The sequence below is a fragment of the Anthonomus grandis genome, chromosome 18 (genome assembly GCF_022605725.1).
Source record: "Anthonomus grandis grandis chromosome 18, icAntGran1.3, whole genome shotgun sequence".
Lineage (NCBI taxonomy): Eukaryota > Metazoa > Arthropoda > Insecta > Coleoptera > Curculionidae > Anthonomus > Anthonomus grandis.
In genome coordinates this window covers 11,040,094-11,860,964 of record NC_065563.1, presented here as the reverse complement: position 1 = coordinate 11,860,964, position 820,871 = coordinate 11,040,094, and the positions used below count along the sequence as shown (strand labels likewise).

At 34.8% G+C, this 820,871-nt stretch overlaps 30 protein-coding genes, 4 long non-coding RNA genes and 5 other non-coding genes across 107 annotated transcripts; 19 read left to right on the top strand and 20 right to left on the bottom strand.

Annotated features, from left to right (window-relative positions):
* Nucleotides 1-16,851: 16,851 nt before the first annotated feature.
* LOC126746742 (DNA-directed RNA polymerase II subunit RPB1-like) lies at nt 16,852-22,945 on the top strand. 5 transcript variants are annotated; one of them, XM_050455074.1, is made up of 4 exons: nt 16,852-17,019; nt 21,444-21,608; nt 21,702-21,879; nt 22,531-22,945. In XM_050455074.1, exons 1-4 carry the CDS (start codon nt 16,971-16,973, stop codon nt 22,907-22,909), a joined length of 771 nt encoding a protein of 256 aa, XP_050311031.1. In that variant the 5' UTR covers nt 16,852-16,970; the 3' UTR covers nt 22,910-22,945. The 5 variants fall into 5 exon arrangements, with proteins under 5 accessions (XP_050311031.1, XP_050311035.1, XP_050311034.1 ...); XM_050455078.1 differs by having other exon boundaries at nt 21,702-21,915; nt 22,630-22,945; XM_050455077.1 differs by having other exon boundaries at nt 21,702-21,915; nt 22,609-22,945.
* A 2,984-nt stretch (nt 22,946-25,929) lies between these two features.
* Nucleotides 25,930-41,801, top strand: LOC126747081 (mucin-2-like). The gene is made up of 4 exons (XM_050455575.1): nt 25,930-26,095; nt 30,978-31,142; nt 31,228-32,428; nt 41,660-41,801. Exons 1-4 carry the CDS (start codon nt 26,047-26,049, stop codon nt 41,799-41,801), a joined length of 1,557 nt encoding a protein of 518 aa, XP_050311532.1. The 5' UTR covers nt 25,930-26,046.
* Nucleotides 41,802-42,681: 880 nt separating this feature from the next.
* On the bottom strand, nt 42,682-46,367 carry LOC126747079 (papilin-like). Its single transcript, XM_050455574.1, has 5 exons — nt 46,069-46,367; nt 45,794-45,961; nt 43,716-44,828; nt 42,776-43,011; nt 42,682-42,711 (listed from the first exon to the last, which is right to left on the bottom strand). The coding sequence occupies exons 1-5, from the start codon at nt 46,121-46,123 to the stop codon at nt 42,682-42,684; spliced, it is 1,602 nt and encodes a 533-aa protein (XP_050311531.1). The 5' UTR covers nt 46,124-46,367.
* Nucleotides 46,368-46,460: 93 nt separating this feature from the next.
* On the top strand, nt 46,461-48,281 carry LOC126746746 (uncharacterized). Its single transcript, XM_050455082.1, has 2 exons — nt 46,461-46,657; nt 47,957-48,281. Exons 1-2 carry the CDS (start codon nt 46,504-46,506, stop codon nt 48,262-48,264), a joined length of 462 nt encoding a protein of 153 aa, XP_050311039.1. The 5' UTR covers nt 46,461-46,503; the 3' UTR covers nt 48,265-48,281.
* A 133-nt stretch (nt 48,282-48,414) lies between these two features.
* On the top strand, nt 48,415-51,179 carry LOC126746745 (nucleolar complex protein 2 homolog). The gene is made up of 4 exons (XM_050455080.1): nt 48,415-48,953; nt 49,009-49,143; nt 49,204-50,223; nt 50,435-51,179. Exons 1-4 carry the CDS (start codon nt 48,660-48,662, stop codon nt 51,149-51,151), a joined length of 2,166 nt encoding a protein of 721 aa, XP_050311037.1. The 5' UTR covers nt 48,415-48,659; the 3' UTR covers nt 51,152-51,179.
* Nucleotides 51,180-52,044, bottom strand: LOC126746747 (60S ribosomal protein L37a). Its single transcript, XM_050455083.1, has 3 exons — nt 51,904-52,044; nt 51,573-51,701; nt 51,180-51,370 (listed from the first exon to the last, which is right to left on the bottom strand). The coding sequence occupies exons 1-3, from the start codon at nt 51,904-51,906 to the stop codon at nt 51,224-51,226; spliced, it is 279 nt and encodes a 92-aa protein (XP_050311040.1). The 5' UTR covers nt 51,907-52,044; the 3' UTR covers nt 51,180-51,223.
* A 1,665-nt stretch (nt 52,045-53,709) lies between these two features.
* Nucleotides 53,710-74,114, top strand: LOC126746744 (nucleolar MIF4G domain-containing protein 1). The gene is made up of 11 exons (XM_050455079.1): nt 53,710-54,178; nt 54,239-54,443; nt 54,495-54,674; nt 54,838-55,094; nt 55,305-55,416; nt 55,472-55,684; nt 61,187-61,508; nt 61,972-62,147; nt 62,210-62,565; nt 73,526-73,657; nt 73,718-74,114. Exons 1-11 carry the CDS (start codon nt 53,930-53,932, stop codon nt 74,006-74,008), a joined length of 2,493 nt encoding a protein of 830 aa, XP_050311036.1. The 5' UTR covers nt 53,710-53,929; the 3' UTR covers nt 74,009-74,114.
* LOC126746748 (uncharacterized) lies at nt 66,592-73,372 on the bottom strand. The gene is made up of 5 exons (XR_007663972.1): nt 72,307-73,372; nt 70,062-72,104; nt 68,179-70,007; nt 67,855-68,072; nt 66,592-67,774 (listed from the first exon to the last, which is right to left on the bottom strand). It is a non-coding gene; the product is annotated as an uncharacterized LOC126746748 (long non-coding RNA).
* Nucleotides 74,115-82,458: 8,344 nt separating the features above from the next.
* LOC126747095 (death-associated protein kinase 1-like) lies at nt 82,459-113,050 on the top strand. Of its 3 annotated transcripts, XR_007664080.1 has the most exons (17): nt 82,459-82,676; nt 83,980-84,112; nt 84,175-84,329; nt 89,529-89,653; nt 89,704-89,877; nt 89,932-90,053; nt 90,109-90,319; nt 90,374-90,615; nt 96,168-96,359; nt 96,418-96,618; nt 105,627-105,809; nt 106,064-106,291; nt 106,348-106,552; nt 109,846-110,079; nt 110,142-110,299; nt 111,811-111,932; nt 111,988-113,050. XR_007664080.1 is itself a non-coding variant. In XM_050455591.1 (15 exons), the coding sequence occupies exons 1-15, from the start codon at nt 82,567-82,569 to the stop codon at nt 110,246-110,248; spliced, it is 2,622 nt and encodes an 873-aa protein (XP_050311548.1). In that variant the 5' UTR covers nt 82,460-82,566; the 3' UTR covers nt 110,249-111,338. The 3 variants fall into 3 exon arrangements, 1 of the variants encoding a protein (XP_050311548.1); XR_007664079.1 differs by having other exon boundaries at nt 111,811-113,050; XM_050455591.1 differs by lacking the exons at nt 111,811-111,932; nt 111,988-113,050 and having other exon boundaries at nt 82,460-82,676; nt 110,142-111,338.
* LOC126747096 (uncharacterized) lies at nt 111,395-113,964 on the bottom strand. The gene is made up of 3 exons (XM_050455592.1): nt 113,816-113,964; nt 113,514-113,763; nt 111,395-111,531 (listed from the first exon to the last, which is right to left on the bottom strand). The coding sequence occupies exons 1-3, from the start codon at nt 113,898-113,900 to the stop codon at nt 111,444-111,446; spliced, it is 423 nt and encodes a 140-aa protein (XP_050311549.1). The 5' UTR covers nt 113,901-113,964; the 3' UTR covers nt 111,395-111,443.
* Nucleotides 113,882-163,579, bottom strand: LOC126747093 (uncharacterized). Of its 5 annotated transcripts, XM_050455587.1 has the most exons (11): nt 163,419-163,579; nt 144,706-144,848; nt 142,107-142,248; nt 141,811-142,042; nt 139,403-139,569; nt 139,153-139,321; nt 136,648-138,921; nt 130,224-131,094; nt 121,821-122,086; nt 120,833-121,112; nt 113,882-114,022 (listed from the first exon to the last, which is right to left on the bottom strand). In XM_050455587.1, exons 1-10 carry the CDS (start codon nt 163,495-163,497, stop codon nt 120,860-120,862), a joined length of 4,596 nt encoding a protein of 1,531 aa, XP_050311544.1. In that variant the 5' UTR covers nt 163,498-163,579; the 3' UTR covers nt 113,882-114,022; nt 120,833-120,859. The 5 variants fall into 5 exon arrangements, with proteins under 5 accessions (XP_050311544.1, XP_050311543.1, XP_050311545.1 ...); XM_050455586.1 differs by lacking the exon at nt 113,882-114,022 and having other exon boundaries at nt 114,326-121,112; XM_050455588.1 differs by lacking the exon at nt 113,882-114,022 and having other exon boundaries at nt 114,326-121,112; nt 130,224-131,091.
* Nucleotides 141,624-141,705, bottom strand: Trnas-aga (transfer RNA serine (anticodon AGA)). Its single transcript has one exon. It is a non-coding gene; the product is annotated as a tRNA-Ser (tRNA).
* Nucleotides 163,580-164,839: 1,260 nt separating the features above from the next.
* Nucleotides 164,840-176,971, top strand: LOC126746811 (succinate dehydrogenase [ubiquinone] flavoprotein subunit, mitochondrial). The gene is made up of 11 exons (XM_050455210.1): nt 164,840-165,019; nt 165,168-165,432; nt 165,485-165,713; nt 165,769-165,961; nt 166,018-166,198; nt 166,261-166,383; nt 167,162-167,361; nt 167,749-167,946; nt 168,030-168,235; nt 168,888-169,057; nt 176,407-176,971. Exons 1-11 carry the CDS (start codon nt 164,954-164,956, stop codon nt 176,565-176,567), a joined length of 1,992 nt encoding a protein of 663 aa, XP_050311167.1. The 5' UTR covers nt 164,840-164,953; the 3' UTR covers nt 176,568-176,971.
* A 5,883-nt stretch (nt 176,972-182,854) lies between these two features.
* Nucleotides 182,855-193,077, top strand: LOC126746933 (translocation protein SEC62). The gene is made up of 6 exons (XM_050455358.1): nt 182,855-183,003; nt 183,489-183,621; nt 183,671-183,823; nt 183,876-184,003; nt 184,057-184,244; nt 192,083-193,077. Exons 1-6 carry the CDS (start codon nt 182,968-182,970, stop codon nt 192,570-192,572), a joined length of 1,128 nt encoding a protein of 375 aa, XP_050311315.1. The 5' UTR covers nt 182,855-182,967; the 3' UTR covers nt 192,573-193,077.
* On the bottom strand, nt 192,969-206,815 carry LOC126746934 (tetratricopeptide repeat protein 36 homolog). Its single transcript, XM_050455359.1, has 4 exons — nt 206,653-206,815; nt 206,410-206,598; nt 206,178-206,353; nt 192,969-193,172 (listed from the first exon to the last, which is right to left on the bottom strand). The coding sequence occupies exons 1-4, from the start codon at nt 206,750-206,752 to the stop codon at nt 193,101-193,103; spliced, it is 537 nt and encodes a 178-aa protein (XP_050311316.1). The 5' UTR covers nt 206,753-206,815; the 3' UTR covers nt 192,969-193,100.
* Nucleotides 198,405-198,545, bottom strand: LOC126747101 (U4 spliceosomal RNA). The gene has a single exon (XR_007664082.1). It is a non-coding gene; the product is annotated as a U4 spliceosomal RNA (small nuclear RNA).
* Nucleotides 206,781-254,178, bottom strand: LOC126746928 (trifunctional purine biosynthetic protein adenosine-3). Of its 2 annotated transcripts, XM_050455352.1 has the most exons (12): nt 253,837-254,171; nt 246,555-246,802; nt 246,317-246,497; nt 235,400-235,868; nt 235,123-235,342; nt 226,574-226,796; nt 226,263-226,518; nt 219,260-219,686; nt 218,822-218,943; nt 218,503-218,762; nt 212,585-212,842; nt 206,781-207,097 (listed from the first exon to the last, which is right to left on the bottom strand). In XM_050455352.1, the coding sequence occupies exons 1-12, from the start codon at nt 254,005-254,007 to the stop codon at nt 206,915-206,917; spliced, it is 3,018 nt and encodes a 1,005-aa protein (XP_050311309.1). In that variant the 5' UTR covers nt 254,008-254,171; the 3' UTR covers nt 206,781-206,914. The 2 variants fall into 2 exon arrangements, with proteins under 2 accessions (XP_050311309.1, XP_050311308.1); XM_050455351.1 differs by having other exon boundaries at nt 235,123-235,868; nt 253,837-254,178.
* Nucleotides 254,179-255,255: 1,077 nt separating this feature from the next.
* LOC126746931 (ovarian-specific serine/threonine-protein kinase Lok-like) lies at nt 255,256-268,549 on the top strand. Its single transcript, XM_050455357.1, has 9 exons — nt 255,256-255,468; nt 255,530-255,687; nt 255,735-255,945; nt 255,998-256,187; nt 256,241-256,366; nt 256,425-256,631; nt 256,685-256,941; nt 257,226-257,406; nt 267,402-268,549. Exons 2-9 carry the CDS (start codon nt 255,540-255,542, stop codon nt 267,636-267,638), a joined length of 1,557 nt encoding a protein of 518 aa, XP_050311314.1. The 5' UTR covers nt 255,256-255,468; nt 255,530-255,539; the 3' UTR covers nt 267,639-268,549.
* LOC126746930 (protein spinster) lies at nt 268,546-320,271 on the bottom strand. Of its 4 annotated transcripts, none has more exons than XM_050455355.1 (10): nt 319,626-320,271; nt 291,662-291,876; nt 291,456-291,607; nt 284,689-284,892; nt 283,738-283,866; nt 283,414-283,675; nt 283,258-283,356; nt 282,550-282,799; nt 274,717-274,790; nt 268,546-269,174 (listed from the first exon to the last, which is right to left on the bottom strand). In XM_050455355.1, the coding sequence occupies exons 1-9, from the start codon at nt 319,843-319,845 to the stop codon at nt 274,720-274,722; spliced, it is 1,602 nt and encodes a 533-aa protein (XP_050311312.1). In that variant the 5' UTR covers nt 319,846-320,271; the 3' UTR covers nt 268,546-269,174; nt 274,717-274,719. The 4 variants fall into 4 exon arrangements, with proteins under 4 accessions (XP_050311312.1, XP_050311311.1, XP_050311313.1 ...); XM_050455354.1 differs by having other exon boundaries at nt 274,721-274,790; XM_050455356.1 differs by lacking the exon at nt 274,717-274,790 and having other exon boundaries at nt 319,626-320,270.
* Nucleotides 320,272-321,220: 949 nt separating this feature from the next.
* Nucleotides 321,221-322,634, top strand: LOC126746807 (derlin-2). The gene is made up of 5 exons (XM_050455201.1): nt 321,221-321,646; nt 321,711-321,941; nt 322,016-322,138; nt 322,192-322,355; nt 322,412-322,634. The coding sequence occupies exons 1-5, from the start codon at nt 321,554-321,556 to the stop codon at nt 322,548-322,550; spliced, it is 750 nt and encodes a 249-aa protein (XP_050311158.1). The 5' UTR covers nt 321,221-321,553; the 3' UTR covers nt 322,551-322,634.
* Nucleotides 322,635-322,843: 209 nt separating this feature from the next.
* On the top strand, nt 322,844-357,193 carry LOC126746755 (DNA-directed RNA polymerase I subunit RPA2). Its single transcript, XM_050455088.1, has 16 exons — nt 322,844-322,999; nt 323,055-323,384; nt 323,438-323,677; nt 323,736-323,908; nt 323,964-324,256; nt 324,312-324,603; nt 331,696-331,970; nt 332,033-332,299; nt 348,887-349,064; nt 349,123-349,231; nt 349,287-349,443; nt 349,562-349,758; nt 349,820-350,102; nt 355,250-355,377; nt 356,678-356,842; nt 356,908-357,193. Exons 1-16 carry the CDS (start codon nt 322,931-322,933, stop codon nt 357,124-357,126), a joined length of 3,375 nt encoding a protein of 1,124 aa, XP_050311045.1. The 5' UTR covers nt 322,844-322,930; the 3' UTR covers nt 357,127-357,193.
* Nucleotides 345,204-346,440, bottom strand: LOC126746756 (UMP-CMP kinase). The gene has a single exon (XM_050455090.1). It carries the CDS (start codon nt 346,098-346,100, stop codon nt 345,414-345,416), a length of 687 nt encoding a protein of 228 aa, XP_050311047.1. The 5' UTR covers nt 346,101-346,440; the 3' UTR covers nt 345,204-345,413.
* Nucleotides 357,194-357,280: 87 nt separating the features above from the next.
* On the bottom strand, nt 357,281-357,387 carry LOC126747103 (U6 spliceosomal RNA). Its single transcript, XR_007664084.1, has one exon. It is a non-coding gene; the product is annotated as a U6 spliceosomal RNA (small nuclear RNA).
* Nucleotides 357,388-358,078: 691 nt separating this feature from the next.
* On the top strand, nt 358,079-400,367 carry LOC126746750 (transcription elongation factor SPT6). Of its 2 annotated transcripts, XR_007663973.1 has the most exons (22): nt 358,079-358,297; nt 358,567-358,648; nt 358,710-358,903; nt 362,555-362,662; nt 362,823-363,102; nt 369,937-370,036; nt 370,096-370,282; nt 370,351-370,643; nt 371,571-371,714; nt 371,769-371,962; nt 372,022-372,161; nt 374,859-375,123; nt 375,352-375,639; nt 380,070-380,845; nt 381,127-381,355; nt 386,157-386,751; nt 388,653-389,009; nt 389,068-389,396; nt 393,226-393,460; nt 393,553-393,716; nt 398,357-398,724; nt 400,311-400,367. XR_007663973.1 is itself a non-coding variant. In XM_050455085.1 (21 exons), the coding sequence occupies exons 1-21, from the start codon at nt 358,256-358,258 to the stop codon at nt 398,581-398,583; spliced, it is 5,229 nt and encodes a 1,742-aa protein (XP_050311042.1). In that variant the 5' UTR covers nt 358,079-358,255; the 3' UTR covers nt 398,584-398,781. The 2 variants fall into 2 exon arrangements, 1 of the variants encoding a protein (XP_050311042.1); XM_050455085.1 differs by lacking the exon at nt 400,311-400,367 and having other exon boundaries at nt 398,357-398,781.
* A 10,356-nt stretch (nt 400,368-410,723) lies between these two features.
* On the bottom strand, nt 410,724-418,392 carry LOC126746920 (cytochrome c-2). The gene is made up of 3 exons (XM_050455344.1): nt 418,237-418,392; nt 417,308-417,522; nt 410,724-411,206 (listed from the first exon to the last, which is right to left on the bottom strand). The coding sequence occupies exons 2-3, from the start codon at nt 417,486-417,488 to the stop codon at nt 411,061-411,063; spliced, it is 327 nt and encodes a 108-aa protein (XP_050311301.1). The 5' UTR covers nt 417,489-417,522; nt 418,237-418,392; the 3' UTR covers nt 410,724-411,060.
* Nucleotides 418,393-418,501: 109 nt separating this feature from the next.
* Nucleotides 418,502-638,156, bottom strand: LOC126746918 (intraflagellar transport protein 56). 6 transcript variants are annotated; one of them, XR_007664026.1, is made up of 18 exons: nt 637,727-638,149; nt 637,529-637,672; nt 637,303-637,471; nt 637,012-637,243; nt 636,832-636,961; nt 636,630-636,776; nt 623,564-623,743; nt 623,336-623,504; nt 623,089-623,272; nt 622,869-623,037; nt 617,167-617,349; nt 520,561-520,744; nt 469,385-469,776; nt 467,007-467,294; nt 466,817-466,951; nt 450,201-450,337; nt 419,871-420,030; nt 418,502-418,635 (listed from the first exon to the last, which is right to left on the bottom strand). XR_007664026.1 is itself a non-coding variant. In XM_050455338.1 (12 exons), the coding sequence occupies exons 1-11, from the start codon at nt 637,727-637,729 to the stop codon at nt 617,209-617,211; spliced, it is 1,668 nt and encodes a 555-aa protein (XP_050311295.1). In that variant the 5' UTR covers nt 637,730-638,149; the 3' UTR covers nt 556,422-556,659; nt 617,167-617,208. The 6 variants fall into 6 exon arrangements, 3 of the variants coding, with proteins under 3 accessions (XP_050311295.1, XP_050311296.1, XP_050311297.1); XR_007664028.1 differs by lacking the exons at nt 418,502-418,635; nt 419,871-420,030; nt 450,201-450,337; ... (2 more) ...; nt 469,385-469,776; nt 520,561-520,744 and adding exons at nt 556,422-556,659; nt 575,851-575,912; XR_007664027.1 differs by lacking the exons at nt 418,502-418,635; nt 419,871-420,030; nt 450,201-450,337; ... (2 more) ...; nt 469,385-469,776; nt 520,561-520,744 and adding exons at nt 556,422-556,659; nt 566,860-567,133.
* Nucleotides 418,892-418,998, top strand: LOC126747102 (U6 spliceosomal RNA). The gene has a single exon (XR_007664083.1). It is a non-coding gene; the product is annotated as a U6 spliceosomal RNA (small nuclear RNA).
* On the top strand, nt 420,289-420,395 carry LOC126747100 (U6 spliceosomal RNA). The gene has a single exon (XR_007664081.1). It is a non-coding gene; the product is annotated as a U6 spliceosomal RNA (small nuclear RNA).
* On the top strand, nt 589,637-616,912 carry LOC126746919 (suppressor of cytokine signaling 2-like). 7 transcript variants are annotated; one of them, XR_007664032.1, is made up of 6 exons: nt 589,637-590,228; nt 609,559-609,825; nt 609,894-610,088; nt 610,428-610,647; nt 610,915-611,986; nt 612,787-616,912. XR_007664032.1 is itself a non-coding variant. In XM_050455342.1 (5 exons), the coding sequence occupies exons 2-5, from the start codon at nt 609,595-609,597 to the stop codon at nt 611,139-611,141; spliced, it is 873 nt and encodes a 290-aa protein (XP_050311299.1). In that variant the 5' UTR covers nt 589,637-590,228; nt 609,559-609,594; the 3' UTR covers nt 611,142-616,912. The 7 variants fall into 7 exon arrangements, 2 of the variants coding, with proteins under 2 accessions (XP_050311299.1, XP_050311300.1); XR_007664029.1 differs by having other exon boundaries at nt 612,387-616,912; XR_007664033.1 differs by having other exon boundaries at nt 610,915-612,386; nt 613,188-616,912.
* Nucleotides 638,157-638,468: 312 nt separating the features above from the next.
* Nucleotides 638,469-655,665, top strand: LOC126746916 (exocyst complex component 7). The gene is made up of 12 exons (XM_050455337.1): nt 638,469-638,644; nt 638,733-638,898; nt 638,966-639,165; nt 639,223-639,337; nt 639,388-639,611; nt 649,939-650,098; nt 650,151-650,344; nt 650,400-650,579; nt 650,632-650,866; nt 654,956-655,172; nt 655,224-655,457; nt 655,516-655,665. The coding sequence occupies exons 1-12, from the start codon at nt 638,600-638,602 to the stop codon at nt 655,616-655,618; spliced, it is 2,073 nt and encodes a 690-aa protein (XP_050311294.1). The 5' UTR covers nt 638,469-638,599; the 3' UTR covers nt 655,619-655,665.
* An 8,729-nt stretch (nt 655,666-664,394) lies between these two features.
* On the bottom strand, nt 664,395-691,477 carry LOC126746981 (rab GTPase-binding effector protein 1). The gene is made up of 13 exons (XM_050455404.1): nt 691,264-691,477; nt 691,085-691,189; nt 690,156-690,335; nt 689,965-690,101; nt 689,641-689,742; nt 689,455-689,589; nt 682,207-682,448; nt 681,952-682,149; nt 681,802-681,895; nt 681,556-681,743; nt 681,399-681,501; nt 681,227-681,343; nt 664,395-665,219 (listed from the first exon to the last, which is right to left on the bottom strand). The coding sequence occupies exons 1-13, from the start codon at nt 691,298-691,300 to the stop codon at nt 664,947-664,949; spliced, it is 1,911 nt and encodes a 636-aa protein (XP_050311361.1). The 5' UTR covers nt 691,301-691,477; the 3' UTR covers nt 664,395-664,946.
* Nucleotides 691,478-691,737: 260 nt separating this feature from the next.
* On the bottom strand, nt 691,738-692,394 carry LOC126746988 (uncharacterized). The gene is made up of 2 exons (XR_007664057.1): nt 692,247-692,394; nt 691,738-692,170 (listed from the first exon to the last, which is right to left on the bottom strand). It is a non-coding gene; the product is annotated as an uncharacterized LOC126746988 (long non-coding RNA).
* LOC126746983 (serine/threonine-protein kinase S6KL) lies at nt 692,177-710,933 on the top strand. The gene is made up of 6 exons (XM_050455407.1): nt 692,177-692,399; nt 692,480-692,586; nt 702,074-702,302; nt 702,364-702,487; nt 702,567-702,674; nt 710,713-710,933. The coding sequence occupies exons 1-6, from the start codon at nt 692,331-692,333 to the stop codon at nt 710,886-710,888; spliced, it is 813 nt and encodes a 270-aa protein (XP_050311364.1). The 5' UTR covers nt 692,177-692,330; the 3' UTR covers nt 710,889-710,933.
* Nucleotides 700,060-701,814, bottom strand: LOC126746989 (uncharacterized). The gene is made up of 2 exons (XR_007664058.1): nt 701,171-701,814; nt 700,060-700,384 (listed from the first exon to the last, which is right to left on the bottom strand). It is a non-coding gene; the product is annotated as an uncharacterized LOC126746989 (long non-coding RNA).
* Nucleotides 710,731-733,423, top strand: LOC126746985 (autophagy-related protein 101). Of its 41 annotated transcripts, none has more exons than XM_050455433.1 (8): nt 710,731-710,871; nt 710,940-712,717; nt 713,907-714,303; nt 714,701-714,807; nt 715,962-716,167; nt 717,358-717,442; nt 717,841-718,551; nt 719,344-733,423. In XM_050455433.1, exon 2 carries the CDS (start codon nt 711,001-711,003, stop codon nt 711,658-711,660), a length of 660 nt encoding a protein of 219 aa, XP_050311390.1. In that variant the 5' UTR covers nt 710,731-710,871; nt 710,940-711,000; the 3' UTR covers nt 711,661-712,717; nt 713,907-714,303; nt 714,701-714,807; nt 715,962-716,167; nt 717,358-717,442; nt 717,841-718,551; nt 719,344-733,423. The 41 variants fall into 41 exon arrangements, with proteins under 41 accessions (XP_050311390.1, XP_050311374.1, XP_050311391.1 ...); XM_050455417.1 differs by lacking the exon at nt 714,701-714,807 and adding an exon at nt 715,409-715,493 and having other exon boundaries at nt 713,907-714,615; nt 715,854-716,167; XM_050455434.1 differs by lacking the exon at nt 714,701-714,807 and adding an exon at nt 715,409-715,726 and having other exon boundaries at nt 713,907-714,615; nt 716,088-716,167.
* Nucleotides 712,526-716,938, bottom strand: LOC126746987 (uncharacterized). 3 transcript variants are annotated; one of them, XR_007664054.1, is made up of 3 exons: nt 716,793-716,938; nt 714,628-714,843; nt 712,526-712,644 (listed from the first exon to the last, which is right to left on the bottom strand). It is a non-coding gene; the product is annotated as an uncharacterized LOC126746987 (long non-coding RNA). The 3 variants fall into 3 exon arrangements; XR_007664056.1 differs by lacking the exon at nt 712,526-712,644 and adding an exon at nt 712,909-713,041; XR_007664055.1 differs by lacking the exons at nt 712,526-712,644; nt 714,628-714,843 and adding exons at nt 712,944-713,041; nt 714,231-714,446 and having other exon boundaries at nt 716,793-716,930.
* LOC126747078 (serine/threonine-protein kinase S6KL-like) lies at nt 721,461-811,202 on the top strand. Its single transcript, XM_050455573.1, has 4 exons — nt 721,461-721,478; nt 733,449-733,580; nt 810,729-810,938; nt 810,993-811,202. Exons 1-4 carry the CDS (start codon nt 721,461-721,463, stop codon nt 811,116-811,118), a joined length of 486 nt encoding a protein of 161 aa, XP_050311530.1. The 3' UTR covers nt 811,119-811,202.
* Nucleotides 740,269-766,705, bottom strand: LOC126746982 (neurofilament heavy polypeptide). Its single transcript, XM_050455405.1, has 2 exons — nt 766,535-766,705; nt 740,269-741,553 (listed from the first exon to the last, which is right to left on the bottom strand). The coding sequence occupies exon 2, from the start codon at nt 741,551-741,553 to the stop codon at nt 740,654-740,656; it is 900 nt and encodes a 299-aa protein (XP_050311362.1). The 5' UTR covers nt 766,535-766,705; the 3' UTR covers nt 740,269-740,653.
* On the bottom strand, nt 793,266-795,302 carry LOC126746984 (uncharacterized). The gene is made up of 2 exons (XM_050455408.1): nt 794,799-795,302; nt 793,266-793,985 (listed from the first exon to the last, which is right to left on the bottom strand). The coding sequence occupies exons 1-2, from the start codon at nt 794,949-794,951 to the stop codon at nt 793,455-793,457; spliced, it is 684 nt and encodes a 227-aa protein (XP_050311365.1). The 5' UTR covers nt 794,952-795,302; the 3' UTR covers nt 793,266-793,454.
* Nucleotides 811,203-820,871: the final 9,669 nt, after the last annotated feature.

The window sequence follows — 820,871 nt, the reverse complement described above, 5'->3', positions numbered from 1 at the left end:
TTTTTTATACATTTTTTTATTCAACTTCCAAGACTAATATCTCTATTTTTAAGAGTTCTTGGGGAAAACCCTGAAATAGGTGTCCAATGAATTTCTTTCGAGAAGCTATGTTCCAAATTTCACATCTCTAACTCTCTTGGTTTCAGAGATATAAGCACTTTGTCCTTAGGAATCCCAATTTTTTTATAGATTTTTTTGTTCAACTTCCAAGACTAATATCTCTATTTTTAAGAGTTCTTGGGGAAAATCCTGAAATAGATGTCCAATGAACTTCTTTAAAGAAGCTATGTTCCAAATTTCACGTCTCTAACTCTCTTGGTTTCAGAGATATGAGCATTTTGTCCTTAGAAATCCCAATTTTTTTATACATTTTTTTATTCAACTTCCAAGACTAATATCTCTATTTTTAAGAGTTCTTGGGGAAAATCCTGAAATAGGTGTCCAATGAATTTCTTTCGAGAAGCTATGTTCCAAATTTCACATCTCTAACTCTCTTGGTTTCAGAGATATAAGCACTTTGTCCTTAGGAATCCCAATTTTTTTATAGATTTTTTTTTCAACTTCCAAAATTAATATCTCTATTTTTAAGAGTTCTTGGGGAAAATCCTGAAATAGGTGTCCAATCAATTTTTTAGAAGAAGCTATGTTCCAAATTTCACATCTCTAACTCTCTTGGTTTCAGAGATATAAGCACTTTGCCCTTAAAAATCCCAATTTTTTTATACATTTTTTTGTTCAACTTCCAAGACTAATATCTCTATTTTTAAGAGTTCTTGGGGAAAATCCTGAAATAAGTGTCCAATGAATTTCTTTCGAGAAGCTATGTTCCAAATTTCACGTCTCTAAGTCTCTTGGTTTCAGAGATATGAGCACTTTGTCCTTAGGAATCCCAATTTTTTTATAATTTTTTTTTCAACTTCCAAGACTAATATCTCTATTTGTAAAAGTTTTGGGGAAAAATCCTGAAATAGGTGTCCAATAAATTTCTTTAAAGAAGCTACATTCCAAATTTCATGTCTCTAACTCTCTTGGTTTCAGAGATATGAGCATTTTGTCCTTAGAAATCCCAATTTTTTTATACATTTTTTTATTCAACTTCCAAGACTAATATCTCTATTTTTAAGAGTTCTTGGGGAAAACCCTGAAATAGGTGTCCAATGAATTTTTTCAAAGAAGGTATGTTCCAAATTTCACATCTCTAACTTTTTTGGTTTCAGAGATATGAGCACTTTGTCCTTAGGAATCCCAATTTTTTTATAGATTTTTTTGTTCAACTTCCAAGACTAATATCTCTATTTTTAAGAGTTCTTGGGGAAAATCCTGAAATAGATGTCCAATGAACTTCTTTAAAGAAGCTATGTTCCAAATTTCACGTCTCTAACTCTCTTGGTTTCAGAGATATGAGCATTTTGTCCTTAGAAATCCCAATTTTTTTATACATTTTTTTATTCAACTTCCAAGACTAATATCTCTATTTTTAAGAGTTCTTGGGAAAAATCCTGAAATAGGTGTCCAATGAATTTTTTCAGAGAAGCTATGTTCCAAATTTCACATCTCTAACTCTCTTGGTTTCAGAGATATGAGCACGTTGTTCTTAGGAATCCCAATTTTTTGATACAATTTTTTGTCAACTTCCAAGACTAATACCTCTATTTTTAAGAGTTCTTGGAGAAAATCCTAAAATAGGTGTCCAATGAATTTCTTTCGAGAAGCTATGTTCCAAATTTCACGTCTCTAACTCTCTTGGTTTCAGAGATATGAGCATTTTGCCCTTAGGAATCCCAATTTTTTTATAAATTTTTTTTCCAACTTCCAAGACTAATATCTCTGTTTTTAAAAGTTCTTGGGGAAAATTCTGAAATAGATGTCCAATGAATTTTTTCGAAGAAGTTACGTTCCAAATTTCACATCTCTAACTCTCTTGGTTTCAGAGATATGAGCACTTTGTCCTTAGGAATCCCAATTTTTTTATACATTTTTTTGTTCAACTTCCAAGACTAATATCTCTATTTTTAAGAGTTCTTGGGGAAAATCCTGAAATAGATGTCCAATGAACTTCTTTAAAGAAGCTATGTTCCAAATTTCACGACTCTAACTCTCTTGGTTTCAGAGATATGAGCATTTTGTCCTTAGAAATCCCAATTTTTTTATACATTTTTTTATTAAACTTCCAAGACTAATATCTCTATTTTTAAGAATTCTTGGGAAAAATCCTGAAATAGGTGTCCAATGAATTTTTTCAGAGAAGCTATGTTCCAAATTTCACATCTCTAACTCTCTTGGTTTCAGAGATATGAGCACGTTGTTCTTAGGAATCCCAATTTTTTGATACAATTTTTTGTCAACTTCCAAGACTAATACCTCTATTTTTAAGAGTTCTTGGAGAAAATCCTAAAATAGGTGTCCAATGAATTTCTTTCGAGAAGCTATGTTCCAAATTTCACGTCTCTAACTCTCTTGGTTTCAGAGATATGAGCATTTTGCCCTTAGGAATCCCAATTTTTTTATAAATTTTTTTTCCAACTTCCAAGACTAATATCTCTGTTTTTAAAAGTTCTTGGGGAAAATTCTGAAATAGATGTCCAATGAATTTTTTCGAAGAAGTTACGTTCCAAATTTCACATCTCTAACTCTCTTGGTTTCAGAGATATGAGCACTTTGTCCTTAGGAATCCCAATTTTTTTATACATTTTTTTGTTCAACTTCCAAGACTAATATCTCTATTTTTAAGAGTTCTTGGGGAAAATCCTGAAATAGATGTCCAATGAACTTCTTTAAAGAAGCTATGTTCCAAATTTCACGTCTCTAACTCTCTTGGTTTCAGAGATATGAGCATTTTGTCCTTAGAAATCCCAATTTTTTTATACATTTTTTTATTCAACTTCCAAGACTAATATCTCTATTTTTAAGAGTTCTTGGGAAAAATCCTGAAATAGGTGTCCAATGAATTTTTTCAGAGAAGCTATGTTCCAAATTTCACATCTCTAACTCTCTTGGTTTCAGAGATATGAGCATTTTGTCCTTAGAAATCCCAATTTTTTTATACATTTTTTTATTCAACTTCCAAGACTAATATCTCTATTTTTAAGAGTTCTTGGAGAAAATCCTGAAATAGGTGTCCAATGAATTTTTTCAGAGAAGCTATGTTCCAAATTTCACATCTCTAACTCTCTTGGTTTCAGAGATATGAGCACGTTGTTCTTAGGAATCCCAATTTTTTGATACAATTTTTTGTCAACTTCCAAGACTAATACCTCTATTTTTAAGAGTTCTTGGAGAAAATCCTAAAATAGGTGTCCAATGAATTTCTTTCGAGAAGCTATGTTCCAAATTTCACGTCTCTAACTCTCTTGGTTTCAGAGATATGAGCATTTTGCCCTTAGGAATCCCAATTTTTTTATAAATTTTTTTTCCAACTTCCAAGACTAATATCTCTGTTTTTAAAAGTTCTTGGGGAAAATTCTGAAATAGATGTCCAATGAATTTTTTCGAAGAAGTTACGTTCCAAATTTCACATCTCTAACTCTCTTGGTTTCAGAGATATGAGCACTTTGTCCTTAGGAATCCCAATTTTTTTATACATTTTTTTGTTCAACTTCCAAGACTAATATCTCTATTTTTAAGAGTTCTTGGGGAAAATCCTGAAATAGATGTCCAATGAACTTCTTTAAAGAAGCTATGTTCCAAATTTCACGACTCTAACTCTCTTGGTTTCAGAGATATGAGCATTTTGTCCTTAGAAATCCCAATTTTTTTATACATTTTTTTATTAAACTTCCAAGACTAATATCTCTATTTTTAAGAATTCTTGGGAAAAATCCTGAAATAGGTGTCCAATGAATTTTTTCAGAGAAGCTATGTTCCAAATTTCACATCTCTAACTCTCTTGGTTTCAGAGATATGAGCACGTTGTTCTTAGGAATCCCAATTTTTTGATACAATTTTTTGTCAACTTCCAAGACTAATACCTCTATTTTTAAGAGTTCTTGGAGAAAATCCTAAAATAGGTGTCCAATGAATTTCTTTCGAGAAGCTATGTTCCAAATTTCACGTCTCTAACTCTCTTGGTTTCAGAGATATGAGCATTTTGCCCTTAGGAATCCCAATTTTTTTATAAATTTTTTTTCCAACTTCCAAGACTAATATCTCTGTTTTTAAAAGTTCTTGGGGAAAATTCTGAAATAGATGTCCAATGAATTTTTTCGAAGAAGTTACGTTCCAAATTTCACATCTCTAACTCTCTTGGTTTCAGAGATATGAGCACTTTGTCCTTAGGAATCCCAATTTTTTTATACATTTTTTTGTTCAACTTCCAAGACTAATATCTCTATTTTTAAGAGTTCTTGGGGAAAATCCTGAAATAGATGTCCAATGAACTTCTTTAAAGAAGCTATGTTCCAAATTTCACGTCTCTAACTCTCTTGGTTTCAGAGATATGAGCATTTTGTCCTTAGAAATCCCAATTTTTTTATACATTTTTTTATTCAACTTCCAAGACTAATATCTCTATTTTTAAGAGTTCTTGGGAAAAATCCTGAAATAGGTGTCCAATGAATTTTTTCAGAGAAGCTATGTTCCAAATTTCACATCTCTAACTCTCTTGGTTTCAGAGATATGAGCATTTTGTCCTTAGAAATCCCAATTTTTTTATACATTTTTTTATTCAACTTCCAAGACTAATATCTCTATTTTTAAGAGTTCTTGGAGAAAATCCTAAAATAGGTGTCCAATGAATTTCTTTAAAGAAGCTATGTTCCAAATTTCACGTCTCTAACTCTCTTGGTTTCAGAGATATGAGCACTTTGTCCTTGGGAATCTCAATTTTTTTATACATTTTTTTTTTCAACTTCCAAGACTAATATCTCTATTTTTAAGAGTTCTTGGGGAAAACCCTGAAATAGGTGTCCAATGAATTTCTTCAAAGAAGCTATGTTCCAAATTCACGTCTCTAACTCTCTTGGTTTCAGAGATATGAGCACTTTGCCCTTAGGAATCCCAATTTTTTGATAAATTTTTTTGTTCAACTTCCAAGACTAATATCTCTATTTTTAACAAATTTTAAGAAAAACCCTGAAATAGGTGTCCAATGAACTTCTTCAGAGAAGCTACGTTCCAAATTTCACATCTCTAACTCTCTTGGTTTCAGAGATATAAGCACTTTGCCCTTAGGAATCCCAATTTCTAATTAAATTTATACAATTTTATTACATATTACATACTTTTATTTTAGACAATTGAGTTAGAGCTCTTTCATGAAATTAATTAAAATTGTGCCTTGACTGCCTGGAATAATTAATTAATGACTTTTAAATGACAATTTCAGGCAATTGAGTCGTAAAAAGTGACCCCTATAAAATTTAAAGCGTTTTAATTACAATTAACTGCCTGGAATAAATAATTACTGTCATTTAAATGAGTAGTTGACTCAAAATCACCTAGACTACTTAATTAATTAATTAACTGATTATCCAGAAGTTATTTTACAATGCCAGGCAGTTTAATTAAAATTGTCTTTTAACTGTGTAAAATAATTAATTAAGTGATTGAGCAGTAGAGCCTGAGCATTGCAATAACTAATAATTATTGGCTCCTAATTCTGAACTAATTAATTAATTTGTAGATTTTTTTTGGAAATGTCTTTAATTAAAATCGTGTTTTAACTGGAACTTGGAATAGTTAATTAACTTTTTAATGGCGCGAAAATTCAAAGTAATTAATCTAGTGTCTGAAATAGTAAGACTGCCTGGAATAGGCAAATTAGTTTTAACTTCAATGTTAACTATAAGTTAATTAATTAAATATTCCAGTCATCATCTTAATTAAAAGTGTCTAAAATTTACAAAGTAACTGCCTGGCACTGCAAAATAATGTTAACTTAATAAACGTTAATTATAAATTATTAATTTAATTAGGTCCAATATTAATTTTTCTAGTCAGTTGAAATAAGTTAAAAAAATGCAAAAATGCCTAAAAAAGTTGAATCTTAGGTCCTCCTCTTTGCCTGGAAATTCATACACAAGGTGTCCCAAAAGTATGGACACACACCCAAAATCTTGGGAAATATGGGCGCTAGAAAAAATCTTTAAATACAAAAGTTTTGGGGAATCAATCGGTGCCTTAAATGTGACCTTAAACTTGACCTTGAGCTTGACCTTCAAGGTTATTTGAAGGTCAAAGCGATTTTTTTAAACGGGAACCCCTATTTTTGACACCGGATTCTGAAAGAGCGGAAATTTTAAGTCCGGGTATGTATTGAGGTATGCGGTTAAAGTAATCCCGAGAGGTCAAATAATGACTTCCTAAAAATCTCGCGAGTTCAGTGGTAAAAGGAAACAAATAAAGGTCATACTCTAGGTAAGTCTTAACGAGGAACCCAACCTTGGTGACCTTGGATTTGACGTTGAACCTCATTTTCAAGGTCATTTGAAGGTCGACCTCATTTTTTCAAATGGAAATTCATATTATTTGACCTCTATTTGAACATTTTCAATTAATAAATAATTGAATACATTCAGATTTTTGCCATAACAGCCTGGACTAAAATGCCTTTATTATATGCCCTCTCACTCTAAAACACATGCAGAGAGTGAGAAACCTGGCACAGGTTTTAGTCCAAGAGCATTAATAAATTTGCGGTAAATTAATGAACATTTTTAATTAATAAACATATGCTTTTAAATTAATTCTTCTTCCAGAAAGTTGCATGTTGATTCTGGAACGATCCAGGTGAATCCAATGAAAGTAAAAAGAGCTTTAGATCCTTCAACATTGTTCAGAAAATACTGCAAAACGTAAATTCATTATTTCTTCCAGGCAGTTGAAGACTGTTTGTAAAAGAGTCCAACTGCCTGGAATAATTCTTCTTTTAATTGAATTCTTCTTCCAGAAAGGTGCAGTTGATTCTGGAACGATCCAGGAAAATCCAATGAAAGTCAAAAGAGCTTTAGATCCTTCAACATTATTCAGAAAATACTGCAAAACGTAAATTCATTATTTATTCCAGGCAGTTGAAGACTGTTTGTAGAAGAGTTCAACTGCCTGGAATAATTCTTCTTTTAATTGAATCCTTCTTCCAGAAAGGTGCAGTTGATTCTGGAACGATCCAGGTGAATCCAATGAAAGTCAAAAGAGCTTTAGATCCTTCAACATTATTCAGAAAATACTGCAAAACGTAAATTCATTATTTATTCCAGGCAGTTGAAGACTGTTTGTAAAAGAGTCCAACTGCCTGGAATAATTCTTCTTTTAATTGAATCCTTCTTCCAGAAAGGTGCAGTTGATTCTGGAACGATCCAGGTGAATCCAATGAAAGTCAAAAGAGCTTTAGATCCTTCAACATTGTTCAGAAAATACTGCAAAACGTAAATTTATTATTTATTCCAGGCAGTTGAAGACTGTTTGTAGAAGAGTTCAACTGCCTGGAATAATTCTTCTTTTAATTGAATCCTTCTTCCAGAAAGGTGCAGTTGATTCTGGAACGATCCAGGTGAATCCAATGAAAGTCAAAAGAGCTTTAGATCCTTCAACATTATTCAGAAAATACTGCAAAACGTAAATTCATTATTTATTCCAGGCAGTTGAAGACTGTTTGTAAAAGAGTCCAACTGCCTGGAATAATTCTTCTTTTAATTGAATCCTTCTTCCAGAAAGGTGCAGTTGATTCTGGAACGATCCAGGTGAATCCAATGAAAGTCAAAAGAGCTTTAGATCCTTCAACATTGTTCAGAAAATACTGCAAAACGTAAATTTATTATTTATTCCAGGCAGTTGAAGACTGTTTGTAGAAGAGTTCAACTGCCTGGAATAATTCTTCTTTTAATTGAATCCTTCTTCCAGAAAGGTGCAGTTGATTCTGGAACGATCCAGGTGAATCCAATGAAAGTCAAAAGAGCTTTAGATCCTTCAACATTGTTCAGAAAATACTGCAAAACGTAAATTTATTATTTATTCCAGGCAGTTGAAGACTGTTTGTAGAAGAGTTCAACTGCCTGGAATAATTCTTCTTTTAATTGAATCCTTCTTCCAGAAAGGTGCAGTTGATTCTGGAACGATCCAGGTGAATCCAATGAAAGTCAAAAGAGCTTTAGATACTTCAACATTGTTCAGAAAACATTGCAAAACGTAAATTTATTATTTATTCCAGCAGTTGAAGACTGTTTGTAAAAGAGTCCAACTGCCTGGAATAATTCTTCTTTTAATTGAATCCTTCTTCCAGAAAGGTGCAGTTGATTCTGGAACGATCCAGGTGAATCCAATGAAAGTCAAAAGAGCTTTAGATCCTTCAACATTGTTCAGAAAATACTGCAAAACGTAAATTCATTATTTATTCCAGCAGTTGAAGACTGTTTGTAAAAGAGTTCAACTGCCTGGAATAATTCTTCTTTTAATTGAATTCTTCTTCCAGAAAGGTGCAGTTGATTCTGGAACGATCCAGGTGAATCCAATGAAAGTCAAAAGAGCTTTAGATCCTTCAACATTGTTCAGAAAATACTGCAAAACGTAAATTTATTATTTATTCCAGGCAGTTGAAGACTGTTTGTAGAAGAGTTCAACTGCCTGGAATAATTCTTCTTTTAATTGAATCCTTCTTCCAGAAAGGTGCAGTTGATTCTGGAACGATCCAGGTGAATCCAATGAAAGTCAAAAGAGCTTTAGATACTTCAACATTGTTCAGAAAACATTGCAAAACGTAAATTTATTATTTATTCCAGCAGTTGAAGACTGTTTGTAAAAGAGTCCAACTGCCTGGAATAATTCTTCTTTTAATTGAATCCTTCTTCCAGAAAGGTGCAGTTGATTCTGGAACGATCCAGGTGAATCCAATGAAAGTCAAAAGAGCTTTAGATCCTTCAACATTGTTCAGAAAATACTGCAAAACGTAAATTCATTATTTATTCCAGCAGTTGAAGACTGTTTGTAAAAGAGTTCAACTGCCTGGAATAATTCTTCTTTTAATTGAATTCTTCTTCCAGAAAGGTGCAGTTGATTCTGGAACGATCCAGGTGAATCCAATGAAAGTCAAAAGAGCTTTAGATACTTCAACATTGTTCAGAAAATACTGCAAAACGTAAATTCATTATTTATTCCAGGCAGTTGAAGACTGTTTGTAAAAGAGTCCAACTGCCTGGAATAATTCTTCTTTTAATTGAATCCTTCTTCCAGAAAGGTGCAGTTGATTCTGGAACGATCCAGGTGAATCCAATGAAAGTCAAAAGAGCTTTAGATCCTTCAACATTGTTCAGAAAATACTGCAAAACGTAAATTTATTATTTATTCCAGGCAGTTGAAGACTGTTTGTAGAAGAGTCCAACTGCCTGGAATAATTCTTCTTTTAATTGAATCCTTCTTCCAGAAAGGTGCAGTTGATTCTGGAACGATCCAGGTGAATCCAATGAAAGTCAAAAGAGTTTTTAATACCTTGACATTGTTCAGAATAATTCTTGGGTGTACAACTGTTAATTTTTATTGTACAACTTGTGAATTTTTTGCTTTAATATCTTCTCATAATATAGTATAGTACATTTTGTAAATATTTCTTGTTTAATTTCTAAAACACAGACCATATGTCTATATATTCACAAATCTTAGTCTTCTTCTTCTTCTCTAGCTTGTATCTATCCACTCCTGAATGTAGGCCTCTTCCAGTGCTTATATGGTATTACTCGACGTTTTCGAGAGCGTGACAACAAATTCTAATATAATATAACAAATTATAGTACGTCTATATTATTGTATACTTTTATATTTATATAATTCGTTGACTTAATAAATATATTTTTATGAGGTTCTCTACTTCCGGACCGGACTGTATGTATCCCTGAAACGGGAACATACCGGAGGAAGGGGGACATCGTCAAGACTTCTGGCGCCTCTTCGTCCCCATTTTCATTTTCTACATGACATTTAATATACATGGCGATTTCTAAACGATTTATTTAATATGCTGATATATTAAAATGCACATAGAAGTGTGTTATTGCAGATATTCGCAATCTAATCTAAATTGCTATCTAATGCATACAACTGAAATTTACGATTTATCTATTTCTAGCCGTGAATCCCCTCTGAACAAACAACAACGCTATCGTCGAAAATTTCCCTACGGTTTTACGAGATTTTTAAGAAGTCATTATTTGACCTCTACTTGACCTCTCAACAATGAACGATGAACAATGAACAACTTCTGAACAATGTTAAAGTATCAAAAACTCTTTTGACATTCACTGGAATTCCCTGGATCGTTCCAGAATCAACATGCAACTTTTTGGAAGAAGAATTCAATTAAAAGAAGAATTATTATTATTTATTAATTGAAAATGTTCATTAATTTACTGCAAATTTATTAGTGCGCTTGGACTAAAACCTGCGCTAGGTTTTTCACTCTCTGCACGTGGTTTAGAGTGAGAAGGCATACAATAAAGGCATTTTAGTCCAGGCTGTTATGGCAAAAATCTGAATGTATTCAACAGCCTGAGAGTTAAAATTTATTAATTGAAAACGTTCATTAATGAAACCGCAAATTTATTAGTGCGCTTGGACTAAAACCTGTGCTAGGTTTCTCACTCTCTGCACGTGGTTTAGAGTGAGAGGGCATATAATAAAGACATTTTAGTCCAGGCTGTTATGGCAAAAATCTGAATGTATTCAACAGCCTGAGAGTTACAACTTATTAATTGAAAACGTTCATTAATAAAACCGCAAATTTATTAGTGCGCTTGGACTAAAACCTGTGCTAGCTTTCTCACTCTCTTCATGTGTTTTAGAGTGAGAGGGCATATAATAAAGACATTTTAGTCCAGGCTGTTATGGCAAAAATCTGAATGTATTCAACAGCCTGAGAGTTACAAATTATTAATTGAAACCGTTCATTAATGAAACCGCAAATTTATTAGTGCACTTGGACTAAAACCTGTGCTAGCTTTCTCACTCTCTTCATGTGTTTTAGAGTGAGAGGGCATATAATAAAGACATTTTAGTCCAGGCTGTTATGGCAAAAATCTGAATGTATTCAACAGCCTGAGAGTTACAATTTATTAATTGAAAACGTTCATTAATAAAACCGCAAATTTATTAGTGCGCTTGGACTAAAACCTGTGCTAGCTTTCTCACTCTCTTCATGTGTTTTAGAGTGAGAGGGCATATAATAAAGACATTTTAGTCCAGGCTGTTATGGCAAAAATCTGAATGTATTCAACAGCCTGAGAGTTACAATTTATTAATTGAAAACGTTCATTAATAAAACCGCAAATTTATTAGTGCGCTTGGACTAAAACCTGTGCTAGCTTTCTCACTCTCTTCATGTGTTTTAGAGTGAGAGGGCATATAATAAAGACATTTTAGTCCAGGCTGTTATGGCAAAAATCTGAATGTATTCAACAGCCTGAGAGTTACAATTTATTAATTGAAAACGTTCATTAATAAAACCGCAAATTTATTAGTGCGCTTGGACTAAAACCTGTGCTAGCTTTCTCACTCTCTTCATGTGTTTTAGAGTGAGAGGGCATATAATAAAGACATTTTAGTCCAGGCTGTTATGGCATAAATCTGAATATATTCAACAGCCTGAGAGTTACAATTTATTAATTGAAAACGTTCATTAATGAAACCGCAAATTTGTTAGTGCACTTGGACTAAAACCTGTGCAAGGTTTCTCACTCTCTGCACGTGGTTTAGAGTGAGAGGGCATATAATAAAGGTATTTTAGTCCAGGCTGTTATGGCATAAATCTGAATATATTCAACAGCCTGAGAGTTACAATTTATTAATTGAAAACGTTCATTAATGAAACCGCAAATTTGTTAGTGCACTTGGACTAAAACCTGTGCAAGGTTTCTCACTCTCTGCACGTGGTTTAGAGTGAGAGGGCATATAATAAAGGTATTTTAGTCCAGGCTGTTATGGCATAAATCTGAATGTATTCAACAGCCTGAGAGTTACAATTTATTAATTGAAAACGCTCATTAATAAAACCGTAAATTTATTAGTGCGCTTGGACTAAAACCTGCGCTAGGTTTTTCACTCTCTGCACGTGTTTTAGAGTGAGAGGGCATATAATAAAGGCATTTTAGTCCAGGCTGTTATGGCATAAATCTGAATGTATTCAACAGCCTGAGAGTTACAATTTATTAATTGAAAACGTTCATTAATGAAACCGCAAATTTATTAGTGCGCTTGGACTAAAACCTGTGCTAGCTTTCTCACTCTCTTCATGTGTTTTAGAGTGAGAGGGCATATAATAAAGACATTTTAGTCCAGGCTGTTATGGCAAAAATCTGAATGTATTCAACAGCCTGAGAGTTACAAATTATTAATTGAAAACGTTCATTAATGAAACCGCAAATTTATTAGTGCACTTGGACTAAAACCTGTGCTAGGTTTCTCACTCTCTGCACGTGGTTTAGAGTGAGAGGGCATATAATAAAGGCATTTTAGTCCAGGCTGTTATGGCAAAAATCTGAATGTATTCAACAGCCTGAGAGTTACAAATTATTAATTGAAAACGTTCATTAATGAAACCGCAAATTTATTAGTGCACTTGGACTAAAACCTGTGCTAGGTTTCTCACTCTCTGCACGTGGTTTAGAGTGAGAGGGCATATAATAAAGACATTTTAGTCCAGGCTGTTATGGCAAAAATCTGAATGTATTCAACAGCCTGAGAGTTACAATTTATTAATTGAAAACGTTCATTAATAAAACCGCAAATTTATTAGTGCGCTTGGACTAAAACCTGTGCTAGCTTTCTCACTCTCTTCATGTGTTTTAGAGTGGGAGGGCATATAATAAAGACATTTTAGTCCAGGCTGTTATGGCAAAAATCTGAATGTATTCAACAGCCTGAGAGTTACAATTTATTAATTGAAAACGTTCATTAATAAAACCGCAAATTTATTAGTGCGCTTGGACTAAAACCTGTGCTAGCTTTCTCACTCTCTTCATGTGTTTTAGAGTGGGAGGGCATATAATAAAGACATTTTAGTCCAGGCTGTTATGGCAAAAATCTGAATGTATTCAACAGCCTGAGAGTTACAATTTATTAATTGAAAACGCTCATTAATAAAACCGTAAATTTATTAGTGCGCTTGGACTAAAACCTGTGCTAGCTTTCTCACTCTCTTCATGTGTTTTAGAGTGAGAGGGCATACAATAAAGGCATTTTAGTCCAGGCTGTTATGGCATAAATCTGAATATATTCAACAGCCTGAGAGTTACAATTTATTAATTGAAAACGTTCATTAATGAAACCGCAAATTTGTTAGTGCACTTGGACTAAAACCTGTGCAAGGTTTCTCACTCTCTGCACGTGGTTTAGAGTGAGAGGGCATATAATAAAGGTATTTTAGTCCAGGCTGTTATGGCATAAATCTGAATGTATTCAACAGCCTGAGAGTTACAATTTATTAATTGAAAACGCTCATTAATAAAACCGTAAATTTATTAGTGCGCTTGGACTAAAACCTGCGCTAGGTTTTTCACTCTCTGCACGTGTTTTAGAGTGAGAGGGCATATAATAAAGGCATCTTAGTCCAGGCTGTTATGGCAAAAATCTGAATGTATTCAACAGCCTGAGAGTTACAATTTATTAATTGAAAAAGTTCATTAATAAAACCGCAAATTTATTAGTGCGCTTGGACTAAAACCTGTGCTAGCTTTCTCACTCTCTTCATGTGTTTTAGAGTGAGAGGGCATATAATAAAGACATTTTAGTCCAGGCTGTTATGGCAAAAATCTGAATGTATTCAACAGCCTGAGAGTTACAATTTATTAATTGAAAACGTTCATTAATAAAACCGCAAATTTATTAGTGCGCTTGGACTAAAACCTGTGCTAGCTTTCTCACTCTCTTCATGTGTTTTAGAGTGAGAGGGCATATAATAAAGACATTTTAGTCCAGGCTGTTATGGCAAAAATCTGAATGTATTCAACAGCCTGAGAGTTACAATTTATTAATTGAAAACGTTCATTAATGAAACCGCAAATTTGTTAGTGCACTTGGACTAAAACCTGTGCAAGGTTTCTCACTCTCTGCACGTGGTTTAGAGTGAGAGGGCATATAATAAAGGTATTTTAGTCCAGGCTGTTATGGCATAAATCTGAATGTATTCAACAGCCTGAGAGTTACAATTTATTAATTGAAAACGCTCATTAATAAAACCGTAAATTTATTAGTGCGCTTGGACTAAAACCTGCGCTAGGTTTTTCACTCTCTGCACGTGTTTTAGAGTGAGAGGGCATATAATAAAGGCATCTTAGTCCAGGCTGTTATGGCAAAAATCTGAATGTATTCAACAGCCTGAGAGTTACAATTTATTAATTGAAAACGTTCATTAATAAAACCGCAAATTTATTAGTGCGCTTGGACTAAAACCTGTGCTAGCTTTCTCACTCTCTTCATGTGTTTTAGAGTGAGAGGGCATATAATAAAGACATTTTAGTCCAGGCTGTTATGGCAAAAATCTGAATGTATTCAACAGCCTGAGAGTTACAATTTATTAATTGAAAACGTTCATTAATAAAACCGCAAATTTATTAGTGCGCTTGGACTAAAACCTGTGCTAGCTTTCTCACTCTCTTCATGTGTTTTAGAGTGAGAGGGCATATAATAAAGACATTTTAGTCCAGGCTGTTATGGCAAAAATCTGAATGTATTCAACAGCCTGAGAGTTACAATTTATTAATTGAAAACGTTCATTAATAAAACCGCAAATTTATTAGTGCGCTTGGACTAAAACCTGTGCTAGCTTTCTCACTCTCTTCATGTGTTTTAGAGTGAGAGGGCATATAATAAAGACATTTTAGTCCAGGCTGTTATGGCAAAAATCTGAATGTATTCAACAGCCTGAGAGTTACAATTTATTAATTGAAAACGTTCATTAATAAAACCGCAAATTTATTAGTGCGCTTGGACTAAAACCTGTGCTAGCTTTCTCACTCTCTTCATGTGTTTTAGAGTGGGAGGGCATATAATAAAGGCATCTTAGTCCAGGCTGTTATGGCATAAATCTGAATATATTCAACAGCCTGAGAGTTACAATTTATTAATTGAAAACGTTCATTAATGAAACCGCAAATTTATTAGTGCACTTGGACTAAAACCTGTGCTAGGTTTCTCACTCTGTGCACGTGTTTTAGAGTGAGAGGGCATATAATAAAGGCATTTTAGTCCAGGCTGTTATGGCAAAAATCTGAATGTATTCAACAGCCTGAGAGTTACAATTTATTAATTGAAAACGTTTATTAATGAAACCGCAAATTTATTAGTGCGCTTGGACTAAAACCTGTGCTAGGTTTCTCACTCTTTGCATGTGTTTTAGAGTGAGAGGGCATATAATAAAGACATCTTAGTCCAGGCTGTTATGGCAAAAATCTGAATGTATTCAACAGCCTGAAAGTTACAATTTCATTAAAAGACCTCCAAAATTTGGGCTTTTTCATTTTTTGGATATACCCCCCCTGTATCGAATTTTTTCACCAAAAACTGATTTTTTTCGAAATTGAACTAACTATACCGACGGATTCCTTGTATCACCTACATCACGAAAACACCGGGTATAAGGGGATTCGAGCAGAACTAAGGGAATGAGAGCACTTTGAATATTCGGAAAAACTCATTTTTCGACCTCCTTCAAAAATGCGATATCTCAGCTAATATTAGAGCTACGACCTTGCGGATGGTCTCGTTGGATTCAGAATAAAAAAACTAAGACAGAACCGTTGAAATTTTTTAGATAGTCCCAACAGAAGCCGAGATATCGACCTCCAAAGATTAAGACTTTTCATCGAAGTTAACCGAAAGTTCCACCAATTTTACACAATCTTTCACCAATTAAATTAAAAAAAAAAAAACTCTATACATACCCAATGATTGCTTTTCAAATATTACGTCAGATTGCACTTAAAACCCTCGTACAAAAAATAAACCGTGTCGCCATCTATGGACGCTAAAGTAACACGAAAATAAACGACGTCCAAGGGTGTCATCCTACCGACTGCGCCTTTTGCGATTTTTCCGTACGCTGAATGCCAAATGGCCAAAAAAGGATCGGATATCACCACTTTACTATTACCCCCTTCCCCCCCGCAATTTCGCTTATCGGCTTAAAATGGCACTTATGCTATGATGATTTATTGCAAGTTTTCTTAAAACTTACCTTATCTAACTGTGTTTTTTTTTTGTTTTGTTTATTTAATGCTATTGGGTAAACATTCGTAGTTTTCTAGTAATTAATTACGAGTAGTAGAAAGGCATTAAACAATATTATCGGCCCACTTGAACCAACGTTGACAAGTTGCGATTTTTTTTTTCTTGTTAACTTGTTGCGCAACTTATCGGTTTGGCAGACGTGACGCGTTAAAGCGCAATTAAGATAAGGCTCCTATAATTAAGACTTAAGTTGCCTTAAGTCATCTCAGATTCCTGGTATCTTGTTTTTTCTTAAGGCAACTTATTAGAAATTACGTCACATGTGCCCCATTTATTACTATATGCTTTGCATGCCATACTGTTGAGGTATATGGGTTTGATAATAATTGGACTTTCAGAGGGTCTGGAAGGCCATTTTGGATAGGCCATTTTGGCAGTCATGTAAATAGTCATATGTGAAAACTGTCTTTCACTGGGTTAAGTGGTTTTTGCTCTACGTCCTTGAAAGGTCCCAAAAGAGGCAAAGTAAGTGATTTCTTAGAACTGTTAAATCCGTACGATTAATTAAAGAATTCTTTATACACGGATTTGTTACTAGGCGTCAAAAAAAACAGTTTTGGCATAACGTTGGTAGTGAGTCAGGAAAACTTATAAATAATAGAGATAATATATCATAAAAGGGTTCGTATGTCTTTTATCTCGCAGATAATAAGTACCTTGTGCAATAAATAAATATAAGCAAGAGATTGGAGGGAGTACAGTCAGTAGTTTCCACCTATTGTAGTGTTAATTGAGCATCACTAATAAGTACCCGTGGTGGTGGCAAAATGTTACTGATCGGGTGTGTCTTGGCCGTATTGGCCCTAGTAGCAGAAAGTAAGCCACCATTTTGTTTTTTTTACTGATTTTTTTTAAAGAAATATTAGAAGTGAAATTCTAAGATATTTGATGGGTCATATGACGTATTTTGGACCACCAGTCTTTGAGATATGAGCAATCAAAGATGGCTCCATTCGAGGTCGTAGGGCCAAAACTAATTCACCTAGCAAAGCACCGTTTTCACTTTTCTGTATTAACTTTGTCAAATCTACTTATTCACGTCAGTTTGGAGGCCCTCAAGCAGGGTGCCAAAGTTACCCTTCCTGTCAAATATGTCAAAAAAAAATTTTTTTTATGTCATTTTATTGGTTTTAAAAAGTTAAATTTGAAAGTGAAAGCCGTTTCTCTCTGTCTTCAGTAGTTTTTGCCCTAGAGCCTCTGAAAATCAAAAAAAAATAATTTTTCAAATCCTTATATCTGGAAAACCCTTTGATCGAAATTAATATTTTCTTATTAGATCCACTGGTCTCTTATAATGCGAATTCGTTGGATTAGAACTATAAGTATCTCGTAGCTCGTTTCTTGTGGATTTATTTTGTAGAGAGAGAGAGAGAAACTTAAAAAGAAGAAGAAAAAAAAATGGCCGTTCCCTTAAAAACGTGTTTGTACGATTAATTACCGATTTTAATTGTCACGTGACACAATATTTCAAAAATTAGTTAAAAATCAATAATTATTTCCTAAGTAAACCCCAGATATCAAATTTCATTCAAATCGGGCGAGTAACAAAAAAGTTTAAAAATTCCACATATAATAATAATTCATATTAAGTCCCGATTAGATTTTTTTTTCTTCATTAGGACCCACTGTGTTGTAATTTTTGTCTAGCAAAATTCCTTGTATAGACCACTGTGTCGCCTGAATATTATAATAATACACGATAAGTTTGTCGAATTATCACGGCTTAAAGAAGACGATCTGGTAAAAGATATGCATATATTCGGATTCTTCAGAGTCTCTTGAATAAGTCCATATCAATTTCAGGAAGTTCTGAGCTATTTCAAGCATTTTATCAATGAAATTAGGCGGCAAGTCCGAGCCGATTCGTCCACTGTGACGCCATGTTGTCAAGACCGCCGCCATTAAAATCGTGCATAAACGTCAAAATCGACCATTTTCAAACAATGTTTTAGGGTATAAAAAAAGGTTTTTGCCTTATGATTTGTACATGGAAAAATAGTACAAAGCCTTAGGAACAGATTAACATCAATTCTGGACCGATTCCAATTAGTTTTAGTAGTTTAATTTCGATTATAAAAAGGGTCTTTTTTCGCCGTTTTCGTTGCCATGGCGACGCGACCATAGGCTTGTTGACACAGACCTTGTCCCTATACTTTTACATTGGGTGCTGGACCGCTTAGTTATTGCACCATGAGGGCTCCTACCGGTGCGTGTTGACGGTAAGACTGCCTCGTTGTAGCGGCTTATTTTTTGGGGTAAATAACAGCGTTTTGCGAAAAAACGGTTGCATTTAAAGAAAAACGGTTTTCAATGAATTACAGCCAAATAGTTTCCGGTTGTCTCAGGAAAAAAATGGTTTTCATAGGTGTTATAGGTATGCCGGTATTAAGGGTCAAAGCCAAAAAAAGGTGTAGAGCAAAAACTACTCTACCTAAACGGTTGCAAATTATGTCAAAAATTAAGATTTAAAAAACTATTAAAATGCTGAAAGTTTGAATCCTTTAGGTGCCGCCAATCAAAAGTTATTAAGAAAAGTAGGAAAAATCGGTCAAAAAAAGGCTCAAAAAGGGGTTCACATTTGTCAACACAGCTCACCCCGTATAATACTTAGCGACATGACTAATACCTCTAATTAATCCTAAAGAGTTAGGCTTTCCAATGATATAAACAAAAACATTTTGAAAACATTTTCTCAAGTACAAAAAAAATCATTTCTCTAAAAATTCGAAGAAAAAAATTTTTTTTACGTTTAACCTCGTTTATCTCGGAAGGAATTTTTTTTTGCAAAAAAATAGTCTTAACAAAAAAGATAGCTACGTTTACGTAGAAGAGCGCCGTTTTGACCGCATCATCGGAAACGTTGCCGTTTAGGCCCCATAACCGGTTAAGTCCGCGAGGTACCGCGCAAAAAGTTCAAATTTCATTCACAGAAAAATCCCACTTCTAGAGGGTTTATCTTGGGGAGCAACCCTTTCATAGAGGCCTTTGACGTCATTGAGTTTCAGAAAATTCGGCCTAGTCAGTTTTTCATAAAACACTTTAGATTCTACGTGAAATTCTAAAAAATTTGATGGGTCACATGACGTAATTTAAACGAACAGTTTTCGAGATATGAGCAATCGTCCGCTCGTTTCTTGTAGATTTATTTTGTAGAGAGAGAGAAAGAGAGAGAGAGAAACTTAAAAAGAAGAAGAAGAAGAAAAAATGGCCGTTCCCTTAAAAACGTGTTTCTGCGATTAATTACTGATTTTTCTGTCTCGGTTAATAAATGTTAATTAAGGTTCTGGTGTGTTACTAATTGTGACCGCCAAATACCAAATCGGACTAATAGGAAATTTTTTTTGATAGTCACGTGCCCTTAAGACTTAATATTTCAAAAATTTGTTAAGAATCAGTAATTATTTCCTAAATAAACCCCAGATGTCAAATTTCATTCAAATCGGGCAAGTAACAAAAAAGTTAAAAAATTCCACATATAATAATAATTCATATTAAATCCCGATTTGATTTTTTTTTTATCATTAGGACCCACTGTGTTGTAATTTTTGTCTAGCGAAATGCCTTGTATAGACCACTGTGTCGTCTGAATATTATAATAATACACGGTAAGTTTGTCGAATTATCACGGCTTAAAGAAGACGATTTGGTAAAAGATAGGCATATATTCGGATTCTCCAGAGTCTCTTGAATAATTCCATACCAATTTCAGAAAGTTTTGAGCTATTTTAAGCATTTTATCAATGAAATTAGGAAGCAAGTCCGAGCCGATTCATCCACTGTGACGCCATGTTGTCAAGACCGCCGCCATTAAAATCGTGCATAGACGTCAAAATCGACCATTTTCAAACAATGTTTTAGGGTATAAAAAAAGGTTTTTACCTTATGATTTGTACATGGAAAAATAGTAGAAAGCCTTAGGAACAGAATAACATCAATTCTGGACCGATTCCAATTGGTTTTAGTAGTTAAATTTCGATTATAAAAAGGGTCTTTTTTCGCCGTTTTCGTTGCCATGGCGACGCGACCATAGGCTTGTTGACACAGACCTTGTCCCTATACTTTTACATTGGGTGCTGGACCGCTTAGTTATTGCACCATGAGGGCTCCTACCGGGGGTTGACGGTAAGACTGCCTCGTTGTAGCGGCTTATTTTTTGGGGTAAATAACAGCGTTTTGCGAAAAAACGGTAGTATTTAAAGCAAAACGGTTTTCAATTAATTACAGCCAGATAGTTTCCGGTTGTCTCAGGAAAAAAATGGTTTTCATAGGTGTCATAGGTATGCCAGTATTAAGGATCAAAGACAAAAAAAGGTGTAGAGCAAAAATTACTCTACCTAGACAATTGCAAATTATGTCAAAAATTAAGAATTAAAATACTATTAAAATGCTGAAAGTTTGAATCCTCTAGGTGCCGCCAATAAAAAGTTATTAAGAAAAGTAGAAAAAATCGGTCACAAAAAGGCTAAAAAAGGGGTTCACATTTGTTAACACAGCTCACCCTGTATAATACTTAGCGACATGAGTAATACCTCTAATTAATCCTAAAGAGTTAGGCTTTCCAATGATATAAACAAAAATATTTAAAAACATTTTTTCAAGTACAAAAAAAATCATTTCTCTAAAAATTCGAAAAAAAAAATTTTTTTTACGTTTAACCTCGTTTATCTTGGGAGGAGCTTTTTTTGCAAAAAAATAGTTTTAACAAAAAAGATAGCTACGTTTACGTAGAAGAGCGCCGTTTTGACCGCATCATCGGAAACGTTGCCGTTTAGGCCCCATAACCGGTTAAGTCCGCGAGGTACCGCGCAAAAAATTCAAACAGAACCAGGGAGTCCTCATTTGCAAAAGATTCCTGAAAATCTGATTAAAAGGCCGTATTTATTTACTTTGATATGTACGTAACCAATACATGTCTTATCATTATTACTTATGTAAATAGAGTTTGAAGGCCTTCCGGGAAAGTTATATAATTTTAATATGTCAAATATGTCCAAAAAAATTAATGTCATTTGATTGATATTAAATAGTTAAAATTGAGGGTGCAAACCGTTTCTCTGTGTCTTCAGCAGTTACGGCTCCAGAACCTTTGAAAGCCAAAAAACTCATTTTTTTTAAAACTCTTATATCTCGAAAACCGCTTGATCAAAGTATGGCATGTGACACATCAAACTTTATAGAATTCTACGTAGATTTCAAAAATGTATATATATATATGATGGTCAAAAATATTTTTTTTTTAGGTGAAGCATACAGTTGTCCGACATGCTACAAATCCGCTTGCTTAGCCGACAACGTCCCCACGTTAAAATGCACAAGAACCGCCACCGTACTACCCCTGGGTGAAATTACAATTAATTTAAGCGGGAATACTGAATACGGCTGCTTGGAACTCGAGTATATTGAAGGTCAGTAATATTTTCTAATTCTTTTCACGTTATTTGGCAACCATGCACGTACTCGTGTGACGTGGATAACATACGGATTTTTTTCAATTTCAGATGGCGAGCAGCAATGGCTTAAACAGTGTGTAACGAGTAATGAGGAAGGCGATCTTTGTGAAACCCTTAAAAAGGAATTAGATGTTACATTCTGTAATGTGGTTAAGCAATCTGACAACACTGGAAAGCTGAGAAAAGCTCTTTCTTCTGGAAATAACAATTCCCCTTCCGACAATAGCTCTTTCCATTCCGACAAAAGCACTTCCCCTTCCGAAAAAAGCACTTCCCCTTCTGATGTTAGCACTTCCCCTTCCGAAAAAAGCACTTCCCCTTCCGACACAAGCACTTCCCCTTCCGACAAAAGCACTTCCCCTTCCGAAAAAAGCACTTCTCCTTCTGATGTTAGCACTTCCCCTTCCGAAAAAAGCACTTCCCCTTCCGACACAAGCACTTCCCCTTCCGACAAAAGCACTTCCCCTTCCGAAAAAAGCACTTCCCCTTCTGATGTTAGCACTTCCCCTTCCGACAAAAGCACTTCCCCTTCCGACAAAAGCACTTCCCCTTCCGAAAAAAGCACTTCCCCTTCTGATGTTAGCACTTCCCCTTCCGAAAAAAGCACTTCCCCTTCCGACACAAGCACTTCCCCTTCCGACAAAAGCACTTCCCCTTCCGAAAAAAGCACTTCCCCTTCTGATGTTAGCACTTCCCCTTCCGACAAAAGCACTTCCCCTTCCGACAAAAGCACTTCCCCTTCCGACACAAGCACTTCCCCTTCTGATAACAGCACTTCCCCTTCCGACAAAAGCACTTCCCCTTCCGACAAAAGCACTTCCCCTTCCGACACAAGCACTTCCCCTTCTGATAACAGCACTTCCCCTTCTGATGTTACCACTTCCCCTTCCGAAAAAAGCACTTCCCCTTCCGACAAAAGCACTTCCCCTTCCGACAAAAGCACTTCCCCTTCCGACAAAAGCACTTCCCCTTCCGACAAAAGCACTTCCCCTTCCGACAAAAGCACTTCCCCTTCCGACAAAAGCACTTCCCCTTCCGACAAAAGCACTTCCCCTTCCGACACAAGCACTTCCCCTTCTGATAACAGCACTCCCTCTTCTAATCCTTCCAGTGAACCTACGAACCCCACAAACCCAACCAAGTCTCCAACCTCAGAACAGCCGGAAACAACCACGGCCGCATCCAATAAATTACCAATTCAATCCTTCGTTACTGTGGTAGCCTTCGTGACTGCCTTAACAGTTATTTTATATTAGTAATTACTACCAATAAAATCGTTATTTAACATTAAAGTCTCTTTTCATTCTCCCTCTGTGACGTCATACGACAAGTTGAACGCCTCGTTACACGCTCCGCGTATCGCACGAACGCGTCGTGAAAAAAACGCTGAAGGTTCCGGTTCTTGCGACACTTAAACGCTAATAACTTTTGTTCTATGGCGAATTTCGTTTTCCGGTTTTCGCTGTTTTATTTGAGAAGGTTGAGGCTACGTTAGGGTGAATTTTTTTGGCCACGCCCTCCCTCGAAAGGGTGGGCGTGGCAAGAAACCGTTTTTGTCGCGGAAACAGTCGGTGCAGCCGTTTGTGGAAAACTGACCGGGCCGAATTTTCTGAAACTCAATGACGTCAGAGGCCTCTATGAAAGGCTGCTCCTAAAGCGAGCTTTTTAAGATAGAGCCTCTAGAAGTGGGATTTTTTGGTGAATGAAATTTGAAGTTGTTGCGCGGTACCTTGCGGACTTGACCGGTTATGGGGCCTGAACGGCAAGGTTTCCGATGATGCGGTTAAAACAGCGCTTTTCTACGTAAATGTAGCTAACTTTTTTGTTAAGACTATTTTTTACAAAAACAAACTCCTTCTGAGATAAACGAGGATAAAAGTAATTTTTTTTTTTGAAAAAAAAATAAAGTGAATTTTTAGAGAAATGATTTTTTTTGTACTTGAGAAAATTTTTTAAAATTTTTTTGTTTATATCATTTGAAAGCCTAACTCTTTAGGCTCAAATAGAGGTATTACTCATGGCGCTAGGTATTATACAGTGCGAGCTGTGTTAACAAATATAAACCCCTTTTTTGAGCCGATTTTTTCAATTTTTCTTAATAACTTTTTATTGGCGGCACCTAAGAGATTCAAACTTTCAGCATTTTAATAGTTTTCTAAAACATAATTTTTGGCATAATTTGCAACCGTCTATGTAAAGTAGTTTTTGCTCTACACCTTTTTTTGTCTTTGACCCTTAATACCGGCATACCTATAACACCTATGAAAACCATTTTTTTCCTGAGACAACCGGAAACTATCTGGCTGTAATTCATTGAAAACCGTTTTCATTTAAATGCAACCGTTTTTTCGCAAAACGCTGTTATTTACCCCAAAAAAATAAGCCGCTACAACGAGGCAGTCTTACCGTCAACACGCACCGGTAGGAGCCCTCATGGTGCAATAACTAAGTGGTCCAGCATCCAATGTAAAAGTATAGGGACAAGGTCCGTGTCAACAAACCTATGGTCGCGTCGCCATGGCAACGAAAACGGCGAAAAAAGGCCCTTTTTATAATTGGAATTTAACTACTGAAACCAATTGGAATCGGTCCAGAATTGATGTTAATCTGTTCCTAAGGCTTTATACTAATTTTCCATGTACAAATCATAAGGTAAAAACCTCTTTTTATACCCTAAAACATCGTCTGAAAATGGTCGATTTTGACGTCTACGCCCAATTTTAATGGCGGCGGTTTTGACAACATGGCGTCTAAATAGATGAATCGGCTCGGACTTGCTTCCTAATTTCGTTGATAAAATGCTTAAAATAGCTCGGAACTTCCTGAAATTGGTATGGAATTATTCAAAAGACTCTGCAGAATCCGAATATGTGCGTATCTTTTACCAAATCGTGTCCTTTTAGCCATGATAATTCGGACAGTTTTGACGTTTTAGAATTTACCGTGTATTATTATTATTATAATATTCATGCGGCACAGTGGTCTATACAAGGCATTTTGCTGGACAAAAATTACAACACAGTGGGTCCTAATGATAAAAAAAAAATCTAATCGGGATTTAATATGAATTATTATTTTATGTGAAATTTGATATCTGGGGTTTATTTAGGAAATAATTATTGATTTTAAACAATTTTTTGCCATTTGCGTATTATAATAAAATAGGAAGGTATCATTGAATATTGGTTATATTTATGCGCGTTACTTGAGAGCGGAGCGTATTATAACACCCAGAAATAAGTAAGTAATATTTAAATGAAATTTACGGACTAAAGTAGACTTGTTGCAGGTGGCGCCACCAGTAGTCTAACGATTCCTCTCCCGGTTGTATTTAAGTACCTATCTCCGGGAACCGGATCCATTGTTGCCAGGTGTGGCTTGATAAGAAATTGGCGGGAAATTTGAATTTATTTATTTTTTGTCAAGCTGGTTTTGGTAGTTTGGAGGGATTTTACTGTATGACTGCGACATATGTATTCAATTAAAACAAATATATAAAAACGATCTACTACGTCACATTGTTGTATACGTTAAACGCATTATACACTTCAAAATGTTTGCGACTTCAACGTATAAAATACAGGTTTCCATGTCCTTTTTATAAACGTCTTTAGATGGAAAAATAAAAAACTTATTGCATGGTAAACGTATATACGCCGAATATGATATACTAGAGGTCTACTAGACACTAGAGGTCAATAGACGAGAAGACGTCCAGAGCAGCTAGTTTAGATAAAACAGTGACGTGATTGGTTGAAATGTATACGAAGAAGAATAGACTTTATACGTATACTGTATACCATTTGGATACCACCTATTGCAGAAAAGTGTGTGTGTGTGCATGATATGATTGGTATAATAATCCGATCAGATTCGGTAGGGTCATGGTATGGTATACTGTATACCATTTATATACTAAATTTTCATTAACCTTTTGACTATTTATCTGAAAATCACGATAATCAGTTTAGTAAGGGACCCACAATGCAGCGCTTTTTAAGTCAAATCATTTATTAAAGATTAAGCTATTTATTGACCGTATGCCAAAAGCGGGTTATTATAAACATATAATATACGTGTAGTATAAAATACTGATATGATATATTATTTATACGCTAGAAATTCTATACTATGTAACGGTGCTGCTTGGCTAATTGAATCGTTTGACTACGATATAGTTTTGGCATAACGTTAATAGTGACTCAGGAAAACTTATAAATAATAGAGATAATAAATATATCGTAAAAGGGTTTGTATGTCTTTTATCTCGCATTTAACGAGTACCTTGTTCAATAATTAAATATAAAAAAGAAATAAGAGGGAATACAATCAGTTTTCCACTTATTGTTGCGCGTTAGTTGAGCAACACTTAAGTGCATTTGATGGTGGCAAAATGATACTGATTGGGTGTGTCTTGGCCATATTGGCCCTAGCTGAACAAAGTAAGCAACAATCTTTTTTCCTGCTTGTTTACTGATTTTTTTTAAGCAAATATAAGCAGAAAAATTCTTGTTTTGATATAAGGAACTAGGATATTTTGATGTTCGAGGTCGTAGAGTCAAAGGTGAATTAGTACCGAGCGAAATTCGGTTTTTAACTTTTCTAAATAAACTCTTTAAAATTCACATAATTATAGGAGTTTGATGTCAAGAATAGTGCCAAAAGTGTCAATTCCATAGATTTTACGAGCCTTAACAACTTTTGCTTGGAATTTAACTCTCTATTAATTAGGTTTTTTTCTATAACACATTTCTTGATTTTTCACTTTTTTCTTATCGTTCATTTTATGGTGTAAGTCGATAGGCATTTAAATTCCAAACAAAAAGTATTAAATATTGTATGCCTCTAAAGTCAAAAATAAGCGAGTTATTCAGGTTTAAAGCAAAGGGCGGCTAAGCGACTATAGTCTATTTTAAAAAGGTAGAGAGTAATTATTAGGTATGTAAAAGTGGTACAGGGTGACTGTCCAATAATGTATGCCACTTCCATGACACATTCACATAATAATAAAATTTATACTAAATATTACGAAAAAATCTAATCTTCAATGGGAAAATGTTCATAATTTCAGTTTTAATTCTTTTTTTCTGGAAAACTATTGGTTGGAGAAAAAAGTTTTTATCACAAAAGTTGTTTAGAATTTTAATGCGAATTAGATGCAGTAGAAAAATAATTTTAAGGTTCAAGAGTTTTCCGGAAAATTAGGAAAAACTTCCTAAAAGTTTTTCCTCTTTTTTTCGAAAACTATTGGGAATATGGAAAATATTTTTTTACCATTGTATTCGAAATCAAAAATGGAATAAATCGTAAAGAATGACTTTTTATGGTAAATCGAAAAATAAGGAAGTTATGGAAGATTTTTGAAAAATTGAAAAAATTTTTGGATGAAAAATTGGAAAAAAAAATATTTTGAGAAAATTGAAATTTTTTTTTGGAAATCGATAAATCACTTACAAAGTTTCAAAAAAGTCTTATAAATCTTTTTTGAAAAATATATCCAAAAAAAGTTATACTCAAATAAACCTTCCTGAAAAAATCCAAAGGGGTGCCCCTGGCAAAATGTTCATAATTTCGGTTTTTATTTTTTTTCTGGAAAACTATTGGTTGGAGAAAAAAATTGTTATAACAATACTTGTTTAGAATTTCAATGCGCATTAGATGCAGTTGAAAAATAATTTTTAGGTTCAAGAGTTTTCTGGAAAATTGGGAAAAACCTTTTAATAGTTTTTCCTCTTTTTTTCAAAAACTATTGGGAATATGGAAAATATTTTTTTACCATTGTATTCCAAATTACCAATAGAATAAATCGTAAAGAATGACTTTTTATCGTAAATCGAAAAATAAAGAAGATATGGAAGATTTTTGAAAAATTGAAAAAATTTTTGGATGAAAAATTGGAAAAAAAATTATTTTGAGAAAATTGAAATTTTTTTTTTGGAAATCGATAAATCACTTAAAAAGTTTCAAAAAAGTCTTATAAATCTTTTTTGAAAAATGTACCCGAAAAAAGTTATACTTATAAAAACCTTCCTGAAAAAATCCAAAGGGGTACCCCTGGAAAAATGTTCATAATTTCGGTTTTTATTTTTTCTCTGGAAAACAATTGGTTGGAGAAAAAAATTGTTATAACAATACTTGTTTAGAATTTCAATGCGCATTAGATGCAGTAGAAAAATAATTTTTAGGTTCAAGAGTTTTCTGGAAAATTGGGAAAAACCTTTTAATAGTTTTTCCTCTTTTTTTCAAAAACTATTGGGAATATGGAAAATATTTTTTTACCATTGTATTCCAAATTACCAATAGAATAAATCGTAAAGAATTACTTTTTGTCGTAAATCAAAAAATAAAGAAGTTATGGAAGATTTTTGAAAAATTGAAAAAATTTTTGGATGAAAAATTGGAAAAAAAATTATTTTGAGAAAATTGAAATTTTTTTTCCGGAAATCGATGAATTACTTTTAAAGTTTCAAAAAAGTCTTATAAATCTTTTTTGAAAAATATATCCAAAAGAAGTTATACTCAAATAAACCTTCCTGAAAAAATCCAAAGGGGTGCCCCTGGAAAAATGCTCATATTTTCGGTTTTTATTTTTTTTCTGGAAAACAATTGGTTGGAGAAAAAAATTGTTATAACAATACTTGTTTAGAATTTCAATGCGCATTAGATGCAGTAGAAAAATATTTTTAAAGTTCCAGAGTTTTCTGGAAAATTAGGAAAAACCTTCTAAAAGTTTTTCCTCTTTTTTTCGAAAACTATTGGGAATATGGAAAATATTTTTTTACCATTGTATTCCAAATTACCAATAGAATAAATCGTAAAGAATTACTTTTTGTCGTAAATCAAAAAATAAGGAAGTTATAGAAGATTTTTGAAAAATTGTAAAATTTTTAGATGAAAAATTAAAAAAAAAAATTTTTTGAGAAAATTGAATTTTTTTTTTGGAAATCGATAAATCACTTAAAAAGTTTTAAAAAAGTCTTATAAAGTTTTTTTGAAAAATATACCCAAAAAAAGTTATACTCATTAAAACCTTCCTGAAAAAATCCAAAGGGGTACCCCTGGAAAAATGTTCATATTTTCGGTTTTTATTTTTTTTTCTGGAAAACTATTGGTTGGAGAAAAAAATTGTTATAACAATACTTGTTTAGAATTTCAATGCGCATTAGATGCAGTAGAAAAATAATTTTAAGGTTCAAGAGTTTTCCGGAAAATTAGGAAAAACCTCCTAAAAGTTTTTCCTCTTTTTTTCGAAAACTATTGGGAATATGGAAAATATTTTTTTACCATTGTATTCCAAATTACCAATAGAATAAATCGTAAAGAATTACTTTTTGTCGTAAATCAAAAAATAAGGAAGTTATAGAAGATTTTTGAAAAATTGAAAAAATTTTTGGATGAAAAATTGGAAAAAAAATTATTTTGAGAAAATTGAAATTTTTTTTTGGAAATCGATAAATCACTTTAAAAGTTTCAAAAAAGTCTTATAAAGTTTTTTTGAAAAATGTACCCAAAAAAAGTTATACTCATAAAAACCTTCCTGAAAAAATCCAAAGGGGTACCCCTGGAAAAATGTTCATATTTTCGGTTTTTATTTTTTTTCTGGAAAACTATTGGTTGGAGAAAAAAATTGTTATAACAAGACTTGTTTAGAATTTCAATGCGCATTAGATGCAGTAGAAAAATATTTTTAAAGTTCAAGAGTTTTCCGGAAAATTAGGAAAAACCTCCTAAAAGTTTTTCCTCTTTTTTTCAAAAACTATTGGGAATATGGAAAATATTTTTTTACCATTGTATTCCAAATTACAAATAGAATAAATCGTAAAGAATTACTTTTTGTCGTAAATCAAAAAATAAAGAAGTTATGGAAGATTTTTGAAAAATTGAAAAAATGTTTGGATGAAAAATTGGAAAAAAAATTATTTTGAGAAAATTGAAATTTTTTTTTTAGAAATCGATAAATCACTTAAAAAGTTTCAAAAAAGTTTCATAAATCTTTTTTGAAAAATGTACCCGAAAAAAGTTATACTCAAATAAACCTTCCTGAAAAAATCCAAAGGGGTACCCCTGGAAAAATGTTCATATTTTCGGTTTTTATTTTTTTTCTGGAAAACTATTGGTTGGAGAAAAAAATTGTTATAACAATACTTGTTTAGAATTTCAATGCGCATTAGATGCAGTAGAAAAATATTTTTAAGGTTGAAAAGTTTTCCGGAAAATTAGGAAAAACCTCCTAAAAGTTTTTCCTCTTTTTTTCGAAAACTATTGGGAATATGGAAAATATTTTATTACCATTGTATTCCAAATTACTAATAGAATAAATCGTAAAGAATTACTTTTTGTTGTAAATCAAAAAATAAGGAAGTTATGGAAGATTCTTGAAAAATTGAAAAAATTTTTGAATGAAAAATTGGAAAAAAAAATTATTTTGAGAAAATTGAAATTTTTTTTTTGGAAATCGATAAATCAATTAAAAAGTTTCAAAAAAGTCTTATAAAGTTTTTTTCAAAAATGTACCCGAAAAAAGTTATACTCATTAAAACCTTCCTGAAAAAATCCAAAGGGGTACCCCTGGAAAAATGCTCATAATTTCGGTTTTTATTTTTTTTCTGGAAAACTATTGATTGGAGAAAAAAAATGTTATAACAACACTTGTTTAGAATTTCAATGCGCATTAGATGCAGTAGAAAAATAATTTTAAGGTTCAAGAGTTTTCTGGAAAATTGGGAAAAACCTCCTAAAAGTTTTTCCTCTTTTTTTCGAAAACTATTGGAAATATGGAAAATATTTTTTTACCATTGTATTCGAAATCAAAAATGGAATAAATCGTAAAGAATGACTTTTTATCGTAAATCGAAAAATAAGGAAGTTATGGAAGATTTTTGAAAAATTGTAAAAAAAAAAAAATTTTGAGAGAGTTCAAATTTTTTTTTGAAATCGATAAATCACTTACAATGCTTCAAAAAATTTAAAATTAATAGTGAAAACCGAATTCACATCCTTGTAGTACATAATGTATTCCTCCTGTAGCCCTTAACTTACTAACAATTGATGATTAATAATAACAAAATTTGTATTCAGTGATCGTTGAGATAGTTTTACATTTAACAATGCCCAATACAGAAATACCCATTTGATCTTAAACAAAGTAGTTTTGCGTCTAGAGCCTCTGAAAGTCAAAAATTCCCACTTTTTCAGATCGTTATGTCCCGAAAACCGTTTGATCAAAGTACGCATGCATGCATACATGTTACATTGCATATATATGAGGCATTATAATGAAAATAGGTGAAATTCTCTTAAAAGCTCAAAAATATTTTTTTTAAGGTGCAGCATACAGCTGTCCGACTTGCTACAAGTCCGCCTGTTTAACCGACAACGTCCCCCGGTTAAAATGCACAAGAACCGCCACCGTACTACCCCTGAGTGAAATTACAATTAATTTAACCGAGAATACGGAATACGGTTGCTTGGAACTCGAGTATATTGAAGGTCAGTAAGCTTTTCTAATACATTTAACGTTACCTGGCAACCATGCACCTTATCATGCTACAACATACGGATTTTTCAATTTTAGATGGCAAGCAACAACACCTTAAGCAGTGCGTAACGAGCAATGAGGAAGACGATCTTTGTGAGATTTTTAAAAAGAATTTAAATGTTACATTCTGTAATCTGGTTAAGCAATCTGGCAACCTTGTCATCAAAGATTATAATATTGCTACGGACGCTCCAAGTACAACCACAAGTCCTACGGACACTCCGAGTAAAACCACAAGTCCTACGGACACTCCGAGTAAAACCACAAGTCCTACGGACACTCCAACGACAACCACAAGTCCTACGGACACTCCGAGTAAAACCACAAGTCCTACGGACACTCCGAGTAAAACCACAAGTCCTACGGACACTCCGAGTAAAACCACAAGTCCTACGGACACTCCGAGTAAAACCACAAGTCCTACGGACACTCCAACGACAACCACAAGTCCTACGGACACTCCGAGTAAAACCACAAGTCCTACGGACACTCCGAGTAAAACCACAAGTCCTACGGACACTCCAACGACAACCACAAGTCCTACGGACACTCCGAGTAAAACCACAAGTACTACGGACACTCCGAGTAAAACCACAAGTCCTACGGACACTCCGAGTAAAACCACAAGTCCTACGGACACTCCGAGTAAAACCACAAGTTCTACGGACACTCCGAGTAAAACCACAAGTCCTACGGACACTCCAACGACAACCACAAGTCCTACGGACACTCCGAGTAAAACCACAAGTCCTACGGACACTCCAACGACAACCACAAGTCCTACGGACACTCCGAGTAAAACCACAAGTACTACGGACACTCCGAGTAAAACCACAAGTCCTACGGACACTCCGAGTAAAACCACAAGTCCTACGGACACTCCAACGACAACCACAAGTCCTACGGACACTCCAACGACAACCACAAGTCCTACGGACACTCCGAGTAAAACCACAAGTACTACGGACACTCCGAGTAAAACCACAAGTCCTACGGACACTCCGAGTAAAACCACAAGTCCTACGGACACTCCAACGACAACCACAAGTCCTACGGACACTCCAACGACAACCACAAGTCCTACGGACACTCCGAGTAAAACCACAAGTTCTACGGACACTCCGAGTAAAACCACAAGTCCTACGGACACTCCGAGTAAAACCACAAGTCCTACGGACACTCCAACGACAACCACAAGTCCTACGGACACTCCGAGTAAAACCACAAGTCCTACGGACACTCCGAGTAAAACCACAAGTCCTACGGACACTCCGAGTAAAACCACAAGTCCTACGGACACTCCAACGACAACCACAAGTCCTACGGACACTCCAACGACAACCACAAGTCCTACGGACACTCCGAGTAAAACCACAAGTCCTACGGACACTCCGAGTAAAACCACAAGTCCTACGGACACTCCGAGTAAAACCACAAGTCCTACGGACACTCCAACGACAACCACAAGTCCTACGGACACTCCAACGACAACCACAAGTCCTACGGACACTCCGAGTAAAACCACAAGTCCTACGGACACTCCGAGTAAAACCACAAGTTCTACGGACACTCCGAGTAAAACCACAAGTCCTACGGACACTCCGAGTAAAACCACAAGTCCTACGGACACTCCAACGACAACCACAAGTCCTACGGACACTCCGAGTAAAACCACAAGTTCTACGGACACTCCGAGTAAAACCACAAGTCCTACGGACACTCCGAGTAAAACCACAAGTCCTACGGACACTCCAACGACAACCACAAGTCCTACGGACACTCCGAGTAAAACCACAAGTCCTACGGACACTCCAACGACAACCACAAGTCCTACGGACACTCCGAGTAAAACCACAAGTCCTACGGACACTCCGAGTAAAACCACAAGTCCTACGGACACTCCAACGACAACCACAAGTCCTACGGACACTCCAACGACAACCACAAGTCCTACGGACACTCCAACGACAACCACAAGTCCTACGGACACTCCGAGTAAAACCACAAGTACTACGGACACTCCGAGTAAAACCACAAGTACTACGGACACTCCAACGACAACCACAAGTCCTACGGACACTCCAACGACAACCACAAGTCCTACGGACACTCCGAGTAAAACCACAAGTCCTACGGACACTCCGAGTAAAACCACAAGTCCTACGGACACTCCGAGTAAAACCACAAGTCCTACGGACACTCCGAGTAAAACCACAAGTACTACGGACACTCCGAGTAAAACCACAAGTCCTACGGACACTCCGAGTAAAACCACAAGTCCTACGGACACTCCGAGTAAAACCACAAGTCCTACGGACACTCCAACGACAACCACAAGTCCTACGGACACTCCGAGTACAACCACGAGTCCTACGGACACTCCGAGTACAACCACAAGTCCTACGAAGACATCAAGTACAACCACAAGTCCTACGAAGACATCAAGTACAACCACAATTCCTACGAAGACATCAAGTACAACCACAAGTCCTACGGACACTCCGAGTATAACCACAAGTCCTACGGACACTCCAACGACAGCCACAAGTCCTACGGACACTCCGAGTAAAACCACAAGTACTACGGACACTCCGAGTAAAACCACAAGTACTACGGACACTCCAACGACAACCACAAGTCCTACGGACACTCCGAGTAAAACCACAAGTACTACGGACACTCCGAGTAAAACCACAAGTACTACGGACACTCCAACGACAACCACAAGTCCTACGGACACTCCAACGACAACCACAAGTCCTACGGACACTCCGAGTTAAACCACAAGTCCTACGGACACTCCGAGTACAACCACGAGTCCTACGGACACTCCGAGTACAACCACAAGTCCTACGAAGACATCAAGTACAACCACAAGTCCTACGAAGACATCAAGTACAACCACAATTCCTACGAAGACATCAAGTACAACCACAAGTCCTACGGACACTCCGAGTATAACCACAAGTCCTACGGACACTCCAACGACAACCACAAGTCCTACGGACACTCCGAGTTAAACCACAAGTCCTACGGACACTCCAACGACAACCACAAGTCCTACGGACACTCCAACGACAACCACAAGTCCTACGGACACTCCGAGTTAAACCACAAGTCCTACGGACACTCCGAGTACAACCACGAGTCCTACGGACACTCCGAGTACAACCACAAGTCCTACGAAGACATCAAGTACAACCACAAGTCCTACGAAGACACCAAGTACAACCACAAGTCCTACGGACACTCCGAGTACAACCACGAGTCCTACGGACACTCCGAGAACAACCACAAGTCCTACGGACACTCCAACGACAACCACAAGTCCTACGGACACTCCAACGACAACCACAAGTTCTACGGACACTCCGAGTTAAACCACAAGTCCTACGGACACTCCGAGTACAACCACGAGTCCTACGGACACTCCGAGTACAACCACAAGTCCTACGAAGACATCAAGTACAACCACAAGTCCTACGAAGACACCAAGTACAACCACAAGTCCTACGGACACTCCGAGTACAACCACGAGTCCTACGGACACTCCGAGAACAACCACAAGTCCTACGGACACTCCGAGTACAACCACGAGTCCTACGGACACTCCGAGAACAACCACAAGTCCTACGGACACTCCAACGACAACCACAAGTCCTACGGACACTCCGAGTTAAACCACAAGTCCTACGGACACTCCGAGTACAACCACGAGTCCTACGGACACTCCGAGAACAACCACAAGTCCTACGGACACTCCAACGACAACCACAAGTCCTACGGACACTCCGAGTTAAACCACAAGTCCTACGGACACTCCGAGTACAACCACGAGTCCTACGGACACTCCGAGAACAACCACAAGTCCTACGGACACTCCGAGTACAACCACGAGTCCTACGGACACTCCGAGAACAACCACAAGTCCTACGGACACTCCAACGACAACCACAAGTCCTACGGACACTCCGAGTTAAACCACAAGTCCTACGGACACTCCGAGTACAACCACGAGTCCTACGGACACTCCGAGAACAACCACAAGTCCTACGGACACTCCAACGACAACCACAAGTCCTACGGACACTCCGAGTTAAACCACAAGTCCTACGGACACTCCGAGTACAACCACGAGTCCTACGGACACTCCGAGAACAACCACAAGTCCTACGGACACTCCAACGACAACCACAAGTCCTACGGACACTCCAACGACAACCACAAGTCCTACGGACACTCCGAGTAAAACCACAAGTACTACGGACACTCCGAGTAAAACCACAAGTCCTACGGACACTCCAACGACAACCACAAGTCCTACGGACACTCCGAGTAAAACCACAAGTCCTACGGACACTCCGAGTAAAACCACAAGTCCTACGGACACTCCAACGACAACCACAAGTCCTACGGACACTCCAACGACAACCACAAGTCCTACGGACACTCCGAGTAAAACCACAAGTACTACGGACACTCCAACGACAACCACAAGTCCTACGGACACTCCAACGACAACCACAAGTCCTACGGACACTCCAACGACAACCACAAGTCCTACGGACACTCCAACGACAACCACAAGTCCTACGGACACTCCAACGACAACCACAAGTCCTACGGACACTCCGAGTAAAACCACAAGTACTACGGACACTCCGAGTAAAACCACAAGTCCTACGGACACTCCGAGTAAAACCACAAGTCCTACGGACACTCCAACGACAACCACAAGTCCTACGGACACTCCGAGTAAAACCACAAGTACTACGGACACTCCAACGACAACCACAAGTCCTACGGACACTCCGAGTAAAACCACAAGTCCTACGGACACTCCGAGTAATACCACAAGTCCTACGGACACTCCGAGTAAAACCACAAGTCCTACGGACACTCCGAGTAAAACCACAAGTCCTACGGACACTCCAACGACAACCACAAGTCCTACGGACACTCCAACGACAACCACAAGTCCTACGGACACTCCGAGTAAAACCACAAGTACTACGGACACTCCGAGTAAAACCACAAGTCCTACGGACACTCCGAGTAAAACCACAAGTCCTACGGACACTCCAACGACAACCACAAGTCCTACGGACACTCCAACGACAACCACAAGTCCTACGGACACTCCGAGTAAAACCACAAGTCCTACGGACACTCCGAGTAAAACCACAAGTCCTACGGACACTCCAACGACAACCACAAGTCCTACGGACACTCCAACGACAACCACAAGTCCTACGGACACTCCGAGTAAAACCACAAGTACTACGGACACTCCGAGTAAAACCACAAGTACTACGGACACTCCAACGACAACCACAAGTCCTACGGACACTCCAACGACAACCACAAGTCCTACGGACACTCCGAGTAAAACCACAAGTCCTACGGACACTCCGAGTAAAACCACAAGTCCTACGGACACTCCGAGTGAAACCACAAGTACTACGGACACTCCGAGTAAAACCACAAGTCCTACGGACACTCCGAGTAAAACCACAAGTCCTACGGACACTCCGAGTAAAACCACAAGTCCTACGGACACTCCAACGACAGCCACAAGTCCTACGGACACTCCGAGTAAAACCACAAGTACTACGGACACTCCGAGTAAAACCACAAGTACTACGGACACTCCAACGACAACCACAAGTCCTACGGACACTCCGAGTAAAACCACAAGTACTACGGACACTCCGAGTAAAACCACAAGTACTACGGACACTCCAACGACAACCACAAGTCCTACGGACACTCCAACGACAACCACAAGTCCTACGGACACTCCGAGTAAAACCACAAGTCCTACGGACACTCCGAGTAAAACCACAAGTCCTACGGACACTCCAACGACAACCACAAGTCCTACGGACACTCCAACGACAACCACAAGTCCTACGGACACTCCGAGTAAAACCACAAGTACTACGGACACTCCAACGACAACCACAAGTCCTACGGACACTCCAACGACAACCACAAGTCCTACGGACACTCCAACGACAACCACAAGTCCTACGGACACTCCGAGTAAAACCACAAGTACTACGGACACTCCAACGACAACCACAAGTCCTACGGACACTCCGAGTAAAACCACAAGTCCTACGGACACTCCGAGTAAAACCACAAGTCCTACGGACACTCCAACGACAACCACAAGTCCTACGGACACTCCAACGACAACCACAAGTCCTACGGACACTCCGAGTAAAACCACAAGTACTACGGACACTCCAACGACAACCACAAGTCCTACGGACACTCCAACGACAACCACAAGTCCTACGGACACTCCAACGACAACCACAAGTCCTACGGACACTCCGAGTAAAACCACAAGTACTACGGACACTCCGAGTAAAACCACAAGTCCTACGGACACTCCAACGACAACCACAAGTCCTACGGACACTCCGAGTAAAACCACAAGTCCTACGGACACTCCGAGTAAAACCACAAGTCCTACGGACACTCCAACGACAACCACAAGTCCTACGGACACTCCAACGACAACCACAAGTCCTACGGACACTCCGAGTAAAACCACAAGTACTACGGACACTCCAACGACAACCACAAGTCCTACGGACACTCCAACGACAACCACAAGTCCTACGGACACTCCAACGACAACCACAAGTCCTACGGACACTCCGAGTAAAACCACAAGTACTACGGACACTCCAACGACAACCACAAGTCCTACGGACACTCCAACGACAACCACAAGTCCTACGGACACTCCAACGACAACCACAAGTCCTACGGACACTCCGAGTAAAACCACAAGTACTACGGACACTCCGAGTAAAACCACAAGTCCTACGGACACTCCGAGTAAAACCACAAGTCCTACGGACACTCCAACGACAACCACAAGTCCTACGGACACTCCGAGTAAAACCACAAGTACTACGGACACTCCAACGACAACCACAAGTCCTACGGACACTCCGAGTAAAACCACAAGTCCTACGGACACTCCGAGTAATACCACAAGTCCTACGGACACTCCGAGTAAAACCACAAGTCCTACGGACACTCCGAGTAAAACCACAAGTCCTACGGACACTCCAACGACAACCACAAGTCCTACGGACACTCCAACGACAACCACAAGTCCTACGGACACTCCGAGTAAAACCACAAGTACTACGGACACTCCGAGTAAAACCACAAGTCCTACGGACACTCCAACGACAACCACAAGTCCTACGGACACTCCAACGACAACCACAAGTCCTACGGACACTCCGAGTAAAACCACAAGTCCTACGGACACTCCAACGACAACCACAAGTCCTACGGACACTCCAACGACAACCACAAGTCCTACGGACACTCCGAGTAAAACCACAAGTCCTACGGACACTCCGAGTAAAACCACAAGTCCTACGGACACTCCAACGACAACCACAAGTCCTACGGACACTCCAACGACAACCACAAGTCCTACGGACACTCCGAGTAAAACCACAAGTACTACGGACACTCCGAGTAAAACCACAAGTACTACGGACACTCCAACGACAACCACAAGTCCTACGGACACTCCAACGACAACCACAAGTCCTACGGACACTCCGAGTAAAACCACAAGTCCTACGGACACTCCGAGTAAAACCACAAGTCCTACGGACACTCCGAGTGAAACCACAAGTACTACGGACACTCCGAGTAAAACCACAAGTCCTACGGACACTCCGAGTAAAACCACAAGTCCTACGGACACTCCGAGTAAAACCACAAGTCCTACGGACACTCCAACGACAGCCACAAGTCCTACGGACACTCCGAGTAAAACCACAAGTACTACGGACACTCCGAGTAAAACCACAAGTACTACGGACACTCCAACGACAACCACAAGTCCTACGGACACTCCGAGTAAAACCACAAGTACTACGGACACTCCGAGTAAAACCACAAGTACTACGGACACTCCAACGACAACCACAAGTCCTACGGACACTCCAACGACAACCACAAGTCCCACAACCACGAGTCCTACGGACACTCCGAGTACAACCACAAGTCCTACGAAGACATCAAGTACAACCACAAGTCCTACGAAGACACCAAGTACAACCACAAGTCCTACGGACACTCCAACGACAACCACAAGTCCTACGGACACTCCAACGACAACCACAAGTCCTACGGACACTCCGAGTAAAACCACAAGTACTACGGACACTCCAACGACAACCACAAGTCCTACGGACACTCCAACGACAACCACAAGTCCTACGGACACTCCAACGACAACCACAAGTCCTACGGACACTCCGAGTAAAACCACAAGTACTACGGACACTCCGAGTAAAACCACAAGTCCTACGGACACTCCAACGACAACCACAAGTCCTACGGACACTCCGAGTAAAACCACAAGTCCTACGGACACTCCGAGTAAAACCACAAGTCCTACGGACACTCCAACGACAACCACAAGTCCTACGGACACTCCAACGACAACCACAAGTCCTACGGACACTCCGAGTAAAACCACAAGTACTACGGACACTCCAACGACAACCACAAGTCCTACGGACACTCCAACGACAACCACAAGTCCTACGGACACTCCAACGACAACCACAAGTCCTACGGACACTCCGAGTAAAACCACAAGTACTACGGACACTCCAACGACAACCACAAGTCCTACGGACACTCCAACGACAACCACAAGTCCTACGGACACTCCAACGACAACCACAAGTCCTACGGACACTCCGAGTAAAACCACAAGTACTACGGACACTCCGAGTAAAACCACAAGTCCTACGGACACTCCGAGTAAAACCACAAGTCCTACGGACACTCCGAGTAATACCACAAGTCCTACGGACACTCCGAGTAAAACCACAAGTCCTACGGACACTCCGAGTAAAACCACAAGTCCTACGGACACTCCAACGACAACCACAAGTCCTACGGACACTCCAACGACAACCACAAGTCCTACGGACACTCCGAGTAAAACCACAAGTACTACGGACACTCCGAGTAAAACCACAAGTCCTACGGACACTCCAACGACAACCACAAGTCCTACGGACACTCCAACGACAACCACAAGTCCTACGGACACTCCGAGTAAAACCACAAGTCCTACGGACACTCCAACGACAACCACAAGTCCTACGGACACTCCAACGACAACCACAAGTCCTACGGACACTCCGAGTAAAACCACAAGTCCTACGGACACTCCGAGTAAAACCACAAGTCCTACGGACACTCCAACGACAACCACAAGTCCTACGGACACTCCAACGACAACCACAAGTCCTACGGACACTCCGAGTAAAACCACAAGTACTACGGACACTCCGAGTAAAACCACAAGTACTACGGACACTCCAACGACAACCACAAGTCCTACGGACACTCCAACGACAACCACAAGTCCTACGGACACTCCGAGTAAAACCACAAGTCCTACGGACACTCCGAGTAAAACCACAAGTCCTACGGACACTCCGAGTGAAACCACAAGTACTACGGACACTCCGAGTAAAACCACAAGTCCTACGGACACTCCGAGTAAAACCACAAGTCCTACGGACACTCCGAGTAAAACCACAAGTCCTACGGACACTCCAACGACAGCCACAAGTCCTACGGACACTCCGAGTAAAACCACAAGTACTACGGACACTCCGAGTAAAACCACAAGTACTACGGACACTCCAACGACAACCACAAGTCCTACGGACACTCCGAGTAAAACCACAAGTACTACGGACACTCCGAGTAAAACCACAAGTACTACGGACACTCCAACGACAACCACAAGTCCTACGGACACTCCAACGACAACCACAAGTCCCACAACCACGAGTCCTACGGACACTCCGAGTACAACCACAAGTCCTACGAAGACATCAAGTACAACCACAAGTCCTACGAAGACACCAAGTACAACCACAAGTCCTACGGACACTCCGAGTACAACCACGAGTCCTACGGACACTCCGAGAACAACCACAAGTCCTACGGACACTCCGAGTTAAACCACAAGTCCTACGGACACTCCGAGAACAACCACAAGTCCTACGGACACTCCGAGTACAACCACGAGTCCTACGGACACTCCGAGTACAACCACGAGTCCTACGGACACTCCGAGAACAACCACGAGTCCTACGGACACTCCGAGAACAACCACAAGTCCTACGGACACTCCGAGTTAAACCACAAGTCCTACGGACACTCCGAGAACAACCACAAGTCCTACGGACACTCCGAGTACAACCACGAGTCCTACGGACACTCCGAGTACAACCACGAGTCCTACGGACACTCCGAGAACAACCACGAGTCCTACGGACACTCCGAGAACAACCACAAGTCCTACGGACACTCCGAGTACAACCACGAGTCCTACGGACACTCCGAGTACAACCACGAGTCCTACGGACACTCCGAGAACAACCACAAGTCCTACGGACACTCCGAGAACAACCACGAGTCCTACGGACACTCCGAGTACAACCACGAGTCCTACGGACACTCCGAGTACAACCACGAGTCCTACGGACACTCCGAGTACAACCACGAGTCCTACGGACACTCCGAGTTAAACCACAAGTCCTACGGACACTCCGAGAACAACCACGAGTCCTACGGACACTCCGAGTACAACCACGAGTCCTACGGACACTCCGAGTACAACCACGAGTCCTACGGACACTCCGAGAACAACCACAAGTCCTACGGACACTCCGAGTTAAACCACGAGTCCTACGGACACTCCGAGTACAACCACGAGTCCTACGGACACTCCGAGAACAACCACGAGTCCTACGGACACTCCGAGAACAACCACAAGTCCTACGGACACTCCGAGTACAACCACAAGTCCTACGGACACTCCGAGTTAAACCACGAGTCCTACGGACACTCCGAGTACAACCACGAGTCCTACGGACACTCCGAGTACAACCACGAGTCCTACGGACACTCCGAGTACAACCACGAGTCCTACGGACACTCCGAGAACAACCACAAGTCCTACGGACACTCCGAGTACAACCACGAGTCCTACGGACACTCCGAGTACAACCACGAGTCCTACGGACACTCCGAGAACAACCACAAGTCCTACGGACACTCCGAGTACAACCACGAGTCCTACGGACACTCCGAGAACAACCACGAGTCCTACGGACACTCCGAGAACAACCACAAGTCCTACGGACACTCCGAGTTAAACCACGAGTCCTACGGACACTCCGAGTACAACCACGAGTCCTACGGACACTCCGAGAACAACCACGAGTCCTACGGACACTCCGAGAACAACCACAAGTCCTACGGACACTCCGAGTTAAACCACAAGTCCTACGGACACTCCGAGAACAACCACGAGTCCTACGGACACTCCGAGTACAACCACGAGTCCTACGGACACTCCGAGTACAACCACGAGTTCTACGGACACTCCGAGAACAACCACAAGTCCTACGGACACTCCGAGTACAACCACGAGTCCTACGGACACTCCGAGTACAACCACGAGTCCTACGGACACTCCGAGAACAACCACAAGTCCTACGGACACTCCGAGTACAACCACGAGTCCTACGGACACTCCGAGTACAACCACGAGTCCTACGGACACTCCGAGAACAACCACAAGTTCTACGGACACTCCAACGACAACCACAAGTCTTACGGACACTCCAACGACAACCACAAGTCTTACGGACACTCCAACGACAACCACAAGTTCTACGAAGACGCCAAGTACAACCACAAGTCCTACGGACACTCCGAGTACAACCACGAGTCCTACGGACACTCCAACGACAACCACAAGTCCTACGGACACTCCGAGTACAACCACAAGTCCTACGAAGACACCAAGTACAACCACAAGTCCTACGGACACTCCGAGTACAACCACAACTTCTACGAATACTTCGAGTACAACCACAACTTCTACCAAGGCAATAAATACAACCACAAGTCTTACGGACATTCCAACGACAACCACAAGTTCTACGAAGATGCCAAGTACAACCACGAGTCCTACGGACGCAACAAGTACTACCACTAATTCTACGAATCCCTCAAATCCAACCTCGGAAAAGCCGGAAACAACCACGGCCGCATCCAATAAAATACCAATTCAATCCTTCGTTACTGTAACAGCCTTCGTGACTGCCTTAACAGTTATTTTATCTTAGTAACTATTTCCAATAAAATTGTTTTTTTTACACACTCTTTTTTTTTCTTAATTGAATGTAACGGATCCCATACGCGACGTCATACTCTAGCAGGTGGCGCCACCATAACGCACGCAGCCTAACGTTTCCTCTCCCAGTTGTACCCGTGGCTACTCGGGTGACATATTTGACAGGTAACGTGTACGTCATTTAGATTATTAAGGTGCGTTTACATAATGAAAATCTTTCTTTAATAGAATAAATATATTTGACCATAAACGAGATAAATAAACAAAGAAACATTGCCGATGATTATTGCGGACCCACCATTCGTATCACCCGAATTAAAATTAGAAGGACGTTCATCTTCGTCAGAGGGAGTATCCGAATGGAGCTCGTCACTAGGAACATTAGTCGAGATTAGAGTCACATCTCCATCAAAGAAGTTTTGAGGGATTTCGGTTGTTTCAAGGTGGGTCACGTTAGCCAATAGGGGGCCACCTGAAGCAGTGTCGTTTGATGACCCCCAAGTGGTTTCTTCGTCTATAGTTGACGTAGTCACGTCTGACTTCGATTCGTCACTAGATGACGTTGATTCAGTTCGCATAGTTGAGGTTATATGATACAGCTCCCAAGCTTTCGCACTTTCAGTAAAACTGGTTTCTTCTTCACCAGTTGTGACCTTAGAACTCAGTTCGTTATTACTCGAATCTGGTTCATTTGAGGTTATGTGTTCTCCGGTTGAATCAATGTCATTTGATGGCTTCCAAGTGGTCAGACCTTCAGTGACTTCCTCAGCTTCAGTTGGGATAGTGGTCACCTCTGACCTCGGTTCGTCACTAGATGACCTTGATTCAGTTCGCATAGTTGAGGTTATGTGGTCCTCACTAGCATCAGTTCCCTTTGGTGGTTCCCAAGTGCTCACACCGTCAGTAAAACTGGTTCCTTCTTCACCAGTTGTGACCTCAGAACTCAGTTCATTATTACTCAAATCTGGTTCAGTTGAGGTTATGTGTTCTTCGGTTGAATCAATGTCATTCGATAGCCCCCAATTGGTCAGACCTTCAGTAAAACCGACTTCTACGGGTTCACTTGAACTGAATGCCACTGATTCACTTGCTGAAGCGTCACTTTCACTTGATACCTCCACCGTTTCGATTGTTTGAACATAATTTGATTGAACAATTGAAGTTTCTGTACTCTCCTCGTCACTGGAAGGTCTGAGTCCTCTGTCTCCTAAGGGTGAAGTTGCTGATTCAACTGCTTCATCTGTAGCACTTTCCAAAGTGCCAACAGCGTGTTCGAGTAACTCATCGTCCTGTTCCTGCTGAGGTCTCTCCACGTCACAGTAAGTATAACTCACCTCCTTGGCGAGGCTCTCGCATGCTGTATAAATGTTCTGGGCGATGAAGCATTGCTGAAGAAGCTCAGTGGTGCCACCTAAAAAACAATTATTTATTTATTTATTTAACAGGATCAATCCTATTTTTTAAGTGAGAAAAATATCAATATCTTGATTTTTAGTGCATGGATTTCAATGATTTTTTAGTAGTTGCTTAAAAAGCCTCTGGAGTATGATAAAAATCAATAATCATGACATTTGATCTACTGGAAATCAAGATACTCAATTGCCATTAAGAGTCAAATTATTTAATTCCTTCCAGGCACTCCAGTGAGAAAAATATCAATATCTTGATTTTTAGTGCATGGATTTCAATCATTTTTTAGTAGTTGCTTAAAAAGCCTCCCAAATTATCAGATTTATAGAAACGACCGTCCAGAAAGAATTGGAGGAGGAACAGCCATTTTAATAAAAAATAACATATCACACTTCCCCTGCTTAAATCCTCTAAACACCTACCCAATAATTGAATCCATAGGCATTAAAATAAAATTCGAAAACATGCAACTAGTTATCACATCCGTCTACAAACCACCAGACTAAAAACTAAACGAAAATATTCTAAATGAACTCTTTAAATCAAATTCCCCAACTATAGTTGCAGGAGATTTAAACTGTAAAAATAATTGAGGCTGCAAAGTCAATAATATAGAAGGTGGAAAACCCTACAGATTCGCCACAAGAAACCTAGACCTAGACCTAAGCTCCGTTTATTTTTAACTCCAAAATGGCATTTCTGAGGGCTGTCAAATATTAGGCAAAGAGGTCCAGCTACACCCATGATATGTGTTGATTCATCCTGAACTTCCCTCAGAATTACTTTGTAGTCTTGTAAGTGCAGGTGAATTTTGTTGCTTCATCTTTCAAAGCAAAAATCCAATTTTTAAGCAATGTTATTTTATTTAAAGGTAATGTATACTCCTTATAATTTTTGGGTAAGTTAGAACAACAGTTTATGCAGACGCACACTTATAAAAGCCCTAAAGCTAATGACTCACTTTACCATTGAAATACTCGATTTTTAGACAAACGTATTCCTGATTGGGGTCGTCCTTGATAAGCCCGGACGTCTGGAAGGGTGTGACGGCCGAAAATGGGGTGCAGGTGGTGAGCTCGATGGAGTCCTGGTGGCACTGGTCGTTCGAGCAGGTCCTGCATTGAGCGGTGAAAGCTGGAAGAATTGCTTGTGAACTGCTTGATGAAATAAAAAGCACGCGATAACGGGAATAATTGTGATACATAAAATGAAGAAACTTAATTTAAAACAGTCCCACTTACTTGTCGGTATTAGAAGCAACAAAACCGAAAATTCAAACTCCAATTTCGCTCTCATTCTAATTGTAATCGCCTATTGTTATTCGCCCCGATACTGTTTCAACTACCGATTACCCCCATAAAGGCAAACAATTTATAATGGTTTTTATAACAATATGAAGGTTTGGCCATAAAACCATAAAATCTCACGTAAATCTTATATGGATTTGATATCAATATTTGCTCAAACATTAGGCCGGGCCCCTACATTTTTTAGATTTACTGTATTAATCATTAAGGGCGTAACTAGGCTTGTTACCACCCAAAAATGGATGAACTGATAATGTGCATTTGGTTTCTTAAAATGACCCTCGCTATTAAACATTCAAGGCCCGTGCGATAATGGAAATTAATTATTTTTTTTATCATTAATACTAATTGCGCTTACGTAAACCTTCTATGACTAACATCAAAATGATACGACGGTTTCACTTAAAGCGGAAAATGCTTGGGAAACTTGTGGTCCTGGCCCTTATTTGCCATTATACCGAGTGTAGGCCCTTAGTCAAAGGGGCAAATGTAAAAAACAAACAGGATAAACATATTAAAACGAGTAAGTTATTTTTTTTAATACGCACCCTTAAGATGTTTATTTATTTAACAACAATTGAATTATAAAATTCTTATTAGTGGTTATTCCTGGGTTAATTGTCATCTGTCATTACTGTCAAATGAAGGCACAAGTTGAATATTATCAGTGGCCAACCCTGATTTTCTATCACTTGTCACAACGCTGTAAGTCAAATGCTAATCGAATTCAATATGGCGGCCAATCTGTCATTTTTCAAATTTTAAAGTACACAAAGAGTTTTAATATTTGTTTTTTAAATGAAAAACTCAAAGAGTTCCTTGGCTAACTGTCATTTGTCATTATTGTCCGATGAAGGTATATTTTTAATTTTATCCTTGGCCAAAAAATCTTGAAAAGAATTCCTGTGTTAATTGTCACCTGTCATTACTGTCAAATGAAGGTACAAGTTGATTATTATCAGTGGCCAACCCTGATTTGCTATCACTTGTCACAACGCTGTAAGTCAAATGCTAATCGAATTCAATATGGCGGCCAATCTGTCATCTTTCAAATTTTAAAGTACACAAAGAGTTTTAATATTTGTTTTTTAAATGTAAAACTCAAAGAGTTCCTTGGCTAACTGTCATTTGTCATTATTGTCCGATGAAGGTATATTTTTAATTTTATCCTTGGTCAAAAAATCTTGAAAAGAATTCCTGTGTTAATTGTCACCTGTCATTACTGTCAAATGAAGGTACAAGTTGATTATTATCAGAGGCCAACCCTGATTTGCTATCACTTGTCACAACGCTGTATGTCAAATGCTAATCGAATTCAATATGGCGGCCAATCTGTCATCTTTCAAATTTTAAAGTACACAAAGAGTTTTAATATTTGTTTTTTAAATGTAAAACTCAAAGAGTTCCTTGGTTAACTGTCATTTGTCATTATTGTCCGATGAAGGTATTTTTTTAATTTTATCCTTGGCCAAAAAATCTTGAAAAGAATTCCTGTGTTAATTGTCACCTGTCATTACTGTCAAATGAAGGCACAAGTTGATTATTATCAGAGGCCAACCCTGATTTGCTATCACTTGTCACAACGCTGTAAGTTAAATGCTAATCGAATTCAATATGGCGGCCAATCTGTCATCTTTCAAATTTTAAAGTACACAAAGAATTTTAATATTTGTTTTTTAAATATAAAACTAAAAGAGTTCCTGGGTTAACTGTCACTACTGTCCGAAGAAGTTAAATTTTTAATTTTATCCTTGGCCAACCCTGATTTGCTGTAGATTCATCAATTAATGGAATGGTTTTATTATATATTCTCTTTTTTTAGCGCCCATCCCGTTCCTGACAAAACTGAAAGACATAAACCGGTTCTCGGCGGATATGATGCACGGGGACTACGTGGGCGCGGGCCTGGACGGCATCGACTTCCTGGAAACCTTCCAGAACCTCAAATGGCCCGTCAGGTTCGTCCTGAAACTCGTCGATCGTCTCCTCAAACTGATCCACCCTGTATACTTGGTGATTTTCCCGCGCGCGAGGAATAACGGCACCTTCGTCGACAATCTGATGTTTTCGGTGCAGCACGGCGGCGGCATGATCAAAGGCGTCATGCGGATGGTCTCTATGTTTCAATAAAACCGCGTGAAAGAGTTTTTTTGGGTTTTAATGAGGCGATGTAAACGTACTCAAATGTGTTTTTATGAGTCGTTCAGAGTGGTGTGATGTAAACCTACTCAATTGATAGTTGTCATTGGGCGAGTGACAGCTGTCGTTTTTAGGGCCATACAGTTAGAGGAGATGATTTTGTAATTTTAAGTGCTAAATAGGCTCTTTTTCCTTTTTTTAATCAAATATTTGTTCCTTTCAGTGATATTTAATTAAATTGATTGTAAATTTACTCAGCTCACGTGACCTGAGCCTGTCAAACAAAAAAAAGAAGAAGAGCGGCACGCCTAACCTCAAAATTCTCGCATGGTCATTTTGTAAACAAACATTTGGGGTTGCTGCTTGGCACCTCTTAAAGAGACAGTATGGTTAAAGTCAAAAGCGCCCTCCTAGCTAAGAAGAAGCCAAAAACCCTAAAAAAAGGCTCCAAAAAGCTAAAAAACAAAAAGTCATCGAAAATCGAAGAGCAAAACAGTGACAGTGAAATCGAGGAGTTCTTCGATAAAACCAAAGATTCCGATGAGGAGGACGCTACTAATAATGATGCCGAGGATTTAAGCTCTGAAGAGGAACTAGACGAGGAAGCCCTAGAGGAAAAACATAAACAAGACCTTGAAAAGTTAAAACAAACTGACCCCGAGTTCTACAAGTTCTTACAAGTATCCCGCAGCCAATGATCCCTTAAAACCTCCATACTAATGCAACGTCTTTTAGGAAAACGATAAAAAACTATTGCACTTCTCTGTGTCTGATGATGAAGGGGCCGAAGAATCAGACACTCCAGAAGAGGAGACAGTGCACAAACCAACCGAAGACTTGGAAGTGGCCAGCGATGAAAGTGATTATGAGGTACTGAACACTGTAAAATTACAATTGCAGCAAATAAAAGTCTTTTTTTCCACATTTTAGGCGGAAGAAGGCAAACAAGATGACAAAGTGATTACACTAAAGCTTATAAAAAAATGGCAAACAGACATCCAAACCGAGAAGAGCAATAAAACCATTATCGAAGTTACACAAGCCTTCCATGCGGCCCTAAAAAGAATATCCAGTGACGAAGAACAAGATGACGAACCAGTAAGATTTAAAGTGGACGGTTCGGCAGTGTTTAATGGGGTAGTTCAGCTGTGCGTGATGCATTTGGGGCCCGCGATCAGACGCTTTTTAGGCATTAAACCTGGATCGAAACAGCCCCCACATAAATGCAAGAAATTCAACAAGATCAAGAGACCTTTAAAGGGCTACTTCATGGACTTATTAAAGCTCTTAGTCGGCGTGACTTCTACGAACATTCAAGCGGTTTTACTGAAACACCTCCACTATATGGCCCCCATGCTTAACTCATATACAAACATAACAAAATCAATCCTAACGAAACTCATCAGGATTTGGGGCACCTCTGACGATTCGGCGAGAGTCTTGGCTTTCTTCTGCATACTGAGGATCGTGAACAACCAAATGGCCGGCACCTTGGACACGTGCCTCAAATCCATGTACATGACTTATGTGAAAAACTCAAAGTTCGTCAGCACCAGTTCGCTGGCCTCGATCAACTTCATGAAGCGATCTTTGGTGGAAATGTTCGCTTTGGACCTAAACGTGGCTTACTCGCACGTGTTTTTATATATAAGGCAACTGGCCATACACCTCAGGAATGCCATAACAGTTAATAAAAAGGAGAATGTACAGGCCGTCTATAATTGGCAGTTTGTGAACTCGTTGAGGCTCTGGGGTGCCCTGCTCGGCATGACTTATTCCAGGGGGCAAATGCAACAGTTGGTGTATCCGTTCGTGCAAGTTTGTTTGGGCACTATTAAGTTGGTACCTACCGCCCAGTATTATCCGTTGAGGTTTCATATTGTGCAGGTTTTGATTGATTTTACTAAGGAGTCTGACGTTTTTATACCGGTGTTGCCGTTTTTACTTGAGGTAAGTTTATATCTATATAATTACTGTTCTAATGTCAAGAGTTTACTCTCCTGAAAGAGTAGGTTCGTGGAAAATCTTTTATTCTTAAACATCATGATGTAGTTTTGTGCTATAAAGAGGTTAGAATTTCATTTTAAGTGTCAAAACATTCCTAACCTCATAAATGACTTTTCCAGTCTTTTTTGTCGACAAGTGTTCACTTCTTTTCTAGGTTTTGACCTCATTCGACTTTAACAAAAAGCACCAAAAAGTCTCGATGAAGCCTCTTCGGTTCACTTGCCTACTAAGACTGTCGAAGTCACAGCTGCAAGAGAACGGCTTCAAAGACACCCTGATCGACACCATTTACTCCCAACTGCTCGAGTACCTGGCGCACATGTCGCACACGATAAGTTTCCCCGATCTGAGCCTGGTGTGCATCATACAAATCAAGCGGTTCCTGAAAAAGTGCAAACTGTCCAACCACACGAGGAAACTGAAACAGGCTTTAGAAAAAATCGAACAGAACGCCCTCTACATCGAAACGGAACGTTCAAAGCTCACCCTTAACCTGACCGATTTCAAACAGATCGAAGGGTGGGAATCCCAGGTGAAGGTCAAGGGGACACCGCTGATGACCTTCTACGAAACCTGGAGCAAAGTGAGGAACATGAAGAAGAACAAGGAGGCGACCAATAATGATCTGCTCGGGGACTACAAGTTGCCCTCGTTGAAAAAACTGGATAAGAAGCAGAAACAGCAGGAGGGACCCGTGGAACTGTTTCCGAGTGACTCAGAGGACGAGGAGATTGAAGGACTGAAGAAGAGAAGGGGCAAAAGAGGAGGGAAGAACGCAAGAAAACTCCAGAATTCTACAGAAGAAAGTGAGCAAATGGACGTGGACGGTGAGGAGGATATCGTCCAAGACATTTCAGCAGACGATTGGTGATTTTATAATAATAAAAACAAAAAAAAGCTTTTGGCAATTTTTTTTATTAACTTACAAACAATTTCCTACACTCTACTGTTCTTTGACTTCCCTGAGACGCCTTACAGCCGACCTGACAGATGAGGCTGCTGTGGTCGCATATACCCAAGCGCCTCCCGCTACCACTCGCTTACACCTTTTGCATGACCAGATGCCTACAACCGATCTCTTCATGGCATCCTAAAATAAGAGAAACATTTTAATTATTAACAATATTTAGTGTATAGTTTGGTTATGGCACAGATATCTGTTGTACTACGTCCTGACAAGATGATGTACATTTAATAAAATTAAATAGAAATAACTGGAAGTACTATAATAGCCCCTGACAGATTTATTGATTTTACTTGTTAAGTGATGACTTAAATGCTTAAAAACTCACTTTTCCACAGAAACTGCAAGAGTATTTACTGTGCTGGGTAATTTCCATCTTCTTGACCATCTTACGGAGGGAAGCACCGTAACGGGTACCATATTTACCGGTAATTCCGACCTTCTTGGTACGCTTGGCCTAAAAGAAAATCGGGAAAAATTGTAAACACTGACACATAACCTCAAACAACTTTGAGCCTCTATTTTTCGATAGTTCCTAAGACTTTTCGAAAAATAGTTATAGGATTATATAACGTGAGGCTTTTAGTTTCGTTTTAACACAATTCACATTAATTTACGCTACGGATTGTTTAAATAATTAAAGATTTTCGGTTCCCTACCATTTTGTCAGTCTTGTTTTGGCAAACTTGACAGATTAAAAGAATCTGTCAAAGTCAAACCCCCCTCGAAACGTCATCGGAACGTCAACGTCAACAGTGTCAATGGCAACGACGTGAAGTTAGTCGCTTGAAATGGTATTTGATAACATACAAAATACTGCTTTTCGCATATAATACATTGAGAGAAGAGTCTTTTGGCAATTTGTTAATTAGTTTTTAGGGTTTCCAGGCTCTTGGAGCCAGAAAATTGTGGCTATTCCAGACCTTACCGGGCTCTTTAAAGTTGACATAACCAACAAAAAAAAACACTGTTTCTAAGGTTATGTTTCCATGTTTCCAATTCTTGGTTGACATTTAATAAACTTTTTTGAGGTCTTCCGGGTTCTTGGGGCTATTTTCTCTATGTTTCTTCATTTTTCTTAAGTAATTGAACCCAGTAGAGACGTGAAGCACCATTTCATAGTGATCGTCCCGGATTCATGGTCCTCACACGGGTTTAAAGGTCAGAAAGTGGGTAAAAAGTGCATTTTTTGGTTTCTACCGCATTTCATGGTCCAGGCACGCCTTGAATCGTCTTGAAATTTCACTTTTCTTAAGTAGTTGAACCCACTAGAGACGTGAAGCACCATTTCATAATGATCGTCCCGGATTCATGGTCCTCAGACGGGTTCAAAGGTAACAAAGTGGGTAAAAAATGCATTTTTTGAGTCTCTACCGCATTTCATGGTCCAGGCACGCCTTGAATCGTCTTGCAATTTTGCTTCTCTTAAGTAGTTGAACCCACTAGAGACGTGAAGCACCATTTCATAATGATCGTCACATATTCATGGTCCTCAGACGGGTTTAAAGGTCAGAAAGTGGGTAAAAAGTGCATTTTTCGAGTTTCTACCGCATTTCATGGTCCAGGCACGCCTTGAATCGTCTTGAAATTTCACTTTTCTTAAGTAGTTGAACCCACTAGAGACGTGAAGCACCATTTCATAATGATCGTCACAGATTCATGGTCCTCAGACGGGTTCAAAGGTCAGAAAATGGGTAAAAAGTGCATTTTTCGAGTTTCTACCGCATTTCATGGTCCAGGCACGCCTTGAATCGTCTTGAAATTTCACTTTTCTTAAGTAGTTGAACCCACTAGAGACGTGAAGTACCATTTCATAGCGATCGTCACAGGTTGATGGTTCTCAGACGGGTTTAAAGGTCAGAAAATGGGTAAAAAGTGCATTTTTCGAGTTTCTACCGCATTCCATGGTCCAGGCACGCCTTGAATCATCTTGAAATTTCACTTTTCTTTAGTAGTTGAACCCACTAGAGACGTGAAGTACCATTTCATAGCGATCGTCACAGATTCATGGTCCTCAGATAGGTTTAAAAGTCAGAAAGTGGGTAAAAAAGTGCATTCTGGAGTCTTTAGGTTTGACATAACCTCCAAATGTCACTCGGTTTTAAGGTTATGTTTTCAATGTTTTGTCGCTTGCCATTTAATAACATGTTTTTGGCTCTTCCAGGCTCTTGAAGACATTTTCTTCGCTATTGCAGACTTTTACTTCCACTTTCTCCCTTTACCGAGTGACAAGCCTCCAAATATCACTCGTTTTTGAGGTTATGTTTTTAAGAGCTTATTTTTGAGGTTATGCTTCCAGGTTCTTAATCTCTATTCCAGACTTTTTTGTCTACTTACTCTGCTTACTGGACTCTTTAGCCTAGGCATAATCTCTCAATACATTTTCCAGGCTTTTGGCGCCATTTTCCTGGCTACTCCAGACCTGTTTTCTTCTACTCCTTCTCCATACGACATAACCGCCAAATGTCATTGGTTTTTAAGGTTATGTGTCGATCATTTTACCTATTGTCTTTTATTAACAATTTGTAGCTCTTCCAGGCTCTCGAGACCATTTTCCTTGCTATTCCAGACTTTTTTTCATCAACTCCTTCTCCCAACGAAAGTTTAACACATAACCTTCAAATTCCACTCGTTTTTTGAGGTTAGGTCTGCAATGTTTTGTTTGTTGCCATTAATTTCGATATAATGTATCAGAAACTAAAGAAAACCCCCCAAAAAGGCCATTCCAAGCGTGGAAAACCCACCAGGAAGCAGCTAAGAAAAGAAAAACGACTAGAAAAGAAGCACAAACGCGTTGAATACCACAATAAAAAAAGGGGTCACATTTCTGTGAAGGAAATCGAAACGGTTGCCGAAGAGGTCTCTAGGAAGCATGAAAAGAGCCCTAAAGTTAAAGAAAAGACTGTTAAAAATGAACCTTTTAGTGGGAATAAAGTGTGTTGGCACGATATGTCATGTTTAGCACCCCCCATTAAGTTGAGTTTTCTTTCTTAGGTACTTACCATAGAGGAATTGCATAAGAAAGAAAAGAGGGAACAAAAAAAAGTGCAAAAAGGCATGTCGAAGCATAGAAAAGAGCAGCTACTGAAAGAGAACGAAAAAGAGGACCGACTAATAAAGAAACTTGAGAAACAACTTAAATTGCACAAAAGAAAATCGAAAACCATTCCGAAGTCGTTTTGTGATGACGGGCTGGACTGTAAGTAAGTTCCTTGCCATTCCTATCTAATTTCTCTAAAAATTCTCGTAGATTTATTAGAAGTGTGCGATCCTGAGTACATGAAAAACGCCGCTTTGGCCGAGCAGGACCTTAACGAGGGAAATGACAATTTCGATGAGGATTTGGCTCTAATGTCTGGCCAGAAAGTGTCGGAAGCTCCATCAAACGGGGAGGATTCGGATAACTTTGATGATGACGAGAGTGAAGAAGGTAAGAAGGGAGAAGAATTTTTCACTTTATTCTGGGGAAAATGAATTACTTTTATCCTTGGCTTGTTAATGTGCGACCCAAGAGTGTAAAATTAGTTCAGATCACTGCAATAGAGTAAAAAATGACCCTGGAGAGCAGAAAGTTTAATTATTTGGCCTTTTAGAGGAGGATTTAGTTGATAGTGATGCTTACGATGAGGAATCAGAGGAGCAGGAACCAGTTGATTCCGAAGAAAATGAGTCTGAGGTGGATGTATCGGATGAAGAACTGAGGCCAAATAAGAGAAAACAACATCCGAGCGAAGACGATGACAATGTTAAAAAGAGAAAGACCTTGTTAGAAAGTGAGCCTGAAAAGGACAATAATTTATGGGAGGATATATATGGAAGGTTACGCACCCAGGACGGGGAAGTTGTCAATGTAAGTTGCTTCTTATTTATTTGCTTATTTAACATATTACAGTACAATTCTAAATTAATAAACAACAGTGACTCACCTAGTTGACCTGTATGTGTACTACTGCTATTTAATAAATAAATAAATAGGTGTAGCCTATTTTTTCTATAAATAACTTTAAGTAAATAATTTTGTACAACATTTAATAGACTACTAATAATATAAAATTTAAAGACTAATGCCGGAAAGTATGTACCTCCGGCCATAAGGGCCCAGATGGAGGGACAAGGGTCAGAAGATAAGAAGCGAAAAGAGAAACTGGAGCGCCTAAGGAAGCAACTGAAAGGTGACCCTATTATAGAGTCTCAAGCACTTTTGTGACCTAAAATTCCATTTTCAAGGTCTCCTAAACAGACTGGCCGAGAGCAATTTGCACGGAATCTCTTCGCAGATCGAACAGTTGTACATGAACAACAGCAGAAACGACATGAATGACACTTTGACCACCCTCGTGCTTGACTCGTTGGTTACTAACGTTTTGAGCCCCGAAAGGCTGCTCATGGAGCACATATTGCTTGTCGCCGTTTTACATGCCAACGTGGGAACCGAAATTGGTAAGTAGAATTTATAACCAATGACAAGACTCAAGATTTATTTGTTTATTTATTTATTGGCGATGACAAATGGTATCGACAATATAAATTAACACTAATCTAAATTCAAAATAAACCTGTCCAATTGTTTCGCTTTAAGTAACTCAAGTAAGCCAACTTGGATCTACTGAGGAACCGAAAGCGCTCCTACACAAGCTGAATGTTCAAAACAACATCAACAACAGCTTGTGGAAAGTGCTCGACATGAGGAAGGACCAGGACGACAAGGGTTGCCTGGTAACGCTCCTCATGGACGAGAAATCCTGGGCCAAAGTAAGGGAAGCGAATCAATCGCTATACCTCAACTTTGGCAGCATAAAAATCAGACTCTTGGCCAGCAGCCAAGAGAAAGAGAAGAGGGACCAGGCAACCCCTATGGAAACAGAGGGATTGCCGGGAACCTCGTCTTCCTAAAATCGCTCTCCGCAATGGGTGCGAGGCTGATACAAATAAACCTCCACCACTGCAAAGCAGCCACTGCGGCCTTACAAAAATGCATAGCTGACAACAATATTCAGATAGCCCTGATTCAGGAACCTTATACTTATAGGGGCCAGATAAGGGGACTAGGAAACCTCAACGGGAGACTAGTGTCAGACCCAAAAGAGGGACCTAACCTAAGAAGCTGTATCTTTATAAGAAAAGATATAGAGGCCACACCGCTGTGGGAGTTTTGTGACAGGGACACAGCGGCGGTCAAAGTACAAATCAAAACAGCGGAGAGGAGCTACGATACAATAATAGTATGAGCATACTTTCCACACGATCAACAAGGGGAACCACCTCCGACAACAGTTCGGAGGTTGATAGACCATCAAAGATTGGAAAACCTTATAATAGGCTGTGACGCCAATGCTTACCACACTATCTGGGGAAGCACTGGAACAAACAAACGAGGCGAATCATTATTAAATTACTGTGCTGCCTCCGGTCTAAATATACTTAATGTGGGGGAGGAACCGACCTTCGTCAACATACTCCGCAGAGAAGTAATTGATCTAACCATTGGCAAGGGACGCATCTGCGACCTCGTTAAAAAATGGCATGTATCTGACGAACCAAGTTTGTCGGATCACAAGTACATAAGATTCGATCTAGAATCTATGGATACAAATCCGGAGACCTACAGGAACGCCAGGAAAACGGACTGGGACCTCTTCAATGAGATACTAGGACGCGAACTGGAGAACTGTCCAACGGAGGCAAAAGACAATGTAGAGCTCAAAGTGCTGACAGAGTCAGTCACTGAGGCTATTAAAGTTGCTTTTGAAAATTCATGTCCACTAAGCAAACCATGTCAAGCAGGGAACACCTCATGGTGAAACCAAGAATTGGGCAAGCTAAGGAAGACAGTAAGAAAGCTTTTTAACAGAGCCAAAAGAACTGGCGAGTGGAATCTATACAGACAACACTTAACCAGGTACAATGATGCTATAAAAAGAGCAAAGAAAGAAGGGTGGAGGAAGCTATGCCGGGACCTAACAGAGACACCAGCATATGCTAGACTCCACAAGGCAATATCCAAAGGGCCACGACAAACCCTAGGCTCTTGTCTAAAACCCGATGGAGAATATACGACAACCGAGGAAGAAACGCTTGGCTTAATGCTGAACACGCACTTTCCGGGATCGAAAATTCTCCATCAACCAGAACATACCCAGGACCCAACTCCTATCATTCCGAACAGGGGCAAAAGGGAACACTGGGAACTAGCAAAAAAGGTAGTAACCTACGAGAAGGTTAAATGGGTGATAAATTCCTTCAAACCATTTAAATCTCCCGGAATGGATGGCATAATGCCAGTCATGCTACAGCGGGGTAGCGAACTGCTGCTGCCTGCACTATGTAAAATAATGCGGGCAAGTCTAGCCACGGCGCATATACCAGAGAGTTGGAGGGAAGCAAATATAGTATTTCTACCAAAGACGGGACGCGACTCCTATGCGAAACCTAAATCCTTCCGACCAATCTGCCTTACATCATTCCTCCTAAAAACAGAGGAAAAGCTCATAGAAAGGCATATCAGGGACAATGTATTACGGGTCAACCCTCTACATCGACACCAGTATGCCTACCAAACAGGTAAATCTTGCGAATCAGCGATTCACGAGATAACCCAGAGGGTCGAACAATCTCTGAACAACAAAGAGATCGCCCTAGGAGCTTTCTTAGACATTGAGGGAGCATTCGACAATACATCATATGACTCAATCAACCGTGCGATAGCAGCACGAGGAATACATCCCATGATTGGCGGCTGGATAACCCAAATGCTAAATCATAGGAAAGTAGCAGCAAATCTCAACAGCACAACGGTTAAGGCCAGAGTGTGCAAGGGGGCGTACTGTCACCGCTGCTGTGGAACCTTGTATCGGACAGCTTGCTGACACGACTGGAGAGGCAGCTTATCCTCGCTATAGGATATGCTGACGATATAGTCATCCTTACACGAGGGGGTAGTCAGGCTCATGTATTCGAAAAAATGCAAAGAGCCCTGACTACTGTCGAGCACTGGTGTGAGGAAGAACAACTAAGGATAAATCCCACAAAAACTACTCTGGTTTCCTTTACCAAAAGAAGGAAACTAGAGCCCATTAGAGAAAATCTGCGACTTGACGACGAGGTCAAATATCTAGGTATAACCCTGGATAAAAAACTCAGCTTCAAGAAGCATGTAATCCAGGCTACAAATAAAGCCACGAAAACTCTTATGTACTGTAAGAGAATGTTCGGTAGATCATGGGGACTGTCACCAAAAATGGTACATTGGATGTACACGACAATGGTTAGACCCATCATTACATACGCAGCACCCATATGGTGGCATGCGGCAGAAAAGAGGACTGTAATACAGATACTCAACAAAACACAACCAATAGAATGTCTGGGCATAACAGGAGTGATGTCAACAACGCCGACTGCTGCCCTAGAGAACCTGATAGGACTAAGCCCGCTACACTTAGTGGTACGGGCTAAAGCTATATCGGGGGCGAAAAGACTGCTGTCAAATGGCGCAACAATCCTATCGAAAGATGGGCACAATGCTTTATTTGACAAGATACAGGACCTTGGGCGCCTGACCCTAAGAACAGACAGAACCAAGGTCACATACCTAGACAAACCTTTTGTCATCAAAGAGAAAAGGGGACCACTGGACGCAGAAGCGGACAGGCTCAGGCAAAGAGGTTACTCAGTATGGCACACCGCAACCAAACGATCCAAGATCGGGGTAGCTGTGGGCATGGTGGAGGACGAACAAAAGGGCAGACAACTTATGCTAAACCTGGGCCTGGAAACAACAAATTTACAGGCAAGCATAATAGGAATACAAACCTGTGTCCAACTGATGAGAGAAGGGCTGCCAAGAGGCAAAACCTTCGCAATTTTCACAGGAGACCAGGCTGCAACACTTGCACTACAACAGTTCGAGACTAAGTCAAGGACAGTGCAAAGCTGCTGGGAGGATCTCAGGAACCTCGCCGAAGCGCAAAATAGGCCAGAGATAATCCTAGCAGAGAATATGGGCTGCAAGAAGGGCTATCCAACTTGCAACCCAGGGAGCCAGCAACAGCCTGGTAGGCCCTGAACCAACATGTTGTGTCAACGATAAGACCTGGAAGAGGGAAATCGGCAACTAGCTAACAAACCAGAACAAATTCTACTGGGAACAGCTGCCAAAGATGGAACAATCCAAACAACTTATAGACAGCCCACCCTTCAAGAAGGGTGAGAATATACTGGGCCTCTCCAGACAACAACTGCGAAGGGTCGCGGGGCTATTTACAGGCCATGCGCCCAGCGGGAAACACCTGCATACGCTAGGGAAATCAGTTACCTCGCTATGTAGGGGATGCAATGAGGAGGACGAAACAACTCTTCACATACTGTGCTTCTGTGAAGCATTTAATCAAACCAGGGCAACATTCCTGGGGGAAGAGAAACCCTCACCAGGGGGTATAAGAAATCTACCACTGGGCACAATCCTGGACTTCCTTGAAGCTACAGAATTGAACCTGTGGGACTAAACATATGGGACACAATAGGACTGCTTCTTAGCAGACCGCAGTGTAGGGAGCCACAAGGCACCACCCAGCGGTGAAGTTTTAGTGGGTACAGGACGAAACAGACTCGACACTGAGTCCCACACTGCTGGGGGCGGCGCCGCGTAACCGAATTTCTCCACCGACCCCAAAAAAAAAAAAAGAAAAAGGGTTTTCCTTCACTCCTTTTTTAAAATCAAGCATCAGGAGCTCTCTTCTTGACCTAGACTGAACCCCCAAAAAGTGAATTAAAAGTCTAGATGCATCACTTATGCATTGGATCTTGGAGTTATTTTCAGCATTGTTTTCCATAATCAAGCCGCTAAGAACCTGGCCTAAAGCAGACAAAACTTAGCCAATTTGGTTCTGAAAACCCTGGATCTTCTTATTCCGCTTCTTAAAAGAATCTCTACTGGCCGCTTCTACCTCTGGATTAAGTTTCGGGCCCTGTAGTAAGAGGCAATTTTCTGGCGGAGGATATTTAGTTATAAGGCTGGAACAGTCCTCTTCTGACAATCCCTTTTGGAGAGTTTTGTTCCAGCAAATAGCCACTTCCTTAACAAAAGGTGGAGAAGTGTAATTTGACGGAGTCAAATCATATCCCAGCAAGGAAAGCACCGCCTGATTCAAATCAGTATTTTGTTTAATTTGGTCCACATCCTAGTTTTCTTTATCCTGCTCTGCAAGCAAAAAATTTAATGTAATGACGTCAAGTCAAAAAACTCAAATCACTGTTATCAAAACAGTGAACCTTACTGGCCCCAGTAAGGATATTTTGTTTTCAAAACAAAATGTATGTCCTTTATTTCAAAATAACTGTTGCAAACAGTAGAGAACCTGCAACCTCTGATTGCTCAACCCCCATAAAACTCGAAAACCCGGAGGGTGTCGTTGCCCCTGTAACCAAACAAACATCTGGTTCTAGGTCGGCGTTTTCTGTAGGTTGTGACGATGCTCTTCTATTCAATTTCTCCCAAGGACGTGTAGTAGTCGGCGAATAACGATCACCCTGATCGCCATTTTTATTGTCTAAACTCGACAATTTATTTTTAATTATCTTCATGGCCTAAGGTGATATTCCTAAGATGACTGCTGCTGGTGCAGTAGGGACGGGCTTTTTTTTTCTTTTTGCTATAAACTCGTGGCGGTTAATGTAGGAATGGGGAAACTACAATGGTATCCTTATTTACGAGACGAGGACCAATATAATTGAACCATGTGTACAATAATTCTATTTATAAATTAGTAGTTTGGTCAATACTTCATATAATTCCAGCTTGTCACAAAAACATCTGTAATTCCCCAGTCACAACAATTACTACAATTGGGTTCTATTTTCATTAGGAAACTTTCTAGTTTAACTATTGCATACCAACTAAATATACATACATACAGTGTCTTCTAATTGATCCTCGCATTTCAGGCGCCCATTTCCTCCAAACGGTCGTCAAAAAATTCGACCTGTTACGGCAAAACAAGCAGCCGGTAGAAGACAAATCCCTGGACAATGTCGTGAATATCTTGGCCCAGTTGTACAACTTTAAGGTGTTCGACGCGAAATTGTTGTACGAGATCTTGGGACGGTTAACGGGCACTTTCGACGAGAAGAACGTGGACTGCGTGCTGCACGTGCTGAGGAGCGTCGGCTTCGGCTTGAGGAAGGACGACCCGTTGGCGTTGAAAAGTTTAATTTTGGATTTGCAGAAGAGGGCCGCGGCCCTCGCTGAGGGAAAAGTCAGCAGCGAGTGAGTTAAAGGGGGGGGGGGGACAAGAGGGAAGGGTGGTTTGAATTTTAGTGTAAAATGCTAACATCATGAGTATATAAGTCCATTTGTAAGGAGTTTTAGTTTAGCTTTAATCTTTTCGCGAAGATTCTAATAATAATAACGTTTATTAATTCCCAATACAATAAACAATTCAATATTTACATTGCTGTAAAAGAAATAATAATAATATAATTGTGCGGGATTGAATGACCTAATTTTCAGCATCCTAACAATTACGTAGGGGCTGTTGAAGCCACGAAGTAAACCGTTTATTTATTTATTTTTTTTTATAATTATATACAGGGTTTAAATAAATTGATGCAAAAAAATTCAGGGACTTTTTCTTAGTAAATATGAACGTATGTCGTAAAAGTCTTAACTTTTGAGATAGCGGGTGGTAAAGATTGAAAAAATTCAAAATTCACAAACCTCATTTTTCCAGTTCGAGAGTGAAGTTCTTGCTGGACGTACTTTTGGCCATAAAAAACAATAACGTGACGAAAATCCCCAACTACGACACCAGCTACAGCGAACACCTAAAAAAGATCATGAAGGGGTTCATCAGGAAGGGAAACTACGTTACCACCCTGAATATCTGTTTAGAAGATCTGCTTAAGGGTATATATAACGATCCCCGGAGGGTATAAATCACAAGAGTTATTATAAGAAAACTGTTTTAGCCGACGAAAGAGGAAAATGGTGGGTGGTAGGGTCAGCATGGACCGGAACGAATGACAGTAAAACACCCACCGATGTCTTAAAATCTCCCTCCGCCGATAATTACTCGCGAAAACTCCTCGATTTGGCGAAGAAACAGCGCATGAACACCGACACGAGACGGGACGTTTTCTGCGTCATCATGTCCGCCGAGGACTACATGGACGCCTTCGAGAAACTGCTCAAGTTGGGCCTGAAGAATCAGCAGGAGCGCGAGATCATCCACGTGATCTTGCACTGTTGCCTACAAGAGAAAGTCTACAATCCGTACTACGCGGTGCTGGCGCAGAAGTTTTGCGAATACGACCGTAAATTTCAGGTAAATTGGACCCAAGGAGTTCAACAGAATTTCGCCACGAATTAACTAGATAAGCTTTGAAATATTTTTGAAAAACTATTAGTACCTATTTGCTAAAAGGTTGCACATAACTAGCTTTGGCAATGGCTTAAGGTTACATTTAATATTAATCGAAAGTCGCGTCCTGAGTAAGTAGCGTAGGTGGAGTGAGTTCACAGGTTTATATTTATTTATTTATTTAAGTACAAGGCTCTCCTACAGATAGACTAAGCAATCCAATAACAGGAAAGCACAGAATATCTTATGAATTTAGATACAATAAGTGCTTTGCCAAACCTAACAAATACACCAAGTAATGTAAACCTAACTAACTTATTTAATAGTATCTATTATAAATAATGAAGAAGTATATATACATATGAATAATGACGATTGGAAAAATAGGACAATATTTATTATTCCTTGCGAAGTTAGGTAGAATTTCTTCAGTATCGCTTAAATAAAGCCATACTGGAGAAAAATATATCAATATTCAAATTAGTTTCTTGAAAATTATTAAAACTACGGGCGCATCTGAACAATGGAGAGTTAGACAAATAGTGAGATGCTAAAGGTCGATCTATTACGCAAAATATAAGGATTAACGTTGATATGTAAAATTTCCATTCACAGAAAGGGCAGTCTATTAAATTATTAATAATTTTATAAATCAAAATTGTTTCTACGACTCTCTAAGGGATTCATACCATAAAACTTTAAGTTATCATAGTAAGTAAAAAAATGTCTTTGTCTATTAAACCGGAAATTTACTATATTCACAAACTTGCGTTGTACCCTTTCAATTTGTGATACATCGGATTCCAAGCTACTATCGCATATTCTATAATAGGTTTAACGAATGCATTATATAATAATATTAATGATGTTTGATTATTTGTAATTCGAGATATAAAACCGAGGGTTTTTAGAGCTTTCTGAACAATGTTTTCTATATGAACATCGAAGAGCAGCCTGGAATCCAACGTTACACCTAAATCCTTAATAAACCCTACATACTTCAAGATAGACGTCACGTTTGTTTTGGGTTTGAGATGGTTTTCTGCTAAAAAGTATGGAATGGATTATTATATAATTTATTTAAGGTACAGTACCTTTCAAAATTTGCAAGAGCCGATTGCAGGGCATGAAAATCTGATACCTTGTTGTAACCTCCTAGGTACCCTCCAGGGTAATCTCCTGACTAATTTGGCGATTCGATAATTTTTTTTAATTAGGAACGCAGACTGCACTGGAATTACACTTATATTTTTAATATCAAGGTAAAACAGGAATTGCAAAAACAAAAAAAGAACATAAATTGAAAAGATTTAGATTTCTTCAGACTCTGAATCTGACGAGCTTAGTTCTTCATCTTGTGGTCTCTTACTACATATTGCATATTTACATTCGTCACAACATTTTAATCCTTGAGCTAAACACGTGCACCTATTATTGTTGCAATTTTTGTCGGAACACCGAATTGACAATGCTTTTCGTACTTCATTGGGGATCGGATCTTGTATTGCTGATATTGGTCTCCAGTAAGTTTCATCATTTTTCCAACTATATTCACGAGGATCTTCCAAAATTATTTCTTTGACGTGAGAATTATACCATATTTCTAATTGGTATATACATCTAAAAAAATGGATCATTAATATCTAACATATGTAATAAATTCATTCTATCGTTTAGTAAACTTGCTTAAACGCATCATTTGTAGGAGGCAATTCTGAGGCTGATCGATTTGACTCTTTTGTTAAATGCACCCTTAGTTCATTAAGAGTTTTAATAGATGCGTTTTTATTTTTATGTAGATACAATAACTTAAACTAAATTAACAAGAACCCCTTTAAATTATCGATGTTTTTGTATAAAATGTCGAATGCAAATTTTTTACCTATTTTAAATAGTGCACAAGTAGTATCACATCCAGTTAAAAAATGAATACTTAATAATTTTTTACAAACTTCCCTCAAATTAGTAACAATATTGTTGATAGATAAAAAATGTTTGTTCTTACTTTGACCAAATTCAAGAAAAACATTACTTTTGGCCATTTCTGGTGTTACAGAATAATAATAAATTAACAGAAGCAAAACATCTGTGTTAAGGCTCCGCATCACGGCCATGCGAAAATATCATTTTAAGGGTTTAGAAATCCGGGTATAATTTGAAAACCGTTAGACTTTTTGACTCAATTTTTTTTTTATTTTATGGATAAAGGATCAACACATGTCTGTAATTATATGAAAATCTGAGGATATGCCTAGAAATATATAATTTTGTTAATCAAACATTGTTGATATTCAAACGCCATTTAAGAGTAATTATAAATTTTAAATTAAGTTTAAACATAATTATAGACATCGACCAAACCTTTGTCTAAAGGCTAGTCAAATTTAAGAAAAAAAAGTTAAGCCATTGTTGAAATATTCGCGGATTTCGAGAGCCTTACAAGTGCATTTTTACTAGCAGCGACGTGGCGGCCTCTGCTGATTATACGAGTACTTGATACTTGATGAGATGGGTGGTTTTCAGGTTCGTATTCTAAATATTTTATTTAAATTTAAATATAAGAGTCATATTGGAATCAGATCTATATGTTAGTAAAGGCATATTTGAATCAACTAGGTACCCACTATTTTTTAAGGAAAAAGTTGTGCTCGTGTTTTGATTAATCATTATGACTTTATGAAAATGGCAGTAAATTAATTTAATAAATGTATTAAATTAATTAATTACGCTGAGAATAAAAATTCAGAATACTAAAGCCTATTAAATTAAATCAACACTATTATTAAAATAGCCTAAAAAATACAGGATTGTTATTATTCCAATTTTCTATCAATCTCTCTTAAATTCCAAATTTCTTGGATGGTAAAAATTATACGAATTTAAGGGTTTTATTCTCTATTTGGCAATTCTTAAAAAGGAAGTGATTTGAAAAAAAGGAACTTATTGTAGTGATTAGGAATATTTAGGAATGGAATAATATACGGGGTGACAATTTAGAAACTTGAAATGACAATTTATATTAGGAACGAAAAACTGGAATAAAAAAACGCTCAAAACGGTTTCTATAACACGAAGGGGGAACAAAAAGAAGCATATTATCCCACCCTTATCTGCACTCCTTGGACAGGGTGAGATACACCCCTAAAATCTTAAACAGAAAGGGGAGTCGAGTAATAGATCATCTTGAAGCTTTTGAAAAATGCTTTCCAATGATACCATAGAAAGCCACATTTCAGGAAATTGATGTCACTCGACTCCCCTTTCTATTTAAGATTTTAGGGGTGTATGTCACCCTGTCCAAGGGGTTGCAGATAAGGGTGGGATAATATGCTTGTTTTGTTCCTCTTTCGTTTTATAGAAACTCTTTTGGGCGTTTTGGCGTTTTTTTATTCCAGTTTTTCGTTCCTAATATATAGCCATTTCAAGTTTTTAAATTGTCACCCTGTATGTGATACTTTATTATATTTTATTGAGAAAAGGAACTTGCTTTTTAGTTAAAATCACTATTTAATAGTTTGTGTCGATCTACTGTGTATCGCAATTAGGTGGTTCGCCCTTGTATATTTTTTATTTTTTTGTTTCCTTTTTTGTGACAATGGTTCGAAAATTGCTTTAAATGATACCACTAACAATACTTTTCTGTTTATTTTGGTAGAAAATAACATTTGAAGAACAACATTCTTGCGTGTTCTTGATATCTATATTCTTACAAAATTAATACCCACATCGTGCTTTTTTTAAATATTTGACTTTTAATCTAGGTAAAAAAATAAAAACTATAAGTTGGTATACAATGTTATCTTTGACTGTTCACAATTTTTTTTTCATACCTACCTACCTACTTGCTTGACTCCATTGCTATACCTTCTTCTTATTTTAATATCCAATTCAAATAGATACTTTGAATAAGAGTTTTTATGGTAAATTTTTTCGATTTGGTATAATTATAAAATGTGATGATAATAAAAATAAAGACCAATAACACATAAATCAAACAAAACAAGACATTTATTACAAAATATACAAAGTTGGCTACATATAAAAAAAAACTTATGCGATCGTATATTCTTTTAGGGAAATATTTCTAACATGCATATTTCTATTTTTGCGAGGATCTACAAGCTCAGGTAAATAACATATCGAATAGAATATAGTTAATTTCTTTTTCATGTTTTCGCAGAATACATCGTTTTTTAAAATAATTTCCTTCTTAATGCCCAAAGGTGTCCAAACTGCAAAGCAGCAGTAGGATCTCCCAGTTACCAACAATTGGCCTTGTATTTGGTAAAACCATTTGTGGTTTTTATTAATTTCTCCGTTTTTCTTCCAAAATGATATTTTTCTTTGCATTATCGCATCTTCAGGAGTGAGATTTTTAGCACTAAAGGGGCATTTGATTTCAACAATCCCCTTCTTCCCAATAAGGCCATCGGGAGTCGCTGCCAAGAATGAAATATTTTCGCTTACAAATAAGCCACATGGTAATATCTTCTCATCAATTAATGTTTCTAAAACATTGATTGCCCGTTTTTCATTTTGTTTGCCCCACTCAATGCTAGCAGAATGAATTGTTTTTGGGTACAAAGTTGTTCCACGAGCTTTTTTGTATCACCGTTGCTTCTGGCACTAGATTTAGAGCAAATTGCATAGTAATTTGATGCCGTAAGACGCTTTCTTCGCTCTAAGTGCCACAAATCAGATTGGTCCTGTTTCTTTGTGAGCTCTTCAATTAATTTGATTTCTTCTGCATTTTTTTTAATACTAGCTAGAAAATCTTCTTTTTCTTTTTGCAACTCCTCAGGTGTTAGATCAGGCTTTTGACATTGATCACCGTAACTGCTATCAAGTCCAGAATTCTCTTTGGTCTGGAATAATCTTTTCCGTTTAATATATTTTTTCTTTAATTCCCTGTTTTTAACTAAGCCAATCGGGCTTTTATGATTAAGGAATTTTTTAATCGTGTATATAGGCTTTTTAGTATTATGAGAAATTACAGAAGCTAAACAGCGAGCCTGATATGATCCTCGTTGGCAATAATTAATGCGTTTTCCGCCAATAAATTTTGCAATGATTGAGTTAAATTGCTCCGATACATTATTGTCAACATCTTGTATTAAACTCACGCTATTTCTTGAAAGATAGCTGACAAAGCTATATAATTTGTCATATAGGTCTGAAACAACAAAAAATTATAAATATTTATAAGGCAGTCATAAACCGTAATTCTTTACACTTTGGGCTTTTAGAACCTACCTGTCATTTTTAAGTCTGATAATATGCTACCACTGGGTTTATATTGCTCATGACAGAAATATCCCAATTCTGCACAAAGTTTGTGTTCTCCAAAAACGTGGCTAATAGAATTGTCTATGTCTTGTTTTAACAACTTTATTTTTTCTCATCGGAACACCCTCATTTTTTCTATGTTCGATAGTTTTTGTAACTGCATATCGTAATCTTAGCTGTTCTTTCTATAAAAAAAAAAACAACGTTTATAAATCTACAAATATGTTTTTCTTTACCAGAAACATAAGTATTTTTCCTAAAATAATTTTTCTACGAATAGTAAGTACTTACACTTATTTGCTTCCGAAGAACTAATGGCCCAGCATTGACGTCTTTACCTAAATCCCGAATTTTCCGGGAGTAATTTCGTAGAAGGTGATTTCTGCACTCAATTTTTTTCACAATGACATTTTTATATGGATGAGCATCTAACATTTTTTTCAGAGAATTGCAGTCTCCGTCAGCTATTAATTTATGGTAGATTAATCCATGTTGCTCTAAACTATGGAGAAATCCTTCTTTTAAAATATCGCCTTCCATGCTCGTTGAAGAACCTTCAAAGTTTTTAAAGCATTTATGCCTTTTAGGCATCTGATTGTGTCCTTGATTTTTTGAGAGTTGGCAAATTGTACAATATTTGTTTTTTATGCCAATAAAAAGGACCTGAAAATTACATTTTTGATTTCGTGAAAAACTATAAACCGCTAATTCAATTTTAAAAAAATACTAGTGCAAACACAGGAACACTTCAGTTTTTCAGTATGTAATCACCAAAATAAAATGCAAAAAATGATCGCAACGAAACCACACAGCTACATCCCGGAACTACCACGCACTAAACAAAAAAAAACCCAAAATGCATATATAATAGCAATATTAGGTAGTAATGCAGGTATATAATTATACTTCCATAACCTGCACCAAATTTATGTAGGCCAACCCTGAAATTACATCGGATCCCGGCGTAAGAGGATGACTGAAATTTTATCAACCGTTCTAAAATAAACATTTATTACTACCGCGTCTCTCACCGCTGCCCCTCAGCTGTGTGGCTAGAAGATAGGTAGCGGAGCCTTAACGGATTTTACAAGAATAATATTGCCAATATTTTTTTCTGCCAAAACATGAAGAATTATTCTTGTGTCAGCTTCCTCTTGATTGCTAGTTAAATAATCAAATTTTCTTGGTATTTCACTTTTATTAAGCTGATAACAAAGTTCAAACACTCCTGCTATGATTACAGTTTCGTCTTCGCTAAGTAAATTTCCTACTTCGTTTATAAAGTAGTTGGTAAGAAATAGTAACAATGATTTTTTGTTTGACGAGGATCGAATAAATTCCCTGAATTGGGGCACTTTTCTAGTACCAGCAACTTTAAAGTCTGCACTGAAATTTCCACGTTTAAGTCTTTCAGCATTTTTCAGAGAATTACTTTTATACGTATCAAAAACAACAGTAATTCGTTTTGAGTTATATTTTCTTCCATCCCTTAAAATTTTGTTTATAAAAACATTTCCTAGTTCATTAAATGTAACAATTAATGTTGTGGCTTGTATTTTTTGAATTGCAACCATACCGTTAATAATATAGCCAATCTACATTGGGACGTGCATCCATAGGAGTGGTAAAGGATTCAATTTTTTTGGCTAAATCAGATTTTGTTGATTTCCGCATTGATTCGTCTTCATGAAATAAGGATAATGGAACCGATGTTAGTTCATAAGATAAAATATTTTCAAGATCCATATCAAATTTAGCGGCACAATTAATTCTGCGAACCATACATTCTGAACCAATGATTTTTTTATTTGAGTTAGTTTTTGTTTTTCAGAAGTAAATTTAAAATTTTGTACTTTTTCTCTCTTAAGGGGATTCCAAAAGCTTTTCTGGTCAAAATAAATTTGTGACATTTTCATTGGCTTTTTCGTAAAAATTTTCAAGGCTCCTTGCGATTTTTCCAGTGCAAATGTTTATTAATTGAGAGGGCACATTATCCAAATCAAAAGGATTACACCAATCGTTTTCTAAACTTGTAACAATTTTTAAAACCGCTTCTTCGTTTTTTAATGCCGTTCTTTCCCCTTCATTATACAATTTGCTATTTTCACCGAAAGTGATATCTAAAATGAAAAATAAGAATGAAATTTGTATTCCAACAAAAATGACATACTTACCTAAAAATGCTTTTGAGTATGCTTCTAAAGTATGTCTGGTCGTAATCCAACGTAAAAGGGCAGCAGACTTCTGTGAAAATCCAATTATTCCAATTCTAAAGCCATATCTGACGCCACACAATTAAAAATGTTGTCATCAACGAAATTACCTTTATTCAAATACTCATACATATAAGGCACATCAGTTTTTAGGTTCTCCATATCTGCTAAATATACAGAAACCCATTTCAAATACAAGTTTCTACCAGCAGCTGATAAGTAAGGTAATGTATCTTGTACTGCACATTAATGTGATTGAAAATCGCCATTTCTTTCAGATCTTAACAGACGCCAAAGAAGATCAACTGATTTTTGAAATTCTTTCCAATATTTGAAAGTGCTTGAATTTAGTGAGCCAGTAGTTATAAAATCTGAAATAATTGGTTCCAGAGTTTTAATTTCTTCTAAAAAATTTTCAAAATGCCGTCTGCTTAATTTATTGGTTTGACATTTTTTTATCAAATTCTGAACGTCTTCTTTCAATAAAGATGATAATACTTGGGCTCCCGGATTTTCCTCTTTACATAAAGATTTAAACATCAGCCGAAAAAGAGCATCAACAACTAAAGTTAGGCCTCGAATAGCCCTGGAGTCCTGCCTTCCGTCTAACATAATTTTACATGTATTTTGGGCGTTAATGTCCGTTTCTGTTAAAATGGTAATAAGACCTCCATCTTCAAAAATATATCCAATGCTAGCAATAAACGCCATATTGAGATGCATACCTCTCAGCATTAACGTTACTTTGCCTTTGATTATTCCATAATATCTCTCGAGCTTTTGAATAAATGGCCAAATCTGCTGGTATACAAATGTGATTTTGCTTTAAACTGTCAGCTATTTCTGCTAATCGTACCATCGATGTATATATCGTGTCATATTCGGTAGGAGGGTTATTAATAAATGGCAAGTAAAATATAGTGGAAACAGAAATTTGGTTATCAGCCAACATGTTATTAAAGTCGGTCCAATTTAAAAATATTTTGTCGCACTTAATGCTATGAATAAGTTGCCATGCAATATTTTTTTTTGTCGAGCAGATTCTGGACGCTTTACAGGTTTTACGTATTTTACATATTTTGAAAATTGAAACCATGTTCTTCGGGTGTTTCTAGTGAATAAGCCCCTCCTCTAAAAATATTTTTTCTACAAAGGTGGTGACGCTGGATTTTTTTTGAAACAAAACCATTACCATGCTGTGGATGGTGTTTTTTCCACTTATAATTTCTTCATTCAAATCGAAGTTATCGATACTGGCATGTATATAATTACCCTTAACGTCATCTACAACTTCAACTCCAGGTGGAACGTGGAAAGTTGGGTTATTATTTATTTTTTGATTCGCCAAAGCAGTTGTTAATTGCCTTATGTCATTATAGGAACAGCTGAGTCCAATTTCAGATAGAGAGTCTAAGATTTTTTGTTTACTTCTTACTACGTGGTGAATGCAAAGTCCTAACCCAATTTGAAAATAATTTCTTTTATATTTTTTGTTATAAAGCCCCATAACGATGTTACACGGTACTACTGCTTTGGTGTCCATTTCGACATCATCTGGAGTATTGTAAAAATCATCGTTTATCAACCGTAATACACATTTTAGAAGCATATTGGGAATTTGTTTCTGAAATTCGGCTTGATTTATATCATCTGGACTGGGAAAATAGTTGTGTGAAAATTTTAAGTCATGCATGTATTTTTTTTAAATACCGGCTGCTTTATGAATAATTAATATTTCGTTTTCTATATTACCGGTATCAGTTTCTATTGGCCTCGCAGAATAATTTTCTTCAGGACAATCCACCAGAGATCTGGTCTTTATTTTGAGAAGCCCTAATATTTCTATCTGCAATATAGCCACAATAACAGACTTTGTGGTATTTTGCATCGTATGCAAATAGATCATCATAACCAGAAAGCTTAGAAATCATGTTGATATCATTCCTTTTTTTTTGTAGCAGCAGCTAATATTTTTGTGTAGGTGTCAGGTGGACTTTCCTGTACCTGTAAGAAAAGTTAACCAAAATAAATACCCCCGCATATAATAATAAGCAGTCTTGTTGCAGTAGCATAATAATTCGTGACTAAAAAAATGTGAGGAGCTCAACCATTAATATTTCAAGCATACACCCGTCTCGCGCAGAATTTTCAATACAATAATAGATTTATATTAAGGAAAAGAATAAGTTAAAGTGCAAAAAAATACCTGTCTGTATAGCTGATTTTTGCCCTTTTTGCCGGTTTTATTACATAGCAGACACATTTTTCGAATATCGAAGCCTCTGTTGTGGATTCTGCTTTGAGATGAACAAGCTTCGTTGCCTTCATTTTCGACAATTTGCATGCTCAAGATTTTGTAGCCTAGTGTAAGATTTTCTACAATGTAAATGATATTTAACAAGTTTTTTCTTTGTTAAAATATCATCCTTTTGGTCCAATATATTCTTTGCGCAATTGTCTTGTCTTTTTTCTGCAGCACTTATTAATGTTTTTAAGCCCTGGATTGTAGGATTTTGAACTACCAGTTTGTCACTGTCGCTTACAGTTTCTTCACAAATTAAACACTCCATAATCAAACAATGTACAATTATTTAAATGTTAAATAAATTAAACACAATTTAAAGAACTTAAGGCGCGTAATGAACTGAACGCATGAACCAACAGAAAAATCATATTACACGCAAAACAACAGTATTCCACGTAACCGACTTATATTAGCAGCGCATACGTAACGTCCAAAAATACGCTAATCAGGGGACTTGAATTAGCACTATTATGACCGCCTATATATCTTCAATTGATTAAAAAAAAACTCAGGTGTATATGTTTATTAGTTTCGAAGTTATCGCGTGGTATGTGTAAAAAAACATAAATATAACATTTTGACAATTTATTGACATTTTTCGGACTAAAATGTCTGACTCCTCAAAAGATGTCGTAACTAGTTATTTTACATGCACAGGGACCTAACTAATAATCCTGTAAAGGTTTCATGTGGTTATACCTTAAAAAAATTTTTTCGAGAAGGAAGCGACTTCTTTTCTTGTTTTTACTCCACTATCAGGGATGTATTATACTGCTGCTCCATTGCCTTCTTCACTCTTTGATGCATCTGTATACTCTTATCATGCTTTGAAAATTCTAATTTAAGTATGTTTTTATTTAATATGCAACTATCTGTAAACGAAGGATATTTAACCACACATGTTTCAGCAGCAATTCAAAGCAATTTCCGAAAAACGGGAGATACAGAGAAGGGGAGTTTTTATGTAGCCAATACCTATTTATTAAATCTTGAATCTTTAATTTGTTTACTTCATATGAGGAAAATTTAATCCCCGTTCACATTTAGAAATGAATTAAAGATAATCATTTGGTTCTCTAGGTGGCATCCAAAAATGCCTCAAAAACATCCTTTTTTCCAGATGACGATAAAGTGCTCGGTGTGGGACAAACTGAAGGCCCTGAACAGCCACTCGGGTCATCAATTGGCCAACTTGGCCAAACTTTTAACCCATTTGTTCATCGAACAAGGCTTACCCATATCGACCCTCAAGGTACCACAGATCCATTGACTTTTTCTCACTCAATTTTCTTCCTATTTCATTTTTTTTTAGATCGTGGAATTTAGCGAGCTGGATAAAATGACGTTGCGACTCATGCGTCAGATTTTACTGGGGATTTTGCTGCACGACAACTCTGAGGCCGTACACGGCGTCTTCGAAAAGGTGGCCCACTCCGATAAACTGAAAATGTTCAGGGAGAGTTTACGGTTGTTCATTCATCATTTTCTGTTGAGGAATCTGAAGGGCGATGCCGTAGAGACCGAGAAGAAGCGACTGTTGGAGGAGCGAGTGAGGTGCGTCGAGAAGATTTTAACCGTCAAAGAGAACAGGATGAAATTTTAAGGTGCGGTGTAAAGTTGGTTAGGTTATAGTGGTTTTTAGTACATAGAAACCGGAAATAATTTAATTTAGTATGTTTTATTGTGTATATAAAGTACTGTAAAATAAATGGTTTAGTGTTTTATTGCTAGTGTGTAAAAGTACAATTTTTTTTTACATTTGGTCGCTACATAGGAACAGTATGTACACTTTGAGTAAGTTTACTCTAGAAAAGAATAGGATGAGATTCAAAGGTGCGGTTTAAACTAAGATATTTGTACAGGAAAGTGCTATTTCAGGTTTCAGTAGGTTGCGGTCTAAGGCCTTACATATCCAGGGTCGTTTCAAGAATCTATTAGAATTTCACCCTGATTTTTCTGAAGAAGTAATGAGTTTGTCTACTCGGTTAAATTCTATTATTGATAGGTTAGAAATGGCTAAGCGAACCTTGACAATGAGTGTAGAGGAAATTTTCCAGGTATCGGTTATTATTGAGGCTTCCCCTGGAGAGGACTCCCTTCTGGATCATCCCCTTCCTGTTTCTCAAGCTCAGACAGAAGTCTCACAGCATCTTTCATCCAATGTGATTCCTTCGACGGTCCCTCTTGTTCGTTTCGGCCTGCTTCAATTCTATTCACTCGAACATTTAATTCGGTCACTTCACACCATTCCTTCTACGAACGTTATTTCACGGGATCCAGTTAACCCAATAAAGTGTTCTTATTATTCCCTAATCTAATTCCACCTTGAACTGGAATGTACCCGTGTTTACTTCTGCTAATGCTAATGATGTCACGAATCCGTTAGGTTCCGATGAGCTGGTGAAGAGTTTTTCAACAATCTCAAAATGGCAGTTACATTTTGATGGTTCTGGTAGTGTTACCGATTTTATTGAGCGTGTAGAGGAGGAATATCTTGGATGTGCAGTAATTTTATTTTCGGACACAGCCTTGTCTTGGTATAGATCTACACGCAGTGATATCAGGTCATGGGAACAATTGAAATGTAAACTTAGGTCTGCCTATTTATCGTCATAATCTGAGGAGGATATTTGGTGTGATATAAGGAATAGGACACAAGGTCCAGTGGAGAAGTCGGTAATCTTTATTGCACAAATGCGAAACTTGTTTCGAAAGTTACGTGAACCTCGAAAACATCTTGTCGAACTTGCATTGTCTTATTTATTTAATGTAACACGACGTTTCGGTTGGTAAGTATCTCCAAGCGATGTGGAAAGGAAAGTCATCCCTGAAAAGAGTTGGAGGGAGGACACGCCTCTCTCTAGATCCTACACTGTCCTGAGAGTAGAGCCTTCCAGATGTTGGGTACATCGACGCTTGGCTGGCTGAAGATCCCCTGATTCTGTGAAATGAAAGCTGCCTCTACGAACTTCCTCTTCCGCCAGTGCTGTTCCTTGTGCAGAATCTTGGCTTCTGACCTGAAACCTCTCCTCTTTGGGTATGTATGAGTGCGGTGGCTCATACATAGGTGAAACGAAGCGCCCCCTAGAAGTCAGAGCGAAGGAATATCGCAGCTGGACCCAAAGAGGAGAGGTTTCCAAATCCGGAATAGCAGAGCACGCGTGGCATAATGGACACAATATCCATTGGTCAGAAGCCAAGATTCTGCACAAGGAACAGCACTGGCGGAAGAGGAAGTTCGTAGAGGCAGTTTTCATTTCACAGAATCAGGGGATCTTCAGCCAGCCAAGCGTCGATGTACTCAACATCTGGAAGCCTCTACTCTTAGGACAGTGTAGGATCTAGAGAGAGGCGTGTCCTCTCCCCCAACTCTTTTCATGGATGACTTTCCTTTCCACATCGCTGCACACATCTAGAATATAAGCCTATAGAATAGTAGTTTGCTGTCAATTTACACTTGATAACGGTTGGAGATACTTACCAAACGAAACGTCGTGTTACATTAAATAAATAAGACAATGCAAGTTCGACAAGATGTTTTCACTGTACCATTGTCTACCACCTTCAAAAACTTACGTGAACCTCCATCTGAGGAAATGCAACTTCGCATTATACGCCGAAATTTGCTCCCCTCATTGCAAAATCAACACTTCACAATTTCACCAACATCACAGAGCTGGAACTTGCAGCACTGGAGATTGAGAACATCCAATTGCGAACTCAACGCATGCAACCTCCTCCAGTAAACCCTAATAATGTCGCCGGGCCTGAGTTGATGTATCAGTGACCAAGAAACCCTCAAGCACCCTCAGAATTCTGGTGGTCAGTTGGAATTGTCGTAGTAACCCCATTTGAGTAGTACTTGTCCACAACCCTTTCGTCGACACTGTTTCCGTTGCGGTCGGGAAAATGTGACTACCCGTTCGTGTCCAAATTCGCGTCCAATGGCGAACTGTTAGTTAGTCAAGAGATCAGTTCGATTCCTAAGGTCTCCATTAGTAACCCCAGCTCCTCTATTCTAGATTATTACGCCTTCGCACAGTGCAATGGCGATGATCGTCCTCATCTCGAAGTCTCGATATTTGGTATGAAATTTATTGGCTTATTGGATTCTGGAGCAAATGTTACTGCTATTGGTTTAAGCATATGGAATATATTAGAACGTTCAGACATACAATTGTTATCATCACCATTTTCTCAGTGCAATTTTGGAAATCATAGTTCTAGTATGATAAGGTAGCGGTTTGCAATGTTTTTGGTGGTGGAGAAATTGATTGTTGTCCTTTGATATTGAGTAGCGATTTTTGGCAAACTATTGGTGTCGTTCCTGATTTGCAAAATGGTTGCCGTCTCAGGAAATCTGTATCACTGAAGCCGTTATTCCTCAGGAAACTTTAACCCCAGAACAGCGATCCGCCTTGGATAAATTGACTTCAAAATAACCGTTTCTTTAATGGGTGGTCAAGACAGATTAAGTGAAGCATCAGATTAATATGGTAATGCCCAACCCATTCGTTTGCGCCCTTATAGATACTCACCCGCCACTCTAAAGATTCGATCTAAGAACTCGACATGATCGAACCATCACAATCTGCCTGGTCTTTCCCTGCCTTAGTAGTACCAAAAGGTAAATGGTAAATGGAGATTTTGCGTGGACTATCGAAAACTAATTATCCGATCCCTTTTATTGATAGTATTTTGGACAAATTAAGCAATGCAAAGCATCTTACTTCGTTAGATGTTAACTCTGCATATTGGCAAATCGAGGTTGATGTGATAAAACTAGTTTTTCTGCCCCCTGGTCGGGGACTTTATCGATTTAAGAGAATGCCATTTGGGTTGACGAATGCCCCTGCAACATGGCAGCGATTGGTAGATACCTTATTGGGAGCTGATTTGGAGCCACATGCCTTTGTTTGTTTAGATGACGTAACTTGTATTTCTGATACTTTTCAGCAACATTTAGAGGTTTTGGAAGAGATTTTCCAGAGATTTCATAGAGCCTCTCTCAGGATAAGTGTAAATTTTGTCGATCCGAACTTAAGTATTTAGGATATGTTGTCGATAAAGATGGACTTCATGTCGACCCGGATAAGGTGACTGCCGTATTAAACATTCCGACTCCAAAGAACACCACCGAAGTCCGACGTGTCATCGGTATGACGTCCTGGTACAGGCGTTTAATTCCCCAGTTCTCAACCGTTATTTCTCTCCTTACTGCTCTTCTTTGTAAACACAAAAAGTGGAACTGGACCCCAGACAATGTCAAAATTCGTTAGTTTCCGCTCCTGTACTGACTTGTCCCGATTTCTCGAAACCCTTTTTGGTTCAGACTGATGCCTCAGCGTATGGGATCGGTGCTGTATTATCTCGAGAGTTTGATGATGGTGAACATGTTATCTGTCACATATCTCGATCTCTGTCTAAAGCAGAGAGGAATTTTTCCACCACAGAGAGAGAGAGAACTGTTGGCCATTATTTATGCTTGCGAGAAATTACGACCCTACTTAGAGGGATACTCCTTTAAAGTGAGAACAGATCATCATAGTCTGAAATGGATTCACAGTCTAAAGGAACCAACAGGACGAAATAGAAAGGGCCAAGATCATGTTGTGCCGGATGTTCTCTCAGTAGAGCTATGCCAGAGATTGCTAAATTGAGTGTAAACCAGGAACCAGAAGTTGCAGATAAGTGGTATCGAAGAGTTTTCAATCAGGTCGTAGAGAATCCTATTAATTATCCCCAATGGCGAATTGAAGGAAATTTACTTTACAAGTATGCGAAGTGTTCTTACCCGTCTCTTCGAGATGATGAAGATTTCTGGAAGGAAGTAGTGTCCAAGGATCGAAGACGTATGATTTTGGAAGAAAATCATGATCATCCTTCGGCTGGTCATGGTGGTGTCATGAAGACATACGAACGATTGAAGCGTCGTTATTATTGGCCAAAAATGAGAGCTGATGTCGCATTGCGCCAAAATATGTATTTCGCAAAAGCCCCTCTGGGAGCGACACGGATTAATGGGACAACAAACTCAAGTTTTGAAGCCATTAGCGTCGATCTTTTTGGGCCCTTGTCTCGTCCTACTCAGGGATACAAATACGTATTGGTCGTCTTATATACCTTCACCAAATTTCCTTTGTTCTTCCCTCTTTGCTCAGCTAAGGCCCCTGTGATTTGTCGTCTTATAGAGGAACAAGTTTTTCTTATTTTCGGTGTTGCCCAATTTCTTATTTGCACAATTTCGAGGTGAACTTTTTTCCAAACTGTGTCAATATCCGATATACTCCGGCTTATCATCCCCATCAGGCCAACCCCGTGGAGCGTGTGAATCAAGTCCTTAAAACCATGTTAAGTGGTTATATTGAGGATAATCATAAGAATTGGGATCGACTTCTACCTAAGGTTGCTTCTGAGATAAGATCTTCGGTGCATGAAGCCACCGGGCTCACGCCCTATTTTATGAATTTCTCCAGGGAATATATGCCCTCGGGCGACCAACACAATAATAAGGATGTTTTTTGAGGCGACTTTATGGCACGTTCGCGTGAATTAAGTAAAGTATATAGGGATGTTGAGGAAAGACTCAAAGAATCGTTATAATCTCCGACGAAGACCAATAATTATTAGTTTTGAGGTCGGTGAACGAGTTTATCGCAAAAATTACGTAGTAAAAACTTCACTGCCAAAATGTTTGGGTCCCTTTACAATAAAGAAGAAGTTATCTCCGGTAGTCTATGAACTGATTGACGAAAAGCGCAAGTTTAAGGGTGCTTGGCATGTTAAAGATTTGAAAAAGATCCCAGAAGAAGAGCTACTCGTTGACTCCGATTCCGATTAGACTTTTTTTTGTGTTTTACTTATTAGTTCTTTTGCTTTTTCAATTCTAATATAATTTCTTTTTCTCCAGTTTCTTTCCGCAAAGGTGCGCGGACTGGGTATGTTGATGTTTTTGCGGTTATTGGATAGTAGCTACCTTGTTTGTTTTTCTCTTTCTAGTGAAGTTTCTTGTGGTGAAGGCCCTAATTGAACTGCAAAGCTCTGGTAACACTACAGGCGTGAAGAAAAAACTGTGGAAATTCTCATTTGCAATGGGAAGATATGAAAGTGGATCATGGGAAGGAGTTATGGTACTCATTAAATTATTTGCCACATTTACAAAATAATCATTAAGGTTCTCAGATGAAGTGGAGATAGTATTCGACAAAGGAGGCTTATTTTTTAAAGCATTAACAATCGATAATGTTTCCTTAGCCACATTTTTAGATTTAGCCAGTCTCCTATTATAGTAAATATCCTTGGCGGCTTTTAAACTTCTCTGATAAAACATTTTTGTAAAGTCAAGAAAATTTCTTAAGATGAGATAATAAGCGCATGTTCTTAGCAGATGTACGCAAGCCTTGGGTAGACCAAGGGTTATGTTGCTTCTTTTTAAGAGGTCTCAAAGGAGAAAGACTAGATAGCGTTTTTACAAATCTAGAGAATTCTAAATCAACGTCGTCAGAGAGAATATTCCAGTCAGTTGATTGACAAAGGTGCCTAAAATGTAAAAAAAATTTATGCGAGAAAATACGGCCTAATTTGCGTGGAACATTTTTACTTTTAGATTTAGTTATGGCAAACTTTGTTAACACTGCTTCATGGTCTGAGAAACCTGAGCTTAAGACAGTACAATCTGGCTCAAAGGAAGATACGACATAATCTATTGTACTAGAGCTGGTTTTAGTTATTCTTAGTTAGATTTAATGTGCATGATTAAGCCAAAAGAGTCGAAAATGGACTGGAGAGATTCTTGAGCAGCACACACACTGAAAAAATCAATCATTAGGTCACCACATAAAATGAGTTTGCTTTTTAACGGCAGAGACTCAAGCAAGCTTAGTAATTTTTGGAAAAAACATTTACGTCAGCATAAGGTGTTCTGTAAATGCAAACAACGTAAAGATCAAAATTATTATTGTAGACAATGGAAAATTCGTCGTTGCTAGTAGATAATATCACAGTACCTCAATGAGTTAGATTTGTTCTATCAAATCTGGCAACTGTAGTGTAATTATCCACCATCACAGGCTCACCAACATGTTCAGTTATGGCAACGATTTCTGGAAAATGAAGCTCTTCTAGTAAAAGAAATAATATATGTCTTAAGGACTGAATATTTAGAGAGAAAATACTAAGCTTGTCATTGTCCAGTATTTCAGAGGGTGCTTGATCCTCTGTTCGCGTCGTGGGAGATCCATCACCAGAATAATAAATGCTTTGACTCTCTCCGATTTTTTGCAGCTTTTCTGATGAGAAGAAGGACCTGAAGGCTGACAGATCTGCTTCAACTTCAGTTGGCCCAATACCATAGGCATCATGGTACCGAAAGTAGAGCCTCCGCAAAGAGTCCACGTCACCAGGAAGTCCTCTGATGCAGGTGTTGGTATGTCCTTCAGAACACACACTGAAGGGTTGATCATGCAGATAGGCTAAGAGGTTTTAAGATGGAAGGGTCTCTCAGTCTGGCCAATAAATAGCGACCATCAGTCGCATCTGTGTCTCTTGATAGTCAGCGGGTCCATATTTGTTGCTTCATTCGCCACTGAATTATTATCGATGACAAAATTAACCTCTAATAATTCTGTTGCAAGGGATGCCTCTAAAGCAATGGCCTCCTTATCAGAACTAATTTATAAAGATTGAACCTCTCTGGCTATAGTAGCAGATGTTGATGGAGGGTTATGGTTGTCTGGAAAGTGAGGCTTAGACTTAGACTGGGAAGGTTTGGATTTGGGCGAGTTGGTACTATTTATTTGGACTGGCGATTTAGAGGTTTCCAAACATGAATTTATGAGAGTGCCCGGTGGCCACATAAAATATATATATCTAGTGTTTAAACTCGATTACTACCACTTCAAATATTTGATGAAATTATTCTGAAAAAAACACTGTTTTTCGTCCATATTATCCAATCCAATAAGGCTGTTTTTATACTATATATTTACATATAAAATTATATCAAATTTAAATAAAAAATGTTATATTAAATATTGCATATATATTTCTTGCAAAAACATTGTTTTCCATCAAAACAACCCTTCACCCCCCACCCACCCCAAACTTTTGCCCAGTAAAAAATTCTTTTGAAAAATCACTGTTTTTCGTCCATAATATCTAATCTAATAACGCTGTTTTTGTATTAAATATTTATATCTACAGGCACATTCTTTTATGAATTAAAGAAGCAGGCTCGGTGCGATATCCCAGTCTACAGAAATCCAAGGTGCACTGACTGGGACCACTTTCGAGAGGTGGTCGTTGCCGGTAATCAAGACATTCTCCCCCTTCAAATCTCCGGGCATGGATGGATTATATCCGTGCCTTTTGCAAAACGGGTTAGAAGTACTAACCCCACACATAGTCAGACTATTCAGGTCGTCCCTTGCTCAAGGCTACGTCCCAAAGTTATGGCGTCAAGTGAAAGTCGTCTTCATTCCGAAACCCGGAAAAGGCGATTTTACAGATCCCAAATCGTACCGACATATCAGCCTTACCAGCTTTATGCTGAAGGCTGATTGATCGGTACCTTAATGAAAGCATCCTGGTCAAAAAATCAATCCACGGACCTGGCACTACACCACCTTGTGAGGAAGGTGGAGGGTGCCCTGGGTAGTGGCAAGGCCTGTCTGGGTGCGTTTCTAGACATTGAAGGGGCGTCCTCTCCTCCTGATGGGCAGTGACTGCATGGCTCCAGTGACTGTGGACTGCGAGGGATTCGTGACGCACATTGCAGGTAGAGAGGAGTAGCAGCATTCCAACTGACCACAAAACATAACCTTCAGAACCTGAATTTGACGAGCTATCTTTGATTTATATGATACAGGTAAGTAATGAGGGTAATTTCAGCGGAATTAGCAGTATCTCATATCCTATTTTTGTACCATATTATGTACTATTATTTTGGGGGAACTTGTACTATTACGCCTAACATATAAGTTGGCCAGACTGCGCCCTATATACCACTACGCATTTGTTGCAGTTGCGCATTACCCCCGCGCGCACACTCAGCGCGCCAAAATCGATAGCAGCTCAACAGCTGATGAAACTGTAGTATTAGTAGTGTTTTCATTAGAATTTCAATTGGTTTTAAGTAAACAATAATTTCAAAAACAAAAAAGAATGTCTTCTGCCCGCAAATTGTCTCGAGAACTCTCCTATAGCCCCGAGGGCTCCTTTGAGTACACCGCCCTACAGTTCGCCGTGAGGAGGAACTCGCTGGAACAAGTGAAGTGAGTAATAATTGTTTATGATTTTTTAATGACGTTAGGGGCCTTAAAACCGTGCTCTAGTTAATTTAATTATCGAACCTCCCCGGTAAAATACGGGGCGCTAAATGACGTCACTAACGCAGTGTTGCCACTTGGCAATTCAGGAGAGTCTATGAAATTGACAGCCCTGGGGGTACAATGCTATCTCTAGCGCTATCTGGTAGAATGTCAACTAATGATTATAAGCGCTGTTGCCAAACTAGGCAGGCTTCATATTCATTTATTGGAGCATGATTTTCCTATGCTTCTATTTACTTATGGACACAAATATTAAAAGTTTATATATTTTTTCTTTATTCCTATAGTAAATAAAAAAATATAACAATTCAAAACACATAACACTTTCTTAAAGTTGTTTACCAAATAGTGGCCTCCTTTAATTTAGGAACGTTGACGTTTATAAATAACTGTCAAATTATTTGACATTTGACACATAACCTATTCAGGGGAATCAAACTAATGACTACAGCGTTGCCGGATTGTGAAGCTATTTTCTTAGTATTCATTGTTTATATATTATTTTATTACATAAAGTCGTTAGACCAGTTGGTTTACTTTAATATATACTAATTAATTAAAAAAACAAATTAATATAAATAGATGTTGCTTGTTGAAATACAAACATTGAACAATAAGAGATTTACTTACAACTTATAAGTTCCAGGAAATTCCAAGTGAAAATCTAAATTAACTCCTTGCTTTGTGAATAACTGCCGACTTGTCCCTAAACTTTATGGACTTTTGTCCGGTATTGCAACACTGCCGCATGTCCTCGTGCAAAATTGACATATGTGGAGAGTTTTCGCATACCAATGTTTTAAAAATGACGTCATTTAGTAAGAAGTTTTTTAACAGCATGTCCAAATATTTATTTTTCTCTAAATGGGCATATAGACAGTATCCATTCTACTAAGCAAAATGTCATCAAACAACGCCTTAAATATGGCAGCCTCGCACCATCTTATTAACACCTGTCATTTATTTAGTTAGGTTATGTTATTGTTGACATTGTTGTGACATGTAGGTTATGTTATGTTATTATTAAATATATTATAAATAATTTAACTACCCAATTAATTACCCCAAAAATATGACAGAAACTCTATGAAGATCCTCCATAAGTTCGGTAAAATATATTTTAATTATTTACATTGAAAGAACTCTTTGTTTTTAGACTCTTAACATGTTGTACTTCAGTATACACAAATTTTCGTTTTTTATAATATTACGTTCATTACAAACATTACTCGGAGCTAACTTTCAGATATCTAATCGAGAGTGGGACAGAATTAGACACGGGACCGGACCCGGCCCTACATTTGGCCCTCCGAAACAAACAAGTGGACATTGCCATTCTCTTATTAGAAGCGGGAGCGAATTTCGAATTAAGGGACTCCGTAAGGGATATCATATACATATATTCCACTTCACCGTTCACTAATAAGGTTTTTTATTTTAGAATGGGGACCAACCGATACACATCTCTTGCGCCCTGGGCCTCTTGGAGGCGGTTAAAGTGCTTTGCGCCCTCGGGTGCAACCTGGAAACACCCACCCAACAGGGACTCTACCCTTTACACTTGGCGGCCAAATATGGACATATTGCTGTCGTAAGGTAATCAAATAATAATTTTTTTTTAAGGCGTCGTAATCCTGCTGATTTGCCGCTTTTCCCACGTCTAATCCGCTCTCGTGATTGCTCACTTTTAGCATCTTAGAAAAGTACTTAAAAAAAAACCTCACTTTTTAGTGTACCTCACTTTTTAAGTACTTTTCTAAGATGCTAAAAGTGACCAATCACGAGAGCGGATTAGACGTCGGAAAAGCGGCAAATGAGCAGGACTACGACGTAGTGATGTAACCAAAAAAAAACAGAACGGCTTTTTTTTTAAAAAACCGTTTTTTATTGTAAAAAAAACGAAGCCTTCGGTTTTTTTTGTTTTAATTGTTTTTTTTTTAAATCTGGGTTTTCATGTCGGAACTGTTTACTTATTGCCAAAAATATTATAAAAGGTAGGTATAATATCAAATATTTATATATCAAAGTTAGTCTTATTTAGTTTCTTTGTTTCTTAAATAATTTATTTAAAAAAACAACCTATTATTAATTAAAATCATTTATTTTTATTCAAAGCCTTTAAATGAATCATCACTGGATTCGCTATCCATATCTTCAAGCTCTGAAGGTTCACCCTCTTCATTATTTATTTCTGAATCCGACTCTGCCTCAGAACTGGATATGATCATTGCTTCTGGTTCAGAAACTACTGCAGGATTGATTGTTAAGCTAGAGCCAGCAGTAGGCTCTGAACTGGATGATTCCTCAAGTTGACTCATTAATTTTAGGTTATGCGCTACATATACGATTTTTGAGGCTCTGTTGTTGGTGAGCCTATTTCTCTTATTTGTGTGTATTCCTGAGTAGGAAGAGAATGACCTTTCACACGCTGCCGAGGTTGCTGGCAATTCTAAGAATCGTATGGCCAATCTGGAAAGCGTGGTGTTCGAGCATAGACCAGTCCACCAGGCCGTGGGGCTAATAGCTTCTATCGTATCATTGTTCCAGAGAAAGGCCTTTTTAAAAGGCCCTTCTCTCGAAACATAATTGGCAACGTCGGCTAGGATTGCTGCTTCGTCAATGTCCAGCATGCTTTGTGCCACTTTATAAATACCTTGTGTTGCATCAGTCTACAGTAAAAAAAATATATATATATAAGTCTAAAATAACTATAACCTAAAATAAATACCTTCTCATCCGAGGTAAGTTCGCTGCCACAATATTTAGGATCTAAAAGATTAGCTACATAGTGAATACTATAAAGAGCAAACTTCTCTCTATTTTTAAAAATTGCTCTTACATCTGCTTCCTCTTTGGTTAATAATGGACTTTTGGACAGAGATTCCAATGAGGTGCTAACCATTTTTTTAAATAGATACAGACATTTTGAAATGGTTGGTTTGTCACCTTCTATAGAGGTAATTGTGTCAGCAATTGGTTCCAGTAACATAATATATCCCTGAACCCGGTCCCAAAATATATCGCTTAAAGCACTTTTTTTTAGGAATGAGTGTTTGCTTACAGCCTTTTCAATTGTTTCATCAATAGCCAACATTTTTATTATTTGTTTGTTGGCAAGCAAGGATTTAAAACAATGAACTAATGATCCCCATCTGGTAGGCACTGGGAGTTTAAGACTGCAACTTATTTTTAATTCCTGTTGTTTTTCCTTGACCCAGGCTGATAAAATATGGCTTTGTCGGATGGCCTTTGTGAGGGCAACACTCTCTGCAGTAAACGATTTTAGACTTGTTAAATTTTTTAAATCGGTAAATATTAAATTAAGGGAATGAGCAAAGCATCCATATGTAAAAATTTTATTATCAAACTCGTTTTCTATCAAATCCCAAGCAGCCTTCATATTTGCTGCATTGTCTGTTACTATGCCAAACACCTTTTGAGGACCAATTTCTCGTATTACTGTGCCAAGAGTTTTTGCCATATATTCTGCGGTGTGAGGTGCAGTTCCCGTTGGCATAATTTTAAAAAGAAATGGCTTTGGAGTTGTGACGACAAAGTTTAGGATAGATTCGTTCCTGATATTGGACCATCCATCCACCATAAGTCCAACAGAATGTGCTCCAGCTTAAAATAATGAAATAATAATTGTCATTTTTACCTAATTACCATACTGTAGGGTAATTTGTTACTTATTTTGTGTGTATTTTAATAATGGTGAAATCACACATTACTTTCATGTTATTATAATAGACAGGTCATCTTACTTGACCCGTCATTTGACAGGATTCTCGATTCAGACAGTTTTGTTTTTGTATACAATGTATACATTGTGGAGACAAGCGCTTTTTTTAGGTATTTTTTATTTTTGAGTCTATAGTTTAAAAAGGATGTACTGATTTGTTAGAAAGTTACTAGGTAACCTGTCTATTGTAATAACCTTAAGATTACTTCTTAGAAACAATAGGTTAGGTTTGTTCTTTAAGGCTAAAAACTTAGCACCCCGCCGCCCCTAAAATCTGGCTATCACTATGCCAATTGCCACTACGAGGGTAGAAAAATTCCTTTAAGAAAGTTTTGATAAAATTTAGAACGTAAAAAAACATGAAATTTCATTATTTTATTTAACTGAATTTTTTTTTATGTTATGTTATGTTTTTTGGTGCATGGTAAAAAGTAAAATAAATACTAAATCTTACCAATGTTTTCAGAAATCATAGCCTTAACACGTAGGTATTCACTATCTAAGAGTGGACCTGATACAAGGTGGCGGGAAGGTATTTGATAAGCTGGTCTGAGGAAATTAAAAAACTTCTGCCACTGTGCATTCTCTACTAAAGCCAGTGGCGCTTGGCTTGAATAGATTGCTCGACTAAGCAGCTCATCGGCTTTTTCTTTTTGTTGAGGCGTCATTTTATCCAGGAATGTGGATACATCTTTGGATAGTGTTTTCAGTTTGCCTACAGATAAAATTTAAATTTATTTAAAATAAAAAATAACGTGTAAAATATAGATATGTTTAGGAATGTGTGTCCAATAAAGAAAAGGGAAATTTGGAAATATACAGGGTGTCCCGAATTGCATGGACCAAACTTCACCAGCGTATTCCTGTGATTAAAACAACCCTAGTTTGCTATATAAACATATATCGGGAAATGCTTAGTTTTCGAAATACAGGGTGTTCAAGTTTTAAGGAAAAAAAAATAAGTGTATAATAAGGAGTAATTTTAAAAACTTTTACTAATAAAGCGTAGTTTTGTAAAATACTTTAAATTTAATTAACTATTAATTACCCTCTTTTAGGTTTTGCTACACAAATTAACAATGGAAAATTAAACTATGCATTACAAAAAATATTGTTAAAATAGTTTTTATTTTTTTACTGGAAAACCGTGCATCGTACGAAAAGAAGATATGGGTGAAAATTGCTTCAAATTAAGTAAGGAATTTAATAATAATTTTTGTGTTAAAAATAAAACCAGTGGCGAACAATTTTTTTAAGGTCAATCTATAAAAATCCCATACGGACGCCACTGATAAAAAAGTAAAAAATCTTTTATATTGGAAAATGGAAAAGTCATTTTATTTTTTTAGATCTGTACACAAAATTTCAGATAAATATCTTGTGTAATAAAAAACTTATGACCAAAAAACATTTTTTTTCTTAAAAGTTTAACACCCTGTATTTGGAAAACTAAGCATGTCCCAGTATATGTTTATATAGCAAACTAGGGTTGTTTTAATCACAGGAATACGCTGGTGAAGTTTGGTCCATGCAATTCGGGACACCCTGTATATTTTCTTTATTATAATTTATATTCTTTCTTGAGTTTTCAGAGTTTTAATACTAACTAAGTAACTAATACATACCTTTTGCCTCGATTTTTTCTTGTATTGTTTGTAATGGTCCAATTTTTTGCTGCTTTCCGTCAGTCAGTCCATATTTTAATTTAATTTCTTCTGGGCATTTTTGGCACTTTTTAATGTGCCCTACCATACGTGTCCCATTTTTAGACAATTGAAGAGCACAAAACATGCACTCTACTTGAGGAGTTTTGCTCTGAGTTTTTATCATTTTAAAGAGGGAATACACTTTACAATTTTTCCTTCCCCGGGAATCACGCGAAGAACTCGAAGACATTGTAAATATTTAATGTTTGTCAATATACAGCAGGTATCAAATAATTAAATAACATAAGACGCAGGAAAAATGCTTTTGATTGTAAACCTATTTACTAAATCAGACTTACTTAAATAAGCACGAAACGCAAACAATTTTGCAGTAAGACTGGTAAATCACAAAATAAAAACAGAACACCTGCAAAAGCAGATCGGTAATTCCCCCGGTTTTTAATTTTTCAACGAAGACGAACGACGAATGACGAGCGAAATTTCGGTGATTTCCCGAAGGCAAGGCAATGATGCTAACGTTAAAGAAATAATTGGTAAGTAGGGATGTCATTTTTTGGTGAAACACCGGTTTTTTAGTAACCGGTTATTTTATTATGAAATAAAACTATCCGGTTATAACTGACATATAACACCGGTTATTGCAAATATCCGGTTCTTAAAAAAAATATTATTTTCTCTATGGTTTACTTGGTAATATATATGGTGATTTTTCTTTTTTTTTCTCTTCTGCTCTTTTTTGTTGTGGATTAATGGCCATTTCCATCAGGCACATTGTATACTTAAGTTAAGTGTGACTTAAGCTAAGCCGAGCTTAAAGATAGAAAATTTACATTGCATTCGATACTTAACTTTTAAGTAAACTTAAAATCTGTTTGGTGGAAATGGCCAAAGGTTACGTTCAGACAGAGGCGAATGCGATTTTTTTTAGCAATTTTTTTTTAATTGGTCGGATTTGAATGGATTATAATGGAAATAGTGATATCTCTGTTCTATAACCGTATACCCGGTTATAAACAAAGTGAAAAAATAACCGGTTATAATCGGAGTTAAAAAATAATCGGTTTTAACCTTTATTATTTATTTTCTTGACATCCCTTTTGGTAAGGCAGTAAAAGTTTTATTTTTAAATTTTTGCTAAAAACTACGTAAAACTGCTAGTTTTTTAATATTTTGTCAAAATAATATTGGAATGGGCGTTTTTAACCATAAACAATTTCAAAATATTAATCCTCTGCAAACATAAAAAATAATAAAAAACAATAAAAAACAAAAAAAACGCGTTTTTAATTGGTTTTTTTTAACGGTTTTTTTTAATTTAAAAAAAACGTGTTTTTTTACATCACTACTACGACGCCTTAATTATGTTATAAACAAAGGGAGTTTCAGGTGTTTGTGTGCGGCCGGTTGCAATATAGAAGTGAGAAACTTTGATAATATTAGGGCCGACATAACGGCCCTTAAGTATGGTTTTAATGATATTGCCGAACTGTTGGACAAGTTAAGGGTCTCAGGTAATATAATTCTTTATGAGCGATAGTGATAATATAGGCAGGGAATTTAGGGCATCGGGACCATTATGCCAGACAGTTGGTCCCTACGTCCAGGCCAGCCCTAAAGCTCTCCCTGAGGCTCCTGGGGCACTGCGGGGTGGGCAAGACGGCTTTTGTTAAAAGTCTGAATGCTGGCCTGTTCGGATCTTTGTTTCGGAGGTCCAGTTCGGCCCACAGTAATAAATGTATAAAGAATTACATTTAACGGAGCTTAATTTGCTAATATAAGTTTGTTGCAGCCAGGCCATGTTCTCCTATCAGCTGCACGCATATAGAAATGGATGTCACTTCTAGGCAGAACAGTATTAATTTTGAACCGGGGGTTAATTATCATTCGACTAGTGGGATACATGTGCAAAATGTGTGTTTTTTTTTTTAATGTTTTATGGGGGGGTATTTTAATCATTTTTTTGTAGGTGGATGTGTCTTCCGTGGGGGACGTTACGGTATGGGACTTCTCGGGGCAAGAAACCTACTTTCCGGTGTACCACCATTTTCTGTGGCCCACCCCTTATGCCGTGACGGCCGTTTTGTTCAGGGCGGACGACTCACCCGCGGTACAAATCCGGCAGGTTTGTTTCTGGTTGAATTTCTTGCTGGCAAGACAAAAAGCCGACCTGCCGACATGTAAGTACTGACTTTGACTGATGTTGTACCAGTAAAAAGGGGGGCTGTTTCAAGGCGAATACGGACCTGTGATCTTGGTGGCGACCCACGCGGACCAAACGCGAGCCACCAAGAACCACCACGGCGAGTGGACGTGTCCCGACGCCCAAAACACCCTGAAAACCGTCCGGAAACTGATGCCCCACGTGCCGAACCTTATGGACAATGTGGTCGTTATGGACGCCAACATTCCCGCCTCGCACGCTTTCAAACTGTTTAAATCGACGTTGGCGGGCGTTAAGCAGAATTGTTTGCAGGTTTGTTCAAGTAAATATGGCGTGGTAATTTATGCGTGGGATTCCTGAACGTGGATTCGAGGGTGAACATGTTGTTCTGGGTTAAAAGTTGAGGTAGTTAGGGCTTGTTTTGGTTGAGGTAGTTTTTTTAACTTTTCTTAAGAATATCTTGGGAAATAGTGGGGTTTAACACGATTTTAGTCCAAGAAAGTGGATTTCTTACACAATAATTTTATATGAGAACGATTCCTGTACCTCAAATACTTTTTGAGTTAGAGACACTTTTGTGAAGCACCAAATTTGAGCTTTTTAGAAGCATATTGCAATTACAAGATTTTTGTTTATTAGCCGACATTTTTGGTCATAATTTGGGAACTACTTAAGGTATTCTTAAAATTTTTTTACCTCTTTGTAGTGGAGTTCTTGATGATCAATTTGAGGGTAAAAAAGTCATTCTGGGACAAAAATTGAGGTAATAAAGGCTGTTTTGGTTGAGGAAGTTTTTTTAGCTACTTTTTTTAACAAATTCCAACTTTCCCTAAGAATATCTTAGGAAATAGCAACGATATTTTTAAAAGGGTTATAGTACAAGAAAGGGCACTTCTTACACAACAATTTCATATGAGAACGATTGTTGTACCTCAAATACTTTTTGAGTTAGAGTCAATTTTGTCTATCAAGGTCCTAAAGCCACTAAGTTTCAGGTTTTTAGAATCATATTGCTATTACAAGATTTTTATTCATTAGCCGACATTTTTGATCATAATTTGGGAACTACTTAAGATATTCTTCTAATTTTGTCATCTCTTTATAGTGGAATACTTGATGATCAGATTAAGGGTAAAAAGGTCTTTTTGGGATAAAAATTGAGGTAATAAGGGCTGTTTTGGTTGGGTTAGTTTTTTCAGCTATTTTTCTTAACAAATTCTAACTTTCCCTAAAAATATCTTAGGAAATAGCAAGTATATTTTCAAAAGAGTTATAGTACAGGAAAGGGCACTTCTTACCAAACAATTTCATATGACAACGATTGTTGTACCTCAAATACTTTTTGAGTTAGAGTCAATTTTGTCGACCAAGGTCCTAGAGGCACTAAATTTGATTTTTTTTACTCATGTTGCAATTACAACATTTTTGTTTATTGGCCGACATTTTTGGTCATAATTTGGGAACTACTTGAGATATTTTCAAAATTTTTTGCACCTTTATAGCCGGATTCTTGATAATGAATTTGAGGGTAAAAACATCATTCTGGGGTAAAATTTGTGGAAGTTAGGGCGGTTTCTTTAACAAATTCTAACTTTCTCTAATAATTTGAAAAATACTTAAGATATTCTCATATTCTTTTTATATAATTAAATAAATCTGGCCTTTATTCAGTAACATTAAATAAAATATCAATATGGCGAAGTCTAGCAAATATTGTTATTTTACTTAACCGTCATAACATTACATGAGAAAATTGGTTTTCTTTAGCAAAACATAATTATAGTAACATAGGTCCATGAGACCCCTAACTACTTTGTACTGTACAAATATTCATGCTTGGAATTAACACTGTGAGGTGTGCAATCTTTGTAGTGGGATTCCTGAGAATCATTTTGAGGGCGAAACCGTCTTTCTGGATTAGAAATTGAGGTAGTTGAAGCAGTTTTGGTTAGGGTGTCTTTTTTTTTTGCTATTTTTTTTGAACAAATCCTAACTTTGCTTGAGAATATTTTAAGAAATAGTGGAGATATTCGTAACAGAGTTTTAGCGCAAGAGAGGAAATTTCTTTCCAAACAATTTCATATGATAACGATTCCTGTATCTCAAATACTTTTTGAGTTAGAGACAATTGTGTGTAGCAAAGTTTCGAAGCCAGTAAATTTGAACTTTTTAGAACCATATTGCAATTACAAGATTTTTGTTTTTAAGCCGACATTTTTGGTCATAATGTGGGAACTACTTAAGATATTCTTCTAATTTTTTCACCTCTTTATAGTGGGATTCTTGATGATTAATCTGAGGGTAAAAAAGTAATTCTGGGACAAAAATTAAGGTAATTAGGGCTGTTTTGGTTGATGTAGTTTTTTTAGCTATTTTTCTCAACAAATTCTAACCTTCCCTAAGAATATCTTAGGAAATAGCAAGGATATTTTTAAAAGAGTTATAGTACAGGAAAGGGCACTTCTTACCAAATAATTTCATATGAGAACGATTGTTGTACCTCAAATACTTTTTGAGTTAGAGTCAATTTTGTCTACCAAGGTCCTAAAGCCACTAAGTTTGAGGTTTTTAAAATCATATTGCAATTACAAGATTTTTATTCATTAGCCGACATTTTTGGTCATAATTTGGAAAATATGGAAGATACTGTCATGATTTTTTTACATCTTTATAGTGGGATTCCTGAGGATGAATTTGAGGGTAAACATACTATTCTGGAATAAAAGGTGTCGTAGTTAGGGCTGTTTTGGTTAGGGTAGTTTTTTTTGCTACTTTTCTTTAATAAATTCTAACTTTTCTTTATGATATCTTAAGAAATAGTTGTGGTATTTTTAAAAAGGTTTTAGTGAACAAAAGGGCATTTCTTACCCAACAATTTCATATGAGAACGATTGTTGTGCCTCAAATACTTTTTGAGTTAGAGTCAATTTTGTCTACTAAGGTCCTAAAGCCACTAAGTTTGAGGTTTTTAGAATCATATTGCAATTACAAGATTTTTATTCATTAGCCGACATTTTTGGTCATAATTTGGAAACTACTTAAGATATTCTTCTAATTTTTTCATCTCTTTATAGTGGAATACTTGACGATCAGGTTAAGGGTAAAAAAGTCATTCTGGGACAAAAATTGAGGTAATTAGGGCTGTTTTGGTTGGGGTAGTTTTTTCAGCTATTTTTCTCAACAAATTCTAACTTTCCCTAAGAATATCTTAGGAAATAGTAAGGATATTTTTAAAAGAGTTGTAGTACAGGAAAGGGAATTTCTTACCAAATAATTTCATATGAGAACGATTGTTGTACCTCAAATACTTTTTAATTTAGGGGCAATGTTGTCGACCAAGGTCTTAGAGGCACTAAATTTGATTTTTTTTACCTATGGTGCAATTACAAGATTTTTGTTTTTAAGCCGACATTTTTGGTCATAATGTGGGAACTACTTAAGATATTCTTCTAATTTTTTTACCTCTTTGTAGTGGGATTCTTGATGATCAATTCGAAGGTAAAAAAGTCATTCTGGGACAAAAATTGAGGTACTTAGGCCTGTTTTGGTTGAGGAAGTTTTTTTAGCTATTTTTCTCAACAAATTCTAACTTTCCCTAAGAATATCTTAGGAAATAGCAACGATATTTTTAAAAGGGTTATAGTACAAAAAAGGGCACTTCTTACACAACAATTTCATATGAGAACGATTGTTGTACCTCAAAAACTTTTTGAGTTAGAGTCAATTTTGTCTACCAAGGTCCTAAAGCCACGAAGTTTGAGGTTTTTAGAATCATATTGCTATTACAAGATTTTTATTCATTAGCTGACATTTTTGGTCATAACTTGGAAAATATGGAAGATATTGTCATGATTTTTTTACATTTTTATAGTGGGATTCCTAAGGATGAATTTAAGGTTAAACATACCATTCTGGGATAAAAGGTGTCATTGTTAGGGCTGTTTTGGTTAGGGTAGTTTTTTTTTACTACTTTTCTTTAACAAATTCTAGTTTTCTTTATGATATCTTAAGAAATAATTGTGGTATTTTTAAAAGGGTTTTAGGGAACAAAAGGGCATTTCTTATCGAACATTTTCATATGAGAATGATTGTTGTACCTCAAATACTTTTTAATTTAAGGGCAATTTTGTCGACCAAGGTCTTAGAGGCACTAAATTTGATTTTTTTTTACCTATGTTGCAATTACAAGATGTTTGTTTATTAGCCGACATTTTTGGTCATAATTTGGAAACTACTTAAGATATGCTGCTAATTTTTTTACCTCTTTGTAGTGGGATTCTTGATGATCAATTTGAGGGTAAAAAAGTCATTCTGGGACAAAAATTGAGGTAATTAGGGCTGTTTTGGTTGGGGTAGTTTTTTTAGCTACTTTTTTTAACAAATTCCAACTTTCCCTAAGAATATCTTAGGAAATAGCAAGGATATTTTTAAAAGAGTTATAGTACAGGAAAGGGAATTTCTTACCCAACAATTTCGTATGAGAACGATTGTTGTACCTCAAAAACTTTTTGAGTTAGAGGCAATTTTGTTTACCAAGGTCCTAAAGCCACTAAGTTTGAGGTTTTTAGAATCATATTGCTATTACAAGATTTTTATTCATTAGCTGACATTTTTGGTAATAACTTGGAAAATATGGAAGATATTGTCATGATTTTTTTACATTTTTATAGTGGGATTCCTAAGGATGAATTCGAGGTTAAACATACCATTCTGGGATAAAAGGTGTCATAGTTAGGGCTGTTTTGGTTAGGGTAGTTTTTTTTGCTACTTTTCTTTAATAAATTCTAACTTTTCTTTATGATATCTTAAGAAATAGTTGTGGTATTTTTAAAAGGGTTTTAGTGAACAAAAGGGCACTTCTTATCCAACAATTTCATATGAGAACGATTGTTGTACCTCAAATACTTTTTAATTTAGGGGCAATGTTGTCGACCAAGGTCTTAGAGGCACTAAATTTGATTTTTTTTACCTATGGTGCAATTACAAGATTTTTGTTTTTAAGCCGACATTTTTGGTCATAATTTGGAAACTACTTAAGGTATTCTTAAAATTTTTTTACCTCTTTGTAGTGGAATTCTTGATGATCAATTTGAGGGTAAAAAAGTCATTCTGGGACAAAAATTGAGGTAATTAGGCCTGTTTTGGTTGGGGTAGTTTTTTTAGCTACTTTTTTTAACAAATTCCAACTTTCCCTAAGAATATCTTAGGAAATAGCAACGATATTTTTAAAAGGGTTATAGTACAAGAAAGGGCACTTCTTACACAACAATTTCATATGAAAACGATTGTTGTACCTCAAAAACTTTTTGAGTTAGAGTCAATTTTGTCTACCAAGGTCCCAGAGCCATTAAATTTGAGGTTTTTAGAATCATATTGCAATTACAAGATTTTTATTCATTAGCTGACATTTTTGGTCGTAACTTGGAAACTATGAAAGATATTGTCATCATTTTTTACATTTCTATAGTGGGATTCTTGAAGATGTATTCGAGGGTAAAAACGTCATTCTGGCTTAAAAATTAAAGTAGCTAGGGTTATTTTGATTAGCGTATTTTTTTTGCTACTTTTACCAACATATTCTTGGTAATACCTTAAGAAATAATGCGAATATTAATAAATAAGACTTTTACTACAAAAAAGCGAACTTCTTACCTAACAATTTCACAATATGAGAACGGTGTTTGTTTCGGTATATTCGTTTGTTTATTCCAGACACATTGGCTAAACTATCGTTGTCAACTTGACATTTTCGTATTACAATTTGCACTGGGACGTGTCTGGTCTAACAAATATCCTTTCACAGAAATGTCTCGTTTATAGCAAAAAAATCCCCCCTAATTTCAACCTTTAATACTTCCCTTTAGAAAACCGTGGGAACCTGGACGGGACTTCTAGAAAACGCCCTATCGTGGCTCGTAGGGCTGCGCCACGACTACGACCAGTTTCCGGTCCTGAACAAGTCGAACTTTTCCGATCTGCTCAGGACCAACGTCAACTTGTTGGCCTCGGACGAGCACATAGACGAACTCTTGGACCAACTTCACGTTATGGGCGAGGTACATCAGCCCATTTCCACCCTTTAAAGCCTACAAAATAACCCTTAATTTCCTCAAGGTTTATTGCGTTCAACACCTGGTGGTTCTCTCTATACCATGGCTAGGACATAAGCTGCTGGGGGAGCTCCTCTCCACTCACTTTAGAGCGCAAGCGCGAGAAATCGGGGTCTACACCGCGGAAGATTTTCAGAGTTCGTACACCCAGTGCGACGCCAGTGGGGTCCTGGAGTTGCTGGAGTGTCTGGACTTGTGCGTCCCGGTAAGACACCTCAAGGAGGATTTTGTTATAAATTTCACTCTATACAGGGTGTCTCGAAATTACATCGTAATATTTCACCAGCCGCATTTTTGTCTAAAAATAAGGCCAAAACTTCATATACAGGAATCTTGAAAAGTGAATCGTTTCCATGCTGCAGGGTGTTTTTTATAATTCCTATTGAAGATGGTTTTTTTGTATTTTTATCGTATACACTACTGTTATTGGTACTAACTAATTTTATAATATTTTGTTACTATATACTATTAAAATCCATACACTAAAAATCAAGATATTGATATTTTTCTCACTGGAGTGCCTGGAAGGAATTAAATAATTTGACTCTTAATGGCAATTGAGTATCTTGATTTCCAGTAGATCAAATGTCATAATTATTGATTTTTATGTTACTTCAGAGGCTTTTTAAGCAACTACTAAAAAATTATTGAAATCCGTGCACTAAAAATCAAGATATTGATATTTTTCCCACTGGAGTGCCTGGAAGGAATTAAATAATTTGACTCTTAATGGCAATTGAGTATCTTGATTTTCAGTAGATCAAATGTCATAATTATTGATTTCTATGATACTCCAGAGGCTTTTTAAGCAACTACTAAAAAATCATTAAAATCCATCCACTAAAAATCAAGATATTGATATTTTTCTCACTGGAGTGCCTGGAAGAAATTAAATAATTTGACTCTTAATTGCCATTGAGTATCTTGATTTCCAGTAGTTCAAATGTCATAATTATTGATTTTTATGATACTCCAGAGGCTTTTTAAGCAACTACTAAAAAAATCATTGAAATCCATAGACTAAAAATCAAGATATTGATATTTTTCTCACTGGAGTGCCTGGAAGGAATTAAATAATTTGACTCTTAATGGCAATTGAGTATCTTGATTTTCAGTAGATCAAATGTCATAATTATTGATTTCTATGATACTCCAGAGGCTTTTTAAGCAACTACTAAAAAATCATTAAAATCCATCCACTAAAAATCAAGATATTGATATTTTTCTCACTGGAGTGCCTGGAAGAAATTAAATAATTTGACTCTTAATTGCCATTGAGTATCTTGATTTCCAGTAGTTCAAATGTCATAATTATTGATTTTTATGATACTCCAGAGGCTTTTTAAGCAACTACTAAAAAAATTATTGAAATCCATCCACTAAAAATCAAGATATTGATATTTTTCTCACTGGAGTGCCTGGAAGGAATTAAATAATTTGACTCTTAATGGCAATTGAGTATCTTGATTTCTAGTAGATCAAATGTTATGATTATTGATTTCTATGATACTCCAGAGGCTTTTTAAGCAACTACTAAAAAATTATTGAAATCCATGCACTAAAAATCAAGATATTGATATTTTTCTCACTGGAGTGCCTGGAAGGAATTAAATAATTTGATTCTTAATGGCAATTGAGTATCTTGATTTCCAGTAGATCAAATGTCATAATTATTGATTTTCATGATACTCCAGAGGCTTTTTAAGCAACTACTAAAAAATTATTGAAATCCATCCACTAAAAATCAAGATATTGATATTTTTCTCACTGGAGTGCCTGGAAGGAATTAAATAATTTGACTCTTAATGGCAATTGAGTATCTTGATTTCCAGTAGATCAAATGTCATAATTATTGATTTTCATGATACTCCAGAGGCTTTTTAAGCAACTACTAAAAAATTATTGAAATCCATCCACTAAAAATCAAGATATTGATATTTTTCTCACTGGAGTGCCTGGAAGGAATTAAATAATTTGATTCTTAATGGCAATTGAGTATCTTGATTTCCAGTAGATCAAATGTCATGATTATTGATTTTTATGATACTCCAGAGGCTTTTTAAGCAACTACTAAAAAATCATTAAAATCCATCCACTAAAAATCAAGATATTGATATTTTTCTCACTGGAGTGCCTGGAAGGAATTAAATAATTTGACTCTTAATGGCAATTGAGTATCTTGATTTCCAGTAGATCAAATGTCATAATTATTGATTTTCATGATACTCCAGAGGCTTTTTAAGCAACTACTAAAAAATCATTAAAATCCATCCACTAAAAATCAAGATATTGATATTTTTCTCACTGGAGTGCCTGGAAGGAATTAAATAATTTGACTCTTAATGGCAATTGAGTATCTTGATTTCCAGTAGATCAAATGTCATAATTATTGATTTTCATGATATTCAAGAGGCTTTTTAAGCAACTACTAAAAAATTATTGAAATCCATGCACTAAAAATCAAGATATTGATATTTTTCTCACTGGAGTGCCTGGAAGGAATTAAATAATTTGATTCTTAATGGCAATTGAGTATCTTGATTTCCAGTAGATCAAATGTCATAATTATTGATTTTCATGATATTCAAGAGGCTTTTTAAGCAACTACTAAAAAATTATTGAAATCCATGCACTAAAAATCAAGATATTGATATTTTTCTCACTGGAGTGCCTGGAAGGAATTAAATAATTTGATTCTTAATGGCAATTGAGTATCTTGATTTCTAGTAGATCAAATGTCATAATTATTGATTTTTATGATACTCCAGAGGCTTTTTAAGCAACTACTAAAAAATTATTGAAATCCATATACTAAAAATCAAGATATTGATATTTTTCTCATTGGAGTGCCTGGAAGAAATTAAATAATTTGACTCTTAATGGCCATTGAGTATCTTGATTTCCAGTAGATCAAATGTCATAATTATTGATTTTCATGATACTCCAGGGGTTTTTAAGCAACTACTAAAAAATTATTGAAATCCATACACTAAAAATCAAGATATTGATATTTTTCTCACTGGAGTGCCTGGAAGGAATTAAATAATTTGACTCTTAATGGCAATTGAGTATCTTGATTTCCAGTAGATCAAATGTCATAATTATTGATTTTCATGATATTCAAGAGGCTTTTTAAGCAACTACTAAAAAATTATTGAAATCCATGCACTAAAAATCAAGATATTGATATTTTTCTCACTGGAGTGCCTGGAAGGAATTAAATAATTTGACTCTTAATGGCCATTGAGTATCTTGATTTCCAGTAGATCAAATGTCATAATTATTGATTTTCATGATACTCCAGGGGTTTTTAAGCAACTACTAAAAAATTATTGAAATCCATGCACTAAAAATCAAGATATTGATATTTTTCTCACTGGAGTGCCTGGAAGGAATTAAATAATTTGATTCTTAATGGCAATTGAGTATCTTGATTTCTAGTAGATCAAATGTCATAATTATTGATTTTTATGATACTCCAGAGGCTTTTTAAGCAACTACTAAAAAATTATTGAAATCCATATACTAAAAATCAAGATATTGATATTTTTCTCATTGGAGTGCCTGGAAGAAATTAAATAATTTGACTCTTAATGGCCATTGAGTATCTTGATTTCCAGTAGATCAAATGTCATAATTATTGATTTTCATGATACTCCAGGGGTTTTTAAGCAACTACTAAAAAATTATTGAAATCCATGCACTAAAAATCAAGATATTGATATTTTTCTCACTGGAGTGCCTGGAAGAAATTAAATAATTTGACTCTTAATTGCCATTGAGTATCTTGATTTCCAGTAGATCAAATGTCATAATTATTGATTTTTATGATACTCCAGAGGCTTTTTAAGCAACTACTAAAAAATTATTGAAATCCATGCACTAAAAATCAAGATATTGATATTTTTCTCACTGGAGTGCCTGGAAGAAATTAAATAATTTGATTCTTAATGGCAATTGAGTATCTTGATTTCCAGTAGATCAAATGTCATAATTATTGATTTTTATGATACTCCAGAGGCTTTTTAAGCAACTACTAAAAAATTATTGAAATCCATGCACTAAAAATCAAGATATTGATATTTTTCTCACTGGAGTGCCTGGAAGGAATTAAATAATTTGATTCTTAATGGCAATTGAGTATCTTGATTTCCAGTAGATCAAATGTCATAATTATTGATTTTCATGATACTCCAGGGCTTTTTAAGCAACTACTAAAAAATCATTAAAATCCATCCACTAAAAATCAAGATATTGATATTTTTCTCACTGGAGTGCCTGGAAGAAATTAAATAATTTGACTCTTAATTGCCATTGAGTATCTTGATTTCCAGTAGATCAAATGTCATAATTATTGATTTTCATGATACTCCAGAGGCTTTTTAAGCAACTACTAAAAAATTATTGAAATCCATGCACTAAAAATCAAGATATTGATATTTTTCTCATTGGAGTGCCTGGAAGAAATTAAATAATTTGACTCTTAATGGCCATTGAGTATCTTGATTTCCAGTAGATCAAATGTCATAATTATTGATTTTCATGATATTCAAGAGGCTTTTTAAGCAACTACTAAAAAATTATTGAAATCCATGCACTAAAAATCAAGATATTGATATTTTTCTCATTGGAGTGCCTGGAAGAAATTAAATAATTTGACTCTTAATGGCCATTGAGTATCTTGATTTCCAGTAGATCAAATGTCATAATTATTGATTTTCATGATACTCCAGGGCTTTTTAAGCAACTACTAAAAAATCATTAAAATCCATCCACTAAAAATCAAGATATTGATATTTTTCTCACTGGAGTGCCTGGAAGGAATTAAATAATTTGACTCTTAATGGCAATTGAGTATCTTGATTTCCAGTAGATCAAATGTCATAATTATTGATTTTTATGATACTCCAGAGGCTTCTTAAGCAACTACTAAAAAATGATTGAAATCCATGCACTAAAAATCAAGATATTGATATTTTTCTCACTGGAGTGCCTGGAAGGAATTAAATAATTTGATTCTTAATGGCAATTGAGTATCTTGATTTCCAGTAGATCAAATGTCATAATTATTGATTTTCATGATATTCAAGAGGCTTTTTAAGCAACTACTAAAAAATTATTGAAATCCATGCACTAAAAATCAAGATATTGATATTTTTCTCATTGGAGTGCCTGGAAGAAATTAAATAATTTGACTCTTAATGGCCATTGAGTATCTTGATTTCCAGTAGATCAAATGTCATAATTATTGATTTTCATGATACTCCAGGGCTTTTTAAGCAACTACTAAAAAATCATTAAAATCCATCCACTAAAAATCAAGATATTGATATTTTTCTCACTGGAGTGCCTGGAAGAAATTAAATAATTTGACTCTTAATTGCCATTGAGTATCTTGATTTCCAGTAGATCAAATGTCATAATTATTGATTTTCATGATACTCCAGGGCTTTTTAAGCAACTACTAAAAAATCATTAAAATCCATCCACTAAAAATCAAGATATTGATATTTTTCTCACTGGAGTGCCTGGAAGGAATTAAATAATTTGATTCTTAATGGCAATTGAGTATCTTGATTTCCAGTAGATCAAATGTCATAATTATTGATTTTCATGATATTCAAGAGGCTTTTTAAGCAACTACTAAAAAATTATTGAAATCCATGCACTAAAAATCAAGATATTGATATTTTTGTCACTGGAGTGCCTGGAAGGAATTAAATAATTTGATTCTTAATGGCAATTGAGTATCTTGATTTCCAGTAGATCAAATGTCATAATTATTGATTTTCATGATATTCAAGAGGCTTTTTAAGCAACTACTAAAAAATTATTGAAATCCATGCACTAAAAATCAAGATATTGATATTTTTCTCATTGGAGTGCCTGGAAGAAATTAAATAATTTGACTCTTAATGGCCATTGAGTATCTTGATTTCCAGTAGATCAAATGTCATAATTATTGATTTTCATGATACTCCAGGGCTTTTTAAGCAACTACTAAAAAATCATTAAAATCCATCCACTAAAAATCAAGATATTGATATTTTTCTCACTGGAGTGCCTGGAAGGAATTAAATAATTTGACTCTTAATGGCAATTGAGTATCTTGATTTCCAGTAGATCAAATGTCATAATTATTGATTTTCATGATATTCAAGAGGCTTTTTAAGCAACTACTAAAAAATTATTGAAATCCATGCACTAAAAATCAAGATATTGATATTTTTCTCACTGGAGTGCCTGGAAGGAATTAAATAATTTGATTCTTAATGGCAATTGAGTATCTTGATTTCCAGTAGATCAAATGTCATAATTATTGATTTTCATGATATTCAAGAGGCTTTTTAAGCAACTACTAAAAAATTATTGAAATCCATGCACTAAAAATCAAGATATTGATATTTTTGTCACTGGAGTGCCTGGAAGGAATTAAATAATTTGATTCTTAATGGCAATTGAGTATCTTGATTTCCAGTAGATCAAATGTCATAATTATTGATTTTCATGATATTCAAGAGGCTTTTTAAGCAACTACTAAAAAATTATTGAAATCCATGCACTAAAAATCAAGATATTGATATTTTTCTCATTGGAGTGCCTGGAAGAAATTAAATAATTTGACTCTTAATGGCCATTGAGTATCTTGATTTCCAGTAGATCAAATGTCATAATTATTGATTTTCATGATACTCCAGGGCTTTTTAAGCAACTACTAAAAAATCATTAAAATCCATCCACTAAAAATCAAGATATTGATATTTTTCTCACTGGAGTGCCTGGAAGGAATTAAATAATTTGACTCTTAATGGCAATTGAGTATCTTGATTTCCAGTAGATCAAATGTCATAATTATTGATTTTCATGATATTCAAGAGGCTTTTTAAGCAACTACTAAAAAATTATTGAAATCCATGCACTAAAAATCAAGATATTGATATTTTTCTCACTGGAGTGCCTGGAAGGAATTAAATAATTTGATTCTTAATGGCAATTGAGTATCTTGATTTCCAGTAGATCAAATGTCATAATTATTGATTTTCATGATATTCAAGAGGCTTTTTAAGCAACTACTAAAAAATTATTGAAATCCATGCACTAAAAATCAAGATATTGATATTTTTCTCACTGGAGTGCCTGGAAGGAATTAAATAATTTGATTCTTAATGGCAATTGAGTATCTTGATTTCCAGTAGATCAAATGTCATAATTATTGATTTTCATGATATTCAAGAGGCTTTTTAAGCAACTACTAAAAAATGATTGAAATCCATGCACTAAAAATCAAGATATTGATATTTTTCTCACTGGAGTGCCTGGAAGGAATTAAATAATTTGATTCTTAATGGCAATTGAGTATCTTGATTTCTAGTAGATCAAATGTCATAATTATTGATTTTTATGATACTCCAGAGGCTTTTTAAGCAACTACTAAAAAATTATTGAAATCCATATACTAAAAATCAAGATATTGATATTTTTCTCATTGGAGTGCCTGGAAGAAATTAAATAATTTGACTCTTAATGGCCATTGAGTATCTTGATTTCCAGTAGATCAAATGTCATAATTATTGATTTTCATGATACTCCAGGGGTTTTTAAGCAACTACTAAAAAATTATTGAAATCCATACACTAAAAATCAAGATATTGATATTTTTCTCACTGGAGTGCCTGGAAGGAATTAAATAATTTGATTCTTAATGGCAATTGAGTATCTTGATTTCCAGTAGATCAAATGTCATAATTATTGATTTTTATGATACTCCAGAGGCTTTTTAAGCAACTACTAAAAAATTATTGAAATCCATGCACTAAAAATCAAGATATTGATATTTTACTCACTGCAGTGCCTGGAAGAAATTAAATAATTTGACTCTTAATGGCAATTGAGTATCTTGATTTCTAGTAGATTAAATGTCATAATTATTGATTTTTATGATACTCCAGAGGCTTTTTAAGCAACTACTAAAAAATTATTGAAATCCATGCACTAAAAATCAAGATATTGATATTTTACTCACTGCAGTGCCTGGAAGAAATTAAATAATTTGACTCTTAATGGCAATTGAGTATCTTGATTTCCAGTAGATCAAATGTCATAATTATTGATTTTCATGATACTCCAGGGGTTTTTAAGCAACTACTAAAAAATTATTGAAATCCATGCACTAAAAATCAAGATATTGATATTTTACTCACTGCAGTGCCTGGAAGAAATTAAATAATTTGACTCTTAATGGCAATTGAGTATCTTGATTTCTAGTAGATTAAATGTCATAATTATTGATTTTTATGATACTCCAGAGGCTTTTTAAGCAACTACTAAAAAATTATTGAAATCCATGCACTAAAAATCAAGATATTGATATTTTTCTCACTGGAGTGCCTGGAAGGAATTAAATAATTTGATTCTTAATGGCAATTGAGTATCTTGATTTCCAGTAGATCAAATGTCATAATTATTGATTTTTATGATACTCCAGAGGCTTTTTAAGCAACTACTAAAAAATTATTGAAATCCATGCACTAAAAATCAAGATATTGATATTTTACTCACTGCAGTGCCTGGAAGAAATTAAATAATTTGACTCTTAATGGCAATTGAGTATCTTGATTTCTAGTAGATCAAATGTCATGATTATTGATTTTTATGATACTCCAGAGGCTTTTTAAGCAACTACTAAAAAATTATTGAAATCCATACACTAAAAATCAAGATATTGATATTTTACTCACTGGAGTGCCTGGAAGAAATTAAATAATTTGACTCTTAATGGCAATTGAGTATCTTGATTTCTAGTAGATCAAATGTCATGATTATTGATTTTTATGATACTCCAGAGGCTTTTTAAGCAACTACTAAAAAATGATTGAAATCCATCCACTAAAAATCAAGATATTGATATTTTGCTCACTGGAGTCCCTGGAAGAAATAAAATTATTCGAATCTTATTTTTATTGACCCTGTATACATTTTAGCATAAAATTCTATAAAATCAGTAGTATATGATAACAATTTCGAAAACTAACCACCAGGCGTTCCGAAAATATGATTAAAAACCCCATTTTCAGTAGGAATTATATATAAACACCCTGTAACATGAAAACGATTCACTTTTCAACATACCTGTATATGAAGAAGTTTTTGCCTTATCTTTAAGGCAACAACTTCTTCGACAGACAAAGATATCTGTATTGGGAGTGTTTCTAGTGTGACGTAGACGGTGAAACTGAGTACGAGTTTCCCGTTTATATACAAACGGAAACTCTTGCGGGTCTCTGGGACGCCACCGATAAAAGATACTCCACTGTGGACGCCATGTACGGAGGCCTACGACTCTACACTTCCTCGGGGATGGTTCATTTGTTCAAGGCGATATTTCCCCATATACAAGTGAGTTTACCTCCCTCACCTATTTTCAAAGTTAAATAAGTTTCCAACACGAGGGTGTTTTAAAAAACTTTTATTATGACAGGGTGTGACCGACTTACAAGACGTACGAGCAAAGAGTTACTAAACAATAGGTTACGTGAGAATTACATTAGCATAAGATAAATAATTAATTAATTAATAAGCATATTTAAATATACAGGTCGTCAAAATTATACATATAACTTGAACCACTTTCCTCTTTTTTCCATTTTTAGGTGAACTTACGCCGTAACTTGGTGACTACTGGTGTTTATATGGAAAACGACAGCGATTTGTTCCAGTGGAGTTCCGGATCCAAGTTTTGCAACATGGACATGGAGGGCCTGATCACTATCGAGGAGGAGGAGCAGGAGGAATATGTGGAGGTGAAAGTGCGGGGCCCCCCGATGTCCTCGCAGTGCTGTTTCCATTTCCTGGATAATATTATGCAAACCGTTTGGCAGGTAAGGGACAACAACAAACAGTTTAAGCAGAAATTTTCTTCATTCAATCGTTTTAGGCCGTTAATAAAGTTTGTCCGGGACTGTTGGTGGAAACTCACCTGTTGAGTCCGGAAGAGCTCAGGCTGTACTCCGAGGATCCTTACTGCTACAGCTCCCACCTGGTTACCGCGGCCATCATGGAATCCGAGTCTGTACCAGACGTGATCCTGTTTAATCCGAACTTGAACTGTCACGAGACTATTAGCCAGATAATCATGTTTGGTATGAATATAGTATTTTAATCATTTTTTCAAACTAATCCAAAGGGATTTTCGAGGATGAACTTGAGAGTGAAAACATCTCAATCTGGATTTTAATTTGAGTTAGAGCTAGGGCTGTTTTGGTTAGTGTAGTAACTTTCCTTGAGCATATCATTGAAAATAATGGGAATATTTTTTAAAGGGTTTTAGTCCAATAAAGGAAGTTCCTTGTCGAACAATTTCATAGGAGAACGATTCTTGTACCTCAAATACCTTTTGAGTTAGAGGCAATTTTCTCTATCAAGGTCCAAGACTTACCAAATTTCAACTTTTTATAACCATATTAGAAATAGGAGGTTTTTATTTATTAGCCAACATTTTTGGGCATAACTTGGACGCTACTGAAGACATTCTATTAATTTTTTTACATCCTTATAGTGAGATTCCTGAGGATGGATTTGAGGGTCAAAACGTTATTCTGGGTTAAAAATTGAGATATTTAGGACTGTTTTAGTTGGGGTCGTTGTTTTTTTGTATATTTTTTCTTAAATCTAACTTTCCTTTACTATATCTTGAGAAATAATTTGAATATTGTTAAAAGGGTTTTAGTCCAAGAAAGGGAATTCCTTGCCGAACAATTTCATATGAGAACGATTTTTGTACCTCAAATACCTTTTGAGTTAGAGGCAATTTTCTCTACCAAGGTCCAAGACTTATCAAATTTCAAGTTTTTATAACCATATTAGAAATACGAGGTTTTTAATTATTAGCCGTCATTTTTGGTGATAACTTGGAAACTACTGAAGATATTCTTATAATTTTTGTACATCCTTATAGTGAGATTCCCGATGATGGATTTGAGGGTCAAAACGTCATTCTGGGTTAAAAATTGAGATATTTAGGACTGTTTTAGTTGGGGTGGTTTTTTTTGCTATAAATTTTTTTTTAATCTAACTTTCTTTCACTATATCTTGAGAAATAATTTGAATATCGTTAAAAGGGTTTTAGTCCAAGAAAGGAAATTCCTTGCCGAACAATTTCATATGAGAACGACTCTTGTACCTCAAATACCTTTTGAGTTAGAGGCAATTTTCTCTATCAAGGTCCAAGACTTACCAAATTTCAAGTTTTTATAACCATATGAGAAATATAAGGTTTTTATTTATTAGCCGTCATTTTTGGGCATAACTTAGAAACTACTGAAGACATTCTTATAATTTTTGTACATCCTTATAGTGAGATTCCTGAGGATGAATTTGAGGGTCAAAACGTTATTCTGGGTTAAAAATTGAGATATTTAGGACTGTTTTAGTTAGGGTCGTTGTTTTTTTGTATATTTTTTCTTAAATCTAACTTTCCTTCACTATATCTTGAGAAATAATTTGAATATTGTTAAAAGCGTTTTAGTCCAAGAAAGGGAATTCCTTGCCGAACAATTTCATATGAGAACGACTCTTGTGCCTCAAATACCTTTTGAGTTAGAGGCAATTTTCTCTACCAAGGTTCAAGACTCATCAAGTTTCAACTTTTTATAATCACATTAGAAAAACGAGGTTTTTATTTATTAGCCGATATTTATAGGCATAACGTGGAAACTACTGAAGACATTTTAATAATTTTTGTACATCCTTATAGCGAGACTCCTGAGGATGGATTTGAGGGTCAAAACGTTATTCTGGGTTAAAAATTGAGATATTTAGGACTGTTTTAGTTGGGGTCGTTGTTTTTTTGTATATTTTTTCTTAAATCTAACTTTCCTTTACTATATCTTGAGAAATAATTTGAATATTGTTAAAAGGTTTTTAGTCCAAGAAAGGGAATTCCTTGCCGAACAATTTCATATGAGAGCGACTCTTGTACCTCAAATACCTTTTGAGTTAGAGGCAATTTTCTCTATCAAGGTCCAAGGCTCACCAAATTTCAAGTTTTTATAACCATATTAGACATAGGAGGTTTTTATTTATTAGCCAACATTTTTGGGCATAACTTAGAAACTACTGAAGACATTTTAATAATTTTTGTACATCCTTATAGTGAGATTCCTGAGGATGGATGTGGGGGTCAAAACGTCATTCTGGGTAAAAAATTGAAATATTTAGGACTGTTTTAGTTGGGGTGCTTTTTTTTGTTATATATTTTTTTAAATCTAACTTTCCTTCACTATATCTTGAGAAATAATTTGAATATCATTAAAAGGGTTTTATTGCATGAAAGGGAATTCCTTGCCGAACAATTTCATATGAGAACGACTCTTGTACCTCAAATACTTTTTGAGTTAGAGGCAATTGTTTCCACCAAGGTCCAAGACGCACCAAATTTCAACTTTTTAGAACTATATTGCAAGTAGGAGATTTTTATTTATTAGCCGGCGTTTTTGGTCATAACTTGGAAACTACTTAAGACATTTTGATAATTTTTGTACATCCTTATAGCGAGACTCCTGAGGATGGATTTGAGGGTCAAAACGTTATTCTGGGTTAAAAATTGAGATATTTAAGACTGTTTTAGTTTAGGGCGTTTTTTTTAATATATTTTTTCTTAAATCTAACTTTCCTTCACTATATCTTGAGAAATAATTTGAATATCGTTAAAAGGGTTTTAGTCCAAGAAAGGGAATTCCTTACAGAACAATTTCATATGAGAACGATTTTTGTACCTCAAATACCTTTTGAGTTAGAGGCAATTTTCTCTATCAAGGTCCAAGAGTCACCAAATTTCAACTTTTTAGAACTATATTGCAAGTAGGAGATTTTTATTTATTTGCCGACGTTTTTGGTCATAACTTGGAAACTACTAAAGATATTTTTATGATTTTTTGAAATCCTTATAGTGTGATTCCTGAGCATGGATTTGAGTGTAAAAGCCTCATTCTGGGTCAAAAATTGAGATATTTAGGACTGTTTTGGTTGAGGTCATTTTTTTTTTGATACTTTTCTTAACAAATTCTAAATTTCCTTGAGCATATCTTCAGAAAAAATACGCATATTCTTAAAAGGATTTTATCCAAAAAAAGGGGGTATTTCTTAGCCAAGAAGTTCATATGAGAAAGATTCTTGTACCTCAACAACTCTCTAAATTAGAGGCAATTTTCGCCTTCAAGGTCCAAGACCCACCAAATGCGTAGCTTTTAAAACCACGTTGCAACCATAAGGTTTTCATCCAGTAACAGACTATTTTAGTCATAAATCAAGAACCACTTAATTTTTTTTACAACAAAACAGCTCGACTCCCGAGGATCAATTTAAGGGTAAAAACCTGGTTAAAAATATCCATTTCTTACGCCTGTCGAAGTTGATAACACCGAAATTCCCCTAGACGACATCGACTTGTCGAGACACATCCAGTGGGGCTGCGTGCTCGGCGTCCAAGAACTCCCGGGCCCGGTGAAACTGAGACTGTGTGGCCACCTGGACCCGCCGGAGCCCCACGGGAGGGACTGGTGCCTCCTGGCCCTGAGACTGGGACTGTGCCAAAAGAAAATCGCCGCCCTAGCCTCCCAGCACACTAGCCACTGCATGAGGCTCCTCACCACCGCTCACTGCACCATCGGTAAGTTTGGCAACACTCGAAGTAAGTAAGTTTTATTGTTTTTCCTTTTTTTTTTTTCTTAGGGGCCCTAATAACGAGTTTGCATGAACTAGATAGAGACGACGCCGCCGAATTGGTGCTGAAATGCGCGCCGATATTCAAAGTGATTTTGGAGCATGCGTCCGTTTAAGAGGGTCGGTAAAGTAGGACGGAGGTTTTATTGATTGTAATCTTAATATAGGTTAGTTTTTATAGCGACAGTAATTTGTTATTGAGTTATATTACAGTATTACAGGTACAAAATCAAAAGTTAGTATTCTGGGTTAAAAATTGAGAGTTGTTTTTGCTATATTTTTTTTAAATCTAACTTTCCTTCAATATATCTTGAGAAATAATTTAAATATCGTTAAAAGGGTTCTAGTGCAAGAAAGGAAATTCTTTACCCAACAATTTCATATGAGAACGATTCTTGTACGTCAAATACCTTTTGAGTTAGAGGCAATTTTCTCTATCAAGGTCCAAGACTTACCAAAATTGAACTTTTTATAACCTTATTAGAAATAGGAAGTTTTTATTTATCACCCAACAGTTTTGGGCATAACTTGGAAACTACTGAAGATATTGTTATAATTTTTGTACATCCTTATAGTGAGATTCCTGAGGATGGATTTGTGGGTCAAAACGTCATTCTGGGTTAAAAATTGAGATATTTAGGACAGTTTTAGTTGGGGTGGTTTTTTTGCTATATATTTTTTTAAATCTAACTTTCCTTTACTATATCTTGACAAATAATTTGAATATCGTTAAAAGGGTTTTCCTACAAGAAAGGAAATTCCTTACCAAACCATTTCATATGAGAACGATTCTTGTACCTCAAATACCTTTTGAGTTAGAGGCAATTTTCTCTATCAAGGTCCAAAACTTACCACATTTTAACTTTTTATAACCATATTAGATATATGAGGTTTATTAGCCGTCATTTTTGGGCATAACTTGGAAACTACTAAAGATATTCTGATAATTTTTGTACATCTTTATAGTGAGATTCCTAAGGATGGATTTGTGGGTCAAAACGTCATTCTGGGTTAAAAATTGAGAGCAACAGTCATTTGGTCCCGGTTAACGAAAAATACATAAACGCACAAAATCGATGTTATCTTTACCTGAATTTGCAGTATTACAGCTACAGAATCAAAATTGTACAACGATTAACACTTTTTTGGAAAAAATGTATAACAATGCACGTTAATTTACTCATTAAAGAGGTTTTTTAAGCTTTTTATGGTTTTTTTTTTTAATATAACCCATAAAAGGTAAAAAAAAACAAACACAAAGGTACTGGGAAATCAGTCAATTTATATCACTATAATTGCATGTAAAACATCTTACAGGGGCAAATACGAAAGTCTCTCCACAGACACGGACAAACTGGATGTGTTGGCCAACCCTTTGAGGGTTGGGCCAACATTTGCCCTGAAAAAAAAAACACATTTTTAAAATCTAAGTGAAATTTCGTGAAATTTGATGGGTCACATGTCGTACTTCGGACCAACAGTTTGAGATATAGGCAATTGAAAATTGCAGGTTTAGGTTGTCTGTAGGGGATGTTAATTTACATAAAGTGTACTTGTTTTTGCGAAATTCGGGTTTTAAGACAATTAATGGAGCAATCACTTGATGGTTAATGTAGCGATAGTCATATGTAAAGGATGTTAATGTGTATAAAAAAATATTAATTTCTGTAAATTTCAGATTCTACATAAACTTCCTTAAAGAAATCTGAAGGGGCACATAAATACACACGTGAATACATCGACGGGAAAATTAGCTGCGAAGTGTTTATAACATTATTCTTCCTCCCAGGAAAAATCTGGGTATGATTAACTTAGATTACCTTTCCGGACTTTGTGGCTCATTGTTATTTTCCAGGATAAAATCGCTTACCAAGCAGTCATTTGTCTTGTAAAAAATGTCCTATTTGACCCCATATTGCACTCCTAAGAAAATGGGTGGAGGGATTGAACTACGTATGAGCATTAAAGAAACATTGAGCTACGCTTCTGAGAAATTTGAACATAATAGTTTAATTAATAGAATTTTTCCAGGGCCGTAAAGTAAAGCAAACCTTTAAGTCAACAGGGTTTTTGGAAAAACATTAATATTTGGCCACTCACTAAATATATTTTAGGTCTGTTGAGTTTAAAATACTAAGAAAACATTGGGCTGCTCTACTGCAAAATTTGAACACTGTAGCTTAGTTAATAGAACTTTTTTAAGGTTTTGAAGAGGCTTTGGAAAAACATGAATGTTTAGCCACCGACTAAAGATATTTTGGTTCTATTTGTTTTATAATATTAAGAGAATATTGAACTACTAAACAGTAAAATTTGAACATTGTAGTTTAATTAATAAAAATTTCCAAGGCCCTAAAGTGAACCTAATTCGGACACTTTCCTGTCAAAAGTAGCTTTAGAAAAAAATTAATATTTAGCCGCTGACTAAAGATATTTCAGATCAGTTTGCTTTATTGTATTAAGAGAACATTGAGCTACTTTATTGTGAAATTTAAACATTGTAGTTCAAGTAACAGGGCCCTAAAGTGAACCAAATTTGAAGACTTTCCTTTTAAAAGTCTCTTTGCAAAAACATTAATATTTAGCCACTGAATAAGGATATTTTAGGAATGTTTGCTTTATATTATTAAAAGAACATTAAGCTACTTTGCAGTAAAATTTGACGGCAAAACCCTTAAACTGATTGCACGATACTGGCACAGGCTTACCATATTAACAAAGTCTACATATTATTTTAATTGAAAATCTATATCCCTAGCAACACACACGATAGTTAAATAAACGTTTATTTTTGGTTTACATCAGGTGTACATTTTTAGTTGAATTTCAACTATAAATATCGAATAAAATGTCTGCGTGATATACGTTAAGGAATTTAATAATATTATGTCTAATCTAATTCGCGTGCAACAACAAAAAGGTTTATTATATGTTAATGATATACAAGTATTATTTCATAAAAAGTTAAACGTTTAAGTATGGTATATTGCTTATTATGTAAAAATGTTTAATAAACAAATACATATACTCACCATCAACAAAACGTTGAATATTTAGTTATAGAAAACCAGTATAAAACCTTTAACCTAAACCTTATAAACGAAAAACAGGGTCGTTCGCATTTTACTCGAAAACTTTGAGGTTACGTGAGAAAAGTGTAGATTCAAAAGTTACCAATTTTTTTATTGCCAATAAGCAAAAAAAACGGTTTTTCATTAAATCTACCCTTAACCCCCCACCCATCCTACACAGCTAAGAAATTATCTTTTGCCAAATATCAAGAAAACGGGTTTTCAAGCTCAATAAGCCATTAAAGCTTCATGATTCTTCAAAGCTCTAAAGTCGCCTCCTAAGAAATAAAAACTGACTTTTAAGACTTACTGTGCCTGTGGCTGATGGTCTCCGATAACCTTCTTCAAATTATGACACGAGAACCGGTTGTACATGCCCCAGATGCTGTTCATGTACTTGCTGTTATAGCGGGAAGTTTCCTCTTTAATGTGAGAACCGTGGAAAAATTGTTCCTCGCGCTTTTCTGTGTTTTTCCGCAGCTTTTTGACCGCGAACGCAGCCTGGGGCACTGACATATCGACGGCGATTCGGTTTTTTTGACAAACCGCACATAAAACACCTTGAAATTGATTAGATTTATATAATTGATAGAATTATTTAACTAGGTTTACCTCCAGGAGAGTTTATTAAGACGCTCAGAGGTGTCGAAGCGGAGTTTTTCAACTTTCTCGGTCTCGCTGCCGCTGATGCTCTCATCTAAGTTCCAAAAAAGGGCCTCGCGGTATCCTTAAAATGTCCTCGGTTTCGTCGATATTTTATCTAGCACTGGATCGTAATGAAACGCACTAATCTGCAGGGAGTCTCGTCACAGACAAAGCCTTATCCATTAAAAACACAATAAAAGTTTATAAAAGGGGGTCGAGGTCTGAGGGTTATCGCGATTAATGTAAATTATGTTAAGATTTAGACACCTTATCGCTTAGACAATTATACTGTGCTTAACAAAGAGATTCGAATGTTTGAACTTATTGGGTATTTTTTTTATAAGAAATTATGTTGGTACTAATGTAAAGTGTAAATCACAGTTCCCTTCACTCGTTTATTGTACCTATATAACTTGGTCTAAATTAATTCCAAAATACAGTGAAGAGTCACAGTGTTCACGCTATAATAAAAAGACCTTTGGAAAATTAATCGTTGCTGATTTATTAATGGTTTTTAAACGTAAAAGTTAATAACTAAACAGTCTTTGTTAATAATAATAAAAATTCTGGAATGGTTACACAACACAAACAAAAAATAAAAACATTACTTTAACCTTATATGGCAAAAAACGTGCGTTACCGGTATATAAGAATTGCACGTAAAAATTGCGTTTGATATAGAGGGTGTTCGTATGGCAAAAGCGTAACCTTAACTAATGAACACCCTGTATACGATTTTCATAGTACATAAAAATAAGTAACTTTGGCATTAACAAAAAATACTTGGCGCTCACTAATTAATAACAGTTTAAGCGAGTGACAATTTTAGACGTAATTCAGAAACTTTTGTACTAAAATGGTCGTTTATTCGCAATTTTGATTGTATTAAAAATATAATATTATAGTATTTAATAGGTTTAGAAATAATAGTAAAACTTAATGTAAACACTACTACTATATCGAAATAGTTAAAAAAAAATACATGAAATGCCTCATTTTTTTTTTGAGAGGTATTATACAGGGCGTCAACGAGAATCCCCAGTTGCATGCATGTATTAGATAAAACTGAATAAAAGAGGGTGTACACTACTTTCAATAGGGTGGTAAGGTGATTATTTTGTTATTTTATACAGGGTGTTCGAACAATAGACGGAGATATTTCAATGGGTAAAAAAATATGAGAAAAAGTTTCTATAAACGTGGGTCCGGAAAGGCACAGTTTACAAGATACAGGGTGATATAATATTTTTTTATTAATATTAAAAAAAATATTTACTCGATTCTTTTGAAATTTGGCAGTTTTACTTGATGTATTAGGAGGCTAATTTAGCCCTAATTAGATTGAAATTATAAGGTCCAGTGGCGTCCCGGGGCGCATATCTGTCAACACGAGACGCGTTATTCCTTCGGAAACCTTCGGCATTGCCCGAAAATCATTTTTAAATAAGGAGACGTGTCCGCCTAATACGTCTGCTATTTACAATCAGGCCTATAGAAGAAGTATTGCAAGTAGTATTTTTTATTTTATATTCACATGCGACGATTGATTGTTGGTACATCGCACATACGGGTATTTGCGAGATCTGCGCGGCCAAAAGTTAGTTTTTCAAACTATCAAACTAGGTAAAAAAAACGACGGCATAGGATAAGCAACTAATCCAAGAATAATATCCCACCTTTCACGCCTTTCTCCCGTGCGCACCATTCGTCCAGCGTAGTGTTGGGACAAACCTGCTATTTTCGTAAGGTACTGTTGGGTAATAAGGCCGGGCAGGTAATAAAGCCAAAGTTATCCCAACGGATACCTTAATATTCTGTGGTCCTAGTGGCACCATCTAGGTGTAGACAGATCTAACACAAAACAGTTGGCGCTTTGCGAGCTAGTATACATTCCTCCATTTACCTACATGCACGTGTTTAAAAATTTGGAAGTGTTTTCGTGCCCGTGTTGTAAAAAATACCTGCAAAAGGTGAGTAACATTTTTTGGTAGTTTGATTAGAGTATTGTTTGCATTATATTTTCCAAATTGTGTTGGTATATAGATTAACTTAACATAGTTGTTTCGTTTTATTTACTCTTTTTTTTGTTACATCTAACCTCAAAAAGAAAATGGATGCCAGACTTGTAACAAGGCCGCGGCCTTATTACCTGCCTTACCATTAAATTTGTTTGCAGATAATAAAGCCGGCTACAAAATAATGCGTAATTTTTTGTAAATTTATCTTAATTGTTTACGCTGGCAAAAGTCTTAAAAAAATAATCCCATTACTTATATATTTTTTTAAAGAAATTTCCCACCTTATCTCAATGCAATGAGCTCCCGGTCTTATTGCCTGCCGAAATGGTTATCTTTAAGTTTCTAGCCAGGTAATAAGGTCTATTACAAGATGGTCTAAAAGTTGTTTTTCCATGTAGGATTCCTGCGGAAGTCTTAGAAAATAGTTTTTTATACCAACGTGTCAGCAACAGTTACAGCGCGGAGCAGTTTTCTAGCTTAGGTAAGTATTATAGCTGTAGCTATAATGTTCCGGCCATATTATCTGTCTCCTACATACGCAGTAGAAAATACTTTTTTATTTTTCAGTTATGGGGAAAAAAAATCGAGGAATACGAGCAAATTGGACCGAAGAAATGATGGAAGAGGCCCTTCAGCTATTAAGGAGTGGTCGGTCTCAAGAATGGGTGGAACAGCAATCTGGGATTCCGCGTCGTACCTTAAGGAATCACCTTAAATCCGGTTCCTCAAACAGGTCATTGGGAGCAAAACCAGTATTAAATATGGAACAGGAAACGGACTTAGAAAGGAAAATATTGAGATTTTCTAGCAGAGGCTTTCCGTTAACTTCGAAAGTTTTACGCCGAAGTGTTTTCAATTATTGTGAGAAAATGAGCGTTAAACATAAATTTAACCGGGAAAAAAAATTGGCGGGTAAAGAATGGTACCGTGCCTTTCTAAGACGTCATCCACAAATAGCTCAACGCAAAGCACAGCAATTAAATCCTGCCCGAGCTCAGAAATTGAATCATTTCATTGTAAATGATTATTTTGATAAATTGGATGCTCTGCTGTGTAGAACCGGATTAAAACATAGCCCCGAAAAAATTTACAACAATGATGAGAAGGGTTGCAGATTAACCCTTAATCACCAGCAGCTAGTACTAGCCCAAAAAGGTGCCAAAAGAGTGCACTTGGTGGCGCCTGAACATGCGGAAAACGTCACAGTAGTCGCTTGTGCAAATACCCTATGATTTTATTCAAAGGGCAACGTGGAAAACCTTGCTATTCTGATGGTTTACCAGCAGGCTCAGCTGTACACATGACCGCAAAGGGCAGCATGACGACTGAGATATTTATCAAATGGCTGGAGCACTTCTCACAATTTATGTCTTCCCCTCCAACAATTTTAATTTTTGATGGAGCGTCAAGTCACCTAGATGAGTCCATTGCTGAAAAGGCAGAAACTTTAGGAATTGAGCTTTTATGCCTACCCAGTAATACGACTCACGAGCTCCAGCCAATGGACAAATCCGTTTTCCGGTCTTTTGAATCCCACTGGGATCAACAGCTTCTTGAATATTGGAGTCAACATCCTGATAGAAGGTTGAGTAAAGAGAGATTTTCTGATGTATTCACGCCAGTCTGGGGAAAGTGCATGACTATTAATAACATCTGCAATGGTTTTAGATCAACTGGTATCTACCCGTTCAGTAGAAACGCCATTCCTGAACATGCATTCGCCCCAAGTCTTCCAACTCATCGTGGTCAAAATATTGCAGCTGAAAATAGTGAGGACAGTGCCATAGTAAGGGAAGAACTTTGGGATTCGGAAGATGATATTCCATTAGCAACATTATTTAAGACAACTAAGGATAATTCAACAGTACATTCCAGTACCAGCCCTGCAGATCAGTCTCGGTCTCAATCAACTCAGTCAGAAGATTTAGCTGAAAAAGGAGAAACTTCACATCAAAACTCTTTCTCTGAAGTTTTAGTTACACCTGATATGGCACCAATAAAAACCTCCAATCGAAGAAAGGCTGTGAATTATCGTGCTCAAGAGGTCAAAAGCAGTGGCGGCTCATGGGTCAATCTTCAGGGGGGTCATTTTGGTTTGAAAACTTATAGTTTACTCTAATAGAAAAAAAACAAATCAAACTATTGATTTTTTAAAGTATTTGAAAGATCTTTTAGCATTTATATTTTAGATGAAAAATACAGATTTAGATAAAACTCAATAATATTTACCGAGATATTTACCCTATTAAGCGGGTAAAAATAACTTTAAATGCTTAAATCGTTTTCCGAAAATTAACTTTGCCTTTTTATTAGAGTAAATATTTTAAATAAAAATATAAGAAAAAGGGTATAAACAGGTTATCGAAACCACTCTACCCAGAACCACCGTACGTTTTGGAGATCGGCCGAAAAAGGACGAAAATGCGTATAAATTTACAAAAAATATTTTTATCGGTTTATGTTGACTCGCCGCTTTTTGCAGGATAAGATTAAGTTGATGGGCATAGCAGTGAATAAAGTGTGCATTTGGGTATATTTCTTTAATTTTTGTTTGTACTCCTCCCAGTTTACCGCTCATGACTGATGCACCATCGTAACTTTGGGCAATTAATTTTTCAGGTGCTTGATTAATTTTTGATAATTGAAGTTCTTCCAATATTACATTAGTTAAATGTTGTGCTATGGCACCTGGAGGGTTAACAAATTTCCAAAATCCTTCATGTACAATATCAGTTAATACATATCACAATATGAGAATCATCTGCGTTTTATTGAAGCTGTCTGTGGTCTCATCTTCTTGAATTGCCACAAAATTTGTCTGGCCAATCTCCTTAATTATATGAGTATGTACAATGGCTAACATTGATTATAAAATATCGTTCTGAACTGTTTTTGATGTGCCTTTAAATACTGTACTTTTTTCAATATGTTCTTTAAACATTAAATCCAGTTCAGAAACAAAATCGATAAGGCCCAGAAAAATTCCAGGATTATTGGAGCTGATACTTTCGTCATGACCGCGCAATGCAATTTCGAAAACTCCGCAAAATTTTACACAGCCGATTAGTTTGTTTAAAATATACCTATTTTTAGAAACCGATTCATTAAAGTCATGCACAGATTTACGATATACATTATCAAGTTGCTGTCTTATGTTAACACCAAAGTATATAGTTTTCAACTGTTAGACTGTGTTAACACGTCCTAAACTTGCGTAACTCATTGATGAATTTATATGAGTAGTGGAAGAAGCAAGCTTTGTAATTTTCACTTTTAAATGCTTAATGTCAATTACTCCATTTTTCGCCCATACAGCGTCATTCGAAAACAGTAAACACGGGTAGCAAAAAAATGCATTTCTCACACTGCAGCCACAAATCCAATCACACAAATTGTACATTGATTCTTTAAAATATTTTTGAATATCTTTACCCCTATCCTTTGTTGTTTGTTTTAAATTCATATTTGGTTTTGGTCGACCACTTTCCTTTTTCTCAAGCCGTCATAATTATTTATATATTTAAGCGATTATTTAAGGATCGTAGTTCTGGTAAAAAGGTTACCAATATCTCAAAAAAGGGTTCTGTTGTGAAGAGGAAGTCCGCCAATACGCCAACTACGAGCCTTTCAGCTGTATGGATGTGTTCTGTTTGCCTGCTTGACTTTGTAGCCGATATGAGAGCATGTTCATCTTGTGGTACTTGGGTTCACGAAGAATGTGTTGGACTAACAGTTGAAGATAAAGAAGCATTATTTGCCCTGAATGCATGCCCTGAGGAAATTTTAAAAATCGGCCTTATTACCTGCTACAAATTTTACTCCGTGGCCATATTACCTGCCTATGCTGGTAATAAGGCCAAAAGAGTTGTTTTTATTTTTTTGCATTATGAATGTTTAAAAATTCTTGTTTTCATTTTTTAGTTATGTTTTTTAAAAGAATACATGTTGATTTATCTTTTGTATCTTACTTTGTAATAAAAATATTTTTTATTTGGTTATAACAAAAATATTTTTCTTAACCCGGCCTTATTACCCAACAGTACCTTACCAGTTTTTTTTCTAATCTACCACATCATACAATTTGAAGGAAAAATGTACTTGTTGCTATAATTATGGCCACTACTGTACATATGTTATAATTCGTGTGTTTAATATATTTTATTATTTTTTATAATGTTTGTGCTTTTATAATAATTAATATCAAAATCTAACAAACTTTAGTATTTGTTGTTTGATTAAACATTTAAAAATACAACTTTTTCGCCTCTTTATATTTTGTTCGTATCTCACTTCGTTTTCGAGAATAAAAAAACCGTTTTATTGCATGCCACTGGACAAAATCGGTTTATTAATTTTTGGTAAAAAAATCAGCGGTGCCTTGGAAGACAAAAAAAATTATTTCTGCATGGAGGTTTGACATTGACAAGTGTCAGTTCTCCTAGAAAAATAATTGATATTAATAAAAAATTAATATTTAAAAAAAAAGTTATCACCTTGTATCTTGAAAACTGTGCATTTCCGGACCCATATGTTTATAGAAACTTTTTCTCATATTTTTTTACACCCATTGAAATATATCCGTCTTTTTTTCGAACACCCTGTATAGTACGGCCTGTATGTTTTAACGTTTTTGAATTCTACGTGAAATTTAAGGAGACAAAAAGTTTTTGAGATATGAGCATTTAAAGAAAGCCCATAACACACTCAAATAAACTTTTTCCCAAGGATAGCATGTGACCCCTTAAATTTCTTAGAATTTCACCTAGAACCTAAAAACGCGATAAAATAAAGCGTCTACCCTAAAAATAACAAAATAAGCACCGACTTCCGGCACAACCGGAAGCATCACCACCTTAAAAAACTTTTGTCAGACGCATACAAAAATCCTTTGCTCGCCCTGTATAGAATATCTTATTTCTCACGCCATAAACTCGTAAAAACCCACACACGTACACACTTACTACACCTTTTAAAAGTTTAAAATAATAATTTATCACAAGACCAGTCGCTTCGCGCCGCACTCCACGCAAAACTTGGCGCCGGTTACGGGAAACTTCGTGCCGCACTCGTGGCAAAACTTCGACAGTTTCGTGGAGGCGGCGACGACGCAGGGGGCGGGCGAGTGCCGCCCGTGCTCCGATCCGCTCGAACTGCTGCTGCTCGCGCTGCTACTACTCGCGCCGCCCCTCGGCTCCAAGGGCGTCAGTTTCGGCCCGCGGATTCGGTGTTTCGACGTTTTTCTTAGGCTAAAATTTTCAACGTATATTTGTATATAAATTGTGTGTTCCAATACAGGGTGTCCCATTTTGGATGAGATTGCATCTCTGTCATTTTTTAAGATATGCGGTTTTCGCGACCCTGTATCACTTTTTTCTAAAACTTTTAAAGCCACAAACAGAGATATTCCGACTACTTTTGTTCCTGAAATACGGGGGCGAAAACGAAAATGTTCACTTTTCGAGATGTTATTATTTCTCAGGCCCTGTATAAGATAGAAAAAAAATTAAAATCGCTTATAATAGATATTTTTACTTTTATACAAGTCAGTGGCGTGTTTTAAAAAAATTTTTAGAGCACCGTTTTTAAGATTGATGTGCTCAAACTTGGTATTTTTTAAATGGAACACCCTGTTTATTATTATTATTATTATTAAGTATTTTTCTTTAACGCCCTGTATCTTAAAAACAAACGAATAAAGGTATGGCATGTCAGACATCAAAATGTTTGGAATTTTGTGGAGAATCCAAAAATCTAATAACATATAGGGTGTCCCATTTGTAGCCCCGCCTACATGGCACACCCTGTATAAAAAAAATTAATTGTAAAAACTGCGCAACTTACAATCTCAATTGACGTGTCCGAGCGTTTTTCGAACACGCCCCCATTTATTTATTATCGAATTTATTCCAAGTTACAGACTTGCACTGTATAATATGTATTTGAGGATTACTCACCTTCCATAAGCCGAATCGTTCGACAACTTGTTGTTGTTATTGTTGTTGTTGTTGTTCGGAAGTTCCTCCTCCTCACTATTGGTCAACAGTCCATAGTTCATTTCCGTCGGTTTAGTTTTAGACTTTCTGTGTACACTAGTGGCGCTGTGCTGTCGCTTTTCCATCAAGTACATCTCCTCGTACTTTTTGTATTCTTCGTACATCTCGTCGTCGACGGAGAATAGATCTTCCGCTTTTAGGATATCGTCTAGGGGCGTGGTCACTTCCTGACAGAAAAATAGCAAGAAATTTTTCGTCAATGGTAAATTACGTTGCTTTTTTTGCTTTATGCCGTGTGACCCCTCAGAATTCCGACGAAAATGTGATATCTCTGCTAATATGAGAGGTACGACCTCACGGATGGTCTCGTTGGATTCAGAATGATGAAATTAAGACAAAACCATCGGAATTTTCCAGATAGTGCCAATAGAAGCTGAGATATCGACCTCCAAAGTTGGGGATTTTTAATTTTTCGGGTATCGAATTTTTTCACAAAAAATTTTTTTTATGAAATCGAACTAAATAAACCAGCGTCTTATTTAAGTCACCTAGATTACGAAAATACCGGGTTATAATGAGATTCAAGCAGAACTAACCGAATGAGAGCACTTTGAAAATTGGGAAAAAGTCATTTTTGGACCTCGTTTTTGAGGCCAAAAATGGGCTCTAAAAATGCGATATCTCAGCTAATGTAAGAGCTACGACCTCACGGAAGGTCTCATTGGATTCAGAATGACAAAACTAAGACAGAACCGTTAGAATTTTCCAGATAGAGGCCATAGAAGCCGAGATATCGACCTCCAAAGTTTAAGATTTTTCATTTTTCGGGTATACCCCCCCGTATCGAATTTTTTCACTAAAAATTGTTTTTTTTCGAAATCGAACTAACTATACCAGCGTCTTATTTAGGTCACCTAGATTACGAAAACACCGGGTTATAAGGGGATTCGAGCAAAACTAACTGAATGAGAGCACTTTGAAAATTGGGAAAAAGTCATTTTTTGACCTCGTTTTTGAGGCCAAAAATGGGCTCTAAAAATGCCATATCTCAGCTATTATGAGAGCTACAACCTTGCGGGAGGTCTCGTTGGATTCAGAATGACAAAACTAAGACAGAACCGTTGGAATATTCGAGATAGTCCCAATAGAAGCGGAGATATCGACCTCCAAAGTTTGGGTTTTTTCATTTTTCGGGTATACCCCCCCGTATCGAATTTTTTCACCAAAATTTTTTTTTTATGAAATTGAACTAACTATACCAGCACCTTCTTTAGACCAGCTACATTAAGAAAACACCGGGTTATACCGAGATTCGAGCAAAACTAACTGAATGAGAGCACTTTGAAAATTCGGAAAAGTCATTTTTCGACCTCGTTTTTGAGGCCAAAAATGGGCTCTAAAAATGTGATATCTCAGCTAATATAAGAGGTACGACCTCGCAGAAGATCTCGTTGGATTCAGAATGACGAAACTAAGACAGAACCGTTGGAATTTTCGAGATAGTCCCAATAGAAGCGGAGATATCGACCTCCAGTTTGGGATTTTTCATTTTTCGGGTATACCCCCCCGTATCGAATTTTTCAGGAATTTTTTTTTTTTATGAAATTGAACTAACTATACCAGCGTCTTCTTTAGAACACCTACATTAAGAAAACACCGGGTTAAACTGAGATTCGAGCAGAACTAACTGAATGAGAGCACTTTGAAAATTCGGAAAAAGTCATTTTTCGACCTCGTTTTTGAGGCCAAAAATGGGCTCCAAAAATGCGAGATCTCAGCTATTATGAGAGCTACAACCTCGCGAAAGGTCTCGTTGGATTCAGAATGACAAAACTAAGACAGAACCGTTAGAATTTTCCCGATAGTCCCAATAGAAGCTGAGATATTGACCTTCAAAGTTTGGGTTTTTTCATTTTTCGGGTATACCCCCCCGTATCGAATTTTTTCACAAAAAATTTATTTTTTTCGAAATTGAACTAACTATACCAGAGGCTTCCTCTCATCACCCACATCACGAAAACACCGGGTTATAATAGGATTCGAGCAGAACTAACCGAATGAGAGCACTTTGAAAATTTGGAAAAAGTCATTTTTCGACCTCGTTTTTGAGGCCAAAAATGGGCTCTAAAAATGTGATATCTCAGCTAATATAAGAGCTACGACCTTGCGGAAGGTCTCGTTGGATTCAGAATGACGAAAATAAAACAAAACCGTTGGAAATTTCCCGATAGTGCCCATAGAAGCCGAGATATCGGCCTTCAAAGTTTGGGTTTTTTCATCTTTCGGGTATACCCCCCCGTATCGATTTTTTTCACCAAAAATTGATTTTTTTCAAAATCGAACTAACTATACCAGTGGCTTCCTCCCATCACCCACATCACGAAAACACCGGGTTATAACAGGATTCGAGCAGAACTAACTGAATGGCAGCACTTTGAAAATTCAGAAAAGATCGTTTTTTGACCTCGTTTTTGAGGCCAAAAATGGGCTCTAAAAATGCAAGATCTCAGCTATTATGTGAGCTACGACCTCACGGAAGGTCTCATTGGATTCAGAAGGACGAAACTAAAACAGAACCGTTGGAATTTTCCCGATAGTGCCCATAGAAGCTGAGATATCGGCCTTCAAAGTTTGGGTTTTTGCGTTTTTCGGGTATACCCCCCCGTATCGAATTTTTTCACAAAAAAAATTTTTTTTTATGAAATCGAACTGACTATACCAGCGTCTTCTTTGGACCACCTACATCATGAAAACACCGGGTTATAACGAGATTCGAGCAGAACTAAGGGAATGAGAGCACTTTGAAAATTGGGAAAAAATCATTTTTCGACCTCGTTTTTGAGGCCAAAAATGGGCTCCAAAAATGCCATATCTCAGCTATTATGAGAGCTACAACCTTGCGGGAGGTCTCGTTGGATTCAGAATGACAAAACTAAGACAAAGCCGTTGGAATTTTCACGATAGCTCCCATAGAAGCCGAGATATCGACCTCCAAAGTTTGGGTTTTTTCATTTTTCGGGTATACCCCCCCGTATCGATTTTTTCACATAAAATTGATTTTTTTCGAAATTGAACTAACTATACCAGCGTCTTCTTTAGAACACCTACATTACGAAAATACCGGGTTATAACGAGATTCGAGCAAAACTAACTAAATGAGAGCACTTTGAAAATTCGGAAAAAGTCACTTTTCGACCTCGTTTTTGAGGCCAAAAATGGGCTCCAAAGATGCGATATCTCAGCTAATACAAGAGCTACAGTCTCATGGAGGGTCTCGTTGGATTCAGAATGACGAAACTAAGACAGAACCGTTGGAATTTTCCAGACAGTCCCAATAGAAGCCGAGATATCGACCTCCAAAGTTTGGGTTTTTTCATTTTTCGGGTACACCCCCCCGTATCGAATTTTTTCATCAAAAATTGATTTTTTTCAAAATCGAACTAACTATACCAGTGGCTTCCTCTCATCACCGACATCACGAAAACACCGGGTTATAACAGGATTCGAGCAGAACTAACCGAATGAGAGCACTTTGAAATTTCAGAAAAAGTCATTTTTTGACCTCGTTTTTGAGGCCAAAAATGGACACTAAAAATGCGAGATCTCAGCTATTATGACGTCGCTAATGTTACCAAGGGGCGAAAGCGATATTTTTGTTCGTTTTGGAGTTAGGTCCATCAAGTGATCAGATTTAAAGGTATCTATGATCTAGCAAACTGGCGAACGTCCATCTATAGCAGTTCCCGTAAACATCAAAATTGTCTTATAGGCGTAAGCGACACTAAATACATTATAGGATCAGACTAAGAGGCGAACATGCACAAAATGGAGTTTCTCCTAATTGTCAGATCTCACAATAGTAATATTGGCTGTTATGCCTACATCTTTCTGTAGCGCAGCCCATTTTTACTGTAGTTAATAGTAGTGTTTTGAAAAAAACGGTTGGGTTAAGTTATTATCGTGAATTAGATGATCGTGAAGTATACCTTTTTTCAGATGGTTGCGGCGGTCAGAACCGCCTCACGATTGTTTTTACTATGCTGCTGCATACAATAGCAAATTCGAAAAACCGTTTACATTTTTTTTAAACGAACCACGGTCAAAGCGAGGGCGTATCAACAGCTATGTCTTTGGCCGGCGACATCTTTATACCTGCTCAGCTTCCACCTATTCTAAAACTGGCTAGACGAAATCTACCATACACTGTTATTAGCATGAATGTAAATGATTTTTATAATTTCAAATCCCTTTCTGAAAAAATTCGTATATAAAGTCGGTTAGAAAATTCGAAACAGGCGAGGATGTCGATTGGACGAAAGTAAAAGAGGTTATGGTAGACGAAGACAATATTTCACAACTTTTAGTAAAGAACAGTCACCTTGCTGAAAACTACTTTGTATTGCCCCTTAAAAGAAATACGCTTGAAATCATGACTCAGCCTATACCTCTTTCAAACAAAGACTTGATAAAACTCTCTCGAGATAAGTACAATGATCTTATTAGTTTATGCACGCCGGTTGTAAAACATCCAATATTTCAAAAATATTTTAAAGATCTTCCGCATGAATAAACAGCCAAATATTTTTAATTTTAGTATGTTTCGATAATCTTTATTTATAAATTAATTAAAGAAATTATCATTTATTTTTTTGTGGTTATCCTCTAGTATCTACTTTTAAAATATTATTAAATTTTTGATGTATAGGAGTTGCTATTCTTTAGTTCGTTAGCTTTACTGAAACTAGTTGTTACTGTTAAGTTGTATTAACAATATTTTTCATAAATCTACCTTTCATAACGAATAAACAAATACCTGAAAGAGCGGTTACATGTTTTATTTAATTTGAATATTAGTATAATAGAACAGGCGAACATCCAATATAACATTAAAAAAAATCAACTAATGGGCGAACGTCCATTTGGGTCAATTTTAGCTGTAAATAACTTATAGGTATTCAAATTTTACACATATATTTAGTAAGCATGTATATTGACCTACGTAACACCATAGACAGTAAAATAATTAATAAACTATTTAAAAAGTAATCGTGTTCCAAGTAGGACCTATTTTCTTTAAAACGCTTTCCTGTAAAATTAACGAATTGGCGCTTTCGCCTCTTGGTAAGATCAGCGACGATGAGAGACGACATACGACCTTGCGGAAGGTCTCGTTGGATTCAGAATGACGAAACTAAGACAAAACCGTTGGAATTTTCCCGATAGAGGCCATCGAAGCTGAGATATCGACCTTCAAAGTTTGGAATTTTTCATTTTTCGGGTATACCCCCCCGTATTGAATTTTTTCATTAAAAATTGATTTTTTTCGAAATCAAACTAAGTATACCAGCGTTTTCTTTAGAACACCTACATTACGAAAACACCGGGTTATAACGAGATTCGAGCAGAACTAACCGAATGAGAGCACTTTGAAAATTTGGAAAAAGTCATTTTTTGACCTCGTTTTTGAGGCCAAAAATGGGCACTAAAAATGCGAGATCTCAGCTATTATGCGAGGTACAACCTCACGGAACGTCTCATTGGATTCAGAATGACGAAACTAAGACAGAACCGTTGGAATTTTCCAGGTAGTCCCAATAGAAGCTGAGATATCGGCCTTCAAAGTTTGGGATTTTTCATTTTTCGGGTATACCCCCCCGTATCGAATTTTTTACCCAAAAATTGATTTTTTATGAAATCGAACTAACTATACCAGTGTCTTATTTGGGTCACCTACATTACGAAAACACCGGGTTATGACGAGATTCGAGCAGAACTAACCGAATGAGAGCACTTTGAAAATTGGGAAAAAGTCATTTTTCGACCTCGTTTTTGAGGCTAAAAATGGGCTCTAAAAATGTGATATCTCAGCTAATATAAGAGGTACGACCTCGTGGATGGTCTCATTGGATTCAGAATGACGAAACTAAGACAAAATCGTTGGAATTTTCCCAATAGAGGCCATAGAAGCCGAGATATCGACCTCCCAAGTTTAGGATTTTTCATTTTTCGGGTATACCCCCCCGTATCGAATTTTTCAGGAAATTTTTTTTTTTATGAAATTGAACTAACTATACCATCGTCTTTTTTAGAACACCTACATTAAGAAAACACCGGGTTAAACTGAGATTCGAGCAGAACTAACTGAATGAGAGCACTTTGAAAATTCGGAAAAAGTCATTTTTCGACCTCGTTTTTGAGGCCAAAAATGGGCTCCAAAAATGCGATATCTCAGCTATTATGAGAGCTACAACCTCGTGGAAGGTCTCGTTGGATTCAGAATGACGAAACTAAGACAGGACCGTTGGAATTTTCCCAATAGAGGCCATAGAAGCCGAGATATCGACCTCCAAAGTTTGGAATTTTTCATTTTTCGGGTATACCCCCCCGTATCGAATTTTTTCACTAAAAATTGATTTTTTTCGAAATCGAACTAACTATACCAGCATCTTCTTCAGACCAACTACATTAAGAAAACACCGGGTTATAACGAGATTCGAGCAGAACTAAGGGAATGAGAGCTTTTTGAAAATTCGGAAAAAGTCGTTTTTCGACCTCGTTTTTGAGGCCAAAAATGGGCTCTAAAAATGCGAGATCTCAGCTATTATGAGAGCTACGACCTCACGGAAGGTCTCATTGGATTCAGAATGACGAAACTAAGACAGGACCGTTGGAATTTTCCAGATAGTCCCAATAGAAGCCGAGATATCGACCTCCAAAGGTTGATATTTTTCATTTTTTGGGTATACCCCCCCGTATCGAATTTTTTCATTAAAAATTGATTTTTTTCGAAATCGAACTAACTATACCAGCGTCTTATTTAGGTCACCTAGATTACGAAAACACCAAGTTATAACAGGATTCGAGCAGAACTAACCGAATGAGAACACTGAAATTTCGGAAAAAGTCGTTTTTCGACCTCGTTTTTGAGGCCAAAAATGGGCTTCAAAAATGCAAGATCTCAGCTAATATAAGAGGTACGACCTCGTGGATGGTCTCATTGGATTCAGAATGACGAAACTAAGACAGAACCGTTCGAATTTTCCAGATAGTCCCAATAGAAGCCGAGATATCGACCTCCCAAGTTTGGGATTTTTCATTTTTCGGGTATACCCCCCCGTATCGATTTTTTTTCACCAAAAATTGATTTTTTTCAAAATCGAACTAACTATACCAGAGGCTTCCTCTCATCACTCACATCACGAAAACACCGGGTTATAATAGGATTCGAGCAAAACTAACTGAATGAGAGCACTTTGAAAATTGGGAAAAAGTCATTTTTCGACCTCGTTTTTGAGGCCAAAAATGGGCTCCAAAAATGCCATATCTCAGCTATTATGAGAGCTACAACCTTGTGGGAGGTCTCGTTGGATTCAGAATGACAAAACTAAGACAGAACCGTTGGAATTTTCTCGATAGAGGCCATAGAAGCCGAGATATCGACCTTCAAAGTTTGGGTTTTTTCATTTTTTGGGTATACCCCCCCGTATCGAATTTTTTTACAAAAGTTTTTTTATGAAATCCAACTAACTATACCAGCGGATTGTTTAGAACACCTACATTAAGAAAATACCGGGTTATACCGAGATTCGAGCAGAACTAACCGAATGAGAGCACTTTGAAAATTCGGAAAAAGTCACTTTTCGACCTCGTTTTTGAGGCCAAAAATGGGCTCTAAAAATGCGAGATCTCAGCTATTAGAAGAGCTACAACCTTGCGGATGATCTCGTTGGATTCAGAATGACAAAACTAAGACAAAGCCGTTGGAATTTTCACGATAGCTCCCATAGAAGCCGAGATATCGACCTCCAAAGTTTGGGATTTTTGATTTTTCTGGTGGTATCGAATTTTTTCACCTAAAATTGATTTTATATTATTATCACCCTTATCACAAAAACAAAGGGTTATAAGGGATTCAAAACCAATGAGAGTAGCAGTTCTATCACTTATACACGTTGGGGAATCAATAATTTCAGTAAACCCCTTTGTGTATTGAATAGCTAGGATCTTATCTCCATAAAATGATCTTTTTAGCAAATCATATTTAAAAGAGCTCTTTCCGTCTCTTTAAAAAATTATTGTTTTTGCATATTTTCCACCCGTTTAATAAACGTTTCATACCTATTTATATCCCGGACAACATGCTCACTATTTAAAGACATGGTACCGTATTTTTTAATGCAAAATTTAACAATATTAATGGTGACACAGACCGGTTATACCGGAAGTAGGTGCAAATATCATTAATTTGAAATTTGAGGGGTCACTTGGCATACCTTAAAAACAGAATTTTTGACCTCAGAGAGTCATTGTATGACAGTTGATAGGCAACCAGCTTGACAATAATTAAGGAGGATTGCCTCTTACCTGTGAAGACTGCACATACGTTTTTTCCACACTGGTGCTCTCGTTGAGGAAATCGTTGACCTCTTTCTTGTTCTTAAACGAGGGCTTTGGAGAGGGATCGAGGAGGGTCATCGAACGTTTGAGGAGCGGCAAACTCTTCTTCTTCTCCTCTTTGGTTTGCAGCTTCGAGTCCGAGCTCGAGACCGACTTGTCGCTGGAATTAGCGGTTTTAGACCCTTTAGCGTTTACATTTTTGTTATTAAAAGACCCTTTTTTCACGTTATTGTTATTATTAAAACTAGCGTCCTTTTTGCTACGGTTTACTAAAGAGAGAGAGCGCTCGACCAAGGGTTTCTTGGTGGCCTTTGGCTCGATTTTCGTATCGAACTCCGCGCTATAACGATCACCGGTGGGCGAATAATCGTCGATACGAAAACCGTCCGGTAACGATAAATTATCGTTTTCGTTAATCAAACGGGGATCGATCGAGGCGCCCGGGTCGTCACCGTACTTACGACAATCCCCCGAAAAACTATCGAGCACCACCGAGTTTTTATTATTTATTAAATTGTGCAAATAAACCCTCTCCCTTCCCGCCACTCCCTCCTCCTCCTCCTCCTCAATCATACTCTCGACCAATTCGAAGTCGTCGCAGTCTAAATCTTGAAAATTCACCGGAGGGTCGATGACCGATTGACGTTTACTCGGTTTGACACTTTCGGCGGATCTGACGGTTTTTTTCGCGGGCAAAGGAGTGGTGGGGGTGGGGGTGGGCAGGGCGGTGCGGGCGCGCGGAGTCGCGGGGGTGTCGCACCCTTTGAAGTCGTCGCATTCTAGAAGCTCCAGGAATTGACGTTGCGCCACCTCGAACGGGTCGTAAGTTGAGCTACTGCTGGAAGAAAAAAGACACGAAAATAATTAATCGCGGATCTCTCTCGCTCACTCCTGAATGAATATACGGGGGGGGTGCCGTAAATTGTGGTAAATAATTTAAAAAAAAAGGTTAAGTTGAGTTTTTCTAGTACGAAAGTCGAAGGCGACCAAGGTACAGGGTCATAAAAAGTTAAGGTAATAAGTGTTTTTTGGTTGGACAGGACAGACACTGACACACTTAAAATTTGAGTATAGGAACCCATGTCCGGAATGGGTCACTACGCCACTACGGCCCTAAGACGCGTTAAAATTTATAAAAAACATTAATTACCTAAATAGGATGTGCTGCATTTATTTTTACCTTTTGTACATGATACCATAACAACAATTGTTTAAAATCAACGCTTATCAATGTCAATTCTCAATGTCATGTTTAAAAATTTTAGGGCTTACAATTTTTAAACATTTATTGCTAATAAACTGCAATGCACGAGCAGCATCGCGGTTGTATCATGAACGTTATCCCGAACGACAGCATCCTAGATACAAAATGTTTATAGCGGTTCATCGGCGGCTCGCTGAGACAGGCATGTTTAAGACCGCAAGATGCATGATACTGGTGTTGCTCGAACCGTAAGAACGGTCGAATTTGAAGAAGAGGCACATACAGAGTTCGTCCTCCGTTAGCCCATAGCCCAAAGGTCACGGTTTGGGCTGCAATGTCGGGATCAGGAATAATCGGTCCCTATTTTTTCGAAGACGCTCGAGGCAACGCAATTACCGTAAATTCGCAGCGTTACATAGACATGCTTCAAACATTTTTCGCTCCCGCCCTTCAGGAGTTTAAGGGATACAATCGAAACACTTGGTTTTAGCAGGACGGTGCCACCTGCCATGGAGGTGTGATACCTGTTTTTGCCTGTCATTCAGGCGCTTTTTCCCAATGAATTAATCTCCCGAAGAGGGGACATTCAGTGGCCCGCCCGAGGCCCGGACCAGACTCCCTGCGATTTTTTTGTGGGGATACCTTAAGAGTAAGGTGTACAGCAACCGACCCGCCACCCTGAATGATCTGAAGGCCAATATCCAGCAAAAAATTGAAGCGATAACTCTAGAAACTTGCCAACGCGTTATTAAAAATTTTAGGGCTCGGCTTGAGGAGTGCCAGGAAAGAAATGGGGCACATTTGGACAATGTAATTTTTAAGACATAAATTTCTCAAGTTTTCTGTAAATTTTAAGAATAAATTTGTTACAATTGATCAACGGGTTTTTTTTATTTAATTTTATAAAATTAACAACTTTCTGGAGCACCCAGTACTACACAATTGATACACTTAATGCTACTTACATTACATTCTTTAACATCATGGGGTCCACTACACTTTGCACACACTTTATTTTCTTTACACTCTTTCAGTAAATGACCATACCGACAGCACTTGAAACACCTTCGGATACCATATTCGTTGAAGACAGGACAACGGTTCCAACCAATGTTCATCTTCTCTTTTTCAATACGTGGTGGCATTAACTTCCAAGATCATATTGAACTTTTTGCTTACGATTTTAGTTTTTCTCACAATTTGAACGTTTCGGTTTGGAGATTCTGGAACATTATTTTCACACAACAAAATTCCATTATCTGATAGGTTGTACTCGGACTCGTTAATGCCTACCGCACCTTAATCCTGTGCTCTAAAAGTTTTGGTACCTCAACACTGTAGTTGTCACCCATGTTGTTCTGGATCTGCGACTGAATCGAAGTTAGCTCCTTCTCATTAACGCCGCCACTATTAGTTTCTTTACCTAGCGATAAAGCGGCTCCAATAACAGTAGGATTGACTTTCTTACTCGAATCCTCATTCACTTGCTTTACGTCTTTCTCCGGACACTTTTGCTTTACAATCAAAACTTTGCTGTAATTTTTAGTGCCTATTGCTGCAGCATAATTATGACAACTTGGAGTTCACACTTGATGGGACTGTTGACGGCTTATGTTAGGAATTCCCGTAATTATGTATGTATTATTGCTTAAAATATGGGACAACGCATTTATATATCAACTATTAAGTTTATCAATCAGTAATACAATCGTCGCCCTGTTATACCGGCGTTTATGTTTATATTTTTTGTTTAGCTTTGGGCACAGATGTAAATAGCTCCGCACTTAGTGCGTAAATTTATCCTGTTAAAAATACAAAAAAGCGCTATGTTTTAGACTCTTTAATAGATATGATAAAAGTTTTTGGAGTGCCCAGGCGAATTATAAGCGATAGGGGTACTGCGTTTACATCCAATAAATTTAAATCGTTTTGTAATTATCGGGGAATAACTCACTACCTGAATGCTGTGGGGTTGCCACGGGGAAATGGACAGGTTGAAAGGTACAATCGGACTATCTTGGATTCCTTGTCACCCATGGGAGCTGACTCAGAAGACGACGACTCGGACAAAAATGTCCTTAATATTCAATTGGGGCTTAACGGGACAGTGAATAAGGCACTAGGGGCGGCTCCGCGTGAAGTTCTGATGGGCCATCGCTTAACGGGACAACTTGCATTTGTACCCGAGGAAGTTGCGAAGGACATTGACGTTACCGCGTTACGGCAAAGGGTGTGTGATTATTATCCGGTTTATCAGGCACGCCAAAAAGAACATTTTGATGCGCGGCGTCGGGCTCCTGATAAATATCAAGTGGGAGAGTTGGTGTTGATACGGATAGCATCCTCACAGGCTATAGGGTCCAGTAGGAAATTATTGCCGAAATGGCGGGGACCTTTTAGGATCTGCAAGGTGCTGGGAAATGACCGGTATGAGGTCAGAGACATCCCGGGAATGACCAGATCACAGACTCCGTATGTAGGAGTAGCTGGTATCGACAATATTAAGCCTTGGATCCGGTTGTAAGGGTAGCAAAAGGTGAGAGGTATCTGAAAAAGGTCCAAGAACTTATGTTAAGCATATTTCATCTTGGGAGCCGAGTATATTTGGTACCTTGGTATACTTGTGTACATTTTCAGAGATAAGATAGGTAAAGGTATGCTGGAAATGGCCCGGTGAATTAGTACAAGGTATGGTATGATGTTCTGTAGCGGTCGAGTTGAGGTTGAGCCCGGAATAGGGACCTTGGTATAGTCCCGGTATTCCGGATTGGTTCTGGAGCCTCTGGTATAGCTCGTACATTTCCAAGGGCTAGATTATTAGTCTAGCGCGGGCCCAAATAGCTATAGCGTGTTATTTGTGTACGTACATTTTACCCATTTTTATGTTACTCTTGTTGTTATTTTTCCTTGATTATAGTATTATTTATCCCCGAATATTTATTTTATTTGCCTGGTTATTTTCGAGGTTATTTTATTCTTTTTATTACCCTTACATAAAGAAAATTAACCTTGAATAACCGTGAATATTTACCCCTTAATATTTATTTTAATATAGCACATTTTTCTACGGTTACAGATTGAATACAACAACATATTATTTAGATATTTACAGATATATATAAGCTTATAAAGTCCTTTTCAGGAAATTATAAAGACAAGTACAGGACGAAAGCTGCTTCCCGTAACATAATAAAAATTATTTAGATTATTTGATCTACATATTTTTTTTCAACATTTTATTACTGCCCCCGAATCTATAATTTTCTTATATCCCGTTTTTCTGTTATACTCAGGTCAAGCTATGGTACTGTAGAGTGAGGTCACTCTAAAGTCAGGATGGCCGAATGTTATCACCACTTGACGACAAGAACCAGGCAAAATCTTTAAAACCATTAGGAACTAGGGCAACTTGAACCCAAATGAGGGACACTTGGGTTTTGGCCTGAAAAGGGTGCACTTGTCGGATACAGAACCCTATTTTAAAAATTTAAATCAATAACAATATCTGCTCTGTCTTGTATGCACCATCACTAAATGCAGAGGGATCCATGTCGATTTTCTCAAATGAAAACCGCGCGTATCGTCAACATTAACACACTTTCCACGATAATACTTAGCACACCTGGAACATTGTATTATCGACTTAATGTCATCAAATACTAAATTACATTTAGCCCAATTACTTCCTGGATCACCGTCATCTGTATAGTACGTCCTCCAGCCATTATTATATTAGTTAATCACAATTTCAAAATCACCCCGTATATGAAATAAATATAAGTTACTTCAGACAAATACTGCTTACAATAGAAAACCCGTTAATGTAAACATTGTAATAATCACGTACGTGCACTATATTTTATGTTATACTTATTACACAAATTAGAGAAATAAAAATTGAATTTTACTGATTTATGGCAACCGTGATAAGTCAATACTTAGCTTGAAAGATGCAAAATGTTAAAAGACTTCTTTTGATATAAATTATTAATCAAAAACTGTACTTTAACCCTCTGAACACGCGAAAAACTATGGATCACCTATCATACGTGTTTACTGCTTACGAACTAATACACTTTTGACATTTGAAATTTGACACCTCTAGACTTTTTTTTTTACTGGGCTAATTGAAGCAAAAAGTGTACGAAACTGAATCTGCATTGTATTGGATTTGAATTTATGAAAGTTGTTAGGGACTGAAAACGTCGATAAAGACTGAAACGAGGAGGAAAATAAAATAAGGAAATGTGTGATTGTCATTAAAACCGGTCGGGAAATAGGCCCGGAAAATGAGCTGTTTTCGCACATTTACAAAAAAAATTTGAAAGCTCTTACCGGTCGATTTTCGTGTTTTCTCCGGACATGATCGACTAAACAATGAATTTTCGAAAATTCTTGCATCAAGCCCACTACTAGTAGATTATATTACCCACTGAACCACATAAGTAAAATTACGTGAATTTTTACCTTGCGCAGCCTACGCCCGTGACCAAATCGAGAATCTCGATTCTTATTCACGCCCAAGATAGAATATATAGTTACGGGGCGGCCAAGGAAAACTTTTTCACTTTTTTTTGACCATATACAGGGCGTCCCATTCAAAAGACATGCATACTCGTCAAAAGCACATACGTGAAAGTACCGTTAAAATGCCTAATGTTCAGTTTTGATGTTCGGTTTAAGATGGCGCACGTTTGTCATTTTTGCAACTGTCATTTGTTAAATCGGCAAAATTGTCGGTACTGATGATCAGTGTCAAATCCACATTGGGCAACCGAGGCTCACACACCGTAAATCTATTAATGTTCGGGCTGATATCGTGGAAAATAAAGTAATAGGTCCATACTTTTTCGAAGAAAACTTAACAGGACAACGCTATTTGAATTTTTTCTTCAAGAAGATCTTATCCCTGCTTTGGCCCAGACGAACAAGACCAGACAGTGTTCCCAGGAAGATGGATAGGACGAAGAGGGCCAATAGAGCGGCCGGCCAGGTCACCAGACCTAAATCCCTGCGATTAACGATAATCAAAGACATCTATTTTTATAGAGCTTAGAGCTGAGCTATTATAGTCGTCCTAGCGAGCAGATAAAATATATACCTCAAAATTTGGGCGTGGCATCTTAGAATAACAACCTTGCAACATCTCCTCCTCCGCTTTATTAAAAATCAACAAAGTCAAATTACCTTCGGAAAACATCACTCTTGAAACCCTCACGTTCCCTCCTCAATCCGTCGCAGCAAATATCCGGTAAAGTCACCTCACCATCAACCTCTCTAACCCTCCTCTCGGCAACCACGGTCGCTCGGTTTCCCACTATCAAGGGCAACTTGATCCGCCCCTCTCCTTGCCGCCCCTCCAGCCTCCTCACCACTTTACTCACCACCGTCTCGTCCAACTGCAACAGTCTGTCGCACTCCCACACCGAAATGGCGAGCATCACGTTGCTGTGGTCCGTTTTCAACTTACGGCCCTGCGCTATCTTGTCTATTAGCTGAACGGTCCTCGGGGTCACGCTAGCTGAGAGAGCTGAGCTCGTAGCTGACGTAGCTGACGCGTTCTTACTTGACACTGCAGTTTTTGTAGCTGAGTCGTCGCAGTTCTCTTCTGAGTAAGAAACTTGTGATTGAAAGTTAGCTGTGTTGTCGCTGTCGCTGCACCAAACTCTTCTCTTCTTCTTCGGCACCGAGTACTCTTCTTCTTCTTCCTGCAGGAGAAAGTGTCCTTCTTTGTGGCCGAAACGCGGTAACTTCTTCTTGGTGCTTTCTATAAACTTCTGCGCCGCTATTTTCAGGATTTCTTGGCGCTCCTTGCTGCTCAAACGTCCGCTTGTTTTCTTACGAGTGAACTTGGCGAAGTGTCTGGACGGGCAGGAGGATATGCTCCGGATGTCCTGGCAGGTTTTCCGGAAGTCCGCGCTCTCCGACTCGAACACGAACTTTCTCTGGAAGAAGAGCGGTTCCAGGTCCAAGGAGAAACTTTTGGCGGGGTGGTTCAAGGGCAGTTTGAGGTCGGAGAGGCTCTTTTTTAACTGGGGGGTTTTATTGGACAGTTTTTCAGTGTCCCTGGTTACTTTTACGGTGGTGTCAGATTGATAGAGGGACAGCAGGTTCTTGGTGGAACCGCTGAGGCCTAAAGTCTCCCTTTCCTGAGGCTCCAACGGGGCCTCCAGAGCTCCCTCAGGCAATTCTCCCAAGGCATCAGGAAGAGATTCACCTTTGACCCTCTTTGACTTTTTCTCGAAAACAAGCGGTTCTAGGCACGGAGCCTCCAGGTTCAAAGGCACTTTGAGGTCAGAGAAATTTTTTTTTAACTGAGTGGTTTCATTGGACAGTTCTTCAGTGTCCTTGGTTACTTTTACGGTGGTGCCAGATTGATAGAGGGACACCAGGTTCTTGGTGCAACCACTGAGGCTTAAAGTCTCCCTTTCCGGTGAATTTTTCTGACTTAAAAGTTCTTCGTGGGCCTCCAGAGCTCCCTCAGGCAATTCTCCCAAGGCATCAGGAAGAGATTCATCTTTGACCCTCGACTTTCTCTGGAAAACGAGCGGTTCTAGGCCCAGGGCCTCGTGGTTCAGGTCAGAGAAGCTCTTTTTTAACTGGGTGGTTCCTTTGGACAGTTTTTCTGTGTTCCTGGTTACTTCTAAGGTGTTGCCAGATTGATAAATATACACCAAGTTCTTGGTGGCGCCACCGAGGCCTAAAGTCTCCATTTCCTGTGAATTTTTCTGGCTTAAAAGTTCTTCGTGGGCCTCCAGAGCTCCCTCAGAAAGAGATTCACCTTTGCCCTCACAGTAGTAAAAACTGGGATCCTCCAAGGAGTCTTTTTCCGCCGCAACATCCTCCTTATCCTCCCCCATATCTTCTTTTTGTGCAAAATTAGTCTCAAACCACTCGGCGATATTGGCCCCGCCCTCCACAACGATCTCTTTAGTCACAGAATCGTCGTAGTCGAGCTCGGCCACGCCCTTGAGGCGTGCGTTCAAGTAGGACCCGCCCCCCTCGAACTCCTCAGCGAATTCTTCCGGGGGACTGAGTATTATCAAGTCATCGGGCGGTCTGGTGTATTTTTTTAAAATGTTCCCGACACTTTTGAACTTCCTCGTAGGGATTTTCGTGGTCGTACGTTTGCCAACGTTGTCCAAGACGTCAACGTCTGTGGAGAGCACCTTGAACACGTCACTTTTCGACTCGACAATGACGTCCAAATCCGCTAGGGTTTTTTGTTTGGCAACCCTGTTGAGTTCTTTACGCACTAGCACGGGTTTCTTTTTTTTATTATTATTATTATTATTAAGGGTTAAAGTGGGGGGATCCCCCGTGCTCACGACCGTATCTTTCCACGTCACCATGCGTTTGTCAGTGTTGCCAATAGAGGACACTGTCAGTTCCTCGATTGCGGCGTTAATGTCGATCGAGTTTAGTTTGTTTTGGGGTAGTGGGGCGCGTTTGGTTTGGAAACTGTCGGGGGATAAAGGAAAAGGGGTTTTAGGGGCGCGGTTCAAAGCAAAGGGCCGAAACTGGTAAGGAGAAGGGAGAGGAGGAAAAATCGAGAAAGTAGTATTTCGTCATTTATTCCAGGCAGTTGAATCGAGTTTCCGAGGAAAAATAAGGGAAGACCCAAAAAAGCCCTTTTCCGTTCTCCCTACAGTTTACAACCAATTTCCAAATAAAATTTGTAAAACACAATACCTTCTGACCGACTCCGCCTTAGGGGAGGGACTCCCGATGACAGGTGACGCGTCAAAGTTCAACGTCATACTCGCCCTCTCGTACTCCGGAGCGCAACGTTTCCTATCTCCGTCGCACTTCTCCCCCGCTCCTCTTTGGGGTTTCTTCGCTTTGGTTTCCGGGGTTTTTTCTGGAAGAAAACAAAACAAAACAAACTACAAATCCAGAGGCACATCGTATAGAGCTCCGATCGGGGGAGGGGGGCTCTTACCGACGTTGACGAGACTCTTGGGTTTCCGGATACTGGGACCTCTGGATAGTGACGAGGTCAAATTGACGGTGGACGAGGCGTTTCGCGCCACGGGTTCGGGACTCTGGGGGCCGCTCGACGAGTATTTTTCCCTCACCAAGGTCCGTTTGGTTTTGTTTAGGGGGGCCCTAAGTTGGGGTAAGAAACCAGTTCATATGCCGAAAAACGTTATATTATTTATTTTGTAATTAGTCGATTGTTTACGTGGGAAAAAAAAAAAAGTTCATTGGTGCGGGTGGGGTTTGAACCCACGCCCTTAGAGTTCATGGGCTTTCACAAGCAGGAATAGGGGGAAACGCAGGTTCGAATCCTACTGGGGGCAAATCACTTTTTTATTTTTTTTCTGTTAAATAATTAAAGATTCGCATGGAAATTAATTAATTTACTGAAATAATTAATTTTTAATTTGCACGAATTGTTTAAAATCGGCCAGGAACTATGGAGATGTGGGCTCAAAGGCTGACGACTGCAAAATACTTTTTTATTAATTTATATTAAATGTATTTATTTTTTATATGTAAATTGTTCTGAATTTTTTATTATTTATCGAAATTAATTAATTTCATAAGAATTAAACATATTTTTCTAAGAATTCATTAATTTTATTAACTATTTGAGCAAAAAAAAAATAAAAAAAGTTAAATGGAGTCGGTAGGATTCGAACCTACGCTCCTAGAGTTCAGACATTCACAAGCAGGTCCGGGAATACCAGAGGGCGCGAGTTCGAACCCTACTGAGGGCAAATAACTTTTTTTATTTTATTTTTTACCTAAATAATTAGGATTCTCATGAAAATTAATTAATTTACTAAAATCATTAATTTTTAGACGAATATTTTCACTTTGTGCGAATTAAATTAAAATTATTACAAAAAGGTCAAGAGGTGTGAGGGTGTTGGTTCAGAACCTAACGAGTATGTAATTGTTTTTTAATAAAATATTTAATTTTTATATGTAATTTAGTTTTGAGAAAAAAAAAACCTTAATTTTGGAAAATTTATTAATTTTTTTTTTTGGTAATTTTTTATTGAAAATTATTTTTTTTTGTGAACAATTCATTATTTAATTGAAAAAAAATAAAAAAAGTTAATTGGTGCGGGTGGGGTTTGAACCCACGCCCTAGAGTTCATAGGCTTTCACAAGCAGGAATAGGGGGAAACGCAGGTTCGAATCCTACGGGGGGCAAATGACTTTTTTATTTTTTTTTCGGTTTAATAATTAAAGATTCATTCATTTAAGATAAAAAAATAATTAATTTTTAATTTGCACGAATTATTAAAATTGTTTAAAATCGGCCAGGAACTCTGGAGGTGTAGCTAGGCTTAAAGGCTGACGACTGCAAAATACTTTTTTATTGATTTTTTAAATTTATTTATTTTTTATATGTCAATTATTCTGAATTTTTTATTATTTATTCAAATTAATTAAATATTTCATAACATATTTTTTCTAAAAATTCATTAATTTTAGTAACGTTCGTTTTATGTATTATATTTCAGCAAAAAAAAAATTAAAAAAGTTTAATGGAGTCGGTAGGATTCGAACCTACGCTCCTAGAGTTCAGCCTTTTACAAGCAGGTCCGAGAATACTGGAGGGCGCAGGTTCAAATCCTACTGAGGGCAACTGAATTTTTTATTTTTTTTTTTCGGTTAAATAATTAAATATTCATTGCATGTAAATTAAGAAATTTAATAAAATAATTAATATTTGGATAAATATTTTTAATTTTTGTGTAAAGTATATAACAATAATTATGTAATTTAATTTTGAAAAAAAAATCTTAATTTTTGAAATATTTATTTATTGAAAATTATTATTTTTTAAAGTGTGGAATCGAAAAAAAAAATAAAAAAGTTAAACGCAGTCAGTAGGATTCGAACCTACGCTCCTAGAGTACAGACATCAGTCACAAGCGGGTCCAAGAATACTGGAGGGCGCCGGTTCAAATCCTAGTGGGTGCACAACTTTTTTAATTTTTTTCTTTGCTAAATAGTTAAATATTTCCATGGAAAATCTTTAGTATGTGAAAAATTTACAAAAAAAATTCGCGGTCAATAAGATTTAAACCTACACCATTGGTGTAGCAATTTCAATTGACCCATAAATATTGATCATATTTTTTTTATTAAAAATTAACTAATTATAGTAACATTAATTAATATATAAATAAAAAAAAATTAACCGCAGTCGGTAGGATTCGAACCTACGCTCCCAGAGGGAATCTGATTTCTAGTCAGACGCCTTAACCGCTCGGCCACGACTGCTCACACTGAATTAACTCTTATGCTCCAATACGCGTCCCACGGTAATCAATATACAGGGGGTTCCAAAAAAGTGTTTTCTATTTTTTTTTTAATTTAAATCCTTACCTATACTTAGTCCTAGCCTCCAAGCGCTCCTTGGCCTGCTGTACGCTAGCGGGCGACCGATGGATCCTGGACTTCCTCTCCTTACACCACTCCACGTGCCTATCGAAGGCTTTAGGGCCGAAATGTCTTTCGCACGACGGACACCGTTCGTTCTGGCTACTAGAGACGGTCAACGATGTGGTGCTTCTCGGTTTCGGGGTGGGCGAAGTGGGCATTTTACACGGCGGGACCCCTAAGAAACACACCCACCCAACAAAATAAGACGCACATAAATCAATTTTAGGAGAGAAAATAACCTTTTGCTGCCCGGATGGCCGTCACCAGTTCCAGGTGTTTTTCCTTCCACTTGCTCTGGCGCGGTTTCACTTCCGGCACCGGTTCCTCTTTTTTCTTTAGGTACGTCGGCTGATGGAAGTCCGCCAAGTCTGTGCCTGCCACCTAAAAATAACCTCAAACCTCAAAAGTGTCTAAAATAATTGGGAGCCAATTATTAATTATTGCAATGCTCAGGCTCTTTTGCTCATATCTCCGAAACCAAGAGAGTTAGAGATGTGAAATTTGGAACATAGCTTCTTTAAAGAAATTCATTGGACACCTATTTCAGGATTTTCCCCAAGAACTCTTAAAAATAGAGATATTAGTCTCGGAAGTTGAACAAAAAAATGTATAAAAAAATTGGGATTCCTAAGGACAAAGTGCTCATATCTCTGAAACCAAGAGAGTTAGAGACGTAAAATTTGGAACATAGCTTCTTTAAAGAAATTCATTGGACACCTATTTCAGGATTTTCCCCGAGAACTCTTAAAAATAGAGATATTAGTCTTGGAAGTTGAACAAAAAAATGTATAAAAAAATTGGGATTCCTAAGGACAAAGTGCTCATATCTCTGAAACCAAGAGAGTTAGAGACGTGAAATTTGCCACATAGCTTCTTTAAAGAAATTTATTGGACACCTATTTCAGGATTTTCCCCAAGAACTCTTAAAAATAGAGATATTAGTCTTGGAAGTTGAACAAAAAAATGTATAAAAAAATTGGGATTCCTAAGGACAAAGTGCTCATATCTCTGAAACCAAGAGAGTTAGAGATGTGAAATTTGCAACATAGCTTCTTTAAAGAAATTCATTGGACACCTATTTCAGGATTTTCCCCAAGAACTCTTAAAAATAGAGATATTAGTCTTGGAAGTTGAACAAAAAAATGTATAAAAAAATTGGGATTCCTAAGGACAAAGTGCTCATATCTCTGAAACCAAGAGAGTTAGAGATGTGAAATTTGCAACATAGCTTCTTTAAAGAAATTCATTGGACACCTATTTCAGGATTTTCCCCAAGAACTCTTAAAAATAGAGATATTAGTCTTGGAAGTTGAACAAAAAAATGTATAAAAGAATTGGGATTCCTAAGGGCAAAGTGCTCATATCTCCGAAACCAAGAGAGTTAGAGATGTGAAATTTGGAACATAGCTTCTTTAAAGAAATTCATTAAACACCTATTTCAGGATTTTCCCCAAGAACTCTTAAAAATAGAGATATTAGTCTTGGAAGTTGAACAAAAAAATGTATAAAAAAATTGGGATTCCTAAGGGCAAAGTGCTCATATCTCTGAAACCAAGAGTGTTAGAGACGTGAAATTTGGAACATAGCTTCTTTAAAGAAATTCATTGGACACCTATTTCAGGATTTTCCCCGAGAACTCTTAAAAATAGAGATATTAGTCTTGGAAGTTGAACAAAAAAATGTATAAAAAAATTGGGATTCCTAAGGACAAAGTGCTCATATCTCTGAAACCAAGAGAGTTAGAGACGTGAAATTTGCCACATAGCTTCTTTAAAGAAATTTATTGGACACCTATTTCAGGATTTTCCCCAAGAACTCTTAAAAATAGAGATATTAGTCTTGGAAGTTGAACAAAAAAATGTATAAAAGAATTGGGATTCCTAAGGGCAAAGTGCTCATATCTCCGAAACCAAGAGAGTTAGAGATGTGAAATTTGGAACATAGCTTCTTTAAAGAAATTCATTAAACACCTATTTCAGGATTTTCCCCAAGAACTCTTAAAAATAGAGATATTAGTCTTGGAAGTTGAACAAAAAAATGTATCAAAAAATTGAGATTCCCAAGGACAAAGTGCTCATATCTCTGAAACCAAGAGAGTTAGAGATGTGAAATTTGGAACATAGCTTCTTTAAAGAAATTCATTGGACACCTATTTCAGGATTTTCCCCAAGAACTCTTAATAATAGAGATATTAGTCTTGGAAGTTGAACAAAAAAATGTATAAAAAAATTGGGATTCCTAAGAGCAAAATGCTCATATCTCTGAAACCAAGAGAGTTAGAGACGTGAAATTTGGAACATAGCTTCTTTAAAGACCTGCGGTGTCCTGGAAGCAACCATTCCTGCTTCCTTTGCCTCAGGTCGCTTATCCGGAAAACTTGTGAGAGTGATTGATTGACTTGACTAAAGTGATTTAGGCCTGTCAGCATCCTGCTGACCCTGTCGAAGGTTTTTGAGAGGATTTTGGAGGGACAAATAAATCTGCATGTAGGTACAGAAAAACAGTCTACTCCCTGCTTATCAATCTGGGTTTAGAAAGGATCACAGTTGCGAGAGACTGCCCTGTTGAAGGTCCTCCTGGATTATTCAACGACAGGGTAAACCACTGCTGGTTATCTTGTGATATCTTGGTTTCAGTAGCAGTGCCTGTAGATGGCAAATAATAAAAACAGTTTATTTAAATTTGTCTTATAGAATCCTGAGGATGATCTTATAGAGATTGAAACGTCAACCAAATATAATATAAATCGATCAAACAATCGAGCAAGCTTAAAAACTGAGGTCAAGAGAAATGACTCTAATTATTATTATTATTATTATATAAAGTGCTGTCACTCACCCGTTGCTTTAGTGAATCGAAAGGTTTACGTTTCTTGGTGGCGTTTTTCTCGCAGACTTTTTCATGCTTCTTAAGCGGATTCGGTAGAAACGTCCTGCCGCACACATGGCAGGGAAGTAGGCTGTGCTCTTGGATTATCAGTTCTGAAACAATCGTCGATTGTCAGTTTGTCATCTGTCAAAGGTGTCAAGTGTCAACATTTGACAGATGTTATCTGTACTCTGTAGTGTCTGAATTATGTCTTGAGAGTGCTTATAGAAGTCCAAGGACTTTCGGGTCAAATCCTAACCATTGCAAATTACCTTTATATATTATGTAAATTTATTTATCTGGTATTTAGTTAAATTTTTTTTATTTAGTGGTTTTTATGTAATTAATTAATAAAAAAATTATTTCTATCTACGCCTACGCACAGACTTCGATTTCAACTATTTCTTACATAATTTTTCCGAACAAATAAATAACAGCTGTCATATGTCACCGTGAAAAAATTAAATTTTTACTAAAAAAAAATCTAAGTACGCCCCTGGCGTCAGACAGAGGACAACTGACAGATGAATTGTCCGTCACTCATCAAGTTGCCTTGACGCAATTGACGTTTTTAAACAGGGGCGCACTAAGTTTTTGTCTTATTAAATAAGAGATTGCTTAATTATTTCCTTATCACTTGTGCTTCTAATGATTTTTTGCTCGGACCCATAGGAAAAAAGTTTTAGTTGTCACGTATCCCAAAAATTCAATATTTTAAAAAAATTTCAAAAAATTATTAATTATACCCTAAGCCAAACCCAAATACCAAATTTCATTCAAATCGGGCAAATACCAAAATTACCACATAAAATAATAATACCCATTAAATCCCGATTAGATTTTTTTTTTATCATTAGGACCCACTGTGTTGTAATTTTTGTCTAGCAAAATGCCTTGTATAGACCACTGTGTCGTATGAATATTATAATAATAATACACGGAAAATGCTAAAACGTCAAAACGTTGCGAATTATCAGGGCTAAAAGAACCCGATTTGGTAAAAGATATGCACATATTCGGATTCTCCTGAGTCTCTTGAATAATTCCGTATCAATTCCAGGAAGTTCTGAGCTATTTTAAGCATTTTATCAATGAAATTCGGGAGCAGGTCCGAGCCGATTCATCCACGTTGACGCCATGTTGTAAAATCGCGCGTAGACGTCAAAATCGACCATTTTCAGACAATGATTTCGGGTATAAAAAAAGGTTTTTACCTTATGATTTGTACATGAAAAAATAGTATAAAGCCTTCGGAACAGTTTAACGTCAATTCTGGATCGATTCAAATCGGTTTTAGTCGTTAAATTTCGATTATAAAAAGGGTCTTATTTTAGGTGGAAACGGGCGAAAATCGCCGGTTTCGTTGCCATGGAGACGCGCACTTGTTGGGTGCTAGACCACATTAGTTTTTATACCATGATCGTCCGGCCCGGGGGGGGGGGTACCAATATTCAGCTGACCGATTTTTTGAGAGACCTTTCATGGAAAATTGCATTTTCTTGGAAAATGGTGATATTTGAAACAAAACGGTATTTAGTGGATTATAGCCAGATAAATTCCGCGTGTTTGAGGGCAAAAATGGTCTTCGTATGCGGTATTAGGCGTCAAAGTCAAAAAAATAGTGTAGAGCAAAAACTGCTCTACGTAGATGATTGTAGAGTGTGTCGAAAAATCGGTTTTAAAAGGTTCTTTAAATGCTCCAATTGAATGAATTCTCTAAGTGCCGCCACTAAAAAGTTATTAATATTTGAAAAAAAAAAGCGTAAAAAAGGGTATTTTCAAATTAACACTGCTCACCCTGTATAAACGATAGCGTTAAACTTAATACACCGTTTTATTCGAAAAGGATGCAGGTTTAATTAATCCAAATGATTTTTTTTTAAATTTTGCACCATAAAAATTTCACAGAGAAAAAACCAAAAAAAGTTAATTTTTTCAGGTTTTTTTGATTTTTCTCCTAAAAAAAACATTTTTTCAAAAAAAGTCCTTAATAAAAATTATAGTTCTCGATGAGGCGCACATATCTTTTCTGAGTCACTATTTCCGGGAAGATATCGTTAAACCGTCAGAAGGGCTAAAATATCACACATATCTGAAACTTTGAGCGTTAAAAAAAATACTTCCCGTACGCTGAGAATAACCAAAAAGTATACAGTCCATCTAGAGATGGGGTCTAATCGACCGACGACGATTTGAGTTCTAAAGCTTCCCCCTCCTAAATAAAAAAAACAAATGAAAAATTGTAGTCGATAGAGTTGTAGCCTCATATATCTAGATTATGAAAAGGTAAAAATCACTTCTCTATCCTAAATAGAAAAAAAGTTATAGGCACTTTTATCCGACGAGTCCCGAGGTCGTGCGAAAACTCCCAAAAAGAAGCGGCTCTCTATAAGAACAACGAGGGGAAATTAGAGTAAAATCGGACCACCAGACATAGACTAGTGATTTATGGAGTAAATTAATTCTATTAAATCATGTTATTCCTGTCTACTAAAAATCGAAAGCAGAATTGCTTATTTGTTTTACATCCATTTGAATTTCATAGCTTCTTTCTATTTAAAGGACAGTAGCGGATCAATTTGTTGACAATTTTGAATCAATAGTTTAGAACTTAATAAAAACTATACTTTATGACCCAACTGCCTGGAATCGTAAGATCAAAATTCAATTAAAGGAAAATCTCCAAAAAAAGATGGATGGTTTCATTATATCCTTACGCTTTTGATATTTTTTTCTCGCAAAGAGATTTGACATTAAAGTGAATAATTTTTTTTTCTTAAATTTCTTTTTCTGTATAAAATAAATTAATAAATAAAAAAAAAACAATTTTTCGACACAGTCTACAATCATCTACGTAGCGCAGTTTTAGCTCTACACTATTTTTTGACTTTGACGCTTAATACGATACGGGGTATGTACCGTTATCAACTGTCAGTACTGGACGTCGTTCCGATATTTGTTTCAGTTTACTGATTCAGTACTGAATGACGTCATAAATGCGTCAGTGACGTCATTAATCTTTACTGGATTGACTGGGGATAAAAGCTACTACTGTAGGTACAGTAAAATAGTGGGGGAATGTCAAAACTGTCAGAAGTGTTGTCTAACTTAACTTAAAAAGCTCTCATACAACGCACTAGCCTGTTTGGGCTCTTTCGTATTCTTCCGGTGTAAATTCAATGTGGTATTCAAAATTATTTTCTGCGTCTATTATTCTTACCATCCTGCTTTTTTCAGTCATATTTATTTTATTAACAAATGTGGTCTGGTTTTAATAAAGCAAAACACCGTACCGGAAAACAAAACAGAAACAGGTAATTTGGTTTTATAGGTTATGTTGTAGTTGTGAAAACAGTGCTGAAAACTGTTCCTTTTTTGGAGCAAAACAGCACGCTGTATAAAATCGGAACGACAAATTACAGTAAAATCAGCACAGTAGAATCCTGTACTGACAGTTGAAAACGGTACATACCCACGATAATTAAAAGCTTTATTTTATTCACACTAAAAGCCTTTTTTTATTCAAATATTACCGCCATTTTCTATGAAAAACCCCCCTACAATCATCCAGTACAAACCCTCGACACCACGGGTTGAGCTGTTTATTACAATAAATTAGTGGTCCAGCATCCAATGTACAGGTATATATAGGAGGAAAAGATCTGTGTCAACAAGCCTATGACCGCGTCTCCATGGCAACGAAAACAGCGATTTTTGCCGAGAAAAGACCATTTTTATAATCGAAATTTAACGACTAAAACCGATTGGAATCGGTCCAGAATTAATGTTAATCTGTTCCTAAGGCTTTATACTGTTTTTCCATGTACAAATCATAAGGTAAAAACCTTTTTTTATACCCTAAAACATCGTCTGAAAATGGTCGATTTTGACGTCTACGCGCGACTTTTACGGCGGTTTTGACAACATGGCGTCACAGTGGATGAATCTGCTCGGACTTGCTTCTTAATTTCATTGATAAAATGCTTAAAATAGCTCAGAACTTCCTGAAATTGGTATGGAATTATTCAAGAGACTCTGGAGAATCCGAATATGTGCATATCTTTTACCGAATCGCGTTCTTTTAGCCGTGATAATTCGGTAAACGTTTTGACGTTTTACAGTTTACCGTATTTTATATTATATTCATGCGACACAGTGGTCTATACAAGGCATTTTGCTAGACAAAAATTACAACACAGTGGGCCCTAATGATAAAAAAAAATCTAATTGGGATTTAATGCGTATTATTATTTTATGTAGGAACTTTTTTGGTATTTGCCCGATTTGATTGAAATTTGGTATTTGGGTTTGGTTTAGGGTATAATTATTAATTTTTTGAAAATTTTTGAAATATTGAGTTTTCAGGCCACGTGACAATCAAAATTTTTTTCCTATTTGTCCGCTTTGGTTGAAATTTGGTATTTGGGGCTTATTTAGGAAATAATTATCGATTTTTAAAGACCAACTCAACCCCTATTTAACACGTTCACTGCCAAGCAAAATTTGCAATTATTTCACTAGCGCCACAGAGGTAGGGACCAAGAAAAAAAAAGTTCTCCTGAAGCCACTTTATCTATAGTCAAAGGCTTTTAGTTATTATCACGTCACCTGCAGTTAGTTTTTTTCGTAGATGTCATTTTTATGTCAAAAATGACAGAAAATGTCACGCGGTCTGCGTGGAAGTAACTTTTTTAATCATATGCGCCAACGGTCTGCTGTCTTTCTAATTACATTTCAATTAAGTAAACGTTTCAGACGGTCGATAGGTGGTTTTTGTTGATATTTTTGTTTGTACTTTGCGTTTCCATAATGTCCAAGAAACGTGCTTGGACGCAAAAAGAGTTACAAGACGAAATGGATCAAATTATGGGAAACATAGCAGATGGATGGGGATCAGAGGATAATGGTGAGAGAAACTTATCTTTATTCCGTAAATCGTGGATAGTCGTGCTGCTTTTTTTGTAGTGGGTAGATTAAGTTATTATGATATAGGTATAGAAGATAGAACAATTAAAGCCGTTTAACGAATTATTATTTTTTAGGCATAAGAATAATGAAAAGATCGATCAGTGTACTGGAAGGCGGTCCAGGAGCGCCTGTAAACCTGAGTAGACCGTGACCGAATTTCTTGTCAAGAAAAACATTCCAGTGGTGCCGCACCCTTCGTATAGCCCTGATTTAGCACCGAACGACTTTTTTCTTTATCCCACTGTAAAAAAGGACCTGAAAGGAAGGCGTTTTCCCTCCGGAGATGCTGCTTTAGAGGCGATTTTTAAGCACACGACTAAGAAGACCTTCGAGGACGCGTTTTTGGAGTGGCAGCGGCGCTGAAATAAATGTAATACGTGACGAGAAGCGTTTGAGTCTTTATTGAACAGCCCTCGTATAATTGCCATTTTACGATAAAAATTAAAAAAAAAATCGATATAAAATCCTTTTTGTCCTATACGAATGCATACTGTTATGGGACATACATTTTCTCCGATTCCGTGATGGCTAGAATCAATTCGTTTTAACATGCAGACACCTGGTAATATTCCCGAGAACTTTTATTTGAAACAAAAAGTGGTCAGGGTTATAGTTTATTTAGAAAAAAAGAAAAACCATTCGGACATAGAATAAGAGAAGATAAATATGAAATACATCGGTTTGTTATCAAAGAAAAAATTCAAAAAGAGAACAAAAAAAAAAGTCGTTTTTGGGTATCGTGGCCATATCCAGGTATATTTATTAAATTCGTGGTTTGACCCGAATCAGTGGCCAATTTCCCTGAAAATTTATTCTTCAAATCTTTTCATCAAGGCCAACTCGATTATTTATTTTTTTTTTATATTTCCATAGAAACTTATTGCACAATGTTTGAATACATTTCAATTGTACTATTATTGACCATAATTATTATTCCGTGAAGTATGCGAAGGTGCGGTTACATGTAGTAATAATAGGTTATAAAAATCCAATTTAAACGTAAGTGGCTATTTTTAGATTTTTTAATGCGCTCCTTAAGGGACTAAGAACAATTTTTTTTTTTTAAAGGGGGATCAGCCGCTTCCGCATTTAGACTTCCTTTGAAGATTAACACGCGTGTTTACGTTCCCTCGGCAGGTACTTTCTTATTGTACTTTTGAATATTAATAGATTGTCGGTGGGACGGGATAAGGATCTCCCTAAGACACGACAGACATAGTAAAGAGGTTTATAAATAAATATCATCCCGGGCATAAAAATTACAAGAAAAAAAAATGTATTCGCTTTAATAACAAAATATCAACAATTACAAGTTTTGTTGTCACATAAAACCTGTCCACTCTATAGTTTCCATGAGAGTTTTTGATTTATGTAAGTGCAAAAATATTAATTAGTTTGTTTTTGGAGGTTTTCCTTTAATTGAATTTAATCTTACAGGCAGTTGAGTCATAAAGTATAGTTTTTATTAAATTGTAAACGGTTGATTGAAAATTGTCAACAAATTGATCCGCTAGTGTCCTCTAAATAAAAAGAAGCTATGAAATTCAAATGGATGTAAAACAAATAAGCAATTCTGCTTTCGATTTTTAGTAGACAGTAATAACATGATTTAATAGAATTAATTTACTCCATAAATCACTAGTCTATGTCTGGTGGTCCGATTTTACTCTAATTTCCCCTCGTTGTTCTTATAGAGGGCCGCTTCTTTTTGGGAGTTTTCGCACGACCTCGGGACCCGTCGGATAAAAGTGCCTATAACTTTTTTTCTATTTAGAATAGAGAAATGATTTTTTACCTTTTCATAATCTAGATATACGAGGCTACAACTCTATCAACTACAATTTTTCATTTGTTTTTTTAGTTGGGAGGGGGAAGCCTTAGAACTCAAAAAAAATTTTTTGCTCGATTTTTTCCGCGAGCTTCGCAACGGTTCTTTGGATTTTATGAAATTTAACGGGTCGAATAGACCTCATCTCTAGATGGACTGTATACTTTTTGGTTATTCTCAGCGTACGGGAAGTATTTTTTTTTAACGCTCAAAGTTTCAGATATGTGTGATATTCTAGCCCTTCTGACGGTTTAACGGTATCTTTCCGGAAATAGTGACTCACAAAAGATATGTGCGCCTCATCGAGAACTATAATTTTTATTAAGGACTTTTTTTGAAAAAATGTTTTTTTTAGGAGAAAAATCAAAAAAACCTTAAAAAATTGACTTTTTTTGTTTTTTTCTCTATGAAATTTTTATGGTGCAAGATTAAAAAAAAAATCATTTGGATTAATTAAACCTGCATCCTTTCCGAATAAAACGGTGTATTAAGTTGAACCCTATCGTTTATACAGGGTGAGCAGTGTTCATTTGAAAATACCCTTTTTTACGCTTTTTTTTTCAAATATTAATAACTTTTTAGTGGCGGCACTTAGAGGTTTCATTCAATTGGAGCATTTAAAGAACCTTTTAAAACCGATTTTTCGATACACTCTACAATCATCTACGCAGAGCAGTTTTTGCTCTAGACTATTTTTTGACTTTGACGCCTAATACCGCAATGGCTATGCCACATACGAAGACCATTTTTGCCCTCAAACACGAGGAATTTATCTGGCTATAATCCACTAAATACCGTTTTGTTTCAAATATCACCATTTTCCAAGAAAATGCAATTTTCCATGAAAAGTCTCTGAAAAAATCGGTCAGCTGAATATTGGTACACCCCCCGGGCCGGACGAACAAGGTATAAAAACTAATGTGGTCTAGCACCCAACAAGTGCGTGTCTCCATGGCAACGAAACCGGCGATTTTCGCCCGTTTCCACCTAAAATAAGACCCTTTTTATAATCGAAATTTAACGACTAAAACCGATTGGAATCGGTCCAGGATTGACGTTAAACTGTTCCTAAGGCTTTATACTGTTTTTCCATGTACAAATCATAAGGTAAAAACCTTTTTTCATACCCGAAATCATTGTCTGAAAATGGCCAATTTTGACGTCTACGCGCGATTTTAATTACAACATGGCGTCAACGTGGATGAATCGGCTCGGACCTGCTCCCGAATTTCATTGATAAAATGCTTAAAATAGCTCAGAACTTCCTGGAATTGATACGGAATTATTCAAGAGACTCTGGAGAATCCGAATATGTGCATATCTTTTACCAAATCGGGTTCTTTTAGCCCTGATAATTCGCAACGTTTTGACGTTTTAGCATTTTCCGTGTATTATTATAATATTCATACGACACTGGTCTATACAAGGCATTTTGCTAGACAAAAATTACAACACAGTGGGTCCTAATGATAAAAAAAAAATCTAATCGGGATTTAATGGGTATTATTATTTTATGTGGTAATTTTGGTATTTGCCCGATTTGAATGAAATTTGGTATTTCGGTTTGGTTTAGGGTATAATTATTAATTTTTTGAAAATATTTGAAATATTGTGCATATGTATATAATTTAACAAATATTAAAACATACTCAAATTCGTAAGCGGAGCTCTTATCACGTCATGGTTCTGTGAAGCATGATGCCCCAAAAACCGTAGACTCAAAGCTTGTCAGAAATATAACGCGGTGGGTAGCGTTGTCGCTCAACAATCTTCAATGGTTATTTCGACTTGAATTGTATTTAAAAAAACTTTCTACTGATCAAAATTAAGGAAAATTTCTACTGGTCCCAACTGATGAAGCCTACTCTATATTGAAAAAAATCGCAATAGTTCAAGGCCGTTAAAGTTAAAGCGAACAATATTCCTTGAAAAATGTATTACTTTATACCTAGTTGTCCGATTTTGCTAAAATTTCCCCTATACCTTAAAAAAATAATATTATCCCAAATATTCATGATTTTTACCGAATAAATCTTCCAGGAGCGCCTATACTAACAAAAATAATTTTTCTTTTGTGAAAAATCGAAAAAATCATTAAAGTTCACACAGTAAAAGACGGCATATAACAGGAGCGCTCGGACTAAACAAATTAACTTATATTTGTATATTACCACCTTATATATTTTAAATATTCAATTATTCCATAAATAAAAAAAAATGTTTGACGTGCACTGGTTTGCATCGTGACAACTAACGAGACTTCAGTTTAATACAAGCTAAAGGGAGACGGACCATAGCGGATTCCTGTGACCGTCAAAAGTTCGATCGAACTTTAAAGAAAATATAAGTTAATAATAATTTTGAGATTTTCTGTAATATCCCGTTTTTTCTACTGTCTGGACTAAAGAATATCCAGGAAAATTGTTTAAAGAAAGTAATTTTATTCAAGGGTTTGAGCCTAGTGGAGTCGAAAGTTATTCTGCCTATGTAACATATTTTCTGCTTGAGTTATTTGGACAGAATAGGGGTTTTTGAACGTCTAGGGGAAATTGGAGCAAAATCGAACAACTAGGTACAAGCTAATAAACTTTTCAGTAGAATAATTTTTTTTCGTGTTAGTGGAAATTTGATTAAAAGCGGACAGCCGGGAATAAAGTTGTAATTTTTTTAGTAAATTTACGAATAAAATACCTTTTGCTAACTTTGACGACCTGTAAAGGTTTCTCTATTAAACCTATTGGGATAAAATATTTTTTCCCAATATAGAATAGAGTTTCTTTAACGTTTAGGGGAAATTTGAGCAAAATCGGACAACTAGGTATGCAGTAATACATTTTTCAAGGGATATTGTTCGTTTCAACTTTAACGGACTATAACAAGTTTTCTGCTTGAACTGTTGTGACAGAATACTTTTGCCAGTATAAAATAGGGTTCTATTAACATCGAGGGGAAATTAGAGTGAAATCGGACTAGCAGAAATAGAGTAGTATTTTATTTAGTAAATTTACGAACAAAATTCCATTGTCAACTTTGACGGCCTGTAACAAGTTTTGTTAAGGTACTTCTATTAAATGGAATAAAATATATTTTTTCCAGTCTAGAGTTTCTTTAACTGGTAGTACTCAATTCCTGGCTGTCCGATTTTACTCCAATTTCCACTAAGCAATAATAAACTCACATTCTACACGAAAAAAAATATTTTGTACCAATAGTTCAAACAGAAATGTTTTTACAGGCCATCAAAGTTAATAGGCACATTTTTTTTTTGAATATTTATTACTCGATACCTAGTGGTCGGATTTTGCTCTAATTTCCCCTAGGCATTAAAAAAGCCTAACTGTACACGGAAAAAAATATTTTATCCCAATACGTTTAATAGAAAAGGCTTTACAGATCGTCAAAGTTCACAAACGCATTTTTTTTGTAAATTTACTAAAAAATTTAGTACTCTATTCCTGGCTGTCCGATTTTGCTCCAATTTCCACTAGGCATTAAAAAAGCCTAACTGTACACTGAAAAAAATATTTTGTCCCAATACTTTTAATAGAAAAGGCTTTACAGATCGTCAAAGTTCACAAAGGCTTTTTTTTTTGTAAATTTACTAAAAAATTTAGCACTCAATTCCTGGCGGTCCGATTTTACTCCAATTTCCACTAAGCAATGACAAACTCACATTCTACACGAAAAAAAATATTTTGTACCAATAGTTCAAACAGAAATGTTTTTACAGGCCATCAAAGTTAATAGGCAAATTTTTTTAAAATATTTATTACTCGATACCTAGTGGTCAGATTTTGCTCTAATTTCCCCTAGGCATTAAAAAAGCCTAACTGTACACTGAAAAAAATATTTTGTCCCATACTTTTAATAGAAAAGGCTTTACAGATCGTCAAAGTTCACAAAGGCTTTTTTTTTTGTAAATTTACTAAAAAATTTAGCACTCAATTCCTGGCGGTCCGATTTTACTCCAATTTCCACTAAGCAATAACAAACTTACATTCTACACGAAAAAAAATTATTTGTACCAATAGTTCAAACAGAAATGTTTTTAGAGGCCATCAAAGTTAATAGGCACATTTTTTTTTAAATAATTAGTACTCGATACCTAGTGGTCCGATTTTGCTATAATTTCCCCTAGACATTAAAAAAGCCTAACTGTACGCTGAAAAAAATATTTTGTCCCAATACTTTTAATAGAAAAGGCTTTACAGATCGTCAAAGTTCACAAAGGCTTTTTTTTTTGTAAATTTACTAAAAAATTTAGTACTCAATTCCTGGCTGTCCGATTTTACTCCAATTTTCACTAAGCAATAACAAACTCACATTCTACACGAAAAAAAATATTTCGTACCAATAGTTCAAACAGAAATGTTTTTACAGGCCATCAAAGTTCACAGGCACTTTTTTTTTGAATATTTATTACTCGATACCTAGTGGTCAGATTTTGCTCTAATTTCCCCTAGACATTAAAAAAGCCTAACTGTACACTGAAAAAAATATTTTCTCCTAATACTTTTAATAGAAAAGGCTTTACAGATCGTCAAAGTTCACAAAGGCATTTTTTTTTGTAAATTTCCCAAAAATTTAGTACTCAATTCCTGGCTGTCCGATTTTACTCCACTTTTCACTAAGCAATAACAAACTCACATTATACACGAAAAAAAATATTTTGTACCAATAGTCCAAACAGAAATGTTTTTACAGGCCATCAAAGTTAATAGGCACATTTTTTTTTTGAATATTTATTACTCGATACCTAGTGGTCGGATTTTGCTCTAATTTCCCCTAGGCATTAAAAAAGCCTAACTGTACACGGAAAAAAATATTTTGTCCTAATACTTTTAATAGAAAAGGCTTTACAGATCGTCAAAGTTCACAAACGCATTTTTTTTTGTAAATTTACCAAAAAATTTAGTACTCAATTCCTGGCTGTCCGATTTTACTCCAATTTCCACTAAGCAATAACAAACTCACATTCTACACGAAAAAAAATTATTTGCACCAATAGTTCAAACAGAAATGTTTTTACAGGCCATCAAAGTTAATAGGCACATTTTTTTTTAAATATTTATTACTCGATACCTAGTGGTCCGATTTTGCTCTAATTTCCCCTAGACATTAAAAAAGCCTAACTGTACACTGAAAAAAATATTTTGTCCCAATACTTTTAATAGAAAAGCCTTTACAGATCATCAAAGTTCACAGAGGCATTTTTTTTTGTAAATTTACTAAAAAATTGAGTACTCCATTCCTGGCTGTCCGATTTTACTCCAATTTTCACTAAGCAATAACAAACTCACATTCTACACGAAAAAAAATATTTCGTACCAATAGTCCAAACAGAAATGTTTTTACAGGCCATCAAAGTTAATAGGCACATTTTTTTTTTTTATATTTATTACTCGATACCTAGTGGTCCGATTTTGCTCTAATTTCCCCTAGACATTAAAAAAGCCTAACCGTACACTGAAAAAAATATTTTGTCCCAATACTTTTAATAGAAAAGGCTTTACAGATCGTCAAAGTTCACAAAGGCATTTTTTTTTGTAAATTTCCCAGTAATTTAGTACTCAATTCCTGGCTGTCCGATTTTACTCCAATTTCCACTAAGCAATAACAAACTCACATTCTACACGAAAAAAAATTATTTGTACCAATAGTTCAAACAGAAATGTTTTTAGAGGCCATCAAAGTTAATAGGCACATTTTTTTTTAAATAATTAGTACTCGATACCTAGTGGTCCGATTTTGCTCTAATTTCCCCTAGGCATTAAAAAAGCCTAACCGTACACTGAAAAAAATATTTTGTCCCAATACTTTTAATAGAAAAGGCTTTACAGATCGTCAAAGTTCACAAACGCATTTTTTTTTGTAAATTTACCAAAAAATTTAGTACTCAATTCCTGGCTGTCCGATTTTACTCCAATTTCCACTAAGTAATAACAAACTCACATTCTACACGAAAAAAAATTATTTGCACCAATAGTTCAAACAGAAATGTTTTTACAGGCCATCAAAGTTCACAGGCACTTTTTTTTTGAATATTTATTACTCGATACCTAGTGGTCAGATTTTGCTTTAATTTCCCCTAGACATTAAAAAAGCCTAACTGTACACTGAAAAAAATATTTTCTCCTAATACTTTTAATAGAAAAGGCTTTACAGATCGTCAAAGTTCACAAAGGCATTTTTTTTTGTAAATTTCCCAAAAATTTAGTACTCAATTCCTGGCTGTCCGATTTTACTCCACTTTTCACTAAGCAATAACAAACTCACATTATACACGAAAAAAAATATTTTGTACCAATAGTCCAAACAGAAATGTTTTTACAGGCCATCAAAGTTAATAGGCACATTTTTTTTTTGAATATTTATTACTCGATACCTAGTGGTCGGATTTTGCTCTAATTTCCCCTAGGCATTAAAAAAGCCTAACTGTACACGGAAAAAAATATTTTGTCCTAATACTTTTAATAGAAAAGGCTTTACAGATCGTCAAAGTTCACAAACGCATTTTTTTTTGTAAATTTACCAAAAAATTTAGTACTCAATTCCTGGCTGTCCGATTTTACTCCAATTTCCACTAAGCAATAACAAACTCACATTCTACACGAAAAAAAATTATTTGCACCAATAGTTCAAACAGAAATGTTTTTACAGGCCATCAAAGTTAATAGGCACATTTTTTTTTTTTATATTTATTACTCGATACCTAGTGGTCCGATTTTGCTCTAATTTCCCCTAGGCATTAAAAAAGCCTAACTATACACTGAAAAAAATATTTTGTCCCAATACTTTTAATAGAAAAGCCTTTACAGATCATCAAAGTTCACAGAGGCATTTTTTTTTGTAAATTTACTAAAAAATTGAGTACTCCATTCCTGGTTGTCCGATTTTACTCCAATTTTCACTAAGCAATAACAAACTCACATTCTACACGAAAAAAAATATTTTGTACTAATAGTCCAAACAGAAATGTTTTTACAGGCCATCAAAGTTAATAGGCAAATTTTTTTTAAATATTTATTACTCGATACCTAGTGGTCAGATTTTGCTCTAATTTCCCCTAGACATTAAAAGAGCCTAACTGTACACTGAAAAAAATATTTTGTCCCAATACTTTTAATAGAAAAGCCTTTACAGATCATCAAAGTTCACAAAGGCATTTTTTTTTGTAAATTTACTAAAAAATTTAGTACTCTATTCCTGGCTGTCCGATTTTACTCCAATTTTCACTAAGCAATAACAAACTCACATTCTACACGAAAAAAAATATTTTGTACCAATAGTTCAAACAGAAATGTTTTTACAGGCCATCAAAGTTAATAGGCACATTTTTTTTTTTGAATATTTATTACTCGATACCTAGTGGTTCGATTTTGCTCTAATTTCCCCTAGACATTAAAAAAGCCTCACTGTACACTGAAAAAAATATTGTGTCCCAATACTTTTAATAGAAAAGGCTTTACAGATCGTCAAAGTTCACAGGGGCATTTTTTTTTTCTAAATTTACTAAAAAATTTAGTACTCTATTCCTGGCTGTCCGGTTTTACTCCAATTTTCACTGAGCATTAACAAACTCACATTCTACACGAAAAAAAATATTTTGTACCAATAGTTCAAACAGAAATGTTTTTACAGGCCATCAAAGTTAATAGGCACATTTTTTTTTTTGAATATTTATTACTCGATACCTAGTGGTTCGATTTTGCTCTAATTTCCCCTAGACATTAAAAAAGCCTCACTGTACACTGAAAAAAATATTGTGTCCCAATACTTTTAATAGAAAAGGCTTTACAGATCGTCAAAGTTCACAGGGGCATTTTTTTTTTCTAAATTTACTAAAAAATTTAGTACTCTATTCCTGGCTGTCCGGTTTTACTCCAATTTTCACTGAGCATTAACAAACTCACATTCTACACGAAAAAAAATATTTTGTACTAATAGTCCAAACAGAAATGTTTTTACAGGCCATCAAAATTAATAGGCACATTTTTTCTTAATATTTATTACTCGATACCTAGTGGTCAGATTTTGCTCTAATTTCCCCTAGGCATTAAACAAGCCTAACTGTACACTAAAAAAAATATTTTGTCCCATTACTTTTAATAGAAAAGCCTTTACAGATCATCAAAGTTCACAAAGACATTTTTTTTTGTAAATTTACTAAAAAATTGAGTACTCTATTCCTGGCGGTCCGATTTTACTCCAATTTCCACTAAGCAATAATAAACTCACATTCTACACGAAAAAAAATATTTTGTACCAATAGTTCAAACAGAAATGTTTTTACAGGCCATCAAAGTTAATAGGCACATTTTTTTTTGAATATTTATTACTCGATACCTAGTGGTCGGATTTTGCTCTAATTTCCCCTAGACATTAAAAAAGCCTAACCGTACACTGAAAAAAATATTTTGTCCCAATACTTTTAATAGAAAAGGCTTTATAGATCGTCAAAGTTCACAAAGGCATTTTTTTTTGTAAATTTACTAAAAAATTGAGTACTCTATTCCTGGCTGTCCGATTTTACTCCAATTTTCACTAAGCAATAACAAACTCACATTCTACACGAAAAAAAATTATTTGCACCAATAGTTCAAACAGAAATGTTTTTACAGGCCATCAAAGTTAATAGGCACATTTTTTTTTTGAATATTTATTTCTCGATACCTAGTGGTCCGATTTTGCTCTAATTTCCCCTAGACATTTAGAAAGCCCAACTGTACACTGAAAAAAATTTTTGTCCCCATACTTGTAATAGAAAAGGCTTTACAGATCGTCAAAGTTCACAAGGGCATTTTTTTTGTAATTTTACTAAAAAATTGAGTACTCTATTCCTGGCTGTCCGATTTTGCTCCAATTTCCACTAGGCATTAAAAAAGCCTAACTGTACACTGAAAAAAATATTTTGTCGCAATACTTTTAATAGAAAAGGCTTTACAGATCGTCAAAGTTCACATACGGAATTTCCGGATGTCGTAGATTAAAAAATAGAAACACTTGAAATGAGATTGTCAATTTCAATGACAAGCGACAGCTGTCATAAGACACACACATATATGTAAATTATTTCATTTTTATGTTCCTAATTAATTGTCAAAAAAAAAATCCTTTGTCCAATTAAAGCACAATGTAATGCTGTGCTATTTATGGCACGTACTCGTAATAAGTGAAGTAATTAAATAAACAACACGCTTAAAACGTCTTATAAACGTATTAGCGGGCAATTAAGGAGCGTGTAAACACACCAACAAACAAGAGGTTTGTTTGTAGGAGCAGAGAGGATTATGTAAATGTTTTTTTTCTTTTGTTTTTTTATTTTTAGAAAGAGAAGGGTGAGGGGTGTGTGTTCTACTTCAAACAGTCCCTACTCTAGAATAACATAAATTACCGTATTATACCCACTTCTACACCTACAGAACGCCATTTTTATTTATTTTTTGCCATAAACATAAATATTTATTATCTCGGTATATAAACGACGTACCCACTTCCCCGTAAAAGTAAAACATCCTTTTCTGCATGCCCGCACTAAACAACGCCGCGAAACATCTTCGAACCGTCACTTATTTTCTATTAAAGTAACATAATTACGTACACACACACACATTTTGTGTATATAACAAAAATAGGAAAATAATGTATGCATCGGCGTGTCTGAGATGAATGGATAATTACTACCTCTTGGTCTTAGACGAGCGCGAGTGACACCTTCAAAATATTAAATTATATGCTGCAAGAATAAAAACAAGACGCGGCAACAGCGCCTGAACCGTTGGGCCGCTGTCAAATGCAAGGGCGAAGCAATCCAAGACATGACTTGCCATAGTCAAGACAAAGATAAAGCGATAATTTGGACAGTTAAAATTAACGAGGCGACGTTGCCGATGCAAAAGAGATTTTTATTATTGTTAGGTGGAAAGTGTAAAACCCGCTAGTCTAAGAAATACCTGCGCCGTCTTCACAAGCACTGTCCAAGGCCAGGAGTCGATCTTATGTAATTATTTCGTTAAATATTTGAACGGTCGACCCATTATTATCGCAGGGAAACTGCGTTAGCATAATGGAAATTCAATCTGATATATTCGTTGTATAGGTACTGTATAAACAACAATTAATCCTAAAGAGTGCGGCAGATGTGGCAACGCGGGGCCTAGGGACGGACCCAGGGGGGAAAATGCAACCAAAATAAAGAAAAAAAATAGTCAGGTGCACGACAATGTCGCACGTTTATGGTAAATCAAGGTGAACAAGCGCCATTGACGAGGAAAATATTTAAATTATTATTTCCAGGTGCTCGGCCTGGGAATTGATGAATAAAAACCGAGTTGGTAGATGATAAACTGTTAAAGTATTAGGGAAATTTTGAATTAGATATAACCTAACTATTCCCAACTTAACCTCACTAAAGACAAACCAACTAAACGAACCCAAAAAATAGGGTTATGGACAAAAAACTTGCATACAGAGAGGGCATGGAAATCGTTGAATGAAAACCGAGTTGCTAGGTGACAAACTGTTAAAATATTGGGTGAATTTTGAAACCTAACCCAACCGAACCTAACCTAACTAAACACCAACCAAGTAAACGAACCCAAAAAATAGGGTTATGGACAAAAAACTTGCATACAGAGAGGGCATGGGAATTGTTGAATGAAAACCGAGTTGGTAGGTGACAAACCGTTAAAATATTGGGTGAATTTTGAAACCTAACCCAACCGAACCTAACCTAACTAAACACCAACCAACTAAACGAGCCCAAAAAATAGGGTTATGGACAAAAAACTTGCATACAGAGAGGGCATGGAAATCGTTGAATGAAAACTGAGTTGGTAGGTGACAAACTGTTAAAATATTGGGTGAATTTTGAAACCTAACCCAACCGAACCTAACCTAACTAAACACCAACCAAGTAAACGAACCCAAAAAATAGGGTTATGGATAAAAAACCAAGTTGGTAGATGATAAACCGTTAAAATATTGGGGAAATTTTGAAACTTAACCCAACCCAACCTAACCTAACTAAACACCAACCAAATAAACGAACCCAAAAAATAGGTTTACGGACAAAAAACTTGCATACAGAGAGGGCATGGGAATCGTTGAATAAAACCGAGTTGCTAGGTGACAAACCGTTGAAATATTGGGTGAATTTTGAAACCTAACCCAACCCAACCTAACCTAACTATTCCCAACTTAACCTCACTAAACACCAACCAACTTAAGGAACCCAAAAAGTAGGGTTATGAACAAAAAACTTGCATACCTCTTAAATAATGTAAGGGCTCAATATCCTTGACTTAGAAAGCCTTTAATAAACACCCGGCTTAAAAATAATTTATGATTAAGTAACAGACAGACCCTTGGACTATTAATCGAAGGGGATTTCTCTTAATCAAATGTGCCCATATTCCTCTTCATCCCCTAATCAGCTGATTAGTGCTGAACCTTTTAAAAACCCCATTTGGATGCAGGAAACTATACTAAGGCCCCATAATAGACCGAAAAGTTCGATTAAACAACTACCTACTATTATAAGCAAGGTGGATTTCCCACACAACCAGCTCCTTAAAATAGCTTGATAAACTAAAATTGTGTTACCGATAAGTGTCCCATATTAAAGTCTTCAGAGCGTTTCCGTGGTGTCGTAAGGATTTCGTTTCCATTTTATAAATAGTCTCCTGCTGGTCGGTTTTCTATTATACTTCCTGATGCCACTGTTTGTAGGCGGGACCACCATATGACACTATTTTTAACGTTTTCCGTGGCGCAATTATAATTCACCCGATGCTTTATCGCTTCGATATATCCGCGACACTCGGACTGACGATTAATTTCGACCGAAACATAAATAAATAAATAATTTTTTGACATTTAGACTTACCGTGGTCGTCCATCGGAGAATGTGCCGCCATCGCTTGTTTTGTTTTGTTGTGTTTCCAAGGAAACAGCGATTTCAACATTTTCGAACACGTGTTTGACCGGTTACGCACGAACGGACCCGAATGACGTCGCGCCGTTACGAGGGGCCTTCGACAAGTTCACTTCTTAAGCGGGCGAGGTCTTACAGACCACTGAAGAATATCTCGATTCTCGTCTGTTATTTTGTCATGTCGTACTCCCCACCACGCCCCTTTGGGCCGTTCTATTTTTTTCGAAAAATATGGAAATTTATTTTTAGGATGCAGGATGGGAGCTGATGATGTTAGTGGCGGAAGTTTCTTTTTTTCTCTTGTTGTTGGCAGTTAACGTGGGCATATTTCAAAAATAGGCTCACTAATAGCAATTTATTTTTCCAGGATTTTTTTAATTTTTGAATTTGTTTAGGCCAAGAAGACAAATAAAAAAGTTCGTCAAAGACAGTGCTGTCAAAATATTGTCAATTTTTGACAGGTCTGTTAATGGTGTCAAAAGTCTCAAAGTGTCAAACTATGAGGTCACGTGATCAAGTGATTCTTGAGGGAATATCCAGTATACACTGTCTAAATTATGAAGTGGATTTGAATAATTATCCTTTTTAAGTGGATCTTAATATTTTTCAGAAAACTACCCTATTAAGTACACGACCCAAACAACCTTATACTAATAAATCACTAATGTTACTAATGTTCAAATATTCCTCAATACTATAAGGCTCAAAATAAGTTAATAAATAAATAAATTTATGTATATATTGTTTTTTTTCACCCTTGTAAATGCTATTAAGCATTTTTTGATTGAAACTTAAAAATTAAATAATTGCGTTATTTATTAAGAAAATATCCGCACTTCAACGTGTCAGCAGTGTATATTAATATGGTTGCACGCTCGGGTTTGTTTGGGCACACTCGAACCCGGGATGACGTCAGTTGCTTGGAATAAAACTTTTCCTGAGGAGGAGTCTAGTTATAACTTGATTGTGTATCGTTTTGAATTTTAAATCAAAAGGTATTAATTTAAGGGTTAACTTTTGAACTGACCCTCGTATTCTTACTGTATTCTCACCTGTATAGGTAGGCAACCAAGCGGACTATAACCTAACCTCCCAGTACTTTTTTTAAATAATCAAATTTCATAATAACCAGTGGATAGAACCATCTAATAACTAAAATAGCGTAATAATTTCCTAATATTCCTCTAGTTATTCACATATTATTGCCTATTTCTCGGGAATAATTTGTAATTTTTTCTGTCACTGTCACGTTTGACATATGCCATCTCGAGGAACCCGATCGAACGATATCGCCATCCTTGTTTCACACCATAAGTTAGAAAGAGAGCGCACGAACACTCTTTTACGGTCTGTCTAAAAAGATTGACTCAGATTCTTCAAAAAAAAAATCATCTAGAGGAGGAAACCTCTCGTGTCTCCTTGGGCATTTCCTGCGTTATTTTTGCCAATTAAAAGTTAAACAAAATTGCTACTTCACCCGGCCAAAGATGAGCGGCATATTAAAACTGCAACCGAACATTTTAAAAGGTTGCCTCAATCATTTCGTCAACAAGGTAAGCCAACGCTTGGACCGCAAACCTTCCACCCGAGATGAATTTTCGTTACATAACTTCCCATTATTCTTATTTATCCCTTTAATATTTAATTTATGCGGCCCCCTGTCATCCTATTGTCATAAATGACCTTCAAAAATCTCCCCAGGCAAACCTAGCAGCCACATCAAGCCGCTCTCTCCATATTAATGTAGACAGACAAAACGCTTCGAGATGCAGCTCGGGAGCTGGCTCAGCTTCTTACCCCGTGGTCGATCACACTTACGATGCCGTAGTTGTCGGGGCAGGAGGAGCTGGACTCCGTGCCGCCTTCGGTTTAGTAGCCGAAGGCTTCAAGACCGCTGTGATCACTAAATTATTTCCTACTAGATCTCATACTGTTGCCGCTCAGGGGGGCATTAATGCTGCTTTAGGTGAGCCATATAACTATGCCTTGACGTTGTGGGTATATATTTCGTGCCTTAGGTAACATGGAGGAGGACAATTGGCAATGGCATATGTATGATACAGTGAAAGGCTCTGATTGGCTGGGAGACCAGGACGCTATCCATTATATGACCAGGGAGGCCCCGCAGGCTGTTGTCGAGTTGGAAAACACCGGGATGCCCTTTTCCAGGACCCCCGACGGGAAGATTTACCAGAGGGCTTTTGGGGGGCAGGCTTTGAAGTTTGGTAAGGGAGGACAGGCACATAGGTAAGGGGGGCATTTAGGCCGTAAAAGTTGTCTTCTTAATAAAAAGGTTTTTTAGGTGCTGTTGTGTCGCAGACAGGACCGGGCACAGTTTACTTCACACCCTTTACGGACAAAGTTTAAGGTACGATTGCAACTATTTCGTCGAGTATTTCGCCCTGGATTTGATTATGGAAAAAGGAGAGTGCCGGGGGGTTATAGCTCTTTGTCTGGAGGACGGTACCATTCATAGATTCATAGCCAAGAGTACTGTAAGTATATTTTAAGTGTGTCCCTTAAAGGTTCTACAATTTAAGCATTTTTGTAGGTGTTGGCCACCGGAGGTTATGGCAGGGCCTTTTTCTCTTGCACCTCGGCGCACACTTGCACCGGAGACGGTACCGCCATGGTGGCCAGGGCCGGACTGCCCAATCAGGATTTGGAGTTTGTCCAGTTTCACCCTACGGGGATTTATGGGGCCGGTTGTTTGATTACCGAAGGCTGTCGAGGTCGGTTATTATTGAAGGAATACAGTCAGAGGTCTTTACGTGAGGAATTTTTCTTGTTTTAGGCGAGGGTGGTTATTTAATTAATTCGGAAGGCGAGAGGTTTATGGAGAGGTATGCTCCGGTGGCCAAGGATTTGGCCTCAAGAGATGTGGTGTCCCGGAGTATGACTATCGAGATCAGAGAAGGTGAGATGGATGTTTTGTGATAACTTTTTGGGATAAAGGGAGCTGTAGAGGGACTTGTTGGTTTATTTTAGGTGAGAGTAGCATTTTTTTGAAAAATTATTAGTTTTTGAGAGAATTTGGGGTTTTATAAATTGTATGATTTTTTTTAATAATTCCTTTGCTATAAGAGATAGGGGCATAAATCAAAAAGTGGCGTGTAAAGTAAGTTATTTACTTCATTTCATGTAAGAACAAAATTTTTTGAAAAATTGTTAGTTTTTGAGAAAAAGGGCATTTTTGGTTTTTTTATCATAATCAAGATCCTCGATAACTTTCCTGCTATTGAAGTTAGATATTAATCAAAAACCAAAGGAAGAGCAAGTACAGTCAAAGTCTGACAAATCAAGAGCCTATTTAAAGAATTACGCGTTTCGTCGCATTAGGGCATCTGATCTGATGATGCTTTAAAACGACGAAACATGCAATTGAGAAAAGAAAAACATAATTTTTAATTTTAATAAGAATTAACAGCTATAAGTCAGAACGTCGATGGTCGGTAACTAAGGCGCATGGCCCGTTGCTAAGGTAACTTTATTCTTATCTTCCATCAACATACTAACTTTGAGACTTTCATTTTTTGAAAAATTCTTAGTAGATCGGAAAATTGCTCCATATTATATAAACTTGCCTCGTCGCTTATAATGGTAAGCAGCCTATCAAAAGCAACAATTTTTTGAATGTTAGTAGATAAATCAATAGTGAATAATTGTTTCCACTTTCCATAAAATGCACTTTTCAGGTCGCGGATGTGGCCCGGAAAAAGACCACGTGTTTTTGCAACTTCACCATTTACCCGCCGAGCAACTGCACCAGCGGCTGCCCGGCATTTCGGAGACGGCGATGATCTTCGCGGGGGTCGACGTCACTAGAGAACCGATCCCCGTTTTACCGACCGTGCACTACAATATGGGCGGGGTACCCACCAATTATAAGGGACAGGTAAGCCTTGAAGACGTTAATAATAAGATTATATATCGTTTGGGGTTAGAATTGTTGGGTTTTGGGATTAATAAATTAAAGAGTCCAAGTTCGCAAAATTTATTTGCTTCTTCAGGGCGAATTCAATATGTTTGACTTAAGTGAAAAAACATGTTTGCTTTTTATGTTACTTTTTGGAGTCCCGAGGATGATCTCATAGAGATCGAAACGTCGACAAAATATACAATTGACCGTCCGAAGTAGTTTTTTTGCCCTATATCCAACAAAAATAAACATTAAGCAAACTTATTCACTGAGGTCACGATAAACAACAAATATTATTATTATTATTATATATGAAAAAAAAGAAGAAGAAGAATGAACGAATAATTAATGAAACGTTCGTAGGTCTTAACAACGTGTGACGGTCAAGATACCATTGTGCCCGGTCTGTACGCTTGCGGCGAAGCGGCCTCGTCCTCTGTGCACGGCGCCAACCGTTTGGGCGCAAACTCCCTGCTGGACCTGGTGGTGTTTGGGCGCGCCTGCGCCCACACCATCGCCGCCGAACACAAACCGGGAGAGAAAGTTGCCAAAATTAAGGACGTAAGTGGTTCCTACAAAAAAAAAAACTACATAAGAAATTGGGCTTTAGAATGAGTTAGTTGTGAGGTTTAAATTGATTGTAGAACGCCGGCGAGGAGAGCGTGAGTAACCTGGACTGGTGTAGACACGCCAACGGGAAAACGAGCACGGCCGATTTGAGGTTGCAGATGCAGAAGACGATGCAGACGCACGCGGCCGTTTTTAGGACCGAGGAGACGCTCTGCGAGGGAATCGCGAAGATGCAGCAGTTGTACAAGCAGATGGGGGATCTGAAGGTTTCTGATCACAGGTGAGGGTCCGTTGATAACTTTTTTGCTGTTAAAGATAGAGACTTGAATCAAAAAGTGTCACGTAAAGTGGATCAATAAGTTCATTTCATGTGAGTATGAAATTTTCTGAAAAACGATTATTTTTTGGAAAAATTTAATTTTTTATATTTCCGTGCATTTTTTTCAAAATCATTGATAACTTTTTTGCTGTTGAAGATAGGGACTTGAATCAAAAACTGTCACGTAAAGTGAAACAATGAGCTCATTTCACGTGAGTATGAAATTTTCTGAAAAACGATTATTTTTTGAAAAAATTTAATTTTTTATATTTCCGTGCATTTTTTTCAAAATCATTGATAACTTTTTTGCTGTTGAAGATAGGGACTTGAATCAAAAACTGTCACGTAAAGTGAAACAATGAGCTCATTTCACGTGAGTATGAAATTTTTTGAAAAACGATTATTTAGCGAGAAAATTAATTTTTTTTGTAAATTGCATGCATGCCTTGTTGCCAAACATACTACAAAATATACGACAAGATACAGTCGTGCATCAAAAAATTCATATAAATTAACAACTCCCACTATTTCCAAATACTAGTATGTTTATTATGTTTTTTTAATGCGCTGTTGCCAATACATCGAACAAAAAAAAAATGTGTGACCTTTCCAGCCTCATCTGGAACTCCGACCTGGTAGAAACGTTGGAACTGCAAAATCTGATGTTGAACGCGATGATGACGATCGTGGCCGCCGAAAACCGTAAGGAATCGCGGGGGGCGCACGCCCGTGAGGACTACAAGGCCCGATGCGACGAGTACGACTACACCAAACCGCTTGAAGGTAATAATAATACGTTTATTTCCAAAATGACAAAATCTACTTTACGTACAGGTACAAGGAAGAAATATAAACGATTAGTATAGAAGCAGCTCTATTTAGAAGCTTCTTGGTACTTTTTCTTTAGGGATATATATAGTCCAATTCGGGTTTTTCTTGTCAAGTCCGAGAAAATATTCCATCAATGGTATTTCAATACATCACTCATAATTTATTTGTATCTGTCCATATTCAATTATTCTTATTGCCGGCTTTAAAACAACATTAAAAATAAGGGCATTCACATCTTGCACAACACATACAATAAGAAAAGACAAAATTGTTTAAATTCAAATATTCACAGTAGCACATAGGAATCAACAAAAGCACATGGGAATTATCAAACGTTTAATAAAAGTTATCGCTCTGTTATTACAAAAAAATAATAAGAACAAGCTGCATGTTATTCACCGAACGATGAAATATAGCCGCATCTGTCAGTTTAATCCATTGCCCTACATAAACTTTTATAATGGTATAATATCATAAACTTTCGGTGCTAAATATTTGAAATGGCGCTGACCAATACTTATTTTGTTCCTACCAACACGCGCATTTTGATTAAGCCTATTTCTTGTGGGGTATGTGTTCGATAAAGTTTCAAGAATAATTTTTTTTCCTATATATGTTCATACTTAAATTGAAACAGTAAAGTTCATGTCCATTACTTTTGTTTCCTTATTAAGTAAATTGGTTGGAAATAGTCAATTTTTTCGAAATATAATTTTTAGTATCCATTTTTGAATGATGGTTATTAATTGCTGTAAGTGGCAATACCGGACACCACTTCACCCGATCAATCCATAAGTCAAATGAGATTGAACAAACGAATAGTATATTATGCTAAGGTTCTTGATACTGAAGGTATTGTTTTAAATATTTAAAAGTTGAAACTAAACCTCTAATTTTATTGGTCAACTGCTTTAAATTGTAAATCCCATTTAAGATGTTGGTCTACAATAATACCCAAATATTTTATGGACAATTGTGACTTACTAACTTTTAAAGCCTCTATTTGGGGAATATTTTTGGTGTAAGAAGTAAAACTAATATATTTTGTTTTTTGTCCATTTAATGTTAGTTTGCTGTTCTTAAACCAATCTGCAATTAATTGATAATCATTTTCGGCTGTTTGTTTTAGGGCTTGCCAGGTCTCTCCTGTGTAGACAACAATTTGTGTCGTATAATTCCTCCCACAGTTCTTATAGAAAAAAGACTATTTATGTATATAATAAATAAAAGTGGTCCCATAACAGTGCCTTGGGGTACTCCACATTTGATATCTCTCATTTTACTATAACTTTTACCACTTGTTTCCTACTTGTCAAATAACTTCGATAATTTTATTGGTTATGCCCCGAATTTCGCAACTTCTTAATTTTTTTTTAAACGTATTAAATGGTTATCCGTGTCAAATGCTTTTGTTAGGACTACAATTAATATACCTCAGATTGGCTTATTTGCATCCAATGCGTCATACAGCTGTTCCGTTAATTTAATAATGGCATCCTCGGTTGACGTCTTCTCCCGATAAAATCCTATTATTTAAAAAAAAAAGTTATTTACTCTTTGTTTTAAAATCATTTCAATTATCTCGGATACATTCGAAATAAGGAAAACTGGTCTAAAATTATTTACGTCATCCAAAGACCCCGATTTATGAAGTGGTGGTGTGGTGTAACAGTGCCCATTGTTAGAACATCCGGAAAAACACCTGTACTAAAGCTTAAATTTGTTATTAGACATATAATGTGTGAAATATTGTCAGGGTGTCCGGAAGCTAGATGCGATCCTTTAAGGGGGCGATAGCTGACTTAATTTCAAACATTTTAAGCTAAATATGTGTAGGTCGAAATTTGTTTATAAATTTTTTATGGCAATTTTTGCATTTTTCTTAAGAAATACCAAAATTTCACACTTACACGGTAATAAAGCGCAAGTTACAATTAGTATCGGAGTTTTAAAGTTTATTTTGTTTTGTCCAATGTGTATTAATAAAAATACGATCAATTTCAAGCTTCTGTGTAAACTTATTAGAAGAAATAGAGACATTGAAACGCCCTTGATTTTTAGATATCCTGGCCAATTCTCAGAATTATGGCCTCTTTTGTGCGGCAGGTCATGTAAACAAAAATTATTAGACTGAGACCTCTCATAAGCCTACTAAGCATTAGAGCCCCGATTGAGGGGTTATTTTAGGTTGTAATGTTAAATAAAACACAATTTTGTTTAAACTATTTATTGTTCATGTTCAAAATGCAATCCATTATTTCTAATACAGGTGTCGCGCCAACGGAAAGCTACCCGCTTTAGGTGATTACTTAATGACTCCGAATTGCTTCTTTATATTGACTTTTCAGAAAACTATTCATGCAAATATTCCTCCGAGGCACAGTCAGTTCATTTTGGCGCATCAAGGCAGCAAATATCATTACATACAGGTGTTGCTTACAGCAAGGATCGGGTAAGCTCATTTTGCACTATATCTCCGAGTCTTAGACATGATGCCAAAGCAATTGCAGCTCAGTTGATTCCAATTTTAGAACGTTTTTTCCACGCCATTGATAAATACCATCTATTTTCTTTCGGATAGCCCTAGTACACAATACCGCAACAAGACGATGTTTAATATCATTGGGTATTATTTGCCAACTAAATTTACAAATATTAACAAGATTTCTTGGTCATACAGTGAGGCTGGACATGGCAAAGGTGCCCCGGACGGAGTTGGGGCAACCTTAAAACGTACAGCGGACCGATTGGTAGCGGAAAATACAGACATACCCTGTTACGAAAAATTTGTGGATGTAGTTAATAAAAATGTATCTAACATACATATTAATACAGTGAGCGATTTGGATATACAAACCGTAGATAACGAAATTACCGAAAGTATTGGTACCTTTAAAGGTACAATGCTAGTGCATAATGTAACATGGTGCAGAGAAAAGGAAGAAATACACTTTAACACATTGACTTGTTTATCTTGCGATATTGGCAAATCTTGCACCCATTACAACCTTGGACACATAAAATTACACATTGATCCATTGGAGCATCAAGATAATAATATTAAAGAAATCAATGAAGCAATCATTAATACTGAAACTACCGAGAGTCCCATACCCGACGATAAACTTTTAAGCGTCACTCATAAACCTGAATTTGATATTCCTGAAGAGGACAAAGATAATCAATCACACATTAAACCTAATGAGTGGGTGGCTGTTCTATTTAATGATTTCTGGTATCCGGGAGTAGTTTTATCTCTTAATCGTAGGTGTTTGGAAATTCAATTTATGGACAGAAAAGGTGGGCAATTCTTTTGGCCAAAAAAGCGTGACATCCAATTTATTCTATGTAGTGAAATTTTGCATAAACTGTCCGCGACACCTGTGCCAAGCTCTGCCCGAGTCTAAAGTTATAGACGAATTGGTTTAATTTTCTTCTACATATTTAGTGTCGTTTATATGTGCAATTTTTATTTTTAAGTATTTAAATGAATTATAATTTTTAGTTGTATGTATATAAATAAACAGCACACTTGTTTTGATATCGTCGGTCCCAAGGCAAAACCATGAATGTGCAAAATTGGCAATTTTTACCTATCTACATTTTCAAGCACCTCTAAACCAAGTTCTTGACAATGCCAAACCAACGAATCTGCAAGCATCATGGTTTTGCTGGAGGTAGCTGTACTGCCTTTGACGTATCTTAGTTTGTATTCGACTGTCGCAACGCGCGTATCGTGAATGTGACACTTTCGTGGTACATTCGTTGTTTTGACATTGTAAGTGTATAGTATACTTTGTAACATTCATGTATAGATTTTGAGTAGTAAAAAATCAATTATAAAATGATAAACGTGACATCTAGAACACAAAAAATAATGGATAGCGCTAAGTCTAAACAGATAAGCAATGTATGGACTAAAAGGGAACTAAGGTATAACGTGGGTTTTTTCAAGCCAAAGAAGGACCAGTGCAAGATATGTTTGGCACAGAAAAATATTACCGGAGAAGAAAAAGAAGCGCAAGAAGAAAGTTCCAGCAACACTTGAGAAGAAAGGAATTGGCACGCAAGGCTCGCAGTGCTGATAAACTGGAAGCAATAAACAATTCTACTATATTAGCATTCAATTTTGACCTTGAAGCTGTACTCACAACTCCAAATGGATCTGCAGGACAGATATTTTACTTGCGCAAGTTAGCTGTTTATAACTTGACAGTTTATAATATTGGAAATCAAGATGGCATTTGCTATCTATGGGATGAAACCCAGGGTAAAAGGGGTTCAAATGAAATCGCTTCTTGTATCTATGAATACGTATTATCTAATCCAGAAGTAACAGAAGTTAGAATGATGTGAGATGGCCAGCAAAAGAATTCAAATTTTGCTGTTATGTGTATGCAGCTCATTTCTGTTCATCCTAGCTTGAAAATCATAGATCATAAATTTTTCGAAAGCGGACACACTGAAATGGAAAGCGATTCCATACATTCCAAAATTGAGCAGAAAGCTAAGCATGTTCCTGTATACATTCCTGAAGGTTGGGCGCAAGTAATACAAGATGTTCGTATGAAACCACGCCCATTTGAAGTGAGAAGCAGAAGCTTTGATGATGTTTATGATTTTAAAGAATTTGCAGCGCAAAAATTTGATGAAGAAAATATACCGTGGCGTAAGGTTTGCTGGATTCGTGGATTCTTAAATCGGACATGACGAAGGTGTTTTACAAAATGGATTTTGAACAAGAATTTCATGACATAAACTGCATGAAAAAATTTGAGGTCGACCAAAAACAGCGGAGTTAAAAAAATCATATGAATGTGAGTCACCCATTGCGAAGCCAAAATATCAGAATTTACAAAAAATGTGTAGTTTTTACAAGTCGCTAAAAATTAATAATAATATTAGGGATAGATTACCAGAACCAGATGACAGTAAAAATACTAACTCAGATGAAAATTAAACCATTTCACTTTATACTCAAGCTCGTTTAAGCATATAAATTTAGTTCCTTTTGTATTTTCAGTATTTTTTGAGAAAACCTTTTTCGTTTTAATAGTTTATTTTGCCAATGATTTAGAAGTTTAAGTGGTTTTGTTTCCTTAGATTTATAGTTCCTGAGTTTATCCTAGTTTCCCAATGAAAATACACATGTTTATTGATATTTCAAATCAATAAAAATATTGAAAATCATTGTGTCTTTAGGTTTTCTTATTGTACTATAAGTGATTTGAAAAAAAATTTTGCAATGCCAAATCCACGAATGTGACGTTTTGGAAGGTGGGGGCTAATAAACAGAAAAAATAATGAGCAAGTCATAAACTGTCAAAGTAGACCCTATGTCTCCCAAGAAATGAAATTATTCCGACAAAAATCTGAATTTTCACAGAGTATCAAAACCTTCAAACCCAAATATCTCCAAATCACGATTTTTCACATTCATGGTTTTGGCATTGGGCTGACGATATGTTGATATTTTGTATGTTTGTAGTTTTTGTTACTTAGTGGAAAAAATACTTACTGCTAATAATTAAATCTAAAAAAATCAGTTTTTAAACAGACAAAACGGCACATTTCCAAATTTTATTATCTTTGGACATTACCATGACACCAATTTTACATTACCATGTCATCTGTACATTACCGTGTTTGACAAATCTCATTACCATGTCATTTTCTAATTTTTTTTTGGAAAATATGAGGGGTACATAATTTTTATAAAATAATTTGAAGATAATTTGTATATTTGCACCAAAATAAATGATAAAAGTAATTTATTTGTCAACTTCCCAATGTAATATTCAGTTTTCGTTATTTTTTGAAAATGATCCATATAGGTCTTGTAATTTCATTAATGCAAGATAGGAATCCAAAAAAAGAGAGAATGTTCTTTTATTCTTCCATTAGATATTCATTGAGAAAAAGGTTTATATTTAAATCTCCTGTTAAAACGTGTATTTCATAGTATTTCTTACTCTGAAGATACTGATCCAGATTGAAAAATTGCTTATCTGTGCTTGGTAGTCAGCTTATTAAAATTTTTTCATGGGCATAACCCTCCAATTCAATTTCAATTATTAAATTAAATCAAATAAATTCCTTTATTACTACATCAGATTATATATGAGGACTTTGTGGTCGCTAATTACTTAAACATGAATAGACTAAAATCAATAACTACTAATATTACAGTAAAGGTGTCTCAAATTCGAGCCTCACCATTGGGTTAAATTGAGGCAAATTTGCGCAATTTGGTGCTCGTTAAAACGCCCTTTTGAAATTTCAAATTTTTTATTTTTATTACGACTCTATTTGAATAAAAAATAACAACATGCAATAATAAATTACTCATTTTCATTGCTACTTTCTCTCATTTTACAAAATGGTGTTGTCAGATTTAAGAGCCCCTTATCTTATGTTCCTAAACCAATGATGTATCGGACATATTCAAAAATGTTATATTAATGGATATTTCCGTAAGGACTCATGTGTAAAGAGAAAGGCAAAAAATATGTGCTTTTTCTTTAAGAAGATAGATATCAAAAAACCCGAATGAATCAAAAAACAAGTTATTAACCAACGATGGGGCTTAAAAATGCAGCAAAAAGAATCATTATTCGGCTGTGAATTTTTTCCACAGGGTGCTTAAAAGTTTAGAGTAAAAATCGACTTTTCATTAACCCCTGTATAACACCAAATCGGTTGGACATGTTTGTAGCGTCGATATGAAAAAATTGTGACAATAAAACTGAGCAAAAAATTATCAAAATCGATGCAATACCGAATAGAACTGAAATAAGAATTGAAATTTTGCGGGCCATTGTAGTTACTGAATGGGTTTTATTTTATTATTGTAATACTTATCTTTGTCTGTTGTGTTTTGACTTGTTTGAAGAGTTTGTTTTAAATTTTAACGAAAATTTAATGGTGTATGGTAATTTAAATTAAACGAAAGTATATTTTAATACATCTGTATTCAACACGTTTCTGCTTAAGACTAAAATTACAAACTCACATCAAAAGCCTTTTTGCTTCATTTCAAATTGTCAAATAAATCAAATATGTTTGTTTGTATAACTGAACCATTTTCTTAACAACCTAAAAAAAAAGTCTTTTAGAGTACTTAAGTTTATTGCCACTTTTGCCTTTCTAGTACTTTCTATGAGCCCTATGTCTAATTTATGTTTGTGGGTTTTATTTTCTTTTCGGAACCTGTTTTATTGGTTTTTGTATTAATATAAAAGAATATTAATTCCAACAGTTTGTACTTCTCGACATCGTTAAATATTTAATTTGATTTGAAGGGCAAGTGAAGAGGTGCATGGACGACCACTGGAGGAAACACACCCTGACCGACATCGATACGCAAACCGGAACGGTGAACATCCGGTACCGGGCCGTCATCGACGACACCCTGGATCAGTGCGAGTGCAAAACGGTGCCGCCCGCGATCCGATCTTATTAAGAAAGTTTGTTTTCACTTTTTTTTCATTAAATTTTTAGTTTATACGAAACACGTACTTCTCTTTAGTAAACAAACGGATCAGATCAACCTTTGCTGGATTTATTTTTTTTATATGTGTTTGTATTAACAGTGTTGTCAAATTGACTTTTGCTCGGAGGTAAGTAGGGTGGGTTGTAAATAAATAAACACGATTTGGAAATTGTTCATGTTGTTGTCATAGGAAACGAAGGTATTATGTGTCGTGAAAGTATTTTTTTTCTTGTTGTTGTTGTTTGATAGTTGTATAGTAATTTATTGTTTTATGGCGAAGGAGCTGCGCAAGGCGGCGGCACCACTGTTGTGAATAGTCATGTAAGTTTATGTAAAAAAATCCTTATTGAAATATACACCCTTGTCACACGCTTCTTTTTTGTTTTTTTTTACAGTGTAAGTCCAGCCTGAAGAGATTTTTGGTTTTTAGTATTGTGGTTTTTAAAAGCACTGTTGTCGAATCATAAAGTGCACCCTTAGCATAGGATTTTTTATTTACATGAATATCTAGCCTCGATTTTTCAATCATATGCGGAAGATATTAAAAAGATTTTTATACGCTTCAAAAATTTTCGCACGCGTTAAAACGCATCTTAAAAGATTTTTGGTTTTTAGTATTTTTGCTCCAAGAAGCACATTTATTAAAAACATTGTTCAACTACATACTACGTAGAATAGGCTTTTTCATTTACAAGATGATTGTATCAAAAAAAAGCAAATTTGTCCCCCTGGGTTTTTCATTCATAGACTGCGGATATTAAAAAGCGTCTAAGTTCATTTATTCATAGAAATGTAGAAACCGCATCATTTATTATAAGTAACGTTGTCTAATTATGAAGCAATTCCTTATCTTTTAGGGTTATTGAGTTGATACTCGTTTATAAAAATGTTAAATTAAGAGCGGCGAGTTCAAAAAACCGCACGCTCTACATACATTTCATTCTTAGTATTTTACTGTTTAAAAGCGCACCATTTCAAGGAAATGGTGCTTTTTGGTATTTTGGTCTTTTGGCTTCTAAAAGCACATTTGTAGCAAGCAATGATGTCAAATTATAAAATGGGATTTTTAATTTATTGGTTTTTCTTTTATTTCAAAAAATTCATTTATTCGAGGAGATTTTTGATTTTTAATATTTTTGATCCTAGAAGCAGATTTATTTAAAAAATTATTAAACCACAACTACATACTACGTAGAATGGGCTTTTTCATTTACAAGATGACTGTATCAAAAAAAAAGCAAATTTATCCCCCTGGATTTTTCATTCACAGACTGTGGATATTAAAAAGCGCCTAAGATCATTTAATCAAAGAGTTTGTTGATATTAGTATTTTAGTAGCGCATGATTATAAGCAACGTTGTCTAATTATGACGTAATTTCTTGTTTCATTTTAAAGGATTTTTAATATACAGTTCGTGGGTTATTGAGTTGATACTCGTTGGTACCTACATTTAATTCTTAGTATTTTGCTTTTTAAAAGCGCACCATTTCAAAGAAATGCGCTTAACGTAATTTTTGTTTTTTAGTATTTGGGCTTCTAAAAGCACATTTGTAGCAAGCAATGATGTCAAATTATAGAATGGGATTTTTAATTTATAGGATTTTCTTTTCTTTGAAAAAATTCATTTATTCGAGGAGATTTTTGATTTTTAATATTTTTGATCCTAGAAGCACATTTATTAAAAACATTGTTCAACCACAACTACATACTACATAGAATGGGCTTTTTCATTTACAAGATGACTGTATCAAAAAAAAAGCAAATTTATCCCCCTGGATTTTTCATTCATAGACTGTGGATATTAAAAAGCGCCTAAGATCATTTAATCATAGAATTTGTCGATATTAGTATTTTAGTAGCGCATGATTATAAGCAACGTTGTCTAATTGTGACGTAATTTCTTGTTTCATTTTAAAGGATTTTTAATATACAGTTCGTGGGTTATTGAGTTGATACTCGTTGGTACCTACATTTCATTCTTAGTATTTTATTGTTTAAAAGCGCACTATTTCAATGAAATACGTTTAACGTAATTTTTGTTTTTTAGTATTTTGGCTTCTAAAAGCACATTTGTAGCAAGCAATGATGTCAAATTATAGAATGGGATTTTTAATTTATAGGATTTTCTTTTCTTTGAAAAAATTCATTTATTCAAGGAGATTTTTGATTTTTAATATTTTTAATCCTAGAAGCAGATTTATTTAAAAAAATTGTTAAACCACAACTACATACTACGTAGAATGGGCTTTTTCATTTACAAGATGACTGTATCAAAAAAAAAGCAAATTTATCCCCCTGGATTTTTCATTCATAGACTGTGGATATTAAAAAGCGCCTAAGATCATTTAATCTTAGAATTTGTCGATATTAGTATTTTAGTAGCGCATGATTATAAGCGACGTTGTCTAATTGTGATGTAATTTCTTGTTCCATTTTAGAGGATTTTTAATATAAAGTTCGTGGGTTATTGAGTTGATACTCGTTGGTACCTACATTTCATTCTTAGTATTTTACTGTTTAAAAGCGCACCATTTCAAGGAAATGCGCTTAACGAATTTTTGTTTTTTAGTATTCTGGCTTCTAAAAGCGAATTTGTAGCAAGCAATGATGTCAAATTATAGAATGGGATTTTTAATTTATTGGTTTTTCTTTTATTTCAAAAAATTCATTTATTCGAGGAGATTTTTGATTTTTAATATTTTTGATCCTAGAAACAGATTTATTAAAAAAATTGTTCAACCACAACTACATACGTAGTACATTTCCTTCTTAGTATTTTACTGCTTAAAAGCGCACCATTTCGAAGAAATGCGCTTAACGTGGTTTTTATTTTTTAGTATTTTGGTCCCCAAAAACATCCATTTGTATCAAGCAACGTCAAGTTATAAAATACTCCCGTAGAATAGTACTTTTAATTTATAAGTTTTCCAGAAAAGATTTTTCATTTTTAGTATTTTGGATCCAAAAAGCGCATTATAATAATCAACTTTGTCGAATTATCAAGTAATTTCTTATAATTATAAAATCTTTTTTTTTTTAAATTTTGTAAAATTCATGAATTCAAAAGCAACAGTCTTTGAATTCTTAGTATTTTACTTTTTAAAAGCGCACCATTTCAAAGAAATGCGCTTACCGTGGTTTTTGTTTTTTAGTATTTTGGTCCCCAAAAACATCCATTTGTATCGAGCTATTTCAAAATTGCGCTTAACGTGGTCTTTGTTTTTTAGTATTTTGGATTCAAAAAGCGCACTATAACAAGCAACGTTGTTGAATTTTGAAGTAATTTCTTATAATTATAAAATCTTTTTTTTTTTTAAATTTTGTGAAATTCATGAATTCAAAAGCAACAGTCTTTGAATTCTTAGTATTTTACTTTTTTTAACAAATTTATTTATAATTAGCAAATTTATCCCCCTGGATTTTTCATTCATAGACTGTGGATATTAAAAAGCGCCTAAGATCATTTAATCAAAGAGTTTGTTGATATTAGTATTTTAGTAGCGCATGATTATAAGCAACGTTGTCTAATTATGACGTAATTTCTTGTTTCATTTTAAAGGATTTTTAATATACAGTTCGTGGGTTATTGAGTTGATACTCGTTGGTACCTACATTTAATTCTTAGTATTTTGCTTTTTAAAAGCGCACCATTTCAAAGAAATGCGCTTAACGTAATTTTTGTTTTTTAGTATTTGGGCTTCTAAAAGCACATTTGTAGCAAGCAATGATGTCAAATTATAGAATGGGATTTTTAATTTATAGGATTTTCTTTTATTTGAAAAAATTAATTTATTCGAGGAGATTTTTGATTTTTAATATTTTTGATCCTAGAAACAGATTTATTAAAAAAAATATTAAACCACAACTACATACTACGTAGAATGGGCTTTTTCATTTACAAGATGACTGTATCAAAAAAAGCAAATTTGTCCCCCTGGGTTTTTCATTCATAGACTGTGGTTATTAAAAAGCGCCTCAGTTCATTTAATCATAGAATTTGTTGATATTAGTATTTTAGTAGCGCATGATTATAAGCAACGTTGTCTGATTGTGACGTAATTTCTTGTTTCATTTTAAAGGATTTTTAATATACAGTTCGCGGGTTATTGAGTCGATGCTCGTTTGTACCTATATTTCATTTTTAGTATTTTACTCCCTAAAAGCGCATCATTTCAAACAAATGCGCTTAACGTGGCTTTTGTTTTTTAGTACTTTGGTCCCCAAAAACATCCATTTGTATCAAGCAAAGTCAAGTTATAAAATACTCCCGTAGAATAGTACTTTTCATTTATAAGTTTTCTAGAAGAGGTTTTTCATTTTTAGTATTTTGGATCCAAAAAGCGTATTATAATTAGCAACGTTGTCGAATTTTGAAGTAATTTCTTATAATTATTATAAAATCTTTTCTTTTGAATTTTGTAAAATTCATGAATTCAAAAGCGACAGTCTTTCAATTCTTAGTATTTTACTTTTTAAAAGCGCACCATTTCAAGGAAATGCGCTTAACGTAAATTTTGTTTTTTAGTATTTGGGCTTCTAAAAGCACATTTGTATCAAGCAATGATGTCAAATTACAGAATGCTTCCGTAGAATGGGATTTTTAATTTATAGGTTTTTCTTTTATTTGAAAAAATTCATTTATTCGAGGAGATTTTTGATTTTTAATATTTTTAATCCTAGAAGCACATTTATTAAAAAAAATTGTTAAACCACAACTACATACTATGTAGAATGGGCTTTTTCATTTACAAGATGACTGTATCAAAAAAAAGCAAAGTTATCCCCTTGGATTTTTCATTCATAGACTGCGGATATTAAAAAGCGCCTAAGTTCATTTAATCATAGAATTTGTTGATATTAGTATTTTAGTAGCGCATTATTATAAGCAACGTTGTCTAATTTTGACGTAATTTCTTGTTTCATTTTAAAGGATTTTTAATATACAGTTCGTGGGTTATTGAGTTGATACATTTCATTCTTAGTATTTTACTGTTTAAAAGCGCACCATTTCAAAGAAATGCGCTTAACGTGGTTTTTGTTTTTTAGTATTTTGGTCCCCAAAAACATCCATTTGTATCAAGCAACGTCAAGTTATAAAATACTCCCGTAGTACTTTTAATTTATACGTTTTCCAGAAAAGATTTTTAATTTTTAGTATTTTGGATCTAAAAAGCGCATTATAATAGGCAACGTTGTCGAATTTTGAAGTAATTTCTTATAATTGTTGTAAAATCTTTTCCTTTAAATTTTGTAAAATTCATGAATTCAAAAGCGACAGTCTTTCAATTCTTAGTATTTTACTTTTTAAAAGCGCACCATTTCAAAGAAATGCGCTTCACGTGGTTTTTGTTTTTTAGTATTTTGGTCCCCAATAACATCCATTTGTATCAAGCAACGTCAAGTTATAAAATACTCTCGTAGAATAGTACTTTTAATTTATAAGTTTTCCAGAAGAGATTTTTACATTTTTAGTATTTTGGATCCAAAAAGCGCATTATAATAAGCAACGTTGTCGAATTTTGAAGTAATTTCTTATAATTATAAAATCTTTTCTTTTAAATTTTGTAAAACTCATAAATTCAAAAAAGCGGCGTTTTTACAATTTTTAGTATTTTACTTTTTGAAAGCGCACCATTTCAAAGAAATGCGCTTAACGTGATTTTTGGATTTTAGTAATTTGTTCCTTAAAACCGCATTTGACGGATTGTTTCGAAATTTACCAATAATTTCGTTTCTATTTCACTCAGAAGTGAAAGGTACTGCATCGATTTTTTACTTATAGACTGTGGATATTAAAAACCGTGAATAGGTATTTGTTCCAAGGGATTTTTGACCTTCAGTTGACCATATAAAAGAAACAAATTTATTCCGACAACCAACATTTCATGTATCCAGAAAGATTTTTCAGTTTTAGTATTTCGGATCTTGAAAGCAGCCATATTATTAGCAACCTGTCAATTTTGTTCCTCAAATTGTTTCTCCTTTATAATTTTTAAAAGATTTTTAATTCTTAGTATTTTGCTTTTTAAAACCGCACCCGTTTCGAACAAATGCCTCTTATCGTGATTTTCGGTTTTTAGTATTTTGGTACTTGCAACGTTGTCGAATCATTAAGTACTCTTGTAGCATAGGATTTTTAATGTATAGAATAAAAAAACGCACAAATTTACACCCACGAGGGTTTTTGGTTTTTACTATTTATGTATAAATTTAAAGATCGGTTGTCAAATCATAAAGTACTCAGTCAGATTTTTCATTTATAGGATGACCATGTTGAAAAGCGTAAACCGTGACAAGTGACATTTCGTCTAGTTGACAGCCGAGTGACAGAACAGAGTGATCCTGTCAAAATTTTTGCGTGTTGTCGAAATGGCTGACAAGAAGCGAAGCAGGAAGCGAAAAGATGTAAGTTTTTTTAATATTTTCGCTTTAAAAAGTGATTTTTAGCATTTTTTATGATTAATTTCGTATACAGCACGTCATATTTTCATAAAAACATCTCTCAACTGCCCTACAACTGCCTCGTGATCCAAAATCTGGCAAGGAAAAACCAGTGACGTTGTAAACTTTCGATTTCAGTTCGAAATATTTTTGAATTTTTTAAAGAAAATTGACGATTTGGCTCGTTTTATCGCCGACTTAATTATCCGAAAATCCATGTACGTCACGCTGGCACGTTGAACAATAACGGTAAACTCGTTTCGGTTCACCAGCGTCGAATAATGAAACATTCATTGCTTTTATTGTTATTACCAAAGAAAGACTCCTTTCTACAATAAAACCGCTCGTTAAAATCTAATGAATTTGATCGTAGCTGCACAAGTACACAAAACATCAGTAACATTCGACTTGTCCAAAATTAGAAATGATAATTATAGACTCTTTGTTAGGATTACATTCCTCCCGGAGAGGAAGTTCCAGACAAGCCAAGCAAAGACGAATATACTGTGGCCAAGTGGATGAGGAAGAATGTGCCCATTAAACGGACCAAGTTTTTAAACCATAATGTCGAATACTTTACAGGTACATCTTAAATTCCGCTTCAACATAAATTAACTCATAAAACTTGTAGCCAAGCGTGCTGTAGATGCCCTGTTAGAATCGAAATTCTGCAAAGACGAGAATGCCCTCTTTAAATCACGGAATGACATCATCCAGTATCTGCATCTTATGCTCGAGCATAAGTTTTACCATAGGGCCAGAAAAGTGCCCATATCTGAACAAGGTGGGTTACCACTTTACGGCACCTTAAAAATCACTTAATTGGGGTATTTTAGAATTAAAAGCGAGAAAAAAGGACAAGAAGAAAGAACTTGCCGAGTCAGCCGACGAAGACAAAAAAGACAAGGACAAGGTGACTGATGCGGAAAGCAGTGTGGTCGAAGGGAAAGATCACGCCGATAAGGTAAATTGCATTTAATCTATTAATATTGAATCATTTTTTAATCTTTTTTGAAGCCACAAAAAGAGAAACGCAAAATGAAAGTACGCCTGGAAATGCACAACGACCAAAGGTTTGTGGACACTTTGGACGCCTACGTGTGGATCTACGATCCGATTCCTTTTCATTATTGGATATTCGGGACCCTCCTAGTGTTTGGTGCTATCGGTATTTGCATGTTTCCACTGTGGCCGCCAGTTGTCAGGTAAATTAAAATACTTTCATAAATATGTATATATTTTGAGAAATCTTGTATGGATTTTATTAGTTTTAGTTTTATATGAAAGCCAGTGAGTTTTTTTATAGAAAAGGAATTTATGAGTTTTCTTGTAAATATGACTGGTTTGGAGTTATTGAGGAGTTTTTCAAGGGATTCAAAAAAACCTTGATACTATCAAAGGCTTCACAAAAATCTAAATATTTTGGAAACTCTTGCACCGATTTAATTGATTTTAGTGTCATATGGAAGCTGATGAGTTTCTTCACCAATAAGTTTCCTACAAGTTTCCTTGTAATTACAACCATTTTGGAGTTATTGAGGAGTTTTCCAAGGGATTCAAAAAAACCCTTGATACCATCAAAGGTTTTACAAAAATCCAAATATTTTGAAAACTCTTGCACCGATTTAATTGGTTTTAGTGTCATATGAAAGTCAATGAGTTTCTTTACCAATAAGTTCCCTACAAGTTTCCTTGTAATTGCAACCACTTTGGAGTTATTGAGGAGTTTTTCAAAGGATTCAAGAAAACCTTGATACCATCAAAGGCTTTACAAAAATCCAAATATTTTGAAAACTCTTGCACCGATTTAATTGATTTTAGTGTCATATGAAAGCCAATGAGTTTCTTTACCAATAAGTTTCCTACAAGTTTCCTTGTAAATACAACCACTTTGGAGTTATTGAGAAGTTTTTCAAGGGATTCAAAAAAACCCTTGATACTATCAAAGGCTTTACAAAAATCCAAATATTTTGAAAACTCCTGCACCGATTTAATTGAATTTAGTGTCATATGAAAGCCAATGAGTTTCTTTATCAATAAGTTTCCTACAAGTTTCCTTGTAATTGCAACCACTTTGGAGTTATTGAGGAGTTTTTCAAAGGATTCAAAAAATCTCGATACCATCAAAGGCTTCACAAAAATCTAAATATTTTGAAAACTCCTGTACCGATTTAATTGATTTTAGTGTCATATGAAAGCTGATGAGTTTCTTTACCAATAAGTCTCCTACAAGTTTCCTTGTAATTGCAACCACTTTGGAGTTATTGAGGAGTTTTTCAAGGGATTCAAGAAATCTCGATACCATCAAAGGCTTTACAAAAATCCAAATATTTTGAAAACTTCTGCACCGATTTAATTGATTTTAGTGTCATATGAAAGCCAATGAGTTTCTTTACCAATAAGTTTCCTACAAGTTTCCTTGTAATTACAACCATTTTGGAGTTATTGAGGAGTTTTTCAAAGCATTCAAGAAATCTCGATACCATCAAAGGCTTTACAAAAATCCAAATATTTTAAAACCTCCTGCACCGATTTAATTAACATATCAAACGAACTTACCTGTAAGTGAAGTTCGATATTAATTATATTCCCGCCTTTTTCCTCAGATCATAAACAAACGTAGTTGTTCAAAGACTCTATTAGTTGCAGGCAACAACATGTGGTTAAGTTTTTTTATAATTAAAATTCCTATATTTTAATATGCATAATACTATATTATTTTAATCAAAATAACAAAACATAACTTCTTACAACCTAGTTTTACATTATTCAATGACATAATTTTATTAACGTATATTTATATACTTAAATCACACATCAAGAATTATTTGTAACTGCGTTCGCAAATGTTGTCCTATCGTCTAAGAGAGGCTTATTATAGAAAAGAGAAAATACTTTGGACTCTAGTCCAACCCGCTGACTGTTTAACAATATTAATGTCAACCCCTTTAGGATATGCAGCTGAGGTTGAGGCATGTCTCGTACAATGTGCGGTGAATTTTTTAGTATCAATCCCACTATTGTTCATTATGACTGTTTTAATCCAACGGCTCAAGGTTTGAGGCGAAGCTCGTTTATAGGGTTTTTTAAAAGTTAAAAAGAGTGTTGAATTATTCCCCCGATGTGATTGGGTTACTTCTAAATAATGTTTTAACAGAATACTAATGCATCTTTTGGGGGAAGTGTGTTTTTCTATATAAAAGATTGGTTGATATTCATTTCTATTGGTTGTTTTTATCCTATCCGGTACCTTTATTTCATATTTACCTTGAGTCATTTTTATATTATGGATATGAATAAGAGAAGGAGTTTGCACTCTATGACCTGTACTTAAAGCCAATAGTGTTACTAATTAGAAGGGAATGTCTTTAAGAGACAATTTTTTTTTTGTAAGGGATAAAATGACTCAAGATAAGAGATTACAATTTCAGGATCCCAAGTGTAAGAGTATTTGGGCTTCAACGGTTGTGAATTCAAATTCAAATTCAAATTTATTAATCATTTTGGTTATATTATAACAATTTTTAACTTAATTATATTCAATAATAATAGTTAACAGTCATTGTTTTTAACATACACCTAGATGTTGTAACATCTGTTTGTGTATGCTGAGAAATCACAAAATTTTAGTAATAATATAAAATATAACTAACCATAATCTACAACTAAACAAAAATTCTCCAATAAAATTTCCCTTCCCAAAACTATTTAAAAAAATTAAATTTATCTATATTTGAATAAATAAATTTTCTACAGACCTTACTAAAGTTTTTAATATTATTTATATTTTTTAAGCTGTTTGGTAAGATGTTATAAAATTTCGGGGACAAGTATCCTAAAAATCGTTGCCCTATAGATTTTTTTATGTTTGGTATTTTTAGGTGTCTGTTTATATTATTTCGGGTTGTGTAGGAATGACTAACATAATTCTTGATTTTTTCTGATTTATGTGTATAAATGCATGTTGACAATATGTAAATTGAGCGTATATTAAAAATTTCTTCAGAATATAATTGTTGTGTAGGAAATCTTTTTTGTTTTTTGTATATAACTTTTAAAATAAAGTTTTGTACTACATTAAGTTGTTTTAAACAATTCTTGTATAGACCTCCCCAGACAATCACCCCATACCTTAACAAGGACTCAACCAAGGATTTATAAATTAAAATTAGTAGTTTTTCATTTAAGATATTTCTCAAAATATGAAATCGATAAATAAGTTTACGGATGTTTTGTGTTAATTTTAGAATGTGTTGGTCCCATTTTAAATGTTTATCCACAATGATACCCAGATATTTAGTAAATGAAACTTCCTTGATATCAATTGATTCAAGTTTAATTTGTTGAAAGCTGGGGCGATTAGCAGCTGTTATAGAAAATGCAATATAGTTTGTTTTTTGACAATTGAGACTTAATTTAAAAGAATCCAGCCAGTTCTTGACTGTTGCTAGACCAAGTTCTGCAGTTTTTTTTGTGTCTCCCCAAGAAATTCCGTGAAACACCGCAACCGTGTCATCTGCATATGATATCAGTGACCCGTCATGAATTTTAAGATTGGTAAGAGCGTTAATATAAGTTATAAAGAGTATAGGTCCAATAACTGTTCCTTGTGGAATTCCAATTTTTATATAAGATGGTTCACTAATCTCATTATTTATTTTTAAAGACTGTTTTCTGTCCCCCAAGTAACTTTCAAAGACCCTTGACACTGGACCTCTAATACCATAAGATCTTAAAGTATTGACTTGGTCACAAAAGCATTTTTTTTTAATTTTATAAGAAATATAAAAATAGTGGACTGTATCTTTAATTAATTAATGCATAAAAATTTAAGACGGTGGCCAAGACAACCCCAGTACTGGACTAGAGGTGCGTGCGACTCTTCTCGGTCAAAATTAAGGTTGTCTTACATATGACGCGATAAAAAGCCGCGAATAATGATTTAGCAAAAAAAAAACTAAAGAAATTGTAGAATACAACTTAAGATATTAACAACGATCAGTACCACGACGAAGCAAAGCTCATGTTAAATATAATTATATGAATATTGATAATAAAAAAAAAGAATAAAAATAAATAAAGAAATAAGTCTTCCGATTTGACGGAACAAAAACCGAGTTCTGTAAGTAAATCACGTGTAGTTTTTATATTTCTAATTCACTTTTCTATTTAGTCTGCTCAAGAAAAAAAAAATTATCAAGATAATTTACTGACAAAAACCCTCGCCTTTTAAAATGAGTTACTAGTCACTACTGGTTTAAGCAGTTTTGTAAATACCCAGGGGGCTGAACGCAAACCGAAGGGCATGCAGGTAAACTCGTAAAACTGATTCAAAATAAAATCCTAAAATTTCTGATGACTCTTACTAATAGGTCAGGAAAAGTCTCTTTTAGGTCAATAGTGGACATATAACAATTTTTTGATATTAAATTTATTGCTAGCTATCTATCCTCTACCTTAAAATGTTCAGTTTTTACAAGTGTATTTGAGTTTTTTAATTTTAGAATAAATCTATTTGAACCGTTTGGTTTCGGGCGTAGAAAAATATTTGAAATTTGAAAATGATTTGATAAGAGCACTGTATATTTAATAGGTGATCTATGGCCCACTTCAGAGCAGTTTTCTCTTTAAGAGACCAAATCCTCTCTTTTTGGAGGATATTTTTGGACCACTTTGGATAAAAGGGGATCTTATACCCCTCCAACCAGGATAAAATATGTTTATCATTACAGTAAAGTGTCCATTTATTTTTAAACATGGTAAGTCGGCTAGCAAATTTACTTACCATTGTTTTTTCCAGTTCTCCTTCTGGCTCTGCTTTTTCTTTGGATCTGACCAGCTCTTGCTCCTCTGCTGTCTGTCTTTTGGTTGAGCATTTGAGTGCCCACCCCGCTGAGGCTGGACCCTCTGGCCGGAGGTGATCTGTTTGGAAACCATCTTCCGAGGAGGTGGGCTCTTGAAGTTTAAATTCTTCTTTTCGACAAGAACAGAGCTATTTTTCTCCAGGGTCTTTGCTTGCTCCAGACATTTGGAGAGGTTAGCACCAAAGAGCAACTTGCTAATTTTGGGGGCTCTTGTAAAATCTATTTAAAATTTTCTTTTAATTTTTGCTCATACCCTCATTGCAATTGCAAAATGGAAATTTTCCTATGGACAGATTGGCCATGGAAAAGATTGCGCAAAATTCTACCTGAGTTACTTAACCACTGAAGCAGTTGCAGATTTTTTTCCCTGAGAGCAAGGGGATCCATTTAATAGCCTTGACAGAGCCTTACCAATTCTCACAATAGCTGCGCTTAGTTGCAACTGGTTTTTCAAAATGTTGTGGTCCCTCTGCATGGCAGAATCATTAATATTTAACTTTAGTTCTGGTGTCTTAAATGGACAGTTAGCAGGCACTGGATATTTTTTGGCCAATGTTGTTACTTGCCCGTCAGGTAGTCCCTCACAAAGAATATTTCCCCATTGGTGTCCAACTATGGGCAAAAAAATTCGTCAGTTTTTGCAGGAGAGTCGCAATCCTGTCCCAAAATTTTGAAATCAACGGATCCAAGTAAATTTTGCGAATTGGTTCAGTTTGACCTAGAAAAAGGAATGATGACAGATGACCCTATATCTGCTTTACACAATAGGATTGTTGACTTGTTTAATGCAGCTTTTCCTATCAAAAAGATAAAACGCAAAAAACTGTCTAAAAAAGACTGGTTTACTAAGGGTCTAACTATTTCTTCAAAAAATCTCCGTTCGCTCCATACCATCAGGAAATATACGTCATCTCTTTATTTCAATGAGTATTTTGCTAAATATCGCTCCATATTTCGTCGCTTAATAAGACTCCAAGGAACAATATTATTCCAACAGGCTGATCAAGTCCCAAAATTCGCAGAGGGAATGTTGGAATATTATAAACGACATACGCAATAAAAACTCTCATTGCCCTGCTTTCATTCCCAATGTTTCCCCAAACGCGCTTAAAAACTTTTATTGCAGTATGGCAGATAATCTCCAACAACGTTTGACTCCATCAGTAGATCCAATGACCTTTCTGTTTTTTTCCAACTGATCTGACAAAATTAAAAGGCGTCTTAAAATCGATAAAAAACAAAAACAGTTCAGGTGAGGATGGCATATCTGCAAACACTCTTCTCAATATTCCTGATTCAGCCTTAACGGTCCTGGTAAAAGCAATTAACCAGTCATGGGAAACAGGAACATTTCCCTCTTGTCTAAAAACAGCCAAAGTCATTCCAGTCCACAAAAAAGGAGACATGGAGAATCCTTCTAATTTCCGGCCAATATCACTTCTATCCACCATGTCAAAAATCATAGAAAAACTGGTGAAAACTCGTATGCTGTCTTTTATTAATGCAAATAACATCCTTAGTAAGTGTCAGTTCGGTGTTCGCGAGAATACCAATACAAATGATGCTGTATACCATTTTCTTCAGGACTTGTACTCTCATATCAATGGCTGTTTTTTTTGGGACCTGCCTAAAGCTTTTGACTGTGTTAGTCATAACATTCTGCTGCTGACGCTCCACCGCTATGGTTTTAGAGGCCTTCCTCTATCATGGTTTTCTTCATTCCTGCGAGGCAACGGGTTTTGGTTGGGTCAAAATACTTAGAATATAGCTTTATTAGATGGGGAGTACCTCAGGGCTCAGTCTTAGGCCCAGTTCTATTTTTGCTTTACATGAATGACATGAATGACTTCACAATATTGTGGCAGGCTCTGGACTCAGATTCTCTCCATAAAATCATCCTGGAGGATCTTAAGCTGGTAAAAAGGTGGTGTGACTCTAATTTACTTACAATAAATCCAACAAAAACTAATAAAATTAAAGATGTTTCGATAGATGATGATCCAATTCAGATTAACCCTGACAGCAAATTTCTTGTAATTTTCATAGACAAAGATCTCAAATTTGACACACATATAAATCTTCTGGCCAAAAAGCTAACATCTGGTTGTTATGCTGTCAGGATCAGTGTACAGGAACTTGGTCCAAAAATTGGCAAGTCCGTTTATTGTTCCCTCTTTGAATCCCACCTTCGCTACGGTATCGCTTTCTGGGGCAGTGCAAGCAGTTACATTATTCAAATGTTTGTTATTCAAAAACGGGCCATTCGATATATATGTGGGGCTAACCCCCGGGATTCATGTCGTCCTCTATTTCATCAAAATAAAATACTAACTCTCCCATGTCTGTATATTCTTGAGACTGCTTGCATAATCTATAAGTACAGAGAAAGGTTCATGGTCAGGAGTGCTCGGTACCCAAATCAGATGATTTTGCAACTTCCTCGACCTACTTCAGCTTTAACAAAAAAATCAATTTTTTACGACAGTCTTTCTATCTTTAATCATCTGCCTATCATTATTAAAAACTGAACTTCGCCTAGGATTTTTAAAAAACAATTTAAAAGAGAAGTTTTAATTTTTCTAGCTTTGTTAAAAACATTTTAATGTTATAACAATAAAGCAATATTTGACTTTGATTCAAGAAATCTCGATACCATCAAAGGCTTTACAAAAATCCAAATATTTTGAAAACTCCTTAACCGATTTAATTGTTTTTAGTGTCATATGAAAGCTGATGAGTTTCTTTATCAATAAGTTTCCTACAAGTTTCCTTGTAATTACGACCATTTTGGAGTAATTTAACACGTTAACTGCCATATGACGCACGGATGGTCATAGAGATTGTTCCTTACCAGGCCGCGTGATCATACCTCGAAATTCGATTTTAAGTCTGTGTAGCGTCCGTGCGTCACGATTACTATATAATTTTTACGGGAGAGTAGATTTCATGCCTTAACATCTTCATTATATTTTATTTTAGTTATCACTGTATTTCTCAAGCTTTGTTAACAACAATGCACATTTTTATTTGAGATCAATGCATATTTTGAAATTTTTTAGCAATATTAGAATTCCCTTTTAGCCGGAGCTTTCGTTAAATCTAAAACAAAAAAATAACGGTTGACCTACAAAAAAACATTTTTATGATGGCAATTAAACGGATTTTAACTTTTTTCCCAGGTTGGGCGTGTACTACCTGAGCGTGGCCGCCGCCTGTTTCCTAGTGTCCATAATCGTGTTGGCCGTAATCCGGATAATTCTCTTCTGCCTAATTTGGCTGTTGACGTGCGGCAAACACCACCTGTGGATATTCCCGAACCTGACGGAGGACGTGGGCTTTTTCGCCTCCTTTTGGCCCCTCTATCAGTACGAGTACAAGGGCGGCGCGTGCGGCGATAAAAAGAAGAAAAAGAAGAAGAAGGACAAGGACAGCGACGCCGAGGAAGACGAAGAGGAGGAAAACGTGGAGAATATCGAGGACAAGGACGGCAAATTGGAACGGGGCAGCTCCGACGAGGACAAGAGACAACCCGATGGGGCAGAAGAGAAAAAACCGGTCGAGGAACAGGAGGGAGTCGGTTCGGAGAGCGAGAGCGAATCGAAATCGTCGAGTACGGGGCGGGATTTTGAAATCGTCGATCATAAGGAGCTGGAGGAGGCCGAGAAATAACTTTTGGTTACGTTTTATAGGTTATGATGGTGGGACAGTCGGTCAAAATTCAGTATTTATTATTATTATTATGGTGTGAATGAATCACCATTGAATGTATTTTTTTTTGGTAATATGTTTGTCTCACCAGATTTTACGTTAATCCCGTTAGGAAATAAAGAATATTTATGGCTATTGGCACACATTCAATAAATAACGTTCGTAGTAGTGTATTTAAATCGATTATTCAAAGAGTTTACGGTGGATGTTAATTAACGGTTTTCCAATGGAATATTTATCGGTATGTTGACGGTTTTTTTTTAGGTTATGTCCATTTATTACAGTGATATTTATACACAGAGTTTTGGGTTTGTATATAATCATGTAACGCAGGATCTGAGGAAACGGCGCTTCAAAGAGTGTTTATGCATTTATTTTTTCTTTTATTCAGAATTAGTATTTTTTTTTCTTTTAGGGTTATGCTAGTAATAAAGTATTTAAATGGAATATAATGTAAATATTTGAAGGGTCGCTTTATTTGCGGGGGGTTTATCCCAGTTTTTCCATCACCTGAAGGAGCATTTGGTTGCACAGGGCCGCGTAGGGGTTCAGCTCCACCAACTAAAAAGAAAATTATTTCTTAGTAAACCATCGTTTAACAATTTGTTAGTAAGAAATATTCATATTGGCACATTCGCTATCGGAACTCCACATTGAGTTAACTTCCGTAAATGTCGGTATTTTCGTCGCATTTCAAATTATTTGTCACAATGGACAAAAACACTTGTATATAACACAATTATTTTACCATACTTTAATTATTGTTGTTCGTTATTCATATCTTGTACTCAGGAAAATATAAATACTACTGCAAATGCAGCAAAATAAGGTAATCCTTAATTGTAATAAATATAGCCCAATAGTAAGTATGTTACAGGCATTAAATTGGTTGTCTATCGGGCAGGTCATTAAAAAGTCGAACTTGGTTTTAATATACAGGGTGTTCCGTTAATCATGTTACAAACTTCTAGGGCAGATAGAAAACATCAAAAGAAAAACAAAAGTTCATATAAACATGGGTCCGAAAAAGCTTCCTCAGGGAGCTAGAGCTCTTTGAAAATAACTTTTAAAAACTAGTTTTTTTTTAATAGCTCCGGAACTACTTTAGCTACCGCAACCAATTTTGGGAGGTAAATTATTGTTAGTACGTTTGTTCTTTTGAACCTACTAAATAAAAAAAATATTTACCAGGGGCTTCAGAATCAGGGGGGTATTTGGTAAATTTAGGCCCATTTCTTTAAGACTTTATAATCTGCCCGTTTGGGCATTAGATTATGATGTTCCTATGCTTTTTACATAAAAAAGGTGCTCTTAGTAAAAGTCGGTAAATGGTAAATATCACAGTTTTTGTGAAAATTGACGAATAGCAAGTTATGAGATAGAAAAATGAATTATCTATTTTTATTAATAAACAATTTAAAAAAAAATCTGGCGTAAATAAAAAATAAATGTTTAAAAAAAGTTAAGGTAGCCACTTTATTAAATTGGTACTCAAATTAATTAACTGTCACTTTAATTACCTTGAGGCATAAAATGTTTAAATGATTTTAAGTGTAATAAAAAACCAACAAATTAACAATTTTAGAAACGTAAACAAATTTTATTAAAGATTGGTATTACAAAAATATACTTAAAATATTAATTGCTCAAAATGCCGCCACGATCAATACATTTATTGTATCTACACACCATATTAAGGTTGACGTGGTTAAAAATATCAGGCGTGGTTTGGATTACTTCAGCAGCTGCGAACATTCTGGCCACCAGGTCTTCTTCTGACTCGACTGGAGTTTCATATACGAGACTTTTTATATGCCCCCAAAGAAAAAAAATCTAAGGGTGTCAAATCTGGTGAGCGCGCTGGCCAGGTGACAGGACTTCCGCGGCCAATCCAGCGCCTTCCGAAATTTTCATTTATAAACTCGCGGACAATAAGTGAAAAATGAGCTGGCGCTCCATCGTGTTGTAGCCATAAGTTCTGTCGTATATTTAGGGGCAGATCATCTAATAGTTCTGGCAGTACATTTCTTAAAAAATTTAAATAAATATTTCCCGTTAAACGAGGAGGCAACATAATTTGGACCAATTAAGCGTTCTCCAACAATGCCGGCCCACATATTGACCGAAAACTTATGTTGATAGCTCCTAAAATTAATACCATAAGGGTTTTCCTCTCTCCACACATGATTATTCTTAGAATTAAAAATGCCTTCTTTTGTAAATAAAGCCTCGTCAGTAAAAATGACATATTTTGGAACTTGAGGTTCTTCTGTACACCGGTCAAGAAACCACTGGCAAAAATTCACGCGGGGCATAAAATCATTGGGTCCTAATGATTGCACCTTTTGCAGGTGGTAGAGCCGAAGAAGCTGTTCATTAACAACGTTCCATACCCTAACATGATTTACATGCATCGCATCAGCTACTGCTCGAGTACTTACTGATGGTTTACCTTCAAATCGCTGAAGCACTTCTTCCTCAAAATCCGGGATTCGGATGTTCCTTTGCGCGCCATTATCTTGGCGTTTTATTTTAACAGAGCCAGTTTCCAGGAGCCGTTGATTGACCCTTTCAAAAAGTGTGTGAGCTGGGATTCGCCTTTCGGGAAACCGCTCTTCATATAGTCGAGAAGCAGCTCTACCATTACATCGAACTTCCCCATAAATTACAAGCATATCGGCCTATTCAGCGAAAGTGTAATCTTCCATTACTTAACCGTAATAAAAAGGGAATTAATATCATGTAAAAAATACTGACAGTGGCAATGAATTAGCATTATTATTATTATTAAAATAATTAATTCAGGTGCTGTATCTTAGTTTGGTTTTAGTTAATTTCCACAAAAACGGTGATATTTACCGACTTTTACTAAGAGCACCTTTTTTATGTAAAAAGCATAGGAACATCATAATCTAATGCCCAAACGGGCAGAAATTAAAGTCTTAAAGAAATAGGCCTAAATTTACCAAATACCCCCCTGATTCTGAAGCCCCTGGTATATATTTTTTTTATTTAGTAGGTTCAAAAGAACAAACGTACTAAAAATAATTTACCTCCCAAAATTGGTTGCGGTAGCTAAAGTAGTTCCGGAGCTATTAAAAAAAAACTAGTTTTTAAAAGTTATTTTCAAAGAGCTCTAGCTCCCTGAGGAAGCTTTTCCGGACACATGTTTATATGAACTTTTGTTTTTCTTTTGACGTTTTCTATCTACCCTAGAAGGTAACATGATCAACGGAACACCCTGTATAAAATAGAACATGAACAATCATCAAGATATTTTAACGATTTTCTAAAACAAAATATCAGATTTTCATGACTAAATTCGTTCGAGGCAAAATTATAACATACAGTCGGTTAAAACGACATCCTTACAAAAATTTTAATGTTTCATCTTTCAAATTTCTGGAAAAATACTTAATTTTTTTCTAGGTAGTTAAGAAATTTTTTAAAATCCTTTCACGCACTAGGGGTCATATTACAAAGGTTTCAGGCAGTAGAAGTGGTTTTTTACATGATCCAGGTTCCTGAAAGAATGCTTCATTTCTTCCAGGTGATTTCAGCTCCTGGAATAAGGACAATTTTTTAACACTTACTTTTTAGACAGTTCGTTAGAAGTTATTTTTCTTTTGCTACTGTGAAGTGCCTGGAAAAATTGTTTTATTTCTTCCAGGCAGTTGGAATCAATTTTACAAGCAGTTAAAGTAGTGTTCGAATCTCCTGGAATAATTGCTCTTGCAGTTGGGGTGATTTTTCAAAATTGCCATTTAATTGAAGTAGGTTAATTCACACTAAAAATTGCAATTCCGGAGCATATTTTCAGGATTTATCTCGAAAATTCGCTAAGTATTGTAATTTCTTTATGTCGTTACTTAACGTAATTATTAAGATAAGCTGTTTGTTATGAAATAAAACCTATTAAACATGGTTATATTTAGTAAAAAATAATTCATAATTGATTATGAAAATAAAAAACTAATTTATACTAGGATCAATTAATATTCTGATTTTTCTGTTTCGAAACATGTTGTATTTCAATTGATTTTAAAAAATATATCGAACTGTCAGATCGATAATGCTTGTATCGATGTCACGCTTTTGACTTATCAAAATATTTTGTCATTACTAGTTTTGTGCGATGTTCATTGATGTTTTTGAAACACCGACGGTCGATATTTTGATATTTATTATTTCCAAACAAAAATGACCAATTAAAATTATTAGAAATGTTTTGGTTTGAAACAGCGACCGATATCGATGTTTTCATTTAAAGCCGGCGCCACACGATGTGTCGAATACCTTCCAACGTTGGTCACACGCAAGCAACGTTCGGGCCGAAGTCGGTAAATTTGTCCCGTTTTAAACGCTGCTTCCAACGTTCGGCACACGACTTGCCATACGGCCACACGAGATGTTTAGTTATCTACTGATATTCGCACCATGTCATTGTGCAGTTTTCAAGAAGTATTATTATTTGTTTGATTGTTTTATTTGAGCGAAAAAAATAAAAAGGTAGTGTAAAGTAGTGTAGGTTTATAATTATTGCAGTAAACTAGTATTTATTTAAATTTTCCTTTTAAAATGAACAATTAGAGTTTATATACATAATACATATAGATTTTTGTATGTATAAGTATATTTATTTAAATAATATGAAAAATAAAAAAGGAGGTAAGAAAAACAAATTTTGAGTACTTAGTATGTTATACAGTGCATTCCAAAAGTAGTGTCTAAATTCTTTTAAAATTCGGGAGTGTGTTCGAAAAAAAACGCTCGGACACGTCGATTGAGATTGTAAGTTGCGCATTTTAAACAGGACACCCTATATATTTTTTACGATTTATAATCCCTATTAAATTCTGAGAAATTTGATATATTACCCCATTTTTTTTCTTTGATACTTTTGGAGATATTGACAAGTTAAAACTTGCCATTTCGGCACTTTGGCTGTAAAATCCAAACGGTTTAAGTTAGAACCAAATGGTTTTGACAGGGTTTAAAAGTTACATCCTCGGACTAAATATTTGGTAATTAGGCCAGGTGAAGTAATTTAAAAAAGGAAAAGGTTTAATGTGTATATTCTGCAAAATTGTAGCCAGGGAGACACCTGTTTTAATTTTTATAGTATTAATTAATAATAAATTTAATAATATAAAAGTTATATCCTGTTAATTCCATTCCTTTTAATTTAAAGAGTAATCAATTTAAATAAAAAACCTTACAGGGCAAACATCCACCACCTTTTTGTTTTTGTACGCCTTTTTTGTTTTTTCTGTTGCAATAATTTTGCACAACATTAAACTACCGTGGAAGCAGCAACGACTGCAATTGTTACGTCTTCGTTATCCATTTTAAAAACTTTAATGTAAAGAAGTGAAATGAAACAGCACTGCACTGACGCAATAACACCTCTACAAAGTGTCTCTCTCTGTACATAGTACTGTTTGAGTGGGTATTAACTGACGGCGATACACCAACCTTTGATACAATGTTGGTTTCACATTTTGGACACATTTGCCAAATGCTTAAAGTGCAAAAAATTGGATCGAACGTTGTGTCCAATGGTTGGACGCATCGTGTGGCGCCGGCTTTATACACATAGTTATCAAATAGTAGTGATGGTCAAAATTAAATATTCTGCTATTCGTAAGTTACGTCAAAATGTTTGCCTAGATTTTTTTATCTATTAATAAAATCTAAATCAAGATTGATCTATTATCTAGATTTCAATGACACCGATATCGCATCACTAGAATGATTAGTTTAAGAGATTCTATATTTCTTTTAATAGAATGGCCTCCTCGGAGGCCTCCAAAAATTGCCGTCGTGCACGGTATTTCACGTGCACTTGGCGGGGTATTGGTTATAGTTTTCAACTAGCAATAATCGCACCTCGGATAAACCTCATTGGTTACGATAATGCCACTGCGCAAAGCTGACGCATTACGGCAAACGTACAACAGTTAAGCCGCACAGACAGAGATTTAACGGCGAGCATCCGACCTCGACGCCACCTATCAACGACTCTCGCTAACAAAGTGAATCGTTATTGGGGAATTTTCCATGTAATTGTTTATAAGTAGTTTTTATCACAGATGTAAATAGCTTCGTACGTGCGGAGCTATTTACATCTGTGGTTTTTATGATATAAATAGGAATTAGACCTATCGAGTCCACTTTTGGGGCTTTTGACCGCATAGTTCTAAAACTCCTTTAAAAAAGGCTCTTTTTTTTTTAATTTTCTCGCAAGATGGACCTATCTGTCATAAGATTTATATCTATCAAATTACCCTGTCGGCATGTTATATTGCAGCAACGTTCGTTATAGAACGTTCTACCACAGATCTAAATAGCTACGCAATTGGGTAGCTATTTAGATCTGTGGCATTATTTAGCGGAATTCTGTATATTATATGGTAGAACGACTAGTTGAGCAACGACAAGCAGTCATTAACGTCCTCCAAAATCGCGTTTTTACCTCCATGTCTCAAGCCACCAGTTTTGAATTAAAAGAATCGGATTGGGATATATTAGAGGCACTCGTAGTTACTTTAAAGCCGTTTACCTTAACTACAGCAATTATGAGCTCAGAAAACTCTCCAACCATATCAATCGTTTTGCCAATTGTTCAATCCCTTTTAGACAATTTTTTAACTTTCGATGATAAATTTGCCTTGCCTTAAATAAAAAAGTTTAAAGAGATTTTGTATCTAAGCAGATAAGGTCAAGATTTGATGTTAATGACACTGAAGGCGTTTGTTAAACCAAAGCAATATAACCCCACGATATACCAATTTTTTTAGACCTGCGGTACAAAATGCACGAAAGTAGTTTTGGAACCATTGTAAAAACTAAGATCAACCAGCTTTTGTCACAAATACGATAGCTACTAATGCTGGTCCCCCACAAGATGAGCCTTCTGTATCACTTTAAAAAACGGCCTTAGATTTTCTCTTTCCGACAAAGTTGCAAGACGAATTAAACACGTCGCAAGATCCTGTTAAAAGGGAAATTTAAATATATGCCAAAGAAAATCAAATAGATAAAAACTCATCCCCATTAGGTTGGTGGAAAGTAAACGAGCCAAGATTTCCTTTTATGAGTCAATTAGTTATGTTTTGCCATACCAGCAACTTCTACACCTTCAGAGCGAGTCTTTTCTGATGCAGGGAATATAGTTTCAGCTAAAAGAAACTGTTTGAAAGCAAACACAGTAAATATGTTGGTTTTCCTTAACAATAATCTAAAATTCTTAAAACTATTAGGTTTCCTTAACTTGGATTTTTTAGGGCTGAAAAATGCATATTATTATTAAGAATATTATATGTCTTTATTTTGAAATAAAAATATGTATTAATTTAATCAATTTATGGAGTTTTATTTAAGTTGTCCAAAGTCAATATCCAATAATTAATATTCTAGAATCCTGCAACCCAAACTGCTCACTGCTAACCAAAATTCGACTTAACAAAGCCGTTTTTTCATTTTGATTTTGTTGGTTTACCTTTAAAGTCACGGTCATAGTCAACCAACAATCCATTAACCACTTAATAGGTTTTTGATTTTGGTCAAAAGTTCATCGATTTCGGTTGCCAGTACTAGTTTTAATATATCAGAAGTGGGATTCTTACCAAAAAGAAAAACACTGTGTGCGTGTAATTACTAGTTGAGTGCCCTTGTATAAAATACTTGTTTGTGATTTGTGCTGCGCTTGTGATGTCCGGCTTTGGGTAATATCGTTAAAAGCGCGAGTGCTATGAAGAAACGCTATGACAAGAATCGATTGGGTGCACGCAAGCACGGGGCAGCAGCCCCCCCTGTAGCTAACGCTAGAGGTCTAGCGTTAACCTCTAGGCCTCTAGACCAGTCCGGCTAATTGAAACTTTACTTTTGAAAACGTATATTTCGTAACTTATCACTTATTAATTTCTAATTTCACTTAATAATTAGGCTATTAGGTAATTTCAATCTAAGATAAGGCTTTACTATACCTATACATATTTACATTTCGGGGGCTCGAAGCGCTCGCAAGTGAAAAGCGAATTGAAACGATTTGGCTCACTTTGAGCCAACCTACGGAAAACGTACGACTTTGCCAAAGACGCCCAGTATCTGAAAAGAAAATTCAATCATTCCTGGTTGGAAATGTACTCACCATGGTTAGCATACTCCCGCCAACAAAAAGGAGCCTTCTGTACACTATTTCCACCCAATCTGAGCTCCGTTAGAGGTGTTTTAGGTTCGTTCATTATAAGGCCGTTTTGTAAGTTCAAAGATGTTCATGAATACTGCGGAAAACACGCAGATACTCACTTTCATAAGACGGCATTGGAAGCAGCTAAATCTTTTCTTGATAATGTGCCAGTAGATGTGCAAATTAACAAATACTCTCAGGAAAGTCTTGATGATAAGATCGATTATTTCCTGCATTGCGTTTTGCGGATCCCACGACCTAGCATTAAGGGGGGCAAGCTATGGTGATGGAATTCTGGAAGGGCTGTATAAGATGCGAATTGACGCAGGAGACACTATTTTAAAAAACCATCTTGAGCATGGAAAGAAAAATGCAAGTTATCGGTCGGTTGACATCCAGAATGAGATTATCAGTATTTGTGGCGAGGTTATTAAGGCCGATTGCATCAAAAATGTGAAGATATCGCAAGCACACTGAAAAAATAGATACTTTATTTGAATTGAATATGAACTTCTATTAAGAACTTCGCGGCTTTGGATAGGTCCAAGTGAATATTCTCTTAAAAGAATGTCGGTATTTTCTTCACAAACGAACTCAAGATTACCTTAGATGAAAGAAATAATACCTTTATATAAAAATATTCTCTTAAAAAATTGACTGGCAAATTCTTAAATTAAGACCAACGTACTAGTAGCAAGGCCTAAATTCCTGTTCTTCATTTATCTAAAGAACCGATACTTTTACGTCAAGATAAAAGATTCTTAAACTGATTTATATTGTCTCTTCATTCAAGAACTTTTTTTCTTGGGGTAAGAATAGTGCTTTTGGCCTAAAGCCAGGAGGTTCTTAAGCAGTCTGGTTAATGTTTTTGTATCAAGTTCATGTGGAATTGGGCGACGCACTTGTGATCTTACTTGAGTTAAATAAGGTTTTTGGTTAAAGAGCGTAATTATTTTAGGTCATGAGTATATTCCATTGAAAAAAGCTTATTTTTTAAATTCTTACACCCATCGATTTTGTGTTAATTTAAAGTTCTCACATAAAATTTTGTATACAAGGTGCTCCGAAGATAGCTATATCAGAATTAAATTATTTTTTGTTAATAAAGCACCATGTATGTGTTACATTTTTGGATTGCAAATTCCTAAAGATAATTTTGTGTAAAATTCAAAAAGATAGCAACATACAGAATGTTGAAAAAAATAAGGTGGTTCTGAAATACCTCTTCTTTGACCTCTCTGTATGAAAATGTCAATAGAAAAACCTTCAACAAAAAAACAAAATGAGCAAGACTTTCATTTAATTAATATTAAATTTATCCATTACCTCTAGAGAGCATAGCATATTAGATATTATATGTTAAATAAATTCATAAATAAAATAGGTAATTTGTTTTATCGTACACGTAATTTATTTAATGATATTTCAAACAAAACAAAAACTTAATAAACAACTTAATAATTTTACTTTGCTTCTCATGTCCACAGCCTCAATAAAAAGTAAATAATGTTGCACTTATTATTACACAAATGACATATAACATAAAACAACATTAAGTATTAATATTATACAGGGTTACAACATAATATTATTATGTTAATAAATATTATTTTGTATTCTAAGGGAGATCAGTCATAATTTTAAGTACATCATATTTTTAAGCAAACATATTCAGGTACATTAATTTTTATTATAATTTTTTGTTCTTTTCTGAAAATTATAGAGTTCTTAATTAATAGAGGATTTATTTTAATATACCCATTAAATATACATTTTAGGACGTTGTACCTACTTAAAAAAAACATATTTTCTGTGTAATAAAAAAAAAAGCCAACCATACCTTTTACTTAATCGTGGAAATGAAAATGCCACCGTTCCCAAAACTATGAGTATTATAAATATTTTTATCTTGACAGGAGTGAGTGTTTGATAAAAAGGTGGTTCCCTATAATTTTACTAACCTCCCAAGCTTGTACATGATGAGAAAACCCCACAGTATTTAGTTTTTCTAGCATAAAAAATATTTGCTTATTTTCAGTTAATATTATATTTTTAATTTGAGCAAATTCACATTCAGCACACATTATTCAATTTCAAATTCACAATATTCACATACTACCCACTAATACTAAACTAAACTAATGGCTGATGGCGACACCGGCCGGCGGAGGATCAGGTGGATGCACCCCACGCGCTAATGATGGATCTCATTGGTCCGCTGAGAATTAAGTTTGTTGAGAAACAAAGGTCTTACTTCAAGACCCGAGGACTTCAAAATTTTCGGCTGATTTTTTATGCAAGAACGCAGATCTTGTATTTAGTTTTAATGCTCTTCTCTTATATTTGGAGGCTATTCTTAAGAAACTCGATCTTTCACCAAAGTTTAAATAGATGAAGAGAATGGTCGACTAATGACAAGATCAACGATTTTCTTTTTGCAAGCTCAATGATTCTAGTTCAAGTAAATTACACTGGTTAGAAAAGAATATCTATCAAGTTCAACAAAGTTCTTGGCTGAAGGGGCCCACTTTTTTCTGTGCATATAGCATTTTAGCAGACGAAACAGCGGATATCTCTGGAAAGGAACAGCTCTCAGTTGGCATAAGATATTTTGATGAGGAAACCAGCAGCATTGAAGAAGTATTCCTCGGATTTGCTGAGCTTAGAGCCTTGGACGCTAAATCGATTGCCACGACAATAAACGAATTCCTGACGAAAGAGGATCTCGATCCAGATAAATGCGCTGGTTTGGGATTCGATGGTTGTTCCACGATGTCTGGAAAAGAAGGTGGCGTTCAGGCTATTTTGCGTAAAAAATACAAGAAAGCACTCTTTTTTCATTGCTCGTCACATAAACTCAACCTGGTAATCAATGATCTGAATGCTCTGCCGGAGATCCGAAATACAGTTGGGGCCATCAAAGATATCATTACATTTTTTCGAGAATCGGTTCTAAGAAGGAAATTTATACCCAATATTCCCAAGCTGTGCGAAACAAGGTGGAGCGAGAAATACAAGAGCATCAGAGTTTTTAAAGAGAACTTTTGTGATATAATGGAGGCACTAGAAACCCTGTCTCGAGATGGCAATATTGCGACAAGGAAACATGCATATCAGCTCCATGCTGCAGCTTCCAAAGTTTCGTTTATTTTTAGCCTTGGATTGATAGCCAAATATTCCGCTCTTTTAGAACCAACAGTAAACGTGCTCCGCATATTGGTCGTATTTTAAACCTGATCAAAAACCACCGTGAGAATCCCGAAAAAATAACAGAAGAAATTTTCAAAGATGCTTTTGTTATTGCGGAAAAAATTGGATTGGATATGAAATCAATACCGCGTACTGCTAAAAGACAACAACACCGTAGCAACCACCCATCAAAAAGCCCCTCAGAATTTTGGCGCAGGTCCTTATTTGAACTCAATTATAAATTCCCTAGAAATAAGGTTTTCTGAAGAAAATAGACCATCATTTACTTTGTCAAAACTACATCCTGCGCAAATGAAAAACATTTCTTTGGAAGAACTTGAAGAGGCTTGCGAGGAATTTAAAAATTTTTACGGTCTTACAAATATCCAAAATGAGATAGAGCTTTGGAAAAAAATATGGGAGGAAAAACCAGAATGGGTCAAAATGAGTGTTGTGGACATCCTCAAGGAAACTGACGATTTCTTTCCTGAAATTAAGAAGGCTTTACAGATCCTTGTTGCATTACCTTGTACGACTTGTACAATTGAAAGGTCAATTAGTAGTCTTAGGAGAATCAAAACCTGGTTGAGGAGCACTATGTCTGAAACTCGACTCAATAGCCTCGCTATCATGAGTGTACACAGGCAACACATTTTTAAAAACTCGGACGATTTTGTTAACAAAGTGACTAACGAATTCGCAAAGAACCCTAGAAGATTATGTTTCAATTGATTTTCATGTAAACATTTTGTTCGGTTTTTATTTTTTTTTTAATTAAAATTTTTGTTTTTTGTCTTTAGTTCTTTCATGCTGCCCCTCCCTAGCTTACCGACATAGTTCTAATAAGAAGAACACCGATAATCAAGGGACTGAGCAGCGGCAAATTGGTTCAACGATACATTGGTCCTGTACAAGTGACAGCAGTCCTGCCCAATGATCGCCATCACGTGCTATCAACGTCCAAGGATCGTAGGCGATTCCGAGGTGTGGTAGCGAGCGACAGAATGAAACTTTACAAAGTTTAAAGATGATAAATCGTGAGTTAAACAATTTGACTTCTTATTATAATGTTTTAATTGAGGAATTATATTAATCTGTTATTGAAATATTTTCTCAATTTTATTGAGCTCATGCTTTTTGTTGTCCTCTGGGTTATTTCCGGGACTATTGCAAATCTCCCATGCTGTCTCTGAATAGCTCAGTATAACAATATGACATTAAGGAGGTGAGAATTAAGACTGTGTTTCACCACTCCTGGCTGGCACCTGTCGAGCCCGAGACACTGATATTGATATCAGGACTTGTGACTCCTGGTTGACCGCAGAGACCCGTTTTCATATGTGACGTACATCAAATAAAATTAAATCATATTAAAATTTCTGGTGTACCGTTTTTATAGGTGTCTCTGCAAGCGGTCCTGAGGCAAGCCCGTGTCAAGACGGCCAAATTATTAGGAATTTCGTGCCACCCGGCGAAATCCAAGTTATTTACGGCGCTGGCAATAAAGCGGACCTTTGTAGGAACCCAAATAAACAAACCGAAGTCAGTGAAATTCTAGATGTGTTCGAATAAAGGAGCGAGCGTTCGTGTTGTGTCGCAGACTATTTCTATACGTTTTGTAATTTATGCAGTTTAATATTGATAAAAGTAGTTTTAATAATAGGTGAAGTATAGGAGTTTAATGCTAGAGATATTCTCAAAGAATGGAGAGTTCCTGATAACAAAACCCAGCATTTTATAATATCATCGATAAGAAAACTAAATGAAAGTGAGCTATCAAAAATGACTCCCAAGTCTTCGCAGTGGGTTGATATATAAGTTGTTATATCCTTTACACCTTTTAGGGTGGCTATTAGTTGATGAAAAATATATACATACAAAATCTCTTCTCGCATTTTATTGTTTTCATGAAAACCCAGAAGAGACAATATTAGTTTTCATCGTACTAATTACTAGATTTTGAATACATTTATCCAGACTGGGTAATCAACCTTCTAAAATTGACTTCTTTAAGTTGTTACTTACTTCCTGAGGCAGGCACATGACAACTTCCATTGATATTGTCATTGTTTTGTTAAGTTTGGTTTATTTTGCTAATAATTTAGTAATTAGTATTGCACTGTTACATTAACAAAATAATTAAATACAATTATACCGTAAATAAAATATTAGGTATTTATACGTACTTGTGCCTTGGCAAATTTACTACCCAACCGTGCGGCCCTTTCAAAGTCCTCCCGGGCCATTTCCGTCCTTTTGGCCCTCTTATGCAGCACTCCCCTTTGACAGTAAGCGTGACAAAGGGTTTTTCGATGTTTCTCCGTGCATAAGTTGATCGACTCGGTTAGGTCGTCGAGGGCCGCTAAAATGTCAATTTGAAGCAGTCCTTATTATAAACCCTTGTCCGGTTGTTGTTACCTTCAAATTGCCTTAAATATTGATAAACGTGAGCCCTATTGTTGTACAACGAGGGTCTTCGAGGGGCAATCTCTAATGCTCGATTTAGCATGCTTAAGGCTTCTCGTAAACGCCCTTTTTCTGCCAGTTTAATGGCTTCTAGTTCCATTTTTTTGGTCGTAAGGGTTTCTGGGGTAAGATCTTCGTTGTCTGCGGTATAAAATACTAACTGCATATTTGTTGCTTTCTTAAATAATTATTTACCCGTTGGTTCTGCCTGCTCACTTTCCTCCACCGGTAAATTGGGGTTAAAGACACAGTTCAAAACGGCCCTATCGTGGGCACTCAACTCACTTGAAGCCATATCAGGTTAATAAATGAAACACTTTACGTTTTTAAAAAATTAACTATTATTCATATAAACGCTATAAATATGTAAATAATCGAAACGTGTTTTATAAAAGAATTTCAATAACAAACCAGTATATTATTTATGCACAGAAACGTTTTAATGCTTACTAATTAATTAACACCAAAATATTTTCTTATCGCTACCTAACCTCACTTTCCCGGTGGCCAAAAGTTTTAGGGCTTTAGGGTAAGCTTTATGTTCAGCCAGTTTGATTCGTTCTGTCAAAGTCTCCTCCGTGTCGTAAACTTCGATTGGGACGGTTTCTTGCACTATAATGGCCCCCGCATCTACGTCAGGCTAAAAAAAAAAACATTTTTGAAGATAATTCAGAAGGATTTTAATGATTCTTTTAAGGGAGTATATAGGAGCTTTCAAGGATCGATTTGAGGTAATTTAGCAAAAAAATTGGAGGAGTTTAAGGTTCATTCTGAGTAGGGCGAATATTTGACAGGCAATTTTCATAAAGGCATAAAAGCGAAATTCGTCTACGCGAAAAAGCAAAAAAGTTAAAACGATTTCGACTATTTTGAGAATTTCTTAAATAGAATACAATAAACGGTTGTTTTTTTTTTCAAAGATTTTTAACTATTTGTTTTGTGGTGTGTGAGCTCTGTGCAAAAACTAACGTAAATAATAAAGTACAGGAACAATAATCAATCGCGATAGAGGGTGATACCCTCTAAAGTGTAACATAAAGGACATTATGTAAGGCCATAAATATTAATTTCTAATTTTTTGTAGATTTATTGTGATATTTGTTGACAAGAAAATGGTCAAAATTAGCTACCTGTGCCAACATTTTCAGGTACAGCAGACTGAGGATGAGACTTCAGGAGGTGGCAGGTCTACGGTTTTTATAAAACATATAAACGCAAAATGTTTCTTTACTTTTTATTGTCAACGTCCTAGAACTAATATGCATGTAAGAAGTACCAACGTGACGACGACGCGACGCTAGGTCGTCATTATAGATCGTCGCCCCAATATTTATGTTTTGGGATACTTATTACTTAGAATTTAAGTTATGGTTACGTTAGTATTTTTACATTTTTTAGTATGATCATGATGTTTACTTTTTGGGACTGAACCGATTTAGAAGGGACTCGCTCTTTGCCTTTCTTTAGGAAAGCATGTATTTTTGTTGTTCGTCACGTCGCAGTTTTATTATTTTTAATATAATTTTTAATTTAATTATCGAGTTTTCTTACATGCACATTACTGCGGGAAAAGCATTGCACGAGCTAAATAACTGGTTTGCTCTAAATGAACTTGCAACGTCAACAAACAATACAGTTTCTTGGCTCGATACTAGATGGCACATTGGAATGATTTGGCATTAAAATTAGGTAGCCTTTGTTATGCCATAAGAAATATTGGGTCCTTAATGGATAAAAACCAGTTATTCTGTATATACTATGCCATAATCCACTCTAGGATTCTGTATGGGATCCAGTTCTGTCATATATTTATTGGTCAAAAACAAGTTATTAGATGTATGGCGGGAGTACCCCCTAAAACTTCCTGTAGATCCCTTTTTAATCACGTGTGTTTATTTGTTTTTAAGAAACTTAATTTATTTGTGACAAATGGTTTTTTTTCATAATTATCCAACTAGACTAAGAAATGATTTATCTTTGTTGCGTATGTGTAGATGATTTCAATTCGAACACCTTACAAATTGGGGTACGGTCAATATACTAAATTCACTCATTGAAACAAATAGCAAAATATATAATGAGCGGTTCTCGTATATTTAAAGACATCTGAGCGCTGGAAATTCCTAAACCCCTGCCCGTTCAACGAGAAATTTTGTCAGAGAGAGGTAGGCTAAGTCCCTAGCAATGACGTGTAAAAGACGAAGACAAAAGATTACTACCGGCGCTTGGGGTTTGAATTGTAGACAGGCCGGGCCTATACGATAAATTTTACATGGGCCTGGTGCCAGTGGCGTTTTATGTTTTATTTCTGGTTTAGAATCAGGTGTCTTAAGAGTGTGTTGGTCGCGTGTAGTAATTTTATAAATTAATTTGTTGTTACCGTTGTGGTCATTGTTTTTGTTGTTGCTTTTGTCGTTGTTGTTATCACTGTTTTTAAATACTTTTTATCTAACAATTTAAAATGCCATTGTGGAGACCTTTTGATATTTCTGATAATGAAATGGACATTTTGGAAGTTAATTCCGACTTGGCGCAATCGGAATTTTTAAATAAAGCCTTACATGTTCAAACCCAGAGAGTTGATTTAAATATTTTCAATTGCCTAAAAAACGAAATGCGCGGGGCCTCACAAAACGACATTTTAAAAAGAGTTTGTGAGCTGACTAAACTTGTCCGTACCACCATCTACACAGTGATAAAAGCCGGAGACGTCATCGATCATTCTGTGAAAAGAAAAATATTTTTTACAATCCTTCTGTGGCACGCCTATGCTTTACAAAGAAGATACCGCTAATGACCCAAGTTTTAGTTTTTCTGCTGTTCGGATTGAGTTCATATAGACTATACTAGATTAACTCTTTCAAAAAATTTTATTCTAATAATAATATGTCTTTATTAAAAAAACAAGCAATATTAATCTTACAATATTACTTAATACTACATTGCCAAAGAAGGCGAAGATCAGCTTAAAGCTACTCTTTAACTCTTCAACCTTATAGCGGAACGACCTCTACCTTTGCTATAGTTTGTTCTATTAGAATATCGAGCGTCTTAAATATTTTCTTTATTTGTGGAAATGTATGACATTCTTTAAACCCTACATTTCTGCTTGGAGTATTCTTATGATTATTACTTCGTTTATCACCATTTAATAAAGAAGTGTGGCGCTTTTGACTCCGTAATTCCGTTAAAAGGTTTTAATCCGGGTCAGTCCTGTTTCTTGGCCAGCAATTTATATTATCTATTTTATTATTGAAAGGTGTTAAACCTAAGCCCGTAACTGAGGTGAATAAACTGAGATTTTCCGGCATTAGTGGTTTCTTTGACCTACGAACCCCTGGGGACTAAAAATCCCATTACAACCTTCCTAACAATCACAGTTTAAATGGAGAAAACAAGAAAAAAAAACAAGTATATATAAAGCATTTATCTTCTAGAAAACTGGACTATATTTTGGATTGATTTAAAAACAAAAGTCTATGATATTTCCTATACACATTTAATGGATTATTAAATATTGGTTTATAAGTATTAAAGAACTTAACGGCATTATAAGTAAAAAATCGCTCAAACAGAGCTGTGGATTCTTGGAATTAACTTTTCAAAAAGATATTCAGGACTTTGGCTAACATATAATCGATAAAGAAAAGTAGAAGTGAAAAATTTAAATAGGTAAGGTAGCGTTAACCACCTCAACTGAAATATAGAGTCTGATACATGATCAAACTTTCCGAGGTTAAAAATAAATCTACAGTAAGTATTCTGCACACGTTGCAAGGATAATAAATTATAAGGCAGTAATTAAAAATAGATAATTAAGAAAGAATAGAAATATAAAATTTTTTCTTAGTTTTAAAATGTGTTTATTAGCATACACATGCGTAAATAACATCTCTGCAGAAGAGTACTATAACATGTTCATTAAACCTTAAAGAATTATTTATTTTAAGTCCCAGAACCTTCACAGTATCAGAGAACAAAATAGTTTCGTTATCCAATTGAATGTGAACAGTTTCCATTATATTTTTATGTGATCCTCGGTTTGAAAACAAAACCATTTTTAAACCAAAATTGATTTATTACGTTCAGATCAGCGTTATGTATTGAGTGTCATCAGCATACTGATGTATTGCAGAATCTTCAACAAGACCGGGTAAATCTGAAGTATATATAAGAAATAATACGAAGCAGAATATTCATTATTCACCCTCACTTTCTGGGTTCTACGCCACAAGTAAGTTTTAAAAAAGGACAAAACAACCTCACTACAGCCATAATATTTCAGTTTCGCTACAAGTAAATCATGATCGATGACATTAAATGCTTTCGAGAAATCAAGAGCTATCATAATGGCTGAAATGTTTTTGTCAAGAGCTCGCTTGATGATATTATCGGTGACGTTTAGAAGTGAACTAGCTGTACTATGATGTTCCCTAAAACCAGACTGATGGGAAGGGAGGATATTATTCGATATTAAAAATGATGACAGCTGCATATAGACTATTCTTTCGAGAACTTTGGAGATTACGGGAAGCAAATCTTGAGTGACATGATCCAGAGTATCAAGGAAACATAAGTGTAACATACGTCGGGTTATGTTATCCACACCAGAGGCATTGGACCTAATATTTTTTATAGTTTTTTTCGGCAGCATTTTGGTCTACTAAAGAAAAATTAAAATTATCTTTGGTAAATTTATTACTGGAGTAGAAGTTAATTTTTTTTACACATTTATCAGATATATTAAACGGCAGCTCGTTATTATTATTGGTTGTTTTATTATTTAAAGTTTCTAGACCTTTCCAAAGTTTTTTACCAGTTTTGCAACTCTCCAAGCTTGCAAGGTGTGCAGCTTTTTCTCGTCTTATTGATGCCAACGCAAACCAATTACGACACTCCGTGTAATATCTCCACTTATGATTTTTGTATTTAGTCAAAGCCGGATCGCGTTCCTTTAAAATAATATAAATCTGTCAACCAGGGAGCTGGCTTTTTACTGACTCTTATAGTCCTGTGTAGGGTGCATGAATATAAAATAAACAATTAATATTTTGTTCTAAATATTGAACTTTTTTATTTTTATGTCACGCCAGATTATAAATATTATCCCAGTAAATATGTGATAAATCCATCCTAAAGTATAACTCATTGAAATATTTAAAATTCCGAATGGTTGTAAATTTATGTCTTTTAACGACCAATTTTAAAGTGCAGAAAGGCATTTGGTTATGATCAGTTAAACCCGAAACAACGGTGCCACTTTTATGACAAATACCTTTAGTATTAATAAAAATGGGATCTAAGCACGTTGCAGTAGTATTTGTTATACGAGTTGGTTCATTTATTATTTGTACGTACCCAAAAGAGTTCACCATAGAATATAATGAATTAGGATTTAACATATCAATATTCAGATCTCCGAGAATTACTGAATAATCATAGGTAGCTAAAAGATGTGGAACAACTTCTTCTAGGAAATTCATAATATGTCCAAAAGTATTTAATAAATTGCCAAACGACATAAAAAATTGCAATAGTTTGTCAAGATTTAAAGAGAAATTAAAAGCTTTTTTAGTTTTGAAGTGTTACTATGATATTGAGACCTATCTTTCGGAGTAATGACTAGCTGTAACGTATATATTTCTTTCTGTTACTGTTTTATATGATTAATAATTTTTTGAGTATGTAAACTAGGTTTAGTGATAGTGTAGATTTAAGTATATAATGTTTGAAATTTAAGCTTCTTTGCACATAGACGAATTCCATACACTGTATTGTGTCAATTTTGGATGATAAAGATTTGAATTTCGAATGTTTTTTTTTAATTTTATGCTAACTAGAGCGCCAATAAATGATATCTGTTATTTATTTAATACTTATTGTACAAAATGTGATATTTTCTATGATTCTTTAAAAGCTATAATTAGCGAGGCTACTGTCTTCTATTGTTTACTTATTTTATAGTTTACGTTAGGGTTATGGTTTATTAAGTAATTTTGTAAAAATATTTTATGTTTCTTATTCCTCTTTGGTTTACTTTATCAAGACTTATTTATTTTTGTATTTTCGGTAATTGGGTGACTTACTTGTTGAAAATATAGGACTATTTATTTATTTATTTATTTACCTCAACGAAGTGCACCGTGCACCCGCTCACCCTCACGCCCGCCTCCAAGGCCTGCCTCTGCGCGTGCGTCCCTTTGAAAAGCGGCAACAGCGCCGGATGCACGTTGACCAGTCTCCCGCGCCACTTTTCGCAAAACTCGACGGTCAGTATGCGCATAAATCCGGCCAAACAGACGATGTCCACCGCAGCGTCGGTCAGCGCCTTGTCCATCACCATCTCGAAGTCGAATCGCGTCTCGTAGTCTTTGTGTCTCACCACCTGGTGTCATAAAAGAAATTCGTTGTTATGTTAAGAGCATTGAATGCACTAGAATGAACGTTTTACTGTTTTGGATTGAGCGTACCATCTACCCAGAGGATAGAGTATATATTTTGTAGTGCTTATAGTATTCCACGTTTCCAGTGATTACTGAATTTTAACAGAAGAAAATAATGTGATATAATAAATTATTGTAATAAGCAGGAACTGAATTGCATTCTTTTTTGTAAAGCAAAAGAAAGAGTAAACTTAATTTAATAATCAAAACTATATTTATATTGATAACACTAATAACAATTAATATTTACAATTTGCCGTCTTTAAATGGCAACTCTCTAAATTTCACTCGGAGACAGTCTTTCGTTAAAGGTATTTGGCAACTGCGTTCGTTATTTAAGTTTAGATGGTGTACATTTCTTATATAGTAAAGTTTCATAAAAGAATATTCTAAGTCTATTTTTTTATGAATAATAAAAGGAAAAACTTCTTTTTTTGCTAAAAAATTATAAAGAAGTGTGTCACATATAGTGGGAAAAGGAAATACGGATTATTTCTATCACAAGGGACTCAGCTGTCACCTTTATATCAATCAATCAATCAATTTATTAATGCCAATATACAAAATAGTATTCATACAAGTCAAGAATTACAAAAATAAAGTTAAAAGTGAAAAAACAGGGTGACTGTTTATAAAAATTGACAATAAAATTTTTCCTGAAACACTACATAAAACTAATTAAAACCAAAACACAGTGATTGATGTACATACTATGAACAATACAAAATCACGATATGTCCTAAATAAAATGCAATATATAGGTAGGTAGTCAATATCACAGATGATAGAATGTGAAGTTTAAAAACTCTTCAGCTGAATAGAAGGCATTAGAGACTAGAATTTGTTTTATTTTATTTTTAAAACGTCCCAAATCTAAATCCACATAGTCGGTAGGAAGTTTATTATATAACTTAACAGCTAGAAATCCGGGACCACTCTGACACCTCGTTAAGTGTTGGTAAATTGGAACTGGCCTGGGAATGTACTTTATACCGATCCCTATCCCGGTGTACCCATCAAAGATTTTCCAATATATTGCAAGAAATATGCCGAATAAGGATCACGTCTCGGATCACGTGCATATAGCCTGGCTTGGTACCGTCGTCATCGTGGTCCAGGTCAACGGTATATTATGAAAGGGAATATCGATCTCAGCATAATTTGGGAAAAGGAAATACACGCGGGCATTGAAGGGAAAGACAGACTGGCTTTGACTATTGAAAGTTTAAGTCGATCCCGGTGACTTTTATATTTTGTTTGCTTTTGTTCATTTTATTTTTAAATCTTAAATTGTAATTAAAATAGTTATTTTTTTTTTTAAAGTTGGGTTTTATTTTTCTATATTTCTGACAAAATATACGGAAGGTAGGGTAAATATTCCCTTCATAGAGAAAACAGATCTATAATCCTCCCTGCAACCCAGCCTACCCAAAATTTTGATTGCCCTTCTCTGTAGTGAAAACAACCTTTTTGTTTGTGGGGCATGACCCCATGCTAGAATAGCATATGTAGCTATGGGATGGAAGGTGCCAAAATAGACTGTTCTTAAGCCAGTTTCAGATAAACATCCAGCTAAGCGACGAAGGGCATATATAGATGTTTGTAGCCTTCCGACAACAATATTAATGAGGGAATGCCAGTGAAGTAGAGGATCCAATAAAACTCCCAGAAACTTAACAGAAGAATCCTTTGATATGTCAGCTGGTCACAGAGTAAAAATAACTTTGTTGGTCTTGTCTGCGTTGAGATGCAATCGTTCATGTTAAACCATTCCTGAATTCCCCCCTGCAATATACTCTCAATTTCCTCTCTACGGTCTCAAGAGTATCTCCGGCCTGTCATCAGCAAAAATGGTGAATTTACCAGATGGTTCAGTTAATGCAAGGTCTTTTATATAGATCAAAAAGAGGATAGGCCCCAAAACAGATCCTTGGGGAACACCTATGGTTATCCCACTTTTTGCTGATGACACCCCACCAACACTTACCATCTGATCTCTATTGGCCAGATAGGAAGCGAGAAGTTTAACACCGTTGGGACCGAGTCCATATTTAGAAAGTTTTTGCAGCGATATGTTATGGGGAACACAGTCGAATGCCTTGCTCAGATCGCAGAACAAGACACTGCCATATTGCAAGCTATCAAAAGCATTTAACAAGTAACCATCAACTAAGTCTAAAATGGCCATAGTGGTACTTTTACCCTTCCTGAAACCAAACTGGCTGGATGTAAAAAGATTGTTACCCTCAAAAAATTTCACAAGTTGAGCAGCAATACGTTTTTCAAAGGTTTTTGAGATTATGGGCAGCAAGGAGATAGGACGGTAGTTCTCGGGCCTATCAGGATCACCCTTTTTAAAAATAGGTATTACCCTGGCTGATCCGAGCACACCTGGAAAAGTGTTCTCCCTGAAGCATCTGTTTATTAGTTTTGTTACTGTAGCTATGATAACGTTCTTAACAGACTTAATTAATTTGACATTTAGCCCATAGATGTCTTGACTAGTCTTATTTTTTAAGCCATCAATAATCTCTCTTACTTCTATGAATGATACAGGAAAGAAAGAGAACACATTCTCCGGCATACCCAGAACAGAGAGACTTTGGATTGGGTCACCCTGCGACAGTGGAATGTCTCTAACAGTATCATGCGCAATACGTGAAAAGAAATTATTGACATCGTCAGCCGTTAAAGTACTTTCATGAGATTTTTTTCGTTTTTGACGTACCTACACTATCACTGACGACTTGCCATACGGCCTTAGTTGGATTAGAAGCTGATGAGATGAATTTATTATTGGCTCTTATTTTTGCCTCCTGTATAGCAGCTCTATAAGCTTTTTGAAAGTCCTTAAATTCCCTCTCATAATTTCTGTTCTTGTACTGTCGAGCCACTCCACTCAGCAACTGTGGACGATCCCGCATGGGCCTTAGGTTATTGTCAAACCGAGTTATTGTATCTCTCTGATCGGTCCTCACCCTATATGTTTTCAGGGGAAAAGATTGAGTATATGCTTAGACATATTTTGGAACAGTCATTGACAGCCACACTGTCCTCTGTCACAAAATTCCAGTTATATGAGGAAACCAGTTCAAAGAAAGACAGCATACCTCCTTGGGTCACAGGCCCACATACTCTCAATGTTCACTTCGAGCTCCTGTCCAAGATGATCTGACACTGACGCCCCAATATCGAACACACTGGATTTAAAGGAATCGGTACTGAAATTTATAAAAATGTTGTCCAGACAAGCTCCAGTCCTTGTATGGTCTGTTATAGTTTGTTTAAAACTATAGCAGCTCCCCATGATGTCAGAAAGGTCAAGGAAATTCTGCTGATCAGTAATGAAGTATACCAATTTTATTTATAATTGTTATAGATGGAGACCTATATATTGCAGTCAAGTCATTTAACAAATTATCAGTCATTTATCAAATTGGTTAGGTATAGGTTATAAGATTATAAAAGAGAAACAAAATGTTTGTGAAATATCTATTGCGTACTGGATACCAAAATTAATCAATGTTTTAGGAAAATATAAATAAAGAGAAGTGTATTTAGGTAAATTGTTATAATCTGGCAAAAGTGTCGCTTATTCGCACCAATAACAGTGGCAACAATGGATACTTGCATTAAAAACGTCTCGGGTATTCTACGTTGCCAAGTTGCTTTTTTTTCATTACAAACTGTGACATTAAAAACATGTCCAGTATATTAAGAAAAATATCTATTCTATGAAAAATTGGAAAATCGAGTTGGCATCATTGCCTAAGAAATGGTGAACTCAAACACCTGTCTTTGGTTTGCAGCTAGACATTCATTGTTCTAAATCTGTTACTCAACAATATTTTGAGGTTTTACGGTGGTTTTTGAGGATTAATTTAAGGTATAAAACGCGGTTTTAGGTGAAGAATTGAGGGAGTTATAGCGGTTTTGGCGTGAGAGTAATTTTTCTACACTACTTTTTTATATTAATTTTAATTTCATTTTCTATACTAAAACTCGGATAAATTGATGCTTATACCAGGATTTTTTAACTATTTCCACACGAATTCAAGATTCAATTTTCATAAAAATCTGTGGCAAATTGTGGAAATTACCGTACATTTTCATTTTTCACTGAAATTTTTCAAAATTTCTATTTACTTCAAAACAACATTTTTAATTGGAATTCAAAATACTTTCATATGAGTCAATTTTCATCAAAATCCGTAGGAAATTGAAGCAGTTATCGCAGATTTTCGTTTTTCACCAGAATTTTCCAAAATTTCCTTTTACTGCGACATTCTCTGGTTTTTGGAAAATTTTCATAAATACATTTTTTGTTTGGATTTCAAAATCCTTTTTTATATACCAATTTTCATGAAAATCCATGGAAAATCGAGAAAGTTATCCCAGATTTTCGTTTTTCACCAAAATTTTCCAAAGTTTCCTTTTACTCCTAAATTCTCTGGTTTTTGAAAAATCACAATCAACAATCTCAGGCATTTTTCGAGGTTTTTATTAAAAGCTTACGCAATTCCTAGTGATTAATTGCATATAAGAACATATTTTGTTCCTCAAGGTTTTGACCCTGCCAAAGTTTCAGTTGTCAACAGATTTCAAATAAATTTTGATTATATGGAGACACACTTTTAAGTATAACTCAAAAACTTTTTGAATAATCTCTATGGTTTTTTAGGGGAATGTAGGTAAACGTGTGAGGATGAATTTCATATATCATTCACCCTTTTAAGTGAAAAATTAAAAGAGTTATAGCAATTTTGGGACAAAGCATTTTTTCTACAAAGATTTAACTTCTCTTCAAGATAACTCAAAATCTATTCTACACATTTTTTTGAGGTTTTCATCTAAATTTTAAGTAATTGCTACTGAGTAATTTCATACATGAATAACTTTTGTATCTAAAATATCTTGAGATCTAAAATACTCCATACAAACACAGTTTTGAGGGTAACTCAAAAACCTTTCAAGGGATTTTCATAATTCTTTTAGAGGAGTTTAGGAAACCCTTTGACAATAAATTTCATATATCAAACATCCTTCTAAGTGCAATATTGAATCAGCTACAGCAGTTTTGGCTCAAACCACTTTTTCTACAGACACTGAACTTCTCTGCAAGATTACTCAAAAACTATTTCACGCATCTTAATGGGGTTTTCACCTAAAGTTTAAGCAATTTCTACTGAGTAATTTAGTATATGAATAACTTTTGTAGCTCAAGAACTTTCCGAGATAGACTCAGATTTACCTGCCAAGTGTGACCGAGATCTAAAATACTCCATATAAACACAATTTTGAGGGTAACTCAAAAACCTTTAAAGGAATTTTCATATTTCTTTTAAGGGAGTATAGGAAACCCTTTGACAATGAATTTCATACATCAAGCATCCTTCTAAGTGAAATATTGAATCAGCTACAGCAGTTTTGGCTCAAACCACTTTTTCTACAGAGACTGAACTTCTCCGCAAAATTACTCAAAAACTATTTCACGCATCTTAAAGGGGTTTTCACTCAAACCTCACGCAATTCTTACCGAAAAACTTCATACATAAAAACTCTTCTCACTAAAAAACTGTCCGAGTTATACTCAAAAAACTACCTTGGTGGCAATCCCAGCCCTCTCGGCCCTCCTCAAACCCTCCACGTCCGGTACATTCGATACGACCAAAACGATTTCCGCCCCGATATGCCGCGTGGGATCCTGGGTAGCATCTATGAGTGCTTGCAAGTTGGTACCGCCGCCCGATATCAGTACCCCGACTTTTTTCTTCGGTTGGCTCAACTGGGACACCAGGGCTGGCACGTAGGGACGCATCGATCGTTCTAGAACTTTCGTGAAGTTCTTTACGATCACTTGATCTGGAAACATGATGTTGTTTTTTAGGTTAAAGGTCTTTTTTTTTGGAGGTTATGTTTACCTTGAGTTTTTTTAGTAACTTTCCCAATAATCGTGGCCTTTTCTGACGAGACTAGCTCTAAGACTTCTTGGGTGTGCTCTGGTTTGGTGATTAAAATGCCGCCCACTCCGCAGTTGAACGTCCTGAAAGATTCAGTCATTTACATTCTAAATTGTATTATTAGGAGAGCTTCTGAATTTAAACAAAAAAAATGTATGTATGAAATTTTGGAAAATTCTAGAGAAAAAGGAGATCTGCGATAACTTCCTCGATTTCCCACGGATTTTCCTGAAAATTGGCTTATTAGAATGTGTCTTGAATTCCAAACAAAAAATGTTTAAAAACCAAACAGTTTAGGATTAAAGGGATGTTTTGTAAAAAAGCGAAAATCCACGATACCTTACTCAATTTCCCCCGGATTTTCAGTATTTAGAAAGGATTTTTCATTAAAAATCTCACCTAAGCATTTCCGGTTCGTTAATCCCGCCGGCGGTGGCCAACCAAGCAAACACCGGCGGCACACTCCAACTGGCCGCATCGATTTCCACCGCCAACTGATCGGGCAACACCCTGGGAACGTTCTCGAGTAAACCGCCCCCGGTAATGTGGGCGAAAGCCTTCACTTTGCCGGACTTGACCGCTTCGATCACCGATCTCACGTAGATCCTCGTGGGCGCGAGCAATTCCTCCCCGAAACTCTTTTTCGCCTCACTGAATGGCGCCTTATCTTTGTAACTCACTCCCGCTAGTCGCATCACTTTCCTCACCAAACTGAAGCCGTTACTGTGCACCCCGGAAGACGGCAGCGCGATCACCGCGTCTCCCTCTCGGATTTCGTTTATATGCGGCATCAGTTGGGTACGTTCCACGGCACCCACTGCGAAACCTTTAAAATTCAAAAATGCGAAAAAACGTTTTATTTGCCCAATATGTGTAATAAAAATGCCTAAATTATGAGCTCTAATGAGGAGAGCACCTTGAAACTTATGGGATTGCACTGAAAGTCCCTTGTCTTACTTAGAAAGTTAGGCAAATAGACAATAGAGTTTTATTGCTTCTAAAGTAATACAATCTACCTATACTTATAGCAATAGAGTATGTACAGGTATCACAAGGAAAAATATCTTTAAGCAAAAACAAAATAAAGAAATCTGCTGAATCATAAAAAATTACAGTTAAAAAATAGGTAGCGAGGCAGAATTATTTAATATAAGAAACTAAAAACAAACGTAAAAAATTGGCTATAGTTATAACCTATATTACTAACCTAATTATACAACAATAAATAATTACATAAACCAAAACCATAAGAAAAATAAAATACTAATTATTGATTATAGAACCTTTAGTTAGGAGAAAAATAACTACAACTTACGCTTAACTAGCCCCAGTAGTCAGTCCCTAATACATAAAGAAAGAACAAAATTGCTCATTAATTATGAAGTCGGAGAATATTTTAAGAGTAATGAACAACACAGGTTTAACTTTTCGAGGTATTATGTTGTTTAACTGGGTATGCTCGCTTTTTTGGCACAGGTGATAATCTGGGGGACGAAGAGGATGGTCGACCAACGCTTCTTTTACGTCCGATTTGTCCATAATTGCAAATCGATTCAGCCACAATCGACCTAAAAGCTGGTAACTCGATTTTTTCTTTTTCAGAGTGAATGCGGTGGTACAATATGTACGAATTTACGATCGCGACGTCTATAAGATGATACAAGATGCGGTTGGACCATTTGCGAGTTTTCATCCGAATGTGATATCTCCCTATTAGTCCATCCATTAAATCCACACCTCCCATGTGTCAATTGTATTCTTTGATAATTTTTGGACAATCAATTTCGTAGTATCTTTTCTCTTTTCTATCCCAGCGAGCTGACTTTAGAACTTCGTTTACGTACGTAGAGGCAAAATTTTTCGTCCCAGCTTAAGAAGATATCAGTCTTGGTGTCATGCCACAAAACAGAGATTAGAGTATTTCCTACATATTCTTCCGAAGAACTTCTTTCCACTTTTTTTTTGCTATTTCAGCATCACTTGATAACTTACAATTGGGTCCACGATTTGGGCGCACAGTGCCTAATGAGTAAATACCTCTACGGAGATAAACAACTAGGCCCAGAGACGTGTAAAAATTATCAAAATAAACGATGTGGTTTACAAAATTTGGAATATGCTGTGATAAACGGACCACCACATTAGAGGATGCCCCCAGATATGGAGAGTTTGGAGGAATTATATTATCTCCTGCACCAGTATATATTTCAAAAGCATACGAAAAGCCTGAAGAATCACAAAGGGGAAAAATTTAGAACCCCACTTATGCGGTTTATTTGGTAGATATTGCCTAAGAGGGCTTCCAGTCATTTTTGTTGCGCACCACGCAAAGTCTTGGAAGCATTGGTACGGATAAAAATACATTGTTAAGATGTGGTATGAGGGGCCGAACCTTATAGAAACTGTCATATTCTGGTCTACCTTTGCCAGGCATCGTTGAAATGAAGATACCGTCGAATCTACTCAAATCGCAACACCGGCATCGTCTGACGAATCCCTTCAAAAGAATGTCTTTCCCAATATGATCTTACATTTGGATAACAATATTCCAATATATTGTCGTAGTTCAGTTTTTTTTTTATGGTAAACACAAGCACAAGAGGAAAGTCCTATGTCACTCTTGGAGTGGTGCTTGCGCGAAGATATTTGTAGGCGTTTATCTTGAATCGCTGTAGGTTGTATAAGTCGGAAAATATGTGAGGTGGAAGCCCGTTCCACAAAGAAGATGTTCTCCAGATGAATGAGTCCCGATACAGCGACGTCCTTGGGGTAGGCAGGTGGACTCGATGTTGATGAGCCGCAACTGCTAGACGCGTCCTTCTTGCCGGAACAGCCCTGGGTGGAATCATGCCTGCCAGCTCAGAGGAGCACTTACCGTGATAATAACAGTAGAACAAACAGAGATCAGCCACCTTTCTCCTGTGCTCCAGACTATCTAGACTCTTTGTCAGTTCTGGTTTGTCGATAAGACGAATAGCTCACTTCTGTATAGAATCCAGCAGGTTTAAATCTATGCTTGGGTGCAGAGCTCCAGACATGCGAGCAATACTCGAGGGAAGGGCGTATTTGAGCCTTATAAGAGTCAGCAGCTGTTCTGGTCTATACAGTTTTTTCGTTTTGAAAAGCACTCCGAGTTTTTTGGAAGCCGCCCTGGCGACCTCGGCAACGTGGTCATGCCAGGACACACTGTTGGTGACCTCGACTCCTAGAAGATGTAAAGATGATTTCATTGGCAATGTTTTCCCAGCTTCGGGCCACCAAGGTTAGTCTTCATCGTAAATACTGCAGCCTGCGATTTTTTAGCGTTAAAATTGACCAAATTGTTATCGCCCCACTCCAAGATTGCTCTAATATCGTTGTTGGTTGAAGCTACTTGTTACTGCCTAAGATTGTGAGAACTTGCGGCTGTCGTTCGTTTGGCGGACTTAAATGTGGAAATAAGTGTGCTATCGTCCGCAAAGCTGTAGATTGGATTGACAGTGGTTCCTAGCAAATCGTTGATATATATCAAGAAAAGGGTGGGGGATAGAATGCATCCTTGAGGGACTCCAGCGTTAATATTAAATTTGTCGGAGAGGTATCCATCGACGGCTACTTGGATTGTTCGTTGTTGAAGAAAACTTTTGATCCAATTCAATAACGAGTTTCGTATGCCGATTGAGGAGAGCTTGGTTAGTAGTCCCTTATGCCACACTCTGTCAAATGCCTTGGAAATGTCAAGAGCGACTGAGCGGGACTCGCCGTGCTTCTCCATGGCCTCCGTCCACAAGTGTGTGACGTAGGCCAGAAGATCGCCGGTGGATCTAAGCTTTCAGAAGCCGTATTGATGATCGCTGATTAGTCCAGATGATTCCAGATATCTTAACAGTTGTTGGTTGACTGCCTTCTCCATAATCTTCGATATTACTGGAACTAGTGCAATCGGGCGATAATTGGAGGGCATCGTCTTCTTACCCTTTTTGGGTACAGCTTGCACTCGAGCAGTTTTCCAGCTTGTTGGAAATTGGCCCTGCTTATACGATGCCGTGAACAGTCTACATAAGGGAGGAGTCAATTCGTCTGCACAACGTTTTAGTATTAGGGCTAGAATTCCATCGGGTCCAGAAGCTTTGTTGGTGTCTACGCTTTTAGGAATTTTATTTATAATTCGTTGGGGAAACGAAATTTCTCCCATCGATGAATTCACCCTTGGCAAATATGGCGGTGTTTTGCCTTGCCAGTACAGAGTAGAATTGGACGCGAAGAGTTTACCCAGTAAGTTGGCTTTTTCCCTTGCTGTTACCGCGATAGAACCATCATCTGCTGTTAGGGGTGGCAAGGCCGACTTAGCAAATCCTTGACTAACGGCTTTCGATACCGACCAGAAAGATCTTGTTCCATTTGGGCAGTTTAGCAGTTTGTTTTTGATCCTGTTATTGTGACTCTCTTTGCATTCATCAATAATTCGCTTGCAGCTATTTCTGGAGGCTAAAAAGTTCCTCCGATTTTCGATGGAAGGATGTTGACGCCATTTGCGATATGCTGCGTTTTTAGTGTTTACTGCCTTTTTGCAATTCAGGTTGAACCATTGCTTGTTGTTTGATCCGCATTTAGTAGAAAAAGGGAAGCTTCCATTCCTGCCAAGATCGTCTCTGAAATTTGGTTTGCACATTCTGAGATGTTATTGGTTCTAAAGCAGACTTCTTTCCAAGGGAATGAGCGATAAAATTCCCGAAGATGGTTCCACTCTGCTGATTTATAGTGCCATACCTTCCGCGGCATCGGAGGATCCTGCGTTTTAACCTCCAACTGGCAAGAGACTGTTATCAATTTGTGGTCCGATGTTCCTATTTATAATATTTTTTCCTGTTTACAATAATATTTACCACCAACTTCAAAATCATATCCGTTATTTCGGAAAAGGGTACATTCCTTGGTGTATGAGCCGTTATGGTTTTACAAGTTGTAAGAAAACACACCAAATATAAATATGTATTTAAAAAATTTTTAAATTGCTCCCCCTGCAAGGTATAGCGAATCCGTGAACGGATTTCTATTTCTCGTTCCAAAAAACCCCCTTACACCAAATTTTAATTTAATACCTCATGAAACACTCGACTTACATAAAAAAACGATTTTATATTTCTCATTTTGTCGTCCTGTATATTGAATACCGAGCGCCCAATTAAAAAATGGCATAACGAAAGTCGCATTATTTCGGTCTACCCTATAGGTGGCCGGCGGATTGGGCTCCTTTTTCTGGACGCCCTGTATAAACAAAAAATATGATATTATACAGGGCGATTCATTAAGAATGGGCAATCTCTTAACTGGAGATACTACACGCCAAAAGGATACAGGGTATTATATAAAGTTGGAATTTTAATTTGAAATTACTTAATAATTTTGTGATTTTAAGCAGTATTGTCTTGAAAATTGGCGACTTTATGCGTTTTGACATGAAACTTACGAATTTTGTGGTGAATTTAGCATTATTTATACGGGGCGTTAGTTACACCCTGTTACTTAGGTAAATTACGACATATCTTTTTTGCCTAATCTGTTATGGCTAAAATGACTAGAAAATCTAAAAGGCAGTTCAATTTTGAATAAAAAAAGGTACTCTTGTTTTATTTCATGTAACTCTATCAGTTTTAAAATTGCTAAAAGTCAAAAGCATGAAAAATCAACAAACATAAGTCTTCTGGTGAAACATGAACATGATGTAGTCAGGCTTGTGCAACAGGTTTGCCGAGTAATGAGGCAGATTAAGTGATACTATTATTACCAATATACACAATAGTCCATCCACTGAAGACCTTACGGAAAAAGTAACCACATTTTAGTATAAATTTAATGAATGTTGGAGCTTTTCTAACTAAATCCACATATCATAAAGATTTATCAACGATAATCGAAAAACTTTAGAAATTTTAAAAAATCATCAAAATAACTGGAAGTATAGTGATGAAACACCTCACAGTTTTAGGCATTTGTGGTTCTTTACTATCCTAAGAAGAACCAGGACTGAAAACAATGAAGGCCAGGGACTACAAATTAGTCAATGGAGAATTAGGTATAACCTAGAAGAAATCGAACCTTTCCATGGTACTATGCACCTTTTTGTTATGTGAATTATAAATTTAGAGGTTACACGTTTCAATGCAATTCAGTATACTACTAAATTGCATTCTTTATACTTTGCATGTGTCAATCTTTTTTGCAAGACATTTGATTTCATTTCTGCGCTAAACCATATTGGTAACTTGCATTTATTGTTAATATTATATAAACAAATGTAATGAGTGAATAAATAATTAAGGTTTTTTGTTTTTGAAGGCTTCAAAGGATGTGCGTCCCGATAGGTAAACTTTGCTGTTCTCCGCGACATTTAAGAAAAGAATCGCAAAGTAAGTTATATGCCAAGAAAATATATATCAAGCTCATCCAAAACTGCTGTAGCTCAGGTAATTTTGCACCTAAAAGGATAGTTTATACAATAAATTTATCCCCGGAGATCCTCCTACAGTTTTCTATAAAAAATATAAAAATCCTCCGACAACTTTTTAAGTTATGCTCAAAAATGTCTCTATATACAGCATGCTAAATCTTATTCTGAAAATTCCACTTTTAGCCTACTAGGTCCACCTCATGTAAAAAACTGTAAAACTCAGAAAGTATTTGTGCTGCAAAAATTGTTCATATATGAAAATGTTCTTCGAAAATTGCCTCAACTTTGAGTAAAAACCTCATTGAAATACCTGTAATAGTTTTTGAGTTATCACAGATAGAAGTGAGATTTTTATGGTAAAAATTGCTATAAACCAAAACTGCTGTAGCTCAGTTAATTTTGCACCTATAAAGTTATTTTATACAACAAATTCATCCTTAGAGACCCTCCTACAGTTTTCTGTAAAAAATATAAAAATTCCTCAACAACTTCTACGAGTTATACGCTAATATGTCTCTATATGCACAATGATCCGAAAATTCTGCTGTTAGCCTTCTAGGTCTACTAAACTGAATCTAACTAAGAAAGTATTTGAGCTACAAAAATCGTTCATATATAAAAATGTTTTTCAGAAATGGCCTCAACTTTGAGTGAACACCTAACTGAAATGCCTGGAACAGTTTTTTGAGTTATCACAGATAGAAGTGAGATTTTTCTGGTAAAAAGTGCTATAAACGAAAACTACTGTAGCTCAATTAATTTTGCACCTAACCGTTATTCCTACAAAATAAAGACAAAATCTTGTAACTTCGTTACAGTAGTGACTGCTAAGTGAAGATACTAATATAGTTAGCGAAACACGCGTCGAATATTAAGTACAGAGTTTTGGTTAGTGGTAAAACTGTTTTGTGATTAGGAGTGTCACACCAAAAGTTCCAACCATATATGATTCTTAAATAAAGGAATAGTTACCGGCCAAATCGTATTCCCCATCGGGATACATGTCGGGCATTTCGGCGGTTTCTCCGCCAATTAGGGCACATCCCGCTCGTCTACAGCCCTCGGCGACACCACTGACCACCTGCTTGGCAACGTCCACATCCAAACGGCCACAAGCGAAATAATCGAGGAAGAACAAGGGTTCGGCCCCGTGCGCTAGCACGTCGTTCACGCACATCGCCACCAGATCGATTCCTATGGTGCCGTGAAGGTTCATTTCCTGGGCGATCTTTTTTGGGAGAAAAAAAGTGAAAAAAGGGTTAAAAAATATGAAGTTTACTCACTTTTAACTTTGTTCCGACGCCATCGGTGCCGGAAACGAGTAAAGGATCCTTATAACCGGCGGCCGTGGTGTCGAAGAGGCCGCCGAAGCCCCCCAGGGCCCCCATAACCCCCGGTCTGACGGTCGATTTGGCCGCCGGTTTGATGTGGTCCACCAGGTCGTTGCCGGCGGTTATGTCCACCCCGCTTTGTTTGTAAGTTAAGGTGCCGGATTTCAGGATAGAGCTGCGAATAAAAAACAACGATCTTTATGCAGTACATACTTATCTTGGATACCCTGTGTTTCGTCATCACATGCTTGTAGTAATTATAATTATTAAATTTAATTTTCTCTTAATCAATACTTAGTGATACTTTAACTTTAATTTAATTCTTTATTTGTATTTAATATTTATGTATTCAAAAATATTTGCCTTACATCTTTTCCTTTTTCCACCTTTTGTATATTCCTGAACTATACATATATTTCCTTATATTAAATACGAATGCGAAAAGAGTGGGAGAAGAGGAGAAGGTCGTGCTAAGCTGTGAATTAAGTAGCAGCAATTCTGGCATTGACCGAAAGCCGGATCGATCGATAAGTGTCGACACTAGTGATGTTAACTTTCGTTACTTTTAGGTACTTGTAACGATTCGTTACTTTCGATACAAATATTCGTTACTTTGTATTAGTGATTTTTGATATTATGAGTATATTGATTAAAATTCGTTTAAATTTATTGCTGTTTTAGATACAAACTTATGTACGACGTATGTTCATGATAGTGGACAATCAATCAGTTATAGACATTTTTTTTGCACTTTTAAATCTCCTAATTTTTCCGAATATGCAGTGTTATCTTATGGTTGTTTAGGTATATTTTCTTTATAGTATAACGATTACGATTAAGCTGTTTTATAATCGCAAAATTATGTATTCAGACCGTACAAAAAATGATAAATATTTATTTTATATTTTTTCCTAAGTAGGTATTTTTAAAAAAATAAATAATTGAACGCATACATAAGACAAACTTATATTAATTTAGGCAAATTACTACAAATCTAAACAAAAAACAAAACAAAATGAATGTGTTGGTAAACTCACTTAAAATTAAAAATAAATTTAATACCATACATTAAATATATGTATAACAAATTGAAACTTAGGGTGCTACTTTTTCCAAACAACATTTTTTTTAAAACAAAATTTAACCTAATAATTTAATATTATAACAAATACGATTCATTATCATTATAATATGTCATTATTACAGTGCAAAAATATAAGTTTCTCTACTAATCGGTTGCGCCGTTCAGAAAGAATTTGTCCTGCTTTTGAGAAGAGTCTTTCACAGGGAACTGAAGTTCCAACAACAGAAAGATGTTTTTAAGCGAAAACTGATAACTGGGGATATGTTGAATGACGAGTTCGCCACCGATGTAAGGGATTTTCTTTTCTACCGATATTCGGTTCTGATAAAAAAAGTTCTAATTTCTGTGATAGCTGCAGCTGTAGGACTTATACTACTTTCAGTAGACCTGATAGTTTCATCAAAGTCTTCCCAAATTAAATCTGCACTTAGAGTGTTTGTTTGAGTTTCTATTGCGGTTTCTTCAGATTCATTAATTACAGTAGGAACAGTTTCAGCCTGTATTTTATTAATTTGTCTTACAACATCTTCTTGAATATTTTCTTTTACTTTTTGTAGAGCTATATCAAAATTAAAAGCTTTTGCTTTAAATCTAGGATCAAGAAATGTAGATTTCGCCAAAGTAATATTAGTTTCTATATTTCTAAATCTAAATTCAATGGAAGTTGATAACTGATTGATTAATTGTTTTCCTGTATCTGTAATAATTGTGTTAGAATTTAATTTATGCAATGCTTTTTTTAAACCTCCTACAATTAAAATGACCTTTGACAGTGTAACTGATTTATCCGCACACATTTCAACACTAACTTGCTCAAACGCTTTTAAAATCTTACATACTTCATCTAAAAATGTCCATTCTTCCGCATTTGGTAATTCTATCGGATTCTGTAACACTCCGACAGTCGCTCTTAAGGGTTCACTTAATTGTAGGAAACGTTTAAACATGTAGTATGTAGAATTCCATCTGGTTACAACATCGTTTATTAATTTTAAAGGGATAAATTTTGGATTATTGTTCATTTGCTTTTGTGTAGATAATAGTTTTTGGTTTGCCTGAGAACTTCTATGAAAATATTGAACCGCTGTTTTGATTTTTTTTTGGATATTTTGAAGGCAACTATTTATACCTTCTTTTACTATTAAATTTATTGTGTGTGCAAAACAGGGAATATGAGCCCAGCCACCTAGTTTAACAGCACCAACCACATTAGCTGCATTATCAGTGGTGACTGCATATACCTTATCTAATATTCCCCATTCAGCTGCTACACGTTTTAATTCAATGCACACATTTTCAGAAGTGTGCCTTTCATTATAGCTAAAACATGTTAAAATGCAAGAATGTAATTCCCAGTTATCAGTTATAAAATGCTCTGTTACTCCTAAAAAACCCTCTACATTAAGTGATGTCCACCCATCTGTAGTAAGGGTAACAAAATCTGTCCTTTTCAAAAGATTTTTTAAAATGATAACTTTTTCATCATACTTTGCAACCAAAAGAGATTTTGTAAATGTTGCCCTACTTGGTAAATTATACGATGGCTCTATTGCTTTTAGTAATTTTCTAAAACCCTTATCCTGAACTATAGAGAAAGGTTGCAAATCCTCAGTTGATTAATTTTGTACGCGGTAGTGAAACAAATTTTGTTAATTTTGCCTGTTGAGGTGTTTTTTTCTTATCATTTGGTTTTTTAATTGACGATGATGACTCTTGGTTGATTGCATTAAATGTGGACGGGATTTCTGGGTCAGGTTGAGTATGGCCTTTAGTTGAATTAGAGGATTCAATATTTGATAGCGTCAGCGGCTGAACCGATAATTTTTAAAAACAATAAATTATAATTTATGCGAACTACAAATTAAAATGTTCAACACTTCACGACTTTAGAAAAGTATAAAAATGGCCGACTGTTTCTTAAAATATACAAAAGAACAAAAAAAAAATCAGAAGCTTTGGGTTAAAAACTATGTTTTTTAAATGAAACACCCAGTTTTTATAAGTGTTTTTAACCTATAAACTTTGTAATATCTTACTAAAAAGCCTAAATATTTGTGTGTATTAAACTGTTCCAGCCACCCTGCCCTGCATATTTAAATATTTTTTTCCAAAAAATCAACAATCAACTGTTTTCAAAATTATGTAGATTGTGTCATATACTAAAAATTACAAAATACCATTTTCAAACTCTAACTTACTTGTTTTTTTTTGCTGGCGGCTCATCAGTGTCATCATTCTCGTCACTCCTCTCATTTAACACTGTAAAGTGTTTTGTCTGCAAGTGTTTTTTTAGATTGGACGTGTTGCCTCCTTTAAAAGAATATACTGTCTTGCACAAATGGCATTTAGCTTTTCCTTCGGAAATGACTGTGTAATGCAACCAAATAGCACTACGTTTTTGTATTTTCCCTTTTTTTTCCATTTCAAAAAATACGCTATTACGTTTCACAGCAAAATAAACAACATGATATTCTTTCTCTTTAGAACGGGGAACGGGGAATCCCAGATACTATAGCCTCCGGCTAATCATAGCCCATAATATATGAAGTAGGTGAATCCCAGCCAACAGCAAAAAAAGAACCTTAGACATCACCGGCACCGGCAATCTGCATGGCATTATAATTATATTCTCTTTGGACTGGACCCCGCGTGGCAACCCGCAACGCGCAACGCAACCCGTTACCGTTGATTGAATATTTGGGAAGATACGCAACCTTATGGGCTAAAGCGTGACCGCAAATATGCGTGAAAAATAGATGGCGATTCTCTCCAGTATGCGCGAAAATAATTTCGTCCGTCGCTTCTCATTAGTAATCGGCCGACCATCCGAGTCGTGTGGGAGAGTTTTTGCACAGGTTCGTGTTTGCCGTATTGCAATTTGGTAGTTGTTAAAAATTTTTCTTGGATATCATAATCACAAATAGATAGATATATGTAAATGTGTTTAGTTTGTGAGACGATGGCTCCTTTAAGCAAAATTAATCAGTGTGCGTATATTAATTAAGACTTTGATTTATAACAACCTAATATGGGAATCTCAAAATCTTATTAGAAAATCTTTAAAAAAATCTAATTATAAACCTCACAGAAAATTATCTATTTTATCTACAAAAATCAATCCAAACTCTTAAAAATACTGTCTCTTCATGTCTATGAGAGCCATTTTCTCTTTTTCTTTTTTTTACTTTAAGAAAATTTTAAATCAATATATTATGTTTATGGTCTTTAGTGTTTTAAGTATTTTCAATAATTGTTTTCATGATGAAATTCATTCATGAAAAAGATAAAAATAAAGCCTAAAAAGCCTTTAAAGTTATTGAGAAACTGGTTATAGTACGAATGGTAGCTTTCCTAATAAAAAAAATAACATATTAAATGAATGTCGAGTAATGTTTTCATTCCTGGAGAGATTATATTTGAGCTTGAAGAAGGTCACTTTGCTGCAGCGGTATTCTGCGACTTCTCTAAAGACTTTGACTGTGTCAACCATGGAAATTGCTCGATAAGCTTTCTAGATATGGGTTTAGGGGAGTTGCTCTAGAATGGTTAACATTTTGTTTTGTTAGACAGAAAAAAGTTTGTTTGGCCAAATGGCAGTTTGTCTGAACTTTGTGTAGTAAGCAGGGTTCGTTTCTCGGTCCTATTTTATTTCTATTGTATATAAATGACCTGGCGTTTCTCCAGATAAGAGGATTCTTCACTATTTTTGCAGATGACACCACTATCTTATGGGCAGACAATAATAAAAGCACATTAACAAAAACAATTTCTACAGATTTATTAATGATTAAACAGTGATTTGATGCTAATTTGTTGTCTTTAAACATAGATAAGCCTAAATTGTTAAGTTTTTATGTTCAGAGCAGTTCATGATTCACAAGAAAGAATTGGAAGTGAATAATTTTAACAGATTTCTTCGAATTGTTATCGATCATAAACGTAAGTTTTATGGAGATATGTCAGGAGGCAAAAACTGGCTAGACGATGTTATGCTGTTAGAGTGGTTTTAAATGAACTGAGATTGATATCTGCAAAAACGGTCTATTTTTTTTTGTCGAAAGTTGGAACTTACTTTCATACAAAAATACCTACAGTATAGAATAACATTTTGGAGTTGCATTAGTAAACGGCTTTTTGACTCGATGTTTGTTTTTAAAAAACGAGCCATTAAATATATGTGTCATAAATCTCCACAGGACATGCAGACCCCTATTTAAAGATACTTTCCTTGTGTTGCTTGTTTATTGTTGAGTCTGCTTGCCTAATATATAAAAAATATAAATTGTATCTTCAAAATAATGGCTCCTTAAAACGTTATAATATCAGAAAAGAATACAATATTCCAATGCCCATCCCGAAAAGTGAACTAAAAATTCTCTTATTTACTTGAGCATAAAAATTTTTAATCATTTTCCAAATGTCATAAAAGTCTCTAGAAGTTCTCCTCGCTTTAAAAAGTTCTTAACGAAACTTCTTAAAAGCAAGTATTTTTATAGCATTAGAATTTTTTGAAGATAGTTAGGAACAGGCCAATCGTATATAATTAGTTTTTAGTAAAGATGTAAAGGTTAGAATTTGTGATGTTACTCTAAAAAATTTTTAAGTCGTCTTGCTTTGAAATTGAAAATACATTTTGTGTTTATACTAGTATGTTGAACCCACTATTGTGTATTGTTTTTAAATTATGTGTTAGTAATATGTCGATTAATGTGCCTATTTTATATCATAGAAGTACCATGTCAACAAGTAGGTACCATGTATTTATGAATAAAGTATGTTTTGAATTTTTTGAAATTCGAAATTGTATTTAAAAGAGAGAGAGGTATATAATATTTCATAGGGATGATTCCAACTACTCACTAGAAATTACCTCGTTGAAAAAGTAATTCTTGTTGTAAAAGGGTTATTCAAAACTGCAAGTGGCCAACATGGAGTCGACAAGAAGAAAAAAAGTTGATTATGACTCTCTAAAGAAGGATTTAAGAGTTATTAAACGTCGTATTTAAAAGCTAAATATGTTAACTTGTAAATGAGAGAAAGCGTTTACAATAATGTATAAATGATTTTATTTTATATTTTCAAATAACGCCAGAAAAAAATTAAAAAACCATTTTGCCAAATTTCACCTTTTTCCTGAATATTAGGAAGTATTTGGCATTTTTCCAATTTTTAGATTGCATTTGTTCAATCATTGCATTTATATTGCGCAACTTTCGCCTAATTAAACCATTTATTGCTCATCCTTATTTTGGACATCCTGTATAACCGCGATGAGACCCTTCATACTGTTAAACAAAATATTTGTTTTTTTTTCTTATTAACTTTTTCTAGTTTTAAGAATTAGTAATTAAGTGTTTCCCTGTATTGCAAATTAAAGTGTGGCCTATTTTCGATATTTTATAGTGTTGTTACACCCTTATTCAAAACATTTCAACCCTTATTCAAACATTCATACATTACTTAACCACCACATTTATCTATAACTATCTTTATAGTTATTTATGCGAGATCACAGCGCATTTAAATATCGGCAATAACAAAATAAATAAAAGCGCTGTTATCATCATCGCCCTTGTCTTAAAAAAATAACAAAACGGCCGGGCGGCCAAAGATTCCCGCGTCGTTAAACTGCAAATGGTCAATATAGCGCCGACAAAGAAAAACAAAGTTGATGATGGCTCTTTAAAGACAGAACGTCGTATTTTAAATTTTAAAGGTGTCATCGTATAGGCGAGAAAAAGTGGTCACAATAATTTATTCATTTAATAAATACTTTTGTCATATATTTTGAAATAACGCCAGAAAAAAATAAAATGATTTTGCCAAATTTCAGTTTTTTGCAAAATTTAGGAAGTATTTAGATTTTATTATAAAAGGACACTATATTGCTCAACTTTCCTCTAATTATTCCACCTCTATTGACGTCCTGTATAACCGTGATGCGGGGTCTTTAAACAAAATGTTTTTTTTTGTTACTAGGTATCTTTTTATAGTTTTAAGTATAGTTGTAACAACTGGTAATTGAGAATTTTCCTGTGTCGCTTAAAACTTAAAATGTGGCCTATTTTCAATTTCTATTAACATCCTCACTCACAACCCCTTACTTTACAGATGTCACTACGCTGCACATTTTTCAGATATGGAATCACATGACAAAATGGGTTACTTTTTACAAAAAATTATTGATCAAGAAGTTATATTATGATCGGTATTAAGTCTTATGAATTATTTCAATTATTCTTTATAATATTTACGTGAAACCTACTTATATCCTAAAATTTGTTCCACATATTTTTTGTATATTAGTTTTTAGTTAATTAAGTGCAACGGGCTTTTTATTTAAAAACTTGACCCTCTTGAACACAAAATGAAGGAAACAATGTTTGTTGGAATTATAACTTGTATTAAACTTTGTTGGTAATTTTGTAAAAATAGCTTTTTATATATATTTTTGTATTAATTTTTGTCTCAAAAACATATTTTGGTAAGTAATTATTTGTTTATAAAATTTAACTTTTAAAAAATTTCAATATGCCTCCACCCTTAAGTATATCACTTATCACTTGACCACCACATAAATGACACCGTGTTGTATGTTCAAAAAAAATAATAAAAACATAATTGGCAGCATCATCCCATATCTTAAAAAAATATCCAACACGGCCGCGTAACCGGAGATTCCAGCGTCGTTGAAAACCTGACTCAAAGAAGCCAAAAGCCAAGTCCACACAGCTAAAATAAATCGTTCCTAGATATGACGCTTCGCGGCAGCACCACACGGTGCACGAAACTGAACGGCAATCCGATAGTCGACCGGGTACACTTTTTAACACAGGATTGCGTATCTTCCCAAATATTCAATCAACGCCGTTACATAGACCCTCCGTTATCCCGTCGTAGTCGGTCGTAGTTCATAAAATTTTTTAGATTCTCTCGCATCTCGCTGTTTGGTTCGTATAAATTTGGCTTTTCGTGATTCGTTGTTTGTGGTTAAAGTAGAAAAAATCAGTCAGAAACGAAAGTAACGAAATAACGAATAAAAATTAGCTTTTGTATTCGTTACTATAAGTACATCTTAAGTAACGAATACTTTGTAACGAATACTTACATTTTTGACATCACTAGTCGACACTGTTTTACGCGCGTATTTTTCGGTACATGTCCTACTGCACCCATCCCCAAAACATCCAGGATAAGTTACTTTATTTACTAAGTTACTCTCTCTTTACGTTTACGAATCAGCAGGTGAGAGGTTTAGATTACCGGTTAAATTCGAATATTGAGTCAGTGAAACCTATGACTTAAGGGTTTTACTTAATTCCCTCGGGATATACATATTTCGAAGGAGTTAGCCCATTTTACCCTGTATATGTAAAAAAACTATAAAAAGGAAAATTTTGGAAAAGTTATTACTCACCTCGCCACCCCCTTGTGGGCGATATCCTTTCTGAACTGGGCCCCGTCGAACTTGATAATTTCGCAGGCCTTCGTGGCCTTAGCGGCGGCCAAAACCAATTGGGGCGCCAACGCCACCGCCACCAGCACCCTGCCGCCATTCGTCACCAGACTACCGTCCTTTTCCGCCACCCCACAATGGAATACCACATGGTTGGGTTTACCATTTACTGCGTCTAAACCTGTTACATAAAAATCATAATATCCCCCCCTTCTTAAAAAGCAAATTAAATATTCACCTTTAATGACTTGTCCTTTACTGGAACTTTCCGGGTAGCCCCTGGAGGCCATCACCACGCCCACGGCACTGATCCCTTCCCGCCATTTTAACTGTTGCGAGTCCAACGTGCCGTCGCAACAAGACAACATGATCTCGTACAAGTCCGACTCTAATAAAGGGAGGATGACCTCGGTTTCCGGGTCACCGAACCTGCAATTGAACTCTAAGACTTTGGGGCCCTGCGGGGTGAGCATCAGCCCCGCGTAAAGCACCCCACTGTAACTGATGCCATCCTTTTGGAATCCCCGCACGCTTTTTTCCAGGACTTCTTTTAGGACGAAGTTGTACTGGTCTTTGGTTAGAAGGGGGCAAGGGCAGTAGGCCCCCATGCCCCCCGTATTGGGGCCCTCGTCGTTCTCGAAGATGCGCTTATGGTCTTGGGCCGGTAACATCGGTTTGATCGTGCGACCATCGCAGAAGGCCAATACCTATAGGTAAGGTTGGATAGGGTTGTGTTGGTTGTAGGGTAATGTTAACTGTATGTAACAGTATTTCAACCTCCCCAAAACCATAATATGACAACTTGGCACATATCAACTCATGATCAATAACATCAAAGGCTTTAGAGTAGTCTATCAAAATCAATATAGCAGCCATTTGCTTATTTTGAATTTTTACAGTGTCGTCAGTAATATTTAGCAGTGCAGCTGTTGTACTATGACTAGGTCTAAAGCCCGATTGATGCACAGGAAAAAGGCCATTTGTATTAAAGTAATCGGTGATCTGAACATAAATCACTCTTTCTAGAACCTTTGATATGACAGGAAGCAGACTAACAGGCTTCAAATTTGTAAAATTGACAGGATCACGTTTTTTAGGCAGTGAACAAGAGATTCTTTCCAGCAATTTGGGAAATGACCATGTTCGAGACAACTATTGACAATATGAGTTATATGTAAAAAAATATATTAACCTTCCAGGTTTCCTCGTTGGTTTTTCCCAGAATTAAGAAATCTTATTTTATCAAAAAAGACTGCTCATGCTAAATTCAAAAGTACTAACTTAGCTAAAGATTATATCCTGTTTGCTAACCTACGTACTCAATGTACAGTTCATACTGAGCAATGCTATAGATCTTACATTGCTACCTTAAATGAGTCAATTCAATCTGACACCACACAATTTTGGAATCATATTAACTCCCTTAATAAAAGTCATGGTATCCCAAATGCTATGCATTTAAATGATATTTCAGCAGATTCGGGGGAGGATATTGCAAACTTATTTTCTACCTATTTTCTAGTGTTTATCACTATGATGAGGTTGACCTAACTAACTTTAATTTTCCAGTAGCAAATTCTGTCGACATGCCTTTTATCCAGTTCACCCTGCCTGAGGTTTTTGAATCTATATTAGGTCTTAAGGACAAACTGACTTGTGGTCCTGATAATGTTCCTACCTACTTTCTAAAAAGATGTGTTTATAGTTTGCCTAGATCTTTGTGTACATTATATAATTTGTCTTTAAAATTACAAACTTTCCCTGAAAAATGGCGTGACAGCTTTATAACTCCTGTATTCAAAAATGGTGACTTTTTGAGCTTATCCTGAACAAATATCTTACTTGGCATTGTAGAGGTCTCTTGAGCAACGAGCAACAGGGTAAATCTACTTCTACAAACCTTGTATTATATCATGACTTCATTGTCAGGGCTTTCGAGGAGGGTCATCAGGTCGACTCCATCTATACTGACTTCTCAAAGGCCTTTGACACAGTCGTCCACTCATTGCTCATTTTTAAATTAAGATGCTATGGTTTCCCTAAGTGGTTTCTTTCTTGGCTAAATAATTACCTACATAAAAGGATACAATTCGTTAATGTAAGGGGTTCACTTTCAGTTCCTATTTTGGTCACCTCAGGGGTGCCCCGGGGGTCACATTTGGAGCCTCTACTCTTTAATTTATTTATTAACGATATTTTTAGTATTATCAAATTTTGCCTATTATTTGCAGACGATCTGAAGCTATTTTACATATTTTAAAATTGTCTGATTGCCTGATGATACAATCAGACATAGATTCTCTATATAATTGGTCTGTCTCTAATGGCTAATATCATTTCTTTTACTTAATCTAGAAAAGTTGTCCCATTTGACTACCACATAAATGATAATATACTTTCAAGGGTATCGCTAATTAAAGATTTGGGGGGTGTTGTTTAACAGTTCCCTGACTTTCATACCCCATATAGATAGTTTGTCTAGTAGAGTCCTTCGTATTCTTGGTTTTATAACTAGAAATACTCAAGACTTTTCAGTAGCGACCTTCAGTCTGATTCTTCCATAGTCTGGTCCCCTTATTTACAGTCTTGATAAGGTCCAAAATAAATTTCTCAGGACTTGTGCCTAGCGATTAAATGTACGAGATGAGTCTTTATTGGAACTTAAGTCACCGCTAAATATGACTTCTCTTGAGGACTATCGAACTAGGTGTGATATGATATTTCTTCACAAGTTGATTAACAATGCTATTGATTGCCCTGAATTGTTATCGCGGGTAATAGGTCTCACTCCTGTACCCCTCTTTCCAACACGAAAAACTTTACTAATTTGATCCTCTGGTCTGTCCTCCACCACGTTCTGAAGCAAGCTTCTAACTTTGTTCGTATCAAACGCGACTCCGTCTCTCTCTGGCATCCTCAGATGTCGACTCAGTCACACTGTACAGCATGATGTTCTTAGATCGCCTCTTTCGCTCTTCAATTTCCTCAAAAAAATCGCCACCTGTCTCTGAGGCAATGAGTGCTCTGTTTTCACCTTCACTCTGAGAATTAGATCTAGAAAAGGCTACTTGAAGATCACTTACCGCCTGTTTCAAGGTAGATACTTCCTGTTTCCAGACTTTCAATACGCTCTGATTTTTCTTTAGTCAGGTTGCGTATTTCCTGCAAAGTCTCATGCAATTCAGTTCTCTGATCAAGCATAATATTGAGCATATTTGAAAATAATGCGATAACATCTTTGGTGTTCACTTTTTGTTTGTTCAGAAGAGATGACATTAACTCCATCAAAGGGAGAGGTCAGGGAGCCGCCGACCGGGGCTTTGAGGGAATTGTTATTGTTGCGTCTTGTCCCAGTCATGTTGCCGCTGTTTGAATTAGATTTCAATGGTTTAGTTGGGTTTAACACCCTGCGATCCACTTTTACTAGGTCCGCAAGCACCCATGGAGACTCTCCTGACTTCAGTTCTGGTACATACTTTACATTCCCAATCATGTGCACCCGTTTTTTTTAAATTTCGAAAATATCAAGTCAAATTGCGCATATATATTGTTGTATTCATTTTTTTTTTGGCCAAGGTTAGTTTGTGCTTAAATTTTTCTGGAAGTTTTATCTTATTTGTATATCTTGGGCTGCTACATATTAATATACATTTAGATAGATATATTGTTGATTTATAGAAAATTTGGATATTTAATAGATTAAGTTCGTTAATATATTTGTTGATGGCAAAATAATTATATACATTTAGGGTTAGGATATATTTTGTAATTTTGTTATAATGGGGACATCCCGTAAATAAATAAATATTATTACAGGCAAACAAAGTTTCACCATCTGAACTGTTATCGCATCAATACCTGTAGCATTTGACTCAATACTCACTGCACATACTTAAACACATCAGAGGGATCGACCAATTTGAAAGTAAATTGTATGCCTCCCTTATTTTATTATAATTATAATATGCCACTTTATTATGACAGTTGTTTGATTTTTTAAAAACGCTGCAGAAACCACATTTAACAATTCAGGAGGAATCTGAATAACTGTATTTGTAGGAACATAAACATTGAGGTCTATAACTAAACTTTTCGTTTATCCTTTTGGGTCTCCAAATATTGCAAATAAGCCAACGTTTCCTTACGTATAGAAGTTTTAGTAAGATTTCGAAGCATTCTATAATGTTCAAAATTTTTCGTAGAGTTGTTTAATTTACATTTGAGCCTTGCCTTGTCTCTTTCCCTCATTAAACCTCTTATTGCATAAGTCAACCATGGTGCATAAGGCTTAGTCACTCTAATGGACCTTACAGGAGGCATTTTTACGTTTCCATTTAACGCAACTGGTTGCGCTAACCGTCTAGGAAATGTAATGCGCATCCATGAACTCCGTTCCCTACACAGCGTGTGCAACAAAGTGATGCTTACATTGATTGGTATTATATAATTTAATGTAGATCACAAAGGTGATAAAAATATAGATTATTCGTACTGTTTTATTGTTATTTATTTACTTATTGTAGAATATTAGCAAAACAGCATAGTAACACAAGAAGAAATAATATTATTTTAAGGTAACGTTCGTTATTAAGCTAATTTTAATTTATTATTTAACAAAAGAATAATAATTGTAAAAATATGTATACAGTGGTGGCTACAAAATTAAAAACACCCCAATGTTTTAAAAATTATAATAGACCTGTGTAAAACACGTCAACTGAGAATTATTGGATTGAATTTTCCAAATTCGCTATTAGTTCTTTAATAATTGCTATAGAGTAATATATTTTTTATAATTTCAGGGTGTTTCTAATTTTATGACCACGACTTGTACATGATGAGGTACAGGCAGTAAAAAATATTAATGACTACTTCCATGCCCAATGGCATAGGACAAGTTTAGAAATGTGTTCTAGCATAAATCTTGATTGATTCCCTTCAGCAAAATTGTTTAGATTTAATTTACGTTTTGATAGCTGCATCTGGTATTCAGCAGAGAATTTATTATCATCTGAGGTAGGTTCTATCATTTCATCTGATATAGGTTCAGCTATATCATTTGCTTCCATTGGCTTGTTGAACTCATTGTTGCTTTTTTTGTTATCATCATTATCCATTCCCATGAAAAAAGAATTGTCTACTCCACTACCTAAAGCTAATGTCGCTAACTCGACGCGGTCTTGATAAATCAAATCAGGAGCATGCGATAGATTTGCACCACGAATGTTTACAAAATTTCCCCCCTGCTCCATCTGGACAATTACATTGCTCTGTTTGAATGTTAACAGTGTATAACATTTGTTCGTCGAACTCTGAATTAACAGTATATTTAAAGTCGCTTACTTTAGTAGCATTTAGTGTGGTACATTTATTGGCAAATTTCTTGAAATAAATTTGAAGTGACATTTTTCTAGAATTCGCAGAAGAAATCAATTTTCGTTGGTAAAATTGTTCCATAGAATAAATAATAAAATCTACCAAAGACACAAAATTAAAAGCTTTACATCTCTTCAGGATTAGGTCTTTAAAAATACGTATGAAGACTTCTACTATATTATTCGTATTGTGGCCCCTAGTTGTCAGGTCAGTCCAAAAGCAATGGAACCATTCTGAATTTCTTTTCCACATTTCTTTGGAATAGTTTAAAAATAATGGATATTGCTGCATAATTCATCTTTGAATAGATTACAGTCAATAGAACATCACGAAATTTTTGCATAAGAGGACGTCGATCTGTTTTTTCAATTCCATGTGACTAGTCCCACAGCCAGCGCCATACAGCTTGCATAACATGAAAAGTGCAGAGTAATGTAGTTGATATAGGAAATATAGCGTGGAGCGCATTTATTTCTGCAATTGAATCATTCGTCATAAATCCAGCAGGTGCCCCTTTACCAGAAAACCCATCACATCCCAGGTTTTCTCTAAGTTTTTGAAAACAAAATTCATATACTTGTTGTGGATCACACAGCCGAGAGGTACACCGCCAACTTTAGTAGCACAAAAAAGGAATGTTATAGAATTACCTATTTGATCGCATGATCCACTGCTGTCAACAATTTTACCAGAAAAATGCATACTGTGAGCTCTAAACATTAAGGGCGTTATTATAACACAGCAAAATGGCTCTTCGCTCACAAACGTCTTGGTTCCGTGACCTTCAAAGTGAGTTTTTTTCTCAATCAGCTTTTCAAATAGACTTTTGTTTTGTTCTTTCTCCATAATTTTCTTTCCTACACATTCTTAAAAATTAAAACTGGAAGCAACATATTATTACTTAAGCAAAAATACGTATTACCTCCATTGGTCATATAAATGATAAATTGAGCTTTCCATAGGATTTACTTGGGCATTGGCAAGAGTTTCACATATTTTATTACTTGGCGTTGTAGCCATGAGTTTAGATTTATGGAAATCATTAAAATCATTAAAATACTTGACGAAGCAATCTTTTGTAGCTGAGGTTACTCTTAAATAACTATAGGATTCTGCCACCGAAACCCTGTGGCTATGCTTAAAATATACCTAAAATTGATAAAATATTTTAAGTAAGTATAATTAGTTTATAATATTTAAAAAACGTGTTCATTTCTCAAAGAGACCAGATAACTACACTGCCCAGCAAAATGAACGCATAATCTTGATTTTGTCCATAAGATTCAATGCAAAAATGCTTTTTTTTTAAATAGCTATAACTTTCTTAATTACTAAGGTATTAAGACAATTAAAAAAGGAAAATGTTAAGCGATCTATAGGCTCTAGATCCAGTAAAACGCGACTACGATCCAAGGAATAATATCATGATATAATAACTAAAAGATGTTAATAATACTTGAAAGTTTGGCAAATTTGTGCGTAATGTAATTCTTATGGGAAAATTAAAAACAAAGGTGCTTAAAAACGTTTATCACCCTGCAGGATATACTCTCAACAGCACTGTCTTACTTTCATGGTGAGCTTAAAATTTGATTTATTCCAAACAATTTCCTTTTTTAATTGTTTTAATACCTCATTAATTATAAAAGATATAGCTGTTTAAAAAAAAGCATTTTTGCATTGAATCTTATGGAAAAAGTAAATTTTATTGATGAGACCGAGTCGTTTTTATACGCCATAATTTTATCATATATTGAATTGTCGAACGGTGGGCTGCCAAGGCAGTTGTGCATATATAGTTGGATCAATGGATCTTTGCGTTTACGTCATCACGTGTTCAAGGTTGATCTTTATATGAATCAATCAGTTGTCAAACCAGCATCAGTGGCGGAGGCATTTTTAAACTTAAAAAAAATAATAGGTTTTCATGCCCAATTTCCGTGGGTGGCGATTTTCGCCAGAGATGAAATCTGCGATTATTTGAAATTTGTTTTTAGTATATTGTCACTTTTAGGGCAGCTAATTTATTTATAGCTATTTGCTATCTATTTCAACCTGCTGTTCTTTATTACTGGTAGAATATTTTTTTAAATTACTCACGTCTTTTCTACTTATAAATGCAATAGATACTTCATACACAGTGTCTTTTAGGACCTCATAAAAGTTATCATAATATTTGTTTTTACTTCACAATAAAATATTTATAATAATTTTTAATAAAGAAAGATTTTCATCGAAAATAGACAGTATTCATATTATATAACAATAAATTTCCATGAACTTTATTCCTTTAAAGCTTATGAAAAGCTTTGTATAAAGGTTTGAGACATAATTTTAATGTTTTCATGAGCGTTTTAAACAAAATCATTATTATTTACTTTATTGCAGTCCTATTTCTAAAAACAAGTTATTAACAAAAAAAAAACAAAAAATGAATCATTTGTACCTCCATTTAAATTTTTTTTTTTTACAAACAAGAGATTTAGTTAATAAGAGATACTTATTATGATAATATGCTAAAAGAAATGGAGCAACCCGTATTTTATACCGTTACCCAAATATTCTTACACCAAAACATTTTTTTCAAAACAAGTTTTTTCTCATTGAACAAAAAAATATCAATAAGTTTAAGGTAGAAAATTGAATTATGAATAATCACTGTCACTATCTTCCGAGCTAGTTTTACTGTTTAAACTAATCAGAATTTGGGGTATCTCTTCAATAATGACTTCCCTATTATACCAGTCCTTGATTATTTTTTCAGTGTGGCAAACCTTAGCGTTCCATACTTCTGGTGTACATTTCTCTAATGATTTTTTCCACATATCCAGTACATTTTCGTCTTTATGAAAATGTAAAGAACTTGTGTCTTTATGAAAAAACTGTTTGTAAAACAGAAAAAGGTTTGGCAAAAAACTATTTCAATAGAGCTTCAACCAAACACAAAACATAACAATGAACAGTAAATAAAAAAAAAAGAAATCAAATTTCTCTAAAACTCTTTGGCAAGGCAAAGCAAAGTCGAGAACATAAACAAACATGGTTGCTTGTGGTTGTAGACGAAGATCTAAGATGTACAAAGAACTTTCCACAAAATGTACTTAACATGAGGTGTTATTACAGAAAATTCTAAATTAAAACTTGTTTTATTTACAAGCCGTGGTTTCCTTTGTTCATTAGAAGAAAGTTATTTTTTTAATATACATACAAACATAAAACATATATTATACCAGTATACTTCTATATAAAAAATGTATTATATTTAGTACATTTTTGCGAAAACACCCTCGCGGAAGGAAATAATCGATTTTAAAACCCGACGGGGAGCCAATGATGTTGAAAGTTTATCATAGACATACGATCGAATGTTTGTCCTTGTCTAACTCATAACTGTCGCTCCGACCGTAGGTCGAGTATTTTGAAGACTTACGTTCTGTGCTCCTTCTCATTTGATTTGTCTAAATTAGAAAGAGAGCGGATGAGAAACAATTGTGTTGAGTTGAATGATAGTTTAGTGACGTGAACGCAAAGATCCATTGCTCCAACTATAGGTCTCCTGATGGACCCGTCATGCCCCACCGGGGGTTACCAGAGCCCAACGGCCTTAGAGAAACCTATAAGGCTCTCTGGTCTGAAGGACTTAAAGTCACTTGGTACACTGAAAGTGTTACCCAAGTAATTGAACCTGGCGCGCGTGAATGCCGGGCACTCCCCGACTACATGGTCAACGATTTCATCCTCCTCACAGCACCATCGGCATTCCGGGTTGTCCGCAATACCGATAGTATGGACATGGCTTCTTAAGTGCCAGTGACCGGTTAAAAGACCTGTCACTAGCCGAATTTTTAGGCGTAGTAGATTTTTGGTGAGACAGGCAGAGGGCCCACCTATGTGCGCTTTGGCCTGTCTCATACCATGGGACTCAGTCCATCTTCGGTGGATCCACTTGTCCAGCAGACCCTTCATTGACGCGACCGCAACGCATTTGGCGATACCAACTATGGGTTCAGGCCTCATCGGCACATTCGCTTCAGTCAGTCCGCTTCCTCATTACCTGCATGGCCTGCGTGGCCAGGTATCCAGACGAGCTGGACCCTGCAGTCAACCTGTACCAGTTTTTTCAGGACTTTTATGCACTCTAGTACAAGCTTGGAGCTTACCTTTGCGGCCGTGATAGCCTTAATGGCAGCTCTGCTGTCCTAGCATATTGATACGACTGTATTGCGGTGTCCGCAGCTTAGGATTTTCTGTCCGCATTTTAATACAGCGAATACTTCGGCCTGGAAGATAGTGGCGTGCTCCCCCAGCGAGTATGCCCTACTGCTATCATATATTTAATTATCTGTACTACAAAAATCTGTTACATTTTTGTTCTGCTTGAAAATTAAATTTTACATATTTATAAATTAAAAGTCCGGACCTGTCGTTAGCATTTATCGCGAATGGCCGCCTGTCGCCAACATAACAAAATTAAACCCTAGAAATACGCGGGACAAAACAGCTATCAATATAAAAATCTTCAAGATTTGAAGTGTTATTTTAGCTTACTATTTATTAACAGTCATAACTGAGCACTTATAACTTACCTCGATAATGGCGTTTAGACCCTCCTTAAGCAAATGGTCCCTGCACCTTGAAAATTTGTTTTCTTTTTTAACCTTAATGAATATTTTCGCGCCGCAGCACCTATTCCTATTTCTTACGCTGCTTGTTTCTCTTTCTTTATTTTTAGCATTATGTTAACAAACCCAATGTTTTCGATATTGCAGTTTTTTTATTTTAGGATATGTTCTGTTTACAATCCATTCTGTGCAAGTAGTTAGAAATAGAAAAGTTGTTGATCCATTTTTTCGCAATAATATTGAGATCTTGTTCGATGGTGGTTCGTAAGATAAGTATGGATTCGTCGGATTTAATTACTCTAATATTCGAATCAAACGTATTTATAAATTCAGCATATTTTCTGTCGTGTCTTGATTCATATATCTATCACAATCACAAAACACAACTAATAAATACACGAAAAAACCCTTCTGGCTTGAACGTGGGCGACTCAAAACGCTTTTACTTAGTTACGGAAACGCACTGAAACGGGCCAGAATAAGAAATTCGCCACGTTGCACACGCTGTGTAGGGAACCGAGTTCATCGATGCACATTACATTTCCTAGACTGTTAGGGCAAAGTTTACTGAATAAAATATTTAAATATTTAAATATTTAAATAAGTATTTTATTCAGTAAACTTTGGTTAGGGCAACCAGTAGCGTCACGGTCTAGGAAACGTAAAATAGCTTATGGGAGCATGCTTATCAAATTAATACTTTATATTATGAGTCAGATACTCAACTTTACTATCTATATCATGAAGGTAGAACAATTCATCCCACCATACATCAGACTGAAGGTCAAACAGGTAAAAATACAGGTTCATCGAAATGCTTAAAATCCTTTATATAGTCAAATTACACGTTTGACAATAATCATAGAATAAACTGGGCTGCTTCCTCAATTTTAGCAAAGGAACAAATTTCAAAATTCTTAAATGACGATAAATGCATAGCTACTTTTAGGTTGATTTCAATTATACATGGATTCCTTTGCTAAAGAGAAAGGTAGAACAGGGCATTCTTAAAATTAAATCCTCAGAGGGGAAACATTTCTTGACGTATGTTTATAGGATTATTTTTGATGTAGAATACGTGGTTAAAATTTCTCGACTATAGGATCTGGGTAAAATACTAAACCTCTTAAGAGTACCATTTGAGAGGTTATACTTACAGAAACTTCTTCCCCACTAAGCAATTCTTCGACGACAACAGTTTCACCCGCTAAGCCGAACTTTTTATCTGTTAAAATTTCATCTACTGCCCGACAAGCCTCCTCTTTGGTGGCAGCTACTACTACCCCCTTCCCTGCCGCTAAACCGCTCGCTTTAACTACTAGGGCCGGAAATGGAGCACTAAAAATTCCCTATTTAATAAAATATAATTTTTACAATCAGTCATAGAGGGATTACCTATTAATGAACTTCTTGGCTTGCTCAGCACTATTAAAAGACTTCCATCTGGCCGTAGGGATGCCGTGTCTGTCCATAAAAGCCTTGGCCCAGTCTTTGTCGGATTCGATTTGGGCCCCGTTTTTCTTGGGGCCAAACACCTGAACTCCTTCGGAAACCAGGACATCAGCTATGCCGTTGGCTAAAGGGTCTTCGGGTCCTATGGCCACCAGAGAGACACCGTGGGAGCGACAAAATGCCACTACGCTCTGTATTAAACGGAAATATTCAACAGTTATATGGCACATAAGAAATTATTTGAACTTTGGTAGTACTACTATATGATAATACTACCATGTTTAAAACATAACATATATTTCGCAGAAAAACATGCTAAGATCGACCGTACCTGTCCAAAATAAAATAGGCGAAGAGATACCTCAGACACTACATCACTTAACCTTCTTCTAATCGATCCGCACAAGCTAGCTAATCTGGAATAAAGGTTTATAATATGTTTCTCCCAATTTAAATTGGGGTCAATGTGTATTCCTAAGAATTTCATACTATTGGCTACACAAGTAGAGATTCTGAGACAACAGAGGCCTTCGAAAAATTAATCAACCCCGTTTTACTAGAGTTCAAAGACAACTTACTGTCCAGACACCAGGTCCTCATGCGCTCCACTGCGGTTGAGCAGCCCCGTGACAGATCTGCCACTGTCCTCCTGGCAACTATAACTGATGTGTCGTCGGCGAATTGACAAATCATATCAGAAGGGAACAGCTCAGGCAAGCCATTGACATATAATAGGAAGAGCACAGGTCCCAAGATTGAGCCCTGAGGCACACCTCTTCCTATAATTTGGGGGCGGGAAAACGTTGGTGAGCCGGAATGTGTCACACAAACTATTTGTTCTCTTTGCTCTAGATATGAACTGAGTAATTTAGATGCTGCACCCCTGATGCCATACCATTCCAGGATGTCCAGCAGTAAAGAATGGTCAACCGTGTGTACACCTTAGACAAATCAGTAAATACAGTCCGGCCACAGTGGCCTTTCTCTCAAGATTCTCCATGATATATTGTATTGCACTATAAATGGCCATTTCCGTCGATCTTTTGGGAACGAATCCGTAGTGGTGTTTATTTATTATTTGATGTTAAGTTAAATAATTCATAACTATAGTAAGAGTAAATGTAATAGAGTACTTTGATAATGAACTCCAATTATACTGTATACCGAAAGGAGAGATCGGCTTTTACTAGTGAATGTTCTCGTGGCGAGGGAGTGCTGATTGCAGTGCATAAGAGGGTTTTATCATCAAGTAAGGAAATTGAGGGACTGTTTGTTTCTGTAGGTACTCTCCACCTAACAACTATGCCACTCTACAAGTATGCTGTTTTTGTGGACGATTTGGAGGGACTGGTGGACGGACTCCCTCATTGTCAATTGTGGGCGATTTTAATCTGCCTCACTGCCTTTGGTTGGATGAGGTGCTCGGATCAACTGCTGTTCCTCTGGCCTCAGCATCACCTGGTGAAGTCAAGACTGTCCAGACAGTGTCCGGCCTTTGTGCCCTATATAATTTATTTCAGGTCAACTATATTGGCTCAATTCTCGACTTGGTATTGGTACCTTCTTCAGATGTAGTTGTTTCCATGGCAGATTTTGCATTGCTTCCAACAGACAATCATCACCCTCCAATGTACTGTTGTGTGGAGTGTGGTCTTAACAGAAATTCAAGTGAACTGACTGGCTGTGGTTCCTATAGGGACTTTCGGATGCCATTTTGGATTTCCTATCGCAGTTTGACTGGGATACACTGTTAACGAATTTAGCTTTGAACGATATGTTAAATGTATTCTATGAATTCTGGTTTTCATCAGAGTTAATATTTGCAAAGAAGAGGGCACACAAGAGATTTTTGAACTCTGCTATGATGAATACATGTTTTTTACAGAGCAATCTCTTAAGAATAATCTGCAAAATGTTTGGAAATTTGTAAACAATAAAAAAGGCAACAGTGCAGTCCCTCTAGAGATATTTTACGAAAACATTAAATGCTCTTCTGGCATTGATATAGTCAATCTGTTTTTTTAAAAAAGTATTTTTCGGAAATGTATAGCAATGAACCACCACAATTTGAATATTTCTAAGTTAAGCATAACAATCTCTGAAATTTATTCTGAGCTGAGTACATTGGATGCTTGCAAGGGTCCTGGCACCGCTAGGTTGCCTCCTATCTTCTTAAAGCATTGCAGCATTATTATCTCAAGACCTTTGTTTATATTATTTAATTTATCCCTAAAGACAGCACAGAAGTTTTGTGACGCCCATCTTAACGTCTGACGACAGCACTCAGGTCAAGAATTATAGACCAATCCCTAGTTCTGTCCCAAAGCTTTTTGAGAGGATTGTTTATGGTTTTTTGGTGCGTCATCTTGGTGTTGTAATTAATAACAGACAATTTGGTTTTATGTCAGGGCGGTCTACTGAGCTAAATGTTTTCACTTTTACTGAGTTTGTTATCCAGTCTTTTGAGGAGGCTTGTCATGTACATGCAGTGTATACGGACTTCAGTAAAGCTTTTGACCGCGTCAATCATGCAATTTTTTTAAGCAAACTAAGCAAGTACAGCCTTAGCAGTCCCCTATATATGTGGCTGAAAAGCTACTTATCTAACCATAGGCAAATTGTTAAACTGTGCAAGTCCACCAGAAGACTCCATCTGGTGTTCCCCAAGGAGCCCACCTGGGGCCTGTGTTTTTGAACATCTTCATCAATGATATTGAAAGTTGTTTCATGAATAGTTACTATCTGAAATTTGCGGATGACCTTAAGGTTTACCGTAGAGTCTCAAATTTGGATGATTGCCTCAAACTTCAGCGTGACTTAGATGGGCTTGGTGGTTGGTGCACCACTGTTGAATACCAGTAAATGTCTTTTCATACTTTTCTCTTGAGGTACAGGCCAGCTTAATCATATTTATACTATTAATGGCACTCCTTTAGGAGTGTTATCTAGTGAAAAAGACCTTGGTATAAATTTGGACCAGTTAAATTTTTCTCTTCATGTCACAACAACTGTATTAAATGCTATGCAAATGCTGGGTTTTATTAAGAAGTGCACCAGAGATTTCCAGGACACTATTTCTATTAAGCTTCTTTACTATGCACTAGTTCGTCCTCGCCTAGAGTATTGTTCATGTATTTGGTCACCTCCTTATAACAATCACATTCAGATGATTGAACAGGTTCAGCACCAATTTTTAAGATACATTGCGTTCAAAAGGAATATTCCACTTCCTATTATCTACCACGAGTTTGAGTCTTAATAGAGCTGAGAACTTAATATCCATACTCGTTGTGACCTGTCAGTCTTCTATGACACTCTCAATTCTGGATCTTGCTGCCCAAATATACTTGCTAAAATTGGCCTACATGTTCCCTATAGGCAGGCCCGTCAGACACCCTCATTCTATATTCCATCCCACCGAAACCATTATAGAAACAATTCCTTTGGTACTAGGGCAAGCAAACTTGCTAACTGGTACTCGGATCAGTTGGATTGTTTTACTAATAGAATTTTTAAGACTGTTGGAAGGCAATGTTCTGTGAATTTATTCTGTGATGTGAAAAAATTTGAGTCAAATTGTACCCTATCTATTTTTAAGCTTTTTATCAGGTAGGATTATTATGATTTAAAATGTTTTATATTGCAGTAAATTGGACAATTGCTCGTCGGAAGAGAAAATAAATAAATAAACTATTTGATAGATAAGCCTTTCAAATACCTTCGATATGGATGGCAATACGGATACTGGCCGCTAGTTGGCAATATTCATTTCTACTTTTGCCTGCTTAATTTATTTATTTATTTACGGGCATTACCCATTTTTACAGAAATAGCATAATTTACAATAACAATAATTTATAACCTCAAACAATTTATACTTAGTATTATTTTATATAATTATCATTTGATATTCACAACCCATCACTATCACAGTCATAGAATAAAACAGGATTAATAAATAATGGCAACAGGAGAACTTAAAAAATATACAACAAAAGAACACAATAAAATTAATTAAATTCAGTTTTCACTCCCTTGAACCCAATTATCACCTCCAAAATTGGCTTAAACCAGCACACAATAGTATGAAGTATGAATAGTATGTACACACAATTAAACAGAATAGCAAAAACCCCACAACAATATACAAAGTCACACATGAAAATCCTCAACAAACTTAGCAAAGCGCCTTGGACTTATATTGAAATCTATGTTCAGAGATGTACTATTATTTGCAAGCCTGGCTGATCTAGCAATAAAGCTATTGTACTTGATGTTTGTTCTACAGAAAGGTTGGTAGAAAAGGCTGTTTGACCTTGTATTTCTCGTAGGTATTGCTAGACCTATTGAATATAGCAGGTCTGGTGAATCTACAGAAGCAGTCAGAAGGTTATACAAATTTTTTAAATCCCGTTGTTCCCGACGAACAACAAGAGGAGGAAGACAAAACAGCTCATACAGAACCCTGTAATCATAATGGTGGTTGTCAACAGGATCAATTTTGGATTTAAATGCCAGGTATTTCAGCATTCTCCGTTGCACCTGTTCCAACCTGTGAATATAGCAGGCATAATGAGGACTCCAGACTGAGGAGGCATACTCCAACAAAGGTCTGATCAATGTACAATAGAGCATGCGGATAGCAGGGGTATTTGTAAAATCTCTTGTGCATCTCTTGACAAAACCTATTATTTTAAGGGCTTTTGTTACTATCTCAGATATATGAAAGCTAAATGTAAGAGATGAGTCGAATATGACTCCAAGGTCCCTAATTGTTGTCACATTCGACAAGGGTCTATTGCACAAGGAATATGCGAATGTTGTGGTATTTCTACGCTTGGAGAAGCAAATACTATAGCACTTGGCTGGATTCAAATCCATGCAGTTCTGAACACACCACTCTTCCAGTCTGGAAAGATCTGACTGTAGATTGACACAGTCATTAAGAGAGGAGATAGCTAGAAAACATTTCAGGTCGTCTGCAAAACATAAGAATCTGGAATATTTAAAACATGAGTGGATGTCGTTCATAAAAACATTAAAAAGAAGCGGCCCCAAATGTGATCCTTGAGGAACACCTGAGGGAACGCTTAGCTCATAGGACATGAAGCCATTGACCCTTACAATTTGGGACCTATCTGATAGGTAGCTGCGAAACCGTCTCAAGAAATTTCCCCCTACACCCGCGGCTCCAAGCTTACTCAAAAGTATCTCATGATTGACCCTGTCGAACGCCTTCGAAAAGTCGGTATAGATAGTGTGAACCTCGCCACCCCTATCCAAGACGCTCGCCAGATAGTCTGCATAAGTCAATAGATTAAGCTCTGTTGATCTCCTGGTCTTAAAGCCAAACTGCTCTGATATAATGGTAGGACCCAAAAATGATGTAAGATGTTGTGTTACAATTTTCTCGAATAGTTTTGGAATAGCGTTTAAGTTGCACACTGGTCTATAGTTGCTTATGTCGCCCTTGTTTCCTGCTTTATGTATAGGGGTCAAGTAGCTTGTCTTCCAAAATTCAGGGAAGACTCCCAATTCTAATGATTTATTGAATAAAATAAAAAGTGGATGAGACAGAACAAAACTGCATGATTTAAGGATGGAGGGTGGTATGCCATCTGGCCCTGGACCCTTATTGGTGTTCAAGCTGCAAATTTCATTGTATATTGTAGAAATATTTATGTGAAAATTGCTTATGTTGATATTATTGAAGGATAAAGATTCAGGTACAGGGTAGTTTTTGGTTGAATAAACTGTTTTGAAGTAATCAGCAAAGAGATCAGGTAGGGCAGGACCAAGAAGGCAATGCTTATCATTATAGAACATTTCTGAAGGTAGATCATTTCCTAGTCTTCTAGAGTTTACATAAGACCAGAACTTCTTTATGTTACTGTGATCAACTAAATTTCTTTCTGATTCGGAGACATATTGTTCAAAACAGACTTTTGCAAGTAATTTACACTCTGATCTTAAGCTTGAGAAGGTAATATAATCATCTCTGGAACCCGAATCTTTGAAAACTTTATGTGCCTGTTTCTTTGAAATTACCAAATTTTTAAGAGCTGGAGAAAACCACTTTGGAAAGTGCCCGCGAGACACCCGTTTTAAAGGTACAGCAATATGTATAACTGAATAAAGTATATCATAAAAAATATTTAACATAATATCTAGGGAATCCTGTTGAAGTACATAATTCCAATTAACCTGTCCAAGAAGTTCATTAATTAAATAAAAATTTGCTGAATTATAATCATAATAATATTGATTGTTAAATCTACCTGGATGATTAGTATGTCCTCTCGAAACAGTAATGGATGTAAGGAGGGGTGGATGGTAATTGTCCTGTGGAACCAGAGCATCATCAGCTGCCGTGACCTCTGCAGACAAGGTACTCTCACAAAAAATCAGATCCAGTGTATTCCCCAGGTGGTTTGGAATATTATTCAATTGGTATAGATTGTGGAAACTACATAAGTCTGATATCACTTCTATGGACTCGACTTCCAGAGGGCAAGCACCCAGTGCACTGGTCGCTTGAGAACAAAAGTTGTCTGATGACCAAATTGCTTTTGGCAGATTGAAGTCCCCGAACAGTAGTAATGGGCACTCCTGATTCCCAGAGAAAGAATCGATCTCTTGGCTGAGTATGTTGTACTTTTCTGAAGGTGATTTTGGAGGGAAATAAATACAGCCCACTATGAACTTTCCTAGCCCAGAGCCTACACTAACAAATAGCTTAAGAGCAGAAGGAAAAATTTGGGTAGCAAGACTCTCATTGATCACAGTGGAAATGGGTCCCGCTAAGTGAATCCCAACAAACTTTAAAATGAATACCGGAATTTCATTCAGGCCAAAGGAAAAATTTATCCGGAAGGTTCAGCAATATCCTGAGAATTAACAGGATTGAGAAATATGGTTGGATAATCATTATGCAAGTCATGTGTGTAGGAGTTACAGCTTTGTTGATCGTCAAGAGTAAAATGTTGAGCAAATAATTTGGTGATTAAAGGTGGGTTTTCAATGGACTGACCATCTTCCTTTAAAACAATATTGTTGTTAGTTTTATTTTTACAATTATACCTTGACAGTTTTAAGGCAATTAGGAAAAACTCCTGTTAAAATTGCCTTATCGATTAGTGGTACTATAATGAAGTATGGCCCACCAAAAGTCACATATACTAAATTGGTTTTAACCTAAGTTTTTTTTTTTTAAAAGTGCTTTTACCTGAAAATCCTTAACATCCACAGAAGGCACATTGGTGGCTTTCGGTACTGTCCCGATGCCCACACTACCGGGGGCAGCATAAATCCTTCCAATTTGGGGGCTCTGGGACAGTTTCCATACCATAGCGTGCTCCCGGCCTCCGCTGCCCACCACCAGTACGTTTTTGGCCATTTTATTCTTGATATACTCGTACAGAAAGAATATGGTTACTATTAGGCCTGAAATGGTGTTACTACGCCAACAACTAAAAGATAATTAACGAAAAAAATTTTAAACAGTTTTGCAGGAGAACACTTGTTGTTGTTCCACGTGAGATCGACCAATGGGAAGGCCGGATTCGCGGTAATCAGCTGACGTTTTTAACCCGATAACCTCCCGCGAAGAATTTGTTGCGTTAATTTCGATAAGAGTGTGGTAATGTCACGGGTCAGGACTTTTGTGCGATAAAAGATCGTAAATAACGGTTCAGTTTAGCATAAATAACTTGGAAGGTTTCTTGTTTTGAAGCAGAAAATTCCAATAAAGAAATATGGAGTGTTAAGCAACGTTGCCAAGTGTTTAAAAGTGCATTATTAAACATATTTATATTGCAACTTTATTTTTGCTACTTACCTACCATAATTTTTAATTTGTCTTGGGTGTATTAGCAAGCTACTACTCATATGCTAAAAGGGTTTCAAATTATGTTAAAAATATACTATTTTAATATGGTTTAGCTGAGTTGGCAACAGTGCCCAATATTAGTATACACTGCCGGCACGTTGAAGTAAAGATATTTTTACATTAAATATTGAGAGACTAGAATTAGTAGTAGAATAGAATACAACAACTTTCTTGCAGTTCAACATATACTCAAGGCAAGGGTTGTTTTGTTTACTACTATACTAACAAACCGTAATAACTGTTAACACATATGACGTTATATCTGAAGGCGCGAAATTCAAATTTTAAAATTAAATACTACATATTAACATAATATAATAATGCTAATCAAAGTTATTTGTGTGGGACTTTGCATTAAAAATGTGTTTTTTCGACCTACTTCTTTAGAGTAACGGTACTTATCTAATAAAAGGCATTATGAGCTTTAAATTCGGTTTTAAAAAACGGGGGCGCTTTTTGAAAAATGATAAAGAAAATTGCATGATTTCGTTTGTCATAATGACAGTAGAGATTCATGTTGTCATTGCAACAACTAAAGATAAGGAATTCGCGATCCGACTGATCACAACGATGTCTAGAACGATATTTAACAATATTTTGTCAATTACATTAAATTAAAAATAAATTTAACAAATCCGCTTCATAGTGTGAACAGTGTAGATTACAAATGTCAAAAATCAGCTGATCACGTGACACTGGTATCCAATTGGAGGTAAGGTAACGGTTTCCCGCCAAAACATTTGACAAAGATGACAGTTGAACCCGTCAAATTTTCTTAGGATTTCTAAGTAAAACGGCGTTCTGTTAGTTCATAAATTTAAGGTGTTTTTTTGTTTGGGGGCCTTTTTCGATGCCAATTGCCGCGGCGAGTCCTTTAATAACCATTTTTGCGCTCTTCGTGTTACTATTTGACAATTTTAAGGTCCGTTCTAGACCGTAGTGAAGCCTCGTACATCTTCCATCTGACTGGTCTGTTATAGAACCTTTGCTAAGCAATAATTACAATTTAAATAAAAAATTTATTTGTCAGGTGGTAATCAATGATCCTGGACGAAATGTCTGACGATTTGCCCAATACCCTAACACCAAGGGAGGAGGAGAGCGCCGGGGAGTTTATAACTCCTACTACACCGGTTCAATTGCCATGGGCTCGTCTAATTTCTTATAAACCTTACTTGAGGAGCATAGGTAAGACAATTATGTTCTCTAAACACAATAAAAACACCTGGGCTTAGATGTAATTGGTGAATGCTTCACATTTGGAAGATCCAAGGACTGTACGGTGATGGTATGCTCGAGGAACAACTTCCCCAGAGAATTTCTAGTGAGCATCTCAAAAGTCCACTTTAAAATGGAGAAATCGCCTGAGGACGGTCTAGTATACATAATAGACTTGAGCAAGAACGGTACATACATAAACAAGGAATTAATTGGCATTAGGCATAAGTAAGTTAACTGAAATCATCGAGAAAGCATGCCTGAGTTTGTGTTTTTTAAGGCGTATTTTAAAAAATATGGACGAAATATCCCTAGGGGGTACAGCATCCAGGCATGTCTTTTATAAGTTCCTTACCCAAGGAGATGAAACGAAAGATGATTTTTTACCTGCTGAACTGGCCGGTAAGTTTGCCAAAGTAAGACAGCTTGGGAAAGGGGCTTGCGGGGAAGTATGCTTGGTAAAAGACAGGGTAAGAGCAATCATTTCCCAAGAAGCTTAACCCCAATAAGGTGTTTGTTTTAGAATACATTCCAGGAATATGCCATTAAGAAGATCCACTTGGCAGAGAGTCATACATCTTTGTTATATAAAATAAATCATCCGAACAAGGTTAGGAATGAAATTGAAATATTAAAGTCCATATCTCATGTAAGTATTGGGAGACGTTAAGGCTTTTTTGGTTGCTAATGGTTCTATTGCCTTTTAGCCATTTATCATTAAAATGTTCAATAGGCTGCAGTCAGAGAGAGTTGAATATATGGTGCTTGAATACATGAGAGGGGGAGAGCTAACTGCTCGAATTCTTAAAAACAATGGTCCGATGTCTGAGAGTTTAGCGAAATTTTATTTTCTTCAAATGACCCGGGCCATTTCCTATTTGCATTCCCACCGGATCATTCATAGGGACCTTAAGGTTGCATTAAACATGTCGGCTTAAGAGAACATGCCTAAATGATGTCTTTTCAGCCGGAAAACATTCTCCTTTTGGACGAAAGGGACAAAACCATCTTAAAAATTGCAGATTTCGGTCTAAGCAAGAACACTATAGACGATATGGCCATCACTATGTGCGGTACTTTGAAGTATGTGGCCCCCGAGGTGATTTGTCCACAGTTCCGTGAATATGATTGCATTGAAGAGACAAATATTTACGGGCCAAAGGTGGATGTGTGGAGTTTGGGGGTTATCTTGTATTATATGATCACCCAAGAGCTGCCGTTCAAGTAAGTTTTCAGGGTACTGTTTGTATTTAAAACTATAAAAATCAAAGAATAATTCACTGCCCCTTAGTCTTGTTCTACTCGCCAGGTATCTCCTAAAAAATTCAAAGTACTCTTTAACCATTAAAAACAGTAGTTTAATAAATGGTATACACTTTTAGGAAATGTGTGTTATGTTTTTTGTATTCTATTTGTTAGTGTTTTGTCTCTGATCTTTTTAAATGTATATTAATTAATTAGTTTAAGTACTCTAGCTTTGTTTATGATAAGATTTGATTTGATTGTAGCGGCCGTCAAGAGAAAGAACTGGCAACGAAAATACTGCACTGCAAGTATGATTTATCAAAGGGAGTGTGGAAGGACGGTCAGAAAAACACTTTAAAGCACCTGATAGGCAAAATGCTCGTTTTACGACCGCAACATCGGTACCATTTGGAGGATGTCGTGAGGCACCCCTGGATTCATTTGGTGAGTTTCAATTAGAAGTTGTTGCTGTTTTTACTTCATCATGACAGAAATAATGGAAAAAAAAGAGCAATCAAACCTTTGATTACTGGTACAGATCAGTTGGGTTATTCACTATCTCCACAGCAAAAACCTATTATATATTGATACTTTACAAACATCATATGACAGTAATCTAAATTAAATGTTTGAATTGAGCACTGTTGACACACCTGACAATTAAAAATTCTTTTTTACCGTTGTCAATGACATCTGGAGTAATATCTCTAATTTCCTGACGTATTTGTTCTTTTAAATCTTCCAAACTCGCTGGTTCAGTGACATACACTCTACTTTTTAAGTATCCTCTTAAAAAGTAATCGAGAGGCGTTAAATCTGGCGATCTGGGTGGCCATTCAATGAACCTTCACCGAAACTTTGCATCAGCTCTACTTACCATGCTTTGGCTAATAGGCGACCGATCAGGATGATCGTATTTTTTTAAAAATTATTATCTTCCTACAAATTGTTCACATTTCAATTGTTGTTCTCAGTTAAATTTATTTAGTATTTATCGTTGAATAACCAGGATCATAATTATGGGAAAATACATGTTATATTTAATCGGTATTTAAAACTAACAGTTAATATTAAACATGAAATAAACTACGTAGACTAGATCTGATATATAATAAATAATTTTCCCAATTTACTTACAAAAGCAATGTCCTCTAAACAGGAAAGTGAGTAGGATTACAGTAATATTTAAATCTATTTTCCAAGAAGTTGAGATGCAATGAACATTTAAAGATATTTTGTTTTGTATGTTATATGACGTTTATACATAATCAATAAAACATTTTTTTCAAACAAAGTCAAAACATTACTAAAAATTAATAAACAATACATTTTACACAAGTTGGGTTTGTTCATCCAAAGTTCAAGTTTCTTCATCTCCTCAATTGCTGTCATCATATTGCAGCCGATTTCCAGTACTTAATACCACCGAAATTTGGGCTGTTATCGTTTTGATGAGAGCCTTTATTGCTTGCCACTAGTTGTAATGCATTCAATTTAAGCAGAAATCAGTGACTATACTCGTTAACTGGCTTGAATATGTTCACTTGATTCCGATACAATTTTTTTTTTCGCCAGCGTTAACTAGGCTGCATAATCTCTCAGTCGACGAATTCAAGTAATAAGCATGGTCGCTCAATGCGAAGAAGAAAAGCAATTGACAAGATTTTGGGAAATTGAAGAAGTGCCATCAAGAAATCAGATGACAGATGATGACCAAGTTTGTGAAGAATTCTATGACAAGACGACTACTCGAGATAAAAATGGAAGTTATATAGTAAGAATTCCGTTCAAAAAGAATACGGAATGCTTACGACAAAATTAAGAGTGGTATTCGACGCATCAAGCAAGACATCCACCGGTATCAGCTTAAATGATACAATGCATACTGGTCCAAGGATACAGCAAAGCTTAGCGGATATTCTGTTACGATGGAGAAAACATCGAATAGCATTCACAGCTGACATTGAGAAAATGTACAGACAAATTCAAGTGCATCCTGAAGATCGGCTCTTTCAACCAATTCTGTGGAGAACAAGAAGTTCCCAGATAATGAGCGAATATGAGTTGTCAACAATAACTTATGGGACTGCTGCGGCACCATACCTTGCAATAAAAACATTACAAAGATTAGCACAAGACGAAATGAGAACATACCCGATAGCGAGCCAACATACCCTCAGAGACTTCTATGTCGACGACATACTCTCTGGTACAGAAAGTATAGAATCTGCAATTTACCTACAAAAAGAACTCCTGCAATTAATGAGTTCGGCAGGATTACATCTTCGGAAATGGTCCAGCAATCATCCTTTATTGATGAACACAGTATCCGGAATGTCCTGTGAGCAAACAATACAAGAACTCACAGAAGATGGCATTTAAAAATCATTAGGAATACTATGGTCACCTTTAGATTTAAGGTACAATTATCATCAGACAATACGGCCACCAAAAGAAACATACTGTCGGATATAACAAAACTGTTCGACCCGCTTGGATGAAACAATAAAAGCAAAATTGATAGTCCAAGACTTATGGAAACAACAGTTAAGTTGGGACTCCGATATTAAAGGAGATTTAGCTCAACGTTGGAACGAATTCAAGGAAAAGTTAAAACAAGTTGAGGATATCCGAATACCTCGATGGATAAATTATACAAAGTCGATGGAACAAACCGAGCTACATGGGTTCTGTGACGCATCAGAGAAAGCATATAGAGCAGTGATCTCCAGTCGTATTATATCAGATGGAAAAATCAAAGTTACACTGGTGTGGGGAGGATTTTTACTGCCCCAATCACTTGTAGCGCTCTCCTATGTAAGGAGAGACCTTACTTACAAATTTAAGGATTTAAGAAGAACTGCTCCACCATGGGGGCCGATTACTGCTTCACTCAACCGCCTTCAATTTCTGCAGCGGTTTTTTGTTGTAAAGTTAAATTAGTTCAAGAGAAAACAACAAAGTTCAATTTTGATTTGCTACGAGCGTGTCTTATATTTTACAACTGAACGAGGGTATACCGCGAGACGGCTTAAAGGCGACTCGCTGAGAGGTGACGAGCGACTGGCACAAAGACGCCGCGCTGGTGGCGGTTATTTATAGAACATCAAAAGGCTGGTAGCGGCATGGTAGAAAAGCGACGTTGCCGCGGATTAACTTATTTTAAATTGTGTTCAATTTTAGATTTTACAGTTTTTATCCGTTGTAGAATTACAACAACTGGTGTGTGCCAAGTCCAAAGTGGCCCCAGTTAAGATAAAAACCACCTTGCCAAGGCTAGAATTATGCGCTGCTGTACCATTAGCCAAGCTCATAACAGAAACAGTTTATACAATGGAAATTGAGAATATGCCCATTTTTGCGTGGTCAGATTCTATGATCACACTGGGTTGGATCAAAGGTGACATATCGCGATGGAAGACATTCGTAGCAAACAGAGTATCCGAAGGGACAGATCCGGGAAAGTTAATAAACAGCAATCTTTGGTGGAATGGTCCGACATGGCTGAATTGAACTGAAACGTTGCCCATTCAGACCAAAACTTACGAAACAGATTTAAAAGCAAATCAACGAGTTCAATGCTTTTACAGCCAACCAAAAGATGACATCGACATAATCATTAAGTTCTCCAGTCTGAGGAGACTTATACGAGTACTGTCATTCTGCCGACGCCTTATGCATAAAAAACACACTGTGACGTTAAGTGCCATTGAACTTAACAACACTTTAATTCAAGTAATAAAAATAGTTCAAAAACAAGAATTCAGCACAGAGTATGAGGATCTCCTCAAGAAAACGCCGATTCCAAAGACAAGCAAACTGCATAACTTTTATCCCTTTTTAGACGACAATAAGCTTGTTCGAGTGGGTGGAAGGCTGCAGAATTCACTATTATCATTTGGGCAAAAGCATCCGATAATAATGCCATATGACTCTCACATAACTAAACTACTAATTTTGGATGCTCACGAGAAAATACTGCATGGAGGAAATCAAGCAACATTATCATATTTGAGGAAGAAATACTGGATTATAAATGGTAAAAGGGCAGTAAAAACCATCCTAAATAAATGCGTCAAATGCTTAATATACAAAGCAAAAACAGCAGGCATCATCAAATTATCAGACGATTGCATGATAAAACAAAGCAGGTCACTTTAACTCAAACAAGACGATCTAGCATCTCGGTGCTAGCCAGCTACTCCAAGGCAGTATCAATACCCATTAACCACACTATTGGTAGCGATAATGGCGTTTCTGACCTATCTTTAGAACCAGTCATAGGTTTATCACCCGGACTAGAAAAGATGGCGACAGATGAGTCTAACATTCAACGGGAACTACAAGAGACAACATGGCTAGTATATTATTAATCCTAGTTTTAATACATTTTATTTATAATCTTTTAATGTATATTATTAATCCTTACCCCTATGGATTTTTCAGTCTGGGGATGTATGAAAGACTTTGTGTATATGGTTCCAATTTTAAACGGGGATCATTTAAGAGAGAGAATCATTGCAGCTGGAGAGCATTTCAGGTTGAAACCAAATGTTTTTCAAAGCATTAGATTTTCTTTAATAAAGAGAGCTCGTATGTGTATACAAATGAATGGAGATCACGTAGAACAAATAATTTAGAGTCATTATTCTATGTTTTATTATAATAAGTAATTTAGAAAAAATAATTTACGTTTATTTTGTTAACTTGTTAAAATGTATCTAGATTTTAAAAATAAGATATCTAATAAACGGATTCTCAGGCCAACATTTACTAAGAATACTTTTTTTACAAGAAAAGATTGGATAATTAGAATTTTTTACTAGAACTTTATTATACAGGGATACAAAAAAGATTTAATATTTTTAACACATGGAATATACCGCAGGTGGCGCCCACTGCAAGGTAAAGCGAATCCGTGAACGGATTTCAATTTATCATTCCAAAAAACCCCCTCACACCAAATTTTAATTTAATATTTTATGAAACACTCGACTTACTTAAAAAAGACGATTTTATATTTCTCATTTTGACACCCTGTATATTGAATATCGAGCGCCCAATTAAAAAATTGCATAACGAAAGTCGCATTATTTTGGTCCACCCTATATGTGGCCGGCGGATTGGCCTTCTTTTTCCGGACACCCTGTATATTATACACAATGGAGCATAGCTCTGTGTGTGTATAAGGATATCTAATTACTTTAATATATATATATATATCTATTTTTATATAACAAATTTTAATAACCTTTATACTTTTTATAATTTTTTCACAAAATGTATCACTTTGATTAATATAATACAATAGAACTATCAATAAATATGTTTACATATTAAAGATAACATTATTAACAATCAACCAATTGTTTAATTTATGTTTTTAAAAGGAGCAATTTTTAGTTCATTTGGTAACATATTAAAAATCTTTGGCACTGTATATAAAAGGCTTCTTTGACATTTTGTAAGTCTGTTACAGTTTATTTTCTTCAGATACATAAAGAATAAGAAAATAAAATGAATCCAAAATGTGCTTGAGGTGCATCACCCCAAGCCAAGAGACCATAATTGCAGGTGGACTGTATTAGCGCATGGTAAACCATTAACAAAACATCCTTATTTACTGTGCCTTTTAAGTGTTTTAAAAGAAATATTTGTTTTGCCTATTTATTTGCAATGAACTCCACATGCTTATCAAATACCATAGTAGGATCTAAGTGAACACCCAAGAATCTCACCCCATCCGAACTCTCAACATTGGTACCCTCTGTATTTCTCAAAGAGAATAGGATTTCCTCCGTTTTGTTGACATTTAGGCTAAGTCTATTTGCACCGAACCACTTGCCCAAATCTAACTTCACCTCCACCAGCAACAGCTGCAGTTCTTGCAAACTAGTACTCCTGCAAAGAGCAGTAGTGTCTTCAGCAAAGAGGAGTGGCCCCAAAATAGAACCCTGTGGCACACCATGAGTTATCTTGCATTCTTCTGATAAAGCTCCACCCAAACAGGTTTTCTGTACACGTCCAACAAGATAAGTTTCAAGAAGTGATAAACTGGGCGGGATCAGACCATAAAGTTTAAGCTTGCTCAGAAGGATCCTATGGGATATGCAGTCGAAGGCCTTTGAAAGGTCACAGAAAATTGTCCCAACATGGGACCCCATTTCAAAGCCCTCAACCACATACTCCAGAAGATCCAGTATAGCCTTAACAGTCGATTGTTTTTTCCTAATACTGAAAGTTTTTGAGGAATTCATTTTGTTTAAAATAGATATAAAGTTGATTTTTGAAAAGTAGCTCAAAAACCTTCGATATTATTGGAATCAAAGATACTGGACGGTAATTATTTAAATCATCTCTACTCCCTTTTTTAAAAATTGGTATGATCTTTTGAATTTTAAAGCCACTTGGGTAGATGTCTCTAGAATGTTTATTTTTTAAATTACTTATAGCATCTCTAACTTGTATATACGTCACTTCACTAAAAGAAAAACCCCCCACAGGGACACCCGACAGGCAGGCCTGATCCATAAATGATTCAGCAGTGGCCGTGGCCAGTGGAATCTTCTTGAGAGTTTTCTCAGCTATACCTGAAAAAAATATATTGAACTCGGATGCAGTAAGACCCACGGGCTCACTATTCACCTTCTTTCTTTGGCCATTTACAATCTGCCAAGCAGCTTTCGTTCTATCATCAGCCTGTTGTATATATTGAAAGTGTGCCACCCTTTTTGCAGATATAATTTCTTCCCTATACCTTTTTCTAAAGATTTTGACCTGTTCTGCAAGTTCTGGACATTTATTATTGCTATACTAGGAGTTTAAGAAATGCAAGGTTTCGCGCATTTGCTTTAAATGATCATTAAACCAAGAGACCTGACAATTTCCCACCACACTCTTCTTTTTTACTCAGAATGATGATGCATCCATTGCATTCACTAACAAACCAATAAAAAATGATGCTACTTCATTTACAGTATCAGGGGAGCATAGAAAACCCCAGTCAACGCTTTCCAAAATTTTGAACATCTTTTGAATAATAAAAATTTGCTTTGTGTGAGTTGTACTTTGCATGTTTAGAAAATGAACTTTAATTTGAACGGCTTTATGATCTGATAGAACAGCCGCGAGAACATTTGCTGAAAACGTAAGAGTATCTCTAAGCAGATTATAAGTGGTGTAGTTAAATCCCAACTTTTACAAGGTTCTTTGTTTAAGTGTCCAGTTTTGTGATCCCGAGAAAAGGCCAATTCCTTTGGTAAGTCCTAATATTTTTATTTGGCATCTTGGTTTATGATACTCTACATATTACACATGTAATTTTATATAAGTAGACTCAAGCATACCGTTAAATTTAACCATCAATGCTTATATCTACTTACTCTATTGGCGATTCCTCAATCTGGGTATTCTTCCACTTTCGGGCTTTTATGTATGGTTTTCATCCACTATTATAAGAGGTAGAAATCCCCACTCATCTACTCCAATAACGTCCACAATATCTACATTGACATTCACTGTTAAACCGATCCACCCAGGTCCTCCGTCTAAACCATGCAGCCCTTTTGGAGCCAGGTTTGATCAATGTTTGTGATGTATAGTGAACCATGCAGTCAGTAAACCACCTAACCAGTAAACCAAAGTCATATCAACATTTATTAGCTTTACTGTAGTATATTATACTAAATACTAACCTCAAAATTACATTGTTATCACTCTCATTATTAGATTTTACTACCACACCGTTGTTTTGAATAGTTTCATAATAACTAGGTGCATATTAGTTATTTTATTGAAATAGACCGTATAGATCTCCTTGTAAACTGGATAAATGGGCCTATTTCGAAAGTACTCACGCGAACTTTTAACCCCAAACAACATAATGTGAGATTTTACCCTTGATATAGACACTATATTCAGGAAGGACAACATAACTTGTTTTTAAAATAATACGTTTGATTATTAACTTTTCTTTTAATATAGATTCACTTGAATGTATCTCAGAACTAAAGCTTTTCTTTTATGTTTATTTTGATTTTTGAAAGATAACCTAACTTTCTAAGTTAGACAAGCGACTTTTGGTGTGAGCCCATGAGTTTTAGGGTGCTCTGACACTAAAGCTGTAATTTAATAGCCAAAGTAAAGGGTTAATATTTATTTTATTGTTAATTTATTAATTACACCATAACACTTGTATTTATAAATCTCCCTGTCTGTTCTTCCTTGTGAGATTTTCTTTCAGGTTTATAGGTATAGTGCTTTTAGTAATTTCCTGTTTTCTTGATCATCGGGATAAAACAGGTGGCGCCTATGTTTTATTGAACCCTTGTAGAATCCACGCCACTCTACCAAAGTGGTTAGTGCTAGTCGGCTCCGCTTTGAGAAGATCCCCTGAGCCGTCACCTCTATAGCCTATAGTAAGTCTCCCTCCTTCCATTGGTTCCCTTGTACCCATTTTCTAACCCTCACTTCCCATACCTTTACTCTCCCTCTTTCCTTCCTGTTATTACCCATCCGTCCATTCAAATTTCATTTAATCCAGGTAAATAAGATAAAGTATTAAAGCATAATTAAATTATAAATTAAAGTATTGAATTGTTATTGAAGCAAAGTATTATTGAATTATGAAGTACTAAAGTATAAATAAATTAAAGTATTATAAATTAAGTATAATTAACTCTTATTATTGCATTTGGGACTATTGCCGTGTTGAGAGTCCATGATTAATAAAGTTTAAATTTATTTTTGTTTTTGAGATAACACTTTTGCATCTTTAAATAATTGGATTGAAGAGTACATCTTATTTTTATTATAAATGATCTTTAGTAAGTATTTTTGAGTAATAATCAATGGCTCTAATACATATTGACAAGAAGCTCCCCGTGCCAAGATGCAATAGTTAAGTATAGGCTCAACAGTAGCAGAATACACCATTTTTGGAGTTTTTAACTTCATAAACTTGCGCAACTGACAGAACTTGTAAATTTATTTCCTGAACATCCAATCACTCCAAGGTACTTGTATTCATCAACAGAAATAATTTCAAGTTGGCATTGGCACTGAGCAATATCTTGGCATTCATACTGATGAACTTTTAACTTTGTGATGAATTAGTCTTGCCAACTGAAAAATTCAGGAAAACTGACTTTCTGGCATTCAGTGTTAAACAATGCTGATCAAACCAGGCTTTTATATGTTTAAGTGCAGTTTCAGCTTTAATTTTTGCTTTAAGCCAAGTCTTGCCTGTTACAATCAGTGCTGTGTCATCAGAAAAACACACTAACTGTCCCTGCTCCTCTTTTATTATCCCAAATAACCCATTTACATAAATTGTACAGGGCCAAGCACCATAGTCATCTGTAGCACACCATATTCGACCGACTTATATGTGCTCGTTGAATTGTTGAGTTTCACGCTTTTAGTTCTATTTCCTAGGTAAGACTGACAAAGTTTCAGTACACCAATTTTCTCTAATTTGTCAAGAAGAATATGATGTGCGACAGTGTCAAACGCTTTCCCTATATCAAGAAAAGCTCCAATACATTTACTCCCCTGAACAAAATATAATTTGTTAAACAGACAACCGCATCCTCAGTGGTAAAGTTCTGTTTAAATCCAAATTGTTGCTCATTTACATTTAGATGTTCATTCAGCCTAAGTTTAATGCACTTGTCTATTACTTTTGAGAGGTTGCTAGTTAGTACTGTAGTAAGTCGATAGTTATTTAAGGCCTCTTTGGTTCCTGACTTGTGTATAGGAGTAATAATGCCATGTTTAAAAATGTATGGAAAATAACCACTTTTAAATATTCAATTTATTAAATGTAAAAGTGGCATGATTTCAACAGATATACCATCATTACCCGAAGCTGCCCTATTTTTTAGCGATTTTATCTGAAGCATAAGTTCTACTAAGTCTTTAAAGAATGATTGTTGATTGTTTATTCTAGTTCTGATTTAAGCATTTGATTTTCATCTTGTAGAGTTTTAATATCCATCTCCATTTTACAATTCCTTTCTCGCTCCTCCTCGAGCAAACTATTCAGAAATGTCAGAGAATTTTGGAACATTCCCTGAACTCCCTACGCGTGTCCTGAATTTCAGTAAGGATTTGACGGTCCTCAGCCAGGGTGGAAACACCACATGATAAACGGAATAAACGCATATCAGTCATGGGCTGATGAGGGAGACTGTCTAGATCGAAAGATCTAGAATATATAGAAGAGTTCAAATATTGGCTGGCTTATTCACGAACCAACCCCTATGAAAGTTCACCCATTTATAAAGGTTGTGAATGATTCTGATAGTCTGAATCATTTTAAAACAATAATACTACAAGTAATATTTTAGGCATTTATTTTCTTTTGCATTTTTTTTATGGTATCTTAGAGTTAGTATGCTATAACTGACTGAAGTAACAAATGATTGATATTTTTGAAGGACAAAGAGGTTCAAGCTGACTTAGAACTGCTACTAGACGAAGAGGGACTGGAGGATCCCATGCAGGAGCTCACCTTGGGGCCTCCCACCAAAAAACTGCGCTTAGACGACGGGTCGTCGTCCTCCTCCTCCTCCTGTTTATCCCTGGGAAGTTCCTCGGAAGATTTATGTCGTATTTCGACGGCTAACCGGAACGCCAACAGTTGTCCCACCTTGTGTTATCGAGAGGAGACGTAAGCAGTTGTTGTTTTTTTATTTTTTTTAATGCTGTATCTAAGTGTTGAGTTTGTTGCGCTATTGTTTATTTAGTTCTTCTTACAGACATAAAGAGGGTGGGTTAGAATTGCAAAGTGTCGCTAAGTATTTATTAAATTTAAATAGGAAAGTTGAGGCGACAGGAAGAATTTCTTGGATAAAAACAATTTACACATTTATAAATAGTCTAGAATTCTATCGAGCACTGAAAACGTCCTCTGCATATTATTAAATCAACTAAATTTACAGTAAAAAATATTCATAAAGTAGTGCACAACAAACTTAATTCTAGCCACCCTGTATATTTGTAAATAATCATTAAAGACCATTCTCTCTTAACTAAGAGGGAGAGTTCACGATCCTACTATTAAGATAGTAAAAGTATTTGGAACATTATATCCTGTTATTATATATACATCCGAGTTACCAAAACAGTTATGACTCAATTTGCTTGTTTAGTCATGAAATGTTTTTTTTGTTGTTTATGCGTTGGCACCAAACGTTTCCTGTACAGGGTGTCCCATATGGAAGACACGGATCATTTTGAGCCTCTAACGACGTGTTTCTTCATGATCTTGATATTTTGGCTTTAAAAGGCATCGTGTACAGAAAACGGTGCTTTATTTTTGTTCGTGCTCGTTAAGTATATATTAAGTAGTACTTTTGTTGTTAGTTTGTACGTTTAAACATTATTTGGCCAATTTTTTTTGGCGAAAAGGCTGTTTTATTTTTTATGTGATAATTTATTGCCAACGTTTGGCAATTTACACGTTTAAGGATGACGTTTGTCGCATATGTTTAATTAATGTTCCTGTTACATACGATTATAAAGTTTTTTTACTTTTATATTATATTTACAGTTTTTTCACAAATAAATAAAACTATGAGACACCTGTGACGAAACATTTCATTTATTTCATACAAATAAGGCGGTTTTCAAACGAAAATCCATAATAATGTGGATTATCCTTAATTATTAGGTGGTAAGATCAGTCTTTAGCGTGTTATTAGTGGTGCCGCCACACGGAGACGTTCAGATCAACTCTGACGCACCAGTGGCAGTCAAATAGTAAGATGCTCATTAGCTGTTTAAGAAATACTGATAAGTACAACTGGTTTATTGGAAGGAAACTGTCTTATGACCCCCATGCAAGTATCGCCGCGAACAACGTTCATAAAATGGATATTTACAAATGAGTTGTTTAGCATCTACCGTTCAGTCTATTTGTGGAACACAAACCGGATAAATGAATTTAATTCTATGCAAACCGAAATATAAATATTAATCACTTTACTTATATATACACTAGTACAGAGAGTATTTACACGTTTCTCTGTACCTACTCATTCCTACACACAATATGCTTCAAAAGCACTGTATAAAAGTACCTCACGTAAACAAGCAAATAAATAATAAAACGCACACACATTCCCTCTCTTTTGCGCTTAAAGGGCTAAAAAGTGAAACCGACTACGATGGTTGTTGATCCTCGTTGATCAAAAGCGACTCGGAGTTGCCTGGAAAAATAAGAAGAAATTGATTTAATTAAAAAAAAAGTGGTCAAAGTTAGTACAGGACAGGAAATAGACACTGGACTATATGGAGTAGTAAAGAAATAGTTTAAGTGTAACTTGGCAACAAAAATTCAATCAATCAATGCTTTATTATCCTAAAATTTAAAATTTTGTCGACAAAGCTATTATTTAAATAAATCATACAAACAAAATATACACAAAGACAAAACAAAAAATACAACAAAACATACAAAAAACTTAACAATTTTATAAGTTGTTTAGGTCACATTTCCATAAAATATATATACATTCACTTGTATACAAAGTCGGCAAAAGGCAGTTGTTTACAAAAACATTATTAGCAAACTACTAATTTGTTTACATAATATACGAATATTATTTATGTACATTATCATAACAACATAAACAGATTTACCAGCGTTTAGGAAGCGCGTGCTTAAAATTACATAACATTAATTATTAAAAAAAGTCGTTTACTGTGTATAAGGCTCTCTCCAGCAAGTATGATTTCAGAGCTTTCTGAAATTTGGAAAAAGTTGTTATTGATTTGATTTCAAATGGGAGATGATTGTGCATTTTTTTGCATTGTAAAGAATGGATCGTTTAACTAGTTCTGATCATAGGGTTGGTAGATAAAGATCATACTCTGCGTTTCTAAGAGGATAATTGTGAGATGGCCTTTCTGACATATCTGTTAAGTGCTTGCGAATTAGGCAGACGGATTCAAATATAAATAAGGAAGGAAGAGTTAGTCTTTAATTTAGTCTTAATGAATAACGTATAGCTCTCTTTTGTAGCTTAAATATGCGCTCAAATTGAGTCGCACCACACGTACCCCAAAACGGAAGGTCATATCGGAGGTGCGACTCAAACAGGGCATAATAAACTGTTATAGCCATTGTCAAACTTAGCTCTCTGGATACTGATCTCAGTGCAAAACATGCAGAACTTAATTTTTTAAATAAGGAATCGATGTGGATATCCCATTTTAAAGAGTTGTCTACCATCAGTCCCAAGAACTTTACGCAATCAACGACCTCCATTCTGTTGTTATTAATTACAAAAGGTTGCAACGCACCGCTAAATGATAATACTTTAGTTTTTGAGACGTTAAGGCACAAGAGATTTGAATCGCACCACGATTTAATGGTGACTAGGTCACGAGATATGGTTCTACGAAGAGCCACCATATTTCGGATAACTAATGGGTAACGGAAATGTAAGCAATGAGCAAATCTATGCTTTGCTACAACGTACTAGCCAAGATGTACAGAACATTAAGGAAGAGTTTGCTGATAGACCACCTGGAAAACGTCGCGCAACAGCTTCAAACGGAAAACAGTAACTTGAAGAAAAAAATCACATTTCAAGAGGAGCAACTAAAGCGAAGAAATATTTTAATATTTGGTCTGGCAGAGGCAGAGGAAAAGTCGTTGGAAGATATTTTGTTAGATTTTTAAAATAAAAAGTTAGATATTAAAATATTACCTGGCGACAATTTCTATAGGATTGGCGGGCAAAACAGGACTAAACCCGTTTTAGTCAAATTTGTTAAAGAAATCTCTGCGCAACAGGTGCTTTGAAACGTCAGGAAATTAAGGGGCAGTGGAATCAGTGTCACTCAAGAAAAACGACAAGAAAAGAAGGTTCTGTATGATTTTTTGAAAGTGGCCAGAGAGAAAAAATTTACTGCCAAAATACAAAGGAATAGACTGTTTGTAAACAACGAAGAATATACGGCAGAAAAGCCTAAAACAATAGGTCAAAATAAATTGTTGGAGCCAATCGTAAATAAATCAACTCTATTTCTGAACGACAGCGCACCTCCAACGCCCACGATTGAAACTACAGAACAAGAAAGCTCAGATGACGAAGACAGCATCAGGGTCTTTAGGGACATACAGACTGGAAAGGAAGAGGCTTCCGAGGCCCAAGAGCAACAGGAGACATCCAAGGCGACGAAGAATAAGGGAAGAAAGAGAATATCGACCATACTCCAATGGCATCTGGACGAACTAGAGCAGCACTGGCAGGCTACAATCAACAAATACTAAGAAGAGCAACACAGAAAAAGTAAAAGAGAGAATAGGTATCTTTCCATTATAAAATCCCCGTATATTTTGCCTGCTTTGATTTTTTGTTCTTTAAATTTTTGTCCAAATTTTAGTTATAGGTAGTGATACTATAACTGGTTATAGATGGTTCCCGTGCAAGGAACTTACTCGCAACGATTGCTTCCTTGTCTGAAGCAATTCTTAAAGATCTCTCTGGCGTAACAGTGGCTTCTGGTGGTGGCTGAATCTTGGATGTTGGTGAATCTGGATGGGTTGAAGCATTCAATTTGTAGCCATCTACAATTGTACCTGCTGGCCACCTAGTTGGGTCTTTTAAAGTTTTTAGGTGCTCCTTTTTTTGCACGCCAACTTTGAAGTCCTTGTTCTTCAGTATAGGAAAGCATCTAACAAAGTCCGTGGTTTTAAGTTTCTCCTTGACGTAGTGTGCAAGTTGATTTGCTGTATAGGATGAGGGGATCCTAGACACAACCACGTATACCCATTCTTTTTTTACAAAAGATTTAGAAGGAGGAGGAGTGGTTTTGTTTATGGGAGTCTTCACATCTGTAGGGTTTTCCAAATGCTCGGTCTGCGTTGAACTGGATTTTTTTGGTTTCAGGAGGCTACTTCCACTATTCGTGTTTCCCCTCAGAAGTTAAATTGTCGATGGAAAGTGCCATTTGGTTAACACTTTTTCGGAGATCACCCATTTCCTTTGCGAGCTCTTCCCTTGATGAGTCGTGTATCTGGACCTTAACAGAATCTCCATGATTATCCAGGAGAATAGACGAGAGATTAAAAATGCCTTGCTTCATTTCCCTGATGAAATGGAATAAGGTTTCTTTTCCGTTTTCAGGAGTTCTCGTATGGAGGCTATGAATTTCATCTATTTTATCGTATAAGGTCTTCCATTTCGAGTCATGGCAGCTCAGAACGTCGTAGATCTCAGATAATACAGGGAACAGTTCGTTGTTCTTTTTTAGGCATGTTCCCAATGCTTCAACAATTTCAAGGGGGATCTGACTTTTTTGTAGATGAGAGACTTTGTCGTGCAAGTATTTGAGTGTCGGAGAGTCACAGACATTGCAAAAATATCTTACATTGTGGCACTTCTCCTGATAAAGCGCTTTTGTCGTTGTCTTGTCCAGTTGTCTGGAAGGCGTGCAAACAGCACGTGGACCGCGTTGTTGTCAAATGACGAACGTCTGAACATTTTTAATTTAATTGGGCTATGTGCACCCAACCAAAAAATATACACAACCGCGGTACGGTATGCTCTCTGCACCGCGGTACTGACACATGTCGAAGGTCTGTAAACGAGGCAATATCAAAAGAAAAATTATTTTTAACACTTAACCTAAACCAGAATTGAACTGTCTGGACGAATTCAATGAATGAAGCATTAACTTTTTAAATGTGCGGACAGCATACAGCACCGCCACGTTGTCAAATGTTGATTACGTTGATAAAAATGATTCTTACGTTAGGTGAGTTTCAAATGCCCATAACCAACCTGTCAATATTGTCAATTGGAAACACCGCGGTACAGAATGCTACGTGCACCGCGACATTGTCCAGTGGTAAATTGCTATTGGTTATTGGGAATCTGTAGAGGAAATTGCTTGCTAATATGTTGAATTTACCTATTTTATCTACTTTCGCAGTAAACCTTTATTTTTTAAATATAGGAAAATTATACTTTTGATGCAGGTTGATTAGAATATTATGGTAAGTTTGAAATTTGTTTATTTACTATTAAAAACGTCTGGCAACGCCGTGCCGTGGTGCTCTGTGCTGTCTGCACGCCTTTCCCAATATATATATATATATATATATTTATATATATAGTAATCTTTATGAAGTACCGACAGCAAACTGAACCAAAGTAATGCCAAACGCTTCATGCAGCAAATTAGACATTTAAACAAATTCTAATATTTCCGAAGAAAATTGCTTAATTTACAACCTGACAACGTCGTAGTTTACTATGTTATCTATATACCATTATTAAAGTGCAATTATATATAATCATTTTAAGAAGTATAGACCGCGGTATTCCCAAATGATCAATTGGCAAATTTCCGAAATATTCTTGGATTTAACTATTTTTAATGGACCATATGGCAACGTGGCGGTACAATATGCTCCCATTGTCAAAAGTCCATAAATGGATTACAGGGCAGTTCCCGGTAACTATACCTAACCTAATTCAGAATTCGAGTTAAAACGTCTGGAAGGTGCGATTTGCTGTTTGCCCGCATTCCTTGATATGGGCAAACTTCTCCCCCCTGAAGACTTGGAAACAGCAAATTGAGCCGGAATGACATTCTTAATTACAAAACTGTTTATATTGCGTTTTATATGAACACTATTTATTTTTTTAACTTTTCTATATACGACCACGTTGCGGTTCAGTCAGCTGTCTCCATGCCTCTCTTAATACAATTTACCCTATTAAATCAATCATTTTTGCAGGCAGCATATCGAACCGTCATGAATACGTTTTTCTCTAAATGGTGCTAATGAAGCGATGACTTGCAGACAGCATACTGTTGCCAAATGTTTTCAGTTTATATGAATTTTTGGAGACACTTGAGTTGAGACGTTTATTTTGAAGAACGTGACAGCGTCGCGATTCTGTATGTGTCTACAGTCTACATGCCTTTCTTAACATAGTTCTTCAAGACTTACAGACAGCACCTTAAACCGAGGCGTTGCCAACATTTAGCAACTCCGCGTTACAAAATGCTGCCTACACTTAGAACTTGAGTCCAAGGGGAGTGTTTTGTTTACAAACATATTCATCGATTCTCTGTTGTCCAGTTTACACCCTTAAAAGAGGAAATTTTCAGCTATATTATGTCTACACATAACAATAATGATAATTTAACTTATTGACGTTAGATTTTACATATACTTTACTCCAAGTGCAAAAATTACATAGTAATTTTCTGATATTATAAAGTGTGTTTTTTTGTCATTTCTACATAAGAATTTGGCATTACTGCATCAGCGATGTTGCAGGCAAATAAAGTTTCCACGGCAATGCTAATTTTAGCTTGTGCTCTAATTGACATCTTTTTTCTCGTACCTCTACAATAGTGACGACTCCCCTTTACAGTGGAATAACAATATAATATTCATGACTAAAGCATAAACACCTTAAACTATTTCTTCATTATTAGAGGGACAAAACAGACGAAAAAACAATTAAACCTTCACCAAAACATTAAAAAAAAAGTGTGTTCTGTACCACCACCACCACACTTTATACCGCCAAGACGCCCAGTTAAAAGAGTAGTATTTCTAAAGAAATGTGTTAAAATCCATAAGAAAGTGCTAGAGTGAGGCTATAGGAGTTGTTATTCGAAAATTATTAAATAAAAAAACACTTTGTTATGGATTTTAAGGAGTTATTTGAAGAGAAGAGGGTCCATAGTGTTTTGATTGTGTGTAAGAAGAGAACGTACGTACTACAAATTTTGAGTTTGGGTCGGCGCCAGCGGATCAGATTGTTCCGTACCAAGCGGTGGATTATTTTCGGCTACGGCATATAAAAGAAAAACCAAAATTATACCAAAAAGTTTGCGACGTTCGAGACGTTCAGCAACATTCACTCGTAAAAGAAAACTTACTATAAATTAATTATAATTTATAAATCTTTAATTTCTCCAAGTAGGTCATTGTAAATACAGGCAGAAGTATATATGAAAGAACTTTTCAGAAATTGCCAGTGTGCATTTATAGCGAATATTTGCATTATGTGTATCGCCCCTTTAAATAAGGAATTCTGGTTCATGAAAAATCAGTAATTTATGTACAGTGCGGCTTATAGCCAAAAATCTTAAAACATGACAATCCTCTAGTGTACTAATTTCCATATACATTTTTAAGTCATCAGCAAAACATATGGCATTTATAGCAATTAAAAACAAAAGGGGTCCCAAATTGGAGCCTTGGGGAACCCCAGAGGTACTAGTGTAAATATTAGACTTTGCACCCCTGACTTCAACGTATTGCTGCCTATCGGTTAAATAAGAAATGATTAATTTTATTATAATATTTGTAACTTTTATAGAGAAATTTTACTATGTCACTATGTTTCACTCTGTCAAAAGCCTTTTCCATATCAGTATAAATTACATACTGACAAAATATTATTAGGTTAGTCAATGTCGACTTTTTTGGTAAAAAACAATACAATTACAAACACTTTAGATACAGAGTTTAGTATAGTAACTGGTCGATAATTTATTACTTCATTCCTGGCATCTTTTTTTTTAATATTGGAATGACTTTACTTATACGCCAGGCTTTAGGATAGGTTGAAGTTTCTAAACGAAGGTTAAAAATATGCAAAAAGGCCTTTACTACTAAGAAATCAACACAACCCTTAATAATATATCCAGGAACACCATTAGATCCAACAGATCTGTTTCCTTTCACGTTCTTAATGGCATCCTGGCAGAGAGAACAAGTTTGCAATGTTCTTAGCGTCGTTTACACAGAGGTTGTAATAAGTCATTTGAGCAGGTATATCGGCTTCATTTTTTAAAGTACGAATAAAAGACCAGAAAAATTTGGGATTGTGGGATTTTCTCAATTAGTTTAGATAAAGTTGGCAAAATACTAATTGGTCTTAGTTCATTAATATTGGTTTACTCGTGAACAGCATTGCATTTTTTTTTTGACATTATAAAAGTGGCCAAGAGAAATTACTGGAAATTATTTTTGGGTTCGAAATTTGGCTTTTAGAGGGCGTAATTAAAAGGTCAGTAATTCAATTCTAATTTTTTCCAGAAATTAGAATTCCAACCTTTCTTTTAACATAATTATATACCTCTTTTCCATCATTTTGGTCAAAGACCCATTGACAAATCAATCAATGTTTGGATATGCACTTGCACTTATGTAAAATTCGAAATAAAGGAGTTATGAATGATTTTTTAAAAATTGGCACATTTTTTCCACAGAAGCAAAAATATTTAATAAAAATTATTATAATTTTGTACTATGAAAAACTAAAACACCTAGTCACTAAAACGGAGGCTTCTTCAAACAGAGTAATATACATTATATTAAAGATCAATAAAAGATTCTCCATGCAAGTGATCCAAGTATACGCCCCTACAAGCTCCTCTCCAGACCAAGAAGTCAAACAATTTTATGAAGACATGGAGACAGCTCAAAGGTCGGAAAACGCCAACTTTCAAATCATTATGGGAGATTTTAACGCGAAAATCGGCCGGAAAAAACGAAGACGATCCACCAAATATATAGGATCATATAGTATAGGAAACCGAAACGACAGAGGAGAAATGCTACTAGAATACCTCCAACATCAAAATCTATACTGTTTGAACGCCTTTTACAAAAAACCCCGCCAGAGAAAGTGGACTTTGGACAAATAAAAAACGAAATATAATTTCCAACAGACGAGACATATGCCAAGATGTATCTGTCTTAAACTCTTTCGATACAGGCAGCGACCACCGATTGGTCCGAACAGGATTGCTAATCAACACTAAAGCTGAAAGGAAAAAGATGGTTCAAAAAGGAAACTATCCAACCACTGAAACATTGATGTCAAAGGTAGACGAAAACCAAACTATTCTAGAAGCCAAACTGCACAACTTAAATTACCTGATGAAAATGGAACTGGACGAGCTATCAACAACAAAGAAAATTTGCTGTAAATACAAAGTAAAAAAACCATCCAAACTAAGCCCAAACACACTGAAGCTAATAGACCAAAGGAAAAGAACTGCCAGAGACTCAAAAAAATACAGGGAGATATGTAAAACAATAAACAAAGAATGTCGAAAAGACCTAAGATCTCATAATAATCAGCGAATAGAAAGAGCTATTGAAAAAAACTCAAACATGAAAGTACTCAGGTCAAACATGTCTGGAGGAAGGAAAACAATTTTTAAAATAAAAATGGGGAAACGGTTACAGATAGACAAGGTGTAATAAATGTCATTCAAGACTTCTACAAGGACTTGTATACATCAACCCTGCCCAAAACCAAACATCGCCTGGCAAGAAATTCGGAACGTTGGATCCGAAGATATACTAGAAGTAAACAGAAGCGAACTAAGAAAGGCCCTGAAACAAATGAAAAATAGGAAAGCACCTGGAGAAGACCGCGTTACCGCTGAGATGCTAAAAATGGGAGGAGCAGCGCTTGAGCATGCCCTTTGTCTCCTTTTAAACAAATGTATTAGCGAAGAGAAAATACCGGAATCTTGGCAAAATGCCGAGGTTGTTTTAATCTTCAAAAAAAGGGGACAACACCAATATTGCAAACTATCGACCGATCACATTCTTTTACACTTGTACAAGCTTCTCACAAAAGTTTTAACCAACTGGCTGACAAATAAACTTGACTTCTATCAACCAGTCGAGCAAGCAGGATTCTATCAATAGATCTACAAACCGTCCGTACTCTAATAGAGAAATGCTCCGAGTATAACATAACTCTGCACATGGCGTTCGTCGATTACGAGACGGCGTTCGATTCTGTCGAGACCTGGCGGTCCTGAACGCAATGGACGAGGCAAAAATTGACACAAGATACTTCAAACTTATAAAACACATCTACGACAACGCAACACTACAAGTGACCATCAACGAAGAAGCATCAACAAATAAGATCAAGATAAAAAAGGGGGTCCGCCAAGGAGATACCATATCCACTAAGCTCTTTACGATGGCACTGGACAAAACGTTTGTGCATATATTTATTTTATATATATTTCACATATATATTCTTAAAGTACCACCTGTCCCCTTCAATGTCATGTACCGTCAAACGGGGTTAAGTGAATCATAGTGGGTAAAATGAATTAATCGGGTATTTCCGCAAAAAAGTCGATCCCGTCGCAGACCTGCCCCATATAGTGACATTATTGCATCGAGATGACCTCGTTAGTATGTCTTTGTATGTGGTAGGGTGTGTTTCGCTGCTCAAAAAAATACACTTGAGTACCATAACGACATGTTCCGGTTAAACGATTTTTTTGTATTTTACAAAACTTTGAAAACGATTGGTTGCGGAAGTGATCAATATTAATATTTATTTACTTGAATGTAATTAATGTGTTTATTAGACATTAATAAACAAATTTGTGCTTAATTTTTGGTAAATTTTTTTTTGTTGAATTTTAGCATTTTTTTTTCTAATATGGTAACTTTAATGGGTAAAATGAATCATTTAAGTGTCGCTGTAAATTTATGATTAAATTTTTTAGAACTTTTTTTTAAAATAATTTTTTATATAAGAAATATTTTTTTATTAGTTTTGGTCTTTTTAGCATGCCGAGAATTTACAAAAAAAAATTGGGGCCGCAGGGAAAATGTAACTACGATCAAGAATATGTTCGTCGAGCAGTGGCAGCGAATAGACGAGGTGATATGTCCATGAGACAAGCATCTGAAAGATTTGGTGTACCTTTCAGTACCATTCAAAGAAGATATCATGGCAAACATTCTTTAAAATATGGTCGACAGCCTGTACTAAGTGGTGAGCAAGAGCTAAGACTAAAGGAGACAATCAAAATTTGCGCCGACTGGGGATTCCCATTAAAAAGTACAGATGTTAGAGCAATTGTGCAACAATATCTAAATAGACTAGGAGTAAGGGATTCCAGATTTAAAGAAAATATGCCAGGGATGGACTGGTTCAAAAGTTTTATAAGCAGAAATAAAGACCTTACCGTTAAGTTGGCTGAAAATACAAAACGCGTTAGAGGTGCATTAACCCGCGAGGTTATTCTTGCAGGTCACGTTGAAAGACGTCCCTGCTCAAAATATTATCAATTACGACGAGACCAATTTTGTGGATGATTTCGGGTCGGCTAAAGTAATTACAAAAAGAGGTGCAAGGCATGCCCATAGGTTAATAGACTCCTCAAAGACCAGCACAACTGTGATGTTTGCAATAGCCGCTGATGGAACATTACTGCCTCCATATACGGTATACAAGGCAAAACATTCCTATGATGGTTGGACAGAGGGAGGAATTGAAGGAGCAAGATATAACAGAAGCATGAGTGGATGGTTTGACTTTGATATATTTGAGGACTGGTTTAAGACAATTGTCATGCCTTATTTTCGAAAGCTTGCTGAGCGTAAAGTTTTAATAGGCGATAACTTAAATTGCCACATTACCACTAATGTCGTACAGCAATGTGAGAATAATGAAATTGATTTTGTCTTACTCCCTCCCAATTCAACTCATTTGCTTCAACCGCTCGATGTCGCGTATTTTAGGCCTTTAAAAGCTGCATGGAGATCCACCTTGGAACAATGGAAACTAAAACACCGTGGAGTCATTCCTAAAACGGAGTTTCCAAGGCTGCTGAGACAGAGTGTGGAAAAGGTTGGCATAAAGTCGAAAGAAAATTCCATTGCTGGTTTTAAGGCATGTGGAATTTTTCCGCTCGATCCCAACAAAGTTTTAAATAAAATTCGACGAAATTTACACATCGATGAAAATGGTGAGAATAATGATCAGGCCTGGAATAACACAATAATCAGTCACCTAAAAAATTTAAAAACTACCCCGAATCAATCAACAAAGAGAGGAAAAAAAATTATTATCGAGGCTGGCAAAAGTGTGTCAAGTCAAAGTTTATTATCAACGATAATAGATAAAACACCCACAAAAAAATCATCTAAAAAAACATGAAAAAAAACGAAAGAAGAGCCCTGGAAATATCGGATGATGAGTTAGATCGAGAGTTAGATAAAGAATTTTCCCTAAGTGATTTCGAAAATATTGTTGAAAACTTTGACGAGTTTGATCCAAATCCGTCGACATCGAATGATGATACTTACATGATCGACACAGACTTATCCATGGAGCCAAGGATTGGGGAGTTTATTATTGCAAAGTTTTCAACCGAGAAACGAGATCGATTGTTTGTTGGCAAAATCGAGAATTGTTCAAAGAAAAAAGAATTTACTATAAATGCCATGAGAAAAAAGGGAAACTCGGAAAAGGGGTATTTTGTTTATCCAGAAATACAGGACCTTTGCCTAATAAGCCAAGACCAAATTATTAGAAAACTGCGTCAAAAGAATGTCTTTCAAGAGGGGTAAATTTGTTTTTAACTTAGACAACGACGAATTTAAAAAGTTGGAGTAATTTCTTTTTTGTTAATTTTCCTATGTTTTGTATGTAGACTTAAGTTTTTTTACCAAGAGTGCCATTTTTGTTTAAAGAAAAGTTCCTAAGTTTGTTGTTTTTATAAAGCCTTAATATTCTGTGATAGAATGTGTTATAGAATAAGACTTTGTTACTTAATCTTACTTTTGTTACCTTTAGAATAAAGAATTTGTTTTTTTTTAAGTGTTTTTTTCCGTTTAAATCTTCTTTTTTTATTTTTTGTTGATTCATTTTACCCATATTATGTTTAAAGTGAATTTTACAGCACTTCTAATACATGATTCACTTTACCCCAAACCGGAGGGTAAAGTGAATCAGACTTTATCAAAAAAAATGGAGGACTTCCCATGCTTAAATGCTTACAAGTTTTAACAAAATCTTTTAAGACGTTTACCAGAATCTACAATATTTTTTACATATTTTTTAATTTAATACTTTGGCAGAAAAACGAAAAAAACCACTTATTTTGATTCACTTAACCCCATTTGACGGTACTTATTTATTTCACTCCTAAATACGTTACGAATAAAGATTTTCGTATTTTTCATTAATTAATTACACTAATTGGTACAGGATTTGCCCGGTCGACAAGGGTGTTCCATACTCGCCCGTGTCCAATCTATGCACTGTTATTATTCATAACACAATTCCCGATGACGTAGTGTCGAGTGTCGCTGGCTTTTAGACTATAAGTTTAATCATTTTAAGTAATGCCTAGGCATAATTTGTTTACCAATTTGGAGATGGAAATAATTCCACATAGACAACAACCAAACCATAAATTATTCCAAAGAAATTATAGCGGACTAGGAGAAACTGGATCATTTCGGCCATAAAGGCCTGTTTTATTCTGCCTTTTTTTTCTTGTTAGGAAGAACATGTATAGTAGTAGTTCAAACTTAAACCCCATGGACTTCTGTATTTGGGGATATTTGAAATGAATTGCTTATGATAGTCCTATAAATAATCTAAACGTAAAAATTGTAAATATGTTAAAAAATAATGATTATCTTCTTTTTAAAACACGGCAGTCAACGTATTTCAAAATGCATTGAAGCTAATGAAGGGTGTTTTGAATAGTTATTATGATAGCGTTATTTGTATGTTCCTTTGTTTATTATTGTTTTTGGTATACATATTTGTTTAAAATATAAAAAAAATAAATAAATATGATATAATAATCAACAAAAAAGTCTCTTAGGTATTAATTTTATTTTATTTAGGATTGCATTGCTAAAAATTAGTTAAATTTAAGTCATTCACATATTATGAAAACCTAAAAGTGCGATTATTTCGAAAACGGTTTCTCCTAGCGACTTTAATAAGGTATACATTTTTTAGGTAATATTAACAAAAGGAAATTTTTTTGTTACTTTTCAAAGCAACATACGAAGCTGCAAAAAAGTGAGGGGATTTAATGCAACGAGCGCCCTCTACCGAAAACTGTATACGAAATTTTGTTTTTCTTTTTAAAAGACTCATATGTTCCAAATTTCATGTCAGTATGTCATTTGGTTCAGGACTTATGAGAGAAAAAAAAACGATAAATCGAATAATACTTTGACAACCTTGTATTCCAGTTACTATTAATAGAATAAGGCGAGTTGACCTCAATCACATTATTTTGACGTAAGGAATCTACTGTTGTTCTATGTCCCATTACTTTCGGGACGTTAATTTTTATCCAAATTCATTGTAAAACCAAAATTGCCCATTAAATACTGACAAACACAATAATTAAAATTCAAAAGAAGGCGCCAAATAGGTAAAAATCAATCAATCGGTTGGTATTCATTTTCAGCTAATTTTTTGGCAAACTGGCTTTTTAGTACCATCAAGGGCTTCCCCAAAAAACTAAACCTGTAATTTAAAACCACCGATATCTTAAAACGCTCTTCCCAATACATTCAACATTCATTCACAAAAGAAAACTTAACGAACAAGAAAACGTTTTTATATTTCCCTTTACACTTTACACAGAAGAGTACGTAGTAGCCCTTAAAAAATGCCGCGAACTTAACAGGCACGAATCCTCTTTCGAACGTCCTGAAATCCAATCCGATTCACTCCTAACCACAATTTTATCACAGAAAATTCTGCTTAAAAAAAAAACTAATTTACTGCTTCTTACCGTGTATCGCCCGGTCCACCTTCTCCTTATCCTCGACGATGTACAACGCGTTCAATAAGAAGAACAACGCCCCGATCACCTCGATGAAGCAGGTGGTGAAGAGGGCGTACTGGAGCGCCTTGAACTCGTTGTAGTCCGCCTGCGTGGGTGTCGCCAATGTCGTACTCGTAACTGTCAAATTTGACAGCGGCGTGGTGGTGGTGGTGGTGGAAGTTTTTCCTTCCAGCATTATGCGAAAAGCTTCGGAGAGCTGTCATAAAATATATAATTGTTAGTAGGGTGTAAGGGTAGGAGCGAGTAACGGGGTGCGTATTTCCAAAACCTAATATTGTACGCAAGTTTTCCTCGATTGTTACTGGTCAATTCGAAATCTAGTTGGTTACAACGCTGTACTCTAGTTGGATACAACGTCGCCACAATATTAAATAGCATTTTACCATTCGACTCCTAAATAGAGGGTGTGCCATATAGGCTAAGATAGCGCCTTAACTATACGAGGTAGAGCAAAAAGTTCCTACTCATACATATTAACTAATATTCAAATTATTTTTTTTCACCATAAACCCATCATTTTCAGGTACTTTCTCCTCAAAAGTTCAATAGTCAATTCAAATTTTCAGTACCACCAACCGTTTTCCCAAAATTCACACAATTAGTAATATTATTCTGCTCACGGATTACAACCTCCCTCATAAAAAAAAAACTTACCACTCCAATAAGGTAAGGGCTGCCGGCATCCCCCAGGGCGTGCGATATAAGCAACTGGAAACCTTCAGCTGTGGATCTCCTTAGCGGCATAATAACGTACTAAAAACCACTTTTGATTTACACAAAACCTTTCCTTACTGAACCATCCACACTCACCAGTAAAATATCCGCTACAATCGACCAAGTCAAGTTGAAGAAAAGCTCGCCGAAGAAACACATCGTAAAGCACAAAGTGGTCGAGTAATTGGCCACCAGAATGGCCACGAAGATAAAAGGACAAGAGATCAGCAAACCGATGCCGCATATGTAGGCGTCGATTCTTCTGAAACGATGTCGCAGCCTTTGGGCCACCATGGAGCCCAGCGGCACCCCGATGAGCCCCGAGAGCATCCCCACTATACCAAAACGGAAGGACACCCTGGAAATTAGTCAGTTAGAACATTCCTTGGAGATTTTCCTCTCTCTCTCTCTCTTTCTTACCCATCCACTTGATCGGCACGTCCTTGGATGATCGCCCCTTTTTCTATGTACTTGGGGCCCCACCAGGCCAACGCACCCGCTACGAAGGCCACGCAAGTGAATCCCGCGGTGGATAAAACGAAACTTTTACTAAAAAAATTACGAAAGAAATATATGAGAAATTTCGCTAACGATGTTAAAACTCTTTTACAAGAGTATCTAAGAATGGAAGTTGGTTATTTGTTTCTTGTTCGAAGGTTAATTTAATAGATGGAAAACAGTTTTATGAGTTGTTCTACAAAATTATCAATATTGCATTTGCTTTTGTCGAACACAGCGAACACATCATCAACATATCTTAACCAAACTCGTGGGAAGTAATGGAATGTATTTTTTGCATTTAACGCAAAACGGTTCATAAAGAGCTCTGCTAGGAGGGGAGAGAGGCAATTACCCATGGCTGTACCTTCCAGTTGTTAAGTATGAGTTGTTATATTGAAAAATTTTTGTGACATACAAAGTTTTGTTAATTTAATTATTTCTTGGATATTATCGAAACCATTACTTTCCAGGAGTTCAATCGGATATTCCAAAGTTTCTGGTATGGGAATGCTTGGGAACAATGAAGATACATCGAAAGAAACACGAAATTTCGTTTTCACTTAGAATTAAATTATTGACTTTTGAAACAAACTGTTGGCTGTTTTTGACTGAAAAACATCCATAAGGTAATTTTAATGTCTCAAACTGCTCTACTAAAAACTTTGAAATGTTGTAAGTTGGAGATCCTATAGTGGAGACAATTATTGGTCTCATTTTATTGCCAAGATATGGATTTCATAATTTTTAAATTGTTGTTTGAAAGTTGTTGAAACTTGAATTTTTCTGAAGAGGAAGGTTTGAATTACACAACAAAAATATCGATTTAATAATAAACACTTAACAAGTGTTTATAGAGAGAAGGTTACTGACCATTTGACGATTTCTTTGACGTCCTCCATCCAGGAGGTGGCCTCCATGTGTCCGCCGCCCTCGCTGGCGCCCCTCTCGGGCTCCCTGAGGAAGAGCACGATGACCAGCACGGCCCCCACGCCCAGAACGGGGGTTACCCGAAGGGCCCACTGCCAGTTGCCCAATAGTTTGGCGGTTTCCGCTCCCACTATGTACCCCAAGCCGCTGAAAAAGTCGAAAAGTTTAGTGGTTTTGTCGTGGCGAAATTTACGGTGATTTGAAGGTTTTTTTCTGGGTGGTTTTGGACGAGTAGCGTGATAAATATGGGATTAAAGAAAATGGCTAAATACTTTAATGACTTAAATGGTGATATAAAAAACAAGGGAATGAATTAACAATTAAGTTGTAATAAAACAGTTGTAACAGTTTAAAGTTAAATGTATTTTTCTTCGAAAATCTTTACACTTCTTCATACTATTAATAATCAAAGGATTTAAAGCCTTAAAAGTTTTATATTACAATTACATATCTGAGAAATCATCATCAGTAAATTTATATTGCTTGGTAGGCAGCAGGGAGAACATTATAGAGTTTGTTCTCCCTGTATGTGCCCTCTATTATCCCCTCTTTATTTTATTCAGTAGGTCATTATATTGTAGGCCTATATTTAAATGTGGTGCTGCTAATGAAATGATCAATTACAGAAGTGTGTGCTTACAGTCTGCCATTCCAAAGCTTCTGGACAGTCTTATTTATGACCAAATTAATTTTTATTGCAAAGACCTTCGGTTAAGTGAACAGCATGGCTTCATTCGTGGCAAACAAACTTGTTGTTGTTGTTGTATCAAGGTGCTCTGTTGAATGCTTTGGAGAGGGGCGAACAAGTGGAGACTTTTCCAAGGCATTTGACAGTGTCAACCATAGCTTATTACTAGAAAAATTGAGACTTTTTGGCTTTTCAGATTGTTTGCTGGCCTGATTTACGAGTTTTCTTTCTGACAGATTTCAGTAGGTAAAAATTGGTGATGCTCTGAGGTTCATTGTTCTCCCCTGTTGTTCAATATTTTCATTAATGATATTTTGGTTTGCCTTGAAAATAGCAATTTTTTGTTGTTTGCCGAAGATTTAACCCCTTCCGCTCTAGGCCATTTTTCAAAGTAGGTAGTTATTAAACACCAGGAAAAAAATTATTAAAAAATAAATTTTATTAAAGTTTCGATGTAGAATAGAAGAGTAATTTATCTAAGAATGCCAGAAAATTTGTTTAAAACAATTTAAATTTCTATAACAATTTGTGGCGTCTACCAGAATATCCACATAAGGATATATGGATGTACCAGTATATCCACACTTGGATCTCGTTTCTATACCAAAATATCCACATTGGGATACTAATAAAATTTGACGATATCTTTTGTTTTATTTATAAAGTCATGGCAAATGTTGAAAGTACAAAATTTATTTAATATTACATTTAGTACAAAGCAAAAAAAGAACGTTATTTTTTTATTTATGAAAACTTTCAAAATGTTCTGATGAGCAAAGTCCAGGTTTGTCCGGGCAAGCAATGCAACATTTTCTCGTTAGTTTCCGCACTCCACGTCTTTTACAAATTACGCAAACTTTTCGTAGAGCTCTCTTCTACCCAACTTCTCTTGGAAAATCAGCCATGGCATGCAACGGTTTCTTAGATGAAGTGGTAGGTTGATTTTTTTTTATTATCCATTTCTTTATAACCTTTGCTATATTTCAAAAGTATAACCCGGCAGCAAAGTTTTGTATATTTATACATTGAAACTTTGTTTTGATGTGCTTGGCTGTAAAATACTCTAGAGTTCAATAACATTAGATGTAGAAGGTGCAAACCTATTTTGGTAAACCATGTGTAGGATTTCCGCAAAGGACTGTATGGTTCAATATCTTGGTCTACCGCGTCAACTGATCCCATATTCTGATTATAAAATTCAATATGTTTCGGTTTGTTGTAATAGATAACATTTCCTCCCACAACATATCGTTCTTTTTCACAAAATCCTGCAGTAAGTAGATAAACGTCTTCCTTGTCCTTGTAGCGAACTAGAAGAAGCATATCCTTGCGAACAAAACATGATTGTTGCCTCTCTAAAGGAACCAATGTCAATTCTTTTGGAACACCCCTATTCGATCGAATTGTGCCGGTAAGAAAAGTGTTTTTTGTCAATATAACTCACAAAGGCGAACTGATGTGTACCAATTATTGACAATCACTTCACGATTACTGTTCAAGAGGTTTTGACAAAGGTAAACCACTATTTCTTCGGAAAATGAAAGGTTCTCTGTTTCTGGAATGTGCTATATGTCATATATATCTTTACCAATATATATACAAAAAATTCCATGTATATCCTCGAAGTTCAGGTTTACTGGGACATAACGAAAATATTTTGATTCCAAATCGACTTCTTTTGGATTTTATATATTGGCGAAAATGGAGTCGGCCCTTATATAACATAAGTTGCTCATCTATTGCGAAAACCGGACCTGGGTCTACTAAGTTTTCACAGTTTTCAGTTAGCCTAATCTGCTAAGCGGTGCATTAGCTTTGGCAAGTTCTGGGGGTGAAAATCTAAGGAATTTAAGAATTGTTAAAAAGCTATTTCGGCTCATAACAGATTTATGAAACACTGAAGGACCAGTGCATATATCATCTTTACTCCAATAATCTGAAATTTGCACACACTTGGTCAATCCAGTAAGAAAATACAGCGCTATAAATACATACATTTCTTCTGTTTCGACTGTTTTATAATTTAAACCAAAAACTTTCATATATGTGGATTATTATTAAAATATATATTGGCTCTTTGATCGGTCCACTCGCATAGCTTCTTTACAATACTTCTACTTACAAACGATTCAAAACAATTTGGAAGCTGTCCATGCACTCTTGAAAGTCAATTGCTGGGTGAAAGTCATAGTCAAAGCGAAATTCGGGTATATTACTTGGCAGCTTATCCTCAAATGGATCCGTTACAGTCGTCCAGCCGCTCATCTGAACACCGTCAATAATTTCTTCTTCATCCTCTGATGAGTAGTCGGTTTCCGAGTAGCTCTTGAAGTCAGTAGACAGTTCATAGCTCTCATCACTTTCATTCTCGTAGTCTGAATCCATTTTGACTAATAACGAGTATAAAACGAAAATTATGCGTACGTAATAGCATGAAAAATACGTGATGCGCTCTTTGCGAACCCCAAAAGTACTCTTGCCTGTGCGGTAGATTCCCACCAGAGTGAAAGTTGACCTTGAAACATTTACATTATTCTAGGAATTGCAAGAAAAAAGACTAAACATATCCCCATATGGATATACATGTCCTACCGCGATGAAAAATAAACTACAGGGGCCTACACCACTTTTACACAGTGCGTTAATGTCCCCTATATGAATATCCATATTATGTGGATATCGTGGTAAATTTTGCCACATCTAAAAATATCCATACGTGGATACGATGGAGTGGAAGAGGTTAACGTTTTATAGGGTGATCAGTTCAGAACAAGACATGGTTCTCTTACAAGATGACCTGAATAGATTGTCTGAATGGTTTGTTGGTAATAGTTTGGCTTTGAATGTGGGGAAATGCAGTTACATTAGCTTCTACAAAAGAAACTAGATTTTTTCAATTTTGACTTAAAAATCGTCAAATTTTTCAAAAATCATCTCTCATAACTTCTTTATTTTTTATATGTTGACTAAGTGTTATTCTTTAAGATTTGTTCTATTTTCGACTAGGAATCCAATGCTAAAAGAAAAGTTTTCGTATTCCCACTGGTTTTCGAGAAAATGAGGAAAAACTGTTTAGAGGTTTTTTAACAGGTAATTTCCTTGGATACTATTGATAATGTTAATCTTAGGTACACTGTATCTTTTTTGATGAACAATTGAATTTTAACCCATTAACGCCTAGTAAATTTGTTGCGAGCGTGTCATATCACCAATCACAGTGTGCAAAAACCACGCGTTCGCTTAGTTTCCGTAAAAACGCCGAACTGTGTGTGTTTAGTGCGGTTAAATTTGATAGTTATTGAAACATCGTAAAAATATGGATATACAACTCGAGTGAGTATAATTTATTTTTTTTGTGTAATAGTGGGGGATATTTTGTTACACTGTGATGCTCAGAATGGCTTATCGTTGGCCAAATTTGGAATAAAATCTATTGATAAGTTAGTGAGTTACAAGGGCGTAAACTTGTATGTTACCATATGGCAACATAAGGCGTTTGCACTAAGTGATTTCAAATAATTACAGATATGGCTTTTCACTTGCGGAAGCGCTTGATATGGTGTATAACGATGATTTTGACGGCGATATTTACATTGAGCCACCAGAACCCAATGTAGACACAGATGAGGACTCAGCAGACGAGGCCGATGGCGGGCAATAAGCCAACTTTATATCGTAATTTGTTATTTTTTGATCATTTTTTTTCGTAGGCTAGTTGACAATTATTTGACAGCTCGACAGTTGCGAGCCCCGGCCGAAATAAGATTATACAATAACGAGACATTGGGTACCCAATATGAGGTTGAATGTAATGCAAATATAGCAGATCAGGAAACAAATACTGTGCCTACTCTGGTTCTTGTGCAGGAATACACAACTTGGCTAAAAGATAGGCGAAACCAGTCTAAATCATTTATATCTCAGTGGGAAAAAGGAGCAAACTATGCAGTTGTACCGCCAAAATATTTTCCGCCACCAGATTATTCCAGATTTGAGCAAATGTCCGTAATTCAAATTTTCGAAGAGTTTATAGATGATGAATTTATAAAACATTTGGTGGCGGAAACTCGCAGGTATGCATTATTTTTAAACTGTCCATACCCTAATATTACACCAGATGAAATTCGTTGCTTCATAGCAATATTATTTGTGAGCGGCTAAAATAATTTGCCATCTAAAAGGCAATAAATAGCTGTATCTCAAGCAATGCGCCGTGATCGATTTTTACAGATCACTCGGTTTCTTCATTGCTCTGATAATACAAAACTAGACAAAAATTATAAGTTTTACAAGATTCGGCCTGTCATAGAAATGTTAAAAAAAAACTGTTTGAAAAATTTCGTTCCGGAACAAAATTTGGCTTATGATGAGAGTATGGTTCGATATTTCGGGCGACATAGCTGCAAGCAATTTATTCGTGGAAAACCCATTAGATTTCGGTATAAAATTTGGAGCCTAAATACTACAGATGGCTATTTGGTGAATTTTGATGTTTATCAAGGTAAAAGTCCCAAATCTAATGCGGACAACGCTGCAAGCCCTTTGGTAGTAATGTTAGATGAATTGCCGCCAGAAAAAAAGGATTTGCGATATGAACTTTATATGGATAATTTGTTTTCAAACCCAGCGCTTTACTCATATTTGCAATTTCGTGGTTATTCTGCAACTGGAACAATTCGTGAAAACCGAATGCCAAGCACTCTTTACAGTAGAAGGGCATAGATCTCTTACTTAACACCACTGCCCTGTTTTCAGTAGCACTTAAATCACTTCAGCTTTGACAGACCATGCTTCTACAATGGTCGCAAGGGTAACCAAAAACCTCCCCATTTCTTTTAGGTTCTCTGCAAGTAACTGCAGCCTTACACTTAGTGCAAGAGCCAGACATTGCGATATCACCACTAAGGCAAGTGGAAAACGCCACTTGATCATGGGAGGAAAAACTGCGTCGATATTGCAGTCCAACACTCCTTAAGGTTTAATGCACAGAGAAAAATAAAAATTAAAAATTATGTGGTTAGATGCACTCTTGATGAATGACACTGGTTTGTTTTATGTTATTGTTGTAGGTTATGAAAAACCGGCAAGCCGTTCGCTAATAAAAATCGGCATATATTATCAGTTGTTACTTGTTCTGCATTACCAGAGCCACAAACACTTCCAGGGCTTCACCAAAATATTCTCGATTCTATCACCAACTTTTCCGTTTTTTTTTTAATAGCAAGACGTATAAGAAACTGGACTCGCGCGAGCATTTGACGTGACGCACACTCTTTTAGATATACCAATTGTCCCATTTAAATTAAAAAACTTAGTGTCACTTTCTGTTAAACCGGATCATTGTCAATGACAGGAGGATTATTATCAATAACATTTGATCATTGTCATTGAAAATAAAATGTTTTGTTTCTTCTTAGGTAATTTTGCATCGTTAGTTGTTCAGATTTTGAGAGTATATTATTACTACTAGTAAAACGGTTTAATTATAAGATTAAGTCTGATAATTATTGTTAATTAGTAATTTGTGGTTAGGCAGTCTAGCTTTTACTTGTTTTTCAGAAATCATTTTTTGTAATGAGGTTAATCCCGGGTATTGATTAAATAAATGTTTGATACCACTAGCCGTTTTATTAAAATTCAATGGTACAATCAGTTAACAGTACCGTCAACGGTTCTCTCAAAACAACAACTTTCATACCAAATAAATTTGAAAAAATCCTCCGCCCACAAGCATCTCCTCGACCTTTTAGCACTAAATCAATGAAAACATCGCTTCCTCCTTCCTTTCATTTCCAACTTGCCGAACTTGGGGCTTTGGGTCTTAAATCACTTAAACTCTTTTTAGTTACGCGGGCGTTTTAACAGATTTCCTGTTTTTCTAGCGTAAACACTCTTGTTTGCCTTAAGCATTTGATCCTTCGGGGATTTACATGTCACCGTTTGAAGTGTAACTATTTCGGATATTTATCTATATAATGGGCCGTTTAAGTATAGCGGATTTAACTTTAAGCCAACTACATACCTGCCAACTGGAATGGCAAAATAGAACAAGGCCAACATCTTGGACCGAATATCCCCCACAAAGAAATCACTTAAGATAGTCGGAGCTATGGTTGAATAGGAGGCCTCCCCGATCCCCACCATCGCTCTAAATAGCAAGAAAAACCAATAGTTCTAAAAAAAAACATAAATTAATTTGATTATGGGTAACATATTATAAGGGTTTACGGTCATAAAAGATCCACATAAGGTGGTGAGACTCCAGAGGGTGACCCCGAATGCCATAAGCCACTTTCGGCTGTACCGGTCCCCCAAGTAGCCGAAGATGGGGCCGAATATCATGTAGAAGACGATGAAGGCGGTCTGGAGGAGCCCCGCCAGGTCGTTGTTTACCCCCTTTTTGCCGTTTATTGTTAGATCCGCTTGGATGTCTTCCAAGACACCTGAAAATAAAAAAACAATTATCATTGCATTATGGTATTAAATGCATAATTATATAAAAATTAATTTGTCCGCAATGGGATCTGAACCAGGGATGCCCGTGTTAGATACCACTAAGTCATGAGATTCGTTTACTAAATACTATCCAAATTAAGAGTGGATGAGGAAAATATGGATGAGTGTCTTGCACCCAAGGGTTTGTTCTTCAAAAATTAAATATTAGATATACGTCTAAGGCACCTCCTTGCAAGCATTCAATAAATTTCTGATAAAAACGGCAGTGTTTCTTATCCTCTTCCTTGGATACTGGAGTATTTCCATTATTGTGGAAACATAGTTATAAGTCTGGAGACCGTGATAATATTGAGAGTTACAGAAATGTTTGCCTGCAGTCTATCATTCCGATCCGATAGTCTTATTTATAACCAATTGTATTTTTATCGTAAGGAGCAATTGATCAGTATGAATTGACCAGTATGTCTACTCTGACAAATTTGTTGGTTTTGCAGCGGAACTTGTCAAGTGTCTCCAGATCAAGTGGTGTGAGTGTAACCTCTGGAGTTCCCCAAGGGGGGCATTGTTCTCCTTTACTATCTACCATTTTCATAAAGTGCTTTAGGAACCGTTTCTTTTTGGTTTTTGCCGACGATGTCAAGTGTTATAGGGAAGTAGTTTCTTTTTCTGATCAAGTTTTATTACAGAGTGACCTAGATATGCTCAATCAATGGCGTATTGGCAATGAACTGTTTCTGAATGTGATTGTGAGTAAATGTAAGTTTATTAGTGTGACTCATTTTACTCATGTTTCTCTTCAGTCATGTAATATTATTAAGGTTCTGGGTGTATGGTTTGATGAGCACCTAAACTTTAACACACATATAACTAATCCGGTTCTTAACCACTCAAAAGTTTTAGGCTTTGTTTTGCGTCATTGCAGGGAATTTTCTGTTGGTACCTGTAAAAGGATATACATGTCTCATGTTGTGTCACAGTTGAATGCAGCAATGATACAGTCCCCTTTTTACAGAAATTGTTGTATTGACCTAGAAAGGGTCCAAAATAAATTAATTTGAGTTTGTTTCATCCAGAGATATATCAAATTTCGTCCCAGAATAAAACCCTGATTTAGGAATGATCAAATTTGCTTACTAATTTTTAGGACAAGACAGAAGTACGTAGGAAGTGAAGGTATTGATTGATATAATAATAATAATAATAATAATAGATATTGATATATAATAATAACTGTTTTTTTTTTATTCGGTCCTAACCTAAATGACTTATGAAATAAAATACGTAATAATGTCCACTTCAGCTAATTAAGTGTTCCTTTCTCAATGTTATTCAATTTAATAAATTGTCTTCACACTCCCCGGTGTGATAAAAAAAATTGGCTCTTTGTTAGGCGGTTTCTAGGTTTAAATGGGTCGTGGATTTAATTGAGCAATTGACGAAATTGACAACAATTTTCGGTTGGGGCCAACAGTAAGAGAGAAAAACAGGTTAAGATTTATATTTTTTCTTCTGGGAAGCCCAGTAGGAAACAATACATGGTTGGTACGTACCTAAGTAAGAGTACGAGTCCCGTAAAGTTAAAGGGACGATAAAATAAAACAACAACCTTATTGACAAAAATGGGAGTAGCTTCAGTATGACCCCAGTAGTATTTTTTGGTTTTGTCTAGAACACTTTTTAGTTGGATGGGTCTTTGTGCCTATAATTCCCCCCCATTATCCCATTCCCTAAATAGGGCTCAAACAACTACCTAATCACTATTAAGCGCCAACCCAAGGTTCCAATCCCTTTTTCCAATCCCACGTGATTATATAAAATTTATAAATAGACAAATACTTACCTATAGTAAGACACGACAGAAAATTACGATAATCGTACTAGTACAGTGGTCACTGCCGATAAGTTAACGTAAGTGACATTTGACAGTCTTTTTTATTTATGAATTAATGATTGGTATTTAGATATTTGATATTTCTGATTTGCGTGTGGAAATTTGTGTTTATGACCTAAAGAAGTGATGCAAATCCTACAGAATTTGGTTACTTAAGGCTTTAAATTTAAATTAATATCATATTTAATGGTCAACGGGATGGCTAGTCGCAAATAGAGTGTAGTTAGTGGTGTAATTGTGAATTATACGAAGGTAAGTAGCAAATCCTTTATAATTTTTAACATTTTGCCTTTTTTTACTTCATCCTCACTTTTTTATCAATAAAATGTTCAAACTCAACATTCTATGTAAAAATTAAAAAAAAAATCGGTTTTTAGGCGTCCCTTTAACTTTACCGGACCCGTAGCCTTTTTTGATCTCCTTTGGCTTAATAATTTAATGATACAATCAGATTTTTAGTATCATTCTGGTAGTTTTTCATAAGCTCAATTTTTTGTTAAAAATCATAATGCGCCCATCAACCTGGTATTAATTTTTAGCTACTTTTTGCTAATAGAAGAAAATTAATTTTTAAGGCCTCCCTGATTGATATCACCTGTCAATTGCTTTGACATATGTCACCGGTAACACTTGACAACTATAACAGTGTTGCCAGGGATCAGACTCCAAACAATTATCAAAAACAGCTGTCCTGATAAAAACATCCAATTAATTCCCCAATAAGGGGTAGATAGAATCTCTTTGGATTTATTTAGAGACGCTCCCCATCCAACTTGCAACCCCTTGATAAAAGACTCTGGATGAGATTGAGTTTCGGCGCCAGTGATGGGCATATTTTAAGATTGATGGCCATCCACCCCGTCTATGAGAGCTTTTAGGGCAGAAGATACAATTTTAGCCTTCTATGAATAACAATAGAATATATAGTTAGGAATGTCCATGTGGCAACTGACATTTCTAGATTTATATAATTTGCAGGCGACTAGCACGGACCTAACGTATCTCCGTCAAGATCAAAGTTATACGACTCGGAAATTGAAGAAACGCGGTGTTTTATGGCGCCCGTAAAACTCGACTCTTAATGCCTTTTTTAAGGGTTAAAAAACGCATAAACGCTCCTCATCGTCAAGTAGTTAATTGGATTTCTCTGTTTATAAATTCTTTCGCATGTGACATGCCAGATTGACAGCACAATAATTAACCATCATCCAATTTTACACCGAAATGAATGAATGAAGTGGCTCTTGTGCCGAGGTGACCGTTACAACTCTCTGACGTCACCCGAACGCGGGAATTTAATTAAAAACTTTTATATTATTAAAATCCCGAGTGAGGGAGAGTTTTAATGAAAACGTCAGAAACATGAACGTTTTAAATGGAGCCACCTACGGCACTAACTTGACAGCTGTCAGTTTATGAAACAGCCGACGTTGCCACACTTATCAGTACACGAAATCGTATGAAAATTTAATGGTGTTATAATAAAGCGAACTCGCCCCGGTGCGGTGGCCATAAACATCACCAAGCGACGCGTAATAAATCAATTGGCACGCGAAATGCGGTCGTAATCAATTTACAGTTAACAATTCATCATCATTGTTTTGAGTGTTCACCCCATTTGGCACCAATCAAAAGTGATTTGATTGATCTTAGTTTTATATGCAAGTTGATGAGTTTTTTACCAAACGGGTCAAACCATTTTGAAGTTATTGAGGAGTTTTTCAAGGTATTCAAAACATTTCGATTCTATCAAAATCCAGCTGAGAATTTTCAACAAAAAAAAAAAACCGAGTTTTGAGAAAGCTACCAGTGGTATCCTAATATGACGGCAACATTGCAATTAAATGTCAAGGCGGCTGGCGTGACAAGTGACATGTGTCAACGCACTTCAGAGGCGACACGACAACAGACGTATTGAACTGTCAAAATTTGTAAAGTAAAACACAAAAACACTATAAAGGATCTTATATGGTAATAATTTGTAAAATAAAACAGTTATTTCCTTTACTAATACGCACGTACTTAGAATTCTTACTTTCGTTATAAATTACGAAACGGTCACGACGTATCGCAACAATGGCTTATGTAAAAAAAGACGTCATGCGTGTAATAAATACCATTTTTTTTAAGTACGTTGCTGCAAGACATCAAAAGAATTTCCTGGTATTTATACATAATTTTTGACCTAATGACCTTCAAGACTTCACTACCTGGCCATAATACCTTTCACGGATATTGATAATCATTAATGCATTTCCGATGTCGCTTGGGACTGGTAGTAGGCGAGTTAATTCCCCCCCACCACAGCTGGATTGTTCATTATTTGTTTCTTTACTGGGACGTGGCCATCTTGGCAACAAACTCGTAAACAAGATGGCGTCCCACGCACGTACTGCCAACCCAAAATGCAACAAGAGTGCTTTGAACCCATAATAAGGAATTTTACGGCGCCCATACGCACACCGTGACGCTATCAAAAGCCTCATTAAAGGCTTGTAACATTCCTGTTAGGCCTTAATGTCTTGTAAAACTGTTGAGGTAGATATTCTATAACAGTTTTATAAATCATAAGATTAAGAAGAAAACATGCGGCAACGTTGTGACGCAAGCGCACATTAGCAGGAAGGCTGTCACAAATGACAGTTGTGAAGAGTGCCCCTATTGCAATAATAGAATTTAAACTGGAAAAAACCGGTTTGGCATTCGGTTTACACTCCCCCGCAGAACCTTTTAAAACATCCGTCGTCGTCGACCGCAAGTCGGCGAAAATAAAAAATTGAAAAAAAAATCAAAATTTTGAAAAATTAATTATTTTTGTTCAGGATGATTTTATTTAATGAAAATTCCAAAAACTGTCTATAACTCATCAACTACTTGACTTAGACTTTTGAAAATTCGTATGCAGATTCTCCATTTAAATTGATCAGACACGTGTTCGAGCGTTTTTTGAAAAAAAATCAAAATTTTGAAAAATTAATTATCTTTGTTCAGGATGATTTTATTTAATGAAAATTCCAAAAACTGTCCATAACTCATAAACTACTTGACTTACACTTTTGAAAATTGGTATGCAGATTCTCCATTTAAATTGATTAGACACGTGTTCGAGCGTTTTTTGAAAAAAAATCAAAATTTTGAAAAATTAATTATTTTTGTTCAGGATGATTTTATTTAATGAAAATTCCAAAAACTGTCTATAACTCGTAAACTACTTGACTTACACTTTTGAAAATTCGTATGCAGATTCTCCATTTAAATTAATCAGACACGTGTTCGAGCGTTTTTTGAAAAAAAATCAAAATTTTGAAAAATTAATTATTTTTGTTCAGGATGATTTTATTTAATGAAAATTCCAAAAACTGTCTATAACTCGTAAACTACTTGACTTACACTTTTGAAAATTCGTATGCAGATTCTCCATTTAAATTGATCAGACACGTGTTCGAGCGTTTTTTGAAAAAAAATCAAAATTTTGAAAAATTAATTATTTTTGTTCAGGATGATTTTATTTAATGAAAATTCCAAAAACTGTCTATAACTCGTAAACTACTTGACTTACACTTTTGAAAATTCGTATGCAGATTCTCCATTTAAATTGATCAGACACGTGTTCGAGCGTTTTTTGAAAAAAAATCAAAATTTTGAAAAATTAATTATTTTTGTTCAGGATGGTTTTATTTAATGAAAATTCCAAAAACTGTCCATAACTCATAAGCTACTTGACTTACACTTTTGAAAATTCGTATGCAGATTCTCCATTTAAATTGATCAGACACGTGTTCGAGCGTTTTTTGAAAAAAAATCAAAATTTTGAAAAATTTATTATTTTTGTTCAGTATGATTTTATTTAATGAAAATTCCAAAAACTGTCCATAACTCATAAACTACTTGACTTACACTTTTGAAAATTCGTATGCAGATTCTCCATTTAAATTGATCAGACACGTGTTCGAGCGTTTTTTGAAAAAAAATCAAAATTTTGAAAAATTAATTATTTTTGTTCAAGATGATTTTATTTAATGAAAATTCCAAAAACTGTCCATAACTCATAAGCTACTTGACTTACACTTTTGAAAATTCGTATGCAGATTCTCCATTTAAATTGATCAGACACGTGTTCGAGCGTTTTTTGAAAAAAAATCAAAATTTTGAAAAATTAATTATTTTTGTTCAGAATGATTTTATTTAATGAAAATTCCAAAAACTGTCCATAACTCATAAGCTACTTGACTTACACTTTTGAAAATTCGTATGCAGATTCTCCATTTAAATTGATCGGACACGTGTTCGAGCGTTTTTTGAAAAAAAATCAAAATTTTGAAAAATTAATTATTTTTGTTCAGGATGATTTTATTTAATGAAAATTCCAAAAACCGTCTATAATTCATAAACTACTTGAAGGCGTGAAGAAAGAAAAAAAATAAAAGACCGAAAAAAAAACAACCGTTTACGTGTGGATGCTTTTACGCGAATAGACTCTCCGAAAGAGAGGGAAAGCAGATGTTTGTTTTAAGAGAGGCACCACTGGGGAGCCCTTCCGATTGCTTTCTTTCAGAAGCAAAATAAAACCCTCTCTGGCGTATATAAAACGTGAAGGACGTTCTGTTGATTGCACAACCATTATAGGAAAACCGTTTTACTGTCGCGAGACAAATACGTCATCACAGGCAACGGCCGTCACTTGCCAATGTTGCCGTCACTTTGCACACGTGATAATACAATACGTAACTTTTTTACGGGGTCATATATAAGGGATACGGTGCCATAAGAAAAAAGTGACCATCTGTCAAAATTTGACATTTCTCAAAAATTTTTTGACATCAAATTTTAAGAAAAACACAAAAGTTTTTTTGGCTACTTTTCACCTGACCCCTGTAGAGAAGGAGTCAATATATAGGGAAAGACCCCCTGTACATACGTAACAAAACCCTTTTTTTAACCTAACCTAAAATAGTCTAACTGGCTCTATCCTTCGTGTCAATAGTGTAAACTGCTTACATTCTCTAGATAAAGATGTTTATTTAAAACGCGATTTCGGAAAGCAAAATATTTTTAAAAAAATCCCAATGCCCGTTGTGGCCAAATTAGAGATACCCTCAAGCAGTTCCCAAGACGCACTTGAAATGCATTTATTCAAACGGGTGTAAATGGCGCGAACCGATTTGAATGTTAAAAAAAAAAAAACAGGAACCTGTAAACGGTGTTTATCGCTTCGCCAGATGTTGTCTCGCATCATTCCATTTGAGGAATCTCACGTTTTCTAGATGGAAAGTTATTTCCCCACGGAAATCGCTTCGCGAATAAAATTTGCCGAATGGAGGTTGTTCTCGGCCCTATTTGCCGCTTTTTTATCGCCGCCTTGGGTAAATAAGCCGCCCGAGCTTTTAGGCAAAACTGATCAAATATTTATGGAGTTATTCGGTCGAATGTTGCCACATAACCAAAGAAAAAAATCCTCACTGTTTCTTTTGAGGTTATGTATGCCACAGTTTGACATAGCTTAGCCGCTGTCACTCGTTGACCATAGTTCATATACTTATTACCCAACAGATGGCATCAGGAGTAAATTGCATTATTATTAAATTATTTAAAAGATTAAATCTGTATGAGTTGGCGCGAGGGTGCACATTAATAGCGCGATCGCGAATGTTCAGTTGGCTTCTCGCCATTGGTTCGGATACCTCAGGTGATTATTCCGATAACCGTATCCGGTTAAATGTTATTTTTTCGCTACATTTGGCGATAATATGCACTCGAGATTAAATTATGGATTACAATCTCGGAAGCTTTTTGCTTTGATAACAAAAGAGAGTTTAACGATTCGCTATGGCACCCTAAAGGATACACCCATAAGAGATATGCTGCATTGTCAAATTGACCCTTTAAAGTAATTTTTCTGCACGTTAAAAGGAACAAAAAAAATACTCCACGGCTCCCCATGTTATTCCGTCCGCATCAATCTTCCAATATAAATATTTAGATTAGAGGCATCGGGCATATATAAAAATGGCAAAACGGCGAACCCACTTTTGCGGCCCATTTACATTTTCCATTTGCATATTTTATTCGGTCCACTCGATTCTCGATGATACGATTGACGTACCCACCCATCTCCCTCTCCTGGCTCTCCCCGGATGCGTTAAATATTCATTAATGTGAATCAACCTTAATGTCTTAGTTGCGTTAACTGTCAGCTGTCAGTTTCATATGACGTATGCCATTTTAAACAATCATTCCCATGTGCACGCAGAAAACAAACAGTCAAGATAATTGACTCTTAACTGTAAGTAAACATCCTCATTTAGTATTATATACAAAAGTCTTAAGAACACCAAACAGGTTTTGACATTTAATGGCGTTTTATTCACAAGTTTTGACGTTTAATGGTGCTTAAAACGTGATAATTAATTTCTATTTAGTTGCGCCCAATGTTGCCATTACTTTCTATTCCCTCACGATTGACATGACATAATAATACATGAAAACAACATACATAATGATAAAACACTTCTTGCCGCAATAATATTAAGCGAGTTCTTATGCTAATGGGGCGACTAATTGCACGTATTTCGTTGACGTGCCGCATTTATCGACCTAAGCACGGTAAATTGCCGGTAATAATTAGCGTGCAAATAACCATAATAACGTCACGAGAAGAAGCCGAGTGCGGCCCAATTAAGTCGTCAAGGTGGACAGCGGGAGGTGTCGCGTGCGATTGCGCCTTAAAAGGTTTTGACAGGTGTCAATCAGGTTCGCAAACGTCTATTCTAGCCACTAAGAATGAAAAGTAAATGACCACTAGTAGGGGGCCGCCATTATATTAAGTGATTGTGTCTTTTTGATGTTGGTCACTCTGACGAATTTCAGTTGTGCCAGTTGTATGGTGATATTCACGTATTAAATGAGGTTGCAGACGATGTACCTACAAATCGCCAAAAACTAGGCAATCCGCTATACACACACGTCAAACGTCAACGTCATTACCGTTATTCAATATATTTTTATGTTGGCAACACCGAAAATGTTCAGAGTGACCAACATCAAAAGGACACAACCACTATTAAAATGGCGGCCGCTAGGGTATATTTATTAAGTTCGTGATTCTAGCCAAATTCGCTTCCGGTTAAAAGAGCAGCGGAACTACTATTACTACGTATGTGGGTATGTACGTCTATAATCCGACGATATTAAGATTATCCCCGGGACTTAATGTAACGCATCCCTCTCATTGTTAAATTTCAACCGTATGGCCCCGCGAGGCATTAAAATCCCGACGTAATAAACGACGGGGGGCTCTCATAATGGGGCCCCCTCGACATAATCTCCTTTACACACATGAACACACTTATTAAATTCGTGGTGGGGCGCCTCCGTGCATATATTAACCCTTTTTTAAATTATTAGTAGAGGGGGGGGGCCAAAAGACTTCAGTAGCGCAGAACCCAGGAGAAGAAAGTGATAAAAACATGCGTAGTTCCTGACCAGGATCTTCACACAGAGTGAGAATTCTGTTGGATAGTAAATATAAGGTAAACAGTAAGATCAATATTAAAGCCGCTAAAGGGATCTTTATCAATTTTACTATTACTAATGTTCAATGTATTAGGTAGGAACAAAACTGCTGAGTTTGAAATAGTGCTTAAAGATAATTTAATTTATATCTTTTGCATGAATGATCGATCAGTGGCTCACATCTGATGAACTTAACATTGGGGATTATCGGTTAGCTTGGGTAGGTCTCAAAAGTCTAATGAGGGTGGCCATAGTTGTATTCTCCTAGAGGACTTGCATATTCAGATTTTATTACATCCAAAGGTCCTTTAACCTCATTTATTGACACTGATGTATATCCCAGAGAGCTTTAATATACCATTTCATATTGTTAACAGTAAAAGACCCCTGGATGGAATAAATTTCTTCTACACTCTAACCTACTATACCTGACAGTAAATTTCAGTAAACTTCACTTAAAGCAAAAATTAATAATATTTTTAGAAACTTGTTTGATGGATTGGAGTATCCAACTCGGCTTGATCACTTCCATCTTTAAGAGTGCTCAGTAGTATCTCAATAGATCACTCGGAATTACAGAACAGGGTTTGTTTGTCTGGTAGTTTAACCTCAAACTTGAGGAGTGGAATTTTTATTTATGATTGATATTGATGGAAAGTTTGAAGTCCGTTCTGAAAACCTGAACCAGAGAAAGGGCCAAAGTTAACCACGAAAGAAAGATGCACTTGTGCTCTCTCAATATTATTGCATCATTGCAAAGGAAGTTGCTTGAATGATCAGTTTATTGAGAAATCAATCAGCCATGTGGAAGATCATAAGGAGTACCTTGCCTAAATCTACCTAGTCACTTCTCTTTAAAATTAAATGTAAAAATGACTTCGACAACTAGTTTGCCACTGTACCTAAATACACTGTAAATGTACAACCTCGACACACTTTAGTGAATACCCAAATCGAGCAAATCATTTCCCTAAACAAACTTGCAAATATCTTCAAAAAACCAGGGTCACCAGATCAAATCAATCAATCACCACAACAAGACAACACCCCTTTTGCATTAATCTGCCAAGCATTCGAGAGCCGCGGTTCAGAACCCTGTTTGGTTAGTTGGATAGAGGCCATGCTCTCGAAACGTCCTGATAAATCTTTTAAACAATGCTGGCCTATACACACAGGCCTACGCTGATGATCTGATAATCCTTTGCCCAGGGAAAGACGCCGTCTCAATGCGGGGCCCTATGATGAGAGCCCTGCCTATGGTGGACATATGGTGCCTCTCGGGGGGTCTCAGGATTAACCCCAAAAAAGCAGAGCTCCTACTATTCACGAGGAGACGTAACTTTGGCACGCCCCCTGTTATATCTCTAGGTGGCGTGCAGCTGCATTACTCCAAGACAGTTCGATTTATGGGAATCAAGGCACGATCATGCAGACACCAGAATAAAGAAGGCCATCTGCGCGCTATGGGCCTGCAGGCCGGCTTTCGGCAATACGGAGCTATCGTTTGAGTATCAACTAGAGTGCTTGAGACTCTGCTGAGCCTTCCGCCTCTGGACCTCGTTGTGCAATTCGAGGCAATGAGGACTGCGTACAGGCTATACGTCCTCGACGAACTAATACGTGCTGACGAGACCGGTCACGCAAAAATTTGGCAACGGGCCATACAGGAATGTCCTCTCCTTCTGATGGACAGTGACTGTGGACTGCGAGGGATTCGTGACGCACATTGCAGGCAGAGAGGAGTGGCAGCATTCCAACAGACCTGCATTGCTAAATAGGGGGACCGTCTGGTACACAGATGGCTCCAGAATGAATAACAGAGCTGGATCAGGGCTTATTGGTGGGATCCCACATACCAGTAGGGCATAGTCGCTGGGGGAGCACGCCATTATCTTCCAGGCCGAAGTTATTCGCTGTATTAAGATGCGGACAGAAAATCCTAAGCTGCAGGCAGCAGACTCAGACAGCAGAGCTGCCATTAAGGCTATCACGGCCGCAAAGGTAAGCTCCAAGCTTGTACTAGAGTGCATAAAAGTCCTGAAAAAACTGGTACAGGTTGGATGCAGGTAATGAGGAAGCGGACTCTCTTGCCAGACAGGGATCCGCGAATGTGCCGATGGGGCCGGAACCCATAGTTGGTATCACCAAATGCGTTGCGGTCGCGTCAATGAAGGGTCTGCTGGACAAGTGGATCCACCGAAGATGGACCGAGTCCCCTGGTATGAGACAGGCTAAAACGCACATAGGTGGGCCCTCTGCCTGTCCCACCAAAAACCTACTACGCCTAAAAAGACGCGAAATTCGGCTAGTGACAGGTCTTTTAACCGGTCACTGGCACTTGAGAAGCCATCTCCATACTATCGGTATTGCGGACAACCCGGAATGCCGATGGTGCAGTGAGGAGGATGAAACCGTTGTCCATGTAGTCGGGGAGTGCCCAGGTTCAAATACTTGGGTAACACTTTTAGTGTACCGAGCGACTTAAGTCCTTCAGACCAGAGAGCCTTATCGGTTTTTTTAAGGCCGTTGGGCTCTGGTAACCCCCGGTGGGGCATGACGGGTCCATCAGGGGACCTAAATGCACAACTGCCTTGGCAGCCCACTGTTTCATCAATTCAATCACCACAAAAATTTAAGGTTTTGGACATGCATCACATTTGGACCTGACCGAAGCCTTTGACTGTGTCTCATAGAATTTTGATCAGAAAACTTATTTCTTAATGTTTCCACTCAGATTGAAAGCCTTTTATTGCAAAGTTTTAAATCCTAGTAATAGACTTAAGGTGCAGCTTGACCTTGACTGGCTTATTGCATGTCATAACATTAACTGTATAGACCAAAATATTGGGAAATGTCATTCTATGGTATCTCCCTGGGTTATATTTATTCTATTAAAGGTACTCCTTTGGAAGTTTTCACTAGTGTGAAGGATTAGACTCACAGATCAATTTTTCTTCTCATGTTATGCCTGCTGTGTCCAAGTCTTTACAAATGTTCTTCATCATGAGATGCACCAGATATTTTCAAGATATAAATTCCACAAAACTTCGTTAATGTAGTTATAGGTTCGTCCTCACCTTGTATAGTTGTGTATGGTTAATACATTAAAACAACGTTAAGAGCAACGTTCCTTTACCTATACTTTATGAAGAATTTGAAAGTGAATTACATCTTCTTAGTCTTTAAAGACACACCATGATTTAACCGTCTTCTACTATGACGTTCTCAACTCCAAAGATTCATCTTCTTATCTACTCGACCAAATTGGACTTCATGTTCCTGGTAATAAATTGACCAGACAAACAGCTTCTTTTTACGTAACCTCTCACAAAACAAATTATGGATGAGGTTCTTTTATCATTAGGGTCACCAAACTAGCTAACCACAAAATCAGTTTTTGATGCAATTTAATATGAGGAGTCTTGTGAGGGTCTTGAATGTGAATTATAATGTAACTTTTACTTAATATTGCTTGTGTTACTATTGTTCTAAAATGTTAGATTAATTTACTTTTATTTTATTATGTATTGGGCTTACTGTCCGTTAATAAATAGATAGTGTTCTGATGACTGTTCAGATTCTTACCTCTCTGCAAGGGGGCCAATATGTATCCCGCAAACAACAAAACTTTTAGGAGGCATTGATTGGTACGCCTGGGTGTAGCTGAAGGATCTGACGTAGGTCCAATTTCTTTCTTCATCACACTCAGAAGTGAAGAGATGCTTTTTGGCAAATAAACTTTGTCTTAATAAAACGAAAACTCAATCTCTCTATCAATTTCAGCCTTATAATATCCCAAATATTGCCAATAGTTTCTCTTTCCTTGATGGAGACCAACATGTCCGAGAGCTGAGTAAAAAGTTGTCAAAATCAATTTTTCTTATTCAGAGTTGTGTCTCTGTAAAGTCCTTACTTACAGCCCATCATCATCTTTGGCTTACAGAGGAAATGTGTCCAAATTCTGAAATACAGGGATGAATGCTGTCGGATTGTTGCCCTATTTTTTCATACTAGGGTATCTTACACTATGTAAGGATAGACCCTAATCATTTTTCTATCCAGTCTAACCCCACCCATAGCCATGTGAGAGAACTGACGTAGCAACATTTTTTTAGGTTAGGATATTTCTTTGACGTACATGTCATTTCAAAGTTAACTTGTCAAAGTGAAATGGTTTTGCCCTTGTCATTACTGTCACTTGTCATTTATAAATCACGTGACTACTTTGAGGTTATTTTTCTGCCTTAATTTAAATTTCTTACATTCGTTACGCCCCTGACGTAACTAAAAGGCTCACGTATAATGAGATAAGGCATAATATACGCCCACCTTAAGGGGTATTAACAACCTAAAAGAAGCAGAAGAACGAGCCGGTGAGCTAAAAGCCAATAAATCTCCAGCGAGAAGATCTAAAGTTTAGGCACGTATATAGAGAAACCGGAATAAGGAACGTTTTTATTGCCTTCGAAAATCCGACTTTGTTGCGCGCCGATTTAAAAATTTAATTCAAACCTACAACGTCATTTCTCAAGCGCTTGTTTACATCCCATATTTATCGCGTGATAGACAAGGATGCTGCTTTTAATTCGTTATTTTTTGCTAATTGTTTGCGCAACAACAACAACAGCACCGAAAGAAAGCGTGTTTATTTAAAATGTACCAAGTAATATAAACCAATAAATTATCGTTCGGCGCAGGTCAAAAGGTCAAGTTCAAGGCTACTCAGTGCGCAAGACGACCCCTCGTGGAGTTTTCCTTCAACCATATGGCATAAATATAATGAATTCATTGATAATACCGTAGATGCCGCTGAATCTGATAACTTGTCATTTCTGTCACGTGACCTGTTTAGGAAGTTTCTTTGACGTTTGACACTGTAAACGTCTAAAAACGGTCAAATATTCACATAAGGTCCATCGCGTTATCTCTCTCAAGAGAGATAGAAGGCCGCATGTGTCAAAGGGCACCGTAAATTACGAAAGGGATGACACCCCCTCCCTCCGTGATTGTGCTTGCAAAATATATGACGACCCCAAAGGAAAACAAACAAAACGCTAAAACGGATAGTCATCGTCGGGTGGGGGCAAAATTGCCTTTTTTCCTTTGAATAAATAAGAGGGAATTTAAAACCGAGAGAGCAGTTTTTAATGCGGCCTACGATGGCACCCCTATGACGTCATAGCGGCCAAATTTTAATAGTGGCGCCCTCTCGAGAAATAATCGAGTTTGATTACAATGGTGATCAATTCGTTTAACAACAGACTAATCAATTATGAGGCACGCGCGTGACGCAGGTCGACGCCTTTTACTGCCTCAGTCAACAAAATAGAGATAAAAAATTAGTTGATGATGTGTAAGATAAGGACAGACGGAGTATCGAGGAGTGAATATATATCGGTGTACCTATTGACAGACACAAACACCCTCTGGGACCCTAAAAATGAGGGTAGCTTGATAGAAATAAACTACATCATAGAAAAAAACCGAGCGACTTCACCTTCTTTTTTTTTTTTAATTTTAAAATGGCATTGGATGATAAACTAGGCCAAGTTCAACTTATATAATACTAAATCATTAGTTGGAACCGGTCCACCTACATAATTTGCTCGCTCCCGTTGTTATTATATGGAACTTCGATTTTTGTTTCTTTTTATTGGCAACTCTGGGCAATACGGCGACAACATGGCGCATCAGATTTTTTTAGGTTAGTTGACAGACAAATGGTCGCCGTATTACCTAATTTTGATCAAACGTCATTTGTCATTGCAAATTTTGACATTTAATCGACCGGAGTCTCACAGGCATCTTGATTTTTAATTTAACGGCACTCGAGAGAGTAACACTGACAGATAACCGATACACTAAACTTCATTTGTCATCGAGACAGTTTTGACAAATGACCAATGCATTAAACGTCATATGTCACGAGAGAGTAACATGGACGGATAGCCAATGTGTGATGCATCAATCAATAGCGTAGCACTAGTAGTTAGTATATAGCCCATCACTACTCGGAATGACAGCATTGACGTTTACTATTACACTATTGTTAGCCATTTTATTATTTAAATTCTGACATAAAGTCGAAGATTCAGTGGAAATTTAATTTTTAAATTAAGGGCACTCGAGAGAGTAACATGGACAGAGAGCCAATGTGTAGTGTATCAATCAATAACCCAGTACTAGTAGTTAGTATATAGCCCATCACTACTCGGAATGACAGCATTGACTTGGACGTTTCCTATGACACTATTGTTAGCACGTCGTTTGTCACTGCCAACTTTGACATTATTGAAACAATTTTGACAGATGGCCAATAATTTAAACGTCATTTATCATTGTCGTAATATAATTATAACGTCATTAATTTTTTAATTTAAATTCTGACATAGAGTTTCAGTGACAACTTAATTTTTAAATTAACGGCACTCGAGAGAGTAACATGGACAGACAGCCGATGCAGTAAACGTCATTTGTCATTAAGATTATTTTGACAGATGACCAATGCATTAAACGTCGTATGTCATTGCCAATTTTGACATTTAAAAGCGTTTATATTTTTAAAATAATTTCATACTTTTAATTGTGACATTTAATGGAATCGAGTTTCAATGGCAACTTGATTTTAAATTAAAGGCACTCGAGAGAGCGACATTGACAGATACCCGATGCATTAAACGTCACTCATTATTGAAATAATTTTGACAGGCGACCAATGCATCAAACGTCATTTGTCATTGCCGACTTTGACATTTAAATGACGTTTATTAATTTCAAATTTTAAATTGTGACGTATATCGGAGTTTGAATGGCAACTTGATTTTTAAATTAACGGCACTCGAGAGAGTAACATGGACAGATAGCCGATGCAGTAAACGTCATTTGTCATTAAGATTATTTTGACAGATGACCAATGCATTAAACGTCGTATGTCATTGCCAATTTTGACATTTAAAAGCGTTTATATTTTTAAAATAATTTTATACTTTTAATTGTGACATTTAATGGAATCGAGTTTCAATGGGAACTTGATTTAAAATTAAAAGCACTCCGGAGAGCGACATTGACAGATACCCGATGCATTAAACGTCACTCATTATTGAAATAATTTTGACAGATGACCAATGCATCAAACCTCATTTGTCATTGCCAACTTTGACATTTAAGTGACGTTTATTAATTTCAAATTTTAAATTGTGACATATATCGGATTTCATCACTCGAGAGAGCGACATTAAGCGTCCGTCAGTCATTATCGAAACAATTTTGACAGATGGCCAATAATCTAAACGTCATAAAATAATTATAACGTCACTAATTTTTTAATTTAAATTCTGACATAGAGTTTCAGTGACAACTTAATTTTTAAATTAACGGCACTCGAGAGAGTAACATGGACAGACAGCCGATGCAATAAACGTCATTTGTCATTAAGATTATTTTGACAGATGACCAATGCATTAAACGTCGTATGTCATTGTCAATTTTGACATTTAAAAGCGTTAATTTTTTTAAAATAATTTCATACTTTTATTTGTGACATTTAATGGAATCGAGTTTCAATAGGAACTTGATTTAAAATTCAAAGCACTCCGGAGAGCGACATTGACAGATACCCGATGCATTAAACGTCACTCATTATTGAAATAATTTTGACAGATGACCAATGCATCAAACCTCATTTGTCATTGCCAACTTTGACATTTAAGTGACGTTTATTAATTTCAAATTTTAAATTGTGACATATATCGGATTTCATCACTCGAGAGAGCGACATTAAGCGTCCGTCAGTCATTATCGAAACAATTTTGACAGATGGCCAATAATCTAAACGTCATAAAATAATTATAACGTCACTAATTTTTTAATTTAAATTCTGACATAGAGTTTCAGTGACAACTTAATTTTTAAATTAACGGCACTCGAGAGAGTAACATGGACAGATAGCCGATGCAGTAAACGTCATTTGTCATTAAGATTATTTTGACAGATGACCAATGCATTAAACGTCGTATGTCATTGTCAATTTTGACATTTAAAAGCGTTTATTTTTTTTAAATAATTTCATACTTTTAATTGTGACATTTAATGGAATCGAGTTTCAATGGCAACTTGATTTTAAATTAAAGGCACTCGAGAGAGCGACATTGACAGATACCCGATGCATTAAACGTCACTCATTATTGAAATAATTTTTGACAGATGACCAATGCATCAAACGTCATTTGTCATTGCCGACTTTGACATTTAAATGACGTTTATTAATTTCAAATTTTAAATTGTGACGTATATCGGAGTTTGGATGGCAACTTGATTTTTAAATTAAAGGCACTCGAGAGAGCGACATTAAGCGTCAGTCATTATCGAAACAATTTTGACAGATGGCCAATAATCTAAGCGTCATAAAATAATTATAACGTCATTAATTTTTTAATTTAAATTCTGACATAGTCACAGTTTCAGTGACAACTTAATTTTTAAATTAACGGCACTCGAGAGAGTAACATGGACAGACAGCCGATGCAATAAACGTCATTTGTCATTAAGATTATTTTGACAGATGACCAATGCATTAAACGTCGTATGTCATTGTCAATTTTGACATTTAAAAGCGTTAATTTTTTTAAAATAATTTCATACTTTTATTTGTGACATTTAATGGAATCGAGTTTCAATAGGAACTTGATTTAAAATTCAAAGCACTCCGGAGAGCGACATTGACAGATACCCGATGCATTAAACGTCACTCATTATTGAAATAATTTTGACAGATGACCAATGCATCAAACCTCATTTGTCATTGCCAACTTTGACATTTAAGTGACGTTTATTAATTTCAAATTTTAAATTGTGACATATATCGGATTTCATCACTCGAGAGAGCGACATTAAGCGTCCGTCAGTCATTATCGAAACAATTTTGACAGATGGCCAATAATCTAAACGTCATAAAATAATTATAACGTCACTAATTTTTTAATTTAAATTCTGACATAGAGTTTCAGTGACAACTTAATTTTTAAATTAACGGCACTCGAGAGAGTAACATGGACAGATAGCCGATGCAGTAAACGTCATTTGTCATTAAGATTATTTTGACAGATGACCAATGCATTAAACGTCGTATGTCATTGTCAATTTTGACATTTAAAAGCGTTTATTTTTTTTAAATAATTTCATACTTTTAATTGTGACATTTAATGGAATCGAGTTTCAATGGCAACTTGATTTTAAATTAAAGGCACTCGAGAGAGCGACATTGACAGATACCCGATGCATTAAACGTCACTCATTATTGAAATAATTTTGACAGATGACCAATGCATCAAACGTCATTTGTCATTGCCGACTTTGACATTTAAATGACGTTTATTAACTTCAAATTTTAAATTGTGACGTATATCGGAGTTTCAATGGCAACTTGATTTTTAAATTAACGGCACTCGAGAAAGCGACATTATGCGTCAGTCATTATCGAAACAATTTTGACAGATGGCCAATAATCTAAACGTCATAAAATAATTATAACGTCATTAATTTTTTAATTTAAATTCTGACTTGAGAGTTTCAATGGCAACTTGATTTTAAATTAACGGCACTCAAGAGAGTAACATGGACAGATAGCCAATGCAGTAAACGTCATTTGTCATTAAGATTATTTTGACAGATGACCAATGCATTAAACGTCGCATGTCATTGTCAATTTTGACATTTAAAAGCGTTTATTTTTTTAAAATGATTTCATACTTTTAATTGTGACATTTAATGGAATCGAGTTTCAATGGGAACTTGATTTAAAATTCAAAGCACTCCAGAGAGCGACATTGACAGATACCCGATGCATTAAACGTCACTCATTATTGAAATAATTTTTGACAGATGACCAATGCATCAAACGTCATTTGTCATTGCCAACTTTGACATTTAAATGACGTTTATTTTTTTTAATTTTAAATTGTGACGTATATCGGAGTTTCAATGGCAACTTGATTTTTAAATTAAAGGCACTCGAGAGAGCGACATTATGCGTCAGTCATTATCGAAACGGTTTTGACAGATGGCCAATAATCTAAACGTCATAAAATAATTATAACGTCATTAATTTTTTAATTTAAATTCTGACATAGTCACAGTTTCAGTGACAACTTAATTTTTAAATTAACGGCACTCGAGAGAGTAACATGGACAGACAGCCAATGCAATAAACGTCATTTGTCATTAAGATTATTTTGACAGATGGCCAATGCATCAAACGTCATTCGTCATTGAGACAGTTGATACTGCCAGATGGCATTGAGGATAGTGAGCCGTTGTCGGGGAAAAACCAAAAAAAAAAACCCAATTTATTTCCGAAATCCGGTTAAAAATAAACTAATGGGAACTTAACGAGATATCGTTGGTACGGCGAGTATATTGTTAAAAATATAAAAAAAGGCGAAGAATGTGCTGCACGCGTTTCGAATATTTCGGGTAAAAGCGGTTTATCGAGAAGAGAATTGGTTGGAGAACAAGACATAAGTTACGATAAATACCGGGGATTTTTACGGGTTATTTTTTTGTTGTTTAGTTGGCAATGGCCGGTGCAATATGCTGCCTGTAAGAAAGATATTATCCCGGTAACTATGCCAGACAAGATGGCCGCCACAGGCTATTGCCACCTCTCTTGTAATAATGATTTTTTCTTATTAAACATCTTTCTAGGTCAGAGTCTCCTTACAGGTAATTATTATAATTGCATCAATTAATTATATTGGGAATACATAAAATCAAGGTTATTAATATTTATTTAATTTGTTTTTATAAAAATTAAGTACTGTAAGTACTATACATGCAGTTTCTCCTATAGGCCGAATAGTACTTCTAAATACATGTTCCCTCATGTAAATAATTATGGTAATGCACATGACAGGATGACTATGAGATTCCTTCTTAGATAACGATACACCATAGGCGCAAGAATGTGAGCGAGCGAGACAGAGAGAGAGTTCCTAAGGTCAATGTTCCAATAATAATAATTCTCATTATTTTACCTGGTTCTGGTAAATTTTCCCGAAATAAATATGTGCGGTTATGTCACCGCACATGTCCGCAAATAAACCCCTCGGCACAGTCGGAACGTCTGAGAAGCAAAAAATAATGGGCACTACACGTAAACCGAGAATAATGGCGTGTAGTCATGCTGTTGTTCAATTCTCGCGTCGGTTTATGGTTTTTGCAACAATAAATTAATATACTTTAGGATAACCATATTGTTTTATCTTTTCAAGGTTCTTTTTTAAGTTGGCAACCCAATGGTGACATTTGACAGACGGGTCAATGTAATAAATGTCATTTGTCATGTGAGGAAACTCGTTTGATATGACAAGTAGGTCATTTCGAGTTTTGGTGAGAAACATTGGCAATGAACTGTAATAATTTATCCTCAAATAAAATAAATCAACTATTTATTAAGTTCGTGGAAGACCATACTGTTTATCTTTCCAAGGTTTTTTTTTAAGTTGGCAACCCAATGTTGACATTTGACAGACGGGTCAATGTAATAACTGTCATTTGTCATGTGAGGCGTGGCCGTTGCGGAGAGCAAGTAAGGCACACTCACAGTTTACTTTAATTGTTTAATCAAAAAAACTAAACTACAAATAAACACGTTTTTGAACTTAAATCTGGGGCGCATGTTTACTGTATCCTGAAACCCTTTGATATGACGAGCATGACAGTTAGGAAGCCGTCATTTCGATACTTCTCCTCAAAACATATAGAAAAAATAAAATGAACCAACATAAGATTGGTTCTTGGAGGCGGATCACTCGATGCATGTTAACATAACAATTATGACCGTATCTCTCGTTCGCATCTGCAATAACATGCTTGAGGGCCCCCTCGACCAACAAGAAAAAGAATTCGAAAGCCTACTCGGCGGGGCCGCTCTAATCGACCAATCTAAATGGCTTCATGACTCGAAGAATAAATCGACGACAACGGGGACTCTCCTGAAAAATGTGGGAACAAGAAAAAATGCACTTAACACGCGTTATTATAAATTAAATTATTGTCGGAAGTGTCATTCATCGATCGATTAATGGCAGCACTTCCTATACGCGAGACATAACGGTTTCATTGTCTACAAAAGAAGTTAATTATGCTCATATAAGTATAATATTTCAACACAGTCAAACCTCAACATCAGAGATCCCCCCATAAACTTGGAGCAATAAATAAATCCCAATTGGAATTACTCTGAATTTATAAGGCAACTGGAGCAAAAAGGAAATTAGCCGGTAAATCACTCGTTTCCATGGTTTAACACCCAATTACCAACCCTCGCCGGTAAAAAGGGCGCGTTCGCCTGGAAACCCTCCTGTTGCTCCCCTGCAATTACCTCGGGAGTAGCTGAGAGAGGAGTGTGGCAATATATCATTTTTCTTATAACAAGTTGTAATTTAAATTTATTTAAGTGGCTTAAGTGGATTATCGAGAATCCAGAGTGTCTGATAAGGAATGAATAAACAGTCAATATTTTCAATTAAGCATAATAAAACATCATTTTTCTTGTCATTTCAATAAATGATTGTCTTCGATATTTATTGAGCAAATAGGTATGGAGGAGTCTAATTATATAACTTTAACTAGCATCAATTGGTTCATCATGATTTTATATAGGTCCGTGTGTGACTAAACGAGGAACTGCTCGGGCAAATTAAATGGAGAAATTTCACAGTTTGTACTATATTTACTCATATAGTAAAATTTACTGACAGGGAGTCTATATTTGCTTGCAGAGATAAGAAAATAGGTAAAGTTGACTTTAGCATTAAATTAAGTTTTATATATTATGTAATTACAAATCTATGTGATGCGTTATGTGTCAACACAAGGAAATATTAAAAATATCAATACAATAGTATGGGTAAATACATATGTATGTTCTTTTCAAGTGAAACAATGTTCGAGTTTCCGAGAACTGCATCACCAATTGCAGTCAATATCCTGTCTATAATGGTAATTACAGGGCCAAGTCCATATTTCACAACCTTTCACCGAAGCATTTGAAAGAATAATTTTATTTTTAATGCATCTAAATTGGCACATCTAATTATACTGTATTAAAATCTGTAATAAATGCTTTAAGTAATAATCGTCGAAAAAGTCGTTTTCGACGTCCGTTTTTGAGGCCAAAAATGAGCATCAAAAATGCCATATCTCGGCTATCGTAAGAGCTACCACCTTGCGGATGGTCTCGTTGGATTCAGAACGACGCAACTAAGACAAAACCGTTGGAATTTTCCCGATAGCTCCAATAGAAGCCGAGATATCGACCTTCAAAGTTTGGAATTTTTCATTTTTCGGGTATACCCCCCCGTATCGAATTTTTTCAGCAAAAATTGATTTTTTTCGAAATCAAACTAAGTATACCAGCGTCTTATTTGGGTCACCTAGATTACGAAAACACCGGGTTATGACAGGATCCGAGCAGAACTAAGAGAATGAGAGCACTTTGAAAATCGTGAAAAAGTCGTTTTCGACGTCCGTTTTTGAGGCCAAAAATGGGCATCAAAAATGCCATATCTCAGCTATTAGAAAAGCTACGACCTTGCGGATGGTCTCGTTGGATTCAGAACGACGCAACTAAGACAAAACCGTTGGAATTTTCCCGATAGCTCCCATAGAAGCCGAGATATCGACCTTCAAAGTTTGGAATTTTTCATTTTTCGGGTATACCCCCCCGTATGGAATTTTTTCACCAAAAATTGATTTTTTTCGAAATCAAACTAAGTATACCAGCGTCTTATTTGGGTCACCTAGATTACGAAAACACCGGGTTATAACAGGATCCGAGCAAAACTAAGGGAATGAGAGCACTTTGAAAATCCCGAAAAAGTCGTTTTCGACGTCCGTTTTTGAGGCCAAAAATGGGCATCAAAAATGCCATATCTCAGCTATCGTAAGAGCTACGACCTTGCGGATGGTCTCGTTGGATTTAGAATGACGAAACTAAGAAAAAACTGTTGGAATTTTCCCGATAGCTCCAATAGAGGCCGAGATATCGACCTTCAAAGTTTGGAATTTTTCATTTTTCGGGTATACCCCCCCGTATCGAATTTTTTCACCAAAAATTGATTTTTTTCGAAATCAAACTAAGTATACCAGCGTCTTATTTGAGTCATCTAGATTACGAAAACACCGGGTTATGACAGGATCCGAGCAGAACTAAGGGAATGAGAGCACTTTGAAAATCGTGAAAAAGTCGTTTTCGACGTCCGTTTTTGAGGCCAAAAATGGGCATCAAAAATGCCATATCTCAGCTATCGTAAGAGCTACGACCTTGCGGATGGTCTCGTTGGATTTAGAATGACGAAACTAAGAAAAAACTGTTGGAATTTTCCCGATAGCTCCAATAGAGGCCGAGATATCGACCTTCAAAGTTTGGAATTTTTCATTTTTCGGGTATACCCCCCCGTATCGAATTTTTTCACCAAAAATTGATCATTTTCGAAATCAAACTAAGTATACCAGCGTCTTATTTGAGTCATCTAGATTACGAAAACACCGGGTTATGACAGGATCCGAGCAGAACTAAGGGAATGAGAGCACTTTGAAAATCGTGAAAAAGTCGTTTTCGACGTCCGTTTTTGAGGCCAAAAATGGGCATCAAAAATGCCATATCTCAGCTATCGTAAGAGCTACGACCTTGCGGATGGTCTCGTTGGATTTAGAATGACGAAACTAAGAAAAAACTGTTGGAATTTTCCCGATAGCTCCAATAGAGGCCGAGATATCGACCTTCAAAGTTTGGAATTTTTCATTTTTCGGGTATACCCCCCCGTATCGAATTTTTTCACCAAAAATTGATTTTTTTCGAAATCAAACTAAGTATACCAGCGTCTTATTTGAGTCATCTAGATTACGAAAACACCGGGTTATGACAGGATCCGAGCAGAACTAAGGGAATGAGAGCACTTTGAAAATCCCGAAAAAGTCGTTTTCGACGTCCGTTTTTGAGGCCAAAAATGGGCATCAAAAATGCCATATCTCAGCTATCGTAAGAGCTACGACCTTGCGGATGGTCTCGTTGGATTTAGAATGACGAAACTAAGAAAAAACTGTTGGAATTTTCCCGATAGCTCCAATAGAGGCCGAGATATCGACCTTCAAAGTTTGGAATTTTTCATTTTTCGGGTATACCCCCCCGTATGGAATTTTTTCACCAAAAATTGATTTTTTTCGAAATCAAACTAAGTATACCAGCGTCTTATTTGGGTCACCTAGATTACGAAAACACCGGGTTATGACAGGATCCGAGCAGAACTAAGGGAATGAGAGCACTTTGAAAATCCTGAAAAAGTCGTTTTCGACGTCCGTTTTTGAGGCCAAAAATGGGCATCAAAAATGCCATATCTCGGCTATCGTAAGAGCTACGACCTTGCGGATGGTCTCGTTGGATTCAGAACGACGAAACTAAGACAAAACCGTTGGAATTTTCCCGATAGCTCTAATAGAAGCCGAGATATCGACCTTTAAAGTTTGGAATTTTTCATTTTTCGGGTATACCCCCCCGTATCGATTTTTTTCACTAAAAATTGATTTTTTTCGAAATCAAACTAAGTATACCAGCGTCTTATTTGGGTCACCTAGATTACGAAAACACCGGGTTATAACAAGATCCGAGCAGAACTAAGGGAATGAGAGCACTTTGAAAATCCTGAAAAAGTCGTTTCCGACGTCCGTTTTTGAGGCCAAAAATGGGCATGAAAAATGCCATATCTCAGCTATTAGAAAAGCTACGACCTTGCGGATGATCTCGTTGGATTCAGAACGACGAAACTAAGACAAAACCGTTGGATTTTCCCGATAGCTCCAATAGAAGCCGAGATATCGACCTTCAAAATTTGGAATTTCTCATTTAAAAAATTGATTTTTTTTTAAATCAAACTAAGTATACCTGAATCGACTATCGACTCTGAATTGTGTCCAAAAACATTCAGAGTGCTCAGATCTGACAGACAGCTGGATAGAGTGGCCGCTACTCGTGGTGGTGGCTGCTTGGTCGCAGCTTCTCACAACATCTACCTAGAGAGGGTTAACTTGGAAGACATCTTTAACTCCACACCACTTATAGATATTTCAGGTTGTAAACTCACTAATGGTTATTTTGTATTTTATTTATTTGTAATCTATGTCCCTCCTTGCACAACCGAGAGAGACTTTGAGACCTTGTGTGAAACAATTATGTCACTGGATCTGGTCCACACAAAACGGCGTTATGATTGTTGGAGATTTTAATGTTCCGTCTTATCAGACAACCGAAGCTAGCAGTGTCAAGTGCAAGCTTTTGAATAACCTATGCGAAATCCTTGGTCTTAAGCAGTTTAACAATATTCCAAATGTTAATAATAAATAGGCTTCTTCACTTGGTTTTTTTCAAATTTCGACGTCATCAGTGTCATCAAAAGTATATCACCGCTTATTTCATCATCCTGCTTTGACAATTTCTTTTAAATCGGCTTCCCCTCATAAATATATTCCTTCTATATAAGTTCAAATAATTTACAGCAGTATAACTTCAGAAAAGCAGACTTTCCACTCATGTATATAATTTGTTGCTTGATGCAGACTGGTTGTCTGTCTTGCAGTCTTCTGACAAGTTGACAGCGCTTGCAAGGAACTTTACAAAAAGACTTGATTCAGCTTTTGCTGCTTCAGCACCTTTAAAACAACGAAGACGACGGCGATTTCCAGTATGGTTTTCAAAACAAGAAGGAAAAAGCATATCCTGATTATAGATCCTCTTCAACTGCATTTAATCTTTCCGCAGATACAACAGGCTTTGTCAGACCGTTAAATCTCAAGCCTGTGAGGCCTATAACTCATTTGTGACCCAAGCCGAGGAGAACATTGTCACTGATCCCTCATCGTTTTGGTCTTTTGTTAGCGCTAAGAAAGGTCACTCTTCACTTCCGTCTATCATGTGCGATGCCAATGGTAATTCTTTTTAAGGAACAGAAAATATTGTGGCAGCTTTTGCCAAACTTTTTCAGAATGCCTATATAAAGATCCAATCAACCTCGCAGAAACATATCCTCCTTCTAATTCCTCAGACCTCATTGACATTCTTCCATCAATTACCACTGAGGAAATTATTGCTGCTATAGTCGGAGGATAAAAAACAAGTTGACAGTGTCCAGATGGTGTTCCCTGAGCTGCACATATTCTAGTCTGTCTATATTTAGGGAACCAAACCATTGCTGCATAAAGTAATTTAGACCTAACTAGGCCTATTATACAAATTAACGAGACTGTGCAATCTTTCAAATTCTCTCTTGTTGATCCGATTATGAAACCAAGGGTTTTCTAGGAAGATTTAACAACTTCATTGATGTGTTTGTTGAATGTCACTTTGTTATCAACTATGACCCTAAGATCCCTCATAGAGTCTAGGGTGGTAGTATTACTTAACCTATAAGTGTGCTTAATTTCATTGTGAATATTTGAGACTGACATACACTTGCACTTTTCAATATTCAGAGGTAGTTTATTGTACACCAGTGTGCTAAAATGTGCATCTACGGTACTAGTGATATCATTGACAAATATAGAAACAATTAATGGGGCTTCCTTGGGGGGCACTACTTACTGTGGGATAACAATATATTTGTTCATAGGAATAGAATCTGAAAATATGGAGGCTACGAACCTCTGCATAAGGGTATGAATTTGTCAGTGCTGGGTATTAGAATAAATGTACAAATAGTGGAACCTGTTATAATGTGAAAAGACTGCTACATCATTTTGGCAGATAGATTTAGTTAGATGTTTTCTATTCTTATATTATAGGATACATATACACAATTTGGTAACTGAGAGTTCATAATTATGTCAATGTAGTTATCAATAGTAAGGAGTTTCGATCAACAAATAGACTAGAGTAGACCCCTATTATAGCCGTCTTATTAATTTTAAATTATTGCAAAGTCAGAGATACTTAAAGTCGACAAGACCCATAGTATCAAAATTCTTGAGAACTGCACCAATTTCAAGTCAATATCCTGTCTATAATGGTAATTAGGGGGTCAAGTCCATATTTTACAACCTTTCATCAAAGTATTCGAAAGCATAATTTGTATTTTTATTGCTGAGACGATCTAAATTGGCACATCTAATTACTGTATTTACATTTTTACTATTAAAGTCTGTGATAAACATGTTGACTAATAAATTACTGGAGTTCTCATGGACAATATGAGTAGGTACCTACTTGAAACTAAAAATAACTTTTAGATGCACCAATTCCCAAGCATGACTTAACAACTAATTAAGTGCCCAAAAAAGACTTACCAGCAACGGTGTATCTATCCATATAATTAATTAAATTTACGTAACATAGTACCATGACGGAGACCCATTCGGTCCATTTGACGTCGGCCCAGGACCTCTCGTGTTCGCCCCCCGTCTCCTCCGCACTTTCCCGCACCAGTTCCGCCTGCGAATTGTTCTGTTCCATGATGTTATTGAAACTTTTCAACACGAAGCTTTTCTCGATTTTCTCTGAAGGCATCGTGTCGGTCGCGGGGTCCCTTCGCACGCGCGACTAAAACCACAGCCGGCCGAATGACGGGATTTTGAAATTCTTTCCATGTTGGCGCTATTTCGAGTGCGCGTGTGCCGTATTATCACCTGATGAATGACCGGCGAGCGAGCGACTTTTCTGCCGGTTGGTGGGGCCCCCGCTCCTCCGCTCTCCACTCCTCGTTTGTTGTGACGTTTACGCGACGACGATGGTGCAATACGGTTTATTTTTAGCGATTGCACGTACGGCAAAATCGATTTAATTTTACCTGATTAATTCGGTGGTTGGTTTTCAGAAGGATTTTGGGATAAATAAAGTTTGTGGGCTGCGGTTTTCCACGAAAAAGATGTTGATAACTCGATAAAAATTGCGAATCACTCCCCTTGTTTATGTGTCACATTAACTGACAAATGTCACTGTCATCTGTGACTGACGTTACTTTCTGTCAGTGCTGCCAGATTGGGTGTTTTACCACTAAATCTAGGGAGTTTTCAATACGTCAGTGGGATTTTTAGGGTGATAAAATATTTAATTGAAATTTTGGAGGGATAAATATAGTTATTTAAAAAAAAAATAAATATAATAAGTTTTGTGATACTTTTTGAAAATTTTATAGGTAATAATCTAGCGATAAAAATTAACCGGATCTCTCTTTTCATCGCGTTGTTACTATATCTTTTGTCCTTGTCTTGGTTCATAAATTTCCTTCGAGCCAAAAAGACTGATGTACTCAGGTCATAGGTATATTAGTAGTTTATTATCTATGACTCAGATGCACATATGCAAGCAAAAAGTCTTGCTCTTAAAGTCTTGTTCATATTCAACCGTATGACCTATAAACCTCAAAATTTCATACTATAATAATTTAATGGAATTTTTCTTTAAAGTCCCTTTTAGTGGGAAGCTGAAGACCATCCAGTGGGAAAGAGATATGGCAACACTGCTGTGACTAATATTTGCCAAGCTTGCCAATAATAAAAGCAAAAAAAAACTGAAATCTTAATTCTAGTTTTCATTTTTATAAACACTAGATTCGTGGAATTTTCAATTTATTTTCCACACTAGACTGGCAACATTGTTTTCTTATGTTGCTACATACCGTACTTTGACATTGATTGACAGCTGTCGCCAATATTTTTGTGCACTAATTCAAATTTTCGTATTCCAATTGATTGCACCATTTAAATGTTTACATTCCGTTTGAAAACTAGTGCACTTTCATTATAGAAAATGCTATTAGTTAGAAAAAAATGTAGTTTACCCCGTAGAAATTACAAATCACTTCCCTTGTTTATGTGTCACGTTGATAACTGTCATAAGTCATCTGTCAGTGTCACTAGCATTCGCCAATAACAAACGCAAAGAAATCAAAATACTAACTCTAGAGTCTAATTTGCCTTTCACAAACAACTAGCTCCACATTTCTAGTATCTTTAGCTACTTTTTCTCCATAAACTACTATTCCAATATATTCTGGCTCTGTTGCTACGTACTGTACTTTGACAGGTGTCACTGTCACAGATGTTTACGTTTGCTCCATGTTTTTTTTCTCCATGTATTTTCCAAAAATTCCCTAATAGACTGATGTGGCCTAAACTCAAAGAAAAACCGATAGTAGTTCTTCAATAAACTTAGCTGAATTAAGTGCGTTATGTCTTGATTGTAATTTGAAACCATTCCGGGCAATAGTGAAATAATGGCTTATCAGACTTTGAGAAATGAATATCTTAATACACCGCCTATCACTAGGGCTTATACTACCGCTTGTGTGTTAACTACTTTGGCCGTGGTAAGTACGTGCAGATATAACAGGCTTTAGAATAAATAGTAACGTTTGATTTCGTTGTTTTTAGCAATTGGAGTTAGCATCACCATTTCAGTTATATTTTAACCCAATACTAATATGCAAAGGCCAAGTATGGAGGCTAGTGACCACATTCCTTTTTTTCGGATCGTTTGGGTTCAATTTCCTTTTTACAATGATATTTACATACAGGTATTGTAGGATGCTCGAGGAGGGCTCCTTCCGGAACAGATCATCGGAGTTTTTAATGATGTTCTTGTTCGGAGCTTTATCCATGATTGTATCCTTTGCAATATGAAATATTGATATTTTTAAAGACTTAATAATAGTGTTTTCCTTATATGGTTTTAATAGCTAATTGCCTTCTTTGTAAATTTACTTTTCTTAGGACAAGCCTTTACAATAATGTTGGTTTATGTGTGGTCCAGGAGGAATTTATTTGTTAGGATGAACTTTTTCGGATTACTAAACTTCCAGGTAGGAACTCAATCTAGGATCCAAAAAAATGAATTTAATATTAATTCCCTTAGGCCCCATATTTGCCATGGGTCCTAGTGGCATTTTCTGTATTACTGGGAAATGCCGTTTATGTAGACTTAATGGGAATCGCTGTGGGTCACATTTATTACTTCTTGGAGGATGTATTTCCGAACCAAAGGGGCGGATTTAAAATCATCAAAACTCCTGCCTTTCTGTAAGACAGTTTTTTTATTTTATAGCGAATATATTTTCAATATAAATCGTTTTTAGGAAAAGATTGTTCGATGAAATACCTGATGACCCAAACTATGAAAGATTACCCGAGGATAACCCGGGCGGCTTCGACTGGGGGGCCAGAAACGGGGACAATTTACCAAACGAGCCCCAAAACCCAGAAAACAATCAGTGATAGATAGTGTTTTTAATATATTTTATTATTTCCTAAATATGTTTGTTTATATAATTATTAATAAATTGTTTTAAAAGCCTATAAGTTCATGTTAGTGAGAAATTTCCCTAGGCACCAAGCGAGAGTGAGAGAGAGAGAACACGTAACGAAAAAATTATATGCACTAGCCTCTTGTTTCACGTAAGCCTCTTGGTTCATCTCACTCACTTTTAATAGGATAGAAAAGGAAACCAACCCCTACTATTTGCCTTAAAACAAAAAGAGACCCATGTGAGGAAAAAGGATAGATGCGTTTTGACAACACGTGTTATAATCCTAACCTCACTATTGCTTGCAAGTTCTATTTGTATTTATTTTAATTAAATTGTTTTAGGGGCCCAATGGAGCACCCCACTTTAAAAAACATCACGAATCCAAATTTCGGAAAACCCCCGGAGAGTCAGAACGAGGTATATTCAAATGAGACACCCGTTTGTTGTTTTTAAAATTGTTGTTTTCTTGTAGTTTCTAAAGAGAAATGGGGCCCCCCACGTAACCAGTTTCAACTACATGGTGGACCAGGGCCTAAATAAGGCAATCGAAAACCTCACCCCCGTAGAATTCGAGGTGAACGAGCGTAGAATCAAGTTGGAAATAATAGGGTTTGAGTTGGGCCAGCCGCAGGTGCCTTTTGGCACTGTTGGCGTAAGGAATAACTTAATTTTCCCCACGGAGTGTAGGCAAAGAAATGCTACTTATGGCGGGAAATTTCTTGTGGAGGTCAATTGGTACATTGACGGACAGATTCAGCAACCTTTTGCCAAAGATTTGGGAAATATACCCATTATGGTGAAGGTAAGCTAAGAAGAAGTTTTAGGTTAAACTGCTGCTGTTAATGGTGTTTTTAGTCAAACAGATGTAATTTAGCTAACCTGAGCCCTGCAAATTTAGTGAAATGTGGCGAACATGAGCAAGAATGGGGCGGGTATTTCGTGGTGAGTGGCCTAGAGAAATTGGTTCGTATGCTTTTAATGACCAGAAGAAATTACCCCATAGCGATTAAAAGGTCAGGATGGAAGATGAGAGGGTCATTGTTTTCCGATGTCGGGGTTTCTATAAGGTGTGTCATGGAGGATCAAACTGCAACCGTGAGTAAAACCTTGAAATTAAAATTGCTTTTAAACTGGATTTATTTATTGCTTTTAGACAAACGTTTTGCACTTTGTGACCGATGGGAGTGCAAAGTTTATGTTCAGCTATCAAAAAATGTTGTACTATGTTCCCTTATGTTTATTGTTGAAGTGTTTATGCGACTATACTGATCAGTATATTTATCAGAAACTGATTGAGGGATGCGAGGAGGACTTGTACTATGTAGAGTAAGTTAGATATTTCTGTTATTATTAATAGTTAATGGTTAATATGGGGTTTTAGCTGCTGCCAAAACATGCTTAGGGCCATTCATTTGGAAAACCTGCACACACATGAGGAGTGTAAGTCTTATTTGGGGCAAATGTTTAGGGTGAAATTCTACGAGTGCCCCGAGTGGTTTACGGACCTCGAAGTGGCCGATTTTATGCTTAAGAAGTGTATTCTGTTCCATTTAAGTTCAAACGAAGACAAATTCAATTTGCTAGTGTTTATGGCTAAAAAGCTGTTTAATTTTGCCCAAGACAAGTGCAAAGTCGAGGGGGCGGACGCGGTAATGATGCAAGAAGTACTACAAGGTACCAACGAATACACAATCCAAAAAATGTGTGTTGCATAATACATTTTTTCCAGGGGGGCACTTGTACTTGCAAATAATCAAAGAAAAAATGCAAAGTTGGCTGACCAACTTGAGGTTAAGCGTCCAGCAACTAGCAAGAGGGAACAAATTCAGTTTTTCCCAAGCGGACATTCTGAGGGCGGCCAAAATGTCCGGGGGCATCGAGACCAGCCTGAGACTGTTCCTCGCTACCGGGAATATCAGGAGCATTAGCGGACTGGGCCTCATGCAGGACAAGGGATTGTGCATTATCGCCGAAAATATCAATCGGATGCGGTACATGTCGCATTTTAGGGCTGTACACAGGCAAGAACAACATTTTATATTGCTTTATATTTTATAGATATTTGTTTCTTGCCCTCTAAGTTTATGAAGTCGTTTTTCATTCTTTCCTAGGGGTTTGAGGTTAATGAGGTTATGGTTTCTGTTTTTTAGGCCTTACCAGGTATCTTGACTATACTGTGTTGATTGATTTAATATTTAAAACGTTTATGTGGGTCAAAAATTGACTGAGGTGGGTTCGATTTTACACCCATTTTCGCCAAAACAATATTTACCTTGTAAGGGATAATTTGGAAACACTTACCGGCATTTTAATAGGATTTTCACGCAAAGTAGGGGCATTTCTTGCCGATCATTTTGATATATGAACGCCCCTTTTAGCTCCAAGGGTTCTTGAGTTATAGGCGATTGTGTGACTCAAGGTCCTTGACCCAGAACAATTTAGGGAACCAGATGTTTTTTAAATATAAATTTTTTCAGTAGTTGTTGACATTTTGGGGTATAATTCAAAAACTTCTCACAATAAATCTATTATTCTTTTACACCAGTATAAAGGAGTCTTTGAGGATTGTTTTAATGTAAAAATGGTTTATCTGTCTCAAAAAATGGCTCAGATATAAGCGTTTCGGTTGGGTTTGATTTTACACCCATTTTCGCCAAATAAATAATTATGTCTTAAAGGATAATTTGGAAATTCTTACAGGCATTTAAATAAGGGTTTCACACAAAGTTGAGCCATTTTTTGACGATCATTTCCATATACAAACGCCCCTTGTAGCTGCAACGGTTCTTCAATTAAAGTCGACTTTGTGAGCCAAGGGTGATTTGTGAAATGAAGAACTCTTTTTTGATTATTCCCTGACATTTTGGGGTATAACTCAAAAACTGCTTGAGATAAATTAACGATTCTTTTAAGCCGATGTAGTGGACACTTCAAGGATTGAGTCGAGGTATAAAAGGCCTTTGTGAGTCAAAAATTTGCTGAGATAGGGAAGTTTTAGTTGGGTTAGGTTTTACACCCATTTTCAGCAAATAAATATCTATGTCTTAAAGGATAATTTGGAAATTCTTACAGGCATTTCAATGGGAGTTTCACACCACGTTGAGGCATTTCTTGCCGATCATTTTCATATATAAACGTCCCTTGTACCTCCAAGGGCTCTTGAGTTATAGGCGATTGAACAATTTAGGGAACCACATTTTTTTTTAAATATATATTTTTCGGTTTTTATTGACATTTTGGGGTATAATTCAAAAACTTCTTATGATAAATCTATGATTCTTTTACACCAGTATAGAGAAGTCTTTGAGGATTGTTTTAATATAAAAATGGTTTATCTGTCTCAAAAAATGGCTCAGATATAAGCGTTTCGGTTGGGTTTGATTTTACACCCATTTTCACCAAATAAATAATTATATCTTAAAGGGTAATTTGGAAATTCTTACAGGCATTTAAATAAGGGTTTCGCACAAAGTTGAGCCATTTTTTGACGATCATTTTCATATATAAACGCCCCTTGTAGCTCCAACGGTTCTTCAGTTAAAGTCGATTTTGTGAGCCAAGGGTGATTTGCGAAATGATTATTCCCTGAGATTTTGGGGTATAACTCAAAAACTGCTTCAGACAAATTAATTATTACTTTATGCCAATGTTGTGGACACCTCAAGGATTGAGTCGAGGTATAAAAAGCCTTTGTGAGTCAAAAATTGGCTGAGATAGAGAAGTTTTAGTTGGGTTAGGTTTTACACCCATTTTCACCAAATAAATAATTATGTCTGAAAGGGTAATTTGGAAATTCTTACAGGCATTTTAATGGGAGTTTCACACAACGTTGAGGCATTTCTTGCCGATCATTTTCATATATAAACGCCCCTTGTAGCTCCAACGGTTCTTCAGTTAGAGTCGATTTTCATGACTGAGATCAATTTTTGAAATTATGAATAATTTTTGGCATTTTGAAGTATAACTCAAAAACTGCTTAAGATAAGTAAATTATTCTTTAATGCTAACATAATGGATACTTTAAGAATTCTTTTGAGGTATGAAAGCTGTTTGTGAGTAAAAAGTTGGCTGAGATAGAGAAGTTTTGGTTGACTTCGGTTTTGACAACCATTTTCTCTAAAAAAAAAATTTTGTTTTTTTTACGATAATTTAAAGATTCTTCAAGGGATTTAAATGAGGGTTTCGCACAAAGTTGAGCCATTTTTTGACGATCATTTTCATATATAAACGCCCCTTGTAGCTCCAACGGTTCTTAAGTTAAAGTCGATTTTGTGAGCCAAGACTGATTTGCGAAATGAAGAACTCTTTTTTGATTACTCCCTGACATTTTGGGGTATAACTCAAAAACTGCTTGAGATAAATTAACTATTCTTTTAAGCCGATGTAGTGGACACTTCAAGGATTGAGTCGAGGTATAAAAGGCCTTTGTGAGTCAAAAATTGGCTGAGATAGAGAAGTTTTAGTTGGGTTAGGTTTTACACCCATTTTCAGCAAATAAATATCTATGTCTTAAAGGATAATTTGGAAATTCTTACAGGCATTTCAATGGGAGTTTCACACCACGTTGAGGCATTTCTTGCCGATCATTTTCATATATAAACGTCCCTTGTACCTCCAAGGGCTCTTGAGTTATAGGCGATTGAACAATTTAGGGAACCACATTTTTTTTTAAATATATATTTTTCGGTTTTTATTGACATTTTGGGGTATAATTCAAAAACTTCTTATGATAAATCTATGATTCTTTTACACCAGTATAGAGAAGTCTTTGAGGATTGTTTTAATATAAAAATGGTTTATCTGTCTCAAAAAATGGCTCAGATATAAGCGTTTCGGTTGGGTTTGATTTTACACCCATTTTCACCAAATAAATAATTATGTCTTAAAGGGTAATTTGGAAATTCTTACAGGCATTTAAATAAGGGTTTCGCACAAAGTTGAGCCATTTTTTGACGATCATTTTCATATATAAACGCCCCTTGTAGCTCCAACGGTTCTTAAGTTAAAGTCGATTTTGTGAGCCAAGACTGACTTGCGAAATGAAGAACTCTTTTTTGATTACTCCCTGACATTTTGGGGTATAACTCAAAAACTGCTTGAGATAAATTAACGATTCTTTTAAGCCGATGTAGTGGACACTTCAAGGATTGAGTCGAGGTATAAAAGGCCTTTGTGAGTCAAAAATTTGCTGAGATAGAGAAGTTTTACGTGGGTTAGGTTTTACACCCATTTTCACCAAATAAATAATTATGTCTTAAAGGGATAATTTGGAAATTCTTACAGGCATTGCAATAGGAGTTTCACACAACGTTGAGGCATTTCTTGCCTATCATTTTCATATATAAACGCCCGTTGTAGCTCCAACGGTTCTTCAGTTAGAGTCGATTTTCATGACTGAGATCAATTTTTGAAATTATGAATAATTTTTGGCATTTTGGGGTATAACTCAAAAACTGCTTGAGATAAATTAACGATTCTTTTAAGCCGATGTAGTGGACACTTCAAGGATTGAGTCGAGGTATAAAAGGCCTTTGTGAGTCAAAAATTGGCTGAGATAGAGAAGTTTTAGTTGGGTTAGGTTTTACACCCATTTTCAGCAAATAAATATCTATGTCTTAAAGGATAATTTGGAAATTCTTACAGGCATTTCAATGGGAGTTTCACACCACGTTGAGGCATTTCTTGCCGATCATTTTCATATATAAACGTCCCTTGTACCTCCAAGGGCTCTTGAGTTATAGGCGATTGAACAATTTAGGGAACCACATTTTTTTTTAAATATATATTTTTCGGTTTTTATTGACATTTTGGGGTATAATTCAAAAACTTCTTATGATAAATCTATGATTCTTTTACACCAGTATAGAGGAGTCTTTGAGGATTGTTTTAATGTAAAAATGGTTTATCTGTCTCAAAAATAGGCTCAGATATAAGCGTTTCGGTTGGGTTTGATTTTACACCCATTTTCGCCAAATAAATAATTATGTCTTAAAGGATAATTTGGAAATTCTTACAGGCATTTAAATAAGGGCTTCGCACAAAGTTGAGCCATTTTTTGACGATCATTTTCATATATAAACGCCCCTTGTAGCTGCAACGGTTCTTCAGTTAAAGTCGATTTTGTGAGCCAAGGGTGATTTGCGAAATGATTATTCCCTGAGATTTTGGGGTATAACTCAAAAACTGCTTCAGACAAATTAATTATTACTTTATGCCAATGTTGTGGACACCTCAAGGATTGAGTCGAGGTATAAAAAGCCTTTGTGAGTCAAAAATTGGCTGAGATAGAGAAGTTTTAGTTGGGTTAGGTTTTACACCCATTTTCACCAAATAAATAATTATGTCTTAAAGGGATAATTTGGAAATTCTTACAGGGATTTCAATGGGAGTTTCACACAACGTTGAGGCATTTCTTGCCGATCATTTTCATATATAAACGCCCGTTGTAGCTCCAAGGGTTCTTCAGTTAGAGTCGATTTTCATGACTGAGATCAATTTTTGAAATTATGAATAATTTTTGGCATTTTGAAGTATAACTCAAAAACTGCTTAAGATAAGTAAATTATTCTTTAATGCTAACATAATGGATACTTTAAGAATTCTTTTAAGGTATGAAAGCTGTTCGTGAGTAAAAAATTGGCTGAGATAGAGAAGTTTTGGTCGAAGTCGGTTTTGACAACCATTTTCTCTAAAAATAAAATTTTGTTTTTTTTACGATAATTTAAAGATTCTTCAAGGGATTTAAATGAGGGTTTCGCACAAAGTTGAGCCATTTTTTGACGATCATTTTCATATATAAACGCCCCTTGTAGCTGCAAAGTCGATTTTGTGAGCCAAAGGTGATTTGCGAAATGAAGAACTCTTTTTTGACTATTCCCTGACATTTTGGGGTATAACTCAAAAACTGCTTGAAATAAATTAACGATTCTTTAATGCCGATGTTGTGGACACTTCAAGGATTGAGTCGAGGTATAAAAGGCCTTTGTGAGTCAAAAATTGGCTGAGATAGAGAAGTTTTAGTTGGGTTAGGTTTTACACCCATTTTCAGCAAATAAATATCTATGTCTTAAAGGATAATTTGGAAATTCTTACAGGCATTTAAATAAGGGTTTCGCCCAAAGTTGAGCCGTTTTTTGACGATCATTTTCATATACAAACGCCCCTTGTAGCTGCAACGGTTCTTCAATTAAAGTCGACTTTGTGAGCCAAGGGTGATTTGTGAAATGAAGAACTCTTTTTTGATTATTCCCTGACATTTTGGGGTATAACTCAAAAACTGCTTGAGATAAATTAACGATTCTTTTAAGCCGATGTAGTGGACACTTCAAGGATTGAGTCGAGGTATAAAAGGCCTTTGTGAGTCAAAAATTGGCTGAGGTAGAGAAGTTTTAGGTGGGTTAGGTTTTACACCCATTTTCAGCAAATAAATATCTATGTCTTAAAGGATAATTTGGAAATTCTTACAGGCATTTCAATGGGAGTTTCACACCACGTTGAGGCATTTCTTGCCGATCATTTTCATATATAAACGTCCCTTGTACCTCCAAGGGCTCTTGAGTTATAGGCGATTGAACAATTTAGGGAACCACATTTTTTTTTAAATATAAATTTTTCGGTTTTTATTGACATTTTGGGGTATAATTTAAAAACTTCTTATGATAAATCTATGATTCTTTTACACCAGTATAGAGGAGTCTTTGAGGATTGTTTTGATATAAAAATGGTTTATATGTCTCAAAAAATGGCTCAGATATAAGCGTTTCGGTTGGGTTTGATTTTACACCCATTTTCCCCAAATAAATAATTATGTCTGAAAGGGTAATTTGGAAATTCTTACAGGCATTTTAATGGGAGTTTCACACAACGTTGAGGCATTTCTTGCCGATCATTTTCATATATAAACGCCCCTTGTAGCTCCAACGGTTCTTCAGTTAGAGTCGATTTTCATGACTGAGATCAATTTTTGAAATTATGAATAATTTTTGGCATTTTGAAGTATAACTCAAAAACTGCTTAAGATAAGTAAATTATTCTTTAATGCTAACATAATGGATACTTTAAGAATTCTTTTAAGGTATGAAAGCTGTTCGTGAGTAAAAAATTGGCTGAGATAGAGAAGTTTTGGTCGAAGTCGGTTTTGACAACCATTTTCTCTAAAAATAAAATTTTGTTTTTTTTACGATAATTTAAAGATTCTTCAAGGGATTTAAATGAGGGTTTCGCACAAAGTTGAGCCATTTTTTGACGATCATTTTCATATATAAACGCCCCTTGTAGCTGCAAAGTCGATTTTGTGAGCCAAAGGTGATTTGCGAAATGAAGAACTCTTTTTTGACTATTCCCTGACATTTTGGGGTATAACTCAAAAACTGCTTGAGATAAATTAACGATTCTTTAATGCCGATGTTGTGGACACTTCAAGGATTGAGTCGAGGTATAAAAGGCCTTTGTGAGTCAAAAATTGGCTGAGATAGAGAAGTTTTAGTTGGGTTAGGTTTTACACCCATTTTCAGCAAATAAATATCTATGTCTTAAAGGATAATTTGGAAATTCTTACAGGCATTTAAATAAGGGTTTCGCCCAAAGTTGAGCCGTTTTTTGACGATCATTTTCATATACAAACGCCCCTTGTAGCTGCAACGGTTCTTCAATTAAAGTCGACTTTGTGAGCCAAGGGTGATTTGTGAAATGAAGAACTCTTTTTTGATTATTCCCTGACATTTTGGGGTATAACTCAAAAACTGCTTGAGATAAATTAACGATTCTTTTAAGCCGATATAGTGGACACTTCAAGGATTGAGTCGAGGTATAAAAGGCCTTTGTGAGTCAAAAATTGGCTGAGGTAGAGAAGTTTTAGGTGGGTTGGGTTTTACACCCATTTTCCCTAAAAAAAAAGGATAATTTTATGCAGTCTTACAGGCATTTCTTGCTGTTCATTTGTCTATATAAACATTGATGTCAACAAGAGACACATACAAGGTATCCTTTTTACAGGTCTCAACAGAAAATTCCTTGCAATTACGCAAAACTTGCATTAGGGACAGTTTCAAATAACGTTTTACACCTTCCAACTGTTTGCAATTAAATCGACAATATTTTCAACTATATTTTAGGGGGGCATTCTTTCAAGAAATGCGTACAACCGAAGCCAGACAACTGCTGCCGGACGCTTGGGGGTTCATTTGCCCCGTACACACCCCCGACGGTTCCCCCTGCGGACTCTTGAACCATCTGACTATGGATTGCGTCATTACCGACGTACCGGATAAAAATAAAGTGGAAAATATCGGTTCGTTGCTAGTCGAAATGGGGATGTACTCGCTGAATCACGCGGGGAAAATGGACTTAAAAAATTGCTACGTTGTACAGCTAGACGGCCGGATTATCGGTAAACTTTTTAAGAGGGAGTTTGTATCTATTTTAATTGGGTAAAATGCCCTTTTTTTTCAGGTTATATTTTACAAAGTCAGGCCTCGAGGATAGTGGACAAGTTACGGATATTAAAGATAAAGGGTAAAGAGGTGCCCGAGACGTTGGAGATCGCCCTGGTGCCTTTTAAGAAGTCCAAGGGGCAGTACCCGGGGATTTTTATGTTCTCGGGACCGGCCCGGATGATGCGACCGTTGATGAATTTGTATTTGAATAAGATCGAACTGGTGGGCACTTTTGAGCAGGTTTACTTGGACATTTGCGTTTGTCCCGAGGAGGCTTACAAAGGTAAGTCGATATTGACATGTTTACCTAAATAATTAGTAAATACTGAATGTTTAATTGCCTAAAGTTTGTTTAGTGTGCCTCCAGCATTCATAAAAATGAATGAATGAATCATCGCTTTATTGTCAAAAAATTTTACAATTTGTAGACGAAGCTGATAACTAAAGTAAAACACAAAAATAAAATAAAACTAATAAAACAAATATACAAATCAATAATTGTATGTGGTCAAAAGTATGAATAAATAAACAAATAAACAAAACACTACATAGCTACTAGCTACATAAAACAGTACATATAAAAATAATAAATCAGTTTGTGTGTGTGAAGCTAAAATTAAGTAATAAAAAAATCGTTTACCGAGTAAAAGGCTCTCTCCAGTAGGAATGATTTTAATGCCTTACGGAAAGTAGGAAAAGATGTGATGGACTTGATGTTCAATGGCAAATTATTGTGCATTTTTTTTGCTTTGTACAATATAGACCTTTTTACCAATTCTGAATGTGGTGTAGGCAGATATAAATCATACTCCGCGTTTTTGAGATGATAATTATGGGATGGCCTATCTGAATTTGATGAAACGTGCTTGCGAATTAGACATAGTCATTTCCAAGTATAAAGGTTTTCGGATTAAATCGCCCGTAAAAGGGGTTTTGAGTGTTTTGTTTCTGACGGTCGTCCGCAGACTTTAAGGGAATTAAATAAATAAATAAATAAAATAAATAAGGTCTTTAATAAGTCAAACAAAGTTACAATTTTTTTTTTTTTTTTAACAAATAATAATATACAAAATAATGTAATTTAAATAGTACAGGAATGGCGAAGTCTAGCAAATAAATGCTATTCTACTTAACCATGTGCATGTACCTATGCTTACTAAAAGTAAGAGAAGAAAAAAAAGAGAATCAATCCCTAAACTGTTAGCCATATTACAAACAAAAACATAACAGAGCCATTCAATACACCACTTCCAGTATCAATGTGAGGGGAGACCCATATACAGTTCTGAACAATCTATGAAGCAGCAGCGAGAAGCGTCTTAAAGATACAAAAAAAAAGAACAAAAATAAATCAGATCATAAATTCACTGGACGATTTTGTGTATCTAAAAGATAATTTTTTACTTTAAATTTAAATTTATTAAAATTGAAAAGTCAAAATTCGTCAGGAAGTGAGTTAATCAAGCTAATTGCATTATAAGAAAAAGATCTAGTATAGAGAGCAGTTCGAAATTGGGGCATTGAAAACTTTAACTTATATCTTATATTGACAGAGTGAGCAGAACATCTTGTTTTAAAAATGGTACGCAAGATATTAAAATTTCGATCTTGATTAGATAAAAGTTTATATGTAAAATTACTTAAGTGATGTTTCCAAATATTATCCATTCTTAACCATTTTAAATCGATTATTTTTTGAGAGATGTGATCGCGTTTTTTAAGATCAAAAATTAGACGAGCGCAAGCATTTTGCATTACTTGAAGCATATTTTTGTGAAGCGAGTCAAGGCATGGAAAATAGATAAGATCACAATAATTAAAATTTGAAAGAACAAGAGATTCGGTTAACATTTTTCTAAGTTTAAAATTTAAAAAGTGTCTATTTGTAAACAGAATCTTTAGCCTCGAGAAAGCCTTACGTCTTAACATCTCTACATGAGAACTAAAACGTAATTGGGAATCAATAATAATACCAAGATTACGGGCTATCTCTACAAAGGGCAGTTTGTTGTTATTTACGCAAATATTCATATTTAATTTGACTATTTCTACCGCGTTCTTGTTACCAAAGACCATAAGGTTTGATTTTTTTTGAATTTAAGTTAAGGTTATGTTCAAACGAGATCTTACTTAGCAATTCTAAGTCTTCATTTAAGTGAGCAGATGCAGCGTTAAGCTCATTGGGATGAAAAGAAATGTAAAGCTGCGTGTCATCAGCATAAGCCATTACATGACAGTTTTTTAAGGACAATAAAATATCAGCAGTGTAAATTATGAAAAGCAAGGGTCATAAAATAGACCCTTGTGGAACACCAGATAAAATATCCAGCTTGCTAGAAGACTCATTATGGTACCGAACTTTTTGATATCTATTGGATAAATATGATTTTATTAAGAATACTGAGTCGGCAGAAAACCCAAAGTATTTTAGCTTAGATATTAAAAGTTTATGGTTAATTGTATCAAATGCTTTGGAATAATCAAGCAGGGCTAGCACTGTGACATTGCTGCGATCCGAATTTCAAAAATGTCATTTGTTACTTTAGTAAGCGCTGTAGATGCACTTAATCCTGCCCTAAATCCACATTGATTATTTGGCAATAAATGTTTAGATAGGAAATAGTCATAAATTTGTTTATACATAATTTTTTCAAAAATTTTAGACGCTGTAGGTAAAATACTTATGATAATTAAAAGCGTAATTATGTAAGTACTTTCAACGAGGAATTTTTGCATGATAGCAAAAATGGGGAAAAAAGTAAAGGTTCATAATTCAGTACGAAGTGAAGTGGCAGTGTTGTGTCTTGAAAATATATGAAACTAAAACAAATCGCTCATTGGCAACTATAGTGGCACAACTCAAAAAGTGAAATATTTGAGTAAAATTGCTTTTTAAATTTCATTGATTTTAATTAGGTATTTATTTGTGTGATACCCAAAGGAATTTGAAGTATAACAGTAATTTCTTGTTAAGTTTTTCAATCATAAATTGAAAGAAAATAATGGTATTTGTTGTTATTATTTTTAAAGGCGACCTTTGTAAGATGTGCCACTGTTTTTGCATACAAATTTTCAACTGAAACAATAATATTGCGGCATATACATGTATGAAGAATAAGCTATTTGGATAAAATAAATAAAACAGCACGATAAGCAAAGCATACCTAGGCTTTATTTATAAAAATATACAAAATAAACTTTTTATTCTCTCCCTATTATAACTAGGCATTTTTATTCGAATGTTAACCCCTCATAGAAGTGACTATGATTCTTATTTATTGCATTTGATCATCGTATTTTTTTTTGGCGATTGGAATAGCTAAAGTGTAAGCTTGTTTGAATTCAAAGTTTGTCAAACCTACTGAACTGGCCGATTTTCTTGTTCGTTTTTCATTAGTAATTTTGACAACTTTGAATTCATCATCCTTAAAAGAGGTTTTATAATAAAAGCAGTTAAATTTTCTTTCTCTACCCTAAGTATTGAAAAATCAGAAATTTTAAAGTTCTCTCCCAAAGTGTTTTTATTAAAAGTAGAACAGGTTTGCTCTGTCTGATTTTTTAAATCCAAAAAGTCTGAATGTGCTAACTCAAACACTTTAAATGGGGTTCCTGTCTTTTTAGCTGTTTGTACTAAGCCTACATACTGTGATGCCGTACAAATGGGGCCAGATTTTAGTGCACGTTTTATATGTTTTTCTATTACCGAGTGAACGTTATCTCCTTTATTTTGGGTGCGTCCAGTTTTTAGATATTTTTGAGTAATGGATTTTATGTTGCATAAAGAAAAGCAGCAATAATAAATTTATTTTTTTGTTGCCCTGCACAGTTATCGGAGTACAAGGTAATTTCCAGTTGATTGCTTTTAGCCATCTCAGCTTTTTCTTTGAGGTACTGTAGTAAACATGTGCCTATCTCAACTGCCCCTCTTTTTCCCTCGGCCTCATGCCACATATAACAATTAACGGATCCTTGTCCTTTTTTTGTTATATCACATACCGTAAAATTATACGTAGATAGTTTCGATCTATAATAAAACGATGATACTTGTCCGTTTGGTGTAAGATTAGCAAAGGGTTTTCCCTTGCCTTCACAATCCAATTTGTAATCCCGATAAAGTTGAGCTACGGTTTTAAACCTTTTCAGAACGGGCTCGGGTATAGTGGCTCTCTATAGTGGGTATAGTAGAAATATTGGAGCGCACACTATTTTTAATCTCTGCAGAAACCCCTTTATGATTAGCATGTTTCCCTCTATTATCGTCTCCTAAAGTACTTAGTAATGCCCAGATTAGCTATAAAAAACTGCTTGCATACTCTTATTTTAGTATCGTCTTTAAGAAAATAAAATGCGTGATGGTCGGTCGTTGTGCCATTACCATCATGGGTATACCTATATTTAGGATTAATCTCTTGTATAAGGGTTGATATATACAGGATGTTTCCTAACTATGGTACGAAACTATACAGGGTGAATCGTTAGGTCGTTTTATGAAAAAAAGGTTCCTATGAACGTATGTCGGGAGTTGTTTTGTATCTGAGATACAGGGCGATGAAGGTTCAAAAAAATAACGGTATTTTAAAAATACTATAACTATATATCCTTAAACCGATTTGGTTGAAATTTGGTGCAGTTATTTGAAGTTATAAGACGCTTATTTAGCTGTAACTAGATTGAAATTATTAGGTCCAGTGGCGTGTCAGTGGGCACCACATGCTTATTGTTGAGAAAAAAACAAGGCCAATAATTGTTTTGTAGCTTTTTATTTATTTTTGTATTTAAGCAACTAAAAATACAACTTTTTCGTATCTTATCTTATTATCTTCATATCTGGCCTTGTTTTCGAGAAAAAAAAATTAAAGTATCTTTAACTCATTCTAAAAATTATCCATGGACGACAACATGAAATAAAAACCAATTAATTCGATAAACAATTTCGACCTTAAAGTACATGAGCAAAATGTCCACCCTCCAATGCACGACTTTTTGGTATCTTGTGTCTCGTTTACTATGATAATAAACATTCAACTTCTACGATTTTTATTATCAGATTTTTGAAATACAACAAAATAACAAATACATTGCTTCTTATGACAAATAATTGGCATAAAGTCCATTCAAGTACCTCCTTTGTACCTACCTGCTTTAGAGATCAGCTGACAGTGATAGAATTGCTATAAGTAAAATTCAGCTGTCAATTAGCAGTGATTCATTACTCCATCATGAATAATTTTACTAACCATGAAATGATAGACATGCACTTTATTTATGGATTAGCAAATGGAAATTACATTTACAACACAATTATTAGCACGACAAATTAGCATCTGCATTAAATGTCCCACAAGTTCCCAACTTAAACTGAGTGCAATCTATAGACCTCCATGGTATTCACCAAATGAGTTCCTAGATAAGCTGGAATCTGTGATAAGTAAATATAGGTCTAATCATATTATTTTAGGTGACTTTAATATTAATCTTTTAGATCAAGACTCTATAATTACTAAAGACTATAAAAATATGGTTGCATTAAATAATTTTTGTTTTGTCAATGAGATTAGTCCTGCCAGCGCCACTCGAGTCTCACAAAGTAGAACAATAATAGATCATCTGATTTGTACTACTAACAAAAAAAATGAATGTGATATTAGTGTAGAAGATACTTCTTTATCTGATCATAGAAAAATTTGTTGAGAAATAAGCGCAAATATAAGGAAATTCAAGCCTGGAATATTTGTTCAACGTCCCGTACTAAATATACAAAAATTTAAACAAAAACTCCAAGATAAGCTAATAGAAGAAAATATAGATTCATTTCAAAATTTAATTAACGTAATTAGCAATTGTAAAATAAAATCAACAATTAATAAAAAAATTAAATGTCGACAAAACAATGATTGGATAACACCAGACTTATTAATTTTAATTAAAGAAAAAGAATTGGCGTATAAGAAATATAAAAAAGCTCCAGAAAATAATAACTTCAAATTAAATTTCACAAGGTTAAAAAATTCACTAAATAATAAAATAAAAGCATTAAAAAATGCGTACTTTAAAAACAAATGGGCCCAAGCAGCACAAAATACAAGAAAACAGTGGGATACAATAAATCTGTTTTTAAATAATAATTCTACTAAAAGCAATATAAACCAAATCGAAATTAATGGTCTATTAGAAAATGATGATAAAAAAATTGCAGACAGTTTGAACAAATATTTTACGGAGGTAGGTGCGACCATAATCGAGGACATGCGGACTGATACAAAAAATATATTAAAACAAGATTTTAAGGAGATTAAATGTGATAATAACATATTTTTTGAGCCGCCAGACAGTAATGAAATAAGCAACATAATATTAAGCCTAAAACGAAATGCGGCTCCGGGCCATGATAAAATTACAATACTTGATCTAACTAATATAAAAGAGTACATATTAAATATACTAGTCATACTTATAAATAATGCATTCAGCATAGGCGAATTTCCTCCTGACCTCAAAATATCTAAAGTATGTCCAATTCATAAATCTGGTCCTAAAACCCAATTAAATAACTACAGGCCTATATCTATAACAAGTGTCTTTTCAAAAATTATCGAAACAGTGATTAAGAGGCGGATGATGTCATTTATAGAAAAATATATCTCATACGATTTATACCAATATGGGTTTCTTAAAAACAGCAGCACTTTAAGTGCTACTATAGATCTCCTTAACTATGTGTCAGCTAATTTAGATCAAGGCAAAATTGTCATAGCAGTTTTTGTCGATTTAAGAAAGGCATTTGACGTAGTTAATCATGACATATTATTAAACAAGCTGGAAGAAATGGGTTTTCGGGGATCTGCACTGTCCTTGATTGGGTCATACTTACTTAATAGAAGACAATATGTACATGTAAATAATAAAGAAAGTAATATCTTAACATTTAACTGTGGTGTCCCTCAGGGGTCAGTGTTGGGACCATTACTGTACTCACTGTATGTTCTGAGTTTTCGGATAGCAGGGTTAGACGCCCAATATTATACATTTGCTGACGATACTGTATTATTGTATTCGGATAATGATTGTGATAGATTGGTTAATAGGGTAAATGATGATCTAACTAAATATAGGCAATGGTTACTACAAAATAATCTTAAAATAAATTTGGACAAAACCAAATATATCCTATTTAAACAGAAAAATAAGACAATAAATCAAGTTAGAATATGTCTAAATGGTGCGACTTTAGAAAATGTAAATAATATAAAATATTTGGGACTTACACTGGATGAGAATCTTAATTGGAACGCTCATATTGACTACTTAAAAAGTAAGATAATTCCCTTTACAGGAGCATTTTATAAATGTAAGCACTTCTTAAGTAACGCAGCTAAATATAAAATATATAATGCTTACTTTCTTTCAAACTTGCGGTACCTAATTCCAGTGTGGGGCACCTGTGTAAGTACAATTTTCAAAGAGTTGAAATTTTGCAGAGTAAAGTACTCAAGATTTTATTTAATCTTGATTATTTTATGCATGCGGGGGACATATTTGAAATATTGAAAATCCACTCAATTAGTCACATACTTAAAATAGAACAAGCAAAATTAATATTTAAAATAATTAATAAGCTACAAAAATCAAATTACACTATTGTTTATTCTAGTGAAATACATGCACATAATCTAAGAAACAACAATATTCGACTAAGTAGTGCTAGAACAAACATTGCCCTTAGAAACCCAATCAACGCAGCGACACAAACCTATAATGATCTGTCTTATGAAATAAAACAAGAAGTTTCTTATTATAAATTTATTAGAATGGTTAAGCAATCCTTACACTATTAACAAAGTTACTAATATGTAATTCTATGGCCACATTGTTACAATAACATATTTCTTTTAAATGTAACTTCGGTACCAATGCTAATATAAGCATTGCTTAGAAGTTTATTCATATATTGGACTTGTGTGTTTATTAAGTTTATGAAATAGGCAATATTATAAATATGTATTAAGAAAAAAAAATGTAAAAAAAATCAATTTTGTAACCAGATAATTGCTTTAATATATGAAGTGTTTTCAAAAAAAAAAAAAAATGCGGAAGAAGCACGAAGAATTTACCAGGACAGATATCCTAACAGAGTAATTCCATGTGCAAAAACATTTAGAAAACTACATGCAAGATTATGTGAAATTGAGAGTTTTAATAAAAATATGGGTGGTGGAAGACCAGAAATTATAACAACGCCTGAACTGGAAGAAGCTATACTTGAGGCGATAGAAGAAGATCCTTCCAATAGTATCAGGAAGATTGCACTGCAGCTTGAAGTCATCCATATCACATACAGCGTGTACAAGCTCTACTGCCTCGTGATTTTCATCCAAGATTAATGTTTTGCAGGTGGTTGATTCATACGATGGCACACAATAATAATTTCCTACCAAATATTTTATTTACGGACGAGGCAAATTTTTCAATATAGAGATGCTATTATGAACTTCCTCAATGATCATTTTTAGGCCGACGAAAATCCCCACGTTATTAGGGAAACTGATTTTCAGCAACAATTTTTGCTGAACGTTTGGATAGGAATTATTGGTGACTACGTAATTGGCCCATTTTTTTTACCGGCAAGATTAACAGGTGAATCCTACACGGATTTCTTGCAACACCATTTACCCACTTTATTAGAGTCAACATGTGGTTTATGCACGACGGGGCTCCAGCTCATTTCAGTGTTCTTGCTCGTCAGCATCTCGACGTCATCTACCCTAATTGCTGGATTGGACGTGCAGGACCTCAAAATTGGCCGGCTCGCAGTCCTGATATGAATCCCCTGGATTACTATTTATGGGGCCATCTGAAGGCTCTTGTTTATAAAACTCCTGTTCTAGATGTGAATGACTTGAGGAATCGGATAATTGTCAATGGCAATATCATAAGGGATACTCCAGGTATTTTTGAGCGTGTCAGACACTCGATGACAAATCGTTTGCAGTCGGGTATTTTATCAGAAGGTGGGCATTTTGCTCATTTACTTTAAGGTCGAAATTGTTTATCGGATTAATTGGTTTTTATTTCATGTTTTCGTCCATGGATAATTTTTAGAATGAGTTAAAGATACTTAATAAATAAAAAGCTGCAAAACAATTAATTATTGGCCTTGTTTTTTTCTCAACAATAAGCATGTGGTGCCCACTGACACGCCACTGGACCTAATAATTTCAATCTAGTTACAGCTAAATAAGCGTCTTATAACTTCAAATAACTACACCAAATTTCAACGAAATCGGTTTAAGAATACTTATAGTATTTTTAAAATACCGTTATTTTTTTGAACCTTCATCGCCCTGTATCTCAGAAACAAAGCAACTCCCGACATACGTTCATAGGAACTTTTTTTCACAAAACGACCTTCAATTCACCCTGTATAGTTTCGTACCGTAGTTAGGAAACACCCTGTATATATTATTATAATATTGACTTTTTGTTTCAAATATTGGCAATGCGGCTCTAGAAGCTATTTTGGACCTTATATAACCATCACGTGCATCAAAGCCACAGACTGCAGTTGATGCTTCAGTTACCAATTTGACGCAACGTTCCACTACTTGTGAATGGCATGGACACATTAAAATGTCAATTTCACTTGGAGATCATTTCCATAAGGCTGCTATTGGAAATCGACGGCTCGGTAATTGTTATCGACTGCCAATCAATTAGGTCAATGTAATCTGTGGCCTTGAAATTTAATAAGGGTACCTTAAACTCACGTACTTTTAGTCCTAATGGCTTGTGTTGTCTACATTTTAGCAGTCTTCTTAAACCTAATTCTCTTACTGCTTTTCTACTATCAGAGAGCATAGCTAAAAACATGTTTTCTGGGTGAGCGAAGTACCCGTTTATTTGAATGACAGGATCAATAATATTTCTAATTTCTTCTGGTAAGAATCTGGATTTTTGAATAATTTCAAAAACATGTTTGCTGCCATGCCTACAGGAAGGTTTAGATTTTATTTCAAACCATGAAACAGCATACACTTTCATAATATATTGCGTTAAAATTTTAAGATTTGTTGATGGATTTTCGGTACCAACATATAATCTCAAAATTCGATTGGCTGTAGTTAACCACCTGAAATGATTCAATTTTCCTGGTCCTCTCTGCGACAAACTCAAAGAAATGTTTCCTCTTGAAATTGCAGTACAGATTTCATAAAGGTATTGCTGGTCGGTACTAAGTTCACTTGGAGTAATTGCAGGCAAAGTAGTTTCGATTTTTTCGAACGGCGCGTATGAAACCACAGCATCAACTAAAAAGAATTACACATTAAATCGCCCTGGTCCCATTGTCTCGAAGCGTAATACGATTAAAAATGAACACTTACGAAGTCGGACAGCGAATTTTATATAGAGACTGTTACGTACCCGCGTAATATAAAAAAGCCAATTTTCAAGGTCATTTGGGCAGCCAAAGGTGACGTCGTAGATGTCTGAAATTTTGCACACCAATTTGTAATAACAAAACGCAACTTTTCCGCATATAGGCATTTATAATAATTTATTATAAATATTAGCATAATATTTCATTGCATTTCAGGCACTTGAGTCACTTTTAGGTCGTCCAGGATTTTCTACCAATTTTCATGCTAATCCAGGCGTTTGAGTTCATTTCTTAGACACTCCAGTATTTTTAGTAATGCTCCTTGTGTCACAGACTTCCAGATTAATTTTGTATCTTATTCCAGGCATTTGTTTCGTATTCCGGACGCTTTCAAGTTTTACAGAATGTATTGCATGTATTTTATATGTGCCAAGCATTTTCAATTAACATGTCTTGACTGTAATGTCACTTTACAGTCTATTCCAGGCATTTAACGATTCTTTCACATATCTTCCAGTGATTTAAAGTAATTTGCCTGTCTTCAAAGCCTCTGGAATAATTTTTCATCTATTCCAGGCATTTAAAGGGATTTTCTATATCCTCCATGTATCTGGATTTGACTTTTTGCATTCGTAGTCTTTGAAGTTAAATTTTATTTAATTCCATACAATTTTTCTCATGTTCCATGCCATTAGAGTCACTTCATTCTAGTCCAGACTCTCTCAGCGTCAGTTTTACATGCCTTCAAGGGATTGAAATAAATTTGATTGTCTTCTGAGCATTTAGGATTCACTTTTCTCATGTTCTGAGGCTTCATAGTAATTTTTCATTCTTTTACACAATGTCTTAAGTATTCCAGGCATTCAGAAATAAGTTTCCTTGCTCTTCCAGTTTTACAGAAGTATTCATAATAATAATAAAGTCATTTTTTATGCAAGGATATGAAAAAGTACAAACCATTACATAAAAAGATAAACATTCACAAGTTGTTCTTCCATGTCACCTGACCATCATCTAAACAAACAAACAAAAATAATAAAACTATAGTGAGAACAGCATCATTTGTTGTAGAAATGTATTTAAACTGATTATGTTTAATAATCAATGAATAATTGGTATTTAGAGAAACGACTGCTCGCATATAGCGCAGTCTTCGAATTTAACGGTCTGGTGGGAAGGAATGCGAAATCTGATTATCTGTCTAAGGTTAAGATTATGTAGGGTACTTGTTGGTACCAGACACTCTATCAAACAGGGTGCAGAGCCATTTCTAAGAATGCAAAGCAAAAACAAGCCAAAATGAGGGCATTTGAACGATTTTATGTGTTGCACAAGCAGGAGTGATGTGGTCAAACTTTTCTCCTCCTTCAAACTCAACTCAGAAGGTAATACTTAAGATTTAAGTAGTAATTATTATCTACCTGAATAAGTGTGCACTTGCATCAAAAGCTTTGTTTTTTAATATCTTTTATAGTATCTAGTTATAAAGGGTTTGCACAATCTACAAGATCTAATTGTTTTTAAAAGAGTAAATTGGTCATAAGTCAATATGGCAATTAATACATAATGGGCATCTGAACGTTCGATTTGTGTAAAAATAATATCGTTTAAATTGCAACAGACAATATGAAAATTAATGGTTTTATCCCCTAGTAAGGTCAACATTTACAATTTCAAAGGTCAGGCCTCGGATTATTCATTATTAATTTAAGTGACATTCGACAATTAGCAAAAAAAAATTGATATTTTATCAGTAATCATTTATTACAGATGTCGTGATAAAAAGATCTGATTGACTCACTATGATGATATTTAGCATCTAAAAATTAGTAAAATTTGTATTTATAGTGGTAAAACAATATTTTCTAATCTTTTAATCAATAGGACTTTAGGATGCGTCAGGATTACTTGCCAAGGCCAAGCCATATCTATGTGAAACCTTCACAAGTCGTAATTAATGCTTTTGTACCTGTATTAAATATTTAATCTACTGTGCCCCAAGCAAATAATACTTATTCTTTATATGAGTGAATGAAGTCAATTTTTTATTCAATTCCAGGCATTTGAAGCCATATTTTACGTCATACAGGCATTGGGAACTAATTTCTCTCATGTTTCAGGCCTTTAGAGTCACTTTTTATTCTAGTCCAATTACTTGAAGTTAATTTCACTTGCCTTCCAGGGATTTAAATTAATTTTATTGTTTTCCAAGCGTTTGGGGTTATTTTCATTCCATTACAGATTTTTAAAGTCACCTCTAAGCCTTTCCAGGGATTTCAACTAATATTTTCATGACTATTCCCAGTAAGACAATTAATACCTACATAATGTGCATCTGAACGTTCCAATTCAATCCAAAACAGACAATATGAAAACTAATGGTTTTATCCATCAGTAAGGTCAACATTTACAATTTCAAAGGTCAGGCCTCGGATTATTTATTATTAGTTCAAGTGACATTCAATAATTAGCAAAAAAAAAAAATAGATATTTTATCATTAATCTTTTATGAAAGATGTCATGATAAAATCATCCGATTGGCTGATTATATTGAACAAACATAAAGATTTAAAAGTGGGTAAAATGTGTATATATAACAGTAAAACAGTTTTTTTTAATCTATTAATCAATAGCACTTTAGAATGCTTTACAATTACTTGCCAAGGCCAAGCCATATCTATGTGAAACCTTGAAAAATTGTAATTAATGCTTTTGTACCTGTATTACATATTATTTAATCCTCTGTGTCCCTTGCATATAATACTTACACACATTTATTTAATATTGGTACCACCACTTTAAAAAAAAGTCATTGTTATAATGGCTTGACACTGTTCACATTTATTTCAAATAGTACAAAGATATACATACATATTACTTGCGGAGGGTAACCTTAAAATTAAAATCACAATAGTAAGCATAATTTAAATTAAAAAAGAAAAGAAAGGACTATGGTACTACAGACATCAAAATTGTACCAGACAGGAATGACATTGCCTAAAGTTTACACTGACACTTTTGTCTACTTGTCTCCCTCGCCCTTACGAAATAACTGCTGCACATCCTTGTACACCTCCTCGGGGTCCCTGGTGGCATCTATCTTCCTCACCAAAGCCATCGCATTATAATGCTCTATAATCGGCTTGGTCTCCATCAAGTAAGTATTAAACCGCTTCTTTAAACTCTCCATATTGTCATCGGTCCGGCCACTGGTGGCCCCCCTCTTCAATATCCTCTCGGTACAAACCTCCAGGGGGCAATCGAAGAACAACACAAACAACAAATTCACTTTATCCGACATAACCTTATTCCAACCGTCCAAGTTGTTCTGGTTCCGAGGGAACCCATCTACTAAGAAGTTTTCCTTGCCCGACTCAGCCATGGCCCTCTCGATCAGGCTACAAGTTATTTCCACCGGAACGATTTTACCTTCTTTTATGTAAGTTTCGATGAGTTCGCCGTATTGGGATCCGGGTTTGTTACGTTCCTCGCGTAAAAGATCCCCGGCGGAGAGATGCACGTAACCGAAATTCTCGACGATTTTTTGGCACTGGGTGCCTTTGCCCGCTCCGGGGCCCCCCAACACGAACACCACGTTCGGGGTCATTTTGAACGCGCGCTTTAGCGCCGAGGTGAGAACCGAAATGCCAGTGAACATCGAGTCGCTGTGTTCGGGTCGATTTTTATCATAACACACACACGCAAGCATAACGTGACATAACCTTACATTTTTATTGGATTTTGTTTGGTCGGTTGGGTTGGGGCGTTTGAGGGCGGCGGCGGCGGCTTGTGGGGTTAGTTTTTCATGTTTTCGGGACTTATACGGGAAATTTGTATTTTTTTTTTTTTTTGAGCTAATTATTGTTAGCGAATTATAAGGAATTTGGACTGTAAACAAATAGGTTAATTTGACGTTTGGGTAAATGGGAATTGAGTAGGGGTTTTGATAAATTTAGAGTAATTTTTTTGAGTTTTTGATGCTTACACCGTGTTTTATTACTTTTGAATACATAAAAACTTTTTTATCGCATATTTTTAATGCACTTTTGAATCGCCCTCGCCTAAAATTTAGAGCAAATGGGAAAATTACTAGGAGACGCTTATTGCAAGAGTGAACACAGTGTTGCCGTCCTCACCGTTTCGTCTGACAAGCTAATGATTATTTTAGTTATCTATTTATTTTATTTTTTTTTAAATAAATACAAGCTGACGTAAAAGTCCATAAATTACTTCCTGAGTGAAATTTTTTCTTAAAGGACTCTAAAGGAATTTTTTCTACTTCTACTTGAATTCCGGTACGAACGGCAACACTGTGTTAGTTTAGCGCTTTCCGTGCTGGGAAAGTGACAGCACTGTCTTGGAATGACAAACCTGACGTTTAGTGAACAGGACCGTGCTTAAAATTATTAAATAAACAGGAGCGTATTAAAAAAAAATATTTTGCAGATATATTTATTTAAAAAAAAAAAAACAAGATTTATTATTTATTTACAAAGGCTCATAGAGAACTTATTGAGCTAGATTTTTACATAAAAATTGCACAAAACACTTGTATTCACATAGCGCCATATTGCCAAAAGATGACAAATGACAGATCAAATTTGACGTTGACGTTTCTTCACCTAGTTAAAAATCATCAATTAGTCCGAGTTATACTGAAAATAGGTCCTTCAAACGCCTGGAATTGAAAAATCCTTTTTTTTATATTTTTGCTTAAATCACAATATAAGCGACAACGCTGTATTCATAAACGACTTTCGTGCGGGATATATGACACATGTCAAGTGACAATTGATGTTAATGTCAAACTTGGCATTGACGTTTCGTTGACAGGACCGTGCTTAAAATGATTAAATAAACAGGAGCGTATTAAAAAAAAATTATTTTATAAATATATTTATTTAAAAAAAAACAAGATTTATTATTTATTTACAAAAGGTCATAGAGAACCTATTGAGCTACATTTTTACATAAATATTCATAAAAATTGCACAAAACACTCGTATTCACATAGCGCCATATTGCCAAAAGATGACAAATGACAGATCAAATTTTGACGTTGACGTTTCTTCACCTAGTTAAAAATCATCAATTAGTCCGAGTTATACTGAAAATAGATCCTTCAAACGCTTGGAATTGAAAAATTCTTTTTTTAATATTTTTGCTTAAATCACAATATAAGCGACAACGCTGTATTCATAAACGACTTTCGTGCCAGAAATATGACACATGACAAGTGATAACTGAGGTTAATGTCAAACTTGGCATTGACGTTTCGTGGACAGGACCGTGCTTTAAAAATCCTCAATTAGACCGAGTTGTACTGGAAATATTGTAAATATCTTTATTGTTATCTTAAAATCTATATTTTGTCCTCCAAATGCCTGGAATTGAAAAATCATTAATTAAACCACAATAAATACAACAACTGTGCATTCATAAACACCATCCGTGCCGGAAATATGACACATGACAAGTGACAACTGATGTCAAACTTGGCATTGACGTTTCGTGGACAGGACCGTCCTCTAAAAATCCTCAATTAGACCGAGTTGTACTGGAAATATTGTAAATATCTTTATTATTATCTTAAAATCTATATTTTGTCCTCCAAATGCCTGGAATTGAAAAATCATTAATTAAACCACAACAACTGCGTATTCATAAACACCATCCGTGCCGAAATTGTGACACATGACAAGTGACAACTGATGTCAAACTTGGCATTGACGTTTCGTGGACAGGACCGTGCTTTAAAAATCCTCAATTAGTCCGAGTTGTACTGGAAATATTGTAAATATCTTTATTATTATCTTAAAATCTATATTTTGCCCTCCAAATGCCTGGAATTGAAAAATCATTAATTAAACCACAATAAATACAACAATTGCGTATTCATAAACACCATCCGTGCCGGAAATATGACACATGACAACTGATGCTAATGTCAAACTTGGCATTGACGTTTCGTGGACAGGACCGTGCTTTAAAAATCCTCAATTAGACCGAGTTGTACTGAAAATATTGCACATATCTTTATTGTTATCTTAAAATCTATATTTTGTCCTCCAAATGCCTGGAATTGAAAAATCATTAATTAAACCACAATAAATACAACAACTGCGCATTCATAAACACCATCCGTGCCGGAATTGTGACACATGACAAGTGACAACTGATGTCAAACTTGGCATTGACATTTCGTGGACAGGACCGTGCTCAAAATGATTAAATGGACAGAATTTTTATTTTGCCCATGGAGAATCTATCGACTCACATTTTTCCACTTAAGCGTTTGAAAAAAACTTTCTTTTTTAATTGTTACTTACATTTTTGTAAAAATTGCAACATTGCGTTCATTTAACGCTATTGTGCCAGGAATGTGACAAATGACAGCTGACATTAGCAAATTTGACGTTCAGCATTGGACAGACGTCACAGGACAGGGCCGTAAACTGCATTTTTCTAAACATGTTTTTTTTTAAATAAATCCAGGGGTGACGACTCACATGGAACTATCGAAAACCTCCTTTTTATCCAACTTGGCGCAGCTCATTCCCATGCCCGACTGTAACCAATCCCCTAGGAACATGTATCAGTGCCAAATGGGTAAACAAACTATGGGCACCCCATGCCATAATTGGGACTTACAGTCGGAAACGAAACTTTACAGGTAAAACAAACTAAAATAATTATTAATAATGTCAATAATATTTGATGGGGTTTTAAAGGTTACAAACCCCCAGTACCCCTCTGTTCAGACCGGTGCATCACGACGAAATCGACTTGGACGATTTCGCTATGGGTACCAATGCTATCGTCGCAGTTATCAGCTATACGGTAAGCAAGATGTTATATACGTGCTATTTTATTTAGAAAGAAAAACGTATTTTAGGGTTATGACATGGAAGATGCCATGATAATCAATAAAGCGTCCGAGGAAAGAGGTTTGGCCCACGGTTCGATATACAAATCGGAGTTTATAGAGCTGGAGCATGAGGAGAGTTATTTTGCAAGAAACCCTGATAAACCCGAGCTGGCCTCAAGCCTTGGTAAGCCATTTCAATACAATACATCTATTTTTTTGCTAATACAGCTTGTAGGCCGACACATGGTGGCAAATAAACTATTTTCATATTGCTGTTATACTAATTACACATTTTATCATAGACGCCGACGGTTTGCCTTTTATTGGCCGAAGAATGGAGGAAGGGAAGCCGCTCTATTGCTACTTTGACGGCGACAAATCGACATATCAAGTGCGCACTTTTAAAGGAAAAGAAGACTGTTACCTGCACAGCGTGAAGATGTGCGGCGATTTTAACGCGAAGGCCAAAAAGACCGTTTGTTTCACTTATAGGGTGCCCGTAAGTCGCGTTTATTTATTTTTTTTAACCTCGACATTCCTCTCTACCTCAATTGCCGTAGAGAAACCCCAGTGTAGGCGACAAGTTCGCCAGTAGGGCGGGCCAGAAGGGCATTTGCTCCCAAAAGTGGCCCTGCGAGGATTTGCCCTTCACGGAAACCGGTTTGGTGCCCGATATTGTGTTTAACCCCCACGGATTTCCTTCGCGTATGACGATCGCGATGATGATCGAACTAATGGCCGGGAAATCGGCCGCTTTACACGGTTTAGTGCACGACGCCACTCCTTTTAAGTTTACGGAGGACGATACGGCGATTGATTACTTTGGAAGACTTTTGGAGTCCGGTAAGAAGCTAAAAAAACTCTAGAGTTAATTGCGATAAGAAACTTATTAAAATATTACTTATAAATACAGGATGGTTCAGTTTAAACGTCATTAATTTTGATACGTGGTAGGCAATTTAAAAAGAAATAGACTTTCATTATAAAATTTTTCTCAGAAATGTTTAATAACATAGATACAGGGTGTTAAAGTTAGGAATAATTGTTTGTTTATTTATCATAACTTTTAAACTACTAGCTCAATTTTAATTAAATTTCTCATGCAGGTTATTGTAATGAATTGTCAATTACTGATGAAGCCAATTTTTAAAAAAAATTGCCAGTATATATGTATATTGCCATACGGAGGGACTTGATCCTTTGTTGCCTCAAATCTGTGAGATGATAAAATATTTTTTTATAAAAAGCCAACTGTTAGATTCTCCATTTAATTTGGAAAAAAAAAGTTACTCTTGCTAAATTATGATTTAAGGCACCGTTTTTAAAATATCTTAATTTAATTGTTCGGAAATACCTGCTTAAATGTTGCAAAAATTTATAAAAAAAAAGGAAATTGGGCTTAAATTTGTAAAAAAGTTGAATGTAAAAGATGATCAAAAGTTACCTTAAGTCATTATTTCATTTGACAGGTTTAATTTAATATTTAAGCTTAATTTTCTTTTTTTTCAATAGTCCTACACTTGTGTGTCTAGGCTTGTGAGCGGGACATCCGTCTTGTTAAAACCAAATTTCCTCAAAATTAACATCCAAGTTTCATACAGCGGGTATAATATTTTGTTGCAATAAAAGTAAATATCTCTCAGAGTTTAAGGTACCATCCATAACAAAATGCCTACAATGTGATTGGCTAAAATACCAGCCCACACATTTAACTTTTGCGGGTATTGAGTTCGGAATGGTACATTCAAATGTAGATTTTTCCGAGACCAATATCTCACGACTGAAGAATTATGTCGATCTAGAAGAGAAAAAGATGACTCGTCTGTAAATAAAATATTACTTATGAAGTCGTCATTTTGATCAATTTTTTCTCTTAAGGTTTCACAAAACTCCAAGCGTTTTATTTGATCTTCTGGAAAAATTTGAGTGTTTTTAATTTTATAGGCTTTGTACTTATTTCTTTTCAAAATATCACGCAATGTACGACTTGGAATATCAAGTTCTTTAGAAATTTGGGAGCCAGAACAAGGTTCACTTACTTCCACAAAAGCACACACCTTGACCTCCTTTTCAATCCTAGCGTCAGGTGTTCGACGAGGTTCCTGATCGCCACTAGAACATTTTGCACATCGATTTACAAATCCCGAATGCTCAAACTGCCGACTAAAACGGCCGACAACTTCTTCTGCACTATCCGCATGACAATACCATTTAATGATATTAATATTTTGATAAACAGTGGAAGCCATTTTTATTTTATTACTGTATCCGTCTTCGTACCAAAGGTTAAAAAATTGTAAACATGATCGGCTAACATACATAGGTATTGACGAAAAACAAATAAAAACACAAAGTCACGGTCTCACAACATGTAATCAAACGGGCTACACGTGTTTCGCTCTAGTTAGAGCATCATCAGGCCTTTAGAAAGACCCTGGTACGTGCTGAAAGGAGTATTCAAGTGGGAAGTGTGTGGATGGCTTCTAAAGGCCTGATGATGCTCTAACTAGAGCGAAACACGTGTAGCCCGTTTGATTACATGTTGTGAGACCGTGACTTTGTGTTTTTATTTGTTTTTCGTCAATTTTGTATGTTGGTCTCTTAGAGAAGAATGGATGAGATTTTTGGATACATTACCGGATTGATAAGCGCAACGACGACGCGATAGCCGCCCAGGGTGGAGCCAAGTTTGTTCTCGCTCTACTCCGTCTCCTTCTTACACATTACGCAAAAATCATATTCGAAATTTTTCAACCGCCGAACGTGTATGTTACGGTTAAAACCCGAAATTGTATAAAACTAGTTTTACCCGGGTAGCTTGCGTTTTATCCAATTTAGCTGGAGAAATCAGTGCAATGACTTCTTACTTTATCGAGGCAGTTCTAAATTTATCCAAGGGAAGATGGATAAAACGTTTAAATTCAGATGGGGATAAAAAATACTACATTTTGAATTATATTTGCTTTATTTGCCACATTAAAAATCAAAGAAATTATTGATGAAAAACATGTATCTTAAACTAACTAGGTAACTTAAACTTGAACGTAAAGTTGAAAATATTTAGTTTTACTTGGATTTACTCTTACTTATTTGAGCAGGATAAGCTCGAGTGACATTTAGAGTTACATAGTACTCCTGAAGACTTACAACGACATTTTAGTGTAATACATTATGTTTTACAATGACATCTTTTGTATCCTTGACCACCAGACATAGACTCGCTAGTAGCAATTTGTCGGAATGATTTTGTTTCGGATGACACTTTGTCAATATCAAGGAGTTGATTGTCACATACTGTAAACTGGTTTCTTGAGAACATTTCTTCAATTGTTCCACTTTCATTTCCTGCGAACATGATCATTCGATAAATAAGAATATGAGTTTAACAGCTTACCCAAACGATACATGCCTTCTCCATTTGTTTCTACTGCTACCATTAAAACCCCCATATTACATGGAGGAAATTTAATTGCCGATATTCTTTTCATGTTCTCAGCTTGGATTTCCAAGTTTCTTTTAGCTACCTTTCGGATCGAAAGAATTTGGTTATTTCTGTCACAAAATGTACGGATTCCATCGACTAATGTTGACTTTGTTCACTGAGCAAGCATTAAATACATTGTCCTGACTTGTACTTGAAGCATTTTCATTTTCTCCGATGGTCTCCTCTGGCGAAATTCATTAATGATTTTTTCCAAGTCCTCTTCGGTTTCAAGATCTTTTATAACCGGTTAAAATAAAACATTTTTATGGAACATATCCCCATAATAACTAAACCCTCTCACAAAAAACTGGTTTACCTTTTTTATATTAGTGTAATTTAATTTAAAATTAATAAGAAATAAATATAAAGTACGTTTTACCTCTTGCGGTAGCGAGGAAGATTTAAGTCCAACTTTGATTTCAGATCCAAACATTGCCTTATATGGTGACAGTTTAATTTCGTCATGATATGCCCGATTCTTCATGAGTTGGACGAATTCTAATCCTTCTGACCAATTAGTAGTATTTTGGTCACTCATCTAGGTCATAAGCATATTTTGGATGTCTTGATTCGCTCGCTCAACACTTTTTTGGGATTGGCTATGCCTAGGCTTTCCATGTACTATTTTAAGTCCATCCCACATCAAACATTTTTTATAGTGTCTATAAGGTGTCTAATAGTGTTTTATAAGGAATTTTTTTATAGCGTCTACTCACCGTTATCTGATTGTAAAATCGACGGTGCCCCAAATATACAAAATATCTCCAATAAATTTTTGGCAACTTCCCCGGCTGTTTTTGATTGTAAGGGCCTAATTTGTGCGAATTTTGTTAGGTGGTCTTGGTAGACCATTATAACCTCGATCTGGATTCGACTGCATGTCTATTAAATCCACTTGGCATCGACTATTTATTTCCGAAAACACCATGGGTTTGACGACAATACCTTCTGTTTCTTTTCACATGCCATACAAAGTTTTAGGTATGTCCTGATGATTTCCTGTGTTACGTTTTTATACTTTTTATTTATCTCATTCAACATGCGATGCTTTCCGCCATGACCGATAGCCAAGTGAGTCTCATGTAGAATATCAAAAATTTCATCAATTTTGATGAAATACCTTATATTTGTTTCACCACACAGACATCAAATCTTTATAAGCATATATTGTAATGTCGTTTTAGATTTAGCATTTTTTGCCACTTTTACCGATTCCAAAATATCACTATATTGTGTAGCATTCATACAAGACGTATTCAAGTCTTTACGTGACACCAAGCATTTCATTAAATCGCGCCATAAATCGTGAAAATGACTCTAAATCACTCATTTTTTTTTGCGCTGTCGGAAACGTAACTAAATAATACTTATTGCATCATTTACGTGCAGCATTATCCAAGAGAAGTTCAAGAAAACGAGTATTAACTGGATAAAACTAAAATTCAACGAAATTTCGGATTTTCGAAATTTATTTTAACATATATATAAAAAATCAAAAAGTATGTGGGTATTGACCAAATAGGTTATGATCTTCTTTTCAGCATGGAGCTTATTGCTCCATTTCTGACAAGGGTGTTTAATTTATCTCAACACAAAGGGGAATTTCCACAAATATGGAAAACTTCTATTATTAAGCCCCTATACCAAAGCAAAATAGAATTGAACAACTTTCAGAGCTAAGACTTAAACTCAATATTTAAATGTATAATAAATAAACACATACTTACTCATAGGTTCTAATACATTCAAAAAAAACAATTTCTTCAATCTAATTTCACTACTTTGCATATAAATAACAGTGTCCTTTCTTGTTCAGCATCAGCAAAAAATCTTGGTGTCATTTTTGATAAGGTACGTGTTAATAAAACATTATCGTGCATGTACGCTTTACTTAAAAGTTTGTATCAATTTTATTTGCCCAAAAATATCAAATTAATGTTTGTTTGGTCACATCTAGATTATTGCCATGTTGTTTTTTACAATTACCTCACTCAATGTAGAATAAAATTCAGTTGGCTCAAAACGCCTCTATGAGATTCGTTTTCAACATACAAAAATTTGATCATATAACACCCACATATGTTGAGAGTAAAATACTAAAATATGAACAGAGAGCAGCTTTACATTTTGGTCAGTTTGTTTATAGAATGTACAAGTCGAAGTACCCTAAATATCTTTCAGATTATTTCACAGCAAGACAAGATTTACATAGTCACCGCCTAAGAAACATTATAAGATTGCCTATCAGGGTGTATTTTTGTTAAACTCTGACGTATACAAATTAATTAATAAGATCATGCTCACTTTTCACTTTCAAGAAGAAATACAAGGCTTTTCTATTAGATTCACGTAATGATAACTAATTTTAAGAAACGAGTTTAGCATAAAGTCGTATTGTATTGAAACTGCCCACTAGTACTGTGTTTTTCAGGTAGCATGGAAGTAAATTAATAATATAATATTTTGTTGTTGCGTAATAAAGGTTTATTTATTTATCCATTTTAAGGTGGTTACAACTATTATGGTACTGAGACGCTTTATTCCGGAATAGACGGTAGGGAGATGACCGCTCGGATATTCTTTGGGGTGGTACACTACCAGAGGTTACGTCATATGGTGTCAGATAAATGGCAGGTATGTCGCGTGCATAATCTATGGTAACTATCAGAATTATTAATCAAGCAAGATGTTTAAGTCCATCCTGAGGTAAGCCTCTTTACTTACGTGAAAGAATTATAAAAGAATCTTAAGTGGTTATAAATGTAAGTTTAGAAGTCCCATGTTCGGTGTGTGGTGGACAAAATTGCCTCTAACTCAAGGAGTTTATAATAAACTTGAGAAATTGATTTAATAATATACTTGAACAAAAGTATATTATCACGAGAGATCACATTGAGAAAAGTGTATTTTTAAGAAAATTAGAGAAAAAATACGCCTCAGCTAAAACTGCCCTAACTACCAAAGTTCTTAACTCAGAATGACGTTTTTGCCCTCAAATCCATCTTCAAGAATCCCAGTATATTAGTGTACAAAAATTATAAAAATATCTTAAGTCGTTCTAAAGTTAGGCGCAAAAATGTCTAATAATTAATAAAAATCTTGAGGTTGCAACATACTCCAAGTTTGGTGGGTCTTGGAGCTTGTTGGACATAATTGTCCCTAACTCAGTGAGTTTTTGAGGTACAAAAATCGTTTTGGTATGAAATTATTGGGAAATAAATTCCCCTTCTTTGCTCGCAAGTCTTTTAAGAATATTTCAATTATTCATGGTACTATAGTCGAGAAAAGTAAAAATTTTCTAAGAAAATTATAGAAAAAAATGCCTCAACAGGAACTGTCCTACCTATCAAAGTTCTTCATCCAAAATGACGTTTTAGCCCTCAAATCCATCTTCAAGGATCCCACTATGTTAGTGTACAAAAATTATAAAAATATCTTAAGTCGTTCTAAAGTTAGGCGCAAAAATGTCTAGTAATTAATAAAAATCTTGAGGTTGCAACATACATTGAAAGCTCCAAGTTTGGTGGGTCTTGGAGCTTGTTGGACATAATTGTCCCTAACTCCGTGAGTTTTTGAGGTACAAAAATCGTTTTGGTATTAAATTATTGGGAAATAAATTCTCTCTCTTTGCACACAAGCCTTTTAAGAATATTTCAATTATTCATGGTACTATAGTCGAGAAAAGTAAATTTTTTTTAAGAAAATTATAGAAAAAAATGCCTCAACCAAAACTGTCCTAACTACCAAAGTTCTTAACTCAGAATGACGTTTTTGCCCTCAAATCCATCTTCAAGGATCCCACTATATTGTTGTACAAACATTATGAACATATCTTCAGTTATTCCAAAGTTCTGCCCAAAAATGTCCAGTAATGCATAAAATTCTTTAAATCTTTTAATCTGCTTTTGTCCTAAAGTTCTAAACTTATATTCAGGTAAGATCAACGGGTCCTATGGACGTAGTAACCAGGCAACCGATAAAAGGAAGAAAAAAAGGGGGCGGGGTCCGTTTCGGTGAGATGGAGCGAGACGCCCTGATTAGTCACGGAACTTCCTTTTTGCTGCAAGACCGTTTACTGAACTGCTCAGATAAAACCAACGTAATTAATTAATTAATTAAAAGCACCTTTTTGGGTTAAAAATGGTTAATTTATTGGACTTTTAGGTTCATATATGCACGAAATGTGGCTCGCTTTTAGGCCCCATCACGTTGGTGACAAGGAAGCACGATAAACCCCACTTGAACGATACGAGGGACACGTGTAAACTGTGCGGCAGAAGTCAGGGCATAGCCGAGATTCAGATTCCGTATATTTTTAAGTTTTTCGTCACCCAGTTGGCGTCTTGTAATATAAACGTTAAAATAGGCTGTGAAAATGTGTGATGAGACCTTTTTACACCACAATGATGTGAACTTTATATACGAAATAAACGAGGCATGGCGAACGTTTCTTCTGAATGTTTTTTTTTTAACCTTAAAATCAAAAAAGAAAAGATGCAAGTTAAAAAAAATAATGTCACAACGACTAGTAGATCCAAAAAATGTGGAACGCTTCACGATTTTGCGTGTCATCCTTGCGCAGGGGCCATGCTAATCTTCTCTGTATCGTTCCAATTTTAGTATATGTACCGCCGAAGCGAGTACAACGACTGGTTTGAAGCCCTGATATTTTACGTACTAACTGGTCGGAGACTAACAGTGAAATATTAGCCTGCTGCCCTCTATTATTAATTTATGTAACTAAACAAGTAGCGCCATCTATAGCAATTTCTCAAAACTAACGCTCCAACACGAAAAAATATTACAGAAATCTTTTTTTGTGTTGTTTCTGGGGCGCCATCTATAAGTCATGCATGGAACTAACGCGCTGCCGCTCAATATATATTACAGAAAACTTTATTTAGGACAAATGGGATTTTTTGGGCGCCACCTATAAGATGTAATCAGAACTAACTCGACTATACTTCGGAATATTACAGAAAACTTTTTTATGATTGTTTTGTGGCACCATCTATAAGTCATGCTTGAAACTAACACCCCATTAACTCTTTGGGAATTTACCGGTGAGATGTAAGTGGCTTAGTATTAATGGCGCCCTCTAGGAGAATAGAAACATATCAAAATACAGTAAGCTAACATCTGATTTGTTTTAAAAATGTGTGATTAACTAACTTATGGTAACGTTTTCATTATAAAATAAACAGAAACTTTTACCTAAAAAATAAGTGAATCAATAAGGATCTTTTTTATTCTTCAACTTATTAGGGAAATTGGGAAACATTGCAACACCCACTCCTAGATAACGTCACTTGTCAAATTTGACGTTTCATCCCAGCCAACTTCACGTCACTTCGGTCTCTTGTTGCCATCCCGAGAAAAATAACTACTCTATTTTAAATATTGGCAAAAAATCCTAACTGAAAGTGAAAAACGTTAAAGTGCCTCGAAACACCATTTTCTTCACGTTCTTGGTCAACAGTTTCACCCAAAAAAAATTTAAGAAACCGCCAGGATGGCCGATTTTATCGAATCAGAAGCGGAGGAGAGTAGTGAGGTAAGAATGCCCCAGTGCATTTTTATTAAAACACTTTATTGCATGCGAAAAACACTTTAAATTTCACAGTACTTACAATCAACATACATTTTAGTGTTCTTAATGACCAACCATTTAATTAACTAAATCTGGTGTTTTTATAAAACACACATGTTATTGCTCCTCTGAAATCCACTTTTTGATTATTATTAAAGTGATTTAGGATAAAATCCTCCTATATAAAGAATTATTGGCCCTACACTAAGCCACAATAACTTCCACTTTTTTAGGAGGAAGAGTTGGAGCCCCATGAACGGAAAAAGCTAAAAAAAGTCAAAGCCATGGACGACAGTTCAGAGGAGGAGGAAGATGGTAAAAAAAATAATTGATTAGCAAAAACCTCAAATAAATAAGTGACATTTTTACAATTTAGACGAAGACAGACTGAGGGAAGAACTTAAGGACTTGATAGATGACAATCCAATAGAAGACGAAAGTGACGGTGACTCAGATGCATCGGGCAGAGAAAAAAGAAAAAAATCTGACGATGAAGATCTCGATGACCGGCTCGAGGATGAAGACTATGATTTGCTCGAAGAGAATTTGGGCGTTAAAGTGGAAAGAAGGGTAAGATTGAAACATTTTCTATGGCTCTAGAATTACTCTACAGTGCAAAGGCATATTAGTTATATGGGTTCTACTGATTATTATTACTGGAAAATGACTTTTCCTTGTTGGTATGAATAAATTATTTTGAAACCATAAAATAGTAAGAATACAATAAACTAGATTTAACATATAATATAAATAAACAAATTACAATATTAAAATTCAAACTTAAATTTACATATACATTGATAAAGCATTAAAACATATTAACAAAGGACATAGTACATTTAAAATCTCTCTGCTAAAAAGTCTCCTATTTCATAATAGTCTTTTGCAACAAGGTACACTCTTTCAAAGGAGCTTTCTATTATGAATCTCTTTGATATCTGCAGGAAGGCGATTATAAAGAAAAAAAACTCAAATTTAAAGAAAAGTCTGAAATTCAAAGAAAAAAATTTTTTTAATTTCTTGAATATGAATTAATTTTTTTCCACCCATTCCTATATCATCATTTAATTTTTTTAATAGTTTGGATCATCTGCAAACAGTGTTTTTCTCCTTTAATTGGTCAAATTATACCTAAAAAACATCACTTTATTCCCATACGAATTTCCCATTGAATTATATCAAGTAGTTCCAGTCCAGGCAGTAATTCTTAAAGTAATGACCAAAAGTGCTTCAATTTTATATGCCTCCAACCAGTTTGCCAGGTATCGGTTTTTTTAAGCTTCATTATCCTCTTATAATGTAGATTCTTCTATGTCTGGGATTGCCTAAAACATACTTACCGTCGTTTTTTTTTTTTTTTTTTTTTTAGATAGGTTAAAAAAATCTGCAAACAGACACCCCGGGCCGGCCCGGGATAGTGTGGGGTTAAGGCCTTTTCCAGCCCTGACCCACTAAAAACCATTCCTTTAAGTCAAAAATTCAGGGTAAAAGCACACTGATACATGCTTTGTCAATTTTTCAAGGGAATAGCACACTGGTTACATGCTTTGTCAATTTTATTCAAGGAAGCACACTGATACATGCTTTGTCAATTTTTTAAGGGAAAAATAGCACACTGGTTACATGCTTTGTCAATTTTATTCAAGGAAGCACACTGATACATGCTTTGTCAATTTTTTAAGGGAAAAATAGCACACTGGTTACATGCTTTGTCAATTTTATTCAAGGAAGCACACTGATATATGCTTTGTCAATTTTTCAAGGGAAAAATAGCACACTGGTTACATGTTTTGTCAATACTATTAGTTAAGTCGAGTCAAGTGACGTCAAGCTATAATTATTTTCAATAAGATAAATAAACTGGAAAATTACTTCTTAAAATCTAAAAAGAACGCTTTAAAGTTACACAAATTAATACTTGATACTCATTATAAATGTCTTTGCTGCTTACCTACGATTGGATATTAATTTATTTAGATCCCATTTAGTTGTAGTTATATAAACCTTTACTTTAATTATTATCTTATGAAGACAAAGGCAATTTTAATAAAGTGGAAATTTAACGAATAAATTTCCTACAGAAAATTCTTATTCCCTTTTTTATAAAATTAGTTTGAAGTGCAAATTTAGCGAATAAATTTTTCAATAAATATTTTGGTTGTTGTTTTTAAAACCCTGTATAAATTAATAAATTCACAAGACACTTTTGAGCAAAAATATTAAAATGTTTTAAAGGAAATGTTTCACTGTTGTAAAAGGTGGAAATTTAACGAATAAATTTCCCTGAGTTTTTGGAAATTTTTGAAAAAATATTAAAATTCGTATTTGTATTATAACCCCTTAGTGATTTCATGTAAATGTGAATTTAGCAATTAAATTCTTTTAATTTATTCTAGTTTTTAATGCAACCTATGGCAAATCCAATATCCAATCGTAAATAAAGATGAATTTGAAATGCATTAATATAAATAAAATAGTAATTCAAATTTAAAATTATTATAAAAATGTCATTGTTACTAGAATTGTTTTGTTCTTTAAATGTGAATTTAGCGAAAAAATCCACGATAAATTTGAAATTACAATATTAGTTAATCAGATTTGACAAATTGCCTCAAGAATTGCTACTACTAAAATATGAATTTCTATAAATCAAAATAAATTGCATGCAATTGTAAAAAAAAATTAGTACTACTTACCTTTCACTCCAACTTCACAGGAACCACACACACGAAATAAAACAATGACACTGTACCACCGTAAAGCCAAACATTTTCTTCCAACCTACTTCTACCGATGCCGGGACAAGACTGACTGAAGTACCTTCGAAAGTTCAGCGAATCCCTTCCCCCACCCCCGAAACACCCCACGCTGTCAGTAGACAGTGGGATGCGCGCGTTTTTACTTTCACTTTTAATAATAAAACAGCATTTAATTCTAGTCAAAAAAGGTATACTTCTTTGATCTCCAAAAAGTAGACCGTTTTCGAAATAAATGCATTTTTTTATTAGGTTGTATATGAACACTTAATCTAAAATTTAATTAACAACGATAAAATTAAAAAAGGCTGTTGATTATAATAATTGTTCAAAATGTTCACCATCCACTAGGACACATTGTCTAATTCTTTTATTTAAATTTTGCCTGACTCCAAACAATGATTCTTCTTGGGCCCTGATGGTATTGACTCCTTCCACAATCTTTTGTCACAATTCCTGACGGTTATTTAATTTATGTTTATACACAAGTGATTTCAAGTAGCCCCAGAAATACAAATCTAAGGGATTAAGATCGGGACTACGCGCAGGCCACGGATATTCACTACCTCTACCAATCCATTTATGAGGATAAATTTCGTCCAAGTAATTTCTGACTTGCAGTGAATAATGTGCCGGTGCACCATCATCGTGCATATACCAACTGTCACGTCTTAAATTTAGGGGCACATCTTCTAGAAGAATGGATAGATCATTCCTCAAGAAATTTAGATAACGTTCTCCATTAAGCTTAGCTGGCAATTCAAACGGTCCCACAATACAATCCTCAAAGATAGCACACCAAATATTTATTATTATTTATATATATTAAAAATATCTCTCCTTGTGAACGTGGCTTCATCCGTAAATAAAATTTTATTATAAAAAAATGGATCATTCAATTGGCGTTCTCTTAAAAATTGACTGAGTTGGAGTCTTGCAGGAAAGTCCTTAAATGGGATTTACAATTTAAAGCAGTTGACCAATAAAATTAGAGGTTTAGGTTCAACTTTTGAATATTTAAAACAATACCTAAGTGTCAAGAACCTTACCATAATATACTTACTATTCGTTGGTTCAATCTCATTTGACTTAAGGATTGATCGGGTGGGGTGGTGTCCGGTATTGCCACTTACAGCAATTAATAACCATCCTTCAAAAATGTATACTAAAAATTATATTTGGAAAAAATCGACTATTTCCAACCAATTTACTTTATAAGGAAACAAAAATAATGGACATGAGGAGACTTTACTACCCCACAACAAATAGGCTTAATCAAAATGGACAGCGTCATTTCAAATATTTAGCACCGAAATTAAATGTCTACAGCAACGTTTATGTTCATATGCGGCTATTTTTCATCGTTTAGTGAATACCTTGTAGCTTGTTCTTATTTATTTTTTGTAATAACAGAGCGATAACTTTACTAATAGTATATACTAATAAATTGAATTGTCTTTCACAGAAATTCAAGCGATTGAAAAGGATCCAAGAGGAAGAGAGCGAGGGAGAAGACGAACACGATGCCGAGCAAGAGAGGGAACAGATCGCCAATGATCTTTTTTCAGAAGACGTAAGTACCTCTTTTTTTTGTTTTACCTTTCAAAAAACCCTTTTTTCTTTCTCTTCGCGCTAATCAGGAAAGAGACACCGCTAGTAGAAAGGTAATCTCAATCAGTTGCTTTCAGTGACAGTGTGTGATTTTTTTTTTAACTGATACGAAACTTATATAGGACGACGAACGTCACTCGGAGAGGTCCCATAGGCCGGCCCCGGAACCCGAACATTTTGGCGAGGAGGAAGAGGAGGGCGATTATTCCGATGCGGACGACTTTATCGTGGACGATGACGGGAAACCGATCGCCAAAAAGAAGAAGAGGCCGATATTCACGGATGCGGCCCTGCAGGAGGCTCAGGAGACTTTTGGGGTCGATTTTGACTATGACGAGTTCTCCAAATATGACGATGAATATGATGAGGACGAGGAGGATGAAGAAGATGAATATGAGGAGGGTAAGGGTCGTCACTTTAAAAAGCAAATTGTTTAAGTCGCAATTTTACAGGAGAGACAAAAAACTGTGAGAATTGAAAAAAAAACGAAAATTATTTACTTTCTTTTAGTTTATTTAATTTTTCAATATCCACTAGATGTTTCTGTCAATGATGCTGTAACAAAAAATGGTCAGTATTTTTATTTGGAAGGGACATAGGCAATTTGACAGTTAGGGAAATCAAACACTATTTTAATAAATTAAACAAAAAGTTTGCAGTATACTGTTAATATAATCACATAGGAAAAGAATAACTATTAGTAATAAATATACAGGGTGTCCATTTAATATCGCGGTGCTCGATTGCGGCTAAATCTTGAAAAAACATTTAATAGGGGGAATGTTAATTGAGTTAGAAAGGCTACTTTTCAAAACTAGTTTGGTTGATACAGGGTGTCCCAAAAAAGTGTGATATATAATTTGAACTTTTTCTTAAATGGAACCACCTATATTTTTTTTCCGAAATGGGAGTCTTATTTGACGCTCTCTTTAACCCTAAAATACGACGTTGCTTACTTATTTATTTATTTATTAATATTTTATTTATTATTTATTACAAGTTCAGGTTGCGAACAGTACACAAGTACCAAAAAAGCATCCACTGTGTATATATAACAAACTTATGATAGGTTTACCAAACATTGTCTTAAATTTACATGTTACGTGTGTAGATACAATCAAAAAGAAAAGGGAAATTTAGATGAGTACACTATTGAGATTAAATAGAGCGTAAACTGTTACAAGTTCTGAATTAAATAAACAAAAATAAAATTATTCTATCTTTTTTAAAAAATAGGTTTTTAATTGGCGTTTGTAGGATCCTATCGGCGTTCCAAAAATATCCGAATTCAGAAAATTGTTGTAAAAATTAAAAACAGTTTGAATTCTAGAAAGTGGAGAGTTCTGTCCTACGTTGGTTCGATAAAAATCGGCTGCAAACAAGTCTCGGTTTCTTGCATTTTGCCTTGGTATCCGTATATTAATGTGAGATAGAAGATAATGTAAATCGACGTGACAATTTACTATTTTATAAAGCGTAAAAAGATCTGTGATATTTCTTCTGTATTCAAGAGTTAAAAATTTAAATTTGGCTCGTATAATGGTATAATTATGGTTGTATATTGGCATATTGGTCTTAAATCCTAGATATTTTAGAAACCTATTTTGTACCCGCTCTAGGCGCGTCATGTCTACATTGTACTTCGGATTCCATATTACTGAGGCAAAAGAAAGTTTACTGAGGACAAAAGCATTATATAAGGAGATAATTGAATTTGGGTTTTTAAAATCCGTTGAATTTATTTTTATGAAACCAGCCATCTTATTGGACTCGCATATCACTCGCTCAATGTGAGATTTAAAAGTCCATTTTTCATCCAGGATTACTCCCAGATCTCTAATCTGTACAACTCGTTTCAGATTACTGCTATTTATAGAGTAAGGCGATATTATTTTGGTAGTATTTTTTGTAAAAGAAATACAAAAGCACTTTGCAGAATTTAGAAAGAGACGATTTTTCTGACAGTATTGTTCAAGGCGCAAAAGGTCTTGTTGGATTTTGAGGCAGTCATCCATGGTCTCGATTTTTAAGTAGATTTTCAAATCATCTGCAAAAAGTAATATTTTACAGTGTTTAAAACATTTTTTTATTGAATTTATATATATTATAAAAAACAACGGACCCAGGTGACTGCCTTGCGGTACACCTGATGTTATGTCAAACCACTCGGATTTATGGCCATCAATAGTTACTCTACTTTTTCTACCTGTATTGTAGGAACAGGATAATCTAATTATTGCAGGATCAACATCGACTTCTTCAAGCCTTTGTATTAATATTTCAGGATCAATTTTGTCGAATGCTTTACTGAAGTCGGTATATATCACATCCACTTGACCTTTGTTATCTATTGTTTTAGTGACAAATTCTGAAAAGCATAGTAGATTTGTTTCAAGAGATCTTTTAGGGTAAAAACCATGCTGTTCTTGAATAATTCTATGTTTTACTCTCGGAAAAATTGTGTCGTACATAATTTTTTCCAGGATTTTGCCAAAAATGCATAACTTGCTAATGGGCCGATAGTTTGTCACGTCTTCCCTATCACCATTTTTAAAAATTGGTGAAATTTCGCTTAATTTCCATTTTTGAGGAAAAATTCCTGATCTTAACGACTTATTGAATATAATGATTGAAAATTTCCTTACATTGTTAATAAATAAATTTATTAACAATGTAAGGAAATTTTGACGAAAATCGATGTATCATTTATATCTTAATATTTACCAACGACGTTTTCTATCTTTTTGAAAAATATATGTAGAGTCCTTGGCTCAGTTCATTTTATCTTTAGAAATTCCAAAATTCAGTAACACGATTTGATAGAGCATTTTGTTATCTTCAATTTGATACCAACAAGTTTGCCTTTATCTCTAACCGTTTTCTTAAAATTTGTTCTTAACTTATTGAGCTCCGCGTGGGTATTTCGAGTTTGCTTTCTGGGACCACATGCCCACCGGTGGGCACATCGCATCGCTTATTCAGGGACCGCGTGCTCACCCGTGAGCATGGATTACATTGATTCTGCTTAAACCAAACGACAGTCTGGTCCCAGGATAAGCCGAAAAATATATTGGGTTGGGCAGTTTGGATAGTTTAGGTATTTAGTTTATAAGAGTAGAAAAAAACAACATTTGAGTTAATATACCATGGTATATTACCTTAAAACAGAAAAAATACTCTTAAAACTTAAAAATAAATTGTCATAAAAAAACGGTCGTTTTCATATGTAACCAAAACTTAAAATACCATAAAAATGACTAATCTAAATATAATAAAACTTATTAAAACGACCTAACGTTTGACGAAATACACACTGCCACAAAGAAACTGCTGACACTAAAGTTTGAAGCCAAATGTTTTTGGAAGCAAGTAATGCAAAGGGGAATATTACACGGTACACAAATTGTATTGACCTTTTTCGCATTTTTTTGGGCGTACGCAGCATTGTGAGCCATTGACATGGTGCTGTAGCGTTTAGTGCATCTCTTTCGAGTAACTCGTTTTTGGCCTTCCACTTCCTTTAACGTGCAGCGTTGCGTTCTTGGACGAGAAACCTTATTAAGTTTTTCGTCATTTTTAATGAGACATGAAACTACTACCTCTTTTTTGAAAGTGGTGATGCTGATTTTTTTCTTGTTTATTTTATTGTAAAGATGTAACGCGTTTACTATTGTTGTAGCAGTAATGAGATGAAACACTAGGCGTTTTTACCATTTTGAAGTTTGCCTTAGAAAAGGCGCGTATGCTGACATTTGATCCGACAAGTCGATAAAGGTCTTGCCCTGATTATAGTCAACAATTACCTTCGGTTTAATAACTTCCTTTCCTTTCTTTGCTAAAGTAACGGTAGAATCATCAGATGACGTCTCTCTCATCCTTCCACTTCAGGACTACAGTTTTGTCATTATCTTGACGAGCTACAATTCCACCTCGATTCAACTTTTCCTTAATTACTTTCTGAGGATTACCTTTGCGGTTTGCTCTAATTGTACCAACTAAATGCGTTTTTCGGTCAATCAGTCTTGGATAATGATACGCTCGTGTACCAGTTGTCAGTGTAAAGTGTGCGGCCACTGTCCAAAAGACCTTCCATCAATTCCATGACTATCTTTTCACAAACTGCAAATTCACTTGATTTTTCTTTGCCGGTATATACTTTGAAATCCCAGGTGTATCCTCTAGATACACACAACTTGAAAAGTTTTATACCGTAGCGGTGTCGCTTATTGGGTTATATATTGTCTGAAATAAATGCGTCCTCGAAATGGGGCGTTACTTTCGTCGATACAACTGTCTTTTTCGGGCATGTAGGAGGACTTAAATTTCTTTTGCAGCATGTCAAGAAATTCGGATATTTTGTAAAGTCGGTCATCAGAGGGTCTGTCCTTCTCATTGTCACTTACATGGAACATGCCCAAAATACCTTTAAATCTGTTTCTACTTATAATTGTGGGTATGCGATTTTGGTACAACGATTTGGTTGACCAATAATCCCGTAACTGAGGCATTGGAAGAAGGCCCATCCATAATATAATGCCAAAAAATTTTCGCATTTCCACGGGATTGGTATCGACCCATTTCGGCACCTTGGCCTTCCGGTTTGGATTTGCTATTGCCGCAGCAATTCGCTGTGAAGCAAACCTATTGGTTTCAGTCACAAATAGAATAATCATCTCATCGTCGATAAAATAGTTAAAGAATTCAGTGGGTTCTTTCCCTGCAACTAACAGCTAGAACAACACCAACATTCTGAGGGCTTTCACTGAAAGACAGTCGGTCTCCTTGAACGTGACCCCATTTTTGCTTAGTAGTTAAAGTCGCTAGAGGTACGTTATCGTCTAGATCTTCGTCTTCGGATAATAATATGGCAGAATTATCTGAATTATTACCGGATAAATCGTTATCGGATGATAGATCACTTTCAACAGGAATAAAATCTTTATCTACGAGCGAATCATCTGAAAATCCGATAATTTCGTCTTCTATTATATCTCTTGACTCGTCGTCGGACAGATTCTCCAGCTCCTTTGCCAACTCCTGATCCGATAGATATTTCTTAGCCATATTTGCTTAACTCTGAAACAAAAAAACACATTAAAGCTAGTGTCCACGGGTGGGCATTCGGTCCCAAAATGTAAAATAGCACTCTGGGACCACGTGCCCACCCGTGGGTCACCGCAAAAAAAATTACAAAAACAGCCAAAAGTCGACAGAGTATTGATCCACAAACAACATAAACTGTAAAAAAATAACTATTAACTGAAAATTTGGTCCCTGGAAGTAAAATCCAAATGCCCACCGGTGGGCACGCGGGGCTCAACGTGTTAAAGGAAGAATGCCATTTTTTCATAGGCATTACAAACTTTATTTTTACTTAAAAATGATTAGAGCATACTGAAAGCGTAGAGTACAAAAAACGAAACTAGAACAAAAACAGTTTCTAAATAAAGAAATCAAATTGACAGTCGGTTGTAGAAAATCCGGAAATTAGAGTAAGGGAAATAAGTAAGGACTTACAAATCCAGAAATCGTCCGTAGGAAAAAATAAATAATAATAAAATATACTGTAATCTACAACTAAATAAATTAAATAACGAAAACAATAAGTTTTCTTACAGACCTTTAACACGAATTAATGTATATATTGCTAGAAACAGTTTAATTTTTTTTTTAATAATAAGCCACTTATGCCACTTGTTTTATAAATGTTCGTCAGAGCCAATAAATCAAACACCGGACTATTACGTCAACACGTATAATGCTTAAAGTGTTACAAAAGACACCGGATTATAATAAGTTGCAAACAATACTTATTTTAATTTAATTTTAATTAATTAATACTACGTCTAAAGTCTTTACGAAAACCAAACCGAACCGCCCCCCGGGTCGATACGTGATCTCCCAAAACATCCGTCGTTCAAGTGTGTCCGGTCCCCCTCTCTTGCCCTGCATTTCTTCTCGCCGAATCCAAAAATGCCGATGGGGTACTTTTGAGAAAACCCAGCGGCGGCGATTGATTTTATGTGTTTTTTTTTTTTAGATGTACTCTAACAATATGATAATTTTCAGATTGATCTAGAAAGTGCACCCTGGCATCATATTTATGATACTGAAGATATTGATAAAAAGTTTCTGTCCTTGGATTACTGATAATATAAAAATAATGAAGCAACACAAAAATCGGGCTTTAATGCGCTTTCGAAAAACAAGAAATTTGGCACATTCGAGTAAGCAGATAAGAAATTTTACCAGCACTGCCATAAGTAATGAAAAAAAAAGGATTATTTAAATTATTAAATTGCACTACTCGAGTCAAATGCAAGGAGCTTTATAAGTTGAATATAATAAATTACAAATCTAAACAAATTCCCAAACATCTAAAAAAAGTCGATGAACTACTAATGACTGGTTCAGTCGTTTAACTTCTAATATTACTCCTCTAATCAGAAGTTTCCCCCATTATTTTCTTTTACACCAGTCGATGAAAATTTAGTATAAAATTTAATTATTAAACTTAAATCTAAGGCGTTTAGGCCTGATAATTTAAACACAACATTAGTAATTCTTTTTTGTCCATTTATAATACCATTTATCACCCATATTATAAATACCTGTTTGTTAAAATCCTACTTTCCAAAATCTTGGAAGTCTGCTTTTATTTTGCCATTAATGTTAAAATGAATTAATAATTAATATTAATATATAATATTATTAATTTTTTTTAAATTTATTTACGTGTTCACCGTTTTTCCCTTATTATAACACCAAATATGCATTCATAACCTCTACAAATAAATCGAGATCGGCAAAATTTGTATTGATTTTAACGAAGTACGGCGAAATTCGTTTTATAAAAATTTAGCGAGAAAAATAAATCAATGTTTGTAGGAATCTGCCACGTTGTAGGCAACGATATCTGTTGCCTGCCACTAGAGGGTACCAAAAACCCAATTTTGAAAAAAAAAATGAACTTAGGCAATTTGCTTATTAGTGTGACGACATGCTTAGACGGAAAAAATTAAATGCCACCAATTGCTAAACGATTTAGTTATTGTATTTTCTTAACCCTGATTATGTCCAAATCGTAAAAAGAATTATATGGGGCATCATATATAAGCTCCTAATAGTAAATTCAAATTAAATTCGAATACGTTGATTTATGTTTTTGATCATTTTACTGAACAATGCTTAACTTATAAAACTTAAATTTTTATAAAAATATTTGTTTGTTGTTAGATGAAGAGGGTGAGAGGAGACGTCGTCAAAAGAAGGCCGCAAAGAAGAGGCCCACCAAAAAATCCATTTTTGAAATTTACGAACCTTCCGAGCTTAAAAGGTTAAAAAAAAACCTCCCTTTCCCTCACACACTTCTTATACTAAATAGTCTTTTTTTAGGGGCTTTTTTACTGACTTGGACAACGAAATTCGAAGTACAGACGTGCCGGAGAGGATGCAATTACGCGACGTACCGTTAACTTCGGTACCGGACGATTCCACCGAGTTGGACGACGAAGCGGAGTGGATCTATAAACAGGCGTTTTGCAAAAACACCGTGTCAAACATGGATGCCAATCTTACACAGGTTAGAAAGAAGCATAATTTCCCGTTAAATACCTTTCAAAAAATGTGTGATTTTTTTTGTTTGCTTAGGAAGCCCGAGAAAAGCAGCGTAAAGGCCCACAAACGATCGGCAAAATCCGTAAAGCGTTGGACTTTATGCGCAATCAACAGTTGGAGGTTCCTTTCATAGCGTTTTATAGGAAAGAATATGTACAGCCCGAACTGAACATCAACGATCTTTGGAAGGTTTATAAGTACGACGCCAAATGGTGCCAATTGAAGTCGAGAAAGGAGAATTTACTGAACTTATTCGAGAAAATGAGATCTTATCAGATGGATCAGGTTATGAAGGATCCCGATGCTCCTCTGCCTGATAATGTTAGGTAAGTCATTGTTTTACAAATTTGGGTCTAACTCACACAACTGTTGAGTTACAAGTATTGTTCGGTAGGAATAGCTTCGACTTTAAGTGAAAACCGCTTTAGAACGCCTCGAAGAATTTTCAAGTAAATTATGGATAAAAATAATTTTAGGCATAGCTCAACTAAAACAGCTGTAGCTCAGTGAATTTTGCACCTAAAAATGATTTTTTGGCGTCCTCAGGGAACCCCTTATAATTCCCTAAAAAAAATCTGTCAATAACTTTTTGAGTAATCCTCAAAAGTGCCTTTAAGAACTGTTAAGATCTTAAGCTTAAAATTCCATCTTTAGCCTGGCCAAGGTCCAGTTCTCGTAAATCTGAGTTTAACTTAGAAAGTTCGTGAGAAACCAGAATTCTTCTTGTTTCTTAGGAATTGCCTCAATTTTAAGTGAAAACTGCTTTAAAATGCCTGGAATATTTTCCAATTTATCATGAAGTAAAATGTATATGTATAGAAATAATACCAGGCAAAGCCCAACTAAAACAGCTGTAGCACAGCTAATTTTGCACCTAAAAGAGAATTTTGGCAAGAAGTGCATCTTCAGAGAACCCCTGATAATTCCCTAAAAGAAATATGAAAATCCCTCAATACATTTTTGACTTATCCTCAAAAGTGTATGCATTAGTTAAATCTTGGAATTTAATTTTCTATTTTAGGTTTGCCTAGGTCTAACTCTAAAATTCCTTTAACTTTGAGCGAAAAGTCGAAAACCTTATTAAATTGCCTGGAATAGTTTTATAGTTAATCGATAAAAATACAATTTGTATAAATAGAAATAATATACCAGGCACATCTCAACTAAATTAATACGATATACCAAATCAATCCTTAAGTATCCCTTTATACTCTCCTAAAAGAACTTTTGAGTGCCACCCAATAATATTCCAGGATAATGAAGGACAGTGACATAGACCGACTGAAAAACGTCCAAACCGCCGAGGAACTGAACGACGTGCATAACCATTTTATTCTATACTACGCGCACGATTTACCCGCGATGCACGCGGCCTGGAGAATCAAGGAGAAAGAAAGGTGAAGTGATTCAAGTTTCAATTAAAACAACTTTAAGAAATTAATTTATTAAAGGAAAAAGCAACTGAAACGCGAGGCCCGCTTAAAAGCGTTAGCAGAAGCCGAAGAGGGGGCCGAAGTACCCGAAGAAACCCCCGAGGACGAGGAGGAAGACGACATGGAGCCCGATACGATCAAATACGCCAACAGGTCGGGGTCGTACTCGCTGTGCAGCAGGGCGGGACTTGATTCCCTAGCCAAGCGTTTCGGTACGATTTTTTTCGCAATCGTTCGAAACCGACGTAATCTGTGGTTTGTTTGATATTAGGTTTAACTCCGGAACGTTTCGCGGAAAACTTACGGGACAACTATCAGAAACACGAAGTGGACCAGGAACTGACCGAACCGGTTGAGGTGGCCAAACAATACGTTTGCCCCAAGTTTTCTACTGCGGATGAAGTTTTACAGGTGAGAAACCTTCTTTTAAAAAAATTCAAGCACACCTTCCATACTATAGGCTAAATGATTTTAACTCTTTAAGGCACAAGATTTTTCCCCGTTTCTAGTCCCATGTTGCACAGATACTAAAAGTTCTGATTTTTTAAATTTTCTCAATCATAATTGAACTAATTCATAAAAATTTAAAGATTCTTATAAATTTTTTTTTAAATGAAATGTCAGTTTGACAGATATTTGGTGGTACGAAATGTGTACCACCGTGCAACTTGAACTAAGGCTAGGAGACAATTATGAAAAATAAAAAATCGATTATTTTACAGAAAACCAGAAGTATTTTACTAATTGATAATCAAAATTAACAATATCTACTTTGTTTTGTGATATTCTTGAAAACAGTCTTTAGATTTGCCTAAGCATAACGGAACTTTACACACTACAAGACCATTCAGTACGAACCTGGTGGATTCTGGTACTACATCTGGCACATCTTCGTCTTGTAGTCCTTACCGGCTGATGATCTGATGACGTGAAACGCACTTCGTCTGGTACTACTCTTTTTATTTTCTTGAAAGCTTCCGATTGCGTTTCATGATCCGCACTAATTTGGACGTATCGTTTTGCCAATAATCCATCAACAACTCTTTGACGAAAATCTTTTAGGGGTAACCTTTTTAGACCTCTTAGTCGATAGTGAACGAATTGACGACGCAACAATCAATGAAATGGAAAAAAATTCTCATCCACCATTTTTTACTTTTACGATCTAGCTCATAAGATGATTTCATTTGGTCGAAACGGTCCACAAAGTTCATGTTACTATTGTAGTCCACCAGCGCTATAGGACAAGGAACAGGGATTTTACTACCATCCTTTTGTTTTCGTTGCACGGAGCTTTTTACCGTTGGATCATGATAATTGGTCAAAATATTTTTTTTTGCGTCTTTGTCTTTCCATTTAATCAAACTGATCCCATCAGAACTTATTGAATAATCATATTCACCTTGCTTCAAAAGTTTATCTTCAGTAATTTTTGGAAGATGTTTTCTGTTCGACTGAACTGTACCACATGCATGAATGCCCCGTTCTTTGAGAATTTTCAATAACATATACGAGCTGAACAAGTTATCGAAGAAAAGCAGGTGATTTTTTTGTTGGAGATCCTCGGTAAGTCTAAGTATTACCTTTTCTCCTAACGAATGTTCCACGTAGTCATCGATTTTACCGGTATAAATATCAAAGTCATATAAATATGCATTTGAGTCTATTTCTTGGAATATAGAGGAGGTGCTCTCATTTTATAGGTTTTTTCGGCATATATTGTACTATATATTGTACTTCAACGTACTTCGCCGCTTAAATTTTACCATTGATTCATCGATTGCGATGTTTTTTGTACAATCATAATATTTTTTAAAATTCTCCTTAATTTTATCTATAAAGGGCCTAACTTTACACAGTTTATCGAATTCTATATCCCCTTTTTTGGCATTACGCTATTGGCATTGAGGTGAACGTGGCTAAGCAACCAACCGAATCTATTTACAGCCATAAACTGGGAAATGTAATTATTGTGCATGTCTTCGTCCACACTCCAATAGTCTCTATAACTAGGTAGTGGTTTGATTCCCATGAGAATATTAAGACCAAGGCAAACCTTCATTTCTTTTGTATTTGTAGGATTATATTTTTTGTTATTTTTTTGAAACTCTTGTTCAGCATAGAGTTTTGTTTGAAAAACAATGTCTTCTATAAGCTCCTGCTAAACTTATAAACAGATTAAAAAAAAAGTAAGGTGACAACAGGTGATTGATATTCGGACTCTTCTGAAATAATTGATTCCTGATCACTTGGAACTTTATCTATCATTTCTAATTCGTCGTAGAACTCTTTTTCAGTCATATCGACCAATTTTAAGTCCATAGGATATTTACTGCTGCCAGCGAAAGCCATAGCCTGAAAAAAGAAAATACCCTTATTGCATAGTGGTACAAATTAGGAACTCATTAAAATTATGTTTTTTTCAAACCATAATTCTTCATATTTATTACATTTATGTTTTTTACATAAATATATACATCATAAAACGCAAATAAAATACAGAATAATCCGAAATGTTTACCTTATCAAAATAAAAACAACACTAAATATTTATAAACAAAAACACGTGCTTCTTGCAACATCTAATGCGTTTGACCAGTCAAGACAGGAAATATTTATGGAGTATAGTAAAAATCCGTATCCATGTTCATTAAATATGTGGTAGGAATATGTAGTACAGAATACATGTCGTTGTGCCGAACAGGAAAATGAAGTTGAAAGGTGTTTTTTTTTTTTGTACCACCATGCATCTTTTAGCTATTTATTTGTGGTACGATTTATGTACCACGCTGCCGAAAAGAGTTAAACATAACGTATATAAAATAAAATACAGTTGGTATTTTTAGTACGCAACATCGGGTTTTACTTGTTAAATATTTTTATCAAATCAACACATATGTGTGTGCCTGTTAGAAATGTAGAAAAGGAAATATCAATAAAAAAGCAATTGGATTTTAAAACCTCTAATACATAACAACATTAAATGGGAAAAATATATTAAAACATAAAATAAACAAATATTTATAACTAAATGTGTTAAGAATAAATGTATTTTTAATTTTTAATTTTAAGGGTCTGTATAGCTCGAGAGGTTGTTTTAATTTTTAGGCAGCCAAGTACATGGTGGCCCTCCAAATAGCCCGAGAACCGTTAATCCGTAAGTGCGTGAGGGAAGTGTACTACGAACGCGCCCGCCTCAGTGTAACCCCGACGAAAAAGGGCCAAAAGGTGATCGACGAGGCGCACAACTGTTACTCGATGAAATATTTGAAAAACAAACCGGTCAGGGACCTCACTGGGGATCAATTCTTGAAGTTGACCTTAGCCGAGGAGGAGCAGCTGATTAAACTGAAATTCAGCGACAATATCGACGGTAAGTGTGTATGTGATTATATCAACTTATTAAAATATAATAGGAGGGGTACGAAATAAAACGACGCAGATTGTTTTATCTTCTATTAAGGAACTAACGTTTATATTAATACCATTCAAATTTAAGAGAGGCCGATGGTAATAAATTACGGTGTCGAATTACAATTTTCGCTTCGATTTATTTGATATATTTAACGCAACTAAAAATGAATCTCTCTTCTCTATTTAGGGCACACCTCGAACTCGTACATAGACGAGGTGAAACAACTTTACATCCGGGACGAGTTCAGTAAAAACGTGCAAGAATGGAACAAATTGAGGGCGGAATGCGTCGAGAGGGCGTTAACCCGTTGCGTTATCCCCGATTTACAGGCGGAAATCAAGAGGGTTTTACTGGCCGAGGCCAAGGAGTTCGTTTTGCGGGCCTGCTGCCGGAAATTGTATAATTGGATCAAGATCGCGCCCTATCAGGTGGAGATCGCCGAGGAGGACGAGGAGGAGTGGGACGCCAGCAAGGGTCAGTGAACAGTTTCTCGAATTAATCTCTCTGAAGGACGATTATGAGCACCATAAAACTCACGTAATGCCCAATGTGTTTCTCGTATAGAACCATGTCTTTCAAAATAAATTTGAACAATTTGAAAACGTTGCTCCGGCGTGAGTCTGTTCATGATGAATTGCCAAACCAAACTAATCTAAAAATAACCCAGAACTGTCAGGTCGGCTGTCATAAAAAACAGTGTTGCCAAATAAAAGTTCTCCGCCTCTCAAACACCCTTTTGATATTTTGGGTAAAGGTTTAATAATAGCTTTTTTCCAAATTTCAGGATAGTTGTTATTCTGAAGCATACAGGAATTATACTCTATTTCAGAAGTGTGTAGAGCAATAAAACCTCATTAGGTATGCAAAAGTGGTACCTGGTGATCCACCAATATTTTATGCCACTACCTTAGTTGGGTATTAGTTTCAATGTAAAATTCTTTCTTTTCGTTGATTGCAGGTAGTGCCACCCGGTTTTGGGTCAATTTATGAGTTTTGCCCATTGTTACCCACTGATAAACATTGAAAACGGTTCGCCAAAGGCGTGCAACTGGGACTTGTTTTTTACCTTATAATTAATGTACTTAAATGCTATTTTATTTTAGAAAGTTACTTTTGTTTAAATGGAATAATAGGAAGAGTAAAACAGTTGAAAATGTCACTTTTGGATCTGGCACTTTTTGAACAGTGTATAACAATTTTAAATTATAATAGATCGTAGTCTTCTTCGTCATCTGACGAACTGTCATCACCTCTTGACATTATAATTAAAGGATCGACTGTCTGATCGATGAGGTTGTCAAGATCCCACATTTTGTCCTCTTGCTTAATTACATGCTGGACTGCTTTTCGCCAATTCTCTGGTGTCGCTTCCGTAATGGCTTGATCAAACAGTAGCTTAACATCTTTCATTTTAAAAGTCGTGTCTTGTCTTGCTACAAATCCTTTTACCTGCGCCCATATCAGTTCTATAGGATTTAGTTCGCAATGATATGGCGGTAAGCGCAGTACAGTTATATTATATGTTTCGGCTATATCTTCCACGGCATATTTCATGAAACGAGTTTTGTGTAAGTTTGCTATTGCCAGCAGTTCTTTTTTTATCAAATTTGCTTCAAACGCAATACCTTTTGCAGTCAGCCAATCGATAATTTCTTGCTTTCTCCAACTTGAAGTTGGCGTCTTCTCTATTCGCCGTGAATGATAGCTTGCGTTATCCATAACCACCACCGAATTAGCCGGAAGAAATTTTATCATTTCACCAAAATAGTCCTCGAAAACGTCTGAGTTCATGTCTTTATGGTAATCTCCTGTGCGAGTCGACTCAAAGGTTAGCAGACCTTCTTTTAAAAATCCCTCTTCGCTTCCAATATGTGTGATTATAAGTCTTTTTCCTTTTCCCTAAGGTACTTTAATACCCGTAGACAGGCCTTCTATGAAAGCTTGGCGAGCACTGGTTATATTTTTGTCTTGCCACATTTTTTGGACTATATAACCTTCGTTAATCCACGTCTCATTAAGATAAAAAACTTTCTTTTGCTCCCTGCGGTACTGCTTGATACTTCTCAAGTATTGTCGTCTCCAACAAACAATTTCGTCGCTCTCCAGTAAAAGTGCTTTGCGGTTATGCTTTTCCCAGGCAAAATCCATATTTTTTAAAGTTTTCCATAAAAGTTTTCTACTTATCAACGGAATACTGTCATCTCGGCCAAGCTCCATTAAAATTTTGTCTAGGGTGGGTATTTCCTTTTTAAAATAAAAAGAGTGAACTTTTCTGCGAATTATACATTTAGCATTTTCATCAAGGACTTTTGTAGGTCGTCCTGGCTTTTGCTTGGGAGATTCCACTTGACCTGCTACTTTTCTTTCCCGCAACAATTTGAAAATGGTGGACTTTCCAATTCCACTCATTCGAGAACATTTTTCAACAATTTCTTGCACAGTAAATCTAGGGTAATCGTGTTTTATGCAATCATGTACATTTAAAATAATAACTTTTTCACTCAGCGATAGTGGAGAATTTTTAGTACATCTTTTCGTTGGACTGAATACCTCCATTTTTTAAATATTGGGATAATAATATTGTGATTACACTACAGCGTAGCAGTGACTACTAACGTTTAAAATATGATTTAAAAGTATTTATAGTCTGTATACAGTGCGAACGTAAAGGTTGGAATAAATTCATTTAAAATTCAGGGGTATGTTCAAAAAAAAAACGCTCGGACATGTCGATTTTTATTTTTAACTGCGGGTTTTCTTACTATAATTTTATGTATACAGGGTGGCCCAAAAATAAGTTACGGTCATCAACGTAATTTTTTTAAATGTAAACACCTATTTTTTATTTTAGATTTAGGTTCTACATCAAATTCTAAGTTAATTTCATGTACCATGTCCTATACCTAAACTCGACCGTTGACGATTGAACACAATAAAAGGCTATTTTTGGAAGAGTTATTTATATCAAGCAACCTATCAGTTATTGTTTGGTTATTTACATTTGTGGTTGGTGTTTTTGATTGTTAACTTGTCACAATTTGTTGACATCAAATAATTTTGAGTGAATTTAGTTTGATTTAGATGCCTAAGCAAAGTTTTGCTTGTGTTAAGTTTATCAAAAGATAAAATTAAAATTTCAAAAAATGGTACGTCTTAGTGAGCGAGAGCGAATAGAGATTTTGATGATGATTGGTTATGGAAACAGGATGCGCACTCAGATGGAAGTCTGTGAAATTGATCATGCCAAGTATCCTGATAGGCCACGTATATCTCAAAGTACTGTCAGTAAAATAGAACAGAAATATCGGGATTTGGGTCATGTCAGGGATAATTATACGAAAGGTCGGTCAAGTATATCAGAAGAGAAGCAACTAAATGTTTTGCTGGCAGTTGAAGAAGATTGCCATAAAACGACTCGCAATATTGCGTTAGAAAATCAGATATCCCAGACATCCGTCGTTAAGGATTTAGGTATAAATAAATGGCACCCTTACAAATTTCAATTGGTTCATAAACTAAATGAAGATGACCCAGATAGGCGTTTAGAATTTTGTGAGAGACTTATGGACTTGTGCCATGCTAATCCACAATTTTCAAAAAAAATTGTATTTTCTGATGAGGCAACGTTTTGTCTTTATGGTAGTGTAAACCGGCAAAAGTGCCGATATTGGGCTACTGAAAATCCGCACTGGATGATGGAGTGCCACAGCCAAGTCCCTCAAAAAGTAAATGTTTGGGCGGGGGTGATTGAAAACAGGGTTATAGGGCCCTTTTTCTTTGCAGGATACTTGAATGGTGAGAGGTATTTAGAGTTTTTAGAAAATGACTTGGTTCCATGCCTTGCCCCTTTATACCCCGATCCAGAAGACCCGGATATATTAGATAATTCCTTATGGTATCAGCAAGATGGAGCTCCAGCCCATTACACTCGTCCCGTGCGCCAGTACCTGGATACCGTTTTCGCTGGACGTTGGATTAGTCGGAGGGGTGCAATTGAATGGCCGGCCAGATCGCCGGATCTGACTCCTTTAGATTTTTTTTTGTGGGGGTATCTTAAGTCCAAAGTTTATATTAATCGGTCAAACAACATTGAAGACTTAAAAATTAGAATAACGGAAGAAATAAGATTGATAGAACCTTCTGTTATCGATAACGTTTTACAAGAATTTCAGCATCGACTGGGATATTGCCAAGAGGTTCGTGGCAGCCAATTTCAACACTTGATAAATTAATTAACATATTTTTATGTATTCTTGCTTGATATAAATAACTCTTCCAAAAATAGCCTTTTATTGTGTTCAATCGTCAACGGTCGAGTTTAGGTATAGGACATGGTACATGAAATGTACTTAGAATTTGATGTAGAACCTAAATAAAAAATAGGTGTTTACATTTAAAAAAATTACCTTGATGACCGTAACTTATTTTTGGGCCACCCTGTATACATAAAATTATAGTAAGAAAACCTGCAGTTAAAAATAAAAATCGACCTGTCCGAGCGTTTTTTTTTTTAACATACCCCTGAATTTTAAATGAATTTATTCCAACCTTTACGTTCGCACTGTATATTACCTGACCCCATTTTTGCATGTTACAAAGCGTTAAAAGATAGGTACCTATACAAAAGGATTAAAAGTATTTATTTAGTATTTAATCTCTTTCAAAATAAAGGCATTTAATCCGTGAAAATTAAATTCATAAATATTATAAGTACCTGCGCCTATGAACTTACCACGAAATGTAGCCAAACAGAACGGAATTCCCCAGTTTATTGCTCTATACACTTCTGAAATAGAGTATAATTATATTTAAGAGAGGTTTTAGACAAAACGGCGAACATAAAATTAAATATTTTATTTGAAATACCTCATAATTTCTTAGTATTTTACATATTATAATTTTAGGTATCAGAGTCATGGGTCTGGCCTACGTCCCCGACTATTCCCAGTCCGCCTTTTGCTGTATAGCGGCCGCAGACGGCGACGTGACCGACTATCTCCGTCTCCCTCACATCTTAAAACGGAAAAACAGCTGGCGCCAAGAAGAGAAAATGCTAAAAGAGGCGGACCTGACCGCCCTGAGGAACTTCATTTACACGAAACGGCCGCACGTGATCGCCATCGGGGGCGAATCCCGGGAGGCCCTGATGATCGCCGACGACCTGCGCGGCATCGTCAACGAACTGGTCGAGTCCGAACAGTTTCCCGCCATAAAAGTCGAAATTATCGATAATCAACTGGCGAAGATTTACGCGAACTCGAATAAAGGCGTGGCGGATTTCCGGGATTATCCGGAACTTTTAAGGCAGGCCATTTCATTGGCGAGAAAGATGCAAGATCCCCTAATCGAGTACTCGCAGTTGTGCAACGGAGACGAGGAGATATTGAGTCTGCGATACCATCCGTTGCAAGAGCAGATAAGCAAGGAGGAACTGCTGGAAGCCCTTTGTTTGGAGTTCGTGAATCGAACCAACGAGGTGGGCGTCGACGTCAATTTGGCGGTACAACAGGCGCACAAAAGTCACTTGATTCAATTCATATGCGGCCTGGGGCCCCGGAAGGGACAGGCGCTCCTCAAGGTACTCAAGCAGACCAATCAGCGTTTGGAAAATCGGACGCAATTGGTCACGTCGTGCCATATGGGCCCCAAAGTATTTATCAACTGTTCCGGGTTTATTAAGGTAAGGATTCATGTAAAGTTGTTTCGGAGAAAACTATTGATTTTTCGGATATTGATACTTAAATTCATTGAAGGGAGGTTATGACACTTTTTGTATCACATCTCTATCTCTTACAGCAAAGACATTTTGATTTTTCTCAAAAACTATTGATTTCGCAAATATTTTTATTGATTGGACCACATGCCACTTTTAGAATCACATCTCCAATAGCAAAGAAATTATGATGATTTTTGAAAATCACCCAATAAGCAACCAAGTGAAATTATGATGTTATATTTAAGATCGACACGAACAGTTTGGGCGACAGCACGGAGGCTTATGTGGAAATCTTGGACGGGTCCAGGGTGCATCCGGAAACGTACGAGTGGGCGCGGAAAATGGCGGTGGACGCCCTGGAGTACGAGGACGAGGGCGCGAATCCCGCGGGTGCCCTCGAGGAAATCCTGGACGCCCCCGAGAGGCTGAAAGATCTTGATTTGGACGCTTTTGCCGTCGAATTAGAGAGGCAACGTACGTATTTATGAAAATGTTCAAAAAATTGTCAGTGATTTATTTATAAATTCAATGAAAACAGGCACAAATGACATCGAAGTACAATAGTCTTTAAAAAAAAAACGAAAAATGTATAGAAACTCCCTTATTGTGATTCGCGAACATTTTTCTGGAAAATAGTAATGTTTACATAAACTGTGGAGTGTGGTGCAACGTATTGACAATGAAATAGATATAGATGCATTAAAATAGAACAAGATAAACTAAGTACGTACACTCATAATTTACAAAAAAAAGATCATAACAATGATTTATATGACATTTCCACAACATTATTTTTCTCTTGATTTCGTTTTTGTATTTTTTTAATTCATTGTTTTACAAAAGATTCAAATATATTGCGTTTTAATTTGAAGAATTTAAATTAATAATTATTATAATAAGAAATGAATGAAATAACTACCGTTGTGCATAATCTGTTGTTTGAACAAAATAATTTCTTTGCATGAATGATGTAAAAAAAAACAAATTCTGCCAAACTCATTTATGAAAAATAACTAAAGTTGCCTAAAGAGTTCCTGCCTAAACCTACTTTTAAAACTCCCAACTAATAAATTAAATTCATTAATTTCAAATATATGCTATATAAAAATCCTTTTTTAAAAGACACTTTATTATCCCAGGGAATTGTACAAATAAGCTTCGTTTTCGTTAAGCTCATAAATATCACTACGGACGGCTACATTTATATTTAATACTGTTATTTAAAAAAAACTGAGTGCAATATTGTACCTAGAAAGTCAATTAAGTGAAACACAAGAATACTACCTTGTGCAGTTTTTAGCCTCAATTGTCTCTAAATATGTCCCATAAACGCTATCAGCTAAGTTGAAATGTGATAACGCTAGTGCATCACACAGTTCAACTTTTGTTTTCCTTTCTAAAGAATATCTGTGGGGAATATCTTTTGCCTCTTTTTGATTGATTTAGTTTGGAAACTTAAATATTGTCGTGTGCTAATGTTTGCTGATGATGTGAAGCTATTTAGGCTTATCACATCACTTTTTGATGCTGTGCTCCTGCAAAAAGACCTTAATTTGTTCTTTGATTGGTGTCACTTGAATAGAATCTCCCTTAATATCAATAAGTGCCATAAGATTACTTTTTCTAAGCAAAGAAACCCTATTGTTTTCTTTATAAAATAAATAATGTAGCAATTGGGGTCAAAACAGAGGTTTCTGCCTTAGGAATATTTATTGACTCCAGGTTGTCTTTTAAAAGTCACATCAATCAGGTGATTGGCAGGGCAGTGAAAATGCTGGGTTTTATTTAACGGTCTACAACTGATTTGTCTTTGTTTACTTTTAAATTACTTTATTGCTGTCTTGTTAGGCCCATCTTGGAGTATGGCTCAATTGTGTGGTCCCCGTCATATAACTGGTACATTGAGCAGATTGAAAAAACTCAAAATAAATTTTAGAGGGTGGCTGCTTTTAGATGTGGTTACAGGAGTATTACTATCAGTGGGTCAGGGATAACCTGAACTTACCCACATTAGAGTCACGAAGAACATTACTCACAAAGGTTTTAAATGCTACTATAGATTGTCCCGAGTTATTGTCTCTTTTTAAACTTCTGGGTGCCTTCCAGATTGAATAGACAATCAGAAATATTTTCAGTCCCATTCCACCATACCAATTATGGTATTAATGAGCCAATTACACGAATGGCTCGAAGTGCTAATGGTCTGTCAGGACAGATAAACTTTTTTGACTCTAGGATTACATCTTTTAAGGGGCAGTTAAAGAATATTATTTCATAGGGGCTTTAATTAATTAACTCATCTACACCTTTCATTGATTTATAGATAGTTTTGTATCTGAATATATATGTTTGTATGGGTATGCTATGTAACACTTTTGTAAATGGATTCCGTAAATAAATAAATAAATAAAAAGGGATTTTAAGGCTGAGTAAGACTTTTTAATAGAGGATGTATCACCAAATTTAAGTTTATTATCAATCATTGACGTTAAGTTCTTTGAAGAGTCTTTGAAAGAGATATTACACTGCCCAATGGTAAGACTTAATTCATTATAGAAATGATTTCTTGAATTTTTTCCCTCCAGAAAAGACCACCGACTTTAAGGGATTTAATTTTAGTAAATGATCCTTAGATACTGCGTACGCGAGTTTGAAGATCTAAATTACGTCTAAAATTTGCCTCGGCAACATCCTCCGCCTAAATAAGTATGTCTACAGATGTACAGATGTCTATAATGTAATGACGATAAGGCCATGCAATGGTCTTCCCTCATACCCAACGGAAATGTTTAAAAACAGATGTTCCTACTTTAATCTGCATCAAGGTGTAAAATGTTTTACCTGATTAAAAATTTGTCAAGTGATAAAGTATCTAAACAATTATTGTGTGAAAATCTTTTTTATTCACTTGATGTATTTTAGAACCACATATCGAGGAGATTCTTAACTTACGCCTGTTTTAAATTAGTTGTGTGGAGTCAATTTTTATGGTGATTATGTAGGTGGGTACTCACAAATATAAATTGTTTGACTTCTACATACACGACATCTTCTTCGGGAGTCAGTCTTACTGATTACATGTCCAGACTGATCAACCCTCACTTCACTGGGTGGTTCTAATGGAAGGGGTCTAGCGACAAAGTTCCTAATAAGGTATTAAAATTCAGTTGTGACATTTTATTGTGATTCACCGTGTTGTAGAGTTTCCAGGAATTGACAAGAGTACTGTCTATTTTATTTTTAAATAGTGGCCCCCACCATTGCTTACCCATCACACCAATTCTATAATTTGCCACGCCATTATCATGCAAATCTACTCCTCCCATGTATTTATTATATCTTGAAATTACAGCTGGTTGTGGGATTGACACTTCTTTTTTCGATTTTCTATTATATCTTTTAGCAGAAGTAAGAGGTACTTATTGCCGTGACAATAGAATTATCGTTCCATTTTACCAATGAAATTTGTGTGGATTCATCAAATTGGGAATCATAGGTGCCTCCTTCTTTTTTTGAAATGACTTTATTATCAACCAAAGGACAATGACTGGTTCTGTTTTCGCGAATCGTTCCTGTGGACAAATAGCCTTTGGTTTTCAAAAGAGATAAGAGCTCGTAGGATGAAAAAAAATTATCAAAAAAGACGTTATGAGTTTGCGGATTTTTCACAATTAACAAAAGTTCAACAACTACAGTCGCACCAAGTCCAATAGCACAGTTCTTCTCTGCTGCTCCCGCATACGGAGTAAACTTGTAGAGTATCCACTCGAAGAACAAATGCATTAAAGTTTGAAACCAAAACGCACAGGCTTGCCTTTTATAAACATCATCTTACAAGAATGGCGTCCAAAATAAGGAACCATTTGCTCATCAATAGATAAGTTGAATGAAAAAATGCCAAACTGTAAGAATTTTTCATTCGTTGTATCAAAAAAAGGGCGGAGTTTTGTGTACTTGTCTCCTTTATCCACTCAAGTCTAGATTTCGCTTAATCGATCTGAACTTATTCCTATTTATGCAGTCTCTGACAATATGCATAGTTTTGTCCTCATCTAAAGACCAATACATATCTGTCTGGGGTAAGCTGTGATATCCAGACAAAATTAGGATCCCAAGAAAATTCAACAGTTCTTCTCGTGATAGATGAAACTCGTGTCTGTTATTGTCCTGTGCGTATTTTTCTGAAAACTGGATAATCAAACCCATAAGATACTCATCGACAAATTTGAAAAAAATGTCCAACGGTGACAAACCCTCCAATTCGCCTCTAAGTTCTTGAATGCGTTCCTCTTCTTTGAATAAAGGTAAATTCTTGTGTATGAATAATCCAGATCTTCAAGTCGGGTTGTAACTTACCGCTTTTTTTTCTAGGATTTTTCGGCGTTTTGTTGCCAAATCTTCTTCGTCAGATTCATCGTAAATCTCGTCTCGAACGGTGTGAATCTCGAAAGTTCCCGCTATATCTCCATTCTGGCTATTTTTGATATTTTCCGGGTCCTCTGAAAATTCTTCCTCGTCTGTGAGTTGATCTATCTCGGGTGGAATGTAGACGGCGTCGACTTAATCTAAAAATTACAAATTACTGTTGTGTGTATAATATTGTATGTATAATTAAAAAAAAGCGAAGAAAAAGTACAAGAAATACTTACCAACTTCATTTTCAAGCTCATTTACAACCTCCTCTAACTCTAACTCCTTTTGTGTAAGAAATTTTCTAATTTTTTTCAACAAACAACTCTTCTTACAAATATCACGCACTCGATTAGATGCAGACTCAGACTAAATATTGCATAAATAAAACATATAATAATATTATAGTAGTCTACTGCCCTAAAAAACTTGTCTAGACACACGTAGGAGTGTTAGGAGTGTAAGTAGTGTTAAAAAAATACAAAACTTTGAAAATTAAAACATTAAATACGAGTATACAATTTTTAAAAATGTGCGGCCATTATAAGAAAAAATCCGGCTTTTTAAAAAAATCGTACAAGAAAGCAAATGAAAAAAATGGTTCAAATTTAATTCTGTCCCTTTTGTCAATGGTACCAGCCCATATTTCAGGCGAAAAAAGCACTATTTTTTTGTAAATAAATTGTGTTTTACGTAAGTCCATTTTCTTCTTCTTTTCAATTTTTTGAGCGTGTGAAATAGTAATTTCTAAATTGATTTTTGCTATAAGTGACGTAACACCCAATAAAATAAGTAACTCATTATGAATTCGTCACAATAATACAGATTTTAATTATTATTAATAATAATTACATGCATCTTACAGATTTCGGTAACAAAAGTATAACCCTATACGACATCCGTGCGGAACTAAACTGCCGCTACAAAGACTTAAGGGTACCGTACAAATCGGCTAATCCGGAGGAACTGTTCGATATGCTCACGAAAGAATCCCCGGAAACGTTTTACATCGGGAAACTGGTGCAGGCGACGGTGATCGGTATCGCCCGAAGGAAACCGCAGGGGGAACAACTGGACTCGGCCAATCCGGTGCGTAACGACGAAACCGGCCTGTGGCAGTGTCCGTTCTGTCTGAAAAACGATTTTCCCGAATTGTCCGACGTGTGGAACCACTTTGACGCGGGCGCGTGTCCCGGACAAGCGACCGGGGTCAAACTGCGACTGGACAACGGAATTTCCGGGTACATTTACATTAAGAATTTGAGCGATAAACCGGTGTCCAATCCCGAGGAAAGAGTGGGTATCGGACAGCTGATACATTGTCGGATAATGAAGATCGACGTCGAGAGGTTTTCGGTCGATTGTACGTCAAAGTCGAGCGATTTGGTTGATAAGAAGGGCGAGTGGAGGCCACCGAGGGATCCGTATTACGATCGGGAGCAAGAGGATAAGGATACAAGGTATAATATTTTGTTTTTTTTTTTCGTTTTATGTTATTATAGGTTATATTGTTACGTTTTAAAACTGACGGTTATACAGGGTGTCTCACGACGAATAGACGCGATCGATATCTCGGAAACTAATTTTTTTCAAAAATTTGGCGACATGGCACAGTCGATGGAGGCCACACAACTAAAATATTTTGACGGTTCTGACTTTTCCGGTTATACCGGGAGTAGCTGAAATTAAAGCAATGGTGTGATTCCAATCAACTTTGCTTAAATATGTCAAAGTCCCACATTATTGGTTTCAATTTTCAAGCTGAGAGTCTTGATTTTGGTGAGAACGCATTGGACATGGTAGACAATTCTGCATTTCTTGGTTTAGTAATTGATAAAGATTTAAAGTTTTCTGACCATATAACAAAGTTAAATAAAAAACTTGCTTCTGGCTGCTTCTCTGTTAGGGCAACTGTTCATGAACTAGGGAGAGATGTTGCTCGTGATGTGTACTTTGCTTTGTTCGAGTCGCATTTAAGGTATGCTCTTCCATTTTGGGGTGCATGTTCAAATTATCTGTTTCAGTCTGTTTTTGTGCTGCAAAAGAGGGCTGTCAGAAGTTTATTTAGGACCCATTCTAGAATGCATTGTGGTAATCTTTTCAAAGAGAGCCGTATTTTGACCCTACCATCATTATTTATTTTGGAAACTGCATGTTTAATATTCAAAAATAAGAACAGTTTTCCAATCCGACATCACAGTTATCCTACCAGACAGATTAATAATATTCCCCTTCCTATTCCTCATTTTACATCTATCAAAGATTCATTTATATATCGCGGTTTAATGATTTATAATCACATTAGCGTGGAATTAAGAAGTGTTCAGTCTTTGCGCCAGTTTCGTTGTAAACTGAAGTCATATTTGCTTCTAAAAGCCTTTTATTCGATTGAAGACTTTTTTAAGGCTGAGGATGTTGTGTAGTAGATGCTAAGCTTTTAATCTGTTAATTTTAATTTTGAACATACCTTTATATGTCCCTTTATCTCTGCTACCTTTGTCTACATGCATGTATTTTATTTTATAAAGATTTTGTTTGTAACATTTTCTCTTGCATTTTTTTTTTTTTAGGCATTTTATATGTTGTATAAATTTTTTATATTTGTTTTGTAAAATCTGATTTGATTGTATTTATTTTCTGAAGCTTTGTCAATAAAATTCGTGTACATGTACCAAATTTTCGACAATAAAGTACTTGAAAAAAAAAAAGTGTAATTTAATGATTCGATCATTTTTGATAGCACAAAAAACATTAAACTGTCAGACTTCTTGATAATTTCGTGATCTCACAGTAAATGTGAATGGGGTTCACAAGTAAATGGGGATCAGTTTGAACACTTGATACATTAATAAGAGTTTTCACATTTTATAACATTTTATCCTCCATTTTAATTTAATTTGTAAATAGACGTAATTACTTGCTTTCTTGTTGGTTAAATGTAAATATTTCTGAAACAGTTGAGTTTTGAGATAAGGTATGTTATACGAAACTTGCTTGGAATTTCGCCTTTATCCATTTAAAAAAATGACTGATGACGTCATATCTTTTTTTTTGTTCCACCCTGTATACAAAAATTTATGTGAAATAATGCGCAACTTAAAATAAAAATCGACGGGTCCGAGCGTTTTCTCAAAAAAATCATGTCTCTGATTTTTATCGAATTTATGAGGAACTTTAGGTGGTCACTGTACATATATTATACGTTAAGGAAAGGCTTAATTACTTGCCAATACACTTATTATTTCAACGATTTCTTACTTTTCTTGTAGGTTTGGTTGAATTTCCCCTTTTTCCTTGTATCTTCTTTATGCACCAATATCCAATAAGTGGGAGACACTAAATAAACATTTCCTTATTCCAGAGCCGAAGCGGAAAAAAAGAAAGACAAACAGCGACAAACGTACATAAAACGCGTCATCGTTCATCCGGCCTTCCATAATATTTCTTATGCGGAAGCGGAGAAACTGATGGCCAACATGGACCAAGGAGAAGTAATAATAAGACCCTCCAGTAAAGGGGTGGACCATCTGACCATCACTTGGAAAGTAGCGGACAACATCTTCCAGCACATCGACATCCGGGAAGAAGGTAAAACCAACGCGTTCTCTTTGGGGAAATCTTTGTGGATTGGCAACGAGGAATTCGAGGATCTGGATGAAATTATCGCGAGGCACGTTAATCCTATGGCCTCGTACGCCAGGGATTTGTTATATTTCCGGTGAGACATATACACGTTTATTCAACCCCCTTCTCTCTTTTATCATCGAATATTTCAGATACTACAAAGATACCGGCGGAGGCCTCAAAGACAAAGCCGAGGAATTCATCAAAGAGGAAAAAAAGAAAAACCCCTCCAAGATCCACTATATCGTGAGCGCGGCCAAGTCGCTGCCCGGCAAGTTCCTTCTCTCTTATTTGCCGCGGAACAAAGTGAGACACGAGTACATCACCGTCACCCCGGAAGGGTTTCGGTTTAGGCAGCAGATGTTCGACTCGGTTACGTCGGTGTTCAAGTGGTTCAAGGAACATTTTAGGGACCCGATACCGGGCGGTACCCCCAGTACGCCCAGGATGGGCGGCACTACTAGAGGAACACCTTATCAAGGTAAACGTGATGTGAAGAAGGGTGTGCCAGAAGAGCCGCGACAGTTTGTAAAGTTTTTGGTTTACCAGAGACGTGTTGTTGAATATTGGGTTTTTTAAGTGATTTTTCGAGAAATCTAAAACCTTTGCGTTGATTGCCGGGGATTTGAAAAAAAAAAGCTGTTCCGAAGTGAGCCGAAGAAGCTTTTCATTAACAACGTTCCATACCCTAACATGATTTACATGCATCGCATCAGCTACTGCTCGAGTACTTACTGATGGGTTATCTTCAAATCGCTGAAGCACTTCTTCCTCAAAATCCGGGATTCGGATGTTCCTTTGCGCGCCATTATTTTGGCGTTTTATTTTAACGGAGCCAGTCTCCCTGAGCCGTTGATTGACCCTTTCAAAAAGTGTGTGAGCTGGGATTCGCCTTTCGGGAAACCGCCCTTCATATAGTCGAGAAGCAGCTCTACCATTACATCGAACTTCCCTATAAATTAAAAGCATATCGGCGTATTCGGCAAAAGTGTAATCTTCCATTACTTAACCGTAATAAAAAGGAAATTAATATCATGTAAAAAATACTGACAGTGACAAATTTAAAAAATACTGACAGTGGCAATGAATTAGCATTATTATTATTATTAAAATAATTAATTCAGGTGCTGTATCTTAGTTTGGTTTTAGTAAATTTCCACAAAAACATTGATACTTACCGACTTTTACTAAGAGCACCTTTTTTATCTAAAAAGCATAGGAACATCATAATCTAATGCCCAAACGGGCAGATTATAAAGTCTTAAAGAAATGGGCCTAAATTTACCAAATACCCCCTGATTCTGAAGCCCCTGGTAAATTTTTTTTTTATTTAGTAGATTCAAAAGAATAAACATACTACCGATAATTTACCTCCCAAAATTGGTTGCGGTAGCTAAAGTAGTTCCGGAGCTATTAAAAAAAAACTAGTTTTTAAAGATAATTTTCAAAGAGCTCTAGCTCCCTGAGGAAGCTTTTCCGAACCCATGTTTATATGAACTTTTGTTTTTCTTTTGACGTTTTCTATTTGCCCTAGAAGTTTGTAACATGATCAACGGAACACCCTGTATATACAAGTAGTTTGATTATTCTTGGGAATCGGTCTCTTTAAATTTATAAATAAAAATCCTTTATTCTAATTAAAGAACCTATATATTTCGCCAGTAATTTGTAGCTTCTTCAGGAGGAAAGCTGAAATACAAAGAAAAATAATACACACTATTAAAATGTCCAAAATGTGGAAATTAAAATTTTACATTAAGAGACATATACATTCAAAAAAAAAGGACTATTAGAAGTTAACGTTACATCTTAACGGTTACAATTATAATAAAATAAAACGACTGTGTTTTCGCTGATAACAATATTATATACGAGGTTGTTTTTTTTATTTTTTAATAGATACGAGGTTAGTTATAAAAGTTATACTATGAAGCAAAAGATAGGTATTATTATTATTTTAATAAATTGCAATATATCACACTCAGTTGGTCTATGTCAGATCTAGAATTAATCGATTTCTTCTCATTGTTGATATTGTTCATTGTTGAAAATATATAATAACATTTCATCATAACAAAAATTTTTTTTTACAATTTTCTTATGGTATCGGTTCTGATGAGGGCTATTGTTGAAATAAATGCCTTTTTTATGTTACCACCAAGCTTTCAAAAATGTTTATTTTCTTCTTCAGAGCTAAAAATTTATAGTAGAAATAATATATAATTATTTTTATAAGTTTCATAAATAAATACACTTAGACAACTAGTTAAGTAATATATTTGATATTTATCTAGAAGGAAGTGTTAACTCTTTGAATCTTAACAAACCTAAATTCAGAACAAAAACAACTGCCTGGAAAAAATAGAAATAATCAATTGGTTGTTCCAGGCAGTTGAATCTTGGAATTGCTAAGGAAATTGTTATATTATTACTAGTATAAAACTATACTAGTAGTGATCTACCTAATATTAACTATTAATTAATTTACCACACTGTCGGAAATTTAAAAAAAATATATGTCCGTTAAAATTAAAAATGTTTAAAAATTGAGGTTCAACTGCCTGAAGTCAGCTGCAAAACTGCCTGGAATAATAAAGGAATAAAGAATTTATTCTTCATCCTAGGTCATTAGCTTACTCAACAACCTGGAATTAGAACAAAATGCGTTTTCCACATTCTGTATTTGTTACAGCCCGATAGGTTATAGGCGAATAGTATTTGTATTATCTCATTAAAGTTTTACTCCATTTAATGCAATAATGGTTTTTTAATCAATACTTAGAGTTTGTACAATGGCAATTCGTTATAAGTATACTTACAACTATATATTTAATTAAGAAAGTCTACTATGATCTTTGTTGAGTTATTTAGAAAAAAGACTACATTTTGTTCGATTTTTATAGTTTTTAAAAAAGTTAAATTTAAACCGAAGTAGAGCTAAACTGACTGCGTGTCTATTGTTGGCTAAATGAGATATGAACCGCTATAAAAAGTTTAAAAATTATCATGGCATACCGGAGACCGTTTTTTTTTTAATTAATATAATGGTATCTGTTTGTACTTTATGCTATTGAATATTATTTGAAATACTAAGTGTCACTAATTAGTGACTATGTTTTTGAAACAATGAATAAATATTGCTATTTTATTTTTGCTATTAAAACCAAGGACAGACCATCCATCGGTTTAATAACAGGTTAAATAACAAAATTATTAATCTAGAAATTTCCGTTACTATCTTTCTATTTAAAAAGTTGCATCATAACTTAAATTTAACTAAACATAAACTTAGATAATTTCCTATCTCTGAAAATATTTTATCTGAATTTGAAAATAGACAACATATTACATCGGAAAGGCATTTTAATAAAATTAAACAAAATAATATCAATAAATTTAACATATTGAAACATAACTTAGCAATTAATGTTCAGGAAAATTGGTTAAAAAATTTGTCAGAGGTGGCGATTCCTGATGAGATTAGTAAGTTTCTTTCTTTGGGCTGAAAATTTAGTCTCTCTCCCAGTATCAATGATGTGTCGATAAAAAATTTTTTAGCTGACTTGAAAATATTATTTCACACAAACCTATTAAACAAAAAAAAAACATTTTAAAAGCGCAATACACAAATATACTAACAAATTTTTTAAATACACCTGCAGAACAAAACTATCTAGATGTATTATATAAAAAAACAAAAAAAAATTTAAAGATCATGAAAAGTTGATTATTTCAAGGGCTGATAAAGGCAATGTCATTGTTGTTATAACAAAAGAGTCATATATGGAAAAATCAAATCTAATTTTGTCTAATCAGACCCCCAGCTACCCAGAGATCCAACCAACATCGTCCATTAGAAAGCCAATAAACTAATAACAAATCTAAAGAATCAAGGACAATTGACGGAAGAGATGAATAAGCTAAAAATCTAAGATTTTACAAACAAACCTCACCTAAATTTTATGGCTTACCAAAAATTCATAAACCTCAACTTGCTCTTAAAACCCATAATCTCTTCTATCGATGCTCCGAACAGCACATTGGCAAAGTTTTTAACTGATATACTGGAACAATCATATAATAGGAATAACGATTATTATATAAAACATACTTTAAATTTTGCCAATTTCATCAATGATAAACAATTATGTACTTGTAAGTCTAGATGTTGTATCATATATTTAGCGATATTCCTTACGAATTAGCAGAGATTAGTATCAGAGAACATTGGAAAGTAATTTCTGTAAACACAAGCTAGTATCAGTCTTATTAATTTTTTAACTATTTTAAACTAATTAATAAATTTTCAGGCACGGCAAATACGCCGTTTAACAGCATGAACCCCGAAACGATCCAAAGGGTGGCCCAAAACCTGCCCAGTCACATGTTACAAAGTCTCTCCGCGGTGGCGAATCAAACGCCTCACTACCCTCACACCCCCGGCGGCGGTTACGGTGGGAATTACATCAACACCCCGTATACGCCCAGCGGCCAGACGCCTTTTATGACCCCCTATCAGACTCCGCATTCTCAACAAACTCCCAGGCAAGTATTTTTTCATCAATAAGATATGCATTTGAAATTAGAATGTAGAAAATCAAGAATTATTCAGAATTCTTAAGTTAAATGTTGTATAGGTATGGACAATCGACTCCGTCTCCTTTACCGATGCTACCTCCCAGATCGACGCCGGTACCTTACTCCAGGGGCGGCGGCGGGCCGCCCAACTACCCGCCCAATAATACGGAACAGACCGATTGGGAAAAGGCGGCGGCCGCATGGGCGGCCAGAAGTAGCAGAAGTAAGCCCATAAGTTCTTTATTATTTGATATATTTTTATTTAAATAACACAAAATTTATTTATTTTTTTCAAAACTATCATAAATTACGATAACATTTTAGAAGCTCAAACAATTAATACTTAATAATGTTTCGTACAATTATCATTTGATACTCCCACCTTATCACTATCTGGATTTCTGCAAATATTCTGCTATAAAATGCCAACAAAACTCAGAGACTGTATGTTAGTACTGATCATTCTGCTATCGATAGTGTTTGTGTCTTGGGAATAAATATTGATTATCGGTTAAGCTGGAGCCCGCTCTCTTTTAAATACGCTACTGAGTACTGAGAAATAATAACATGTTGAAAAGTGAACATTTTCAGTTTCAGGAACAAAAGTAGTTGGAATATTTCTGTTTGTGGCTTTACAAGTTTTAGAAAAAAAGTGATACAGGGTCGCGAAAACCGCAAAGCTATATCTTAAAAAATAACAGAGATACCTTGCAATCTCATACAAAATGGGACACAGTGTACATTCTCTTTATGTAATGAATATTGAAGATGATATTGTAAATAACCCCAACAGACTTTGAAATTTTGTTAAGGGCCAGAAACCTACAGAGTATTTCAAAATTAATTTTCATTAAAATTTCAAAATTAATATTATACATATATTTTAAGGGCGTATTCCTGAGGTCAAAATAAGACTTTTTTTTCCTATAAACATGGGTCCTAAAATACACCCCCTTCAAGCTACAGCCATCGCAAGAAGTGTAAAAAAAATCGATTTTTTAAAACTGTGTCTACAGTTTTGCATCAAATTTAACGAAATTTGGAGTACCCCCGTTATTTTAGGCGGTCTATTTACTCTTTATCTTAGAAAAGGCGTAAAACTAATTTTAAGTGAGATGTTTGCACACTTTTGACGACCAAAATTTTATGTGTACATACATTTTTTTTTAAATTAAGCTACACCAGAATATGGGTCATACAAAAATTTAAATTTTTGGTCTCTTACATTTTTTTCATACGACTATTAGTTTTTGAGAAAATCGCCGGTGAATAAAAGGATAGCAATATCGTAAATTAAAAATCAAAGAAAAAATTTAGGAAGTATTAAAACTAATAATAGTTTTGTGATAATATTTTTTTTCATTATTAAAACAATTATTAAATTGTTCTATAAAAATGGTGATTCTCCTGTGTCAACGTTTAGAGCTGATTACCGTCGACATAATCGTCCTACAGAGCAAAAAATTTCGAACACAGTAAGAATATTTGAAGAGACTGGATCGGTTACTGATATTGTAAGGCACGTGCCGTCATCACCGTAACGTTCGTTCAGCTGCAAATATCGCTGCTGTGGCTCAAAGTATGGAGGAAGACCCAAATTTGTCAGTTCCTCGGCGTGCTCAAAATTTGGGTGGTTTGTCTTACAGCTCAATGTGGCGAGTTTTGCATTTGGATTTACAGCTCCATCCGTACAAACTCCAACTCACTCAAGAACTTGAGCCTACAGACCATGGACAAGGCAGAACATTCGCAAATTGGGTGCTTGAACAACAAGCTGCTGCTGATGCTCGTTTTTCGAGCAGAATTTTCTTCAGTGATGAGGCTCATTTTACGCTGTGTGAATCTGAAAATCCCCAGGTGATCGTAGAAAGGCTTTTGCATCCCGAAAAAGTGACTGTATGGTGTGCATTATGGTCTGGTGGTGTCATTGGTTCGTATTTTTTTTGAAAACAATCGTGGGAGAGCCTTAACAGTAAACTCTGAGCGGTATGGAAGCATGTTGACCAATTATTTTTGGAGAGAAATCGAAGAAGAAGATCTGGAAGACATGTGGTTCCAACAGGACGGGGCCACAAGTCACACAACACAGGCCAACCGAGCTCTTTTGCCAGAGAAGTTTCCAGGACGTTTAATTTCAAGATTAGGTGATATCTATTGGCCCCCAAGATCCTGTCATGTCACACCTTTGGATTTTTTTTGTGGGGCTATGCGAAAGATCGTGTCTACGCCAATAACCCTCAAACTCTTCAACAACTTAAAGCCAACATTCGTGAAGTTCTAGCCGAGATATCACCTGAAATGTGCCGAAAAAAGGATTGAAGTTTGTCAGAGGTCCCGCGGTGGACATTTAAATGATATTATGTTTCACATATAATGGAATGATTCAATCTTTAAAACAAAATAAAAATTTCGTCTCCATCTGAATATAAACTCCTGGACAAAATTATCGCACCACTAATTATTTTGTCAAGAAAATTTAAATAAAAATAAATATCAGTTAAAACAGTTATAATTGGTGCAATTGCCTGGAAAAAATAAAAAAAATATTTTGACCTACCTGAAACTTTTTTTTAATTCCAGGCATTTGAAGTGAGTTTTTTCTTGTAAAATTTACTTTAAAAAATATATCTCGAGGGAAAAAAACCGTCTTTTTTAATTTTTTTTTTCTTAAAGGCACTTAAAGTCATTTTTTCATATAGGATCTCATAAGAGTGATAATTTTTATTTTTTTCCAGGCACTTGAAGCTATTTTCAGGCAATTTAGTGGAATTTCTTGTTTCTTTTAGACTACCAAGGCAGTTTTTGAAAATCTCTTTTTTTTTAAAGATAAAACTGCTTCGATTGCCTGGAAAAAGTAAGAAATGACTTTGAAATACGTGCCACTTTTATTTATTTCAGGCAATTGAGGTTCAAGTCTGTTTTTGCACAATTGAGTTTAAAACTTAGCAATTTGGAAGGAAAAAAAACATGTTCAGAGTGTAATGGCTTTAAAGAAAATAAATTTAATCTCAGGCAGTAGAAGCTATTTTTTTATTGAAAATTATGGTCAGAAGTAAAGAAACATAATTTTTAGTTCAGTGTAATTTTTTTTCCAGGCACTAATTTTTTAGTTTTTCAGGTAGCCAAGGTAACTTTTTAAATAATTTTTCTCATGGAAAAAACCACTGCAATTGCCTAGAAAAAATGAAAAATTACTTTGACTTACCTGATTTGTTTTTATTTTAGGCACTTGAAGTCAGTTTTCTTGCAAATTCGATTTTAAAAAAGTCACATAGGAAAAACAGTCTTCAGGCAGTTTAAAGTAAATTTTTGGTGAAATTTTTATTTCTTTCAAGCAGTCTGGTCAATTTATGAAAATCACTTTTTTTCTTAGATAAAATTGATGCAATTGCTTGGAAAAAGTAAGAAATTATTCCTGCCTGAATTTTTGTTGGTTTTTACTTTAGATAGTTAAAAAGTCATTTCTTAATTATTGCAAACAATTTAAGTTATTGCAAGCATTAGTTTATAAAGTAGTTTATAAACATAATTTTAGGCAGTCCAAACAATTTTTTTAAAGTTAAAAAATTACACTACATAGCGTTTCTTTCAATTTCTTTCAGACAGTCAAGGCAATTTTTGACAATAACTTTTCTTGGACAAAAAGTAAAAAATAAAACAAATATATTTTTTTAATATTATTATTTAAAACAATCCTCTTGTTTCTCGACTGATTTTTTTTTTCGTGATTTTTGTTCAACTTATTTAAGAAAATTCCTAAAATATATCTCCGTTTTTTATTGCTTGGAAATTTGGTACTGAAATATGACCTGAATTAAAATAGTCCAAAAATATATCAACTACCCAACGATTAATTTCAAATCTTTCTTAGCTACATTGGAAAATTAAAACCATTGCTTTTTAACTGCTTAAGATGATTATTATTGTTTTTCCAATAAATGACATGAAAAAGTAAAAAATGGTTTTAAATAAACTCCTGGACAAAATTTTGTCAAGAAAATTTAAATAAAAATAAATATCAGTTAAAACAGTTATAATATCTTTTCTTGTATAAAAAGCAGAACTGGACAAAAACAATGTTTATGCTTTATCATGGAACATGCTGCTCGTGAGGAGTGAGAATACATCCGCAGGAAAGTTTTCATAATTTGATACGAGGAATGCTGCGAAGACTTCAAGCGGTTATTGCAGCTAGAGGTGGCAATACACGTTATTAAGAATTCATTATGGGTCTATTGTTTTATTTTTGTATCAAAATTGAAGTTAGTGAAAATCGATGCTTTTCCTTGTAGATATTGAATTTAGTTACTTAAATCTCGTTTTGTTAATATAATTGTTTTTGTTAATTAATTTTGCAACGATCATAATCTCACCATAAAACATATTTTTGCACATTGCAATAGACTGCATACATTTAAAATAAAACACAATTTACCAATCACCACTAACCTAAAACATATACTTGAACCAAACAAAGAAAATATAAAGAATATAATAGAATTCTTAAAAGAAGTAAATCTATATAATAAAATATAAAAAAAAAAAGGACAGGGCGCTAAATGGCCTCAGATGCTGATGCGCCTTTACAAACCTAAATTCTCTCTCTCTTGTTAATTAATAATGCATAGTTAAAAATGCTTATAAGTTTGCTTATTTTTTTATCTTTATTAAAAAAAATCTCTAAAAATCAAGTGGGGCGATAATTTTGTCCAGGAGTTTATATTGTGTGTTTTATTTAACTTTACTTTCCCAAGCATAAAATGGATAATCCGTTAGTGTCATTCGATTTATTAGAAGTAGCAACGAAGTCATTGAGTACATTTGCTTATAAACATTTTATTTGCTAAATAATAACATTTTTAGGCTCGTCAAATACTCCGAGAAGCGACATGGGCCGTAATACGCCCCGCGGTTCAATCGGGGGGCAACGGACGCCCCGCTTCGACGACGTCCACGCGGACCTGGAGCGCACCAAAATGAAAAACGTCGGCAAGAGTCCGAGATCGATGCGATCGACCCCGCGCACCAACATGTCGCCCCACAGCATGTCCTTGGGCAACGCCACGCCCCTCTACGACGAAAATATTTAAGAAATCGCTGTGTTTTTGGCCTTGTAAATATATGCGGAAAGAGGAGGGAGTACACACGTTTTCGCCAAATTATTTATTATAATTTTATATATACTTTATTGGTTGGTTTTTTCATCTGATGCTGCTCCCAAGACTAGATAGGTATTGCACTATTAGTTTTATGTTTATAAATAAAGTTAATCGTTTTTTAAGGATAAAGTAGTATATTTTAAATCGTGTTATACTCAGTTATATTTCGGAAATGTAAGTCAAGTCAAAGTCAAAATATACTTTATTTGCTAAGTTTACAAACTTGTGCTAAAAGCTTCTTAATCCTAGAATTTTTAATACTAGTATTTATTTGGTTATACAGGATACGGAACCGATTTTGATTGTACATAGGAGCATATTTTATATAATCAAAGAAAAAAGAAGAAAAGAAAAGGCGAAAACCAACATAAAACAAGAATAATAAAAAAATAATAATAAAATAAACCTGATCAACAGATATATGTAATTAGTTTTAAATATTAAAATGAGTCGTTAAAATACTCTTCAATGCTGTAGTAAGCTTTTGGTAAGATTAATTTCTTTACTTCTCTCCTAAACTTTTTAAGGTCTGTAACAGTCCTAATCGAAAAAGGAACATGATTAAATATTTTACGACTAATAAATGAGTCCTCTAGATGCAAAATCAGATATATCACTTTGAAATAAAACTGAGATAATTGCAAAAAACTGCCATTTATTTATAAACAATACATATTATTGGCCTAATATTATTGGACCAACCGAAAGGTAATGGGTTCCTAATAAAATATAGCAAAGAAATAATGATTTTTTTCTTCTTTTTAATGATAATTTTAAACACTTATTTAAAAAAATGCTGTGGATATAACTGATTTTAAAACTTAGGCCAGGATTTATCTGTTTTTGAATTTTTAAGTACTGTTTAATAAGAGACATTATTTCTTTAAAAAAAATTTCTATTATTTTTTTTTTAATAAAAAAAAAGTGTCAAATTGACAAATTTTTCCAAAAAATCAAATAATAATATTAGTTGGAATGTTTTCTTAAAATGTATTACACAAATCTATTGTCGTCTTCTTGAGGCTCACACAGGACTTCTTCTTCCTGGACCATTTCTTCTTGTTCTGCAGTTAAGTTACCAACTCTGTTCAAAACATCTTTGTAGTACTAAAATAACTGCTTCTTCCTTCCAGTTTGCGCCGAAGTGTCCGATGAGGAGTTCGTCAACATTTTAAATTTTTTCTGGCTTTAAGTTTGGACAATATATGTTCATTTCAGGAGGATTAACAGTCATCAGTGTTTTTCCTTTTTTACATATACCTTGTGCTTTACTAACGGAGTGTCTATAAAATGACTCTCCTTTAACAATGACATTCCCTGATTGGTTTTTTTGTAAATAATTTACGTTTACATGAATTTATTTTAAAATGTAGTGACGAAGTCGATTTTATGTTAAGTTTGACTTGTTCCTGCCAATCAAAAACCTTCCAGTCTGTTCCCAGGATTTGCACGACACCAAATTCCTCAAATATTTCATGGTACTTCTCTGGGATAATAATGGTCTCCTCCTCGCGTACCCTCTTCTAAATATTTGCGAAAACCTGGTCAGGTGGTATGTATGAGTGGCCCGTCACTGGGAATATTAACTTATAAATATACTTATTAATATACTTTATTGGTTGGTTTTTTCATCTGATGCTGCTCCCAAGACTAGATAGGTATTGCACTATTAGTTTTATGTTTATAAATAAAGTTAATCTTTTTTTAAGGATAAAGTAGTTCTTATTTTAAATCGTGATATACTCGGTTATATTTCGGAAATGTATATATTTCAAAATATACTTTATTTGCTAAGTTTACAAACTTGTGCTAAAAGCTTCCTAATACTAGTATTTATTTGGTTATACAGGATCCAGAACCGATTTTGATTGTACATAAAGGCATATTTTATATAATCCAAGAAAAAACCAAAAAAGAAGAAAAGAGAAGGCGAAAACCAACATAAAACAAGAATAATAAAAAAAAAATAATAATAAAATAAACCTGATCAACAGATATATAATTAGTTTTAAATATTAAAATGAGTTGTTAAAATACTCTTCAATGCTGTAGTTGTGGTATAATAGTGACAATCCGGCAACACCGAGTGTACGGAGGACAGACCGCAAGAGGGAGAACGTGAATTGGCAGTTTTTGGGCAGCCTTGAGCAGGGACTTAACTGGGTGAAATAGGTAAGTGTGAATTACCCCTTTAACCTGTGTCCTACCTATCATAACAGTAGTAAGCTTTTGGTAAGATTAATTTCTTTAGTTCTCTCCTAAACTTTTTAAGGTCTATAACAGCCCTAATCGAAAAAGGAACATGATTAAATATTTTGCCACTAATAAATATAAGAGAGTTTCTCGTAAGTTAGGAGGTGGGGATTGGAAGAGATAAGTTGCCCACTTGACGAGTATTATGACTGGTGCAGGATGGTGGACTTACGGACTTATGTATGAGGGTTGCAGTTTCCAATATAAACAGCGAGAAAACTGTTAAAATTCTTTCAGCTACAAAAAGAGGCTTGCAAGAGACTCTCAGACCAACACCACACCGTGACCGGCGGTCAGTGTCCGTATCCATCCCGTATATAACGTCCACCAAAACGAAGGAATCCGGTCGATACGTGCAGCACCAGTTCATTCTCGCATGCCTTTCAGTGTTGGTTGGAATTGGATTAAAAAAAAATAGATATTGCTATTAGAAAATTAATTGTCAGACAATTGGCAATAATTGCGATAATTTTGGACGAGGAAGAAGGAGAAATCCCAAAAAAAACTCGACGCTACTGGATTCACGATTCACGACGAAAGAACGAAAAACCGAAGGAGAATATTGGACATTATTCAGGCACTTGGTTGATGACGAGGAGAAGTTTTTTCAGTATTTCCGAATGTCTACATTCCAATTTAACGTGTTACTGAAAAGAATTGAAAATGACACTGTCAGGAGAAACACCAACTTTAGAGAATGTCTATCATCTAAAGAAAAACTTGCTGTGTGGTTACGGTAAGTACAATAATTCGTTTAATATATATATTTTAATTTCAGACAAAAGCTACAAAATTTACTTCTAAAAATTAAGTCTTATAAAATCGAAATAAGACGAGGTTTTTTTCTATCCTAGGTTGGTCTTTACAAATCCAAAATATCGTTAGTAGACGTATCCCAAGTCTGTCATATCTTTTCTCACAGTATCCATATATTTCGGGTGTTGTAGATTATATAAAAACAACGTGCACAGAGCGTGCCAGCACCCGCAAAATATTCCCGCCGACAAATTGCTGTCGCTCCGTGCCTAGTACGGGACGGTGTTGGGCGATAATGGAACGATCTAGTGGGAGTAGTGTCATACTTTTCAATATAAAGAATATTTTTTTGCCTGAAACGTTCTTAGCACGGTCATGGCATGGTCCCACTCTTTAATTTTGTGTAGGTCCTATACTATGAGAGATCTGACTACTTTTTGATCTTTGTTATGCCACAGAATTATAGTATCATCGGCAAACTGAACCACTAGTCCATGCGGTGATAGAGAGCTCAAGTCATTAACGTATAATAAAAATAAAATAGGACCTAACACTGACCCTTGAGGCTCACCAGATTTAAGGTGTGCTATCCCTGACGAAAATCCAGATGCAACCACCCTCTGGGTGCGGCCAGACAGGTATGACTTCAACCACCCCAAAGCCACTCCCCTAAATCCATAAAAATCAAGCTTTGACAGAAGTATTCCATGATCCACACAATCGAAGGCCTTGGACAGATCACAGAACACCGCTGCTGCAGCCTCCTTGGAGTTCATAGACAGATACACACTCCAAGAATCTGAAAATGGCATCCTGCGTGCCCTTAGATGACTGAAATCCATACTGATTTATTAGAGGACAGCACATTGTATTTGGTAAAAAAAGAGACAATTCTCTTTTTTGCAAGCCGCTCAAGAACCTTGGAGAGGGTAGATAAAATTGATATGGGACGGAAGTTATAGGGTCGGTCCAAGCTACCACCTTTATGAAGAGGGATAGTTATAGCTTCCTTTAAACAGAATGGGAACTCGCCCCGAAGAAATGACTGATGATTGATTGCCCGAACGAAAGCACTTAAAGCGCTCGCAGGCAGAAGTGAAGAGATACCATCGGAACCCGAAGACCTATGATTCTTCAAGCACTGAATTGTTTCAAGGACCTCGATGGCATCTACAAAGTGGAAAAAGAATGATTGGTTCATAGCATTCCGATTAAGATACTGCAATGGATCGCCGTCACTGGGAACTCCTTCCAGTAACTTCTCAGCAATATAAAAAGATTAGAGATTAGAAGAGTTCGGTTCAACCAACCGCCGATGAGAAGACTGTTGGTTAAACATTCGTTAATGAATAACCAACTTTCCTTCTGTCTGTTACCGGACGACTCTAAGCGCTCATTGTAATACAGTTCCTCTCTGACTTTTATCAGATGCCTATAAATTTTCCGATAATCCTGAAAATAAGACCTGATGAATTGATTGTCAATAGATTTGCGAAGTCTTGCTAAGCATCGCAAATTTTGGGCAGATGTTTTTAGTCTCTTGGATTTACTTTATAAGATCGAAAATTTTGCATAACTTTTTTACTATTTAAGGTAGAGCCTTCATTTGAAAACTGGCGTCATAGAATTTTTTTATACTCTCACGAAAAACGCTGAAAATTTGAAGGTTTTTGAGAAAAAGTGAAATTTCTTGAAAGTTCAGCTTTTGCAAAACAAATTTATTAGATTTTAATTTTACGGTAAATTAGGTTTGACTAATAAGTGTTCCTGAAGCTTATTATTCCTGTTACTTTTTTATAGTAAATCTAACATGGTAAAAAACAGACGTTTCACTTTTACTCAAAATTTTCAATTTTTTAGAGCTTTTGGTAATTACATAAAAGATACTCCTTGACAAAGTGCACATGTGAGTATTCAAATGACAGCTCTGTCTTTAATAGCAAAAGAGTTATTATACATTTTCCCTAGGTACTATAATGAGTTAGACAAGAATATTATTATTAAATTAAGTATACTTACCCCATATAGTTTTGTAAGCAGGAGGAGGAAAGGGAATAAATAAAATTTTCCTATGTGATATTTAGTAAGTACCATTTATTGTATCCAATAGACTGTTAGGAATAGAACGCATTGAATCTTTATAGTTAAGTGGAGATTAAATAATAATTATAATAAAACATATTAATAAACTTGATTTTGTTGTTTTTTTAATTAATAAACGAATTTTCATTCAAACTGGTACGACCGTCTCCGGTTTGATCGGTCGGTGGTACCCACATGCTGTAGTTCTCCTTTAAGGCGTCTTCGGCGTAACCCTTGCGTTTCTCTATCTTTGTTTTGTGTTGTCTTTGTTCGTTCCTTTTCTGATTCTTCATCTTCTTTCTCTCGTCCTCGAATGGTCATCTGCAAATTTTACAACATTAAAGAAGAAGAAGTCAAATAATGATGGTACTCAGAAAGTACCATCAAATGGAAGCCTAAGTTGGGACAGAAGAATGTACTAATTTTGTTTAATGTACTAAGTAAATTTGACCTTGAAAGGTATTTTCAAGGTCACTCGAAGGTCGACACAAGGTAAGTAGTTGTAAGAAAAATTAGTGCAAGTGAGTTTGACCTCGCGGTTAATTTTCAAGGTCACTAGAAGGTCGAGACAAGGTAAGTAGTTCGTAGAAAATAAGTGCAAGTGAATATGACCTCGCGGTTAATTTTCAAGGTCACTAGAAGGTCGACACAAGGTGAGTGGTTGTTAGAAAAATTGGTGCAAGTGAGTTTGACCTCGCTGTTAATTTTCAAGGTCACTAGAAGGTCAAGACAAGGTAAGTAGTTCGTAGAAAATAAGTGCAAGTGAATATGACCTCACGGTTAATTTTCAAGGTCACTAGAAGGTCGACACAAGGTGAGTAGTTGTTAGAAAAATTGGTGCAAGTGAGTTTGACCTCGCGGTTAATTTTCAAGGTCACTAGAAGGTCGACACAAGGTGAGTGGTTGTTAGAAAAATTGGTGCAAGTGAGTTTGACCTCGCGGTTAATTTTCAAGGTCACTAGAAGGTCGAGACAAGATAAGTAGTTCGTAGAAAATAAGTGCAAGTGAATATGACCTCGCGGTTAATTTTCAAGGTCACTAGAAGGTCGACACAAGGTGAGTAGTTGTTAGAAAAATTGGTGCAAGTGAGTTTGACCTCGCGGTTAATTTTCAAGGTCACTAGAAGGTCGAGACAAGGTAAGTAGTTCGTAGAAAATAAGTACAACTGAATTTGACCTCGCGGTTAATTTTCAAGGTCACTAGAAGGTCGACACAAGGTGAGTGGTTGTTAGAAAAATTGGTGCAAGTGAGTTTGACCTCGCGGTTAATTTTCAAGGTCACTAGAAGGTCAAGACAAGGTAAGTAGTTCGTAGAAAATAAGTGCAAGTGAATATGACCTCGCGGTTAATTTTCAAGGTCACTAGAAGGTCGACACAAGGTGAGTAGTTGTTAGAAAAATTGGTGCAAGTGAGTTTGACCTCGCGGTTAATTTTCAAGGTCACTAGAAGGTCGACACAAGGTGAGTGGTTGTTAGAAAAATTGGTGCAAGTGAGTTTGACCTCGCGGTTAATTTTCAAGGTCACTAGAAGGTCGAGACAAGGTAAGTAGTTCGTAGAAAATAAGTACAACTGAATTTGACCTCGCGGTTAATTTTCAAGGTCACTAGAAGGTCGACACAAGGTGAGTGGTTGTTAGAAAAATTGGTGCAAGTGAGTTTGACCTCGCGGTTAATTTTCAAGGTCACTAGAAGGTCAAGACAAGGTAAGTAGTTCGTAGAAAATAAGTGCAAGTGAATATGACCTCGCGGTTAATTTTCAAGGTCACTAGAAGGTCGACACAAGGTGAGTAGTTGTTAGAAAAATTGGTGCAAGTGAGTTTGACCTCGCGGTTAATTTTCAAGGTCACTAGAAGGTCGAGACAAGGTAAGTAGTTGTTAGAAAAATTGGTGCAAGTGAGTTTGACCTCGCGGTTAATTTTCAAGGTCACTAGAAGGTCAAGACAAGGTAAGTAGTTCGTAGAAAATAAGTACAACTGAATTTGACCTCGCGGTTAATTTTCAAGGTCACTAGAAGGTCGACACAAGGTGAGTGGTTGTTAGAAAAATTGGTGCAAGTGAGTTTGACCTCGCGGTTAATTTTCAAGTTCACTAGAAGGTCAAGACAAGGTAAGTAGTTCGTAGAAAATAAGTGCAAGTGAATATGACCTCGCGGTTAATTTTCAAGGTCACTAGAAGGTCGACACAAGGTGAGTAGTTGTTAGAAAAATTGGTGCAAGTGAGTTTGACCTCGCGGTTAATTTTCAAGGTCACTAGAAGGTCGACACAAGGTGAGTGGTTGTTAGAAAAATTGGTGCAAGTGAGTTTGACCTCGCGGTTAATTTTCAAGGTCACAAGAAGGTCGAGATAAGTTAAGTAGTTCGTAGAAAATAAGTACAACTGAATTTGACCTCGCGGTTAATTTTCAAGGTCACTAGAAGGTCGACACAAGGTGAGTGGTTGTTAGAAAAATTGGTGCAAGTGAGTTTGACCTCGCGGTTAATTTTCAAGGTCACTAGAAGGTCAAGACAAGGTAAGTAGTTCGTAGAAAATAAGTGCAAGTGAATATGACCTCGCGGTTAATTTTCAAGGTCACTAGAAGGTCGACACAAGGTGAGTAGTTGTTAGAAAAATTGGTGCAAGTGAGTTTGACCTCGCGGTTAATTTTCAAGGTCACTAGAAGGTCGACACAAGGTGAGTGGTTGTTAGAAAAATTGGTGCAAGTGAGTTTGACCTCGCGGTTAATTTTCAAGGTTACTAGAAGGTCGACACAAGGTGAGTAGTTCGTAGAAAATAAGTGCAAGTGAATATGACCTCGCGGTTAATTTTCAAGGTCACTAGAAGGTCGACACAAGGTGAGTAGTTGTTAGAAAAATTGGTGCAAGTGAGTTTGACCTCGCGGTTAATTTTCAAGGTCACTAGAAGGTCGAGACAAGGTAAGTAGTTCGTAGAAAATAAGTGCAAGTGAATATGACCTCGCGGTTAATTTTCAAGGTCACTAGAAGGTCGACACAAGGTGAGTAGTTGTTAGAAAAATTGGTGCAAGTGAGTTTGACCTCGCGGTTAATTTTCAAGGTCACTAGAAGGTCGAGACAAGGTAAGTAGTTCGTAGAAAATAAGTGCAAGTGAATATGACCTCGCGGTTAATTTTCAAGGTCACTAGAAGGTCGACACAAGGTGAGTAGTTGTTAGAAAAATTGGTGCAAGTGAGTTTGACCTCGCGGTTAATTTTCAAGGTCACTAGAAGGTCGACACAAGGTAAGTAGTTGTTAGAAAAATTGGTGCAAGTGAGTTTGACCTCGCGGTTAATTTTCAAGGTCACTAGAAGGTCGAGACAAGGTAAGTAGTTCGTAGAAAATAAGTGCAAGTGAATATGACCTCGCGGTTAATTTTCAAGGTCACTAGAAGGTCGACACAAGGTGAGTAGTTGTTAGAAAAATTGGTGCAAGTGAGTTTGACCTCGCGGTTAATTTTCAAGGTCACTAGAAGGTCGAGACAAGGTAAGTAGTTCGTAGAAAATAAGTGCAAGTGAATATGACCTCGCGGTTAATTTTCAAGGTCACTAGAAGGTCGACACAAGGTGAGTAGTTGTTAGAAAAATTGGTGCAAGTGAGTTTGACCTCGCGGTTAATTTTCAAGGTCACTAGAAGGTCGAGACAAGGTAAGTAGTTCGTAGAAAATAAGTGCAAGTGAATATGACCTCGCGGTTAATTTTCAAGGTCACTAGAAGGTCGACACAAGGTGAGTAGTTGTTAGAAAAATTGGTGCAAGTGAGTTTGACCTCGCGGTTAATTTTCAAGGTCACTAGAAGGTCGACACAAGGTAAGTAGTTGTTAGAAAAATTGGTGCAAGTGAGTTTGACCTCGCGGTTAATTTTCAAGGTCACTAGAAGGTCGAGACAAGGTAAGTAGTTCGTAGAAAATAAGTGCAAGTGAATATGACCTCGCGGTTAATTTTCAAGGTCACTAGAAGGTCGACACAAGGTGAGTAGTTGTTAGAAAAATTGGTGCAAGTGAGTTTGACCTCGCGGTTAATTTTCAAGGTTACTAGAAGGTCGACACAAGGTGAGTAGTTGTTAGAAAAATTGGTGCAAGTGAGTTTGACCTCGCGGTTAATTTTCAAGGTTACTAGAAGGTCGACACAAGGTGAGTAGTTGTTAGAAAAATTGGTGCAAGTGAGTTTGACCTCGCGGTTAATTTTCAAGGTCACTAGAAGGTCGAGACAAGGTAAGTAGTTCGTAGAAAATAAGTGCAAGTGAATATGACCTCGCGGATAATTTTCAAGGTCACTAGAAGGTCGAGACAAGATAAGTAGTTCGTAGAAAATAAGTTCACGTGAATATGACCTCGCGGTTAATTTTCAAGGTCACTAGAAGGTCGACACAAGGTAAGTAGTTGTTAGAAAAATTGGTGCAAGTGAGTTTGACCTCGCGGTTAATTTTCAAGGTCACTAGAAGGTCGACACAAGGTAAGTAGTTCGTAGAAAATAAGTGCAAGTGAATATGACCTCGCGGTTAATTTTCAAGGTCACTAGAAGGTCGACACAAGGTGAGTGGTTGTTAGAAAAATTGGTGCAAGTGAGTTTGACCTCGCGGTTAATTTTCAAGGTCACTAGAAGGTCGAGACAAGATAAGTAGTTCGTAGAAAATAAGTGCAAGTGAATATGACCTCGCGGTTAATTTTCAAGGTCACTAGAAGGTCGACACAAGGTGAGTGGTTGTTAGAAAAATTGGTGCAAGTGAGTTTGACTTCGCGGATGATTTTCAAGGTCACAAGAAGGTCGAGATAAGTTAAGTAGTTCGCATAAAATAAGTACAACTGAATTTGACCTCGCGGATAATTTTCAAGGTCACTAGAAGGTCGACACAAGGTGAGTGGTTGTTAGAAAAATTGGTGCAAGTGAGTTTGACCTCGCGGTTAATTTTCAAGGTCACTAGAAGGTCGACACAAGTTAAGTGGTTCGTAGAAAATAAGTACAAGTGAGGGTTACGCAGAGCTTTACTTCAGGTCTTATTGGTTTAGGACAGCAATATGAAGATATTGTCGTTATATCCTCTTGAATTGCACTCAAGATATAGTAGTACAAATCACATGATACTCTGAAAAAGGCCTTGAATAGCGTCTCACTATCGCTTAAGTAGCGTTAAAAAAAAATTTTCGTCTTCTTCGTCGTAAAGCAAAAGAATCGCAGCAATTTTACGACGAATAGCGTTCATCTTGATAAACTGTACTGCCTCAAACGATTTGCGCTGAACTAAAATGTCGCATAGTAAGAAAAAACAGTTGGCCGCAAACCCGCAATCTGCGTCGCGACAGTTCAACGCACGTCGTTATCGCATGTCGCAGTGTCGGAAAGTAAAACATCCGACCTGAGCAAGTGTCGCTAAGGGCAGATAGTCTTCAGCATCGCAATAATTTTGCTCAGCAAATTCTGAGCTACATCCACTTTTTTCTGAATCCAGCTTTGCCAAAACAGTTCTTAATTGTAGAGGAATTTACTTTATCCCATGCTGTTTTTATAAAATACAAAGCTTCTAACACATTAATAGACTTTGTAAACTCAGATAAGCTTTGGACATCGTAAATTTTTGTTAAAATATGTTTTAAAATCAAATGCCGATAATAAAATTTAAAGTTCTGTATAATACCTTGATCCAAGGGCTGACAAACTGACTGTTGTGTTTGGCGGTAAAAATATAATTTTCAGATCACAAGGATGAGAGCATGCATTGTCTAAAAATAAAAGAACTTGCCTTTTTTGGATTTCCATTTTCCGGTCGAATTCCAGTAACCACTCAGACATGATTTCTCGGGTCATCCATTCCTTTTTGTTGGATTTCCAAGTTGCCGGTAGAACGTTTTTTAAAGCACAGGGACGAGCCGCTTTCCCGATCACAATCAAATCGCATTTTTCACCGGCCATATTTGCACAGAATAAAATGGTTAGTTTATTTTTAAACAACTTTCCACCTACACATGTTTCTCCTTCTAAGGGACAGAGTTTTGTCGGGCAATGCGCGAAAAAAAAAAAAGTCCACTTTCATCTGCGTTGTACACGACTTCTGGTTTGTAGCCAAGCAACATGGACGGAAGTTTCTCCAGAAATTGTGACACATCAACTTGATTTACTGCAGCAGCTTCTATGCCAGATATGCATTTGAAACTCACACTATGTCTCTTGCGCCACCCGTCGGACGCACTGAAATTATTATAGCCCAAAGTAATGGCGATTTCTTTAGCTTTCGTTTTCACTAACGGCCCTGAGATTGGAATTTTCTTCTGACTTCTTCAACCACTCAAAACATGTTTTGTTTATAGCAAAACCTTCTTTTTTTTTTAAAAATCCGTCTTTTGATTTATTGCCATTTACTCCTGATATCTTCACTATTTTTGGCAATTTCAGCTGCTTGCGTTTTCCCAGTATTAAACCTCTTTGCCAAACGACGAACTGAAACACTTTCTCTGTCTAATACGTTAACAACTTCCATCTTTTCCTTTAACGAGAGCATCCTTTTTTTTGGTGCCATCTTACATTTACAATAATAAAATATCGCAATCAACTACGAATTCGCCTGAACTGAAGATAAACCTCAAGATTACATACTGTAAATGGGGAATCACCTAATATAAATCGGGGAATTAACGAATTTTATGTATGTAGATATGTACATTGCAATAAGCGGAACTAAAAATCGTCCGGGTATTAGAGTTTCGCGTACGCTTATGGGAGATTTTTTGATCACATACAGAAAAATCTAGTGTCCGCGTCCGTTTATAAGAGCGTCCGCTTATCGGAATGCATGCAAAACGATATGCTGAAATTCGGTTCCAGGAACTTTGTCCGGTTAAAAGAGATGTCCGCTTATACGAGCTGTCCGCAAGGAGAGCTTTCACTGTATTAGGTGCTTGACGTTGCTTTGTCACGTTGTTTTTTTTTTTAATTCCAATGCTCGTTACGTTTCAAGAGTAGTCATAAAAATATTGAACTGCATCGAAATAAAACAACCTTTTCACAAATAAATTAACACTTGATTTATTATTAATTTACCACTTGGGGACGTTTCACTTATAAATTAATAAGAAATAATTTAAATCGTGATTAAATACTTAAAATAGTAAAAATTGGCTAATTTGTACAGACAATATGCAGCGCTGACACGTGATCAAACTGTCGACCCTCGTACACATTGAAATACTACTGAAGATGATTTATGCGGATGTCATGAATGGGAAAATTGACAATACTTTGATAAGCTAAAACGTTATCCTGGATAGTAATTTTTTTTTTGAAAAACTCTGGTATTGTAATTTTCCTAGAAAAACACTGAACTGGTAACACTGGATTTACTTGGTGGAGGCTTCCAGGTAGGCGATGAGGTCTGCGCGCTCTTGCGGCTTTTTCAGGCCGGCGAACACCATTTTGGTTCCTGGGATGTACTTTTTGGGATTCTCCAAGTATTCGAAGAGAGTGTCTTTACCCCATGTGATACCTTGAATTAAAAAAAAAGTTCATATTTAATAATAATAATAATAATTTCTTTATTGCTTTCAAGATCTAATTAAAATAGACAATAGCAATGTCGCAAAACAAACAAAATTAAAATTTGATAACATCTACACAGTACATACTGTTAATAAAAATAGTAAGAACAAAAAGATAATGTTGGACATAATAATGGGTGCATTACCTTACCACTTGTATCTCAAGTATAAAGATAAATAAATTAGTAAACACACCCTTAATATTAATCATAATACACATTTAAAATTGTAAATCGAAACTATAGATACACTTGCCCAATAGATACCTTGCAGTGTCTTTCCTAAACTTCATGATATTTTTCTCTTGCCTTAGGGCGAGAGGTAATCTATTATATGTTTTAATAGTATCAAAGGCAGGAGATCTTTGAAAAAAGGCAGAGTGATGAGTTGGGACACTCAGTTCAGCTCTCCCCCTTGTCACAATAGACATACCCTCAGTATAATGATCTTCATTAGTTTGAAAAAGATGCATTTGTTTCTTTGCAAAAATAGCTAACATAAGAATGTACAGAGCTGGAAGAGTGAGTAGACCAAGCTTAGTAAAATAAGTCCTACAAAACGTTTGTGGTGTGAGTCTTATGATGCGTTTTTGTGCTATAAAGACTGACACGGCGTCAGTTGAAGATCCCCAAAACATCACACTATAAGTGATTAGAGATTGGACCGATGCATAGTAAAGTTGCTTCAGACAATTTAGGGAAAGCTCTTCTCGTAGACGCCTTAGTTTTTTGCCAAGAGTGTCTATGTGTGGGACCCATGTGAGACAGGAGTCAATTTGTATATCAAGGAATTTTAAGGAAGCTACCTCTTGAAGAGACTTTTTTTCAAACTTTACTAGTAGGGAATTTTGAGGTAAAGATTTGGAGAATGTCACTAGCCCGGTTTTATCAGCATTTAGCTTCAGAGCATGATTGTCACACCACTCCTGCATCCTCTCTACCACCTGAGAAGCTCTGACAGATAGTTCTTCAATCAGATGTTCTGACAAGATTATGGAAGTGTCATCAGCATATTGGTTGATAAAACACCCTGGAAAACACTCACTGAGACCATTTACATATAATATGAAAAGTACTGGGCCTAGAATTGAACCCTGAGGCACTCCCTGTACCACCAAGAATGACGCTGAGTAAACATATGTACCATTACCAGAGCCAAGGCAAACTGTTTGTTCCCTCTGATCTAAATAAGAGGCTATAAGTCTGGCACAGTCCATAATTTTCAAGGATTGACAGCAGTAGACCATGGTTGATTGTGTCGAATGCTTTCGATAAATCGAAAAAGAGTCCGGCAACTTTTTCTTTTTTGTCAACATTTTCAATCACAAAGGATATAAGCTTGAAAACTGGGTTGAATGATTGAGCCTAAAACCAGACTGGCTATCTGAAAGAATAGTTTGCCTTTTTAAAAAGTTCATAATTCGGATATAAATGACTCGCACAAAGATTTTTGATATTGAAAAAAGGAGAGATATTGGTCGATAGTTTTCTACATCCTGCTCATCACCCTTATTTTTAAAAATTGGAAGAACTTTCGCCTTTTTTAGTTTAGATGGAAAGATTCCCATGTGCAGACAGGCATTTATTATGTGAGCTAGAGGCACATTTATATGGTGACTAGCTTTTTTGAGTATGTTTATTGGTATTTCATCAAGACCAGCAGAGTATTTATTTGGCAAGGCCGATAGAATATGCTGAACTTCCTTTGAATCTGTGGGAAAGAGGAAAATAGTGGGGATGTGACTTCCTTTAGGCAATTGACCAGAAAATGAAGGAGTAAGAGATGAAGCATTAAATTTCTTCAAAAATATGTTGGCTATCTCATCCAAATTTTCAATAATTTCATTATTGCTAGAATTTAGGGTGACAGGTTTAGATGACTTTGACTTATTTGAGCATTGATTGAAAATAGTCCAAGCAGTTTTAGTTTTATTATTTGAACAGATAATCTTGTTTTTATTTAAAGAAGTTTTATAGTTAGAAATAATTTTTTTATATTCTTCTTTATATTGATTATAAGCTGCCTCACTATTTGTTTCCTTATACCATACATACAAATCTTTAATATGACTAGAATAATTTTTAATTTCAGAGTTTATCCATTTTTTATTAGGATCCTTTATTCTGTGGCTATTTAGAGGAAATGTTACATTAAAATAGTAATAGAAAATATTATAAAAGCAATCATATTTTAGATCGACTTCAGTGCAGTTATATACATCTTCCCAGGATTCATGTGTTAAAGGTCATTAAACTTCTTAATGTTGTTTTTTGTGTATGAATGTTTCTTTATAAATACTGGCTTTTTACTCTCTTTAGGTATTTCTATATGGAGTTTCTGACCATAATGATCTGATATATTTCCAAATGGTTATTAGAAAATGAAATAAAAAAGCCTATCATCCTTTTTATAGATGGTCACCGATCCCATATGACCATGGCTCTCAGTGAATTCTGTGAGCAAAATGACATCATACTTTATGGGCTTCCACCCAATACCACACACATCTTGCAACCCGCAGATGTCAGCGTCTTTAAGCCCATGAAGACAGAGTGGAAAACTACGGTCAGAAAGTGGCAAAATCGACTGGAAAATATTAATTCTTCAATAACAAAATTAAATTTCTGCCAAGTCTTTCAGGAATGTCTTAATAATATTAATATGACCCAGTATATCATCAATGGTTTCCGCAAGTGTGGCCTTTTTCCGTTAAACCCGAACAATGTTGATTACACGAAGTGTGTAAGAAACACTTTGGAGAATCACAATACTGATAGAACTACGCAGGATTTAGTAGAACCATCACTATCTTCCGACAATATTAAAGGTTCCAAACAGGTTTTGGGAGCAATTCGCGAAAAATTAGTTACGGTATTAACGTTGATGTAATTATGGAAGAGATTAAAATTCTGGAGCTAAGTATTCCTTCTACAGATGTGACCCTGCCGTATGACATTGTTGTGACTCACCAACAAGCATTACCCTCTTCCTCACATTACAGACGTCGTTCCAGATAATATAACTGGAACATATGTTAACATGGATAATATTGACATCATTCCTGTACAGAATATTATCTGTATGCCCATAGGCGATAAAGAAAAAGAGTTCTACGTCAAACCCAGGGATATCATGCCTAAAAAAACTTCTGATGAGGAAACAGATACAGAGTTCAACGTAGAGTCTCATCAGCAGGTGATACACCTGAGATACTTTCATCAACTTCCTATCATAATGAAAAGGACACAGGTTTGTAAAAAGCTACTTACTTTTTGTATTATTACGTTATATTCTTTTTTCTCTCTATTAGATACTAAGCTTAACGTAGAACCTTACGGAGATTACACCTGAAACATTGCTACTATTAATATTCTTATTTAATATACTTTTGTATTAGATACCGACTTAAACGTAGAGTCCCGGGAGGTAACACCTGAAACAGTACCAACGTCTCACGATGAAAAGAAAACAGTTTTGCAACATCAATTTAGTGAAGAATTAATACAAGAATCCCTTTTAGAAACTAACCAATCTCATGAGCAAAATCAAGGCTCGTTTCTTCGTCATTTGATGTATTCAGAACCTGTGACATATAAAAAGAAAGTCAGCAGCAATCTGTCGCATGGAGTAGACATTACGAGGAAAAGCATAGTGTTAAAAGAAAAAAGGCAGAGGAAATTGAAAAAAAGAATAGAATGTCCGCCCAAAAACTTCAATTAATAGAAAAAAAGAAAATCAATGTTAGAACGACCGCCAGACAAAGATACAATAAAAGAAATGTTAAAAAGGCAGACAATGTTCAAGACAGCACTCACGAAGGGGCTGAAAGGAAGGAAAAAACAAAATGTATTACTTGTAATGAAGATTGGAAACTTGGAAGAACATTGGATGTGATAAGTGCACAAATTGGTTTCACTTGCGATGCACAGAGTTTACTGGAATGACGTACATTGAAGCAGCATCACATGATTATATTTGTTTTTGTTGCTCTTAGTTTCTCTGCATGCACTCTTTTATAGCTTCATTTTTTTTGTTCCTTTTTTACCAAAAATTCATGGAATAACAATTTTAGTTCCTCCTACATTTTAAGGTATAATTTGTTGCTTTTATTTATTTATTTTTTGTTACTGTTTTAATGTGTAAAATTTTTATATTGATGTTTGGTTAATGTTAAAAATCCCTTAATAATTAGCTATAACTTTTAAAGTATCTAAATAAGAAAAATCTATTTCTGATAATCAGATTATCTAATTAATATAATATACAGATTTAAGCAAAACCGTTTTTTTTTTCTAATAAATAGGTATTAATAATAGTTTTATTATAAACTATAAAAACTTACAAGTAAAAAACTCAATGGCCGAAAAACGGTAAGACATGTGGACGAAAATAGAACGTATTGGTCGAAAACGGGTACAATTTTGGCCGACAACATCCGGCTTTTTGGATTCATTTTTCCGGATGTCCGAAAACCGGCAAAAGTGCGTAGGTATTTTGTATTTTTCTGTTATTTGTAAATTTTTGGGCATAGTTATACTTATTTTCAAAAAAAAAAAAGCAATTACTAAATACTATTATATCATCAAGAACAAAACTTGATTGACATATGAGCCGTTCAGCGGAAAAGTGGTCTAACTCCAGAAATTTAGAAAATTGATATTTTGCATCTGAATGAATTAAAAAATCACAGTAACATATTCCTTACTTTTTTGTACTTATTTATAATAACCCTGTACTAAAATTTCATATGATAAACATTTTTACTGATTGCGCCCATTAATTAATTTTTGCCGCCCAATGTCATTCTTCCGGTAAGTTTTTTTCAAAAACATAGCGGAAAAGTGGTATAACTTGGAGAGTTATATCACTTTTCCTCGTAAAAATTAACCAAATTTCACAAAACTGATGAACCAAAGAATTATTTTTCTTAGCTGTATAGTATGTTTACTATGATATCTATTACTGATAAAAGTGTTCAAAAAATATAGAGCTTGAAGAGCAAAACATTACTACTACTTATCTTACATACTAAACTTACAGTAAGGAGAGTGAGAACAAGTTATTAAACAAATTAATTTTCATCAGAATCGGATAATGGACCACTGTCAACAGCATCTTCTTTTGACAGTAAGTCCAGGAAGAACTGATGCTGAATCGGGGGAATTCACTGAAGAAGTTCTATCATATCTTTTTTCTTACCTACAGTAACTGATCTACACACTACATACCATAACACTAAAAAAACCTGACTAAACAAGAAAAAGCGAGTTTAATAGGACCTGGCGCGACATCAGAACAGCGTGGTGCCTTGACTTATACCACCATTCCAACGAAGGAATCCATTATGTTGAGAGGAATAACGTTAGGAAGCTCTTATCTTAGCTAAAGTTAAAATTTTCGATTGAATATATTAGACCAGTAGAAACATAATTAATGGTATAACTTAAAAATTAAAAAATACTGACATATACCACTTTTCCTCTGAGCGGCTCATATTCGTCAAGACGGTTGGGCTGCAAAGACAAAAAACCGTTAAACGGCCGAAAACAGGCGCATTCATCCTACTTTTGCTTAAAAACTACATGCTCAGTAGTGTCGGAAAATGGTTCGTCAAACCACTTGTTATAATTTAAAAACTGGCATTTATATCTTTGGCTGTAGTTTTTACAAAGATGTCTATGCACTTCCTGCTAGCCAAGTGAAAGTATTTTTTTGCCTAATGTATCCCATGTGATTTAAATAGTTGAGATCTTCTGTAGAGCATTTTATTCTCTATAAAATCAATGTTTATATCTCCACAAAAAAACCTCAACACAATATCTTTGAAATTTCAATACAGCAAATGTACCTCTAGCAATGATCCTTAAACCCTTGCATTAAAATGCAAATATCCTGCTCCTGTTGGCAAGTGATTAGACATGCCTGATTGATTTTCTATGTTATCAGATAATGCAATTTTCTGCCATAACTAACATGTAATAGTTGATTAAGCCAACAATGCATTAAACATACTGGTTAAGTTTACACTGCAGATAGGGATTTTTATTACCTTTCGCTTTGTTGGCGTCCGTGTAAGCAAACCCGGCGGCTTGGCCAGTTTTTCTTCCGAAAAGTCCATGTAGGTTAGGACCCACTTTGTGTTTGCCACCCGCTTCCACTGTGTGACACTGGGCGCACCTTTGGACAAACAGTTTCTTGCCTTTTTCTACATCACCGGCGGGTACACCCATTGTTAAGCAGTTTTGTTAGTTTTTTTATGAAAAACTGCAAGAGAAGGAAATTTAAATGTAAATGTAAATGCCTTTTGACAGGCATCCTAAGTTTAATGCTATATTCAGTCTTCTCAATTAACACCTTGGAGTTATATGAAATATGTTATCAACAAATGTTAGATCATGATGAGGGAGTTGGCTGATCACCAAGAAATTGTCCCAAGATAAATTGTTGGTTAGTTGATATGTCAAGGTCAAAGTCCAAAAGTGATGTCACCAAAGCTTGTGACGTAAGGGAAAAGCCAATAAGCTTAGAAATTCCTTGGGTGACGTCATCGCCATCCACGTGATAATTTTTTCTTAACTGTCATCCCGTTTATTCCAAGAAAATTGGAAGATTATTAATATTTTTATCCCTAAAAGGGTTCCGGGTGGGGTCTGGGTGGTTCCTTTGTGGAGAAAACCGATAAAATGAGAAATGGTTTTTAAGGTTAGGAACAAGACACAGTGCATCACGAATATTCCAGATTTTAACTGGAAATAAGCGGTAACAGTTCATTTTTTTAATGAAATCAAATCTTATAATAGCAACTGGCAAGCTGGAGACTCATATATCACGTGAAAATCCCCGGGAAAGTGATTCCCGAGAGTTACATAATGTGGGACAAACCTTCACAAAATCGAAGAAAATTCGGGAAAATTTAACAGCCAAAGTCTAGCAAACTGTTTTAAGGCGGTCAATTAAATAATATTAAAAAAAACTTACCTAAAATATATATCACAGAAATCCGCACAATATTACGGTAACTCACACTGGACGTCGACCGTCGGGCTACGAACGAGTTCAAGTTCTAAAATCCGCGGATCGGATCGATTTTTGCGATTATTACAAGACCTTGCCTCGTGCCCGCGCAAGGTGACCCTAACATTCAAATTTTCCGACACACCCCCGTATATTATACTATCCTTATCTTTGTTGATGTATGTACAAGAGCGAGATAGACACAGTAAAGGGATATTTCTATTAGGCCTAAAATAGTACACGTTTACTTATATAGATGTCTCTAGAGTGGTATTTGTTAGGACGGGTGTTAATAGAGGGCGGCAGTAGTCAATAATTTCCAAGCTTGTCTGGTAGATGGCGTTAGGAAAGATCCCGTTTGCCCTAAAAAATAGATTTCTGTAAAGTTCCTTATGTAGCGAAGCCTTCGTTCTAGGGTTGTCTAATAGGTGGCAGCACATACACTAACTAAAGTTTTCTGTAAAATTTAATGATGTTGGGAGCATTACTTGCAAGCTTGTCTTACAGATGGCGTCGTTTTAGTTACATAAGTTAATAATAGAGGGCAGCAAATTAAATATTTTACTACCGGTTTCCTACACCTTGGTGGAGTATATATTGCTTATTTGGTAAAAACGGTGTACTCGCTTCGGCGGTACATATACTAAAATTGGAACGATACAGAGAAGATTAGCATGGCCCCTGCGCAAGGATGACACGCAAAATCGTGAAGCGTTCCACATTTTTTGGATCTACTGATTATGATATTTTTTTAAAATAAATTATTAAAATGTTACGTCCTGACACGGTTATAATATGATTTATTTAAGAGAGAAACTATTTAAGAGCACTCCTGTTCTATTGTTTTGTTGTAGCAAATATTTTTTTTTTCTAGGAAGTAAATAAAATAGTATTATTGACATTTCTTATAAATCTTGTACTTTATATAGAATAAGAGGGAATTAAATTACATAATTAAATTTAAATCCAAAAGTAAAAGTGTTTTAGAAACACGTGTTGTAATTTGTTACCTGTCACAATAACAACATGAACCTCTAAAATTTTATATGGAAACAATCCTGTATCATGGTTTTCAAAAAAGCGAATCAGAAGTTTTGTTAACAGCTGAATATCTACTGTGTCAAGATCTGATAAACATTAAAGGTATCAAGTAGTTCAATAACAGTAAAATACATAAAGGTGTGTCATAATCATAATGTCCCCGTATTCAGAAACTAAAAGACACTCTGGACAAGGGTTTCAAACCTGTCTGGCTACAAGATTCGATTTTTCATATTCCAGTCGGAATAAAACTAGAGACGATGAAGTATATTCAAATCTGGACATCGAGTCTGTCGCCAGTTCCTGTACTATATTATGTCAAGTTTAGCTAATGAGTTGATGGTTATGTTCTCTCGAGAAAAGAACATATGAATGTATAAACGTTTATTTTGATTATTATTATTTACTAAATATATATTTAATATAATCCTTTTGTGTTGTGTTCGATAAACAGGATTTCCCAAACCTATAAAAATAATTGTAAGACTTATTACTGTATTACTGTATTTTGATGTTTCTATTCTCCTAGAGGGCGCCATTAATACTAACGCACCTACCTCTTACCGCTACATTCCCAAAGAGTCAATTAGTTTCAAGTATATCTTATAGATGGTGCCACAAGGCAATCCTTAAAAAAGTTTTCTGTAATATTCTGAACTATAGTAGAGTTACTTCTGATTACGTCTTATAGGTAGCGCCCAAAAAATCCCATTTGTCCTAAAAAAAGTTTTCTTTAATACATATTGAGCAGCAACGCATTAGTTCCATGCATGACTTATAGATGGCGCCCCAGAAAACCACAAAAAAAGATTTCTGCAAAATTTTTTGTGTTGGAGCGTTAGTTCTGAGTAAGTGCCATAGATGGCGTCACTTGCTTAGTTACATAAATTAATAATAGAGGGCAGCAGGCTAATATTTTACTGTTAGTCTCCCACCTGTTGGTACGTAAAATACCAGGGCTTCAAATCAAACAATGTACTCGCTTCGGCGGTACATATACTAAAATTGGAACGATACAGAGAAGATTAGCATGGCCCCTGCGCAAGGATGACACGCAAAATCGTGAAGCGTTCCACATTTTTTGGATCTACTACTCATTGCCATATTTTTTTAAATAAATTATTAAAAACGTTCTGGCACTGTTATAATATAATTTACTTAAAAGAGAAACTATTTATGCACACACCTGTTGTCCCGTTTTACTACGAACGAATTAATTCTCTCCCATAAAGCAATAAAATATATTTAGTTAATCTAATTGGCATTTCCTAGAGATTTATATTACATAATTAAATGTTAATAAAAAAGTAAAAGTGTTTTTGCGCACTTGTTGCTAATTGTTACTTACCAGAATGACACAGTAACTTGGCAATAAAGTCATAGTGACAACAGGAACTTTTTGATGGCCTCTAGTCCACCCAGTCAATCATGAAATCGTAATTGTAGTTAATGTTCGACGCTTGAGTTACTTACATGTAATTAATTAATGAATTAAATAATATATAATTTGGAAACAGGGAGTCAATTCCTGTAAGCTTTCAAGGCATTTTTTAGAAAACAGTCTGTATAGGCTTATTAACTGTATGCGAGGTGGTAAAAAGCCCTTTTTCACCGTAAAACTTCATTGAAATATAGCCCATTCTGACGTTTAACTTACTACTCTTCGTTCCATTCATTGTAAAGAAATTAAAACTTAGAACTTTGACATATCGCAACATCGCGACATTTGGCGGGAAATTTAAATAGATAATATTAATTACAGTGGTGAAATTTCCAGGAAAGATGCTTTTATACAGTTAACCAATAATTAATTTTGAGGCTCAAATACCATGAACTTAATAAATATACCTCGACTGCCAATTGAATGAAAAGTAAATGACCACTACTAGGTGGCCGCCATTTTGCGTGATTGTGGTCACTCTGACAAATTTCAGTTGTGCCAATAGTAGGGAAACAAAACAATTAAAGTTTTTGAGATGTTATGTTTACAAATATATAATTACGTTTAACGTTTTTATAGAAAAAATAAACAACTCTTTATATTATTCTATCTTAAACACAAACAGACAATTCACAATAATTCGGTTTTGAAAAACTGTAAACCAAATACGTTTAAATAAGGAGGAAGATATATCGCCTGTTGCAGACGATATACCCAAGCGTCATTTACAAATCGCCAAAAACTAGGCAATCCGCTATACATACACGTCAAACGTCAACATCATTACCGTTATTTAATATATTTTTTGTTGGCAACACTGAAAATGTTCAGAGTGACCAACATCAAAATGACACAACCACTATAAAAATGGCGGCCACCAGGCAATGGTCATTTTTGGATATCGTGGCCATATGCATAACCTTTTAAGACAAATGACGTCAAAGGTCTGTTGACAGGTGACATTTGACAGCTGTCACAAGTATCGCTAAATCTGTACTAAAAATAAATTTAAATGAGGGTATATGCTAAATAAGCGCCAATTCCGACTAAACGGTTAAATAAGACGCGCGCGCGAGGTTTCTCCAAACCGAAATTTTCAGACGCCTCATCCGGAATGTTAACGAGTTTTTTTTTTATAACAACCCGCGGTTTCCCCGAAACCGTCTCGTTAAACCAATTCGGGTGTTGAATCGCCTCGATTTTTCACGTACTGTAATAATCGCTTTTCGACGAACTAGATTTAAATTTTATATTTAGACAAATTCGATTGTGTTGCAGACGGGCACGTAGCCACCTACCGTGTTACACCCGCGGTCTGAGGTCATTCCGTGAATTCTTTCACATTTTTTAAAATTTTAATCGGTTTAACAATTTAGCTACACAGCATTATCCGTTGACAGATTTCTTGCTTGTTAATGTCACACATTGTCAAACATTGTTCTCATCAAGTAGATCACGAAAATACCGGGTTATAAGGGAATCCGAGCAGAACTAAGAAATCGAGTATTTTTTCGACCTCGTTTTTGAGGCCAAAAATGGGCTCCAAAAATGCCATATCTCAGCTGCTATTAGAGCTACGACCTTGCGGATGGTCTCGTTGGATTCAGAAAGACCAAACTAAGACAAAACCGTTGGAATTTTCCAGATCGGACAAGTAGAAGCCGAGATATCGACCTCCAAAGTTTGGGATTTTTCATTTTTAGGGTATACCCCCCCGTATCGAATTTTTTCACCAAAAATTGATTTTTTCCGAATTCGAACTAACTATACCAGCGTCTTCTTTAGACCACCTACATTACGAAAACACCGGGTTATAACGAGATCCGAGCAGAACTAAGGGAATGAGAGCACTTTGAAAATTCGGAAAAAAGTCATTTTTCGACGTCGTTTTTGAGGCCAAAAATGGGCTCCAAAAATGCCATATCTCAGCTGCTATTGGAGCTACGATCTTGCGGATGGTCTCGTTGGATTCAGAAAGACGAATCTAAGACAAAACCGTTGGAATTTTCCAGATCGGACAAGTAGAAGCCGAGATATCGACCTCCAAAGTTTGGGATTTTTCATTTTTAGGGTATACCCCCCCGTATCGAATTTTTTCACCAAAAATTGATTTTTTCCGAATTCGAACTAACTATACCAGCGTCTTCTTTAGACCACCTACATTACGAAAACACCGGGTTATAACGAGATCCGAGCAGAACTAAGGGAATGAGAGCACTTTGAAAATTCGGAACAAAGTCATTTTTCAACGTCGTTTTTGAGGCCAAAAATGGGCTCCAAAAATGCCATATCTCAGCTGCTGTTAGAGCTACGATCTTGTGAGTGGTCTCGTTGGATTCAGAAAGACGAAACTAAGACAAAACCGTTGGAATTTTCCAGATCGGACCAGTAGAAGCCGAGATATCGACCTCCAAAGTTTGGGATTTTTCATTTTTAGGGTATACCCCCCCGTATCGAATTTTTTCACCAAAAATTGATTTTTTCCGAATTCGAACTAACTATACCAGCGTCTTCTTTAGACCACCTACATTACGAAAACACCGGGTTATAACGAGATCCGAGCAGAACTAAGGGAATGAGAGCACTTCGAAAATTCGGAAAAAAGTCATTTTTCGACCTCGTTTTTGAGGCCAAAAATGGGCTCCAAAAATGCCATATCTCAGCTGCTATTTGAGGTACGATCTTGCGGATGGTCTTGTTGGATTCAGAAAGACGAAACTAAGACAAAACCGTTGGAATTTTCCAAATCGGACCAGTAGAAGCCGAGATATCGACCTTCAAAGTTTGAGATTTTTCATTTTTAGGGTATACCCCCCCGCATCGAATTTTTTCACCAAAAATTGATTTTTTTTGAAGTCGAACCAACTATACCAGCGCCTTCTTTAGACCACCTACATTACGAAAATACCGGGTTATAACGAGATCCGAGCAGAACTAAGGGAATGAGAGCACTTTGAAAATTCGGAAAAAAGTCATTTTTCGACGTCGTTTTTGAGGCCAAAAATGAGCTCCAAAAATGCCATATCTCAGCTGCTATTAGAGCTACGATCTTGCGGATGGTCTCGTTGGATTCAGAAAGACCAAACTAAGACAAAACCGTTGGAATTTTCCAGATCGGACCCGTAGAAGCCGAGATATCGACCTCCAAAGTTTGGGTTTTTTCGTTTTTCGGGTATACCCCCCCGTATCGATTTTTTTCACCAAAAATTGATTTTTTCCGAATTCGAACTAACCATACCAGCGTCTTCTTTAGACCACCTACATTACGAAAACACCGGGTTATAATGAGATCCGAGCAGAACTAAGGGAATGAGAGCACTTTGAAAATTCGGAAAAAAGTTATTTTTTGACGTCGTTTTTAAGGCCAAAAATGGGCTCCAAAAATGCCATATCTCAGCTGCTATTTGAGCTACGATCTTGCGGATGGTCTTGTTGGATTCAGAAAGACGAAACTAAGACAAAACCGTTGGAATTTTCCAAATCGGACCAGTAGAAGCCGAGATATCGACCTCCAAAGTTTGAGATTTTTCATTTTTAGGGTATACCCCCCTGTATCGAATTTTTTCACCAAAAATTGATTTTTTTTGAAGTCGAACCAACTATACCAGCGCCTTCTTTAGACCACCTACATTACGAAAACACCAGGTTATAATGAGATCCGAGCAGAACTAAGGGAATGAGAGCACTTTGAAAATTCGGAAAAAAGTCATTTTTCGACGTCGTTTTTGAGGCCAAAAATGGGCTCCAAAAATGCCATATCTCAGCTGCTATTAGAGCTACGATCTTGCGGATGGTCTCGTTGGATTCAGAAAGACCAAACTAAGACAAAACCGTTGGAATTTTCCAGATCGGACCCGTAGAAGCCGAGATATCGACCTCCAAAGTTTGGGTTTTTTCGTTTTTCGGGTATACCCCCCCGTATCGATTTTTTTCACCAAAAATTGATTTTTTCCGAATTCGAACTAACCATACCAGCGTCTTCTTTAGACCACCTACATTACGAAAACACCGGGTTATAACGAGATCCGAGCAGAACTAAGGGAATGAGAGCACTTTGAAAATTCGGAAAAAAGTCATTTTTCGACGTCGTTTTTGAGGCCAAAAATGGGCTCCAAAAATGCCATATCTCAGCTGCTGTTAGAGCTACGATCTTGCGAGTGGTCTCGTTGGATTCAGAAAGACGAAACTAAGACAAAACCATTGGAATTTTCCAGATCGGACCAGTAGAAGCCGAGATATCGACCACCAAAATTTGGGATTTTTCATTTTTAGGGTATACCCCCCCGTATCGAATTTTTTCACCAAAAATTGATTTTTTCCGAATTCGAACTAACTATACCAGCGTCTTCTTTAGACCACCTACATTACGAAAACACCGGGTTATAACGAGATCCGAGCAGAACTAAGGGAATGAGAGCACTTTGAAAATTCGGAAAAAAGTCATTTTTCGACGTCGTTTTTGAGGCCAAAAATGGGCTCCAAAAATGCCATATCTCAGCTGCTATTAGAGCTACGATCTTGCGGATGGTCTCGCTGGATTCAGAAAGACCAAACTAAGACAAAACCGTTGGAATTTTCCAGATCGGACCAGTAGAAGCCGAGATATCGACCTCCAAAGTTTGGAATTTTTCATTTTTAGGGTATACCCCCCCCTATCGAATTTTTTCACCAAAAATTGATTTTTTCCGAATTCGAACTAACTATACCAGCGTCTTCTTTAGACCACCTACATTACGAAAACACCGGGTTATAACGAGATCCGAGCAGAACTAAGGGAATGAGAGCACTTTGAAAATTCGGAAAAAAGTCATTTTTCGACCTCGTTTTTGAGGCCAAAAATGGGCTCCAAAAATGCCATATCTCAGCTGCTATTTGAGGTACGATCTTGCGGATGGTCTTGTTGGATTCAGAAAGACGAAACTAAGACAAAACCGTTGGAATTTTCCAAATCGGACCAGTAGAAGCCGAGATATCGACCTTCAAAGTTTGAGATTTTTCATTTTTAGGGTATACCCCCCCGCATCGAATTTTTTCACCAAAAATTGATTTTTTTTGAAGTCGAACCAACTATACCAGCGCCTTCTTTAGACCACCTACATTACGAAAATACCGGGTTATAACGAGATCCGAGCAGAACTAAGGGAATGAGAGCACTTTGAAAATTCGGAAAAAAGTCATTTTTCGACGTCGTTTTTGAGGCCAAAAATGGGCTCCAATAATGCCATATCTCAGCTGCTATTGGAGCTACGATCTTGCGGATGGTCTCGTTGGATTCAGAAAGACCAAACTAAGACAAAACCGTTGGAATTTTGCAGATCGGACAAGTAGAAGCCGAGATATCGACCTCCAAAGTTTGGGATTTTTCATTTTTAGGGTATACCCCCCCGTATCGAATTTTTTCACCAAAAATTGATTTTTTCCGAATTCGAACTAACTATACCAGCGTCTTCTTTAGACCACCTACATTACGAAAACACCGGGTTATAACGAGATCCGAGCAGAACTAAGGGAATGAGAGCACTTTGAAAATTCGGAACAAAGTCATTTTTCAACGTCGTTTTTGAGGCCAAAAATGGGCTCCAAAAATGCCATATCTCAGCTGCTATTAGAGCTACGATCTTGCGGATGGTCTCGTTGGATTCAGAAAGACCAAACTAAGACAAAACCGTTGGAATTTTCCAGATCGGACCAGTAGAAGCCGAGATATCGACCTCCAAAGTTTGGGATTTTTCATTTTTAGGGTATACCCCCCCGTATCGAATTTTTTCACCAAAAATTGATTTTTTCCGAATTCGAACTAACTATACCAGCGTCTTCTTTAGACCACCTACATTACGAAAACACCGGGTTATAACGAGATCCGAGCAGAACTAAGGGAATGAGAGCACTTTGAAAATTCGGAAAAAAGTTATTTTTCGACGTCGTTTTTAAGGCCAAAAATGGGCTCCAAAAATGCCATATCTCAGCTGCTATTTGAGCTACGATCTTGCGGATGGTCTTGTTGGATTCAGAAAGACGAAACTAAGACAAAACCGTTGGAATTTTCCAAATCGGACCAGTAGAAGCCGAGATATCGACCTCCAAAGTTTGAGATTTTTCATTTTTAGGGTATACCCCCCTGTATCGAATTTTTTCACCAAAAATTGATTTTTTTTGAAGTCGAACCAACTATACCAGCGCCTTCTTTAGACCACCTACATTACGAAAACACCAGGTTATAATGAGATCCGAGCAGAACTAAGGGAATGAGAGCACTTTGAAAATTCGGAAAAAAGTCATTTTTCGACGTCGTTTTTGAGGCCAAAAATGGGCTCCAAAAATGCCATATCTCAGCTGCTATTAGAGCTACGATCTTGCGGATGGTCTCGCTGGATTCAGAAAGACCAAACTAAGACAAAACCGTTGGAATTTTCCAGATCGGACCAGTAGAAGCCGAGATATCGACCTCCAAAGTTTGGAATTTTTCATTTTTAGGGTATACCCCCCCCTATCGAATTTTTTCACCAAAAATTGATTTTTTCCGAATTCGAACTAACTATACCAGCGTCTTCTTTAGACCACCTACATTACGAAAACACCGGGTTATAACGAGATCCGAGCAGAACTAAGGGAATGAGAGCACTTTGAAAATTCGGAAAAAAGTCATTTTTCGACCTCGTTTTTGAGGCCAAAAATGGGCTCCAAAAATGCCATATCTCAGCTGCTATTTGAGGTACGATCTTGCGGATGGTCTTGTTGGATTCAGAAAGACGAAACTAAGACAAAACCGTTGGAATTTTCCAAATCGGACCAGTAGAAGCCGAGATATCGACCTTCAAAGTTTGAGATTTTTCATTTTTAGGGTATACCCCCCCGCATCGAATTTTTTCACCAAAAATTGATTTTTTTTGAAGTCGAACCAACTATACCAGCGCCTTCTTTAGACCACCTACATTACGAAAATACCGGGTTATAACGAGATCCGAGCAGAACTAAGGGAATGAGAGCACTTTGAAAATTCGGAAAAAAGTCATTTTTCGACGTCGTTTTTGAGGCCAAAAATGGGCTCCAATAATGCCATATCTCAGCTGCTATTGGAGCTACGATCTTGCGGATGGTCTCGTTGGATTCAGAAAGACCAAACTAAGACAAAACCGTTGGAATTTTCCAGATCGGACAAGTAGAAGCCGAGATATCGACCTCCAAAGTTTGGGATTTTTCATTTTTAGGGTATACCCCCCCGTATCGAATTTTTTCACCAAAAATTGATTTTTTCCGAATTCGAACTAACTATACCAGCGTCTTCTTTAGACCACCTACATTACGAAAACACCGGGTTATAACGAGATCCGAGCAGAACTAAGGGAATGAGAGCACTTTGAAAATTCGGAAAAAAGTTATTTTTCGACGTCGTTTTTAAGGCCAAAAATGGGCTCCAAAAATGCCATATCTCAGCTGCTATTTGAGCTACGATCTTGCGGATGGTCTTGTTGGATTCAGAAAGACGAAACTAAGACAAAACCGTTGGAATTTTCCAAATCGGACCAGTAGAAGCCGAGATATCGACCTCCAAAGTTTGAGATTTTTCATTTTTAGGGTATACCCCCCTGTATCGAATTTTTTCACCAAAAATTGATTTTTTTTGAAGTCGAACCAACTATACCAGCGCCTTCTTTAGACCACCTACATTACGAAAACACCAGGTTATAATGAGATCCGAGCAGAACTAAGGGAATGAGAGCACTTTGAAAATTCGGAAAAAAGTCATTTTTCGACGTCGTTTTTGAGGCCAAAAATGGGCTCCAAAAATGCCATATCTCAGATGCTATTAGAGCTACGATATTGCGGATGGTCTCGTTGGATTCAGAAAGACGAAACTAAGACAAAACCGTTGGAATTTTCCAGATCGGACCAGTAGAAGCCGAGATATCGACCTCCAAAGTTTGGGATTTTTCATTTTTAGGGTATACCCCCCCGTATCGAATTTTTTCACCAAAAATTGATTTTTTCCGAATTCGAACTAACTATACCAGCGTCTTCTTTAGACCACCTACATTACGAAAACACCGGGTTATAACGAGATCCGAGCAGAACTAAGGGAATGAGAGCACTTTGAAAATTCGGAACAAAGTCATTTTTCAACGTCGTTTTTGAGGCCAAAAATGGGCTCCAAAAATGCCATATCTCAGCTGCTATTAGAGCTACGATCTTGCGGATGGTCTCGTTGGATTCAGAAAGACCAAACTAAGACAAAACCGTTGGAATTTTCCAGATCGGACCAGTAGAAGCCGAGATATCGACCTCCAAAGTTTGGGATTTTTCATTTTTAGGGTATACCCCCCCGTATCGAATTTTTTCACCAAAAATTGATTTTTTCCGAATTCGAACTAACTATACCAGCGTCTTCTTTAGACCACCTACATTACGAAAACACCGGGTTATAACGAGATCCGAGCAGAACTAAGGGAATGAGAGCACTTTGAAAATTCGGAAAAAAGTTATTTTTCGACGTCGTTTTTAAGGCCAAAAATGGGCTCCAAAAATGCCATATCTCAGCTGCTATTTGAGCTACGATCTTGCGGATGGTCTTGTTGGATTCAGAAAGACGAAACTAAGACAAAACCGTTGGAATTTTCCAAATCGGACCAGTAGAAGCCGAGATATCGACCTCCAAAGTTTGAGATTTTTCATTTTTAGGGTATACCCCCCTGTATCGAATTTTTTCACCAAAAATTGATTTTTTTTGAAGTCGAACCAACTATACCAGCGCCTTCTTTAGACCACCTACATTACGAAAACACCAGGTTATAATGAGATCCGAGCAGAACTAAGGGAATGAGAGCACTTTGAAAATTCGGAAAAAAGTCATTTTTCGACGTCGTTTTTGAGGCCAAAAATGGGCTCCAAAAATGCCATATCTCAGATGCTATTAGAGCTACGATATTGCGGATGGTCTCGTTGGATTCAGAAAGACGAAACTAAGACAAAACCGTTGGAATTTTCCAGATCGGACCAGTAGAAGCCGAGATATCGACCTCCAAAGTTTGGGATTTTTCATTTTTAGGGTATACCCCCCCGTATCGAATTTTTTCACCAAAAATTGATTTTTTCCGAATTCGAACTAACTATACCAGCGTCTTCTTTAGACCACCTACATTACGAAAACACCGGGTTATAACGAGATCCGAGTAGAACTAAGGGAATGAGAGCACTTTGAAAATTCGGAAAAAAGTCATTTTTCGACGTCGTTTTTGAGGCCAAAAATGGGCTCCAAAAATGCCATATCTCAGATGCTATTAGAGCTACGATCTTGCGGATGGTCTCGTTGGATTCAGAAAGACGAAACTAAGACAAAACCGTTGGAATTTTCCAGATCGGACCAGTAGAAGCCGAGATATCGACCTCCAAAGTTTGGGATTTTTCATTTTTAGGGTATACCCCCCCGTATCGAATTTTTTCACCAAAAATTGATTTTTTCCGAATTCGAACTAACTATACCAGCGTCTTCTTTAGACCACCTACATTACGAAAACACCGGGTTATAACGAGATCCGAGTAGAACTAAGGGAATGAGAGCACTTTGAAAATTCGGAAAAAAGTCATTTTTCGACCTCGTTTTTGAGGCCAAAAATGGGCTCCAAAAATGCCATATCTCAGCTGCTATTAGAGCTACGATCTTGCGGATGGTCTCGTTGGATTCAGAAAGACGAAACTAAGACAAAACCGTTGGAATTTTCCAGATCGGACCAGTAGAAGCCGAGATATCGACCTCCAAAGTTTGGGATTTTTCATTTTTAGGGTACACCCCCCCGTATCGAATTTTTTCACCAAAAATTGATTTTTTCCGAATTCGAACTAACTATACCAGCGTCTTCTTTAGACCACCTACATTACGAAAACACCGGGTTATAATGAGATCCGAGCAGAACTAAGGGAATGAGAGCACTTTGAAAATTCGGAAAAAAGTCATTTTTCGACGTCGTTTTTAAGGCCAAAAATGGGCTCCAAAAATGCCATATCTCAGCTGCTATTTGAGCTACGATCTTGCGGATGGTCTTGTTGGATTCAGAAAGACGAAACTAAGACAAAACCGTTGGAATTTTCCAGATCGGACCAGTAGAAGCCGAGATATCGACCTCCAAAGTTTGGGATTTTTCATTTTTAGGGTATACCCCCCGTATCGAATTTTTTCACCAAAAATTGATTTTTTCCGAATTCGAACTAACTATACCAGCGTCTTCTTTAGACCACCTACATTACGAAAACACCGGGTTATAACGAGATCCGAGCAGAACTAAGGGAATGAGAGCACTTTGAAAATTCGGAAAAAAGTCATTTTTCGACGTCGTTTTTGAGGCCAAAAATGGGCTCCAAAAATGCCATATCTCAGATGCTATTAGAGCTACGATCTTGCGGATGGTCTCGTTGGATTCAGAAAGACGAAACTAAGACAAAACCGTTGGAATTTTCCAGATCGGACCAGTAGAAGCCGAGATATCGACCTCCAAAGTTTGGGATTTTTCATTTTTAGGGTATACCTCCCCGTATCGAATTTTTTCACCAAAAATTGATTTTTTCCGAATTCGAACTAACTATACCAGCGTCTTCTTTAGACCACCTACATTACGAAAACACCGGGTTATAACGAGATCCGAGCAGAACTAAGGGAATGAGAGCACTTTGAAAATTCGGAAAAAAGTCATTTTTCGACGTCGTTTTTGAGGCCAAAAATGGGCTCCAAAAATGCCATATCTCAGCTGCTGTTATAGCTACGATCTTGCGAGTGGTCTCGTTGGATTCAGAAAGACGAAACTAAGACAAAACCATTGGAATTTTCCAGATCGGACCAGTAGAAGCCGAGATATCGACCTCCAAAGTTTGGGATTTTTCATTTTTAGGGTATACCCCCCCGTATCGAATTTTTTCACCAAAAATTGATTTTTTCCGAATTCGAACTAACTATACCAGCGTCTTCTTTAGACCACCTACATTACGAAAACACCGGGTTATAACGAGATCCGAGCAGAACTAAGGGAATGAGAGCACTTTGAAAATTCGGAAAAAAGTCATTTTTCGACGTCGTTTTTGAGGCCAAAAATGGGCTCCAAAAATGCCATATCTCAGCTGCTATTAGAGCTACGATCTTGCGGATGGTCTCGCTGGATTCAGAAAGACCAAACTAAGACAAAACCGTTGGAATTTTCTAGATCGGACCAGTAGAAGCCGAGATATCGACCTCCAAAGTTTGGAATTTTTCATTTTTAGGGTATACCCCCCCCTATCGAATTTTTTCACCAAAAATTGATTTTTTCCGAATTCGAACTAACTATACCAGCGTCTTCTTTAGACCACCTACATTACGAAAACACCGGGTTATAACGAGATCCGAGCAGAACTAAGGGAATGAGAGCACTTTGAAAATTCGGAAAAAAGTCATTTTTCGACGTCGTTTTTAAGGCCAAAAATGGGCTCCAAAAATGCCATATCTCAGCTGCTGTTAGAGCTACGATCTTGCGAGTGGTCTCGTTGGATTCACAAAGACGAAACTAAGACAAAACCGTTCGAATTTTCCAGATCGGACCAGTAGAAGCCGAGATATCGACCTCCAAAGTTTGGGATTTTTCATTTTTAGGGTATACCCCCCCGTATCGAATTTTTTCACCAAAAATTGATTTTTTCCGAATTCGAACTAACTATACCAGCGTCTTCTTTAGACCACCTACATTACGAAAACACCGGGTTATAACGAGATCCGAGCAGAACTAAGGGAATGAGAGCACTTTGAAAATTCGGAAAAAAGTCATTTTTCGACGTCGTTTTTGAGGCCAAAAATGGGCTCCAAAAATGCCATATCTCAGCTGCTGTTAGAGCTACGATCTTGCGAGTGGTCTCGTTGGATTCACAAAGACGAAACTAAGACAAAACCGTTCGAATTTTCCAGATCGGACCAGTAGAAGCCGAGATATCGACCTCCAAAGTTTGGGATTTTTCATTTTTAGGGTATACCCCCCCCTATCGAATTTTTTCACCAAAAATTAATTTTTTCCGAATTCGAACTAACTATACCAGCGTCTTCTTTAGACCACCTACATTACGAAAACACCGGGTTATAACGAGATCCGAGCAGAACTAAGGGAATGAGAGCACTTTGAAAATTCGGAACAAAGTCATTTTTCAACGTCGTTTTTGAGGCCAAAAATGGGCTCCAAAAATGCCATATCTCAGCTGCTGTTAGAGCTACGATCTTGTGAGTGGTCTCGTTGGATTCAGAAAGACGAAACTAAGACAAAACCGTTGGAATTTTCCAGATCGGACCAGTAGAAGCCGAGATATCGACCTCCAAAGTTTGGGATTTTTCATTTTTAGGGTATACCCCCCCGTATCGAATTTTTTCACCAAAAATTGATTTTTTCCGAATTCGAACTAACTATACCAGCGTCTTCTTTAGACCACCTACATTACGAAAACACCGGGTTATAACGAGATCCGAGCAGAACTAAGGGAATGAGAGCACTTCGAAAATTCGGAAAAAAGTCATTTTTCGACCTCGTTTTTGAGGCCAAAAATGGGCTCCAAAAATGCCATATCTCAGCTGCTATTTGAGGTACGATCTTGCGGATGGTCTTGTTGGATTCAGAAAGACGAAACTAAGACAAAACCGTTGGAATTTTCCAAATCGGACCAGTAGAAGCCGAGATATCGACCTTCAAAGTTTGAGATTTTTCATTTTTAGGGTATACCCCCCCGCATCGAATTTTTTCACCAAAAATTGATTTTTTTTGAAGTCGAACCAACTATACCAGCGCCTTCTTTAGACCACCTACATTACGAAAATACCGGGTTATAACGAGATCCGAGCAGAACTAAGGGAATGAGAGCACTTTGAAAATTCGGAAAAAAGTCATTTTTCGACGTCGTTTTTGAGGCCAAAAATGAGCTCCAAAAATGCCATATCTCAGCTGCTATTAGAGCTACGATCTTGCGGATGGTCTCGTTGGATTCAGAAAGACCAAACTAAGACAAAACCGTTGGAATTTTCCAGATCGGACCCGTAGAAGCCGAGATATCGACCTCCAAAGTTTGGGTTTTTTCGTTTTTCGGGTATACCCCCCCGTATCGATTTTTTTCACCAAAAATTGATTTTTTCCGAATTCGAACTAACCATACCAGCGTCTTCTTTAGACCACCTACATTACGAAAACACCGGGTTATAATGAGATCCGAGCAGAACTAAGGGAATGAGAGCACTTTGAAAATTCGGAAAAAAGTTATTTTTTGACGTCGTTTTTAAGGCCAAAAATGGGCTCCAAAAATGCCATATCTCAGCTGCTATTTGAGCTACGATCTTGCGGATGGTCTTGTTGGATTCAGAAAGACGAAACTAAGACAAAACCGTTGGAATTTTCCAAATCGGACCAGTAGAAGCCGAGATATCGACCTCCAAAGTTTGAGATTTTTCATTTTTAGGGTATACCCCCCTGTATCGAATTTTTTCACCAAAAATTGATTTTTTTTGAAGTCGAACCAACTATACCAGCGCCTTCTTTAGACCACCTACATTACGAAAACACCAGGTTATAATGAGATCCGAGCAGAACTAAGGGAATGAGAGCACTTTGAAAATTCGGAAAAAAGTCATTTTTCGACGTCGTTTTTGAGGCCAAAAATGGGCTCCAAAAATGCCATATCTCAGCTGCTATTAGAGCTACGATCTTGCGGATGGTCTCGTTGGATTCAGAAAGACCAAACTAAGACAAAACCGTTGGAATTTTCCAGATCGGACCCGTAGAAGCCGAGATATCGACCTCCAAAGTTTGGGTTTTTTCGTTTTTCGGGTATACCCCCCCGTATCGATTTTTTTCACCAAAAATTGATTTTTTCCGAATTCGAACTAACCATACCAGCGTCTTCTTTAGACCACCTACATTACGAAAACACCGGGTTATAACGAGATCCGAGCAGAACTAAGGGAATGAGAGCACTTTGAAAATTCGGAAAAAAGTCATTTTTCGACGTCGTTTTTGAGGCCAAAAATGGGCTCCAAAAATGCCATATCTCAGCTGCTGTTAGAGCTACGATCTTGCGAGTGGTCTCGTTGGATTCAGAAAGACGAAACTAAGACAAAACCATTGGAATTTTCCAGATCGGACCAGTAGAAGCCGAGATATCGACCACCAAAATTTGGGATTTTTCATTTTTAGGGTATACCCCCCCGTATCGAATTTTTTCACCAAAAATTGATTTTTTCCGAATTCGAACTAACTATACCAGCGTCTTCTTTAGACCACCTACATTACGAAAACACCGGGTTATAACGAGATCCGAGCAGAACTAAGGGAATGAGAGCACTTTGAAAATTCGGAAAAAAGTCATTTTTCGACGTCGTTTTTGAGGCCAAAAATGGGCTCCAAAAATGCCATATCTCAGCTGCTATTAGAGCTACGATCTTGCGGATGGTCTCGCTGGATTCAGAAAGACCAAACTAAGACAAAACCGTTGGAATTTTCCAGATCGGACCAGTAGAAGCCGAGATATCGACCTCCAAAGTTTGGAATTTTTCATTTTTAGGGTATACCCCCCCCTATCGAATTTTTTCACCAAAAATTGATTTTTTCCGAATTCGAACTAACTATACCAGCGTCTTCTTTAGACCACCTACATTACGAAAACACCGGGTTATAACGAGATCCGAGCAGAACTAAGGGAATGAGAGCACTTTGAAAATTCGGAAAAAAGTCATTTTTCGACCTCGTTTTTGAGGCCAAAAATGGGCTCCAAAAATGCCATATCTCAGCTGCTATTTGAGGTACGATCTTGCGGATGGTCTTGTTGGATTCAGAAAGACGAAACTAAGACAAAACCGTTGGAATTTTCCAAATCGGACCAGTAGAAGCCGAGATATCGACCTTCAAAGTTTGAGATTTTTCATTTTTAGGGTATACCCCCCCGCATCGAATTTTTTCACCAAAAATTGATTTTTTTTGAAGTCGAACCAACTATACCAGCGCCTTCTTTAGACCACCTACATTACGAAAATACCGGGTTATAACGAGATCCGAGCAGAACTAAGGGAATGAGAGCACTTTGAAAATTCGGAAAAAAGTCATTTTTCGACGTCGTTTTTGAGGCCAAAAATGGGCTCCAATAATGCCATATCTCAGCTGCTATTGGAGCTACGATCTTGCGGATGGTCTCGTTGGATTCAGAAAGACCAAACTAAGACAAAACCGTTGGAATTTTCCAGATCGGACAAGTAGAAGCCGAGATATCGACCTCCAAAGTTTGGGATTTTTCATTTTTAGGGTATACCCCCCCGTATCGAATTTTTTCACCAAAAATTGATTTTTTCCGAATTCGAACTAACTATACCAGCGTCTTCTTTAGACCACCTACATTACGAAAACACCGGGTTATAACGAGATCCGAGCAGAACTAAGGGAATGAGAGCACTTTGAAAATTCGGAACAAAGTCATTTTTCAACGTCGTTTTTGAGGCCAAAAATGGGCTCCAAAAATGCCATATCTCAGCTGCTATTAGAGCTACGATCTTGCGGATGGTCTCGTTGGATTCAGAAAGACCAAACTAAGACAAAACCGTTGGAATTTTCCAGATCGGACCAGTAGAAGCCGAGATATCGACCTCCAAAGTTTGGGATTTTTCATTTTTAGGGTATACCCCCCCGTATCGAATTTTTTCACCAAAAATTGATTTTTTCCGAATTCGAACTAACTATACCAGCGTCTTCTTTAGACCACCTACATTACGAAAACACCGGGTTATAACGAGATCCGAGCAGAACTAAGGGAATGAGAGCACTTTGAAAATTCGGAAAAAAGTTATTTTTCGACGTCGTTTTTAAGGCCAAAAATGGGCTCCAAAAATGCCATATCTCAGCTGCTATTTGAGCTACGATCTTGCGGATGGTCTTGTTGGATTCAGAAAGACGAAACTAAGACAAAACCGTTGGAATTTTCCAAATCGGACCAGTAGAAGCCGAGATATCGACCTCCAAAGTTTGAGATTTTTCATTTTTAGGGTATACCCCCCTGTATCGAATTTTTTCACCAAAAATTGATTTTTTTTGAAGTCGAACCAACTATACCAGCGCCTTCTTTAGACCACCTACATTACGAAAACACCAGGTTATAATGAGATCCGAGCAGAACTAAGGGAATGAGAGCACTTTGAAAATTCGGAAAAAAGTCATTTTTCGACGTCGTTTTTGAGGCCAAAAATGGGCTCCAAAAATGCCATATCTCAGCTGCTATTAGAGCTACGATCTTGCGGATGGTCTCGCTGGATTCAGAAAGACCAAACTAAGACAAAACCGTTGGAATTTTCCAGATCGGACCAGTAGAAGCCGAGATATCGACCTCCAAAGTTTGGAATTTTTCATTTTTAGGGTATACCCCCCCCTATCGAATTTTTTCACCAAAAATTGATTTTTTCCGAATTCGAACTAACTATACCAGCGTCTTCTTTAGACCACCTACATTACGAAAACACCGGGTTATAACGAGATCCGAGCAGAACTAAGGGAATGAGAGCACTTTGAAAATTCGGAAAAAAGTCATTTTTCGACCTCGTTTTTGAGGCCAAAAATGGGCTCCAAAAATGCCATATCTCAGCTGCTATTTGAGGTACGATCTTGCGGATGGTCTTGTTGGATTCAGAAAGACGAAACTAAGACAAAACCGTTGGAATTTTCCAAATCGGACCAGTAGAAGCCGAGATATCGACCTTCAAAGTTTGAGATTTTTCATTTTTAGGGTATACCCCCCCGCATCGAATTTTTTCACCAAAAATTGATTTTTTTTGAAGTCGAACCAACTATACCAGCGCCTTCTTTAGACCACCTACATTACGAAAATACCGGGTTATAACGAGATCCGAGCAGAACTAAGGGAATGAGAGCACTTTGAAAATTCGGAACAAAGTCATTTTTCAACGTCGTTTTTGAGGCCAAAAATGGGCTCCAAAAATGCCATATCTCAGCTGCTGTTAGAGCTACGATCTTGTGAGTGGTCTCGTTGGATTCAGAAAGACGAAACTAAGACAAAACCGTTGGAATTTTCCAGATCGGACCAGTAGAAGCCGAGATATCGACCTCCAAAGTTTGGGATTTTTCATTTTTAGGGTATACCCCCCCGTATCGAATTTTTTCACCAAAAATTGATTTTTTCCGAATTCGAACTAACTATACCAGCGTCTTCTTTAGACCACCTACATTACGAAAACACCGGGTTATAACGAGATCCGAGCAGAACTAAGGGAATGAGAGCACTTCGAAAATTCGGAAAAAAGTCATTTTTCGACCTCGTTTTTGAGGCCAAAAATGGGCTCCAAAAATGCCATATCTCAGCTGCTATTTGAGGTACGATCTTGCGGATGGTCTTGTTGGATTCAGAAAGACGAAACTAAGACAAAACCGTTGGAATTTTCCAAATCGGACCAGTAGAAGCCGAGATATCGACCTTCAAAGTTTGAGATTTTTCATTTTTAGGGTATACCCCCCCGCATCGAATTTTTTCACCAAAAATTGATTTTTTTTGAAGTCGAACCAACTATACCAGCGCCTTCTTTAGACCACCTACATTACGAAAATACCGGGTTATAACGAGATCCGAGCAGAACTAAGGGAATGAGAGCACTTTGAAAATTCGGAAAAAAGTCATTTTTCGACGTCGTTTTTGAGGCCAAAAATGAGCTCCAAAAATGCCATATCTCAGCTGCTATTAGAGCTACGATCTTGCGGATGGTCTCGTTGGATTCAGAAAGACCAAACTAAGACAAAACCGTTGGAATTTTCCAGATCGGACCCGTAGAAGCCGAGATATCGACCTCCAAAGTTTGGGTTTTTTCGTTTTTCGGGTATACCCCCCCGTATCGATTTTTTTCACCAAAAATTGATTTTTTCCGAATTCGAACTAACCATACCAGCGTCTTCTTTAGACCACCTACATTACGAAAACACCGGGTTATAATGAGATCCGAGCAGAACTAAGGGAATGAGAGCACTTTGAAAATTCGGAAAAAAGTTATTTTTTGACGTCGTTTTTAAGGCCAAAAATGGGCTCCAAAAATGCCATATCTCAGCTGCTATTTGAGCTACGATCTTGCGGATGGTCTTGTTGGATTCAGAAAGACGAAACTAAGACAAAACCGTTGGAATTTTCCAAATCGGACCAGTAGAAGCCGAGATATCGACCTCCAAAGTTTGAGATTTTTCATTTTTAGGGTATACCCCCCTGTATCGAATTTTTTCACCAAAAATTGATTTTTTTTGAAGTCGAACCAACTATACCAGCGCCTTCTTTAGACCACCTACATTACGAAAACACCAGGTTATAATGAGATCCGAGCAGAACTAAGGGAATGAGAGCACTTTGAAAATTCGGAAAAAAGTCATTTTTCGACGTCGTTTTTGAGGCCAAAAATGGGCTCCAAAAATGCCATATCTCAGCTGCTATTAGAGCTACGATCTTGCGGATGGTCTCGTTGGATTCAGAAAGACCAAACTAAGACAAAACCGTTGGAATTTTCCAGATCGGACCCGTAGAAGCCGAGATATCGACCTCCAAAGTTTGGGTTTTTTCGTTTTTCGGGTATACCCCCCCGTATCGATTTTTTTCACCAAAAATTGATTTTTTCCGAATTCGAACTAACCATACCAGCGTCTTCTTTAGACCACCTACATTACGAAAACACCGGGTTATAACGAGATCCGAGCAGAACTAAGGGAATGAGAGCACTTTGAAAATTCGGAAAAAAGTCATTTTTCGACGTCGTTTTTGAGGCCAAAAATGGGCTCCAAAAATGCCATATCTCAGCTGCTGTTAGAGCTACGATCTTGCGAGTGGTCTCGTTGGATTCAGAAAGACGAAACTAAGACAAAACCATTGGAATTTTCCAGATCGGACCAGTAGAAGCCGAGATATCGACCACCAAAATTTGGGATTTTTCATTTTTAGGGTATACCCCCCCGTATCGAATTTTTTCACCAAAAATTGATTTTTTCCGAATTCGAACTAACTATACCAGCGTCTTCTTTAGACCACCTACATTACGAAAACACCGGGTTATAACGAGATCCGAGCAGAACTAAGGGAATGAGAGCACTTTGAAAATTCGGAAAAAAGTCATTTTTCGACGTCGTTTTTGAGGCCAAAAATGGGCTCCAAAAATGCCATATCTCAGCTGCTATTAGAGCTACGATCTTGCGGATGGTCTCGCTGGATTCAGAAAGACCAAACTAAGACAAAACCGTTGGAATTTTCCAGATCGGACCAGTAGAAGCCGAGATATCGACCTCCAAAGTTTGGAATTTTTCATTTTTAGGGTATACCCCCCCCTATCGAATTTTTTCACCAAAAATTGATTTTTTCCGAATTCGAACTAACTATACCAGCGTCTTCTTTAGACCACCTACATTACGAAAACACCGGGTTATAACGAGATCCGAGCAGAACTAAGGGAATGAGAGCACTTTGAAAATTCGGAAAAAAGTCATTTTTCGACCTCGTTTTTGAGGCCAAAAATGGGCTCCAAAAATGCCATATCTCAGCTGCTATTTGAGGTACGATCTTGCGGATGGTCTTGTTGGATTCAGAAAGACGAAACTAAGACAAAACCGTTGGAATTTTCCAAATCGGACCAGTAGAAGCCGAGATATCGACCTTCAAAGTTTGAGATTTTTCATTTTTAGGGTATACCCCCCCGCATCGAATTTTTTCACCAAAAATTGATTTTTTTTGAAGTCGAACCAACTATACCAGCGCCTTCTTTAGACCACATACATTACGAAAATACCGGGTTATAACGAGATCCGAGCAGAACTAAGGGAATGAGAGCACTTTGAAAATTCGGAAAAAAGTCATTTTTCGACGTCGTTTTTGAGGCCAAAAATGGGCTCCAATAATGCCATATCTCAGCTGCTATTGGAGCTACGATCTTGCGGATGGTCTCGTTGGATTCAGAAAGACCAAACTAAGACAAAACCGTTGGAATTTTCCAGATCGGACAAGTAGAAGCCGAGATATCGACCTCCAAAGTTTGGGATTTTTCATTTTTAGGGTATACCCCCCCGTATCGAATTTTTTCACCAAAAATTGATTTTTTCCGAATTCGAACTAACTATACCAGCGTCTTCTTTAGACCACCTACATTACGAAAACACCGGGTTATAACGAGATCCGAGCAGAACTAAGGGAATGAGAGCACTTTGAAAATTCGGAACAAAGTCATTTTTCAACGTCGTTTTTGAGGCCAAAAATGGGCTCCAAAAATGCCATATCTCAGCTGCTATTAGAGCTACGATCTTGCGGATGGTCTCGTTGGATTCAGAAAGACCAAACTAAGACAAAACCGTTGGAATTTTCCAGATCGGACCAGTAGAAGCCGAGATATCGACCTCCAAAGTTTGGGATTTTTCATTTTTAGGGTATACCCCCCCGTATCGAATTTTTTCACCAAAAATTGATTTTTTCCGAATTCGAACTAACTATACCAGCGTCTTCTTTAGACCACCTACATTACGAAAACACCGGGTTATAACGAGATCCGAGCAGAACTAAGGGAATGAGAGCACTTTGAAAATTCGGAAAAAAGTTATTTTTCGACGTCGTTTTTAAGGCCAAAAATGGGCTCCAAAAATGCCATATCTCAGCTGCTATTTGAGCTACGATCTTGCGGATGGTCTTGTTGGATTCAGAAAGACGAAACTAAGACAAAACCGTTGGAATTTTCCAAATCGGACCAGTAGAAGCCGAGATATCGACCTCCAAAGTTTGAGATTTTTCATTTTTAGGGTATACCCCCCTGTATCGAATTTTTTCACCAAAAATTGATTTTTTTTGAAGTCGAACCAACTATACCAGCGCCTTCTTTAGACCACCTACATTACGAAAACACCAGGTTATAATGAGATCCGAGCAGAACTAAGGGAATGAGAGCACTTTGAAAATTCGGAAAAAAGTCATTTTTCGACGTCGTTTTTGAGGCCAAAAATGGGCTCCAAAAATGCCATATCTCAGCTGCTATTAGAGCTACGATCTTGCGGATGGTCTCGCTGGATTCAGAAAGACCAAACTAAGACAAAACCGTTGGAATTTTCCAGATCGGACCAGTAGAAGCCGAGATATCGACCTCCAAAGTTTGGAATTTTTCATTTTTAGGGTATACCCCCCCCTATCGAATTTTTTCACCAAAAATTGATTTTTTCCGAATTCGAACTAACTATACCAGCGTCTTCTTTAGACCACCTACATTACGAAAACACCGGGTTATAACGAGATCCGAGCAGAACTAAGGGAATGAGAGCACTTTGAAAATTCGGAAAAAAGTCATTTTTCGACCTCGTTTTTGAGGCCAAAAATGGGCTCCAAAAATGCCATATCTCAGCTGCTATTTGAGGTACGATCTTGCGGATGGTCTTGTTGGATTCAGAAAGACGAAACTAAGACAAAACCGTTGGAATTTTCCAAATCGGACCAGTAGAAGCCGAGATATCGACCTTCAAAGTTTGAGATTTTTCATTTTTAGGGTATACCCCCCCGCATCGAATTTTTTCACCAAAAATTGATTTTTTTTGAAGTCGAACCAACTATACCAGCGCCTTCTTTAGACCACCTACATTACGAAAATACCGGGTTATAACGAGATCCGAGCAGAACTAAGGGAATGAGAGCACTTTGAAAATTCGGAAAAAAGTCATTTTTCGACGTCGTTTTTGAGGCCAAAAATGGGCTCCAATAATGCCATATCTCAGCTGCTATTGGAGCTACGATCTTGCGGATGGTCTCGTTGGATTCAGAAAGACCAAACTAAGACAAAACCGTTGGAATTTTCCAGATCGGACAAGTAGAAGCCGAGATATCGACCTCCAAAGTTTGGGATTTTTCATTTTTAGGGTATACCCCCCCGTATCGAATTTTTTCACCAAAAATTGATTTTTTCCGAATTCGAACTAACTATACCAGCGTCTTCTTTAGACCACCTACATTACGAAAACACCGGGTTATAACGAGATCCGAGCAGAACTAAGGGAATGAGAGCACTTTGAAAATTCGGAAAAAAGTTATTTTTCGACGTCGTTTTTAAGGCCAAAAATGGGCTCCAAAAATGCCATATCTCAGCTGCTATTTGAGCTACGATCTTGCGGATGGTCTTGTTGGATTCAGAAAGACGAAACTAAGACAAAACCGTTGGAATTTTCCAAATCGGACCAGTAGAAGCCGAGATATCGACCTCCAAAGTTTGAGATTTTTCATTTTTAGGGTATACCCCCCTGTATCGAATTTTTTCACCAAAAATTGATTTTTTTTGAAGTCGAACCAACTATACCAGCGCCTTCTTTAGACCACCTACATTACGAAAACACCAGGTTATAATGAGATCCGAGCAGAACTAAGGGAATGAGAGCACTTTGAAAATTCGGAAAAAAGTCATTTTTCGACGTCGTTTTTGAGGCCAAAAATGGGCTCCAAAAATGCCATATCTCAGATGCTATTAGAGCTACGATCTTGCGGATGGTCTCGTTGGATTCAGAAAGACGAAACTAAGACAAAACCGTTGGAATTTTCCAGATCGGACCAGTAGAAGCCGAGATATCGACCTCCAAAGTTTGGGATTTTTCATTTTTAGGGTATACCCCCCCGTATCGAATTTTTTCACCAAAAATTGATTTTTTCCGAATTCGAACTAACTATACCAGCGTCTTCTTTAGACCACCTACATTACGAAAACACCGGGTTATAACGAGATCCGAGTAGAACTAAGGGAATGAGAGCACTTTGAAAATTCGGAAAAAAGTCATTTTTCGACCTCGTTTTTGAGGCCAAAAATGGGCTCCAAAAATGCCATATCTCAGCTGCTATTAGAGCTACGATCTTGCGGATGGTCTCGTTGGATTCAGAAAGATGAAACTAAGACAAAACCGTTGGAATTTTCCAGATCGGACCAGTAGAAGCCGAGATATCGACCTCCAAAGTTTGGGATTTTTCATTTTTAGGGTATACCCCCCCGTATCGAATTTTTTCACCAAAAATTGATTTTTTCCGAATTCGAACTAACTATACCAGCGTCTTCTTTAGACCACCTACATTACGAAAACACCGGGTTATAACGAGATCCGAGCAGAACTAAGGGAATGAGAGCACTTTGAAAATTCGGAACAAAGTCATTTTTCAACGTCGTTTTTGAGGCCAAAAATGGGCTCCAAAAATGCCATATCTCAGCTGCTATTAGAGCTACGATCTTGCGGATGGTCTCGTTGGATTCAGAAAGACCAAACTAAGACAAAACCGTTGGAATTTTCCAGATCGGACCAGTAGAAGCCGAGATATCGACCTCCAAAGTTTGGGATTTTTCATTTTTAGGGTATACCCCCCCGTATCGAATTTTTTCACCAAAAATTGATTTTTTCCGAATTCGAACTAACTATACCAGCGTCTTCTTTAGACCACCTACATTACGAAAACACCGGGTTATAACGAGATCCGAGCAGAACTAAGGGAATGAGAGCACTTTGAAAATTCGGAAAAAAGTTATTTTTCGACGTCGTTTTTAAGGCCAAAAATGGGCTCCAAAAATGCCATATCTCAGCTGCTATTTGAGCTACGATCTTGCGGATGGTCTTGTTGGATTCAGAAAGACGAAACTAAGACAAAACCGTTGGAATTTTCCAAATCGGACCAGTAGAAGCCGAGATATCGACCTCCAAAGTTTGAGATTTTTCATTTTTAGGGTATACCCCCCTGTATCGAATTTTTTCACCAAAAATTGATTTTTTTTGAAGTCGAACCAACTATACCAGCGCCTTCTTTAGACCACCTACATTACGAAAACACCAGGTTATAATGAGATCCGAGCAGAACTAAGGGAATGAGAGCACTTTGAAAATTCGGAAAAAAGTCATTTTTCGACGTCGTTTTTGAGGCCAAAAATGGGCTCCAAAAATGCCATATCTCAGATGCTATTAGAGCTACGATATTGCGGATGGTCTCGTTGGATTCAGAAAGACGAAACTAAGACAAAACCGTTGGAATTTTCCAGATCGGACCAGTAGAAGCCGAGATATCGACCTCCAAAGTTTGGGATTTTTCATTTTTAGGGTATACCCCCCCGTATCGAATTTTTTCACCAAAAATTGATTTTTTCCGAATTCGAACTAACTATACCAGCGTCTTCTTTAGACCACCTACATTACGAAAACACCGGGTTATAACGAGATCCGAGTAGAACTAAGGGAATGAGAGCACTTTGAAAATTCGGAAAAAAGTCATTTTTCGACGTCGTTTTTGAGGCCAAAAATGGGCTCCAAAAATGCCATATCTCAGATGCTATTAGAGCTACGATCTTGCGGATGGTCTCGTTGGATTCAGAAAGACGAAACTAAGACAAAACCGTTGGAATTTTCCAGATCGGACCAGTAGAAGCCGAGATATCGACCTCCAAAGTTTGGGATTTTTCATTTTTAGGGTATACCCCCCCGTATCGAATTTTTTCACCAAAAATTGATTTTTTCCGAATTCGAACTAACTATACCAGCGTCTTCTTTAGACCACCTACATTACGAAAACACCGGGTTATAACGAGATCCGAGTAGAACTAAGGGAATGAGAGCACTTTGAAAATTCGGAAAAAAGTCATTTTTCGACCTCGTTTTTGAGGCCAAAAATGGGCTCCAAAAATGCCATATCTCAGCTGCTATTAGAGCTACGATCTTGCGGATGGTCTCGTTGGATTCAGAAAGACGAAACTAAGACAAAACCGTTGGAATTTTCCAGATCGGACCAGTAGAAGCCGAGATATCGACCTCCAAAGTTTGGGATTTTTCATTTTTAGGGTACACCCCCCCGTATCGAATTTTTTCACCAAAAATTGATTTTTTCCGAATTCGAACTAACTATACCAGCGTCTTCTTTAGACCACCTACATTACGAAAACACCGGGTTATAATGAGATCCGAGCAGAACTAAGGGAATGAGAGCACTTTGAAAATTCGGAAAAAAGTCATTTTTCGACGTCGTTTTTAAGGCCAAAAATGGGCTCCAAAAATGCCATATCTCAGCTGCTATTTGAGCTACGATCTTGCGGATGGTCTTGTTGGATTCAGAAAGACGAAACTAAGACAAAACCGTTGGAATTTTCCAGATCGGACCAGTAGAAGCCGAGATATCGACCTCCAAAGTTTGGGATTTTTCATTTTTAGGGTATACCCCCCGTATCGAATTTTTTCACCAAAAATTGATTTTTTCCGAATTCGAACTAACTATACCAGCGTCTTCTTTAGACCACCTACATTACGAAAACACCGGGTTATAACGAGATCCGAGCAGAACTAAGGGAATGAGAGCACTTTGAAAATTCGGAAAAAAGTCATTTTTCGACGTCGTTTTTGAGGCCAAAAATGGGCTCCAAAAATGCCATATCTCAGATGCTATTAGAGCTACGATCTTGCGGATGGTCTCGTTGGATTCAGAAAGACGAAACTAAGACAAAACCGTTGGAATTTTCCAGATCGGACCAGTAGAAGCCGAGATATCGACCTCCAAAGTTTGGGATTTTTCATTTTTAGGGTATACCTCCCCGTATCGAATTTTTTCACCAAAAATTGATTTTTTCCGAATTCGAACTAACTATACCAGCGTCTTCTTTAGACCACCTACATTACGAAAACACCGGGTTATAACGAGATCCGAGCAGAACTAAGGGAATGAGAGCACTTTGAAAATTCGGAAAAAAGTCATTTTTCGACGTCGTTTTTGAGGCCAAAAATGGGCTCCAAAAATGCCATATCTCAGCTGCTGTTATAGCTACGATCTTGCGAGTGGTCTCGTTGGATTCAGAAAGACGAAACTAAGACAAAACCATTGGAATTTTCCAGATCGGACCAGTAGAAGCCGAGATATCGACCTCCAAAGTTTGGGATTTTTCATTTTTAGGGTATACCCCCCCGTATCGAATTTTTTCACCAAAAATTGATTTTTTCCGAATTCGAACTAACTATACCAGCGTCTTCTTTAGACCACCTACATTACGAAAACACCGGGTTATAACGAGATCCGAGCAGAACTAAGGGAATGAGAGCACTTTGAAAATTCGGAAAAAAGTCATTTTTCGACGTCGTTTTTGAGGCCAAAAATGGGCTCCAAAAATGCCATATCTCAGCTGCTATTAGAGCTACGATCTTGCGGATGGTCTCGCTGGATTCAGAAAGACCAAACTAAGACAAAACCGTTGGAATTTTCTAGATCGGACCAGTAGAAGCCGAGATATCGACCTCCAAAGTTTGGAATTTTTCATTTTTAGGGTATACCCCCCCCTATCGAATTTTTTCACCAAAAATTGATTTTTTCCGAATTCGAACTAACTATACCAGCGTCTTCTTTAGACCACCTACATTACGAAAACACCGGGTTATAACGAGATCCGAGCAGAACTAAGGGAATGAGAGCACTTTGAAAATTCGGAAAAAAGTCATTTTTCGACGTCGTTTTTAAGGCCAAAAATGGGCTCCAAAAATGCCATATCTCAGCTGCTGTTAGAGCTACGATCTTGCGAGTGGTCTCGTTGGATTCACAAAGACGAAACTAAGACAAAACCGTTCGAATTTTCCAGATCGGACCAGTAGAAGCCGAGATATCGACCTCCAAAGTTTGGGATTTTTCATTTTTAGGGTATACCCCCCCGTATCGAATTTTTTCACCAAAAATTGATTTTTTCCGAATTCGAACTAACTATACCAGCGTCTTCTTTAGACCACCTACATTACGAAAACACCGGGTTATAACGAGATCCGAGCAGAACTAAGGGAATGAGAGCACTTTGAAAATTCGGAAAAAAGTCATTTTTCGACGTCGTTTTTGAGGCCAAAAATGGGCTCCAAAAATGCCATATCTCAGCTGCTGTTAGAGCTACGATCTTGCGAGTGGTCTCGTTGGATTCACAAAGACGAAACTAAGACAAAACCGTTCGAATTTTCCAGATCGGACCAGTAGAAGCCGAGATATCGACCTCCAAAGTTTGGGATTTTTCATTTTTAGGGTATACCCCCCCCTATCGAATTTTTTCACCAAAAATTAATTTTTTCCGAATTCGAACTAACTATACCAGCGTCTTCTTTAGACCACCTACATTACGAAAACACCGGGTTATAACGAGATCCGAGCAGAACTAAGGGAATGAGAGCACTTTGAAAATTCGGAAAAAAGTCATTTTTCGACGTCGTTTTTGAGGCCAAAAATGGGCTCCAAAAATGCCATATCTCAGATGCTATTAGAGCTACGATCTTGCGGATGGTCTCGTTGGATTCAGAAAGACGAAACTAAGACAAAACCGTTGGAATTTTCCAGATCGGACCAGTAGAAGCCGAGATATCGACCTCCAAAGTTTGGGATTTTTCATTTTTAGGGTATACCTCCCCGTATCGAATTTTTTCACCAAAAATTGATTTTTTCCGAATTCGAACTAACTATACCAGCGTCTTCTTTAGACCACCTACATTACGAAAACACCGGGTTATAACGAGATCCGAGCAGAACTAAGGGAATGAGAGCACTTTGAAAATTCGGAAAAAAGTCATTTTTCGACGTCGTTTTTGAGGCCAAAAATGGGCTCCAAAAATGCCATATCTCAGCTGCTGTTATAGCTACGATCTTGCGAGTGGTCTCGTTGGATTCACAAAGACGAAACTAAGACAAAACCGTTCGAATTTTCCAGATCGGACCAGTAGAAGCCGAGATATCGACCTCCAAAGTTTGGGATTTTTCATTTTTAGGGTATACCCCCCCGTATCGAATTTTTTCACCAAAAATTGATTTTTTCCGAATTCGAACTAACTATACCAGCGTCTTCTTTAGACCACCTATATTACGAAAACACCGGGTTATAACGAGATCCGAGCAGAACTAAGGGAATGAGAGCACTTTGAAAATTCGGAAAAAAGTCATTTTTCGACGTCGTTTTTGAGGCCAAAAATGGGCTCCAATAATGCCATATCTCAGCTGCTATTGGAGCTACGATCTTGCGGATGGTCTCGTTGGATTCAGAAAGACCAAACTAAGACAAAACCGTTGGAATTTTCCAGATCGGACAAGTAGAAGCCGAGATATCGACCTCCAAAGTTTGGGATTTTTCATTTTTAGGGTATACCCCCCCCTATCGAATTTTTTCACCAAAAATTGATTTTTTCCGAATTCGAACTAACTATACCAGCGTCTTCTTTAGACCACCTACATTACGAAAACACCGGGTTATAACGAGATCCGAGCAGAACTAAGGGAATGAGAGCACTTTGAAAATTCGGAAAAAAGTCATTTTTCGACGTCGTTTTTGAGGCCAAAAATGGGCTCCAAAAATGCCATATCTCAGCTGCTATTTGAGCTACGATCTTGCGGATGGTCTCGTTGGATTCAGAAAGACGAAACTAAGACAAAACCGTTGGAATTTTCCAGATCGGACCAGTAGAAGCCGAGATATCGACCTCCAAAGTTTGGGATTTTTCATTTTTAGGGTATACCCCCCCGTATCGAATTTTTTCACCAAAAATTGATTTTTTCCGAATTCGAACTAACTATACCAGCGTCTTCTTTAGACCACCTACATTACGAAAACACCGGGTTATAACGAGATCCGAGCAGAACTAAGGGAATGAGAGCACTTTGAAAATTCGGAAAAAAGTCATTTTTCGACGTCGTTTTTAAGGCCAAAAATGGGCTCCAAAAATGCCATATCTCAGCTGCTATTAGAGCTACGATCTTGCGGATGGTCTCGTTGGATTCAGAAAGACGAAACTAAGACAAAACCGTTGGAATTTTCCAGATCGGACCAGTAGAAGCCGAGATATCGACCTCCAAAATTTGGGTTTTTTCGTTTTTCGGGTATACCTGCCCTTTCGAATTTTTTCAGAAAAATTTTTTTTTTTCGAATTTAAACTAACTATACCAGCGGATTGTTCTCATCAAGTAGATCACGAAAATACCGGGTTATAAGGGAATCCGGGCAGAACTAAAAAATCGAGTATTTTTTCGCCCTTTTTTTGAGGCCAAAAATGGGCTCCAATTGTGAGTAAAAACCCCATACAAATGCCTTAAATAGTTTTTAGATTATCCTGCCTGGAGCATATGTCTGCAAGATATTAGTGTCCTGAAAACCTTAAGTGCTGTAGCTCGTGAACTATTTGAGCTAAAAATGTGGTTCACGTATCAAAATGATTTTTAAGAACCCCCTTATAACCTCCCAAAGAAATATCATTAATATTATTGCAGTGGCAGTTAAAATGTCTTGTTAAAAATTCTTGGTTTACTCCTTAAACTGATCTAGGACCGTGATTCACAAAACTCACTCTAATTTAGTGAGTTCTTAAACTACAAAAAGCGTTCGCATATCAAATTGTTCACTAAGACCGCACTAATTGTGAGTGAAGCCCCCTTAAAAATATCTTAAATAGTTTTTAAATTATCCTACCTAGAACATATGTCTGCATGGTGTGAGTGTCCTGCAGCTCCTGTGGGCTGTACGGGGCGTTTTTGGGTTAAGTTTCTGTTTGCAGCACATTTTTAGAATGAATTCCAAGTAGAGTTCCAGTCCGTCCGGGTTTAGTTCTGAAATATAGAAAGTTTACGTTAAGTAAGTTGTACGTTACTTTTTTTGCTTCTATTTGAATATGGTAAAGGTTTCACTAGGAAACTGCATGTCCCCTCCTTGTCTTGACTTACTATGAAGCTATCAAGGACTTGTAAAAATTTAGTGATAATTAATCACTTCGGTTTCCTTAGTTTAAAACGGCCACTTACCCTATTTAATATTAAACCAGGCAGATATAGACGAAACCAACTCAATGGCCTCTGCGTTCGCCTGATTTAGCTCCGCTTGATTTTTTTTTCACAGGGTTATTTCAAAAAAAGAGTGTAGGAAACTCAATGATTTTTCAACTGCCTGGAAGTAATTTTCCATTTATTTTCTGATGATTTCATAATTTCCACTACTATTCGAAACTAAACCCTTACTGGATGGTTAAAGCTCATACCCACTACTTCAAAAATTAAGCCACTGGGCAGATACAGTTTTTCATAATTACGTACAAGATGCCCCTTCACTAAAAGTACTTGACAGTTTTTAAATGAAAGCTCTATCTTTAATAACAAAAAAGTTATGCAAAATTTACGATCTAAAAAAGTACATGTTAATTGTAAAAAACCGAAATTTCGATTTTTCTCAAAAACTATAATTTTTTAAGTTTTGGATTATTTTGTATAAGGTGCCTCTTTGCAAGGAGTACTTGACAGTTTTTAAATAAAAGCTCTATCTTTAATAACAAAAAAGTTATGCAAAATTTACGATCTAAAAAAGTACATGTTAATTGTAAAAAACCGAAATTTCGATTTTTCTCAAAAACTATAATTTTTTAGGTTTCTGATTATTACGTATAAGGTGCTCCTTTGCAAGGAGTACTTGACAGTTTTTAAATGAAAGCTCTATCTTTAATAACAAAAAAGTTATGCAAAATTTACGATCTAAAAAAGTACATGTTAATTGTAAAAAACCGAAATTTCGATTTTTCTCAAAAACTATAATTTTTTCAGTTTTTGATTATTACGTACAAGGTGCCCCTTTGCAAGGAGTACTTGACAGTTTTTAAATGAAAGCTCTATCTTTAATAACAAAAAAGTTATGCAAAATTTTCGATCTAAAAAAGTACATGTTAATTGTAAAAAACCGAAATTTCGATTTTTCTCAAAAACTATAATTTTTTAAGTTTTTGATTATTACGTACAAAGTGCCCCTTTGCAAGGAGTACTTGACAGTTTTTAAATGAAAGCTCTATCTTTAATAACAAAAAAGTTATGCAAAATTTTCGATCTAAAAAAGTACATGTTAATTGTAAAAAACCGAAATTTCGATTTTTCTCAAAAACTATAATTTTTTAAGTTTTTGATTATTACGTACAAAGTGCCCCTTTGCAAGGAGTACTTGACAGTTTTTAAATGAAAGCTCTATCTTTAATAACAAAAAAGTTATGCAAAATTTACGATCTAAAAAAGTACATGTCAATTGTAAAAAACCGAAATTTCAATTTTTCTCAAAAACTATAATTTTTTAAGTTTTTGATTATTACGTACAAAGTGCCCCTTTGCAAGGAGTACTTGACAGTTTTTAAATGAAAGCTCTATCTTTAATAACAAAAAAGTTATGCAAAATTTTCGATCTAAAAAAGTACATGTTAATTGTAAAAAACCGAAATTTCGATTTTTCTCAAAAACTATAATTTTTTAAGTTTTTGATTATTACGTACAAAGTGCCCCTTTGCAAGGAGTACTTGACAGTTTTTAAATGAAAGCTCTATCTTTAATAACAAAAAAGTTATGCAAATATTTTCGATCTAAAAAAGTACATGTTAATTGTAAAAAACCGAAATTTCGATTTTTCTCAAAAACTATATTTTTTTTTGTTTTTGATAATTACGTACAAAGTGCCCCTTTGCAAGGAGTACTTGACAGTTTTTAAATGAAAGCTCTATCTTTAATAACAAAAAAGTTATGCAAAATTTTCGATCTAAAAAAGTACATGTTAATTGTAAAAAACCGAAATTTCGATTTTTCTCAAAAACTATAATTTTTTAAGTTTTTGATTATTACGTACAAAGTGCCCCTTTGCAAGGAGTACTTGACAGTTTTTAAATGAAAGCTCTATCTTTAATAACAAAAAAGTTATGCAAAATTTTCGATCTAAAAAAGTACATGTTAATTGTAAAAAACCGAAATTTCGATTTTTCTCAAAAACTATAATTTTTTAAGTTTTTGATTATTACGTACAAAGTGCCCCTTTGCAAGGAGTACTTGACAGTTTTTAAATGAAAGCTCTATCTTTAATAACAAAAAAGTTATGCAAAATTTACGATCTAAAAAAGTACATGTCAATTGTAAAAAACCGAAATTTCAATTTTTCTCAAAAACTATAATTTTTTAAGTTTTTGATTATTACGTACAAAGTGCCCCTTTGCAAGGAGTACTTGACAGTTTTTAAATGAAAGCTCTATCTTTAATAACAAAAAAGTTATGCAAAATTTTCGATCTAAAAAAGTACATGTTAATTGTAAAAAACCGAAATTTCGATTTTTCTCAAAAACTATAATTTTTTAAGTTTTTGATTATTACGTACAAAGTGCCCCTTTGCAAGGAGTACTTGACAGTTTTTAAATGAAAGCTCTATCTTTAATAACAAAAAAGTTATGCAAAATTTTCGATCTAAAAAAGTACATGTTAATTGTAAAAAACCGAAATTTCGATTTTTCTCAAAAACTATAATTTTTTAAGTTTTTGATTATTACGTACAAAGTGCCCCTTTGCAAGGAGTACTTGACAGTTTTTAAATGAAAGCTCTATCTTTAATAACAAAAAAGTTATGCAAAATTTACGATCTAAAAAAGTACATGTCAATTGTAAAAAACCGAAATTTCAATTTTTCTCAAAAACTATAATTTTTTAAGTTTTTGATTATTACGTACAAAGTGCCCCTTTGCAAGGAGTACTTGACAGTTTTTAAATGAAAGCTCTATCTTTAATAACAAAAAAGTTATGCAAAATTTTCGATCTAAAAAAGTACATGTTAATTGTAAAAAACCGAAATTTCGATTTTTCTCAAAAACTATAATTTTTTAAGTTTTTGATTATTACGTACAAAGTGCCCCTTTGCAAGGAGTACTTGACAGTTTTTAAATGAAAGCTCTATCTTTAATAACAAAAAAGTTATGCAAAATTTTCGATCTAAAAAAGTACATGTTAATTGTAAAAAACCGAAATTTCGATTTTTCTCAAAAACTATAATTTTTTAAGTTTTTGATTATTACGTACAAAGTGCCCCTTTGCAAGGAGTACTTGACAGTTTTTAAATGAAAGCTCTATCTTTAATAACAAAAAAGTTATGCAAAATTTACGATCTAAAAAAGTACATGTTAATTGTAAAAAACCGAAATTTCGATTTTTCTCAAAAACTATAATTTTTTAAGTTTTTGATTATTACGTACAAGGTGCCCCTTTGCAAGGAGTACTTGACAGTTTTTAAATGAAAGCTCTATCTTTAATAACAAAAAAGTTATGCAAAATTTACGATCTAAAAAAATACATGTTAATTGTAAAAAACCGAAATTTCGATTTTTCTCAAAAACTATAATTTTTTAAGTTTTTGATTATTACGTACAAGGTGCCCCTTTGCAAGGAGTACTTGACAGTTTTTAAATGAAAGCTCTATCTTTAATAACAAAAAAGTTATGCAAAATTTTCGATCTAAAAAAGTACATGTTAATTGTAAAAAACCGAAATTTCGATTTTTCTCAAAAACTATAATTTTTTAAGTTTTTGATTATTACGTACAAGGTGCCCCTTTGCAAGGAGTACTTGACAGTTTTTAAATGAAAGCGCTATCTTTAATAACAAAAAAGTTATGCAAAATTTTCGATCTAAAAAAGTACATGTCAATTGTAAAAAACCGAAATTTCGATTTTTCTCAAAAACTATAATTTTTTAAGTTTTTGATTATTACGTACAAGGTGCCCCTTTGCAAGGAGTACTTGACAGTTTTTAAATGAAAGCTCTATCTTTAATAACAAAAAAGTTATGCAAAATTTACGATCTAAAAAAATACATGTTAATTGTAAAAAACCGAAATTTCGATTTTTCTCAAAAACTATAATTTTTTAAGTTTTTGATTATTACGTACAAGGTGCCCCTTTGCAAGGAGTACTTGACAGTTTTTAAATGAAAGCGCTATCTTTAATAACAAAAAAGTTATGCAAAATTTACGATCTAAAAAAGTACATGTTAATTGTAAAAAACCGAAATTTCGATTTTTCTCAAAAACTATAATTTTTAAAGTTTTTGATTATTACGTACAAGGTGCCCCTTTGCAAGGAGTACTTGACAGTTTTTAAATGAAAGCGCTATCTTTAATAACAAAAAAGTTATGCAAAATTTTCGATCTAAAAAAGTACATGTTAATTGTAAAAAACCGAAATTTCGATTTTTCTCAAAAACTATAATTTTTTAAGTTTTTGATTATTACGTACAAGGTGCCCCTTTGCAAGGAGTACTTGACAGTTTTTAAATGAAAGCGCTATCTTTAATAACAAAAAAGTTATGCAAAATTTTCGATCTAAAAAAGTACATGTCAATTGTAAAAAACCGAAATTTCGATTTTTCTCAAAAACTATAATTTTTTAAGTTTTTGATTATTACGTACAAGGTGCCCCTTTGCAAGGAGTACTTGACAGTTTTTAAATGAAAGCGCTATCTTCAATAACAAAAAAGTTATGCAAAATTTACGATCTAAAAAAGTACATGTTAATTGTAAAAAACCGAAATTTCGATTTTTCTCAAAAACTATAATTTTTTAAGTTTTTGATTATTACGTACAAGGTGCCCCTTTGCAAGGAGTACTTGACAGTTTTTAAATAAAAGCGCTATCTTTAATAACAAAAAAGTTATGCAAAATTTTCGATCTAAAAAAGTACATGTTAATTGTAAAAAACCGAAATTTAGATTTTTCTCAAAAACTATAATTTTTTCAATTTTGATAATTATGTGCAAGGTGCCCCTTTGCAAGAAGTACTTGACAGTTTTTAAATGAAAGCGCTATCTTTAATAACAAAAAAGTTATGCAAAATTTACGATCTAAAAAAGTACATGTTAATTGTAAAAAACCGAAATTTCGATTTTTCTCAAAAACTATAATTTTTTAAGTTTTTGATTATTACGTACAAGGTGCCCCTTTGCAAGGAGTACTTGACAGTTTTTAAATGAAAGCTCTATCTTTAATAACAAAAAAGTTATGCAAAATTTTCGATCTAAAAAAGTACATGTTAATTGTAAAAAACCGAAATTTCGATTTTTCTCAAAAACTATAATTTTTTAAGTTTTTGATTATTACGTACAAGGTGCCCCTTTGCAAGGAGTACTTGACAGTTTTTAAATGAAAGCGCTATCTTTAATAACAAAAAAGTTATGCAAAATTTTCGATCTAAAAAAGTACATGTCAATTGTAAAAAACCGAAATTTCGATTTTTCTCAAAAACTATAATTTTTTAAGTTTTTGATTATTACGTACAAGGTGCCCCTTTGCAAGGAGTACTTGACAGTTTTTAAATGAAAGCGCTATCTTCAATAACAAAAAAGTTATGCAAAATTTACGATCTAAAAAAGTACATGTTAATTGTAAAAAACCGAAATTTCGATTTTTCTCAAAAACTATAATTTTTTAAGTTTTTGATTATTACGTACAAGGTGCCCCTTTGCAAGGAGTACTTGACAGTTTTTAAATAAAAGCGCTATCTTTAATAACAAAAAAGTTATGCAAAATTTTCGATCTAAAAAAGTACATGTTAATTGTAAAAAACCGAAATTTAGATTTTTCTCAAAAACTATAATTTTTTCAATTTTGATAATTATGTGCAAGGTGCCCCTTTGCAAGAAGTACTTGACAGTTTTTAAATGAAAGCGCTATCTTTAATAACAAAAAAGTTATGCAAAATTTACGATCTAAAAAAGTACATGTTAATTGTAAAAAACCGAAATTTCGATTTTTCTCAAAAACTATAATTTTTTAAGTTTTTGATTATTACGTACAAGGTGCCCCTTTGCAAGGAGTACTTGACAGTTTTTAAATGAAAGCTCTATCTTTAATAACAAAAAAGTTATGCAAAATTTTCGATCTAAAAAAGTACATGTTAATTGTAAAAAACCGAAATTTCGATTTTTCTCAAAAACTATAATTTTTTAAGTTTTTGATTATTACGTACAAGGTGCCCCTTTGCAAGGAGTACTTGACAGTTTTTAAATGAAAGCTCTATCTTTAATAACAAAAAAGTTATGCAAAATTTTCGATCTAAAAAAGTACATGTTAATTGTAAAAAACCGAAATTTCGATTTTTCTCAAAAACTATAATTTTTTAAGTTTTTGATTATTACGTACAAGGTGCCCCTTTGCAAGGAGTACTTGACAGTTTTTAAATGAAAGCGCTATCTTTAATAACAAAAAAGTTATGCAAAATTTACGATCTAAAAAAGTACATGTTAATTGTAAAAAACCGAAATTTCGATTTTTCTCAAAAACTATAATTTTTTAAGTTTTTGATTATTACGTACAAGGTGCCCCTTTGCAAGGAGTACTTGACAGTTTTTAAATGAAAGCTCTATCTTTAATAACAAAAAAGTTATGCAAAATTTTCGATCTAAAAAAGTACATGTTAATTGTAAAAAACCGAAATTTCGATTTTTCTCAAAAACTATAATTTTTTAAGTTTTTGATTATTACGTACAAGGTGCCCCTTTGCAAGGAGTACTTGACAGTTTTTAAATGAAAGCTCTATCTTTAATAACAAAAAAGTTATGCAAAATTTACGATCTAAAAAAGTACATGTTAATTGTAAAAAACCGAAATTTCGATTTTTCTCAAAAACTATAATTTTTTAAGTTTTTGATTATTACGTACAAGGTGCCCCTTTGCAAGGAGTACTTGACAGTTTTTAAATGAAAGCGCTATCTTCAATAACAAAAAAGTTATGCAAAATTTACGATCTAAAAAAGTACATGTTAATTGTAAAAAACCGAAATTTCGATTTTTCTCAAAAACTATAATTTTTTAAGTTTTTGATTATTACGTACAAGGTGCCCCTTTGCAAGGAGTACTTGACAGTTTTTAAATGAAAGCTCTATCTTTAATAACAAAAAAGTTATGCAAAATTTTCGATCTAAAAAAGTACATGTTAATTGTAAAAAACCGAAATTTCGATTTTTCTCAAAAACTATAATTTTTTAAGTTTTTGATTATTACGTACAAGGTGCCCCTTTGCAAGGAGTACTTGACAGTTTTTAAATGAAAGCTCTATCTTTAATAACAAAAAAGTTATGCAAAATTTACGATCTAAAAAAGTACATGTTAATTGTAAAAAACCGAAATTTCGATTTTTTGCAAGGAGTACTTGACAGTTTTTAAATGAAAGCTCTATCTTTAATAACAAAAAAGTTATGCAAAATTTTCGATCTAAAAAAGTACATGTTAATTGTAAAAAACCGAAATTTCGATTTTTCTCAAAAACTATAATTTTTTAAGTTTTTGATTATTACGTACAAGGTGCCCCTTTGCAAGGAGTACTTGACAGTTTTTAAATGAAAGCGCTATCTTCAATAACAAAAAAGTTATGCAAAATTTACGATCTAAAAAAGTACATGTTAATTGTAAAAAACCGAAATTTCGATTTTTCTCAAAAACTATAATTTTTTAAGTTTTTGATTATTACGTACAAGGTGCCCCTTTGCAAGGAGTACTTGACAGTTTTTAAATGAAAGCGCTATCTTCAATAACAAAAAAGTTATGCAAAATTTACGATCTAAAAAAGTACATGTTAATTGTAAAAAACCGAAATTTCGATTTTTCTCAAAAACTATAATTTTTTAAGTTTTTGATTATTACGTACAAGGTGCCCCTTTGCAAGGAGTACTTGACAGTTTTTAAATGAAAGCGCTATCTTTAATAACAAAAAAGTTATGCAAAATTTACGATCTAAAAAAGTACATGTTAATTGTAAAAAACCGAAATTTCGATTTTTCTCAAAAACTATAATTTTTTAAGTTTTTGATTATTACGTACAAGGTGCCCCTTTGCAAGGAGTACTTGACAGTTTTTAAATGAAAGCTCTATCTTTAATAACAAAAAAGTTATGCAAAATTTTCGATCTAAAAAAGTACATGTTAATTGTAAAAAACCGAAATTTCGATTTTTCTCAAAAACTATAATTTTTTAAGTTTTTGATTATTACGTACAAGGTGCCCCTTTGCAAGGAGTACTTGACAGTTTTTAAATGAAAGCTCTATCTTTAATAACAAAAAAGTTATGCAAAATTTTCGATCTAAAAAAGTACATGTTAATTGTAAAAAACCGAAATTTCGATTTTTCTCAAAAACTATAATTTTTTAAGTTTTTGATTATTACGTACAAGGTGCCCCTTTGCAAGGAGTACTTGACAGTTTTTAAATGAAAGCTCTATCTTTAATAACAAAAAAGTTATGCAAAATTTACGATCTAAAAAAGTACATGTTAATTGTAAAAAACCGAAATTTCGATTTTTCTCAAAAACTATAATTTTTTAAGTTTTTGATTATTACGTACAAGGTGCCCCTTTGCAAGGAGTACTTGACAGTTTTTAAATGAAAGCGCTATCTTTAATAACAAAAAAGTTATGCAAAATTTACGATCTAAAAAAGTACATGTTAATTGTAAAAAACCGAAATTTCGATTTTTCTCAAAAACTATAATTTTTTAAGTTTTTGATTATTACGTACAAGGTGCCCCTTTGCAAGGAGTACTTGACAGTTTTTAAATGAAAGCTCTATCTTTAATAACAAAAAAGTTATGCAAAATTTTCGATCTAAAAAAGTACATGTTAATTGTAAAAAACCGAAATTTCGATTTTTCTCAAAAACTATAATTTTTTAAGTTTTTGATTATTACGTACAAGGTGCCCCTTTGCAAGGAGTACTTGACAGTTTTTAAATGAAAGCTCTATCTTTAATAACAAAAAAGTTATGCAAAATTTTCGATCTAAAAAAGTACATGTTAATTGTAAAAAACCGAAATTTAGATTTTTCTCAAAAACTATAATTTTTTCAATTTTGATAATTATGTGCAAGGTGCCCCTTTGCAAGAAGTACTTGACAGTTTTTAAATGAAAGCGCTATCTTTAATAACAAAAAAGTTATGCAAAATTTACGATCTAAAAAAGTACATGTTAATTGTAAAAAACCGAAATTTCGATTTTTCTCAAAAACTATAATTTTTTAAGTTTTTGATTATTACGTACAAGGTGCCCCTTTGCAAGGAGTACTTGACAGTTTTTAAATGAAAGCTCTATCTTTAATAACAAAAAAGTTATGCAAAATTTTCGATCTAAAAAAGTACATGTTAATTGTAAAAAACCGAAATTTCGATTTTTCTCAAAAACTATAATTTTTTAAGTTTTTGATTATTACGTACAAGGTGCCCCTTTGCAAGGAGTACTTGACAGTTTTTAAATGAAAGCTCTATCTTTAATAACAAAAAAGTTATGCAAAATTTTCGATCTAAAAAAGTACATGTTAATTGTAAAAAACCGAAATTTCGATTTTTCTCAAAAACTATAATTTTTTAAGTTTTTGATTATTACGTACAAGGTGCCCCTTTGCAAGGAGTACTTGACAGTTTTTAAATGAAAGCGCTATCTTTAATAACAAAAAAGTTATGCAAAATTTACGATCTAAAAAAGTACATGTTAATTGTAAAAAACCGAAATTTCGATTTTTCTCAAAAACTATAATTTTTTAAGTTTTTGATTATTACGTACAAGGTGCCCCTTTGCAAGGAGTACTTGACAGTTTTTAAATGAAAGCTCTATCTTTAATAACAAAAAAGTTATGCAAAATTTTCGATCTAAAAAAGTACATGTTAATTGTAAAAAACCGAAATTTCGATTTTTCTCAAAAACTATAATTTTTTAAGTTTTTGATTATTACGTACAAGGTGCCCCTTTGCAAGGAGTACTTGACAGTTTTTAAATGAAAGCTCTATCTTTAATAACAAAAAAGTTATGCAAAATTTACGATCTAAAAAAGTACATGTTAATTGTAAAAAACCGAAATTTCGATTTTTCTCAAAAACTATAATTTTTTAAGTTTTTGATTATTACGTACAAGGTGCCCCTTTGCAAGGAGTACTTGACAGTTTTTAAATGAAAGCGCTATCTTCAATAACAAAAAAGTTATGCAAAATTTACGATCTAAAAAAGTACATGTTAATTGTAAAAAACCGAAATTTCGATTTTTCTCAAAAACTATAATTTTTTAAGTTTTTGATTATTACGTACAAGGTGCCCCTTTGCAAGGAGTACTTGACAGTTTTTAAATGAAAGCTCTATCTTTAATAACAAAAAAGTTATGCAAAATTTTCGATCTAAAAAAGTACATGTTAATTGTAAAAAACCGAAATTTCGATTTTTCTCAAAAACTATAATTTTTTAAGTTTTTGATTATTACGTACAAGGTGCCCCTTTGCAAGGAGTACTTGACAGTTTTTAAATGAAAGCTCTATCTTTAATAACAAAAAAGTTATGCAAAATTTACGATCTAAAAAAGTACATGTTAATTGTAAAAAACCGAAATTTCGATTTTTCTCAAAAACTATAATTTTTTAAGTTTTTGATTATTACGTACAAGGTGCCCCTTTGCAAGGAGTACTTGACAGTTTTAAATGAAAGCGCTATCTTCAATAACAAAAAAGTTATGCAAAATTTACGATCTAAAAAAGTACATGTTAATTGTAAAAAACCGAAATTTCGATTTTTTGCAAGGAGTACTTGACAGTTTTTAAATGAAAGCTCTATCTTTAATAACAAAAAAGTTATGCAAAATTTTCGATCTAAAAAAGTACATGTTAATTGTAAAAAACCGAAATTTCGATTTTTCTCAAAAACTATAATTTTTTAAGTTTTTGATTATTACGTACAAGGTGCCCCTTTGCAAGGAGTACTTGACAGTTTTTAAATGAAAGCGCTATCTTCAATAACAAAAAAGTTATGCAAAATTTACGATCTAAAAAAGTACATGTTAATTGTAAAAAACCGAAATTTCGATTTTTCTCAAAAACTATAATTTTTTAAGTTTTTGATTATTACGTACAAGGTGCCCCTTTGCAAGGAGTACTTGACAGTTTTTAAATGAAAGCGCTATCTTCAATAACAAAAAAGTTATGCAAAATTTACGATCTAAAAAAGTACATGTTAATTGTAAAAAACCGAAATTTCGATTTTTCTCAAAAACTATAATTTTTTAAGTTTTTGATTATTACGTACAAGGTGCCCCTTTGCAAGGAGTACTTGACAGTTTTTAAATGAAAGCTCTATCTTTAATAACAAAAAAGTTATGCAAAATTTACGATCTAAAAAAGTACATGTTAATTGTAAAAAACCGAAATTTCGATTTTTCTCAAAAACTATAATTTTTTAAGTTTTTGATTATTACGTACAAGGTGCCCCTTTGCAAGGAGTACTTGACAGTTTTTAAATGAAAGCGCTATCTTCAATAACAAAAAAGTTATGCAAAATTTACGATCTAAAAAAGTACATGTTAATTGTAAAAAACCGAAATTTCGATTTTTCTCAAAACTATAATTTTTTAAGTTTTTGATTATTACGTACAAGGTGCCCCTTTGCAAGGAGTACTTGACAGTTTTTAAATGAAAGCTCTATCTTTAATAACAAAAAAGTTATGCAAAATTTACGATCTAAAAAAGTACATGTTAATTGTAAAAAACCGAAATTTCGATTTTTCTCAAAAACTATAATTTTTTAAGTTTTTGATTATTACGTACAAGGTGCCCCTTTGCAAGGAGTACTTGACAGTTTTTAAATGAAAGCGCTATCTTCAATAACAAAAAAGTTATGCAAAATTTACGATCTAAAAAAGTACATGTTAATTGTAAAAAACCGAAATTTCGATTTTTCTCAAAAACTATAATTTTTTAAGTTTTTGATTATTACGTACAAGGTGCCCCTTTGCAAGGAGTACTTGACAGTTTTTAAATGAAAGCGCTATCTTCAATAACAAAAAAGTTATGCAAAATTTACGATCTAAAAAAGTACATGTTAATTGTAAAAAACCGAAATTTCGATTTTTCTCAAAACTATAATTTTTTAAGTTTTTGATTATTACGTACAAGGTGCCCCTTTGCAAGGAGTACTTGACAGTTTTTAAATGAAAGCTCTATCTTTAATAACAAAAAAGTTATGCAAAATTTACGATCTAAAAAAGTACATGTTAATTGTAAAAAACCGAAATTTCGATTTTTCTCAAAAACTATAATTTTTTAAGTTTTTGATTATTACGTACAAGGTGCCCCTTTGCAAGGAGTACTTGACAGTTTTTAAATGAAAGCGCTATCTTTAATAACAAAAAAGTTATGCAAAATTTACGATCTAAAAAAGTACATGTTAATTGTAAAAAACCGAAATTTCGATTTTTCTCAAAAACTATAATTTTTTAAGTTTTTGATTATTACGTACAAGGTGCCCCTTTGCAAGGAGTACTTGACAGTTTTTAAATGAAAGCGCTATCTTCAATAACAAAAAAGTTATGCAAAATTTACGATCTAAAAAAGTACATGTTAATTGTAAAAAACCGAAATTTCGATTTTTCTCAAAAACTATAATTTTTTAAGTTTTTGATTATTACGTACAAGGTGCCCCTTTGCAAGGAGTACTTGACAGTTTTTAAATGAAAGCTCTATCTTTAATAACAAAAAAGTTATGCAAAATTTACGATCTAAAAAAGTACATGTTAATTGTAAAAAACCGAAATTTCGATTTTTCTCAAAAACTATAATTTTTTAAGTTTTTGATTATTACGTACAAGGTGCCCCTTTGCAAGGAGTACTTGACAGTTTTTAAATGAAAGCGCTATCTTCAATAACAAAAAAGTTATGCAAAATTTACGATCTAAAAAAGTACATGTTAATTGTAAAAAACCGAAATTTCGATTTTTCTCAAAAACTATAATTTTTTAAGTTTTTGATTATTACGTACAAGGTGCCCCTTTGCAAGGAGTACTTGACAGTTTTTAAATGAAAGCTCTATCTTTAATAACAAAAAAGTTATGCAAAATTTTCGATCTAAAAAAGTACATGTTAATTGTAAAAAACCGAAATTTCGATTTTTCTCAAAAACTATAATTTTTTAAGTTTTTGATTATTACGTACAAGGTGCCCCTTTGCAAGGAGTACTTGACAGTTTTTAAATGAAAGCTCTATCTTTAATAACAAAAAAGTTATGCAAAATTTACGATCTAAAAAAGTACATGTTAATTGTAAAAAACCGAAATTTCGATTTTTTGCAAGGAGTACTTGACAGTTTTTAAATGAAAGCTCTATCTTTAATAACAAAAAAGTTATGCAAAATTTTCGATCTAAAAAAGTACATGTTAATTGTAAAAAACCGAAATTTCGATTTTTCTCAAAAACTATAATTTTTTAAGTTTTTGATTATTACGTACAAGGTGCCCCTTTGCAAGGAGTACTTGACAGTTTTTAAATGAAAGCGCTATCTTCAATAACAAAAAAGTTATGCAAAATTTACGATCTAAAAAAGTACATGTTAATTGTAAAAAACCGAAATTTCGATTTTTCTCAAAAACTATAATTTTTTAAGTTTTTGATTATTACGTACAAGGTGCCCCTTTGCAAGGAGTACTTGACAGTTTTTAAATGAAAGCTCTATCTTTAATAACAAAAAAGTTATGCAAAATTTTCGATCTAAAAAAGTACATGTTAATTGTAAAAAACCGAAATTTCGATTTTTCTCAAAAACTATAATTTTTTAAGTTTTTGATTATTACGTACAAGGTGCCCCTTTGCAAGGAGTACTTGACAGTTTTTAAATGAAAGCTCTATCTTTAATAACAAAAAAGTTATGCAAAATTTTCGATCTAAAAAAGTACATGTTAATTGTAAAAAACCGAAATTTCGATTTTTCTCAAAAACTATAATTTTTTAAGTTTTTGATTATTACGTACAAGGTGCCCCTTTGCAAGGAGTACTTGACAGTTTTTAAATGAAAGCTCTATCTTTAATAACAAAAAAGTTATGCAAAATTTTCGATCTAAAAAAGTACATGTTAATTGTAAAAAACCGAAATTTCGATTTTTCTCAAAAACTATAATTTTTTAAGTTTTTGATTATTACGTACAAGGTGCCCCTTTGCAAGGAGTACTTGACAGTTTTTAAATGAAAGCGCTATCTTCAATAACAAAAAAGTTATGCAAAATTTACGATCTAAAAAAGTACATGTTAATTGTAAAAAACCGAAATTTCGATTTTTCTCAAAAACTATAATTTTTTAAGTTTTTGATTATTACGTACAAGGTGCCCCTTTGCAAGGAGTACTTGACAGTTTTTAAATGAAAGCGCTATCTTCAATAACAAAAAAGTTATGCAAAATTTACGATCTAAAAAAGTACATGTTAATTGTAAAAAACCGAAATTTCGATTTTTCTCAAAAACTATAATTTTTTAAGTTTTTGATTATTACGTACAAGGTGCCCCTTTGCAAGGAGTACTTGACAGTTTTTAAATGAAAGCGCTATCTTTAATAACAAAAAAGTTATGCAAAATTTACGATCTAAAAAAGTACATGTTAATTGTAAAAAACCGAAATTTCGATTTTTCTCAAAAACTATAATTTTTTAAGTTTTTGATTATTACGTACAAGGTGCCCCTTTGCAAGGAGTACTTGACAGTTTTTAAATGAAAGCTCTATCTTTAATAACAAAAAAGTTATGCAAAATTTTCGATCTAAAAAAGTACATGTTAATTGTAAAAAACCGAAATTTCGATTTTTCTCAAAAACTATAATTTTTTAAGTTTTTGATTATTACGTACAAGGTGCCCCTTTGCAAGGAGTACTTGACAGTTTTTAAATGAAAGCTCTATCTTTAATAACAAAAAAGTTATGCAAAATTTACGATCTAAAAAAGTACATGTTAATTGTAAAAAACCGAAATTTCGATTTTTCTCAAAAACTATAATTTTTTAAGTTTTTGATTATTACGTACAAGGTGCCCCTTTGCAAGGAGTACTTGACAGTTTTTAAATGAAAGCGCTATCTTTAATAACAAAAAAGTTATGCAAAATTTACGATCTAAAAAAGTACATGTTAATTGTAAAAAACCGAAATTTCGATTTTTCTCAAAAACTATAATTTTTTAAGTTTTTGATTATTACGTACAAGGTGCCCCTTTGCAAGGAGTACTTGACAGTTTTTAAATGAAAGCGCTATCTTTAATAACAAAAAAGTTATGCAAAATTTTCGATCTAAAAAAGTACATGTTAATTGTAAAAAACCGAAATTTCGATTTTTCTCAAAAACTATAATTTTTTAAGTTTTTGATTATTACGTACAAAGTGTCCCTTTGCAAGGAGTACTTGACAATTTTTAAATGAAAGCTCTATCTTTAATAACAAAAAAGTTATGCAAAATTTTCGATCTAAAAAAGTACATGTTAATTGTAAAAAACCAAAATTTCGATTTTTCTCAAAAACTATAATTTTTTAAGTTTTTGATTATTACGTACAAGGTGCCCCTTTGCGAGGAGTATTTGACAGTTTTTAAATGAAAGCTCTATCTTTAATAACAAAAAAGTTATGCAAAATTTTCGATCTAAAAAAGTACATGTTAATTGTAAAAAACCAAAATTTCGATTTTTCTCAAAAACTATAATTTTTTAAGTTTTTGATAATTACGTACAAAGTGCCTTTTTGCAAGGAGTACTTGACAGTTTTTAAATGAAAGCTCTATCTTTAATAACAAAAAAGTTATGCAAAATTTACGATCTAAAAAAGCACATGTTAATTGTAAAAAACCGAAATTTTGATTTTTCTCAAAAACTATATTTTTTTTTGTTTTTGATAATTACGTACAAAGTGCCTTTTGCAAGGAGTACTTGACAGTTTTTAAATGAAAGCTCTATCTTTAATAACAAAAAAGTTATGCAAAATTTACGATCTAAAAAAGTACATGTTAATTGTAAAAAACCGAAATTTCGATTTTTCTCAAAAACTATAGTTTTTTCAATTTTGATAATTATGTGCAAGGTGCCCCTTTGCAAGAAGTACTTGACAGTTTTTAAATAAAAGCTCTATCTTTAATAACAAAAAAGTTATGCAAATATTATATATAAAGTTAAGCTTATTTTTTTTCAAAACAAACACGATATAGCTTGACTTGCCTTAATCCTAACTTCTTCTGACTCGTCTTGCATCAGTCCGATCAGTTTATCGCAGACAGTTTCCACTGAAACTTTCGGTTCATTTTCGGTTAGTAGTTCGGCGTAGAACAAACCGGTGACAAGGGCAGGATTGGCCCTTAGACACCACCTTTAAACCAATTCGTCCTCGATTTGACCCCCAAATAACCTTTGATATCATTGTTTCTCAAAATCCCTAATTAAATTCAAAATATATCACAGACAAACTGCATAAATATTACATTTAAGGTGCTGCCATTTACTTACCATGCGTTTAATTAACTCCTTAATAAAATCCGTGAAGATCAAGTCGGTGTCGTCGCCCAAACACTCCTGGATCATGCGGTTTACCTCCGGACAATCCAGTTAAGGGCCGACCTTCTGGATCGTACTTTTACAGGCCTAAATGGAGTCCATGCATGAGTTAAGTGAGTAAAATGATCCAAAAAAGTCATACCTTGACAACATACACGTCTGGATCGCATAGATGCAAGAATAAAGTGATGAGGTTCCCTTGGATCTGCTCCTTGAATGCCTCCAAATTGGTCTCCTGGCCAAGGGATGTTGCCAGATTTCCTAATAACTGGATCGAGGATCTCCTTAGACGTGGATCCTATTGACTGAATAGCAACTTGATCCTCACTGCTGCGGTAACTTGAAAGGGATGGAATTTGTGCCCTGGCAAGCTGTTTAAAGGAGTTTCGAGAAGGATTGCAAGGATTCCAGGATCAGCTCGCTTTTGTTCCTAGATAGGGAAGAATAGGTCGATCATTTTGTAAATGATTAAATTAAGAGTAGAACCTTTCAAAAAACAGTTGAGTAGCTCGTTGTCGAGTTATTTCTCCGGGTCCTATTTATTTATTAAGAAATAAATCCTGGAATTTTCATTGAATTGACTTAGAAAATGGACAATATTGATAATATGGACTAAAAACTCAATAAAATCCATATCGAGATTTGATCAAAGTCAGTGATAATCACAGGAAAGCTTGCCGGTCAATAAAATCAATCATTTAATAAATTGTCACTGCCAAAATTAGAAGTTTTATTTGTAATTCTCATGGTAGAGATTTATTCAAAGTAAGTATATGTAAACGGAATCCAGGTATTTGAGGTTTTTAAAGAAGAAGAGGGAGGAGAAGAAGAAGAAGAAAAAGAAGAAGCAGAAGAAACTTTGGACTCAACTGCCTGTAAAAAATCAATAATTTTGTCCAGGCATTTAAAAAAGAGGAAGAAGAAGGAGAAGAGAAGTAGCAGTAGCCAAAGTGCGAGAGAAATGAGGGAGGGAAAGGGACAGACAATGAGACGCCTACAGGAGTGGAGGAAACCAGAGGGTAGTCTGTCCCTTTTCCTCCCTCGTTTCCCTCTCACTCTCGTTACTGCTACTTCTCTTCTTTTTCTTCTTTTTCAACGGTGTCAAATACTCGGAAGAAGTTATTGATTTGCCAAACCTGCCATTCTACCCATCATTTAAGCACCTTATAACAATAAATGTTTTTTTTGGACTTTTATTGTAATGGGATTTTTAGTCCCGAGGGTCCGTAGGTCAAAGAAACCACTTATGTCGGGAAATCTCAGTTAATTCACCTCAGTTATGGGCTTAGTTTTAACACCTTTTAATAACAAAATAGATAACATAAATTGCTAGCCAAGAAACAGGACAGTTGTAACCTTACCTTTTAATAATAAAAGCACTGACCCGGATTAAAACCTTTTAACGGAATCACGGAGTCAAAGGCGCCATACTTCTTTATTAAATGGTGATAAACGAAGTCATAATCATAAGAACACTCGAGCAGAAATGTAGGGTTTAAAGAATGTCATACATTTCCACAAATAAATAAAATATTTAAGACGCCCGATATTCTAATAGAACAAACTATAGCAAAGGTAGAGGTCGTTCCACTACATTATATATTTAAGAATGAACTACGGGTTTGATAAATTTTTTTGATTTTCAAAATTTTTATAGACACTTTTTGTTTCAAATTAAAAATAGAACAAAGTATAAAGAATAACATTAAATCGTAAAACAAAAATAAAGGAGTTATGAGAGGTTTTAGAAAAATTTGAAATTTTTGAAAAAAAAAAAATATTTTTTTTGGCAAATCGATAGACCATTTAAAGCACATGCAATAGAAAAATAATTATTAAATGCAGCACTTTTCCAGAAAATCGGGAAAAACCTTTAAACAGTTTTTGCTCATTTCCTCGAAAACCACTACGAATATGAAAAAAAATTCTTTTAGCGTTCGATTCCTAATCAAAAATAGAACAAATCGTAAAATATAACATTGAGTCGAAAAATACAAAATAAAGAAGTTATGAGAGATTTTTGAAAAATTTAAAAATTTTTCGATGAAAAAATTAAAAAAAAAATTTTTGAAAAAATTAATTTTGTTTTGGCAAATCAATACATCACCCAAAGCACTTTAAAAAAGTCTTATAAAACTTTTTTGAAAAATGTACCAAAAAAAAGTTATACGCAAAAAGTCTTCCTCAAAAATGCAAGGGGTAACCCTGGAAAATTGCTCATAAAATCGGTTTTTATTTTTTTTCGGGAAACTATTGTTTAAACAAAAGTTGTTTGGAATCTCAATGCCCATCAGATTCAATAAAAAAAAAGATTTTTAAGTCCAACAGTTTTCCAGAAAATTAAAAAAAACCTTTAAACAGTTTATCTTTATTTTCTCGAAAACTAGATGTAATATTAAAAAATTTTTTTTGCATCGAACTCCTGATCAAAAACAGAATAAATCATAAAAAACGACATTTATTCGTAAAACAAAAAATACCAGAGTTATAAAAGATTTTTAGAAAAGTTAAGAAACTTACCCCAAATTGTGATAATCCAAACAGTTCATTAAAATGCCCAGTATCGGATTGCAGTACCGCACTACGAGCTCCTTATTCAAATTCTCCAGGGCATACCCTAATCCTCAAACCCCGATCTTCCGCACCCAGCAGCTCCGCTCCAACTGGACATCCAGAATCGTCTCCAGTAGATTTTCTATCAAAACCGCCTGTTTGCTCTCTACATTGTCCTTGATCAAGTAGGTAAAAAAAGCGACCACTAACGTCCTCTGAGGTATCAGGTCCGACCGAATACTGGGCCCATAAAAGAGACGATCCATGACAAAGTGTGCTACATGTCTGCACATACGTCCCCCACCACTGTTTCGGTCATTTTTAGACAGAGAAGTTGGTCCTGGTGAATGCAGAGAGAGCTGGAGGATAAAAGGTACGGTCAAATGAGAACAAGTGAGTCAACCCATATCCCCCCACCAGCTTCACACTGTTACACACAAGGACGAAACTAAGACAAAACCGTTGGAATTTTCCAGATCGGACCAGTAGAAGCCGAGATATCGACCTCCAAAGTTTGGGATTTTTCATTTTTAGGGTATACCCCCCCGTATCGAATTTTTTCACCAAAAATTGATTTTTTCCGAATTTGAACTAACTATACCAGCGCCTTCTTTAGACCACCTACATTACGAAAACACCGGGTTATAACGAGATCCGAGCAGAACTAAGGGAATGAGAGCACTTTGAAAATTCGGAAAAAAGTCATTTTTCGACGTCGTTTTTGAGGCCAAAAATGGGCTCCAAAAATGCCATATCTCAACTGCTATTAGAGCTACGATCTTGCGGATGGTCTCGTTGGATTCAGAAAGACGAAACTAAGACAAAACCGTTGGAATTTTCCAGATCGGACCAGTAGATGCCGAGATATCGACCTCCAAAGTTTGGGTTTTTTCGTTTTTCGGGTATACCCCCCCGTATCGAATTTTTTCACCAAAAATTGATTTTTTCCGAAGTCGAACCAACTATACCAGCGTCTTTTTTAGACCACCTACATTACGAAAATACCGGGTTATAACGAGATCCGAGCAGAACTAAGGGAATGAGAGCACTTTGAAAATTCGGAAAAAAGTCATTTTTCGACCTCGTTTTTGAGGCCAAAAATGGGCTCCAAAAATGCCATATCTCAGCTGCTGTTAGAGCTACGATCTTGCGAATGGTCTCGTTGGATTCAGAAAGACGAAACTAAGACAAAACCGTTGGAATTTTCCAGATCGGACCAGTAGATGCCGAGATATCGACCTCCAAAGTTTGGGTTTTTTCGTTTTTCGGGTATACCCCCCCGTATCGAATTTTTTCACCAAAAATTGATTTTTTCCGAATTCGAACTGACTATACCAGCGTCTTTTTTAGACCACCTACATTACGAAAACACCGGGTTATAACGAGATCCGAGCAGAACTAAGGGAATGAAAGCACTTTGAAAATTCGGAAAAAAGTCATTTTTCGACGTCGTTTTTGAGGCCAAAAATGGGCTCCAAAAATGCCATATCTCAGCTGCTATTAGAGCTACGATCTTGCGGATGGTCTCGTTGGATTCAGAAAGACGAAACTAAGACAAAACCGTTGGAACTTTCCAGATCGGACCAGTAGAAGCCGAGATATCGACCTCCAAAGTTTGGGATTTTTCATTTTTAGGGTATACCCCCCCGTATCGAATTTTTTCACCAAAAATTGATTTTTTCCGAATTCGAACTGACTATACCAGCGTCTTCTTTAGACCACCTACATTACGAAAATACCGGGTTATAACGAGATCCGAGCAGAACTAAGGGAATGAGAGCACTTTGAAAATTCGGAAAAAAGTCATTTTTCGACGTCGTTTTTGAGGCCAAAAATGGGCTCCAAAAATGCCATATCTCAGCTGCTATTAGAGCTACGATCTTGCGGATGGTCTCGTTGGATTCAGAAAGACGAAACTAAGACAAAACCGTTGGAATTTTCCAGATCGGACCAGTAGATGCCGAGATATCGACCTCCAAAGTTTGGGTTTTTTCGTTTTTCGGGTATACCCCCCCGTATCGAATTTTTTCACCAAAAATTGATTTTTTCCGAATTCGAACTGACTATACCAGCGTCTTCTTTAGACCACCTACATTACGAAAATACCGGGTTATAACGAGATCCGAGCAGAACTAAGGGAATGAGAGCACTTTGAAAATTCGGAAAAAAGTCATTTTTCGACGTCGTTTTTGAGGCCAAAAATGGGCTCCAAAAATGCCATATCTCAGCTGCTGTTAGAGCTACGATCTTGCGAATGGTCTCGTTGGATTCAGAAAGACGAAACTAAGACAAAACCGTTGGAATTTTCCAGATCGGACTAGTAAAAGTCGAGATATCGACCTCCAAAGTTTGGGTTTTTTCGTTTTTCGGGTATACCCCCCCGTATCGAATTTTTTCACCAAAAATTGATTTTTTCCGAATTCGAACTGACTATACCAGCGTCTTCTTTAGACCACCTACATTACGAAAATACCGGGTTATAACGAGATCCGAGCAGAACTAAGGGAATGAGAGCACTTTGAAAATTCGGAAAAAAGTCATTTTTCGACCTCGTTTTTGAGGCCAAAAATGGGCTCCAAAAATGCCATATCTCAGCTGCTATTTAAGCTACGATCTTGCGAATGGTCTCGTTGGATTCAGAAAGACGAAACTAAGACAAAACCGTTGGAATTTTCCAGATCGGACCAGTAGATGCCGAGATATCGACCTCCAAAGTTTGGGATTTTTCATTTTTAGGGTATACCCCCCCGTATCGAATTTTTTCACCAAAAATTGATTTTTTCCGAATTCGAACTGACTATACCAGCGTCTTCTTTAGACCACCTACATTACGAAAACACCGGGTTATAACGAGATCCGAGCAGAACTAAGGGAATGAGAGCACTTTGAAAATTCGGAAAAAAGTCATTTTTCGACGTCGTTTTTGAGGCCAAAAATGGGCTCCAAAAATGCCATATCTCAGCTGCTATTAGAGCTACGATCTTGCGGATGGTCTCGTTGGATTCAGAAAGACGAAACTAAGACAAAACCGTTGGAACTTTCCAGATCGGACCAGTAGAAGCCGAGATATCGACCTCCAAAGTTTGGGATTTTTCATTTTTAGGGTATACCCCCCCGTATCGAATTTTTTCACCAAAAATTGATTTTTTCCGAATTCGAACTGACTATACCAGCGTCTTCTTTAGACCACCTACATTACGAAAATACCGGGTTATAACGAGATCCGAGCAGAACTAAGGGAATGAGAGCACTTTGAAAATTCGGAAAAAAGTCATTTTTCGACGTCGTTTTTGAGGCCAAAAATGGGCTCCAAAAATGCCATATCTCAGCTGCTGTTAGAGCTACGATCTTGCGGATGGTCTCGTTGGATTCAGAAAGACGAAACTAAGACAAAACCGTTGGAACTTTCCAGATCGGACCAGTAGATGCCGAGATATCGACCTCCAAAGTTTGGGATTTTTCATTTTTAGGGTATACCCCCCCGTATCGAATTTTTTCACCAAAAATTGATTTTTTCCGAATTCGAACTGACTATACCAGCGTCTTCTTTAGACCACCTACATTACGAAAACACCGGGTTATAACGAGATCCGAGCAGAACTAAGGGAATGAGAGCACTTTGAAAATTCGGAAAAAAGTCATTTTTCGACCTCGTTTTTGAGGCCAAAAATGGGCTCCAAAAATGCCATATCTCAGCTGCTGTTAGAGCTACGATCTTGCGGATGGTCTCGTTGGATTCAGAAAGACGAAACTAAGACAAAACCGTTGGAATTTTCCAGATCGGACCAGTAGAAGCCGAGATATCGACCTCCAAAGTTTGGGATTTTTCATTTTTAGGGTATACCCCCCCGTATCGAATTTTTTTACCAAAAATTGATTTTTTCTGAATTCGAACTGACTATACCAGCGTCTTCTTTAGACCACCTACATTACGAAAATACCGGGTTATAACGAGATCCGAGCAGAACTAAGGGAATGAGAGCACTTTGAAAATTCGGAAAAAAGTCATTTTTCGACGTCGTTTTTGAGGCCAAAAATGGGCTCCAAAAATGCCATATCTCAGCTGCTATTAGAGCTACGATCTTGCGGATGGTCTCGTTGGATTCAGAAAGACGAAACTAAGACAAAACCGTTGGAACTTTCCAGATCGGACCAGTAGAAGCCGAGATATCGACCTCCAAAGTTTGGGATTTTTCATTTTTAGGGTATACCCCCCCGTATCGAATTTTTTCACCAAAAATTGATTTTTTCCGAATTCGAACGGACTATACCAGCGTCTTCTTTAGACCACCTACATTACGAAAATACCGGGTTATAACGAGATCCGAGCAGAACTAAGGGAATGAGAGCACTTTGAAAATTCGGAAAAAAGTCATTTTTCGACGTCGTTTTTGAGGCCAAAAATGGGCTCCAAAAATGCCATATCTCAGCTGCTATTAGAGCTACGATCTTGCGGATGGTCTCGTTGGATTCAGAAAGACGAAACTAAGACAAAACCGTTGGAACTTTCCAGATCGGACCAGTAGAAGCCGAGATATCGACCTCCAAAGTTTGGGATTTTTCATTTTTAGGGTATACCCCCCCGTATCGAATTTTTTCACCAAAAATTGATTTTTTCCGAATTTGAACTGACTATACCAGCGTCTTCTTTAGACCACCTACATTACGAAAATACCGGGTTATAACGAGATCCGAGCAGAACTAAGGGAATGAGAGCACTTTGAAAATTCGGAAAAAAGTCATTTTTCGACCTCGTTTTTGAGGCCAAAAATGGGCTCCAAAAATGCCATATCTCAGCTGCTGTTAGAGCTACGATCTTGCGAATGGTCTCGTTGGATTCAGAAAGACGAAACTAAGACAAAACCGTTGGAATTTTCCAGATCTGACTAGTAGAAGTCGAGATATCGACCTCCGAAGTTTGGTTTTTTTCGTTTTTCGGGTATACCCCCCCGTATCGAATTTTTTCACCAAAAATTGATTTTTTCCGAAGTCGAACCAACTATACCAGCGTCTTCTTTAGACCACCTACATTACGAAAATACCGGGTTATAACGAAATCCGAGCAGAACTAAGGGAATGAGAGCACTTTGAAAATTCGGAAAAAAGTCATTTTTCGACCTCGTTTTTGAGGCCAAAAATGGGCTCCAAAAATGCCATATCTCAGCTGCTGTTAGAGCTACGATCTTGCGAATGGTCTCGTTGGATTCAGAAAGACGAAACTAAGACAAAACCGTTGGAATTTTCCAGATCGGACTAGTAGAAGCCGAGATATCGACCTCCAAAGTTTGGGTTTTTTCGTTTTTCGGGTATACCCCCCCGTATCGAATTTTTTCACCAAAAATTGATTTTTTCCGAATTCGAACTGACTATACCAGCGTCTTTTCTAGACCACCTACATTACGAAAACACCGGGTTATAACGAGATCCGAGCAGAACTAAGGGAATGAGAGCACTTTGAAAATTCGGAAAAAAGTCATTTTTCGACGTCGTTTTTGAGGCCAAAAATGGGCTCCAAAAATGCCATATCTCAGCTGCTATTAGAGCTACGATCTTGCGGATGGTCTCGTTGGATTCAGAAAGACGAAACTAAGACAAAACCGTTGGAATTTTCCAGATCGGACTAGTAGAAGCCGAGATATCGACCTCCAAAGTTTGGGTTTTTTCGTTTTTCGGGTATACCCCCCCGTATCGAATTTTTTCACCAAAAATTGATTTTTTCCGAAGTCGAACCAACTATACCAGCGTCTTCTTTAGGCCACCTACATTACGAAAATACCGGGTTATAACGAGATTCGAGCAGAACTAACTGAATGACAGCACTTTGAAAATCCGGAAAAAAGTCATTTTTCGACGTCGTTTTTGAGGCCAAAAATGGGCTCCAAAAATGCCATATCTCAGCTGCTATTAGAGCTACGATCTTGCGGATGGTCTCGTTGGATTCAGAAAGACGAAACTAAGACAAAACCGTTGGAATTTTCTAGATCGGACCAGTAGAAGCCGAGATATCGACCTCCAAAGTTTGGGATTTTTCATTTTTAGGGTATACCCCCCCGTATCGAATTTTTTCACCAAAAATTGATTTTTTCCGAATTCGAACTGACTATACCAGCGTCTTTTTTAGACCACCTACATTACGAAAATACCGGGTTATAACGAGATCCGAGCAGAACTAAGGGAATGAGAGCACTTTGAAAATTCGGAAAAAAGTCATTTTTCGACCTCGTTTTTGAGGCCAAAAATGGGCTCCAAAAATGCCATATCTCAGCTGCTGTTAGAGCTACGATCTTGCGAGTGGTCTCGTTGGATTCAGAAAGACGAAACTAAGATAAAACCGTTGGAATTTTCCAGATCGGACTAGTAGAAGCCGAGATATCGACCTCCAAAATTTGGGATTTTTCATTTTTAGGGTATACCCCCCCGTATCGAATTTTTTCACCAAAAATTGATTTTTTTCGAAGTCGAACCAACTATACCAGCGTCTTCTTTAGACCACCTACATTACGAAAATACCGGGTTATAACGAGATCCGAGCAGAACTAAGGGAATGAGAGCACTTTGAAAATTCGGAAAAAAGTCATTTTTCGACCTCGTTTTTGAGGCCAAAAATGGGCTCCAAAAATGCCATATCTCAGCTGCTGTTAGAGCTACGATCTTGCGAATGGTCTCGTTGGATTCAGAAAGACGAAACTAAGACAAAACCGTTGGAATTTTCCAGATCGGACCAGTAGATGCCGAGATATCGACCTCCAAAGTTTGGGTTTTTTCGTTTTTCGGGTATACCCCCCCGTATGGAATTTTTTCACCAAAAATTGATTTTTTCCGAAGTCGAACCAACTATACCAGCGTCTTCTTTAGACCACCTACATTACGAAAATACCGGGTTATAACGAGATCCGAGCAGAACTAAGGGAATGAGAGCACTTTGAAAATTCGGAAAAAAGTCATTTTTCGACGACGTTTTTGAGGCCAAAAATGGGCTCCAAAAATGCCATATCTCAGCTGCTATTAGAGCTACTATCTTACGGATGGTCTCGTTGGATTCAGAAAGACGAAACTAAGACAAAACCGTTGGAATTTTCCAGATCGGACCAGTAGAAGCCGAGATATCGACCTCCAAAGTTTGGGATTTTTCATTTTTAGGGTATACCCCCCCGTATCGAATTTTTTCACCAAAAATTGATTTTTTCCGAATTCGAACTGACTATACCAGCGTCTTTTTTAGACCACCTACATTACGAAAACACCGGGTTATAACGAGATCCGAGCAGAACTAAGGGAATGAGAGCACTTTGAAAATTCGGAAAAAAGTCATTTTTCGACGTCGTTTTTGAGGCCAAAAATGGGCTCCAAAAATGCCATATCTCAGCTGCTATTAGAGCTACGATCTTGCGGATGGTCTCGTTGGATTCAGAAAGACGAAACTAAGACAAAACCGTTGGAATTTTCCAGATCGGACCAGTAGAAGCCGAGATATCGACCTCCAAAGTTTGGGATTTTTCATTTTTAGGGTATACCCCCCCGTATCGAATTTTTTTACCAAAAATTGATTTTTTCCGAATTCGAACTGACTATACCAGCGTCTTCTTTAGACCACCTACATTACGAAAATACCGGGTTATAACGAGATCCGAGCAGAACTAAGGGAATGAGAGCACTTTGAAAATTCGGAAAAAAGTCATTTTTCGACGACGTTTTTGAGGCCAAAAATGGGCTCCAAAAATGCCATATCTCAGCTGCTATTAGAGCTACTATCTTACGGATGGTCTCGTTGGATTCAGAAAGACGAAACTAAGACAAAACCGTTGGAACTTTCCAGATCAGACCAGTAGAAGCCGAGATATCGACCTCCAAAGTTTGGGATTTTTCATTTTTAGGGTATACCCCCCCGTATCGAATTATTTCACCAAAAATTGATTTTTTCCGAATTCGAACTGACTATACCAGCGTCTTCTTTAGACCACCTACATTACGAAAATACCGGGTTATAACGAGATCCGAGCAGAACTAAGGGAATGAGAGCACTTTGAAAATTCGGAAAAAAGTCATTTTTCGACCTCGTTTTTGAGGCCAAAAATGGGCTCCAAAAATGCCATATCTCAGCTGCTGTTAGAGCTACGATCTTGCGAATGGTCTCGTTGGATTCAGAAAGACGAAACTAAGACAAAACCGTTGGAATTTTCCAGATCGGACCAGTAGATGCCGAGATATCGACCTCCAAAGTTTGGGTTTTTTCGTTTTTCGGGTATACCCCCCCGTATGGAATTTTTTCACCAAAAATTGATTTTTTCCGAAGTCGAACCAACTATACCAGCGTCTTCTTTAGACCACCTACATTACGAAAATACCGGGTTATAACGAGATCCGAGCAGAACTAAGGGAATGAGAGCACTTTGAAAATTCGGAAAAAAGTCATTTTTCGACCTCGTTTTTGAGGCCAAAAATGGGCTCCAAAAATGCCATATCTCAGCTGCTATTTGAGCTACGATCTTGCGAATGGTCTCGTTGGATTCAGAAAGACGAAACTAAGACAAAACCGTTGGAATTTTCCAGATCGGACCAGTAGAAGCCGAGATATCGACCTCCAAAGTTTGGGATTTTTCATTTTTAGGGTATACCCCGCCGTATCGAATTTTTTTACCAAAAATTGATTTTTTCCGAATTCGAACTGACTATACCAGCGTCTTCTTTAGACCACCTACATTACGAAAATACCGGGTTATAACGAGATCCGAGCAGAACTAAGGGAATGAGAGCACTTTGAAAATTCGGAAAAAAGTCATTTTTCGACGACGTTTTTGAGGCCAAAAATGGGCTCCAAAAATGCCATATCTCAGCTGCTATTAGAGCTACTATCTTACGGATGGTCTCGTTGGATTCAGAAAGACGAAACTAAGACAAAACCGTTGGAATTTTCCAGATCGGACCAGTAGAAGCCGAGATATCGACCTCCAAAGTTTGGGATTTTTCATTTTTAGGGTATACCCCCCCGTATCGAATTTTTTCACCAAAAATTGATTTTTTCCGAATTCGAACTGACTATACCAGCGTCTTTTTTAGACCACCTACATTACGAAAACACCGGGTTATAACGAGATCCGAGCAGAACTAAGGGAATGAGAGCACTTTGAAAATTCGGAAAAAAGTCATTTTTCGACGTCGTTTTTGAGGCCAAAAATGGGCTCCAAAAATGCCATATCTCAGCTGCTATTAGAGCTACTATCTTACGGATGGTCTCGTTGGATTCAGAAAGACAAAACTAAGACAAAACCGTTGGAACTTTCCAGATCAGACCAGTAGAAGCCGAGATATCGACCTCCAAAGTTTGGGATTTTTCATTTTTAGGGTATACCCCCCCGTATCGAATTATTTCACCAAAAATTGATTTTTTCCGAATTCGAACTGACTATACCAGCGTCTTCTTTAGACCACCTACATTACGAAAATACCGGGTTATAACGAGATCCGAGCAGAACTAAGGGAATGAGAGCACTTTGAAAATTCGGAAAAAAGTCATTTTTCGACCTCGTTTTTGAGGCCAAAAATGGGCTCCAAAAATGCCATATCTCAGCTGCTGTTAGAGCTACGATCTTGCGAATGGTCTCGTTGGATTCAGAAAGACGAAACTAAGACAAAACCGTTGGAATTTTCCAGATCGGACCGGTAGATGCCGAGATATCGACCTCCAAAGTTTGGGATTTTTCATTTTTAGGGTATACCCCCCCGTATCGAATTTTTTCACCAAAAATTGATTTTTTCCGAATTCGAACTGACTATACCAGCGTCTTCTTTAGACCACCTACATTACGAAAATACCGGGTTATAACGAGATCCGAGCAGAACTAAGGGAATGAGAGCACTTTGAAAATTCGGAAAAAAGTCATTTTTCGACCTCGTTTTTGAGGCCAAAAATGGGCTCCAAAAATGCCATATCTCAGCTGCTATTAGAGCTACTATCTTACGGATGGTCTCGTTGGATTCAGAAAGACGAAACTAAGACAAAACCGTTGGAACTTTCCAGATCAGACCAGTAGAAGCCGAGATATCGACCTCCAAAGTTTGGGATTTTTCATTTTTAGGGTATACCCCCCCGTATCGAATTATTTCACCAAAAATTGATTTTTTCCGAATTCGAACTGACTATACCAGCGTCTTCTTTAGACCACCTACATTACGAAAATACCGGGTTATAACGAGATCCGAGCAGAACTAAGGGAATGAGAGCACTTTGAAAATTCGGAAAAAAGTCATTTTTCGACCTCGTTTTTGAGGCCAAAAATGGGCTCCAAAAATGCCATATCTCAGCTGCTGTTAGAGCTACGATCTTGCGAATGGTCTCGTTGGATTCAGAAAGACGAAACTAAGACAAAACCGTTGGAATTTTCCAGATCGGACCGGTAGATGCCGAGATATCGACCTCCAAAGTTTGGGATTTTTCATTTTTAGGGTATACCCCCCCGTATCGAATTTTTTCACCAAAAATTGATTTTTTCCGAATTCGAACTGACTATACCAGCGTCTTCTTTAGACCACCTACATTACGAAAATACCGGGTTATAACGAGATCCGAGCAGAACTAAGGGAATGAGAGCACTTTGAAAATTCGGAAAAAAGTCATTTTTCGACCTCGTTTTTGAGGCCAAAAATGGGCTCCAAAAATGCCATATCTCAGCTGCTGTTAGAGCTACGATCTTGCGAATGGTCTCGTTGGATTCAGAAAGACGAAACTAAGACAAAACCGTTGGAATTTTCCAGATCGGACTAGTAGAAGTCGAGATATCGACCTCCAAAGTTTGGGTTTTTTCGTTTTTCGGGTATACCCCCCCGTATCGAATTTTTTCACCAAAAATTGATTTTTTTCGAAGTCGAACCAACTATACCAGCGTCTTCTTTAGGCCACCTACATTACGAAAATACCGGGTTATAACGAGATTCGAGCAGAACTAACTGAATGACAGCACTTTGAAAATCCGGAAAAAAGTCATTTTTCGACGTCGTTTTTGAGGCCAAAAATGGGCTCCAAAAATGCCATATCTCAGCTGCTATTTGAGCTACGATCTTGCGAATGGTCTTGTTGGATTCAGAAAGACGAAACTAAGACAAAACCGTTGGAACTTTCCAGATCGGACCAGTAGAAGCCGAGATATCGACCTCCAAAGTTTGGGATTTTTCATTTTTAGGGTATACCCCCCCGTATCGAATTTTTTCACCAAAAATTGATTTTTTCCGAATTCGAACTGACTATACCAGCGTCTTCTTTAGACCACCTACATTACGAAAATACCGGGTTATAACGAGATCCGAGCAGAACTAAGGGAATGAGAGCACTTTGAAAATTCGGAAAAAAGTCATTTTTCGACCTCGTTTTTGAGGCCAAAAATGGGCTCCAAAAATGCCATATCTCAGCTGCTGTTAGAGCTACGATCTTGCGAATGGTCTCGTTGGATTCAGAAAGACGAAACTAAGACAAAACCGTTGGAACTTTCCAGATCGGACCAGTAGAAGCCGAGATATCGACCTCCAAAGTTTGGGATTTTTCATTTTTAGGGTATACCCCCCCGTATCGAATTTTTTCACCAAAAATTGATTTTTTCCGAATTCGAACTGACTATACCAGCGTCTTCTTTAGACCACCTACATTACGAAAATACCGGGTTATAACGAGATCCGAGCAGAACTAAGGGAATGAGAGCACTTTGAAAATTCGGAAAAAAGTCATTTTTCGACATCGTTTTTGAGGCCAAAAATGGGCTCCAAAAATGCCATATCTCAGCTGCTATTAGAGCTACGATCTTGCGGATGGTCTCGTTGGATTCAGAAAGACGAAACTAAGACAAAACCGTTGGAACTTTCCAGATCGGACCAGTAGAAGACGAGATATCGACCTCCAAAGTTTGGGATTTTTCATTTTTAGGGTATACCCCCCCGTATCGAATTTTTTTACCAAAAATTGATTTTTTCTGAATTCGAACTGACTATACCAGCGTCTTCTTTAGACCACCTACATTACGAAAATACCGGGTTATAACGAGATCCGAGCAGAACTAAGGGAATGAGAGCACTTTGAAAATTCGGAAAAAAGTCATTTTTCGACGTCGTTTTTGAGGCCAAAAATGGGCTCCAAAAATGCCATATCTCAACTGCTATTAGAGCTACGATCTTGCGGATGGTTTCGTTGGATTCAGAAAGACGAAACTAAGACAAAACCGTTTGAATTTTCCAGATCGGACTAGTAGAAGCCGAGATATCGACCTCCAAAGTTTGGGTTTTTTCGTTTTTCGGGTATACCCCCCCGTATCGAATTTTTTCACCAAAAATTGATTTTTTCCGAAGTCGAACCAACTATACCAGCGTCTTCTTTAGGCCACCTACATTACGAAAATACCGGGTTATAACGAGATTCGAGCAGAACTAACTGAATGACAGCACTTTGAAAATCCGGAAAAAAGTCATTTTTCGACGTCGTTTTTGAGGCCAAAAATGGGCTCCAAAAATGCCATATCTCAGCTGCTATTAGAGCTACGATCTTGCGGATGGTCTCGTTGGATTCAGAAAGACGAAACTAAGACAAAACCGTTGGAATTTTCCAGATCGGACCAGTAGAAGCCGAGATATCGACCTCCAAAGTTTGGGATTTTTCATTTTTAGGGTATACCCCCCCGTATCGAATTTTTTCACCAAAAATTGATTTTTTTCGAAGTCGCACCAACTATACCAGCGTCTTTTTTAGACCACCTACATTACGAAAACACCGGGTTATAACGAGATCCGAGCAGAACTAAGGGAATGAGAGCACTTTGAAAATTCGGAAAAAAGTCATTTTTCGACGTCGTTTTTGAGGCCAAAAATGGGCTCCAAAAATGCCATATCTCAGCTGCTATTAGAGCTACGATCTTGCGGATGGTCTCGTTGGATTCAGAAAGACGAAACTAAGACAAAACCGTTGGAACTTTCCAGATCGGACCAGTAGAAGCCGAGATATCGACCTCCAAAGTTTGGGATTTTTCATTTTTAGGGTATACCCCCCCGTATCGAATTTTTTCACCAAAAATTGATTTTTTCCGAATTCGAACTGACTATACCAGCGTCTTCTTTAGACCACCTACATTACGAAAATACCGGGTTATAACGAAATCCGAGCAGAACTAAGGGAATGAGAGCACTTTGAAAATTCGGAAAAAAGTCATTTTTCGACGTCGTTTTTGAGGCCAAAAATGGGCTCCAAAAATGCCATATCTCAGCTGCTATTAGAGCTACGATCTTGCGGATGGTCTCGTTGGATTCAGAAAGACGAAACTAAGACAAAACCGTTGGAACTTTCCAGATCGGACCAGTAGAAGCCGAGATATCGACCTCCAAAGTTTGGGATTTTTCATTTTTAGGGTATACCCCCCCGTATCGAATTTTTTCACCAAAAATTGATTTTTTCCGAATTCGAACTGACTATACCAGCGTCTTCTTTAGACCACCTACATTACGAAAATACCGGGTTATAACGAAATCCGAGCAGAACTAAGGGAATGAGAGCACTTTGAAAATTCGGAAAAAAGTCATTTTTCGACGTCGTTTTTGAGGCCAAAAATGGGCTCCAAAAATGCCATATCTCAGCTGCTATTAGAGCTACGATCTTGCGGATGGTCTCGTTGGATTCAGAAAGACGAAACTAAGACAAAACCGTTAGAATTTTCCAGATCGGACCAGTAGAAGCCGAGATATCGACCTCCAAAGTTTGGGTTTTTTCGTTTTTCGGGTATACCCCCCCGTATCGAATTTTTTCACCAAAAATTGATTTTTTCCGAATTCGAACTGACTATACCAGCGTCTTCTTTAGACCACCTACATTACGAAAATACCGGGTTATAACGAAATCCGAGCAGAACTAAGGGAATGAGAGCACTTTGAAAATTCGGAAAAAAGTCATTTTTCGACGTCGTTTTTGAGGCCAAAAATGGGCTCCAAAAATGCCATATCTCAGCTGCTATTAGAGCTACGATCTTGCGGATGGTCTCGTTGGATTCAGAAAGACGAAACTAAGACAAAACCGTTGGAACTTTCCAGATCGGACCAGTAGAAGCCGAGATATCGACCTCCAAAGTTTGGGATTTTTCATTTTTAGGGTATACCCCCCCGTATCGAATTTTTTCACCAAAAATTGATTTTTTCCGAATTCGAACTGACTATACCAGCGTCTTCTTTAGACCACCTACATTACGAAAATACCGGGTTATAACGAGATCCGAGCAGAACTAAGGGAATGAGAGCACTTTGAAAATTCGGAAAAAAGTCATTTTTCGACCTCGTTTTTGAGGCCAAAAATGGGCTCCAAAAATGCCATATCTCAGCTGCTGTTAGAGCTACGATCTTGCGAATGGTCTCGTTGGATTCAGAAAGACGAAACTAAGACAAAACCGTTGGAATTTTCCAGATCGGACTAGTAGAAGTCGAGATATCGACCTCCAAAGTTTGGTTTTTTTCGTTTTTCGGGTATACCCCCCCGTATCGAATTTTTTCACCAAAAATTGATTTTTTCCGAAGTCGAACCAACTATACCAGCGTCTTCTTTAGACCACCTACATTACGAAAATACCGGGTTATAACGAGATCCGAGCAGAACTAAGGGAATGAGAGCACTTTGAAAATTCGGAAAAAAGTCATTTTTCGACCTCGTTTTTGAGGCCAAAAATGGGCTCCAAAAATGCCATATCTCAGCTGCTATTAGAGCTACGATCTTGCGAATGGTCTCGTTGGATTCAGAAAGACGAAACTAAGACAAAACCGTTGGAATTTTCCAGATCGGACTAGTAGAAGTCGAGATATCGACCTCCAAAGTTTGGTTTTTTTCGTTTTTCGGGTATACCCCCCCGTATCGAATTTTTTCACCAAAAATTGATTTTTTCCGAAGTCGAACCAACTATACCAGCGTCTTCTTTAGACCACCTACATTACGAAAATACCGGGTTATAACGAGATCCGAGCAGAACTAAGGGAATGAGAGCACTTTGAAAATTCGGAAAAAAGTCATTTTTCGACCTCGTTTTTGAGGCCAAAAATGGGCTCCAAAAATGCCATATCTCAGCTGCTATTAGAGCTACGATCTTGCGGATGGTCTCGTTGGATTCAGAAAGACGAAACTAAGACAAAACCGTTGGAATTTTCCAGATCGGACCAGTAGAAGCCGAGATATCGACCTCCAAAGTTTGGGATTTTTCATTTTTAGGGTATACCCCCCCGTATCGAATTTTTTCACCAAAAATTGATTTTTTCCGAAGTCGAACCAACTATACCAGCGTCTTCTTTAGGCCACCTACATTACGAAAATACCGGGTTATAACGAGATTCGAGCAGAACTAACTGAATGACAGCACTTTGAAAATCCGGAAAAAAGTCATTTTTCGACGTCGTTTTTGAGGCCAAAAATGGGCTCCAAAAATGCCATATCTCAGCTGCTATTAGAGCTACGATCTTGCGGATGGTCTCGTTGGATTCAGAAAGACGAAACTAAGACAAAACCGTTGGAATTTTCCAGATCGGACCAGTAGAAGCCGAGATATCGACCTCCAAAGTTTGGGATTTTTCATTTTTAGGGTATACCCCCCCCGTATCGAATTTTTTCACCAAAAATTGATTTTTTTCGAAGTCGCACCAACTATACCAGCGTCTTTTTTAGACCACCTACATTACGAAAACACCGGGTTATAACGAGATCCGAGCAGAACTAAGGGAATGAGAGCACTTTGAAAATTCGGAAAAAAGTCATTTTTCGACGTCGTTTTTGAGGCCAAAAATGGGCTCCAAAAATGCCATATCTCAGCTGCTATTAGAGCTACGATCTTGCGGATGGTCTCGTTGGATTCAGAAAGACGAAATTAAGACAAAACCGTTGGAACTTTCCAGATCGGACCAGGAGAAGCCGAGATATCGACCTCCAAAGTTTGGGATTTTTCATTTTTAGGGTATACCCCCCCGTATCGAATTTTTTCACCAAAAATTGATTTTTTCCGAATTCGAACTGACTATACCAGCGTCTTCTTTAGACCACCTACATTACGAAAATACCGGGTTATAACGAGATCCGAGCAGAACTAAGGGAATGAGAGCACTTTGAAAATTCGGAAAAAAGTCATTTTTCGACGTCGTTTTTGAGGCCAAAAATGGGCTCCAAAAATGCCATATCTCAGCTGCTATTAGAGCTACGATCTTGCGGATGGTCTCGTTGGATTCAGAAAGACGAAACTAAGACAAAACCGTTGGAACTTTCCAGATCGGACCAGTAGAAACCGAGATATCGACATCCAAAGTTTGGGATTTTTCATTTTTCGGGTATACCCCCCCTTATCGATTTTTTTCACCAAAAATTGATTTGTTCCGAAATCGAACCAACTATACCAGCGCCTTTTTTAGACCACCTACATTACGAAAACATCGGGTTATAACGAGTTCCGAGCAGAACTAAGGGAATGAGAGCACTTTGAAAATTCGGAAAAAAGTCATTTTTCGGCCTTAAAACCGTACAAACTGACGTCCTGTTGCCAAATTACTCTTGTTCAAACAATATTTATTTAATTAATTAAATGGCGTGACGTGTTACATATTATTATATGAAATATTCTCGTAACTTAAACGCCGAAAGTTAATTCCATTAATGGATTACGGGCTTCACGGTTGGCCGGGTTCTAAGAAACGGGCGCGGGGCATTTTGCAGCTGCACTTTTTGGAAAAATGACACGACGTCTAGAGTCGAAACCGAAATGCGGTTTTACGCCTTAAAATAAACGAAAAAAAAATATTGATTTTCTCTATAAGTATGGGTGGTATTAGCCTCGTTAACGTACACAATTCAAATTCAAATTTATTTATTGTCTAACAGGAATCTAACCCTAATCACTAAGACAATATAACAAAATATAAGTAATAACAATTCATATTTCATGAAAAATAATAATAATCATATATAAAAATATAACTCATAGGTAATAATAAAATATGTTCAAGAAGGAAAAGGAGGATGCAACTTTCCTAATTGTGTTGGAGCCGTAACCACCACCGGGTAGTGGAGCATTTTATTACAATTACAAGGGTTATAAGGGGAATGATTCTCTAATAAATTTTTTAAAACTTGATCATAGAAAGTAACTTTATAATGGACAAAAACACTCCTGGATTGCTTGAATTTAAGTTTTGATTTGTACCTCGAAATGGCATCTTTGTTGTCGCTAAAGTAAGAGTTACATCAATAATTCGCTCTAGTATTTGCCTCCATTTATTAATCTCCTGACGAAACAAATCTTCTTGGGCTTTGTCTATTGTTTTATTATTTTTTTATTTATCAAAAATAGCACAACAATTATTATGCTCATCATTTGCTTCGTGTCTCTTTATGATACGGTTTAAGTGATTCCAGTCACTAAAACCATAAACCAATTGATCGGGTTTTTGTAAGTTACAGAATAACCAACATGGTTGACAGTAACATTTATTTAGTTTAAGTGAATAACATAGCCACCATATTTCTGTTTTAATGCCAGATTTAGATATTTCTGAATAATAAAATGAGGAAAAACTTCTATTGTTTGCATCTTTGGGAAATGGTCCTCGTGGACGACAAGGTTCGTTATCAATAATAAATCTTTTCTCTTGGATTGATAAAGCTTCGCCAAAATTAGCTTTGTCCGTAGGAAAATTTACCTATAAATATTATTTTTTTATTCCTAGTTTTAGCGTTAGAGCTAAATCTAGATTCTAGAATAAAGAGATGTGGAACGGAACAAATGAATATGGAACAGCGAACGAATAAAAAAATTTAATACAAATTACCAAAAAAAAAAATATAATTTATTCGTGATCTAATTTTAATATAGGTTTTTTACAATCTGATCATAAAATGCGATTTTAATAAAAACAGAAATATTTTATGTAAAACCTACGGGACGTTAGTGTTACAGATCCATTTGTCAGACTATGCACCTACTTAATCATTAATATCTGGTTCATCAGTGATAAGTATCTCTGATTTGAATTCATCTTTATTAGTTGAGCATTTAGTTAGGTCGGAAATTTTGGTATTTGCCTTAAGTTCAATTTCAGGTTCAGGAATATTTTCACCTAAAAAAAAATTAAAATAAACGATTATGTTATGATTGTTATACCACATAACATTCATAATAGGCATAACCATTGATTTCAATTTCTTTTACCAAAATTTCTTCTTATTTTTAATATTAAATTAATATGTATGTATGTACATAAATATGTAAAAAATGCGTAAAACAAAACAAAGTAAAATAACATACTTAATGTCAGGAAAGGCTAAGTCGTCAGATTAATTTATTGTAGAAACCCTATAATAGGTAGTTGTTTTGAGAAGCCCGTTTGATACTTTAAAAGTTATGGCTTACTCTAAGGAATGAATCGTTGTGCTGATGAGAGACTTTTGATAGTATGATACTTCAATAATTTTATTTGTAAACTGTTCTAGCCAGGCGGCATTAGGTCAATAAAAGATAGAGAGTTTTTAAGAACACTTGTACTATTTGGCCGGCCTAATATAAATAATTATGTTTCGAGACCTAAGAAGTGAGATATTGAAAATTTGTAAAATACTTACCACTAAGAGATTGACTCACAATCGTAGACGTAAAGGGTGTAGCAATCCCACCAGTAACAAAATTAGTTAAAGAGGAACTGCTTGAATTGATTAAATGAAAAATTGAAATTTGTAAATTTTTGGATGTTTTCGAGTTTTCTCGAAAGCTCGGCTTTCTTTTTCCTTTTACTTGCATCAGATAAATGTTTATAATTGGAACTCATTTTATAGACTGTTAATAAGGGAAAAGATTTGCTTCGGCTGCGGATAGGCACATCGATGTAAGAATTTTACTGAGTTTTGGATTTTTATGTTTTTTATGTGGTTTGTTAGATTATATAAGTTCACAATATATTATTGAGTTTTAGTTTAAATTTACATCCTTTGTTTATTTATTTATTATTATGTTTATTAGCTGGCTACGGGCCCTTGAGAGTGGCGGGCCTGGTTCCACCGAACCCGTGGAACCATTGTAGCTACGGCGCTGCAAACATTATTATTGAAGTTCACCTTACGAGTCACCTTATCTCTGAGAATTTTTATACAGGGCAAAATTCCATTCATTCGTGTTTTTTTATTGTTGGCTGGTGACCGTGTATTTTCATAGAAACTGTATGACTTATTATGTACTGTATTAATATGCGGTTCAACATCAATATTAATTTTTAACCAAAGGCTTTCTAAAAATTCATACATTTCAGACAAAAGAATTTCATAAGGTATTCTGCTCTGAACAAAGGCAACAATACCGCCACCTCTATAATTTTGTCGATCATTTCTTATTAGTTGGTATTTAGGGATGACTCTGTAATTGCAATAAGGTTAAAATCTTTTGAATATTCCGCAGAAAAATCGTCAAAATGAGCCAACAGCGACCTACAGTTTATATGTGAAACCTTTACTAAGGACATAAATTAATGTATACAGTGCTTTTCTTTGAAGTCCCCCCCCCATTTATTTTTTGAACGGGTCAAAAAAAAATTTGAAACTTGGCATAAGTAAATTGGTCTTTAGATACTATTTTTCACTGTAAACTAGGTAGTTGTAAATTCCAAGATGGCGGCTGGGCGACATCTTGAGAAAAAATTTTAAATAGAAAGGGGGGTCGTGTGGTACCTCATTTTAAAGGTCTCAATAACCTGTCTAAAAGTAACAGCCAAAAAAATACACTGTTGCGATTTTATTAACGTTTTTAATAGAATACAATGAAATACTAATTTACAATTAGCAAATAAACAATTTATCAAAAGAAAAACAATATTTAATTTAAAAGATGCTGGAAATGATTTCCTTGTACCTCTTGACACATAAATAACCTATCTGAAAATTCACGTCGAACATTTTCAAATACATCTGCCTCAATATTTTGACAAATGTTAGTGATTCTTTGTCGTAGCTCAAAAATTGAGGCAGGTTCTGTTTCGTATACCTTTTGCTTTAGGTATCCCCACAAAAAAAAGTCTAGCGGCGTTAAATCTGGTGACCGAGCTGGCCATTCAATAGGACCCCGACGACCTATCCAACGACCAAAATAATTATCATTTAAATAATTTCTCACATTCCTGGCAAAATGCGGAGGAGCACCATCTTGTTGAAATGTAATTTCCATGTCAAATTCATGTACATTAGCCTCAACAATTTCTGTTATGAGAGGATCGATAGCATTTTCCAGCATATTTAAGTACAATTCACCTGTTAAATTTTCTTCTAAAAACAGCGGCCCTACGATATGATTCCCTAATATTCCTGCCCATACATTGATTTTTTGCGGATACTGAGATCGGGTTTCACGAAAAATGTGTGGATTGGTATCACTCCAATATCGACAATTTTGTCTGTGGACATTACCATTAAAAAAAAAAGTACATTCGTCGCTAAAACAAATGTTGCGCACGTACGTAGGTTGTCTTTCTACTCTCTCTGCCATAATTTCACAGAATTGCACTCTTCGGTCAGGATCATCTTCAGTCAGTTGATGGACCATTTGGATCTTGTATGGGTGAAACTTATTTTTTTTTAAAACTCTCCATGCCGTCGAAGTTGAAACTTCACAGATATCAGCAACAGTTGGAGTAGAATGTTGAGGATTTTCTATTATTTTGCCAATTATTTGGACTTGCTTTTCTTCTGAAATAGACATATGGCCTGGGCGTTTTTTATCCTGGACAGTACCAGTAGTTGTAAATTTATTTACAAGTTCCCTTAAATATTTACGGCAAATAGAACGATCAGGAAAACGTTCATTGAAAACCCTTTCAGTCTCATGAAAATTACGCGTTGCTCCATAAATAAAAATTGCTTCTACTTTTTCCTCCAATGGACGAGAATTAACCATTTTGAAAAAAACAATAAATTCAAACTGCCAAACACACTAAACAATATCTAACAATGACCGATACAAGAGTAATTTACCGGTTAAGGAAAAATATCTTAAAATTTTTTTTCGAGTTTTTTTAATAGCTATTTGGTTTTTGGAATGTCTAAATAATGTTCAATAACCTTTAACGTGAAATGTCACATACGAGGGCGGTTCAGTAAGTCTTTAGAAACCAAAAAGTTAATCTTTAAATCCAAAATTCAAAAATTATAAATTATTTGTATATTATTATTAAAAACGTTAATAAAATCGCAACAGTGTATTTTTTTGGCTGTTACTTTTAGACAGGTCAAAACGGAGTCCACCGAGTCCATGTAATAAATATTAAAAGTACTCAATAAAACCTTTTAAATGAGGTAACACAAGATTTCTATTTAATGCATTTATTCAAGATGGCGCTAATGTGTTATTTTGACATTTAGAACTGTCGTTTTTATGTCAAAATAAAATAGTGACGCATTTATTTTCGTACACTGATTTTTACCTATTCAAAAATCATAAAAATGTAAAACGTTAAAATAAAAAAAAATACTTTTTTATTAGGCCGCCATTTTGAAACGAGTTAAGATATGGGTCTAATATTTCAGGGTTATAAAGTACTCATTGAGACCTTTAAAATGAGGTACCACACGACCCCCCTTTCTATTTAAAATTTTTTCTCAAGATGTTGCCCAGCCGCCATCTTGGAATTTACAACTACCTAGTTTACAGTGAAAAATAGTATCTATAGACCAATTTACTTATGCCAAGTTTCAAAAATTTTTTTTGACCCGTTCAAAAAATAAATGGGGGGGGGGACTTCAAAGAAAAGCACTGTATATTAGAACCCGAGAAAATAAGTAAAAACAAAAAAAACTCAAATAGTGCGTTTGAAGAGAGGTTATGAAAAAAAATTATATGTAACAAAGATTATTAAAAAAAAGAGTTAAAAGAAAAAAAAGGTAACTAAGAAAGTTAGGAAGTTAGTTTGTCGCAAAGTTATCCAAGAAAACGAGTTTTGAGTAGTACCTGTCATTTTATTCACATGTATTAGTCCTCCTCACGTATATTTTTTAGCCCCACTAAATCACGTTCAGAACTCACACGATGAACGGAACCATCACTTGCTTTGACATGTATGTTGCCATTAGACACCCACGCACATTTGTTTGAAAAAAGGTCCGTTGCTTGATTTAATAAAGTCAGCCCTGTCTTAGTCAGAACATCTTTAATGAAACACCAGTATTTTTAAGCATTTTTCTATTCTTAAGTACCGCCGATCGAACATCATCACTTGAAAACCGCACAAGCACTGCTGGCGGTTTACGGCCAGGAATTTTTTGCGAAATTCTGTAGCATTTCTTCAATTCGGTGGTATTGATAAATATGTAGATAAGTTTATTATTTAGCAAGTATAATACATTTTCTCGGATGTTGTTCAGCTTTTAAACCAAAAATGCGCATGATTTGTTCTTGATTCTCTATCAGGGACCGAAGTTGATTGTTTTCGACCTGTAGCTGACGTAATCCAGTTTTTAGGGTTGATATTTCTTTGTTATGCTGCCGTGCTAAGAAAGAAGAGCATAAGTCGATTTTTTTCAAATTTCTGTTTTTTGCATTTTTGGAATCTTTTGGGATTGACTGATCATATAAAAAAAAAAATTGCCAAAAAAAATTTTTTTAAACGATTTTTTTTAATTAAAAAAAGCACAAGTGCATACTCCATTAAATATTTTTATTCAAAAACATAAAAAGAAAAGCATAAAGACCAACTTTGTTCCTAATACATAAAAAGAATGGCATAAGTAACCATGAACATGGGCACTTATGCTGTTCTTTTTATGGAATTAGCTCAAACCATTTGAACGTGTGTGCTTCTTGTGCCAGCTATAGCCGCATATGCTTTTCTTTATATGTATGTATTTACAGGCCCACATAATTTGTTGAATAAGCGTTAGTCGCAAATTAATAATTGGTAAGAGACGACGGACGTTCGTGTAGGTGGCTTTAGTGGCATAATTTGTTTTGCTCTGGTTTTTCATTTTGTTGGTGTTTTTTTGTTGTTTATGCAATTGTGATGGAACGTAAAATGGTAAGTAGTATTAATGTTTTTATTATTTTTTTTTAAGTGATTACAAATCAAATGATTGCAATTAAAAATATTTCATGCTTTTATCATAATTATGGGACTAAAAGTTGGTATTAAGACATAGGTTCTTATCATGTTTTACCGAAAAATTTTTAGTGCAGCTACTAATTTTAACTATACAGGGTGTCTCAAATTCGGGGAGGGTGTTTACATACGGGATCTCGAAAACCGCAAGAGTTACAGGGCCGATTAAATGGAGGCAAAATTGTGCGTTTTGGACTTTTGGAAGAAAATACCTAACGTTTTAAAAAGTAATAAAATCCCGAATACCTAAAATATATCCTGGATTTATAAGTATTCGAAACTAATATCCGAGATTTCCGGGAGAAACACGACATTTGACTAAATGGATTTTATTTTGTATAGACTTTATTCTAAGAGATACCTACTTGAATTTCATACCTACTTTAACTCCTTGTTATGTGAAACATGTACTATAGGAGACTTAAAAGCCATGTCCCTATGCTGTGTCTTACAGTTGGCATTCTTGCTAAGCATGCCTTAATACTATCAACAGGAATGGTCCTTTCCATATTGATATTTTCATTTGACAATTTTCCTAAGCGCTAAGTTGTCGTGTTTTGCAGTTATCCATATAACCTGTAAGGTGATGTGTAAGGACATGACTTAAGTCTCCGATAGTACGTAAGTACCACATATTATCATTTGTGAAAATTTTGTTGCAGAATATTCCATCAACATCCAGTATGCGATCGCGAAACATTATGGCGCTGTCTTTGAAAACTTCAAGCCCAAATATTGTCCACACCAACACCACTGATGACAGTGATAACAGCTTTAATGAGTTCTTGACATCGGATGTACTGAATGTGAGTGTACAAGACATTCATTTATCTGTTTTTGAAAGATCAGACTTAAACGAAAATATCGAAAACGCCGATCCCAATATTATAAGTAATAAAGACAATGTTAGAACCCCAGAGGAAAATGTCGAGAATAATATCGATTTATCTGAAAGTGAGGTATCGTCAGAAGAAGATTACTTTGCTGTGGTTGCTGGTATGAGAAAAAGAAAAAGATATGTTCATTCCAAAGAAGAACGTAAGAAGATTAGAAAAGCGAAAAAAATTCAATCTTACGTTGTACGGCCACCTTGCAATTGCCAAAACAAGTGTAAGGAAAAAATTATAAGCGAAAGAAGATTGGAAATAAATAAAAAATTTTGGGCTTTAAATTATGAGTCAAGAAAAACATTTATATCAAATATGTGCGAAGAAAGTTTAGTTAAAATACGTAAAACAAAAAACCACAGTACCTTTAAAAGAAATAAAACCATTTATTACTTTTTAAAGACATCAAATAATGAACGAGTTAAAGTATGTAAAGAATTTTTTGCTGGTACACTTGGCTATAAAAAAAATAATGGTTCTCTATTAAAAAATATAACACCTCCAAAAGACAAAAGGGGAAAACATAATAACCAATTAAAAAAAGTAAATACAGAGAATATAAATTTACATGTAATGTCATTTTGCCCTACAATATTGCATTATCGAAGAGAGCATGCCCCCAAAAAGCTATATTTGCCTAGTGATTTGACAATAACAGGTATGCATACAAACTTTTTACAAACTTATGGTCATTCGTCCTGCAGCTATGAATCTTACCGTAAAGTAGTTGTGAATGACCTTAATATAGCATTCACAAAACTAGGGCATGAAGAATGTGAGAAGTGTGAAGCTCACAAACTTCATGAAGTCTCTCATTCGGAAAATGAGACCGATGAATGTGGTGAATGTTCTAACCATAAAATCCATTTAAAAAGGGCTAATGATGCTCGACAAAAATACAGGGCCGGCGAAAAACTTAATTCATCTAATGACTTACATGTAAGTGTGGACTTACAAAAAGTTATTATGTTGCCTCGTTTGGAGGCGTTTAAAGAGGTTATATTCACTCCCCGAATAATTGCATTCAATGAAAGTTTCGTTCCTTTGGGGAAATTTAACAAAAAAAGACCGCCATTTGCTGCAATTTGGCATGAGGGAGTGACTGGAAGAAAAAAAGAAGATATCACTAGCACATATCACAATTTTTTAACCACTTATGCGAGGGACTATGAAAATATAGTGTTTTGGGCGGACAACTGCACCGCACAAAACAAAAACTATTGCTTGTTCAGCTTTTTAATCTACATTATAAACTCAAATGAAATATGTGCAAATACTATAACATTTTGTTATTTTGAACCTAAACACACGTTTATGGCAGCTGATTCCTTTCATCACCTTGTGGAAAAGCAGCTTCGAAAGCAAGGTCGAGTTTATGATTTTCAAGATTTTTGCGATGTAGTTCAAAACTGCAGTTCTGTTAAACCAATCGTAAAAGAGATGAAGAAAGACGATTTCTGTCACTGGCCATCGCTAAGCTCTACTTACCAAATTAAGTCCAAGTCGGTATCGATACGAGATTTTAAAGAAATATCAGTTAAACGTGGATCAAAAAGCTTATATTTTAAAAAAGAAATAAATGGGACAGAAGACATTTTTGAGTTTTTACCAAAAAAATTTTTAAAAGGAAATTCTCAACTAAAAAAACCAGAACCTTTGGATCAAAATAAAGGCATATCTGTTGATAGAAAAAATACTATTAATAATAAATTACTTAAATTAATGCCAGAACATAAACAAAATTTTTGGAAGGAACTGCCAGTTAACCAAAATAATCAAAATATTCCTGTTGATAATGACGAAAATGATGAATAAAAGCTGTTCCAAATAAAACCCAAATTTTAACATTTAATTAGACTCTAAGGCATTTTAATTTAAAATTAAGTTAAGCAAATATTTTAAGAGAATAAATCTTATGTTTTTAAGTAATAAATTTACTGTACTAATCTCTATATGTATTTTTCCTTATAAATTAGTAAAAAAATATACTTTTTTTATTTTTTAGGCTTCTTTCAAATCATGCAATTAAAATCAAATAGAGCTTAAGCCTATTTTACTATGTACGTTGTAATCTGTATGGGTTTATAATACTTACCAAGAAAAGCATATGTACCGATTAGGCGATATATGCTTTTCTTTCTAGGGATGTTGGCATAAAATAAAAATTAGATACCCTTATGCTTTTGTTTTTTCTTATTTTTGAAAGAACTTTTACATATTTAGAGATAATATTTTAAAGATATAGTTAAACACATGCAAGGAATTCAGTAGGCAAAAAAAAACCGTAGAATTTGCCATAAAACAAAAGACTTTTAATAAAATACAAAAATAAAACTTTAAATGCGTTTTTCTCAAAAGTAGCAAAATGGTACTTATGCTCTTCTTTCTTAGCACGGCAGTATGGGATTCGAGCTGTTTTTCGAACTTCTCTCCTATTAATGCTGCTAATTTTTCTGCAACATAGAGATAATGGATTTTGTCTCTCTTACGTCAGTTGTTGACAATCCCATATTTTGGCGGGAAGCGATGTTGGCTAAAAATAAATCCAAAAAAACCGGCACAAAACAGGTCAGTCGTCAAAAGAGGTTACTCTTTACCCCTAATGTCACTTTTGTAAAATTAGGAGGATTTTTGAAGAGCGACAAACACCACGTCTCGTCTATTCAAGCGCCATCTCAATTCAAATTAGTTTGAATATTTTTAGCAACGGTCATCTCTTCGTTCATATAAATATTTATTTGTTAGACCGATATTCACTAGGCCCGTATAAACAATCAACCAAATAACACAAACTGAATTAAACACGCAAATTTATGTATTCCGGGAACGTTCGGAGTGTCCGGCACACGTGCCGCCCCTATGGGAGATTAAACGAGTTCCAAGGGCACGCCCTTTGACTTTTAAACCGCTTAATCTCGAAATCCCGGGACGTTAGGTAATTGAAAAAAACGGAATAGATTCCCGGAACGGGACAGTGCACTGTGCGATTCAATTTTATAGCGATAAATAAATTCGGTCTCTTAACAAAAAAAAAAAAAACTGAGCAACCCAGGCAATCTCAAATTTGACGTCTCAAATTCTTCTGACAAATCAGCTGGCGCCCTCTCGCTTGGCAACGGAAACTGTTGTAACTAACTTGACAGTTTGACGTGCCTAATTGGACCAATTAAATTGGTAGAACGGCGTGGCCAAATTTAGGCGGGAAATCAAATTTCATTTAATCTGACAATCTTATCACTCAATCGTAATATCTAAAGCAAACTCATTTCGTCTGAGTGAACACAGGAAGTGGATTGATACGAGCATGAAATAAAATTTAAAAAATAGGCAGTGCAAACCTTATATAATCAAATGATGTTCAGTCAATGTCAATTTTGCCAAGCAAGATGGCCGACAGACGATTCCGATTTTCCCCATACAAGCTTCATACATGTGCGACAGTGTAAAAGGCATTCAATCAAACGGACACATTTGACATTGACAGCTGCTCCCCAATAAAACTTGTCAATTATTCGCGAAACAGAATTCGAAGAAGCAGAACAAGACAAAGAACAAGGGGCCGCAGATATTCATCGGATTCCGAACTTCGAAGAAAACGGACCCCGTCTGGTTCTCGTACATATATACTATATTTTTCTTTGGCAAATAAACCTTTTTTTTCTCCACTTCGGTCTTCTTCTTCTTCTGCCTCTTCTTAGTATTGTGGTCGAAATTAATAACAGACCGGGTGCCCCGTTGGCGAACGTAATCACCGGGTAGTACCGCCACTGCGTGCCTATTTGCATAAGGCGTCCCCGATCTATCTCGTTAGCAGATAAATCGAGTGGGTTTTTTGTTGCTTTGTTTTAATTATTTTGGGAATTTAAATTATATGCTTCAGGTGGATTTATTAACACGTAACTGTCAGATGAGAGACAGAGGGACCAGACAAGATTGCTTGATTTAACTATTAAGGCATATCATCGTTTATTGTGCAAATTAATATTGGGTTTAGGGGTTTTCTATGTGGAAATTAAATATGGTATATGACGTCCTCAATCCATCACTTTTTAATGCAGAATCGGACATAACGCATTTTTTTACAAATGGATACTCGGAGCCTCATTTATTATTATAAGAGCGTAGCTCTTATAGAGGTCCGCTTCTTTTTGGGAGTTTTCGCACGACCTCGGGACTCGGCGGACAAGAGTGCTTATAACTTTATTTCTAATTAGGGTAGAGAAGTGATTTTTACCTTTTCATAATCTAGATATATGAGGCTACAACTCTATCGACTACAATTTTTTATTTGTTTTTTTATTTAGGAGGGGGAAGCCTTAGAACTCAAAAAAATTTTTTTTGTTTGATTTTTTCCGCGTGCTTCGGTACAGGTCGCAACGGTTCGTTGAATTTTATGAAATTTAACGGGTCGATTAGACCTCATCTGTAGATGGACTGTATACTTTTTGGTTATTCTCAGCACACGGAAAGTATTTTTTTTAACGCTCAAAGTTTCAGACATGTGTGATATTCTAGCCCCTCTGACGGTTAAACGGTATCTTTGCGGAAATAGTGACTTACAGAAGATATGTGTGCCTCATCGAGAACTACAATTTTTATTAAGGACTTTTTGTGGAAAAATGTTTTTTTTTGGGAGAAAATGAAAAAAAAACCCTAAAAAATTGATTTTTTTTAGTTTTTTAGCTATCATTTATACAGGGTGAGCAGTGCTCAGTTAAAAAAAAACCCTTTTTCACACTTTTTTTTTTCCAGCCTTAATAACTTTTTAATGGTCTCACTTAGAGCCAAATGGTTTACGGGCGGTTTGTAGCGTGTAATAAGGAGAATATTTTGCAATTTCAACCGTACTTCTAAGTAAAACCGTTTTTAAGTTATGAATTTTTTAACATTTTTTGACTTTGGAAATTAATTGTTCGCGCCCTGTATGTGATAAATAAACCATAACTAATCGAGCAGATGCGCCATTTAATTTACTATAACATACTAAAATTTCATTGTTTCGCTATTTTTACAAGTATCCTAAAAGTTTTTTTTTTTCAAAAAAGTCCAAGCACGAAAAATCACCCTGCACACTGATGAATTCTCAAGGACGCCCATGGCCGCGTCTCCATGGCAACGAAAACGGCGAAAAAAGACCCTTTTTATAATTGAAATTTAACCACTAAAACCGATTGGAATCGGTCCAGAATTGATCTTAATCCGTTCCTAAGGCTTTATACTATTTTTCCACGTACAAATCATAAGGTAAAAACCTATTTTTATACCCTAAAACCTCGTCTGAAAATGGTCGATCTTGACGTCTATGCCCAATTTTAATGGCGGTTTTGACAACATGGCGTCAACGTGGATGAATCGGCTCGGACCTGCTTCCTAATTTAATTGATAAAATGCTTAAAATAGCTCAGAACTTCCTGAAATCGGAACGGAATTATTCAAGAGACTCTGGAGAATCCGAATATGTGCATATCTTTTACCAAATCGGGTTCTTTTAGCCGTGATAATTCGGCAACTTTTACACATTTAGTGGCACCTCATAGAGCCAAATGACTTATGGACAGTTTGTAGCCTGTGATAAGCAGAATGTTTTGCTATTTCAACCGTACTTCTAAGTAAAACCGTTTTTGAGTTATGAATTTTTTAACATTATTTGACTTTGGAAATTAATTGTGCGCACCCTGTATGTGATAAATAAACCAAAACCAATCGAGCAGATGCGCCATTCATTTTACTATAACATACTAAAATTTCATTGTTTCGCTATTTTTACAAGTACCCTAAAAGTAATTTTTTTTCAAAAAAGTCCAAGCACGAAAAATCACACTGATGAATTCTCAAACTCGCCCATGGCCGCGTCTCCATGGCAACGAAAACGGCGAAAAAAGACCCTTTTTATAATTGAAATTTAACCACTAAAACCAATTGGAATCGGTCCAGAATTGATTTTAATCTGTCCCTAAGGCCTTATACTATTTTTCCACGTACAAATCATAAGGTAAAAACCTATTTTTATACCCTAAAACCTCGTCTGAAAATGGTCGATTTTGACGTCTAATGCCCAATTTTAATGGCGGTTTTGACAACATGGCGTCAACGCGGATGAATCGGCTCGGACCTGCTTCCTAATTTAATTGATAAAATGCTTAAAATAGCTCAGAACTTCCTGAAATTGGAACGGAATTATTCAAGAGACTCTGGAGAATCCGAATATGTGCATATCTTTTACCAAATCGGGCTCTTTTAGCCGTGATAATTCGGCAACTTTTTCACACTTTTTTTTTTCCAGTCTTAATAACTTTTTAGTGGCACCTCATAGAGCCAAATGGCTTATGGACAGTTTGTAGCCTGTGATAAGCAGAATGTTTTGCAATTTCAACCGTACTTCTAAGTAAAACCGTTTTTGAGTTATGAATTTTTTAACATTTTTTGACTTTGGAAATTAATTGTGCGCGCCCTGTATGTGATAGATAAACCAAAACTAATCGAGCAGATGCGCCATTTAATTTACTATAACATACTAAAATTTCATTGTTTCGCTATTTTTACAAGTACCCTAAAAGTAATTTTTTTCAAAAAACTCCAAGCACGAAAAATCGCCAAAAATCACCCTGAACTCTTAAAGAGGCCCATGGCCGCGTCTCCATGGCAACGAAAACGGCGAAAAAAGACCCTTTTTATAATTGAAATTTAACCACTAAAACCGATTGGAATCGGTCGAGAATTGATTTTAATCTGTTCCTAAGGCTTTATACTATTTTTCCACGTACAAATCATAAGGTAAAAACCTATTTTTATATCCTAAAACCTCGTCTGAAAATGGTCGATTTTGACGTCTATGCCCAATTTTAATGGCGGTTTTGACAACATGGCGTCAACGCGGATGAATCGGCTCGGACTTGCTTCCTAATTTAATTGATAAAATGCTTAAAATAGCTCAGAACTTCCTGAAATTGGAACGGAATTATTCAAGAGACTCTGGAGAATCCGAATATGTGCATATCTTTTACAAAATCGGGTTCTTTTAGCCGTGATAATTCGGCAACTTTTTCACACTTTTTTTTTTCCAGTCTTAATAACTTTTTAGTGGCACCTCATAGAGCCAAATGGCTTATGGACAGTTTGTAGCCTGTGATAAGCAGAATGTTTTGCAATTTCAACCGTACTTCTAAGTAAAACCGTTTTTGAGTTATGAATTTTTTAACATTTTTTGACTTTGGAAATTAATTGTGCGCGCCCTGTATGTGATAGATAAACCAAAACTAATCGAGCAGATGCGCCATTTAATTTACTATAACATACTAAAATTTCATTGTTTCGCTATTTTTACAAGTACCCTAAAAGTAATTTTTTTCAAAAAACTCCAAGCACGAAAAATCGCCAAAAATCACCCTGAACTCTTAAAGAGGCCCATGGCCGCGTCTCCATGGCAACGAAAACGGCGAAAAAAGACCCTTTTTATAATTGAAATTTAACCACTAAAACCGATTGGAATCGGTCGAGAATTGATTTTAATCTGTTCCTAAGGCTTTATACTATTTTTCCACGTACAAATCATAAGGTAAAAACCTATTTTTATATCCTAAAACCTCGTCTGAAAATGGTCGATTTTGACGTCTATGCCCAATTTTAATGGCGGTTTTGACAACATGGCGTCAACGCGGATGAATCGGCTCGGACTTGCTTCCTAATTTAATTGATAAAATGCTTAAAATAGCTCAGAACTTCCTGAAATTGGAACGGAATTATTCAAGAGACTCTGGAGAATCCGAATATGTGCATATCTTTTACAAAATCGGGTTCTTTTAGCCGTGATAATTCGGCAACGTTTTGACGTTTTAGCATTTTCCGTGTGTTATTATAATAATCATGCGACACAGTGGTCTATACGAGGCATTTTGCTAGACAAAAATTACAACACAGTGGGTCCTAATGATAAAAAAAAATGTAAACACTCAAAGAAGTAACAAATAGAGTTCTAACAAGATTTCAAAAGTTATTTTCGTCTTCTACCACTCCAAATCCTGTCCTGATTTAATTTTTGCCAGTTTTCCATCATTTCGCTTGACATACAAATTACCATCATCAAAAGAGAGATTTTGATTCCTTTAAGAAACAGTCTATTTTCGAGAATAAAAATTCACCAAAAGAGCTCGATTAAAGGTCATTCTACGAACGTATAATTAATTAATAAGCAAAAACCCGGTCGTCGATGAAATTGCCTTTTGTTTTAGAAAATTTACTTATTTACTGAGCCGAGGTGGTTTAATGGTCCGTAACGAACTGTTCCGAGAGAAAAGGTCTCACATTAATGATCCTCGTTACCGAGAAACACGATTTGCTCGCTATAGATTTGGTAAATTAGCATCGGAACCGTTCGGAGAATCACATTTTTGATAATTTTTCATTAGGTAGGTACAGTTTTTTTGGGAGTAAAAGGGACATGGACAACCAGAGTGTCATTTATAATGACGTCACAGCATATGCGCTCTCTTGATGTTGTCAGGCCTCTTTTATATAGGATTTGACCGAAAATACTGATTCTTCATTGAAGTATCTTGGCTTTTGTGTAAAAAACACTTTATTACATCCTGTCATATGCTTTCCGGTCAAGTAATTCATTTTTTCAGTGTTGTAATGCAAACAAGTGTGGGATGGAATTGAGTCGTATTCCCATTGACTACTTGGCTAAATTAACTACGGCACAGAGTGCCATTAATAGCAAGCGTAATTATCTCCAAGTTGAATAACTAAAAATATGATAAAAGTGAATTACCGAGAACCAAGGAAACGTTCCATTTTAAAATTACGTAAATAGAAGTTGTATACGGATTAGGTAATGAGCGGAGCGAGTTATTTGCGGGTCGTTTCCGGTAAGGTGTTCTAGGAAAATTTCCGGAAACGGAACATGGAGGTTAATTGATAAAATTGCGGGCTCTCTATTAAGGCCGGAAAGAGTCATTATAACTTATGAAGTTACTTGTGCTCCGCAACAAATAGCGCAGTTTTCTTTATTTTAAATAGAGCATTCACCTCAAAACACTCATTCTCTAAATAATCCGCATCAGGTTATACACGAAGCTTACAGCAGCGCTGCCTTTCTAAGAATCGAACAATGTATTTGACTCGCATAGGGCCCATATGGTGAATTTGTTGTTGTTGAAGGAGGGACGGGGGGTCCAGGGTCAGGAGATTAAGGGACCATATACGTGGCTCAATACGTTAACGTCACGATTTCTAGAACCGGGCGAAACAATGAGGGAGATGAGACGAGTTCGGAGAAAGCGTATACAGGGTGTCATTGAAATGGTGTAAAAAAATTCGGGGGGTGATAGTACTCCTAAAAATTTAAAAAAAAGTTCCTATAACTATAGGGCGGAAAATGCATATTAAGGGAGTTAGGGGCACTGAAAGGGTAAATTTAAAAAACGGTTTTTTGAAATTGTAGGCTTAAAAAACGAGATAAAATTTCGAAAAAAAATCCTCTGCCATAAATTTTGACCCAAAATCAAATGGTGATACTGAAAAATAATTTGGAAAATCGGAAAGGGTAGTTTTTGCAAGGGTAGGGGGTTAATTCGTGAATAACTTTTTTTAGGTTATTTTTTTCGCAACGTGGGTTCATTTTTTAAAAACTACATACTTTTTCCTACAAAAAAGGTACTCTTGTTGCACATCGCCCAGAACGATGGTTTTCGAGAAAATTGAAGGCAAAAAGTTTGCTCTGATGGGTTGCTAACTGGTTAAACAACATAAACCTATGAAAGTTATGGGGTTTCAAAAGTAAACACGTAGTTATTAAATAATTAATTGAAAAATCTAAATTTTATGATTTTTAAAACATCTTATTGCTTTAAAAAACGAAATAAACCAATTACCAAAATTCCTTATTAAAATAATGCATTTCTTAATTCATTCATAGTAAATGTTCAAAGTGACCACCATTCATTTCAATGCAGACATCTGCTCTTCTTCTCCATGATCTGCGTACCCTGTGGAATATCCCTGGGGTTGTACGAATTTGATTGGAACAGTCGATAATGCGTTGACGTAGTTGCTCTTCAGTATTAATCGGCACTGAGTAAACCAAAGTTTTCAAGTGGCCCCAGAAGTAGAAATCTAATGGATTAAGATCTGGTGATCTTGCTGGCTAAGCTTGTGGACCACCACGTCCTATCCAACGCCTCTCAAAAACTTGGTTTAAATGATTCCTCACCGCTAGCGGAAAATGAGCTGGTGCACCATCATGCATAAAATACGTGATCTGCCTCTGTGCTATGGGAACTTCCTCCAAAAGTGCTGGTAGATCATGTATTAGAAAATTAAGGTAACTTTGACCATTTAGCCTAAAATGTTTATTATTATAAATAACAAGCGACTTTTCAAAAGGTGTCAAATTAACCTCGGGGGTAGAAAAAATGGTCCAATAAGTCTATCGCCAAGAATTCCCGCCCAAACATTAACTGAGAATCGAATTTGGTGTCGACTTTCCACAACAGCATGAGGGTTCTCATCGGACCAGTGATGTGTATTATGGTAATTGAAAATTCCATTTCTTGTAAACCCAGCTTCATCCGTGCATAAAATATTTGCCAAAAAAAGGGGTTCTTGTACCTGTTTTCTTAATAACCAACGACAGAAGATGATTCGAGCGGGATAGTCTGCCGGAGCAAGAGCTTGTACCCTTTGGATGTGATACGGATGCAGGAGTTGAGTCTTAAGAGTCATCCACACAGAATGGCGACTCACGTTTTCCCGCGCTGCAATTCTCCTTACAGATATCCCCGGATCTTCCTCTACATGTGCTAAAATGCGGTAATTGGTTTATTTCGTTTTTTTAAAGCAATACGATGTTTTAAAAATCATGAAATTTAGATTTTTCAATTAATTATTTAATAACTACTTGTTTACTTTTGAAACCCCATAACTTTCATAAGTTTATGTTGTTTAACCAGTTAGCAGCCCATCAGAGCAAACTTTTTGCCTTCAATTTTCTCGAAAACCATCGTTCTGGGCGATGTGCAACAAGAGTACTTTTTTTGTAGGAAAAAGTATGTAGTTTTTAAAAAATGAACCCACGTTGCGAAGAAAATAACCTAAAAAAAGTTATTCACGAATTAACCCCCTACCCTTGCAAAAACTACCCTTTCCGATTTTCCAAATTATTTTTCAGTATCACCATTTGATTTTGGGTCAAAATTTATGGCAGAGGATTTTTTTTCGAAATTTTATCTCGTTTTTTAAGCCTACAATTTCAAAAAACCGTTTTTTAAATTTACCCTTTCAGTGCCCCTAACTCCCTTAATATGCATTTTCCACCCTATAGTTATAGGAACTTTTTTTAAAATTTTTAGGAGAACTATCACCCCCCGAATTTTTTTACACCATTTCAATGACACCCTGTATAATCTGTGTTGGTTTTAACAGGATCTCGCATCTTTGTCAGGCTTGTTGTGATAAAATGAAATGTTAGGTCATCATCGGACTCTAATATATATAAATATTTAATAGTACGCGACTTAAAACGTCAAATTCACAATTGAAGGACTAAAACTACAAATAAATTTCAAAAAAATACTTTAAACGTTAATTTTTGTTGCCCAAATGATGCTCCGTGTCCGCCATCTTTGTTTCACTCATTGTAACAATTCAAGTTGCAAAGTCGCCTTTGAAAATTTGACGTGTCAAACTGAAATCTGATTAGCGCAGGACGCAAGGACTCTGATTAAAGAAATACCTAAAACTGCTTAAATTTTCGGAAAAAGGGTCTTTACCCTCAGAAGACACTTTAGGCTTCCGGTGCGTGTGGGTATAAAATGCTAAAGGGCCCTTTTTGTACCATAGAATCGCATTTAAAAATTAACAGTTTTGACGTTTAATGCCCCAATTACGATCCGTGGCCGCCATCTTTATTACACTTATTGTTCAGCAACGAAGTCGCCTTTCGAAGTTTTGGAACTAAAATTTAATTACTAGCAAAAACTCTCATTAGAATTTTGATTAAAAAAATTAGAAATACTTAAAACTCTCTATCTATCCTTAAAGCCTTTCTGTATGTTAATATATAAAATGGTAAAAGCTCTGTTTGTACCATAATACGTCAAATTACGTCGCAATTAAACGGCTTATTGCAGATCTCACTTCCACTCAAATACGACCGTCAAACGTCATTGAATTGCCTATAATTCATGACAGGTGCGAACTGGCGGGGAATTTAAATTATTAAAGCGATTTCAGTAAATAAATATTATCTAGCAGTTTAAACAAACGTCTTATTAACCTCGTTTCAACAAATTTCGCACAAAGCGGTAATTACTCTCCTAACAACCAAGCAATTACTCACAAATATTATAAAGGAGGCAATATATTATAGTATCAAGTGAGAAGAGGACGGAGCATAACACGCGTGGACCATCAACCGACAAAAGAATGGACTTACTGTACATCAACTCAATAACAAAGTTAAACATAAATGGTGTAATCACTTCATACTCTGATGACATGTTACATAAAATATGTTTACAACTATTGATTGATTGATCTAATATCGTAGTTGCCTTTATCATGTTAAATATGTTATTACCTCAGTGTTATTATTTTAAAAGTTCTTTAGAAAACACCCCCGTTAAATTCCTCGAAGTAAGTCGAACAAAAAAGATGCTTGCATCTATATATTGGGAATATATAACTTCATAATTCGGATTCTACTATTATAAGAACGTATAACTGTGTATGAACCACCGGTATGAAGGTTGAATGTGGCGGGGCGGAATATTCTGCCACCCAAGATGGCCGATTGATTCTGATTGTCTAATTTTTGACGTACATCAAATATCACAATAATGACATTTTTGTCATTCGTATTTGACGATTGTCTTTTTATAGTTTTTTTGAGTCCTAGGTTGATAAATTATTTTACAAATGTGCCAACATCGAATCTATATCTCATCACTCGTCGGTTAACGCATCAACTTTTGTAATTCTGCAAATTACTTGAAATTTAAATATCGGGCAATAGACCAGGCTTAAATTTCCCGCCACACGCCACTCAAGATGGTTGCCCCCGTCTTTGTCAACAACGTCAATAAAGCAGAATGTCTGTCTGTTCATTAGGCAACACGCATTTCTCTAAATTTGTGTTCTGTGGTATGAATTAAATAAATTGAAATTGAAAAATTAAACGGGTCATTAAGGTTCGTCAGTCGTTGGTCCGCGGGCCCCATTTAAATCATCAACATAATAGTACGGTACGACCGTGCAAACAAAGACGACAAACACCTGCCCGATACGGGACGAAAAAGGACGGAGCGCAGCTCGTTATTCTAAGAATGAAAAAACATGTTTCTCTTAAACAGAAATGTGTTGTTAGTGGGAAGGCGATTTCCAAACGAGCGCTACCGGGAACCCGGGCGGTTCTCGGAACCCCGACGCGTATATTATGTGAATAGTTTTCGGTTCGTTTCTCTTCTTAAATCGAAAATCGAATATTTTTCATTTTAAGGGTGTCACAGTTTAAATATTAAATGCGTATTGAGGTAAACATGACAATAGGTACGTTTACAACGCGTGTACCAGTCATGGAAGTAAGCAACAGAATCAGAAATGAAAATCAAATTTTTACAGTCGACCAGATAAGTTCTGCACGCAATACATTTCTTTTCCATATATCAAAAGCTAAACGTCAGCTATAATAAGTATAAAGAAAAAATGTAAATCTTTTCAGAATAATATATTCTATGTATAGATAGTTGTGATGTACTAGTGCTCTTTATGTCATCCTCCTATGTTTTGTCACAGCAACATAGATGATCACTTGGGTAAAGTTAGTTCCAATATTGAAAATAAGAAACGAGCTCAGAAATTGATATTAAAACCTCAGCTCCTGAGTATATATAAGAATCTACGTCAGCAACAGAATCAGAAACGAAAATGAAATTTTTACAGTCGCCCAGATAAGTTCTACACGCAATATATTTTTTCCATATTTAAAGATAAAATCTCATTTTAAGCTTCTAAAATAACGTTAAGAGACCCCTTCATCCCCTAAAATACGTGTGTCTCTGAGACATATCGCGTATTTTATTATCTTTCATTTATACACCAAGTTTGAAGGCGCAACAAAATTTTTAAGCAATTACTGTGATTTTTTTGATTATATAACATTTATCTTTTATGCTGCAAAAAAATTAAATCGACAATTCCCCTTTTCTTTATATGCAATTATAGTTTTTCTCTTTACTTTATTTTAGAAGCATAAATCCTTAAATATGGGAAAACATATATGGCTTGCAGAACTTATCTGGGCGACTGTAAAAAATTTGATTTTCGTTTCTGATTCTGTTGCAAACTTCCATGACCTCCAAATATTTAATACTTGGACTAAATGACTTAATGATGATTTGATGCGTCTCATACAGGGTAGATTAAATTATTTTTTTTCCATGTAAACATCTAGGACCTATTTTGAAATACCAAAATGACAAGTTTGACATTTTATTGGATGTTAGCTTACAAGGTTTTTATTTCTGTACACAAAAATAATGAAGAAGAGGAAGACAAGGACAAGCCTTAAAAAAATTCATAATTTAATTTTATATAATTCTTCGTCTAAACTGATAAACTCCCTTCAACTTTGACATTTTGATCCTAGAGTTAATTTTGCACTAATTTAACCCTCAAGATGAATCCTTGTAAACAGGGCTGCACTAAATAAAAATAGTTAAACATTTGGTCCATGGATCTAATAGATCCGCGCGTAGCTAATGTTTTATGCGCATTGGATTTTCGTGTAAACTTGGTTGTGCTGTAAAAAAAAACCAGCGCCGTACTTGGATAATATTTTCTTTAAACTTAAGGGCATCGGAGACCTACGGTGGGATGCAGGGTCGCCGAGAGAAAAACCGGGCATCATATTTATATCTATCACACGCTATTGCAAAGCGAGCGTTATCTATCACATGTTTTGCAAACGCGCCTCTTTAACTAGCACATGCGATCGCCAAAAATGTTGTTTTTCCGATTAAATGCAGAAGTAGACAGTAGTAGTTCTTCACCTGTTGTAGTTGTATCCGAGGTTTATTTTTTTTTTTAATTTTGCATAAACCTAAAGATGAACTTATCCTTACCCATAAACTATAGCTATAATCACATTGATGATTGTTCCTTTAGAGTGAATTTGTCAACAAAAGAAGAAACGGAGGTAAATTATTTTATTACTGTTATTTAAATAAGACATAACCTAGAAAACGTGGTGGAAGTTAGCAACGAAATCAGAAATGAAAATCACGTGTTTACAGTCGCCCAGACAAGTTTTGGTGATTATATTATGTTTTGGATAGATATTGCAGCTTTTAAAATACATTTTAAGCAACACAAATGGTCTTAAGGGTTTTCTATGGAGGATTTTATTAGATATTTAATAGCGGTAAAAAAGTAATGGATGTGGGTTTTCTGCAAAGAAAGACTTCGGTGTCGGTACGTGAAATATATCTCTATTAAAAAAATCATTAAATTTAGAAGAAAATTTTGTTACACCTTGAAACTTGTACGATGCAAAAGGACTATAAAATAAATAATCTAGTTAAAGACACACGTTTTTTGAAGGGCTGACAGGGTAAAATCCACCCCCAAAATATTAAAAATCGTTAGAAATAAAAGCAATTTTTGTTACACCTTGAAACTTTGTATGATGCAAAAGGATTATAAATGTTTTAGTTTAGTGCCATCGATTTTATACTCGTGAGAGAAAAAACGCACGTGCATATTGAAACTTGACGAAATTATCGCCTACTTTTTGGGCAAAAACGTCGGTACGAGTTTTTTCAAATAGCGACCCCCTGATAAAATAAATATTTATTACTTATTATCAAGATAAAAATGTATTTTTTCGCAAACGTCAAAAAATAACTACTTTTTTAACCTCAGTTCTTAATGTTGAAGTTTGATTTCACAGACGTCATTTCGTTTTTGCTGCTTTTTTTAATGAGCGTGTTCCTTGAGCGTACAGACGTCACAGAAATTTAAGTCAGAGATCATCATTTAAACACCGTTTGCGGAAAAAAAACGCATCAATTTGGAGAAAAGCACTTTTTATGGCTCGTCTAAAATTGTCGGCCTCACTACGTTCGGCCATCAAACATTTAGTCTCACCACAAAAACTATCACTTTTACTGCTAATAAAACCATATACTATTTTTTCCGCACTTTGTGGAGACACTCTCTATAGGGTATGTTAGAATTTTGTTCGACATAAGCCTAGATAATTTATGATACATTTTTTAAAAATTAATTTCCACTTACTTTTTTGCAGAAATGGATTTCTGATTTTCGAAATGTTACAAAAACAACATGGAGTATAAGATAAGCTATTGAAACTCCCATAAAAAGTGCCAAAAAAAATTTACTAAAGAGATATTATTACTGCCATTTTAATACTAGGCAAACACAGTTTGTCCAACCAAATCAAAGGAAGCGAAAGCACTATCTCGAAATATTAACTGTCCAGCGAAATTAATCCTTATAATAAATCGGATTCCTAGCAAAAATTCGCGTGCATCCAAGTCCAAACAGCTTGGAACAGATGACTTGGTAAAAACTTGGCCATGTCTAATTTCATTCCAAAATAATCACCACACGATAGACAGCGCTGCAGCTTTAAGTAAGCGTCCTATAAGCGATCAAACGATAAATGAAGTCCTAGAGTATTTTAATAGAGGTCACTCGGTTGCATCAGCTTACCACAGTTTTTGTTTTTCAAAAATGGAAGAGAATGGCCACAAATATAAAGAAATAATGGCTGATCGACAAAATTTTCCCACAAAAACTGATTTCTCAAATACATGGCATAGGTATTTCCAAGAATCCTTTGGTTCTAGGTCGGGAAAGGATGCTTTAGAAACCTTGGAAAAAAATTTATCCAAAACAGACAATTTATTTAAAATTGAACAAATCTCAGACTAAATACCATTTCCTTGTGCACTCCAATGATGCAGAGAGCGGCAGATTTATTGATTCAATCATCCGAAATATTGTTTGTTGATGCAACTGGGAATTGCGACGTTGAAAACCATAATTTTTTTGCTACCCAGTCGTCTATTGGGGGAACACCAATCGGATGTGTGATTACAACAACTAAAAAAAGCGAGGTTTTCAGAATTGCGGTAAAAAATTTAATAGCCATAATGCCTACAAAAATATGTCCTGCAGTAATTATAACCGACGATGATCTGAAAGAAAGAAAGGTACTCAAAGAATATTGGCCAAATGCCACGTTACTGCTATGCACGTTCCATGTTTTAAAAGCAGTTTGGAAGTGGCTCTGTAGATTTAGCAACGGTGTACCAATTCAGGACAGACAGAAGCTTTACATATACTTCCGAAACATATTAAAAAGTAGCACTAGTGAGGAAGAAGTAAAAGAAAATGTTTCTATATTAAACAAATGCTGTGATCAATATCCTAAGTACAAGAGCTATGTTAAAAGACTATTAGACAGAAAAGAGGACTGGTGTTTGTTTTACAGAAAATATTTTATTACCAGAGGATCAAATACCAACAACATGATAGAAGTAATTTTTAGACTATATAGAGATGACCAAAGCATATAATCTTGTATAACTTGTTGATTTCATTGAGGTTAATTTTAATTGTTACTACAAACAGAGACTACTAAATGTAGTTATTCGTAAAGATAGAAATGGATGTGGCGGTGGTGTCGCTTTTTATATACGTAGTTCTTTAAAATTTGAAGTTTTAGACGCCCCACCACAAATTAGTGCTTTAGAGCAAATATGGTTCCGCGCAAAAATTAATGGCAAAGATATAATCTTTGGTTCACTTTACCGACCACCATCTATTAATCTTGGTTCTTGTTTGGACGATTTGGAAAATTCTATAGTTAGTTTTTTAACTCATTCTGATAATGTAGTTTTTGGGGGAGATTTGAATGTAGATATGTTGGATACTGGCAGCCCTGGATATATTTGTGTTAACAGTCTTTTAAATAAATATAATTTAACCCAAGTGGTTCAGTCTCCAACTCGAATTTCAAACATTGGAGCCAAGTTAATTGATGTTCTTGTTACTTCGGCTCCTGGCTTAATCACGGACTGACTTAATGACATTTTAAAAATTAACTGGCAAAATATATTTAACTTTACTGATATTGATGAAATGGTAACTTTTTTCCAAAAAAACGTAATTGATGTATTTGATATTCATGCGCCCTTTAAAACCTCCAAGTTCACTAAAAATAAAGCTCCATGGATTACTGACAATATACGATTTATGATGAAACTTAGACAAAAAGCCCTCACGAAGTATAAGAAACTAAAAACTAATGCTGCGCTTAATGAATACAAACAAATTAGGAATTTTGTAACGGGTGCAGTACGTAGCGAAAAGAAAGCCTACTTGAATGAACAATTTAAATCTAACCCTACTTGTTTTTGGAAAACATTGAATTCTCTTAACATAACATCTAAAGTTTCTCCTTCCACAATTATTAGCGATTCTCGAAACACACCTGATGGACTTAATTCTTTTTTTATTAATAGCATTCCCAAGGTAAATACGGTATGCACTAATAATGGCCTTAAAACTAAGTATACCAATAAAGTACACCCTAATGTTAAGAAACTATTTCAATTTAAAGAAGTGTCTGAAAAGCAAGTTGAAAAAATAATTTGTAGTATAAAATCTACTGCAACTGGTTCTGATGGCATGGGCATTAAAATGATTTCACTTTTAGTTCCTTATTTAACATCCTATATAACTTTTATAATTAATAAAGCACTTGTATTATCAAAATTTCCATCTGAATGGAAGAATGCTGATGTACTGCCCATCCCAAAAAATAATACCCCTACGGAATTTTCTCATTATCGACCTATAAGTATATTGCCAACCCTTTCTAAAATATTGGAAAAGGCCATGTATATGCAATTAAATGATTTTTTTAGACTTAATTCCATAATTCCTAGTACTCAGTCAGGGTTTCGATCGCAGCATGGTACCATGACAGCACTATTGCATGTATGTGATGATATTTTTAGTGCTTTGGATAATAGAGAGGTTACTGCATTAGTGCTGCTGGACTATAGCAAAGCGTTTGATACTCTGGATCACTCTCTTCTTTTTACCAAACTAAAATATTTTGGATTACACGAGTCGGCGCTGAGTCTACTTTGTGATTACTTAAGTAATAGAAAGAGTGTGTTTAAAGAGTGCGCTTAAATACCACCTTTTCAGAATATTTAAATATTAATCAGGGAGTTCCTCAAGGCAGCATTTTGGGGCCACTACTATTTTCGATTTATACTTGTGATTTTTCTGAATTCCTGCATAACTGCAAGTCTCACCAATATGCAGATGACGTCCAACTCTACTCAGCTTTTCCAATAAATGAACTGAATACTGGCTTAGCACGCATTAATACCGATTTAAATCAAATTGTACATGTGTCTAATCTTCATGGGCTGGCTCTCAACGGTACTAAATCTAAACTATTACTTTTTGGAATGCCTAAATCTTATCATTTGAATTTAAATGTTATTATCGATGAAAATATTATACAACCATCTGACTGCGAAACAAACCTAGGCATTCTTCTTGATAATCAGCTTAATTTTGTAAAACATATTTCCAGTATTTTACAAAAAGCCTATTATAAATGGAGAATTCTATACATGCATAAGGATATTTTATCTTTTGATGTTAAACTCAAATTAAGTGATTCGTTGGTTCTCTCTTTAATTAGCTATGGTAGTGTACTCTTCTGGCCAGCTCTTGCTCAAAAGGACAAGTTAAGCCTACAAAAGCTACAAAATGCTTGCCTAAAGTTTTGCTACGATAGAAGAAAATTTGATCACGTCACCCCGTTATTTCATGCCTCTGGCTGGTTGAATTTGGATGAACGTTATAAAATCAATATGGCTGTTCTTGTTTATAAGGTACTCCATAATAAACTTCCCCTATATCTATATGACAAATTATCCAGTCATAACAGCATACATGGCCGTGGAATGCGCCACTCTGCAAACCTTTTAATACCAAATCATAGAACTTCCAAATTCCAACGGTCTTTCAGTTATAGTGCGGTTAAGGTATATAATTCATTGCCAAATAACCTTAAAGCTAAAACCTCGGCTGTCTTATTTCGAAAAGCTGTCAAATCTTACTTTTCTAACACTGCGAACTAATAACTAAAATATAAAAAATATATATTTCATTTAATTTTAAGTTATATCACTAATTACTTTTTTCTTTTATAAACTAGATATAATTATAATTATTTTAATAATTAATTATGTCATGTGATATAAGCCAAAATTCTATTTTAGGTTTCTTATAATTTTAGGCTTCTCTTTTTTTTCTGTATATTTTACGTAATGGTTAAAACTTATTCAATGTATTTATTATTTACATTGTTATGCTTTCGTATGTTAAGTTAGCAGTGCGGTTAGATAGAGTAGCCCCAGACTAGATCTCGCCGCATTTTTGGATAATAACTTTTGTAACTATTTTCGTAATATAAAGGCATTTATTATTATTATTATTATTATTATTATTATGAACAGAGTTGACATCAGAAGATATATCGCCGACGACAAAGATGTCGATCCCGATAAAATTCTACAGATAAGCGGTCTTCAATATACGGTTTCGAGTTCTTCCACGGAACACACTCACTTTGTAGACATGGAAATTGGTGTATGTTCTTGTCCGCAGGGTAGCACAGGAAAAATTTGTAAGCATCAATCGGCGGTCATTAAAAAATATAATATTACGAATGCCTGCAATGTTCTTTTGGAATAACAGAAACACATTATCTATATAAAGCGCGACTGGGAACCAACCCTCTTCTAATTTGCTTAAACCCCTTCTACTAAAAAAATATGTAACTGATGTAGAACAGAGTGTACCTATAAAAGAAAGCCTAAATGTAGAGCCCACTAAGGATTTTGTTATTAATTTTGGGCACCCAGGGGAAGAAGATATTGAAAAAACTGAGGTCACAGACGTGTTAGCCGAATGGAAAACATTTGTACAAGAATTGGATCTTAACGTTCAACAAAATCTTTTAGATGATCCTGAGAACTTTGTAGGTGGGGTGAAGGCATTCATGCAAAACTATAAAAAAAAATATTAACAGTTCGTCGTCTCTTCTGAGTAGATTGCACACAGCCTTTAAACCCTGCTGTTCATCTTTAAATAGGAAAGTGGTACACACAATTAGAAAAGGTACTAAAATTTCTGTCCAACCCACAAGGAGAAAGGAGAAGGGCCAAATTTACAGGAAGAAGACGATTTCAGTCTGGAAGAAAACCGAACAAATCAACCAATAACGAAAATCTAGCTCCTCATAGCCTTAAAAGTTGTGTCACCCAAAATCGAGCTCTAGGAGCAAGAAAAATAGCTAAATAATCTCAGGTTCTTATATTTGTATAATATACGAGTGGTATGTAGGTTATTAAAAAAAAATTAAGAGGTAATTTTTTGTTCAAAATAAAGGGTAGTTTGTTGTATAAATGTTGTGTCAAAAGTCAACGTAATTAAAAGTAACTAACCTTTATTAATCCGATATCTTCCTAATGTTTATACAACAAATTACCCTTTATTTGAACAAGGAATAACCCCCTTAAGTTTTTTGTACTTATTTTGAGACAACTTGTATAAGTTTTACCGTTATTTTGCTGTTTGTATTCAGATGTTTAAAAAGTTTTGTTGTTTTTTATTATTTCATGTACTATTCATGTTAAATAAAACTTGAGAAATTATTGTCGTTATTATTTTGATCTATATAGTACTATAGGTGTACTTTTATACTGTGGTACTATACATGTTGTAAATAAATAAGTACGAAAAATTTCAGGGTGTGACTCTTGGGTTAATTTTAAGAAAAAAACTTTATATGAACGTATGTCCTAGAAGTCCTAACTTTTGAGATACAGGGTGGATGCACAGAAAATGCATACCAAATTATACTACAATATCTACTTATACCTAGAATAGCATATATCTATTTCTACTTTTTATTTTTAATTAACTTTATTACATGCATTGATATATAGCTGAAAATGTCTTATTTTGAAAAGGTGTGTAAACTTAACAACAGAGAATCAATGAATATGTTTGTAAACAACACACCCCCTTGCCCCTGTGCACATGTTGAACTCAGACAAAGTTGTTGTTTATTAATTCTAGTCTTTCAATGTTCTAACCGTATATCATATACTATTTTGTTTACAAAAGGGAGAAAATTTCGGCATTTAAAAAATTGATACGGGATTTACTTATCTAGTTTTTAAACTCCATTATTACTCCTCAAATATTTGATTAAATATTGAAAAATCACTGTTTTTCGTCCATATTATCCAATCTAATCACACTGTTTTTCAACTAAATATTTATATATAAAATTATATTAAATTTAAATAAACAGTGTTATTAAATTAAATAGTGCATATTAATTTTCTTGCAAAATCATTCTTTTTCATAAACACAACCCTTAGCCCCCCCATCCACCCCAAACATGTGCCCAGTAAGAATTTCTTTTGAAAAATCACCGTTTTTCGCCTTTAAAATCCAATCTAATAGCACTGTTTTTGCATAAAATATTTATTAATATACATATATATAATTATTATAAAATTTAAATAAAAAAACTGACTTATTAGATTAGATATTATTGACAAAAACTGCTGTTATTCATATGTGATATTTTAAAAAACAAAGATTTCTGAAAACAATTTCTTACTGGTAAGTAAAGTGGGGTGGGTGGGGGGTGTAAGGGTAGGATTAATGAAACACGGTCTATTTGCAGAAAATAATTGTCTGAGAAAAAAATGCTTATTAAGAAAATCATAGATAATAAAGAAATCTAGAGTGTTTGTATCTATAGAGTAAAGTGAGGCAAAAGCACGCAGTTAATGTTTGAACTCCCCTAGTTTCCACCTTAATTAAAAAAAAAATTAAAAAACACAAATGGATGAAAGCTTCAAGTCAGTACTATAAAATATCTGATGGAAAAAATTTAAATGTAAATGGTTTTAAAGTTATTAAAAAAAATATGACAAAATGTCCCAGTAGGGGGGCAAAAGCACGCATGCCGTGAGGCATAAGTACGCACCTTGTTTTTAAAATGAAACTTCTTTTTATTGTCTATTTAACATTGCATTTAACAAAAACAAAAAAATATTTCACAACATACGAACTTATAGCTAATAGAAAACAACTTAAACTAAATAACTCCTGAACAAATAATAACAAAAAATAATGAAACATTAGAACTTGCTAATAGCAACTACTTAAAACTTTGGCTTAAACACAATGGTCACATTTAAATGCACCAACGCCTTCATAAGGAGAACAGTCTTCATGCCACCATTCCTGGCAATAATTGCACTGAACCCAATCATCGTTGGGAGTTTCCAAAAATGATTCCTCACAACCAGGACAAATGACATTTTCTGTTTCAGCGCTTTTTAGAGTTTCTCTAATTTCATATTTTTTTTCAAACGAAGTTTTTATTTTTTTGTTTTTATTATTTTTGTTTCCTTCGCGCTTTTTTACTTCCTCCTCCAAGGCGTCTTTAACAGGTGTGCTAGTTATTATTTCTGATTTTTTCCCCTTACTTTTTCTTGTCATAGGGTCCTTTTTTTTAGGAAAAGGCAAAATATCGGAGGGGCGAATTTGTTTTTTGTCATTCCGTGGTTTTTCAGATGCTATTGTTGCCAGTACATCAGCGTTGGTTGATGTAGATGGCTGTAAATCAGTAACTGCAGATGGTTTTTGAATAGGCTCTGGAACAACTTTTGATGTAGACGGTTGCGGCTGAGGTGACTGATCATTAATCTCTGATTGTCGGAATTCAATTAAAGATTGTAGTAAATTATTTGAAGTTGATGGCTCCAAAATATTCTGAGATGTAGAAGGCTGAAGGACAGAACCTTCTGGTTGAGGTAAATTTTCCTGCGGTATGGATTGTTGGTCAGTAACAGTTGATGGTAAGAAGTCTTCGTCGGTAAATACATCAGGAGGTACGATTCCACATTTTTTAAAGCCGTTAAAAGCCGCTTTTCCCATGGTACCCACAGTTTGGTATGCCTCTGCAAACAGTGAAGATATCTGAAATTGTGTAACCACTTTCCCAGGATTACTTATTAAATACCGCTCACATGCTTCAGCAAACTTGTCTTTTAAAGGCTTAAAAAGCATCTATCCAGCGGTTGTGTTTTTTGGCTACTGTGTGGCGGCAAAGACAACATATGAATATTGTGATTGCGGGCAAACAAAACTGCATCTAGATACAAATGAGAGGAATGATTGTCTAGAATGAGAAGGACCGGGTTCTCTTCTGATGGCTTTACGTGTTTTGTAAAATGCTCCAGCCACTCCAAAAATAGGGGTCCATTAATATATCCAGAATCTGATGTCAATAGCAGAGAGTCTGGGGGGGCGCCATTAAGAAGTTCTTGTTTACGTGTTTTTATTGCTGGAGGAACATAAGCTCCAGATGCCGACATGCAGCACACAACAGTGACAGTTTGTCCTCGATCAGCAGAAGAGACTTTGCCGATTAATTTTTTGCCTTTTTCCGAAACGACTTTGGGTGTTTTATTAGGAACCGTTGACAGACCACTTTCATCCATGTTAAACATTCTGGAAACCCCAAATTGGTGCTTCTCCCACAGAACTTAAAGGTTTGAAAAGTATCTGTCCAGTTGTACTTTATTAAAGCCCATCATTCTGGCTACACTGGTCTTTTTATTTTATATATATATAAATATTTAGTATCAAAACAGCGTTATTAGATTGGATAATATGGACGAGAAACAGTGATTCTTCAAAAGAATTTAATAAAATATTTAAGAGGTAGTAATCGAGTTTAAAAAACTAAATATGTAATTCCCGTGTCAATTTTTTTTAAATGCCGAAATTTTCTCCCTTTTGTAAACAAAATGGTATATAATATACATGTATTCTAGAGTTAATAAATATACCAACATTTTACTAAAAAATCGTTAACTAAATATATATTTAACGATCATAATATATGTGTTGTTTAAAAATAAAAGACAAATTATTTTGTTTTTTCTAGGGACTCCTGGCCTAAGAATTCTATTAACTTGACTTTTTGTGAACGGATTTTAGTCATTTCCTCAAGAAAGACTTTAGACTAGTCTAGTTTTTTTTAATATTTAATATACAGGGTGTCAAAATATTTCTAGAAGCTTATTACATTAAAATGTATAGTATGAAACAAATACGAGTATAATAAATACCATAAAACAACAACTTCTCTGGTCCATGTGTAGCATTTTGAAAAACAGGGATTTTGCAGAAGAATTTCTTACTGAAAAAAGATGTGGGGCGGGTGGGGGGTGTAAGAGTAGTGTTATTGAAAAACTTTTTTATTATATAAAATAATTGTCTTAAAAGAAATAAATTCCTCAGGTTATAAAAAATTAACTATAATTAATATTATTCTTTATTTTTAAGCACTTATACACAGCATGGAAATCTTTGTATAGTTTTTATCAAATCAATTTTTTTGATTTTCCTTAGTAAATTATAAAGTGTTTCTTCTAAGGCAATTATTTTCTGCAAAAAAACTCATTTTTTATTAAGCCTACCCGTACCCCCCCACCCACCCCACATAACTTACCAGTAAGAAATTCTTTTCAAAAATCATTGTTTTCCAACATAATACACCTGAATAACAGTTGTTTTTGTCTTTAATATCTAATTTAACTCAGTTTTTTTATTTAAATTTGATATAATTATATATATGTATACTAATAAATAATTAATACAAAAACAGTGCTATTAAATTGGATTTTATAGACGAAAAACGGTGATTTTTCAAAAGAATTTCTTATTGGATAAAGATGTGGGGCGGGTGAGGGGTGTAAGGATAGTGATAATGAAAAACGTTTTTATTATATAAAATAATTGCGTTAAAAGAAATAATTTAATTTGCTAAATAATTTACTCTCTCAGGTTATAGAACATTAACTATAATTTATATTACTCTTTATTTTTAATCACAGCATGGAAAGCTTTGTATAGTTCATATCAAATCAATTTTTTTGAATCTCATTAGTATACTGCAAAATTTTTCCTCTAAGGCAATTATTTTGTGCTAAAAACTCGTTTTTCATTAATCCTACCCTTAGCCCCCCACCCACCCCACATTCTTATCCAGTAAGAAATTCTTCTGCAAAATCCCTGTTTTTCAAAATGATATACATGAATAACAGCTGGTTTCATCATTAATATCCAATCAAGGTAACATAGTTTGCTTATTTAAATTTGATATAATCATATAATAATTAATACGAAAACAGTGCTATTAGTAAAATCTCATCACTTTGTACTACAGTACTAAAAACGTATACATATATTGTATTTTATGAAAGTTTAAAGGCTGTGATAAACTGAGAAGACACATTTTGTTTTTGTCAAAAGAATTCTTGTTTTTAACGTCTTTATAGACGCCAAATTTATTATCTAATATTTAAGAAGTTCGTATTAAATATCTAAAAACCCCATCATAAAGCACGAAAACGGTGGCAATGCAAGAGTACAAATTAGTTTAAATTCGGCATAAAAATAAGGTCTCATAAGATTAAAATTGATTTTTCAAAATAACAATAGTAATTTTTTTATTCTCTTAATTAAACCTAAAAACTTCATGAAGTTGAGCAAATTTCGACTATAATTCTTGGGCGCACTTTTGGCGCGCAACAGTGTGGACCAATCGCCCTAGAAAATTCTTATAAAAAGACACTGTTGATGAAAGTTCGTATTAAAAATATAAAAACCTCATCATGAAGCACGAAAGATGCAGCAGTACAAATAAGAACGTAAAAAATAAAAATTGATTTTTCAAAATTTCGAATATTTTCGGAACCATTGGGAATTTTAAAATTTTTTTTAAACGGTATATTATTAAGCTCAAACATTCTTAACTTTGCCCCAATTTAATCATCTTCATACATCTTATAGATTCCAAGATCCCCATGTTGAGGGTCGAATTTAAAACATTTTATTTTTGTAATTTAATTATTTTTTATCAATATGTGAAAGATGTGCTTTCTCCAGGGTTTTTGCGTGTTCTGCGAGTTCATTATCAAGTTCTATCGTAAATACCTTTTTAAATCGACCTAACTGCTGAACCCCACAATCCGCTTTTAGTCGCTTTGTTAGGCCACCTTCTGAAATTTCTAATTGCGAAGCAGCTTGGCGCTTGGATAAACCATTTTGGATCAGCTCCTTAGCTCGATTAAGAATTTGTGGCGTGATGGGCGTGCGCTCTGATTTTCTTTTGTAGTCCCTAAAAACAAGAAAATGGGTTACACAAATTCATGGGGTAAAAGTACGCGCGAACTTTTGCCCCACATGCACTTTTTTATTTTTTTTTTTCAGTGTAAATCGACACAAGCACGACTCACAACAGGTGAATATATTTTTGAGATTACGATTGGGCTTTTATAACAAATAAACGTTGTTATCGTAATTTGCACTATAAAAGCATAATACAGGAATCTTTGGAAAATGGTTACTTGACAATCTCAGGCATAATAATGATCATGACAAACATCTGGCGCCTATTTACCTTCGATATACCGAAAAACTTAATAGCGGGCAAGTTTCCAAGAATGAAACTTTGACGTCAATCGCCCTTCCATCCCCTCCATTTAACTCGGCATTTTTCGGTGATGAAACTCTTAACGATTTTTTTAAAGAGAAACTCGTCGTTGCATTCATCAGTTGAAGTGGGAAATTCGGCGGGTCAGTAAGGCGACGCTTGCGTAATAGAATGAAAAATAACGGAAAATCTCTCGGTCAGTTAAGTTGATGTTGTAGTATTACGAGCTGATTAATAATAATAATAATGGTTTATTTATTCCCAAATATACATGCTTATAAATTAAATTCAGTTCAGAAAAATAAAAAAGCTACATCAGCTTAGAATAACAGAAGAGGCAGCTGCTAGAGCAAATTAAGGAAAACTATATTACATGACTGCAAAACAGTGAGCAACGAAAAAACAAACATCATAGTTTTCAGTTTAATAATTACAAGAGAAATTGAGAGAAAAAGAGAGAGAGTAAATAAAAATCAGCAGATGAATAGAAATGCCCCATTTCAGTTACTGAAAATCGACATATTTCGTTCGGGTAATAAACATTTTCCCCTATATGAAATATATCCGAAAAAGCAATAAGTCAGTTATGTATAATTTTCACGAAACTGTGTTTTCCATAAAAAACAAAACAAAGGTAAAAACACAAAGTCACGGACTCATCAAATCCCTATAATTGTTTAAAGTTACACGTGTTTCGCTCCTATCGGAGTATCATCAGGCCTAGACCTACACAGATCACAACTGACTATTTTTCTATGTGTTTTCCATGTTAATTTTGCATGTAAATACGAATTTTCCTTATTATAGTCTTTCAAAGTAACAGTTTCAAAATGGCGAATGGGCGAGGCGCAAACAACAGCAATAACTCTCACATAAAAATCACAGTTTCTAGACAGTTCTATTACGTTTAGACGTGAGGTAATGCGTATTACGATCGCCATGTAAACACAGTTAACGATTATATATTAGATGGTATTAATTTTATTCCGCGAAATCTGTTTTTGTTTAGCGACAGGCTTTCTGGGAATAACTAACCGAGCGCTAAATAATTGTTTTATTACATAAACCGTTGAATTTGCAAATCCTATAAATAAAAGTCATACTTCAACATTTTTTTTTGTGTAATATACTCTCGTATATTCATAAGGGGTTAGCTGACCAAAGTAACCACGTTTACTTGAGGACCCTGTAAACATGTTAAATGATTATAACAACTATTTTTTGTATGGAAAAAGCCTAATTATCGCGTCGTTAACGGTCGCTTATTAATTTTAATTGCGAAAACGTTACAATTTTAATTATCCCTTGCAAGAAAGAAAATTATGGGTTTGTCTCGATGCTTTCCACGAAAATGACATTCTGGGAAATATTTTTTTCCCGAGCGTACGACGTACTAGAACAAAAATATAACAAGAAATTCATTATTAACTATATACCTAGATGCGAAAAGAACTCGATTCCCTGTAAGCCATACCGAGAAAATGTTATTTAAAGTTTCCTGAAGTACGAAGACAATGCGACTTCCCGGAAAATTTATTTCCCAGATGTGCTCCAGAATAGACTCAATTTAAAACTTTTACGCTTCCGAGTAGTAGCGCTTGAAAAGTTCGTTTTATTTTAGAACTTTATAAAATAAATTTGCACTAATTTAATTTAAATAGGATACGCCACTGGTAAGTTGCCCCGTTGCCCTGGCAACGCCTACGCGTGTTACACAGTTGTACCAACGGGGAGGCGGGGCCACCATAGCCGTGTCATTTTTATTTATTTCTATTTATTAAATAATTTTTTATTTAATTATTAACAAGAATTGCTTTAAAATATTTCTATTAGGTAATGCATATATTGCAAAATATACACAACATACACCAATAAATTGATTACATAATGTTTAACCAACCCAATAATGGATGCATAAAACATTCTTAAAGGCTACTAATAAGAAAATTACTAATCTAGATAAGTTATTCTAAAAAAATCTAAATTTGTCTATATTACAAAAAATAAATTAATCCAATTAAATAAAGTAGTCCATTCTTGCAGTGGGTAACTAAAAGTATGTCGGTCATCCTCCACTAATTTTATTTAAAAAACTGCAAATCCCACGTGTTTTGGACATATAACATCTCCATCATCAGGGATAACAAATTAAGGGGCTCTGTCAATTTATTTCATAAGTTCTAGGGCCTCAGACAAGGCTAAAAGGTTAAAATACATGAGAAAGGAACATAACTTGGTTTTACAAAATCTTAAAACTGCATAATTTACAATAGCAATAATAATAACTTTACAAGTTCTAGGGTTCTAGCTTCATTTATAATTTTTTTTTTCATATTATATTGGGTTTCTTTGATTTTTACTAAAAAAAATAATTTTTACATTTATTAACACGTTGAGCCCCGCGTGCCCACCGGTGGGCATTTGGATTTTACTTCCAGGGACAAAATTTTAATTTTTTGTTAATAGTTATTTTTTTGCAGTTTGTGGATCAATACTCTGTCGACTTTTGGCTGTTTTTGTAATTTTTGTTGCGGTGACCCACGGGTGGGCACGTGGTCCCAGAGTGCTATTTTACATTTTGGGACCGAATGCCCACCCGTGGACACTAGCTTTAATGTGTTTTTTTGTTTCAGAGTTAAGCAAATATGGCTAAGAAATATCTATCCGATCAGGAGTTGGCAAAGGAGCTGGAGAATCTGTCCGACGATGAGTCAAGAGATATAATAGAAGACGAAATTACCGGATTTTCAGATGATTCGCTCGTAGATAAAGAATTTATTCCTGTTGAAAGTGATCTATCATCTGATAACGATTCATCCGGTAATAATTCAGATAATTCTGCCATATTATTATCCGAAGACGAAGATCTAGACGGTAACGTACCTCTAGCGACTTTAACTACTAAGCAAAAATGGGATCACATTCAAGGAGACCGACTGTCTTTCAGTGAAAGCCCTCAGAATATTGGTGTTATTCCAGCTGTTAGTGCAGATTTTGCAGGGAAAGAACCAACTGAATTCTTTAACTATTTCATCGATGATGAGATGATTAATCTGTTTGTGACTGAAATCAATAGGTTTGCTTCACAGCGAATTGCTGCGGCAATAGCAGATCCAAACCGGAAGGCCAAGGTGCTGAAATGGGTGGATATCAATCCCGTAGAAATGCGAAAATTTTTTGGCATTATATTATGGATGAGCCTTCTTCCAATGCTTCAGTTACGGGATTATTGGTCAACCAAATCGTTGTACCAAAATCGCATACCCGCAGTTATAAGTAGAAACAGATTTGAAGGTATTTTGGGCATGTTCCATGTAAGTGATAATGAGAAGGACAGACCCTCTGATGACCGACTTTACAAAATATCCGAATTTCTTGACATGCTGCAAAAGAAATTTCCTCCTATATGCCCAAAAAAAGACATTTGTATCGACGAAAGTAACGTTCCGTTTCGAGGACGCATTTATTTCAGACACTGCCACGGTATAAAACTTTTCAAGTTGTGTGTATCTGGAGGATACACACAACTTGAAATCAGAGAGCAAAGCTTGGTCCCAGAAAGCAAACTCGAAATTCGGAGCTCAATGTGTTAATGACTTTGTCTAAGGAATTTCTATATATTTTGTACTGCTGTTCCCTTTCTATACTTAAAGCTTTTATTAATTTTTTTATATGTTTTATATTTAACTATTTTTTATAATATCTTCTCAAATAGCATAAAAGTTTTCTGTCGCGGTTTCTACAAGTAAAATAGGGAAATGGTCCGTAACATCAATATTCCAAATGTAAGATGTGTGCATACATTTATTGTCTTTTTTTCTTTTAATGAAAGTATGGTCAATACAAGTATTTATCAATGACGTAACCCGTGTAGTGCCATTGATAGGGCGCAATATCCATGAGACATTAACAAGGATAATGATAAGGATAGGATGATATTCCATATTCAACATTAACCACAGTCATAATAAACCGAACCAATGTAATATCAGATTTTGCGTACCATTATTGTTAGCAAACTGCCATGTTTTAGTTAGAATAATCATATCACACGATAAAAATGTATACGTTTGTAGAAACACTAATGTTAACGAAAATGTTAATGTTTGGTCGAAATTTTTCTTTATACTGAGAAACTTGGAAGCTGCGAGGGCGGTGTGGCTCTTTATATTAGAAATCAATTCAAAACTGAAATTCTCTTTTCTGAGAGTCATGAATTTTTAGAATGTATCTGGGCAAAAATTACAATAAAGAAAGAACATTCTGTTATTGGAATAATTCATAGATCAACTAGATAGAATATTCAGCAGTTTTTAAACAGAATGGAGGACCTTGTTTCTAACCTGTTTTCTTTGTATAACAACATATTTTGTATAGGAGACTTTAGTATTGATATGTTACAATGCGATAATCTTTTCACAAAAAAGTTAGTTTCGATGTTTGAGCCCTTTAATTTGAAACAAGTTATAATGGAGCCAACCAGAGTCACGAAATCTTCTAGTTCCCTAATTGATTTAATAGTCACTAATTATGACCAAATTAAATGCACTGGTGTTATCTGTTCTGATTTTTCCAACCACTTCGTAGTCTATTGTGAGATACAAATGGCCAAATTAAATTATAAACCAAAAACTATTTTTATTTCTAGAAAACTAAAAAATATAAACTATAACCTGTTTAAAAATGACCTTCAATCGATACCGTTTAACAATTATATATATAACGTTGTAATTATTAACAACGCTATAACTAGCCTATTTGATATTCACGCTCCTCTTAAAACAATTACATTGCCTAAAAAACCCTTCCTACCCTGGATTACAGAGAATATTAAGAAAATGCAGAAATTAAGAGATGCAGCTCTTCAGCAGTTTAAACGCACTAAACGTCCAGAAAAATGGGAATATTATAAATCATTAAGAAACTTAACAACAGCTTCAATAAGAATGGAACGCAAAGCCTATTATAAGCATAAATTTAAAAATTGCAGATAAACTAACTCCGTCTAAGAAAAAAGATATTCTGGTGCAGTTTAATGATGTTGATCAATTTAACAATTTTTTTATAAACTCTACTATCTCAAACCAACCTTTAGATCAGGAACTTTTAAATTTTTATTCAAGCAATAAAAAAAGTGACATAGATTTCTCTTTGCAGTTCAGAGCAGTGGAAAATTATGAGGTATTTAACATAATTAAAAAAATAAAAAGTAAAGTATTTGGATCAGGCGGTCTTAACACAACTCTTCTTGAGCTTTGCTGTCCTCATATTTCCGAATATATTACACATATAATAAATAAATGCTTAGAAACTAACTATTTTCCCAATTGTTGGAAGGAAGCCATTGTCTTACCCCTTTCAAAAATAAGTAATCCTACTGACTATACACATTTTCGATCCATTAGTGTGCTACCAACTATGTCTAAAATATTAGAACGCGTATTGGATGTACAAATAAGGAACCATATTAATAGATTTTCAATATTACCCATTAAGCAATCTGGATTTCGCAGTGGATATAGTTGCGCAACAGCAATGGCAGATATTACCGATGATATTTTTCGTGCCCGAGATAATAACAAAGTCACTGCTCTGGTATTGCTAGATTTTACTAAAGCCTTCGATTTTTTAAATCATCAAATATTGGTAGCCTTACTGCACTACATAGGATTCTCAAATTATGCTATAGCTTTAATAAAGTCATTTCTAAGTAATAGGTCTCAAATTGATGCAACCTTTTCAAGTCGTCTTTCAGTTCTTAATGGGGTGCGTCAAGGTAGTATATTGGGGCCACTACTATTTAGTATTTACACAACATGCTTTCCTCAATATCTTGAATACTGTAAGTATCACTTCTATGCAGATGATGCGCAGTTGTATCACTCCTTTGCACCTTCTGATTATTTAACTGCTTTGAACCATATAAATGCTGATCTTGATGCACTTGTTAAAGGCTCTAGTAAGCATGTGTTAAAATTAAACCCTAAAAAATGTGTAGTTATTCTCTTTGGAAGTAACGTTCAAATAAGGACTATTTATGAAGAATTTTCTTTGTTTGTTGGACATCAAAAACTTCAAGTAGTTGAGAGCACCAAGAGCTTGGGTTTAACACTCGATTCACAGCGAAAGTTTAGTGGACACATATCAAATAATCTTAAAAAGTCGTATTGTGCTCTAAAAACCATGTACCCTCATCGACATTACTTAGATCTGAATATTAAACGTGAGCTATGCGACTCTCTTGTGTTGTCAAATTTTAATCATTGTGATGTGGTTTATGGACCTTGTCTAGATGGTCAAGACTATAGAGTTCAAAAAATGCAAAACTCTTGTATTCGTTTTATTTATGGTATTAATAGGCGAGGTCATGTATCACATAAGCTTAATGATCTTAAGTGACTTAATATGTTTAATAGACGTAAGCTACATTCCAGTGTGCTATTTTATAAAATTATTAAATACCGCAGTCCTCCCTACCTATACAACAAAATTACAGGAGGAATTTCGCCTATATTTCATAAATGCAATAAAAAATATAGCATCCCATTTAAAAAAATGACCGATGACGTCATATCTTTTTTTTTGTTCCACCCTGTATACAAAAATGTATGTGAAATAATGCAAAACTTAAAATAAAAATCGACGGGTCCGAGCGTTTTCTCAAAAAATCATGTCTCTAGTTTTTATCGAATTTATGCGGAACTTTAGGCGGTCACTGTATAGTGTAAAGTGGCCATCAGATCACCGTCCAGAACTGCAGTTTTCATAAATTGTGCATTTCTGTGTACCTCGGTTTTGTTTAATATATGAAATCTGAAGATCCTCATTTTCTTTAATAAAACTATTTTGTTCTATAAGATAGATGCTTCCACCAGTTCATTTTTTAAGTCATCAATGCTATTTATTTAATCAACAACTTTAAGTCTGGGGTCTTTTAACTTCGTAACGTTATTTCTATGTTATATTCTGTTAATTTTTCTCGGCCTCCTTTTTAAGTGTATCAATATCATTTTTGTTACCATATTTTGTACTTTTTATGCCATTAACACATATTTTCAATTCAACTGGATTTATTTGTTTATGAGGATCTTATTTAGTTGTTACAATATTTGTTGTCACGTCACTGTGTTTTTCATTTTGTTCAGTTTGTTTTAATTCCAAATTTTGTATTTTTTTATTCATCATTACGTTGTATAATTATATTTTTTTCTTCTTTAGTTTCTTCAAAAAGTGTGTACATTTTACATTTAATAATATTTTAAATAAATCGATAATTTCGTTACTGTGTAACATCATCTCAATTTTCCAGAACAACAGAAGACAATGCGACTAATTTAAAACCGCACAAAATAATATTGCACTAATTTAATTTAATTAAGATACGCCACTGGTAAGTCGGGATAACAACACCCGTTGCCCTGGCAACGCCTACGCGTGCTTCAGTTGTAACAAGCGGGAGGCGGGGCCACCATAGGCGTATCATTTTTTATTTACTTTTATTAATGAAATAAATCGATAATTATTTTGTTGCTGTGCCACGCCCTTGTTTTGCGATTTTGACGCTCCAGGCGCGTTTCTGTTGTTATCATATTATTATTATTATTATTGGAAAAACAAAGGAATCCCGAGAAAATATAATGTCTAAAATAAAACGCGTCCGCGGCGTAAATCTTTTTATAAACTATATAAATCGGTCGCTGGAAATTGAATTTTCCACGAACTTTCCCGTTTATATTTAATGGGATTATTATTAGAGTAAAGTGTAATAGATTATCGAGTATAATACGGGTTCGTGGAACAGCATTCGATGGTTTCGTGCGGACAGATACGATATTTACCAGACCGCATACACATTTATAATAGGAGATACAAACAAAACGTTATATAGCGGCGCGTGACGTCATTTTTGGCTAATATTCAAAATGGCACCCAACGTAACGGTCGTCTTGTATTTGTATTTATTTTTATAGTATTTGGGAATGTCATTAATAAGTTTAACCTCCTTAATGTGTAGATGTTTTAAATTAAAATATTAGCAACGTAATGGATATTTTGAGGCAAATGTTCTAAACTATAACAAATGTAATACTTGATTGTAACGTGTAGTAAAAACTAGCAGTGCTACATTCTTCTGTTGTGCAAACCGTCCTTGCTATGTAGCAACATTTAAATGATGTACAATTACAATGTGGTTTTAGCTACCTATAATTATATTATTAATATAGCTGCTCCTTACATTAAAATATTAAGACTTCAAATAAAACTGATTTTATTTCAGAAGAAAATTTCAAAAACAACACAATTCAAAGGGCAAAACAGCTCGTAAATACACTCAATTCACATTTCATCACTGGAAATAGCCCTCGAAGATGGACTAAATAAAGGCCGAAACGTCGGAATTTCAACTGCAGTTTTATTTCAGTAGAAGTCCTAAACCAGCGTCACTTTTCCTCCATTTGCGAAAGAGTCCTTTAGAAACCTCTGGTAGAGTCAAAGTAATAGTTTAATTCAAGGAGCAGTTATATTATTAATATACTGATAGGGAGCTACCAATAAACCACATTAAAATTGTATAACAATTAAATGTAGCTACGTAGCAAGTACCAGTTTGCACACAAGAAAAAGGATGCAGAACTGCTGGTTTTTACTACTGGTCACAATCAAAGATTATATTTTATTTTAATATAGAAAACTTGCCTTAAAATATCAATTATGTTGCTAACATTTTAAATACCAGCTAAAATCCATATTGCTACATAGCAAGCATCACTTTTTAAAGAAGAAAAGAAAAAAATCTACAACTAATAAATTTGACTCCACGTCAGAAATGTTACACAACTAACTGTTTTTGTCTTTGTTTTCATTTGAAAGATTCGGCTCCCAGGACAAGCTGATATTAATATACTTATACGTAGCTAAAACCATATTGTTCAGAATTCAAGTATGGCTACAAAGCAAGTACCAGTTTGCACTACAGAAAAGAGGAAGAAGAGTTACCTTGTTTTCGAATTAATTCTATCTATTTGTCTAAAGTAAAATTAAAGGAGTGGATTTCCATGGTGGATTTGGACTCTTTGGTCACCAAATATGAATCCACTAGATTTTACCACATGGGGTCATTTTAGGACAGATGTACGTTTCTTATAAAGTTTTTTTCGTTAAAATTCACCCAAGAATCAGCTCCTGAATTTTTTCGCATCTATTTATTAACACTAAATTAGAAGGGAGAGACAAGGGGAGTGCACTCCACCATCTCTAGGACTCCCATAACTTTTTTATACACCTTTCCAAGCATCCGTCCGCCATTTTGAATTTGTCAGCTGTGACAAAAGTAGTTTTCTAAGCCCATATGGCACGTCCAGAGCAAAAAAAACCGTGTGCGGCTCGAAGGACCGAAAAATGTAAATTTCACCACTCGACACCGATTTAACTGCATGCCTCCACGGTATAACGTTAAATCATCAATCGAATGATGAAACGGTTCCACGAAGAAGAGAAAATCCATTAAGTATTTAAGGTTAAACGTAGAAGTGACATCATCACGTTCAACGTTCGAGGCATCTTCCACTCGGTTTATTTGCAACTTTTTTACCGCGAATACCAATAATGTAACAATTTATTAATTAAAAAAATATTTAAATATTTATTGTCAATGGCACAGAACCCAAATATACAGAGTGGTGGTTGCTTACAAACTGTAGAAATTCTTCTGACAAATCAGCCCTCTCGCTTGGCAACGGAAACTCGTGTAACTAACTTGACAGTTTGACGTGCCTAATTGGACCAATCAAAATGGAGAGGCGTGGCCAAATTAAGGCGGGAAATCAAATTTCATTTAATCTGACAATCTTATCATTAAATCGTAATATCTAAAGCCAAATCGTCTCGTCTGAGTGAACACAGGAAGTGGTGTGATAGGAGCATGCAATAAAATAAAAAAAATAGGCAGTGCAAACCTCATAAATCAATGTTTAAATAAATATGTATTGTAGTGTAAAGCCAGCAGTATCAGCATTATTAAAATTTGTGGAGAGAACTGATCATTGCATATCTCTCCATGTTTGTCTTGTAATATGAACTGAAGGAAATTAAAAAAATCTTTTATTACTATGTTTCTCAGAACCATTTAAAATATACATACTCTTACATCAAAGAAATTGTCAGGGGTATTTTAAATCAATTTTTAATTGTTGAATAGAAAATGAAAGGCCAGACATTTTGTAATATGTTTTTTTCGTTAAGTTAAAAATTAATACTTGAAAATTATGACAATGACAACTGTCAATTTTGCCAAGCAAGATGGCCGACATACGATTCCGATTTTCCTCATACAAGCTTCATACATGTGGCCAAGACCCTCAAAAAAAAGTCAATCTGTGATAGTAGATCTACTACTCCTCATTGAATTAAAGATTTGCCAAAAAGAACGACTTTGACAAGTTGTAGTGCTCTCTCGGTCCATGTACAGTTAAAAGCAATTTAAATGAACAACTGTTCGTACTATTTATGCACGTCGTTACTCATAAAGTGAACACGCAGGTGAGGCAACGAGACCTTTCAATGCTGCCGTAACTTTGACTGAAATGAAAAAAATGAGAGAGAGGAAAAAAAGGTTCTTTTTGTTCATGATGTGTGTGGGTTCTTGCCTCGCAGTTCCTAGCAATCGGGCTTTTCTTCGTAATGAAGCCCACGCGCTTATCTCAATAGACACACTGGCTGTGTATTAATTTCGACGGATGGTGACTTGTAAAATGATGTGAAATTAACTTCAGTCAACAACCTTATGGGGATTATAGGGCGTGGATCTCAACTAAACTAATGGAACAATTAAATAAATTGGACAATACAAAATAATATACAAGGGATATAAAACAAAACACAATAAATAAATATAAATAAAAAATAGAATATAATGTAAAAATAAAACTGTCAAATCTTATTAGTCATATCCATAGAATTCCTCCTAATTATACAATGGTTAAGTAAACACACCTTTACATTCCATTTTTTTTTAAATATGTCAATTTTCGCGTTAAATAGTTTTTTACATACAAAGGAACTCCTGACAACCTCAGTGTGTGGGATTGGCAACCTCAGAACATGATTCTGACGCGTATTATGATTCCTCTTTAAGTACAAATTCCGCCCTATTTTTTTTTTAAATAAGAGTAACGCTTTCTTATATAAACAAGGTCAAAATGTGACATATGATAGATAACCTATGTACATTGAAAGTCTAGAGGTAGAATGCCGTGGAAGTTTGTTTGCAACATCTCTGATGTAAAATTTGTCACTTAATTTGACAAACACAATACTACTGTTCCTTCTCAATTAAAATATCAAATATATTTTTTTAAATAAACAATGTAAGATATTCTCAATGTAAGTCGATCTTCAACGTTAAATGAATGTAGATCATGTATTTAAAAAAAAATTAGTCGCTTGGCAACGCCGCTTGATCCCATTCTTGATGCCATCGACAGAATCAAGGAATCACCAGTGACGTCTAATTTGTTTTGCCTTTGTTGCAAGGAATGTAGGTACTCGGTATGCCACCGATTCCAAAAGTCTTGGTGCATTCTTTGCAACAATTGCCATCTGTCGAGTCTAGAAACTTTTAAATTGGTGACATCTGGCTCCGGAATAGAAGATAATGGAGACAGCGTTAAGAATTGCCCGGGAGTTAATACGGTTAAGTCATTTGGATCTGAACTGATAGAACACAACGGACGGGAATTTAAAACCGATTCTATCTGAACTAAAATGATATAGAATTCTTCATATGTTAATTCCTGTTTCCCACAATCCTCCAAAATGAGGAGATGAAGAAGGGTTAAAAGTCCATTTGATGTGCTCCTGTTGAGCAGCTAATTCAAAATAAGATAATATTTGTTTGTGAGCACCAACAAAATTGGTACCACAATCACTAAATAAATGTGTGACTTGACCTCGACTTGCCACAAAACGTTTTAAAGCTGCCAAAAAAGCATCACTGCTAAGATCAGAAACAGGTTCTAAATGAACAGCTTTAGTAGTAAAACATACAAAAATAAGCCTTTAGGACTTTGGCACCTCGGGTCCTGGAAATAGTTATAGGAAAACTACCAGCCATATCCACACCTACACATAAAAATGCCTTAACCTGGTTGATCCTATAATAAGGAAGATTACCCATAATTGGCTGAATTGCCTTTGGATTTGCCCGAAAACAACGATAAATAACATTTTGACAAATTTCGACGAATAGCATTTTTTGAAGAAATTATCCAAAATTGTTGAACCAACAAACATTGCATAGTTTGCAACCCAGGGTGTAAGTATTTTATGTGGAACTTTTCAATTATTAAGTCAGTTAAACGATGCTTATTGGGTAACAAAATTGGATGTTTTTGTTCGAAAGTAAGCCCAGAATAGACTAGGCGACCGCCCACTCTGAGCAATCCAGTTGCATCAATAAAAATTGCAAGTTTTCTAAAAGGTTTTGAAACTAAACGTGACCTTTTAAGGTTTTCTATTTCCTGGTTAAAACAAACATTTTGCACATAGCCAATAAGAATCATAAATGCATTCTCAAATTCAGTAATGGAAATTTTGACATCTGTGCAACTTAAATTTTTATCTCGATTTTTATTTTTTATTTTTAATACAATCTAAGGCAATAAGCTAATTTTATCAAGTTAATAAATTATGAATATTATCTAATTCGTTTGCTATTAACAATGAAATTTTTCTTTCTTCTAACAAAATTATTTCATTTTCAGTAGCTTTAAGATTATCTTAATGATTCTTTTAACCAAGATGGTCCATTCCACCATAGCGAAAAATGTAATTAATTCGCTAGGTAACATTCCCCTACTCGCACAATCAGCTGGATTATCTACACTAAAAATATAATGCCAACAGGAAGGATTAATTATGTCTTGAATTTTTGAAACCCTGTTGTTAATGAATGTTTTTCATCGTTGTGGAGCTGACTTGATCCAGGATAAGGCAAACATGCATAAATGTCAGAAAAACAAAGCCTTTTACCATACGTCTTTATTACGAATGATATTAAATCTGCTACAAGAACTGCAGCACACAACTCTTATTTGGGAAGTGAAATTTGCTTTAGAGGAGCGACTAGATTTACCCACAATAAGAAAAGTGCTCTGAGAATTTTTAAAACAAAACCTAAGATAAACACATGCGCCATATCCTTTGATTGACGCATCGCCAAATCCATGAATTAACTAAGTCCAAACCAATCCTACGAAGAATTTTAAGACTACTAAGGAAGGAAAATTCATTTTTAAATTTTGTTCATCTATTAACAACTTCTTCAGGGGGAATATCATCCCATGATAGTCCTAACGACCAAACATACTGCATCAGAACCTTTATTAACATAGTAATTGGCGAAAGATAAACAAGAGGATCGAAAATACGAGCGAGATTTGCTAAAATGTTGCGTTTAGTACATATATTACTAAAGGGATGGATATTATACAAAAAACAATCGTTAGACGGATCCCACTGCAAACCTAAGATGTTTGTAAAACTATTTTCTTGCTCAAAATTTAATGCTGAATTTTTTATGTCATCGGGAAGATCTTCTAATAGTTTAGGCTCATTAATAGTCCATTTTCTTAATTGGAAGCCACCAGTCTTTAACAGTTCAATAAGTTGATTTTTTAAATGTAAAGCTGCCTCTAAGCTGTTTTCCCCCGAGCATACGTCGTCGACAAAAGTTTGAGTTTTCAAAGCCTCACACGCAACAGGAAACTTGTCTTTCTCATCACTAACTAACTGTAATAAGGTTCGTAATGCTAAATAAGGCGAAGATGCCACTCCATACGTAACAGTATTCAAAACGAATTCCTGAACAGGTTCCTGGCTTGAAAACCTCCACAGTATACGCTGATAGTCTCTTTGATGGGAAGATATAAGTATCTGACGATACATTTGCTTAATATCGGCTGTAAAAACAAATTTGTGAAGTCAAAATAATAACAATAAACAACATACAGTGTGGTGACTTTAACTGGAATAAATTCAGTTAAAACTAATCAAAATTTATCTCGCAAAATTCCTGAGACCCGTCGATTTTTGTTTTTTTTTTTTCACATTTCAAGATAGTTTTTGTATTTTTTCACCTACAGGGGGGTTAACCCAAACTTTTTTTTTTCAAATGGAAAGCCCCTTATTTTAAACTCTCATTGAAAAGAGCCCTTTTTCCTGATTAAATTGCCCTATTTACTTTTGTGATTATCTAAAGGAGAAATACGAACAAAAAATAAAAACCATTAAATTATTAAAAGTTGCTTTTAATGTATAAGATGCTCAAAATGAGCACCATTTACTTGTTGGCAAAGCCCAAGACGATAATAAAATTCGTTTCTGACATTTTCTAACACTTCTGGAGATATTTGTCGGATTTCTTGCCTAATACGTTCTTTGAGTTCGTCTAGGTTTCTTGGTTTGCTCATATACATTTGACTTTTCAAATGTCCCCACAAAAAAAAATCAAGTGGGGTGAGATCGGGAGAACGTGCCGGCCACTCGATTGCACCCCTTCTACCAATCCATCTGTTTGGAAAATTGTCATCTAAAACTGGCGTACATTACGGGCATAATGTGGGGGAGCACCATCTTGTTGCATCCAGATTCTTTCATCATACAAATCTGGATCGAACTGACTCGGATATAAGACACTAGTTCCTATTCAAGAAATTCTCGATATCTTTCCCCAGTTAAAGTATCATTGAAGAATATGGGCCCTATAACTTGCCTGCCAATTATGCCAGCCCAAACATTAGTTTTCTGGGGATATTGTGTATTAGTTTCCCTTACCCAGTGTGGGTTCTCGTCAGACCAGTAGCGACAGTTCTGCTTATTAACATGGCCATTTAGGGTGAATGTAGCCTCATCAGAAAAAAGGATCCACTCCGAAGATAAGCGATTTTCGTCAATGGCGTTCAAAATCATTAATTCACAGAACTGAACTCTGCGATCTGGATCGTCTTCTTTTTAAAATTTTTAGCACAGATTTATGATGAATAGAGTTTTCGTGAGCTACTCTTCTGGCTGCAGTTACCGGATTTTCTTCCAGCGCTAACAATACATTTAATTGGGTGTTTTCATCGATTTAAGAAGACCTTTGTCTTGAAACATCCCTCACATGCCCAACTTCTCAAAATCTGCTTTCGATTTTACTAACCGTATACCTTGGTTAATAGGTGGCAAATCTGGATATTTCTGCCTGAATAAGTGGACAACCTCTAGCTGAGTACGACTTCTGTCCCCATAACCAATCATCATTAAGATTTCAATCTTGTGGGATTCGGATAAATAAGGCATTTTTTCAATATAAGTTAACTTATTTAACAACTGGTTGAAATTCACTTTAACAGTGACACTACAACAATGTCAGGAAATGTCTCGATACCAATAAAATAAACAAACACGCCAAAAATTTACCAACACAAAATATTTCGAGACTTTTAATAATTTAATGGTTTTTTTTTCGTATTTCTCCTTTAGATAATCACAAAAGTAAATAGGGCAATTTAATCAGGAAAAAGGGCTCTTTTCAATGAGAGTTTAAAAAAAGTGGCTTTCCATTTGAAAAAAAAAAGTTTGAGTTAATTTGGACCCCCCCTATAGGTGAAAAAATAGAAAAACTATCTTGAAATGTGAAAAAAATAAACAAAAATCGACGGGTCTCAGGAATTTTGCGAGATAAATTTTGATTAGTTTTAACTGAATTTATTCCAGTTAAAGTCACCACACTGTATGTCTTGTTGCAACTTGGGACCTGTCAACAATGTGTCATTCAGTGATACGCTATTAGTTTTAGCTGAGGGATCAAAGACTACCCTCAGTTTAGTGGTAGTGCTTTCAGGGCGAAGCACACAGTAATGTGGGATATAAAATGATTGATCAAAGTTTTCCAAAGGGGTCGCGGGCGACATATAAGAGTCCAAATAATCTTTCATAAACTCTGAATAATCTTTATATAGCTCAGGGTCACGCTGTAAACGCCGTTCTAAGCAAAGAAATCTACGAAGGGCTGTATTTTTTGAATTGGGAAATACAGGATTTTGCTCTTTAAAGGGCAAATCGACAATATATCTACCTTGAGAATCACGAGATACAGAATTTTTATAATATATATTATATATATTTGTTCCCATTCTAATTCTGTTTGGCTAAGTGGAATTTTGGAATATCCTCAAGTTCCCAAAACCTTTTTAAGATTGCCTTAATATTATCTAAAGCGGTTAAGCTAACAAACGAGTATACTGAATTAACAGTTTGAGGACTAACATTTCCAGCTAATATCCAACCAAAAGTAGTATTTACGGCTACAGGATCCCCTTGTCCCCCCAAAACACGACCATCGAGCAATGATTTAAAAAATATATCAGCATTTAACAGCAGATCGATAGATCCGAGGACATTAAAATTGGGGTCGGCTAATTTAAAATTTGTAATGTGTGACCAATTTTTATTTTTTATATGCATACTTGGTATGTTGGAGCAAATACGAGGCAAAACTACAGCTTCTAACTTTATTTTTGGTAAATTCGAATCAGTAGGGCTAATTGTACAATTTACGCGAGCATTACTAACAAGACTATTTTTTCCTATCCCTACTATAGGCAAAGAACACTCAGAAATAGACAAGTTTAAAAGTTTTCTACATTTTTCAGTCATAATGTTAATTTGTGAACCACTATCAAATAAAACCCGAATATGTTTAAAGTTTCCATTACTATCAAGAACTTTTACAATAGCTGTGGATAAAAGAACTACTTGATTACTATTAATAATAGTGCTCGATAAAACTGTTTGCTGATTTTCACTATTAATATGAATACTAGTTGATGGTACGTCCTGTATAGGCACGACATTTTTATTTGCAATTAAATTGTTTTCACTAGAAAAATGTAACAAAGTGTGGTGGGGGTATTGACAAATACTACACCTTCCATGTGACCTACATTCGGAAGATTTTTGAAAAGTACCCAAACAATTAAGACAAAGTTTCTTTTGTTTAACTAAATTATACCTTTCCTTTGGGCTCTTGTTCGCATTTAAAAATATTATGATTAGCTTGACAAAAAACACACAATTTTTTATGTTTAATAAATTCCCTTCAGTTACTACGTTAACAGTATTATTATTAAAACTTGTACGCTTAATTTGTACATTATTCTGAGATGATTTATTTCTATGAATTTTTTCTGGATGTGTAAATGAAACTGTATCAAGAGCAGAGCATTGTTTTTCTAAAAAATCAAAAAGTTCTTTGTAGGTAGGTATATCATTATTAATGTCTATTACGTTATATTGAATTTCAAAACGTTTAATAAGATTAGAGTCAATTTTTTGTAGTAATCATTGGTTTGTAGGAAATCCAAGCTCATTTAAAGCATTCAGCATATTTTCAGCAAAACTATCTAAAATAAATCTAAGTGATTCAACATTTTCTATAGTTACCTTTGGCAATTTAATTAAAGCCGTATAATAAGATGTTGCTAACAAATGACGATTTTGAAAACGTTTTTTAAGAGTGTCATATGCTAATTAGTCATAGGGTAATTAGTAGCTTCTAAGGGTATTGATTTCACTAAACTCAAGGGTTCTCCAGTAAGAGATAAACACAAGTATTGAAATTTTTCAATATTTTGTAAAGAAATGCTATTATGAAGTAAAGATTCAAAAAGATCTCTAAAGGCTGGCCAGGCCTTCCAATTTCCGTCAAAAGTTGGTAAAGTAATTTTTGGTAATTTACCTGACATATTATTTGCAGTTTCCGATTTTAATCCTGGTTTAATTTCATTAAATAATTCAAGAAAACACGAACGAATTTCTGCCACATAAGAATCAAAGTTTCTATAAGTTTGTTGATATTCATCAAAATTCACATCTTCAGTAGAACCTGCAATCACTTCTAATAACTTGGTATGATATTTGTCAAAATCACTAGTAATATCGGTTAAAGATTCGAAAGCTGCATTAAAATCTATATGTTTCCGACGGTCACTGGATTGCCGCGCAATCTTTTAATTCTCGCACCCGAGTTATTGGTACGTCTCGTAAAGTTGTATATTGTTTTACCAATTTCGCGACTTGAGCCATTTTACAATTTAAATGAAAATATTTAATAAATAAATAAACAAAACGAGAGGTCAACCAAAGTTTCCGACTACGATAACCGGTAGTTGCAAAGATCTACACGTTTATTTTTACACTAATCCCAGTCTAAATTGAAATTACTCTTATTGCAGTAAAACGACCATTGGTATTTTGTGGAATTTAACAATAGCCTCGAAGCGAGGTGTAAACCAGTTATTTACGTAACTATTTTTTGGTTCTATACAAATTGTTTATAGATAGCCCCGATGCGAGGAGCCTTTCACGTTACTTTATTCATTTCTTGCAATAATCAATTATAGATTAATTTTACTGATATCAATCCCAACAAAAAATAATTCTCCATACTATAAAGTATTGACCAATCCTAATAGTTTATGTCATAAAATTATACGGACCCACCTAAATAAGGCATAATACAAACATTCCAAATAGTACATTCTTAAATGAGTGCTAGAAGCACAGAACAAATTAAAACTAGAGTTGAAAGGGTAAAAAAGCAGCTCTACTAAAGTCAATCGCAATACTCGCTAAATGATAGTAAAAAGCTCTGGTCCACACTGAACTGTATCATTCATAATAAATCTGCAAAAAATAAATCACCATACCTGAACTTAATTGAATATCAAAATACGATACCCACTAGTGTTGGACATATATCTAACAAAGTAAATCAACACTTTAAAGAGATAGTTCGATGTTAGCTAGAAATATTCCTCGCCCTCGTAGATCCATTAGACACTAGAATTATATCACTAATTAGCAAATGTTACAGATTATTATTAAACTTTAAAGTAATCTAGCTCCTAGAAATGACCAAATAAGTGTAAACATATTAAAGAATTTGAAGACTCTTTTGCGCCATTTTGGTGTCACTGCTGCATTTTGGTGTCACTAGATTTCCAGAAGACTTTTAATACTGTCGTTTGTGCTCGTTTCAGTTCTTTTAGCTTTAGAATGACTAAAGGATTATCTTTTGGGAAGAACGCAACAAGTCCTTCTGTCAAAATACTTTCAGCTCAACCAACAACATGGAAAGTGGTGTCTCACAAGGCTCTATACTAGACCCAACTCTGTTTCTTACTTACATGAACTCCATTGCAAACCTACCTCTCAAGACGAGTCTGTACTTTGCGCCTATATGACACCCACCTTCTATAATTTTTAGGAAGAAGTTTTTTGATACTTTAAGATGCCATAAAAGAAGATCAAACAGTAATAGACGATTGGCTATGCTGTCATAACCTCACACTTAATATTCACTGAAAGTAGAGTCCTTAGTAAGTAGCGTAGATGGAGTTAGCAGGGCAAGGACCAAGAAATCAAAAACTTTCTTTTTTGAAAAAGTGCCGACGTTACAATTTTTTTTTTTTTAAACACGTAACTGAATATTAATTTTAAAACATAAAAATTATAGACATAAATTGTTTTTTTTATATTATGAAAAATTAAAATTTCTTTTTTACTTAATTGATATAGAACAATATTGTAGATGGGCACATATGTGATTATACAAACATAAATCACACATAATAGACAATAACAATATAGTTTGCTTCATTAAGATTGTTAAACTCAGGTGAAGTGGATATTTTGGGTATTACCTTGTCTCAGTTTAGGCATCAAATTAGGGAAACTATTTGAATCTTTTTGTTATTTTATTTTTTTTATGGAAGGTTTTTTAATATTTGTGATATTAGCTTTCAGTCATTGTTCTTTTTTATATTCATTCATGGGTTGTAGTTAAGTTATCAGAGCCAAATCGGTTTGGAAGGTCATTTGAATCAAGGAAAAACTTTTGAATTGAATTTATGTTTAAAGCCTTTTAGGGGCTAAACAGTAAAATGTACTAAAAAAATTTATTAGAATAAATTAAAGCCCTATTCTTCACAAATCTAATGAGGTATGACACTTATTGGTAGCTTATATACAAGGTGAGTAATGTTCATTTGAATGAACCCTTTTTAATACTTTAAATAGACGATAATGGGTGTAGACGTCTGGAAAGAATTTACAGTTTCCTTAAAAATTTCTTAAACTTCCCAAAATTGGTCTGGAAATGTGTCTAATTTTATCAGGAAGCTTTGGATTTTCCATTTATCTCAGTCTGAAATGGTAAAACGCCTTTTTTATCACATAAAACGTTTTTGATTCAAAACGGTGGATTTTGACGTCTATCGTCCCCCATCTTTAATTTATTCCGTAAGTCGCAAGTGCAAACGCTCCTTTGGAAGTTTGACGAATGTCAAAGTGCAATTCTAGTAATATATTTTTAATTTTTGGTGTACTAATTGTAAATAGGTCAATTGCGAAGTATGACGTTATATCAAAACTTTTACGAACTTATTTTTGAATTTTATTAATAAATTAACCTGCAATACGAAGGTATTTTAATTTTTAATATTTGTGAATTATCTTTTAGTCATTGTTCTTTTTAAGTTATCGGAGCCAAATCAGTGTTAATGACTTTTAATTAATTATTATGTTGTAATATTCTTTTTTGTAATGGGGTTGATCTCGTATAATAATAATAATAATAATAATGATAATAAGAAAAAATTAAATCCAAAAAGTCCCATCGACATTTCCAAATAAACTTCTCGTTCCGCTCCATTTGTTAATTCCGAAAAATGCCGCTCAGGGAATTTTGCCTCGTTAAGATCACATTTCCGACGGTATTTCCGGACTTTCAGCCCCGGCGAAATTATCAATTTCCTAATTCAACAGGTCCCTTTCAAAACATACTTTTTTCTCAGACATTTATGTGATCCTACTCGACTGCACCAACACCTAATTAAAAAAAAATTATATTTGTTCGGGTGGATATTTCAACCTACTCGCCAAGTATTAAATATAGCCGAACCTCCTTGTCCGGTTTTAAGAAAACAATTCACGCGAAAAATAAAAACAACTGACATAATCCACCCTTTGCCCCATTTAGACGAACGAACTGAATAATTCACGAGGCCCGATTCAGGGTTATTTTCGTCAAGGAAAATTTTTCGAGTAACGACAGGGTTCCCGGAAGGTTATTTTCGTGTTTCCCAGAAAGTCGGCCGGGGTCGCGACCACCCCCGGGGTAGGTCGAATTTTCATTAGGGGGTGAGTTCTCGTGGTGAAACTTAAAATGCCCTTAACGCTAATGCGGACTCCTCGAAGACGTAACAGAATGGCAACTAAGCCTAATGGCGCCCAGTAAAATACTTTGTTATGCGCTAATTACTGTTTAAACAGCAATTATACATTAACTAGGGGTTAATTACTGCTAAAACGTTCTGGGAATCGTAAGGTTCTACGACCTGGGAACTGAATTACTTTAATAGGCACTCTCGTACCCTGTTATGTTATCAAAATATTTCCGAGTACACCCTCTTTATTAATAACATACCAAGAGTCTTGGGCCAGTAATAATATCAGCTGCTGTCAAAGTTGTCAATCGAAGTCAAAGATGCATTGTGACCAACTGTAAATAAAGAGGCTCGAGGTCATTTGTTTTTTTATTGTTTGTTGTTGCCGAAACAGTGCAGCCAAGGTGACAAACGATGAAAATATGTTGGCGTGATGTATATATAAATAAATCCCCCGTGGAAGTTCCGCGAACGTCTAATTCTAGACGTGTTTGTGTTCGTACATTATTGAGCGTTTGAAAACCAGCCAGCGTTATTTTTAAAACGCCAGGAGACAGGTCTGGAGATTAAGTCTTTTGAGACTATTCGGTGACGTCTGGGAATGGTTTTTTTGCTGTCTGGTCGGTTTGGAAGGTCATTCGAATCGAGGAAACAACGTTTGAATTGAATTTATGTTTGAGGGCTTCTGGGGGCTAACCAGTAGCATTTACTAAAAAAAATTATTATGATAAATCAAAGGCTCATTCTTTCCAAATCTAATGAGGTATGACACTTGATGGTAGGTTACATAATGGATGAGTAATGTTCATTTTAATTCTTGCCTTTTTTATAAATTAAATAGGCGACAAGAGGTATGGCCGCTCAGAAGGGAGTTACAGTTTCCTTAAAAATTCCTAAAAAACTTCTCGAAATTAGGTCGGAAGTGTGTCTAATTTTATAAGGAAGCTTTGAGTTTTCCATTTATGTCAGTCTGAAATGGTAAAACGTCCCTTTTACGCCGTAAAACATCGTTTAAAAACCGTGGATTTTGACGTTTATCATCCACCATCTTTAAATTATTACGTAAGTCGCAAGCGCAAAGCAACCTTTGGTTAGGTTTGACGTTGCCAAAGTAATATTCTCGTCCTTGTTCCTCTCATTATAAACAGTTCAATTGCAAGGTGGTCTTTGGAACTGTGACGTCATATTGGAATCTTTACTGAGCAGATATTTTTATTAAGAAATTATTTGAATTTTAGGAGAAAGGACCTAAAACTGTCTGGATTTTCGGGAAAGCGTTTTTACCCTCTAAATATACATTAGGCTTCCGAAATATGAATGTATAAGATGCTCCAAAGCCGGTTTTATACATAAAAAAGGCATTTAAAAAATAGGCGATTGTGACGTTAATCGCTGTTACGTTCTGTCTCACTCTCGATTATTTGGTTAATATATTAAAGTTACACGCAGTGGACGATACAAATATTCATTATATTATTTTCAATTAATTCATTTATTTATTTAGTTAATATAATATTGAATTATGAAGTATGACGTATAAGTGGTATATATGGATAACTTTGCTGCTACTGGTCCGATTTCAGTGAAATTTGATTTATTTTAAAGGGTCAAACGGAATTTTTGTGAACATAGTGACTTATATAAGATTTCTTCGTCTCCTAGAGTGCTACAACTTTTATTGAAGTCTTCTGTTTGTTAAAAAATGCTTGATAATTGAACCGGAAAAACTTTTTTGTTTACAAGTGTTTTGACACTGAAAAAGTAGAATATACTAAAAAAATTTATTAGGATAAATTAAAGCCTCATTCTTTTCAAATATAATGAGGTATTACACTTAATGGTAGGTTACACACAACGTGAGTAATGGTCATTTGAATAAACCCATTTTTTTAAAAGTAAACAAAAAACTTAATAAAAAAGAGGTGTGGCCGCTTGGAAGGGGTGTGCAGTTTCCTTAAAAAACCCTAAAAAACTTTCCGGAATTCGACCGGAAGTATATATAACTTTAAGCGGAAGCCTTGTATTTTCCATTTATGTCAGTCTGAAATGGTAAAACGTCCCTTTTATGTCTAAGAGCGTCATTTGAAAACTGTGGATTTTGACGTCTATCGTCGGCCATCTTTAATTTATGATGTGAGTCACCTTTGACGAACGTCAAAGGGAAATTCTAGTAATATTTCCATCCTTGTTTCGCTCATTGTAAATAGTACAATTACAAAAAAGCCTTTGGAATATGACAAACACATTAAAATATTTATTGAAAAGTATTTTTTGAATTTGTATTACCTGAAATTTTTGAAGGTCCAAAGGTAATTTTGATGCCATCCTTGTTCCACTCATTGTAAACAACTCACCTGCAAAGACGTCTTTGGAAGTTTGACGTTACAAAGTAAAATTCAATTATTACAGGGTGTCAAGAATCGTAATGGAATTTTGATGAACAAAATACCTCAAACTGTCCGAAAAGAGGGTTTCCACCCCGAAATTGCACGTAAAGCTTCCGGTATTTCTGGCTCAAAAGCCAGTTCTATACTATAAAAAGTCATTTAAAAATGGCCGGTTTTGACGTTTATCGCCATAATTGCAGGTTATGTATGTTCTGTCTCATATTTAATATATACACAGTGGCCCGATAAATATAAACACTTTATTATTTTCAACTAACATACTGGGTGGCTCAAATTTATTTATTTAGTTAATGTATTCATTTTTTAAATTATAATTGAATTTTGGCAAGTATTATATATTAGTGGCACATTTTGAGGTTATGTCGTGCTATTGATATCGATCAAATTTTGTTGCATTTCACATCGATCAAAATAAAAAAGTAATAGAGGACTTAAGTGAAAAAAATGCAACTTTGAGGTTATGTGGTCCTAATTTCATTACCATTGGTCCGTTTTAAGTGAACTATAACAACAAATTTAAATAACATGTTCAGGTTACGTTGACCTTTGACCGCTAAGCATTAAAACCGACTATAATATGCCACAGACAGAAAATAAAAATGTTTCGATCTCATTTCAGCGCACACAAGGGGCAGTATATAGGTATCCACTTAAAACCCACGTTCCACGAAATTCAATTTTTACAACAACCTCTCTCTTTCTCTTTCTCTCTGTGGGTCCCCATGCGATCTCCTCTTTTCGCGGAAAAGAAGTAAAGAGGCCGTTTTGCGAAAACCGAACCGGTGCGGTCTTGATGGTTCCGAGAACCATCCGCATGCCGACGATATAAATTACATATTTTATTTATTTATTTATTTATTTTTAAATAATGTCATTAATTATTATTAAAGGCGCGGTCTCATGGTAAATAACCACATTAAGTTGCACGTGCCTCTCATCAATAACCCATTTAAATTTTTAAAAAAGAAGCAGTTTTAAGCATTTTTCGATCGATTTCCCATTCGCTCGGGGAATTACGATAATATACTTTACGGTTATTAAAATAACATTCAAAATCCCAGGGTTAATTGGTTCGGTTCTACCGGTGACGTGTACGTACAGGGTGTCTCAACAACCATAACCGTTTCTTCAATCACGAACTTAATAAATAAACCGGGACTGCCAATTTAATGAAAAGTAAATGGCCACTACTAGGTGGCCGCCATTTTGCGTGATTGTGTCCTTTCGATGTTGGTCACTCTGACAAATTTCAGTTGTGCCAACTGTAGGGAAACAAAACAATTAAAGTTGTTGAGAGGTTATGTTTACAAAAACAAAATAGACAGTTACATTTAGTTAAGAATTTAAGAGGGAGAGCCTTAGATCTGTGATTTTACTTGTACCTACTTCTTTAAGAATTTCGTTAAAATTTATGAAAGAACGTATTCCTAACCTAAAATGAGACAAAGTTTCAAATAGCTTGGGATAGGTGCATAAACTTTAAAATATTTGTTTTATTATTCCGATAATCTTGAATCTTATAAATCCTAATACCATGAAAATGATGATCTTCATTTAAATTTTTGCTTGTATTTACCTAACAAATTCAGTTAAAAACACTTTTTATTTTCTTTCTATTTTTACTATTACAACGGACAATTCACAATAATTCGGTCTTGAGAAACAGGGAAAGAAATACGTTTAAATAAGGATGGTGATCCATTATACACGTATTAAATAAGGAGGAAACATATCCAAAACCCAACGCCAAAAACGATCCGCTATACACACACGTCAAACGTCGTCAACTTCATTACGTTATTTAATATATTTTTTGTTGGCAACATTGAAAATGTTCAGAGTGACCAACATCAAAAGGACACAACCGTTATAAAAATGGCGGCCGCCAGGCAGTGTCCTAAATAACCACGATTTGTTTTTCAAATTACAACATTCAAAAATTTCGTAAATATTCTGAATTTTTGAAAAATGAACTCCCTCCCATACTTACTGTAATAACTTAACCGAATTAAGTTAATAACTAAGACTTACTGTAATAAAAAACCAGCTGGAAAATGCAATAAACCCAAAAAATTATTTCTGCAAGACCCAAATTTGCAATAATTGTTAATTATTTGTTTAAATTTTGATTGCACCGTTCAATTCTACGGTAAAAATGCAAAAGATATTATATTTTATTGTTTATCAACAGTTCACATTAATAATCGGAAGCAAAAATTCATTTTAACGTCATAATAGCGGTAAGTAAGAAATTTGATTATGGCGGCAAATTTGAATTTTGCTCTACTATACCGTGCGCTTTAAATTAGTTGGAAATGAGTAGGTAGTTCTTTTGAAAATTACAGTAGGTAGATAGAGAAAGAAAGAAAGAAAGAACATGTGCTATATTACGTAAGAATAATCTTGTGTACAAGCATCCTACAAGCTAAAAAAACAAAACAAAAATTGACAAAACAATGAACAAAATTAAACAACAGAAGACAAAACTTTTTGAACACACTTGAATTAAAGATAACTAAATAAAACAATCAATTACTAAATAAAGGTAAACTTGTTGACAAAACTAGAGAAGAAAAAGGAAAAAAAAACTGTCCAACATGTCCAAGGTTGGTTCTATCATTAAACAAGTCATCCAGGTTATAATATGCCTTAGCCAATAAAAGCGACTTTAATTCTCTTTTAAATTTCTTAACATCCAATATATGTCACAACACATAGAGGTAGATGATTGTAAATTTTTTTACTTATGTAAATTAATGAGTTTTTGGTAAACGACGAGTCAAATGGACAGTGTCAAAGGGTAGTTTGGGAATTTTGTGAATAAGAGCAGCTGTTTCTAAGATAAAGAATGAAAAAAGAGTTAGGATTTTTTCAGAAATGAAGAGAGGTTCGCAAGAATCTCTTAACTTAGCAGAACACAGGTATCTAACTGCTTTTTTTTGAATAACAAAGACAATGTTAAGTAGCCCCTTATTGGTTAAACCCCAAAAAGGCAAGCCATACCGAATATGAGATTCAATAAGTGAAAAGTACACTGAACGTGCAACCACCCCTCCCAGCTCTTATTTTGCCATTCTTACTGCAAAACATTCAGAAGATAATTTCCCAGGCAAGTGTAAAATATGATCTTCAAACCAAAGGCGACCATCAATGGTAATTCCTAGAAACTTGCAGTACTCTTTATTCTGCAAGAGGGAATTTTCGTCAAACATCAGACCCTGAACATCGCACTTAAACCCCATAATAGACGTCTTTCTTACATTAAACACGAGCCTGTTGGAAGCACACCACCCTGATAAAATCTGAAGGTCCTCAAGGATACAAGTCTTAATATAATCAGAATTTTTATGGCTCCATAGTATGGTGGTATCATCAGCCAACTGAACCACCTTGCCCTGCAGTTTCAATGAACTCAAGTCATCCACATACAGTAAAAATAACAGTGGTCCCAACACTGAACCCTGGGAAACGCCGCATTTTAGGGATCTAGAAGCAGACAAAGACTGACAACGACACTGTAACCTTCTGAGTACGGTTTGATAGATAGGACTCAAGCCATCGCAATGCTACGGCCCCAAAACCATACTTATCGAGCTTAGATAACAGTATTCCATGATCCACACAGTTAAATGCTTTGGATAGATCATAAAACACTGCCGCCGATGACTCTCCAGAATTCAAGGATACATAGACGCTCTCCAAAAAGCTAAAAACAGCATCATGAGTCCCTTTACCGGCTTGAAATACAAACTGATTTGCAGACAAATGCCATTATGATGTAAAAGGGACAAAATTCTGCTTTTTGCAAGTTTTTCAACTATCTTAGAGAGGGTAGACAAAATAGAAATGGGACGGAAATTACAAGGCTGATGCAAATCTCCACCCTTATGAAGAGGGATAACCACTGCCTCTTTTAAACATGAAGGAAAAATGCCAATATGTAAAGAATTGTTTATGGCAAAAACTAAAGCATTTAAGGCTGAATCAGGCAAAAAGAGTAACAACCTCGAAGATATCCCATCAGCTCCAGATGATTTATGGTTTTTTAGGCGTTTGATTTCATTTTTTACTTCGGTAAGTTCGACAGGATAGAAAAATGAATGCTCAACCGACACTTGTTGAAGATAGTGCAGGGGATCAATGTTACTACGAATGCCCTTGAGCAAGATATTAGGTATATCACAATAATAGTCGTTTAAAATGTCAGGTCTTAACTCCGGTTCAGATACTTTTCTATGGCAATGTCTAAAATCATTAATAATCGACCAACACTCTCTTTGCCTATTTGATGACATATTTAAGCGATCCCTATAATAATTAGATTTTGCTCCTTTAATTAGCTTTCTGTACAGACTACGGTATTTCTGATGATATACAAGGATAATTTCATTTGTGGTATATTTGCACAATTTAGTCAAAAAACGGAGGTTTTTAGCTGAAATTCTAAGGCCTCTTGTAACCCATGGTTTTCGTTTCTTAGTTTTAAGCCTCATTTTAGGAAAGCACTGATTGGTCTTATCACACAGAACTTGAAAAAATGAAGTAAGTGGGTCAGAAGCCGTTGCAAGTGCATTCAAATTTACCGAAGCTGTAGCAGCAGAAAAAGCATTGAAATTTCTCCTGCTGAAAATTCTTTTTATATAATGAGATGAAGATGATACAGTATTATATGGCATTTTAGCAAGAATAGCTTCATGGTCGGAGTACTGTGCATAAAACGTCATCAAAATTTGTACAGAAATAGTCAATTGTAGTTGCAGATGAAGAAGTTATTCGTGTGGGAGAAAGAACGTGCATTTTCAAGTCGTAAGAATTTAAAATACTTAAAAGAGAAGTACGTGGCAAGGTTTCATCAGTGTAGTTGATATTAAAGTCACCAGCCAATATAACCTTAGAGTGTAGGGACAACTGGGATAAAAGAGAATCAAGTTTGTCCAGAAACATAGCAATATCTCCTGTAGGTGGCCTATAAACACAAAGAATATATAAATTAAAACGCTTACAAAAAGAAAGAGAGAATTCAAAAACATTCTCTAACAGAAGATTATCATACTTATCAATATTACAAAAAATCGTTTTAATTGTTTGCCTAGCCAAGATCATGGTTCCTCCATGTATAGATTGTTGACGACAAAAATTTGATATAGGAACATAATCAGATATTAAAAAACATTCACTAGGCCTCAACCAGTGCTCAGTCAGAAGTACAATATCAGGAAAATTACATGTGTCCAGCAAAAGATGAAGCTCATCCATCTTGTTTCTTAGGGATTCTATATTAAGAATAAAGATATATACTTAAGCTTTTCGAAGAGCTAATTTCAATTTTACTAGTAGAATATGAACATGAATGAGATTCAACCTTCGTGGACATGTCTATAAAAAAGAAGAATTCAATTCACGATCAGTAATCAGTTCAGACTCATTAATTTGATGATTCAAAGACAATTTATTTGAAAATATGTGTATGTAATAATGATGCCAAGTCTGAACCAAAGTTACTGGCGTGATTAGACTCTAAACTCCTATACAGATTAATATTATTTGCATGAAAAGTACGATAAAGGGCCTTATTACTATTATAGATAACATTATGGTTTAAATAAGTATAAGGGCTTGTCATCACTAAAGTCTTTGTATCAACATGATTTTGAATTAAATTTTTAAAAACACCAGATGAGGAACAAATTCCATTTAACATTACTATTAAAAAATTATTAATTATTGAAAAGTGTTAAAATGAGACCTATTATTTAATCTCTATATTAAAAAAAGTCCTCCGTGTAGAGTTACGCAGATTAAATAAGTATTTTGTCACTAATAGACTATTCGATTTTAGAGGATTTATTTAAATATACTACTTGTACACGTGTATTAAAGGTATCGAAAAACATAGTAGAGAGCACAACTAAGATTCTAACCTCAGAAAAAGACATCTATGAACGACAAGACTGACAATGACATTGACAAAAGATTAAAGATACATTTACACATTATTAGCTACAGAACTTTAACATGTAAAAATTCATCCAAATTCCACAATGTATACTTAACTTTGTTTTATAAATTCCAAAGTTTGTAAAGTAGAATTTATACAGGGTGTTAAAAAAGGTTTATAGTAAACGTATAAATGGTAATAAAAATGTAATAAAATCATCAAGGGATTACCACATTTCTTGACTGCAATCAACTTTATTTCTATGCTTTATATTACAACAGTGGATATGAATATCGAGTATACATACGTATACGTAGTATTTTTTTTTAGAAAATTGGAAGATCTACAGAAAAGTAGGTACTCTTGTGTTTTTATCATAAGCATTGCATTTTAATCCATCTGCAAAAAATTAATTAGTAATTTTAAAATTTAATTTAGTAATAACAAATTCGTTTGTATGGACTTAGCGGAGTAAAAAATACAATAAAAGTAGCTCCCTTCTTAAAAAAAATAAAATCGGCTTAGAACCAGATGAAACCTTTACCAAATCATTAATTAGGTTATTGTACATACGAAATGGGCATTTACGACTTTTTTTAGTGGTACCGAGTTTTATAAAATGGAGAATATTGCAAAAAGGCAAGAATTAAAAAAAAGTGCTTTTTAACCTTAATCTTTTAATATCTCTGGAATTTTTTAACATATTCAAAAGATCTTTTTTTTGTTTTAATGAGAATACATAAGCGCTGAAAACTGCGATAAAATAAATCCAAAAAACGTTTCTTTTTAATAATATAACATTTAAAAATCATTAAAATTATATTTTCTGCAATGAACTTTTGAGCAAAAAATTTAAAAAAAATAAAGAAAAATTAACATCCGTACAAACAGGTTAGTATAAAATTTTAATTATAACTACGAAAAGTTTTTTATATTAAAAAGTTGAGAAAAATATACATAAAAGTAATGTTTTAAATTAACTCTTAGTGGGTGCAAATAAAGGTTAAAATTGGATAAATTTATAAATATTTTCCGCCGTATGCAACATCTTTTAACTAATAGCAGTGACAAGTTTGGTTTTTATTACATTGATTAAATGAATTTAAATTAACTTTTAACTGAAAGTGGTGGGCGATGTAATACAACCACTAAAGTTTTCTGTAACTCTATCCATCGTGTATCAATTAATTATCACATGGGATGTGACAAGTTTGACCATTTAGAGTTAGCTAGTGCAGTTTTTAAAATACTTAATACATTTATTAAAATCCTTCTTTTAGATAAGTTTTAGTAAATTACACGTGTAACTTTTTATTCTAGGAACAGGTAAAGGTACGCACGAAAAAATTATTAATGCAGCACAAAAACGGGAAGATATTTCTATGATTTCAAAGCTATGTGGATACGAGGATTTATTTGCTTATGATGCCAAATATCATAAACGATGCTATAGTCACTATATATCTAAAAAGAATATTCAGGCATTTAGAAGCAAAAAACAAACAATTAAACTTAGGAAATAAAACTCTGTTATCACCAAAAAAAAGTCCCCAACGAAACAAGATAATTCCGCGGAGAAGTCAGATTCAACGAGTGAATCTGAATTAAATTATTTAGATCATGAGCCATATTTTCAAGAAAATGAAGTTCGTATCTTACACAGAGCAGCTAGAATATTAAAGAATCAAATGCGCGAATTTCAATCCAAGCGGAAAGAATTTCCCATTCCTGAGGACATAAATGAGAGAATTTTTCAAGAACAAGTTCCTAAAACGTTGCTTCAATTTATTTCTTGTTTTAGGTGCATATATCAACTAAAAATTTGGTATAACAGTCACATACCATATAGGAATTTTGAAGACCCAAGAAAATATGGATGGACAAATGATATAGAGTCTAATATATGGACTCCAATATTTGCGACACATCAGGATCCCGTCCCAAAGGAACTACGGAAAATGTTAGTTCTTCGATGTTCCGATGGAAACTGCAACACTAAAAAGTGTATATGTGTATCCCAGGGTTTGAAGTGTTATAACGAATGTAACTGTAAATTTTGTGGCAACAAAGACATTATAGACACACCAGATTCATTGGAAACACAAAATGATGAGGAGTATTAAAAATTAAAGTTTGTTTAATTAAAATATTCAAATAAATTATTTTTTTAAGTTTACTTAAGAATCTTAAGTTATTATTCACCAACTTCATTTATAAATTATTCGTAGATGGTTAATAAATGGCGGCAGTTGGAAGTACGTTCGGTCGGCAACGGTATAGAGCGCGGCAATTTCCACCTATACACGTTACCTTAAACAATCATATTTCAAAAACTATTTCGGATAGAAACCTGTGGCTTTTTTTAAAAACTTTCTTATGGTTTTTTCTACATTTCATTCGTAGCATGTATGGCAAAATTCATTATAATAAATAAGTTTATTGCTTGCTGAAAAATTCAATACCAACAATATAAATTTTATAATTTTCATGTTTTTTATTAACAAGAATAGAAGTTTTCTGCAATTATTTTACTGCAGTTGTTAGCGCTTATATATGCCCTTTAAGCAAAAAAAAAAGAAAATTTGGCTATATGAATTAGTTTCGGAGATATTGGCAGTTTAATGTATAATGGTAACATTTTTGAATAAAACAATTTTTTTTTAATTCTGATTTTAAAAAACTCGGTACCATTAAAAAAAGTCGTAATTACCCATTTCGTATGTGCAATAACCAAACTAATGATTTTGTAAAGGTTTCATCTGGTTCTAAGCCGGAAAAAAAATTGAAACATTTTAACCCGTTATTTACTCCGCTAACTGTAAATTCGTGGTCTACGAGACAAAATACAAAGGAAAAGTACGTACAATTGAAAGTACTTAGGAATAACTCATTCAAAATATACCATATAAGTATAGAGACCATATGAGGCATAAAAGTATAAAATTCGTTAATTAGCAATTTCAGTGTGCAAGGTACACTATAAATGAATTTTTTAGGTTTTAAATGATAGGTGGTGAGGCAACTTTTGGAGGAATTGCAATTAATTTGACATATCCAGGGACGGACTTGCAACACACGCACGTTAAATTTTTATAGTTTTTAATACAGAGGAAACAAATTGATTTTTTGGAAAAATTTAAACACCTTGTATTTTGGAAACGGCTTTCTTCCGGCCATCGGTGTCTTATCTCAAACTAGTTTTTTATGGCTCCTTTATATACTCTAGCATTTGTGACCATTTGAAAGGGGACACCCTGTATTTAATTTTCCAGCTATTTTTTCTACAATTAGTATATTTTTTTTACTTTTCCGAAAAACAGATTCCAAAACGAAGAAAATCAGTGGTTCCCGAATTTTGAATATTTCAAATTGAGAAAATTTGTGGTTATTTAGAAGATTAAACCAAACATTTGTACCAAGTTTCGCAAAAATCGAAAACGTTTCTGAAATTTTCCGTGATTTTCTTGTAATTTTTTCTGTTGAAAAGTGACTTTTACAGTGTTACAGTACGTTTGTATTTAACTTTCTTCAAAATAATGATTGGTCTAATTAGGCCAATAGAATACGGTTGAGTTTGCGTTACCATGCATAAATTATTAAGAGTATGTTTCAATAAACATTCATTGTTCGTGAATATTCAATGTTTGAATTTACAAAACACACAAGTTAATAATCTTAATTCTGAAAACTCACTATATTTTCTATTTCAATATTTTTTTATTTATTAGTGTAACAAAAAAAAATGTATTGATAATGATATGTTATGTGTGACAAATGGGGAGCGAGATATTTGTGAAAATATTTAACAAAAGCCTTTATTTGCATAATTTCTCCTAATGGCCCTCTATCGATTTTTGTATAGTACTAAATTAAGGCATGGTAACTCAAACTAAGGACATTTTTGAGGACGAAACCACTGGCCTACATTACGTGCGTGACAAACATTTGTCATACACCAAATTACTTGTAGCTTGTCACTTATGTCAACTTAAAGCACATAACCTAAAAATATCCTAAAGTATTAATGAACAGTTTGGCTATTTTTATCGAATTTTTGCGCTCGGAGTCGAATTAAACCCGCGTCACCGTCGTCCTGACGTCAGAAAAGTGTTTTCTCCGAAAAATCTGGCGAAAATCTTTCGGTATACATTTGGTGATCTTATGTGTTTACGTCGTCTTCCCAGATATACGAACGTTGTTTAATGATATCATTCTTATTAATTGTTCTATGTCGAAATGTTTTGATAAGGAATTCTCAGAGACTCTTAGAGAGCATCGTATAAGTGCGTTATTGAATTCGGTTTTTTTTTACGAGCCAATTTTTCAGGTTCTACCGCATTTCACTCCTCACTCACATTTCGCCTCAATCGTCATGAAACATTATTTTTATTATGTAGTAATTCTCTTGCTAGTGTTAGACGAAGAACACCATTTAATAGCGATCATCAATTAAATACAGAAAAAAGAAACCATTCGAAGTAACTAAATTTTGCGTTCATTGAAATGAATATTTTCTTAATATTTTAGTGCATGCATATTTAAATGAATTATCAAGATATTGATAGTTCATAAACGGTAATATTACTTATATTTAAAGCACGCTCTTTTATTAATAAATATTGATCACGTAAATATTTTTTGTCGACGTCACTGGTAGTGATTCCTTGTGTCGGTGGCATCAACAATGTCGGTGGCATCATTACCTTTTTCCTTCAAAATACATTATCTACATTCATTTATCATATCTTGTCATAGTTTATTTTTAAAAAAAAAATTGATATTTTATTGAGGAGGAACAGTAGTATTGTTTTGTGTCTGTCAAATTTAGTGATATAAAAATTTTTGAAATTCCACCGTATTTCACTAAGTCCTCAAATGCCTAGAATTATGTAGTGAGTCGGCTTTTAGACGATGACTATCATTTGACTCTCAATTAATTAACAAGAATTTTTAGCAGTAAAAAAGTTTACACTTTCCACTGTCATCGCATGTAATTCCCCCTATTGCAATCAAGACAATTTAGAAAGAGCATTTTCTTATTAAAACCTCATCCTAAGAACCGCGTGAATCACGTCAACAACCAGAAACAGAATGATACATTTCATTTTTTAGCAAGTAAAGGATTTTTACCAAAACTATCGAGTGAAACACGCCAGGGGGGTACTTAGATTATTTTGTTTTTTTTTTTAGTAAAAATTTAATTATTTTCACGGTGGCATAAGACAGCTGTTATTTATTTGCTTGGAAAAATTCTGTAAGGAATAGTTGAAATTGTAGAAGTCTGGGCGTAGGCGTAGGTTCAAATCCCGATTGAGTGCGAATAATTTTTTTTTATTAATTAAGTACATAAAAAGTACTAAGTAAAAAAAATAACTAAAAAGCAGATAAATAAATTTACACATATAAAGGTAATTTGCAGTGGTTGGGATTGGAACCCGGAGTCCCAAAGTTCCTGGACTTGAATACGCGTTCCCAAGACATAATTCAGACACTCTACAAAATATAACTCAGACAAATGACAGATGTCATTTGTCAAATGTTGACACCTTTGACAGATGACAAACTCACAATCCGATTGTTTCAGAGCTGATAATCTGATGAATGATTCATAATTATATAGTAATAATTACGAATCATTTCTCTTGACCTTAGTTTGTAAGCTTGCTTAATTGTTTGATCCATTTATATAGTTGGTTGACGTTTCAATCTCTATAAGATCAACCTCAGGATCCTATAAGACACACAAATAAAATTATACATTCTGGCATAGTTACAAATATTAAATTTTTGGACACAGTTAAATGGTTCTTTTCAAAATTAAAAACAAACACACTAATAAAGGACCTAGAAAGTAATGCGTTCTATAAAATTTCATGTTGTGAATTTGCTTGAATTTTTGTGAATTTACATCGATCAAACGTCAAGATATCCTCCAAAATCCATTCACCAAAGGTCAAGATAATGGAATTCTTAGTCCAGGAATGCCTGTAAGAAATAAAATAATTTATTTAATGATTTTTTTAGTAAATTTTTGGTTATGGTATATTTATCAATCGTGCCAAGGTATATTTATTAAACTGTAGAATTTACGTATATCATATACTATTATGTTTATAAAACGAAGAAAATTATGGCATTTAACAAAATCCACACGGAATTTATATATCCAGTTTTTGAACTCGATTATTACACCTCAAATATTTAATTAAATTCTGCTGAAAAATCCCTATTTTTTGTTCATATTATCCAATGAAATACCGCTGTTTTAATACTAAATATTTATATATAAAATTGTAACAAATTTAAATAAACAGTGTTATTAAATTAAATATTGAATATATATTTTCTGCAAAAAACATTGTTTTTCATCAACAAAACCCTTACCCTCCCGCCCACCCCAAACATTTTTTCAGCAAGAAATTCTTCTGAAAAATCACTATTTTTCGTCCATATTAACCAATCTAATAACGCTGTTTTTATATTAAATATTTATATATAAAATTGTAACAAATTTAAATAAACAGTGTTATTAAATTAAATATTGAATATTATATATTTTCTGCAAAAACATTGTTTTTCATCAAAAAAACCCTTGCCCCCTCCCACCCACCCCAAACATTTTTCCAGCAAGAAATTCTTCTGAAAAATCACTGTTTTTTGGCTATAAAATTCAACCTAATAGCACTGTTTTTGTATTAAATATTTATTAATATGCATATATATAATTATATCAAATTTAAATTAAAAAAACTGATTTATTAGATTAGATATTAATGATAAAAACAGCTGTTATACATGCGTATTATTTTGGAAAGCAATGATTTTTGAAAACAATTTCTTACTGGTAAGTTGTGTGGGGTGGGTGGGGGGCTAAGGATTGCCTTAATGAAAAACGGGTTTTTTGCAGAAAATGATTGTCTAAGAAAAAAAAGTTTTTAAAAAAAATTATAGGTGATAAAAAATCTATAAAGTGTTGTATCTATACTTGTCTCACATAACTTAAGGTTTTCGAGTAAAATAAATGTGAAAATTCTCTATTATATTTCTCGAAAACAAGGCGTATCGCTATGTTGTAATGCTACACGTAAATTGCAGTAGTTGTGCCAATTTTTATCGCAAATAAGTGAAAATTCCATCTCGGCGATCACTTTTGATGGCTCGTTTCTCCTCGAACCGAAAAATAGCGAAAAGAAATAACTTATCATTAATAATGAAACGCACCGGGTGCACCCTACCATCGGTTTCCGGAAACCCTAGAACCCTCCACCTTAACCCCATTGTTTGCCCTTCTCTGATGGTCATTTTATGTAGAATTTCAACAGCCCTAGATTCTCCACCTTTGTATGCACCGATGTATTGTATAAAAATAGTACAATTACATGTACACAACGGTACAACGTCTATTTAACATTATAAAAACAGTTTTAGCTTCCGGTAAATGTGGCACCGAGAAACACGACACTCATGCGGGCGGAACAGGAACCAGAAGTACTATTAGTCCAATGACCCATAATGCAGGATGTCTGCTGATATATGATTACATATTCTGTCTCCTTTAGCAAGATAAGTAGCATAAGTTTCGTAATTAAGATCCAATAACCGTTAAACTAGGTCTAGAATTTTTTTTTAAATGGCAAACTGTACAAAGGTACATCTTTATTTTCGATAAAAGCCAATTTATAAAATTATGTCCCTTAGATTTAGGTTTTTAAGGAAGAAAATGTTTCTTACAAACTGAGAACGCCATTTCTAGCCTGTAGTGTTTTATAATTGACATGACCCCGTTGGATCCCGTTTATAATTGACATGACGGATGACAACTTAACATAACAGTCACATATGTATGAAGCTTGTATGGTGAAAATCGGAATCGCATGTCGGCCATCTTGCTTGGCAAAATTGACAGTTGCTGACATTGATTGATAGAACATCATTTGTCATTGTCATACCATTTGAGTTTGTTTGTCATTTCAATAAATGCAAGCCTGGGTTGAGTTTGCTATTTGTTTTAAGGATGTTATTTTAAATTTAAGGCTTTTTTTTCAATATTGGGGCTAATCTTTTAATTGATTCGCGGCAAGCAATTCCAGGTTTCTGGTAAGAAAATCTGATTTTATTTATTACTATTATGTTTTTGTATTGTCAATCTTTAGTCTTTAATAAAATCAAATTCAGTTTGCTTCAATGAAGAAGTTTCACTTTTCAAGTATTTAATTTTTAACTTATAAATACATATTACAAAATGTCTGGCCTTTCATTTTCTATTTAACAATTAAAAATTGATTTAAAATTTGCCTGACAATTTCCTTGATGTAAGAGTATGTATATTTTAAATGGTTCTGAGGAACATAGTAATAAAATATTTTTCTCAGTTCCCATTACAAGAAAAACATGGAGAGCGATATGTAATGTAAATTTTATTAAGACTTTGAGCTATAGAATTTCTTCTGATCAGTTCTGTCCACATATTTTAATAATGCTGATACTGCTGGCTTTACACTACAATACATATTTATTTAAACATTTATTTTGTCATTTTTTCACATGAATCATTTATTAAATTGATTTATAAGGCTTGCACTACCTATTTTTTATTTTATTTCATGCTCTTATCATACATACCACTTCCTGTGTTCACATTTTTTGTTATTAATGTTTTTCTTACAACTTGTGTTTTTTTTAACAGTTTCTTTTTATTTTATGTAACGCTCTGTCCTTGAATTAAGTTTTTATTAATATTATAATAATATAATAATAATAATATATATTCAGCAGATAATACATTATAACATTACAAAATAACAACTGCTTAACCGCTAAGAATACCCAATGCACAATGGTATTTTAAAAATACCGTGTGCGCATTTCCTGTCTATCCAAATTAATTAATTAAAATAAAAACAATTTTTAAGAAAATAATATATAAACAAAAGTGATTCAAAAAATAAAATAGAATTAAATTAAATTAGGAGAAAGAAAGGGAAAAAAACAGGAAGAAAAATAAACAGTACTATGTGTATCATACTAACCAAGTGACGTTATCGTCTAATATCCAATCGTGGATTCTACTTTTAATTTTGTTATAGGAGTTCTACGGGAAGTTGATTATATATTTTTGCTGAGGTATATGTTAAAGTTTTTTGACATTTAGTTTTTGTGGTCTTTGGGATCGTTACATTCTTATTTAAAGCTTGTCTAGTGTTCTGATTGTGAGATATGAAATGCAAGTAGTGTGGATTCTTACACAGAAGCCTAACCACTGCTTTCAAGTAAATTTGATTTACTTGCAAGAATCTAGCTTCTCTAAATAAAATATCAGAGGAATACAATTTTGGTTTGTTAAACATTACCTTCAGAACATATTTTTGGGTAATCATAAGAGGTTTCAGGATGGTCTTACTTGTTCCGTCTCACGCTGTTATATATATAAATAATATATAGATAAATGCTCGTAAGGGTCTTTTTTTCCATAAATTGTCTTAATTCACGAAATTTATAAATAAGTTTCCGAACTCAAGTGGAAATATAATCAACATGGTGGTGCCACTTTAGATTTTCATCCAAAATAACACCTAAATATTTAACCTTGGTCTGTCTTTTTATTTCCTGGGTGCAAAAACATTCAGTTATGCCACAGTCGTTTTCGTGTAATGTGATCTCTTTTAATGTGCTAGACTTTTCTGAGTTTAGTGTTAAACAATTTAAACCAAGCAAGCAAGTTTTGATTTTTTTCATGGAAGACTCCGCAACAGTCTTTACATCCTTCCAAGACTTTTTCTTAATCATTATTGCGGTATCATCTGCAAAACATACCATGCCGACATTAGGTAACAACTGCAACAACTCATTAACATATGTATAGAGAACAATACCGGTCCAAGGACAGTTCCCTGTGGCACACCATATTCTACCAACCTAGGCAAACTGACACATCTATTTATTTTGGTGCTTTGTGTTCTTTGGTTAATGTAACTTTCAAACAGGCTGTAAGGGATCCCTCGAATCCCAATATTTTCCAGTTTTTTTAGCAGAATATCATGTGTCACATTGTCGAACGCCTTGCTGAGGTCCAGAAATATTGCCATGTACCTCTCGTCACAGTCGAAACACTTTCCTATCTGTTCTGTAATACAATTCATCGCATCTTCTGTACTTTTATTTTGTTTAAATCCAAATTGAAATTGTGACAAAAAATCATTTTTTTTCTAAAAGCTCATTAAGTCTAAGTTTCATGCATTTCTCTATGATTTTTGAAAGATTACTGGTTAAAGCTATGGGTCTATAATTACTAATAATTTTTTTATCTCCCGATTTATGCAACGGGGTTACAGTGGCATGTTTGAAAATTGAAGGAAAAATACCACTCTCAAATACTAAATTTACAAGATGTAGAATTGGTTTAATAAGGTGTTTATGATACTTTTTTAAAAATAGTGCAGGTATTTCGTCAGCCCCGGATGCTGCATCAGTCTTAAGAGTGCTTATTAATTGAATTAATTCATTTTCCGTTATAGGTTTAAGATGCATAGAGTTTGCACTTCTCGCAGACCGATCTTGTTCTCTCGTTTGTTGCTTCTTTGACCACCTTCCAGACCTCTTTTATGTTATGTTTATTTTCCGCGAGTTTGTTAGAGAAATAATTATTTTTTGTACACAGGTTATTACGATAGTCTTTAAAGGTTTTATTAGTTTCATTAGTCTTAAGTATAGCACTTTTCTTTTTTAATTTGTCTCTCGTTCTAGTAGATTTAATTATACCGAGAGTCATCCAGGGTTTTAATTTACGATCTTTACATTTAATATATAAGTTGCGAAAATTATTTTAATTGATGTTACGAAATTAGTAGCACATTTATCAGAATCATTGGAATTAAATATTTGTTCCCACGTTTCATTCTCCAAAGCCCTTTCTACTTGATCATAGTCGATTTTTTTCACACTTGTATTTTTACTACATATTGTAATTTTAACATAAGTAAAATTGGGTAATGATCTGATAAACCGCTATATATAACTTTGGAGCTCATGTTGGTCCACTCAGTGTTCTTGACAAAGAAATGGTCCAAGCATGAAGATATTTGTCCATTTCTTTCCCTCGTCGGTTTATCAATCATGGAGTTACAAACTTTTTACGTTTAACGTTTACAAAGTTAGTAAAACCATTCTGATGCATAATATTTAAATAATTCACCACATTTGTATCATGCAATCTTATAGTTCCAAGATATGTTGTTAGTATTATAAGGGACCAACTACTACTATGTAAGTGATATATGTTTATACTAAAAAGTTGTTTTCATTTTAAAAGAGTTTATTTTGTATTGTAGATGAGTATATTGTTTCTTTTGATAATACTCTGCTATAGAATTTTTAATTAATTTTAAAAATTAATATTTAAATTATAATTTTAAAATCTATTTAATTTTTCTTCAGAAAACAGATACAAGTACATATTAAATAAGGAGAATTCATCCTCTATTGAATCGTTAAGATAGTAACAGGCTTAACAAAAGTAAGGAAGTTATGACAGTAACAGGCTGTATAAGTTTGTTTCATTAAATATATCATCAAGAAATGTATGTGTGTTATTCCTAAATTGACGCCTTTAATATTCCAGTATATATAACCGCAATGAAAATTTATGGGCTGAAGCCATAAATTATTTTGTCTTTACAATAAATCAAACAGGGAAAGTTCAATAAGTGAAAAGACACCAGCCGACTTATGGTTTGGTAGAAAGATCAATATAAATAACCCAGATAGCACATATTTTTCTGTATGTGAGACTTTTTGTGTTTTTGAATATGTATATGTATCCTCGATATTCTCTGGATACCAAGCGATAATCCCTTAAATCCTGTTGGATAGCATATGGGCGCCCGATAAACATCATTTTTGGATCGAGCCGAATTTTGAATAAACGATTATTTCATATATTGCTTTCAACCCTTGACCACTACCAACTTAGTGTTTCCTTAAGGCGCCCTACTTAATTGTAAGCAAATTATAGGACTTGTTGAAGTGTGTAATTTTTTCTTTTGCGGTTTGATTTGATAAATAATTAGGAATAATTAAAATATGAAGGTCCCCTGGAACATACAACATCCTTTAATAAATATCTTAAGTGATGCCAAAATTGGTATATCTGGTACGCTCAATAGTCGAATTCGGGCATTGCCCGAAGTATGTACGATAATTCCGATTTAAGTACGATATTTAATCATTTACCTCTATAAAAATGCAAGCTGAATTCGAGTCTGAATTGGAGGTTTCAGGTACTCAAAAACATAATCTTATGGGGAAAGATCATTACCTCACTATACTTGATGTAAGGGAGGCAAAGAAAAAGGTGCAAAGCCCAATCAAAACCCCTATCTGCTAAACAGTACAGAAGAATCAAGCGTTTTGATATAATAAGTATAAGTGGCATGAAAAAGTTAATTAAAAAACGCAAAGAAGATTCTGATGCCATACTATATTTTGTTTCCACGGATGAAGTGTTTCCTATCGTTCACCGGGCACATATTTCTGCGGGTCATAAACGGCACAAAGGTATGTCTCGGAACAACACTAATTATTTACTAAATCTAATGTCAATATTGTACAATGCAAGTACCGCCCCATTGGCTAGACAAGCCGTTAAAAACAGCTACATATTACAAGATCCTATTGGCTGGTTTAGTTTACAAATTAGTTTGGGTTAGTTTAGTTGATCTGGTTTGTTTTGATTTAGCGTGTCCAATAATCAAAAAAACTAACTTAAGCTAATCAAAACCAACCTGGACTAACAGGAACTAATTTGTAAACTAAATCACCCAATAGAATCCTGAAATATGTAGCTGTTTTAAACAGCTTGTCTAGCCAATTGGACGACACGCTATGGTGCGTCCGGGCGGTACTTGAGTTGTACATTGTACAATATTAATCTTAGCTACCGGTATCCAAACAAATGCCAGGAAATTGTAGGATAATGAGAAGAATTAACAATGACTTATATGGTTAGTTAAAATTATTAGCAACCAATACTAATATTTAGGTTATTGGTTGCCTATAACGTCTTATTACCGGGATTTAGTCGGATACCGGTACCGGCACGTTAGAATCTTATTCTCAATCTCAATTAAAGAAAAAATACGCAAACATTACTAGAGAAACTATTAACATATACCTAAAACTGTGTGAAATATGTCAACTGAAAAAAACGGCACCTAGAAACGGAATCGTTGTTAACTAATCAATTCTCGGTGCCAAGTTGATCTTAATGATATGCAGACTGACCCAGATGGAGACTACAAATTCATCTTGAACTATCAAGACCATTTGACTACGTTTTGTGTTCTACGCCCAATGAAAAGTAAAACTGCTGTAGAAACGGTCAGAAGTCTAATAGAAATTTTTTGTTTATTTGGAGCTCATCAATACTTTTTTTCCAATCAGGTCATTAATAATTTAAAATGCCAGTGGCCACATTTGAAAATCGTTCATGGAAAACCGCGCCACTCACAAAGTCAAGGTTCTGTGGAACAGTGTAACATAGATGTGCGAGATGCTCTTATATGTTGGATGTCCGATGAAAATACAAAACATTGGACCGATGGACTGTGTTTCGTCCAGTCAAAAAAAAGTAGAAGCTACCACAGTGCAATTAGGCGATCCCCATACGAGGCTATGTTTGGTTGCGCTCAGAGAAATGGTTTAAAGGATACTGACTTGATCTCGAAAAACTGTTAAATGAAAGCAACGAACTTCAAAATACTATATACTATATAGATGAAACCGAAACAGTTGAAGATGACGTGCAAGTTTCTATGATTCATAGGGAAAATATGGCAAATAGTAAAGTGCAAGTTCTTATAGTCAACCAGGATAATATGGATGATACCGAAGTGCAACTTTCTATTATCGATTTAAAAAATATGGCGGATAGTGAAGTGCAGGATTTTATTCAAGATAGAGAAAAAGGAGAAGAAGAAACTTCTAAAGTTAATATAGCCATTAAAAACACGAGAAACGAAAATGAACTTTTGTTATGAACTGTGTGTCAAAAGCCTAACACCATCGTGGAAAATTGCTCAAAGTGCAAAGGAAAAATTCATGCTGCATTTTAAAAGTTAACAACGAATTGGAATCTGAGTTTCAATGTTTTCTTTGTCAACGTTCCTGCGATATAATTACGAATCGTGAAAACGCTAAAAGAGGTTTGGAAGTACAAGCCAATTTAATGCTCGCACAATTGGCGAATAGGTTTTACAAATTAGCAACAAAGTCTGGAATTTTACAAAAACATTTTTGTAGAAACGGGTTTCAGTTTGCTGATAATAATATTTTTATAGAGAACAACAATTTTGGCGACAAGAACGACAAAGAAATATCACTTAGAACAGCATCATCCAATATATCAGGGTCTAAACAAGGATTTATTTCATGCATTTGCATTAAAAAGTGTATTAGCAAATTGTCGAAAGAAAAATGTCCTGTGTAATGACATCTCCAAATTTTCTCAATTCTGAAAATAGTCAAACAAATAAAATATTTCAATTTTTGCAATTTCTTCGTAAATGTTGAGTTATTCGGGTTCCTTGAGTGTTGTAAATAGTGTATAAATTTCTGTTATGTTATAATAAGACTGATCTCACACTTTGTAATTGGACCTAAGGGGCAATGTCAAATAAAAACACAATTAACGCCATGAACAACAGTGGAGGCCTCAAATCAGTTATTGATTTGGACCATATATGAGGGGACCTCAACCTTGGAATTCGTCAAGTTTATAACCGGGAAAATATGTCTAAAAAGAGATATATGGAATTGTACACTCACGTATACAACTATTGTACATCAGTGCATCAACAAAACAATTGTAGGGGTGCTTCAAACTCAACAACTAAAGGGAAGAAAAACCAGGGTGTTGGTGGAGCTCAATTAGTTGGCATGGAGCTGTACAAGAGACTTTCTTAAGGAATTTCTTAAAAGTTATTTGATCAAACTTTTGGAGGATGGTATCCATCGAATGGACGAAGACGTCCTTAAATTTTACACCATTCAGTGGGAAGATTATCAGTTGCATATCCACTGGATCTCTGGATAGGTTACCGGAATTTCATGGATATGCACTGGAAGGTTTGTGCTATCTGGATTATTTATATTTATACTCTTCCCTGTTTGATTTATTGTAAAGACAGAATAATTTATGGCATCAGCCCATAAATTTTCATTGAGGCTACATATACTGCAATTCTAAAGGATTCAATTTAGGAATAACATACACACACATCTCCTGATGATATAATGAATAAAACAACCTTATACAGCCTCTTACTAGCTTAACTTCCTAACTGTTATCACAGAACACAAATATATAGAGAAGTGGTGACAAACGCGTGACCAAATTAAGGCGAGAATTCAAATTCCATTTAATCGTAATATCTAAAGCAAACGCCTAATCAAAAAGGTGACTCATAGAAAAAACGGCCTTTTTGATTAGGTGTTCCTTTACATATCCACATGGATATTTAATGTCCATTTGGATATGTAAAGGATTTGCACCCGACCAATTTTTTTGCCTCCATTCAATGATTACAAAGTAAATAAGTATTTTTTCCAATGTCGTCAATTCTTAATTGAAAACCCACTGTTTCAACGCCTATAGGCCTCTTCATCAGGTTGAGAAAATGTTCTGGCATTTATGAAAATATATTTTTTCTTTATTTAAGTTACATTCAGGTTATTTATTTTAATTAAGGCGACGCTTATGAAAAAAAGTGATCAGCTGTTTTGTTAAGAAAATGTAAGAGATGCTCATTTCAAATAATAATACTTATTGAATATTTTTAGCCATTTTTGTTTTGCGTGACTTTTTTAGGTATGGATAGGCTTTTTTCCTTTATTTTTATTTTTTGTTTTTTATTCTAATCACTTGAAGGAGTGTTTTTTTTTTAATTTGTTCTCAAACGGTCAACAGATGTCGCCATAACTACTTTAACAGGCCAAAGATGTTTTATTTGGCAGTGTTTGGTAAGGCGACTTCTTAGGAATGTGGCTTCAATGTCATTTTCTGTAATATTAATGACTTGTTCAATAAAATATTTATTTCTTTGTCTATTTCGATATTTTGTTGAAAAACACACCAGAAGCCTTTATCTATTAAATCAAGCGAAATAGGGGAAACACATCGGAACAATTTACCCTCAAAGCAGACTGATGCTGATGAATTATTTGTATCCAACTTATTCTCGGATTTATCGGTGAAACTTGATAGTGCAGTGTCCATTTCTGAGTCTGCATCTGAAGAATCTTCTTCACTTGAATTCTGCATCTTCATTTAAGATTTCCATACGTCTTTCCAAACCATTATCCTCTTCATCGTCTTTATCCAACGCTGATTGCAGTACCAACCACCCGTCGGAGTGAACACCTGTGCTTTTTTCATCACTAGCAAAACTTTATTCACACTGGTTAGCTAAAAACAGGTAAGACATTGAGTTTTTGGTTAAAGTAGCTGTAAGGTGTCTAGTTTACATTGCCTATTTCAGAAATTGCTTATTTTTTTTTGCTATGATGTAATATAATACATAACGTCACTTTTAAGTAATTTTGGGCTTCAAACAAGCTGTTTCTATTCACCCCATAATTGTTTTTTCTTTTGCAGGGAAATGCCTCGCGTTTATAAACCAGACCCTCGAGGTAAATCATATAAGAAAATTGATGAAAAATCTCTTAAAATAGCCCTTGCTTCAAATGACAACGGGATGAGTTATAGAGTGGCTCACGAAACATACAATATTCATTATTCTGTGCTTTATCGGCGCGACAAAAACCGAAATCTAAAGCGTCATGGAGGACAATAGTTAACAGCCTACAGGACAAACAGACTAACCAAGCAAGAAGAAGATTGGGGCTATCTACTTGACCATTTGGACGTCAGGATGATGACAGTAGAGGTAAAACAATAACGAGACTTAAAGATAATATCCCCGGCAGAGACTTTGTCTATTCTTTTTTAAAAAGTCACAAAAATGAATTAAGATCTAGAATCTGCCAAATCATCAAGCGCTCAAGAGCTGCTGTTTCTCCCAATACCAGCAATGCTTATTTTGACAATTTAGCCATGCAGTTGAAAATTGTACCGCCATCAAACATAACAAATTTAACAGACGATCCGGGTAAAAAGAAAAGGGGCTGTCGCTATCCAGAACGTATTTGCAATACGTCGAAGTCAGTCGTTTCTATTATGTACGCTGCTTCAGCTGATGGAAAATTGTTCCCACCATACGTGGTTTACAAAGCTAAAAATGTGTATACATATAGGAGGACCAAAGGACGTCAGGTTTGATGCGATTTCCTTCTCAGATTGGGTAGAGAGAACTGTCATACCTGCAGTAAAAGATCTACCGGGAAATAAGTACTTAATTGGCGACAATCTGAGTTCACATTTTTCTGAATGTACGGTATCTCTTTGCGAAGAAAATAATATTTCGTTTATCTTCGTCCCGGCTAACTCGGCTACTCATCTGACCCAGCCTCTGGACCTGGCATTTTTCCGACCTCTTAAAACAGCTTGGCGACAGATCCTTGAAAAATGGAAAATGGGGGCTCGTTCAAAGCATTGCACGGTTCCAAAGGACAGATTCCCTTTCTTGCTAAATGACTTGTCAAAGGCTATTGAGCCTAATGCTGGAAAAAACATACAATCTGGGTTTAGAAAGTGTGGAATTTTTCTACTAGATAGGGATCAAGTCTTGGGACGCATTCCGCAGCAAAATCTTGACGAGACAAATGATGAGAATCAGAACATTGAAGAAGGACTTAATAACTCTTTGGTAAACCTTCTAAGAACAATGAGATATGGCGATGGTCAAAATGTGAAGAGTCGACGTCGTAAAATTCAAGTTCCTGCTGGCAAAAGCGTTACAAGTGCAGATTTTGAAAGCACGTTGGATAAAGACGATCAAGAGGATAATCATTTGGAAAGACGTATGGAAACCTTAGATAAAGATTCAGACCCGGAAATGAATTTGTCCCTTAGTAATTTCATGCCAATAATGGCAAATTCAATTCAATTCAATTCAATTCAATTCAATATGTTCAACTTCAATATAAAATATTACAATTCTAAGAATATAGATACCACCTAGATACCAGAGTATCTGTATGTGCTATGGTAGAAACAATTTAAAAATTCTAATATATCAATGTTGTTACCCTTAGCAGACTAGCCGTTATATAAATTAGTTCACAATATTTAACATTTTAAATAAGTTTACCCAAAACTACATAACAAAAATCAAAAACCAAACAATAAAAATGAGAAAAAGAGAAAAGATTCATATACTATATACACATATACATTTTAACTACAAAGGTATTATGTAGTATTTTACAGAATTTTCTAGTCTTTGGTACCTAAAACCTATAATATTTGAAACAAAATAAATAATTGAATAAATGTCCATACTGAGATTTTTTTCTTTTTCCCTTATGTATTTATGTTGTGATTGCTATCGAGTAAGAAAATAAAAAATTTGGTGAAAAGCAGAATATTGATACAAGCACATATGATCAATCAACAAAATTTTCTTTTGTTTCCTAATATATAACTTAGGGCATGCTCATTAAACTTTTTGTAGTATTTCTGTTGTTTGACATTTTCTGGGAGAAGGTTACAAAATTTTGGAGCTAAAAATACTGCCGAATGTTGACCAAAATCTCGAATCATATAAGGTAGTACAATTTGCTGGTGTTTATTAGCTCGGGTTTGGTGTCTATGGTTTATTATACTTTGTTTACCATAGAATTTATGAACATAAGAGCAACAGGTTGTTATAAAAAGAGTTTTCAAATCTTGTATTTCAGAATTATATAATTGCTTTGTTGAAAATAACCTAGGTCTCTTTAACATTATCTTTACTATTGAGTTTTGTATTGTTTTAAGATTTTTTAGACTGTTTTCATATGCCCCACCCCAAATCAATATCCCATACCTTAATAGGGGTTCCACGAGAGCTTTATAGATCAACACAATCAGTTTTCTGCACAAAATTTCCCTTAGTAAATAAAATTTATGTAAGAGTGCCTTTATCTTTTTTGTTAAATAATCAATGTGTATATCCCATTTTAGATGTTTGTCTATATGGACTCCCAAATATTTTATAGAGTTTACCTGTGCAATTGGTTCATTAATATTGTTTACAATAATATTTTGAAAGTTTAGTCTATTTAAACTGTTTATGGAAAATGCTATATATTTAGATTTTTTTGGATTTAGTGACAATTTAAAGGTGTCGAAAAAATTTTTGATTAATGATAGACCTTCTTGAAACTTAACTTTTGCCTCTTGCCATGTGTCTCCAATAAATATAATTCCTGTATCATCTGCATAGGATATTACTTTGCCAGGAGTTTTTATATCATTCACTGCATTTATATAAACATTGAAAAGTAGGGGTCCTAGTACAGTGCCCTGCGGTATTCCAATTTTAATGATATCAGGATCGCTAAGGTTACTTTTTATCTTGGTGTATTGCATTCTGTTTGATAGATAACTCTGTAAAAGTTGTAATACTTTGCCTCTGATACCATATTTTTCTAATGTTTGTAATAATATTTGGTGTGACACTGTATCGAATGTTTTTGTTAGGTCGAGAAACACCGCAAGGCACTTTTTATTTTTGTCCATACTTTTAGTTATATCACTAACAAGCTCATATATAGCATCTATTGTACTGACTCCTCGAGTAAAACCAAATTGATTTTTTGATAGTACATTATTTTGGTCAAAATAACATAACAGTCTATCCTTAAAGCATTTTTCGAAGACTTTTCCCAGGTTAGAGATGACACTTATTGGTCTATAATTATCCATCAATTCCTTACTTCCGGACTTAAAAACTGGACTCACCACAGATACTTTAAAATGACTTGGCACTACACCAGTTTTAAAAATTAAGTTTATAATATGTACAAGTGGTGGTAAAATGTGCATATGGAGCAGTTTTAAGATTTTTGCAGAAATTCCATCTTTACCAGGTGAGCCATTATTTTTTAAAGAATTTATATATTTAATTATCTCATTCTGAGTAACGGGTTTCAAATACATGGAGTTTGGGAATGTCCTGTTTATTGTGAAGGGGTGAGGGGGAGTATTAATGCTTTTTGATAGGTTTAAACCAACATTCATGAAATGCTTGTTAAAATGATTAGCGATCTCTATAGGATTTATTATTTGATCACCATTTTGCGACCTAATCATTTTTATTTCCCCCTTACCCTCATTCCCATTTTCATTTACAGCCTCATTTATAAAATTGTATATTTTTTTTATGCTATTACTATTTTCCTGAATTTTATTTTTGTAGTAATCATTTTTTGTATTTTTGATCAGATTATTCAGTTTATTTCTGTACTGTTTATATTCAAAGATTTTTTCTGGTGTATGATTTTTCCTTAATTTTTGTTTTAATTTGTCTCTATTTTTTATTGAAGTAATTATACCTTGCGATATCCAAGGTTAAATTTTTTTGACTCTTGTGTTTAACACTCTTTCATAGTATGACTGATTTATTATTTCAGATATATTTTTTACCAAAAGATTCAAGGCTAAGTTAGGGTCGTTTTGTGTAGATATTTCATTCCAGTTTCTGTTTTTGGCCAATTCGATTAATTTTTGATAATTTATGTTTCTAATTGTTATGTCATTTATTTTAGAGTTTTCTGGTTTATTTTTATTTGAAACAATATTTATTAATATAGGCAAGTGATCTGTTATATCGTGATTTACTATATATGGATTAAATTTAAGTATATTTTCTTTAATTTTAGTTTTGAGAAATACATGATCTATACAAGTTTGTCAATCAGGTCTAGTAACATCCTCATATAATGAAAAAAAGCCATGGCTATTTAAAAGTGATACATATTGATTGACCATATTGTCACCATCATTTAAAATATTCAAGTTTATGTCCCCTAAAAATAAGGCTACATCACATTTTTTTTTATTTTCAAGGTAATGGCTTAAATCAGTTAAAAAGTTGGGTGTATTAGAATTTGGGGAGCGATAGCAAACCTCCAAGCTAACACATAAATTTTCCAAGATAAAAGTTAAGTTAGTAATACTAATTCTACTTGTAATCTGCTTCCCTGTGCATATTATAGGGTTTAAGGATTTTTTGGTGTATATCAATAAACCATCAAAAGCGTTAAAATCTGCATTATCATAATAACAATCAAATTCAGGTATTTGGCACATGGAAGCGGATGTAAGGTTATGACATTCAGTTAGCAACAATATATCACAATGTTTTGCATTATAGGATTCAAGAAACACAATAAGTTTATCTAAATTAGTTTTAATACCTCTAATATTAAGCAATAAAATGTTTATTTGCTTAGTGGCTGCTTCAATAATATTACACATGTTTTGCGGCTCTATGGTAATTGACTTTTTTTCAATATGGATCTCATCAAAAACTTCCATTTCCATTTATTATTAGTAATTTTTTGAAATGATAAGCAGTAATCCTTAACAACACTCCTCTCTAAATTTTTAGGTCCTCTTCATTTTTTATTTTAATTGGATCAGCAGAATGTGTCTTTTTTAGAAATATGTTTCCGTTTCTAGTGAATACCGAAAGGAATTTGTGAAGATGTTTAAGCTCAAGATCATTCTTCAGATGCAGAGACTCAGAAATTGACAAAAAAGGAACTTGGCCTCTGGTGTGTTTTCCAACAAAATATCGAAATAGACAAAGAAATAAATATTTTATCGGACAAGTCATTAATTATACAGAAAATGACATTGAAGCCACATTCTTAAGAAGTCGCCCCACCAAAAACTCGTCAGGATATATTAATGGATTTCCAAAAGTTCCGGATGTTTCCACCTCTCATTTTAGCCAGGTTGCTGGAGAGGTTTTCCCAGTTCATGACGAGATAGAAGCATCTACGTCAAGAAGAGATTTCAGATTTTCTTGCCAGAAACCTGGAATTGCTTGCTGCAAATCATTTAAAACATTACTCCCAATATTGAAAGAGAATCTTTTAAAAAAAAAGTTATGAATCTAAAATAACATCCTTAAGACAACCCACGCTTGCATTCATTGAAATGAAAAACAAACTCAAATGGTATGACAATAACAACTGATGTTCTATCAATCAATGTCAGCAACTGTCAATTTTGCCAAGCAAGATGGCCGACATACGATTCCAAATCCTACCATACAAGCTTCACAGATGGGCTGTACACTGTGGCACACCACATTCAACTGTACCCATCTCTCCAACGAGATTATTAATTTTTACTTGTGATTCAACGAGTGCTAACTGAGTACCTCTTAAACCCACGTCACCCAGTATTTGCAAGAGAACGTGATGTGCCGGGGGAAATTTGACATCAGGTCTAAAAATGGCCGAATTCTTCGGTAATAAAACCCGACCTGAAAACTAATTAAGACTCGAATTCTCTGAACGCGATCATCGCCTATTGCCTGGAAACTCATCGTCTAACCGCACACGCTAATTTCCGAAAAGCGAACGGGCGTGTGAAGACGAGGGATGTCAATTGGAAACGTCAATATTTAATTTCGCCGTTTAAACGCATGATTTTCTCCGAACATCGAAGTGATAATTAAAACCGATTCCGATAAAACCGACATAAGGCGAGGAAACGCGCGGCGACGTGACGGTTTTTCTTTCGGTTTTAATAACGAAAATTGACTTAAAACGAAACGAATTTGCGCGACATTTTTTTTCTCCTCCTCTAATTACGAGATAATTAACGCGCCTTAATTATTTTCAGAAAGCAGTTTAGGTTAATAATTAAACGTCTGGTTAACCATAGTCTGTTCTCATGACCATCCTGCACTCTCCATAAGTCATCATATCATAATATTTATTTCTATTTTTTACATTAACAAGCTCATAACTAATACCCATGCAGGGTCCGGTAAAGTTAAAGAAATGTCTAAAACCCGATTTGTTTTTTTGAAAAGTGAGGATGAAGTAAACAAATGCAAAATTATAAAGGATTTTCTACTAACGTATAATTCACAATTATATATATATATATTGCCGACCTCGATTACCGAGTAAAAAAAAAAAATAATTACATTATAAAAGATAAATCTAAACTAAATATAAAGCTACAATCTTTGGTGAGTTTTACTATGGCTAAACAATCCTATGCGAGATTTGCAAATCCGGCCACAAACATCACACGGAAATTCCTGCAGAGCCGGTCTTTGGGTTCTTCTAGTCGGTTGAGGAGCAACGGACGTCACTCTTCTCCATTGGGCACGATTGTTGACTATCTCTTCCCAGTTGTTTTCAGTCATCGTGGACGACATCTTTGAAGCGTTTGTATTGGCCTCCCGGCCTCCTTGCACCTTCTGTTAGTTCTCCATACAAAAGAGATTTTGGTAAGCGCCGTTCGTCCATTCTGTATACATGACCCAGCCATCTCATTCTTGCCATAGTGTCAATATTTATACAATTTGATCTTTGCAGAACCTCATTATTAGAGACTTTATGAAACCATCTGATTCTCATCATTTGTCGCAGTTGCCGTTGCTGAAATTGTTCAAGAGCCTTTATATGTCGTCTGTATGGGATCCATGATTCGCAGCCATATAATAGCGTTGGTACAATTATTGCTCTATATACTGCCGTTTTCGTTTTAAGACTCAGATTATGATTGTAAAACACTCGATCCTTAAGACTCCAATACGCTTTTGATGCAGAGCTAATTCTGTTTGCTATTTCGTCGTCTATGTTTAGTTTTGTACTAAATACGCTACCTAGGTAGTTACAGTTACACCTGGCTTAACTACACTCTATTTGCGACAAGCCATCAATTTTTTTGATGATGAATTCATCTATACACGGTGAACCAAAAATGAGCCACGACAATCAACTTAATTTTTTTAAATAGAAACACCCATTTTTTATTTTATTTTTTAATTCTGTATAAAATTTTAAGTATATTTTGGTATACTATGTTCCATGTACCTAACCTCAATATTTATTAAAAAATTTGCGATTAAATGTTTTTATAAATGACCATGAATTTTTGTTCAAATCGTTGACCATTAACTTCCTGACAGTAACCGAGTCGATATTCAAATTCTTGTAATACTTTACTTATTGTTTGAGGCCGGATTTGTTGCATTTCGGCTCTAATTCTATTTTTTAATTCTTCGAAACTTTCAGGTTTATCAAAATAAACTTTAGACTGGATTGGACAAAAATCCAATGGGGTTAAATCTGGCGACCTAGCTGGCCATTCAATAAAACCCCTCCTTCCAATTCATCTATTTGGGAAATTGTGGAAAAGGGGCGCCCACCTGTTTAAACCATATCGAATCTGCCGGTATAAATGGGTTTTCACCATTTGGATAAAGTGCAATTAAACTAGGTACTATCTGATTTTGTGCACATTTTGTGTTGTAGCTTAAAATGTTGTAAGCTTAAAAAATTATGATAATTATATACAGAAAGAATGTGACTGGCTGTCCATGCCAAAAAAAAAAACTTTTATGAGATGTACCTATATTTTGATAATCGACGAACGAATTTAAAGATTGGTTTGGTTTAAAGACATTTGTAAGATTTGTAGCTATATAGTAATATGTAAACGTATCTTTAAACTTCTGTCATTAATGTCAATGTCAGTCTTGTCATTCATAGATGTCTTTTTTTTTAGGTCAAAATCTTAGTTGTGCTCTCTACCATGTTTTTCGAGACCTTTAACACACATGTATAAATTGTAGATTAGAATAAATCCTCTAAAATCGAATAGGGTATTAGTGGTAGATTCCATTTGATAACTCTACATATGGTTGTATGTGGATATAAGCGACGAAAAGTGGAACGTTTCGAATTGTTTCAGCTTATTTTCAGATGCCCCCATTAATATTCGCGCAGGATTAAAACGATTTATAAATCAAGTTACAAAAAATGCATGAGGCCTTTTTGCTTTTTCCTGAAATTCTGGAAAAAGGTTGTTTTCGACCTAAAACATGAAAAATTAGGACCTTTTCCAGGCAGTTGAAAATATTTGGATACACAATTGCCTGGAATAAGAAAATTTATGTTTTTCTAGCTTTAAATGGGTAAAATTAGAATTTCGCAGACAATTAAAAATTGTTGATTAAGCAAATAGAAAAATTAGATTTTTCTTACCTAGAATACGGAAAATTGTGTTGTTTTTCCAGGCAGTCGAGGACATTCGATTTTTCAATTGCCTGGAATAAGAAAAGTTCTATTTTTCCAGCCCATAATAGGTAAAACTAGGATTTATCCAGGCAATTGATTACATAAGTGTCTTAACTAGTCAACAATATTTTTCCAGATCCTAAAAGTCGATTTTCGAACTCTTGAAGACACGATAAAATTCTTTCAATCCCTGGAAAAGTTGAAAAATCCTTTGAAAACTTTTAATAATTTTTCAAAAAAATTTCCAAAATTCTTCCTTTTTTCCAAAAATCAATCCATGGAGTCAAAAATTTTAATCCATGGAGAACATAAACAGTGACAACAATTATTGAGGTCAAAGGCCCGGAATAAAAAAATTTCATTTACAATTTAACTTTTAGTACCTAGAGCTATTTGAAGTGCCTAAAATAAAATGAAGAATTACAGGAAAGTCTGATGGAAAAAATATATTAATCCGTGAAAACCCTAAAAATGTGTCCCCAATTTTTCAAGTTAAAAGCATTCTATAAACAACCCGATAATCGCACAATAGTCAATAAACAACGCTATTTTTACCTAATAACGTTGCCTTCTGCGTATATCGCGATCGCCGCGAAAATCTAAGAAATCGTCAATCGCCTTCGCCGGTTTCCTTTCATTCACTTCCAGTTATTTACGCATTTCTAGGCTACATACAGACTTCCATTGAACCTATTATCGTATATTAAAGCTCCATATATTTCAAAATTCAGGAATTTCGTCAGAATCTTTCGAGTAGTAAATTTGATCCCCCCCGGTGGCATGACCCGCACGTATCGAAATATTCGTGGAAATAATATCAGTAAAAAAATTCCGAGAACAAAACCATTATTAAGTTTCTAGTACCGATAACAGTACCGATAAGTACTGATTATCTAAGTAAACTATGATGAGCGGGCCATTTAATAACGTTCAGTTTACCGAACGGATCGGATTCATAGAAATCCTTATTAAGGCTTCGTTTTCCATTTAAAGTCAAATTAATAGAGATAATTTAGGTGGAAGTTTCGTTTGTTTACCTGTCTATAGTCGCCAATATATATGGCGACCGGATGAGTCATTGACATATGCGACATAAATGACATAGGCATCAATCGAGAAGTCTTTTACACGTGTTTACCGAAAATGAACAAGAAAAAAATTATCTACGTTATTACTAATAAATAATTAAGTAATTAAAGGTACTTTTTGGACAATCTCCTCCCAATCGTTTACTCCTACTTTGTAATTGTGACCTTTATGTTTGCCGAGCATAACACTCATTAAATGTCACTTGTCAAAAGTCGTCTGTATAAGTGACAAGTGACGTTTGACACGCGACATACCCATAGTTGTTGTACATTTAGGAAAAAAATAATCGATAGTTGGTCTAGTGAAACTATCGACTACTTTCTCTTGCAACATTTCTAAGACTGCTCTAATAAAAATTCACTTTATGAATATTTTGAGACAAACTTGGTTTTTTATCTTGGCAATTGGGAATTATGGTGGAGGTCATTGGCGGTAACCAATAAACCAAAAACTACATTCTCCGATCTGTCAAAGGCATTTGAGCATGTCTTACATGAAAAGGTGGTGGAGAAGTTTTGGGTTCTGGTTGGAGCACAGTATTTTAAGTATATATAGCATCTGCAGTGGTGTTTTGTGTTTGACTGTGTGTCACATGATATTCCTTATTCTTTACCTCCTTATTAACGTTTTCTGGGTTGCATTTTTGGCGCCCAACAGTGTGGACTAATCGCCCTCAAAATCCGCCCAAATCTTAACTTTAAAAAACGACGTAGTAATTGAGAAATTATGTTAATGTATGACTTAATAAATGAGCGATATAAGATCTAAATTTGGAAATAAAAGACAAATTATTTTGTTTCTTATGTATATCTTTATCCAGGCACTCCTGGATAAAGAATTCTACTATCTTGACTTTTTGTGAATGGATTTTAGTCATTTTTTCAAGAAAGACTTTAGACTAGGGTGTCAAAATGTTTGTACTACTCCACAAATGTTATGTACTACTCCGGAGATGAACGAGGAGGAGATTAACGCGTTTTCTCGTTATTTATGGGGTTCGTAGAATAGAATCAGTTTCAATATACAGGAGGGTTCAGATTTTATATCTGTCCCTTATTAAGTCAAGAAACTCACACAGATTTTCAATTACAACGTCGTTTTTGAAGGTGATAAGTCCCCACTGTTGGGCGCCAAAGATGCACCCTAGCAAACGTTGGTAAATTGCCTAGTTTTTGGGTCTAGTAAGTAAAACTACAAGCCACAATAGAGCTACTCTAGTAGTAGCTCTCACAACAAACCTAAAATTACGATACTATAATCGGCTGCAAAAGTGAATTAAAGTTCCACCAAAAGGCTCAAAACGTAAAGTTTGGGCAAAAAAAAACGAAAGTAATAGAAAACCAGGTCAAAGTATTTGAATCGTTAAATAAATATATATTTAACGATAATAATATATGATGTGTTGTTTGGAAATAAAAGACAAATTATTTTGTTTCTTACAGGCACTCCTGGATTAGGAATTCTAATGTCTTGACTTTTTGTGAATGAATTTTAGTCATTTGTTCAAGAAAGACTTTAGACTAGTCTACTTTTTTTTAAAATTTTTAATATACAGGGTGTCAAAAGAACTTCGCTGGTCCATGTGTATCATTTTGAAAAACAGGGATTTTGCAGAAGAATCTTTTATTGGATAAAGATGTGGGGCGGGCGGGGGGTGTAAGGGTAGTGTTAATGAAAAACGTTTTTATTATATAAAATAATTGTCTTAAAAGAAATAATTTAATTCGCTAAATAATTTTCTCTCTCAGGTTATAGAATATTAACTATAATTTATATTATTCCTTATTTTTAATTATTTATACACAGCATGGAAAGCTTTGTATAGTTCTTTACAAAATTATTTTATTTTAATTTTTTATATTAGAAAAGAAGAATGTGGGTTTATCCAAGTTTGTTCAATAGAAAAACCGAAGAAGAATACCACACTTTGTATCGTCAATTAATAGATAAAAAGACGCATTTTTCAATAACGGCGAATGGATGCCTGAATATTTGAAATGATTCTTTGAAAAATAGAAGATAAAATTTCTGTGAAAAATACTACTTTTCGTGAAGCTATTTCTCCACGAGAAAAATGACTTGTACATTTAAATTAAGTTATTTTTATTATAAAAGTAACTAATATTATCAAACAAATATTAACGTAATACTGATAAATAAAGTACGTATAGGGTGACAATTTAAATATACAGGACGGTTCAGGTCCTGCAGCCGTCACTTATTTAGTCAAGAAACTGACACAGATTTTCAATTACAACGTCGTTTTTGAAGGTGATAAGTCCCCACTGTTGGACGCCAAAAATGCACCCTAGAAAACGTTAGTAAATTACCTAGTTTTACCACAATAGACCTAGGGTCGCAGTAAAGTGACACAAGGTACCCCATTCACGAGAAACCTAAGATTACGACAGTATAATAAGACGGGATGACTTAGACAAAAAAGGTTTATGGCTAGCTTGCTAATTAAAGTTAAAGTCTAAGTCGTTGCATGAGACTGGGCAAGACGTTATTCGCTCGATCTGCACTCCAAATCGGTCTAGTAGGGTTGTCAATAAAAGGTATTGTTAAAAAAAACTATAGCAGTATTTTATTTAGAGGGTGAAAATGAAAAGGTTGAACCCAAAGTGTTACGAGAGCTACAAAAGTTTTATATTGTCACAAGACTTTTAAATAGTTGCGAAAGTTTTAAATAAGAGATACACAACAAAAATAGTTCATGTGGTCCTTAAAAAAACCCTATACTTGGATTTCTAGAACATCTTTATGTGGTAAAGATTTGGAGGAGAAGGAAATTTTCAAGATCAAAGTTGACCAAGAAACCTCGGGTTATAAAAAAATACATCGGTCAACCTGAACTGGAAAAGCTTAAAGCGACGTGTGCATTATCGCTCACCGAGCGGAATAAAATAAATAAAAATATATTTACAAACCAATCTAACGGGGTCTCCCAATTCGTTAGATTTTCCTAATAATACTATGCCTACAAAACAAAGGTAAGGACACAAAGTCACGGTCTCATCAAATCCATATAATTTTTTAAAAGCTTAAAAGCTACACGTGTGATGCTCCGAAAGGAGATTTGATGAGACCGCGACTTTGTGTTCTTACCTTTGTTTTGTTTTCGTTTGGTCTCTTAGAGAAAAATGGATGATACGTTTCTATACTATGCCTAATTGAAACCAATTCTAACTATTAAAATATCGTGAAACAATCAATTAATTGGTAGCGTCGCCATCGCTAGCCTATGTATGTGAGGCTTGAAGATTTAGAACGTAAAGTCTGCAGCGTACAAAAACAATGCAAATGCACCTCAACTGAATCTCTCACATATCTTGCAAAACAATAAAAAGACATCAAATAATAAGATTTATTTTGAAAGTGGAGATATTTGGTGGTAAGGCAGTTAACCAATAGGATTCTCAAATGATTATGACACAGTTTTAGTTATGGGGCACTGCAGATGAATAAGGTTAAAAAGACTATGAAACATCCAAATAATGTAATATTCAGGGATACTTCGGAAGCTTTAATCAAAGTAAAAAAGGTGAACACAATCTAAAAGAAGCTTAAGATATCAAAGCCCAAGTCAGGTAAAACAATTGTTCAATTCGTCAAACTATAGGTGCCATTTATTACTAGTTATACTTTTGTGGTGAAAAGTTATTAAGTTTGTTACACTGATTTTAGACCGATAAAATAATCATGTTTAAAAGTGAATTAAGACGGTTCAGATTTTACATCTGTCACTTATTTAGTCAAGAAACTAACACAGATTTTCAATTATAACGTCGTTTTTGAAGGTGATAAGTCCCCACTGTTGGGCGCCAAAGATGCACCCTAGAAAACGTTTGTAAATGACTAGTTTTAAAACTACGAGCCAAAGGCTCAAAACGTAAAGGCAAAAAAAACGAAAGTAATAGAAAACCAGTTCAAAGTATTTGAATTGTTAAATGAATATATATTTAACGATAATAATATATGATGTGTTATTTGGAAATAAAAGACAAATTATTTTGTTTCTTACAGACACTCCTAGATTAAGAATTCTTAATATACAGGGTGTCAAAATGTTTCTATAGGCTTACTACATTAAAATTTATAGTATAAAACTAATATAATCAATACCATAAAACAACAACTTCTCTGGTCCATAGGTATCATTTTAAAAAACAGGGATTTTGCAGAAGAATTTCTTACTGAATAAAGATGTGGGGTGGGTGGGGGGTGTAAGGGTAGTGTTAAAGAAAAACGGTTTTATTATATAAATAATTGTCTTAAAAAAAATTCTCAGGTTATAAAAACTTAATTATAATTAATATTATTCTTTATTTAAGTATAGTTTTTATCAAATCATTTTTTTTTAATTTCCTTAGTAAATTATAAAGTGTTTCCTCTAAGGTAATTATTTTCTGCAAAAACCTCGTTTTTTTATAAGCCTACCCTTACCCCCCCACCCACCCCACACTACATACCAGTAAGAAATTCTTATTAAAAATCATTGTTTTCCCAAAAAATATGCATAAATAACAGCTGGTTTCATCTTCTGGTTTCATCACACAAAAATTCGTAATTTTTCTGAAACCAGCAAAATCTTAAAATGGAGCAATTGTTTAAGTGTTTATTTAACTCGCCTTCAAATGGTAAGAGAAATTAACTTATTAGTTCTAAACTAGTAACCTATGTAAGATGTGAAAATTCAGAAGATTTCATTACATCAAAAACTTTAAGATGTCCATGCATCCCAAGCATTAAAATAATTAAATATATTCATATTGAATCACTACCACTGATTTTCCTTGCTTTAAAGAAAACCGTAATTGCATGTAATAAAATAAAGATGCAACCTTAACTTTAAAAGAAGAATTAAGAGTTAAACAGAAAGTGAACTATTATCACTTTTGATGTCATGACAAAAACTCTTATTAACAATGAATGAAATTCTACAACTCAGCAGCCAGAGGTAACACGGCAGAGGATTAAGGCAAATTAAAATGTCATATCAAACTACACTTATATGTGTCGGCTATTTTATATCAAATAGGAAGGTAAGGGTAGTGTTAATGAAAAACGTTTATATTATATAAAATAATTGTGTTAAAAGAAATAATTTACTCTCTCAGGTTATAGAATCTTAATTATAATTTGTGTAATTTTTTATTTTTAATTTCTTATACACAACATGGAAAGCTTTGTATAGTTTTTATCAATTAATTTTTTTTTTATTTTCCTAGCAAATTACAAAGTCGTTCCTCTCTAAGGCAATTATTTTCTGCAAAAAACTCGTTTTTCAATAACCGTACCCTTACCCCCCCACCCACCCCACATCTTTATCCAGTAAGAAATTCTTCTGCAAAATCCCTGTTTTTCGAAATGATAGGCATGAATAAAAGCTGGTTTCATCATTAATATCCAATCTAGGTAACATAGTTTGCTTATTTAGATTTGATATAATTATATATAATGTATATTAATAAATAATTAATACAAAACTAGTGCTATTAAGTGAATTAAAGTTCCACCAAATGCTTAAAACGTAAAGGCAAAAGAGCACGAAAATTTTTTGAAAACCAGTTCAAAGTATTTGAATATGATACTTTTAATTTAGTTATTCCAAAAAAATTTTTTTTTCTAACTACATCTTACAACATTTTTCTCCAATTTACCCGGGCTACAACGGCGCCCAATACAATGTCAACGACACAGGGACCATCCGTCTCTCTCTAACGCACGGCGAACGGCAGTGCCCCCGCCTCTTTAACAGAACATTATTAGTCCGGTCAAAAAAATTTTTTTTGTTATAATACTAATGTTAAAATTTCCTCGAGTTTGATAAATTTTAAAAATTACCTCGACTCTCGTCAATTTTTTTTTTGTTTATGCTCCTTTGATCTTAAAATGACAATACAATATGAGTTTCGGCTAATTTAATTATGTCAATTGAATATGATACTGTCATATGTCAAAAATGTCGAATTGGAATTAACCGTTAGTTAATAAAAGTATGTTATGGAAGTATATGCGTATATTATTTAATTAATAATTATATAATCATGTTTTACTCCCCTATATACTTATATCAGGAGTAAAACATGGAGCAGCCCTAAAGAACCGTATGGAACGCAGGAAGTTTAGCTCCATATTATAATTCTGATGTGAGGTCTGATGGTGTCCGATGCAAGGGAAAAAAAGAGAGGGCAATGTTCACTGAGGACAGATGTTGTGTACTACTCCGGGAGATGAACGAGGGCGAGATTAACGCGTTTTCTCGTTATCGATGGGGTTCGTAGAACGGAAACAGTTTCAATATACAGGACGGTTCAGGTCTTGCATCTGTCACTTATTTAGTCAAGAAACTGACACAGATTTTCAATTACAGCGTCGTTTTTAATAACGAGGAAACGCGTTAATTTCCCCCTCGTTTTCACGTCACAATTACAATATCGAGCTAAAATACCTGTGGTCTATACGGTTCTTTAGGGCTATGCTTGTGAAGATTATACAATAATTATTATTTAAATTCGATCTACAAACACTATAAAATTAGAATAGTTACTTGCAAAGTTCAAAAATCTATTACATATGTATATTGCAAAGCAAATAACAGAAAAATAAAATATACTAGGTAACCATATTTCTATACACAAACAAAAACATTGAATAAAAATTAAACTTTAAATAGTCTATGTCAGTGACCTGTTTTAGAACCTGGACCACAGGATATCCTATTACAAATATACCTGGATGCACATTAAAAATTTCAGTAACTAAAATTCTAAGTCTAATCTTTGGTATTTTTTTTACAAACTTTATTAAATCATAATTTTTATATTTCAAATTATTCAATATATTATAAACAAATAGTACAGATTTGATTTTCCTACTCACACTTAGTATTGTAAAGTTGACAGACTCGAGCATAAATCTATAGGACGCCAGGTCCTAAAAATTGTCCCCGTAAAATCAAAAATCGACGGATTCGAGCATTTTTTGAAAACAAGGGCCTGAAACCTTGCTGCACTGGCTATATAATTATTATTTAAATAATAAACGTATGTACTTCCATAACATACTTGTATTAACTAATGGGTAAAAGAAATTGAAGAGAATGGGGGTAATTTTTTTTAATTATCAAAAGCGAAAAAATTTTAGTATTATTATTATTACAAGAAAATTTTTTTAGACCGGACTAATAATGTTCTGTTAAAGAGGCGGGGGCACTGCCGTTCGCCGTGCGTTAGAGAGAGACGGATGGTTCCTGTGACGTTCACATTGTATTGGGCGCCGTTGTAGTCCGGGTAAATTGGAGAAAAATGTTGTAACATGTATTTAGAAAAAAAATTTTTTAATTACTAAATTAAAAGTATCATATTTAAATAGTTTGAACTGGTTTAAAAACTTTCTTTTTTTTTGCCTTTACGTTTTGAGCCTTTGGTGGAACTTTAATTCACTTAATAGCACTAGTTTTGTATTAATTATTTATTAATATATATTATATATAATTATATCAAATTTAAATAAACAAACTGTGTTACCTAGATTATGTATTAATAATGAAACCAGCTGTTATTCATGTCTATCATTTTGAAAAACAGGGATTTTGCAGAAGAAATTCTTACTGGATAAAGATGTGGGGTGGGTGGGGGGGTAAGGGTACGGTTAATGAAAAACGAGTTTTTTGCAGAAAATAATTGCCTTAGAGGAAAAACTTTATAATTTACTAAGGAAATTAAAAAAAATTGATTTGATAAAAATTATACAATGCTGTGTATAAGTGATTAAAAATAAAGAATAATAATAATTATAGTTAAGTTTTTATAACCTGAGAATTTTTTTTAAGACAATAATTTATATAATAAAACCGTTTTTCTTTAACACTACCCTTACACCCCCCACCCACCCCACATCCTTATCCGATAAGAAATTCTTCTGCAAAATCCCTGTTTTTCAAAATGATACCTATGGACCGGAGAAGTTGTTGTTTTATGGTATTGACTATACTTGTTTCATACTATAAATTTTAATGTAGTAAGCCTATAGAAACATTTTGACACTCTGTATATTAAGAATTCTTAATCCAGGAGTGCCAGTAAGAAACAAAATAATTTGTCTTTTATTTCCAAACCACACATCATATGTTATTGTCGTTAAATATATATTTATACAAATACTTTAAACTGGTTTTCTATTACTTTCGCTTTTTTTGGCCCAAACCTTACGTTTTGAGCCTTTTGGTGAAACTTTAATTCACTTTTGCAGCCGATCATAGTATCATAATTTTAGGTTTGTTGTGAGACTAGTAGTACCTCTATTGTGGCTTGTAGTTTTACTTACTAGACAATTTACCAACGTTTGCTAGGGTGCATCTTTGGCGCCCAACAGTGGGGACTTATCACCTTCAAAAACGACGTTGTAATTGAAAATCTGTGTCAGTTTCTTGACTAAATAAGTGACAGATGTAAGACCTGAACCGTCCTGTATATTGAAACTGTTTCCATTCTACGAACCCCATAAATAACGAGAAAACGCGTTAATCTCCCCCTCGTTCATCTCCCGGAGTAGTACACAACATCTGTCCTCGGTTCTCATTGCCCTCTTTTTTTTCAGAACTTAGAGCTTTTTTATTAACTGAATAAAGATGTTCTCTCTCAATTTGAGCAACATCATTGAATACATCTTGAGACATACTTCGGGATTGGGTTACAATAGTCCTATTGTATTTGTATTTTGCATTTCAATTTTATATTGTGACCATGATACATATACAGTCCCATCTAAGACGCACAACATTATTAGGGTTGTTAAAATTGGAACGAAAAAAGTGTTTGCAGTAAATTCAATTATTAGTGACACGTTTACTGTAAGGATGAATTCGACAAAAATTTTAAAAATCTAGCGATTCTGCGACTATCTGGGCAATTACTATTAAACAAACTGGTGCATAAAGGATATTTGCACAAATGTCTTTACCTAGATGAAGACAAGAGAATGGAAATTCCCAACATTTTGATCCGTGGCGGATGAAGATTTAAGAATTAGAATTAAATTGTCGAAATTGAGAACTGTGACATATGTAGATATTTTCAAAATACAATTGAATCTCTAATTATACTTTGGAAAATGATAATATATCGAAAATACACCTCAACATTATTAGAAAACACTATGGTGCGTCGTAATTAAAAAATGTGCCTGTCCTCAGCTCTGTGCAGTTGCACGATGATTGGATGTTTGCACGCTTGTAAAATAATTTATCAACCCGTGATACCGGAAAATCACAAAAAGCTATAAAATTAGAAAAAAAAACATGAGGCTTGGCTTATGTTCCAATTTTCACCCAGAGGGACTATAAAAAAGTAATGAGATACAACAGTCATTATTGTTATATTTGATGTACGTCAAAAATTAGCCAATCAGAATCAATTGACCGCCCCGCCATATTCAACCTTCATACCCATGATTTTTAGGTAAACACGTTTAACATACAGATCAGTCTTCTTACCTCTCCTTGGTTAATTCGAAACCGACATCTGTGACATATGACATTAACGTAATTAAATTTCCCTAAACTCTTAACCTGCTAACTGAAACTCTAAGGTCATGGCTACATTGTTAGCCAAGAGCGATATCTCCTGAACTACTCCAAACAGAAACAGAAACCGTGTAATTTTGATTCACTTTTGAACCCGATTATGAGACTTTATTTAGATCTAAAAAGTAAATAGTTTACCGACGTTTTCAGGGTTGCATCTTTGGCGCCCAACAAATAGTTCGGACATTATTTCACAAAACTGTAAACGGTGGTCGTTATCATCTTCATTTAATTCTTGAAGAAGTTGAATTTTATATGGGTGTCATTTATAATGTTTTAGATTTCTCTGTACAATAGTCACCGAGAACACCGACTTTTACTGCCTCATTTCTCATTGGATTTTCAATATTCCGCTTTTTATTTGCCACCCAACCAGTTTCCCGAAATATTGCCACTAACTCTAGGATGTGACCATGATGTACGTGTTTATCTGCATGTCTCTCATTAAACAAAGTTGCCTTTAGTCTTGCACAATAATTGTTTATAAAGTATAATTCAATCATTTCTTTTCTCTCCGCAATAGAATAAACCATTTTTATCGAATCGAAAGAAAAGCACAGAAATAACTAATTCACATCAACTTGTTTACTTGATAGGTTTAAAAACATTTTTTTACTCACACACCTAAAATATCCAGTAAAATGTTTCGAAATCTATTACTTGGCTATGCGTAGCTCAAATTTAAAAAACAAAGGCTATTGTAAAAAAAATTGTGTCTTCAAAAGAATGGGGGTAATTTTTTAAAATTATCAAAAGCCAAAAAATTCTTTTTGACCGGACTAATAATGTTCTGTTAAAGAGGCGGGGTCACTGCCGTTCGCCGTACGTTAGAGAGAGACGGATGGTCCCTGTGACGTTGACATTGTATTGGGCGCCGTTGTAGCCCGGGTAAATTGGAGAAAAATGTTGTAAGATATATTTAGAATTTTTTTTTTTTAATTACTTAATTAAAAGTATCAGTTTCAAATACTTTGAACTAGTTTTGAAAAAATTTGTGTTTTTTGTGCCTTTGGTGGAACTTTAATTCACTTAATAGCACTAGTTTTGGACTTATTATTTATTCATATACATCATATCATTTTTAAATAAGCAAACTATGTTACCTAGATTGGATATTAATGATGAAACCAGCTGTTATTCATGTCTATCATTTTGAAAAACAGGGATTTTGCAGGAGAAATTCTTACTGGATAAAGATGTGGGGTGGGTGGGGGGGGTAAGGGTACGGTTAATGAAAAACGAGTTTTTTGCAGAAAATAATTGCCTTAGAGAGGAACGACTTTTTAATTTGCTAGGAAAATAAAAAAAAAATTATTTGATAAAAACTATACAAAGCTTTCCATGTTGTGTATAAGAAATTAAAAATAAAGAATTATACAAATTATAATTAATATTCTATAACCTGAGAGAGTAAATTATTTCTTTTAAGACAATTATTTTATATAATAAAAACGTTTTTCATTAACACTACCCTTACCTTCCTATTTGATATAAAATAGCCGATACATATAAGTGTGGTTTGATATGACATTTTAATTTGCCTTAATCCTCTGCCGCATTACCTTTGGCTGCTGAGTTGTAAAATTTTATTCATTGTTAAGAGTTGATTTTGACATCAAAAGTGATAATAGTTCACTTTCTGTGTAACTCTTAATTCTTCTTTTAAAGTTAAGGTTGCATCTTTATTTTATTACATGCAATTACGGTTTTCTTTAAAGCAAGGAAAATCAGTGGTAGTAATTCAATATGAATATATTTAATTATTTTATGCTTGGGATGCATGGACATCTTAAAGTTTTTGATGTAATGAAATCTTCTGAATTTTCATATCTTACATAGGTTACTAGTTTAGAACTAATAATTAATATCTCTTACTATTTGAAGGCGAGTTAAATAAAAACTTAAACAATTGCTCCATTTTGAGATTTTGCTGGTATCAGAAAAATAACGAATTTTTGTGTGATGAAACCAGACATGAAACCAGAAGACGAAACCAGCTGTTATTTATGCATATTTTTTTGGAAAACAATGATTTTTAATAAGAATTTCTTACCGGTATGTAGTGTGGGGTGGGTGGGGGGGTAAGGGTAGGGTTAATAAAAAACGAGGTTTTTGCAGAAAATAATAACCTTAAAGGAAACACTTTATAATTTACTAAGGAAATTAAAAAAAAATTGATTTGATAAAAACTATACTTAAATAAAGAATAATATTAATTATAATTAAGTTTTTATACCCTGAGAATTTTTTTAAGACAATTATTTTATATAATAAAACCGTTTTTCATTAACACTACCCTTACACCCCCCACCCACCCCACATCTTTATCCAGTAAGAATTTCTTCTGCAAAATCCCTGTTTTTCAAAATGATACCTATGGACCGAAAAAGTTGTTGTTTTATGGTATTGATTATATTTGTTTCATACTATAAATTTTAATGTAATAAGCCTATAGAAACATTTTGACACCCTGTATATTAAGAATTATTAATCCAGGAGTGCCTGTAAGAAACAAAATAATTTGTCTTTTATTTCCAAACAACACATCATATATTATTGTCGTTAAATATATATTTATACAAATACTTTGAACTGGTTTTCTATTACTTTCGCTTTTTTTGGCCGCCCAAACTTTACGTTTTGAGCCTTTTGGTGAGACTTTAATTCACTTTTGCAGCCGATCATAGTATCAAAATTTTAGGTATGTTGCGAGACTAGTAGTACCTCTATTGTGGCTTGTAGTTTTACTTACTAGACAATTTACCAACGTTTGCTAGGGTACATCTTTGGCCCCCAACAGTGGGGACTTATCACCTTCAAAAACGACATTGTAATTGAAAATCTGTATGAGTTTCTTGACTAAATAAGTGACAGATGCAAAACCTGAACCGTCCTGTATATCGAAACTGTTTCCATTCTACGAACCCCATAAATAACGAGAAAACGCGTTAATCTCCCCCTCGTTCATCTCCCGGAGTAGTACACAACATCTGTCCTCAGTTCTCGTTGCCCTCTCTCTTTCTCTCCCTCTCTTTTCCTCTTGCACCATCGGACCTCACATCAGCCGAACGTTTCGTTAATACCGAGAACTCGCCGCGTCCGTTCCTTAAGTATGAAGAAATGCGCTCGCGTCCGTTCATTTCGAAGCGAACGCGCACCCGTGAAGGTTCATCAGACCCTCTCGTTGTTCCTTTCTATGTAGTGTCCCCTCCCCCTGCGTTTCTACGTAGAGTCAGTCGGTAGAGTGTGTATTTTCAGTTCAGTTCAGTTCGATACAATCGGCTCCGTCCCAGTTTGCGTTTGTAATGTGACCGACACACACACGATTTCATTCATTTCGGGACAACACGACTCGCCAAACAAAAAACTGAATTTAATAATGATTTTTAAGCTCGTGACGCTGTTGGTAATTGTGCGTGCGACCGAACATCTCACACTGCCTTATTTTCGGGAGAAATCCGTGTTGGAAGAGCTCGACCTACGACAGAATCTGTAATTTTGTGAACGGAAGTGTGTTCGGTGTGTGTGTGTGTGTGGTGAAAGTTCCTGCTGACCGCTGGTTTTTCTTTTATACTGTGATACAAAGTCTTATTTCCGAGTTCTCCTGTGATATTAGTGTTTATTTAGTCGCTCTTTCGTTGCTACCAAGCTGGATATATTAAGGAAGGTGAGTGGAAAGTGAATTAGTCTAGTTAGGATTTGGGTGGGTTTTCTAGGGCGATCGGTCCATACTGTTGGGCGCCAAAAATGCACCTAATCATTATAATCGAAATTTGCTTATTAAAAGATTTTACTATTGTTATGTTTCTATCCCCTATCACTTTTTTTTGTCGCGTGCTCAATCTGCTTGAAAAGTCGTTTTTCTTAAGTAAAATAAAGCACATCTTTCACATTGATAAAAAATAATTAAATTACAAAAATAAAATGTTTTAAATTCGACCCTCAACATGGGGAACTCGGAATCTATAAGATATATGAAGATCATTAAATTGGGGCAAAGTTAAGAATGTTTGAGCTGAACAATATACCGTTTAAAAAATTTAAAAATTGCCAATGGTTCCGAAGATATTCGAAGTTTTGAAAAATCAATTTTTATTTTTTACGTTTTTATTTGTACTGTTGCATTTTTCGTGCTTTATAATCGGGTTTTTATATTTTTAATACGAACTTTCATCAACATTGTTTTTTCGTAAGAATTTTCTAGGGCGATTGGTCCACACTGTTGGGCGCCAAAAGTGCGCCCAAGAATTATAGTCGAAATTTGCTCAGCTTCATGAAGTTTTTAGGTTTAATTAAGAGAATAAAAAAATTACTATTGTTATTTTGAAAAATCAATTTTAATCTTATGAGACCTTATTTTTAAGCCGAATTTAAACTAATTTGTGCTCCTGCATTGCCACCGTTTTCGTGCTTTATGATGGGGTTTTTAGATATTTAATACGAACTTCTTAAATATTAGATAATAAATTTGGCGTCTATAAAGACGTTAAAAACAAGAATTTTTTTGACAAAAACAAAATGTGTCTTCTCAGTTTATCACAGCCTTTAAACTTTCATAAAATACAATATGTATACGTTTTTAGTACTGTAGTACAAAGTGATGAGATTTTACTAATAGCACTGTTTTTGTATTAATTATTATATGATTATATCAAATTTAAATAAACAAACTATGTTACCTAGATTGGATATTAATGATGAAACCAGCTGTTATTCATATGTATCATTTTGAAAAACAGGGGTTTTGCAGAAAAATTTTTTACTGGATAAGAATGTGGGGTGGGTGGGGGGCTAAGGGTAGGGTTAATGAAAAACGAGTTTTTAGCACAAAATAATTGCCTTAGAGGAAAAATTTTGCAGTATACTAAGGAAATTCAAAAAAATTGATTTGATATGAACTATATACAAAGCTTTCCATGCTGTGATTAAAAATAAAGAATAATATAAATTATAGTTAATTTTCTAGAACTTGAGAGAGTAAATTATTTAGCAAATTAAATTATTTCTTTTAACGCAATAATTTTATATAATAAGAACGTTTTTCATTATCACTATCCTTACACCCCCCACCCGCCCAACATCTTTATCCAGTAAGAAATTCTTTTGAAAAGTCACCGTTTTTTCCTCTATAAAATCCCATTTGATAGCACTGTTTTTGTATTAATTATTTGATAGTATACATATATAATTATATCAAATTTAAATAAAAAAACTGAGTCAGATTAGACATTAATGACAAAAACAACTGTTATTCATGTGTATTATCTTGGAAAACAATGATTTCTGAAAAGAATTTCTTACTGGTAAGTAGTGCGGGGTGGGTGGGGGGGCAATGGTAGGATTAATAACAAATTTTGTTTTTTGCAGAAAATAATTACCTTAGCGAGAAAACTGTGTAATATACTAAGGAAATTCAAAAAAATTTATTTGATAAAAACGATACAAAGCTTTCCATGCTGTATATAAGTGATTAAAAATAAAGAATAATATTAATTATAGTTAATATTCTATAAGCTGAGAGAGTAAATTATTTCTTTTATAATAATAATAATAATAATAATATCCTTTATTTACCAACAAAATCGTATACAAGACAACAAAGCAACGTCATACAAAGGAGGATCTAGCTCCCATAGGGTACATTAATTTTTTTTATCTAGAATTCATAGAGGCAATAGTATTATATAAACAAAATAACAAAATTTAAAATAAATATTCTAAATATCTAACATAAGTTATAATTATTATCTGAAAGTAAAAAACATTTAATCTGTAACCAGTGGTAAACAACTTTTTTAAATTGGACTTTAGATTCAATGCTTCTATTATCAGCAGGTAGCATTCTATAAGCCCTGGTGGCCATATAATGAGAGCCCCTTTCATAGTAAATATTTTATATAAGTGAAATATTTTATATAATAAAAACGTTTTTCTTTAACACTACCCTTACACCCCCCACCCGCCCCACATCTTTATCCAGTAAAAAATTCTTCTGCAAAATCCCTGTTTTTCAAAATGACACACATGGACCAGAGAAGTTCTTGTTTTATGGTATTTATTATATTTGTTTCATACTATAACTTTTAATGTAATTTTGATCGAACGTTTTGAATTTTTTAATCGGTTTATAACCTCCTTAAAAATAAGCCTATAATGATATTCTGAAATGTTTGTGTGGTGTAAGTTCCTGTTGCCCGCTGTTTTTTGTTTATACTGTGATACAAAGTCTTATTTCCGAGTTCTCCTGTGATATTAGTGTTTATTTAGTCGCTCTTTCGTTGCTACCAAGCTGGATATATTAAGGAAGGTGAGTGGAAAGTGAGTTAGTCTAGTTAGGATTTGGGTGGGTTTTCTAGGGCGATTGGTCCATACTGTTGGGCGCCAAAAATGCACCTAATCATTATAATCGAAATTTGCTTATTAAAAGAGTTTACTATTGTTATGTTTCTATCTCCTATCACTTTTTTTTGTCGCGTGCTCAATCTGCTTGAAAAGTCGTTTTTCTTAAGTAAAATAAAGCACATCTTTCACATTGATAAAAAATAATTAAATTACAAAAATAAAATGTTTTAAATTCGACCCTCAACATGGGGAACTCGGAATCTATAAGATATATGAAGATCATTAAATTGGGGCAAAGTTAAGAATGTTTGCGCTGAACAATATACCGTTTAAAAAATGTAAAAATTGCCAATGGTTCTGAAGATATTCGAAATTTTGAAAAATCAATTTTTATTTTTTACGTTTTTATTTGTACTATTGCATTTTTCGTGCTTTATGATGGGGTTTTTATATTTTTAATACGAACTTTCATCAACATTGTTTTTTCGTAAGAGTTTTCTAGGGCGATTGGTCCACACTGTTGGGCGCCAAAAGTGCGCCCAAGAATTATAGTCGAAATTTGCTCAGCTTCATGAAGTTTTTAGGTTTAATTAAGAGAATAAAAAAATTACTATTGTTATTTTGAAAAATCAATTTTAATCTTATGAGACCTTATTTTTAAGCCGAATTTAAACTAATTTGTGCTCCTGCATTGCCACCGTTTTCGTGCTTTATGATGGGGTTTTTAGATATTTAATACGAACTTCTTAAATATTAGATAATAAATTTGGCGTCTATAAAAACAAGAATTCTTTTGACAAAAACAAAATGTGTCTTCTCAGTTTATCACAGCCTTTAAACTTTCATAAAATACAATATATGTATACGTTTTTAGTACTGTAGTACAAAGTGATGAGATTTTACTAATAGCACTGTTTTTGTATTAATTATTATATGATTATATCAAATTTAAATAAGCAAACTATGTTACCTTGATTGGATATTAATGATGAAACCAGCTGTTATTCATGTGTATCATTTTGAAAAACAGGGATTTTGCAGAAGAATTTCTTACTGGATAAGAATGTGGGGTGGGTGGGGGGCTAAGGGTAGGGTTAATGAAAAACGAGTTTTTAGCACAAAATAATTGCCTTAGAGGAAAAATTTTGCAGTATACTAAGAAAATTCAAAAAAATTGATTTGATATGAACTATACAAAGCTTTCCATGCTATGGTTAAAAATAAAGAATAATATAAATTATAGTCGTATTTTCTATAACCTGAGAGAGTAAATTATTTAGCAAATTAAATTGTTTCTTTTAACGCAATTATTTTATATAATAAAAACGTTTTTCATTATCACTATCCTTACACCCCCCACCCGCCCAACATCTTTATCCAGTAAGAAATTCTTTTGAAAAGTCACCGTTTTTCGTCTATAAAATCCCATTTGATAGCACTGTTTTTGTATTAATTATTTGATAGTATACATATATATAATTATATCAAATTTAAATAAAAAAACTGAGTCAGATTAGACATTAATGACAAAAACAACTGTTATTCATGTGTATTATCTTGGAAAACAATGATTTCTGAAAAGAATTTCTTACTGGTAAGTTATGTGGGGTGGGTGGGGGGGTAAGGGTAGGCTTAATAAAAAATGAGTTTTTTTGCAGAAAATAATTGCCTTAGAAGAAACACTTTATAATTTACTAAGGAAAATCAAAAAAATTGATTTGATAAAAACTATACAAAGATTTCCATGCTGTGTATAAGTGATTAAAAATAAAGAATAATATAAATTATAGTTTATTTTCTATAACCTGAGAGAGTAAATTATTTAACGAATTAAATTATTTCTTTTAACGCAATTATTTTATATAATAAAAACGTTTTTCATTAACACTACCCTTACACCCCCCACCCACCCCACATCTTTATCCAGTAAGAAATTCTTCTGCTAAATCCCTGTTTTTCAAATTGATAAACATGGACCAGAGAAGTTGTTGTTTTATGGTATTGATTATATTTGTTTCATACTATAACTTTTAATGTAATAAGCCTATAAAAATAATTTGACACCATGTAGGTATATTAAAAATAAAAAAAAACTAGACTAGTCTAAAGTCCTTCTTGAGGAAATTACTAAAATCCATTCACAAAAAGTCAAGTTAATAGAATTCTTAGTCCAGGAGTCCCTGTAAAAAACAAAAATTTTGTCTTTTATTTCCAAACAACATACATATTATACAGTGCTTTCATTTCAAAATGATCCACCCTTAATAACTTCTCTTAAAAAAAAAAAAAAAATACGTCAAATTAGATATACAGGGGGACGTTTAATTATGCCTTTACTGAAGTTCTATCAATCACCTCCTCACCTCCAGCTAACCTCACTTTAATATGTCAAATGGGAACCCCCATCGTGTGATACATCATAATAAGTAGCGTAAAATTCTCTATTCAACGGTACCAAAAAAAATGAAATCGGTAAATGTGTAAGCAAATGGTTAGCGAAAATGTCTAGAAATAATGAATATTTTATTTACGCCAAACTTTGGTATGTCAAATGGCTACCCCATGGTGTGATACATTATTTTAAAGGGCATTCATTATGCTATCAATGGTTGTAAAAAAAAATAAAATTGATTGACCAAGAAGCAATTAAAGTGTAAATCGGTAGGGTAGAAAAACAAATTTAATTAGTTTAACAAATTTATTTTATAAAATGTTCAAAATGCGCGCCGTTATTAGCAAGACAATAAAAAAGCCTATTTTCAAACTCCTTAGGAACATTGGCGAGGGTCTGCCCGCTAATTTCTCCGCATTCTTGAATTATTCTATTTTTTAAATTCTCAATACTCTCAGGTGGGGTTTTATAAACTTTGCTTTTTAAGTAGCCCCAAAGAAAAAAGTCTAGTGGGGTTAGGTCCGGAGACCGCGCAGGCCATTCGATTGCACCACGTCTGCCAATCCACTTTTCTCGAAAATTTTCATCAAGCCACTCTCGAACTACCAAAGTGTAGTGCGCGGGAGCTCCATCCTGCTGAAAATTTATATTATTTTCATTCAATAATATAGCACCATGTTGATCTACTTGATTTTCCATAGATTGGATGATGGAAGGGTATATTGCATTTTCTAAAAGGATTAAATAGATTTCGCCAGTCAAATTTTCTTCCAAAAAAATGGCCCGATTATTTCATTCCCATAAATTCCTGCCCAAACATAAATTTTTTGGGGATATTGGGTATGGCCTTCCCGAAAAACATGCGGATTTTCATTATCCCAGTATCTACAGTTATGTCTGTTCACCAGGCCATTTAAAAAAAAGGTCGATTCGTCACTGAAGCAAATGTTCTTCAATAAATGGGGATCGTCGTCAATTTGCTGGCACATCACTTCACAAAATTGAATTCTCCTATCAAAATCATCTTCTCCGAGTTCATGAAGAATATGAATTTTATAAGGAAAGAACTTTTTTTTTTAAACTTTATGTACGGAACCAGTGGAAATATTTGTTAGTTTTGCGGCCTTTGGTATAGACAAAGTTGGATCCATAGCAAATTGTCCTAGTACTTCAACTTGGCATGCTTCATCGACAACTCTATTTTCATATTTTTTCTTATTGCAAATCGATCCCGTCTCTTTAAATTATGGCTGACGTTTTTATCTTGATATCTTTCATTAAATGCTCTCGCGGTTCTGCGAGCACACCGATCTTGAGCTCCATAAATGAAAATTATTTCTATTCTTTCGGCTAGCGTATACACCATTTTATAAACTCACTGTTTTAACTAAAATTGAAAAATTGCACGCGTCAAACTGACAGTTTTAACAATCATAAATCGCCTGCTTTTTAAACGCCTTAAAAATGTAAGGTATTGCAGTGTTTTTTTGTACCTATTAGGTAGGTTTCGCAAAAAATATAAGTGAAATAAATACACATACAAAGTTATAAGACTGCAAAGATTTTTGCAAAAAATTTGAAGACACAAGATTTTTTCTCGCAAATAACGGTACACATTCTTTACTTAAAAAAACAAATAATTTGCTTGAACTAAATGTACTGTTTGTTACCACACATTTTAACTTCTAAATTGCTTGTAAGAAAGTTATTAAGGGTGGATCGTTTTGAAATGAAAGCACTGTATAATAAGAACGTTTTTCATTAACACTACCCTTACACCCCCCACCCGCCCCACATCTTTATCCAATAAGAAATTCTTTTGAAAAATCACCGTTTTTCGTCTATTAAATCCCATTTGATAGTACTGGTTTTATATTAATTATTTATTAATATACATATATATAATTATATCAAATTTAAATAAAAAAAACTGAGTTAGATTAGACATTAATGACAAAATCAACTGTTCTTCATGTGTATTATCTTGGAAAACAATGATTTTTGAAAAGAATTTCTTACTGGTAAGTAGTGCGGTGTGGGTGGGGGGGCAAGGGTAGGATTAATAAAAAATGTTGTTTTTGCAGAAAATAATTACCTTAGCGAAAAACCATTATATTTTACTAAGGAAATTCAAAAAAATTAATTTGATAAAAACTATACAAAGCTTTCCATGCTGTGTATAAGTGATTAAAAATAAACAATAATATAAATTATAATTAATATTCTGTAACCTGAGAGAGTAAATTATTTAACGAATTAAATTATTTCTTTTAACGCAATAATTTTATAAAATAAGAACGTTTTTCATTATCACTATCCTTACACCCCCCACCCGCCCCACATCTTTACCCAGTAAGAAATTCTTCTGCAAAATCCCTGTTTTTCAAAATATACGTATATCATATACTATTTTGTTTACAAAAGGGAAAAAATATTGGCATTTAAAAAAATTGACACGGGATTTACATATCTATATAATATTACATATCATATTATAGTTTTAAAACTCGATTAGTACACCTCAAATATTTTATTAAATTCTTTTAAAAAATCACTGTTTCTCGTCCATATTATCCAATCTACTAACGCAGTTTTCATACTAAATATTTATATATAAAATTATATCAAATTTAAATAAACAGTGTTATTAAATTAATTATTGAATATATATTTTCTGCAAAATCATTGTTTTTCATCAACAAAACCCTTACCCCCCCCACCCACCCCATTTATTTTCCCAGTAAGAAATTCTTTTGAAAAATCACCCTTTTTCGTCTATAAAATACCATGTAATAGCACTGTTTTTGAATTAATTATTTATTATATACATATATAAAATTATATCAAATTTAAATAAAAAAACTGAGTTAGATTAGATACTAATGACAAAAACAGCTGTTATTCATGCATATTATTTAGGAAAACAATGATTTTTGAAAAGAATTTCTTACTGGTAAGTAGTGTGGGGTGGGTGGGGGGGTAAGGGTTGTGTTGATAAAAAAACAATGTTTTTGCAGTAAATATATATTCAATAACACTTTTTATATAAATTTATTATTTAGTATAACGACAGCGTTATTGCATTGAATAATATGGACAAAAAAAAGTGATTTTTCAGAAGAATTGCATAAAATATTTGAGCTGTAATAATCAAGTTTAAAAACTAGATATGTAAATCCCGTGTCAATTTTTTTAAATTCCGAAATTTTCTCCCCTTTGTAAACATAATCGTATATGATACACGTATATTCTTCAGTTTAATACACATATCTTGACCATATACGGTTGATAAATTTATCAACAATTTACTAAAAAATAGTCGAATAAATATATATTCAACGATAATAATATATGATGTGTTGCTTGGACATTATTAAATTGTATTACAAAAAATCCTTTATTAAAAATCTGATATTGTGAGAAAAGGAATAAGGAAATCCATATAATAGCGATCAATTATAGAGAATAGCGCCGAAAATAGGAAAAAAGACTTTTTGATATTTTTTTTTGGATGCTACTATTATTCTCACTCATATTTCAATCGCATTGAAAATTTCATTTTCTTATGTAGTGTTGGTCTTTTCAAAGGAGGAATACCATATTTCATATACTAATTACTGATGTATTTATGTTAATAAAATTTGCAAAAATTTTTTACACACGTCAATAAATGTACACATCAAGTAGATTACTAACCATAATTTACACTGTACATTATATAGCAATCGTCCATCATTTGTGGGACAGAGATGGTGAATAACACCAAAAAAGGAAAAAGGAATTTTTGGACTTTTGGGTTTCTACCGCATTTCACTCCTCACTTACGTTCTTTATTGCCCTGAAAAGGTATTTTTCTTACTTAGTAATGTTCTCTTTAGACAAAGAACACTATTTCATACGAATCGTGCATCATATTTGGTGTGATTGAGATAGAGAATAAAACTGAGAAATCGGTCAAAAAAACCCTTCTTGAATTTCTACCCTATCTCAGTCCTTATTCATGTCCTCAATTGACTTTGTTTAGACAAGGAACGCCGTCATAGAATAGCGATCGTCAATAATTTGTGGGACTGAAATGGAGAATAACATGACAATCTAGAAATAAGCATATTTTTTTTAAATATTTTATTTCTTAATTAAACCTTCTGAATATTTTTAAACTGTTAATTTATCCATTGAGGTACTTTAACCCCCCTGTATCTCTTCTCCAAACCGGTCAACGTTGTTCCCTAACGAACCATAGAAAATTGAAATTTTTTTCACCACGTCAGCCGTCACGCTATCATCTACGTACATCCTTGTCGCACCCCCAAAATTTCCCAGAAGAAAAAACCCCCGTAGACCCACAGAACCATAAATTAGTCGCCGCAGGTGTCAAATCGGTTCCGAGAAGGGCCCGGCCCGGCTCCTTTCATGGGGTGCATCTGTCAGTTTCGCGGAACCACCTTTTGCTCTGTTTCTTTGAAAAGAACATGAGCGATTTTTGTTGTTGCAACATTAGTTGCCTCTTTGTTTAATGAACTTTGTATTAAATGTGTAGCGAATCGTCACGCGAGATGACAGCTGTCAAAGTTCTAAGGTGATTTTTTGCGAAGCCACCTTTATCTATATCTTTTTCTTTGCTCCTGTGCGATTCTTATTGCGCAACTTTTGTTTCACGACCTTCATGTGTAGTGGGTTGCCACCAAGGTTCTCTCTATTATCACAATAATTATACTTAAATTAGTATAAATTTAATAGAAACTGACATAAATGATATATGGCACAAACAAATGAATAAAATTCAGTACAATTTAAGAATTTATACTGAAAGCGCCAGTAAGTTTTTGACGCCCAAGGCTGACAATTTTAATCAATAATTGTACATTGCCATAGTACAATTAGACCGATTCTGTTAACTCTCTGTTATCTAGGCATTGAAATTGTACCATATAAAATTTAATAAAACTAAAGATTTGTAATGATATTACCCTCAAACAGTTGTACAACTCCGCCAGAGTACATTTTCATAAAGTTGTACAAATTTCTCCCATATAAGTGTCAATTGTCCACACCGAGCATACAGCATCTTTACTTATTAAGATTTTATGACTTGTCAATGTCAACTGTCAAACTTGTCATAAAAAATAACAATTTTCTCAGAGACCTCAATTTACATTTTTTTTTGTCAAATTAATAAAAATGAATTAAAAAAAAACTGTTCATTTCATTGTACAAAATATAGTCCATTCCAGTACATCTCAACCCTCATTAAGCTGACAAATCATTAGGCAACCCACACTATGTCAAAAAAATGGATATACTATAAAAATGTACTAAAATGGTATTCTTTCGTAATATTTTGACTCTCAATGGCGAAAATTTTAAAGAATTGAATGTTGTAACCTTACTTTAATTACAGGTTAATTATTATCACATTTTATATAAAACAATTGTACAATTAAGTGCTTTGTACATTTCAAACTTCTCTGCCAACACTGTCAAATTGGTTGCTTAGGCAACCGACCATACAGCACCTCATTAGGATTGTCATAATCTGTCAATGTCAATTTTGCCATAAATAATAAGAATAATAAAATTAATCCCGTGACATTGTCATTTTATAAGCTTTTTTTTATTTAGTACATTTTAACCCTGTCAACTGTCACTACTATCAGATTAAGTGCCTGGGCAGCCAACAATTTTTTTTTTGAGTTATCTTAATAATGATAAATTTTTGTTATTTTTAAATAACCTAGTTTTTGCTTGTTTGTACAAATTGTTGCTATTTTAGTACATTTCAACCGTCATTAAACTGACATGTCCCTTCATAGTGTGGACTTTGCTTAGCAACCAACAGCACAGCACGTCCGACTACATGACGTCAAAGTGTTTAAATGTACTAAAATAGAAAAAAATTGTACCAGTAGATAAAAATTACGTTTTTCTTATTCATTATGAATAGCAATTTTTATTTACTCCTTTTGTAATATTTTGACCTTCAATGGTGAAAATCTTTAATTTTTTGTACATTGTCATAGTGAATTTCAACCCTCCCTGTTAACTGCCAACCCTTTAGTCTAGGCAACCCTGCTTAGAAATTGTACTAAACGCTCATAGAATTGCTTGCTTTTTATTTACTGATTTCTAAATCATAATTATTATCACATTCAGTGAACAATTTGTAATTGTACAATTATTTGTACATTGCCATAGAATGTACATTTAAACCCTCGCTGTCATAGGCAACTCTCTTATGGAAAAATGTATGTAATTTTTTATAAATTAAAAGAATTAAAGTTTTTTATTTACTCTCTCCATAATATTACTCTTGATGGAGAGAATTTAAATGATTTGTACAATTTTCTTATACATTGTTTTTCTATTGTCTAGGCAACCCTAAATGTATCTTCAAAATTGTACTATACACCCATGGACACTGTTGTATTATCACCTCTTAATGGAAAATTGTACAACAATGTGTACTTTGCCATAGTACATTTCATCCCTCTTTGTTACCATCAACAGATTGATTACTTAGGCAACTGATTCTGCATCATCTTATTATGATCTGTCAACGTCAACTGTCAAGCTTGTCATAAATATTTAATTTGCTTCCATTATACAGTTTCAATTTTATCTTAATGGTTAATTTAGTGCAAATAATTTAAAATATTAAAAAAAAAAATTCATCAAGTTGTACAATTTTTCTAACTTTTAGTACATTTTATTTTCAACTATCCACACCGTTAGATTGATTACTTATTACTTATTCGTCAAGTTTAGGACATGGAATTGTACATTTCAACCCTCAAAAAACAGGGTTGAAATGTCCTAAAATGGAAGATATTTTGTACTAATTTCTTATATTTACAATCAAATTATTGTTAATAGAAAATTGTATTTACTGCTTTCAATTGTGAGAATTGAATGGTGAACATTTTTAGGGGATTGTACAATTTTTTTTTGTACATTGCCACAGTACATTTTAACCGTTTCTGATGTCTAGGCAACCTTCAATATATGGCTTAAAAATTGTACTTGATTTTGATAATTGTTGATATTTTACTTTAATTTCAAGCTAAATATCTTCACATTTTATGGAAAAAAAATTGTACAGTTAATTTTAATAAATATGTACAATTTTTTTGCATTTTTGTACAACATTTAATTGATTGTCTCTATTATCATCATTGTCTTATTCTCATCATCAATCTGACACTGTTGACAGTTGACTGCTTAGGCAACCACCATACAGTATTTTTTGTTGTACAAATATTTTCGTTTTAGTACATTTCAACCCGAATTGTCAACACTGTCAATTCACTCGTGTGAATTTGTGATTGTACAATTTTTTTTGTACATTGTACAAGCTAAATATCATCACATTTTATGAAAAAAAAAAAATTGTACAATCAATTGTAAGTTGACAGTAATTTGAAGAATTCCCTTAAAAAAAAAACAGTTAGTTTTAATTAAGTTGTACAATTTTTTTGCATTTTTGTACAACATTTAATTGTTTGTCTCTATTGTGGATGTCTCTATTATCATCATCAATCTGACGCTGTTGACAGTTGACTGCTTAGGCAACCACCATACAGTTTTTTTTTGTTGTACAAATATTTTCATTTTAGTACATTTCAACCCGAATTGTCAACACTGTCAATTTACTCGTGTGAATTTGTGATTGTACAATTTTTTTGTACATTGTACAAGCTAAATATCATCACATTTTATGAAAAAAAAAAATTGTACAATCAATTGTAAGTTGACAGTAATTTGAAGAATTCCCTTTAAAAAAAAAAACAGTTAGTTTTAATTAAGTTGTACAATTTTTTTGCATTTTTGTACAACATTTAATTGTTTGTCTCTATTGTGGATGTCTCTATTATCATCATCAATCTGACGCTGTTGACAGTTGACTGCTTAGGCAACCACCATACAGTTTTTTTTTGTTGTACAAATATTTTCATTTTAGTACATTTCAACCCGAATTGTCAACACTGTCAATTTACTCGTGTGAATTTGTGATTGTACAATTTTTTTGTACATTGTACAAGCTAAATATCATCACATTTTATGAAAAAAAAAAATTGTACAATCAATTGTAAGTTGACAGTAATTTGAAGAATTCCCTTTAAAAAAAAAAAACAGTTAGTTTTAATTAAGTTGTACAATTTTTTTGCATTTTTGTACAACATTTAATTGTTTGTCTCTATTGTGGATGTCTCTATTATCATCATCAATCTGACGCTGTTGACAGTTGACTGCTTAGGCAACCACCATACAGTTTTTTTTTGTTGTACAAATATTTTCATTTTAGTACATTTCAACCCGATTTGTCAACACTGTCAATTCACTCGTGTGGCGCAATTTAATTTTTTTTTTTTGAAATGAATTAAAAAATGGTTGCCTTTAAAAAAACTTTACTTTGTTGTATCCATTTTAGTACAATTCCATAATACATTAAAACTGTTAACCCACAATACGTGCACATGACGTCAAAGGGTTGAAATGTACTAGAGAAATGTACTTAATAACAAAAAAAAATACAATCGCAAAACGAGGCTATTTATTACGTCGATAACGCAATAAAAGAATTTCGAGGAACTATTGCCACTTAAATATGATAAGCGCCGCTTAATTTATTTGTTTAACTGATAATAGTAATATTTCTGAAAATAGTTAGAGATAACCTATTATTAGATTTCCATTCATTGATATAATCAACCTTAGCGCCATCTGTGCTGCTTACTTGAAACAATGACGTCACTAGCCGATTGTATTTTTTAAACCTTTTTACTGATAATAATAATAATAATAATTTATTCAATCCGGATGTCCAAAAGCGATATAAAATATAGTCACGCGATATTAAAGTACCTGAGATAATTCTTATAAATAAAAATTCCGAGGACTCGCCGAGCGGTTTGACCTTAGGCGCTCGCATATTGTTTTAAAATATAAATTTCACGTTTCTTATTAATAATTATTCTCGTATTATCATCATCATCATTACCGCACGAAATTGGATCCGGCAGCAACATACTCGAGGCTAAATTTGTACAATGCCCACACCATTTGTACAATCGTTTTTAAGAGATAAGTACATTTCTTAGTGCATTCTAACCCTCACAGTTTGAACCCTGTTGTCTGAAAAATTTTCTGGATTCACACGCTTTTATATAAACTCGATTTTCCATGGTCATGGACCATTAAGGAAACCTTCCATTGATTTTTCCCGGCTTAAAATAGCATGAATGAGGCGCCACGCCACAAACAACAAGTTATTTTAAGCACCGTTAAGGAATTTTTATAGAACGTACTATTACTGAAATTAAGTCCGGTTGCCTAACAGTCATTTTGCGTGACGATCCCTAGGCAACCCACTACACATTTAATATGAAGGACATCAAACACAGAAGCAACAAATATTGCGCGACAAAAGTTGCTCGGGAGAATGTTTTTATTTGTTCAAGGCATAAGGTATTTTTAATAAAAAAAAAGTATAAAAGCTGAGAGAGCCTTGAAAGCTGTGATTTTGAGCCTAGACAACGTAAACCTACTACATACTTAATACTACGGTCATTAGACAAAAAAGCAAGTAATGTTGCGCAACAATAATTGCATAGGAGAATATTTTTATTTATTCAAAGGAGCAAATAATAAGAAGGACATACTTAATACTACGGTCATTAGACAAAAAAGCAAGTAATGTTGCGCAACAAGAATTGCATAGGAGGATATTTTTATTTATTCAAAGGAGCAAATAATAAGAAGGGTATAAAAACATACTTAATAGTACAGTCATTAGACAAAAAAGCCAGTAATGTTGCGCAACAAGAATTGCATAGGAGGATATTTTTATTTATTCAAAGGAGCAAATAATAAGAATGGTATAAGGTTATTGAGGAGTAATGAATAAAAAAAGTTATTGAGAGTCATTAAACAAGGACGCAATTAATGTTGTGAAACAAGAATGGCACGCTTTTATTTATTCAGAGCAACGGAGAAAAAAGTCTCAAACGTGATTTCGCGAAACCGACAGAACCTTGACAGCTGTCATTCTTGATCACGTTGCCTAGGCAACCCGCTACACACTTAACAAAAAAGGAATTAATGCTGCGTTTAAATTTAATTTTTGCCACCGAAGTAAATGACAGTTGACGTAGACAGATTCCGAAAAACCCAAAAGGTGTTGTATGCTCGGTTGTCTAAGCAACCAATCTGACAGTGTTGACAATTCGGCTTGAAATGTACTAAACAAAAGAACATTGTACAATCATATTAATTTTTTTTTAAAGTGTGCCACTAGAGTAAATTTAATATTCTTATTATTTGTGACAGTTGACATTGACAGATCCTAATAAGATCCTGTATGGTCGGTTGCCTAAGCAACCGACCATGTTGACAAGGAGGGTTAAAATGATCTATGGTAATGTACACATAATTGTACAATTGATTATTGTTTATTTTCCCATTGGATGGGATATTAATTAGCGTGCAATTAAAGTGAAATTAGAAGAGTTTCCAAGAGCGTCTAAGTTATATTAAGGATCAGCCAAATAACGGAATTGTACTATGGCAATGTACAAATAATTGCCACGGTTCATTTAAGGGTTGCCTAAATAATTTAACGGTAGTTTATAGTAAGGGCTTAAATTGGCTATAGCAATGTACGCATAATTGTACAATTGATTATACAATTTTTCCATATGATGTGCTTGTAATTCAAAAAAAATTACAATAATTTCCTTGGGCCTATATATCATTTCTATGCTATATTTAGGATCGCCTAAATAACAATGTACAAAAAAAAATTGTACAAATAATTGCCATGGCACTTGAGGGTTGCCTAATTAATTTAACGGTAGTTTACAGTGAAGGGTGAAATTTACTATAGCAATGTATGCATAATTGTACAATTGATTATACAATTTTTTCCATATGATGTGCTTGTAATTCAAGAAAAGTTACAATAATTTCCATGGGCCTATATATAATTTCTAAGCTATATTAAGGGTCGCCTAAATAACAGAATTGTACTATGGCAATGTATAAAAAAGTTGTACAAACAATTGCCATGGCTACATTTGAGGGTTGCCTAAATAATTTAAGGGTAGTTTACAGTGAAAGGTGAAATTTACTATAGCAATGTACGTATAATTGTACAATTTTTTCTATATGATGTGCTTGTAATTCAAGAAAAGTTACAATAATTTCCATGGTCCTATATATAATTTCTAAGCTATACTAAGGATCGCCTAAATAACAGAATTGTACTATGGCAATGTACAAAAAAAATTGTACAAATAATTGCCACGGTTCATTTGAGGGTTGCCTAAATAATCTAACGGTAGTTTACAGTGAGGGTTGAAATTTACTATAGCAATGTACGCATAATTGTACAATTGATTATACAATTTTTTCCATATGATGTGCTTGTAATTCCAGTAAAGTTACAATAATTTCCATGGGCCTATATATAATTTCTAAGCTATACTAAGGATCGCCTAAATAACAGAATTGTACTATGGCAATGTACAAAAAAAATTGTACAAATAATTGCCACGGTTCATTTGAGGGTTGCCTAAATAATCTAACGATAGTTTACAGTGAGGGTTGAAATTTACTATAGCAATGTACGCATAATTGTACAATTGATTATACAATTTTTTCCATATGATCTGCTTGTAATTCAAGTAAAGTTACAATAATTTCCATGGTCCTATATATAATTTCTAAGCTATATTGATGGTTGCCTAAATAACAGAATTGTACTCTAGCAATGTACAAAAAAAATTGTACAAATAATTGCCACGGTTCATTTGAGGGTTGCCTAAATAATCTAACGGTAGTTTACAGTGAGGGTTGAAATTTACTATAGCAAGGTACGCATAATTGTACAATTGATTATACAATTTTTTCCATATGATGTGCTTGTAATTCAAGTAAAGTTACAATAATTTCCATGGGCCTATATATAATTTCTAAGCTATATTGATGGTTGCCTAAATAACAGAACTGTACTATGGCAATGTAAAAGAAAAATTGTACAAACAATTGCCATGGCTACATTTGACGGTTGCCTAAATAATTTAACGGTAGTTTACAGTGAAAGGTGAAATTTACTATAGCAATGTACGCATAATTGTACAATTGATTGTAAAATATTTTCCATATGATGTGCTTGTAATTCTATATTGATGGTTGCCTAGGCAACAGAGAGGGTTGAAATGTATTATGGTAATGTAAATAAAATTGTACAATTCTTTTTTCACTGGATATGTCAATAATAATAATGTAATATTGTGTAAATAAAAAACCGATTACTGAAGTAAAATTATAACAATTTCTGTATGGTACATACATTTTGTAAGCTGTATTGAGGGTTAGTTAGGCTAAAAAGTTGACATTTAACAAAAAGGGTTAAAATTGTACAAATGATGAAATTTTCACCATTGAGCATCAAAATATTGCAAAAGTAGTAAATAAAAATTGTCATTAACAATGAATTAAAATACTACGTCTCTGGAAAAAAAAATCATTTCCTTGTACAAATTTCATTCATTTGAGTATATCTCTTGTCTCAGCTTAATCAGGGTTGAAATGTACTAAAACTTGTACAACCTAATAGTTGACATTCACAGGTTCTAATAACAAAAGATGCTTTATGGCCGATTGTCTAATCTGACGATGTTGTCAATGTACAACCAATATTTTTTTTTTAATTAGGGGCAATAAAATTATAATTAAAAAAAAATAAAAAGTTTGTCACTGGAGTAAACCTAATATTTATGACAAGTTTGATAGTTGACATTGACAGATTATAGTGCTGTATAGTCAGTTGCCTAAGCAACCAATCTGACCGTGTTGCCAAAGAGGGTTGAGATGTACTATAGCAATGTACACATAATTGTACAGTTGATTCAATTTTCGATTTCAGTGGACATGATAATAATTAGCCTGTAATTAAAGTAAAAGTATATAGTACAATTTCTAAGCTGTACATATTAAGGGAACCCTAGATAATGAAGAGGGTTAAAAATGTACTAAGACATTGTACAAAACGACTTTGCAAATTATTTAACCGACCTTTGTCAATGACGAGAAATTAAATTATTTAAGTTCTCGTCATTGACGAAGGTCATTACAAAGGGATTAAATAAAGAAATAATTAAACTTTATATGGTACAATTTTTAAACTATATTGAAGGTTATGTAGATAACAGAGTTGATATGTACTAAAATAAAATAAAATTGTACAATCAACCTGAAATTCTGCAATCGAAGTTATTAACTTTGTCAAGTTTGACAGTTGACATGAAAATTCTAATAGGAAAAGGCTAAGTTGTTGAAAGAGAATTGAAATGTACAAAAATTAAAGAAATTTGTACAATCTAGTAGGTTATAGAATCTTAATGATGTAATCAATCTGACGGTTTTGACAGTTGACAAATAAAAATACTAAAGTCTAAGAAAACTGTAGAACTCTATAATATCAACTAAAACTGTTTTTTTTAAACAGGTAATTTTTTAAATTACTGGCACTAAAAATTGTTTCATTGAGGTATGACAAGTTTGACAGTTGACAATCCTAATATGATGCTGTACTGTCAGTTGCCTAAGCGACCAATCTCAATTGCCACGACTGCATTGAGGGTTCCCCAAGGAGTTTATAGTGAGGGTTGAAAAGTGCTACGATGAATGTACAGGAAACTGTACAACTTTAAGACCTACAGGCCTTGGTAATAAAAGACTTAAAAACAAACGAGTTTTCCGAAAAACCTATCGTGGCAAAACAACAACAAAAAAAATAACAAGCACATAAATCAATCTCGAGCGAGCGTTATCAAATCTGAGAAACAAACAACCCGTGATATTTCGGGAATTTACTGTGCAATTTTAACGCCACCTCTCCTAAACTAGTCAAGTATTTCATAAAAACCTTATCAGTATACGTTTTCGGTGGAAATGTTGTTGGTCTATGAATATCTATTAAGATCCCGAGTGTGTGTGTGTGTGTGTCGTGATTAAGTGCTAGAGAACTAAATCTTGATAATATGGTGAATGCGCCCCACGAGCTAACGTTTGTTTTAAATGTACTATATATACTGTATTTCAAAAAGGTAGAGAGTAATAAAATTACTGACAGTTTTGTGGTCATCCATGGGCGGTACTGAATAAGGATTTATTACTCTCTACCCTTTTCTATAGATTATAAAACAGCCTCAATTTACTAGATCCATTTTAACCGAAACATTTTTTTTTTAATAAATTCCAGACTGACCTATCGCACTGGGCATGGACTTCGCGAGACATGCGCAGTTGTAGCCAAAGCACAGTATGTCCCAAGTGCAAGCACGAGTTCACCTGCTGCGCAGACAGTCGGCGCTCCCTGGTGCTGAGTGGCGGAGGCCTCGTACGACGCCCCGACTTTCCCGAAGAACCCGCACCCCCGGCCGTCGTCAACTCGTCCGCTTCCTCCTCGTTGGCGACCAATCAGCCTTTAGCGCCACCGAACGCTTGCCTTTCGCCCCAAGTCGGTCTGGTAAGTTTTTAAATTAGAAAAAAAAAAAACCCACGACAATGTTGTGATTAGTGCGGTTGTTGTTCTAGGTGTCCCCGAGCGTCCCGCTCTCCTTCGGGTACCCGGAGGAACTACCGTTGCAACTGCTGCCCACCCCGCACGCGGCCAATCAGGACGCGGTACTTCAACAGTTGCGAGAGAACGATCGGGCTCTACGCCAGTCCGGTTGGTTCTACGAAGGAATTACCTTCGAGGAGTCACATGAGATGCTTAAGAGCGCCAAGGTGAGTCCAAGGGTAATCAATAAAAGTATCAACCTCGTTATTAGGGAAAATATGCCGCAATTTCCAGAGTTAGCAGTCGATGCTGAAATCACCTTGACGGATCACAAACTTTATGCATATGACAATGTTGGGACGATATTTTTAATTACATTTCAACCCTTTGACGGTATGACCACAGGAATGCATTGCCTAAGCAGACAATTATCTGTCGCAGCACAGACTGACAATTTACCTTGGCTTCAAATACTAGCATAACGCACTTTAGACTGAAAGAAAATTGTACAACTGCACGAAGATTTAGGTCTTAACTTGTTTTAATCCGAAAATTCTTGGTTTCAGGTTGGCACGTTCTTAGTGCGCAACTCGAGCGACCCCAAGTACCTTTACTCCCTAAGTGTTCAGACGGAGAGGGGCCCGACGTCCGTAAGGCTGCACTACACTAACGGCTACTTTAAGTTGGATGCGCAGGCGCATTTGCAACACGTCATGCCCGCCTTCACCAGCGTAATAGACCTTATTCAGCACTACGTGCAGGCCTTTAAACGGTACCAACAGAGAGGTAAGTACCGCCTTAACATAGTTAGAAATTAAGGAAAAGGTCCATTCTGAAGTGGAGTCGATATGATATTGAAAAGTTAGTAGGAGAAGTCTTTTCTCCACAGGTTCAGGAGTAATGCATTTCGGCAAGTGTTCTTGCCATCATCAGACCCGGTAATCGAATATAAGGTTTTATTTATTTATTTATTTCTCTTCCAACGAGCAATTAAAACAATCCAACTGATTAGCAAGTTTGCCTGCGCGTACTAACGTGATTTTTCTCTTCCAGATAAAAACACGCAGGTGTGGGTGGACAACCAGGGCAAATGGTACTCGCCGATCGTAATCCAGCGGCCGCTGATCCAGGAAACGGCGAGTTTAAAGCATCTGGCCCGTCTGGCGATCCACAGGTCGATCCGGACGCGACCCGCGTCCCCTTCAACCCCTCAGTATAGGCAACTGGAATTGCCTTGTTCTTTAGAGTCTTATTTAGAGGAATACCCGCATTCGATATGAATTCCGCGATAGCACGGAACGTTATCTAATAAAGTACCGTTGAGGTTCTGCTAACGTTGAGGGAACGAACCTTATTAGGAATGTGTTGGTTCACGAAGAAACGACAAAAAATAATTGGTGGTTTTTTTTCTAAAGATTTTTTTCTGAGTTAATGTAAAGGGGTTCTTTAGGATGAATTTGAGGCTAAAAACGCGGTTCTACGGTTATTATTTAGGGAGTTAAAGCGCTTTTGGTTGGGGCATCTTTTTTCAATTTTTTTTTCCAGATTTTCACTTTCCTTGGGAATATATTCATGAAATAATTGAAATATTATTAAAAGGATTTTATGGAACGAAAGGGCTCTTCTTCCCCAATAATTTTATATGAGAACGTCTTTTGTACCTCACAAACCTTCTGAGTTACAGCCAGTTTTGTTCACCAGGGTCCAAGACCCATCGGATTTGAGGTTTTCGAAACACATTTTTTAACATCAAGATTTTTGTTTTTTGTCGGACATTTTTGGCCATAACTCGGAAAGTAGTTGAAATATTGTTATAATTCCTTCATGTTATTATAGGAGGATTTCTAAGGATCGATTTCAGAGCAAAAACATGATTCTGGAGTAAATATTGAGGGAGTTAGGGTACTTTTGGTTGGGGCATCTTTTTTCAACTGTTTTTAACAAAATTTTCACTTTTGTTGCGAATATATTCATGAAATAATTGGAATATTATTAAAAAAATTTTATGGAACGAAAGGGCACTTCTTCCCCAATAATTTCATATGAGAACGTTTTTTGTACCTCAAAAACTTCCTGAGTTACAGCCAGTTTTGTCCATCAGGGTCCAAGACCTATCGGATTTGAGGTTTTCGAAACTCATTTTTTAACATCAAGATTTTAGTTCTTTGTCGGATATTTTTGGCCATAACTCGGAAAGTATTTGAAATATTGTCATAATTCCTTCAGATTACTTTAGGGGGATTCCTGATGATCGATCTGAGGGTAAAAACGTAATTCTGGTGTTACTATTTAGGAAGTTAGGGTACTTTTGGTTGGGGCATCTTTTTTCAATTTTTTTTTACTAATTTTTCACTTTTCTTGCGAATATATTCATGAAATAATTGAAATATTATTAAAAGGGTTTTATGGAACGAAAGGGCACTTCTTCCCCAATAATTTCATATGAGAACGTTTTTTGTACCTCAAAAACGTCCTGAGTTAAAGCCAATTTTGTCCATCAGGGTCCAAGACTCATCGGATTTGAGGTTTTCGAAACTCATTTTTTAACATCAAGTTTTTTGTTCTTTGCCGGACATTTTTGGCCATAAATCGGAAAGTAATTGAAATATTTTCATAATTCTTTCAGATTATTATAGGGGGATTCCTGATGATCGATTTGAGGGTAAAAACGTGATTTTGGGGTTATTATTGAGGAACTTACAGCACTTTTGGTTGGGGCATTTTTTTCACGTTTTTTTAAACTAAATTTTCACTTTTCTTGGGAATGTATTCATAAAATAATTGAAATATTATTAAAAGGGTTTCATGGAACGAAAGGGCACTTCTTCCCCAATAATTTCGTATAAGAACGTTTTTTGTACCTCAAAAACTTCCTGAGTTACAGCCAGTTTTGTTCACCAGAGTCCAAGACCCATCGGATTTGAGGTTTTCGAAACTCATTTTTTAACATCAAGATTTTTGTTCTTTGTCGGACATTTTTGGCCATAACTCGGAAAGTAGTTGAAATATTGTTATAATTCCTTCATGTTATTATAGGAGGATTTCTAAGGATCGATTTCAGAGCAAAAACATGATTCTGGAGTAAATATTTAGGGAGTTAGGGTACTTTTGGTTCGGGCATCTTTTTTCAATTTTTTTTTAACTAAATTTTCACATTTCTTGCGAATATATTCATGGAATATTTGAAACATTATTAAAAGGGTTCTATGGAACGGAAGGGCACTTCTTCCCCAATAATTTCATATAAGAACGTTTTTGGTACCTCAAAAACTTCCTGAGTTAGAGCCAATTTTGTCCATCAGGGTCCAAGACCCATCGGATTTGAGGTTTTCGAAACTCATTTTTTAACATCAAGATTTTTGTTCTTTGTCGGACATTTTTGGCCATAACTCCGAAAGTAATTGAAATATTTTCATAATTCTTTCAGTTTATTATAAGGAGATTTCTGAGGATGGATCTGAGGGTAAAAACGTGATTCTGGGGTAATTATTGGGGTAGCTAGGACACTTTTTGTTGGGGTACTTTTTATTAAATAAATTTTCACTTTCCTTGCCAATATTTCCATATATTAATATTTATTTATTTAATGCCTAACAAAATATAGAATTACACTATCTATTTACAAAAAAATATTATTATAAAATATAATATTAATACAATCAAGCACCTAGATGTGAAACATATAATTCAAGTATCCTTAAAAGGGTTTAAGGAAAAAAAGAGCGTTTCTTGTACCTCAAAAACTTCCTGAATTAGCCCCTTTTTTGCCAATTAAACCACCAATAAACAACAAACCTAAACGGGTCATTCCCTAAACGTTCCCGAAATATCCAGAACATTCATGTTCAAGAATATGTCATGTGCTATTGAAGAAAATCCAGTTTTCTGGGTATAACCTTTAGGTAAAAAATTGCCAAAGACTGTTGTACATCGGTACCTATACATACCGAGGGGATATTAATAAAAAAAACCACCGCAAAAGTATTGTTAAAACAAACAAAAAGAAAAAAACGCGTATTTTAGTTAATATACGTCCACCAGAAAGGCGGGTACTTAACCAAGTTTAGCTCTCTGCCATTGCGTGTGTCTTCTGGTGGGCGAAACCAGCAGCCTTATGTACCGCCCCCGAAGGGAGAGTGATAAAATCACCCCCCAGGGGGCGTTTTTTAGTTTAATTTTTTTTAGTTAGAATAACAACTTTTGTATGTATTTCTGTGTGTGTGTGTGTCTAGTTTGGCCTTAAGGGGCCCATAATCGAATCTCGTTATATTATGTATCATCCCGGGCCAAACGCTACTAAAGTAAGCCACATTGGCTCCGATGTACTCTTAAGTAAGAAATTTTTAGCAATAAGAGAGTTATTCAAATGTGTTCTGTACTTTGTAGGTCGCCTCATGGTTATTTATTTCATTTTTTTTTTTATTGTATTGTATTGTATTCGGAGAGGGGATTATTATACGAAATTTCTAGTACATGACGGCTGCCACTTGTCAAATGAAATGACGTCGTTAAAGGGTTCCTGAGGATTGATTTGAGGGTAAAAACGTTGTTTTGTGTTAAAAATTTCGGGAGTTAGGGAGGGTTTAGTTGGGGCACTAATTTTTCTAACAAATTGTCACTTTTCTTGGGAATATTTTCATGAAAAATTAAAATATTTTTAACAGGGTTTTAGAAAAAGGAAATGCAGTTTTTACTGAATAATTTAATAGGAAAACGATTTTTGTACCTCAAAAACTTCCTGAGTTAGAGCCAATTTTGTCCACCAGGGTCCAAGACCCATTCAATTTGACGTTTGCGAAACTCGTATTGTCACATTAAAATTTTTAGTCTTTAGCGGACATTTTTGAACATAACTCAGGAACTACTTGGAATATTTTCATAATTCTTTTACATCAACATAGTGGGCTTCCTGAGGATGGATTTGAGGGTAAAAACGTTTTTCTGGGTTAAAAATTTTAGGACTTAGGGGGGTTTTGGTTGATTCATCAATTTTTTTAACAAATTTTCACTTTCTTCGGGTATATTTTCATGAATAATCAAAATATTTTTAAAAGGGTTTTAGGAAAAGAAAATGCACTTTTTGCTGAAAAATTTAATAGGAAAACGATTTTTGTACCTCAAGAACTTCCTGAGTTAGAGCCAATTTTCTCCACCAGGGTCCAAGACCCATTCAATTTGACGTTTCCGAAACTCGTAGTCACATTAAAATTTTTAGTCATTAGTGGACATTTTTGGGCATAACTCAGGAACTGCTTGGAATATTTTCATAATTCTTTTACATCAATATAGTGGGCTTCCTGAGGATGGATTTGAGGGTAAAAACGTTTTTCTGGGTTACAAATTTCGGGAGTTAGGGAGGTTTTAGTTGGGGCACTAATTTTTCTAACAAATTTTCACTTTTCTTGGGAATATTTTCATGAATAATCAAAATATTTTTAAAAGGGTTTTAGGGAAAGAAAATGCACTTCTTACTGAAAAATATAATAGGAAAACAATTTTTGTACCTCAAAAACTTTCTGAGTGAGAGCCAATTTTGTCCACCAGGGTCCAAAACCTATTCAATTTTACGTTTTCGAAACTTGTATTGTCACATTAAAATTTTTAGTCATTAGCGGACGTTTTTGGGCATAACTCAGGAACTACTTGGAATATTTTCATAATTCTTTTACATCAACATAGTGGGTTTCCTGAGGATGGATTTGAGGGTAAAAACGTTTTTCTGGGTTAAAAAGTTTAGGACTTAGGGGGGTTTTGGTTGATTCATTAATTTTTTCAACAAATTTTCACTTTCCTCGGGTATATTTTTATGAAAAATTAAAATATTTTTAAAGGGGTTTTAGGAAAAGAAAATGCAGTTTTTACTGAATAATTTAATAGGAAAACGATTTTTGTACCTCAAAAACTTCCTGAGTTAGAGCCAATTTTGTCCACCAGGGTCCAAGACCCATTCAATTTGGTGTATTTGAAACTCGTATTGTCACATCAAGATTTTTAGTCATTAGCGGACATTTTTGGGCATAATTCAAGAACTGCTTGGAATATTTTCATAATTCTTTTACACCAATATAGTGGGTTTCCTGAGGATGGATTTGAGGGTAAAAACGTTTTTCTGGGTTAAAAATTTTAGAACTTAGGGGAGTTTTGGTTGATTCATCAATTTTTTCAACAAATTTTCACTTTCCTCGTGTATATTTTTATGAAAAATTAAAATATTTTTAAAGGGGTTTTAGGCAAAGAAAATGCACTTCTTACCAAAAAATTTAATAGGAAAACGATTTTTGTACCTCAAGAACTTCCTGAGTTAGAGCCAATTTTATCCACCAGGGTCCAAGACCCATTCAATTTGACGCTTTCGAAACTCGTATTTTCACATTAAAATTTTTAGTCATTAGCGGACATTTTTGGTCGTAACTCAGGAACTACTTGGAATATTTTCATAATTCTTTTACACCAATATAGTGGACTTCCTGAGGATGGATTTGAGGGTAAAAACGTTTCTCTAAGTTAAAAATTTTGGGAGTTAAGGGAGTTTTGGTTGGTGCATTAATTTTTTATTTCATTTTTCTGGGGAATATTTTCATGAAAAATTAAAAGGGTACTTCTTACTGAATAATTTAGTAGGAAAACGATTTTTACACCTCAACAACTTCTCGAGTTAATCCACCAGAATCCAAAAACCATTAAGGTCCATTTTTTGCTTTTTTCAAATTGCTCGTCGATTATTCCCAAAACGATTCGTCATATCTGTTCCCCTTATAAACGCAATCACCTTATCGGATCAATAATATATTTCTCAGTAAATGATTAATTGTCTAGAACGTTCGTATAATAAGAGTACGTGGCTGTTCTGGTACCAAACCAGAATATCCCACCTAAACTGTTCAATTATTTTATGTAAAAAGAACAATAAACTGTAAAAATCATTTTAGAGCGAGCGAAAATGTTATTTATATTCGAGGCGTGGATGTTGTGCAAACTGTGCGTGTGCAAACCGTGACGTAGTCTCTAACGTATTTATTTCACTAGAATATATTAAATTATTTATTTTAAACTTAAGTGTGTTTTATTGTTTTCCTTTCCGCGAAATCGGTGCTGCACCGGTAAACTGAGAGAGAGAGAAAGAGAGATAAAGATGATTACATTAAACGATAAGAAGCGACGTTCTCAGAATGTGTTTGTTTTTTTTTTAAGGCGAAATTATCATTAGAAAACACCTGAACTGCGATGGCATACTTGAATGCTCGACACTACATAAATAAGTACAGGATGTATTGAATTATGTTATACGATAAAATAAATACTAACTTATGACACCACTTAAATGTCCCTCCACTAAATGGTGCCTTATTAAGGTACATTCACTCGTTGGTCCTTGGCCCACTTTCTGATCCCCCTCATGATCTGATCCGCCTGGCTGTTGTTGCTGGTTCTGAGCAATTGCAGGATATCAGAAAGCGTGTCCACGGAGAGTTTCTTGGCTATGACGGCCTAAAAATAAAGAAACTTATATTTTATCGTGTGTACCGGGTGTTTCAAATTCGAGCCACATGATTGGGATTTCGGAAACGGTAAGAGATACAGGGTCGGTTAAATCGGGGCAAAGTTGCGTATTCTTATGCTTAACAAAATGCCGTTTTAAAATTTAAAAAAATCCGACTACGTACGAAGTTATTCGGAAAATACCGAAATTTTGGAAAATCGTTTTTATTTTTTTGTGAGGTTATTTGAAAACATATTTTAAAATAATTGACACTTTATTATTGTCACTTTTTCTCCTCTACCAGATGGCGTCGTCAAATTTAAAATCCGACGTTTCGTCTTTTGGCAACCATCATCAACTTTATTTTTTTAAATACGGCCCTGGAATTTTTTTTACTCATTTTAATTCCCCTTTTTATTCTTAGAGAAATGACATATCGCATAGTTTAATTTTCCAATATTTTGATGTCAAAAATTTACTTTTATTAAAAAAAAGTTAATACTGTCCTGTTGTTTGAAATAGAAAGTAATAATTTATCTTAACACTATCATTTATTGAATAAATCAATGTTTTTGACGAAATTTTTTAATTATTAACATGGTAAAAATAGTATAAATTTGATATATAATACTAAATTTTAACAATAACAATAGTAACAACTATAATTTATTACTAATTTGTATGTTGAACAACGCAAACTAAAAATAATAGAACTTAATGCGAAAAAATGCAATATTTTAAGTTTAAAGTAAATATTCAAATAGTTGACCCTGCACCTCAATACATTTCTGTATCCTTCTACGTAAATTTCCAGACACCGCCCGCTGGATAGTCCTGGCTCGTATACCCCTTAATTCTGTCAATAAATTTGCACGTAAAATGTTTATATCATTTGGGGTGTTCTTAAATAGTCTGTTCTTTATATAGCCCCAAAGAAAATAATCCAACGGGGCAGGATCGGGACTTCTAGCTGGCCAGCGATTTGATTTCCAATCCACTGATTAGGAAAATTATGATTTAAAAATCGTGTGACATTCCTTCCATTATGGGGTAGTGCACCATCCTGCTGCCACCACAAATCGCGGATAATATCAAGAGGTTCATTTTCAAGAACATCGAATATATTTGGCAGAATTAAATCTAAATAGTGCTCAGCAGTTAAATTACCGTCGTATATAATAGGTCCCAAAATTCGATTCCTGTAAAGACCCACCCAAACATTGAAAGAATTATGCCCCTGTCTTCTTACTTCGCGGTTTTGTCTCGGATTTTCGACTGAATAAAAATGTTCATTATTCCGATTAAATAGCCCGTTGGTCGAAAAGTTACATTCATCTGTCCAAATTATTTTGTTTAAAAAGTCTTCATCATCTTGCAGTTTTTCGTTCAACCAATTGCAAAACTGAAGCCCTTTATCGGTATCTCCATGCCTAAGTTCTTGACTGATATGAAGTTTATAGGGGCGATAGCGATTTTTTCTCAATACTCTGTGGATACGGGTACTTGGCATATTCAATTCACGGGAAAATTGTCTGGTTCAACCTTGCGGATTTTGGGTAACCTTTAACGAAAGCTATCTGATAAAAAGTTATTGTGAAAGTATACCGTTGTAAAACTTACAGCATTAATAATCGCCTGCTCGGTTTCAGGATGCACTCGAGTCCCATACATATTTCGAGGTTTAGTGAAACTTCCATAGAGGCTAACGTTCCTGTCCAAAGCTCCGAAATACGTATAATTAGGTTAAGGGCGCTCTGGATATTGCTCCAGATATTGTTGGCAAGAGCGTTGCGAATTTCTATTCAAAGAATAGTAAATTTGAACCATATCACGTTGTTCGCTACTGGAGAATACCATTTTTGATTTCACAAAATATCGAAAAAGCCAAATGTCAAACAGATATAAACAATTAATGACAGATGGTCGTCCATTTTTTTCTAATTCAAAGCCATCTTTGCTAATAAGAATTTTCAAGTTATTCAGCCGGGGACTTAGACATCAGGCCTGCAGAAAAATTTGTGAAAATATAATATAATATAACATATTAGCAATATTTTTACCATGTTATTGATTGAAAAACAACATCAAGACAATTTTTATTTCAAACAACAGGACAGTATTAACTTTTTTTTAAATAAAAGTAAATTTTTGACATCAAAATAATGGAAAATTAAACTATGTGATATGTCATTTCTCTAAGAATAAAAAGGGGAATTAAAATGAGTAAAAAAAATTCCAGGGCCGTATTTAAAAAAATAAAGTTGATGATGGTTGCCAAAAGACGAAACGTCGGATTTTAAATTTGACGACGCCATCTGGTAGAGGAGAAAAAGTGACAATAATAAAGTGTCAATTATTTTAAAACATGTTTTCAAATAACCTCACAAAAAAATAAAAACGATTTTCCAAAATTTCGGTATTTTCCCAATAACTTCGTACGTAGTCGGAATTTTTTAAATTTTAAAACGGCATTTTGTTAAGCATAAGAATACGCTTCTTTTTAACCAACCCTGTATCTCTTACCGTTTCCGAAATCCCAATGATGTGGCTCGAATTTGAAACACCCTGTACTTAAGGCATGTTCTGGAATATGTGCGGGAACATTCCAGGAAATTTGGAGGTTTTAGGTTCTTTTGATTTATTCAGTTGAGTTTTGCCCTCTTTTGCTAGATTTTTTACCTGAGAGTAATGTTTTTAGCCTCAAATCCATCCTCATGATGGCCACTATATTGGTGTAAAAGAATTATGAAAATATTCCAAGTAGTTCATGTGTTATAACCAAAACCTCCCTAAGTCCTAAAATTTTTAACCCAGAAAAACGTTTTTACCCTCAAATCCATCCTTAGGAAGCCCACTACGTTGATGTAAAAGAATTATGAAAATATTCCAAGGAGTTCCTGAGTTATGCCCAAAAATGTCCACTAATGACTAAAAATTTTAAAGTGACAATACGAGTTTCGATAACGTCAAATTGAATGGGTCTTGGACCCTGGTGGACAAAATTGGCTCTAACTCGGGAAGTTCTTGAGGTACAAAAATCGTTTTCCTATTAAATTTTTCAGTAAAAAGTGCACTTTCTTTTCTTAAAATCTTTTAATTATTCATAAAAATATACCCGAAGAAAGTGAAAATTTGCTGAAAAAATTGATGAATCAACCAAAACCCCCCTAAGTCCTAAGATTTTTAACCCAGAAAAACGTTTTTACCCTCAAATCCATCCTCAGGAAGCCCACTATATTGGTGTAAAAGAATTATGAAAATATTCCAAGTAGTTCCTGAGTTACGACCAAAAATGTCAGCTAATGACTAAACATTTTATTGTGACAATACGAGTTTCGAAAACACCAAATTGAATGGGTCTTGGACCCTGGTGGACAAAATTGGCTCTAATTCAGGAAGTTCTTAAGTTACAAAAATCGTTTTCCTATTAAATTTTTCAGTAAAAAGTGCATTTTCTTTGCCTAAAATCCTTTTTAAATTATTTTGATTATTCATAAAAATATAACCGAAGAAAGTGAAAATTTGCTGGAAAAATTGATGAATCAACCAAGACCCCCTAAGTCCTAAAATTTTTAACCCAGAAAAACGTTTTTACCCTCAAATCCATCCTCAGGAAGCCCACTATATTGGTGTAAAAGAATTATGAAAATATTCCAAGTAGTTCCTGAGTTATGACTAAAAATGTCCACTAATGACTAAAAATTTTAATGTGATAATACGATTTTCGAAAACACCAAATTAAATGGGTCTTGGACCCTGGTGGACAAAATTGGCTCTAACTCAGGAAATTCTTGAGGTATAAAAATCGTTTTCCTATTAAATTTTTCAGTAAAAAGTGCATTTTCTTTGCCTAAAATCCTTTTTAAATTATTTTGATTATTCATAAAAATATAACCGAAGAAAGTGAAAATTTGCTGAAAAAATTGATGAATCAACCAAAACCCCCCTAAGTCCTAAGATTTTAACCCAGAAAAACGTTTTTACCCTCAAATCCATCCTCAGGAAGCCCACTATATTGGTGTAAAAGAATTATGAAAATATTCCAAGTAGTTCCTGAGTTATGCCCAAAAATGTCCACTAATGACTAAAAATTTTAATGTGACAATACGTGTTTTGAAAACGTCAAATTGAATGGGTCTTGGACCCTGGTGGACAAAATTGGCTCTAACTCAGGAAGTTCTGGAGGTACAAAAACCGTTTTCCTATTAAATTATTCAGTAAATAGTGCATTTTCTTTGTCTAAAACTTTTTTTTAATTATTTTGATTATTCATAAAAATATAACCGAAGAAAGTGAAAATTTGCTGAAAAAATTGATGAATCAACCAAAACCCCCCTAAGCCCTAAAATGTTTAACCCAGAAAAACTTTTTTACCCTCAAATCCATCCTCAGGAAGCCCACTATATTGGTGTAAAAGAATTATGAAAATATTCCAAGTAGTTCCTGAGTTATGACTAAAAATCTTAAGGTGCAATATGAGTTGCAACTTTGGTGGACAACAAAATGACCTCTAATTCAGGAATTTTTTGAAGTAGAAGATTCGTTCTTATATGAAATTAATGGGAAAGAAATTCTGTTTCTTGGCCAAAGACTCTTAAGAATATTTTAATTATTTCATGAAAAAATGTCCAAGAAAATTGAAAATTTATTAAGGAAAGTTTGCAAAAAGTATCCTTAACCCAAAACCATATTTTTACTCTCAAATCGATCCTTAGGACAACCATTACACTGATGTAAAAAAATTATGAAAATGTTCTAAGTTGTTGTGAAAATATGCTAAGTTTTGCCCACAAATTTTCGCTATTGACTTAAGATCTTGATGTTGCAGTATTAGTTTCAAAAACTTGAAATTTGAAGGGTGTTAGAGCCTGTTGGACCAAATTGGCTCTAATTTGGGAATTTTTTCACCTACAAAAATCGTTCGTATATAGAATTAATAGGAAATAAATTCCGTTTCTTACCCTAAAACCCGTTTAAGAATATTTTAATTATTTCATAAACAAACGCTTAAGAAAATTGAAAATTTGTTAAGAAAGTTTGCAAAAAAATATCCCCAACCAAAACTGGCCTAACTATGCAAATCCTTAAAGTAGAGCCACGTTTTTACCCTCAAATCCATCCTCAGGACGTTCATTACATTTATGTAAACGAATTATGGAAATATTTCAAATGGGTACAGAATTATACTCGAAAATGTCGCAATGTGACTTTCAAAGACTTCAAATTTGGAGGCCTTAGACCCTGGTAGACAAAAGTACCTCTGACTAAGGAAGTTTTTGAGATACGAGAATCGTTCATGTATACAATTAATGGGAAAGAAATTCAGTTTCTTGGTCTAGGATCCCTCTAAGAATATTTTAATTATTCCATGAAAAAATGCCCAAGAAAAGTAAACAGTTGATAGGAAAGTTTCACGTTTTTACCCTCATTAAGGAAATATTCCACGTGGTTCCTCAGTAATGCTCAAATATGGCCGCTAATATCAAAAATCTTCACTCGCTCAATATACCAATAGAGAAAAATCTACCTGGAATACTCCCACGCAAGCCCCTCGTTTTCCCTCCCAAAATTCCGGATTCGGATCGAGACGGTCCAGGGTGTCGAACGCTTTGGCCGCATACAAAAACTCCCCCATCCTATAACAGTCGTTGGCGATCTGGATTAAAAGGTTGAAACTATCCGGGGAATTGTCCATCCTAGAGAAAACCCTAAATATTATAATTATTTAATAAGAGGGCCTTATTCACCTCAAATAAAGATCCCAGGCCTCTTGCGGTTTCTTATTCATAACGTAGCAGCGGGACAAGTTGGAGATGTAACAGTAGTCACTTTTAATTTTCACGTCCTGAATCAGCTGGAATGTTTCTTCCGCTTCTTTGTACTGGCGGCAAGCGGTTTTCGCTTGGGCAAAGTTAAAGTTGAATATGTCGTCTTAAAGAGGGAACAACTGTAGTACAAGAGAGATTTTTTGAAAAATGAGGGATTTCACTGTACCTGAATGCAAATAACTTTTAATACTGGTCAAATAAACCAAAACCTCTTCGAACTGATTGGCTAAAAAAAATGCGGCGGCCATACACTGTCTTCCATGAATAGTGTCGCACTCGCTCGAAGAACTGCCCACCAAATGGAAACATTCCTCGGCGGTTTTTATATGTTCGGCCTAAAAGGAAACCAACTTTTTTTTATCAACCCCAAGTTAATAATTAAGAGTTTATTTACGGAATTAATCTCTTGCCCCAAAGCTGCATTCACGACTCCTTTTAATATGTACTCCTGGGGCACAGCCGGCTGAATATCCTTCAGGAGCTCGTACGCTTCTTTTATGTCGTCGTTGCGCAAATGGTGGATCACTAAGTTAAGGCGAGCTTCTGGAACTATGTCCACTAGGGCAGGAAATACCTGGAATTAAATATCCTACATTAAATTACATATTGCGTACGTAATACGAAAGCAGTGTTTTGATTTAATTTATTTAAATGATTTTCTATCGTTTGCAAAAATGGAAAATATTAAGCTATAGGGTTTTAATACAGGGTTTCCATCTATAATCTGACACATTTTAACTGCTTATAAGTCGAGAACGGAAAATGACAACAATGTGCGGTTTTCACAAAACTTCATCAATATTTTTAAAGTTTTTTTTTGACAGTGTTGCCAAGTTTCAAAATTTACCTGAAATAGGGTGAAAAAAATTAATGATTTTCAAAGGCCGATTTCTCAAAAATTTTAAACGTAACACCCTGTACTTTTTAATTTCACATGAAAGCCTGTTAAATCCCCTTTCCGAAAATGTATAAATCGTCTTAAATTCATTATTTTTTTTTACAGAGCCAATTTTAGTAAATGACACCTTTTTTATAATTTTCCTACAATAAATACTTATTAAACAACATTCTCGGTATCAAGTGACAACAATAACAATTGTAGCTTGTCAAGGAGGCTGTGAGTTGCACAATTTGTTTTGTGGGCTTCAACTACTGTCAAATCTTTTTAACGTCATTCGTTGGGCAGTCCTAATATTTTGATTTCTATATCTGTACCCCAGAGCCAGACTATGTTAAGTCGAAATTAACAAAAATCAACCTTAATATGTTAAATCACATAACATTATGCCCCGTATCTTTTGATATTTTTAGATTTAACATATCTTAAAAATTAATAGTAAATAGCCAATTTTAAAAAATGTTAAGTCCTCATAGCGCTCAAACCCAAACAATGTTAAGTCGCATTAACCTTATTTGGCTTGGGATTTCGTATTTAGTCTAATGTATTAAGTCCGTAAATAAAAATTTTTTTCGGGAGTGCTAAAAATTATTGTTTGATTAAAATTGTTTTAAGGGTGTATTTTTTGAGGAAGGTAGTAATGTCATCGACACCGTCAACTTCAACGACCCCGTGGTCTTCTACCTGGAAAGGATGAAAATCACCAAGGTCCAAACAGAATAAGAAAATCAGGTACGTAAAAAATACTTGTTACTATAGAAGGCACCTATTATTTTAACAAAGTAAATAACGTATTGTCCTTATTAATAGTTGTTTTTTTGCATTAATTAAGTCATAGAATGGATTTAACATAGTTTACCCCTATAGCATTAAATAGCATAATAATTAGGACTTAACATATTTGTGTTAAATTAAAAAAAAAGTGATAGGTATTTTAGGTATTTTAAAGGAATTTTAAAGGAAATATTATTTTTCCAGAATTTGTCGAAGGTAAAAAAGATGAATTTTGTTTTTCAGAAAACACCAGTCACCAGTCACGACTGGTGACTGGTGAAAACGGGGATTCCCAAATAGGATGTGTACTTCCATCGCAATCAGCATTTAGTTTAAGCGCAGATTCGAATAATTCAGAAGGGAGATTAAAAAAACATGTAACGGCAGAAGATGAGGAGCATCAATCGCATAGAACTCCAGACCGAGAATTATTAGATTTTCACAGTGATGGTGATGTGGCGGATCCTAATTATTCATCATCAGAATTAGAAGATCAATCTGATGATGAAGCTGAGCAAGATAAAGACGAAGGTGCATCTAATGCTGAACTAGATCAATGCGAAATAACACTATATTGGTGTAAAAGAATTATGAAAATATTCCAAGTAGTTCCTGAGTTATGCCCAAAAATGCCAGCTAATGACTTAACATTTTATTGTGACAATACGAGTTTCGAAAACGTCAAATTGATTGAGTCTTGGACCCTGGTGAACAAAATTGACTCTAACTCAGGAAGTTCTTGAAGTACAAAAATCGTTTTCCTATTAAATTTTTCAGCAAAAAGTGAATTTTCTTTGCCTAAAACTCTTTTAAAAATATTTTAATTTTTCATGCAAATATTCCCAAGAAAAGTGACAATTTGTTATAAAAATTGATGAATCAACCAAAACCTCCCTAAGTCCTAAAATTTTTAACCCAGAAAAACGTTTTTATCCTTAAATCCATCCTCAGGAAGCCCACTATATTGGTGTAAAAGAATTATGAAAATATTCCAAGCAGTTCTTGAGTTATGCCCAAAAATGCCAGCTAATGACTAAGAATTTTAATGTGACAATACGAGTTTCGAAAACGTCAATTTGAATGGGTCTTGGACCTTGGTGGACAAAATTGGCTCTAACTCAGGAAGTTCTGGAGGTACAAAAATCGTTTTTCTATTAAATTTTTCAGTAAGAAGTGCATTTTCTTTCCCTAAAACCCCTTCAAAAATATTTTCATTTTTCATGAAAATATTCCCAAGAAAATTGAAAATTTATTAGAAAAATTATTGCATCAATTAAAACCTCCTTAACTCCCGAAATTTTTAACACAGAACAACGTTTTTACCCTCTAATCCATCCTCAGGAAGCCCACTATGTTGATGTAAAAGAATTATGAAAATATTCCAAGTAGTTCCTGAGTTATGACTAAAAATGTCCACTAATGACTAAAAATTTTAATGTGACAATACGAGTTTCGAAAACACCAAATTGAATGGGTCTTGGACCCTGGTGGACAAAATTGGCTCTAACTCAGGAAGTTCTGGAGGTACAAAAATCGTTTTTTTATTAAATTTTTCAGTAAGAAGTGCATTTTCTTTGCCTAAAATCCTTTTTAAATTATTTTGATTATTCATAAAAATATAACCGAAGAAAGTGAAAATTTGCTAAAAAAATTGATGAATCAACCAAAACCCCCCTAAGTCCTAAAATTTTTAACCCAGAAAAACGTTTTTACCCTCTAATCCATCCTCAGAAAGCCCACTATATTGGTGTAAAAGAATTATGAAAATATTCCAAGTAGTTCCTGAGTTATGACTAAAAATGTCCACTAATGACTAAAAATTTTAATGTGACAATACATGTTTCGAAAACGTCAAATTGACTGGGTCTTGGACCCTGGTGGACAAAATTGGCTCTAACTCAGGAAGTTCTGGAGGTATAAAAATCGTTTTTCTATTAAAGTTTTCAGTAAGAAGTGCATTTTCTTTCCCTAAAACCCCTTCAAAAATATTTTCATTTTTCATGAAAATATTCCCAAGAAAATTGAAAATTTATTAGAAAAATTATTGCATCAATTAAAACCTCCTTAACTCCCGAAATTTTTAACACAGAACAACGTTTTTACCCTCTAATCCATCCTCAGGAAGCCCACTATGTTGATGTAAAAGAATTATGAAAATATTCCAAGTAGTTCCTGAGTTATGCCCAAAAATGTCCACTAATGACTAAAAATTTTAATGTGACAATACGAGTTTCGAAAACACCAAATTGAATGGGTCTTGGACCCTGGTGGACAAAATTGGCTCTAACTCAGGAAGTTCTGGAGGTATAAAAATCGTTTTTCTATTAAAGTTTTCAGTAAGAAGTGCATTTTATTTGCCTAAAATCCTTTTTAAATTATTTTGATTATTCATAAAAATATAACCGAAGAAAGTGAAAATTTGCTAAAAAAATTGATGAATCAACCAAAAACCCCCTAAATCCTAAAATTTTTAACCCAGAAAAATGTTTTTACCCTCAAATCCATCCTCAGGAAGCACACTATATTGGTGTAAAAGAATTATGAAAATATTCCTAGTAGTTCCTGAGTTATGCCCAAAAATGTCCACTAATGACTAAAAATTTTAATGTGACAATACGAGTTTCGAAAACACCAAATTGAATGGGTCTTGGACCCTGGTGGACAAAATTGGCTCTAACTCAGGAAGTTCTGGAGGTACAAAAATCGTTTTTCTATTAAATTTTTCAGTAAGAAGTGCATTTTCTTTGCCTAAAATCCTTTTTAAATTATTTTGATTATTCATAAAAATATAACCGAAGAAAGTGAAAATTTGCTAAAAAAATTGATGAATCAACCAAAACCTCCCTAAGTCCTAAAATTTTTAACCCAGAAAAACGTTTTTATCCTTAAATCCATCCTCAGGAAGCCCACTATATTGGTGTAAAAGAATTATGAAAATATTCCAAGCAGTTCTTGAGTTATGCCCAAAAATGCCAGCTAATGACTAAGAATTTTAATGTGACAATACGAGTTTCGAACACGTCAATTTGAATGGGTCTTGGACCTTGGTGGACAAAATTGGCTCTAACTCAGGAAGTTCTGGAGGTACAAAAATCGTTTTTCTATTAAATTTTTCAGTAAGAAGTGCATTTTCTTTCCCTAAAACCCCTTCAAAAATATTTTCATTTTTCATGAAAATATTCCCAAGAAAATTGAAAATTTATTAGAAAAATTATTGCATCAATTAAAACCTCCTTAACTCCCGAAATTTTTAACACAGAACAACGTTTTTACCCTCTAATCCATCCTCAGGAAGCCCACTATGTTGATGTAAAAGAATTATGAAAATATTCCAAGTAGTTCCTGAGTTATGACTAAAAATGTCCACTAATGACTAAAAATTTTAATGTGACAATACGAGTTTCGAAAACACCAAATTGAATGGGTCTTGGACCCTGGTGGACAAAATTGGCTCTAACTCAGGAAGTTCTGGAGGTACAAAAATCGTTTTTCTATTAAATTTTTCAGTAACAAGTGCATTTTCTTTGCCTAAAATCTTTTTTAAATTATTTTGATTATTCATTAAAATATAACCGAAGAAAGTGAAAATTTGCTGAAAAAATTGATGAATCAACCAAAACCCCTCTAAGTCCTAAGATTTTTAACCCAGAAAAACGTTTTTACCCTCAAATCCATCCTCAGGAAGCCCACTATGTTGATGTAAAAGAATTATGAAAATATTCCAAGTAGTTCCTGAGTTATGCCCAAAATGACCACTAATGACTAAAAATTTTAATGTGACAATACGTGTTTCGAAAACGTCAAATTGACTGGGTCTTGGACCCTGGTGGACAAAATTGGCTCTAACTCAGGAAGTTCTGGAGGTACAAAAATCGTTTTTTTATTAAATTTTTCAGTAAGAAGTGCATTTTCTTTGCCTAAAATCCTTTTTAAATTATTTTGATTATTCATAAAAATATAACCGAAGAAAGTGAAAATTTGCTAAAAAAATTGATGAATCAACCAAAACCCCCCTAAGTCCTAAAATTTTTAACCCAGAAAAACGTTTTTACCCTCTAATCCATCCTCAGGAAGCACACTATATTGGTGTAAAAGAATTATGAAAATATTCCAAGTAGTTCCTGAGTTATGCCCAAAAATGTCCACTAATGACTAAAAATTTTAATGTGACAATACGAGTTTCGAAAACACCAAATTGAATGGGTCTTGGACCCTGGTGGACAAAATTGGCTCTAACTCAGGAAGTTCTGGAGGTACAAAAATCGTTTTTCTATTAAATTTTTCAGTAACAAGTGCATTTTCTTTGCCTAAAATCTTTTTTAAATTATTTTGATTATTCATTAAAATATAACCGAAGAAAGTGAAAATTTGCTGAAAAAATTGATGAATCAACCAAAACCCCCCTAAGTCCTAAGATTTTTAACCCAGAAAAACGTTTTTACCCTCAAATCCATCCTCAGGAAGCCCACTATGTTGATGTAAAAGAATTATGAAAATATTCCAAGTAGTTCCTGAGTTATGCCCAAAATGTCCACTAATGACTAAAAATTTTAATGTGACAATACGTGTTTCGAAAACATCAAATTGACTGGGTCTTGGACCCTGGTGGACAAAATTGGCTCTAACTCAGGAAGTTCTGGAGGTACAAAAATCGTTTTTCTATTAAATTTTTCAGTAAGAAGTGCATTTTCTTTGCCTAAAATCCTTTTTAAATTATTTTGATTATTCATAAAAATATAACCGAAGAAAGTGAAAATTTGCTAAAAAAATTGATGAATCAACCAAAACCCCCCTAAGTCCTAAAATTTTTAACCCAGAAAAACGTTTTTACCCTCTAATCCATCCTCAGGAAGCACACTATATTGGTGTAAAAGAATTATGAAAATATTCCAAGTAGTTCCTGAGTTATGCCCAAAAATGTCCACTAATGACTAAAAATTTTAATGTGACAATACGTGTTTCGAAAACGTCAAATTGACTGGGTCTTGGACCCTGGTGGACAAAATTGGCTCTAACTCAGGAAGTTCTGGAGGTACAAAAATCGTTTTTCTATTAAATTTTTCAGTAAGAAGTGCATTTTCTTTGCCTAAAATCCTTTTTAAATTATTTTGATTATTCATAAAAATATAACCGAAGAAAGTGAAAATTTGCTAAAAAAATTGATGAATCAACCAAAACCTCCCTAAGTCCTAAAATTTTTAACCCAGAAAAACGTTTTTATCCTTAAATCCATCCTCAGGAAGCCCACTATATTGGTGTAAAAGAATTATGAAAATATTCCAAGCAGTTCTTGAGTTATGCCCAAAAATGCCAGCTAATGACTAAGAATTTTAATGTGACAATACGAGTTTCGAACACGTCAATTTGAATGGGTCTTGGACCTTGGTGGACAAAATTGGCTCTAACTCAGGAAGTTCTGGAGGTACAAAAATCGTTTTTCTATTAAATTTTTCAGTAAGAAGTGCATTTTCTTTCCCTAAAACCCCTTCAAAAATATTTTCATTTTTCATGAAAATATTCCCAAGAAAATTGAAAATTTATTAGAAAAATTATTGCATCAATTAAAACCTCCTTAACTCCCGAAATTTTTAACACAGAACAACGTTTTTACCCTCTAATCCATCCTCAGGAAGCCCACTATGTTGATGTAAAAGAATTATGAAAATATTCCAAGTAGTTCCTGAGTTATGACTAAAAATGTCCACTAATGACTAAAAATTTTAATGTGACAATACGAGTTTCGAAAACACCAAATTGAATGGGTCTTGGACCCTGGTGGACAAAATTGGCTCTAACTCAGGAAGTTCTGGAGGTACAAAAATCGTTTTTCTATTAAATTTTTCAGTAACAAGTGCATTTTCTTTGCCTAAAATCTTTTTTAAATTATTTTGATTATTCATTAAAATATAACCGAAGAAAGTGAAAATTTGCTGAAAAAATTGATGAATCAACCAAAACCCCCCTAAGTCCTAAGATTTTTAACCCAGAAAAACGTTTTTACCCTCAAATCCATCCTCAGGAAGCCCACTATGTTGATGTAAAAGAATTATGAAAATATTCCAAGTAGTTCCTGAGTTATGCCCAAAATGTCCACTAATGACTAAAAATTTTAATGTGACAATACGTGTTTCGAAAACATCAAATTGACTGGGTCTTGGACCCTGGTGGACAAAATTGGCTCTAACTCAGGAAGTTCTGGAGGTACAAAAATCGTTTTTCTATTAAATTTTTCAGTAAGAAGTGCATTTTCTTTGCCTAAAATCCTTTTTAAATTATTTTGATTATTCATAAAAATATAACCGAAGAAAGTGAAAATTTGCTAAAAAAATTGATGAATCAACCAAAAACCCCCTAAATCCTAAAATTTTTAACCCAGAAAAATGTTTTTACCCTCAAATCCATCCTCAGGAAGCACACTATATTGGTGTAAAAGAATTATGAAAATATTCCTAGTAGTTCCTGAGTTATGCCCAAAAATGTCCACTAATGACTAAAAATTTTAATGTGACAATACGAGTTTCGAAAACACCAAATTGAATGGGTCTTGGACCCTGGTGGACAAAATTGGCTCTAACTCAGGAAGTTCTGGAGGTACAAAAATCGTTTTTCTATTAAATTTTTCAGTAACAAGTGCATTTTCTTTGCCTAAAATCTTTTTTAAATTATTTTGATTATTCATTAAAATATAACCGAAGAAAGTGAAAATTTGCTGAAAAAATTGATGAATCAACCAAAACCCCTCTAAGTCCTAAGATTTTCAACCCAGAAAAACGTTTTTACCCTCAAATCCATCCTCAGGAAGCCCACTATATTGGTGTAAAAGAATTATGAAAATATTCCAAGTAGTTCCTGAGTTATGCCCAAAAATGTCCACTAATAACTAAAAATTTTAATGTGACAATACGAGTTTCGAAAACACCAAATTGAATGGGTCTTGGACCCTGGTGAACAAAATTGGCTCTAACTCAGGAAGTTCTGGAGGTACAAAAATCGTTTTTCTATTAAATTTTTCAGTAAGAAGTGCATTTTCTTTGCCTAAAATCCTTTTTAAATTATTTTGATTATTCATAAAAATATAACCGAAGAAAGTGAAAATTTGCTAAAAAAATTGATGAATCAACCAAAACCCCCCTAAGTCCTAAAATTTTTAACCCAGAAAAACGTTTTTACCCTCAAATCCATCCTCAGGAAGCACACTATATTGGTGTAAAAGAATTATGAAAATATTCCAAGTAGTTCCTGAGTTATGCCCAAAAATGTCCACTAATAACTAAAAATTTTAATGTGTCAATACGAGTTTCGAAAACGTCAAATTGATTGAGTCTTGGACCCTGGTGGACAAAATTGACTCTAACTCAGGAAGTTCTTGAGGTACAAAAATCGTTTTCCTATTAAATCTTTCAGTAAAAAGTGAATTTTCTTTGCCTAAAACCCTTTTAAAAATATTTTAATTTTTCATGCAAATATTCCCAAGAAAAGATCAATGCGAAATACAAGCTAAAATACTAACCCGAAAAAGAAGACGAGATCCAAAAATTTGGAAAAAAAATGTAACAAAAAGGAATCGGTATTTAGGATTAGAATGCAAAACGTCATCAAGTGGGAATCGTATTATGAAATCGAAATCTCTTAAGGAACCGTGTGGTGATACTTGCAAACTCTTATGTAAAAATAAAATTTCTAAGGAGCGTCGCCAAATTATTCATAAGAATTTCTGGAGAATTTCTGGAGAATTCCCATAAAAAACAATAAATGTAAGAAGGCAATACATAGCATCCAACGTTTCTCAAATACCAATAAAAAGACGTAGGGAGGTAACTGGTCAAAGACGGGCAAAAAGAAATTTTACTAATAACTATCGTTTTGAAACAGGCGAAGTAAAAGAAAAGGTTTGCAAAAAGTTTTTTTTTTAAATACACTGAGCATCTTTCAGCAAACAGTGGATACTGCAATTAAAAAGAAAAAGGATGGAGGCACTGTAACACCTGATAAAAGAGGAAAACACGTACCTGTCAACAAAATCTCAGAGGAGGTTCGAAACGCTGTTCGAGCCCATATATCGAAATTTCCAGCTTACGAGTCACACTATTCCCGGGAAAAACCAAAAAAGAAATATCTCGGCAATCATTTGAACATAAGTAGGATGTATAATCTTTATTTAGAAGAATCTCAAGAGAATGGTCTTGGAGCCGAAAACATTTGAAAGGAGTGGTTATATTCAGAGATATTTAACTATGAATATAACTACTCCTTTTTAAGAGTCCTAACAACGACACCTGATGTGACCTATACGATGAGCTTCAGCTTAATATCCGTGAAGCGGAATCTCTTGAATTACGGCAAAGCGCGCAAACTGACTATGACAAGCATATTGCAGATACCAACTATAGATATAAGCTTAAATCTGAAGATTGATCTCCAGAAATGTCTACCAACACCAGATCTACATAACTCCCAAAGCTTTTATTCTCTTAAGCTGTGGACATTTAACTTAACAATACAAGATGTGACAGATGAAAAAAGTTTTTGCATGATGTGGGATGAGAGCGTAGCTGGTCGCGGAGGAAATGAAGTAGCTTCATGCTTAATAAAATGGGTAGAGACACATGTTTCAGATGAGATAAAAGAGATAAGAATTTGATCCGATAACTGTCCCAGCCAATACAGAAACATTTTAATGGTTATGTCATATTTTTACATCCTTCAGATTAAACCAAACATAAATACCATTAATCATAAGTTTCTAGCGAGAGGACACACTCATTTGGAGGCTGATGTTCATTCTGTGATCGAGCGTGAAAGAAAAAAACTTCCGCAATTTCAGATTATGACTCCTTGGGATTGGCAGCAGGTAATTCGGCTGTGTGGAACAAAGAAGCCCTTTATTGTTGTCAACATGGAAACCTCTGACTTTAAGGAGTTTAAGCAACTTTTTAATAGCTCGACGGCACCATATATTCAGCAGAAAAAGGATAACTTGGGAAAAGACTTTTTAATATCGCATGCGGTTCATATGCAAGCTAGAAAAGATAACCCTGGGATTTTATACTATAAAGCAGACTTTGGAAAAGAGTTTATGGAAGTTGACTTTAACAGAAGGACCAGACGAACTAATTGCATGCCCATATCGATTGCCCCCATTAGGGCAGGGCCTAAACCACTTTCAGTCAAAAAGTACAACCATTTGCAAAAACTTTTAAAATGGGTACCAAAAAGATTCCATAATTATAAGAATTTAGAATATGGCAAAAACGAAGAAAGTGAATAAAAATCTAAATATTTCTAAAACTATAAAATTTTTGTATGTAACCCAACTTTTCTTAATTACAATTATTTGAATATTTAAATAAATATTTGTAGTTTTTTTTTTTGAATTAATTATGCATTAACGATAAGTGGACTTAACACGTTTTAAAAATATATTAAGTCCCTTCTTTGGGACTTAAAATATAAATTAAATCCAAAACAAATTAAAATTATCCGAAAAAGACTAGGGGAGAGTTATTTACACACTTTACTACGAAAACACGATCACACGCGACTACTCGTGATATTAAATCTCGCGCTAATATTTCGAACTTGAACTGACACTATCGGCGATGCGGCTCCTTATATACTCCGCTGTTCCGGAAGACTCCCGCTCAAGCTTCGAAATGTCGTGCGGTGTACGACTTGCGTCATTCCGGAATGACGTAGAATCAGATAGTTTCTCGATGGATTTCTGTGATTTTTCAATGAAAACCGAAGAACACTCTAAGGCTCAAGCCAACCTGAATAGTAGAAATAGATAGTCCTATGATTGGAACCTTTGGTGTGACGCTCAAATTACGAGACATTTTTACCACTAACCAAAACTCTTTATTTGTACTCTCGACACGCGTGTTTCGCTACTGATGTTAGCATCTTCGGGAGAAGATTAAAACTTAGTTTTAATTTGAGTAGAAATAGAGTTATAACGCGTTACCTAAAACTGTCCCCCTTAGACCCTGTTTCCAAAAACTTGGATAAAAATGCTCCTCATACAAGGATGTTGATGATTTTTATAATGAAAGCTCAAGAACATTCCAAGGTTGCCTTTAACACAAAAACCATGCCAATCTGGCTTGATATGCACTAAATGATTGTATTCCAGGATTTTGAAGTAATATTTTATTTGTTTCAAGCCTCTGGAGTAACTACTTAGGTATTTGAAGCCATTTTTAATACTGGAATAAAAGGAAACATGGCCCTGGAATAAATAAGAAATTACTTCAATAGTCCAAAGACATATAGGAAGTGTCTCAACAACAACCCAGAAGAATTTAATAATAACATCATAAGGAAAGAAACGTGTCAAAATACGATGGAATATTTACGACTACACCACTGAAATATGGAGTTCAAATGCCGGGAAAATTATCCAAATGGCTGAAAAACACGAGTAAAAATTTCAATGCCTGGCATAAAACAAGTAGTTACTGCTAAAAACCATTGGAAGATTGCTTCAAGGGGAATTTGATTACAAATGCCAAGACTATGGATTCAAATAGCAACATTATTCCGAGTGGCTTTATATGGTCCAGAAACACAAAGGGATTGTATTCCCGGCTTTTGATGAATGCAGAAGTTGCTTTCTAGGCTTTTGTAATATTGAAATAAACAAGAAATTACTTTAAAAGTCAAAGAACAAAAAAGGAGAACTAGGAGTGGAGTTATAACCCAAGTTACCTGGAAGTCTCTTTTCTCTTGAACCTGATTTCCAAAAACTTTAATAAAAATACTTTTGATGCATGGATTTTCACGATTTTTTGAATGAAAGCTGGAGAACACTCCGAGGTACCTTTTAAAGCAAAAATCATGCAGATCTGAGTACTCAAAGTGGAGTTATGGCCCAAGTTACCCCATTCTGTCCCTTTTAGGCATGATTTCCATAAACATGGATAAAAAAGCTTCTAATGCATCGATTGTTGTGATTTTTTCAGTAAAAGCTTAAGAACATTCCAAAAAAGCTTTCAAAATAAAAATCAGGCCGATCTGATTATTAGAAGTGGAGTTATGACCCGAGTTACCTAGAACTGTTGTTCCTATTCGACATGATTTCCAAAAACTTGAATAAAAATGATAAGCCTCATTCATTCTTTCTGTCCTTTGACTTTTAAAGTAAGAAACTACTTTAAAAGTCAAAGGACAGAAAAGGAAAACTAGGAGTGGAATTATATATGACCCAAGTTACCTGGAAGTTTCTTTCCTCTTGAACCTGATTACCGAAAACTTTAATAAAAATACTTTTGATGCATGGATTTTCCTGATTTATTGAATGAAAGCTGGAGAACACTCCGAGGTACCTTTTAAAGCAAAAACCATGCAGATCTGAGTACTCCAAGTGGAGTTATGAGCCAAGTTACCCGATTGTGTCCCTTTTGGGCATGATTTCCAAAAACTTGGATAAAAAAACTTCTAATACATGGATTTTTGTGTTTTTTTCAATAAAAGCTAAAGAACATTCGAAAAAAACTTTCAAAGTAAAAATCAGGCCGATCTGATTACTAGAAGTGGAGTTATGACCCGAGTTACCCGGAAGTATCTTTTCTCTTGAACCTGATTTCCGAAAACTTTAATAAAAATACTTTTGATGCATGGATTTTCGTGATTTTTTGAATGAAAGCTGGAGAACACTCCAAGGTACCTTTTAAAGCAAAAATCATGCAGATCTGAGTACTCCAAGTGAAGTTATGACCCAAGTTACCCGATTGTGTCCCTTTTGGGCATGATTTCCAAAAACATGGATAAAAAAATACATATAACTTACTTGCATGGCATCTTCTCCATCTCGAAACACAACCAGGTTATGCCTAACCAGATCATAACCAAAACCCACATTAGCCGTCTGATCTACTATGGATCTAAGCTCATTTTCAGCTGCCGTCCCATTATATAACCTAAATGTGTTGCATGCCTTAAAATAATCAAATAAATATAAATAAATGAATTTAATAGATGTGCCTTAATACCTTTAGGTTTGTAGCTATGACTGAGTCAGGGTACCTGGTCAAATAGAGCCCTAGGACTTCTTGCGAGACGTCATAATAATCCAGTTTATAGTAGCATAAGGCGACATAAACGTTTAGGGCAATATTATCTCTATAAAAGACCGTTTATTTTGTTAACTAAAAAGTGACAACTGCTAGTACCTGTTTTGCAGCAAAAGCCTTTTATAAATATCAATTGCCTCCTGATAATGGGCTCTTAAATAATGTATGGCGGCCAAACTGAGCTGATCTTCCAAAACATCCTGTAGATTTTGATGGTATTCCATTAAAGAAGATTCATCCTTTAACTTGTGGGATATGTGGAAGTTTAGACGGGTTTTTAAGTCATTTGGGGCAGCATTCATTAGGATTTCTTGGGATTCTTCGTACATCCCTTTTAATACATAAAAGATACCTAAGAACTATATTTTTTTTATAAACAAACCATCTTACCTAAATAAAATAAACAGCAAGCAATGTTAACGGCCAAATTCTTAACTTCCACCTTTTTCTTATAAAGGCTCTCGTAGATTTCCAAAGATTTCTTATAATCTCCTCGGTGGAAGTAACAGTAGGCCATCCATAAGTTTGCATTGTGGTTATGTTCCGGATATTTTTTAAACTGGAATGTTTTTTTGGGTACTTACGTGGTGATATTTATAGTTAAAGTGAAATTTACCTCTAATAGGGTGATGGCGCCGGTGTAATCGCGTTTTACGAGAAACTCCTCGAATTGGGCCTCCTCTTTGGCAGTTTGAGGTTTCTTGGGGTTTTTGGGACCATCCGGGTGGCCCGAAATCGCTGGTTTTGAACGGCTTAAGATCTGTTGGATTGTTTTTTTGATGAATAAAGACTTTTCGGCCCTCAGGATACTTACCATATCGATATAAAGTGCAAAATTAGGGGTTTTTGATGATGATATAGTTTTAATGTTTGCGTTCCTTACCTGTGGTTTCAGTTTCCATGGCAACCAGGAATAAAAATAAATGTAATTGTAAATGGGTGGAATTAAATTAATTAAGTGCTAGTGAACAAAATTATAAAGGAATTACTCTGAAAACGTAGTTTATCTATGAAAACTGATCCATTGAATTTTTCCTGGGAAATGTTTTTTCAAATTTAACGCCCATAGAGTTTGACAGCTGTCAATCTTAACATTTAACATGGGAGCTATCAGTCAACAATCTTTTTCATATTTGAATATTAAATTTTGCCTAAACATTTAGTATTTATTTATTGAATTCAGTCAAAATAGATATTTTCTTTATATTATTTTAATTAACGTTCATATTCAAAACATAAAAAGATAGATAAACAACAAAACTTAGTTAATAAAAAAGTCTAAAGTTTGACTAGCCGCGAAAAACTACGCGTAGGCAACCATGCGAACTTTTTCCAAAAAATCAAAAGAGCGGGAGAAATGTAGAAAAGTGTAGCAATATTTTTTTTTTAAACTTAAGTAACCCAGGTCAAAAAAAAACACCTTGGGCCCCAATAGAGACATTTTTTCTAATTAGTTCCACTCTTTTAAAAGACTGGAACTAAAAGCAACTTTTGAATTTGGTAAAAATTGTGAGGGGTGGGGGGGGGGGGGTTAGAATTGACAGCTGTATAATGACAATCGGTCAGCTGTTTGTTTGACGGTGACAGTTCTCAACCACCCAAAACAAAACAAAATATTTTGATATTTTGGATTAGTTTACTAAAATTTCTTTAAATATTGCTAAAGTTCCTTAATCTAACCGTAAAAATGAACGGAACCGAAGAACCCGGAATCCAAAGTAAATACGAGAAGGTACCCAATGCTATCTAAATGTTCCGCCCACTTTCTTTTAACTCTTATTTATTAACTGGTGGATGCAAATGTAAATTTCTTTAAACAGGAACAGTCCAACCTCTTAATGCTGCAAGAACGGCTGGCTAAAAGCGCCCAAATTACGAAAGGCATCGGGAACATCTTAAATACCTTTGAGCAGAGGTTGTCGCGCCTCGAAGAGACAATTCTGCCTGTATATAATGAAACCGAGAGTCTTCAGAAAGCTCAACACAGTATCCTTTACATAAAACTAGTAAATACTTTCACCACTACTGAATTTCCTTAATATTTTACCACCAGATATTGAAAACACTATGCAACTGTTAGACAATGTCATAAGTTACTATGAAGTTTCTAGTAATGTGGAACATATAATTGAAAAAGGCCCTGGGGAAAGTGGCGTTGAACTGAATAAATATATTGACGCCTTAAACCGGTTGTTTAATGCCCAAAAATATTTTGAGAAAAACATTCCTCAGAGTGTTGAACTTATTAATGTCGTACGTAGTGAGCATAACAATAAATTACTTTATTTTACAATAAAATTGCCCTTGTAGTCATCATTCTTTCATAAAGGCAGCGACAAGCTAAACTCAGAATTTAAAACAATTTTGGACAAGTATAACGCCCCTATTTTGCCTGTGGTGCTCTTGGATCTAATTAATTTTGATGGTAAGTTATTGAGATATGCATAACTAACTTATTAAAGTGATCTTATTAAGAACCCAAAGAAGGTAAGGCCCTCCCAAACCAAATTCCCCCGGAGGCTAAAGAGCAACTCATCAAAATCTCTTCATGGCTTTTAAGTCATAACAGGGATGAATTCTTAACGGTTTATGGTAAAACTCGAGGGAATGTCTTGCAAAGGTCTCTGACAATGTTGAGAAACCATCAGAAGAGCGTTAGCGGGGGCAGTGTACATGGGACCACCAGTTCACCCATGCTGGTAAGACTTTATTGAGTTTATTAATTTGTAAATTTATTTTTTTTATACAAACCCTACAGAACCAATTATAGAGGAGGAAATACTAATTGTACTTTTAAAAATACAATTACTATAAACTTATAAAAATTCTAATTGCAAAATTTAGGTAACAATTGCTTTAGGTGACATTCATATAAAATAGGTAATGATTTCCTGTTCGGTGGGCTGGTACATTAAAACTCAGTCTAGCCAGCAGATTGGCATCATCAATCTTATTATTAATTAATTTATGCAGAAAAGTAAAAAATGCACATCGTCTATTTTCCAGTGTTCTATACTGAGCAATTGCATTTTTGGAATATACATTGTATAAAAGGTGTTAAAGAATAAGATGCTGATCCCTGATAAAGGGTGTTTGTCCTTAAGAAAAGATTAACTTTTGAGCTACAGGGTGTTAAAAAGAAAGAGAAGAAAATCGTTTTTTCATCATAACTGTAATAACTTCCTATTCCATTTTTTGATGTAGTAGATTTTTTTAAAGTTTAGGAGTTACTAGTGGCATCCGTATAGGAACGCAGACTAAATATTTTGGAAAAATATTATGTACACCACTGCTTTTCCATAAAATAAAAACTATTTTTATAATATCTATTCATTTCAGGGCAAACAAACGACATGCAATTACCGTGGAAAAAAAATCATCTTTATGCATGCATATTTTATAAACGTGTATATACATACATTATTTTACCATTAAATTAAAAGAAAGGATCAGCATCTTATTCTGTAACACCTTGTATATACTGGTCTTAAATAAACTCACTAAGGAAAGTTTCTGGTATAAAACCCTTAAGAATATCCATAATCATTATCTTAGGATCTTTTGTTTAGTTTGAATATTTGTCTTTTTTGTCAAGGTATTCCTTTAGTTTTTCCTAATGTTGTTCTTGCTATGACATTCTACATATTGTAGTAGCAATGAAAAGTGGCAAGAACTTACACCATCAAAAATAAAAACGATTCCTGAGCATTTTAAGGATGTTAAAAAATCAAACATTTTCTTTGTTGATTCTACCAAATCAATTAGATCAATAACTATTAAGCGTTTACTCTCAGAATACAATAAGCAATATAAGTTCCCTAGTGGAATTCCAAGCTTGTGTGAAGAAATTCATACAGTACATCAAATAATATAGGTAAACTGAAGAGTAAAAAGCGTTTGGTTCGGATGGTCTTAATAAAACTCTAATTGAACTTTGTTGTCCTTATATCTGGGAATATTACACACATAATAAATGAATTTATCAGAAGCTGAGCGCTGGAAGCAGGTAATTGTGACTCTACTTCCTCAAATAAATAATCCCACAGATTACGCTCATTTTAGGTCGATTAGTGTCAAACTTTTCTAAAGCATTAGAAAGTCTTAGATTGTCAAATTAAAGATTCGGAAATTTTACCTCAAAAACAGTCAGGATTTAGAAGCGGATATAGTTACGCAATGGCGGACTTGGTCGATGAAATTATTTGTGAAAAAGATAAATAATAAAATGAACGCATTGGTACTGTTGGACTTTACAAAGGCTCTTTTGATTCTCTGAATCATAAAATCTTATTAACTCTTTTGCACTATGTGGGCTTTGGTAACACTGCAACTACGATGATTGGATCTTTTTTGGGAGATAAGGGTCAACGTGTGAAGATTGATAATGTTTTATCTAACGGCCTTTCAGAAGTCATTGGAGTGCCACAAGGCAGCATATTGGGACCATTGCCATTTAGCATCTATACATCTTGTTTTTCTTAATTTATTAAAAACTGTAAGTACCATCTTTATGGATCTAAAGGCACCCAATGACGTCTCCAGTTAGCATATATTGCAGTTAAATCCTCAAAAATGCAAAGTTATTCTTAGGTTCAAAGTTTATTCAAAGTTAGGTTTAACTCTAGACTCACAATTAAAATTTTCCAGGCATACATCAAATGTACTTCAGAAATCTTACAGCTACTTGAAATCTATTTATCTTCACAGGCACTACCTGGATCAGCACATTAAACAGGAACCACAGATTACTCCTCCCAGATGCGAATCTCTCTTTTAATAACTTAATGTCTCTCTTAATAACTTGCCTATAAGTTTTTGAAACGCGACGCGGGCTCTGTATTTATTGCAGCGAGCTGCTTCGGGCGTCTATCGGGAGAACGGGATATTCCACCATTTGTAAATTTTAATAGTGTGAAAATATAAAGTGGGCGCCTGGCGCCATGGGTTTCAATTCAGCTAAATGGAGATTTTTCTTTCAAATTATTGAAATTTGATATTTTGCAAATTGTTTTAAAATATATCATACAAATTATTGTATTTGGCAGGTAGATATAATAAATAAAAAAACTATAATAATAAAAAAATATATATTTATGAGGTATTTATTTATTTATTTATTTAAGTACAAGGCTCTCCTACAGATAGACTAAGCAATCCAATAACAGGAAAGCACAAAGTATCTTATGAATTTAAATACAAGTAAGCGCTTTGCCAAACATTACATTTTCACCAAACCTAACAAATACACCAAGCAATATAAACCAAACTAACTTATTTAATAGTAACTCTTATAAACAATAAAGAAGCATATATACATATGAATAATGACAATAGGGAAAAAAAGGACAATATTTATCGTTATTTACGAAATTAGGTAGAATTTTTTAAGTATCGCTTAAATGAAGCCATACTGGAGAAAAATATATCATCATTCAAATTAGTTTCTTGAAAATTATTAAAACTACGGGCGCATCTGAACAATGGAGAGTTAGACAAGTAGTTTGAAGAATATCTTGAGATGCTAAAGGTCGATCTATTACGCAAAATATAAGGATTAACGTTGATATGTAAATTTTCCAGACAGAAAGGGCAGTCTATTAAATTATTAATAATTTTATAAATCAATATTAAATCAAAATTGTTTCTACGACTCTCTAAGGGCTTCATACCATAAAATTTTAAGTTATCATAGTAAGTAAAAAAATGTCTCTGTCTATTAAAGCGAAAATTTACTATATTTACAAACTTTCGTTGAACTCTTTCAATTTGGTCAATATATTTGTGATACATCGGATTCCAAGCCACTGTCGCATATTCTATAGTAGGTTTAACGAACCCATTATATAATAATATTAATGATGATTGATTACTAAAACCCTTTGTAATTCGAGTTATAAAACCTAGATTTTTTAGAGCTTTCTGAACAATGTTTTCCATATGAACGTCGAAGAGCAGTCTGGAATCCAACGTCACACCTAAATCCTTAATAAACTCCACATACTTCAGGATAGTGCCCCCGAGATAGACATCACATTTGTTTTGTGTCTGAGATAGTTTTCTGCTAAAAAGTATAGAATGACATTTTTCTGGATTAATAAATAATTTATTTAAGGTACAGTACCTTTCAAAATTTGCAAGATCAGATTGCAGGGCACGAAAATCTGATACCTTCTTGATTGTTGTAAAGATTTTTAGGTCATCTGCATATGCAAGATATCTACAAGTAGAGAAACATTGACCAATGTCATTTAAAAAAATTGAGAACAAAATCGGTCCCAAATGAGAACCTTGCGGTACTCCTGAAGTTACGGTTGTACAAGAAGACTTTACTCCATTTACGACAACGTACTGAGAGCGATTTGTTAGATAACTTTTTAAGTATTAGTACATTATTAAAGATGAGAAAGAATGGTAATTTTTCTATTCGTTTTTTCGTGTTTTTTTCGAACATTTTAGATTTCTATTTGTATACTTTTGCGCATAAAATATTCTCAGGCGAATAAAAAGTTTTAATACATAAATTAGGGGAAAATCTTCACAATGTTTCGTAAATGGTACACTTTTCATTATTTCAAAATATGTTTTAGACACATTCCCTTTTACAGAAAGTTCTTCAAAAATCCTTCATTCGGACTTTTCACGCTTCCAAAATAACTGTCTTCATTATCATATTTGGTAAACAAAGTAGACTTATTTAAGATTTTTGTTTCATTAGCAAATTGTATACATTTATCACATTTGTGAATTTGTAATGCTGTATTTATCAAATAACCACATACATCATTAAAATTATTTTGCAATGTTATTTTTTGATCGCGATAATCATGATCTGGAATTTCTATCGCAGCTATAGAATTCTTAGTTCTCGTAGCAGTTGTCTTGGATATGAAACTGTCACTATAGTTGGCCTTTGAAGGCAAAACTCCCAAATCATCTTCACAATTCATATAATCTGGGTGCAAAAAATGTTGAGAAAAGATTTTACGAAAATTTTTTTTGAACATATTTGGGGAAGGATTAATACAGTTCCCACTTTGTTGTCAAATATTTCCAAAAAAAGTTTCTAAACAATCTTGATTAAGTCTTCTAGTTTTTATGTATTTAAAGCCCACCTTAGAAAGCCTTTCCCATAATTCTTGAACTCCCTTAATAGTTATCATTCACGATTTTGGAAACTTACAATTTAATGTAATATTTTTGCCTTCCTTATTATAAATTTGTATTTTCTTCAGAAATAACCACATTTCTTCTAAATATTCCTTTTGATATTCTAAACCCTTATAAACATTTTAAAGTTTGTTGGGATTGTTATAATCTGTTGAATTTAAAATGTCAAACAGTTTATCGAATTTTTCGATTACCTCTATAGTGCCTAAGGATTTAGGAGGAAGTGCTTCTAAGCTCATGTAAGTATATATACGACTAGAAACAGTTCTACTCAAAACTTGAAAGTAAAGCTTGCTTTTACTTTCATTTTCTCAAATCTTGTTGGATAGATATGACAGTTTGTTAGCTTAGGGGCACACCTATAGAATTATTTTTTGTCCTATTTATAAAACCTCTCTATAAACTTTCCAGAAGTCTTTTTACCGTCAAAGTGAAACGATTTAGTCATAAGATTATTTTTCATTGCTTTTTGTAAGTGCGGAGGGTCAAACAAATAAACAAGATTGAAGTCGCCTAGTTGAAATGCGTTGATTGGACAACTGTATAAAGTTATATCCCATATCACTTACAATAACTTGTACCTGTAAACCAATAGTGCTTAATTTCTCGACACAATTTTTTAAAATAGTAAGCATATCGCTAGCCTTTAATTGTGTATTTACAAAAAAATAGGCTAGAGGTTGTTTCCAATTGTGAAACAATCCTCTAACCATAATCACAGCAACGTTTTGCGCAATACAAGGTTCTTTTGTGTCCATTCCTATATCATGAAATCCTATAAGTTCATCCCGACCCACATTAAATGAAAGGTTTTATTTAAGTGCAGTTTCATCGATGCATAGTAAACATTGTTTGTCCAACGCGTCCATTTTTTTAACCTTAATACTAATGGCATCGAAAACGCATTTATTGTTTAACCCTGGTTTGCAAAGGGTATTCTCAGTCATTTTTTCTAAACAACGTTTTGTTGGTAACTGAAAAATTTGTTTCATAAAATTGTAGGCTTTTGGACTAGAAAAGTATAAGGTTAATGCAAACTCTTTATACTTCTATTTTTAAGGTCGGCCTGAATTTTAACAATTTCAGATAACGGTTTATTAGGGTACTTATCACATAAAGTTTTAAAGCATTCTAACTCTTTTTTTTTTCTTATAAGGAGGTGAAGCACCGCCTTAGCGATTTAATTTTGTACTGTAATTTTTTTTTCGAGGCGTACTTGCTGTAAAACTTTGTGAAGTTTGTGTACGTTTAAACAAAGAATCCCTTCTTGAAGGCCTGACTGTATCTTCCTTTTTGCAGGCAAATCTAAAAAATAAAGAATCCAAAAAATTTTAAAAGAGGAAAGCCTAATTGCTAAAAGCACAGAAAACTCTGTGTTTTTACTAGTTGTAAATAATAGCGTAGGTACTTAAAAATAAATTACTTACTTTCCGTTCCAATTGAGAAAGTTCCATCGAGACAGCCATTATCCAAACTATCTATTTGTTGAATTGGATTTGAAACTAAAATAAAAATGTGTAGTTATAGAATGTTTTGTTAATGTATAGTCGCAGATTATATAATATTTAATCACGGTTTAGTTACAAAAAACGATCAGTATAAAATAGTTATTTACTGCTATTGTTATCTCCAAATTATTAATTACAATAATGTATTAACGAAAAACCTAACAAAAAAATAAATACATATAGTTTATTATACACAGATAAGGCACTTACCTTCTCTTTCTATAATAATGTTTCCATCAGTGTTGGTAATAGATGCAACATTTATGGAGGAGGCTTCTAAAATAGTGTTTATTTTACTATATTCAAACTGACAGAAGAATAATTTTTCTTGGTGGTGCTCCATAGTTGTCATTAGAGGCATCGTTGTCACATAAAAAAAAACGTTGGAAATGCACTTTGAAACAAACGTTTTCTTCCAGAATTATTAATAAACTTATTTTCAAAGTGTCCATTATTTATTTGTTATCCCCGCATGCGGGGGATTTGTACCGGTTCGTCGACGAAATGTGGTTATAGGGTTGACTCGGTTCAGTTTATTTTCGACGTTTACCGAGTGTGCCAATATTTTTTGTTTTTGTGAATTTAATATTCTGTCATTTAGTGCTAGTTTTACGGACTTTTACTTTAATATAATTTATATTAATAGTAGTTGTTTCTTTACGGACAATACTGCTGTGTTGAATCTTGCAAAAAACATTCAAACGACCGAAGTGTTTTTCAACAAATTAATATTCCATTTAATAATAAATGGTAGTAAACATCCAGGTAGAAATAAACGTCATTCTAATAACCGTCCAGGTAGAATAAACGTCCAGGTTTCTACATACCTACATAGTAGGTAAAGTGGATTTTAGGAAAATCCCCAAACAAGTAAAGGATTAAATAAAGGGTGTCTAAATTAAGTGTCTGAACCAAATGATTCCTCTTAAGTAACCAGGTCAATCAAAAAAATAAAGATAATCGGTACAACCCTACGTTTTTATTATTGAGAATAATAATGCTGGATTGAATAAAATAAGAAATAAAATAAGACTAAAATAAGAAGTTGACCAAAATGCAACTAATATTTTATTTTTATTTGAAAACGAAAGTACGCACGGCGTTTTGGTCAGAAAACCCATTGAAAGACAAATAGACAAAATTTACCTGGTATGTAATTGGTCAATTTCTTGAAATATACCTGGCATGTGATTGGTAATTCCTTATTTTATTTTATTTTGCCGGTTAAATGCATAAATGTCAAATAAGGCCCTATTTTATTCTATTTGTCTGTATAAATTCAGCTTAACTAGTCGGCAATTAAGGTATACATTTAGGTTTACACCCTTTATATTAGGTACACCTTTATTAAGATTAAAGGGTTTTTAGGGGATTCTAGTTTTCTTAACAACATTCCTAAGGTTTTGACTCAAATTTAAGCGTTTTATTAGCATAAATAAAAGCAAAGAAAAAATGGCGACTGGATGCATACATAAATATATTACCTATTACCTAGTTGCTGTCTGAGGGGGATGATTCTGAAAAACAAATGCGATAGGTACCGATGAAATTTCTTCATTAATGCTTAAGTATTGTAGCCCCTTTGTTGACTTGTACTTAACCCACATTATAAATTGTTGCATAGAGATAAGTTACTTTCCTGATCAATGGGAAAACCTTTGCCTAAAATGTCTACTCCTACAACTCTTAATGACATTCGCATTATAAGTATTTTGCCTGCCGTTTCGAAAATTTTTGAAAGAATTCTTTATAATCAGATATATAACTATTGCTTATCTAATGAAATAATACCAAATTCACAATGTGGGTTTAGGAAACATTTTAACACTTCGGTAGCACTTTGTAATGTAACTGATGACTTATTTAGAGCTTGTGATAAAAACATGCATGCCGTTTTAGTGCTGTTGGATTATTCTAAGGCGTTTGACACCATTAACCATAATTTGTTGTGCGCTGAGCTTAAGTATTACGGTTTTAATAATAACTCCTATTTGCTTTTAAAATCCTATTTGTCTAATAGATATCAAACGATTTTTTCCGATAACAGAAAGTCTGAACAAGTAAGTATTAGTTGTGGAGTACCGCAGGGTTCTATTTTGGGTCCTTTGCTTTTTATAATGTATACCTCAGATGTTTTAAAATCGCTTAAATATTGTAAGCTTCAGGCATTTGCTGATGATACGCAAATTTATTATTGTTTTGATTACAGCGACTATAAAGAGGCCGAATCACTCATAAATGAAGACCTGCAAGCACTAGGCTTAAACTCAAAAAATCACAATTTAAAATTAAATCCTAATAAGTCCCAGCTTATGATATTTCGTAACAAAAATCAAAGAGAGTTTTTAAAATCTAATATAAATATTAATTTCGATAATACAAGATTGGAATTTGTAAACAACGGTAAAAACTTGGGGGTTATTTTGGATGAACAATTAAGATTTAAGGAACACCTTAAAAAATTTTTTCAAAGAACTTTTATGTCCCTGAAAACATTGTATAATAACCGCCATATGTTAAATGTAAAGTTAAGAAAACAATTATGTGAATCCCTTGTACTGTCTCATTTTAATTATGCTGACGTAGTTTATGGGTTTTGTCTAGATTTGGAAAGTCGGGTAAGAATTCAAAGGGTCCAAAATGCTTGCGTTCGATTTGTTTATGGACTCCGAAAATTTGACCATGTATCTTATTTATATAGAGATATTAGATGGCTTAAAATGGATATGCGCAGGATATTACATTTTGCAGTGTTTTTATTGAAAATAATTAATGACACATCTTCCCCTGTCTCCCTTAAAGAAAGACTAATTTTTCGGGACACTATTCATGGTTTAAATATAAGGTTTTCTAAAAGAATTACGGTTCCACTTCATCATAGTGCCATGTTTCAGAGGTCATATTCTTATAATGCAGCAAATATTTTTAATAAAGTACCAACAAACCTAATTAATTTATCAATTCAATCATTTAAAATAAAATTCAAGGAACATCTATTTAATTTGCAAACCAATGGAGAGTTTTTTTAGTGGCTTTTGTTATTTGTGCAATTTTTCTGGCAAATTTAATGTTTGTTATGCAAGTTTCTTCTAGTTTCTTCTAATTGTAATATTTAATTAATAATTTATTGTAATTTACTAATTAATTTGCCTAAGATAATTTTTTTTTTTAACTACCTAATTTATTTACTGATGGTAAAGTATAGCTTCTGGTTCAGTAGAGTAGCTCTTTAAAGCTAGACTGCGCCAGTGGTTTAAGCTACTTTTTTTTTAATAATGTTTTTTTTTTCAGCTTTTTAATAATGTTTTTTTTTTCTCAGCCATGTTTATGTAATTTTAAAAATAAAAGGCATATTTATTTATTTATTTATTTATTTATTTAATGTGTCACAATGAATAAGCGTCAAAACCACAGTCTAACAAGTCAATAAGTTGAAATCTATATACTTTGCTAACACCTTAAGATCTGACGCAAGACTAAATAAGGTGGCGGTCCCCGGCGCGTGCCACCTTATTAATTATTAAAATCGAGTCACCGGCGGAAGCGTAAGATTCGTATCTGGGAGGAGTAATCTGTGCAGGAATTATGTGATTCCCTTGTTTTATCATATTTCAGTCACTGTGATAGTGCATATGGACACTGCCTCGATAGTCATGATACCCATTCAAGTTCAAAGGATGCAAAACTCCTGCATTCGATTTGTTTTTGGAATTAGGAGAAATAATCGAGTATCTCATAAGTTTATAGAAATGAAATGGCTAAATATGATTAATAGAAGAAAACTACATTTTTCAATTTTTTTTTTTACAAAATTTTGCTCCCCTTCGTATTTATTTAATAAAATCATTTTTAAAACTGATGCACATAATATAACAAAAAATTATTCTCTTACAATATTTGCCGTTATATTAATAATGATTTACTGCAGCGTCTCCTCGACCTGTCCATTTCAATTGAAGCATTTAAAAAGAATTGAGACATCATTTGTTAGCACTTCAATAGCATTTTATTTCCTGTTCAGTATTGCTAATATATTTATACATTTTTGTAAGGTGAATAATAAATGTTATTATTATTATTATCATTAATATTATTCTATTACAATACTGCCATGTCTGAATTTTTGTTCCAGTTCTTCTCTTAAATAACCTTTCTGGGATGATTATTTGCATTATTAGACTTATTATATATATTTATTTTATTGAGCTGGACTATTTTTTTTGGAGATTCTACATTATTATTATTATGCTAAACCAGCCACATGTTTTCCTACTATAGATAAATTATATCGCGTCCTTTTAGCCTCACTTAACGCTAACAATTCTACATGTATGTATGTTTTTTGATGTAGAAACCAAAGTTCCCTAACAGACACGAAGCGAAAAGACAACACTCCACTAGGAGATTGCAGGCTTTTGAAAGGAAAGCCAACAAGATGTTTCTAAGGGCCTCGCAGACCTTGGAGCATTCCACGGGGTTAAATTTGGGCACCAGAAGGGCCTCCCATTTAGGTACGTTCAAGCTATTCAATGTCCATTTTCTTAACGACTAATAAGACTTTAGACAGCTCTTATACTGGCGAGGAAGTGGATAACGAGCAGGAAATGGAAAACTACTTGATATGCGTGATTGCTTTGCATAAACTGATGCAGTTGGAGCAGCATCTGATGAAGGAAATCATCACTCCGGCTCATAGACCGAGAGTTTTTGAGTTAATCGTTAGGGAGGCCATGGACACTTTGGTGCAAGACGGAGAGGTTAAGTATGATGGTTCTTAAGTAAGACATCAAGTCAAATGATTTTTTTTTGTAGAATATTGTGGCTAGGGCCAAAAAGTGCATTCAGAGGCACGACTTCGGTACGGTTCTGGTCATATTTCCGATATTTAAGCAACTGAGGGCACTGAAACCCGACTTCGAGAGGACGATAGAACAATGCGATCTGGTCGTGAAAAACAAATTCGAAATGATCCTTCAAATGCTCCAAACCACCGTGAGTTTTTCATAAATTATTATTGAAAGGGTCTCAAGTTATTCAATTTTAGGGAGCAAAGGCCCTAGAGGACTTTATAGAGAGCCTAAGGTCCGATTCGGTTGCACAGTTGCCGCCAGACGGCACGGTACACGAACTGACCAGCAACGTCATCATGTTTTTAGAACAATTGCTGGATTATAGCGATACTATTGGGGTGGTTTTGGGGCAGGATCCGAGCTACTCCAGGCAACTGGATAAGCTGAAATATAACGATCAAAATAAGGCTTTTATCGGATTGTATATTAGTAAGTGTTTAAGAGCATTTTGACTTATGAAAAATCGCGAGGCGCTGAGATTTGAATCTACGCTCTATTTAGTTCCTAAGAAAACGTCTCAACATTTTTTAAATTAATTATTATTTGTTTAATTTATTGATTATTTCAATTTAAAAAATTAATGAAAAAGTAATTCGGAGTCGCCGGGATTCAAATGTGCGCTTCTAGACTTCCTTGGTTTTTATCAAGAATGTCATTTTTTTAATTAATTAATTAATTTGCACGTAAATAATAATTATTTCAATTAAAACTAAATAAAAAAAATAATTTAGAGTCAGAATTGGGAATGTTGAGATTTTAATGGGTTATTTACAAACTAATTAATTATTTATTCCAATTAAAAAAAATATGATAAGTAATATTGGGTTGTTGAAATTCGATATTTGAAAATTGTCTTGAAATTTACTTCTTTTTAATTAATTAATTTTTCATAATTTGGAGTCTTTAAAATTGGAATTTGTATTCGTTAAAATTCTTCACAAAAGTCCAGGAACGCTGAATTTAATGTAATTAATTATTAACTTCCATTTAATATAAATAAAAAAGTAATTTGGTATCACTGCGATTCCCACCGTTCTTAGGAATTCCGCTTTTAAGAACAATTGTAATTAATTCCTAAAAAATCTTTTATTTACAAGTTAATTAATTTTTATGTAATTATTTATTAATTTCTATTTAGAAAATAAATAAAAAAAGTCACTTGGAGGCAAGAGGATTTGAAACTATGCTCCCAACGTTTATAGGTTTTTACAGATAATTTTAATTAATTCTTATTTTAATTAAGAAAGATAAAAAAGTAATTTGGAATCGTTAGTAAAAGCACTCCTGTGCTTTTATATATTTAATTCCTAAAAATTCGTCTTAAAATTTACTTCTTTTTAATTAATTAATTTTTACAGAATTATTTTTTTGAAATTTGTAAAATTTCTAGCACGGTTTTTAAGGAAATAATTAAAATTCTTTATAAAAGGCTAGGAACGCTGAATTTAATGTAATTAATTAATTGTTTCCATTTAAAAAATAAATAAAGAAGTAATTTGGTGTTGCTGGGATTTGAACCTACGCACCCATCGTTCCTCTTATGAACAATTTTAGTTAATTCCAAAAATTATCTTAATTACATAATAATTAATTTTTAGTAATTATTTCAATTAAAAAATAATAAAAGTAAATTGAGGGCGCTGAGATTCACACCTATTCTTCCAGAGTTCGTTGAATTTTACAAACAGTTTTAATTAATTCGTTAAAAAATCGTTCTATAAATTATTTTTTTTTAATTAATTAATTTTTATATAATTAATTATATATTTCCATTTAAAAAACAAATGAAAAAGTCACTGGGAGGATTAGAATCTATGCTCTGGATTTTCACAAAAGATTTTAGTTATTCCTAAAAATTATTTTGCTTTTTACAAATTAATTAATTTTCTTGCAAAAATTAATTAACTAATTATTAAAGATATATTTTTAATTTTTTTTATTTACATTGAAATTAATTAAAATAATTTTTAGCACGATTTCTTTAGGAATTAATTAAAATTAAGTTTAATCGAAGTTGTGCAAATAACTTTTTTTAATTGAAATAATTAAATAATTAAAACAAAATTAATTAATTTGTTTTTAAAAGTCTGCAGTCGCTGGGATTTGAACCCACGCTCCCACCGTTCCCTGATTTTTATGAACAATTTTAATTAATTAAAAAAAATTCGCGCTAGAAATTATTTTAATTACAAATTAATTAATTTTTTAGTAATTGATTCATTATTTCAGTTAAAAAATAAAATAGTGATCTGAGGCCGCTGGGATTTGCACCTTTATTCTTTCAGCTTTCTTTGGCCTTTAAAAACGACTTTAATTAATTTTTATGTAATTAATTAATTCTTTCAATTAAAAAGAGAAATAAAAAAAATTACGAGGAGCGAATGTAAATCTACTCCCCAACGTTTCCGACTACTTACAAATCATTTTAATTAATTTCAATTTTTTTTTCGTTTTTTAACAAATTAATTAATTATTTCAATTAAAAAAGTAATTTGGAATCGTTGGGATTTGAACCTAGGCTCTCAACATTCCTGGGCTTCTACAAACAATTTTAATTAATTTCGAAAAGTTATTTCGCTTGTTTCAAATTAATTAATTTTTATGTAATTAATGATGACAATTTAAATTAAATAGTAATATATGCAGTCATTGGAATTCGAACCCAAAATCCCACCGTTGCTGTACTTTTACAAATAATTTTAATTAATTGCTACTTGTTTTAATTAATTAAGGTTTACATAATTTTCGAGTCGTTGGCATTGGAATTTCTAAGGAAAATAATTTTTAGCTCGCTTTTTTAGTAATTAATGAAGAATTTTAATTAATTCCCAAAGATTCCTCTTCAATTAATAAATTTTTATGTATTTAATTAATTATTTCAATTAAAAAATAATAAAAAAGTGATTTGAAGACGCTGGGATTCGAACCTATTCTTCCAGCTTTCGTTGGCTATTATAAACAATTTTAATTAATTCCTATAAAAATCGTCCTAAAAATGTTTGTTTTAATTAATTTATTAATTACTTCTGTTAAAAAAATTTAATAAATTTTCTTGTAGTTAATTAATTATTTTAGAAATAATAAAAAATAATGTATTGTCGCTGAGATTTGAACCTACACTCTTAACGTTTCTGGGTTTTTACAAATAATTTTAATCAATTTCCAAAAATTATTTTGCTTATGTCAAATTAATTAATTTTTATGTAATTAATTAATTATTTAAATTAAAACTAAAATAACAAAAAAGTAATACGCAGTCGTTGGGATTCGAACCCGAGCTCCCAATGTTCCTGAGAATTTACAAACAATTTTAGCTACTTCCTAAAAGTTTTTGTTGTTTTTTACAAATTAATTAATTTTTATATAATTAATTATTTCGATTAAGAAAAATAAAGATGTAATTTGGAATCGTTGATTTGAACCTACGCTCTCAACGTTCCTGGGCTTCTACAAACAATTTTAATTAATTTCGAAAAATTATATTTCTTGTTTCAAATTAATCAATTTTTGTGGCATAATTAATATATTTAATTAATTATGTCAATTTAAATTAAATAGTAATATGCAGTCATTGGAATTCGAACCCAAGGTCCCACCATTCCTGTACCTACTTTTACAAATATATACTTTTTTTACAAATTAATAAATTTTCATGTAATTAATTCGTTTTTTTAAGGAAAAAAAATTAAAAGTAATTTAAAGTCGTTAAGTTTTGAGCTTTTACCAATTAATTAATTATGTCATAATTATTTAATTGTTTGAATAAAAAAAATATATAAAACTTTTCAATTTCAATTAATTCTGAAAAATTCAATTGTTTTTTACTAATTAATTAATTTCAATGTTCCTAGACTTTTCGATTTTTGATTAATTACTAAAAAACCGTGATAAAAATTATTTTATTTACAAATTTCAATCCCTACCAATCCGAATTATGAAAAATTAATTAATTAATTATAAATTAATCATATTTCTTGTAATTAATCAATTATTTCAATTAAAAAAAAAATTATTAAAAAGTAATTTGGAATTACTGGGACTCGAACTTAGGCTCCCAGCGATTTAGGGATTTTTCAAATAACTTTAATTAATTGCAATAAATTAGTTTGGTTTTTACAAAATTTATTCATTTTTGTTATTTTTTAATTCTTTTAAATAAAAAGGTTCCTGGGGATAAATATTTCAATTAATTCATGAATTTATATGAATATTCTTAAGTCTTAAATTTTGTTTAAGTTAAATAATTATTAATAAAAAGTAATTCGCCGTACATAGGATTCGAACCTAGGTCCCTTAGAACGCATGCATTAATGCACCAATTGAAAATTTAAAAGGTGCCAACTTAAAAAAAATGCGAGCGGTGTTGCCAATAGCAGGTAAATTTCGTTTTTTTTCTTATAAGAAACGAGAGTACTTCTTTACATTAGGGTATACAATTATTACTAAAATGTTGGCAACACCGAAATGCTAATGTAAGAAAAGGATATTCCATTGACTTTATTTTTGACATATTTTCAGAGAAAGTCTTAGTGCAACTGAACCACACGTTGATAAGTAAAAGTGAACAATACAACGATGTAGCCCTAAAAGCCCTTTTTAGGCTGAACAACAATAATTACGTGCTAAAGTCGTTGCAGCGGAGCACCTTGATGGAACTTTATCGCATATCGGAGCCAAAATGCGACGAATACTATTACAACTCCATTCAGGAGAATAAGAAAGCTTACTCGCAATGGTAATGTGCTTTCAAATGGGGATTTATTTAATTTTAAATGCAATTTTTCAGTTGGAATAAGCTGCTGAACTATATAGAGTGCGACGACCCGTTTTTGCACAGCGATAAGTTGAAGGACAAAGAGAGGACGGCCCTGAAGGAAAAGTTCGCCGGATTTAATAAGGAAATCGATGAGATTTCGAAGGTGCAACGGGGGTATTCGATACCGGATATTGAGCTAAGGGAGAGCATCAAAAGGGACAATAAGGAGCTGGTTATACCGAAGTATAATGCCTTTTTTAATAGGTATGAAGGTTGAGATTGATTGATTCAAGGGGTTTAATAATAAAGGGTGGAATTCTAGGTATGGTATACTAAACTTCACCAAGAACCCCGAGAAGTACATTAAACATAAGCCGGACGAGGTGTCGGCGATTATAGACAGATTCTTTGATGTTGCCGCCTAATTAATTGTAAAATATGTTCTAGGAAATAAAGAATTTGAAAACTGTGATTTTAATTTTATGTGAAAGCTGTAGAGTTGCCTTATCAAAAACGTCCTTGTAACTAAAAGCGATTTGGAGGTATTGACGAGTTTTTCGACAAATCTTGACACTGTCAAAGGCTTTACAAAAATCTACGTATCTTGGAAACATGAATACCGATTTTATTGATTTTAGTCTTATGTGAAAGTTGATGAGTTTCTTTATCAAAAAGGTCCATACAAGTTTCCTTGTAAATACAATCGTTTTGGAGCTATTTAAGAGTTTTCTCATTGCATTGAAAAAAATTTTGATACTGTTAAAGGCTTTACAAAAATCCAAATATCTTAGAAACTCATGTACCGATTTTGTTGATTTTAGTTTCATATGAAAGCTGCTGAGTTTCTTTAGCAAAAAGATCCTTACAAGTTTCCCCGTAAATTCAACAGATTCAGAGTAATTGGGGAGTTTTTCCGTTGAAATTGAAAAAACTTAATATTGTCAGAGGCTTTACAAAAATCTTAATATTTCGAAAACTCATGTACCGATTTTATTGAATTTAGTTTCATATGAAAGCTGATGAGTTTCTTTAGCAAAAAGACCCTTACAAGTTTCCCCGTAAATTCAACCGATTTAGAGTAATTGGGGAGTTTTTCCGTTGAAATTGAAAAAACTTAATATTGTCAAAGGCTTTACAAAACTCTTAATATTTCGAAAACGCATGTACCGATTTTGTTGATTTTAGTTTCATATGAAAGCTGCTGAGTTTCTTTAGCAAAAAGACCCTTACAAGTTTCCCTGTAAATTCAACAGATTCAGAGTAATTGGGGAGTTTTTTCCGTTGAAATTGAAAAAAACTTAATATTGTCAAAGGCTTTTCAAAAATCTTAAAATTTCGAAAACTCATGTACCCATTTTGTTGATTTTAGTTTCATATGAAAGTTGCTGAGTTTCTTTAGCAAAAATACCCTTACAAGTTTCCCCGTAAATTCAACCGATTTAGAGTAATTTGGGAGTTTTTCCGTTGAAATTGAAAAAACTTAATATTGTCAAAGGCTTTTCAAAAATCTTAAAATTTCGAAAACTCATGTACCCATTTTGTTGATTTTAGTTTCATATGGAAGCTGATGAGTTTCTTTAGCAAAAAGACCCTTACAAGTTTCCCCGTAAATTCAACAGATTTAGAGTAATTGAGGAGTTTTTCCATTGAAATTGAAAAAACTTAATATTGTCAAAGGCTTTACAAAACTCTTAATATTTCGAAAACTCATGTACCGATTTTGTTGATTTTAGTTTCATATGGAAGCTGATGAGTTTCTTTAGCAAAAAGATCCTTACAAGTTTCCTCGTAAATTCAACGGATTTAATGTAATTGGGGAGTTTGTCCATTGAAATTGAAAAAACTTAATATTGTCAGAGGCTTTACAAGAATCTTAATATTTCGAAAACTCGTGTACCGATTTTGTTGATTTTAGTTTCATATGAAAGCTGCTGAGTTTCTCTAGCAAAAAGATCCTTACAAGTTTCCTCGTAAATTCAACGGATTTAATGTAATTGGGGAGTTTGTCCATTGAAATTGAAAAAACTTAATATTGTCAAAGGCCTTACAAAAATCTTAATATTTCGAAAACTCATGTACCGATTTTGTTGATTTTAGTTTCATATGGAAGCTGATGAGTTTCTTTAGCAAAAAGATCCTTACAAGTTTCCTCGTAAATTCAACGGATTTAATGTAATTGGGGAGTTTGTCCATTGAAATTGAAAAAACTTAATATTGTCAAAGGCCTTACAAAAATCTTAATATTTCGAAAACTCATGTACCGATTTTGTTGATTTTAGTTTCATATGGAAGCTGATGAGTTTCTTTAGCAAAAAGATCTTTACAAGTTTCCTCGTAAATTCAACGGATTTAATGTAATTGGGGAGTTTGTCCATTGAAATTGAAAAAACTTAATATTGTCAAAGGCTTTACAAAAATCTTAATATTTCGAAAACTCGTGTACCGATTTTGTTGATTTTAGTTTCATATGAAAGCTGATGAGTTTCTTTAACAAAAAGACCCTTACAAGTTTCCCCGTAAATTCAACAGATTTAGAGTAATTGGGGAGTTTTTCCATTGAAATTGAAAAAACTTAATATTGTCAGAGGCTTTACAAAAATCTTAATATTTCGAAAACTCATGTACCGATTTTGTTGATTTTAGTTTCGTATGAAAGCTGCTGAGTTTCTTTAGCAAAAATATCCCTACAAGTTTCCCCGTAAATTCAACAAATTCAGAGTAATTGGGGAGTTTTTTCCGTTGAAATTGAAAAAAACTTAATATTGTCAAAGGCTTTACAAAAATCTTAATATTGCGAAAACTCATGTACCGATTTTGTTGATTTTAGTTTCATATGAAAGTTGCTGAGTTTCTTTAGCAAAAAGACCCTTACAAGTTTCCCCGTAAATTCAACAGATTTAGAGTAATTGAGGAGTTTTTCCATTGAAATTGAAAAAACTTAATATTGTCAAAGGCTTTACAAAAATCTTAATATTTCGAAAACTCATCTACCGATTTTGTTGATTTTAGTTTCATATGAAAGCTGATGAGTTTCTTTAACAAAAAGACCCTTACAAGTTTCCCCGTAAATTCAACAGATTTAGAGTAATTGGGGAGTTTTTCCATTGAAATTGAAAAAACTTAATATTGTCAGAGGCTTTACAAAAATCTTAATACAGTACAACTTCGATAATCCGGACACATATCGTTCCAAGCAGCGCCGGAGTAGCGAGGTGTCCGGATAACTGGATTATTATTTCAAAAGTTTTATTTTAATATACTATCCACATACTAGCTTTTTTTAGGTATAAATAAATCATTGTACCCTAATTAAAAAAGAAAATTATGTTTATATTTCAAATTATAACATACATAATAAGTAAACATATACATACACATGTTGTACACGCAGGTACACAAACATATAACTAGAAATAAAAATACATTATGTAGGACAAAACATAAATTACAAATACAAGACAAAAAAGTGCAAGTTTAAATGGCTTTGAAAAAACTATCAATTTTTTTCTGAACTGCCTTAGAGCTTGCTAATTCAGTCGCTTTCTCTTTGACGTTCTTTAAAAGCAATATTTCGTGCATTGGTAAGTAGTTTTCTTCAGCCCACTGAATTCCCAATGTTAATGCTTTCACAGCATCGCTGTGTTTCACTTTAGTGGCAATAATCTCAGTATCTCCATCTAAATCATTGCTCTCTGCATCCTTAGATTTTAGCGCATCACCTATTACCTCCTCTTCAGTCAAATCAACAATGACTTCATTTTTGCCTAAAGCCCATTCAACAATTTCTTCCCGATTCAAACTGTTTTCAGGATCTATCACAAGCAAGGAAGCGGTAATGGTTTTTAAATCTTCCTCGTTTATTTGACAAAGTCGTCTTTGAAGTTCTGAAAGTGGAATGTTTTCTTCATCAGATTCCTCTTCTTCTGCATCAGTTCTTTGGTTCGGCCATAATGCTATCCAACTTTTTTGGATATTTTTTTCAAATATCAACTTCCAAGCAATATCTAGATTAACAAGTGCATCTTTTAAATTAAATTGCTTTAAAACTGTAACTAAATCGTCACCTTCGTGAGCGATAATGTGATTTAGTAGCCTCTTTCTATATGCTACTTTTATGTTTTGGATTAAGTTTTGATCCATTGGCTGTAAAACTGCTGTGCAGTTGGGCGGCAAAAACATGACTCTGAAATCAGGATCGAAATTTATTTCTGTCTCAGGTGGATGAGATGGAGCATTATCTACAAGTAATAATGCTTTATGAGGTCGGTTAACATCCGATAAAAAACGTTTGACGTCTGGTATAAAGCAAGTCTTAAACCATTCGAAGAACAATGTCCTGGTCATCCAACCTTTGCTGGTTGCCTTGTATTTAACAGGTAAAGTAGCATTCTTAAATGCCCTTGGATTTGCGGATTTTCCAAGAACTAAAAGGGGTAACTTATGAGTTCCAGCCGCATTGCAACAGGGCATGAATGTTACGCGATCTTTAGATATTTTTCGCCCTGGTGCTGATTGTTCCTGACTATGAACCCATGTAGTGTCCGGCAAGGCTCTCCAAAAGGCCGCTGATTCATCAGCATTATAAACTTGGTCACGACTTAGCTTCATTTCATTAACCACAGCTAGAAATTTTTCTTGAAAAGGTACTATAGCACTTACATCACTGGAAAGTTTTTCACCACACACTTTAAGAAAGCGTATTCCGTGCCTTTTCTTAAATTTGTCAAGCCAACCTGAACTCGCTAAAAAATCACTCTTCCCAGTTATTCTTTCATAAAATTGTTTAGCTTTCGTTCGTAAGATATCAGAAGAAACAGGTACATGAGCACTACGCTGCTGTAGAAACCACTTATATAAAGCAGCTTCAACTTCGGGATGTTCTCCCTTTCGGATAACCTGCCTTTTACCTGAAAAGATAAAAATATGTTTCATAATAACATTACCTACAATAAAAATTAAATCAGACATACCTGCTCCACTGAATGACTCCGACACAAATCTTCTTATTTTAGTTTTGTTTTTCTTTATATCACTTACAGTTGATTTTGGTACATTAAATTTCTCAGCCACCCTGCGTATGCTTCCCACCTTATCAAGAAAATCTAATATTTTACATTTCTCCGCAAGAGTAACTGTGTTATGCGGTCGTTTATTTGGCGCCATTTTTTTTTTAATAACACATTGACACACGACGCACGGTAACTAAACGATAACTGACCGCCAAAGGCGCCAAACCCATTAGGTTGCTAACAATATTGGTTTTGACAAGTTTAAAAAGGAAAAATCCGTTTATAATCGATTCGTATTGAAAACATTCCTTTATCCGGACTACAGAGGTAAAATATCCCGACACCTAGGAACGCCGGATTACTGGAGTGTCCGAATCAGCGAGTGTCCGAACTAGAGAAGTTGTACTGTATTTCGAAAACTCATGTACCGATTTTGTTGATTTTAGTTTCGTATGAAAGCTGCTGAGTTTCTTTAGCAAAAATATCCCTACAAGTTTCCCCGTAAATTCAACAAATTCAGAGTAATTGGGGAGTTTTTTCCGTTGAAATTGAAAAAAACTTAATATTGTCAAAGGCTTTACAAAAATCTTAATATTGCGAAAACTCATGTACCGATTTTGTTGATTTTAGTTTCATATGAAAGTTGCTGAGTTTCTTTAGCAAAAAGACGCTTACAAGTTTCCCCGTAAATTCAACAGATTTAGAGTAATTGAGGAGTTTTTCCATTGAAATTGAAAAAACTTAATATTGTCAAAGGCTTTACAAAAATCTTAATATTTCGAAAACTCATGTACCGATTTTGTTGATTTTAGTTTCATATGGAAGCTGATGAGTTTCTTTAGCAAAAAGATCTTTACAAGTTTCCTCGTAAATTCAACGGATTTAATGTAATTGGGGAGTTTGTCCATTGAAATTGAAAAAACTTAATATTGTCAAAGGCTTTACAAAAATCTTAATATTTCGAAAACTCATCTACCGATTTTGTTGATTTTAGTTTCATATGGAAGCTGATGAGTTTCTTTAGCAAAAAGATCTTTACAAGTTTCCTCGTAAATTCAACGGATTTAATGTAATTGGGGAGTTTGTCCATTGAAATTGAAAAAACTTAATATTGTCAAAGGCTTTACAAAAATCTTAATATTTCGAAAACTCGTGTACCGATTTTGTTGATTTTAGTTTCATATGAAAGCTGATGAGTTTCTTTAACAAAAAGACCCTTACAAGTTTCCCCGTAAATTCAACAGATTTAGAGTAATTGGGGAGTTTTTCCATTGAAATTGAAAAAACTTAATATTGTCAGAGGCTTTACAAAAATCTTAATATTTCGAAAACTCATGTACCGATTTTGTTGATTTTAGTTTCGTATGAAAGCTGCTGAGTTTCTTTAGCAAAAATATCCCTACAAGTTTCCCCGTAAATTCAACAAATTCAGAGTAATTGGGGAGTTTTTTCCGTTGAAATTGAAAAAAACTTAATATTGTCAAAGGCTTTACAAAAATCTTAATATTGCGAAAACTCATGTACCGATTTTGTTGATTTTAGTTTCATATGAAAGTTGCTGAGTTTCTTTAGCAAAAAGACGCTTACAAGTTTCCCCGTAAATTCAACAGATTTAGAGTAATTGAGGAGTTTTTCCATTGAAATTGAAAAAACTTAATATTGTCAAAGGCTTTACAAAAATCTTAATATTTCGAAAACTCATGTACCGATTTTGTTGATTTTAGTTTCATATGGAAGCTGATGAGTTTCTTTAGCAAAAAGATCTTTACAAGTTTCCTCGTAAATTCAACGGATTTAATGTAATTGGGGAGTTTGTCCATTGAAATTGAAAAAACTTAATATTGTCAAAGGCTTTACAAAAATCTTAATATTGCGAAAACTCATGTACCGATTTTGTTGATTTTAGTTTCATATGAAAGTTGCTGAGTTTCTTTAGCAAAAAGACGCTTACAAGTTTCCCCGTAAATTCAACAGATTTAGAGTAATTGAGGAGTTTTTCCATTGAAATTGAAAAAACTTAATATTGTCAAAGGCTTTACAAAAATCTTAATATTTCGAAAACTCATGTACCGATTTTGTTGATTTTAGTTTCATATGGAAGCTGATGAGTTTCTTTAGCAAAAAGATCTTTACAAGTTTCCTCGTAAATTCAACGGATTTAATGTAATTGGGGAGTTTGTCCATTGAAATTGAAAAAACTTAATATTGTCAAAGGCTTTACAAAAATCTTAATATTTCGAAAACTCATCTACCGATTTTGTTGATTTTAGTTTCATATGGAAGCTGATGAGTTTCTTTAGCAAAAAGATCTTTACAAGTTTCCTCGTAAATTCAACGGATTTAATGTAATTGGGGAGTTTGTCCATTGAAATTGAAAAAACTTAATATTGTCAAAGGCTTTACAAAAATCTTAATATTTCGAAAACTCGTGTACCGATTTTGTTGATTTTAGTTTCATATGAAAGCTGATGAGTTTCTTTAACAAAAAGACCCTTACAAGTTTCCCCGTAAATTCAACAGATTTAGAGTAATTGGGGAGTTTTTCCATTGAAATTGAAAAAACTTAATATTGTCAGAGGCTTTACAAAAATCTTAATATTTCGAAAACTCATGTACCGATTTTGTTGATTTTAGTTTCGTATGAAAGCTGCTGAGTTTCTTTAGCAAAAATATCCCTACAAGTTTCCCCGTAAATTCAACAAATTCAGAGTAATTGGGGAGTTTTTTCCGTTGAAATTGAAAAAAACTTAATATTGTCAAAGGCTTTACAAAAATCTTAATATTGCGAAAACTCATGTACCGATTTTGTTGATTTTAGTTTCATATGAAAGTTGCTGAGTTTCTTTAGCAAAAAGACGCTTACAAGTTTCCCCGTAAATTCAACAGATTTAGAGTAATTGAGGAGTTTTTCCATTGAAATTGAAAAAACTTAATATTGTCAAAGGCTTTACAAAAATCTTAATATTTCGAAAACTCATGTACCGATTTTGTTGATTTTAGTTTCATATGGAAGCTGATGAGTTTCTTTAGCAAAAAGATCTTTACAAGTTTCCTCGTAAATTCAACGGATTTAATGTAATTGGGGAGTTTGTCCATTGAAATTGAAAAAACTTAATATTGTCAAAGGCTTTACAAAAATCTTAATATTTCGAAAACTCATCTACCGATTTTGTTGATTTTAGTTTCATATGGAAGCTGATGAGTTTCTTTAGCAAAAAGATCTTTACAAGTTTCCTCGTAAATTCAACGGATTTAATGTAATTGGGGAGTTTGTCCATTGAAATTGAAAAAACTTAATATTGTCAAAGGCTTTACAAAAATCTTAATATTTCGAAAACTCGTGTACCGATTTTGTTGATTTTAGTTTCATATGAAAGCTGATGAGTTTCTTTAACAAAAAGACCCTTACAAGTTTCCCCGTAAATTCAACAGATTTAGAGTAATTGGGGAGTTTTTCCATTGAAATTGAAAAAACTTAATATTGTCAGAGGCTTTACAAAAATCTTAATATTTCGAAAACTCATGTACCGATTTTGTTGATTTTAGTTTCGTATGAAAGCTGCTGAGTTTCTTTAGCAAAAATATCCCTACAAGTTTCCCCGTAAATTCAACAAATTCAGAGTAATTGGGGAGTTTTTTCCGTTGAAATTGAAAAAAACTTAATATTGTCAAAGGCTTTACAAAAATCTTAATATTGCGAAAACTCATGTACCGATTTTGTTGATTTTAGTTTCATATGAAAGTTGCTGAGTTTCTTTAGCAAAAAGACGCTTACAAGTTTCCCCGTAAATTCAACAGATTTAGAGTAATTGAGGAGTTTTTCCATTGAAATTGAAAAAACTTAATATTGTCAAAGGCTTTACAAAAATCTTAATATTTCGAAAACTCATGTACCGATTTTGTTGATTTTAGTTTCATATGGAAGCTGATGAGTTTCTTTAGCAAAAAGATCTTTACAAGTTTCCTCGTAAATTCAACGGATTTAATGTAATTGGGGAGTTTGTCCATTGAAATTGAAAAAACTTAATATTGTCAAAGGCTTTACAAAAATCTTAATATTTCGAAAACTCATCTACCGATTTTGTTGATTTTAGTTTCATATGAAAGCTGATGGGTTTCTTTACCAAAAAGGTTTTAACAAGACTTATTGAGAATAATGTTCTAGTAGGAGTAATAAAAAGTACCCGCATAGTATGTTTAAATGTAACGTTTATTTGGCAGAATTTAAACTTGATTTAGTACATTTTTACAGCTTACCAGCAGCATGTAACGGATTGCACCATACGAGAAGTGATATTAATTAGTACAATAATTACAGCCAGTGCAAGTGATGTTTTTTTTTCTTTAATGTACAATACTGGATATTGCGAATAACAAACGATTAAGCTTCGAGCTTTCAATAAACGTAAATTCGTTTTTTTTTTTTTAAATTAATAAATGGGACACTGTACATTATATATCTTTTCTGAAAACTATATATACAACTTGATAAACTCTTGGGAAAACGGTTAATCACAAATCAGACCCAAACGGTAGTTTTTCTTGGCAATTTTGGAATGTCAGAATTGCCATATCAGCAGCATCATTTATACAAAATTCCCCTAAAGCAACCGTCAATAATAATTTAACAAAGAATCTGACGAAACATACAAAAATCATTGAGACAAAATCAAACTTCCTTACTGCAAAAGTGACACACTTTATCACCCGGTAACTTCGACTTTAATACGATGAAAGTATGACTTCAAGTCGTCGGTGGTTCCTCACTGAAGTAAGGGGCGGAACTTTTGTTCAGTAAAGTGTGACAGACGTCGCAGACCTTCGAGGGCCGTCGATTCGGCCCAGACTCGACGATTTTCGTTAAACAGTTGGCGCAGAAAATTTGCCCGCAGTGCCGGCAGTGGATTTTCTTTTTCGCGTGCGGAAATTGCGAGTGACACTTGGTGCAGGCGTCGACGTCTTCGTCGTGTTGCCATCGCACCTGGTGGTCGGCCTCGCGGATTTTTTCCAGTTGGATCTGCGGGGGAAAAATGACACGATTATAAACACTTAACGCTTCATTACGTTTAAAAATATCCTTAAGTCTTATTCATTAAATATTGTATGGTCGCTTTTAGGGTGTTAACAGTAGCTTTGTTCGGTTTCCACCTATACACCTGTGTCTCAAACAAATTAGAAAAACTCATTGGTTCACTTAATTATCTAACTCTCTATAATATAGATATCTGCTTAAATCAATTATTTTAATATCTGTGCTCATAATACTCATTTACTTTATTTATTTTTATATCTACTACCTAATAGGACAGAATAGGTTGAAAATTTTAGACAGGGCCACTCGCTTCTCGCCTTGGAGTCCAAGCAAGGTATTGTTTTAATTTAAGACAATAAAGGGTGACTCGGATAGGTAGGAAAATAACACTAGGAAAAACTTAGGGAGTGTCTTTAACTAGCATCAAGTAATACAAGATCTTCTTCAACGGTGAACAGCTTTTTATTTTTAGCAATACAGTATGAAACTTCATATGACGCTAGAAAATATTTTTCATTAACGGTTATAAATTATTCAAAATATTCTTTTGGTTTATTGACATACGAAACAAGCTTTGATTTAAGATGTCTTTTTAAGTTTGAGTTTGTAGCATTATCATTTGCATCATTACCATTCTTATTTAAGTGCAGCCATTTATCCATGGCCAAAAATTATTTTGATCCTAATATACAGTAAATATATAAAAATAGCATATTGCACATAATAATTGATTTATTAATTACCGAATAAATAAAAAAAAAAACAAACTAAAATCTTATTACGGCAGAACACTGACATGTGACACACTAGAAGAGCGTCAACACTCCACTAATTTACATTACAGTATTCCGCCAACTCTAGCGATGTTATAAAATGGTATATACACGTATGGCGAGTTGAATCTTACGGATTGAGTTTTAATGTATTAGACCTAATGCCCCCCCACAGACTTCGTTCTTTTTCATCCGTTCACATCGCCGCGATTCGGAACGTCATGTTGAATCGCTGAATTTTTTGGCCACACACTGCGGGCAATCCTGGCAGTAAATTTGTGTTCGTCTTGTGCTCAACGTAATTCATTACGTCATGAAGAGAAAACAATTGTTAGCAGCGGCGGCGGCGATTGCCGTTTTAAGTAAAGAAAGTGAAAAGAAAAAACGAAGGTCAATTTGGGTGAAAAAATGGCTTTTAAAACGAAGAACTTTTTCGCATGTTAACTTATTATCAGAACTTGCACCAGGAGATTGGTTTAATTATTTAAGGATGGATGAAGAGACATACTTAGAATTGTTACGGCTGGTAAGTCCTTATATTACTAAACAGGACACCCAGTTAAGGGAAGCCATTCCTTCACACGAAAGACTAACAGTAACTTTGCGTTATCTTGCAACAGGAAGATCATATGAAGATTTAAAGTTTTCCACAGCAATTTCTCCACAGTCTTTGGGACAAATTATTCCGGAAACATGCGATGCAATTTACAAAGTTTTAAAAAAGGACTATTTAAAGGTATGTATAAAAGGGATTTTACTTAGGAAGTCATACGGTTTTTAAGCAGTATCCTTTCTTTTAGTTTCGAAATTCTGAAAAGTAATTGCAAACGAATTTGAAGAAAAATGGAATTTTCCTAACTGCTTGGGCAGCGTAGATGGAAAACATGTCAAAAGAGTTCCTCCCCCAAATAGTGGTTATTTCTATTATAATTACAAAGGAAGTAACAGTCTCGTATTAATGTGGCAAGATAATAGAATTTAAAAAAAAGTTATACATATATGTATATATATTATTTTGAATACCTACATACATACATGGAATTATTCTTTGAGAAATCAGTTTTTATTTTTGCTATTTTATTTTTCCCAATAAATAAAATGCATTTTTGATAATCAAGTAGTTTTACTAAACAAATACTAATCTTTAAAGGTGCATAAGTAACAATATAACATAAACTAAACATGTACTCTTGAACATAAAAATTATTTATATAATACCCTAATATTATAATTACACCATAACAGTCTTATATATCATTTTAATAATAATAAGGATTGTTCTTAGAACATTGAAAGGCTAGAATTAGTAAACAACAACTTTGTTTGAGTCCAACATGTGCACAGGGGCAAGAGGGGTGTTTTATTTACAAACATATGTGCCGATTCTCTGTTGTCAAGTCGACACAAATTTCCAACGGAGGAAATTTTTAGCTATATTTTAACAAACATTATAACGTTAATTTAACTTATTTCTGTTATATTTTATAGAAAAATTTAAAATAAAAAGTATAAATACTACAATTAACCTATTTTAAGAATAAATATATATCCTTAAGCAAAAAAAAAACAAAATTATTAACATTCTTATCCCTAAAACTGCTTCTAAAAAATTTGAAGCGACAACACCGGAGCTTAAGCGCCTAAACCATACGCGTTGTGTCATCTGTCAAACGGCTCTTTGTTTATATTCGGGATTCGTGTATTTTCTTTAATTGTTGGTTTAAAAAGGAAAAAAGGCCACGTTTTAGTGTTTTTTTAAATTGCTAGGATGGCAAAAACTTGTGTCGTTTGTCCCGCATCATGATAAAAACGTGATTCAAGCCGATCTTTTCACAAGTAAGTACCGATACTTTCATAACATCACATCATGGGGTAACCATCATCATAAACGTAGAATAGGGGATCTTATAGATATAAACCTAATAAAAATTTGAATGTGAAAGTGTGCGTAAAATACCAACATATTTATATTTTTAAATCTAAATATTTTCTGGAACATATTCATCTATTAATAGGCTATAAAAGATATAAAACTAGAATTTTGTCCCTGGTTTTATTACAGGATTTTATGTTTTTTTTGTTGTTTTGGCAGAAAAAATGCATAATACCTATGTACCTATCTATATATAGTTTGATATCTATGTATAAAGACAATTTTGTCTTTCTTTAAAATTTGTTTCATAATTTTTTTTTGTTTTACCTTATTGCAACTTACAATAATATATATAGTAATTGGCACCACATATTAATTTATTACTGTAATTTTTTTCTGCTTTTTGATTAAATATCAAATACTTATTATAGATTGCCCAATGATTATGCCCAAAGGGAACAATGGGTTTCATTAATGGAAATCAACACATTTAAAAAGAACATATTTGTTTGTTCAGATCACATCCTTAGAAGTGATATAAGGGAGATAATATTATCAGTAGCCAGACTTTATTAAAAAAATCAGCTCTACCTCAAAGGTAATTTTTTTAAATATATTTTTCTAGTATATTTATAGGTATGAGTATATTTTACCTTAGAATTATTGATAAAGGTTTGCATGCTTTTATTTACAACATTATGTAAGCTAAAAAAACAACCTTTTAAAACTTGTGCTTGGGCTATGTTGTAAAACATACAGCTTCTTCACAAAAAGTATTAGTGTTACTCATATAAGATTTATTTATACCTAATACTTATTAAATTAGGTATGTGTGTAAAACTATTTTTTTACTAGGATTTCTGATGCACTGGTTAAAAACACAGCAGCCAATAATTCAGTTAATTTACCAAGTGATTTACCCTTCAAAGCTACAGGAGTAGCTTTCCTGAAGAGTGCAAAAACTTCTTTAGCTTTCAAAATGGTATATAGTACAAACAGTGAAGCTAATATAGACACGTATGGATAATTAAAATAGATTAATATTCTTGATACACCAAATTTTGTATAATTACAGATCTGATCATTCATCATCAACAATAACTGCATCTGAGAATTATAGTTCTACAGTAACCGTGGAGTCTAGGTCAACAATTACTATTTCTCATCCAAGCCGTTTTTGTTTAACTGCTACACATTCCCTGACTCTGCCAAGGAAAAGGTATAAATACACTCAAAATAGACTACTAGTTTTATGCCATGTATCATCCTATTCTATATATCTTATTTAAAAGTGATATGGTATTTTATTGTATTATATTTGTTTAATTAAATGCAATTAATCAAATGTATGACATTACAAAGATTCTCTATAATAACATACATTTTATTGATCAATTGGATTATCATAATACATTTTTTTAATTTTTTCTTTTTAATTTTGGTAATACTATATTTTTATGTATATTATTCTAGGGTAAAATCAAAATGATATCCTGAGGACCTAAGCACTGATGATTCCACCGTTTCAAGAGCTTAATCACTTGTCACCAGATTATGGAAAAAAAATAAAGAACAAATATATATAAAGTGATTTTTGCTATTTCTCTATAAGCACTTGGCATCATTGCATCAGAGATGTTGCGAGCAAACAAACCTGCCCATAGTTCCACGGCATGCTACTTCTAGCCTTTCAATGTTCTAAGGGATTGTTGCAAATCATTGCCAAATGAGCTGTAAAACTCTTTGGTATTATCTTGTGTGAGCGAACCTGATGATATATTATAAATATTTTGTGGGCGATAATCTTGTAAAATTACCTTAGAATATTTTGTTACATTACCCATTTGAGCTTCAAATAAAATATCACTCAATAGTTTTTTTGTTATAATAGCCGTTTCAGGAGATAATGATTTTAGTTTATTAGCTATATTTTTACCAGCTATGTTGAATTTATCATTAACATAATCAATTTGCTTGGACACTTTTTCCAACACCTCTTCAGCCATAGTTTTAGAATTTTCATTTTTTCTTTTCAATTTCCGTTTTTTGCTCACTGCCGATACACTTGAGCAGCTTGAGGAATAAGGTGCATCCGAATTTAGATCTTCCGATGTCAATGCATTAGGAGACATAGAATTTCCTTCAAATTGCGGTGCTTGCTAAAAAAGTTTAAAAAAAATATTTTGAGATACAAAAAACACCATTTCTATCTTACCATATTATTTTCCGCCAAAGAATCTTCTTCAGTTGTATCCAAACTCGATATGCTTTTTCGGGAAGTTTCTTGGTCGCTTAAAAATACCAAATTTTGGAAATACCATAAATGTGGCTTGTAAACATCATCCGTCCCAGTTCCAGACCTTGCGAATGCGCCGCGTAATGAATCTATTTTATTTTTTATTGTTTGTATTGTTGCGTTTATATCAACTTCTTTATTTTCGTACGCCTCATTTTTTTTGTTTCTGTCTCTGTACTCTAAAGATTTAATGCGCCATAAACAAGGAAACTGTCTATACTAAGTTTTCTCAAATGTTAGGGAACAGTTGTAAAACAGATTGTACAGCTTGACAAATATTAAATGAGCTGCGGGGCGTAGCACAGTGTGGCCGATTGATAATCTAGGGGAACTTAATTAAAACAGTTTAAAATTTTGTTTTTAACTATTAAATTCATTGGTTTGAACTGCTAAGTAATATTTAAAGTGATTTTGTAGCAATAATTGTCTATAGAGTGGGTGTTTCTGATGAAATAGTTTATTTTAACACAATAATACCAAGGTGTTAAATCTGAAAGAAAAAAAAAGATATTTTTGTATTATATTTGTGTGTAAATATTTCTCAAATTTGATTTGTAATAAAACTAAAATAAATTAAAGATAATTTTTTAATTAAATTAACCTCAAAATTATGTTTAACATATAAATGCAATTTTATCAATATTATGTACATAGGTATAAGCAAAAATAAGCAATATAATACTAATAAACTCAACTAAAGACCGCTTTTTGTAAATAGTTGTACCTACATGACATATAAATAACAAACAAAGAATATACTATAATAGGTAAATATAAAAGAATACCTTAGTAAGTTTACTAAAAATAAAATTGTAACAAAATATGTGCAACAGAAATAAATTCAGATATTTTTTCTCCAAGGGATTGCTGCATAAATAAAACTACAAAATAACAAACAAAATAATTCAACGCAATTCTACAATGCTAAAAATAATAAATAGGTAATCTATTATTTTAAACTAGGAACTGCTGTCTGAGTCATTATCTTCACCACTACTAATGTTTGATTCATTAAATTTAAGTTCTTCAAGCAACGCAAATACTTCCCGACTAATTTTTCCTCTTTTTTTAGTATTACTTTTGCGAAGGCTTGTAATGTAAGGATCAGAGGATATAAGTAACCTTTGAAAAAGATCAGTGTTTGTGTTAAGTCTAGAATCTTTTCTTATAAACAGTTCACGATACTTTCTTTGGTCTTTGTTCCTCGCCTCTTGCGCTTCCTTGGAAAGTTGCCCTATGGGAACAAGGCAAGAGGCAATAATATCTTTCCCATAAAATAAAACTTTATGCACGGTACTAGGCATGTAATACCAAGGGTACTCCCGTAAATAAAGGTTTCTTGTATCCTCCGCATACTTATCACATTTTTCTGGATTAACGGCAAATCCACAATTAAGCGTTTCCAAAATAACATGAAACTTTTGAATTAATTCCAAGCTGATTCCCGTTATTTCAGAAGATTTTTGAGCATTTCGGAAAAATCGTCGGGAAGTATTTCCATCGTTCGTGTTTCCTGCCTGTTGTGTAGGTACATCTACCAAGAGACCCATTTCTTTTTTAAATCTGTCTTGAATATATTTTTTTCGGTCTGCCACCTTTTTTTATTTTCTTCGCCTTTGGTTTGCCAGGTTTTAATTTCAATTCTATAGGCTATATGCAGGATGCATTCCATGAATCTGATCCTGCAGAATTAATTTTCAAATCGTCAAAATTAATTTTGTTGTCTTTGAGCCAATTTACTATTACATCTTTTGTCGAGGATTTTGTGGATACTACTTGCTAATACAGAGTGATAGGGGGCGTTGTCCATAATTACAACAGTCTGTTCTCGAATATTGGACAACAGTTTTTCTTCTATCCATTTCGTAAAATTTGTTTCGTTCATTTGCCCGTGATAATCCCCCATCTGCAACTACAATTGACTATTCCTGTACAAATTTTGATGACGTTTTATGCACAGTTTTATGGGAGTCCATCTGGTATTTCCGACTATGAAGCTATTTTTGCTAAAATGCCATATAATACTGTATCATCTTCATCTCATAATATGGGAAGAATTTTTAGCAGGAGAAATTTCAATGCTTTTTCTGCTGCTACAGCTTCAGTAAATTGGAATGCACTTGAAACGGCTTCTGACCCACTTACTTTATTTTTTCAAGTTCTGTGTGATAAGATCAATCAGTCCTTTCCTAAAATGAAGCTTAAAACTAAGAAACGAAAACCATGTGGTGACAAACCAAAAGAAAGACATTTTCCATTCACTTTTTTTTGAAAATTTTTTTCGGGGTTGTTCATCTCTTTGGGAGATGCACCACACACAAAGCAGCATTGTGAAGACGTATATGTTGACAAAGCAGAACAAAGTTTGCCATCAATCATGCTTAGCTGAAGCAAGGGCTGAACTAAAATGACTTTTGTTTCCCAAAAAATATTGATAGATTTAAGATTTTGTATTTGGTTTTCAATATTTTGTACCTCAGCAGTTATTAAATCGGATGTTTCTTTAGCATACACTAGTTTTATTGGTCGGCAGTATTTGGTCGACGAGGGTGTTCTACTTTCCCAAAATATTTTTTTGGTGCCTTTCTCTTCAAAGTATATTTGAAGAGGTACCAAAGAAATACTAAACATGTTCTCATCCGAAGCACCATCCTCCAAAAATATCTGTCTGTAACGTTTCTGTTGAGACCCATCACAACCCCATTTAAAAATAATGGCCATGTCTTTGGGGAGATCAAGGTGCTGGAAGATACTTTCTTGGCAGAGAACCAATCTTTTAATCGTGTGATCTACTAAACTCTGCAAACTTACTTCTGCTCTTGTCTCAGAAATAGAAATTTCTGATGGGTAGCACATTTTTTTGGCTGTTTGGATCATTTTATAGGATGGGTACATATTTTTGGAAATTTGGTTAGACTGCTGCCTTATAAGGTTATATTGATAGGTAGATAAATTTGCATCGATTATCATTGCAAGGGCTTGGTCAGGTGTTATGGTTTGTGCCTCATTGTAGGTTGAATTTATTATTTTCTTCAATTTGGTGCTACTAGAGGAAGAACTTGAGGAAAGTTCTTTTATTAATAACGCTGTATCTCTTTTGCCGATTTGAAATTGACTCAGTTCCTTTGCAACTGCTAATACTTCTGGAGAAAAAGACTCTGTTAACTTTCTAGCTTTCTTTTTTTGGGTTTTCTTGCAACAGTCTTGAAAGGGTTTTGATGGTCTTCCAGGGTTTTTATCGGATTCTGGGACTTTAAGAACCTAGCTCGATTGCGATAGCTTTTTTGCCGTTTTAAACTAATTCGGTAGCATTCTGTAGCGACTTTGTTATTAAAAGATGCCAGTAATTTCTTACTTCGAATGTCCTGTTCCCCGAAATGTTCTAAAAGTTTCTTTCTTGTTCCACTAGTTCGGTGCTTAATCCATATATCAAAAATTTCCATGCGCAAAACGGTGTAAACATTCATCCTAAAAAAATAACCTCCTGTTAAAAGGAGCAGATAGACGCAACATTTTTTATATATGCCCTTTAGTATAAACAATGGGCTTTATTTTGACCATAATTTGAAACCCACAATCGGCGACACTCGGAAGATTTTTAATTTAAAAAGTCGCTATCTTAAGATCTTTGTCACTTTTTTAAAATTATAGTTTTTAGAGTACAATTAAATCTTATAAAAAAAAAATGTATACGTACCTCTATAAATGATGTTTAAAATATCACCAAATTTGTTTAAATAAAATGCACCTGTACACAATAACACAACGCTGAACTAACTGATAAATACTGCAAGAAAAGTCTATTAACATTTTTATCAATGTTTACCTTATATTTTTCCTGTGTTTACATTTTTTTTTAATGTTTTGCTATAAATTTGGGTTGGTCGGATATCTACCAATAATAATACATCATTATTTTATTAAATATTATTATTATTTTTTTTAAATTAAGTTCCCCTAAATTATCAATAGGCCACAGTGGCGTAGGTGAGACGGAAGGTAACTCCGCTCGTTCCGCGTGTGTTCAGTGGCGTGCGATATGATCTTACACGAACAAAATAATAGATGTAAATTACGTTTGTTTTATAGATTTTTCATACAAATTGATGTTAATAAATTTTTACATGCATAATTTAACAAAGCGTATATTTTATACAAGGTGTTTGGAAGGTCGATGCAAAGTCTTAAAGATGTGATGTGAGCAGGTCATTTGGAGTCTTTTATACCAAATTAACCAAAGTTCAAAGTCTTACCGTGTTCGAGATATTTGAGATTTTCGATTGTTATTTTTGATCATATACAGGGTGTTTGCAAGGTCGATGCATTGTCGAGGGGATATAATATGCGAGGTCAGTTAGAGTTTTTTAACGCGAAAATACCTTAGTAAAAGGTCTTACGGTTTTCGAGTGTTTTTATTTAATTAATTATTTATGATGAAATATTTCATATGCAAGTCTCAAATATCTCGAAAACAATAAGACTTTGTACTAAGGTATTTTTGATTTAAAAGACTCTAAATGAGCTGCCCTATCATCTCTCCAAGAGTTTGCATCGACCTTCCAAACACCCTGTATAAAAAGCCGAAATCTATTTACGAGTTACAAGCCTATAATCCTATCCTAGAGACAAATTTAAAATAATGTTAGATCAAAAAGAAAGATACTTTACTAGTAATAATATTAAATTTTTTTTATTTAAAAGAAAATGACAGTTTCACTGTCATGGTAGTGACAGTATCATTATCAGTTTCAAGGTCGCTATCACTTGATTCATCAGCATTGTCTAAAGTTATTACTAATGGTTCAATTTCCTCCATCATATAGTCTGTCTGCCAATATTTCTCCTTGATGTGGATAACGTGTTGGCAAATTTTTTCCCAATCCGAACGGGTGACAGAATTTATCGCATCATCCAATACTTCCCTTAATTCAGTGAGGCTCAGGTCTCCAGAGGTATTACGACATCGTATATGGCGCTTAACTTGAGCCCAAGCCAGTTCAATTGGGTTAAGCTCACACATATATGGTGGTGTCCTTAACGGCGTATGCCAATAACACCTCTACAAAAGGACAAAGCGCTCCAAAAAATTTTGCTCGTGACGTCACACGTTTGGGCCATGCACTTCAGGCTGATTTTCGCGTGAATTCAGCTGTTGACGCTGTCGTTGTTCGTCCACGGAAGGCTGCCTGCAACGCTGCCAGACTTTGCAGATTGCCGTGAACGTTAGGATGATGTACTACTATCTTAAAATAATTAAATCTATATCTTTAACTGCTCTTACTTTACAATTTAGTTAAAAAAAAAAGAGTGCATCCTTATTTCTCTTTTTATAATTTAAATTTCCATTTTTTCAAATTTTATCATTTATCTAATACCTTGTTACTTGCCAATAGTAGTTATATATCGTACCTATACCATATAGGTACAATAGTTCTTTCTATATAAATCTGACAGCGGCGCATCTACTATAATAGTTGTGCCACCTGATGAAACGAGAGGTTAGGTTGTTTATATTTATGTTCTGTGGTTGCCGGTATTTCTGACGGGATCCGCAGTAAAAAATAGTTATAAATATTAGCTCATTTTTGTGTTTTTTTCTAAAATCGGAACTGTTTATTTCCGCGAAACCTGTATGTTATATTTATGTAAACTCTTCGCGTACTTTTAAATCGCAAAATCGTAATTTCCGACTAGAAAAATCCTCGGAAAAACCGGTTCTCGGTCGCGGTTTTATTTGTTTATATCAAACTTTAATACTTTAGTTCGTGTTTAATTTAATGTTTTTCTCCTAGTTTACCTTGTAGTTAATACCAGAGTGTAAATATGCCTCAAAAGTGTTGTGTTCCGGGTTGTAACAGAAACTATAAAAACGGACCTAAAGTGCATGTCTTCGGTTTTCCTAATGATATACCTACATCTAAGGGGAAAATGGGTAAAAGCCATACACAGAGATGACTTTCAGCCCACAAACATCAAAGTATGTGAAGCTCATTTTCCTGAAGGTATTATAATAAAGAGTACTTTATTATACGTTTTATTATACATATTAAGTTCAAGATTCCAACACAGGTAAAATTTTTACAATAGAATTACTAAAACCATGGTTGAAACTTTTGAAACTTTTTTATATAGCGAGCCAGTTTGTGTTTTAATATCAAAATTTAAAACTCCATATACTTCCCATAGTTTAGATAATTTATATGCAATACTTGAAGCAATAGACCTTACTATTATTACCCTGCCTTTGGAGGAAAATGTTACCAATAATGACAACCCCGACTGTGACTTAAATCCAAATACTGCTACTGAGACTGCTACCAATACCCTTGGCCATACTATTCTCTATCATGTCAAACCATCAAATGACATAAATAAAATGAAACGTGTGTTCGATTTACAACTGCAAAGGAAAGGTACAGATTGATATTCAAGTAGTACAATAGTTTTGACTTCTATAATCTATACTATTAGTCCTCATGCGTACAAGTATTTAAGAAATTAGGTATGGATCCCTAATTTTACCACATCCTTAAACTATAATGGGTATTTGTAACAAACACATGACCGATCCCCACATAGATGAAAAAAAAATGTTTTAAACTTATTGCCCGAAATGTGTTTAGTTTACTAAAGGATAATGAGAGATTTGTGACACTACCTTTTGATGAAATTCATATTGACCCTTACATGGACTATAAAGGTGGTAATATCACTGGAACATCAGTCAATAATAAGTCTCTAGCTTCCTCGGCATTTACTTTTATGATTACAAGTGTGTGTTCCAGCTTTAAGGAAGTAGTTCATATAGCTCCCATCTCCAAAATTACATCAGACATACTTCATAATTTTATTAAGCAAATTATTGAAAATTTAGAGGAGATTGGGTACATAGTTTTTTAATAGTGTGATAATCATGCCATTAACAGGAAAGCCATTAGTCATTTTTTACTGCAGACCAACTTAGCATTGTTTATCCTCATCCCATAGATAATTAGAGGCCATTATTTTACCTATTTGACACAGTTCACTTACTTAAATGTGTATTTAATAATTGGCTTAACTCTAAACCAGACCAAAAATTTTATTTTCCTGATTTTGACACTTCGAAGAAAAAATGTGCTTCTTTTTCTGCAATTACAAAATTACATGAACTGGAGTATGATAAGCTTTTAAAGTTTGGCTATTCTTTAAACCAAAAAGCATTGTTTCCCTCATCTTTAGAAAGACAGAATGTTAAACTCTCTTTAAAAATTTTCAATTCTTTTGTAGTAGAAGCATTGAGGCATTTTGGTAGCTGTATACCATTTTCTGAAGATACTGCTGATTTTGTCCACATAATAACAACATGGTGGAAAATTGTGAATGTCAAAACCCCATTCAAAGGCAAACATCAACGAGACATATTTCAAGAACCAATTGTTAAAAAACACTCACTGATATTGACATAGATCCCAAGATTGAATTCTTAGAAAAATTATTAAGCTGGCTTGATACTTGGCAACCTAGTAATTTTTCTAAAACTCTTACTCGACAAACAAGAACTGCTTTCAGCAATACTGTTTATGGACTGCTGTCATTATCACATCTCTGTACGACAGTTTTATGAGACAGAAAAGAGACTTAGAATTCAATCTATATTAACACTTCAGTCTCGCAGTTTTGGCCCTATTAATATTAATAAGTTCTATGAGCTTCCCGATTATGACCTAGATGATAATTATTCCTCTCCAGAAGACTTTTCCCAAATTCAAACCTTGTTGTCCCAAATTTCAGTAAATGATGATCATTTTCAGAGCATCGAGGACATATTGCCATTAATTACATATTTATGGTTATTGTTGCTATGTTACAGTCAAAAAGCTAAAATGTGACAGCTGTAAAGGAAAACTGGTATATAATGAGCAATTTATCGTTGAAGACAATTTTGACCTAATTAATAAATTAAATCGTGGAGGATTGTTATATCCCCAAGACCAAGTTGTAAATATTGTATCTTTGACTTACATAAATTTTAACAGATTAATAAATGAATTTGAGGACATATTTTTACAAACCCATAACAAAAGACAGTTCATGTGTCATTTAATTTTGAAATATTCTATTGCACAAAAACATGTATTACATTTTGATGGATGCACTAGTCATAATGCAATAGATGTTTTAAAGATAATTATTAAAAGTATATCCAATACACTTTTAAAAAATTATTGCACTAAGAATAATGATCAATTAAAAAAACAAGTAAAAAAAGAAAACTGGATACCCTAACGAAGTAGGCTATATATATAATATACCAGCCACTAACACTACTAATTAAAATATAATAGTTCTTTATCAAGTTTATTTTAACTTTAAATAGTCTACTTACAAAAAAACATAAAATATATATTTGAATCTAAAGACTAGGTGGGTCCTAGGTAATTAATTTAGTTCTTTATCCAATTGATTTACTTTAAATTATTCTAATTAATATGACATTCCTGATTATGACAGTTTTCTTTAAATTTTCTTAATTATGACAAGGTGTGGAATAGTTCAATATATGTATTTATGTGTATATAATAACATTTTTTACTACTTGATGGTATAAAAAAATTATTATAAATACCTAAATACATATGTTGAATTTTGGCGCAGATGTAGGGGAGTTAGGAGTCTGCATTTAATATTACACAATAATATTTAACCTGACATTCAACCAGAACTAAAACATATCTTTGAATGTTTCCTGAACTCTATTCTATTCCTAGCATTTTTTAAAATAAGCCAAATATTGATATATTAGCATAGGAAATCCCTTGGTTTTTAAAAATCGGTGGCCCACATCGATGACGTCACGCGTCAAGCACTAAGGCCTTGTCTTTGAGTGGGTGTTGCGTATGCCCATGTTGCCGTATTATATTATCAATGACATAATTTTTTTTGTCATTAGGAGGCTTATGCATTTGTACCAAATCATAAGCCTCGAAAAATAACAAAAAAATTTCAAGAAATAACCGTACCTTTTTCTCTTAAACAATTTTTGCTAATTTTTCAGAAAAGCGAGTCAAAATAAAGTCTGAATTAATTTCTGTACGTAAAACTTCAACCGAAAATTAAAATATCTTAGAAGCAATATTTAGAAATGCGCATGCGTATGCAATACATCATTATAATATGTATTTTTTACAGTATGCAATAGGTAACTAAAGATATTTACCTTTTTTAGATAACCAATCAATCATATGCTGCTTAAGCGAAGATTTCGTAGGGGTCTTGGCTTTTTGCACCAAATGATATGGGGCATTATCTAAAACGATTATGCTGTTTGCAGGTGTATTAGGTAGCAGCTTTTCTGTAAGCCATTAAATTTGGTAAAATTGGTTTGGTTCATTTGGCCATGATAATCACCAGAGGTTTGTCTCGCTTTAAATACTAAAGAAGCATTTTCCAAAAATCCATTGTTTGATCTCGCATGTACAAGAATAAGACGCCCTGTAAATAAATGTATAAAATAAACATATTTTAGCATCACAAAGTTATTTTTTCATCATTATTAAAGTTATGTTCACCTACTTACCAGTTGAACTAATGTTACTCGGAACTCCAAATATATCAGAAATTTGCCAACATTTTCCTACGGTCAGATCGTTATCCACCCACGTTTCATCCATATAAATAATATTGCGGTTCTCTTGGCAATATTTCCAATATATTTGTACCTCCAAGGCAAAATGTGGGGTTTTTCCATTAATATTTTCCTTTTATTTTGACATTTTCGCCAAAAAAATCCATTAGCCTTTAAAATTTTTCAAAGTGTTTCTGTAGAGAAGGGAAAATGGGCACCATCGGCGTTTAGTTGATTTTTAATTTTCTTTAAAGTTGGGACTTGTTTTAGCTCTACATAAAAGTTTTATACTATTCTCCTAATCACCAACGTCTACTTTAAAATTCGTGAGAACAGATGAGCGGATGCGGTGGTTACCGAAAGATAGTAACATCCTATTGGGATTATTTATATTACGCTGTTCATCTTCTTTTCTAATTCTTTTTATCGAACTTTCACTAACCCCAGTGTACATATGGTAGCTCGGCTTAATTTCTGTTTTAAAGGTAATTTAAAGAAGCCTCTTCATCGCAAACTCTATAGACATTAATTTGCGATTACTTCTCGCGCCTGACCATTCAAATGCTTTCCTTTTAAATGATTATTCATTTTAATTTCTAAATGAAAAGTCTTAAAATTTTTAGCAAACAACGAGGATAACAACTAATATAGCATATAACAAACATGATAACCATAAAAAAAAAACAAATTATTTAACACGCGCTATCTAAACCAACTTCTGCTTAAAAAGAGTGCCGCCGCTGTTCACCGTCTAACGATGTGATGACGCGCCCCAGCTCTGGCCGTTGCCATTGGAAACCACCGTCCAAAATGTCCGCTTGCTCACAAATCAACCAATCACAAAAATGCGAGAGTGGCCAGACGACGCGCGCTAACATTCCTTGGATCTGAATTTTAACATGTTGCCAATAGTATTGATTTTTAACAATTTTTTTGAATTTATCACATTTCATATAATGGTTTTACATTATTTAAATTGCACAATAGATTTTGGTTGTCTTTCTGATTTAATATTTCAGAGTTAAAGATTTTAAGAATTGTAAGTGTAATGGAATGACATGTGATTGTATTATTAATTTTAACTTCTTGAATCTTCCAGAATCGAAAATTTCCATATTAAAAAATAATATGACAACGTTGCTAAAATAATAGCTGCACCTTATAAATTCCTTTTATAGGCCAGCTTAAAATTGTTCAAAATTATTATTGCTTACAGGAAAATGGACAAGATTTTCAACAATTCTTAATATCATACAACTACAAGTGCATAAGCAGATCCCATTGGGTTTATTAAAAATCGATTATTTAAACTAGATTTTCTTCCCGTTATTCAAGGATTTAAACGATATACCGATTTTGGTTTCATTTGAAAGCTAATGCGTTTCTTTACCCAAGAGTTTCCTTATAAATGCCAGACTTGTGGAGTTATTTAGGAGTTTTTACCTGTAAACTTTGAGACAACTTGACAAAATCCCTCTGGACGGTCTCCCCCGTTTGCAGCTCCTCTTGCAACGAATGCACCCTCGTTTTCAGTTCGTGGTTGTGATTTTCCAATTTTTTCTGTAAAAATTCACCGCTGCAGCCATTCTAGCGATCCAAACCCAAAATTACTTACAACGATGCTTTCCAGCTCATTTATCCTCGCATCCTTCTCTATCACATCGGCGTTCTTCGCCAAGAACGCCTTCTTCTCCATCTCTAACTTATCAATTTGTTTCCTGCAATACAGATCGTTATTTAATGCGAAACCTTTCGGAAATAACCCCTCTTACTTTAACTGTTTAATTTCAAAATCAACAGACTCCTCTACAGCCTTCCTCTCGTGCTGGTCATGCTCGATTTGACTCTTGAGCACCATCATGTCGGACTGTAGGTTATTCACTTTTTCTTCGGCCGCCTCTTTGCCTATTTTCGCTATAATTAGGTTCTGGTGGTTCTGCAGTACCAGCTCCTGTAACTCCTTTAGAAACAAACAAAAACATAAATTGTGCCTTAATGAATATCTTGTTCAAATTTACCTCTACAGTATCGGGTAAATTTATCGCCTCGCTTTGCAACTGTTGCGAATGAATCGTGTATTTCCCCACTAAACTTTCATTTTCGTATTGCAACCTGTGAATAAGTTAATTCTGTAACTGATATTTCATTAGGAAGGAGGTTTTTCTTACTTATCCAACTCCCGATGAATCATCTCTCTTTCTTTAGTGAGGTGCCCCAGCTCCTCTTTCATTTCCTTACAAGTTTGATTAAACAGTTGCCTCAGCTCCCTTAAGTCTTGCTCGGTACAGTGAGTGGTTCTAGTCAGTTCCAGAACCTGTTGCTTGTGCTCCTCACGTTTCTCGTTCCACTTTTCCTCCATTTCCTTCCTAAAATAACGTTTTAAACAGATTTTCAATAGGGTTAATAAAACGACCGCTGCTAACCTGAACCCGATCTCTTTGATCAGCTCCTCCTTGTGCCTCTCCGCCGCTTTTTCGGCCTTCGCCACTTTCGTTTTAAGTTCGCTCACGTTCCGCTGCTCTTTCACCAATTCCGCCTCGTAGTTGCTGCACATGTCGCACCCCTGACCGTCGCTCTTTGGATTGTCGAAAGAGGTGTTCGTCGAGGCGGTATGACAATTTTGTAAGTTTTTCTTCTCCGGGGTTTGTTCGGAGGACTTTGAGGGCTAAAACGATTTTTTTTTTAATGTGACTTAATTGGTAAATTTTGGCACCTTTGCACAGTGCTTCGACCAATGGACAAAAGACGAAAAAGTGACTTATTTTTCAGAAGTATTTAAATACCTTATACCACAAAAATGTTATCGCAAATAACATTTTTTTGTTTATATATATTTGCGCCAAAAATTAAAAAAATCTCGTGTGTTGACCAGTACCTTTTTGTTATTAAAACTTGAGTATACTTTGTTGGTGTTTCAAGACAAGCGGTTTAAAGTTGAAATCTTTTTTAAACATGGACAGTGTACAACAAGGTATGTACTTTAATATCATGTATTAAAAAAATTAAAAGTCGTTTATCATTTAACCATAATAAATGTAAAAGTAGTTTGCAATTATTTTATATTTCTCTTTAAATTTGAAACTTTAAAAAGGCATATAAAAAAAGCCTCTTAAAACCATTATTTGTAGTTTTTACATTTTATTATTAATGCATTTTTATATATTATCATTTCGTATATAGTTTATCTGCGTCAGTCTGCGACGAAGCTTTAAATAGCTTTTTTTTTCAGAGGATGTCAAATCAATAAAGAAAGCGGATCTTTTTGAGACATGGCTAGAACATCGGAATTAAAATCCAAACCTATTTATTTATGAAAAAATCCATTCCCTTTTAAATTTGAGCAATCCCTTGCCTCAAGTTGAAACTCACTTCACCAAGCAAAGCAGAATTATTTGCCTTCATTTTAATAAAAAATGGAGTATAGCATCGAGAAATCGCGTGTCAGATTTATGGAAAAAAATAAAATTTGGTTACAAACTGAGTTACCATTACCAGAATGTTTAATAGGCGGAAGAAAAGTCAATTTAAACTTAGAAGTCGCTGGTCCATCCCGTATTCGTGGTAGGCCGCTAAAACCATTTACAGAGTCTTCTACGCGGACGAAACTTTGGCGCGCTAAAAAAATCTGATGAAATTTTATATGCTGCAAAACTTGTAAGTAGTTCATCGCCGCCACATACATCTCTTACTTCCTATCAGGCACTAGCTCTCTATTTAGATCTTGACTTATCAGAAAGAAAATACAATTTATTGCGCTCGGTAGTCAGCAGATTTTCAGCAGAATTTCAGCAGAAGTTAATTCACAAGATATGTATATTAAATTCAACAGCTCAAAGCATTAATAAAATAGCAAATATACAGGAGAATAGAAAAGTGGAGCTGATATGCAAATATGGTTTTGATGCTAGTTCTGGCCATAGCCAATACAAGCAAAAATTTTCCGATATATCTTTGACAGATGAATATACAGGGTGATTTTAAGTTGATACTTTTTTTTTTAACTGTGTATAGAACTCGGTAAAATAAACATTTTTTTCAAATAACTTTATTCAAAAAACCGAAAAATAAAAAAATTGCATTGTCAAAATATTATAAAATGAGTCCAGTACGGTCCTCTCTAATTTAAATAAGTTGTTCAAAGTTGTCACCATTAACTTCAACACAACGATTTGCTCGACGTAACCACTGTTCCGTAACGGCACGCAATAGAGAAATCAGTTTTTGTCTAACTGTTGCCGCAGCCTGCTCAATACGTGCTAGTATTAGCTAGTGCTAGTATTTATTTAGTTCTATTAGTTCTTCTTGTGTGTCGATAGGCGTCTTGAAAACTAAACTTTTCATATACCCCCACAAAAAAAAGTCACATGGATTTAGGTCTGGCGACCTTGGTGGCCATGCAACTGGTCCATTTCGGCCAATCCACCGATTTGGGTAACTTATATGCAAAAATTCGCTCACTTCTCGTCTAAAATGGGCAGGTGCTCCATCCTGCAGGAGCCACATAGCTTGCCTGATATTCAGTGGCACGTCTTCTAACAGAACAGGCAGATTATTTTGGAAAAAGTCCAAATAAACATCGCCCGTCAAACGGGTCTGGTAAGATAAATGGTCCAACAAGTATCCCATTTACAATACCTGCCCACACATTAGCAGAAAAGCGGTGTTGAAAATTGGTTCTGCGAATTGTATGGGGATTATCAACAGACCAAACATGCGTATTTCGAAAATTGTTAATTCCGTTTCGGGTGAATGTTGCCTCGTCCATTACTAAAATTTTGTTGTTAATTTTCATGTTGTTGTAGGAACCATTCACAAAACTAAACTCTGCGGGGGAAGTCTTCAGGCAGTAGCGCTTGGACACGTTGAACGTGAAAGGGATTAAATTGATTCTCGCGCAATGTTGTCCACACTTTTGTTTCACTTAATCCGACCTGCCCTGCAACAACTCGAGTACTTGTTGTTGGATCTTCTTCGATGAAATTTAAAATTTGTTCTTTCCTATGAACATTTTCAGGTCTCCTTCCTCTTCCTGCATGCCCTCCACGATGTTCCCGTAAATCGCCAGTATCCCTAGCCCGTTGAATAAGATTTATGAAACATCTGGGTGTAGGATGATTCCGCAAAGGAAAGCGGTCTGCGTATAATACCGAAGCAGCAGCAGCACTTTGAAGACACTCTCCATAAATATTTTATTTTTAGGATTTGCAAATTTAAAATTAACAACAATAAACCAAAAGTGTCTAAGACTAACTGATCGGTACAATGCGTGATCGATAATACAAAAATTCGAGCAAAAACTAAACATAAACAGACGATGAAAAACAAACCCATATTCACTTTTTTTATTCTGTATGTCTAATACGGCTCAAGCAACGATAGCAATACAGCTAGACGCTTTTTTTACAATCCAGACTTAAGCTCTGAAATAACAGGAATAGACAAGCGTCTTATAATAAATTTTTCGACTATTCTTGGAACTCTTTCTAGTGGCTGTCACATTCAGGTACTAGAGTTTAAGAAACTTTTAGATGAGACTAAACAATTATATTTAGATTTATATAATTGGTATTACATGCCAAGTAGCTTGCATAAGGTTCTGGTACACGGATCTTAAATACTTTATTCATTTTCTTTACCTATAGGACAACTTTCCGAGGATGCTTTAGAAGCGAGACATAAAGAGGCAAGAAAATATCGATTATTTCATACCCGCAAGTATTCTAGAACAAAATGTAATATGGATTTATTAAAAATATTACTTTTAACATCAAAGCCCATTATCCCATCGCAAAGGACAGTCACTTCAAAGAAAAATGAGAATCGAAAGCAGAAATATTAGCACCACAAACCAGGCATCAGGGTATATAAAAATTCTTCAAAGTAGAAATTTTGTTTTTTGGCTCAATCTATTTTATAAGATAATGCCTCATGTGGATATTTTATTTAGTAAATTTCAATCGAGGCAAATTGACGCTGCTCTTGCAAATACCTACATATTATCTTTTGAAAATAACTTAATGGAAATAAGAAATAATATCACGGACGCTATTGAGCCATCTCCATCGGAACCATCCACGTCCAAACGACGTAGGCTGGATGACTCTACAGAATTTTGTCGAGAAGCAAAAGAAGTATGTGACATTATTATTTGTCAAGGAAAGGAGCGATTCAGTTTTACCGGACACTTAGTCGCTGCTAGTCTTTTTTTTCGAAGTAGTATAACCAATATAGTATTAATTTTCCTGAAATAAAATTTAAAGAAACAATAAAGTGTTACCCATTTTTTATAGAACAAAAGCTCCGAACAGAACTAAAAGTTATTTATGAAACACATGAATTTAGATCAATCTCGGGACTACTTGTGCTGTTTGACTATATTTCTCAGAATGGTGAGCTTAGTGAAACATTTAGTGAAACTATTAAGGTTTTAAAAATTTTAATTACCATTCCAATGGCTTCAGCTAAAGCAGACCGGTGTTTTTCTACTCTCAAAAGGATAAAAACATTTCTACGAAACACCATGAGCCAAGAAAGAAAGGGATCTTATGGAAAGCATTCCTGATTTCAATCAAAGAGTAATTGATAAATTTGCCGAGTCAAAAGGACGTCGTATGGATTTTCTTTTTAAATAATTTATAATTACGACATACGCTTTTTATCTATTTTTAGGGTATTATGTCATTAAAGTTTTTTTTCTTTCGTTTGTGTTTTTTTTTATTTAATTATTGCATTATATCAAAAGTTCGAGTTTTTTTGCTTATTTTGGCCGTTTAAAAGTGGGTGTGACACCGAAAAATGTTTTCGCCTCCGCCAAAGCGCCAGCGATAATCTTTTTAGTCTTTCATTCGCGATCACCGACGGCCCCCTACAGTTGCAACCCCCAGATTTGTAAAGCACGAGCCGCCACTGTTTAAAATTATGGGAAGTTCTTAATAAAAAAAAAACCTAGATTCGAGATTTCATCAAAACTTATTTTGAACAAATTAGGAATGCCTCTGGAAATGCCTGAAACCCCACTTGCATTCAGTTTAGCAGGGCATTTAAGAAATTATTTGCAATGAGGTATTGCGATGAACTGGCTTCAGACATTTTACATGCCATAACATCAGACTTAAAAAGATGATTTTTTAAATCCAGCAACAACAGTCCTTAAGAGCCATTAAGAACAAATTTATGGGGATATTTATCGGGGACTTTTATCGAGATACCGCAGCATAAGCACTTCTTTTATAATTGTATAACACTATATGGATTATGTGGTTTTTCGTCCGTATTTAGTCTGTAAATTTATAAGGTTGACATAACATCTTAATTTCTTTGTAACAGTTCATATAATATTCGGTTAATAAATCATTATACAATATATTCATTTGTGCCTTTTATTATCTTCTAACTCGAACATCAAATATGTCGAATTAACTCAGGGAGACGATGGGAGTGACAGTCTTACCTCGGACAAAGTTTTTTAAAGTAAAGGCACCTAAAGAAATTGAATAGTGTTAAGATTTTAGTTTTTTTTTGTATAGAGTACTTTGAGAAACTGTTAAAGCTTTTATGTAAACCTAATATTTTAATGTGTTTTTGTGGTTATTTTAATTATGATTTTATTTCCAGATTTAAAGAAACAGTACATATTGTGGACGCATTTAGCTCATATGGTCTTAAACTAGTTTTTTCTGAACCTTCTAGAACTCAGGGATCATCCTGTACCTTGACTGATAATATATTCACTAACGCTGCATTGTTTTCAACTGAAACCTTTGAAGTGTCGTTTTCTGATCATTGTGCTCAGATAATGAGCTTTGACTTGGGAAACCCAATCAGCCACGATTTAGGCAAGTTTTCTATGGTGAGTTCTAGATCCTTTTCTGAAAACATACACTTTTTTAACACCTTGTCTAAAGAACATTGTCTGTCAGCCATTGAGACTCTGGATTTTGAAAATATTTTTCTTACTTCTTTGACACGTTCTCCAGTTTATTTAATATAAACTCTCCTTATGTAAACCAATTGAAGCCATATAACAGAAAGTCTCATCAGTGGACTGATGACCATTGATAATTAATGAGGGCAAACAGTTGAGACGACTTCATACTTCAAGACCGTTCATGACCGTGAGTTACTTACATCCTATAGAAGTAGATTGAAGGTACATAGAGAAAATATCGTAAATGCTAAAAAAGCCAATAATTCAACAAAGTTGCTTACTTCTAACAATATAACTCGAGCCTCGTTGGAAATTATTAACTCAATCATGAACTTCTCAAGTCGCGGAACAAAGTGTGTTCCTAATTTGGTTACTGATAATGGAAAGTGATAATACCTTTAATAATTTTTTTGTAGTCAGTGCGAAAGATCACAGATAATTTTCAGGCACCCATGAATATGAATGTGCCTTTCAACAGTTTATCCCAATCTCTTTTTCTATTCCTTCTCACTGAAGGTGAAACACTTGAGATTATAAAATCTTCCTCCAGGAAAAAGTCATCCGGTGTAGACGAGGTACCTTGTTACTTATTGCTAGCATGTGCTGAGCATATTATCTCTCCTATCTTCTGAATTTATCATATCAGTTTGGATATTTTCCTAAAGAGCTAAAAACAGCTGTTGTCATACCTCTTCATAAAAAGGGGGAGACAGCAGAAGTGAGTAAATATAGGCTTATTGCTCTCCTGTCTGTATTCTCAAAGATCTTTGAAAAGTCTTTTAAAAGAAGACTTATTGTGTTTTTAGATTCTTTTGTCATCAGTTTGGACTCTCTACATCAGATGCTATAAGATCTCTTTATACAAATATATTGAATAATTTTGAATTGAAGTTAAAATCTGTTGGTCTCTTTTTTGATCTTACTAAAGCATTTGATACCATTAATCATGCTTTACTATTAAATAAGATCTTTCATTATGGTATAAGAAGTCCGGCTTGAATCATATTTGGCAGGTAGAAACCGGGCTGTTAGATTGAAAGTTGGTGGTCAGGTGACTATATCTGATTGGGCAACTGTTGTCACTGGGCTTCCACAGGGTAGTGTTCTTGGGCCCATTTTGTTTTTACTTTTTATTAATGACTTGCCTCTCCTGGTTAATGGTAGCTACATAACAATTTTTGCCGACGATACATCAGAATCTGAAATCCTGCTAGTAATGGTCGCTCTATATTGGGAATAACTACACTTGGTTGGCTGTAGCTTACTTATAGAAACCGACTTCTTCAGTGCTACTCTCTGTAGAATACTAAGGAAGGACGATTCTCTTCATATCTAAACCATTTAAGTTTATTTGACTGATAGTTAAATGTGTCCTAGACTAGACTAGAGTTCCCAAAGTGGGTATTAGGTTGCTCTAAGTGGTGTTTTAACGACAAATGAAGTCTTGATGCCGCTACGTTTTTGATTTGATAAGTGGAGGGACCTTTTTTTTTGAAGTAGGCTTAAGACCTGAGTAAATACATTGAGACCTTTCAGGTTAATTTGAGTTATTAAAGAAATATTTTTATTATTAACATAACTCGATGTTTATGCATTTAAACATACTATGCTAATCCAATATTTAACAATATTGGAAACTTTTGAGCCCCTTAAGGTCCTACAGGCCTGTTTTTCCAATAAGTACTCATTTTAATAATGTAGCACATGCATGCCTAAAGTGTGAAATTCTTATTAAAGCCCTTACCTCATTGACAAGATGTCTGCACTCGTTGCACCTCTGCAAAAGTTCATCGGTGGCCCTCAGTTTTTCCTTTAGGGCTCTAATTTGGTCCTCCAAAGGGTCTACTAGAGACCTTAACAGTTCCACGTCTTCCTGAGACTAAAATATGTTTTTTTTTAATTGTTATTCTTAACTAATCATGATGCATACTTTTTCCTGTTTTTCTTCTTGGGAGCCCCCAAATGCATCGAGCTTCTTTGCCAGTCCTTTGGTGAGGGCATTAATGACCACGCTAGGGGCCAAACTGTGTTCCTAAAAGATGTTTTTGTATTAATTAATAAAATGTCTTAAAAATTGTTGGGGTTTTTAGTACATTTTTAATGCGTAAAACCAAATGGTCTACATAGCTGAACATGGTAAAGTGTGAATATACCTTATCATGTATTTTAATGTAACTGGCTAATAAATATGTTAATATAAACAGTGATTATAAATATTTTGACTTAAATTATGGTGGTATAAGTAAACACTCACTTGATTACTGGCCTGGTTTTGACTGTTTAACTGTTTTAAATATTCAATTTCACGTTCTAAAGATTGTATATATGATTGTAACTTTTGCAGGTCTTGATCATATAAAGTCCTCGTCGAGCTCGACTCTTCTACGGTTTCTATATAAAACAGTTTTAAGCTGACATTCAATAAAAATTTTTTGTCTTATATACCGTGAATTAGTCTTTGAAGGGACGCGATTTCTTCTTCGGCCTTACGTTTTTCCACCTCAAAGTCTGACTCTCTCATGCTGTCCACGACCAATTGACTTTTGACATCGTCCAGTTCGTTTCTGAGCCTCTTGACCTCATCGAGTAACCGCACATTTTCCTCACTTGTTTTAGATAACTCGGCTAAAAGATTATTTATTTAGATAAAAAAAAAAAATGGGCCACTCAACAGACAGGCCCAGCTGTCTTTTGGGAACACAATTTTATAGAAGTAATTATGGTTTTAATGGAATGTGTAGACTGACCCAAGGAAATGGATATCTTTCAAATGCCTTTTTTGCAATTTAGGTCACAAATAAAAAGGTGATAATTTAAATTTAAGTATATCTTTTTGTTTCTTTGCTGGAGACAGTTTGTAGTACATTTGAATATTGTTGTACTATACCTAAAGGTTATTTAGAACTTTTCTAATGTATCCGAAAAATACTAGGATCTCTATTAATTATATTATTTTATATTTGAATTTTGTAAATGGGAATTCCGTTAATACATTGCAGTGTTAAAGTTTCTAACCTTACTACCTACCTATTTTGATGCCATTTATTAAACACCGTGTATTTTGCCAAGTATTTTTAGAAATATAGATATTTTGACTTTATAATATACAGTTTTGGTTTCTGAACTTGTTATATGCTTAGTGTAGACTTCAATAAAAATGTTCATTGCTTTATGTTTGTTAATTATCTCCGATCTTATGAATAATCAATTTTTCAGTGTTTATTCACATAATATTGCATAAAAGTAACCCAGCTATTAACCCCAATTAACAAATTGATTGCCCTTGTTTCACAAAACCTGTTACATGACGCATAGCGATAAGAAGATTATTATTAGACTTAACAGTTACATAAAATGTTATCAGGGTTCGGTACCTTCTTTCTGCAAAAACAATTCCTTTAATTTAGCCCTCTGGATATTAAACTCCTCGGTCATTTTCCTGTTTGCGGTTTCCAAGCATTCGATCTGCCTGTCCACGTCTGAAACAATAAACAAATCGATAAATTTCCACACAAAAACATTTATGGAAAATTGCACTTTTTTCCATACACACCTTTGCCATTTTCCTCCACAACAACGGGAGGTTCCATCGTAACGATTTACTGGATTCCTGGATTACGCGGTTTTTAGGATTATCCGTGATTGATATCGAAAATGAACATTTTATTACGTTCTGGGGCGATTATTTGCGATTTCTCTATTATTTTTATTTTATTTTTTTTTTGTTGGAAGATGATAACCTGCAAAATCAGCTGTCACTGTCATATGCGATATTGGACCAGTGGGCCATGTTGCCAAATAGGGCGAGTGCTGTTATTTAGTTTAGATTTCAGTGCGTTTACTCCGCAAGTTTTAACAGAAATAAATTTGGTGGAATATTTTATGTAGGGAGAGTTTTGAAAATTAATTATATGAGTAATTTCTGTTAAATTAAAAAAAAAACATTGTTTCTATTCTATTATATTTCTTAGCAAATAAATTTCTTTTATCAACAAAATCACATAACCTGACAAAAAAAACCATAAACAAAAATACAAAAATATTTATTCAAACATAATAAGTTATATAATCAATACAATCATTAGATTAGTTTGCTTGACAAAGCAACGACCCTATTTAAAAAAAAAGTACATAGTTAAGTGGTGTGTTTTATTTATAACTATTTTTTAACTGAATAACAAAGTACAAAAGTTAATACAAAAAACAACAGTACGAAAAACATTTGAATAAATTTCTAAAAAAACACATCAACCCTATTTGGGTGTTCGTCTATAGTGTAAACATAGTAGCAAGAAAATATTTTAAACCTTTCAGATTTGACAACGTTGTCGGTGCGCCCTCTACCTCCCACCTCACCGTTAAGACATATTAGACGATTTCCGTTGCACCATCGACGAATCTTCCGTCCTTGTCGTTCGCACGGCAACTCCCTATCAAGAATCCGGGAACGCACGTCGCTTCTTGATCGACGAACAACAACAAGCAAAACGTCTATAAAAATTTTTGACAAAAGATTTCATTTCTACTTACTACTACCTGAATAGAATTTTTTCGGGGTCAGTGAAATGATTTTGTTTTTGGTAAAAAGGGACAGTTTCTTAACGAGAAAGGCCTCTTCTTATGGGCAACAAGGGTTCCTCAACTAAGGATCGAACGAGCGCCGTTTACACCAGTCACAGTTTACAAAAGGTACCACAGGAGATATTCTTGTAATTTTGTTGTTAAACTGCGTCATTCTTATAAATATGTTTTTTTTTTATGATTCGTAGAAAAGCAACTCGGAACACAACAGTTTAAAGAGCTTTCTGAGCGTCGATAGTCAAGAATCTACTTGTAGTACTGTATCCAGGCCCTGGTCAAGGGTTTCTCGAAGAAGGTGAGTCATTTCGGTTTACTTGCTTGTACTTGATCAAAGAAATTCAGGTTTTTACTTTATGTCAGAGTGTTATTAGTAGGACATGAGCTTCTTTGTTCCCATTTTAATAAAATCGCTTTTTGGTAATCGGCAATTCCAGCTTTGCAGCAACAAAAAAGTTTGTTCTCCGGGGAAGCTTCTTATGGCAATTTTTCAGTTTATAATTCAATAATATTATTATTAATTGTAAGTGTTTATTGCTATTTACTCATTTTTACAATTACAATATTTTAATAACTTTAAACAGCTTAAGGATAGTTCATACAAATTATCACTCGATATGCACAACCTATCACTATTACAGTCATAAAACAAAACAGGGTTAATAAATAAATAAAAGGAACAAGAAAAAGCAAAAAATAATCACAAAAGAACCCAACAAATTCCCTGTAAAACATCCCAAAAGTTGAAGTCACAAATTCACATCAATCTAAAATCCTACAGGAATTAATTCACACTTACACATTTTACAAATTACAATATTATATACTTATACATCAATAAAATCTTAAAACTTTAACATTAAAACATGTTAAAAAAGGACACGGTACACTTAAAATCTCTGCTAAAAAGGATTTTTTTTATTGATGTACTGTTAGGTATTGGTAAAATTACATCGTTAGCCCTTCTACTCACTCCAATTTAACAAATGTATCTGGTAGCACTTTTATGCAACACTTTTGAAAAGTTGGTCACAATGTGCACCCCAGAAACATAATCCATACCTTAGATTTAATTCAATTAATGTAAAATAAGTATTTTTGGCAACACTAAACTCAACCTCTCGGGACATTTAAGAGCATAACAATTTGGTGCTAGTTTATTGCTTAGTAGCCTAATATGGCTTTCAAATTTTAATTTATTGTCTATGCCTATTCCTAGCAATTCAATTTCACTCAAATTATTTAAAGCACTTGTACCCAAGTATACTTTACTAAAACAGCATTTAAAATTTATAATGCTGGTTTTGGCAATATTTAGAGTTAATTTATTACAGTCACACCATTTTTTTATCACAGCAATGTCCCTATTTATTCTTCCATTTAGATTTGTAGCTTAATTGAAGCTTAATGCATAGCACTGTTGCATCACATGCAAATCGAGTAAATTTACTTGCAATATTTAGACTTGCAATGTCATTTATGTACCATAAAAACAACTTAATATTTGTTCTACAGAAAAGTTAGTTCTCGAGAATAACAACAGGAGCCATAATGTTATACAGATCCTTAAAATCTCTTTGTTCTTTAATTCTCTTTAAAACAGAACTCTGTAATCATAGTTGTCAACAGAATCAATTTTGGATTTTGCAGTTTCTATCGCAACTGTTTAAAACCTTTGAATATAATGTGCATAGACCAGGCATATTCCAGCAAAGTGCAGTAGAGAATGCAAATAGGAGGGTAGAATCTCTTGTGTAAATCTCTTGACGATTTCTGTCATTCCAAGGGCTTTGGTACAAATTCATTTATTTATTTATTTATTTATTTATTAACGGAATCCATTTACAAAAGTGTTACATAGCATACCCATACAAACATATATATACAGATACAAAACTATCTATAAATCAATGAAAGGTGTAGATGAGTTAATTAATTAAAGCCCCTATGAAATAATATTCTTTAACTGCCCCTTAAAAGATGTTATCCTAGAGTCAAAAAAGTTTATCTGTCCTGACAGACCATTAGCACTTCAAGCCATTCGTGTAATTGGCTTGTTAATACCATAATTGGTATCGTGGAATGGGACTGAAAATATTTCTGATTGTCTATTCAATCTGGAAGGCACCCTAAGATTAAAAAGAGACAATAACTCAGGACAATCTATAGTAGCATTTAAAACCTTATGCATAAAACATAAGTCCAGTAATGTTCTTTGTGACTGACTCTAGTGTGGGTAAGTTCAGGTTATCCCTGACCCAATGATAGTAATACTCCTGTCTCCTGTAACCTCATCTAAAAGCAGCTATACCCTTAAAAATTTATTTTGAGCCTTTTCAATCCACCCAATGTAGCAGTTATATGAAGGGGACCACACAATTGAGCCATACTCTAAGACGGGCCTAACAAGAGAGCAATAAAGCAATCTAAAAGTAAACAAAGACAAATCCGTTGTAAACCTGGAGTCTACATTGCTACATTGTTTATTTTATAAAGAAAAGCAATAGGGTTTCTTTGCTTAGAAAAAGTAATCTTGTGGCACTTACTGATATTAAACGACATTCTATTCAAGTGGCACCAATAGAAAAACAAATTAAGGTCTTTTTGCAGGAGGACAGCATCATAAAGGGATGTGATAAGCCTAAATAACTTCACATCATCAGCGAACATTAGCAAACGACTGATTGGCGTTTTTGGGTACTATTGTTAATCTTGGGATGATCAGGGTGAGTTTGTTTGGGGCAAATCATTACTCAAAAACTTTGCCTTACTCTAAACTTACCCTAAAAGCTCATCATAGTAGATTTGACTCTTCTTGATTCGATGCAAGTCCCTATATTTTGCAATGTGTGATTGAAATTTTTACAAATTCTTTTAATATTTGGAGAGATTAATTGCTATAGAACTGCTAAGAAAACTTAAATTTAGTTGGCTCAAATGTTTCAGATGCTAAAATTACTTCTTTAGGAAGATTTGAGCAGAACATATTAACAGCTCTAAATCCTTATCAATTTCTTTAAAGGCTTTGAGATCAAGATGTTTCTGGTATAATAAGGAACTCCCAAGTAATTAGAACATCTCTGTTGGTTCGCGCAATGGTAATGTCATCTGCAAATATAGTGTGGCGGTAGTGACACATTTATAAATATAATACAGATTTTGCATCGCAAGTTCTCTTAGGGCTTCTCATTTCTTTGTTTAAATTTTTTTTGTCAAAAATTGTCGCTGACTTGTAAATTTCAAGTTTCCAAACTAAATCAATCAAAAAAAAAAAAAAGCAAAACAGAACAGGGCCTAGTGGGAGCCCTGCGGTACCCCAGATGACGCCAAAATTTCAGTGGAACCTCCAAGATTAACAATCAATAGGTCTTTTTTTGGGGATGAATCTCACTCTGCCAGAAGAGACCAAAATATTTAGGCTGGGGAGAGAAGCTGCGGATAAACGAAGACCCCTTAGAGTGATCCTGCCAACAAAAGAAGAAGCTCTGAAGGCCCTAAAGAGTGGCAAGTTACTTGAGGAGAAACAACCAGGCATTTACATGAAAAACGATCAAACAGAGGCCCAGAGAACGTTCTTGAAGGGGGTTCTGGCCGACTTAGAGGAACAAAAGGCCGAAGGAAGGACCAATTTAATCATAAAGTACTTAAATGGTATACCTACAATTATCGAAAATCGTTTTGGTATAGTAATTTGAACTCGGTGGTGAACAAGATAGACGAATGGAAAGCAAGAGTTGCAACAGCGAATCCCACTTTTATTATGCCTGACAGAAACATGGCTGCAGGGCGGCATAAGTGATAGCCTGATTAGCATAGATGGATATAATACATACCGCGGAGACCAAAAATCAAAAAGGGGGAAGTGTATGTATTCTGGCCAAGGAAAAAATTAATGGCTTTAAAATAAATTGCATTTTCTCGGATATATCACAAATTCCAAACACCAATTGATGCAGTATGGCTGGATGTCTAGATATGTGAAGTGAATTTGTCTGTGGCTTGTTTATACAGACCTGGAACAACTACTAGCGAAGAGGTCAATACCCACATGATAGATACTATAAAAAAGACATACACATCATCAAAATGCCCAACAATTGTTGTGGGAGGCTTCAACTACCCCAACATTAAGCAGGATTAATGAACAAAAGTATCAAGTATATTGTATCAAGAAATAAGAGCCCAGCAGTTGATTGATTTCCCAACAAGATACAGAAAAGACCAAAGTTCCCTTTTGGACCTCTTCATAACCAACGATCCTAAAAGCATCTTTGATCTTTGCTCAGAACCGCCCATTGGCCGCAGCCACCATGTCGTAATAAAAGCAAAAACACAACTAAAAATTCCACCCAAACAAACACAAACAATTGTAAGAAGAAACTTTTACACTGCAAACTATGAAGAAATCAACCACTTCATTCAACTACAACCAGCGCATGCGAACAAATCGACCTTCGAAAACTTTCAAAATGTTGTGAATGGTGCTATCGAACAATACATTCCTACCAGACGTGTGAAAACAAACCCCCAAAAACCATGGATAAATGAAAATATTGTCAAAGAAATTAACAAAAAACGGAAACTCTGGGAAAAGTATATAACAAACAAAACTCAGGACAAATATTAAGCCTATATGTGCCAAAATAATATTACCAAACATAAGTTGAAGCCAGAAAGAAATATGTAAATCGCAACTCAAACTCGAAAATCTCAACCATAACCCTAAAAGATACAGCAACCCAGCAGTTTCTAGACAGCAAATCCATGGCGGAAACATTCGCAGCACAGTTTGATACAGCATTCACGAAGGATTCATATCCAATTCCATTATTGCCTAATCACAGCAGGGTGCAACCCTCAATTGTAACTATTCATTTTACAAAAGAGAAAGTCGAAGAAGCGCTTGAAAATATGAAAAGAGACTCAAGCCCAGGACCAGATAAATTCCCAACAGTTTTCCTTTAAAATTGCAGAAATTCCCTCAGTCGCTTGCTTTCGGGGGCAATGCAGGAATGTTTGGAACAAGGAAAGATACCAAAAGAATGGAAACATTCAATTGTGACACCACTGTTCAAGAAGGGAGACAGGAACAAACTGGAAAACTACAGACCTATCAGCCTCACATGCAACCCACTGAAATGTATGGAGAAAGTAATAGTTAAGGAGCTCATAGCATTCTTTCTGGAAAATGGTTTAATACCTGCCTCTCAGCATGGTTTTTTACCTAAACGTTCAACAACAACAAACCTTTTAGAGTGTTTGAATGACTGGACAAAAAATCACGACATTGGCCAGCCAACAGACATAATATATCTTGACTTTGATTAAGTCCTGCATAAGCTCTTAATGGCAAAGCTGGAGCATTTTGGAGTCAGAGGAAAACTGCTTGATCTGATCAAGGCATTACTGAATGAGAGATTCTACCAGGTTATAGTCAATGGGGAGCTGTCCAGTCCACATCGAGTGAGCAGCGGCGTTATCCAGGGATCGGTAGTTGGCCCAGTGCTTTTTACATCATATTTGTTTGATCTAGTTGGACTTATAAAGATGGACACAAGTCTGTTTGCAGATGACTGCAAAATATATGCTAATCCTCTAACCAGCGCAGCGCGCTGCTCCAGACAGACCTGCAAAATGTTGAGATGTGGTCAAGACAATGGGGTATGAAACTAAACACATCCAAATGCACAGTGTTGAGGATCGGTCCAGATAATCCTGATAATGAATATTTTCTGGATGGATGTGCCTTAAAATCAGTGAGCGAACAAAATGATCTAGGAGTCCTAATAACATCAGACCTAAAATGGGAACGTCACATAACCAGAATCAGTAAAACCATCATCTCCGAGGACATACAAGGAAGCTTGAAAAAGAAAGAACGGCAAAACTTCCCAGAAAAAATGTTGTAACAAATCGTGCAGTGCACTTGTGGGACTCGTTAAATCAGGAAACGGTGACGGCCCCAAATACGAATATCTTCAAGAATCGCGTTGATGTTGAGCTGGGACAAAATTCGGAGAGAATGATCCACTACTGCATGTGAGCAGGTCCACCTACTCAAGCCTGAAACATACGGAAGAAACAATAGCTTCATCGGTCTCACCGCCTGCTATTGTCAACATAATAATAATAAATAATAATAATACCTCTGATGAATTCGGAGATCCGCTGAAGAAGAGGCCACACAATACCTAAAGCCCTATAAGCTTTTGCAAGAGTACTCCATGGTTAACCCGATCAAAAGCTTTGGAAAAATCTGTAAAATATCTGTATATATCAGGCAATCCTAGGACTGACCAGACAGTCAAGCAGCTTTGGCAACTCAGATTGGTTGCACACAGCCTGATAATTGGAAATTTCATTTCTACCATCAGATTTTAAAATGGACTTCTCTTCCAGAGAGTGGGATAAGAACCAGTACCCAGAGATTTGTTAAAAATGAACAGTATCGTTTTCGTAAGAACACAGACACATTTCTTTAGGAAGAATGCCAGAATCCCATCTCTGGACCATAGAGCTTATTCTTAGAGGAAGTAATATAACGTCATAAACATCCTGCGTTGACAGAGTTAAAGTGCTCTACAGATCAAAAGATGGTATGTCATTGACTTGCTCATCTGAGTAGACAGATGAAAAGTATTCTGCAAACATATCCGCAGTATCCGAGATATTCATGCTAATGCTGTTATGTCATTCTGGAAGGAAAGGCAAAACCAGTTCTTGATGACCAGAAGTACCCTGGATTGCCAGCAAGATTCATTTCCACCTTATTAGTGTATTGTTGATAGCACTACTCACATTGATGTCTCAAAAATACAAATTCATTATGTTGACCACTAATTTTAAACTTTTTGTGAATTCATTTCTTTCTTATGATCAAACTGCGAAGCTCTAAAGAAAACCAAGATGGAAAAGAAAAACTTTTGTACCTCTTTAGAGGAATAAACATTTCCATCAAGGAGCAGATCACCATTATAGAAAATTGAAACTATGACATAAATAGATGTCCTCTCCCAAAAACAATTGATTCCAGTCTATCCCAGTAAGAGAATCGTTAATTGCTATGTAATCTTCCTTACCAAAATGATAAAAATATACCTCATATCAGAATTTTTTTGCACAACAAAGGTCAAAACAAATTGCTGTATGGTGTAAGCTATTCTCAAAAATTTTGTCTATTGCACGTTGGATACTAATGTGGACACTAAGGCAACCCCATTTACCTGAAAAAAGTTATAGAAGCTAAAGCAGTTGGCCAGAGAAAGCACAGACATGTTCAATGGATTCTTAAATAGGCTTGAAGTGGAGATGGAGATGGTATATGTATAAATGCAACCAACAACAAAGCTTTGATTGTTTATTGTGAAAGTCAAATAGATCTGATAAATATCCACATCAACAGGTGGGATAACAATAATTATATGTGTACATACCTTCTTTTTAGCCGCAATCGATACACCACCTCCACGAGCCTTGGTAGTATTCGTGCCCATTTGACGATCATATCTAAATCACAGCAAGAATCAAGATCACAGGTAATTTGAGTAAATTTACCTGTGATCTTGCCATGTCATTTATGTATAGTAAAAACAAACACAACAAAGAACTTAATATTTATTCCACAGAAAAGAATAAATGAAAAGGTGCTCTCACATGTTAAATATTAAAACAAAAAAATTACTCTACAACAGCTTTATTGAACCACATTTGAGGTACCTTATAGTATGTTGGGGAAATGTTCCAAATTATTTATTAAATAAAATACAACGAGTGCAAAATAAAGCAGTTAAATTAGTTTATTCTTTAGATTATTACACACCAAGTGATATAATTTATAAAAATACTGGTATTTTAAACATTAATCAATTAAGAACCTATGAACAAATTAAATTTATAAAATGTATACAGTTAAATAATATTAAGACTAGTTTAAAGGGAAAATTATTACAAATTAAAGACTGTCAAAAGTATCAGCTAAGAAATAAAAACATGTTGAGAAATGCATTGGTGCGAACAAAAAAATGTCAGGACTCTCCATTACATAGTGCAATAAGTGTCTTCAATAAAATTCCAGAAACTATTGTGAATCTAAAAAGCTACAAAAATATGTGTAAAAGACTAAAACAATACCTTAAGGTAAACTAAATAAATATATTAAATATGTAAGGCTGTAAGCCATAATCTCTATATTAATCAAGTAATATTGTACTAAATTTATTTAGAATTATGTTCCTAATTTTGTTGTATTTTTTTCTTTTTTTTTTTGTTAAGTTTTAGGCCCTGGTGCCAGTTTGTAAACTGTTTTTGGGTCATAAATAAAGTTATTAAGAAAAAAAAAAAAGTACAGAACTCTATAATCATAGTTTTCAACAGAATCAATTTTGGAGTCTCTATTGCAGCTGTTTGAACCTGTGAATATAACGTGCATACTGCGGAGTGCAGACTGAACAGACATACTCCAGCAAAAGTTTGATCAAAGTGCAGTAGAGAATGCAAATAGGAGGGTAGAATCTCTTGTACATCTCTTGACGATTCCTGTCATTCCAAGGGCTTTGGTACAAATTCAGATAATATATATGAAATTTAAATGACAAAGAGAAGTCAAATACAACTCCAAGATTCCTAATTGTTGTCACTTTTGATAGTGGTGTATTCTACAAGACAAATTTTTTAGCATTTTTATGCTTGGAGAAACAAATACTGGGGCATTTTGTCCTATATATGGTTGGAACCTTTGGAGGGACACTCAAATCACAAAACTATTAATTTTCTGATGATGTGTGATGATCGTTAGTGAAAGACATGTCAAGTAAAATAAGAGTTTTCATTACTATGGCATTTATTTTTTGATTTTAATATTATTTATTCAGAGGTTTCCTTACCGCAAAGAATTTCTCTTCATGGAATGTTCAAATCAAGCAAATCCTCCGAAAGGTAGGTCTTAATATCAGAGTAACACTTCAAAACTAAAAAAGCTTTCAATTATGTCATTTGGCAATTTATTAAATACTTTTGGACATATTTTCAGGATAAAATTTTTTGAATGAGTTTAGCTCATAGGATATAAAGCCATTGACATTTACAATTTGAGACCTGTTTGATAGGTAGCTGTAAATCCACCTCATGAAATTGTCAACCCGCAGTTACTGCTCCAAGAGTATCCCGTGATTTATCCTGTCAAAAGGGTTAAGTAGATTATTTTCCAAAAATCATGGAAGACACCCAGTTCTAATGCTATTCATTAAATATCCAATAACAGGCGGTTAAACCGATGAAGCTATTGCTTATTCAAGTATTGTTGCTGTGCACTATAGTGGATCATCACTTCCGCACTAACTGGAAGATTAATTTCTTTATAAACAAACTGTTTTGTCACAAATGACCTACTTCAGTTACAGTTGCCTTTCTTTAGCCCCTTTATCTTTATATGCCATTCATGGGTAAATATACGCATTTCAATTAATAAACATGCTCCTATTCAATGATCTCTTTTTATCAATTTTTCAAACACTTAATCATAGTATAAATTATAATAATTACCCAAACTATGTTATATGTTTTAATTGCCGACGGTTATTGCGTGATTCTCCGTCTACAATATGTGCAAATTAACTGACTATTAATTTTTTTTTATACTGTTGTTTTTAAGGAAATTTACTTGAGGAAGTGAGCGTTGTTAATCTGTGCATTTGCATTAGAATCAATAATAAACTTAAGGTCAGGGCTTATCTATATAGAAAACTGATACGGATTGTTGTCACACATTGATGTCTAATTGATTCTAGGCGGCAAGAATCGACTTTGACTCTTCCTTATGAACCCTGTAAGACGGCGTGGCCGGTCTCGCAGTTAGAATCCTTGTTTTTGCCAGATTTCCCGGTCAAAAATTACCACAAGGACGATAAGTACCAGAAATTGCCCCAAATCAGTAGCGGAGCCTTCGGGAAGATTTATCAAGTAAAAGATACGGAGGAGAACAAGATATTTGCTTTAAAAGTTCTCTCCAAATCTAAAGTGAGTCTGCCTGCACGTAACCAGTCTGTTTATCAGCTTATTAATGAACAACTTTTAACAGATAATTGAAAATAACTTGGTGAAGCAAGTGATCGAGGAGGTGCAGATCCAAAAGGCTTGCGGCCACCACCCTTACATCACAAAGTGTCTTTTAAACTGGCAAAGCCGTAAACATTTGTATATCGGTAAGTACTGTTTGTTTATTATTAAATTTAACGGCTGCTTTTATAACAAAAGCGTTATATTATTTAATTTTATTGGTAGCTACGGAATTCGTGGAGGGCGGCGAACTGTGGTACTTGCTCGACAATCTCGGTCCCTTGCCAGTGGAACTTGTACAGTTGTATGTTTGCCAGATAGCCCTGGCATTAGGTAAGGTTGATTTTCGTTTATTTTATTCGAAAAATTTTCCGAAAAAGGGTTTTCCTTCATAAATCAACCTTTGGTCATTAAATGTCGCCGGAAAGGGTTCGAACTTTTAGTACCTGCTGGTGATAAGGGACAGTCCCGATGGTTGGGTGTAATTTGAAGCAATTTTTGCTAAAGTATTCTCTCGTAGAGAGATCGGTTAGCGGGATATAATCATAATATTAAAATAGGGTAAAAAACTTGTTTATACAGTGCCTTCACGATGAAAGGAACAAATTCATTGCAAATTCAGGAGTTTTTTTATTTTATTTTTCGGTATGTTGTGTATGTTATAAAATAATATACCGGGTGGTGCGTCGCCGAGCGGAACATAGGAAAACCCATGTAAATTTTAAGGAGGTCAATTATTGGCTTCCCTGTACATTTTATAGAAAAAATGTAAGATAACTTTTTGAACAGACCAATCTGGCAAACCCTTGTGCAAAGTTTTAAAAAATTTTAATAAGCGAATCTTGAATTATTCAATTAAATGTAGTTGCAAAATTAGCAAATTTTCGGTTCAGGTAAAACAAAACGGGCACCACTAAAATGAATATTGTCACTGACGTGTCAATAAATCAGTGACAGTCGATATTTGAAAACAAGTATGAATGGTAATTCTGCAGTTTAGTGGCTTTTGTCTAAACTAACGAAAAATTATGGGACTTTTTGCACAATGGGTAGATTTGGATATATATTTTTTATTAAGAGTGGCGGAAATCCAAATTTTATAACGACGAGGGTGTTATCACGCACTAAATCACTCACTATGTGGGACGTGATTAATCATTAGAATAACCCTGTATTCGATTAGTTTTGTCAACAAATAGGTGACAACCTGAGGTGAGGTTAGGTGTGGTGTTGCCAGTTCTGTCGTCAACTGCGTTTTGTCATTCTGCAGCTTCAGCCTTGACCCCCAATGTGGCTGACCCATGAGTGCCTTCTCTAAAGTGGCGAATTCACTCTCAATTTTTTTAGTGAAGTGAAATGTTAGGTATTATGCGTAAAATAATTTCACAAAAACTGTTTTTACCTTTTCTTGTAACTAAATCTATTATTACCGAAGACACCCATAATGTATTATTATTTTGGTAATTTTCAGATTTTGGCCCGAATTAAAAATAATATGATTCTACAGTTTAGCGGCTTATGTCAAATTTAGCGTATTTTCACCGGTTTTCTTTTTTAAATAGCGTAATTTTATCTGGAAAAAATTAATAAATTGGCGGAAGGTGTATTTTGCAAACAGTTTCTTTATAAACAATGTGAAGTACTCACAAATGGGGGTAAACTGATATTTAAATTTTTTCCTGTTTTTTTTTGCATAATTTCATTGTCAAATGGGTTGTCGACTCTGGGAGTATGTGTGCATTGTTTCGGTTTGTTCCATACCTCTATCACATCGAGGGGAACATAAGGCTCTGCGCATAGACCATAGATATACCCAACCCAACCCATCCCATCCCATCAACGGGGGGCATAAGCCCAACGTGTGCTTAACATTTACGAGGGGTTGGGTTGGATTAGGTTGGGTTGGGTTAAAATAAATTGTCTTGAGTTGAAACGTCGAGCACACTCAACATTTACGAGCACTCTAAGTGTCTGAACTTCATACTTACATTTTAGACAAGGTCAGCCAGGCTGGGGACAAGGCTTAAGCTGCAAAGTGACAAAACGCAGTTGACTGGAGAACTGGCAACACCACACCTAACCTCACCTCAGGTTGTCACCTATTTGTTGACAAAACTAATCGAATACAGGGTTATTCTAATGATTAACCACGTCCCGCATAGTGAGTGATTTAGTGCGTGATAAATCCCTCGTCGTGAAAAAATTTGGATTTCCGCCACTCTTAGCGAAAGATATATACCCAAATCGGGTCCGGTAAAGTTAAAGGGACGTCTAAAAACCGATTTTTTTTTGAAAATTTTTAAATAGAATGTTGAGTTTGAACATTTTATTGATAAAAAAGTGAGGATGAAGTAAAAAAATGCAAAATTTTAAAAATTATATAGGATTTTCTACTTACGTATGATTCACAATTACACCCGGCTTAACTACACTCTATTTGCGACTAGGCATCACGTTGACCATTATATATGCTATTAATTTAAATTTAAAGCCTTTTAAGACGTCCCTTTAACGGACCCCCCAAATCTACTCATTTTGCAAAAAACCCGACCATTTTTCGTCAGTTTTGACAAAAGCCGCTAAACTGCAGGATTACCCTGAAATGTTTTTAGTTTATATCCCCACCAAGTCCATTCCGTCCATTTCAACTATTAAACGTATTGTCAATAAGTTCGAGTCCAAAGGTACCGTAAACTGGGTCTACTTGCACACGTTTTCAGCACATTTCCCAATGTATCCCCGTACATTGTAACTTTACAACTTTGCAAAAATTACATTGTACCGACCTATTTAAGGGCTACTCATTTCTTTAAAAAAATCACAAGTGTAACAAAAACAAAACATTGGCTAATTATTATTGTCAACTAGGAAGTCCTTGTTGGCATCACTGTCATCGACTGGAGATTCACTGTTTTCCGAATCCTCACACCATTCGCATTCAAAATAAGGGTCTTTGCTGTCTTTATTACAGGGTCCACAAATCCAAGCTCGACACTTCCAATCAATTGCGCCTCTGTAGTCTTTCCAATTAATCTTGCAGATACCACACTGGGAGTTACTAGTCTTTCTTTCTCTCTTGCTTTTCCTGGTAGGGAGTTGCTGTTCTTCGGCTGTAGTTCGAAATTCCTCAGGAACGGTTAGCGGATTTTCAGAAATATTAGGGTTTGTAACAGTGCGAGACGCATCACTTCCAGGTTCGACTTTTTTTCCCTTTTGCGTTTTTTCTCAACCCCTGTTCCACGGTGCTCTTTCAACAAATCAACCAAGCTGTTGTCTAAGATTGTTTCGATGTCTGCATCTTCTAGTCTACCAGGAATGCGCTTCAAAACTTCGTCGAGATTTGCAGGATGCAAACCAGTTGCTCTAAATCCTGATTTGAGATTCTCTGCTACATTTTGTCTTACCCCTTTCCACAATCTGTCCAGTAGGTTCGGAAATTGTTCTTTCGGGATACAGCCTTGGAACCGCGACTCCTTTCTCATATAGGCGCAAACACGGCCACATCAAGGGGCTGCATTAAATGCGTGGCATTGGCTGGGACGGGAGTTATGTAGATGTTATTTGTACCACATGCCTCTACCATCACCTCTGGTGAAAAGTGGCTTGCCAGGTTGTCACCAACGAGAATCATCTGGTCGTTATTTTCTCTGGTGGATTCGACGTGAGGCAGGAAAAGCTGGAAGAACCACATTTCGAATAAGTTCATGTCGAACCATCCGCTCGCACTGCTCGCATATTTTGTTCCTCGTAGTCCACCTCGCGTCCAGTTGTCATGAAGATTCAAAGCTTTATATACAACCAGTGGTGGTAGAAGGTCTCCATTGGCATTTCCACAAACCATTAAACTGATCGTAGCCCGGGAATGCTCCTGAACTGTTTCCACTCTCTTCGTGTTTCTTGGCACTACCACCTTCCTGGACCCATCATCTGTAACGTTGTTTCATCATAGTTATACAAATTTGAGCTTTTCACTTCTCTAATTGCTAAGTCAATATTATTAAAGAAATTTAAAACTTCATTACGATCCACTGATGCTCTGGATCTCTTTATGTTTGAAGCCATTCTAACGCTTAAATGGTTCCTTTTTATAAATAATTGTAAGAAATCAGGTCCAGGGAAGTTATTTTTGAAAATTCGAACATTTTTTCCTTGTTTGTCCAAGAATTTTTTTATTACGTCACGAATATCAACTTTTGTGAGAGGAAATCCCCAATTTGCTACAACACCCAATGTCTTTGAAATGAGAGCCTCTTCTTGATCACTTAAAACCTTTGGACGACCAACTGACTTCGACTGTGCACCAAGAAGTCTTCGACCTAACGTAGTCCGTTCTACTTTAAAAGTTTCGGCTGTTAATTTCCTCGACATACCCGCATTTACTGCATCTATTGCTTGGCGCAAGGCGTTCTCTGAGTAATTCCGGTAATTTCTTGCTCCCGGGATTTTTTTGTACGTACGAACCATTTTTATAATTTATTTACCTGTAACAACAGAAAGCCGGCGATAAAACACAAAATAACATAACCTAAAAAAAAAAGTAAATAAAAATACACGTGGTGTGCAAGTTACCCTGGGGTGGGCAAGTAGCCCCACATTACGGTACCGTAATAAATAATTGTAAATGTTCAACTCAGGATAACGAAAATAGAGCCGAAGAAAGAGAGAACAGAGATCTTAATATTCTACTGAGTGTGGAGGAAAACAAGATGGTTAGTACGAGGGTTTTTGGGCAAGAAAATAAAAATAAACATCATACAACGGTATTGCGCACTTAAAAAAAACACAAATATTATTCGTATAAATTCGAAAAACATCAAGTCATAAAATCGTCGGTGCATTGCCACACCCACGAATGTGCAAAATTTTTGTTTTTCGGAACCAATTCGTGGAAGACCTGTGTATCCCACGTTAAAAGTGTCGAAGGCGAATACTGCATCTTACCGCGAATTATTCCAATTATAATTAATGCCAATAACGAATCCAGTTCAGTTTATGAAGAGATGGATAGTGATGTTAAATAGATAAGCATTTTTTAACGTAAAAAAATTGGGTGCAAAATTATGAATATGTAATTAAGTTCACTTACCTATATTTGATTTCGATAAGAGCAAAACATTCCGTTTAACAATGAAATTTCAAATTGGGGTATCATGCTTCAAAGAGCCATAGTGTGTTATTTAGTCGCGTTGTATGTCAAATATCTGTCAAAATTCATTAATTGCATCCTAAATCAACCCCACATACCAAATATAAATCAAATCGGACAAATAGGAAGAAAGTTTTAATAGTCACATGACCTTAAGTGAATATTTCAAAATTTTGTAAAAAATTAATAATTGTATGCTAAATAAACCTCAAATACCAAATTTCAACCCAATCGGACAAATAGCAAAAAAATTAAGATGGTCACGTGACTCTAAAATCTATAATTTTAAAAATTAAATTATTACTTCCTTAACAAAATCTCAAATCCCTAATTGCATAAATTTAAATAATTTTTATAAAATTTTTTCAACATCCTAAAACTCACTTAATATCTAAATCCATATTTTACATTAAATAGATCAATACGATCCACGGTGTATAAATCCCATTATTTTTAAAAGTTGCCAAATAAAACGGGCCAATTTGTTTTTGAGCCACCCGAATTGGCCTTGAATTGTGTGGAAAATACGGCCTTTTTCGAAGACGTCAAACACTTTACCGAATTTTCCTGGCCGCAATACACAATTTCCTCAAAAGATTGCACATATGTATTCGAAAAGCTCAGAGTTTTTCTGATTAGACGGTACCTTTAATTGACAGGTTTCCAGTAATTTTCATTGAAAATTTAACGAAACTGTGACACCCTTCCAAAAAAAAAAAAAAACATGCCGACGTACTTGCTGTTGGCGGCCATATTGGATCATTTCACCCTTGTGAGAAAATTGACTTGTTTGAGAAAAACGCTTTTTTTTTCGGTACTTCTAATAGAGCTAAAATGTTGAAATTTTAATAACTGTTGTAAAACTAAATTTGGGATCTTATAGAAGATGTTTCATTTTCTACTAATATACAGGGACGCCGCAAATGAATAAAACGCGAAACCTCAAATATCTCAAAAACTATTGATGTTAGAAGAATTCTAATTACACGTAAATAATCGACTTATTATGGCATTTAACACCTGAAAATATAAATCGTCCAGATGGTGCCACTAAAAAGTTATTAAATAAAATATCATTTTTGTGTGCGACTCTCATGGAAAAAAATAATTATTGCTCTCCGTGTATAATTCACAAAAATTTCGTTTTTGTCATTTGAAAGAGAAATAATGAAGCTTTTTTTTCATAATGTTTTTTTCTTCCGAAATAAGTACCGTTCAGCGGAAAATGCCAGAACTCCTAAAATATAAAAAAGCCCCAAATATGTAATTTCCCTTATAAAACTAAGTCTTTTCTCCGAAACACTTTTTTTCATAAAAATTACCTTTTAGCTTCTAAAGAAGTTTTATTTTACTCACTTTTGTTTGCTTATAATTTCTCACCCTGTATACCGATCTGGCCCAAAAAGTATACAGATATGTAATTCGGTATAGACTTTTAGGACTAGAAATTTCAAGTTATTTGATAACGTTAAAATTGAGATCTCGCGACGAAATCAAATTCAACACAATTTTTTATGAAATTTTGACTTTGGAGCAGTACCGCCCCCTTCCGGGAGGCTCTAAAAATTTATTGTATTGTGTTCCATCATGCTCAATATATTGAGAGACCATATGCCAAATTTCATCGTTTCGCTATTCATACAGCCGAAGATATGAGTTTTTATTTGCCAAAAAACACGATTTTTGAGCCGCAGGTTGAGCGCGTCGCGGAACGCGATATTGTATAATTTTTGTTATAATTAAAAAAAAACTGTAAAAAATATGTGTCATTAAATCTAACCATGATTTTTGCGTGAATTGATAAATGTTTTTGTTGGTTGTAAAAAAACATTTTTACTATATATACAAAACCAGAGAAACAAAAATTATATGCACGCCAATGCCTCATAAAGAAAACGCCGTGTGCTAAACGTTTTTAGTTTTTATACTTGTCCAAGTAATTTCACCTAAACTATATATGCTGCAGAATCAATTATATCGCGTAATAATTACATAATTTTATACCTACTAAATGCCGTTAATAACAAACATTTCTACATTCCATTAACAAGGTAAATAGTATAACAGCCGCATCTGGCTTACGATTAAATTTTTATAAAGAAAACCCAGTTACAACCTTCACTAATTAAACCTTAAAATCATTTCCCATTATCAGCACGGTCTATGATAGGAATTTTTTAAGAAATATTTGTTTTACCGATTAATGTACATTTACCCTCAACAATGAACCAAATGTTCAGAACTGCCGGTATTGGAGCCAAGAAAATGAACATCGCTTTGTTCTTACTCGGACACAATATCCCCAAAAAACAAATGTATTCATGGGAATTATCGGACATCATATCATTGGACCCTTTTTTATGCACTATAACCTAACAGCTGAAACCTATTTGGACTTATTTCAAAATCAAATTGGACCCGCCTTGGAAGAAGTTGTTCAGGAAGATCAAATGATTTGGAAAATGCTTTTAACGGCAATATTTATTATTGGTCTACGGTACCGGATACTTTGGGTTGGTAGGTCACCTGGTCTTTCACCGAATGACTTCTTTTTGTGGGGTCATTTAAAAAGTGTCATTTATAAAAGTGTAAAATTTGAGAATCTAAACCAGTTACGAAACGCTATTTCGTTAGAATGTAATAAAATTTCCCAATATCTTATATTATATATAAAATATATATATTTTATTTTATTTTTCCACACTTAGTAAAATATCACGAGTTCTGTTCTCTGTTTTTTCGGATCTATTTTCGATCTTCTGAGTTAAACATTTACAATTAGTTATTGCAATGTCTTTGGACTCGAATTTACTAACAATAGGTTTAATGGTTGAAATGGACCAGATAGGATTGATGGGAAAATAAATTGAAAATATTTCAGATACTGCTATTGGTTTAATTAAATTCTAAGTATGATAAAATTATTTTTTTAATAATCGATAATAATAATTGTTACTGGTTTAACTTCATCGTTATATTAAATAAAAGTTTATTAAAAGTCTGTACGTCAGATTTGACAAAGCCTTATAACAAATTGTTTGTTGGTGGCTGGTGGCTGGTTTTACCTGAACCGAAAATTTGGTATTATAATCGCGTAGCTGCTGTCCCTTATTTATCACGTTTAATTAAAATTGATGTCTGTTATTTTAAGATGTATAATTTCTACAAAAAAAAAAAAAATTCATTTCACACCAAACTAAATAACTCAACATTTTATTCCATTAGATTTCCTACACAACGCCGGAGTGATCTATCGCGACCTGAAGCCGGAAAACCTGCTGCTAAACAAGGACGCCAACATCAAACTGATTGACTTCGGATTGTCCAAGTGGCTACCGTACGGTCACACCACCAGAACCGTCTGCGGCACACCCAAGTACATGGGTATGACCTTTATTTAACAATTTAAGAACATTTCAACGCTGAATCTTACTTCTACTACTACTACTCAGGTTTATCTGTGATTTCCTGTGATAACAAACAAACAAAAATAATTAATTATAAAAAAAAAAAATGAACGCTCGATCTCAAGTTTTCGAACTCACCTTGGAGGGTAGACAGGCGGACGAGGCGGTCGCGAGCATATTTCACACCGTCCTGTTCCATCGCACTTTAGGGAAATTCTGTTACACCGGCGAGAGCAGTTACTCGGTGAGCACCCTCGGTTTCACCGACGTAGATTGCGACTTTATCGATCTGACTTACGTGTGTTGCACCTCGAACGCGTTAAGTCGCAAAGTGAAACAGGAAATCAGCAATTTCTCCGAACAGTTGCGCAGCAACGAGTCGAGCGGCGTCGGACAGATTTCCCTCGAGTTTTTCCAAACGAAACGGAGCCGTTATTACATCCTGAATCCGGAGTGTCTCCCGTGGGAGGTGTGGACGGTACGTCTCCAGTTGATCTCGTTGGAGAACGAGGGTCAGAGGCAGCTGTGTCGGGAACGCGTCGGCGAACATCTCACCGATAAGATTTTGTACATTACGGAGGTGATGAACAGGCAGGAGTACGTGCCCAAGATGCCGTCCAGGAGCGAGGTCGATTTGGTGTTTGACACGACGCTCCCGGATGTGCAACCGTATTTGTTTAAGGTGAATTATTCGGTTTCTGGACCATCCGCGGGGTCCTCGGTGGGGTCCACAGTGAGGAAGTTTATTAAAAGTTTTAATTTTTAAGAGGGGGGCACAAGGGGCTTTCGCGTGAAACGAAGGGAACGTTTTTTTTTTGACATTCTGGTGGGCTAAGGAGATCAGTCAATTCACGCGTTTGTTGCTGTTTATTTGACCGATTGATGCGGTTTGTTATAAGAAAAAGGGTCCAAATTTGACAAGAAAATATCTTCAAATGCCTAAAAGTAAGAGAATAAACACCTTTGAAAAACCGCCTCAACTAGCTGTCTGAGAAATTAAAATTTAATGTCAATGAAAAAAAGACTCGTTGGACAAAGACAACACTTCCAAGAGAGAAAGTATTATTGGAAGGTGTCTTTATAGTCCAAACACTAATGATGTAATTTTGCATTAGTTTTTATTGATTTATTGTAAGCAATTATTTTACAAAAAAGCCTGGACTATTATATTCGGCCTAAACAATAATGACTAACTGAATATGTTGGAGCCAGAAGGTAATATTGTGCAAGGCCTTGGAAATGAGCGTTAGACAAAGGTGCTATCTTTGTCTGACGCTCATGAAGTTCTTAGCCTAGAACGGCGTTTTTAACCTCAAATCCACCTTCAGGAATCCCACTGTATTGGTGTACAAAAATTATGAAAGTAGTCAAATAGTCTTGGACAAAACTTTGAATAAAATTGTCTGTAACTCAATGATTTTTTAATGTACAAAAATCGTTTTGCTATGAAATTATTGGCAAATAAATGGACTTTCTTATTTCACAAGCCTGTTAAGGATATTTCAATTATTCGTGATACTATACTCGAAAAAAATAGAATTTTCTAAGAAAATTATAGAAAAAAATGCCTCAACCAAAACTGTCCTAACTACCAAAATTCTTAATCCAAAATGACGTTTTTGCCCTCAAATCCATCTTCAAGGATCCCAATATATTAGTGTACAAAAATTATGAAAATATCTTAATTCGTTCTAAAGTTAGGCGCAAAAATGTCCAGTAATTAATAAAAAATCGTGAGGTTGCAGCATACCTTTGAAACTCCAAGTTTGGTGGGTCTTGGAGCTTAATGGACAGAATTGTCCCTAATTCAAGGAGTTTTTGAGGTACAAAAATCGTTTTGGTATGAAATTATTGGGAAATAAATTCCTTCGCTTTGCTCAGAAGCCTCTTAAGAATATTTCAATTATTCGTAATACTATACTCGGGAAAAGTAAAAAATTTCTAAGAAAATTATAGGAAAAAATGCCTCAACCAAAACTGTCCCAAGTACCAAAGTTCTTAATCCAAAATGACTTTTTTGCCCTCAAATACATCTTCAAGGATCCCAATATATTAGTGTACAAAAATTATGAAAATATCTTAATTCGTTCTAAAGTTAGGCGCAAAAATGTCCAGTAATTAATAAAATTTTTGAGGTTGCAACATACCTTTGAAACTCCAAGTTTGGTGGGTTTTGGAGCTTGTTCGACAGAATTGTCCCTAATTCAAGGAGTTTTTGAGGTACAAAAATCGTTTTGGTATGAAATTATTGGGAAATAAATGGCCTTTCTTTTTCCACAAGCCTGTTAAGGATATTTCAATTATTCGTGATACTATACTCGAAAAAAATAGAATTTTCTAAGAAAATTATAGAAAAAATTGCCTCAACCAAAACTGTCCTAACTACCAAAGTTCTTAATCCAAAATGACGTTTTTGCCCTCAAATCCATCTTCAAGGATCCCACTATATTAGTGTACAAAAATTATGAAAATATCTTAAGTCATTCTAAAGTTAGGCGCAAAAATGTCCAGTAATTAAAAAAACTCGTGAGGTTGCAACATACCTTTGAAACTTCAAGTTTGGTGGGTCTTGGAGCTTGTTGGACAGAATTGTCCCTAATTCAAGGAGTTTTTGAGGTACAAAAATCGTTTTGGTATGAAATTATTAGGAAATAAACTGCTCCTCTTTGCTCACAAGCCTCTTAAGAATATTTCAATTATTCGTGATACTATACTCGAGAAAAATAAAATTTTCAAAGAAAATTATAGAAATAAATGCCTCAACCAAAACTGTCCTAACTACCAAAATTCTTAATCCAAAATGACGTTTTTGCCCTCAAATCTATCTACAAGGATCCCACTATATTAGTGTACAAAAATTATGAAAATATCTTAAGTCATTCTAAAGTTAGGCGCAAAAATGTCCAGCAATTAATAAAATTTTTGAGGTTGCAACATACATTTGAAGCTCCAAGTTTGGTGGGTCTTGGAGCTTGTTGGACAGAATTGTCCCTAATTCAAGGAGTTTTTGAGGTACAAAAATCGTTTTGGTATGAAATTATTGGGAAATAAACTCCTCCGCTTTGCTCACAAGCCTCTTAAGAATATTTCAATTATTCGAGATACTATACTTGAGAAAAGTAAAAAATTTCTAAGAAAATTATAGGAAAAAATGCCTCAACCAAAACTGTCCTAACTACCAAAATTCTTAATCCAAAATGACGTTTTTGCCCTCAAATCTATCTACAAGGATCCCACTATATTAGTGTACAAAAATTATGAAAATATCTTAAGTCATTCTAAAGTTAGGCGCAAAAATGTCCAGCAATTAATAAAATTTTTGAGGTTGCAACATACATTTGAAGCTCCAAGTTTGGTGGGTCTTGGAGCTTGTTGGACAGAATTGTCCCTAATTCAAGGAGTTTTTGAGGTACAAAAATCGTTTTGGTATGAAATTATTGGGAAATAAACTCCTCCGCTTTGCTCACAAGCCTCTTAAGAATATTTCAATTATTCGAGATACTATACTTGAGAAAAGTAAAAAATTTCTAAGAAAATTATAGGAAAAAATGCCTCAACCAAAACTGTCCTAACTACCAAAATTCTTAATCCAAAATGACGTTTTTGCCCTCAAATCTATCTACAAGGATCCCACTATATTAGTGTACAAAAATTATGAAAATATCTTAAGTCATTCTAAAGTTAGGCGCAAAAATGTCCAGCAATTAATAAAATTTTTGAGGTTGCAGCATACCTTTGAAACTCCAAGTTTGGTGGGTCTTGGAGCTTAATGGACAGAATTGTCCCTAATTCAAGGAGTTTTTGAGGTACAAAAATCGTTTTGGTATGAAATTATTGGGAAATAAATTCCTCCGCTTTGCTCAGAAGCCTCTTAAGAATATTTCAATTATTCGTAATACTATACTCGGGAAAAGTAAAAAATTTCTAAGAAAATTATAGGAAAAAATGCCTCAACCAAAACTGTCCCAAGTACCAAAGTTCTTAATCCAAAATGACTTTTTTGCCCTCAAATCCCTCTTCAAGGATCCCAATATATTAGTGTACAAAAATTATGAAAATATCTTAATTCGTTCTAAAGTTAGGCGCAAAAATGTCCAGTAATTAAAAAAACTCGTGAGGTTGCAACATACCTTTGAAACTTCAAGTTTGGTGGGTCTTGGAGCTTGTTGGACAGAATTGTCCCTAATTCAAGGAGTTTTTGGGGTACAAAAATCGTTTTGGTATGAAATTATTAGGAAATAAACTGCTCCTCTTTGCTCACAAGCCTCTTAAGAATATTTCAATTATTCGTGATACTATACTCGAGAAAAATAAAATTTTCAAAAAAAATTATAGAAATAAATGCCTCAACCAAAACTGTCCTAACTACCAAAATTCTTAATCCAAAATGACGTTTTTGCCCTCAAATCTATCTACAAGGATCCCACTATATTAGTGTACAAAAATTATGAAAATATCTTAAGTCATTCTGAAGCTAGGCGCAAAAATGTCCAGTAATTAATAAAATTTTTGAGGTTGCAACATACATTTGAAGCTCCAAGTTTGGTGGGTCTTGGAGCTTGTTGGACAGAATTGTCCCTAATTCAAGGAGTTTTTGAGGTACAAAAATCGTTTTGGTATGAAATTATTGGGAAATAAACTCCTCCGCTTTGCTCACAAGCCTCTTAAGAATATTTCAATTATTCGAGATACTATACTTGAGAAAAGTAAAAAATTTCTAAGAAAATTATAGAAAATAATGCCTCAACCAAAACTGTCCTAACTACCAAAATTCTTAATCCAAAATGACGTTTTTGCCCTCAAATCCATCTTCAAGGATCCCAATATATTAAGTTAGGCGCAAAAATGTCCAGTAATTAATAAAAACTCGTGAGGTTGCAACATACCTTTGAAACTCCGAGTTTGGTGGGTCTTGGAGCTTAATGGACAGAATTGTTTCTAATTCAAGGAGTTTTTGAGGTACAAAAATCGTTTTGGTATGAAATTATTGGGAAATAAATTCCTCCTCTTTGCTCAGAAGCCTCTTAAGAATATTTCAATTATTCGTAATACTATACTCGGGAAAAGTAAAAAAATTTCTAAGAAAATTATAGGAAAAAATGCCTCAACCAAAACTGTCCCAAGTACCAAAGTTCTTAATCCAAAATGACTTTTTTGCCCTCAAATCCCTCTTCAAGGATCCCCCTATATTAGCGTACAAAAATTATGAAAATATCTTAAGTCATTCTAAAGTTAGGCGCAAAAATGTCCAGTAATTAATAAAAACTCGTGAGGTTGCAACATACATTTGAAATTCCAAGTTTGGTGGGTCTTGGAGCTTGTTGGACAGAATTGTCCCCAATTCAAAGAGTTTTTGAGGTACAAAAATCGTTTTGGTATGAAATTATTGGGAAATAAGTGGCCTTTCTTTTTCCACAAGCCTGTTAAGGATATTTCAATTATTCGTGATACTATACTTGAAAAAAATAGAATTTTCTAAGAAAATTATAGAAAAAAATGCCTCAACCAAAACTGTCCTAAGTACCAAAGTTCTTAATCCAAAATGACGTTTTTGCCCTCAAATCCATCTTCAAGGATCCCAATATATTAGTGTACAAAAATTATGAAAATATCTTAATTCGTTCTAAAGTTAAGCGCAAAAATTTCCAGTAATTAATAAAAAATCGTGAGGTTGCAGCATACCTTTGAAACTCCAAGTTTGGTGGGTCTTGGAGCTTAATGGACAGAATTGTCCCTAATTCAAGGAGTTTTTGAGGTACAAAAATCGTTTTGGTATGAAATTATTGGGAAATAAATCCCTCCGCTTTGCTCACAAGCCTCTTAAGAATATTTCAATTATTCGAGATACTATACTCGAGAAAAGTAAAAATTTTCTAAGAAAATTATAGAAAAAAATACCTCAACCAAAACTGTCCTAAGTACCAAAGTTCTTAATCCAAAATGACGTTTTTGCCCTCAAATCCCTCTTCAAGGATCCCAATATATTAGTGTACAAAAATTATGAAAATATCTTAATTCGTTCTAAAGTTAGGCGCAAAAATGTCCAGTAATTAAAAAAACTCGTGAGGTTGCAACATACCTTTGAAACTTCAAGTTTGGTGGGTCTTGGAGCTTGTTGGACAGAATTGTCCCTAATTCAAGGAGTTTTTGGGGTACAAAAATCGTTTTGGTATGAAATTATTAGGAAATAAACTGCTCCTCTTTGCTCACAAGCCTCCTAAGAATATTTCAATTATTTGTGATACTATACTCGAGAAAAATAAAATTTTCAAAGAAAATTATAGAAATAAATGCCTCAACCAAAACTGTCCTAAGTACCAAAGTTCTTAATCCAAAATGACGTTTTTGCCCTCAAATCTATCTACAAGGATCCCACTATATTAGTGTACAAAAATTATGAAAATATCTTAAGTCATTCTGAAGCTAGGCGCAAAAATGTCCAGTAATTAATAAAATTTTTGAGGTTGCAACATACATTTGAAGCTCCAAGTTTGGTGGGTCTTGGAGCTTGTTGGACAGAATTGTCCCTAATTCAAGGAGTTTTTGAGGTACAAAAATCGTTTTGGTATGAAATTATTGGGAAATAAATTCCTCCGCTTTGCTCATAAGCCTCTTAAGAATACTTCAATTATTCGTGATACTATTATACTCGAGAAAAGTAAAATTTTCAAAGAAAATTATAGAAAATAATGCCTCAACCAAAACTGTCCTAACTACCAAAATTCTTAATCCAAAATGACGTTTTTGCCCTCAAATCGATTTCAAGGATCCCAATATATTAGTGTACAAAAATTATGAAAATATCTTAATTCGTTCTAAAGTTAGGCGCAAAAATGTCCAGTAATTAATAAAATTTTTGAGGTTGCAACATACCTTTGAAACTCCAAGTTTGGTGGGTCTTGGAGCTTATTGGACAGAATTGTCCCTAATTCGACGAGTTTTTGAGGTACAAAAATTGTTTTGGTATGAAATTATTGGGAAATAAATTCCTCCTCTTTGCTCAGATGCCTCTTAACAATATTTCAATCATTCGTGATACTATACTCGAAAAAAATAGAATTTTCTAAGAAAATTATAGAAAATAATGCCTCAACCAAAACTGTCCTAAGTACCAAAGTTCTTAATCCAAAATGACGTTTTTGCCCTCAAATCCATCTTCAAGGATCCCAATATATTAGTGTATAAAAATTATGAAAATATCTTAATTCGTTCTAAAGTTAGGCGCAAAAATGTCCAGTAATTAATAAAAACTCGTGAGGTTGGAACATACATTTGAAGCTCCAAGTTTGGTGGGTCTTGGAGCTTGTTGGACAGAATTGTCCCTAATTCAAGGAGTTTTTGAGGTACAAAAATCGTTTTGGTATGAAATTATTGGGAAATAAATTCCTCCGCTTTGCTCATAAGCCTCTTAAGAATACTTCAATTATTCGTGATACTATTATACTCGAGAAAAGTAAAATTTTCAAAGAAAATTATAGAAAATAATGCCTCAACCAAAACTGTCCTAACTACCAAAATTCTTAATCCAAAATGACGTTTTTGCCCTCAAATCCATCTTCAAGGATCCCAATATATTAGTGTACAAAAATTATGAAAATATCTTAATTCGTTCTAAAGTTAGGCGCAAAAATGTCCAGTAATTAATAAAATTTTTGAGGTTGCAACATACATTTAAAGCTCCAAGTTTGTTGGGTCTTGGAGCTTGTTGGACAGAATTGTCCCTAATTCAAGGAGTTTTTGAGGTAAAAAAATCGTTTTGGTATGAAATTATTAGCAAATAAATGGACTTTCTTTTTTCACAAGCCTGTTAAGGATATTTCAATTATTCGTGATACTATACTCGAAAAAAATAGAATTTTCTAAGAAAATTATAGAAAAAAATGCCTCAACCAAAACTGTCCTAAGTACCAAAGTTCTTAATCCAAAATGACGTTTTTGCCCTCAAATCCCTCTTCAAGGATCCCACTATATTAGTGTATAAGAATTATGAAAATATCTTAAGTCATTCTAAAGTTAGGCGCAAAAATGTCCAGTAATTAATAAAATTTTTGAGGTTGCAACATACCTTTGAAACTCCAAGTTTGGTGGGTCTTGGAGCTTGTTGGACAGAATTGTCTCTAATTCAAGGAGTTTTTGAGGTACAAAAATCGTTTTGGTATGAAATTATTGGGAAATAAATTCCTCCGCTTTGCTCAGAAGCCTCTTAAGAATATTTCAATTATTCGTAATACTATACTCGAGAAAAATAAAATTTTCAAAGAAAATTATAGAAAATAATGCCTCAACCAAAACTGTCCTGAGTACCAAAATTCCTAATCCAAAATGACGTTTTTGCCCTCAAATCCATCTTCAAGGATCCCAATATATTAGTGTACAAAAATTATGAAAATATCTTAATTCGTTCTAAAGTTAGGCGCAAAAATGTCCAGTAATTAAAAAAACTCGTGAGGTTGCAACATACCTTTGAAACTTCAAGTTTGGTGGGTCTTGGAGCTTGTTGGACAGAATTGTCCCTAATTCAAGGAGTTTTTGAGGTACAAAAATCGTTTTGGTATGAAATTATTGGGAAATAAATTCCTCCGCTTTGCTCACAAGCCTCTTAAGAATATTTCAATTATTCGTAATACTATACTCGGGAAAAGTAAAAAATTTCTAAGAAAATTATAGGAAAAAATGCCTCAAATAAAATTTATTTGATGCTGTATATTCGACCGATTGATGCAGTTTTTTTGAAAGAGCAACGGCCTTTCAATGGTCCCAACTCGTATAATTTAGCAGGAACGTTCAATTAAGGTGAACGAAACTTGTCTGAAAAACAATGACTTGACTACCTTAAAAAAATTGAACTAATACTTTCACTGTCTAAAGGAAGGTAAAACTTAAGTGCAACCGATTGAAAAGAAAACCTTAACGTAAAATGCCTGAAAAACTGCCTTAATTCCCTGAAAGGAATTACGAATCACGTCAAATAAACGAAAAATTAGTCCCAAAGTCTATTTGCTGTAAATTCGAATGATCAAGGCAGTTTGTTGCAAGAAAAAAGAGTCCCAGATAGATATAGGAAAAAAATAACATTATCTTCAATTGCCTGAAAGTAATAGAGAACCGTAATTGGTTTATGTATTACTGCATCAACTGCCTGGACAAAATAAAAAATTTCATAAAATCAATGATAAATGAGGCTGAGTGCAATAAAGGGCTAACCTCAATATTAAGAAATGCAAGTTAAAATCAGTTTCAGGCAAATACCCTTGTTTTAGAACATTTTGAGGTTTAATCAGTCGGATAATTTTGGATAAGACCTAAATTTGAATGTAGGTCGGTCCACTTTGCATAAGAGTTTTAAAAAAGAACGTTGACTTTTTATTGCTGGTTCTCTTCTTCAGGTGGGCCAGTTATTTCATTCTTCGTCGCTTGATTGATTGTTTAAAATTGCTTCAACTGCCTTGACGAAATACTTCATATAAATGAAAAATGACTCGGTAACGCCTAAGGCAGATATACAGACAAAATTCCCCTTTTAAGTTCTAAATTGATCCACTACGAGAATTTGATGCTGTATATTCGACCGATCGATCCGATTTGTTGCAAGAAATAGGGCCCCCAATTCGTACAGTTTGACAGGACACTTTAAAGTGAGTCCTGGTTCACCTTTCTAATTCATTAAACACTTGAGTTGCCTGTCAAGAAATGCCTTAAAAAAATAGAAATGTTAATTACTTCAACTGCCTGGAAGAAGGTTAAAAGAAAACCTTAACGGGGCTGTGTAAAATAGCTGAAAAACTGCCTCAATTGTCTGACAGAAATTACAAATTACTTCTATTCAATGAAAAATTTTCCCTACGTCCTACGTTTGTTTGATGCTGTATATTCGACCTGTTGATGCAGTCTGTTATAAGAAAAAGTGAATCAGGGTCACCAATTTGTCAAAAAAAAAAACACAAAATTGTCTCAAAGTGAAATTAAGAAAAACCCGTGTTTGGTTTTTTGTAATAGTGCTTCTCAACTGCCTGAACGAAATAAAAAATTACTTGAAATCGATGATCTTTAGTCATTACTTTCCAGTTTTTACCCAATCGTTTTTGAATTAGCTCTTACCTTTATTTTCTATTAACTACTCTTGAACAAGTTGCAATATCATCAGTTTTCCCTTCAAGAGTCCCTTAAATTGACTCTAAACCTCCTTGAAAAAATGAAAATTCTTTTTTGCTCTTTTAATGGGAAATAGTGAATAATTTAACATTTGTTCCAGGCAGTTAGAGAGCAAATAATAGCTTGGAATGCCTGGAAGTAAATCTGTAATTGTTTTCTTAAAAATTACTGGGAGAAATAATTCTTTGTATCTTTTGTATTCCATAATTTTAAGGACATTAGACTATATATTAGACTATAATAAGATATAAGACCTTAGACTTCAACCACCTAGAAGAACAAAAATTACTTGAAATCAATTAAAAAATTCTCCCTACGTCCATTTGATGCTGTATATTCGACCGACTTGTGCAGTTTGTTATAACAAAAAGAGTCCTCAATTCGTACAGTTTTCCAGGAGTTTTATCTTTTAAAATGGGTCAAACGATCCAGGTTCATTTTTCTAAAAAGTGTCTCTACTAAAAAAAATTTAAAAATTACTTCAACTGCATGGAAGAAGATAAAACACTAAGTGCAATTAATTGCCTGAACTTAAAAGAAAACCTTAACGGGCTCAGGTAAAACAAAGAATCATTTAATATCAATGAAAAATTACTCTCTACGTCGATTTGATGCAGTATATTCGACCAATTGATGCAGTTTGTTACAAGAAAATGTGCTCCAGGGCCACCAATTTGTCAAAAAAAAATAAATGTCTCAAAGTGAAAGTAAGTTAGACAAACCGATGATTATAGTTTGTGTAATACTTCTTGCTTGGACTTAATAAAAGATTACTTACATAAAATCTCAATAAAAAATTCCTCCCTACGTTCATTTGTTGCCGCATATTCGACCGACTTATGCAGTTTGTTACGAGAAAATGTATCCCACCGCGCAGCTTAATCGGACCCTCCAAAATAAAATTTCTTATAGTTTTTTTTTATCGTTTAACTTGTGTAGAATGTTCGTTTATTTCCATTTAAATCGACGTGTTTGTTTGTTGTTTTTTTTTTTTTATAATAAATATTACGTGTCTAGAATATTATTTTTTTATACTCGTTTCCGTGTGAACAGTGTGAAATACAAACGGCTCGACAAACTATACAAGATCTTCCATAAATAATGGTAAATTGAAAAAAAAAAGAAAATGGGGTTATGTTAAAAAAATTTCCTAGTCCGAAAGTCAAAATTAACCAAGATACAGGGTGATAAACTTAGTTTTGGCCATTTATTCTTTGTTTTTGACGAAATTTGGAATGTGGTTTTTTTTTTTATCAGAAAATTCAAGAATGCCAATAAACTGTCTTGCGTTTGCGTCCAATGCGCCCCTAAGAAATTGATTTTTTCAATATTGTTCAACCTCTCATTTTTATGCGCTAAACAAGAAAAAGTATCCCTAAACTCCAGCCAATTTTCAGATTTTCCAGAAAATGTAGGAATTGAAATTGGAGGAAGTTTTGGCAACTTCTTTTTCTTTTTTATTGTGGCCCAAACTAGAAGCTATTAAGACAGACCTTGGAGATTTTTCTTCTGTAGCATTTAAAAATAAATTTATAAATTAAATCACGAGCCATTGAGGAAAAACGATAAAAGTTATCTTCAAAATGTGGACGTTCTGTATACTGGGTTTCGAGATCAGCCTCATCCGCCAAAAATTCAATATCATTTTGAATTTCATCAAACACCGGTAACAATTCGGTAAGTTTTTTGTGGTCTCGAGAGTTTTCACATAAGGGTACCTGGTGAAAACCACTAATAAGATCAATTACTGAAAACCACCGAGCTCTTCCTAGCTGATCTAATATATCATCGATACGAGGAAGTGGAAACTTGTCAGCAATGAGTTTTTTATTTAGCTGGCAAAAATCAATGACTAACCTCCATGCTTTTTGACCGTTAGGAGATTTTTTGGGTACCAGCAAAACTGGGTTATTATAGTTGGAGATTGATGGCTCTATAATATTTTGTTCCAGTAATTTATTGACTTGTTTGTTTATTTCTTTTTTTTGAGTATGCGGAATTCTATAATTTTTAATATACACTGGTGACCTATCAGTTAGTCGGAGTTCTTGTTGATAAAAGTTGTTAACTGTTATTTTATCTGACTTAAGGGCAAAAATATCTGAAAATTCGTTGCATAACTTAATTAATTTTTCTTTGACAAACTCAGGTACATCTTTAACATTAAGCTGCGTCATGAGATTAGAATTTCTATCGTTATATTCTGTATCGATTTTATAGATATTAAATTCTGCTAGGCTTGTCGTTTTTAGCTGAATATTATTAAGAGTAACGTTTTCGCTTGTTGTATTAATAATCTTAACAATAGGGGAATTTTTTGAGACAATAGTTCTCGCAACAAAGATACCAGACCTTAGTTCCGCATTTTCTACTACTGAATCTTCTTTAACAAATTGTAGGCTTTTTATCTTTCGTAGTACCTCACACCTAGCTGGAATAACTATAGAGTCTTCAGAAATACTATTTCGAATCGGTATAATAATATTATTGTCATTCGGCCTAATAGTCATAGTCCAATCCGAATAGTTTAAATTACATTTGAATTTAGCGATAAAATCTCGACCCAATATTGCATCTGTCGGGATCGGAAATGAGGAATCTACTACGTGAAAAGAATGTTCGACTTCGTGTCCATTAACAGAAATGACCGTTCTTGCAATACCTAAAGTTGTGATAACTTCATCTGTTACTCCTTTAATTTGACTAGGGGTGTGTGTGTTTATAATTTTGTTTGGACTAATTGTGTCATTTTTAAATATAGAAATATCTGCACCAGTATCGATTAAAAAAGTGTTTTCCTGACCAGTCATTTCTGTAAAAAATATAACAAAGTTGGAGAAGGAAAGGTTCATGTTAAACACATTATTTACGAGATATCCCCCAACCTCCCGGTTTGGGGGTCCATTTCGTTTCCCTGGTCAGGTATTGTGCTAACTGCCCTAACTGACCTGTGAAATGAGTTGTTGGCTCTATTGATATTAGTTTGTCTGTCATTATTATACCTGTTACTTGTATTATTATTAAAACCGCGATTATTTCTACCGCGTTCATTATTGTGCCTATTGAAATTTTGGCTGCGTTGAGTGTTATTGTAATAATTATTATTATTATTATTGTTATTAGGTCGCCTACCTCTATTATTATAAAAAAATCTGTTATTATGTCTAAAATTATTTTGACCTGATTTAGCATAAAAAATGTTCGAAGTTGAAGCCTGTGCATTATTATTTATATTTATAAATTTATTGACAACCTCCTGCACTGTGGTAAATGTACCTGCCTCTATAGCTACCCTAGCCCTTTCGGAATTAGCATTTTGAGCTAAGGCTCTTACTGTTTGATCAGTAGAATACTTTGCTGCGACATCGGCGGGGACACCCTCGCTAATATATGCCGTTTTTAATTTTTCAGCTAGAGATTCAATATCCGAAGCATAACGGTATCTCTAGCATGTTGCCTAAAATTTAATAGCTTTGTTGTTAACAGCTGTGAACTCTCTCCTTTAATTTTTAAACGCAAAGTGTTTATAATTTCTGTAAGGGATGCTTCGGTAGTTATTAAACCTCGAGCCTTACTTGTAAGTCGTGTTTTAACGTAGGCTACTGCGTTTGCTCCATGATCGCCCGAATTTTCATTAAGTAATGTAAGAGCATCTAAAAATGATTGTAGCCTGTCATGTGAGCCATCAAACTCCTGAGGTACTATTTTCCCAGCTAAATTAAAAAACTCTAAATTTGACAAAGGCATATTTATTTCCTCCTCGTCGCTCGATGATATATAATACTCGTCCAAAATTAACGGATCAATTTTTTCTATACAACTTAATGGTACTTTATATGGAACTTTTAATATCTCAAATGCCCTAACTACTTTATCTCTAATAAAAAGGAATACGTCCTTAGTTTGATTCTTTTGCTGATTATCTAATTGCACCCAAATATCCTTAATAAAGGCTGTCGTTTCATTGAATAACTCTACTAACTTGTCCGTAATATCGACTCTTGTTTCCGTATTTTTTGGTACGGCCTTTTTTATAGCCCTTTTGAAATTATTTATAGCCCTTTGTTTAAATTCCAGTAAAGTTTTATTAGTCCTTTCCCAGTTTAAAGACATAGAACCCAATATTATTAGAATAGTTTGCTTAGATGCATAATATTGTCAATTAAAAAATATATAAAATTCACACGCATAAAATAGCATTCCCTTTTTTTCTTAAAAAAAAACAAAAAACATAAAGCATCACTAGACACACCCGTCTAGAATTATAAAAACAGGAATAAAAATAAAATTGAAAATTATGGCTTACTCAGTAGATTATCCTTGGTTGTCCGATAAAATTGCATTCGTATACCCGCACTACTATAGCTGCATTCGATTTACGCGCACTATTTTAGTCACTAAAAAAAACTCGTGTCGTTTGTCGTTGGACTGGTTAAGGGTTAATAATAGGGTTTGAAGCGGCAGCATCTCTTCTTAACTGGGCCAAGTTAATCGTAGAAACAGCAAGCTCACGAGTTATTTGCTTCCTAATATGCTTCTTGTACATTTGAAAGGACTTTATGATCACCATCACTATAAGCAAAATAACTATTATGTACAAAACTGCTTTGACGTCCTTTGTAATGTTGTATTCTTGCTCCTGCACTACAAAGTTTGAATTGACTACCCCATTTTCTATCAAATCTTGGTGAGTGGATTTGCTTTGCCCCATTTTGTTGATTTGCTTATCGCCAGTACACTGTATTTGGAAAAATGAGTAAAAAAGAAACACTTTACTTTTAATCGAGCCCAGAATAATCTTTTTCCTCAACAAAACTTATTATTTCTCCATGATTCGACTGGCCAAGGGTCGCCATGTAATCGCTGGGTACTTAGGGCAAGTAAAACAAAGAAGATTCCTCATCTAAAACTGTTTATTGAATGAATTGAAAAATATTTCCATACAAAAGCAATTGAACAGCGTCACAGTTACCTAATTAGACACGAGCCGCGATATAGCTTATTTTGCAAATAGCTGCTATACTAGGTCGACTAATTATTGCAACCAACTATTAATGTTTATAATAAATAAAATGTAACCTACTTTGCTTTTAACGAATTTGCCTAATATTATAAATAATTCCTTTACACATATCCAATTCTACAAAAAACGACTTGTCAGCAACATTTCATCATCTGTCTGCCAAACCCACGAATGTGGTTCATATTGGTTTTCATTGGAAAAATTTGTTACAAGCGTAGTATGTCTATATATAATTTTAACTGTAATGCTTAAAATATAAATTTATGAAAAAAAAATTTGTATGTTAAAAAACACATTGATGATTTTGACAGATCAAATATTTTATAAAAAAACTAATTCGTGATATGAAAAAATTGTTTATTTTTTGCTTATATTAAAATATAATAAAAAAAACTAAGCTCTTTTACTCATAGACTACTCATAGATAAATAGCAGGAATGGTGCCGGCTTTGCACATCTTTTAGTCTGCATATTTTAATTTTGTAATTGGCAAATTACCTTGATAAGCTTTTTCTAGCAGTAGTTCTTTTTTTGGATAACGTCCCTTGCTTCGTTTAGCAGCTTCCTCCAAGAAAAAGGACTCTTTGAAGCTGGTTTTATTGAAAATCTTCTGAGGCTCTTTTTTTCTCATAACGAAGCCAGCAAATACTTCGTCAAGGAATGTTTAACTTTGTTTTTAAAAGGGAATAGGACTTAAAATGAAGAAAATCCTCAAATAAAGTTTATTACATTAAAGGGCCTTGGATTTATTCGTGCGTCTCTTATGAGCTGTGCCCAACCTTCAGGCACATAAACAGCTACAAATTTTTACATCTCAGAGTGTCCTGTCTCAAAAAATTTATACTAAATTAAAATATACTGACAGCTTGCAGCAAAAATTGAATTTTTTGTTCCCCTCCACATCCATCGGACATCTGAGCATATAGGTAAATATACAGGTGGATATTCCATTGGCCACATGATTTCCTCGAGTCTCGTCCCATAAATAGCAAGAAACATCTTGATTAGCCAGATATTATAGATAGTCAAATTATGAACGGCCAATGGCCAGCGGGATCTTTGGGAGTGCTTAATAACTGACTGCAGGTCAAAATTAAATGCTAAAACATCCTCATTTTCCTGTGCTGCATGTTTGTCTCTATCCCTACACTTTTTAGGATCCTCCTTTCTTTCCAAATGCTCTTTATGCAATATTTCTTGCTCTGCTTTCTGTTCAAGAGTATATTCTTTGTATGCCAGACGTTTTCGACATTGATCTTTCTTCGCCGAAATATACGCATATTTTACCATGGTTTCCTATTTTCGGAGCAGCACTTTTCCCTGTATTTCCTGTACATTATGGAGATATTAAGTTAGGAATCCTAATGCCGCTTTATGATTTTTTTTCTACAATAATGCGATTCGACACATGGGAATGCTTTTATTGTATTTGGTTTTTTATGAAAACAACATCTTTATCACTTATTTGTTATGCCGAGTCTAGAATTAGTAATGTTCCAAGTTGTTCGTTTTTTTGTCTTTCCTTCAACATGAGTTAAAACAAATTGACGTTGTTTATCTAAAGTATCCAAATTTCTAAAATCATTATAAATTATTGTTCTTATGTTTTCGGGCACCTCTTTTAAACAATTTGTGTATGTTAAACAATTAGTGATTTTTTTTGTCAGCACAAGGAGGTGATAATATTGGTCTACATGAACTACATCTCGATATCCAATGTATTCTTCTCCCTTTAGGCGCTTCTGTTGCTTGATTTTTATTCTTCATTTTGAATCAATGTTTTTACTCTCTTTAAGATGAGTGTGCTCTATAAATTTTTATTTTGCGAAAAAAAATTAGATGTGCTTGTTATGAAATATTACCTGGAATAAGACCAGCGTTTATGTTTGCTGCTTCCGATGTTAGAGGAATCGCATCAAATCCATCTAACAAATTTGAATAGTATTAAGCAAAACAAAATTTAAAAAACTTACCTTCATCTGCCGTAATAATATGTTTTTTGCCATTTGTAATATTCTACTTCCCATATTCTAGCAAGCACTTAAACAACAGTTTTAAACAAGTAAATCTCGTTTATAGTTCTATTTGCCACAAATAAATACGTGATACACTACTCTACTTGTTGCTATAGAAACAAAATTTAACCTCAACATGTAAATATAAATATCGTTACATCGCGAATATGATGCTGTGTTGCCGGCTTATTTATTATGCAAGCACATTCGTCATTTCAGCAGATTAAAATCATTTTAATTTTGAATTATTTGGTATGGACAACGAGAAATCGAGAAAATTTCACATTTGTGGTTTTGGCATACAGGTGACGATTTGTTATCGGTTCCAAGGAAGCATTTAACTGATCAAAGTCAAACTTAAATTTCTAAGCTACCACGTTTTTTAATTCCTCTAATGGAGACGACAGACAAGGAATAAATATTTCCTCTTATATTTTTTTTCTGATAATAAAAACGCAACTCTAAAGCCTGTAAGGTTCTCCCCATATCCAAGAAAATATCCTGTTGATTTTTTTGATTTCATTTAAGCCTTGTACCTAAACTCTGGCTGTCAAAAATGTCATAAATTTCAATTTGTTTTAAAATTTTCAGGACTAAGATCTGTTCTATTTAAAGTATATGAAACATTGCTAATAAATCGCATCTGCCCAAAAAATTAAGCCTGGATGTTTATTAGGGTTCTACTAGTTCAACTTTAGCATTTTGCTGAGGTGGGTGTTGATGGCATTTGAATTGTAAAACCTCTAAACCCTGTTTTTAATTACTTCTAAGTTTACAACTGAATATGTCAAAAGATGCTCTTATAACAATTCCATTGATATATCAAATTATTAAGTGTCACACGGTATTATATCTGTGGGAATATCCAATCCGTTCTACAAAAACTGTAGCGTTATAAAAAGAACTGCTGCTGGAATTAATATCTCTAATTCTGGTTTAGTGGCAGCTTTAGTAACAACAACATCTAGAATACGATGATTGTGATTAGTTACACAATTTAATTTAATTTTTTTTGCTACATAAAAGCTTAATAAATTATAAAATTGTTGGACAAAACTGTTACTCTTTTTAAATGCGTTAGATTTAGGGCTCCAATTATTTAAAAAAAATTGAATTAAATAGATAGAACTGATTTCGAAGGCAGTTGAATACATTTTCGTATGACTGCAAATAACGTGTTGGTTGACATTTAATCTGAATAGATTCAATTCCAGTGGCATAGGGGAGACTGATGTCAATTGTAACAAAATATGTTTTTTTATTTTTCGTTGGTTAACCTTGCTCTAAAAAACTAAATTTATTTTGCTAAGAATATGTTCTACATTCGATAAAATTTGTCGGAATTTAAACTCATAAAATTTATACTAAAATAAAACTATACCACTTTTTAGGAGGCTATGACAACTGTTACAATTGTCACCACCTATCTAGTTTCAATAGTAACAAGCCTGGTGGTAATATATACCGACGCAAAAAGTAAAGAAGGGGTTATAATAAAATACTTCACCTTAAAATAAGTTTATTTTTTACGTAAAATAGGAAATATAAAAATATTAATCTTATAATTCAACATCAGAATTACAGTTTACGCAAACATAAAATGGGTTTTTATCTGTGCAGGTTAAATGCGCCCATTCTCTGCAAGTTCTACATTGTATCCATTCTTCTGAGCTTAAGGAATATGATCCAGAAGACACTAAACAGAAAGTGTCATCATTAGAAGAATCTGAAGAGTAATTTTCCACCGGTTTTTTCTTAACTGTTTTATTCACTTTCTTGCTCTTATTTTTATTTGTTTTGCCGTTTTACTGAAACTTTCTTCTTTAAAGTTTATTCTTCAATAGAGTTTTTTTTCTGGTGTGTCAGTCAGTATAGCAGTTTTTCTTTTCATTTGACCCCCTTTTTTGCTTTAGAAAGATCGGATTTGGGCAAAGGTTTTAGAACATCAGGTGTAATAAATGCTACCGGTTGTAGTTGAGGCGAAGGAGTGATGTCCCTGACAGTTGATGGTCCTGGCTGAGGTGAAGAATTAGTGTCTCTTGTTGTTGATTGTTCCAATTGACTTTCAGCTATTTCAGCAGGTTTAGCTGTAGGTGATTTTGTTGTAGATTGAGTTTGCTGTAGGGTTTCATCTAGTCTAGGTCTATCAGTTACCATTGATGGTAAAAAATCTGAATCTTGAAAAATTCCACGGTTAAAGGAATAAATGCCGGTGCAAGAAAATCCTGATAAAATATTTGTTGGTGTAGTGGCTAAAGGTAAAGATGATTTAACAATTGATGGTAAATCATATATTGTCATACGCTTTCCTGGCTTGTTCTTCATCCATTGATCGGCGTAGTTGTTGAAATACTTTTTGAAAGGACCATATACACCACGATCCAGTGGTTGGAGACGGTGGGAAGTGTGTGGTGGAAAAGACAACAATGTCATGAAATTTGTTCTGCAATAATCCATTAATGAAATGGATACATGTGAAGAGTGATTGTCTAATAAAACCAAAACTTTATTAGTCTCGCTGGGTTTAGCGTGCTTCACAAAGTGTTTTATAAAGTCAAGAAACTCATTTTCTTGCATCCACCCGGACTTATATCCTTTTCCTACGCATCCAACAGGTTCATCTCTAACAAAATGATCCTTGAAATGCAACCGGGGAAATACAAACATTGGCGGAATTGCGTTACCAACAGCGTTTACAGCCACACACAGCGTAACAAGTGTTCCACGCTCCTGACTTGCTACTGATCCTACTTGCTTGGTTCCTTTTTTTGCATTGACCTTGCTTGGCTTTTGCACCGTGGACACACCAGTCTCGTCAATATTGTAAATATTTTGTGGCTCAAAATTGTGTCTTTCCAAGACAGTTGCCAGTTTATCAAAAAAGTTGGAGACATTTTCTTTGTTGAAATGCATGGCTCGCGCAAGACTTGTTGCTTGGGGTGTGCGAAGTGTTAAATGAGGATTTCTTCTCAGGAAAGCTACAAGCCAATCTTTACTAGCCTGTTGTACTTCATTCCATTTTTGAGGATAGTTAAGCCGATTGGCAGATGCAAACTGAAAGGCTAGTTTACGAAGATCCCGTGTAGTGAGGCCAAAGTACAAATCGACAGTTTTTTCACAGTATTTAACTAGCTGTGACTCTTGCTCAACAGTAAATACCCTGTTGTAAGGATTGTACCCCACCTTAGACTCTAAATTATTACATAGAGCATTTACAAAACGATTTAATGAAACATGGCACATTCCATAACTTTTAGCCACTTTTCTAACAGACTGCTCATTATCAATAACCCTTGCTGCTTCTTCATAAATAACTTTAGGTATCAGTCCCCTGTCGGTCTTTCTTGGGCTCGATTTCACCAATTTTTATGACTATAAAGAAGAAAATATTTTTTAAATTAATCGTTAAATATTCTAAGAGACTTGATAATTCTTTGTTGTCGTATTGGCTTATAACAATAATAAGACAACAAATAATTTTGCCATATAAGGTCAATATAAGTCAACAGATAAATAAAAAAAATCGGCATAAAGTTAAAAAACGACTTTGATTTTAACACGTAACTACGGTGTCAATTGTAACAATCGCTATCCACTAAAAAATAAAACAAAAGTTTTATCAAAGCCCACCCTTACTTTAAAATATTGTCAATCTTAACACTTTGGGATTCACAAACAAAAAATGAGACGACGCGTTTCTTTACTTTTTCGGCAGTTTATTAAAATTTTTAAAATAAAACGGTATTTATTTTTTTATCGGAAACGAAGTGAAATACGAAACAAATACAAGAGGCCGAAAAGTAGTATTTTTAAATGTTTAATCAAACAACAAATATTAAAGTTGAAAAAAAGTTTTCCAATAATATTTGCTAAGATGCCTCCCGGGACGCCACTCGATCTTATAATTTTAATCCAATTAGGGTTAAATTAGCCTTTTAATACAACAAGTAATACTGCCAATTTTCAAAAAAAAAATAATAAAAAATAATATTTAAAAAAAAAATTTATCACCCTGTATCTTGAAAACTGTGCATTTCCGGACCTATGTTTATAGATACTTTTTCTCATATATTTTTTTACAAGGAATCCTATTGCAATATCTCTCTCTATTTTTCGAACACCCTGTATGTACATGAAAATTATTCTCGGGATATTATTAAATATGTTTGGTAATATTTCATTATTATTTAGGTTTTTATGCAACCAGGTTTCACTTAAAGCGATGCTTTATACTCACTCATCCGATGTGGCCCATACATTACTATTAATTTTTAATACTGCCGAAAATTTAAATATCTCAAAAAAGGATGGAGAGATTTTTGAAGTAAGTAAAAAAAAGGTTATTTTTAAGATTTGCCACATATAAAAAACAAAAGCAGAAATGCTAAATTTATGGCCAAAATTCATATCTTAGTTATCTTTGACTTCCGGACTAGAAAAAATTAACTTAATGATTTACCATTATTTATGGAATAACCTCTTATATAGTAGCCTAAACTATTCCCTTCGTGCATTAAGAAGACTTAATCCTAGCCCATAGACTTTTTGCAATTATTATTTTTCTAGCACCGACAGTACCGTCGTTTTCCCTTTCGTGTGATTTCTTGGCACATGTCTGACGAATTTTTCTCCATGCATTCAACTGTGCAATAGTGCCACGCGTGTTGAGTTATTTATAGGAAAATATATATATAAATATATTCAAATAGAGTAACTTCATAAGGGGGCTTTAAAGGATCTTAACTGTGACATGTTGTAAAAGGTTTTTTGAGGCCTCCCGTAGCGCTCCAGATAACTCCTCGTGTATACGTTCTTAACCAAATATGATAGCTATGTCTATATATAATCATGAGTTTTATGTTAGTTTAATGTAAGGATTTTAACCGTAGTATTAGTCACTATATTGTCTGTCATCTACAACGAATATTCACCATTTTACGTTCAAAATCTATTATAAAACAATAGATACTGTTTGTGGTGAAATGGCACATAAAAAAAGGGTTATTTGGAGTTGCGCGCGCATAAAAAGGAGGAGCTAAAGCTACATACACCGTAAAGTTCAAAGTTATAAGAAACGTTTAGTGATTTAATTTTTCTTTGATATATATATATTTATATATAAACTAGGTGTAAAGATTATTATAAATGAACTTAATTGGCACCGCAATGTGTAAGTAAATAAACCGTCAGTGTAAATATATTCAGTGTCTTGTAAATATGATTAATTTATTGTACATATTACCTGTGAATAGCCTTAATAGATAAATTATGTGATGATTTTTTTTTTTTTAATAAATAAAATTAAACTTGATACTAATAAAATAAAGACGAGAATTTTACGATTGGCCTTTTTATTGAGCTTAGATAATTTTATATGCGGGTTCAGGTAAGTTTCTTGTTTCAGCCCCGGAGGTGTTGTTGCGAGTGGAGCCCTACGGTCACGCGGCCGATTGGTGGAGTCTGGGGGCGACCGCCTGCTTGATGTTATCGGCAAAGGTAAGTTTCAACTGTTATTTATTGGTTAAAAGAAAAAAATGTCAACGTCACTGGCCTAGTAAATAAGATGGTGGAGGTGTCAGGAAAAGACAAATAGCAAATAGCATTTTATTATTTTGTAAGCATTTTTTATTCCCTTTTAAAGGACCTATCTGATTCAAACCTCTCCCACGTCTCAACGTATTAATAACCATCATCAGGAATTTTTCCTTAGTGCAGATCTAATTTTTTTTTTAAATATCCGCAATTTTGTAATTTTAATAAGAATTCTGTATAAACATTCCCCCTCAATTATTTCTAAGAATACGTTAAAAAGAGATAACTGCTAAACGAACATTTCCTGTTGCTAATGGCATTGTTTTGTTCCTTCTTGGAAATTATCAATTACCTCATTTATTTAATTTGTTATTAGGCATAGCAAGGAGTATTCTATTAATATTATCTATTTTAATTAATTAAGTAATTAAGTCTTGTGTCTATGCAACCATAGAAAACTCGACGTATGAGAAGTGAACAAGAATTCTTAAAGTTCCAGCGGGTGGTGCAGGCAAAATAAAACAATTATTTAATTGTATTATAAATATTTCCATTGATTTTTTTCAAAATTAATAAACCCTTATAGTATATACCGCTTCAAATGGGACGATAGATTCTTCATTATTAACTGACCTAAAAAAATGTGCTCTTAACCTAAAAAATTTGGGTTTTTTAGTTTGGCGCGTATCTTCCGTATAAATTCCAAAGCATATTTCTCGATTTTGTCAATTCTGATAGGGAGCGCCCAATAACGCCTAAATTATTTAAAAAAAAACTGCAATTTTCATAGTGAGCAGACTAAAAAATGTTCAGATAAGTTGTAACGGGTATTAGTGTTAATGTGTCTTGCAATTAAGTATAATACCCTTATGTTTTATTTCGAGACGCTATTTAAGTAAATTTACAAGAAACTTAACGTATCCCCTTGTGAACGGAAAAAATTATTTTTTTTTGTTTAATGTCCAAAAGTTAGGTTAGGAATGTTTATATCGCGGAAACTATATTGGGTCCAAGCACACTAGCAGTGTTAAATAAAGTTCAAGCCTCCAGCTTTAATACGCCTTTGTTGCATGCTCTAAGATAGTTGTCATAACCAAGGCCTCATAAAGTTTAAGGCTTGTATTTATAAGAAATCTCGATATGGTTTTTCGAAAAAAATTCTTACTGGAAATTCGTAGGATAATGAGCCCATGTTAAAATTATTTTTGATCGACTTTTTAACGCGAAATGACTTCCCCTTTAATCATGACAATTCATTAAATAAAAAGTGAAAAGTAAAAAACGAGAAAATATATTAAAAACAGAAGTAAGAAAATTAATTAAAAAAAGAAAAATGTAAATAAAGAAGAAAGAAAAATCTACAAGCAAAAAATAATATAGTAAGAGAAAAATACAAAGGCATAAAAAATTAAAAATTTCTAGTTAATTAAATATTTTTTATAAGCAAGTCCAAGATGCAAAGTTGCAAAGAAGAAAGAAACTCATGTCAGAAATTTATTTGAGAGGAAAATACCGGAACAAAACATGGATTATGCTTTATACAGAGTGTTTCAGAACTATGGGATCAAACTTCTAGGGGTTGTTCAGTGCAACAGTAGAATCCGTTTGAGTATAGGAACCCATGTCCGGACATGTGTCACTACGCCACTACGGCCCTAAGACACATTTAAATAGGATCTGATGCATTTATTTTTACCTTTTGTATATGATACCATCATAACAATTGTGCAAAATGTCTTCCTCCAACCTCAATGCAATGAATGAGTACACTAAAAATTTAATCCTCATTTTAAATGATTTTAAATGCTGCTGTTATTCGTCCAATTAAGCCTAGCTCTGATTCTACTGGAGTTTCGTAGACTAAAGACTTTACATATTCCCACAAGAAAAAATCGAGCGACGTTAAATCGGGTGACCTAGGAGGCCAAGAAACTACTCCATCTCTGGCAATATCCAGGATGCTGTCGTTCGGGATAACGTTCATGATACAACCGCGATGCTGCTCGTGCATTGCAGTTTGTTGCTCCGTATGCCAAATGCATATCCGCCAATTCTGGATTGGTAAAGTTTTCCATTAGCAACAAATGTTTAAAAATTGTAAGCTATAAAATTTTTAAACATGACATTGATAAGCGTTGATTTTAAACAATTATTGTTATGGTATCATGTACAAAAGGTAAACATAAATGCAGCAGATCCTATTTAGGTAATTAATGTTTTTTATAAATTTTAACGCGTCTTAGAGCCGTAGTGGCGTAGTGACGCATTTCCGGACATGGGTTCCTATACTTAAATGGATTCTTCTGTTGCTCTGAACAACCAATGATTCAATCAATACTTACGTATAAAAAAAGTGTCATTGATTTTTGTGTAAAATATTCAACTTGCACGAGAAATTATGGAGAGATAGATCATGATAACTTTGTAAAACCTGCGAATTTAAAAATAAAACTTCAAGAATGTTATTGCCTTATTTGAGTTTCAATTAATTTTTATTTATTGTTAATTTTGTTCCGTGCTACATTTATAAACTGGATGACTATGTTAATTTAATTAGCCTTAATATTGAACACGTTTCTTATTAATTTTAAATTAAAAATTATAAATACATTTGTCAATGAATGTTTCTTTTAAGGCTTGTTTCGCTTCAGATCGAAATAGGGTGCCAACTATTGAGAATTTTTGCAGTTTTAACTGATTTTTGATAAATATCGCGTATTTTTCTTTAACGCTTTAGAGATTTTAAATTTCATATATTTTTCTCATAGAAAAAACTTATAGCTATCTCCCACCAAAGTGGCGTGACAAGTGACAAGTAGCAAGTAGCGCGCGTGTAGCATGTTAGGTACTTTAAATGAAACCAATGGCAACGAATGATTCAGAGCACACCAAAATGACGGTGTCAGTGGCATCATGCAGCTTGCTACGCCACGTCGTTAAAAACAGAGCTTGTTTTACTTTTTACCACGTGCTACTTGCATTTTGTATGTGTGTTTGTTGACAAATTTAAATATGGAAGACGGTCCAGAATTTATTATTCGTTTTGTTTCATTGATTGAGAAATGTCCAGGCATCTATGACAACACAAGTCCGGAAAATTATTGGACTAATTTTTGTCAGTAATAGCTCAAAAGTTTCTCTTCTCATATATATTAATTCTTTAAATACATTAAATCCACTATGTCCTTGCATCTCTTTCCAATAAGGGTGTACCCAAAACTGACGTTGCGGACAAGGTTTTGTTCATATTGTTCACGTTTAAAAGCGTTAGCATAACTTCAACCTCAGAGGGCGACATTTTGAATTTAACTAACCTTGTTAATGTCATGCTACTTTAGTGTGCGCTACCTACCACGCCAGTGCCATGCCCGTGCTATGTCACTGCCATGTTACATGTCACACCACTTTGATGGGCGCTCTCCCTAAGGTACTAACAGTTGGGTAGTACCCTATCCCGAATAATATTGGTCCAAAGTATGACTTAAAATCCTCGATTTGCTTGAAAATCCAGGTAGGGCTAAAAAAATCATTTATTGTCTTAGATACTTTTGAGTTCATATTTCTTTTAAATACGCGAATAAGTCTATTTTCTTCTTCTTTGCAATTTTTGAGCGTGTGGGATAAAAATGTCTAAATTGATTTTTGCTACAAGTGACGTAATACCCAATAAAATAAGTAACTCACTACTTTATTTCTGTCAAGAATAATGTCGGTAAGGTCACATTAGTATTAGATACGTTAAAAGTTAACAAATTGTTATCAAACTAAGCTTTGATCTTTAGCAGATCATTATTAATTATATTCTGAAAGTCAGAGTGATTCCACAAGATGCTTGTATCATCGGCAAAAAGTGTCAAATAGCCCATAATTTCCACTGGGCAAAAGTCATTAATGAATTGGAAACTTGAAACTGAGCCAGACACACTCTGCATCTTCCCCGTAAGATATGATCCAAATCAATTCAGGGATACACCTCTAAACCCATATATCACCAGCTTTTGAAGTAGTATTTCGTGACTGACAGAGTCGAAAGCCTTAGTCAAATCACAGAAGACCGCTCCAGACCCATGTACAGCTGATCCAAGGCCAAACTGATTTGAATTCAGTACGTTGTTCCTATTTAAAAACGATGACTCTAACCTTGACGAGTTTTTCTATAAATGACGGAAGCAGAGAAATTGCCCTATAGTTTGAAGAACATGAAGCATCCCTACCTTTGTGTAACGGTATGATTATAGCCTTTTTTTAGGAAGTCTGGAAAATGTCCTCCTGAAAACGAGTTATTTATAACATTTACCAAAGAATCAATAGCAGAAGCGCTCAGATGCAGTTCCACCCACAGACTTTTTGTTTTTTATTATATTTTGTTGGATATAAGAAGAATATATCCCGGACTCCCTTGTGTGACAAATATTTCAAGGGGTCTTTGGTTGGCACAATTTTAGAAGCTTGAATTTTTTTCCGACTGTGCAAAAGGGATCATTGAGCTTATCCGACGGAGGATTTTCCATAACCTTGTCTAATGTCATTTATATAATTGACCAGGTTTCTTTACACACATTTTTTGAAGCTGACAATCTTGATACATATAATAATTTCTCTTTGCTGACTTTATGATGTTCCTATAAACAGTCCTATATTTATCACAGTAATCCTGGAATTGTTGATTATCATGATTAAATTTTCTCAAACGGTAAAGCCATTTCAACACATGCTTTAACAAGAGACACTGGAACGTTGTGTTATAATATTTGCGCTTTTTAGAGGAGTAGTAGGAATAAAAAACATAGGGACATAAGTACAGGGTGTCCCAATTCGAGGGTGACCATTGGGATCTCGGAAACCGTAAGAGGTACACGGTCAGTTAAACGGAGGCAAAGTTGCGCAATTTGGAGCAATTAAAAATTCCTGATACTTCCGGAGTGATCCGAAAAAAATCGAAAATTGTCAAAATCGTAAAGAGACATCGAAAAACTAAAAACAGTTTTTCATTGCCACTTTTTATGTCCTACAACATGACGCAAAAAAAAATTAATCCGACGTTTCGTTTTTTTTTTCGATCATCATCATGTTTATTTTTTTTTATGGGCGCCATATTGGATTTTCTCATTTTTAAAAAGTATTTTTATTTGCCTTTAAAATGAGGTATCGCACTTGCGTGTCCTTACGGTTTCCGAGATCCCAATGGTCACCCTCGAATTTGGGACACCTTGTACCTGTGGCAGATTGATGAGCATCGAAATAAATCTGTAGTTTATCCTTTACATCTACAGTAAGATATTTACCAAATTCATCTGCAATCTCCTTATTATTTGTTAAAGTTTTTTCCGGAATTTCTTGTACTATTTCTAATTTGTTTATTATTAAGCTTGTTAATAAGCTCCCAGCTTGCTTTAGTTTTATTTTAAGCATCATTTATTAATTTATTGTTCGCCTTCATTTTTTCTCTCCTTATTTATGTCGAATTTTTCGTTAAAGTTTGATGTATTTTGCATGAACGCTGAGATTATTCGTTTTTTTTTCTGAACCAATTAAGGTTCGCTAGTTCGTCCCTTTTTTTAAGTAGTCTATTGGGAAATAACCCAACAACACCCTTTTCTGTCATTGAGATGTATTTATTTTTTAATTGGTCTATGTTCATAATTTTAAGGACATCATCGATTCCTAGAAGGTTCCTACAAGGTCTCAAGCCCGTTTTCACATCCCTTGTTGATAAAATCCTTGTTGCATTTATTGAACATCTTTACACCCACTAAGTAAAACAAGCTGGTAAAAAGGTCGCACGGTCAAAATTAAGTCACAAAGTTGACCTCCGTTGTTGTAGAAATCAGGTTGGGTCACGAGTTACCCTTATACCCTTTACTCTTAAAACCCTAATATGAGTATCTCTCTCTCCAGACTCTTGATGGCTAAATACTAGTCCAAGAGTTACAGTCGAGTTGAGGCACTGTCGTCAAGAAGTAGTGTGTGAGTTGAGTCGCGATCGGAGTGAGAAGTTGCTCACGGAAGTTTTCCCTATATATTATCTCTATTACCCCTAATACCCAAGACGGGTTTTTCTCTCTCTCTATCTCTCTCTCTTTAAAAAAGAATAAAGAGTATAAATAAGCACCATTGTTAGTAGTTAGTAAGAAGTGAGTGAAGTTACCTGCTAAGAAGCAAAGTGAGTGTAAATAAGGGAAAATTAAGTATGCAAAAATAATTCATAGTTTACAACTACTTTAATGAATAACTGTTCCATTTTCTTCGGATCTAATGAGCATATTTTGTTTTGGTAAAGTTTTGTTTCATTTATTAAGTTAATTGGTTCAGCGCCATATAAGCTGTGGTCCTTCGATAAACAGACAAAATAAACAAGTACAGTCCACCAGTACTCTCCAGTGGCACAATTAAACAATTGTGTCCCACTCTATTTGGGGAAGAAGCCAAGCAGCAGTTCTCTCCCGAATATAGTCTATGCGAATTATCTTGGACATTAATTTTCGTTTTTTCCCTTGTTTTAGTGGAAAAAATACATTAAAATAGCTCAGTTGTGTATCAAAGAAAGATGATAGTAAGTTAGCTTTAGCAAGTCATTCACAAAAGAACCGAGGCTTAGTTTAAAATCTTCCATAGTTCTCCTTATGTTCCGAAACAAAAAAAAACACCGTACTTTATGTATAAAACTTTATTAAAAAGCTTCAAACACATTAATACATCAATTAAAACCTAAAAAATAAAAATTAAATAAAACTCACAGCGGCTAAAATCCGAATGATTGCGTACCAAAACTCTTAACTACCCCCTACCCCGAACGTATGCCCGGGCCGACGGACATTAACAGTACCAATAAACAAAATAATAATAATAATAATAATTCACATTCTGGGTTGAGCACTATTTTAACGGAGGATCGGTCAGCCCAAATATTCCCCAAAAAAAAAAAAGAAAACAAAATTAAAAAATAATTAAGTGCGTGCGCGCGGGTGGGAACAAGGGGGCAAGCGACCCTCCCCAGTTACAATCAGTCAACAGGTTTCCTCCACTAAAACGGTTTTTCAAGAACTCGACGCGGGCTTCTCTTCCGCCACCTTTTGCTCTTCCGGTTTCGCTTTTTCCTCCTCTTTAACCGGCTCGGGCGCTTTCACTTCCGGCACCTCTTCCGGTTTGGCATCGGAAGCGATTTGATCCGCGGCTGGTTTAGGGGCCTCGGAGGGCTTCAGAGGTTCCTTTTCCTCCGCGCTCGCTGGTTTCGGTTCTTCCGATGGCGCCGCCAGGGGTTCCTCGGTGGACCTCTCGTCCGATTTCGCTTTCTTTTCTGAGTTGGTGGTGGCCTCAAGGTCTTTTGTAATGGTGGCGGTTTTTAGTTCGGGGGTTTTTTCTTCAGCCGCGGCGGGTTGCTCGACTTTTTGCTCGCTCTGGATCGGGAGGATCTCCTCTTTGATTTCCGAGGCGGCCGCGAGGGATTTCTCTTCGATTTTCTCGGCCGCAGGTAGAGCCAAAGGTTTCTCGGGGATTTTCTCTTCAACTTTGGCCGTTTGTTGTTCTTGTTCGGGCTCAAGGGCTTTCACTTGGGGCACCTCGATTTTCTTGAGTTCGGGCATGGGTTCTTCCGGTTTCTTTTCCTCGCTTGATGCCTTAGGTTCCTCGAGTTTCTCGTCTTTTTTCTGCTCGGGCTTCGCGGGTTCTTCAAGCATCTTCTCTTCTTTTTTCGCCGCCTCTTTAGGTTCCTCCTTCATGGGGAGTTGGGTGCTGGGGGCCTCGGAACTCTCGGCTGATTCTTCTGAGCTGGAGCTAGCGCTGTCTTGGCTCAGGTCCTGTTTGATTTCTTCTGATTTGGATACTGACGAGTAGGAGTCGGAAATCACCAGGGGCTCTTGCGGTTTCGCTTCCTCGCTCTCGCCTAAGGGATAAGCGATCGCGGTGGCAACCAGGAACAGGCCGATAATCAGTTTCATCTGAAATAAAAATTACTTGTTTTAAACTAGTCGTAAATTTGCTATTAATCAAAATCTTTAATCCAAAATAGACGCTTTATATTCCTTAGGAGCTCCGCATCTCCTGGAGAGTTTAGTTTTTGGAAATAAGTTAAAAATTGCGAAAATTTACGGGAATTACTGCATTCCAAAGTTCCTAATTTTAATTCCGTTGGTTTGGTTACAATAGTGATCTGTGTGCGGAAACTGAAAGTGTGAGGTTGGATTTGTAACGGAAAAAAAAGGCATCATCGGTTATCATTTGTAGTTCCTTTGTAGGGAAGATTACGAAAACACCGGGTTATAACAGGATCCGAGCAGAACTAAGGGAATGAGAGCACTTTGAAAATCCTGAAAAAGTCGTTTTCGACGTCCGTTTTTGAGGCCAAAAATGGGCATCAAAAATGCCATATCTCGGCTATCGTAAAAGCTACGACTTTGCGGATACTCTCGTTGGATTCAGAACGACGAAACTAAGACAAAACCGTTGGAATTTTCCCGATAGCTCCCATAGAAGCCGAGATATCGACCTTCAAAGTTTGGAATTTTTCTTTTTTTGGGTATACCCCCCCGTATCGAATTTTTTCACCAAAAATTGATTTTTTTTGAAATGAAACTAAGTATACCAGCGTCTTATTTGGGCCACCTAGATTACGAAAACACCGGGTTAAAACAGGATCCGAGCAGAACTAAGGGAATGAGAGCACTTTGAAAATCCTGAAAAAGTCGTTTTCGATGTCCGTTTTTGAGGCCAAAAATGGGCATCAAAAATGCCATATCTCGGCTATCGTAAAAGTTACGATTTTGCGGATACTCTCGTTGGATTCAGAACGACAAAACTAAGACAAAACCGTTGAAATTTTCCCGATAGCTCCCATAGAAGCCGAGATATCGACCTTCAAAGTTTGGAATTTTTCATTTTTCGGGTATACCCCCCCGTATCGAATTTTTTCACCAAAAATTGATTTTTTTTTGAAATCAAACTAAGTATACCAGCGTCTTATTTGGGCCACCTAGATTACGAAAACACCGGGTTATAACAGGATCCGAGCAGAACTAAGGGAATGAGAGCACTTTGAAAATCCTGAAAAAGTCGTTTTCGACGTCCGTTTTTGAGGCCAAAAACAAGCATCAAAAATGCCATATCTCGGCTATCGTAAAAGCTACGACTTTGCGGATAGTCTCGTTGGATTCAGAACGACGAAACTAAGACAAAACCGTTGGAATTTTCCCGATAGCTCCCATAGAAGCCGAGATATCGACCTTCAAAGTTTGGAATTTTTCTTTTTTTGGGTATACCCCCCCGTATCGAATTTTTTCACCAAAAATTGATTTTTTTTGAAATGAAACTAAGTATACCAGCGTCTTATTTGGGCCACCTAGATTACGAAAACACCGGGTTAAAACAGGATCCGAGCAGAACTAAGGGAATGAGAGCACTTTGAAAATCCTGAAAAAGTCGTTTTCGATGTCCGTTTTTGAGGCCAAAAATGGGCATCAAAAATGCCATATCTCGGCTATTGTAAAAGCTACGACTTTGCGGATAGTCTCGTTGGATTCAGAAGGACAAAACTAAGACAAAACCGTTGGAATCTTCCCGATAGCTCCCATAGAAGCCGAGATATCGACCTTCAAAGTTTGGAATTTTTCATTTTTCGGGTATACCCCCCCGTATCGAATTTTTTCACCAAAAATTGATTTTTTTCGAAATCAAACTAAGTATACCAGCGTCTTATTTGGGCCACCTAGATTACGAAAACACCGGGTTATAACAGGATCCGAGCAGAACTAAGGGAATGAGAGCACTTTGAAAATCCTGAAAAAGTCGTTTTCGACGTCCGTTTTTGAGGCCAAAAACAAGCATCAAAAATGCCATATCTCGGCTATCGTAAAAGCTACGACTTTGCGGATAGTCTCGTTGGATTCAGAACGACAAAACTAAGACAAAACCGTTGGAATTTTCCCGATAGCTCCCATAGAAGCCGAAATATCGACCTTCAAAGTTTGGAATTTTTCATTTTTCGGGTATACCCCCCCGTATCGAATTTTTTCACCAAAAATTGATTTTTTTCAAAATTAAACTAAGTATACCAGCGTCTTATTTGGGCCACCTAGATTACGAAAACACCGGGTTATAACAGGATCCGAGCAGAACTAAGGGAATGAGAGCACTTTGAAAATCCTGAAAAAGTCGTTTTCGACGTCCGTTTTTGAGGCCAAAAATGGGCATCAAAAATGCCATATCTCGGCTATCGTAAAAGCTACGACTTTGCGGATAGTCTCGTTGGATTCAGAACGACAAAACTAAGACAAAACCGTTGGAATTTTCCCGATAGCTCCCATAGAAGCCGAGATATCGACCTTCAAAGTTTGGAATTTTTCATTTTTCGGGTATACCCCCCCGTATCGAATTTTTTCACCAAAAATTGATTTTTTTCGAAATCAAACTAAGTATACCAGCATCTTATTTGGGCCACCTAGATTACGAAAACACCGGGTTATAACAGGATCCGAGCAGAACTAAGGGAATGAGAGCACTTTGAAAATCCTGAAAAAGTCGTTTTCGACGTCCGTTTTTGAGGCCAAAAATGGGCATCAAAAATGCCATATCTCGGCTATCGTAAAAGCTACGACTTTGCGGATAGTCTCGTTGGATTCAGAACGACAAAACTAAGACAAAACCGATGGAATTTTCCCGATAGCTCCCATAGAAGCCGAGATATCGACCTTCAAAGTTTGGAATTTTTCATTTTTCGGGTATACCCCCCGTATCGAATTTTTTCACCAAAAATTGATTTTCTTCGAAATCAAACTAAGTATACCAGCGTCTTATTTAAGTCACCTAGATTACGAAAACACCGGGTTATAACAGGATCCGAGCAGAACTAAGGGAATGAGAGCACTTTGAAAATCCTGAAAAAGTCGTTTTCGACGTCCGTTTTTGAGGCCAAAAATGGGCATCAAAAATGCCATATCTCGGCTATAGTAAAAGCTACGACTTTGCGGATAGTCTCGTTGGATTCAGAACGACAAAACTAAGACAAAACCGTTGGAATTTTCCCGATAGCTCCCATAGAAGCCGAGATATCGACCTTCAAAGTTTGGAATTTTTCATTTTTCGGGTATACCCCCCCGTATCGAATTTTTTCACCAAAAATTGATTTTTTTCAAAATCAAACTAAGTATACCAGCGTCTTATTTGGGCCACCTAGATTACGAAAACACCGGGTTATAACAGGATCCGAGCAGAACTAAGGGAATGAGAGCACTTTGAAAATCCTGAAAAAGTCGTTTTCGACGTCCGTTTTTGAGGCCAAAAATGGGCATCAAAAATGCCATATCTCGGCTATAGTAAAAGCTACGACTTTGCGGATAGTCTCGTTCGATTCAGAAGGACAAAACTAAGACAAAACCGTTGGAATTTTCCCGATAGCTCCCATAGAAGCCGAGATATCGACCTTCAAAGTTTGGAATTTTTCATTTTTCGGGTATACCCCCCCGTATCGAATTTTTTCACCAAAAATTGATTTTTTTCGAAATCAAACTAAGTATACCAGCGTCTTATTTGGGCCACCTAGATTACGAAAAGACCGGGTTATAACAGGATAAGAGCAGAACTAAGGGAATGAGAGCACTTTGAAAATCCTGAAAAAGTCGTTTTCGACGTCCGTTTTTGAGGCCAAAAATGGGCATCAAAAATGCCATATCTCGGCTATCGTAAAAGCTACGACTTTGCGGATACTCTCGTTGGATTCAGAAGGACAAAACTAAGACAAAACCGTTGCAATTTTCCTGATATCTCCCATAGAAGCCGAGATATCGACCTTCAAAGTTTGGAATTTTTCATTTTTCGGGTATACCCCCCCGTATCGAATTTTTTTACCAAAAATTGATTTTTTTCGAAATCAAACTAAGTATACCAGCATCTTATTTGGGCCACCTAGATTACGAAAAGACCGGGTTATAACAGGATAAGAGCAGAACTAAGGGAATGAGAGCACTTTGAAAATCCTGAAAAAGTCGTTTTCGACGTCCGTTTTTGAGGCCAAAAATGGGCATCAAAAATGCCATATCTCGGCTATCGTAAAAGCTACGACTTTGCGGATACTCTCGTTGGATTCAGAACGACGAAACTAAGACAAAACCGTTGGAATTTTCCCGATGGCTCCCATAGAAGCCGAGATATCGACCTTCAAAGTTTGGAATTTTTCATTTTTCCCAAAAATGAAACCAAAAATATTTTTCTCATTAATGATCTTCATCTACCATTTCCCAAGTTTATGCGCATAGGTTGAAAATTGCCCTGTATAACCAAGCGACTTACAAAATTCTTGTGATGTGATTCTTCTTTAGGAAGTTTATTGGGTTGACAACACAAGCAACACATCATATATTATTATCGCTAAATATATATTTATTTAATGATTTTTTAGTAAATTTTTGGTTTTGGTATGTTTATTAAACTGTAGAATGTACGTATATCATATACGATTCTTCATATACGAAAAATTACTGGTTTTCGTCCATATTATCCAATCTAATAACGCTGTTTTTATACTAAATATTTATCTATAAAATTATATCAAATTTAAATAAACAGTGTCTTAAAATTATATATTGAATATATATTTTCTGCAAAAACATTGTTTTCCGTCAAAACAACCCTTACCCCCCCACCCACCCCAAACATTTTTTTTAGTAAGAAATTCTTTAAAAGAAATCCCCGTTTTTCGTCCATAATATCCATTTGCACCATTTTTGTAATAAATAGTTGTTAATATACATATACATTATTATATAAAATTTAAATAAACAAACTGTGTTATTAGAATAGATATTAACGACGAAACCAACTGTTATTCATGCATATTATTTTGGAAAACAATGATTTTTGAAAAGAATTTCTTACTGGTAAGTTGTGTGGGGTGGGTGGGGGGGTAAGGGTAAGTTTAATGAAAAACGGTGTACCTAGCGTATAGAGTAATTTAAATAAACAACAACTGATCAGATCGAAGTTTATTCAAATTCTTCACCTTCCAGCTCAATGAAACTATACTCTCTTATAAAAATTTCTTCATTGCTACATAAGCTGGAATTGCTAAGAATACCAATCAAAACTTAACCTCGTAAAGAAAGGAACAAATAAGGTTAAGTTAAAGATGGGGTTTTCTCTATCGATTTCAAACGACTAATAAATAGCACAGTCTTCAAGAAGATCCAATGGAAAAACATAGCAAAGTGCACTACGTCAAAAATTCCCGTCAATTTCTTTAACTGCGTTCATGAATGCGTTCACTACTGAAGAACCTAAAATTATACAAAAATTATTAATACTATTTTTCTAAAGGGAAAACGTCTTTTAAAGTTTTTACTTTACTAGGATATTCCACAGGCCAGAATACTCTTAAATTTAGGAATTTTGCAGAGTTTTTTTCACTTTCAGTTGATAGGAAAAACCTAGTAGATAGGATTAACGCAAAGGTATATTTAAAAAAAAATTAGTTACTAAGTTTTTTCTTTGGATGGGATTCGATCTTAACACTATCGAAAATTCTCTTTCTCTCTGTAACAATGCTCTTTGAACAAATGAAAACTACTAGCAAATGCAAGGAATTTACGTTTAATTTTAGATCAAAATATGCGATTTTGAGAACATGTTACATTAAACATAAATCAGATTTGTTTATGGAATCAGGAAATATGAACATGTTTCTAGAATCCTAATGACTCTTTCATATTTATATGATAAATTACATTTCGGATAGATGTGCATAATATTAGCATAAGAAAACACCTCCTATGCAGAAACTGCTTTTTTGAAAAGAAGTTTTCAATATAACAATTATGTCACCTGTACAATCCTTCAGCAAATTATATCAAGGTCTTCAAGTATTTTCGATTTAAGAAAGAAATTAGATCTTTGTTATTTTGAATAAAATTATAAAAATCCACAGGACAGTACTTTGACATTGAAAGGCCTTGTAGTGTAAAAAAATAATTATTCTTACTATTTGTTCATAAAAAATATACTACTCCTAGAAGTTACTACAACTTCCTGCAAATGTAAGGAATGTTGTATTTCTTTTATCAATTACATCGTAAACGATTTCAGGAAACAAAGTCGTTTATTATTATTATTATTTATAAACGGTAAAACGGGTTATGGGAGCGGGTTCTTGTTCGCCCCGAAGTGCGGAATTTTACAATTTTTTTTGTAAATGCAATTATGCAACTGGCTTCGAGTTGCCGCTTTAATGACAAAGAACCGGAAACCGACCGCTTAACAATCCGGCAATCAGACTTGACATCTGTATGTGCCGTGGTAATAGACGATAATTTGCTTAACGATGCCATATACATAGTCTACGCGGACTTTTATGAATATTGAACGGGCGAGGGCTGGACGCTTCTCTTTTTTACAATTTGCCCGGGTGTGACAGTGATTTATCGTCGGTTAAGTACTTCCTTAGAATATATTAACCTTATACATGTCCTTAAAGTGTAAGAGCTCTTCCCTCTAAGAAACGCCCATTAAAATGGTAAGAGCTGGTCTCGGTAGTAAACCAGTCCCTTAATGGTCGATATCAGCGTATTTATTGCCAGACGGGTACGAAAGATGATGATGGAAAAAAAATAGAAGTAAACCGGTCGGGTGGTAATGCGGAAAAAAAGTGGCCCCACGTAATCCCGTGGAGCCCTAACGAGACGTTGTTGAGGGTTCACGCACCGGATGATGAACCCTATTTAACCGGTTCGCGAAAAAAGAAGAGGATCGATAAATAACGAAGAAGAAGAAGAAGAAGAAGAAATGCGAAGATGGCTATGATAAAAATAGCATTCTTGGAAAGTGGTTCTGCTTCTTCTTCTTCTTTTTATTTTCTAGAGTTATGGCTTCTTTGTAAGGCAGACATCGAAGATCGGACCGATTAAATTATATACATATATGCCAGCGCCGTAGTGCAACAAACGTTATCGGCTTAATAAGTTGAATTTCTATTAGAGAGAATGGGATTTGGCGAGTCAATAGTGCAACAAACGTTGAAGTGATGAGACATTAGAAACATTTGTTGCACTATGGGCCTAAACAAAAATGAAAAAAGAAATTAACATACTATCGTTTTTAATTAATTTCTAGGTTCATAGTGCAACAAATGCTTTAAGAAAAATATTTCAATAAAAAAAATCGAAATATACAGGGTGGTCGGTAATGAATGCGCCAAAAAGGAATTCTAAACTATAGTGAAAATATCGATGATGAGCAAAATTTGCCTCAGTAAAATGTCGCTAATAAATAAGATGCAGGGTGTTAAAATTTAATTTTTGAAATCTGTTTTTTTTCTATAGCTCTGATTTTTGGGAATGAGGAATATGACTTTATATTCTATTTTTTGACATAAAGTGTAGAGGCCTATAGTAACACAATATTCACACGCTGTTTCATGCCATAACGTTCTTACTAGTACAGTTTTATTATTTTTGCGTGAAGTAGCTGATAAAATTATGATTTTTAAGAAAAAAAGTATCCTACATTTATTTCGGTTAAACGACCCGTTTTCGAAATATTTGCATCTAAACGTTCTATTGTAATTAAAAAAAACATTAAACAGGGATCCTACGGATAGCAAATTAACGTAGTCATGGATACTTTACAACCATTAAACTATTGTTATATCAGGCATATTAATGCGATAAATAGGTCTTATAAAGTAAATTAAAAACTGAATAACTTTGGGTAATTTGGCACTAGTTATATAAAAAAAACAGTAGATTCAGAAATTTTATAAAAACTATACTCTTATTCTGATTCCGTTAACTGATTCACCAACCATGATTCAGTTTTATCAATTTCTGCTTCAAAATCACAATCACGATCCCACATTTATTAACAAAACCAGAACTGGAAAATTCACACTTAACCAAAAATCCATTTTCAGCAGGAATTTTTCTATTAACATCTTGTGTGGTGTAATAATTGGTTATTTTATCATTGGATCTTTTCAGGTACCTGCAAGGCTTAATACTGACCAGTATTTGCACTTTTTTCAAAATGATTTTACGGATTTACTCAATGATGTTTCTTTAAATTTACGACAAATGTTGCACGCACGCTGCAGCTCCACTGCAATATTCAGCTGCAATTTGCAATTTTTTAGATGAATGGTTGCTTTGGTTATGGCAGTGAATTTCCATGGCCTACCCGCAGTCCGGATCTTAATCCTTTTTATTTGCTTTTTTCGCGTTATATTATATTAAGTCATTAGCTTATATAGAAGAATTCCGTACACAGGAACAACTATTTAAAATTCATGATTCAACCAATGTTATCAGGAATAAACAAGGCACTTTATTCCAAGTAAGGCACTATTTGATGAAAAGATTAAGAAAATGCCTGAAATTGAATGATACACATGTGTTAAAGTGATGTTTTCCATTAAGCAACCCGTTTTCGAAATATTTGCATCTAAACGTTCTTTTGTAATCAAAAACATTAAACAGGGATCCTACGGACAATCATTGAACAATCATTAAACTACTGTTATGTCAGACATATTGACGTTAGTTTTGACACTTGTTAATGCGATAAATAGGTCCTATAACGTGACTTACAAAACTGAATAACTTTGGGTAATTTGGCAAACACTAGTTATATGAAAAAAACAACTAGAGGCTTCAGTTTTATCAATTTCTGCTTTAAAATCACATTTATTAACAAAACCAGAACTGGAAAACCAACACTTAACCAGAGAACGCCATTCTCAGCAGAAATTTTTTATTGATATTGATAAAATCGCTTAACTCTAATGTTAAAGAAACCCAGCCTGGCCAAATCAATGCCTGCCTCTTTAAATTATCTTGAAATAAAGATTGTGAAGTAAACTAATTATTAATTATTAATAATAATAGTGTTTAAAATTGTGTAATTATTTGCTTGCTTTACTCTAAAATGGCCGGCAAACTCTATTCTGTTAAATTGGGACACAGTTTCATCACAATAGTTTTGATTTCTGAGCCTTATACGTTTTTTAATAAAGCCTGCGTCAGAATCAACAAAATTCTGATAATTCAAAATCATTCATTTCCTTAATGTGTATTTTTAGCCTAATCCAACATTAAAAATATTATTTCAAGACGAATATTAGGAATTACACAAAAAACAATTTAGAGGTTATGTTCACATTCCGAAGATCGGCGTTGACTGGCTACACGAATTCACTTTGCTTAAAATAAATTCGAAAACAAGTCTGACTATCAGACGACGATCAGAAACTTGTGTAAGAACATCAAACTTTTGATTTGACACCGATCAGAAGTTTCTGAGTGAGCGCATTTTACTTACTATTGCGCATGTTTATTTGTCGAAAACATGTTTCTTACTGCTGTGAGAACAAACCTTTTTTAATGAATTATTTGTTAATGTTCCTACTCTAACTGTTCTTCGGATTATTTGACAGGCAGTTGTGAACTGGGCTTGTCTTTTACTGAGGTGATTGATTTAGTCAAGAAAATAGTAAAAGTGTGAACTAGTAAAAATTAATAGTAAAAATGAAAACCATGAAAAAAACTTGATTATAGTACCACTAACCAAGTTAATCAATTTGGCAATTATCGCCCTATTTCGCGAATTCCTATATTTGGAAAGGTCTTGCTTAAGACACAGATTGAAGGGTATTTTGAACTCAATTCATTGTTCTATGAAAAACAGCGTTCAAGCAACCCTCTCATGCCACATTTTATGATTTATCGAGAGCCTTTAATTGTGTCGAGCATAATATTCTTCTACAAAAATTGAATTACTCTTCATTTACTTCGGTCCTATCTGTATGATAGAAGTCAATATGTGAATCGCAGACTTTACCACTGAAACATGTAATTCCACAAGGCTCCGCTCTAGAGTCTATTGTATTCTTGGTTTACGTTAACGATCTCCCTATTTACGATGAGAGATAGAGTGCGCACTTAAGATTTAATCACGTCAAAAATTACGCACTTAAGGTTTCATCAGGTCAAAAGTCCAAACGAATTGCGTTGAAAATATATATTTTTTTATTTATGACTATTGATACTTAAACAACAAAATAAGGTATAATTCATAAACATCAGTACTTCAACAGAAAAACTTAAAAAAAAGTGATTTTGCGCACTCTTATAAACCCGCTTTTTAAGAGTACGCATTTAGTATTGTAAGAGTTTGAAAACTACAGTCGTGTACAATATCCAAAATGTCAAAATATAATAACAAAACAGATAAAATTCCTTAAACTTACCTAATAACGTTATTATCGCTGTTTATTTGCTTAAAATGCACAAGAAACATGCAGACACTCCTCTTAATCAGTACGAACTAACACCTTGTTGTTGTCGACGACGTGCGTACTCTTATTGACCGCGCACTCTTAGAGCACTCTATCCTATGTTTGAACGAAACCAAAACCCAGCAGATTATTTTTTCTCTTCGAGATTTTGCCGCATTTCTCGAATGTGACAGTCAATTTCCTTGGTGTCATGTGAGTGTTGTAAATCCCACTTCAGGAAATTGAAAATTCTCACTCTACCCTGTGCCTATTATATGTTAGGGAAAATGTGACTGACTATGCAACATATGCTAATACCCACCGGCACTTTACCAGAAGATTATTGTGTTTTTTATGTTTATATTGTATTTCTATTAAAGCTACTTTGTATTTGTTAGTTTTACTCAATGCTGAATCCTTGATGTATTTTTACTTTAATTGTGGATTATCTTTCTCGTATTATATAGTTACTGCACAGATTTTTGATATTATTGTAATGCTTTTTTTTCTGTATTTTTGACATGTGTAAGAGTTTGTACTTTTTGGCATAAATAAATAAATAAATATTAATATTGGTGATTTTATCATTGGATCTTTTGAGGTACCTGCAAGGCTTAATACTGACCAGTATTTGCAGTTTTTTCAAAATAATTTTTCCGGATTTACTCAATGATGTTTCTTTAAATTTACGACAAATGTTGCACGCACGATGCAATATTCAGTTGCAATTTGCAATTTTTTAGATGAATGGTTGCTTTGGTTATGGCAGTAAATTTCCATGGCCTTCACTTAGTCCGGATCCTAATTATTTTTATTTACTCTTTTAGGGTTATATTAAGTCATTAGCTCATCCGTACACAAGAGTAACTATTGTAAAAAATTAACGGATATAAAGGAACTTTATATCCGTTAATTTGTGTGTGTAGGACAACATAAAACTTATTATCCGATGAGTAACTTTAATTAAAAAATAATAAAACACTACTTATAAGAAAGTTATGGCAAAAACAGCGTGTAACTAGGGCCCTCTACACTTTATGACAAAAAAAATAGAAGAAAATCTTTTTTTTTTCATCCCGAAAAATGCTTGATACCCACTAAAGCAAAATACCAAAAAACGGATTCGAAAATTATATTTTCGCACCCTGTATCTTAATTATGAGCCACATTTTACTAAGGCATATTTGGTTCAACATCGATAGTTTCACGAGTTTAACCTAGACCACCCTGTATATATTTTTTAAATAACTCTAGGTCCACAGTGCAACAAATGTTTTTAATGCTGATTACGTCAAAACATTTGTTGCACTACGGACATAGACTTAATTTTAAGAAATAAATTATTTCAAAAAAATATATATTTCGATTTTTTTTTTATTGAAATGTATTTTTTAAAATTTTATGTTCGTTTTTGAAAACATTTGTTGCACTATGAACCCAGTTTTTTTCATTTTTGCTTAGGCTCATAACAGTGCAACAAATGTTGCTGATGTCTTATCAATCAATGCTCTTAAAAACGTTTGTTGCACTATGGATCTACGCAAATATATGTTACCATTACTGATGTAAAAGGTAATGTTACCGGTAATTTCGGAAATATTAGGTAATAAGATCGGCAACATTGGAATTACTATTTTTTTTCCGGTCTATACTCCGGACTTGTGACAATTCCCAGTGCGGCATGGCAAGCAGTGTTGCCAACTTGAACAAAAAATTAAGAATTTCAGTGATTTCAAAGAGAATTTTAAAGCGAATTTGAGGAGTGTCTCGAAGCAGGCGTGGCTTCTTTTTATTGCTCAACATAGGAAGTTAACAGATTTTCCATTTATGTCTAACAGGCATTAAAATTTTGAATTATCTGGCATAATAATTTTTTATTAGTCCAGGCAGTTGAATAGTAAAATATCATGGGATCAACTTCAAGTAAGATATCACACAAAATGTCCATTGTTGCCTCTGCAAGACATTAATCACTTCTTTACAATTTAATTCCTGTAATTTCATTTGTGTAACCTATTGATTTTATTAGAACTTTTAGTATTTCCCCGGTAAGCCATAGATTGGATTGCCACGTCACATTGTGGGAGGAGCTTAAATTTTGACAGAAGCATCACGTGACTGTTGATTTATTTATAGATGATCGGTCACATGACACTCAAGAGGCGTGGCATTGGTTTAGTTATTACACGTTAGAGACAATGAGCAACAATCGTAAAATTCAATTAAAATATTTGAACCGTGGAACATAGATTAGAAACTGCCTTAAAATAATTGTTTTTTTTTTAAATAACTGAATTTGTTTTTCTTTTAATTAATGTTGAAGTTACAGTGCAACAAATGTTTTTAAGGCCATTAACAAAAGAATTAAGTATAATTAATATTTCTTTAAATTAATTCTAGGACCACATTGCAAAACATTTTTAAAACTACTGTAAATATTAGAACTTTTAATATTTCTTCGGTATGTCGCCTTTGGCGGCTATATTGGGTCGACATGTTGCATTGTAGGAGGGCTTAGTTTTAACAGAAGTATCACGTGACTGTTGGTTTAATAATAGATGATTGATCACGTGGCACTCAAGAGGCGTGGCTTCTTTTTATTTCTCAACAGAGGTAGTTAACAGGTTTTTTATTTATATCTAACAGGCATTAAAATTTTGAATTATCTGGCATAATAATTTTTTATTTAGTCCAGGCAGTTGAATAGAAAAATATCATGGGATCAACTGCAACTAAGTAATCACACAAAATGTCCATTATTGCCTCTGCAAGACATTAATCATTTCTTTACAATTTGAATCCTGTACGTCTGTTGATTTTATTAGAACTTTAAGTATTTCCCCGGTAAGCGATAGATTGGATTGCCACGTCACATTGTGGGAGGAGCTTAAATTTTGACAGAAGCACCACGTGACTGTTGATTTATTTATAGATGATCGGTCACATGACACTTAAGAGGCGTGTCATTAGTCCAGGCAGATAATTGAATGAAATAATTGAATTTATTTTTCTTTTAATTAATATTGAAATTTCTATTATTGTTTTAATTAATTGTGGTCCTTAAAAAATACAATAGTAATGGCATTATAATGATAACATGTTTGTTTAGGTCCACAGTACAACAAAGGCCTTATTAAAACGATTGACACTAATAATCATTTGTTGCACTATAGTCACAAAATTGATTAAAAGTCAAAGTATGATGGCGTACCTGCCATTTTGAATTCGACAAGCATAACGCGCGATTTTCCTTTGTTTGGCAACTTTTATTCGACAAAAGAAATTGTCGGCCTTCGGCCATATACAAATTAAAATTTTCTTTTAAAACGCAAAAGCGAATGATATAAGAACAATAATTAAAAGCACAACAATTACATCAGGTTGGCCTTTAAACGATAATTACTATATATGTATGTATAGCAAGTGTGCATGTATTAACAAACCGGCTTAAGACATTTCAAATATTTCCTTATTTCTGTTGTTATTTGAATAAATCTCTCATGCCGTTAAATCTCATTCTCAGGTCGTAGACCTTGACTTTACTGACAAACCAGTCTTCGGTTCTGTTACATTTAAAATCGATTTTTTCCTTTTATTATTTGGCTTAAGTATTAACGTAACTGTATTCGGCAGTACCGGTGGTAAGTGATTGTTACAGTACTGCTAAATTTCATGTGACAGTGGCGGCACCCAGCGTTAAAACGTTATCTTCGGAAAACGTCAAGTTTATAAATCGCATGCATATTTATAGGAACGTTTTGACATTTCCGAAACCTTTCATGTTAAAATTACCATTAGACACGAATACCCTGCCGCGTTGACCTTTGTAAAGGCTCTCTTAGAATTTTTCTTCAAATGTCAAGTAATGCGTTGCGTAACTCCCGTTATTTATTTATTTATTTTAATTAAAAACGTCCCGTCCATCCAATGAAACGCGCCCCTTTTTGTTTTTTAACAAAAAGGGGTGCGTTCAATTGTTGTAAAGACGAAATTGCAATGATTGACTTTTTAATGTGGTAAACGGTCGCGATTCAATGAGTTCACGATTATTAGGAGGAAAATGGTTGTTAAGTACCCTACTAAATAAATTACGAGTAAAAGGTCTTAACACCTAACTTTTTTTTAAATCTTGTTATATGGGCATGTTGGTCACTCTGAATATTTTCAGTGAAAGTTAAAATTTAGGCAAAGTTTCAACGAACCGTTAAGAAAACTTCACTTTTTATTAAAAAATATATTTCAAGTTAATGGTACCACTGGAGAACTTTTTACAGGCCGTCAAAGTTGATGGTAATAATTTTTTAGCTTTTTTGGACCTTCAGTACAAGAACGATGATAACTTTGTTAAAAAATGTTAAAATTTAGGCAAAATTTCAACAAACCGTTAAGAAAACTTCACTTTTTATTAAAAAATATATTTCAAGTTGATGGTACAACTGGAGAACTTTTTACAGGCCGTCAAAGTTGATGGTAATAATTTTTCAGTTTTTTTGGACCTTCAGTACAAGAACGCTGATAACTTTGTCAAAAATTGTTACAATTTAGGCAAAAATTCAACAAACCGTTAAGAAAACTTCACTTTTTATTAAAAAATATATTTCAAGTTGATGGTACAACTGGAGAACTTTTTACAGGCCGTCAAAGTTGATGGTAATAATTTTTCAGCTTTTTTGGACCTTTAGTACAAGAACGCTGATAGCTTTGTTAAAAATTGTTAAAATTTAGGCAATGTTTTAACAAACCGTTAAGAAAACTTCACTTTTTATTAAAAAATATATTTCAAGTTGATGGTACAACTGGAGAACTTTTTACAGGCCGTCAAAGATGATGGTAATAATTTTTAAGCTTTAAGTACAAGAACGTTCATACCTTTGTTAAAAATTGTTAAAATTTAGGCAAAGTTTCAACGAACCGTTAAGAAAACTTCACTTTTTATTAAAAAATATATTTCAAGTTGATGGTACCACTGCAGAACTTTTTACAAGCCGTCAAAGATGATCTTAATAAGTTTTCAGTTTTTTTGGATCTTCAGTACAAGAACGCTGATAACTTTGTCAAAAATTGTTAAAATTTAGGGAAAGTTTCAACGAACCGTTAAGAAAACTTGATTTTTTATTAAAAAATATATTTCAAGTTGATGTTACCACTGGAGAACTTTTTACAAGCCGTCAAAGTTGATGGTAATAATTTTTTAGCTTTTTTGAACCTACAGTACAAGAACGCTAATAACTTTGTCAAAAATTGTTAAAATTTAGGCAAGTTTCAACAAACCGTTAAGAAAACTTCACTTTTTATTAAAAAATATATTTCAAATCGATGGTACAACTGGAGAACTTTTTACAGGCCGTCAAAGTTGATGGTAATAATTTTTCAGCTTTTTTTGGACCTTCAGTACAAGAACGCTGATAACTTTGTCAAAAATTGTTAAAATTTAGGGAAAGTTTCAACGAACCGTTAAGAAAACTTCACTTTTTATTAAAAAATATATTTCAAGTTAATGGTACCACTGGAGAACTTTTTACAAGCCGTCAAAGATGATGGTAATAATTTTTAAGTTTTTTTGGACCTTCAGTACAAGAACGTTCATAACTTTGTCAAAAATTGTTACAATTTAGGCAAATTTTCAACAAATCGTTAAGAAAACTTCATTTTTTAATAAAAAATATATTTCAAATCGATGGTATAACTGGAGAACTTTTTACAGGCCGTCAAAGTTGATCTTAATAATTTTTTAGCTTTTTTGAACCTTTAGTACAATAACGCTGATAACTTTGTTAAAAATTGTTAAAATTTAGGCAAGTTTCAACAAACCGTTAAGAAAACTTCACTTTTTATTAAAAAATATATTTCAAATCGATGGTATGACTGGAGAGCTTTTTGCAAGCCGTCAAAGTTGATGGTAATAATTTTTCAGCTTTTTTGGACCTTTAGTACAAGAACGCTGATAGCTTTGTTAAAAATTGTTAAAATTTAGGCAAACTTTCAACAAACCGTTAAGAAAACTTCACTTTTTATTAAAAAATATATTTCAAGTTGATGGTACAACTGGAGAACTTTTTACAGGCCGTCAAAGTTGATGGTAATAATTTTTCAGCTTTTTTGGACCTTTAGTACAAGAACGTTGATAGCTTTGTTAAAAATTGTTAAAATTTAGGCAAAGTTTCAACAAACCGTTAAGAAAACTTCACTTTTTATTAAAAAATATATTTTAAGTTGATGGTACAACTGGAGAACTTTTTACAGGCCGTCAAAGATGATCTTAATAATTTTTTAGCTTTTTTGAACCTTCAGTACAAGAACGTTCATAACTTTGTTAAAAATTGTTAAAATGTATGCAAAGTTTCAACGAATCATTAAAAAAACTTCACTTTTTATTAAAAAATATATTTCAAGTTGATGGTACCACTGGAGAACTTTTTACAAGCCGTCAAGGATGATCTTAATAATTTTTCAGTTTTTTTGGACCTTCAGTACAAGAACGTTCATAACTTTGTCAAAAATTGTTACAATTTAGGCAAAAATTCAACAAACCGTTAAGAAAACTTGACTTTTTATTAAAAAATATATTTCAAGTTGATGGTACAACTGGAGAACTTTTTACAAGTCGTCAAAGATGAACTTAATAATTTTTCAGCTTTTTTGGACCTTCAGTACAATAACGCTGATAACTTTGTTAAAAATTGTTAAAATTTAGGCAAGTTTCAACAAACCGTTAAGAAAACTTCACTTTTTATTAAAAAATATATTTCAAGTTGATGGTACAACTGGAGAACTTTTTACAGGCCGTCAAAGTTGATCTTAATAATTTTTTAGCTTTTTTGAACCTTTAGTACAATAACGCTGATAACTTTGTTAAAAATTGTTAAAATTTAGGCAAAGTTTCAACGAACCATTAAGAAAACTTCACTTTTTATTAAAAAATATATTTCAAGTTGATGGTACCACTGGAGAACTTTTTACAAGCCGTCAAAGATGATCTTAATAATTTTTTAGCTTTTTTGAACCTTCGGTACAAGAACGTTCATAACTTTGTCAAAAATTGTTAAAATTTAGGCAAATTTTCAACGAACCGTTAAGAAAACTTCACTTTTTATTAAAAAATATATTTCAAGTTGATGGTACCACTAGAGAACTTTTTACAGGCCGTCAAAGTTGATGGTAATAATTTTTCAGCTTTTTTGGACCTTTAGTACAAGAACGCTGATAGCTTTGTTAAAAATTGTTAAAATTTAGGCAAAGTTTCAAGAAACCGTTAAGAAAACTTCACTTTTTATTAAAAAATATATTTTAAGTTGATGGTACAACTGGAGAACTTTTTACAGGCCGTCAAAGTTGATGGTAATAATTTTTCAGTTTTTTTGGACCTTCAGTACAAGAACGTTCATAACTTTATCAAAAATTGTTACAATTTAGACAAAGTTTCGCAAAGTTTCAACAAACCGTTAAGAAAACTTCACTTTTTATTAAAAAATATATTTCAAGTTGATGGTACAACTGGAGAACTTTTTACAGGCCGTCAAAGTTGATAGTAATAATTTTTCAGTTTTTTTGGACCTTCAGTACAAGAACGCTGATAACTTTGTTAAAAATTGTTAAAATTTATGCAAAGTTTCAACGAATCATTAAAAAAACTTCACTTTTTATTAAAAAATATATTTCAAGTTGATGGTATCACTGGAGAACTTTTTGCAAGTCGTCAAAGTTGATCTTAATAATTTTTTAGCTTTTTTGAACCTTCAGTACAAGAACGTTTATAATTTTGTCAAAAATTGTTAAAATTTAGACAAAGTTTCATCGAACCGTTAAGAAAACTTCACTTTTTATTAAAAAATATATTTCAAGTTGATGGTACCACTGGAGAAGTTTTTACAGGCCGTCAAAGTTGATGGTAATAATTTTTCAGTTTTTTTGGACCTGCAGTACAAGAACGCTCATAACTTTGTCAAAAATTGTTACAATTTAGGCAAAGTTTCAACAAACCGTTAAGAAAACTTCACTTTTTATTAAAAAATATATTTCGAGTTGATGGTACCACTGGAGAACTTTTTACAGGCCGTCAAAGTTGATGGTAATAATTTTTCAGCTTTTTTGGACCTTTAGTACAAGAACGCTGATAGCTTTGTTAAAAATTGTTAAAATTTAGGCAAAGTTTCAACAAACCGTTAAGAAAACTTCACTTTTTATTAAAAAATATATTTTAAGTTGATGGTACAACTGGAGAACTTTTTACAGGCCGTCAAAGTTGAGGGTAATAATTTTTCAGTTTTTTTGGACCTTCAGTACAAGAACGCTGATAGCTTTGTTAAAAATTGTTAAAATTTAGGCAATGTTTCAACAAACCGTTAAGAAAACTTCACTTTTTATTAAAAAATATATTTTAAGTTGATGGTACAACTGGAGAACTTTTTACAGGCCGTCAAAGTTGAGGGTAATAATTTTTCAGTTTTTTTGGACCTTCAGTACAAGAACGTTCATAACTTCGTCAAAAATTGTTAAAATTTAGGCAATGTTTCAACAAACCGTTAAGAAAACTTCACTTTTTATTAAAAAATATATTTTAAGTTGATGGTACAACTGGAGAACTTTTTACAGGCCGTCAAAGTTGAGGGTAATAATTTTTCAGTTTTTTTGGACCTTCAGTACAAGAACGTTCATAACTTCGTCAAAAATTGTTAAAATTTAGGCAAATTTTTTTTTATTTCTTTTCCTCCCTGGAAAGCAGTCTGTCTATACAGAAATTTTAATTATAACAATAAATTGGTAAATAATTATTTGAAGTGAAGAAAAGAGACATGAACTAAATTGATAAAAGCTAACAAAATTTCCTTAAAAATGAAGACGTGGAGACAAACCTGGAAGGCATTGGAAATGTATTTAATTTCCTAAAATAAATTAGAAGCGACTAGAAATGCCTGAAAATATCAATCAGGGTCAAGAACAATTAAAAGGAATAAAGAAAAAACATCAAGAAACGTCTTCACTAGAGTGAAAAATATATACCAAGATATCAATAGTTACGTTGAAGATACTTAAAATTGTACATTTCTTACATCTACAGGAAAATTGACTAAGAACGGTCTTAAATATCCCTGTAAAACATAAGAAGCAACGTCAAATTGCTTGAAGCAAGTGCCTGGAGAAGATACACCAAGACCTCAATAACTACCTGAGCAAGAAGAACCTCTAAAGAATAATTTTCTTTCAAATTCCTGAAGAACCATAAAAATAGAACCGTAATCAATGACTCAAAGATTCCAAAAGCACCATCAAGCTGAATACTCTTCATTTTTCAATTATTGATGACCAAAAATCTACTCGAAGGTTTAAACCATTAAGTGGAACACTGGAACTAATGACTGGAAGTCTCCAATAACAGAATCGAGCTGAATTTTCTCCTGGTATGGGCAAAGGCATGAAAAACTCAGGATTAAAAGGATCTTCTTGATCATTTGACTAAGGATTCAATACCAGCATTACTATGTCATTCTTGATATGTACAATTCAGACATTCTTTTAAGTAAAACAAGGGTAATGGAGGTTAATATGTCACTTGAGCTTTTGGTGGCTAGAATATTCCAGGACCAGCAAATATGCCTGGAAAAAAATTGCATGAAGAAGATTCAAGATCAGTAGCAAATGAGTTCGTGGTAAAGATGACCAATTTCTACCACGTTTGATGCCTATATTCATAAATAATATATTTAATCATTCTAAGAGCACAGGAAATTTCATTATGAGTTGTGGAGATCACCCCACGAATTTTTCCATTTCCGAAAATGATCATTTTAAAAGAGCAAGTGAAGTAAAAAATTCACTTACACTATCAAAGTGCTACCTGCATATGGAAAATATCTTTTATGATGCACCTGCTTAGTACTAAACCATCGTGCAAAAGTCACACTCTTGAGAGAAATCGAAAAAGTGCCTGGAAACAATTTCAAATGACTTCAATGGCCTAAGATTACTTAAAGACTTAGCTTCACTTGCCTGGAATTAGGAAGAAATGACTTCGAATGCCTGGAAGAAATCAACCAGAACTAGTTGGAGGAAAAAAGCAATAAACTTAAACAATTTAAACAACGTTAAGCCTCCCCGCTAGGTAAATTTGTACGGAACGGCCCCTGCTCCCTTCAAAAATTTCGTGATGAGGCTAATACTAAACTCTTTGAAATTTCAAAGTGCAAATGTACCGATTTTAACTATTGGTGTATTCGTGAGAAGTCATACAAAGTTCCAAAAATGGAACAAGCTTTCCTAAACGACCAGAGAACTACACGATTAATGTCTATAGGGCAAGTAGATGGCAAAACAAGTAAAATTTTGCAGCAGCAAAATATATCAGCGCAAAGCGAACCAGACTGTGATCCAGACTTCGAACCAGAGCCGTCAACTTCTACGGGCATAACCCTCGACTTTCCCGCATTAGCAAAAGCAATAGACCGAGCTGGATCATCAAGTAGAAAAGGAGCAATGATCGCCAGTGCAGTTCTGGAAGATGTTAGATTGATATCCAAAACTGATCAATCTTATGTAATAGACAAGTCCAAATTAGATCGACAAAGAAAAAGGCAACGACTTGATTTACAAAAAATATAATAAAAGATGGTACTACTCTTCAAGCTTTCTATTAGAGAGAACTCTTCACATTAAAAAACAAGGTACACATGTTTGCTGTTAGGTTATGGGCCCAGATTCCCAATGAGTTTAAGTGCGTGAAATCGGTGTAAAGGGATAAAAACAGTTTTTTTTTTAAAGAAAAACGACGGTAAACGTGTAGACCGGTTAAGACTTCTAGTGCTGTGTTAAATTGAAAAACCTACAAAAATGGCAGAAAATTCATGTTTATCTATGGGTTTTGATAAACTAGCTGGTAGGGACAATTTTAATGACTGGAAGTTTGGGATGAAAATGGCACTTGTGCATTCCAACGGTGATACAACGTCATCTGATGCCAAGGTAAGAGCAGATCAAAAGGCTCTAGTTAAAATATGCTTAATGGTACAACCCTGTGCTTATCCGCATGTTCGTAATGCAAGTACAGCCAATGAAGCTTGGCAGAATTTGTCAAGTGCTTACGAGGATAAAGGTTTGTCAAGGCGGCTTAGTTTAATCAGGCAATTAGTAAAAATTAAGCTTGAAGATTTCAAGACTATGGAGCAATATGTAAATGCAGCCATGCAATGTGATGATGAGTTTTTGGGTGTGATTTTGTTGAGCGGGCTTACTTTGGAATATGACCATAGAGAATTCAGTAGAAAAGATAACCAGTGATTTTATTAAAACCAAACTGCTTCAAGATGACAAATATAATAAAAATGATCATGAAGAAGCCTTATTGTCGAAGAGAGAGTCCTTCAAAAAGAGCAATAAGCATCAGGGTGTAAAGTGTTATGCATGTGGTTCATTTGGACACTATAAAAATCAATGTCCGAGGCATACTCAAAAGTGGTATTATATTGATTCAGGAGCGACTACTCATATGACTTTTCAAAGGGATTATCTGTCAGTCGTCCGGTTTTAAAATAATGAGCTGTAATTTGTCGTTAATAAACTTTATTTTATCAAACCGAGATATATGGTTTATTACTAGATTCCCACAATATTTAACCGAAAATGAAGTATTAGTTAGCGAGTTAGTTGCGGTTGGCTGCGATGGTACTGTCATTAACACTGGGCCTCACGGTGGTGTAGTACATTTGTTGGAATTACATCTTAAACGACCTTTGCAATGGCTAATATGTCAACTACATGCAAACGAGTTGCCACATCTGGACGGAAATACCACAGGACCATTATCATTCTCGGGTTCTATCGGCAAACTTATTGAAACATGTGAGCGTGCCTGAGGTAAATTTAAAAGAATTAAGTAGCGCCCAAAAATATTTATACGAGATTTGCACTGCCATATCTACTGGAAACTGTCCATCTAATTTAGCGAATAAATCTCCTGACAAGTTATCTCACGCAAGATGGCTAACAATGGAAAATCGTACCTTGCGGGCTTACATTGCGGTAAGAAATCTCCCGCCTAAATTAAAAGTGTTGACAGAATATATTCTGCGAGTATATGTGACGACGACTTAGAAATTAAAAATTAATTTAATTTGACATGTGTGCATTTATGAAATATATACAGTCAGTTGAGAAAAAAAAAATTGTAAAAGTTTCTTAAGTATGCGTTAGCTTTCTCAGTTTTCTTGTTTAATTGTCTTATTATTTTTCACTGTATTAGTTTGATACTCACTTGATCTTGTTTGTTCTTCCATTTGAGAGACTTAATTAAAAGTAAATTATTTATTTCTTCCAGGCAATTGAAGTATAAGGCTAATTAAAACGTTTAAAAGAAATACGTTTTCCTCTTGACTTCAAAGCCTCTTTTTGAGTCAATAAAGGGGTGAAAGGATGGGGTTTTAATGGTTGTGCTCATTAGTGGTGCCCAATAGTATCAAAAAGCAGCAAAAGCGTCACCTTACGAGCGTTATTCCTGGTTTTTCTTAAGTATGTGTTAGCTTTCTCAGTTTTCTTGTTTAATTTCTTTATTGTTTTTCCTTTATTAATTAGTATCCCAAAAATATATTTAACATGTCCAAAAAAATTTTCACCTCACCGAAAAATGTCACCTAAACCATAAAACCAAACCGTTATATGTGAGGATTTGGTTTCGAGTAAAAACCGTACCATTGTGCACCTTTGGAGCTCTTCACCTGTGGCAGCTAATTCAATATTCAAGATATCTAAGTGATGAACTTAAAGCTGTGGTTGATCCTGTAATTCAACGAAATGGCCATCCTGAAAATATTATATTAACGATGATCTTTGACTGACGTCGTCATATAAGAGCACGATAAGAAAATCTGAAATTCCCAAGTTCAATTTTGAAGCGGAATCATATATTGATTTAATAAATTGGCAAGAGTGCAAAGTAACAGAGCCACCAATGACGAAGCATCTGTCTGAAGAAGAATTTATTAAAACTAGCAGCTATCCAGAGGGAGATTTATGGAAGTTACCCTGCCATACGCAGGCTGTTGAAAGATGTGTCAAATTAATGACAGAGGCATCGTCGGCCGTATGTGTGCCGTGATACGTACAACGATAGCATCTAGAAGCCAGATGCCAAAGCTTAATACCAAATCAGACTATGAAGTAGGAAATTAGAAATTGCTCATGTGGTTGGGTGGGCAGGGATGGAACTCGATGGGAGCCACCTCCCCGTGGTGAGTTCTGGGTTATTTTGTATCTGTTTATATACAAAATAGGCGAAAAGTTGAAAAATGCTTGATTTTTTTAGGGCCTAAATATGTCTACAAATTAATTTTTTTTTTTGCGTAATTAGAGGACTATATTATATTATTTTATAGCACAGGCAAATTATTTTCTTTTTATATTTTTTTTTGTATTTTTAAGGGGGATGCAATCGCTGATGATTTTTTTTTTAAATTTGCACGAGATTATTTTACCCAATAGCACAGGCCTGAATTAAAGAAAAAGTATAAAAACGACCCACCCTATCGGACATGTTTAGTGTTTAAATTTGAAAGCTGACATATGAAGATTTATTGAAATATATTGTAATGCCTACTTAGTTCATAGAGCTATACAAAATGTAAATTCTTGGCTTTTATCAAATAAAATAATAATAATAATTTGTTCATTAAAGATATTATTAGTAAGGAGGCATTTCTGGATAATCCAGGCTGATTCAGATGGTTTTTTCAATATTTGGAGCCATTTATTTTGGATTCTTCCAAGACTCGATAACTTCTTCCTTGCTTGGGCTATTTGGATTTATTTTATAATTTGTTCCGAGCATTTCAAGTCTTTAGGAGTATTTTGTGGACTTTTTCAAATTTAATTTTGTATGTCTTCCAGGCATACGAAAGGAACGAATTGAAAATGCCTGGAATATAGTGAGTGCTCACCTTGAAGATAATACAAGTCTTTTGGAAACCATTGCTTTAAAACGCTTATATCTCCAAAAATTTTTTTTCAATTAATTTAGGCTTAAAATACTATTGGTAAAGAACACTCTTCTAAATATCCTAATCTTTATTTCATTAGAATACTTTTATTGATTTTTTAGATAAAGCACTTTCAAGTGAGTGCTCACCTTAAAGATAAGACAAGTCTTTTGGAAATCACTGCTTAAAAACGCTCATATCTCTAAAAATTTTCCTTGAATTAATTTAAGCTTAAAATACTATTGGTAAAGAACACTCTCCTGAATATCCTAAACTTTATTTCATTAGAATACTCTTGTTAGTTTTTTAGATAAAGCACTTTCAACTGAGTGCTCATTTTGAAAATAAGACATGCCTTTTATTTAATTATTATAAACCTATCGACTTTATACTCATTTTCAACTAACTTTTTCCAACTAAAATTATTTTTTTAATTACCCCAACCTCAGAAACAACCATCTTTTTTAAAAATCATTTTATTATCAGACATGGAGTTACACTAATTTTTCTTTAACTAATATTGTGGTAAAATCAATTTTTAGACCTTTTAGCCACTCTACCAACAAAACCTTAATATTTCCCTAACATTCTTAAAAAAAATTATTAATTTAATAATAAATCACATAAAATACAAAACAATAAAAAGGGCTTGGGTAAATAGATACAAAAAAATTCAGTAATACAAAAAAACAAACAAAGCAAAAACCTACCTTGAGTAAAAACGGACCGCGAAACTATTATTGAAATAAACGCGAACTAGTAGTAGTTACGGCAGCAGCAGCAGCAGGAATAAAATAGAAGAGAACCACTTTAATCTTGCAGCAGCAGAAGAGATCTGAACCTCAATTGGTGAGTAACACGGACACTAGAGTTATGGCGTGTGCGCGGTGGTGAGGCGATTTATACATGGAGGGCCCCTCCCCCGTTTTTCCCTGATGTTGTTGATGATGATGATGATCATGTTGATGATACGCCACCACTCGGACGGTGGTACCACCATCACGACGCCACGGATGCCACTCGGGTGCATCGTATACTACCAGCCATAGACAGATTTTTTTTAAATTTAATTTTAATACTTTGTGGTTTATTTTATGTATACTGCGAATTATATATATATATATCTTCATACATCCACATACATAAATAAAATGCATAAGATAGACATACAAAATTACGAATTATGCACCTAGATAACCGAATATCTGCATGTGCTCTTACGAGAAAAAAAAATTAATAAACCATTACAAAAATAAAGAGCCACAATAACAAAATATACAAATGGATACACATCATCCTACCCCCAACCCTAATTCACTTTCACAAAAATCTAACCTAGATGAAGAGTTCTTTAAGTTGAAGTGTTCTATTTTCGAAGATAAAATTTTTACATAATTTTTTAAATGTTTTGAACGCTCTTGATGTTATTTGGAATTAAATTAAAAATTTTTGGTGCAAGATAGTTAAAAGATCTGTTTTTTGAATTTGTGTTTATTTTTTGTGTTGTTTACGCGATTTCTGGCATTATAAGAATTCATTATATAGTTGTTTTTTTCGTTATTTTTTGTAATAAAGCAGCATACCTCTAATACATAGATTAATCGAACATCAAAAATATCACAGATTTGTTGAGTAGAGCTTATTTTTTTCAAACACAACTATAGTTCTGCACACGTTTAAGGAATTTAAAGAGTTTTGATACAGGCCTCCATGGTTTAAGGTTACGTGTGAATGTATGATTTGTTCACTGACATGTTATTCAAAAAAAAAATTTTATTTATCCTTATAACAATAGACTAATAATAGAAAAAAGATGACAAATAAGGATCACCTCACGATCATATATTCAATCCACAAGCTTGTGTGAAGTAATTTACTTATAAAAGGAGTGGTCAGAAAAAGAGGGATGATTTGAGTCTCTATATCTTTGCTGTAGAAAAGTAAATTCTATTTCTAGGTTTTAAGTCCCTTCTTGATAAAAGCATAATTTTCATTTAAAATATCATTAAAAGCAAAAGGACGAATTACCTGACTGATACTCATACAATATCCTCTATCTCTAAAACATAAAACTATGGAGACGTGGTGGTTGCACACAAACTGATGAAATTCTTCTGACAAATCTACTAGAGACTTCTCGTTTGGCAACGGAAACTGTTGTAACTAACCTGACAGTTAAACGTGCCTAATTGGACCAATCAAAATTAAGGCGCGAAAATCAAATGTCGTTTAATAAAAAAATCTCATAATTTTTTAATAAAATTTTTATTCAATTAATTCAATTTTTTTTACCGGAAACCTAGAATTACTCTAAATCAATTAAAACATTGCTTCTGGTATTGGGAGAGACACTTTTAAGGAAAAAAAATAATTAATTTAAAATATAAATGATGTTCCACCAATCCACTTTCAAATAATATGAAAGAATAATGAGCGGGGGCGACAATCACCCCTATTTTTTAAATGGGAAGGGATGTGTTGTGATACATCTTTTGAAACAGGATTCAATTTTATTTACAATAGCGCTGTTTTGTAAATTTAAGCTCCAAATTCCAAAGAAGTCTAATTTAATTTTATTGATTAGTACTTACGCATTATCTTATTATAAATGTTGAAAATATCCGCTGTTTACTCCATAGTAATTATTCAAATTGTTCCTATCGGGTGTTATTCGTTGGCATTCATGAATGATGCGGTTCCGTAAATTTTCTAACGATTCAGGTTGGGTGGCATACATTTTCGATTTCAGATGTCCCCACAAAAAGAAATCAAGAGGAGATGAATCGGGTGATCTCGCGGGTCATTCGATAGTACCCCTTTTCCCAATCCATCTACCAGGAAACGTTTGATCCAGAAACTGATGCTGGCATTACTAAAGTAATGATCGAATTTATAGATTGACGAGCTTTTCTAAAGATTTGTTCGTGCACCCTCTAGATACAATTAAGAACAGTCCTAATTGTCTTCATAATTGGTTCAAATGTGAGGATAATTAGCACTGTTCTTTATTATTTTAAGTATTATACACAAGAAAATCCAAATTCAAAGTCAGTGTCTGGTAGATCTAGCACCTTTGATAGAATGGGGCCAGAAAAAGAGGAAGGAGTGTGAAAAAACTCCTGAAACTATTTTTAATTGTTCAATATTTAAAGTGTAATTAAAAATAACAGAATTATTATTTAAGGTAAATGACTTATACGCACACTTACCACCATTCAAATTAAAGCTACTTAACATTACAGAAGTCGCTTTTTAAAACTTGACAATCTTCGATTGATTGATCAATCTCTAAATTATCAAGGAGTAAGAGACCTTTTACATTTTTAATGGTAATGCATGATAGGGACGTTAATGTGCCTTAAGTCGTATTGAAAACTGTCACTATCAATATTTTTAATATCACGGTAGCTAAAATTGTTGTAGGGCAGTTTATCCAATTTATCAAAATGTCAAGTGCAATAAATTAGAAAGTGGTCTCTAACTCCCACCTCTGTAACGTTTTCACGATTATAAAAAATCAGGTCTGTTATAGAAGAGCTGTGTGCATTGATTCGGGTTGGTTCAGTAATTAACTGAGAAAAATGAAAACTTAATAAGTGCAGCAATTATTGATTTTCTGATTCTGCGTTAAAATTTAAACAATTTGATTTGTTACATGTCATAATTTAGTCAAGTAGTTTTTGAATTAAGAGACAGTTGAAAATCAACTTTTAGAGGCTATAGATCCCTAATTAAGTATTCGTTATAGGATAAAATGATTTCCACATTCCTGTCTTAACTTTTCAAGATCTATCTCATGACTTAATTCTTAAGAAACGATTTAGAAAATCTAATTGCATCCTTCGATTCCAATTAAATCAAATTCCAATAAAACCATAGAAAAAAGCACTTTCGGAACTTAATACTTATTGTGCGTGCGTATAACACTAACATTATAAAATACAAAAGTGTCTATATATCTTATAGTGTCTATATACTATATATCTTAGTTATGCATTAAACCATTTGCAAATTTGAAAGTCTCAGTTTTTTTGGGTTCTCTTGACATTTTTCGTTTTAAAAATGGTTCAAAAACACTCAAATTTAGGGAAGCTTTTCGTTTTTCTAATTTGATAGTTCCTCGGGTTTAATAATGTTCCCCTTTCGTTTACTAGTGATTTTCTAGAAAACGGTTATTTGTATCAAAAAAATGCAAAAAATAAAAATTTAAGACTTTTTCATGGCTAACAAGTTTTAAATTTATTATAGCAAACATAAGATAGGGGCCATCAGAAAAGTAAGCCCCCCAAGACATTTTTGTCACAGAAACTGAAAAGAGCACTCAAAAAACGGGAAATTGCAAATTTTTAGGACATTTGACGCGTAACTGTAGTCACGGTTCCAAATAATCGATTTTCTTCAAGCAATTTGCGCGGGCTGTAGCTCTGAGGGGGTGCATTTCAGGACACATGTTTGTATGAAAAAAAACACCCTGTATATACGATGCACCAGACTCGAGCTTGTGTGAAGTAACCCTTCAAATATGAAATATTAGAACTAAGTTAATCTGCAACTAAGTGTAGTTTGCTTACTTAATACTAACCTTTATCTTTGTTTTCTGTTGCCAGAGATAAATAATATTACCTACAAATTGTATTCAGGGTCAAAGTCAAAATCAAGTTTATTGGGCATTAATATAGCATATATACACAAAAGGTGTTATTCGCGTAAAACGATCTTCCATAACACCATACATTTTACATACAATTACGGTACTGTTAAAAAAACAATAATAAGAAGCAAACAGTTAAATAAAAATAAATATACAGACAACTTAAGCCTACTAACACAACCCAGACGTAGAGTATTGAGAAGAGCAAAAAAAAATAATTAAGCTATCATCTGTTGTAAAAACTTGGTGTATTGATTCTTAAAAGAATAATGACCAGAGCCAGCAAATACTTTGAATTGAGAAATTCCACCGCACGGTAGGCAAAACAGTTTTCAAATTTTGTTGTGCGATGAAAGGGAATATCAAAATGAGCCACATTTCTAAGGTTAAGGTTATGTAAAGTACTCCTTGCAGTCAAATATTCTGTAAGATAAGATGGAGAGTTGTGTTTTACAATTCGATATACAAACATAGCAAAGTGGAGGTCAACACGAAAATTGTATTTTAAATATTTATTATTGATATATAATGGAGTAATGTGGTCAAACTTACGACCTCCATAAGCAAAACGCATACACATATTTTGAGCCAATTGTATTTTAGTTTTATACTCTTCTGTAAGGTAGTTGTAGTAAACTGAGTTACAGTAGTCTAGCTGTGACAGGATTAAGGATTCCACCAAGAAGTATTTAATATGGTCAGGAAGAACATATTGAAAAGAATAAAGGCTCCTCAATTTTAAGTAAACAGAGCACAGCTTCTTCAAAACATGCTGCCGAAAATTCATCACAACATCCATTACAAGGCCCAGATTTCTAGCATATTCAACAGACGGGATAATTATACTCCTTTTATATGAATGGTTGTAAAATTGTACCTAATGAACTTAGCCCTGACGACCTTGGACCCAATAATCAGGTGTAGGTACACTTTTTTTGGCATTAACCAACAAACCATGCCCAGAAGACCAGTCGCAGACATTGTTCAGATCAACATTGACACCAGCAAGCCCCTCGCAAGAATCTTCAGGATAAAATGAACATAGAAGCTTAGTGTCATCAGCATACAAATGTGATGAGCATTGATGAATCTGAGATGGTAAGTCAGCGGTAAAAAGGGCAAAAATTACGGGACCAAGAATGGACCCCTGAGTTGAAGATATTGAATGTCAGACCTATAGCCCCATCAAGGTCCACAACCTGCCTTTTATGCTTTAGATATGATGAGAACCAGCCACAAGCTTGTTCAGAATATCCAAAAAAGTGCAGCTTAGCAATCAGCATATCATGGTTAATAAGGTCAAATGCCTTATTATAATCTAAAAGTACCAGACAGAAGACCTTTGATTCATCCATGTTTTTAGATATGCAACTAGTAACCCTGCTAAGTGCCGTTGCTGTGCTATGACAAGCTCTAAATCCAGACTGAACATCCGGCAGTATGTGTTGAGAGTGAACAAAATTGTTCATCATGTCGGAAACCAGTCGTTCAAGCATTTTTCCAAGGATCGTCAAGAGGCTAATTGGTCGTAATTCATCCAGACTACCGACATGTGTAGTCTTGGGCAGTGGCTTTACTAATGCCGTTTTGCTTATGATAGGATATTCGCCATTCTGTAAACAGTTATTGTAAATAGACAGAAGCATATCGTAACTTATCCCATCAATACCCATACATTTTGATTTAATCTGCGAAAATGATTTATAAACATCATACTCTGTAACGATTGATAATTTGAAGGTGTTATGCGAAGAAGGTAATATAGTATTGGACGAATAATATTTGTCCAGCTCCGGGTCCACTGGGATGGCCCTATCGCTTATGCCGGCAAAGTAATGGCTAATTCTTGCGATATCTTTCAGGCTACCAGGGATTTCAAATGAAGCCCTAGAATGAACATTCCAACTATCAAGCTTTGGCCAAATCTATTTTTCATTTTTTATTCAGTTGATAAGTAATGCTTAAGATCCAGGTAGTAATTTTTATGAGACGAAGCAAGTGAGTGCTTGTATCTATTATATGCATTTTTCTTCAGTTTTATCATTTCTTTAATTGTGTCAGTATGGTTTAGGTTGTGTTCTAAGCTTTATAGTTTTTAAAGGCGCAAAGTAATCAAAAATTTCAATTAGTTGCTTGTTGAGTATTTCGACGGAGTTATCAATAGAGCCTTGGGTCAATATTTGGCCAAAATCAGTATTACTCATAAAAGCATTAAACAAATCTTTATCAAAATGTCTAAAATTTCGAAAAGTTATGAGTTTAGGTTTATGAACATTGAGGCTTAAATTTAAGAAAGAATAAACAAGCCTATGGTATGTTACATCGTACATTTCCACTGTTCTCGACTTAATAACCTGCATACCTCTGTTAAGATAATATAGTCATACATGTGGCCCAATGCGGAAAGCAATGTGTCAACAGCCCCTATATAGCTGTGTATAACTGCAAGAAGGAGGCCTGTATAGAATACCCAGCAAATAGTGCAGCCGCTTCACCCTACAGCCAACCACATATTATGTTCCAAATCAATAATTTCATCAGGTTATATTAAAATAGGGTTTAGCATAAATGAAGTTTGCAGATCTAAATATCAGGTCTTTGGTACCCAGTTTTAACGAATTTGCAACTGGAAACTTGGAAATTTGACTCTTATTGCGGGCGCTTTTTACAAACCGCCAAATATTAACATAAATAATTTAATAACCGATTTCGATAGTGTATTATCCTGTATTTGCCCTATAGCCTATATTATTATAATGGGAGACCTAAATACAGGGTGTTTCTGGAGGAAAAGAAAATATTTTGGGAACATATTCAGAAGGCCAAAATACGATAAATTAACCCATATGTTTTAACGGCTCTAAAGTTTTTTTTTGTAAATTTTTGGAATAATTACGTTCTCTGTATTTCTAACTCACGTTGCAGGTATTTCATCATTGTTTGTTAATACCTATTTTAATTGACTGGTAGTTTTGACAAACATAGTTGTCAGTTTGATTGATTCTGAGCCTCTCAATTTGAAAAGAGCAAAGTTTCCATTACGTATTGACTCACACATTCAACCATAGGGAGTATACCGACACGATATTCGTGTATGGTTTTGTGTAATGCTAAGAATTCCTAATCGAAAAGTTTTTCAGACAGTTTTTTGCAAATGCTCGAGAAACAGGTATGTTTCCAAGCGTAAGAATTAATTTTGAACCAGAGGCAGGACTAAATGTGAAAAATGAAGAAAATGTAAATGTTTATGTGTTATCATGATTAGCATCACATGTGGATGTTTGGAAGACACTTAGGAAAAACGGTTTTAATCCTTCTGTATTAGATGAGCCTCTTACTGGAGAAGGATATTTACGCTTTTTGGAAGACCATTTAATTAATACACATGTTGGATGATGTTCCGCTAATAATTATTTAAAAAATCGAAATTTAAGAGCTCTATAACTTCTCGCAACGATAACGTACATACAGTCGGTTTCAGGGTTGCTCCTTGACACGAATCTGAACTCTGACCTGATTTTTTTACCGCGAGTATTTTTTTCGTCGAGTTGTTGACCTCACGGCAGTAATGTGGTCCATTTAAGGAACAAATCGTTCTCATCGCGCTTTCGGACATCCTTTTCGGTTTCTCTATATAGGAAGCGGTCGGGACAATTGAATAAACAGATCCACGATTGGCTTTAATTAGATAATAATCATATTTTCGAGGAATTTTTCGCCTCTAGTGAGATCTGGCCGAAAAGTCGTTTCGTTTGTTTTCGTGGTTTTTGGTAAAATTCACTTTTAACTCTCATGTCGTCAATTGATTGGAAAACTCACTTTTCTTGTGAGGTGCTTTTGAGTGAGAGGAAGAACAGGACCAAAAGAATCGATAAATTGAATTATGAATACTATACAAGGAATTCTTTAACATAAATTGAGATTTAGAAATTAGATATCGATACAGCAGTTGTATGCTAAAGTATATAACATTCTTGATGATAATGTTCCCAAAACTGCCCGAAGAAAATGCATCTATCCTCCTTGGTTTTCGTTGCAAATTATTGCAGATTTAGAGTTTAAGCATGATCACTGCAAGCGCTAAAAGCGATATGGTATTGAGCAAGAACTAAACCTATTACCAAGAATACGAAGTACCAAAGTACGAAAGCCTCTTGGTCAAAGATTCGATCCAAAGTATTTGATTTGGAGGAAATCTCATGTTGTGGGAGTATTTTAGGCGATATCGGACTAGTCCACTGGTCAAAATTGATGGGCCTATGAGTGCTCAAAAGTATGTTGAGATATTGGAGAGTAACTTGTTGCCCTGTCATGGATTTTCCAACAGGATAATGATCCTAAACACACCTCCAGACTAGTTAAGAAATTACTTTTAAAGGAAAAAATTAAAGTATTGGATTGACCTTCCCAATCACCCGATTTAAACCCTATAGAGAGAGATTCTTTGGCAGCACTTGAAAAATCAAAGAGACGTCAAGAACCGAGAAGATCTATGGATATGAATGGAGTAAAATTTCAATCGATTATTGTAAGAAGCTAATTGACTCAATGGGAAGGCGATGCTAAGCAGTCATTAATGCTAATGGGTGGCAAACTAACTATTAATAAAGAAATATTTATTGAATGAATAGTAGTGTTTTTCCTTATAATTTAAATCTCCAAAATACAGTGTGGCCCAAATTGGGTGTTCATGTATCTTGGAAACTATAAGAGATACAAAAATTGGTTAAATAGGGAAAGTTGTAGGGCATTTAGCTACTAATTTAGTGCCGCTTTAGAACGATTTTATCTTTTTCCGTTTTTGAAATATTTGGAAAAAATCAAAAAGTTGCATTTTAGAAAAAAAATTTCGACATCCGCAGTTTCTTAGTCCATGTACTCCATGCTTTATTGTTGTTTTTAGTAGTTACAAGTGGTCATTGTTCATCAAACCCCGTTTGATGAACAAAACGGGGTTTGATGAACAATGATGTTGTTTGATGGTCCATCTCTCCTAAAATTTTTGGAGCGATATTTACGAGGAGAGACGGCTACTTGGAGCGCTGATGATTTACACCTAGCTATAACTGCGGTCATATCCAATGAAATGAGCTTAAGTGAAGGTCTTATAATATATCCAAAACCACATTAAGACACAAAATAGTAATAGTACGAATAACTTAGAGAAAACGGAGCGGCTGGGCGGCCTGGGTAAAACTACCGAGAAAAAGCTGTCAAAACATATCAAGAAACTACAAGTACACGGCTTTGCGCCTACAAGAACTGAGTTGAGGATAATGGCGTTTAATCTGGAAGAATTATTTAGAATTAGGCATAAATTTAAGGCCGGTAAGAGGTTTAAAATATTGATATTTAGCTACTGATATATTCAACTTCCAGGCAAAGCTGACAGAGTATGGTTGCAGTCATTTCTACGAAGAAATCCAGACAATAGCGTGCGCAAAGCAGAAAACACATCTGTAGCAAGGACTATAGGATTGTCGAGAGAAACTGTGCTTAAATACTTGCTGCATTACCGCAGACGGTTCTTATCGAAAATGGATTATTCAATAAACCGAATAAGTGCTTGCAGCAACGGGTCCAAAAAGTGTACCATCCATTAGCCCCGATGAAAAGGGCGAAACCATCAGTGTTATAGCTTGTTGCAATGCAGAGGGTGCATTTTGCCCTTTTTTGTATTTTCAAGGGAAAAAAAAAATAGGATCTAAAATATGCATGTCTGAGAAGTCAACAAAATATTTCTTCACTGGTTAACACAACATTTTTTCCGCAAAAGCCACCAGGAAAAAGTTTACTGCTGTTGCATGGCCACACTTCCCACACTACAAACATTTATGTCTTAGAATTTGCAACAAAAAATGATAAAATTTTATTTTGTCTACCCCCGCACTGCACCCATTCATTACCTTCAACCCCTTGACCAAGCCTTTTTTAAGAGTCTCAAATGATTCTATTATGAAACATGTCGACGCACAGTGATGGTCCATCCAAATAAAAAGCTGCAATTTGGTAAAATCCTGGAAGAATCTTGGGGCAAAGCCGCTACCATGAATAACGAAGTATCGGCTTTCAAAGCCACAGGCATATCACCATTCAATCCAGATATTATGCCGGACTATGCGTTTTTACTGCAGCAAATTGCTGGAAACGAAACTGTGGAATTGAATAGTTAGCCAACCAGGATGCTCACAAATTATCCGCCAAAGGAGCGTACAGCAACCATAGGTTTCCCTAGAGATGTTCTGGGATTCACGGCAATACTAACAACACAAAACCAGGTGCTCCAGTCGAGTCGGAAATAACGCCTGGAAATAAGCTCTTGACCGGGTGTCTCCTGGGGCCGTATTTTTGAAACCATTTGATTCGCATACGAAATTAGAGGATTTCGCACGAAAAATCGATATTCGTAAAGTCCAGTTCAGAGATCTATTAGAATCTTTGATGTTTCGCAGATGCCGCACTAACTAGTCCGTGCGCCTATGTCGTATTTATCGTCGCATGACATACACTATCGGACAAAAGTAGAGAAACTTCTAAAAATTCTTTGATTTACGGAAACCATGTATTTAAATTAAATATTTACTACAAATATTGTAGTTCTCAACAACTGCGTTTTTTTACCGCATTTTACATGCCTCTTATCAGTTGTTTATTTACAATAAAAGAATTCAAATATTTTCGGATGGACATAAGTAGAGAAACCTAAATATCAATCGTCCAAATTTAGTATTTAGTTCGCTTTACGTGAGTTCTGTTGATAGTTTTGCATAGTTTTTTTAATCAACATGCCTCGCGGAAGATATTTGTCTGAAGACCTTCGTAGAAAAATAGTTGATGCACACAAGAGTGGTATACGACAAGTGGACATTAGTAAAACGCTTAATTTGCATAAGTCCGTTGTTAGCAAGACAATTTCTAATTTTAAAACACGAAATTCAACAAAAAGCATTAAAAAAAGTGGCCGCCCAAGAAAAACAACCAAACACATGGAAATGATGATAAAAAGAATTGCCCAGTCTGATCCTCACAAATCAGCAAATAAAATTTTAAGTGAATTACCTGGTGTTAATGTTAGTTCTAAGACCATACAAAGACGACTGAGGGAAGGAGGATTATTTAGTACTTAGACTTTCCTGCGCAAAGTCCCGATCTTAACCCGATTGAAAACCTCTGGGAGGAACTAGACCGGCGTGTAAGGCAACATCAGATCAGTAATAAAAATGATCTTATAAAAGTTTTACAAGATTCCTGGAATTCTATTGGAGAGGAAACCATTATGAAACTGTTGGAATCCATGCCAAATCGATGCCGCGAGGTGATTGCCAATAAGGGATACTCTACTTACTATTAATTTTTCTAAGATAGAAATAAGAAATAACTTGTACTTTTGGAATAAAATTTAGTTTCTCTACTTTTGTCTCATAAATATTTTGTTTAATTAAATTAAATCTTAGGATTTTCTTCTACAATTTATTTTACTTTATACAAATTAAGTCTTAACAATTATTGTTGATTTTCTTTATGTGTAGAACTGCATTAGTTTTGAAGTATTCAAATAAAACGCAAATTTAAAAAGTTTCTCTACTTTTGTCCGATAGTGTACATGTTTAAATAACAAAATTTTATATTGATTATCTATGAAATCATTTGAAATATACGTAAAACCCCATGTTTTACACTATTTTTTGATTTCTTTCGAAAACGTCCATTTTTAGAAAGAAAATAATATCACAAGAAAATAATATCAAAAAATTGACCGCAGACTAAAATCCAAGCATCTTACAAAATAACACTTCCAGCACTCACAGACTTGTCACCTCTTTTTAGCCAGTCTATTAAACAAAGATAAAACACCTGCGTTCTGGCGATTCCTACTTTTGCCTGTGCAAGTGATTGTGTATCTCTCTCTATCACACTGATTTTGAGGATTACGGGGCCGTACCCAGATAAATTTTTGAGCTGTATTTGTATAACTTTCGTCGTGTTTTTAAAGAGATCTTTAAGGATGGGTCTATCGCCTTTAATAGTTGGCCATGTGTTATTATTATTTGATGGGTTTGCTTTTTACACGTTTATGAAAGTGGAGAATTTAGAATTTGGCCTGTATTCGTCTAACTTTTTTGCAGTTTTTACTGTGAAAAGCGTGTTTTTTTTATTTGTTTTTTTGTGAATTTGTTTTTGTATTATAACTAAAGACCTTAAAATGTTTCGACCCTAAGAAAATAGGCAGGAAAATTGGGCAAATGAAAAGGAAAGTGTTTGTGCGGGCTTATGGAGACCATGGGTGCACAAGAAAGACAATTGTTGGAATATAAAAAAGAGAAACGACCGAGGTTGCAGGGTAGTAACAAACGGACTAGCAATTAAAACGCGACGTTTGTAGAAAAGTAAATATTATTTATTTTGAAATAAAATATGGTGTGGTGTTAACAAAACCTTACAAAAGACTCTGAGATGTTGCAAGTCAACTTTTTTACTAGAACATTTTTCTTCTGGCGTCCTCCCACGTATCTTTTTTATTGGAGAACGATTAAGAAGATAAATTGCTGTGTTTGCGGCCTCTGCCCACATTTGCTTTGGACTATCCGAATTAATAAGCATTGAACGTAATAATGCGATTATATCGTTCAGCAACTCCATTTTGCTCCGGGGTATAAGGAACGGTGTCCGTTCGTGGTTGATTCCACGATTATTTAGAAATTTTCCTAGCCGTTCATTGCAGTACTCTCCCCCATTATCTGTTCTCAGCACTTTAATTTTACGCTCTGTTTGGTTTTCAATCATTGAGCAAAAAGTTTTGAAAATTTCTGGAACTTCGCTTTTATTTTCTAAAAAATAGCAGAAAATTTTTCTTGTGCTGTCGTCAATTAGAGTGAATAGGTAGTTTTTTTTTACTCCATGACTCCACGTCCATTGGCCCTACTAGGTCGGAATGGATTAAGTCAAGCTTGTTCTGTGTTACTTTCTTATCCTTTTTGAAAGGAAGTAGCTTTCTGGCCTGCTTGCCTTTAATGCAGCTTTCGCAGTAGTCTGGTTTTTTTATTTACACTGTACATAATACCAGATGCCAAGCCATTTTTTAAGATCTCCATGCTATAATGGTTCAAGACGGACAAATGACCACCATCAAAGGGACTTGACACGGATATTGCCAAATTGCTAAGGAAAGGTGTATATTCTAAATACAAAAACAATGAGGTTCTGACCATAGATATGGTTAAAGACACCTTATCGGCAAGGGACAAACATTTCTCAGTCTCAACCTTGCGGAGTTACCTGATAAAACTTGGATTTAAGCTTGAGATGGTTAACAAAAGAGCTGCTGTAATGGAATTATTAGGTGGTGTATAGAATATTTGAAGAAAATTAAAACCTTTTGGGAGGAAGAAAGATCCATGTATTATTTAGCCGAAACATGGTATGATTGATGTAAGATTTCCATTTTCTGGGAAAAAGTCCCTTTTTTGCCATAGTAAGAAAACCATATTTTTATTAATTAAAGTCTAAAATTTAGTTTTTTACAGCTTACTGTATACATTATGTAATGCTTTAGTATCCATATGCTGATATGCGAGATGAAGTTGGAATTCATAGTGGCAACAGAGAAACTGTTTCCTTCCTTAATGGAAGTAACTGCTAAAGAACTAAGGCAAAAAAAACAAAATTTAGAAAATTATATTAACTCTTTGGGCCAGATTCAAAAGAGTGGTTAAATCTATAAAAGTATTTAGTATCCTCACTGTAGTTTTAGGATCCAGTATACTTAAAATGTAGTGTTTGTATAAGATTTTTATTTTTTAGTATAATCATTTATTTTTGTTAATTTTCATCTAATTTCTCCTAATATGCACAAAAACTAAATATGAGGCAAACAAATTAATAAATATTACATTCAGGATGTAAAGTGTGTGTTTTTTTATAAGTAAAACTTGTGTCTTTTACATGCATAAAATATAGACAGCTAGATGATTTTTAATGTAAAAGTTTATTTTAAAAAATATACTTCCACTCTTCTGGCTACATCATTACTTTTTATCAAAAGAAGTTGGTACTAAATATAGAGATGGGGGTTTTCGTGAGTATATTAATATATCATAATATGTATTAATTTAAAAAAAACAATAATAAAGGACATTAAATATGGCAGCCAAAATCCCTATTAATAATCACCACCAAGTAAAAATAAATCTCCGTGACCAAAAAAAGGAAATATATAAAATTTGAAGACAAACCAAAACATTTTACCCTTTTGTGTCAAAAAGTAAATATTTAATGTCCTAATCCACAGAATAAATGGGCCTGAGTAATTCGTACCTTCTATTTTCTCATCACTTGTTATAAACTGATGGCGCTTAAAACTAAAATTATAAAATCAAAATTTTTGGTTAAACTCATTTTACGTACTTAAATCTTATAGTTAAATTAAATATTATCTTGCTATCAACTATCCTGAATTTCTAACTTAATAAAACTAAACCCAAAAATCCCGAATAATAAAGTTTTAGATACTGGCTGTGATTTAAGTCAGACGTCTAACAAAATAGTACGTGGGCGCATGTAGTCAAATTTTACGAATCAAATTATATAAATTCTTTAAAAAATGCTTAAAACATTTATTTATTTAATGGGATGATTAAATATCGTTTAGAATATTACTTTATGACTCTTTCCACATACAATTTAGCGATTTAAACATGCATGTCATGTGACAATACAAGCAACATCGGCACACGGACTATTCACGGCACATCAAAGATTCTAATAGATCTCTGAACTGAACTATATTTTCGACCGCATCGTATGCGAACTTTTTCGCATGCGGTATATACCATTCAAAGTTCGTGTGCGATTTTCAATTTGATTCTGCCACTTGTCTTGTTTTGATTTTACACTAGCTTTGATTTTTTTTTTTATTTGTGTGAGTTCGTTAAGTATTTTCGTAGTGTTTTTTGTCGTTTATTGAAAACAAAACAACTATAATCAAGTGACAAGATTAATCAATCTTGTGCAAAGAAACGTCGTCGATGCACTGGAAGAGATTGAAACTCTGGCAGATAGAAGGAATAGGATTTACTCTTCATTTCTTGACCCATTTGAAATGTATTCAGATGCTCAATTTATTAAATTATATAGATTAAGCAAGCCTATTATGATGGAAATGATGTGCGCTTTATGTGCTCCAGGGAGACTGTGTAATCTGTCCGCTACTTTTATCCACAAGGCTTGTGCAGTTTTAGCTGAAAAATCTTCGGTGAATTTACTCGACTTTAATTTCGAGTGCTCTGCCATAAATGAAATTAGTTCTTTCTTTTGCTCACTCGACACAAAATCGCAATATTTTTTATTTTTTGAATCCAACATAAAAAAGTCAATTCGAAAACCCTGATATTTTTAAACTTAAATTGTAGGTTAGCTTAAAAAATCTTTATCGTCTTCATCCCGTTTCACATTGCCTGCAATAGAACTCGACTTTGCTGCTTCGTTGCCACTACATTTTATATTCGTATGCGAATGAAATTTCGAATGCTGTTCAAAAATGCACTTTTTAGTTCATGTGCCGTTCGAATTCGAAGATTTCTGGCATGGTTTCAGAAATACGGCCCCTGTACCCAAAGGTACGCCAACTATGAGAAAGGTCCGAGCCAATCTGGGAGCAGTTATATCTTCACCGGCGTACATCAGAAATAGAAAAGAAGCGTAAAGTGCCAGAGTCAACGAGAAAGTCAAAGATACCAAAGAAGCCTAAACGGTTGGAAATTCGTAAAAAAAAACATACAGTAGTCTCTTCTTCAGAGTCCGATGACATTATTTTAGATGATTTGTCTAGTGAAGAAGAGTGTTTCAGTGATATGGAAAATGAATGCGTTGGATGCAGCGGAGTCTATCGACAAACGAAGAAGAAGTTGATAAATAATAAAATTCAAGGTCCATCGATTCCAAGTAATGTCCAACTCTCCTAGCCTGAGTAGGATAGAGGGACTGATTTCTAGTTTCAGTTTTTAATTTTCTTATACCACTAGGATGAGTGTTTATGTTTTTTTAACTGAATAACAAGAATGTCAAAGTTTATTTCCTGTATTTATATATTGATATTTATATAATATATAAAAAATACATTTTTCTTGACATTGCCTTACAAACCAGTTTGAAAATTCTAATCGTCTTGGGTAGTCTGTATCCCTTAAACCTAAACGTAGACTTATATGGACGATATTTATTTTTTTAAGGACTCTTCGGTATATCAGTTGCAGCTTTTCGAGTCGATATTTTCGGGTTCGCATTAAAATGGTCTAAAATGTTTTCATCGCGAGCTTCATTGTCCCTTTGCTAATTTTCTATCGTTGGTATCTCAAGACTTCCATCAGTTCTAAGGTTCATGACAAGCCTAGCGAGTAGTCTTGGACGTGGCTCTTGTTTTTCTGGATACTGTTCCAAATATCTGACGATTGCATTCCTATTACATGTAATTGGAATGTAATATGTCAAATTTTTCTTCACTGGTATCTCTTAATAATACAGTGAAATTATTTGCACGCGGCATCATATTCTGTAATATCAGGAAGGTCTTTGACAGTCTATACCCTGATATTCTCCTTAAAAATTAATTACTCTTAAGAATTTGCTTTATGCTTTAATTTGGTAACTAAATGCCCGACAACTTTCCCTATTCAACCAATTTTCTATCCCTTATAGTTTCCAATACACGTGCACCCATAATTTGGGCCACACTGTATATCTGAGCGTATATTTATTTTTTTATTATATGCTATATTGCTTTCGCTTATTATTGTCGCTTAATACAAAAATCGAATTTAAATTAAGAATGAAAAATATTAAAAATTTATAAATGTTTCCATACTTTTATTCGCCACTGTACAGGGTGTCCCAAATTCGAGGGTGACCATTGTGACATTCTATAGCTTCAGTTTATATAAAATAAATTTATTTGGAAATCCCATTGATATGGCTTTCTCTCTTGCACTCATGGAGTTCTTCTTATAGGAAGTACTAGAAGGAGTAATCGGACATGCAAGTGCCATACTTCATTTTAAAGCCAATTAAAAATACTTTTTAAAAATGAGAAAATCCAATATGGCGCCCATAAGAAAAAATAAAGTTGATGATGATTAAAAAAGAACGAAACGTCGGATTATTTTTTTTTACGTCATGTTGTAGGACATAAAAAGGGGCGATGAAAAACTGTTTTTAATTTTCCGATGTCTCTTTAAATAAAGTCGGTAGACGGTAAAAACGATTTTGACAAATGTCGGTTTTGTTTGGATATCTCCGGAATTTTTTAAACGTCATTTTATTAAGCTCCAAATTGCGCAACTTTGCCTGCATTTAACCGACCCTATAACTCTTACGTTTTCCGAGATTCCAATGGTCACCCTTGAATTTGGGACACCTAAATGTTAAAATTGCCCTTCAGTCACAAACCTAAAAATGCCTGGAAAAATGAGTGAATCCCCATATCAATTATTATTAAACCGACAAAATGATTCATCGATTGCATAAATCGAACCCGTTGACGCAGATTAATCCGATTTGCTACCGATTTAGTTGTGTCGCCACGTACACGACACGGGACGCAGGTGAATGGTTATTGTATATTATGTTTATCAATTATCGGATAATTTGTCTTTGGGCGTGGCGCCGACTTACATTATTTATTTACACGATCTGACTGTCACCTTGACAATGGTAGTTTTATTAATCGTTTGCCGTAATCCATACGTCCGTGCGACGTTGTCGATGTGCCGAAAATCTTCAAAGTTTCAACGAATTTTTTTTTTCGTTCGAAATGCCGTTAATCGGTTTTGCATGTACCGAGAGCAATTAACCGTAACCGCACGTTATTGCCTGACGTGTGTTTTTTATTACAAGCACGTGCACCTCGGTAAGACTCGTATATGACCTCAACCGGCCGTTTCCTCACTCTAATATCATCGTTAAATCGCAACGGTTTATAACGGTCCCTTTGATTTGTTTGATCACAGTGTACACACGTAGAAATAATGCCTTAAAACAAGGAAAAAGGTTCTTTTGCATAAATATAAAAAACAACAGGTACCGAAAACCTAACGTCTATTAAAAAAATGTCATGCTGTGCCTTTATATAATATATAGAAATTGGTTATATAACAAAATATAATATTTCTTTAAGAATTAACTTACTTAAGATCAAATTTTTACAAATAAAAATTGGAAACTTTAAAAAACATTTATTTAGTACACCCCAAGGGAAAATATTAACAGTAGAAGTTAGTAACTGAAACAAAACATGATAAAAACGTTGTCACAAGCTATTAACTGGATTAATAAAATAAATGTGTTAATCTATATAAATATATTAATACGAATACTTAATTACCTACGAGAGATTTTTTTTCTTCAAACTTCTGATAGCCATATTTTTTGTTTCTCAACTAGTTGCATGAAGCCGAGTATACTGGCGTCTAGCTTCATCCTTTCACTATAACTGGCCGCAAACCGCATTGCCGAAGTCAGCGATGCAGCTGAGTTATGGCTGTCAGAGTGGGACTAGTTTTCACCATTTAAAAAAAAAAATTTGTTGACTTTGAGGTCAAAAAAAAACTTCGAACTTTTTCGTATGCATTTTTTTCAGGGAAAAAATTTTTGTTTGTAATAAATGGTCCCAGGGTTCAAAATCGCCAGTGGGTGCCTTTTAATGGTCAATATGCACTAAAAAAATTAACGTAAGTAAACTTGGTAATAGGTTAGGTTATAAACGAATAGGGATCGTCCAGGATTTGCGGAAGTAAGTGGAAAGAAAAAAGTCAAAAAGTGGGTGGTAAAGAATTGCACTTTTTGCGATTCTACCGCATTTCACTCCTCATTCCCGTCCTTAATTGCCTGGAAAACATTTCCTACGCAGTTACACTCCTTTCCTCCACAATTTCAGTACAGGAGAAGAACGATTCATACCAAAAAAAAAACTTTACAACATAATTTACATAATCTATTACCATCACCATTGTAGCGTGTTTACCCACAAAACCGCACCTGTTTACCCATTTTTTTCTTTTATTACATCCGAAACAAAACTGTCATTCAATTCGGATAATTCCGTAAAACAGTGCGTCACCATCATCATCATCATCGCAGCAAAACAATGAATTTAATGAGACAAGGACGCGGCATTTTCGGAATTTACGAACCGACAAAAAAATAATAATAAACACGATTTCCTGCACGTTACACTTGACCTCTACGTCTTAAATGCGAGAACAGAATAATTATTGAGGAGCGTTTAACGGGTTGTATTGCTCTATGTGGTGTCCACAGAACCCAAATATGGAGAATTATAACTTAGGAACTGATTTTGCAAACAAATTTTGAATTACTAAAACGAATAGGTCGTTTAGAATAGAGAAAACCTTAAACCAAAATGATAGAGATTTCTCTAGGCTTTAGTAAAGGGTGTTTTTTTTAGAGGTTTGGATTTTAAGTTGTCAAAACTGTTTCTGGTGATTGTCAATTTGACAGTTGGTGGTGTATTCGTGGTCAGTACAGTTTGCCATTTCACAATGAATAGACTTACTCCAGAACAACGCTTTCAAATTGTGCAAATATATTTTGAAAATCATAGTTCAATTCGCGAAACTTACCGTGCGCTGCGTCCATTTTACGGTCGACATAATCGGCCATCCGAGCAAGTTATGGATCGTTTTCGTACCACGCATACTCTAGTTGATAATACGCATCCACAAAGACGCCATACAGTGCGCACAGAAGAAGTTATTGCTGCTGTGGAGCATAGTTGTTGAAGAGGACCCGAATGAGTCGATTCGCCTTCGTGCACAACAATTGGGGCCGTGCCCATCCACTTTGTGGAAGATTTTGGGGCAAGATCTTGGCTTGCGAGCTTACAAGATCCAACTTGTGCAAGAACTGAAACGGCGTGACCATTATGCGCGCCGTACGTTCGGTGAATGGGCGGAAAACAGTATTCAGCTTGACCCATTTTTTCAATCCAAAATTTTGTTCAGCGATGAGGCTCATTTTTGGTTGAACGGCTTCGTCAATAAGCAAAATTGCCGAATTTGGAGTGGAGAAAATCCAGAAGCTTTTGTTGAGACGCCCTTACATCCATTAAAAGTCACAGTTTGGTGCGCTTTATGGTCAGGAGGAATCATTGGCCTATATTTTTTTAAAGATGATAACGACCAGAAAGTTACAGTCAATGGAGAACGTTATAGAGCCATGATTGCCGACTTTTTCGTTCCTCAGTTGAACCGACTTGATGTGGCAGAGCTTTGGTTTCAACAAGATGGTGCAACATGCCACACAGCGATCAATTTATTGCGGGAAACATTCAATGATCGCATAATTTCACGCGATGGACCTGTGAACTGACCTCCACGATCATATGATCTCACACCCCTGGGGCCGTATTTTTGAAACCATGCGAGAATCTTCGAATGCGAATAAAGTCGAGCGGCAAAATTCGCACACTAATTAAAAAGTGCATTTTTGTACAGCATTCGAAATTTCATTCGCATGCGAACATGAAATGTAGTGGCAACGTAGCAAAGTCGAGTGCTATTGGAGGCCGTGTCAATCGGGATGGACTTTTAACCTAACCTAAAATTTAACTCTAAAAACATCAGGGAATTTTGAGGTTTTTTCATGCGTTTCTTGGGTTTTTGCAAATTGACTTTTTTTTTTAAATGAATTCAAATAATAAAAAATATTGCGGTTTTGTGTCGAGTGAGCAGAAGAAAGAACTAATTTCATTTATGAAAGAGCAACCGGAATTAAAGTCGGGCAAATTCACCCAAAATTTTTCGGCTAAAACTGGCTTGTGGATAAAAGTAGCGGACAGATTACAGTCTCTGGAGCACATAAAGAGCACATCAATTCTATCGTAATAGTCTTGCTTAATCTATATAATTTATTAAATTGAGCATCTGAATACATTTCAAATGGGTCAAGAAATGAAGAGTACATCCTATTCCTTTCGACGACGTTTCTTTGCACAAGATTGTTTAATCTTGCCATTTGATTATTATTATTTTTTCAATAAATAACAAAAAAACACTACGAAAATACTTAACCAACTCACAAATTTAAAAAAAATACAAAGCTAGCTTAAAATCAAAACAAGACAAGTGGCAGAATCGCACACGAACTTTGAAATTCGAATGGTATATACCCATTCGAGACACCGCATGCGAAAAAGTTCGCATACGAAGCGGTCGAAAATACGAATATCGATTTTTCGTGCGAAATCCTCTAATTTCGTATGCGAATCAACGTCGAATGGTTTCAAAAATACGGCCCCTGGATTACTTTCTTTGGGGATATGTGAAGTCACATGTCTTCAAAGATAAACCACAGAGGTTGGATCACTTGGAAGCAAACATTCGCCGCGTTATTGCCGAAATACGGCCCCAGATACTTGAAAAAGTGGTCGAAATTTGGACTTCCCGATTACGCTACATTCGAACCAGCCGTGGCGCTCATATGCCCGAAATCATTTTTAAGCACTAATGGCATAACAATATCTTTTAAATAAAACCAATACCATGTCAATAATTTTTTTTTTTATAGTTTTATTTCACTTCAAATTTGTATACCTCTCAAAAAAAAACACCCTTTATTATCAAAAGGGTTAGGTTAACAAATAAATTCTCCAAAAAAAAGGCCTTTCTCTCATTTAATTTTTAATTATGCGCTGTAGTGGTGAAATACGGAAATTACCAATAATTGCCAGAATTTTCTCATGACCACTTTTATAATTAAAAAAAAAATCTATTGTTGCCAGATGTACAGGTCGTGAGATACAGCCACTTATTTGCCCACCCTGTACTATTTAAAATTTCGTACTATTTTCAGTACAGTTTTATTTAACAAATGATTGAACATGGTACATTTGAAAATATGTACTAAAGACTTTTTGTGTGTTGCCAAAGGTCATGTAGATAGCTTAAGAATTCTTAGGTCCACGCATAAGTACAATAATATCAAAAATATTTGTACAATATAAAAATTGGTACGAAGTCAAAATGTAGTGTATTACTGAGGAGGAAGGAGGTGTGGACTTGTATATTTATTGTATTTCCATATAATAAAAAAATTGAATTACGTTATCAGCAAGGAGAATGTAATATCGAGTTTTTGCTCCAATGTGTTTTGAATTATAGGCCTCTTTATGATAGGATATAGGTCCCTCATACCAAAAATGTGGGGCTTCTGTTGCAGGGTCTTTGCATACTACAAGTGAATTTGTATTTACAACTTTCATAATTTAGATGACGCATTAGAATATGTATGTACCAGGTCAAAGGACAGATCGTCAATCCTCATCAAGAAAGTAATACCGAGAGCAAGAAACCAAAATCAACTACCAGAAAAAAGCAAAAAGTTTCTTCAAAAGAGTCAATTGAGCAATGTTCTGCTAGATGTTTCAATTGACATAAAATATATTAGAGCAAACACAGATATCCGCTATGATAAGTTTGATTATTTTGAACCAAATACTGGTGTTTTAATGGAGGAACCATCTTTCTAGAAGATCTTTCAAAAAAATGAACTAGTTTATTATATTTATTACGAGTATACTAAATATCCTTGATAACCTTTTTGTTTGCTATATTTTTGGATTTCATCTTCGGTCATCATCTGTTCTTCGTTATAAGTATGTTGAGTGTTATTATGTTTTTAAGTTATTTTTGCCTAGAAAGTGTACCTATATTTATAAATAAGACTGATCAGGGGATTAGGTGGCTTTGGCACTTTCACTGCATCCATGAAAATTAAAACAGCAAAAGTGCAAAAGTAAGGTAAGTGTGCCAAATATTGCCACCTTAACGCTTAGTTATAAGTAATTCTTAAACGGTTATTAATAGGTGAGTACAATTTTACGCACGGGTATAAAAATGCATTGTTTCTAACATTATTTTTTATTTAAATCCAAAAACTAAATAGAAACTAAATTAATGTAAGTTTTTATTGGGGTCGACAATGGCAATATTGGGATCACCAGACCTCCTATTATTGTCACCCAATGTCAATATTAGGAACTACAGAAAAAGTAACAAATTATTCTAAGACAACAAAAATTGATAACTTAAAAGATAAGTAAACTTTCTTATTGCGATCTTCAGTCATTATGGAACTACAGATTAAAGATAGAACAAACAGTTAAAAAAAATTAAGAACAGTAAGGACAAATAAACCTTTCTTTGTCATTTTTAGTTAGGCCTACACAGGCTTCATGAACATATTTATAACAAACTATGCACAAGCGCATATCTTCTTCCCGGCAGGTGTTACTAAGAAAACAAAACCACGATTTTTTCGGTTCTTCTGATTTTTCCTTCGATTTCTTTTTGGTACCACTCTTTGCTTCTCTGACAACTTTAATTGAATCCAATTTTGGTTTTGGCGCGAAAAGATCTTTGGTAACTTGCTGGGCTTTACTGTTTAAAGCCGGCTTCCTTTTTACTGTAGGTACTTTGATTTCGGGGGTAATGAGCAATCCAATATCTTTAAACGAAGTATCTAAGCATTTAGAGTCGGGTGTTGAGTCCATATTCTGATTAGAGTTTATGGTTTCCTCTGTGATGGTATCATCTTTTTTATTTTGTGGCAGTTTAGTTAGTCTCTGTACATCTTTTTGTTTTTGTATTAGTTTATTTAATGGTATTTCATCGTCATCGCTGCTTTCATAGTTCCTAATAGCCCTGGTGTTAAGTTTCTTAGTCTGTGTAGTCTGTTTTTTGTTTCGACTAAACTTATCTTCTAAACTTTTTTTTTCAAATTTACCAAAGGTTCATTTTCATCGGATATATCGTCAAGTGAATCATCGTCAAGACTAAAATCCGATAGTGATTCGGTATCTGTGCTAGAAACGGGACTCTTCTTTCTTTTTTGAAGCGGTTTTTTTAGTAGTTGATATCCGCTTGTACTCGCGTTTGCGAACTGAACCGCAACAGTTTTCTTTGGCACTTGATACCCGCTTGTACTTGCTTTGTTTTTGTCTGCAGACTCAATTGACCTGCAAGAACTTTCCACGACATCTGATACACCTTGAGAATTATTTACTACGTCGTTTTCTTCTCTGTGGGTGATCAAACTTGGTACATAGGCCTCTTCAGGTATAGCCTCTGGTCTAAATGGATATATACCGGTGGCTTTAAAACCAGAAATAATGTTTGATGGAATCATCGCTTTGAACCAAACGGGAGTAAAAATTTCTCCAAACCTCATTTTCGTAATTGCTTTTCCAGGGTTTATCATTAAACTGCAAAACTTCTTGATACCAAAACGTCTCAAAACTTTTAAATACAGACTTGTCCATGGGTTGCAACTCATGTGAAGTGTTGCTTGGAAGACAAAATAAAGTTATGCCCATGCTGCATCAACTATAGAAATATCAAGGTGACTTTTAGCCCCATCGAATATTAGTAGTGTTGGGCCCGAATTTTTGAATGAGGAAAAATGAGTAAGCCATACAATAAAGGCTTCACATGTCATGCTTCCTTTATTTGTGACAATTGCTTTTGAGCCAGGTGGCAAGTGATCAGACCATTCCGGTTTTAACCTTTGTCCTTTAAAAAGCACAAAAGGTGGTACTGATTGACCCAGTGCGTTTCCACAGCCGACAATTGACACATTTTCCCCATGCTCGGGTGCGGTTAAATGTACGCGCTTTGCCCCTTTTCTGGCTAAAACAATTGGTTGCTTATGAATTGTCAATCTGCACCCTTTTTCGTCCATATTATAAGTGTTACCTGGTTTGTCAAATAACTTTAGCTTTTCGATGGTTTCTCTTAGCTTATGAAAGTAGTCATCAACGATTGGCCTATTCATTTTTTGGGCTCGCGCCATATTCATTTGTTGAGCTCTTCGTTTCGATACGTCCGGATGCCTAGTTAAGAATAACTTGAGCCATTTTCTACCAGCCCTATTCGAGATTTTAGAAAACGGATTTGAAATGTTTTTTGCTGTTGCATAAGAAAATACACTTTTCATTAAAATCTTGCTTGTTATAGGCATTCCTACCTCAGCTAGTCTGTGGATTCTTTGCACTAACTCATTTTCTTATTCTGTAGATAATACTGGTGACCTTCCGAGCTTTTTTTTAGAATTTTGGGTTCTATGATGAAGGCCTAGTGTTGTACGAGGTATACTGTATTGCTTGGCAGCAGCTTTGATAAACATTCCATTCCCTATGGCTTGCAACGCTGAGCATAGGTCTTCTTCTGACCACTGAGCTCTTTTTCTTGGCATTCTACAAAAAAAATTATATTTTATTCCTAATATTGCCACTGACAATATTAGGAATACTTAGTGATGGCAATATTAGGAACAAATGAAGTAAAGAAAAAAAAACATAACCTAGAAACACGTATAAAATAATTGAAGAAATTTATAATTCAAGAACCATTGGATATACTTACATGTGCTTATTGAAAAAAATCCAGAAAATATTAGGTTAGATTTATATTATTACAATCAACGTAAAATGTGAACTTGTTTATAACGCGAAGAAGAAAAACAAATAGCGTGCTCCTACGTCTGACGAAAGACATAGACTAAATTTTCGATGGTAAAAGGTAAAACAAATGGCCGACAAATCAAACTAACTTTTGGTGCTGCCATCTAAATTTTAGTCTCGATACTGGCTGAGTAAGGACGGGTGGCGATATTAGGAACAATGGCAATATTTGGCGCACGTACCTTAATATGCAGCAAATATAACGCATTTCATTATTTATCCATAGTTTGTTTTGTTAGCGTCAAACTTAGTTCACTATTCACAGAACAAAACAACAGGATAATCCTCAAAATTAAATCAAAACAAACATAAAAGTACACATGCTAAAGTTGAATTTTATTGTGAATGGTCCTATTACTTAGCATACGTGTCCAAGTGTCACTCCGCCCACGAATTTATTGTGAATGCACCTTAACGCTTTAAAAATAATCACAAAATCCAAATACCTCGATAGAAACTGCGTTTACATTACATTTATAAATATGTCAAATATTCTTCCTCTTTTTTTTAATCAATCGAAATGACTTTTACCAGGCCAATCGATTTTGCCATATTGGCAATGCTTTTATTAAGGCGGAAGCAAACATTGTTGAGCAACAGTTGATCAACTCGTGAGTTGACTCAATTTATACATGTTGCTCAACAGTTGCGCAACTGTTGCATGATGTTCGCTCCAGAGGAAATGTTGACCAACAGTGCGTCAACAGTTTCGCCAGTGTATACGTGCGCAAACTTGTCAATATGCGTTTAGTTTAATTCGAGGGCATTCGAGAGCGGTACATCGGCAGAGTAACGTTCAATTCATTTGAAAATGTCGCACGATTGGTCAGAAGACCAAGTTCTAAATTTGATAGAGCTTATAAGGGAACATTCAAATATATGGAATCCCGAAAATGAAGCTTATAAAAACAAAAATAAACGAACTGACGCATTCAATATTATAGCGGCCGTTCTAGAACTATCCCGAGAAGAAATTGAGAGGAAATGGAAAGTTCTGCAAACCCAGTTTAGACGGGAATGTGCAAAAAGCGTCACAAAATCTGGCCAAGGAACAAATGAATTATACGTGTCCCGTTAGTTTGGATATAAACATTTAATGTTTTTAAAAGCATACAAGAAATACTCAAGAACAAGTAAGTAAACTTATTTATTTCTTTATAATGAAACATATTATTTTATTCCATTCTGTCTTGCCAAGGCACTCTTCCATGGCCTGAAAAATAATGTGCAAATTGTTTTCGAACTTCCTGTGCCACTCTGGTTGATTTTCTACCAATTCTATTTAACTTCATAAATGTAGATGAAGGTTCTGGTTCGTTTCGCCAAGATCCATGAACCAAAATACCCGTTGAAACATCTTCATTGTCATAGGTTCCAGGGGGAGCATAACAGCCCATGATTGTTTTAGTATTTTGTAAAAAATTATGTAAGCAGCAACATGTAAGAACAATTATTTCAGCAGTAGTAAGGGCTTTCGTAAAACTCGAAATACAGACGACATAACGCCAAAAGCATTTTCCACTACTCGTCTTGCTCGCGATAATCTATAATTAAATGAGCGTTGGAACGTCCCCTTCAAATGTTCGCCGGGAAATGGTTTCATCAGGTTTTCCTGTAGAGGAAACGCATCGTCGCAAACAAATACAAAAGGTGTTGTTCCGTCCTGTTGTCCTGGCAGGAGTTTTTCAGCTGGTAAATTTAAAGTCCCATCATTTAGTTTTCTCGCGAAAAGTGTATTTTTAAAAACACCACCATCCGAAATTCGTCCTTGACATCCCACGTTTACGTATAAAAATCGATACTTTGCATCTACTACTGCCATAAGGACAATACTAAAAAAGTCCTTGTAATTATAATATTCGCTTCCACTTCTCAAGGGGCATTGTAGTACGACGTGTTTACCGTCAATAGCTCCTAAGCATTGAGGAAAATTCCATAAGTTTTCATAGTCATCGGAAATTTTGAGCCACTCTTCTGGTAACTGAAAAAAAAACATTATTTAAAAAAGGATATCCAACTAAGGCCGCAATTGTTCATTAAGTGCCCTATGACCTCCCAACATCTAAATATGTACTCTGCATATTATTATTATACCCATACTATAGGCATGTATACTTTGTTTCAGGACTTGGAAAACGGTTCCTCAAGCATTCTTCAATTACAGCAAGCAGAAACACCTCATGACACAGTGAAGCAGTTGGCAACAATAAGAAAGAACAGTTCTGGAAAGCAGTTAAACCCTTCGGATTCTCATAATATTGGAATAGAATCAGAACCATCACAACGAGACACCGTAAGGCAGTAGGAAAAAAAACCTCGGGAAAGCGCCCAAATTTGTCTGATCCTCAAATGGATGACGCTTTTAAATCAATAAAAACACTTACAGAAAATCGAAGAGTAAGGGATAGCTTTGAAGTATATGGGGAATACGTGGCCAATAAATTAAGAACGTATGATGCATTTGGTCGAGCTGATGTAGAACATAAAATTAATTGCGTTCTCCATGATGCTGATATGCGAATACTTTATCATTCACACGGGCAGTTTACTCCAAGAACAACGAATTTGCCACTACCAACTGTATCGCCTATCTCAAGTTCGCTCTCTTATGCACCAGCTCCATCTCCTTATTATACATCAACAAGCATTCAACATCCTTCTGATCAAGACTTGACGACGCCCTAATTGGATCCCAAGCGGATAACTCTACGGACATTTCATAAAAATATATTTACGTTCTTATATGTTTTTATTTGATTAAATAAGGAAAAAAGAATTTGATTTCTTTTCTTACCTGAATATGATCTGCCAATGCTTCTATAAGGGCTTCGCAAGTTTCAGGAACTATAGGACCAATTAGCTGTTTAGAAATTTGAAATAGATACATTATACTGACATATGAATCTCCAGTGGCCTTAAAGTTATCATTAATCTTGTTTTCACGCATATGGCTTCCCGAAAGTTTGTATTTTTTTTGCAATTTTAGGTCCGATCATAACGATGAGACTTTCAAATGCGGTTGCATTGACCCGAGTAAAGTTTTTGAACAGCGAGTAAAGTATCGTCTTCGTCGCATATTTTGGCTCGACTGAACGAACTTTTCAGCAACAAGGTTCGCCGATGTTTTCCAACAATCATCGACGTTTTTTTGCCAACAGTTGATCAACTCTTGCTCAACAGTTGCTCAGCTGTTGCTCAACAATGTTTGCTTAGTCTGTTCCCGCCTTTACTCGTACGCGAAATCTATTTCGAAGGGTGTTCGAAAATACGGAATTTAATTGCTCGCATACGAATTGCATTCGACTTGACTTTGAAAATACGGGCCCTGCTATATTATAGGCGACACTAGTTAAACAACATAATCAATATGTAAAGAAGAGAGTGAGGGAAGTATGACCTTCAGTAAGTAAGTTTTGACGTCTTGTTCTACGGAGTCAGTAAATTCTTTTATTTTGTTCCATGATCTGTTAAGTGCTTGAAAGCCCATGCTTTAAATTAAATATGAACAAAATCATATTTTTACACTACTCACTAGGAGATTCTCACAAGTGAGATTGAAAAAAGATTCTATTCTCAAAAAAACGCGCACTGTCCCATATGAGGTCCAAGCAGACAGTACCCAAGAACTTCACGATTTAAAAATAGAATATCTTCTTGGGGACTTAAATAGAAGACGACTTCTTTTTTTGCGGTTGTTTTAAGCTCGGCACGTTAGAAGAAGAACCGGATTCCTTCGAGCCGTTCCTTCGAAAAGGAAACGGCAGATTATAAATAGTTTCGCAATGGCAGACGCGCATCAAAGTATGCAATTTGTGTGCGCAACCTCGTGATTAGTACCACTCTTGTCAGTATCTACACGGTTAACGACGGGATCAATCTGAAATGCTAATAATTATTGTTATCTCCCGTGAGAATCGGTTTCCTTTCCTGCGGGGTCGGAGAAGAACATCGATTTATTATTATTTTTTTTTAATTTCATGCGATGATGATTCAGTGGCGCGCCTCGTATCTCTTGGGTCATTATTACTTAAAAACCCATTTCCTGTCGGTCATTTCAACTAATTCAAGGTTAAAGATCGGTGCATTCTTGCACTGATAACCGAATAGAAGATAATAATATGTAATGTCTGGCGTCATAATCTGCTGGTTTGAGATTTCAGTTAACGTGGTGCGCAGAAGGCCATTGCACTTGAACTTTCTCTAAATAGCCAATATTTTTATTTGTAGGCGTCCAAACATTTTAACTCAAACACCAAGTCCTATATAACAGTCCCAACAGTTTTCTTTTATAAACCCACAACCAGGAAGATTATTAAATAATCCTCTCCTTTAGTAAATAAAATATCTTCATTATATAATAAAGATGACACAAATATTTTTGATGGGGTACCTATGCCAAGTTTGCTGATTCACCACCCACATTCTCTTAATGCCAAGGCTGCCTTAGCAACAAAATTTTTGTGGTCAGCAGCATCCCTATTATCATTAATTATTAATCATTAATATCTTGATCTTGTCCAGCATCGTTAGGGGGTAAAGGTAGTTCTATGTTTATTTGAGCTTCGGCAATTTAATTTTTTCCTATTAGAGATAAATTGTGTAGTACACAGCAGACTTGAATAAAGTGCACTATATTATCAATTTTGCCTAATTTGATATGGTACAGTTGTCGCCATTTTTGCTTCAGCAAGCCAAAACAATGCTCAATGACATATCGGTCATAATCTTTCATCCAGACTGGTTGTCGAACTTTCCTCTTTTCTGGTTCCCTTAAAATGCATATCTGTTGTTCATTGACCTTTGATTCAGCTTCCCTCACTGATTCAACGAGAGATTGATCGGCACTCTCCTCCTTAGGTTGATCCAGCGCACTCTCACTACTATGGTCTCTCAGATCAGCAAGCTCCTGTACTTCTTCATGGTCAAGTGGTGCCCTCAATAAGCGCCCTTTATTTATTACCTCCTTTTCTTCTGGAAAGTTTAAAACCACACGCTTTTTCTGCTTTAACTGAGGTTTGTCATCTCCAGAAATAAACACCACAGCTCTGTGAATTTCAACGGTTTTCTTTTCTGGCAGATATACTCGATAACCTTTTACCTCATCACTGTATCCAACAAAAATTCCATCTAATTTCAACCTTTTTTTGTTTTGGAATACGAACAGTAACCCTTCTACCAAACTCCTGGAAAAAGTTCATGCTTGACTGTTTATGAAACCATAATTCATAAGGTGTCTTGTCTCTCTGAGTACTGGCTCCAGCTCTATTTAATGTAAACACTGCTGCATTCGCCGCTTCAGCCCAAAAAACTTTATCTAAACCAGAAGAATGAAGCATAGTTCTCACCAGCTCCAATATAGTTCGATTGTCACGTTCCGCTCTCCCATTTTGTTCTGGAGTATACGGACATGTCTTCTGATGCATAAATCCTTTCTTTTCACAGATACTCTTAACCTTCTCATTGACAAATTACAAACCGTTATCTGTCCGCAATATCTTCACTTTCTTTTGTGTCATATTTTCTGTCCAATTTAAAAAACTGTCAATTTTTTTCTCGGTTTCAGATTTGCTGTGCAAAAAATAAACTTTAGCCCCTCCTAAAGATGTAACCTCTAATGGTCCACACAAATCTCCATCTATCAGCTCACAAGCCATTTGAGCTCTGCTATGGCTTTCTGGAAATGACAATCTGTGTTGTTTTCCAGACAAACATTCACTACAAATGGCACTTTTCTGACCTGATCAAAGTGTATATGGGCCATCCTTTGATGCCATTTGTCCAAGCTCATAACAGCATTACAATGATCAAACTCTAAACCTTCTATTTTAAACTCCATTCTAAATAATTTACCCTTTGTCTTTGCTATGGCTCTTATTTTTCCTTCTTGGTATATGATTTCACACTTGCATGCTTTTATCCGAGTGCATTTGAAAGCCTTTGTCTAGTGATTTACTCAAAGAGAAAAGATTTACTGCTAGATCAAGTCAGTTCCTACCCATCTGCTTCCATTAAAAGCTAAAACTTGCACTTTTCCCACTCCTGTTACTTCTACAAAGTTGCCATCACCAACTCGTCTTACTTTTCTTGTTACCAGCAAAGTTTTCGTTTCTGTAAACTGGTCTTTGTCATAGCACATATGCTCGGTTGCGCCACTGTCCATCCACCAACCACGTTTAACATCCTCTGATCCAATTATCGCCATAATGTCCACACCACATTCCGATATCAGCGCCTGGTTAGCTGAGTAGCATCCGCATGCCCTTGCTTCTTAAACCAACATTTCTCCATTAAGTGCCCTGGCTTCTTACAAAAGTAACAGGTTCATTGAGGGCATTTCTTTTAAAATGATTTCCAACACACTGAAAGCATTTAATACCTGAACTACCTCTTGTACCAGCCTTAGTTTTGAACTTCGACACATAGGAACTCCTTTCCTCTTCAAGCATCAACCTCGACAATAGATCTGTCAGGGTCTGTTTATCTTCAGGAGTAGATTCCCAAGCAGACACAAAATACTTCAAGGTTTCTGGCAGGGACATAAGAACTTTAGTAATGACCATTTTGTCACTAATTTCTTTAACGTGCCTTTTATTTGTTCTAATTGGGAAATAAAGTCTGCCAACTTTCCATCTATATACTTACAAAAAATCTTTGCGTTAATAGATGTACACTGCCCTGTGACTGATGCTCATAGATTTTCTCAAGTTTTGCTCACATTTCTGCTGAGGATTTGCATGTTAAAATGTGATTTATGACCCTCTCATCCAGCCTGGAAACTATATAATCTCTTGAGCTTTGGCCTCTTTGTGGTGCCATCCACTATGCCAAAATAGCCCTTTGACCTTAATGCTATTTGTACTTGAAACTTCTAAGTAACCCAATTTTCACCGTTTAATTTTGCGATAGTTAACAAGCCTATTTGCTCCGCCATGTCTCCGTGTTCCTCTCTTAGGGTTCCTTCAAGCCTCACAACTGGAGTAATACACTTTTATAGTCCTAAAAACTTCCTGATAAACTAACTGGATTGAGTCTTAATCTAATTCTAATTGAAAATGTATAAATGGGTTATATTTATAAATACAGATTGATTACTTAGCATAATATAAAATAAACACAGGGGCGGCATAAGGTGGCGGGTTGAGTACCCGTAACTCTTCCCTCCTAAGAGATGAGCCCTGGGGTGAGTTATATATGACAATAGGGCGTAGACTCTGTAGGGTTTCCTCTTGTGTCGTTGGTGATTATTGTAGTTTGGTTCACTGGTAGTCTGTTCCTGGCCTGGATACATTTTTTCAACTTGGTTAGCAATAGGCAGTCAGCAATACTTGTCAACACGATCTACAGGATCCATAGACTGATAATATGGACTCCTTGGCTGGTTTCAATTCGGTTTCCGGCTTGGATGTCGATCATGAAGCTTTTGATTTGAAAGTCTTGGATTTGGATAGTACAACTAGGGTTCATTTCAAGGACAAAAGTGCCTGGGATTGGTAATTACTTTACCAGAGTAATAAAATCTATAAGTGCAAATAAATAAATACCCTCGTTAGACACCATCTATTTGACTAATGACAAGTGACATATGTATGACAAGTGACTGACAATTGTTACAATATAACAGATGGCGCTTATCAGTATGCTGTATTAGACTATACTTTGAAAACCAAGGATTTCTTGGTGGCCTCTAGGGGCAAAAATATTAATTACTTTTCCCGGTAATTTATGATTAGGTCACCGTGACCTAAACACCTTTTGCAGACAATGCACACAAGAAAATCTATTTATGGGTTATAAATAAACCCATTGTGGCACCGTTTAAAAAAAACACTTCCTAGACTGCATCCAATGGAAATTACTATTGTAATTAGTAAGTAATTATATGGCAATTATCATCATAGTGGGATTTAAAAAGATTTCACCATTTTTTTTTTTGGGACCGGAAAATGGCGGCCCTAACAGAAAAACCGGCGATCGTATTATTATTATTAAAGCGCCTCAATAAATTTCTATTTATACCCCGGCTTTTTCCACGTAGTAAGGCATAAATTAAACCGCGAAGAGATTTTAATTACCATAAGACATTCGTAAATCTTCGGCTTTATTGGCCTGTAAAATTCGCGGATCGCGATTTAATAAAAAAAGAATAATAAAAAACGATAATTTGTTCTGTCCCGTCTGAATATAAAATAAATCTCTATGGGGGCCGTTAGTTTTATATCGTCGTTAAAACTGTTTATTTCGTTTAAAAAAAAAAGGAAATAAATAAACTGTTTATGTTAATGAATAAATTATAGTAGAATGGTTTAAAACGTAGTAGATTACTGAAAAACGCAATCTCAATAATAATTGACTCTCTTTGCAAAAAACGCTGTCTGGTTTTATAGGTTGTTCTTTAGATCCTCTCAATGGGAATACAGTAAAACATAACTCCGATTATGATTCGCTGTTTCATATTAGTACTTTTACCTTTTTACATGAGAGTGAGCACATGTGGTACAGATGGGCACACTCTCAAAATGTTTTCCAATCTGCTAAATTGCACCTTTATCCATCTAACAAACTTAATTAACAAGTCATTCCAAAATGGAGTCTTTCCTACCTGCCAATAATTATTCCTTTGCATAAGGGAGGAGATAAACAACAAGCTTCAAATTATCGCCCAATCGCACTCCTTCCCACCATATCAAATTGGTTAAAAAAAGGCTCTTATCGTTTCTGTTTAAATATATAATTCTTACTTCTCACCAATTTGGATTTTTGAGTAACAAGTGCACAAATGATGCTATGTTTTCTCTCTTTAATAGTGTTTACACCAGTATAAATAATAATCATTCAACAGCAACAATTTTTTGTGATTTCTCCAAGGCTTTTGATTGTGTAAACCATAACATCTTAATTGACAAATTGAATCACTATGGGTTCAGGGGAACGCCCCTTGAGTGGTTTAAATCGTATCTCAGTTACAGAAATCAGCTTGTAAAGGTTGATACGACGAAGTCTTCTTGCAAACTAATAGAATGTGGGGTACCGTAAAATGGAGTTACTTTGGCAGGTTTGGACCTATTATTGGACTATAACTCACAAAGAAATTAAAAATTAAAATATTTTATATTTTCACTGTGCCTTGTGTACAAAATAGAGTAAATCACCCAATTATGGTTTTGTTTTATCGAGGGGGTATATATATATTTTTTTTTGATGGGGTGCCAAAGTAGGCTTTATTATTGAGGTTACTTTGGCAGGGTATAAAAATACGTTTGTTGCCATTATAGACTTATTACTAAGCCTACTTTGGCACCAAAAAAAAAAAGCCTAGTGCATTTTTTTTTTGTGAAAATTATTTTAAGTCACATAGGTAAACTTTATTAAAACTCATTAATAGAAAATTAACTTATCATTTATTACAAAAACCCAATAACAGAAAATTAACATATTATTTTTATGTAAAAATCGAAAAAAAAAACAAAGAAATTATAACTGTTACTAACTATAAATGTTTTTAAATACAGAAGTCCTTATCCTTCACACTGTCGTCGGAATTAAAATCAACATTTGTGCAGTCTATGCAGACGTAAAATTGATCTACACTTTCTTCGTTGCAAATTCCGCAAATCCATTTACAACACTGACAGCACCGAATCCAATCAGGACCTTGGTAGTTTTTCCATTTTTTAAGCACAATTACCATCGTTTTTAGTTTTTACTTTTCTTTTTCTTGGCTCCCTTGGAGGCAATGCTTTGCTAGAAGCTGTTTGAAATATTATCAGTGCAAGATCGTCGCTATCTTCATCACTGGTTTCTATAATCATCTTTTGAGTTCCTGAGGGACCAGCCACTGGTTCTGCATCAAAGTTTTCATTATTTATTGGTTCCTCGGTTCGAAGTTGTTTTCCAGGTTCTACTTTCTTCCCACGTTTTCTAACAGTTTTTTCTTTATTAGAACCGCGTAAGTCCTGAAGGACATCAATTAGGCTTTGACTCATTGTTTCTTGCACCTCTTCAACATTATCTGGAAGAGCCCCTGGAATCCTTTTCAAAACTTCTGAAGGGTCATATGGACAAAGCCCTGTAGCTCTAAAGCCTGATTTAAGGTTGTTGCTCACATTTTCATTCACAGAATTCCATAGTCTTGTTAACAAGGTGGGGAAATATTCTTTAGGAATGAAGGCGCTGGACTTAGTTTCATTTCTCCATTTGTCCAAGATTTCCCGCCATTTTTTTTTCATAGGTGCAAAGACTGCAACATCTAATGGTTGCATTATATGCGTGCTATTTTGTGTGTTCGTGCTATAAGGTGTCATATAAATGTTGTTCTCCTCGCATGCCTGGATTACTAAAGGAGAGAAATGAGAGGCTAAGTTATCTCCGATTACAACTTTTTTCCCAGGAGTGTTCATATCTTTAATTTTAGGCAGCAGAATATCGAAAAACTATTTCTCGAATTGAATCATATCAAACCAATCACTAGATGTATTGGCATAAACCTCTTTGAGTCCAATTCGCGTACAAATTTCCGGCTTTGTAAACAACCATTGGCGGCAAAAGCTCACCTGCGGCATTGCCGCATACCATAATGCTAACCGATGCTTTCGAATATTGCTGGACCCGTTCAACGCGTTTTGTTCCCCTGGAGACCACCACCTTCTTAGTTCCAGGATCATACTGCACGTTGGTCTTATCATAGTTGAAGACCAGTCGAGGATCTGCATCCATTAAAACGTCTTTAATATTCCCAAAAAACTCATTTATAGCATTTGGTCCTACCGCTGCACGTATTCGTTTAATATTCGCGGCTAAACGAACACTAAGGTTGTTTCTAGTGATAAAGTGTTCCAGAAAATCACTACCTGGAACATTGTCCTTGAATTCTTTAACAACACGACCTTTTTTTTCTAAATATTTATGCAGCACTTGCCGAATATCCGATTTTGTAAAGGGAAAACCCCAATCACTCACTGTTCTCAATGTCTTTGTCAACAAGTTCTCCTCCATGGGGGTAAACGGTTGGGTGACCTGGGTGCCGTTCGTGGCTGCCCTTCAACTTGTTTTGAAGGGTTCCCCGCGAAATTTTAAATTTTTTGCTTGTCTTTGCTTGCGACATACCACCCCTATTGGCGGCAAGTGCATTTTGTAAATCAGCTGTTGAATAATTGGCGTAGGTACGCCCCCCCACTTTTTCTTATAATGTCTTGGCATTTTTACCTAATTTACACCTGCAACAAAAGAGAATCACTGTAAAAAAAAATAAATAAATAAGGAGGGGAATTTTAAAATATACATAAATATATATAGCAACCTGCCAAAGTAGGTTGAGGGTGCCAAAGTAACCCCGATTTACGGTACCTCAAGGTTCAGTCCTGGGCCCTATTTTGTTATCTGATCTTTATAAATGACATGGCCAATCTTAACATCAGTGGCAAAATCTGTCTTTTTACTGACGATACATGGAGCAATCCGGATGCTAGAGCACTACATGCTACTATTTCTAATGACTTAATTACCATTAAATCGTAGGACGATTCTAATCTTCTGTGCCTAAATGTCTCAAAAACTAAAGTTTTAACATATAAAACTGCTATTCAACCCTTTGTACTTAACAACACCAGTTTGGACGTCGTTGAATCTATGAAGTTCTTGGGACTTAATGTTGACTACTTCCTAAAACGGGACTTGCATATTGATGCCTTAAGTTTCCAGGGAATTAAGTTTTCAAACATCAAGAACAGTTTATTATGCCCTTTTTGAGTCACATCTACGTTACGCCCTTCCATTCTGGGGCACATGCGGTGTGACTCAATTTGAGCGCATCTTTAAACTCCAAAAGAGAGCAGTTCGGTATCTGCTTGGACTTAATAGCAGAGCTCACTGTCAAGAAATCTTTAAAAAATATAAGATACTTGTCAGAAATGCCAAGTAGGCCATCTCACAATTATTCACTTCGCAACGCAGTGCATGATCTTTATCTGCAAACCGCTCGGTCCGAGTTAGTAAAAAGATCTATTCTATACAGAGCCAAAAAGATGCATTATCATTTGCCTTTGGAAATTAAATCAATTACTTCTTTTCCTCGATTTTATAATGCTTTGAAAGCTCTATAATAATTATAAAATATTTAATTTCCATAAAAATGCTTTTTATTTGATAGGTACTCCCTGTCGGCAATTATGTTATGCTTATGCGTTTTTATGCTCGGATGATTTAGTTAAACATGTCGATGTCGTTGGAGTTTACTATGAAGAAGGAAAACCTGAATATTGCAATGATTTTTTACAAATGTTTGTTGAAGAATCAACACAACTCGTCAATGATGGTATAACCTTTGAAGAAAAACAGTATATTGTAAGGATTGCGATGCACCAGCCAAAGCATATGTAATGAATGTTACAAATCATACAGGATATAACTCATGTACGAAATGTAATATTCATACTGTTTGCTTTCCAGGTCCTTGTAGCAAAAAACGACGAAGGTTTTTCCAATCTCGTATATGATCTTGATTACCAAAAAGATTTTTCATTGCTTTCAAGTATTCCTTTCCTTGGATTAGTGCATGCATTTCATATGCTTGGGCATCGTAAGAAAACTTTTTTAAGGGGACCTATTTCTAAAAATGTTCGTTTATCTGCAAAAGAAGTCAATGATATTTCTTTGATGTTGTTGAACATGGCAAAATTTCAGCCTAAAGATTTCACTCGTAAACCAAGATCTTGAAATATTGGAAACAACGGAATTGCGTTCATTCCTTTTGTATTTTGGGTCGGTGGTTTTGAAGAAAATTCTAAAGAATGAATTTTATGACCATTTCATTGCCTTGCACATTACTATAACTATTTTAGCGAGTCCTACACTCTCTAGGAATAAATGCAACGTTGATTACGCTGAAGCATATTGTTGTCCCATTTTGTATCGGAGTTTGATCAATTATTGTATGGCCGTAAATACGTCTCTCGTAATGTGCGTAATGTGTTACATCTTGCCGATGATGTTAGAAAACATCGAGAACTTTGGTGCCTTACGTTTTGAGAATTGCATACATCGCAAAATTACTGAAACTAATACATTTGAAAAAATGTCACTTAAAAAAAGAGAAAAATATTATTCTAACTAAGCGTCACGAATTAGGATTAATTTTTACCCCGAGGAGAGAAATTTTCAAGCCAATATCAGGTTATGGAAAAAGATTGAAGGAAAAAGATGTTGTTAGTATTATGGATGAGAAAAACAATATGATGGTACTATTGTAGATGTAATGAATTTTGCATGTAAAGAAGATGAAAAATTTGTAATTGGCAAAGTATTGGAAGTTTTACATAGTTTACACGAACTTGGCAGTTTTAAATCTTCCGATCTTGGTATCGACGTATGTAAAAAAAGTAAAGAAATACATTTATGGTTCTGCGAAAATGTACAATGTAAAATTTTAAAACTACCTTATGGCCCGTTTTCACGCTCATGCAATTTGCGCCAATTGACTTGTGCATGCCCAATTTGCGCAAGTAAACTGTTGCATGAAAACCAAAATCGTTCACTTGCACAAGCCAAAAAGCTTGACTTGAGTGAATCTAGCGCGATCAGATATTTTGCATGTGGTTGGCGAAAATGCATGAGCGTATAAACGACACTCCAACTTTTTAAACACAGTTTTCGATCGCGCGCATGCACTTGGACGCCGTTTTCTTGTTTTGACAGGTTTTCGCCGGGTTTAAATTTTTGGTATTGTTTTATTGTTTTCGCTGGGGTTTTCGGATATTTTGGGTAAATTTATGATGTCAACTAAAGAGAGAGAGAGTTTATTGAGGTTTATAAATCGTTTCCATGTCTTTGGAAAGTAAAATCAAAAGAATACAGTGATAGAAATGCAAAATCACAGGCATATGAAATTCTTGTTGAAAAAATGCAAACGGTTGATAGAAAGGCAACCAGGGATACGATAGTTAAGAAAATGAATTCAATGAGAACCACATATAGAAAAGAACTAAAAAAGGTTCTTGAATCTGAGAGGTCAGGTGCCGAAACAGAAGAAATATATGTTCCACATTTATGGTACTACGGTATTGAGCTTCCTACAGGACCAGGAAACTCCAAGAGGCACTTTATCAAATATGGACGAAGAAAATGAAACTCAGGTAAAAACACATTCGTTTATTAACTTTTTTTAACCGTTTTCTTTTAAGAATTTACAATTTATTGTTAGTTATAGTATACTCGTATAAGTATATAGGGCTGCCGTATTTACCTATATAATATGTACTTATACCTAGTTAATTTGCGTTATTATTTTGATTATATCTCATTTTATGTCCTCACATCTTTTGCTTTGGCACTGTGATGGCGACTGTGACTGCCCGCGAGATTTAATAAATTCTCAGGTTGTGTCCGCAGTCCTGGTCCAGTGGTACCAGTTGAAATATCTTCAAAGCCAAATACGTCATTAGGTGTATATGAGTTAGCCGAATTTCTCCTTAAAAAATTGTGAAGAGCACAACATGCCAGAACAACTTTGTTGATATTATCCAGTTTCAAATTAATGGATGTATGGAATATTCTTAAACGGTTAGCCAAAATTCCAAAGGTGTTTTCTATAATGCGTCTAGCTCTAGATAAACAGTAGTTGAATATTCTTTTTTCATTGTTAAGCTCTCTTTGATTATACGGCTTCAAAAAGTCGGGTCTCATTGCAAAAGCTTCGTCTCCCACAAAAACATAATTTAAAGGAGGTTGACCTGGTACAACTACTTCTAAAGCCGGTAAATTTAGTTTATTCCCAATTAAACCTTTAATAAATTTAGTATTTTCAATGACTCCTCCGTCAGATACTCTGCCGTTTGTTCCTATATCGCAGTATATGAATTTATAGTTAGCATTTGCAATGCCAATCAAAACAATACTAAAAGTGTTTTTATAATTAAAGTAATATGAGCCACTTCCAGGGTGCGCTGTAATTTGTACGTGCTTTCCGTCTACAGTACCTAAGCAATGTGGAAAATTCCATTTCTCTTGAAAGTCCAACGCAATATTCTTCCATTCGGCTGTAGGTTTAGGAAACTACAAAAAAGAGCATAATATTATTTATAATGTTGCGTGCTTCTAACTATAGCGTAATAAAACAAGTTACAAGCTAGTATAATAATTATTATAATACACATATAGGTAATCTGTACTTTTTTTGGTTTTAGGTTTCTAAAATACATGAAACTAATGAAACTCAACAGGACTTTATTGATTATCATCTATCCGAACCACACCCGCCCATGCCAGTATCTAAATATTCTGAACCGAGTACACCTCGTCCAGCATCACAAGCGTCATCATCAAGAGCAGCAAAAAGGCGCAACCAAAAATATGATGACGTTTTGGATACCATTCAGAACCGTTTTGCAGTGCCTTTAAAGATAAGATCCAATATAATAAGTTCAATTATATTGGATTGGCATGGGCATCAAAATTAAAAGAACTTTCTCATGAGCAACGCATTCACGCTGAGAAATTAATTAATGATGTTTTTTATGAGGCTCAGTTAGGAACTCTAAATCGCCACTGTGCCATAAATACACAACTGCAACAACAATCACAGGTGTCAAGACAATATTTTCACCAAATGCAACCTGCATCATCATATCAGCAACCTTCACCAGTGACATGGCACCATCAGCAACAAATTCCACAACTAGTGTCTCATCAGAATCAAACGCCTTATCATCTAGATTATCATCAAAATCAAATTTCTTCACACCCACAAACAGGATTTAATTATCGTCAGCAACCTACACAAACAGGATCTAATTGTCAGCAACCTAAAGCTCTAAGAAATTCTGAATTACCTCCTCCTGAACAAGACGAAGACAGTGAATCGCAAACTGCTGCACAATTTTTAGAGAATTTTACTACTTCTAGCGTACAGTGGATATAATAATAATATGTTAATAATAGTTTTACATACCTTTAAATATTCTTGTTTTAATACTGTGTAAATGGCATCGCACGTCTCAAGAATTATCTTGCTGAGGGCGGATGTAGAAATACACGTAGAAAACTTGAGATCCTCATAGGTTCTACCAGTTGCTAAAAACCTTAAAGTCGCCGTTAATCTTTCATGTGACGTGATAGAACTTTTCATAACAGTATCAGTTTTTTGTATTATTGGTGTAACTAAATGTAATAAATTTCGATAAGTCGTCTCGTCCATGCGCAGGTAATTACGAAAATCGTCTGGCTGATCAACTAATTCTCGAATTAAATTAATATGAGAGTAAGTTGCTCTCTTTTCAATCCAAGATTTATTTGGTCTCCGCTTTTTTGGCTCTCTTAACTTCTTGATTATTAAAACGGCAGCTACTGCAAGTACTTCGTCTTCCCGATTCATAGCTTTATTTTATTTTTATGTTTCTATGCTCACAAACTCACTTGTGCAATTTAAAATGAACGAAAATGAATACACCAAAGTTTTATTTGCGCAAATTTGCATGTGCAAATCTAGTTTGCGCAAGTGGCATGAACGTGAAAACGGACCATTACAGTGATACAACTTACGTCACTTTTCCCATTCTTCACACAGTGAGCATGAATTAAGTTGTATGAGTTCCAATTAGAATATTATCAATTAATTTAGGAATCAAGTTTGTAAATTGTGTAATAGAAGTAATTGCAATTTTTGTTGAATATATATGTATATTTACACACCTGGATAATAATAAATAATTGTACTATCTATATATTTCGATTATTAGTATTATATTTCATTGAAACCCACTTAATAAACACTTGTTTGCAAAATTTAGCAGATACCTGTGAAATTAATCAGCTATTTAATCAATTTTACATAAGCAATAGAGCTGCAATATTACACATCGAATTTCGGTGATATATGTCGCATTTGTAACGGTTATTAAATATTGCAAAAGTATTGCAATTGCAACATAGGTGCAAATAAACTTAACAGTATATACGCAATATTGCAGATAAAATATAAATTAAAATGAAATATTGCTGGAATTTTATGTAAACAATAACACAGCAATAGTGTGCTTGCAATACAGATGCAACATTACTAGTAATGAAATATTACAACAATATAAAATTATTACGTATGTGCAATATTAACTTTGCAATATATGTGCAATATTGTATAAATAAAAATGTAATATTATATTTGTTATATTTTAAATGCAATGTTACTCTAATGTTGTAACAATATTGCACAAGTAAAATAACAAAAGATTATTGCTGCAATATTTCTGCAATATATCAAGCCGACAGGGTGTAAAAGCCATTTCGATTGATAAAAAAAGAAAAAGAATATTTGACATATTTATTATAAATGTACACAGTTTCTATCGATGAATTTGTGATTATTTTTAAAGCGTTATTTAGTTTTCGTATTCGCGAAAATGGTTTGTGGAGGCTGGGTACCGACGGAACAAAGAAGGGAGCTTATTCATTTTATGAAAGAACATTCAGAACTTAAATCTGGTAAATTTATCAACAATTATCAGTGGAGAATTTATTTTATTTTACTCATACATACATGCATAAAATAAACATCTAAAGTGTTAACATTAGAGGTAATTTTTGTTAGACTTGGCAAGATTTTAAATCAAAGGCAAAGAAAAAAAACACTCTAATTAGAAACCATCGAATTCAGTCAGAATACTTTCTGGAAAAAGCCTTGTACGCAGTGGAGGATTTTTTTCTAGGATAACTTTTTGGGTATCACACACACACTGGCTCTTTTTATTTTGTTTTGTTTTTATATGTTTTTTGTTTCATTAGCTTTGTCTACAAAATTTTGTATTTTTTTTACAATAAAGCATATGATTGATTGATTGATTGATTTAAAGTTCTCCATCCGTGAGATAATCAGCAAAAACTGATTGGAGTCTGATCCTCCTTTCATGTAGTACTGTGTTAAAGCTAGATCTAAAAAGGTGGCCAAACTTTTTTTTTAAATTTTGCTTATTGAATTGTTTATTAAGAGGTTAGTTTGTGTACTGCATCTATAATAGTAGACAAGCCTGGACGAAATGCATATTGATCTTGAGACATATGTATATGTATGTAAATTTAGTCTTGTTTTTAAACTTTTATCAACAATTTTTGCGAAATTGTTTATCTGAGATATAGGCCAGTAATTCAATAACTCTGATTTCGAAGCGATTATGGTGGTACAATGAAAATTATCTGATTGCAGAAATTATTTTTTATTGAAAAAATGTGCTTATATAATGCAATAAAAATGAATAAAATTAAATAAATTTTAGAGTAAAATATACAAAATAGTACATCATATATAACACTTTTAAAATTAATTAAAGCCATGAATAAATAGATACCAACTACCCTTTGTTTATGTCCAAATATTTAATAACATAAGCTAATAACATTTACAGTTTTTTACCAATTTGTCAACTTCTATTGTAGCTAATTAAATAAAATAGTTCTTTCACGTAAATACACTCTCATATATTTAAGTTAACTTTATTTCAAACATTCCTCTGTAAGATTTTTTTTTTTTTTTATATTCCATATCTTACCACGTTGCAGCAATTTTTTTGATTACTTTATTTTAAGTTACGAATGTACATAATTTTTCTTTCTTATTCAACTTTTAATGTTTATCCCTAGTAACCAATTTAAATTCTAAAAAATGCTGTTTTTCTAATTGTTAATCTAATTGCTAAAAGTTTTCTCTAAATCCTAAAAACCATAATTAACCATTATGTTTCAGCTTCCAGAAATCCAGATGTTGTCGGATATTCCCGAAGAGCGGTCAACAGTCAGGGTGCAAATGCCAGAAATATCCGTCGGTATGGCCGCCAGGGATCTACTGTTGCGCCTCCTGGAGGTCGAGCCGAAAAACCGGATCAAGTCGGTTAGAGCATTAGGGAATATCGCTTTTTATAAAGGGTATAAGTTCGAAAATGTCAAGGGCGAAAGGGTAAGGTCACTTGTTGGAATAAAGGGTGATTTTGTGTGATTGTGTGAATTTTAGGTTAAAGCTAAAGATCTGTTGGTGAAGTATTTTGGCGAGAACTATATGAAGCGCAGAGACGATTCGCATGATTTTGATGGGTTTGATGAAGTGTTCATCGGCGAGGAGGAAGGTTTAGTTGACTAAGTTGCTTGTATAATTTTTTCTAGAGTAGTATTAATTAATACATATATTTTTTATTTCATTATTAAAAGTTTATACGAAAAACAAGTCTTTTTTTTGTCCAGAAAATTTCTTGACAGTGTTATGAGGTTATGTTTTGCCTAATTTAATATAGAATATATGAAACCAGAGATAATTTTGACGTGTGTCAGCTAGTAATATTTGAACGAATTTTAATTTTAACCTCCATAATGTCATTTAACGAGGTTATGTTTTATTGCTTCCTTAATGAAAAATGTATTTAAAATCCCTCGCTTTGCCATTTCACTTTGCATATCGCGCTCCTGAGATCTTTCAGAAATTAATTTCAAGTTCAGTTTAATAATTTATTCCTAGGAAATTATACAGGGTATCCCATAACTTAGCGGACACATACAGCACCATATTCTTTGCTTAAGAATACTACGATTTAACCACATTTTTCTAGTTCGAAAACCGATAATAACCAATATACAGTGGGTAGGTGGATAGGGTGGTAAAGTTAAAGTGAATTTTATTTTCATTATTTTTCAAAAAAATCGAATTCAATGGTAATTTTTGTGTAAATCCTAGAGGGCGCTCACGGCGACGCTCCGACTGCATAAATTAAAAAATAATGAAATGAAAACTTTAACATCCTGTAGCTCAGTTATTATCAATTTTCGGATTAGACAAATTTAGTCAAATCGTAATATTTTGAACCAAAGAACACTAATTTATAGGACACAGTTATGTATATATATTTATCAAAATATAAAACCTATTGTAAACATTATAATATATACAAGGTTATTATTATGTCACCACAAGTACTTTGATATTGCCCGTCATTTTGAAGCTTGTAACTGTCATTGTTTAATATTTAATAGATCATGAAATCAGAGAGTAAGAACGTCAATGTCAGTTAATGGGATATGTTGCCATATGAATTTAAATATCGCACTTTTGGGATTTTTGTAGGAAATTTTACGCTTCGTTTATTCTACTAACTACGTCACTTAAAGAAAATTGCGATATCAAGTAGACCATTTTGAAAATTTGGCACTGTCAATTTTACATCAGAAAATTGTCGATGGTCCGCCATTTTGAAATTTTCATTTTTATAATGTGTGCCAATGCCAAATTTTAATTTTGCTCTATTATACCGTAAGCGTAAAATTAGTTGGAAATGCGTGGTTCTTTCGAGGTGGTACTAATCAAGGAATGGCAGGTGACAGTGACGGTTATAGTTTCTTTGAGTGATTTCCCCAATACTCATTGAACAATTTAAAGATTGAGAAAGTTAAGTAACCCTCAGAAGAACTTCAACTCATAAAATCATGATCAGTTTCTAGTGCAATCAAAAACGTGTTTTTCTCGGGTTTTTTTTTTAAGAAAATGGACCTGGTGAGGATCAAAGACCCGTACGACGATAAGCATCTCCCGAGTACCGGTAATAAAAAATGCAAATTCATCGTCCCACTCTATACGCGAATGGCAAATACGCTTCGGTTAATTAAAAATAACTGTCAAACGACCGTGAGGCGCCTCGCGAGAAGCAAAAAATGTACCATCACGATAAGATATAGAAGAAGAAGAAGAAGAAAAAAACACGAATCTCGGCAGAAAGGTAACCGTAACAGAATGCTAATGACTAAAGTAATTGGTGATGGACTCTCCTTTGCGGAAAAAAAGAGGATGTTTGGTTTACAAATTAAATCTTGTCAGAGGCGTAGTTGGTACCATAACTTGAACGGAATAAAAAAAAGTTGCTTTGGAGGGACGCGGCACTACTTCACTTTATCATGAAAAGTAAGTCACTTTTAAGGAGTACGTGCCTAGACTACAAATCTGCCTAACAATTCAACATTATTCAAGCCATACAGAAGTCTAACATGTACGATGTAGGCAGTAAAAATTTTATGTTTGAATTCAAACATCAATTAACTTTAGCAGTTTAATAAGGATTTCATCAAGACCACTTGCATTAATAGCATGAATAACTTGTAGTCTGTTTTCTGCAAAATTCAGACTTAATTCCTATCTAGTAAAAAAAGCATTTGGATGTAATCAGTCCATTCTGCAAGTTGTTCGATGGAATCTGTTAGGAGCTGTACGGTGGATAATCTATGCTTTTTTAAGATCTGCCATTTCTTTGATTTTCTTATTCATATTGAAACTATCATCTTAATTTTTTTCCGAATGAAAGTTAAATTTCATTTTCATTTTAATATTCATTAACTTCGTTCAAGTGGATAAGGTCTTGGGTATGTTATTAAGGTGTTAGGGTATGAAAGTCTCGTTTTTTTTTTAAACTAGAATATGGCTCTATTATATGGTTGCCACAATGTGATACTTGTCAGTTTTATAAACGTCCCGTTTCTTCTTTTTCGTCTTTGAGACGTTTAGGGCCATGTGCTACTGTCAAAAGATGAATTTTTCGTGTTTTTATTTTGGCTTAGCTTGGCAGTACATATAGTTCCAGACAGAAAGCCTCTACAAGCTAAAGAACTATGATAAATGGCGGCATTTTATATGACATATCATCAGATACTCGACAGTCGATAGTCTCGTGGAAATAATTTCGAGTTTTACCGCCACCTAAATGTCGAGGAATAGAAGCTTTTTCAGTGCGTTATATTCAAAATTATTGACAAAAACCAGGATTTTTTAAAAGTTAACCTTAACTGATATCCCATCCGCCCGATAAAGTTAACTCCTACATTTCGAAGTTAACTGTGACATGTGACGTTATTACATGAGTTAGCTTTAAGTGATCTGTCAAAATAGTTTTATAACACCGGCCCTAAGTCAGGCCTGAATCCACATTGATACGTAATTATGGATCCGTTGGAACCACGTGATTGCTATCAGCCTGTTAACAGACCGGATTCAGGCTTAGTCACCAAATTAGACATATCAAGTTAAGCTAAAATAAGGCTGCACTTACGAGTGTGTATCTAAGCAGTTGGAACGTTATTTCAACACTTGAGCCTGGGGGAATTGAACCTTCGCAGGTAACTTTATTGTGCACTTTGGCACATAGAGAGCACACTGCGCTGAAGATGCTTGACATCGTGGGTGGTTATGGCATGCAGAGGGCAATAATGGTACCAACGAGAGAGGAGGAATGATTGAATAATATCTTCGTAGGGTCAAATATGGAGATTGACATTTCTGATGTATTTGACCCTGGTATATCAGATCATCTAGCACAAATTATTGGTGTTTCACTCTTGTCTGAGCCAGATCCATCGATGAGGAGGATATTTCAAGAAGAGGGCTGCATGAGTTTTATGGTGCTGTTTCTGAAGTAACATGGGATTTTTTACGGTTTCCAGACTTCAATGAAACAGCAAATGAAAAATGTGAAAGGTTTGTGAGTGTCTTAAATGAATGTTATATTGAATGGTTTCCTGTAAAACAGTACATCGGGAACTCTGAAAATAACACATAGGCTGGTTTGTTCCAGAGCTTCGCTCACTATATCGGACATAAGTCAAACAATATTATATTATATTTATCTCACTTTTAGGATTAAACTTAAATTTCTGTGTTTTCTATCGGAGCATCATCAGGCCTAGAGCTACACAGATCACATTACAATTGGTTGTAAACAATGATGATGCTCCGATAGGAGCGAAACACGTGTAGCTTTGAAAAAATTATTATTAGGATTTACAAAAACTAACAAATTGATTAAAATAGTATTCACTGCCATTATCGCATTATAATGAACCTGGTTATAGGACAACCAGTTAAACTCGTCATTATCACTTGTCCTGGCCTACGACAACTGTTGCCAATTAATCTCTTCTTCTGTTCATTACTCGTGCTGCCTGTATTTTTCCGTTTTCTCTGTGTACTGTATGCTACTGTATGTCTAGGATGATTTTCTTTCATTTGTGAATTTATAATTCTTTTCATTGTCTAATAATTTGCCTTTGACAAAATCAAGTATTAATTTATCTTACTCTAAGGTTTCCAGTGTTGTCACAATGGTCTTATAGCTAGCAGGCAAAGTCAATAACAAGTGACATACAATAACTATTTCGTTTAGATTAGCTCCAACCGAAGTCAGTAAATTTCTTCGCAGTTACAATTGACTGGCAATTCCTTTCCTTTGAAAAACCTTCTCTAGGGCACATTTGATTTGCAGTTTCTCTTTTATATATTTTGACGGTGAGTGTTTGCTATACAGGGTGCTCGAAAAATAGACGGAGATATTTCAATGGGCGATTCCTTGTAAAAAAATACGAGAAAAAGTTTCTATAAACATGGGTCCGGCAATTTACTAGAAACACCTAAACTTCTCAAAAAAACCTCCATTTTCCGAGTCGGTGACAGGGCTCCACCCCTTGTTTCCACCGGTTTATTATCATCTTGGAGAAAATAATGTCCAAGCGACTCTACATTTTCTCTGTTAAATCTAAAATACCAAAGCGTGATTAGATGATTGGGATAGAAAAATCTATTAAATTTATGGTAATTACCTAAATAATTTTCGATATAAATCGTCATTATTGTATTCTCTTCTTTGTTTGTATACTTTTTGACGATGCACATCCATAAAAACTGCAATTTTTTACTAAAACACTTTGTTTGCTGAGGCCGAAGTTTGTCAAACACCAACTTCATTTAAACTGTAGTAAATACTACTATAACTAGTAGATACTTCTAAAGCATAGCACCTTCTTCTATGTATCGCGTAAATAGTAGTATATGCTACAGAGAGTAATAACTGCTTCATTAGTGTAGTATAAACTTTAGAAATGTAGTACATACTTGAAGCATTAGCATATACTACTTTTAATGCATTCCACCCAATGAATAAGAAAATATTTGTCACCACGTTTTTTTTATTACAACCTACAACCACCAAGGTAGACTCTTCTTCTTCTTCTTCTTCCTCGCTACCATGGACTCGTGTCGTTATTCGACAGCCGCCCAAGCCCGTGCCTCTATGAAAGGTGTGTCGCTTCTCCGACACGTCTGGAATTGTCCATGCTTCTCATGGGAACTTTAAAGGAAATAGGAATGGAAATGTTTAGATTAGTTAGAAAGATTAAATAAATTCTCATGCGTCAAGCTGGTGACTTGCTATCAGCTTTAAGCCATCAACTAAAGTGCTTTATGTGGGTTTAGTTCACAGTTTTATATTGTTCTTTGATAAGTGCTCAATAATTCTTTGAGTGGTCTTAGAATTGGGTCTAGCCAGTATATATTCACTATTTACAGGGCCATTCAAGTTTTTTATTGCCATATCGTATCTTAACTTACAATTTATCACATCCATATCACAATCAAATATTAAGTGGTTAAGGATTCCAATTTGTCCACATATACAGTTTGGGCTGTCTTTTACTCCTATTTTATTTAAATGAATTGGTGTCATACAGTGGTTGGTCCGCATTCTAGTCATTGTTATCATGTCCCTACTTTGATATTCAATATCACTAAGCCATGGTTATTTTCGAGGCTTCTGCTCCATTTTCGTATAATGTACTGTTTACTTCTTCTTGTCTCCACTTCTTGAATACCTCTTCCCACATAGACCATATTGCTGCTTTTCCATCTTGGGTAAATCTTCTTGAGTCAATCAGGTTTGGTTGGTTTACTCGTGCCAGATTTCTTCCGGATTGGGCCAGTTCATCTGCCTTTTCGTTGCCCCTAATTTCCGTATGACTACCCATAGTAGCTTGATGTTTGTGTATTTGCTCTTGAGAATTTTTTGTCTTGTTGATAAGGTTATGTAGTCAGTGTCCTTATTTATTCCTGTTCTTGTTATGGCTTGAATTCCGCTAAGAGAATCTGTGACTATTATTAGTTTTCTACTTTGATGTGCTAAGCTTCTGACTGCTTCCCGGATTGCTATGGTTTCTGCAGTACATATAGGGGTGTAGTCACTTAATCTTTTGTGTATTTTCAGAGGCGGATCTTCACATACTATTCCTACCCCGCATGGTTTTGTTTTTGGGTCTACAGACGCACCAGAGTAGCATATGGTATAGTTAGTGTATTTTTCTATTATTTGTAAAAATTTCCTTATATTGTTTTCTTCTTTACGTAGATTCGTTTTAATAAGTTGTATTGTTTCAATTTGCTCATTCCTTGAAAATACATAGCATGGGAGTAGATGCGCTTTGTGTATTCTTTGAATGTGCTGCAGCATAAGGTCTAGCCCTTCTATTAGTGCTGGGGGTGGGACATTTTTCCAGTAGTTGGATCCATTGTTTATGTTTGTATATATGCTGATCATGTTATTGTAAATGATATCATCTATTATGTTGATATGTTTTGATATAAATTTGGTAGTTATCCATCTGCGTTTCAATTCCAATGGCATTTCCCCTGCTTCAGACAGAACTGTTTTTATTGGTGTGGATTTCATAAGTCCTAAAGCTACTCTGATTGTCATGTATTGTAGGTTTAGGTTATTCCAATTGGCTTTTGAAGTTTTGAATGTACATTGACATCCATATTCTAGGTGGGTTCTGACAATTCCCTTATATATATTCAGAAGTATTTTTGGGTCTCCACCCCACCAAACTCTTGTTAGGCTCCTCATGATGTTAATCCCTTTTATAGCTTTTGTAATTTGATGTTCAATGTGTTTGGTCCATTTTAGGTGTTTATCAAATGTTACCCCTAGATATTTGTAATGTGTAACCCATTCAATTTCTTTATTATTAGCCTTCAAATGATTTAACTGTCTTCTAATATTTCCTTTTGAAAACATTATTGCTTTTGTCTTTTGTTCTGATGTACTTAAATTATAATTTAAGTACATCAGAATAATGGGCTTAAAGTGGCACCCTGCATTAGTCCTTTGCTAGTGTACCGTGGTCCTATTAGCTTGCCTGTCGTTGGGGATCTAATCATAAGCTTTCCGGTGTGTTTTTCTATAAGCTGTATAATTTTCCTATTGATCTGTAATTGGTACAGATAGTTAATGAGGATTGGAATGGAGACATTGTCATAGGCTGCTTTCACATCAAGGAATACTGCGGTTGTCTTTTCATTGTTTCCAAATGCCTTGTATATTTTATATTTCTGAGGCTAAGTAGACACAATTGTCCATTGCTCCTCTTCCCTTCCTAAATCCATTCTGTAATTTTCCGAATATCTTCTTATTTTCCATCATGTGGTCCAATCTTGCTTGTATAATTCCCTCCATTTTGCAACACTTGAGCTAAGTGTTATTGGTTTATAGTTGTCTGTTATTTTGGGATCCTTTCCTGGTTTTAAAATTGGAACTACTATTTGAGTCTTCCAATCCTCTGGAACCTCTTCATCTCCATCCAGTATTTTATTCAGTATGCAGGTAAATGCTCTTCATTCCTTCTGCTGGGAGGTTTCTAAGCATGCTATAATATATTTGGTCGGATCCAGGGGCTGACTCTTTTTTCCTTTTGTCCACTGTTATATTTATTTAATTTTTTGTTATTGTTGTTGTATTCTCATTATTCTTGTATTCTCCTCTATGTGTGATGTTTCTTACATTGTCGCTCTCTGTCATTTTCTGCAAAAGGTCATTTATCCAGGTCTCTCTTGTGTCCTGTGCTGTTTCCTTATATGAGTTAGAACATTTTCTGATTGTGTTCCAAATCGGTTTAATCGACAATGTTTGCTTTTTCTTATTCTCTACCTAATCTAATAGGGTGCATATTTTGAATACTACTTTCTATCATTACTAAGAATGGCCCTGTACCCCCCATTGGATATAGGGGTTTAACCCTTGTGGGGGAGGCACTAGGGCCTCCCCCATCTTTTTGATTCATCTATTATGCAATTCTAATGGTTTATTTGCTATGCTATGTATGATGATAAAGTATAATTCCTAAAGGATTTGAAGGAATGTTGTATGGATAGGTTAGCAAGCACGAGGTGAAGCGGCAAGCAGGTGGTAATGCAAGAAGCAGATCTACAGGCAATTACGTGCAGGCACGGGCTTACCAATTTTCCCCTCTGATGGTTCCTCATCTACTTACTACGTTTTTTTATGTTATATAAAGCTTTTTTGCACGGTTATCTTTTTAATATTTTTAGAAATGAGTTGAAGTTCGAAATACTAGATCAAGAAATCACAGTTTTTACCTCGATTTCCCTTGCACTAATAGTTTCATCCATATCGCTATTGACCAAATATCTTTGAATCAATAAAAAACGACTATAATGGGCTATTGACAATCGTGGCTGTTTTTACCGTAACAAATAAATAAATAATTTATTAAATCTTTCGGGATATTCATAATAAATAACTTCTAATGCTAATAAAGCAAACGATTACAGATTTCGATAAATAAATTGCATTCACAGAGGAGACGCTGTCGAAGAAGCATTGACCGTAGAAGGTCATGGTACTGCCGACCAGTGGCCATCGCACGAAGAACGACCCATAGAAATTTTTGCCCGTGTTGCCATGTTACATACAACAGAAGAAACTATTTATTATTGAGTAGTTTATTTATGTTAGTCATGGGTTGTTTGTTTTTTTCTTTTTTTGTTTGAGGTAAAGGCGATTTGAAGGACAAACTTTTGACTTATATTACGGTTGAAATGTCAAAATGGTGGACCAGCAATGCGACCTATTTGATCTTGTGATTTTACCTGAAAATAACCTTGCATTCGGGGTTGGGGAGGTGGTCTGGGCTCTAATCGGCGTAAGGCTGAACGGTCCCTAGCACACCTCTCGGGTAGTTTGTTGGACCTGCACGGAGACCTTTTTGTTTTTCTTCTTGGCTAGCACCTCCATAGTCATCAAACTACCAAGACTACGGGATACTCCCTATAGTCTTAGATATAGGAGTATGCAGGCCTAGCATTTCAGCCCTGTTGAAACTAAATCCTGTAGATCTAGACTGGACGTCGATAAACTCCCCGGCAATAACACTTGGGATTGTTGGACTAGAGGTGTAGGCAACGTGCCCAATCCAAGGTGTGTAGGCAACGTGCCGAGGGATAAATGGCCGTGGGGCAAAACACGGTCGCTGACGTTCCCTCTGAAATACCGGGCGACCTTCCAGAGTATCCAGCCTTAACCAGGTAAACGGCTCTGCCTGGGTGGACCGCTATTTCCGACATACTCGTGGGACCAACATGGACCATCAAAAAAACTCTCTCTCCCCTTCGTTCCCCTTCCACTATGGCGGGCTCTGATACATCAGAGCTCACCTTTCCTTCAACTCCTGTTGCGGGCCCTTCCTCTGATGGGCCCACACATTCTCCCACCTCCGAGGGCTCTGCCTCAGCAGGGAACCCGGTAATCCCCGACTTCAACATTGACGATCTAGTTGGAGCTCTCAACAGGGCACAGCTGAAAAGAAAGAACCTCTGCGGTTCTGAGAAAAGAAGGAGAAGGAAGGCTAGGGCTGCAGAAAAGGCCAAGGGCTCCCTGGGCTCGGCTTCCGCGGCGGCCCTGGCACCCACTCCCTCAGAGGCTTCCACTAAGGAGGGACCAGGCACCAAAAGGTTCAGGACACCCGGGTCTACGCCTACCGAGCGCGCTGGCAGGGCTAAGAGACCGCGGACCGCTGAGTCCCGGCCTCAAGTCAGCTATGCGCGATCGGTCGGCAGTGCCAAGCTGCCAAGCTGGCAGTGTGCCGAACGGGACAGCTCGAGGTCGGTTTCACTGGCGAACAGCTGCTACAATTCGTGGACTCGGTGACTGAGGCCATACTGCGGACTTCGTCCGGCAGTGAGGCACAGTCACTGCAATTCCATCCACCGCGGCTGATCAGGAACCACATTCTGTTAACG

Coding starts and splice junctions, on each gene's coding strand:
- LOC126746742 (XM_050455073.1), top strand. CDS start 16,971: ATGTTACTGATCGGGTGTGTCTTGGCCGTATTGGCCCTAGTAGCAGAA. Junction 17,020..21,443: donor ATTGGCCCTAGTAGCAGAAA/GTAAGCCACCAT, acceptor TTTTTTTTTTAG/GTGAAGCATACAGTTGTCCG. Junction 21,609..21,701: donor GGAACTCGAGTATATTGAAG/GTCAGTAATATT, acceptor TTTCAATTTCAG/ATGGCGAGCAGCAATGGCTT.
- LOC126747081 (XM_050455575.1), top strand. CDS start 26,047: ATGATACTGATTGGGTGTGTCTTGGCCATATTGGCCCTAGCTGAACAA. Junction 31,143..31,227: donor GGAACTCGAGTATATTGAAG/GTCAGTAAGCTT, acceptor TTTCAATTTTAG/ATGGCAAGCAACAACACCTT. Junction 32,429..41,659: donor AAAACCACAAGTCCTACGGA/CACTCCGAGTAA, acceptor AACAACCACAAG/TCCTACGGACACTCCGAGAA.
- LOC126747079 (XM_050455574.1), bottom strand. CDS start 46,123: ATGAGAGCGAAATTGGAGTTTGAATTTTCGGTTTTGTTGCTTCTAATA. Junction 45,962..46,068: donor GTTGCTTCTAATACCGACAA/GTAAGTGGGACT, acceptor CAATTCTTCCAG/CTTTCACCGCTCAATGCAGG. Junction 42,712..42,775: donor TGGTTGTACTCGGAGTGTCC/GTAGGACTTGTG, acceptor GAGTGTCCGTAG/GACTCGTGGTTGTACTCGGA.
- LOC126746746 (XM_050455082.1), top strand. CDS start 46,504: ATGACTAACATCAAAATGATACGACGGTTTCACTTAAAGCGGAAAATG. Junction 46,658..47,956: donor GGATAAACATATTAAAACGA/GTAAGTTATTTT, acceptor CTCTTTTTTTAG/CGCCCATCCCGTTCCTGACA.
- LOC126746745 (XM_050455080.1), top strand. CDS start 48,660: ATGGTTAAAGTCAAAAGCGCCCTCCTAGCTAAGAAGAAGCCAAAAACC. Junction 49,144..49,203: donor GCGATGAAAGTGATTATGAG/GTACTGAACACT, acceptor TCCACATTTTAG/GCGGAAGAAGGCAAACAAGA. Junction 50,224..50,434: donor TGTTGCCGTTTTTACTTGAG/GTAAGTTTATAT, acceptor CTTCTTTTCTAG/GTTTTGACCTCATTCGACTT.
- LOC126746747 (XM_050455083.1), bottom strand. Junction 51,371..51,572: donor CTTGCAGTTTCTGTGGAAAA/GTGAGTTTTTAA, acceptor CTCTTATTTTAG/GATGCCATGAAGAGATCGGT.
- LOC126746744 (XM_050455079.1), top strand. CDS start 53,930: ATGTATCAGAAACTAAAGAAAACCCCCCAAAAAGGCCATTCCAAGCGT. Junction 55,685..61,186: donor CAACGTGGGAACCGAAATTG/GTAAGTAGAATT, acceptor CTCGCATTTCAG/GCGCCCATTTCCTCCAAACG. Junction 61,509..61,971: donor GAGGGAAAAGTCAGCAGCGA/GTGAGTTAAAGG, acceptor TCATTTTTCCAG/TTCGAGAGTGAAGTTCTTGC.
- LOC126747095 (XM_050455591.1), top strand. CDS start 82,567: ATGTCTTCTGCCCGCAAATTGTCTCGAGAACTCTCCTATAGCCCCGAG. Junction 90,320..90,373: donor AAAAGCCGACCTGCCGACAT/GTAAGTACTGAC, acceptor GGCTGTTTCAAG/GCGAATACGGACCTGTGATC. Junction 90,616..96,167: donor TTAAGCAGAATTGTTTGCAG/GTTTGTTCAAGT, acceptor ACTTCCCTTTAG/AAAACCGTGGGAACCTGGAC.
- LOC126747096 (XM_050455592.1), bottom strand. CDS start 113,900: ATGAGAGCATCAGCGGCAGCGAGACCGAGAAAGTTGAAAAACTCCGCT. Junction 113,764..113,815: donor CTTAATAAACTCTCCTGGAG/GTAAACCTAGTT, acceptor ATCAATTTCAAG/GTGTTTTATGTGCGGTTTGT. Junction 111,532..113,513: donor GACCATCAGCCACAGGCACA/GTAAGTCTTAAA, acceptor TTTTTTTTTCAG/GGCAAATGTTGGCCCAACCC.
- LOC126747093 (XM_050455587.1), bottom strand. CDS start 163,497: ATGTTGAAATCGCTGTTTCCTTGGAAACACAACAAAACAAAACAAGCG. Junction 138,922..139,152: donor AAGGCGGAGTCGGTCAGAAG/GTATTGTGTTTT, acceptor ATCCCCCGACAG/TTTCCAAACCAAACGCGCCC. Junction 122,087..130,223: donor CGTATGTGCAGTCTTCACAG/GTAAGAGGCAAT, acceptor TTTTTCTGTCAG/GAAGTGACCACGCCCCTAGA.
- LOC126746811 (XM_050455210.1), top strand. CDS start 164,954: ATGAGCGGCATATTAAAACTGCAACCGAACATTTTAAAAGGTTGCCTC. Junction 165,962..166,017: donor GATTCATAGCCAAGAGTACT/GTAAGTATATTT, acceptor GCATTTTTGTAG/GTGTTGGCCACCGGAGGTTA. Junction 167,362..167,748: donor CCACCAATTATAAGGGACAG/GTAAGCCTTGAA, acceptor AAACGTTCGTAG/GTCTTAACAACGTGTGACGG.
- LOC126746933 (XM_050455358.1), top strand. CDS start 182,968: ATGGCTGACAAGAAGCGAAGCAGGAAGCGAAAAGAT. Junction 183,004..183,488: donor GAAGCAGGAAGCGAAAAGAT/GTAAGTTTTTTT, acceptor ACTCTTTGTTAG/GATTACATTCCTCCCGGAGA. Junction 184,004..184,056: donor GGAAAGATCACGCCGATAAG/GTAAATTGCATT, acceptor TCTTTTTTGAAG/CCACAAAAAGAGAAACGCAA.
- LOC126746934 (XM_050455359.1), bottom strand. CDS start 206,752: ATGGCTTCAAGTGAGTTGAGTGCCCACGATAGGGCCGTTTTGAACTGT. Junction 206,599..206,652: donor TGAGCAGGCAGAACCAACGG/GTAAATAATTAT, acceptor TTTATACCGCAG/ACAACGAAGATCTTACCCCA. Junction 206,354..206,409: donor ATATTTAAGGCAATTTGAAG/GTAACAACAACC, acceptor TTGACATTTTAG/CGGCCCTCGACGACCTAACC.
- LOC126746928 (XM_050455351.1), bottom strand. CDS start 254,007: ATGGCCAAAAACGTACTGGTGGTGGGCAGCGGAGGCCGGGAGCACGCT. Junction 246,498..246,554: donor GCCAAGAAGTTCATTAATAG/GTAATCCCTCTA, acceptor GGGAATTTTTAG/TGCTCCATTTCCGGCCCTAG. Junction 212,843..218,502: donor GGGCTGGGATTGCCACCAAG/GTAGTTTTTTGA, acceptor TTATGACACCAG/GTGGTGAGACACAAAGACTA.
- LOC126746931 (XM_050455357.1), top strand. CDS start 255,540: ATGATCCTGGACGAAATGTCTGACGATTTGCCCAATACCCTAACACCA. Junction 255,946..255,997: donor TTAATTGGCATTAGGCATAA/GTAAGTTAACTG, acceptor GTGTTTTTTAAG/GCGTATTTTAAAAAATATGG. Junction 257,407..267,401: donor GGCACCCCTGGATTCATTTG/GTGAGTTTCAAT, acceptor ATATTTTTGAAG/GACAAAGAGGTTCAAGCTGA.
- LOC126746930 (XM_050455353.1), bottom strand. CDS start 319,845: ATGCCTTCAGAGAAAATCGAGAAAAGCTTCGTGTTGAAAAGTTTCAAT. Junction 291,608..291,661: donor TATGTGGATCTTTTATGACC/GTAAACCCTTAT, acceptor GTTTTTTTTTAG/AACTATTGGTTTTTCTTGCT. Junction 282,800..283,257: donor GCCCTTACCTTATTGGAGTG/GTAAGTTTTTTT, acceptor ATTTTATGACAG/CTCTCCGAAGCTTTTCGCAT.
- LOC126746807 (XM_050455201.1), top strand. CDS start 321,554: ATGGCTTATCAGACTTTGAGAAATGAATATCTTAATACACCGCCTATC. Junction 321,647..321,710: donor TGTTAACTACTTTGGCCGTG/GTAAGTACGTGC, acceptor CGTTGTTTTTAG/CAATTGGAGTTAGCATCACC. Junction 322,139..322,191: donor TCGGATTACTAAACTTCCAG/GTAGGAACTCAA, acceptor TAATTCCCTTAG/GCCCCATATTTGCCATGGGT.
- LOC126746755 (XM_050455088.1), top strand. CDS start 322,931: ATGGAGCACCCCACTTTAAAAAACATCACGAATCCAAATTTCGGAAAA. Junction 323,909..323,963: donor GAGGACTTGTACTATGTAGA/GTAAGTTAGATA, acceptor ATGGGGTTTTAG/CTGCTGCCAAAACATGCTTA. Junction 324,257..324,311: donor GATGCAAGAAGTACTACAAG/GTACCAACGAAT, acceptor CATTTTTTCCAG/GGGGGCACTTGTACTTGCAA.
- LOC126746756 (XM_050455090.1), bottom strand. CDS start 346,100: ATGCTTGCGTGTGTGTGTTATGATAAAAATCGACCCGAACACAGCGAC.
- LOC126746750 (XM_050455085.1), top strand. CDS start 358,256: ATGGCCGATTTTATCGAATCAGAAGCGGAGGAGAGTAGTGAG. Junction 358,904..362,554: donor GCGTTAAAGTGGAAAGAAGG/GTAAGATTGAAA, acceptor TGTCTTTCACAG/AAATTCAAGCGATTGAAAAG. Junction 371,963..372,021: donor TTCCCTAGCCAAGCGTTTCG/GTACGATTTTTT, acceptor GTTTGATATTAG/GTTTAACTCCGGAACGTTTC.
- LOC126746920 (XM_050455344.1), bottom strand. CDS start 417,488: ATGGGTGTACCCGCCGGTGATGTAGAAAAAGGCAAGAAACTGTTTGTC. Junction 411,207..417,307: donor GGACGCCAACAAAGCGAAAG/GTAATAAAAATC, acceptor TTTTAATTCAAG/GTATCACATGGGGTAAAGAC.
- LOC126746919 (XM_050455342.1), top strand. CDS start 609,595: ATGCGCAGTTGTAGCCAAAGCACAGTATGTCCCAAGTGCAAGCACGAG. Junction 609,826..609,893: donor TTTCGCCCCAAGTCGGTCTG/GTAAGTTTTTAA, acceptor TTGTTGTTCTAG/GTGTCCCCGAGCGTCCCGCT. Junction 610,089..610,427: donor AGATGCTTAAGAGCGCCAAG/GTGAGTCCAAGG, acceptor TCTTGGTTTCAG/GTTGGCACGTTCTTAGTGCG.
- LOC126746918 (XM_050455338.1), bottom strand. Junction 636,777..636,831: donor TCATAGCTACAAACCTAAAG/GTATTAAGGCAC, acceptor GATTATTTTAAG/GCATGCAACACATTTAGGTT. Junction 623,744..636,629: donor ATGGAGAAGATGCCATGCAA/GTAAGTTATATG, acceptor ATTTAATTCCAG/GTATTTCCTGCCCTAGTGGA.
- LOC126746916 (XM_050455337.1), top strand. CDS start 638,600: ATGAACGGAACCGAAGAACCCGGAATCCAAAGTAAATACGAGAAG. Junction 650,580..650,631: donor TTCAAATGCTCCAAACCACC/GTGAGTTTTTCA, acceptor ATTCAATTTTAG/GGAGCAAAGGCCCTAGAGGA. Junction 650,867..654,955: donor TTTTATCGGATTGTATATTA/GTAAGTGTTTAA, acceptor ACATATTTTCAG/AGAAAGTCTTAGTGCAACTG.
- LOC126746981 (XM_050455404.1), bottom strand. CDS start 691,300: ATGGAACCTCCCGTTGTTGTGGAGGAAAATGGCAAAG. Junction 682,449..689,454: donor GCAGACATCTTGTCAATGAG/GTAAGGGCTTTA, acceptor AAATCGTTTTAG/CCCTCAAAGTCCTCCGAACA. Junction 682,150..682,206: donor ATCAAAGAGATCGGGTTCAG/GTTAGCAGCGGT, acceptor ACGTTATTTTAG/GAAGGAAATGGAGGAAAAGT.
- LOC126746983 (XM_050455407.1), top strand. CDS start 692,331: ATGGGCAACAAGGGTTCCTCAACTAAGGATCGAACGAGCGCCGTTTAC. Junction 692,400..692,479: donor CCAGTCACAGTTTACAAAAG/GTACCACAGGAG, acceptor TATGATTCGTAG/AAAAGCAACTCGGAACACAA. Junction 702,303..702,363: donor AAGTTCTCTCCAAATCTAAA/GTGAGTCTGCCT, acceptor AACTTTTAACAG/ATAATTGAAAATAACTTGGT.
- LOC126746985 (XM_050455440.1), top strand. CDS start 711,001: ATGAACGCTCGATCTCAAGTTTTCGAACTCACCTTGGAGGGTAGACAG.
- LOC126747078 (XM_050455573.1), top strand. Junction 733,581..810,728: donor GCTTGATGTTATCGGCAAAG/GTAAGTTTCAAC, acceptor ATTATGTTTCAG/CTTCCAGAAATCCAGATGTT. Junction 810,939..810,992: donor AAAATGTCAAGGGCGAAAGG/GTAAGGTCACTT, acceptor TGTGAATTTTAG/GTTAAAGCTAAAGATCTGTT.
- LOC126746982 (XM_050455405.1), bottom strand. CDS start 741,553: ATGAAACTGATTATCGGCCTGTTCCTGGTTGCCACCGCGATCGCTTAT.
- LOC126746984 (XM_050455408.1), bottom strand. CDS start 794,951: ATGCGTGAAAACAAGATTAATGATAACTTTAAGGCCACTGGAGATTCA. Junction 793,986..794,798: donor CATTGGCAGATCATATTCAG/GTAAGAAAAGAA, acceptor TTTTTTTTTCAG/TTACCAGAAGAGTGGCTCAA.